The 1,107,993-nt window shown below is 39.2% G+C and overlaps 16 protein-coding genes and 7 long non-coding RNA genes across 52 annotated transcripts; 14 read left to right on the forward strand and 9 right to left on the reverse strand.

Moving 5' to 3' along the window:
• The first annotated feature begins 2,207 nt into the window (after positions 1-2,207).
• On the forward strand, positions 2,208-25,713 carry RHOA (ras homolog family member A). The gene is made up of 5 exons (XM_069027569.1): positions 2,208-2,291; positions 19,256-19,413; positions 22,100-22,220; positions 23,463-23,593; positions 24,451-25,713. The coding sequence occupies exons 2-5, from the start codon at positions 19,258-19,260 to the stop codon at positions 24,622-24,624; spliced, it is 582 nt and encodes a 193-aa protein (XP_068883670.1). The 5' UTR covers positions 2,208-2,291; positions 19,256-19,257; the 3' UTR covers positions 24,625-25,713.
• A 3,524-nt stretch (positions 25,714-29,237) lies between these two features.
• GPX1 (glutathione peroxidase 1) lies at positions 29,238-30,221 on the forward strand. The gene is made up of 2 exons (XM_069028206.1): positions 29,238-29,514; positions 29,627-30,221. The coding sequence occupies exons 1-2, from the start codon at positions 29,263-29,265 to the stop codon at positions 29,975-29,977; spliced, it is 603 nt and encodes a 200-aa protein (XP_068884307.1). The 5' UTR covers positions 29,238-29,262; the 3' UTR covers positions 29,978-30,221.
• A 4,452-nt stretch (positions 30,222-34,673) lies between these two features.
• USP4 (ubiquitin specific peptidase 4) lies at positions 34,674-66,443 on the forward strand. 3 transcript variants are annotated; one of them, XM_069028214.1, is made up of 22 exons: positions 34,678-34,832; positions 34,961-35,118; positions 35,360-35,490; positions 38,936-39,062; positions 39,576-39,721; positions 39,922-39,983; positions 45,880-46,023; positions 46,665-46,782; positions 47,972-48,145; positions 48,751-48,909; positions 49,733-49,957; positions 51,520-51,603; positions 51,969-52,063; positions 60,912-61,103; positions 61,645-61,733; positions 62,605-62,820; positions 62,896-62,966; positions 63,297-63,412; positions 63,912-64,061; positions 64,727-64,830; positions 65,894-65,982; positions 66,104-66,443. In XM_069028214.1, exons 1-22 carry the CDS (start codon positions 34,726-34,728, stop codon positions 66,203-66,205), a joined length of 2,859 nt encoding a protein of 952 aa, XP_068884315.1. In that variant the 5' UTR covers positions 34,678-34,725; the 3' UTR covers positions 66,206-66,443. The 3 variants fall into 3 exon arrangements, with proteins under 3 accessions (XP_068884317.1, XP_068884315.1, XP_068884316.1); XM_069028215.1 differs by lacking the exon at positions 45,880-46,023; XM_069028216.1 differs by lacking the exons at positions 60,912-61,103; positions 61,645-61,733; positions 62,605-62,820; ... (4 more) ...; positions 65,894-65,982; positions 66,104-66,443 and adding an exon at positions 57,538-57,656 and having other exon boundaries at positions 34,674-34,832.
• A 3,203-nt stretch (positions 66,444-69,646) lies between these two features.
• On the reverse strand, positions 69,647-74,871 carry EMC3 (ER membrane protein complex subunit 3). The gene is made up of 8 exons (XM_069028374.1): positions 74,646-74,871; positions 74,506-74,563; positions 73,646-73,739; positions 72,889-72,993; positions 72,119-72,200; positions 71,888-71,967; positions 71,208-71,290; positions 69,647-69,894 (listed from the first exon to the last, which is right to left on the reverse strand). Exons 1-8 carry the CDS (start codon positions 74,798-74,800, stop codon positions 69,766-69,768), a joined length of 786 nt encoding a protein of 261 aa, XP_068884475.1. The 5' UTR covers positions 74,801-74,871; the 3' UTR covers positions 69,647-69,765.
• A 33-nt stretch (positions 74,872-74,904) lies between these two features.
• FANCD2 (FA complementation group D2) lies at positions 74,905-111,440 on the forward strand. Its single transcript, XM_069028376.1, has 44 exons — positions 74,905-74,985; positions 76,180-76,269; positions 76,429-76,563; positions 77,162-77,229; positions 77,950-78,053; positions 78,569-78,632; positions 79,414-79,466; positions 80,436-80,514; positions 81,201-81,325; positions 82,686-82,773; positions 83,714-83,818; positions 84,498-84,598; positions 85,090-85,198; positions 85,770-85,805; positions 86,190-86,333; positions 86,595-86,729; positions 87,026-87,157; positions 88,285-88,392; positions 90,271-90,380; positions 90,901-90,961; positions 91,650-91,775; positions 92,577-92,650; positions 92,739-92,879; positions 93,833-93,933; positions 94,238-94,353; positions 95,754-95,862; positions 96,372-96,470; positions 97,395-97,504; positions 97,705-97,851; positions 98,957-99,073; positions 99,937-100,065; positions 100,261-100,376; positions 101,887-102,000; positions 102,555-102,682; positions 103,982-104,081; positions 104,808-104,930; positions 105,682-105,775; positions 106,313-106,384; positions 107,237-107,275; positions 107,724-107,798; positions 107,987-108,061; positions 110,493-110,639; positions 111,162-111,245; positions 111,333-111,440. The coding sequence occupies exons 2-44, from the start codon at positions 76,203-76,205 to the stop codon at positions 111,432-111,434; spliced, it is 4,362 nt and encodes a 1,453-aa protein (XP_068884477.1). The 5' UTR covers positions 74,905-74,985; positions 76,180-76,202; the 3' UTR covers positions 111,435-111,440.
• A 16-nt stretch (positions 111,441-111,456) lies between these two features.
• Positions 111,457-112,001, forward strand: BRK1 (BRICK1 subunit of SCAR/WAVE actin nucleating complex). The gene is made up of 3 exons (XM_069028375.1): positions 111,457-111,610; positions 111,699-111,781; positions 111,859-112,001. Exons 1-3 carry the CDS (start codon positions 111,493-111,495, stop codon positions 111,883-111,885), a joined length of 228 nt encoding a protein of 75 aa, XP_068884476.1. The 5' UTR covers positions 111,457-111,492; the 3' UTR covers positions 111,886-112,001.
• An 88-nt stretch (positions 112,002-112,089) lies between these two features.
• Positions 112,090-132,014, forward strand: TMEM40 (transmembrane protein 40). Of its 4 annotated transcripts, none has more exons than XM_069028373.1 (15): positions 112,090-118,259; positions 118,618-118,672; positions 118,998-119,204; positions 122,084-122,140; positions 122,747-122,886; positions 123,453-123,606; positions 124,970-125,077; positions 125,589-125,642; positions 126,515-126,550; positions 127,570-127,602; positions 128,985-129,050; positions 129,329-129,400; positions 129,481-129,555; positions 130,237-130,299; positions 130,750-132,014. In XM_069028373.1, exons 4-15 carry the CDS (start codon positions 122,092-122,094, stop codon positions 130,767-130,769), a joined length of 870 nt encoding a protein of 289 aa, XP_068884474.1. In that variant the 5' UTR covers positions 112,090-118,259; positions 118,618-118,672; positions 118,998-119,204; positions 122,084-122,091; the 3' UTR covers positions 130,770-132,014. The 4 variants fall into 4 exon arrangements, with proteins under 4 accessions (XP_068884474.1, XP_068884473.1, XP_068884471.1 ...); XM_069028372.1 differs by having other exon boundaries at positions 119,014-119,204; XM_069028370.1 differs by having other exon boundaries at positions 112,090-118,672.
• Positions 132,015-132,782: 768 nt separating this feature from the next.
• TKT (transketolase) lies at positions 132,783-154,913 on the reverse strand. Its single transcript, XM_069027668.1, has 14 exons — positions 154,659-154,913; positions 149,796-149,913; positions 148,444-148,557; positions 147,687-147,784; positions 145,862-146,053; positions 144,936-145,054; positions 143,833-144,026; positions 143,142-143,306; positions 142,374-142,530; positions 137,792-137,922; positions 136,664-136,747; positions 136,402-136,495; positions 134,665-134,787; positions 132,783-133,076 (listed from the first exon to the last, which is right to left on the reverse strand). Exons 1-14 carry the CDS (start codon positions 154,763-154,765, stop codon positions 132,889-132,891), a joined length of 1,884 nt encoding a protein of 627 aa, XP_068883769.1. The 5' UTR covers positions 154,766-154,913; the 3' UTR covers positions 132,783-132,888.
• On the forward strand, positions 135,063-147,731 carry LOC138117401 (uncharacterized). Its single transcript, XR_011154633.1, has 3 exons — positions 135,063-135,091; positions 141,285-141,662; positions 147,649-147,731. It is a non-coding gene; the product is annotated as an uncharacterized lncRNA (long non-coding RNA).
• Positions 154,914-165,135: 10,222 nt separating the features above from the next.
• DCP1A (decapping mRNA 1A) lies at positions 165,136-197,368 on the reverse strand. 2 transcript variants are annotated; one of them, XM_069027703.1, is made up of 10 exons: positions 197,188-197,368; positions 196,136-196,176; positions 194,189-194,316; positions 185,619-185,685; positions 181,069-181,207; positions 177,581-177,700; positions 173,546-174,301; positions 172,782-172,847; positions 170,527-170,745; positions 165,136-169,039 (listed from the first exon to the last, which is right to left on the reverse strand). In XM_069027703.1, exons 1-10 carry the CDS (start codon positions 197,320-197,322, stop codon positions 168,959-168,961), a joined length of 1,752 nt encoding a protein of 583 aa, XP_068883804.1. In that variant the 5' UTR covers positions 197,323-197,368; the 3' UTR covers positions 165,136-168,958. The 2 variants fall into 2 exon arrangements, with proteins under 2 accessions (XP_068883804.1, XP_068883805.1); XM_069027704.1 differs by lacking the exon at positions 172,782-172,847.
• A 39,944-nt stretch (positions 197,369-237,312) lies between these two features.
• On the forward strand, positions 237,313-408,121 carry CACNA1D (calcium voltage-gated channel subunit alpha1 D). Of its 10 annotated transcripts, none has more exons than XM_069028115.1 (49): positions 237,391-237,600; positions 239,025-239,069; positions 241,155-241,473; positions 243,948-244,053; positions 298,548-298,687; positions 302,404-302,546; positions 303,903-304,055; positions 304,895-305,091; positions 317,654-317,757; positions 328,155-328,324; positions 336,981-337,068; positions 337,722-337,748; positions 339,279-339,439; positions 340,014-340,239; positions 340,384-340,591; positions 342,214-342,334; positions 343,351-343,465; positions 344,161-344,230; positions 344,848-344,917; positions 345,679-345,823; positions 347,398-347,527; positions 350,262-350,321; positions 354,504-354,610; positions 355,704-355,791; positions 356,261-356,368; positions 356,537-356,589; positions 356,841-356,987; positions 357,663-357,864; positions 359,051-359,209; positions 359,892-360,002; positions 365,504-365,587; positions 365,918-366,001; positions 374,733-374,861; positions 375,580-375,645; positions 376,032-376,123; positions 377,414-377,573; positions 378,776-378,903; positions 379,014-379,110; positions 380,228-380,330; positions 381,401-381,502; positions 386,351-386,481; positions 397,131-397,247; positions 398,755-399,119; positions 399,416-399,442; positions 400,335-400,484; positions 401,462-401,625; positions 404,359-404,480; positions 405,153-405,473; positions 406,478-408,121. In XM_069028115.1, the coding sequence occupies exons 2-49, from the start codon at positions 239,033-239,035 to the stop codon at positions 406,769-406,771; spliced, it is 6,501 nt and encodes a 2,166-aa protein (XP_068884216.1). In that variant the 5' UTR covers positions 237,391-237,600; positions 239,025-239,032; the 3' UTR covers positions 406,772-408,121. The 10 variants fall into 10 exon arrangements, with proteins under 10 accessions (XP_068884224.1, XP_068884216.1, XP_068884217.1 ...); XM_069028116.1 differs by lacking the exon at positions 350,262-350,321 and adding an exon at positions 350,402-350,461; XM_069028123.1 differs by lacking the exons at positions 237,391-237,600; positions 239,025-239,069 and adding an exon at positions 237,313-237,380.
• A 4,266-nt stretch (positions 408,122-412,387) lies between these two features.
• On the reverse strand, positions 412,388-426,730 carry CHDH (choline dehydrogenase). The gene is made up of 8 exons (XM_069028125.1): positions 426,177-426,730; positions 420,764-421,568; positions 420,208-420,359; positions 417,260-417,389; positions 416,421-416,555; positions 415,125-415,267; positions 414,210-414,312; positions 412,388-413,624 (listed from the first exon to the last, which is right to left on the reverse strand). Exons 2-8 carry the CDS (start codon positions 421,509-421,511, stop codon positions 413,206-413,208), a joined length of 1,830 nt encoding a protein of 609 aa, XP_068884226.1. The 5' UTR covers positions 421,512-421,568; positions 426,177-426,730; the 3' UTR covers positions 412,388-413,205.
• LOC138117634 (uncharacterized) lies at positions 422,955-428,788 on the forward strand. Of its 2 annotated transcripts, XR_011154747.1 has the most exons (4): positions 422,955-423,042; positions 425,066-425,452; positions 426,030-426,133; positions 426,865-428,788. It is a non-coding gene; the product is annotated as an uncharacterized lncRNA (long non-coding RNA). The 2 variants fall into 2 exon arrangements; XR_011154746.1 differs by lacking the exon at positions 422,955-423,042 and having other exon boundaries at positions 423,917-425,452.
• Positions 428,789-429,981: 1,193 nt separating this feature from the next.
• On the reverse strand, positions 429,982-438,521 carry ACTR8 (actin related protein 8). The gene is made up of 13 exons (XM_069027561.1): positions 438,228-438,521; positions 437,878-438,048; positions 436,997-437,107; positions 436,626-436,730; positions 435,794-435,967; positions 435,175-435,268; positions 434,244-434,376; positions 433,755-433,908; positions 433,133-433,228; positions 432,442-432,582; positions 431,767-432,031; positions 431,309-431,472; positions 429,982-430,666 (listed from the first exon to the last, which is right to left on the reverse strand). Exons 1-13 carry the CDS (start codon positions 438,348-438,350, stop codon positions 430,523-430,525), a joined length of 1,875 nt encoding a protein of 624 aa, XP_068883662.1. The 5' UTR covers positions 438,351-438,521; the 3' UTR covers positions 429,982-430,522.
• Positions 438,522-441,555: 3,034 nt separating this feature from the next.
• Positions 441,556-443,799, reverse strand: SELENOK (selenoprotein K). Its single transcript, XM_069027562.1, has 4 exons — positions 443,700-443,799; positions 443,058-443,148; positions 442,245-442,325; positions 441,556-441,652 (listed from the first exon to the last, which is right to left on the reverse strand). Exons 1-4 carry the CDS (start codon positions 443,716-443,718, stop codon positions 441,556-441,558), a joined length of 288 nt encoding a protein of 95 aa, XP_068883663.1. The 5' UTR covers positions 443,719-443,799.
• Positions 443,800-467,648: 23,849 nt separating this feature from the next.
• On the forward strand, positions 467,649-483,720 carry LOC138117704 (uncharacterized). Of its 6 annotated transcripts, none has more exons than XR_011154814.1 (6): positions 467,649-468,395; positions 470,248-470,876; positions 472,528-472,603; positions 472,803-472,888; positions 478,295-478,323; positions 481,163-483,720. It is a non-coding gene; the product is annotated as an uncharacterized lncRNA (long non-coding RNA). The 6 variants fall into 6 exon arrangements; XR_011154812.1 differs by having other exon boundaries at positions 467,649-468,391; XR_011154813.1 differs by having other exon boundaries at positions 467,649-468,391; positions 472,814-472,888.
• A 3,871-nt stretch (positions 483,721-487,591) lies between these two features.
• On the forward strand, positions 487,592-488,656 carry LOC138117702 (uncharacterized). The gene is made up of 2 exons (XR_011154811.1): positions 487,592-488,021; positions 488,114-488,656. It is a non-coding gene; the product is annotated as an uncharacterized lncRNA (long non-coding RNA).
• A 4,208-nt stretch (positions 488,657-492,864) lies between these two features.
• CACNA2D3 (calcium voltage-gated channel auxiliary subunit alpha2delta 3) lies at positions 492,865-915,100 on the forward strand. Of its 9 annotated transcripts, none has more exons than XM_069027740.1 (39): positions 492,865-492,993; positions 523,507-523,588; positions 600,955-601,094; positions 605,338-605,454; positions 643,626-643,685; positions 678,891-679,053; positions 695,863-695,994; positions 697,357-697,417; positions 697,504-697,654; positions 706,065-706,139; positions 716,562-716,651; positions 720,329-720,442; positions 769,784-769,862; positions 775,935-776,068; positions 797,733-797,750; positions 804,550-804,621; positions 805,378-805,458; positions 809,019-809,093; positions 819,522-819,605; positions 824,630-824,701; positions 824,930-824,991; positions 826,838-826,905; positions 828,626-828,671; positions 828,824-828,921; positions 829,752-829,845; positions 831,446-831,541; positions 832,678-832,799; positions 833,368-833,448; positions 872,584-872,645; positions 874,188-874,232; positions 877,553-877,615; positions 880,124-880,194; positions 888,522-888,597; positions 892,049-892,101; positions 893,622-893,677; positions 897,058-897,169; positions 912,910-913,022; positions 913,779-913,861; positions 914,687-915,100. In XM_069027740.1, exons 4-39 carry the CDS (start codon positions 605,416-605,418, stop codon positions 914,777-914,779), a joined length of 2,994 nt encoding a protein of 997 aa, XP_068883841.1. In that variant the 5' UTR covers positions 492,865-492,993; positions 523,507-523,588; positions 600,955-601,094; positions 605,338-605,415; the 3' UTR covers positions 914,780-915,100. The 9 variants fall into 9 exon arrangements, with proteins under 9 accessions (XP_068883841.1, XP_068883845.1, XP_068883846.1 ...); XM_069027748.1 differs by lacking the exons at positions 492,865-492,993; positions 600,955-601,094 and adding exons at positions 521,975-522,034; positions 522,770-522,903; XM_069027742.1 differs by lacking the exons at positions 492,865-492,993; positions 523,507-523,588 and adding exons at positions 587,045-587,117; positions 587,315-587,353.
• LRTM1 (leucine rich repeats and transmembrane domains 1) lies at positions 845,996-852,672 on the reverse strand. The gene is made up of 3 exons (XM_069028283.1): positions 852,528-852,672; positions 849,227-849,823; positions 845,996-846,440 (listed from the first exon to the last, which is right to left on the reverse strand). Exons 1-3 carry the CDS (start codon positions 852,670-852,672, stop codon positions 846,007-846,009), a joined length of 1,176 nt encoding a protein of 391 aa, XP_068884384.1. The 3' UTR covers positions 845,996-846,006.
• A 32,743-nt stretch (positions 915,101-947,843) lies between the features above and the next one.
• On the forward strand, positions 947,844-967,206 carry LOC138117812 (uncharacterized). Its single transcript, XR_011154875.1, has 3 exons — positions 947,844-947,958; positions 961,393-961,505; positions 966,547-967,206. It is a non-coding gene; the product is annotated as an uncharacterized lncRNA (long non-coding RNA).
• Positions 967,207-977,768: 10,562 nt separating this feature from the next.
• LOC138117509 (uncharacterized) lies at positions 977,769-979,494 on the forward strand. Its single transcript, XR_011154685.1, has 3 exons — positions 977,769-977,874; positions 978,773-978,914; positions 979,356-979,494. It is a non-coding gene; the product is annotated as an uncharacterized lncRNA (long non-coding RNA).
• A 19,918-nt stretch (positions 979,495-999,412) lies between these two features.
• On the reverse strand, positions 999,413-1,076,383 carry LOC138117508 (uncharacterized). Its single transcript, XR_011154684.1, has 4 exons — positions 1,076,248-1,076,383; positions 1,028,101-1,028,173; positions 1,027,287-1,027,473; positions 999,413-1,000,011 (listed from the first exon to the last, which is right to left on the reverse strand). It is a non-coding gene; the product is annotated as an uncharacterized lncRNA (long non-coding RNA).
• A 4,080-nt stretch (positions 1,076,384-1,080,463) lies between these two features.
• WNT5A (Wnt family member 5A) lies at positions 1,080,464-1,094,855 on the reverse strand. The gene is made up of 5 exons (XM_069027776.1): positions 1,093,710-1,094,855; positions 1,090,344-1,090,477; positions 1,088,922-1,089,187; positions 1,083,846-1,084,138; positions 1,080,464-1,082,293 (listed from the first exon to the last, which is right to left on the reverse strand). Exons 1-5 carry the CDS (start codon positions 1,093,713-1,093,715, stop codon positions 1,081,835-1,081,837), a joined length of 1,158 nt encoding a protein of 385 aa, XP_068883877.1. The 5' UTR covers positions 1,093,716-1,094,855; the 3' UTR covers positions 1,080,464-1,081,834.
• Positions 1,094,856-1,107,993: the final 13,138 nt, after the last annotated feature.

Genomic DNA, 1,107,993 nt, shown 5'->3' on the forward strand with positions numbered 1-1,107,993 from the left:
AGAGAGAGTTAGACTGGGGATCCTCATTGCTGGCAGTAGAGCTTGTTGGCTACCCGGATTAAAATCAGTTTTGAATCCATTAAAAGCTACTTATCCACCAAATTGGGAAAAATCAGCTCCTGAAGTACTTTCATTAACATCATGCCCAAACAGTGCCCACCTGAGAGAGCAGGACCTGGGGCCACAGACCCATCCAAATTCAGTGAGTGCTCTCCCTTGGGCAAGGAGCTACTGCTAGGAAAAGGAAGCACACACACTGATCAAACACCTGACAGTGTTTTGTAAACAAAGGCCAATTTCCCAATGGATCATGAAAAAAAAAAAAAAAAAGTAGTAGGCCACAAGGATCTCTATCAAACAGTAATAAAAAACAACTATGAAAAGAACCTATGGCCTAGAAATAACTGATTTCTGGTTCAAGCCCCACCAAGCCAGTGTCCAAACCACAGGTAATTTCCCTATGGACTTTAGGCAAATGAACTTCTGTCTCAGCATCAGAGGTGGAAGTGTACTGGTCAGCCACAGAATAAACTATCATGGGCTTCTGACTGTGCACACTGTCAGTCATCCATCAAGAACTGGTACCAAGCTGTAAAAACAGTTTACCAGTTAGAATCAAATGTCTGCTTGATTAAGTCGCCCTCCTTGCAATGCTTTCCAGAGCAAGCCAGTCCCAGGGACCTGCATATTGAGAGGGGCTTAGCAGCACCTTCCCTCTACTGGCACCAGAGTAGTCCATGAAAAGGTCAGGCTAAAGTTAGCTGGCAACACAAGAGTTGTCAAATGAGGGAATGGGGAAAAACACTTAAAATCACACACCAGAACAGCACCAGTTTGTCTTGGAGTGCCCAAGTTAAACAGGCCAGCCCCAAATGCCAGCTAAAGGCTGCTGTGCCTGTTCCCAAGGGAACCCTGAGGGACAGCACAGGCTGTTTGTCATCAACCCTCTCCATACCACATTCCCTTTGCAGTGATGCCCCCCTGGGTCCCCTGAGGCCCCCCTGTTGAAACTTCTCAGGTGGGCAAGGAAGGAAACAATGATAGAGGAGTACCCTTCCTCCAAGGTACACTGCATCAACCACAGGGCTCTGCATCCTGGGATGAGGGCAATCCTTGCCATTAAGCTCATCACAGAAATGCTCAGGAGATGCTGTCAGTGAGTCCAACCCTTCCAGCCCCTGCCCTGTGCTGCCTGTGAGCCCCCCAGCCTCCTCCAGCTCCAATAGCTCTGCTCAGTGCCTGCTAGGAGCAGAGCTCACTTGCTCCACTGGAATAAACAGGCCCACAGACAAACAGGGCACTTTAACACCACTGTCCCCACCCACCTTTAACAGAATCAATTAGGTTGTAAAAGACCTGAGATCATCAAATCCAACCTATGACCAAACTCCTCAATGTCAAGCACACCATGGCACTGAGTGCCACAGCCAGCCTGTCCTTAAACACCTCCAGGGACAGTGACTCCCCATCTCCCTAGGCAGCCTATTCCAACATCTAACCACTCTTTCTGTAAAGAAGTTCTTGCTAATATCCAACATGGTGCAGTTTAAGACTGCATCCTCTCACCCTGCCACTAGTGACCAGGCAGAAGAGGCCGTTCCCACCTGGCTACAACTTTCTGTCAGTAGTTGAGCAGAGCAGAAGGGTCACCCCTGAACCTCCTTTTCTCTCAGCTGCTCCTCACAGGACTTGCACTCCAGACCCTTCACTAGCTTCGCTGCCCCTCTCTGAACCCACTCCAGCACCGCAATGCCCCTCCTGAACTGAGGGGCTCAGACTCAGGCACAGGACCCGAGGCATAACTTTACCAGAAGAAGGAACTGAACGGCCTAGAGGCAAACTGGGCATCACAACCCAAGTTCCCACCACAGCCACCCTTCCTCCAGTTAGTACAGAGGGGCCGTGCCCAGCATCGATAGCTCCCCACGGGGTAGGCACTGCTGGGGCCGCAGGGAGCGCAGCAGCTCCCGGCCGAGCCGGCAGAAAGAGCCGCAAAAGCAGCGCAAGCACCAACCCCACACCGCCGCCCCACCGCTGCCCAGCCCGCGCGGCGTAAATAGCACGGACCTTTTTATAGCGGCCCTTCCCGGCAGCCCCCGCGCGCGGCCGCGCCGATTGGCCGCGGGGCGGGCGGGCGCGCGCGGGCGGGCGGGGCGGCTCAGGAGCGCGCCGCGCGCGGGGCTGGGAGCGCGCACGGCCCGCCCCGCCCCGCCCGTTTCCGCCGCCGCCGCCGCTCGCGCTCGGGCCTGTGGAGCAGGAGGCGGCGGGAGCCGGACCAGCGCAGGCCGCAGGTACCGGGGGGGCTCTCTACCGATCGGGGGCCGCGGGGGGGCGGATCGCCGGCTCCTCTTCTCCCCTTCCCCCTTCCCGCCGCCGTCGCCGGGTGGGGCCCGCCCGCCCCCGCCGGGAGCCCGCGGCCTGCGGGCGGGGGCGGCCGGGCCCGGCCGGGCCTCTCGCCGCCACCGCCGCGCACGAAAGGGCAGGGCTGGTGGGGGGCGGCCCCTCTGCGAGCTCCCGGGGCCGGTAACGGAGCCTTTTCCGGGCCGCGGGAGCGGGGGAGGGGAGGAAGGGGCGCGGCCCCGGGGCTCCCCCGCGGGAGCCGCCCGCGCCCCGCCCGGGACCCGGTGCCGCCGCCCGGCCGTGGGCGGTGCGGAGGGAGGCGGAGGCGGCGCTGCCCCCAGGGCCCGCGGGGTGACACGGGCGGCACCGGGGGTGCCCCGGTGAGTGGCAGCCTGTTGTGTGACGTCACCCCCGCCGGGGCCGCGCCCCGCCCGCACCGGGGGTCGCAGCCGGGGGTCGTCCCGGGCTGTCCGCGGCACACGGGGCCGTGCCGGGGCGCGTCCGGAGGGGTTGCCGGGGGTTTGTGCGCCGTTGAACTTTTAGCTTGGGGAGGAATCGGCCTTTGGGGCGAAACTGGAAAGTTTGGGCGGTGTTTTTTTGGTGGGGCGGCTGCTGCAGGCCGGGGGAACGCCGGGGGTGGTTTGACACGACCGGAGTCCTGTGCCCCGACAGCCTTACCTGGGCTGAGAACTGCCCGGTGTTAAACTATCCCCTGCATAAACCTTTTCTGCCAGGAAACCCATTCCTTCGAGGGCGAGAGGAACCTCCAGACTGCTTCAGTTGTGTTTGGGTTTTAAGAGTAAGACCCAAAAACTTCTCCTAGAGGTTTGCAGAGTTAGTTATTATGGACACTCAGGATGAAGTATTGTTCCCAGCCGAATGATACCACAACTACTTTGATATCCCTTTAAGAGGTGTCTGGAATGGGGGTTTGTTTGTTTTTAGTTGCTACCTCATATCCAGCTTTTGTTTCTCTCCTGGTACAGTTCACCTGTTTGTTGCAGGGAAGCCCTCATGAGCAGTGGTTCCCACCCACCATTTCTCTGTATGATACAGGATTTGGAGAAAAAATTAAACCCTAAGACCTTCCTGGGGGATGTTAAGTTTGTTGTTGCTTTTATTTTTCCCCAGAGCTTAGCCTAAGCGTCAATCCTGCCATCTGTGTGACTTCAAAATGGTGAACTTCTCCTAGAAGCAAACTTCTGTTAATCTTTTTATCTCAGAAATCTCAAAAGTTCATTTTAAGTGCCCTAAATGTTGTTTGTGACCCAAAATATTAGATTCTCTGATGGCTTTATTTGGGGATTTTTTCCCAGTATGGAAATATGAAGTCTTTCCCTCCCTGAAAAGATTGTTTGTGAGAATATTTGCTTTCTGTTGAAGGCTCTTCTGGTACATGTGTGCCTTCCTCCTGTCCTGTTCTGGCCTTACCCAGGTCTCCAGCCACACAGCACTGGCATTTCTCGTTCAAATATACAGAGTCTAATTCTGGCACTGATTTGGACCGAGGCTGTGTGTTTAAAAAAAGAAAAACATTAGCCTTATTTCACTTTAATTAGTTCACTGGAATGTTTAACAGCATATTCAGCATAAATCTTTGACATAAATTAATTTGAATGGGTGATGTATATCATTTAACACTAGACTACACGGGTTTTTTAAAAATAATTTTTCAAGACATGAACGCACCTTCACACAAGGGGCAAAATAAATTCTGTCACGGCAGAGCTCAGCTGAGCAGCTCTCATGTTATCCCTCCTCGTTCACCAAGCTCACGCTCTGGCCGAGTGCCACAGCAGCCGAGCGCCAGAGGCGGGGAGTTCTCTGAGCCAGGAATTGACAGTAAAAACATCCTAAATGATCTTAACCGCCACCAGGATGTAGGACTGGTGATGGCTCTTCAGATAAGCAAATTCCAAATGGAAACGTTTTGGAGGGGTCCTGGAAGTATCATCATCTTTCCTCATTTTTCTTACAGTAACTCTTGTTTTTTCTGGTTTTTACACTTAATCTTTTTCTCTCAATGTATTTACATTGCCCAGAACCCTGTGGGCTCTTCTTCACACCATGTCTGTGGTCTGCTCTGCCCTAGACATTTCTGACCTTGGCTGCCTTTTCATTAGCCAATTGTACCTTCTCGGTTTCTCTCATATTTTATTCCTTGCTGCTGTGGTATCATCAGGTTCTTTCCAAGCCTCCACTCAGACACCATCTTTTACCTTTAATACTAAATCTCATCTCTCTCATGTTCTGCTGTGTTGCCTTACATGTATCTTTAAATGCAGTTTGAACTAACTTGGAGGAGAAGTGTAATGGGTAAGTTTGAGGAAGTTAGCTTGTTGATAAAGCACAACCAGTGTGCCTTTGAAATATTAAATTAATCCATGATGAGCTTGTCCTAGTAAAATACATAATAGGGGTGAAACTCTGTAATACAGAACAGTGCAGTGCAAAATAAATTCACCAAATAACAGCTGACCTTCATTGCCAGCGTACAGCTAAGCACCTGCACACACCTGAATGCATGGTGAAAATCCTCTGCTCCTCGTCTCTTGGTGTAATTCCTCTCCTGCTATAAATAGTGGGTAGCTAAATAGAAAGAGGTAGTTACTTATTACTTTTCAGTTAATCTCAAAAATAAGCAAAAATATCCCAAAATACTGTCTGTGGTACACTGGTTAAGTTACTGCTGCTTTTACAGTAACTACTGTTTGGTGTCTGGGTGCCTTCTGGTCTTGATGGGATCTCTGTTACCACTCATTCTGAACTGTGAATATAGTACCAAAAGCTAATTGGAGTTGGTAGAGTGACACTGCCCTGTCCATCCTCTTTTCTGTCCTTTTCCTATCACCATATCTTCATTTGGGAAGGACATTTGAGACTATCAAAGTTGAACTAAGATATCTATAGACCACCTTTTAATTAAGATATTTGCCATCCACACAACTAACAGCCAGTCCATCCTAACTGAATCATCTAATTAAACTAATCAGAAAGTTTGCTGTCTTTCTCTGACCACCCTTCATGACCAAGGTCCCTTGTAAAAGGAACAGATGGAGAGTTACAAGTATACCCAGTAAAATTGGGCAGTACACCAAATATGAGGTTTTGCTTCCTCAGGCTCTGACAGTTGTGGGTTTTCTGCTTGCTTTTTTATTGTTGTTTTTTAATCAGAAACAGGGCTCAATTCAGTCTCTTGCTCAGTTAATTAGCAGTGCTTTGCAACCATAAATAGTTCTGTCTCACCTGGCCTGAACTGTCACATTTGGAGCAGGTCACTGGTGTGGATGTGTACAAAGGGATTCCTCCTCCTCATCTTCACAGTTGTAAGGAAGGTTGTCTTTGTATGTGTCAGTGGTTTGAAAGAACTAGCAGCTGTCCAAGTACCAGTTCTCTCTGTTTGCATTCTTTGCTAGCATTTCATTTTTCTTACATTTTACACCTGGTGGCTCTTTGTTCTTCACCTCCTGTCTGCTCTGTTGAAATTGTGGGAAGTGAGAAGGCCGTCTCACAGTGGGATCTTGACTGGGTGCTGACCAAGTGAATTGGCTCATTTTTTGAACCTCAGTCCAAGAGCTGTTTGGAAAGGCTGGGTTCCATGTAAACCACAGCAGAACTAGGCTTCTGCACTTGAAATTGAAAATGTTGTTGGGAGGATTTTAAATTATACTGTGGAATGTTGACAGATGAGAATGAGCATGCAGTTTGGGATAAAGAAAGTATTAGAAATAAGAATACAGCCTTTCAGAAAGTTTAAGTCATGAAGCTGACCAGAAAAGTAAATAAGAACGTGAACTCTGGCAAGTTAAATGAAAAATACAAGGACCTGCCAGAGAGACTGAGAAACATCATACTAATAGCAAGAAAAAAAAATTTCCAAGTTCATCAGAAACAAGAAAGGTGCTGGATTTTGGAGAGCCAATAGATGAAGAAGTGAAAGAAATATTTGGTGATGAAGCCATGAGTAGAAAGTTAGATGACTTATGTGCATTCCTGTTTCCCATGGAGGAGTCCAGGAGTCCAAAGAGGGTCCCTGTGCCAGATATTCTCTTTATTGAGAACAGGACTCATTGGAAGATTTGTCTCTGCTTGAATTGTCAGCAAAGTAATTTATAGAGCAAAGTGATAAATAGAGTTACGAGGTGCCAAGACCAGATGGTGCTTGCCCAGGGGTTCCAAAGGAAATTTGGGCCTGAAATGACCAAATTACTAATTACGCTGTGTAACTTCTCAGTATCTTGAAGTCAGAGAAATAGAAGAGGATTTACGTGGTAGCAGTTCTTAAAGATAGTTCAGCAGGATATCACAGTTCAGTGCCTTTTTAAAAAATAAAAGACAAAAAAAAGCTAGCCAGCTGGAGTAACAACTTAGAGTAGCAGAAAGCCAGTGTGGCTTTTGCAGAAGAAATGGTGCAGCTCATATTTGCTGGAGGTTTTGAATGACTTGAGAAGCACAGAGAAGGGAAGTTTGGGACAAGAGAAGAAGTTATACCTCTACTGTTCAGCACATTCATAAATGATCTGGTGAGAAAGGTGTTAAGGAGGAAGGGAAGAAAAGACAAGAGCTGATTAGGAAGAATTGCAGCTTGTCCTTCTGACACTGAATTACAGGCAGCAAAATGCCAAATGAAATTTGTTCCAGATAAATACAAAGAAGGGGGTTAATCTTTGTTTATGCACTGATGGTGTGAAAGTTAATTATTGCCACTTAAAAGGAAGAGCTTGCCATAATTCTGTGAAAATGGAAGTTTAGTGTTCAACAGTGATCATACGAGTTTGTATGAGAGGCTTTGGGAAAGGAATAAAAAAAGGAAAACAGAGGAATAGCATCGTGGCTCTTAGTCCTCAACACACTGTTTACAGTGGGTTGGCACAAAGAAAGATGTGCTTTGAGATATATTGCAACTGGAAAAGCAAAGATGAGGCTGAGAAGAGTGATCAGAGATAAGGAATGGATTCCATACAAGGGGTGCTTAAAAAGATTTGAACTCTTTCACTTGGCAAAGACATGACCAAGCACAGTCTGGTCTAGATCAAAACGGATGGTGCCTCTCCCTCAGTCTGCACTGAGACCGCAGAATGCAGCACCACAGAGTGCTTTGAATGACAACGATTTATGTGGCTTCAGAACCAAACAGATGAAATCACAGGAGAGAACACTGTCAAATGGGCTGTTGGGCACAAAGAATGAAAAAAAATAATTACCCCCAAGCTGGCAACTGAGAAAATACACTTGCAGAGGTGTCAATGCATTTGCTCCTTCTTTTACTCCAAGACACCTGCATGTGTCAGGCAGTGTTGGGCTTGCTTGGTGTTTGATCTGAAGCAGTGCAGTTTCAACAGATATCTTGTGGTGGGAGGAGAGGAGGAAGGAACACAGGTGAGTGTCAGTTGTGGGTACAAGAAGATGGTTGTCTGGAAAAGTTAGTTTTTCTTGTCCATATGTGCTTTACTGCCTGTGCCTGAAGACAGAGCCACCTCACCCAGGCAGAAGCCGTCCTTGCTCAGTGTGAGGCCCCACATCCCATCTGACATGCAGGAGGTATCTGGGAAGAGAGGACACCAAGAAAAATCTGGCCCAAATGCAAAGTGTTTTGCAGATTACACACACATGGAAATCCAAAGATCTACTATAATTACCTCAATATTAAGCCCTAATCTCATTTTGTGCAAAGTAATCTTGGGACTCGGTATTGCATAAGAGAAGTACTCTCGTAAGTCGTTGTGCCTACAGATAGCAAAGATGTAGTCAGTGGGAGCAAACGAGCAAGAGTGTTCCATGAGGGCCAAGGACAGCAATGGCAGCCACAGATCCTGAGGACAAAATCCTGCTTTCTGCCCCCAAAATCCAAACTTTGCCTTCAGCCTTGGAGAGGGACTTGTCATGGTAGAGGAAGACAAGAGAGAATGCTCGAATTAGTCTTCTTCCCTGGGTTCTGAAATGGTATTCATTTACTAATTATATAGCAATAGGGAGGTGAACAGTATAGGGGTGAACTTTGCAGGTAGTTGATCAGGAGCACCCTGCTAAGTTTGGTGTTAACAAAACAGGATGCGTGATGACAGTGTTAAGACAGAGTTTTGCTCACACATGTTGGTGGTTTAGTTTTTAAAATTTTTGACTTAAACATGCTTTAAAAAGATCTTTCAGGAACCTTCTTTTGCAGTATTTTTCTCCTACCAAGTGTTGAATGTGAATTAAATAACCTGGCTTGGAAGGGAAATGAAGGCATCTGTTTTGTTCACTCTTAAAAAACAGTGCAGGAAAGCCTTACAGATGAAATAAGAGAAAAGCAGTAACTGAACATAGAAAATAGAAAACAGAGGCTCAAAATCATGTAAAGTAACTGGGAGGAAAAAGGAGCTCAAATGACTGTGAAATTATGGGTCTAAAAAGTTGAAATATGGTGAGGCCTTGCCATGTGTCCTGCTGGGAGGCCTGCCTGCCTTTGCTCTCACGCTGGCTCATCCCCTGTACGCTTGTCCTTGTTTCAGGCCCCAGCTTTGCTCACCTCTCCTTAGGGTCTGAGAGAAGCATCCAGTTATTTTCTTCTGTGGTTGCGTCTCTTCCAGACTGTCCTTTTTCCAGTTCTCCTATAGTTGTTCCTCATGTGGTCACTGTTGTGTAGTTTAATCATCCATGTGCCCTGCTCTGAGTCATTTCCAGTTCATTTATAGCCTTTTGACATGGGGAGGATCACAGCTGCACACATCAGAAGATGCAGTCATGCGATGGATTCCGACATCGTCTTAATGGTTTCTGGTTTGTTCCTTTTCCCCTATTCTTAATACTGGAATCTTTAAAATTGTAGCACTTCGGAGTATTGTGCTGGTATTTTAAAGGAATTAACTCTATAACCTTTAAATACTGTCCTTGAGTGGCAGTAATCAGTTCCCAGTCCATCATTTCATATAGGAAGTTGAATCTGGTTTTTACATTGCATATCACTTCACATTTCTCTCTTTCAAATTTTATTGCCAAGGCACAGAGCCTGTTAAAGTTCTGAAATCCATCACAGTTAGCCCTTGCTTTTATTACCTCTACATCTTGACATCATCAGTAAATTTTGTTGTATAGCTATTTTTCTTCGCTTTTTCAGGTCATTTATGGACGTTGAGCTGTGCAGGTTCCACGGGTGTTTTTCTGAGAGTGCTGAGCATTTCCTTCTGCCTGGTTTCCTATCTTTTGGCAGTTATTTATCTATACATAGGGAACTTGTAATCAGGTATTTTGATTATCTCATTAAGTTAAAAAAAAAAAAGTTGAATGATACTGCACACCTAATCTGCCCAGACTTGGTAATTGACACCTCTGTTTTGATACATATCTTAGCTCTGAAGATCTCTGGCCTGAAAATGGAAGGGGTTTATGTAATTGTTTTTCCAGAAAGCTCTTTACATAGTGCAGCAGTTTGAGTTTGAAAGAATGCTAATATGCAGTAATAATGAAGAGAAGTAGGACAGTCTTAATGATTATAATCCCATCAGACTAAGACATAAATCCCAGGTACAATAATGGAATAAGTAACAAAGCGTTCAGGAAAGCATTAAGGCAGTGTCACTCAGCCTGGACTGGGGGATATAGAAACAAGTGGTGTTAATTGTTTTAGTTTGGTTCTTAAGTGCAAGTGTTCATCTTAGCCTTCAGTTAGCACTTGACAGTAATTGCATGTCATTTTTAGTGAGAAACTAAGACAGAACAAAATCAATATGGTTCATATTAAATTTAGTAGAAAGAGGGTAGCTGTAAAAGGCAAGTGGAGGCTCAAGTGAGTCTGTGTGTAGTGAGTTGAAGGAGTTGGACTCGGGCTGTTTCTTAAGTGGTCACCTGGAAGAAATGCGAAATGCCAGCAATTGGAAGTTTGCAGAGGCTGAAGAAGTGAGGAAGTGACGAGAAAAACCTCATCATAATGCAGAAAATGTAACTGACTGCTGGAGTGAGGAGCATGGTATGGGATTCTCTGTTATTGCTATTTTAAAGTCAAGATGGTCTGCACTTGAGTTAATGCATGGGGTGAAAACTGCTGGGGAATGACCAAGCTGTGGCTTGTTTGCTCTTGAAACGCAGCTGAGGGTGCGGTTCTCTGATACTGTGTGAATAGATTTAAGGCTCCTGCTCCTAGAGCTGTGCTACAGCAGCCCTGGGGCGTTTGGAGCTGTGATGGACAATATGGGATGGAAAGATACACAGTGCTGTGCTGCTGGGCTCTTAAGGGCCCTCCTGTCTGACGCACTTCGTCGTCGTGACACCCTCTACTACTTTGTTACTCCTTATGCCAGGAATAGACAGTCACTACTGTCAAAGGTGTAGAGGTAATTTAAAAAAAAAACAAACAACCAACCAGCTCTGTGTTAGGATACTTCAGTCTGGAAAGGTTGTTAGTGAGGAGCAGGAAAAGGGCGAGTGGAAGCAAATTGTTCACTCCCTTTCCATTTCGGAGTTAGGAGGCAGTAAAAGAAACTAATAGGGACAATCTTGAATTTGAAGGAAGTGGCTTTACACAATGTGTAATTAAATTGTGGGAACTCCCTCCAACAGGATGTTGTGTGTGCTGGAAGTTTACATGGGTTCAAAGGGAGTCTGGACAAGCTCATGGAGGAGAAATCTATTTGAGGTTACCAAATTCATGGGAACCACATCTGACCTAGGGAGCTCCTGAGCTGAAGGCTGGCAAGCATGCAGGGGGAAGCTTCTTGTTCATTTTTCCTCTTCTCCCTTAGCACAAGAATCCCCAGTCCTGAGCTCATCCAGAATGCCAGGCACTAAGGTGGAGAGACCCAACTCCTAAGTCAATGTACCTATTTCCGTGTGTGTAGACCTGTAGTTACAGGTGGTCTGTGAGTCTCTAGGTGTAAGTTTACATGCAGGAACAAGTTGGTCCAGTGGTCAGTGTCTGTACTGGAGCTGCTTGTGGGACACAGTGCTGGGTGTAGAGGGTTGCACAGGTCATGGTTTGGGTGTTTTAACAAAAGATAGTTTATATGTTCCTGGGAGTACTTGGCAGTGCTGAGGCATCATTCCTGTAAAGGCATGGGCAGGTGCTCTGTACAGGGAAGGAGAGCAAAGCAAAGTGTTTTGCTCTTTCCTGCGGTGGTTAAAAATCAAGCAAATTTATTAGAATCCAAAACAATTTTCTTCTCTGAGAGGAAGATGAATTGTGTGTTGTCATACAGGATTTTTCCTGAAGAGGAAAGCAAGGGCAAAGGCTGTAATTTGATAGGATGAATCCTACTTTGAGACTTCACGTGATATCTCGGATTAGACATACTGTGTCCGCATGACACTCAACACAGATCTAGTGCTGACGGCTGATTCAGGTTTCCTCCAAAACAGTGCACTGGCAGGCTTTACACTGCATGAGGAATCTTCTGCCCCATCACAGCCATTGCAGAGACAGCATAAACAACACACTCTGTCCTTAACGAAGATGCACTGTATGCCCATGCCTATTAAACACCTATTGTGTACTTTTGGATAACTCTTAATGACTGTAAAAAATTCATCAGTCATTAAGGGGTCACTGGGGCTGGCAACCAGTGTTGCTAAGACCTGATGCAGTTAAGCTGACCCTGTTCCCAGTTCTGGTGATGTGGTACAAAGAGGCTTGAGCTGGTTATTTGTGGAGTTAGCTGAGACCTGGAGAGGTTTATTAGCTGGGGGTGAACACAGCTACGCTGCCCCTGATTTAAAGCTGGCTCTGTTTGCAAGGCACTTTTTCCAAACTAGTAAAACATGCCAGACTTGAGCTTGGTTGACACAGACTGAATGAACTGTTATCAGAAAGATGAACACACAGCTTGCCCTGTCCAAAGACCTTCCCAAAGGACCCGTGTTCAGTGTTTAATCCCGTTGGATACTATGCTGACCTTCTGTGTCAGTTTTTCAATTGTACTTCAGTCTTGCAACAGAAAATTTCCATTTTCTCTGTGGATTAAATTTAACGTGCAACATCAGTAGCCTGCCCTATGCTTTGCCAGCTTTGGAACTTTTTTCAAGTGTTAGATTTCATATGTAACCCTCCCAAAAAACCCCAGCAGATAGCTTTTTCTCACCAACTGCTCCCACATAGTGCTGAAGTTAGAAATAGGTCTATTTTGCAGTACTGTCAAACTGCTTTATGTATTGGCTGCAGTAAGGAATATAAATATAACTATTTCTCAAAGGCCTTGTTAGCAACACTTTAAATAATGTGGCTTTTTGGTGTATGAGTGCAAGTGTCCACAAGCAAACTTGCACAGAATTAAGAAGATCTCAATCATTACAATGAAATGTGTTGACTGTCCCCTTGATAGAGGTGATCACATTCACGTTTTTAGTGTTTTTATTTCAGTGGTTTGGAATTGAACTGAGCTTCCACCCCAATAATGCTTGATTTGAGGTCATTTATGGTGTCAAGAAGGCAGATGACTCTGAGCTCACAGTGTGTCTGGCTTTACTGTCAGTGTGGCTGTACAGATCAGTTCAGACAATAAGTAAGTGGTCACTTGCAGCATGTTTTGGAATATGTACTTCTTCCAGGATCTTTTAGGAACCCTGTAGCAGAAACATGGGTTGTATCTGACTCCTTTATGTGATTGAATCACGTTTTTCCTTAATTTTTTTCTTACTTTTCTTTCAGTTCCAAGGCTGTTGGCCTCCCAGTTTGTAGCTTCTCTAAGAGGTGAATTGGGGTCATAATTTCTCTTACTTCACAACTATTGCTGTGTAAGAGCAGGGCCATCCTGTGTTGGTCATGTGGGGAAAAATGGCATGATAGCACACGTAGGCTTACACGTGCTGAAGGAAGCTGATTTAAGGTAGCAGGATTAGCATTTCAGCAGCAAGCTGCAGTATTTCTGATATTGTTTATACATGCTTTCACTAATGAGAAGTGAGCAGCAAAAAAGGATTACAGAATGTATAGTTGCTGGCATTTTCCACTGGGACTTTGGTGGAGGAGGAGGTTGAGATGCTTGCCTGCTGTTGGGAGATGTGGGAATCCTGGATTCTTTTCTATAGGAGTGGTTACATCCTTCTGCCGTCCTCCTGGCCTGTTTGCCTGACCCCTCCCCATTCCCTGGTCATAGTCTTTGGACCGCTTCACCCACTCAGATGCTCTGTGTTCAGTCTCTTTCTTCACTGGCTGTATGCAGCTGCCCTAAAATCAGACCTGTTTGCTTCTGGGCTGATCAGACTCCAAATTGCTTTGCTAGTTCTCAGTTTTGATGCCAGACCTTGCTAGATGGCCAGAAGGCAACTGTGGGAGAAGCCTGCTCATCCCCTCTTCATCCCTGGAGTCTTTGGGAAAACTCTTTTCTTCCTCCCCCTCAGACTTGAACAAAAGTCTATTTTAAGGGTAAATGCAGGTACTGAGGCAGAGGCAGTTGAGGGACTGGGACAAAGTCAATTCTCCCCTGTGGTAGGTAGAGGGCAGGGCCTCACTGGTCAGGTTGGAGGACACTTGAGCAGGGTTTCTTCTTCTGATCCTTTAGCCTGGCTCTTGTTCCTCCTGCTGCCCAGGGCAGGGCTAACTGAATGAGGGGGAAATGAAGCAAGTGAGAAGAGTGCCAGGCTGTAATTCACTCAGCAGCAAACTGCTTCAGTGCTGTCTAGAGGAGTCAGCAGCAAGGCAGTCTTTCTAAGATTTCAAAACTTTTACCTTCCAACATTTTGGTTTTAAGGACTTCAGTAAGATTAGGTGGAAAAGTAGTTAAAGGATGTTGCCCCCCACACCCCCAGCATCCTTACTGCATGCTGAACTGCTTCTGAACTGCTTCTGCTGAGTTCTTGCTGACATGCAATAATCCAGAATTTATTTTTTTTTTACAAAATTCTGCATTTTGCAAAGGAGCTGCCTGTATAGCATAGAAGGCAACATAAAGTTACTAGTAGTTAATTGGTAATTGAAATTAAATATAGTTGTGATACCTTTGTGATGGTAAAGGGCTGTTTCTTCCATCAATTACATTCTCCAGGATGAGATCCAGAGTGAGACAGACAAACCTGGCGTGTTTGTTGCCAGCCTATCCAACTTCAGAATGTCAACAGTGTGTCCACAATCCTCACTCATGCTGTGTGGCCTTGGGACCTGCAGGAGAGGAGGCACTGGAAAACTTGTTCCCTGGAAAAATAAATAGCATGCTGAAGAGGCAAATTCCCTCGCAGTAAACAGTAATACTTGGGGGGAGTATGTTTAAAACATGGGAAAAAATATTTTCCCCATTTCTAATTCTTCTGGAGTATTTGGTGGATTCCCTTAACAAGCAGGGCTTGGAGCCTTGCAGTGTCACTGCACTTAGAAACAGCAGCCTCCTGTAACAAGGGTATTAGGGTGGCAACTCTGCAAACAGCAGCTCCTTGTGTTGTAACCTCCTGTGATGTTAGTGGGATTGAGTAAATGATGTCTAAAGCCCCTGTAATACCTGTGAAAGACACTGGCCTAGGCTGAGGAAATGTCATAATTGAATCTCTTCCATTCAGATGAGTCACTTGAGTCATGTTGTGAGAGTTTCCACTTCGAATCTAGCAGACTAGCTGGTTTTGAGAATCCTATAAATGCAAAGGTGGGAGGAGTGGTTCATTTAAGAGTGGGGAAAATTGCAGATCTGTTGCCTTGCTGCAGAAGACAGCACAGATTCTCCTAGAAGATCACTGCAGCCATTCTGCTACACTAATTGGGATAAAATGTTTCTTGCTCAGTGTTCTGTGTGCATCATCAGTGATGCAGTTCCAGCAGCTTTCTGGATTTATTGGACTCTCCCTGCTCTATGCACTGTGTAAAAGGATGAATGTCTAGTACTTGTGTTCAGTTACAGTGAGGTAGTAGTAGCTTGGATCTGGTCTGTTTGTTATACCCTCTCAAGTAGTTCATAGAGGTTTTTTAGCTCTAAATGTAGACATGTGCTCACTGGTGAAAAGCTGTTCTGCAGCAAATACTAAATTGTGTGTAATGTGCATCTTAAATGAAACTCTTTAGGCCAGCAAAGTGCTTTGATTCCCACATACTGCTGCTACAAACTTGATGTATTTCCATGTTTCAGAATACTTAGGAAAACCAGAGCATGTCAGAATGCAGCAGAAAGACCCGACTGCTGTGAATGCTGTTAGTGTTGTCCTTGTGACACACACCACTAAGATGTAACTCCATTCTAACAATCCATTTTTTCTCTATTGTGCTACCAAGATGTTGCTTTTCTGGGTCTTTGCCAGACCTGACAACCCCTTACAGCTGCCCACTGGAGAGGAATGTATTTATTTTAGCTAAAAATAACTAGGTGAAAGATGCTGATCTGTACACGGAATCCTCTAAATTAGGAAATTCAGGGAATTCCGAAATTAGAAAGTGTTCAAAGTTGGATGAGGCTTTGAGCAACCTGGTCTAGTGGAAGGTGTCCCTGCCCATGGCAGGGGGTTGGAAGGATATGGTCTTGAAGGTCCCTTCCAGTCCAAACCATTCTATGATTCATTGATAATGACAAGTAGAAAGAAGTGGTTGTGATGTTTGGTGACTTTGTTCCGAGGTGGATGGAGGCGTCTTATCTGATGATCAGAGCTGACATCCTGAGGCGTCTATATCTACCCAGCATTTATAATCTGGGCTGCTTCTGAAAATTGGAGATTTTAAGTGGTGATCTTTGCATCCTGAATTGAATTTTGTACAACACGCTTGTTCTAGAAGGAATTGTTCTGTGGTAATGCTGCGAAAGGTGAAACTAAAGTAAAACATATGAGGATGCCGTGGGTCACCAAAAAAATGATCATGTGGTTGAGGCTTTTTGTGAGGGTCCAGAAGGATCCTCTAGAATCTGGCGATGAGGGAATTACAATTCCCCAGGTTTTCAGTGTACTAGATGGAAGGGACTGTTTGGCAGGTTTGATATGTCCTGGTGACTGTCCTGCACAGAACTCTGAGCAGGAGAGCCTCCTGGGATGGGTCCTGAGCAGTGGGAAGGAAGTGGTTGAGCACATGCTGCTGAAGGGCATCTTGGGTCCAAATGATGTCAACACATCTCAGGAAGCATTCAGGCAGAGAGTTTCAGGATGGGCTTTTCTCAGGAAAAAGATACTGAGGAGATAAAATAAAGCTCCTGAAATAATTTTTATATATATCCATAAAATTTTCAAGCTTTTTTAGGGAAGGATTTGTAGAAAGGTCTACATTAAATGATGTGTTTGGAGGTGTTTTTACACAATTGTTGTTTCTTTGTCGATCTTAGACATAGGTGTGCAGAGGGCCAAAGCATAAAGTTCAACTGGCAAGGAACACTTAAAAAATAATCTGAGAGATGGAAGTATTTAGAGGAAGATAAAGGAAGAGTTGATCTGATAATCCATTGAAAAATACAGTTATCCGTAGGTGATGCCCAAAGGTCACCTACCCTGGGTGCTGTTGCAGGTAACTCAAGGCTGGGCCAGTCCCAGCCACTAGCACAGAAGGGAGAAGGAGGGAGGATAGCAAGGAAGGACAGATTATCCCATTCAGTCAGCCGCCCACTGTGTCTCCAGGGCAGTTTCATCAATGGCCTAGATAATTATCTGGGAATCATTACTATTAAACTTGCATCTGACAGACTATGATTAAGCTGGAGGGCAGAGCTAGAACCTGAAGGTAGAACAAAACATCAGTCATCTTAAGGATAAATAAAAGCCTGGCAATGGATATTCAGCTGTGTGAAGAGAGAACTACTCACTGTACAGCCATCAGAATGAAAAAAAGGCTGTGAACTATCAGGAATTAAAAGCTGACTGTATCAACAGTGTTGTGTTCTGGGGAGGGGAAGAAGAAAGAAAAAGGCACACAATTCCAGACTGGTGTTTAAGCAGCAGGGTATCCCAGAAGATCAATGAAATTCATCCTTCAGCTTTGGGCACTGTTCATAGAGCCCTAAGAGAAATACTGGATTCAGCTTTTGGGCTCCAGGCTTTGGTAAATTTGTGCCAATTGTACTCTGCCCAGAAGGGAGCAATGGGAAAATGTAAGAAATATGGTTTACAGAGAAGGCTTGAATAAACTGGCATTGTTTTGCCTGAAGACTAAATGAAGGCATATATTCTCAACTGCGCTGGGGAAAGGGAATAATCCATTTCCTTATGGCCACGACAAACAGCATAAACAGTAATGGGCTTATATTACATCAAAGAAGGGTGAGGGTAGACATTAAGGGAAGTTTTCTCATAGTAAGTATTGTGGAGCACAAGAGTAGATGACTTCATAGGTTTTGTAGGACTTGAAGGGCAGATTAGCTAAAGCTGACATTAAACAGAAGTAACAAGTAGTTGATCTTGACTTGGTGCAGAGGACAGATCATTACCAGTTCTGTAAAATTCAAATACTACCATTGCTAGAAAAACCGTCTAAAACTATAGAAAGAAAACTTCTATACAGCTTGGATCATTAAAAACCTTCTACAAATGTAAAAATTACCCCAAGTCCCTACAATAAATAACTTTAACTTGTGTACATACATATTTACAAGGTTAAAGAAACTCACTTTGGAGATGGACTTGGATCACTTGAGCAGAGGTGTCTGACAAGGCTGTCCTTGACCCTTGCTGCTTGGTGAGTTGAAGTGGTTCTTCTCTGTACCTGGAGCAGAAGTACAGATTCTCTGTAATACCCACTGCTTCTTCACCACCTCACAGTACCAAAGTCTGATTTTAGATGGTAGTTTTACCTTTTTACTTAATTTCATGAGGCAAGAGAAGAGGTGAAAAGGATAAAATATTTTTGCTGTGTCCTTTAAATCTCTCCTGTGCTTCTTTGAGGCCTTCTCCCCTTGCCAGCAGCCCTGGTCATCCTCGTAGAACTTTGTTCTGGGTTTGTCATGGCAAAAATTAACTCACAGGGTGCTCCCTCTGTGGTATTTTGGTCATGCAGTCATAGGTATTGTGGTGGCGTTGCTGTTTGCTCCATTTCCAGGAAGCTTCATGGGATGACTAAGCGGCTTCCCCTGGAGTGCCTTTATTTTATGGAGAAGAAAGTCGTTATGGTTCTGTCCTCATTGTACTCCCTTGTAGCCAGGTCACTCCCTAAATCTTTTGCTTGTTCCTGCATTGGTCACAAATAAATGCCTGGAGAAAAGAAAGAAGAGAGCAGGCACATATATAATGCTGGTTTTGTTTGCTTTGCCAGATCCAAAACAACCATCTCCTTCGGCCCCACCCTGACTCCAGGCTTTCCCTAAACCTTTTCAAGCTTTTGTACTGTCTTTTTGAGTCGAGAGATGCTTTTGAGCAGGTCACTGATTTGTGTGGTCCTGATACAGATCAATACATTGCTCAGCAGAGATCTGTGAGGAGCACCATGGGCGTCTCCACTTCTAAGTACCCCCTTTACTTACTGCAAACTGACAGCAGGCTCTCTGGTAGTGGTGATGCCCAGGAAAGTGGATTGAGGAGTGAGATGTGTCTTGCCAAAATCCTTTGCAGAGTGGTGATTGTAATCTGAGCAACTGGCTACCTTAAGGTCCTTCTGTTGGTGCTCCTCGGTCCAGCTGACTGGCATTTTGTTGTTAAGACAACTCAGTGTGATAGGAAAATGTTACTGCCCTTAAATTGAAGCATCTTGTATACGATTACCTGGAATACACTTCTGAGAGGGTTCCCTGGGACAGTGCTGCTAACTTACTCGTTATCTCGGGGTGCTCCTATCTCAGCCTTCAGAACAGATCAATAAATCTGGGCTAAACCAGGCCCATCTCCTCTCCTTTCTACTATTCTTGCACCTAGTGGGCTCACCAGTGTGTTGATTAATGCTGGGGTGTGTTTTTTCTTAAAAGGATGGGAATCTGAACTCACCCAAGTCCAGATATGTCTGTCTCTCCAACGGACATGTAGAATCAGTTTAAAAGGTCAATTTAAAAGGGTTTATTAATTATTAGCATCTCGGTTAAAAGCTGTAGCAGTTGAATTAACAAGTTGTCGTTTTGTTTTTCAGCTATGGCAGCCATTCGAAAAAAGCTGGTTATAGTGGGAGATGGTGCCTGTGGAAAGACCTGTCTGCTGATTGTATTTAGCAAAGACCAGTTCCCTGAAGTGTATGTTCCCACCGTCTTTGAAAATTATGTAGCAGATATTGAAGTGGATGGAAAGCAGGTATGTGAACCCTTCTCTAAGAGCCAGAATGAGCTGGTGTTCAGAATAGCATGGAAATCTCTACACTTCTTCAGTATGTGGTTAGCATACGTGCTTAGTGCTTATGTTGTAAATATATTTTTAAATATTAGGTATGTTTCTGTGGAAAAAAAATACTGGCCTTGCTAGAATGTGCTCATATCCAGTGTCTGTTTAACAAGGTGCTTCTAACCTTACACAAGCTGAGGTTCTAAAAGCCATGCACTCAGTCCAAGTAGAATGTTGCAGCAGGTGGGAGCGGGTGGAGCAATGCAAAGATGCTGAGGGCATGGGGCTACTGGCCTTTGGAACAGAGTCCCTGTTTTGATAGGGACCTGGTATTGTAATTAACAAAGACTAATTCCTGGAGAGTTTTTTTTTCATACCCATTCCTGGCAACATGCAGCATCCTTCTGAGAACAGATGACAGGTCGATCAAGGGGGTTGATTTTTGTACTGTACATCACCATCATCTGTCCTGCTTGTCTAAAGGAACACAGTTCTTAGCAGCCAAGCGTAGCCACAGCTCACTGAGCTTCATCTTTAGTTTGTACTTCAGTAAATTAATCATTAAAATACTTCATTTTAATTTTAGTAAGTTTGAAAGTCAGTTTTTAATCAGTGGTACTCTTGAGTCCTTTTGTTTACCAGACATGCCAGACACCTGCTCCAAGGGGCAGCTGTAGGTGCTGATCCCTGGGTAGGTTGCCTTCTGCACTTCTGTCAGCAGCGTGCTGGGTGATGTGCAAAATTGTCACTTTCCAGGATATTGCAGAAGCACACAAATCAGGAACTTTGCACCCTGAAAGCTCAGCTATTTACAAACCCTGTCAGACAGCCACGGCCTGTGTCTGTTTGGGTACTGTAACCACACAGAGCTGACTCTGCCATGGGCATGCAGGTCAAGCATGTGGCAGGTTTTGGTGCTGAGGGTGCTCAGCTTCCCTGTTTTGTCCCTGGCTATGACATTGCCTTTGCTCTGGGCTCAGGTACAGCCAGGACATTTTTCAGTCCATTCTAGTTCAGATGCAATGACTGATGGATTGAAATCGCTCACTTTCGATCCTGACTGAAGAAAAAGAGGGTTTTGAGCTAGTTTTGGACTTTATGTTAAATTTGATTTCCTGCTGTTGCAGGGATGGGTTATTTGTGGATTTAGTAATGGTAGTTCATGCTTTTTGAGTCTAAAAAGAGCTTTTCTCTCCCATAATGTGAATCATTAAAAAAAAATTTACTTTTAGACTAATATTAGGACATGTTTTTTCCCCAAGTAACAGGTTCTACAGTTTCTATATTGTATCTTAGACTCTAAAGACTATTGTTTGAAATATGCATGATATCCATTTCTCTCTCTTGTCACCAAGTCAAAATTCCTCATTCCCTTCTGCCTGAATCTCTGCATCTCTGAATGAGTGAACAAGGAGTCATGCCCTATCAGCTATATGCAGCCAGTACCTAAAGAAAAATAGCATGAGCAGCTTGAGCAGTATCAGCTGATTTTATTTTTGTAACTACAGAATATATTTTACCTAAGCTCTTGGTCTTCAGAAAATTTGATTACAAAAGTTTGTAGGAGAGCCATACTTAAGCCTCTTCTGTTTGACAGCCACTTACCTCTGTCTTCCTAGAAAAGCATTACCAGAAATGTCCAGAAGTCATACGAAGACAAAGACATGGTGGTAGGAGATGTGTTTTCTAGGCGCTGGTTCCAGTGTCATGTGACGGAACCGTCAACAGACATCTCTTCAAAAATATGAACATTTGCCACAGAATTCACATTTGCAACTGCAGAGGTGACTCTGAGAGGAGGAGTATTTCTGACTGAAATACAGAAGATTATTTTTGTATATGTGTGCAACTTAAGGCTTTGTCTCTTCACAATTTAAACAGTTGCACTGCATGCGCAGGCTCATGTTTGGGTTCCAGTTTTGCCCATCCGTCTTTATCTGAGCTGCTGTGGACTTTTTTCCTGGGATTTTTGAATGTAAGAGTTTAAAGAAGAAGGAACCCACTCCATTGTGAAGGCAGACTCATCAGAGAATCTCAAGCAAGAGTATACCTAAAGAGCTTGATGATAGTTTTGAAAGTTCTTTGTTTTAAATGTTGGCTGTTCCTTCTACAGTTTTAAACAATCCTATTGGGGTGTTCTCCCCTTCTTCCAGCAAAAGTAGAAATATCAAGAATGTTAAGTACTTTACTTACTTCTTAGTGACAAGAAGCTTTACACACAAATCAGTTTGGTTAAATTTGTGCACAAATAAGAACAATCTTGACCCATTGAAAATGTGCATAATCCTAAAAAGCATATACCTAGTCCACTTTCACTGAAAACTGGTGTTTCTGGGATGCTTGTCAGAGAGTTTCCCAGGCCTTTGGAGCTGATTCCCTTCAATTCTTCTGTCTTGCTTTTCTGCTGGTAGCTTTTATGTCCTTTTAGAGAATTGACAGTGGTCATAGGTATAAAGAAAAGACTCATAAGCAGCAATAAGTTAATTTTTGGAGTTACAGAATGTAAAATTCCTAATAGTTCTCCTGTCAAAGGAGAACATGTAGTCTCCTCCTTTTGAGTGGTATTGACTGAAATATTTTATTCACTCCTGTTGAGTTCCTGGCTGCTGAATCAGAACTTTCCTGGTGATCTGATTGACTCCTTATCTTCATTTTTCAGGTTGAGTTGGCTTTGTGGGATACAGCAGGACAGGAAGACTACGATCGACTTAGACCGCTTTCTTATCCAGATACTGATGTTATACTTATGTGTTTTTCAATTGATAGTCCTGATAGTTTAGGTAAGTAGATCTCTAACTGAGTCAGAACCACTTCTCTCTATCAATATATTCCCCTTGGAAGTTACACTGTAGAATATATTTTCCCTTGGGAGCTTTCCTAGTTTCAGAATTGGTGCTGGTTTGAGTGTGTAGTTTTCAGACATTAAGGAACTCTCCAGCAATGCTGAGCATATGAGAGCTGCAGCAGCACTCTGTGTTTGCCCAGATTGTAAAAATTCTCTTTCCTCTCCTCCCTTCCTGTTCAGCAGTATCTGAGTGCCAGGGCCCCTGGGAGCAGTGAACTGCTTCTCAGGTGTGCAGCATCTAGAGGCCAGCACACCTGAGCACTCCAGGTGCAGCTGCAGAATTGATGGTTTGGCTGTAGTGCAAAAACTGGCTTCAAAATCCTTGTCTAAGTTGTTCTTTCAAGCAAGAAAATATGCCATAATACATAATAGCGAATGTCTCTTCAAAAGCTGAATGGAATTTCATGAAGATAAAAAGGGGATATGCAGCCTGCAGGTACATCCACTGGTGAATCTCAAATGTCTAAGAGTTTATGAAAGCACAGCTAGATGTTTTAGGCTGTTCAGCACTTCCTGCTGTATAGAATTTGTCAAGGTTTTGCTTTCAAAAGCCCTCAAGTCCTCCTTTCACTAAAAAAATAAAGTCATGTAGGGATGTGAGGAGGAGGTTTCTTGTGTATGAGAACAAATTCATTTGCTGCATGTAGGAAGAAATGGCAGATTGGAAATTACTTACCCCAAGCCTTGGTTTCTGTGTATCTGTAATTAATGTGTTGAATGTTTCTGCTACAGTAAGGGGAGAGCTGAGAGGGGTTGTTTTGTGTTGCTTTATAAGAACAAGTGAGGCTGAAACTTAGGCTTCAGTGTTGTGCCCATCTCTAGCTTCTGGAGATAAATAAAATGTTTCTCTTGAAGCAAAATATTCCATAAGTTTCTACTCCAGAATTCTGTATGCTATTCTTCAAAGTCCCTTATGCTAACTCTTGTCAGGTAGCTGCTGAGAGAAGCCAAGATGTTACATGTGTTTCAGCCTTCAAATTACCACAGACAGACTTTCCTTTTTTGGTAACACCAGAACAGGTCTATTTACTTCCTTCTGAAGAGTAGAGAAAAGGGCATCAGTGTCAAGCTATGATTATCAAGCTATGACGACTCAGGCAGCGTGTAAAAGCTTTAAAATAAAACTCTCCCCAGAAGTGGGATTTTGTACAGTTACGCCTCTATTTATTTTTTTCAGAAAACATCCCAGAGAAGTGGACCCCAGAGGTGAAGCATTTCTGCCCCAACGTGCCTATCATCTTGGTAGGAAACAAGAAGGACCTGAGGAATGACGAGCACACAAGACGAGAGCTGGCCAAAATGAAGCAGGCAAGTTCAGTTCCCTTCAGAGTCTTACAATAAACGGCAGAAGTGTGTGGTGGTTGTAGCAGAGCATTAAACAGGCACCCACAGCTGGCTGCTGGTTCCTGTGGGCTGTGTGATCAACACCAACCCATGGCAGACACCAGGGAGTATCTTGCCTTTAACTGAGTGGGGGTTCTCGTATTTGGAGGTTTAGTTCTAGAAAAAGGCATCCTCAGCCATGAAAATGGTTGTATTGGGTTACTTACAGTCAGCTTCTCTCACTGCTGGAGAGATGAATCCCTGAGGTACAAAGGAATTGATGAGGAGACATCAGCACATCAGTGCACGCACTCCGGAGCTGTTTTCTGTTTGGTGTGTTCAGGATGTGACAGCAAACACTTTCATTGGTGGGTGTTCTGGGGTAATAACCACAGGTGGTGTTGCTCATTCCTGAGCATATCACCAGGTTTCATTTTCTGCTTGAGCCTGAAACCCCCAGCTTGGCTATGGGACTGCAGATGCTCTGCTCTGTCCCGGAAGTTTTGCACCTGTAGCATAAACATTGGGGGCTTTTGTACAAAGACTGAGGCATTGATTTGGGGATTTGTTCATAGGCTTTTTTGCAACGGTAGCAAAGAATTGCATAAATATTTCATCAGAAATAAGCAATCACTTGGTCAAGTTTCAAAAAGTCTTGCAGCTTTCAAGCTCAGAGATACCAAAAAACTGATCGTGTCCTCTGGCATTGCATTTTTAACTAACCAATTCATTACATGCACTTAATCCAGAAATTCCTTTGCATTTGTTGGGAAGCTGGGTGGGAAGGGGAAGAGCGGTGTGGGTTTGGGCTGTTCTCACCTGTTGCTTTTGTGCTGTTCCAGGAGCCTGTCAAACCCGAGGAAGGCCGGGATATGGCAAACCGCATTGGTGCATTCGGGTACATGGAGTGTTCGGCAAAGACCAAAGACGGTGTGAGGGAGGTGTTTGAAATGGCCACTAGAGCTGCTTTGCAAGCCCGGCGTGGCAAGAAAAAGTCCGGGTGCCTTCTCTTATAAAGCGTGGCCAGAGGAAGATGGCCAAAGCAGCACCCTGCACTTGAGTAATTTTGAAGTGCTGTTTATTAATCTTAGTGTATGATTACTGGCCTTTTTCATTATCTATAATTTACTTAAGAGATTTAAAAATCGAGTCATCTTGCTACCAGTATTTAGAAGCCAACCATGATTTTTATAACAATCTGCATCAAATTCATCTGTGCACCCAAGGTTAACCTCAACATTCCTCTAACAAACCTTTTCTGCACTCACAGGATATGCCAGGCGCTAATTGAAGACAATTCTCTATCTTCTTTCTTCTCTCTAGAAAGAGAAAAAGCTGTCAACACAGAGGATTGGTCTGTAACTACTTTATAACTAACGTCCTATTCTAATTGAGTACAACCGTTACATGGCTGTATGGAATCGAGCGTAGCTTCAGTGCTATCACATTTAGGAAGATCTGATTTTCATGGCTTGGTGTAAAACATTAGTTTGAAAATGTGATCACTCTGAAATGACCAAGTCCCATTCAGCTAAGGAAAAGTGAGGGTTCTGTGGTTTCATGTTAGTTACCTTTTAGTTACTGTGTAATTAGTGCCAGTTTAAATGTATGTTACCAAAAATAAATCTATTTACCCCAGCTTAGATGTAGTATTTTTTGTATAATTGGATTTCCTAATACTGTTACTTGTAACCTCTGCGTTAAGGTGTTCTGGGTTTTTTAAGAAACTGTATTTGAAAATAAAGTCCGATGGAAAGCAGCTGATCCTCTTCCCCTGTTCATTTGTAAGAGTCTGACCCATTTGAGTGATTTGAGTGGTCTGCACACCCAGGAGAAGTTTTTTCCATGACGTGCTGTAGGGATGAGTAAAGACAGCCTGCTCACACTCAAAGCTTCTGAACTGTTCAGTTGCCTTAAATTCATTGCTGGACCCAGTTTCAAAACTTTAAAAAAAAAAGAAACTTTTTGTGTAAGTTTGGTTACCATGTAGTGATCAGACTCCTAACCTGTGAACTTCTTGCTGTTCTGCAGCCAACTAAACTCTTTCTGTATTTTCATTTTTCCAAGAACTAATAGAATAAAGGCAGTTTTCTAAGCTCCCTGTATCCTGGTGTCTGTATTCCTCACTCTGGGTTTTTGTCCCAGCGTCTGACAGCCTGCATCAGAAATACCATTTTTGATAAAGCTGAGAGAGAATTCACTGAGCAGTTGCAAGTGCTTTAATACTTACTTTAATTTCCCAGCAAGGGATACCCGTCTGCTGCTCGTGGTGATTTCCAAACAGTGCAGCAGAGCAGAGGTGCAGTATCTCACCTGGCCCCTGCAGGGAGCGGCAAAGCTTCGCAGGAGCTTTTGATACTCAGACAAGATGAGGGTGCATCAGTTGAGTTGGATTTGTCAGTCCTGAACATGGGACCGGAGGAGCAGGAGGAGGCTGTGTAGGAGGAAGGGAGGAGGAGATGCAGTGTTGCTGAGGGAGCACGTGATGGTTTGCAGCAGCCAGGCTGCGCTGGAGCAGCGGCAGAGGTTGCATGGGGCGGGGTGTTTGCCATGGCATTCCATGAGGGATGCCTTCAAGCCCTGCAGCACGGGCTGGGCTCGAGGTGTGAGCCCTGTGCTGCACCCATGCTGGAGAGCAGATCGTGCTGCTCCTGGGGAGGAAAGGCCAGGAACAGCAGTGGGCATCGCCATGCTCATGCTGGTATTCACAGCAGCTGCTGCCGAGCTGAGGGCCTCTGGGCTGGGCTGGGCAGGAGGGAGTCCAGTTGCTGATGACAATCCATGTCTGAGCACCTGGCTGCATCCCATAATGGTCTACAAAACACCCCTGTCACTTTTTCTTTTTTTGGACAGTTCCTGATTGCTTTTCCTGCAGCAAAGGAGAAACAGACCCAGTTGTAGGAGTGCCCTGTACCTCTGGTCCTTGTCCTTCCTCTTCAGCCACAGACACCCAGAGTGAAGTGTCTGACAAGCCCAGTGGTGTCACCCGCCCCACCCTTCCCTCCTTCCTCTCCTGGGTGCTTGTCCTCCCCCTGCAGGGTGACTGGGTTGAGCAGAACAGGAAGTTCTCAGCTGCAGCTGTGGGGCTGCCTGGGAGGATTTCATTTGCTGGCCTGTTGACAAGTTTAGTTGCTCATTTGCAGTTCCCTTCTTTGGGGGGATGTTGCAGTTGAGCAAATCTGGGGGTTTTCAGTCTTGCAGGGATGTGTGGTTGCAGTTTGCTATGGCCACAGTTACAGAACAGCTCTTGTACAGGGGTTTGGAGTCAGGTTGGCTGTTCCTCAAAGCCTGTGGCTGTGTATCTGCTGCTGTTCCTCAACCCAGCAGTGACTGTTAGCCCAGTTTGACTCTGAGCTTTTGCTGACCTACACCATCAACTCAGTTATCAGTCCTCAGCTTTCCTGCCTTCGAGGGCTGGCAGCCTGGCTCTCTCTGGGTTCCTGCCACATCTGTCACCTCTGGAAGCTACATTTGCGTTGGATGAAACTGAGTTGAGGACACAGATGGCCAGACCTGACCTGGAAAATGAAAGCTCAGCACTAATGGAGAGTGATCCAGGCAGGCAAGGAGCTGTGGAAGAGGCAGGGGAAAAGTTAGGAGCCAAGTGCCAGCCCCCAGGGCAGGGGAGGGAGTTCAGTACCAGGAGTGGGGACATGATGTAAGCAGGAGGCCAGAAGGTGTGGTTTTGTGGCCTTTGTGATTACTCTCCGCTGCTGCTGTTAAACAGCAATTTTTTGACCTTGTAGGGCAACTGTCACTTGTCACACACCTCAGAAGGGGTCCACTGAGCCCATCTAGTCCTCCTGGAGCTTCTGGCACTCCTCTGGATTCTGTGCAGGCTGCACAGGATGTGTCCAGGCACAGGCCACAGCTCTCAGCCAACAAGGAAGTTCATTCTGTACTCTTAAAACTCGCTCATCAAGGAAGGGAAAGTCCTAACCTGTGCTTCTCTGAAAAGAGCAGGGCCCCAGAAGTAAACTCCCCTACTCAGAGTAATTCCCTGGGACCACACAGAGGACTGAAGGTGCCAGTCTGAGGTTGAAAGTGGCAGCAGAGATGTGGCCCTGCCCTAGAGGTCACCCTGAAGGGAAATTCCTCTTCTTCAGGATCTGTGGCTCTCGGTGCCTAGGGGTGGGTGAGGAGGAGTCTGTGTCGACTGTAACCGTCGATAAATTCAAGAGCAAACATGGATCATGTGTCTCATGACATCAGCCGTTTTCCAGCTCTGATCTCTCTACAGACACTTGCATTGGCTCCTGCCATCACTGCTGCAACATACTGCAAGTCCCCAAAGATGCGAGATAATCAGGAAAGTCCCCAAAACTTGCCACATCCAGGAACTGGAACTATTCCAGTTCCCAGTCATGGGGGCAGGTGCCAAGAGTGGCTCAAAGCAACCCCCCCAGATCCTGCAGTCACCTGAGCACCCAGACCAGAGAGGCAGCATTATGTGGTGCCTCTTAGTGACAGCTGGCATTTCGTGACAAGTCCCTGCTCCCGAGCATGAAAGAGAGCAGACAGCAAGGGGGGGTCTGAGCGCATCCCCCCGCGCGGGGGCCCAGGCTGCCTTGGCTGGGGGCCAGGGCTGATAAGCAGCTGTCTGACCTTGGGCTGTTGTGAATGGAGCTCACTTGGCGCAGATGCTGGCAGGAGCCTCAGCAGGGGCTCCCTGCTTACCCCTGGGAGCTGCACTGGAACTGAGGCCCTGGCTCTTTGTTCCTGCCGGGCTGTGCTGCTCCACAGTCCCTCCTGGTCCAACCCATGGACATGGCCACAAGGCCTGACCCCGACCTGCCTCTTCACAGGGCGCTCTGGGGGAGGGTAGAGGTTCACAAAGACCTGTGGAGGGACAGCCAGGCCACTTGGTGTGAGTACAAGAAACAGCCCAGTTCACTTAGGGCTGCCTTGAATCTGTAGGGAAAAGAGCAGTCAATACTGCATGATATAACACTCCTGAAAACAGACTGAAGCAGTTCGGGAAGAAATGGAAAAGTCAAGGATGGGGAAAAGCAACCCCTGAAGTTGAAGAAGGAGCCTCCTTCTCTTTATCTAGTGAGGATATACCAAGCTGTAACCCTGTGTGTAGACTTCACCAGCCTCAAAGAGGTGGAAAAAATAATTATAGGAGTCGGAAGAAAGGAATTTGCCCCTCTTTCTTGTGCCACTCCTGTTCCTCTTCCTGATGCACAAACTGAAGGTGTTTCTCTCCTCAAAGCCATGCTCGGCGGCAGTGGTGTCCTCGGAGGATGCTGCAGCCTTGGTGCCACACTGTGCCACCCCTGGACGCGGGTGGCCGTGTCACTACGAAGGCTGGAACTCCTGGGAGCACTCTGTGTTTTACTACTTTTCCACGGTGTTTCTGAGGATCGGTGATAATTCCCTGTTAGCCACGGATTTTAAAACCACCCCTCTCTGCGCATTTCACTGACCGAAGCTCCCCGAGCCCTTCAGAGCCGGCCCGGGCCGACTCTCCGCGCCCCGCCAAACGCGGGAGGCGCGGGCGGGCCGGGCGGAGGGCGATGCCCGGGCGGGGCAGCGCTCGGCAGCGCTCGGCAGCGGGGCGGGGCGGGGCGGGGGCGGCTCCCGGCGGGACGGGGCGGGCGGAGCGCGGCGGCGGCGGCGGGAGCGGGGCCGCGCTGCCGGCAGTGCGCACCATGGCGGCGGCGGCGGCGGGCGGGCGTGCGGCGGGGCTGGCGGGGCTGGCGGGGCTGGCGGCGCGGCCGCTGGGCGCGGCGGAGCCGCTGTCGCTGGGCTCGCTGCGGGGCAAGGTGCTGCTGGTGGTCAATGTGGCGTCGCTCTGAGGCACGACCACGCGCGACTTCCTGCAGCTCAACGAGCTGCAGCAGCGCTACGGCCCCCGCGGGCTCCAGGTCCTCGGCTTCCCCTGCAACCAGTTCGGTCACCAGGTAGGGCGGGCGGCGGGCCCTGGGAGCGGGGCTGGGGAGCGGGGAGGAGCCGCCCACCCCGGCCGGTGTCTCACCGGCCGCGCTCGGGGCGGGTTTGCTTTTGTTCCCTTAGGAAAATGCCACCAACGATGAGATCCTTCGCATGCTCGAGTTCGTTCGTCCTGGCAACGGGTACAAGCCCAATTTCCTCATGTTCGAGAAGTGTGAGGTGAACGGGAAGAACGCGCACCCCCTCTTCACCTTCCTGAAAGAGGCGCTGCCCTTCCCGCACGACGACCCCTCCTCGCTGATGACCAACCCGCAGTACATCATCTGGTCCCCGGTCTGCCGCAACGACATCTCCTGGAACTTCGAGAAGTTCCTCATTGGCCCCGACGGCGTGCCCTTCAAACGCTACAGCCGGAGTTTCGAAACCATCAAGATCCAGGACGACATTGAGTTGCTTCTGCAGAAGGTTCCCTAGAAAGTTCTCTGCCCTTTCCCCTTGCTGTGTACCTGCCTGTTTTTCTCGCAGGGAGCTGCTGCTCTGGCAGAAATCCCAATGTCTCGTGCAGGTTTTGCTTATGATGGTGCATCTTCCAAATCCTTGAAGTGTGCTTGATGTTTTCAAAAGTTGCATGGGAATGTTTGGGAAGCTATGCTGGGGCAAGCAGCTGTGAGTCTCAGTAGTTTACTGTGATTCTCTGAATAAAAAAATGTGTACTTTCTTTAAGGCTGTGGCGTGGTAAATCTGGGTGAGTTGGGTAGAACATGGTGGGTGTGTTACCTGTTTGTCAGCCCATGTGGGTGCTCACAGGGGCAGACTTGGAGCACTTGAGCATGGCCGAGCAGTCAGGCTGAACTAAACCAGGGGCATGGGCTCTGCAGGCTGTGAATCAGTACCGTGTCCTGCCCCACGTGTAACAAGCCTGGCAGAGCGGGAGGGCATCAGGGAACAGACCCACTTGCCCCACTGCTCACTGGACCTCCCTCAAGGCTTCCCTGCAGAGGGAACATGCTGGCACATGGCCAGGGGATGATTTTACACTGGCTGATGAATTCCCAGCGTGGCTACCAGCAACAGGCCACAACAGGCTGATAACTGCTGGGGCAGGGAGATGAGCGATCCTGCAGCCTGGGGGGACCTAGACCAGGAGCAGCACCCACTGTCCCTCCCCTTGTCCCAGAGGCACTGCCCCCTCACTGGCTCTACCCCATTTTGCATCAGTGGTGGCCCAACACAGATCCTCACATGCTTGCCCAGTCCTCCATGAGACCTGAAGCACCTTTGTGCATCCCCAGCACCTCATGATGCAAGGAATCATGTGACAAACCAGTTCATCCATGTTCCCAGTGCAATACCACTCCATGCAACCACTTGGCCCACAGAAGCTGTGCCTCAGAGTCTCCTTGTTGCCCTTTGGGCACAGGAATTTTATATGACACTCCCAAGTGCACGTGTGCCAGGAAATATTTCCTTTTTCTTTTCACTTCTTCCCTGACAGTTCTTTGACTCCTCCCAACCATAGAGCTGAGAAGTACTTCATGAGAGGTTGCTACAATTGGACCCGATGATCTTAGAGGTCTTTCCCAATCTTAATGATTCTATGATTCAATAATAATTCTTACATATTGTCCCTGCTCAGCAATCCTGGTTTTACAGACTACTGCTAAATGGCTGGAATTAGGATTGGTTTCCCATGGAAAATCATGAGCCTGTGCCAAATTTCACCTGCAATCCTTCTGCCCAGTAGCTCAGCTCCTTCTACAGGAAAATTTACACTCCTTAAATGGCTCTGTGAGCACATTTTCATTACAAGCCACTCCTCACAAGATCTTGTAGTGCTGAGTATGAACTTGGTGTGGACTAACTTATAAACGTGGTTAGGACTGAGGAGTCCTAACCCAGACTAGAAACTTGGGCTCTCCAAGGGAAGGCATAATGCTTTCAAGCATTAGTGCACTGTTTTCACAATAAAAACACTCAGGATTTGAGGGTTTGGTGCTTTTTTTTTTCTTGCTTACAGCTTTTCACTTCACAAATTCACAGTTGCCTTGTTACTGTACCTATGTCCAAGGATCCCTCAAGGTTGAGGAGAGACTGGGTAAATCCCCCAGCCAGCACCACCCCGCTTGCTGCTACCCCTGAGTCATCGAGCTTTGAACTCAGATTGCACAATCCTCACCGGGCTATTTCTTAAATCCCAGTACAGCTTCATAGAAAAAAACAGGATGTTTTCAGCAGCTATTTAAGCTTTGCAGCAGACGATGCATGGTGTAGGGGATTATTTTTTCAGTTAGGTCTACTTCCCTCATTAATGCAGGATGTTGAAATAGGTGGAGAGTACAGGGGATCATGAGCAGCAGGAACTCAGGGCACTGAAAAATCTTTCTCAATGTGAGCTGTGGCACTTCCTCATTCCTGACTCACCAAACTTGAGCCGTTTGAGAGGGGCCTTCTTTGTTCCCAACCAGTCTCTGGCTCTGGCCAAGCCCCACAGCTACAGGGAGCAGACCCCAACACCTGCTGCTGTTCCACCCTGCCAAAAAGGGTCTCTGACCAAGCCTGCTGGTGAGAAATGCACCTTGCACTGTGCATATTGTGTGCCAATGGCCAAGGGATTTATTTACCTTCTGGCTGCTGGGGCTGTGCTAGCAGAAAAACAAAGCAACAGCTCCAGAACAGCTCCAACCGTGCCAGAAGCAGTACAGTGACATGATTCCAGGGCAAAAATGAGCCACGCCAGCAGGGAAACGAACAATCCCAGTGTAAGCACATCAGCAGGAGCTCTGCAGTGTGGCTGAAAGCTGCCCAGCCTTGTTATTCCCCATCTCGTTTCAGCATACCCTGGAGTAGCTGGCTCTGGGGTTCAGGGGGCTGCGGCACAGAGGGCACAGTCTGGGGCTCTCTGGCAGTGACAGGGATGGTGGAGCACGGCCCCCACACAGGATCTCACACCTAAACCTTGGCTGGTGTCATGGTGAGAGGAGGTGAACATTTCACCACAGGCAGCAGCTCTGTGCTGAGGGGAGACATGAAGAATCCCAGGCGATTCCTCAGGGATTATAAACCAGCCCAGTTCTAATTCTGTAATTCCACAGAGAAACAGACTGACTCAGAGGGAAACCTTAAAATAAATAGCACAACTGGTTGCTTCTGTGGCTTGAGGATGTTGTCCTTTCACCATGTCCTGTCTGTCACATCTACACTCCTACACTATTTTTTCCTACCTCTACACTTTAATTGCAAACACTTAATCCCTCTGTCAGTGTTCCTGTTTTTCCATTCTTCTGCACATCAAAGTTTCAAATATTCTCTCCTTCCTAGAAAGTATTTGTCCCCTACTTCTCCCCCCTCCCAGTGATTTATTTCTTTCCCCCTTTAGCTGCTGATTGTTGATAGCTGCCAACTTCTTAAATCTTTAAACAAGTTCAAATATCTGAAGCTGCCAGGAGTGTTAACTAGTTCCAAGGAAAATTATCCTTCCTGGCCCTATCTCCCTCTCTCAGATTCCCTAGAGTTCTGCCCACCAAACCCTGGACTATCTGCTGAAATCCTGTCTGATGAGATGTGGTGTTCAGATGTGTCTACTCAACAGAAGTGTCATCATCCTGAGTCTCAGACCTTTCTTACTCAGCCCGTTCAAGGTTCTTTCAGCTATTTAAATTCCCTTTCTCCTCGTCAGCTTTCAGTCACTGTGTTTGACCATTGCCATCATCAGGCAGGTGGGGAACTCCTGCCTCCAGCCCTGTGGTGCTTAAGGGTGTTTTGCTTCTGTCAGTGCCACTTTCACGCTCATCAGGATGAGCTGGAGATCAGGGCAGGAAGTCAAGGGCTGAAAGGAAGGTGCTTGAGGAGACAGGAGAACACAGACACCTCTGTCTACAGTGAAACTGTAACAATGTAATTTCCTTGTACTGAATCAGAAAGGCCTGAATTAAAGCATTTAATTGTTTACCACACTTTCTATGAGGAGTCAGTAATTCATTAGCTGAGTGAGGTCAGCCACACAAACACTATCTCAGAATAGCTGACTCATTTTAAAAACACATCCAGCCTTGCCATAATAGGGTGTGTTAGAGCCCGAAGGGGCCCTGCCCTCTGAGAAAAACTGAAGTAACAACACTCGACTCTTACTGGAAGGAGAAAATGGTCCTTTCAATGTTAACTGAATGGACTTGCCCTGCTGTCAGGAAGACAGAAGGCTTTTATCATGCTACCCTGGTTGCTGCGGCAGTGCCAGGCTGGCAGAGCCCACCTGCCCACGGTGCTGCCAGAACGCTCCTGGCACAGGCAGTCACAGCACCCCCACATCAGCCCTGCCTGTTTTTCACCTAAGGTGAAGGGATTTCTTTGGTGCATCCGTTTAAGGCAGGTTTTTAAAATTCTTCCCAAGTCCCCCCCTTCTCAAGGATAGGGAGCCTGAACAGCACAGGACAGGCTACTCGAGGGATCAATGCCTAAATCTCCTTGAGCAGTTCTCTCCTGAGACAATTCCCAAACTGCTGAGCACTCCCCAGTCGGTCACACAGACCCGTCTTCCTGTTTATTCCTGTAACAATTTGAAGTCCAACGCCCTGACCAGTTGCTCCGTGTGAGAAAATGGAGCGTGTAAAACAGAAACCACAGTCCAACCAAATGGTTCCGCCACCTGTTTTGTGAGACACTGCCCCGGGAGAGAGAAAAAGAAAATCTCTATGAAGAACTAAATGTTTCAGCTTGGGTTCAATCTTCGCCGAGCCACAACTCAGGGAGGAGAATCTAGGTGAGAATACACGATGTCTGGAGCCTAGAGTAGTGGGCTGGCAGCAGCCACCCTGTGCAAGTTTGGGGAAAGCTGGGCTGGTGCTGCTGCAGAGGCAGAAAGGAGCAGAGCGTTCGCAGAAGTGTTTGTATTTGAGGACTTAAAGAGGCCGGCCCGGGAGCCTCTCGACCACGAAGCCCCCTCGGTTACAAGGTCCATCCCCGCGGGGGTGAGTCCTGCTGCTCCCCGGGCTCTTCCCGCGGCCCCCGTGAGGACGCTCAGCGGGGCAGCTCCTACATCCCCCAAGCGCCCTCACGCTGCCGCCGCAAGATGGCGGCCGCCGCCATGGCGCGCGCGGCCCCACCCACCCCGTCACGGAGCGCGCGCGGGCGGGGCGGGTCCGGTCCCTCCCACTCGCCCAGCGCGTACCCGCCCGCGCGCCCGCGCGCGCTCCGACCTCCGCCCGCGCCGGGTGTCGCGCACGGACATGGCGGCGGCCGCGGCCGGCGGCGAACGGGCCCGGCCGGACCCGGCGGAGCAGCGGGCGGAGCTGGGGCCGCTCCTGGCCACGGCCCTCCGGCCCGGCGAGTCCTGGTGAGCACACCCGCGCCTCCTCCCCTCCCTCCCCGTCCCCGTCCCCCTCCCCTGCGGGCGGCGGGGCCTGCGGGCCGGGCCGCGCGCCGCCGCTGAGGAGCCGCGCCGGGCGGTGCCGTGCGTTGCAGGTACCTGGTGGAGAGCCGGTGGTTCAAACAGTGGAAGAAGTATGTGGGCTTCGACAGCTGGGACATGTTCGGCCCGGGCGATCCCAACCTCTTCCCGGGCCCCGTCGACAACGCGGGCCTGTTCCCGGGGCCCATCGACAACTCGGGCCTGTTCGGCGGTGAGTGCTGCGGGCAGCGGGGCCGCCGCTCGCGCTCGGCTGCGGAACTTCCCCGCGCTGCTTTCGCTTTCGAAGCCGAGCGCTGGAGCGGGCACGCGGCCGCCCCGCTCTGTGCGCGAGGGCACCGGCCGGGCTCTGCCTGCCCTGGGAGCGCCGGTGTTTCTTGGTGTCCTGGCAGTACCTGTGTGGGTTTGGAAAAGAAAACGCGCTGTTTGCTCTCTTCCGTCTGTCTCCGTTTTAGATCCAGAAAGTCAGAGCTTAAAAGAACACCTCATTGATGAGCTGGATTACGTGTTGGTGCCCACTGAAGCCTGGAACAAACTAGTAGCGTGGTATGGCTGCATAGACGGGCAGCAGCCCATTGTGAGGAAAGTAAGTATGGGTGAATCGACTTCTCCTCATCCTGGCTTCAGCTTTTGATCTCCATCAAACTTAGATGGTTGATTTTGCCAGATGTCAGTTAAGGCAAGGTTCTCAGCAGCTCTTTGGAGATAATAACTTGAGGCCTTTTTGCCTTGTCTGAAAGACCAGCTTGCATGTATTTCAGCTGAAATGCCTAAATGTTCAGGTGTTCTGAGTTAATGGTTTATTTGGGGGAAGAACCCTGAACCTTGTTCTGGTTGTGATTCTTTGGACCAGTACAGTTCTTTTATATTGCATGGAATAGTCTGTACTTTGTTAACAAGTGTAAGTTGTTAGTCAAACTTGTAGATCTTCCAGGACAGAATGGGTCTTTTAGTAGAGATGGATTAGGGACTTTCTCTGGAGTCTAAGGTGAGTCTTGTTTTCTCTTCCAAAATTGTGTGATTCTAAAATCTTTATTAATAGGTGGGTATGTGGTTTTGTCCTGTAAGTCATATTTTTGGTTGAGAAATGCAGTTGTATATGCATTCTGAGTATATAACCTGTTCTGGAAGGTGAAATTGGAAATTTGCTTGTTTTTTTTTTTTTTTTTTCCCTGGAAATGTGCATAGGTAAAAGATTTTTTGTTTTTATTTTAGTCTTAGGTTTTTGCACTGACTAAATAGAGCAATGCCAGTCTTTGGGGCCTATTAAAAGACTGATCACTACACCAAGTGTTGATATAATGTTCAGAATTAACATCACTTATGTTTAAGTAGCACTATGTTGTAAGTAAGGGTTACTCCAAGGTGTGCAAGACCTAGGAAAGTGTGTCACCAGAAGGGAAGTAAGATCAGGAAGTGTTTATCAGTGGCACTGGAATGTTGTTGTTCAGTGTGGGCTAGAAATTGTATGTAGTAAGAAATTCTGACATCTTCAGGACTGTTGAGTGAACCCTGGGTCACCAGGTGACCTCAGGTTCACTCAGCTGAGTAGACAGAACTCCCAAGGAAGCAAGAAGTAGGGAAGGAGAAAATAATTATAGCATGTAAAGGAGATGTGGTTTTAGAGAAACGTGTAACTTCTTGAGGAGTTGCAAGTCTGCACTGAGAGCGAGGATTGGTACTGTTACGATCAGTGCCTCTCCAAGTGAGGAAGCTTTTCTTCATGAACTGCCTAACTGCTTTCACAAAACCTGGCATGTTATTGCACACTCCCTTTTCTGAAAAATTGGAAAGTTGGCAAGAGATTTGGGAGCTATTGGGGAAATGCTTGGGCTTAACTGCATGAGCCTTCTTTTCTTGGGATGTCTGGTGCTGCTTTCAGTGCTGTAATCACCAAGGGAGTAGATTAGAGCTTTTGCTGGTTTACAGCCCTAACAACATATTCTGGGTCCAGTTAAGTGTAAATTTTTAAAGTTTTGAATTACTATGAAACTATCAGTCTCTGTTGTTTACCTGGTAACTGAAGGGAGTTTTAATATTTAAGAAGATGCTAAAATATAGCAGAGTAGTAGGTTTGTGGGATGTAACAGCCTCTTACAAAAATCCAGCGTGGGTCAGTGAGACATAGAAGCTGCAGTGCTGCACTTGGGTAGAATGTGGGCAGTATCTGGTTACAGTATTCCCCAGATAGCATTAAAAGTCAAGCACTTAAACTTGTGGTCCTTGAATGTTCTAAGCCTTTTCCTAAAGATGGTTCAACTGTAATTCTTACATTAAAATATCCATAAAAGTAGGATCTGGGAAGCAATTTTCAGGCATCTTTATAGCTTTAAAAGATGTTTCTTCCATCTCTGTGTCAGATGATCAGAGCCAAGTACAGGAGGATTAGATGAGATTTATTTGTTGTTCAGGTTTCTTTTGATAGTCTCAAAACATGTTTTTGGGCAGTCGTCTATAGAGTCCCACTGGAAAGTGTATTAATGTGTTTCCTCAGCAGCTGAGTTATGCTGAAATTGCTGTCCAATGGCATGACTTGAGTTGTACTTGGGCAAAGAACAAGGAAGCTGGTCAGATGCTGTTTAAAAGACATCTGCAGGTGATTAGAGGCTCCATTCCTCCATCCTAATGGACACAATGATCTGATCAGAAACTTCTTAGAAAGAGTTCTTTGATTTCTGAATATGGTTCTTATTTGTTTCTAACTACAGAATACTGGAGAACAGGAAGTCACGTTTAGTGACATTTATTCTGAAAAATAAACGGAAAACTTCTGATTTGGTTTCTTTGCTTTCTTAGAAAGAAGTCTGCTCTGCCTGTCAAGAAGCTGTTTAAACAGGGAACTTTACTTTCTGTTGTAACAGCAAAGTACTGAAGATCTTCCCGAACGTGTTTGTTAATTATTTACCTTTAAAGCACCTTGCATATCTAATACAACCTTCTAAAAGCAACAATCCTCAGAAGCTGCAAGCATAATTTAGTGGACTTGTCACTATAAGTCTAGGTCTTAATTCTTAGTTTGTTTCTAAAGCTGGGTAGTTTTTTCTGTAAAATGTTAGGTGTAGATCATACCAAGTCTGATGTCACATGAATAGAATGGAATATTTCAGTTGGAATGGACTTAATCATCTGGTACAACTGCCTGACCAATTCAGGTCTGACTGAAAGTTAAAGCAAATTAAGGGCATTGTCCAAGTGCCTCTCAAACTCTGTTACTCTTAAAAATTATACCAGCTTTTTCAATGAAATATGGTCTCAATTTCAGAGGCTTAGCTGCCAAGAACTCTGGAGAGGATTGAGGTGTGGGTTTTCTTTTTTTTCTTACTCCTTCTGTTACATTGTGGTTGTCTCATAACTGGCCTGTGAAATGTGCTTTTCTTTCTGGCATAATGTGTTTTAGGGTCTGTAGGTGATGAGCGGTGTCTAGTCTTAGGGAAACCTTTAAATAAAAATACGCTGGAAGCTAATGGCATGGGTAAATGTACCTATTGGAATATTCTCTCAAATGCAAAATTGATTTGAAAAGTACTCTGAAATAAAGCAGTGTCATCGAAACTACTTGAGAGGTACTTTTCTGTTCTTGCTAGGAGAGAGTAATGAGACAGATTCTGTGTACCATGCAGAAAAATAATGCTTTGGTTTGCTCTTTTCTGATAGAAGAGATTTTGCTCCAGTCTTCCAGCCTGGTTTCCTTCTTTTATATAAAACTTAGCCAAAGACTACAGGCAAAAGGTAATTTTTTTCTAGAATGCTTTGTGTGCTTTGTATTTTTCATGAGTAGTTAGCTGACACTGTCAGTTCAACTGTGATGATGGATCTTTGGAACTTTGCACTGTGGAAGGAAAGCACTGGGATTTCCTGTTTTAAAAACTAAAAACTCCCCAAACAAGCTGGTGACTGAATCTAGGAGCAAGTTTGTGTTCAGTTTGTGGCTTGCCTTGCAATACTGCAAAAGGCTCACAGTATTTAGAACTGTGTGCTTTGGAGAACTGCTCAGTATTGCAGCTCTGTGTTGCTTTGTTCCCTGTGTGCAGGTGGTGGAGTATGGGCTGTTTGTGAAGCACTATAAGGTTGAGGTTTATCTCCTGGAGCTGAAGCTGTGCGAGAGCAGCGATCCCAACAATGTCATCAGCTGCCACTTCAGCAAGGCAGATACTGTTGGTAAGTAGTTCTCTGATAGATAAAGCTGTGCTCTGTGTCTCAAGAGATAATCTGTGCCCTCCAGAACCTCCAGACTGGAGTGAACCTGACTTTTCTCTCTCTCTCATTGCTATATTTTTCACATGTAAAAATGCTGAATGTCAGCTGTCCTGTATCTACATCACTAAACTGAAAAAAGCATCTTCATGGGCAGCTTGACAGTAATAACTGAAAACTTGAACCTGTGTTTTCAAATGAACAGAAGTTGGCCTTTGGGCAGAAAGTTCTCAAAAGTGTATTGCATGTTATTGATTTGAGGGCTTGACAGCCTAATACATGACTGAAAACAGAAGTTTTTCATTCTTTCAGACTTAATATTAGACAAACTGTATGAACAATTGTAACTTCCATAATATGTTTTCTACTTGAACAATCTTGAAGGATAAGTGATGTACCTCCTTGCTAAAGGAGTTTAGTGTTTTTCAAAAGTACTCGTGTTTTAGGAATTCTGGTGTTTTTATTTTTTCCTCACAGCTACCATTGAGAAAGAAATGAGAAAACTATTTAATATCCCAGCTGAGAAGGAAACCAGGCTGTGGAACAGGTATATGAGTAACACTTATGAGCAGCTCAACAAGCTGGATAGCACAGTGCAAGATGCAGGACTCTATCAGGGTCAGGTAAGGGACATAACTTTTTAAACTTTTTCTCTCTCTCTCTCTTTTTTTTTTTTTGTCTCGTGTAGTGCTTTTGCTGATGTGTATTTTTTTTCACTTGCCTTTATGTACTTTGAGCAAACATTGACAATGGGATTTGCTAATGCTTTTGCAAAATGTCTAACAGACTTGCAGTTACCCTTATTACCTGCACTCTCTTTCAGGTTGTTTTAATAGAAGTGAAAAATGAAGATGGCACGTGGCCTGGACACCATTGCCTGGCAAAGTAAGCAAGCATGTTCTAACGGTTTCTGTTATTTTGTGAGCTTGTTTGCTAGGCTTTAGTGACCACATGTTCTCTGTGAAAGCCTGGTTATCACTGGCCGTTGTGGCTTGCTTTGTTTTGGTTATTTTCAGGGGGAGAAAATCTCAAATATAAATATTCTTCAGTGGTTCTGCTGCTGGTTTCTTTTCTTAGCAAGAGTCTGTGTTTTAAAGCCTGTTTCAAACAGGTTGTATGAGGATTAAATAGCTTTGGCTTTCTGTAGTGCTTAGGAGACGAAAGTGCTATTTGTGTTGAACTAGTCTGCTTAAAAAGCTACCTCTGCACAGTGAAACAAATAACCTGTCTTTTGCTGTTGTAGAACAAAAGGGATCTAGGAGAGTGTTTCCAAACCTGCCAGTAGTGAATGGTCAGAGTTCTGGTAGTTCCCCCTTGAAAAGGGTGTAGAAATAGCTGGCCAACCCCCTCCCTCCACCAAGAGACAATTATAGAAGCCTGTAAATGTGACACAGATTCTCTCAGAGCCATCTGATTTAGAGAAGGGATGGGTAATTGCAGGGCTTAGTGAAATATTGTGTGTATAGAGTGAATGGTGTAGAATGGAAGTTGCTTGCAATGATAAGGAACTGTTCATATCAAGTCCTACTGTAGAAAATAGAATTTGATGACTTTACCTGTCTGATGGCCTACTCAGTTCCATCCCAGGGGCCATCAGACTTGATATTGATAAAGAAAATAATTTTATGTACAATACAGTTAACTTACAGAACTTGCTGCCAAGTGCTCTCATTTGAAATCAAGATACACTAGTGTTAAACTTGAAGAATTGATTGGATAGATCAGTGAAACCTATTTTGAAGCAGTACTTTGAGAGATCACACTGTGTAAATGAATCAGGAAAATGCCTGTGGGATTACAGTGAACTTTCTGTAGGAGTATCACGTGAAAAGCAGCTAAACATTCATATCATGTACCTGGTTGACAGTCAGTATGGAAGAAGCAGCTGTGCAAGACCAGTCATAACCTTTTGTTTCCACATGAAGCAAAGCTGAAAAGGAGCTGTGTAGCATTCTCAGGCCTCAGGGTTGTCCTTTGTCAGCAGCTAGTCTGGTATGTAAAGGCTTTGATTTAACCTCTAGTGATACATAAGTGAAAGGGGTTATTGGTATGCAGATTAATATTTTCTAATGACATAAAAATATTTACTTACTATAACATGAAACTTGTGAAATTGTTTGACTTGGTGCTGACAATGGTGGCTGAAATAATTGTGTTAAGTGATACATACTGGATTATCTGTCTTTTGTACTTTGTATTGTGCTTTATCCTATCTTAGGCAAACTTCTGCTTCAGTGTTCCGTTTCTCAGCTGCAGAAAGTACATGGGGAACTTAAATATTTGGAGTTTTTTTTCTGGGCTGCATCAGTTTAATACTGTAAGCTTATGAGAGAGTTTTTCCCGAATTTAGAGTTTTGATGACATACACCAAACAGGATATAGAGCTCTCTGCTATTGATAGAGAAATGGTGAGCACCTGCCTCACTGCCCAAGTGCCAGAAGAGGTTCTGGAAAGCTGGGAGTTCATATCCTTCCTACTCGCAGAGTGTGTGTGCAAATGGGGTGGGTGAGTTCTGTGTCATCAGGATTTTTCCCCACCACGTGCTGCTTGTCGGAGGCACTGGCCCCCTACCAGAGGAAATAGCTTTTCCACTGGTTTGGCAGCCGTCCTTGTGTTTCCCCAGCCATCAATCTGGCTGACATTTTACAGGAAAAATGCTCTAAAACTCCACAGCAGTCCTTGGGTGGTATGTTCAACCTGTGCTTGGCCACTGCTGTTTGTTAGTTTGCTGCTCCCTAAAGAGCAAATTACTTTCTTCTTACTGTAGTTTGAAACTGCTTTTACTTCTAGACAAGGTTTTGGAAGAGAGGATGGATTATACTCATTCTAGGAATTTCAAAATTAGAGGCATACTTTGTTTCTGAAGCAAGATTTTATCAATGACTCTGCAGAACTTAGTACTCTTAAATTGTTACTTACAAGACTCCCAAAATAAAGTCCTGGGATAGCAGAATTCCATTTCAGTCCTAGCACACTTTTTTTTTATCTTGGATATAATTTTCTTAGCAAAAGCAAACAAGAAGTTATGTTAGATCTTTAAAAATACCACCTTTTCCATCAGGTATTGTATTTGAAAACTGGAGTGAAACTGTATTTAGCATCTGCCTGGTAGCTATCTCTCTCCCATTGCAATATGCAGCACTAAAATACCTTTTGGTTCTTTGGTTGGAGCTAGAATTTTCCTGCTGTTTCCTCTTCCAGCTCCTCTGTTTTCTCATGGCACTGTGTGCTGACACGGTGTGATTTCAGAGGACTCCTTCAGCAACTGGGCTAAATATTTTGTGTGCGGATGTCTTGGGGTGACTTTATGATGTGTATCCCATATTGCTGCCCTTTGCCCAGAAATCAATTTTTGTGCCTTACTATGCCTTTAAAATGAGCCTGAGAGGGGGAAGGAAAAACTGAGCAAAACTTTTCAAAGCAGTTTGCAGCTTGTTCAAGGTCACACAGAGACAGAGACTTTTTTTCAGCTGCGGCAGGAGAGCGGGAGGGAAGGGAAGCACCCGGTTTGCTTTTCCTTTCCAGCCAGCTTTCGGCAGTTTTTTCCCCCCAGCTCCTTTTCCTTCGGGGAGTTGAACTTTTGTTTTCCTGGGACTTCGTTTTCTCCCTTTTCTCTCTGCTGGACTGTTTCAACATCAGAATATATTGGGAGGACTTTCCACCGAGGCCTTGGCCCTGGAGGTGGGCCCACCACCCTGTCCCAGCTCCCAGGAGGGGGAGAGAGAGATCTACAGAAGGACTCTGAATTTTCCCCCAGCTATCTCTCAGCAGAGCGGGAGGTTTTATTATTTAGCATCATTATCCCTTTTCCTGTGTGTTTGTTAAATAAATAGTTTTTATCTCTTTCACTTTCCTTCGAGGAAAATTTATTTTTTCCTGAACCTGGTGGGGGAGGGCTGGTTGTAGCCTGCCTTCTCTCAGGGGATATATTTCTAGATTTGGCCAAACTGGCACAGCAGATCTTTATTCCATGACTTTGAAGTGCTTGAGTTTGCAGCAGATGCCGGGCTTGAAGAGGAGCCCTGAGGATGTAACATAAGTTACAGAGGCTTTTGCATGTAAGAACTTTCTAAATGAGCATCCATTAGGGCTTCTGCTTTGTCAGTTAAATGGAAATCCCAGCTTACCTGGCTCTGACAAAAACCTTTTGTCACAAAATTACTATGTTATTACTGGTTTTGTAAAGGAGGACTGACTCTACCTTGTGCTCTGAGGGTGGCCTCAACTCAGTGGAAACACTTTTTCTATTTGTTTTTCAACCACTTGAAAGCCTTTAACAATATTTTTCCAAATTGTTTAGCTTAGAAGGTTTTTTGCTTAACAACTATATGGATTCAGAGTGATCTGATTTTGTCCTCTTTATCCGTAAGTCTCCAGATTTCTCCTCACTTGCCGTTTGTGTGGGTTTTTGACAGGTTTTGTAGCAAGACATAAAGCAACTGTCTTTACATGCAGATGGAGACAATGTGCTTCAGTATTGTGAAGATGAAGTTGTGTTTCAGTGGTAACCCACCGCGTCGGCCAGAACATTTTGGAAGGTTCCAAGTCACAAATGTCAAAGAAGAGATAACTTTATTCTCTTACTTCAAAGCAAGGTCTTGGGGCCTCCATTTCTGAGGGAGCAGAAGTCACATACTGTGAGAAATGGCAGTGGAGGGGCAGGTGCCTTTGACCAGTCAAACTCTGCGCCTTCCACAGAAACCCTTTTTGTGGCATTGGGGATAAATATTTGGTGTCCAGGTGTTCTGTTGTCACCTCTGTGTGAGAGTGAGGCAGTCTTCTCAAGAGCCTGGAGTACTGTGGGGTCATTAACAATTGCTTTCCAGCCTTCAAGTGGGACGCTTTCAGAAAAAAAAGTTTTTCTTAGCTGCTCTCTGTGCCCTTCACCTGGAATCAATGGCCGCCTTTGTGAGCATCTTGTGAAATGAGGGGAAGCAGCTGTCCTTAGTAAATCCTTTCTTCAGTTGTTACACATAGATGAGTAACTTCTAAAATGTAGCAATATGTAGAATTTTTTATCTTCCGAAATGTATTTGATTTCTGTTTTTTTAATCTCCTCACATGGAAAGCTGTTAACCTCTCTTGTTGTTTTGCTACTTATATGAACCTTCCCAATTTTCTAGCAGGAATTCACTCAAGAACCTGGATGACTTTGTAGGTAGACTTTTCTCCACTCTGTGATTGTATCTCACCTTTGCTTTCTGATCTTTTATCTTCCTTTGTAATTCTTAGCTTTTTTTGTTTGTGTAGGATGCTGTTGAAGTACTTGGAACTCTTCAGTTGCCACATGGCTCTTGCTGAAGCACTGTCTCTATGCTTCTATTTGAAATCCATTAGGAGATTGTCCTCCTTTTCCTTTTTCACCAATAGATTTTTTTCTGTTCTCTCTCTTGGAGATCAAACAGCTTTCAAGTCTAGCATTTTCTAGATTGCTCCCCTTTGCTTCTAGATAATTCGCTACTTCAAACTTCTAAAATGTGTTGTTAATGGATTTACATGCTGATGTTAGCTAAATTGTTTTATTCTTGAACCTTGAAACCCACGCTTAGGAGCATGAGTCTGATAATTATTTAGTCTAGACCTTCTGTTCTCCCATTGATCTTACTTTGGTGTCCAGGTAATCTTGAAGTTCCATCTCCAACATTTAATGACAGGAGGTTGTGTATTGTCCCAGAAATGGTTATCTCAGTTATTCTGGTAGATCTCATGCTTTCTAGGACATTTTCCAGTATACTTTTTGGTTGTGCTGGCAGGTGGCTTTTTTAGCATGCTGCGGATTTTGACTGTGTTTGGGGTTTTTTGCAATTTCATCTGGAAGCTCCTGTTGTAACTTGTTTACTTCTGTATTTATTTTACTGCTATTATATTTCCAAACTGATAAGCCTGTCCAGCTGTTATGCCTTGTCATGGCCATTATGGCTTGTTCATTGTTGTATAGTTTTGTCCCCACAGAGGTTTTCCAGCACATTTTTTTAGTCCCATCTGAACGATGAATATGCATTTTTAGTTTGTATCCTTTGAAAAAGAGGGCCACATTAAAAAATAATAAATGGACAAGCTGAAGCTTGAGGGCTCTGTCCTCTGCTGCCTCTCTGCTCTGTTTTGGGAGTAGTAGCCACCATTGTGTGGCTATTGGTGACCTGCACCTTTTTGCTTTTGGATTTGTGTGTTTATTTGGGCTACGATGGATAGATTAGGCCAAATCCCAGTCAACTCTTACTACAGAGAAATAAATTAGCGTTAAAATAGTTTATTTAAGCTTATTAATTTAGTACTATCTTGCGGTTTTGCTTTTTTTTTTTTGGAGCTATGACAGGACACTGTTGAATTTTAGTGCCTTGTTGGTTATCTTCCTCATTAATGTTGTGTTTAAATAGATGGTCTGAGTTTCAGGTAGGGAAGGACTGACCTGCTCACTTTTTAATGCAGGTAGAGTGTTTTGAGGTCTTAAGATTTGGGGGGTTTTGCTTGCTTATTTCAAGGTGGTTTACTCATAAAATTAAAGCTTGCTTCCCTTTCACTCACACTGTCTGAATTGCTACTTATTTCTATCTGGGACCCAGATTTGCCTTTAAGCAATAATTGTTGCTCCTACTTCTGATACTTTTTTCCTCATGTTTCTGTTCCAGACAATTGTTTGGAAGTGTGATCAAACAGATCAGTAAATTCTGTGTGGGGTAACAAACTGTAGCTCAGCAAGTCATTGGAGTTTTGCAGGAGATGGGGCTGGGGATAAAAAAAGTAGTAGCACTGTTTCTACTTCTTTTTCCTTTCTCCCAGATCAAGCACTGCAACTAGCAGAAACTTTACTACCTCTTCAAAATCATCAGCAAGTTCTTATTCCTCAGTGTCTGCCACTTCTGTCATTACTAATGGTGATAGCAGTAACTCCTATGGACTGAACAGCTCCCACCTGGGCAGGGGGTAAGAGCAGGAATGTTCTTTTTGTTTCGTCACCCTTCATGTGAGTGATCCCATGCATCCTTGCCTGTATAGAAAAGGAGTGTGATGGTGCCCTAGAGGAGTTCTACTACTCTTGTGTGCCTGTTTATCAAACTTTGCTTTTTGAAACCACTGCCTTCTGCTGTTCCTTGCTCACTTGCGAAAGTAGTGCATGTTCCAGAGCGTACTAACTGCCAGAGCATTGCCTGTTTTTTGAGGTGACTTGGAGCATGAGGGAAGGGATTATATTCTTTTGTCTATGTGCCATTATGGTAGAAGCCTTTCCAGGTACAGATCATAATTTTATTATTATTTCTTAAAGTGTATTATATAGACCTTTGCTGCATTAGGATAGTGTGCTGTATACTTACAGACAGAGGAAATGAACGTGTTATGAGCCGTAAATTAATAATAGACTTTGTAAGGATTAATGTTTCCAAAGTTAGCACATATACTTTGTGTTCCTGGTATTCAGCATTAGACCCTATGAAGCAGCAGAAATGGGTAGCCTGGTTAAAAAATTTCAGTACACAGTTTTCTGACTTGTGTTTGATGTGACTTTTAAGTAGCATTGAGACTCAACAAACTCATTGTGGAGTTCACTGTATTGTCTTTTTTTCCAGAGGTTCTGGATTTGTCTGTAACTCTTACAACTGCAGGGACACTGCTTCCCTGTCACAACCTGGACTCTGTGGACTCAGTAACCTTGGAAACACCTGCTTCATGAATTCTGCATTACAGGTAAGAATTAGATAGAGCCCTCATTAGAATTAAAGATCAGTCTCATGGATATTGTGGATTAAAATCTGTGAAAAGAAAAGAATATATTTATGTGGTTCCATGAAGAGACTACACCTCAAAAAAAAAAAACCAGACTGAAAAATCAGTTCTTGTTTAGTTTGGCTTATGTTTAGCACATTAGTACTATAAAACTTACTACAGTATTAGGGACTGAATCTGAAATATGTGGCATCTGAAATGGCCTGGGGACGTTGTACAAAACAGATGCCTGACTGTAACATAAGGTCCCAGTGCTGTCCCTTGCCAAAAATGGGCTGATGTGGAGGATGTTTTGACTTGTGTGGGCTGCACAAGTGACCTGAGCAGGTCACTGCATGCAGTTCTGGGCCTGTGTTAAAGATTCTTGAAAAATTAAGGGCATGAAAAGCCACAGGAAGGGTTCAGGTTCATTGTGCAAGGTGTTAAGGTTGAAACAGTGATGCAAAGCTAATAATTATTTCTTTACTTTTAAACTTAATTTTCTTAGGATTATTTTTTTGATTTTAAAGAATGCAGAAACTTGTTAGGGTTAGTTTTTTGCTAAGAAGTTCAAACAAAATATGAGACAAATTGTATGAACTTTGATTTAAGAAATGGGCAAACTTCTGGTATGGTACCAGTGGTGTGAAATTACTTCAGTCACTCTGTGATGGCTTTGAAATCTGGAACAGGTCTTAAAATAACTGTAATGCATTATGCATGTGGTATTCAGAGCACCACAATAAAGTTGGACTGCCCTGCTTTTTGTTCAACATGACTTCATTTTCAGTTGTGTCATTGTAACCTTTAGCCACTTTATGTTTTCTTGGACTTAGCTAAGAGACAACTTCAAAATTTTTTATTGTCAAGGTGATTTAATTCAAACATGCTTCAATCTTAATTTATCATGCAAACTAGTCATGTTAAGGACCAATTACTTACTTTCTTGTATTTACAGTTACTCTTTAATTTTCTAGATATCAGTCTTTCAAATGCCGATTTCTGCCTTAATATTTTCTTTTTTTGTTTTTGTTTTACTAAACATGTTCTTGAGTCTTGCCAGTTTTGTGAACTTGGTACACGTCCTAGTGTGAAAGTTGGTTTTGTTGTTTTGTTGTCACACGTATCTATTGTCCTGTGCAGTAAATTAATTTTCCTAATACTTTTTCAGTGCCTGAGCAATACTCCTCCTCTGACTGACTATTTCCTGGAAGACAAATATGAAGCTGAAATAAATCAGAACAACCCACTGGGGATGAGGGGAGAAATTGCAGAAGCCTATGCAGATCTCATTAAACAGATGTGGTCTGGGAGACAGTCTCATGTGGCCCCACGTATGTTTAAAGTAAGTGTGCCATGTTCCTGTAGCACAACTTTGGGACAGAAGAAACAGTGAAAGCATAACATATTTTGATGTAATGAAGGCAGTAAGGACAGAATTGCTCCAGTGTTTCATGTTTTGCATAAATGCTTTTCATGGTACAGGGAGGAACTTGCTGGTGAGCAGCGTCCTTCCTCAGAGTTGGCTGCTGCTTTTTAATGTTACTTAGTAAATGACCTGCCAGCCTGAGAGCTGTTTACAGATGAATCAGAATGATCTTTGCTGCAAAACTGGGCATGATCATATGAATTGCCAGCTGTGAACTTTGGTTAGTGAGAAATGGTGTGCAAGTCACAAATCCAAAAAATTAAATTAAAAAGTGAAGAGCAAAATGCATCTCCTTGTCTATAACTCTGTTTATTGGTGTAATGTTCTCATTGCTTCAGTGTGAAGAGCTTCTTTCAGCTGAATTACTGAAAGTAGCTGGGGAAATTGTTCTGGCACCTTTCCCTGCAGTAGCATCCAGTTCACCATGGCCTGCTGCCAACAGAAGGTAGAGGGGAGCTGATCTCTGCAAAAGCCATGACCTGAGCGTTTTATATCCCCTCACTTTTGCCTTCGTGTTTCAGACACAGGTTGGGCGATTCGCTCCGCAGTTTTCAGGATACCAGCAGCAGGATTCCCAGGAGCTCTTGGCTTTTCTACTAGATGGCTTGCATGAGGATTTGAACAGAGTGAAGAAGAAGCCCTACTTGGAGCTGAAGGATGCCAATGGCAGACCTGATTTGGTACAGTGCCCTTTATTTGAGGATAGGGCCCAGTGCTTCTTCCTAGGGTATTTAGTTGGGTTCTGGGATGCTTCCTGGCCTTCCTGCTCACAGGCTGCACAAACATCCTTCCTACAGAGCAGTGTCCCTGGCACAGGAGAACCTTGTCATGCCTTGGGGCACTCTACCTAAATAGAGAAAAGTAATTCTCTCATGAGGTTTACCTGATAGAGGCCCAGTAAGTTTCTTGTGTTCAGTTTTCTTCCTGAGACTAGATTTCTCATGCTAAGAGCAGCCTCTGATTGCACTGAGCAAATGCCAGATGCCCTTTGCTAAGGAGTTTATAAGTTGTCTTGTGAAAGTCTTCAGGGGATTGTAATTTGTCTCCTTTTAGACTTTCTTTGTGAAATATGGCCATCATTTTCCAAGAAGAAAAACCTCTTTACTTTTTCCTTGAAATCTGTAACTGCAGTTGCCTTTCCAAAGCAAGAGGCAGCACTCCCATTCCTCCTGGGGAGTGGAGCATATCTGGTTGTCCTGAAGAGCAGCATGTGACCCTGTTACTGTCCTCTCAGCTCCATTCATGCTTCTGGCATTGTGTGCACCAAGGAATGCCTGTTCAAACTCAGCTAAAACAGATAGATTAAATTTGACTCGATGCAAGGCCCTTATTTCACTGAGAAGAAATCCCAGTTAGGTTGGACATACTGGTAGAGCCCCTTCCCTATGAAATTGACCTATCAGTATCAATTTTCCAAGTTTTCTTTGGTCCTGGTGCTCACCATACTGTAGAAATCTTTGCAAGAAATAACTTCTAATATATTTTTTTAAATTATTTTTATAGGAGGTGGCAAAAGAGGCATGGGAGAATCATAGGCTGAGGAATGATTCCATCATTGTGGATATTTTTCATGGTCTTTTCAAGTCTACCCTTGTTTGTCCCAAATGCTCTAAAGTTTCTGTGACTTTTGATCCCTTCTGTTACTTAACTCTCCCACTGCCCTTGAGGAGGGACCGTCTCATGGAAGTTACCCTGGTATATGCAGACCCACAGCGCAGACCTGTCCAGGTGAGGCATGTTGAAGACACACATTTCTTTAAGTCATCTGAGTTCTTTTAGGTTTTAAAGTTGAGACTCTCAAAAGTGATCTAAAGGACATTGATGTCCACCTTTCAGTGAGGTAGTATGGGTTTTTTAATGAAAAATCTGGCATGTGAAATCAAGTGACTTTGTGAAAGCTTGGCTCACGAAACTAAGGTCATGGTCAGCTGGAAGTGCCTTCCTGTGGTGAGATGACCTGTTTGATGTGGTGCTCCCTGAAAGCAGCAATGTGCTTGCACTGTCATGTTTACCTTGGAAAAGGTAAAGATGTAACTTACATTGTGTGCTGGGGCACACAGCATCACCAGCCTGTCCAAGGAGGGGACTGTCCCACTCTGCTCTGCACTGTGGCAGCCTCACCTCAAGTGCTGGGAGCAGTTTAGGTCATCACAATATAAAAAAGACATGACTCTGTTAATAGAGACTGTCCAAAGAGAGCCCTGAGGATGGTGAAGGGTCTGGAGGGGAAGCCTTATGATACCACTGGGTTTGTTCAGCCTGGAGGAGACTGAGGGGAGAGACTTCACTGTGGTCTTCAACATCCTCACAGAGGGAAGCAGAGGGGCAGGTACTGACCTGTTCACTGTTGTGACCAGGGACAGGACCCCAGGGAATGGCCTGAAGCTGAGTCAGGGGAGGTTTAGGTTGGATATCAGGAAAAAGTTTTTCACCCAGGGGGTAGTTGGGCACTGGAACAGATTCCCCAGGTGAGTGGTCACAGCACCAAGCCTATCAGTTCGAGGAATGTTTGGGCAAGGCTCTCAGGCACATGGTGGGATTCTTGGGGTGTCCTGTGCAGGGCCAGGAGTTGGGCTTGAAGATCCTTATGGGTCCCTTCCAATTCAGCATATTCTATGGTTCTGTGATACTAAATGGGTAAGGCCTTTGAATTTCAAACAGAATTGAAAAGTGATTCCTCTTGGGGAAAAAAATAGAAAAGAAAAATGACATGCTTGCTTTTTCAGCCTCCTCAATAGACTGGTTTTAAATATGCCCCCCACTTCATTTTCAAATGGACACACACATCCCTAAAGTAGCCTTGTGCTTGCCACATGTCAGAGAAGCACAAGCTGGGGCACCCAGGCAGAGTGACTGGATGTCCTGATGCAGTTTTGGAGGAACTGATTTGCAATATTTCCGTATCTGTCAAGATTTTTGCCTTGATCTTTAGTAGTAATGAAGAGAATGGCTCGAAGATGTTTTTTATCACAGAAAGAAACAGCAGCTTCATGTTCAGAGTAAGCTGCTGTGTCTGGTGATTTTTTTTTTTTTCTGGGTGTTACTACTGCTGAGCCTGAGCACAGCAGAAGGCCAGCTGTTCAAGGCTTTCATTCCCTCCAAATCCGTGCTTTGCAAGGTAAAGCTGAGATCCAGAAGACATTGAAGTGTGTGGTTATGACCTTAACTTCAGCAGAACTCTTATAAATTAAAGATTAAGGAGTTTTAAGGTTTTATTTCCATTTTCTTGCTCTCTGCCTTGCATGGGTTTGTTTTGCCTGGTGTAAGCATAACATTATCTTTGTTTCTAGTACCGGGTTGTGGTGCCAATGATGGGGGCCATCTCGGATCTGTGTGAATCACTTTCCAAACTCTCTGGTGTTCCTGCAGAAAATGTAAGGATAAATGCAGACAGTAATTTTGATTAATGTTTTTCTTGAAGCATTTTGGTGGCTTAGCTTTTATATGGGTGATAAGCTGAACTTAATGGGTTAGTGACAAAACTGTAACAAGTTAAAATGCTGTTCTTTGCTCCTAGAGTTAAAAAGATGCATGAAACAGTCTGTGTTTATTCTGATAGTTCCATTGCAGTAGAGAGGTTTAAGAGAAGGGACAGAAAAGTAAAGTACAACTGATGTTGGTGTGCTGACAATTGCAACACAGAACTGGAATACACTGTTGCTTGAATTTAAAGGTAGTTTGCCTAAATTTATGTAAGCTTTTACTGTAATCACTTTGCAAATATCACTTGCTGTCCTAGATGGTGGTGACAGACGTGTATAATCACCGATTCCACAAAATCTTCCAAATGGATGAAGGTTTAAATCATATCATGCCAAAAGACGACATCTTTGTGTGAGTAAACTGGGAAAATGCCACATGTGAAGAATACTGCAAAACATTTGCTTTGGTTTCAGGTTCTAAAACCCGATTCCTGTTCCCTCCCAAAACCTAAGGCTTCTTGTGGACCTTCTGCATGACTCAGCAGTAATGCAGCACTGCTCTTACCAGCAGATAAGCATGTGCAGTGTTCAGCAGGTATTGTTCTAACACAGGAGGTTATGGCCCTTCGGTCATAATGAACTTCTAGTTTGGTCTGTGTTATGCAGTTTAGAACTTCCTACAAGCCTCTTTCAGATATAATTATGTCTGGGTTACAGTCATGCTCTCACTGACATTTTTAGTTTTGCTCAAGCTTGTTGTTCTTGTGTTTTCCAAATCAGCCAAAAGCCTTGGGTTGTTACTAGGATAGTATGAAGTCTAAGGTGTTGTACTGTGCCTTTCCAAAATCCATCATAGCTGTTAGAGCACCATGACTGAGGGTTCTTCATAGACTCTTGACTGGTGCTAAACACTGTTTGTATCTAAATTGTGGTTGTGAGGGCCTTGAGCAAAGCTGAGGATTTGGTTGCACTTGATGTTCTACCTGTGTGTGGTGGGTGAGGTATTTCCAGTCACCTCTGATATCTGGTGAGGTGAGGAGAGCAAAAGTTGTGAGAACATTCCAGTGCAAGAATATTGCTGCCATGAAATTGTTGGGTCTGTGTGCAGACCTGCACTGACATTCTGTGGTGCTGTGTGAACCTTTCACAGGGTGGTTTGCTGTGACATACTGGTGCCATTTGTCCTGCTGTCTGTTGTGACCTTATTGCTGAGATGTAATGAAGAAGTTTTGTAAAAGTTTTTGTCATGTTGTTGTTGTCTTCAATTGTGTGACCAGTTAGGATGCCTGGGAAGGATGTTTGTCTTCTGTGAAGTCTGTTTGGGAGAGTGTTGTAGAGTGTTAGTTTGTAAGTCTGTCTCTTCAGCAAGTAAAACATTTTAAAAACAAGAAGCATGATATTACAGTGGTAATTGCAAAAAAGCCCTGCTTTCATACAGGCATAGCATGTTGTAAATCTCTCCACAGAAAACAACTGTCTGAATCAGGTCTGCTCTGGGGTGTGGGGGAAGCATTGGCTGAACTGCAGCTCCCAAGTGTATTTTCCTTTGCAATTGCCACTTCCTTTTATGTGAAGGACAACTGTAAATGAGGTGCTGCTGTGATTCACAGTGAGTGAACTGACCTGGGTTAAAAATAGCCTTCCAAGGAAGAGGAGAGGTAGCAGGAGGAAGTTTTGCAAATCCTGTTTTTCCATGTACACCCTCCAAGATCTTTTCAGCACTGAGGGGCAAGAGCAAGCAGCCAGGCACCAGGGCAAGAATTAGGAAAAAGCTGCTCATAGGAACGGGTAATGCCGCCAGGAAAAAGATATATAAAGTAATATTCTAACTACAGCTAAAAACCAGCATCCTTTTATTGAAAGGAAGTCTTGTCTCAAAAAACCAGCAGAGAAACGCTTGTTCATAAAGAGGAATGTGTTTTAAAGGCAAATGCATAATTACTTCTAGTGTGGACATTCTACCTGCCTTGTCTGGCTATAAAAAGTCTGCTGTTAGGTGTTCTAAGATTTAATTAAATCATTCAAGAAATGGTAATAGTAGTGTGAAGGTTCTTTAATTCCATTTTGTTTCCATCTATTATTGTTTTGTCCTGCCAGCTTCAAGACGTGTTTTCCATTAGGGAATGTACTTGTAGTCATGGATGTACATCTCTGCCTTCTGCTTCTTCCAGAAAGGATGATTTTACAGTTAAAGAGGAACTTGTCAAGTGCTGTTCAAGCTGTCGTGTTTCTGGCAGAAGTTTTGGACAGTGATGTGGCAGATCAGGTTTCTGCCCTCCTGCAGGTGCTGTGTGATGTGTGGCTGGGGAGTGTGCTATGTGGTGGTTGTTTGTTCAGACTGCTGCTGCCAATAACTTCAGGAGTTTCTGATATCTCAGCAACTTCTTAGCAAACATCTTCCTGTTTATTAAAGGGAGAAATAAAAAATATTTTAAAAAATGTAAGTCTTTCAGAACCTTCCACCTTTAAAGAACGATCTTGTTTCCAATTGAAATGTTGAGAAACGTTTTATTTCTCCAAAGTCAATGAATAAGAGTTTCTCACTAAAAAGCATATTTTTCTTCTTAAATTAAGGCCAATTCTTTAGAGAAGTGACAGGAAATGACTTGCTGCTTATGACTTTAAGGGTGCTCTGCATGCCCCCATAGTCCATGAAATGTTCAGCTTGGAAAAGGTGCTCCTGCACTGGTGATGGAGCTGTGGGGTGTATCACTGGTTACACTGAGTGATGCATCTCTCTCCTGTTCCTGAAAAAAAACTGCATCAATTAATGAAGGGGAACAGATGCCTTTTATTAGAAAGTACAACAGTGGTAGGGTTTTACAGTCACAGTATTTTCACCCAAAATTCACAATTGAAATAAATAACCTAAAAAAGACTCAATAAACCATGCTAACTAAATCAAACATTTGTTTGCACTACATTTATACTAGATATTGCCACAAAAGAAACTCTTAAGAACACTTTCTAGAGTGTTGGGCTGACAAGATAGCAATTGCTTTTTAAGAAAGGAAGAATCCTTCTGGAAGCTGCTGGCCTACCATGTTTTGCAAACCTAAATTTTTCCTAGGATTTGTTTGAATCACTTAATGGCCTTGTGTGGTAAGACTAAAACATACCAGCTTCTAGGAAAGTCTGGGGAAATAGAAGTTACAGAATGGATGGGTTTTTTAACAGCATTACTTACGTTGTAAATCAAATAGGAAAGCTGCATCATTTCAGGGTATTGGGCTCCGTGCAGCAAAGCCAAGTGAGAGCTATGTCAGCTGTCAGGTGGGAAAAACAAACTCGAGAGGGATTATCTGGTAGTCCTGGCACCTTTTGCAGGGTATGTTCTTAGGTGCTAAATGTTAACCTAGATGTGTTTCAAGTTGACACATGATGCAACCTGGGATATGACTGTGTACCATTAGTTCTTTTTATTCAAGGAAAAGATGTTTCCTAGAATCAAAGTGTCTCTTGTATTTAGATGATACTTCATGATACTTGCTGTCTCATGTACTTGAACTCTTTCCTAATTCATGTTTTATTGATTCTGTCCCTTTTATATACTCATCGTGTGCTCTTATTTCCAAGTAATGTCCGGTGGTGAGACTTCCCCATGGGAAACTGTAATGTGTACATCTCGCTCCTTGTTTTCAGTGGTTGCAGTTAGATGCTATGTTTCTTTCACTGGTTAGAAAACAAAGGGAAAACTATCCAAACCAGAGTTAAATCAGTACAGCATATTCAGAAAGAGATATTTCTCATGTATATTTCTCCAGAACTTGTGTGCATTCCCCATTGCATTACACAGATGACTCCGTGGGTCCTATTGATTTTTGAGGTCTTTTTCTGAAGGATTTTGTTGCTTAGTCTTTGAATTGGGATGAGCTCATGGGCCTTCTCTTTTGTTCTTCCTTGTAGCCACACCAGAGTGAATTCTGAGAGAAGCTGTGATAAACTGAAGACTCTACCCTTCCATTTAAATGATGTTTTTAAAAGGTGTTAACAGTTTCCTCACCTGAAAAGCACTCCTCCCTTCCACTGGCAAAAGGAAACCAAGGTTGTTTCAGTAATCATCTGTGGTTGTTTGCTGGACTCTGAGAATCCAAAGAATGAGTGGGTAATGATAGGGCAGTACAAAGCCCCGGGGCTCTGAGTTCATGAGCAGCTGCCATCCGATTGTTCCTTCGTTCCTTGCTCTCATTTGCCCCCTCTAAACACGACATTGCTCTGAGTCCAGCAGATCTTCCACTTGTGATCACCTTTGTGGCTGTCTCCTGTGACAGAAATCAGTTGTTTCAGTGGTTCTGAAGCTGTAGGATCTGGTTGTAACTTAAACTGGCAGTTCTTGCCTTCTGTACGTTTCTTAGCATCGTCTTAAGTCTCAGGACTGAAAAAATTTAAATATAAATGTCAGTCTCTTACAGTGTTTCTGCAGGTTTGGTTTGCTGAGAGTAGTAGCCAGGCCTGCCTGTGAAAGCAACACCCCTGTGGTTTCACAGACTTCTGATTTTATTGTATTGTGCACTGGCCAGCTGACAACACACAATTCAAAATTTGGAAACTCTTAACACTGCAGGAGATAGGTGCTCCAGCAGGGCTGTGATTAAAAAAAAAAAAAATTCAGTTCTTTTGTACTGGTGTCTTGCTTTTGACATCAGTGTCTGTTGAGTCTCAGCTTGTTATTTGAGCCTCTGTTGGTTTGTTATTGAGCAGATCATGGATTTCCCTGAAGTGCTTGGGTTGGAAATGTCACTGAGCAGGAGCTCTCACAACACATTGCAGCAGGAATAGAGCAGCTGGAATGGGCCTTGGCTTTTCTGAGCATTTGCTTGACCAAGGATATGGTCTGCAGAGTCAGATATTGTAGTCCAGACTGCTGTTGGTGAAATTTGGGAAATGTGCAGTATGTGGGATGTATGGAATATTGGGCTTGCACCTTTTGTGGGTTATTTCAGTGGTGGAAAAAACTGGGGGGTTTTCCTGTTTTCACATAGGGTTATGAGGGAAGACACATTCAGCCTTCTGGTTTTTGCAGGGCATCTTGGACATCTTGAGATGTGTATTGTGAGTTTCCATGTGCTACTGAAGTGGTGGGGAATGCTGAATCTGGGGGAGTGAGGAAGGGGGTGAGAACTGGACTCCATTTGGAACTTAGTCTGAATGGATTGCAATATGGAAAACAAAGGTGTGCCCTGGATGTCTAAGATACATTTTTCCTCTGAACTGCTCAGTTTCTAGTTCATCAGTTCTGGTGTATTATCTCACCTGTTGTGCTCTGGGATAGTAGAACCTCAGAAAGAATAAATGCAAATACCACTGGGCTTCTTGATATTTAGGTGACTTTAAGTAACTTTGCAGTGCATCCCAAAATGAACCTGGCACCTTTTACACAAGAGGACAAAACTTTACATTTTCTTTCCCAAGTCAGCTGAAAGGAAAGGAGAATTTGGGAATTTTGAAAATTCTCCAGGCCTGTTCTTTCACGAGGCTTTGCACTTATCTCTTTCTCAACTTGACAGGCTCGGAACTGTCAGGTAGTCCTGGTGCAAGTTGTGTTAATATTTAGCATCAGAGAAGAGCTGAGATGCAGAAGTGGAGGGGGTTGGTAGAAGCCTTGAAACGGTGTCAGTGACCTGGCATGCAGGGGCAATACAGCCAGAGAATGGTGGGAGTATGCCACTTCTCACAGTGTTGGAAATGATTCTCTCCAAGCATGTTGTTCTGTGGAAGGACAGGGAGGTCTGTGGCAAATGATCAGAAATCACTCCTGTAAAGGTGGTCTGCAAATCAATTTGATGACAGTAGTTCAGTGTTTGTGCTGAATGCTCTCATTACCCAGGCTAAGCAGAGCACAGCATTCAGCACACAACCCAAACACTTGCTATTTCTTTTCCTCAGGTTCTGGGAAGCCCAGCCCCACTAGGATCTCGGGCTCCCCCTCCAATGTAACCCCCACACATGCACCATGCTGGTGATATCCCATCACCAGGGATCCTGCTGGAGCTTGGAGCTGGCCTACAAGGGCTCAGGTAAGTACCACATGAAAACAAACTCCACAGCCCATTTCAAGGGTATTGCTCTTAGTATTTCTTCTTAGTTCTTAGGAACTAAGAAGAAAAATATTCTGATGGATAAACTAGATACCCCTGTTCTCTTAGCCTGGCTAATGGGGCATATTACATAACATGTAATATGTAAACATGTACATTTTAAGTTGATAAAAGTTTCACAAATTGATTTGCAGGTCACCTTTAACCTATAAAAATGTGCATATTTGAATAGGATCTATTCAGTTTGCCATACATGCCATGTTTTCTGCCTTCTCTTACAACATGCTGTGTATTACATTTAGATGAGTTCATGGTCGTGAAAAAACATCACTCACTGGCTGCAGAGATGTTAGGTGTGTTAATGTGACTGATGCTACAGCAATTATTGAACTGAGTTAATGAGGTCAGCAGACCAGCAGGTCCAGTAGTTTTATACAAAACATTTGAGATGTGCGAGATCTTACAGCAGACTGATCTGTGAAGTTTGTTCACACTTGCTAAAATTGGGGTTTTCTTGTTTGAAATGAAGGTTTGCATCCTTTCCAAAATGAACTTGTATTTATGTAAGCCTTGTATAAACTTCCTGTGTGAATTCCCGCATTGTTTTTAATCTTGTTCCTCTTCAAGACTGGCAAAATCCTTTGACCAGGTTCTACAGGGCAAGCTATCCATTATCTAAGAAAGTTGCATTTGCAGTCTCTTGCCTCTTAGTTTACTTTTTTGAGTGTGTTCTGGTATTCAGAAAGAAAGGAAACAGCTTCCTAGAAGAGATCCGAATGTGTGCAGCAATTTCTCCCAGGTTTCTTCCAATCCTGTGTTTATTCTCATTGTCTGCTTCTGACCCTGGTGTGGTATCTCAGCAGCATCTCTGGGTTGATGTGCAGTAGTAACCCCTTTCAGGCAGATCTGTTAGGCAGCTTCTGCAGTGGCATTTTTTCCTGCCCTCCTCCATTCTCTTTCAAAATAGACTTCTCAGTTGTTGCTGGAGATTGAATTGTGATCCACATAGTGTTTTGCAGCAGGAGTTAATATCACAGATCCCCACACCTGTGAAGGAATGTTTCAGTAACATACAACTGATGTATTAGCCTGGTGTTTAGCTCAGAGTATTTTTTCCTTTCAGTGTCCTTCAGTGTAGCTGTGGTCCTTCATAGCTTTCCATCCTTCTGTGCTTAACTTTATTGTGCAGTGGAACAAAAGTTACCTTGTTGCTCACTGCCTCCTTTCTGAATTGAAACTACAGACCTGAACCTTCATAATGTTGATAAGGACTGGTCAACTCCTACCCTATTGCTTAGCAGTTTTCAGACACTTTCCTGAGTTGTCATGAGTTATAAAGGCAATCAGCCAGTATCTAGCAGTGTGGCAGCAGCTGAACTACTGTTTCTGACTTCTAAAACTGTGTTATGTAGTCTGGAGTAGCATCATCTTCATGTTCTATTACTTCAATTAAGCTGTAATATACAGAATTACGGGGTATCGTCCAGCAATTCCCAGTATCAGCTCTATACCCTTCCTTACACTGTACATAAAATACTTTGGGTTTGGTTCTTTTTTTCAAGGGATAGCTGTTGCTATGATCATATGATCTCCTGATCATAAAGGTGATAGTTCTTGATCCTGATACATCTACTTTTAGTACAAGTATGTAAAAGGTGTTCTGAGGTGGGGTGGGTAGAGGGGCACTTGAGTAACCAGATGTGTTGTGGTGAGAAGTGTGTGAGATGCTCTCTGCAGTGTTACAGGGCTGCATGCTGGTTGTTTGTGATGGATGACCCCTGCCTGTGGGAAGAGTCATGGGCTGGGCTTCATTCAGGTGCATGAGGGTGGAGTGTAAATGGGGCTTCATTAATTGCTGCTTGCAGAGCACAGTGTAGGTGGTGTAAGAGGAGTCACAGGAGTGTCATGCACTGATCTGTGTTATAGGAGTCCAATTTAAGGGTCTCATAGGACCTGGAGTTAATCACAGATATATTCCAGGACTGAGTATGGCCTTTTGTGGTTTAAACAGTACTAAGTGAAATAATTCCATCTTTGTTGTGTTGTTTCTCAGGAAACTTTAGGAGGTGTGAACTGTATGCAGTGCTGGTGTCCAGCTGAGTAGCATTGACAACTTAGAAAACCTCAACAGCTGCTGGTGTTGGACTCTCTTATGCTGACTCTGTGCTCTTGTGTTCTTGGTGGGCTGGGACTCTCTGGAAGGATTTTTTCCTTCATGTACTCTACTGACTCAGTGCAAGCCCCAAGCTGGGATCCTTTTTTGTTTTAGTAGGATGAAGTAGAATGGCAGCTCTGAAATTTGTTCTCCTCTCTGCTCTGAACACAGGAATAAAAAATGTTTCTCAGCTCTTAAGACAAGGGAAGTGGCTTGTTTAATGTCAGAGAATTGTTAGGAGTTTGGTGCATTCAGATATGCGATTGTGGTCTTGGTCATTATGTGAAGTGACATCTTTCATGAAGTCTTTCTCTTTCAGTTTTAAGATAAATGGGGGGCAGGTGACTCACCAAATTAAAGAGCAGTGTGACTTGGCATTCCTGAAAATGAATCTTTTGTAATGAGTAGGCCTGAAGCAAACAGTGTGATAGTGTTGGATCCTGTGGTTTCTTTTGCCTCTGACAGCTGCAAATACCTCATTTGCTGTTTCACCTAGGGCACAAGCTGTGTCACAGTCTCCTCACTGTTCTCTCAGGCTGTTTGTTGTCTTCCAGAATTTTTCTTGTTTGTTTACTGTCCTTGAATTTTTCTGTGAAGCAGATGTTTCCAGACTCTTGGTTTTATGAAACATTAGCTGCTCAGTGATGTGAGTTCAGGCCATAAAGCTGTTTGAGAGGCCAGGAGAATGCAAGACCCAAGGTATCAAGAGGATTTCTTTCTCCAAGGGGAACAAACACTGTCAGAGGGATTTCAAAGTACATTTAGTATTTTTCACTGGTCGAAGCACTGTGTAGTTGTCAGGGTAATGTCTTGGGAGGTGATTGGTAATAGGGGTTTGAATTAGGAGTAAAGACAGCGGGAAGGTGGCAGTCAAGTTGGTTGCAGGTGGATGTCCTGTGCCACTGTGAGCCATGGGGAGTGTTCAGGAAACTGCTCTGTAGCGTGAGGACAGTACAACCATCTGGTACTGTTGGAGAGACTTGCTGGACTGACTTCACATTGGTCCTACCTGTGCTGTGCTTCTTGGCAGTGGAAATAACCCACTGAAATACCTGTCTTTCAAACAGGTATGAAGTTTGCAAGCCAAGTGAGGATGGCTCAGAGTATGTTACTCTCTCCATTTACTTTCGGGAAAAGACAATGAGGCAATCCAGCAATACTTCAGGGACTGTGCTCTTTGGGCAGCCACTGTTAATATCTGTGCCGAAACACAGGCTCACTGTGGATCACCTGTACAGCGTGGTTTTGGAGCAGATCAGGTAAGTCATGGCTGTACCTTTGAATCCTATGCCAAGCTCTAGAGGTTGCTTATTCAATTACATTGTAATAGGATTACTGAATCCTTGTTAACAGGGAGAATTCTCCTTGATTTGTGTGGGATGTATAAACCAGGATTTGCGTTGCATTAGTGTCTGGAGGCCCCAGGGACATTTCAAGGTCCTGGTTTTTTGGGCTTTGTAACAGATATTGCTGGCTCAGCCTTGCAGAAGGAGTCAGGAGCAGAACTCGGGGCTTGTTTTCAGAGCTTACAGATGGGGCCACCATGACTTACTTTAGCCTTTTCAATATACAGCCAGTGAAACATGGAATAAGCAGTGAGAGCAGAGACTCAGGGAATTATTGTTTGACTCATTCTGAAGGCTCTTGGTGCTGTCATGTAAATGTAAGTGGTGCTGTACAGGGTGGGTTCTTGTTTGTTGGAGGGGATTGGGCAGCAAGAGCTGATGATAGAGGGGGGTGCTGCTGTTCTGATGAACAGCTGCAGTATGGTTGTGTGTTAAATGTGTCCCTTCTCTTCAGCCGCTATGTGAAACTCCCTCTGGCAGAAGAATACTCCTCACCCTGCCCAGACAGAGGAACCTGCAATGGCTCCAATGGTGTGGTTGAAGGTAAAGCCCTTCACTTTAAGCTTTCTAACAGCATTTGGTTTGTGCTGTGTGTATTTGGCTTTAGCTCTAGCAGGTTGTTTCTCGCTCGTGATTTAACCACGCTGTTGTGCTGGGCATCTGCATGGTACAGGGAGAATCTTGTAGACCAGTTCCTTCCTAGGGAGATCAGATGTGCATAGCAGCAGCTGGAGAACAAAGTGTGGATGTGCATTCATCCTGACCAGTGTTAGGGAAGTCCTTGCTCACTCAAGGTGTTCAGAGGCAGCCCTTCCTGATATGCCCTTTGGTGATGAAAACTGGCCTGTTAGGTCACAAAGACAGATGGTGGAGAAATTTTTCTGTTGGAGGACATAGAATCACAGTCTCATTCCTAGGCTAGATGCTCACTAGGAAGCTTTTAATGCTGATGGCAAGTGCATGTTTCCCTTTCCTGTTTGAAATGCTTCACTTGTGTGGCCCTGAGGGTAATAGGTGGAATAAGTTAAATGGGAGAAAAAACCTGCCCATTTTCCCCTAAGAATGGAAGTAACTTTTCTGGCAACTTACATGTTCCTTTCTGTGAAGGCACCCAGCTGCAACCTTGCTAATTCTCTCTTGGGGATGCTTCTTAGGGTGTGCTGTCAGAAGGTGTCATTGTTAACCTACTGCAAACTGAGCGCTCTCCTAAACTGGCATCTGCTAAAGGGAAAAATACAGCTTCAGATGGAGTGGTTAACAAGCAGAGGTTTCTTTTTCTGTGTGCCTTTTCATTGCTTTCCACGTAACTGGTGTGTGTTGTACAGGCTGATGCAAACAGCTGTCCATGGGAGGTGTCAGGCCAAACTTTCACTGAAACCCTGTAATATTGTCCTTGTTGGAAATTTTTTTCCAGGTGACATTGAAGAGATGGAGCATCAGGATGGTGGAGAGGAAGGCAAGGAAAAGCTGACAGAAGCTGATCCCTGCCATTCTGAGGGTTGTATGCAAGTGGAGTCAGCAAGAGACCTGCAGCCTTGCAAGAAACAGCATTTCACTTTTAGCCTTGTGAATTCCTCTGGGACCTCGGAGATAAATTCCATTGTTGAAGGAAAAATCTTAAAACTGAATGGTAATTATTTTCTTGCTGGTTTTTTTTCTTCCTTCTTTTCACACCTGTGCAATAAATGTTTCTTCTTTCTTGTAGCTTTTGCTGCAGTTGCTATTGACTGGGATTCTGAGACACGGAGGTTGCTTTATGATGAACAGGAGGCACAGGTTGTAGTATGGTCTTGTCATAAGTAATCTATGTTTAAACTTGCATGATATTTAAAAGGTGACAATAAACAGTGTTCTGCTGGGTCATCTTTTGTAACAGAATAAGCTGTTTTTACTCTCATGATAAATCTCTAAACCCAAGTGAGGACGTGTATTTTCTCTTATGGACTATTTAGCACAAGAAAGGAGTGGCTGGAAGCTGGAGAGGATTGTCTGGCGGGGGAAGGAGGTGCAGAAATAGGCAGTGTGGGGAAAGTGAGCATGTAATTTCTCGATGTCAGGGATTAGAGAGTACATGGAATTGAATAAAGCATCCATCTCTTTCACTAGGCATTTGAAAAACATGGAAGCATGCTACAACCACAGAAGAAGAAGGCTGTAGTAGCCCTCAGAGATTGCATAGAGCTCTTCACTACTATGGAAACACTTGGTGAACATGACCCGTGGTAAGAACCTCTGCCTGCCTACCTTATCTACCATAAAATGCCATAAGTGTTTGAATTTCCATGATTTGTAATGGGATTCTTACACTTTCCCAGGTCTGTCCTTTTGTCCTCATCTTTGAGAAGTCTATCAGATCTGTATTAAGGCATTGACTCAATAGGCTGTGGACATGGGTTAATAAAAAGTATTTGCTTCCTGCCTGTATTTAAGGAAGAAAGTGTGAGTGGGAATGTAGCTTCCAATGATCAAGCTATTTTTAAAAGTTAATTTTTGTACAACGTGCAGTTAACATACTTGCCATAGGACATTTTGCCTATAAAGTGAAAGCAAATTGGAGTTTGGAATTCCCTGAGGCAGTGTGCTCACCTGCATATTCCACAGGCAGTGTGCCTTCTGTAAGGCAGGGACTGCACTTGTGCTAGTGAGGCATCTTTAATGGAAGGCCAGAAGCTTTTCTTCTAATGCAGTCATTAATTTCCTTGCTTATAACTCCTTCCTCAGGTACTGCCCTAACTGTAAGAAACATCAACAGGCCACGAAGAAGTTTGACTTGTGGTCTTTGCCCAGGATTTTGGTGGTACATTTAAAACGCTTCTCCTACAGCAGATACTGGAGGGATAAACTTGACACTGTTGTGGAATTCCCCATCAGGTAGGATTCTTCCCTCAAGTTAGGAAGAACTTGAAGAACTTGGTCAGGAAAGAGGTACTTCTGATGTTTCTGTTGGGTGGGCTTGCTGTTAAAGCTGTCACTGGAACAGGTGTTTTCTGGGTTTGAACTGGACAACTGGTGTGAGAGGGTTAGTATTTTGGGGGGTGGTTTTTGTTAATACTGTTCAGTTTTGTACGTCTCAAAGAGCATTAGTTACTAGCAGGTGCTGTTTCTTCTAAAATTTGGCTAAGCCCATGTGATTCAACCAAGAGAACTTCTGTAGCAATTTGAGCAAATTTTTTGGGCAGAGCTGCACTTGTAGTGCTGAGTATTGCACCAGTACAAGACAAAAGCCTGCCTTGTCCCTCTGCTTCTGCTTGCCAGCATCCTCCTGTGGGATGAAGCATATTCCTTACTGTTCCTATCTCACTCTTCATGCCTACACAGGGACACTCCAAACTGTGTTTTATTCAACACCTCCCTCTAAACCTTCTGGCAGTGCTTGGTGTGTTTGTCAGGACCTGCCCTGTGTGGGAGGGGTAACAAGTCTGGTCTTCACACTAACAATACCTGGCCCCTGAGCAGCAGAGCAGCACTGGTGCCATGCTTCAGTTCCTAAAAAGTGATGGTTATGGGTGTACTGATAGGTTTGTGTTCCCTTCCAGGGGTTTGAACATGTCCGAGTTTGTCTGCGACCCAAGAGCAGGCTCATACGTGTATGACCTCATCGCAGTTTCCAATCACTATGGAGCCATGGGAGTGGGCCACTGTGAGTAACTGCTGCTGTGTCCTTTGTGTGCAAGGACACGTGGCAGAGGGGTCGTGGGAGGGCTCTGCATTGGGACACCTGCAATAGCCCTCACCAAAGGTATCTAGTCCAAAACTTACCTGTGTTCTGTGTGCAGGCGAGTATCATATTGGGATCCTGTTGGGATATGGAGGGCAGATAGGTAGCAGCACTTTGGCCTGAGGTCTGACTGATGCCTGTGGGACCCTGGTTTAGCTGTCATTAGTTTTTGTGATGGTGTTCCCCAGTTTATGAGTGGAGTCAAGATTTTTCAATGCTGAACTAAAAATTGAGATACTGGCTGACCATAGAATGTCTCCACCTTTGCATTGATAAGGACTGACATAGGGAAAATATCATTTCATCAGGAGAAAAACCCACTTACATTCAAGTTTGATGCATGATGAGTCTGTGTTTTCTGTCACTGGTTTTGCTGCAGCATAGATGAAAAGTGTCTGTAGGTGAGTTCGCTGTATCAGGTGTCCGTGCAGAGCCATGCTGTAGGTGACACTTGTAAAACCACCCAGAAGCAATTTACCAGGACAGGATGATGAACTCCTGAAGGGAGCTTAAGGGCACATGTTCTGAGGTTGGAGATCACAGTCATAGAAGTCTTGGCTTGAACAGATGTTGAGGGACTTGTAACTTCCTTCTTGAATGAGAACTCTTGCAAGTGCTAGATCAGATTCCCTCAGCAGCAGAAAACTTCTCTTTCAAGTGAAAACGCAGAGTCTTAAACTGTGTGTGTTTGGGAAAGCTCTGACTCAAGGGCAGTGAACAAAGCCTACTACTGTTTTTCCCTAAGTTTCTTTTCCATGTGTCTCAGCTGTTAGGGATAAGCCTGGTATATGGAACCTGGTCCTAGACTAGCTGGGCCAGCGGGCACGTTGTAGATGTTCATGCTGGTTAACTAGGCTTGGGGTAGGTAATGCCAAAGCTGGCCCCTGGCCTTCCCTGTACACGTGGTTGGAATCCTGAGTGTCCCAGGTGTGCATTCCCTGCTGGCCTTCCCCAGAATGCTGAGCTGCAGTTTCTCCCCCGACAGACACTGCTTATGCAAAGAACAAGGTGAACGACAAGTGGTACTACTTTGATGACAGCAGCGTCTCAGTGGCTTCAGAAGACCAAATAGTGGTGAGTATTTGGCTTGAGGCTGTTCCAGGTCTATGCTGAAAGTGTGGTTCCCTGCTTTGGGCATGACATTCCAGCCAAGATGTGTGGATGGTTTCAGATGGGTTTTCTTTTTGCTCGGTAGACAAAGGCTGCATATGTGCTGTTCTATCAGCGCCGAAACAGCGAGGAACATTCTGCCCCCTCTGCTCCCCAAGAAGAGTGTGATGGCATGGACACCAACTAAGCACCACCTCCAGCACTTGGCCACCATGGTAGTAGTTGCTCTTGTAAAGCAATGCCTGAGGCGCCTGAAAATTTTTCTTCCTTCTGTAGGGGTCAAGCAGAAAATCAAGCACTGAAAGATTCAGTGCTGGGGGTTGCAGAATAGCACTGAAGAGCCAGGACTAGGTGCTGACACTTGGATATTTAGAGGCCAAAAATAATATATATTGGAGCTTCAATAAAGTTCTTTTTAAAATCTGGCTGAGCTGTGTGGCTAGAGGCAGGGGTCGGGGCTGTGGTTCTTGGGCTGAGGGTTGTAGCTGTGGTTGGGAGAGGACAGCCTGAGCTGGAGGCCGGGCACAGCTGAGCCTTGCAGGGGCCCATGGAGGAGAATGGTGGGTACGATTCTGTGAATCGGCATTGGGGCTTCCTGCCAACTCTTCTGGTGTTGCTGTTGGGCCCTGCCTGTGTCAGGGAGGCCTCCTGCACCCTTTCTGGAGCTCAGTTCAAATCTTTGTACATCTGGTCTGTTGCAGTCTCTGCCACTGTACCTTGGTCCCCCTGGCAAAACAACAAGTTTCTCTTGCTTGCATCCTTCCACTGATAATGTTTGAGGCTCTCCTGGGCAGTTTTGACTCAGCATTTTTGATGTGAACACTGAATCCAGTGATGCAGGAATCTTGGCCAGAAGTGAATCATACCTACCTATGGTGTGGCATATGTGCAGGCTGATCCCCATGGAGATGCAGGATACAGCTTCTCTGGCTCCTGTTCTTCTGCAGAGAAAATAACATCCATAACACTGATGATTTCTTGTCCTTTCCATCTCCTACACCCCTCACTTCCAGGCTGCTCTGTAAGCACTTTTCTGCTGCCAGCATTTCTCCTATGGTTTGTGCAGTGACAAAATTTTTATCCTTTTTTTGCTCATTTATGTCTCCAGCCAAGCTCAGCACTGTGTCCCCAGAGCTGTCTCCTGTAAGGGTGACAGCTCAATGCAATGGATTGTGTGAGCTTTCAGCTTTTTCTCTTGCAACTTTGGTTTTTTTGGACTGCTCTTTCAGCCCTCTTCCATCCTTGAGTGCTGCCTTCTATATTTTCACCTGATCACCTTCTGGGGGCTGCAGGTGTGATAGTTCTGTCCCAGGTCCTGTTTGCCTCTGCTATTCAATGGTTCTGCTCCATCCTTTTGGCACAACTGGCAAATGCTCTTCCCTCTGTCCTCCTTTACTGTCTGTGTTGCTTTTAGGACTCGAGTCCAGCTTTCTTCTTGAAAAGAGACTCCTGTGAGTCTCACTGGAGAGCTGGTCTTCCATGTGAAAAATGGGAAAAAATTCCAGACCCTTAGCCTGTATTTTTTAGGGAAAGATCTAGCTCAAGGTAGTGAACCAAACCGGGAGGGTTTTTGCTTCCTGGATCCAAGTGTGTTGGCAGAATAAAAGGTTGAGACTGGCTATCATCTGCTTTTTGTTCCCTCTGGAATATGTGCTTGCAGCCACTGTGGCTTCAGTGCTGACCATCACCACCTCTTCTGGTGGTCAGCAGTGCTCATCCATTTAACTCCAAACTTGCCAGCTGAGCCCCACCTTTCTGCAGCTCCTGGCAACAGGCCCTGTAGGACATTGCAGTGTGCCTGTCCCTGCATCGTGGGAGGGCAGCACCAGGAAGCCCTTTGCCAGGGCACTGGGAAGTGATGGAGAGGAGGAGGGGGCATTGTCTCTAGCCAGCATGCTACTGATGTGATTCTCCTTTGTGGAATTTTGCTTTCAAAGCATTAAAATTTGAATTTTGAGATCACAATTGCTTAGTTGCTTCTGCTGTTTCATTTTTTATTTTTATTTTTGCAACTCTTAATATTGCAATTTTTTTTCCTTATTACTGAGGGGAGCATGCAAAAGGCAATTTTTTAAGCTGTAGCACTGCACTGAAATTACTCTAATCAGCATTTTTTTGTTTGTTTTACCCTGAAAGTAAGTCATGTGGGCATTCCAAAATGGGGAATAGAGGAAAGGGAGGACAGCAAAAGACCTTTTTAAAACGAAAATGAAATAGCCTTTGTTCTCCTCCTCGTCTCCCTACCTGTGCTGACACTGAGAAATGCATCCGTGGGGCTCAATCTCAGATGCTGAACAGACTCTGTTGTACTGCAGAACAAGTGGCCCAGCTCTGCTTTCTCTGCCTCTGAGCTGCTGGGCTTTGGCTGGTGTGTGTGTGCTGTAATACCAGACTGTTTTTTAGACTAGCACTTTGTAAGTGGCTGGCTCTGTTGTACAAAGAGGAAAATTAAAGAGTGGTTTGCACTGAAACTGGGTTCTGTTGTATTTTCAGCTTTCATTATGTGGCCTAAGACTGCTGGTTGTGGGGATGCCTGGTGCTCTAGGGGTAATTTGGGCTGGGGGAGGGCAAGTCCTGCAGAGCCAGTGCTCATCTGGGAGAAGATCAGCTGTTGAGGGCACAGCTCTGCACAGCTGAGGCTTCAGTTTGCTCCAGGGTTGCTTTTTCTCCCTGCACTGCTGGGTTGCTGGTACCTGTGCTCTAGCAAAGCTCTCCTTTTTTGTGGCACTGGGCAGCCTCAGCTATGGTTTCATCCTTCCTCTTCCTCTGCAGATCCCTGAGAGGTCCTGGTCTTCCTTCTGTCCATTTTCTCCAGGGGTATCAGGGCTGCCTGTACCACTGAGGTAGTTGTCCTGCAGTCTCTGTAATTTCCTCCTCAAGGCAACCTGAACACATTTGTGAGAGCAGGCTGGAAAAAGCTGAGGCAGTGCAGTGGGCTTGTGTGTGGGATTGTCCCAGTCTTGCAGGCCAAGGTGGGCTGTGAAGCCCTTGTGAGAAGGTTTGAAGTCTTCATGTCACAATTACAGTGTAAGAGCAGAGGAGCTTGATCTCAGCTGGAGCTCCTGAGGGTTAATGAGCTTTAATGTAGAACAGCAGCTGTGAAACCCATCGTGGGAAGAAGGGAAAGCAAAGGGGCAGCTTCCCTGATCACTGGGAAGATGATTTAGTGAGAACAGAAAATCAGTGTTACAGTACTGGCTCAGCTCCTGCTTTGAAGAGGGATGTGCTGTTTTACCCCGAGAAAAATTGGTAAAGAATAAAGAATGGGGGGAAGAAAATAACAGCCCCAGAGAATGGAAGAGCTTTTTTTTACGAAGTGTTTTTCCATATTGGGACTGTTCTCCCTGGGGAAGAGGTCTGAGGAGCTTCTGCAGAAGGACAAGCCAGGAACAGTAGCTCCCTGTTCTCTACAGTCCAAGGTGGGCAGCTTTTAAAGCATTCATGATCCCCACCTGGCCCAGTAAATAACAGCCAGGCACCCTTTGGCAACACCCTGCTGTGCATGTGGCAGGCAGGGAGGGGCTGTGTGGGCACTCAGGTGCTTACAAATGGACTTGGGAAGGAATAAATTACTGGGGAAATAGTGTGAGTGTATCCTTGGGGTCAAATCAAAGTGAGGGCACTGCAGTTCTGAACATGATGGTTTTCTTTTATTCTCAGCCTTGCTAAAATACATTATATAGTTTTAGATAACAGATTTCTTTTCAAATAACTTTTACAAGAAGAGACAAAAGCATACTCTCAAATTCAGAAGATGGAGGTCTGAAGTTCTTCCTTAAACATGCCTTCAAAATGGAGGTCTTTTGCCATGAGCTCTTCTTCTACATCTTCTAAGGCCCACTGATGATCTGTCAGTTCTAAGGCTTCCCATTCCGTCTGCATTGGCAGTGAACAGAAATAGAGAAGGAAAAGCAACACAGGATTAGTTAGACAAGAACTACACAAAGCAGTGCTTTCTTTAACAACTGCTACAAACCAATTTCTATGAAAAACCTGGCAATCCTGTCAACTCTCTGAAATCAGTGATTTATGCTTAATTAGATGTTAGTTGGTCAATACAAATTGCATCATAGAAATCAGAAAAACTACATTATCTACTTTCTGCCAACCCTTTACCCTTCTGGAACAGTCCACTGCTTCTGTAACAGCCAGTTCTGTTCTGGTGGGTAAAGTGCTTTGCAGTGAGTTAATTCTTTAGTTCACAGTTACTTGATAACAACAGGTAAAAAGCCAAAAATTTTGCACCTGATCACAGACTTGTGCACAAAGCCTGCAAAAAACCATGTCCCATGATGCCCAGCAGAGATTTGTATTTCTTGGCCAGAACATTTCTGCAATATTGGCTTTTCCCCTTTTGTTTCTGCTGGAGCATGCTGTGGGTTTAGGTCCCTGCAAGGCTGAATGGCAGAAGTGCTGTGGAGAGCCAAGAGCAGGTGGGAGTCAGTACTGGCTGGAATTGCACCTCAGTGCTGACTGTGACACAACACCCACTGCTCCAGCACTGCTGCCAGCTGCAGCCATGCTCTTCTCTGGCTGAGCCTCTGCCTGGGGGGTGTGGGATTTTTTAACCAGGAAGATTACTGAAAACAAATTGCAGGAGCAGATCATCCCACCTTCCCAGACAGCAGGTTATGTGTGCCTAAACCTCTTCTGCAGTACCTAAAAACAGAAACCAGCTCTGTCCTTTGTGCATAAACCTGGGCTGTGAAAGGCAGAGGCAGGCTACCAAGCAAGTGCCTATGGAAAGTGCTTTAGGAGAACTTCAAGACAGTCAAATCCTGTGGATTTTCCACTGAACTGACTTGCTTACTTGATTTTCTTACCCAAGTTCCATCAGGTGCCTGCTGGACTCATGCTCAGCTGCACTATTAACAACTTTTGCAGAGCCAGCTTCTGCTTTGGAACTATACCTCAAGGTAAAAAAACCCCCCCTTCCTCAGCAAAAGCAGAGGATGGGACATAAATTCAGCTTTTGTACTGGGAATGACTGATCTGTCAGGTTTACTGCAGGGTATTCGGGCTCTGCCAGACCCAGAGCAACTCCCACAGCCTTCATAAGCTGTCAGCTCTAATTTTAGGAACAGGAATCCAGAGCAATTCCCTTACTCGACACAGGGAGAAGATGAGTTACGTGCAGCCTACGACCCTGCAAGCTCACACAAACAGGAATGCAGGTGGGAATACTGTACCTTAAATGCTTTGTTGGTATCTGCTGGCATGGCCATTGCTGCCCCTGTCATTTGTTCTTGCATCACCCTGGACTGATCTGCAGCTAGAAATGAGAAATGAGAGGTTGATTTGTGTGTTACTGAACAGCATTCCCTGGAGCATGGTGCCACTGGGAAGGTTTTTATCTATAGATGAGAACATTGCAGCAACACTCAGAATGCAATACTGCTGTGCCAGAAGGAGTCCTGACAAGACATCTTGCTCCCACCTGCTACATCTTAGCCAGATTTACATAAAATATGCAGAAAAGTTGAGGAAAATAGTTTTCTACATTCCCAGTGCACATCTGTCCGGCCCCACATCTAACATTGAGAAATCTTTACAGTTTTCCTTAAATAAATAATACAGAGAATAGAAATAAAACAAGCCTGAGCACAAAAGTTTTGCACGCTGATCTGATGGGAAAGAAAGCCTGGGCTAACAACCATGGAAGTTTATGAGCCAGTGTCTGGTGCAGGAGATTTGGGTACTTGGTGCAGGTGATGTCAAACCTAGCCCAGGGAGAGTAAATAATCTCACCGAAAGGAGAAAGGCATTCAAGAGCTTTTTGGCTGGAAACATAGAAATCTTTTCCCCAGCCTCCCTCAGATGACATCCCTTGGAAGGAGAAGCCAGTTCCCAGAAATGACAAGTGCCTCACCATTATCTTGGCCCAGGATGAGAGTATAAATGCTTCTGAGTCCAAACACATTCAAGAAGTACCAGGAAGCAGAGCTCACCCTGACAAATCAGAACAAGCACGGTTGTTGTCAGTTCAAAGCTGGCACATGACCTCATTCCAGCAGCACACACAGACCATCCAAGGGTTATTAACACATTCAGCATTTTCCAAGTGGGAATTGGACCTTGCTTGCTGAGGAAAGGGGCTTACCAGGACGCATCTAAAGTGAGCAGCTCAATTCCCTGCTGCAACATTGGCTTAAAACGCAGCGTCAGAGGAAACGGGACCTTTGCTGCAGGATAGAGAAGAAAAAAAGCCCAGCTTCACAAAGTGACACTGCACAACTGCAAGGCACAGGGCAAAGTGAGCAGGTAGTTCTTTTATTACATCTAATGTAGTCTGAGTGCAACGTGCACAATAAAAAGTTAATTTGGATTTTTGAAAAAGCTGCAGTTCTGTATTCATTTTAATATGAAAAGGCTTTCTGAAACTTTATCAAATGACCAAACTCTCACACATATTACTTCAGTGACTGTGAAAGGGAATGTCTCTTGATAAAGAAACAGTTACCACATAAACAGTAGGAAAAAAACCCCAGAACTACGAATTTAAGTAAGTATTTTTGATGTGTATACTCCACACAGTAACCCACTCCCTGGACAGGTTCAGAGGAAAATCCACTGTATCAACCTGAAGTTTAGGCAGTTTTAATAAAACACTGGTTTTGTCACTACAGTTGTTCCTGAGCTATTTTCTTTGAGACCATGGCCAATACTTTGAAAACAATTTCTCCTCCCCCTTTGCAATGAGACAACCAAATCTGTGCAGTTCATGGAGTGAAGAGCAGCAGTGCCACAAGCCTAATTTATGCTGCTTCCAACTGACTGCTCTCAGGTTGAGGAGAAAATCTCTGATGCAGCTCAGACCTTCAAGGTCATCTTCAGAAACACAGCCAAACCCATCTTATTCCAGACACTTACTTGTGACAAATCCTGAAAATGTCATGTTGATCCAACCACCAATGAGGATCATAGGCAGAACATTGGTTACATTCCCTTTCATCATATCTGTCAGCATGGTAGGATCTGCAAATCATAGATGGGATGTGAAGTGGCAGCATATCACAATAAAGAGAAACAAGTCATTACATGCCAGCTAATTTAATTAAGAAACTGCATGAGACAACAGTCCTATCCCAGTATCTATAATTTTCTATTGTTGACAATACTTTGCAAAATGAGATGAGCAGCCAATGTGCTGGTGGCTGCTGCTACAGGGGTGTTGTGTTCTGTGCTGTGTCTGACCCCATCCCTTGCCCCAGATCTCTGAACTTGCTTGACCGCTCTGTGAGCTGACCTGGGTAGAAGAAGGACAACAAACTCCTATTTTGCTGTATACATTAGTTAAAAATTAAATTGCTTTAGAGAAGATCCTGCTGGAGCAAAACACTGGCAAAAGGAGACGAGTGAGAGCAGGACTTCCCACGCCTGGCTACCCTGAGGAGGTCAGGTCTCCTGAGATGCTGCAAGCAGCTCAAAGTTGAGCAACATGAAGTGGCCTAATGTGTTGTTACCCAAGAGAGGGATCTCACTCCCCCCTCTGTCCCCAATACCCAGCTGAACAGTCCCACCCCTCCCTCACACTGCCTGAGCTCCCTGCAAAGCTGATTCACCTTCCACCCTCGGCAGACACTGCCAGGTTTTTCTACCTGGCTGCAGTTAGGGTACCTTAACATACCTGTCATTGGTGAAGGAGGCACTACCTTTCTTTTTGTTTTCTTAAAAAATCCATCCTCGGGGTTATTAAAAAAATATTTCCGGGACAGAAAAGACTGAAAACAGAAAAAGACAATGCCAACACCGTAAGAAGTAGAAGGACAGAAGCATTAGCTCTTGCTCAGACATTCAGACATCTTGTGAGTTCTTTCACAGCACACCTTTCTTGGATAGCTGCCTCACTGCCCATGTGTTCTAAAGCTCCTCATGTTTCTCTGCATCCAGAGTACCAGATCTCTGGCTTTTTGAAATTTTTAAACAAATTATAAGAGTTCTCTGAAGAAAAATCCATGTTAATTAAAGAGCTTCTAGTGTTTTGTGCAAACTCTTTGTGCAGGTTGAGCACCAATTCTGATACATGGAACACTTTCACTCTCCCAAGTGACCTCTGGATTTCACAAAATACACACTTGGTACCAACACAGCCAACATGAGTGATGGACTTAGTTTAGCAAACATTTCAGCTGACATCTTATGCCCACCTCGTTATCCTAGGCTTGTATTCCATCCCTGTGTGCTTGCCGGCAGATATTAAACACGACAGTTTGGAGGCACATCTCATGACAGCATGCAGTTAAAACACCGAGCAGTGACAGCCAACATAAATGTCAGGGAAAAGACATATACAGCGGACCTGTGTCCAAGATTCCTAAAATCTGCACTCTGGACACTGCCCTGGCCCAGGGGTGACCCGGCAGCGTCCGACCCCGCGGGCCCTTGTGGGCTCTGCTCGTCCCGCGGCACTGCCCGGACAGAGCCCCGCGCTTTGTGCTGCTTTCCCAGTCATCCTCTTTGTAAAGCCCCAACCGCGCAGCTCCGTACCTGCTTTGGAATGTATTTTCCATTTTCCCGAAGGACTCTGCTCCGGATCAGGACTTGGCTGGAAGAGAGACACGTGGCATTAGCGGGCCGGGCCGGGCCGGGGGCAGCGAGGGGCGGGCGGGGGTGAGGCGGGCCCTGACCTGTCGGACACCTGCTCCTGCGTGAGGCGCTTGTCGCTCTGGAGCAGGATGGACACGTAGTGCCGGATCATGCCCACGAAGAAGGTGATGAAGACGATGGGCAGCACCACCCATAGCCGGATGTTGGAGTCCAGCAGCAGCTCGGGCTCGCTCATCGCGGCGGTGCCGCCTCGGGCCGGGCTCCGGCCGACCCCGGGCCCCGCCGCACGCCCCGTTTCCGCTTCCGCTGCCGGCACCGACCCTTCCGCCGCCGGCGGAACGGCGTCAGCGCGCGCCACTGGCGGGAAACTCGAGCGCGAGTGGCGGGAGCGGCGTGAGGGGACCCGCGGGGCGAGAGACGGTGAGGGGACAGTGGGGTGTCCTGCTCTGCCCTGCCCGGAGGGGACGGGAGGTGGGCTCGGCTCAGCTCAGGTGAGGTGCGCTGAGCTGAGGAGAGGTGAAATGGCCGCCTCAGGCGCTGCCCAGCCTTTGGCAGTAGGTGCGATGGAGAGGGGGCTCTCCGGTGGCGGCACAGCTCGCCTGGCTGGGCTGTCAGGCTGCGCCTCGCACCCAGAACAGAATCACAGCCTTGTTAGGGTTGGAAGGGAGCTCTGGAGATCACCCAGTCCAACCCCTCTGTAAACGCAGGGTCACCCGGAGCAGGTGACGCAAGAACGCGTCCAGGTGGGTTTGCAGTGTCTGCAGAGACGGGGACTCCACGCCTTTCCTGGGCAGCAGTTCAGTGCTCTGCCATCCACAACCTAAAGTTTTTTCTCATGTTGAGGTGAAACTTCTTGTGTTTTAGTTTTGGCCACTGCTCCTTATCCTGTCACTGGACACCACTGAAGAGAGTCCGGCACCATCCTCTTGGCACCCGCCTTTCAAATACTTACGCACCTAAAACAGCTGTGAAAGGCTCACTGCACATTTGTTTTTTAACTGTTCCACTTCCATGCTGATATTTAAGTAACTCATTTTACTAGCCTCTGCCAAGCAGTTGACATTTAGTGTGAGATGCACACACATCTTTTTTTAATAACCTTTAAGTTTTAAAGGTGAGTCAAGATTTTTTTTTTCTTTTTAATCGTTGTCACCCCCCCAAAAGAGGATGGATTAGATGGAGGTTTGTGCTGACATAGCTCATTGGCCTGGTTAGGGACATGAACAGGGTCAGTTAATGTGGTTGGGCTCATGAACACTCAACTGTGGGTCCTTTGTTGCTTTGTCCAGGCATGTGGAGAGGGTCTTGAGTTTAGTTTAGTGGATGCAATCTCATACTTGCTCACTTTGCCCGGTGTCTGAATAAAAGGCCAAACCTTGTTTTATGAGGAACTACATTTTAGAAAAAGTGATGTATTGTGCTATTTAAATATGACAAGCTCTGAAATTTCAACCTGCACAGCAGAAAAATGTGGTGTGATACTGGTTACCCCGGCAATCTTTCTTTGAGCACTCTCAGTTTGTGTTGAATTCTCTTTTGCTAATCACTAATACATTCTAGATCTGCTTAAAAAGAGATCAATTAAACACTTGTATTTTTCCTGCATTTTTTTAGGCAACAACAAAGGTTTTGTTACCATGGTTTCAAAAAGGAAATTGTCGAAAGTTGATGCCTCTGAAGAGAGCTGCAAGACAGACTTGCCAAGTAGGTGCTTGGGTATCATCTTACTGGGGTGGAGACCCACTAATAGAGGCAGCAGCTCCCAAGCAGGGACAAGGCCAAAATGGCAGTTTTAATAATGCTGATTGTTAATGACACTGTTGATTTTTTATATATTTGATGTAGCATGTTTTGTTTTCTCAGAAACTAAGAAGTCACGGATTTCTGATAAGGAAAACGCCTCTGCCTTCTGTGGATTGGAGAATGAGGGAGTCTTTGAAGAGCTCCTTAGGACATCTGGAATTGTGCTGAAAGCTGGGGAGGGACAGAATGAAATAGGTACGAGTTTAACACTTGCTCTTTCTGCTTATAGATGAAAACCTGCAAGGATGGCTGGTACAAAGTACCAGTGTGTTTTACTTGCAGGACAAAAATGCTTGAGCTAGCTTGTTTCAAAGTTCAAACAAACCTTCATCTGGCCTCTTATTTATTATATACCTCTTGCTCCTGCTGAATTCAGTGCATCACCTAAACTCATTACACTAGCTCTTTGGGTGTAGACATGCCAAGTCTAAGGGCTTCTGAAAGATTGTTGGAGGTATATAGAAAAATATTAGAGTGTATCTGTGATTACAGTATTGAATTACAGAGGCAGGAGCTCTGAAATGGGAAAACAAACATGGCATTGTTGTCTTTCAGCTCAGACAAGGCCATCAGGAACTCCTGTATTCAGTGTCTTCAATTCTACTCTCAGCCCTGACTAGAGAAAGCAGAAGGGCTGATTCCACTCAGGCTTTTGCCAACTGGGCTTCTCAGTAGAGCAAATGCAGAAATGTTGGTGGATGGGCTTGAGAGCTTGTACTTGGTGTAGCTGTTGTGGTGTTGTATGGACAGACTGTGTCTTGTTCTTTATTTCCTTTCTAAACTTTCTCCTTAGCTGTTGATCAGATGGCTTTCCAGAAGAAGCTCTGCCTGGCCCTGGAGAAGCACCCTACTTACCCAGCTGTAAGTAGCTTTGGCAGGAGCCAGCTTTAAAGCTGTTTGCTGAGTAGCAAAAGATGCAAATGCAGCTGCCTGTCCTTGCTAGTCTCATACAAAAGCGTGCAACACATCACCTTATCTTGGATTTCTGTGGTCCACATTTTCCAGTTCTCTCAGTATTGCTGTTCCAGCCTTTTAATCTCCATGTCCTTCTGACTGTGCCCTGTCAAAGTAATTTTCATTGGCAATATTATTCAAAAGACAAAGACTCTTACAGGAGACAAATCACTTGCATAGCTCTCTGGTAAGCTGGATTTGGTTTTGTGTTAGGTGGAGCTGGCAGCATTAAAACTGCCATGATGTGGTGCTCCTCTCCTGTCAGCAAGTCCAGGGTGAAAGTCCTGAGGCCAGTAATTTGACTGCAGATATTTTTTGGGTGCAGCTCTTGTCACACTAAAGGTTGCTATCTCAGCTGAACAGGAAGAAGGGCAAAGCCCTTTAAAATCAAAGTAAAATGTGAGACACTCTCTTTAGAGTTATTTTGCAGAACAATCAGTGTTTCCTTCTGGAAATGGTCCAGACTAACATTCAGTTATTATCCAGCTTTCCTTCCATCACAGTTTCTGTTTGCAGTTCCCTGGTTAGCTCTTCCTGGTTCTCATATCTGCTTGCAAAATGCATCCTAAAGGACAGCAGTTGACTGGGGTGTCCCTTCAGGGTGGGTAACTTCTTTCTGCTTTGCAGGTTGTGAAGCAGTTCATCAGCGGCCTGGAATCTCACATCAAGGACAGGAACCAGTTCAAGAACTGCCTCTTGCCCTGCACTCCTGTACGGACTGAGGGGTCGAGGTAGAGAAAATGTATTTTGCCTTCCCCTTCAGTCAGAGCCAGCCTCTAGTTATGTCCTGTGACATTGACCAGAGTGGAGGGAAAGGCTCCAGCTGATGCACACCAAAGCAGGGTGGCTGGTGTAGTACATTGCTTTTTAATAGCAGTGAGTTTAGAGTGTTAAGTCACAGAATTTACTGTCTGGCACACGTTGGACTCCGTGGTATTTTAGGGGAAGAGCCAAATACTGTGAAAAAAATTTGATCGGGCTGGTGAAGGTCAATTCCTTTTTGAGATTTTTTTTTTTTCCAGGAGATACAGCTTAACCACAGACTTTCATGTTTCTAGTCTTGTAGAGAGTGAGCTGGTTCAGAGCTAAAGTGCAGTTTTAAATCTTTTTGTGTGTGTCTGTGATTACCATGTGTTACCTTAAGTCATTGTATATAGTTTTTTAAAAAAACAGTCATGAAAAGAGCTATAGCCTGTTCTCCCAACATATTTTTGACACAACCGTGGTGGAATCTTTCATCTTGCAGGAATCTGGTGCACTCATATTGTGAAAGCCTCATTAAACTGCTTCTTGGGATTAAGATCTTACAGGTATGGGCACCTTATCTTCCTTCTTTACAGTGCTTTTGATTGTAGGGAACGTTTTGCTTATGTAAGTGAAGGATTAATAGAACTGGTCTTGAGGCAGGTGAGGCTGCACCTGGAACAGTGTCCAGTGTGTTGTTTCTGTAGGGACACAAAGATGCTTAGGGCCTGAGACACATGGCAGACAAGCAGAGACAGAGGGAACTAGGTTTGTTCAGTCTTAAGAGAAGATTAAGGGAAATTTCGTGGTATTCAAATACCTGGTTGCAAGGTGTAGGGAACACAGAGCCAGACTCTTCTCAGAGGTGAACAGGAGCAGAAGGAGAGCTGATGGCTCAGGTCGACCATGGGAAATTCTGATGAGATATAACCACTTCCACTGTGGAGAATATGTGGGTTTTTTAAGTGCTAGAATGGGGGACTGTTTTCAAACATCTAAAAGTTGATGCTTTAGTTTCCTCTGTGGTGAAAAGCAACTCAGCTGGGTCTGAGAAAGAGAGGTTCATTGGCCCAGAAGAATTGTACATCCTGCCCATATGCTCTGATTCTGTTGGGTTATGTGGGTAGTTTATACCACCCTCTGAAAAGTGGTTTTCACTTCTTAGGCTGTGTGCCTCCTTTCTGGCATTAGGCAAGAGATTTCATATACAGGAAATACTTTTATTGAGCCTTTCAAGTATTTTATTCTCTGTGTATATTTCATCTTTTGTGAAAGGTCAGTTTTGATGGCAATGCCACAGCACAACTGGTAACTCACCCTAACACTGTCTTTTTGCCTTTCTTTCAGCCTGCTGTCATAACACTGTTGTTGGAAAAGATCCCTGAATTCTTTTTTGACATGTGAGTATAAACTGGCTTCTCTCTGCCTTGAAATGAAATTTCTTTTGGACAATCACCAGCTGTTTGACTTTAACTGTTACTTCAAATTTACCTGAATGGCAGTTTGCACTGATGGGGTTTTTTTCTTCATACTTGTGTAAAATAATCTGTGAGGTACCATGACCTTAAATCTGTGGGTGCATAAAGCAGAGGACAAATTTCTAGAAGCTGAAATGCAGACATTGTGCATTGATTGATTGTGCTTTTTGCAGCTACTGACACAAGCTTAGGAATTATTTCAGCAGAGGGACTGAGTGTCTCATCATTTAAAAAAAAGATGGAAGTGGCTGCTTGCAGAGTTTTGGGAGGCTGTGAGATGCAAACAGATCTCCTTTTAAAAGTACAGACTGTGTTCAAACAAGGGAAATTGAAAGAGCATCTGTTGGTTTTTAAAAGTATAACATCATAGTTGGAGTGAGAGATCTTGAGGTGTAAGGCACACACACACAGGCAAGACCTGACCACTTCATCTCTTCTTCCTGTGCCCTGGATGCTCACCACAGAGTTAGTGGGGCAGGCCAAGGGGCAGAATGAAGCTGAGGCTGTTCCTGCTGCAGTTTTTGTTGCACTGCTGGAATACAGGATACAAGTGCTGCACTGGGGTGTAGCCTAAGAAATTGTCTCAGACTGAAATCTTGTTTGAGGAGGGTTTAACACAGACAGTCACAAGGTCTGAACTGTTTTCACCCAAGAATTCTAAAGGATCTTGGATGTAAAAGTGATAAGCTGTTAATGGTGCTGTGAATCCTTTGGGAATTCTGAAAAATGGATGTTGTTACACTTGTCTCCTATCAAACTGTAAGAAGAGTGAAGTTCTTTCTGTGTATTAATGACCAGTTAAGAATGGGGTTAGTTGGTCTTGCTGACCAGCAGCAAAGCTTTTGAGTCTGTAGGTCTGACTAAGCCGTGTGTCCTTTTCTGCTGTTTCAGTGTGGGCACCTTTGGAACAAATTTCCCTCGGCTCATTGTCAATCAGTTTAAGTGGCTTGACAGGCTCCTTGACAGCCAGGTGGGTACCAGAGGTGCAATCACATGGATGATTTTCCCAAACAGCTTCTGGAATGCCTCTCAGGTGGGATTAGATGAATTATTGTGCTGATGAGAACTGATTTTGTTTTTGTATTGATGTGCTGAAGGAGAGATTTAGTTTTTTTCTGTTTTGTTATGATTGTCTTGAGTGACTTCTGACCTTCTTTTACTATTTTTCTTCTTTCCTTGCTCTAATTAATCTTTTACATAAATTTACATCTGTGCATGTGTATTCACATGGGTGACCCCATTTTAAAGCTGTTGCTGGCAGGAAGTTACAATCCCCTCTTGTTGAATTCTAATAGGATACTGGATACTTGCAAGCGTGTGGGGATGAATTCTCTGTTCCTGCTCTGGTGATTCTTTTCCTTCTTTCCCTAAGTCAGTCAGTCTCTGTGGGTTACTCTCTACTGGAGTACTGAACACTGGGAAGCTTGTTGTGTTTCCCAGTTCCCTCTGCTCACCAAGATCATGATATCCTACCTGTAAAATACCATTGTTCCACAAAAGTCTATGGTCTGCTTCATGACTTCAGCAGGACAGTGAGTTTGGGACAGTTGGCATAAATCCAGGCAGACAATGTACTGAGGGACCTTAGATGCATAATATTGTTGTTGTGCTGATGGTGAGATCTGTGCATTTCACCAGTGCTCCTCTTGTCTGCAGGATCTGGTCAAGAAGTTAATGCAGATGGTTAGTGTCTCTCCAGTACCAATCCAGCACGATATTATCACCAGTTTACCTGAGATCCTGGAGGATTCCCAGCAAAGTGAGGTTGCCAGAGAGCTCAGGTACAGATGATTTAGTTGGGAGGGTTTGTTTTGTTTTGTTTTTCCCCCCTTGCACTTAGTAGAAAAGGACAAGGTGTGTTAATGAAGGTTGCTCTGGGACTGACTGAAGTATTAGGACAGCAGTGTGTTCCAGTTAACTGCAACATTTGGGGACACCTACCACTGGCTTAGGACATTCCATTTGTGCTGTTATGCTCTTAGAGAGCACAGGCAACAGACACTGCATTTAGACAATGCTCCAAAACTGCTTTTATCTAAATAATTGTTAAACTCTTGACTACCTGCATACAGCACAGGTAGAATCCAGTTAAGTACTCACTACTTATTCTGGATCAGTCTATGATCAGTCACTGGGATATTACTATTGACAACTTCTCATTCATCTTGGATTCTGCTGTGGTAAGAATCAACATGGTTTTTAATAATTAAAAAAAAACAAACCCAAACCACACACAACACAGTAAATGTGTGCATGAAACAGAACTTTCTGGCTATTTTATATACTTTTCTCAATCATGTTTACTGACCCAAACAACTGGGGGACCTAATGCCAAGGGTTATCCTCCCAGGGAGCACTGCCTTAGGCTAGTCCTTACATCTGTCTTCTTGAATAATGTATTCATTTTACTTAGTAATTTGAGTAGTCTAAGTGTTTCTAATTCTTACTACTACACAGATCACTTGCATTTATGCTGATGTTAATTATCTTTTCAAACCTGTGATCACTGTTGCAGATTATTACTGCAAGCAGTGCATCCCGTTCCTTGTACCCTCTCAAATTGTGACTTTATTTTCATTCTCAGTTTACTGCCTCAGCTTCTAGATAAAAGAACTCCACACATTTTTCCTATGGTAATCAAACTCCTCAGACTTCTGTTTTCTCTCTTTGTGTATTTTGAAAGCTGAGATCCAAACAGTATCAGTGAGGCATACTTATTTCCATATTCTCAGTAGCCTCTACCCATGTCTGATGTGGAAAACAAGTAATTACTTGTAATGAATTAGGGAGCATAGGCAGAGTTACCAGGATGCTGCAGATGAGGTGTTTTTCAACTAACACAATTTAAGTACAACTTCTTGCTAGAGAAAGTTTGTAAGAAACTGAGATCTCAGCTAAGAATGATTACATGAGTTTTGGGCAAGTCCATGAGGCTGTTAAAAGACAGGTGCAGCTCTTACATAAGGAGCAGTAATTTAGGGAACAAGTTTTCCATAATGCCAGTGGCATATGTTGTTGTCAGTTTCAGAGATTTCTTTTTTTTGCAGTGACCACAAAAACTACTGGAATCGTACAATACACTAAAGATACATTCTTAGTTTTGTTAAGAGGACCATTTGTTTTCTTTTCCCTGTGTATCAGCTGCTTGCTAAAGCAGGGCAGACGGCTGACAGTGCCAATCCTGGATGCCCTTTCTCGTCTGGATCTTGATGCAGAACTTGTGGCTGAGGTGAGAGCTTTTACTGAGCACTTCGGCAGACCCCAGCCTCTGCTTAGCAACACGAGAGCTGGAACTGTTTCTTCATTTAAGTATTTTGTTAAATCTGACTCCTGTAGGCCTTCAAAAGTCCTGAGCTCCTGAAGTTGGAAAGAAGTCAGAAGCTAAAGCTGGTTTTTGAAATGTGAGGGGTTCAGTGAAGAGCAGAGAGAAATTTTCTGAATGCGTACTGTAACAACCAGAAATTTCAATCACAGCTGTTTTAGCTAATGCAGAAGCACTTTGTCCTGCTGCACTAAATTTTTATTGCCTGTCTTAAACCTGCTTATTGTCAATATTTTATCTTTTTGAAGTACGGTGACCAGACTAGATTGTTATATTCTAAGGAAAGGCAGAAGATTGGTGATTAAATAATTAAATAGGTTTTTTCTCTGCAGAATGCTGATAAAGGAGAAGAGATGATGATGTGCCTTGGCTGCATTGCTGTACTTTTTGGAGTTGGGCTTCTTATGAATAAAATAAAATTGGTTCATTTGAGTGCACTAAATAGTGTTTTTACATAGTCCCAAAATGCTGGTGCTGCATAGCAGGCTGCATGTTGTCCATGCTTTTCCCTTTTTAAAGCCAGTTAAAAAATGATGGAGCCAAGCTCTTCTTGTTGAAGAGGGATAAGGGGCAGTGGCCACAATAGGAGGTTTTGGTTGGACATTTGGAAAAACAAGTTAGTGTCTGCAGCATTGACATAAATTATCTAAGAGGTGGCAGGGATTGGAGATTTCCTCCATCCTTGGGTATCTTCAAGACTCAGCAAAGCCAAGGTGAATCTGATCTAGTACTGACAATATTCCTGCTCTGAGCAGAAGGCTGGACTATAAGGATTCCTTCCCACGAAAATAATTGTGTTTCTGTGAAGTGTTGTCTTCCAGCTGATGGAGTGTTGCTCTCTCCTCAGGTGCGACAGTCTGCCATGACCATTGTGCCTTCTGTAAAACTGGAAGATTTGCCTGTAGTAGTAAAATTCATCCTCCAAAATGTCAAGGCAGCAGATGCAGTAGAGGTACAGTATCTTTTTCATAATGGGAGTGTGTGTTTTCCACACCAGTGTGTGTTTTAACAGAGGGAAGTTGCTTCACACGCAGAGATGAATGTTTTTAATGTTTTCAAGTAAAATTTTAATGTTGCCAGGGATCAAAGCCAGCCTTGATGAAGTATCAAACACACTTTTTTTTGTATGTTGAGGAAGCCTCAGCCTAAGCCAGGTGAGGTTTTTGATCTGCCCAAACCTTTCAGGGAGACTCTTGTAAAAAAAAGTGTGCCTGTGACATGGAAGCCACTCTGTGCTGGTACACTGCAATTCAACAGCAGTCAGATTGATAAACTTGCATGTCCCAGAATTCCTGAGGCTGCCATATATCTTGCTCAGCTGCTAAGCAGAATAAAAACAGTTCACAGCAACGTAAAGCAGATATAGGTGGAAATTTCGCAGAGTAGCTTTAAAAAAATTCTGCTTTCTGTATGCATCTGCAACATCATGACACAATGTGAAAAGTTTTGGTGGTTCATTTTCTAAGTTTAAAAAAACATAGATTTGGACATGGTTAAGTATTGTGAATCTTATATGAGGTTTTTTGTTTGTAATTTTAAGGTTGTTATGGGAAATTGTTTTATTTTCCTCAGCTTTTTCTGTTCTTCCCTCATTTGTCACAGTGATTTGTGCATGAATTTGTGCTTTACAGGTGATTTCTGATCTTCGTAAGAACTTGGATCTGTCATCGTGTGTTCTGCCCCTGCAGATGCACAGTTCCCAGAAGAAGATTAAAAGCCAAGTCCAGTCCAGGTACTTAAACAGGTTTATCTGATTCTCCAAGGGTAGGACAAGACAAGAGAACTTAAACTCTTCCTTTTCTGGTCTCTCTGGCACCATTGGCTACATACATGAGCCTAATTTATCCTGTGGAAAGGCACAGACACTTTTATTCCTTCCTGCTTGGTACTAATACAATACATTTGTCAGTCCTTGCCCAGCCAGCTTCCCCTGCTGTGGATGTAGTTCCTTTTGAGCCAGCTGCATTCATGTCTGCATGGGAATAAGCAACTTCATCTATAATGATGTTGCTACCAGTTCATCTGTTTTAAGTTCCCTCCAGTATGTTTTCCATTGATTCTGCGACCTCTGTTTGCACCCTCTTGTGTCACTCCCTGTCCTTGCCAGAACATTCCCTCTGGACAGTGGCTGCTTTAAGTAAGTGCTGTGACTGCTGGGCTGCCATGTTCCTTCTGTGACAGTATTTGCAGGGACTGAGTCTCCTCCTTTCTGATAATTTACAGTTCTTCCCTGAGCCAAGTAACCACCAGCCAGAATTGTGTGAAGCTACTTTTTGATGTGATCAAGTTAGCTGTGAGATTTCAGAAAGATGTCTCTGAAGCATGGATTAAGGTAAGATACATGCTTCAGTCCTTGTTTCCTTATTTATTTGGGCTCCTTGATTGAGCCTGAGCCTTTCTTGTAATCAAATGTGATATCAAAAGACAAATGTTAGCCCTTCATTTTATCGATACATTTCATTCAGCAAGAGAAGAAAAATGTATACCCATGTACTGAGACTGAGCTGTGTGAAGCCTTAAGGTGCTTGAAAATGTCCTGCTGAAAATCAATATTGGCTGGTATTGTGCCAAATTTAATTTTAAGTTACATTTCAGAGTAAACCATGAGACTGTTTCTTGTTCTCAGTCTTTCATTACTCAGTACCTCAGTTCCTTTCTCAATCTGGATGTTATTTGAGAGTGTCTTCGATCAAACTCAAATTTTAGCTATTTTTTTGAATGCTTTCTGTATTCTCTGTTGTTGGCAAGATCCAGTTTGCTGACTTGGATAGGTATCCTGTTGTAGAGGAGAGAAATCTGTGAGCAGGGTGTCACAGACTTTTGGTGTCTACCTTTTTTGATTTGGTTTTGGAATATAGTATTGTACTGTAGCTTAACAGCTTGCTTGGTTTTTTTTCTCTCAGGCTATTGAGAACAGCACATCTGTGTCTGACCATAAGGTAATACTTCTGCTCTGGGACTGTCCTCTTCTGCTGATGTTCTCAAGGCTTTCTTCATGGTTGTAGATTAAGAGATTTTTGTAGTTGGAGCAGAAACTGCCAGTGATGTTTCATGGGTGGTTCTTTTGGTGTTGGACTTGTTCTGAGTATAACAACCATCCATTTTCTTTGTAACCCTTGGTTCATCCTTCCTAATGTCAAGGGACAGAGTTATCTTGGTTTAATTCTGTCCTGTTGGACTCACAAGGTTTTTCTGCAGTTGAGACTGTTGGGACTTTTTGAGGTCTTTTCTTTGTTCTCAGTTTAGACTTCTGGTTTTGACTTGGAGTTATCTGGACTGTTTAATATTTCAGCATAATGAGTGGTGGTTATTTCCTCTAAAAGGTTCTGGATCTGATAGTTTTGTTGCTGATCCATTCTACAAACACCAGGAACAAGAAGCAAACTGAGAAGGTCTTGAGGAGCAAAATCCGGTTGGGCTGCATGCCGGAGCAGCTGATGCAGAATGCCTTCCAAAACCATTCAATGGTCAGTGCTGATCCTGCTTTGGGGCTCTCTCTTTTATCTCTCAAAGATCTTGGTCAGATGATGATTTAGCCCTGTGCTGCATTATTTATACCTTTCCAGTTATGTACATGTACTTCTCTAATTTTTGGTCCAGATCAGTGTCCCAAGGCACATGTCCTCTGTTGTAACTAATGTGGTTTTTTGAAGTTGAGCTTTCCTCGGCACTGGATGTGTTGAAAACAAGCAACAATAATCTCCTCTTTCATGGTGTCTGTATTTCAGGTTATCAAAGACTTCTTCCCTTCCATCCTAGCCCTTGCTCAGGTGTTTCTGCACTCAGCACACCCAGCTGTGGTCTCCTTTGGCAGCTGCATGTACAAACAAGCTTTTGCAGCCTTTGACTCCTACTGCCAGCAGGTACAGTGTGATGGATGGCAGCTGTTTTATTTGGGCTTGCACTTGGTTCTAGGATGTATGTCATGATCCTTTAGGGGACAGGGTTTCAGGCAGTTGGAAGCCTTTGGAGAGAAGTCTGTGCCAAAGAGTAGGCCAAGAAGAAGATGGGGAACAATCACAGCAAGACTGGTAGCTAGGGACTCAAGCACAGAGACTGCTTTGATTATCTGTACTTGATGGACTTAGTTCATATGAGCAGAGCAACGCAGACGTTTTCTGATATTTCACTGTGGTTCCTTTGGTGGCTTTTTCCTTAGGAGGTTGTGACTGCTTTGGTGACTCACGTGTGCAGTGGAAGTGAGACAGAACTGGACATTTCTCTGGATGTGCTCACGGATTTGGTGGTGCTGCACACATCCCTGCTGATGCGCTATGCCACCTTTGTGAAGGTATGTTCTGGGTTTATACTAGATTTTGGGTCCTTTACACCGCTTTGGCTCAGATCCAGAATACACCAGTACTTCTCCAAAATAGAGGTATTGGAAAAGCTTGTACCTGTAAAGATTTTCTGTCTGGAGAAATGCAGTGGTCAGAAGTGAAAGGTATCTGCTTTCAGAGTGTGAGCTGTAAGATAGGACTGTATGATTTTTCGACAGGGGAAATTAAGATAGACAATTCCTTTTAGCTAGATGATGCTTAAATTGCAGGTGTGGAATGGTGCCTGCAATGGAAGGAAAATGATGTCTGTTTACATCAGCTGTTTCAGAAACTTGGCAAAAACCTACCCCCTTTGTGGACTGCCCATTCCATCTATTGAAAGACTGATAACACTTTAGCCAGTATTTGAATCCTAAGACAAAATTGCTCACAGAGATGGAAGAAGACATGTCCTAAAATTTAAAAAAAGGAAGTACTTAGTGGGGAGAAAAAAAATGGACTACTGAGTTCTGAGAATGATAAGCAGGGTCAGACCTGCCCAGTTGCCTATTTCCAAAAGTATTAAAAGTGGAGATTGAGGGAAGAGCTAAACAGCAAGGCAAGCATGTCACAGTACTTTCACTGAACACTCCCCATCTGTGGTGGGTATGTAGCTTAAGGACAACTTGTATTTAAGAGTCCTTGAACAGGGTGGGTATGGGTATTCCCACACTTCTCTGATACTTTGGTGCTCCCTGTGATTTAATTGTACCCTATGGGAAAACTGTATACTTTTTGCTGTTTAGCTGGTTGATTGTTAAATGAAAATTGCTTAATTTCTTGCTTGTCAAATACTTTGAATCCTGTGACCAAACCTGTGATAGAAAATAGACAGCTGTCACTTGTCCTGAGCACTCCCAAAATGCTTATGGTAGCCAAATTGTTCTTCCCATTCAGCCTCTGATAAAATGACCTGCCATAATTAAGGCCAGAGCAACAATGTGGCATTTGTATTTGTTTAGTTTGAGTGTAGCTTTTTCATGTGTGTACAGAAAAGGTAAAGTTAATTATCTTCCCTGAGGTTGGCCATTCATGTATTTTTGAGATTATGGAAAGGGATTCTTGATACGTCTGAGCTAGTTTGTGGCTTCTCTTATAGACCATTTTAGACTCTACACAGAAACTGAATCCATGCCAGATCCGGAAGCTTTTCTACATCCTCAGCACTTTAGCATTCAGCCAGAAGCAAGAAGGGAGCTACATTCAGGTAAGCAGAGACACAACAGAAAGTCGTTCAGGCTGTGCCTTGGTGCTTTTGCTAGGTTAACTAAATACTGGCCTCATCTATGAACAGTGATTGATGTCAGGACATCCTTCATCTTAAAATTCTCTTCTCCCCAAGTGGCTGCAGATCAGCTTATTTCCACCCTGATATCAAGGGCTTATCACAGTGACTATGTGCCTCTCATCTTTCCGAGAAAGGTCCCCTTCTCTTGCACATCTAAGAAAGGTAGAGTTGTTAGACGTGTTGTTGGAGGGGTACTGATGGTAGTCCCTAATCTAACCTCCCAGTCAAAGTGGGACTGTCACCAGCATGGTGTCATGTTGATTGTTGCTTTGTCTAGCTGAGCCTTGAGGGCTTGCAAAAGTGTAAATTCAGCAGCCTCCTTGAGTGGCTCTGTTTCTCCATCACTTAGAAGCCTTCAGAAAGCACAGTTCAGTGTCTTCTCTGAGATGTTTGTATTGATTCAGGCACTTAAATTCTGTACACCAGAGACAACAGAGACTTTTGTCAGAAGAACTGAACTTCACAGTGCAGAGGACTCTGCTGTGAAGTAGTAGAATTCACACCTCTCATGCCTATGGTTTAAACATGAGAAGCTGTCAAACCTGGTCTGTCTAAATCCACCTTCATCTTGCACAGGATATCTTGTGTGACTCAGTTGCAGCATAACAGTGGTGGTACTGGATACCTCTGTCTGGATTTCTGAATCCTTGAGCATAGTAGATAAATATTCAAAGATATTTATTTCACAGCAGAGATGTCTGGGTTGAAAATCTTCCCATTCATAAAGTTCAGCTCTTAGAAATTAGGACTATTTGTCTTTCTTTGAGTCCTTGTGTAGTTTGTAATTGTAGGTATGTTTGCACATGGTAACTTGAGACTGTAAAGGAAAACTGCTCTTCCTCTGATTGGTCTGTGGCACGTAAAACAGCATTTCTATAGTCATTTTGGGCCTTCCCACTCACCCTGTTAAATTTGAGCTCTTCACTGCCAAAATTCCCAGTTGTATGGCAGGTTTAGCTCCTTTCTGAACTACTTTCCTCAGTGATTTCCCCACCTCCCACCCCAATGTGTGATTTGTGAAAATTGCCTTGGCAACACACAGTGTGACTTTGCAGCCCAGGAGGACTTGCCATCAGGATGTTCTGCCTGTCACCCTCAGAAGTTGTGAAAAGAAGGGGAGGAGTGTCTAGAATTTATTTTGAGCTGACAGTTTGTAACTGTGGAGATCCTAGGCTGGCAATTTGACTCTATCCTCAGTGATGGCAAAGACTTTAGGGGTAGGTCACCAAAGAAATCAGTATCCTGAGAGGCAGCTTCCTCTTTGCCTTCTCTAAGGGCACTTCTAAACTGATGCCTCTCAGACATGAGGATCTCTGCAGGTGGATTAGGCATTTGTCCTTGCAGTGCAGTTTGTCTTTGGACCTTCACCACAAACTGCTCCATCCTTCAGCCTCCTGAAGTTGACAGTGTTTTGAAGTGCACCTCTGCAGCTGCTGTTAGGGTGTGACAGGCTCCAAGACCATCTGCTATTTTTTTAACATACTCTTCTATTAATTATAGGTGAAACCTGGACTGACTACATGTTCTGTGTAGTAGTTAGAACAAAGTCAAACCAAATCACTTTTCATGCTGTTTACAGCCTTAGTTGGAGCTGTGACCAGTATTTTCACAATAAAGGAAATGTCAGAATCCCCAGGGACTCAAATTCATTTCAGAATTTTCATACAGCAAAGCTGTAATCCCAGTAAGCCATCTCCCTGTAGCCCTTGGAGATAACATTGAGTGAAGATGCCAACAGAACTGTGAGTGATGCACGCAAATACCTCTGTGGTGACATGGTCTGTTGTCTCTTTTCAGGATGATATGCATATGGTGATCAGGAAATGGCTCTCCAGCACAGTTCCCAACCACAAACAAATGGGGATTATTGGTGCTGTTTCCATGATAGGCAGCGTGGCATTAAAAAGGTGAGAGAATATGTAGCAAAGATGAATTTAACGTGGCTTTCACTTCAGGCCTTGAGTGGAACAAAGACAGGAGGGCATTGCCTTTGAGTTCATGCATATCTTGGGCAAATCTAGGAACTTAAAACTCTCTTCTGCATACTGTGGTGTTTGGTATTTCAGCCTGTGCAGTGCTGCTCACCTGCTGCTGGTCTCAAAGGCATCTCAAATTCCTTGTTAATGCCTATTTGTGGATGCCTTGATCAGCATGAGCAGGACCTACTGCTTGGAAAAAAATTGCACACTGGTGGACTGACTACAGATCAGCTTCTGACTCTAGGCTGAATAACCTGAGGTGCTCTGTGTTTGAATCCAGGGAAATCTAAAAGAGAAGTCTCAAACACCACCAGGTCTTTTCTTAATGTGTTCCAAAGAAATCTTTTTCCTGCGTAATTCTCCAATTTCTGGAGAGAGAACCTTGTGTGTGTGATGGGTCACCTCCTGAGTCTTGTGCCACAACAGCAAGGTTATCAATTGCTTTCAGGAATGAAGGAGATGGTGCTTCACTGGAGAGACCAGAGCTGAACAGCGAGCGTGATGGGCAGGTGAGTACCAAGAATGGGGCAGTGTGGGAGACAGGGAGGATATGGTCAGCAAGGAGGGGTGACTGGAAAGGCAGTCTTATCTGAAGTACTGTGTGGGTCTGGGAGTTAACTTTCCTGAGCCTGGGATTCTTGTGCATTGACTGCAGAGCCAAGAGTCTATTAAAAATTGTTTTGGAGAAACAAATGCACCCACTGGTGTTGCCTCTGCTAGACCAGGACAAGCAGCACTTCAGCCATTTAGTGAAAGTCTTCTCTCCAGCTGTTATTTCAAATACAAAGAAAGAAGCAGGACAATCTGCTTCAGTGAGCCAAAGGGTGACCATGGCCATCCTCTCAGCTTTGGTAGCTGTGCCTTTCAGGCCATCCAGAGAAAGTATTTCTGCTGTACAGGATTGGCATAGCAGCCTTTTTCCTTAGTTTCTGTTGAAGAACCTTCTTCTCTGCTGGCACTCTATTTAAGGGTGATCCTGGGCAGACTCTTTTGTGTCATTTCATGGCATAGGACTCTTAAAGGCCCGAGTTCCTTCTCAGAGCTGTGTCTCTTCAAGAACATTCATCATGGGTTGTCACTCTAGAGATTAAGCTTTGAATATGCCTCACAATAAATTAATGTAAAAAGGACTTAAGGTAAAAGCTTGAGTTGGATCATTTACTTTACCCATTTCTGCACTGTTTTCTCTCCTTTCAGCTGTCTACCCTGCTGGACCTTGTGGGCTTCTGCTGTGAGCAAACACCAGAGGTCCGGGCTCTGTACTACGATGAATTTGCCAGTTTGATTGAGAAGCAGAAGGGCAATTTGGACTTGCGGCTCCTGGTACGTTGCAGAGCAGTTTGAGCGTAATCACTTACATGAATTCTTCAGAAAAATGATGTTTTTCAAACATTGGCAGGATAGAGTCAATTTGAGGATTTCACTCCAGTCTGGAAATTTGTTTTGTTCTGTGAGAGACTGGTCAGATACAAAATCCTCATCCAGCTCTCTTGGCTTTTTCTGATTATGGCAGATTCCTCACTGTGCTTTAACAGCTTCTTTTATGTGAACTTTTACATGACAGTGGGGAAGCCTTTTAAAGGAAATTAAGTGACATTTCAGAGCATGCTATTCCTATTCATAGACAAAAATAGAATCTGAAAGAACTTTAAACTTAGTATTGAAATTGGTTTCTGGGTCAGACTACTAAGACTATCTGATCCCTAAGATCTTGGAAGAGCCACAGTCCTTTATGGTAATAAATAAATAAATGGTATTTATAGTGATAGGAAAAGGTTTGTGAAGGCCACTGGACAGCTCTTTCTTCCTGCTGGGAGCTCCTTTTACATGTGGGCTGCTTTCCTCTTGCAGCCAGCTGCTCTGCCTCTCTGCATCACTGGAACTTGTAGTCAAGCCCACATCCAAAGAGCAGGGAAGAAATTGGTTGTGCACATTTAGCAATGTTTCCTGGCTCTGTCTCTAAAGGCAGCCCTTGGCTATCTTTGCAGGCCATGGGGCTTCATGGCTGTGACTGTTCCAGGATACTTTTGCTTGGCCTTATCTTCTGCATCTTCCACTGCTGCTGTTGGAGCTTTCTTCATTGATCCCCTTTGCTCAGCAAGTTTTTTTTTCCTTTCTTTGTAGGATGAGTTTGGGAAGAGTTTGGTGGAGGACTTCCCCAGTGACTTTGTGGTAGATCTCAGCCCCACAGTGCACGGGTATGCTAATCACAGCTAAAGCATTGGTAGTGTTTCTGTCACTGAGAATTGAGGTTGCCAAGAAGACCTTGTCTGTCTTTCCTTGCAGTTCATTCTTGTTCCCAGTGAAGTCCTTGTACAATCTGGATGAAGATCAAAGTCAGGAAGCAATTGCCATTAACCTCTTGCCATTGGTGTCACAGAGTGAGCTTGGCAGGGTCACTGCTGGAGCGAGTCACCAAAGTAAAAGGTACTTTGACACTTATGTGTGGAATGACTGCAAATGTAAAGGAAATGTTTTCATTTGTGCACTTCAGGTGCCTGATAAGGAGCTAGTCAGAGAATTTACCAGTTTCCAGTGTTCTTCTCCTTTTTTTGATGTTAAACATACTCAGATTTAAAGGCATAATCTGGTTGGGAGCTGGCAGTCTGTTCTGGCTTAGGCTGTTTAGGTGATCATGGGTGAGTCATGCTGGTAGACAGTGCTAAACCCACAAATATGCAGCCAAAAATGAAATTTGACTGAAAAATAAGGACATTGTCTTTGGCAAATGGAACAGGAAGCATGTAAGATATACAAAAGTCAAGTAAACAGTATGGCAATCATAGTTAAAAGAATCATAGGAGTCATAGAATTGTTAAGGTTATAAAAGGCTTTTTTTTATTTGCACCTTCACATCGTTTGTAGTTTATTGTCGTAAGATTTTGTGGAGATTTTAGTTGTGCTTTAAAAAGACGTGATCATTTTAAAATGAGAGAAAATACAGCTAACTTCACATGCATCTATGGAAAAATGTTGATTTTCCTCACTCAGAATTGGAGCAGTGGCACACTGCAAAACATTGAAGGAGGTTTCTCCACTGCTTATAACTGTGTTGTGCACAATTTCTTACAGATCCTTCTGAATTAGTCAACTTTGGTTTCCACCAGAAATAAATCTGACCCCACTTTTTTTTCATTACAATCATTTTTCTTCCCTTATTTGCTTTTTCAGAAAACTCGTAATCACCAGTTACTAGTTTGTGGGAGTTTTTTTCTAACCCACATGGTGCATTTCTGCTCTGTGTTGCTGGGACTTGCAAGAAGCAAAATAGAAGGCATAGGCAAGGTGGCCTGGGGAGGACACAGGACATAATGGAAAAGTGATGGGCATTCTGGAGATACATAAAACATAATATCCACTCCATTTCTTTTTTCTCCCAGGGCAGTGTCACCCATGTGTCTGTCACCTTGTTTCCGGTTGCTGAGGCTCTACACTGCAGAGCAGAACAGTGGAAGTCTGGAGGAGATTGATGCCTTGCTAGGTATGGGAAATGGACTTTCTATAGAGCCTGACTGCCTGCCTTGTTCCTGTGCCAGATCTGCACAGATTTCCTCTGGCCACAGGAAGGATTGTGCATTTTGTGAAGGAGGCTGAAATGCTCTGTACCCACAAAGTGGAAGGGAGTCAGGGAGACAGTTGTGCTGTCTGAGGATGGAGTGGCTGATGGGCCTTACTCCAAACAGCCACTGGAACTGCTACAGGCTTTGATAAGAGACTTGGTCTATGCAAAGGCCAAAGCATGAGTAGCACACAGTCCAACCTATGCTTTTCTTGCTCTGTGCCAGGTTGTCCCCTGTACCTGACTGACCTGGAGGTTGAAGGGAAGCTGGACTCTCTGTCCAAGCAAGAACGTGAATTTCTGTGCTCACTCCTGTTCTATGCTCTCAACTGGTTTCGTGAAGTGAGTAGAGCCTTGTCTGCAGGTTCTGGAGTGGAGGGATGAGGGAAGCCTTGGAGAGCAGAGGTTGGTCAGCCAGGAGAGCAGAAGCCAGAGGGGAGAGAATATCGTGGTCTTCTAATGTGGTCTTTGTTACCTAACAGAAAGGTTGTGCTCCACTTCCAGAGAGGCTGTAGAATTTCCTTTCTTGGGGATGCTCTGTACTCTGTTCTATACCTCTTTGAGCTGATGGAAGGGTAAAATGCAGTACCTTCATGCAGATTTAGACCATGTATTTGCTACATCAATGGTCAGTAGGATTGTTCCCTGCTGGAGTTATTCTGATAACATGAGAAGGGCAGATTTGGTGCAATTCCACATTCCCAGTCCTCCTGCTCTTCTCCCAGGACTGCCTCTTTCCTGGCAGACCTGGGAAGTGCCAAGGGGTCTTCAGAGCCACAGGTATCACAGAACCTGATGTTGTCTGCTAATTCCTCTTTTTCAACTAACATTTTATCTATAGGTGTTGTCATGTTGGAATGAAAGCTCCTCTGGACTCAGGCCTAGAGGGAAGCCAAAGCACAGGGGTTGAATTAAAACCTTTAGATAAGCTGAGATACATGAAGTCATACCAAAGTGAAATAGAAATACAGAGTTTTAACTTTTAGTAGAAATATATGCTAAGTGCCTTAAACATTAAAAAGCTGCAGCAGAGAACTTAAACACAGTTTTTATTGCAGCAGTGTTACCTTTCCACAGAATTTCTTTATTTTAGACAAAATATAGATAGAACTATACTGTTCACATTTTTTAGATAGAGTGTTCAGATAAACAATAAGAGCTGATAGAAACTATATAGGCAAATCTGTGTAATACCTGTGTAACACTTGTGTAAGACTTACGACTGTTGGAATTAGACCAGGATAGGTTAAAAAAAGAAAGACTAGAAACGTGTGTTAATTTTATTGGTCAATTAACAAATATAATCCATACTTCTATAAGAAAGAAGTAGAGAAGGAACTAGAATTAGAATAAGCTGTTTTCTGCCTGCTGTTTGCCTGCTGTTGCTGCTTGGCCTTATCATATAACCCCTTTGAACTCTGCCTTCAAGAATCTATGAGACTATGAAATAAAGAACTTAGCAGAACAGCAGCCTCCTCTGCTCTTTCACCCTCATCCGAAAAGGAAGGGTATCCCATCAAAAGCTCCACATTGTCCTATCTCTTTTTATAGATAGCACCAATTATATCCATGTTCTTATGGGCTTCTGAAGAGCTTTGTTCATGCCATCTGAACCTGGTCACACAGGCCACTTGTGCTGTGTTGTGTGTTCATTCAGGACTTGAGAATGTTATTCAGAAAAGAAAAAGTAGCAAAGTGGGTACAAATCTCCCTAGTTCAGTGAGCTTGGTTTGTATCTCTAGGTTGTAAATGCCTTCTGCCAGCAACAGGATGCTGAGATGAAGGGGAAAGTTCTAACTCGATTACAGAACATCACAGAGCTGCAGAATGTGCTGGGAAAATGCTTGGCAGGTGAGTATGAAACATTTGTACATTTTGGGCCTGTACCAGCTGTGAAGTGAAGGGAATTCTTTTAGACATCAATGGAGGAAGCATATGGTAACACACACTGCAGTTTTACAGTGGCCTAAAAGTTCATGCATGGACAGCTGTAATTTTCAGTTTGTCCAAATCCAAACTGCTCTTCTTAATCACTTCCTCAGTGAGGAGCACACAAATGACACACTCTAGAGTCACGAACTTCTGCAGGTCCCCCAAGTATTGATACACCTTGTCCATCTCCCAATAGCCTGCCCAGATCCCAGGCACTCTAATCTGCTCCACTGCTCCCCTACTCACTGCTATTCCAGCTCACTGCTCCATAGCAGACCCACAAACTCTTACACTTATCTCACAGGCACAGACTGGACATTTTCACCAGGACAGTGAAATATATGGTGCTTCCTTTAGATATGTATCTGGCCTGTATGTTGTCATTCAGGAGCTGAATTAACACAATTTCTACATTTTGGCTCTTTCAGTGACCCCTGGCTATGTCCCACCACCAGCTACCTTTGACTCTGAAGCCCCGGAGGCTGCACCATCCATTAATGCTGCTGGTCCAGCCAGGAAAAGGAGTGGTAAAGATAATTTAAAATGTTTAAGCAAACAGATGTGATGGGGGTTGACTGGCAGATTGCACTGCAGCCATTGCACTTGTGTGTGCCTAAAGCACTAAATTCTTGGCAACGTCAATCTAGCTTGAAATTTTACCTCATCAACTCCTGTTGCAGCTGAAGTGAAGATGGAAAAATATCCTACACCAAACAGGTGTTGGATGGTCTGTCTCCTTGGCTAAAGCTGATGCATAGCATTTAACTGAAAATCCAGGGCTTTCATTGATTGCTTTCACCTGCCAAAGTACTTTCTGCAGCATTAAGTTCTGTTTTTGATGGGTTTGTGGGATCAGCTGGTACTGAATCTGTGGCTTGAGCTGCCTGGCAAACCCCTGAGCTTTAGGTTGTACCTAGCTAATGTCTTGGGAATCTTGTCATGGCTCTGCTGCGCAAGGAACTCTTTCCTTCATCCTTTTCCATTGCTAGCTCCCACAGAGAAGACACAGAACTTGCCTTTCAGTTTTCAAGCTGAAGCAGATTTGCTTTGTTCTTCCTGTCTCTAGTTCTGAGATAAGATTTATTTCTAGTTTAGATTAGCATTTCGTGGGAACATGTCTGCCATGAGCCAAAGTGGACAAAAATTCACATTCCATTCAATGAGAACAACTGGAGGAGGCCACAGATCAGAATGCCTTTCCCTCCTGTGCCAAACCTATTGTGCAGGGTCTGGGCCTGTCATGTAGGAGCGTGTTTGAGGCAGAAGGAAAGTTTTGACTGTCTTCTGCAGACAAGAGAAGGATCCATCACTTTAGATGCTGTACTTTTAAGGAGCACTTCATCTATGGGCTTGTGCTCTGTGCTTTCTTAGTGCTGGTTAAAATACAGCCGGTGCTGTCCAGTGCTGAGCACAGTGTAGCCTTTGATTCTGAAGTTGCCTCTCTGTTTAAGGAAGGAAAAAGAAAGCTGATGGCAGCAAAGCTGGCTCTGCAGATCGTTCTCAAGCAGATGACAGTTCTGAGGGAAACCAGCCTGATACTGAGCTCTCCGAGCTGGACAAGGTAGGTGTATAGCCCTGGGGACTTGCAAGACAGAGCAGGGAAGATGCCATAGAAGCATAAACAAAAGCTTTGAGAGAGGGGTTGTTCCTTCCAAAGTTAATCACTGTCAGTGGTTGAATTCTGCTTTCTGGCACCTGCCTCCCATCAGAATTTTGAAAATTGCCCCTGCAGAGGCCACTCTCCTGCCATTTCCTTTTCAGACTGCTGCTGATAGAGAGGCAGGAAATCCTCTGGCACAGCTGCAGAGCTATCGCCCGTACTTCCGAGAGCTGGACCTCGAGGTGTTCACTGTGCTGCACTGTGGGCTGCTCACAAAGTCTGTCCTGGACACAGAGATGCACACAGAGGTGAGTGGAGCAGCCTGAAACCCACACTGATGAGGCTTTGTGTAATGGCCTCTCTCAGAGGCCTTGGCCCTCTCTGTTCCACTGAAGTGCACAACAGGTTGGTGTTAAGATGTGTTGGTCCAGGGCTGTGAGCTGGGGACCAGGAGAGCATTTGGCCCCAAGTACTTCAAGGCACTGAGAAAAAAAGGACTTTCCTGAGAAGAGCTGGTATGTCATGTAGCAATGTTAAAAACAAACTAATGTAAATATTGCATAAAAGAAGAAAGATACTGTATAACATATATAGCTCTAATGGGAAGAAAGGGGCTTTAATATTGAGCACAGGTAAGCTATGGGGTGGTAAATACATGAAGTACTGCCTATCAAAAAGAACCTGTGGCATAAAGTAAAGCCTGTATTGCAAAAACTCGAGTGTCTCAAGGCATCAGGAGATCATAAACAGCACAAATGTGGGACTGGAGTCATGGAGGTGCTCTCAGTGAGCAGGTTCCCCTGTATCATCTGGGAGCTTGTATAAAACTGCATTGCTATGGCTGTGGAAAATAGAAGTGCTTAATTTTGTTACCCTCTTTGTAGGCAGGCTGAGTCCATCTGGAGTCTGATTTTGTCAGGCTACAGTAAATGCATAAAATGCGAAAAGGCTATGGCAGGCTGGAGCACAGCCTGGTCTGCCCTTGCAGGACAGCTGTGTCTGTGCATGCAGGTCACAGGCCAACTGGAAGTCTCTTGGGCCATGTGGCATTATTTCAAATTACTTCTTGACTGTTACTTGGTGAATTTTGTGACTCTTTGGGCTTAAACCTCTTTTTATCCTTAGCTTATTTTCAATGTCAATGTATATAAATCTGTTCTTTCTCAGTTGTTAAGTTGTACTGACATTGCCTCAGCTGTTCAGAGCATCAGGATGGCTTTGTCCTTTGAGTAAGTGGAACCAGTGCCCCATACCTGCCATGGGGGAGCCATAAAACCAGTCATCTACCAAATTAAGTCCCTCCTGAGGTTAACTAATCCAGGAGACATAACTGGAAACAGAGAGGGTAAACTTGAGCTTTAAGGCACTACTGGTACATCTGGGTCCTGGGATTGACTGTTCTTTTCATTGCAGGCTTGTGAAGTTGTGCAGCTGGGGCCTGCTGAGCTTTGCTTCCTTCTGGATGACCTGTGCTGGAAGCTGGAACATGTGCTGCCCTCGGGCTCCACAAGGAGGGTGCCCTTTCCAAAGGCAAGAACAGCAGCAGGCGATGGATCCAGGCCTGGGCTGAGGCAGAGCACATCAGGGGCCTCCAGGACTTTCCCAAGAAATGTTTTTCAGAATTATTTTCATTTGGTAGTTAAATGGGAGTGTGACACCCAGCTGTGTGCTAGAGCAGCACTTGCTCTTTCAAAAGAGACTTGTGTACACTGCTTTTGCTGAAGTGTTTGCAGCATCTGGTTCTCTGCACGTCTCAGGAAAGGGTTTTTAATTGAGGGAGTCTTGTAGCCTCAAAACTCAAGTGACCCTTTTCCTAGCCCTCCCTGGGGAGACTGGCTGTGCTGTTCAAGAAGCAACCCAGGTTAGCCAGGCCAGATGGCTGCAGCAGCCAGCAGAAGCTGCTGCATCCATGTTTCTGCTTTTTCTGCATTAGAAATCCCCCTGCGTGCAGGGGCTCCTTGCTGATGCCTTCAGGAGAAAAGTAAATGCACGTCCCACTGCATTAAACTGAGAAATGCACTACAACCTGATGGGCTCTGTCATATTCATTGTTCTTGTTTTTCTACCTATCTTAATTCCCATGTGCAGAGACTGCCTTTGCTTAGTGTTTGAGTAAAGTGTTGGATTTTCTGATCTTAAAGGTGTTTTCCAACCTAAGTAGTTCTCTAAGAGAGCTGTGTGTCACATCAGTTTTATCATTTAGGCAAATGTTATGTACTTGTCTGAGTTGGTGGTGCTTGTTCAGCAGAAGCCATCTTTCCTACCCTGTGACCCTCCCTGACCCTGTATGACATCAGGAATTGCACTGCTTGGCAGCAGTCTAACATGTAGCAATTGAGGTTATTTTCAAGAAAGGCTGATGAAACAACTTTCAACTTTTGGGTTTGCTGCAGGAAAGAGGCAACAAGGATACTGGCTTTTCCCATCTGTGTCAGAGATCCCCCAAGGAAGTTGCTATGTGTGTGGTTAATCTACTAAAGCCATTGTGTAAGCACATGGAGAACATGCACAACTACTTCCAGGTCAGTGGGCAGCAATTTTGACCAAAAAACCCTCAAGTTTTGTCTCCTGTAAAGATATTTTTCATTTTGTTTGGGGGAAAAAGAGTCACTTTATTTTCTTGAGGTTTTTTAAACATGGAATTTATGGAAATGGATTCTTGTGCCATTATCTTTGTTTGGAATAGCATTTAATGAATTATTTGTTCTATATTAAAGGCAGCTGTACAAAATCAGGGTGCAGAAGATGAAGCAGGAGTGAACATCCAGGAGCACCAGCTGATGTCTTCTTGCTACCAACTGCTGTTACTGACTTTTCGCTCCTTATTTGCTTGGTGAGTTTAAAAGAAAAGTCCATAGTTGTACCCATTTATTGCTTCCTCTTCTTGTTTCTTTCCTTTAAAGTGTTTGCACCCTGTGAAAGGCCTGCAAGTTATGCAAAACAACCCACTGGAGTGGGTGGGGACTTCTAAGCCCTTCTTAGTTAAGCCAGGCTTCATTGCCCGATTCTGAGCCGCGCCAAAGCTGTAGGTGATAAAGCGCTGACCTGGGTAGAATTCAGTCAATGGGCTTTTGGGTCAAGAGCAGCATAAGAGGCATTCTGGCACACCTAGCTGTGAAACTTCCATTCTGCCTAGGGATCCTGGAATTTCTTACCCATCCTTTCCCATTTCCTTCCCCTCATCCTTTGCTAAATTGTCACTGTCAGAATCCTGAGTGATAGAAGAATTTCTTTTGCAAAGGAAAAGGATGCATGTGCATTGGCAACAAGCCAATGCTATTGATGCCTTCAAGCTGGATTCATAAATGTCCAACTTGGAAATGCTTGTGCAGCCTGCAGACTTCTGCATCTGCTAACATAATCCAGGATAGTATCATAAAAGTTTCTTTCTAAACCCCAATTTAGATTTGCACGTGGAAAGCATTTTACCTTGTTGTACTTCATAAACAGTAGTAACTGCATAAGAAGTCAAGTCTGAGGTCTGCCTCTCCTGTTGGCCACTACTGGAGCCTCAAGACCCCAGATCCACTCCTGACTATTCCCAGATTTGTCATTCTTTCTTTAGCCAGAGTGAATGTTGGTTGTTCATGAGCCCATCTACCTTGTAAATCAGAGAACTGGGTCCACTTTGTAACGGGCAGCTCAAGCTCAGTTTTGCTGTCCAGTATAAAATAATTCCGTTTTGCTGTAGGTCACACAGCCATATACTGGGGTGAGCTGTCCATCCACTACATTCAACAACCAAATTACAGCTCCTTTTACATATGTTTAGTCAAGGCCTCTTATATTACCAGTTGTTCCTTAACTTGTGTGGTACAGGTGCACTTGAGCATTACCATTATCAAGTCCACCTGTTCCGTCTGTAGAATTGGAATGTGGATGTATTTGAGCATTTCTAGCCTACATACCCTCACAGACACTGTGAAAGAAATAATGAAGATCTTTATAGAGTTTTCCTCCCTGTTAGGCTCCTACCTGTTGTTCAGGAGGTGACCACCACCCACAATCACTGCATTTGGACAGCAACTGTCATTATACCTCCTCTTATTTTCAGGTCTCCATAGCTTTGGCTTAGTATATATGGACCTCCAATTATGGGAAATGGCCTCTCCTCACCAAGCTAGAGCTGTAGTCTAACTGAAAAGTTAATATTGTTTGTGCTCAAGGCTTTCCATTTCCATTGAGTTTTCAATTTTTTGTTTCCCTTTATAACTTTCATACTGCAGGACTCTTCTTGAGTATCCAGCTTCTCTATTTTTCATCTTGCCAAATATGCTTAGATATGCATTTGCATCTGATAGCTCTTCTAATCTGATGATGAACTGGATTATTTTCCCCCTCAGGAATGGTTTTTCTCAGCATGAAAATACTGACTTGCTGAGGTCAGCTCTCCAGGTGCTTGCAGACCGGCTAAAGCCAGGAGAGACAGAGTTTCTTCTTCTTGAGGAATTGATAAGGTAGAATCTATTTCACAAGGCTTGAAATGAACAGATTTCAGGGATTTTTCCCTGTTTTGTGTGGGCATTATGGGTAAATGTGTGTTTGGGAGATCTCATAGAGACTGCACTCCAAGCAGAGCTTTGTACTTAATTGAATGGCAGCGTAGTCAAACCTCATGAAAAGGAGTAAGAAATATAAAATGTAAAATACGCATGAATCTGTGGATCTCATTTGTTTATGTGCTATTTGAGGCAAGGAAATTAGTAGGATTCACAGAAGGAATGACTGTTCTGGAGAGTTAAAATGCTTACAGGTACACTAGGCAAAAGCAGTATATAAAGCTGTTGCTAGACTTAGAGTGGCTGGGGCTTGAGGGAAGTTTCTCAGTGACTGAATTCCTATGTATTAGTGGCTGATAGTGCTTTCTTCAGAAGGGCACTGCCAGAGACAAAACACTGGGAGAGGGAGACTTGGATCTGAGATGGTCTAGTGCTTCCTTTTTATTTATGTGTGTCTGAGACATTACCCTGTCTACACTGTTTTTACCTTTTCCCTTTCCTGTTACCCCCAGTGAGAGTTTTCAGTACCTCCTGAATTTCCAGCAGAGTGTTCCCAGCTTCCACTGTGCCTACATCCTCACTCAGCTCCTGATTGCCATCGCTGAGAAACCCATGTCTGACTGGAAGAAGGAGAAAATGGGTAATGTGTGAACATCAGATTAGGTTTTTTTGTGGTCTTTGGCCTTTTAAGGGAGAGATTTCCCTTTTGCATCCTGGTAATCTCACTGGGTGAACAGTCCTAGCCATTAATGAGGGGAACGACAGTAAATATATCGGAACCTCTTTGGTATTTGTTCTGCTGTGCCTCAGTCACATGCAGACAGGCAGCTCTCTTAAGCTGGTGTTTTTAAAAATGAGAGCTTCACAGCTTTTAGGAGTTCTAAGCACGAGCCTGCTGTTCAGTGTTGGTACCAGTTTAATCACTGGTTATGGAGGTGACTGATCACAGACTTAATCTGATGTAACTTCCTACTGTAAGTACAGATGTCTGTGACAGCTCGTTTCCACAATTTATGGAAATGAGCTGCAAATACAGCTGTTACTCCAGGGCAGAAAAAGGAAAACCTGTAAGTTCTTAGCCCCATGCAACAAATGTTTTCAGTTAAGAAAGTTCCTCTCATGGATTGGGACTCATTATGTAAGATAAACAGCAGATAAGGGACAGACATGGTTGTAGGGAATATACAAGAAAACTACTTGGTCTCCACTTCAGCACACACTGAAATTAAGACTCCAGACAGTTGCCTCTCTCTGCCATTCCATCCACACCTCTAGAATTTGTCCTTCTCCAATCCCCATAGCCACACAGAATTGTAAGTTCCCTCCTTTAAGACTATTTTACTATTTTAAACAGTCCCACTTTGGGAGAGCTACTGACTGAGTGTGGTAGGGAATAAGATATTTTAACTAATCACTTCCTGATTTTAAACATTTCTGCAAGAGACAAGCAGGTTTGTTATCAGTTTTGATTTCAGAAATCTGTAAACTTTAAACTTGTCTTTTCACATTTATTATTATAGTGCTGTGGCCAAAGGGCCAAGTCACTTGTTATTGGAATTCCATTTCTAGAAATGGATACCCTAAGGGTTGCATATGGCCTAATTAAAAGCAAACAGATGGCACACTGTAGGAACTGCCAAACAAATAAGGTTTAACTTAAGTTTGTCAGAAATGGCCAGAGGTGGATCATGGTTCTGATGTGAACAGGTATTCCAGACCAGGGACACACTGGATGTGCATTTATTTTGTTATCATGATATATATCCTTTTGGCCTTGCAGCTTTTTAGGGAAAATGCATTCTGACTTAGAAAGTTCAGGCACGTGAGGAGTAGTGATGTTGTGATCTTTCAAAAAATCATTTGAACACGCTGCATTTATATGGAAGAAGGAAATTTTTTTGGATTCTTCTTTCACTAAGTTACCCCTTATGTTCCACAGCTTCTCTAGCAAAGCAGTTCCTCCGCCAGTCCTGGGTGAAGCCCAGTGGAGACCGAGAGAAGGGCAGCCAGTTCAACAGTGCCCTGCACACCCTGCTCTGGTAAGGCTCAAGCCATTCCCTCAGGCATGCCAAGACACTTTATTTTAATGATTACTGTTGCTGCAGAAGAATGGCCCCTCTGAATCACAACCCTCATGCTTGCACAGTTTGGCCTAAAGCCCTGTTTTTACACTGTTTCTAAAGCACAGTTTCTTTCTTGGTTTGAAGTGTGAGGTCCAGCTGAGCACCTTTCCTCATCAGATCCTCTGTCACTTGTGTCAGGAAATTCTCATCAATGCCCTCCAGGAGACTCCTGGATTGCTTATGCCCTGCTGGGCTGTCCTTCCAGCAGGTGTCACAGTGGTTAGTCTGCCATGAGGATCAGGGCCTGCAACATGGGGGTACTCCTGGCTGTCTGTAGAAGGCTTTGTTGGCTTGTTCCTGATCCAGGTGGCCTACAGCAGGCAGCCATTTCAGTGTCACCCATACTTCTTGGATGTTCTCTCTCATAAAGGGCAATTCCATTTCATCCTCTTCCCAGCCTGTCCTTCCTAAATATAAGAATAAGGAAATACTGAATCTAGGTACGTTTCAGATCATGGTTGCTTTTAATGACATCACTGTGGGAGTTCTAAGCAGTGCTTTGGGTTTCCTGCATGTGATTACCTTCGGCAGGGAAGAGCTTGACAGTTTTAGGCCACATGTTTCAGGTAGGATGGTGTTCAAGGCCTTGTCATGTCATTCTGCATAATATCTACTGATCAGCTATGCTGGTTTTGGATTTAGTGTCTACCTGGAGCACACAGATAACATCCTGAAAGCCATAGAGGAAATCTCTGGTGTTGGTGTTCCTGAACTGATGAACTCTGCCAAAGATGGATGTTCTTCTACTTATCCTACCCTAAGCAGGTAATTGTAGCAATAGAAACCTTGAATTCTGTGATATGCATAATGGCAATTTCTGCTTTTAAATACTTAGTTTTCTTATTTTGGGGCCATTGTGGTTTCATGTTGGTACTGTGGTGGCTACTCTGGACACTTGTAAACATTGTTTTGGCACTATGCAACAGGGTAGCACACGGTAGCTTTATGCCAAAGTGGAATGTCCCATGCTGAACATGATGTTGAGTTTATTGCTGTGAACCATTTTAACTGGAAAATGTGCTGCTGTCTGTCATCAGGTGTGTTGTCTCTGTGCTATTGTGGTGGTATAAAGCACTCCAAAAGTCACCCTCAGAGGCCGGGGGTGGCTGTAGGCAATCCTGGGCTGGTATGCAGTGTGCAAAAATGCACTCAGGGTGCTGCTGCCCCTGGCATAGGAATGTGGAAGCAGGGATGAAGAATGTTCCGGCACTCTGAAACTTCCAAAATCATCTTGTGCTGAGAGCTGCAAGCCTTCTATTGTGCACCCCCAGAGCTACAAGGAAGCAGTGGTGTCTAGGTGTGGTTCATACTGGGGCAGTGGTAGTGACTTCTCAGGATTCTCCATCTGTTTGGGCAATTGGGCTGGGCTAGACATGGTTATGAGTCTTAATCCTGTGATTTCCTATTGAGAAGGATGCCCAGCTGGGCAACCTTTGAGTTTTCCACATCATTTTGGTGACAAGCAGCCTATCTAGATACTCAGAGCTGACTTGCAGTTTTTTCATTTTCTCCATAGGCAGACATTCCCAGTTTTCTTCAGAGTAATGATGGCTCAGCTGGAGAGTTCAGTGAAAAACATCCCAGGTGGGAAACCATCAGACTCAAGTGAGGTAGGAAAATAAATGCACTGGACTCTTTGAGGGGAACAAAACTCAAGTTAAACTGGACAGTACAATAAAGATGTATGTTGGAAAGGAATTTACTTCTGAACTTTGTCTAGGAAATGCACTCAGCTTCATTCATCAATGTATATCAACACTGATATACAGGGGGACATATAAGTAGCATCTTTTTTTCCTGATTTGCACCATGTCAAAAATATAGTAAATCCAGCAGAAGCTGTAACCAGAAAATAGGCATTAATGAGCAAATTACTAAACTGTGCAGTTGTTCTGCACATCTGTGTGGGAGCACAACATTATTTTGCAACCAAGAGCTGCTCTGAGAGCAAGGAACTGAGTTCACTCCCAGCACTTAAAGCCACAGGCTGGAGTTGCCGTGGAGTGTTTTTGCTGTGATACATATGCTTGTGGTGAAGCTTTGTTCCTCTCTCTTCAACAACAGCAGTGCTGTTGTTGCTGAAAGCACATCCAGCAAGGTGAGAGGAAATGCACCGTCTTGGGTTATTGTCCCCTTGCATCCCATAGGTGCAACTGGAGAAGCTGCTGCGCTGGAACATTGCTGTGCGGAATTTCCACATCCTCATTAACTTGGTCAAGGTGAGCTTCTGGTTGTCCTGCCTTTACCTTCAAATTCCCAGCAAGGCCTGGTGTTCCCAGGCTCATGAGCACTGGGGAAAAACGTGAAGTTTGGCTGACTAGTGGAACAACCTGGGGGTGGTAATTAAAGCCAGTAATAATCCGTGCCCAGTCCCACTGGATGAAATATTTCCCTCCGTCAGTTTTGGAGCTGGTTCATTCAGTGTCTGTGAGTCTGTGAGATACTGTTTGGGGCAGAACGTGATAGCACAGCTGCACTTTTCTTCTTGGGTAGGTTGGTCATTGTTTATTTTTATGTATCTGAAGGGATAATTGGCAAGCCCAGCTTTTTCAAGTCCAGGTTTTTCTATAGAGCAGCATTCACTGGAGCCCTACCTGTGCTCCAGATGCCTTTTGAGAGCATAAAGGGTAGAGCTGGACCACTTAGCTCAGTTTTGTCCATAGTTCAGTTTAGTCCATAGCGGCACCAGGGTACCTTCACATTATTTTGCCCATCTCAGTTTTGCTTTGTCTATTATGTGGTTATTTGCCCATCAGCTGGGCTTGGGTCTCTTGGGTCCCAAACTGTTAAGAACTTTAGACTCATTGAGATAATTTTGTGCCATCTGCAAAAGGTGCACCTTAGACCCCCAAACAGCCATCCTGCCAAGGGCTTCCACCTGAGAGCCATGACAGTTCATGTGCTTATGTGATGTTCCTGCTGAAAGTTGAGAATGGATGTTGCCTTAAAGCAGGGTTCACACATTAACAGGGGTGTGCCATGAAGGGCTATTTTCAATTGGGTGCTGTGCTTACATGGTTTTTTTAGACTTGTGGACTGATCTGACTCTTACTTTCCTCTTGTCCATGTAGGTATTTGACAGCAGGCCTGTACTCAGCATCTGCCTGAAGGTAAGCAAGAGTTCAAAATAACTGAAGAGAGCAGTTTAAGTACCAGCTTTTTTGAATCATTGCCTCCAGTGCAGTAGAGTGGGTACTGGATTCTCTGGAAGAAGCAGATACTGTGTTCCTTATACTTTGCTATACATATATATGCATAGTGATTCTAACATCTTGCATTTAGTTCAGTTTTATTCCCAGGTGCCTGGTGGATAAAACCAGGGATGTGTACAGTGATGAGACCTTGTCCTTCTAGCCTCTCTTTGCAGTGATTAAAGTGGGATGCTTTACTGAGCCTAAATATTCCAGTACAGCCTTCACATGAATATAATCTTCTTCTAAGCAAGAACAGTCTCTGGGGTAGCTCGGAAGAATGTATCATTATCTCATCTGACTTTGTGATGGTTCTTTGAAAAGGAGTTTAGATTTGCTTTCTGATACATTTATCACTCTTTTATAGTACGGCCGCCTGTTTGTAGAAGCATTTCTGAAGCTTGCCATGCCTCTCCTGGACCACAGCTTTAAAAAGCACACGGTAATCCTGGGGACAGGACTGGCTGCAACCAGTTGGGAATCATGACTGATATTTCCTGCATACACACATCTTACCTCTATACCATAACCCTTTGAAAGGATTGCTAGGACTAATGCTGTTTCAATATTCTTGTTTCCCTATGGAAAAGTCCTTTGAGAATGATTTGCTGGTCTACTTATTTATTGCAGGATGATGTGCAGAGTTTGCTGAAAAGCTTGCAGCTGAGTACCAGGCAACTTCATCACATGTGTGGCCATTCCAAGGTAAGATAAGTTCCAATTGCAGTACAAACTCCTGTCCTAAGGATGGTATGTTTTCCCTTCCACTACTTTTCCAGGGCATAAGCAGGTTCTACTTGCACACTTCGAGCAGTGTCTGTGCAAACAAAACTCTGAGAGAAGGTGAAATAGCCTTGTTTAATGGCGCAAAAGTTGAAGAAGCATTTATTCTGGAAGTGGCTGACTTGGATGTTAGAGATGAGGTTGGCATAATATTTTTTAGGCCAGAGGTTCTGGACATCTTTGGTTGTTGGCATCTGTACAGGGGGTGTTTCCAAGGACAGAAGCTAAGACCTTAGAGACCTTGAACAAAGTACAGATGCCAGACTGATAATATAGGAGAGAAGCTTTGCCAGTCACAAGAATCAGCAACAGGAGGCAAGTGGGGAAAAACCCTGCTCAAAGTCCTCTTGAGGTGGCTTTTCTGTTGTTACGTTGGTAAGGGCAAAGGGAGGAGGGTGGTAACACACTGCCTGTAGGAGACTTGGGGCAGGAAGGAAGGAGAGGATTAGAGCTTTGCTTACAGTGTGGAGAGACAGTGCTTGTTGCAAGAGAGAGTCACATGGGAGAAGAAGAAAGAACTTCATGTGTGCTGCTTTGTTCCCAACTCCTAAAAGGTTCATGAACACTTGTCCAAGAAGGGAGCTTTACCAAAGTAGTTGAAGGTGGAAAGCCAGCTACCAGCATGGCTCCCAAGCCAGATTTGCTACTCATTTAGGCCAGAGCTGGCATCAGGAGCATAGAAATTTAGCTGAAGATCAGAACATGCTGTTGCAGCTCTCAGCAAAAGGTGAGAATTGGAAGCTGGCACAAACCCTGACAATGCTAAAAAGTCCTTCTTGTGTTTGAAAATGAAATCCTCATGCCTGCTTTAAAGTCACAATTCACCTTGTAAGCAGGATAACAGCATTGCAGCTTTCCATGTCATGTTTGTCTTTGCACTTGATCAGCATTTTCAAGCACTGTGTCCCCTGGTCCCTGTTAGCACAGAGCTGCAATTAGTGATCACCCAGTTCTACCGCTGCTCTGGTACAGGTCTCTGTGCCAAATCATTTTGCAAGAATGAGAAGGCAGAAACTGAATCTGGGGCAAGTAAATGTATGCCATGAATGCTCCATACTTGTTTGAAGAGGAGCTGACACCAACATTTGTTAAACCAACCTTGATTTCACTTTCATACAAACCTCATGGATTCTCACTGACCCGTTGTGCTGTGTGACTTAAGATTTGTCACTCTCCCTCAATACGTGGCTTTACAGAGCAGGCAACAGCAATCAGCTTCCCCTGTCATTTCCTAAGTATTTGTCATTTTCCCTTTCACACCAAGCCTCTTTTCCATTTACATATCTAACCCTGGGCATGTGGACAGTTTCTGGAGACAGATTTTTGCCAATGCTGTGGCACTTTGTCGAGTCTCCAAACTGCCTGCACACAGCTGGGCAGGTTCCAGGGCCCAGGGAGCACTGTGAGTGTTGATTGTGTCATTAGCAAGGGTTTTGCTGTTTTGGTTCTGATTAGTGCTGATGATTGCTCGGTCCTGCCTGTTACACAGGCTAGAGAACAACTTGCTGTTGGTAATCAGTTACCCATTCCCTGTTGGCAGAACTTGAAGCAAAGCAGTGTCCCTCTGCTCAGGCATGTTGAACTCTTCCAAGAAATGCAGGTGACCTGAATTCAGAGTATATCTAATGAGAACATCTTAATCCCAGAATATTACAAAGTATTCCCATGAAAGAGGAAAATACTTATGTACAAAAGAATTGTGCAGGTTTTGGCAGGTTGACAGGCTTTCTGGTTTAGCAATGACTGCAGAATCTGTACTGCAGAATCTGTACTGCAGATTGAAGCCTAGCAGGAGGAGATGCTCACCCAGAGCTAAATCTCTTACGATACCTGGCATAGCTGCCCTTCCTCTGGTGGTTTTTGCTTACAGCAACTCCATCTGTTCCTCCTGTCCTAGTTCTCCAAAACCAGGGCTTTTTTTGGTCCAGAGAAGCTGAGTTTGGAGATTATAGTGCACACACATGCCGTGCAAAGGAATTGCATGAAGCATTGAGCAAGAAAGATTGTGTTGGAAGTGGTGTATTTAACACCTTTTCTCATTTTTTCTTTTATAAGCTTAGGAATTCAGCAGATGAGTTACTAGCCTCTCTCTAGAGTTCATGACAAAAACTGAGGCTTCTTTTTTAATCTGAGTGAATATAGATGTTTGGATTGTTACAAGGGATCATTTTAGACAAAATACCGATCTGAGCTTTGTTTTTTAACAATAGCTATAATTTGGCCAAGATGAGATGTAATCTGGGCAAGCTTTGTGGGGTTTCATGTCCATCCCACCTGATAATCGATGGCTTTCAAACAGCCAGAACTCTTAGGCAAGAATCAGTCCTCATCAGATTTTGTTATTGTTTCATAGATTCACCAAGACATTGGACTGACCAACCATGTGCCTTTGTTGAAGAAGTCCCTGGAACAATTTGTGTACCGAGTGAAGGCAATGCTGGCATTCAACCACTGCCAGGAGGCTTTCTGGGTCGGCATCCTCAAAAATCGGGATCTTCAGGTGAGAATCACTGCCCTGCCTGGGGCAATTAAAATCTGGGAGAGGACAATGCTCATTTTGTCCCGACAGCTCTAAATCTCCCCTTGTGCATGGGTATAGCCAAAAGGCCAAATTCAGTGTGACCGTAGTAGTCATGTCTAGTGCAGGAGAAAGAAGTATTTTATTTCAAGATTAAGAATCTGCATCTCTAGGCTCTTGCACTGAAGGGTCAGATTTGATTGTAATGAACACGTATGGGGATTTTTTGGCTGTTCCTTGGCAAGAACTTCATTCACAAGAGGGAAGAGATAAAGGTCACTTGAACACGTTCACACACTTTCACGTGTGGCTTTAAAAGAAGCCAGTTCCAGCTCTTCATCTTCCACTGTAGAAGCAGGACAGTTAAACAAAACCTGATTTTTTTTTTTTACTCTAAGTCCTTTTATTTAAGAAGACAACAAAATGCCCTTTTCTTCCATCCCACCCTCGCATGCTCTGGCCGCTTCGCATACACTCAGTCCAGATCTTTCGCGTTCATCTTAGGGAGAAGAAATTCTGACTCAGGCCTCTGAGGAGAGGGGCTCGGATGAGGACGAGGACGACTCGGCGGAGAGCCCCACTGAGGAGGTACAGCAGGGGCTGCCGGGCTGCGCCTCTCGAAGGCGGCGGAGGGCGGGGGTGCAGCTCCGGCGCTGACGGCGGCGCGTTCCGCAGGAGCCGAGCGGCAGCGACACGGACGGCGGCGAGGAGCGGGGCGAGGAGCGGGGCGAGGAGCGCGGCGGGGCCGGGCCGGGCCCCTCGGCAGCGCGGCCCTGAGGCGCCGGGCGGGCGGGCGGGGCCCGGCTCCCGCGCAGGCGCGGCGGCGGCGGCGGCCATGTCGGTGCAGGAGGACCCGGTGCAGCGGGAGATCCACCAGGACTGGGCCAACCGCGAGTACATCGAGGTGATCACCAGCTCCATCAAGAAGATCGCGGACTTCCTCAACTCCTTCGGTGAGGGCGCGGGGCGGCGGCGGGCGGGGCGGGCGGGGCGGGCCGAGCCAGGCTGTGCCCGCGGTGTCTCACTGCCGCCTCCCCGCAGACATGTCGTGCCGGTCCCGGCTGGCCACCCTGAACGAGAAGCTGACTGCGCTGGAGCGGAGAATCGAGTACATCGAGGCCCGGGTGAGCAGCGGGGCGGTGGGCCGGGTGCGGGCTGGGCCCGGGGCCGGCCCTGGCTGAGGCTTTTCCTTTTCCCGTAGGTCACCAAGGGGGAGACGCTGACATAGGCCCGGGGCGGCCCCGGCCCCCGCCGCCGGAGCACCGCCGCCCCGCACCCTGCTCGGGGCCCGCCGCCACCGCCGCCGCCTCTGCTCGTGTTGCCAATAAACCGCTGTGCTCCTGCCCTGCCTGCTCTCTGCCTGCCTGCCTGGGGCCGGGCCGTCGGATGCCCGGCTCCCTGCCACCGTCCTGGATGTCCAGAGCCTGCCCTTCCATCTGCCTGACCCACGGGGTTTGGGCACACATTCCTCCCCACGTGTGGTGGCCGTGCCACAGGGGCCGCGGGCCAGGCTGTTGTCAGCTCCTGGAGGCACCTGACCGGCCTTTGGGGTGCTTTGTGGTCCTGCTGGGATCACAGCAGAAAATCTGGTGATCCCTGTGGTCTGGAGGGTGTCTCAGCCTTCACATGTGCACATGTCAGGGCAGTGTGGGGACAGCAGGCTCACCTGGCATGGTGCACATGCCACAGAAGAGGGCCCTTTGCCAGCACCAGGGAAGAGGTGCTTCTCCTCTCTGCGAGGCAAGTGGCAAGGAGAAGGAAGTCTCTCAGCCCTTCCCACCACTCCTCTATTTATCTCAGTTCTTCAGTGGGCATCTAGATCTGCAGATTCACTGTTCATATTTAGCGTTTGTTGGGGAGTCCATGGAATTGGTGTCAGCAAAGGTTTTATTGCTTCCCAGCAGGCTTTAAAATCTTGATATATTCTCCCAACTGTAATCATAGCTTTTTCATGATGGCAGTGTCATGCCTGCAGTGTTTACTGTGCACCTGGGTTACATAATGTTTGTTATGTTTTTGAGGCTGTCTGACATCAGCTGGTTCCTTGTTGATGTAGGTCCTCCTCCAATCTCACGGTTTTGTTCTCCATAGGAATCTCTGTGTTTTCCATTGTTTGAATAAGTGCTCCTCCAGCCTTTCCCTCAGCTCTCATGGTGGTTACTGTCAGGTTGGGCTGCACACCAGCGAGGCTGGGCTGCTTTTGGAGCACTGTACCTGTGGAAATGAGTGCTTTGTAGCAGCCCTGCAGTGGAGTGGAACAGCCATGGGTCACTGCCCTTAGGTGTAGGGGCCATATCAAATTATACTGTTGTCATATGAAGATTGATAGATGGAATGAAAGCAGCTCTCTCTTGGCTCCAAGGTGGCTGCTCTGTAGCCCGAGTACGTCAAAAGTACTGCCATGGCCCATGCACTGCTTACTGTGGATGTGCTGGAGTGGAGTCCTGAGATCTCCATGGTTGGAGATAACTCAGTATTTATCTGCAGAAGGCCCTGAACTATTTGGGTGTTGAAGTTGGCCCTGCTTTGAATGGGACAGGGGTGAGGCAGAGACCGCCAGAGGTCCTTGCCTAAATTATGCTAATATTCTTCAATTTAAAGACTGAATGGGAGACAGGGTACGAAACATCCCTGGGACTGGGGCTGTAGCTGGGCTGACCTCTTAACTCGAGATCCATTGCTTGTTTCTGTTCCCAGCTAGTAGTGTGGTGTGTCTCAGATCCCTTCCTGGTCTGCTCTCTGGCTGTTGTAATGGCTCTTTTTCCTCTGATACCAGGATTTCTCAAAGGAGTAGGTTTTGCCATGCAGTTGGTGGGATCTGCTGGAAGGTGCCACTCCTCCCAGGAGATGAGTTCTCGCAGAGCCTCAGCACTATGGGATCAGCCTGTCTGGTTCATGTCCCAGCAGGGATGCTGAGCAGCTCACTGCAGTACAGAGTCTGCCCTTTTCCTTTCAAGGAGCCTTACTAGTTCCCTAAGGAACCAAGTGTTCTGGTTGGGTGCTGCTTATTCCAGGCCATCTCTGGGAGGTGGGGAAGCCTTCTGGTCCTCAGGCTGAGACTGCTGCTTCCAGCAGCTGCTGTGAGGTGCAGCCTTATAACAGATGGAGCTTTGCTACATTTCATTATTTTAAATACTGGGGAATTCTGTTTGCCTTTTTTTCTTTGTACTGTACTTTGGTTTTGGGGTTTTTTTTTTCAGAATATGATGCCCCAGGAACCTACATTAAACTTTTCTGGAGTGGATTTGTGTATTCTAATTTAGATGACTGATTTATGTGGCGTGTTAGCAGTGCTGTTCTTCCCACCACACATTTGATGTAGCAGGAGATGGCAATGTGCTCTCTGTCCTCACAGCATGCTGTCCTCGTCTCCTGAGAGGGCTGGGTGCTCTCCTTATGGTCAGCAGAGAGCTGTTGGTGGTCTGAGACCTTTTCCCAGAACCTGAACTGCAGAGAAGCTGGTTTGAAGCCTCTTACGAAGGTGCCAGAATTGACCTAGAGAGGCTGAGCCTCACTCGAGAAAGGTTTGCACTCTCAGATGACAGGGATTGTATTGCTGACTGGCTGCTGGACAGGCAGGGAGGCCTCATGGAGTGATTGGAGCAGTCCAGCAGTCCTCACTGGAGGCTCCAAGGTTTGGGGACGAGCAGTAGTGTTTTGATCCTGGGTGGGGGACAAGGTGTGTTGGCATCACACTTTGTGTGGTGTCAGCAGAAGAGGGATCTAGAGCTTGATTCCAGCTTTGTGTAGCCAAAGAGGTTGTAGTCTCTGATCCAGAGCTCATCTTTTAAGATTAATGGATTGGACCAGACTTCTCAAATAGTTCTAGCTTTTAGTAAATACCCTTTGGGCTCTCTCAGTGCCTACTGCAAGCACAGCCTTGATTTTAGGAAACTGTTTTAAAGTCAAATGTACTTTCATCCCCTTTACGTTGCAGGTGATTGAACCTGGTGATTCAGTGAGCTGAGGTGATCTCGAGAGTGGAATGTTTTAGGACACAGCCAAGTTGTTGAGAGAGAGCTGCACTTTGATCCTAAGAGCTTTGCTGAATTTTAAAGATCCCAGAAGATGGTGTCTGCTTGCGTCCTGGTGCCAAGGCACCGACAAGCAGTGGATGTCACTGGAGTAGTTGTCTTACAAAGAGGAGATTGGCCCTGCCCGCCTGGGATTGCTGCTGCTCCCCAGGTCAGTGAGATAGGAAGGTCACAGGAGTATGGGAGGTCTCCATATTCCCTGAGATTTAGTGTCCAATATCCAAAAGCTGCCAGCAGTACTGCTCTGAGCTCTGCCGGTCCTGGGACCTGGGACTTGGCCTTGGAGTACATAAAAGCTTTAGGGGGGCTGTACCATGAGCTCACCTTTCCACTCACCTTCCCCATCCCTCTCTCCCTGTGCAGTCTGACACAGCCTGTGTGTTTTCATATCACAGAAGTGTGAAGCCAGTAGTTGACAGAACTCTGTTTTTGGGGAGGAGGAGATTATTTTTGGGTATGTCCTGAAGCAAAACTATGAGAATAATACCCTATAGAAACAATGGATAGATCAAACTCTTGAGTCCTGCTGACTTCAGAGTCAGGCCTGTGGGAGGTCTGATTTTCACCTTGGCTGGGGGATGCCTCAGCCAGTTTGGTCAGTGCTGCACAGCGCTGCTGGCCCAACCCCAGCCCTGCTCTGGGAGTCTGCCTGTGTTGCCCCTGTGCCAACAGGTAACCCCACCAGGTAACCAACCTCTGCTGTTGTACCTTCGTAGACTTTTCTGCTTCCTGGCCTTGCCATCTCCTGGCAGGCACATTGCTGACAAAGCTGTGAGGGCAGGTCTCAGCCTGCCTTGCTGACAGGGTTGCAAAATGGATTCCAGGACCAAACCCATTCCACAAAACATCAGGATTAAATATCAAAATCCTTGGCATTGCCTGTGTGCTTAAAAGTGCCGAGGAAAGGGGCTTTATCAAGAGGGATGGTCAGCTGAAGCTGGGAATTATCCCTCGGGCTCCTTTCACTTCCCAGGGAGCACGTGTGCTCCTGTGCCTGTGGCTCTGCTCCCAGGAGGTACTTCCAGCCTTGTTGCTAGACCAGAAGACTGGGGATAGGAAGGGAGCCCAGGGAACTGGGAGAACAAGGAAGAGGAGAGAAGCAGTTACTGAGCAGGGTTTTTTGCATTTCCATCATTACCTGTAGCCATTAAGGGGAGGATCTTGTGCTTGTCTCAGTACTGGAATCACTCACTCTTCTGCCTCATGAGCTGTTGATAACAGCGCATGAGGAGGTCAGTAATTCTCCAGGAAGTGAGTGATACATCCTGGCCTTTATTTAGTCTGCTCAAACAGGCCTAGTTCTTAAACTTAGTGGGCTTTAGCAAAGATTTTACTGTGTTAATTTGAAATACTAATACAATGAATTATTTATTATGACAGGTAATTCCACAGGAAAGTACAGAATGAGAAAAATTTTCCAAAAGATCTCAGATACAACATGATCTACTCTCATATGATTCCACAAAAGCTTTCATGGCTAAACCTCAGGCTTAGTCCCAGCCAAAAGCAAAATTTTTCACATGATTTCAGCATACCAGGGTGTTAATGGTTCAGTGATGGTCTGGAAGGTTAGGGAGTGGGTTGTCCTCACTGCTTGTTGCTTTTTTCTTCTCTCTTAAAAGTCTCATAGTTTAAAACCAGAAAGGTAGCTGTAAACTACCTGTAGCCTGCAAAGTGCAGCTGACAGTGAGGCATAATCCCCCTGCAGTTACCTGAGCTTCACAGGCTCACAACAATTGTTGAAACAGACTTTAAAGGAAAATAAGTAGCAACTAAGTAAATGCACAGGAGGGAGTAATTTAACCAACCCATTGGATGAAAGGGTAGGGCAAGAGGAGTCATGGGAATGTTTTAATCTGTCAGAAATGTGATGACTCAATGAGCAATTACTACTCTATGTACCATCACTGGGCCCCTCCTACACTCACTTAGGAGTATTTCTACATTTCTCATGCAACCTGCTTGTGTGACAAATCCACGCAGACACTGCACCCAATTAGTGTCAGGCATAAGAGCTGCTCTGCCTGTGTCTCACCTCTTTAAACCCCTCCTGGAAACAATTTTCCCAGCGTACAAAGAATAAATCACTGTTCTCTTAAGTCTCTCAGAGGACAGTTCCCAAATAAGGGCCAAGTAAACACTTGGCCCTTATTTGATAAATGATAAAGCATTCTAATTCATTAGATAATATTCTTCCCAACAGTAGATGCAGTGTATTAGCTGCTTTAAGTGTTCAATGTTACATGTAATTAAAAATGTCAGGGTAGGTGAGACAAGGCACTTGAATAGGCACTTGTAGAAAAGTAGTGGAACACCTTGCTTAAAAAAACCCAAACCCCAATCCTTTTCCCCCTCTAAAAAAATATCAAAACCCGCAGCAAACAGCCAAACAAACTGAATAAGAAAAATAAATGCATACCTACTTACAGGAAGTATAACTTACTTTACCTTGTGTCCCAGTCTTTCCAGGAGCAGCAGGAGATGAGGCAGCGAGGAGAGCAGAGGGAGGGAATACAATCCTTCCTGGGGCACTGCCTGCACCAGGGTGTAACCGTTAGCTGAATTTGACAAGTGACTTACATGACCACACCTTGTGTAATCAATAGCCAGTGTGCTACCAAAGTGTCCCAAGGAGTCTCCTTTGACACTGGCTGTCACCCTTCCCACACATTTTCAGGTGACCAAACATCTGTTGCTTTCTTCTGCTCTGGTGCACCAGAGGCATCTGCCCCCTCCTTTCCTACTCTCACGTTGCCTTATGATATAGACTGGCTGGGTCAGAAACCATCACCTGCCAGTGAAGGAACAGCTGCCCTGAACAGCCTGGGGTGGCTCCAGATAATTGTTGTGCTGAAGAGATGGTGTCAGAGATGGCTGAGAAGGGCTGGAGGGGAGCACCAATGACCTTACAGTGGGTATAGGATGAGCAGAGCCAGAGGCTTTGTGTTGTCAGCACCCTCTGTGGCTGCTGGGGACAGGTGGGGTGGAGGGCACATTTCCCTTTCCTGTCATCAGTGCAGCTACACAGGCATTCCCCCTGTGCCTCCCTGGGATGCCCTGAGCAGGAGGGCAGCGTGCCTGGGCTTCCAAACCCCAGCATGATGTCCCTGCTTAGCTTTACGAGAGCCCAGGGCCTCTCCAGCGGAGTGGGTTCTACATCCCCGGTGCCCCCCTGATGTCCCAGGGAGGCCAAACAAGTGTGCCTGGGTCTCCAGCCTGAGCAGGGGCTGTGCCGAAGCAGCCACGGGCAGGAGTGAGGGGTCCTGGCTGCTCCAGGCTGCTGAGGGTCATCAGTGCCTGAGACAGGCTGGGAGCTGCCCAGCTCCTCTCCATACCAGCGGGCTCGGCCCTTGGCCGCCTTCCCCATAGCTCAGGGACATGGGGACACACGCCTGCAGTGTGACCTCCGGAGCCAGAGGACGACGCGGAGCCGCTGCTGCTCACCCTGTGAGTCAGGGGAGCCACGTGAGGCCCCAGCCCTGGTGCCTTCCCACCCACCACCAGCACAAGCCAGGGCTGGCACTGGGATCCCTGACCCAGCATCCTGGACTGCCACACAGCCTTGAAGGTGAGTGCTGCGGACGGGGGGTTCAGGAACTTCTTGGGGTCAAGCCTGAGGGTACTTGGGGGTGCTGGCTCTTGATACACAGCTGGCTTGTTGGTTGCTGTCTGAGGCATCAAGCCACTGTACAAAAAAAAGGTGCTGGTGCTGTGTGGGTTACAGGACTTCCCTATAACCTCTCTTCTTGACTCAATTTGAATCTATTTTGACTCGACTTCCCCATCTTTTAAATATTTCTTTCTCTAAAATCCTCACGGCAAGCCCTACACTTTGTGCATAGAGAAAGATTTGTTTGCCTTAATTTTATTCAGACTACAAGCATGAACTTTTCTGCCTTCTGGTGAATTCATTTTCTGCCCTTCAGAGCTTTGCAACGACCACAGAGAGGCACGTGGCGTGAAAGGAGGAACACAAGCCAGGTAATTTCAAGTGTTGCACATCAATGCTTATGGCAGAGCTGGAAAACGGGCAGCAAACCCCCTGGGCTTACAGGTGTGGGGCTGGCAGCTGTGCAGCCACTGTGTCTGGGCTTGCTGTGAAAGCCAGGAGAGGAAGGAAGTGCTGGAGCTGCGGCAAGGAGTGGATGGGCTGTGCCTGCTCCTTGCTCACCCCCATGGGGCCAGTCAGAGTGAGCCTGGGGAGCTGCCCTCCCTACAGTGACATGCGCTTGCTGTGCCTCTCTACACGCCTGTGTTCAAGGAGAGTGAAAAGTCTGAGTTTTGCTGCTTCTGTGTCACATTTCAGCTATATTTGACAACAGGAAGGCAAGCAGAAGGGTAGCAGAATTATTACCACAGCCTGAGGAGACTGGAGCAGGAGCAGTTTCAACCTGAGCTGGTGTGGATCAGTTTTTGTTGTCTCACTGGAAGAAACCCAGCTTTCACCACAGCCACGGCCCTCCAGGACGTCTTCCCGTGGAACCAACTGCTAGGACCAGCCTAAGACTTACAGGTGTGCTTTAAGAAGTTGGTTTGGTTTGAGAGAAGGGCATTGAGGGACTTTATGTTTAAAATAAAATTTAGCAAGGTTAGGTGTCAGCATATAACTTAAAATGAAAGGCAGAAGTAGTTTCAAAGGGAAAAGGTTTAGGATTGTCTGATTTTTGTCTTGAAGTCAAAACAACTTTATTTTACCTTATTTGCTGTTTTGTTTTGTTTTGTTATCCCATTGAGCAATTTCCCTCAGATATATTTCATCAGCTAGGCAAAACGTTGCTGTGTATGGAAGTTGTTAGCCTCACTTTCTAAATCTGACTCTGCACACAAATTTTATTCTAATATGTTAAAAAGACCTCACTGCAATTAAATTCTGATTTACTGTGGGGAAAGGCAAGGTGAGGTCTGTTGTTCATGTTACTCCCCAGTGAGCTCATGGCCAGGCTGAAATGCCAGTATATCATCATCCTTCTCTCATTATGAGGTATAATCAACTAAGTCACTTTTAAAACATACAATAATTAAGCACCTATACTTATCCTTTGTTTAGATCTGATTTTCTTTCCGGGAGAGCCACAGGGGAATTAACTGTGCATAGTCTAAGAGAAATTAGGAACCCAACTTCCTTGCTTAATGTAAATCTTGGTGACTGACTGGGCAGAGCTGTGCTGGAGGCACAGAAAGGGAGATGGGAGCAGATGCTGGTTGCTCCTGGATCCTCTTGTGGCATCCAGGTCTTACCACAGCGGGATGCAAAAGCACATTAGGCAGCTGTGTTTCTGTTGCTGGAACAGCTGAGCAGTCTGGTCATTTGGCCCAGCAACTGAGCAGTTTTAAAGTAAATCAGTCTGATAGGAGATGAGAATGACGTTGACAGTGCCTGCCCTGCCTTCAGTGTTGAATCTGCACTTCCTGGGTGCGTGGCAGGACAGGTCGGGTAGTGCCCACCTGCTCACTTTATCTTTGGAATGACAAAAAACTGGGATAGGGCAGTTGCTGTGACAGGTTCCTGTCAGGGCAAGAGCAACCTGCCTTAAAATGCCACTGAAAGTGGCCTTCACTAGGTATTAGGAGCCCCAAAGACAAGCCTTCTGAGTTTCACTCTGCAGTAAAATATCTGGATATTTATAAATTATTTTTTGAAATGGAATTAGTTGGGAAAAAAGTTTCTATTTAAAGTACTTTTGTTCCTTTAGGCCTGGTATTTTGACCTTGTGGTCCAGAGAGAGGCCTAAAGGATTTAGCTTAAACAAGCAACTGTTGTAAGGCCTAAGTTGAGCGAATAGGAAGGCAAGAAAGAGACTGAAAAAAGAGATACATAATAGCTGGAGATACATAAGTGCATAGAACTGACACTCTTTATTGAGTGGCCAAGAACGAGTCTGTCCAGGGTGTGGTGTGCTGGGTTTCTGCATTTCCACATCAGCTGGTGGTTACCCAGCAGAGGGGACAGATGCATTTCCTGCATTCCCTATCGGGTGCTCACAGGCTCACAGCTCCCACAGGGCTGCTGCCACAGCTACAGCTGGACATAACTCAGGGAAAGGGAAAGATCTGTAGATCTTTTGCATAGATTCATCACTGGAAATAATTTCAAAATGTTCTTAAAATATTGTTTTCTCACAGTACACTTTGGAGGCAGGTAAGCCAGGTTTTCTGAGCTGAGCCTTTGAAAGTGGTTGTGTAATTTCCCCAGAAGTCTTTTGAAGTCTGTTTGTGTCTAATTTCCTCTATCTGAGAACTGACACCCTAAAAACTTGTTCTGTTTGAGTGTTTGCTTGTGTGTTACAGTATCCTTCTGAAGATATTAACTGACCTGTTTTGGGTTTTGTATTAGAATATTTTTTGGACTGATATGATGGTCTCTAGAGAACTGAAAGTGCCAGTAGGAAAAGAAACAGGTTTTCCTCTGGAAAATCTCAAGGATACATTTAGTTTTCAAACTGCTTGATTGGAAGTGTTTTGTTGAATGGATCCAAAAGTCATATTGTAAGAAAAAGTGTGGAGGTATAAACTGTTTTCCTGTTGTGCCCTGCATAGTGAAAACTGTGCTTCAGGCTCCCCAAAAATCTTTATTTGCATATCTCATTACCGCTGTGGGTTAGTTGCAATGTTGCACGAGGGAGATGCATCAGTGCAGGATGCCTGGACCACACTAGGTAGAGGCAACAGTTCAGAACCACAGCCACCCCAAAAAGTGTGCCATCAGATTATTTCAGCCTCAGCCCAAAACTTCTGTGGCAAGTTTACCAAAACAAAAGAAAATGTTGTATTTTGGGGATGTCAGAATGTTTGTTTCTGTGGCAAATACCAGTAATTAAAATGGGATCAACACTTAAAAATTTGTAATTCATAAAGCTAAAGTTAATGGAAATTTCCTTTTCATGACAACTTGGAAAGAACAGATGTTGAAACATCAAAGTCTTCTGTGAGACAAGAATTCAAATTCTTGTGGGACTTTCCTAGGAAGTATTTCTGCTATTTTTCCTGGCTGATACATGTTAAGTATTAGGATGTCAGAGGTACAGGACAATTGTTCTATTTCGTGAGTGGAACAGGGCCTATTATGTTACTCACATCTGTGGTAAATAGTTAATTAGACACCTTGGCAGCTTTACAAAACAACAATGTGAATGATCAAGTCTGACTTCTTTTTGTTTCACCCATGATGATCAGACTTTTGTTCTTTCCTAATAACCAAAGGGCAGTAGGACTCACTCAGAGGAGTCAAGAATTGGGTCCCAGGAGGGTAAATGAATAATGATGTGAAACAGAGAAGTGATTTCAAAACTGAAAGGCCCAGAGAGACGCGCTGTGTTTGCAGAAAATGGAAGACAGAAAACCAAGAAGCTCAGTGACCTGATTCTAAATGTGCTTTTTCTCCCCTTTCAACAGGCACAGCAATGGAGAACTTGGATGTCCCGATCCCAGATCTCACTGAAGAACAGCAAGGTGAGGGGAGCACACAAAGGTCGAAGCTTTGGCTCATGCACACTGCACAGCAGTATTTTCCAGGGTGGGGCATGAGTCAATGAAATTTATATCCTCTGAAAACACACCCTATCCATCTCCTTGTAAAAGAGAGACCAGCAGTCAATTCCCAGCTCTTCCACAGGCTCCTGTTAGGCTTTGTGCACATGCAAGTGGGAATTTAGATACATGAAGGAGACTGCTGTGCATTAAATGCCTGATGAGCAATCTCAGTACCTTGATATCCAGCCCTTGGTGTCTTTGTGCCTGTCTGTAAAGCAGCATGGTCAGAATAAGCACCTGTTAAATAGCTAGGAATACTTTGGGAACACTTGCCATGCTTCTCTAACTGAGACAACAGCATCCCAGAGACATCAGTAATTTGTATGGACTGGTGACATTCTTGTACGGTTTTGTGGCAGACTGAAGTGCTTTACACAGTACAGCACCCCTCTCTTTCCTGGGTGCTGGTATTGGGCTGTGTGTTAGAGCCTGGTGTCTGCCACCACACCTGCACTGAGCACTGCAGGAACACTGCCAGGCAATTCCCTCTACTGCTGCACAGTCACAGGCTTGTTCTCCTCACAGACATTTTCCAGAGGGTTTTTGCTGCTGATGCCAAGTACTTGGAGAGTCATGAGAAAACGAACCAGTCCTTCTGGGAATCACTTATAAAATGCTTGGCCACCACTGACCCACCTATCCTGAATACTGAAGAGAAGAACAATGTAAGTTATCAAAGAAACACTTGTCCTTGTTATGCAAGGACATATACTTTTATACTTTTACTGCTATACACTGGGGAGAGAGAACATACAGTCCCATTATCTGATATGCTGAAATATATTAAAAGGTATAACAGGGAACTTAGATTAATGAGGTTCAGGCCACTGCTTTTTACTTCATTGTTCTCCATGTGCAAAAAAACCTGGCTCTGTATAAATTCCTCAGGATCAGTTCAGCTCACTGTGTTTCAGGCAGGGACATTTTGCTGTAAGATACTGCAGCAATTGCATGGCCATTTTCAGACCCTATAGCTGTATTTCTCCAGCTCTCTGAATAGCTAACTATTGCCCACCATTCTGTTTTTCCCAGTTGATGGCTCTGCTCGGAGTTGCTGAATGGAGTTTACATTCTCTTACCATCTTTGGCTTTACTCTTTGTTCCCAGTTTCCCCTTTGTATAGTAGGGGCAGGGGGTTACATTTGCCACAGGGTGAGATGCACTCATTTGCCCATCAGGGAGTGCTTCTACAGGCTGTGTTTTATTTGCTATTTACTTACCTTCTTTTCAGCTTCTGAACAGCTGTGATGTTCTCCCTGGAGGCTGTGCTGCCTGCCTGAAAGCCATCGAGAAGAAAGGAGTCAGGGCAATGGCTCTTCTTTACCTTTTGCTGAAGACTTCCAACCCATCTGGGTACAGGCAGCTGCCCAGCTCCAAGGGAAAAGGTGAGTCCTACCTATCTTCCTGTCAGCTGTTTTATTAAAATTACTGCAGTGCCAGTGGGACTTGACAGCAGATTGAAAACTCTGATATGTGCTTGGAAGTGATTATTAGTGAACAACTGAACTGTCTGAAAGTATTGCTGCAGGAAAGGCAGTTAGGTGGTAATGGGAGCCAAAGTTAGTATTTTACTGTAGTCTGACGGCTTCTTCTGGGGGAAAAAGACCCTGTGTTTAGGGAGAGAGTGTGTCCTGGGATGATGCTGCCAAAGAAGTTTCTCTGACCTGAGAAAGTTTTCCCTGACTTTTTTGTACAGACTGTTACGCAGCCAGCCAGGACCCCTCTGAGCTCTCACAGTGGTAAGAAATCAGAGCTGAGCCACTGAAAATAATTTTGCAAATAATTCCCTAGCAGCACATATAGAACTAAAAGAAATGGACAGGGGATGGCGCACTGGGTGCTGAACCTGGCAACAAGATAAAAGAGACTTATTTGCCTGGTTGTGCAGTAAGAAAGTAAGGGCAGTTTCACAGGGTCCATAGTCATTAATTGTCTTTAATAGATGACAGAGCAGCACTCATTTAAGATGACCCTGAATTTAACTGGAGACCCATAAGGACATCCTGTTCCTGCTTCTGCCTTGATTAAACATGTTCCTGAAGGGGAGAGACCTCCCAGCCTGGAACACAGCCCAGCTTTGCTCATCTGTCAGAGCAGGAATGTTGGTAACAAGACCCTTTTCCTGCCCTTGGGCTGTGAGCAGCCTCGAGGAGCTGGAGGGAAAGGAATCCCATCTACCTGCCTGTGCCATCATCTCCTGATGCAGAGATGCTCAGAGCCCCAGCCCTGAGCACAGAGCTGGGTGTGAAGCTGTTCAGTCCCCCCTGGCCGCACGATCCCGGAGCAGTTGGGATCCTGGTGTGGCCTGGCTGTGAGGGCTGTGCTCCTGTGCCACGAGAGGGAGCTGGAGCCGCGGCGTCGGCACAGGCAACCCTGGCAGAAGTAGCCCAAGGCAGGGTGAGCCAGAGCCACTCCTCTCCAGTTGAAGCATCGTTCAGCTGCAGCTGCTGCTTCAGGGAGTGGGAATTTGCGCAGGGGTAACATTATGTATAATTAAACGCCAGAATATGAAACTTTAGGTGTCTACCACAACCATTTAAGAAAGTCTAAACTGTGGTGTGTATGATGCTTTCATTCGATGCTTTGTACTACCCTTTGTGTGCAAAGAACAGAGCTGAAATTAGACAAATGGTTTGATTTCCTGTCAGGCAACCTTTAATAAAGCATTGTGAAATCTGTAATTGTAAAAGAGAGAAAATGTAGTTGCTGATAATGTTTGGTTTTTTTTTTCTCTCTTTATAAAAAAAGATGAAAAATTGAAACTCCTGAAGAGATTGGAAAGGAATTTTATATATTCAGAAGAGGAAAAAAAGTCTGAAAACTCATCTCATGAGTCCATGGATGAAGGTACACAAGGTAAAGAGGATTTATTTTATTTTCCCTGATACATAACTTAGTCTGACTGCATGTTTGTGAGGTTTGACAGAGGAGATGTGCAGCAATTCAGTGGCAGTTCTGCATAGCTCTGAATAAAGTAAGAAATCGTGCAAAAGAGAGGACATAGAAAATCATCAGTACCTGATTCATGATCAGCAAAATAGTGGCTGCCTCCCACTCTTGTGGGAGTTGGTTTCAGAAACACAAAAATCTGCTGCAAGATTCCTTCCCCAAATAAAAGATCATAACTTCTCACTACAGCCCTTTATACAAGTTACTCCAGTTTCAGGTTTTGCTGAGTTTTACCTATTCAGCCAGCTTTGAAGAGAGCTGTGAGGTAAAAGCAGCCAATCGTGATCCTTGCATTTCAAAGCCTTGATTTTTACCTTCATATGATTATATTATGAGCAAACAACTACAGTGCTGTTGTTTCTGATGCTGCTAGCACATTTTTCTTTACTCTGATAAACAAACACTTTCTCTTCTCCAGACAGTGATGAGGAAGATATAGGAAGACAGAAGACTGAAGGCCAGTTACTTGGAGGTAGGACAAAGTAACAACAGTATTGGCTTTAACTAGAGGCAACCAATATAAACCAAAAAAGGATAATTTTTTGCATTCTTTAGTTTGGCTGTTGAGCAAAGGTATATTAACATGTGTAGATGTAGGAGAAAGACAAGTCAGAATTTGCCTATAGGAAAGACATTTCCTACAAGATGAAGCTCATCTAATGCTAACACTCAGCCATGGCCTGCGCTCAGAGTTGAACCAGGAAAGCAGCAAAATCTGCTGTTGTGGGAGGAGTCCTGCTGCCTGGGTCTGCACAGCTGCCACTGAAATGCAGCAAAAGGGTTCTGAAAACATCTGTCACAGCCACTGCTTACAGGGTCTGCAGTCAGCCCACAGCACTGACTGGAGATCATCAGCAAGCATCACCTTGTTCCTGAGGCTTTTCCTTTCCTCCCAAAGGAAAAATAGAAAATAAGTACAATGCAGATGAAGAAAATGTGCTGTGTCAATACACAGAAATAACTATAGAACTATGGATATAAAAAATGTAAAGTGTTAATATTTTAATTAATGTCTTAAACTGAGTTCAGCCCAGATGTAAGAGCAGCTCATTTAAATTGACCTTAAGAGATCTAATCTGTCTCACAGGAGTCTGATTCTACCTGCCTACAGATACTTTGAGAGATGGAATATGGGGGGAGGGGGTAATAATTCAGTCATTTCCCATTTTTTGACTGTATAACCTCCAGCAGAGCCACCCTCTCTCCGGAGTTAGAGTTGGTCTCTTCCTTGTCTCTGTTACACACCTGCACTGATTTCAGGGAATTGTTGGGCTGGCACTGGCACCAGACACACACACTCACTGCAGGTCTTATAACCTACCTCATCTGTGTGTCATGTTTTAGGAATACCAGCAGAGGTGGTTCCCTACAGAGATTCAGGTAAGTGCTCCCAGCTCACCTCACCCCGCAGTGTCTTCTTTCTGACCTGCTGAGGCATTAACAAATAACTCCCTGGCTGTAAATCCCTTGGTTTCCACTTAGCCTGGTGCTGGACCTGGGCATGGTGCAGACGTTCTGTTGTAAGGCTGTGGTGGTGGCTGGCTGACAGCAGGTGATTTGTACAAGGTGTTCTAGCAGATTAACCCATTTTCGTGGGCCTGCCAGGTTCTCACAAGATCAGCTACAGCAGTCATCATCCTTTTTAGGGGAAAACCCAGCAGTTCTGTTGGGCAACTGTTCAGTCTTAGCCAAAAAAGCTAGAAGCAGTTTTTAGCATTCCCTGAAGCCTGGGAGGGACCTGGAACCTGGTTTCTGCAAGCAGTGATGCTTGGCTCTGAATGCATTCCTGCCTTAGCTCACAGTACTCCCAGCTGGAGGTGCCAGGTGAAAGCCAGATGTCAGGCCACAGAGCAACAGTGCCAGCCAAGAGGCTTGCACAGACAGGCAGTCTGAAGGCAGATTTCCTCCCACCAGACACTGCTGCATGTCCCCAGAATGTTTGTAAAAAGCCCATAGCAGGAAATTGCCAATGGCTTAATTGCATTACTGAGCTCATCCCTCCTGTGCCCAGGCCAAGGCCACAGGATGAGTTAGGAGAGGCAAAAAGCCCAGTGGAGCAGCCTTTTGAGAGGACATCTGGTCCACTTCTTTCTGTGCAGCGGAGAAGATATAAACTGCAACATAATCCCTTGGGAGGGGGGGTTTGAGCTACCTGTCCTCAAGGAGCCACACAGAACACCAGGGCAGAGGGATCCATTGCAGTGCCATATTCTCCCCACATTGGCAGGTGCAGAAAGTGTCATGGTACTTTTTCAGATGGTGTTTGGCCTCTGCCACTCTCCCCGGGTTTTGTTGTAGATAGGTGGTTGCTCATTGTGCTTCTTGGTGCTGAGTATGGTGGAAAGCTCTGTATTTGTATTTTTTCCATCAGAAATAACAAAAACAATATTACTTTTCAGAGATTGCCAGAAGAGAAGATTCAGATGCAGATGGTGAGTACAAACACGCAAACAAAAGTTTATCTTGTGGATGCTCTTTCAGGACTGAGTTTTGCTTAGTGATGAGGGCGATACCAGCTCCTTGATGCCTAGGGATTATCTAATCAAAAAGTAGAAGGTTGAAAATGGTATTAACATGGAATGCTTTAATAAAAGAAATACTGTGCAAGTCATTCCATGATGCAAAGTTACAGTGGGACTGTTGCATTTAGGAAGTAGAGTAATACAGGACAGACACTTGCCAAGTGTGAATTGATGTTCTGCTAAATTTCTTTATCTATGGATCATTCATACAACTGCACAGAGTTATATCTGTGAGTCAGAATAATGCAATGCTATGTTATGAATAAGAACATAACTGAGTTTGCCCCCAAACCAGAATGTGATCAATCCAGACTGCTCAAAGAGTCAAAAATGGGATGCCTGTATCAGGTGACCCAGAACAGAATTTCTTGGCAAGGTTTAGTTGCTCTGTGGTTCAAAAGCACCAGAGCAAAAGTCTACAGCTCATGTAAAGGCCACTTCCAGTACTCACCTGTTAATCTTTGGAGAAAACTCACTGCCAGGCGGGGGTTGCCCGGATGCACAGCCCAGTGTAGGGGAAATCAGCATCTGAAACATGTGCTGAATCATCTCCCAAAGGCTTGGGTGCAGCAGATGCCTCAGGGGATGCACACACCACCAACAAAGAGAAAAGGGAAAAACTGCTGCTTTGAACCCATCCTTGGAGAGATGGTATAATACTCAGCTCTTTCTGGCAATACAGTTGGAGAAAGAAGAGAATTTGGCAACTCTGCTCATGACAAAGAGCAAATTGCTCTGTGTTTAAACCTCTAAAATTCCTCTTTGTTCTTCCGTTGTTTTTTTTTTTTCTATGCCAGTGTAGCTGTAGGAGACTCATTTCAACATCAGGTCTTATTTTGGGAGGTGCAGAAGTACTTGACATCAGGTGTAAGTAGAGGGACAGTTCTCACTCCCTCAGTAGTGAAGGGGATTTTATTATTGTAACTGTGGTTGTGCAAAGCACCCAGGAATCGAACTGAAGCTCCCTTGTGCTATGGCTTTACTCCCCCCCTGTCATTCTGAGACTATGGATTGTCCCAGAAGAGGCAAAAGAGACTCAGAATGCTTTAAAACAATTCGGTATTGTTAATGCAGCCATCTGGTTATACTTTTTTTACACTCATTTTTAAAACCATGCTCTTTGGAGTGTTTTTAAAATTGCTAATTTGATCTTTCTGAAAGGCTCGAAGACCAACAAACAGTTTTACATATATTCTGCTCTGACAATCTATTTCAGATACAAAAAGGGAAATAAACTTTAAACTCCTTAATTTCACAGTTCCATGGCAATAAAAGACATCTCTTTTTTGTAGCATATGAGAAGGAGAGCACTCGCCCCCCTCAGTGGACAGTACGGTGGATGGGCATACGGAAGGATGGTAATTGATTTATTAAATCAAACTAATGTCAAACCTGTTGAACCTCAGTCCAAGAATAAGATCTCTGGTTAAAAAAACCCTTTATTTTTCCAACATGAGTACTTTGTTGAAGTGCATCAAGGCTTCTTGATGAAAATTATTGAGGCTTCTCACAAGTTGAGCCTAGTGCCTGAGAAATCTCGAGATTATTTCATTCTGTGAGTGATACTCTGTACCTAAAGGTGGATTTGGAAGGGCCATGGCTGCAGTTGTGACCTCATCTTCCCTCTCAATTTCAGATGAATTCTTTCATTTTGTCATTCTTTGCTTTGCAATTGGAGCTTTACTAGTTTGCTACTACTACCACAAAGGTAAGGCAAGCTTCAATAGAAGGATAAATTGTTGCACTCTAGAAAAATGAACAAAACTAACATTTATTTTCTTGCCTTAGACTGGACTATTTCTCTTGGGATTGGTTTAATCACCTTTGCTTCCCTGGAAACCACTGGGATATACTTTGGTCTAGGTAAGTATCCCTGCAGCAGCAGCTGTGTCTCTTTGCTAAGGACAAGGTCACACAGTTGCCACAGGGCCATAAACCCGTAGGAGTTGAGATTCTGTAACTCACCAAGTAACTCTTCCCTCAACATCACCCAGTTACAGGGGGGCTGCAGACAAGCAGCCTTAGTGCTCCTGAAGGGATTGGTTGACTCATTTTTCCTTCTCAATGATCACAAGACCCTGAGTCACCTTTCTGCAGCAATGGCCGAATGCTGCATTGCCATGACAACGTATAATTTTAGCAGCGAGGCCCATCTTCCCAGATCCACTGGATAAGATGTTGTGCATTCCGGCTGCCATGCATTCTCCTGGGACTGAGGATGAGCTCGGGGCAGAACTTGGATGGCAGCAGCTACTGGAAATACTAAAACCTGGGCATTTTGGCAATCCCTAGGGATGGTGTAGGAGAGCTGCTACCAGCAGCAAGTTAGAGCTCCCCAACCAAGAACTCGTCTCCTCTGTAATCTCGTGTTAACATGGTGGGAGGTTGGGGATGGTTCTCTTGTGACTCAGTCTGATCTTTGTTATTAGTGATACTGCAGATGTGCTTGTTTAAACAAGTGTTAGTGTTTGGGTTTTGCCATTTTTCTATTTCTTAATGGTTTTTTTTATGTTGCTTATCTTCTACATTTGTTTTTACAACCAGTGTACCGAATTCGGAGTGTCCTTGACAGCTTTGTTCCTCTGATTGACAGATTCAGGCCAAGAGGTAATAGTGCTCTTTTTACTGACAGCATCTGTCTTCCCTGGACCTTCCTGGGTACTTTGGTTTGGTCAAGAATTAAGACCAACTCATTTAACTGGCACATTCCAATCTTACTGCCTTAAAAAAAAAAAGGAATATTTTACTAGTTCATTACAGCTGCTTGGGTTTGAAAATGAATTAATCTTGACTCTTTCCCTGTAGTAGAACATTTTCACATTTTTAATACTCCACCCTGTATGGGGTACTATTTCCTGGCAGTGTCTGCATAAGAATTCTATAGCTTAAATAAAGTCAGGGAGTGCAGGGAGTCTTCACTTCTTGGGTCTTCAGCCTGACTCCTGGCTCCCATGTATGTTTATGGACACAAAACACAAAGAATATTGAAAAGCTGCATGGATACAGCACAGTCTGAACACAGCAGTCCTGACAGCTGTCTTTTTCTTCATCCCACAGGTATGAGGAAAGCTGCCTAGGAGGAGTATTTCAGGAGGGTTCCCCAAACCTGACTGTCCAAATTTCCAGTGCTAAAGGAGCTGCTGTATGAGGTGAACCTAACAACCCAATGGCCAATGTCAAATACTGAAATGTGAAACCTCTGAAAAACATCACTCCTTTCCCTCAAAAATAAACCTGAAACTGGGATACAGGGCCCCACTCTGGATTCCAAAGCCATTTGTGGCTCAGCAGAGCTTGGAAGACAATTGAGGTGTAGCTTTGTGTTTAATTCCATTTAAATATAAACACATTCACCTTCCCTCCCCATGGCATCTGTGTGGTGGTGCATCTGTCATTCATAACAAACCATGCTAGTCTACCTGTGCTGCACCAAAATCAACAGACCAGTGTTGTCCTGTGCTGCTTCTGGCTTAGACTCTGGCTGTTTCTGTAGGAATTCTGGCCACCTCCTCCTCCCCGTGTGCTGCCCAGAGCAGGCAGGGGCTGGCATTGCTCTCCCAGCTGAGCCCTGGCGCTGGGGCTGATGAATTGATTGTGGCAGAACTCGGAGCAGTGGGCGGGCAGCGCTTTCACCCGAGGAGAGCTGGGGAGATGTTACAGGCACTGACAGAATGCTGCAGTAATGAAAGTATTAACAACAGCAAATTTCATCTTTTCTCAGGGGAAAACAAAGTGCTTGATTTGACTCATCCTCCAACCTTTTTCTTTCTTTGAGTAAAATAAACATGGAACTTTGACTTTCATTTTATAGGGATGTGTTACACATTGCAAGGATGTAGGGCTAATGCAATCATAGGAAGACTGCAACAAAAGGAGGTATCTTTAAATTTTTAGTAAAAATGTAAGGTCTTCATACCCACAGAATGATGGAGGCAAGAAGTTGGACAGAAAAAGCCACAAACATGGACTTGTAAGGAAATGTAAATCTGAAAGCTGTAAACCCAAACAGCTCAGAGTTTTACAGGAACAATTTCAAGCCTTGCTCAGAAAATTAGAAAGGTTACTTTTTGTTGTATATAATTTGAAGCACCAGTGTCAATCACTCTTGCCTGCAGTTCCAGCTGCACTGCCAGAAACACCAAGAGTTGCACTCAGGCCTGCACCAACACAGCACAGCTGCCACCCAACCCCTCACAGGCTAAATTGTGCAAGAAGGATGAATACAAGTTATTTCATAGTATTTATATTCTCATTTACATGGACTAGTTACATGTCTTTGTAGAAATATTCCACCATGCCAAAATACTCTACATTTCGTGTTTGTCTGCAAATAAAGTCTTGCTCAGACCACTGTAGCCATGTTAGTGGCAAATAGCTTTTGGGTGAACTGAAACCTATGCAGAGTCGCCCTGCTCTGAGGAAAAGGGCTTTTTTAGTGTCCACTGCTGTCTAATGCCTTTCTGAAAGGCAGGGTGTGGAACAGTCAGGCTGAAAACCATGTTTCAATACTTAATGTTTCAAATTTGGTATTCTGCAGTCAGCAATGAATTTTTAATTTTAACAGAAACTGCTTAAGGGTAAAATACGCAACACATTTAAAAACAGCAAAACATTTAAAAAGTCACCTAGTGCATCCCACCATGTGAGATGAACAGCTCAGGCACTTAAAGCAGTTCACATGAGAAGTCAGTTCTCAAAAAAAAAAGGCAACTTACAAGTTGACCTGCATCCTCTTGGGTAGCTGGGAATTTCCTGCTCTTCTTCCAGATCCTTCTTTAATCCATCTCAGCACCAGCTGCAAGTTCCTATGAAGAGTTTCAACTTCTTTCACTGAGCTTGTGCTCTCTGCACTACCATTCAGCATGTCCTACCTGAGCCCAGGGCTCTGCTGGGCCCCACCTCCCCACTGGTTCCCCAGGACCTGGAAGATCCTGTCCCACTTCAGCATCATCCAGCACATTGGGTACTTCCTCCGTGCCTTTGGTTTTAAATGGCTGGGGGCAATGCAGAGAGGAGGGACTCAAAACATTCAGGTATTATCCCATTACACCAAACCCCACAGAGAAAAGAAGAGGTTAAGCCCCATAAGGTTTTTTTAAGCTGGTATTTTTATTAGAACTCTCTACATAAAGCACCTTTGCCTGCCTTAACCTCTCCCAACGCAGCTCTTCGTTACACAGCACGAGATGCTTCGAGCTACTCCGCGTTCCTGGATTTGGACACGGCCGCCCTCACCGCCTGCATGATGGCATCCTTGTCAATGCCAAACATCCTCAGCAGCTCAGCTGGCTTCCCGCTGCGGGGCACGTGGGACACAGCCAGGCGAGTGACGGTGACGCCGGGCTCGCCCACGACAGCGGCACACACGGCCTCGCCCATGCCACCTGCGGAGAGAGGGCAAACACGGCACTGATCGAGTGTCCGAGCAGGGAACGGCCACACTGGGTGTGTGTGTGTCTGAGCAAAGGGCCCTGCAAGTTCCAGCCTCCATTCCCAGGCTTAGGAAAACACCAATCACACGTGTCTGAGTGGGCCAACTGTGAAATGAGAACGTCCCTGTAGCAAAGGCACTCTGAGGACGAGCAGGCTGCCGTTTCTTAGGTACTCAGCCATCAGCAGCAGGACGCACCTGCCTCTCAAGGGCGCAGGACTGTCAGCAAGCTCTCATCACCTCAGCATCAGCCACCAGGAACCAGGTTTAAAAATACACTTAGACTGAAGAGCACTTACAAGTGTACTTAACATGCTGAAATTCCAACCAATCTCAGCAGCACTCCAGAGTTCCATCTTTTCACAGTGCCTGTACGTGCCACTGGGCACCTCTCTGGGTTATGTAATGTATTCACAACCTTTGCTCAGAGCTCTGCTCTGACTCACTGTCAGTCACAGGGACAAAGGATGCAATGGAAACTGCATGGAGGCAGGAGAGACACTGGAAGCAGAAGTACCAGGGAAGAAAAAGCCAGGACTTGTGTCAAAAGCATGTGCTGTGAGACCTAGTAGAAGAGGCACTTTAGTGTTATCCTTCAGCCAGAGTGTATCCAGGATCACAGGGCTGCCCACAGCTCCAGGCATGGTGGGATTTAACCAAACTGAGCCTCCAGCCAGACGCACCTCTGTGGATGCAGCTGGTGAGATGAGTGATGGGGCCTGCAATGCACTCAGGGTTGTGATGCACGGACACCTGCCCTGCCTGCACCACAGAGCACTGTGCCAGCACAAAGCCCCTGTTCAGCACCTCACAGTTAAGACTGCCATCTTGCAAACCTGCAGTAAAATACTTGTCCAGAGCTGAACACTAAGCCGGAAAATGATGAGGTTCAGTGATCTATCACCATCCATAGTCTGGGACAAAAGCATGGTGTATCCAGCACTCATGGTAGAACCAGCTCACTTCAGGTACCTGGCGAGAGTGATACTCACCTTAAATTAGGATAATATTCTCATAACTGTAGTTACTAATTTCTGTTAGTAGGTATCTATGATGGTGGAGAAGAAAAAGGGAGGAATTTATCTCAGAGTAACTGTGGAAAACCTACAGAAACTGCCCAAACCATCTGATTTCAAGCAACCTGGAGCCAAGCTTTTGGACGCACAGCAATGGTCTCTCTTGCAATTTCACACCTGCAGAGCAGCTGCTGTACAGCCATTCAGAGAGCACTGTGCAGAACCCCTGCAGCACAGCAGGAATTACAATTTCACTGGGCACAAATGAATCCAGACTTTACTTGGACCAAGTGCACAAAGGGCACACAAAGCCAAGTTAATCAGAAAGGCAGCCCTAATTACCCCTTACATCTCAGGAACCTTTCAACCCTCAGTGTCACTTTATAATCCTCACAGCACCAAAAAAGGCTGAAATGTCTCTTTTGCTTTAATGGGATGACAGTATCAGGTCCCGTACTCCTCTGTCAGGTCAGAAACTGGGAGCTTCCAGCCTCTGAGGGCTGTGACCTCCCAGACCCCACTTACCTTCATGGTAGTGGTCCTCAACAGTGATAATCCTGCCCTTGGTTGCTCTTGCACTTTCAAGTATTGTCTTCTTATCCAGGGGCTTTATAGTGAAGGGATCAATCACACGGATGTAGATTTTTTCTGCATAAATAAATGAAATTATTTGCAACAATGAATTGCAACATGCAAGACAATGCCAGTGGTATGGGCAATGGCTGTGATCTCCTAGACCATTATGAGAACTGCCCACATGAACTCCCAGGTTCATGCACCTATGGCTCATCTACCACAGAACCCAGCCAAGCCTAATTTTTCTATGTATTCTTTCTCCGTGCACCTTGTGGAACAGTGATATCCATTCATTCACAGACATGATGGAGGAAGCTTGGATGAGGGACTCAAGGTTACCAGGAGCACAAAAAGTCATGTAACTGGCTTTCCCCAGGTAAGAGCAGAATTCAGTCCCCAGAAAATCCTCCTTATTCAGACTGTCAATTGTAATTTTTTTCCTGGACCTTTATTTTAACTTTACTGTCAAGCCAAGTACAATTTCCACCTGATTCTTCGGTCTGTAGGCATTCTGAATTCTTCACTGCAGGCTGTCACATCTCAGGTGTGCCTGTCTGAACTCCCCGGCCCCACTGGGGCACCCTTAAGGTTGGTTGGCACCACACCCAGAATCTGCCCTGCCCTCGTAAGGCAGGCCCAGATGGCTCATTAAAGCTACACACAAATGGCAATTGTTTATAAAGAATAGCAATTATGTGAGGTTGTCTCTGACCCTGGCTGGCTGAACACTGGGCTGACTCCTACACATGAAGAGGCCCTATTGTCACAGTTTTGTGACTGAAGGCTCTTTAGTGGCCAATATATTTTGGGTATTAGACCCAAATTATTAGTGCTGCCTCTGCACTATGGGATTATCTCTCCAGAGGTGATTACTCAGACTTCAAGATCAGCAGAGCACTGTAAAGCACGGTAAATGTAGAAAAATAACAATGGTTCTGAAAATACAACTTTCAAAATGTCCTAAGCTTGGTGACTCAAGGTCATGACAAAGTATCAGTCCACCCAGATACTGCACACAAAGCTCCCCATAAGCCACAGGCACCATTACTGTATTACCTCCTGCTATTTGTAATCTCTTCCTCGGCAGAGGCCCCTGACTCACAGATGGGTTTTTGATGGTTCCTTTATTTCACTGAAGGATTAGCATTGCTGTGATATGTCAGTGACTTGAGTACTGCCACAGATTTGTGCCCCTTCCAGGCTAGTTCAGAGCTGCTACATTCAAAGGAACCCAGGTTATCAATGAGCCCAGCCCAGGGCCAGGTGCCCACGGGTACACAGGTGACGAGCTGCGGTTTGGGACCTGGCCCCAGCCTGTTCGCAGCCGATTGTGCTGTACCTGGCCCACCCAGACCAGCTGCCACTCCTGCTTCTCACACAGGGTCCCCAAGCCTCTGCCCACAGGGCACTATCACAGATCAGCAGTTCTAAGGAGACCTTGATCTGATCTGTTTGACAATTTTCATGGCCACTAATGCTGCTAAGCCAACTAAAACCTCCTCCTTTAGGCAAGACTGGCAGCTGCACACTGTGTTGTACTGTATCAGCTAACAGGTGACTGACTAGCTGTCTGAACAGTGTAATTAATGTTTACCAGTACAAAGGGTCAGCAGTTAGGCTGACTGGTATTGTTTGTTTTTTTTTTTTTTTTTCTGTGTTAAATTATAAAAAGGAAAAAAGCCCCACCTTTTCTCAGCTGCTCTGCTGCAGCCAGTGCTTCATGCAGAGTGACTCCTGCTCCAATCACAGTCACTTGGTCATCCTTACTCTTCAAAACCACCTGCAAGAAAAAATCTCCATGTGTTTTTAACACTAAATCTTACTGGGTTTTTTTACATTTCTAGAGATTTTAATGAAAAGATCAAATCTTTGGCATTGCAATGCTTTAGAGGGAAAAGGGCGTTTCCAAAAGGAACACTGTGGTTTTTTTCTGATTCTATTTATTTACCTTTGCCTGTCCAATATGGAAGTCCTCATTGTTGTTGTAAATGACAGCATTTTCAGGACGACTAGTTCTGATGAAACAAATGCCCTGTTTCCAAAGTAAACATTTTAGAAGTTAGGAAAACAGAAAAGTGTTGACATTCTAGTTGATAAAACCTACAAAAAAAACCCCATCAAAATGACTTTTTCTATTTGTCTGATGCTCACTCTTCTATGTTACCTCTGGTTCTTACAAGTAAGCTCTCTCTGTCCCACCAATTTCCATTAGTCCTTTGTAGCAGCTGGTTGCTTCAAACAGTACAAAACACTTCACCTCCTCTTAAAGCACACTGATAACTTCTAATTTCCTTTCTGATTCCAAGATATTTATTTCTCTTTTGTTCTCTTGGGGAAATGGAGAATCCTACTTGAGTTAATTAGACTCTTAGAACTGTACCATGTATATGCTACTTTACTCTGTCAATTTTAAATTAGAGAAGAAATGCTGGGCTGAAAGCAAGGAAAAATGCTTTCTATCAGTTAAAGTTCAGATGCCCTTCCAGAAGAAGCAGCAAACTTGTACTTTAATCTCTTCTTCACACTCCTTTCTCCATCTCCCATCTTTTTTTCCATAAACCACTCATCCCATTTGTTACACACCAAATTTCCACACTCCCTAATGGAAAACCTGTAGTGGCAAGATTGAAATTTTTCAGATAATTTGCTCCTTTATCAAAAAAAACTCCTATGGCAGCCAATAGAAGTATCAATCAAGGAGATGATCAAAATCCTCAATATAAATTTATCTTTCCATATCCAGCTTCAAGTCTGACCCCAGAGATAATGTACTAGGAGAGCAATTTTAAATTTACTAAAGGCCGAAGGGAGTTACTCAATATAGATTCAAACTGCATTTGGTGTGTAATCATTTACATCTCCCCAAATCTGACCCACAGCATTCTAGACTGTTCATTCTGCAATAGCCTGGATGGAATGTCTGTAACCTTTCCTTGCAAAGAAAATATCCCACTGCCACGCTGGAGCCTCCGGAAGAATTTACGTGGGTAGAGACATGCAAGAAACATGCCAGAAGCAACAAGAGTAGTACAAAAGACAGAATTATTCTCTGGCTCAGAAATACTGTGATGCAAACCTTGGTGTTGGCAGCTATTTCCACTGCTTTTTCAGTGGCTACAGCATCACTGGGGTAAAACACAGTGGAACTGGGAATAGCCCGGAACATGCACAGATCCTCCAGTCCCATTTGAGATGGCCCATCCTCACCTGAAAGAATTAAAGCAGGGTTACAAAAGAGCAAGTGCACATTTTTGACAATCACTCAATATAGAAGTGAGGTTCAATGTAAACCAGGCAAAAAAAAAGGAGAAAAGGATAAAATCAGGCACACACACAACATGCAAGACTACCTGCTTGAGAAAAGAATCATCTTCTCCTTAAACTTGGAACCATCTAAACAGTAAATAAGGATAGAAAGAGACTAAAAAGAAAGAAAACTGGGATTAAAAAGAAAAAATAGGAAATAAAGTATAACAATAAAACAACACAAAAGGAATACAACCAAATAGGAAGGGTACAGAAAGTGGGTCACAAGATTTTTGAGCATCTTCAGATTTACATGTGCTGAGGCAAAATTTATACTTGTCAATAAGCATTCCTACAGACATAAACTGCTGGAAATGTGAAAGGAGAATTGCATGTGTCCCATGAGAAATGGAGAGTGCAATTGGTGCAACTACTCTCAAATTCTTAGGCTGATTTCAAGATTAAATGAAGGGTATGTATGTATTTTTTAATACTGTAAAAAGGTCTTTTAAGGAGCAGTAGGGCATCTGTGTTGTTAATTTAACAACTCAAGTGCCTCATGGCATAAACTGCAGCTCTATGAGAAAGAATCGTTCGCCAGGACACGTGCTGGATGCCATGATTTTCCATGGTTAAAGAAACAACCACCACAACACCCCCCGCCCCCAGTGACCTTATGTAACGGAGCTTTGGGAATGGCACTGTTCCAAACCAACCATGCACAGAGCTCTGAATCCAGTCATGTCACAGCCTGCAGCAGCAGGGCAAAGAGCCTTCCCACATGCACCCGCTACCTGTTATTCAAGAAGGACGAGTTCGCGAGGAAGGAGGAGAATATTTTCCTAAGAGCAGCACAAAATTCCGAAGAACTTTAAACATGTTAAAGAAATAAGTCATTGAACTCTGCCACTGCACATTACGAATAAAGTAAGCACCGACCAGGAAGAGGAAGTGTCTCAGCTCTCAGTGATGACATGGAAAAACCCTCTCAACATCACAGTTTCTAAATGGCTGCACTCTGAATGAGAGGGATCCCCAGTGGGAATTTTCCTTTCCTAAAATGCACCCACACAATGAAGACATAGAAGAAAAGTGAAATTATGAAGAATAAAATTATCAGGTGATAATTTAAAAAACCTGAATCTAAATCTTACCCAAGGTGGAGAGTTACTCATGCTTGTCCTGCTTTTGCTACAATGGTGCCAATACCACCAGTATTCAAAGCTCCTCAATTCAATTAAAAGTAACCTACAGACTAGCACCAAGTTGAGTCTGGCCCCAAGTCTTTATGAAAATCCCAATTTATATGGTTTTGGAGTACCACAGATCAAATGAGAGTATAATTCCCAATTACATCTGCAAAACCTACATTTAAAGTTTAATAAAATAAGTGCTTAATATGAACAGTAGCAAATGTCCAGGATATAAAACAGTCTAAACAATTGATATTTATATTTTTGACACCTGTAAACTACGATTTCTTTTCCTATATGTTCAGTTTGAAAAATACAGATTTTTCCCTTATTCTCCTATGATGTTAAAACTTATTTAATGTTTTGGTCCATCAGCAGCTATTGGTCTAGGAGTGAACTTAGTACAAGTTCAGAAGGTCATTGTGAAAGCTATTTCTCATAAATTTAAAGGGTTCAAATTTCAGTGCAGCAGAAGCCCAGGTCTACCTAGAACTGCATACATAAAACTTCAATTTTCACCACAGATCCAGATTGGATTCTGAATTCCATGCAGATTTGGAATTCCATGCAGGCCCAAAGTTCTAATAGGAAGTACACTTCATTCATACCCTTTCATTTAAAATTGAATTTTTTAACTGCTAAAGGATTTCTCTGAATACTTTTCTTTATAGCTCTTTATATAAGTTGCAAAACTTTGGGTTGAAATTCTTTTTTGAAAACCAAGTTAAGGCTTGAATGAGATTTGTACCTCAAACAACTTTATAAATCCAAGTCTGCACTTCACAGTCACAGCTCCCAGCAGAACATTTCATGTGCTGAAATTTGAAACTTGGAAGTGTAGTTCTAGGAGACAATTCAGGTAACCCAAAGGAGTTCCACCTTCTTAAATGAGCAAAGACCAAATCCAATTGGCTTTTGCACCAACACCCTGCTTGCTAAAAGTCTGAAGGTGGAAGGACTGATTTTAGTAAGAAAAGAGGCTTGTAATAGAATCCTTCCCTTAATTACATACAAAAGGCATAATCTGATACACACTATATACAGTCTCTGCTCCAGAAAACCATACTGCTACAAGTTCACTTTGAGGTTTGGGATGAGATCACACATGTTTATGAAGCATCTTTAAATCTTTAGCAATATTACAGGTCAAATTAACTATTTTGTTTTAAATGGAAAAAAAAAAAATCCAACTCTACTCCAAGACTTACTGCCAGCCAGAACTATTAAACTGAAAAATTGATGTATGCAGAGAGCCTTAATTTACTACCCCTGTCAGCTCTCCTTCTCTTCTGCTTTCCCTAGAAATACCTACTAGTTTTTCAAGCATGAATGTCTACTTGCATTTTCCTTCTTGGTATGCAAGTCTGTTCCTGTTTTCATGGGTCATGTCTACGCATTTCAAATAAAAAATAAAATTCTCTTCTTCCTTCAAACCAAAGCCAACCCCAACACGATCTGACGTATTCCAAACAGTTATGGTGGGAAGCCAAGACCAGAGAAGGCTCTGCTGGTGAGGGCCCTCAGCCAGTTGTTCTGAGATGTGCTGGCTCAGCTGCCTTTCTCTCCCCTGGCAAACCCTTTTCCCACACCTCTCAGGTGGATGGACTGCAGGACAGGGCATGGGGGAACAAAGTTCCTTCTGCAGTAAGATATCCTGGGTTTGTCTGGGATAGTTCATTTTTTTCTTAGCTGGTACAGTGGTGTGTTTTGGATTTAGGATGAAAATGCTGTTGATAACACACTGATGTTTTGGTTGTTGCTGTGTGGTGTTATCCTAAATCAAGGACTTTTCAGTGTCCTCATGCTCTGCCAGTGAGGAGATGGACAAAAAGCTGGGAGAGACCATGGCCCAGACAGCTGACCCAAGCTGGCCACAGGGACATTCCATACCACAGAATGCCATGCTCAGCATATGAACTGGGGGGAGTTGGCTGAAGGGGCTGACCACAGCTCAGGGACAGGCTGGGCATTGGTCAGTGGGTGATGAGAAATTGTATTGTGCTTGTTTTTTGGGGTTTATTTTTATAACTACAATTATTATTAGTAGTAGTATGTTTTACTTTGTTTCATTTATTAAACCATTTTAAACTCACAGGTTTTTTTCTGATTCTCTTCCCAATCCCACTGCAGGGACAGGGAGTGTGTGAGTGGCTGGGAGGTACGTGGTTGCCAGCTGGGATTAAACCACAACAGATCAGGCTTGGCAGCTCCTGAGGAACCTCAACATACAAGAGTCTATGGGAGCTGATGAGATGCATCCCAGAGTCCCAAGGGAATTGGCTGATGTAGCTGCCAAGACACTCTCCATGAAAAGTCACAGCAGTACCAGGTGGAGCCCCTGGTGACTGGAAAAAGGGAAACACTGCACCCAGTTTTAAAAAGGGGAAAAGAGAGGATCCTGGGAACTACCAACTACCACCCTGTGCCTGGGAAGATCCTGGAACAGATTCTCCTAGAAGCTGTACTAAGGCACATGGAGGACAGGGAGGTGATCCAAGACAACTAAGGGTAAGTCCTGCCTGACTTTGAGCAACCTGGTCTAGTGGGAGATGTTGGAACGAGATGACCTTTAAGGTCCCCTTTCTATGATTCAATGTTCTGAATTATGTAATGGCTTCACAGTTTCTGTTTCATCAGTACTTGAGTGGTTTTGGATTTTTTTAATCACCCTATCAACAATTTCAGTAGTGAAAAATACTGGGATAAGTTGAAGTAGTTATTTCAAATGTGTGATGTCTAAAGTGTTTTTGAGATTGATAGACAAGAGCATCTGTGCAAGAACAGTATCATTAGTTTCTCACTTTAGAGACTGGGAAACAAAGGTACAGTAAGCACATGACTATTCTCTCCATAGAAGAACAGAAGACATCAGCTGCAAAGATGAAATGGAACCTAAACTCCTCAGTTTCAGTCCAATCCCTTTATATCAGTCTTCACTTGTACAGTAGAAAAGCTTGTAGGGAAAAGTCCTATTTTCATCAGGTCAAAGAGGAAAAAAAAGCAGATGACAGCTTGAAATTTTTCCCATGCTTTCTAAATGTGACAATGTGTCCCACAAAAGTGGATTTGCAAATACAACTTCGTCCTATTGATGCTGCCACTGTTACACCACCCCAGCTCTGATAAAGCTTTCCTCCACAGAGCAGGATCCATTTGACTGCTAGACACTTATCACTAAACGGATGGGGACTGTTGCTAGGAGGGTGTGGGTGCCCTTACCGATGGAAACCCCGCAGTGAGAGCCACAGAGGTTGATGTTGCTCTCGGAGATGGCAGCCATGCGGATCTGGTCAAATGACCGTGAGAAGAAGGTGGCAAAGGTGCTGGCAAAAGGAACGGTCCTGTCACGAGTGGCACAACCAACTGCAATGCTCACCTGAAAGAGAGACATTGGACAAGAACAGTGAATTCCTCATTTATCAGTTGTTTCCAGGACACCATCTGTGGGACTTCTTGCCCTAAAAATTTAGCAAGAAGCTCTCAACGCAGATTAAAAATCTCTGTTTAGTCCTGCTTCTAATTGCTGGTGTTCCCAGAAAGGGAAGGAGGCAACTCAGCCTCCCAGTGTCTATCCTCCTGCATCTCCTCTGCTCCTTCCTGCAACTGCCAGCTGTTACTGTTATTCTTACTGGCAGCTTCTTTTCTTTATCTACTTCAAGCAGCCATTCACAGATTTTTAAGGCTTATCCCCCTCTTTCTTCTCCTGGATCAAAGGCTTACATTCTCAGTCCAACGGACATGGTCTTGCTATCTCCCGCAAACAAAAATCATCATTACTAAGAGGGAATGGATTTACCTGTGTTATTTGGACTGATATTTACTAAAAGAGCCCTTCTTTAGCAAAATGGAAATTAAAACAAGGTTTCTAAATTGGTTATTGCTACAATTACCTCATACATTTATTTGAAAACAATTAGACCCCGCATTCTAAGGGGACTCACACTGAATATATATACTGATCTTTCAATGAACCAAGGGAGCAGTTACCATGTTCTGCTCAGCAATGTAGCACTCGATGTATCGACTGGGATGTTCCTTCTTGAAGAGCTCTGAGAAGGTGGAGTTCTTTGTGTCGCCATCCAGAGCAATCACTCGATCGTTAGCGTGGCCCAGTTTTGCAAGCGCAACCCCGTAAGCTTTGCGGGTGGCCCACTGCAAAAGGGAAACACACCAGGGCTGCTGTAACTTGCTGCTTCTAGAGGCTTTTTTCTCTTCCTATTTTATTGTTTTCAAATGATAGCAGTATCAAAAGTACATACGAGAACGGTGACACACAGAACAGTAAACAAGCCCACAATGAAGCATTAGAAAATACATCTGTGCTGAAACTGGCAACTCCCCATCAATCTTGCTAGGAGATGTTTAAACCTTGCTTTCCAATCATGGAAATTTACTGAACCTCAAGGAGTTTCTTCAATTTCAAATGCACATAAAGTAGTTTAGAAAATTGATAATGAGCATGAATGAAGAACGATTTGAATCTTCATATTTTAATGTATTTATATACTCTTTCAATACCCAGCAAGTTGATTGTCTGTGTCACACCACAGAAACAGGTGTTTGCCTACTGAGAATAGGTGGGTAGTTGAAATTGTGGCAAGGGATAACACACCTGCCATCCAGTTAAACAGTCTTACACTTTGAAATATCTGACAAACAGTGGAAAAGAAGGGAATACCTTTTCTCCCACTTTATAAGTTGGTGGAGATGGCATCTTAATGTTTCTAATATTTACTATAGGTGCATCTTCTTCTGGAAGGGCTGGAGAAAGCTTTTTCTTGTTTTGGATCCTGTCATCTATTTCCTGAATGACTTGTTCAGCCATATTTTTTGGAAGGGGCTTTCCATGCCAGCTTTCCTTATCTTCAACACCTGTGTATTTCAAAAAACCATTACAAGTAAGAAAAGTATAAAAACAATTTAGGTTTTTAGCTGCAGATTTTACCCAGATAAAAGTGCAACAGAGTATGACAGTCTAGTATTATCTTCTAAGGAACAAATTACTTGAACAATTACAGTGGTATTCAACTGCATTACGACAAACACATTTAAACAAATAGGAGGAAATTTACATAATCAAATGACATATATTCCAAACTTGTGACAAAATCCCAGCATTTTCTACTGAAATTATTTGTAAATTGGCACCTAACAGACCTGGTCCCTAAGTATAGCAGGAAGCAACCAGTAAATCAGTGTGAACACCTCCCATGAAATTTCAACAGTTAGGCCTATTTAAACAAACTCAGTTAAGTTTGAAACCACAGTTAACCAAGGTGTCCAACTCAAACAAGACTTGATGTTTTACAGCTTTATTTTAATAGCTTCTGATGACTCTTAACCTGTGCACCCGGCACTAACAGCCAAATCACCTCTCTGGCTGACACACTGCTTTTCCCTAAGTCACTGCAAATAATGAACTTTGCTTGCTTACTCAATGAAAAGGGATGAAGATATTCACTGCTGTTATTAATATTTATCTGGTCAGAAAGGCAAGCTCACAGAGTGCTGCTAAAAGCTGTAGCTAAAGGGAATCACAGCAACCCTTGACACGCTGAGTGTGCATTTATTCCATCCCACCCCACGGACACAACACTCCAGAGCTGGCACACATCTCACTTGATAGGACCAAACCAATTTTCTCAGCAATGATGCTGCTGAGAGGTAGAGAAGTTGAAAGACCTTCTGCATGCTATTCCTCAGATGTGCAGGTACCTTTACTGCAGCACTGGGTACTCATCACACCCACATGCATATGCAAAGCAATCATTGTTTTATTACCTGATATGCCTTTGCCTTTAAAAGTCTTTGCAATGATGGCTGTTGGCTGATGTTTGGCCTGGCCAAAGGCTTTGCAAAGCTCCTCCACACTGTGTCCATCCACGATGATGGCATGCCAGCTAAGAACACAAACAGATCAACTGTTTCTAAAGGGTTTTAGCATGTGACACTCTCTGGTAGTCAGCAATAACAATAACAAATACTAACTTCATTCCAGAGCAGTGTCTTTTTAAGAGACCCAAAGTATGCCAGAAACACGAACTAGCATTTATTTGAGACCATAAAAAATAGCACAGCCGCTTTTTTATAATGCAAAATGAGTCACAGGGGGATCAACAGCTATGAGCAAAATTCACAGCCCACAGATAGCTACATTTCTTCAGACATAATGGCCATTTTTAATCACAAGAGCAAATCAAACATCTAGAAATAAGATGAAAACTGACAACAGATGTTGATTAAAAAAACCCCAAACACTCTGGCATAATTTAGTTTCTATTGTATCTGACAATTTTTTGGCATAGACTTTGCATCTCCATAGAAATATGAAACTAAATGAAAGCCAATACACAAAGAATTCTCTTACAAGTAATGCTCTCCATGCTGTTTTTTTCTCATCTACTTGCTATGATAGGACATGTGGTCACAGTTATAAATCTGAATTTAATGTGATAAAAACAGTTTTAAGGCCCCTAACAGATTTATCTGAGCAAGCAGTCCTTATTTTTCCTCAAAACCAACAAATTCTGCCACTTTTAATATTCCTGCTGCAGCTATAAAGTCGACCAATGTCAGGCATTATGATAGACCATCCTCCTTGATGATGGAATCCTTTAGAGCTGAAAGCTCCTTTGAACAATTCTGAGAAGCAAATAAACATACATTTTCAAATGAGAGATTATCCTGAACTTCTCCCACTCACATACCCAAAGGCCTCGCAGCGTTTCTGGTAGATTTCAACGTGATGCTGCAGAGGAGCAGGGTCACTTTGTCCAAGACGATTAATATCAAATATAGCAACAAGATTATCAAGCTTGTAAAAGCCAGCAAAGGCCATTGCCTCCCAAACAGAGCCTTCAGATAACTCTCCATCTCCAAGCAGACAGTACACTCGATAGCTAAAAGAAATTAAAAATGAAAATAAATTAGGTTTGATGTGTAAGCACTACTAAATCAAAACTCCTCCAATAATTCATAGTAAGAATTCACTTCATTTTTCTATCCCAAACTCAATTCCCATTGTTCACTGCATTCACCTCAGCTAAAGTTACGTAACCTTAGACAAATCAAATTAAAATAGTTCTGAGCTGTTACATGTTAGAAAAATAAGATGAGAAATACTGCACTCCTTTCCAAACCTTTGTCTCTAAAAAATCAAGTCTTAAGCCTCTCATTGCAAGGCTTGATGGAACAAGCCCATTGAACACTGTCACTGTGACTCAGCAAGATCCTGAACAATGCAGGGACAGTTACCTCTGCTACCTCCTTCCTCCCATACACCCTCTGGGAGGACAACCAACAGGAATTATTTCAGGAAACTCTAAATTGTGGATGAGCTCAGCAATGGATTAAAGCATGCTGCATAACAAATTCAGAGTTCAGGAAAAAGATAACCAACATGCTATGACTTTGTAGACTATTCCTCCAACCACTAAGCCTTTTATTTAGGTAGAACTCAGTGAGCAGGAGTACTGCCTCATCTCTACCAAATTCAGCCACAGCATTTGTCTTTTACTACCACTCTTTTTCTGGATAACAAAACTTTGTAAATATTTATTACCCACTAAAATTAAAAAAAGAATAGTAAACTAGCCTTCAAATACATACTTTTAAAACAAAATAATCGAGATGGCTGTCAGTGATTTTTTTTTTTTACTCAAAATGAAGCTATAACAGACTTTTGGTCTGATTCCCACCTGCCTTCAGCTAAATGTGAACTCCTTGCACTGAAGCTGCTCCCCAGTGCTGCACGCAAGACCACCTTTTCCTTTTGTCATGTAAGCACTGGTTAGATTTTTTCCACACGTAGCATCTGCTAAACTCAATTAAAATCAGCAAGTCATCTTTCACAGAAATGATTTCAAGCTAGTGAAGTGTAGGACACATTAACTGGGCAGCCTATGCTCAAATGTACTAGAACTGTCAAATAAAATATATCAACTGCATCAGGCTATTTTCCTCCTCATACAGATTTGCCTTTAGACATCTTCTTTTCTTGTGCACAAAACAAATGGCAGGAGCAGTCATTTTTGTCTCTGTGGAGTCGAGTGCCTTTCTGATATCATTTTGGAGCCCTACTTTATGATTCAATTATACTATTATTGACCATAACAGCTCCTTATCCAACGTTCTCCATTATTTGTCATCTGACTTTGAACAGACATCTCCAGCTTGCACTTTCCTTCTAAAGGGACACATCCAGTCTCAAAATGGGTATCAGTTACTCTCTGGAAGTTAGAGGCTCCTCCAACAACTCACTGTCTTCTCTGCTCAGGAACATCAGCTTGCAATGCTGTCAGGTTACAAAAGAAAGACACTAATTGTCGCTAATCTTTAAACCCTTGGTAGTTTCACTGGTAACAGCTTTGTAATTATCATTTTAAACCTGAATCTGAAATTAGATTTGCGAATGGAGAATAGAATAAAGGAGAATCTGTCTTATCTATGTATGTATGATCTATCTATCTAATTTATTTTAACAAAATTTTCCCAGTGAATGCCTACAATCACGAAATATGAAGATGGAATTACCTGGCTCTGTCAAAGAATTTGCCAGTGTATGCCATTCCACAAGCAGCACCAAGACCCTGCCCAAGGGATCCAGTAGCCACATCAGTGAATGCTTGTCTCTGAGAATAAAAAGACAACAATTACTTTACAGTTAAGAAACAGAGGAAGTAATTTCCAGTGTTAGAAGATGGTTCAACATACATCAAATGCAGCTTCTCAGCCATAACAATGTGCAAGTCCCTCTAAACCTTGCCTTGAACCTCTGATTTCCCTGCAATGCAGGTACCTTCATGATGACTGTCACAAGCTAACTGGGCTCTCTGAGAGGGAATGGAATTTCTCAGCTATGCTTCAGATGGCAACAGTTAAGAATTGATGATTTTGTGTAAAAAAGAATCAATTGAAACAACTGGCTGGGAATGGAAAGACCAATGAAGCGACCAAACTGGATATAAACTCTTGAAATACCTCAAAGCTGCTTAAAAGACAAGTGAAACCTGGATGGAACTTTATATAAACATTTTTAAAATGGAAAACATTGCCATGCAGGACTGTAGGGGAACTTTACTACAACAATAAAGGTAATTTTTACATGATTGTTCAAACACAGTTAAATTTCAGTTGTGAAGCCATGAATGCCATCACCTTTCTTTAGACTTCATAAAGAAGCCTCTATCTTTCCTGTACTGTACAGCTGGCAACCAAAATTGCTGTGAAATACATGCACTTATTGTTTCACACAAAACATAATTTTGTATCAAAGATTATGAGCACTCACTGGCACTGGGTGTCCTTCTAGAACAGAATCAATTTTCCTCAAGTTCAGTAATTCAGCTTCTTGTAGAAAGCCAGCCTCTGCCCAAACAGAATATAAAATTGGTGCTGCGTGACCCTAGAGAGAAACAGATATTTTAAACAAAGAGCAAGTTTCACAAATCCCAAGTATCAAGACAAAACTCTACAAAGCTGACAAACCTTGAAATCAGGTTCTTGTGTGCATTAGGAAGGCACAGAGTTATTAAACAGTTTTACAATGTACACATCCACACTGATGCTTGTTTCCAAGCTCTCCACACCCCTGCTTAGAGCACCCCAGCAGGATGAGCGGTGTTATCCCACTAGAACTTCCTTCAATACAAATGTACTCAAGATTGAATGCAATGAGTGAAAACAGGCAAAGTTTTAAGTTTTGTACACTCAGACCTTTGTGGAGCAGTCGTCTTCCACCCCTGGAGTGATCAGGAGTCAAGAGCATGCAGAGGTTTGAAGCCATTTAGCAACTCTGGACAGAAACCCTGATTAATTAGAGAGCTAAAGCAAATATGAGGAAGTGACTGTCTCAGTGCTTCACCACCTCAGCATCAACTGCTTGCTTCTCCCTCAATTCCTTCTTTCAGAATGGCCACCAGAAATGGCAGCAGTTACATCCAGCACAAGGACATTCACCGTGGGCTACACAGCACTACTGTGAGCCACCACTTGAGGAATTCTGCCTCCAAGATGGATGATTTACAAAGGCACTATGTAAAAGGGGACAGAAACGCTAACAGCCAGCACAGACTGGGCTTGAAGTGTTTTCTGACCCACAGTGGCTTCAGAAGTAGCACTGACTTTAATATCATACTGGCACAGTAGGAATGCGAACTACAAGCTACTCACTAACCTGCCCTGTTTCATGTAATGCTCCCTGAGAACCTGGCAGGAATTAGTGCCCACTGTGATGTGGCTGCAGGCAGAACAGCAGGGCTGCATTTAACAAGAGAGCACAAGAGCCAACTGCAACTGCCTCATTAGAAAATTGGTTATGCCAAAATAAAACAGACCTGATCGATTTTATAGACAATATAGTAACATTTATTATTTAACATTAGAACAACTTAACATAATGAAGTTAAGACTTATCAGGACACATTATACAGACCCTTTTAAACTGTTTTTAAGTTATGCTACAACTTATTTCAGCCAGCTTTTGTCTTTCTGAAGCAGACAAATTCCAGGCTCCCAAGTATTTCCAACAGACTTCTATGCAGATGTAAGTAAGCACAAGTCAAGAAGACAATTTAATCTACAGACAGACAGCTCTTTGCTACAGACTGCAACAGGACAGCAGAACAGTAATTATTTATTTACCTTTGAAAGAACAAACCGGTCGTTGCTGGCATTTCTGGGGTCTTGCACTTTGTACCTCATGGTATGGAAAAACAGCACAGACATAATCTCTGCTGCACTGCAACATGATGTAGGGTGGCTACAAGTCAAGAAGACCCAAGATTACCATTGTGTTATAGTTTGCTCAGGACTGTATCTTTAAAATATCACTTTATCAGACCCCAACTCCTCAGCATTAAACCACACAAGTCTGAAGTGTCTGATACCCCACCCCTGTGGTGTTCCCCAGTGCCAATCAGTTGTACTTTGAGACAAGGGGAGCCTCTGATCTAGTTGAAGTGGATGTTCAATCTAGACCCTGCTGACATAGCTCAAGGACTTATCTTTTGGAGCTCTCCCTTCTTCTCCATGCCAAGGATCACCACCTGAAGGGGTGACTGAAGCACAAGGACCTGTGTCTGGGCCTGAAATCAGACTCCACTGATTTATCTGGCAGCAGAAATTCACACCAATGCAGAGGAAACAAGGACAGCTTTCCACAGTACTGGAGCCACTCGCTGAGTGGAGGAATGAAAAGCATCAGGACTTGTTCAGGCTCTGATGCACATGCAGGAATTGGTAATGCAAGATTAACTTCTGCAGAAAGTTCTGGAACATTTATAATTGTATAATTTAGGAACCATTTCACTGTACCACATTAGAACTGACAGAATAATAATTCTGATTTCTAAAGAGGACATTAAATAATGCAATTCTTGTTTTCATCTTCTACTGAAACTGGATATGGAAATTTACTGTCTCCACTAAACACCCAGATACACGTTGTAAAATACTAAATTGCTTAATCTTTGGCTAAGAGAGGAACCAACATTTTCTACATTTACATCTTTATGAGTTTGAAATATTGTATGAGTTGGTTTATCAAACATTTTGAAGTATCTGGGATAGCCTTTCCCATTGAACAATCTGGGATAACATTCAGAACATTCTTCAACAGCAGCACGAATTCATACTTTAACCATAACTTGCGTTAGGAATACACAGGCCCATTTCAGAGGCAACTGTGCCATAAAGTACCAGTAAGTGAATATAAACTTATGTGAAGAGGGTATTTGCAAGTGGCAAATATGGAGATATTCCACGTCAAGGTACATATTTCATCTGAAGTGCAATAGAAGGGCACAGAATTACTTTTATTTATCTACATTACTGTAATTTATGTAATGATCACTGTAATTCTTATGCAGCTGGAAGGGGTGGCACTACCTGACCACTTGGGAGTACCAGCCTTGGCTTTTAACTTGCCATAAAGCTTAAAAGGGGTAAAAACCCCTTTAAAAACCTTTATTGAGTGTGGAAAATAGCATTTTTCACATTTTACTGGTGTAAACAGCATCATTTTTGACATCAGCCGTTGCTACGGAAGTACAGGAGAGCAAATGATGAACAGTAAGAAGGTTGAAAATGCAGCTTCATCTCACTTTCTCTTCTACCAACATTTACTTTTCCTCTTTAGCAGGATATTCTTAAAATAGTTGATCCTACTTGTAGAACAGGACAAACTGACTATGAAAGTGTCACTTTTGTTTCCCACATGTACATTTACCATGCATGTTAGGATTAGACAACACTTTCACTAGAACTTTCATCAGAATATTTTCTTTTGATAGCAATAAACCTTCCCACCCAACATCCCCAACATAACTGTAATAAGAGAATAAAAACATGCAAAACACTAGCAAAATACAAATTATGGTTAGTGTCCATCCCTTAGTAAGTACTCACACACAGGGAACCAAGAGAATTAGCTTTAAACCATGGTTCAAACATATTAGTAAATATTTATGTATTTGAGTTAATCAATAAGCCTTACATGCTTGTTTAAAGCTTTCATTCCTTTAATTTTATTAACTTTATACTTAGCCATACTTCTATGAACTCCTGGTCTTGATTAAAAAAGTTTTAAACCACCTAAAATGGTAGCGTGTAGAAATAAAAAAAAGTAGAAAAATTTAATAAATTACCTGAAAATTGGGGGAAAAAAATCTTGTTAAAACTGCAGGCTAATTAAATGAATTTCTACTAACAGAAATAACAAAAAAGCCTTAACTTTGAAATACAGTCCTTCAGTAGGAAACCAAACCAAAGTACCCTAGAACACCAAAATCCTGGATCCACATAAAGCCAGGGTAAAATGATTACTCCAAATTAGTTTTGTGGGGTTTTTTTATTACTCTGCATCAATTGATATTTGTTCCATCTACATGTGTCCACACATTTCAACTAGAAAGGATAGTGGTAGAAAGCTAAAATGGAACACTGAGTCAAACCAAAAAAAAAAAAGAAATAAAAATAACCTGCAACAAGTGATCACACCACACATTATGAAACTTAACTGCCTCTTAAGAAACTCTTGCAACTTCCACTTTTAAGAATGTATCTATCCTGCTCTAGGAAGCCAAGGCACTGTTTCAAAACTGCAGAAATTTATCATCAGCTACAGGAGACACTCTACTCATTTCAATGGAAATGTGTGCACTACTTATCTAAAAGAAAAAGTCTTCCACACCCCAAAGCAAGTATGTTCAATCTTTACAACTAACTTAATAGAATTTTTTGCCCACCTAAGTAATTTTGAACACAAATTTTTTTCCAGTTCACTGAATTTTTCCACTCCAGCTGGTGAAGTACTCAAAGTGATGTGTTTGAGCAACTTCAGGATTAGACTGACTTAGCTCTTGTCCAGGCAAAGGCTGTACTTCCTTTAACAAAAGGTAAAACAAGTAAAGACTGCAAGAACTGGTGTGTCATATTTACCACACCACCACTTGTGTTGCAATACATGCCACAGAAATTACTTCCTTGAAAGTAGTAGGCAGGTCCCGTTTTCTCTGAAGTGCTTTTATTGCAAGTATTTCCTTCCATTTTTACAAACTACACCTTTAACAAACATGCATTTCCTTAACAAATCAAAGCCATCATGACAATTCACTTTTTGAATTAACTAAGCTTCTATTTAAACTTAACTTGCATTCGAACATCTTTTCCCATGCTCAGTGCACACCAACAATTTAAACAAAGTACATTGTCTCAGTTTTTGGAAAACATATTCATAATGCACGGCTGCTTTAGAAATGTCCATGCTTTGCCTAACTCCACAACAGACTGAATGTCTTTTGGGCACGTTACCACACCACCATCTTGACAACCAAATCTTATTAAGAAAATATATTACTTGTCAACAGTATCTTCCCTCAAGAGCCCATCTTTCATAATCTGCTTGTTATCAGGTTGTGTAATAATTTCAGACTACACAGCTCCAATGGCAGAATAAACCAGAGGGATTAATGAAATGCCTTTGTGCAAGAAGGACTCAGTATTGTAGCAAACATGAACCAGGGAATAAAAAGCTTGAATAAAACTGTTTTTGCTGTCTCTTCATCAGTATGGTGAGAATGGTTTTACTGGTGAATTTCATGGATCGCGGAAGAGAAACAGAGGCTGGAGTGTGATCCTTACTCTTCAACAGCACATCAGACAAAACAGAAATAATTTTATCTGTTGATTAGACAACTGATACCATACATCCCTGTGGCCTGCTTAAAATACGTACTGGAAGCTGAACACAGAAGCCCAAGCTCTACAAAGCACAATTTTTCATTTCCACACAGACTTGTGTAATACTGTACACTGTAGCTCTGAAACAGATCAAAAACTAAAAGGACAATTGTTGGGTATCCCACACTTCTCTCTCCAGACTGGACCCAACAAGACACAGATTTGTAAAAAAGTACTGCTCTGACTTGCTGAGAGGTTTCCCGCGTCCAACACCCCATTTCACAGGAAGAACCACAGCAGCGCTTTCATTTGCTGTCTGCAAACGGAACGAGTAAAGTTCAGCTTCGAGAGCCATGTGAGGCAGCTCATGCCAGGCACAGGGTGGAGACTGTAAGGCAATTCAAAGAAGCTTTATAATATTTTACACACCACCCTCCTTCACACAAACCTCAGCATCCAAGCGATTCCTTCAGATTTTTTTTTTAAACACTGCAGCTAGTTTCAAAGAGGTCCAAAGGAGGAAATTGCAACAAGATGGGATATATGTAAAAAAAGAGCCAGCACTTTATATGGAAGCATTCATATATTATTCAAGCAGAAAAAGTGGCTTTAATTTTACATGACTAAAAGCGGATTGTTTGCAGAGATTTTTTTCCATAGGTAAAGCACGATCAAAGAAAGGATAACCCTGGAATCTGCACACATCAGAGCCCACACTAAATCCTGTCCAGAGGCCTGAATAAACTGGCCATTGGAGACCGCGGGCATTGCACAGATAATCCCACTTGGGCTCACTTGAAATTCTGTGCAGAATTAGTTCCAACTGACGGGCACGCAATGAAAAAGAAGCCGCTTGCGCCTCGGGCACAAATTCTTTGGTTTCCAGTCCTGCACCAACTTAGCATTCCCGGCCTCTCTCCCAGTCACAACACCCGCCGGCACCGGCGACCGACGCGGCCCAGCCCGGGCGGGCTCTGTCCACGGAGCCCCCGGCCGCCATTTCCACACGTGCCGCCTCCGCATCCATCAGCTCCGGCGGTGCCGGGGCTTCGGGCGGATCAGCCCTGCCCGCTCCCCATCCCCGCGCACGCCGCCCCAGCGCTCCCGCGGGCGGCACGGCCGGGCCCGCAGCATCCCCGCACCGCGGGCGGGAAGCGGACCGCGGGACCGGGGGCTCTGCCCCCGGGGCACCGAAGCATCTTCGGGAAGCGGGAGCCCGGCGCGGCCCCTCGCAGCACCATCCCGAGGCCCGATGCAGCCCCGGGATGCGGGAGCGCGGCTCCGGTGTGCGCCCCAGGGCGTTGCCCGCCCGCCTCCCTTACTCACCCGGAGCCGGCCGCGGTCGTGGCCTTGATGGAGTTGATGCGGAGCCGGTTGGCCGTGTCCTTCAGCGCCTGCAGCGTCTGCTGGTCGGGTTTGTGGTAATCCTCCATGTGGGCGACGCGGGAGGGCCGCGGCGGCTGCGGGGCTCGGGCGGCGACGGCTGAACCTGGGTTTGAGCTGGGCTCGGCAAGGGCTGCGGCAACGCGGCTCACCCGGGCCGAGCGCGGGGGCGCAGAGAGAAGCGCGGGGGCGGGGAGAGGAGCGAGGGGGCGGAGAGTGGAGCGGCCACCTCCCCCCTCCGCCTTCCCTCCCGCCCGCGGGCGGGGCGGGCCGGGCCGGGCCGGGGCCGCTCTGGGCGCTGCGGGGGCCCCGCGGCGGCCCCGGCTCCTCCCGCGGGCGCCATTTCCGTCGCGCGCGGCCGTGCGCGGGGAGGCGGCGCTGAGGGCGAGCGACCCGCGCTCCTCTCTTACCGCCGCTCAGGGAATCACAGAAGTGTTAGGGCTGGAAAGGAACTCTGGAGATCACCCAGTCCAACCCCCCTGCCAGGGCAGGGTCACCCAGGTGACACAGGAACGAGTCCAGGTGGGTTTGGAATGTCTGAAGAGAGGGGGAGTCCACGCCTTCCCTGGGCAGTTGTTCCAGTGCTTCGCCCCCCCGTAAAGAAGTTCTCTCTCATGTTGAGGTGGATTTTCGTGTTTTAGTTTTAGCCATTGGTCCTGTCCTGTTGCTGGGCACCATTGAAAAGAATCTGGCACCATCCTCTTGGAACCTGTGTTTGAGATGTTTATATGCATTAATGAGATCCCCTCAGTCTTCTCCAGAATAAACAGGCCCAGCTCCCACAGTCTCTCCTCAGAAGAGATGCTCCAGACCCCTCATCTTTGTGGCCTCCACTGGACCTCTCCAGCTGCTCCTTGTCTTGTACTGAGGAGCCCAGAACTGGATAGAGAACTCCAGGTGTGCCTCACTAGGGCTGAGTAGAGGGGCAGGATCACCTCCCTCGACATTTTGATTCAACCCCTGCTCCATAAAGCTGTTGCTGAGGGTCTCCACTCCAGCCTGTTCCTGTCTAAAAGAATGTCACAGTACCCCACAGCTTAACAGGAACCTTGTTCTTCCACACAATCAGGAGAAAGAGTAGCAGACTTGCCCCATGTGGCTTTCTGTCAGGAAATAATTCATATTTTCATAATATATGTTTAAAAATGTGATGAATACAGAGACTTTTGCATAAAATATTGACTTCACCAGCCATCAATCAGCCAATACATTTTCTCTAGCAATTCTGAACACCATGACATTAAAGCTACAGACTTAACTAGGCAAGTAAAATATTTCATATTTGTTCTAGAAAGCTCAAACAGCACTAGAAGTCACAATCCAGAAACAAAAAAATAGGTTAATCAGACAACAGTGACCAAAAAAAAGAGTAGTGCTTGGTTGAAGGTTGGAGGTGATGATCTTAAAGGTATCTTCCAACCTTGATGATTCTATGATTCTAAAATACTTCAGATCTCGCTCATGAAACCTGGTATTCTTGCACTGCACTCCTATATTTCAGTGTTCTGTCCACTGGTAGTTTGTCCTAGAAACTGTATGGAATTGATTTAAAAATATCATAGTTACATATAGTGAACTAATGCTATCATCATCTACTTCCAGAAGTCACTGAACCAGTCACATTAAAAAACCTACACCTTCATCTTCAAGGGTCTGCAGACTCTGGGTTTCAGGAACAAAAGAAACCGCCTCCATGTACAGAGCATTCAGCCGTGCTCACTTGGCAAACTGCCAGTAGGAAATAACATCTGAAACTCTTAGCAAAGTAACATAAAACTTTTTTCCATAAACTAACCAATTTATTAGAAGAAATAAAAGCAGACTCCCTTAGCCTAACAGCTTTCTTAAAGTGTTTCACCAGTTTTCTTCTTGAAAATCCTTTTAATAAAAATCTTCAGAAGAAAAAACTAGACTGGAAATAGGCCAGGAAGGATAAAACAGAGCCAAACAACCAGACTTGACAGTAGCAAAGTGCAGAGGTTGTTCTGGAGAGCACCATACAAAGGTTAACTGCTGCAACTGCCATTTGGTCTGCTCTAATCTATATTCGACCTCCAAATAATTGGGTAGGGTAGGCCAACTACCTTTTTTTCTGCAGAACCAGTTACCCAAATCATTTCATTTCAGTAATACACTTTAAAGTGATATGGACAATAAAATTGGGATATGAAAGAGCCTGATGAGAATCACATAAGCCTTGGTTTAAATTTAGGAACACTGAAGATATGGGCTATAATGCCAAGAGCTTTCAGTGGCCGAGCAAAAGGCCAAGAAATGAGGGCATTAATGCATTTTTTAGGATCATTGTGCAGGTTTCCTCTCAGGGCACAGAAAGACACATTGTACACCTTGTAACCCTCCATGTCTAAGCAGCTTGGAAATTAAATAACACATGGTAGCTAGAAATTAGCTACTTGTGCAGGAAATCATACCAAAGAGATCCTAGCTGAGGAAACAAAAACAGGGCTGCCAGACATGGTGGAGACAACCAACAGCAATTCTCAACAGCAGTTTCCCCACAGTATTCCTGTTTAAATCCACTTTGGCTCAACAGGATATGGACTTGTTTTGTCCTCCTGGAGCTCTGATGCCAAAGGAATATTGTCAGTAGGGGAGTATGAAAGATCTTAAGAGTTACAAGTAACATCTATGAGAAATACTGATTTTGTCTCTTCCTTTGCAGATTTTAAACTATAAAATCTACCCAAACTATTGGTGAGGTAAGAGTATATTCAAACCTAAGTTCCCTGTAAAAGATCCTTAACTGAACTTTGTATATGCTACACACCAGCAAATATCTTGCTTGAGATCTGGTTGTGCCGTTGCCTCAAATAGGCCTAAAATCAGACTAATCTTGTAGAGTGAGGGTTACCAACTTCTCTGAGCACGTTGCACAACTTTTCCTCTTCTCTGTCCATCCTTTCCACAACCTGTCAGCCCTTCTCAAGGCAACAGCACACTTGATTCTGTCTGCAGCCATATGGTCAGAAGGTAAGACTAAAGCAGCTTGAGCCACCATTCTGGATCAAATTTCCTGATTGTTCCTTGCTCATTGTGCTCTGGCTTTCTCTGCTGAGCAGTCCCAGAGCTCAGGAACTGGATTTCTTTCAAATAAAGATGAAACAGAAGATTCAGTCTGAGAAAGCAGCTAATACATCCCAGCTGCTAATGAGTATTCAGTCCAACAGGACAGACAAGAGCTAGTCTGGAGCAGAATTCAGACTCCCTTATAATGCAGATGGGGAGTCCTCAGCACTTTCTCATGTGCTCTATAGACCTGCTCTACTGGAATCTCCAACCTGCCGATGTAGTTGAAGCCACAGAACCCTTTTAGCAGCACAGCAGCGTTTACTAGCTTGAGCTCTGTACCATGCTCACTGATTTGAGAGCAGTTGTTAAAATACTCACTGTGCTAGGGAAGGAAATGACAATTTTCCTATCACCCCTGCTGTTTAAACACTGTTCTTTAGACAGACATTTGGCTCAACCATCATGTCACTGACACGGAGTTATCCATGTCAGTTGAGTGAGGTTAGGCAGGATAATTTGGTCTTCCCTAATCTGTGGTTTAGAAGAGGTGCATAAAATAAATTCTTCAAATGAGGCCAAGTGTAAGTGAAATCATGTTTATGATGCCAAACTCCACAGTATTTTTTATTGACCAAAGATACATTAAGAAAACATGGTTGTGTACCCAATTTCAGCTGCAGAAAACATTTCAAAAAACTTCCTAAATACATTTGCATCAGAAAACAAAAAGCATATTTTAGAGATATGGCTATGTCATCTTTCTGGATGGCTGGTAGTATTTACAAACAGGAGAAAAATAACAAAATGGAAGCAGGTATCATGAAAACAGTGAAGTAATTTCTACACTAATTTTTTGCTTCGAACAGATTAATTTACTCCCTCTTTTCTGTCTACAGTGTGATTAAGAGGACAGCATTGCCAGGCTCTTACTGTTCTTCTCTGCATAAATCATTGGTAGTGGCAAAGTGAGATGACAGTCAACTGAAATAGAGTTCAGTCCCTCCCCTCTCCTTTGTCAATGTCCTTTGTTTCCTCTCACAGTTCTTTTAAACATAAACTTGCCAGATCACAGCCTTGCTTTTTGCCTTTGTTGGCCCAGGCTGTTTCCATTCTTTGGCTGAAGAATAAGGCCTGTGGTCAAGTCTCTGTGATTACAGTGAAGATGTGCTCTTGAATCTGCCTTGGAAGGATGGCTCCCTCAAAAACTGTCTCCCAAGTGTACTGGCAACAGCAATCTTAGCAAGTGCCTTCAACAGTGCTTTCTTGTTTCCCTCCTGTAAGAAAATAAGGGGGGTGATCTGGATCAGTCCAGTATCACTATAGCTCACAACTTCTTTTGTTTCCTCCATTGTTATCTGAATGGTAAAAAGACTTTAAGATAGACTTAGCTTAGACAATGTCGTTGGGAGATCACTGTCCACAACTCCCCATCCGTTCTCTGAATCCTTGTGCTGCATCACCGAGTGCTTATTGTGGTATTGTGTTGTTAAAACAGCAGCTCAGGCATTCACAGGATGAAATTCCACCTTGTGTCAGTGCCTCCACTTTGATCTACTGAAGAGGCGTGTTATTTCTGCAACTCTGACCAAGTGTGATGGACTGTAAAGCAATAGCTGAAGCCATGGTATACATTGCATACAACAGTCAACATTTCTTCCACATTCCTGGGACTTGCCTCGGAAACCATGTACAATGTGATTAAAACAAGGATGCAAACGTATGGACAAACAGTCTTGCTTCAGAACATACAATCACATCTCGTTAGCTTCACTATTAACTACTAGACTAGACAGCTTATTAAATACATACACAGGATAACTGGATTTTTCCATCCCTGCCTCCATGTTTCAGCGTCAGGGCATTATGTGCAGCAGAAGCATGAAAGCTCAGCTATGACTGACATTTGCTGAGATACTGCAAAAATGCATTGCTGACATAAGTACATGCAACCCTGTTTACCAGAGCAGGAGCTGCATGCACTCAGCGCTGCTGGAATTTAGGCCAGTTAGCTACCATGAGGCTACGTGCCCAATTTTGCCTTAAAAACTGTTCTCAAAAGATTGCCAAATCCAAGTCTAGTAAGAGCTCACTCAGCACTACAAAATCCAAACAGTAGTGAGTAAAGAAAATGCGTGGAGGTGTGGGAGGAGACCAACAGGCTGTGCAATTGCAGCACTGTATGGATTCCAAACTGAACTGGAATTGCCAGTCACTGCTGTCCTGGATTGTAACCTTGCTAGTCCTGAACATCTCCATGTAGTGCATAGGGTTTCATTTAATTTGCAGAGTACCTTAACAAAGAGAAGTGGAATTCCCCTCTCTGTGGAACTGTGGTGAAATTCCAATCATTGTAGCCTGATGGATGGGAATGCAGTACATTGTCAGACCAAATCTGGTGCTGCAAATTTTCCAGAGACTCAGTCCTTACTGTCACATCTTACTCAAAATAAATTCTATTCCTTCATCAGTGCTAGCAAGTGGTTTTAGACAAACTCAAGTGCACACTCAAGTAAACACCCTCTTAAAGAATATTCAGCTGTGAAATAATGATCAGCTCTGCAGTTCCCATTGGACCATGAAAAACACACTCAACATCCTTTAGTTGCCATAGAACAGCAGTTTGTGCTACAAAGACGACAAACAGCTATAACCAGCAACCTGGAAAATGCAAGGTTCTTGTGCACCTGATCCAGAAACATCCAGATGGGAAATCCATCCACCTTTGAAGTCTGTAAGAGCAAGGTACAAGAAATAGATACATACAAACAGAATAGATTCACAGTTCAACTCAACTAAAACCTTCTCCTCAGCTGACAAAGTAGTCTGGAAAAGGAAAAATGTGTATGAAAAGCTTCATAACAGAACAGACCCTTTTTGAGTTACAGGCAGGCAAGTGTTGGATAAAAATAATTTTAAACCATAGTAATTTTTATATTACCTCTAAATAAAAATGTCATCTACTAAAAAAAAAACAAACCCAAAACAAGAGTTGCAAAGTTCCCAAAATATTATGAAAATTTTGTAATACATGAAAAATGTTCACATTAAACCAAATAACTTGAGACAAATCTTACACAATGAGACTTTTTTATGTCTATCGAACATGTAGCCTGCCAGAGAAAAACCAAAGCATTATATGTCTCACACAGTTAAAATGAACTCACAGTGACTAGGTTTGGGCTGTTTGATGATATTTAGGAAAGTATTTCTGCTAGCAGTGCAAGAAAATGACAGTATTTAAATTACTGTTTGTAATGCTAATATTGCAGTATTTTGGGGTATTTGCATTGGTTTAGTATAACTAGTTAACAATGTTATTTACAAAACTAAATTTATAATCTGACTTTTAACTTGTTGCCATTTCTTTGTTTTATGTTAAGATAAATATTAAATACTTATGCAATAGGAGTTTGAGGCATTTGCCTGCATCTATGCTTGAAAGCCTACTGAATACACAGATGTTCCAGAGTTACTTCACCATGTTTGCTTTCTCTGGTTGACTCTTGAGTCAAGTTCCATAACACTCTTCAAACAAGCTCAGAAGTTTGTTTGTCTCTTTAGTTTACAAGTCTCTTTAGTCTTTGTTTGAATGAGTATCTGTATTCAAATAACGGAATTTGACAAAACTAAAATAATAAAGTTATTGATGATAACTTGTGTGAAGCGATATCTCCCCAACAGCAACGCTTTCATAGGGTGTGCACGTTTAGAAAGAAGCTGTAAGAGAGCTATAATGACCAAATAAAGAAGGATTTATTTGTGCTGTAATGCATAGGAGAGAAAGTGAAAAAAATCTTCAGCCTGACCTCTGCAACACAGTGGGCTTTGACTAGAAGACCTTTAAAAGAAGAGCTGCATTAGAAGCCATTTGAGAAGGAAATCATTCAAGAATGGATGAAATGGACTGATGCCAGAGCATTCTCTCATTATGCAGACCATTATGCACCACCAACACATCCTTCCACATGCAAAAACACAGTGACTTCAGTTAGACATGGAACAGATTGTTGAGATCATCTCCAGTAATAACATTATTTAGCTGCTAATGAATTTAAGGAAAAGAAAAAAGAAAAAAATCTCCTATGTCTGTGCAGCACATCACCAGTAATTGCAAGAAATTATGTACTGCATGAGAACAGGTATAGGAGCAGTAATAAGATCAGGCTTTTTTATCTAAAATGAAGTGTCAGATAAAGCTACATCACAGGCTCAGGCACTACATACTATGAATCTACATTATCTTCACGTTTGTTATGTTAGCAGTTTCCCTCAGCTATCTTCATATCTAAAGAATATTAATTTATTTTCAAACCCTTATTAAAATTACTGCATGTGTTTCTAACCAAACCTTTGGGTTTTCTGTAAAAGCTTCTGTTGTGGCAGAATTTTCCTATTAAAACCATTGAAAAGTAGAGATCTTTCTTTATAATGGGCACCCTGTGCCTTCCATCCTGAAGATCACACCGGGAGCAGGGCTTGTTGTAAACCACAGCAGACTCTGTATACATCCAGATCCTGCAGGCTTTAACTGCACCCTTGTACCTCAGTTCTTGTGGGGAGTTTAAGATGACAGAAGCTTCCTGTGCAGCAGTTTTGTTACATGAGAGAACTGTGTCCCCAGAGGACAGAAGCCAATTTGTTTGATGCTTAAAACGTAAACCAGAGCAGGCACTTGGCATCACCCATAAATCTCAAGCCTACATGAGAAAGCTGGATAACCTGCTAGGCCTCTCCCATCCCTCTTCTGAACCACAAGAAGTTTGGGCAGGATGTGCAAGTCATATGCTTTCTAAATTAAGACCAACATAGAGTTTTGTATACGGAGCCAGGCTGGGTGATTTTTGCTCTGTAGATACTCTTGAAAGCTTCTTAACTTATTTATGAGGAAAAAAGAAGTAAAACTTGTGCAATTACATCATATCCCTGCATATTTCCAAGAAAGGCCTAAGGGCAAGTGCTTTCATTTCAGCCAGTATATAAAGCTTATTCTTTTGTGGTTTTATTTCCCAAGGTTGATTTTGTAAAATGAACCTTCTTGAATTTTAAAGAATGGATTATGGTAGAAATATTTTTAAAGGTCTATTTAAAATAAAAGTCAAAAGGCAACTAGGTACAAGCAGCCTTGTTCTATGTAGCAGATTTTAAACTGTAATGGGAGGCCATCAAGTAAAGACAAAAATTAGGTACTGCTGTGAATCAGTCAGCTCCACTGTGCTGCTTACTTACCAGAGGTTAAAAAACCCCACAGCAGACCTGAAGAATTAGAGCAAGGAAATCATGTCTGCCCAGTCATTTTCTGAACACGCCCTGAAATACTCTGAATTCTTACAGGCAAGCTGCATTTGAGCTTTGAGAACACCTGAAGACATGCAGCAGTACAGAAACAAAACTGTAACTTAAATTCTTCTGTGCTTCAGGAAATACCTTCACAGGCCATACTTTTTTCTCTACAATATCCCCTTTCATATTTACATAAACCATTTTGCTATTCCTTCCCTTGCTTTCTTCTCAGGAATCTTCTATTCAATGGTCTTTTCCCTCTTGTTTTATTGCCAGTGCTCTTTCAAAAATGCAGCAACTGATAAAAATCTCCCTTCACTGCCCTCTTTTCTCAATGCTTTTTGAGCCTGATTAGGAGTGTCTTATGTAAAGGAAGTAAAAATTGTTGCATAACTGACAGGGATGAGCTTTACAGTTCATGGCTATATTTTAAGTTACAGGTCTATCACAGAAGTTTCATTCTCCTAAATTAGTATGTCAGGTCAAAAGTAAAGCCCCCAATCAAAATCTAGAAGATAGAAACAAGCTGATTCACACCTGAAGTTGTGTGAAGATAGGTGAAAAAAGTCCACTACTGGGCACTGGAAATATCTTTCAATAACATACATTATAATTTCTAATCTTCTGATTAGAAAACTAAGCTGAAATTTACCTCAGCCATAATAAAGACTATTTAGTAACTTGAAGGCATCCTGTTCAAAAATGAAGAAAAGCTGTATGAATGACAGGTGTTAAAGTTAACCCACCCCAGTATCTTCTGTAGTGAGAAGGAAGTGTAGTTGAACCCTTACCAAATGTGAGTCCACTAACTCCAATTAATTTGGCCCATGAACATGAGCTGCAACTTGATATTTCATTCTGCAAGCCTGCAAATAAAATTCAAATTTTAGAGGATGAGCTTTTAGAAGCCTAATGCCTATTGCCGGATCCTATCCGGCACATACCACCATCGTAGCATACAGTCAATCCCTGCTCTCATGCACTTTGAAAAAACATGACTGTAGAGCATATAGGATCAAGAGAAAAAAGGCCCAAAAGACTTTGGTTTGCATAAACTTTTTGTACAGTGCCTGGTTTACCTGGAGCTACACGGAGAAATTCAGAAGAATTACCTTATTCCCAAACCAAAGGGGAGCACTTCATGTGAATTACAGTGAATACCTGGATCCAGAGAAGACAAATAGATTAATGGCACTGAGAATGAAAAAAATATTCTTGATATTGACCAAACAGGCAACACACCTAACACAGAATTTAGATCTAGATTCCAGAATTTAAAATTTGATTCTAAGCTGTTTTCACTTCTTGTTTTTTCAATTACCTTATGGTAAATCCATGACTTCTGTACCTGTTTTGTATGGCAGCCTTCTATTAGAAGAATCTGCTTCTGGACATAGTACAGGAATCAGTCCAACATAAACCATTACGGCAACAAATGCCATTCTCCAGTGGCCTCCCCAGACATTTCATCTGCCCTGCAATCACCAGCTCCTATGGGTAGTTAGAATGGGAATAAGCATCTTGCTAAGATTAAGGGATTTAGGCATAAGGTTTTGTTTAATTTCAAGATGAATTTCTGTGTTTTTCATCCTCATCAGCTTCCCTATTTTACTTTGTGAAATTTGGATCAATCAGTTGCATGATATCAATCAGATATGGTAGCAGGACAACTGCAGTTTCCAATGTTTTGGATCAAAGACCAACACTGGACTGAGAATCAAATGCCATGTCTAGATGGATGAAAGGGGACACCATAAAAAAGCAATACAGAAAGGCACTAAACACAGTTAAGAGCTGTACTCACAAGCCAGTGAAATTGCAGCTGCATTTCTTAATGTGAAAGGAAATGTATCTGTTTATCAAATTCAAAATACAAGGCTGCTGACAGCAGCAGAAGACCTTGTAGAGGCTGTTCCCCACTGCCCTTCAAGCAGTCAGGTTGTATTTTCTTAGGGGACAAATGCAATTTTGGTTCTAGCCCCAGAATGGAGTATGGAATTTGAGTTTCTTCTCTGGAAAATATTAACCCTAAAAAAACCCTGAACCTTCCAGTAGGCTAATAGAATTCTAGGAATAAAAGAAAACATCACAAGGTTTTAGGAGGTGCTGAAACATTTGTTTTGAAGTTTTATTACAAAAATATATTTGCAAACATACAAAATTTTGGATGAAAAAATGCTCATTCTTAAACATTTATGCAATAACTTAATAACTGCAAACATACATAGGTGCTATAAAACCCACACCATACCAAAAACGTTAATGATGCAGTATCTACATTTGTTGACTTACAATTACTCCGGTTTCCAGAAATCTTTCCTGAAGCCCCCCCTTCCCCATGGTCTTCATATTGAAAGAACATGCAAATGGCTACAACTGGTGCATATGCAGAAGTGATAAAACTCAGAAATTACTAAAAGCACATAAGGTACATAAAAAACCCTAACTAACCATATGCCCATACACTGAATCGATAAAAATAAATACACCACCAAATCAGAGATACTGCAATTTTTCCAACTTGAAGTGAAAGGAAGATATTGCATCTTAACATTTTCATAATATTGCCAGACAAAAATGAGGTGATACATATTGCACACATTCCTCTTGTTAAGATATGCTGTACAAAGCAACCCAAATACCTGGCAAAAAGGTGGCTGATTTGCTTAGAATACTTTTAAAAACCAAGAAGTCCCAAATAAATGTTTGCTTTTCAAAACATTTCAGAAATTCTATCAGTGACTACATGTGGCATAATGGGTTTCAGAAATAAACCAAAATGAAGCAATTAGAAAAGCAAGCAAAAATGATACATCCATCAGCAAGTGTTTAAATATTGAGTATTTATACACAGAATTACACATTTTATATTAAATCAGGATGAATCACTTGAATTTTTTTTATCACTCATTCTGCAAATCTTGTTTAATTTGGAAAGATATTCTGCTTCTAAAGTTAATAGCTATTAGGCACCTTTCATATAAACTTTGCATTGTTCAATAACAACAGAGAAAGTCTAACTACAAAACTGAGAATTTTGATTTTCTTGAACAATTCAGCAGCTGTAGGTTTTAAAACTGTACTTGATTAGGGAAAAAGTAAAATTCCAAACTCAAACCTAAAGTAACTTTAGTGTGAGCCACAAAAAACAGGCTTAGGTAAGAATTAATTTGGGGAGTGTAGTCTGAACTAATCAGCTTTTGATTCCCAGAAAGAATACATAAAATCCCCATTAAGCCAGTAGTTTGAAACAAAAATCACTTGAAAATGGTCACAATCATTTCCTGTGATGCCTCAAAGTAACTTGCTACACACTGGTTATCCCTACATGCAGATAACGCAAAATCAAGCACTTCAACAAGATGGTAATTTCAAACTTATACAAAAAATTTTAAAAATTAGGGAAAAAAAGTTTTTAAATTCACAGACCACATTAAAAAAAAAAATCAAATTTTACACTGTAATTGAGCTTGTGTTTTACAATGAGCTTTTAATTAAGGGAGTTGATTTATTAAAGCCACTCCCCTGGCACTTGTCACACCTCTGCAGTGGGGGTGTTCCCGAGTCTGCTGGCCACACACAGAGGTTGGAACAAACACATGCACTTGTTCAAGGTGTGAAGTTTGCTGTGGACACTACCATTTCAACTCTGGTTCTCTGTCAATTCATTCAGAAAGTCTGGGCAGGGAAGTAAACCAACAACCTGTTGCTACCAGGACACTACAAAACCAAAGTGAAGTAAGGGTCTGCCAACTGCTTGCTTCCAGCTGCCCAGGAACCCTCACAAGGATATTCAAAGTATTATGACTTTTGTATATGGGTGAAGAACTCAAAATACAACTCCTTCCTATCATTTCTATGGATCTTTGGATATGACTGTATTTAGCAAACAGTACCGACGTGCACTATCAACTTCCAACATTTCTATTCTTACAAACTTTTATCAAAACTTTCTTTGAAGAAACCAGAAGCTGTCCACAAGAAGTGAGAAGTTATGGACTCCATCTTTGCTAAATCCAGGTAAGAGCAACCCTCTATTTGGCTTAGACTGTCCATTCTTGTTCAGAGGAACTGCTCACTGGTTTGTCCCTTTCAGTGAAACTTTGCCTAAAAAGCCCAACAGAAAATTAGTTTAGACCTTCAGTCTGAGTCTCACTGTATGTGCATACACAGTATTGAACTCCAGAATTTATGGAAGAAGCTCCTATCTTCCTTACCAAGTCTGAGTTTGTATTGCTGAATTCAAATGCTACCATTCAATCCAATATATTTCTTGATGAATGCACATTAGCATCTTTCCCTGAATCTTGCACATTTCTCTAACAATATACTATACATTTTAACTGGAAACACTGAACACAAAGGCTGGAAAGAGCTTTTCAGAAGGCAGGCAGTGCTAAACAAAATATATTTTCCACTAAAAAGCTAGGAAAAAAACTAAAATAGATCAAATACATAAAAATGTAAATATTTGTTGTATCTAAAACATCGTGATTTGTGAACAAGTCACAATTAAAGCTCAATTACTAGTTTCCAATGAAATGGCCATGCACCTTGACTATGCCAACATTAACTAATCCTTAGGATATCTATACTTACATATATGTTGTAAGGAGCCAAACAATATTTTTCTTCATATTTCAATAGTGCTTGAGGGAAAAGAATGAAGCAGTGCATCATAACTCACTACAGATTCTCTCTTTACTCAATAACCCAACAGTTTTCTACTGAAAAAGCATCCTTTACTATTGCTGGAGAAGGTTGGGACCTGAAGTCAGATTAGTTACCTTTGCATGCCTTTAAGAAATAAATACAACCCATGGGTAAACCAACACAGCAGCATAAGAAAGTATAATTAAAAATTTTCTGATTTCAAATGGGAAAGTACCCAGTTAAATTCTTAGTGAATAGTGACTTACTAAATCACATATACAAAGCAGTAACATTTTAATTAGATAAACTTCAGACTATGAAGTGTGCACTAATAATTTGAGGAGAGGGCAACAGAAAAAAAGCATGCATTTGTTTCCCATCTGCATAATTTTCAACACTGCAGTTCCAACACAACTGAGGAATGAAAGCCAACTATGATGTGGTCCATCCTTAAACTAAAAGGGAACAAAATGTTTAAATTTTATCAAACACTGCTGAACAGGAAGAGAGTCTTCCAGTGGTGGTCTCCCAACTATAAATTTAAAATGAGAATTTCAACATGCAACTACTTTGTTGCTTAAAAAAAAAGATACAATCACTTAAGATTTTGCATATTTCAAATTTTGCCTTTTTAGAGAAAATGGCCTTACTCACTTGGGTGTTTTATGTCAGTAACGCAGAAACAAATAAGATTAATGAAGTATTGAAAAGATAAATTTACACACATTACCTAAAGACTGCTAATGTACTGAGCAGATCACTTTTTTAGACTTTTTGTTAACAATTTAGCTCCAATGGCCTGGCTTCCAGACCCTTTCTTTCCCCACACCTGCCAGCTTTGTGCATTGTGTTCTCATTTTCCTTAGTCCTTCAAACTGGAACTAGGTTCCCACAACTGAATTTTGTTCAGGTATGCTGTAGTGTACTATAATGTGCATTTGCTGGTTGAAATAGTTTTGAGTCTGTAACCCTTGAACAGTGAATACAGCCAGGAATGAGAGCCAGAGCAAACATTTGCACATTCACTTAATGCTAATGAGAGCTCAGATGCAACTTAAGTCCCCTCCCCAATAAAAAAAAAGGTTTGCTGGTGATGATCACAGTGAAAACCTAGATCATTCTGAGAACATTACTTTCATAAGTATTTAAGGAATAATCTTTCCTAACAGGTTCAAATTCAAGACATTGAAAACTAAATATTCTTTTACAAAAATATTAGTTTTATAGATGAGGCATAATTGTTTCTAAAATCAACATATTTTAAGTAGATTCAGCTTCAATTATAGCTTAATGTTGTCTGTACTCTTGGTTAGGATTTGCAAGTAGACTTCATGGATAGTGCTGAGAAAACGGGAATCATTCTGCAGGAAAAACAGAAACACATTAGAAACATTAGTAAAAAGAGGCAAGAAGAGTTCAACTTAATGCCACTTAAGTTGTCATAAGGCTTCCTGCCAGCTGATAAAGGAACGAGCTGTGTGCCTGCACAAAAGGTGCTTTTGGAACACACATGGGCTGTGACCCATGAAGCTGGTCAGGAGCTAAAGGGATCACCAGGCACTCTGGATATTCAAACAATAGACAGGGGTCACTGTGTCAGCCTGGCCACATTTTGCTTCCCTCCAGAGTCCAAACCATAGTCTTAGGCACAAAGAATCCCATCCTATGTACAGTTTCCCAAATCAAGTCTGCCTGAGTGTCAGATGTGATGTCTGTCAGAGAGACCAGCCTGAATGGGATTGCAGTGTGCTCTACAAGAATTCTAATGTCAAAGCATGACTGGGAAGTGGATTGGGTTAATCTATGGACAATATTTACAGATATTTCTCGAGTCTAATTCCTTCAAATGACAAGTTTACAAAACTGGTATCTAATCAGTTAGCTTGAGGGTGTCATACTCTCTTTACAAGATCTGAAAGCAGTTGGTATCCTCCTTAGAGTGCTGTGTGAGTACTCCCATGCTGCAGGATATGCCTATTTTTGTCTTCATTCATTTCTCTCTCTGTAAAGACTGGAGACAAATATCCTTGTCAGCTCTCTAAAATCACCACTCAAAAATATTGGCAGGTGAGCTCAATTCCAAGATTAGTTTAAATCTTTAATTAGAAAACCCATACACACCTGTAGAAGAAAAGGTTATGTAAAATGGAACAGATAAATCAGGCAACCTAATAATGGGATCTGGTAATGCCTTTTTTGGTCACTGGGAAGATACTGTTATTTTTAGACTTGCATTTTGGGTATAAGCTCTACTAACACCAGCATGGAGTGAGCAAGAGAATCCTGAGCTAAGGAAGAACTGTTCGTCATTCATGGCAACTTCACCATGACATGAAAGGTCAAAAACATCTCAATGCACAGCTTGTCCCAACATCACAGATTTAATTCAACAGAACTTTTTAGTCCCTGAAAATAGCAGAGCTAAAACTTTGCAATTTCCATCTCAAAGAAACATACTGAAAGTAAAGATGATGAAAGGTTCTAGGGAATGGAAAACAGGAAAGCTTTCCTTGGGGAAGTGGAACACTTAAAAAGACAGCAAAATCAACTCCCCTCTCATAGCAGCTTCTACTAAGTGCAAGTTACTTCTCACTTGTCTACAAATTCATATGGACGTGAAAGGACACATCCCAGGTACTCTGTTCCTCTAAGTCCTCCACATCTCAACCAAAAGGAGCAAGCTGTGCCATACTCTGTGTACAGTGTGGAGTAATCTGCCCCTTCCAACAAGAAAGAACATTTGTAATCTTTCAGGGCAAAAGGAGTTATAGGGGTACAGAACTTGTCACTTCTGCCTTCTGTGCTTGGAAGCCCATCCCTCAGAAACTGAGCTCTGTATAGACACTACCTTTATTAGATGTATCAGTGCTTCTTGAAGCTGGGACCTGCTGAGAACAGTAGGAGGTGTAGTCTGAATTTCTGTTGTTCCAAGTGTTAAAGGCGAAGAAGAACTGGCTTTATTCTCCACTTCAGTAGCTTTTGTAGCTGATTGCTGAAACACACTTGGAGACAAGAGCACTGAAGGCGTTACTGTCGTTGTGGCTGTAACAAACTGTGGAGGTGCAACCTGTAAAAGAACAGAAAATTAATAAGCACTGTGTTCAGTAAGAATGAATGATGCTGTAAAGGCTGGAGAGATGAGCATAAAGAAAATGAAATAAATTGCAGCCACAATTATTCAGTCAGATGTTGAAGAATAGTTGCTCTTAATGAAGAAATATCTACCTATGAAGATCAGTATCAACAGTACTCATTTTCAAAGCTGAAGAAGGTAGCAGCCTTGAACATTCTTGTATGCAGACTCCTTCCTACTCATGTGGTTGCTACCTTCCAGAATTTCTGGAACATAACACATACAACGAAAGTTGAGCTTTTCACTTAAGTAATCAAAGGAGCCTATGGCTGTTTTGCAAATTATTATTTTTCTTAGGAATTTTCAGAAAGACCAGTCCTGCTTCCTGCAGCCCTACTTCTATGGTCTCCCACAAACACTTTACTTCAAATTTTAAGTGCATCTCCAACAAATTTAAAGAGACTGCTGAATAACAATTAAAACATTGGAGTACACTGAAATATTCTCATTCTGTTTTCCCTTGGGGGGATGTGGGATGGAAATATTTTGAGGACCATCTTCCCACCTCATCATTCCACAGTTCTGTCTCCATTTCATTACAAAAATCCACATACAGCCTTAACCACTTTTCCTTTTAAACATAAATTGCACATTTATAAGGCTACTACATTTGCATCAACTGGACACAAATAAGCATCTGCCTTCAGTTAACTCTGGCATGTCCTGATAACTGCAATCATTACTCAGGATGATAATCTATGTCTTGCTCAGGCTCCCAGGATGACCAACATGGTGAAAAAAAAAAAAAGAAACAAGCCAATCTCACTCCAAAGAAAAGCAACACTAAATGTGATTTGTAAAGATGTTTGATATGTCAGCAGAAAGAGTTCCCCTTGGATAACCAAGGATCTTCAGAGGAAAAAGCCCTCCGAAGCCATCTGAAGTTAATGTGTGTATAATAACATCAACAACAGCAGAACCAACGAATTGGTTTTCTTGTAGTCAAAACTGTGAAGACTCACAGCGTGGGATTTCAGCTGAAGACAATGTGTTTAAACTGACAGTTTACTATACAACATGCACATGTTTCTTAAAATTCCCAAATCCATATAAAATACTTTTAATTCGGGAATTGTTTACTAACTGGGTCATGAACAGACTGTAGAGCTTATCTTCTAGCAGGCCAGTAGCTAAAACAGCATTTTACTTCCAGTAGGGTCATTTTTTTGCCTTCACAATCAGATCTGGGCATGCTACTAAAACTGCTTTCATGGAGAGCAAGTTTGACAAGAATGAGGCAAGAGATCTGAAAAAGGAGTGGGTGCATAAGGGAAAAGTAGAATTAAAATACAGATGGTGTCCTAAAATGAATACATAACAAAAAGATAATTAAAACATTCTCGAACACTTTACTGTTACCAGTTATTTTGTAACTGCAACTTGAAACTTAAAATTGACATTATTTTAAACTGTTACCCAAGGCAGTTCTAAGAACTTAAAATTGTTTTTAGATTGCTAAAACTTGCTATTACAAGTTTTGCAGTAACAAGTGTTACTCTTTTTTTCTTTAATCTTCAATTTTTTCTGCTTTGTATCTTTTCATACAATACAAGGTATCTCAGGAAAACAGAGACAGTAAGGCAAGGATTGCATTTTAAGCCTCTGGGGTGCTTAAGGTTGGGCCAAGGCTAATAGCCCTACTACAGTATTATGGCACTAATACTCCCTGCTTGCAACATTAAAAAAACTCCAACAGTTCAAATGGTGCAAACTCAGTGCAAGGCTGTGAATCCAAAAATGTGTTTCCATTTCTGCATTAGAACCAACAAGAAGAGGGACTATACAAGAGCACCACACTGACAGGAGCTCCCTCCCCCTTCCTCCTCCAGTACAGTTCTGTTTCCCAAGAACTCTACATATGGTCAGTGGGGCAGTGACTGTTTGAGATATCAACTGTGTACTGCAGCTGTTTTTTTTTCCCCTTTCTAAGAAAACCAACGAACAATTAGCAGAGGTACTTATCCACTTACTTGACTTGCTTTAGACAAAGTTTTTGGCTGTGGAAATACTTCTGATTCCTTGTTTTGTTGTACACTCTGAGTTAAAGAAAAAAAAAAAAGCAAAATTCACAAGTTACCATCCACAGCTCAATTTCCAGAGGTGGTTCTCTGTTTTTAAGAAAGCCACAAAAATGCAAATTTCAGCAGATTTTAGACACAATTAAATCAATTTTGTAAAACTGATATAATCAATGGGAAGCTGGAAAAAGAGGAAAAATCTCAGTTTAAGTTTTATGCTTTCAGTATTATGGCAAACCTATAAAGCCCCATTTCTATGCAGCCCACAGGTACCCCCAGAAGTGGGTCAAAACTGAAGGAGTACAAACACTCAAAACAAAATAATCAGAAAAAGGAAATTGTTAACTGTACACTGTCAAATAAGGAACAGGCTAGACTTCCACCACATCAACTCTCATCACACTCTCATCCCTTCTCAGATGCCCAGCTCTGTGCAGTGCTTTTCTGACACGAGTACAGATGAAATCTTTAGGACTTTTTCACCCACTAACAGCACCAGCTTGAAAAACCTCCTGCTCTACAGACAGGTCTGTCACTGACAGCTGATGCTAATGACACAAAACTAATGGAATTGGATTTCTAACCTAGCCATTCAATCAATATCACATAGTGGAAGTCCTTCATTATCTTCAAACAGCTAATATATAACAGCACATTTTTCAAGGGAAAAATACATGTATTCTAAAGCTTCACGGATATCAAAGCCCACAGAATACCTGAAGGGGAGAGATTATCTTGCTGTTCAAGGCTGATGGCTTACTGTGAGATTCTTTGAAGCTTTCTGGTGTTGCAAGTTGCCCAACTGAGGCAGAGATGTTTGGTGTTAAGGGAGTCTTAGCGAGAGACTGCTGTTGTGTTTGGTCGTGCTGTGGGGTCAACCTGAGTTTCTGGAGAAGATCAACACTTGCATGAGATGCATTTGAGACAGTCCCTGTGTTTGCTGTTGTCAAGGGTGCTATGAGCTGGCTTTGGCCAGCCATTAGATTCTGTGGAGCGTGGTTCACTTCAGATGGCGGCTGATTCACCAGTGGGGATATGGGCTTGGCAGCTTGCTGCATAACTTGCATTATACTGTTGCTTTGTTTGAGGCCAGGAAGCATCTGAGCAGGGGCAGCTTCCATTGTCGAGGCTGAATTAAGAACAGGGCTTAAACGGACTGAATAGCTTGAAACATTTTTCATATCAGGCTGGGAAACTGAAGCTGGAGGTATTATCATAGGTGTTAAACAGTCCTGCTGATTGGCACTGGTTTTAATGCTCGGACTTTCAGATTTCCCCAGGGATTGTTGCATTACTGGTGACTGGTCAAAGGAAAAAGGCAAAAGCAAACTGTGCTGCTCTCTGGCAGGTGTGTCTGTCTGCAGCTTCTCCATTCTCTCTGGATTGGGATATGGAGCTGCAGGCTGTTCCTTTTGTACAGAGGTTCCAAACAGTTCCTCCAAAGTCAGGTGCTTCTGCCTTGACTGAAATGGCTAAAAAGAAGGGAGAAGGAAGTTTTCAGTTTAGAACTAGACATAGCACTGTGCAGATCACACAGTCTATTACAAATTCAAGGAAACTATGAGAGACAACTAGGTCAAATGCATATAAAATACAGTTTGGATATTAAGGGTGTCCTATTCACAGGAATTTTGAAATTTATTTAGTGAAGAGGAACATCCTGGCTATGTATGGTTTTTCTTTACAGCCGTCTCAGGATAGTCTGTGCACTAGCAGTCAGGGTGGGGGAAGGCTATGGACTGAGTCAGGAGCACAGCACCTGCCATCATCCATCAGCCCTAACTGCACAAGGCACTTTAGGGAAGTGGGGGAAAAAACATACACATGAAACAGTATTTACAGAGTTGGAAATAATTAAGTGGCCTAAAAGATGGGAAAGGAACATAGAAACCAGAAGCTGCACAACTGAACTAGCAATACATGCATAGACAGTTTTCCTTGCCCTTTTCATTAACAGTGCAGATATTACATATAAACCTAAACACATGTATATTTATATCCTTGAAAAGTGTGTATATATACACAGTTACATCTACCAGTACTTTAGTCTCTCCCAAAAATACACATCGAGCCTACATCACTGACATTGTATGAAAAATATGGTTTTAAGGATATCATCTTTTAATATTTGCTGAAAATATTTAAAAATGTTTTTCACTGAAGAGAAAAGAAACAGCTATTAACACCAGTAATCTCAAAATTTTCCTTTTTTTTTTTTTTTTTTTTTTTGAGGTTGCACAGGACCAGAAGTTATGTAAAACAGCTGGACTGAATTACAACATTCTGTTCAGAAGACTGAATGGCCTGCAGCACAATTCCAGTGTATTCTGATGGTATGTCTAAACAAAGATGCTACTTCACAATGACAACTACTGTACCATGACATTGCTCTGCTGGCTCTGATTTCCCTAGCACAGAGAACAGCAGCCAAGACACAGCAGCACAGGTGCCACACAAATAGCCCAACAAAAAACCTTGAGCTTGAAGTCACACTGTCTTGCCCAGGTCACTCATCTCTACTGTCATTGTTATTCAATTTTAGCTAGTTAAAGTCTGGCACCCTTTCATTTTGGGGCTTGGACATTCTATGGTTTATAAACCTTATTAATTATCTTAGGAATATTTTCCTAGAAAGTTGTTCTTTTTTCCACTGATCTTACTGTTCTGGAGACCTGTCCTTCAACCATAAAGATTCCATTAAGAGGAAAAAATCACTGTTCCAGATCATTTCAAACTCAGCTGTTCACTTCAGTATGATTAATTGAGCAGCTTTCCTTTATTAATACATTACAATAGTCAAGTAATAAACTGAAATCTCTACCATGCTTTGATCCAAATCAGACTGGATAGTCTCAAACATCAAGTCAAGTTTCCAGCTTGAAGTATAAAACACCTCTTTTGCTTTGTCTATCTCTGGTTGAGGTGTACTTTGAGCATATCATCAACTCTGTGTGTTTATGAAGACCTTTAGCAGCAGGGGCTGCTTTAAGGCCACAGGATCCCTTTATTTGATAGGAATAGAGTGCTACTGCTGCTGCTCAGAGGGTTTGTCCAAAAGTGATTTCAGGTAAGCTTTATAGGCCCAGCTCTGCTAATTCATGGTTCAGTATCAGTGTTCTGGTTCAGTTTTGCTGATTTCTGGCATGAAAGCATCTCATGATACAACTGATTTTAATTTTGAATTGCCAAGATGTGACACTTAACTACACAATATCATAGAGAAGACATTTATTTTTATTCCCAAATGTGTGGTATCTTTAGCATGAGATGAAGTTCATCAACATGCAAGTGTGACATTTTGGAGGGAATTTAGCAATCTCACTGTACTTAGCATATGCACACTATTTTTTGATTTCACTGGTCATCTGTTTTAATTAGATGAAAAATGTGTTTTTATAGTTGAAATGGAGTGTTTTTCCAGTAGTCTCTCAGTTGTCCGTGTTACTAAAAATGTGGCTCAGAACCAACACATTTGAGATATATTTGAACCCAGTTAACTGGCTTCACAGAACTATCACTTATGTTACCCAATTAATTTTTTCCAGTATCTCAGCAGCTATTATTTTAAATAGCTCAACAGAATTAAAAATATGACATTTTACATGTTCTATAAATCAACTTTCCCTGTAATTACTTCAGAGCAATTTGTTAGAATCTTATCTTTCCAGTTTTTCCTTTATTGATTCCTGTTCTGCAATTCCATGCACTGTCAGGAGAAGCATTTCAGCTGATTTTGTACAGTCTACATGGAATGACCCAAAGAAAAGATGTGTTTTGAAAGCACAGCCTCAGGTAACCCTGGTGCCAGGTCTCCAGACATGGCATGCAGCAAGCAGAGCAGGCTGCCAGGGGTCAGTCCATCACTGACCCAAAACCAGAGGTGCTGCTGAGGGGCTGGAAGGGCCGTGACAGAAAATAATCCCAGCAAACTCCCCACTCCTCATTTTAATTCATTAATTGTTACTACCCCACCCCTAAACCAGATTCCTGCTGCCCAGACCCAGCCCTAACCAGAACTAGAAACTCCTACTACTCCTCCAAACTACCTATTTTGTTTGCAAGTCCTAAGTGCAAGGTCGCCCACATTTTCCTAGGGGATTTCATCTCTCAGGCCCAGTGGTTTATTGCATCAGTGGACCATGGCAGGGAGAGGAGTTTTCCATGGGCCATTTCCGAGGAGCAGCAGCACTGCCCGTCCTGTGCCCACTGGGTGGCACTGCAAGCAGGCCCACTGCACTTCCGAGTTACAGGGAATTCAGTTACTGCACAATTTACTTACTTTTTTTTCTAAGTCTATCTCTAGAAAGTCTTGTATGAAGGCACAGCTCCCTCGTGCAGGACCACGGCTGTGGCTTTGAAGGCAGCACAGACCAACCTTCAGTAAATGTCTGAGGCACAAGACCAGGGCTTGAGTTCCTGAGTGATCACAGGGGCATGGTCATCTTTTCTTGCTTTCTACCTCTCCAAGTCATCCCACACATTACCACGGACTGACTTCTTCCAGAAGCCAAGCTGGCCCATTTAAGTATGGACATTCACAGTAGTGTGGACATAGCCTCTTATTTTCAAAATGCTAAGTCAAAAGACAGAATTTACTAGATACTAGTAAAGTCTTCCCACTCATTAGTCTGTTTAAAGTGATAATCGATGGAGCAAACACTGAAGGCATCTCAAGAAAAAAAGTCTATTTTGGTACCAAAACAAAGTACTAAATGAAAAAACTCCTTTATTTAGGGTTGGATGAAACATACCTGCTCTTGCACTTGTAATGAAGGCTTCTGTTCTGAAGGCTCTGTGCTTTCTGGCTTTGGAGGATTTGAATTTTGTTGCATTCCAGAACTTGATATAATACTTAGGTCACTGATCTGATTCTGAGGGGGAAAAAAAGAAAAAAAAATTAATATAAATATATGGGTTTTAGTCCACATTTACCCACTATACAGTCCTGTTTACATGGCACTTGGACTGAAATACAGATGATGTACAAAGCACTGATTTTTGTAAGACACTGTGGAATTCAGAAATCTTAGGAATTAAAAATCATACCAAGACATCCAGAATCTGATATGCACTCATAAAGCTTTTACTCTTTATTATTACAAGAAAAACAAAAAGAAAATACAACTGGCTTTATACTTTTTCATCAAGAAAGAAAATTATAATGTTGAAAGAAAATGAAATGAAGAAATGAAATAAAAGGTGGGCTTTTCACATCCTATATCTGCACTGGCCACTAACAGAGAAATTTGCTACACTTCATTAAATCAGGAACCCAAACTAGAACTGCTTAGGAAAAAGAAATCCAGACAGAAGTCACTCTAAGTGGCTGGAAAGAGAGCTTGTCACCGACTTATTTCCACCAGATTTAACCAACCATCTACATCTATTTTCAGGTGTTAATTTGGTTTTCTATGAACAAGACAAAACCAGGCAAGAGAGTTGTATTATAATACAATATGTTCACAGATGGTGTTGACTTTCATCTTTAATAAACATAAAAATAAGCAAATATAGATATTACCATTAAAATCACCAGTGAAAAAAACCAGACTGTAGAATAACCCAGCTTTCAATGCATAAAGTACATGTTATGCATATGACAGAGCTCAACCATTGACACAACACATGATGATTGCTCTGGTATCTTACCCAAAGCAGTAAAATATGGGTTAAACTTTTTAGCTGCAGATTAAAAAGCAATCTGAGCTTTATTCTTTTGTTTTCAATTTCTAATTGAAAGCAATAAATACAAAACCAAGCCTTTACATTGTGATTTAAGGACAGAGGAGAGAAGCAGACTCTCCCATCTTTCTGACTTTTAGCCACTAACTTGAAGGTCAAAACTCTTTGTGCCTGAAATGCTGGAGGACTTTTAGTTATAAAATCAGGAAAGGCAGAGTTTTCTTTTCACTAGAGGATAAGCGGCAGTATGTTTCCCTGCTCATACTGAAATATACACACAAAACCACACTATAAAAAGCATCCATTCACTTCATTAAAAAAAAAACCTCAGAGTTCATTCATTTTCACATATGGGCTTGATGTAGTGTGTACTTGAAGGATTAAGCTGATTTGGAATCCTAGATTAAATCACTCAGACCTTCATAAATCTCTTTTTCACTCCCTCTGCCCCCTTCTCATGCTGACACTCTGCCAATCTCATGTGGGCTGCACACAAGGATTACTGTATGATCCATCTGGAATGTACCAGGCAGATAAGTACTTTCTGCTCCTAAATACAAATTCAGGCATAATTACCAAGTACCACAAAATTATTCAAAAAGAATTAAGACAGGAAAGGTCTCTCAAGAAGCCATCTTCAAAACAAGTTGGTTACTTCATCAAGTTAACATTGGCACACATTGGCTACAAGTTCCAAAATTAATGTGCCAGGGTTTTGTTGTTAAAGCTGAGGTGGTCAACAGAACCTTCTCCAAAGAAGTTTGCTTGAAACGTGACCAACATTGTTCATTACTGCTTTTCTGACAACTGTACACAACTACAATCACAGCAGGCTCTGATGGGATCACCACAAATAGGTTCATTTATGGCTCATGCGTTCTAAAAATATCAAGAAACAAACACACAAACAACAACAAGAAGAAATGAAGATACAACTCCCCCCAGTTTTTAAGTAGCTTTGCTGTAGCCCATGCCTGCCTACTTCACTGTTGTATTATTGGCAGCACAGATGTTGACTGTCCACTAAAATATCTCCATACCAGTTCCTGTTCATCAGAATTTTACTTGTCTACAGAGCTTCAGCCACGATGTTCAGGAACACTGTTTCTAGCAAAAGCTTTTCAGTAGTCTCACATGAAAAAGATCTGAAAATTAGAAGAGAAGCTGGAATATCCCAAGCCATCCAACAGCCATCTGTTGGAAATGTGTATTATCCAGTACTGCAAGGACAAAGAGGGAAAAAGGCTTCATCACACCCAGGAGGGCACTACCAAAGCAGTGGATTCTTGTGGGATAGGTTTTTTCCCTTCTTTGCAAAAAGACTTCAGTTTTTTCAAATCTGTCTAAATTGATGCACCACTGAAAGATGAATCATGCAAGTTGTGATGTTTCCTTCTGTAATCTTACAAAAGCTGCTACTTGAACAATGCTGGCCTTCATACAGAGACACCTCTCCCCAAACAGCACTGATACACATTCAGAAGTAACTTTCTTTTCATCTGTATTTTAAAGCACTGAAAAAACATGAGAGTGATTTCCAGAAATTAGTATCTAGCCTGGGTCAAAGATACTGTATTGTTTGTCACATTGAGCTGACCTCAATGTACTTCAGACAGTGACAAGGTTTAATTCACATGCTTACTCTTTTCTCATCATCCCCCATTGTACTGTAACCATCTAGAATCCCACAAAGACTCAGATCCCAAGTACTCAAAAGAATTCTGCTGCACAACGAGCAACTCCTGGAAGGAATCAAGCACTGTACAATGTGCTCCCTCTTCTCCCACCAGCACAGCCACAGAAGCCACACCATGGTTCTGCAATGCAATACTCACACATTGCTTTACTATGGCACATTCCTGTATTATTATACTGGGGAAGAGGCGTGTTCAGAATCTCTGTTTCCATTTTTGGATCTCCCACACATTACCTTTATATTCATCCTGCACGTATGAATTTGGTTCTCACGACTATATAAAGTAATTCTTTCCTAAGAGAACTAACATTCCTCATTATGTAACCTTGTGAATTTAACACTGGCAAAGGATAACATACTTTTCCTTCTGAGATGAATTAATTTATTAAAAAGACAAACAGTAGACAGGACAGAAGAAATAAACTGGAGAACAGAAAGACAAGGAACAGTATTGTTACATTTAGTCTACAGCTAATAAGAAATATGCTTCATAGAGTCTACAAATGTACTGAATGACTCAGTCTCTAATACCACAAGACATCTTTTGAGACTAAGAAGAAACAGATGCTGTTGGGCATAATTTTTATTTGCTATTCCCAGAGACAAAATTTTCTCACAGCAGGAGAAATCATTGTAAAATGGGTCTACCCTGCTACACTTCAAGTTGGACCACATGATCAGGATTCAATCCATCTTGCCTGAAATCAGAGAATGTTTCCTAGTACAGTGTTCCTGAGGGAGGGAACAACACATCAGTCTGAAAACAAGGCTGCTGAAACTATTGCAGAGACTGCCCACTCTTTAAACAAAGCACAGCTGATGTGCTAAAAACTCATTTCCAGAAAAGAGACATTTACTTACTCGTTCATATTCATCCTTGGCTTTACTAAGCATTTCCAGGATGTCAATGGGCCTGTTTTCATTGCAGCCATTGGTCCTGCTGGGACTTTTTCTGTCCTGAGAAACTTGCTGCGATCTCTGAGCTTCTTGTTCAACCACTCTGTAACAGGAAAGGAGAAACAGGATTTAAAAATTTAACTAGAGTTAACATCTTGCAAAAAGCAGTGAAGAAAAATGTGCTCTCAGCACATTAACCCATTTTTTCTGCCTGAATAAGAGCCTAACACACAGTTGACCAAAGTTACACACGTTTTCATCTGCTACAAGGTTTATGCAAGTCAAATTGTCAAATGGTCTGGACGATTTATCTCCCATTCACACAGCACTGGTCTGTCTCTCACAAAGTTTGCCCACAGTAAACACTACTTCTATAAAACTCTCATGTTTAGACATTTTTACAGTGAAATATGTGGACATCCAAGCATGTGATACACAAAAAGCACATGTATTATACCACAGACTAAGATACAATTTTTTCTCTTTACTTCCTAACATGCATTTTTCCAGATTTAGCCAAGTCAAGCCATGTCATTCAACAAAATCTATTACCAAACAGTTCTAGTTTAGGATGAGGCCTACCATTATGCAACAAACAGAGACAGTGGGAAAGAAGAGAGCTGGCTCATACCAGATATATCTGGAATCAGTCTGCAAGAGGACTTAGAGCAAGTTACCCCTCACACCCCCACCTACGCCTCTGGAAAAAAACATTAAACCATTTCCTTCTCAAGCTGCCCTGTAGTCATTCCAATTACCTGCATTTCCTCTGGCCTCTGGTATCTATGGTTTATTTACCACTTCTACTCCACCCCTGTCTGCCTCAAGTATCCAAAACCTTCAATTTGAAGGACAGGTAAGAGATACAAGAAGATTATGTGTACCTGGTCATTTCAGTAATAAAATAAAAGCAGCATATACTCCTAATCCATATGCAGTTCACAAGATATACATGGCTGTGCAATGCGCTAAAGCTTATCCTCTTGAAATAAACACACACCAGCCTGTAATCCCTTCTTTTTTAAGCCTGCATTAATCAAATATGTTAAGAAAAAACAAGCACTGTAAACAGGGCAGAGCTCTGGAGCTGGCATGCCACTTGAGAACTCTCATGCTGTGGAACTGATGGCTGAGGGGGGAGCCAAGAGGTGCCATCACAACAATCACAGAAAGTGTCAATCATTCCAGCCTCCAGTTTCTTTGGGTCAGTTAGGATTCAGGACAAACTCTAGATTTTATAGACTGTAATTATTTATATGCACCTCTATGTTTACACTTCTGAGGAAAAAAATAGTTCAAGTTTTGGAACTTTCTTTCCAGTGTTCTAGCAACCAAGCTTCTTTACTTCACTAGGGTTTAGTTGTGTTTAGTTGAAAAAGGGTTAGATTTGGCTTTTAACAAGTCGATGTGGCTTTCAGAATTTGTAATCATACAAGCTGATTATTTAACCAGCTTCTGATTATTTCCAGCCATCTCTGTAAGCAGCAGTCACCTGCAAAGGTAACTCACAATAGGGAGGCAAAGGTAACCCTGACAATTTTCAAGAACTGCAACATGTGCTTGTTTGGATGAAGCAGCTCAATACTCCACAAGTGTTTCTATGGTGACACCCTGAGAGAACATTTTGTTCCAGCACCTCACACAGTCACCCAGTCCTGGCTTAGGACCTCTCTAAACTCAACTCCAAAACTAAGGATGAGAAAGAGCAAGGCAAGAGAATCCAAATGCTTTGCTGAGATTTTAAGTGCTAGCATAATTGTATAATAAAAAAGAAACACTTCAGTTAAAGGGAAGATTCTGGGCAACTGAAGTCACACAAGTGCTGCCTGGCAGGCAAAGCAAAGGCTTCACTCTTGAGACCCTCCTTCTGCCTTAATTAGTTGGCTCAGAAGGTTTCAATAAAACATCCTCCCATGAAAACAGTACCATTGATCCCACAGCAAAACATCTTCAAGGAGTGCATCCATTTCACAGAAATGTTTCACAAATTTCTGAGAAACAGTTCATAATATTCTTCTCTTGTTCATGATGAAGTGCTTGTTACCTTTTTAAAGTTTGCTTTCTTTTTGAAGAATAACAAATTCTCATCTAGGTAATTGTCTAATAGCTCAAACTCCATATTCTGTCTTGTGCAGGTTACATTTCAATGGTGGTGATGAAATTAAATTTGAAACTTTATCCCCAGAATTCTGAGATACTGTCCCAATTCTAGTCTGCTGCCTGTATCTCAGAAGACACTTTGGGTCTGACTGTTGAAACAGGACAAAACAAGCTTATAAACTAAGCTTAAAATAACCCTCCCTACAAACTCATAGGTCAGAATGCAATAGTTTTCTGAAATATCTGAAGCCCTCCAGTTTCTGTCCTACTTCTTCTAGAAAGGTCAACATTCAATCAATCAAACAATCAATCATCTTAACTTGACACAAATTAATTGTTTCTGAAATCAGGAGTTTGATGACTCCCATGAAATGTTTTTATTTCAGAAAATTCTAGAATTCTTAAAGAAAAGAGAAAAAAAGATTTCTGTAAATCAAATACCTAAATACCTTTCCTGGGGGAAAAAAGTCAACTAATGCAAATGTGTACACTGAGCATGCTCTGTGTGCAATCCAGGATTAAATCTTTTTTAAGCAAGGCCTGCTGTTTCTTTCCATTGTATCAGATAGTGGAAGAGGCACACATTCCTTCAGGGATGCAGTAGCTGTTGTGATGGTTTGTTGAAGAATATCTGCAGTTATAACACTGAAAATATACCTGGCACAACCTCACAGAAGGGCAGGGGGAGGGAGAGAACGTAAGAAGTGTAATCTGTGATTACAAAACCTAATTTACTTTTCTTTTCAATGATAAGCCACCAAAATATAAATGGATGGCCTGCAATCTTGTTAACTCAGTCTGGCACAATAAGGTCAAGTCAAATGCAGGGAAGAGAATGCAAATCTCCTTGAAACCTTTTATGGTTATGTTTTTAAAGTGCTGAGGTACTATAAAGGCAGCACTCTTTCCTATCAATGATTAAGGGTGCAAATCCAAATTTCCACCCCAAAGACAAAAAATTAAGGAACAAAATTAATACTCTTGGAAGAAAATGTAAATATTGCAATCCAGCAAAAAGGGCAAATGTGCTTTAGGGACTGCTGTGCCATGGCTAGACTGATCTGATGGCACTTTTTAAGATTCCTGAAGTATCTGTAGCCCATCACTTGTGCTACAGTGACCAGACCAGTTTAACACCAAATGGACACAAGGTGTCTGAAAGTTTGCTATCTGAAACTTAGATCTGCACTGTAGAATAAGAATATGGTAGAGTTTGAAGGGTTTAGCTCTCCCTCACACTTCAAACATTAATCTAATGGTGTTAGATCAAAGAGTGCATTAAAATGAGGAAGCCATGTCCTTCTCATGCTCTGTTTATACAGAGGAGTGGCAGTAGATGTTTTGTTATTTGTTTTGGTAACAACATCCAAGTGTCAGTTTCACACAATTGTTTTCCATTATTCCTTATAGTTAATCCTTAGATATGGACAAACCAAATAACAGTAAGAAGTCCAACATAACTGGGAAGAAAAAAATAGAAGTGGGAAATGGGGTGATCAGGATGAGAAAAAAGAAAAAGAATTTAGAAAGATCTTGATATTAATATCTGTCATTTGTGTTCTCTCTCACTCCTTCTGTGAGAAAATAATAGTAATTAAAAGCAAAAATAAGCCACACCAAACCCCCTACACTAAGAAATTAGAATTCAGCTTAAAATGTCTATGTTGTGACTAGTTTCCATATAATAGTCTATATTTCTGTGTATTTAAATTGTGCAAGTCTTCAAGATGGCCTGATTGGCAAGCCATGACATGCTGCTGAAGGCATGCAAGAGATAAGAGGGTTCAGGAAAGCAATGTGATAGTGAAGAGGAGCAAAGCTGAGCTTGAGGGATGAGAAGATACCCTGGGCAGTACATCTACATTTTGCATTTTAGCAAGAGTAACTACCAAAAAATCCAGAAATTAGCAACACCAAGCTCTTATTATTTCACAGTTTTGCTTATTCTCCTAAACCCACTATAATTCTAGAAGATTCTACCTAGTTTTCCTACTATTCTCCAATCTCTTCACTTTAGTCAGGAATAACAACTAAGTCTTAAAAAACCCAAACAAAAAAATAGTTCACCACAAAACTAACCAAAAAAAACCAACTATCATTTATTTCATTACACTTTCTGCATTAGAAAATCTTTTGCCAGCATCCCCACACAAAATAGAATGTAAAATAATAAACAGTGCTCATACTTCCTTTATTTGAAGAATGCCAACTAATACTTCAACTCCTTTTTTTATCACTTAACTGAAAATATAATGCTGCAGTTTTTTTAAAAAACAAAACTATAACTTCCACTAGTAAAAAAACTTGTACGAGCAAAAATGCTGCATTCCTCCATTTCAGGAGAGTGAGGAAAAAATCAGACACATTTAATAAGTTCTAAAAGACTTACAGAATAATAAGGCCCCAGTACTTACTTAGCCATGAGTTTTGCTATTCGATGACAGTCGTTCTTGTCATAAAACCAAATACTGTAAATTGACACTAGAAAACAAGAAAAAAAAGAAAGTGTAACACACAAAAAAAAGAAAAAAGTAATTAAATCAATAGCAAAAAAACCCAGTAGTCCATTAGATCTGCAATATATTTCCATCAATTTCCACTGAAATATTATGTGTCACCACCTACTATTTATAAAGTAATCAGAAATAGCACAAACATAAATACAACTTCAGGCAGGTTAAATGGAAGAACTACAGAATCTTGATACTGTTTGTAAATACGAGTGGAAGGAAAAATGAAGTTTTAACCAGCAGGGGCCTTCTCACGACAGCTGCAACCTCCTTTTTTGAATTACTGACTTTATAATTTAAACTAGGCCAAGGAATATCCATTTTAAAAAACCACTGATTTTTAAACTTGTCAAATTTGAAGACTAACATTAACATTTGAATTACAGTACAACAGTTCAGTCAGAGTCTCTCTGGAAGGTTCCCTCTCCAGAAGAAGGCAGTACCAAAGCTCCCATCACACTGTCACATTCATGGAACAGCTTAAAACTAAATTCATAGTGACCCCTGCTCTTTGAAGGTATCAAGGACAAAGCAATGAGAACAAAAGGGTTCCAGCTCAGCAAGACATTCAGCCTCATTCTAGCTTTTAGAATAAGTAAAATTCCATTGAAAGTTTGCAGAGTTGGAGCTCAACCACTGAGCCTTCATCAGAGGGAGAAACTTCATCAGTAGTGCCATGAGCTGCTCCTTCCCCAGCAATCCTTCCAAGGGGCCTTTACCCACACACCAGCTCATCTCCTCACTGCCCCCACAGCTGGACCAACACCACAAAGCTCCACAACTTTTTTCAGAATTGTATTGAATCCAGCCCACAAAGCAGATTATTTTAAATCTTAGTTCACCTATGAAGTTTGTCAAGGCATAAAGTGCAAGAATGTCAAAGGCAATTGGATACTTTACATATGTTACCATTAAAGTATTTTAATTTCTGAAAAAGACACTTTCAGCCTATTAAAACTCATCTTTATACTGCAGTTCATGTCAATGATTTTATGTAGCTGAAATCACTGATTATAAATACACTTAAAGTGAAGGAAAGGAATGTTAAAAAAAAATTACTCAGCCATTTCCAGATAGAGGTAATTTTTATTTCACAGTGAAATCCTTTTTTTTCTTTACTCACTTTTTTCCTTCTCAAAATAATCAAAAACCTCAATCAGAACTCAGTCAAAATTATGTCAAACCATGACACAGAGGGCAATTATTTACCAAACTTTCTCTGGCCCTTCAAATCACCCCAGGTGTACTTTGTTGGGCCAAAATCCTCAAGAAGTCCCTCATTTCTAGAACAATATCCTACAACAAACTGAAATTCTTGGCTTATCTTTCTTTTATTAAATATCAGCTGTATTAGTTTTGGTGTTTGTTTCTTTAGAGGTTCCAGCTTAAGTAATAGATAACAAAGCTTTCCAAGCCATAAACAAAGAAACAAATGCACAAAAGATATAAGCCAATAAAAAAACATTTCATACATGTAGCCAATGCTTATGAAATGCTTTATCAAACTTTGCAATTTAATACAACTGGATTTTTTTGCTGCATAGAAGCCTACAAAGTTTCCAGTTTGCTACATGACTAAAGAAGTAGCTCATGTTTTAGCACTGAAGAAAAGCTGTTTCCCTTCCCTGACTTCATTATCAGACAAACTGCCAAGAGGAGAAAGTTGCTTCAAAAGTATACTTGCTGAAGAAATGCAGATAGGGAACTTATAATAATATCTTAATGGGACAAATGATAAAAGTCACACTCAATTCTGCCAGAAACAGGCCTAGACAAGACCACAAGTAGATCCAAATCTCAATTTGGTGTAGAGTATCAGGCTTTTTTCCACTCTGTACCACTGGCAAGCAATCACAGGGAGTCCCTGCAAAACATTAACAATATTGTAAAGATGCAAAGCAGATTACAAACTAACTCAGGCATTAATGCAGGTACAGTCCAACAGGCTGGAATGTTTACCTTCCTCTTTCCAAGAGGCCTCATGTACTGCCAGTTCAGTTCCCTTCCCCAGAAGTGTGTATCCCCCAACACCATTACTACTAATATTTGATAAGTATTTCCTTATATATACACTGCACTTTCTTACATGTCTGCAGCTTCAATTGTGAACATCCTTATAGCACAGACAGAGTTGGTTCTTACCAGCTCTTTTTAAATATGTGATTTTTTTTCCTATACCCAGCCTAAACCTTAGCTGAACATTCCTATGTTGTCTGATGGCACCTTTCTACTGTAGTTCATGCAAGAGTTTCATCCAACAGAAGCCACTGAATTAAGTGACTCATTTTTGCATCCAGCTTTTGTACACTGAATGCTGGGCAGCATCTTTAGCAATCAAGTAACAGCAGATTGTAATCAGCAGCAACAAATCTTTCAGTAGGATTCACACTACATTTTGACACCCCTGAAGTAATGAGTAACCCATACCACAGACAAATCAGGTTTCATAAAACTAAAAGAAGTCATCCATTATCTTTATCTGTGTTCTCCTCTGACATACATCATTTTTGTTAGAAACACTGATCCATAAATATTTATCTAAACACCTAACACTCAACTCCTCTCCAAACTTGTCTGGATCAATCCTTAAAACCTGATTAAAACTGAAATGGAAAACCAAAGAGCTTTTGAGAGAACAGAAGGATTATGGAAGACTTCCTGCTCAAGCCTAACAGCTGAATAATACTAAAAGGAAGGTCTTGGACTCTTCTATAATCTGGATTAAGAGTGGGAATAGCCACTGTGAGACAGAAGCCTCATCTTTGGCAACATAAAATGAAGCTGCACACTCAAATTGTAGTAGCAAGAGGCAGCGTCCCCACCCTCACATTCCCATAACTTTGTTAACCCATTGTACAAGTGGCTCCTCTCCCTTATGTCAACTTGGGTACATTTTAGTCCACACCAGCTCTTTGATCCTGTTTCTGCATCAGCTTCACAAAAGGCCACCTGAGCATAAGAGAGAGCACAAACAAGAAGCTCAGGACACACAGGAAGGTAAAACTGTTAAAGTGGAACTGTGTGCCAGAGGAAGTGCACATGGACTCATCAGCACTGCCAGTTCTGGAGATTCCAGACACTGTCACTCCCTTCCCTAAAGCAGTTTAGCCATTTGTGCAAATGCATCTTTAACTCAAAGAGATGATTTGCTTAAAACTTCCCTCAATTATCTGGAAGAGCTGGTAGAAGGGAGAAAAAATTTTTATTTTACAGGTCCTATTTAGATGTTGCCATACAATGAAGCAGAACAACTGGAAGTGGAATCTTTCAAACTCTCGAAAGAAAAGGCCTTGTGTTTTGAAAAGCCTCCTTAAACGTAACCATGGAAAACAACCCGATCTCACTCCCATAAAGAAAAGCACATATATGCATCATTTTACACTTCAAATAGAGTTTAAGGCAAAATGACATAAAGCTCTCTTTTAAAGCTCATATTTCTTCTAGTAGCAATGTCAGCTGAAATGCCACCTCTCCTCAGTCAGTCAGCTCTAGTATCATCTTCACTGACACTCCTCATATTTATTTCCTCAATGTAGGTATTAGCCTGCCACACAGATTTATAAACCATTAGAATGAATGGAAAAAGTTCCTCCTTTCCCATTGTTTTAAATACCCAAGGCCATTTCACAAATATAGCTCACAGCACAATCCCAAAGCAGGAGCATGGAGTAATTCAGCAGGTGCCAAGTAGCATCCAAGCTCAGGAACACTTTAACAAACTGCCATCTGACAGCATTATACGGAAGGAGAGGGATTGCTGCTTTGCAACCCAAACCACAGAAGAAAACCTCTTGCAGTTAGAGTGCTATCCTTCAGGTCAAACAACATATTTTTAGAACTTCTTTACAGTTTTCAATCGTTCTTCCCCTCCCCCAGCTTGCATTGCTTCTTCTGCTATGAAGATATGAAGAACAGGCTCCTTTCTTATCTCAGACTAAACCACCGGGTTAATGTGCTTGCTGGAGAGCCAGGCAGCCTCAGCAATCACAGAGATATGTTACACTTAATGGAACATGTGTGATAACAAGAGACTTTCCTTACCAGTTTTGAAACCAGGCAGGAGCTCTTTGAAACACTTCTAATGCAACTCATTTCACTTTTGCTGTTCCGGATACAAGTTGTTTTTATCAATAATACAACAAGCCCAGAAGACAGCACTTTGTAACTGAGTTTTCCACTTAAATGTATCAATCTCTCAAAAATCCATTATTTTTGTATTACTAACTCTCACCTTGGACAGGAATAAGAAGCAAGGAGAAAACCACACCACCACAAACACAAACCCCACACTGAACAAGGACCATTTATTTTAATACCCAACTTTTATGCTAAACATCTGTCTTTTCAGCACCATGGAAATCAGCCTGCCTGACTTCCCAAGTGAACTGGCTTGGATTAAAAACCCTTTTAATCAAGACCAACACAACCAATACAAAGGAAAAGTTGTAAATGAGAAAGGCTCAGGAGAATCTTTCCTGCAGACTTTAAGAGGTAAGTTGACCATTGCTTAAAACTTTGACAGATTTTCCTCAATTATTAAGCAAACTATTAACTAACAGCTCCAGTTTCTCACATTACAGATTGAAGGGAAGTACTGAACTTCAGACTGGACTATTTTTACTGTCACTGGCTGAATTGTATGCATTTTTTAAAACAGAGTTTAACATGCTTTCCACAAAACACAGACAAGAGAAAACAAGCTTAGGTTCATTTAAAAAAAAATAGGTCAACAGGATTCAGTGTTTCATGAACAAATACTCTGAATACTCTAAAGAATGTGCATGTGTCCAGAGGGGAAGGTCAACAAGGATCAAATATACCTGGCAATACCTATTCCAGACTAAGAAATAATAAACAGCACACTAAGTATGAAATATCTCAAAAATTTTACCTTTTGAGAGTAATTCTAAATGTAAAATGTTACCATAAGTCAAACGATCTCTTTTCAATTTGGCACTTTTTTGATCTGTTCATGTTTGGACATATTTGCTTTCTTTAATTCTTTATAACAATAAAAACAAGCATACATTTTTTTCTATTTACCACTGCAAGTAGTGTAATTTCTCACAGCTTCTTAGTCACACCCTCTTATCATCTTTCCTTTAGCATCTTATTCCCACAAATAAATGCTGTAAGTTTTGGGGCAGCGCTATATCCAACTTTTCAGGTTTGATATTCTTTTGGGGCATGAACCATAAGAAGCCAGAATAATTTTGAGAACAAAAATTCTGAAGTGAGGGAAGATTGCCCATTAAAAGCTGAAATAAAGCTGGGATTGGGGGGTGGGGGGGAGCCTCACAGAATAATGAATAACAAATTGACCTAAGTGTCTTCAATTTCACTCAGAGAACAGCAAAATGTAGAGATAACAAAGGTACCGTATCACTTGGTCTGTTCTCCTTCCAGAATGCCCACGGAAGTTTCCTTCATGCCCCACCCTGCAAAAACGGGAGGACTCCCCCCAGAAGCTGTGAAAATCAGTAATTTCCCATAAGAATAAAACAGCAATTACCTAGGCTTGGTCTAAGAGTATGAAAGTGCCTCTGTGCAAATGGATAAAGTATCTCATGTCCACAGCTTAACAAAGTAAGTTCTGATATGCAGCAAACCAACAATTCCACTGTATAGGAAGAGTATTTGAAGAAATCAAACTACAAAAGAACAGTAAAACTCCACCAAAATATTATGATCTAGTATGACAGGCAAATCATTCTTACAGCCTCCAGCCAAGCAAAAATAATGTTTGTAGACTGCTTGTAAAGTTCCTCACTAAGTCGTTAGCAGCTCTTCATAGACTGGAGCAGGTTACTCACTGTCCTCGGAACAGCTCTTGTGCTGCTGAAGACAGACATGCCAGAGGTCTGATCTGCTGCGTGGAACAGATTTGGCCTTATTATCTACTTAAGTCAAGACAGAATTCCAGAACAAAGTGAAAACATGAAGTTTGTAAAACAGTAGTATCACACTCAGTTATAAATAATGTTGACATGGAACCTTCCCCAAATATGTGATGACTAATTTTGCTTTGATTGTCTTCTACTGTTTCTAGCATGGCCCGGTGAAGCACCAATCTCTATTTGTTACTGATCCTGTTACAACATGACTAAAGAGGCACAAGGTATTTTTGTCTCTGCCAAACAGCACTATTAACGTGATTTTAGGCTTCTACTGGATAGTCTGAGCCATTGCCCATCTGTAAGCTAAAGAAACAGAATCAGCAGTTCAGTCACTCAGCAACCTTAACAGGGCAACTTACTCATAAAGGGTTTCTAATGATGGCAGTAGGTTTCTTCAAGGACACAATAAAAGCCACTCTACAAGACACAGAGTTGTGTAAGAGGCAGCTTTCCCTTACACAAACTAGCAGTCCATCCTCTTTCAGTCATTAAGGGATCTCAGAAGAACTTCACCTTAAGTCATTAGAGACACACGACATTAAGCCCTTGGAGATACACGTTATATTAACCACTGGCTTAAAGCTCTGACTTGAATTAGATCAAAAAATGCAAAGGTTTTTCACGCCAGCAGGCAACTGAGCGGAAGTGGAGATCCTTCCGCATGAAGAGAACTTGGACGGGAATCCCCTGATCTGCCCATACAAATAAAACATACACATGTTGAAATTTGTCTGCAAATCCAAATTTGCCTGCAAATTCACAAATACTACGCAAATAGAGGCAAACAGCTTTTGCACAATTCAACCACATAATTTGTTTCCTAACTCTTTCAGAGGACATAAAATTTGGAAAACCTCGTGTAAGGAAAATAATCCAAAACAAAACAACTTAATGCAAAATGTAAGGGACTTAGTGGTGTGGAAATTAGAAGGAATAAAAAGCTTAGATGCCATTTTCAATGCTTTTAAACTTGTATTTGAACAAAGTGAGCACAAAAACTCATTTGCAGTTTATTTGTGGCACCTGAGAAAATAACTAATGACATACTAACTGCACTGGACATTTTCCATCTGCAATCACTGGAGACAGGATGGGGTAATGAAAGAAAGGATAGTTTCTGACCCAAGTATTTTAAAATGACAATGGGAAAAAAATAAGAGGAAAAAAAAATACTCTTGATTACTTCAGAATGCAATTCCCACATCCAGTCTGTAATTTTTCCCTTGCTCACCTTTGTATGAATTCCTCCCTTCCTTGTACTATTCTATGTCATCTCTATCCTAAATCCCATGAGTCTCCCACAGATCTTATACACTAGTGTCCCGCAGGAAAAGGAGAGCTTTCATCAATGAGAGGAAAACAATTGGCTTCAGGGGTTTCTAATGAACTCACACACAGCCTGTACCTTCTCTGATTACAACTACCTGAAAGGAGGTTGTACCAAGGTGGTGCTTGGTCTCTTCCTCTAAGTAACAAGTAATAGGGCAAGTAAATGGCCTCAAGTTGTGCTGTGGGAGGTTTAGATTGGGTGTTAGGAAAAATTTCTTAATGCAAAGGGTTGTCAAGCCCTGGAACAGACTGCCCAGGGCACTGGTGGAGCCACCATCCCTGGAGGTATTTAAGAGCTGTGTAGATGTGGCACTGAGGGACATGGGTTAGTGGGGGATTGCACAGTGCTGGGTTAACAGTTGGGTGTGATGATCTTAAAGGTATTTTCAAACCTAAATGATTCTATGATTCCTCCTTGAAGTGATCCTCTAGTCACTGGCATACACCATGGTAATTCCACAGCAGCTCCTGCTTCCTTATACCATCAGCATCTCCAACAAATGAATCAACTTCTTACTTCCCTTATGTCACCAATCTCACAGCTGCAATTCCCTCCTCCCACCTTAAGGTCCATCCTATCCCTACCACCTCCATCTATAGCTCCTCTTCCTTCCAAACCAAGCAATCTGCTTAAACACCCAACTCAGTTCAGTACTTTTCCCAATTTCTTGCCAATCACTTCCCTAATCTAGACTTTTCAATTTACTGACCAGTTTTGACTTTTTCCTCTTCATGACACTTATGGAAGGAAGATTGCTAAGATTATGGAACAGAGGAGACCATCTGCCTTAGGCTGTTCTTTGTCACCATGATGATCTATCCTACTTCTTACAGATCCCAGAGGCCTTCCAAGGGGAAAAGAGGAAGGGACCAGCATTTGACTGGTCTATTAGGTACACCAAAGCATAGCCAAAGCAGTGTTCCCATCTCTTAACTCAAGGAGACATTCTGATAGGAGGGAGACATGTTTAGATTAAACCCATCAGATCAATAATTAAAAAGACCAGAGCAATATTGCTCTGAATTTGGTAGTATATTCTCTTTTTATTGAAAGCAGGCAGTAATCATAATATAATAGCACAGCTACTTAAAGTAAATATAGCATTGTAGACAGGAAACATCATCAGATATTTCACTGGAACCTGCCCCATTACATTATATTTGAAACAGACATCACAGCAATCAGAAGTGATCTAGATTATAAAACTGAACCTGAAGTTTATTTGGATTAGGGAAAGTTATACTCACAGCTAGCATTTCTGTAGAGAAGAAAAGGTTCGTGGAGCTGAAACTCCAAGTCTTTATTTACTGGTTCAACCAGGTTGTGCATATTCAGTCGATTCACTATCGTAAAACCATGATAAGGAGAAGCTGACCTGTTGTTTCAATTAAAACAAAACCAAGGATGAGTACCTGCATCAACGTAAGTAATTTTCTGAAACCAAGTTAGGAATTCATCTTCAAATTTCTGTTGCTTTATTATGTGAAGCTTTAGCAGTCCTGAAGCTCTCACAGTTGTTTTTCTATGCCATTTCTTGGCATGCCACCTAATTTCAATTTCAAATTGCACTTACCTCAAAGCAGGATTAGGATTAACATTACAGTTCTACACTGCTAAACTGCTGAATCAAAGATACGCCTCTGAAAAATCTATTCAAAAAAACTAGGGCAGGCCCACCATTAAAATGCAAATGTATTCAATACTTGACATAAGATAGTTTTGAGGCAATTTACAATTTTTTGATTAGAGGAGAAAAATCAAACCACTTACACAGCATCACTACCTTACTGTAAATAGGCATGACAATAAAGAAGAGTTGCTCTCTTAAATAGCGTGAAATGCATTTACAGGGGGAACCATAAACAGCAATTTCTTCCTAAAGGGAGACTCTGGAAACAAGGACTTAACTCAGTGTCCTGAAAGTACATATTAAATCATTCAGAACTGTATTGCTTAGTGAAGCAATTTTTATTATCTAGATTTTTGCTGGACACCAGGTGGAAAAAGAAAACACTGAACAAGCATTAAATGTTCAAGATAGCTTTAGATCTGTTTTCTCTTGCTACATAAATGTCCTGTCAGCACTCAACTGTGCCTGTAAGCTGGTGTATAATCAACAAAAGCAGTACAATGAAGGCAGGCTAAAATCAGACACAATTAGCTGGTAAATATGAAGACTTCTGTAACAATATGGCCACCTTTACCTAATGATCATCAACAAAAATCTATCAAGAGCTTCCAAGCACACGGCAAACAACTCTTACCATCACAAATTAGTCTCTTAATGCACCTCACAGAACTTGTTTGAAATCATCAGCTAGTGACACTGAAAGCTTTTGCTTTGGTTTTTGTTTTGGTTCCGTTTTTTTTAAGTTTGGTTCACTTTCTTACACTCAGTATTTCCAAACTGGGAACTAAAGTAACAGGAACTGGTTACTCAAAGCCCTACACAGTGCCAGGATAAAATGTTGTAACACCCAAACTATGACAGTCTGCTTCAGGATGGCTTAAGTCCGCATTATTTCTATTTCTTACCTTCAACAAAGTGTTATTTCACTTTTTTTATTTGCCTGTAATTTAAAACTTGACCTCATGACTGATTTTATGTGCTGCTTCTCCTCCTCACCCCTTTTACCCATCCTGGAGAACTGGAAATTTCTTTCACAGTTTTGATGAGGAAATCAAATAGTCCCCAAAACCAGACACTATGAGATCTCCAGCTTTTGGGCAACTTCATCCATTTACAAAAATTTATGCCATTTTCCAGGAGTAAATTAAAACAGATTATTTAATTTCTCATCTCTATTGTTTTCATAATCAACTTCACAGATTTTAGGAGACAAAGGGAGACTTGACATTTAACAAACCCAAAACACTAACAAATGTTCTCGGATTAGTAAAATAAGCTCAATAAACTAGTTTTTGATGTGGGTACATATGTAGCATTCAAGTTTTATGCTTTCTCAGCAGTACTTTTAGGGACTTCTGACAGAGTTATTCACCCATGTGCAGAGTTTATTCTTTTTGAATGAGTATGCAGCAGTTAACAGCTGGACAAGTAAGTAATGATGAGTATGAAAGCTCTGCAGGAAGCCACCTGGAGTTTGTTTTCTTAAGGAAGCAAAATAAACATCACCACCACTATATCCCCCCTCTCCCAAAAAACCAACCCAAAACAACAAACCAACCCTTACCTTTTATACACAAATAAGGTCCCTTCTATGTCGGTTTTCTCCTACAAAAGACAACAAATGCACTTCAGGGATCTGCTTGTTCACACAGTTATGTAGGTTTTGTATAGTGTTTTAATCACAGAGACTTACAATAGCCTTATCTTTCCATAAGGTTTGACATCACAAGTCTAAAAAATATAATCTCCGATTTTCAGAAACTACCTAATTTTTTTATTAGGAAGTTAAACCCCTTCCAAATATTTTGCTCGTGCTCTCAATCTTCCGATGTGATAACACAGTTTTCCACAACCTTCCCATGCTGAGCCTGACGGGGCAGTCTCTAAATATCGGACATGTTCTGTTCCTCAGTTTTACTCCAAGGACAGCAACAGCAGCACAGCCAGCACAGCACGATATGGACCATGGTTCTGTTCCACACTCCAGCTTCCAGAGCGACCCTCACCACGGGCTGGTGACCCACGAGCGCAGAAAGTTCGTGCAGCTCCAGGGCTGCACGTGACAACGTGAACTTCCCCGTACTCCCATTTTTACAGCTCTGTGAAGAACCCGGTGGTCAAGCCAAAATTGTGTTTTAATGCAATGACGAACGCTAACATCTCTTAAATCTCCCTCTTCCTCAACAAGGGCTCTGTGCAACAGGCACAAGCAATAACAACAAAGTACGATTAAAAAAGAGAAAAAGTCAATGGCCACCAGGAGCCAAAGCGCCCTCCAGCCCCAGCGCTGCCCCGGTCAGAGGGGAAACGGCGCCGCCTCCCAGAGCGCACACACGGCCTCGCCTCTCCCTCTTCCTCCACCTCTCCTCTCTCTCTTCCTCCTCCTCTCCTCTCCCTCCCCCTTCTCCTCCACCTCCTCCTCTTCCTCTCCTCTCCCTATCGCCTCCTCTCTTCGTCTCCTTCTCTCCCCTCTCCCCCAACACAAGCGGGGGGAACGCGCCCAAACCCCAAACTTCCCCGTGGGCGAGCGCAGCCCCGCGCGGGCCCCGTGCGGACGCTCCGGGCCGGGCAGCTGCCGGGGCGCGGGCACGGCCGGGCCCGCTCCGCCGGACTCACCCACTCGTTGTCCTTGGGGCTGAAGCTGTAGAGCGCGACCTGACCGGTCACGTCGGCGATGCCGGTGATGAAGGGGTCGTGGCGCCGCAGGGCCGCCAGGCTCATCTCCTGCCCCGCTCTGCCCGCCGCCTCCATCTTGGATCCGGGCAGCCCCGCCCGCGGAACGGCGACAGCCGCGCTGGTGCACCGGCGCACCGGCCCCGCCGCCGACCGAAACGCCCAGCCCGCGCCTGCCGTTCCGCCCGCCGCTCAGGGCCGCCGCCCCGCCCCGCGGGCCCTTCCCGGGTCCCTTTGGTCAGCTCGGGACCCGCAGCCCCTTCCAGGGGCCCCGCTCCCCCTCGCAGCTCCGGCGGCCGAGGGCTTGCAGGGCCGTGGGTCCTTCGCGGGGCCGTGGGCTTTGGGCAGGGGCCGCGCCCCCGCCGACACGCGTGGGCAGGGCTGAGGACTGGCCTTCGCACCTTGTTATTATTTATTTACGCCATTAGTAGCACAAAGGCTTCGGAGTGCACTGCAGGCTGGCTTGTGAAGTGCGGTGAGCTGGGTCACAGGCTCAGGAATGATCTTCCAGCACTTTGAGGGTGATGCTGTTTGCTCCCATGTCTGTCATTTTGTGGTGTATCAGTACTTCACGGTCTGCAGTGGGATATGGAATTTTCAATATTTTAGAAGAGTTTGGGGATTAAATATTTCTCTCAGGTATAGTAAACACACTCAGGTACGTTTCTCAGGTAAAGTAAAGATACGTAGGACAGTAAACTGTCATATGTAAAGTAGAGTGCTATGTAGTACATTATGTTTGCTGAAACAAGAACAAAGTAACATGCAGTGCACTGAGCTTTTTCCTGCAGTTTTTTTCAATTTTTGGTGATTTTAGGAACGGGAAAGTATAGAATATTCATCAGGACCAAGGCATAAATTACTTCCAAGATGAGATCAGTCAGGTTCAAGTATCTTTGTAGCATTTTGCACAATCTGACAGGAAAAAAACAGGCTTGTAAATTTCTAAACAAAACCACGTTTGTAGCAAGCTCCTGACCCTCCTGAGAATTTAAAGCATGTCTGTTATGCTCTGTATTACCACAGGTCATGTTGTTCTCTGTTGCAGGTTGACAAACTCTTGGTTTTAATACAGCTTCACAGTATAGTCCTCTCCCACAACGGCTGACATTTAATGCACAAACTATGAACAAGGATCCAGCAGTTGTGTGGTTCCACAAAAAGTCTTTCTGACAAGAAGTGGTAATGCCAAGTTCCAGTATAATACAATTTTTTAAACGGTAAAGCTTTTGGGGCAGAACAATAATTTACCTGTTTTGGTGCCAAAGAGTTCTAGCATAAAGTAAAAATGCATTTCTTAGGAAAAATGTAATCTAGACACAAAACTTCATCCTGGTAACTCATCCTTGAACCCCAGGACATAAGCATCAGTAAAAAACCCCAACAAAAGTCATGTGGAATGTCTTAGAGCTCCATAAATTGTCCATGTCCTTCTAATGGTTTTGCCACAGGAGAGCCTAACCCATAAAATTTGGGTTTCCACTGGTTCCATAGTGTTTGCCCTTAAAGGCAATACTTTGATGTAAAATGTCTCATTATTCCCTAACAGTCAATATTAGAGAAAGACAGTAAGAGGAAATTAAAGTTTGCAAACTATTTTATAGTGCAATAACGTTCTAAGAACTCAACTGAAAGAGAAAGAAAATGACAAAAACTTTTTTTAAAAAATGGTTTTAAATGGCATCTTAAACATCTGCACCAAACAGTTCCTTTCTGCAAGATTACTGTAAAGCAAAGGTATCTTTCAAATTTAAAAACTTATTGGCAAAGGAAGCTTTCTGCTGTGTGAGATCTCAGTTGTGAAAACTCCTTGGCTTCATCTTGCATTAAAAGTGAAACCCAAGGAGCAGCAAGAAAGAAAGGGAAGCAGTGGTTCCTGGTTATGGATTGTTTTCCTCCTTCATCTGCTAATTCCAGTTCTGCATTTCAGTGAATTTATTCTCCCTGCCCATCTTCACTGCTGTTGCATTGGAATAAAGTATTTTGTCATCTTCCTCCTCAGCCTTGAAGCACAGCACAGTGTGTGTCCAGGCAGAGCCTCGGGCATCACTGGGAAGTTGTAGCTACTCAGGCATGTGCTGTGAGTGTTGTGTGGTGCAAATCTCCCTGGCCCTCCTCACAGCTGTGCTGGGGAAATGTTCCTCTCTCACTCCCTGTTCCTGATTCTTGCACAGAACCCAGCACAAGTGGGATGATGCACACGATGCCCTTTTCATGTTTTCCCTGTGACTGGGACAGATTCCATTTGTGTTTCAACAAGTGAAGAGAACATCCTGTTTTATAGTTCAGTTATTCTGCTGAGATTTTGTAGGACAGGATATGATAATTTATTACCCTAAGTACTTAATATATGTTAATATTAAGGTAGATGAAGTAATAAAGACCCTCTTTTACTCTTCCATTAGCTTGTGACACTATGGCTAGGTCTCTCTGTTGCTCTGCTGTTGGCAGTTCTGTTATACAAACTCTTTTTCTGGCCTCTCTTTTTACACAGTAGATTACCTAGGTATCCTCAAAGCTTATTTGGGCTGCAGTCACTCCTTTAAACGTCCTACAGAAGAAGCCTTCATTCTTCAGTCCCTTTGTTTTCCCCTTGTTAGCTGAAAGCCCTCAGCAAAAGATCTATTGCTGCTGTTCAGATGAGGGAGAAGTACAGACAGTGCATTTTCTGTTATTACTCCAGGCTGAACTAGGGTCCAGTGAGTCCTGCAAATCTGAGTGACTCATAGAGCTCATATTTTATCTTTGCACTTTTCCACTTGAAACAGTTGCCAGAAATTCCTGGTTTCATGAGCTCTTTTGCAAATGACACACGATTGTTGGTTTGTTTGCAGATATTTTCCTGGAATTGTAATAGCAGGCAATTTCTGGGCTGTTGGTTAGTAATTGCATTGTTATCTATACCCTAAATTTCAGGATAATGGCTGTAATTCTACAGACTGTTTATTTGGGCTTAGTTCTAGATAGGACAGATGATAACCTCCTTAATAACTTAATGAACTTTTATTTTGCATTTTAATTGTTTAAAAAAAACAAAGGGCAGGGGATACCAGGATTTTTGAAATGCTGCCATTTTATTTGAAAAATCCTTTTATTTCACAGCTGGTATTACTTGAGCATTTTGCTCATTTATACAAATATGGTATAAACTGCTCAAGTTGTGTAGTTACCTTCCCTGGCAGTTGTTCTGCTCTTTGGAGGGCCAAGTGGATCAGAAGCCTTTCCAAGGAGATCCAACTTGCACTGTGCTCTTCCTGCACCAGTGCTGCAGCCACAGGTACCTTATTGCATATTCATGGTGACAGATGTTTATTTTTAGCTGTGCAAAATCTTTTTCTGCCTTCAGAGGAAAGTTTTCCAATTTGCTACCTGTTAACAGTGCTGCAGGGCAGCAGTGTTAATCTAAACAATGAAAATGGATGGGATAGGATGGTGTGTAAAGGGACTCCCAGTTTAGCAGGATCATCACATGGAAGTGACAAGGTTTAAGAAGGTTGTTCTGGGACTACTGACTTACCCAGCTGTAGGTGTGGGATTTTTTCCTCTTTCCATGCTCTGTATAAAACAGAGATAGCACAGAACGACTTTTCATAGCATCTGAGTTTCTCAGCCATTGCAATACTGAAATGTGAATTTAACTAGAAATTTCTTTGTTGTGAAATAATTGCAGTAATGATTCTGTAAAGGAATGGATGACTTTCATTTTTCTTTTTTTTTCCCTCCTTATACAATTGGAAAAATCTTCTAGAAAATGTGAAGCACAGAACATTAAAAACAACAGCACTTTCTAAAATAATGTAACTTACTAAAGTACAAGGAAAATGACAAAAAAAAGCAGTTAGCCTTCTATGTGTCCACTGACATTTTGGATATGAGTGTTACCAACAGTTATGGTCCTTCCAAGAGATGCTAAAATAATATTAAAAGGAACAGAGAAAAATCATAAAATTACAGTTACAATTCAATAAAAACGAATGAAAATACTCAATTCGATTTATACAGTAAAGCTACTCCCACAATAACAGTGTAAGAGGGTGAAATAGGTCACAGGCAGCCCTCCTTACATTGCTCAATAACATTAGAAGGATTAATCATTTATGGATTATCTCCTAGAAACAATGATCTGGTGCAGACAGGTAATCCAATCTCCTCTATCTTTCTAACCTGGTTTGCCATTTCACAGGAGATTGTGGAAGGGTGGCAAGTTTTTCTAGGAAGACACTGCCTGCCAGCTTGAAACATGTAAAATTGCTGGAATTTGCATCGAAATATGACAGCTCTTCTCTGACGAAGGTAGGTAGTGAAATTAGACAGGTAAAATGATTTTTTTTTTAACTAGGGCACAGAGGTTCAGCTCAAAAATTATATCACATTCACCCTTGGTTATAATCTGTCACTGACAGAGTAAAGAGAGAAGTTTATCATTGACATAAATCAGAACTAGAGAGAAAACATTATTCCTGGGAATCTGCATTTTGCATAATATCCAGCAATATATTTTTCTTAAGTAAATTTGTAGAAAAATTAAAATACAACTTCTTTTTGAATACAAGCCTTTCAGTGATGGCAGCCTCTGTAAGTTCATTAGATGCAGGTGTGCAGCTGAACTTTTATGGATTGATGTGCTTAATGTGTTACATTGGGCTTTGAACATACATCTTTAGCCACTTCTGGAATATTTTATCTGGCTGTAGCTTCAAGGCCTGCTGTTGAATATATTAGACTGTGCTAATCTCATTGCTGAAAATGAACTCCATTGCAAATATTCATTGGACAAAATATTGCAGTAGCAAAAGTGCACCATCAGTGATTTTCAAATGCTTATTTCATTTTGCATGTAGTTGCTGTTTTATTGCTATAATAACATTATGAAAAAAATACTCAATTACTATTACAAGCAGAGTAGCCTGTTCCCCTAGGTCTCCTTATACAGTTGAAAAAATAGAGATAATTAGATTTGCAAGGTCCTGCTCTGTACAGAATTGAGAAATACATCAGGTGTAATTGTGCATCGTAGTAGTAACCCTGAGCCTTGAGGAAGCTACTTTAGTAGAACCATGTTAGTTTTTAACTCAGCCAATTTTTAATTACTGAGTGATCTACCTTAAATATACTGTGTCAGCTTTATGGCATTATTGTGTACTTATATTTTTGTCTTCTTGAAGCATCCTTTTTTTCCTGAGCCACTTTTGATGCCTCCGGGTATCTGGCCCTTTAAATACTGGAGCCATCACATAAATTTTAAAATGTAGGTTTCTGTGCTGCTTTTTCTCTGAAGCCTGGCTGTAAAATAGCAAGTCAGAATTCCTTTAAAATATTTTAATATTTTTATTAATATTATTTCTATTTTTCAGTATTTTATTTTTAATTTAATATTTTATTTTAATGTTTTATTTAAAAATATTTTATCTTCTTGCAAAATATGCACATATCAGAGCAATCATCTCTAAAATAGGTTAGATTAATTTTTTATGAGCAAATGTGTATTTTTCAATAGGCTTTACTTGATGTGGTGCAGTACTAATAAGGAAGATGCAACACGATTCTGAGAGTAAATAGCTTCTAGAGCTTTTCAGACATGACTGGAAACAAATAGAAAGTAAAACAGCCTGGTGGTTTGGGCTGCTTCTGATGCTTCTTGACTTTTCCAGTGTCAGAGGAATGGGAATCAGCAAACCTGCATTCATTTCTAAGGTTATTAAACCACTGCAGCTCTCTGTACCTTCATTTTCCCATCCATAAATGAGTGCAGTGTATTCACTCATCATCATAAATTCCATTGAAATACTTTCTTAGGAGCAATGTAAGCAACAGGCATTCTGGTGATATTTCATTCATCCGGGGGAGGGCTGGTGGGGTGCTGAAGGATCCCAGAACCTTGTTGGAAGGTGAGGGCAGCAGCTGCATTGGGTGCTGTCACCAGGACAAAGAAGCAGGCTTGGAGCTCTGCTCTGGCTGGGTGGATGTCCTGAAGCCTCTCAGTGTCAGCCAACACCTTCTGTGGGTCTCATCTTCCTGCTGGAAACAGGAACAAACACAGGTGTAGTGAGAGCCTGGAGCACAGCATCCCTTAATTCCTGCTGTGGGCACACACATCCCTTGCTCTTTGCTTTGGCAGCTTTCTCCAGGATGTATCTTGTCCAAGAGTATTCAGTGACATAAACCACGTGGATTGAATGTGTGTCCTGTGCTAAATTCTGCCTCTGTCAGTTGCAGTCAATGTGTTCATGCTTTGAAATCAAGTTCTGAGGTAGAGCCACCCATTTTCAATGGCCTTCCTGCAAGGGCTGAAGAAGGCAGGCTGGGAGAGGTGGGGAGGAGTCACCATACTTGGTGAAAAGTGAAGCTCTGTTACATCATGACTAAGGAAATAAACTGGATGAGATCCTAACCTCTTATTTGGCCTCTTTCCTCCAATTAAGTTCTGGCTGATGGAGAATTCCTTTGCTGCAGTCACTCAGAAAAGAGCCATAAAGTTGTGTGATGAAGATCCTCAGGGGAACCCTGTGGATAAGATGTGTGAGGAGTGGCATGGGAAGGGCATTTCAAGGGGAAAGCAGCATTCACACACAGTATTGTGGTAATTTGCAACCGAAGTGGAACAGAGTTTAGCTAAGACAGGGCTGGAGCTCAGTCCTTAAGGGCTGTGGTGGAAGTGCAATTGCAGCCTTTTGCTTTTGGGACCTCATGTCCCTTGACCTTGGTGTTAGAAAATAAGTGATCTGATAGTAATGAGTTATTAAGGAACAAAAGCAGCAGCATCTTATTTAATTAATTTCGAACGTGTAGTGTGCAGTTACGTGTGTAAAGAGAAATGGCAGTCAACTATTTCCTTCAGAATTTTCCATAGAATTCTGTGCACAGATTAATTGAATTTTCATCTGGAAAATAAGTATAACTTGGGATGTTAGTCTACAAATTAGGTTGCTTGCTTTGGTGTGTTTTCAAGGGAAAAAGAAATAACTAATAAGTTGTGTGTTGATACCATCCATTGCATTTGTACAAGAATTTTTTCCCCGTAGTGCATCACAATAGAATTACTTTTCCATGTGGAATTAGTGCATGGAAATGCTGAATATAAAGAACTTGTCTAGGGGTGCTATATTTTGTCAGGTAGGGATTGGCAAGCTGATGAAGCTCTCCAATAGATTGTAATAATCTCAAATAATTATTTCAAGACCGCTTGAGTACCAGTTCTCATGACAGGCTCTAATAGGTTCTTTCAAGACTCTCGTGGTCAGTACTAGTTCTCATTTGCAGAATTACTACCTCATCTAAAGTCTGTACAAACCATGTGATTTTCAAAACAATTAAATGTAACAGACTGAGAGCTGCAGTGTAAACAATGCACATATGCACAAACAGCTGAAGGACCACATCTCCTCTTGCTTTTTCCTTCTGGTGTTATGCCTTCCAGAGCTGGCAGGTTGAGCTGGGCTCTGCAGTCCCAGAGTGACACAGTGCCTGCCTGCCTGCCCAGCTCCTCCTCTGCCCCTGAGTGCAATCTGTGGCTGCTGACAGCTGGCACAGAAATCAGGAATGGGGAGGTGAAGCTTGCCATGCTGGCCTTTCCCTGTTCCTGTGTGCACCTGACATTGCTCAGACAGAGACGGGGCATTGTTAGGAAGCTTGACACTTCCATGATAAAAAAGACCTGTCACCCAGGGGAATTGAGTTCCAGAAGTGCTGAGCTGTCCTACAAGGGCAGCAGTGGCCAGAATCTACCATTTACCGGAACAGAAAAATGCTCAAAACCAGCTACCAAAAGATAGAACAAAGCATTGCCTCTGTAAAATGTTTGCACTCTGAGATAAAACTGGCATCTTTTACTAGATTAAGAAAAATTCTGATCAGCTCTGTTTTCATGATGGATTTGTTATGTGAATAATCAGGGGGTGGTTATTAGGAGGAGGTAAGCTGGGTACAGAGGGAGAGCCTGGAAAGGGAGCTGAAGGAAAGGCTCTTCCTCCTGCCCTTGGTAGCAAGAGTGTCCACACAGGAGTAACAGGGGAGCTCAGGCTAAGGGAAGGCCTAGGAGACAAAACCAGGCATGTCTTTATACTGTATTTGTGTGGGAAGGGGAGTGTTTGACTGTAATAACATGGGCATATGTTTTGGTGAGATTCTCCCATTATATTCTGTTTTGGTGTTTGGTTTTTTTTTTGGACTTGGTCTTAAATTCCAGCTGTAGTGGGGAGCCGGCCAAGTAGGCTGTGTAAAGGAAGATTTAGCACTTCAGGGCCATTATGTGATTCATGAGCTTCTGTGACATGAGAGCCAGGCAATGCTGTTGGCTTACAAACAGCTGTGGGGAATGCTTAAGTTAAAAGGGATATTCTTGTTCATTTAGAAAATCCCCCTAGTATTGTCTAATATCAGGATTTTTACATTTATCCAGCCTCAGATATTCCTTTTATAGGCTCTTGCCTACTTCGTGGTGCTTCTTTCGTGGTCACACTTCTGCAAAGTGCTGTCTGTGGCTTGGTGGCACCAAGCCAACTGCTGAGAGGTTTGAAGGGTAGTAACTATTTGTTTGAGTTTAAACAATTAAAGACTCACTAAGTGAAATCCACTGCAAGTGAAAGCTAGTAACTGAAACGCTGACTCTACCAGGAAAGCATGACTGCCAGAATAGGGGCACTTTGTCAAAAACTCAGAGGAAGAAAAAAATATATATCAATGAAGATAATTGTACAAGTGTATTTTATTACTATCATATCAGCAGGACACAGAGACTTATTAAACTTTCTTCAATCCCCATCAGTTCTTTATAACCTTGAAAAAAATCAGAGGAAGATAAAGAAATTGTCTATTTTCTCTCTCTTTATGTTGATTTTTCATTTGCATCTCTAGTCAGAATTTAATTACTAATGTTTGCGAAAGCATATTCTGGTATGTGGGCTATTTGCAAACTCTTCACTGAGATTATTATTTAAGATTTCTCTTAATTGCAGTTTTAAGCTGCATTGTACTGGTTTTTGAAATGCTCCCAAAACCATCAAGTGTTCTCCAGAGGATGTGCTAATGAGGCATATAATGGGACATTATTATGAATTTATTATTTTAATTTATACATTAGAAGGTTATTTTTGATACTTTTTTTACCCGTTTCTCATTATAGATAAGCTAACACTAGAAAATGTTTACCTTGTAAAATTATCAGAGGCAAATGTCTTGCTTGTCTGTGTGTAGGCAAAGGGATACAGTAGCAGCAGGACTTCTGTTATAATCAGCAAAAAGGTAATAGAGAAAGGCAACTGAAATGTAGATCTGTAACGAGATCTTCTGTTAGTTCAGGGATTTTTGAGGCTTCTATAGTCTCTCTGGAGCCCATTTTTTTTCTTATCTTTCATCTGGATCTGTCTTTGTTTGCATTTCCACGGAGCTTATGCAAGAGAGGGAACTTTGCAAATGTGCATATCTTAATTTTTCCAATGGGAAACTTTGCAGCTGTGTGTGTGGCTGTCATGGGCTTCACTCCTCTGTGTAATCCAGGGGAGCTGTTCCCAGCTTTAGTCTGGATCTGGCTGACTCAGACTGACCTCGGTGGTGGCTGGTAAGGACTGGTGGCTGGGCTGACCCTTTCAGCAAGTCCACAGCCATGGTGGCTGTGGTCAGCCTGGGAATACTCCCAGTGCTAACACCAGTGCTGTTTAAGGGAGCATCTAAATCTGTTCACTGACTATTCAATAGTTGAGGTGTGTGGCTATTTGCAAATGCTCATTTGGTGACCTTTGGCTTGCATCCAGGACCTATTTCAGTCCTAACCTTTGGCTTGTATCTTGGTTTCTGGCTTGGGCTCTTGACCTTTGGTATTTAGCCTGACTGCTTTGGGTGCCAGATCAAAGTTCTGGGCTTGGATTCCAGTTTTGGATATTAGCTCTAACTGCTTCTTGCAGCTTGGCACTTAAATCTTATATGTGCTTTTGAAATTTTCCCCTTAGAGCACCAATTATACTTCTTACATTTCTTTTTCAGCCCTTACATGAAACTCTTGTTATCAGAACAGCTCGATTCTAACGCATCCCTTCCCACGTGGGTCATTAAACTGAGGATGCAGAGCTGTTTGGACACTCTTCCAGGAATCCCTGCTTCCTACTCACCATGGGGAGTCTCTTGGTTGCCTTTGTGCCCACACTTGTGTGATGTGCAGGTGGATGGGTGCCCACCAGCAGAGCCTCAGCCCCAGGTGGCCATGGCAAGTCTGCCTTATGGCTGGACATCCAAAAAGCCAAAATGAGTGCAAGCCTGATGAATCCCAGCATCCTGCTTGCTACAAATCTGTTGCTGAGACACCAGCCTGGAAATTTGACCAAATGTGTAAGAATGAAAAGCTCCCCATAAATTAATATTAAATCAGCTAATTTCCTCCTAAAACATAATATATGAAATGACAGCAAAATCATGTCTAAGGAAAATAAACACAATCCCAAGGTATAATACCCTATGGTATTTTCAGTAAAAGCATCACAAGGTTCTGTTGCCTTTGGAGGTCAGATGGCAAGCTGCATGTTCACAGTTGTGACTACATGCTCATGTGGGTTTTTTTCCCCGGCTTTGCAGGGAACTGTTCGCGTGAATAACCGCTCCTGCAGAGTGAATAAAGGCATTTGCAATCTGGTCCCAGCTGGAAACTTATTTCTGAAGTCAGTTCACTCCCTTCATAAAGCACAGAATCTTTATTTTATCTTGTTTTGTGTTTAGTTCACATCATTTGAAATCTTTAGGTTGATTGCTATGCCGTTCCAAATTGCTTCCTACTGGAAGAGACGTATATTTTATAGCTCTTAATTCTTTCCCAACACATATTTGGAATAGAGAGATTCTTCTTGTCTGGGAGGAGAAGGGTAATTGCTGCCTGCCTGGATATCAGTTAATTAGCAGTCTCCTCACCAGTGGATGCCTGGCCAAATTCACTCTTTTGCTGAGTAATTTATTAAATAACTATGAGACTATTCAGGCAGCCTCACCAGTATTTTATAACAAAGCACTAGTTACTTGGTATATTTAATGGCAAAAGAGATGTAAGGAAATACAGGGCATATATTCTCAGTTGCTTACCAACCTTTCTCTCACACCTTTCTCTTGGATGACAGAGCTCAGTGAATTAGATCCAGTCATTCCTCAAGTGAAGATATGGCATAATTTCAGAGGAGTTATTGACTACCCTTTTCTTCCTCAGTTAATGCAATCTTGGCCTGGTTTGGAATGCAGAATAACATTTCGAACAGGAATCCCTGCCATAGCCTTAGCAAGGCTGCTTAGATAGGGAGAATCAGCTCCTCTAAGTGCTGACACTTGTGCAGTGGCTCAGGAAGTGTGTGGAAGAAATGCAAGATAAACCCCGTGCTCGGCTGCCCTGTCACATCTCGTGTGGTGCTGCTGTCCATTAGCGTGCCACTGGCTCAGGGACAGCGCTGGGCTCGGCCCAGATCACTCAGCAGCTGTCAAGTGGGTAAGACAAGCTTGCTGGGGAATGTACTGAGATAGTCACAGGAAGGTGAGGTTGAATCTCATACATGTGCTGCACTGAATGCTCTGAGCAAAGGAGGCTTTATTCTGCAGCGCAGAGACCAGATGGACTCTGTGACTGTTCTTTCGGTTTCTGGGGGAGAATTCAATACATATGGTCTGGAATCAACACCTCATTTGTCAGTTCAAGTCACACCATTACACCCTCCCTCTGTGCCCCCCCTAATTTTTGCTGTTGTTTTGCAAAGACAAGATCTCCTGGTAGCAGGTATATGTTATGGCAGCGTTCTGAAATTTGCCAGCTCTTTATCCCTTTTGCTGAACCCCTGCTGGAATCCAAAAGCCCAGCTTTTCTTCTCTTTCCTGCAGGGTACAAGCAGCTGTTATTTTGAAAAGAGAGGCTTTGTACCATAGTCATTCTCAGCAATTTGAAAAAAAAAAAGCACAGGCTTTTTGTTACTCTAATGTCTTATCAGATGATTTCTGTTTTGGTACATAAAACATACTACTGTATAAATAGGGAAACTGGAAGGTTGGTAGATTTGATGGTTGGGTCCAACTCTGTTTTGTTAGGACCAGTTCTGCCAGCACATCTAAGACATCTTAGTACACAAAAGGTATGCACAGGTATTTCCTAGGTATTACTGATAGTCAGTTTTAATGCCAGGATTTGCTGAGTAGGGAGGAGGCACACTCCTGGTTTTGGGTACTCCTTTCCACTACATGCTTCCTTCAAAACTCAGCATTTAACAAGTATTAAAGCATTATTCTACACAGCATTGTAGTTCATCTGTTGCAGCTTTTGTGGTTTTTGTTTGGGTTGTTTTTTTTTTTTTTTTCAAGGAAACCTAGTTTTAGCTCCATGTTTTAGTGTCCTGAATAGTTTAATATGCTGAAGATTAATTTGAAGAGACTCTCATTACAAGCAACTGTAATAAAACTGGGGACCTGGCTTGGTAACTCTAGTTTTAATGTACATGACTGTATTTCATGGTATGGTCATAGAAAAGAATTAAAAATCCTCCTTTTTTTAGTTTTAAAAATAATTTACATTTTAGTTTAGTATGGAAATTTTCTGCTACATTTTGATTTTTTTTTATCATGAAGCTTTGTTTTCTATGAAATGTGTATGGAACAAAGAAAGAAACTATCATTTTAGATATTCATATATAATAGGCAGAGACCTAAATGATAAATTTTGATGCCTGTTAGTTCTTCCTTGACTAAACACCTGCCCCTTCTTTTGAGGTGTTTGTGGTAGGGAAGTTTTGCTGTTGTTCCATCCAACAATTTTAGAATATTTAAGCAGTAAACAGCACAGAAAAGGAATTTTTCATAATGAAGACAACTGACTCACACCAGGACCAAAATGTGTTAAAGAACAGGGCTGAAACTGTCGTGTCAACTGACATGGCACTGTCCTCTTGTTACAGACCAGGAATCGGGGTCTGTAAAAGGGTGTGGGCAACACAGACCAGATCCTCTTTGGGCTTTAGCAGGTTTGACCTTCAGTCAGTTTAGAACATTTTCCATATGAATAGCAAAACTGAACTGTTCTTAAAGGAAAAGGAGAAGCAGGACCCCGTGGTCCCATAAACACATTTTAAAAATTTATTTAAAGGAGTATTCAGTGTTTGAGACAGAAGGGGTTAGTAATGATACTTTAAAAATGATGATGATTCCTTTCTTATTTTATAAAAACCTCTTTACTAAAATGTTATTAAATGTTGTTTAGAATGCTTTTATTAAAATTAAATGGTTGAGTGGAATTAGATAAAGAATTACACTGAATTCAGCAACCTTTCAGATGGTGGGGCCAGTTTTATCTTTAGGAAGGTCTGGAGTATTGTTCATCACAGTGGTCACTGTTGCAGCTCCTGTACCTCACTAACCACTGGAGTTGCTGTATTTTGTTTTTGCAAAAGAAGCTGAAGTTTTATTTCGTCCTGGGTTGTTCACACTGACTGGATGCACATATTCAGGTGTTTCAGCAGCATGTATAAAGATCCTTAGTTCCAGAGGAGCAAGTTTTATGGATTCCTTATATTTGATGTTGCCCAGGACTTGTACCATGCACAGTAGACTTTGTAACTCAGTTTTAATTCTGATATTTTAGAAAGCACACCTATAGCTTGAGAGATAGGAGTCATCGAAGCTGTCATTGTCCTTTGCTCCCAGGTTTTGACTCCTCCCTTGTATTTCTCATTATTCATTAATACTGACATGCTGACTGATACATTTTATGATGCACAGCCACTCCATATGTATGAGAAGGACCTGTCAAAGCCCAGGAGGCTCTATTTTTCCACTGAATTTATTATCTTCCTAGTCCTGGCCTGTGTCTGTTTTTTTTTTTTTTTTTTCAACAAGATCTTTTTGTCAGGGGATCAAAGGTGCCTTTAAACCAGCCCTTTTCTATAGCTGAGGGATCAGCCTTAAGATGGTGTTGGTTTAGGATGTGCTACAGGGTTGGATGGGAGAGGTTTTACAACTGCACATCCACACTGATGAGGTTAAATTGCCTTAAATCTCCAAGTATATACTAGCAAAGGGTTATTCTGGCTCCTGATTTTTTCACTTTAATTCCTATCTACTTCACAGATGTTACACTTAGAACTAATCTAATGACCTTCAGGAAGAAATTAATACAACTTTTGAACTGGGCAAACAATTGCAAAGCTATTGTGAAAAATTTCATTTTACCTCATGCATTTGTGGACAAGTATCTGCATTTCAGCCTGACTCACAGGCACTTGCTCTGCTCTGTCACTCTCTGTGCACAAGTGGGTGGAATGGCTCTATCCCTGCATTCTGCAGGAAACTGGCTCCTTTTCCTCTTGCCACAGGTGGGCTTGGACAGGAATGAAACAGTGGATGCAGCATCCACCATCAGGTCGTTTTGCTGCTGTTACATATCCCTGGATGTACCAGGCTTTCCCTGCTATGAGTTTGGATGCATTGCAGGAGAAGCTGATAATGCCTTTCACTGTGAGGATTCCCACCTTGCAGAGCTAAGGATGAGTGTTCCCCATGACCTTGCTTCCCTCAAATCCCTTTTGCACTGTTTTGAAACTGCACTGAGACCAACCAAGTGGAAGTTCCCACATCATTTCCAGCCCAGGCAGAGAGCATGCTGACCTTGCCCAGGCTTCATGCTTGAATGTCTTCTATTTGCTCAGAATTCCAATAAAAAATCTGGGGTTGGGAGAACAGTACAGCAATAGGTACTGCATAATTTGACACGTTTCTGACTGGCTGGAGGTCATTTAAGGCTTTGAAACTATGTAAAAAAAAAAAAGTTGATGTGGAAGCTGTCTTTGGAATTAAAGCAACTTTTAGGTGTCTTTAGCAAGGATGAATCTTGTAGAAAAATGTATTTGTTTATGTCTTGTCAAGAGTGTTACTGTAATGACTTTTCCTGTTAATATAAAATATTGAGTTTAGAAAATGCCACTGCATTAGCTTTCAAACACCTTTAAACTTCCTGTACTAGAATTTGATATAGGCATTAAAATAGTAGCAGCTGTTTCTATTCTCTTTTTTTTCTCTCTCTCCCTGGATATGGATCACAGACACAGGTTGTGCAATTTATAAAATATGTGCAAGTCCAGACACATTCCTGAAAGTCAGGGCAGCTCCAGTGGTTCTATCTTATTTTAATGCTTCTTTGAAAGCTGATAAAATTTAAAGTTTCCAGTAAGCTGTAGAGAAAAGATATTTTTACTGTTGAAAAATATGTAATTCAAAATCTGTCAAGAAGAACTTGATATGGAAACCATTCAGAATGTTTCAAAAAGGAAATTGAACACCGTAGTTCTATTTTTCATTTGGATATTTTTTCTTGTGCAAAATTTCAGCTGTATGGGCTATAATATTTCAATATTACTGTAAAAATATTTCAACAGGACCTGGCTGCTATTCCCAAATTAAAAGAGAATGCAATCTAAATTTCACTGAACATTTTGGGGTTTCGATATTTTTTATCCACTATGGATGGAAATAAACTTGGAAATGCCTGAATTTCCCAAAGGATAGGCAATTTATTTCTCTAACTAAGCATGTTTTGCCACACTGCTGCCTGAAGTAGGATCTGTGTCCTTATTACACAGTGCTTCCTCTTGCAGTCTTGATCAAAGCATGAGAGCTGTTAGATGAGAAGAAATGTGTAACACGTAAAAACTGTTTTTCAGTAACACATTGGTTAAAATCAAAGGAAATTAAGACCAAAAAAACCCATGTTTCTTTTCACCTTAAAACTAAATCAAGCCAGTGGTAATTAACCTTTGGAGACAGCAGTAGCTTCAGAAAATAATGGCTTTTCCAGGATTTTTGTCAGCAGAAAACCCTTGGTCTCCAAACACATAGCACAGAACTGTTTTTACAGTTCCAAGGGATTATTAAAGAAAAAAGGAAGTTGCATCGTGATTTTTAGTCTCACTGAAGTCCATGAGCATTGGATTAGGTCCTTAGATCTGGTTATGTAAACATTTCTGTAACATTTTTAGACTGTAATGTTTGGTGTGTTACTAATAGAGTGCTGCAGTGCTTTTCATAACTTGGTGCTTTAATACTTACACTTGAAGAGCTTATAATTTATTTTCTACCTGATACATCCACTTCCCATGTTAACATAGACACAGGTATTTAAGAGTATCACTCTTTCCTTTCTGTACTCACTGAAATATGTGAAACAGCTGCCCAAGGTCTGACAAAATGTTGCTTGATATTAATGATTTTTGACTTGCAGGACAGCAGAGGTTATTCTTTGCATTTCATATTGCAGCTATTTCCTATTTACCTGTGGGTAAGAACAGGTTTTATTAATCCACTGTCTTTGCTGCTTGTGCCTAGTGAGGAGATAAATGTGGCCACTCATGAGAATGCTGCTTTGAAGACTTTCAACCTTTTCTCTCCTTTTCTTACTTTTTATAAATTTTTCCTTGTGTTGCTTTATCTTTGTATAAATCACAAAGTCTATGTTAAGCCCAAAAATGCTCAACCCCTTGTAAAACCTGGCTTCAGGTGTTGGCTGGGGCTTCAGTGGCACAGGAGGGTTGTGCTTTGCAGAGGAGTTGTGGGAGCAGAGGAGTAGGAAATACATGGATTGGATTCAGGGAGCTGTGTGGTCAGATATACAACGAAGACAGTACTCAGTGTTCTGGGATCCTGTTAGAAGGGAATAAGGACCTCAGGTTTAAAAACTCCTGACTTTTCTCCCATTAATTAATGCTGCACTCACGTTTTACCTAATTCTTCAAAAGATGTATCTCACTATTAACTGGGTAGTGTTAACCAAAGGGAGCAGATTGATTTAAAGAGTGAATAATAGATGCCTTGTATCAGGAGTGCTGAAAGATGGCACACTGAACAGAGTGGAACACGGTGCCTCAGTCATTGTTCATTCATTCTGCTCTCCTGTGCCATCTGTTACGCCAGTGCAGTGACATGCTAAATCATTGAATCTCAAAAGCATCAGCATTTTGCACAAAGGCAAAGACTGAGTGCCAGGAAAATGCTTTTGAATGTGTGACCTGTGTCTTACACAAGCAGCATGCCCTTCCCTGACAGCACAGACAAGCAGGAGAGTGGAGCTCCACCTCTGCTCTGTGATAAATGACAATAAATTTTGTATTATAACAGGCATACATGACCTGATAAACTTATGACAGAGCTGTGGTTCTTAGGCAGCAGCATTGTTAATTACTACAGTGCCTTTGCTACCAAATTAAACTGATGTTGTGTGGGCAGGTGTTTGTTTTAACATTGCTTTTAATACTCTGTTTCTTAGAGCCATCAGAGCTCTTCTAAGATGAGCACAATGTGGTTTTTACTGTTCAGCAGTAGCCCTGCTCTAGGAATGATGCACTAGACTTTCTCAAACACTTGAACCTGTATTATGAAGGATACACAGCTGGCCTCCCTCAAAAGCTGCTGGGAGAATATCACAGTCCAAACCTTCACTCATTTAGGAAGTCAAGGAAGATGTGACCCTAACAAAGTCAGTGGGATTAGGTGACCTATATAGTTGTTATCTTACAGTCTTTGTTATAACTAATTCTGAACAGGGAAAATAAGCACGCTCTTTTTTCACTTACTGGAGTTCTTCAAATCCTCATAAAAATTTACTGAGATAATAATAGCAATCATATGTTGTATAGATAGTGCAGTTCATCTCTAAGTGTGTTTTAAAGATAAGAAGCATTTTCACTGATGCTGAAACAAAATTAAAAAGTCTTTTGCTAAGTCCCACAGCACCAACTGACAAAGATGGGGAATGATTAAACCATCCAATGCACTAAGTCTGTGCAACAGTAACTTTATCTTTGTTGTTCTTACAATCTTCTACTAACCAACCCTGTTAAAAACTTAATAAAACCATGAAAAGTAGTAATTAATACTGTAATCTGTTTACACTTAGCATTAGCTGTCTCTGTTACTGCAAGAAGTGAGCCTAAGCGTCTCTGACCTGTGTCATAGCCCAGTTCTGGTCTCAGTCCTTTACTCTGGGTTATTCTGTATCCACATGGATGCCAGGTGGACAAAGGAGCTGAGGGGATGGAATTGAGGGGCAAGTAATTCATGCCAACAGTGTAAGGGTTACTACTGGAGTATGAGAGGTATTTTCATCCTATGCTTAGTCCTCTTTTCTTCTTGCATTTTGGACATTTGGACTGTTGGAGTAACAATCTCAATGCTGAAAGGAGGCAGGGAGAAAGGTACTCTACAGTGCTTGAGAGCAATCCCTCATGTCAGTGGCACTTACCAGTCCAAGCAGACACATTTTCCTACATTCCCAAAAGGAAGTCTGATCTCTTCTGTTCAGATGTAATATTTGTGTGTGGTCTGCCTTTTCTTTCTAACTTATTGACTTCCCTTGCACTGCAGCATAAATTTAACTGAAATTACCATACTAATACTTACCCTTCTGGATTCATAGTATTTCATAACAATCTGTGTCACTGAGCCTTCAGTTCAAGCCCCTCTCTATGACACCATCCTAATGAGAGAAGAGATAGTTTTCCTAGCTTAACTTCTTGCATCATGCTTTGTAAGATACTCTTTGTTCCTGACACGTAAAGGTATCTTAGGATGCTGTCCTTGAAACCTTTGCTTTCCTTTTTGCTCTGTTCTTATTGTGTCTGTCTGGGCTTTAAGTTTTATGCTCTGCCAAATTTTAGCCTGGAGTGACAGCAGAGGAATGAGCATTATAATGAAAGTGCTGACAAGCCCTTAGCTGTAATGACGTGAATGGTGCAGCTATCATTTGAGTTTGCTGTGTTCTTTACTTTAAATCTTTAATGCTATTTTCTCCTTTTATCCTGTGTTGAGCAGTGGGATTACTCAAGTGGTTTATGGCTTAGAAGTTGTGCAGTTAAGTGAGTTGTTCAGTGGGGTGGAAGGACTCCTCTCTGGGGGCTACCTTCTTCTTTTTAGAGATGTGGAAAAGTTGAAGGTTTGAGAAGGAAAAACACTGTCAGCAAGACGGTCGATACGGCAGTGCCATTCCAGCATTGCCATCAACTTTGACCCCTGTGATCACTCTAACAACACCTTATTTTAAATACACTGGCTGAGGGAAGGCCACTGTCCTCTGAGGGGGAAGAAACAGTGCATTTTGTATTGTAAGTGGGAAAAGAAGGTAGCCTCAAAGAGTGAGAAAATTTAGCTCGTAGTAAAGCAGTGTTAGTTGATATTGTAGGCATTAATATTTTAGCCTGTAAGTCATTTGATGCTGGATGTCTGCATTCCTGTGTGAACAGATGCTGTCCAAAATGTTTCTGACATTACCACAGAACAAATAATGTATGGACTTGATATGAGTCTGAACTGAAGTGCCCATTCCCTGTCTGCATGTACCTGATGTTGCAGCGATGGAAGTAACAATCCTGTGGAGTTTTCCTTTGATTTCAGTGAAAGCAGAAACAATTTTTTAAGATGCCTTTTGGATTATATCTCGAGCTTTTCTAAAATGGCAGGAGTTGTTTCATCTTGAATAGGCCCTGCTATTTTACACTAGACAAGGATTTGGCTCCAGAAATTGCCTCTGCCTGATTCCAGTCAGATGCAATTAGCATGTGGGTGGATGTGTGGCTCTCTTCTGCCGTGTGACCAGGTAATGCTAAAGAGGAGGGAACTATAATCCCTTTAGCTCCACCATACATCTTCCCATGCCTGAGATTAGCTGAGTGTTAATTTGAACTAAGTAAAAACGGTATGCATATATTTAAAAAGATAAAACAAGATGTATGTGCAGAGGGATGTTAACAGCCTACAGACATTCACTGATATGAGCCTCATGAAGTTGAGCCCCATTTCCCCATCGAGAAAATGAAATCTGCATCTTTGGATATGGAGAAGACTTGACTGTGCAAGGCCATGAGCAACCTGTTCCAAAATGGTTCTGCTCTGAGCAGGGAGTCGGACCAGGTGACTTCAGAGCTCCTTTTCAGCTGATATTGTTTGGCCAATCTGGTCTATTGAAAGAAAGATCAGTGGTGGAATCATTGTCCTTTCTTTTGTGACTCTGAGTCAGTCACTGAACCAGTGTTTGTTTAGACCTGCCTACAGGGAGTTAATAGCTCTGGCAGGATCATTGAAGCCAGACCCTTCAAACCTGTTATACCGGCAACAAATGAACTCACTGCTGTCAGCAAAGTTGGGGTACAGGCCTTGATTTGATCTCCTGTGCTTCCCTGTCACTGTGAGAGCTGTATTTCTCTCATCCTTATGATCTTTGAATCAAAATGCTTATGCCTCAAAAGTTCACCTGCTGTATCTGAAATCCTCCCACTTTTCCTTTGCTTTACTGTGTGGAAATGATGTTGATTCACAGAGATTATTGTGCATCATACCTACCTTTGCTCTCATTTTGTTTTCTGTTTTTCACACACAACAGCATTATGTCAGGGGCCTTGCGCCTACTTCTCAGGCTCCCTGGAGTATGTATGATTTGTGGGGTTCCTGGAATGGTGTTAATAGAAGTGCAGCCCTGGGGAACACTGCTGCAAGCTGCTTTCCATAAGAAACAGCACAAACTCTTCAGATCGTTCTCTAATTCCACTTGGTCTTTCAGGAGGATTTCATTACCTAAAGAAGGCACACAGACACATTGTCTCTACAACTGTGTGTAACACTTGATTTCTTGAGCTGACAGCTACCACCAGTTATTCATTAATAGTCTTTTGAGGGACAATGCTAATAAGAGTGAGAACAGCAGCAGTGGGGGTTGATGTCATTATTCTCTGAGTCAGGTTTGATTAAAGAAGGTAAAAAATCATCAGGAGAAGCTTATGAGAATCAGAATTGCAAACTAGGTGATAACAGCATTCTCTGGATTATGCCTCACTCTTCAGTTAAAACAGGTTTCTGCATTTTGGGCTCTTTGTTGACAACATTCTGCTGGTCATAAAGCATAAGGGCAAAAGAAAATTTATGGGAAAGCCCTCGAGTAACCTGCTTGCTTTATTATGCTTTACCATCATTGTACTCTGGGGCAGATCACAGCAGATGAAGGAAAGTCAGAAATTTGGGAAGTTTATTCTTACCCCAGACCTGTGAGAGCAACAAAACTTGTTTTGTCTCTCAGTGCCATCTCTTATCTTCGTGTAAAATCCAGTGATTTTGATTAATATTACAAAGGGGGATTAGAAGCTTAATCCATTCATCTTTGTACATAATTTTGAAATATTTAGAAGAAGCCATGGGAGTCCAAATGTTTGCTGGTTGGAGCCTGCTGTGCTGGGTGGCAATGGTAATAAAATCCAGGTGTGAGTTTTTCTGGATGCTTTTCTGGACTTTTGTTTTGCAGTGTGACATGAAGAATCCATAAAGAGCCCTTGGCAGAAGTGTATGACTGCAGTTAAACAGCACCTCCAGAACAGATATATGATTGCAGTGACTCCTGAGTTGAGAATACATACAGGAGACAGATACACATATTTTCTTAACTGTACAACCAAAGTTATGTAATGAATAGTATGACTTAAGCATTATTCTGATTTCATTCTGATTGCTCTTTTAGACACAGATAGGAGCTGAGGTATAAAAAATACTGATTTGTTGAATGTCTAGTAACTTTAAGAAAACTTCCAAAAATATCAGCACAACTGTAAGTGTGATAAATTCTAGACTTTTTGGCCCTTGTACCACTTTTCCAAATAGCTTATGGGAAGTTCAAAATGTTCAGTCAAGCGGAAAGCTTTAGAAAACCAAATATTCTTCTCAAGAAGTAATGCAATTTTTCATCCCTGCATACAGAGGCAACATTTGACAGTAGGAAAATCTGGTATTTATGGCAATATGTAAATCTGTGTTGGTTATACAGACACCAAATATATGGCTTAGTCAGACAGCCATGGAAAGAATTGCTCTGCAAAGAGACAGCCAGGTATGTGGCTGTGTTCTGAGCCACCTCTGCCCAGTGACCTTTTTCTGGCAGCCTCCTTTTCACTGGATGCTAAGGGAAAACTACAAATTCATTTTCAGAGGGACTATGGCAAAGACCTGTGGGAGACAACAGTCCTTTCATCTGCCTCCCTGTCTCAGCTTTGATTAACTGCTGCTGAAATTTGTCCTAACTAGCTCATTTCCCTTTCCCCCCACTTAAATGTATGTGTTAAATCATCAGCAAGTCTGCATTCTATTCTAAGAATTACTTTCCTGCAGATTTCCCTATGGAGAACTCACATGTATCTTGCAGGGAGAAGTGTGTTGATGTCTGACACATTACATTTTCTTCTATATTTGCCCTTCGTTCGTGTACAGCAAGAGGCTAAAAATTGTTGAGGATATTTGTTGCTTGTCACTCTTATTTGTGCATGAACATACACATAAAGCCCTATGCAGAGACATGGAAAGTATGAATTTTAAAACAGTGAGAAAATGTTTTACATCCTTGTTTATCCTGTAGGCACTGTGCTCTCACTTCTCTTTTGATACTGATGGGAAAGAGCTTATTAATGGGCTGGTTCAATAGACTTGCTAAAAGATTTTCTTTATAATAAAAGAAAAACCCCAACTTTTTGAAATTCCATCATTGAATGAAATAACATCACTGATTTAGTCTTTATTTTCCATATGACTAAGCATCTCATTTTTATACAGAATAAAAATTCTTGTCAAGAAAAATTGGTCACAGTTCAGATGTTTTCTAGCAAGACATCAGCTGCATCATTAGTATGGTTTTCCTCTAAGCTGAGTATCAGTTTATATGAAAAAGAAGGGATTTGCTGAGCTCCACATTCTTCCTCCCTCTCCTATCTGCATATCGTGCTCCACTGCTGTGGTACATTAATTCTCTTGTGACCCAGCCATTCATAAATTAGCTCTCTCATCATCACTGCAGAGAGCACAGAATCACAAACTTCAGTGAGGGAAAGCTCTTGTAAGTCAGCCCATGCCATTTCCTCACCAGTCTGAGATTGAGATGTGCTTGTGAAGCAACGGGGGGAACCAGTGGCACTCAGGTTCCAGATTATTCTGGTGGCATAGGTGGAAACTGGGACAACCACCACTGAGATACTTATTTTCCTGAAGAGTCTGGACTCTTCTGTCTTCCCAGTGAAGACATGGTATCCATCTGTTCAGAGGTCTTTCAGTGCAGAGTGACAGAAGAAGGCTCCTTATTGTTCAGAACATTTAATTCTGACAAGTATATATTTGACATGTGAGAAACAAGTTATATATTTGTTCTGTGTAGTTTGAAATTAAATACATGAGTATTACCTCAAATGTTCTGAAGTTAAATACAGTTTTGTGGCAAATTTTGTCTTTGGGATCTTTTTCTGGTTTATAAGAATCAGTCTCACACAAATTCTATTTGTTTCATTTTCAAACCCAACCTTTTCCATTTTTTCCCTGCTTAAAGCCTTGTGACATGGTGACAGCTCATGTATTTACAGACACACACCCTTCTCAGATGATTCAGACAGATGAAGGTAATTCTGTAATCTTTTAGAGGTAAATCTTCACACAGCTATTTGTCTTCTGAAATACAATCTCTCTAGTTTTTATGTTTAGAAGTTCATTTAATAAATTGTGTATCTTGTCTACTCTTACAACTATTAGATCCACTGTTATATTGTGTACTGTATGCAGTGTGCAAAAGAGTTGGGAATGCTATGTTGTATTCACACATGCAATGTGGAATTTTTAGCCCAACTTTAAGGGAATAAACCCACATAATTGTCCTAATGCTGCCATGCTCTAATATAAAATGCTTTGTGCTTTATGTTTGAGAAAATGGAAAAGCTTCAGCTCTGGTTATATCTTTTACACCCATTTGATAGTATTCTGACTGAAAACCCCACAGAACGTGATGGTTCAGCTTTCAAGTCACTCTTGTGCTCCTGGGCCATAAAAGTGAAAATGTATTTTGACAATGCCATTTAAGCAATACCCTGACTTGCAAATTCCAGTTGACAGTCATCTGTTTCATTTCTCTGTGGAACTGTGCTTTACTGTTGTGTGTTAATGGGTGGCCATACAAATATATTCTGTGAGCAGCCAAAACCAAAAGAAGATTATTTCATACTTTTATTTCTTACATGCAGTGAACCTCTCAATGCCACTGTTCATAGTGATGGTTTGTGGTCACTCTGCTACTGAAGTGAGACTCCATCTCCTGGAAAATACAATTCTTTAATAGTTTTGAATTTTCTTGATTGTAAACAGCAGCTTTATTCAGGTCAGGCTTTATTTCATCGGCTGAGTGCAAAAAAACATCTCAGGGAACATTTTGAGACATTTCTCTAAGGCAGTTAAGAAAAGTTTAATTCATATGACTGTTGCACAGCTTTGCACATTCTATTTCCATTCCAGGCTAATGTGCAGGGTGAGCTCCAAGTCAAATGCCCACTGGAATTTTAAGCCTAGTTCTCAACTCAGTTCAGAAAGAGGATAAATGGAAATGGCCAGTTCTGAAACTGGCTTCACTGGTGTCAGAGCTAATCCTAAATTTCTGCATGAGCTCCTAGTCCAGATAAAACCCAGTGGGAACTATACTAAGCAAGAACATTTGATTTCTTCAGTAAAGGCTTCTCTTTATAGGCATGAAGCAAAGTCCAGAGAACCAAATGGAAGAAATAATTTTCTCGTGGTAACTAAACACCAAAATCACACACACACACACACCAAGCTGCCAATTGTAGCTGCTGGTCTGGATGCAGTCTGAGGAGTGACCCAACAAAGAGCAACCATGACTGGAGAGGTGTTGAGGGGCAGGAAAAATAAATAGTTATTTAACTTCTCTGAAACCATTTAATAGCGAACAAAATTTCATTCATCTATGTGCCTTTATCTGAGACACATTTTTCTGTAGAGATCTGGCTATGTGAAAAATGTGGATTATTACCTCCCTCACACTCAGTATTGTCAAATACACATGAACTGAATGAGAATCTTGTTTAGAGTGAGAGAGAATAGAGAAAGTGGATGGAAAACACATAGACAACATCTACTTTAAAAATACTCTAAAATTATTAGATACTCACATAGATACTAATTAACAGCTGATGGAGAATTTAAACCCTGCAATTTTGTGTTAAGTCCCAGATTTACATAAGCTCTCTCAATGGGAAACAACTGATGATGTATCCAGATGACAGAGATTGCTTGGTGGGATATTCCTGTGTTTGAAAACGTGAAAAATACAGCCACAACAATTCTGAAATTAAAGGCATAGTAGACTGATCAGCACTACCTTGGCTTCCACTTTTTAATGCTCTTCACACTGATTGACTCCTTCTCATATATGAAACTATTTTTTGAAGAAAGGAGCATTTATGGTGTGAAAAATTACCAGAAAGAGGCAGAAACTTAATGAATAGTTTAGTCAAATTTTATTATTCCTGCACATATTTAACTGCTTTCTGTCTAGGCCTGTTTCTGAAGTTCTATTACTTCTATTTTTCAGTACTGAGTAACATTTATGGAGAAATGAAGTCCAATAGTTGCTTCTTTTTTCACAGATTTTTATTGAATTTGTGCAGCAAAAAGCTTTTTGTAAAAGATGCCTTCAGGAAAATTTCTTTTACATCCTCTGCAAAAATATATTGCTGTGACCACTAAAATATGAGTTTGGAAATGAGAGTAGGTAGTAGCAGATGAAGTAGCATTACTGCTGTTTTGGGAACAGGAAAAAAGTGTGATCACAAAGCAACCATTTGCTACTTCTTGGAAATCAAATCACTATATCCTCTGGCTGTTTCAGGAGTAAAGGGAATTCAACACATGTTATATATGAAGAAGATATTTCTTGTCAGTTTTGCAGACAATATGTGGTCATAATTTTGGTGAAAATTGTATTTGAATATTATTTTAAGAAAAGTATAATATGTATAATAAATACATAGTGTGTGATCTTTTAGAAATGAGTTTAACTTAGCTCAGCATTCATGTGCACAGATGTATCAGTTTGTGTCTTCAGCACTGTAAGTGAAGTGGCCAGTTTAAGCACTGTAGGAAAATGTGCCAGGTCATTGTCCTATGACACCTTTCTCTCTCTTTCAGCACCTTTTAAAATAGTAAATCCCAAATCACAGATGCAGGCAGCCTCCAGCAAAGCCATGAGCCATACCTTTAGCTGTGGGCACCTGCAAAAATCCAGTTTATACTCTGACTTCCAGAGCTGGGAACAAATTACTTCTGAGACATCTGGCTCAAATGAATTAGGCAATCACAGTAAATTTAGAAGAATCTTAAAGAGAGTAATTTTTTTAAAAAGGGGACAGAGTAAATAAAGTATAATGCAGAATAGATACTCTATAAATAAATCATTCATGAATAAAGTACAAAACCTGCAAACCTATCAAGGTCAAAAGGATTTTGTAGCAGGCTGCTATTAGGAAGGAAAGCTCTCCCAGCTGAGCACTCTGGAAGTCAGTGCCTTCTAGATGGAAACCTCTTCAACAAAGGCAATTCAGCAAGAGAAATACCTTCTCCCAGCAAAGCTCTTATTATCTTCTCACAAATGTAAATGTGCTTTAACCTAGCAGAGCACACAGGCACACTTTGTCATTTGCAGCTGGGTTTACTTGTGCTAACGCTCATAATTCTTTTGTTTCTTGCCTCTGATGCCTTGTAGCTCTTCTCCTTCCTCCTGGCTTAGCTGAGTGAAGTGCTGTCTGTCCGAGCCCTGTCCTTCCTGGAGTCACACTGGGAGCTTCAACACACGTGTGGAAATTACTTCAGATAGTTTCTTATGTGGCCTCATGTGCTTGGCTTTTGCAGTGGATATCAGTTATTATACCAGAGTTCCACAGGCTGAGACAAATACTTGATTGCTTAGCTGCAATGGTTTAATGTAGACATTAAAGAGGAACAGAGAAGGTCTCTTCAAGAACTGACCTCCTTTTTTTCCCAAGATGTTTTTGAATACTTTCCATAAAATCTTACAAGATCTAGGAATTGTGCTTTCTAGAAGATGAATATATCTACTTATAATGAAACATAAGGTTTCTGTTGAGATACTGATGCATTAATATAATGCAAATGAAGGCCTATACATTTGTCAGACTTACTGCATTATCTACAATGATTTTTTTTCTCATTTTCCTTCTTTATTCATAGTGTTACTGTGGTTATTTAATTTCTGTAACTCAGAGTACAAACCAATACAGGTTCACCTTAAAGAAGAAACTTCAGTTTTTTTTAGAAAACAGCACAATCCTACCTGTTTTTTAGAGAACAGCACAACCCACAGATAGTCTTTTCTGCCTTCAGCAATGGCATTTGAATGTGTGATACTTGATACATGAACCATTAATTTGTGCCTTGGAAAGATGTTGAAAGAAGGATCTTCACTTAACAGTGATTCTACATGAGATTATATGAAGTAGAGATTTTAAACTCGTGAGACACTATTATGACTGTCTATTTTGAACTATGTAATTTTATGAATGAGTCACTGTAGTATGTCCAATGGCTATGAGTGAGAGAACTGAGCTTTTATGAAAATAGTCAGTGATGCAAAGTCTTTGCAGGCCCACAGTTTTCACTTTCTTCATGAGGGACATCAGACAATGTTTAATCCATTGTATGCCACACTGGTATCATCCTGCTTTAGTTACCAACAGGACGGGTCAAATACCAGAGAGAAATCTAAATATAATACATTAATGAAGTTATTTTACCAAGACACCTCTTAGTCTCAAAGGGAAAATGCTGGCAAGGTGGTCTGAAAGATTTCTTTTCCATTGCTCTATGCCAACTTGTATAAATCATGTTGCCTTCTTTAGTGTAACTTAAAAACTCCAGTGTTGCCTTTTTTATTATTTTGCCCAGGATTGCTGTCAGGCTGACAGACATAAAATTACCTTGGTCCTTCCATTTACACTGTTTGGCACAATCTAGCTTTTTTTTCCTCTAAAGGTGAATTTTAATGTTGAATTCTCCTTCTGAGCTGGGAGTCTGTCCTTGGAAAATTTAAAAATAATATCTGATACTGTATTGTTCACATCATGAAACCACAAGCATATGTAATTGAGATATAAAATGTTTTTCTATATAATTAAGCTTTACATCTAAAAAGAGAAACCTGTAGCAATAGAGAACCACTTAAAATATGATTTGTTTTTGAGTAAGACTTAAGTTGTGTGCAGTTGGAATTTAAATACTTATTCTCTTGAACTGCTTAATCCAGCAGTCAGTGAGCCCAGGATGATTTTGCAGCCCTGGAATTCCTGCACACAGGAGTGCAAGTTGGGGTGATACGTTGTATTATTGCATAAAGGTTTATATTGGTTGATTTAGAGGTCAAATGACAACAAGTTAAAACAAGTTAAAACATCTTGCTAGTTATTAAGTAATTTGCAAAAGCAAATTAGTGCTCATGAGAACTCAAAACCATCATGGATTAATTATGAATTCAGAAGGTCCTTCAAGAGAGCATTCTGATTTATCAAAGCACTGCATTGCATTTTTAAATATAAAAGAAGTAAAAGGCTATTGAGGACTTTTGTGAACATTTGCCACATTGATTCTTTGTTGCAGATGCAAAAAAAAAAAAAATCAGATGTTAATTTTAGTAGTGCTTTGATTAAATATATCAGCAGGGTGAGATAGTCTTTATAGTGAGTAAAGTCTTTATGCTATTAAAAAAGAAAAAGGAAAAACATTACTTAGGAGACTTTATAAAGTCTCTTAGACTGTCTCTTAGATTTCTCTGTGGACTTCCAGAGAGTTACTACTTTAATACCTTACATCCCATGCTAGGTAGTAAGTGATGATTAGAACTAAGCTCTAATGTTTCTCATGGCTGCAACTTCATTGCAGAAGTACCATGATTAGAGGACTGTTTCTCCAATAAAAAGTATTACTTTATTCAACACAGTGTGCTTTCCTGAAGATTTGGTGGTTTTTCTTTACAAATTTGATTCTACTTGCATGCCCATTTTAATGTCTTTAAATTACTGTAAGTTACTTCAGCAGCATCACATAATTTTTCACTTTTAATCTATCATAGAGGTATTTAACTTTTTCCTTCTCATTTTCCATGAAAAACGATTCAATATTAAAATCTGCCATATAAATCTCATTAGATAATAAATTTTGACATGGTTTATTGTATTTAAAATTACTTGTAGTAGTAGTTCTATTGAAAACCATAGGATCAAGCTGTATTTTATAGTGTGTAGAATCTGTCATGAAAAATCTTGTGGAACTAGTTCTCTGATATAAATAAGACTATTAAAAATATGAATCTGAATTCCACCTGCATGTTCACTGCACTGTCACTGAGTTGCTACCTAACATCCATCAGTTGTCTTTCATTTAATCTTCATTGCACTGCTGGAATAGTTCCTGCAGCAGAAAGTCCAAACACTATTGAAATTAGCAGCAGAGCTCCCTCTGGTTTCAGTAATTCCATGATTTTATCCTAAATAAATAACCTTTCCTGATGCTGATAAAATCAATACAAAGTGATGAAAGCTACTGTTTAGGGGTGCCCACAAATCATCAGACTGATTGTAATTAAACCAGACAATTACTGCTGTGCTTACGTGGGATGCAAACCGACAGAAACCTTATTCCTTGGTTTCATAAGCACGTACAGAAACCTCTGTGCTGGCTGGCATTGCTGGGGGGAATTTTGGCCCAGGGAATAGGTGCCTTCAATGGCATTTTGCCTGCCTGCCCCAGCAAAACACTTGGCTCCAAGCTCTGCACTGCCCATGATTGCTCTGTAAAGCAATTAGCTAACTAGCCCTGTTCTTCCAGCTATGCTGACCTCAGCAGTGATGCTGGTGGCCAAGGAGTTTTGGCATGGATCTCTTTGATGTAATGTCATCAGATAGAGCATCCGTAGTGGCTTCAGCACAGCCTGAAACATGGGAGAGGGGAGGCTCTTAGGGGAAGGTCAGGAAGGAGGTAAGAAGCATGTCCAGACATTTATATCAGGCAGCATTCAATGACATAAGGGAGCAAAACTACAAGGTTGTTTGAATGTGCACTCAGAAAATGGGGTATATGTAGAGAAAAAGAAATGCAGGTTGCATAGTGGTGAGTTTATTTAGTGTGAAAAATCTGGGCAGTGTTCTGAATCTGATAAAGAGAATGGTTGGATAAAATGTATTTTGCAGCCTTTTCTTGGCAGTTCTTAGGCTTCAGACATTACTTCAACAACCTCTTCACAGCAGATAATGTGTCAATTAATAAAAGAAGCTACACAGTGTTACTTCATGCTCAGGTGTGGAGAAGCCAGGGAGGCACCAGCTCCTCTTTTTCTCTGGTTGACTAAGTTACTTACTTGATACAAAGGGTTTAATTAAACTAACTTTTAGTTACAAAGAAAAATTTCACATTCTTCAATTTTGTCTGATAGCTTGTGAATCTAAGAGGGTCAGTGAATTCCTTCATGCTGCTAAATCTAAGGCCAGTGATCTGATGCAGGATGGGCCTGCTGACCTTTCATACAAAAAGCTAGTTAAGTATAAGATAACTACCTGTTGTGAAGAACTGTCAGCTTTGGGGTTGTTTTATGGTGCTGAAATAGGCTCATGACAGATCCTGAAGTATCCATTCTTTCAGATCTGCTGTCAGATTTTAGTAAGATTCCCACTGAAGCTATGGGGAATGCTGCTCTGGTTTGGTTCTGCCTAAGTAGTGAGCCACTGGTTATCTGTGGAAAAAAGACAGAAATCAGGGGAAGATTGCAAACTGTTGTCTCAGATTGACTTCACTTCAAAGTAAAGTGGGGAAATGAAACTTGAAACATCCTGTATTTGCAAAGGTTGTCCCATTGTGGATTGCTATGGAACACTTTTTATTTCTTCTGATGCCATACCTGGTTATGGATCTCCTGCTTTAATATCAGTAGGACCACTGGCCACTCAGGTTATAATGAGTCATCTCTGCTTTCCCAGCTCTTTCAAATTCTGTTTCTGAAGGCTGGAGTAACATTCACTTACTTTTTGTGTTCACCCTGAGTTCTTTCTGCAAAATCACCGTTAAAGGGTCACTGTTTGACATTTTAAGCATATAATCTGTCCTCACAGCTTCCTTGTATTACTGGTTATTCTAGATGGCACAAAGGTTATTTAATTCTTCCACAAATCTTATTTGTACAGCATCCTCCTCTGCAACCTGCATTCTCTTTCCTGGCATTGCACTTCTCTATTGAATAGAAGTGGGTATTTACATTTCTTGCTTTATGTTATTGTTTTGTTAACTCCTGCCGTGCACAGGTTCTGTTAACAGCTCAGGAGCTGTTTCCCTGTTGATCCTCACATCACTTAAGTCTTTTGAGATCCTTTATTGTTTTTCTTTGCAGTCTTCTCATTTTGTCAATTCTGGGAGCCTTACACAGTGCTGTTGTTGGGTTTGGGGGTTTTTTGCATCCCTTCAGTTCCAGTTCATAATTCTCTTAATCCTCTTCGGATTTCATGTTCTTATATATGTCATATACCCTCTATTTTTCCTCAAGAACTCTTTTGACATTCTTAGTCATCCACATCAGTCTTATCCTTCTTTTATGCCTAGAATAGCTGATGTTTCTCATGCTCTTGCAATCCCTTGCTCTCCCTTCCTTGCCCCAGCTCCTGGTTTGTCCATTATTTAGCACTGGATATGGCTGAATTGAAAGAAATACCAGATCTCATGGAAGTCAATGATATTGAAGTGTCTGCCTATTTCGGGGAAGCATTGATGTTTGGCTTCAGTGGTTCTGAGTCAGCCTTTGCCCCCAGGCCACTGCTGCATTGCTGGCTCATTTGCACAGCAGAGAAGGTGGTGCTTGGTGATGCAACAGGCACAGACTGAAAAGATACAGACTCTGCTTGCCAAAAGGTAAATCTGTGGAGGTAAAAAATAAACTGCAGCGTTTTTCAGATTATGTGCTGTATTTCTAGGAAGCCAAAGCCCCTCCTTCTGCAGAGTGTGTCAGCTAATGCACTATGAAATGTGGCATCTGGTTTTATAGTGGGCACCTCTCCATCAGAGGCAAGATCAAGTCCATTTTCTATGCACACACTGCAACCCTAACTTTTGTATTTGCATATAATTTAACTCATGTTTCTGATGAAGTTAGAACATTGCAATATTGTATCTGAAAACAAAATTAGATTTGAAGGATGGAGAAAAATAATGTTTCACATGGGTTTACATGGTAGACTTTTGACAAAAATTCAACCTAATGAAGAAGCTTTCCTGTCTGGTTTTGTACAGCTTTGTCCCCCATGTTTTCTAAGTAGTTGAACAGTTTATTATTCTAAAAAATATGTTCACAGCCAGCTTTTTTTGAAGTCCCTGTTCCATTTGCTCTCTCCAGAGTTCTGAAGCTCTCCCTCCCAGGCATAGCAGCACCATGCCTCACTGCCACAGTTTAATGCCTCATTTTAATCAGCTACTCTCTAACTGGAGTGAGTGTCCATGCTTGGGTGGATGTGAGCTGTATGTTCCTCAGTCCCTCCCGCTGAGTGTTCCCAGGTGAGATCCCCAGTTCAGGAATATGGGCAGGGGCAAGGCAGCATTAGCCACCTTTTCTTGTGCTAGGTACTGAAAGCAGTATAAGGTCTGCAGTCCTCTTTTTTTTTCTTTTTTCCCTTGTTGTTGTCAAAACTGCCTGAAATATTTTTGAGCTCTTTTTTTCCCCTTTCCACTCCGAAAGAAAACTTTCAACTACAGTTTGTTCTCCAATTAGAGCTGCTCTGTGGAGACATGGCACAGATGGAAAGAGGTACTTTGCAGGGGTCTTCACATTCTGGCAATCCAGGACTACATCTAGGGGCTGGTCTAATATCTGACATGCTTTAATTTACCTTGGAGTGTGTGCCTGACTGCAAGATGCTAAGAAACTGTATTGTTAGCCAGGGATCTCCTTGGCAAAGGTCACAATCATTTGTATTTCCATTGAGAACACTGTGTACTGAGGGCTAAAGCAGTTCTGAAGTTCCTCTGAGACAGAAAAAATTCAAAAATAGTGATGCTTGAGACAAATTCTTTCCCAGAATTTTTGAAATAAATGTGTTTTTCTCTTTCAACTTTGTTTATACTTTGAATTTTTAAATATATTTGTGCTGGAATTTATGAAAGACTCTGTAAGATACAAAGTACAGCTGTAACCTGCCCACACTGTGTGACTCCAGAATGGGATTCTGTATGCGTAGGGCACACACGTGTGGCTTATATTGCTAGGTACTATATTAGCCATATTAGCTCTCAGGGGGCTAAAAATGCTAAAAATTATTTCACTGTCATCAAGTGTTGTTTGACCCACTGTTTTGTACACGAAGTAGGTCAAAATGTGCTACAGCTTTGCAGAGCCCTTAAACCTAAATCAACTTATCTAAATTGAACCTTTAAGTGAAATTCACCATTTGGTTTGTTTACAATTTTCTAAATTCAGTATGAGACAAGAGGAAGCAGTCTGTATCTTTAAAGAATTAAAATATGCCCATAAATAAGCTCAGTGACTTGCCTTTATAGAGAACAAAACAAAAACCCCTCATCTACTAAATGGGCTAGAAGCTGAAAATAAATTTTGAGATTTTACTCTATGTTGGTTTTATTTGTGTTTGTGTTGGTTTTTGTTGTTTGTTTTTTTTTTTTTTTTTAACTGTGTATTTATATGGAACAGCAAACACAGATTATGCCTTAGTAATTTTTATGTATTCGGCATCTGTCCTTTTGCTTTTATTCACATATTTTCATAGCCATAATCTCTAGTTTCTTATTTGATGATGCAAACCTTTCAGACGTAGAAATGGATAAAAATCTTACTGAATCTAGTGAGAGTCATTTTCAGGAATAATCCCTTTATTTGACAGGAAATAAAGACCACAGGGGAAAAAAAAAAAAAAAAGGCAACATGCATATTAAATGACTGAAGATATTAGTGTCCAATGTTTTCCCAGCTAGGTTCCTGCACAGAGAAATGCTTGGAGAATTCTCTACAATAACAAACTGGAAAAGCCCCAAGACATAATCCACCTGATCCTAAGTTTTATTTTGCATGCATAAGAGAGCTCTGTTGTGTTTGAAATTGCAGAGGGTGTTGACAGGTCTGTCAGCTGTCTCAAGCCGATATCCATAGTGGGATACACCCCCTTCCCTGGGAAGTGGCACCCTACTTTGAGACACCAGTTCCACAGTCATTGAAAGGAGCTTTACACATAAGTTCAAAGCTGTAAGTGAACTGCATCAACAAGCCAACTGTGTGAGGCAGGTGATTATAAAATATTGAGATTTGGCTGCACTCGCTGATTTTCAATTAGCTTCAAGGGCACGCAGAAGAAAGCAAAAGTGTGACAGAATTTGTTGGTTGTTTTAGAAATATTAATACGATGCAAACCTGGAATACTTCCATTGAATTAAACACATCACAGCACATCCTCATTTGATGTGCTTGGGCAGTGATGTCTCTGATGACAGAAAAATCCCCAAAACCTCTAAGTAACAAAGCATATTTCACAAGCCCCTTTTGGTAATTGCACCTGCTAACTGAAACACATAAAGAGAGAGTCTGTAGTGTGCTAAAGGAATTTTGTTATTTGCATCTACTCTATTACTGATTGAAAGCTCCTCTGTTGCCTTGTCTACTACTAACGTGATCCCTCAGTGCTTTTCTATAGGGATTTGTTTCCCTAGTCTATTAAGATGGTCTTTGTGTTGTCAAGAGCTACACAGTAAAGTCTTATGATATGAAAGGATATTTACTTTGCTTCCTTATTTATGCTTTTGTCCTTTCAAGCTTTTTGAACTCCAGTGAAAGCATCATTGTCAGAGATTTGACCTAACATGGTCCTGTGTTTTGTTGAATGTCACCATAAAGCCAGGAGGAAAACTTGGTAGGATAGAAATCTGGACATCCTACAGCATTTGGAGAGACAGGGAAAGGAATTTTTGAATAATATGTAGCTCATACATGTATTTAGATACTCAAAAAACCCAAAGACTGATCATTTATTCAAGATGTTAATGTTAAAGCCAAAGATGGGACTTTTACATTACAGTCTCTGTTCTACCTGGTGAGGCACTTGAAAAATTACTGTCAAATCATTTAGTATTGAGATTATACCACACTTCCTAAATTATTGAACTGCAGTCTTTTACTCCTGTGAGTAATGCAGCGCATTGGATCTATTTGTAAGAATGCCAGATTTTAAAGAAAAATGATCTTAAACACTTGCTCCAGATCTAAAATCTGGACTTGTGTTCCTCTTCAGCAGCATTGTATATTTGTTTCCCCTATTCTCTAATGCAGTTATTGTGTCTCTCCCCTCATTCTATAGGCCTGTGATCTCATTATCTGTGGTTCCTATTTCAGTGTGGGGTGCCAATGCTGACAGAGACATGACTGAGTTTTCCCCAGTAGGTACCACTTTGCACAGGGAGAAAGCTTTCTTCTTACAGTTGTTGTTAATTCCTACTTTAAAACTAGTTTGTGCCTATTTCTAGACCTGCTCATTGTGAAACAGGTATGGGCAAATCCCATGTGCTTTTGCTGCAGTAGAAAATTGCCTTCCAACAAAGTAAGTTTGGAATACATTTTGTGCCATATTCCATTGCTGAATACATAAATTAATTAATGGTTTGAAAAGATAAATATGAATATTTGCCTTCCGTTTCTGGCTGTAAGTGCCGGCTGCCTCGCACACGGCGTAGTGCGTATTCCTGCAAAAGGCAGAATGGATCATGTGAAACTGTGTCATGATACAGCCCCAGAATGAAGTAGGACATTTCTTGACCTCGGTGTGCTCAACCGTGCAGCTGTACTCTTCTTATGACAAGGAATGTCCCTCAAAGTAGTGTTTAAAATCTGTTTGGGAAAGGTTCTACAGAGAAATGAGCTAAATTCAAGTTTCCTCTATCTGCCAAGAGAGAAGCATTTTTTGAAGCCCAAGTAATGTGCCATGTTTAGTAACTGAAGAATTTGATTAGTAACCTGAGAATTTGATTTCACTGTGTTCTGCTAAATGTTAAAACACACGAATTTTTACATATTCCCTAATGTCTCTGTCAGTTTGTTAATATTTCATACAGAGCTAATAAATTTTACTTGTTCTGGCAAAAAGACTTCCAGATAGCACAGCAGATAGAATTGGTTTAAAAGTGCAAAGCAAGTTTACATTTGAAAGGGATCATTTGGGCTTTCATAGGAGAAATCAAAGGGCTTCTGTAGGAAGAGCAGGACTCTGCCCTAAAGCGTGTTTTCCTTTGGGCTGGGCTGCACTCGGCAGCAGCGCTTGGGCAGCGCCCGGGGCAGCTCCCACGGGCAGCGGTGGGAGAAGCTCCCGGGGCTGGAATTCCCACTTGGGCTGTCGGACCGGCCGCCCCCGCTGCCGGAGCCTCCCACGGCCCCGCCGAGGGCTGCAGCTGCCTGGCTGTTGTCTCCTGCAGGCGCCGGGGGAGAGCCCCCACACGAATGTGTTTGCTTGTCTAAAGTCTGTGCAGTTTTTAGTAGTCTTCCAGCCTCCGGTGCGGGGTTTTGAAACTCCATCACAAGCCACCAGCAGAACATTCTGAAAAAAATCTGGAGTGTGGCTTGTATTTATAAAAGTTATTTGTTTGCATGAGGCACATGTGCTGATACTGTGAGTCATGCATCCATTTTGCTGTGACATTTTCAAGCACAATTATGTGTAGTGGAATTTTTTTGGTAGCTGGCTGTGTTGCCCATCTGTGAAATCATCATTCTACCAAGCCCTAAAAATAGAGATGAAACTCTTGAGAGAAAATTTTGAATCTACTTAAATGACAGTTTGAAATGTGTTCCTGCAGTCAACAGTTTAAATATTTTCTATCCTAAATATGGATACTCTAAATTTAAGGTGATGTAGTCCTGCTGTCACCGCTTCAATTCACCTTGCTAGCACAGTAATAGAGCTGGAAATAATTTCTGGCTGGAAACCCAGTCTGGTGCCCACCAAAGCCAAATCACTTGGGCCCCAGAGGAGCAGGACTGGAGCAGGCATGCGAGAGCTCTGGAAGGTGGATAACACATGGAGTGGAAAGTATTTATTAATAACAGGGGATCCCTGGAGAAAAATGTGAAGACAATCCATGACTGTAGATCAGAGGGGAGCAAGGAGAAGATGATTTCTTGATTTTTGGCTACTAGCAAATGAAGCTTTGAGATAAAGAGCAACAGAATATCCAGCAACTTTTGATTAGCTGTATTTTCAGTCAAAGCAAGTTAGTGAAAAGATATGGTAAACACTGAAAATAGTGAAGAACTGCAGCTAGAAGAGGGAACTGCTGGAAGAATATAAACTGTGTTGCTGAGTAATAGCATCCTAATTGAAGCCACACAAAGCCAAAAAATCTAATTAGTCAGGAAAACACATTTCATTACATTCTTAGTAATTTGTTTTGAAAAAGTCCAACTGGTTTTTAAATTCGACAGATTTTTATTGTGTTCAGAGCAGATTACACTGTTTATACTTGCATATAGAGAATGAAAAATATAGTTGCAGACATATAAAAGAAAGTATTTAATTCAAAATCATGTTTGCAGTTGTTCCTTGCTATCTGAGTACCATTCTATAAAGTTCTACAGAGAGGATGGAAAAACTAAATTGGACTTTTGTTGAGTTGGTAAGTAATACTGGAGAGCATCACTCATTTCTTTAATCCACAGCAATCTGAGAAACACTTGAAGCTTCAGATCAACCAATCAAATGAAAACAGGGTTGTCTGTGCACCCTGCTGCCTTCCCTCCTTCTTTCCCTCCTTCTCCCTCACTCCCTCTCACTCTCCCTGTCTTTGTACAGGTTTTCACAATGATATTTTTTGCACAAAATATAGAGCTAAATCTCCAGCTAGACTGAGGTAGTGTTACTACATTTACATTCAGCTTTCAAAAACTTGTATTTTTGGTGAGCTTATATGCAAATGATTACATGGCAAGACCTCAGTGTGGTAGGTTTCTTGTATCTGGAATTTTTTTTCAAGTGCTAAATAGGAGAGAAGAAAATCAAAATTTTGCTTAGTATCAGGATACTTTGCTCATGAAAATTGGAAACCAATGATGCAAAAACATAAAAGACTATTCTTGCAGAGGACATCTAAAAATTCAGTGTTATATCTTCTTGAAAGTTCTTTTACCTATTAAATCTCAACTGTGGATAAGGTCAATAACGTGGACAATTAAGCCTCCCTCTCATAATTTTTATCCTCAGTGGATTAATGTATTTTAAAATCCATTTATGCACATTTTTATCTTATTTTGAGATCCAAGTTAATGGGTTTTCAGAAGTATGCACTTTTTATATTTGTCTGTATAAACTACATCCACAATAACAATGTGCTATTTTCAGTTCTTTAAAGAGTCACCCTTACTCATAGTGACATCAGAAATGTGATATTCACTGATCTGACATAAACAATATATGGACAGATTTAAATTTCATCATGGTCTTCTTTAGATAAAAATTTGAATTAGTTCTTCAAACTCAAACTGTAGCTCCATCATACTTTAGATGAGAAGAATGAAAATATAATTCTTTAGGCAAAAAGAGAGAATGCACCTGAAAAGATATACAAAATGAAAAGGAAATGCATAGCATGGACAAGAATTAATCCTGCAAGTCCTTGTTTGCAGCATAGCCATGTTTCCTTAAAATATTCCTCCCATGAATAAGGATAGTAATAGTTTAGTATATATTAGCATAGTAATAACTTCATCTGGACTATTAGAATTAATAATGGATTAACTCACATGAGTGAGAGTCCCTGCCTTGTTAAAGATGAGGCTACTTCTGGAGCTTCCCCTTTTTTATAAAATTCCGTATTTGTTACGTAAGTTCCTCCCACATGCATTGCAACTGGATTTGTTTTTGCGTCCTGCAATGATCTGCTGCACAGTATTGCTGTGCTCCACTCCACGAGTTCTTAGTGGCTGAGGTTTTGGTTAAGCAGGTTTATCCTTCTGCACAGCACTCCGAAATTCTTAACGGGCTCTGCTTCTATGATGTCCACAAGAGGCAGTTTCTTCATCTGCCTCTTTCCCTTACAGAGAATAAATCCCTGAGAAGCAGTAAATGTTATCAAGAGGGGAATGATGGTAATTTAGTTGGAAACCTGCAATAAATGTATTATAATATTGAATGTATCTACTCCCTGCTCTACCATTCTGTAACCTATAAATGAAGTACAATGAATATGGTGTGGCACGGAGGTACGACAGATGGCAACATCCGTATTTCTTTCTTCTCTGAACAATGGTTGTTTCCATTCAAAATGTCATCACTTGTCACAGTAGCTGGGACATATTCTAAAACACCCACAGAATGCTGGTCATTTCATTCAGGAATGAGTAACCAATATGAAAAAAAGTGACAGAAAAGTGAAGCAATCTTAGGGAAACCACTGGACAGTTTCTAGAAGAAGGGAAAACAGCTGTTCAGAGAGGAATTGATGGCTTCAATCATTAGCACTTTTGTAACTGAAGGCTATCAGTGTTCCTTAAGACTTTCTCAAAGCTTTCTAAACGGACTTGCATTTCCTTTTAAACTCTAATTTTGATTTTGAAAATAAAGTAGGTAATTTGATCTAGCAATAAAGGAACAGTTAGCTTTTGAGATATGCACAACCGTATGCTTACAAGTTTGAACCAACTGTGAAATTTTTTCTCTCTGTTTCATGGTTTTACTGGTTTTGAGAAGTATTTGGTAGCTTCCAGTACATATTGCTGTGGTCATTATAAGGACTGGGGGTTAGAAAATAGACATTGGTGAAGCCAAAATCGGGAAATTTATGAAAACATTTGCAAGGGAAGCAGCTGTTTTTTGGGGGATGTTTTTGTTTGTGTTAGATCCAGGCCTTATTAGATACGAATTTCTCAGTAGTGCCTCAGTGCTTAAATTCATAAGTCTCATTTAAAAATAATTATTTGAATGCTGGAGTCCAGCTTTGCCAAGATACTTCTTAGGTACTTAGGTTAGGCTCTAACTCCTGCTAAGCACATGAGGTGCCTTCTTCAGTGCCTGCAGTGGTTGTTAGGCAACTAATCTTGATTTAGATACTTTTGAAAATCTACCAATCATTTTTGACACCTAAATATCTGATTGTGGAGAGCAGAAGTCCTAATTAATTTCTGGACATATAAGGCAAGTACCAAAGTACGTTAAGACTATTTAAACTGGAAACACCTGTGCTGTAATGACAGCTGTGAAGAGGGTGTGGTGCCTTCTCAAATCAACCAAACCTGCAACAGCTGAGCCACTCAGGTCAGAAAATCAGAATAGAGCATGCGCTGAACCTGAGGTCAAGAAGTATCCGTGGAAGGCTACTCTTTAAATCAGCCTTGCTGCTAGGTTTTTTTTTTTAATTCTTTAATTAACAAAGGTAAAGCCAAAAAGGATAGACTCTACCTAACAGTGAGCTCCTTACAAAGCTGGAGGCTGGGCATTCTTCACTGGATCCCTGGAGAATATCAGCAGTATTAAGGTTTTATTGCGCTTCTTCTAATTAACGTTTGTAGATGTTATTTATTATTAATTAGATGGGGATAGTTGTGGACAAAGAATGGATGAAAGAGTGGGTAGGGACATAAATAGGGAAGTGGCAGAGGAAAGGTGTAGTAGAAATAGTTTCATGAAAACGTTTTCTTAACAAAATACCACTTTTGGTCAAAGATATGGGTTCAAACCCACTGGGTTTGACTGTGGCTTGTTCAAAGGAAATAATTAAATACTCCTTAAAAATGCGGGAAAATGTTCATTGCGGGAAAACAAACTTTTGAAGAATCAGTTCTGTTTCGAATTAGAATTAATGTCTATAATTCTTATTGGACTTCATTAATCACTTTTTGTAGTGACTGAAACACTGCCTTGCCGTAAGGAAAGGTGGCTGTTCTGAGTTTTCTCCTTTGTGGTAACAGCTCACGGTCCCTCCAGCCACGTGTATCAGTACACGGTATTTCAGGGGTTGCTTCACCACCAAGTGAGACAAAGCCTAAAAGAATGTTTGAGGGTTCTGTAGTGGGAGGTAACGCCAAAATGAATTTTTTTCAAAGTCAATTTATTTATTTGGATAAACTTTGAAGATCCCAGTGTTAGCTTGAAGTCAGAATGACGGCATTTCAACAGGCCAGCGGAGAGCTCGGGGTTGGGATAACTCGGGGGTTTTCCTGGCGGTGAGGGCAGAGAGTGCGGGCAGGGACGGAGTGACCGGAGAGCCTTGAGCTACCGGGAGCGGGGATGCTGTGCCCGGAGCGCGGGGAGGGGGAGATGCTAAAGCCGCTGACCCCGCGGTCGGCCCCTGGGCAGGGGGCTCGGGCGGGACCGGGCGAGGCGGGCGCGGGGCGGCGGCGACGGGGTTAAGGCGGCGGCGGGCGCGGGTCCATTTGCGGTGCCGGAGCTCCGGGCGGTCGGAGCAGCCCCGCGCCCCCGCCCGGCCGCAGCAGCAGCAGGTGGCGGCGGTGGCAGCAGCGAGGGAGTTAAAGCCCGCGGCGGCGGGAGGAGGGGGACTGCGAGCGGGCGGCGGCAGCGGCGGCGGGAGGAGGGGGACCGAGGCGGAGCAGGCGGCGGCAGGAGGAGGGGGACCGGGGAGCAAGGCAGCAGCGGCAGGAGGGGGACCGAGGAGCCGGCGGCGGCAGCAGCAGCAGCCGGGTTGCTAGGGATGGAGAGATCCCGTGTCACCCGGATGTGAGTGTCATGTTGGCCCAAACTCTGAGGGATTTGGCAGCGGCGAAGCAGCAGCGGCAGGAGGAGGAGGAGGAGCAGCAGCAGCCCCTCGCACGTCTCTAGTCACTACCATGGGGGTCGGGTAGCGGGTAGCGCAGGGGCAGCGCGCACCTGGCTCGGGGTGGGGTTGGGGGGCGTCTCTGCCCATTTTTGTTTTTTCATTTTCCTCTCACACGCTGGAGAAAGTGAGAAAAATGCACCAGCAGCAGCAGCCCGAGCAGCACCCTGAAGGTAAGAGCCGGGGCGCCCACCAAGGGCAGCGGCATGCTTGGGGCTGAGAGGAGGGAGGGGGCGGGGGAGGATTTATGAGGGATTTGGGAGTCGGGGATTGGGGGGGATTAGGGAAGGGGTTGAGGATGGATGGGGTCGGTTTGGGATGGGGTCGGAATGAGCGGCTATGTTCGAGGAGGGACCGCGAAGGGCAGGGGATGAGACGAAGGCGGGACAAGGTGATGCCCTCGGCGTGTGACCAACGTGCGAGTGGATTTATGCGCGTCTGTCTCTTGTCCTGGGGCCATTAATACCAGCTGCGGGAGGACACGGCTGGGGCTGCGTTTGCCTCATCCATGTGTAACTGGGGACCAACCTGCCCGGTGCTGCGGCTCCGGGGGGCTGCCCCGCGCCGGGCGGGAGGGCGGCGGGGGCCGAGGGCAGGGCGGCGGGTGCGATGCGCTCGGCCCCTGCCCGGCGGGGCGCACGGGGGCGAGACGCGGGGCTCCGCGGCGCTAATCCGCTCCGCCGACGGGCTCCGGCGCTGCCACAGCCCCCGCTGTTGTTTATAAATGATTCCTCCCTCCTCAATCAGCCGCAAGTTTGTGTTGCCCCCGAGGAACGCAGTCACCGGGGCTTTGTTTCCCTTTCAAGCATCCATTTAAAAAGACGATGGATATATAGATAGATGGGTAGGTGGGTGGTTTATTTGCGCCGAGCCACGTTTCATGGCATCCCGAAGGGCAGGCGGAAGGCGGGGGAGATGGCTGTGCCATTGCTTTTATATCTGAGGGGGGGGGGGAATAGGGGGCGGGAGGGGAAGCAGGGATGCTTTGGGAAAATGTTGGAGGTAGATGTGCCACCTCTGCCCCCGCGGCGGCTCTGCCCCCCGTGTCACCCAGCTGTTGATGCGCCGCCGCTGGCCAGCGCTCGCCGCGCCGGTGCCGCTCCCCGCGGCGGCTCCGTGGGGGCCCCGCCGTGACCCCCCCACTCCCCGCCGCCATCCCGGGGAGCCATCTTAGGGCTCCCGCGCCCCCGGAGCGGGGGCCGGCGCCGGCCTCGTCCGCGGCCACGCGCGTTCGCGGCGCTCCCGCGGTCTGTGCCCCCCGTCTGGAGCCTGCCACTCCGCTGCTTCACGGGGAGCGATTTTTCCTCCCCTGCCTGGGTAGATCCGTTTCACAGTCATCTCTCTTGCCAGCCCGAATTCCCAGCACGTATATTGTGCCGTTCCTCCATTTTTTTCCCCACCCAGGCATCAAGTTTTGAATCGCACTCAGGAGCCTCTCCTTCCTACAGGTGCATGTAGGAGTAGACTGTTGCGCTAGTCAAAGAGCTCGCGAGGAAGGATCCTTGCGAGGAGGTGGTGTTTTGCCTCTTTGCTGTCATCTGCATAAAGAGGACTCGATTATTATTTGGAAGGTGCAGTTTATTTTTTAAATTCTCTTGAAGAAGCAAAACCGAACACCATCCTTTTACAGAACCGAAGCTTATCCTTTCACAATGGGTTCATGATTGTGATTGCTAGTGCGAAAGACAGCAGAGCTTCATGAAAGTGTTTATCACAGACAATATTGGATCTTTGCTTGTGGGAGGCATCCACGCAGTTTTCTTTGAGAATGCAAAGCAGGGCAAGATTTAACTTGCTTACAGGACTTCCCCCTCTACCTTACTGCTTATTCTTAATTGAACAATGCGTAAGAATTTTAAACAACTACTCTTTCGACAAAATAAATTGAGAGAGTAGTAAATGCTAAGGTGCTGCAGCAAGCATGATCTTAAGGGGTAGGTATGTTTTACTGCGTAAACACAAGGACAGGAAGGCTTCCAACCAGTTGGAAAAAGACATTGCAAGTGGAAGAATCAAAATGAGAAGTATTTGTGTCTCAACACTTACATCAATCTTGAAGTTATAAAACTGATTCCTGAGTGTTTTTTTTTGCTACTGTTCAATTGAATGTACCACAGCACAAGTGTGTGCATATATATATTTGGATATGTAATGGAAGCATCACATTGCCCTGAGGTCTTAAAACAATCATTTTGGATTAGGACACATTTTAGCATAAAAATATTATAACCAAGTACTTTTTTTCTTTTGTCCCACAGAGGTGAACTATGCAAGTAGCACCAGGATTCCTCTCCCTGGTGACGGACCAGCTATTCAGTCAAACAGTTCAGCACCATCCAAGCAAACTGTTCTATCTTGGCAAGCTGCAATCGATGCTGCTAGACAAGCAAAGGCTGCCCAAAACATGAGTACCACCACAGCCCAGCCTGTAGGATCTCTGTCCCAAAGAAAACGCCAGCAATATGCCAAGAGCAAAAAACAGGGTAATACGTCCAATAGTCGGCCACCCCGTGCCCTTTTCTGTTTATCCCTCAACAATCCAATACGAAGAGCCTGCATTAGTCTAGTAGAATGGAAGTATCCTTTGTTGCAGTTTGCTTTTTAAATTATTTTCTTGCATTTTGTAATTGTATCAAGGGGACTGTTTTACAGGATCTCTTAGAGCGTCACAACTTACATGTTACTTCACTTGTACGTGTGGGTAACTGTCATTAATGTCAGTGCTAGTCAATTTGGGTTCAGTTGCTGTGAAAGATGGTCTTTTGTGTCATATTGACACAGAATATCATTTACTGAAGTCAGTAGCTCAAAGTCAGAGAAGAGCTCACAGGTGTTCCTTTTTTCTGGGAGAAGTTGGGGGAACATTTTCAAGCTTGCATTATATTCCAGCAAATCTCTGCATTGCATTTTTTGCCTTTCCAAATAAGGAAGAATGGATAGGAATGCATTCAGCCATCCAGTGTTAGGGAGATGACCAAAGATGTCAAACCTGTTTCTTCCACATTGCAATTTGGTGTATTGCCATTAGGGCAAATGAGTCAGATGTAGAAATGTTTTTAAAAAGATTGGTTTTTTTCTGGTACTAAAAGTGGGGAAGATTTTTACTTAAGCCAAGGAAATGTTCTAAGTACACACAAGTGTCTGAAATATATTAATCTTCTAAGTTTGTGAACTTATGTCCAAATGTATTTGGAAGCATGTACATCTAGATGGGAGATCGGAGATGCTGGCTTGTGTTCATGATGACCTGTGTGATGGGAAGGATGGCTTTTTCCTTAGTTCACTGGTTGTGATGTGGAAATACCTCTATTTCTCTGGCAGAACTGATAGCATGTTGGTTTGGTATATTATTTAATTACCAAGAAAAGGTTTGAAACAGAAAATAGTTTTGCTGAGGTATAAGGAGAAAAATGTTAGCCCATTAGCCATGGCAACATCCCTGTAATGGGAAACAGCTGTTCAAGACAGTAGATTACTGAAGTAAAACTCAATTTGTTACTATAAACAGAACAGCCAACCTGGCAATAAGAGCTGTTACTCATTTATAGGGTTGGTGTTTCTCAGTTCTTTGTACAAAATTCAGTTGCACATTAAAGATAGTGAAATGGCTTCTTCTTTCATTTAAACTGGTAGAAGTCCAACTAATTTCAGTAAATTGGCCTCTCCTTGGCTAAGGTCAGGTAAATGAAATTACTGTGGATCTAGAGTGGAATAACTCAGCGAGAATTTGTCCCAGTAGCACCACATCATAAAACAAGGTTGTCAGTCTTGTGATGATATCAATTGCTCACTCCAGCCTGGAAAATGCTGTTGTAACTTTATTTTGTACACAATATAACAGCTGTTGATGTTGATCTGCTTTGTAGGCATAAGGGTGGCCCGCAAGGTGACAAACTTTTAATAGGCCAACAAACAAAATTTACGCATCTTATAGGACATCTGGGCTTTGTAGGATTTCTTTTTTTTTTCTTTTTTTCTACTCTTTTTTTTTCCCCCCCTCTTCCCCAGGGAACTTTTTAAGCTGGCAAAAAAATGCTTTTGAATATATTTAGTGCTCTTACCCCAGTCTTTTATGGGACTCTTATGGAAACATATCCAGACGTTGTGCATCAAATACAGGAAAGGATGCCAAAAATCATAGCTGAGGTCGAAAGTACTTATGCTCCAAATTTCCACAGATAGGTTGATCTCGGTTCTTCCATGTTTCTAGTCATTAAGAATAGTAAAATACCTTGGGAGAAATGAAAATCGATGATGAACTGAAGGATGAGCTTCATATGCATGAATTTTAAGAGAAGTAAGAAATTTTTTTCTGGAAGACAGAAGGTATCTCCAGGTTTCCACTGCCATCATCCAGCTCTAGTATAGAAAGCAGAGCTGCAGTCCATGCTGTTGTCAGTGTGAAAGTCTGTAGCCTCTCTTTGTGTGGCTGCCAAGCCAGCCATGATAATCTGTTTTCTACTCAACTCACCTGAACTTTCATGTGTCCTGGTCAAAGCCAGGATTCAGGAATGCAACTGTCAGAGACATGGAGGGGCTCATAATTTTCCTATGACAATTGTACAGCTTTCTAGCTCTCCTACAAGAGAATAGTTGTGGTATTTTTGAAATCTTTCTCATATCCTACTATGAACTATATTTCAGATGGTTTTCCTCCTTTGGACGAATATATTTTAATGAGAACTTCAGAAGTACATGAGGACAGAACAGCTCCATGATTATTCCTTGCCCATTATGATGACCCACATGTTGATTTAAGAGTGGATAATTATATTCATCTTTGGAATTTAATATAAAGTGCTCTGTGACAGCATGAGTAATAGTTTTCAGTCTTCTCAAAAGGAAGAGGACGTTGAAGGATCATTGTGATGGAAAATAATATGGTATATATAGTGCTATAACTAAAGGTGATGGAGTGTTTGTCAGAGTTATCAGTCAAAAGATTGTCTTAAAGTAAGACTTGTTTTACCATTGTTGATGCTGAAAGGAGAACTAGACTTAAAAGTTTGTAGATACTCATAAGACATGAGTTCCTTAACAAGATTTTCCAGACCATTTGACATATTTATACTACTGTCTATTTTTGCCAATTGTGTGGCCTTAGCTGTTTACATCCCATTCCCAGAAGATGATTCTAATTCAACTAATCATAATTTGGTAAGTACTCTGGAATTTTTATTTTATATTTGTTTGCTATGCTTTTAACATGATTAACTGCTAGTATTTGAGACTGCACTAAATACAGGTAATTTCAGTAAAAGAAATTGATATACAGTGATACTACAAAATGCATATGGAATTGCTTTGTGCATTTTTTTTTTCCCAGTAGTAAGTGTTACTTTGTCATGTGTTCAAGATGAGGGTTTTTATCAGTAAAATTCTTTGGAGAGAAATGTGCATTAATATTATGCTGCGTGTGTCCATATATTTGTGTGGCAAAAAAACTTTAATTTGTGTTTCTTTTGCTTATATTTATTACACATATTTACTAGCTGTTACTGTTTCTGACACTTGTTTCAGACTTGAAGGCTTACTGCCTTTCCAAGTGTATTTGTCTACTCTGTTTGCAGTTTTTAATGGTGTTATTTGGCTGTTTATTTTGCTGGATATTTTAATTTTTAATGAGAGGATGGTGGGAAATTTTGCATTAATACATTTTAAAGTGATAGGGACATCACTATGAATTTTCAAAGCGGTCACTGCTGGTATAAATGATCTTTCAAAAAAGGGATGGTACTGCAGTAAGTGGTGTGTAGAAATGTATTTCTTTGACTGAAAATACTATACTAGGGTTGTGCTTGAAAAGAAAATGGAGCCTAACTTTTTTTTAATTCTCTAAAACTTACAAAGACTATCACTCAAGAGTAATATTGAATTACACTGCAATGATTTTGTTGTTGATATTAAACTTCATCTTGAAATAGTGGAGTTGAGTGGCCTTGTGCACTCAAAATCTGCATGTGACTCTTGGGATGGGAGAGGAAGTTCATGAAATAAAGAATTGGATACCAAGAAGTAGGTAATTTTGGATTGATTTACCTGGAAAATTAGGGTTGATATGAGGTCTTCTATTTTATGAACGTGTTTGCATAATTTGTGATATGTATATGCTTATTTTCCTAAAAGTAATTACTTTGTGCAGATGACCCATTTTTAAATTTTTTAAATTGAGATTAAACAAATATGGACAATAAAAATTGCTGATGAGAGAGTAATTCAGGTCAATGTAAAGAGTGAGTTATGCAGCTGTGTATCCAGCCAACCAACAGACTTCCTTTTTTTTTTCCCTGAGAAATTCAGGGCACAAATCTCCATAGCTGTCAATCCACCCTGAGATTTGCTAATAACTAATTTCAGAAAGCATTACATGAAAAGGGTAAAGTAGTTACTTGTGTCAGAGGCTAATAATTTTGAAAAATGTTTCTAGCATTAGTTTTGTTAGGTTATTGTCTGGTGTTTCTGACCCAGTTTCAATTCTACAGTGTGCTAGTATTTAGAAAGACAATGGTCATTTTCATCCCTGATGATTTTTCTTTTTTTATCTAATGTGGCCAGGTTAGTCTAAGGAATAATAATTTATGTGGTTTTTTTTTCCTTTTAGTAAGAGATTCTTAATCCTTACATATTTCAAGTAGAAGGGTTCTTGAACCTCCCCAACTATATGTATATAAAGTTTACTTGACCATTTAAATAATCTCATATTCTCATTAAATTTTCATCCTGTTTATCCTGAAGTTGAGTCATTCCACTAAGTTTGCTCAAAGAACAGAATTTATACTGACAATGTACTTTCAGCTGCTGGGACAGATTTAAGCACAGTAAGGGAGCAGACAGACACACCCTGTGTATTCAATCTAATAAAAGAAATAGTGCTGGAACGAGCAGCATTGGCTTTTTGCATGACTGAGGTTCTCCATCATGAAATACACCAACCAGTCATCTGGTATTGCAATGACTTTTCTGCTGTTAGTGTGGATTCAAGTGTACTGTGAGGGAGTGTAGGAGAAGAGCTGAGTTAGAAATCTCCAGGCTTGCTGGGGAACCTGCTGGGTCCTGTGTTTCCCACTGCTTGAGGTGTATGTGTCCATAAGTGTTTGAGAAAGGGCTGTGTCTTAGAGTGGGAGAGGGGATTATTCTCTTAATAAGGTTCAGATCTTTTGTCTGGTTTGTGAACAGACCAAATCTGAAGTCATCATTGAACCTTACAGGTTTGACAGGATTTTATAGACATTGATGCCTGACCTGAGCCCTACACTCTGATCTTGCTGGGAGACTACCCCACTCTGGCTTTAATTCAAGTTCAGCTTCATAAATTTTAGTTTGCATATGGATGTAATATCTACCTTGGTTCTCTCAATATTTTTCATTGAATTGAATAGAGGAATTGCTTTCCATCAGCTAGCTGAACTGGCTTTTTTTTTTTTTTTATTTGTAAACAGAAAAATGAAGTATTTATACATGTGGGGGTTTTCTGTGAATACAAAATAGACATAATTTGGAATCAGCCTCAGAACGAGGAAGTGATGATATGAGAGCAAAATCCAGTGAAACACTGGTACGTGGGAACTAGAAATGTAAACTTTTCTATTTTGGATGGGCTCATGAGGAGGTACATGTGAGAATTTGAGCAGTCCACGTGTTCATCCTTTATGACTTTGAAAGTTTGCAGTGGCAACCTCAATGCAAGGACGTGTGTGCAGAGCAGGTATTCACTCCTCTCTGTGGTGGGATGTTAGAAGGCAGAGTCTGTATGATGGAGTTTCCAAGACTTGTAAGAGAAACCTGAGAGAGTTTCTGAGTCTGTCTTGGCCCATGACTGAACCAGTGCAACACTGACCGTGTGCCAACCACCCAGCCTCTGGTTGTGAGGGAGCCCTGTTCTTCCTTCCTCTTTAATGTTTCCATATGTGGTGCCTAGCCAACACAAAGGCAGTTATATGTTGCAGTAGTAATGGCAAAATAAATTTTATAACAAAATAACCAAAAATATAACAAACATTTTAAGAAACAGTGTCTTAAGAGAAATAGCAAACCAAATGCATGCATACTTATTTATTTTTTAAAAATAGGCTGTATCTCGGGTATCGTTATTCTTGGAAATGAGTCTATCTTTAATCCTAAATATCTTAAGATAAAGGTCTGTGAGAGGTTTTCACAACCTTCCTTTTGGAATTGTAGACTATTTATACAAAACTGACAGTGCAAGTGGAGTGTAAGGATGGTTCAACTGTGTGTTTCTGTGTTGGTCACTTGTCTTTGATTTGCAAGTTGTGATTACTGATGTTTTTGTGACAGAGCCAGCAGCATGCTATGTGATATTTATGATACTTTAGGGGGAAGCAAGAAAATGTTTTTTCATTAGATTAGTGACTGAATTACGCAGATGGGAATAATAAGCAGTGATGTCACAGGATAGGAGCCCCTTTCATTAGTAGGTTTTTTTTGTCTTCTGAATGCACAAACTCTGGTTTGTGTTTTGGCTTTTTGCTGGTCTCTGGGATCAAGGGTGCTTTATAGTTACCTTCTTGCTCAGTGGATCCATAGTCATACTTATCCTCTGTCAGGAAAGAGGTGTTAGCAGTGAGTGATACAAAACGAAGCAAAGTGCAGAATCAAATTCAGACTGGACCGTGCTTGACCACTTGCCAAGTGTTACAGTCCTGTGTTCAATGGGGAATTTTATCTAATCCTTTGTCGAGAACACCTTGATGTGTCTTTGAGGTGTGCCAGGAGAGGCAGGAAGAAGGGATCTTCTTTTCTGTATTTTGACTGGAGTAGTTCTCTCATGGCTGTGTGTATTGCACAGACTGCAGTACAGAGTGATGAACTTTAAAAACAGTTACTGAACTTAATCCTGAATTCTACTTCATTAATAATTAGTCCCTAATCATTGAATGTACTGATATAAGTGGGCCCTGTTCTTCTCCAAGTAGATGGGTGAAACTACTATTGAACTGAGAAGTTTTCTGTTAGAGCAGAGCAGAGGCAAGGTACTTTGGGATGAAATCCTGATTAGCTCAGTGCTTCATATTTTAAGGTAGTTTCTTTCATCTGCCTTCAGAAGTTTCAGGTGATCTAAACTTTCCATGCTTGATTGGGCTCTCCTTTTTGGAAGTGTTTCTTGTCTGAGCTTGATAAGAAGCAGTTTCTAGCAGAAAGGGCTTCCTGTATATATCTATCTTCTGTTTCTGTCTTTTACTTTTTCCCCCCCATCTGTGGTATTTATTTCCTTTCATGTCTTTTGTCTTTAACTTGCCACTCATTTCTTTCCTGTTATCTTTTGCCTGTACCCTCTGGCTTCCCTCTGCGTTTTCTCTTCTGTTTGTCCTCTTGTGCAGCCTGCTTTTCTCTATCTCATTCTCCCACCTCAATTTGTCTTCCTGGTGTCATCCTGCTGTCCCATGTTCTGTTCTGTGCTTTCCCTCCCGCTGCCTTCCCCATTGCCCTGAGTTGCACTGGGCTTCTTTCTTTATCATGTGCAGGCAGACCAGCACAATACAAGTCTGGATTTTGGCTGAGATTAAGACATTCTTGGTTATTCTTTTCCTTTCCTTCTTTTTAATAAGTAAATATGAGCAATAAGAAGGCATCCATCCATCCAGAGTTGATGAAAACAACACCCCTGAAGTTTGAGTCTTTGGTTGCAATGCATCTCTTGTGACTAGACCCCACAGTTTGCAGCAGGTAACACTGTTCTACTTGAGACTGACAGCAGAGTCAGGGGGTGGGAGACACAGCTGTATAAATTACAGCAAATTGGCAAATTCCCATGAGTAAAGAGCTTGTGTCTAGTGCACAAAGGGCTCCTAATGTTAATTAAAGTCTCTGTGCCCCTGGTAACAGGATTCTTCAGCCTTGAGTACCACTGTCAGTGGGGAACCCTCTCCGAGTGAGGCTCTGTGCTAGAGGTTGTCTCTCCAGCCTGTGCTTGCAGAGCAGGTCCGGTGCTGATGGCCCTGGATGCCTCCTCTTTATCCCAGGTGGTTGGGACTGGGAGAGCTGTAGTGTGGGACACTGCTACAGAAAGGTAATGTTTGTGTCCTACTTTCAGGCTAAGATTTCCTCTGTAAGTAGCTTTACGTGGCTCTTTGAGTGCCTTCAGCAGGAGGAAAGCCAATGTTGTGCCTTCAATCTAGGGCACAGCAGGAGAGTACTCTGAGGAGAACTGGTTGAACTCTTGACTTAGAGGTGTCAGGCTTCCTGCCCTTATCTCATTAGCAACTCGATGACTCATTCAGTTCTAAGGCCACATGACTAATTAATCCACCCATTGAAAAAAGGTTGTTGGTTTTTACCTTGCACCCAGTTATCCTCTATACTTAGATTATCTGAAAATACAGTTGCAGAATTCTATAAATTTGAACCACATTTAGTAAATAATTCTAAAGATTTTTGTTTAATTGCTAATTGTTCAGTGTTGTATCTTAGAAGGATTTCTGTGTTTATCTACTGTCTTTGTTTACTTTTTCAGCTCAAGGGTCTTTAAAGCCTGGCTCTCTTTCCACTCACTTAGAAAGTCTTCCAATCTAAATAACTTTTTGATACTGTGTTTCTGATATTTTTCTATCTTTGGATTCTTAGCTAATGCTCTCTCTTCATGTCTCTGCTAGCTGGCATAAAAGTCACCCAAGTAAACTTTTCAGGAAAGATGCAAGATAATTTGGACTCTACTGAACATACTTCACTTTGCTTGGGAAAACATGGTGGAGACCTTATAATGACTTGTGTGTACTTAGCCAAGCTACCCATACTAAAGATACCAAACTAATTTGTTGTAAGAGAAAATATCATTAAGTTTAATCTGAAAAAGATTTAAAAATATAGGGTCTAATTGTAACTGATATACCACAGGAGTTTTACATTGTGCATTGGCTCAAGTCAGTGATATGTATTTGCGTGTGTGTGTATGAATAGTCAGGAGGAGCCTTGAGAAAGTCAGTAGTTCAACTCTGAGGAAAAAAAACATCCCCACACAGGCCTAAAATGAGGAGACTTGGCTCAGTTTTTTTGTGTATAGGCAAATGCTCTGAGGGATAGTTTTGGTAATTTTTTTGCTATTTTTCATGTACATTGATACCTTGACATGTATTTTCTCATTCAAAAACTCATGAAATAACTATTTAACTACAAGAACAACATGCCTTATCTTTCTGAAAATTAATAATAAAGCTATTTGATGGTTATTAGGTGAGACAGAATGCATCAGTCCGTAACCTTTGCACATTTGCAAGAATTTCTTGATAGATGACATTTCTGCAAGGAGATTATTAAAAAATATTGTAATGTAGTACTCAGCCTTATCTTCCTGTTTCAGTTTCAATTTTTTGTTTAGTACTATTTTCAGCCCAAAACTTCAGTAATATGCATTAGCTAATTATTATGGATTTCTTTGCTTTTTCAGTGCAGATTTTGAATTTAGAAAACTTTTTTTTCCCTTTGTGTTGTAATGCACACCTCTGCAGAACAGATGAAAATTTGGAGGTGTTTGTGTTTTAGTCCCACTTTATCTGCAGTATCCTGGGCCTGTCTGTGCTGCACTACCCCAGTGATATGAAACAGCTCTTGAATTTTTCTGGTGAATGTGATTGCATGTGTCAAGTCCATCTCTAGCTGTGAATGAAACAGAAATTTTATTTCACACTCTGATTTAGGAAGAGGGTCATTCCCAAAGGAAAGATATGACCAGGATGACTGGCAATTTCCAACTGGTAGAAAGGTCATTTGGGTTTGTAGAAGTCAAGTCTGTTCCTCTTTAGTTTATTCTGTGTGTCCCAGTACAACTTAACCTGTGCTGAAGTATCTGGATCCTAAAATGTCTGTTTGGAGTTCAAGGGTATGTGAAGATCTGCAGTTTGGTGTTACAGATTTCAGTTAATGACATTACAGAACCTTTTTTTTTTTTTTTTAAATGCAAGAGAGCTTCTCTGTTGTCCAGACCAGAAGGCCCTACAAAAAGATGTACTTAATCATTCCCATTTGAAAGGAAATGCTTTTTCCATGTTCAAAGTTGCAAGCTTGTTCCTGTGGGGAATTCCTACTAAGGGCTTGTCTCTCCTTAAAGAGATTTGCTGGTAGTGCACTACTGGCAAACTGCCTGGGGAGAGAGAGCATACACCAGAAAGAGTTCTTTTTCTATTATAGCCTAAAGTCAGTCTCCAAACAAAATAGTGCTGCACTGGTAGAGAAGGCCTTTCTTTTTTTGGGTTTCTTTATGCTGCGAAGAGCAGTGATTCCCCACTTTTCCCTTACTCCCTCCCTGATGAAGAGATGCCTGTGAAATGTTCAAGTATAGACTGGTTGTAATAAAAGTAAATCTGTTCATTTAAAAACACAGAAAAATCATATTAGTTACTATATCAGTTGAGTGGTCAGTGGGGAAAATATTTAGATTTGGCATTCAAGTAGCTGTAATTGAATTACAAATTGAGCATTTAAGATGAGTGGGAGAAGTTTTTACTTTTTATGCAAACTCTTGGAACAGAGTAAAAGTTGACTTTGAAATACTCTGAAAAAACCCATGAAAAATCCTGATGATAAAACTAGTTTACTGACTTTATGCAAAGCATGTGAATTACTCGTTTATTCCAATACTGAGTATGGAAATCTAACAAAATACTAGTTATGGTTTTATCCCTTGACAATAGCTGCCATGCTACAGAAAACCCTGAAAATAATTTCTGAAGGTTTTACTCAAAAAATGAATGCATAGAATTGAGAAGCTTTATGTTGCCATGTATCAATGTCACACCAAACACAGATTGCCATAAGTATTACTTGGATTTTCTCTATAAAACCTGTTTGAAGACTCTAGGTTATGCAGGGTATGGGTGTTTCTTTTAAAAAGATGTTCACATCAGATGTATGTTAGGCTTTGAGAACTGTTTTTGTTTTTAACATGGTTTGTGTGTGAGTGCTGTGTGTTGAAATACCACAAAGTTGGGATTCATGGCTTTTGGAAGTGCTGGTCAAGGCTGGCTTGCTTAATTTGAGCAGAACTGGAGTAGTTCTGTGTGCTTTTAGAAAGCTGGTCCCTGAGTACTTCAAAAGACGCATGTAGCTGTTAAATCAACTGAAATGCAGTTTCTAATCTGGTGAGCTTTAATGACAAACTGTTTTCAGTCATGGTTAATTGAATGTGTGATTTGGTTTACCATTCATTTTGCAAGAACTCAGATTTGTTTACCCTTCTGTCATGCACCAAAACCTTTCTTTTGCAGGGCCATCTGGAAGAATAGGGCCATGAAGAAAGGTTAAATGAATACATAGAGATAGTGGAAGAATATTAATTAGGATGGAAGTGATGTCCTTTTTTTGGTCATTGTGCAATCATTTGTGATAACATTTTCATTTAATGAATTGCAAATTGAATATCATTGTATTTCCCCCCCCACTGCCTGCCTCAGAAGAGATTGAGACCATGAGTGTCATATCTGCTTGTATGAAATTCACTTGGTAAAACCAAGTGGCTGCTTATAATTGTTTGTGATTTTTTTCATGGTTATTTTTATGAAGAAAAGGGGTATTAGAGTTCCTTTTTTTTTTTTTTTTTGAAGAATGCCTTGATTAAACAGTGTTGGTATTTCTCAGAAATGTAGGTGCTTGACTTCAGCATTTGAAACAAACTTTATATAAATATTTGAGATGTATGCTCATAATTCAATGATTTTCAGTGAAGTCAGCACAGCTGACCATGATAAATAATTTCACTTTTCAATGTTTGTAGGGATTGATTAAACTTTGAAATGTTAGGCAGATTGATTTTCATGGATTTATTTAGTTATGAATCAAGATTTCCTCCCCCCATCCCCCTTCTTTAATATTAAAAGGTATTATTCCAGTACCTTTTTGGTTTAGACCAGAACATTTTTGGTTTAGATGCATGGCTAGAAGTTTGGGCAGTGTCTAACTCTGTTGCTGATTTTTTTCACAGTGATCATTATTCAAGGGGGTAGAGAGCTGTGACCAGTTTGCAGTCTTGTAGAATTATATCTTTGGGTGATGCTGTTATTAAGGATCTGAATCTTGTTATTTGTTAGTGTGGTAAATCACGTAATCGTGGTCTGTGTTGGATGATAAAGGTGTATTTCTAATAATACATCAAATATTAGTTGGAGGGAAATAGCTCAGCCCAAAGATTCATTTGCCCAGTCTTTTTTAGTTGTCCTCTTCTCATGTGATACAAACCAGGTGATATGTTGAATTTAATCCCACCTGACAGCTTATGTATGTTGTGCTGAACTACCAGGCAGCCTTTCAGTAAAATGTTGTGGGAGATCCAGTGGCACAAAGGAGCCTACAGAGCTGCTTACATTTGTTCAGCACAAAGAAAATCTCTTTACAATGTAAGAATATGAGCCTGAGAAGTGTTTGTTAACGAGGTTCCGTAGTTTGATAATTATACTTTTCTGGGTTGCTGACGGTGGCTGCAGAGTGCAGCAGCCTCCAGCAAGACGGCATCTTCTGTGGCTCAGCTAATCAGACAAATGCAGTCCTTCCAAGGAACTGAGTAGCAAATACCCCAAAGCTGTATTATGTTTATCAGACATTTTGTTAGTGCAGTTTTCACTCTGTTGGATTTATTATGATGCCATTACTTATTTTTTTCATGTATTCATCCAGAATCCTTTAAAACACATACCAATGATGTGTGGCACAAACCAGTTATTCATCATGACATCATATCCTCATCACAAGAAGATTTAGTAGTTCTGAGTTCAAGTAACTTGTTATTCCATAATTTATTTCTTCCTATAAAAAAGGAAAAATCTGAAAGAAAGCAACCTACCAAATTATGTACCTCTTGTATGTTTATTAAAATAAGGTCTCAGAATCTCTTAACATGACTGACTTCAGAAAAACTAAATGAAAAATTCAGTGGTAAAAAGGAACAATGTTTAACTGAACTGTACCTACAAGTCTCATGGTATTAAATGATGCTTTCTAGTTTGTGCTTTTATTGAAAGTTAGAGATGAATAGTTCCAGGTACAAAGTCTGGGACTGGCTCTGCCTCCTGTTGAGGTGCCTCAGCTGCTCTAATTCTCAAGGCGTGGTGTAGACCCGAAAGCTTTTCTCCATTCTGGTACCAAATTGAACGGTACTTAAAATGTTTTACACTCTTTCTTAAATATAATGAAACTATCTCATTTAAGTGAAAGTCACTAAAACGTATTTTTGGCCAAGGCCATGTCATTTTGCTGGCCAGTGCTACAGTTCTGTGTTTGTGTGGTTACGGGGCTGTTGGTGCAAGCCCACCTTAAGCTGGGCACGTGTGCCATCTGCATTCCTAATGCCATAAGAAGACCTTATCCTGAACTTGGAAACTTGCTGGAGGCTTTGCAATCTCGACACCCAGAGTTAATGCAGATTGAGCCCAGGTAGACTGAGCATGCACAGACCTGGCCTGCCAGCATGGGTTAGATTTGTGACTTTTGTAAAGGACTTTGTCTCCTGTAGTAAAAGTCTATTGACTGCTTCCCACATCTCTGTTTTCCCTAAGCACTGCATGGCTGAGAGCGTGTACCAGTGTGGATGAAAAATGCATGGGCTGCTGATTTAGCTTCAGCTGCTGAGAGCATCTGATTTCAGCCAAATAAAGCAGAAACAAACATTTCCAAGTTATTTTTACATGATTTTTTGAGAACAGGAAGAGAGGAGCTTTGTGTTCCCTCTTTCCCCCACATACAGGCCACTTGTCATCCCAAAACTCAAGCAATGGGAGGCTGAAGGGACGAGGCTTTATTAATTTTCATGCTTACAGAACTGGATGTTTTCTTTAAAAGGAGCACTGAACTATGTGGGCTAACAAAGTCAAATAGTTTGGTGCCATAGGGCAAAACGTAAGAGAGCATAGGTAACACTTTAGCCAAGGACTTCAGGGATGAACACTGAATGTTTTAGTTTACCCTGAACTTCTTGGTATTCTTGGACAGGATATTTATCTTTTTAGAATTTTACTTTCCTTCCTATAAAATAGCTTTCTGCTTTAAAAGGCTGTCAAAAGGAAAACTAAGTTTGAGGATGTGAAACATCCAGATATGGTGACTAGGATTTGTATAGACAGTGGAATGATATCTAGGGAGTTCTCTTAAAAGTTACTTTGTCTTTATCTGGAAATGATTTGGCTGACGTTCTGGTGAATGCTTTCTGGCAAATTTTGTTGTTGTAGGCTATATTTTAAATTGGAGTATGTAGAGTGTTTTGGCAGCAAATTTTGGCGAAGAAAAAGTGATTGGTAGTGGTAATATAGGAACAGAAGGAACAGCCACTGTTCCCATAGTGATACAGCAAAAGCAGTGACATTTAGGTAAACAGCAGTAGGACAGGAAATTTGGGGGAGTTCATGTTAGATGTCTCAGAAGATACAGTAAGCATCCATACGGTGTTTCATGTGTATCTGGAAATGCTAATGTTAAGCTTCTATTTGTTATATTAGTGGCAAAAGCACCCCTCAATATTTGCTTGGGAAATTCAGAGATTCCTTGAACAGGTGATCTGTGAATGAAACCAAGGCAGGCAACATCCCATTCAGCAGGAATTGCACATGGCAAAAGAAAGGGTGGTATTTTGAGTGTTCACAAATAAGGGGAGCTGTCCAACTGGTGGGAATGGTGCCATTGAAGGTGTTTTTGATTTTCAGTATTCTGTCTTCAGAAATGTTAGTTTAAATTTCTCATTCCATTACTTAGCAATAAAAAGATAGAATCACAGTCTTGGCTTAGGTTGGAAGGGACCTTCAAGATGGTCTAGTCCCAATGCCACTTGCAGTAGATGGGGTTACTTAAAGCCCCATCCAACCTGTTCTTGAACACTTCCATGGATGGAGAAAAAATAATAATGCTATATTCTTCAGTATATGACTTTGTAAGATACTACTAAACCCAAAAAATACTTCACTGTTGTATTTTACGACCATGAAATACTGAAATGGCTCTGAATTTGCTTTTATGGAAGTACAAAACTTCAAACGTTCAGAGTCAAAAATTTCACCTCTAATAGAGGCCAAAGTTTACATGTTGGTAATTCTGTCTTTGGATTTGGGATCTTTGGAGTTCAGAATTCTTTTTGTGAGATGGATATTTGTCATGTGAAGAGGATTTAGTCTCTAGAAGAGATGATGAAATTTTTCAACCAGCTGTGTAAACCACATTTTTGCAGAATGTGGAAGAAAAAATGTAAACCCACAGAAATCTTACTTAAATCTTCAAACTATTAAAATGCAAGTGAGTGTGTTCTTTTTATCCCACAAAACACAAAAGTATTTTGTATCAGACTTGTTTCCGTATGGAATTTTGAAGAGTTTGTGTTTGAGATATTGGCCTGTCCTATTATTAGCCAGTAATCTCAGAGTAAGTTCCTGGCAAGTGTGAAGGACAAATTAAGGTGCCAGAGGTCCAGGTAGTCAGGCTGTTCTCCACTTAGTTGTTTATTCATTTCCTTCTTCCATATCTTCTCATTTTTCACAGGAAGAAAGCTGGTAGTGGAGGCTGTTAGTTGATGTTTTCACATAATAATGTACTTTTTAACCTTGATAAATAGTGGGAAGCTTATCTGTTCTTCTGAAAACTAGATCTTGAGTGATGTGAACTGAAAGGTAACCTCATCAGCTATCAATGAACTTAAAGGATTTGTGTGTCTCGCCACAGTCATTGTGTGCACACTTAGTGTCTGTGTAATTACAGAGTAGAATGCTGATGCCTGCTCCTTGCTAAACTATTAGAGGTCACTAATAATAGAGATACTTTGGTTTCTTGGGCAAGGGCAGATATGTGGGCTCACATTTGTCTGAAGGAGGTATTTCCTCAGCTGACAGGCAGCGTTCAGAGTGCCAGACACTCCAGCACAGGGTCAGCTCTGAGCAGGCTGAGCAGGGGGACCCTGGAACATTGGCTGTTCCTGCACTGCACAATTTGGAACCCCCTCGCAGAGTGTGAAGAGAAGAGAGGGAAATCTTAGGGTATAAGAGCACAAGGTTTCCTATCCTTTGTTCTCTAAAACTTTGGAGGAATAACCATGAGTAAATGGGTCTGTGAGTTACATGGCTTTACTGTTTGCAGAGACAGTTCAAGATGTTCCCTACCAAGCTCTGACCATGTATTTTAGAAAAGAAGTGCAAAACTGCAAATGCTGTCTCGCTTTTACTTGCTGTGACTCCAGTCATGAGTAGTGCATATTCAAGTCCTACTGCAATAAAAGCAAATCCTTGAAAGTTGAATCCTTGGATTTGAATGTTACTATAAAAATTTAAGTTTGTGGTGGAATACTTATTTCTCTAAAAATTAAAAAGGGGTAACTGTAGACCTTCACTTTGACTTAGAAAGGGAAGGTAAAAGGGCTTATGGTTATCATTCTCTCTAGAAGACAAAAACAAATTTTTTATCTTAAAATTGTGCGTCCTTACACAAAGACTGATTTATTTTTATTTCTCTTCATGTATTGACTTGATTAGAAATGACTAGGTGGTGCTCTGAGACAACCCCAATTGCAGGGTGAATCATCTTAATGCCACTTTTTCATGGCTGCTCATATTTTAAATGAATGCATTTTACTTGCAGATAAGAGGTGTTAACCACGAACACTAAAAATATAATGACTTAGCTAATGAGTGATAAATGGCTGTGGTCTTATGATCACATGAAAATACTTGACTCCTGTGGAGCAGAGAAGTTTTCAGCTTTCAGATTGCAATTAATTAAATGTTAGAATTGTTATAACTCTGAGTAGGATGTAGAGTCTCAAGGGATTGTAGATTTTTTTTAAGCCAAACATGGAGTGTGGATATCTTGTATAGAACCTGCCTTCCTGAGTACCTAGCTTAGTAATTCAACTACTGCCCCTCTTTTCAAATCAGAAGCAGCTTATCTAAGTTAATATGTTGCCATATGTAGTATTAACTCTATTGTGGATACTTTTTCTTGTATCTAGTTAACTCTTTTCTAAGGCTAAAGGCTGAATACAAAAGGCCGTGGTTGCCAGAAAGTGATTGATTGAAGGATTCACTCATCTTTAAAGCCTATAAATAAGTACATGTTACTGCAAATTTGTCAAAAAATCAGAGGCAAAAATCAGAGTGGATTAATTTTTTTTATAAGTGTCGTGGCTTCATCGTGCAATTTACTCTGTCAGTAGCTGTTAGGTTGATAAACACTTATGAGAATCGATTCCCTCATTTGTAAGTTAGCCATGTGTTGCGTGTATCTTCACTCTACGAAAATAGTTGGATTCTGGCACATTTTATTCTAAAGCTTTTCCTAATACAGTTTTTCTTCCCGTGCTGAAAGATTTTTATAAGCAGTGATATTTCAATGACGAAAATAATAACACTTTGAAAGATGTTAAAATTGGTGAATGATTTCCCACAACTTCAGTAACAGTTGGATGCTGCTCTATTTTCCACTAACACAGGCGATGATTACTTGATAATTTGGTGCTATATCTATAAAAGCATGCTCTGTGTGAGTTAAGAAAAATAGCACGCTTTAGCCTAGAGTTTCTAGTTAAGGTTTTGTATAAGCTGTAACAAGCAGTAAAATGTGCGCTCTGTGGTTTGCAGTGACCTTCATTGTTGGATAAATCGCAAGAAAAAGATAAAAATCAAAGACATGCTTAGAAATTCTTTGTTTGGAGGGCTAAATCTGGCCTGTATTCTGCTGTCCTAATTGTGCATAGTGGTTGGAGACCTTTTCAGCTTGGGCAGACACAGATCTTCCAAAGGGGACAAGCAAAGCTCTCAGGTTTTTTTTCTTTTTTACAATACTCTCTGTGTGTGTGTATATGCCTAAAATAGAGCAATGTGTTCGTTCTGAGCTGTAGATTTCTAGTTGGCATATACAGCTTTATGTAAATTTGAAAAGCATTCACACCTCTGAAAAGATCTAGAAGGTTATTTTTATCAATAAGTTAAACACTGTAATTATTTGGAAGCTAAATGTCAAGAATTATCTGTGCCCCAAAATTAACTTGGGCATGCCAGAAGCAACTCTTGTTTTATCAAGATTTTCTTAGTGTAGGAGCAGCAAATTATGGCAGCTGTACTGATCCTGTAGGATCAACCCCTCAATCCTGGCTCTAACACTAGCCAGTAGAAGATGTCTAGGGAACAAAATAAAGGCCCAGTACTGGATCCAGTAATCCTCAGCTCAAGAAGTTTGAGCCAGAGATGAGACCTTGGTGTTCAGTGGTTCTAGATGAGACAGTTCACATCACACTTAATAATTCACACCATACTTTGTTTAATATTTTGAGAGAACATAATCTGGTCATTGTAATTAATTGTTATCGTTTTAATTCTAAAGCTGCTTCAGCAGAGACAAACATTCTAACATCTTGCCCATAAAGAAACCTTCCTGTGTGGAGCAGTCTCCAACTCGCCAGCCATTTGTTTGCTACTCTTTCCATTTCTCCTTTAACAAGCTATTTTATTCTTTTATGTCACTGTAGTAGATATTTTTTCTTTTCTGTCAGGAAGTAAAACTTAAGAATGCAGTGATTGCTATGAAGGTATTGTTCAGAAATAATGTTTTGGATCAGAATGCATCGTGACACAATGACATTTTGACTCCTTGTAAAGATGCTCTGAGGTGCTGTGATGTACACTGTGTCACTCTGGAGTATGATATCAGACTGAGTCTGACCCAGTATTTACCAAGTAGTGATCTGGGTTACCAGAGTGTTGTTGGGCTTTTTTCCTGCCTGTGAAGAATTTCTTGTCTCATTTAGTGTGTGCTGGATAGATACTATTTATTCAGGAACAGGTACTATTTTTGATGGAATACTATTTTTGATTTCTGTCAGCAGATGCCTTTTAAAAACTGTACTCAGTAGTGTTTTGTGTGTTTATTTTAATGCTTATTTTAGCAAATAAAACTTTGAAACTCAAAATCATCAAAGTTTTCTTTGTTAGATGTTAAACATAATCTGACAATAAAGTTGATCACCATATGAATCTCATTTTCCCCCCTCAGCTACTCCTCTAATTTAAGAGTAACTTTTTGGCTACTAAAACTACTCCCCAACATTTCACGTTCTGTGTTGCTGAGATTCTGAATTGTAGTGGTATTTCTTGTGTAATGGAAGGGTTGGTAAGAAAGGTGCATTTTTGAGAAAGTGTAGCAGCTGTGATAATAATATTTCTGCTTTTGTACCACAAGTAAACAGAACATGCAGGTGGAACTTAAAACATCATTTCAGGCTGTCAGCTGTGCCTTTTAGATGTCACACTGCCACAAGTTTCTCATTTTTATTGAAATGTTTCACTGTAGCATTTCTGAGTCATGTCTTTGGTAGAAGTTAAAGCCAGTAGGGCTTGGACAGATTCTAGTAATGATTTTCGGTAAATCAGTTTATCTCCAGATATTTAAATATTCTTTCTGTACGTTCTTGGTAATAACCAATTACATATTGCCTACATATAATGCTGGCTCAGAACACTGTTGCTAAGAATACTCTTGCATGATTTCTCATTAAAGTGTATCACAGTTTTATAAATATCTTTCTAGTTTATGTGTTAGTAAATAGAAACATATTCTGGATCACCATAAACTTATTCACATTCTCCGGTGTTTTTTGTGAAGAAGGCAGCCAGTAGTGATGAGTTAAGCTACAGAATATCCAAACAATTTCCTGAAATCGCAATGTGTGGTAGACACAGCAAGTATCTCTTGCTTTATTTTCTTGTCCCAATATTTTAATCTAATTTTGTATCTTAATTTGCTGATTCATAGTTTTCTTGAAAACAATTTTCTATTACCAGATTACTAAGTTAACATGTGTATACAAAAAATCTATAACATATTCTAAGTGTTGAAAGAAGCTGCTGATTCCAGCTGAAGTAGGAGGAAAACACAGTTGGCCTGAAATTGGTCAACAATAGGCAGCAGCAACAAAATCAACTGTCACAGTCTTCATTACCTGATGAACGGTGAATTAGTCAATCAAATAAGCATGGAAGTATCTAGGAGAAAATAAGACATTGTATTTAAACAGCAGAAAACAATTTCAGTTGGGATTACATAGTGCCAAAATGTGTTTGCTTGTTTGGTTTGGAAATCTATGCTTGCTCTTCATTTCCTAAAAATAAAAATCTTTGTAAGAGTCTTGAAGGCAGGAAAGAGACAGTACCTCAACCCTGATTCATGAAGCTGTTTTTTCCCCAGTCCTGTAGGAGATGATGATAACAATAACACCACTTTTCTGTTTTCCAGTGGGCTTGAGTAAAGTCTCTTTATGAGGTGTGCATTGATGGAATCTTTATAATTATTCATCAGAAGGGGTTTGGGATCATGTTCAGACATATTTTTATTATTATGATGCTATATTTGCTACTAGAGGTACTTTGGTAAGGAGGAATGGAAATTCTTCTCAGGAGCAACCTTCATTACCAGGGCCTTCTTTTGGCCTTTGGGCTGAATGTTGTCTATCTTCAGTGATGCATTGGTTTTAATAAATGAATATGCAGCCAAGATATGAAAAGAGGTATTGGCCTCTTAGTGAATACAGATGATTCCACTCCAACTCTTCTTCTCCTGGCTTGTCCTGCAGTTATGTTAGCCTTCAGCTCTCCTATATGCTAAGAAGGGGTGGACTGCATTTATTTCTTCTGAGATTTCTCTGTTATGCAGAACCTTTCAGTTAACTGATTGAGAAAGGCAGCCACAATAAAGCAGGGAAGCTGGATAACAAGCAAGAGATAACAGTCATCTGAGAGCATGCCTCTGTAAAATTGTTAACTTCAAAGTCTTTCAAACTCTAGGAGCTAAAACTGTGGGATTTTTTTGGCAGCTGGTGCACACCTCCATGCTTTCTTTCCCTTGCCTTAATTGTTTAATGTAACTCAAATTTTAAGTGGGAGATTATTCTACTTCCTTGAAAAGAGCTCTCTTTAACTGCTGCTGCTGAACTGAAGCATGTAGCAATCAGTACAGTAAAGATGAAACTATGTTACAGGAATTTCTTTTTCCATTAGATGCTTTTGGATCACTGATAAGAACTTCCACGAGTTCCCAAAGGAGACTCTGTCTCCAAGTGGTGCAGATTCCTAAGTAAGGAGCCATCTCACGAGCAGCTACATTGCTTGTCTAAGGTCAGCAGGCTCAGTGAGGAGTATCTGTCCCAGATTATCTCAGCTGAGCTTTGTGGCTTTGTCTATAATTTACTTGTTTCTAAATGCCCATCTCTTAGGAGGCCACACAGGACTCGGTGAGCTCACTGGGTCTGTTTGCTGTGCCCACACTGTGACGGTGCAGGACTTTGGTAAAATAGCATTGGCATGACACAGTTTAAAAGAAGTCTTCCATGCAGAATGCCTACACGTCTCCGTTGCTTTGTTGGGGATCTCTCTAGGAAAGCCCCCATGATAACCTCCCCATGGGGCAGGCTGGGAGCAGCTGGTCATGGTTTTCCTGTCCTGCACTAGTCACAGGCTTCCACCTGGACATGGGTGAGGAAGCTGGGAGCCTGACAGTGTGGTGTTCTCCTTCAGCACCATCTCATGTCCTCCTGTTGTGGGGATAAGATTGGGCTCAGCTGTTAAATGGGGCCTAAGGGAACTCTGGACACTTGCTGCATTTTTGCTGGCAGCCTGCAATGATGATGGTGCTTGCTGAGATAAACATTTTGCAAAATAGCCATCAATAACCTTTACAGCAGGATGGACTGTTAATGATGGGATCTCTTCTTGACCAGAAACAGTGAAACTATGACAGGCAGGTTGGAACTAGATGGTCTTAAAGGCTCCTTCTAACCCAAACCATTCTGTGATTCTGGAAAATGAGGAAATACATTCTGGAAGTCATACACTATTTTTCAGTCTTATAAATTAGTGTGTTTGATAGCACTTTTATATTTCTATTCCATGCTTTTATGTTTTCTGTCAGCCTCCAAAATGCAGGTTAGTGCTACTTTTGAATGTGATACCATAATTTTTATATAGTACAACTTGCCCTCTTTTTGTAAAGTAGAAAGTTACTTTGTGCTGAAGGCTGATGTCTGTAATAGTTTGTGTACTTGTGAGAAGAGTGTTTTCATTTAGCTCATCAGTCAGCTGTACCTCTCTTTTTTATCTTCAGATGGAAACAACAGCTGGGAGAGGCATGCTCTGGGTTGCTTTCACTGCTGATAAATACTTCAGAAATCATTAAAGAGAGGGCTCTTTCATGCTGAGGAAAAGTCCTGCTTTGTTGCCTGGCCTTCCATAAAAGTGTAGAAGATTTAGTGTGTCTCATTAGCATCAGCTATCTGTTGCAAGTCTGCTGACTATCTCTGGAACAGTAAGGCAGCAGTTTTTTAGCATTATTCTCAGCTACCATAATGTCAGTTTCTCCTTCATTTTGCACAATGGGCTTGGACTAAAACTCTGTCCTTGAATCCAGTTTTGTCTGAGGTGGAAGGAAATAGCCAAGTTCTTACTGGATGCTTTGTGTGGAATTACTATTAAGGTCATATGCACTAAACCCCATGGTGAATATAGAATTAATTTATCTGAAATTATAGTCTAGAAGCTTTCTTCTTTTGACCAGAACACTTTCAAAATTGTAGTTTGGGTCAGAGCTTTGGCCCATATGAAGATTTTCTAGATGGCTTGTAAAGATATGTCAGGTTCCTATAACCAGATGTCTGTTTTGTGGTGTCAAAATCCATTAAAGGCCAGGTTATACAAAGTAAAGACACTTATGGGTATTCTGCGTTTCTCTCTTTGGGTCTTTTTCTAAGATTAGATTCTTAATACCGCATTTAATCTTTAGTGTCACAGAGCCTGCTTGCTACTTCAGTTTCTTTATGGAACATTTTTAGGCAAAAATGTGTTGATATATTAATTTATTTTTCATATTTTCAGCAATGACTACATACAGCAAATTAGGGCAATAATATGTTTAATTCAACATGAGGTTTAGCAATTTGCAAAGGGGAGCTCAAGGCTGGAAGTTCATAGAGCAAGTTCTTTTATGTTTATTTTAGAATTAATTATATGATTGAAGATTAAAAAAGTCACTAGTAAATGCATATTTGAAAGATTCATTTCTGTCTTCATGGTATCGCCTTCAATTTGCAAGCTGATTTCAGATATCCAGGTGTGATAAGGATGTGGTTCATCCCCTTTCAACAGTAGGAGTGTCAATGGCATGCAAGTTTTCAGTGGGTTTCAATACCTCAACCAGTGGTTAGGGTAAGGGGGGGGATAGATATTGAAACGTGGATGCCTGACTGACAGTGGAGACAGTGCACAGGAGTGGTGGTGTGTCATTTTATCTGTCTTTTATTAAGAATATTTCCAGACTCGAGGTGTAGGTGCTTTCTGATTATACTGTTGGATTTGCTTTTGGACTCTTAGGATTTCAGGATCACATAATTGTAGATTTCAGGTGTTGAGCTGTGCCACATAAGGTAGATTTGTGTGCATGTGAGTTGAAGGTCCCAGTTTTTGTTTTTTTTCACTGGCTTTTCCTAACTATTGTCTGCTATTTGATTTCTTCCTGGTTGGTGATATTTATATAAACTATGGTACTCCTCTCCTAGAATTTGAAAGTAGTAATGAGTGTTTGGCTGAAAAAGCAGTTCTCTTGCTAATGCAAAAAAGATGTAAGAATGGGAGCCCTTTTGTGTCCTTGGAGAGTGACACTTCTGACAAAGTGGAGATTGGGATGAAGAAGGACTAGCAGGAGAACTCTACTGCCCATACAGCCAGGGAATCTGATGTGCAGAGTCTCAAGGATGTTAAAAATGATTAAAAAATGATCCACATGAGATTTCCTTGCAGAACAGAGGTGAGAGCCTATAAATGGATGATGAGGAATTTAGGGGTGAGAGAGGTGAGGCTGACACAGTTATTTGTGAATGAATTCAGAGCAAACTGAATGTATTCTTTACAACCTAACATTTTTACTAAAGCTGAATTTCTGCCTGGATACTTGGTGAGAATTGTGTTTAATATTCTTGGGTTTGAAATTCAAGTATTTAATAAACTTGGATATTTTGTTCAGTTCCTGGGCAATGTCCCAGTTCATGATGCTGTTGAAATGAAAATGTTTTTAATGAGTAGTGCTGAAAGGCACAGCAGAGATCTTAATATTGATGGTATTTAAGTATTAATCAGGAACATGGCATGTAGTGGGAAGTAACTATGTTCTTATATAGGCTTTGTTACTTTGAGATGACAAGAGGCTGTTTCTTTTGAAGTTAAGGCTGGATTGATTCCATTTGTAGTCATATAAACTAGGAATTTATTCCTGAGGTGTCCACATACAAAAAATATTTTCCTCTTGTCTGAACTAAATTTTGATGTTGGGCTTTATTAACCATTGTAATTGAATTTAAAAGGTCCAGATGTGCCAGCATAGAGTTGGGTTACTTTGTATAAATATCATGTTTGAGCTATTAATCATTTATGGTGACAGTGTAGGGAGTCTTCTGACTTCATTGGTTGATGTGAAGTTACTTTAACAGCAAGGAGGGGGGTTACCCATCAGGAGAGTAAATGGATATTATATACCAATAATGTTTCCATACATGGATGGTTCAGGAATGCAATCTGAGGAATTTTGTAGCTGAGAAACCAGGGAAGTGGAATAGGATTTTGATTAGCAGTGTGGACTAGTTATTCAATTCCTGGCTTCCAGTTTTGATTCTGGCAAGCTAAATGACTATATCTTGGTTCATTTGTTTTTCTGGGGCTGAGGAGGAAAACACAGAAAGAAAAAAAAAACCAAACCCAACCTATTAAATTTTGGAAAACTCTAAGCATTTCCAAAACATTCAGAATTGTCGAAAAGGTTAGGAGTTATTTGCATCATGAATATTATACATACAGCTGTTACATAAAGCATATTCATACATGATTGCATATTCAGAAGACCTGTCTTATGGAAGGCCTTATTTTTTTTTCTTAAATCCAACCACTTCTAAAATTTAACGTGACCTTTAGCCTGAAAAGTAGAATACATCAGCAAAGGTGGGATAAATGTCTTTTGTGTAAACTTGTGGAGAGGTTTTTGAAACCAGTTAAGACTGATGTTCAAATTTGAAGTCAAGTTCAATTATATGTATGAAATGTTATAAGTAGTTCTAAAAATGTATTGAAATGTATTAAAAACCAAATTCACCAAATTCATCATTAGCTCCTGTCTCCCCTTTGCTGCCAGAGGGAACTTGTTCTCATATCTGCCAGCCAAACTGTCACTGTGGTTCTTCCCTACCCTCATGTTTTAAAGTGAGTTCACTGAAATAGTTTTAATAATAAGCCTCATTTTTTTTTCTAAAGAAAGCAGTGATGAGGAGCTAATAGACTGAATGGGGTTCTCCTTTCTGCTCTACAGCTGGATCCAGATGTTTGCCCACAGTTTCATTTTCAAGTTTGACACACAATCTGGATAACTGTTGCCCCCTGTGAGGGATTCTGCAACCAGAATAATCCTCCTTTTGTTGGAAGCACAGGAGGGGAGCGAGGCTGAGAGCTTTATTACCACACAGTAGCAGGGGTGGGACCAAAGCAGGCAGAAGTACTTGAGCAAGGGACTTGCATGAAATTTCCCATTATGGATTGCAATCTATAGTTTTCCAATAAATTTGAATTGGCATTTGAATGCTGGTCCTTCAATTGTGGAGTGATACAATTTCAGAATGAGTGAAGAAAAAGAACTAAAATTCTGGGGATGGAAACCCGGGTTTTCTTGTTTGGTTTTGTTTTGCCCTCTGTGGACCGTTTGTCTTGTGGATAAACGGTACTTACATTAGCACATGGCCAAAATGTTAATTGTACTAGTTCAGGTAATTCAGAATTAATGTCTCTTTTTATGCTTCAATGCATTTGCAGAGTAGAAACCTTAATACATACATGAGCATGCAACATTTGGTAACGAGACATTATTATCAATTTGTTAAGCGCACAGATGGTACCTTTAATGCCATACAAGGCATGAAGAGACATATTGCCAAGTTCTTATTTTAGTTATACGGATTGTGACTATAATTCTGTAGTTCTAGAATTATATCTGAATTTAGTCCTGGCTTTGGGAGGAAAAAAACAAACATAGCAGCTGAAAAATAGTGCCTTTTAATTATTTTTTTTTTCCCCCAAGACCCAATGTGAACAGATGATTTAATTATTGAATTTAACTTATCCCGTAGTGAAAAGTTCTTGAGGCATACATGCAAGGAAGTGAGCTGAATTCTACTCTCTGGAGTTTATTTTTATTTTCTTTCTGCATTATTAAACATGCAGTTTTCAGTTAGGAGCAGCTTCTCTATTTTGGTATTTTTAAAGGTAAGCTGACATGCCTGTAACAATCTACATACTTCCATGTGACGAGTGTGGGTGTCATTTAAAGCATGTTGTGTCAAGCTGCTGTTACCTCAGAGGGCAGCGTGCTCTGCCAGTAATGGAGCATCTGCTCCCTGTTGACATTGTCAGAGGTTGAGGTCAGTAATGGTATTATGATCTCCTGTGTACTTAGCAAAGAGCAGGGGAAAGCTTTTCTGTCTCTAACGTGTTTTGCGAGCTGTGTTTGCCACCACTATCACGGACGTGTCTGATTGTAAAAAAACTGCTGTTTGTAGTTTCCTTAGGTGAATTTGCACATTGGTTTTACTACACTCTCAGAGTTCTGAGAGCTCCTGGTATTCCAGTCTGATCGTAAAATATAAAAGGTGTTGTCAGGCACACTCCTGGTGAGTTGGATGTCTTTGATCATCAGGATAACTTTCTCATCTTTGCAGCATGTCTTCTGAAGCTTGGGTCTTGGGAACAGAGATCTGTGCTCACAAAGATTATATCACAAAGGTGACAGCGTTGGGTATTGCAGAGGAGCAGTTGGGAGGGCTTAGCTGGCATCAGAGAGCTACTAAGGATGACAGGAAGCTGAGGTATAACGTGGGTAGTCTGAGTACAGCCTCGTGTGCAGCAGAAAGGGGATGTAATCAACAGTTGCTGCTTTTGTATTGTTTTAGTGACATTTTGCTGATGCAGCAAAGCTGGGGCCAAAGCAAGTCACACAGCAAAAATATGCTTTGCTGGTCTCGGTTTGCTGATGCTTCTGGAGGGAAGAAAGGAAGTCTAAAACATCTTCCTGTACCAGTGAAAGCATTGCTAGTAATACTGTACCAGAAATGATTGTGCTTTTTATCTTTTATGAAAAGCATAAGAAACTAAATTCTCCTTCCCAATGTGAAATTGTCACTAGTCTCTGCTTTGGTCTAACAAAATTCTAAGTGATTTAATAGTAAACCAGAAGAGCTTATTCATTGTCATGGTGTATTTAATTAAATAGGTTTAGGAAAAAATAGGACATGAGTTTTGTGTTTAATTAAAATGCTAATTTGTAATTACAGGAGACACATACGACCTTAAGTTATTGTGTGATAATCTGTTTCTTGTCAGACCTTGCTTCTAAATGGTGTAGTAGTGGTAGCATTTCTTGTTAGGGTGGTTTTGGTAATCAAAAGCAGCTCCAGTTTGGTACTCTCTGATCAGTAATGCATCTTAGGCACAATTTCTTTTTAAACTTCATATGAGTGCTTTTCATTAGGTAGCAAAGCACAGCCTCTCTGAAGTGCTATCAAAATTTTATTTGTGGTCCTGCAAGCTGATCTGGCCACAGTAACCCCTTCCCCTGCATGGAGAGCTGTAGGTTTTGCTGGTGTGCTGCAGCAGTGCCTGCACAATGGAAATGGGTGCTCACAAACCATGGGCTCAGCCTTAGGCATATAAGCAAGGTGTGCAGGGCTGGAATGTGTTACCAGGGATCTTCTAAATAGGTTGTATAATTGGATCTTATTGATTGCTCTTTGTGTCCCTGTGTGCTAGGTAAACATTTTATTACATTTGAAATGTGGATACTGAGGTACTGGGGACGTCAGGCTTTGGGCACTTGTCTGTGTGTTTATGCTGCTGAAACTTTTGCTGACTGGCAAGGCAGGGGCAGTTCTCCCCTGGGACTGCAGATCTCAGGCTTGCATGGTGTTGCATGTGTGACCCAGGGGCTGTTTGATGGCTTCTTTGTCATTCTAGGATCTGCTTGGGGATCCTTTTTACAAGTTTGCTTGTACTTTTAGATCTTGCTCTTTCTTCAGTGGTGAGCAAGTTGTGTAAAGCACACCACATATACACTGTATTTTGACGTGTTATGTTCTTTGCTCTCCATTACCTTCAAATTGATTTGTCCCACTCCAAACCAGGCATGGCTACCTGCTGTTAGAAAGAATTGTTACAGCTAAACCAAGTGAAAGGAAAGTATCAGGTGATAAGAGACAAGCTTTGGTCCAGACCTAGCACATTGAGTACAGAGCCTGTGCCCTGTCATTGGCAATACTGTGTTTAAAGGGCTATAATTACCTTTGTGATGTGACACAGAAGTCAAAGTAATGCTGAAAAGTTGGTATATGAGAATGGACTGCAATCATAAGAGTAATTTAAAATCTTTTTGTGGTTGTGAACCTTCCAAGATGTTCCTCCAAAGAGGTGGTTGTGAGGAACTATGTAAGTTATTTTGGCAGCAGATGCTTTCCCAAAACTCCCATTTGGGACTAGTGAGGGGTGTGCATGCTTTGAGGACGATGCACTTACAAGCACTTGCAGTAATTATTTGGTTTACAAATGCACAATATTCTACCATATTTGTTACAAATTCTTTTTCTACTAAGAGTTTTACATTAGAAATGCAGTGCCTGTATGTGAACTGCAAAGAAAAGTTTAGAACCAATTCAGTAAGGTCGTAACTGTTGCTCCCAGGTGTGCTTTGGGACTTGTCAGGTGATAACACTGGACGTGTTTTTGGGTCAGTGCCTTTGGGGACAGTTAACTACAGGGAGGAAAAAGAAGCAGTGCTTTATACTGACACACAGATGCTGTGGTAATACAGGAGTGTCTACATGTGGAGGTTGATTAGAGGATGACCCTCAGCAAGTGTAGCTTGCAAAAGATCATCCTGTTTCTTGCTCTTCATCTTTGTCCTGTTTCCTCAGATTTGCAGGCATATCTTCATGGCCTAGTTCTTGCTGTTAGGGCTCTCTGAGGGAAATATTTTCTACCACAGCAGTAAAAATGTAATGATTAAAACTTCCTAGTTAAGTGTTTAAATATGAATTGGGAACAAAGTGCTAATACTGTGAAATCTGACATGTTCAGCTTACCTGTTCTCACTTTCAGTATAGGTTTTAGAGTACCCAGGAGATCCTTGCCTAATTGGTGGCTAACACGTGGTGCAGGTATCTATCCTGATAGTTTTAAGGCAATTACCTTGATTTTCTTCAGAGAAATTCAGAGATTAATAGAACAATTGAATCGTAGATGTTCTTAGGTTCCTTACTTGAATGTAGAGTTAATTTCAAAGCAGCAGTGTTATTCTTGAATAACTCAATAGCTTCCCAGTGTTGCTGCAATAGTTTTCTAACTTAAAATTGCAAACAGTCATAGTTTTTTAATGTGATAATCAGATTCTTTATCTTGTAAAGAAACTAACATGCACATAAAATGACAGAAAACAGCAATTTTGGTGTTTGCAGCTCACATGGGATTAATTTTCAGTTCTCTAACGAAAGTCAGAGTACAAGAAATGAAGATGAGAAATGAAACAGGGTTCTTATGTGCAGTTGTGTTTCATTTATCAGGTTCTGTCTCCTTCTTTCTTAATGTGGTCGGAGGCTTGGATGTACGCATGGAGCAGAAGAACTACACCCAAAGACAAAATAAATGTTGTCCTCTCATCTCTTGACTGCCCTCATGATTATTTGCAGGATCAAATACTGTGGTTTTGTCCCTATGAAATGTGTTTTACACACGCAGTGTAAGGGCTGCACTGTATGAAAGTTCTCACAAAAGGAATGAGGTGACAGGATTTCCTTCTTCAAGCAAGTAGATTATTTAGCCCTGTTCCTTATCCCGCCACTCCTTGGCTAGGAGTGGCTCTTGTCTGAACTCAGTCTTGTTTCAGTGTTACAGAGAGTCAAAGAAGAATATAAGCTTGGGAAGAGACTGCTTCCTAAGTCCATTCTCAAAAGTTAGCATCTTTCCTCTAGCAAGAATAATGGCAAAATTGATCACTAGTGAAAGCCCTTCTTACTGCACCAGATTAATCAAGAGCACAAAAATGTGGAAACCCTGAAAATTTTCAGGAAGAAAGAGGAAATCTGTGTGTGTATGCATGTGTGTGGTGTGCATGACTACAGACTGAGTACTAAAAAACCTGGAAAAATTTCAGTTTGAATAAAAATCTAGGGTACATAATGTTTATAAAAACAGTTCCCTAATTTGTCTTCTATGACCTTACCTGGGGTATAATTCCCCATCATAGAAGATTTCCATGCTATTGCAGTAATTGGGGGTAAAAATACAGAAATGTTTTAAGGCTGGTGGAAAGTTTGTTAGTACACTCATTGCACCTGCTTTATATTGCTGAAGAATTGTGAGATACCTTTTTTTTTTTTAGTATAACCAAATAGATTAGTATTTCATATTTTTCAAGAATACCATTAATCAGCAGAATTATCCTTTAGGGGTTTTAAAATACCTATTTACATTTTTAATGAAAAACAAACCAAGTAATTGTTTTGTTCAACTGGAATAAAGGTACGGATCAATAAACATGGATTATAACTAATACTGTGATTATTGCCAAATAAATATACTAGGCCTGTTGATGCCAGTAGCTCTACTTCAATTTAAAGTGTATTCCAAAATGACTTGGAAACTACTGGATACCTATATTTAGAAGTCTGCTATTGGAATTTCTGTATCAGAAGAAGGAATGAATCATCTTGAATAACTTGTGTTCAAGTAATGTGATCCATACAATTTTTACTGACTGCATACAAAGATATTAATGTTAAAATGGCTATGATTTATCCATTCTCACATGCTGTGGCTTTCAGTACTTGGTACAGACTCCACCTATAAAGTTCTGTACAATTACAGAAATCCCATTAAAAGTAAAGTTGATTAGAATGGAAAGAGCATCATAGCAGCCTGGCATGGTGAATCACTGGCAGAATACTTTTTTCCTAGAATTTTAATTTTTTCTTCTCTAACCTTTTGGTCAGGCTAACTTTTTAAGGAGGTGAATTGCACCTCATGTAAGATCACAAACCCACGCAAAACTGGAGTTCCCTTCTGTAAGGCACTAAACTTGTATATGAAAGTGTTACAACTTTACATTTTCCCAAATCTTCTGACATTCTTTTCTTACATAAAGCTATGAATTTAAAAAACCTAAATGACTCATCACTGTGACTGAAAAGCAAGTGATCCCTTTCTGTTTTCTATTTTGGCCAGGTGTATCCACTCAGTTAATGCTGTGTCTGATATAGAGGTCCAAAGAAGGAATTAGGAAGAACTTAAAAGGAAAAAGGAGCCCATGATTAAAAAAAAAAAAAAATAGTAGTAAGGAAATGATTGCATTTCTACACAGCAGATAAGCATTTCTTAGGGAAGTTTGAGCAGTTCAAAGACAGCAGCTGTTGCAGCAGTTTAAATGGCTCTCAGTGGACTGTACTGCTTTAACTCGGTTTTTTGTTTGTGGTGGTGTTGTTTGGGTTTCTGTTTGTTTATGGTTTTTCAAGCCAGTCACCAGGAATACAATTATATTATCCTGGTTTAATCATAGACTACTGTAAAATTGAAAGAATATTTTGCACATGAATCCAAACTGATCTGGCTTATTGGCAGACCTGATTTTCCAGGAAGAGTTTCAGGTTTTGGTCAATGGAAATATGTAGTAGCACAGGTCACAAAAATGTATAAAACTGTAATTCCTTCTGCAATAACTTTTAATTATGCAATACTTTGGAATGGAATCTTTTAACAGATACTGGGAGAATAAGAAACATGAGTCTCTTGGTTGTGTTCGTGCCTGAAAATAAGAATCTCCGAATTCTCCAACACCTGGTTATGGGAGAAAACACTTTTATATCTTAAAGAGAAACAATAATTCCATGTAGGACCTTATAGGCTTTAAGGCATTACTAAGCTTCTGATAAGGAAACTGTGATACAAGTGCCAACTATTAATAATAGTTAATCTAAGAGAAAGAGGGTATGTTGCTAACCTAGAAAAAAAGATTATGCATGACACATGCATGTTTTTTGTTAGAGGACAGAATTCCTTTCTGGTTTCTAAATGCACTTGAAAAGCCACATTTTGAGACACTGTGAGCTTAGTGTTTCTCTATGTTTTAAAATGAATAGCTAAGAAATTGCAGGAGCATCATCTAGGCATTTTTTAAAGAGTCTCAGGGATTTATGATTACAATTGCTTTATCTAGTGACATGCTATATCAAAGATAGTTTAAATATATTCTGGTCTGAATTACTTTGCATTTCTCCTTCAGTAGTTACTCTGTAGAAGTTTGCCTTGTGGAGGATTAGAAGACGAAGACAATGAATGCCAAAGTCACATGCCCTGGGAACTCGTTAGCTTTTCTGCAATCTTGTAATCAGAGCTCCATATAAAGAAAACTTCCCTTGTGGATGTACTAATCTAGGAAGCAGGCCCATATTAATTATGTAAGGAGAGTTGCTTTAGATGCAGTTTCCAAATGTTAGTTTGTTACAGATGACTCTTTGCTCTTGAAGTGTTATTACGTTTACTAATTGCTTTAAGAACTCTAAATTATCTTTATCAAAAATAGGTCGCCTCTTTTGTTTTCTAGCAGCAGTATTACTTTTGTATTTTAAAATCTCATTGTTCATTTTTGGGTCTAGCCCAGATTAGGAGAAATCTTTGAATTGATCTGCTTACTATACCTTAGATTTTCTAAGCTATTTTTGTGCTTCCACTTGTACAAAATGTTTGGATTGTAGTCAAATGAGTAGAAAATACAAACAAATTTGGTGCAAAAGGTACATTTATATCAAATTGTGAGGTAGACGTGTATTTTGATAGATACATTACTAATTTAGGAATAATATAATCCATATTCAATTGCAAGTTTATTTTTTATTCACCATTTATTGGTTCAGAATATTTTGTTAATTCACTCTTAAGGTTTTATTTACTATACTGTATTAATTTAAATTCAGAGGAGAGATGGTCAGCAAAAGGTGCTACCCCATCTAAGAATTCTCTTAAGCATTGTGCTAACCAATTTTGCAAGGAAGGTCCCAAATTTGTACTGTTAGTGCTCAAGTATGCACATTTAACTTCGCTTAACTGCTCTGTTTAACTTTATGTTGTAGGCAGCAGTGCAGGTATTGTTGCAAGAATTGAACCAAGGAAATTCTGCACCTGGGTTGGCCATTTTTTTGGCTTTTTTCTGTGCATGAAAACAGCTAAAGCAGGAGTATGGTTATTCCTACCGGAGAAGGAGTTTAAATGTTAACTCATATGTATGATATCTATCAAGTTGAGCTGCTAGAGGAACATTATCCTGGCTTTTATCATGATTTGTTTTATGACCCCTACTGTAAATTGCCTCTCTGTAGAATAACAAATCCTCTTAATTAGAATTGCTAGAATGACTTTTATTTAATAAGACAGATTCTATAGAATGTTGCTTAGTCATCAGAACAGGTATTCAAATGTAAACGGATACAAAAGCACAGTCAATGAGCACGCATTGGTGTGAAAATGAATTTCAGCCAGTTTTGTTCTAAATACTCAGTTATTGTAGTGCAGGACTTTATTGTAACAAATCTCAGCTGCTTTGAAGCTAATGAGCACACAGCCCACAGCCTTAGTGGCTGGCCAGCTGTATAAACATCTTCTTCTTCTCTTTATTCTGAATCTTCATTTAAATCTTGACAGTTTACTTTTACACTGATGATTTAAAGTCTTTTATAGCAGGGATAGTATAGAGAAAAAGTTCTTAAACTTGTTTACAATTTATAAAACAAGAAGTGCAACGCAGTTAAAAATCTTGACTCTTGTTTTTCAGTTTTTCCCCAGATGGTTTTATTGCTATTTTTTGTTCTAAGCATTGTGAATGTCAGAATATGTCAAAGAAAACATTTATATATCTGTTGAACCCCATGTAAGTATTCCATGTCCCTTCCAAGTAAGGAAATGTGGATCAATTTGAAGAAACTAATTAAAAAAGAGAGTTTTAGTACATATATTGTGGAATGTTCTTGGAAGTTTGGGGAAGACTTTCATAATGAATTTTTTTTACTCATCTTGGCAGTTGTGATGGAGGAGCTCATTGAAAGCATGATGGCCTGTTGGACCCTCATTTATGCCTAGGCTCATTAAGAGATCTTAATGCAGAATTCTTAAATTAGATTTTTGTGTAGGAATGTTGTATTCCTAAGGCATCAGTAACTTGTTCATTAAATATTGTGAGCAGTATTCCTGCAAAGAAAAAAAAAATTTATGGTGGTTGCTGGCTTCAAGTGTCTAAATTTGAGGTGCTACAAATTCCAGGTAGTCTTTGGAAATTCACTTGCAAATCAAAATGTTACTCATTAAATATCAGATTTTTTGCACTGAGTTATTACAAAGAGAGAGAGAAAAACATTTGCATTCTGGGCTTGGGCAGAAGTAAAAGGCAGAGCCATTGCTTAATGTTGTTCTGTAGCTGCCCTAATGGTTCCCAGAAAATACTGTTTGGTCTTACTAAGGTTAATCTGAGGGTTGAAGTTGGTCTTTTAAGGGAAGTGTCCAGTTTCTGTCACTCTTTGCCTCTGAGAGGTTCTAACCATTCTTTGGGGATATTTGGTATTAACTGGAGAGGTTTATGGTTTCGAAGAGTTCTGCTGGTGTTTTTATTCACTAGCCTTACACACGAGATACCAGCCTCACAGACCTATGGCTTGTGTAAGCCCAGGTCAAAAATATTTCTCCCCAAAACTGGTCTTTGCTTGGTCTCCTTCCCAAAGGGAGCAGTACCTACTCCTGCCACTTTTTCCCATTCATGATATGCAGCAAATGAGTGGGGATAAGTGGGTTCTTTAGCAAAATTTCATTAAGTTCATGTCCCACACATGTTCTAACTTCTTTCCAAAAATGAGAACCAGTATTTCAAGCCTTGTTGTCATGTGTAACCCATTGTAAGTAATGAAATTCTTTCTGCACACAATGGAACCTTTTAAAACTTTGGGTATGATTCAGCTGTTCTTGCATTAAATACTACTTACTCAAGGTGTAATTCTATTTGTTTTGATTATTAGATGGTTATTGTAACACTTGATCAGAATGACTCCACTTTTAATTGGTCTCCAAGGACATGATGATGTGACTCATCTTCATGCTGAACTATTTTTAGTAAATATTTATATTCTTACGTAGTAGTAGAAGGAAATGGACTCCATTATGTTGACAGAGGAGAGTCCTTACTCTGGAGGTATTCAAAACTGTAGATTAAACAGCATCATTTCTTCAATGTGACTATCATGAGATTAGAATTTTCTAGACCCCATTATTACTGAATGTGACCAGGGATGTGAGGGTTGGACATAAATGGAATCAAAGAAATTTCAGATCACTGTTTGGTTTCAGGTACACACTCATTTTTTTAGTTAATATGGCCACTGCCAATGTCCTTGAGCTTGTTGGTAGTATTCAGGGATATTTTTTATCTGTATGTCTGTGGAAATATGAGAGATGAATTGTTCAACTTCTTATATACAACCAAATGAGAGGGTGAAAAACATAATGCTGAGGGAGCTACTTTGTTGCTTATGCAGTTTTGGGGTTTTTGTGAATATTGATGTCATTCAGTGAATACTGGCCTAAGACAGGTGTTGGCAGGAGTTTATTTCTCTGCACTGCCATTATGCTGGTAAAGCACAGGTTTTTGAAGGCTTTTTCCCACTTTAGTGTTGCAGTAAATTGTACTGATGTTCTTCAGCCCATCAAAGCTTTCACTTCTGTCATCGTGCTGTAAATTAAAATTCATATAACAGTAATGAAAGAATATTCAGCATTTACCTACATTCCATTCTTTACAGTTTAGGAGCTTTTCTCCTGTGTAAGGTTTTGATCTCAGTATTCCCAAATAAGGTAGTAATATTTCAAAATTGGAAGGAAGTCATGCTGTAAAACGTACTCACAGAAATAGTAAAGTTGTCAGCAGCAGCTTCTAAAATACATCCTTGTTAAATATTTTAGGATTCCATCATGTTCTCAATCATTTCCTTAGATGGGGCTGTGATCACAGTGGAGAATGTGTTACTTTTCTTTGAGCAACATGTCTGTAGTCAACAAGAAATAGTTTGAGGCTCATGACCTTCTGAAGTCCTGCCAGAATTCTCGTTAGAGACTTATTCCATGGCTGTAAGGAGGGAGTTAAGAATCCTGCTGTATGAGAAGAGAAGCCTCTGGAAGCAGAAGGTGATTTACATGTACCATGTTTTTCCTGAAAGGGCTTTGTTACCCTGCTGTATTTTAAGCAACAAGCTTTAAAAAATGCTACAAATAATTTCTGGGGACAGGTGATTTCCATATTTTTTACAGACTTCACCGTTGGGCAAAGCCTCCAGAGACTCTTTTACATCCATTGCACCAAGCTGTCAGGAAGGTGTTTCGATCCCATTTGTGAGCAGATCTTCCTGGTTATTTGTACTGCAGTGCTCATTATAGTAAGAAGAAACAGTATTAGAAATCTAATATTTTAATGGTGCAGAGATATGAGAGAAATTAGTTCTGATAAATTTTGGATTTTATATTTGTGTTTTCAGGGCAGTTGTTTTACTGAAAGTATCTGCATTAAAAGAATTTTTTTTTTAAAATGATATAGCTAGAAGAACTTCATTAAACTGCAGTAAAGATGAATAAATTTAATCTAGCATCTCTATTTGTTTAAATAATATAAACTATTGAACAAAATAAGCTATGTTTTCTTTAGGCCAGTTGACATAAATATTGAGGTATTAGTATAAGCTGTTAAAACTAAAATGGCTTTGCATTCTTGAACTCTCCCTTTCCAGTCTTCTTTGTGAATTTTTAACAGTTTTTGCTAGTTTAAAAAAAGAAAGTGAGTACTATATAACCAAGCTGCAAATGATTTCTCAGTGTTCTATAAACATGGTTATTTCATCATGCATTTGAAGAAACTTGTTACAGTAAAATACTCTATTGCAAAATTTGTTAGTAAAGAGAACATGCAGCATATGCCACTAGTTGGCTTTTTTGGTTTTCTGTCATGCAATTTTAGGTGTAGTGAATATGAAGCAAAGAACTCTATGATTGAGTAAAGTGGAACTTTTGCTGAGCTCTTCGTTACGAGATTAGAAGGTTGGACAAGGTTATGTCCAGGTATACCTGTAGGAGCAAAGGGAACCTGAAGGACTTCTGGGGGGGAAAAAGAGAAATACAATTCAGAGAAAAAAATAATTTGGTCGAAGTCTTGTTTTTTTTTAAACTTTTGCTTTCCAACTGGGCTGTAAAAATCTTTCTTGTCATGTTTTCTTAAGAATACATTTAGAAGTCTTCTTAAAAATGTTCACTTTCCTCTGATAAAACCAGGTTCTTTTAAGCAAGACTTCCCCTTCAGTTACTGAAACAAGCTGGGTTAATCTCTGTAGTCCCCAAGAAAATCATAATCTATGAAAGCAATTTGCATGTCTCTTTCCTCTTTGAGTACTCCTGCATTTCATTTCCTTGCAATTGGTGCTAATCCAATTTGTTCCCATTATACTTTAGATCTCGTGATGTTGTCTAGAGCAAATTACTGCCTGCAAAATTATGGTAGACTCACTCAGTTCTTCCAAACTTACTTCTGTGTAGGCTGGCTTAGTTGTGACTACTGTTAACTGTGTTCATTCACTAAGTTTTGTTTTGCTAATCACATTTTCTTTTTCTTCCTAGTTTAGTTAGAGATATATTTGTACCCTCTTCAATCTTAATTGCATTACTTCTCATTTTATCATGCAGCTCTTTGCTAATCTTGTAATTCTTTCCACTTTTGTTTTGAGGTAGGTTATTGTGTATTCTATTTTAGAGTACTGAAGGTCATTTTACAATCCATCAATGCCTACATATAAAAGAACTGAAGGAATCCTGGATAGGTCATTAAACACTTGGGCTGTATTATTACATTGTTCTCCAAATCCTAAATCTTTTGGATATAGTGATCCTAAATATCTTAATGCAGGATGGTGAAACTGTATAAAGTTTGAGATGTGAGGTGAAAACTTTGAGTATTAGCACCACAAGAATATGACAGTGGTTATAGGAGATGCCCCATCTGACCATTCTGCAGGTCTGGATGGGATGGTCTTTGCTGCCCAAAAAGGGCAGAAGTGAATTCTACATTTCTGGAATTGAAGACAAGGTTTGTTTAGGGGCTGGTCAGAACTTTTGACCCAGCTCTTTAGTGAATGACATGAGGCTTTGGTGTTCACTCTTCATACTTAAGCACAGTTTCATGTGTTGTGCTTTTCTTTTGGCAAGTTTACATAGGATCTCAGCCAAGAAAGGGCAGATTCAGTCAGGGGTATGTTTGGAGGGCAAAATGGAGTTACTAAACTTATTAAGGGATGCTTTTTTATTCACAGATTAATTTCTTTCCTCTAGGTTGCTTGAAGGGCACTGCTTTTTGGCCCTGAGGAAGAGAGAAGCTTTAATTAATTGAGTTGAATTGTTCTTGTTTTTATAGCTATGAAGTTAAGTCTGATTATAAAACATTTCCCTGGGTTGCTTTGGCAGTTATTATTTCAGACCGGCAAAACCAATCTAGGCTTTTGTTGTGTGAGATCAGATAATGATGATTTCTGCTTGAGCTTTTAGCTCTGTTGCTGTTATTGGTAACTTCAATGGTCCCTTCTTCAAATTCCTGGAAGATGAAATCTGGCATCAAGCTGACTTTGCTTTCTTCTTTTCTCCTTCTGCTGAAGTTACTTAGAGGATCCAGATCTTGATACTTCTTCAGCAGTTTCCCAGATAAATGTCTCCAGTTATGCTTTCCTGTGTAATTTTACTTTTTATATGCACTGTTACTCTTCTGAAACTCCCCCTTTTGTTTTTCTTTTGTTCCCCTGAAGATGGAATATGTAAGATTTTAGTTTGATGAAGAGTTTTCAGTCTCATTGATTACTTGAGCATTACCTTCATCCTCCAGTACATGGTTTTCTGCCTGGACTGTGCAGATGTAACTGTAGTGTGAGGGGAGACAGATCAATAAACAAATCTGTGTAAAAATGGCCCCTCCCCACAGTTTTTAATAAACCTTTTTACTTAACTGTATCAACATGTGCCCAATAGTTCTCATGTAGTTGAAATGGTGTCTTCTTTGTGAGAAAGAGTGAAAAGATGGAAATAGGGAAAAATACTCTGTTTAATCCAGTACTTCTGCTGGAAAAAAGGGTTGTCAGTGTCCTTCCCCACATTTTTTATCCTGTCACAGACTGAATGTACAACCATAAGTATTTAATTGTATGGAGAACTAGTGTAAAATGAGGACCTATAGAAAACTTAGCCTCCAAGTCCAGTAAACACAATTTGGTTTGGGGCTGAAAGTGCTAAACCAGAAATGCCTTATGCATGTGGTGTAGCACTCTCAACTCATGCAGATTCATGCAGCTGTTTCAAGTTTGGTAAATGTTTTTTTTCAGTTGATAAACTTTTCAGTGACACTTGATGCATTGCAGGTCATGCCTCTTTGGCCTACTAGGTTTAGGGATCTGACATGCTCTAGAAGTCTAACTTTTTTATAAGCTCTGTGTTGGATATTTGAAGATACACATGATCACTGTCCATGTCTGATGTGAATCAAATTTTTACTACTGTCTGAACTGACATGGATATACAGTAAATGTACAGCCTCAGCCCCCAGATATTTCTTGGGTTTGGATTCTCTGAGATGAATTTTAAGAGAAGAACATGGGGCCTTGTGGATTCAGATCTCCCAGCTGTGGATTTCTGGAGCTTGAATTGAATGCATGTGAAAATGTTACAAAAATATTCCCCAAAACTACAGTAAAAATAATGCTTTTGAGGCCTAACATTTTAAAGAATATTTTTGAATCCTGTTTTCCCCTCTCCTCTGCCTTCAAGTTTTGTAGGCTAATGACTTTTAATTTGGAACCTGATTTTTGGTGTTGACAGTTCGATTACAAGTACATTACTGTGGTTGCTTCTGTCACTGGAAGTACAAATATTATGTGCAGTTGTCAAGTGACTCAAAGTATTGTAATGACTACACAAGTGCTGCAGAGCATTCAGTGTTTAGGCATTGTAATGCTTTCTTGTAGGGTAGTTATGAAAATATTGAGGGGAGAGGATCCCAGCTTAACACTTTGGGTTTTTCTTTGCTGTGTGATTTTAGAATTAATGCAAGGACATAAATTATACCGAAAGTTAAGGATGTAGTCTCAGTATATGTAGTACATTGAGGGATGGAAAGTCTTAAACTACATTTTAAAATGTTGTCATGGCTTTATGCATATCTCTAAATGCACTTTTTTGGTAAGTTGAGTTAGTTGAGGTAAGGTAGCACACAAACTAGCACAGTAAAATATGTTGTATTTAGGTGTGATGCCATAATAATAAAAATTCTCTTGCAAATTAAATGCTAAAAAAATTGAATTTCTTTCATAGCTGATGAATAGAGTAACTTGCTTAAGTCCTTCATGTAAGGCTAGTGCAGCATTCATCCTGTTGGTATCTAACCATCTGCATTCTTTATGGAAAGTGAATTTATTGCTTGAAGCAGACTGAGCTTCCTTATCTACAAAATGATGCTATCCAGACAGTCTTCATGCAAGTTGTCAGATGCTTCATTGTGAGCCTCAAGTATTGTAGTTACTGTTATCTACTAGGACCTTGGTCTGGTTGAGCAAGTGATTGAAGACAGATATAAGGATGGATTCTGAAGAACTCGACCTAAATTTATCAAGTTGACATTTCCCCAGTAGGCACAGTGTAAGGATTACATGGTTCCTGCCATGTAATCCAGAATTTAGGGCAGATCTCACTCAGCCTACTGAAAGGATTCAACTCTTTCCTTGAATTCCTCTGTTATCATGCTTCATAGAAGAACAGAAAATAGACAGTTATGATCTACAGAGTTATTTCCTTTTCTAAGTATAGGTATGATCCTTTGTTTCCAGTATGGTACAGGTTTCTGATTTAGTCTTTTACCTGCACTGAATCTGGATCTTGGCACAGCTAAATGCAGTCTCTAAACTTCAGTGTATATATTAATATTTTAATTTTAGCTAATTCTAGTTAATTTTAATAATTGCTAACTAGAAAATAACCTCACCCACAGTTCAGTCACAGTAGATTTAGAGGTTGTTGGCTTTTTTACAGTTTCTGCCAAGCAGGTTTTCCAGCTGTTTGTTTCCCAGGCACTCACAGTAGGATTTGCTGTGAGTGTGGTGTTTGGTTATATTGTAGCTGCAGAAGGACATCCAAAGAATCCAATTTCAACCCTTATGCACCTAAACTGAGTTTAAACAAATGATTGAAAGGTGACAGGATCTATATCCTGTTCTAACCTTCTCTTCACCTGTGTTTCAAAGTTTTAATCCTCTACTAATCTTTTCTTACATGAACTTTCTGTATTTGTGTTCATCCTAAACTGAACACACACAGGATTTTCAGACTTTTTGCCCGTTTTTGTGCTGAAAATCAGACTTCATGCAATCTATGAAAAGAGTGTTAGTGATGTAATTTTAATATTAATAGCATCTGGGGTGGTGAGTTTTATTTTTACATTTTGCTTTTAAAGAGCAAAGATAATATAGTAGAAAGCAAAAATTAAGGAAATAGATTTTTTTTAAAAGAAATATTCATCAGCATTATATTGGTCTGGCAAGGATATATTCTCTAGATTAATATCAGGACAGTTTAGATATTAAAAAAAGACCTCTATATTTACATTTCAGTTTCTCACCTCTGCTTGCTTCCTCTGGCTCTATATGTGAGTGTACAGCAAATATATGGAAAAGTTTCTGATGGATGTATATTTGGAATGTCTTCTTTGCAGTCTGCAAAAGTTGGCCAGGATAAACATGTCAGGAAATACAGCCAGGTCATATTGACCTACTTCGTTTTTGAATGGCAGGAGAATACTCTTCTATCCTTGTGTGGTGCTTTAGATGGAATTGGGAACAAGCCCAGCTGAGGGGCTTGGCTTGAAATCTCCCTTTCTCCCCACTTTTCAGTACAAGCTGCTATGAGGAGTCACTGCTGTTTACATCAACTGGAAAGTGTTGCACTTTCCATTCTCCACTGCACCGATAGTTTGTGCATTACCTGTGTACAGATTGTATTACATATAAGCCCACTGTAGTCTGCGTGTATATATACTCCATAATATACACAGGTTGTGCATTATGTATTTTTTCTGAGCTACCATTAAAGTATTAAAGCAAACAAGATGCATGTATAGTTTGCAGAGAGCAGCCTTTTAGCTGGCCCAGCTCCAGAGAGTGGTGCTGGGTTGGATCCCTGCTCTCGGTTTGCAGTGTCTGCTTTCATCTCTGCCATAGATGCAGTGATGGAGTTTGTATTTCTACATGTGATTCTTGGATGCTGGAATAGAGACCCTGGACAGCCAGAATCAGACTGCTTGATTTGCCAGCCAATACCAGGTTTTATGGTGCTGTGAAACTTCTGGGTCCAGCTGGTGTTCACTGCAGCCAGAGGTTTAATTACAGAATACGTAGGGTGGATTTAAAGCTCGCTGGCTTGGGCATGAAGATCAGTGCAGCTGCAGAGCCAGTGACTTCCCTCTCAGACTGCAGGTTATGACCTTTGCTGGTGTCTTGCTGCTGCAGTTTTAAGGCTATTTCTCAGCTAGATCCAGTTGACACTAATCTGCCTATTTATCTTATGGTCACTTTGCTATTCATAAGATAAATACATCTGCATGCATCTGTCCTTGGTGCATTTTATATTATACGTGTGTATTAATTACTTTTGACTCCATTGAACTATAATTAACAAACATGATCAAAGTTTAACAGGAATTAAGAAATAAAATACCTGTTGTGACAGACAACCTGAAGTAATGTCACACCAAGTGAGCACAAAGTATTGTTCTCTAGCTTAGAGCCAGCACACTGAGGAATGTGCATAAATATGAGCAACTATGGTGTATTTTTTCTTTCCTTTTTGCAAACATGCTTTGTTTTGTGGACGTTTTGTGGAGTTTGGTGAAACTCAGAGGTGAAGGGAAACTAGGGAGACAAAAGCTTATTATCAGTTTGTCTTCAGTTTTCTGTCCTGAGCATAACAAGTGAATTTCCTCGTGCCATTACTGTAGTAATATTTTGATGCCTGACTTCAGACTTTCACTCGGCTTGTGGTGTCTCAGGTCCTCCAAGGAAGCAGAGCTCCGCTTGGCCAGGGGTGGGGGTGTTGGTCTGGAAAATACCCTGGATCACTCAGAAGCTAAACTAAGCTCTCTTGGCCTTTTCTTGAGACTTCTGTGCTTTTCCAGAGTGGAAGAATAAATGGTCTCTGAACATATAATTCTTCAGAATTAAAATGTGCCCTGTAATTTAATTTTATTTGATAAAACATCTGTGCTGCCCTTTCTTATGTAAAGAACCAAAACCTAATCAAGGCATAAAATGTTGTTAGTACTCCAGTATTCCTGATTGGCAGATAGGATAATAGTTGCAATAATTGATGGTCTAGCTTTCAAAATATCTACTTTCACCTGGGCTAAGTATTATCAGAATGATTCTGTCTGAAGTAGGTTTATTATTTTGGGGAAAAGCAAGTTATGGTGAAAGGGTACACATTCAAGAGACGAGGAAAGAACAAATGACAGCATCTTAAATGACCTGTGCCAGTACATGCAGTAGAAACCACAAAAATAAACAGCTACAGAGCATAGCCCCTGATTAATCATACTTTTGGAAGACTGCAAGTAAAGGTTAAAAAATTGATTCCTTTCAATGTGAAGTATTTTTTACAGAATTGTCAAGTTTTTAATCATCACAGGAGCTGGTTGCCTGACTAACTTCTCTCTGCTCCTCTCATGGCTTGTTGCTGTCACGGAATCTAAATGACAAAGTCTGTAGCCTGGAGACCTAATCTAACCGTATTTTTTACCAGTAGTAAAAAGGCTTTACAGTTGTCCAACATATTTCATCCAAAGAAAACATGACTACAACTGGATGCTGTCCAGATTCTGGGCTCAGGCCTACTCCTTTTGACTTAAAAGACAGTACTGTTTAACTCTGGACATGATAAATACTTGACAGCACAGACAGCAAGGCTTATGTAACAAGGGAAAAGGCAACTTTATGCAAACCTACCGGAACAATCCTTTTCCAAGAAAAGTGTTGTCTTTTAAGGATCCCCATGGAAAGGGCTCCCCACATGTGAAATGTTAAGAAGCTCTATGTGCTTAGATAGAAATGATAAATGCTTAAGGTGCCCTACTGAAATAGAAATCTGAGGAGCTTCAAAAAATAATGTAAAGAATTTCGATCAGATGAGATTGGAGAAACTAGTGTTGATTCTTTGGTGGAGTTCAAGTAGTAGACAATTTTGACCCTAAAGTAAGGATTTGAAGGTATGGAGTTTAAAGAGATTCATAGAAACAGACATATAAGAAATTCATATTTTAAAATTACATAACAGATTTATGTGCATACTTCGTCACAGTGTGGAAATGCTTTCTGACAGAGGGTAAATTAATCATCCTCTTGTGGATCAATTCAAATAAATAGGTGCAGAGGAAGGATAATAGGATGACTGTGTAAAGAAAACTTATTTCATAAGAGGGAACTAACAGCATGACATTTTTCAGCTTGGAAAATTGAAGAATGAGAGAGAATTTCAGTGGGGGAACATGAGGGGGAGAGGAAAGCTGCTCTAGCTAAAGGGTAGTGTTGGCACAAGAACAACTGGATATCAACTAGCTGTGGGTAAAGTTACATTAGTGATTAGAAGAGCTTTCTAAATGCCAGAGGGGTGAGATATGGGAACAGACTTCCAGTAGGAGTGAACAGGACATTCATTTTGGCAGGATTTGGCCCCACAACTTCACATTTCAGTGCTGTCAAATCTGCTGGAAAAGAGTGCAACAAAGAATGTAGAAATAAAGTAGGAAAAAGGGGAAAACTTGAATTCACTGGCATATTGTCTTGATTTACCCCCAATCCTAATAAAGTATTAGACTGTACAGTCTTTGTGAAATTACTGTACAAAAATAAGCTTTAGAACATCTCCAGAACTATGAAATACTCAGTTTAGGCAGAATGTTTAATTAGTGCTGCTGCTTCTTTTCATCAAAAACTTTGAAATTAGTGATTGAAGGTTTATTGAAGTACATAAACAGTCCTAAGTAATAGACCTGCCTTGAGTAGCTGTAGGACTCAATAGGAGTGCATGTTTTATTATCTAAATGTATTTTTCCTTTCTGACTGATTCTTTATAGAATAGGAGACTATTTCTAAAGCAAAAGGCACTTCCCTAGTTAAAAAAGCCCATAGTTATTTAATTTGGTATACTTTTTGTGGTGCTGAGGCATTATCGATGGCAACGGTGATTTGCTGGAATATAGTTTCACTATGATTTTGAGCTATTTTCCTAAGTGATAATAAATTGGAAATGTATGGATTAATGATAACCTTCAAAATTAGGAATCAATGAGGTACTTAGGTAGAAGTGCTAAAGTGCCTTTATATAGAGTAAGAAACTGATGGTATTACAATGCAGTTAAGACTGAGATGGAGAACTACTTTAAATGTAAATCATGTTTTTATCCTTGTTGATAATATGTTTGGTACAACAAGCATCATCAAGGCTGTTGTAGATACTGATGCAGAACAAATATTATGCAATAGTGTGGTAATAATGAAACATGAAGGCTTACTTGTTTGGAAGCAAAAACTAGATTTATTTCAGAGAAATGCTGAGTGAGGTTGCTAAAAATATAACAGTTAAGGTTAATCATAAGTAATCATAATATGACTTTTTTATTGCAGTGAGGTCGTGCATTTTTTGTTCTGGTGTTTCTTTACTGTTGAAGAGTAGGAGTAGGTCTTTCAGCAAACTTTTACTGCAGGACTCACAGCAATGTTTTGTGTATCTCTACACCAAATGCTACTGTAGAAAATTGCACAATTTTTGGATGCCTCACCAAAATTAAATGACATTGTCAGACAACAGAAAAATTGGTCTCTTAAAGAATCAACTTTATGCTTAAAGAGTTGTGTTCTGTGATAGATAGCAAGTCTGGAGTCTTTCAACATTGATTCTTCAAAAATTCATATACTCGTCTAATTTATTTGATTTCAGTAGCATTATTACTGACTTATGCCAGAGGAAATCAAGCAACTGATTTTCTTGTGGAGTTATGATCCATTTCAAATAATTGTACCTTTAAGGCTAATCTGCTTATCAAAAAATAACATTATTCCAACCTATTGTAGAAATGAATCTGTGTTCCTATTTTTGTGTTCTTCAGTTCTTTAATACATAATTCAGTGAAACTTTTTATCATTTATATTATCAGTTGTTGTTGTGAGTAAGTGAAAACTTATATTTTGTGTTCCCATAAGGATCTGCTATAAAAAACCCAAATCCTAAACTTTTAATTCTGAGTTAAGATGCCGTGTAACTTTTCAAGGAGAAAACGCAGATTCTTGGTCAACCCAATGAAAACAAAACTAAGAAAGTTCGATTATTCTTTGGCCAACAAGCACATCGTAGTCCTGCCAGTGCGTTTTTACATTGCACTTTTCCTTCTTCAGCTTTTCTCATCTTTTAACTATAATTCAGGATAAACTAAGCATGCAGATAAAAGCTTTCCACTTTCCGTACACTCTGTTAGTTATGGAGTGCATGTACATTCGGTGCTTTGAAGAGCCTTCTTCAGGTGTGTAGCTTTGTTAAATAGGGATCAAAAGATTTAGACTTAGATAATATAACCCCCCCAAACAACTGGTTAATGTTTAAAAAGGAAATGGTGTCATAGTTGAGTTACCAGGTTTGAAATATATGGTCATATTGAGAATAGAGGTTCATGCCCTGGCATGTCAGTATGGACTTTAAATGTTCCAAAATAAGTACATGGGATTACTGTGGGGCTTTATGATTCCTAAATCTTAATATATGTAAATATTAATAAGAAATTAATGCATATAGTTCAGGGGGTCATTACAGAGTGTGTTGTATTTTACTTGCTCTTTTAGAATATGGCCTATGTGTATTTATAATTTAAGAACTGTTTTTGTTTCCAGAATACTCAGATTTTAGGTCATAATTTTTAGTAATCTGTAGGATTTTTGGAGATTGGGGTAATTATAATTATTGTTACATACTTTTCTGAGAGATGACTTTATCACCATGCACAAGGCAGAATTTATTGCTGGTATTTTTGCCTGTTTTTAGCTTGAAAAACCAATAAACCCAAGACATACCACAAAACCAGCCAAACATAAAAAAGTTCATATGCTTAAAAAGGATGTGAACTAAGCCATGTAATATGGCTGAATTTCCCTGAAGGAGGAGGAAGGTGTCAGTTACGATTAATGTGAACAACGTTTATGGCCCTGGAGATGTGACCTCTCGTTACAGTAAATGTGACAGCATGAATTACTTTCAATTACAGTGAACTACATTCAGCTACATTAGTTCTGACACACCTCACTAGGAGAATGCTGCTGTGATAGCTTTAACCAAAGGAAAAAAAGGCAAAACTTCTGAGTGCAAATGTGTGTGTCACTTGAGCAGAGCCACTGGGTTCTGACTGCGATGTATTATTGCCTCAGGTTTTACACACTTCTATTACATCATTTGTTATTTCCACTGGCACTTTCAGGTTTATGCCTTGGGTGCTGGAGAATATGAAAACCACCTTTTTAATATGCTGTGTATAATAATTCTGCATTTACATTTATTTAAAAAGAGAGATTAGATGAATTATCCTTTTTATTTTCATATAGTAACTGCACCTTTACTTGGAATGATAGGTGGGGTCTACTAACTGTCAGCATGTCCAACATGTCCCATTTTGTATGGCATAACTACCTTCTAATCTTTATTGCCATTACGTATTTATTCGTACAAATTAAATATATTGTAGCACAGGATATTTATCACTTGACAGAAGCAGTTCTTATAATGTCACTACTTTTTCCTTCAAGGTTCAATTATCATGCTTCAGTTTCTACCTCTAAGCTTTCACAAAAAATAAAAGATGCCCAGGGCAGAAGTCAACCTTTCACTTTTGCTACAGAGGAGATGCCATCTATTTCACGCTGTGCTAAGTATTCCATCGAAACACGAGTAAAACAGTGCCTTTGGCAAATCATAAATTAGAAATAGCACTAAGCAAAGGAAATAGCTTTAATTAAAGCATTTTGTTGCACTTTGAGGAGTTGATTTGCAGAGTATTGGGCATTTTTTCTGCAGAGATGACGACCCTCTTTTCAGATTCGAGGCACTGGTGTTGGAATCGGAGTAGAAAACTTGTGACATCGAATAGTCAGTTTGCAAAAGGAAACAAAAAATGGTGGTTGCTGACTCCAAAGTGATTCTGAATTAAGGCTTTGGAGTGTAAATTCCTGTTAGTCTTCCTTCCATGCTAAGGACTAATTTTCAGACCTCCATTTTGCCAATATTTTTACTGGCCATTCAATGTGTAATAGTGGATTGTGAAAATATTTGTAAATGTATCGGTGGGCATTTTAAAAACCAATATGCAATATAAACTGGCTTCCATATGTCAGCAACTCCCAGGCCATTAAGGTACAAAGGTTTGTATTTTAGTTACACTCACTGAAGTAGAATAAAATAATTTTTAGAGCTGTCTTCAAATCAATCACTGAAACAGTGGGAAGCTAATAGAATTTTCAGTTCTGCTCTTCTGGCTGTGAAATATCTTTACTTAGGCAACCAGATTACCTTGAATCCTGTGTTCAGTTTTGGGCCCCTCATTTCAAAAGGAGATTGAGGTGTTGAAGTGTGTCCAGAGAAGGGCAGTGAAGCTGAAGAAGGGTCTGGAAAATCCTACAAAGAGCAGCTGGGGTTTAGTCTGGAGAAAAGGAGGCTCGGGGGCCCTTATCACTCTCTACAACTCCCTTAGAAGAGATTGCTGTCCTCTACCATATCTCAAGAGAAAGGACAAGAGGAAATGGCCATTTAATTGTGTCAGGGAAGGTTCAGATTAGATACTGGAAAAAAAATTCCCTGAAATAGTGGTTAGGCTTTGGAACAGGCTGCTCATGGAGGTGGCAGAGCCACCATCTCTGGAAGTGTTCAAGAGGCATCTGGATGTGGCATGTGGGGATATGGCTCAGGGGTGATTGTGGTGGTGGTGGGTTGATATTTGAAGCAGATGATCTTGAAGGTCTCTTCCAACCCTGATGACTCTGTGACCGTCAGTAAATGCATGGTTTTTAAATTCTGTGCATATAGCTGAAAGAAAAAAATTTGTTTGTGGCTCTTGGTCTCTGGGATTTTTATCTGATCAAAATAATATTTTTTTTCTTGCCTACCTGAGAATAGTGGAGACTGTGGTTCTTTAGGGGAAAAAGCCTAATTTTTCCAAAAGGGAGGTAGGTAATAATTCTTGTTTCACGTAATTACTTTGAAGAACACTGTTTGTAAATAAGCTTTGGGGGCTATTCCATTGAATAGATGGAAGAAAAATAACAGGGACTATGACGTTCTATATCAGCTGGAAAGCAGTTTTATGGGTGGAGAAAAATCAGGTGTTGGTATACTCAAACTGTCTTACAGTGATAATTGAACTGAACTTGAAACAGTGACAGAGCACTTAGGAATATACTGTTGTGGACAGTGAGTTCTCTGGACATCAAAACTGATATTCCAGATATGGAAATAAATTAAAACAGGCTTAGATGCAGTTCAGATGGGAATAATAACAAAATAATCTTCTCGATCAAGTGTTCTGTGTGGAGAAGCGGAAAATGAAATAAGACATTCAAAACCTAAATACATCTCCTGGGATTCCAAATGGTAAGGGAACGAAAGGAAGAAAATGATTCTGCATTGTAACTTAGTGATTACAAGGATGCACTTAGAAGCATTTGCAGAATCTAGAATTGTAATTGTAGCAGGCACTGGAGGGACCTTCAATAATGTTAGCAACATTCCACAAGATAGAGGGAAAACTGATTCATCCATAAGAAGCAAGAAATCTGGCTTTAGGGCAGACAGACTCATATTTTCCTTTCTATCAGAAGTTGAAGATTTTTATCACTAGGTTTGATCTGAAGATCAGAGGAAATGAACAAAAATATCTTCAACTTTATTCAGGTATTTCAGTTGTTTCTACTGTGGTAAGTTTTCCTGATACCTTAGCAGTGTATATTAGTAGTATTCCATGGGTTCCTTTATTTCAATATTGGTACATTTAGTGTTGGTTTGAACACTTTTCTACCATGGTTAGAGTGAAGAAAACAGGAAAGCTTCATGGTGGTGCTGTTACTAGAAACCAGCTAAATGGGTTTGAATTTTTGATGAATTTTCATAAGAGTGGATCAGTGTTGTACCTGAGCACTGCTGAAATCAAAGCAGATATATAATGGGTCTTGTTTGTAGACTGGATACAAATTGTTGGTTTAGCTGTGCTATTTTTGGCATTTTTCTTGCAGCTCCTCTGTATTTATAGAGAGCTATTCCACCTTCTAATATTTCTTGTCCATGAGCTCTTTCAAAAACTCAAACATACTACCCCATGTCCTGGTCTGACCTTGAGATGAATACAAAGGGAGGACATGGTTAGGCTTTCCATGTTCTGCGAAGTCTCTATCTACAAAACACTTCCCACACAAAAAGTGGACTTGTTGCCAGTCTTGTAACATCTGAAAGTTTTCCTAGCTGCAAAATATATGTAAAATAAAAATAAATTCAATAGAGGATTTAATGCTGTCAGTGTTCCTGGCTGTTTTTTACTCATGGGTTTCTGCATGGTCAGAGTGAATTCATAAAGGATTACAAAATTATCTTGATTTTTAAATTCTCAGAATTTGAATATGTCCACTAAGGTATCTGAGACCTACTAATATTCTCATACCCTGGTTTCTGGCCAAAGCCTGCTGTCTTATAAATAAATAAAATTGATAGCAAGTATCCAAATATATTTAACATTAATACTGTTTTATTACTAGATGCAGGTTTAATTCATCACTTGACACTGCTTCTATTCAACTATGTGAGGAAAACAATGAGACCATGTGCCAGTATACACAAATATTTTCTTGTACTTATTGTGCTGGTCTTGTTTTCCGGAATATCATCAGTTAGATGGGGACAGAAAGACGCCCGAGTGAATTAGTTTTGTTCCAGTTATATTCTTTGTTGCTTAGTTGGCCTGCTTTCACTTGTGTAATTCTTTGCAATACTGTGCTCAGTCTTCGACAAGATTTAGGACTGAGGCTCACGTGTCACTGCCTGCTTGCATTTCTACAACCTGCCTTTCACACCTTGCAAGAATGCAGTCATTGCCAAGTGATTGGTTCATTGTCCCTTTCTCAATATTTTTTTAGTAGATGGTCAATTTGTAGGAGTTCAGTTATGCTTTTAGTTATTTATGATCAAATTTTCAAAATCACACCATTTGCCTCATGTCTTCAAAACAATGTGAAGCTAGGAGGGTTGTCTGTGCCAGTAGAGGATTTAATAATGTACACTCAGAGTGGATGTCTGTTGTTTTCCCCAGCTGTTGCTCAGCAAAGTCTGCATTACCTGTCCCAGAGCAGAGCTCTGCCTAAATCTAACACAGGAAAAAAACCAGACAAAAAGTTGGATTTTGTTCTATTTAATATTATGAACAGAAAATACTTACTTAGTGTATATTAATAGAACTTTTACGTGAATAAAACCAGTGTGGAGCCACACAGATGCCTGTAATCTGTATGAAAAATTGTAATTTGAACACAACATTTTTCTCTCTGTACAAATGGTTATTTACAGAACAGAGGTGTTTATATCTCCATCGTTGTGTTACAATGTAAGTGCAAAATACATGATTTAAGAATATGAGAAACAATCACACTCAGATGAAATGCAGGTCTGCAGTGCATTTAGAGGAAGTGATTCCTGGAAATAATGAAAAAAGTAATCAGTGTTAAATATGCCCTGCTTATTCATCTACCTCTAGCTGCCAGAACCTGTCAGATGAAAGTAAAACTAAAACTGTCTTTGAAGATTGAGATACTATTTCAGTGATGTAAGTTATTCAAATGCTCCTTCAGACTACACTGATAGAAAGAAACTTAATTGCAGTTAATTTTAATTACACCTCAGTGTATAGCTTGCACATCCATTTTGTTCCTTTGCTGTGCTCAGTATTTGAAGTGTTCTTATTGCACGTTCTGTTCCTGCAAACACAAATGCCTGCTTGAGATCTGGAGGGTGGAACTGTTGTTAATTGTGACAGGATTGTGAATCCTCAGTTCAAAAAAGATGAAAGGATTTTGTGTCCTCTTTGAAAACAGTAAAAGTATTGTGAGTGAGATCTGTTGCTTGGCAGTGGTACTAGCAACGTGAAATCCCGTTCATTTCCTATAGAACTGGTGTAAGAATGTTCATGCTGTGTAACACCTACTTATTTCTACTCCAAAGTATGGAGTATGCATTTGGTGTTGACTTTCAAGTATCAACCTTGCCATCAGATGCACCAGCCTTAAATGTCAGAGCATCTGGATCTGCAGTAATGTGATGGTGTCCTATAAAGCCCCTCGAAAGACTGGAGATATTTCTGGGCCTAATGCCAAATTCCTGCCCAGCCTTGCCCTGAATTTTACGTGCATTCAATGCATTCAAGCATAAAAGGGTCTCATTTCATGTTCATGAAATGTGCACTTGAAGTATGGAAACAGTGTCTGTTGCCCAGGTCTGTATTAAAGGAGTCTCATTTTGTGTACATAATTGTATTTTCTAAAGTTGCTGCAGAGCACTGTCAAAAGCAAAGCTGTGCTTACAAGGGCAGTAATGCAGACACCTGCCATAGTAGAGAGCAATGGTTGTATTCCCTCCAGTGGGTCAGGGCTGATGAGGATGCTGAAACATGATTTAATTGGATTGATCAGAATACAATTCCTTAAAATATGCTTTTCAAACTTGCCCTTCTTGTTTATGTATCTAAAGGCACAGTTAATCCAATAGTTATCACTAAATTGTTGAGTCATAAAAAATTCTAATTCTTCTAATAAATAGAGAGTAATTTCCATGTCTGATCTTGGAAGTACATCACTTTTTTCTGCTTTTGAAGTTGATGGAATGGAGGCAAGTATATAGATTTCTTTTTGGCAGGTGTATGGATTTCATTTGTGTTTCATTTTTTGTTTTGGGAAACTGCTATAACATTTTTTCATGTGGGAATAAATAGGTTTATTTTCCTATTTTTAAAATGGTTACTGTGGTGCAAGTTACAGATGATTTTCAGGGTAATATAGGTATACAAAGTGAAAAATTAAATCATCATATTTTGAAATTTAAAAGTCAAGTTACTTTTCTGTCCTATAGATACAGTCTTTTCCCAGTGCCAGAACTTGAAAGAATGGCTGATTGTCAAAGAGATAAATGGCTTTATATATGTTATCAAAGCATCAGTCACTCAAATTATTTAACAGCATGTGATTTTTTTGTTTTTGGTCCCTAAATCAATAATGTCAAAGTATCTTGTGTTATGTCTAAACTTCAGAAAGTTCATCAGTCCAGTAAATTGCTTGAATTGAGTCACTTTATCAGCTAAGCAGTTTTTGCTCTGATGCATGTTTGTTAGTCTGGATGCAAAAATGTATCTCCTCAGTTAAGAAATAATTCCCATTTCTGATGCCCAGGGAATAGAAATTTTAATATAGTAAGACTTAATTACCTAGCATAATAGATTAAGATTTTGCAAATTAGTGACTTACTATTTTGAAATGGGTATCTTGTGGAACATCTTAAGGTAAATGCAGAATTTTGGTGTGTCACCTTATGACATGTAACAGTAGCTTTGCATATTTCTTTCAAAGATTTTGAAAATATGAAGATAATAAATGATGACTAATGTACACCATCTGGCCAGGGTGGGGGAAAAAAAGATTTCCTGAGCAACAGAGTTTCTGCTAAGCTGATTTACTTAAAATAAGAAAGCAAATGCTTTCTTTTTTTTTGAGAAAATGAAGTTCTAATGATTCCACCTAAACTCATAGGGTAAGGGTAGCCTTTGTTTTGTTCTCCATGATCAATATCAAAGGGGGGAACTCCATGGATTCCATCAGAAAGACAGTTTATCTTATCAGTCCTGTTGCATCATATATTCAGAAAAGATTGCTGAGACTTGAAGATTTCAAGCAGCATTAACAAAAGTGTGAGACAGCCTTGCTGGAATCAGCTGCCTGTGAGGAGAGATGACCTAGCTTTATCAAATCAGTGAACAAACAACTATTAATCTATACAGCCTCAGGATTAGATCCTTCAGAACACAGACATATTGTTGTGCTTCATATCTTCAAGTTTACAGCTGTCAGTTTTTTCTGCTAATTTTATGATGCAGTGTAGAACTAAATGCAATAATAGACATTAGCAATTATGTGCAAATTCTATTTTAATCTGTGCAATCCCTTAGAACCAAACCTGCCTTCTCAGTTTCTTTTAATAGAGATTTTCTTTTGCAAGCACTTAATACATACTCTTAGGTATTTTCTTATTATTTTGTTTAATTGTATTTTTTTTTGTGTTCCTACTTCCATTTTGAATGAAATTAAGCATTCATTTAAAGATATCAACTAATTTGAACAAAATACAATTTCTCCACTGCAGAGAAAAGAGAGCAGATAAATATGTGCATCATATCCTGCTAGAACTGCAATCTTCAGTCTGTATTTTGAATTGATCCCTTACTTTTTTAGTTTTATTTTCACAAACCAACCCTGCCTGTACAGTTCTTTCATTACTATGAAAATTAAATGTTATTTAACATTTACCATACAAGCTGATGTGTGCCCTATAGATGTATCAGGGTTGCAGAGGCAAAAATATGGGGCCAAGTCATTCATTTGGCCTCTGTGGAAGACACAGGTTGTGCCTTAAAAATAAAGAAATAAATAGGGTGTGTGAGAGCATGGAAGGGAGGAAAGCAGGGAGGGAGGAAAAACGAAACAGTGAAGATATGGAATTTGTCTGATTTACAATGAGCACATATTTAACTTAGTGCCCACTGCCACTTCCAGATCCTTTCTCAGTCCATATTGGTGTGGGGTTATTTAACCCAAGGTGCAACACTTCCCATTTTTCCTTGCTGAGATTCATGTGGCTTCTGTTGGTGCAGCTGTCAAGGTTTCTTATGGTCCATCTGCGAAGTGACACGCACTGGCTTTAAGTCCACCGGTGGGTTTAAAAATGAGATTGTCCTCCATTCCACATGGCTCTCATGGAATGTTTGCAATACTGTTTAGGAAATAGGAAACACTCCTGCTTCCATAAAAGAAATGAAATAAGCAGGAATGAGACCAATATTATTTTTCAAAGATGGATAGTAAGTGATAGGGCAGAGTTGTTCAGATTTGAGCTGTCACATTAAAATGGGCTCCAGGACTGTGTGACCCTTAACAAAGTTGTGTAACTGGCACTGGGGCTGGTGTTTATCCCAGAGAGCAGTAGACCATTGGAATATTTTTTTGAAGGGGAGCAGTGAAGAGCAAAGATGGTTTTTACCAGGATGGAACTGGTATGTTCATGGATGGAGTTAAGTTACATGCTTGCCTATAAAACACAATGCTGGACATAGGGACCTAGGAGGTCATTTTGGCTCAGAAGGTCCCATCCAGTCCTGGATCCTGTGCTCCTTTTAAGTCAAGAAGCTATTGAAATTTGTCATATATGAACCATAAATGTTTTGTCTCAATTCTTCTTTTATTACTGTGATTTTGATATATATTTTGCCCATGGCGAATGACAACTGTAATATTTTTGTCTTCCTTATGTTTTCCTACGTTATTTATCTTTCTGTAACCAAGCTGCAAATTGATTTGTATGCAGGGATACAGAAATAGCTGTTATTGTGGAATGTGTATGTGGTAGGATTTCCTGTATTTAAGCATTTCTGAGTGTGTTTCTCAGGAATGCTGATAATTCATATTATTGTAATCGCTGTGGCGCTCTCTAGTCAAAGAGATCTGATGGATTTTGATGCACAAGCCATTCAGATTTCTTCTGTGAGGCCACTTCACTCTTGTTATCCAGCAATTGTCCTCACTGACTGGTGATAAATTGATGGATAAGTGGAAGGGACAATTTTGAAAGATGGATTGGGAAGTTTGAGGAGAAGGAGGATGTCCATCTGTTACACTGGGCTGGAAGATCTCACCCAAAATGTAAAGTAGCTGAGAAGCCTTGGAAGAAGCTCTATGGTGTTTATGAAGTGTACTCCAAGGAGGGGAAAAAGCAGGGGTATAGGACTGAGCTGAGCAGGAGATGAGATCCAGGAATCCTTGCCTTGCAATAAGAGAGAATTGCTTTGCAATCACCTGCCATAATGATCCCGGGGTGCTGCTTGTGGCAGGTAAAGACCTGGAGAGGAGCTTATTGATAAGCCTGTGCCTCTGTTAACTCACCAATGTCAGAGTTATAAATGGATATATCACACCCTGTACATAAGCCTACTAAATGGCCTTTTTGGTAGGAAAAGAAATCTAGCTGCCCAAATTAAAGATTCGCATGTAAGAATACCAAGATCTTTAAGTTGCAAATTGATTAAAGTTTGGTTTTTCTTTTGGTCGTGTATGAATGTGCCAAGCTGTGTGACAACTAAGGAATGTGTATTTTTGTGTGTAACAAATAAGGATAATGTATTTCTGTGTGTGTAGTTGGTGTTCTATTTGAGTAACCATAGTAGAAGGTTGTAATCCTGACTAAGCAGTTCTAGTCATGTAATTAACCTTGTATGTGATAAATGAGCAACATCATGTGTTCCTGAGCAAGTTTAAAAAATGAATCATACTTTGTGCCTTTTATTCTTGGCTGTAATATTTGAGTAGCAACAGATAACTAAACAAAATGTTGTACAAAATGATGAAACAATCATGTCTGAAGGTAAAAAGATTAGAGATGTTAACTGCTCTGTTTTGATAGCAGTGACTTCTCAAATTTACCAAATCAAGTATGCTAATAATATTTTTGGGGGGGTTTCTTTCTAAAATATCTAGTTAGCTAGGAAAAGAGATGCAGTGTATAGCTCTGAAATAAGAATTTTGGTAAAATGCAGAAACTAATATAATTAAAAAAAACATTGAAACAAATCTGATGTTGGAACTTCAATGATATGAGCTGGTGGCACAGTACCTTAAAATTTCTTCAAACATAATAGGGTATTTTAAAGAAATTCTGGTGATGTGGAAGGGAGAATAAGTCAATGTAAGCTTCCAAATCAAGATTAAAAAGTTGCAAGACAGTATAAAATTAAACATTAAACAATTAAAACTTTTTGAGTAGTGAAAGTATGTATACCACTGCTTACCTTCCAAGGATATTTCCAGGGCTCTGTTCTACAGTGTTTTCTGGTTATAATGAATGCAGAGTCCTACTGACCTGGATGGGACTGTTTGCTTAAGCAAAGGTACAGTATGTACATGTTTGCAGAAACAGCTTTTTTTTTTTCCTCTCACAGAATGTAAAAACAAGAAAATCTCATGCAATTATATAATTATAACCTCGTCAGTACAGTTATCATTAAGTGTTATGCAATTGAATCCTGTGTACCATGTACTATTTCCTTAGTCCTGATCAGTACCCACTTGTTGCAAATTGTAAACAGTAAAAAAGAGCTGTTGCATTCATAGTCTTTCATTGTACTTTTTTTGTCTTCTACAGGAAAAAGTAGAATATGCCTTCCTGATAATTTTTACAGTTGAAACATTTTTGAAGATTATAGCATATGGATTATTATTACACCCCAATGCATATGTTAGAAATGGATGGAATTTATTGGATTTTGTAATAGTAATAGTAGGGTAAGTAACTTATCTTTCATTATACAAATATTAAAAGTTTTCTTTACAGTGAGGTGTAGGTATAGGTCTGTTTGCCTGTGCTGGATTTCTGTTTCTTTGGAGTAAAAGAATGAACTGAGTGAAAAAATTTTTTAAAAGTCCTAAAAGCTTTCAGTGCTATCTGTGGCTATAGACTGCATTGAATTTACAGAAGCTATTCCCAGGGAACTCTGAGTCCTGCTGGAGATTTCCACAGTTCAAGGTAAACTCCTGGTGTAGTTCCATATGTTGATCTGTTAAGTGTTGTGCATTGTTATTTTGTTTATTTGTTTAACCCTTCACTGCAATTATGTGGAGTTCATCTGTTCCACAGAGACCTCTGGAGGACCCACATCTTCCAAAGTGGAGAAGAATGGCTGGGGAGACAGAATTAACTGAGTGATTCCTTGATATTCCCAAAATCTGAGTAAAATTGGGTGCTGCACATCAGGCCCCAGATACAGATATGATTTTGACTTGCCTGGGGTAGAATGTATGATAAAAATGCCTTTTTTTCCTTTACCCTGTACACCTTGCTCTACCAGGAAAACTTGGAGAGTTTGTTCTTTGCCCAGAGAAGGGACTGCTTGGGCCTTATGCAGGTTCTGTGGAGTGGAGTCTCACACTTATGTTATGCACCTACTTATGATAAATAATTATTTTGTCAGCAACTCCATGTCAGTGGTTGTGCTACTTCATTAGATCCTAGCTTCAGCTATCTAGAGAATTAATCTTGAGATATATATTCACCAGTTTCCTAAATATTGTGGAGATTGTTAAAAAACTGTTTAATCAGTACTGTAAATTTTTTTTGCTAAAAATATGAATTATCTAGAAGATGGAGAACATCATCCATGTATAACTTTGTATGTTGTAGCAAACACAACCTTGGCTTGCAATGTGCAATTCTAATTTTATTTTCAAATTGAAACCAATCAAGGGTTGCCTGTAATTGAAAAGGCCCAGAAATTAGAGTGTGTTCTACTTTTAGGTTGTCACTGCATTAAGGAAAGGAAAAAGATGCTAAGTAAAAGAATTTGTGGTAAAAGGCATTGTTAAATTTGGTGAAGTACTATGAATATAAGAATGCCTGATTTGTAACTATTTGATCATGAGATACTAAATGTTACTGAGAAGGTTGTATTTGGGCCAGTCCCTTGGCATGCAGGAAGTTTTGGTCCAGGACTAAAATTTGTGTATAAATAGATCCTTCATCAGGTCAGGTCATTCTCAACAGATTGGCCCCTGTGCCTGAAGGGGAAGCTTGGTGGGCAGGTTGGAGACTGTCACACACGAGCTCTGTTCCCTTGCCAAGCAGGCACTTGAATAGACCTCTTCCCTTTTGTCAAGTGACCACAGAGTTACAGTAACCCTGGAGCAGTCTAATTAACATGACCTCTATCTTTGGCTGTGTCCTAAATACATGATAACTAAAAAATTTTCCACTAATTCCTAAAACACTCATTATTGGAGGCTAAATGTAGTTAGGTCAAATGCTCACACTGGATTTGTTGAAATTATGAATAAAAAAGGACTATATCTTATCAAATACCTAAAATATCACACTAAGCTTAAGTCTGATTCAAACCCAAAAGTTTGGAATATAAACTATTTTGCAGGTTGTCATCAGCCTTTAAGACAAGGTGGACCTTTCATAACACGACATACTGACAAAACTCTGAGCAATGTTTTTGTTCTTTCAGAAAGAACACAACCTACATGATTAAGCAAGCATGAGTCCCATTTATTTAATTAATACTTAAAAGCCCAGTGAAAAATTGATTTTCGTATATAACCCAAGGTGGATATGGAATCACTTCTGGACCTGATTCTATTTGACTAGCTTCAATGTAAAATTTCATTAGGTATTCCAACAGCTTTGGAAGAGCTGCCACGATGTTTTATATTGAATGTCTTGAAATTTGCATTCTCAGCAGAAACTGTAGCAGTCCAAATGAATTAATCTTAATTATACCTAAAGAAATCTCTACAAGAAAAAGGGAAACACATATAGAAACATTTTTAAAATCAAAGCTTAATTAAACCTTTAAACTTTGGTAAACTCTAGAGGAATATGAGCGTAAATTTCAATAAAGATCAATAGTTTTATACCTTAATGGCTTTTTAGGAATGACATATGTCCTGGTTTCAGCTGGACAACATAAAAGAGCTGTAGATACAGCTGTGAATGTGATGCTTTCTACTCTTTGTCATTTCTCTCTGTAACCCATCAGAGTACGAATTACTTTGAGTAGTCCACTTACCTGCATGGTCTCCCACCTAATTTCCATTGATTTCTGTGAAAGAATAAGGTCCCAGTAGAGAAAGCTTTCATAGCACCTTCCTATGGCATTTAATTTTCTGAATGTTGTATGAACTGACAGGCTGAAATGTTCTCTGAATTCAGGACTTGATTTAGAAGCCTTTTTAATAATGTCTGTTTTCAGAGCATAAGTAGTCACTCTTGAAATCATTGAGGTGGTTTGTTTTCCTGCAATTGTGCTTCTGTTAAATTCTAGGCCTGGATCAGACCTGATATTCAATGTCTGGATTTGGTATAACAGTATGGGCTGCTGATGTTCCTTGTAACATCTTTAGAGTCTTTGTGGCTGAGTTTTTCTCTGGAGCAGAACGAAGCAGTCTAGGGATGGGTATTCACTGATGTGGGTCAACTGCTTACTGGGGGCAGAGTAAAGCCTTCAATAATCTAGTTTAGGCCCCCCATTAAATAATATATGATTTCAAGCAACTATCCAGCGTGACAGAGTTCTTAACCAAAGTTGTGAAAACTTTTCATGACCAAACTAAAACCCTGCCCATTTCTGGCATTCTTTATATGTGTGTGGAACATTTCTCATGATTGCAAAACTCTATTAACTTGATGATCCTTTTGGGAGAAGTGTAGCTCTGCAACTATTGAACTACAGACTCTGTGCAGAGGATAACACAGTTTGTGTGGTCTAGTGACAGTCTAGAAAACCATGCATCTGAAATGGAGCTCCAAACTAAAATAAACCTAAGATTAATTTGTATTTCAAGAACATGCATCACTTTAAATTGCTGCTAAGAGTGGGAAAGCAAAATAAAAGGCTTGTCTTGCAAACTATTCTAATGAATGACTAATTCATTTCTGCAGGGAAAAAAATACAATATAATAAATGAGCCATCTGGGAATATATTTTTCCTCAGAGGTATTATGTGTAAGAAACAAATCTTTTTGGTGTTAAATGGTGAACGCTAATTGTTTTTAAAATATTCAGTTTCTTTTCTGCTGACTGTATATAGAATATTGTACTGCTGTGCCACTTGGAGTTCATGTATTCCACCAAAATTAAACCAGATGGTTTTAGTTATTATCTATTTCTTCTTCTAAAGGGAAGATTAATTCTCCAAATGTTAAAGTTAAAATGTTTGAACAAAAGTGGCAAAGTAGCTTCATTTATTTAAAAATAGCAAACTGTGTATATAAGCTGAATGCTAAATTTTTGGCTACTGTGTGATCCTCATTCTCTAGAGGGATTATAAAGTCTTGCACTTCATAGCTCTTTCTGTCATGATTTAATGTGTAAATATACCTCTCAATTTGACATCTGAGCAGCTTTTCAGAATGATCTGCAGTTCAACTAATTTCCAAAGTAACATCTTTGACTGCGTGGTAAATGGATAGCGATGACCTTACCTTTCATCTCCTTTTGCAGATTATTTAGTGTAATATTGGAACAATTAACCAAAGAAACAGACGGTGGCAGCCACTCGGGTGGCAAACCTGGTGGCTTTGATGTCAAAGCCCTAAGAGCCTTTCGTGTACTGCGACCTCTCCGGCTTGTATCAGGAGTGCCCAGTAAGCTCTGCTCTCTTTATTTCCACTGCAATGAGGAATGTAACTGCTCTGACTATTTAACTGTCTTCTTCCAGACGCTACAGAAGTGAAACGGGATAAAGCTGAGATTTGTATCTGGCTACATATATAAAGTGAATTTCAAGATGAATGATACCCTATTTCAAGCTGAACAAGGGATTGTGAATTCAGTCAATGTATGATCTTCTTCCACAGTTCAATAAGCAGACAGGGGAATACACTTCCTTTTTAGAAGCTTTATATAAAAGTAAATTACATGTTAAAATGCAAATACACCAAAAAATAGATTTTTTTTTTTTTTTTTTTTTTAATTCTAAAAGCCTGCATCTGAAAGTGCAGGTGGTCCTAAAATAGTTTATATGTTGGTAAGTTGTATGCCAGAGCACGTTCCACATTCCATGTTTCCTGCCCCATCCAATGCACGTGAATGCCTTCTGTTTATCTCAGCAGAGCTAACAGATAAATTAGGAAACTTAAAAAGTAGAACAATATTGTTTAATGAAAGCAATTGTATTTTCTGATATTTCCTGTTTTCTTTTTATGCTTTATTAATTATTGAAGGTTTTTGGGCTATATGAGGTTCACAGCTTACAGTTCAGCTCCTTCCAGGGCATTTAAAGGAAGAAAGCTAATTCTGTGTTTATTATATCATGGACTATTACATGGAAATGATTGATTTTTGGCAAAAGGACTTCAGTGGCGACAGAACAGGCCTATGAAATGTCAGAGAGAAGGTCTATCAAGTTAAAAAAGAGGCATATTTTTTTCTCATTGGTACTGTGGATTCACTCATTGAAGTTGGATAAATATTTAATTGAAAAAAAGAAAATAGAGCAGTTTTGAAAGGGATAAATGATGGAAGAATAAGTGTATTCAGAGTACAAATGTGTTTTCCCAGTTAACTATATTTTTCTCCCAGAGCAAAAAGACAGTTCTACAACTGGCTGAGTGTACATTTTGTCAGAACTTGCCACAAAGTTTTAGCACAGAACTTCTTAAAGGTCATATAAAATGACCTACAGGCACACACTGACTACATGCCCTTTCTTTATAAAAGCAGATTCTTGTGACACATTTCAAGCACTGACTTGTATGATATAACCTTTATTAACAGAGAAACTAATTAAAAAGAAAAGTTTAGATTCTTATGAAGATTTTTGTACTACAGGAACATTTTGTTCTGGGCAGTAGATGTTTTAAAAAAACCTGGTTATCTCTGCATGTCTGTATCATTAAGTTCTAATAATATGTAATTATATAAAATCTGATTGAGCAAGACATAGAAATATGGTTCATATCTTGTATCCTGTTTTTTTTTTTTTTTTTTTTTTTTTTTAGGTTTACAAGTTGTCCTGAACTCCATTATAAAAGCCATGGTCCCCCTCCTCCATATTGCCCTTTTGGTATTGTTTGTAATCATAATCTATGCTATTATAGGATTGGAACTTTTTATTGGAAAAATGCACAAATCTTGTTTTCTTATTGATTCAGGTAAGTCATTAAACTGTTGATTAAAATAGGGGTTTGGTGATGTTTTGTTTCAAATCTGTGGGATTTCAGTTTGAAATAGAAGTAGGGGCCAAAGCATTGAAGCTGTTGTAAGCCCAGTTTACGCTGGTTCATAATTTTAGGTACAGTGCATTAAATGGAAAAAAAAATCCAATACCAAAGTCACAAAAAATCAAACTAATTAGAGACTAGGCCATGCTCTGAATAGGTTTTTGTTTCTGATATGTGTAGTTGAAATATCAGTAGTGAAGAAAATAAGGGTGACTACCTACATGGAACAAATCCAGATTGTGGTAAGGAGTTCTGTTCTGAAATGAGGGAAGAAGGAAAACAATGTTCTTCCATCCAGGTGAAATAGTGAAATGGAAGTGTGTGTTGTGGGAGAACTTTGAAGAAGTGAAACCTGGTGGCTAAAGATGCTTCTCTATTAGCTAAGTAATGAAGATGACTCTGTGTAGGATTTAGATCCATTTCCCTTAGTGGTCCGTGTGTTGGTGTGAAGTGCCATGAATTGAAGTAGCAGCAGCGAAGAGGAAAGAAAAAATCAGCATGAGGAGCTTCTAAGAAATGATGTGTTATTACATTATGCTTATTTCCACTGCTTAATTACTCTAGCTCTTCTGTACATTATTTTGATTAACCTATTTTGAGGTTGTAAGGCCCAGGTTTTGAGAGGCTAAAAGCTCTGAAGCTCTCATGTATTGCCTTTCTCAGCTTGTAATCTGGATTTATTTCACAAAAGCATTGATATTTCTTCATGTAAAGGGTTAACTCATGAAAACCTGCGAACTCAGAGTTCGGATTTTTTGGTCATTTTCCAGATATACTAGTTGAAGAAGATCCAGCACCTTGTGCATTCTCAGGGAATGGCCGTCAGTGTGTCATGAATGGCACTGAATGTAAGGGTGGATGGGTTGGACCAAACGGAGGCATAACCAACTTTGATAACTTTGCATTTGCAATGCTGACTGTGTTCCAGTGTATAACCATGGAAGGATGGACTGATGTGTTGTACTGGGTAAGTTCATAAATCATCAAGCTTTGTTTGCTTTTAAACAAGCTTCTCTGTTCAAGTGGGGATTGAGCTGTTTCACAACACCATCAGCAGGAAATCTTGGTGAGTTTTGCAGAAGATGAGCTCAGCTGTGTACTTGTTTCAGTCACAGCCTGCTACTGGACTCCTCAGGCTAAAAGGACATTTTAGAAATAAATTTATTCATTGCTTATTTGAGGGTTTTTTTGCCTATTCCATTTGGATAAATGTAAAGCTACATTTATGTCCTTTGAACTAGCATTTTTTTGTGTGAGCCTACAGATATTAAGTCTGTCTTCACTGATTAGGTTTAAGAGCTCTCTTTTTGCAGTATTTGTGCAGAATTTTTCACAATTTTAACATAAATTAGAACAAAGCAAGCTCTCAACTGACATTGCTTGCCATGGGGACTGAAAATCATGTTAACCATTCAGAAACTGCAAATTACAGGAGCTGTGGCCCTGACACCATCTCCATGGAAGCAACAAAAGGTGTTCAAAAACCTGTGTAAATCCTCACCTTTAAATGCTCCTTTGGTTCAAGGTATGGTACTTCCAGAGTCTTGCAACATCAACAGTCAGCTGGACACAGACTGGGAAACTGAAAGTGGAGGAAAATGAACACACAGGTTTTTAAAGGAAACACTTTAAAGGAGTCCCCTAAAAACACAGATAGATATTTCTCTGCTTCACCCTATTCCACTCTAAGGGATATGACACTGTTTTGTGAATCTTGGAGTATCTCAATATCTGATGTGAGTGATTTGTCTAAGGCCATTCAAGAAGTCTGTGACAGAACCTCCCATAGGTGCTGAACATCAGTGACAATATTCTGTACTACTTGCTACTCAGCAGTAAGTCTTTGCAGCTATTAAGACCTTACAAAAAACAAAATTCTAACAGTTCAAATGTTAGAAAATATGTATGGAAGAAGAAAAGGGATTACTGGTAAAGATCACTGTTAAAAAGGGATGAGTTATCTCAAGGAGTATCTTAGTGGAACTTTAGGTTTTGTTGCTGACAGCGGCTCACATTGTGAGTTTGTTCAAGTTTGTTTGGCTAAGTGGGATTATTTACTAACAGTGCATCTGTTGTGGAGTACAGGATGCATTTCAGAATGTAGTGCTACCCAGTGAATGACCACATGATTTTATGTGGCCATTTGTTGCGAATCAAGGTGAAATAAACTGTTGCTAAAACATTTAACACCAGAGTGTAGTCTCAGATAAAATCTGCAATACTGAAGCATAGACTATGGAGACGTTTTTAAGAGAATATCACTGTTAAAGATATTAAGATGGTAAAATGGCATTCTTTTAGGATGGAAAGACCAAAAAAAGGGCACTGTGAATATCTGCTTCCACTGTCTGTTATCAGTCACAAAACTGGCTAGAAACATACAAACCTTCAACACTAATGAGTAACGATTATGTACAGCTACTTATAGGCTATTGCATGGTTTCCATTGTAAAGGTTTGTTAGTTCCTTGGGATTTGCACTAAAGCTCTCCCTAATTTTCTAGGAGACTGTGTAAATGTAGAATTAGTATGTGCTTTATGGTTTGTGTTCATGGTGATGGCAATTATTTAAATTCTTCCTGAAGGGGAAAAGTGTGCCATAGTTATCCAGAAAAAACAAAACATTTAACATCTTTTGGGGTAAAAGTATACCCACATTTAAGGAGCTGATAATTCCTCCAACTTTTTTCAAAGAAATTTAATATAAAAGCTTTGGAGAGCTGCTCTGTTTAGAATACAATTGTTATGAAACGTATAGAAACAATTTGAGTGGCTTAGAATTAAACATTTTTTCCCCTGGGATTTGATGACCTAATTAATCTGCTGCCCTTTAGAAACCTTTGAAGTCTCCACTGACAGCAGAAAAAATTAAAATCATTAAAATAGGATGTTGAATCTTTTCATGATCAGACAAAATGAAAAGTATAAGAAAATTATAAACAGTTGAAAGCTGCATGAGTTGTTTGTACTTATTTGTCTATAAGGAGTTTCCAATGTAGAATGTATTTATAGGTACATAGGTGTCATCTTTCATTTTGTTACAAATGATACTGGAATTATTAACAGTGAAACAAGAATTTATTGATCTAGTGAAATATAATCAAAATCAGATATTCAGGTGGGTTTGGAATCTATCTTAACTGATGCTTATATAATTAAATTATAGAGTCAGATTCTTTCTATCTATAGACCAAAAAGTTGCCCATTGTCAAGCTGAAATTACTTGCTGAGGACAAGAGGAATGACAACTTATATGTTTAATTTTATCACTGGATCAAGCTGAGGTAGATTTAGCTAAAAATTGGAAAAGATTTCATTTCATTTGAAAATTGTAAAATCCTTAGGGGGATACCAAATTGTAATAAAAGAATGCTCTAAGAATCTGAGGAAGCCTTTTTAGCTCGATGTGCATGGGGTTTGTGGGTTGCTTTTTACTTAGAACTCTGTTAATAATACACAGACTGAATGAGTTTTATACAAAACAAATGAAACCAAACCCACAAATATTAGAAACTGCACAGAATTCTCATTTTTCATTTGGTCACTGTGTGAACAATGAAATAAACTTATGTAGGCTTCTCTTGCTAGCAGGTGTAATGTGAGTGGGTGAAATCTGTGCAATATTTTGCATCGTGTTAAGTGACATTCTGTCAGCAAGGATGACAGCTGAAAATGACAGCTTCCAAAAGCACTCACTGGCACAGCTCCTTATCACCTGGTTAACGACAGTAAACTTGCTTTAAAAATTCTCTAAGCACCAATAATGATTTTTCTCTTATGCATATCTATTGTAAGTTGAGGCCTCGATTCTGCTGCTGCTGGGCACCTTTCAGATTGTGGGACTTACGTGGGCATCCTGCTGCTCACCAGTTTGCATCCCAATCCCATATGTCCTACTGTGTTTTAGTGTCTTCACCTGGCCTCTTTTCTCTAACTTACTTGTAACTCACTGGACAGCAGGCGTGACATGGTTTATCCACAAAAGATATGGCTCCTTAGTGCCAAAGGTTCAAATTTAGAGGTTAAGGGGTGTTCTCCTTGTTTTCAGCAGCCAGTGCACCAGGTGTGCTCCCAAATTGTATGTTTGTGTCTGCACTTCTGTATGTTTTCCATCTATATTGGGACTGTGTTTATTCCCAGTCATGGTCCTTTCTGTTTGCCCTGGAGCCCTAACTGGAGGCTCATCCTTTTAGTTTTGGATCCTGGTGCAGTCCTTGTTATCAGCCAAGTGGCAGCCCTCTGTGTGCCCAAGTTTTTAATACTCTGGCTCACATTCTAAAGCTGAGAGCATAGTACTCTCTACCTCATTTCCAATTTATGCTAGCAAGCTCTCAGGAATTGCAGAACTTGAATCTGCATTTGCATATCTGGCTCCAGATTTTTCCCATGTCTTTGAAACATCTCGATGTATAATCTATTAATGGCAAACATGTATTTTGTAAATTGCTTTTTATTTTTAGCTGCTTTGCTTGATACATGGGAACACAGATAATGAGCAGTGATACTTGCCAGAAAAACCCCCAATTTTCCCATGAGCACCAAAATTATCACATTTAATTCCTGTTTTCAACATAGTGAAGTTATCTTGAGTTACTACACTCAAATAATCCAACTGTAGCTGGAATGAGAGATGGTGAGGGCCTCTGAGAAACAAAGTTCTTAATGGGATGGGTTGCCAGCACAGTTGCTTCAAAGATGGGACAAATGTATTAGTGGCTACTGGTTTTTACTTGGTCAATTTTATGGACAGATGCTGCATTACTAACTCAAATTTTAAAGCTCCCCAGTTCTCTAACACCTGTCTAGCACTGTTCAGATTGATCTGGAGACTGCTGAGATTGAAGCACTCGAGCTAAAATTGCTGAATAATGATACATTGATGTCTTACATGGTTTTGCCTATTAATACACCTACTGATATGTTAACAAGATATTCTCTAAAGGATTCTTGTTTAAAATACTCGGTTCATTACTTGAAAATTCTAGGCAATCTAAAATATACCTAAAACTCATATAAGGTTTAAGGCAAGGGATGTCAGTTTTTTTCAAAATATACCCTTTACTGATATGTCAGCTTTTAAAAACTGGTACAACTTTTTGCTAATAACGTATATTATCGTGAAAGAAATACTTCATTCATTATTCCTCTGCTTTTATAATGGAAAAGGCTGCATTTAGGAACCTGTCTCCTGTTTTATAAATTGAGCTTTATATCCCCCAATATACTCCTTGAAGCATCTAAAAACATCTCAAAAAAATCCATCATTTCTGTAACACAGACTGTTTAGGCTGCACTGCACTCTTGTGTATGTCTACATGCACTTTTGCATAAGTGTCTACACAGCCAGTGCATTAATGTTAATCAGATCAGGTCAGGAGCTCAGTCTCTACTCCTGACACTTTTTAGAATTCTCCTATTTAAGCATCTTAAGGACAGACTCAGACGCTGTACTTCAAACCAGCTAATGTGCAACCAAAGATATTTCATAAACAGAAGCAAATGTTTTTACAAATACTTATCACACAAGAAAACCCCTTGGCTCATGCACAAAATGTATTCTTAGGCTATAAACAAAAAACTGCAAAACATGTTTGAAGTATTATCAAAACTGTCATCAGAGAGCTGACGAGGAGTCTCCTAAAAATACCTTTCCAAAAATGTGACCAAGAGTCAAATAAGCAATAATACTCTAGAACTTTGAATGATTTAATAAGCTAGTGGGAATCAACTGCTTAGGGTGGTTTAACCATGTTAGTTCTGTTCCCCCTGCAGAAAGGGAAGGCATGTTCCTGCATCCAAACAATACTTGTCAGCAATGAATTTCAGCTTATTGTCTGCAAGAAGTCAAAGAATGCTTCACAGCTTTTTTCCATTTGTAAATCAGTTGCAAATACTTAGCAATGTTAAAAACTGTGAGGAAACATGCCTGAAAAATCTTAGAAAATACTTATTTCTGCCTTTTCCTCTTATGTACCTAAGGAAAGCTTAATGCTGTTCTGCTAGCATTGCTCAGCACCACTCACAGGTCATCTGAGGGAGGCTCTTGAGTGAAACAAGTCAGCTCATCCCCAAAGGCATCATTGTGCTGCATGCACAGAGCTCCCAGCCTTCCATGACTACATAGGCAGAAAGTTAACACATGATGTACAGCTGGAGAAAGAGTGATAGAAATATTGGATGACAGCATTAATATACTGCATAAATCTCCCTAAAGAGCCAGGGAATGCAGGCAGGATTTTTTCCATTTGAATGTTAACTACTTGAATCTGGTTTCATGTTAAAATCAACATTAAGCCCCCCGCCTTTTAGGTGATGATTTGGACTAATTACATTTTTATGTTCTCTAGTTGTTAAAAGCTCTGAGTCATCCAGTTTTGGAATGCAAAGAGACAGGACTTAATTTCAGAAAGAGAAAAAAGGGACTGATCAAATTCAGACAAGCAAACAGAGCTACCCAGCCAAGGAATATATAGATCAAAAGTTTGAATTATGATCAAAAAGGATGTGATTTTTATATATATATATATATATGTGTGTGTGTGTGTGTGTACACATATTTTCATAATATATGATATAGTAGAATTATTTTCCAATTAACCTCTTAACACAAAGAGCCCACCTGAGAAGGAATTTAAAGTAACTCACAGGGAAATATCTTTCCCATGTGGTGAATTTGATTGACTTTGACAAGATATCTGGTATCTCAGCCTCAGCTGACTGCTGACCTGTACTGCAGTCAAAGTGTGGAACTAATTTCTTGTCACAGATAATTTCAAATACTAAGACAAACTTATTATTTCTCCCCAGAAATTTTAAATAAAACTGTGTAGAAACTGGATTGGAAATAGAGGCTAAACTTGGGGTTGTGCTAAGAACTCCACTAGTCCATCAGCTAGACTTTCTTCCAAAAACTTTGCCACAAGAAGCAAACAATTATTGTATAACAATCCTAGTTCCCAATCTGTCCCAGGATAACAATTTAGTAGATAAATTTAGATCTTCCTGACTACTGGGGCTTTGCTTGTTGTTGCTACATAAACTAAGGTAGCAATTTTACATCATCACTCTGAATAGTAAATGCATTGTACTTGCATTTTTTTGTATCCAGTATGTGGGAAATATTAAATACATCCAATTGTTGTATAATGTACATATATAGGTGGAATAGCAGATTCAAAAAGAAAAAAGGTGTTTAGTACAGAATATCTGTGTGGATACTATAACTTTTCATTTTCATACATGGTAGCTAACTATTAAAAAAATAAACACATTTTTCATCACATTACTTAATAGTTTTTTGAGCCCTTAGATTTAACAAACCAAATCTATGTGTAGGTTTTATAAATTTTTGTGAAATTAGTTTGGGCAATACAGATAAATAGGTACAAGCACTAACAAATTGTAAATCTGAAATTAACATGCTCTTATCTTGGATTTTGTTATATCTGGAATTTTGTTAAAGCTGGTAGTGCTCAATAGCAAACCTTCTCTGGGTTACTGTTTTGCAGAGGTAGTACTCTTCATTTTGTTATGGTTCTGTCCATCTGCTCTGCAGATTCAAGCAGGGATAGATAGCTATCTGAAAAAGATAACACAATTTCTTAGCAGTCACGTTTGACATCTTGGCTTTCCTTGGAACCATTACTTGATTTCCGCCCAGCCCCTCCTCCCAGTTAAAGACAGTAAGCTGATTAATGGAATGCCACTAACAGGAATTAGCTAAAATAGTATTAGATGCAACACAGTGTCTGAATGCAAAAGAAAGACCTGCATCTAAACTCATTTCCAAGCAATCATAGTAAAAATTTATAAACAATCATGTTTTGAAGATTAAATGCTTTATGGGAGTACCAAAATTTTATGCCTCATTTGTGAAGTGTAGATAAAACCAACAGAAGGGAGAAAATGAGGTCTGTTCACATTGATCAAAGCAAATTCATTAAGCTGAAGCAGTGTCTTCCAAGTAGAGGTTTAATGTGAGAGGATCACTTTTATGTGATCCTGTATGTGTGTCCTGTATGCAATTGCACAGTCCAGCTTACATAACATAAGACAGAGACCAAATTTAAGAGGTGATTAAGCAATTTTGAGGCTCTCTAGGTACTGTGACAATTTTATGCTTCTCAATGGGATCTCTTTCTCTTTAGGCCTACCTTGATGCCTGAGCCATGGAATTCTCATTTTTCCAGTTGTTGCTGAGCTGAAATGCTTAACAAAGAGTGATCTTGGGGCACACCTCACCAGTGCATCTCCATTCTGTGTCAGAAGCACAATAAATCTGCATCTATCCAACCAGGAGAGCATCAGGGAAATCTGTGCTTTGACTCCAGAACATCGAATATAAAATTCCATGCTTTTATAAACCAACCTAGAGGCTGCTGTGAGTCAAGCATAGCCTGTTTTAAGTCAGCTTTAAGTTAACTCCACTTCAGCCAAGAATATCTCAGGGCAAAACCTTTGAAGCCAGGCAGCTTTGAAAAGCTCTCTGGTGTGCTCTGCACTGAGTAGAATAAATAGCCTGGTCTGGGGTTTTGTGAAACTCCCTTGCATGCTTCCAAGAACGCAGGGTTAGTCCCCCTTCACAAAATACTAATGTATGAAGGATTTTTACACCTATCAAGAGACTGAGTTTGTCAGTCTGCACAATTTTTAAGATGATGAGGCAGATTATAGGTAGCACTAAGTAAACCCACCAGTTGTGTGGCTGTTGGAATGTTATGAAAAGAAGAAGGTAAAATTAAACCTAAGGAAGCTAAGAAACTTAAGAGGGTTTTAAACATTGTAGAAAATCAAAATAGGTTGATGCATCAGCACATTGTATCTGTAATGGTACAAATGCATAATTAGAGGTTTGTTTTATCATTAACCCCGGGTAGAGCTTATATTAATTACAAATTGAGTTTGCAACAGTTTTCAGTAAATGAATACCAGTACAGAAAAGTAAGACCTTGATTTGTGTGCAATTGCATGTGAGGATTTTACTCACAATTACCATAGATAGGGATAAATGAGATTTTAATGATTTCTAATGGATGTTTTAGATTGAAGTTTGCCATCTGCTGCTGTGTAATACTAAGGGTTATATCTGCAGCAAACCTGACTTCTTCCCTGTTTCACTTCAGTCTTGGTCTCTGATAAAGCTGTGTTGTAATGATAGTTGACTCCAGCTACAGCACAGCTCACAAGATAATTCATCCACTTGAGGTGCCACCTGAGGCATTTCAGACTGTACCATGTTTGTCTGATCAGCTCAAGATAGTTCTTCAAGACTGCAAACTCAAAATATATGTGTAAACGTAAAGACCCAAATAAATAATGTGTGGTACACATCTACTGTTATGGTGAAACAGAACTAAGGGATTGGAAAAATACTTTGTCCTTCATATTGTTCCTTATCTCATCTGCCCTCTGGTTGATGTGATGGACAAACTGCTGAGAGCTGACATTCAGAAAGCGAGACTAGATCTTCAAAAGGGCAAAGGCCAAGAAGGATGGTGCTTGGCGGTGTCCTTGCTGTGAGGAATGAGACAACTCTTTGTAGAAATTAAAACAATTTATTAAAACAGAAAAATTGAAAAATTGCAAAAATTAACAAAATATAAAAATTTGGGATCCTAGTGGCTCAGGAGGTATGCCCCAGGAGCGCAGGGATTCAGGAGCTTCAGGCTTAGGCAGCTCTGAACCTCAGGTAGAGGAAAAAAAACTTGCAGTGCTAGGCTGGTCAAAAAGAAATATATATATTTCTAAAGGCCCCTGAAAAGGAGTAGGTTTCTCCAGCACTGAACTTAGCAAGCTGGAGGGGAAGGGGAAAAGAGAGGGCGTGTCTTTCTTTTGCTCCCTTTTATAGCTTTTGCTCCACCCACAGTCTGCCCACAGTTTAAGGTGATTGGTGTTTTCCCTTTGACGGATTACCTCTGTCAACCAATGGCTCCTCCTTGTCAGAGGGGTGGTATTAGTTGAGATAAGAGTCATGGAGCTTAACGGGGGTATGGCTATGGGGGCTGGGCTGTTTGTTGCAACTGGGGTTTTTAAAATCTGCCTTGAAACCAAGGTACAAGTAAAACATAAAAAAATACATCCAACACATCTTAAAACACTTGTAAAAGTATACAGTAAACACAGGAAGACCATAAAAACTTGATCTGTGTACCTGGGCTGATGGGTTAATTTTAACATTCAATTTAAAAATATTAAGCTCAAATTAATTAAAGCACTTAATATGCAAAGACCAAGCACAAATAGGGATTTCATGTATGACACTTGCCATAGGTGTTATGAAGGCTGAAAGCCTCATGGCCTCAAAAAGACAGAACAAGTCCATTGAGAGCCATTAAATATGACGCCTCCTTTGGTACAGTGCACCCCTGAGACACAGGGCAGGGGATTCTTGCAAGACATTTTGCTGAGGATTTCAGATGTGAAATCTCCTTGAATTCCTGGTGTTGCTTCAGTGCATCTGGAACTTGTGACTTTAACTCCTTATTCTGCACTTTGGGTGAGAAGTCAACATTAATCCCTTCAAATGAATATATCTTGGTTTTGAGGATGGAGATTTTCCTGTTCTTATATTATTAGCCAAGCTCTGTCTCCATTTTTAATCAGAAGGCAAATCAATTCCTTTAATCTTTCTTTAATTGGAAGTTATGGAAAATGCCATTTGACATGCATGAAATGAGCAGCAAACTTTTCCAGAGGAAAGGACTTCTTTTTATACTTTGATCTCTGGTATTAATATAGTCTTAAATATTACTTCATGAATAGAAATGACAATGCATTACTTGATTAGAGTTTAATTGTATCTAGAATTAGATGGTAAAGTTTTTGAGTAGTTTTTAGGAATTCAAGCTTAGATTATTGCCAAGGTGTTCTACTAGCTTCAGGTGTTCCTGAGTTATGGAATTCTTTTGAAATAGTTCAGCAACTGCCCAAACTGAAACATTTCTTCTAGTATTGGTTAGCTGCAGTTGCCAATTTTTGCTTCATAAAGCATTAGTGAAGCAAATCTATAATCTATAATTAGATAGATTAGCCTGAAACATTGGGCTTAAAATCCAACTCTGTCAGTGAGAATGAATTTTTTTATATGCTGCTAATTATAAAGTGAATGCAAATCACAGCTGCTCATACTAACAGAGCCTTTGTGACAGAGCATGAGAATTTCAGCTTTACTCCTGGGTTAGGGTTAGCAGAATGCTTGGCTACTTGAAAATGTTCTCTTTATGATCAAAAGCAGAGCGTGGAGTTGTATTGCAGTGACTCCCAGAGCTCTGTTTTTTGAGCTCTGCTTAAAGTAAAATTGTAAATATTAGTCTCTCAGGTTTTTCAAAATTATACATAGCAGAAAATGTTGGCACCAATACCAGAGGAATTTAAGTCTTCACTCTGAACTCTGGTGACTTGCAACAACTGTCTGCTAATGGTATAGTTGCTAGATGCAAAATGCATTCAGATGTATTTGAAATTTAATTAAAATGTTTGCTCTGATTAGTTATTGCTAGGAAAAATACTTGGCCTTATGGTATGAGTCAGGTCTATGAAGCAAACTCAATTCTAAAGTAGTAAAATAATTATGAATAGACATTTAAACAAAAATTGAGTAAATATTATTCTTAAAACATAAGGCCAATGCCTACACTTGAAAGAAGATGCAAGGGGCAATCCACTGGGATGAGGGAGAAATTCAGTCTGGGCACTGGGATGTTCTACTTGGTGACTTTGATGCTTCATTGCTAAAACTTCTCAAACATAGGGGACTTGCTTTGGCAGAATGGGTATGGATGATAAAACCTGAAACACCACAGCCACTGTCCTTAACAGAGCCCCCTGATGCGCCAAGGATTGCTGAAAGCGTTGCCCTGGAGACTAAGTAGGTATAATGGCAGCATTGTGAAAGACTTGCCCATATGAGTATTGCAGAACTGAACAATGAAAGCTTGGGATCTCTTGAAATTGAAGGTAATGATCCCAGTCTCGCTGAATGGCTATAACCCTTTTCTATTTTAACTTCTCCAAAATACAGTTTTATTGGAAGAGGAAAAAAATCCAAATCAAAAATATATTTTCATGTTTTTCTTTTTTGAAGCAAGTGTAATTTTAAGTTACTTTTCAGTACCTCAGTTCAATTAAAAAGGCATTTTAAAAGATAACGCATAGATTCTTTTAAAAGGTGCATGAAGAAGCTGTGTAAACGAATCTGGTTTGTTTACTTTGCTAAGTATAAACTGATGTTATTACAGATTACCATTGAAGAGAATTGCCTTTGGGCCTTAATCTGCAAAGACTTAATGCTGCTGTCTAACCCTCCAACGACCCCTCTTGCAGAAACTGAGGTTGATATTAATTAAGACGGGGAAAAAATAAAAGAAGTAATTTTGAAAAATGTTTGTTCCTATGTTTAGTAGGTTTATTCTAACAGAGATGTTAGGGAGAGGTGTCAATAGAGCTCAAAGCCTAATCAAAACTTTCAGATGCAACAAACACAATGGCATTAACAGGAGAGAAAACAGATTTGCAACTAGATTGTTCTACAACACCATAAGTAATTTTATCGTCTGCTGGATTTTCATGACTATAAAACATTTGAAGAAGAATCTAATGCAAAAGCTGGAATAATTCCTCTTCAAGAAGAATCGTTTCCAAGAAGCTTCATGTCAGAACAATTTTTGTGACTTACCAAAATATCTTTTTGCACCTGTACCCTATACACAAACATTTCCCTGTTTAAAAATATCTGTTTTTCTGAATAGGCCTTTTTAGATCTCCATGGGTATGTTTCACAAGTCCATCCTTTGATAGGTATGATGAGATGGCTGAGAATAGCAAGTGGAAGAGATCTTTATAGAAAATGTTTGAGTCTATAGAGTGTATTGAAAGCTCTGTTACTTCAATGTTGCTTTAAAAAAAACCCACCAGCAACAACTTTTAAAATTTCATTCAGCCTTGATCTGGATATAATTTACGTTCAGAAGTTTTCCTGGGATGTTTCCATGTTTCCGTTGTGTTTCTAAAATTGTATTCATGCTTTTTACACAGATTCATTCTCATTTATTTCTTTTTGAATTGATTTAAGATGTCTGAGTGCATTTGACTGCTGTATTTCGGGAAAAATGGTGGGAATTCCATGTTACAAAAGCTCATACTGCTTGTACAGTTGAGATTCACATTGCTGTTTATTTTCTCAAATGATCATCCTAATATTTCAGTGTAGTTTGTGATCATCATCTTAACAGGAGATCTGAAATATAGTTCATGTTCTCAGCATTTAAAGAACAGAACTGTTGCAGTACTCCATTTATGTTTGATAATATTTCTGATCCAAATGTTAGCTTCACTCAGCATTTTGTTTTAGGGTATGTGTTAGAAACGCAAAGTGAATGTGGCCAGTGCTTTCTTGCTCTTATTGTTCTTCTTGGATTTCTGAAGGAATGCATAGGATGTTATCTAACCTGAATGATCAAATTTTCCTTTCTCTGACTCTTCATTGCTGTTAATACAGTGATCTACTCTATAAGATCATCTTATTTCTTGCAGATGAATGATGCAATGGGATTTGAATTGCCATGGGTGTATTTTGTCAGTCTCGTCATCTTTGGGTCATTTTTCGTACTAAATCTTGTTCTTGGTGTATTGAGCGGGTAAGCATACACCTTTTTCATCATGAAGGCAGAGTCCTGAATTCAGTTGCCAAGAACACACAGGTTATCTCATACAGGTGAGACTTCAGTTGGGATGGCATCTTTTAATAAACCTCTATTGCTTCCTCCTTTAATTAGAACACAAAAAGTTTTCTGTAGCTATCATATAAATAACATACAAACACCAAAATCAGAATTTAGACCTATCGGTATGTATTCTTCGTGTCCTTTTGGCAAAGTCATAAAAAACACTAACGATTCTCATGCACTCATTTAGAAGTTATTTCAATTAATTCTCTATTGCCTCACATCTACAGCAAAATTTGGGTAAGTAAATTTAAACAGTTGTTCATTCATTTTTTCCAAGATCTGGGTAAGCCATAAACTTTATGTTGAACCTACGTGATCTGGCAGCTGCAAAAAGGACTCTGCTGTTTAATGAATGACTGAATCATAACTTATTTCCTTGCGTTTTACAGGTAAATGATGCAATAGGATGTGAGTGGCCATGGATCTATTTTGTTAGTCTTATCATCCTTGGCTCATTTTTCGTACTTAACCTGGTTCTTGGTGTACTTAGTGGGTAAGCAGTTGAGTTAACATTGTGTATGCTACTGCTACTTGTAAGATGGCCTCTGCATTTACTCCAGCTTCTCAGCAATGGCTTTTTTGCATGCACTTGAGATTCTTATGTCATCCTACCAGTGTTTGCTCTTTGGACTGAACTGTGTGATTCGAGCGCCTGTATCTGTCTTGACATCACGTTCACCATGCTTGCCAAAAATATTCGTTAAATGAGGCACTAATCTCCCTATTCTATAATATTCCTGCAGGGAAAAAGGTTTTGTGCACAGAGATGGGAGGTGCACCCGCACAAATATTCTCCCCTGTTGTTACATACAAGTGTCTTTTTCTGAAAGACCAACTTTTGCTTTTCTTCAAATAGTCATAAAGCAATTGGAGTGTTATTTATGTTTACCAGGCACATATTTTGCTCAAAATATTGCAAAATATTTTTAATAAGTGCTTCAGGATTTGTCTTACAGAGAGTGTGGCTGCACTACCCCAACACAGTGTTCAATGGTTCCTGGGTTGTAGAGCTGTGAACTGCCGTGACAGCCGGCACCAGGAACTGATATATTTATCAATAATAAAGAATCAATTTAATATAGCTGTCAGTTAGAGGCTGTCACAGCTTTTTGTTGGTTTTTACACTGCAGGGTCCAGCTAAGAAGTAAAGCCATGTCAGTTCTAGCTGTATAATGTGCTTTGAAACTGTAGTTTATGGCAAGAGTTTGCCAGGTTTTCTTTTTACAAAGCCCCTTTACTTGGAGTTACAACCCTCTTTCCTCTGCCATTTTCTGGTTTCTAACACAATTGAGCTTGGGAAAACTCCAGTTTATGGTAAAGATATTTTTTGCCAAATATATAAAATATCCAGCTAGCAACTGAGTGCTGAAAAGAAAATTAGTATGGTTGTATGCATTAGTTTTTAGTTATACAGCAAAAAATATTTTCCTGGCAATCTCAGGCAAATTGTGCCATCTTTGTTAGCCAACAGAAAAATTTCTCTTGCACAGAACGCAGCCTGACACTGCAGTTGATGGTCTCATCAAGATGCTGACAGTGTGTGCAGCCCTATTCATGGTTTTGCCACATTGTATCCATTGTATCCGAAAGAAATTACAATGCATTATTATATATTCCTAGAAATCAGATAAGCCAACAAAATTTCCAGGTGTTGATGTAACTTTGTTACAAGAACACTTTTATCTGATGAGTGGTTTCACAATGTGCTTTTTAAAATTTTTCGTCATTTATCTGTGATAGATTATTGCTGCACACAGGAAACCAGGGAAAGCATAGTTTTACCTTACTGTCAGACTTGCTTTGCAAAGCAGATGTTTAAAAGCAAAATGGTAGTGCTAAACCCACACTGCTGAGTTTTAGGTTTAATCTCTTCCTTCCAAGACCCATCCTGTAAAGTCTGATTTATACAGTCATATCAGCTTTCTTTTATCCAAGGACACGTATGTAAATTATTGCAAAGCTAAGGGCCTTGCTTTAGCCATGCTGGAAAATGAAATTAAAAGGAGAAGGACACATAAATGAGGGTAGTTACAGTGTAATTTATTTTTTCTTTTGATGCTGTTACCTAACATTGCTGTGTGACTGGACTTTGCGCTGAAGTCATTAGAGGATTCGGCTCTCACAGTTCCTTCTCTGGCCCTTAAGAACATCACAAGCACCAATTAGTTTTCTTCCTGTCTTGTGAAGGTGTCTGGTAACAGATAATAAATATTCTTATTTTTCCTCCCATGCCTCAAATTTTCATTGGTTTCAGATTTTTCTTTTTTTAAAAAAAATTTACAGGGAAAGTGGTGCCAAATTTGGTGTTTTGTTATGTGAGTTAATTTTTTTCCCCGAAGTAATGGAAATTTAGAGATACTCTCGTGAATCAGCTTAACATTTGTTTTAATAACTTTAAAATATTGTGCCAAGTTTGCAGCATTATGATGCATATATTTGTTGGAATATGGAGTAGCTTTTTAGCTGCCATTCCAATACAGGGAAGAGGTGTCCCCTCGTCCTTGGGTTCCTTCCTGCAGACAAGAAATCACCACTGATTTCTAGGTTTTGTGTGATCTATGGAGCTCTGATGCTCCTCAGAACCCTTGCTGGCTTCCCTTGGATTTTCAGTGCACAGCAATGACAGTGACAAGTGAACTTTCCTTAAATTCATCAAGCCATTAATTGCTAAATTTATTTTTCTGCCATAGTGTCAGCCAGGGTCAATTGAGTGCTCAGAGTGCTTGATGAATTGTCTGAATCCATGTTTGCCCTAAATACATGAAAGAGCCTTCCTAAAACTCCCATTTTTTGTTTTCTGAAGAAAATGACAGTAGAGAGCTGAGACACATGATATATAAATATCACCAAGGACTGACATTAAAAGTGCAAGGAGAAAGTCAAAGGGAATACTCCTAAAAGATACCTATCATAGCAAACTGAAGTTTGGTCCAGAAGTGAAGAGAATGTCCTGGCATACTTGTTTGAGACTCTGACAAACAAGGGCAAGTGTGGAATACTGTTACTCTGATTTATTTTGATCAGTATACGACAGTTGTATATAAATAATTTTCCCCATACTTTCTGTTTAGACCTACTAGCCTGGTCTAAATTTTATGCATAAAATTGATGTACTAGTAAAATCCAATGTTTTTTGTGTTTCTTAATAGAAAGATAATATTTTTCATTCTGAGCCAAGCATTGAATATGCAACACATACTTTTTTTTTTTTTTTAAATTTAAGAATAAAATTAGCTTGTATGTTTTATACTCTTCAAACCATAACATGAAACTTGGTTGATGATAAATCTACAGGAAAATTAAATTTTACTAAACCAATCAAATGTCAAGAATGCAAAAAAATTATGCCAACTTACTTGAAAGCATGGCTTTGCATACAGATTTTGAAAGTGGAATCTGAATGCCTAATACCTTTTCTGTATTAAAGTGTTACTTCCTTTATATCAGGTTATGCTGTGTACATTTAAATCTGTTTGCTGTTTTTGATCTGTTTGTGGTTTTAAAATATTCAGTTATTCTCTTTGCACTCCTTTGTTATTCTGTGACCATCTGCCCCTTTGTATTTCTGTAATGCCTCTTGTGCACTGCATGTTTGATGTATTAAGATACTGTAAAATGGATGAGAATGATGGTTTGGCAGATCTTTTGTTTTACATCTAGCTCTTTCTGAAGGTGAGTATTTCCTGGTGATCCATGTCAGTCTTGCCTGCAGAAGGTGACATTCTTAAAAATAGAGTTCATATTTTTAATACCAGTAGTGTAAATGAATAGAAACAATGTGTGTTTGGAATCTGCATGTGGTAAATATTGTAATTTCTGCACGAAAGCTGACTGTGGAGACTTTTTCTGAAGTATTCCCTTGAATAACAAGGATGGAGAGAATTCATAGGCTTGAGTTAACTCAGCTTTTTCAAAAAACTCTAATTTTTACTCTGTATTAGATGCTAGAAATATTCACATTAGTCTAAAAGTGAATTCTCTGAAGGCATGAAATACTAGGCACAGAAACTGGGAGCTCAGGTCAGGCCTTCTCCAAATATTCCAGTGTAAAAGACCAGAGCATATCATAGCTATTGGTGCAAAAGAGTGAGCTGAAATTGAAAGTTAGAAATTATAAGGTTGAGGTTATTGGAAAGTTAGCAAATACAGATCAGGATGGAGATATTAATCTGTCCTGAAAGTGTTAAAAGTTAAAATAAAAAAAAAGAAGTTCAAATAGACACGTCAGTAATTCAGCATGTATTAAACTGGTTTGCTGTGAACAGAGGAAATAAATTATAAAACTTCATAACTTATTTATCAAGAGGCATGGCTTTTAATGATGCATGATAATCTATTCCTGAAGAGAGACCTTATCATTAGGGGATGGGTTTTGCTGGTGCCATTTTACGCTCAAGGCATTAGTATTTCTTTGGGTAGCCATGGGAACAACTAAAACCTTTCAAACACACTTTAATAAATCTATAAGTTGAATTTTTTGCCTTGCAAAAGGACACCAAATCAAGATTTGACATGTCCTTACATCCTCCTACATGTGATCTTGCAGATTACTAAGTGGATGTTAATTTTTTCAATTTCTTTCCCCCAGTAATATTTGCAATGTAAGTAAATAATGATTCTAAAAGCTACGGGTATGTACTCATCCACCCTAATCTCACAGCAATATCTGTCAATTAATGTCATATATATTGGTGCAGATAAGCTTATACACCTAAGAACTGTTGTCTACAGTATATATGGAAAAAATCGTAGCAAAAGACATTTGAATAATGATGCACCAAATAGAAAACGGCAGTAAACTGTCATCCACAGCCTTTCAGCAAATGGAAAATGAACTGGTTTTAACAGAGTTCCTTTTCAGAGCAGCAGGAAGGCCTAATGAAAAATATAAAATAAAAATTGTTGCTGAAAATTTAACTCCTTCCTATAGATAAACCGAATATACATTGAAAACAAGGAGAGGGACTCTAGCTGTAGATCTCAGGAAGTTATGAGCTGAAAACAAAGGAAATGTTATATTTGATTGATCAATTGAATATATGAACAGTAATCAGCAAACATTTTCAGCTGTATACAGAGCAGCTGTATACTTCCTGCTTAAACAGAAACCAATAAAATCAGTGGGGATAGTTCTGCACTCTTGAATAAGAACTTGGAGGGGACTGATTTTATTTCAGTCCTGACTGAACTCCCCCACCAAGGTTTCTTAGGGATTGCTCCTGTGAGATTCTTGCTGGTGGAGCCCCTGGTAGGGAAACAAACCATGGCAGTTTCAGAAACTGTTGAGAGGCCACATCCCGATGTCAGGTGATGGCAGCCTTTGGTTCTGTGCTCAGAACTTCCCCTTCTTCTTCCAAGAAATCCAGTGTCCTGAGCCAAATGGGTCTTGACCTAGGAGAGAAGGGACACATCTTACTATGCAGATTTAATTAATAATGGTCTGAAACATCAGATCTCAGTTTTGTTACTCTATCAGATGGTTCCCTATCTTGCTGTTCCCACTGATGATCCTGTAGCATTCACGGTCTCTGGCACAGTAAGGCTGTACAGGCCCTTTGCTCCACAGAGCTGCTGCTGGAGCTGTTGAATGCACATTTCGTTAATTGCTAATGAATTGCATAGAAATAGCCATGGGCAGGTAGTACCAGTTTGCATTTCCCCCTCAAGAGCCCAATGCTCCTTGCTCAAGGAAAATTCCTGCTAGGATTTTTTTTTGTGTCCTACAGATATAGTTCTAGACTTCAGCCCGTGACTTTTTTTTTCCCCTAGAAGAAGGGATGACAATGATGTATACAAATCTCCTGTAATTAAAGATGTGATGTCACTTAAGCTTTTTTATGTCTCTCCACATCTGCTACACTTTGTACCCAGCTGTGAGCTGTTGTCCATGCTTAGCTGTACTCTTGAAGTAGTTTTAATTCTCTGACTTGATTCTGCTAATTTGTTGGTTGGTATGGTTACCACTGCGTGAAACCACTCCTGCAGGTCTGGTGGCCAACACTGTACTCCTATGAGTACATTTTTGGTATTATGGGATTGTTCTCTGTGAATAAATGAGAGTCTGGGATGTCTGGGTGGCAGTTCTACATATAGAATTAGCTTAACACTTTCCACATACCAGCCCCTATGTGCAGTGAGCTCCGTACAGCAGGAGATTCATTCTCCCTCCCACTGCATTTGCAGTGACACAGAAGGGCAGGAATATGGCTAAGGAAGGATTTGTGTCCTGGTTTATACTCAGACATCAAAAACTCCTGTTTGTTTTATGTCATCAGTGCCTAGAGATGCACAGGAGTTTCAGCAATACTCATGGTGCTGCACAGGCCCCCTGATGAAATATCTCTGGCTTTTAGCATAGGAAAGCTTTGAGCTGGTAGGAGGCTGGTATAGGTGACTCTAGTTACTATATCTGTGAATATACAGAAAGAAGGGAGAGTATAGCAAAAGCATTTCAACAAATTGTCTTAGGATTTTTGGTTAATATGACCCTGCCTGTTATTTAAGGTGTGAGAACCAGGGAGATGTAATTGAGTCCCAGCAAGCAGTCCCTGCTGCCACTTCCACCTTGTTGCATCAAGCCATTCCCAACTGATGCATACCAGCAGGGGTTATTTCACTCTGCTGAAGAAAGACAAATCTGGCATGATTACACCAGACTATTGAAGCATGAATTCAAGCCCTGCATTTTATATGCTTCTGCCTCAACAACCATTGATGATGATGGTGTTGTGCCTGAACAGAGAAATGAGATCATCTTTCTGCAAGGAGACAAGGAATTTTTGGGCAACAGAAATAAACCCTGCATTTTATATAGTAGGTTAGTTATCACTAAAAGTAAATGAGATTATGTAAATTAATCTCCATCAAATGCTTTATTTTGCAAGTGATGTCTCTGCTGCAGATGCAGTACCCCCTGCCCAAAATACTTTCAGATGTCAGATCCAGGTCATTTTATCAAACCAGAATGAAATATGTATTTCGAAGTTAGCTCTTAGCACAGGCATTGGTGAAACCAAATATTTACAGAGCTTAAATCCACTTACTGCAATTAATGTGCAGTTTCCTGAGCCTGTCAGCTTCAGAGGCTGCTGGCCTGAGTGCTGGGTTGGTGACAGGGAGGCCAGTTCAGGCCACCAGTCTGACCACTTCAGTCCCTATGTTGCCTACACAGCCAAAAGCTTTTCCTTTCTGCCCTGGACCCACCCATCCCACTCCACAGCCATGAAATGCTGCACAAGCAGCTGTCTTAGTCCTCCTTTCAGGGCATCAGCCAATGTTTATGTATCTTTATCTACATATTTGATTATCTTTTTGTCTAAAAGTCTTTGTCAGAAGCTTTAAAGAGCCAACATCTCTCCCTCTTCTCACTCCCATCTTTTTCAAATTACTTATTTCTTGGCCAAAAAAAAAGAGATGCTTTTGTTTTGCCAACAGGAAACTCATTACTTTCCAGTTCTATTAAATTTTCCTTTCTTATTCATGGCATTTCACTGAAAGGAGCATGTACATATGTGTCTGAGGGGTCTCACTTCATTGTGGCTGTGATAGAAAAATAATACCATAGAGCCAAATTCTTCCCGTCCCTGAAGAAAGTTGTCTTGTGTGTTATAGTTCCTTACAAGCAGTGAAGATGTTTAAAATAAAAACTAAAATTTTAAAATATCGTGGAAATAAGCACCCTTGCATCTCCCCCTACTGATAAATTGCAGCAACCTATAACAAGGCAGGATCTGACTTCTGTGCAGTATTAAAGGGAAAGGTCAGAATTAGCTGTGTATATAAAAAACTAGGTTTAATTCTCTGTGTGCAGCTCTTTTAATGTGAAGTCAAAGAGTGGTTCATCCATGGGTGAAGTGCTCTTCAAAGTATCAACCTTGCCAGATGATTAATTAAAAAATTATTTCTTTCACTTCACTCTATATGATAATAGCAACTTCTGTTTTACCTCACCCTCATGCATCACATCTCCTTTGAATTAATGAGAAATACCTGAAGGACTTTAAATGAAAAAGGCATGAATACTTGGTAAAAGCTAGCAAGGCTTGTTACTTCTCATTTCCTACTATGCTGTGATAGCTCTTTTTCCAAAGATACTGCCTGTGGGAAGTGAGTCATGAGTGTGTTGCCTCAATCAGGTGTAAAGGACAGTCTCTAATCCTCTTTCTGAGAGAAGCTTAAACCCAGCATTCCATAACCCAAACAGTTTCTTATTGACTGGTGAAATTATTCTTTTTTTTTTTTTTTTTTTTTGAGCAATTATCTTTCAGAGAGCTCTTTAGAGCTCTCTCTTTCTCTGGCATTTTTGTGAGGAGAGGTTATCTGGTAGGACCTCGTCCTTGGATGGGAGGTGAAGGGTGGCGAATGCAAAGCAAGCACTGGCATTCTTCAGCTTCATTACAGTGCTATCAGATGGAACAGGATGATCCCCATGTGCCAAACTGAAATGCTGTGTTGAATTAAGTCCTCAGCTGTAAAACACGTAGTGCCTGCCTCTTAGCTTTTACAGCAGCAAGCTGTGTAGCTTGTGCAACATAACATTAACACGACCTGCAGCATCTCTATAGTTGTATGTAAACAGCTTAACACTTAAATTTACTGATGTCCTCTAAACAATAAATTATTGCTCTGACATGCTTAATGACTAAAAAAGCCAATAAAAAAAATAAGAAACCCCTTGGAGAGATTATGCTTTTGCAATTCTAAATAAATAATGTATGTCACCAAACAGAAATATTATATTAAAAAATGGAGACTCTGTTATTCTGTTCTGTTTTCATAGGACATTTTAAGTGATAATTGTTTCACCTTCTCAAAATATTTTTCTGTCTTATGCTAATTTTCTAATTTTTTCCACTTGAGAAAGGGTATTATTGACTGCTTTAATAAATTTCCCCTTAAAAGTGTATTAATTAGGGAGTATTTTCAAGTGAAATTTTCCAACAGAGTTGCAAATTCATAGTAAATGAAATTGCTCTAGCCACTTTTTAAAGCTTAATTTAAACCCTAATGTAAGATTAACAGAACTAGCAATAGGACAAGGGGTAAACAGCTTAAAACTGAATGAAGGCAGTTTAGATCAGATATTGGGAAGAAATTCTTCCCTGTGAGGGTGGTGAGGCCCTGGCACAGGTTGTCCAGAGGATCTGTGGCTGCCCCATCCCTGGAAGTGTCCAAGGCCAGGTTGGACAGGGCTTGGAGCAACCTGGGATAGTGCAAGTTGTCCCTGCCCACTGCAGGAACGTGATATGAGATGAGGTCCCTCCCTGCCCAAACCATTCAATGATTAATGTGTTAGAACAAGCTTAACTTTGAATATTGAATTGTATGTACTTGGAATACAGTCCAAAAGATACTTGCCTGCCCCTAATTCTACATATTGATACTCAGGTAAATTGGAATGTGTTTGATCCTTCTAGCAAAGGGGGTTACTTATTGTTAATTGTGGATCCCACTAAAAGCTGGAATAATGTTGGCATTTGAGAGAGGTGTTGTGGTGAGAGAATATACTTGGTAATTGTCTTGAGTTGTGTGTCATTCAGGGAGTCATAGATTTAAGGGGTAATTCAGGTTGAAATGGAGGCCATTTTATCCAATCTCCTTGTCAAAGAGCACGATTTCCTTATTTTTATTATCATTCCAAGATAATTCAAGGATTGATCCTAATCATGAACTAAACTGGGGGCAGACAGTCCAATACATTGTCTTGAGATTGGGGCAATGAGATAGAGGATTAAGTTTATATAACTGTTTCTGATCCGTGAGAACAGGACTTCTAGGCTGTGTTGCAGGGAGCAAAAGGGCAAAATCCCCAGATTTCCAACAGCACAGGAGTCTGTGTCATATAGTTAAGGGGGAGCCCAGCAGTGGAATTCTGGAATGCTGTATGTTTGGATATGGCCAATGAACTGGATTTTAGAACCAGCTACCAGAATGTTCTTTTCACTGAAACTTAACTGTGAAATTACTTCATTATTGCAAGTTAGTTTCTATTTGTAGATAAAAGCAATTTTAAAATCCGTATTGAAGAGCAGGTAATTAAATGGGAGGAATGGACTCTTCCCTTGTGAGAAGTGTCAAAAATACTGCTTAATTTTTGATTAAATTATAAAAGCTCTGAAAGTTGAGATGTAATGTGGTAGGGATTTGCCATGACTTCTTTACACCTCTACCTTGTTTTCAAAGCAGTGCTCAAATCTTCAGTGTATTTTCTATGTCACTGTGTTAATCTGCAATGTCAAGACTTGGATCAAAATGCTGGGGGGTTTGTCAATCAATGTTTCTTTTTTTGCTTTATCTGCATTTGATAGAGAATTTTCCAAAGAAAGGGAAAAAGCCAAGGCCCGAGGGGACTTTCAGAAGCTACGTGAAAAGCAACAGCTTGAAGAAGATCTGAAGGGATATTTAGACTGGATTACTCAGGCAGAAGACATTGACCCCGAGAATGATGAAGAGGCTGATGAAGAAGGCAAGAGGAACAGTATGTATCTTTCCTCTCTACTTCTATGGGGACAGTTTGACTCCTTCTGGGGGTGTTACCCTGCACTGAACCCAGCCTGTCCAGTGCTTTCCCTTCCCCAGTTTGCAGAAGTGTTGCTTGGCAGAGCAGTTGTCTGTTAATGTGGCGATGCTGAGTCACAGAAGATAATTTGGAGTCTTACAACAAAATTCTGCTTGGGGTGTCCATGCATAAATCACTGTCTGCATTCAGTCACTACTGAGATATAAGCTTTGCTTTATTTGTGTTCTGGAAAAAGTTACTGCAGAGAAGCCGTGTGCCACTGTCATCGTAAATCCTTAGAATGTGTTTTCCTGTGGGTGCATGCAAGGGAAATAACAATGCCATAAAGAGCTTAAAAATATGGCCAAAGCTACAGTCAAGAAAAAACCTTGTGCTAATACTGAGGAATTTTTTTGTTGTTTTTAAAGCAGGAAAATTACATTCTGGGCCTTTCTTTTTTAAAATTCAGAAAGCAATATAGTATATTTTTTGTTGTTTTAACTGGGTGTGCAATAAATGAAATCTTATGGGATTTTCACTTGATGCTAAGAAATATAATGTCTGATGTATTTATTTGACAGTAGGGTATTATGGACAGGTAATTTATGCTGTAGTGACCCTCTTGTGCTTCTAACCTGAGTCCTAAGCTAAAAGAATAAGTTAATTTCGTGATACTATAGCAACTGTAAAAGTTGTAATTGTTCCTATATGTCAGAAAATTCTAGTAACAGCAGTAGTGTAATGTCATAATTTAGCAGAGGTTATTTTAGTCTCTTTGTCATGTTTGCATAGCACTAGTTAAAATTATCATGAGAAGTTTTAGAGCTGTACATAAATAAGAACACAACTTCAGGATGTGATTACAGATTTAATACTAAGATTAAAATCCAAATTTCAGTACATATTCTAATGGTTTATTGCATCTTATTATTAATGTTATACTCTGGATAGTCATGGTATTTTTTCACTTAAATACATAGAATATTTATAAGGACAAATGGTTTGTGAAAGACAACCCAGAGTATTATTTTCTGTGTTGAAATAATACATTGTAACCCTTGCTTTTCTTCTAGTTTTGCTAATTTGTTGTGAACTGTTCCTTTAAGTCATGGTAATTTTCAGGTGCAGTAAGTGACAAAAATTACATGGTTTGATATTGAGCTATCTACTTTTAAACTTATCTCTGTATTGCAGAGATAGTTTTAAAAAATATTTGGTTTTCAGTTTCAGAATTTTATTAGTCCTTTTGTTCACAATAAAAGCAGAGTGTGGGAGTATGGACCTGTGCTACTGACTGGAAGGACAGTGATTTTATGAGAGGCTGGAAGGCAACCTGTGTATTGGTGTTGATTCCAGCATCACTGAAAAGGAATAATTTATGTCTATAGGAAGATGTGTTACACGAATAAAATTTTTATCTAGAACAGAGCAAAAAAGCCAGAGTTCACTGTACTTAGTTATTACTACTAATGTGTAAAGAGTACATAAAGAGTACATAAACTGTGGACTTGAGTACCAGTAGAAAATCCTGAGCCTGAGATGTAAAAGATGGCACACTTTATGGAGTAAATACACTTTGTACAAGGCTGCTGTGCAGAATTGTAGGTGATGCTGAATTTGCAGGGTGTTGGATGACTGTGTTGTCAGCTGTGGTGCCAACAGACTTGGTTTTCAGGTGAAATCCCAACAACCTTTTTGTCCTGTTCAAACTGGATGTTTATTAACAGGCTGCAAAAATCCCCATTTGCTCTGACATTCCTTAAACAGATTTGGGATCATACAGATTAAGAAAATACTTTGCATAGTTGTTGAGTTTGAAAGAGCTTTTAGGTCTAAACTGTTAACCAAGACATAATTTTAGGCTAAGTTAAAGGTTGTAGAAGACTTGCAGAGTGAAAATAGAAGGAAAATAATTAAAATAGCTTTAAGAGAAATGCCAAGAATTTAATTTCAGGCAGTCATCTATGTTTTCAGTGGAAATTTCCAGTGAATAGGCAATCTCCTAGCACCCTTGGATTTATGCACACGTCATTAAATATGTGGCTTGGTATTTCATTTTTAATATTAGTTGCAACAACCTGTAAAGGAGGAAGGGTTACTGAATTGCTCCACCTCCTTGCATTCGAGATATTATTAGGAAATAAATTTAGTTGAAATATACTGGTGATGTTTTTCTTGAGCCATCTTGGCAGCATGAGTTAGAGCTGGGTCCCAAGATAGTCAGAATAATAATACTTTTCAGGCTTCTAGGTAACTCTGTCCCTTCTTGGAATATCTAAACCTCTGGGTGATCAAGATTACTGCTGATTTATGGTGATGGGAGATCACCATGGTGCTCTCCAATGATGTAGAAGAGCTCTGGGTTTAGGATACAGAAGATCTCAGTGGCAGGCAAAGGTAGAGATTTAAAAGACGCTTAAGTCAGTGATTAATAGTTTCTCACATAATCCTTTGAAATTGTAGTTGAGGTTCCTGCAATGCCCCGCCCCCAGCATTTAAAAATTTCTAACTAGAGAAGTCATTGAGTCATTTATTTATGGGTCTTATGTATTTGTACATCGCTGTTGCTGATAATGGGCAGGTATTCAATGCTGTTGAATGAAAGAATACCTTTAAATTACTAGAATTATAAACATGCCTTACTCAAAGTTGGAAGTCTTTATTATGCACTAATAGCTGATTATCCTGAAGTCAATGAAAAAGCTCCCATTGCCTTCAAAGCACTGCGAATTTAGCTCAAAATGTGAGGATCCGTGAGAGGTGAGGGGTTTAGCTGTGATCAGTCGTGCTGCCGGTGATTTCAGTTTGTTTTGCCTAACCTTGCCTGTGTTGTGTGTACGGACACGTTTTTGTTTTTTGCGTTGCGACTGCTGCCACCTCCCGCGTCTCTGCTGGGATTACATGTGCTTCCCCAGGGCTTACACTGGCTGACTTAATGGAAGACAAGAAGAAAAGCAGACTTAGCTGCTTTGGCCGTTCTTCCAATAAACATGGTAAAACGTGTTTGGGTTTGCAGTTGAACTTTCTTTTGTGCCAATACTGCATTGGATGTGGTAGCTTTCAGGAGCACAGATTGTTTGCATTTCTATAACCAAGGCATAAACCTCTGTGGCATGGAACCCCTTTGCATGCAGACCTTCCTGCTGGTTGAAGTGCATGTTTGAAATAGAGGTGCTGCTCTACCTCCCTAAAGCAGAGTGTTCAAACCATTCAGATTTCCACTGAAGTGTCTTTGTCTGTGGCTGTTCTTGTTGAAGAATGGGTTTTCTTTTTCAGAAGTCAGGTAAACCAGACCAAAAATGTATTTTAAATGTAGGTGTGAAGAAATTAATAAAAGTGTTTCACAAGTTTTGTAATGCATCATAGTGTAAGCTTAGAACAGCATGATGATAATATTTACTATTTATTTTTGATACTTATGATGTGGAATCTAACAAAACACAACAAGCTTTTGCTGTATCTCCTCTTATTATTGATGATTTTGTTTCTGTAATTTGTTTTATTCAATTTTCCCCACCCACATTGGATATGGACAGGAGGTTTAGAGTATGATAGTTATTTTCAAATCTGCCTGTTTTAATACTGACAAATGTCCTGTTTTGACATGAGCACAGTTGCAGGAGTTAGGAGATCTAGTTTTAATCCTACCTGCAACTAAGTTATATGACCAACTGGATTTCTTGCTGTTCCTAACAATCACTATTGTGGCCCAGACTGAGGGGGAAATCTCTCATCCAGTTACTTTTGAGAGTGCAGAATTCTAAGTCAGAAATCGATAGGACCTGATGGACTCATTTTGTACAAACACTGAGCCTGCTTGCAATTATTTGTGCAACTGTTACATATGTTGTCTGATAGCTCACACATCTCCCCATGCCAAACCAGCTTTTCTATCCAAATTGCGAGAAGACAGTTGCAATTTTACTTTGAACTGTGTATTTCAATGTAGTCCTTAAATGAGGAGGTTCAGGTTCTGATGTCTGTCAGGAAGCAGCCGGGCACTGGCTGAAAATCTCCTGTCACCTGCTGGCAGTGGCTGCTGTCTCACTACTTGTACCTGACCTTGCAAGTCAAAGACACCCCAGACTCATGGGCACTGACTTGGATTCTTCTTCCTTGCAGGGCCAGGAGCGCCTTTTGTGAGTAGGGTTTTTCCAAAGTACAAATAAATGGCCTAAGTTTATTTCTTCCTGAGTTCATGAGATAATTACGCTGATCTGAGGAGTTCAAGCTTGGACTGTCTCTGGATTAGAAACACCACCCCAAATATGTTTCTTTGTATTCCCCCTGTGTTTGCATTAAAAGCAACTTGTCTGTAGAATATGCAACATTCCCAAGGTTCACAGTGCCATTCTTCAGGGTACAGGTGGTTGTTTCAGTGATGCTACAGTAACAAAACCCTATTATTTTGCTCTCCTTCCACTGCTATGCAGCCAACCTTATATTGCTTTACCGTGGGCTGCCTATAAAAAGAGAAAGCTCATAAGAATGATCTACAACAACATTAAATCTGCACTATGGAAAAAGATATCTTGCTACACTATCATGCAGAACATCTTCCAAGCAGACTCTCCTTAAACTGAATTTACCCCGAGGAGCTTCACAGTTAGAAGAGATAGTGCCACTTCTTTCTGAAGTGTTTTCTGGGCATACAGCAGACTTAGGAAAATTTGAGATGAATTTGCAATGATAATGTTGCCACTTTGGGGGTTTGTTTTTTTTTTCATTCTGTTTTCCTTTTGACTATCTCAAAGATTTGGTATAAAGGATTCAGAAAATTCATGTACTAATTTGAGAAAGAATTAGGAAAATTTTGGAGTTTGAGGAATTTGTTGGCTGTTACTAGCAAACAGAAGATGACATTTTTTGAACGACTGATCTAAAATTTTGCCAATTTAAAATAATGCCAAGATTCTCTGCAGTAGCCAATAATGATGAGCTGTGCAGATCACTCCACTTCTGCAGCACTTTTCCTTCAGCACATGTAGCCAGAAGGCTAGCAACGTGCACCAGTGTGACAATGATGTCAGCCTATGGATCAAAAACGCACAGTTGAAGTTGAAACAGGTTAAAATTTTGATCATATACATTCTAGAGGAAAACATTCTAACAATAATACTTGAGACCACAATTCAGTAATTCAGGTAGTAATTTAGCCTGCTTCTAGATTCTACAGTGACACTGAATTGTTGTATTTCAGGATTATGGAATTTATTTCTTCTAACTCCAACTGGCGAGGACACATCACTGCTGACAGACAGTGGCTTGCTCTTCACTGTGCATTAGTTATGTTACATCCTGGAGTGGAGTTTGAAATCTCTGCTCCAAAGTCTGAAAACTCCATAGAGTACCTAGTGAATAGAATGGATTTTTCTCATGTTATATTCTTATCCACAGAAGCAAAATGTGGTAGTTGATGTATTTGAGCTGTTTTCTATACACTCAGGAAAGTATTAAGCTGCATGCTGTATGGGTTGCTTATATTGTCTAATGCAAGCATTCTTTTGTTTGAAACCAGTTACCTTAATTGAAGAGATTATTAGATCTAGAAATCTAGATAATCTTTCCAGAAGAATGCCAGTGAAATAAGGGCAAAAGGTGAATAAAGAAAAGAGAAAAAGATTCTCTGCAGTAGCCAATAATGATGAGCTGTGCAGATCACTCCACTTCTGCAGCACTTTTCCTTCAGCACATGTAACCAGAAGGCTGCCCAACGTGCACCAGTGTGACAATGACATCAGCCTATGAATATTCCTTTGAATTCTGGGGTGCCAGTTTACAGATCTCAGTGCTGACTGTGCTAAATCTCTCAAAAGTTCATTGTGTGCTGTGTTTGCCTCATGGACACCACCTGCCCTTATGGAGCTGTGGCCGTGGAATTGAGTCTTTTTGAGACCTGTCAGGTTGCTTGCATTAGCAGAGTGGATGTGGACATGCAGTGCTGCTGTTTTCTTCTGGCTAAAGACCTGATGACTTGCTGGCATTGCTGGAGCTGGTCTTCCACACGGTGCCTTTCTCAGTGCTTCTGTCAAGTTTTATTTTGACATATAAGTTGCAGGATAATGACAGCTGAGTTTCTAATGTGAATTGGTTCTTTTTTTCCTTTTCTGTTTGTAATACAGCACCTGCAAGTCACTAATAGAGATGGAGCAACAGCCCTGTGGTGTCTGAAACACAGTAACATTCTGATGTATTCAGTAATTAGCAGAACTGACATTCGCTTCAATAGGGACAAAGATATTTTTCTTTGTTCTTTGTTTTTCTTCAATCCTGTTCAAAAGGGACTGGTATTTCTTACTGTGGGCTAACACATCAAGTCTGGGTAGACTTGAGTTAAAATTACAGTACTTTACATTTACATGCATTTGCATTACCTACATTAAATGTAGTTTTTTTGACACTGAGTTACACTTTATGAAGAATTGCATTCTAGGCACTGGTTTTATTTCAGGGGAAGGAAGGGTTGATAAATTTGAAATAAAAGTGTGAGACATACTCCACATATGCAATAATTGTGGAAGTAGGCCTAGCTGTGTTTTCCTGGCAGCTCTTAATAGCATGTGAAACAAGACTTCTGCACTCATATTTTGCAGTTGTCCATTGCAAGTGCTGAAATGTTCATCCTCAGGTGGCTGTAATGCTGTTTTCTAACACCATTCAAGTCACCTGGCACAAGGCAACCAGTTCAGTTCTTTACCACACAGGGAAACACGTTGCATTTATTGCAAAAGACCCTGGCATTTTAAAATCAAAATTCTTACTTCTAAAGCCCTGAGACTATGTTTGAAATAATTTTGTGGGTTTTTTTTCTTTAACCCTTTGAAATTTTAATAGTTGAATTTGAACATCAAAGTTTTTTTCTCCACTTTTCAATGAAATTCCTTTTGAAGTCTCACTGTAAGCTGTGAAGTTCTTACAGGACGAGCAAAAATCATTATTTTAAAACTGATTTATAAAGGGAAGCATGATGTTAGAATTAAGGCACTTGCAGGTGCTAACCAGAGACTTTTAATATATAAAGCAATTACAGTAATATTTTAAAAGGATCATCAGAACAGAAGAACCTTGTGAAAGAAGGTTTTGCTGTGCTTACTGCCTGAAGTGCTTTGTTTATTCAAACACCTGCATGGACATTTTGGATCTTTCTTTGTTATGCCACTTTGTTTAACATTTCATGTAACAGTGACTTGCTTATGGGGACAGATTCTCAGCTGTTGCAAGCAGTAGCTGAGCACCTGGCCTGCAAAAACCTGTCAATCTCCAACTTGGATGGGATTGATGGGCACAGAAACCAAACCAGCACTTCCCACTTCCCTGTATCTTCATGTCAGTGTTGAGGCAATAGAGAGGCTGTGCAGAGAGACTGTTTCTAGCAGTTCTCACTTTGCACCTGATTTGCAGACAAATCAGAAAATTCAGGGCCCGATTCTTAAATCTCATTTATATCATCCTTTAGACTACCAAAATAGTGAGATTTCCCTATTGGGAGTTGGCAGTGTGGCCCTTCTCCTCAGTACTCTCAGTGCACAGACATGGACTTAAACCCTTCCCAACAAACCAAACCAAACAAGCAAACCATCAAAACAGTGGAAGGTACACACCAGAATACCTTTAGAATGCTCTGTTTTTCTTTTGTCCTTGCTGTTTTACAGTAATTTCAGTGCATCTTCCACCTCTGTTATGTTTCCTGCTTTGTATGGTATTTTTATTGTATAGACCAGCAACATTAATTTACCCTTTTCTTGTTCCTGAGGTTTTCCTTTCATGCTTGCTTTGCAGACATGGAAGCAGTGCTCTCCCCTAGGAATTACTGCGAACTTTGGCTGTTCATAATTTCCTAACGCTTTTTGACATAAGGTGTCCTCCCTCTATATTTCAGTTGATTTGAAGATAAATGGTGATGACCCAGCTGAAAATGAGTTTTGTCTAAAAACCACTAGCTACAATTGCTAAGTACTCAGGGATCATTCACTATATTTATAGTAATTCACTGTGTGGCAAATGTAATTGTCCCCTTTTTATGAGTAGTAATTTTCATCATGCCTTGAAGTACTATTCTCCCATTCCCAGTGCTCCTGCCTGCATCTCACACAGTATTTGCAGGCACAATTACTTTCTGGCATCTTGCCTTGATAATTCATAATGTCAGTAAAAGCAAAGAGTGGTCAGTGTGACCAGGATGTGATAGTTCCTACTTTCAGGAGAAGTTTGATGATATTGCTTGGAATCAGCGTGCTTGTTAACAGCACTTCAATTGAAAAGCACCTCCAAAGTGTTAGCAGAATATGTCTCAAAATGAAAAGTCACAGAATCTATCTCAGCTTAATTTTTTTACTGGGGTAGCATATTCTTTGTACAAACCTCCTCTACTTTGTATTCTGTAATAAACTGTAAGCAACTACCTAGAATCATTGAAAACAAACAAACAGACAAAAGCCACCATTCACTCCGGAATTCTGTTTGCTTCCTTTTGGTGGGAGAGGAGGACTGGTGAAGTGTCTGACTTCATCTACGACTCCTCAGATCTTCCAAGCTCTCAGCAGACCTGGAGGCATTCTTGCTGTAGGCCAGGAGATGCCATGCTGGGCAGTGCCTTGCTTGGTGCTGAGTCTAAGGCAGTTGTGTTTCCCCACAGCGAGCATGCCCACCAGCGAGACCGAGTCCGTGAACACGGAGAACGTCAGCGGGGAAGGGGAGAGCCCGGCGTGCTGTGGGAGTTTGTGGTGAGTGCACGGATGGCTGTCAAGTACCCCCCTCAGCATCTCAGCATTTCAAAGGGTCGCTCTTTATTTAGCCAGAAGAGCTTTGAAATAGTCAAGCGTTGTATGGCACTTGCAGGAGTTTGATATTAGACTAATTATGAGAGTATTAAAGCTCTAATTCTCAGATTAAAAAGATATGAAACAATTCAACTCAACTTGCTTTTCCTAAAAGATTTTATAAAATATAAGAAAATAATGGAAATTTCTAATGACATGTAAAACCAAATATTTTCTGTTAGATTGTGCATGATCTGGAGAATCTGTATTTTTTATACATTCAATAACTGAATGTATGGGAGTATTTCTAAAACCCGAGGTGTTCACTATTTATTTGCTCAGATTTTTGTGACTTCCAGGCAGCTTCTGCATGTTTATTCAAGGTTTATTTACTGAGTTTTAAAGGAGATTTCTTTTCTTTCACTAAGAAAATTTGTAAGGCTTTAGAAATGGTATTTCAGAAAATAAAAAACAGACAAAAGAATTTTAGCATTCATGATGCATTTTGATAAAAGTTTGTTTTGTGTATATGTAATGCCAATGGTAAATTCTAAAGAAAATGAATTTGTTAATTACTTTTCCCCAATTCTTAAAAATGTATTTTCCTTTTCTTCTAGTCAAACCATCTCAAAATCCAAGTTCAGGTCAGTATTTTCCCCTTATAATCACATTCTAAGGTAAATGCAAAATCTTGGTCCAATTTTCACTCTTCTGGGCTGATCCTAGCTCCAGCTTCTGGAATGTTACTCTGCAATGTCAGTACTGTGTGTTTGAGCACAAAGTAAGTCAGCCCATAACTTATCAAGGATATTGTTTTGACTTTAATGTCAAAATGCCTTTGGATCAAAATAGAAAATGCTTTTCATTGCAAGCTTGCCTACCTGCTGCACTAAAGTCAAAATACAAGTTAATCTTTGGGAGCATGCCTTTACTTGTCTCAATCTAATGGAGAAACTTACTGCTATTCTCCTTTTGAATTTTTGTTTTATTTCTGTGGTCTGTTTACATATGCCTATGTTATTCATACACATTCATATGTGTACCAGTTAGCTGTACTTTATTGTCACTGGTTCTACACATCTTTTTGGGGAAAATGAAAAAATGGCCCCACTGGCTTCAGAAAGTTTGGAGTTATACAGTTTGAGCCCGCTTGTGAATCTTATAAGTAGAGATAACCCAACACTGTTATTCTTGTCTCATGGAATTCGATGATAGGATGTTCTGTAAATGTAAAAAAATGTCAGTTTAACCTACCCAGGGAGTGAGCCATCCTGCTGATGGCCATGGGCACAGCCCTTGTAGCAGGGGATTGGCAAGATAAGAATGTTCTTGAATACCACATTCATTTAGGTCAGGACAGGATATTTTTCCTTTATATGGTTGGAATACTGCAAAGGTTTGAAACATCTTTGTACTGATACCTAAACCAGTATTAATTTCCATTACTGCAAGGACAAATTTAAGGTGCATAAAGAAAACTCAGTTAATGCTTGAACACAGTTCCCAGAAGTGAAGCAGAGAAATCTAGTTTTATGAGTCCAAAGATATATCCTCACTTGTGAATCCAACCCATAACTAGGTAGAGCCTCGACTTGTCACTCTTATTTATTTCACAGACATTTGCCCACTGACACAATTTCAGGGCACATCAGTAGAAATCTCTAGGAGTTACTGAGGAAGATTTCTGATGGTATAGGGTAGGTTTCTAAAAGATGACCTCAGCATTCCTATTCTGTTTAATCCTGCCAGAATTCTCTTTGTGGTTTAACTCAAAGCCTACATTTTCAGACTGAATTTAATTTGAATTCTGATTCATTGACTTTTCTTTATTGCTATTAAGTGTATGGGGCCTTGGAAAGATAGTTATATTTTTCTACTCAATGAAATGTTAAATGCAGCTTAATGTAATTATGTCACAGGCAATTTGAGTCTCCAAATGTTGTGGTTTACATTTAGAAATCTATAAGGAAATATGAAAAAAAGGAATAACACGTTAGCAGTCCCTAATCTGCAACTGGTAATGATTTACACAGCTATTAAGTATTATACACATATTTATGAAAATACACCTGCTCACACATACACACTTGCACTGTTTTCTACACAGAAGAAACTCTCCTTAAGTTCATGTGTTTTCCATATAATAATAAATTTATTTTTATTTGAACTTTCAGTCGACGCTGGCGTCGCTGGAACCGATTTAACAGAAGAAAATGTAGGGCTGCAGTAAAATCTGTCACATTTTATTGGCTTGTTATTGTCTTGGTCTTTTTGAACACATTAACTATCTCATCAGAGCATTACAATCAACCTGACTGGCTGACCCAGATCCAAGGTACAGTCAAAAATTATTTGTCCTGGTCTTGACTATGGATAGTTGCACTCTATCAGTGGCTACTTTTGTACTTTGCCATTTTGTTGTTTGCTGTCTGAAGGATATTCAGCCCAGCCAAAGGGAGATACAAGAAACAACTGAATGTGGTCTTTGATTTCCACAGCTGTGACACAGCTTAGTAACACAGACCTGACAATGCTAAATTGTAAATACCTGTACTTTTATCATGAAACCGTGCTTGAAAGATGAGGAGGAAGTGGGAACTGGCACAGCAGAACTTGCTGTGGGCTGGTTGCTTAAGTTACAGTGTGGACTCAAGCTGTGAGCTGAGGAACCGTGAACTGCACAACAGATTGGAAAGATGAATAGTTTATAGCTGGCAGGAAGCTTTACCTCCTTGCATAACTTTTGCCACTAAAGCATCAACTACAGTCCAACATAAAAAAAAAAGCAGTACTTCCTTTTTAAGCAAAAAGCTGCAAACTCATATAGAAAGTATAGTGCTAATATGTTAAAATAAAAATGGAATCTATGAGGCAATTCAGAATCTTTTTTCTTTAATATTTTGTTCCAGATATCGCAAATAAAGTTCTTCTGGCTTTATTCACCTGTGAAATGTTAGTAAAGATGTACAGCTTGGGCCTACAGGCTTATTTTGTTTCTCTCTTTAACCGCTTTGATTGCTTCGTTGTTTGTGGTGGCATTGTTGAAACCATTTTGGTGGAGTTGGAAATTATGTCACCCCTTGGAATTTCAGTGTTTCGCTGTGTTCGTCTCCTGCGTATTTTTAAAGTAACCAGGTAAGATTATCTGATACTGCTAATTCTAAGGATAGCTGAAGAGTGATCAGCAATTGTTTTGTAATACTTCATCATGCACTGCTCTTTTACTGTTTTGTTTGGGGTTTTTTTGGTGTGTGTTAACACACGCATTTTAATTTATAGGCACTGGGCATCCCTGAGCAACTTGGTAGCATCCTTGTTAAACTCAATGAAGTCCATTGCTTCACTGTTGCTTCTGCTTTTCCTCTTCATCATAATCTTCTCGTTGCTTGGAATGCAGCTGTTTGGAGGCAAATTTAATTTTGATGAAACTCAAACAAAACGGAGCACCTTCGATAATTTTCCACAAGCCCTTTTAACTGTATTCCAGGTAACTTTCTTTCATCCCGTATGAGACATTTTACCTTTGATCAACAAAACTGTTTAAGTGATCATGTTGCCTGAAAAAAAAAAATCATGAATACTATTTATTCAGTTTACTTTAAGTAGCATTCTGCTCATTGAATTCAGTACTCTGGTAACTTTGCACCATTTGGACCATTTGTTTCATATCTGATTTATCTATCTATGCAACATAGCTGTCATGTTACTTCACAGAGTTAAATCTCCTTTGTCCATCAAACACATGTCTAGAAAAAGAGGTGGAGTGTTATTTTTATATTTGATTGAATTATTTTCTTTAACTTCATTAGCTGTGTAAAAGTTCAGCTGCTCTCAAGCAAGAAAAAATAATAAGACTTTAAAGAGTGCATATTTACATATGGGTCATATCACTTACTCTAATATAAAAATAAGCATTGATTTCTTTAGAGACCAGGTTTTATTAAAATCTTAAGGCAAACTTGTCTGCTACTTGTGAAGTGGCAGAGCCATACTTAGAGTTTACTTTTCGCTATTTTGTGTTTTTTTCTTAGAATTTTTTTTTCCCTATTTGGATACTGTAATTAGGCTATTTGGTTTCATCTTTCTCACCATTTTCATATTTGGCTTTGTACATTACCACAATATTTGTTTTCAGATGTTGTAGGTGAGAGTTAAAACCTACAGAATTCACCTTGGTGTCAACTTCCTGTCTCTTTGGTGGAAGTCTCATCTGGTGGCTTCCCAGAGCAAGCAGAAAATCTTTCCATTTAATTTTAAGATAAGGAGATATTAATGAGAAATTTCCTTATGGGGAAAAGTGTTCACATTTGACCTGATATTGCCCCTATAAAAAGTTAAGGCTCTACTTTCCAATTCAGCTGAGTTAGATTTTATTCAGATTTTAGGCTGTCTCATTTTCAAAGGAAAGGGGCTTGCTTCAGTTTTAGAAGACACTCAGGACCAACCAGCCTGTTGGTGCTCACTAACAATGAAAATCAGCTGGATAAGTTCAGCTCTCCAAAAATGAATTTCAGAAAATAGCATGCATTTAATTTTCTTAAACAACCATTTAATTGCTTGGAAGGAGAGTCAGTATTACATGTTTTCTCAGGTTGTAACTGATAATTTTTAAGAAATTAGAAATATAGGAAATGCCCCTATAGCCTGCATTGTAATACTCAGAATTTTTATCATAATGCAGATTTGTGGCCAGTATTAAAACAAAAAAAAAAAAAAAAAGAAAAAAAAAGAAAAAGAAAAGAAAAAGGAACCTTAAAACATATACTGACTTGATTTTTAAGTGATGGACATAATGTGGCATTACTGAAACCAGGGCTCTTCACTTTGGCGTGCCGAGATCAATAAAATTTCAATAAAATGTAATTTTTATTATTTTTGCCTTTGAAGTTCAGTGATATAAATGCATAGCACAAAATGAAAGCTATTAGAGTTAAACCCAAGCTTTCAGGAGATGTTTATTTAAATGGGAATTTTAAAACAATGCATGAAAAGAATATGGTATTGCTTTGTATACAGAAAGTTAGCTATATTGTGTGGTCAGAGAAAATGTGTTTCTCTATTCACTTTTGATGCTGAGTTACTACTAATCTCCTAATATCTGCTTCTTAGATCCTAACAGGTGAAGACTGGAATGCTGTCATGTATGATGGCATCATGGCTTACGGTGGTCCATCATCCTCAGGCATGATTGTCTGTATATATTTCATTATCCTCTTCATCTGTGGTAACTGTATCCTTTACATTCGCTGGAAACATCCCTGAGTGGGGCTGTGGTCCAGGGATATAAACAAGATCCCTCTGGGAGAGGGTGAATGGCCATGGGCAAGTGCTCTCTGCATGTGCTGAGTCCTTAAAAGAGACTTTTCCTTGTGCCCCGTTCCCTGAGGAGTGCGAGTCAGTGATCTCCAGGCTGTCCCCAGCCACCACCATGGCACAAACCAGAGAATGTTTTCTTTCTTCCTTCAGTGGGAGCACGGCCTTACTGTGCCTGCTGTTTGTCATCTCTGCCAATGCAGGGCTGGAGCCTGGTCTGTGGGGCAGTGATGCCCCCTTCATCCCCCTGATGCTCGGTGCAGCCCTGGGAGTTCTGACACGGGCTGAGAGTGCAGCCAGGGATCCTCTGCACAGCAGGGACCAGGGCACAGACTGATGCAGCTGGGATAAAGTCTGCTTGAACCTTCCCCTTCCCTGCCTTCAGTGAGCTGGAAATACTTCCTTGGCCCCATGCAGAAACAAACTACTGCCATGCTCAGAAGTTCTTTAAAGGTCAGAAGGTGATGAAAGGGCAAAACTATTGTGTTTTCTGTACTATATGGTATTTGTATCAGTATTTATGATTAACTGGTACAGACTGAAGAACTGAATTTGATGTAGATTGTTGTAGACATGGAAGACAGTGCATTATAAAAATGAATTTTTCAAAATGCCTGAACAGTCTCCATGTATAATAGACAGTTTCATATTTGAACTTGCTCAGGCTAGCATGAAGTTGAATTTCATTTATTTTTACCTCAAGCATTCTGCTATTTTAAAACCCGTGACCCTAATGGATCTCTGCTCACTTTACAGCCAGTATCAGTCTAGTCCATTAAATGGGTGTTATTTGCACTACACTCCAGCATCACAAACCTCCACGCTGTAGGTTGGGAACATGTGTTTTATATCTCTCACATTGTCAGTGTTTATGCTGATAATAAACCACACAAGTATGGTAAGGCGTAATGTCCTTAAAATGATTTGAAATAGATATCTTGCTAAATGTCTTCTTGGCCATTGCTGTGGATAACTTGGCAGATGCTGAAAGTCTAAATACAGCTCAGAAAGAAGAAGCTGAAGAAAAGGAAAGGAAAAAGAATGCGAGGTAAAATAGAAAGGCATGTTGAATAAGCAGGAGAGGGAAGGAGGAGAGTACTGAATTCTTCCATAAGGATTTTTTTTATATGAACGTCTTTCCCATCTTCAAAATGTGCTGGACTGAGGAAAAAAATAAGAGGGTTTGTCTAGACACTAAAATGGTAGACAAACAGTATGATTTTAGATAAAAGGTAGTCATTGTGGTGAATTAAGAATATCATGATAAACCAACTGATATTTAAACATTGCAACAATAGGATTTATTGTGCAATTAGCACAAGAATTTATCTGTTGTTGCCAGTGCACAGCTCCCTGTGGAATCAGTTCTCTAAGCCTTATATAGACAAGTAGAAAACCTTCTTTTGAAATCAGTGCAAGCCTGTTGAAGTCAATGAAAGTTGTTTGTATGAGTCCAAGGGCACAGTTTATCCCTCTATTACTCTAGAAAAGAGTAATTATCATGTGTTGAATGTTTTAGGGATTAGCCTCTGGAATGATATTCAAAATCATAATCTTTTAAATGGATCATTGCATTCAAATGCAGTAGATTTACTGCTCTGACACCTGCAGCTGTACAAAATATTTTAAATATTTTATTATAAGGCTTTCAAATTTTCATAGAATTGGTATCACTTAAAATTCACTTAAAATTGTCTGTCTTTACATGGCATGCTTTGTAACTGTTATTGTATTGTTTTGTAGAAAAGAGAGTCTGGAAAATAAAAAAAGTGAGAAGTCAGAAGGTGACCAAAAGAAGCCCAAGGATAGTAAGGTGTTTATCCTAAAACTTGTCTCTTTTCTAAGAAGCAATTTTACTAATTTTGCTAGGGAGTACTTTTCAAGACTACTGTGCATTGTACAATTCCTTTTTGAGCCCATCATCCCTGCATTTTTTTCCAGGCTAAGGAAACTTAGTCCTGATGCTTTGCATCCTCACAGCATCTCTTAATCCAGAAAAATCCTTTTGGTTCCAGAATATCCTGAGAAGGGAAGTTCTTAGAGAACAAAATAGTTAATGTCAGAAAAATGTGTTTTTTTTTTTTTTTTTTTTTTTAGGATCCCTGTTTGTATTTTGCTTGATAAATGCAATGAGATTAGTAAATGATCAACTCTTAGTAGAATGTTCCAACATTCTTGGTAGCTTTTATCAAAGCATGTTGGTTATATTCTCATTGTGATTTACAGAGCCAGAAAAATGTGGATACTATTGAAAAATCATCATTGAAAAATAAGTAATAAACTGTCAGCTCTCCTCTGTTCTCAGAGTTACTCTGCTTCAGAAAACTCACTTCTCTGACTTCAGAGGCTTACTTGGTTTGCTTTCTATTGGAGTTTTTACTCTATGTTAAAATTTATTTTTCTTCCTGTGCATCCCTTTCACTGCTATAGGTAACAATTGGTGAATATGGAGAAGGAGAGGATGAGGATAAAGATCCCTATCCACCCTGTGATGTACCAGGTATGTGAATACTAGCTAGAAGACAAACACATTTGTTTGCTAAAATATCCTAAACTTGCTCCTGCTGAACATTGAATCCATTCCTTTGAAGCCAGTGAAGTTGTGTTCTGTTATCAGTGGATAAATGGGCCTGGAAGCAGCTAAGTATTATCTTTTCCTGCAGCTTCCTAGACAGTACAAGCAGCATTTGAGAGTTAATACTGTGAGCCTCAGTACTGTTGTGGTAACACTATCTGGATGGGAGAGCAAATTCTAAACTTCTCTAAAACGTTCGGCAAAAAAGGACATTCCAGGGCTGATGATGTCTGGTCAATTTTTTCTTGGCCCAGTGAATATACTTATCTAAAAATCAGTTCTGCTGGATTATCTGTATACATGTCACAGAAATCTGCCCTGAATTTTGAGCACACAGTGCTCACCCAGAGCTCAGCACTCAGCGCAGGCATGGACGGACTCTCGGGGCTGAGCTGAACTGGGGCTCCAGAGCTCCTCAGGGAACGTGGGGAGTCCTCAGGTGCAGCTGCTCAGGACCAGCAAAGCCTGTTAATGCTCTCAGGACACTTATGCACACACCCTGTATATGAGCTTGTGGCAACTGTTTGGATGTTCACACATTGGTTTATAGATTCTTAGAGTCATTCTATGAATATGTATTTCCTATAAGCCAATGTGAAATCTAATACAAGCTATGCTTTTGTATCATTATGAAAAATACCTCAATATCTTTTAGTTTATAATAAAAAGAATGTTTAATTTTAAAGTAGGTGAAGATGAAGAAGATGAGGAGGATGAACCAGAGGTACCAGCAGGCCCACGTCCCCGTAGAATATCAGAACTCAACATGAAGGAGAAGATAACACCGATCCCTGAAGGGAGTGCCTTCTTCATTTTCAGCAGCACCAATCCGTAAATATAATTTTGAAAAATACTGGTTTAGGCATTGAGCAGTGAAGTAACAGACCTCCTTCCAGGGAGATCAGGAGTAGGAATCTAGTATCTTCAACAGAAAAGGGATTGGCTTTCCTCTTAAAATGTTCTGATTGACTTGGTAAATGAGAATAATTTGAAAAAGATATTTTTCTTCCCACTGTTGAAGATAACAGTGTTTTGTACATATAGTCTGAGTTCTCACATGCCTGGAAAATACCCTTTAAGGTGTATTATCTGTGTACTATATTAGTCATTGGATGTAAAAGATGTGAGAATCTTCTGCATGAGATGGGTTACTAGAAATTCTTTGTGGAGGAGAAACCACAAAAAGAGAAAAGCAGGAGAAAGGTTGTATATATTCTGCTTAGGGTGACAGCATTTCCCAGATTCAAACAAACATCAAAGATAAATTATTTCAAAAAATCAAGAACAGTAATAGTTGGATTTTGGGGAGCAATTGGAATCTTTCAACACTTAGCCTAACTCCAGAGCATTTGGAGTCCTACTCTGGTGAAGACAGCAAGCTTGAGTAGTCAGTAAAAGTCCTTACTTAAGATTTATTTGGCACGGGAGAATGCTGCCTTTCAGTGGTAGAGGCCATCACAAGTTTAAAAGATGATCAAGATAAAATGTGTTGGGTGTGTATCTCATTCATTGCATGGATTATCTGAAGCTCTTCAGAGTTTGCAAACTGGAAAAAGAGCTCCTTGAACTAGTAATTTTCATATGCTGAATGCAAAATCATTAGGTTTGTTGAACACTTCAAATTGCTTTCAGCTTCAACTAACACTATGTATTCTTGGTCTGAAATGGCCTATTTGCATAAATAAGATATGCCACACTCCAATCATGTACTTAATTTCAGGAGAAAAAATTTTAGCCAAGAACCTTCCGGGTCTTTAGCAGAATTTAGACTTCAGTGTTAGATATGAACCTGATCCTGCCTTTTTGTCAGTTTAATCCCAGATCTGCTCTGTATTTGTGATTACCTTGGGCTCAGTGACTCTAAGCATATGCACAGTTACACTTCATGTCATGTGGCTGAAGCCTGACGGCTCTGGAGCCTTCAACACCCACTTGTCCTGTAATTCTGTAAGGAAATCTTCATGGAGATTCTGATTTGAGTCCTAAGTAGCACAATGAGATCTGCAGCCTAAGTTGCATCTCAGTGGATAAGTAATTTTGGCAACTTTAGTAAGAATGAAATCAAACAGGGGATCTGGAATGACTTATTGTCTAGTCTTGGTCCCTCTGACGTTGTCTGTATGTGCACAGTGGTACAAACCCTGGAACTTGTGGTGTTCATACCCCACTGGAAACCAACCCCTCCCAGATTGCTTTAAGTGCATCTTCACTAAGGGTGATTTGGATTTTGAATTTATTTACATTCTTAGGAATCAGACCGATGGCTTCAGCATTTTCATTGCTTCTGACTGCTGATTGTTGCTCTGTTCCATCAGTGTTGGCAGAGTAACAGAAAACATGTTGTATATTAACCATCTGCTGAATTCCGTGTGCAAAGATGGTGTATTTTTGTATCTCCTCTTTAGAATTCGAGTGGGATGCCACAGACTTATCAATCACCACATCTTTACCAATCTCATCCTTGTCTTCATCATGCTGAGCAGTGTTTCCTTAGCAGCAGAAGATCCAATTCGCAGCCACTCTTTTCGAAATAATGTAAGCCTTTCATTTTTATGTCTGAAGATAAATACACCCTAACAGGATACAATCCTTTGGGCCTAGTGCCTGGTTTTTAATTTTCATGTTAAGAAACATTCCTTTTCCTTTTTCAAGCTATACATTTATATTCCTTTTGCTCTAAGAAGCATCAATCTTTAAAGACAATTAATTTTATTGATGGAATATCATCAGTATTAGAAGTGTTTATTATTTACATGATGCTTTTTCTGTGGCTATAAATATATCAGGATAAAATATTCTCAAGCTGAATATAAGTAATATCTATAATTTTCATATTTTTTCCTACTTTGCAGCTCGAGTGCCTGATGTGCAATTCCTGAATCACTCTTACTGCCTCACAGTGTTTGATGCTGATTTAAAAATGCCAGTTAAAATTATCCCTGTTTATCATGCTTGGAATAGACTCTGATCTGTCCTCTCTGCATTGACTGTATTATATGGTTTTGGGGCACTTGGAATATCCCTCTGTTAGTGAGTGTAGGGTCTCATAAGGGTGTTACCTCTTCTCTCAGAGAGTCTCATATGGCCACTCTGAGGGGTTTGAGTCACCCCTACGCTGGACTTGAAGATGTTTGGATTCCTGATTGGCCACATCAGAAACTAAACAAGTTTCACTTTTTTCTAAACTCACATGTAAGAGGAAGATCAGAACATGCCCAGCTCTTGCCTTGATTCAGAGAAAAATGCCATTTCAGCCTAAAAAACATCAGTTTCAGTAATGGCTCTATTACTCAATAAAATGGTAGTTTATGTGGGGACTAAACACCTGTGTTCTCCCAGAACAAATTCCTGAATCCCCCATTTTAAGTTTGTAGTCCAGTGGATTACCTGTTACTCAAATGCACAATTATTAGACAGAGAAACAAAAAGAAATCCCCTCTTGTGGCCACAGATTTTGTTAGTCTTGTTACACTTATATCAGTTGTGTAGCAAGACTCTCATGTTATTGTGAGTTGTGTTTGCTTTAGATTAGGTAGGAAATGGCTGAGATGGTGCAACTTGGTAGTAGTCCATGGGGACTTTGGGGATGCTTTGACAGAACTTTCAGGCCTCTCCTGTTGTAGGTGTATGTAGACCTGTAGACATTGTCATGGAGTAGGAGAAACTCTGTTACATCTTGCAGGAAAGGTGGGCCTGCTGAGGCTGTAGAGGTTGTACCTCTCTAGTTCTTGCTGGTGTTGGTGCAAGCTCTGAAAGTCTTGTTAGGCTGTTGGCACTCTCTGAACATTTTTCCAGTAACTTCAGTAAAAACCAGAAAGCAAAAACTTTCTCCAGAGGTAAAAAGAGGCCAAAGCACAAAGACACTCTTCATGCACTGTTCAGCAGAGCAGTGTGCTTCCCATAGCTGTAAAGCTGGACCAATGTAATCCTATAAATAAATCACACTAATGGGTAGGCAAAAGAGAGCTGGTGGAGAATACTGAAATTGTTATTATAGAAACAGCTTCAAGGGCTGATAATTGTATTTGTAACTAGAGGAGCATTAGGAAAATGTAAGTGGAAAGTGGTGGTAACTGAAAAGATTATTTCTGTTTGGGACACAGACAAAATGTGTGACGGATTTCAGGAGGGCATTGCCCTCTTGCTGTAAGTATTCTCATGTGCCCCAGGCCTGCACCATTTTCTTTTTACTGCCTTGAGTGTTCATGTTCCTTCCTTCAGATCGGCAACAGAATGAAAGTTTACAAACTGGAATGCCTTTAAATATTTTATTTTAGGTCTAGAGTGAATTGGTGGCTGATCAATCTTTGTTGAATGGCTTTAATATTTGCCTATTTTTTCAGCCACACCAAGGGACAGAAGGATGTGATGATCAGCGGAATATGGGGGAAAAATGATTTCCTTTTATTTGATCTAGCATGACTAATTTCTTAGTGTGTTGTCTCTTTATTTTATTTCTCCTTCCCACTTGGTTAGTCGCTGAACCTCAGGCAAGATGTTTCTGTGCACAGCTGTTGGCTAGGTGGATTGCTGCATCCTTGAGGCTAAACTCTTACCCTCCTGCAGTTCACTGAATTAGGTGTTAGTGGTGTGGCCACAACTCTGGGTGGTACTGAGATACCTGTTCGTGTGCCTGTCAAGAGCAATCAATCCCACAGCCACAATCCTCTTAGAAATTTGGTACCACTGTGCAACTCCTGTGGGTTCTTTTAAATTTCCTACAAATAAATGCCTGCTGTATCTTTCCACTTCAAGGAAAAAGCATTGTGGTGTTGATTTTAAGTGATTAGTTATTAATTAATTTGCTTTGTGACACTCTAGACAAGCCTATACAGGAACAATACAATGTAGCAGAATGTGGAATGATCTGCAGTCTAGAAGCATCCACTGATATTTTGTTTTGTGATGCAATACTTTGGTAAAAACCTCAGACATTATTAAAAAGTATTTATTCTTTGTTTAAGATTCTGGGTCTCTGCTAAAGGCTGAAGAAAGTACCTGTGAAAGCTGGTAGAGGGAATTGAAAGAAATTGTTGCCTGTTGGGTCCTGTCAATTATTGAGGGGTGAAATCTAGTACCTGAGCACAGTGGCATCTTTTAAATTTTTAAGCAAACAAAAATGGTTGCACAATAGCTGGTTTTAAACTACTTTGTGTAAATTCTCCATCTATCTACTGAGATTAATTCAGGTGTTGTTGTGTATGTGGTCTAAGTTGTAAAAATTATTGAGACGTGGATTTCTTACTGTGGCACGTATTATACCTTGCAGATACTTGGTTACTTTGACTATGCTTTCACAGCCATCTTTACTGTTGAAATCCTGTTAAAGGTAATGCATTGTTAATTGATCCTTGTTAGCTCAAAAGCAGCTTTAGCAATAATGTTTGTAACTTTTTGTTTACCTTCCAGATCCTAGGGTATGCAGATTATGTCTTCACTAGTATGTTTACATTTGAGATCATTTTGAAGGTAACAGGTTTTTAAAGGAAGCTTGTTTAAAAGGATTTTCCTTGTGTGTCACCTGCCAAGAAAAGGCACTTGAAGTGTTCTTCGCCTTTTCTCTAAGCGATCAAAGCTAAACTTTTTTAAACTAGAGGATTTTTTTATTTGACAGTTCCTCATAGTTTTGATTGGTCATTTTTTTACCATTGGGTGCATGAAGAAGCTGGTTTTTTATCATTACATCAGTTTAATAATTCATTTTTTACCCTTTTTAAACTTACAGTTGTCAGAAAAGGGAAAAATAAATCACTGCGCATGAGCTTTTCCTTCTCCTTGCTCTGGCATTTCCAAAAGAGATAATCAGTCTTATAAGGAGGGAGCATGTAATTTCTCATTTATTTTGCTGAACTATATCCACAGAGCTAAAATAGTAGATAACTATTTTCTTGCAATAGGACTTGCAAGATATCTTGCATTTATCTATCTATACACTAAGATACTTTGCATTTATCTTGGGCATACATTTAAATTCACAGACAGGCATAATTATGCTTGCTTAAATGTATTACCCATGCATGAGCCAAGAATTGGCATTTTAATGTATAGTTTGTGTACTGATTATTAAGAATATCTATTGGGGTTACTCAGATTTTCAGTGTACAAGACTTACTCTGGTAAAGAAGCCAAATGACTGAAAATTGCATTCACATGAAACAAAATGCTGAACAAGGAAATTAAAATTTTCATTGGAAATTGGCAAAATATTTTTTCAGAGATTTATACATGATTCATAAGTGTTTCATGCTGTGCTTATTCTCACCACAAGTTTTTGGTTGAGTAATCCTGATTTATACAGTTAAAAATTGCTGGCACACTAAGAATCTGTACATAAACTATGCATTTCCAGTTGAGGATTAAGCTTAACAAAATCTCTTCTCCCAGCTTTTGCTCATATTGCTGTGCATACTCTTCACAATGCAATTTGATTAATACTAATTGGTGCAATATTTGGGCTGTTTACAAGATAAGCTGTACTGTAAGTAATAGACTATTTTTATGCTTGAATTTTCTCCCAGGCTTAATGTCTATCCCCTTATTTCACATTTTCAGCAGTGAGAAGCTTGCTATGGAATTGATTATTCTTATTTGTAGCACACTAAAATAAATATCCAGGGTTTTTGTTGCTAGAGAAAGGCCAGACTAAAGGAGAGAACAGAGCATTGAAAAGAGCTGTAGCATTAGATCAGCCTGGTTCCCAACTCTGAATTTGAGAAGCCATAAAAATGTTACCATTATACCTGTGGCAGAAGAGAGTCAGTAGACTTCCACATGCTCTGAGCAGCAGGTTCTTCAGTTCCTGCAGTTCCATTTGTGTTTTTCTAGGAGACAGAGGAATTATGAAGAGTGGCATAAAGAGGCATAACTGGGTGTGTTAAGAAAAGCAGCATTCCTGAAAACTGGGAAAGGTTTTGGTGCTGAGCAATTTAAGATGGGAAGCAGGAAACTCTAGAGCTTGGGCTGCTGAAATCTGGCATTGTAAAATATTACAAGGAAACAAGAAGCCACATCACAGCCAAAAATTTTGATGCTTCTGACTCTGGTTTCTCCAGGAAGATCTTCAGAGCATTCACATGTAAAGGAAAATAAGCTGCACCATAGAAATGTAGTGAACAGTCAGGGTGTGACACAGACACAGTGCCTGCTTTACTAACATGTCTCAGACTCTGGCTTTGCTTGCTTATGGCTGGGACCCGCCATGTCCTCTGCTGTGCTTCCCACAGTATCTGAGTTGTACAGGAAGTGTGTTCTGCAAGGAGAAAATTCAAAACTAGACCTGCAGTAACAATAGAATTCCCTAATTTCCAGGCAAAAAATGTATGAAACTGCAATTAGGATAACCAGAGGCAATATTATCACCTGTAGCAAAGGAACTTGTACAAAAACCAAGCATTAAACCAGAATAACTCTCAGCATGTAGGGAGTCTCCTTGTGCTCTGTCTTACTGCTCTCAAACAAGGATTCCCACATCACACAGTGCTGAATGTACGGATGAGGATATGAATAACAGAAGAGCTGCAACATCAGCTTAAAGCATTTAAGAATTCTCTTATGTAATCCCTACATGACATTGAAATCCTGTTTGGATAACTTAGGAAAGGTGAAAACATAAGAGCAAAGGTCAGGGTAGGGATTTGTGCTTTCAACCTCCCCCCACTGTCCTAATCCCACACCATTTAAACTTGCTTGAGAGAGTTCTAGCAAATGCTTCCACTGGGATTTTGTGGTGATTGAAGAATGAGTCTCCATGTGAAGATGGGGAAATATGTACTTCACCTGTGCTTTTAGGTCAGTTATTGACCTAATTTTTGTGGGAGTCTTACATGAAACTTTGTGTGCTGCTCATAACATACTACAATGTAAATGGGTAGATGTAGGTAGATGTTAGTTTGATATTCGGGTTTATTTTCACTGATTTTAATGAGTTTAGATGTACTCTGTCCAGCTTTAAGTGAAAGAGCTAGGAATTTAATGGAAATTTTGTAATATAACTATGTTATATCTCTTATGCTGTGGCATAGGTTAAAGCTTTAGCATTTTTACTCTTCTAGCTTTGAGGAATATTTAGTATTTTGATCACCGCAAAAGAGGGCTTAACCATGAGAATAAGGAGAGGAGAACTTCCAAAAAAATGCATCTTTCCTTTACAGATGTACATCCTTTACTGGTGGTGATGGTTTGTTGTGCAGAAGGCCTGGAAATGTCTCCACAATGGATAGGGATGCAGTGCACTGAGATGCCAATTGCCTGTGGCTCTGTTCTACACTGGGGAACTGTCTTGAAAGCTGTAGTAATCTGCTGTGAGGGGAAATGAAATAAAATCTCTTCACTACACCTTGAGGAACAGAATAGAAAGTAAAGGGATTAAAATGCACAGTCAGTATCAGATGTTTTCTAGATGGCATCGAGTTTTCTTACCTGTGGAAAACAAGGAATAGCTCAGGATTCAGGCTCTTTAAGAGGATCTTGAGGCTGAAGAAATTAGAATTCATGTGACTGAGCTGACCACGAGGTATTTTTCAGAGGTATCCTTATTTTTGTTATGAGTTTTTAGTTTCAGTATTTCAGACTTAATTCATAACTGTGGAAAGATTTATGCAATATTCTCTTCAGCTGGTGAGTCTGCATCTAAGGGTTTAAGTGGACTCCTCTGTGCATTTTTTGACTGGTACTTACTTACAGTTATGGTAGGGGGTCTAATTAATGAACTTAGGAGTCAAATTCAGCTTTGTGATACCCAAAACCATCTGCCCAGGTGCTGACTGCAACCATAATTAATATAGCCTCTCTCACTGGCTCCTAATGAAACCTGCAAGTGACGCACACTTTGTAAGATTTTTTCATCTAAGTATAGGGACAGAAACCAAAAAAATTAGAAAAAGTCCAAAAGGAAGAGCAATGTTTGGTATTCCCCACAGAACAGCAAGATTTAGTGACTTTTGATTACACATAATACAAAACATGTACCAGTTGTTCCAGGTTATTCCAAGATACCCATTCATGTCTCCCATAAGCCAAAGCTGAATAGCCTTGTGGTGCTGCCTTAGGACAGCCTTGTCCTGCTTCTGTACCAGCTTTGACCCTCAGGTGTTTGCAGTACATTCTCAGCTCCTTCAATTCTTAAGATAGTATGAATTATTAGGAGTCAGAATCTGGACCCTACAGTTAAGTAAACATGGAAATCTTAAGTGTTGTTTTTGTAGCAATTTTTTTAACAAAGGCCAAATTAATTCAGCGTAATCATCTCAGTCTCATCTGTTCTTACACAAAAGAAAACATTTGTTGACATCAGAAACAGTTAGCATATTTGTTGATGTTGTTGAGTTGATTTTTTCTGATTTAAATGAAAGATTTAATGTACATGAAGGGATTGTTTTATGTATCAAAGGATTTTAGAAAGCGAGATAGTATTGTATGCATTCACACTCTAGGCAAGTGTCTTGTAAACAGCCTAAATGTGATTTTGAATAAATTGAAATATAGACTAAGTGTGTAACAATTCTATTTTTAGATGACAGCTTTTGGAGCATTCCTTCATAAAGGGTCCTTCTGCAGGAATTATTTTAATTTGCTGGATTTGCTGGTTGTGGGCGTTTCTCTGGTATCTTTTGGGATTCAGTAAGTACTATACTTATAATGTGAATGATTTATTTTTGCTCTGGGGTTTTCTACTGAAATCAGTGTTTCAGCTCCTTTTGTTCCCCCACGATGTGTGGGTGTGCAGTGTCAGTGCTCAGGGATGGGGCTGGCAAGAGGCAGTGAGTTGCATGGAGAGTGTTGTAATTCACTACTAATATGGGCTGGAAACAAATTACTACTTCCCACTATTACCAAAAGAATGAGGAGGAGCACCGTGACAGTGTATGGTATAACAGGTATTTCCTGGAGCTTCAGGAGGTTTATATCCTTTCTCTCAAGCTGTTATCACATCTACAATCTAATTTTATGAGCTTGGTCTTTCAGTATTGACCTGTGGGGATATAGAACTAGACAGTGTTTGAGGGGGGAGAAGTTGTACCTTAATCAGGACTGCAAGTGGTAATGGTTTGTTTTGCTTTTTTGGGGTCCGACTAAACACAATAAAAGAGTCTAAAGGTGCTTATTGATTCACTGAGTGGTTTTTCCCTATTAAATATAATCTGTGACAGCCTTAGTGACTTAAAGAGAACAGGGGAGGGTTTCAGGCAGCTGCTCCCCACTGAACTCTGCTGGTACCAGAACACCTATTGCACAAGCTTTCAGTTTCACAGGGTGCTCTTTAAAATACTGTGCACTATTTCCTCAAAATGCAGTCCTAGCTACTTAAACAGAGGGAATGGAAGTCATTTGAGATCTTTTGATCTTGGGTTTGCTGGAAATTGAAGGATTCATTGATTTACAGGACTTACACAGTGTCTTCAAAAGAGCTTGTCAACACTGAAAAATACTTTGGGGACTATTTTGCTCCATTATAGTCTTAGATGAGCTTCTGAACTCTTAATTCCAAATTTGCTCCAGAAATCAAATGATTCTTATGGTGTTTATGAGATCGATACTATCTTCTAATATTAATAAAGAATCAATAAAGAATAAAAGTATTGTATATATATCTTGAGAGTTCTGGTTGGAGTTTTTTTTCAAATGTCATGATTAAGGAATTCTCAAGGATATTGCTATTCTGTAATGCAGTCTGTTACCTTAACAGTAACGGTATAATTTTTTTTTCTCCTAGATCAAGTGCTATTTCAGTCGTGAAGATTCTCAGAGTTTTAAGAGTCTTGAGGCCTCTAAGGGCAATAAACAGAGCAAAAGGACTTAAGGTGTTTATTTTAATTTTTTAAGTTATATTTCTGTTGGCTTGATGCTTCAGTCCTGCCTCAGGTTAAAAATTCTTGCTCAAGAAAAATTGTCTACAGAAGTCCACAGAGCAAGGACAGAAATCAGTTCCTGATTCTTAAACATATCTGTTCTTAACCAGCCCAGGCTCTGCCCACAGTTACAGCACTTTGTGTGTGGAGGAACTGCCACTGAGAGCAGATTTGGACTGTGGTGAACCAACATGTCAGTGCATTTGTTTATCCATAGTGCTTGTGTAATTTTTAGCCAGTTGACATTGATGGGTCTATGTCAACAGACTTATGAAAAATTTAGGAAACAAGTTAAATTACAGTATTAGATATAATACTGGCAACACAAAAATCGTAATTTTAAAAAAGAATATGGAAATAGATTTTTGTGGTATGTAGTCCATGGCAAATTGCATTGAAACATTTTTTTCTTTCTTTCCAGCACGTTGTTCAATGTGTCTTTGTGGCTATTAGAACTATTGGTAATATCATGATTGTTACAACTCTGCTGCAATTCATGTTTGCTTGTATTGGGGTGCAGCTGTTCAAGGTAAGACACTCTCAGAACTTACAGTGCATCAAGAAAAGCAAAGCTGAATTGAATTCTTGGTGGTTTACTGCTGGAACTGGGCTGGTCCCATCCTGAGGCCATTGTAGTATAAAAGCATGTATTTTGCATATTCTGTATTTTATCATTGCTTTTTGTTTTTATATATAGGGAAAATTCTACAAGTGCACTGATGAGGCAAAACAGAACCCCGAGGAATGCCGGTGAGGAGACCTTTGGTCTAAGAATGTGACACATTTTGTTCTGAGTAACTTAAACTGTGTATGGGCAGGCACATGTGAGGCCATTTAGGGTTGTGCAAATCAGAATTGTTATCTTAAATCCACCAGAAAACACAGCTTAACAAGGAAATAAAACAGACATGAGGGGGAATAAAAGAAAGAGCTTTGAGTAGTGCATTGAGTAACTCTGAGGTTAGCTCAGTATTTCACTAATGACAATTTCTTTCCCACAGAGGAATATACATCGTTTATAAGGATGGAGATGTCGATAGTCCCATGGTCAAAGAGAGGGTCTGGCAAAACAGTGATTTCAACTTTGATAATGTTCTGTCTGCTATGATGGCCCTTTTTACAGTCTCCACCTTTGAAGGCTGGCCAGCGTGAGTGGGTTCTCCATGTTTTCACAGCGTTGTTACCAGAGTTGCATTTTCTGGAACAATTCACTATCATTTACCAGACATTTTTGGGCAGTAAAGCAGTTTTAAGTGGTGGTGTAAAGAGGGAGGGAGTAAAATATCCATTATCCTGAATCTGTGCACTTCGCCCATGTTTCAGGAAAAGTAAGAAAAGGTGAGATTTTAATATTGTTTGATTCCCAGTCTTGCTACTTTTACTATAAGGACCTACTCCTCAGCTCTAATGGAAGCTCTAATTTTAGATGCTTATCCATTAACGGTCCTTAAATAATGTTAATTTGAAAGTTTTAGGCCTTCAAGTAAACCTTTTACTAAAAAATCAGGCAGTAGTACACTCATAGAGAAATCTAGGAAGAGCTAACTGCCACTCACTAATTCCCTAAATGAGAAAATTTTATTTGGATAAATAAATAAATGAAAATGACAACCATTGGGTCATTATCTTAATTCTTTCAGAAAAAAAGAATATAGCAATGTGTGTTGTGGTTCTTCTGGTTTCTATATTCTTGAAAGCACTATCAATAAGTAGAGGAGGATAAAAGTGAACATCAGACCATTTCTGAAACCTGTCCTCTGAGTCTGCATATTTTAATATTTTCTCATTTTAATGGTAATAAAGATATTTTTTTTTTTTTTCAGGCTGCTATACAAAGCCATTGATTCAAATGGCGAGAATGTAGGACCTGTATACAACTATAGAGTGGAGATCTCCATTTTTTTCATCATCTATATCATCATTATTGCTTTCTTTATGATGAACATATTTGTTGGTTTTGTGATTGTTACATTCCAAGAACAGGGAGAACAAGAGTACAAGAACTGTGAACTGGACAAAAATCAGGTTAAAAAAATAATGAATTCTTAAGTTTTAGAAGTAGCCTTTTGGTTTATGCATGAAGAACTTCCTTTCTGCTTTGGGGCAGAAGAGGGCACCAGACACATAGCTTAGTATTTATTTATTTGAGTTTTTACTGTCTGGGTATTTATTTAACTGGGTATTGAGGTTGTTGTACGTTCCTCTTTCTGTGAGCCCAATCCATCAGTCTTTTTGTTGTGAAAGGTGGTCCACTAAGCTTGTTGGCTTCTTAGCATCTTGCTTTTTGGTGTCACATTAATAAGAATACAGCACTTGCCAGGTTATCCTGAGGCAGAGATAGGTTTTACACTAAGAACTGGAAAATAGTTTTTGTGTTCTGAATAGACTGAAAGTGTTCAAAGTTCAGGTGTTCAAAATGTTCCACTTCTCACCCCCATTTATTTAGAAATTAATGGGGGATATTCAGATTAAAATTACAAAAATCTGTTGCTATTTACTGTTTAATCCTTTGGCTGAGAAACTCATAACTCACAATTTTCCAGGTATTTTTGGCTGACTGTAACACATTTCATTTAAAGAAAGCCAAGCATGAGACTGTAGCCAGGATTCTTTCTGCACCATGTATCCTGTCAGTCAGGGCCTGTAAGAATTCCTCCAGAGACAAGTGGGAGGCTCAGCCCTGAAGATTTTGGGTGCTCATAGATTATGAGATGAATCCATGATGTTCCTACATATGTGATTTTGCTGGGCAATTTAACTGAGCTATTAGAAGTAAGACCACCTCAGTATTTATTTTGCTGCCTCTAGGGCTTTATGCTAAGCAGGCCCATTGGTGGTTGAAAAAGGAGTAAAGACCTGGTTTATAGATGACTGAATAGTCCTGCTACGTACTATACCTGTATGTTCTATAATATATTAGTGTATAAAGGCAAAACCCTCCAGAATTTCCATGAGCATTGTTTGATTTTTGCATGTGACTGAGCAGTGTATATGGTTAGACATGGTTAGATACAGTTGTAAATAATCAAGTGAGGATTGGTGAGCTGCTTGTGCACTTTATTAACACTTAATAATAAAAAAGCCCTACATCAGGTAGCTAGACTGTCTGGTTTTGAGAGTTATATTTAACAATTTGCACTTAATAGTTGTATTACCAGTTGGTTAACTGCTGAGTTATAGTCTAACAATTTGTGCTGTATTTGCTTTTCAGCGTCAGTGTGTAGAGTATGCCTTGAAGGCACGTCCTCTCCGTAGATATATTCCAAAAAATCCTTACCAGTACAAGTTCTGGTATGTGGTGAATTCTACTGGATTTGAGTACATCATGTTTGTCCTCATCATGCTGAACACCCTTTGCTTGGCTATGCAGGTAGGAAAACCAGAAACTCTCTTGAAGCTGTTGGCATAACTTGCAGGGAAGGATGTGATGCCTTTAATTTATGGCAACCTGTATTTTTCATGAAGTGGAAGTTTAAAGGAAGCACTTCTGATCACAGTACTTTTCTGTGACAATTTCTAATTGACTCTTTCTTTCCCTAGTATTTCAGATTTTGATAAGAAAAAGAATGGTTTGGATTCAGTTTCTAAAACCATTCTGCTTTTTTCATTAAACTTGCATGCACTGTGTCCTCTGAAAAATACACCTCCTACACACTGTGTTATTTTGTGACTACCATACTTCAGGCTTTCTAAGCAGGTGTGACACAAGCCTGGGTAATTTTAAAACCTTGCATATAAAACTTGGGAAAATGTTGTTGTCTAATACTCCTCTTTTGAGGGAACCATTTTCCTCTCACAACCATCTCTCTGGAGATTCCCATAGGATGTTGAGGAATGACAATTCTGTTCTGCTCAGTGCCTAAACAGAATAGACTTAAACAGTTCCATGCTTGACCAGAGATATTCAGCTAATCTTCCACATTATGAAGATGTGCTTCATAAATTTTACTAGAAAATGTTTTCCTATGCTGCATTTTTGTCTTATGCTGCATTGCTTTCACTTAATATTTTAAAGCCTTTACTTTTGTAAGTATTTTATTTTTCATTCACAGCACTATGGACAGTCTAAACTATTTAATGATGCAATGGACATTATGAATATGGTTTTCACAGGAGTGTTCACTGTTGAAATGGTTTTGAAACTGATTGCATTCAAACCCAAGGTAAGTTGAAGATATGCTTTAATTAGGTCATCACCACAGGAATTAAGTATAATGAGTTTCACACTTGCTGTATATTATTCAATGAACAAAAAGAACCAACATTTCCCACCTTTATCTATCAGAGAAATTATAATAAAGTGTAACTCCAGGAAATGAAATGCAGATATCAAAAAAAAAAAAAAGAAATCTTACAAAGTGGTTGATGAGATCTAGAATACTTTGAGGTAATGAAAATGTCCCTTTCCAAATCAGATAAATCATTTCCTGTTACAAGCATTACCATGTCTCCTGTTCCTGGTACTATGTTCATTACTTCACACTAATTTAATCTCCAGTAAAGACCTGTATCCTGTATCATTTCCTTTTCTAAAATGCAAAATAATTTCTTTACTTTATAAAATATAGCCAAATATTACAAACATACATATAAATAATTTACATATTCAATAGCCTTTTTAGATTTTTATGTTTTCAGTTATATATACATAATATTTGTTCGAAGGCCTCACACTGAGTGGTTGATTCCTTGTCTTAAAGGGACACTGTCAATATGAATGATGCAGACACATTTTCAAAAGTAGATTTGCAAGAGAAAGTGATAACTACAATTGAAAAAAAGATAAAATTATCCTGTTTTTTGTTCAGTTCTCATACTGCATTTATGAAGTGCAGAAGTTAATGATGGAAAAATAGACTAAATTTGTTTTCAGTACAACAAGATAAATGTTTATTGTGGGCTATAAATAAGTAAATGTGTTCACTTGCTATACATGGAATTTGAAAAAAACCAGATGAGCCATTTGAAGTTTACCATCCAAGACTGGTACTTTTCATTTGCCATTGCCCTTCTTTTAAAGCAACCAGGATGTCTGCCTGTGGAGCTGGCTGTGAGCTGTGCCCTTTGCTGGTGTGAAGCAGCCCTGGCTGACTGCAGCTCTGTGGGCAGCCCTGTTCCTGCTCTGACCCAGGGAGTTCTGTGCTCACAGCACGGCTGCCCAGGGCTCAGGCTGCAGCAGGAGTACAGCAGCTTTCCAGATTTTCAGAACTATTTATTCAGCTTGCATTTAGTGCTGAGCTTGGCTGTACAGCTTCAGCTACTTGGTTTAAAGCCAGCTCATATTTGCCTGCAGAAGTGAAAAAATTATCCATCACTTGAGATCTGGTGTTGAGATGTGAACTGTGGAGTTCTGGGTGAATGTTTACCCACTCTCCCCTAGTCTCGCTCTGCACTGTCCAGTCCCTTGTACATTTCTAATGAATTTATTTGTATTTTTGTGTCAGCTATCTTATTTAAATGCTAAGGGTTTCACAAGAAAAATAACACAATATGAGGCCCCAGAGGAGATAGCTCAGCTGTGTGGACCACAGTGTCATGAGTATGCTGGTTGTGTTTCCTGATCTGTATTTCCTGTTCTATATCCTTGTTTTGCACAGAGGACTTTGCTGCATTTTTTCATCTGCTTTTTGAAAGAAGGTTGTGAATCCTTGTATGGTTCTCCATGCACTTGTGACTGTAGTCAGAAATAGCAGCTAATGCTAAAACACAGTGGTCTGATCATGAGTGTACAAATCACAGTGCTCCATTTGTACTGTGGGCTTCCTACTCGTTAGCAAATGCAATGTCTTAACACTGGTCTCTAAGACTCTGTACAATTTGAGCTTTAATTCTGTTGCAACATGCTTTCTATCTGACTGGATGCTTTCACTGTGAGAGATCCCTGAATCTGAACCCTGAGAGATGAAGGGCAGACACTGCCAGTGGAAGGTTCTCATTTCCTGAATTGTGGTCCCCCATAGATGCAGAACACCTTAAACTTGCTAATTAGCAGGACAAGGTTTAAAGACTATGATAATAATCAGACTTTTGGAAGAGACTAATTAGCAGGAAGGGAAGGGAATAAAGTACAATTAAGGTTGTTCCTGTTATTCTTTGGAGATCATAACCTTTTAAATTATCAGATACTCTTTAACAGAACCTATTTGCAACACTATTAATGAACTATTACATAGTTCATTAATAATCACAAATCAGCTAGCAGCCTTAAGCAGAATTTTAATGTCTTTAATCTAAATTTCAAAATAGATGTATGTTTAAAACAACAATTAATTGCTTTAACTCATATTAAGGTTTAATAATAGTAGGAACAATCTGAAAGCAAACTTAATGTTTTTCTTTAGGGTCCATGAGACTGATTAATTTCTCCTATGTCTGTGTCACTGGTGGGTGGGTCTCTTAGGCTAGTCTGACAGAATAAAGTTTTATTTATTAATTTTGTGCATTTAAAAAGTTGTTTCAGAGATGTTCAAAGCATCAAATAAAAACTCCTCTACTCCCTCTGTAAAAGAAAATAATAGATAAAAACCTGTTAGTTTTTATCTCATCTGCTTGACAGTGTCCCCTTAATATGCTGACAAAAGTCCTGTGAAAACGGTGATCTTTTGGTTTTGCTGGTCATATAAACTTAAGGCTACTATAAATTATTGATACTCTTACTATGATATTGTGTTGTGTAAAACCAAGGCACTGCAGACTGACTTCCAGCTCTGAAATACATAAAACCTGGAGAAGTGCTAGATAGTAAAGGTGGTGCTGAGTGTCTGCCACACTTGACTGGGAGATTGGATCACACAAGACTTTGCAGAATGAGGCCCTAAATTTTCCAAGAGAGTACTAGAAGAACTAAAATATTTATGTGGTAGATGTATGGAAACATACTTTGTTGCTAATTCTCCATGCCTACATATTCCCCAGGATTTGTGATTTTGTCCTTCAGCATTTCTCAATGAGCAAATTTTCCATAATATAAGCTAAAAGAACAGGCCTTTTCCTTCACATTTGCTAAACTCTGTTGCTCAGCATGGTTCAGTGCCATTCAAAACAAAATACAGCTCTGGAATCAAAAATAATACATCCACACATGCCGTATGTACAGCTTCCTGGTAGCCAGTTGTTGCTTAAACTTGTAATGATTTTCCATGTCGTTTTACATCAGATTTTTGTAAGAAAAAAGGAAAGATGGCTAGTAAGTGAATTGATCTTGGGTCCTTGCAGTGGTGAAAACAACTTATTTGCATGATGTTTATTTGCTGTGACTTGTCCATTCCTCCCTTTTCCAAAACCATCTTTATTTTCTCTTAGTTTTTTGTTTATTTGTATGCTTTTGCTTTACATATTAGTTTGAACAATATTTGTCTATACTGATGGAAAAGGTTTCGTAAAATAAATAAATAAATGTGTAGATTATTTTAGCTGTAAAGTGTTTTAGCTGTATTGAATCAAAATGTGATTTTTTTTATTTCAGTGCTTTATCTTGTAGCATGTCTAGTAAAGTAACTTTTTCTATAGCTGAAATTATCCTTTATTTGGAGGACCTTTTTTGGTTCCCATTGTAGAGGAAGATGGATAGCACAGCTCAGGATTGTGCTGATTATGTGTTTGCTGTTTGCCAATAGTCTCTTATTTTGTGTATATATATATATATATATATATATATATATATATAAATATTGCTATTCTAAAATCAAGGGAGATTCTTAGAATTAAAGAATGCAAGTGATCAGGAAGAAATGATAAGAGAAGCTGCCTTTCTTTGGTTGGCAGCTGCTAATCTCATTAGGATTATAAATTTCAGTATTGTTGAGGTGGCTCAGCGTGATGCTCACTTAGTAAAACTTTGGGAATGGCTTGTTCCCATGCAGCAGGATGAGTAGGGAGGCAGTGACAGGGAATTGTGCAAGAGCTCTTAGGAATGGAGGCATTTCTTCAGGAGGCCAAATCCATGAGCACTGGCTTCTGCCCCAAGACCGGAATTGATGGTTGCTCCCAAAGAACCAGAGTAGTGCAAAGGGTTGTAGAGATAACAATACTCTGATCTATTTTCCTCTTACTGCACCTTCCTTAGACAAAGGAATGATTGTAGCAATTTGTGTTTTAAAAGAGAGTAGCATTGGAAACATAATGAGCCTTTCCTGACACTGCTTCCTCTCCAAGAATAAAATATAGAGCTGTTGTCTACTGTAGCAGCTCTCTCATAGTCTCCAAGAGCAAATTTCCACACAAAATAAGCCTTTTTTTTCAAATAATAATGCACTCAGGTGCGTTACTTTAAACTGTGAAATTACTAGAAAATCTAGCAGTTTAAAATCTTGAGAAAAATATCAGTCCAATTGTAAAATATTTTGGAACTGATTTTGCTTTTCTCTGCTAACAACTCATGTAATTTAAACTACTCAGCTAAAACATTATCTTAGAGCAAACAGTGTAATAAAAAGTGTAACTAGACATAAGGTTAGATTAGCAGATTTGTAATTTTAAACTTCTTGCTAAATGTATTATTTTAGGCCTTCAATAGTGGCTGAAAAGTTTGTATTTTAAAATTAATTACCAAGAAATGTACACATACAAAATGTACATTTCAGCCTTTGTCACATAATTCACATTCCTTAGTCATGGTCAACTGATACATTAATATATCTGAATGAGGTAAAGGGCAAGTTCAGTCATTTTTGCAGTTCTGCATTTCTATAATAACTAGGAAAAATCCACATATTTCAGAAAACTCTGGTCTCCATAGTTAACAATTGTAATATATCTTGATTTGTTCCACACTGGAACCTACTTGTAGGATTCTTCTGAATTATCTCTGCTCAAACATGCAGTTTTATGCCCATAGTCAGCTAACTGCATGATAGCCCTTTACAACCCTTTGCAGCCATGTCCCAGTAACACACACGTGGGGAATATATTTAAAACCATAAAATGTCAGAAGGGTGATGAAGCAATTTATGAAAATGAGTTTTCAGACATTGGATTGGCTGCACCAACCAAAAGCATTAAGATAATTGTTCCGGTTGCTGTGGTTCTCAGCACTGACTTCACTTGCTACAGAGTCAGCCTCTGACTGCAAATGTAGGATGAGTTCCTGTATTAGACCTAGTTTTATGAATAGAAGATTAAGGCAGTTCTCCAACCTTTATGCACAGTCTCACATTAATAACTGTGCATGTTCAGCCAGTGGTGAGACCTGACCCTTTGAATATTTTACCAATCACTTAGATAAGACTGTCACAAACTCCTTGATGCGAGGGAGGTTTCAATTGGCTTTGTCTTGCAGAAATATAATGAAAGGGGTCTTGTTGTCCTCATTAGGGTATATATGTTAGAATTTTTCAGCCTTGCTAGAAGCCCAAAACCAATTTTGGATGATGGCTTGCTTGCCAACACCGTGCTTATCTGGTGGTGTGTTCTGCATGTGTAGAGTGTGTGTGTGTCTGTGTGTGTGTCTGTACATGTATATATATAATTATATATATACACACACATGCACATATATGTTGCTTTTCCTTCAGTAGGCAATATTGTTTGGTTTTGTTTTGTTTTCTCATTAGACCACAGGTTTTGTTTAACTAATTTCTGTTTATGCAAAACTAAACAGAAGTATGCAAATATTTGACATTTCATGTGTAATCACAAACGTTTGCACCCTGCCTGCTCTGTTCAGGGCTATTTTAGTGATGCCTGGAATACGTTTGACTCCCTCATCGTTATTGGCAGCATAGTAGACGTCGTTCTCAGTGAAGCTGATGTGAGTATATCCCAGCTTACTTTCCCCAGTCCCTACTTCTCTTTCTCTGTCTCCCCACTATTTCCATCATCTGGACAAGTCACAGATTTTGATCTGATGTTTCTAAAGTTTTGAGTACAGACCAGTCATAGGTCAATTATGTTGATATGGGAAATAAATAGCCTTTTTTTTCTACCAATTTCTTTTAGCTATGAAAGGGAAAGTTTAGATTGTATAGTGGTACATCAGAGAAGCCTAGAGTGTTTCTGTGTTATAACACTGTCCTTTTCTTCTCTTTTTCTGTTTGTGTTTTTCTCTTGCTCTCTTTCTGCTGAATGCTTGTCCTAACAGCACTATTTCACTGATGCATGGAACACTTTTGATGCCTTAATTGTTGTTGGTAGCGTCGTTGATATTGCTATAACAGAAGTTAATGTAAGTAGCAACTGTTCATGCACTAAAAAGTAATTGCTGTCATCAAGAAATACAGAAAATGTAAACTTAATCCCCAAAAAAGTCCTTTTTTAGAAAAGTATGTTTAATCCTGGAATCAAAGAACAAAACACTGATACAGATGTTTGTACAAGCTGCTGTTACTTATTAATATACTTGTATAGTTGCACATGCACACAGCACAGTGAGACAATAAGAGTTGTTCTTCTATACATGCACAGAAAATATATATAAAAAAGAATTAAGCTTATGTTACTATTTTACTTGAAGCCCATTGGTTTTTGTAGGTAACTTGACCAAGATAATTCAAGATTCTGTAAGTTTTTAGTGGCTTGGTTTAATAAATGATGATTTATTTTTCTGTGGGAAGTTTGGGTTTTAATGTTAGCATTCATATCTCATGAGGTAGCAAAAAAAGGGCACATAGAAAGTAAGGCTTTTCATGCTGTGGATTTTTCCCAATCCTTTTGCTTTTCATATCCTGCAGTAAGTGTTTGGAAATTTGAATTACTCTTAAAGTACTTGGAAAACTCCATATATCACCAGAATTTTGACTGATGGCCATTGCACATATAGGTGTTTGGACAACTGATTGACCTTGAAATTGTTTCCTGGTCTTGTGTTAAACTGTGAGAATCTCATGACTGTCTGAATTTCTGGAAAGAAAATGGAGGAGTGATGTGAGAACATGGGAGCAGAAGAACTTTATCCTGACCTTTTGATTTCAGACTGATTTTTCTCAGTTCTGTGGGGATGGATCTTTCTGTGAACTGAAGGATCTTGAGCTGACAGGGAGGGTCAATCAGCCCAGAACTGCAGTGTCCCCTTGAGACATTTCTTAAAGTATAATTATTCTTCATGAAGCATGTTTTTAAAAGCCACCTCTGATTTATTTTTGATTGGGTTTTTTTGTCTGTTTTGTTTAGTTTAGGTTTTTTTTTTCCCCAGAAAAGTTTTGGATTTAGACTTACAGCTCAAATATTTGCAATTTACCCACGATTTCCATTCACAATAGTACTGGTGTAGGTGAACACTGTATTTGAGGAGTGTAAAAAGACCAGTCATTCAGAACAGATTTCCCTCATAACTGCAAAATATATTTGATTGTGAAGAGATTGAAAGATCTCAGAGGTACTTCCATGGCCAAAGCAGGATTTAGCAGTGTATGGGCAGTGCTAATTGGACAGCTCTACTTCTAACTGGTCACTGCTGAGCTGTCAGCTGTGAAGAACACTGTCATTTAGCAATTCTCACAGTTGTCTTGAAAATATTCTGGAGACCAATTAATGATCTCCAAGATAAGTACACACCACAGTCAACAACCAGCACTGCCATTTCTTAGTTTTCATGTTATACTCACAAGGGGAAAAATGCTCATCTTTGACTTCTAGTTTTGCACGGTAGGCTCTTTGTGTTCTAAGTATTGTCTGTTTCTGGTCTTGCCACTTTTCTGTGCTTTGTTTGTGCAAGTCAAGAATGTATTATGGTTTCAATATATTTCTGGGCTTGATTTCCCATTTTCAACATGAAACAGTTAATGCTGCAGAGTGTCCAGGGAAATTTCTTAGGTTTTTATTACTTTTACTTTTTTGATTCTACTTAACTGTTCCTACTTGATTAGTTTAGTGTAAATTTCTGTAATCCAAAGCCCATATTTTAGAATCTTTGGCTCAGTGTTTTTTCAGCATTCTGAATTGTGCCATTCCACCTGTACTCATTATCTGACACTTACAGTGACCCTGGGAAATCTACAGCTCTGCTGAGATGCTAATGAGACTCTGTTTCCAATGGGATTTCAAGCCTGGTTGCAATAGCAGCTGTGAGAATTCCCACTATAGAAACTTCTTAAACTGAGGAAGCTCAGCCTTGTTTGAGGGCTGATTTGGAGGAGGGTAAAAAATCACCTGCACTGACAGAAAATCAGGTCCTGTTGCAGTTCTAATTGCAATCATCTTAATTGAGCAGTGTAAAGGAAACATGAGTGTGAGTACTTCATGTCCTCAGTGTGAACCAAACATTCCTGTAGGATCACATATGTGATTGCCTCGTGCTGTGGAAACAGCTCAGCAGCATCCTGATAGTGTAGCTGGGTATGCTTAGGTCCATTGCAAAGGCCAGTGAGTTCTAGCAAACAACAAGTTTGCATCTGACCCATTTTTTACAAGAGAATGGATTGGACTGTCTAGGTACACATCACCTTGATTTCAGTATTAAGTACTGGAAATTAAATAGCATCTCTTTTATTTTGTTGTTAATTTTTTTTTTTTTTACATTTTATAATGATATATATGCTTCCCTGAGGCTGATTCTTCTGATCCAGTAACCTCCCACTCTCACATAATCCAGGAAATTACTGTGGTTGGTGCCTCTGGAAGTCAGTCTTTAATGTATTAAGCAATTTACAGGATTGGTCAGCATTCTCAAGGACTGGATCAGTGGCCAACTCCAGAAATGAACCACCTCAGAGCAACATATATTTTGGCAATTAAAAATTTTCTGTGATTGTCTTTTTAATTTACTCTTTCATTTAATATCCCTTCCTTCAACCTTCTTCTTTTATGAACCTAATTGGTTTTCATGTTCATTTTATTTTTAGAAATTATTAGAGGCAAGTATATATAAGTAAAAATACCTATGGTGTACCAATAAAAAAAAATTAAAACCACTACTAAAACCTATATAATTACTTTTGGGTTCTGTGGCCTTTTGTTTTCAGAAACTTTCACATGACATGCAAGATCTTGTGTGGTCATAGAAATGGTTGCTTTTCAATTAAAAAAGCAGAGTAACGATTGGCAGGCACAAAGTGTGGTCAGTCCAATCTGGGAGAGGGACATCTATAACTTATGAGAATGAGAGATAAATAAATTGGAAATAAAGTAAGTTGTTAAAAAGAAATAACATGCAAGTTTCAATCTGGCCTGACTGTCTAGAAATGATCTTATTTGTCAGCTCAGAAGCCATTTTAATGACCAACACTGAATGACTTAGAAGCATGATCACATTGTTTCAGTAGTGGTTGTGAAGGTTTTAATTCACATTTTTTAAGTTTCCTTTACCATTCATGTGCTGCCAAAATGTTGAGAAAATAATGGAGAGTTCACTTTCCTCATCTTTTATGTAAATGGTCAATGCCATCTCTGTGGGACTGATTTTATTCTTGATGTTAAATGAACTTCAGATTTTCTGCTGAAATAGGGCTTAAAGGAACAGCATTTATAGCTTCCTCCTGAGCCCCTCAGGAAAACCTGTCTGTATTGAATCTTGACCTTGTGCCTCTCTGGAGGAGTGGAGTAAAAACCTTGTGTCTCCCTCCTGTAAGAGATTCTGGACTCAACTTTGAACAAGTCCAGTTCAGTTTGAGTACCACTTTATGCACCCCTATCATATGTTAGGTATTGGTGCCAGTAATTTGTACTTTTGGATACAGTTGATATATTTTGTAGACTTCTGCAAACATTTCTCTTTAGGCTTAAGGGTAAGTCTGAAAACTACATTCTCATCCAGCTTTGCTTTCATTAGTGTGAAGTCTTAGTGAAATAAATCTCGACAGTGTTGCAATATTTAATTTGGAGCCAAAAATAAATTTCTGAGCTGCTTCCATGGTGTTAATGGTAATAATTTATTTACTTTATTGTACAACAGAATATGGATTAGTTATCATATATTACCCTATGCCACCAACATATTAATTGTGAACTTAGAGTTTAAATACATCTTTTACAAGGGAAAAGACACTTTTAAAAAATCTTTTCTGGTGTTTCTCACATTGACTTAAATTTTTTATTAATTGATGTTTATGGGCATTTGGTTCATGTTGAACAGGGAATAGCAGAGCACTGATAAGACTATGAAGAAAATTTCTTGCTCACATTTGAATTGCAGTAGCTATTCTCTGAACAAATGGTGTGTTTACGCACATGGACTCATAGCACACGTTTCTGGAGATATTTTGGCAACCTGAATGTTTTGCTATGCTATTGTCATCATATGTGTTTGTCATTCAGATGCTTCCTTCTTCAATTGTGGTGATGAGGACATTGCCACCATATGTCATTTGTTCTGACATAGTCTTGGACCCTTTGGGACAATATGCAAAAAAGAAGCATTTGACCAACACCATTTACTAACATCACTGTTTTTCACCATGTTTATTTTTTGTTTAAGCACAGAGTTTGCTTCCAGTGCATGATCCAATCTGTTTCACACTATTCACAGTTTTGACACTGAAGTTCTTTTTAGTCAGGATGTTTATTTTGAACATTTGTTGCAATATGAAGAGTGCAACAAGGAGTTCCTGTTTATGAAATGTGCTAAATTTTTCATAAGCAGCATTAGTACTTGACCAAAATTGGTAGCAAATATTTTGCTCAGGGAGTCAGAAATTTAGGTTGATCATCGGTTATATATTTTGAGGATTGGGATTGTTTGAGGAAGAAAACTGTTCTGTCACACTTTTTTACTGCCTATTTGAAGTATTTAATGATTGGCTCAAAATTACATGGTTATGAAGTGCTTTGCTGACCCAGGCTCCGAGCGTAGCTGTCCCATGGCTGACAGAACAGGCAAAACAATGAGGGAGGTCTCTGTGCTCATTCCCCTCGTTGCAGTGTGTCTGCCAGCCAAGCAGGGAAAGCAGAAGCTGTCCATTTATTCCAGCTGTGCCCATCACCAGACTTCTAGCAGACAGAGGTACACCTGCCATCTTAAGAATCACAGAGTCCCAGTTTTTGAGGGACAAAAAAATCCTACCAATGACCAGCCAGTCCCAAAGCATTTAGGACCAAGTAGCATTGGAATGATTGATGGAAGGTGAGGGGAAGGAGGAGGCTGGATGTAGACTGTCTGACCACAGGTAATGTTTTTATTTGCATTCTTGTCAGCAGATATCATCCTCAGAGGCAGTCTCTGCTCAGCCTGTCCCCCTCAGTCTCAGGTCTATTCTAATACTTTCCTACATGTACAAATTCAAAATGTGCCACCTTCTTATGTGTGTATGTGCACATAATGTCACTGATGCTGCAAATAAGGTTGTGTACTTGGGGAGTGTCTGGTTTTTCCTTGTCTGTAGGAAGCAGACACTCTGTTCCTGTCAGTCTGTCTGTTTTTGTTGCTGAAGATTGTCTTTATCTCAGTTTCCCAGATCTGAGCATTGCTTCATGCTGGATGGACACACATAACCATTAACTAACTTTGTCTCCCAGATGAGCATTTCCTTTATGAATAAGTATGAATAATGTTTTCTTTTGTGGTACATCACTATATTAGCTTCATTATAATTGGTATTAGTAAAATTAACTAAGCTGCTATATTATCAGAGGGAAATGCCAGAGAGGGTAAAAAATTAGATACACTCTAAAATGTCAAACCCAAAGCACTTGCCCAGTGATGAATATTTTCATCTTCAGTAGGAAAAACTCTTCTCATATCAGGAGTTCATGTTCACATTTTGTTTCTAGCATTTATCTCCACCTTGGTATTATTGTACAATTTGCCTTTTGTGAACAGAGTTTTTTTATTTTTCATTACTAGCCTGCTCTTTCCAGTGTCCATAATTTGTAATCTCTTGCATATGACATCCTAACACTCCCCAGCAGCATCAGATCAGCCAATAGAAGCAGGCAATTAGGACTTCTTAGTCCAAAGAAGCTGAGAAAGAGGGATTTATGAGGGGAGTGTGCCTTGGGCAGTCCTGGGCATATACCACTGTGCAAACACAAATACCTTCAGTGACCTCCTGACAGAAAAAGTGAGGGATCATCATTCCTGAGCAGCTCCAGTAGAACTGATCACATAGTTTGGGTAATCTGCATTTTTAAAAGTGAGAATTAAGTAATTACTAAGAGAATTATGTGTAGAAAACCTTTTTTTACTGACTTTTCCTTTTGAGAGGTTTTTTTTTTCCTAACCAAGTCATAATGCAAACTTATTATTTTTTCATTTGGAAAAGTGATTAAATAAAAATGTGGAGGAGCAAAGTATCTTTTTTGTGGTGTTATCTATCCCATTATATATTACCATCCTAGTACTGATGCTAACTTATTTGGGGCCCTGTCCTTCTCCTATAAAACGTAGTGGGAAAAATTCCCAAATGCCAAGCCCAATATTTTATTTCTTTTTTTTTTTTTAGTGTCAATTTGTGATGATACTGTACTTTGATCTCTGTCAAATAACTGTGTTCAATTTTTGATGATACAAAATACTGAAGCAAATTAAGTAATTCGCTCACTATTTAAGAGAATATGAAGCTCAACCTGACTAAGTCACCAGAGATTAATATGACATTTCAGGCTTCATCTGCAGAAGGTGTAATGAAACATTTTTTCTTTAAAGCTTAAGATTAAAAGGATTGTTTTTCTGTGCTAAAAAGTCAGTAGCAGTGTGGGTCTGTGTGCACTGGTGCAGGTTTGGGGTTGATTTAGGTAGGCAGCTTTGCAAGATTGTTTCCATGATCTGTGATACTTTGACATTTATGATGTTTGTGATAATGAATTTTTCCTTAATTATATTTTGATGATTTTATTTCAGATTGTTGAAATTCACAGGGAATTTCTAATGAAGCTGTTGTCTTTGCTTACCAGCTGTTTTTCTGTCTATTTCATATAAGTTCCTAGAAAGTTTAGATGTTACAGCCAGTTTTACAAATACTCTTCGTGTTAAAGTTTAATAAGGAGATCTGGGTTTTGATTAATTTAATGCACAAATTCAGTAATAATCCCTTATAGAGTTAAAAGCTCTTTGTTTCAGAATACATTGACATGCTGGCAGGGCAGTAATGTATCCATATGTAGATTGCACGTTGTTGAGCAAACAGGTTTTTTTACCTTATTTTCCCCCTGTGATCCTTTTATATTATATACGTTTTGAAAGAAAAAGTAATCGAGAAAACAATTAGTATTTTAATAATGATCTGATTTTGAAGTACTACCCCTTGTTGCTTTTCTTTACCATAGTATCTTCGTATAACATATTTTCAAGAGAATCAGCTCCTCTCTTTTCCCTTCCTTCTCCTCGAGTTTTATCTTGACTAGCAGCAGCGTGTGAGATTTGAGTAGGTGAAGTGTGGCACTGAGTGTGGCTGGTGCATCCACAGCGTGCTGGAAGCAGCTCTGGGGAGGCATCATGTTCACTGCTGCTCTATGTGACAGGAATTGTTGAAAGGGGCCCCTTTAAAAGGAGGATATTTTAGGCAAGAGAGTAAGAACCATCACTGGGATCTAACATCCAGAATCCCTTTTTTCCTAGTGCTATAAATGTTTTTAAAGACACTCCAATTTTGGAAGAAGCTGCTGCAAGTCTGTGCACAAGCAAGCACAGAACGTTGGTCCTTTAAGTTTTCCTGCCTGCTCTGCAAAGTGCATGACCATTTAGGCTCTGAGGAAGGCTTCTCCAAAATCTGACAGAGAGAATAAATGGAGAAAAGTGAGATGTTCTTCACAGGGCACAGAGTTTGGCTCTGTGAACAAGAAATTGCATGTGCCCCTCTGCTGCTCCCTGTAGCTCCTGAGGGCTGCACAGATCTGTTCCAGAAGGATCAATCAAATCCTGATCCCTTTCTCCATGCCTGGTCCTGTTACAGCAGCTCAGGTATGGTGAGAGAGTTCAAGTATTGCCTCTTCATGGGCCCTTCTTTGGAAGGGTCAGCCTTCAGGGCATGGGGCTAAAAACGTTTGTCCCTTTGGCAACGTGTCCTTGTTAAGCAGTGCAACACCCAGTGTTCATCACTGAGTGACCTCAAGTTAATTAACTTTGCTGTAAGGGAGCTCCTGATGTGATATAAAACACAATTACTTGACTGGGGTTAGATTCCAGTGATGGAATAATTAATCTTCAAATGGGGCATAGTAGAAAGGGACCTTGAAAGGCTGGTTTGGTCCCAGAGCTTTGTTCCGGAGTTTTAGTTGGGCTTCCTGCTGTAATTTCATGCAACCTGTGAAAATTGATGGCTAATTTTGTTTGGCCTACAAGGGAGCAGATATTTTGTTTTGTATTTACTTTCCATTGAATCTTTTAAACATGTTTTATACCAGAAGATTTCATTATGAGCCAGCCAAAAATGTTTTAGCATGAGTCAGCCAAATGATGAGAGAATGGTTTTAATAAGGGTATTAATGCTTTGTTCAGGACATATATTGAGTTGAAAGATGTTTATTTACATTTAGAAATTAAAAATGTTCTTCATTTTATTTGTGGTTAAGCTAACTTTTTTTAATCTTTTATTTGATTTTAATATTTAATGTTCTTAATTTCTTAAAGCCAAAGCCAACTGAAACAGTCACAACTGATGAGTCTGGGGTAAGATCAGTAAAGTGACCCCAGTGGTTTTACCTATACTTGAGTTTATTCTTTTTACCATGCCTTTTTTTCCACCAAGTTTTTCTGTATTTTTCATACCCGTCTTACTGCAAAGGTGTTATGCGGTGGTTTGCATTCATTGTCAGTGTTCTATTGGAGTCTACTGCAAACAAACCCAATATGATCCTATTAACAGACCAGAAAACTTGGAAATGCATGTGGTGTGTGAAGCATTTCTACAGGTCCTGTGTTTTCAGCATGTAATTTTTCCTTTCATGTCATGGTTATCAAGGTGAACAGGCCCTCAAGATACATTTTCAAATCTTACCTCTTCCACCTTGGCATTTTATGTTGTTTTTCTGGAAGTGTTGCATGTTTGAGTTAGTATTTGGTTTGACTTCTCCATGATGCTCTTCAGAACTCTGAAGACAGCGCTCGGATCTCCATCACCTTTTTCCGTCTCTTCCGCGTGATGAGGTTGGTGAAGCTGCTGAGCAGAGGAGAAGGAATCAGAACATTACTGTGGACATTTATCAAGTCATTTCAGGTTAGCACAATTTATTCAAATTAGCTGTATAATTACAACCATTTATACACCAAATTTTATGGAGCAATACCCTGTAGAGTGCAAAAAAATTTTTTTTAGTTAACGTTAACAATAATAGCATATTTAAATACATTTCCATCCTAGTGCCAAAATAAATTTCACCAATTACTTCAGCGAGTCTGAGGGTCATTCTTCATCATTTAATATTAGCTGTTACTGTGAAATTTCTATGGTACTTCCTGGAAAAATATTTGGTATATTTAAAAGAAGTAGGATAGGTTTGATATATGTAGATCTCATGCTTCCACACATTTTATTAGATGACTTATTAGAAGAAGAATTTAACACATATTTTACATAAAACCACTTTCATAAGTGTAATAGATACTTGAATTATTGCTCCTGAAAACTGACAAATGTTAATGAAACTCTGTATCTGTATAGAACGAAGTATCTTTGTGTTGTCAGAATCAGTAATGAAAATGAAATTAAAGATCCTTCCCTCTGGATTGCTGGCAAAAGTAACTTAAAATACAATGAAGCTGGTATTCATCACATGCAGCAAAGTACTAAGAGTGACAGGCAATAACATTTTAAGCACTTGCATAGGAAGAAAAACCTTGGAAAAGTCTGTGTTGAACAGAGAAATTACTTTTGAAAATGGAAATAGAATGATGGTGTGAAATTATTAAAAGACAATGCACCTGTCCCTTTCTAGGCTCTGCCTTACGTTGCCCTTCTGATAGCCATGCTGTTCTTCATCTATGCTGTCATTGGAATGCAGGTAATGAGAGAATTTTTTTAGCATTTAAAACCAGGTTGGTCTGAGGCTTGTTTCCTAAGTTGCTTTTTGAAACGTTCCTTTGGTAGTGGTGCTGTGTATAAGGCAGAGCTTTCAGAGTAATGGAAAAATCTTTATTTGGCTCTAATTTTCTTGATCAGGAAATTCAAAAAGACACCAGAGAACTTTGTGTGCTGCTTTTTTTTTTTTCTTTCCTTGTATAAGTGATAAATTTACTGCCCTTATATGACTACCATGAAAAATCTAAAGTGTAATGAAAGTGTGTTTGTGAAATTTCATGCATCCTGAAGGAAGCTTAGATTGCAAGGCCTACGGCCTCTGATAGCACAGGTCACTGGAATGAAAGTCAAAATTCTGGTTTATTGTAGGTATTTGGAAAAGTGGCCATGAGGGACAACAATCAAATAAACAGAAACAACAATTTTCAGACTTTCCCCCAAGCTGTGCTTCTTCTCTTCAGGTGAGTAAACCTTAACTCTCACTCAGTGCATCCCATTTTACTGATGTATGAAAAATGTGCAAAATGTGTTTGCAAGTGAGAATCAATTCAGCTCAACAAGCACATCCTGTTTGTGGCTGTGTGCTGAGTGTCCTTTGGCACAACAGGGTTCTGTAGTGAGGTGATACAGATCTAAACTCATTACAGCTCTTGTGAAATTCCTTTTTGGGGCAGTAACTGTCTTCGGGCAGAGCCCAAATGTAGTCAGCCCAGATATCAATCTGTGTGAGTATTGGGAAAGCTGCAAAAGACTCTGTCCTTACTGAAATCTTTAGAAGTAGAACTTCTGTGATAGTTCAAAGAAATGAAAAGTTATTGCAGATGTAAAGAAATAAACTGTTCTTTACATTTGCTGAAGAGTTGACAAAAGGTAAAGGCTGTAACTTGCAGAAGGGAAAAATCAGATAAACCATAGGAAAAACTTCCTGAAGGTGAGGGTAGCTACATCTTAATGTGGGGTGGGGATTATGGGATCTCCATCGAGAGCTTAAGAAGAAGGCAAACACATGCCAGGAGTGCTTCAAAACGTCCTGGAACAAGGAGAGAATGACATGGGACAGGGATGCCTCTAAGGGTGACCACCTTGAGCGGTCTCTTGCCTGAGATTCTGTAATTCAACTCCTGTGCATTGTTACTCACCTGGCTGGCAAAACTGGCAGGACACTCCTTATCTGGGACTAAAGGCATCACCCACTGAGATCTAAATCACTTTATGCCTTTGACACCAGGTAATGAACACAGCCAAAGATGTCATAATTATATAATTGTCTTTTAAAAACTTGAAATCGTGGGGCTGTACACAGGCTTTATGCAACTGTGCAAAAAATGCAATAGCAGAACTTAGAGACAGGCATTTCTTCAACCACAGAGGATAGTTCATCTTTTGCAAATATGTACTTTGAAGTTTTATGACAGGTTTTCATACACAACACTGCTTTTGTACACAGTACCTCTTCTGCAATCAGCATTTAACTTGTAAATCACAGTTTGGGCTTCCAATTTTTACATGCAAGCCTCTATGGTGCATTAGTCTACCTTATAAAATGTGTCTGCATTGTCAGATTGTGCTTGTCAGTTCTAAAACTTGCTCTGTACTTTTCTTTAATTAGTTTCTACTCTGAAATGTTCATAGTCTGTCTTCACATTTGTGCTTGTACAGCTTCCAGTATTTTCTCAGAATGTAACAAGTTAATGCATTTTTAATCCAACTTGATCAAATAATGCTGAATTTATCTTTGTGACATTATAAAGGTGTGCAACTGGAGAAGCCTGGCAGGAAATCATGCTGGCATGTTTGCCTGGAAAGCGCTGTGATCCAGAATCCGATTATAATCCTGGGGAAGAATACACATGTGGGAGCAATTTTGCCATCATTTATTTTATCAGTTTTTACATGCTCTGTGCATTTTTGGTGAGTTTAGCTTGTGCTTATCAACAGCAATGAGCTTTGGCATTTTGGCTTTCTTCCGAATGAAGCGTAGTGAGTTGAGAGAATGACTGAAAATCCTATATCCAAAATATTTTGGCAAGGTTATATTTTTCCATACAGAGTCTTAAATCCTGTATTTTATGCCAATTTTTACAGTGAGAGTGGTGAAACACTGGCACAGGTTGCCCAAAGGGGTGGCAGATGACCCTCATGCCTGGGAACAGCCAAGGTTAGGTTGGGCAGAGCCCTGAGCAGCCTGCTCTGGCTGAAGATGTCCTTGCTTATTGCAGGGAATTGGTATAGATGATCTTTAGAGGTCCTTACCTCCCCAAACTATTCTAAGATTCTAAATTCTCACGTGTGAGATTTTCTCCTGACTGCACATGTGTGCAGGGTGGTTGGCTGCACATTTCAAAGCTGAATTAGTATTTTGATAGCTGTTATTTCATGCATTTCTCAATGGTACCATTAAATATTCATTAATAATAGAGCTGCAATTCCCTTGACTTACTAGTAATGCTGTTTGTTTTGTTTAAACTTAGAATTTGGATTTGTGTCTCTACAAGTGTCTTCATGTGTGGCACATGAGAAGTGAACAATAACCTTTCACCCTAACCTATGTCAGAATGGATTATTTGCTCCAAAATAATTGTTGAAATATGTTTTTCCTCATTGCAGGTGTCTGGTATAAGCTGATTGATTTGTTTTATTCACAGTAATCGTTTCCTTGCAAAAGGAGAGTGGTCCACCAAAATTCTGTGAACTGATGTAAACATATATGTTCTGCTGCTCTGTATCACCTTCTGTGCTAACAAAATGTGTTGTCATGAAATTGAATCCTATTGCTACAGAAACAGTTTCCTGAGATACACACTGGGCCATAATATGTGTATTGCACCCATTCTTCAGTTTGATATAGTGGGATCTGGAAAACTGAGGAAGAGAAAAAAAACCATGTTGCAGCCAATGTCAGAACATTGAGTACTCTAAAATAGAACTGTGTCGTTAATTGATGGACTTCCAGTTAGGCAGTTAAATGCAAATATTTTCTGTGCTATTTGACAATATTTGCCAAAAATTTTTGATCTATTTGTTTGAGTTCTTAACCTACTACCTATTGAATTTAAAAAATCAAAATAATCGAGGTGGATTCTTCCTAATTACTTGTTTGGGTTTTTTTTTAGATTATAAACTTATTTGTGGCTGTCATTATGGATAATTTTGATTATTTGACACGTGACTGGTCCATTCTGGGCCCCCATCATTTGGATGAATTCAAAAGAATATGGTCAGAATATGACCCTGAAGCAAAGTAAGTTAGATTATTTCTCTGGTATAATTTATTTGGTGAGAACAATACAAGCAGAACAGGGTGTGTTTTTTGGGAGTGGATGTTTGGTAACTGATGTGTGTTGGTTCTAGGGGAAGGATAAAGCACCTCGATGTGGTGACGTTGCTGAGACGGATTCAGCCACCTCTTGGTTTTGGCAAGTTATGCCCTCACCGAGTGGCCTGCAAGGTGGGTTTCACCTGATTTTCTCTCCAACTGCAAGATGATAAAGCTGGAGGGAATAATAGTGTGTAATACAATATGAAGCAGCTAGTAAGAAAACAGAAAAAAGTTGGAATTTAAAATTTTATAGAATCTGTCTGGAAAAATGTTTAATTTTGACAAGGATTAATGGCTTTTTAATGTAAAAGTTGAAAAGCAACACAAAGGAGATGAATGATTATTACATTATTTGAGGACTTCAGAATTATGGATATTGTGATTTTAGCAGTTTCATTGGGAATAAGATCAGACCTGTTAATTGAAGGATTGTTACAACAGTACTGTACTTTAGATTTCTTGTATATCTGTTTTATAAATAGGTAAAGTTGACATGTGAACCATTGGGTTGGAATGGAATGTCTCAAGGCATACTTAAAGCAAACCTCTGTCTATATACTAACATCAATTATTCATTGAGTAATGCTTTTAAACTAGAATAGAAGAAAATCCAAGTCAGACATCAGGAAAAGATATTGATAGGTGAAATTGTATTCTTTTGGCAGACAGGGTCACAGCAATGCTGCTCTAAAAGGAGAACACTGATGCAGGGATGGACTGACCCAGAGAGAAAAGCCCCTTTCACAGGAGTTCAGTGTAGCTGGCATAAGAGACTCACAACATCACTGAAGAGTTTCTTGAGGAGTAAATGGGCTCAGACAATTAAGACCTGGTGCTCTTTATGGAGCATGAGGAACCCCTGGGAAAGCTGGGACATGACTGCAGCTGGAGGCTGTGCCCTGAAAGAGATGCTTTTGTCCTTAGTACTGGCACAGTGTGACTCGCAGTCAAGAACTTCAGTGTTTGAAAGTTAGCTCAATAAATAGCTCAAGAAAACTACTGTACATTTTAACTTTTGAATAAGCATGCATGTGATTAATATCAAAAATATTGGCTGAATATTATACACAGCTAGGATGGAAGACTCAACTTAGTTTTGAAGAGCTTACATAATTTACGTTCCTCTCACTAATACTATTCTTTGGATACATCCACTTTTCAAAAATTAACATTACAAATTTTTTTTCAAAGAAGGTCTTTTCAAAGAAAGCAGCATCAAAATTTGTTTTCCTTTTCTCATTTTCAGAGGTTAGTAGCCATGAATATGCCACTAAACAGTGATGGAACCGTCATGTTCAATGCTACTTTATTTGCTTTGGTTAGGACTGCTCTAAAGATAAAAACAGAAGGTAAGATTCTTCACTGTAAAGCCTTTACTGCACTTGTCAGAAAGCACAATAAGGAAAAGTTACAGTTTATTTCTTTTGTTGGACATGAGTAGGGCTGCCTTGGTCTTGCTGGATCTGGTTTGCTTTTGGATCATGGATTGTATTCACTGTTGCTAGGAATGATTCGCTAGAAAATGAAAGGAAAGGGAAAGTGAGCCCAGAGGCAAAGATACATCAGAAATTATTCTGTGTTTTTATCTGGTCAGATAAAAATGTGCAGCAGTGGCATAGCAGGAGTTCTACTTCAAGAAATGAATGAACTCCCCTTCCTACCCATTCAAGGTGCTCCTTCCTCACTACCTTTTAGCTCAGTGGTGCAACTGCAGCTTTTGCACACTTGAAAGCAACATTCCCAATCTGGTCAAGGCCAGTTCTGACTGGGTTGAATGGATTTCTGTCATTTGTATTAAAGAAAGAAAGGTTTTTAAAGATAGTGGAATGTTTCAAAGGATTTTCTTTCTATTTTTACACATTTTTCAATTTTTTTTGCCATCTTTTACTGCTTTTGGTTCCATGTCTTCTGCTGTTCTCAGGAGAATTTGGGTTCTGCTGGCAATAACAAACTTAGATTAGGGCCCCTCAGGCATTATTGTGGTTTAGGTGAGCACTGCAAGGGATGAAAAACTGCTCAGTACTCAGTTGTTTGAACTTTCAAGCCTGTACAGCTGAGAAATTACAATGATTAAGTAAATAAAGGCTCAGCTTTGGATCAAGGAAGAAGTGGCTTGTAAAGAGCAAGTTGTCACTTTCTGGACAGTTTAAGCAGAAGGAGTGTCAGAGTGAGGCCAAGGTCTGGAAGCCACATTTGATGTCTGCAGTGCTCCAGAGCTGGATTTGAAAGCACCAGGAATTTGATGTCTTATTCCCTTTTTTTCTCTTTAGTTGTGCCATTGTCTGCTACATCACATAGCCTGGGCTCACCCCAAAGGATCTCTATCACAGTCTGTAATTGTATACAACTAATTAATATCCAAAGGATTGTTCATTGCAGCTGGTTGAACCATCTTCTGTTTCCCATTTCCTTACCACAGGTAACCTAGAGCAAGCCAATGAAGAGCTCAGAGCAGTTATAAAGAAAATATGGAAGAAAACAAGCATGAAATTACTTGACCAAGTTGTCCCTCCCGCTGGCGGTCAGTCCGATAAACTCTGCCGTGTGCTGTTCTCTGTGCATGTTGGTCTTTCTAGATTGTTAGGAACCAAAGGAATAAAACTGCTAAATTTTGCAATTATGATGTCATTTAAGGACAACAAACAATAGCAAAATAAATATTGAGACAATTATATCCTATTGCAGTAGATAATACATATAGGACTGATAAGTGAGACTTAGTTCAGAAAGAGAGAGAGGAAAATGCTATGACTATTTTCTTGCTTGAAAAAGATACCTTATTAGACCTAAATATAGTCTTGGTTTCAAATCATTCAGCAAAATAAACTAGCTTGATTTCAATGCATTGAGCAAAACAACATGTTTTGTACTATGCTACATTATAGCTTATTTGCTTGTATATGTTGAATACTTCTGGGAGAAAAAAAAATTAATTGCCAGCTTAAATTTTTTTTTTGCTAAATTAATAAAGCAAGAAGCTAAACGATCTCAGCTACGCTAGTTTAAAACAGAGCCATTCCACAGATGATGGAAATGGTTCAGATTTATGCCTATAAGACTGAGATATGAATGTGGCCCATCTAAGGAGATATCTGAGTTCTAATGACACCAAACATTTGTGAGAACTACAAGGCATGTTTATTAAATGTTCCTACGTGCCGTAAAATGACATGTCAATATCTCTCTTTGTAAATATATATATTCTGATATATATATATATTTAGCCTTTTTCAATATATACATTTTTATTATTACGCTGTAGTGTAGGTTTAGGTGACTGTTTTATACTTGCTTTTTCAAGTTTTAAAGGTGCAGCATCTGTCTCACTGTCACCCACGCCCAGGGTATATTTACCCCGACATCCAATCCTCAGCTTCATTGTAATCCCCTGGTGTTTCTTGTAGTTTATTGCACTTCACAGTGCTATGGCAGCTCCCAAGATTGCTCAGACTCCAGCCCCTGCCCCGTGGAGGGGGATGCTGGACCCGGAAGGGATGGCCCTGGAAGGGGATGCTCAGTGCCAGGAGGAGGAGCACTGCCTGCACTCCGTGGCGCAGCATCTCCGTAGCTGGAGGAGCCACTTGCTGTTGGTGTAGTGGCTGCTGGATAATAGTGGGGATGAAGCCAAAAATCTGGCTAAATTGACTCTCCAAAGGGGAGCTGATACTGCACATTTAAAACAACTTTTGTGTTCTACTCTGTTGTTTTTAGCCTTACACCTAAGTGCTTGCATGGCATAGATGAATCGCTTTGTTATTGTTGTAACTATGTGCTTGAGCTTTTTCTGCAGCCTCTGTTCCTTTCAACTATGAGTCTTTCCGAATATTCTGAAGCAATTCTGTTTTAGGGTGGTGGCATGGAATTAGTGTTGCCTCTTGCCAACTTTATTCCCCTACATTTTTATTGAAATCAAGAAGCATGCTTCAGAATAGCGAGCTCTGCCTGCCTAAATCAATCTGACAATGAACCTGTACAGATTACATTCCTAGAACTAATCTCACGTAGTAATTCACTCTTAACTTCAGCTTCATTTCATTGCTGAGTATAAGCTGTGTATTTATTTTCAGCTATACTAAAATTCATTGCTAATGTTTATTCTGCAAATGTAGCTCTTCAGTGTAGCTAGAAGGCTGAAAACCTGGATGTGCTCAATTGATAGGAGACAGAATGGCTTCTGCAACCCAGTATAAATAGGAATGTGTTGGGAAGTCCTGCAGATTTGTGAATTTTCAATTCCAGTTTACTTTGTTCCTCTGAGGACCTTGTTATGATTTATCTGAAAATTGAAAATATTGTAAACCACCTAAAAAAAAAGGCCAATACAGCTATTTTACATTCATATGCCATAGGAGTGTAAAATAGCTTAGTGTACAGTAGAAATTAGTTTTGATGTTTAATATTCAATGGAAAATTGTCTATGGATTAACACCAGTGACAGCTGATAATAACAATTTCCTAGGAGATGGAAAATTCTCTTCAATATAAATCAACAAAGCATTCAAATTCAATATGTCAAAATTACTTGCACTTAAAATTATTGAGAGGTCCCATTTATAGTAGTTTGCACCAGTATTACTTGTGCTGATATTACTGAATGTTAGGTCCTTCGTGAGTCATGTTCTCCAGAACACTTATTTGCAGAGCAGAATGAAAATAATCAGTATAGCAGGTTTTTTTCCCCCCTTGAATTATAAATAAACGCACTAGAAATAAATAGTTAATTCTTGGTACTGATTAAATAACTTTTTACTATAACTCAGTGAGACTTTTCCTAGTTAGCAACACATTTTCAGTACAGAAGGGTGAAACTGCTTTGCAAAAACATAGAATGTCAGTCAAATGCCTGGTCTGTTGGTAAGACTAAAGAGTAAGAGAAGTACATAAAACTCACTAAGAACTCACCTGTATTCTCTAAACTTCCCAGTCTCCACCTGTAAATCCATTTAATCCTGCCTAGTACTTTTTGCCCTCTTCCAACATCTTCCTTTTGAAATGATTCCTTTTGCCATCACTAATTGTAATTAGCAATTTGTCTGTTCTGTGGTTAGTTATGCTTAGCTGCCTTCCTACACCTGTCTATATCTGGCTATATGTGTGTAACTCAGAAAGCAGAGTCAAGGATGGCTCCCCTTGGCCAGGCATCAGCTCCTGTGTGCTCATCTGCTGTAGGGCTGACTGTGCCTGTGACTGACACAAGCACCGTGCGGACACAGCCAGACTTGGGCGTGCACAGTTCAGTGAACTGGCACTGCATTTGTCTGATATGTTTATCAACAATTGGTGCATGTCCAAAGTGATCAATAAGGGCCCTTCATTTCTGCATCCTGGTATTTCACAGGTGTTGTCATCTCGGGCACAGTCAGTGGTGGTGCAGTGTCATAGCCTGACGTGAGACATGCTCTGAGTGCAACCCATAGCGGTGTTTGTTATATCAAGTCTGTCACTTCTATGTGCTTGTTCTTTGTAGGAGCCCTTTGCTAACCCACTTCCTTAAAAGTTCTGTTCAAATACTTGAAATGAAGTAGTGTATGAAGGATGGGGAAAGGCTTATCTGGGGAGTGAAACCAGAGCTATGTTGCAGATCAGTGGATTTATCTAAACTAGGGAAGGCAAGTTTACATTACATGTTGTATAAGAGATCTCATCCTAATACAATGCACCATTAGTCTCCTGAAGAGCTGCAAAGGTAGATTACAGGTGACCATCAAAGCAAATGTTCACAAAAGGTTTATTAATGAAATTTGTGGAGTCAACTAAAAAGCCTTTTATTGCTGAGATGGAATCCATAGACTGGTGAGCTTTTCTTGTGAGCTGTTCCTGATATTTTCTGCTACTTCGGTCTTTCCTAGCAGGAACTGAGGGGACTCTGACCCTTGAGGAATTGTCAGAGTTTGGCAGAGCAGGCTCTTTAATATGCTAAGATATTTCCTGCAACAGACTGGTCTCCCAACCAGTATCTTTTGAAGCAATTATTATAATTATTTTTGTTTTGTTATCTTTAAAGACAAACTGCTGGGAGAAGATTCTGGGTGCATTTTGACTGTAGTTAAAGCCTGTCATACCTTCTCACATGCATACAGCCCATTTCAGACATTATACTGAGAGGAGCTGATTTGGCATGGTAGGGATTATTTTGAGATAAATTCTACCAGAGAGGCAAAAATGGATTTTAAAAAGTATTGCCCATGGATTGGATTCCCCACCCTTTTTGATGAGAGCAAGTCACTAAAAGAAGAAAGTCAATTTAAATTAGAAAAACCTGTAATTACAGGTAAAAGCAGTACTACAAATACTATCCTTAGTGAGATACATTGGCATATATTATTGATAAAATGAAGATGCATGGACAGTCTGTTTTGATCAAATGTTTAAAAAAGCCCATAATTTCTATCAGAGGTGTGTTAAAATGTGTCTGGGCATGTTAGATTTTCATGTTCAGTCAAGTCACGACTGTACAAACTAACAGTTGATGCCTGAACCACACCAGTCCCTCTTTATGGACAGCAGGAGCCAGAAATCCTGTTGCAAATATCTACCTCTGGATGCTGAAAACCATGGGGAGATTGGACAGTATAGCAGGAAGGGAAATGGAACTTCATGTCAGATAAACAGGGAAAAAAAAGTGTGTGACAACAAAAGCAATGTTTTTGGATAGGAAACTATTCCTAGTTTTCTGGCAAGCATTAATCACCAAGAGATCAAACTTAGCTGAATGATTCAATGGACTCATAAACAGACACATTAATTCTTAACCTGCTGTGAACCAGGTGATTTGGGTGTCCTTGCAAGGCACCTGCCTTTGGAAACTTTCAAAGTTGGATTTTGTTCTCAACAGTGACTCTGTAAAAATGCTACATTTCACTGCCCTGGCTGTTTGCCTACTGTTTGAATTGTACTGAATTCCCTGATGGAGGTTATTTTCAGCATTACAGAACTGACATAATACACTGGCAAGCAAATTTGGTTCAGCAGTGACAAAAAGAGAGATGTAGGCAGAGTCACTCTTGTGAACATCACTGTATTTGAGTCATAGTAGATTTTATTTAATCTATTTACTCTAAGTAACTAAAGCCAGTACTTCAGCTTCTATGTATATACAAACATGTTTATGGTTTTGGTAGAAACTTATTTAGAAATACATGAGTCTTGGTAAAGTACTGTATTTTATTAGGATGAGTTCACTTAACTGACTGAACCAAACCTGCTTGCTGAAACATTGCTTTTGAGCCCATTACAGGCCCCACTGTTGTAAGCTGGAAGCATAGTACTTGTTGCACCCATCACATTTTCCCCCCACATCAGATGTGAGTGTACAGGCTCTTGATAAATGTGCTGACTTGGGAGAGATCTGTCTGGTCTGTTCGTTTAGATGATGAGGTAACCGTGGGGAAGTTCTATGCCACCTTCCTGATACAGGACTACTTTAGGAAATTCAAGAAACGCAAAGAACAAGGACTGGTGGGGAAATATCCTGCGAAGAACACCACGATTGCTCTGCAGGTGATTTTTTTAATGTTTTTAACTAACCATTTTGTGAGCTTACTTGAAATAGCAGGTAGATGAATATTGATGATTGTGCAATGCTGCCAGGATTTTGTTTAGCTGGGACACTTTTGGCCTTTATTCATCAGAAAAATAAAACCTAATCCTGCTATTCTGTCTATAACAAGGTAAGTGCAAAAAACTTATTCTCTATGGATTACCCAAACAGTAGCAATGGTTATAAAATTTCTTAGCAGGTCTAGCTGATAAATCACAGTCTAAAGCTGCTGATTGGGGTTTGGATAAATAAAGCTCTGAGCTATCATTTATGTTCTTTGTTTTGCTTTAACTGTTCAATTTCTTTTGTTCCTACAATGCTACAAGCCAGTTCTCAGGGAACTTCCTACTGTGCATTGCCTCATAGTAAAGAGGTTTTTATACAGTATCATTTTTCTTAATTCTCATTGTTCTTTTTCTTTTCCACTTATGATATCATGAAATATCTTCCTATTGTTTTAATATTTGCAAATTCTGAATTCCGCATCCATCAATTTCTTTCCTAGGAAGTAATATTAACATATGGCATTAATGTCACACACTTCTGTCTGTCTCTTAAAACAAGCTATCACATGGAAACCAGGACAATAGATTTGGCCTTCTGTCTCTCAACAGGCCTGCAGCCACCAGTCCATAGAGTACACATGATCTAAAGAGCAAATTCTGGCAACTTCTTTCCACTGGTACTCTTTGTAGAATGAACTTTGAAACAGGCAAACGGAAAGCTGTTCTCAAATAATTCCAGCCATCCTACACTGCACCATTTTTATTGGATTGGGACTTTGTGGATTTCAGTTAATGATTAGCAGTTTGCTACAAACTATAAATATATCTGTTTCTGATAGTTTTTTTATTCTGATGCCAAAATTTAGGAATATGTTGTGAAAATCCCTTTCTACAAGAGGAGAATTGTGTTAACTTGATTGAGATACTGTGTGTTAAAATCCTGTTGGTTTGTACTTCAGTTTAACAGAATGATCTTTGCCATGTTGAGTGGGTAATTTGTTTCATTCCCATTCCCTAAGAATGTCTCTGCTGGCAGCTCTGACTCCCATTGTGTTGTGAATCACCACAAACATAAGAGATGCAACAAGGAGGGAAAGATTCACCACAATTCTTGCTATCTATTTGTGCCCCCATGGCTTGCCAGGGTCGTGTGAATTGTATTTGCGTACACAAAAGAAGAGAAAATTATTGGTAATGAAACTGATAAAAAGGCTGCAAACAGTTGAGAGGGAAGTGAAAGATGTTGGATTTTTAGGAAGGACTTTTCAGACTTCTTTATTGCAGAATCATTTGAGCATAAGGAGGTCTAAGCTAGTTTTGAGCCTCAGTATTGCAGGTTTCCTCTTGTGTTTTTGAAGCTGCACACATAACAATGCAGAGAAAACCACTGAGCTGTCAAATGTGAGCTTTCTGTGTTGTTTATTATTAGACTCTGCTTCCTGTTCAGTGACAAAGATGGAGGGCAACATGGAACTGGAAAGACTCAGCTCTTCCTCTCTCCTTAGGCAAATGTTTTTCAATTCAAAACATTTTAAAAAATGACCATGAATCTCTACTAGAAATCTGCAAAGGCCTATGGGATTTGAGACATGGAACTTTATTTCTGATTACAACAATGCTCCCCTGGTATTAATATGAGCCAGGCCAGTAGATGGGAAGATTTTTGCTTTCTTTTTCCCCATCTTCCTCTTTTCTGCTTTTGTCTTTCTAGCAGATCAGTAGAAATTCAACTTGATTTTTCAAATAAAAATGGAAATACTGTTTCAAAGAGGCGTAAAACCTGTGGTTGGAAAAAAATCCTAGTCCAGTATATAAGTGAATAATATAATTTTAAACTGGAAGCGACAGCACATCAAATTCAAAGTCACAGTGCTTTGTTTGTTAGAATAATTAATTATATGAGGAGACAGCTTTAAAACAGAGCTGGATATCTTTCTAAAAGAGATGTTCTGCTTCAACAAGGAACTGATTTCTTCTGCTCAATGACCCTGAGAATAGTCCTATGGCATATGTTATAGGGAATTTAGTATAAATGATCACAGAGAATCTTTTTGGCCTTATAATGTATGAAAATCAGGTGTCTCCACTTTCAGCCTGCTATTCCATGCTTTGTCCAAAGTTTAAATGCTTGTAAAATTTCAATGTTTTCAAAAGTCTTTGTTCTTATCAACCATTTTTGGCGGCATAAATTATGGGTATATGATCCAGCTTGTGTCTCAACTATAGATATTTTGTTGGAGGGTCTGTGAAAAGCTTGTAACTATGAAAATATTATTTCTTGGAGAGTCAGTAGCTGTTTTTCTGTTTATTCCCTCAAACACACTAGGTGAACTAATGTTTGCATATCTCTCTGGTAAACAATATGCTAAGAAAAGCAGAAATGTGCAGTATCACTCAGTCATCCAGTTTTTCAGGGAAGCTGTGGTGACTGTTGTGTCAGTATAGCAGAGCTGCTCCAGCATGAATTAATCAAACATGCAGCACATTCAATATTGCAGCACCTGACTTTGTTATGAAGACATGAGTGGAAGAGATGATGCACAACAGAAAAAGAATTTTTCAGCCTTCTCTCTGGAGGGGAAAATTATCCTCAGCTACACCCGAGTTCCTGACACTGAAATCTGACAGTAAATACAGGACCTTTATTTTTGGCTGTGTTTACCTTTTCTATTGTTTTGAGAATTTTCTTTTTGAGATTAGAAGCTTCCTAAAATCAGGGCGGGCACGTTACTTCAGCATCAGTTTTTATTAAGTTTCTCTAACTAGATAAGATTTCACAGCATCTGGTAGGCAAGGTAATACCACTGCAAACAGCCCCTGGTTTCTGAACTGCTGGACATGAGAGCAGCAGAAACTGAACTACATCTGGCTGCGATTTTTTGAGCTCTGTCATCCAGAACCTTTCTATACTAGGAATTGCTTGCTTAGAGCTTTAGATAAGATGAGGAAAGTACTTTTACCAGGCTAATAAGATCTTTCCAGCTATCTGATTCTTCTATTTGTAAAGAACGAGAGCAACTGTATTTTCATATTCTAGTTTGCATCTCACCCCATTGCAGAGCAGTTGTCATGCTGCAAAGTCCTTAGGCAAACCAGCAGATAAAAGCAAGGTCACCTGTTCCAGTTTGTGCCAAAAGCCATATGAGCCATAAATGCTCTTGTACTTCTGCTGATATCTGTGCCTTTCTCTTGGGGTGAATGAACTAGTTAATTAGTGAAGAACATGGTTCCTAAGGATCTAATAAACCCTGCAGTTCCTGCATTATTTAGCCTGGCTTTCCTTATCTCCTTTCTTCTGCGAGAGAGGAAGAAAACAACCTGCTATCAAGATTTAAAGTCCCTTCCTAACCTTTGAGTGAAGCATAAGGTGAGTTACAGTTTTATAATCCTGCTGATTCTTACAGCTGGCCATGTCACACTTTCCTGCCTTCAGAGAGTAAACAGCCCCCGTGAGACAGAAGGCTCCTTGTCACAGAATGTGTTTTTATTCACTGTGTTTTAATTCTAAGGACAACTATTGAGAAAAAAATTAATGGATGTTGCAATTTTCCTTGTTTTATGAGACTGCAACAGCCTTCTTTTAGCATAGATCACTTCTTTGCCCTCTTATTCCTCACACTTATGTGGTATTTTGTTGGGGTTTTGAAGGCTGGGTTTTTTTACAATAATTTCATTCAGTACTTTTGAAGATATGGAAGGGAGACCCTGTAGCTGTCAAATGGCCTAAGGCCCAGTTTTTCCAAGGGAATTACACTTACCTTTTTTTTTTTAAACTAGTCATTTTGTTATACTCTAGGATATTAAGTTGAATGCCTTGCTTTTAGCTAAAACTTTTAAAAACATGTACTTCTTATGCTGCTGTCTCTGATGGAATGACTTATGTTAACATAGGCAGAAAAGTGATGTGGAATAATTTAAGAACCTTTACATACAAGATAAAAAGGTTTTTAGAAACTTCAAAGGAAAATCTCCACAATACCACAACTAGAATTCAAGGTCATATAAAGTAATGCTTTCAGCAAGAAAAGCACTTCCAGAAAAAGTGTAGTATGAAAGACAGGGAACCATCCACACTGTCTTTACTTAGCTGAAGAGAATTGCATTACAGAGAGTAAAATTCTGTGAGCTCAGGAAAGTCCAGTGAGGCTTTCTGGTGGCCTACAGTAGTTGTATTAATAAGTTCTGTTTCACCAAGTGTGGGAATAAATCTTCCCTTGGAAACCACATTGCTTAGGTAAAGATTCAGTCTGTGGACTCAGGAAGGCAGACTGACCAAGGAGCATGTGTAAAAATACTGTTCTTAGAAGATGTTATCTTCAGAGAGACACACAGAGAGCATTTGTTTTCAGGGTGAATGAACACTAGAATATACAGAATAGGGGTTTTTTGTCATTAAGACTTAGGCATTTTAACACATGAAACTGAAACTTGCATCCTTTGCCTAAGTTTTGTTTGGTAATATGAAACCAAAACTTGTGCACTGTGTCACAAGAATGTCCCTGGCAGCCCCCTCATGTTTAGGGGCCAGAACCTCCACCCAACTGCAATAAAGGAAGCAGCTTCTTCTGACCCTGGATTTGAGATGTGTTTGGTTCAGAAGAAGAAACAATGGAAGTTTGGGTTGAGTCAGAAAACTAGAGCAGAGCTCCCTGCTAAACTAGATTTGCTTTGTGTATGCCAGAGCATGCAGCAGGCAGGAATTCCTCTTCTTACTCCACAGTAACTTCATTCAGGGTTTTTTTTTATTCTGTAGAGCTCAGGTTTTCCTCAAGGGTGTAGCATTTGCTGTTAGCCTAACCCAGGCTGCTGTTTGGGTACGTGTCAAAGAGGAGGAAGCAGCTTAGAAAGTGAAGAGCATCTCAGGGGACTGATTTTCTGCTCAGGCTGTTAAGCAAAGGAAGTCTTTCTGCCATGAAATTCCAAATTCCCCCTCACTCAGAAAAGGACACTTCAAATGATAACCAACAGCAGTTTGTCTAAACTTCCATACTGTCACCAAAAGCATCTTTAGAGCTGCAATAACAACATCACTTGGAACCCCACAATTTGTCTTCTGCAGCCCTGGGGGAATTCACCCCCTTATGAAGGTAAGAGAACAAGAGGCTTTGAAATGAAATGAAATGAAATGAAATGAAATGAAATGAAATGAAATGAAATGAAATGAAATGGGTGACCAGTTTGAGTCAGATGTTTAGATCATTTTTGTGGTGTTATACATGCCCTGAGGTCACCAGAAAAGAGGGCTTCCATTGCCTTTCTTGTGCTATTGACTGATACTTGCAGCAACAACAAATATATTTTCTGGGTCAGAAGGAGTTGTCTTTGTGTAATGATGGAAACTTGTATTGAGCCAAACAGTGGTCACATTGCTAGTAAAACAGATGTTAAGTGAAGCATGAACAATTTTAATTACTTTCATCTAGCACAAAGAGGGAATGAACTAATTATACACAATTTTTCCTATGGAAAATACTTACTGTGAACTATGGAATGCATCTGTATTTCATACTTATTTATGTGTAGCCCTCTCTGTTAGTACACACAAACAAAAAATAAGGGATATTTTCTTTCACATTCCAGGTACACAAAAGCACTGATTTATAGAGCTGAACCCGATTTTGGAAACAAGTTTCATATTAAACCAATTATGCTTTTTTCTCTCTGCAAATGTTACAAGTCTTATTAACCCTGCAGTAAACAGTAATAGAAAAGGGAAAAAGCCAAACTCTCTGGTAGGCATCAGCTGAGGGGTTAATTTGTTGCCAAAGTTCCATTTAATTGTGCTCCCATGTTCATGTGGTGTTCACAGAAGGGCTCAGCTCGAAGGCAGCCTGGGCTGGCTGAGAGCTCAGAGCTTTTGTGCAGCTGCAGCGCATTCAGTGCTGGGAGCTGGGCTCTGCCAGGATGGATAACTCTGGACAATCAAGGCTTGACTACTATGTCTCTTATGTCCACTGCTATAGTGTAGGTTATTCAGCTATTTTTCTGCATGCTTGTTTCCTTTTGTAAGTAGTTCTGTGATTGTATTCTGTTCCTACTAACCTCAGTTTATTTTTATGTTTAAGTGACAGTGTATCTCTGAGGTTTTTACTCTTTGTAGTTTTCTTTGCGCTAAAATAAGCAGATGGTAAAAACATGCTCTTTACCTATAAATCTAATGGTTTACATGAATGTTTTTAGAGTCATGGGCTTCCTGGATTGTGAAGCTCTGAAAACCTAAGTATTTAGAATTAACGTTTGTGCTTTTTTCCAGTTCTAGTGAGTTTATATAGCAATATACATAAATATACATCATTGTTCTGAAGTCTGTGAAGCAAAGCTTGCCAGTGTCTTCCAATTCCTGGTATCGCTCTAAGATGCCTCAAAAGAGGGACCACTGGGTATTTTACTGACTGGAAATAGTGTAGGTGACAATGATATTTTTTAAATAAGGATATTGTGCTTGCACTTCTTAAACTAAGCTTAAACTGGAGCTATATGTAGGTTGGACCATACCTTAAAATGATTTTGGACTGAGTTTAGGTACAGGGAAAATGATATTTTTGTAGTTCCAGTATTTATAAGCATTTGAATGTTTTTCTGAAAGTCAAGACTGGAGTCTTATTTCTTAATATAAGACATTTATCTAAAATAGTGTTACTCTTTTATGCATGCTGTAGATGTGGAAAGTTGATTTAAAATCTATTTGGCATTTGTTAAAAGCAGTCTTTTCAAAATATTTCCATATTTAACTTTCAAATGTTTTGGTGCGAGGTGCCTTTCAAGTCTCTTAAAGCATATATCCAAACAACCTGTCTAGGTGTCTTTTCTCACTAGGGTGAGTGACTCCTACAGTTCTGTTATTTCTGCTTTTGAAAACACATCTGTATCACCTCAGTGGTGTGTCAGAGACAGGGGCATCAGTCATTGTCTCTTGAGATGCTATTTAGGACCCATCACTGGTGTATCAGTGTCTTGTTCCATCCTGAAAACATTGCAGGTGCTGTTGTCCCTCCAGAGCACAGCTGCACAGAATTACCGTGTTCATCTGAAGTCATTCTGTGCATTTATGGGAAAGCCTAATTAAAGACATGCTTGGGTTTCTCATGTAATTATGTTGCTCAGCACTCTGTGTCACTGCTTTGCTAAGTAACCGTTGGACTGATACTTCTCATCTTTCTCATACCTACATGGAAAGAAGATGAAGCAAGGAAGGAATCAAAAAATAAATTTTGGATAAACAGTGTGTCTGAACAAGAAATAACTTCTTTTGCAAACTTCTAGTGAAATTTGTAGAATAGAGTTAGAGTCATGCTCAAGTACTGTGAGGAAGTAATTCCTGTATAACACTCAAATTTGACTATTTTTTAAAAGTCATTATAACCTGATGCTTCAAGAATGTGGCACATCTTGAATCACTGTATGTAATAACTAAAAGTCTTACAAAGTTCCATGGAGGGTAATAACCACCTTCTAAGAACTTCAGCAGTCCTAGTGAAAAAGAAACAAGCACACCTCTGGCAAGGGTAGACAAATCACTATCCAGACTCTTTTTTCAAACAGTCCCACCTGCTCTGCTTTTGCTTTTATCTCTGATTTAAATGTACACGTATTTAGAACCTACAAATGGAGGATGTGGAGTGCTTCCACTGCCCTCTTGGTGTGTTATAATGACTCCAGGGTTCTTGCTGGGTAGACTAAAATGTGCAATATTATGTAGGGAATGTGTGTCTGAAGGACTCTTCTTCCCTGTAAATTAAAGAGATGTGGGGAAGGTTGCTTTGATATTTTGCGTGGTCTTTTGTTTAAGAGATCTTTGATTTGGTTTTGAAGCGCTTGAAGGTAAAGTTAAATGTTTGATCAGTCCATGCTGCCTCTTCAGTCTTCACAGAAGACATTAAGTGTGGTTCAAAGAAGGGATTTTCCTACTGACATAAAAGTACCAATTCCTGTGTTTTTACATCAGTCCCACTTTAGTGGTGGCTGACTGATCTCATGAAGAATTGTCTTATCAGTAAGAGCTCAGCATGAGCATTTGTCTTGTTTTGTTGTGCTCCCCATCATAAAAATGTTTCTTAGATAACAGAATGCTGTTGGCTTGCACCAGGTAAAATGAGACAGTAAATGAGAGTAGTCATTTTAAGGATAGAGTTCACAAAATTGCTGTAAGTTGTTCCAGTAGAGCAAATAAACTGAGGAATATTTCAATTCTGCAGACTAGTGTTGTTTGAGAGCTTCAGTGCTGGCTGAGTGAATAAAGCTGCTGGGTTTAGTGTAGCTAACATATACCTTTGCATATGGTGATCCAGGCTTTTGTCTTCCATTGTTGACTGTGTAACTGCAAGAGGTCTGTTACTTGGAAATGAGTTTTCCTGGAGAGAGATGAGATGATAAAGGCTGCCTGTTTTCTCTTGAGTAAAGGAGGGGTAATTCACCAAGAAGTAAGCCAGAAGGCAGTTGGAAATGTAATCAAAATTAAATTACTATTCAGTGTGTTGCTGTCAAACACATGGCTTTTCTCAGCTTCCAGGCATATATTTGTGGGACTTTGTCACAATTTGGCAGACAGGAATATGAACAAGTAGTTTTTGTCAGGGTTAAATTTTGTCTGATGCTGCTCTCTGACAGTGCTGTGTTCACAGAAGGGCTCAGCTGAAGGCAGCCTGGGCTGGCTGAAAACTCAGAGCTTTGGTGCAGTAGTAGAGCAGTGCACTCAGCCAGTGTTGGAGATAACTCTGCACAATCAAGACTTTGCTGTGTCTCTTATATTCAGTGCTGTAGTGTAGGTCTATTCAGGTATTTTTCTGGATGATAATTTCCTTATTTTAGTAGTTTTCAAATTGTACTCTGTTCATACGAACCTCAGTTTATTTTTATGTTAAAGTGCCAGTTGAGGTTTTTTGTTCTTTTTAGTTCTCTTTGCTCTAAAGTAAGCAGGTAGAGAGTGTGAAAGACAAGTGGCTCTTCTTGCTAATGGTCAAATAACCGAAATATATTAGCAGTCTTCTACTACATCAGTACTGCCTTTGTTTCTGCTAAATAAATAGAAGCCTCTGGTCTTCCACTTGAATACCTGTACCTTAAAGTGTTAATTTTGCTTCCCTTTAGCACCTTGAAAAATGATGACATTGGCAACCTTGCTGAGGTTTTGACTAAGCAATTAGCATAAGAAGTGGGAGAAAGCACTCCCACCATTCCCAATGTATTCATGAAATGACTATTGTATATTAACTCACTAGTAAATGATTTTTAGAGCCTTGTTCAATTATAGCATAGCTCTCAAAGTTCATTCCTCAGGAAGAAAGTTGGATTGCCAGATAGATGTAGATAATATGATTAGTCAGGTGCCTTTTTCAGGAAGTGAAATACTGGAGTGACTGAAACCTGAAGTGGAGCCTTTTGGTTCATCCCTTTCCAGGTTCTGATTGCCCACACTGCATAAATGCCATTTTTCTCCCCAGCAAAGCAGCTGTTTCTGTTTTGAGTGGAAGTTTTGAGTGTGCTCCTGGGAATGTGTGATAAAACAGCATGAATGAGACCAAGCCATGTTTGGAGTCCTCTGAGGTCCCTCAGTTCCTTCTGGAAACACACAAAATTCTCTACACATCCTCATGTTACCGCAGGACTATGCAATGTCAGCGTTGTGCCGGTACAGCCCTGATATCTCCTTCAAAAATGCTAAAAAAGAATAAATCGGGTTTTTAGATCGTAATCAAAAATGGAGCCAAATACTGTGCATAATTTTTAGTAGTGTAAGTGTAGTGGTAGCAGAGGGTTAAACAAAAAACATCTTGGATTTCTTCTGAACCTGAGGAGATAAAAGAAGTTGCTGTGAAGAACGAGGCTGTGTTTCTTGCTTCAGACCATAACAGCCAGGGTTATATCAGGAAAAATATCTCCTTTTTGAAGTAAGGCAGGCCTTTACAAAAGCACTGAGTTCTTGGCATGGGTATGACATCTCTTTCCTCCCTGATGTGCAGGTCTGTCCCAGACAGTTTCAGCATTATCCCTTTTCCTAAATTCTGCTTGTGGTAGCAAACCTGAGAGGAATATGAACCGATGTACACTGAGTCTCTGGTGCTGTAACTCAATGGTTTTCTGTCCTAAACTAAAGCTTTAAACCAAATCTCTGCATACCACAGTGCAGTGCAGATGAGCTGGAATTATTTCACTGCTTTCTTTTCCATCTGAGCTCTGCTAAAATTGCTGTTGCTATAGCAAAGATCTCCTTGTGTTTTCTTTGTTGACACAGGCTGCAAACATGTTTTGAACATTAAATATACATCTCATTGAAATGCATTTTATTATAGTTCTTGCTGATTACTTATACCTTTTAATAGGATTAATTTTTCTTCTATAGGGTTCCATAAACATCAGTGGTGTTTTAGTCAGTGTCTACACTGTGATAATAAAGACATGATTACCTCAACAGGGTTGTACTGGAATATTAATTATTATTAACCTTTTATTAATAACAGTAAAGGAACTTACAGCAGGATGCATCCTCTGTGGATGTCAGGATACAAAACCTGTTAATTGTCCTTTAAAATAAATTTAACACCTGTAATTAAAGAGTGAAAAAGAGTTTGCATTCCTAATGTATTATGGTATTGTCCTTGATTTAGGCAGGACTAAGGACACTTCATGATATTGGCCCAGAAATACGCCGAGCTATATCCTGTGACTTGCAAGATGATGAACCAGAGGAAAACAATCCAGAGGAGGAGGAAGATGTTTATAAAGTAATGTCAGAACACAACCATGTGAATTGTTTTTCGTATAATATGAGAGTAAAGAATGACCTTATCTTTGAATATGAAATATTAGAATAATAATAATACTTTTAAACCCCTCAAATCAGGAAATATAAATATTTTATAAATAAGTATATTCTATGTATAAATCTATAAAAATGGTAGTATCAGGGCACTTGCATTTCTTCATAAATTTAGGAAGCAGTTCCTGCAGGGTGGTTCTCCTGCCCCTAATTCTTTCTCATTAATTCTTACTTTTTCTTAAGCAAATCCTAACAGAAGGCATGAACCTTACTGTCTCAAATTTTGATAGTGGCAAGGTTTAAACTGTTTTTAACCTCTGCAGTGGTAGATAGGAAGACGAGAATGAAAGTCTATGCAAGCAAACCACAAGAGACATGGAGCTGCCTATTTTAAAATGAATGTGTTCAGTTACAGAGTTCAACTAAATATAAATGCCATTTCCAATCCCATGAGGGATATATAAGAATCAATCAGAAAAAAAGATTAGTTTTCCTCTTTATGCTATTTAGACCGAAATGGTGAACATGTAAATTTGGTGTTATAATCAGAGGCAGTCTGCAAACCATTTGTCAGCCAGCAAGAAAACTTATTTTTTCCCAAGCATTTCAGAATGTAAAATCGTGCTTCTGTAGGAATTACAGCAGAAGCGCCATAGCTTGCTACTGTCCTTTGCAAAAAGGAGGATGTGGCACTGGAGACAGTGCCCCAGCTGCTATCAGTAGATGCATTTCTCTGCCAACCATCATTACCTCCTGTCTTCTCTAGATTGAGCTGCAACTCAGACTGCTGTCATCCAGGACCCACACCTGGCTAGACAGGGAGGCTCCCTAACCTGGGTCAGGTGTCAAAGAGAGCTGCATGTCATAGTCATAACTTAGCACCTCATCCCCTCTTTCACCATCCATTACACTCCCAGGGCTGATAAACAGAAACTACTCTTTCTTGTACCTCTGTGAGAAGAAAGAATGGAAGCACTGGAGCTGAATGTTCCCTACCTGGGATTTGCTTGCAAGCTGTTGCATGGCACTCCATCCTGTCTGAGTGACGCCTGTTGCAAACTAGTGCTCTGGGAGAGCAGGAGAGAATTCCACCACAGTGTTCCCAAAGATTAAGCAAACACGTCTCTTCCTGAGGAAGCCGGTGCATGTTCATGTACAGGAATCTAGGTTTCTCCTGCGTAATGAAATGTGGGGAAAGCTGGATATGTCACTTTTAGTTGTGTGGAAAAGAATAATGATCACAGCATACTGTTGATTTGACTCTGAAATACGATATTGTCATCACCACAATCACATCTCTGTCACTTCAGGAGATCCCATCTGAAGCATCATAAAATTAGAAAGAAAAATCACAGGTTACTTGAATTGCTACTTTTCTATGCATGTAGGAGAGAAAAGTTAGTTGTCACTGTCAAGAGTATGTTCTGGTAAGGTATCTGATATAATTTTTTCTTTCTCTTCCCCTAAAACAGAGGAATGGTGCCCTCTTTGGCAACCACATAAACCACATTAGCAGTGACAGACGAGATTCTTTTCAGCAAATCAACACCACACACCGTCCCTTACATGTCCAGCGGCCTTCAATTCCCTCTGCAAGTGATACTGAGAAAAACATGTATCATCAGGCAGGAAACTCTGTGTACCACAACCATCACAATCACAACTCGGTAGGAAAGCATGTTCCCAACTCAACAAATGCCAATCTCAATAATGCCAACGTGTCCAAAGTCCATGGAAAACACACAAGTTTTGGAAATCGTGAGCGTAGATCTGAAAATGGTTACCGTTCACACTCCAGGACTGACCACGAGAAGCGTAGAAGGCCAAGCAGTAGGAGGTAAACTCACAAATATGTCTTTGCTTTTAAATAAATTTATAAATACACCATAGGAAAATTAAGCTAAGTGAAATTAATTTGAATCTTCATTTCTGTTGCCTACTGGTGTATGAACTGTATTTAAAATCTAGCTCTAATGAATGGGAGATGCATAAAACTTCACTGGGGTTTGAAAGTAGCAGTTTTCCTTAAAGTGAAATCATTAGTTACAGCACAGACATTGTAATCACCAAAGAATTTCTCTAAATGACTTGTTTTAAAAATATTTTTCTCATTTTCATGGCCTACCTGGATAGAACACGGTACTATGAAACATATATTAGGTGAGTTGATACTGTTCTGGCATAATTGAAGAAGGCAGAGGAGTTTTTCTTCTTTCTTTTTTTCTTCTTTCCTTTTTCTTTTCTGAATTACCTGTACCACAATGCATATGTTTGGTAGCTTAAGTCACTGTTTTTAGATATAATTTTTCACTGCCTGTTCTAAAAGGACAAACTTCTGGTAAAGTTCAAAATTATTCAAGCCCTTTTGAAAGTCCAGGCAGGTTTCTGCAGTTTTCAACAGGCTAAAGATCACATCTGAATGTAGACCTTGTTAAAAATTTACTTGTCAAGACTGCAAAAACCACTGGTGTTAGCTTTGATAAATGTTAATGTGTACAGTTCCTTTTACAGGGGACCCAAAATCTTTTCTGGTCTTATGTCTGAATATTTTCTAAGACAACTTTTAAAAAATAGGATCTGTTGTTTTAATTGAAGTGCATTGGTAAATGGATGTTCAGTGGTGGTTTTAATGTCTAGATTTGAATATCCATTTCAGATTTTTTTTTTTTAATACCTCAGTGAGAACTTCCTAGTATTTGAGCCATTTGGCAAACTTCAGGCATTGGAGAGAGGCTGTGTTTTTCCAAATGACTGAATGTAATCATGTGAAAACATCTTGAATGTATTTGACTTCACTGGGCATCCTTTTATTGTTTTCCTATTGTACCAAAAGGAGAAAAAGGAAGGCCATCTTTAAGAAACAGATACATCATTCACGTTCTGAACTGCAGTGCTCGGCACTACTGTAACACCACTTTCTGAACTAGAGAGTTGTAAATGCTTGTCTTTTTGTTTCCTCCTTTGAAGCACATTAAAATACTGTGTATAAAAAAAACAACATATAATTGATATAAACAGAAAAAACCCAACCCTATTTGATTGCTACTTACAGATCTGACACTGGTGATGTGCGCCGACCTACTATTCGCCGGGAAGAACATGAAGTCCAAGACTATTGCAATGATGATCATTATTTGGGAGAGCAGGAGTATTATAGTGGAGAAGAATATTATGAAGATGACAGTATGTTGTCAGGAAACAGGTGAGGAAATTTGTGAAATAAAATGTTTGTTAGATGAAATATGCAAAAATATTTCAGTATTTTAGGTACATAGATGTAAAGGCTTCACTAGGCACGCTCACACTGCAAATTCTCTAATGAAATTAATACTCTGGAACTGCTGAAATGTGAAATGATGAGCAGGAATGGAGAGTTTTCCAAAGATGGAATGTTTCCCTTCTATGGAATAAATTCAGTAACATCTCAAAAATAATCTTCACTTTTTTTCACTTCATATCTTTTTGTTTACAAGTCCAGCCCAGAAGTAGAAGAATTTATTGCCATTCTATCTTAGAGCTGTAAGTGCATATGCTCAAGTGCCAGACATGCTTAATTCTCCTCCTCCTTCTCCTGCTATATGGACTACATTCACCAGCTGAATTCTGGCAAGATTGGCACCCTAATCTGCATCTTGTTGGTTTGCATATAAGCTGAGATTTGCATGAAAGCTAAATTTTACAGAATTCTCAGGTCATTAACTTTTTTGTATGATAGTTAGCATCAAGTAACACCCTTCCAAGATCTGATTTTAAACATGAGAATATCCAAACTGTAAGAGGCTTAAATCCCTTCTGAGCTTCTGTGCTCCTGCACCTCACCTAGGGTTCTCAAGAGAGCATGGCAGGAGTAGAGTAGAGTATTTATTTTTTTAAGCAGTGTGCAACTGAGATATTGCATTTTTCCTGTACTGGTAAGAATAAATTAATTGAAAATACAATTTGATTAAAAATTTTACCTGGGAATTGACTCTGTAACTGTACTAGCACAAAAGTATATGCCCACTATCTCAAAATCCTACAGAAACTGGATTTTAAATTTGAGTTGTGCAATTATAGAATGCAGAGTTTAATTATCTTGCTGGAGAAAGAGTAGACTTGAAAATCTTTTAGAAGGAAACGAATACATCCGTTTACAAAAACTCACTGAAATAATATTTTCTTTATTGTTTTTTAATGCAGACATAGATATGATTACCACTGTAGATATCACTGCCATGAGTCAGATTTTGAGAGACCAAAAGGTTACCATCACCCACATGGTTTTTTTGAGGAAGATGATTCACAGCTCTGTTACGATACAAAAAGATCTCCTAGGAGACGGCTGCTACCTCCAACACCACCACGTAAGTACATTAAGGACAATTTGTTTGCAACTCTGAAATACTTTAAATGCATTCAGACAGATTCCAGCTTAAAAATGCTTCTTTTTAACTTGGATTTTAAGCATCTTATTTCAGATTTCCATTGGTACTTTATTCTGCTATCTCAGGAACAGTGCTTAAAATTCTGTGTTTCTTCTGAGGGAGAAAATGTTTTGATTTATAGATAGAATTAGCATTGTCAACAAATGTTTCTTCCTATTTCTTTAATTTTCATTTCTTCTCTTCCTTAGATATTTCCCTTGGTTTTTCCTTATCTCAAGAACAATATTGCTTCGTCTGCATTTCTACAAGCTGTCATGGTTCTTATCTTGTAATTCTGTCTTTGTATATTCCAGGCCATACTGCAGAGATTAGTAGTGCTAATCCTCTGGTGAAACTAGGCACAGACTCAAAATTCTTGGATTTTGGTCTTTGACCTCTGACACTTCACAGAGAGGAAGTACTTGGGGTGGCACTAGAAGTGCAAAAGCAACCTCTTTTTAAGGCTTTTTCTTGTCCCAGACATTATCAAGCGTACTGAGAGAATTTTGTATTTGATGTACAGTCTCAGACTGTTTAAAGGTACAGAAAGCTGTGGTAAAGGGCAGCAGCGAAATATATTATTATATAATAAAGGTAGCATGCTCCAGCAATACAGCCAATATTGGATCCACACTGTAGGCACTCAACTCCTTATGACAAGACCAGCAATGCTCTCTGTTGTTTGGCTTTCTGACCTTCAGGGGCACAGGGGAAAAAGCAGAATGAGTCTTGCACCACAGAAAGTAAATAACTCAGATAAACAATAGTGAAGGGTACAGAAAGCTGCTGGCTGTCTTTCAGTAGCAGAAGGGAAAGACATCAGATGAAGGAGAGACTGTGAAAGGAGACCCCTGTGCACCTTTCTACAAGCTTTTCTGATAGCAGAATTTTAAGCCAAAGAAATAGGTAGATGCTTTGTATATCCATTCTATAGATTGCAGGAGTAAAATTTTCATATAAAAATTGTCTCAGGTCTGCCCATGAAAGTCCTTCAAGTGGAGGGTTGAAGGTTTCCTCTAACTGCAGTCTTGGAGATGAAGTTTTAATGAGTGTTTGGCAGTCGTTCATTTAGAGGAAGTTACGCTTTTTATCTCACCTAAAGGAGACTAGATAAAGGTACTAGATAAGAGAGTATCTGATATCCTAGGATAAGAGGAACTAGTTCTGATCTAATTTGCATAAGGGTAATTTAGGAAGCCCTTGACTTTCACCAGTGTAATGTCACAAGAGCAATCAGTGTCATACCCCCTGTCATAACCATTTATTTAATATTCAGGAAAAGAGTTGAGAGATTTCAGCAGCTCAGCATCTCAGCAGATTTTAAAAGAATCTCAAACCTATTATTTGTAACTAGTGTATGGGCTATTTGGCCTGGGGAAGAAGCCTTGATCTTCTCACATAAATAGAGAGATAAAAAAAAAGGACATGCAGTAATGCACTGAACAGTTCCTGCTAGCATCTGATTCAGTCCAAATGAACACAACATCCAGTTCCTTGGCTGAGTTCTGCAGTCAGTAAATTGAGTTCCATGTCATTGAGTTCCATGTCAAGCTTTCTGGATGTTTTTATACCAAACTCATCACCACAGTGTTTGAGCAGCTTCCAGAAGTCTACTGACAAATGATTGAGATTTTCTTTCAGCCACTTCTCTTCAGAGAAGCATGTGCAAAGAAATGTCTTGTTTTGGATGAAGGGACTTTTTGGGTAGCTTTTTGTTCACTTTGGTATTGGGACACTTGGCATACCAGGATCAGGAGCTAAGGCTTACATTCCTGTGTTTGGATTTACCATAGAGACAAGGGAGAGAGACAAAGTTTGCTTTAGTTGGACCAAATCACCTCGTGGAGGTGCCTATTTTAGTTCAGTGGCTCTTTGATTGTTAGTATCCAACATGAAGTGTCTGATGATAACTGTGGGGTGCCATGGCACTTAACACTCAGGCACAGTCAGGTTCTCTTCAGTGTCCCACTCCGATGCTTGCAGCTGTGAGGGTGGATCTGGATTCCAGCTGGAGTTCAGCATCCAGGCTTTCTGTGCACGCTTCCCATCATTCTGCAGGCTTTCAACAAGATCAGCTGAAACATCTCCACATCAGCCAAACATCTTGATTCAGTTCAGATTTCTACTTTTTCCTTTCTGTCATGAATAACACATAACAGCAGAACAGAGACCATGGCTGATCACTGTCCTGAGCAACAGAATAAAACATCAGGGATTGACAACTTGAGTTGACTTGGATGTGATTTTACATATTGCACTATGCTTCCAAGGAACTGGGGATTTCATATTTCCTTTGGGAAATCTGGTTCATTAGAATCAAGAATTTGAAACCGTGGGGAAGAAAGAAGAAACTCACAGCAGTTTATGGCAAAACTCTGCAGCTGAGTGTTTGAACCAGTCAGCTGCATCATACAAGCTTGTTTTCTGAAACAGCTGCTTTAAATTCTGTCATTTTAGTTGCTTCTATGATTTCTACCTAGGACTGCTTTTGCTTATGTGATTAATCGATCCTTTATCTTATAACCAGCTGCTTGCTTCTGTTAGCACAACTTGTTTCTTACGGGAGGATCTGTTTTTATTTGTATCATAGTTGACACACACTGGAATTCTGGAAATAATAGACTTTGAGGAAAAATATTTTGTTTTTCTAATGAATTTATGGTTTCCCTTTAGCACACAGACGATCTTCCTTTAATTTCGAATGCCTCCGCCGACAAAGTAGCCAAGACGACATCCCACTCTCTCCTAATTTTCACCATCGCACAGCTTTGCCACTTCACTTAATGCAACAGCAGGTAAACACCAACTCTTCCTTAACTACAAGTGAGTTACATCTTTCCAGCCTCTATACTGCACTCCTGACTTTCACTGTTGTTTGAAGCAGTACTGGTGTATTTGTTGCTAGAGAGCAACCTTCTCAAACATCGACCTCGTACAAAACACAGAATGAGCTGCCTGCCCCTGTGACTCTCTGAGTGTCCACAAAAAGTCACTGTGCCCTAAGGAATTTTGACCAGGACTGCATAATACAGCAGCTGTCTATTAATCTTTGCCTATCTCAACTCCAGTTGTGACAATTTGCAAGTACAACATACACACCTTCTGAGGCTCAGTGCCCACCTTGGAAAATGCTGACAGCTTCCTATCTTGTTCTGGACAGAAGAAATATTTCTATACTTTGTTTTCTTTATTATATTCATTATATATTATTATATATATTTATTATATTTATTATATATTATTATATTAGTATAAGCAAAATGAGTAAAATGGAAAAAATACCATTTTGTCCTGTCAATTTGCCAATTTCAGTCCTGTTCCTCTTTTACATGGCTACTACACATCACAAAATGTTAACTTTGCATAGCTGCTGCTTGAAAAACTGGTGTGAGCTAACTGCTGAAGTGAGAAATGAGTATAACTGAGCATTTGAAATCACTAACTTCTAAAATCCTTCCCTTTGCCAGGTCATGGCTGTCGCAGGCCTGGATTCCAGCAAAGCCCACAAACATTCACCGAGTCGTTCGACGCGTTCCTGGGCCACCCCACCTGCCACCCCTCCCAACAGGGACCGTTCCCCCTATTACACCCCTCTGATCCAGGTGGACAGGGCTGACTCCACAGAGCACATGAATGGCAGCCTGCCTTCCCTGCACAGGAGCTCCTGGTACACGGATGACCCCGACATTTCCTACCGGACATTCACACCAGCCAACCTGACCGTCCCCAATGACTTTAGGCATAAACACAGCGACAAGCAGAGGAGTGCAGACAGCCTGGTGGAAGCGGTGAGTGCTGCAGGAACCTCTGAAGGAGCCAAGAGTGTCTGTCTGTGCTGTTTTGGGGTTAGCTTGTAAAAACATATCATTCAATTCACATCAGCTCTCTGAAAATGCATTTTTAGTTTTATAGCCACAAAGTTGTTTTAGGTAAAGAAGGGAATTTATTCATTGCTGTCATGTAGTAAAGGATTTCTGCTGAATCCAAATCTTCACTTTGGTGAGAGATTGATCAGACAACTAAAGATACTTCAGAATTTTGAAATTTAAGTTTTCTAGATGAGGATCAGTTCTGAAGTATCTTTCCACAATGGCAATAAGGAAGAGATGATGTATATGCCTTTTCTCTCTGTTGTTTCTGTAGACATAAATCCCCATTTTTGCAGTAATCAGAATAAAAGATCAAAAACTCCGTGAATCAGGGTACTAAATGCAGAGAGAATAACAACTGCAAGGATTGATTTGTAGGTGTACTATAAGAATGTTAAGAATTCCCTTTTATATTACAAAAGATTTGAAGATAAAGCATGTGCAGCATTTCTGAATCATAGTTACTGTTGTAGCTTCTATCACTTACTTTCCATTGCTCTGAGCTAAACAACAGATTTTGTTACGTTTTTGCAGGTGGGAATTCACCATCTCTTTTCCATGTACTCTAAAGTACTGAGAACATATAAAATTCTGTATTCCAGGCAATTGTTCTAACGGCACCATCTGAGATATATTAACTGTTGTCTTTAGTGTATCAGCATGACTGATGTTCAGCAAAGACTACTGCCAAATTTCCAAGAAGTGTCAGATGCACTGGAGCACCACTTACATTTCACACATCATGGTGTACTTTGGAGATTTTTCTTTGTTGATTTAATTGTTCTTTACCTGTACAGTTTGGCTGTGGGTTGCTCCAGTGATTCAGCATGGGGTTTCTAGTGTTTTCCATGAATAAGCAATGTTGTAATCTGTCTGTTCTGTAATTCCACTGAAATTCTCACTCTCTCCCCTCCATGTGCCAGGTACTTATATCTGAAGGCCTGGGAAGGTATGCAAAGGACCCTAAATTTGTTTCGGCTACAAAGCACGAGATTGCTGATGCATGTGACATGACTATTGATGAGATGGAGAGTGCAGCAAGTAATCTTCTCAATGGAAATATCAGCAATGGGACCAATGGGGATATGTTTCCTATTTTAAGCAGACAAGATTACGAACTTCAAGATTTTGGTCCTGGCTACAGTGACGAAGAACCAGAAACGGGACGATATGAAGAAGACTTAGCTGATGAAATGATATGCATCACAAGCTTATAGTATTTAGCAAGGAAAATGTTCTAATAACAGAAAAAGTGCCTCATAGTTTCAAGATGCTAGGCACTAGCTGGAGTGAATAACCAATCCAAGTTTTGTACGAGTGATGTCGCACCTCAAGGAAGCCATAACTAATAAATTTATTATCTCCAGGTTGCCGAAATGTGATCAGAGCTGCAGTAGGTCAAGTCTCCTCCCACAGAATCTTCAGTTCCTCTGTAGGAATAAGGTTATTTTGAAACTAAGCAGATTGTGACAATCAGTTTTTTGAGGGCTAGAGCAGGATTCTGAGGTGTACTATCTTGCCTGTCTTTCAACCTTGTGCTGCTGTCCTTCCTAGTGGAGCAGGATTTTGTCAGTGACAATGTCTGTATAGGTCTGGCACAGTATTGTGTGGGAAACAGCAACATGAGATGAGTGATGACAACCAATTATGTCATTACCTCAGTGCTCAAAGCATATCAGCTACCCATTGCATATCCATTCTAACATTGTTTTCAAACTTGCCTCCTGATTTCCTTTCTTAATGCTCTTCTAAAATACAGTTTGTCATGCTCTACCTGTTAGAGATCGTTGGAAGAAGTTGTTATATAAAGAATAATCCGTCATATGTAACATCAGTTTACATAGGAAAATATCATTCAGATGGTCTGTTTTATGACTATCACGTTAAGGGCAAAATATACTGGAATAATTGCATTCTTACTAATGCACTTGCAACCAGGTTATAGTAGAATTAGATAAGATAGTTTGCTAAAAATTATATAGTAGAAAATATTGTAAATTAATTGTAATATACAATGATTTGTATTTGTAAAGAGATGTTCTATATTTTGTAATTATTGTACCGTAATTGAACTGCAGCAATATTTATGGACCCTAATTATTGTAACTCTCCACAGAATTCTAGATAGAAGTATTTTTACTTGGAATATATAGATCTATAGCGTAAATATTTAAATAGAGCCACCTCTTAGTGTAAATCTCTTTTTGGGATAAAGTGTCAAGTTCGAACTTGGCAACAGAACAGATTTTTTTTTTTTTTTAAATAATTGAGACAAAATAATCTCTCTGTGTAAGGGATGCACCGTTGACTACTCACAGTCTTATACTTGGAAAGGTAAAAAATTTAAACTAATTTCAACTTTTTTTTTTTTTTTTTGACTGAAAAGTAAGGTCTAATTTTATTTTTTTAATAATCCCATGCAAAAAACCCCAAACCCCAGAAACTTTGGCAAGTTCATGCCTGTATCAAGTATTCCTGGTCACGAGACAATTAGTTTTGACAAAGTGTAATACCTACATACCCTAATTTGACACAGGAAACACCTTGGGCAGAAAATACTTCACAGGTAAATGAAAATGCTTTTCTTCAGTACTACTTTCTCTGCTTGGAAAGAGAAGAAATGTGATCATATGATTCTACACAGAACCAAAAACCTTGGTATAAAAAATATATTATTTTATTGCCTCTACCTTTCTGTTGTTCTATGTGTACTATTTCAAAGATTTATTTTTATGCAATCAAGAGAGGGCTTCAACATTGTTCACAATGCAGTAAAACCCTGAAATGTCTTTGAGGCTGAAATGACCTTGGAGGATAATTAAAACACACTGAAAGCTACTGTCTATTTTGTTAGCACTGGATAACAATGACTTGTTCTAACAAGTTACCTTATCAGGTTTTACCTGTAGTTCATATGCTAGATAGCAATCCAGTTCACATTTTTACAAATGTGATGTTTAAAACATGTCAATAAACATTTTGTACATAATAACAATTTCCTATGAATAGCTTACAGACTTCCTCTGAAATAATTCTTATTTCAAATGCCAGGATAAGATCTTAAAGGTTTGTAAATTATTTCTTGACCTACATCATTTTGTATTAAAACAAATGCAAAATGTTCTTCAAAATAAAACTGTGTAATAATTTTATTATACTTGGGAGTCCTTTTACTAATACTTTTTCACCAAGAAGTTCCAAAGGTTAAATTCATATTGCAATGTTTTAAGAATGGGAGGGAATGCATGGAATAGGGTATCATTCTACAGCATCACATCATGCAATTCTTTTATGAATGGTTGCTGTTAACCACAAAAAAATAAAGCATTTAGAGTATTCATGTGCAAAAGGGATTACTACTTCCCTGGACACAGATCTCTGGAAACGATTAGGAAAATTTGAATAAAATACCCTGAAACATCTAAATAAATTTTCCATACAGTCTTGGGAAGCTCTTGGGTAGGTTACTCAGCAATACTCACTTTGTTACACTTCCCCAGCTTACAGAAACAAAATCTGGGAGGTCAGAATGGAGCTATCCCTGTGAAATAACAATGAGTAGATTTCAAAGGTCTACCTACTGTGGTAAATCCACTTCTGAAAACCACCTTTAAGGCAACTGAAGTTAAAATTTAAAAAATATATATAAAAGGAAAAGAATCTCAGACCTGTATTTTGTCCAGCATGGATGTTTGATAGCACATCAGGTTTGGCAGATTGAGCAGAGTGACAGGGTTTTTTAATTAATGATTTCCCCAAGGAGACAGAAAACAATATGCAGACCCCACTGTATTTTCATGCTCTGTCCTCAGCTTTTAATACTCTGATGAGAGACTCTTTAAGGTAGAGAAGCAATTTATGAGAGAACTGTTTGCAAAAATAAACAATGAAGGAAATTTAGTTACAGACCATGTTCTATGATTTAGGGGAGAATATATGTATAGATTCAAAGAATACCTGTTTGGTTTTCCTACAGAAATGTGTGGTAATAAGTAATCAATATATGCATAATTACATGGTAATTTTCACCCTTAAAATACTACCAATCATAGTAATTACTCAGTACAAAAAACCTAGAAGTTCTCTCAATAATTAAATCATCATTTATGAGACTCCAAATTTGTTTATATCTGTATTTAATGAGAGAAAATACTAGTAAAGAGTTAAACACTGGTAAGTATTCTACAGTGAAATAAATCCCCAGAAAAAAATGAAATCTATAAAATATATACATATTTGAAGAGTATCTTTTTTTTGAGCTTGGATGACAGAAGAATTGAGACAAAAAATTTAATAGTGTAATAAGATGTGCTTGTGTTCTCCCTCTTCATTTGAACTATAATCTAAAAAGTAATTACTTTTATTATTATTTAATGATATATTCTATATCTCTATTCTATATTAAGTATTTAATATATTTATGCTTTTATTATTCCTCAAAATCTGTTTTTATGCTTATTTTATAGAAAATGCATATTGCAAACCCACTTTTCCAGTGTTCATATAGATGCCTAATTTAATTCCAGGCCAACTGAATGCAGACACTTGGAAAGATTTTAAGGTTGTGGTGTACAAAATCTTACATAAATTAAATACAATGCAATTGTATTTATTCAAGGCACTGCTGTTTTCTGCTGCTTTTAAAAGCACTTCTCATACTAAAGCAGCTTGAACTGAAATGTGTGTACAAAAAGAAATGTTTTTGGTCACTTTTCATTCTTAATCCCATTGTGCCCAGCCAGAGACCTCCACCTGCCTGGAGCATCTGCAGCAAGCCATTTCCATGGAAATGCTGGTGTTCTCTCTTGCAGTACCATTGCTGGTCCAAGCCATGCTGGCAGGTCTGGTAATTCTTGCATTAAACAGCTTTTACAGTTAACTGGTTTTGAGCACATAATATATTATCTGTATATTTATAGAATTTATATCTGGGTAGAATTGGGAATAATCACACTGAATTATTTTGTTAAATAGGTAAAACTCTGTGTTCTGCAGTCCAATAAGGTGTAAAAGATGGTTAATTTTAGCTGAGACTGCCAGTGCTCCACAGGGCAGGTTAGAATATCCTGGACCTGTTCTAAGTACCCTTTAGCAGGCTTGACTCTGCTGGAAGTCAGAACAATTTTTAAGAGAAATTCAATATCAGCAACAGATACAACACAGGAGAAACTAAGGGGAAATTGATGTTACTTAAAAATTTCCCCAGGGCAACAAACCCTTCAGCACTGCATCAAAGGAATCTCATGACGGAGCTTCAACATTCTTCAGCAGTGAGGCTGGAATTGATAAAGCAACTGCAGTTCACAGCAATGAGAATGTTTTAAGTGTTTAAAAGGGGAGGAATCTGTGAGGTGTCTGTGGATGCTTAGAACTGCAAGAAAATATGATGTTTCAGAAGAAATGCCTGATTATCTGACTATTCAGTGCAGCAATGTCTCTGTGAACATAAGACACATGGATACCTAACCTTGCTATTTACTCCTCTTTTTAGAGCTTGACATAACAGCAGAGGAGAGGTCTGTGCTTGTTCAGTGGTAAGTTATGTAAGCCAGTGGCTAGTTAATCCTCTGCAGTTGCAAAATAACAATTCCCATCTTGCATGCCTAGAGTGGAAACCCACGTTGTAAATCTCCAAATGCAGGAACTTCCGTATCTCATCTTGCCAAATTGCTGCCCTTCTCAACTGCACAGGACTGTGGTAAGTATATATTACTTAGCATATCCTTATTGTATTCCAAATGACACTAGAATTTACTGAATACCTTTAAAAAAAAAAAAATATGACAAGCATAAGTGCTGAAAAAGAATGATTTGCCATTAGGAGGTCCAGAACGTACAGTCCATGCTCTTCCCAAACGGTTGCACCAGATGAATTGTCTCCTTAACTGATCAATCACCTCTGACTTGAAATATTCTTGTTCTTCCCCTCATTTCAAAAGACTGCATCACATAGATAGAAAGGGTTTACCTGTCTCATTGTGGAGCAGAGTTCACTGCTATCATCCTCCATCTTCGGTTTCTTTATGCAGATGCTCTAATGAATGAAGTCCTTTCCCTCAGCAGGGCTTCCAATCAGTGACTTACTGAGAGCAGCACCAGGTACAAGTATCTGCCTTAAACATCTGCAGTTGTCCCTCCAGCCAACATCTGAGTCAGCAAGGTTTTCTACAGTCTGTTAAAATGGTGTAAAATTCCTTTCTTCTGAAAAAAGGTTTATTCTGTTTGCCACAAGTCCTGAGCAATCCTAGGCTACAGAAGCTTTTACTTTATGATTTGACATCTGCTTAGTCAGAAACTACTTTAGAATACTTACAAAATACAAAATAATCCAAGGATTCAATTTTTCAGTGAGTTCAGTTTCTTTAGTTTTTTTTTTTTAAATCAGTACCTGAAAGTTATTTTGACACCAAAACCAGCCATGAGAGTTCAAGTATCTTAACTTACACATCTGAAGATTAAAAACCCAAAGATTTAAGTCCTAACTTAAATAGAACACTGGTTCAGTGAATAATATATATCTTCTAATTGTAAAAGACCTCTTCCTATATTATCCAATCTGACATTATATAGCAATTTTGAGTAGCACTTCATTTAAATATAGTTTGGCTGCAATTTTTCTAAATAAAATTTGAGCAATAGCAAGGCACCATTCAGAATATTTACTGAGAAATATCTTTAGCAAATAATCATGTGAGCAAAGGCCAGTCACTTTCTGGGTGTTCTAGGAAGAGCAAATCTCTTCCTGCTAGAGTAGTACAAGTAAATCAGCTTAAATTGTGAGCAGAATTCTACTAAGCTCCTTGTGAAAAAAGGCAAAACAAAACAAAGAGAAATTCCAATATTCCAGTAGATTTTTATAAATATCAACTCCAGCTCTGCATGTTTTAGATAAATAGGTTTCCAGTAAATACAATGTATGTCTTCTCCCTGAAAGCTATACAGGTAGAGACTGCTGAGTTTAGTGAAATCTAACTTTGAGTGAGGATTTGTAAACAGTGCATTCCTTTAACAAAAACCACATTTGACAAACTCTGAGCACATGCAGGTTCCTCCCTTTCCTATGAGTTCTGATACAAACTAATTCAGCTCATGACTATGAAATTGCATAAGTGCTTACATTTGCTTGACCATCCTTTGCAGGACGTGGTGATTACTGACTTGCTGTTACCCTGGGTACCATTCTCATAGCAGTTAAAATTCTTAAAATAGCAAGGGATACCATAATCATTTTCAAAATAGCAGACATTAATCTCTTCCATTCCTCATGCAATTGCATGGTATTTCTGGCTTATGTCTTCTCATTTAGAAACAGCTTCTCTTCAAGAGAAAATTGGAATTTACCACAAAAGGTCATATTTAACTAAATTTGTAATTCTTGGAGTGTCCTGCCTAGGGCCAGGAGTTGGGCTCAGTGATCCTTATTGGTCCCTTCAAACTCAACATATTCTATGATTCTAAAATATGCACCTTAAACCAGATGATTAAAAAACAGTAGGTAGTCTAATAAAAAAAAAATATTCAAATTAATAGTTCTTTTAGTAGGATATGTTGTTTTGCATGATATTTATCATGTTGCCATGTTCAGTATGAGATACCAACATGCTGATGAAAGCCTAAATAGCAAATGATATGAAAGGATGAGAATATTTATTCATCTCTGTGTTTCCAGGGTCTTGGGCTTATATACAGGAACATTTTTCTCCTGAAGTGATGGGAGGCCCTTAATGATGTCTGCAGCTTTCTCTGCTATCATGATAGTTGGGGCATTCAAATTTCCAGTGACAACACTGGGCATTATTGAAGCATCAACTACTCTCAAGTTTTCAACGCCAATTACTTTTGTTTGGGGATCAACTACAGCAGTGCTGTCTGAAGGCTGACCCATTTTACAGGTGCAGGAAGGATGATAAGCACTATCAGCCTTCTGCCTTATGAAAGCATCTATTTCCTTATCAGACTGAACATGACTTCCTGGTTGAATTTCAGGCCCACGAAATTTTTCAAAGGCTTTCTGAGCAAAGATCTCTCTGGTCAACTTGACACATTGGCGGAATTCCCAAATATCTCTTTCTGTGTAGAGAGAAAATAAGAAAATTGTAAGTACACATTTAATTTACCAGTACATACAGAATGCAAAACAGAAAAAAGCAGCACTGAAGAGAAAAGGCTGGAAGGAAAGTCTTTCACTTCTTGCTGAAAGCCATAATAAAGCAGAATATTTTTCGAAGTCACAGATATTTACATTCACTGTGAACAAAACTGTCACTTATTTTGGACAACCCCAAAAGGGAAGAGGTGAACTATGAGGAACTGCACTTTATCTTGCTGTACCCACTGTCTAGGAAAAGGAAAATAGTCTCAGCACAAAGAAGCAAAAGTGATTAATTCCTTCACAAGCAGAGGAGGGGATGACATAAACAGCAAGACACGGCAGATACTGAGAATTCTGACTTCATCCCCAACAGGGAATTCTTTCTGGTTTACACAGTGCTTTGCACAATCTCCTCCTTTGATATTAGTTGGATTTTATAAATGAGAAATAAGTAATGATGTACCAACCAGAACTTCTGAACTGGTGTTGAGTAGGTACAAAAATCTGCTACTGAAACAGGTGGGAAATAATTTGACATCAGAGCAAAGAGAGGGTGCATTTACCTGTGGACAGGTAGTTGGGCTCGATGATGGGGTGGTCATTTGGGTCTGAACTCTTCAGCTTCAGCCAGCCCACACTTGTGCTCCTCATGGGTCCCACGTGGACCTGCAACACCCACACTGCACTCAAGACACAATCCCACCAGATCTACTTCCAAATTCAGCATGGTTTGCTTTTTTTTTTTTTTTTTTTCAGTTTAGGCAGACTTTACAAATTCAGCAAATGTAAACATGGAACAGAGATAATGGAAAATACTGTTGCACATTTTTCCATTTTATATAATTTCTTTTGTAAATATGAAATTCCATAGCAGGGAGGAAAAATGTCTGTCACATCAACTCACAGCTGCTCTTTTCATTTAAAATACAACCATTCCAATTTAATAGTATCAGAGCATTCTAATACAATCAGCAACTGGACCAAATTATTATCATCTCTGAAGAAAATAGATTAAAAAGGAGAAACATGTATATTCAGTGATAGTTCCCTAGAATTAGCCCAGGATTTTGAATCAAGATGATAGTCTAAAATGGGGCTTGGATTTGTGCCAGTGTATAAATGAGTAGTTTTATACATTTTCACTTAAACCTTTGTCTAAACTGCAGTGGAACAGGGAACACCTTGTTTTAGTTTTGAACTGCCCCTGGCAATATTGTCCTAACCCACAGCACCAGGGCACTTCAGTAGAGTGAATACTTAATTCAATACTTGCCTATTTTCCCAGAGATAAAACCTAAGTTTGGTGACAATATCAAATAACAAGCTTGTTTTTAATCACCAATGAAGGAGGTTAAGGTTTGTATTATACTGAACAAAGTATTATTCAGTATATAGCCAAATTATCAACAATTATAGTGGAGCATAAACCTCCTTGCTAATGGCTACAAAACCTTACTGGAGCATACTCTCCAACTCACCTGGTAAGCTTCCATTGTGGAAGCAACCCGACCATGGTCAATCACCTGGGAAGGAAGAAAGTGGAACTGAATGTCGGGGTGAGGAACCCCTGGTTCACTTCGGATAAAACCACCAGATTCTAAGTGGGCAGTGGCTCCCTCACCTACATGGTGTAAAGGAGAGAGAAGATGCCATTAAAAGACCTCAGAAGAGCAACATATCCACTTCTTTTTAACCCTTTGTTGTGCTACTATGAATAATTTATATGTACAGGGTCAATTGCAAGGAATGCAAATGCATTCTGAATGGCTTGTAGTTAAGCAGTGTGCATCACCTTCATGTGCTTTTTAATTCCTAGATAAATGTAAATACACATGGCTTTGGGAATTCCACTGATCTGAGAATGGATGTTGCAGTTATCTCACTGTAACTGGGAGGTCAAGGGTATCACTCCAGAAGCAGATTTGGATCCTAACAGGTGTGGAGGGAACTGGCTGCACACCCTGATATGACTGCACTGCTCGCTCCATGACCTGCACCCCAGGTATCCCATCAGTCACATGGAATAGGCAGAGCCATCCACTGAGCCTACCCTGAAGGGTAGGATGAAAAGCCTGCAATGTGTCTCCAATTATGTTTGTTCCATTTCTGTTTAAACTTTAAGTTAGCCCTCAATATTTACGTCCATGGTAAAAAGCCACATATAGCCAGAATAAATTGCCAAATAATAATAACATAATTCAGCAAGTGATGTAGAGCTCCACTTTGCCCAAGCTATTTAACTGACATCAAGGATTATATTTACAGATTCTTTTTAAGGTACAACTTATGACTGAGGTACTGTAAAATGCATGTGTCATTTTAAGGAAAGTCAGTTCAGATTTACTTGCAGGCCTACAGGATTCTGACCAGAGCAAAAAAAAAAATTCTTTTGAGACAATTATACAGAAAACTTAATTCAGTTCAACAATATGTTTTTATTGGTATCCCATTGATTTAAAATGGGGTATTTTGTCCATTTTTTTTTGCAATAACTTTTCTCAGTAGCACTGATTTTTAAATGTAGAATTTTTCTTTTCATGAGATATAATAATGTTAAAAGTGGTGTGTAATAACCTCCCTCATTACCTAAGATGTAAAACCTTTAATTTTGAAGAAAAAAAAAAATAGTTCAAATCCATTTGCAAGTTCCAGTTATTTCCCAGAGCATGAAAAAATTATATGTCAAGGCTGCCAGACTATAAAAGTCACGGATAAAAGGCTGTCATAATTCTAAATCAATCAGTGGTAGAATGATTGCATACTTTGCTTCATACCTGTAAATTTCCAAAGCCATTCGAGACCAATCCTCACCATGTTAATTGGCTTTTGTGCACTATATAGAGTAATAGGTTTGGTGCACTTTTGCTGGACATAAACTTCTAAATGATCTTGAAGGTTCTGACCTACTCCTGGAGGGGGTAGAAAGGAAGGGAGGGAGGGAGAAGAAAGGGAGAGGGAAAAAAAAAGTTATTTCACACAGAACAACTACCCACCATGTTTCAAGCAGAGAACAGCTTAAGTGGGAACTAAACCAACCTCTTACAAGGGCAGTGATGACTAAGACCAAGGCCATGAGTCATATCAGCCTTTTGCTCATGTCAGAATAAGGTTTTACATAAACATAACTAGAATGAAAATAGAAAGTTAAATGGCAGATATATCACTTGTTCTAAAATCGCCTGATATGACTTCCAAATACTGTGCTAACTATTTTAGCTTTAAGGGAAAGTTCACGTTATTTCCTCTATATTTGAATATTTATGAGTGGGAGTTTATACAATCTGTTGTGGATCAAAACTAATTCAAAACTCTTAATGACAAGTGTGCTGCTTAACTATAAAAAATATGCCTTCAGAAAGGCATTTTTCACTGTCAGATGTAGTGAAGAAAGTGTAGGAGTTTGTTGCTCAGTTCTAAAATCAATGCATGTTTCCACTGATTTGTATAAAATCAAAGCATCTTTCCACTGATTTGTTACAAATGTGTTTCAATATGTGTTTCAGTCTACACAACATGACATACAGAAAACTCAATTTCATGATTCATTTAATTTAATGGTTGTTCAGTTGCATCCACAGGAAGATGAAAGCTTAGAAGAAAGAAAAAAAATTACCAGGAAGATGGCAAACAACAGGGATCCCCAATTTTTTTAGATCATCTGCATTTCCAATTCCAGACAACATAAGCAGCTGGGGAGAATTTATGGCACCTCCACTTAAGATAACATCCTTATTGGCAAAAACCTAAAAGGAAATGAGCATAAAAGCCCTAAGATTATTAAGCCTGAGCTGAATGCAAGCAACGTCAAGGGCTTCTGTTGGGATATGCTGCTCTGATCCAGATTAGACACCCTTCCCTCACATTTTCCTCATTTAAATGTATTCCTGTCTTGTCAGAATTTTCCACAGAGAGAAATAATCAAGCTTTTACTTTGATCATTCCTGCATCTTTACAATCCATTCAAACTATGGAAACATTCAGCCCAGCCAGTACCATGGCCACAAATAAACTCCTGTCCTACTTGCCAGGGGAATAGTACCTGTGACACTCAGATCGGGCAGCTAAGCCTCTCTGCCATTTTCCATAACCCTTTATAAATTAAAACTGGAACTCCTAAGGAAGATTTTGAATTCACAGACATGGTAGCTCAAAAATTCTCAAGAGCTTATTTTTTTTTAAATTTGACTAAGACTAAAGTTTGGTTTCTTAGCTTGTGGTAGTCCTCAAAAACCCCCACTCACTGAAGCACTACTGCTAAAACTAGCTGCAGGCATACATTGAATTCTGTTTTGCTGACAGTCTTTTCATCAAATGGTTTGGTCTGAGCCCTGAGCTGGTTCTTGATAAAGGCTGCTAAATTATTCCTCTGCCTTTGACTCAGAGTTTTAACAGATTAGCATGGAATGAATATTAAATTGTAATCCTGTCCTTTTTGAATGACACCTCAGCTATACAGAATGATGGCAAATGAGATTGTAGCTACATTAACATCAAAGTGTAATAATAATAAGAAGCATTTTCAGACTATTTGTCTGATATGGCCAACAGATGGCCAGTGTTATATTTTTTGTTTGTTATTGCTTTGCTCTGAGCAATCATTAGTATGTTAAGACTAATAAAAACCGTATCAGTGCCTGTTGAATCAATACTTAGAGCTGTATTTTGCATGTTATACAAACATTACCTATTTACATTTTCTATGGTACACACAGAGCTGGTACCAGTTTGTTCAGAGTAGCATTCAAATGATGCTTTTCAGTCCAAACTCACTGCAAAGTCAGCACTGTAGTTATTCCTAGCCCACACAGAGTCTTTCATAAAGTTAGAGCTAACAGGCTAAGAGGAAAAAGTGACTTTGATACATTTTTTTATGGGTTAGTCTGTAACACAGTAAAACATTTTCATCCTTTAAAATATACTTCTTGGCTTGATTCTGAACTTAAAAACTTCAGGAATGCTTAGTCTACCTTCCCTACTTTTGTCAGAGGGCTCACTGGAGTCCGGGGAGATCTCTAGGACTCCAGTGTTACAAAAATAAAAAATCACTGGCTGGTGAATAGGTTTTGAATCATTTCTGCATCAGGTTTTGGTGATCTTTTCACTTTGCTGATGACATAAAAGACGTAAAAGAGATTCTATCTAAAATAGACTGTAAAGAGATTCTATCTAAAGTAGACTGTAAAAACAAAACCACTTTAACGTAGTCAAGTGCTTCATCTTGATGTTCATAATGCAATAAAATTATTAGCTCTTCCATCCTGACAGATACAAAATTTTCCAGAAAGTAAAAGCAGACTAATCCTGCAAGTTTTGATGCTGGCAGGGGGGAAAAAAGGAAGGGAAGTACTTTGAAGGTGTACTTTGCAGAATACACGATATAAATATATATCACTCACTATGTAGAATTCATACTTATATTAATATGTAGGAAAATTCATCGCAATTGAAGAATTTTGCAATTAAATTGTCCAGTATTCAGAAAGTCTTTGATCATGTATAATTAGGTTTCCAAGACTCTCTTCAACAAAACTGCTCTTGATAATGGTACAAGTACAGCAATTAGAGGTACTGTTTTCACAGAAATTTAATAGCTTATGAAATCAATTGAATGTTCTGCAACTTTTGTTTTATATTGTTAAAATTATTATCATTTGCAATCCACTTAGAAAGCAGCAGATTTGTTCTGTGCTTTAGAAAATCAAAGAACAGATTGTTTATACTGCATTTTAACTTTTAGCAGGTGCTCAATCACAGAACACTTGTCTTCTGAGTCTTGTAAGACCTACTGAGCTCAAACCACGAAAATTTTTACTCTACTCTCTCTAGGCTATTATTACAGTTTTTAATTGTTTTATAATCATTTGTGTCTAAATATCTTAGGTTATTAGCAGACAAACCCCTTTTAGGCAACATCTTAGCTACATATTCCATAATCAGCTCTTAAGGAAAGTGAGGATGATTTGGGTCTTACACAAGTCAACAAATTGAAAGAGGCATAAAATGAGCTGATTAGCCACAGTATTCAGTTGTAAGGACAATTCAAGCTTCCTTCCACACAGTGACATTTTCAGTGGAAGTTGGACTGAAACTGAAATATATTCATTCCACAGCCAACCATAAGGCAAGATTCATCATTTATCCCCTGAGCCACTCAGATTTCCTAATCTGGTTTTTACAGATTTTCTTATGCCAGACCAGCATTCTCAGAAGTGTTTTTCAGAAACGTCACGATTGCAGCACACTGGTTAATGTGCTGGGACAGGGCATGGTTGCACCATAGCTACACTCAGACATCTTACACAACACTGAGTAACACCAAGTTATGGCTTGTGCCCTCTCACTGGGAGATGGATAGATGAGGATGAAGTTAATCTCTAAATCAATACAACTGGAATAGCATCTACTGTAAAATAACTGACAAAGAATCATATAATGGAAGAAACAACAAAATCTCAAAAAAAAAAAAGGACATTTTCCATAGTAAAGTGTAATTTTTTAATAGATTTAAAAAAAATTAGCTTTGATGAATACTTTTCATACTGGAAATTGAAAATCTCTTACCTTTTTCCTTTGCCCATTTTTCACATACTCAACACCAATGCATTTTGTTCCTTGAAACAAGATTTTTGTTACAAGTGTCTTCTCTGCAACTGAGAAATTTGGGCGTGATATGGCTGGGCGAAGATAAGCACTAGCTGTGCTCCATCTTTGACCTACAATGTATATTTACATTAAACATCAAAATAGTCATGCTCAGTATTCTTCAGATTTTGGCCAATAATCACCAGGATACTTACAGACAGAGAGTCTTCATAGAATTTGTAGAGTTCAAAGCAAATGTGATTTGATATAATTCAAGATTTTATTTTAACATAGCAAATTTCACAATGGCATAGTTTAACTGTGAATCAGGACTTGCCTGCCAATGCAATGTGCAATGAAATGCACAATACACCGATAGCAAGCTGCTGTGAAATGAATAGGCTGTAAATACAGAGTGCCATAGCTGCGTAGGAACCTAAACATTCAAATGGCATTCAGTGCAGATTATAAATCCATATTCCAAAATTTTCTGGGTCAGAAATAGAAATTACTTAAGGACCCCCTTATGATTTACCTTGGTGTATAGTCATGTCCATCCAGCCAAAGCCTTCTTGCTGATAGCCATTCATATCATCTGTGAAGGGATACCCAGCTTGCTGGGCTGCCTCCAGGAATGCTTGGTGAAGAGGATGGTTTGTTTTCCCTCTTGACACATGCAGGGGGCCATTCCCACCTCTGTACTGATCTGGCCCCAGTTCATGTGTCTGTGCCTTCTTAAAATAGGGCAGGCAATGCTCATAGTCCCAGCCTAGAGCCCCCTCCCTGCTCCATCGGTTGTAATCCTCGGCGTGCCCACGGATGTAGACCATGGCATTGAGAGAGGAGGAGCCCCCCCACACTCTGCCCCGGGGCCAGTACATGACTCGGTTATCCATGTGCCTCTGGGCTGTGGTGTGGTAGTACCAGTTGTATTTCTCATCACAGAGGTTGTATGTTAAGGCAGCAGGCATGTGAATCTTCCACATCAGTCTTTTACTGCCTAGCAGGGTATCTTTAGGGCCTGCTTCCAAAAGTAGCACAGTACTCTGAGAGTCTTCTGTCAGCCTGTTGGCCAATACACAGCCTGCTGATCCAGCTCCTACAATGATGTAATTATAAGAGTTTGCCTTTTCGGAGCTCAGTTGAGATGATGCACGGGAAATTTTGAATTGTTGTTCATTGACCCCTAACATGTTCTTTAATGTGTGTGCTTTAAACAGGCTTCCTGCTACTTTGCACATCACAGGACTGTGACATTTAAATCCTTTCATTATATATGACATCTTTACTGATAGTTAGTCACTCTTGCAGAATTTCTGACAAAAATCCAGTGGTTTACCCTAGAAAAAAACCCAAAAATACTAATTAAGATGTAAGCATTACTAACTCTAAAATGTCAGTCATTTTCAGGTGACACAGGTATATTTTACCCATTTTCATGACCCAAAAAGTTAACAACAATGCCAATAAAACAGCAAACATTTTCTGTCTTATTATTCTTTTAATGCAGTCTATGCAGCAGTCAAATGTACTATCCTATATTATATGTAGTCTGATTTTGATTTGCTTCTGGTTCCTGAAACAGATGAACATTTCAAGTATTTGCCAAACCCATAACGGGTGGAAACTTTTACATTCCTTGTAGTCTCTCTTTATCCACCTCTAATAGGCAAGAATTTAAGAGAAACAATAACTTCAAAAACTTTTCTGTAAGTTTGTGACAGTGATATCACACAAGGCAATTCACAATGGAAACGTGAATTGCTCACTGGACATTCTGCCAGACAGGGTCTCCACAAAACAAATGTGTAGCAAACTCATTTCCAGCTATCCATCCCTAAGGTGAAAACTGCTGGGTTTGGAGGTGTGTCTCCTAACACAGAGAAAAGCAAAATGTGTTCATCCCTTGCTACTAAACCCAGATCCTGCAAGAATGCTCCGAGTACGGTTACATTCTAACACCACCACATCCTTAGGCTGAGTAGGAATGGCAAGATTTTACCTCCAGGGAAGCCTGTGAGCCTTGGAAGTACCACAGGTTTAGCTCTGTGTTGCACTAGGTTGGGCACAAGGACTCGCTGCCAGATTTTCACAGCCTGTGTGTCACAGGCACTGATCCTGCTGGCCAGTCTGAAGGGTTTCTCCTGCTCTCTGCCCTTAAAACTGCTCCTTTTGGTCTAAACAATTAGTGAAATGGGGTGTCCTTGGACTGTAAATAGTATTTCGCCCTGGCCCATGGCTTCTGTCTAAGCTCTTGCACTGGACTCTAAAGACAACAACTTATCCAGAGTCCATGACACTTATCTCTTTCAGCACTGCCCAGCTGAAAGAGATAAGCAAGTGTTCTCCTGAAATACACTGAATACTCTGTAACAAAATTAGGCGTAAATTGCTGCTAAATGTTAAATATCTTCCATGCACAATTATAATTTTATACAGTTTTATGTACAATCTCATTTGCAAAAGTATGTTCCTTTACTCTTGGGGAACAGATGGGAAGAAGCATAACTCTCTGTCTTTTCTTAGGAAAACTTTAATAAACTTGTCTGGGGCTGAACAAACCCCAAAACTTCTGAATGAACAACCAGCCAATGGAAAACAATTTGTTCTGTAAAGAAAAAAAAAAAGATTGTGGGGATATGTCTGAGCCTAAAGTTCACACAGCTGATACTCCTCACATGGCTTATTCGAAATTGTTCCCAGCTGAGGATGGGGAGGGTGTCAGCTTTTTTTTTGCAGGTGGAGACTGTTAAAGAATTCTTTCTTGAAGAAGGTTTATCAGCTTTTTGTGATGCAGTAGAGGAGGATGCAAAGGTAGGAAGGCTTTTCCTTGTTTTGGTTTTGATGAAGAGGGGTACAGTTCTGCAGTATCTGTGTTTAACCTGCAGACCTGGTGGGCCATAGGATTTTATTCATCCAGGAGCAGCAGATTGGTGATGGGGTTGGTGTTGGGGTGGCTCAGCCTGCTCTCGGGCTGAAACCATCAAATGTCAGTCAAACCAGGGCCATCCACTGGGTGGATTTCCCCACCCAGGACAGTGGATCGGAAGGTGGACCAGACGAGATCACTGAGGTCTAGGTTACCTCGCCCTAGGTGGCTCCCAATCTTAAGTTCCAGAAAGTTCTCCCTTTCTTAGTTATTAATTGGTTCCCTGTTATGACACCTGCCTCCCTGTTTTCCCCATTTGTTCTGAAAAATTGTATCCTCCCCTCTGCTTGTACCCCATTGGTTGTTTTCTCTTTTCCTGCCTTGCTCCAGCCCCCCATAAAGGGGTGAGCCCGCTTCTTCTCGGCGCTTTTTCTGGTTCCTGGACCCTCCTGCAAATAAACCTGTTGGAACTCACACCAAAAGCCCCTCCCGCTTTCTTTGGCTCTGGACTAACGCGGGTCTAATCCATGGGCCACCCGATGTGTTTCCTCTGAGGAGGAGCCAGCGCCCGCACCCATCCCACGCCGATTCCACTGAGCCGTCCAGCGAGGACGCTGTGGAGGCCAACGCTGCGTCCCCTCTGCCCGAGGGCACGCTGGGGCTTGTGGTTACAAGCCCCCGGTTGCCTTAGGTTGGTAAGATATGGGCCTGGGCCTAATAATCTGGGAAAGATACTCTGTCCCAGTAGGGAACTACAGATTTATGGCCAGCTCTCTCAAGTGTTGCAGTGGCTGTGTCAAAAGGAAATAGGTAGAAATAGGGAGGTTTATACAATGTGGTTCTATTGGGATGCTCTGTACTCACTACCAACAAAAAATACCTTTTGCGCCTTACTGGATGTTACTGCAATGTCTTTATCTGGCTTCCCCTATATCGTGACCTTGTTATGAACATGTAGCAAAATGTTCTTCAGGAATCAGTGAGCAGACTTTCAGAAATGCATATGGCAGCAACATAAAATCCATTCCCTGTATCAGAGTAGATCTTCAAAATCTGGAGCTTGTTTTAAAAAAGGTTTTATTTACCAAAGTTGCTATTCAGCAGGGCCTATGGCTGGAGGTTGTACAAGACTGAAGAGAGTAGGAGCATTTCAGCAGGAAAACTCTGTTGCTATGATATAATTATACAGCTTATCATACATTGGTTAGCTATAGGTGGGCAATGGAATTCAGAAATGAGGTGTTTGGGGCTCCTTGCACCATTGTAATACATTTCTGAATACAGTATCAGGCTGATGCAATCTGTGGGTGCCTACTATTGCAACTGTACTGGTGTTGATCTGGGGTCATATGTGAAAACAGACCCAAGACAGGGCATCCACTGTCTGGGCTAGAAGGCTGAACTGCCAGCCAAGAAAGCTGAACCTAATATTCCTTTCAAGTAACTTAAGTAGTGTATTTTAAATCTTCTCCACCATATGTGTTTCAGATTTACAGTTAGATGTTATTTCATGGCTTTCTTCACTTACTGTTGTTGTTTTACTTCAAAAGGAACAGGACTGGCAGAGTAACATTTGAGAGAATTTTTATCTTGCAGAGAGCTGGGAGTGAAGTCAGTAAGCAATGTCCTTAACAGTCAAGTGACTTTGACAGTCACTGTGTAGATGATTCATAAACCTTGGTACTTTTGATTTCTGAAGTGCAGAGGTCAAAAATCAAGCCATTCTGTTTTAATACAACTCCAGCACACACCTTTAATGGATTAAAATGGATTAAAACACTAGTTTCAATGGACTAAAATGCTAGTTTCAATGCACAATTCTTTTTGCTATATTGATTCACGTCCACCCTCCTCTTTGTGTGGTCCCTCTGCACAAGCACTATCCTACTCCAGTTTTCCTAAATTGATCCTGGAATGAAAAGGAGAGGGCCACTGTGCCTGAAATTTCACTCCCTGTTTTGTTGACAGAGGCGAAACAAGAACATCCTCTCTGGCAGATGTAAAACAAGACCCTCTCCCAGAGATGTCCACAGCAGGGACAACAGACAAAGTAGCAGAGCAATGGGGCTTTGTCAGGACATTAACCCTTCATGTCGCTACCAAATCCTGTCAGGCCTGACTGTAAAGTGCAGGAGAAAAAACTCCTCAGTGTCACATTGACGGCTGCTGTCCATGCCCAAGCTAGCTCCAGCGGTGTGTGGCAGGAGTGGGGAGCAGCCGGAGGCACGGAGCTTTGAAGCTGCTCCTCTGAAGCCTCAGCGCTACCCTGCGGAGCACCGGCTCCAGACAATGTAGCAGTCAGCAGCCCTCGATGAAGGGAGAGATAAAAAGTATTGAGGAGGCTTGCCCCGGGAGGTAATCCAACTTCATTGAAGGGTCTCCTCTGAGGACAAGCGCCGCCTGCAACGCGACCATGCCTTACAAAGGGAGTAAAACAACTAGGGACCAATAAGCGGATTAGGAGGGGGGGACGCTGGAGGGATGGACTCACATCTGGTCCAGTGGTCTTGGTGGGTGGAGGGAGAGGGGCCACATGCCCCAATGGGGCGTCGAGGTTTAAGGGAGTTCCAAGAGGGAAGGTATCCGAGGGGGCAGGATCTCGGGGGACTGACGGGGGCCATAAAAGGGTAATTAGGGAGGGCTCAGGTGATGGATACCGAACCTTCGGGAACAACAGGAGGGGTTTGGCTGATTGATAGGGAAAGAGCCAGAACGAGGGGAAGGAGAAAAACCATACAGGGAGCACGGGGGGAGCGGCTTGGGGCTGGGGCAAACCAACTGGGAGTAGGAGTGGGGAAGGTAGGGATGAACCACTGGGGTACAGAAAACATATATAGTATTAAGTAAAATAAATACAGTAAAAACCTCGCATCACCACACCTCAGGTTACAGCAGATCTTGCTTTTTGTTTGTTTGTTTTTCCCCGCTGCAGGCCGTGTAACAGGGTTTAAATGTATCTGCTGCGGGAATGTTTTGGACTAACTTTCCCTTCAGTCCTGCTAGGAGGAAAGTTCATTCACTTTCAAAAACTTTGTGGTGAGTTTCATTTCCAGGGCTGCAAGTGTTCAAGCCGACTTACCTCACCGCTTCCTCCTCTGTGCACAAGCGTGTCTGTGAGCTCCGTCGGGTCCGGGGCTGCCCGCTCTGGGGCTCCTGCGGCGGCTACTGAGCGGGAGCGGGGCCACTCCCGCCCGGCCGCCCGAGCAGGACGGAGATGGGTCTGTCCCGGTCCCCTCGGCAGGTCGGGGCACCCACAGGCCGCTCTCTCCCAGCCCGGGCCGGGGAGGCCGCTGGTGTGTGGGGGCTGCCGCCGACCCTCGGTAGCCACCGCCCAGCAAGGCGGGCGGAGCGCGGGGTAGTCCGTGCGAGCGCTGGGGCCGCCGGCGGGAGGGCGCGGGGGCGAGTGCGGGCTGCGAGGGGAGAGCTCCGCGGGGAGGCAGGGCAGGAGCGCGGCTGGGACTTCCCCCCGGAGTGCACCCTTTGTCCGCTGTCCGGGATGTGCCAGAGCGGCTTCGTGCCGTTTCGGAACCGCCCACAGGGGCAGCGGGCGAACTCCTCAGCCTCGCCCATGCCGCGGGAGTCCCCGGGAGGATGCGCTGCCCCGCCGGGACAGGGCTGCCAGCCCCGTGGGGCAAACCCAGCCCCGTGATGAGGTGATGCCCCCCCCTCTCCTTCCCGAGAGCCCTCCAACTTTTTTACCTCGCTCTTAATGGGGCGGAAAGAAACGTCTCCCCCACCCTCGGCTGAGAAAACGTTTCGCTTTCCAGGGGGAGCGCTGGGAGCTGCAACGCGGCTGGAGAAGAAACCCCAGATGTCCCCGCTCCGTGCCCCGCTCCGTGCCCCGCTCCGCCCTTCGCTCTGTGCCCGCCGTGCCCGTGCCTCGTTCCGTCCCCGGCACTGACGGGAGGTACAGGTGTACGAGCGCTGGGCGCAGTGCTCGAAGGCAGCCTGTGAAAGCAGTTCAAGGCTTTGATTGCGATCCTTACCTGTGCGAGGCGTGCTTCCAGAATCCCTTGGTTTGGAAGTGAGAGTAGCAAACGCGCTGTCCCGCCGGGCCTGTCTGTGGTCACTGATTCATTGCCTCAGCAGTGACGACTTTCGGGTTTGGTTGTATCACTGATAAGTGTGTGCTCAATCATAATTCTCAACACTATCCCTCTAGGTAGCCAGAAGAACTGGTAATTCAACAGTATAACTCAGATAACTTCTCTGTTGGCTTTGTCCTCTGAATATCTTCAGTCTATGCTAGTGTAGTGCTAGTTCATTGTAGAGTAAACTGCATTAAAACTTGGTAGTGGTGAGAGTATCTCATAAAATTCCTTGAGAAATGGCCAGGGATTGGTATTGCGTGAAGAGTCAGTGCCACTCCTGGAGGATGAACCCAGGAGTCTTGTTTTCCCTTTCAGAATGCTCATGGTAGAGCAAAGCTGATACAATGAATACAAACCTAGATAATTGTGAGATCTTGTACTCTTTCCTGACATCACCTAAAGATGATGGGCTCTGCTGCAATATCTTTAATATTGTTTGTAGATGCTGGGTTTCTTTCCAAGTCTTTCTTTATCACTCTTCTCAGAATGTATTGAATGGTTAATAATTTTCTAGACTAGTTACTTGTTAATGTTTTTGTTCTTAATCAGATAAGAAGATAATGGACAGTCTCTGGGTGGTTGGTTATTCACACTCAAGCACCACACTCCAAACTTCTGAATAACTATTCATTAATGGAAAAGAGTAATCGTTCCCTGTGGAACTATGAGTAAACGTGTACTTGGTATAAGTGGTCTTTAATCTTTCCAATGATTAAGAATGCTTGAAATCAAAGTGATGTGTGTTGTGCAGTGTTGAAATAATTTTGTACACTTTCAATGCTGTTATTATTGTAAGCAAATAAAAAGTCTATAAAAATATGCATTAAATATGTATCAGAGTATAGAAGTTTCATGAAGTAACAGAGTAATTTCAGCAGTTAAGTGGGGTAGATGTAGAGGACAAAACTCTAAGTGTGTTCATTGTTTTGAATGTGAAGAAATAGAGTTTTTCACTTCAGTGTAAGGGCTCCTGCAGGTGTTCAGTATTTCATGGGTTTGCTGACTAGAAATTGGTGATGATATCTTATCCCTCTGTTACCAACTAAATCATACGCACGGCCTTTAAATAGAAATTTTGAGAATTCTGTGCAGGTGAATTTGCTATTTTTTAATGCGTGGATACTTGAATATTTATCATTCTTGAGTCAGAATTCACTGCAAACTAGACTGAAACTACTCATTGTTTTCTGTTGCATTATTTATCATGCATATTCAGCTGATTTTCCCCTGTATGTTTGCAAAAAATCCGGCAAAAATAAATGTTTTGGTTATACAGATATTTGAATGTTAAAATCCTGTTAAGATGCAGATGATTTTGGTCTTAGGTGACTTTATGTATACCGGCCTTGGCAAATTTTAAAACTTCTCTTAAGTTTTATGCTTATTAGAGTAATGCTGCACTTCAGGAATTAGTTATTTTGTAGCTCTTGCTCAGGGTAAAACTCTAAACAAAAAGGAAGAGAGGAGATATGATGATTGACTGATGAGACACCACATTGCAGGGGGAGGTACATTCCAGTAACATAGGAGGAGTTGGTAGGGAGCAGATTCAGACAGTTTCTTTCAAAGTAGGGACGAACATTAAGTAAGCCAGTCCATGGCTCCATGGCTCCAATGGCGATGATCATTTTGAACTGCTCTTTAGCACACTTTCTATGTATGGACAATGGAAACGATCATTTCAATAGTTCTGTGTGCATTTTCTCTAAAGTCTAATAAAATACACATAAATGAATCGAAAAATACCATATATTGATAAGTATTATTATAATAACTGAAGACAGCTTTGACAGACTTGTTTCAAAGAGTTTTTTTTTCTCTTTTAGAGCTCCTCACTATCAATTCAGTTGCAGGATTTGAGTGTTTTCCCCTTGCTGCTCTACTCGTGACTGTGTCTTAATACTGTCCCTGCCCTGGCTGCGTGGGGTCCCGTGTGCCCCACAGAAGCACGGGTGGGCTCAGTATTATACCTGGTAGCAAAGAGTCGAGAAGGGCGTTTGCGTGCGTTCCTGCAGGAGCATTTACTGCTGCTGCACTCTCGAAGGTTGCAGAGGCAAATACGAACATGATCCCGAAAGTCACAGTTTTGTCCGGGGGCGGGGAAAAGGCAGGACCAGGGAACGGGGGCCAATGGGGAGCTCTGGGGGAGTGACGAGAGGCAGAGGCCGACAGCCAACCGGGGAATCCAAACTGGGATAGATTAACATTACAGAACGTGCGGCCTGGGAGAAGACTCTCTGGACACTTTAACATAAAGTGGTTCTTGTGGTACTAGGGACTTGTCTTACTGAAAACTCTGTCCCTTGTACTATATGTTCACTGGCCACCAGTGTCTCATTGACGCAGCAGCTCGTGCCATCTCAGACTGAGGTAGAGTTCTCACCTTCTTGAGCTTTTATATCCTGTTGAGTTTTGCTGCAAACATCATTTTAGATAAGATCACGTAGAAGAGAATGCCTTTTAGGTATTCTTGCATTAGGAATGCTTTCAAGTATGTTCAGAAAGCTCCAGTATTTCAGTTCAAATCAGTCTTGTGCTTTTGAAGGCAGCTGCCCAACCAAACCCGGTTTGGTTGGTGTTGCAGGGTGGTTGAGGAGCGCAGCCATGCTGCACGCAGATGGAATGAAACTGGAAAATGTGCTGGCTGTATAAAATTGCAGCTAGGTCTTTCGGGTGTGGTGTAGTGGTTTTTGTATAACAGACAAAAAAGTGGACTCTACAATGGATAATGAAAAGCTAACAAGAGGTTTTGATGATAAGTATAGGGCAAGAAAGAAATACTCAACTTCCAAATTCTTGTGTTTCCACTGAGTAAAATAATTTATTACATAAGTAAAATACTAACAGTGACTGTAGTTTTAGTTCTTCATTTCACTTTTACCCGAATGATCACTTATATAACAACTTCATCTCCTGGTAACATTAGAGTAGGAATCAGAATATTACATTAAACCCACAGCTGCACTCTTCAGCTGTTACTCCTGTGTACATGTTTCTGTCACATCATATTTTATACCTTAAGTTCCTACATTGTGCAATTTTAATATACAAAACCTGTATAATATAAATATAGTTACTCTGGAGATGACAGTGATACTCTGTATGCAGAATTCAATGCATACAATTCAAAAGATGAAGGGTAGCTTAAGTCAAGTGCATTCAGGAAGATTTTTGTTTATTTACAACACTTCCAGAAAAATCTCAGTTGAAGTTAATAAAATACAAAAAATATATATCAGCAGAAGATCAATTCATGTGCACTGGAAAAAAAAAGGGCATTTAGGGAAAGGAATCTTCAGTGGAGTTCCTACAGGTTCCTCTGTAGCCACCTCCATCACCACACAAAGGCAGCTCGCTCCCGTAACATCCTGACCCCAAAACGCTGCCATTCCCTCTGGTATATCCACAGCTCCTGCGTTGTGTCCAGACAAGCCAAAACTGCACCTCCTTTCCAGGCAATTAAACGTGGATCCATATCCTAAATTCAAAACACAGATTGCACACAATCATTGGTCTCATTTTGCATAGTACTCTAGTTGTATCCTACTTTTTCCCACAGTATTCACCAGTTAGGATCTGGCAGGGCAGGGGAGGAGAAAAGTTTTTCAGTATTATCTAGGAAAAAACAGTGAGATAAAAATATTTAACTGATATTCAAGATGCTTTGAGAAGTCACTTTTTTTTTTTGAAGATGCCTTCTAGGCACGTGATGAAAATCTTGCTTTCAGAAATGGAGGCTCTGAAATAGATGGAAATATATTTACAAGTTTTGCCTGATTAACACCAAATGAAAATTGCTCTCAATGCCTGTTTTTCTATTATCTTGCTAGTACTAAAAAACAAAAAAAATCACAATTTCTTGCTGAGGAGAAAGGTTACCTTCATGGGCAAGTACTAACTGCTTCTTTAAGAACATGGCCTTTAGCTAACAAACACTTCAGTGATCTGTACCAGTAACACTCTTGCTATGCCTCTAACTGGCCAGTGCTATAAGCTGAAAATTCCCTTAAATCTCAGATATGCAACTACTCTGGGATTTTGAAATAATTTTTTCCTTTTAATCTTTCAAAGATTTCAACCAATCATAGTTTACTAGCCACTTAGCTCTCAGTTAAGTTACCTTAGGCCTTGTGATGACTTCAACATTTTCAACGACTCTTCTGAAAGACGGGGGCATTTTGTTGAGAATTCGGTGCTGAAGAAACTCTTGAGCTTTATGAAACATAAGGCCTCCTCCCACTACTAAGATGGAGCTGTACATCTTCTTTTTTGTATCATCAGATGCTGGAATTAATGGATATACAGAAATACATCTGTTTTTTAAACTTAATATGGTCTATATTTGTAATACTATTAATTTAGTGCAAGTCAAAGCAGATAGAAACTGATGTTTCTCTCTTCCTTGGAGATACACATTTTGTATCTTGAGAAACATATCAAAGATGCAAGCATAAGAAACAGTGTAGCTCCTCTCAAGGTGATAAAACCTACTGACACATTTTTCTTTGGTGAAGTATAGGAGTTAAATAAATCCACCCTGAGGTGTATTTTACAGACTTGTGCAAATGTAATTCTTACCACAGCAGTCGATACTATGAAGGATGGCTTTGTCCAGACCCAAGGCTTTGCCTTCAAACTGAGAAATAGCAGTTTTCCTGGACATGTGTGCAGTTAAAGGTTCCTCTGAATCATTGCCAGGTATCATACAGTCAGCCTGGGAAGATCCCAGTTCCACTTCTTGTGGGTAGATCCTCTCCGAAATGTCTGAGGATTGGCCTCTCAATTCTCCCTCAAATGCCCCAGGCTTCGACATAGACTTTCTGTCAGCTGTAGCTTTTGAAGACTTAAAAGTGAGAAAACAAGTTGAAATATGAAAAATGTAAAAAGATCTTCAGCAGGTTACAGAACAGTACAAAGACTTAACTAAGCACCATTGTACTTCCCTTCACCTTTTTGCACAGCAAGGTTAAGACCTGCATTATTATCTCATCTAATCTTAATTTCAATCCTCACGTTCTAAGGGCTTATTTTGAACTCCATCAGATTAATCAATGTGAAGCCTTCTTAGACTTTAAAAATGCACACTTCTAATTACATAATTGTTTAGGCACCTGTAACTACTTACTTAAAATTCATTCTTTGATACTTTTGACCCAGGTAACAAACTTTAGTTTCTGAGATGAGGTAATGAGTCCTCATTTTATTCCCCAGTTAAATGACAGTTAATGAAAAATAAAACCAGCAATCACACACCTGCTCCTGCTTACTTTGTGTGGCCAGCAGATAATGTTCATCATGAGGATCCTCAGGGTCACCTTGTGACCTGTGCTGCAAAATTGTCATTTTTTGTCCAACAATTCCAAAAGTTGCTGGATAAAACAGAGCCATTGGTGCCTGAAGAGAGATTTGGCATGGGTTTACTAAAGTTTTCCTTCTTTTGGCATTTACTACAGGAAAAAGATGAGTCTTGTTCTATTTTTCTCACAATTCAAAATTAAACAGAGGTGCTTTTTTCCAGGTAGTTTTTAAAATACAAAAGTGTCTTCTGTTTTTTATAATTAAAAAACATCCTAACAAACACACAAGTTTCTTTAGAGATTTTAGCATTGTACGATAAGTAAGTATTCAAATGCAGTTTGTTACAAAATTAGGAAATTCAATGGTGAGCTGAAAACTTGCAAAATTAACATTAATGCTTTGCACTTGAAGGATAATTATCATACTTAGATGAAGCAACAACCATTCTGGCTAAAGCTACTTAGAAAGTCTTGTGCATCCACCAGTGCTTCATTAGGCCCACTCATACATATAGAAATTAATTTTATCTACCAGCATAATTTAAGAACAATCCATAAATCACATGGGCTTAGCAGCACTGGACTGATACAAGGTGAGGCTCTGAGTCTGAATGTTCAATATACTTGTAATTTAATTTTAAAATCACCTGTAATTTTTCATCACCTAATCGGAACTGGTACAACAAAGCTGGAGAATCCGGATGCCGAATTTGGAACTCATGATCTTGTAATCCAGAAATATCCTAAGGTCAGAAACAATGGAAACAACAAAAAATAGTATATATTTATCAAGGTGCATAATCTATTTAAACTGCAGAAAACAGCAGAAAGTAACAAAACTCTCTTCTAACCATGGATTTTATTTACCTATTCTTGAGCTTTTTAAAGTCTTTTCCATGTAGTATGATCTGCCAGACAACTTTCTACATGCCTAAGCCTCTACAATGAGGGTTTTGCAGGAAGAAGAGACCTGCTGGCAGATCTTACAGAACTGAAGTTGAAAACCAGCAAATATGTAATTATTATCAGCTTCTTTCAGTAATAAGAACAAAGAAATTGTCTTTCTAAGGGCTGGGATTCTTTTCAGCTAGAGGAAAAATAAACCAAGTTACAAACATTTCAAGTCTAAAGTTTCTACAGCTTTTGCCAGTATTCTACTGAGTAAAATATTTACAATCAACTTGGATTCACAAAATGGCTCCCCAGAGTAACATTCAGTAAAAGAAGAAAAAAAATTACTTAGAGAACACACTATTTTCCCCTTCTCACCTGATCTAGATGACAAAATGTCTCCTTTAGGTGCTGAAGTAGTAGACAATCCAACTTATTAGTTAGCTGGCAGTCTCTATATGGGAATCCTGCTCGTTGCATCAGCCAATAAAAACATCTTGACACATCAGATCCTCCATATGCAAGGCACAGCCTAAAGCACAGAGAAGAAAAAGATCTTTTTATGTACTTGCTGAAATACTGGCTGATTGCAGTGATAGGAATGCTAGGAAGGTTTTAGACACACTGGGACTGACTTTCACAGAGTTTGCAGAACACAGTATTAGCTCTGATCAGTTCTGCCTGTTCTCTTCTTTTAAAGATATAAGAATTCTTTAAGGTTCATATTGCAACAGTTAACCCTGTTAAATGCTTCAGAGTAAAAAAAAAACCTTCTGTGTTTATAGAAATTTTGTCTCCTTTTAAAAGTCAAATCCTTGGTAAGCAAGTAAGTCCATGATTCTAATAATTCTGCACACTCTACGGTACCTGGTGTTGCGATGGGAAACACCATCTTCAACACAGCAAACACTTGTCTTCTGATCTCCCACATCTACAATACATGCACTGCTTAAACCGCTTCCAAAGGTGGCACAGACAGACTCCTGGTGTACAATAATTCCTAGCAATATGAGAAAAAATTGTATTAAATTCATGCCAAGCTTTACAGTAATGTTGCTGACATTTAAAGGACATTTTAATGTCTTTTAAAGATCTACAAATAGTCTGACTCTGCAGTGAAAGCCTGTATATTTAGTGAAGATGGGGTGGGGGTACTTAGAGATTTTTTGTTGGCTAAGGCTTTAAAAGTCCTGAAAAAAGCTAAGAGAAGGGTCAAATGATCCTGTTTCTTAAGATTAAAGGTATTGTCTTCAAATTTTAATTATTTTTTAAATCTGGTAGTGCAGGGCCTTGGCTATCAGATGTACATGAAGTGTTTTCCTAATTTTTTTCTAGTTTTAATCAAATGGCACTATATTAGCATTTCAGATATGGTCTTTAAGTAGTTATAAAATAAGGTGTAATTTCATCCTCTGTTCTCCTTTCAATCCACCTTTACAGAGTACGTTTTCTATCACAAGCCCATATTTAACCCTGGGAAGTACCAGAGGTACCAGTCTGTTCTTCCAGACAACCACACATTTAAGAAATATGTAAGAAATCAGACTGTTGCTACTTTTACCTCAGCTGAATGAGAAGCCCACAGTGGGAATGCACAACAGTAAACCAAAAAACTTGGTTTAGTATCAGCCAACCATTTTGCCCCTTTAATAGAGACAGCAATTATGTGATTGGCAAAAGATGAGGGTGCTAGTCCCAGCCAATCTGGGATAGACGTGCAAAAATGTGCCTTAAAAGAAAAAAAAAAAACACTTTATGCAATTAATCATTAAGTACTTGCTTCATTATGTTTTTTTACCTGAGAAGCCCATCTTCATTAGGATCATATTTACCAGTTCTTTCACGTGCTGTTTATTATAGATGTCTGGAATTAGTAAAATGCATCTGTAGTACTGAAGATAAGAACATTAAATTAAAGCCAGCTATCAAATAAAGTTTGATATACAACTTATTAAAAAAAAAAATCAAGATTTTAGGAAAGAGGAAGGTTTTTAATACTTCAAGAAGTGTGTTCACAGTAAGTGCAAAGAGTCTGTAGCCATTAAAATGCTTAAAAGTACATCAGACATGAGACAAACACCTACTTGGCAAGGATAAATAATTATACAAGTATTAGGCAACCCTTCCCCAGGTGCCTCCTTTACAGTCAACAAAAAAACCCCAAACAAAGACTAAGATTGTGAAATGTCTATAATGGGATTTTTAAACATTGCTGTTAGAAGTTCTAAACCCAATTTTTATCTGGACAAAATTCCATATGAAGTTTTGGGAACCATGCTTACCAGCAGAAAGAATGTATGTGTTAAGAAGAGCACCAGTAAGAGGCTACCAATAACAGCGAGCTGCTCCTCTTTTACAATACCACTTACAGAAGTGGATACAGCCCACACCACACAAATGTGCTGTTCACAGCTCACCTTCAGGTCTTTCAGTGGTATTTCCAGGTATTTTTGTATTGCATGTGACCATATAACTTCAAGGTCTGCCAATACTGCAGTGAGGGAGCCACCAGGTCCTGCATGGAGATTCAACTGCCCTCTTCTAATGGGCCAATGTATATTATAAGAATCTAATGGATTAACATACAGTGCCTGAAAATAAGAGATTACATTCTGTGCATTGCTTTTCCCAAAAAAATAGTAACAAAATGAGTAACAAATACTGGGAAGAAAAGTATTTCAGAAGCAGATACAAGAAGACACTGCAGAACTCAGACTAATGTAACAGCAATACAGTGGATTTCTTTGTGACAGGGCTTGATTATAAACCATTAAAATAAAAAGACAGCAAATACATTGTTTAAATTGTTTGAATGTTCTTACCCAGAGACATCTACCAAACATAAAGGTATATTTTCCCACTACCTCGTATTAGAAACTAAAATAATTTGAACACTTTGAAGCCCACAAATATCAAGTTACTCAGCAGCAATTCCATGTAGTGATACCTCTATCAGTTTATTGCCTTTTCTCTGAATTATGGCATATGGGGAAAGTTCTCATCTACTCCCTGCAGAAACCCTGATTTATAGGAGCAAGGGATCCAAGATGCTTGTTAAGCAAATGGGGGAAACACTCTCATTCTGCTGAATGATAGCAAATACTCAATTACTCCCCAGTAAAGTTTCTCAGCTTTGCTGGGTTAGCCTTACACGTGCTTCAGTACATACTAACTTACAGCAAACTGCTACTGATGACATGGAGGCATTAAAACACACAAAGCCTCATTCAGCAGGAAAATCAATCTTACCTCTTCTCCTACCAAAAATTCAGGATGATTTGATGTGTTTGTCCACTTGGCCCCAGAGCTGTGATCCAAAATGGCAGGCCTCATCTGTCTGTTATATGACCTGGCCTGAAATGTAACCAAACCAAATCCTGTTGATAAATATTTTACTGGTAGCTTTTTATGCATGGAGGAAAAAGGAAACAGCCCTTTGAACCCAGCCCTTAAGGAAACATTTAAAATCTTAATTGTCTCACATTTTCAGAGTTAGGTAACACAATAGCACTATCCACGTTTGGTCTATAAAGGGAATCTGTTCTTGTCCACTGAAGCATAGGATCACACCCAAGGACTGTGTGAATGAACAATTGAATAAGATCTTAAGAATGAGTTACCTGATCAGGTGACACCGGTATGCGCCTGGCTCCATTTGACATCTTTTTGGACCATATTGCTTGGTCCACCATTTTAAGGCCATTTTGTCTCTGTTCAGTACTTTCAGGTTTCTAAGGAAAACCCCAAATATTCAATGTAAATACTTTCAAACCATATGTCTGTATACTGGTAATACTGAAACTCTTATGAAACAATGAAATCATTACTGTGGTTGATTGTAGAAAGATGTTTGTACAATGCAAAATGGACTTATTTTTAAGGAAACTTTTAACTGCTTTTAGTGGCTGCTGGACTTCACCTCTAGTGAGGTGCTCAGGCCATTATCTACTTAACTACGGAAATATAAAGTAAGAGCAAAAATGTTTAAATAGATCTCAATTATTTAAAAGTGAGATGATAATTTAATATTAGAGATGTTAATTTGATTTTTACAGATTCAGATTACAAGTAAAATTATTATATATATTTTTTGTCCAGGCTGGACTAAAATTACTTGCTGTTTTACCCAACTCACAAACTAACTAGTAACCAACAAATTCACAAACAGTGATCTGATTCTAATCCTGCAGTGGGCATTCCATCAGAAGAAATACTGAGTGTGGTACCAGACCATAGCACAGGGAAATCAACTTGTACAAACCCTTTTAGATTTAGTTCATTGCAAACAAATCAACCACAAACATAGACTGGTGCAAGCCTACTGACTTCAGTAGGTGGCATCTACAGTCCTGAAAAGGGTGAAAAAAGTTTGACTGGAGATGTATTCTCCTCTGGAAAGACATGAAGGATGAGGGGGACATATGCACCACACAACCAACCAAACCGCCTCAGGAACAGGCGGATTTTGGCGAGGCGGGGCCGTGCCCGGAGGCGCGCTTACATTGAGGCCGTCCCTGAGGAGCCAGCTGTCCCTGTAGGCCGCCTGGCCCTGCTGCTTGTGCCGCCGCGCGATCACGTGCGGGATGCCCGCGGGCAGCGTGTCCGTGGCCCGCCCGAGCCGCAGGGTGGTCGAGCCGGGGTGGATTACCACGATGAAGTTGCTCTGTATTTGCTGAAAGCAGCACAAAGCGCACGGAGTCAGACCGAGCCCTCACCACCACCTGGAGCCCTCCCGGCGCTTCCACATCCCCCCTTCCGCAGGCCTTTAAAAGGCCGAGCCCGGGCCGGGCCCGCCCCAGCGGGGAGGGAGCAGAGCCCGAGCAGCCGCCGCTCGCCGCCGCCGGGCCTCACCTCCTGCAGGGACTCGGGCACCGCGGCGGGGACGATGGGCCGCTTCACGCCGCGCTGTTCGCGCTCCCGGTCGCGCTCCTTGTCCTTGCCGTTCTCCGCCTCGCCTTTCTCCGCCTGGGTCATGCTCCGGCCGCACGGAAGCCGCGTCCGCCGGGGCCGAGCGTTGCCGCGCCCAGCGCGGGGCGGAAGCGGGCGGGCCCTGGCCCGGCACCGCCCCTCGAGCAGGTACCGTGTGGGGCTCGGCGGCTCTGAGGCGCTGCCCAGGCCGGTCCGGCTCGCAGCGGAGGATGGGGTCGTGCCCCGGCGCTGAGGGGCCGAGCAGCAGCACGGAGAGCCTGGGGAGCAGCCCCGCCGCTGCTGCGGGTCTGATGGAGCACCAGCCAAACGTTGTCAGCTGGGCTGGTACTGCTGGTGCGGCTGCAGGAGGGAGGATACGGCCCTCCAACAGCTTAAAATACTCCTCTAGAAAAAGGCCGTAGTATAGCTGGAGTACGTGGTACAGCTGTAAAGACCTAACGATGGCCAGCCTCCCTGTTTGTCGGCAGCGAGTTCCTTTATGAACTGTGGGTTCATAAAATGGGATGTTTGACTGGAGCTGGGCGCGACGTGGTTTTTAAAGGCTGAAAGTTGCTGTTACATAGCCAAGTCTAAAAGACGCAAACTTTGTTAGGTACGTGTGGCAGGAGTGAGAGCTGCTGGAGTGGCTTGTTAATTGGGCGGCATTGTTGATTAATTTCCGGCTGACGAGTGTTAAGGAGTACATTCAGTGCAGGGAGCCCGGGGTGCAGCTGCACTTTGAGCGGCTCGTTGAGCTCTGCGGGACGGGAGCCCAGGTGAGAGGCCGCGAGCTCACCCCTTTGCAAAGCAGAGGGCCCGTGGACCTGCGGCACAGCCGGGTGAGCGGACCCACACACGACAGCAGCCCCTGAGCCCCAAGCTTTCCCATGCTTACACCGAGGGCATAAAAGCCCAGGGGTTTCTTTGTTCGAGGTCCCTCCTTGGAGGCACCAGCTGTTGTTATTTACTTATTGCACTGAGTGAATTATTTTAAGGATCTGGACGTCAGATACTCTGCTTTGAGAAACCTGGGGTTGAGCTGGTAAGGAAACCTGGTCTGACTGTGAGCGTGGTGTGTGTAGGGAGTCAAGCAGGGCAAGTTTTGATCTCAGCTCAGGGGGTGTGGATGTGACTGTCAGAGTGGCACCTGGATGGTCAGACAGGAACATTTCCTTAACAAGACATTATAAGGAGGCTTAAGTAAAAAATTTGCAGTGGCACTGTGTAGAAAGTAATTTAATCTCGATTCTTGTCAGCTAATTCTTTGTCAAATAGATGCAGCACTCTTTAAACAAAAAAATCCCGAAACCCACAAACCCCAAATGAACTCCAAGAACAGTAAGAAACTCCCATTCTGAAAAGGGGTATATTAGATAAAAGATAGTAACTATTTGAAAGAAAATAACTATTCTGAGAGAGCTGTCAGTATTTGAGTTGACTATTTTTTCTTGTAATAAAAACAAGACCTAACTTTATTGTAAGAAACCCCCAAAATTTGTACAGTAAATAGGTTTATATATTTCAGTAAGTTTATAGTGGAGAATGAAGCTGTTCCAAGAGGTGTTTCTGTTATAAAATCCATTATGGGCCTTAATGAAGCCAGGGTTGAAAAATGAAGCAATTTGTTAACTGCATTTTTAGAGTGCTTTTAAAGTATCATTAATACAATGAAAATATAACAAAGTACAGAGTGTTTTTCCTGAGAAAGTGAATACAAAACCTCTTAGGAAGTGCCGCTTTGACTCTTGAGGGACCATCTGTATCAACTATAAATACGTATTTGTTCTTATCTGAATAGCAAAAAGCTTATTGTACTTCAGATTTTTTCAGTTTCTAAAAATGATGAGAAAATCAGCCTTGTGACAAGCCAAATATAATTTACTTATTACTTTGCAACTACAGTAAAATGTTCAGAAACTATACAAAGACTTTAGACAGTAAACATGTATTTAATAAAACTGTGGTTCAGTTACACCGGATCCTTGACGAAGGAGTTCCCAGTACAACTTCATTAATCTGCTTCTATCACAGAACAGTTTCCAGTCAGGCATACACATCCCCATTTGGTCCACCACTAAACTCTTCTTCTTTTCATCTGGCAGATGTGTATGCTTGTGCCTGCCTCTTCAGCAGGCGTTTACCTAGGAGATACAGTAATTACAGTACATTTAAAGACAGGGCCTTTATTTGTGAGATAAAATTAAGTAAAAAATTTTAAATAATATTGTTTTTAATTCAGCTAAATGAGACATGCTAAAGACTTGCTAACTTTATTCTTGAGCAGGTTACACATTGCTGTGATTATGCAAAAGCCATCTCCAAAGTCTTTGCTGGCCTTGTGTCTACTCAACAAGAAGAAAAGGCCACGATGTTTTTCTCCCATTTGGAAGAAGCTTATTCTTGTTCTAGTGAACTGAAATACTGATGTATGTGTTTTCTGGAATATGAACTTTTTCCTACCAGATTTATAGGTATTAATCACCTGCATGGAGTTTTTTTCCTTGTAACTTTTATTATAGTAACAGTGGGAGTGACTGATGAAAAACAAGGATTGTTTACTGAAGTCTTAAAGTAAATTAAACTGTACTATAAATACATTGAGTGTCAGATGTAACTCCCACCAGCCAAGCTAATTAATAAAACTGAATTAAAGTTCAGTCAGCTGTAAGAAATTTAATACCCAGGACTTCTACCTCTATTTTTAAGCAATTCTGATTTTTACACTTTACTGGAATTCAAGATTTGTATGGCTTTATCATCGTAACAGGGCAAAACCTCCCATTTTTACTAAGTTGTTTAACAACCTTATTTTTTTCTTTCTTTTCTGTTGAGAAGTATTGATTTTAAACAAAAAACCTTGCATGTCATATGACAACTATTAGAAATGCAAACAAAGTTTCAGTTTCTACAGATCTGGACAGGACTTTAAATAAGTGGCCAAAGAAAATGAAAAGCTATAAATTACTTATCAGCTGTGCTCAAAAATTTTTGCCACCCTTTGTCTATCCACTTCTGTGCAATTAAAAGTGAAAGCCCACCATTCCTAAGCCAAAATCCTTTTTAACATCCTTTCCCCCTGCTTTTTCTCCCCTTCTCTCCTTTACTGGAAGTATCTTTGATTCTTTGGTTACTGAATAACTTTGATTATTTTCCTGTTTTGGTAACTTCTGCAACAGGAGGACAAAGCACTCCATTCTACCTTAGCCCTCAATTATCACTGCTATTAAAAAAACCTCCAAACCCTTCAAAGCAGGATACAGCAGATTTGGAATTACCTTCCTCATCCACCTCCAGCCATTGGTGGTGGACTGGGGCCTCCACCCCAGTGATTTATTCGGCCCATCCTACGGCGAGGATGTGCTGGAGGCCTGAAAAGAAAGGAATTCTATTGTCATTAAACTTTACAACTAGAAATATAATAAAACCGTCTCTGAGAAAGTCTGAACCTCTGAAAAAGTTGAGTTTCACCTGACAAGTTGTAAGAAAACCCCACTTTCATGAAAATTCTCTTCTGCGCTGTTCTCGTTACTGCTGTGTGTTGTGAGAAGGCTACAGAAAACAGATGCTTTTACACAGCCCTACAAAACACTTAGGCTGTAGTCTTTATACAAATTATACCCCCATAACAAAGTGTTTTGCTTTATCTGTAGGTAATGTAATACAAGAAATGACTGAACTAATGCAAGTCAAATGCTGAGTATGTGTGTCTAAGAAAAGAAGAATTTTAACAAAGATATATCTTGTCTACTAGGCAGGCTTCAAAAATAAGTTTCAGAGAGTGTTAATCTGTACTGCTATTGCAACTATCCAAAGCTGTGTATTATCAACAGTATTACAAATAAACATTTTAGCCTTCCTGCACAACCCAATTCAATGCAAATCCCAACTGTAATCTACTCAGATTCATGTCACTTTGCCGAGATAGGGGAAAAAAACTGGTGTGAATATGAAAAAAAATACCCTCTTCCGTCATTGTATCCTGAATAGGAGGAAGATGTGTAGCCTCTTCTTCTCAAATCTGGTTGAATAATGCTCTGGAAACTGAAAAATCAAAACAAGGGTTAAGTGAATTGATAGCTAGATACAGTTTTTGACTTTTTTGATTGAAAGATAAGAAATGGCCTGAAAAACAGTAAGTAGTGTTCAGGAATGAACAGTGTATCTTCTCAAGATCACTGTTGTTTAAATCTTGGCAATTTGTCTCCTCCATATGAAACTAAAATCTGAAATAATTCCAAATTATAGTGAAGGCTAAACTATAAAATCTAGTTTTCTTGTTAATGTGCAAGAGATACATAAAATATAAACATGTAACTGAAATAATTAAGAACTGCTGAATACATCACAAGAACTTTTCTGCTTGTTAATGGTCTTTGATCTGGGGCCATAAATTTTTGTTTACTGCTGTGTGATTACTTTTACATAGCCAGAATCTATTGTCACCAGTAGAAATTCTCCAAACAGCTTAATTATTTGATCAGCTAGTAGATGCTGTTTAACAAAAGTGTATGCTTTTCCTTTTGCAGTATCAAAACAAATGAAATGTAAAAAAACTCAACTGAACTGCCAATAAATTAGTGTCACTTTTCATGCACTTTTTGCTAGGTATACCTTAATAAACAAAACCACATGGTCGTAGTAAAGCACTTATATATACGGAATGTTAAAGAGTAAATATAACATTTTTATTGTTGTATTACTGATGGCATTGAGTAACTTCCACCTATAACAAATCTAAAATGAAGCTCACCAAAAGAATTAACTTCTACTTACAACAGGACCACAAAATCTGCTATCGACCAGAAGAAATCTGTTATAGATGACAAACTCCAGGGAGCCCGACTCTGGTTATCCAAAACTTGTCCTGTAACATATCCAGATACAAAACATCCAGTGACGTTCAGTGTGTGACATTGTACAGTACATTACATAAAAACATATCTGCTGAGTCCAGAATTTGCAGCTGGGACGGAGAGACTGCACTTCCTGGTGGCGAGTTTCATTTTCTGCAGGTTGTTGCCCAAGTACTTGAACTAAAGGGGTCACCACCGGCACACGGACTCTGCGTCCAGGAAACCTACAGAGAGCACCAACGCAGTGTCTGATTCCCCGTTAGCGCTAAAGTGCTGCTCTGTGACTCTCCCGGTGTCTGCAGCACGCACCTGGACTCCTCAAAGTCCCTAAATACGGTTTAGAAGCAGACGAGGCTCGGCCGCAGGCCGCAGGGCAGCGCGGGGTGACGCGACACCGGCAGCGGGCGGACCCTACCGGGCTGTCCCGGCAGCGGCGGCGCTGGGGGGCCGCGCTCTGCGCAGCGCGGGCCCGGTGCCCCCTCGGTCGGTGCCCAGCCCCCGGCCCGGCCCCTCAGCGCTGGAGATGCACACCACGGCCGCCCCGGCCCCCCCGGCCCCTCACCGTTGGAGATGTACACCATGGCTGCCCGCCGGCCCGGCCCCGTCCCTGCGCCTGCGCGGCCGCCGCGCGCATGGGCAGCGGGGCCGGTGACGGAGGCCCTGGCGGAGGAGTGGACGCTGCGCCCGGGCCGGAGCGGCGGCGCCCGCGGGGCTGTGGCGGGGCCGGCTGGCGCTTGGAGCCCTCGGTTCCATGTTCTCTCGCCACAGGGCAAGGGCGTGCAGCCCCTGAGATTAATGAGGTCCCCCTCAGCACCGCCTGTTATCGAGGGGTCCCTGTCAGCAGCCCTGTTAATAACGAGTTTTCTCTCGGCTCCCCGGTTAACGGGGGATCCCCCACAGCACCCGCTGGTATTAACGCGGTTCCTCTCAGTACCCGTTAACGAGGGATCCCCCTCAGAGCCTGAGGCGGGCGGGGCTCCGCTGGGACGGCTCCTCCCTCATAGCGGGCGGTTCTGGCTCACTCTAAAATGGATTTCTTTTAGTGGTTCCTGCGCTGTCGGAGCTTCTCTGCCGCGTTGAGCAAGAGTAACAGGAGTTGGAATAGTCTGTCAGGGGTGCATAAAAACTAAGTGTTCTTAGTCGCCTTCTGCAGTAATGATAGAAATATGACCAAGTGCAGAGATGATTTAACACTTCTCTCCAAAGGGAACTTTTGTTCCCTGTATTTAATGACAAGTATGTGGCTATGTATTTTCACATTCTGTTCGTGGGAATGTTCAAACCAAAGTCGGGCATTTGTTTTAATTTATTTTATTTTTATAAAAACCTCGCCCTGCAAACAGTGGCTAGCATTCCTTCTCTGGGAGAATACATGCTTGTAAAATTGGGAGTAACTATATAGCTTTATAGGCAAATTGAATATAATACCTTCTCTCTGTTAGTTTTTAAGCTAAACTAATAGAGAAAGGATGTTTAATTCTGATATGAAACAGTGGTAAAAATTAATGTAAAAACAGTTTAAAACTTCCTTTGCAACAGCTGTGTTTTCCTAATAATGATGAGGTAAAGTTCTTTGCTAAGAGGGGCATACCAGAAGAGTGTTTTCTGAAGTTGAAATTGTAATACAGTGTCTCTGACAGTGTAGTTGTCTCCCAGTAAAGAAATTGTTTGCAACTGACAGGTGTTTATAAATGTTCAGTGTTTGTAAATAAACTCTTGCAAACAACTGAAAGCAGTTGTGAAAGAAAAGTATCTGTAACAAGGTGTCTAAAACAAATGTTTATCATTATTGTAAGAGCTGGATAATCTGCAACTCAATAAATGGTGCAATACAAAAGTGTTAAGAAGATGGTGGTGAATAGTGCAAAATGGGCATAAACACAGACAGTATGTTAAAATAATCCAGGGACACCACTTATGTATTTCTTTCTTTCCAAATGACAGAAAAACCCCCAACCCAAACAACAAAGAAGATGATTAGTGAGTTCTTCAGGTGCTATGTTGTTTTTTGTGTTTGTTTGGGGCTTTTAAAGGTAAAATAAAGTGTGAGCTACTCTTGGTTTGTTTAGTAACAGTGATAAATATTTTTTCAGTGCTCTAAGATTATATAATTAAAATGCAAATTTTCTCTGTGAACTGTACTTTAAGTGAAGGAAACTAAAGAAATATCCTTTTTAAACTAAGAGTACTGGTGTGTGTGTATTCCTAACCATTTTATTTTTCCAAGAAGGGATGTCCAGGTACCTAACAATGGCAAAAAACCCAACCATTGTATAAAATGATACACGAAAATGTCGGTGTTTGTAACTGTCCTTAAAGCACTAACATATGCATTGTTAATTAATTTATTTCTGCATTTAGCTTTTAGATAATGTGACGTTTGTAAGGGAGGGTTAAAAATCAATGGTAGCATTGCATTATCAATCTGATTATCAGCCTGTCCTTGGGTCAGGAAGTGAGTAGAGAGGAGGAATGGGAAAAGAGTTCTCCCTGTGCAGCTGCAGTTTGTGGTGGAGTTGGGACAGCAGGTGGGGTATAAGATGTGGTGGAGCCTCATTCCTGGGAATGCCTTGGCTCTGGTGTCCTACTCAGCCCCACCTTTGCCTCCAGCCTGGGGCTGGGAAGTTCAGAGAATCAAGGAGCTCTGCACCTCTGCTTAATGAACAGTAGGAGAGGCTGTTTTGGGAGTCAGCAGCAGAAACACAAACCAGCTGGGTGCCCTTGTGAAGGTGGGTGCTGTGAGCAGAGGTGTGTAAGAGCTAAGAGTTACCAGAAGTGCTGTTTGGAAGCTGGGGAGCTGTGATTATTCGACAATAGGCCAAGGAAATATTTTTGCAATGCTATGAAGAGTAGCGTGGATCATACATTAAGATAAGTAATTAAAAAAGACTAGTGTTTTGTTACATTTACATTTTTTTTAGTGCCTTCTGAACTATCAATGAGATACCTTCTGATTTTAGGTGGTTTATTTTTTTTTATGCTCTGTTCCAGGTGTAGATTGATATATTTTGATTCCTTGTGAACCAATAGCTAAGTACCCCTGTCTGAGCAACATATTACTGTGCTTTAGCAATACTTTCTATTTTTTCATGAAAAGTAAAAAAAACATGGCTCAGCTATTTTGATAGCATTTTCTCTACTGAGGGATGACCTTTTAGTTGAGGTGCAAGAGAACTGAAAAGTGGTGTGCATAGAGAAGTGGTGATACAGCATGAAGAGTGCTTGTACTCTCTAAAATTTATGCTAAGTGTGACTGTAGACTTTTTAAGAGAAAATAATTCTGAATTGGAAGTTGAGTAGTTCTGAATTGGCCCTGCCCTGAAGAGGATTTGAATTATACTGATCACATTCAATAGCAGAAATAGAAAAGACACTTTTTTTTTTTTGTGGCTGCTCTATAGTTAATTCACATAGTGAATTGCAATGTTGCACCAGCACACAATTAAATGGAAACATTCAAAACTTAATTTGGACTCGAATTATTAATAAAAGAGCTGATTGCTATGTAGTATTTGTTTTATGAACACAAAATTAATACTGTATGTCTTTGAGTGAGAAGGTCTTCTAAACACATTACAAATGTAGAATGTTTATTGCAACATAAACATAAAACCCAGAGGATATTTCACAGGATTCTATTTTTTAACTGCTTTTATAAGAAAAACTTAAATAACTTGCTGTTGGTGGAAGAGCTGATTCTTGGAACTAAATTGTTTTGATTTAATAGCAGAATTTTAAATAGAACTTACCTGTTCAAGCAGCTTCAGTTTTGAATAATTGATTGAAAACCTAAATTTTTTGTGCTCTCATGCTCCAGATAGAGATACCTTTAACTCAAAGCCCACAATACATGAATATATCTTGTGCAGATTTCAACTGGAAGATACGTTTTGCAAAATCAGCAGCTCTGATCCCGGCATAAAATCAGGTCAAGTACATAAGCACATAATGCTGTGAACTATTTTTTCCCCTGGCTGGGACAGAGACTAGATGTTCTACTGGCAGAATTTGTCTGCAAATTGTTTGTTTATACAATTTCTTGAGATCTGAATGACAAACATGAAGAGGCTTTAGTTCACATTTATTACAGTTAAGAGTTTGAAAGCAAATATATGCTGGAGGAATGCCAAAGGATTGCCTTGTGCTTTTATAATTCTTTAGATAACAACATATCCTTATATACAAAAAGCCATAACTGTCTGTTTGTGTTACATATTCTTAACAACAAAGTCTTTGTCTCTCAGTAGAATGAATTGGTGGTCCTCAATTTAAAGCCGTATGAGAGTCTAGAAAGAAACTTCCCCACTCTACGCAGGGTGAATAGTGCTGCATTTAATGTTCGGGCGGAGAAAGAGCAGGTCCGGTACGCGGTGAAAATATCTGAGCTGAGTGAGGAAACACCCGGGGTTCGGGAATGGGGATACTTGGAATGTCCATGGGGTGGCAGCGCATGTGTGAAAGAACGCGACCTGCTTTGTTTACCGGCACTGTAAATGTTCTGCCGCCTTCGGCAGAGCATATCTGGATCCTCTTTTATAGAAAAATCCTTACTCGACTGCCACTTGACACTTTGTAATACAGAAACAGCAAATTCTTTCCGGGGCCAGTGTCAGCTACACAGATTTAGGAACCTGTTAGAAGTTTCATGTTAACAGAGTTTTGGGTAAAGTGGGAGAAATGCTTGTATGTTTACATATCATTATTTTAATGATGGGAATGATTGGGGGGTTCGTTGATTGGGGCTTTTTACTCCACCTCTGCATACTTCCCCCAGTTAGTGGAATAGCAGACTTCCTATTTTGTTAGTGGAACCATTGGTTTTTTTTTTTTTTCTATTTTTGTATGAATGAAAAAAAGGTGAACATAAGTGAGTGTAATGATGACCTTTTCAACTGTAGCAGGTAGGAAAAATAATGATCATGACATGGGTTAACTGAAAATAAAAATCAAGTCCTCAAACCCATGCAATAAGTTAATGATGAAGCCTGAAATAGAACTGCCCTGCTTACTCTTCTACTTATGTAATTTCTTGAGGATATACTTGTATCTGTCAGGAAGAGAAAGCAAAATCAGGCTCAGACTCTGTCAGTGTTTTGGTTTAAGGCAAATATCCTTTGCCTTGTTGTGCTTTCTGCTAATGTGTGAGAATTTGATTTGTCATGTACCTGATGAGTCTGGATTATGAATGTGTGCACACAGAGTGCCTATTTTGCGTGTTTTCCTTCTTTTTTTAATTTTTTTCTGAATTCTTGAAAAATATTTGGTTTTCTGTCTAAGGAAAAGTAAAATTTAATACAACAAAATTTGAAGAATAAATGTTCATATTAGGGATTATCGTTTTTCACTACTGTTCCTGTATTTTGAAATCCTCTTTGTGAAGCACACCTACAACTTTCACATGGTTATTTCCACCTCCCAGATTTTATTTTGATACCAGCAATGATGTCATTATGCTGTTGTGGTATCTTTAGAAATGAAATGATTAACCAGGGAAATGGATTTGTTAAAGACAGGTGGTGTGATGTAAATGTTGCCTTTTTTGCCAGACTGTTAAGCCCCCAGACCAGGGCAGTACATCAGCTGCAGGTGACCATGTGGTGAAACGGATGTCACAGTCTTCTACTGTGATTTTGGTCCTATCTGCATGCAAAAATTTCCTTGTACTAATTTGTTTAGCATGGTGGTACTAGAAAATCAGAGAGAGATGCTCTAAAGACTGGGAAAAGATAAACATTTGGAGGGGAAAATGTCATCTCAGAATGTTGAAGAATGGTTTAAAGGCCAGACATTATCATATCTAAGTAAACCTGGTCTCCTTCAAAAGGTTTTACATTGAATGTGTTCTCTGGAGCCTGTTAGGGCATACGGTGTGTTTCTGTTATCTGTAAAAGCCGTCTAAATTGTTTGGCATAAGTTAGACTGTCTGTTTTTGGTGATAGCTTGGTTGTGAATACACTCAAAAGAGGGGAAAAAAGCTTTAGCTCACTGATGCTGTGGAGCTGCTTGTAGATACCTGGAACATTCTTATCAGCCAGCTGGTGGGAGAGGTATGGGCTGTTTGACTGAGGAAACTCCTATGTGAAAAGTGGGAAAGAAAGCAGGGAGCACTTGCATTCCAACAAGGTGCTACTGTTCGTCATTTATCTTTATTTTTGTGTCTGAGGTGGCTACAACACAAAATGTGTAATGAATCCTCTGGCCTCACTGATGGGATATACCCTGAAAATATGTGCAGCTGGGATATCCCAGTGCTGTTTCCTGCTGGATATGCATGGATTGCATCTACACTGATGACTGAGTGAGTAGAAGTGTTTCTTCTTGATTTGTATTTGCTTTTCTGTGTGTTTGGAGCTTTGTGTCTGCATTTGGAGCCTTTTAATGTGCACTTGAACATGCCATTGCCGTGCCAGGAGTGGATTCTCCCTGATGGAGCAAGGTTGAGATTGCACAGCAGCTGGAACTCTCCTGCAGCTTGGGCACGACATGATCAGCTCTGTTTATGTGCTGTGCACACTGAGGACTGGCAGCTGGCAAAGATATCACGTGGATGAACACTTCTGGAATCAGCAGATTTCAGCAAATGAAACCTTGTTTTTTCCCCTCTTTGCAGCAGTAATGGCCAGCAATTTCCTAAAGGCCAGCTGTATAAACTGTATAAAACTGTATATGACAAGATTAACATAAATTTTAAGAATTTCACTTACTGCATTGGAAAGGGCAATGCAAATAAGGTGACAAATTGAACAAGGCCCTAGATGTTGCTAGAGGCATCTCTGATACTCGATACACCCTTTTAGCTGTTAAACTTTCTTTAACTGCTTCAAACTTAACAGCCACGGTAAAAATAGCACCTAGGGTACTTTGCAGAAGTAGGTGGATGAAGCCAATAATCTATTTGGTGAATAAAATGGTGATGTGATACCTGGAACATTGTTCTGAAGAGCTTTTATGGTTCTGTTGGGTTATTAATATCAATTCTTTTGGCTTCTGAAAATTTGTATCCCCAATTTGAGTCTGTTTTGCCTCTGATGGTATTGGGTGAGTGACCTCTCTCCTGGACCTTATCTCAACCCATGAACCTTTCATTATATTTTCTCTCCCCAGTTGTGAAGGGGAGTGATAAAGTGGCTTTGTTGGGTGCCTCATGTCCAACCCATCATCCAGAGTTAATTAGAGAAGTGTTATGTAATATCTGGTTGGGGAACACATATCTCCTCCCAGGTTTAGCTTTTGTGTGAAAATCACATTTGCTTCTATTGTTATCCCATGATAGAGGACTCTAAAGATTCTGATTTTAAAATACAGTTGACACTCTTTGTTATCCTATTTACTGCATTTTTTTCTCATTTAATGCCATCCACTGCATTATACCTCATAATCTAGAACATAATGTACATGGATTCTGTGTTATCAGAGGCAGAACTAACCCCCAGTAAGAAATTGAATATAAACTTGAATATTTTTGTTCATTTTCATCAGACCGGATGACAAACCCATAGTTTCAGTTCTTTACAGTCTTTTGTCATGACTTTAAATGTTCTTTCTTTTATGCCTGACTTAAATGGGTTTTAAATTCAGAAGGAACAAATTCAGAGGAATTCCCAGTAACTTCTTTATGTTGAAAATTAATTGCAATTGAATTATCATGTGTTTCATGCTTAGGGAAGCGGAAAAGCCTACCTGTAAAGAATTCTGAAGTGCTAATTTTATTCATCAATAGCTACGGTAAAAATTAAAGTTCTCCAGCAATCCAGTGAGCGTGAAGCTGAGCTTTAGTGGTAGAGAAAAAGAATGCAAGTCAGACTGAGTAATGACATGATAAAATTTCTTGTTGATTTCTTCCATAAAGTAATATGTTGAATTCTAATTACTGCATCAAAAAAAAAAAAAAAAAAGAGACATTATAGCATTATTGAGGAAGGTTGTAAAAGTTGATTTCTTTAGAAGCAAAGTCAGTAATAGATAGGTAGTATCTGAAAAAAAAAGAGAGTTGATAGATATAAACATGTAAATGGATTAAGCAGCGGAAAGTTTTTCCTTTTTTTTGGTAACAAAAACCTGTGATGACAGTGAAAATTAGTGAGTAATAACAAGTATGGTTATGGTGTCTTGACAGAACAGCACTTCCATGTGGAAGGAGGTAATTCTTTCTGCAACAAAAACCCACCAAACCCCACAAAACCAGCATAGTAAAACTGTTTTTCTTGAAAAAGGCTTTGGAATCAAGCATTTTAGATTTTGTGCCTTCATACTGGGATTCTCAAATTCTAGGCCACTGTCAAAATTAAATTTCTTTTTGGAAGAAGTGGAGGTGAGTTTAAGGAATGACATATTTTCCTTAGGCTTTGTATTCCTTCAATCTTCTTGCCCTTGGACAAAAAAATTAATATGTGAGAATCAAAAGGAGTTGGATGCTTTTGACTAAGAAAAGTGTTTAAATTTGTGCTTTCAAACCAGTCAGGGATATAAGCAATCACCTCTGAGTCTCCAAGCAGTAGGAATTAAGCCGAGCTGTTTTACTAAGTAGCTTATTCTCATATTTATCTCAACTGGTATCTCTCGTGCTTTCCTTTGAACTGTTTGACAGCAGGTACTGGAAAGAGCTGTAGCAAAGCATTTGATGCTTGGAACTCTTTTCAGAGACTTTCCAGTCATCATTGCTGCCTCCTGCTCACCCTACTGCTGTGGATCTGCAGACTTCTATGGGTATTAGAAGCAGTCACTGGGCTGCAAGATTTGCTTCTCTCCGTGTTACAGCTTCATGTCTCATAATTTACAGAAGTTTCCACAGATTGTCCTGGCAGTGTTTGTCTGACCCATTTCTAAGGCAAGATAATCCTGTCCTGCACTGTCCCATTGTGTGACATGGTCTTGCAGAGAACCAGTGAGCACTAGTTCATTCTGAGGATGAAGTCAGGCACCAACATGAAAACACCAGGATTTTAACAAGCAGGTCTCATGGCTGGTTTCTTTATGAAGGATATACCCCAATCCATCTTCCTGCAGCCCGGTTGCTTTGGCAGCATTTATCTCCTAAAGCTCTCTAAGTGATGTTGGATATCATTTGTGTAATGCTTTAGGTGGGTGTGACTCGTGGAGAAGGGGCTTCTGAGCATTTCTCACCTGCACCATGAACCTGTAGGCCAGGGTTTGCTGCTGACCCAGCACAGCACACACGCCTTTCCTGACACGTAGCAGGGGACAAGGGCTCGGTGTCTGGCTGTTCAGGTGGCTCCCAGAGGAAAGGACAAGGATGCCAGCCTTGAGGCAACTGCTTCTGTTTGTCATGCAGAAAACCTGCAGGTGTGTGGCAGCAAGGTAAGCAGGAGATGGTTGGTGATGAAGTTCTGTATTGTCTTGGCTGTTTTCTTCTCTTGAAGACCCATTCTGCACCCTTTAAAACTTTCATAATTTTAAGTCATTAAAGAGAAAGAAAGTATAAAGATTGTTTTTTTCTGGGCTGATACTTTCACCCTGTAACCTAATCCTTTATGTTACAAGACTTTCTTCCAGGCTGTTAGCCAGGTACCCATATCACTACTGTAGCCTTAATCAAAGAAATGACAACTAAAATGGTGCGAGAAAAGCTTCCAAAGAATTGAACTCACAGTAGATTACAATGCTTTATTAGGCTAATAGATTTTAGAAAGTGCTTGTTTCTGGATTTCCCTCTTGAAGCTGTTCAAAACATGCTCCTGAGAGCAAGCTGGAAAACCCAAAAAAAAAAAAAAAAAAATCAATAAAGAGTAGTTTTGGCTATCACTTGCTTTCTTGCTTTTCTGCTGCAATGTGACTGATCCCATCAGAGTTCACTTATTTAATGCTGAGCGGCAGAATCCAGGTTCTGGAACCATGAGCTATATTTTGTCAGGTTGCTTTCTTTTGTCAATTACAGCTGTTTTGCAGACACAGAAACTTCACTAACAGCCCAAAGTTCCTTCTGTTTCTTTTTCCATGCATGGAAAACTGACACTGTTGCCTTCAGATTTCAGCTCTGTTTCATTGCTTGACAGCATCATGTGTTGATTTTGAGATTTTTTTTTTTTTCCTCTCAAGGCCTATTTTCTAAATCTCTTTTTCAGATGACACCTGACTACACAAATAAATTTTTTAAATAAAAAATTAATAGTAGCTTATGCAATCTATGCTTTTGCATGGAAATGGCATAATTGGACAGTAAGTTACCTAATTTGCATAGAAGTCACAGATTCCTGATAAACTACTGGAAGCATATGTCCTTTGGGAGCAAAAATGTAGAGAAAATTTCTGGGTGTTTTCTTACCAGCAATATAAAATGATGGGTAAATTGCTTCTATGGTTCTGTATCTTCTTTGAACCTTTGCTTCAGCAGTTTCTGGTCCATTTACAAATGCTGCCATGATAACATATCCAGTGTGTGAATACTTCCAGTGTTTGGGTACCCAGAAATTAATGTGTCTGCAAAGTGATTAAGCACAGAGGAATAGTTTATTACTAAACTTATACAAGAGAAAAACTGGAAGACAACTTGTTCCTTTTAGTCTTTGAAGCCATTATTTGAATCTCTTAATGTTAATATATCTGTCTTTTTCTAGTCATTCTTTCTTTTGGATGGACTTGAGGCAACTCTTAACATTTTTACAGACAGAATCAGGGACAGCGTATGAACTTGAAGACGTGAGTGCATTTCAAGATCTGAGTTTTTGATCACAGCATTCTTCACTCCCTTTCCATTAACTTTCTAATTAGGTTTACATTGCAATTTTCATTATTGCTATCACTGAAATACCTATAGTCAGCTCAAGCTGTGTATAAAATAAAGAGAATATTTAATTACACTGCATATTTCATTTTAAGCATGAAACTGAATAAACTTGATACTTCTGGCAAAATCAGTTTCCTTAATAAGAATAATCAATTACATTTTCCTTTCTGCCACATGGCCAGACATGCAGAGTGATTCTTTCCACCTGGCTTCCTCATGTCATTTGAAAAGCCAGAATTAAAAGGGACAGAACAGGGATTGCAGCCCTCTCCATTCCATTACATAAATTTTCCCTCTGTGCAGCTGGTACACTGAAAACAAAACTGCTTCAGAATAGACTCAATAGATCTTAACTGTGAGAACAAAAGGACTTTAATTCTATAGTGTGATTTTTGTCCTAGATAAATAGTATTAATGCTATTGTGGGGATTCATAATCACCTCTGTACATCAATGTAAAATACACCTTTGTCTTTCTGTGAGTTTGGTTCTTGTTTTTCCCCTCCCTCTTGCTGCCCTCCCTGAAACTGCCATCCCCTGGCTGTGAAGTGTAGATCTCCTTTGCAATATTCAATCTGAAGTAAGAGAGACCCTGAAAATTATGCACTTGCCCTCATCTCAGCAATTAATTCCTTCAGTATTTTATGGCATCTATACAGCCACTGGTAAGTTCAAAATAGTTGGGATAAGCAGAAATTAGAGGAAGTATATAAATAAGCAATTAAATATAGAAACAAGGGGGAAAGTGTTTTCTCTGCAAGTGGGTTTTTATGTGTGTGCTGCAGCTACTTGTCTCCTCACTGGTGAGAAAACTCAGCTCATCTTCAGAAGTCTGAAGACCTCCCTAGGAGGGAAATGTCTTTGTGGCTTTTTCTGTAACACTGTGTTGTGGCTTCTACCAACTAGAACAAGACAAAAGTATCTCTCTCTAGGCTCAAGAGGTTACTACATGTGTTCTATAGAAAGAGTTTTCACAACCTGCATTCTGAAGCCAGTTCAATTTTACTAATTCTTAATTCTTCATGCATGGTCTTTACAGAGCCTCTTAAGCTTGATCGGTCCTTTATCAGAATTTATTTTATTTGAAATCATCAGGGTCTTTGAGGTCCTAGGCCTGCTGTGACTTTGCAAAATTCCTACAGATTGTTGCTAATTTTTTTTGCAGGAGCTTTCCTATTCTTTGCATATTGATACACTGTGCTCATCTCTCATATAACTAGTGCAGCATTTTGTTGTAAAATGTTGTTGTAAATCACTTTTATGTTTTAAAATGTCTTTGCAAGGTGGTGGAATGACTTAGCAGAAAGTATTGCAGTTGCTGACAGCAGATTCTTTCCCTTAAGAGATAATGCTTGCAAAAAAAAAAAAAAAAAAGAAAAAAAAAAGAAAAAGATACTGTAAGCAGAAAAAAATCGGGAAGTCTCATTGTCCACTTTGGTTCCATGACCTTGGATGTAATTAGAAGACTTCCTAGCTTTGTTGCTCAAGCAGTATGTAGATAGTCCTATACACAAACTTGACTGGTTTTATGAAAGAGGAAAAATTATCCAGTCTAGGAGCTTGAAATGAAAGGTAATTAAATTTATTTTCTTTTCCTAAGAAATTTTTATTAAAAATTGACCTCCCTGAGATCTGAACAAATACAGACTCTTACTTTTTTATGTTAGTTCCATCTACTAAGGAAAAAAGAAAATCAGGTTTTTGGTTGCTTTTTTTCCCCTGAAAACCTTTATCTAATTAAAAAGGTATGAGTGTTGCCTTTATTCTACAAGGTTATTTGATTAATTATATTATCTATTTCACTAGTGAGTATAGTCCTTAGACATATTTCAATGAAAATAGGACTATTTAATCTGACTGTATTCATTGTATCATGGGAAATCCTATTCCAATTATTTCTCTTTCTCTTTTGTCAATGATCCTGTTTTAAATATCTGATGTTTGTGATAGCGGTTATGTGAATTCTGATTTTTGTAACACATATCCTGTTTTACATATCTTTATTTTATTATTGTTAACCAAATCAGACCCAAGGGCCATCAGCCATGATATGTTTTGTAGCATTCTGACTTAGTTCATGTCCTTCTTGCCATGTTTGTCTTTTCTATTGATTGCACAGAAGTGAAGAACACAGTGTGACAGTGCTGTTTATTTATTTATTTATTTTTTCTTTAGTCTACTCATTATTTGTTTCTGGACCTCTGGAGGAATTATGGGAACTCTCATGCATTGCTAGCCAGTTGTGAGGGAGGAATGTCCGAGGGTTGATGAATTCAATGATGTACTTAGACTGATGCTGTAGGAAGAAGAGCCCCCCAGACCAGCACAGACTGTTCAGGTGGCTGTGAGCAGCATGAGACTGCAGTGGCACTTGGACTGCTCCAGGACCACAGTGCAGCTACTCTTAATCACCTTGAAACTTCACATAAAAAAGGCTCTGCAACTTCCCAGACTCCTGACCATGGCAGACCTGAGGTTACTTTTGGAGGAATGGCTGCTGGTGTTTTCTGACAAATCCAGTTCCTTCCTGGCAATTTCTTTTAAGAAAGGGAAGAGTACACATACTTAAAGCTGAGTGCCAATCATCTTAGGGCAGTAGCAGCAGATGACATTCTCTCTCCTCTTCTCACCATTTTATCCTCAAACTGGTAATAGACTTTGACAAGCACTGCTGTGGTTAAGTAAAGAGACAGATTGCCTTGTTAGAGGTACTTCACAGAGTAGGAAAAAAATACTTTGAGGACTGCTTAGATTAATAATTCATAGTTAGCTGATGTAGCAGGACAAACAAAGTACACTCAAAGTTCCAGTTACCTGGAGATCATGAATGTCACTGCATCCTTAACATAATGGACAAGATGCTGCCTCAGGAGTTCCAGGGACAATGTATTCATTGCTCTCCACTTTGTCTAATGTAACAATTAATGTGATTAAGCTAGCGCCAAATCTGTTTTAAATACTATTGCACTGGGTCATTAACTTTAACACTGTCATCATGTTCTCCCTAGTGCCTTTGCCTTATTTAGGGAAGGTACTAATGCTTAGCATTCACTTGAATCAAGAACATATTCATGCTTCTCTAGTTCTCAAGATATTACTCATTGTTCGTGTATTGGGAATTACATTGGACTAATAGGGCAAAAAAATTCAGCCCTATATCCCTTAGCCACTTGAAACTCCCACTGGCATAATAACTAGTATCTTTATACCCATACTTTGCAAAACTATTGGTGTTTAGCCAGTTGTATGTGTTGTTTTTATCTTGATGGATGCTCTGTTAGGAAACCTGCCTAGAATAAAAGAAAACTGGAGCTGTTCATAGGTCCTATAAAGGACACAATGCAGTCTAGTTCAGAAGAATTACCAGGTAATTCTCAAGCAGTTCCTTTTATTCAAAAGATCTATCAAGCCATGTTGGATTTTCTAGTGAGCACTATTGGGATTGGCTGGACACTGCTACAAGGGGTGCCTGAAGATGTGGGTAGTAGGTCTAGACACCAGTGAAATGGTTTTTAGAAATAACTTAAATAGTGGCACAAACTACATATGAAATTTGTTGAGTTTGGAAAATTGACTTGTGTTTAAAAGTGTCCCAATGATCAGAATGAAGAAATTCATCCTGCAGAGACTTGGGAAAAGGTTCTGGTGTCAGTTACACAGCCATGAACCCACAGAAACATTCAGGTAGCAGTTGGTGCAGGTGGCTTCTAGTCTTTTTCCGAAATCCCTCATATATTTGAAACTATGAAGTGATTTTATATCACATATAACATAATATTCTCTGTGCTAGAAACTTATTGTAACAAAAGGAGAAAAAAGAATGCATTGACTTTTTTTATTATAGGTATCAGTCTGTCACTGCTCTCGTTCACATGTGGGAACAAGGGTAAGAAAAAAGTCTAAAATAAATTCTTACTTTATAATTTGCATGTATTTGATTTTAGGCGAATGAGTCCTTGGCCTTGAGCTTAAAGTGAAGAGGAAATGCACTCATGTGGGACTATGTCTGAAAAAATTCCTAGGGAAGCATTGAGTAAGCACATTTATCTGCTCGTGGTTTGCAGACATGCTCTTCAAATGTTTGTGTTGCTTTAGTTGGGAGAGTTTTAAAAGTAGTCAGATATTAAATTGAAAACATGTTGGGTTTACCCACCATGATATGTGAAAGTCTGTTAGGAACCAGTGTGGAAATTGATGTGTGAACTCAGTTCCAGTAAGATTAGAATGCATTCACAACATAGGGTGCACTGTTCCACATGTAGAAAAGCACGTAGTTGTCCAAGGGTTTGTACAAATAGGAACAACCACTGAATCAAGGTAGCCTTATTCAATAAAGACCTCCATAAGTGAGATTTGTACCATGTTAAATACAAGAGGGGCTGTCATAAAGTATAAATGTGAAACTATTTATTTTTACCTTTGTGACTACTTTTTAAAGATGTGTAACCTTCTCTGAAGTTCATAAAGCACTCAGAGATGTCTTTCTGGAGCAGGAAAAGCTGTATTTTTATGTACCAATCCATATGAACATCTACATGTCCATAATTATGCTTGCTTTTAACCTCTTCCTTGATTATTCTTTTTCTTCTGAGTTCTTGTAGTTTTCAAAACAACTCTATGCTTTGCAGTTTGACCTGAAAGGTCAGAATTAAATGTATACAACCCTGTTCCTATAGAGCTGGTGCAGAATGTAGTGGATTCCATCTCCTTTGTGTACAGCAGGAGCCATGTTGTGTTAATTAACTCTTTTCATAGGTGCATCATTTCCTAAAAAAATTTTGGAGGATTGGTTGTGGCCGTGCATAGAAGCTAACTTCTTCACTTTCAGCCCTGGTACATATCATAAACTGAATTACCTCTAATAGCTGTTCTGCTCCAAAATTGGTTTTTTCTTTTTGTCTCGGCAGCCTTTGAAAGCATATGTCTGCAGCACTTTGTGTCTTGAAATAAACTGAGGGAACTTTCACACTACTGTAGAATCATCTGACTTGATAAGTACCAAGGAAGATGGAGTTTTTCTTGTGCACTAGCCAGATGGATTCCACAGATTCCATACTGCACACTCTGATCCATAGTCTTTGCAATAGTTAGTTTCTAATGTACATTTGAGCTTCAGTGTTTAATTTGTGATGACCTTCACTGCATTAGTTAATGATTTTAAAGTATGTAATCCACTACCTGTTGTTTTTTTTTCATTCAGTAGGCATGTACTTCTAGAAATTGCTTCCCAATAGATTCTCTTAGTGTTTTATGTTTTTAGAGGGAGGGTGGATGGGAGGACAATTTCTTCCTTCTTGGATATTTTCAAACTTCTTTAAAAAATTGGGATTGAGAGTATACAATGCCTAAGAAAATTTCCTTTTAATGACCTAGTCCACTTCCTTGTGAGAAAATTGGACCTTCTCTGTTCAAAATCCTACAGAGAATATATTTTTGGGTAGAGTAGGTATATCTGCACTTCTATCCTTTGCATCTTCTTCAAATACTGATTGTTTTTTCTATTTTTGAAATGATAAAACACAGTGAATGTTTTTGGACATTCCATTTTCCAGGTGCTTGGGAAAATATGTGCCTATTTATCAGACGCTCCAGGTGTGTATTGCTCCTGCACAGTTCCCACAGGATTTGCTTTTTCTGTGGGAACTAACTCAACCTCAAACTCTTATTATGGCATGTGCCTGTCAGGAGAAACTTAGGGGGCAGGTGGGAGGTGAGAAGATACTTCTGTAAATAAAGGACCCGGTGAAATCCTCACCTGAGAGAAAAGGAAGTCTTGTGTGAAGGTAGCATGGGATTTGTTTATGGATGAAAAGACAGGAATTGTTTCATAATGTACCCAAGATAAAGTGGTAGCAGCCTGTTTTGACTCCATCCCAAAGGACTTGTGGCACATTAAATCAGTTCAGGGAAGTAAGAGGGAACGCAAGAGCTTTAGGTGTTATTTCATGTAGGCTCATGTAAAAAAAATTCCAAATTTTGTGTATGTATTTTTTCCATATATGACGAGCTCATTAGCTCCTCAGAGAGCACAGAGCTATCTGAGGATAAGAAATGTTAGGCCCCAGACTAGTGAAAAATAATTCCCAGGATGAATTTTTCAAACCTTTCAGATGAAAGTCACGCAAAATTAAAAATAAAAAAGTACATTTTGAGGTTTAGAGATTATTGCAATGAGTATACAAAAACATGCATAAATTATGCCTGCTAGATGAAGCCTTTTAAGCTATTATTCTTACTAGTGTTGCATTCAGTATTTGTAATATAGAATTTAAGGAATTCTGCCTGATGCCTGTATTTAAGGTGGTGTAATTTATAAGCAGAATAAAATGCTCAGTGTTTCATATTAACAACAAGTAAAATAAAAGATCTGCCACAAAAGGGGATGAAAGAGATATAATGTCTAAATTCTGGTCATTGGCCCTTCATTGGGAAGCCCATCTCTCCTCAGGGAATTTGCTTGGTTTATAGCAATTGCCAGCACTTTGAACTGCATTTTGACTTTGGTACAAAATATACTGGACTCTTTGGAGCTTAGTGACCATGTCATGTAAAACCTGCACTCAGTAAATGGCATGCAAGAACAGTATAAATATCAGTGTATATGTACAGATAGCTAACACATAATTACCAGTAAGCTGTCATCATGAATAGAAAATTATGGTGATTACGAGAACAGAAAATAACTACCTTTCTGCCTCTCTTTTTAATACTGGTACATATTCTCATGTGAAAACCACAAGTTCTTTTCCGGGTCACTTTTGCCTGTGCTGTTCCTTTTTGTGAAAATCTTGAGATAAAGCATTCTGTAAAATGGAGATTTTTCAAGCCCTCATGGACAATCCATATTTGACATTTTCCAGCAAGTTAATCTCCTTTGCAAAGCAAATTCACTATTGATCAGATAGTTTTAGGCATAACACGCTGTAAAGCCAGTGCAGAATCTACAATAGATTTCCAGCAAATTAGCAAGAGTGGGGTAGCATGAAACAAATCAAGTACACCTTGTGATAGTTTGTTGCTTTTCCAAAGAAGAAATAGATTTTTTCATGCAGTAATGGAAAAATTCTCCCATAGCAAGGCTTGTTTAGCATGTTTCCAGAGGGTATCATTGCAGATAATGGACTTTTGTTTGCCTCTCCTTGGGACTTCAGAATTTTGCAGAGCAACAAAATTTGATTGCCATGTTCTCAGTGCATCCTTGAAAAGTCCATGATAGAAGCAATATCAAAACTGTCAAAAGACCCAAGTAAACAAAACCCACAAGTGTTAAAAGGCAAAGTATGTGTTTGTGTAAGTGATACTGAACTTCAAGATTACATCTGCAGAAGATCCTGCTGCTTGTGGGCTATAATGCAGAATAACAATTACAGAAAGATTGCAGAATGGTCAGTAAGGCAAAATCATCAGCCCTCGGTGTTATTTGAACAGGGCTGTTGTATTGATGCTGCTTCATGGGGGCATTTAGATGTAATGTGAGGCACTTATGGATGTTGGATATACATTACAAACATGAATATCCTTTTTCTTGCCTTCTCTGAAATGACCTTTCACACTAACCTACGCTCATGTCTTTTTGCTAAAAGGATTTGCAGCTTGCACAGCTCTGTATTTCAGACTGTGGTTAATGCATATGCATTTGCTGCTTGTGCAGGTGCAGTTCCTAATCTCAAGGACAGCGATCCAGTTATGTGCTAAATGTGCAGGTCAGGTGTGGCATCACTTATCCAACTGAGGCCTGGCAGATTCTGTACAACAGGTTTTCATTGCAGGGATCATCTCCACATTACTGATAGAAAATTTGTGTGTGGTACATGCTGTAATAGTTCCATTATAACATGCACTGCAGAAGGAACTCCAATCAGTTTCAAGTTTTTGGCACAGAAGAGCTGCAGAGCTGTATGTGGTTCTCACCATGGAATTAGTCTGTGGAGCCCTTCTACTGTGTTGTAGATTCTATGTGAATTCAAAAAGTGGCTATGCAATTTTGTGAAAGTAAAATTCTTGAAGGATGGGGAAGCACAAATATATAAACTCTGGGTCAAGAAGTCTGAGCTGCAAGCTGGTGGGGGTTGTGAGAATATACTTTAGTGTTATCATTCCAAGTTATTTTTCTTTCTTTTTTTTTTTTTTTTCCCCCCTTTACATTCACTCTTGGTGTCTGTTGGAGCTGGAGTACTGAATTGGCTGGCTGGCTTAATGCAGAGATACTTATAAGTTCTTAAAATCTTTAAGGATTTTTTCACTAGAAAAATGAAAATTATTTAGCAACAATGTCTTTCTGTAAAAGTCTTAAGGGTGCTTCAGCCCTTCTCAGATGGGGGGAGTTGGTGATAGCCTCCAAACTGAGGTTAAATATGTTTGTATCTTCTTGAACCTAAATCTCTTTGTTGCTGTTTCCCTGATGGCTGTGCCTTCTAGGCTTCTACCAGCAAGCTTAGGCTACCTGATTTAAACTGATGTTCCCCTGTTTTTAAGGTGGTCAGTGGTGTCTGAGTTACTACCCTTGTGTGGTGTGGGAAGTAATGTGAACAATTCACTTTATTATGTAGAAAAGCCAAGTAGTTCTAATACAGATGGAATTCAATATCATTCCATCTCCTTCCCTATAGGTGCTTGGACTTGTCTCAGTATATTGCCTGGTTTCATCAGAGTAACAAATCCAAAAAACTGTCAGGTTTCCATTATCACCATGTCTTTGGCACATGAGGTAGATTTTAAGTAGATGATTCATGAGAATACGTTGTTGGAAAGGGCTGTGCTGAAATGTGTGTGACAGATGTCAAAGAAATATTGCTGATATATTTTAAGTGCTGCTCCCAATTGAGGCATTCCTGAAAGTGTAAATATCCTATAGCAACAAGGAAAAAATCTTTTTGTACTCATCAGGAAGTGCTTTGTATATGGTTTTCTGGAGCCAGGCTGAACATTTATGATGCTGACAATAGACAGATATAGAATAACAATATTAAAGTCCTCCTTCAGGCCAGGATTCTGGGACACACAGCTGTGCTCCCATGCTACTTTCCAGCTTTTGTGTAAAGGTGATTTCCTTTTCACTGCCTGTTGTGATTTCTCAGTGCTATAAATGGAACACTGATTTTTCAGCTTGCAAAAAAGTTTGTGTAAAATGCACAAAAATTCACAAGTGCCTTGTAAATGCCAGTTACAATAGCAAATATCTGAGTATGTCAACCGAATTCCCTTGTGTATATGTGTGTGAGTAGGACCAGCTTGGGAAAGTTATTGAGATGGAAAAGTTGCCACACATGCAAGACTGTTTAAACCATATAAATAACTAGTTACTTGTCTTGTGCGTTGAAGTATCACTATGATGGAGATTCTTAAAAATTAAGACAAAATTAAAAAATAAAGGCCAAACTCTCCAAATAGTTTAGAAACTCCAGACAGGATAAGAGGATAACTAGGGGTAAAACCAGTCCACCTAGATGAGAGTGAAGGGGAGTGCATGCCAAGCTTAGGGCAAGGACCTCCTTGCACTTGTGGCTGCTCTCTAAGGACCATGAGAGGCAAAAGCTGAAATTAATTGGTTTGACCAGAAAGATGTGAATGGCTGTGAGACCACAACTGTTGGCAAGGGTGCTCTCAGGAAATCTAACAGCACCTAAGGAAAGTGGCAATAAAAGGGAAAGAGCCACCAAAACTCTTCCAAGACTTTGTGACTCCATGAACTGAGCCTGTTCAGCTTCTGTTTTTATTGGAAGATATCCTTGTAAGGTAACAGATCTGAAATTTCCTTATAATTAACAATATTTACCAATTATTATGGCTGTAAACGACACTGAAATTAAATTTTGTTTTGGTTTTCTGAGTCCAATAAAATTGCTGGTGTTTTTTTTTTTTTTTTTTTTTTTCACTGCAAAGTATCAGGGGAGTTTAGTAGACTGAAATAGAAAACAGTACTTACAACTGCAGTGATACCAAAGAGCAAATATGAATAAAGATATGTTAAAGTGAAAATAAACATAATAACCAGATACTAAAAAAAAATTACTAAATATACAGTTAAATCACAATTTAAATTTTAAAAAGTATTTTTCCTGATCATAATTTATGTTAACTTGGTATCTTTATTCTGTGCTACAGAATCAAGTTTGTTTCAGGACGACAAGCAAATGAAAAGTCTCTGTAGATCAGGTGTGTTAGTCCCCTTCCTGAAGCACAGGGAAATCAGAAAGGTGGCTTTGTCATCTGAAATTTTCCTCTTCTGCACAAAATTATAAATGATATAAAGAAATGTATGCCTTAAGGAATATATGCATAAGGAACTTAAGCATATAACAACATCAGAATCAATGATTTCTGCCTAGAGAAGTGACCTTTCCTACAGCAGCCAGTGTTCTGTTTTATAAATATTTGATGAAACGCTTTAGATAGGGCTTGTTGTTAACAAAGGAGATAAGTGGGTGTAAGTGTGCTGTGCTCGCCGCGGGCTCACTGGGCAATGCTGTCCTTACCAGCTGCTGGACCTTCTAAGAGGCTGTGTGAGGCTGTGAATTTGGCTTACACACCTTGCTGTTGCAGTAAAATAACAATTAAAATATGTATGCGTGCCTATGTGTGTTTCTATTTCTATTCAAAAGAATGATTCCTGCTTTGTGTCTCCATAATGACAGAGTTAAAAATCCATTTCTGTGTTTTCATCCAGTATAGGCCATGCTCCAAGACATGGCCACAGAAATTGTCTTTCCTCTTGGTTTCTGTCTGCAAGTTCAAATGAATTCCATGATGTGATACTGTCAGCTAGTTTTGTGCTTTCATGTGTTTGCTCAGAAAGAAGAGCACTTTTGATGTTGTTCTACTTATGTCTCATCAAAGGTTTTGTAGCAGCTGCATTTCATGGTTCTCTGCAAAACCACCTGGAAAACATCCATCGTCTGAAAGTGATATTCTTAAGAGTGCCTTGCAGACTCAGAATTGCAGGTTGCTGAATGCTGCTAAATTGAAAACGACCCTATTTGAAAGGAAATGGATGCCGTCAATCCTTTAAGAATATCAAAAGCTACAGTACAAACAGCTCACAAAATGTAATGGGTGTCTAGAGATCCAGCTGTAAAGCTGCAGTGTAGTGGAATCTGTTGAATTTTAGTCATATAGAGTAAGGTTTTGCATATCTCTCTTAAAATGATTTTATATTAAATGGCTATTTTAAAGATTTACTGAATATGTGATTACCTGTGCTTATTGAAAGAGACAGGACCTGTATTTAAAGGAATTGTAGTTAAATACTCCTGTTACCTTCATGTCTTCCCCTATCAAGTTGTCAAAGAGAAAAGCATGTGCATTAAGCTTTATGTCTGCTTATCCAAAAGTAAATGCATTTAAAATATCATTGGAAAAGGGTCATTGCTGCAGTTCAGAAATGGTTAGGAGAGTACTTGAAATACTATTTTTTTAAAAGAGAGATGAAGAATAAATTATGCATGTTCATGATCAAGTTACTCATGAGGTCCTCAAGGAACTGTTTGTGTACTTATGCTGATTTATATATTCTATATATGCATAAAATATTAACAAAAAGGGTAGATAGTACTATCAACAACAAATTTGTTTCCTCAATGATCTTAAGCAGTGAAAACTTAATTGGACTGCAGAGAGTTTGAGAAGGATCTTTTAGAATTGTATTAAAAAGTGCCAGGTAAAAAACAGAGGAAATCCTGATATAATTCTACAGTTATCCCTAAATTGGCTGTTGTTATTCAGAGGAAAAAAAAAATCCTCAGAGATATTCTTGATGATTCTTTAAGAATGTCAGCTGAAGGTTTACACTGGATTATTCCAAGTGGCTTTAGAAACACTCATTTTGGTGAAAATTCTATGCTATTTTTAGCAAATCCATTTTGAAAAAAAATCTTTATTAAAAGTGTTCTCACGTCCACCTTGTACCCTTAAAGTAAATCAGTCAAGTGAAATTAAGATCCTTAAAGATCCAAAATGAACAGAAAATACTAAGTGAAATGAGGAGCTCTGTTGTCCCTTTTTGTTTGTTTTATTCTACTGCAATCTGCTCTTCCTTTCCATCAATCATTTCTAGTGGCACTTAATGCTGTGATTCATACCATTAATTTATTCCAAGAATTACATAGATAGTATGTAATAATTAACCACTACATGCTGTAGTATGGGTTTCACTAACTGCTACATGAAAGGACAGATATCTCCATACTGATCTGACAGTTTTTGCTGTTCAGGTGACAGAAAGGATGCAGATGCTGGCTGTAATTAATAAGTAGAGATTTGTTCTGTTGATGGAAAGCTCTCAGCTGGAATAAAGCATACAGATCTGGCTTCTGCACCAAACACTTCTGCCTCTCTGACATCAGAAGAGGGACAGCATTTTGATCCATTAATCCACCTGATATGTAATGTTTTATGAAAAACATGTGTTGCTAGGACATTAGGTTGGTGTTGGCTTGCCTGCAGAATAGTGGAGCTGTAATTATTTCATTGTTTTTCATCTGCTGCACTGGTCAGATGAAAAATTTCAGGAGATAGCATAATGGAAGAAGAATTTGGACTCTACCTTTTTTTGAGTAATGGTTATCTTAAAAATAATTCTTAAAAGTATTAGAATGATGTGAAACTAAGTCCTTTAAACTATTTCCCCTGTTACATTGACAAAGATTTGTGAGGATCTCATTAGTCACAAGAAGTCCAACAAAGGAGTACTCACTTTAAGAAAAATGTTTCTTTGAAAAAGGATATGTGTTGTTTTGGATTTACACAAGGAGCAGACAGTAAGGTGCCCTTCTTGCGGGGTCACCCAAGTAAGTAGCACACATATGTTTTCTGTTAAACTGCGGCCCCTGCTTCTGCACTTACAGTACATTTTAAGGAAAGGAAGATAAATTCATACCAGGAAACAGAATACAAAATGAAATCTTTATTCAAAGTACAAAACAAAACCATTTTGCGGAGATTTTTTTAGGATTGCTAACAAAAAAAATGCTGGGGTTTAACTCTGCTGTAGCTTTAGATCATCTATTCCTTCCGAGTCAAAGGAAAGAAGAAACCTCCATGGGGGGAGTGGAAGGACTCGTTCTTGGCGGGTACGGGCTGTGAGGACGGTTCTGGGAGGGGAAGGAAAGCTGCGCCCGGACCCGCCGCTCCCTGGGGCGCTCCCGCCCTGCGCTGCGCCGCGCGCGCCACCGGGGGGCGCCACAGTACGCGGGAAGCGCCGGGAGCGGCGGAGCGCGGCCCCGGGAGCGGCGGAGCGCGGCCCCGGGAGCGGCGGAGCGCGGCCCCGGGAGCGGCGGAGCGCGGCCCCGGGAGCGGCGGAGCGCGGCCCCGGGAGCGGCGGAGCGCGGCCCCGGGAGCGGCGTTCCACGGCAAATCCCGGGAACGGGGCGGCTTCAGAGGAACCCTCGCTTCTAGAGCTGAGCTTTCTGCCGCTCACCCCAGAGTTTAGAAATGCCTGGTGGTTATTATTCTTTCTGTGCTGATCTGACACTGGGGAATTCCTGTCCCAGTGGAGTATCAAAGTGAAGAGGGGTGGTGGAAAGAGAAATTCCCAAATCCTGCTGTCTTCCCTGCATGTTTGTGTTTTTTTTTTTTTTTTTTTTTTTTTTTTCCCCTAAAATTTTATTTTATTTTATTTTATTTATATTTAATTTTATTTTATTTTTATTTTATTTATATTTATTTTATTTATATTTATTTTTATTTTATTTATTTATTTTAAATTTTTTTTAACCCCCTGTACATTAGTCACAGAATTCTGGTCCAGACCCTTCTTTTGAATTTGCTTGTGTTTTCTGAACTTTTTTCACCTTTGGCTACAGACAGTCATTCCTACTTCACGGTGCAATGACAATGACTGATAGCTTTGAAATGAAGTAACCACCTGGAGCCCATTTCTCCCAGGTGTGGGTGCTGAGCCACATTTAACTGCAGTCCTCATGGCCATACAGGCGTTTCTCCTCGGTATTCTCTAGAGATCCATGGCAGAGAGACTCTGCTGATTTTTTTTTTCTCTTGGCATCAACACCATCAGGACTCACAGCATCCTTATGCTGGCTACAGGGAGGTGCAAAACCACCTACCAGGTTATTCATCCACTTCAGCTGTTTGGGATCACAAAAAGTTGGCATTGCCACTTCCAGGATGTGATGAAACCAAAGTGCATGGGTGAGGTAGACAGGATGCTGTTGTAATCCAGTATCTCTTTGGAGGAATCAATAATTCTGACCATTAGAAGAGGTATGGTTTCATCATAGCCGCCAAACAGAGTGAGAGTGGAGTTCTTACAGACCTTCCCGGTGGGTTTGACTCTGGCATCAGCTGGGTTACTGTTGGTATCATGCATTTCACAGTCAGTGAAACACTTTGCACCTGGGAGTCCCTCCAGCCCTGTGATGAAAGGGGGCAGCTGGGTCCTGGAAGGCCTCTCAAGGCAGTGTGTTAAGCCCCAGGGCACCTTGAGCACCTTTCTGGGCAAAAGAGCCCATGCAGAACACCAGTGTGGATAAGAAGCTTATGACAAACATGTCTGAGGCAAGTAAGTCTTTCCACGTCTCAATGTCTTCATATGAATACTGGATGCTTTTAAAAAATGTTTTAAAGAATTTATTTTTTTTTTTTAGCTATACTTAGAGCTCATTAAAGAGCTAAGTGGATCAAAACCTATGGGTTATGACACAGTTATAGACCATGTGTGTGGTAGTCTAAGAATCTATATTCAGTTCTTGACAACACAGACTCGACAGTTTCTGTGCTTTCACTCCCACGTGCTATAAATATACAATGGAAAAATCTAAGTGTTAAAAATTTCAAAGTGTTTCCCAGGCTGCGATGAAAAGAATGTGCCAAAGTGGGTCATAGGTGAGAGTGGAGAATGGGATCTGCTGTTCTATGATGTTATTTCCTCATAGTAATGTTAAAGGTAAACTGCTCTAACAGTGGTACTGTACATCCTGACAGGTCAAACAAGTGAGAGAAATGCCAAGAAAACCACAACTCATTTAATCATTGAGATTAAAAAAAGTGTTAAAACTGGGGTTTTATTTCTTGAGGTGGAACGTTTTTGAACTGCCTTTGTAGTTATTTCAATTTTTTTTTATACATTTACCTACCTGCCAAGCAGCTCACAGATGTAGGGGCACAGCTGGGTAGCACTTTTGGTTTTGCTTCTGAGGAAACTTTATCTTAGAGGCGGTAAACCAGTAAACCTTTGAGTGGCTATTGAAGATTTTGAACTTCTAATATTGAGCAAAGGAATTCTTCAGTTCTGCAGGACTTAATTAATATATTTTTGCATGAATTTCTTGTTTTAAAGAAATCTACGAGATGATGAATATTATACCTAAATTCTAACATGAATCCCCATAAGAAGAACACAGAATTTCTGATATAGGTGTTTTCCTCATCCCTTGTTGACCAGTTTTTATCAGTGTTCCTCTAATAGAAAGGCTGTGTTATTACTGTGTAATAACTTCCCTTCAGGGTCTGCCATCTTTTTTCCCCCTCTAATGCAGGCACAAACCTAATGTGTGGAGGTGTTCCTGCAGTCCAACGGAAGGGGCAACAGAGTTTGTGTTAAGAAATATTCCATTCTCTCTCATTGTGTGTTTTTCATTAAATATTTTCTCAAGGATGGTAAAATATAGCTTAAAAATTGCCTGCTCAGCTCAAAATCACTTCCCTATTGATTTGGTTATCTTCTTGCTGCTTTTGCCATGCAGGCCAGCAAGCAGTTTTGTTTTCTTTGGTGAACTTAATCAACGAGGAGAGAGAGAACATGGAAAAAAATATGCTTGGTCACATCAAAACATTTTCCATGCATTTTGGCGATGTTCATACCGAAGCAATTACTCTTGTTTTTCATGACTATTCCTGTAAGAAAAAAGCAATTTCCGTCTAAGCATGGTTATTAGTTTTCCTCATGAGATCTTGGAATGCATTATTAGAAATATTCAGAGAGATATGCAATTGGTGGTACTGTTGTGTGCCATTGGGAAGCCTTTAATGATTGGTTCTTGAGACCTTCCTTCCTCTCTGTGCTGCGAATTGGCGTGGGCGAGAATAATTATTGGTTTCAGTGCAATCTGTACCAGTGCCCTTCTGAACAGAGGATTCAGGCTGCAATGTCTAATTGTGGGATAGATGGATTTATAGCGAGTTGTGGTCTGCAGGGCACAGCACTTTCTGGGTACACCATGCCTGCTTCTGTGCAGCTCTGCAGCTGCGTGCTCCCAACTTCATTTTTACAGACGATGCTGTCATTCCTGGTCTCTGTGAATGAATCAGAAAGGAAAAAATCTTGCTATTAGTTCCACCATTTGCTTATAGTTTGACTTTCTTATATGACTACACTGGAATTATTTGAAACTTTTTTTTTTTTTTTTTTTCAGGTACTTTCCTGCCCATATTCAGCGGAGTGTCCCACAAGACAAATGCAAAAATTTATATTAGTTGTACTTAAGAGTTTTAATAGGGCTGTGTTTATTAGTGTATCATTTTGTTATCTCACCAAGAACATGTTATGATGTTTTACATGCCTGGTATTTTCTAAAAACGTGGAAATCCATCTGAAGAATAATTTTTGATTTCCCATTTTTCAGATAGAAAAGCTGAAGCATAAAACCAGAAAGACTCACTCAGGGTTCACAAAAAGGCTGCTGTTGAGCTAGGAATAACCTGAAGCTTGGGCTCTTAGAATCCTACTTTAGTATTCATTACTGATCCATATCATGTCCTATTTGAAATATAAGGGAATCAAGATTTATTTTCTGCTATGTTTTTTTTAAATAGAAAATATTTCTCCTAATAGAGGACCCTGTGCTAAATACAAAGGATTGTAAGTTACTAAATCCACAATGACTGAGTTCTTTCCTTGTTTGGTTTGGAATTAATTTTTTTTTCCATGAAGTTGCAAATGTATTATTTCTACTCAATGCTGATTTTGATCTTGACATCATGCAAAACCTCAAATTCCCAATCCCTCTGCTGAGAATCTTAGAGCACAGAGGAGACAGACACAGTGAGTAAGAAATTTTTGATTAGTTGGTGGTTCATCATAGTAGGACTACATGTTTTTTTGTTGTGCTTTCCAAGTATTATTACATAGTAAATACAGATTGAATTTTTAATTGGATGGAATGTATTTTCCTGGTAGTCAGCAAATGAAACTGTATCAACCAAACTAATTCAGCTACAGAAAACCTGAATTTAGACAAAAAGGCTTTTTTCTTTCTTTCTCTTTTTTTTTTTTTTTTTAATGTCCCTGTTACTTTAGTCTGTGTATTATTTAGAGTACTAGAAAGGGTGAAATTTAATTTTAGTGAATGTTCAAAAGAATATTCAATGTTCAGAATGTTCAAATGAATGTTCAAAAGAATGAAATGAGTGTGCTGAAGGAATCCATGGTGCTTGTGTTGGAGGGCAGCCTCTTGGGAGCTGCAATCTGCAATTGAGGCACGGTGTTTTTAAAGGAATCCACGCTGCTTTACAGGGCATCTTGGCTCTTTAGCATTTATTTCTAGGACTGCCCTGTGACAATCATAAATCATCCTGTCAATAGGTCCTTGCCTGGACTATTTAGACTTGAGACATTGATTCCCTAGGAGTCCACCTTTATAAAGAAATCCTGTCCATTTCCATTCAAGAAAGGGCACTATTGAGAAGAAACATGGACACAGGAAGACTTGTCTGCCGTCTGGTGTTTTCTTCTGGTGCTTTCTTCTCCAGGCAAAGAGATGATCTGGGTTTGAATTCCACATCCTGATGCTGTTAAGCTTCTTGAAATAGTCCACTTTTGATATTCTCTGCATACGACTTTGCCTCAATAAGTACATGCCAAAAAATGAATGTGCAATCAAAAAATGTTACCAATATGTAGTGTGTTAAAGAAATTAATTTCAGTGTTAATAAATACACCAAGTAATTTTTAATATAAGCCAGGCAGTGATTTGATGCAAAAAAGTAGAAAATAAGAGGCAAGGAAAAATCCCTCACTTGTGAAATTGGTGTTAATAAGTTCTAACATTAATGGCATAGCTCTAACATTTCAAAAAAGCAGTGGTCCTTAGGAATGTGTTGGTGTTAAGATGTGTACCACAACACAAAACATTGCTGTGCAACATGTGTTAAAAATATACTTTAAAGATAATTACTACAATTTGATTTAATTATATTCATAATAGACATTTGCATGGCTTCCTGGTTATAACTAATTAATCAACACAGAGCACACACTTATTAAAGCCAAGGACAGCTGTGGCATATATATGCACAAATATAGGAAATATGGAATACAGCCATCCATACTCTGTGGTGCAAATAGCTTTGCTTCAGTTAAAAAAGGGACCTTACCAAAAAAGCTTAGTGTACAATTATATTTATATATTTGCATACATATACATGGCTATATGTATATATTCATAAAAAAGTATTCTTAAATAATTCTTGTTTGTATTTCACAATTAATGTGAAATGGTTGTGTTACTATTTAAACAGCTGCTTCCTCAAGTCTTTTTAGTTTACCTCCACATTTTTATGATGTTCTTATAAAGTTTTTGGGGTTACAGATAACTCTCATATTAGATCTTGAATCTTCAGTTTCTGAAAGCACTCTGCAGTCAGCTGCCAGTTTTTATTAATTATTTCTATTTATTCTTTCCTTAATATTTCAGCTTTTTCAGCTTGTAGCTCAAACTTCTGAGAAAGGTTGGTTTGCAACTCCAGCAAGTTCTTCAACAGTTGCTGCTGGTTAGTCAGCATTTTATAGGTGATTGTCATTGTATAGTATGGCAGTAAAAATGCTGTACGGAATAATGCCATATATGTTTAATAAACTTACAATTTTTGCAAGCAACATAAACCTTAAACTGATTCCTAAAATAGTGATCTTTCTAAATATCTTTTCATCTGTCATACCTAGAAAATACAATGTGTAATATTTTCTGAGGCTTCTTTTAGAAATTTCCGTGGTCAACAGCCATGACGGCGTTTTGCATTTCTGCTTTGCTGGGTACGAAGCTGCTCTGTGTTGAGGTGAGAATGCTTCCATTTCCAGCTTTTATCATGGGGAAGGGTTTTATTTCATGAGGAGGTTATTTGTGCGGTGCTTCCGCAATGAGCTGTGAAAGTAACTCTGAAATTTCTCTCTGAGAGCGTTCCCCAATCTTAGGATCTGATCTGACAACACCTTGGCCCTGATCCTGACTGCACTGCAGGCTCTTTGCACCATCCAGAGCACAAGGTGACTCTGGGGCCAGTTTAATTGGCCATGGAGGGATGTGCACAACAGAAGGAGGCTCCCTGGAGACCCCACAGTGTGGGGTTGGGCCACGCTCAGGGAGCTGCCAAGCTGATGGTGCAGAAGCCTTTGGGAACATTGGCAGCCAGAGAAAATCCGATTAGACTTTGGACAGCTATGATTTATGTGAAAAGACTACACCAATAAATGTGCAGCCAGTCCACTTCCCAGCCAGGGTGTGGGGAGAAGTGTTCACAGTGAACTCATGTGTTCACAGACTGGTTTGCAGTTTTAGTGTATCTCCAATCTGTGTTGTGTTAAAGACACGATAGTTTCAGTTAAGGCTCTAGGACAAATAATTTAACCAATGTATTTCTGTGTGTGTTTTTTTTTTTTTTTTTTTTTTTTTCTGCATAATTATCACTGTGCTAGAAATGTCCCAGTCTGTGGATTTAACTTCATGCCTAGGCTCATATATGACCCAGTGTAAAGAGCTCCTCATTCCACTGGAAAGGGTTAACAGGAGATGAACAAGGGATGTGCAGTTAAGATGTTTGCATGGCATTTTTAGGGGAGTTGTGGGAAGCATTTTAATCTTATAATTTTTCGCAAATTATTCCTTTTTTAAAATGATACAAATGTGAACACAGCTAAAACGTCCCAGGCTTTACCACACATCCCAAATTTTGCAATAACAGGAGAAAATGTGCCCTTTCAGATTCTTATGTTTTCTTCATCCATCTCTTCACTTAGAGAGAGAGTAAAGGGGAATTATATTTAATCTTTTCTTTCTCATCCTCCTACCTAGAAAATTATGGCACTGAGTCATGTGGGTAATTCAGAATAAAAAGAATAGCTCTTGTTTACATTCTTGTATCTAGTTTTCAGAGCTCTTTTTATATTTAAAAATTATTTTTTCTAATAGTTCTGGGTGTAAATTTGGCAGACCGTTCACACTGCATTTATTGATGATTCAATACCAATTGTCCTTCTCTGAGAAGGTAGTAATGATTTTTTTCATGCTTTTTTCTTTCTTTTTTTTTTTTTTGGTATTCAAATCCTGACAACAATTGCATCATTCTTCCACTAAATTTTGAAAAATATTCATTACCATATGGGAACTATAGTTAAGAATCCCTTTGTGACTTTTTATAATAGAAGTGTGCAAAAATAATAGGGCTATTACATGTGTGAAAGGCTTTGTACATCCTTTATGTGTCTTAGAATTTGAATAGATGAAGTATCAGGACTCAGTGATTGTTATCTTCCCCACTACTGGGTCAAAATAGCAACAATGGGATTTTTGGGATGGCCATAAGGTACCCAGGATGCCACTGTTTGAACTGCTTTTACTTTGGCCTGAGTTGGGCACTGGCTCACTGGAGTGCCAAATAATAACTGAATTGGTGGTGTTGATCCACACTGTGGCAAAAAGAACAAATCCTTTGGATTCCCAAACCCTCATTGGAATAGGCAAATTACATATTTGTTTTAGGAGAAAGAGTGAGGAATTAAATAGGCTCAGAGACAGAGTTATCCTGGGTCAGGTGCATCCAGACTGTGACTGAGGACTATTGGCCAGTCAGTGTTAAAGCCTCTCAAATGTAACTTTAATTCTTTATTGCTACTCAAAGTACCTCTAGTAGCATTTATGTTTGTATTTTTTAAAGCATATTTATTACTGAGAAAAAGAAAATTGTTAGATAATGCATATTTACAAAAAATAAGGGCTTAATCTTGCTGGAATTTTTGCTAATCATCAAATGACCATTATTTTACGTTCCTGCTTGAGTAAAGTTGTGAAAAACTCTTTCTGCAAGAGATACAAAGGCAGACATGAGGTGGGGAGCAGGTGATATTTAAAGAAGCAAGTTCATAAAGAGGGGGCTGAGAATAGCCTGTATTATTTATATACCATGGTATGTAAAGTTTCAAAGTCAAGTGATTTAGATTTTTGTATTTTTATGAAGTGTCCTATCAAAAACTTGGTTTCAGAGCTTTGTGTTTCAACTGTATGTTTGTGACTATATTTTGAAATTTTGAAACTTGAGTATCCCAACATGAAAGATTATTTCTGTGATTGCAGTCATGGCACTGTGCCCCTTTGGTATTTCTGCCACTGTTGTAAGTTTCTTAAGCAGTCTTCTATCTGTTTTGTCATTTCTGTAGGAAAACTTAACATATTACTGGAAATTTTGATAATATGTGTTAATATGTATTTTCTGATTTCTGTGTAAAGGACATATAACACATTTTGCCATTTTATTCTGGTTTTGACTTCTGCAAAAAATAGTTATGTAGAGGTTTCTCTCATGTATTCATGTATCTTATTTGATAGTCCAATTCTGAAAAACCATTTATCTGCTGGACATAAAATAAATGATGGTAGCAGTGGTGCTGAACATTATGAGAGGATTAAAAACTGTCTCCAGCAAAAGTGTCCCATTCAAACAGCTTGGCTAACATTCTCTTCTCTCATCTCAAATGCTAATTGGACTTCAAACTGGAGCAAATAGTCCAGCAAAACAACCTAACATCACCTGAAAAATGTGCCCCTGCAACATTTCACAGTGGGGGATGCAGCCATGCATGGCATGTGAAATTAAAGGTATGTCACATCCTGGCATATCAGCTGTGTCATTTCACCCACACTGTAGCATTGCAGACTCGAGGTGACATGCCACAGCTGAAAAGCCAGCATATGACAAGCTCTTCATTTAAACGAGTGTGCCAGATGCCAGGAAATTCTGCAGTCTTCACTGATGTTCTGTATAATCAGCCTCTGAGCTGCTGTGCTCTCTCCAGTGTGGTATTTTGAAACACCACTTAGGCAGAACAATGATTATCTGTACTTTAGGTGTGCATCTGGAATAAAATAATGACAGTAACCCTCTCCCCCACTATCCTGCCCCTACATCTGTAAATCATTTAAATATAGCCCTTTGTTTCAGAACTCCACATTTGCCAAGGAATATCAGAAATCCACATAAAGTCCCCAGTGCCAGATTTTGTATCTGGTCCTCTGATTTAGATGAATAATGTGTAAAAGTTCATGAGGTGTGAAACTGCATATAGATAGCTCCTACTGCTTTATGCACATGAGGACATTAAGGTTTCTTCCAAGGTCAGTTCAATTTATGCTCACCAAATCCTATCAGAAATGTCACTTGCCTTCAGACACAGCCCATGACTAAGAGTTTTGTTAATATTATCTTACTGTCCCACCATACTCAGTTTTGAAACCCTCCTATAATAATAGGAATGATGTGAAGACCATATTTTCTTAAAGATGTCATGATATACTGTTGCTGTAATTTAAAAGTAAGGATTGTTAGCTACTGTCACAACTTTCATCTTCCATATGCTTAAGAGCCATGAGCTAGATTTAATATGAAATTTGGTTCTGAGACTTGTTTAAAAAATAATCACAATGGCTGCAGACATACCTATGGATTTTTTACACTTGTTTCTAATATGCTTTTCTATTCCTTGTTTGGACTCATCCATCCCATTACTGGAAATCATGTTTATAACAAAATGTATTTTTTTCCCTGTTCAGAACAATTAGTTGATCACATAAACGGCCGAGTGAAATTTTTCACTAAAAGCTGTATTGCAATTAATAGCACTGTCAGTCCTTGTAACTGTGGATGGTTGATAACTGCAGGCTATTGTTAATGCCACAACAAAGAGTTGTTTTTAAAGCATGCAGCTACATACTAAAGAACTTACTGACTGGATTTGATTAAACTGTTTTGGATAAAAGAGTTGGCTTACACAAAGCCAACCAAAAGGTGTGATCACTGAATAACATGAGATAAAACTACCTGTTAGAGTAGGCCAAGGAGAAGAATGAATACCATTTATTTAATGTTAATTTATTATTTATTGTATTTCATTGGTCCAAATGTACTCCAGAAACAGAATGTTAGTTACATTTGAGAATGTTGAGCTATTCTGTGCGAAGTGATGCCTCTGCTCATGTGCTTTATGTCATCATAACTTCCACATTTAAGTTTTAGATCCCTTGCTCGTAGCTCATCAAAAAGTGTAAGGATTAGCATGAGTAATACAGATTTATGTCCACCTTGATCCAGGAATGTTCTTTTGTGGAAAAGGATAAGACATGTCATGTCTTACTTTCCAGCAAATCTTTTCTCTGTAACCGATCAGGTCTGTGCGTTACTGAACCTGAATACTACCGGAATTCTAAAATGATACTCTTAATCCTTGGTCACTGTTCTTCTCTGTGACTGCTAATAACCTGCAAAATTAAGTGTTAGTCTTTGCTACTCATGTTGACTAAAAGATAAGCTGCTACATGCTGTATTATTTCTGTCCTGGAATTTCTATGGCACTTACTTTCAAACCCACACTAAAATGAGTAGCCATAGTTAGATACAGAATGTTTAAAGCCCAACACTAGCCATGACTTGACAATAAGTACCATTGAAGTGCTTCAATGTTAGGGCAAGACAAAAAATTATAATCACAGTGGGGAGACAAATTTACCTAATTTTAAGTGCTATTTGGATAGTCAGGGAGCTCTAAGCTGCATAAGTTTCTAAAAGTTGTAAGGCAAAACTGACTTGAGAGAACTTCCCTGCAGATTTCACATTTTAGATTTCTGGTCATTGCAGTGGCCCATCCCTTATGTGCAGTAGTGTTGAGTAAGGTACATCAGGCACACTTAAAGACAGGAAGTTTTTCACACATCAATGATCCTGATTTTTCAGATTTACCTATTGATTCTTTCTGGGCTTTTTTTTCCTCCCCGAAAGTGTATTTGTATTTCTTAAGCACAAGTATATGATATTTCTAGTCAGGAGATTAAAAATGTAAATATGTTGTTCCCTGAGATGTTCACATCTTTTTGTGGGTTTACTGGGGGGGGGAGAAAAGCTGGCTAGAGTTTTAAGAAATATTTACATATGTGAGCTGAAGTGTTGCTAACTGCACTAAGAAAGGCTCTACTTTCAGTTTAAAAGTGGCATTTTTAATGCCAACTTTAATTAAATTTTGCAAATGCTATAATACTAAGAAACACGAGGTTCTGATAAGAGGGAAATTTTTTTAAGGCTGGAATGATTCTTTAAAGTCTTCAATATTTGAATAATGAGTAAAACATATGTTGTTACAAAATAAGTATCAGTGTTGTCCCTTTGAAAATCACAATAATAAATGTCTTCAAATTCTTGCAGAAGTAAAGCATACTCCTTTGGATCAGAAGGTACGTTTGTGTTGACTTTGTTTAAGAAATAATACCTGTGCTAATAACACTGAATTTAAAACTGTGTCAGAATTTCCAAAGAAACCCCAAACTTTTGCTCCACTTGCTTGATTATCTGAATGGAATTTCAGATACATATTTCCTCTTATAGTTGTATAGGATATAAAGTTTTTCTGTTTTACCTTTTAACTCAGTAAATTACACAAGAATGAGCTTTGTGTATCTAACGATCAGCTCAGAAGATCAGGAACAAAGCATTTTTGTAGAACTAACACAAACTTCAGATAGGTGAGTGCAGAAACTGTTGCTCAGCCACAAATGGTTTCTGTCAGATTCAGCTTTTATCTTGGATATTCCTGAAGGAATCAGGATTAACATAATGAGAATTTTCATGAACCATCTCATCCTAATTTTAGACATTTCGGTGCTGAATAGTACACTAGGCTTTATTGTCAAGCTTCATGACTAAGCCTTTTTGTTTGATAAAATACTTTTGCCCCGTGTAGTTTTATTTGCATTCATTTTCTTGTTTGTCAGCTATTTTTTTATTGTCTAGAGTTTGAAAAAGGAGACAAAGTATCAGTAAAATTCTGACCATCAATGTTGATGATGGTGTCATCCAAAATAACAACTGCAGGTTCTGCATGTTTCCTAGTGCCCTTTGTACTGGACATGTCTAAAAGGATGTTCGTTATATATTGTTGTGAATTAAAAGTAATTACAATTAATTCTAAGAATTAATGGAATTGAAAATATCCTTTATCTGGATTTTATGGTGGGATGAGAAGCTGTGCATCACTTCTAAATTTGGCAATCAAAAGAAATCAATCATAGAGGAGTAAGCATATATAATAGGCACTAGCCTTTGATGAAACTATCTGGAGGGAAATGTTTTCAAAATATGACATACTTGCAGTGATGCAAAAAAATCTGCTAAGATTTTTCATAGGGTTTTTCCTTTCCCACATCAAAACCACAGCAAATGTGATATAGTTGAAGAACTGATGATAAAGGGGTTTTTCTGTTTCATTCAAGTTATTGACAGCTTCTCTTGCAGCTTTATATCTCTACATGAGTGTGTAGCACTTTTCTCTTTCTTCTTGCTCCTTTTACAGCTTTTAAGCTATTTCCCTTCATGTACTCTATGATTCCACTTCTATATACTCTTCTGTTAAAGGTGGAGAATGATGCTTCACAAGGAAAGCAGGGTTGCCATCAGAGATGACACCAGAATTTCTTTAAATTCTTCTGTTAGTAATATAAAAAGTATTTTGTATGAAAGAGTTCATTTTGGAGAAGAACTGTCTTGGAAGTTCATCTGTCCTCCAGTTCAAATATATTCTTATCTCCTTTTCTTATTTATAAAGGAATTGTAACGTGCCTTTCTCTAGACCCAGTGTGGTCAAAAGTAGCATTACACCTGATGGTGTGGGTTTAAAGAAAACAAACTCTCTCTGAAATCATTGAGAGTCTATAGAGCATGGAGGATTTTTAGTTCTTACTTTGACTTGTGTATCTCAGAAAAAATGGTATATTTTATGAAGATATCAGCATGATTTGCACAGATGGCAGTGGAGTAGATTTTTCCTATTGTGAAACTGATTTTTCCTATTGTGAAATCCTTCCTCCTTGCTGTCCTCTGCAAATTACTTTCCATTCCCAAAATCTTGTTTCAGGAAGTCCTTCCTGATGTGAGCAATGTATTAGGTTAGTTAGCTAATACTTATTCAGTGACATGGATAAAAGCACACATGGAATTTGGCAGGTGTAGGTGAGCTCTGTCACAGACACAGCAGGAGGAGACAGGAGCCTCTCAGAAAGCAGAGTGTGCTGGAACACAAGTGTATGAAATTATGTCCTTAGGATATTAAAAGTCTATGGTGACTGAAATTTTGAATTTCTTTACTAATTTTATTAGTTGGCAAGAAACTGAGTGGACTTCTGTAAATATTGAAGTAAATTTAAGTTTGGAAGTCTGAAATCAGGTTCCAAGTCCATAGGTTGGTGCCTAAATATAACTGGCCTGATTTTTAAAAGGTTGAATATCAGGTCAGTCATACTGAAGCAATGAAGAGTATTCCCAAGGGATGGATACAGAGACTGGTTTTAGGCATCAGTTTGGAAAACTTGGACTTTGGGATTTAAATTCTAAAATAGATACAATGTCTCTTTTTTTGTCACATCTAAATTTTACTCTTGATCTTCGTTAAATGTTGTGAATGAGAAATTGTTAATGAAATTTTTATGCACTTTTGAACTGTATAACTGAAATTCATGTTCTCAGACGACCAGGTGTTTAAATCCAGGAGCTCTGTAAGTGCAGCTTTACTGAATATTTATGAACTCCTCAAGATGTAAACCAAGCTAAATGGAATAAATGCCAGTTTGGGTTAGCACACAAGTATACCTGGACAGGAATTGTCTCATATACCCCTTTTCTGTTGGAAAACACGTAGTAATGAGATGATACACCATAATTTAGTGATTTAATATTATTATTGGTACTATGCAAGCACTTAAAATGTTAGTTACTGTTGTGGTTCCATATTTTATTACAAAACATAAAACATGCAATGCTGCACCAGTTTATATCCATCTAGCTGCATCTAGACTCTTTTCTAGGGTTTTTCTTAGCAAGAGCTGGGAGCAAAGAAAAGATCATACATAGAAAATCCTTTCTGAATTTTAACTGAGTTTGATGGCTCTTGAAAGAAAGCTTTGAGAGGTTAATGAGGGTTCTGTGAGTATTCACAGAGTGATAGCCATTAAAAAGATGACAACTGATGTGGTAATTATATCTTTTTATGGAATATTCTCTCTGCTTATCTGATCATTACAGAATTCATAGTGAGTTTCTGAACCCCAGCTCAAGAAGGTTTTAGAAGCTGAGGACCCATGACTTCGGACCAGTCTGTGAATGCCTTGTTCCTGCTGCATTGTCTCCAGTGCTTGCATTTTTCAATGAGTAACTGCACAGCAATGGAAAAAGATATTATTGTTTTATCCTTTAATAGTTGCTTCTCCAGAAATTCAAGCTGGAAATATGCTAGTTTGATGTATCTTTTGGGCATATGTACCAACTCTGTAAGTTTGGGAGGCTGTGGAAAAACAGAAACTTTGAAAAAATAGAGAGGTTTAAAATATTGTGAGCACAACACATGGGAATTTCAGCCCCTCCTCCCTCACCCCCCCCCCGCCAAAAAAAAAAAAAGTTTTCCTGTACAAGTTTTAAAATACTTGAATGCATATATTATTAATGATCTCTTCAGTATTGGCTGTATTTTTCTCCTTGCAATTGTGAAACAGTCACATATAAAGAAACCTTGCTGAACAGCATAGGGAGGTTGTTACACAATGGAGGTTCTTTACATAAGTAACATATATAGATGAATATATAATTAATTAAAAGTGCATGAGAGGCTACATCCTCTGTAAATCTGCAATATATTATTCATTTTTCTTACCTTTTCATTAGTTAACCTGTTACTGTAATTATCACTCATCTTTTGTGGCAAGCTTTTTAGATTAGAATTAATCTCACTCTAAAAATAATGCAGTCACCTAAAATATTCACATCATCTAAGATGAATTCTTTTGTGGTGCTGCAACCTGATCCACCTTAGTGAAAATTTGTAGATGTGGCATTTTATATACGTTAGGGAAAAACAGGCTGACTGCATGAGAAAAGGAGTGGTGAGTCAGAGGGAGATAGGAGTGACCTTTTCCTTTTTTGTTCTCTGTCTTCGTCTTGCACTTGTGGTACGTAGTCATCATATTCAGAGCAGAAAAAATGCCAGGCTAATTAATTCAGTTTAATGTATAAATGCTTTCTGAAGTTAATTAACAATATTATGTTATTTTAAAAAGTAATTGGGATGTAAGATCTTTAACTGTATTCACATTATCAACAAACAATATTCACAAGTCACATAAAAATTCCTTGTAGGGTCTTTCATCCAACAATTTTTGGCCAAAAAGTTGTCTGATAATTTTTGGCATGAGACATTCTGTGGTATCCAAATGTCAAAAAAACCCCCTAAGTAATGCAAAATATGGTCTGCAATTCCTTCTCTTTTTTTTTTGTAGTGGTATAATTTTGTGCTCTCAAGAAGTAATTATGACATCTGAGAATGGATTTAGAGGTGTAAAAGTGCTAAATTAAAACTCTTATAAAAAGGGACTGCAGACTGTATGTAACTTTCTTCTGTGGTAATGGTTTCAGAAGCTGGGTGAGTGAATCAGCCTTCTCCAGTTGGAGAGGTCAGCCTTGCAATATTTCCACCATCACTTGCACTTGGAGTACTTGTGACAACAGAAATGGTTTACATGGAAAAATATTGGAAGAAAATTATTTCGGATCATACAGCATGATATCGTTATGCATGATGGATAGCCCTGGGGAATGGGCTGTGAGCCAGGAATTCTTTTCCACTGCTGAAGCTTCAGACAAAAGAAAGACTGTGGTAGGACTTGTAGTAGGTGCAGCCTACAGAAATATTATTTAACATTGGATTTTCAGCTGTTTGCCCTGTGGAAGGGGATGTTATTCAAGTCCCTCATTTGCTAGTGAAATCTTATATGAAAGTGTGGCAATCTCAGATGAATTAAGATCTTTCACATTTACAACTCTCTCATATCCAGCAGGTCACAGTTTCCCCAGGGAGGAAGAAATATGGCCAGCCTCTCGTCTTCTTTTATCAAAGGTGCCATTCAGAAGCTAATTGTCTAATTCTGAGATTAATACTTTTATCATGTCTGTTTGTGCCAGCTTTTATGTCCAGCCAGGAAATAAGACACTTGGCCTTTTTCCAGTTTCTTTGAAAAGATCAGCAGAAGACAAGTTCCAATTGCAGCTCCTGTTCATCTGGTCTTATTTTTAAGAACAGAGCAGGACACTTCCCATAAATCTATCTTGTCACAGTAGCTCCCAGTCTGTTGGCCTGCAGACACAAACTCTATATAAAGTGTAAGTAATTAATGCAAGTAGTGAAAATGGCTCTCTGATTTGCCTTTATATCAATCATTCCAAGTTCAAACACCTCAGTGAAAATTGCAAAGTGACAGATTTTTTTAAAATTCCTCTGTGTGATGACTAAAATGGTAGAACAATTTTGGATTCCATGGTAGCTTTAGTAGTACTTGTCTTTCTAAGTCTTATGTATTCAATGTTAGGAATAACTTAGAGAAGGTGTTTGGTATGAGTAAGTCAATCTGTAGAAAAAAAAATGCAAGAGGTGAGTTATCAGACAGCTCAAGGTAAATTTATGAAGCCTTTCACTTGCCTGCATTTCAGCAGGAATCCAGAGGGGTGGATTTTCCATGGCATGGATTAAATGAGTTTTTTGGCCTTAGTGCAATCCAAGACTGTTATTCAAATCATTGTTAATAAACTGTCAGTCCCTGTGTAACTGTAAATGTTTTGGTCATGGAATCTTTTGCAAAATCATCTGGCTGCATCATTTGATGATAATGACAGAACTCCATCTTCACTCATGGCTCTGATCTCTGTGGCAGTAATCTGTATCCAAATCCATCATCAGAATATCTGCCCTGTGTCTTATTGACCTAATCAATCCAACCATGGGAAGCCAGTTATTTCTTCTTAGTATCTGTGAGTATTCTCTTTGCTTTCTAGAAATGTAGCTGCTTGGTACTAGCTTTGCTGCAGGTGGATGTAGGAGTGGTATAGTTCAGACATACGGCCCTGGAGGTCTTGACTTATTTTAAAATCAGGCAGATTTCCAAAAATGAATTTCTTTTCATTCAGACACAACTTTCAGCATAAGAGATGAAATAACAAGGTGAGAAAGAATAAATGTTGGTAGGTGAATTGATGTACTTTTCCCTTGCTTAGGGACAAAAAGGAAAAGTAAGGAAATAAAAGTTACCATTTGCCATGTCTCAGGAAAATGAAGCATTTCATGTTCACCCGTTCACAGACTCATCTACAACACCATTTTCAGTGTGTGAAAGGTGCTTGGAGGCCTATTCCTATGAAATGCACTTGCTTTTACTACTCCTAGTGAAGAGGCAGGTAATGAGGAGAAAGTTTGGAACAATTAAATGAACAGCAGCCCCTTGTTCCCTTATGCATTAAGGAAAGAACATTACAGGAAGCAGCTATGGTGAATAATAACTCTGGAAAACTAAGAAGAGAGCTGACATTAGTGATAATGCACTTTCTCCCTCTGGAAGGTAATATGTCTGCAAAGCAAACAATTTGAAATACACTCAAAAGCAAAGAATAAATACTGAGAGTGGAAATGCTGGATAGCAGATTGAAGCAAAACATGGGTTTGAAATGCAGTCATTGATGATAGGAAAAAACATCAATATAAATGCTACTGGGATTTATAGAACATTACAAATTTGGGAAAAGCAAAAAAAAGCGTGGCTCATATGTCAAAAACATTGGAAACAATTTACAGAAGAAAGCAACGTAGCTGTTGATTCCCCAAAATACCTCATCAAACTTTGAGGGTATTGGGAATTGAATGAGAACGTGTGGTTTGCTGGGCTGGATTCTGGCCTGCACTCAGTTACTTGGGGTTTATGGTCACCCCTGAGATTCCAAACAGGTCAGACTAAATCTTGCTATACCTGCTTCTGTAAAATTAGAGTTGCAAAGGAGGAGTAACACAATGGCTGCATGTAAATGACCAAAATAACACACATCAGTGATCTACTGAAGGAAAGCAGGCTCTGCTGAATACATTTATGTTCTGATTGTGGAGATTAGATGATATTTCCCTTAACAGTGGATTTTTGATCTTATAGTTATTCAATACACCAGGAATAAAAAGATGACTAAACCCTTAAAACTTAAGTACTCCAAAAATTTTTGCTGGATGATTGCATCCTCTAATTAGTTGTAAATCTAACTTAACAGCAATTCATGTCTGTGTTCTATGTGTGTTCATTTATCTATTTTAATTTCTCAGTTTTTCAAAATACTCCAAACACAGAAAGTGAATTACTATCACAATGTTGCCTCTATTCTGTTAGTTATTTATCCAGCTACCATAAGGCTGTGTTGTTTCAATAACTCATGTGAAATTCTACATTGCTGGGGATGTAGTTGATGTGAATAGGGCTGCATGTGTTCATGTCCATCTCTGCACCTGCGCACAGCACACACACTAAGACATCCAGGATAGCATCTGAAATATGTGTGAGTAGCTTATTAGATCTTTTGAACAGTATAGCTGCTTTATTCTGATTAGATTGAATGTTTAATTTAGAAAGAACTGATGAATTTTTCATACTGATAAAGTCATTTTCCTTTTAAGTGTGTGTTTTGTATCCATAGGGAAGTACATGAAGTTGCCAGGGTAACCATGACTTTTCTTGAAGTCCTGGGATGGTTAAACACCTACAGTTCATGGATATGTGGCTCTGTGTGGGGTGAAAAGGATTCTGTCTGGGGCCATTTTGACAAAATTGGGATGAATGGCATCCAGTATCCCAGGGAAGCCTGTAACTAGAGCTACACTGACCTTGGGATTCCTTTTGCCAGCTTGTGCTACACTCACAGAAACTGCTTGGACAGGCAGCAGCATTGTGTTGCTTGCAGGGAAAAAGTAGAGACAGCACTCAAGGTGCCTTGGTGCTTGAAGACTCGAAGCCAGAAATTGTGAGCCTTATCCGTGTCTTGCCATAGGAGCAGTAAGTCAGACTCACAACTCCCCTTGACTGGGAGGATGCAAATGTGGTTGTGAATTCAGGGACAGGCTGCTACCAATAAATATAAGATCAACTGCTGCAGTAGATCTTCCTGGTACTTAATTCCACAGAGATGAAGAGACTTTCCAGATTTCATAATATTTGTTTTCCCCAAACCATGTAAAGATTGGGCTTGTAACATTTACATATGGATGTATGAAGGTCTATAGCAGGTATAACTACATTTGCAAATTCAGTCTAAAAACCATAGACATAGTTATTTAAAATTCAAATGTTATGACAGATCACCACAAAAAAAAGCTCCATAGAAGTAAAAATCAAGGCTAAGAAGTATTTAATATTTTATATAAATAATATATATTTAATGTATCATAAACATTTGCTTTAATTTAATATATTATAAACATTTGCTTTATTTTTTTGTGGCTTTAACAAAAATATTCTTGCAGGGCCATTCCCTAAATATCCATCACGAATCTTTATACTAATGAGAGTACATATGAGTAACTCTGTTCTCATTATCTTTGGTTATCATGCACTAATATTGCAAGTTGGAGGTGTAGACCCAAGCTCAGTTTTTTAAGAGTATAATGACTACTATTTATATACAGTTGTACATACAATATCATTTGCACTTAGACTCAAGTAAGATATGATTCTATGATCGAGACAAAGGCAATTATTTTATTTTAGTGAAAAATTTAGAAGGCTGCCTTGAGCTGACTGGAATTCTTCTGTTTAAGATGCCAAAGACTTTTGTCTAATTCTCTTCAAACAGCTTAGTTCTGCCCAGGTTAGAAACTAATTTACTGTTTTGTAAACTACGGTGGTGCTGTTTTGCATGTTCTTTTCCTTGCTTTTTTCCTCTTTCCTTTGAGGGATGGAAGTATTTTCGTCTGCTGCTAAGCAATGAATGACACTGATAAAACTTGGCTATTTTCAATAAAACAGAACAAGGTCAATTTGAATAAAGGGTATCTTATGCTACTCAAAATGCTCAAGGACAACAGAGAAGGGGAAAGAAACTGAGTGGTAGAAGGAATTCAGATACACTGTTTTTAGGGGAAGTCCAATACCTCTGCAAGTCTGAAATAGAAATGTGTGCTGTACTGAGAAATTAGCAGTAAGAAAGGTGGACAATAAAAAAACTGTAATAAAATGATTTTTCATGGTCAAATATCTTGATTTAATGCTGCTTGAAATATCCCTAAAGTACTTAAGCTATGTGCAAATCTGAAATCACTTCAGTCCCACAGAGAAGGTTTTACAGTGAAGTAGAAGATCAGCCAGTGGGAGAAAGCACATCATGGAGAGCATGTATAGATCTCAGTTATGGATTTTTATGGCTGGAACATGTAGTAAGTGCTAAGGGGACTTGATAAAGAGGAACCCTGTCACTAGATGTTCTCAGTTCCCAAGCTGGTTTTGCATGACTGGCTCTAATGGCTATTACATTCAAACACCTTCAGGTGTTTGGGCTGAACCTGAAATCCACTGATGCAGCACTTAACTGAATTCTGTCACAGGTGTTCATGCATTTAAATGCAGACCTTCACCCAACAGCTTCCACCTGTGTTCACTCCTGGGTTAGTCACTCTCTCTTTTTGTGCTTGTACAAAAGCTTAATGCTGTGACTGCATGTGTTTTTCGTTCCAACATAAACATGAAATAATAAGTATTTTGCACTGTCATAGGATTGTGCTCCTAAGAAATTTCAAAAAAAATGGGAAATGGTTAATGTATGTCTACCCTGAGCAGCAGAGTATAATGCTGTGAATGCCAGGCTGATAACTCTTTATAGAGCAGGGCATGGCCAAGGTTTAGTTTCCTCAATCTGAACTCCTTGTCAAGACCAACTACCTTGCAGCATGTCAGTAGAGCTGCATAAAAGACCTAGGGGACATCTCAGATTGTACTTTAGACTGGGAGTTGTTTCTCTGCCTGCCTGGTGCTCAGAATGCTTTGGATACTTGGGTTTCTCTTGGACAGTCCTGGGATGAAATCACAATATTGATGTGAGTAAGTAGACACAAATCCTTGTTTTGCCTAATTTGATGACAAGAAATTGTAAGAAATGTCAGATTGAGGTGTCTGTGTTTTCTTTCAGGATTTCCTTGCAAACAGAGGTAAACTGTGTAACCAAAAGAGAGGCTTTGGGGCTTGCTGTCTTGGAAAGAGGAAAGTGTTTGTTTTTGGACACCTTAGTGCATAAAGCTCAGAGGGATTTCTTCAGTTTAGGGTTTCCTCAAATACAAAAAACTTCTTTCTCCAAGCTGGCCCCTCTTACCAATACTGTGTTTGCAAAGCAGCTGAAGGCATCTGTGCTAAATGCACCCCAGTTCTCAGCTCCTTCTAGGCCACCAAAGCAATTTGATTTTGATTCATTACTACAGTGAAGACAATGCCCAGTGACTTTGCCAATGTAATCCTGGTTTGCAACAGCACAGGACATGAGTGGTAAAATATACCAGTGTCATTTAGGTTTAGATATCAGTGTGAAAAAGAGGGGAAATGGATATAAAATAAACTTGACTATATATTTAACAAACTTTGCCTGTTGATTTGTGCCACTCATCTGGAGCACCTTTGGAATATCTTCCAAGTTTAGAGTTTGTAGAAATTATGAAATAAAAGCTGAAATGACTCTTAAGATCTGGTTGAATTCATTCACATTTATGTTATTGTTTATCCCTCAAGGAGTTAGATTTTGGATACAAATGGAAATGCCCTTGCTGCTATGCCTGACTAGATGCAGAAGGCAAACTAAAACTAAAACAAATTAAAAAGAAAGAAGGATTTCCAAGATCTTCCCTCTCAGATGATTTACTGGACAAAAGGAAGAGAAATAATATGGGAGATTTAATTCCTCAGTAACTTCTGTCTCAGCCTTCTCTCCTGTGACACGTAGTAGGTGTAGGCTTCTAACACTCTGGTCTGCAATATCTCCTGAGGAACCAAAGGCCACACAGCCTTGTGTAAGAAATGGAGGGTGGACTAGTGTAGCATGTGCACTCCTTTCATCTGGCTCAGATCAATCCCTCACTCATCCCTGAGTGTCTCTCTCTCTTCTTTGGTCAAATATTTTATCAGTGTTTACATCAAAGTACCTGAATATCATATTTTTACAAATATTTTCCAAGGATGGGTTTAAAATTATGGTCACTGATATTATAGGTCTCTTGTGTTTCATGAAGTGGGTAAGACTAACAGTGATTTAATCAGATCTTTCTTTCCTTATGCATCAGTTTGCACAGAGATAGTTCCCATCTGTGCATCTTTTCTTTTTGCCTTAGGGAATTTAGCAGGAAACCTAGTGCACATTCAAACAGTGCAGCACAGTTTAGTGATTTGTATTCTGGTCACATCATAAATAATCCTCCCAATGCTTGTTCCAATATATAGTAAACACATTTGGGAAAAATAACACAACTGCGTTGAGTGCAGTTGATTTGGGATCACTAAAGTAGTATTAAACCAGCATGGTTTTAGTTCCTTCTTCTTAAAATTTTAACCATGTGAGAGAGTGAGATTGCTAAAACTCTGATATGAATAATGAAAACTAATATTTCTTTTACTTGAATAGTCAATCATTGTTTTGGATAATGTAAATTAATTTAATGTCTTGTCTTTGTGCTTTGCAAGCACACACAGAAGCTGTACAATGAAACAGCAAAGCAGAATCAAATGCTTGAACACATTTAGAAAAGACAAATACCTTGTTCAGAACAACAGCCAGAGCTGAACAGTGAAATTCTCAGTACTTTTGAAAAGCAAGGCTGTTAACAAAGAATTTTAAATTTTTTTCCAGTAGCTTTAATTACAGGTAGGTGTTTTTTATGTCAAACATATTAGCTGAGCAAAGAGTAAAGTAAGTCAGAGGTGGTTAAATGAAGATTCCTTACGCTGTCATGGACCCAGCCAGCTAAACAGCTAAAATATTTGTACCTGAATATCTTGAGAGAAACATGAAAGCTGCTGTAACTTCAAATTCCTTCCTTTCACATCCTGCTCCAGATGAAGGACTCAATCATGTTTCCAATACCATGTAGTTGTTACCAGCACAATGTGGCTTCCTATCAACTCACTTGCCCTGAACACTGTTTTACCCTTGCTCCTCTGAATATCTTGATTTATGAGGAATTTGCAAGCGTATAAAATCCCTGAAATGCCGAAGATGTTTTTCAGTTGCTGAAGGCTGATTAGGCTCTTAGAAATCAACTTCTTACTTTAAAAAAAGGTGGGAAAATGTCTGTTACCTCCAAGGTGTGTTGCAATTATGTGTGCTGTACATGGTAATTATTTTAATGCTTAATAAAAAATAGAGATGTAAGTTAATATATGGAGAAGACAAGGCAGCATGGGGCAGACAGCAAGGCTGCTGCAAGACTGAATTCAAACCAAGGCTGGATCAAACCTCTTTGCTTTATAGACAAATGTTTTTTTTTTGAGTCAGAACCTTACAAAAACATTTCATCTGTAGATCTGTTCAATGGATGAACAGTATTTTTGCACAGTCATTTTTAATATTTAAACTCCATTGGAAGTCCTTCTGTGCAGGGCAGGTCTCCTCTAAAATCCATGGCAAAATTTTGGAAAAAAAAACCCCAAAGAAATATATGTTGTTCTAAAACCAGGCATCCATAGATATGTGTGGATACAAAAATGCTTCTAGCAAGTATTTTCTTGCTATTTTCTAAGCCCGTGAGAGACTTTTCTCTCTCACAGAAGAGGTAGCAGAGTTATGTAAACAACCAAACACCTGCAGCCTTGAAAAGTCTTGTTTATAGTACAGTAGAAAAATATTTTGACAATGGATATTTTAGGATTTTAGCCAATCACCCCCAAGGGGTGGCTTATCCTTTGTCCAATTAGACTATGAAGAAGAAAGTCTATAAAAGAGTTTGTAAAATAAGTAAATAAATCAATCTTGCTGCACAATTCCTGCCTGCTGGATCTTCTCTCCTCCTCCCTACAGCTGTGGCACACAGTGATATACCCTAGGGTTGCAGTAATAGATGTGTTCCATTTTTGGTTAACTGACTTTTCATTAATAAAAGTTCCTCTAGCCTTTTAAAGTTTTTTTTAGTGTTTTACATTTATTTGTTCACAGAATTATTTAATTTCTTAATTGTGCTACTTATTTGGGGCAGATTTCAAGGATGAGATTTCAGACTACACATCCAGGTGGTTTCCCTAACCCACCTTATCGGCTTAGTTTTCTCCATGGAATTATTTTTCTGGATGTATTTTAAATGATGTGGAAATAAAAAGGGACTAAATAGCTCTTTGTTCTGGCATTGTATTGATCAAGTATACTTCTTTTTCCTCTGGGTCTTACCAAGGACTAAGCTGTAAATAATAATATATTCTCATTTTAAGATGGCTATTACTGCCATGGAAGTTGACATAATTTTGAATTTTATTTAGTTGGTTGAGGAATGAAAGGAGAACAAAGAAGAAGTAAAGAGTCTCAGGCTTGAATAACTCCCAATGCCTCTTGGCAGGTGAAATATTCAAGTGTGTAACAGAATCATAGAACAGTTTATAATGGAATGGACCTTTAAAGATCATCTAGTCCAAAGCCCCTGCCATGGGCAGAGCCATCTTTTAGTCGAGTAGATTGACAGATGTAAACACTTTTTGATGTTTAAGGTCTTGCTTTAGTGGTTCTGGCAGTTGCATTTGGAAGACTGAGCCTTATTATGGGTCATAGTCGTGGCTTTGGGCAGGTGATTGTTCTCTGACCTTTTCCTCACAGACATGCATCTCTCTAGATCTAAATAAACTAACTCCTGCATTTCCTTTACAATAAACCTCAGAAAAAAAATGAAACATTTATTCTGTAAGGTGACCAGCATTCACTAACACAATAAGAGAAGCTTGTTTTAATTAGGAGAGAATTGTGCAAGATTTAGGGTAAGACATCCATGTAAACTTGTGCTTAGGCAACTGGTAAACTTGTTTAACGTGCACATGTTGCACAGCAAGGCTGATTATTCAGGACAGGAGACCTGAATGCTGCTGAAATATTAGGACCTGTGTATTGTGTGTTTATATGTGGGGTTCAGTGCTGGCAGCAATAATGGCTTCAGATATTTTAATTAGAACACCTGCAACAGAAAAATATTTAGAATTTACTTAATTTGGAGTCAATTTGTATCTATTATCCATTTTTAGCACTTCCTATTATCACCATTTCTTGTTGTGATAGTCCACCTTCTTGAGCTCAGAGTACTCATGTCCGTGGCAGTAGTGCCTAGGGACCAGCACAAATCAAGGGTAATGGTAGAGATAATGTATTTTGATATTTTATCATACATAACAGTTGTCTGTCTCTGCTGCCAAAGCACCTCATCTGTCTCTTCTGTTAGATGTAAATATTTTTTTTTAGTAAAGAAATAGGAGTGATCTAATTCTGTGGGACAGTCAAATTACACTTCTCCGGAGTCATAAAATAAAGAACTATTAAAACAAAATGATCACCTAAAGAAAAAATAATATTAAAAAATAATTTTAAACAATAACAATTTTTCATTGTAGATCATGGAAGCAGTAATTCCTGAAGGTTAATGGGTTATTTCTTGGGCACTTACAGTAGCACATTGACTTAATAAGGAGAAATTTACATTAAGTTCAAGTGCACCTTACAACAAAAATTGCAGAGATGAAATTTGTAGTAAATAAGTCTAGATAAGTAGGAACTAGTAAACCTTTTAACAAATTTTATGCAATTTAAAAAACACCACCACACACACCTGGTCCTCATTGAGTTAATCATTATTGTCCCCAGCTGGGACCAAGCATGAGATTCAGGTGCTTTGGGAGCACCAGCCCACATTATAAGAGATGAGGCTGGCTGTGAAGGAGGAGGTGGAAGGGAAGAAAAAGCTGGAGAGGAGAGAATGTGGAGTGCAGTACTAAGGAGTTGTTCGAGTTCATCCTGTTAAGTCCTCTTACTATAAGACAGATGGGGGGCCTGTGAGTTGGGTAAGTAAAAGTTCTTATCCTCATCTGCAGTCCACCTGACTTCTATTCATCTTGCTTTTGTGTTGGTTTTTTTTTCGAGTAAAATAGCTTTTCTTAAATTTTATTTGTCTTTCTTGCGTGTGCCTTTATGTTCATTACCATCTCTAATATGTTTTGGAAAGCCATAGATAGGTATTATACCCATCACTTCCTCACAAAAGTGTACAAAAAATTTCTTGCTCATAATGTTATCATGCAAAGCAGAAATGTCTTAGGCCCATTTGGCTTGTAAATCTTTTCTGAGTTCTCTTGCAGCTCTCAGTAGTTTTTGCTCATCAGGGTGCTCATGGTATCACTGGCTAGTGTTGCTCTGAGTTTTAAGGGTCTGATTAACACTGCCTGGTAATTAAGGAATTGAGCAGTAAGATTTTAATATGTGCTGCTTCAAGCCCATAAGTAGGATACTTTGAAAAGCAAATATGCTTTCTATGGGATTTTTGTGTTCTTATAAAGTTGAAGCTTAGCAATGTTTAAAAAAAATCCAAAAACCTTACTGAAAAAACCCCTCCAAACATAAGCCCCAAAGGATCTTGTGGCAGAAGAAGGTTCAACTGTAGTATAAGCAAGTTAGGAGAGGCTAACAATCTTTGTTCCCTAAAATTTTCATTCTGGTGCAGAAATTCTTATTTCTAGATTGAACAGACTCTATGTGGTTGTGTGCTATGAGAAACCTCCAGTAATGCATCCCTGCTGCATATAATGTCAAGGCTTTGCAATTTGCAGAACAGAACTGTAGGCTAGTGACAAAGGCAGTTATGGGAAGATATTCTGAGTTTTCATAAATGCACAGAAATTGCGCCTTCTCACTTTAGCCACAAATCAGGTGTTACCCCCTAGGCTTCTCCTCTAGAATTACAGGTAGACTGAGAATCTGTGGGCTGCTTTTAAAGGGTACAAAAAGTAGCTCCTGTCAGTAACCTTGTATTTGCCATATGGGGACTCTAGTTGAAAACAGCTGAAAATGACTGACCTAAACAATAATGCACTTATGTGAGCTCCCTCTGTAACTTCTTCACAGCCTCTTGTACACTGTTTGGCTTGGATCAGAATCCCTGAGGGGATCTTGTCCTTCTCCTTCTGTGTAACATTCCTGCTGAATCATGTGTTTATTTTCTGACTTAGCAGTCAGTAATGCCCTTCTGGTCTCCAAAATCAGTTGTGAGACCTTTTTGTTCCTCCTTTACAAGCTTTTGTATGGTAGGTGTGCTCTGGAGATCTAGGTGCCCATCCACGTGGTTATGTGCTTACTTCCTTGGAGTTCTGATAGGAAAAACTTGTCTTGCAATTAGTGGTAATGACTTTTGCACAGTGGCATCTTGCTTGAATATGTCACTCAAGATTTAAGAACTGAAGTTAAGCTTTGATTGTTTACAGGAATCTCTCGTGTGTTGGTATGGAGATGAGTGTTTTTCACTCCCTTTTGTGATGTTTAGTAAGTTTGCAGTTGGATATGCCAATATCTGAATTCCAAGTGTTAGATAACTTCAGTGGTATAACAACTTCAAGTTCATCAGAAGCCATCCAATTTAGTTGGTGCAGAAGCTCTTTTCTCCCCTCATCCCCATGCTAATTATGTCTCTTTCTAGAAAGATCTATTCTAGTTTGGGTCCTACTGATGTGGCAATTCAGCCTGGATTGCTGCATTATTGTTACGTTCAGTTATTATCTTCTAACTTTGTACTGCTGAATCACCCTAGCTCATCTTGGAGTGTCTTTGCTTGTGATCAGGTGGTTTAGTGACCTTGGTACCTACAAGACTTTACTTCTGGTAGCTGTAAGAAATATGATGTTAAATAGATGTTAAAGGTTCTTCAGAACAAAGCTGTAAAGCTGTGACTCACTGAGCAATACAGACTGGACAAAGAAAGGGTTTTGAAAACAAAGAAGATTTAATAATACCTTCTTTATGCCTGGCATTTCACTCCAGTCCTCAGATAAATATGACTTACCTTTGGCATCCCTTGCCCAGTTCTCTTGGGGCCCAAATTACAATCTGCTTGCTGCAGCCTCTGTGAGATTGCTGCAGCTGACAGCTGCAGAACTCAGCACTGGCCAGTGAGCCAACAGCAGTGAGTTTGCAGACGTGCTTGTGCTCTGCCTGTCTTATGCAAACTTAAAATAAAATTCTGTGGGCAGAGGATACTGGTGGTGGCTGAGTTTACACATATCTGCTTTTAGTATGTCAGGTAAATGCATCCATATACAGATTTAATAATCTATTAAAAAAAGAGGGATGCTGCTTGTGTCTTGTTTTCCCTTGCCCTTTTATTGTCATCTCTTACTTTCTGTTATATGAAAGAATAACTTGGGGGATGATGTGGGGGAGACAAACAGGAGAAGTGTGACTTTTTTTTTTTAAGTTATGGCAATATCTTTAGGAGTACATGTTAACATATTTCACTGTCTTAATGTCAACAAAGAAAATGCCATGTACTGCTAGGACTGTAATGTATAGCATGGAGACTCTACTGTGTTTAGTTTTAAGAATAGAAATAAAAGTAAAAATATTTTTTATTTGCTAGTGAAACCATCCAGTTCTGTTCAACAATTAGGAAGTAACTGGTGAAAAGTCATCTTCAAGACCTCTCAAGGACATGAAATTCTTGTCCACGATGTACAAGTGCTTATATACATCTGTGTTCGTGAAAACAGAATTTCATAATATAACTTGGTTTTTCTTTATAAATCTCATCATTTCATATCACAGGAAGTTTGGGGGAAGAAAAGCTTAAGGATATGGTAAGGTGAAAGTACTGATGGGACTCTAGTATGTATTCATCATAGTCATTGAAGGGTGTTTTTGGGTTTTTTGGTGAAACATCACTGCTTTTTTTTTCCTAAGTTGTCTTAACTATTTTTGCTTTCTCTCCAAATTTTAGAGGAAAAAATGATTGACTATAGTTAGATATGTACAGATGACATTTAATTTTTTAGAAACAAAATATTTCTTTACAAAGAGGGGTGGTTTAAAGAAGCCTTTTGGTGGTACAGAAATATGCATTAATGATAATGAAATTCAAGGTTTGTTCTTAATCTTTATTTCTACCGTTTCTCATCACTGTAGTACTTTCACCTAAAATGAGAAATCGATATGTTTCTCAGTTTGTAGATGTTATATAAAAAGTATATCTGTTCATATACTTAATCTTTGGTGTATCTGGCTGTATATTCTTCAAAGCTTTGTTAGTTGCTCTTTTAAATGATTCAATAGTGTGTTATTTCTTTGTTTAGCAAAGCATGTAGTAAAATGTCTGTTAATTTCAATCTGGAGCCTGTTTTGGACTCTTTAATTGGAGCCTAATTGGAGCACTTTGGAAGCTGTATGCATTTTGAATGACACCCTTTCCTCGGTGCACTGACTCCTGTCCTACGTGGAGCTTTTACTTCTCCCTGCTGGTTAGACAATCTATACTGATGAATGGTTTCAGTCTTCATTTAAAAATAAGTAATTCCTGTCTGTTGCCTGTGTTTGGGTTTTCTGGGTTCTCTAAGTAATTTTTTGATGTATTTCTATTATACTGGAATTCTGTACTCAATTTCAAATGAGTCCAGAAGAACAAAGCATAAAACAATTGAGTTTAATAAAAGAAAAACCCTCCTCATGGTGATCAGTAAAGCACAAAGGTGATGTTTATCTGTAGGAGCACCAGATGCATGGGTACTACTGATCAACTGTAAGGGTTGCTCATGCTTTTTTTGAAATATCATCTCCTTTTTTTATTGACCCTCTACTACTCAGAAACCACTGGTGACACTGGACATGTCTAAATTGTAGATAAAAGCCCACCTGGAGCACAACCAGCAATTCTAAGAATTAGATTTAATAATATGCTTCAAAGCTATGGATTTTCGTGGATGACTGTATTGGGAAATTTATCAAGTCCCCTTTTTTAAGGCTGATCTTCAGTGCCTTGTGATTCTGGAAATGTATAAACCACAGGCATCACTGATTTTTCAATTACAAAGTAGTAAAATACTTTTGTTCCACTTCAGGGCTTGAATATTGTGTGTGTGCTGAAAGCATGGCGAGCTGTTTTGTTGAGGGAACTTTTGGATTGCTTGAAAAGAAAACAGGAAATATTGATAAATGCAGTGAAACTTTGTAGACTGAATCTTTATATTTAAAAATAATGCAGCAAGCCCTGTAATGGTGGAACCATTAGCTGGCCTTTTCATGAATCATCAGATTTTGTGGAGCAGGATAATACTTTCCCAGGTGCAGAAATGACTAGCTAGTTTTATTCCATTGCTGCTAATTTTTTGCCATACAGAAAATACTCCTTAATTTTTAAATTTTTTTACAAGTGGTGGTCTATGGACCAATATTAACCAGAGCTAAAAAATAATTTTAATTTTTTTCTTGAAATGGAAGAGGGAAAGTGTTATAAGCTGTAATTTTCCTTGAAAAGGAAGTAGGTTAAAAAGGTTACAATATGCTCTTTTATTGTCACTCATGAAAGCTAAGCTGTTACTGGTAGTTATGTGAAAAATCATGTTTTAGTTTGGCAAACACTATTATCAATTTGTTGAGGCTTTGCAGAATTTTTTTTCTGGTTCGTAATTAACATTTTGGCAACCTTGCACATATATAGCTTCATTTTTATTTTTGTGCATATTTTTAAAATAAAAGTATCATCTGCAGTGCTGGTATCCTGCTTAGCTTTAATATAGACCTGGGAGATGCACACAGACATCTCACACTTTGCTGGTGGGTAAAGATCTTTGCTCTACAGTACTCATGAGAAATTTCTACCTGTTAGAATTTTGTGACTAAAAGTTGGGGTTTACTTCCTTAACAAGGAATTCTAAAAAAAAGAATGAAGACAAAAAAGGCTGGGGAAAAGAATTAAGGCATTTCTTCAAATGCCTTTGGGGATTTGCCAAGACTGATATGTGAAAATCACTTATAATAAACAGTGCCTTTTGTAAAGCTCTGTGCTCTTGGACCTGCAAGTATCAGCCTAGGTGTGCTTCCCATTCAGTTAAACAATGTGTGCTTGAAATGGCTCCTAATGCAGGGAGGAGAGCAACAGCCAAAAACTGTAATGCATTATTTCAGAGGTCTCATGTTATTGATATAACTTTTACAAATTCTGCTATGTGTACAGCTTTATACTATTAACACCACCTACTCAATATTCCTGTTTATAGTCTGCATACTGTGATAGGTGATAACAAGCCTGTGTTCCTTCACAGAAAGCAATTGTGAGGTGGTTTTGTCTGGGGAGATGCACATCATTTATGTAATTGGTTAATATATGGAAACTACAGTCTTATACCAAGAACTGGGTTGGTATAAGTTGAATTATGCAAGACCCCACATCAATTAAATTAAGATAGTTAGATCTAAACTATAAATGGCCAGTACAAAACAAAAAAATCCCAAACAAATATTATAGTAATATTTTATGCTAATTCCTTGGAACTGATGATTGAAAACAGAGTTTGCAGATGGCACTGAAACAGAACAAATATTGAGCAATGCAACTAGACATGAGGAGGTTTTTGTTCATAAGCACCATGTGTGAAGTGGACTGTTCATTTGATACATCTGCAAGAGCAGATGCTGAAAGTCTCTCTCTATTATGGCATTATCACAATGAAACCATATTTTTAGTCTTGGTGTGTGCAAATGACTTGCATATTAATAATTATAATTTGTATCATGGTGAATTATTACAATACACAATCCTCATGTTCCTGCAGCACCCACAAATTTTTAGTTCCATTGGTAGTAATGTATTAGCCCTGCTTGAAATTTTACAAGGCAAAAAGCCCCTTGTCATTCGGAGAGATGATTCTAATTTGCATGAATTCTGTTCTTTAGTTCCATGTGTTATTTGTTCACATGTTGAAGTTTTATTTCTTAAATCCACAAAGACAAAGAAATTAAGGACTTTCAACCAATCAAAAAATTTTTAATATATTTTGTTTTGAGTGCAATTAAACTGTATAATTTGTGTTTAAGTGCCTGAGGATAAAAAAAATCCTTGATCCACTCTGGGTATTTTCATTTGCTATAAGTCAGTGACATCGTGCAGATCTTCTGCTGGGTGGCTTTTTTGTTTAACTGCTTGATATAAGATACTCATTTAGAAACTAACAGCTTCTGGAGCTATCACTTGCTCGTGTCTGACTTCTTGAAGCTTGCCTATGTTTTCAAATTCTTGTATTGCTGTCACTCACAAAAACAACAGAACTGATGTTGTCTATTAATTTTCTATTTTGCATATACTATTATGTTCTATATAAAAATGCTATATATAAATTGTCTTGCTTATAGAACACTTGTTCTGTAAATAGCCATTTGTTCTTTGACTGGAATAGGTGCTGTTCCAAACTTTGCCAGTTCATTTAAGGTCTAGAGTAAAGCTTTAAGGTAAGCTGAATGACATCCTGAAATGCATCAGTGATTTCTATGTTAAATGTGCAAGGCAATATTAAAACAAGAGCTGGCACCTTCTGACCTCCCTTATGCAGCTGAATTAACAGTTTAAATGAAATAGATTTACCATTAGTGTCAGTCTTGGAGCTGGAGGCAATGGGTCACAACACTCTGTATCTGCCTTGCAGAAAGAGAGAGGAAAAACATTGATATTGAAAAACTGCATTTAAATTCCTGCACGTGGATAGTGGCAATCTGAAAAGAACTAAACGAACTCAAACACAGTGTAAGAGCTGTGGGGCATAGGTTACCAAAGTGACATTTTTTTGTCCATTACTTACACAGAAAATGAAGCCAAGGGAATTGGTTGCTTACCTTGTTTTTCTTCCAGCAGCAGTTTTGAGATTCTCTTATGCCTGCCTTTGTTTTGTACTCTGTAGAGATTCTTCCCAAGCAAAATGGTTCTGAGTTTTCAATAGGGCTTGCCTCTGCTTCTGAGACTACTGCTGTTCAAAAATGAATGCACCTAGTAATTTTTATCACTACTGTCTTTAATCTGAACTCAAAGTTAACTGCTCTTAAATTAGTAATTCCACTGCAGACTTGAAGAGTCTTTTTGGAGTTATGAATAAGTGAAAATGGCAGGGAATGAAGTGTGGGTTTGTGTTTGGAGATAACAGCACTAACTTTATTTCTTGCACTCCCAGATTTTGGGTCCTTGCTCCTAAACTGTTTCCCATTTTGCACAAACTGTAGACCTCTGTTCTGAGGTCTTTAAGTTGGTGATAAAAATTTCTGCCTGAATAAGATATCTGTGATATTTTTCCCCCACTGAGTGTTATGGGAATGTAATTAGGGCTATTAAAATAAATTAGATTGCATTTTCAATTAAAGTTTCTATTTTGAAAACTCAATAGCTCCAGTGTCCTTTTGAATGATTACAGAAGCTACTTGTTTGATGTTTCTTTAGTGGTATCAGCTGTAGGGAACAATTCAGGATAAATCTCAACCACCTGCCTTGCCCAAGAAGGGGACACTAAGCCCCCATTTGATGGAAAAATGAAGGATGTTGTGTTATGCAGTTGCTCTGTAACAACAGGAAGCACGTGCTGCTTCAGATACCATTGAGGTGTGATGTGACTTGTGCTGCCTGTTTTTGCCTTTCCCTGCTCCCTTGTTTAAATTTTGCCCTTGATTTTTAGTGGTGTGTCACCTGTCCAGCAGGCACTAGTTCTCAGTTCAGTGACCTCTAATAGCTTCTTGTTTTAGTAGCCCTATCTAAAATTAAGAAAAAGGTTTCAAAATATGGTGACACTACAAACGGAAAGTACTGATTTTTGTTTATATTTCTTAATGCTCTTTGTGATGAGGGTGCTGAAATATGTTAAAGAAACCCCAGTGACGAGCACATGTTAACAATACAGTGGATCACTAAGTTTTTCTAATGGTACAGATTGTCAGTGATTACTGAATTTTCTGGCTCCTGCTGCTTTCAGTGATTCCTGCTTTGTGTTATCAAGGGTCAGGAGAAAATTGTGGTATTTCTTTTGTGTTGCTGAACAAAGTGCCATGTTTCTTGACTTCTGAAATTAAATAATTTGGAATTTGGTTATTTTTTTCTTCATATCTTCTTATTCAACTTCTTTTGCACAGTAGTTTGAATCCCATTAGAGAAAAGAACATTAGTAACAGGCTTTCAACTTCCCAGTGCTTGCAAGGCAATCATTAATGGAGGTATTCTGATATACTTCTTTCCATGACAGCCTTAAGCTACAGCCACAAATGGCTTTTCAGATTTATTTGAACTCTTGTCTTTAGATTTCATGTTTTTGATGAATGGATGCAGCCTTTAGTTTCTAAATATGTGTTGGGCATATGAAAACATATTCAAGGTCTCTTCTTAAGTGAAAAGAGAGTAAAGCCCATAAATAAACCATCAGAGCATTGCTTTCAGAGACATGTCACACCTGTTGTAGAATTAACATTATGAAACTTCAGAATGTCAGACTGTTTTTGGAAAGATTCTTCCTAATGAAGAGAAAAAAATAAAAGAAAAATAAGGAAGCAAAAAATATCACTTCAAAGGGCTCCTTGCCTGATTGAGTTGGGGTGAAAAAATGACTTGATGGCTTTGATCCTTCCATCAAATGAAACAACATGAGAAAGGAGGGGGGAGGGAAATGTGTGGCTTTGCAGAGTAATGTCATGCTATCAGCAAGGACCACTAAAGATGTTTATTGGCTTCAGCAGACTGTATCATAATACAAAAGAATTTTCAGTAACTGTAGGGATACTGATTTCCTCTGCATTAAATTTTGGTGGCAGAGCATTAATAAATCAACTGTAGTTATCTAACCAACAGTAGGTGAGTGGAGATAGATTCAGCATTACTCTCCAAAGAATAAGGGCTGTCTACTATGCAAGGCTTATTTCCAGTATAAACAAACATTGTATTAAATAAATATAAACATATTTGTCTAAATATGCTGTGAATATTTTATGCATAGCTCCTACTGGGTAAGGAAAAAAAAATCTATCAGACCTACAGTCTGAATTTCATTCAAGAAAAATGCTACAATTTCCGTATCTGCCACCAAATTTGAGCTAAGTTTTACTGAGAGCAAATGTGGGGGGAAAAGGGGTTGAACCTGAACATCTGGCTGATCTTTTAGATCCTGTATTTGCCATTTAGGATATGCATGAAACAATTGAGGACTTTGAGGACGGATGGGTTGTAGGAAGGATAACAACATGAATTGGTTGGGAGAGGAACCCCTTGGTGCTGAGTGGTGTCAGGAGCTGGCAGCTGTCACAGGAGGGGTGTCAGCACAGGGTGTGAATGCTCAGAGCTCTGGCAAGAGAGCCACGGGCAGTGAGCAGGGAAAATGCTTCCTGTTGCTTAGTTCTTGCTGTCTTCAGGGAAATGGGACTTTCTACTGTCTCACTAAAGATGGGCAGGGTTGCATCAGGACATACTTGGCTCTGTCATCAGTTTTGCCTGGAAACAATCATCTCCAGGATTCTGTACTTGTTCCTGGCCCAGGAAGAGTTATTTCTGTTCTCTGATGTTGTGATTGTGAGTTGCTTTTGAAGCCAAGCTTTGCAGCTGACCTTTCAAATTTGAAGTGCTATCTCCTGTAGCAGAATACAACACTCCATTTTCCACGTAATACTAGAGCATTCAAGGTCTGCTTTTTCTATTTTGAGACTGTTTTTCTAACCTTCTTTTTAGTCTTCCATAAAGATGATAGAAAATGGGGGGAAAGAGAATAGTAGCAAATGCTTTTAAAGATTCAAAGAAATAGCAATGCAGAATTCTTTTTTAATGCATAGTCAGATCTAGGCACAATTGCTTTCTTGTCATCTTTATTGTGAGGCTGTAATAAATAATAAAGTTTTATGCACTAATTCCGTACAGGTTGATGTAAAGTATAAACAGCTGCTGTCAGGTATTTCAATCTCCCTTTAGTGAAAATGCTGACCTAGAACTTGTTATCTCTGACTGGAGCAGTGCTGCTTCTACTCCACTACCTACATCTGATAGTGATCAGGGGCAGCTGTTTTGGAAAAAAAGTAGGATAAAAAAAGTCTATAGTGGGAATTTAGAGAATAGCTTTTGCATTTGGAGAACGTTTCTGTGTATGATGGTGTGGTAAGAAACAAAAGAAGACACTTAGGGGGTCAAGTAGCAAAAATGTGGTCCCATGCCAAATAATAAAACACTGATTGGAAAACTAAAATAATTTGTGAAAGACCTGTTTCTTGGATTATGGTAAGCTTTTTTTTTTTTTTCAATCCAGTTAATATTTAGCTAAAACTAATGCATAATTGGTACAAATTGCAATCAAAATTGGAATATAATATCAAGAATCAAGTCTTTAGCACTTTCAGAGGTTGGTCCTGGTAACATACCAATTTGACTCATTGTAAGTAAGGTAATAGTTATGTTGTTACCTGCTCTGGGAACATTTCACATGCTGACTCAGTTACTTGTCTGAAAGACATAAGAGTGAATAACTGTGTTTTCCTGCATTGTGTGGGTACAGGATGTACAGGACATGCAGGCCTGCAAGCGTAGGCTGGTACAGTTTGTGGTTAGGGCTGTGAGTTGTGTTTTGAACATACAAAACACTTTCATTGATGTCAGTGTGTTGTTTTGGAAATGGGTATTGACTTTATAGCCTGTTACTGTAACACTTAAGATGAATTGAATGCGAATTATTACTCTATTGGGTTGGAAATGCTGGCTGCTGGTTTGGAGTGGAAAGCAATTGTAGCCAGTTCTCACCAAGTCAGGCATCTGAAGTGCTAGATGCTTTTGAAAACTCTAACAGATGTCTAGCTCTATTTTTAGGTTCTTGAACAACATTCTGGAATCTGGTCTGAAAAAGCTAAAAACCTCCTGTAGATAGCACTAGGGTTTTCATGGTAGGTTCAGGTACACAGATTATCTGTTTTATTAACATATTTTCTGTGAGTGCTTTGTAAGAGTTGCAGGATGTTTTACTTGTGAGATCACCAGACACTTACTGTTCACTGAAAAAGGTCCTTTTTCATGGCATTGATGGGATATAAACACTCATTAAAGTGATTTCTGATTTTACATTCATTTTTACCTTTGATGCCATCATCAACAGCTCTGGCTCCTCCTGCATGTTACCTGTCCAGGCTATGTGTACCTTCTTTGAGTGAAAAGTAGGTCTTTATTTTCATCATGATGGAAGTGTGAACCTTAGAGCCTCAGACAATTTTCTTCCCTTGTCAGCTCTTTCCATGAGCATCCTGTGAGGCTTTTTGCATTCTTTTTTCTACAAGAAAAAATAACTAGGGTATATTCAGAAATGTTTATCTGAACTTGTTTTTAAAATTTAATCAAAATACACTTCAATCTAGGTTTTCTTAATATGCTAGAAACTTCAGATAGAATGTCTTATCATCTTTGTCCAGGACCAGAAAGATCTTATTACAGAATCACAGAATATGCTGAGTTGGATGGGACCCACAAGGATCATTGAGTCCAACTCCTGGCCCTGCACAGAACCATTCCCAAGAGTCACACCCTGTGCCTGAGAGTATTTTCAAATGCTGCTTGAGCTTTGTGAGGCTTGGTGCTGTGACCACTGCTCTGGGGAGTCTGTTTCAGTGCCCAACCACCTCTGGGTTAAGAAACTTTCTCAAATATCCAACCTAAACTCCCCTGATACAACTTCAGACCACTCCCCTGGGTTCTGTCACTGGCTGCTAGAAAAGAGTTGAGTCTGTTCACTTTCTGTGTATTTTGGTCAGCAGAGATTTGAAGAGAAATTCTGGAATGAGGGTAAAAGTGCCAAGCATCCACAGTGTAAATGTAAGGGAGTGAGTATTTCAAACTGTGGTTGTAACTCCCAAGCCTTTTTACTTAACTCTATTATCTGCTCTTCTATTGAGAGTTTCTCAAAATAATTTCTGTACTTGATCTTCCCATAGATGCTCTTGGTTATGTTTGGGGACTAAGAGTCATTAGGTGACTGCTGTGAGACTTCTGTTGTTCTGGTGCAGGGGTGTTTTTCATTTTTCTCTTAATTCATGCAGAAAGTGGTAAGGAATAACTGAGGAAGTACTTACAGAATAATTTGGGAAGTGGTTTTTGCAGATACATTATTTGCTTCTTTTGTTGAAACTCCTTTTTGGGACATGAAAGAAGGCTTATCAGAGAAATGGAAAATTTCTGGGCCTTGGCATGTGGTGACTCTGACCTTTATGATGACATTGATTGATGTTCTGGATGACACTCTCCAGAACACTCTGCCAAGAAACCTTGGCCATTGTTCCCCAGAAGAAAAAGCCAGAAGAAAACATGGGGGGTTGGGTTGAAGCAGTGAGCTTGGTTAGCCAAGAGAAAGCCCTGAAGCTGCTGCACTCCTCTGTGTTGGGGGCTCAAAGGTTTGGGCCCTCAGTGATGTCTGTACTACAGTAATTATTTAAGTTCTTTTGCTGAGAGAATAACAAAATAATTATCTGTTTATCCAGACAGATCACTTGAGCATCTGTGGGGGGGATGAGGCCTTCAAGTGAGCTGCTCTTCAGCATCTGTTTCTATCTTACTGACCCTACACATTTACTTGTTAACTTGTTTAAATTCTATCCCACCACTACTGTTGGCCATTCAGATGTGCTGCCACCTGGACTTCTTGTTCTGAGTAGAATAAGTGGTTTACCCATGGGGAATAAAGCCTGAACTAGTGCAACTTGTCTTGAGTGTGCAGGAATGGCCTGAGCTCTGGTTGCAACTGTGGTGTTCTTACCAGGTTACCATCAAAGCACACTTCTAGGGGTACCCCTGGCTGTTAATTCCCCATGATCTCTTGTAAAGCTGGTGCACAGTTGCATGGCCAGAAATTTGATGCCTTACTCAAAAAGAGCAGAGTTATTGTGTGGTGTGGAAAAGGCATAGACAAATCTAAGGCAAATTGCCTGGCTGATGTGTTATCTGATGTTAGCAGGTTGTCCCTGAGCAGAAATCAAGACTTAATGACTGTGCTGCACACAGGTTTGTGGTATCAAGGTTTAAAGAGCTCTAGAACTCCTTTTTTTAGGAAGACATTTCCTTAACTGCAAATGATTCTTTATTAAAAGTAGCAGAGATTCTTCTTGTGTTTTGTTTTCAGTTTCTTCTGGTTCCTCTGTAGTGTTTGAAGCACTGTGTTGCTTGAGTACTTTACTGTGGAGACAGTTCAATGGTTCCAACTGCATTTTGGTTCTGTGAAAACGTGGGAGTCTGGGAAAAGGAAAAATCATTTAGTCCTGTTAAAAGTGTTTTCCATAAATATTTACTGCATTGTACAAAAGCTGGCCTCATCTAGTATGAGACCAGGGCTTTTCTCTACCTTTACTTCTAATAATGCCAGGGGAATGTTGAGGCAGTCTTCATAAATAAAAATGGATTATGGTTACAGTAGATGGAGGTCCTTTTGAGTGTCCTTTGTTCAGCAGCTTTCAATAACATGAAGCCACAGTTTATGGTCCTAGCTTGTTTTTTTTTTTTTTATAGAAATTCTGTCATTATACAGTTTAATAAAGCTAAATCAGAGTCCACAAAATGGCAAGTGAACCATTAGAATGAACATTATATATGGAAAAGTATGTATATAACCCAGTAAAACCCAAACTGGCTATATATCCTTAAAACCACAACAAGCTGGTGTCAAATAATCTGTACTCCTCCCCTTTGGCTTGCTCATTATGTAGGAAGAATCTGATTTACAAGCTGTGCTTTTAACCAGCTGATTTCTAAATGTCTTGCAGTGTAATATTTTATGCTTGTGACTGTTTGCAAGACTTACAGTAAATGAGATAATCTTTACAGGTTGTTAAAAGTATATAATGGATTTTGTGTTTCATATTTTAGAAGGAATTTTCCCAATATAGCATGTGAAACTAACAGCTTGGTAGTTAAATAATCTGTAAGGAGCTCAGTGTGTTGGGTGGTGATTTGTGGGCTGGGTTTTTTTGTAGCTGTAGTAAACAAAGATCTGAAACAGACTGAAATGGGGAGGAGCATGCGGATGATAATAGATCAAAGCTTTTGCAAAATAGTGTTTATTTTCCAAATATGTTCTCTGAACACATCATCTCAGCAGAAAAGGGAAAAATGTACAGCAGGAAAAAGTGACCAAAAGTGTAGGTAAAGGGCAGATTATTTGATAAGTTAAGTAGCACATAGGAAAAGCAGAGGAGAGTCTTATACCAAAAGAGGAGTGATGGATCCAGGGGTTAGTAAAAACAATCTGAGGTCTGACATGTAGGAAATCTGGTAGGAATGATGTAGTTGGTTTAGTGAAAACCAGAACTTTGAGCATGTCTTGTGCAGTGTGCTGAGCCAGGTGATGATATGGACTCACCCTGGCAGCATTTAAGTGAAGTTCAGCTGCTACTGGCTCTTGAGTGCTGCTGTTGCTGTGTGTTGACTCCTTTCCCTCAATCCTGAAAGGTTGTTCCTCTCTGTGCACGAGGAATTTGCAGAGAAACGTGGAACTGTGTTTTGCTTGAATGCCCGGTGGTGGGGATTTTGTTGGGCAACTGGTCTAGTAAATATTTCTTAATCTGCCCAGTATACACCATCAGGAAAGAGAGATTTTCATGCACAAAAGCCAGACACAGCTCTCCGAACCAGCCTGTAGCACAGATGGGCACTTGGCATGGAGGCAGTGATGTTTAACGGGTGAATTCGTATCCTGGAGACTTGAATGCCCTTTCCCAAAAGGTTCATGTGGTATAATTTTTTTGCTTTTTTTTTTCCCCATGCTGGGAGGGGGGGATGGTCAGGGAACAGGCTGTGGTGCCTCCCTGAGGGCCTGTGTGCTACTGTTCTCTTGGTGCATTACTAGATCTACTGTGCAGGGATGGGTGCTGGCTGGAACATGGGTGTGCACTGCACTGTTCCTGTGTTTAACAGGATGTGAAAACATCTACAAAGCATGCATTCTCTGAGTCTTCAGTCCCAAAAGTTTGAAATAAATCACAGGTAGTGTGAGGAAAGAATAACTTGTCTTTCTAGGCAAGTCCTGGGAGACTACTAATATCTCAGTTACAGAACAAGTATAATGACAGGGCACAGAATAAAATTCATTAAAAAGAATCAAATGGCTTTTTTTAGTGTGCTGTTTTGCTTGGATTTTTACCTTGTAATGGCAAGTTTTCCAGCAGTAAAGGTCTTTTCAGTTGGTGGCTTCAAAGCCTTGCAAGTTTTAAATAATATTTCCTTTTTATTGATATGTGAACTCCTGCTTGCACAATAATATGTTTACTACAAGTAGCTGTGTATTTCTCTCCCACTCCTGGTTCATGTATTTAATGTGAACTGAGAGGTTATTTTATATCTTCTGTAGTCTCATTCTAGAATAATTCCATTCTGAAGGGACTCAGCTGTTGAAACTAGAACCTACAGCGTATTTCTGACTAGTAAGTAATAGGCTTCTCTTGAATTGAAGTTTTACCAGCCTGCTCCTTAGAGACTGACACATTTGATTCATCACCTGTGGGCATATAACTCTTCCTAGTACCACTGTTTGCCACTTTGAAATTTAATTAACTCATAGTTGCCAAGCTTTTTTTAAAGTAGCCTACGGCTTTGGCTGAGGAACACGTAAAATATGCTCTGCTAATGCCACCTGCTGATGCTGAGAGTACATATCTGCCTGCAGTTTCAGTTTATGCAAAGTTTTTATATGCCATTCTGTATACATGTAATGAATAACTTCTCATGTGCTTTGTCAGAGTGTTATTTTAGATCCATAATAATGAATTAGTTCTGGCTCCTACTCCTTTGTGTAGTAATTTCACTTTATCTCTAGTCCAACTCATAAAGTGTAGTTCTGGTTGCTAAAAACAAAAAAAAGGACCCAACTTAGTCCTTGTTCTCACTGTTCTGTACTAGTTCCATGCATAGTTAAACTGCAGACCTAAAATAAGCCATTCCCTGCATTTTTATAAAATGTGTCTCACTGTCTCAAAAATTTCATGTGTCTGTGAAGGTACAAACTCTTGGGCTTGTGTGTGACACAGTGCAGCTGAGCTTCATTTTCTGCCCCAACTTTTTTCCATCTTTCTCTGTTGCAGATAACTTGTGCACAACGTGACCCTGGTGATCTGGATCACAGGGGTGGTAAAAAAACCCCCTTGTGCTGGAAATAGTCTTCACTTTTCTGACTGATGGCAGGCAGGCCAGCCAACAGCACCAAGAGACAGGCTGCACTTACACTCCTCACTTTTTGAATGTGTTTAGCAGCAGATTGTTTTTGTTTTAAGCCTCGTGTTTGGTTTTCCCTCCTTGCACAGTTCAGTGGGATGCAAACAACTGAAATAATCAAGTGCTAGAATTATATTGTGTCAACCTGTACATAAACAGTAATTGAGTGGTTTTGAACGGGACTGTGCAAAAACAGGGGAACACTTTGGAATTTTAAGTTACTGAAAACCTGCTTTTCACATTGCCTTCCACTAAGGACATGGCTTGGGAGTTGGAGAGGGAGAATTGTGATAGACTAGAATGTGTCAGGCATGAGCTTAAACTGCTGAAACAGAGCTAATACTACTTCAGGAAAAAAAAAAATGCTGAGCTATTAGCACCATTAATTTATTTCTACAGTAGCATCTCCTCAGGTCTGGCAGAAAGCTCTGCCTGTTTTGCATCTGCTTGTTTCAGCCACAATCATTTCCTTCACCTTTATAATTATGGAGATAGCTGAAACAAGGTCTGCTTCTTGGGTTTGGTGGGACTTAAAAATATTTGTTATTTATGGTTATTTTTTCTCTGGTCAGTCTTGTGTGTTCTGTTGTTCCTCTCATAGGACTCATTTCTTTAGCTCATCTGATTCAAATAGCTGTCATCAAAATAATAAAGAATTTTATGTTTATATACCTTTTTTTTCCACTGTGTGTTTTTACTCTGAGTTGCAAATGTCCCAAATTTCTCTTTACTCATAAGAGAAGAACTGATCTTGCTCTCTTTCTCTCTGTGTCTTTTTGTGGATGTTGGGGCAGATATCTTTACCTACCCTCAGGCACTGTGCTCCAGCCCTGTGGGGCAGTCCATTTATTGTTTTGACATCCTGGCTCTTATTTCCCATGGCTGTGACAAAATTCTGTTCCTGTAGAATGTAATTTCTTTTGATTGTTCTTCATTGTTCTTGCTCCATGTTAGTTTTTACACAATTTACAGTGAGAAAAATATTTGGACTCCTGACTTTTCTTATACATTATCTCAGAAATACTTGTCTTGTGGTTTAAAGTACAAAACTGAGTCAGGACCTCTAACTGGCATGGTACAAACCTCTTCATCAAATGCAATAGTCTCTCACATAGATGGCCTTCCTATGCAGAAAGGTGAGTTTATTTAAAAGGGATGTTAAAGCTGCTTGTACTATTCTTTGTGTACTTATGAAAGTGAAAAATATCACTGACCAAAAATGTGTCTTGAGCTTAATTTGTCTTTTCTTCTGTAAAATTGTAATTTACTTTGTCGGCTATTTTTTGAGAGAAAATGGATTTGTTTTTTTTAACTGAAGATATTAAGAACAAAAATGAACTTTTATTTTGCCTCTTATCCTCTCGTCCACCCCACATGCTTCTGAAGAGGACTGTGAAATGGTGTAGTAGCAGTTGAGTATAGTTGTTAAAGGTAATGTAAAGAGAAAGACACTTTCTTTAGCACAGCAGGAGTCTTTATACATTGTGCAGAGCTGCTGCACTCACACAACTACCATGCAAAGATCATGTCTTTTTAAAACACCATCATAAAGGAAAATTGTCCTAAATGATGGACCTTGCTAATGCTGAAATTAGTAGTAGAATTAAGAAATGTTACAAAAGGTCTAAATGTACCAGGGTTTTGCTTTTTAGTCTAACAGGGGTTGATTATTGTTGTATTGGAGCACTTAGGAACAGTCTCATTCTGATGAGTCAAATGAAGGGGTTATGTAGTTTCCCAATATTTAATTTTGAGGAGCAAGGCTCTAAAGTGTGGTACAGAGGAAACTATATCTGTTCTGCAAGTACTCCCTAATGAATGATACTTTATGTATGAATGTGCTATTAGCTGTCCAAGATATAGTAAAAATGTGCATACCCCAATATGACAATATTCAGATGTGTGGAAAAATCAATCCAATTCCTTCTAATCCAGAAATCAGGGTCCAGTTTGCTGGCTGATTTTGTAGGCATTTTTGAATGCTGCATGCTTACCAACAGAAGGCTCACCCAGCCTTACTTAGCCCATGAACTCAGTAAGTAGAGCAGACTTTTTGTCTGTCAAATTCTCATTAAATTTTAAAATACATATGCAGATTTGTGGTGTCAGCAAAGAAAAGGATTTCTCCTGGCAGGATTCAACTTCAGGACTTTGTGCTCTAGGATAACCCTGCTTGAGCAGGGAGGTTGGACCACTGTGGTCCTTTCTAGCCTGACCCATTCTGTGGCTCCAGGACTTCAGTACGTGTGCTGGTAGATTGCTACTCCAACTCTGACTGTGGTGTTACATAAATAACACAATATCTATTAGCCAGGAGCTGAGGGCTCTGCTCCACTGAAGGTGGATTTAAGTGTGTGCTTAATCTGTAAAGCTTATGATGATCATTGTCACAACACTTTCAGCACAAAGGGTTTCTCTGCCCACAACAAAAAACTCTCAAGCTCACTGCACATCTCTTCCTAGCCTCTTGCTGAGCCTTGGCAGTCTGGCACAATGGCAGATTCTGCAGCTGGTTTCCTTTAATGAACTGGAAATGGCATTACACGGGTGCAGGCTCAGTGTTAACCCGTGATTGATGTGTTATTTCACCAGGTAACTTCCTCTGTGCGTGTGTTAGTGCAGAACAGACACATTCCACTGCACACAATGGGTTCCTTCTTCACTAGATAAATATAACGTGAGTAATTGCAGTTCATTATGTAAATACTTCTGTATGAGACTTTTATGGAGTAGTGATGGATTTTGCAGAATATTTTTCTCTTACATAGAATGCTGTTTTTTAAAACAATGTAACAGTGACCATCAGGAAGGAGGCTCTAAACTTGCAACTTTAGAACATTTTGTTATAACTTAGTCTAACTTGGATTGAAGAGGACAATCCTGAATATACAAACATCTTACTATGTACTACTGAAATGTAAAAGGCAATTTGATATGATAACTGTATTGTTATTTTTCTATTTATTAAGCATCTGCAACACAGAAGGTGAACGAGGGTGGAATTTAAAAGGAAAATAAATAAAGGGAAAGAGAAAGGAAGTTTGAGAAGAGCAGAAATTGAGGTCAAAGGCACGATTGCTTGTGGTAGTATTGGAAAAATGTCTAACACATAGGAAGCCTCTTTGTAAATCCCAAATTTATGGGGTTTATTTTAAATATTTATCTCCCTACATGTGTGTATGTTAGTACTGGTACAGAGATAACAAATATTTCAATATAATAATAGAAGAGCATTCCAGTGTGAAAAATAGGAACAGATCTTCTGTTGGTGAAGGATCATTAAGAATGAAATATTAAAGAACTAAAAGATATCCCTGTTAACCTGATATTATGTTTTTTGGCAGTATCCCATCTTATATTTAACTGTAGCTTTCTGCCTAAATTTTGCATTCTGGCATGTAGAAAAAAAAGCCCCAGTCAAATGAAAAGAAGAACTGGCCACTCTTATGCCTCAGATTGCAGTGGGGTTTTTTTAAATGAAGCTTTTCTACTTGGAATAATACATAATGCCCCTTGTTTCAGGGCAATAAAAATGGAATGTGTGAAAATCTTATCTTTTATTTCTGTTGAATTGCTCTGTTTTGCAAATGGAGGAGAGAGTGTTTGATCCTTACATTGATGGATAACACCAAGATGCTGTCATGTCAGTCAGCTCTGTGAAAAAAAGGTTGCCCAAGTTTGTGAAGACAGATCTTTCTGTCATGTCCTGGTGGATTCCAGCCAATACTGTAACATATCTGGAGGGCCCTGACAGGCTTCCAATCTAACAATGTCCCTAAAATATTGATGCATACAGAACGGAAGCCTCTGTGTGTTTCTGCTGTAGTTGAGTTCCCTGCATACTGAACAAAAACTGTTAATGAGGAAAAGAGTTTCAACAGACTTAGAAAACCAGCTCAAGTCTATAAATGAATGAAAGGAAAAGCAGCTGCTCTATGTAATGGCTAGCCTGTCTTCAAACAACTCGACTGTGAAATGATGCAAGCCTTGAGATTATTACTTTTCCCCGTTGGCAATTTGTATTCTTGAACAGCGTGTGCTCTACTGTATTTCAGTCTCAGGATGGGGGTGGCAGGATGCTGGGGGGGTGCATATTGTGCTGGTTGTGGTAAATAAAGGCAATTAGGGCACTCGATTTTTGAAAATAAATCCCTAGTCCCTTCATCTACAATCCTTCAAAATACATAACATCAGCTCTCTGGGTAGTACAGCTAAGGCAAGATGCCCAGAAAGATGACATGTGTTGTCTTCAACTACTGCAGTTCCCTGGTCTAACTGCTTCAAGAAATATGTAACTGCTGCTCTAAAAAGTGCTCCTTGAAGTGTCGGCTGTTGTCAGATCTGGCTCTCGCTGCCAGCAGCCTGTGGGATCAGATGGTACCTGGGGTGCTGTGAAAGAGCTCAGCTTGGCTAAAGGGCTGTAGTTGACTCTGTGCAGCAGTAGGTTAAAGACTGGGCATGTACTGACTGTATCCAGAATAACGAAATGTTGTCTTGGGAAACTGAAGCTTTTTATTTACTCGATTTGAGAGAGCTTATCTCTTCAGTGCTCTGCAATTTCTCAGCTGTGTGTTATGACTGTCTTGCTTTGCCTGGGAGTAATTAGTTTGGTTCAGCAAACCTACCAGACTACTGACTACTAGGACAAAACTGTTAGAAAGAAGTGCCATTGAACTGTTGCAGTTTTCCTTGGTAACAAAAACATCATAGTATTGCTTTCCTTTGATAACTGTAAAAGGCCTGACTTTAGATTTTGAAGCTTGAAGCAAAGTAAGAAGCTTCCTAGAGCAGCTGCTTGGGAGGAGGATTTTAAGCAGTGTGAGTAGATGACACCTCAGGTGCAGATTCCCTGGTGGGAAGTAACACCCCAGGGGATCAGCAGTGCACTGGTGAGTGGGTCAGGGGGCTCAGTGGGTCATGGATGGCAGTGGAGCCCTCAGGGTTTGTGGCTGTGCCACTTGATTACGAGGCAAGTGTGACAGGAGCATGGGGCATCACTTCAGGAAGGCCTTTCCTGGAGTCCTGGCACTTCCTGCTCTGGAGAGTGAGCAGCTTTTGCAGTTCAGGTTTATGGTAATTTGAGAGAGAACTGAGCATAGGCTGTGATTTAGGGGACTTTCTCTTCTCCAGCAACATGTAGGAATCAGAAGGGGTATCTAGGATGAAACAGCCTTCACTACATTGGTTTAGGATGAAATTTATTTAGGATGAAAGCATGGAATTTCAGGGTCCAAGTAGCTGGAAAGCTGTTTAGGAATTTTGTGTTTTTGTGAGAAAATGGGTGGTACCTTTCTGTGGTTTGGAAAAGTGGGGCTTGCAATAGATAAAGGTGAGAACTGAAAATAGAAACACACAGCAGTGGAAAACAAAATGGTGGGGAAATAAATGTATTGGAGGAAAAACAGGGAGCCTTAGTTTACAAGTACCAAATTATTTATCAGGTTGTATATGCTCGGGGGAAGCTCGTGGGGTCCAATGTCTTTCCTATGTCCTTCTTGTCTGTCTTTTTGGTAAGTATTGACAAGATGTCCTGTTGCTTGTTTTTTCCTCAGCAGTCCTCAGCTAATTCTGAAAAATACCAGTTTGAGAAAAGTTAAGAAGTTCATCTGCTATTGAAATGGAGACAGTTATTTCTAGTAATGGCTGAGAGATGGAAGCTGAGAACTGCACAAACTTCTTTTATTCTTATTTTTGAGGTCATTGGTAAATGGACAAGTACAACAAAAGTCCCTTTGGATTAAGGGGTGGTGTCACTGGCCTTTGCTCAAACGTTGTATTGAATCCATTATCTAAATCTAATTTATTGGTCCCAACTGAAGATTAAGAAAAGGTGTTTTCATGGCATAAAACAACCCTGAACCAAACCAACCTCCCAAAAAGCCCCAGCCCTCAAACACACAAAATCTTGGAGTAGAAAAACATGTGCTAATAAGTTTGACTCAGAACTTTTCTTCTTTTTTTCTGTATTTTTTTAATAAAATTCATCTAGTATTGTGTACTTACAAGTAAAATTGTAGTATAAACTGGCATTTGGGTGGTGATTTTTCCTTTTCTTTTTATGGATAGGAAGGATGGCTATATTATGGCCTGAACCTGTTAATATTAATGTTTAAAATGGAGTGATGCATTAAAAAGTAATAAGCACAGCAGTCTGAGTGTGTCTGTTGCAATGTTAGTGACACTATGATGGATTAACAGCCTGTAAAATAGAAATGCATGCTCTGGCAAATATTTTACCTAACACTTATTAGTATATTTATAGGTATCAATTTTGCTTTTACTTTGCATCTTTTAAGCATAATCATGCTTTAATATATTTTAAAAACCCACCATCCTATAAATTTGCTATTCTTCTGCAGGTGAAGCTGTGAACTTTCCATGATATGTAATGTCAAGTTATATTATTAAAGTAGAAGTAGAGTTTGAGCATTATACACAAGACAGAATTTGAAACACCAGAATAAGAGACTATCTTGTTTTGGTGTTTTTTCTGGTGGTAGGGTATTTTGTGTGATATTGGAATCATTCATTGTGCCCAAGTCCACTTTTCCACTTTAGAGTATTACAGAAGTGCCCTAGTAATAGATTGTTTCATCTGTCTGCAGCAGCCAGGTTTCAATTAAAGCTCACCAGAACAAGCAGGCACTTGCACTGGTGGAAAAAAAATGCAATCTTAAATTTGATTCTTACCTGAGGTGACAGTAACCACTTAAGAAGTGAAACTTGATTTGCATAAACCAGCATCTCTTAAATAGATTTTATCAGGTTGCTATTGTGACCTTAAGACAAATAATGACTTAAACTCTTCTTGAAGTTAAATCAATTTCAAACTCTAAAAAGTTAAGAAATTTATTTAGTGCTTCCTCATATTATTTTAGACCTTTTTGACACCTGTTTGCCTTTTGGTAGTTCCTGGTGGCCTTTCTCTGCAATTGTGATCAGATATGTAAATCTAATAACCTCACAGGACACTTTATTCTGTTGATGTGTATTATTTTTCCTTATGCAACAATTTAATGGAATTCAGTACCACAGTGTGTTACTTTTTAATACATACATAATTTCTAATCTGAGGTAACTTTCCTTTTGAGATAACTTTGATTTTCAGGATCAGTCAATGTTCACAATAAATGAAAAAGGCTCAACAAAGTGATAGAGCAGAGGTGGATCACAGGTTAGCAACTGCTGCCATGGAATTATACAAAATTCATTTTCTGTAACATCAAGAAGCAGCACTGTGGTGAATATCAGATCAAGAAACTGGCAGTTTAGTCAAGACTTCATAAAAGTCACATTCCCACCACAAAATTCATACTTGTGATGCAGGAATTAATTGGAGAGCAACAGAGTTATGGGCCTCTGAAGTACCTTATGGCCTTATGTTATCACTTGACATGGCACTGTTTCTTGGATCAAAAGCCATGTTATATTTTCCACTTGGCAATAAGGATGTTATTTTGAAAAGAACTGAATGCCAGTCTAAAGTTTGCAGGTTCCTTTCAGCTGAGTGGTTGGAAACTTGACCTTCCTGATGACAGGGAGTCCACAGATGTCACTTCATCTCTTGCTGCAAAAGGTGCTCCTTTGACAGTGGTTGCTCAGTACCGTTGCTCCTCTCTCCACCCTAAAATACATAATTTTTGGCACTTAGTGTTTGTGTCACCAACCCTGCCAAGATCTGAAGTAAAGGCAGTGCCTTTTCTGGCCCTTGGAGTCTGCACTTAAGGTTGTAACAAGGGTCCCCTCACATTATAGATGTGACCGGGGGCTCATTCAAGAGTGTAGACAGTAATAGATTCATGCTGAAATACGTTGTGACCTCTAGTCTTCCTTTTTTTTTTTATTGTCAGAGAAAGAATGCTAAATAGGTTAGTTTCTATGGCATTCTGTCCATTATATCAGAGCTCTTAATTACAGTTCCTCATTTTTAAGTCCTATCTTCAGTTTGCAGGTATTTTGAATGTATTGAAAGCATTAGCATTTACAACCTAGCACCAGCTTTGGGAGTAAAAAAATGGTTTATTTGCTTAGAGAAGAGTTCATTTCCCAGCATGAAACACTTGAAAGAAACCAAAGGCAGACTTTGTGTTAATAGTTGAAAATTCAAAATAAATGAAGCTTATGTAAAATGGCAGTAACAGACTAGAGCTACAGTGGACTGCTGAAATTGGATTTGGGTAGCTATAAACATAATTAGCTTAAAGCATTCTAGCTTGCCATGCAGTGTGAGCTCTCATAGGCTGGGATGTGATAATGCTTTGCTCTTTTGCATTTTAGCTCCTTGTGGAGATTCAAAAGCCAGCTGATCTTGGGCTTTGTGGAAGCTAAATTAACCACGCGTTCCTTGGGGGTTTATGGCAAACTGTGAGGTTTATTGGGTGTTGAAGTGTGCTAAAGATAACGTGACAGTAACCTAAAATGCTGTACTCCCAACATACTAATTAGGATTGTATATTAGTATTTTTAAAAATCTTTAGAGATTTGTATTTCTAGTCGTGTAAATGATTGATTATATGTAACCATTGGTTGTGTATGCCCTTAATGCTCTCATGGATGAAATACTAGTGCTTGATTTGACCTGAACAGTATATAAAACAGAGATGATAATATTGCATATAAAATACTGATGTGGTTCAGAATTTCTGTAGCATTTTTATTTCTCCAAAACACTAGCTCATGCCCATTATGTGGCGCTGAGTTCATTTAAGACAGTGAGTAATGCTACTTGACCTCAATCTTTATTGTAAGTGGGTTGGAATCAGTCAATAACTTGGCATTCCCACACCAGTGGAACACTTAGATTTATACACACGAGACCTCCACAGAATTATAGGAATAAGTGTACACATGTTCAGCCTCTCCCAAGCAGGCCTCATGTGCAGTCTCCTGCTCTTCCTCAGATGTACAGATCGCTTAAAACAAGTGAGCCTGTGTTCTCACAGCAGGCAAACACTACTTGATGAGTGCTTCCACTGTTGGGTTGTTTCCAAATAATAAATTCAGAACCTTCAGATTTTGCCTTTCATCTGACAATCTCAAGCTTTGCAAAGCTGAGATAGCTTTTGTTATGCCTCTACTTCTCCTGTTTCCATTTTCTGTGTGTAAGTGTATGTGAAACATTGCACAGAAGTAAGGGAATGTTGCATGCAGTTGTTAAAGGTTGGAAGGATTTTCACCATGGGACATTTTATTAAATTGTTTATTGTGTAAAGTGTCTCTACAACCTTTCTCTTCCCTTTTTATCCTCCCATGGCCTTTATTTAAGGGAAAATTTTTTAAATGAAGTGTTTCAAACAAGGGGAGGCATGGACAATATAGTCTGTTAAATAAAAAAAAATCACTGTGGAGAAAACATCTGAGGATTATAATCTTAGCATTTAGAATTGCAGAGGAGTACAGTACAAAGTAAGTATTAACACCACATCATGCAGAGTAGTTAAGACTTTTCTGTTTTTGCAGTATCTGAATCTTCTAATATATGTGGAATATAGATAAACTGACATATTTTCTTTCTTGTATTCTTTTTAAAATATTAATTTCCAGTGGAGGTGGCTTACATCTTCAGCAAGGCTTTTAGCACTTCAGCCTTCTGCATTTATTACTTCAGTTTAGAACTCATTGTAGATAAGCCCCTGAAAAAAGAAATACAATAAACATTTGTGTTAATTATATAATTTCCTCCTACCCTTCTCCTCTGCACCATATGTTCTCTTCTCTGTCTGCCTCTCGATTGACTTTTATTAGGGTTTGGTACGTGTCTAATCAGAGACCTCAAAGTACACCAATGATGCAAATGTGGCCTTGTTTCTGCACCCTTTCTTAAGTGTAAGTATATCTGGAGGTAGAAGAAAGGAACAATGGGATTAATTCATCAGGTAGTTATTACGTGTATTTATATATGGGACTTTCCCCTTGTCTGTAGTCTCTGCTTTGGCCTTTGTGTCAAATCTCATATTACCCTTTGCCCTTGGCCTGGAATTTTTGTTTGTTTATTTGTGGGCTGGTTTGAGTGTTTTTTGGTTTTCCTCCAATGCCTTGGTTATTTTCTTCAATGTGGTCCTCCAAAAAACCTTTGGGGATTCATCAAGTTCCTCTGCCCTGTCTGTGACTTTCTATTACAACATTTGATTCACATATCCAAGTTTTATTTCTGCTATCATGGGGAAAACAGCTTCTTTCACTTTCTGTGAGATACTGAAATGCACCATTGTGCTTGATCATCAAGGGCACAGCAGAAAATTAGTTGCCATTTTTATCCCTTAAAAATGGGAGGCCAGGAGCAGGGAAATGGAACTTAATACACTTGTATGGGGAGTTCTACTTCAGAGACCAGTGGCATGTGAGAAGCTTACCTGTGCTTTCTGCTGAGCTGCACTTTGGTTTCAGAATGTACATTTGCTGTGTGCATAAATGCTTTTCTTCTCTGGTCAGTTATCTGTGCATACACTTTTCTAGTGGGACCAGAAATTATTCCAGATTCAGCAGTTGTCTATAACAGCATAAGGACATGATAGAAATGCCACATTACTTCCAAAAGATAAATTCATTACTGTGCTTCTTTGAAGCTTGGCTTTCTTCTGCCTTTTCTCCAGGACATCACAAGGCTGTAGCAAATAATGAAACACATTTCTCTATCCCCAGTAAAAAGGACTGAAACCTTCAGCAGAACCTACCACTTTTTTTCTCTGTATTTTCCTTGGTCCTTCCTTATGCAAACCCACTTAAGGAAAGTTTCTGCATCCTTATGGGAACAACACGAGACAAATGCTAACATGAATTTTGAATCTGGCGTCAGGACTGCAGTGATCTGCATACCAAGAATAGTCAGTAGTGGTCAGGCCAGGACACAGCTGCAGATAGGTGGTGGTGTGTCACCTGTAGTGGTTTGTGTGTGTTATGGTTCAGGCTTGCTGTCCATTCACTGAATGGTTGGGATGAGCTGATTTCCTGCATGGACATACCCACAGTGCATTAATGAAAGGTGCTGAAAGCACTCTGTGGTATAATACAGACTTTTGTGTTACAAGTATTTGTTAGCACAAAAGGAGCTTGTTCTTTCAAGCAAAAATTTCTTTTCCAAGTGAATTTAGTTTCTTAGACTAGCAGTAGTACAAATACAATTTTTGTATTTGACAAATGGGAGTGCCCAGTTTTGCACACACCAGGTCCATAAACTGTAGGTCTGATATAGTATTGAATACATGATAAATGTAAACAAAGTCAGGGTTTGTTGAGTGACTTTATCATTAATGGTGGGCTGAATACATGTTAAATTTTGCTGACCTCTCCCACACAGACATATTGTGTGTGCTTTCAAAAAGTTTTTAAGGCTTTCACTAATGCTTGGAAAAATGAAGGCGTTACCTGTTATCAGTGCACTGTGTTGGCTTGAAGCAGATAAGGATCTTTGTTAATGTAAGAACTGTTTGAATCTCACAAAATGAGCTTATGAATTTACTTCCTGACAGTGTTTAGCATGTAAAAAGAAGTAAACAGCACAAGTATTGAGACAATCAACCATTTGTTTCATTCCTGGCTTGGGGAAGATGCTATTATTTATGTAATCTGTTCAAAGGAGCACATAATTGATGATATACTGTTAGTCAGCCATGCACATTTTTACATTTCTGCCTGTAGGTAAGCTGAACACCTGGTGACATGGCAGCACATTTAAAACACTGCTTAGAAAATCCACGGTAACAGCACAGATAACAGGACTTTCAAAACAATTGAGCAATACACAAAATAAGTGTTCCTTTTAAGAAATTTTTCTTTATTGCCTTTTATGAATGTAATAGTTCAGAGAGAAATATGATCTATTTACTGTTCCCGGTGGGGATGGCTGGTGGGTGGTGAAAGTTGCAGGGTGCTGTGCCACTGTTCTACACAGTTCCCCTGTTAGTCTTTCTATCTTTAAACTTCTCGTTTCTTCTGAGAAAGCAGGAAGCTTTTGTCAGCCAGGTATTGAATAGGGGTTTTGATATTTAAAGCAAACTGTTCAGTGCTCTTAGCGGTGTTAATGTGGAAAGAAACACAGGTACTACATCTCAAGCTTTAAGACAGAAAATGTTAAGATAAGAACAGTGTACAAAGGCAGAGTGAATATTTTGAGGTGTTAATTCTAACTACAGAGGGAAGAAACTAGAATTCTGGAGCGGACACTGGAGCTATATTGTAGGATGCAAGGATGACTCAGCCCATGCTCAGATCATGGTCTTGCCATACTTATTTACATTAAAGTTCAGTTGCTATTTTAAGTCTGTGCATTTAATGGAGAAGAAGGTGAGAAAAAAGCAGAGGGAGAAGAATAAAAGCAAAAGGAGGGAGGGTAGATTTTAAAATGCAACGACAACAAAAATACCTGGACCAATCCCTCCTGCTCCGCACGCTGCTCTCTCAGTGGAAGAGCTTGTAATCCTATATTTGCTATATCAAGAGGATTCTTCTATGAGCACAAATTAATAATTTATTCATAGGCTGGAGTCAGCCCGCATTGATTTACTTATGCTGCATAGGTAAATCTTTTCATTCATAAGCCTTTGCTGGTCCTGAGCTCCCGGAGAGTGACTCGCTGCAGTGCTCCGGCGTGGGAGGAAGCAGCAAACGTGCCTTTATGCACAAGGACGTGCTCCCTATGACTCAATTAAATGTGTGCGAGCCCGACCCAAAGCCGGGGCTCGCTCCGGGAAGCCGCCGCTGCCGCTCCTGGGCGATGCTCCCTGGGCAGGGACCGCCGCTCTCCTCCCTCCGCCCGCCCGCGCCCGCCCCGGTGCGGCGCCGCGGCCGGGATGCTCCCGGCACCGCTGAGCTCCGAGCAGCCTTCGCCTCTCCGGGCTGTGTGACAGACAGATGCTTGTCATGCAGCGGTGCCCTGCCTGAATCGTTCTCCGGTGGGTGTGCACGGCCCCACGCCCCCGCCCCTGACAGCCCTGCCGAGCCCTCCCAAGCTCAGCCCCCGGCAATGTGCAGCGCTCTCTTCTCGCCTTCCTGGAAGGGCTCAACTCCACTTTCAGCTCCTCCAGACTTTCTCTGCTTTTGCCGTACCCTCCCTCTGGTCCAGCTCCTCCTGTGCCTGCCTCTCTGTCTCGGCGCTATCCCGTTAAAAGGCTGCTGCTCCTGCTCCGCTGAACCAATGCACTGGCTGGCTTGATCTGGGATGAAGGCTGGAGGTTATCGGCGAGGGAAAGGACAGCTCTAGGCAGCTTTCCATTTGCAAAGTGAGCAGTAATTGCAAGAAGACAACCTCCCCAGTTGGAATCAATAGTCTGCTTTCTTGCTGCTAAGGGCACTTTGGAGCAGCAGTAGGTCACTGAAGTAACTTCAGCACACTGCTGACTGCGGAGTTGTAAAGAACTACATGCAAGTGGCTGCAGTAGTGCTGGAAAACGCTTTGCTGTTACCAGGGACACAATAGTTTTCAAGTCATTAGAGCTTCGCTTCTGGTCCGCTCCTTCCATTACACAGAGAGGGTCATTCTTTGGAGGAATGAGGATGGAGCTGTGAATTTTTCTTTTCCAGTGTTGTTCTAGTGGAAGGGAGTAAGAGTGGGGGAAAAGAGGCTTTTAGAAGCAAAACCCCACTGCTGCTGAACTCAGCTTCACTTGAATTTCCCCAAATCTTTCCAGGCGCAGGGAGGCACAATGCCAGAGAACCTGAATCTTCTTCGGGCTTTTGGGGGTTTTTTCTTTATCTTCTGGACAGCTTTTAACACAGCCTTAGTGGATGTGGTTGGATCGGAGCAGCAGATCCCCTTGTCTGTGTAAGTGCTTTCATGCTATTCCTCTCAGGACCATGTTCAAGGATGAGAACTTGGCTGCTCAAGTTCTCCTGTTTTTGTATTGCTGATATTTGACTGTTCCAGGGCACCTTTGCTCCTCTGTCAGCTGTGTTTAAAGTGGTTGTCTCCAAGGCACCTGGCACTACTTTGATTTTATTGTGGGAACATGTGTTGGTGGAGTGTGTGACCACTGAGTTTTAAGTGCTTGTATTTACTGAAATTGATGCTGTTAACTCTCTCATGTGGGAATTTATCATTCAGAAGTGTTTTGCCATTTTATCTGCTGCTTTCCTTTCAATGCATATTTCATGTTGTGCCAAAGCATGTTTCTGTACAAGTTAATTCCTTAAATTTTAATGGTGCAGGTTGGTACTTTCGTATCAGAGGCCTTACCTTAGCACAGGGTCTAGTTTGTGCTTATACTTGTACAGCTTCACTGATCTTTTGCTGTGCTTAGGTTCCTTAGTGAGCTCTCTAATGCAAAATTGCTCGGATCCTCCCGAGCAGCTGAAGCTGTTACAGTCTCTGTTGCTTGCTATGACATGTGTATTACATTTCTTCCTGTCTCTTTTTTTTTCATCACAGTGTAAAGCTCTGGGCCTCAGCATTTGGTGGAGAGATCAAATCTATTGCAGCCAAATACTCAGGTTCCCAGCTCCTACAGAAGGTAAGGATTTCTTCAGTTGTAGTAAGGAAGGTATTAACAGAGAAAATGGAGGCAGATTTAATTTTTTAAATGAGCAGGAAAGCAGTGCTGTATGTGCTTTTGTACAAGTTCTATTTTTGTATTGCATACTAGTCCCTGATGACTCTTTGCATTGCACTGCACTGTCTGTAGAGTCCTTGCTTAACCTGATATTTTTCTGTTTGGATGACTTTCTTTTTTCATTGGAAAGTAAACTCCAACACTTATTTCTTGTAGCCTAGGCTTCAGCCCAGGTTGCGGGTGTTTAGTCTGGTTGCTGCATTGTGATGATGGTGATGTTTCTGTGCAGAAACAGCTGTTTCTTTTGAAAATTGTTAACTTCACTCGAGCAGAATTAGTGCATATTATATTATTTTCACCCTGGGCTGTATGTACACAATTCACTGTATCAGGAGAAGGTGGCTGTACTGTTGTTTGTCATCTCTGCAGTTTTTACAATCCCATTATTCCCCCAATCATCTCAACCCAGTGCTGAGATGTATTACATCATTACAGATAAAAGGAATGAATGTGGTTATCTTCTTGCTCAGCTGCACAGCTGGGTAATAAGGTAGTGAAGTATAGCAAAAACTTGAGAAATTGGTGTAAGTCTACATAACTGGGGGAGAGGGTAATGAAAAAGCAGATTTGAATGTTAGCTATATATCAAAGACTCTGTTTAATTTAAATATGCAACCTATAGTAAACTTCTGTATTGCAGATAATTTATTTTTACAACAGTTGCAGAAAAAAGAGACTAAGAGGAATATCTTAGATTGAGACTGTTATTTTGGGGCATTTAGCATGTGATTCTCAAAATGCAATATGTAAATGGAAAAACATTGAGACATTTACTGATTAAAAGCACTCATTCAACCCATATATTAAATTTCTGCTGATTTTTGTAGACATGATTTTTAGTTCTGAGTAACACTAATTTTATTTTGTCTGTTCGTGAAGGAAATTATTCCTTGAGCTTGTAGCATTTATTTCAAAAGGCTTATATATGTGTGAAATTATGTAACAGTACGTGTAGCAGCTGAAATAAAAAGCTTGTGCTATCCTTTAAAATGAAAGCAACTGGATTTAGTAGTTACTAAAGACATATGAGTTCTTTAGCAGTTTCTGTCTTTTCAGATTTGTATACCCAGGACTGTAAAACACGGATTTCAATAAGCGAAAATATAGAGCTATTAAGAACAAAAATATTTGCAGTCTCTTACTGCCTTTCAAGGCCTTTAAATGGCTCCACTTCAATATGTTGGGCAAACTTTCATTTTACTCTGAAAATCTGGGCACTCAATATTTACTATATTTCCAGCTCTCATTCTTTAAAGTCTGTGTAGTCTTACATTCAGTGTTTTTTATGAACACCTTAAATTCATAAAGCAGATGGAGCTTTCAGTTTTGATTAGTTGGTAATCAAGTATTATTAAAAAGCTTTATTTTTTTTTTTTTATTAGGCCCTAACAATCAAGTATCTTATTTAACTTTGGAGCTGTTCCATGCGCAGCCATTTTTGCGCAAAAATGGCTTTAGAAATGAATCCTACCCAGTACTGAGCCCAACACTTGCTGGAAGAATATGGAATGTACCCTGTCTGGCAATCATGCTAAAATCCACAAAGAATCACTATGGAATCCTTAATCCTCCTTCTCTTCCTCATGGTAGATGCTGCTGTCATCCCTTCTGTAATGTATTTTTTCCCTCTGAAGTAGCAAGATTGCTTCCTATTGGTTGTTATAATTGTAGGTAATTGGAAGCTATTCATTTTACCTTTTCATCAGCATCCTTTCTGTTTCACTAACCAGTCTGTGCTCCTGTTTTTGAAGGTGGGCAGTGTATGTTCTTTCCAAGCTATTTTGTTTTTCTTTCTTGCTTATATTATGATATTATTGAATGAAAGAGAAAAGACAAAATGAAGGTTTGACAGGTATTTAGAGCATTTTTATTCCTCTGTCACATAGTCTATTGGTTTTTTTCTTTTTTCCTTCCTTCTGGTTACAGTAGTTTTTATAATACGTCTGTTGCTTTTTCTTTTATTTTGAATTCCAAATGTCTCTGTCCATTTAAGCTTGCTATATCCTGATGTTGATTGTGGCAAATAAGCCTGGATGACAGGACTTTGGCATGTATTTTTTTGCATTGTTATAAAGTATATTTTTTCTGTAAGCTTTGTGAATAGAAACATACCAAACTTCAAGATCTGCAAGTATTTTCAACACGCAAAGTCAGTGACAGAGGTTGTCACAACAGTTAAGGAGGTGATAGCACAGGAGGGCTCTAAGTACAAATGCCTTTTTTTCCCACCCCCTCCCTCCCCACTAGCCAGGCATCAAGAATATATTTGGTATTTACTGTGAGCTCTGGGTGATCAGAATCCATGTCATTTTAAAGTCAAGATTCCACTTTTAGAAGCAGTGAGACTTCTGATATTACCGGAGGAGCCCACATTTCCTGATTATGAATTAAGCATCCTTAAACAAGTCAAGATATAAAATGTGTGTATGATTATGGATCTGGACAGTATAGGTTCCTCAACTGTCAACTGCTTTGGAGTGCCATTTAGCTTAATACAGGCTTGCTACATGAAAAATTAATGTAAATGTTACTTGATTCATTTTGTCAGCACACACAGTGAGTGCTGCGTTCAAAGGGACGTGCTCAGTCTAGGCAGTCTCTACTGCCCAAATGTTTTGCACATTACGAGTCATTTGACCCACACTAAAATTTCATTGAGGAAATAATTCATGTGAGATACTCAGTAAATAAATTCTTTGCCAGGTTACAGTTGTGAATATTGATGGAGTTATTGTGATTTTTAAGGTCTTGCTGTACTGTGAACATCAAAAGGGTGACCAGCACTAGTGTCCTCTTGAATTTGTAAAAGATGTTTAAGAATATTTCTGTTGCTTTTTGAAAGTATTTTTTTTTAAAAAACCCCTCTGCTTCCCATATCTTAATTGAATGTTTCATTATTTTATTTCATTATAATAATCTTATTCAATTATTTTGTTTTGCCTCCTAGACATATCTGGGATATAAGACTTTTCCCAAAACTGACTTTAGATGAAATATAGATGCTGCAAATTGCTTGGAAAATAATAGTTCAGTAAATAATTTCAGAAATTATGATAAGGTTTTAAGCAAAATTGGCACTTAAAAAATGTTCTACTCCTTGCTTTTAAAGAGGTGGAAGACCATTAAGTGTACAAGAAAACATCCAGAAGCAAATAGGACAGCATTATTCCTAATCTGTCTGATTTCTGGAGGTTTTACAGTTGTCACATAGATTTGGAGAGGCTTCTTGATGCTGTAGAGATATTCATACTCTTCACCTACTTAGCAAATACTGTTGGGGCCTAAGAATTGACTCAGATTTTAATTCTCTCTTAGGTGTTGCTTTTTTTCCTTAGGCTGTCAAAAGACATCTGCCTTATTTGAATCTTGACATTTTAGATATTTTTCTTTAGTAATCACTCTGCGTTTAGTGGGTCCTGTACTGAATGTGAGTGTAGCCCACTGGCAAAGCCAGGCTTCAAACATGGTTTGCAAAGCAAGGGTTAGGTGCCAGGAACATATTCACTTCAGCTGCTGCAATTAGAGTTTTGGAGAACAGGCTTTGGGGAATGCTGTTGTTATACAGTAAAGCTCTTCTTAAATCAGTGCAGCATGGTCTATGCTTCCTCAGGGTCCTTTTGATGAGACTATTCTTTTTTTTTTTTTTTTTAAATATTCTGAGCTTTGATAATTTTTCATTTGCTCCTGATAGAGTCAATATTGCTTTAATGCAAATGTAGGAACGGTTTCCAGGTGAAAATATCCTTAATTTCTTGGTCCTTCCACAAAGGTTTCTTCCTGAAAAGAAGCTTGTTTAAGGCTCCCTCAGATTCTCCTTATGTAAGTTGTCTGCTGGAGCCCTCAGTGTTATGTAAGGCACTGCCTGCTTTGGTCTGAAGCAGTTTGGAGTCCGCATCTGCCTGCTCCTTTCAACAAATCCTTCATCGTGTTGGGAGTTCTCAAATAATTTTTTTTCTCAGAGCAGGGGTTTCAGTCAGGAAAGCATTCCTGTTTTTAAAGATGCAGAATTGCATTTTATCTCCCTGAAGAGGAGGGGGTGCTGTATCTTGGTAGTTTCTTGCAATTGTGGAAATGTCAGTGCAAAACTAATATAACGGGGTGATTTAGATCAATTAGCATGCAGCTGGTGGATCTGATTCATACAGTACATCTATCTTTAGTTTAAATTGTATAAAAGTGACTTTAATCTCAGGCAAGTTTAGTCCAATCATCTTGACATTAATTGCTTTTCATTTATTCAGCCTTATGTTGGTTTTGGTTTTTGTAGGCTGCTTCTTTGCTCGAGACACTGCAACCACTGTTTTGAAGGAAGGGTCAAGTAGGACTGAGACATGCAGGTTAAAGGATAGGCATGGACTGACTTATTGGATATCAATTTAAACTTTTTCCAGCTGAGCAATTTTAGAACTGCAAAAATAATACTGGTTATTTTTTCCCATCAAAAATTGGGAAAAATTATCAATAAAATCTGTACACACGAGACTGTAAATCAAAAAAGACAAAAACCCCATCAAAAGAAATACCGCTGCCCCCTGCAAAAAAATCCAAACCAACAGCAACAACCCCCTTCTTCCTACCAACCAAACCTGACACCTACCCCAAAGCCCAAATTCGAAACCCCACCAGCCAGGTAATGGTGTAGAGCTTACCAAAAACTGTATTCAGAGTTAATTCATTATAATTTGAACTCCTGAAGTCTGGTTTTTGTAAAATGTGTCTCCTAGCACTGACTTGAAATCAAAGCTTAGAAAAGAAATGAAATACACACCTGAGAATCTTAAACCAGTGTAATTCTGATGATTAAGGGAAACGATGTTTTGGAACTTGCAGAGCTTGAGTCTCCATCCCCTTTAATTCCTACAATCCTAGATATTTGGGATACATGAATGACGAGGTTATTATCCATGCCAGACTAGGTACAGAGCATTTCAGTGCGTTTTGAGGTATTTAATGTGATCTGCAGACATAAAGATGTAAATTCTTCTGGATAGATACTTAAATTTTGTTCAAGAATAAAAATATCAAACACATTGATATGCTACTAATGTATTTGGTGGGAAAACCTGCTGGGCTCCATACTAATTTTCAGATAGCATGTTGATCTGTAGAGGAAAAGATCAGTCTCATCAAACTTTGAATACTTTCTTCTTTCTTCATCCATAACAAAAAATAGCTTGGCCTACATTTTTTGTAATAAAGTTCTGCCTTTTCTGGAGGTATTGGAAAAGTTTCTTTCTCTTCAGTGAAGTTAGAACTGCACTTTGAATGATCTGTGATTTGTGCTCTCCTCTCCTGTTTGAATGTTATGGCAGGAGTAATAATTTTTTTGGTGTTTGTAATGGTTTTAAAATGTAGTCAAATCAGCTTTTATATCAAACATCATGTTTTAGATTTCACTTGGTCTAAAAGGAGAAAGCCATGCTGAATTCATGTTTTGCTTCCATCAGCACTCTCTATTTTGCAGTATTTTCAGTGTCTTTCTGGGTTTTGCAAGCAGAGTGTGGTCCTCTCACTTGTATTATTGAAAGTAAAAAAGTTCTATTGTTAGTATGTAAGAGGAATATGAGAAGGCTTTAGTAAGTTCATGATGTGTGCATTACACTTTCAGTAATGTCTTTTAAGATAGAAGTTATTGAGCAGACAATCCACCTGGAAAACATCAGATCTTGAAAGGAAGAGAATGCTAATTCCCTTGCTTAATGCATTTATGGTTGTTTGTTTTCACATCCTGTATTGGAAAATGCTTACGTTTCAATGTTAAAGAAGCTGCTCTCCATGCAAATTATCTTGACAGTGAAGGTATGTAGAGCATGAATAGATGCTGTATTGTAGTGGTGATTCACTCTTAAGCAACTGCTAATCAATACTCCACACTTTCAAATGTCATTACTGTTCTGTAAGGGACAGTTTTTCGTTGCTGATAATAAATGCTAACACATTTTACAACACAAATTATATATTGATAGGGTAGACAGTATTTTAGTTTCTTTAGAAGCTTCACTGACATGTTTTAATGAAATACAATGATTAATGTGTTGTTCTTGTGAAGTTCCATTTTGCTTTTTTAACATATAATATTTTTGCAAAATTACATGGATGCTTTTTATGAGCCTGTTTAGCATCCACCAAGTTAATTTGTGTAAAGCTGAAGTACTTTCTTGGAGTGTATGATAAAATTATTGCAAGATTTGTATTTAAAAAGAAGTCTTGGCAAAAAAACTTCTTTTAAAATCATAGTTGGAAAGAAGTTGATAAGAGTCTTGTTAGCCTTTCCAGAAGTGATTAATTCCAGAGACAGATAATTGCTGAAAATACCCTGCTCTCAGGTCTCCCAGGACTTCCCAGGTGAAGTTCCACATGTAGTAAATGATAACCAGTGCACTGGTTTTAAGCACAGTGATATAAGACATGAGGGGATTGCTGCTGCTCAAGACACTTGTTCACATATGAGCGTGTGGATGCTGCATCCAGCGTTATCAAAAAACAGGGCAATATAAATTTGTTCTTTATATCCATGGTAGATGAACAAGAACCAGTCTTTAAACACAAGCATTAACTTTTTTCCTAAAATCAATTAATTTTTAACATTTTTTATTTTACTGAGAGAAAGCCCTGGCATAGTGTGGAACTCCTGCAGGTTCAGTGTTCAGAACAGGTTCCTGGCCATTTGGTAGGCTTTGTTGAACTGCCTTATGTTAGGAAGATGAGCTACATCCTTTATTTTGGACTATCATCAGTAACAGTAATTGTACTTCTCTGAAGTCTGTATCTATGCACTATAAATCTTTGTGTCTGCATCTCCTTAAGGCATAGCTGGGGTGTCCTTCAATTTTCACAGCAGAAACAGGATATAAAACACAGTTGTCATTGCTGTACAGGGTAGCCAGGCTGGATGAAGACTTACTGGTTTTCCTTTCTCCTTATAAGCACACAAACAAATGATCTTATTAAAATATCATTATAGAGGAATAAATATATCAACTATAATAGACTAAACTCGTTGGAAAAAGATGTCAACTGCTCACATCATCTTTTGTTGGGCTTCAGGTCTGATAACCACATGATAAGATATCAGCAGGGTGAGGTTTTCAAGGTGTTCCAATGTGTTCTTATGTTAAGTGTAACTATGAAGTACAGAGTGGAACCTCAGTGGGCCTTGTAACATACTGGGATGTCCCGGTGAGAAAGGAGGAAATGATCAGATGTAAACTCCTGGTTTATTTCTTGTGTACCTGCCAGAGGTTCTAGTGCTTTGCTATCAAAAATTGTTGATACTTGTTGTGGTTTATTCTTCGCTGTTGTTCTTCTTGAGAAGAATTTTCCTGAAGCATTATTTGCACAGAAGTTTTGCTTCTTTAGGTAGAGCCTGGTTGGTTGGTTGGATGGAGTCTTCAAAGCATATAGGTTCTTGCAGTGATTCTTCATGAAAAGAGAGTTTGACAGGTGATTTCTTCTAACCATGCTTTCTGTCAAGATTCCTGAAAGACCTGGAAAGCGTTAAACTAATACACTTCACTGAGGTGATCAAAAAAATTTATAAAATCTTAGAAGGTGTTTTCTTTGTCAAGGTACCTGCTCCTACTCGTGTGTTGGTTTTATTTTTCTTGACATATTTTATTGTTGTCTTTGTTTCTCTCCCTGTCTCTTTCTAAACCACCTTATTTATCTTTCATTTTAATCTTTGTTTTTAAATGAGCATATTTTCTAGAGAGAAATGTTTTCTTTTGAGCCTGATGCCAAATGTTTTGCATAAAATAATTTTATAGTACAGGAGGCACTTAGAGATAGTTATTGCTATTTATCCTTAAAACGAGGTTGAGATCTTAGAGCACCAAGGTTAAGGAAGTAAAAGATGAAGGAAAACATTGTTCTCAGGTCCATTAACAAACAAACTATAAGATGACCTAATTTACATCACAAGATTGGGTACATAAAGTGAGAAGTGTATGTGTATAATTCATTCAGAATATCGGGGTTTAATGTGTAGATCCTGTTGACTGTTGTTCAGTTTCTCATATGTTTGACTGACAGTAATTACCTCGAAGCATTCCTCTTAGTTTTTAAGAAAGGGTGGAAAAGCTTCTAATAGTCTCATAAAATATTTCTCCTTCATGCACTCAAAATGTGGATTTGACAGGCTTCCCTGAATTTTGTGTGGGTGATGGGTTATATGTCCTGTTGACCCCATTCCTCTACAACGTGCAAGTTGAGTTGATTTCCTTTGCTTAGTGGTCTGAATACGGTGATACTGAATTAAAAAATTCTAATTATACTCTAAGGATTGAGACTTTTGTGTTTGACACTAATGACTCCACAAAACTGGTTCTGGAAAACAACGCTCATCATCCCCCCTATAGAAAGTCTTCCTGTCTTCCACTGTGGAACTCTGTTTTTCATTATTTCTGGAATCATCTAATAATTAATTCTGGAACAGGATTTAGAAGGTCTTTTAATTCGGATTCCTGTTCAAGTGGGATCAAAGCTAAAAATCAGTGCAGATTTCTTGGGTCTTTGATCTTCAAAACCTTCAAGGACAGCAGTACCACAGCCTCTTTGGTTCCAATGTTGTCTCTAGTCTGGACAAGAAATTACTTGAGCTGGAACTTCCCATTTCTATTTGACTGCTGAGTGTCACTTCTACCTCCATAAACATCATTGGTTCATCATCTTCATAATCTCCTGGAAAGCAAGGAAAGGCACAGCACTCTGTCATGACAGGCCTCTCTGAGGCCCTGGTCATAGTCAGTATTATGGAATTTTTTAGTTGCTTCATCAGGTTTCAACACTTTTTCTGACCTATTATTTTAAAATAGTTCTCAGCAGCTTTATAGACTCTTAAACTGAGCTCTCTGCTGTTTGATATTCAGGTGGGCTTTTTACTACTCACAATAGGAATATGTAACTGTTCTCATAATTATGAAGTCTCAAGAGTAATTTCCACTTAGCTGATTGCATGAATAGGAGAAGACTTTTTAATTTGTCATGGTAACACAGGAATTTATTTTCTAATCTAGGGCTAAGACAAGCCATTTAGCTCCCAGTTGCTCTATTAGCCATTTCTTTTACTATCTTTATCACCCCTAGTATCTTAAGTGAACTTAGTGTTGTACAGAAATAGTCTGTCAGCTGGCAGAAGGTTTTATGTCTTATTGTCTATTTTTACTTTATTCTACAGTAGCTGTCAAGGGATTTCTTTGTGCTTTTATACACAAACAAGGATTCGACTTGCTTTCCTAAAAAGCTGGAATCAAAATTATGCAGTCATAATATCTCCAGCCTGTTAGGTAAAAGCGCTGTGAAAATGCTATTTGGAATGCATTATGAAAACCCTGGTCAGGCCCCCAGTGTTCCCATTGTTCCTCCAGGTCCCATTTTAATGTTTGGCTATTCAATATACTTTGAAGATTTTGTGTCAAGCCATCTGAAATTGCTAACTTTCAAAACACACACACACACACAAAAATCTACGTGCTACGGGTATTAAAATTTGATGTGTTGGGAACACATCGTTGGTCACAAAATTAGATAATTATCTTCTAAAGTAACAAAGCTTCAAAGATAAAAAGCAGGAGCATTCAAACTTTGGCTTTACCTTGAAGCTAAATGTCTATCATCTTCTGACAGCTGTATGAAATGTATGAGTGCAGAGCTGTTTGGACACGATGCTATCGTATTACATTAATAGCAATTTTCACTGATAATGAAAACTCGTAGGAGGCTAAAAGCAAAGCCTTAGATTATGACTTGCAGCCATTGACTATCTGCATCCAACAGATTTATTACCCCCTACACACACTGTGCCTTTTTATAATGTTTTCTGCCATTTCTTTATCGAAGTACAACAAGAAGGCTATTATAGATGGCATGAAACAAAAAAATCTGGGTATTCACATTTCAGACTTCCACTCTCATTACAAACTGCAGTGCAGTTTTGCAGTAAAAGTGGGGATGAATCCTGGCATTCCCCTGAAATTTCCCATGAAAACCTTTGGGAGTGGGAGAGGAGTGTGAATGAAAGAAAACTGGAGAATTTCTGTTGATCAAATCTAATTTTCTATGTATAGATATATCTGGCTTTTATCCTGGGGCTGTGATAATCGTTTCTTGATGGTCTGCTTATGTCCTGTAATCGTGGTGGCCAAAACTCAGTGCAGTCCTTAAGCACAATGCTAATTTAACCTGTACTGTCTCACAGACAAATCTGGTGCAGGCTGTGGTGGTAGGATTTCATGTAGACTGCCAGAAACCTTAAACTGAAAATTAAAACTGCAAGCAGAATTCCCCCCTCTCGCCAGCTGAGGCATCTTTTCCTTATTTTCTGTGTAAAATGGGCCTAGTAATACTTTTTCCCTCAAATTTTAAAACTTTGAGATTAGTTAAAATTAGGAGCAATGTTTCATTCTAGAGTGTTTAGCATATAGAGAGCATTGGCTGGTGAAGAACACCCTTAGCATAAGGATATGGAAATAGTGGGAAGTGGAATGGAATGGATCAGCTCTGAGAGCTACAAAGCATTAATTTTAACACACTGTTTAAATATAACTTGCACTACTGAAAAAATAAATGGTTTCCTGTAACAGTCCTGAATAACTATAAAATTGATAGAAACTCGCTTATTCTTGTTGTTGATATTTGGTGTCTGTAGCTGGCAATAAATCTCCATATGGTATTGCACTGGCAAGTGAAATGGAACCCTTTTTTTTGTCAGAGGATGAATCCCTCCCGTGCTTTGAATACAAGGTGATATGCTCTGCTGATATCAGAAAGTAATTTGCAAATTTGCAAACCTTTTCTTCTTTCCCTTATAACTTTTTCCATGCTGGCACTCCTTCCTTATTATCCACTTTCCACGTAACTACAGTTCTGCACTACTTTTTCCTGTCTAGATCCTTCAGACTTTTTCTGACGTATTCTGGTTTTCTTCCAAGTAAGATCTAACCAATAAGACTCTCATTAGAGTCAAATTCACAATCATTAAATGCAGCTAAATTGGGAATTGAGCAATTTTATTTATCATTTTATCAGTATCTGATTATTTCTGTCTATATTTCAATTTACCATAGAAATTTATTTTCATGTGTTCTTTGTCACTCTCTCCTCTTTACTCTCACTTGTTTATAGCCATTGCTCTTTTCCTTTGGAAATTTTTGCCATTAATGTCCTTTTTCTGTTCCTTTAGCAGCTGTAATCATAATGCTGAAGTAAGGATCTGGTCACCTGAGAAAATGGAGCAGAAATAAAAGGAGTAATAGCTTAGTAATAGTTTTACACCTAAGAAGAGGGGAAGGTTATATAAATACAGAGGTTGTTAAAATATTTTCATTAAATTATGAACCCTTAAAAGGAAGAATAAATAGGTTGAGATCTATTGGTGCACTTTATTCATTGTGAATGTCACTGGAAAGAGAGGGTGGTTATATCCCCAGTGAGAGCCAATGTACTTGGCTGTGCCTTGGCTGGCGTGTGTGGGAAATGGGGAGAGGTGGGACAGAATTCTCTCCAAAACCAAAGGGAGGTTCTGTCATGGAGAGGGAGGCAAGTTTTGCAGAAAGGAGTCAGCATCAGGAAGCTACTGCAGGCTCAAAAACCAGCTAAAGGTGAGAACAGGGACACATAAAAGTGGTAGAATGAAGAGGAATAGAACACATTGGGAGCAAAGGAGCAGAATGACTGAAGAATGTTATTTTTTTCTCTATATTTTAATACAGTTGGAGAATAAAGACATTTGTATGAAATGCAGGCAATATCTGTATTCTGGTGATTATTTTTGACAAATCTATTAAATAGCATTCATATTAAAAATATGTAAGTCACAGAAGGTCAAGCTTACTATTTTTGAAATGCAGGAGTACCCCATGATTTAAAACTTGGCTAAGAACCTAATCTTAGCTAAGAACTAAAAATAAAAAGAAATTATGTGCTAAGAAATGTAAGTTTTAATTCAAGAAAGGCATCTGAAATTAAACTGAGTTTAGTAATGACATAATTCTGACGTTTCTATTTTGCTTTTCGGATGCTTAAAATTGGAATGCTTAAACATTTGAAAAAAAAAATTATAGTTTGTTTTGCCGAAGTTCTTTATTCTGTACAACCCAAGTGTAATAGGAATATAGTTCAGCTACCTTCATAAATTGGCACTGCTTCTGTCCAGTCCACCTTAAGCACATTATTAATATAGATATATATTTGTTTAGTAGAACTTCCTCAGCATTGCAAGATGTCTAGGGAATTTTGTCTGAAAAAGGATGGCAGAACACAGCATTATATGAGGGATTGGGACCTATTCTTATGTGTTGGAATAATTCAAACCTTAGTGTATAGAATTACTCATGTAGACCATATTAATCTGATAAGCATACTGCTTATTTATCTTGGTTTTTAAATATACAGGAGTTGAATTACTGAGAGCTCTAATTATTCTGAACATAATTTGTCAGACAAAACCAGCTGCTAACTCAGCTCTTCTCAGGAATCTTCAGTAAAATGCACGACCTAAATAATAGTGTCTTGAAAAGTACAGAATTCCCATTCTTCACACAAATCCTCTCTGCCTGTTGGGTATCTTCCTCTCCAGAGTATAGTAAAAGCCTAGGATTTTCTGATGTGACTGAAAGGACAACAAATGCAGGCAGACTCTGCTGGGGCTTGCATTACTTGAACTTCACTCATTCACAGCAAATTTCTCAACCTTACAGAACAACTCTAAGTTGGCAGAGATGATTCTTTCCTGTCTTGGCTGAAATGTTATGTTCATTGTCTAGTGCATTGAGCTGAATTAAATAATACTCCTGCTTTCAAAGCGTTCAAAAAACCTACAGTTCTAGTTTTCCCCTGACCTTGTGATTAACCTTATGCAATTCAGTTCTGATTTATCTTCTTCCATGGGTATAAAGATGTGAAAAGTTTTGTTTTCTGTCTGCAGTCTAAAAAGGTTTTGATGGCAACTTGCATGCAAAATTTGCTTCTGTGGGGGTGTGTTTTGACAGGTGTGGTGCTCTGTTTTGTAAGTTTGGTTTTGTTTTAGTAAAATGGGGTCAAATATCACAAATAGGTAGGGATGAAGGATTGATCTAGTTGACTGAACAGGTCAATTATCTGTAACTTTGCATATATAGCGATGATGTCAAGAAAAAGGACCATCTATATGGCATTTATAGCATCTGTTTCCAAAGGCTTTAGGAGCTTGAATGAAAACAAGGTGTGTGCAGGATTAATGTTATTATTTCAATCTCATTTGAAAGTAAACTAATTACCATAACATTTGAATGCACAACAGTTCAGGGTCGATTGAGGCAAATGCAGATGAGAGTCGCTTCTCTTGCTGATGTGAGTGGCACCTCTGCAGCAGACTTGTGCCTGAAGTAAGGTCATTTTTTGGTAGCTTTTAATGAAAAGTTCTTGCCTAAAGTGTTGTGTAGCTCAATTATTGTCAAAGAATAGCAGATTCTCTGTTGAGGGTCTAGAGCTAAAATCGTCACTGCTGATGAGAAATGTTGTAAAGAAGAAAAGTGAACAAAAGAATTGCTGTTGAATGGCAGGTAGTTAAGGCAGAAAAAAATTTCCACATATATCTAGAATATATGAGTAGGTCTGTATCTACTGTGACTGTTGGCTGCCTTGCAAGCCTTTAAACCAGTTCTTGTAATGCTGACTATTGTATAAACTGAAAAAGGATTGGATGTGCAATCTGGTAGTTTTCTTTTATATTCACAATAGTCATACACAGTAATGAGACTGTTATCTGTAATGAAACCGTATTCTCTCGGAAAAGAAGTGGAGAATGTTTGAGGGGGTAATGTTCTTTAGACTAGAAAAATGTTATGGTTTAAATATGAAGAGTAATTATAAATCATCTTGATGGCTTCACATTAAGTCACGCTGTAATTTATTTTACTGCAAAAGTGTATGTACTTTGCCAATTTCTACTTTTTCTCCTTGGTGTGGGTAGGAGGTTAGAATGGAAAGATGGCTTTTGTTTCTTTGTTTAATTGCCTAAAAGGAAAAGTGACTGGAATAGAATCCCATTTCTTGTAGGGGAACAATAAAATAAGGTTCTCTCACCTACTGATTTCAGAATATGCACTTAGTTCTTCTGTTCATTGCCTCCCACAGGAGCTGGCAATCCTTCTGTGACACCAATCTTCTCTGTCCTTGTGTCACGTATAAGAAGTTGCTTTTTTCTCTTTTTAATGAGTGGCTTGATATACAACGTAAATATCTTTGCCTCAAGCATTTATTTTTATTCTCCTTTCTACATGTAATTTCCTTCCCCTCACAAATCCTCTGTCTTTGCTTCTGACTTCTGATATTATTTGATAATTGGTTTTTTCATAGTACAGTTTGTTTAATCCTGTTTTCAGATTTACTCCTGTGTATTAACTTAAAATTTTTAACGTACATACACATATAGTAAAGCTGTTAGTACCTTCTCAGCTGTTGGAAATATCCCAATACCTATCTCTGAAGAAGTATAAAAGCTCACCTTGATGTACATAAAACTATAGAATCATTTAGATGGGAGAAGACCTTTAAGATCATGGAGTCCAGCTGTTAACCCAGCACTGCCCAGTCCACCACTGACCCATGTCCCCAAGTGCCACATCCACATGGTTTTCAAATCCCTACAGGGGTGATGACTCCACCACTTCCCTGGGCAGTCTGTTCCAGGGCTTGACCACCCTTTTGGTGAAGAAATTTTTCCTAATATCCAATCTAAATCTCCCCTGGTGCAACTTGAGCTGTTTCCTTTTGCCCTGTCACTTATTAACACAGACTTCTCTGTCTCTGCCAGTGCCATTCAGCCTCCTAAATGCCCCTTGGTTTTGACTGCATTTAGTCTAGAACTTCTCCTTGGCTGTAGGATGTGATTTTGTTTGGAAAGTATAAATTATTCTCTGCTTGTTCATTGTGCATGGAACAGCTCAAGGTCATGATTTGCTATAGTTGCAGAAAGAAACTGATCCAGTTGGCTGTTTTTTAAATGGCAACCACCTTCATTTAAAGAGAAAGACACTTTATAGGATTTTACAACTGCAGGCTAACTACTGTGCTAGAAAGGGATAACAATAGTATTTGTGTAGTTTTATGCCTCTTTTTTTGATTGAGTGTTTAAACTTCCATTTTTAGGACTATTTACCTGTTCCACCTTTTCCTTCATTGCTCTTGATAGATTTTACAAGATATGTTATATATATTTATATACACATAAACATATGCCATCTTCAAAAAACAAAACTCCCCAAAATCTCAGAGAACCTTGCATTACATTTGACTGTATTATGTAGCTGTATGAAGCATTATGAGGTTAGGTAAAAAAAGATATAGAGCCATTTTAATACACCTTATTGTCTGAGATGGGGAAATTTATCACTAAGGAGTTACCTACTGTGTTGTCTGTTCTTTGTTTACTCTGTCTAAATAGCCCTTAAAAATCATATAGTAGAATTGTGATATAATTCCAAGTCTGGATAAGGTTTACAGGGTAAAGTTTTTTATTTTTTATAACATGGTTATCCAGGAGAACAACGAAAAGGCTGATAAGAAAAAAAACACCTGTACAAATTCCCTCCCTCCCCTGTACTCATTATACATTCAAAGGTTGCTCTACCTGTGCAGAGATAAAAATACCCAAGCACTGCAACAAGATGTTGTATTGCAGGTGGTGTTTGTCCAGGCATGAAAAAATCCTCCGTTACTCTGGTTTTCTGAAACGTGGAGAAGTTGCAAACAGAGATTTACTTTGTTGTGTTACATAAGTATTAGCAGTTGTCTATTATAAAATAGAGAGGTGAAGGAGGAAGACAGTAGGTGAAGTTGGATACCATTGTTCATTGTCCTAAACAAGCCAAGTCTCTTGTCTGATGATCTAAGAGCAGGATTTAATAGTATTTTTTTTGTTAAACTATCCTATGGATTCTTTCTTGACCTTTAAAAGAAAAAAATCCTTTACCTATAAAAGTATCTTTTGCAACTTCCTTACCATAAAGTTGTTGCATACTTGTAAATGAAAAACAAAAAGAATGAAAGTTAAAAAAATAAGCAACACCCCCAAGGACATCTGATTTCCCCAGAGCATTCTGTGAATGAGATCTTAGCTTTACCTGGTTATTTTTTGGTGTGTGTTTCTTTTGTTTGAGGTTTACTTTTGTTTTTACCCAAAGTTTTATAACATATTGGAGGAAGTAGCAATTTGGTACTTAAACCAATGTAGAAGTGGTATTTTAGTAGTGCTTGGCTACTGTCTAGGAAACTGCATAGCCCAGAGCTGCTGCTATGTCAGGTGTCCAGGAGTAAAGAGTAAATCCTAAAAACAATCACTAGTGTATTTTGTGTGTCAGGGGGGTATATGTATAAAAAAACTCTCACTTTTTTTGGTGCAGTTAAACAAATTCGAAGTAAACCAGAAAAATGTTAAGAAAACTCTACTTGTGGAATCATCTTATTGCTAAGGTTGGGTGTATAGCTGACCTCAGAGGAAAAGTAGTGGAAAAGAAAAGAGCTGGAAATGAAGGCGTTTACACATTGGCCTGGGAGCCAGGTGTAGAGGCAGGTGTATCATGGGTTACCATGTCTTGTCCTGAATCTGCTGAGCTGCCTTCTCAGGAGTCTCTGCTGCAAATGCTTTTGAAACAGAATAGAAAGCAACTGCTCAAGGGGAAGTAACTATTGATTAAAACTGTAATAAAATTAAGATTAAAGTTTTAATCAAAGGGGGATTTTTTAATGACATATCCCATATTTTTTGATGTGTGCTGCCTATTGTGTGCCAGACATGTAGACAAATGTGTTTCTGAAGATCAGTGTGGCTTGGGTGCTCATTCCCTCAGCTTTCCTTTTCTGGAACTGGGAAGGGCAGCACAGTAAGACAACAGGAGGTGTTTATCCCTTTGTCTAGGCATAGTTCAATTATTTTTTTTTTCTTCTACTCTCCAAAGGAAAATATCTTCCTCTTGTAAACAGCTGGCTTTTAGTTAGTTGGCTGATACTAAAAGATAAACAGCAAAAGAGCCAGAGGGTATTGAGTCACACTGGGAATCCTGGTTGTACAGGATAATAGTCCCAGCAAAGAATCTTTGGGGTACATCTCTGAATCCAGACCACACTTTTTCTATGAGCATATCCTTGCCTGGACTTCATTGAGTTTAAGACTTCATACCTGGAATCGAATTAATGACAAACTCCTCCTCCCCCCACCCACTTCAGCCCTGCTTCTTTATGGGTGAGCAGCCTGAAAAGTTCCTGTATTCAGATTCCACTTTCTTATGTGTTTTCCTACTGAACTTTCCTCATCTGGGTGGAATAATAAGCAATAAAGAGTTATTAACAAGCAAATTAGAACAATTGCAAATAGGCAGAATATTGCTTTGTATAGACTGATCAATATTTCATTTTCTACCATTTTATTAATCTGTTTGGGTTGCTCAGGACAATTTGCCCCCCTCATCCTAGTATAAGAGGATGCAAATGATTCCACCCTTCAGAAGGTTCTGTTTAACCAGTGGCATGTGAAATTTTTAGCTGATCTGTCTTGTTCTCAACTTTTAAAAATACACCCTTCAGCATTCCTGCAGTTGCCTAAACATGTTGCATCTATATGTTTTTTTTCACACAATAAACGTGGTCAACACAAAAAACCAACCCAAATCTCATTAAATTCTCTTATCTTTCTGGGATTTATTACCATCAGGAATAATTAAAACACCTTGAGAATATTCAGGTAAGCTTTGACTTGCAGTAACTCTTTGTATGCTTCTGTCTTCAGGAGTGCTCAGCCCAAAGTGGGGATTTTCCAGTTCCATCTAATTTCATGTGTTATGGGTCCTTTATTTCATCAAGTCAGGAGAAGCATTTTAATCTCTTGACACTCTGCCACAAGGGAAGGTGTTTCAGGGAAATGTTACCTGTTACACTGTTATAGCAGACAAAGAAAAAATCATACTGGATCCATAATAAGCTTTTATTAGCTTGACCTATTTAGTAGTTTTTCTTCCTTTTTGTGACAATTTCTGTAATACAGATTAGGAGAAGTGTCAGTTTTTCACTGTGAAAATGGTAAAGCAATTACACAGACCTTTAAGGCATTGTATTTTGAAGTTTTATGTTTAATGCAAGACTTTCTTTTAAGCTTAAAAAATGGGAAGGAATTTCAGAAGTGTTTTGAGAATGGTCTGGGATTTTTCTGAGGAGCTTTTTTCTTGCGTTTACTGTTTTTTGTCACAGGATGGCAGCATGAGTAAGACCCTAAGAAGGTATAGCAGGGAGTCCTTTTTGATATATTTTAAAGATTTGTACAGGCTTAGATTTGGTGTCCTTCAAAGGGAGACATCAGCTATAATTTTGCATTCTAAAGACTGATTAAGTTTGCAATGCCAGTGCATCATCTTATGATCTGGAGAGCAAACTATGAAGGGATGAAGTGGATAAGCTTCCCATTTGAAAGATAAAGTTTTCATTCAGATCAGGCTTTTGAATAGTATTAACTTTTATACATTGGCCTTTTATTTTCCAGATTAGAATCCAGGATTCACTTTTAGCAGGCTTGTATATGACTTGGAAATTTTTCCTTTTTGTTACTGGACTAACTACTTTTGGCTTGTCAGAGTATTTCCTAAAACATATACCTGAGGCTAAACCAAATGCCTGTATCCCTAAACCCTGAGGAATGTTAGCTATCAGAACTTTGTAGGACAAACACACTTTTAAAATGAGTTATTTGATCATTGGTTTAACCAGGTCCTGGGGAAGATCTCTGACAAAATGATTGGTTTTGCAAGACAGCTGCTACTACTACTGCTACCACCCTGTCAAGTGCAGTGGTTGTGTCTCAAAAATCTCATCTGGGAAAGCACCTGCTTTTAAGATTAAGTGGTTCTTGAACATGCACATGTGCTCTGATTTGTGCAAAATTATGGTTTGATTTTTCTTGCCACCCATTGCCTTTATTCTCAAAACTGTTTGCTTGAAAAGGTAGAATACAACAGGAGGTAACCCGACTTCTGTTTGTGACCTAATGCTTTTACATTTTACTTCTGATGCTCAAATCTAAACTCTCCAAATTTTACAGCCTTAGTTTCCCGTGGATTATAGTCTCTGATAGTTTTGTCTCCGGCTCCACTGTTATATTTAGGAGTTTTATAACTGAAGATTCAGACTTTCAATACTTGTTCCAACATTGAGGGAGATGAAGAAAAATCTTTTTTGGCTAAAAACTGTCAGCATGGTAGACGGAATTCTTCACCCTCTTTCCATAGATTAATTCAGTATAAAGACCATAGGATGTATTTTCATGACCAAGGGCTAAGCCTTGGAGGTTTATGGCTCGGGTACAGAGAGCAGTCTGGGTTCAGATAAGAAGCAGGAAATTTCAGTCTGGAATAAACCCAGTATAAGCCATCATATTACAACTTATAGCTATTAGTAGTAAAGGTAGAACGGTGAGAGGCAATAAATGGACATCCACTTAAGTTTTTTTCTGTAGGAACAAATATTGTTATTATAGGGCATGGTGAATAGAGGGGGGAAGACATGAGGAGGAGGGATGTTAGACCTCCTATGAGTTTTGGGTGGTACATGTGCTGATGTGTCACTTGGTGTGATTCTGACTGTGCAGTCTCTCTTTCCCTGTAGACTTCTTTCATATTGAATCTTAATTTGCCTCTGCAGATAATTCTGCTATAAACCACTTAGAGTTGTCATATCCTCTCACATAAAGCTACATCAACCACAAAGCCAACAATGTCTTTGATCGCTTCTGTGGTGTTTATTAGTCACTTTCCTTTCAGGAATTTCTGGCCCCTTTTGAAAGCTTCAAAGAATTCTACTCCAATCCTGCATCAAACCAAGACACCCTTCAGCTGAAGAGGGCTCTGTATTATCCCTCCAGATGCCATTGGTGCTGGTTCTGAGTCTACAGAGGAGCTCATGAACAGCAGTGTAGTGCTTTTCTGCTGCTGCTGGGGAGCTAAGCAAACTTATGCTGTAGTGCTCCCAGCTGCCAGTAATTTTAGAGGCTTTAAGTATAATGCTCACTATGCAGATTTACATTTACAAATTCTATTACTTTGTCCATTTTATTCTGTGAGTGGTTCGTGTCCTTCCTATTCATTTTTCTGTGTATCGAGTGTTATTTCAGCTCTAATTTGTTTGACATTCTTGCTAGTAGTATATTTGTATTCACAGAAAAGCATGTGAACAATTTCATCTATTGATGCTGTACAATGTGCCTATTAGATATACAAGTAGCAGTTGAATATATCCCCCGACCATTGTTAGGCCTCTTCAAATGATAATGTGCCCACGTTCCTCTGTGAGGCTGATGCAGCATAAGAATGAGTCTGCAATCTTCAAGGACCTGTATGTTGTGCTAGCAGTGACCAGAAATTGAAAGTAATTACTTCCATTACTTATGCAGTGAATAGCAGGGAATGTGTGTAGTTTCATTATGTTCATTAGTTTTACTTGTAGATTGCAGCTATTAGCAAATCACAGCATTGCAGCTCACCCAGCTCAGTTGGGGAGCTCATCCCTTTCCTGTGGTGGCATCATGAGCAGAAATAGAGTGAAGAGTTTTTGGTCATTCTCCACATCTTTCTACATGAAGTGTGGAATCAGCCAGAGAGTGACTTTTAAAATCTCTAGTTATTCTACACCAGCTCCTTCACTAAATATGCCTTTGTAGAGTGATACTTATTATGCAATGATAAAAATACATACACAAATCTTCTTATTGGCCTCTTTTTACAGAGCTATTTCTGCATATTTGGAAGAAGTATCAGCATAAGGAGATTTGTTTTCAAAGCCCAGGAAAGAGAAATTATGCTTATTTTGTCCTTTTTGGTTAAAGGTTCTAATAGTAATAAGTGATATTACATAAAGGGATCTCAGTGTAGCATAACCAGAGAGCTGTCAAGTCCACGTTCTAAGATCCCCTTGAAGGCAAGAATTAAGAAAGACAGCTTGTTAACATTTATTTCCTGAGCTGAATTTTAGGCAAGTCTGCATCTTTTACAGAAGTAACTGTACAGAACAGTGAGCATGTGGGTGTTCTCAGTAGGATCACAGCAATCTCACCAAAAAATAGTAATGAAACAAGAAGGAAAACAAGTATCTGCTAGTAATGTATACCCTTGTGAATGAGCTGCTTGATATAAATAGCTCAAATACATCACAGTTGCAAAATGGAGCAAGATCATCCTAAGTGGAATGTTTATTGGGCGGCTTCTTTAGGCTTGTGTAGCTTCTCACTCTTCAGAGAGAACTGGGGAAATTCATGATGCAGAGTTCTTGAAATGTCTGCTTTGACGTGGTTCTGGCTTAATACATTCAATAGATAAGATAAACTTAATAGAGAAGGCAAGCTCATGGGTGGCTGAGTATGAGACTTTCTCACGCTATTTTGGTGTGACAGCATTTTTGAAGCATTTATGGACTTCAAGAAGGAAAGTGAGTAGAAATCGTGACTTTTTCACATCAGGCTTTGTAATTTTCTGTCAAACTCAGAATTTGCTTGAGCAAAATGTTATTTGGTTTGAATTACTGAAACAGCATGCTCAGCTAGTCATAAAAAGAAAAAGGTGCAGTAGGTCCTTGCTGTGTTGTTGAGAGTAGTAGCACATCCCTGTTAACTACTGGATAAATGATCTGAAGTGTAGAGGTGAATGCAAGTTCTGTGCATGAATAGAGTCTGTACTGAACATCTTTTATTCCAAAGGGCAAGCCCAAGGCTGGAAAAGTTGCTTCTTGGTACCATGTGTGTCTGTGTCCCAAGGACCACTGGCAGGATTCTTTTATCATGTTTGTTCACCCATATATTCTGTGAGGGATTGTAGCACTAAATCGTTATACTTTGCACTCAATACCATTAATCTTAAGTGTGCTATCTAACTTATTCTGGGTTATTAGCTGTTAACCTTGAAAACCAGTGAATAAAAAATGAAAAGTATCCTGATGCCAAGCAATCTTTCTTGAAAATGCAGTGCCTGGATTCAGTAAATGTCATTAACAACAGAAAGGAGACAATCCCAGTTAAAGCATTGGTTTAGATCACCTGTTATATAGTAAAAAATGTAAATGGTAATATCATACAATTTGGGAGCTTGAAGGACTATCTTCCCCGCTTTTTTTTGTTTCCTCATCCTCACTCACACACACCAAGATACTCTGGGGTTTAGTCAGCAGGTGGACCTCCCCCCACACACTCACCATTCTCTTTGTTTATCATAGTATTGTAGCTGGGATTCTGGAAATTAAATGTCTACTGAATTCATCAGGCTGTTAGGGAAAGGGTTATTGACTCTTATTTGTGTTGCTTAGTTGTGGGTACAGAAAGAATTTAGCATTGTCATTATCAACCTTCACAATTTTCTTAGGAAAGAATGAATAAAGGTTATGTGCACCTGACTTGCCTACTGATTCAAAGCATGATGGGGTATTCTGATAAGATAATTGATTTCTTAATATGGCTGATAATTGAAAAGGGGAACTTTTCAAACAAGATGGGCTTTGCACTAAAAGAAGTGCTTTACTATGTATAATTTTAATTATTTTACACTTCTATCTTTTCAAAGTAACTTTTACTGAGGTTTTTATTTAAACCTAGAGGCTGCTTTTTTAAAACAAAGTTTAAATTTGGAGTTATGATTATTTTTGTTTTAAATTAAAATCTTGAATTTAAGAGGTCTTGTGTTTTCTCTATTTGCTGTTTAATTTCTGTCAAACTGTGTAATATCTTTCACATAATTTAAGTTCTGAAATTCATGATCGTGTGACTCTTTCAGTTACAGGATGTGTAACTGTACTGGAATAACTGCACAATGGAATAGTAACTCTGAGCTTACAGTCTTTCAATATGTGAAAAAAAAGTAATGTTTGAAGGGCAGGGGGGGTTTTGTTTCTCTATTTTGGAGGAGTAGGAAATGTGATATAAGAGGTTCAAGTATGGTGCTACATCCCACACCCCCATCCATTATTTCTGTCCCCTCATGAGAATGCACTTTCTTGGCTACTTCTTGTCATTCTGTATTCTGTCTTGAGACAGAAAAATAGAAAATCTCTTGGCTGGTGTTATGGCAGTGATTGCAGTTGGTGGACACCAGCTTCAGCTGGAAGGATTTTGTAAAAGTTATTTATTTAGGGTTATTAAATTTTTTCCTTATCTGTTTTGTGGATATGGGCACACTAATGTTTATAAAGTACTTTCTGAAAATTGAGGTAAGGTGTTTGAAAAGCATAAAGCAGAGCCTTTCTCCTGTTCTCTGCCATAGTCTTCAAAAGGGATTAAATTTAAAAGCAGCCTGGTAGGATCAGTTCTGGGAAAGTAGCACGGGGTTTCAGCTCATTTCACATGGCCCAAAACTGGGGAGAGGCTTTTCAAATCAGTTGAATTTGCAGAGCCAGGCTTAGCCATATTTGTTTGCTGTATTTTGTACCAGGCCATAAAGTTTTCTTTCACCACGGAGAGTTGACATTCTATTTCATATTTTGGAGTATACAGAAGGGTCTGTTACCACTAATAACTAAACTCCAACTTTTCACACAATGTCATTCTCCTGGAAAGTTGTCTTTAATGGATACCATTCCATTTCTGTAAAGCAATTTTTTTTGTTGTTTCTGAATACATTATATCCCCACAGAATAGCCTGATGGTGTAGGGGGCTGAGAAGCCCCCCAAGATGACCTTGGAGTTATTACTGTTTTGCCCTCTTTGGAAAGAAGCTTTTGGTGTGCTCTAGGCCTAGTATTGTGTATGTTATAGAGGAAGTTAGTGGTTTAAGGTTTTTCAAGCAACAGCAGGACTAAATTTAGAGAATATTTTATGGGAAGAAAACTGATTTTGAAGTACAGGGTTGGGATTTCTATAAATTGTGACCCTGCTCCCCCCCAATTATGGTGAGAGCTATGGTGGGTCTGCTATAAAATGGTTTCTGTTGTAAGAAGGAAACTACTATTGCTCAGAAAGCCTTTTACCTTTCAGGATTCCTACTTGCCATGGAAGTCAGAGCCCTTCCAGGATAGGCACTACAGGAGGAAAAGAGGCTTTCACTTAATAGTCATTGGTGAACCCAAAGAAAAGTGACTCTGCAGGGCAGAGTACAGGCTGTTCATTTGGCTTATCCTGTTTGTGGGTGTTCTTCACTTGCCAATGGAATCTATTCTTTCTGGCAATATTTATATATTTTAATATACGTAAAATATGTAATGATGTTATATATAAATAAAGATGTCTGGATATCTGAGGAAAACATTGTAAGAATTACAGATAGTGCTGGACAAACTTTAATGCAAGCAACCTTTTGTATGGCACAGATAACTCTGCCAGGGATAAGTTTTCAAAGTATTTCTGTGGTTTCTCTTCAAGATGGAAAGAGCTTCAAAGGCACTTCTTTAGCACGACTTCCTAAAATTTATCTTGCATCAATTGGGAACTTCCCCCCAAATATTCTTCTTCTCCAAAATGTAGTTACACCACTTTATCCTATTTTTGTTCTTTGTGTTGTGTATTGGAAATGGATAAAATTTGCAGTGTTTGATTAAAATGAGCAAATATTTGCTGGGGCAAAAGTTTTTTAAACATTTAATGGTATGTGTGTAGGGAATGCTGCAGCTGAAACATCTGAGGACTCTTGCCAGGCCATCAGGTTGAGACTTTGAGAAGCCCTGCACAATTTTAGTAGTTCTTAGGACAATCACTTGTTACTTTGTTTTTGCCTTTCTTAAACCAAACTGTTTTTGTTTAAAAATGTGTTGATTTCCCTTTTTCCTAGTCACTTGAGGTAATGTTTTCATTTTTTTCTTTAATTTTAACATGTAATCTCTGTCAAAGAGCAGGGAAGTGTCCATGCTACTGAGACACCAGCACAGCTTAAAGCAGCAGTTACCCAGAGCTGCTGTCTGTTTTCAGACTTACATCTTCAGCTGTATCAGCCATTGAATTTGAGTGGTACCATGGAAATACAGCACTGCTTGCACAAATCAGACATTCTGTATTCAGTCACAATCATCGTGCTTTTGTCCTGTTCTGGTCCCAGCTTCATATTATCAGTTGTTCTTAGTTCTTTATTGTCTGCTCTAGAAGTGAGATCCATTCAGATGTTGACCATGTGCAGAAAAGAATCAGGCTTATTTTATGTAATATTTTAAATCCTTTGCTATTTTTTCTGGATTCAAGATATGCCTCTATAGAAATGGAAATAAGGCCTAGCAACTGAGTGTTATTGAGGAGTGAGTTCCATCAGCTGCATGAGCAAGTAAATGAGAAGATGAAAGAATTTGAAATGAGCTTAAAAATATCTCTTCCTATTACTTTGTCCCTTCTAATTTTTGAAATCTTTCATATTTTATATTTAAAAATTGAATTGCAACAGTACTTTTCCTTAGGATGGTATATTTTAGTGGATTCTTAAATTTAAAAGATTTAAAAGGCAGATGGTTTTCTTTTGTGAGCTTAAGATTACTCTTGAAAGCAATAACCCCTTCAAGGAATATTGTTAAATGGGCAATAGTCATGTGACCAGGAGCAATTTTAAATGTGCTGTTGGTTATATGCCTTACAATTGAAAAGGAGAATAATACAGAAATTTTGCAATCCTAATATATTCTAATGCATTCAGTAGGACCTAATTCATATAGCTACAGTTTCTTAGACATAGAGTCCAGGAGTTTGAGGAGAAATCAGAATTGCAGTTGTTTGGCTAAATCTCAGTGTTTGCTTTCTAACACCGAGTTGAATCTTGCAGGCAAACACTGCTCAGTTCAACAAATGACACTGTCAGTCTTGATCTCTGCATTCTTATAAAAAAGCATATCTATTTTACAGCAAAACAGTGAGTTTGGTGGTGCAACTGGGTCCTGCTTTGTGCAGAGTGGAAGTCAAAATTGAAAAAGAGGACAGTAGGAATTGCTGGGAATGGAAGAGAAAGAAACCAATTATTATGTTAGGCTATTAATGCATGTCGTACTAAAATCTTGATTAAAATATGCAGGGCTGATCTTCCATCCCAAAAAGGTTTCAGTAGGATGAGAAAAGGTAGACACAAATCTTTAATATGCTGAAATGTACAGGACACCTTTGCAGGGTGAAATTAAGACCAGCATACAAAAGAAGTGAAAAGAAGAGAAAGGAGAGTTTTAAAGCTGTGTAAAATCACTGATGACAGGAAAGAAGTGATCAAGAAATTGTTCAGTTTCTTTTAACAAAGGAGTTGTTGAGCATCGTATGAAATTCAGTTAAAAGTTTTGATATAAAGGACATGCTGTTTTCATTAGACATAGTTAATCTATGCATTTAATTGTCGTGGGATATTATAAATGACAAAGTATAAATAAATTCAAAAAGCAATTGAGCAAGTGCACAGAGGAAAGGTTTACCAAAGAGCATTAAAAATTAAATGGATGCAGATGTTACTTTTATCTTGAAGTTCTTGCATCACAGATTTTTAATGCCTGGGAGAATATATGTGGAGCATATTAGCACCTACTCCTTTCCTCTTTTATAGCATTTAAGCATCTGCTGCTGGACAGTGTAGCAGTGAATATTGTGTTCATCCAATGTGTCTATTCTTGTGTCCAAAATGATTATTGTAGGCTACATAAAGCATACCTTGTTCATTTATGCTAATTATGGGTGACAGCATAAATTGTGGTGGCTTCAGGGAGATGAAGTTTAGGCATAACTTCCTGTGCTGAACAGAAACAATTTCAGATGTGTCATTGGAGCTCTTGAGGATAACCTGGCTGTTTTGCTTTCCATTATAGTCGTGTTTTGTGTGTTATTTCCTTGTTGAATACAGTGTGTGGCTCCAGCTTGGTATTGTGAGTTTTGGTACCACTCTAGGAGAAGTAATCTTTGGTCTCTGCACACTAGGCTAAAGGAATGATTTATTTACAGTGTTTATTTCTTGAACTGGATGTGGCATCTTTGGTACACATAAAAGACAATAAAACAGTTGACAACAATATCAACTACACCAAAGTGTTTCTTACTGCTGGTTCCTCATGTAATTTTCTGTGTCATTGTCGATTATATTTGCTAGTTCAATTACTTTTAAATTCCTTGATAAAATAATTTGTTAGTGTGACTATTTAGAAAGGTCAATTAAAATTACTTAGCCCAGAGAAATCAATTTACATCAGAAAAATTGTTTGAAGACACCATGAATTGCCTGATTCACTGACAAAACTGGATATGCAGTTAGATTTGAACTCCAGATGCAGGAGCCTCCATCTACAACGAACTTGTACTTTTAAGTTATGAATGCTGAAGCATATGAAAGACTTAATGAGTTAGGAGTTCCATGGCTGAATGTTTGCTCTTGTGCCATTTCACTTCCGTTCCTTATTTATTCCTTTCAGTTATTTTTTTTTTGTTGTAAAACAGCTAAAAAGAAAATTAGAAACATAACATGTCATAATAAATAAATCTTTACTACATAGTCAGCATAACTTGCAGTCTGTTGCTCTGAATAAACTGTTCAGCTGATTGGGTATCAGTGGCTTTGTGTTTTGTCTTTGCAGCTAAAATAGCAGAAATGGGCACAGCCAAAATTAATTTTAAAAGAACACTTTAAGATATGTGCACCTCTTTCTCACCTCTTTTAGCCCTTGTTAATGGTGAAGAGCAGTAAATCAACTTGAAATTGGGCCGAACTGACACCTACAATACTTATGCCGTGCTTATTGTGTGAGAAACTAACTGTAGTATCATTAATCAAGCTGTCAGGTACAATGTGAAAGTCCTGTGTTCATTACATAAAGAGGAACTCCATGAAGAAATGGAACCCCTGTGATGAATAGACACTGGACACCAATTATTGTGGTGCTATTAATCATTACAACCAAAGTTAATCATTACAACCACAGACTGGGGACTGTGAACTTAAACCTCTGTGGGGAAGAAATGCACATATGCTCACATTCATATATATGATCTTGTGAGCTTTATAATCTTAAACATTCATTTGATGAGATGACAACTAGAAGTGAATGTTGCCAAGTTAACTTAGAAACACTTCCAAAGGCAAGTATGATGGATGAGGAATGTTCTTGCCACGCATGCTCTGGGAACACACGAATTACACTGACGGTCGCTGCCTCTCACTGTCTTCCTTGTGAGCTTGGATGTTATTTCTCAGAGAGATTTCTCCTATTTAACCTGAACAAGATTGTCTTGTTTCTGGAGTTGAAAAGTGAGAATATGAAAATGATACACTTGTGAAGGACAGGAATGGAGTGTAATACGTAAAGAACATGTTCCCACTGATAGGAGGAGAAGTTTTTGCACATCTATGTAATGAATATCTGTGATTGAAGTATCTAAGAAATTGTTTCCTTGGAATGCAGACACCATCCTTATTTACAGTTTTTCCCATGAGTTTTTGTAAGTAGTTCTGTGGCAGGTACTTACTGGGGGTCTTATTCCTACTTCCTGTAATTCCTGAAGCTTTCTGTCTGAAATCAAAGTGGCTCAATGAATTTGGGGCAAGTGGAAAAAAAGCAAACCCCAACACTGTCTGCAGTGGATCTCAATTCATTGCTGTGTAGCACCACTGCAAAGCAGCATCTATTGTTGAAATGATGTGTAACATGGAAAGTGTATGCTCTACTTGAGGCTGCAAAAAATAATTCACAGTCAAGGTGAAGATTTTTCAGAACATGCTGTGAAATCATTAGTTTTTGTGGAAAGTAGAGACTTTCCTATGGAGTAAAAACTGTACAAAATCGTTTTGATCCTATATGTATTTGAAAGCTCTTAATGAAATTATTGACTTTCCAAAATAGTATTTCTTTTAGTCTTATGTCTTTTACTCCAGCATTAACTTTTGAAAGCCATTCTTTTGTGTTGATTCTCATCTCTGGAATAATTTTCACTAATTTCAGGTGTTTTGAACACCAAATAGATGTAGTTATTTGGGTGATCAGTGGCACAAACTAAATAGTGAGATTTAAACTCTTCAGTTAATCTGCTTCATCCTTCTCTTCCATTTTCATAGGTAACTCTCTGAGCTGTGGCAGAAATCTGAAGTTCATTTTTACCCTGACGTATAAGAGAACTGTACTCTGCTATTCTCTTTTTTTCAAGAGGATTTGAGTGGAAACCCTGTCTTCTGCTTTGCTTGGGCTTTTCAAATTATCACTTGAATGCTAAAGAGTTTTCAGGATTTCTTGTCCTTTTTCCAGGCTGCTGAGAGGAAATGATGCCATCTCAATGTTTCACTGCAGAGAGGAAATGAACTGCACGAGGCCACTTTCTGTACAATCATCACAGAACATTCAATCAGAATTAATTGCTAAAATTATATAATTATAGCTGCACTGAATGAGACTAGACCACAGCATCTGTTCCAGTCCCAACTGCATTTACTCTTGCTTTTGGGGGAAAAGTGCAAACTAGGATATAGCCTTTTCTGTGCCATTTTATGAATAGCTAAATAAAACAGTGGTTTGTTTAATGGGAGACTTTGAAGTGAAATAGATATTTTAAAACCACTGTATGGTAATAACATTACCAAAAGAGGAGAACAATTATCACCTAAATAATTAATCAAATCCTGAAGGGCTTTTAGGTTTGGTTTTCTTACCTAATGGCAAACTATCTGAAGAATTGTCACAAAAGAAAACAGTAACTTACATGGAAATTCTCTGTATTGTGAGTCCAAGTAAATTAATATTGTGTTTATGATGGTATGAGAAACAGTAAGTTTATCTCTAAATATCAACCAATTGTTAGAAGGGAGAGATTTACTGCTTTTGACAAAGCAGGAAGAGGATCTGAAGCTTCAAAATACACAGTGAGAAAGGCAAAAGCCACATTTGAGTTCCTTGCTTGTGTGACTGATCTTGGTGTCCTGTCCATTGCATTTACTTCTAGGCTACTGGTAAGCAGTAAGGAAATATTTCCTTTTTGCCAGTCCTAAGCCATCAAAACTTGTGGGACAGTCCCCTTAAAACAAGAGATGGGCTTGAATAGAGAGAGAACCAGTACATTCCATCTACTTGCTCCACTACTTTTTAATCTTGAAGTTGACCAACTTTCAGAATTTACTCTAAAATCTTGAAGTTGGTATAGATACTTTTTCATCAGAACTCAGTTTATATGTAATAACTTTTCCCCCAGAAAATAAGTCTTTAAAAAGGCATCAAACAGCGTGAGATTTGCAATTGTGAATAAGGAAATTCAGCAGACACTGTTCTGCTATGGAAATTCTAGGAGCTCAGGGTTATAACAGAGCATTTATTAAAGCTAATTTACTGTCAAACATTTCAGAAAACTTAGATACATCAAACTGACAAAGAAAATAAGAGTTATATTCCAAACTAAAAAGTATCTCTGTGTGTATTTCACAAACGTACAATTCATGAATTTTGTTCCTTGGTATCTCATACTTTTTGAGAAATCTGGTAGCATGTCACTGAATGCTTGCTGCTCCCCCTGTTCTGTTGAAGTCACTAGTTTTGAGCATGTTTTTTGCACATATTAGATTTGTTAATACAGTCTGATTTAAATGCTGTCTTTCCTAAAACAACCAGGCAGCATGTGTGAGGCTGTCAGTTTACACAAAATATCAACTAAAAACTGCTGCATCAGTTCTGTAAGTTCATTTACTGCTCTGTCTTTGCTAAGAAGGCAGGGTTGGGGTTTTTTTTATACTTCACACATATAATAAATGTTGACAATATTAGTCAAAAACTTTTTATTAAATGAGACAGAGATAAAATTGGATTTTGTGATAAGAGGAGCACTCAAACAATCTCATTTAGAATGTACAGCCTTTTTTGCAGTGCCAGTCTGCAGAGCTGTTTGGTAATGAATTCTGGTTATATGAACAAAATATTTTACTGACTGAATTGTTAATGTGCTTAATTTCCAGCAGCCTTTGCAGATGCACGGAAGCATATTGTGGTAATTGCTAAAATGACATTTTAACATACTTTCTTGTTTCAAAATTCATTTTATGTTCAAGTGCTAACTTCTCTCTCCACTCTGAGTAAGACCACATTTATTTATGACCAGCTGTTGTTTTACAACAACACAACTTAAACTGAAGTCAGAAATTAATACCAAGGTGATGAATAAACCAGAGGTTTAATATAGTAATAATATTTCTATGTATTTCTTTCCTAGTTCTAACAAGTATACCTGGATATGTATGTTTGGCTTCCATATAAGGGTTGAAGTCATATGAAATTGGATTTTATCTGGACTGGACAAACTGACAGTAGGCATTTCTACTGGGAAAGTGATTCTTCAGGAAGCTGAAGATAGATATAGGCCTTTGACTTTATAAAATGCCATGATGGGAAAAAAGCAATTTGTATTGTTTCACATGTAGTAACTTAGGTGTTGGCAGTTTTATTTGGGTCATACGTAGGAGCTTCAGATGAAATATACAGATTACAGGAAGTATTTTCTGCACTGTGGATATTTAGTAGTTGAACTTCAGATGCAGCTTCTTAATTGGCATTGACAATTAAAGGGAATACAAGCAAGGAAGTGTTAAGGAAGTGCTTACAGCTAACTGGGATTTTTGTGCTGGTTGAGATTCGTGACTGAAAGATATTCTGATGAAAGCCCTGCTATGGCATTATGTGTGGTTAAATTACACAGTGTCAGCCAAGCAGTACTGCCTTCAACAGTATCCCTGTAAATTACCTTTATGCTCTTTGCTCTGAGTGTCTTTGGAGCATCTGTATTTATATGCTGCTCTCTGTTCTCAAGGGCCCTTGTTTCATAATGAGGGTGCAGCTCTCTTCACATAGTATTTGATGTAGGCATGATTACAGACAGGATACAGAAGGTTCATATAATTTGCTTTATTTATTCTGCTGCTGAAGATATCTATTTCCATTTTAAAGATATCCTTCTGTGGTTTCTTTATGGAGACTTAAAGACTTCAGTAAGAAAGTGTAATTAGAATTTCTTTCTAATTCAAACTGGTTTTCCAGTTGGTGGGGGGCTTTTTTCAACATTTGTGTCTGGTGGTTATTACATGCCAACCTTCCCATGTTTATATTTAACTGGGTTGAATTCAGGTCTCCTTGACCTGGGGTCTTACCCCACTGGAGATGGTGGCTTTGGCCTTACAGAACTTTATTGGTTGACTCCAAAAGGAAAATTTACGGTGTTGAGTAGCAGGAAAAATAAGGACAGGGAATGTCAGGGTAATTAGCAGGCCATCTTTGTTCATGCATCCTTTTTGTAACCAGAACAGGTTGTGCAAGGAAGGTCGTCTCCATCCTGCTGAGCTGCCACTGAGGCCTTGCCTTCTGTTGAGTTGCTGATCTGTCATTGGGGGGTTTGCTCAGCAACATTCTGGTGCTCTGTTCTTTGCAGTCTGAGTTATGCTAAAGTGACCTGTTTGCACCTAAGCTTGGAAGAAACTGAGATGAGAGTTGGAAAGCACTGGTATTTCACTTTTTCATGGTCTCTCAACATACAGGTAAATAGAAAAGAAAAATCTATTCAGACAATTTGCACCGGCTTTTTTTTTAAACCTACTTTAGGTGGTTGGGCTAGTGATGTAACATGAAAGAAGCAGCAGATCTTGAAATAGTTCTTGTAGGCTGTTCATTTCATAGGAGATATGTAAAGTGCTACTATTTGGAACACGAGTCTTAACAAAAGGATCACACAAGAAGATATGCTGTAATTAAAGTGAAACATTCTAACCACTTTTCACAACTAAAAACCTTTCTTTTGAAGGGTGAAAGGATGAAATAAGACTAAGAGGTGAGTGAACAAATACGTGGCTGTGGTGTGTATTGGTGTTTATTATACCTGCATAGGGAATAAAAGTAATCTAAACAAATTAACATAAATGTGCTTGAAAACGACAGAAAATCCTACTGAATGTGCTCCATGGTGTGCTTAATGTAAGCTTCTTGGAGATCTCAAAGATAGCACTTGTTAAGATGTGTGAAGTTAGATCACTTAATTTAGCTGCCTAGTGCCCTCGATTTCTGTGAGAAAGTATGATCTTGATTTCAATTGAATCATTAATGTAAAACCTATATTTTTATAACGTGGAAATTGTGTTACAAAGTCCTGGGCATGTACAACCCTAAAAATCATATGAAGAGGTAAAGTTCCCAGTGTTTTGAAAGATTCTGCTTATGTTATTTTGAGTATGTCTTAAACACATTGCAAAAGTTAAAAAAACCCTCCCAAACAAACAGGGAAGTGAGCTGTAAAACGGTAATCCTTGTTTTATGCACAGATTGTATACTGTAGTCTGTATTCTTACTGACAGGTAAGGCACAAACTACAGGTGTGGCTGTAGTTGCATTACAGTGTTCCTTAATTCTGGGGAGATGTATTTGTGATGAATTCAAATTCTCCGTTATTAGAAAATGCACAAGTTTCAGAAGAGTTTAAGTAATTTCAGATTTAACAGGCAAAAATAGAAAATAATTGAAAGATTAGAGGAGAACCATATTATCTGTCTTTGGCTGTGTGTATGCTGCCATTTGTTGGGAATTGGGAGCTGCCAGTGTGGAAGGAAGGAGCTGGGACAGTGGTGATTCAAGTAAAGAAGCAAACAAAAGCACCCTGAGCCTGGACAACACCAGAACTCACATTTCTGCTGTGCCAAGGTAACTGCAGTGGATTCACTGTAATGGTGGGTGATTTCTTGAAAATGTTAGTAAAGAGAACGCTTTTGAGATGTTAATTTGCTCTTATGCAAATTAACCTGTCAATGGCGCAGTGAATGTGGAAGACCCAACTTCTTTTCCTAGAGTGGTTCCTATGGTTTCGGAGGTAGGCTTGCTCAGTTGGGAAGATATGAATATTTATGGTATACAAAAACCCCTCATCTGTGTTGCAGTTTCTATGATTTTTATTTAATTTTACATTAAAAGATGTCATTTCTATCCATTGCATAGGTAAATGACTTCATCAGCAATAATTTTATGCGTGCAAGAGCTGGCCTGATTTACAGAATGCTAAACACAGATGGGTTTGTTCCTAATGCTCTCTAGTAGCTACTGTAGGAAAGAGTGCACAGTATATGCCTAATACATTATTTACTGAAGATAAATGCCAGACATGATTATGGTAAATTAGACCTTTTGAATTATTTATGAGACTCAGTGCTAAATGTTTTTCTCCTCCTTGTGTTACTATAAAAGCTGTTATATAATTGTTGGTAAACACTTTTTTTGTTAATTATTCAAGATACAGGAAATAAAATGTTTGGTTAAGTGAATCTGTTACTCACTTAAAGCCATCTGTTGTTTTTTTGTTTTTTTTTTTTTTTTTTTTTCCAAATTTATTTCAACATTTATCTCTGCTTTCTGAGGTAAAAAATTAGTGTGTTATCAGATAACATTCCTTGTAGTCCTGTTGTCACCTAGATGGAGAAACTGAAAAGCAGAGTGCTTTTTAAATGATTATTACTTTTTTTAACCATCACACTTCACTTACTAGTATTTCCTAATATCTGAGTGGAAATATGTTCCATGATGAGTGACTATTCTCAATTGAATGGATTTGTGCCTAAAGTTGGGTATTGTAGCTTGTGCCCTGACTTGTACAATGATTGCCCTCTTTTCTACTGAAATATTTGAGTTTCTGAGGAAAGCAGGTCTGTGCACTACTGGCATAACATTTGTATGTTCCAATCTCTAATTGCTTCATTGCAAACACCAAATAAAAAAAAATCTGAACCTGAATTAAGTATTCTATACAAGGAATTCCTCCTCCAGCCATTTTAATGTTTGTGGAGTTCTTTTTTCTTTTTCTAATTATATTTTGAAATTGAAATTCTAAGATGCTGCCGTTCCCAAAGGCCAAATGAACATAATCTGTTTGACAGCAGACTGGCTTTTGGCAGCAAGGAACACGCTGACAATGTGGCCATATACATATTTTTTCAGTTTTTATTTAGCATGCAAAATATATTTCCCATGCTGTGAGAGTACTTCTGCACCAGTTTAAAGCTAGGCTGGCAATTATCTGTTAAAGTCTCATTCTGCATTTTTCACAGGGAAAATGCCCACTTACTTATTCCAACTGGAGCATCTTTGGAGCAATTCATATTTATTTTGATTTATTTTCTCTATTATTTTTTCACTCAGTTGGGATAGCAAAGCTCACTGTCTTGTAATTTAGGCATCACATTAGAATCTGCTGTGAAACAGCAGTTCTTAGACGTGGACATGTCATGTGATTATGGGAGAATTAATTCCAGGAAGATTTTCTCCATGCTTTGTGTGTGCCTTATGAAATACCTCATTCAACTGAGAGGTATGAATGGAGAAACACTGGAAACACGTTCAAGACTAATATGTAATATGTGCCCAGTTCCCACTCACCATATTTCTGAGTCTGGAAGAGAAAACAGTGAATTAGTGGAAGGTGGAGAAAGTTTGGTTAGGAAATTTTAGGGATAATGCACTTCTGCCATCATGCATTTCTTACCAGTCTTTCTTATCACATTAAGAACCAGACAACTTTCTTATCAACTGGGGTATTTTAGAAAGCTGTTACCATTTCTTCTTTCTTCCAGTGGATTAACTTTTTCCCCCCATACTTCTCTCTTGGATTCAGCAAGAAAAATGAAATAGTATTTTATGTAACATTTTACTGACAAGTATGTTTTGAATTGTTTCATTTCCCTCTATTTATAAAGAATTATGAGAATAGTTGTTTGTGTTTGTTTTTTTCTGGAAAGGTTATTCTTCTGTAAAAGGAGAATGGATAATTCAGGTCCAGATCTAAGCTATACATTTTTTTCAGGAAGCTTTTGTAAGTACTGTTAATACACTTAATGCATTTTCTTCCATTAAAGGGGTAAAGTGCCAAATGCTTAGCACTTAAATCTGCAAGGAAAAATGGAAATCAGCAGCGTTAATTTAAAATAATTTGACTTTAAGATAAATTTCTACATGGGTCCAAATTCTGTTTAGTCTTTCCCCCTATAAACTGACAAGTGAAAGGAAGCAGCTCCAGTGTAGTTTGGCCTAATCCTGTGTGCACATTTCTGCAGAGAGTGCTGTTCCATGAGTGAGTCAAGAGGAGCTGGTTGAATACACGCTGAGCAATGATTTATGTTTCTCCTCTACCCATTTACCAAAGGAATAGGAGAAGAACAGATAACAATTTGTCCATGCATATTCACATCACTTGACCTATTCAAATTTTTTTATTCCCTGTAATCTTTTCATAAATGCAGGAACTTGAATTTCAGATGTGATTAAAAAGAATAGTTATAAACCCTGAGTTAATATACAATAGAGAACAAAATACCTGCAAGGCTATAGAAAATATTTCATATCAATCCTGAAAAGCAAATTCAGCCAGTCAGGGTTAAAAGCTGGTGCTAGTGAGGTACTAATTAATGTTAGTAAAAAAAAAATGAATGCACTGTAATGGATAGAGCAGTGAATTTCAGTTTCAAATGGTGCAATGGCCTATTTATTATCTCTAACATTGGTTAGGTATCAAAGTATAAAGATTCTGTGCCAGCTTTTACATGCAATTTCTTAATTTCTATTTTCCAGCTAGATGTAACTGTGGGGCTGGTGTGGGTGCAAGTAGTGAAATAGGTGTCAGAAATTTCTGGTGATGACCTTTGAAGGAGATATATTAAAATGTTATTAAGATATAAAAAATGCAGCTGAATACTATTGCCCCAAGTTTCTCTGAATTTCATGCCAGATGTGCTTAATTTACTGGAAAAAATAAAAAAGGGGTTTGCAGCTATTTGCTTTCCTCACTTTGTGGCCTTTCTTTCTCAAACAAGAGTTTTCTGCAAAATCACTGTCTTTGTAGTTTCACTGTTAGTTTCATAAAAAGTATGAATTCAAGTGATTTCTAGATTTTCACTCTGCATTTAGCTGTAGGAAAAAGCTGAAAAAATATCCTGTTATAAATTAAATATTCTGAGCATAAATCAGTTTAGAAATCCATACTGTATTTTAAGAGAATTAGTTATATTTCACTATTTCCTTATTAGAATTCATATTTTGTTATAAAAATTATTTTGGAAAATGTCCCCATTTGTTTTGTTTAAATTTTGATCCTATGAAGAAGAGTTACACTTAACTTTTCATAAAAATTTTTTCCCCTTTGAGTTCTATCAAATGCAATTAAATATGGCCCCTCTGTTTTCTCCTAATTCACTGGCAATCTGCAGTTTTCTGTGAAACAATTAGTGTAATGATTTATCTAGAGGGAAAACTCAAATATTTAGAAGGTACATTATCTGGAAAATTATTTTAAACCTAAATGGTGAAGCAATACATCCAGAGGGCATGAGGATTCAAAACCCCACCAAGGAATATTTACAGTGGTTTGTAAACTAAACAGCCATCAATATTTACAGGTTCAGACAAATGGTGATTTATTGTACATGGTTAACTTGTGCTTTAGCAGAAGCCCAGTTGCCAAGACCAAAAGTAACTCCATGTGCCATTTGTTTGAAATAAGACACATTTTTGTGGCTGAAAATAACAGAAATGTCTTCAAGGAGCTGGATTGCTTGTCTCTAGCTTGAAAAAACCAACCAACCAAACCCACCACATGCTAAAAAAACCTCCTAAAACGAAGCAAACTCAACCAATCAACAACCCCAAAAGACCAAAACCCAGGAACTGTGTAGTGTGATACTGAGGATCACTCATGAGATGCTGATGACTCTCAACTTTCTTATATTTAACAAGATGCTGCAGGCACACCCAGCATGCTGTGTGTTTGGAAACACAGGTATTAATGGCTAGCAACAGAATAACAAGTGTTTTAAATGGAAAAATCATCACAGTATAGTGGAATACTATTTACTTTGTAGTGGCAATCCTGCTTACTCCAAGGGGTTAACATCTTTACACCCCCAGCCCCCCTAGGAGTACATCAATAACGCATTTAAAATTCATTACTGGTAATTTTATCATTGGTAGCCATTTACTGTGCTTTAATGGGAGTGTTGATAAGAGCCTGCCTGCAGATGATAACAGACTTTCCCCTTTCCTGTTCCCGTGGCCATAATCACGGCTGTGTTTGTTTACTTGCAGCTCGAGGAGTCTCAGACGAATTAAGGAGCTGGCTGTGCCGTGCTCCTGGAGCTGAGCAGCAGCTCCCACCCACAGCCCCAATCCAGCTGTTATTCCACAAACTGACTGCAGGAATTAAGAGTTAGCTCTCAGTGTTCCCCAAATCCCAGGGAAAAAAATGGCTTTAGAAGCATCCTGTTAGCACAGAAATGATTTGGCAATGGATGAAGCTGGGTACTTTCAAAAAAACCCTCTTTGCCTGTAGAGCAGCATAAAACTAATTTTATGAAAAAAACAAATTGTTTTGCTAGATATCTAATTTTTTTCCTAATGTGGTGATTTCCACCTGCTTATAGGAGACTGGCTCAGGCAGATGATAGCCTACAGAGTCACCAAAATCCCAAGTATCCCTTTGCTGACTGCAGGTGTGGTGCCCACTGGCTGCTGTGTAGGGAGGATGATGAGGCCTGCTGGAAGCACAGGTAGCAGCAGCTCTTTGTATCCCTGGTGCTCCATCCATCTTTTCCTAAGGAAGGAATGAACTTCCTGCTTCCCTTGCAGTCCATGTGGCAAAACCTGTTCCTTGTCATATGGGGCCCTTCCTTGGCAAACAAATGACTGGCTTCTGCATTTTCTGTGTTAGGCAGAAAAAGTGTTTAAGAAAGATGAGTTAGACACAGAGAGTTCTGCTTCAATAGTGGCTTCTGCAGGAAAAATTGTTCTGGGTCTTTTATTACTCTGAGTCCTTAATGCCTCAAAGTTTTAAGCAAGTGCCATTGGATAGTGGACTCTGTTTAGCTCTGGAAAATACTGAATTTTTCCTTACCTGATATTTGAGCACAAGTTTGGAACTGGCATCAGGAAGGGTGGTTCCCATGCAGAGCCTGAGAACCCAGTAGAACTGAGGGCAGCCTGGCTGTGACTCTACTAACTCGCTGTTTCAGGACTTTTGTCTTTTAGCTGCTCCCAGTGTATTTTTGTATGGTGGCAAAGCCTGCCTTTGGCTATTTTTGAGGGTTCATTTGTGTTTTGGCTATATCAGAGTATAGAGTATATGTCAATATACTGTCAAAATAACTGCATGTATCATATATTGTATGATCTCGATTAATTTAATCTAGTGTGTCAAAGTTCCAGTGTAAACAAAACTCTAGATGTATTTGGAATGCTTCCTCTCTTCAATGAGAGGAAAATTGGGACTGCTGTGTATTAAATTCTGTTTCATAAGCAGTCATGGAAATGCACAATTTTCTGAACATAAACAGTCTCATTGGCCCCAGCAGAAATGTTTAAAGTGACTAAACTGATTAAGAGCTGACTGATGTAACTGGAAGGCTACACTACAAAGCTCTGTGCTTGGTCCCCAAAAACCTAGTGGCAAGCATGGTCAGCTCTGTGAGAGCATCTGTGTTTTGGGCATCTGAACCCATTACAGTATTAAGCAAATTGTAGATTAACCTAAATTCCAAAAATCTAAGGTATTTGAAAAAAATATTTGTACTATAGAAACAGGGATCACTCAGACAAGACTCAGCAAGTGCCCTGGAGTTGAATACTGATGAGAATATATGTGGAAAACATGAACAGCCTATTATGAGGCACAGGAACATGAGAAAGAAGAGACAAGATCTTTCCTACTATGTCTTGAACTGATTCCAAAAAAATGAGCCTATTATAGAATTGCCTTTGGGGTTTATCAATTGTGTGTTTTAATGTCTATATAACTGTAGAAATGCAAAAGGAAAAAAATATAAAACCTGCATCTTTTTAGGAAGATCCATCTCAGGCTTCTCAGATTTCCTCAGTGTGCTCAGCTTTTCACAACTGATCAGTGGCCTGAGTGAAATTGGCTGTACATGCAGTACCAGAACAATGCCAGACAGAACTGGGTCTCTGTACCAGTGGGCACTGCTGGACCTTTAACATCAGACAACTCTTTGAAGTGTTGTTATGGAGCAGGTTGAAACCTGCAGAAAGAAGCTGCTGGTGATAAAACACTATCTGCAAGGAGACTTGTAGGGACAGTAGGATGAATAAAAAATACTATCATGTTTGTGTAAAATGTGTTCAAATAGAAACACCACTGCCTTTTTTTTTTTTAAACTTACATTTTCACTAAAATATTATCAGTGATGCAATGGTAGCATTTGAAGATCCTCTAAAATGATGCTTGATATTTTTAGCAATGTACAATGTTTTTCTTAATCCATTTTAATAGGATTTACAACCCTTTTTTTGATAAGAAGCTTCAAGCCTCTCTGAATCTTCACTAAAGCAATAATTGTGGTTGTGTGAATCTGGCTTACAGTCTCTTGATGCAATTCATATACATTCCTACCAAGGGAAATATCCCTACACAATATTTGTAGTATGGATCACATCTGTTGTAAATAAGTGGTCTTTTGTAGTGGTTTATAGTTAGCTCATTTTCTATATATTTGTCTTATTTCCTTAGAGAGTTGATTTAAGAACATTTTGAGATTCATCAGTATATAAAATTCATTTCCAGGGCTAAAACACCAGAACCGGATCCTGTTCAGACCTCTTTGTTGTATCACACATAATGAAGTGTTAGCCAAATATTTTCTTAACCATTACCTTCTTTTTAATCCCCTTAATCTGGTGTGAGCACACAGTCTCCTTTCAACCCAGGTGACTGGACCACATCCAGACTCATCCCAGCAGTGAAATCAGATGAAATTGGACCAATTTAGAAATAAGGCATGGAATCAACAGTCCTGATGATCAGATTTGCACAGTACATAAACTGGCAATTGTTATATAGATGTATTAGCACAAATATGCTCTCAGTATGATGTAAAACTATCCTAACCACCTGGTTATATAAGTTGATCTCAGCACATTCCTTTTTACACAGTTTGCTTGGTGTAGAAAATAGGTTTTTTAAAGGAAGGATTAGTAGTAGTTATTATTTAAAGAAAAGATTTTGCACCTTTTTGCTCACAAAGAGGATTATATTTAAGATATCTGACTTGACCTGATTTTCCCACATGGGAAAAGCAAGCATTCTTTTCCTGAAATGCTGTGAAGGTGTTGGCCCTTCATCCACATAGGACAACCTTGGTCTAAATGATAAGTCCTGTAGAGTTTTGCACAGAGCCTGCTGGAATTATGTTTAGAATCTTGAATAGTATTCTCTTTATATGCTTATTTCTCCTTATCCCCTTAAATATTACCCTGTTCTATCTGAGAAAAACACAAAGTGCATCACAACTGGGCTTTCCTTATTAGCTGGTTAAAATCTTAGGTTTTTGTTATTGTCTCTGTCAAAGTTGATCATTGATAGCATCAGAAGAGCAAAAGCAGAGAATTTATTACAACTATCTGCTTCCTCTGAAATGCACTAAGTAGCAGAGACAGAGGCTTTGGAACAGCAGTAGTGCAAGAAAAAGATATGGTAATTACAGTGGTGATGTTTTATAAAACTACTTTCTGCTATTATTTTCTGCATATCCTTGGGCTCAAAAAGCACTGAGATGAATGTCATTAAAGGCAGTGTATTCCCAGCTGTGCCAAGTACAGTGTTCAAGAAATTCCTCCTGTGCCTTTTGAAAAGTGTTTCAACTTGTATAAAATCTATTTACAGAAAGGATGAACCAGAAGAGAGAGTGGGGAAAATACTTTGGGGAAAAAAAGATTGTAAACAGAAATGAATACATGTTTTCCAAAGAATTTTGTAATATCTGCAAGGTAAATACAATAGTTCAAATAGAAAAGATTTTAGTGTCTACTCTGAAACAGGGCTCTAGTCTGTCCCCCTCACCCTATTTATCCATTTTACAGGAAAAGTTAAATAGGTGATCACTGGGAGAGGTTTTTTTTGATTCTGGAATCCATAAAGTGCATTTTTGTATTGCAGGTCACTGTAATAAATTAGAAATTCCCTGTGTACCCTTTGTCATATTCACTGTTGAGCTCTACTCACATGAATGTTGGGTACTTGAGATATAATTTTTTTTTAGTTTATGCCATGTTTAGGTTCTGTGATTGCCAGATGTCCGATACAAATGAATTTTATTGCACATTTAGGTAAATCCAGTCTCAGTATATTGTGAGGGTGCTTTAAATATTTTTCTTACTGACTGTAGAAGAGACTACAGATGTTTGGCCTCATCAAATGTGTGTTAGTTGAGAATAGCCTGTGTGAATGAATAACCTGGCATTTTATTGTCTCAACAGAATTCCCTTTTTGCAAAGGAAGGAGTTGTAGATTGTCACTGCACACAAGTTTCTAGTTTTCACAGTTATAATATTGTATATCAATTACTTTTTAATGTGCTATTTATCCACTTTGTAGAATTCTATAGTCAAATGATTTAATTTGCCATCCTGTTTAAAAATCACAAATTGAATAATTGCAGAATATAAACCAGTGTTGAATTGGATAAGCTTGGTTTAAAAGGTCTATCTCTATTTCATACTCCCCACGATTACTGAAAAGTGTTTTAGAAAAGGTAAATGCCGAGAAATCCCAAATTCTGAAACAATAGAATTGCAGTCAATGCAGTGTCCATCCCCACCCCCATCCCAGAGCCAGAATAAACCTGAATAAATGGGATTGCAGGATTCTTTTGGGAAGGCAATTAATCCCTTGAGAGAGAGAGGGAGATCTATTAATATGCAAATGAAGATCATGACACGGTCAGCATATTTTAACGGGTTTTCTGTCACTGACAGGCGTTTCCATTGGAACAAAGCCATTTTCAAGAATTTACAGGAAAATGAAGTTCTGAAAAAAGGGGTTTATAGAGGATGATACTTTCAGAAGTGCCTCTTTGTCACTTGTTTCTGACTGAAGATGCAGCAGTACAGGCACCAAAGCAGGCAGTGCTGGCAGCTGGGGACACCTTCGCCCCTGGACACTTCAGTACCCTGGCACTGGAGCTTAAATGTTTTCTCCAGGTGTCGTTTCTTTGTCCCTCACAAACAGACTGTCAAGGCAGGGCACAGATCATGCACTGTTCCTAGGGTCAGTGCATTTCTAGTCAGCTGTGGGAAGGAGGAGCCATGGATGCATTGGTGCAGAGGTGGTCACGACATTTGCAGTCCGTGTAAGAGGCAGTGCAGCAGACAGGGCAGGCACCTGCCGAGGGTTTTGGCTGGCACTGGCATTGCCTTATTCCTCTGCTCTCTTCCATCCTCTCTGTGCTCTCTTCTGCCCTGAACTTTAGCTTCTTCTCCTGGATGATTCCTGCCCCAGACCCTCTTTTTCTGTCTTTGCAGAGTGCCTTTCCTCTGTATTGCATGTCTTGCCCCTTATTTTCATCCAGGCATTTTAGGCAAACGTCCTTCTTCCCCCAAATATGTGAGCCAGAACATGGGCATCAACTGCCTTTAGAGAGTGTTTGACCCCCAGCTCTTGAGAACATCAGTGTTACTGTGAGTCAGTCTTCAAAAATCACCAAAATATTCTTAGTCTAGGCTGTTATGAAGGGGCTCTGATGTATTCTGACAGTTCAGCCTTCTCTTTACAAATTCCACTGAATACAGTCTCTCTGTGTTATTTTTGGTTAGGCTGGAGACCACCAGCTCTTTGCTGAAACCATCTCATGTCTCCCCTCTCTATCTCCTATGCAGTGAGGGTAGCAGAGGTGCTTTTAACCCATGGCTTTCCTAAAAGGAGCCATCTCCTTTCTCCAGGATCTGTCTCCCAGCTGTTAGGAGGCTCAGTTGTGTTGGTCAAGGACCCACCCTGCTGGCACAGCAGGGACTGCTGGCCCTCGAAGCAGAAACAATGCTGGAGTGTGGTGCTGGGGAGCGAGCACTGGCTGGAGAACCTGGGATTTAGAATTTGGAATGTGCATTGGGAGTGCTGAACTAAAAATCATTGAGGAAGCATTCAAAATTATTTTAAAGTGCTGGATCTAATGCTTACAGACCAAGAGTCAGACCAGGCCCTTATACCCTTATAGATAAGCGATAGATAGAGACCCTCTAAGGCTAGAAGAAAATGGAGTTACTAGTGGTTGTTTAAAAGGCTTTAACCTACTTAAAAATCTTTGTGAAAACAAACATGTAGTTGTGGGATGTTATATTTTTTTTTTGTTTGTTTGTAAATTTATTTTATATTTATGGCTCCAAGCCACTTTCTGAAAAGCAAGGGAAAAACTTACTGTGTGCAGCTGAAGAGGTATGAAAGACATTATTTTTGTACAGAAAATCCCAGAGCTTCCAGGAAGCATGGTAAAGCAGGAAGTAATAGCATATGAAGGATTTTGAGTTGAGAGATTAAAGAAAATAGCCATTCTGTTCCATGATACACAAGTAGTAATAGTTTTGCTCATAATAAAACACTTTTTGCTACAGTAGCACTGGAAGAAACTCATTACATTTTAAATTCTTCAGAGAAAATGTCATGAGACAGTGAAATGTTGAAGTTGTGCACATTAGCAGTGGAAAATAGTTTGTCAACCCGATTTTATGATTATAGTAATTAAAAAAGATATTTTCATGATAGCCTGCAGCCTACATTGGGACTAGGGTCTCAAGAGAGAAGACACCAATATTTAAAATATCTCTGACTTTTTATCTTGAAAATAGGGGAGGTGCTGAGAAACTGTTGGGTATCCAAAAGTGCTTGATCCAATATAATGGTCTGTGAATCTGTGTAAAATGCACTGGGCTAATTATTAGGGGCTTACAAAAATCTTGAGTGTGACATAACGTACTTAGTGTGCTTGTTTTGTAGGTAAGACATAACATTTATTTTCAAATCCTCAAAAGTTAGAGAGCATCTTTGAAATGCTATTCATAAAAATCAGTTTTTAGTGGGAAAAAAATTCTTCCCTGTGAGACTGGTGAGGCCCTGGCACAGGGTGCCCAGAGGAGCTGTGGATGCCCCATCCCTGGAAGTGTCCAAGGCCAGGCTGGACGGGGCTTGGAGCAGCCTGGGATAGTGGAAGGTGTCCCTGCCCATGGAATGGGGGTTGGAACAAGATTATCTTTAAGATCCCTTTCAACCCAAACCATTCCATGATTTTTAAAACAATGCATGAGAAATACAAAAGATTTGATTTTACTTCCCCTTAACACTTTTCTTTTGATTTTTTTTTCTTTGCCTTGCTGTTTAACTCATATTTTGATATGAAATGACAATTTTGTGACATAACATAGTTCAATAATATTCAGCCATATCTAGTTGAGGAATATCACTTATTTAATATGTTATTTGATGAACATTTGCCACTATTCCTATGTTTTATAAAAGGAGCAGAGGTATTTTAGTTTATCAAACAATGAAAATGTAAGAAGGAAGAAAAAGTCATTTGAATTATAATGAAGTGGTATAAAATTCACAGTACATTAGTTTTCATCTGTGGGATCTTATAATGAGTATTATTCTGCCAGGCTAGAAATTAATGTTGTGAGGAACTCCCCTCAAGTGCTTTGTGATATTTCATATCTTTTCACTGTGTTAACCATTGTAGGGTTTGACCCTGAGTTCCCAAATGTATCTCATTAACACAGAGATTTCTGCTTTAGTTTAAATAATACAATCATTGTAGCTGATTTTCTCTATCAGTTTTTCAGTGGGATGGAAATCTCTAAACCTCTACTTTCTACAAAAGTACCTTGAGAGCACCAATACTTGCCAAAGAACCTTTGTTGAGATTTCGTGTGATATTGTACAAGTATAACAATTTCAAGCTGCATTTTCTGCAGTCCTATCAGCACAAAACTATTTCACAGAACTGGGAGACAGTACCCAGAAAACAAATCACTGTCAGGTTGCACATTAAGTGTTGGATTTGAAGAGTACAGAGCCATTTTTTGGCCACTTTTACATTTTTGGATTAGTTGTGCATGTTGTCTTTTGAAACTGAAGATACAACCCATTTACCTCTGTGCAGGTTGTTGAAGGCTCTTTTTGTGAAAGTCACAATTAATTGTGGGAGATGATCTCAGTGAGTAGAATCAAAACACTAAGCATTTCTTTTTCAAACCAAAGATGCAAAGGCAAGTCTTTTTAGGGGTGTATTTTCTTAAGAGGTTTATAGGAATGCATAGGATGCAGCTTTTGCTTTTATTCACACTAAGTTTCAGCTGTTGGAATTAGTGTCTGGTGTTCTGAGGTTGAGCTAATGATTCAGATCTACATCTGGAGTTATAAAATGTTGCTGTATCCATAGAAATGTTTCCTTGATGTAAAACATTAGAACTGAATAGAAATAAAATAGCAATTAAATATAATAATTTTGCATAAAAAGCATCATCACAATTGCAAAATTGCACATTTGAAACCTTAATTTGTGAGATTGAGAGACCATCCTGTGCACTGGAAGTCACTGATCTCATGAAGAAAGTTAAGTTTACATCATAAAGTGTTTGTATATGCAAGCTAAAATGCTTTAGCTTTCAAAACTGTAAATTGAGTTTCTCTTAGTTTACAAGTGCTTGAGTTTGTCAGATAAATTGTTTTGTTATTTCCCTGTTATTTGTTATTTCCCTGAGGGTTTTTTTTCCCCTCATTTTTAAAGACAAAACCTCTAACAGATTCTTGTGTTTCCAGTTGTAAACATCCTTGGAGGGGTGGGTGAATCTGAACAGTCATTGCAGTTGTGAGCACTTTGTCTTTGGGGCTGATGGCTGTGGTCCATGGCTTGAGAGCGTGATGAGACTAGAAAAACAGATAAATGGGATGTTGCCTGGGCATTAAAGCTACTGTGCTGCTTCTGCTGGGAGACTCTGGTCTCTGTCTGCCCTTCTTCAGCTGCCCTGGTCCCTCCCAAATCTTTCCATCCCCTTTCTGGCAGTGCTGATGCTGTTGGTAATGATCTCAGTAGCCACTACTAAAGAGCTCTGCAGTTTTCATCTTCCAGTACAAACTTTGGTAAAGCAACAAAGTAAAATGCTTCTCATAATCCAAGAAAGTGAAAGGAGAAGCTCTTCCCATATTACTAACATGAAGTACCTCAGTGAAAAAAAAGCACACTATAGACTGTTTTCTTGTTCTTCAAGAATATCAACAGCTTTGACAGCAAACAATGGTTCTAATAGAAAAGATCAAGCTAAACATGGGAGTTGCTGTCTTTTTCTCCTACTCAGACTTGGATTTTGTTTCCTCTTTGTACCCAGGAGATTATTAATCCAGTAATGGTATAATGTCCTAAAAATGCAAAGTATTAAATTCTTGCATTTTCAGAATTTTTTTAAAGTCAAAATTCAAACTCTGAGCTGTCTCTGGACTCCACTTCTGTTTCCCAATTGGCATCTGTATTTCCTTTCCAAAATGAAAGGACAAGAAGGGCATAACTCCTCTTGACCCAAGCTTTAGTAATTTATTTATCTACTGGACTGAGAAGTCTACTCTTTTTATAACTTCTGCAATATAAATAACAATACTGGCAGCAAATCTGAGGGAGAATGAAAATCAAACTTTTCACACTGTGTGTGCTTTATTGAGCAATTTTTACTTCTTTGTTTTAGAACATCTCAGAGTTCAATTGTGTATAGTTACATGAGGGCAATGAAAAGACAATTGCAGCCCCAGAAGTCTGCAGTCTAAATATAGCATGAGAGAGAACAGCTGGACACTGCAGCAGCACAGGCGCTCTAGGAACGAGGGAAATAATTGTGATTGCTGTAATAAGGGGTGGTCACAGCACACCAGCTGTCTCACCAACATGAAGCAAAGCTTCAACTGGATCAGGTATTCATGAGTTTAGCTTCTCTGGTTTACTGTCCTGAGGCTTGCAAGTGAATTTCTTACTTGTCAGAGGGGTAAATTTTTAGTGGCTGAAATAACTAGAGAACGTATCTTGGCGATGTGGTTGAGAAGAGACTGAAGATAAGAGGATGACAACAAACCTGTTTATGTGTCTTTAGAAAAGCTGTGATGGTCTTTGAACTAGTTGAGTTGACCTGCATTTATGCTTCATGGTAACACGTGGTAAAAACTGGAATTGGAGAGATTTATAGTAAAATGTAAGGGAACAGCTTATTTGACATAATGCTCTGGGTATGGAAGGATTAAAAATGCTTTGCAGACAAAGCTTTCTTGCTATTCATGGTTCAGTTTGCAGTGCAGTGCTTACAGGTTCCTTGATTGATCATGTCCTATACAACTGATGCTGGAATAAAGTATATTTGTCTATGTCAGATGAAGGCTAAATTTAGTACTGAATTAGTCTGATTCTCTTTCTCCCCTGTCTGCTCTGCAAACATCCATATGTAATCAGAGTTAAATACATTGCAGAGCCATGTCTTTTGTGTCATGCTGAGCAATTATTAGTTTTCTCTTTCACAATTTTTGAGGCAATTTTTGTATAGCAGATGAACAAGACTTGTACATCCAGAGTATAGCACCAGGTACACCTGCTAACTACTCCTGCTAGAGTTTACCTTTAAGCATGTTATTTACTATTAGTTTAGTAGTTTAATGACATCAGTGAGTAAAATGCCTTAAATAGTATGATTGCATGTCTAATTAGGCATTTGGATGAAGAAATCTAGTAGCCTTCTGAAAGCACAGACACTTCAATCTCGTGTCTGCAAATAGTGTTGCATACACAGTCTTACAGAATTATTAGTTTCTTTCCTTTCAAATAACTCTGATTCAACATACAAGAAAAAATATTTTGTGTCAAGTGCTCATTAGACAATGGAATGTGAGGTGTTTATACATATATATATATTTTGTATATATTTTTATATATAAGGACAAGATATTTCAGCCTCAAACCCTTGAATTCCTTCTGATAAGTCTCGTGCCTTAAAAATAAGCATTTGAAAATTATTTTATAAGTGTTAGTAAATTATTTGTTTATTCTAATACCATACAGGGAAAGGTGTAAGACATTAACGTGAATATTCACAATATATATCCTGAATTACAATGTTTGCTTCTCTCAAACTGAAAACTGTAAAGACTTTGTGTGACTGTAGGGATAAAAAGCAGAGCAGTTAACTGCTACAAGCTATTTCTACTGAAGACTGTTATTTTCCTCTTGTAAGTCAAAGCAAGCAGGAGTGCAGATCCCAGTGAGGTGTGAATTCCCGGGATCTACAGCTTCCTAATGCACCTCACCTTTAACCAAAAGGAGGAAAGTAGGAACATTGTGGTAAAGGACAAGATCTTGATGAACAGAGATTTCTCATGATGTGGCTGACTTTGGAGAGTAACCTGTTTTATTCCTACTACTTTTGACAAGTTTCATGAAAAAAACCATTGTTGTTAACATGGAGTATCAGGCTATGACTGCTTGAGCACGTGTTACTGCTATCGTGAATTCTAAACTTTTTGTACTGATTGCAGTAAGAAAATGAATAAAGATAAGGCTTCTACTGTAAACTTTCAGGTGTTTTCAATTTTAATTTCACTGGGTTTGCTACTGAGTATTTTTCAATGAATTTCAAAGTGCTCTGGCATTTGAGAACAACTGGAGGAAAAAAGTATGTTGCCCTTTATTATACAACAGTAATTCTGCACTTATGCTTAGGTTTATATTTGCATTGAAAGAAAAGTTAATGCTTGCAGTAAAAGCTGGACCATTCTGAAACTACAAATGCACTGTAAATAGGAGAGAAAGATTTTATAACTTAGACAGAAAAGGTAGAAATGGCTTTGAAATTGCAGATACACTGAAGAGGTGAAGCTTCCAAACTGAAATTGTATTGACATTTAGCAGTGGAGCAATGGGCTTGCATCATGATTTGTTTTTATATAAGCAAATTTTAAAATGATTTATTGGAATCTTTCTTCTTAAGTTGGATTTTATGACTGCCTTATTCATAAAGTTTCTTAATAACTGAAAAGTAATTAATAGAATGAGCAGATCTGCCCAAACCTTATACAAAACTTCAGCAGGTCCAATGAAATTGTATGAACTGAGGCTATCATCTTTATTAGATGCTTGATTTATGAGGAAACGAACATCATCCTAGCAGGCAGTTTAAGAAGATAAAAATGTGTATTTTATGGTAATTCTTTTATTAAAAACCTAAAAGTAATTTTTGCCCCTCTTTATTGGTTTGGAAAAAAGGTGTTTCCCCCTCGTTTAATATGCTGTCCTTAAAAAGGTAGAGGTTTCTGTTAGGATTGAGAGAAATGGAAAACTAGAAGATGGTGTTTATCATATTTCAGGGCAGAATAAAATATTGCATAACCTCATCATTTTCTGCATAAAACTTTTAATAGGTTTCAGTCTCTTGTAACTGTGATCAATATCTGACAGCTGTATTTACTGCATGCACTTCTAATTCATTTTCATAGGGGTAGGCTATAAAATCTGCATATCTCCTCCATTCAGCAGGTTTTTTCCAACAAGGCTTGCTCCATGCAAATGAAGCAAGAATCCTTGGAAAAAAATACAAAAACCTAACGTTCTTTGCACTTGTTAGTATAAATATACTTTTAAAAAAATATGAGTGTGTTAAAATCCATTTTAAGTCTGCCAAAAGTGCATTAACCAGACTGACAGGAGCAGAGGTGCTACAGAACTTAATGCTGGTTCCAATATTTGGCTAATCATGTGTGCAGCCTCAGCACTGGCAAATAGTTAAGAGAGTGGTTTGTATTTCAAATGCAATTATAGGTAGGTTTCTGTGCATGTACTATGTGTTACTTACACACAGAGTAGATGCTCTGCCTTTCATCGCCATGTTTCTGATAGAGAGAAATTTGGTTGCAATAGTAAATGTTTATGTAAAAACACACACTTGTTTGAATACAGTACATTTTGCTGACTTTAATTGTGATTGTACTGTAAAATGCTGGCGGCATTGCATTTTAGTATTGGTTTGTGGATGTTTAAATGATGAATTAGTTTTTTAATATTCAGGCTTTATATTTTACCTTGGTTGTTGGAATACTGATCATCCATTCAAAATCCCTCTTGCCCCTTTGTCCCTCTCTGGTATACCTGGACATATGTAACAAGATCACAAGATATATTTTTACTATGATGTAGCAGGGTCACATTTGCTGTGCCAAGCATTTAAGCTTTTACCACAACTTGGTTCTCATATAAGTGACATTTTATGTCCATTTTACAAGAGATTAATTTTGCTCTGCTTTCTGTCAGAGAACTGTTGGGTCTCACAGTGCTTGCAGTCGTAGTGCCAGCAAATTTCTCAGTTTTGAAAGTTGCTTATGCCATGGCTGAGCAGAGATGTGTCACACATCCTGTCTAGCTGTAACAACATGATGTGTTTATTACAACACAGAGTTGTGTTGTGTCTCCAGCCTCAAGGAAGCAGTTTTCACCAGCTCCATTCTTGCAGTGATGTGGATTTTCTTCTGTATGTAATAGGCTGCTGTTTAGTCAGCATGAAATCCAAATCAGCAGTTGGTGTAAGTGTGCATGTCTCCACAGGAACTGTCATTAAACAAAGGTTAAATCAAAATGTTGTGGGAAGAGAAGACTGCAATGATTAAACATTGTCTGTTTTGTCCAAAGCAATAATACAAAACTGAATCTATATAACATGAAATTCATAGAACCAAGGCAATCAATTGGAATAATATTTCATCCAAAATGTCTAAGAATTCTTAAATAGTTTTCTGGCTATTTGTCACAAATTCTGCCTGTCTGTGCATAGACCATAGGTGAGAGTTTCTCAGAGCATATGCTTCGATATGTTACAGGAGACTTGAGAAAGCTCAGGAGCTTCTGTTGGTTTGGATTGCTCCATGTTGGTAAAATTTTCAGGTAGGAAAACATAAATAGGTTGTCTGTAACCTACTTTAAAGCCTTGTTCTAAGCTGAACTGCAGTCCAGCAGGAGGTTTTACCACTAGCAAATTGTCTCTAAGCATTAACTATCTATAGAGATTTCTGGCCCTTTGAAATGAGCCCAAACTGGAATCATCATGGCAGAAACAGTTGCTTCAAATCTATAGAAACAAACTGAATTCCTTTGCCAGTTTTTAGTGAAGGTGGCTTATGATCATAGTAAAATGTTATGATAATTGCAAATTACTAAAACTGTCTCTCCTTGCTTAGTGACATTTTCTGTCTTTATCAATAATAAATTCCACTGTCAACAGTCTAATGATTGTTAATACATAGTTTTAAATGATAGTGATATAAACAATGAAGAGAAGTTAGATGTGCTTTTTTTCCTTCAGTTTATCAAGCAACTATTTCACTGGTATTTTAAAATTCTTTTTTAAAGACATGATTTGTTGAAATAGAATGGTTTAGTTCAGTGTTAATAGTGGCACACAGGCATCATTAGCTATTTCACAGTCAGCTATTTTCAGAGGGCAAGGGTTTTATGACATTTCATTCACCAGCTGTGCATAGCATTTGCACAAGGAAGGTTTCTAAAACAGATAACATTATGATGAATTAAAATTATAAATTATGAAGACATAAGGATTTATGCCCTGAGCACAGAACATGCATTTGGTTTAGAGGAGATCTGCCTCCATGAGAGTTTTCTGTAGGTTCTAAGTGACTTATAATTTATAGTTATCTCACAAACACTCTTTACTTTATTATTTTGAAAACATACTGTCATAAAAATTTACTTGCATTTTTAGAATACACAATTCTGTTTAGGCTGCTTTTATTCCTGGGCTTATAGTAGCTGGTACTGCTATACTCTGTACCCTTAGCACAGAATAAATATGTTTGTATAGAGAGCATGGAAGAAAACCACCTGTTCTCTAAAGATGTGCAATCTGCTTTGTCTGGTTTTGTTTTCTGGGTTCCTGATGGTAGTTTTTTATCTTGATTTTTTTAAGTTTTAGGCATACTACTTGGAGAAGATTTTTCCCAAGCTTTTCTGTTTTGAAGGAAGCAAGATGTACAGTAACAGTACAAACTGTTGGTCTTTCATCCTTGTGATGGAAGGGTTAAAGTATGTCAGTGCAGATCAGGAAGTTATTATTTATCAGAAGTGGTTTGGTAGTATCTGGCTGTTAAAATTCTTTTGTGATTAAACTTTACAGAACTGTGACAGTTGTAGTGTCAGGTGGCTCATGCACTAAGATTTCTTGAGCTTTAAGATACTGCATTTGACAGACTTTGCCAGCTGTTAATCCAGGAAATGATTAAAGCATCTTGGATGAGTGTAGATAAACTTTCTGATGATATCATTAGTGTGGAAATGTAATCCCCTTGAGGAAAAGAACCATGGCAGCATTAGTGACATGGAATGATGTAGTACACAGCTTAGAGGGTATAAATAGACAATATGGAGAAAAATGTTTAGCCATCTAAAGACTTAAAATATTTGATGTTCTCACTCTGTTGGTATTCATGGAGAGCCCTGGATTATAGAGCCTGATCCTAAACATAGGGTGGTAAAAAAGAAATTTTTTCTTGTCTTCGGTGGGGTGTGAAACAGGTCATATATAACTCCTGGAGTTTCCTCATTGCTATCAATGACAGATGAAATATGGGCTCTTATTTAATATAATAATTGTTCCTTGTTGTTCTTACTCTGCAAAATTTCATTTCTTTTGCCCTAAGCATCCTTGCTTCAAAACGTTCCATATTATTAAGTCTGGTTCTGAGACCTTCAAGGATTTGTAAAAGATACTCTTAGCAATTAAAACTAAATTGAAGCAATTTCACCCTGAAGTCAGAATTCAACCATGATGTTTTCAAGTTTTAGTTTACCTTTTCATCTGAGATACTCAAATATTTATGCTAACCTTATCAGGAAAAGAATTTTAAAAAATTCTTCCAGATGACTGTTATTTCCTATGCTGCTGCTTTCCCCGTGAGGATACTGTGGCACTGAACTCAGCCTCTGTGTTTAGCCAGAGCAAAAGTGGAATGTTTAAGGTCGACTGCTGTATCAGGTTCTGGGAAATCTATTATCAGGCAGAACATTTCACACTTCAGTAAACTCCATATTAATTACGTTGATGGTACATGAATACCAAAAGAAAGTGAGCGTAATTAATGCTACTTCAGCAAACATCAGAGGAAATATTAGTGATTTCCAACTGATGATAATGTTAATGTGTTGTATAAAAGTATTTTATTAGAAATGGTATAATGCTGTCTCTTGCAATGCCTGTGTAATGTGCCAGTATATTAATTTAAACATGTTTTTATTGGCAATTTAAGATTATGTCAGCATGCAAATGTATTTTAATAATGTCTTAATTACTTGCAGTTCCCTTGCAGGACAGTTTAGGTGCGAGGACAGACAAATCTGAAATGAAATAGGAACGTGTGTGAAGATATTGGAAGACAGCAAATCTGCTATCTTAGACTTGTGGAGGGCAGACTTTGGCTTCTTTAGGAGACTGGCTGATATAGTCCCTTGGAAGGCCTTCCTGAAGGGCAAGGAAGTCCAGGAAGGCTAGACATTCTTCAAGAAGGAAATCTTAAAGGTACAGGAGCTGGCTGAGCCCATGTGCCAAAAGATGAGCAGGTGGGGAAGACTGTCCTGGTTGAACAGAGAGCTTTGGCTGGAATGCAGGAAAATAAATAGAGGGTTTATGACCTTTGGAAAATGGGATAGGGAACTCAGGAAATCTTCAGGGATGTCATGAGGTTATGCAGGGAGAAAATTGATGGGTCAAATCCTAATCTGACTACTGCCATAAAGATAATTAAAGAATGTTTCTGTAAGGATGCTGATGACAAAAAGGGGAGCCTAAGGAGAATCTCCAACCTTTACTGGATGTGGGCAAAACCCCGGTGACTAAGTATGAGGAAAAGGCTGAAGTACTGAATGCCGCCTTTGCCTGTCTTTAACAGCAAGACCAGTTGTTCTCCAGGTACCCAGACCCCTGAGCTGGAATGGAAGACTGGGGAACAGACTGAAGCCCCCATAATCCAAGGGGAAATGGTCAGCAACCTCCCACACCACTGAAACAGACTATGGGTCCAGGTGGGACCCACCCAAGGGTTTTGGGGAGCTTGTGGAAGCACTCATTGGGCCACTTTACATTACTTGTCAGTGACTGGAGAGGCCCCAGTTGGCTGCAAGTTGGCAAATGTGATGCCCATCTACAGGATGGGTAGGAGTGAGGATCCCAGGAAGGTCAGGCTTGTCAGTGTGACCTTGGAGCCAGGGTAGGTCATGGAGCAGATCATCTTAAGAGCCCCCACCTGGCAGGTACAGGACAACCAGGGGTCAGGCCCAATCAACATGGGTCAGTTTATGCAACACAACCTGATCTCCTTCTGTGACAAGGCAGCCCCTTAGTGGATGAGGTGGTGGTTGTTGTCTGGACTTCAGGAAAGCCTTTGACACCATTTCCTGCAGAATTCTGGAGAAGATGGCTGCTCTTGGCTAGGGTGGGTGTACTCTTTCCTGCATGAAGTACTGGCTGGGTTGCTGGGCCCGGAGAGTATTGGGGAATGGAGTTACATCCAGCTGGGGCTGGTCACTAGTGGTGGTCCCCTGGGATCTGTAGTGGGGCCAGTCATTTATTAATGATCTAATGAGGGGGCTGATGGTCGCTCAGTCAGTTGCAGATGACTCCAGGATGCGTAGGAATGTTGTTTTTCTGGAGGACAGGAAGGCTCTGCAGAGGGGTCTGGTGAAAGGTCTGGAGCACAAATCTCATGAGGAGCAGCTGAGTGAGCTGGGGGTGTTTAGCCTGAAGAAAAGGAAGCTCAGGGGGGACCTTATGGCTCTCTACAGCTACCTGACAGGAGGGTATAGCCCGGGGGGGGTTTGTTATTTTGTCTTCTCTCACGTAACTTGTGACAGGATGAGAGGAAATGCCTTTGAATTGTGCCATGGGAGGTTTAGAAGGGATATCAGGAAAAACTTGTTCACTAAAAGGGCTCCAAAGTTCCCTGGGAGCAGGCTGCCCAGGGAAAAGGTGGAGTCCCCATCCCTGGAGGTATTTATAAGATGGGTAGATGTGGCACTGAGGGATGTGGGTTAGTGGTGGATTGGACAGTGCTGGGTTAATGGTTGGACTTGATGACATTAAAGGTGTTTTCCAACCTAAACTATTCTATGATTCTCTGTCTTCTAGGGTTTATAGTGCAGCATTAAGAGCTGATGCTATTTCAAAACACCATCTGTAATTCAGTGACATTTACACAAAAATATGCCATTAATGGTATTATGCCTTCTATTGTTTACGATAGAAGCCATAATGAATTCCACCCTGCCTATTGTAGAGTACTGTAAGAGCAGCCACTGTAAAACAAGCTGTCGGCATCCAAAATGCAGTTTCTCACCCAGAAACAATGTAATAAGAAAAATAATTAGATTTTGTGATTAGCAGAACACAGTGAAATTATATAAGGTGGTTTTGAATCTTTTTGCAGATGTTAGCACTTTATAAATTTGCATTGGAATCTTATTTCAGCCAGTAAGACTGACTTTCAAGCAACAGTAAGCAGGGTATAGTTAACCACTGAAGCAGAAATTTAGAGTCAATGAGTAATTATTAAGAGCTTTCCAGAATATTAGCTGTTTCAGTTGCTGCAGTGATGGAATAGTCTATTAGATATTTCTGTTTCTGGCAACTCCTGAGAATTGATTCTGATACGAAACAATGAGCCATTTTGATCAATACTGTAATTACTCTTATTGATGGATTGTTTTACAATGATAGTCATCATTGCAATGTGTCTGCTCAGGAGGCATCAAGGCTGTCCGCTGCATGCAGTAATGCACCACAAATATCGGATTCAAATCAACACACTATTGAGACTGGGCTGACAAGCGTGAAATTAATTGTTCCACTTCATGTAAGGCCTGCATTCTTCTTTTGAGAGAGTAATTTGTTGCTGTGTGTAGCCTGGGAACAGTACAGCTTCGGTGCCGTGTTAGGTGTGGCTTTCTTGGTCTTTGTCTTTTCCCTGCAAGATCAGTTCTTTTACCCTTTTTAAGCATAATCAAAGGAATTTGTGACTCAAGGGCTCTGGCAAAGTTCATATTCTTTCAAGTTTTTGAGGATGGAGTTGCACACCTTGGTAAGAGAAAAATAGGCTTTATCACCCAAGCTATTGAAAGGTTTCAAAATACAGGAGTAGCACTGAGGCAAGGAAATTCAAAATCATTGTATATGAAAGTATAGCAGAACAAAATAATGTTTAAAAACGTTATCACACTGGTTGGTTTTTTGGTGTTTATTTTCTTTTCATCTGAAATGTTGCATCATTACTGCTGTGGTTTATTTAATGGATGTTCATACTAAAAATGTTATTTTCAAAGTGCCTTAGTGGAAAAAGGGACTACGTTCAGGGAGCGAAAATATTTAGAAACATAAATATAGATGTACTGTGCCACACCACTATGGTCTATTGATGGTTGGTTGGACAAATGGCTTATTAATTAATGGAGAGTAAGTAATTAATTTATTGCGATAATGAAGTGACAGTTATTAGTACAGTTCCCAAAATCGTGTTGCCCTTACACTTGTGTGTTTCTACTTTGAGGATGTTAACTTTCAGCTTTAGGTTTCTTAAAAGAGTATCTGTGCTGTTAAAATACTTAAAGGTTTTTAACTTTATCCTATTCTGCTTTGTCATTTTCTACTCTTTTGTATAAGCTTTTCTCTCTCAAAGGAAAAGCCAGGGTTGTTTATTGCCAACTGGCATGGTGTGTGTGCACCCATGCATGTTTAACTTTACTGCATCTGTGTAAATTCTAACAAAATAAATTCATAGCTGTCATGAGTCTACTGGTTTGAATATGGAAAATATAGAAATAACTGTGGAAATCAATGGAAATTTCTCAGTCTACCATTCTGTCTAGTACAGTCAGACTTAAATGTTTGAGGATGATGCTAATATTTCTGTTGTGAGCAGCTGAGAACAAACTTCTTCCAGGAGTGAAGAGTCCAGCACAGAGTCCCTGATTAATTTTCATAAATATAAAGGCTCCTGTCAGTTATTGAAAAAGAGTCCTCTGCCTAAAGCTGCTATTCTCTCAGCACCACAGGAGACTGTCAGTCTTTTAAAATACTGCTTATCTGGTTGACCGTGGTGGGTTTTTCCTGATGGCAATTTAGAGATACTTTGTGTAAAGTGATGGTGCTGAGAGGGTTTTACTTCTGAAGGGACTTGTTCATTTTGTTTGTGTTACAACTGCTTTCTTACGCTCTTCCCAAGGAATCTTTCAGTGATGGAACACTAGCAACAGGTTTTTAGCATACCCTAAGCAGATGCACAGATGATTTATTTTTCAAGAATATTGCTTAGCAGACAAACATTTGCTTCTTGCCCAAAAAAAGCCATTGAAGGGCTCAAGTTATACTCTGACAGCTTTTATCACACTGATATCGTGCCTCAACCATGCCCCGTGTTTCACATTTGTGTCACATCTTAGAGAATCGCAGAATGGTTTGGGTTGGAAGGAATCTTAAAAATCACTCAGTTCCAACGCCCTTGCCATGGGCTGGGACACCTGCCACTGGCCCAGGTTGCCCCAAGCACTGTCCAGCCTGGGCTGGCCTTGTGCTTTAGTGCTGAGCAGTAGCACAGTAACACACAGGGCTTGTCTCATCTAATGACTACCAAAATTCTCAGGCACTGATAATCTCAGTATCATCTGTCCATCATCAGTATCAGCAAATGTCCCACATCCTGGGTCTTGCTGAACCACTCTGACCTCACCTTGTACCATTTAGGTGATAGTAGTGTATATCAGCAAGACCAAAGAATTGAGTATTATTTAGAAGTGGGAAAAGTGGTTTGTTTAAATCTGCTTTCCTACATGGAAAGAAATATTTTGAGTTGTATAAAATAACAGAAAAAAAAAGTTAAATCTTTAATGAAATATTTGGCTCAAGATTTGTCCTGTGCTAATTGAGAGGATTTTTTTTAAACTTGTTTGGATGTTTGGTTCTTTTCTGCCTGAACCAGTTGAACTTTATGCCGTCATCTGAATTTCAAATTGTATTTCCAGGATGCAGGCATGAATCAAACACAAATGAAGGAAGCTCAGGACCAGTTGTGGCCCAAGTCTAGCAAATACAAAAAAAGCTGTCAGCAAGAGTTAGCCTTGTGCTCTCTTTTTCTCATGTATCTGTGCTGCAGTAGTCAGCAGGGAACTTATGCTTTTAAATATATCTTGAGACAAAACTTTTGAATTTCAATTGATTTTCAAATTTTATTATAAAATTCACATTTATATATCTATCAAAAATCATGCACAGAAGTTTGCACACAAAATTAATCAACGATAGTGGCTCTTCCATGAATCAAAAAGAAGGAAGACACCTTCCCCCTAAACACCAAACTTTTCTTTTTTTGAAACTCATTATTTTTTTGTTGAGCTTTGACTTGTTCTTTGAAATTTTTTGCAATGAACTCACTGAAATCTAGCATTTATTTTTAATTCATCCCTAATCTAAACACACAACAAAGCTCTTTGCTGAAGATAGATCATGCCAGAAAAACTGAAATGTATCAGAGAGTTCTCTAGGTCAGAAACTCAAAGAACTGCTACTTGCTCGCTTTCCAAAATGTGACAGTTATTTTATTGATCTGTGTCCTTCTTAATTACCATAATTCTGTCTGCTTCATTGCTATTAAGGTGTGTGAGCTGTGATCATTCAAGTTTAATTTTATCTAGGGTATCAAATATAATACACCCTCAGCCACTTAGTTTTAAGATTGTTTCTACATGTATCAATTTTTGAGCTTGTTTTATTAAATTGCAAGGAGAAGAAATTCAAAAGCTTGCTTTCTTGATAGATGTTTAGTTAGAAGTTTAGTTTCTTGTAGGATAGAAAGCAATACAAAGAGGTAAAAGACAATCAAAGTGCACAGTTTGCTTTTAGAGACCAAAGGAGGGAGTATTGCAGGCAGAATTGCAGGTAGGTCGGACCAGGCATCCTGAAGTGCGTTGCTGTTGCCCCACACGTGTAGGTAACAGCTGCTTATCCTCACACTGGACAGCTTCACCTGAGCCAGAGATTTTCTGGGCAGAGAACATAATCCCCCTGCTTGAATGTCAAGTAATGCTTTCCATTTCTGAATGGCAGAAATGTGTTTCTTTGTTGAAATTCTCTGAGATGCTCACTTTTGGTGGGTCTTGTACTTGAACAGTGTTCCACAGCTGGTTGGCTACTTCAGGTTTCTCTTTTGTGTAAGGTTTTGTGCTGGTGTGTGTGTGTGGAGCAGTTGAAACACCTAGGTGTTTTTTCAGTATTGTTTTAAAAATGAAAGATTGTATTAGCTTATGACTAAACATCCATATGTGCAATTTTAACAAAAACTGGTTATTTCTTCTCCAAAAATTAAAATCAAACCGAATTTAGATGAAAAAAACCAGAACTTGTTATTTTTTGAGCCCAGCAGGGAAATGTATTTACCTTCATGCTGATTTTTAAAAGGAAAAAAGTATTAAAATGTATTAAAATATTGAAAGTTCCATTTAATGATATTTGCTACATAAAAATTCTGTTATAATTTGTAGCTAGGGTTAATGTAACAGCTGTCATGAAAATATTCACGCAAACTTTCATGTGATAAATCTCCCAACATTTTGTAGGCTTAACTAGTCATTGATCCTTTTTCTTTGCTAACTTTTCATATCTATTCTATAGTAAAGTCTATGTATTTTTCTGCTTAACATTATAAGAATGAAAATATTACATGAATTTGGAATTGTGAGAGGTTGTTTTATTTGTGTGCTGCCCAAATCTTATCAATAATTTGAATAAAAAAAGAAGGAAGGAAGAAAGAATCTCTGTCCAAGAGCTTTGCCAGGTGTACCTTGGCTTCTTTTCCCCCTGCATTGTTATACTGCAGCTGAAATCTATTTTGCACTTTGTTGCACAGTGGAAATTCATCCTTCTTGCATAAAAAATCTGCCTACTTGGAGCAGGTTGCCTTAAAAAATAAAGGAAGGAAGCAGCTATAAAGAAAAACACACAGCTGAATACTTCTGAGTGAGAAATACTTGGACAGAGGGAGGTTTGTGGCTATTGACACCTTGGATCTGGTACAGTTATGAACCCGAGTGTGTTATTGAAAGTGAACCAAATGCTGCCTTTAAAACCAGAAATTTGTCTCCATTCCCAACAGACACATTTGAAGTAGCAAGTGCTCAGTATATAAATGCTTTGATTGGATTAGCAGATTTGAGGATTAAGTTTGTTTCAGAACTGGAAATCACTTTTGCTAAAAAACACATATGCCTGCATATGTATGCTAGTTTTCAGAAATTCTCATTTCTTTCCTTATTTAGACTTTAATCCTGGATAATATAAGTGTAGGCACATATAATGCATTGTATGATTAAAACTTGTGAGAAAAATGGATAAAAATTCTACTTTCATTCACTTGAGTCAATGGTTCTAAATCTGCCTCTCACAGGTACTGGTTATTCATCTGACATGGTCACAAAATACCCCATGTCAGCTGACAATTGTCTGCCTAAAGCTTAGTCTATAAGTAGGAATTACTTCCCCTGCCCTCCCACCCTCTTCCTCTATGCATTTGGGGAATAAAGCTGAAGTGACTTAATTTCAAAAATCAGAAAATCTGGAGTGCTTGCTGAAAGCAATTGGGCATGTTAGCACTGTAAAATCTCATGGACACTGGAGTGTTCTGCTGGCATTTGGTCTGTCCACAGTAGGAATTAGTTTTTCTCCCTGTTTTGTTCCAGGGCTTTGTCCTTGGGCTCTCTCTAAGATGGACTGTGGGCACTGGCGTGCTGCAGATCCCAGCTGGGAGTACTTTTATCCTGTGTGCACCGTGCTGAGACCAAAGCCCTCAAAGGCATCAGTGCAGGTGGTGCGTGCCCAAAGCACTCGAGACAGACCCTCAGCTTTATGCTAGAAAGCTCCTGGTTGGATTTTCTGAGTCAGAGCTAATAGATTGTATAACCTGTCAGGAGCAAAGGAGGTGGAGCACAACTGCAGGAGGGAGCTGCTGGGCAGCGGGGTCAGGTGTGAGCAGCCGGGCTGTGCTCTGATCTCTGCAGACTGACCCAGGGGTGAGGGCTTCTTGCCTTGCTCTGACCCAGCAAGACAGCAGGGACAAAACTCTCTTAGCTGTCTTGCCACCATGAGAGCCCCCCAGCAGACCTGCCTGGAGTGCTCTCAGGGCTTCTTTTGGATGTGGGATGAACTCCTGCGGGTGGAACAGCCACAGGTGCAGTTAATGGTGAAGTGGAGCCCATTCAGCAGCTGTGAGAGCCTGGATAGAATGATAATTCTCTGTGCCCCAGAAGTATATTGAGATTTTATATGTCTTTATTTTTTATCCTCCTGCTTCAGTTTACCATTGAACATTCCTGAATCAGATTGATTTATATGTGGATAACTGAAGGAAAGGCATATAATCTAGTGTTCTGCTCTATATCAGTTGAAAATCTTTAATTCCTTCATGGACTTAGTGTCAGACCTGAAAATAATAATGCAACAGGTTCTAGTGTGTGTGTATAAATATATATACTGCACTATGTATCTGTAGTTTCAAAAATAGCTCAAAACTGAGACTTCACCATTTCTCCTTTTTTGTGGGAGAGCATAAAGATTTAGTGCATGAAATGGACAATTTACACTGGAAGTTTGAGAAAAGAGATAAAAACTGTATGTGGAAATGACTCTGGTTGTTGTGGTTTGAAAAGCAGCCATCAGGCCTGTGCATGAATTTGTTTCCAACAAAAAAGTTTCAGTGGTAGATTTATGGAGCAGGCGTGGAAACCAAATTGTCGTGGTAAAGTGTAGTCACTCTGGATCTGGATCAGTACTCCACAGAGTAAATAGAGATGAATTTCTGTATACAGATGACTGAAATTTCAAGCTAGAATTTAAAGATTCTCTATTTTCAGTGGTTTTTCGAAGAGAAGATGGGTTTGGTGCACTTTCAGGCTTGTAGCCCTCAAACAAAATTGAGAGGGCTGGAACCACTGTAGGAACTGGAAGCACAGTATCAGCTCCTAAAAAGGAACATGTTTTTCAGTAGGGATTTGTAATTGGATGAATTCTTAAATAGTACTAAAACTGATTTTTATGTTTTGATTAAATAGAACACAAATCTGAAATACATAGTTCAATGAAGGATTCTTACAGTATTGTGTTTTTAGATTAATAGAAATTGATGACAGCATTTAAGTCAAATTACTGTCCTCTGGCTATAAGATTTTATAGGAAAACCGTTTTTTGAAACCTCTCACCTTTTTCATAAACTGCAGTAAGTAAAAGCTTCAGATGGGGTCAATTAAATTCTAAAGGTTTAGCAAATAAAACTAATATTAAATATTCCTGTTATCCCTTAGTGAAGTGCTATGAAATACTGTTTGCTGCAGTACTTCTGCAGGTTTGGGGCTTCATGTAGATCACTCACAGCATATATTTGGTTGCAGTAGCATTTTTCTCTTTGTATTATATTGCATTTGGATTGCATATAAGTCTGATTCTCGCTGCTGCTTGAGTTACAGATTATTATATTTTGTACTACTTTAACTGTTGTGGATTTATTTTTATTTCCTGCTGTCTACATAGGCTTTAAAGTGTAAGATCTTTCTCTGGCAACTGCTTCTCCTGTGATTACTGTTTGCACAAGTGGGAGCTGCACTGATGGCAGTTTGATCAAGTAGGTGAAGGAGGGTTTGCAGGAATGTATCATGCACTGTATGCAAATTTCTTTTAGTTTAAAATTATTTAGAACATTTGCATACAATATATTAAGCAATTCCCCTCAGATTTATGGGGGGAAAAAAAACCCTAAAAAGAGATTCATCCACTCCTACCTGAGGGTTTTTTTGGGCTAATTAAATGCCTTTTTTTCAGGTCCCTTCCTCTCCCCCCCACATTAGCATTATGAAACAGGTTAGTAAGTCACGGCTTCTTTCAAGCTATTTTAATAACATTAACTTTACTTTGGTACCTCATTTTCACAGAGGTTTTTTGTTGTGGTTAATAAAAAAGTTTGATCTGTTGATACTGTGGCTTGATTTGGTAGATGATGTGAATATTTTGTCCCCTTTTGGTTTGTTTATTGTAACTTCCAAGAAACTGAATATAGACACTTTGTGTTTCTGAATGGGAAATTGAAGTAGAAACAAATAGTTTGTGGAACTCTCTGTATTATTTTTGGACAAGAGAAATCTGACATACAAGAAAATTGCTTATGCAGTTAGATTTTGTTGTTTCTCCATTGGGATGGATTACACACTCAGCTTCAGAACAAAAGAAATGATGATTTATGCAGTACATAATGGTCCAGGGGTAATGAGTGTGTCAGTGCCTGCTTTGTGAAAACGAAATTTAGGGAACCATAATGTATAGAATAAATAGTGACAACTGTGAATTAGAGACCCATAATTCCACCGAGGAGTTCTGAGCATGACATAGACTTCAAATGTGAAGCTTGGGTGGTTTCTGGTGCTCCATCACTGGAGCTCAGAAGAAGAATTAATTCCCACTCAAGGTCCTTAATTCCAAATTCATGTGATTTTCTTTTCTTGTTCAACACATGAACCTCACCTTCTTTACCATTTTAAGCAGAGTGTCCCCACATCTTTCTATCATGACATCTGTCGTGCTCCTGGCATGTTCCTTCTTTCTTGCAAGCTTATGGATAGGAGCAGTAACACCTTTCATTTTCTACTACTGCCTACTGACATCTCAGCTGTACATGGAATGGTTTTATTGTTGTCTTTTGTTTAAATGTCCAAAGTCACTCATCAGTCAGGTTTAAAATCTATGACCTTGGGTTTGATAAAAGCCCTTAGCTTGATACGTATATGCTTTTATGGAGTTTAAGGAGAGAATAAGTGTGTTGTGGTTTTAACTGCAATTAATTTCTTGGGGAGTTTTGCAGGTTTTAAATAAATAGTTGGAAAATATTTTTGTATGCAATTCATTTCTTAAGAGTTCCTTGGGGAAAATAAAAGGGGATTTATAAGGAAAACTGTTGTTTTTATTTTTAAGTGATATAAAGTACTTGTGATGCTTTATGATACGCACTTATCATAGCCTGAAAAGTGGATAACTTTTTGCAAATTGAATGAGCGATTCTGTGCATAAGCATTTCATGGAAGATAAAGATTTTGTTACGTTTGTTTCAACGTATCAGTTCTTCAGAATCCCAGGTACTGGGTGCTTCTGCTACATAAAGAGTGGGGCTTCCTAGGCTGTGTATGTCTCTCTTGCATATGAATTATGAAAAGTACACTTTATTTCATCAGATTCAAGTTTTAATCAAAATTCTGTATTCTTTCAATTTTTTAAACATTTTATATACAGAGTGTATGTGCTGAAACTATAGTAATGTATTAAAAAACCCCAAATACTTGTGCTTTTATATTAGGTTTGAAGTTTGCTAGCTGTTTTTTAGCAATAAATGTAGTAAGCCTTTGTCTTTTATGCAGATACAGTACAGATGACACAAATATTATTGCTGGAATGGCATTATTATTGATTTTTTATTACTGTAGTTCCTAGAATTTTTGGTGTTTGGGATCCCACAATGCAAACTGATGCCAAGGCTTCAGAACAGAAACTTAGTCCTGAAACAAATTGTTCTTGGGGCTGAACTACTGGGGCCTTTCACAGATTTTTGTTTTCTTCCTGATTTGCAAGACTAAGCCAGAGAGCAAGGTGAAGCTGACCATGGAAATATTATTATCTGTGTTTAATACCTTGAGAAGAGAAGCACCAAGTAATTAAGTGACTAATTCAAGGTTATGCAAAACTCTGTGGCAAAGCTGGGATTGGAGCCCAGTTCTTTCAAGCCCAAGGTTAATATCTCAACCACCAGACCGTTTTTCCTCTAAGAACATAGTTTTTATTTTAACCCAAAATTTCACTTATGCTAATTTTACTGCAAAACCAAAATCCCTTTGACTTAAATTTTCCGTAGTTACTCTCAAGTAATGAGGGACTTAAAAACTGCTTCTGCAAAGCCTATTATTAAGGTGTATTTATTGGTAAAATGACTGATATTTGAAAACATGTTTAAGCTTAAATAGTAAGACTTTTTATGCTTTCTGTGAGTTTTTCTTTCCTTTGCCATCTAATATTATGGATCATTTTATTATTTACTGTAACTGTTGCTGGAAACTAGAGAGATTATGTCTATCTCAGCAAGATTTGAACTACAAAGCAGAGTTTTGTTATATTTCTTCTCTCTCAATATATATTTATGAAATGGAAGCTGAGTTCTGAAGGAATTATTAATAATGTGACAGTTCAATGTTCTAAAATTTCAAGCCACTCTAGAGGGACAATTGACATCAGACTTGATTTATATTGTAGCTCTCACTTTAAAGAATTAAAAGTACAGTATTCAAGACAAAAAAATGAAGTATGAGTGCATGCTGCCTGTCTCGAAGATGTTTTATCATAGAGCAAAATGATGATTTCTTCTAATGCAGCTTGTGGGACTCCATCTGGAATAATATGGGAATTGTTTTACAGTTCAGCCCTGAAAAAAAGGTGACAAGCCAGGACCAGTAACTGGAAGAACAGCAAATAATTAGGAGTATAATCATGGATGCTATAAATAATTGGGAAAGAAATGGAATATTAAAGAAGTCTGAAGTATATCTAATATGTGCTGCTTTAGGAGAAAAGTGAGGCTTTTATTTGCCAAAATATTTTCAAGGGAACTCAATTTTCAGATACAGCTTCAATGATCTGGTTTGTTAAGGTACCAACAGGACTAGAGATAAATGTAATGGTGCTTTTGGATATTTATTCATTCTTGCTCAGTTTGCTCTGTTCTATATGCTGATACCTGGTCCTCTTAACCTAATACAGAAGATCTTGTAAATATTTTAGTGAATGAACAAATAATGTGTTTAAAATGTTTATACATCTTATCTATACAAAGATACTGAAGAACAATAAGAATTTTGGCATCAAACTATTCCTGAAACACAAATTTAATTTATTTAATGAATGAAGAAATGAAGACATAGACAAGTTAAAACAATTCCATCAGAAGGCTGCTGCAGTGCAGGGAAGACAGCTGCAGTGCTCAGGAGATTTGTGTTGTCTTCCCAATTGTCATTTAGCAAGTGCTTTGTTCTGACTCAGTGTACTGTGCAAAAAGAGGACCTATTTATCCTTTCTCCTGGTCCAGATATATAACCTTTAAACCCACCTCTACCTTCTCACACCAGAAGGGAATCATTACATTTTTATGGAAAATATACAAAACTAGGCTCTAATAGTCATGGAATTGTATATATTTTCTAAATTTATTGATCCTCTCATATGCTGTTAACTGATGTTATTTAGAAATTGGATGACTGAAGAATTCCAAGGAAAGCAAGGGATGACCAGCTGATTATGACCTTTACTTATTTGTTGTTACAAAATTTGTAAAATGTTTCTACTTGTTAGTGAAATTATTATCTGGGAACAAAGACTTTTTCTGGGCAGGATTATAGCCACTGCATGCTAATTAATGGAACAAAGGGGTGAGGATTACAGAAGCAATAACAGTAACATATCCAGGAATAGTTGCACTGGGACATTATCTTCCTGTCAGCTGTGCTGTTGTGTGCTTTGGCACGTCTCCTCTTGTCATCCCACAGTAACCAGAGACTTTTACAAGGGCCTCACAGAAACACACCTCATTCTGTCCATGTGGCTTTTCTCTTCCAGAAGAAATCCTACCCACTGGGTCAGCAGAAGCAGATGAGGAGAAGAAAATAATCTAGTGCTGTTTTTAGTGTGATGCCAAAGGTTCACCAAGAGGGATAGAGGATGGGTGATTTCTTTAACCACTAATTGTGAGAGAAACTGTTTAGGGTGAAGTGATTCACTCCTCAAAAATATGTGGAGGCAATTTGAGTATGCTCAATCTGTTCTGGCAGGAGATCCTAATGTATAGAGGAGATATTTTCTCAGCTATCAGGGTCATCAAAGAGTTCTAAATCTGGTAACTGATGGTTACTTTTTACTGGAAAGCATGGTAGTATGATAAATGGTTAGTTTGTTGAAGAATGTTTTAATTTCTAGTACTGAGTACCAGAGATCATACATTCTTAGCATATTCTCTAGATATTCTGCATTTTCTTCAATTTCTACTCCACTGTTTTATTTAGCAATATTGTCTTGTCAGGACTTCTGGTGGCTTTTTTTTTAGTTTATCCTATCTCCCACCTTGAGGCACCTAAACCCTGGTTTTTAGATAGCTACTTAAGCAAATGGGTTCATGGGATTTTGCTACTTGTTGTTTTGGGAATAAGTTTCTGCCACCCACAAATCTCTTCTAAAGTGATCACCAAACACTCTTCATTTGAACCAAGAATATAAACAGGCTGGGGTGTGATTGGAATATTCACATGCTTATTTCTTGACTTTTTTTTCAAATGCAGCATTGACAGAAAATCTGTAAAACTGACAGGAATCAGTGGTGAGAGGAAGAGTCTTCTTCAGCTGGGGACTAGGAACCTCCTGAAACAGCAGCATGACTTAAATCTGAGGGCATTCTAGCCAGCTCAGAGTTTTAGATAGCCTGTAGGTGCAGCTGGTAACCTGTAAAGTTTTGGACCTTATTCCTGAAATAAAAATTCATAAGGTATCATGGCTTTGAAATCAGGATTGCGTTGCTAAAATCAGACGGTTAAAAGGGAACTTTATTTTGAATGAATTAAAGGCAACCTTTTTTAATTAATTCTTTAAAGGCACTGAAGAACAATCCTTATTTTGTCACTGAAACAAAACTGTTGATTTGCTTGAGGATGGACACTAAAAGAGTGGGTGGATATAAAGTTGGTTTTATTATGCCATAGAATTTTCAATTATCAGAACCCTTCCCTGTGATACTGTCATAGGAATACAAGCTTTTTCAGGGTCAGGAATTTCTATGCAGACATTGAAAGTAAATATAAAGTAAATGAATAGCTCTATATAACAGGTTATGTGATGATGGTACCAGTTAGAATTCTAGAGCAAGAAAAAATGCATGTAGTGCAACCCATGATTAAAATGGTCCTCGTGAATTGTTTTCAGTCTGTGTTTAAAAAAAAATTGTAGGTGGTGTTCTATTAAAGTCTTTAAAGATATCTTGCATCTTTTTCCAGTGGCTATTATGCATCCAGGCACCTCAGGAACAAAGAAATGACAGAGAAATGAATGGCCTGGGTTTAACTAAGTAGGTGATGGTACAGATGAGGCTTGATAAGCTTAACACTCCATCTCTGTGCTGCCACCGTGGTTTGCAAGGAGATTAGAACTGTCTGACTGTGAGGAGGGCAAGCTCCACAAATTCACTCATACATGGCAGTTCTGTAATGAGGTGATACTTCATTCCTTAAACTACTGAACTAGAACTGCACAAACAGATGTGTGCCTCTGGCAGTGCTGTGCATGTGGCACAGGCTCCGTCGTGCCTCCAAATGCAAACACAATGATGTCCACTTGCCACAATTATATTTTATTGCTCCATACTATTCTTTGTGTGTTTGTAATAATAAGGGACAAATTATGTTGTTGTGAAAAAGGGAAAGTAAATTTAAGGGAGTTTGTAATGCAGGGTAGAGTTTGAAGAGGATCTAAATAGTTATTATGATTTTCAGTAGGTTAACATGACAAAATTTGCTGTTGGAAATTTAGAACATCCTTTCCTTTGTTATTTGTATTATGTTGTTTCACAACAAAACTTCCAGAAAGCTCACAAGATGGAGATGTGGCCCCACTTCGAGTGTTCTACACAGGGATGAGCTCAAGGTTAGCTCAGACTCAGAAGTCAGCTTTTCTGTGTTTGAGAGCAGCAATTTCGCAGAACTGCGGAGGGACGTGGAATGACCGCAGAGACCCTCATTCACCCACAGTTATCTCTGTGTGCTAACTTGTTCTGCCTGCTTCAGTAGCACCACTTGTGATTTTAACTTCAGTGTACGTTAATTACTCTGCTGCTTAGAGGCCTGAATGCAGTTCACCAAGGTCATTGCTTTGTGGTGTGCACAGAGGAATTTATCAGTAAGTTGCCTCGCAGTGACCTGTGATTGTGGTGCCTTTGTTTGATGTTCTGAGGTTTAGTGAAATTGTGTATTTTTATTCAGCAATGAAATAGTAGCAATCTGCTGAAGGCATTTTGCTGAACATTGTCACAAAGAGTATATTTTAAAAATGAAAACTTTAATTTCCATGTCTGTGAAAATGCACTGTTAATTATAGCAGCCTAAGATTTACTTTGTACCAAAATGGTACTTAGAAGAACTTTAAAATAATGAGTATTAAAAATTTATTCTTTAGAAAACAGCAGCACTCTCTTTAAAACCAGAGAACCAGTAACTTTATCACTTAGAAGCTTGCTGGTCCAGAGACAGTCCATCAGATTAACAGGGCCTCCAAATATTTTTTATTTCCTGAGAAGTGGATGCCTCTATTAGATGTCGATCACTTAAAGCTTGTCTTTTTTTAATTGCAAAGAAAGGGCATTATTTAATTAACTAGTGGAGCTGGATCAAAAAAACTAAGCTGCAGCATAAGCAAAAGTAGTTTTCAGTGATAAGACTTTCCATTATGGCATATTGAACCACACAAGGCTTAGAACATTTCTACAGGTACATTCACTAGGAGAGTATTTGTGCTGCAGAAGTGTAATTTCAGGCATTGGTCATTTATACTAACGAACAACCCAACCAGAACAAGATCTTTTATTGAAGAAACAAACTTTCAAATTGCAGTACTTGAAAATATCAGCTGGTATGTGAATATGCTCCCAAAAACACAAGCTGTTTTCGCTGAATATGTGCAAACAAAGTAATATTTCTTTTTAGTGCTCTAAACGTATGAACAGAAAAGATACAGTAAGGAGATAACAATATGTGTTCATTTTCTAATTAACAATTTCTCTGTGATTACTGTGCTCTTCTACTTGCTTCCTCTCATGTGTGAAGGGAGCAAAAGTAAATTAATTACCATTAGCCTGAAGGAGAGCACACTGTATTCTTTACAACTTCATAGTATTGATTTGGCTGTTATTCATGGCTTCTATTCTCTCCTATGCAAATTGATGCATCTTTAATTCATAGATACATTATCATTAATAGTGGTTTATTGACCAAGCAAAACAAAGCTGTTATTGGGTTCTTTCTAGTGCCAAAGCTCTGGACTTTTCCTGATAAATATATTAGTTTGTGCAGTCTATTACAGACTCTGGAGTTAGATGGTTTACTCCTATACACTGTGGTGATGATCTGTTGTGGTGCTATAGGTAATATGCTTTTTTTTTTTTTTTGTGAGATGAACTCTGTTGGTAATGTAGTGAATTCCTAAATTACAGAAAACCCTTTCTGGTCCTTTTGAGAATCAGAAAAAAGCTGAATAAGTACCTCCATGTTTGTGTATGTATTTCCCAGCTAACGGAACATAAAAAACTCTCTAAGTAATAGAAAAAAGAATGTCCCCTGCATTTTAACTTGAAATAGATTTGGTTCAGATTTAATTTGGGCAAATTTCTTTTAAGTTTTCAAAAACAGCACTAAACTGATGGTTTGTTGAAATGCTTCCAATCTGATCAGATACTGACATGTAAGTACACGAAAATCTACTTCAGCTTGGTAGCCAAATTATTTTATTTAGTTTTGTGGGATTTTTGAGAGAGGAATAAAAGGTTTGTAATATGGGCATGAGACTATACAAATTTCTGAGTAGAAGGTCTGAATTGGGCTTGTTTTTGATTATAGGTTTTGATGAAGGTGAAATCATTAGACAGCTATGTACACTTAATAAAAATGTCTTGTGTTTTCAGTTTCAGGGGGAAATAAGGACAGAGATTGGGGCTGCTGTACTTCAGTCCTCTCTGCAACATTTTAAATTGTTCAGGGTTTATTTACTCTTTGCAGTGATGTTTGGGAATACCTACGTGTGGGTACATTATGGTACAAAGGCTACTATTCTCTAGATTATTCATCCAATTTTCATAAAAAAACCCAAAACAACCAACTGAAACAAAACAAAAACCCCCCAAACAAACTAACAAACCCCCCCCTCCAAAAAGCCAAACTAAACTTAAAAAATGCCAAAAAAAAAGAAAGAGAAAACAAACTCAAGCAAGAGCTGCAAACAAAACTCTGGTGGGGATTTTGATGCACAGAACTTTTCCTTAATGAGATTTCAAGCATCATTTTTAAAAGCATGAGAGATAAAAAACTCTGTTGAGGGAAAAACATATTGAGAGCCAGCATGCCAGAGGCCAATCCAAGACTATGTGCATCATAGCTAAATGGTCCAAAGAGAAAAGGGTCTGTGCAAGTTCTGCTGTGCAGGGCATTAGTTTCTATCATATTCCAGTCTTTTGAAGGCAGTTATTAAATATTGGATTAAGGGTGGTTTGGCAGTTGAACTTTAACCCTGCACTTTTCCTTGCCTGTTCACCAGTTTGCTTTATGAAGCTTTGAAGGCAATCACGATGAAGATACCTCTCTCCATAAGTGTAGGAAAGGCCCTCCTGTGCTCTTGTGAAGTTTTATAAGTGACTGGGAATCACATATGGAAGTGAAAAGCATTAGCTTGTGTGGCAAAACCACAAATATGTTTTCACACTACCAGGCAGTGCCAAATGCTATAGTTTGGTTTCCAAATATTTTTTTTTTCTTTTTATGGGTAACTTGCTTAATTCTTCTCAAGACATCTGCACTCAGACCACATGCAGGTGGTCTGATTTTCAGAGAAGCTGAGAATAGACTGATGTTGCTGGCTTTGATGTGACTGAAAGGAGTTTAGATTTTTGAAGACATAATAATTTTTAATATTCAGTGGTGAGATGAAGAATTGGGAGGCTAAATTTAGGTGCCCAAGTTCAGATATGCAGATGTTATGCTTTTTCTTGTTATTACAAGTCCCTTTGATCAGGGTGTTCTGACACCTGTCTGAAACCCTAAATCAATATAAATACTTTTATCAGGTGTGTACAGAAAAGTGCAATGATGAGACAGAGCAGGAGGGATCAATGCCATGTCCTTCAGAGTGACAAACAATGAAATATGAAGCTCATTTAAGAGATAATGTTGATGGTACCACACAATGAAAAGGGTAAAGGTTTAGAGGAAGTATCCAAGCAGACAAATGTTCGTGATAGAGAACATTGTAAAACATAATTTGTGTCCTGAGAAGATTGTGTTTTTTTTTCTGAGGAAAAAACTCATTAACTATTCTTAAAAGCAGTGCTTTTGGACCTTCTCAAAAGGCATGGATATTGCTAAGCAAAGGTTTGTCTTGGAACGCATTTCTTTTTTTTTCTTCCTACATTCCACTTTGTTTCAAGTTTTCTTGGCTGCTCATTTTATTTTATTTCTCATTTAGGGGAAACCATGAAGGGTGGGAAGACAATTGTGAAATTTTTCTTTGATAGAAAATATCTAATAAAAGTCTATAGAAATAACAAAACCCAGAGTAAGAGCTGGGTGTAAGGCAGGCATAGGTTGAGGGGGAACAATAAGGAGGGAAAAAGACATGCAGTGATAAGAGGAGTGTAAAGAAATAAAAAAACCATTACCAGAATGTCTGATTGAAAAAATTAGCCTGTGATTGTATCCTGTGATCTTACAGCACAAAACAAGCTGTCTCTTTTGGTTGCTTTTGTTTCCAGTAACCATAGAGGCTTTTGGAGAAGACTAATGCAGTTTTTGTGTACAAAAGAAAATGTTGTAGTCTCTCATCCCTGCTGAGAATTGGTGATGGTAGTGAGTTGTCAGGTTACCTAATTCTGAATCCTCAGTGGCTTATTCTAAGTGTCCAGGGCAAAAGGATTGCATTGTCAGATTCCTTCAGTGCTTTGTGAGGAGCAGTTTAGTTGTATGTGCTTTTAATATACTTGCTTTCACCTGAAAATATAGTGATGGCTTTGCCTTGGATGAACATGCTCTCTGGGTCATGATTAATTCTGCAGATTTATGCCGATAGATGTTTTGTTCCTCATGTAAAGCAGTTCATGCGAAATACTGTAGTGAGTTTTCAAGAGTATCAAGAACAACCTTATGGAAAAAGGAGACTCCAGGGCAGTTCCAGAACGTTCTTTTTCAGTTTAAATGTGGGCTTTATGTTCCTTTCTAAAATAGAAGCAAAGGTATGTGTAATTGTATAGACAGCTTCTGTGAAATATATTTCCAAAGCAGCTTTTAATAGCCTTTGTTATCTGGCTCTTAAAACATCCTTGCTGGCCTGTGGAGATGTTTCAGATGCCGAAGGGAATTTGCAAGACAATAGTTTGCTTTTTCAGCTATTTTCAATTATGATTAAGCTCGTATTTGGGAAAGCTGGTGAGGTGACCCTCCTGTAAAAGGAGCCCCAAGTGCCCTCGGTCTCTGGAGGCAGCAGCCAGGCAAACCTTCCCAAACATTTGTTGCTCTGGTTAGACCTGAACAAAACAACTCTGGTAAAGCTGGGAATGTATTCCCAACTTCTCTTTGCTTGGAATTAGGTTGCCTAACTAGTTATTTGGATCACCCACTTGTGGTGATTTTTTTTCTCAACTAGCTACTTTGAGTAAAAATTACAAGACTGAATTAATCTTAGAGAACAAGCATTTAAACTTCCTGGCGTGTGTTTCCTTACATTTTTATTTATTAGATGTTATAGTTTATGCATCATCAATGAGACTGCTTTTTAAAAATTTTATTTGTGATGGAAAGTACTCTGTGGTAGAATAGCTTTTATCTTTCCCCACTAGATCAGCTGTTTTAACCATGCTTGTATTGAAGACTCTTCCCATTAATGCTGTTTATGTGGTATCTCTGGTTATATAGACGTTATATATGTGTATATATATAGATATATACATATCTAGTTGTGAAAGGTTCAAGGAGACACCCTGTGTGGCCTTTCACAGATGGGGCAGAGGAATATTGCTAAATCAGGAGTTGAGTTGTTTGGTTTTGGGTATCATTCAGCTTAATGCTTTAATGGATTTGGTTTTGTAGCATTTACACATAGCCATGAGGTAAAAATAGGTCAGAAGTAAATATCTTTGTAAAGATTAAATATGCTGGGGGTATAGTGCCCTTGCACTGATTTCAATGTGTAAATTATTTTGCAAGGAAAGCAGTAACTATCCTTGTCAGGTCTGCTGATGATAACAAATTTCCCAGGATAGCTGACCTTTGGCTATAATTTACCAGGTACAACACTGAGTAGCTAATCACAGTAAAGCAATATGCAAAAAATATTCGAATATTTTGTATTTTAAAGTGTATTTTGTGAACCAGCCAAACTGGACTTTGAGGCAACAGAAGTTCCTCAGACACCAGTGTGTGCAAGAGTCAAATGTGACAGGCTAATCCAGAGCTCCTTGGAGTCATTTGATGAAGTGAGTGAGAATTTCTCTGCAGAAAATGAGTGTGCCATCACACTGGGCATTGCTGATGGCTTTCATCAACACAGAGAGGTTCAGGAAAGGTTAATAGGAGTGTGTAATGTGGTGTAACACAAACTCTCAATTACTAAGGAGTTCTCTAATGTCAAGGTGAGGAGAGGTGTGCTGTTGTGACTCATCTTGCCATGCAGATCAGGAGGGAGTTAACAAAGTTGGCTGTGGTTTATTGAGCAGGGCATTGGAAGAATAACCAAGAGAGTTTATCCTCTTTGTACTTCTGAACTGTCGTGTGACATTGGGCCCATCACTGAATTTATGTATAGCCCAATATCTTCTTCTACATGGAGATTTTGATAGATACATGCTTTATAAAGTCTTTGAAGCTTTGTGGATGAAAAATTTTATACCAGCTCTGAACTAAAATAATTTTGTTCAACAACAAAATAATAATAATAATAAAAAATCATAGTTGTTTATTTTGTTAAGGCCTTTAAAGTAGCTCCACTAAATGAATGCATTTTAGAGCCAGGAGGACCAGATAACAGCATAACAGTGTCACTCTAATAAAACCACCCCACCACAGGGTCAGTGCGATAATGGGAAAATACAAAGTCTTTTAGGGATAAGAGATTCACAGATGAGTCTGTTGGAGGAGTACACCATCTGTATTTGATATCTCTGCTGCAGTAGTGCCATCTGAGTACCCTTCTGCTCAATGGAAAAGCTCAGACTCCCACTCACACACACATGTGATGCTGGAGAAGGCATTTTATTTGGCTTCCAGTCAGGTTTATTCCAGCAGTGCACACATAGTTAGTGACCCCTCAGCTCTAATGAAGCATTCAGAGGCTGTGCTGTATAATTTTAAATCTTCTACTGGGAATTGCTCTGCCATCTCCCACACGCACAAGGGATGTGTGCTGGTACAGTACAGCACTGCAAGAGCTCCTGCCACATAAGGTTCTAGCTGTCACTGCTTCTGTCCCATCAGTTTGAATGTGAATGTTGTCTTATAAAATGCTGTGATAAATTTTCCAGATGAATAGTAATTAATATTCTTTACTTTGATTTAAAAGCCCAAAGCCATATTTTGCTGTACTCCCTGCTCTGTGCATAGGTGCTTTAATTTCAACACATCTGTTAATGGGGTAAGGCAGCAACTATGAGCAACAAATGAGACATTTTCAGTTTGCTCCATGTATATTGCAGGTTTTGGGTTCTATAATTTAAAAAGCCCACAAAACATAAACTTATACAAAGTGCAAAGAGAAAGAGGTGTTTTAAAAACACCCTGAATAAATTGCATTTAAAAAAAAATTTGTGCGGTTGTGCAAAAAAAAAAAAAAAAAAAAAAAAAAAAAAGAAAAACTTGATGTAAAAATTCAAGGCTACTTCAATTAGAAAACTCAACTTGAGTGACAAATTCATGCATTTAGGGGTAAAGAATTAAGTCAGAACTGTGGCATAACTTTTAACTCTGTAACTAAAGAAACTGCTTTAAGAGCTGCAAACTCTATCAGCTGAGAGCTTTTTGCAGCCTTGCAGTCTCATTCATTGATTACATCTGATTGTTGGGGCATCTCAAATATAGACTCAAAATAATTCCAATAAGTTTATTAACTCCTGTGGCCCTTCAGTCTATCACTTCCTCTCTGAAGGGAGTCACTGTTAGGACTTGTGTAGCAGAGGGAGTGAAGCAAGTCTGAGCCATTCAACCACTGCACAGCACAGCCTTTCTACTGGGCCAGAGATATTAATTGAAATCAAAAGTTGGTGATTTAATCAAAAGTGTATGTTTCTGCAATCTCATTTTACATTTGTAATGTTGAGGCTTGAACATCTGAAAGTGGTTTTTTGAAAATGGCATGGAGTAAACATACTTTTTATTTTTTCATGGAAACAATGGATAGATTGGATATTTGATCTGTCATTTGCATGCTGGTTCTACTTTTTCATTATAAAACATAAAATGTATATATGCACATATAGTTTTAACATGACAAAACCTTTCAAGCAGCAACTTTTGTGAAGTGTGTGCACTACAGCTACAAAAGCACCTCAGAGGCAAGTAACAGTTCCAAATATACAACACTGAGAGATCACTTTTAAAGTATTTTAATATATAAATTCCTGTTGAATTCCTTTCTTTAATCAGGATGGTAGTGGTATTTACTGGCTCTGAAAATCCCAGGGAGTGGGAAGAAATTTCATCATAAATGGGTGTAGTGTTCTGCAGATGTGCAAAGCAACCAGAGCCTTGTCGAAAGACTGAGACTAAGGACTCTGTGCACACTTGTAAGTAACTTGAAATATTCTTTTACACAGCATAAAGGTGAATATATTGATTCTGATAAGATTTTATAGAAGTAGATATAAGTAGGAACACAAAGACCATATTTCTCTTTAGCTTAAAAACAAGGAGAAAAAATTCAAGCTGTAGCTGACAGTCTTGTTTCAAGAGTGGACTTTTCCTGCCTTGGTCACTCAAATTCTGTGGGTTTTGGTGTGGTTTAACTTTGCTTTGGTTTTGTTTGTTTGAGGGGGTTCTTTGGTATTTTTCTCTTAGCACTTTTTGGTTTGCGTGTGTTTGTGTTGCTCTTTCAGTGCCAAATATTTGGATTGCATTAAACACTTCTGACCTGAGTTTTGTACAGATTGCTTTTTGGTTTGTTATTTCTGGATGACCATTTACTAAGAAAAAACCCCCACACCTAAACCAGCGAAAAGCATTAAGAGTTCTGACAGTGAAATACTGTCTGTCTTTCCTCGGTGCTTATGTGAAATGATCTGGCAAAACAGATACTGAAGAAATAATGTATTTTTTTGTGGGCTTTCTCAAATGATAAATGGTCTTGTGTCTCTAGAGAATTTCTTACCAAATGCTGATTTTTGCAAGCAGACAGAATCAGCATTTCAAGTATTTTTTTTTTATAATGCAGCAAATCGGAAGTTGTATCTGCTTCATCTTCTAGACAAGTGGAAATTCAATTATCAAAAGAAATTTCCAACTATGACTCTAATATTTCATACTCTTTTTTATGCAAGTCAATTGTTTATAGCAAAGTTAGAGCTTTTTTCTCTCCTTTTAACAACTATACACATGTGTCACTGCCTGTGATACAAATGATGAGAACTATCAGTATCTCTTAATGAAGTAAAATTATGGAATATTGAAAAAAACCTGAGGTTTGAATTTTTTTTAATAAAACAAAATAACAACTTTATCATTAGCTTCATCATTTTTACAGGGAAGGGAAATGTCAATTTAAGGCATTGCTTGTATGACCACCTTCATACAGTACAAAAAGGTAGTTTGCAAGTCTGGAGTATAAAATTGAGCCTGGCCCAAAAGCTTGGTTTTTTCACCACTGTCTGATACCATTTTGTTTAACTGGAACAATAGTACCATGCTGCTTTCTCAAGATGACATCAAAATAAAATAATTGCATTTAAAAACAAATTTATTTCAAATGGTCTATGTCTTTGCTGTTTAATTTATTTAAACTAAACCCAAATTTAACATGTAAAAATGTAGTGGTGGGAAAATGATGAGGGCCTGGAGGTCAGACAGCTTCTGCAGTGGAAGGAAGAGAATGCAGTATTAATGATGGCTTTTGTTGTGGCTTTATTGTGGTTTTGTCTTTTTTCACTATCTCATGTGATTAATGATATGTATCTAGCACTGATAGTTATTATAAAATCAGCTGCTTTCTAGATGGAATCTAAGTCTCAAGCATCCTGCAGAGTGAGCACTGAGAGCAAGGGCACAGACACGCACCCAGGTTAGGCTGGCACCTCTCCCCTCCAGGCACAAGGAGTGCAAAAACAGCTGGAAGTTTTTTCCAACCACATAATTTTCCTGTTTTGGAACATTCCAAAGATGGCTGAAAAAATGATAGGAGTGCTTTTTTATGGCAATGAAATTCTGAGTATAAAATACATATTACATAAACCTCTTGGTTGTCAGGGTCTTGCAGACCAAGTAAGCTCTCCTAGTTCTGTCACAAATGTTCTTGAAGGTTTCCAGCAACTGAATAGACATGCACCATGCAAGATTTGAGGCCTTTTCAGATAGATCTTAAATAATATCCTCTGTTTCCTCCAATTTATTCTTTTGAGTTGGAACTTTGGCATTTGAATTATGAAAAAATGAGTTTATTTACTATGAACAGGCATAATTATAAGATCATAAATTACAAGTTAAGAAATCATTCACATCTATTTTGAGTGCAAGTTATTTTTAATTTTCAAAAGCACCAGTTACTCAAAATTGAGAAGTGTGGCTTTTTATTATGCTTTCACAAGAGCCTAACAGACCATGTGGTAGGATTCTGCGTGCCTAGAAAATGATGTGGATTTCTACAGTGCCATTCAGTTTTCCGGTAAACACAGTGAATAATTGCCTGGTTTTCTTCACTTGATGGCAAAGCTTAAATCAATAAATCTGATGACCTGAAAGCTGTCTCTTCAAGTGATGCATTTTAGCATACTTTCTAAGAACTCAAAGGTCAAGTCCAAAGGAAACATTTTTATCAGAAGGTGATATGTTGAACATGATCTGTGCAGCTGGAAAGAAGTAATTCCAATTTGTGCTTGATTTGTTTTAAATTCTCCAAAGCTTCAAATCCTGTGTGATGTGGACAGACTTTGATATCATTAATTTAGTGGCAGTGTTTTCAATTTAATGATCATTTACTGCATTTTATCATGGTATTTGTTGCAATAGCATTTACCTTTCTTTTCTGTGTTCCATGCTGTGTTCTTATATTTCTGTTGTTCTTATATTCACTGCTCTCCAGTGAATAAAAAATAAAAATGTATTTTTCTATTTTAGAAAAATCACTTTTATCTCTAGCAATGACATAAATGGACTTCAAGAGTTGAAATCAGAACTCTGTTGATGGTATCTAAGTGCAGATCAAAGAGGTGAAAAAACCCAAATCTCCCCTCCTGCCTCGAGGGAGCAAAATGCAAGGGGTCTGTTTGAGGTTTCTTAGGTTGCTAGATTGCTATAAAGACTCAGACTAGAGACTCATAACAGGAAATAGTGTGGAAAAATGAAATTAATTCTGAAATTACATAATATTAAAAAAATTGCCCTACATATTTGCTGACAACTTTGTATTTGTAACTTTGTTTTGAAATTGCCTGGAAATTGTTTTATTAAATATTGTTTCATTATCAAAACATTCACACAACTTTTTGCAGACAGGTGTGAAGTTTAAAGGAAGTCCAAAGAGTCATTCTGCCTTGAAAATTAGTTTTGTTGGGGGAAATGGGTACAACATGTGCAGGCATTCTCTTAACAAAAGAGTGTTTGCTTGCATCACATGACAGGTCCTGACTTACTGTTTTGAACATTTTAGTGTTCATCCAGGTGCTTTGAGACACTCTTTTTGATCATCTTATTCTTCATTGTCTCTCTGGAGTTATATAAGAATCATCATTCTGCAGGCAAATTTTCATGATTAATCTTTTTAATAATACCATTTCTCTGTATCGACTCAAATACCGTGGGTTGTCCCCAGAGTCTGCTGTAGAGGCTTGGAAGATATTTTTGGCACATGGGGCTAAAACTGGCAGGAGACAGTTGTGCCTTTCTCCTCCCTCACAGTGTCATGGAGGTGCAGGTCTGTGATTAAGTGAAGGGTTTGGTGATGGCAGTGATTAGTTCAACACACCCGTGCATGTTTTAGAGAGAGAGAAGCAAACAATCACTGCAGTGAAAACCAACAGTTCTTAGAGTACAGTGTGCAGTAGAATAACGTGGGAAAGAAGGATGGTCTCAGCATTAAATTCTTTTTAGCAATTAATTCTTACAAAGCTTCCTTGTAAACACTGATAAGGAAAAAGGTATTGATACGTAGAAAATAGAGGATAAAAATTGTTTTGAATATGTTTTTAGTGCTTAGGGATTCTGGGAGCTATTCACATTGTGAAACGAGGCAGTGCTCGTCCATATTGGATAAAAGGTGCTTTTATGTTTATGTTTGGATGAAGACTCGTGTTCACGTGGTTTGTTTAGGCTTTTCTTTGCATGAAAAGTTCAGCTTGTCTAGATGAGCTTGTAGAGTAAGTATTTAAAATGTAAGCATTGTATAAAGCTTGTGAAATAGGCATCTACAGGAAGTTCAGCTGAGGAGGAGGAGATTTCTAGGTTGCTAAGGCACAGGGATTGCCAATCATAGTAGTGTTTTTACATGATTTTTGGAGGAGATACAAGGGGTTTTGGCTACTTTTTTTTTGGCTCTTGTTTAGTTGTGGGGAGGAGTAATTTAAACCTTGTGAAAGGGAGTTATCGTTTTCCTACAGTGCATGAGATAAATATTTTTATTAGTTTTTAAATGGAGTTCTGGTTCTAATCCAGTTGTTCTCTCCCCATGACAGCATCTTGGCACAAAGCAGCCTGCCGTCACACAAATAAACATCAAATAAACGAAGAAAGTCAGCAAAAGTGTAATATAAAACGAATCATTAGTTGTCAAAATTTCAGTTGGTTCCCTGCAAGTAACTTTTCCCTATTTTTCTTTCCTTCCAGAAATACAAAGAATATGAGAAGGATGTTGCAATAGAAGAAATTGATGGCCTTCAACTTGTGAAAAAGTTAGCAAAGAATATGGAAGAAATGTTTCATAAGAAGTCTGAAGCCGTACGGGTAAGCAGCAGATCAATCTGCTATTTCCTCATATGATGTAAAACGATGTAATTTAGGCTCTGCTCTGAAGGCTGTAATAGCAATTGAAGGTGCTGAGGTGGAAATGCTAAAGCATTCAGAAGTATTTTAGGATCACTGTTCAAGAGAATAGATTTAAATTATTTATACCATTAATAGATAAATGTAAGAGTGTGCAACAAGATTTGGACTACCAATTTCCAGTATGAGTTTGTAAAGTATCACTTGTGTGCAGTAAAACCTAACTGCATATGGTTAAAATGTTAGATTTTAAAATATCCAACCAAAGCAGACTTAATTTCAGTGCTCACTATTATAAAAATAGTATTGCAGGGAAGTGTCTGAGTTCATTAACTGTCCTCTAGTTCAGAAAAAGATGCAAACTCTTCAAATGGGACTAAATCCATAATTCCTTTAATTGTGGTAAGTACTACATCACTCTTCAGGCAGGTAGCTTATTAAATAACTAGATGGCTCTCTGTACATCTGCAAGTTTTTGTGCTTATTTTTTTGTTTGTTTTTTTCAATCTCCATTCTGATCCTCCTTTTGTAGTAGCTTTGGTGTCTGTTAGACATACCATAAAACCAAGAAAAAATTCAGACTTTTATGTTTTATTTTACCAAACATGAGTTTGTTGTAACACGTGTATTCTGAAGAATAACAAACCTTCCTGTTGTAGTTTTCCTTTTCCATTATTCTTTTCTAGAAAATGAGGTGACTGCCTGAAACAATATTCCCTGTTGCATCCCCTCTACCAGCAAACTCACAGGACATTATGGTGATGCTGTTTACCATCAGCTGCTCTATTTCAGCTAGATTTATCTGCTCAATTGAGTTGAAGATCTTCATGTTTCCACTGTAGAGCTGGAGGTATCACCTGAGGACAGGGATTCCTTTTGTATCCTGAGGATACAATTCTGCCTTCAGCCTTGTGTTATTTGTTATGGTGCAAAAGGAAGGAAGGAATTTGGCTACATTTTAGAGGTTGAATTTTCAGGGCTGGCAGTGAAGTAAAACATATTTCAGCTTGTAAAACTGAGCACACTTGGCAAGGAAGCAGAGGAAGACAATAAACATGGAACCCTGCAATGCTATTTTTACAGTGTGTTTTTCAGAGGAAAAACTACACTTTAATATGTGTGCAACAGCTTCCAGAAGCCTGAAGAATATTGACTTGGGAAAGGGGGAGGACTCTTTTCCTTGTTTCTTAGCAGAGGAAACTGCTCCCCTGGGATCATAATGTGAACAAAGCATTCTTGGAGCAGCACTTGTTTAGAGCGAGAAGTGACCAGCGAGCTGCACACTTGGTTGGTGAGGGAATAGAAGTTCAGTGAGGAGTGCTGGTGGGGAAGAGCAGTTTGTGTCTCAATTAGAGCTTCATAACAAATGTTTAGAACAGGTTTGGACTCTTCATGCAGACAGTGTTTTTATCTAAGGAGGGAAAAATACAGGATCGATATAGACCACCATGCTCTGAGTAAAAACGAGCCCAAATTCTGTGAAGTTAAACCATGCATGTAATCTTGAGTGAATGGATTTTAGTGCTGGAAAAAGTGACTGAAATCCAGAGCCTTCTTTGGAAGGTTTCCATCTTTGGAAAATAAGTTAAAAACATGGTTTGGACAGGGTTAGTTCTCTTAAAAATTTATCTGTTTAGTATACTTTCCAATGAAATCATTAATTTTTGCATAATTATATAAATTGGTCCATGCTAGAGATGTAATGAGTGACTTGTTCTGCTCTGGTAATAAGTAGTGCTGAGTAATTTGCATCCTGAGAAGTACAAAATCCTTTGGTACAGTGCAGGTTTTGCATAAGTTTCATCCTTGATACATCACAATTTATTTTCCCCTCATATCTGGAGAGGTGAGATGGGAATTAGAAAACTCCTGTGGACTTAAGACCTCTGTTCCATCCTGATACTGGATCATCTTGTCTCTAAAATAATAGAATTTTGACATAAGCTTTTGATGGAAACTTGTGCAAGATCACTGAAGCGTAGAATTCAGAGTAATATGTCAGATATATTGGTGGTAATGGTGGAGGAAGTACTAAATGAAGAATACCTTACAAAATGTCTCTCAGCCTTAGAAATAATGGGGACATGATCATGAGGGCTCAAATCCAAGGACTCAGAAAATGTGTTCCAGTGTTATCCCAAATTGTTACTCTATACCGGTCATTGAATTAGCCTCAAGGAGACATCAAAATCCATGGTTGATTAGAGTGTTTTATCCAAAAGCATTTTTAGTTAAACATGCTTCTTCAGGTTATAGCAGATGTAGCACTCTGTGACATGCTCAGAAATTCATAGTACAGAAAGTGTTTGATTTGTAGAAAAGGCCAAGAAGAAAGACCTGGAAATATAAAAACAGGATGGTTTGGAAAGGCCTTGGGTTTTGCCTTTTTTTTTTTTTCTTTTGTTGTTGTGGTTTTGCTTGATGCTTTCAAACATATGAACTTGTTTGAAGCTACTAATCACATTTGAACTGTCTTTTCCCTCCTCTCCCTTAATATTCTGGATGAATTTTTATCTTTCTCTCTCATCGCTTTTCATAGTGATTAGTTGGCTCAGTGTGATTTTTATCATATTCATCCCCTGTTTGAATTACCATTCAGTATGCAATTATTCTATCACAGAATGTCCTATTTTTGTTCTGTCAGATACATAAGATAAATGGAAAACTGAAAGTACTAAACCAATTATATAACCTTTTGTCAACTACTCACTGATGGAAACCCTCGCAAGCAACATTTTCTCCCCCCCTCCTTCTCCTCAGTGTTCACTATTTACCTTGGGTTTATATCAGTTCAGGGTATTCCTGTTAACTGTTTGCTTCCCAATGCTGCCCTTCCTGACTGAATTTCAGGCAGGCAACTTGATATTTTATTTTGAAGTATCTGTGACATAAATTAAAATCCCTGAGCACTAGTTTTGATTCAATGCCCCTGATGTTTTGTTTCTATCTGTGACAAAGGTAAATGTAACCATTTACTTTTAAGATTATGGTGCTTGAGATGGAAAAAATCTTATTGCCTGTAAGGTGACAGACATGGAAGTGTTTCCTGCACTGTTCAGCAGTTGTTTTAATTTTTACAACCAAACACAAATAATCCCTTTGAGACCCTTGTGTGGTCTGCTGTCACTTGTGGTATTACTGCAGTTGTTTTTCCAGGACTTTTAGTGATTTCACTCATAGGAAGTTTGCTTGATCAGTCTTAATGTTACCCATGATTTTTTTAAATACAGTTTTTAGAAGGTTTTCTGATATTTTAGTGACTCTACTAATTTGAAGCTGAACAGGCACAAAGCACTGTGATATAATCAACAAACTTGATACTGAAAAAGAGGTGGAGTTAAAATCATTCATTTGGTTCTTTTACTTTTCCTAGTTACTGGCATAATGGGAAAAAATTCGAAGAAGCCTAGAGAGAAGTGAAAAAGAAAGCAAAATGAAAGATAAGCAAGTTATTAGGGAATATTCAAAAAGCTATTGTTATGACTTTAGCTGTGCACTAAAATTTTGATTTTCATTAATATTTCTTTGCAAATAAAGAGATTCTATAAAAATGATTGTTGATTCACTGGTAAGATGGCAAATCAAGTGTTAAGGATGGTTTTTCTTTAAGGCAACTACCCTTGCTGCAGTGGAAAATGCAAACACGAGGCTTCTCTTTATTAACTTTTCCTACTACAGATACCTGGAGTTCATTGTGAAGCTGATTCTCATTATAACTGTACTGTGAAAAGTAATTGCTGTTATACAGTAATTCAATTTCAGTGCGTTCATGCATCAGTAAACCAGTGGGGTTTATCTAGAGAAACCTGGGCCTCTAAAGCTTTTTATCATGAAATTCCACATGCAGACAAATGTTCTTCCAAGGAGTAGAATATCAGCATTTACATTTAACAAACATCTGCAGTGAAGAGAAATGGATTTTTTTTCCACTGATGATTTTTACGCCAGTCTTTAAGCTTTTTTCGGATACTATTAGGATGATACTGTTTATGCACAGTTAAAGTAATGTATGTGTTTGAAATGTTAGTGCTTGGTCATGTGCATACGTGGTGGCACATTTTAGTATGCACGTGTATATTTGTGTGGGTACAGATTTTAGGTGTGTATTTTGGGGTTTATATGTGCAATATCAACAGATGCAATTTCCTATTGTTTTTCTGCATGTATACGTACATATATACATAGGCAAAGTGTTAAACAGAATGTACTGCATTCAGATGTTTCCAAGCAAATACTGGTAAATTGGTGTCCTGATAAATACATTAATTTTTATTTAAAATGCTGTGTTAGTGAGTGCAAAATGAACTTGATTTGATGAACACAAAGATCGTGGCAAGTATTTCAAAGCTGAGAGTGAAAGTTCCTAAAGAGAGGAATTTTTTTTATTTAGAGCACTACAGAATATTTCCATAGAGTGTATGAAATCTCAATTAAAAAATCATACTGAATGTTGTAGTCAATAACTGTAGCTTTAATTTACAAACCACCTCCAAATACTTTATTCTTTCCTTGAGTGTACTTGGAATTCAACTCATTTTTAGCGTGTAACTTAGTTCATCCCCATTTCAGGCAATAGTGAAGAATATTCCAGGTGAATCTTACACTGATTTCTTTTCTTTTTTTTTTTTTTTTTTTTTTTTTTTGAGACTGCTTTAAATATGCACTGTTTTGAATGCCCACTGTGTATTTTATTGCACTGTATTTTCATTCTGATTTTCTATGACTTTGGACGGGGCTAGATTGGGACTGGCATTCTTGAGAAGAGAAGCAAACAATCATTCATATTTTATATTCATATAATCTAACAGAAATAGATCTTAAATGTCAAAATTCATTACTTTTCTAGGCTTACTATTTCAAAGATAGCATAAACTAAGTTTCTTCATTGAGCTATTTGCATCTGCAGAATTAGAAGGAAAATGAATATCAATGTGCACTCTTTACAACTGCAGCTCAATGGGGACTGTACTGACCCTGATTTTTTTTTTTATAAATATAGTAAAAAAGGGTTTTTTTAAATCAGCAGATGGAAATGAAAAAAAAAGAATCACAGCGTTAAGTTTATAAAATTACTGAGGGAAAAAATTTTAAATGGTGGTGGGTGGAAGGAAATTATGGTGAATCAACCCAGTATTACTATAAATAGTTTTAAATGACGGAATAAAGACATAATGAATAAAGGAGAGATGGCTACAGTTGTGTTAATTACTGCTAGCAAATTAAAGGTTTTCAGCAATATTTTTGTGTTCACATTTAGTATTTTAACTGTAATTGTTGCTAGTTAATTTTGCTGTCATTTAAACTTGCTCATAGTTTTACTCGTCTGCTTCTTGTGTCAGTAAAAAATTTGTGTTCTTGAAAGCATTAAGAGCTTTATTTTTACTGCTTTGCAAATTAGAATACATTGGAAAATGAAAAGATGGTTAGCAATCCACTGACAGTGGAGTATTTAATAGCATAATTCATGACCTTGATAGTCATAGTCTGGAGAATATTTAAAGGCACAGTAAATATTTTTCTTCTTTATTGCTCTTGGGCTTGAGGATTGTTCTTGGTAAATGTGTAGAATTTAGGATATTCAACAAATGAAGAATTGGCAAACCTGTTGTAGTGTGGATCAACTAGATACCACATTGCTGTTTTGCTTTTTAGTTTTTTGAGTTTGCCAAGAAATTTATGTATTTATAAAGAGATACTGCTATGAATTCTGAAAAAGGGGGAAAGAGTCTATTTTTATTGGAGTGTGGGTAAGCTTCTTTTCTCCTTAACCTTCATTCCCATCCCATGGCTGTGGTGTGAGAGCTCAGAGTGTCCTCAGGTGCATTTGCTGGTAAACAAGAGGAATGAATGAAAAAGGTACAAGCAGTTTATCTTATACCTACCCTATGTGTGCAATGGAATAAATATGGAATAGATGGGTTTAATGGAAGTTAGTTTTTCTGTCTGTAGACTTCTCTGAATCATAGCATGGAGCCCAAGTGCATTGATTAAATATTTAACTCTTGTACGTCCTAAAACCCAGGTTAGCTGAGTTGTGAGGGAGCTGTTCTTTGAAACAGGTACTGGTTAGGGGGGAAGAGGTGAAAGATGAAAAAACTCAGTGGGAGAGAATGAAAAGAAAACCAGTGAAAACTTCAGGGAGATGTTTCAGGGGATATGTGCTAGTCAAGATTTCCAGGGAGTCATGTACAGCATGTGCAGCATCCAGGAGCTCTTTCCCCCTGATGCATCACTGCTGCAGCCCACTCTGCTATGGCCTTGCAAGCGTGGAGCTTTCGTTGTCTTGGTAGATTTTGAAATACATATTTACAAAAAAGTAAAGCAACTTGAACCATCCTTGGATTTATTCTGTCTTTAAAACTCTGGCATGTTTGTACGCTAAAAGGACAAAGAGAGTTCATGGTCTAGTCAGTCTTAGGAAATTTAGTGAATTTCTTTAAGTTCAAATTTAGAAAAAAAGAAAAAAGTACCCATAAGACAAAAAGGAGGAACATTAAGACTTGTAGAGAAAGCCTCAAAGCATTTGCTGCTGGAGACGATTATGATGGTCTCATCTCCGGTGCCAAGAAAAGAAGTAAAAAGTATTTAAAGATAGTGCATTCAACTCTAGAGCATTTATCTGAAAATACAGTGAGGAAATCCAGCCACTTCACAGATTAGTTCCTGTATGAGGCTTCATTGCAAAAGTACGTAACGTTCAGTCTTTGCAATCAACATAAAATAGTTTTTCAGACAGCAGGAAGAAAACAGTAAAGTAGTGTTAGAAGAATGAAGTAGGATAAATTAGCCTAATTTTTCCTTCTGTCTTATCAGTGTTTTAAGGTATTAACATATTTTAGTACTTTACATTAACATTAATTATTTTAACAAAATTAGTCATGTTGTCCAAATTTCTGCTCAATGTGGGATTTAAACTAGTCACTTTAAATAGTAATGTTTTAATTAAAACTTAATTTCAGTTGCACAACTATCATCTTCTCAATTTTCAATTATAATTCTGATCTCATGTTGTAAACACGTACCATCGAATCTATTTTTTTGAATTATAAAAATGAATACTTGTACTTTCGTCATACACAAAGGATAGATGTTCAGTGTCATATCAATTTTAGAGGGTTTATTGATAACTATTTTTAAATGATTATAAATATTCTCATGAGAAAATGCACTATAACTTGCTGCTCGTGTAACATTAGCCTGTTTTCTGAAACCTTGTGTTCGTTTGATTTAATGCTTGGATAATAAAAAAAGGTCTCTTCCTTTAGAGAATGCTCAGCTTGCAGCCATGCAGAGCAGGTTTCCAAGCTGCTGCCTCCTTTCTCCATTCCATGAATGATGCCAACCTCCTCTCTCTGTCTGTGGAGCGTGAGGGAGCACCAGGAGCAGCAGTGAGGAGGAGCCTGTTAATAGCTTTCTTGGAGGGATTTAATGAATGGTCATTTATCAATATTTTGAGGAGGAGAGAGACTATCATCTCTGTGTGATTCTTCATTTTGAAGTACTCAGAAGCATTTCAATGAAAAGAGGTGTAAAGAGAATTCATTACTGTTTTTTATGAGCATTAACTCTTCCCTCTGCTCTGTGATGGAGTTTCCAGTGGGGCTGCGTCAGGTGTTGGCTCAGCCTGACCTATCACTGGAGCACTGTTGCAAGAGAAAAGCCTCCTACACAGATAACTGAGGGCAAATACCCCATTTATCCTCTTCACTCCCACATTCCTTGAGTTTGACTTTAGTGTAATTAGGTAGGAAGAGGCCTGCTTGATCTAAACCACTTCCAGCTTATTTAATTTTTTATGTCTCTAACAGCTGATTGTGTATTCCAACATGCCCAGCACTGGTCAGCACGTTTCCTTTCTCTCTCACCTTTTGGATTTTTAACACCTACCGGTTCAAAAGTTGTTCTGCCTCATCTTACTTTCTCTGGACACTACAGTTTCTTTTCTCTTCTAATTTGAATAGAATTATACTTTATTGGTTTATACAATAAACCCGCCATGCTCCTTCTCCCAGATGAACAGTTTCTTTAATGCTGGAGAACTGCACAGACTCTAGCACTGTACTTTTTAAGCTCACAGGGCACTCTGATCTGAGCTGCTGATGAGGGTGGGGATAAAGAAACTCTTCAGCAGCACTGAATTTCAGGTGGTCACAATTTCTGCTGCAGTTAAATCAGAACATCAGGATTATCACTACTTGGCGGTATGTGAAACTGTTTTGGGAGACAAAAGCAGACCAAGAGTGAGATAAGATGCTTCCATTTTTTTTTTTTTTCCTGGGAAAGCAGGGGCTTATTTTGAGAGTGAGTTAATAAAAAATTTAGTTCATATGTTCTTGTTTTGAACTGTATTTTAACAATTGTCTGAAATACAACTGCAATAAAACATCAGATTTGATGTTGTAACTAGAATTTCAAATGTTTAAAACTAGTCTTCCTCTTGATGAAAACCAAGAAAAGGGCTCAAGTTTCATTTGCTAAAGTTAGACTTCTGGATTGTCCTAGCCTGTACTTTTATGTGCTTGTAAGTTGGGCATGGCTCTTGGAGAACCCTCCCTTCTGGCTTCCACAGGTGCTTGCTCGCTTCTCCTTTCTTTTTTACTTTTGCTCCACTGAGCTATGGCAAAGCTGTGCAGAATGGTCTGAGAATTTTAAGACCAATAAATTATCTGGTGCAGAAATCCCAAAACAAAAAGCTAAGAGGCTTCCTTTCCCTTAAATTAATTAGGATCTTGCTCATTGTGTGAAACGAAAAATATTTGCAACAGTAGGGCCCAGGAAGGAGATGGGAGACAGGAATGAGTTAGATGATATGATGGACACTGCTGTTTCTTATTTCCTCATGGGAGTGGAGGTGGTGACTTAGAACTATATCAAACCCTCTTTGCATCTGGATGATTTTTAAACTCTGGTGACTGCAGCTGTTTAGGGAAATTGTCTAATTACTTACAGATCACTTTGGGTCTGATATTTTGTGTGGGCTAAATGTGCTCTGCTGTTGTGTGCTGTGCAAGAGGGTGAGAATCTCCTCCCCTGTTTGTAGGCAATCAGTGCCTTAGGTATGGTGACTGCAGAAAGCTGAGCTCCTGGCTCAAACCGTGGGTGTCTGAGCAAAAATGTTTCAAATTAGTAACCTGAATCTCTAGAGCTTCAGTAAAATATAAACAAGACTTTAATTTTCCTAGGGAATAAGGTGAGGTAGCTCACACATAGCACATATTGATTGATAGATTTGGGGCTTTTGCTGGGCAAAAGGACATCATCCCAGGAACAACATAAACCCACTGCAACCTGAGTCTCATAGTGCTCAAATTCCGTAGTGCTTCAGTCGGTGACACTGGTGATCGAGCAGCTTTAGGGCTGACAGGAGGGGTGGAAAGACTTACTAAAACAACACCCTTTGATCAATTTAACTGACTGATCAAATTATGTTTAAAATTAAAATTTTAATGGATTTCAAATTACTTCCAAAGATGGATTCTAAATGTGAGGTATCACAAAAATGTCTAGGCAATGCTTTCCATGTACACAGCCAAAAGCATCTTAATGCACTTATGTTGCAGATTTAGGATTTGTGACAGGAACAGCTGAGGCCCACAACTCTGGCAAAAACTGCAGTGCACTTGGGTGAGAGCAGGTGCAGAGCCTGCAGAACCTGGGCTGGAGTTTGCTTTTCAGTTTTGTGGAGACACAAAGTTCAAAACTGCTGGGGGGGGGAGCAGGAGTGTGAACTTTGATTTAGTGGTATTCTATGTGTGGAAGGAAGAATATTGTGTAGCTCATGTTGTCCTAATCACTGTGTCATTTGATGCTGGGGCCAAGGTAGGAAAGAGTGCAGTCATTTATTTCCGGAGCATCTTGATTTTAGTGCCATGTAATTATGCCTTTGGTATGTTTTAAAATTAGTTGCAGTGAAGGGAACAAACAATAAATTATAGAGTACACTTTTTAATTTCTTTTACCTCCATATAAATAGATACACAGCCAGGTATTCTTGGTCCAATTGCATTTCTCTGTCATTTAAGCTAGCGCAGCATATCTTGGATGATTGCTTCTATCCATGCTGTGCAAGTACTCCAGGAGGACAAATTGTTTGAGTAAATCATAACAAAAAAGGTGTTTCATGTAAGAAATAACCAGTTCCAAACTAATACTATAAATTGAAATTTTATTGATTAGTCTTGGGGCTTTTTATTATAAAGTTTAAATTGCAGCAATCATTGTGGCACAAAGCACTACAGAAATGCTACATTATAGAAAAATCTTGTGCCCTGTATTTTCAATGGGTCATTTAAGAGCAATGGAAATATTATATGTAAGCAAAAAGGAAAGAACTGCTGTGTACCTGTGAGTCTTTGTTTTAAAAAGAAGCTGGAACTGGAGAAGCAAGGTATGCTGCAGCAAAAGGCACAAGCTGTGTGCAGAAACAGAGTTAGGGAGCATTTAGAGATTTCATGTTAGCCTCACATCACCCTTGCCAGGTGTATCAGAACATGGAATATGCACTACACCTTCCCCAGAAGGATTACAGGGCAACTTTGTATACATCAGAAAAAAATTGGGGACATTTGAAGTTAATTCTTAAGTGTAAGGATAAAACATTGTAAAAACCACTGTAACTGGTAAACCTTTGGCACAGGTAGGGAGCATGTTAAGGGAGAACCCTGGTAAACATCTTTATTTGCTGGTTTATACCTCAGTTTCCTTCATCAGTGGAGTTTCTGGTTTTGATACCCTTGGGCTAGCACAATGCAGGGATTTTCTCCTTTTTAACACACTGAGCAGGCTAGAATAACATCTGCAATTAAAAAAGATTGGCTTATATTACAATTTTCCATTATATTGAAAAAAAATGAGTTTTGTCAGTAAAATCATACTTTTATCAGTTATTTCCCATAACTTGTAGTGAGACAGTAATTTAGCACTTTGTAAATGTGCCAGAAAATTAGTAATTCTTGAGTCATTAATTTTGCATTTATCTTAATTGTGCTACATCTATGGATATTTATGGTGTTTCACTTTTTTCCACATAAAAAATATTATTTCGGTGTTATTTTTGAGATGGGTTTAAGAAAACTAAATTGTCTTATTTTAATGCAAATATTTTTGATATATAAAAATGGAAATTTTACCTTGATTTGTGAATTAAGCTACTTTCAATTAAATGTCATTATGAATCATTTTAGAAACGGGGATACTTATTTTCCTTTTGCTTTGAGATAACTCCATGCTCATGATCTAGAAATTAAATCCCTAACCTCTTGACCTTTGTTTTTGATTGAAGTTCAATAAGGAATTGGGTAAATTCATAAAAGATGAGTCCATAGGTGGCTAATTAATATACTACTGGACAACCTTTAAATCAGGAAACCCGTAAAACACTGATTGCCATAAGCTGAAATTGTTTACTGAGGAAACAGCCAAAGGCTTTTGTCCTATTTCTCAAGTTCTTTTCTCCAGCAATCACTGCTGGCCACTGCTGGAGAGAGGTTGGGAGCTCTCTTTTGTCTCTCTGCTGGTACTCATTGTTGAGATTCTAAGAACTCAAAGAGCTGAACTTAAAAATTATTAGATGCATGCCAGATTTTTGAAAGACCAGGTAGTTTGAGTTTATGACACAGTTCCTTGGGTGTTGCTATATTCTTATTGAAAAAATGATGTGTTATTTGAAAAAATGCTGCATGCTTATGGGTTTTTCTTCTCCTCATCTCTTACCTTGTTTTCTGAGTTCGAAGAGTGAATCATGCAGGTGGCACTGGCCAGGCTGCTCTGTGCAAACCCAAAGCAATGTTCAGGAGAAACTCAGACCTTTGTATGATAAAAGTGAAACAAAAATCCCTCAGAACTAGATCAACACCCCCCCCCCCCCCGCCAAAAAAAAAAAAATAATAACAAAACCTCAGAGAGATGCCTTGGGTTTAAAATAGTCTGAGGTCTTCAGGGTTTTATTTTCTGTCTTCTCTTTGGATGTTGAAACAGCTCTGTTACATGTGAATTTTGATGGACGTGAGCAGATAGAAAAGAGGAATATTTTACTGCAGTAATAATCAAATATTGTTCACTTCTTTCAGTCTCTACATCTCTCTGGGAACAGAGGCAGTATCCTACATTCTGTTCCCAGCTGCATGTGGCAGTTTTGAACTTTTCCCCAGTACCTCGTCCTCCACTGGAGGACACGATTAATTGGGAGAAATACATTTTATTACCTCATTTTTCTCCTGATGGTTATAATGCAATATATCAAATAAACACTCCAATGAATGGCTTGCCGTTTTTCATGGCTAAGGAGAAGGTCTGTGTGGTTGGGAAGCTGCAGCAATGGAGATTAGTTAATTATTTTAGGCAATTCCAAGTGACAGTGTGCACCAAAGGGATTATCAGTGCCTTGATAGACTTTTTGAAGTCAGAAGGTATTGTAACTCTTGCTTTTGGAGTTTCATTGAAATTATTTAATTACCTTGGTTCTTTCTTTTTTCTTTGTTTTTCTTTTTTTTTAAAGCATATGTTCTCATTAAAAAATCCTATAACATTCCTGATCACTGTTTTGTATCTTTTGTACTGAAATCTGAGGCAATTAATTTGCTTGTTCCATGATATATCAATACTGTCTGACACTTTCTTCCCATATCCTGTGTGGTCTGCCTGTCTCCCTGCCAACATTTGCTTCTTTTAAAAGAATTTCTCCTGCTTTTCTGATATTTTATGAGATGTTTTAATTTTGCTTCTTGGTTTTCTTCCCTCTTTATATTCAGTCCTTTGTAAATTATGTTTCCTTGATGATGGTTAAGTCTGCTTTGTGCTGCTGGGTTACTCATCGTGTGGTGCTTCATCTTGCATTCTACTCTGTTTACCCAATGCCTTGCCCTGGAGATATTTTTAAACTATGATGGTGCTTTTTTTTCCTTTCACCCATAATTAAACAAATTATTTATCTTTGCCATTGTAAAATGAATGAAATCAACATTGACCTGGTTTCACCTTTCTACTGTACATTTATCAATGTAACCCATCTTATTAGACTTACATGTTCATTGCAAGCATATAAGGAAAACACAAAGGGCTTATTTTGTGATTGACCTGAGGTGAAATTCCAGAAAAATTTTTAATTTCTCTCATCTGAGTGTGCTAAAGAACTGATGGCTGTAAGCCCTTATGGTGCTCACTGCTTTCAGTGCATGAGTTTTCAGGACAGGTACCTTTCCTTGGAAGAGACAAAGACAAGGGGAACTTTACAGATGTCAATAACAATGAAAGAGATAAAAGGTCACAAGATACATTGTGGGTATAAATGAAGGATTTATTTTGAAGGAAAGGGGTTGAAAACAAGACTTCTAATCTTTCAGAACACTAGAAATGATGACTGAAATGAAACCAGTTAAATTAATCGATAGTTGCTAAAGCTACTTGGATTTTCTTCTCCAAAATACTCAAGACAAAGGCATAGTAGTTTGGTTTAGTCTAATTTGGTAGAATTAGTTTTTAGAATTTAGTCAAATTTGGTAGGATTAGCTTTTATATTTTTCTATCCTCTAAAAGAGCAACCAAGAAATTTGCAATGATTCCAGCCTCTCCTCCTATCTAGAACCAGGATACTTTAATTTATTTTTGCATTCTATCAATACAAATTTTAAACATTAATAACTTAACAGCTGTGCTACCACATCTGAAAAACTTTGGTGCAATAAGTCACTTATGAAGAAATATTAAGAATCATTGTGTTGTAGGAACTGAAGGAAGAGTAGAGGAGTTTATTAGAATATCTTAAAAGATTAATTTGCTAATGACTGGATTTCAAGTCAGTTTTTTCATGCAGTTATAACCCAGATTGGGTTTTACAAGACTTCTTTATGTGTATATATATGCAATAAGAGTGGAACAAGTGAGAGAATGTAGTTGTGTCATCATAATCTCTGATGATACAGTCAGGTGATGGCACAGAAAAGGATGTGGTTTTATTACAGTACCAGCAGAGTTATACAGCATACTTTAAAAATGATTAAACAGTAAAGTACAAAACAATGGCTTTTATATTATATGTTCTTAAAACATTTTTATAGCACATATTATTGTGACAATCTGTAGGCATACGTGTTTTTACTGCTAGAAGCTCATTAGAGTGTGGCAGGTAAAGGAGAAACATTATCTTCTATAATTGCAAAATTGTGAAAGTCCAGCTGCCCCTGTTGAGGATTCCCCGAGTTAAAGGGATATAGGATGTAGTCAGTACAAACTCTAGGTTTTCTAAATGGCATAACTTAAATGCTTCATCTAAAATGGCAGAGCTAAGACAAACACAGAAGCCTTTCATATATTATGCATGAATGAATGAAGTCTTAAATAGCTTCGTTCTGCAGCAGAGAAGATGAGAATTGTGGTGTAACGTGTTGCTTCCTGTCATAGACACAAATTGATCTTGCATTATTCTGATTATGCTGTACAGCAGGACTCAGGAGGATGCTCAACATTTCAGGTGTAAATATATTGTTGTTCCAGAATTCAGAGACTTGGCATTTAGAAGTAGGCACAAACATTGTGCATTTCTTCCAGGTGCAGGAAGTGCAGGTCCTGGGGCAGATGCTTCATTGGCATATCCCTACATTTACTGTGCTCCCATACAAGATAAATCCATGCTGTTCATGCAAATCTTACAAGACTGGGACCCTTGTGGCTGCTGATGTGAATGCTATACTTGATTTCTGGTTAATTTTAATTTGTTGACATAAAAGTCTTCCAAGGCAGTTACAGGGCAAGATAAACTTGTAGAGGTTCACACATTGCAATCCTGTAAAAGTTTAAAGCTCTGATGTAGAAAAACTTGTGATGCCATATATAAAATTTAGTCAAATTAAAAAAAAAAAAGAAATTAACTGTTTTTTCTTCATATCACATAAAATGCTTTTTTGTGATATCATTGCTGCTGGTATAAAGGAAAACATCTTGGAGAGTAAATTTGGCTGCTTCTCCTTTCAATCCATGTGTGTGGTGACAAAAATAATTTAGTGTAAAAACCTGTTTAATTCCCTGCATTCAGTCTGTCGGAGTTAACATTGACTGAGCCATTGCAGCATGGACCTTTGTCCAAACAGAAATTATTAGCACCAGCAACTGATTTCACAGAGGGCTTAGACCAGCCTGCAACAGCACATGTGAATTACTGCTAATGGGTCTGAATTTAAGAAAACGTTTTTCAGGAGAAATGTCTTCTTTGTCTGTTATAAATGTCTGTTATTTGTTTCCCCTTATTTGTGTTACAAAGCACTAATGCTTTAAAAAATGAAATGAGTAAGTGCTATGGTGGTTTTTACTCCAGAAATTAATTGCACTGCAATCCGCAGTGGCTGAACATTTAATTTCACACCAAAGTAAAAGAACATAAAATTAAACCCTGGATGAAATTTTATTCAGTCTGATTTCAGTATTAGTTTCTTATAATGCTTTTTGGGATACAAACAAGTATAACCTACTGGCATGAAAAGTGCTCATAAAATTTAACAAAAACACAAAGTAGTTAATAGACTTTTTTGTTGGTGTAAGATTTCATTTTGTTGTTGGTTTTATTTTATTTCAGTTTTTCCTTCAAAAAGGGCATTTTAAACTCAATATTTTCTCCTGTTTGTGCTTCTTTTGAAAATACAGCCTTCCTTTACTAGTAGTTAACTTTCTTATGCTGTTTATTTATGAAGAGTTAAGAAGAGAAAAATTAAGCATCACTTTTATTCCTTTCTCTAAGTGCTGTAGTATTAGTCAGCTGGTTTAGACTTCTTCATATATGAATTAGATGATGAAAATACTTTTAACATTTTTTTTTTTGTGTAGTAATCATAATGAAATTAAAATAGCTAGGAAAATGGATAATTGTTTGAACTAGAATAAAAAAGAAAAATGTGAGTGAACACTTTTAATTTGCAATGTTGCATTTCACTTGCCTGCTCTCACTTTTACACAGCTGCCAATATCTTTCCAAATGTTTTACATATTATCACATTTATGGTTAAAAGCTGTGAAATTGTTCCCTTTTCCCTTTCTCTCACTGGGGAATTTGAGTACTCTGAGCCAAAATTAGCATTCGGGTCATTACAAAGACACTGCTGATATTGTATTTCATACTTAATGAATCTTTATTGGCATCTGGGTCTAACCTTGACTCTGCTTAGTGAATCATAACTTGGCAGTCTCTGAGTAGCTGCTCCACTGTCCTATCAAATTCCAGGAGAGATAATTTGGTCTTTCCCACAATTTCATGATAACACGCAATATTGTGATTTTTAAAAAAGAATAATCATAAAATAATAATAAACACAAAATAAAACTTCAAAGTCAAACTTATATTAGATTTAAACTTTGTAAACTTAATATGATCATATTGTTTGTAAAGGTGATGTTCTCTTCTCTTGTAATGTTCTGCCTAAACCAAGCTTCTCCGTCTCATAATCCCTAAAGATCTCAAGGCTTGGTATGAACCTCAGAATTTTCAATCCATGCAATTATTTTTTAGGAGAAGAGAGTAGAGAAATTCAAATGTCCCCTATGTGCAACAACTGAAAAGGAGCTAGTTTCCATGTCTTAACCCTTCGTATCTTAGTGCAGATCTGGAGAGCTCCCCATCCCCTTTATGGGGTGTGGGAAGCCCTTTCAGGGCTTCAGGTGTCTTAACCAGAGCTCTCTCCTGTAGTTGCTTCTCCTCCTTGTCCAGTAATGCTAGAAGGCACTTTCAATATTTCTGTTCTAATTCCTTTTCATCTCAAATAGAAAAAAAATTTGAAAAATGCTGGGATTCTGAATTAATGGATAGAAGAGTTAGATATGTTTTTAAAAGGTGAAAAACACTGAGGAAAATCCAATTTTTATGTAAGTAGTAACTCAGAGAAGATATTTGCAACCCTAGAACACAGATTACTACTTTTTATCAGAAAATGTGTATGTTTCTAGCAGCTAAGGTCAAATGACATTGTGATGTGTAGTTACTGGGATCAGGAATTGTCATAAGCTTTCACTTGGTGGTGACCAAGGTCTCGTGGTCCAAGAAAGAGGTGCAGCAGGAGCAGCCACCTGGCTCAGGCTTTTACCCTTCAGGCTCCATCACGTCCCATTTGAGACCCCAAAGCCTCGCCCACAGTTTGGTAGCTGCATTCATGTTTATGCTGAGGCTTTTCACCTTGTGCTTTTGGGTGTGATAAAGACCCCTGAGAACTCTCTCACTTCTGTGTGAGGTGTTTGCCAATACCATAATTCACAGCACAGCTGCAACTTCAGCAGTGCACGGTTCAGGTCTTAGGAAAGCAATAGGGGACTTTAAAAGCTCAGAGGAGAGAAGCAAAAGCAATTGCAGGTTTGAATGTCTTTGTTGCAAGAGGATTCCATACATGGGAATTTTCATTCTTGAGAAAAAGTGAGCTGAGAGTGAGAGTCAATAACACCACAAATGGTGGGGAGGATTGGACAGCGAGCAGCTGCTCTGTTTTCCAGTGCGGTGCCTAAGGGAGGCTGCTCAGTTCTTGTGAAGTCCCAGAGCTGCAGACTGGAAACTTGGCAGGGTTTCCTGGAGCTCCTGGAGCATTATCATATATACTGGTGGTGACTTTGTACTTTACTTCCTTGGATTTTTTCTTTTGGCCACTTCTGAGACTGAATTCTGGTCGATGGGCTCTATGATCTGAATGCACACATCCGCTCTCAGGTGTAGGAAGGGAATTCCAGCCCAGCTCTGGAGTGGTTAGAACATGAAAAGGACAGACTCAGCAGCTTCCTAGCTTTCTGTGTAGAAGGGTAATTAAACTAAACTGAAGTAAGAACATTTCAGTGCTCAACAACTTTTCTTGCAGGGAGGGTGTTTTTTTAAGGTCAGCTCAAATCCAGAATTCATCTATCCAAATAAGAGTTTATCCAAATAAATGCAGTTACCCAGATCTTTGTCTGTCATGTATTCAGAGGTCTCTCTCACTTGTGCCACACATGGCCTTCTCTCCTTGCACACACACACACACACACACACACACACACACGCCTGACAAGTTTTAAATCTAGCTTTGAAATTTTTGGAAAACAGCTTTGTGCTTTTTTTGTTTCTATTTGAAATCAAGCTCTGTTTCTAAACCTGAGGGCCATTTAATTTTCTTTAGTTTTGATCTATGTGCAGCTCTTGTACTGATAGTTTTGAGGGTTCATAAAGATCCATTTTTTCTTCCTCAGAAACTTGCCTTTGGCAAGAGACACTGTTGCAAAGTGGTCCCCAAGCAGTGTTTTGGATCTCTTTCTCATTTTAGCAGTTAATCTGAATTTTGCCATAGGGCATACCTAGTATTTCTGCTCTGTGGATGTTCTTCACAATTCAGAATATGTCATAGGTACAGTGTGATATAGGAAAAGGTTGAGAGCAAGAGATTTTGTGGGATGTAGGTGAAGTGTGGAACACTGCAATCGAGAGAGAATATTTAAATGTCTCACTTAAACTGTCAGGCAAAGTAGATATGCAGTGAATGCATATGTTCTGAGAATATCAAATCTGCTCATGTGCTACCTTCAAAGAGATACTTTGAAATAGGAATTGCAGCTGAAATTAATTCTGTATGGCACTTTCCCCATCTTCTGGAATTGGCATTAAATTTGCCTAAGAACAAGACAAAAACTAGGCAGACATATAGAGAGCTTCTGGAAATGGTAAAATTCTCACTGGAATTGTGAAACAGTAAAATTAGTAATAAGATTTGGTGTATCCTTTAATTTTAATACTTCTGTCAACTTTATCTGGAAGTCACTTAATTAAAAAAGAAGGAAAGGAACACCACGAAGGTATGTATTAATTTTGGGGTAAGCTGTGTGAAATCTGTCAATCTGAGTTCATCATATCTCTGAGATTCATTTTCTTTGGATTTGAAAATAAACCTTAAACCTCAAGGATGAAGTGCCACTATGGCTCATTTCATTACTTCCAGCAGACAATAAACCAGCTCAGAATTGGCATTGCCCCCACAGCCGTGCCCCTTTCCCCAGTGGCCTTCTGTGGAGGGAGGCTTGTGAGCAGAGGTCTCTCTCATTTCTGTAGCTCTCTGGCTGGTTTAGCCCTCTTATGCCCAGGAAGGATCTACAGATCTTTGCACTCGCTCTCTGGCTGGTCCCTGATAATTCCATGAATGCAAATACAGAGATGTACCTGGGATATTATTCTTCCTGCATTTTAATAAGCAAAGCATGCTATTCCTAAACCTCCCTCCTCCCCAGTGCACTTTCTCTGCCACCTGAAGGAGCAGCTAGCTTGATTTCGTTTTCCTCTCTCTGCAGTCAGGCTGTAGACACAGCAAGCTTTGTGGTTTTTCTCTTGGACTGAAGGACAGAATTAATTGGCTTTGAAGTTTCCAAATCTGTGTTTCTGAAGAAGAGATTTACAATGAGCGACTGTGAAAGGAAGCCTCTGTGGAAGCCAAATCACTCTGAAACCAGAGCAGAGCTGGCTGGGTCAGATGCCTGCTCTAAAATTCTCTGTTAGCACTTGATGTGAAATTGAAATTGGAATGATTTCCGTGTCTCTGATGGAACTGGCTTCTCTCACTGCTGCTCAAGCATCTGTGCAGATGATGATTTTGTCCTGGTATCTCTTAGAAAGTACTCTGAAATCTAAGAGTATTTATTTGCTTATTACCTTCTTAGGGAACCAAAATGAATGAAGCAACACCAACACCACTGAATTCTCCAAAAAGACTTATCACCAGTGGTAGTGCTCAGACCTGATCCCCTTGTGCCAGGAGCTGCCCAGCCCTGGTGATACAGAACTCTGCTGCACATCAGGAAAATTCCTTCCCTGTAACCCTACATAAGTTGGGAACTTGTAAAAACCAAAAATTTGAATAATTTTTGAGAAAGTGGTATTAAGTTTAGCTTTCTTGAGTGAAGTTTAATCAGTAGGCAATATGAATAGTGGGAAGAGACTCATTCTCTTGATCCCAGAGCAACGGGGCTCTTGGTGGTGTTTTGTCTAGTGGCCCCAAATTTCTAAATCTTGATTTACCAAAGGATGAATTTGAACTTCTTGAATGAATGTGTTGTTGTTGACCACTTTCCACTTGCCCTCTAAACTCTTGGAATGGCAAAATGTGGGTTCTACTGGATACCATTCCCGAGATCCCTGACTGAATTCCGTATTTGGGGACCCTGGGAAAAATATCTTTCAAATTGCTGTGGGAGACTTGCAAATGGATGTGGATGAATATGTGATTCCATTGTGAAGAGCATCGTTAACGGCCTCATTTCTGTGGCGCAGTGGAACATTCCCCAGTAAAAGCCTGTGGGAAGTAGGGTTATCTTTCACAGGAGTAGAATGAATGCACAGGAAAGCAGGAATGCACAGCAAATAACTCAAAAAATTTTCCTTTTGGCCACTCCAAATGCAAAGCACATCCCTTCTTTCTTGCTCTCTCCACTGTATGCAATATAGGATAAAAAGTGTATGAATGACTGAAAAGTAACAATTAAAGATCAACACCTCCTCAGGTAACATTACTAAAATTAAAAAGCAACAGTGCATATTTATCATCTTTTCAGACAAGGAAAAGTGTTTATTTGTGACAAGTTGGAGATTGGTGCACTGCTGACACTCCCGTGTGGTGTCAGGTGTGGTAAAACACCCTGAGTCAGGTTTGAGGTGTTCGATTCCAGCCTGTCCATAATGGAAAGCAAGCAAGCTTGCTAGTAATTAGCACTTCTTGTAGTTTTGGGGTTTTTTAAAGACAAATTAGTCAGTAGATGTAAAGTTCTCATTCTTACAGTTGTTTAAAAATCTATGCTGTAATAATATTAATATATGGCTTGAAAATGCAAAGTTCCTCAGCATTTGAATTTTTAGAGTAAAGCTTTTTAAAAAAATTGCCTTAAAATCACGTGCAAAGACAAAGTAGACTGTAAAAAATAGACTTTCTGATTTCAAAATGGGATGTGAGGTGAAGAATTTGTGATGCTTCATAATGTAAATGTGTGATAATTGCTAGATGCAGGTTAGTTGGAAATGTTTCTAATATTTGATTTGTTTTTAACATGAAAGAATTTCAAAATTTATAATGTTTTAGACAATATTAATTGAAGTGGAAGCAAATCTTTGTAAAATCTGTTAAATGAGCTGAGAACTAAATGACTCCAAGCTATTTTGGGGATGTAAATAGTTAGACATCTCAACAGAGGAAACCACATATTTTTTCAAGGTTTGATCTTTATACGTAAACAATGTTTGAACATAGCTGTTGCCACACAGAACTCAAGAATTTAATACTGCAATGTAAGGTGGCTGAACAGCTCATTTTGTGCAGTATAACCAGAATACCTGCAGCAAACAATGAGCTGTCTTACAGTGCTAAGATCTCTTTTTTATCCTTTTAACTGTTGAACCTGAAACAAAACACTATCCATTTCAAAGAAGCGATACTTCCAAATAAATTTTAGCTGTAGATGTATTAAACCCAAAAGACAAAAAAAAAGCCCCCAAACCTAAGGCTTATTTCTTCATTTCTGAGGCAAAGTAATGTAATACAGAAAGAGAGGCTTTGCACTGTGTTTCAGGGAAGGCGACTATCCTACCAAGGTTATTAGAGAATTATGCATTTCACCTTTCAAGTGTTATCTGGCACTGCCACTATGGCTTATCATTAGCATATCCTTTGATACTTTCATGGCATCAGGAAAGACATAAACCAAAATAGAGAAGGGACTCATAAACAAAACAATATTGTTACTATGTTGGCTCACTTAGACTGGTAAATTTTTCTTTTTATGCAGTCTTCTAAAATGGAGATAAAATTGTTTTAAGAACAGTCCAAACTTGTATCACAATGTAAATGATTTGGGAAACGAGCCCAAGCCAGTGTAGTCTGCATAACTGAAAGTGTTATCTGTGAAACTGCTTATAAGGGTGGGATAGAAAATGGTCAGAAATAATAATATTGGGGCTTTCTATTAGCTTCTAGCCTAGCTGTCTTCTTCAAAATCATTATTTAAGGTGGGTTTGTTCCACTGATTCAGAAGTAGATTTAAGGACAAAATTACTGCCTGGTGAAATCCTGTGGGACAGTAACTTTCTTCTTTTGGAGGTCACCCTCTCTGTATGGGGCTGGAATAAACAGGGTAGGGCTGGAGTTGCAGTTTTCCCTGTGTGTTTCTTTGCAGATGTTAAAAGTGAATGTATACAACACACGTATAAAAAAATAAAATCAAGACATTGTGCTGTTCTTCCATTTACCTTGCCTCAGCAGACAGCTAAGAGTGATGGTGGTCAGCACAACTTTTGTACCAAAATGGGATCTGAATTAATCAATACCCATATTTATACATGGGAGTGTTCCATTGTGGTGCTTACAGCTACTGTACTATTTTATTACTCTACAAGGGCTTATCCTTTGTTGCTTTGCTGTTTCTGTTAATGAGGAACTGAAATATTTTCCTAGATATATCAGTGGAGATCCCTGGGGTTCAATGCCTGCTTTTGGAAATCCCTACTGAATGTCTGTAGAAGAAAGCAATATCCCAACTTTTAAAAATTGAGGATTTAATTGCCATTTGCACGGTCTGCTACACATTTGTGTAATAAAATTGACCTTGCAAGTTTTATTGGTGTATGACTTAGCCATCATTCATACTTCTTAAAGATTCACGGGAAACATCTTACACATTTTTATTTTAATATTGTTTGGCAAAGAGTTCAAACACCTATTGGAAAAAGACTTAACTTGAGCAGAGTAAGCAGCATATGCAAAACAACTCCTCAAAATCCCAAAACAACCATAATTTCCCCCTCCCTCCACCCCGAAAAATGTCTCCCAAAATTCAACACCAAAAGGAATTCAGAGTTGAGGCTGCCAAGACAATACTGCTTTACACCCCTAAGCCCAGCCTTTATACCTAAGAGTTCTAAAAAAATGTTTTTCTTTACTTCCTCAGTCAGTTGAAAACTATCAAGGCTGAGGGTATTGCAGACATTAACCCTGACCACCAGGACATGATTTTGAAAAGACTGGGAATGGCACATTCTTCAGCAAGCCATGTAATACGTGCAGTGGGAGCATGGCAGTCCCCATATGGAAGTCCTGCTGACAGCAGCAAAATAGTTTTTAAGCAGCATGTACTGTTATCCTGCTCCAAAGAGCTGTGAATTGTGTGGTGTGGAAGCCTGGAAGCCTGTACCATATCCCTCTTCCATCTGTGCAGGATGGCTATGGTGCCAGACAGGTAGTAGACTCTGCTGTGCTCTGCTACCCTTCATCTGCTTTCATGACTCCCACTAGTAAAAGCAGAATTATACTGCTGAAATTCAGTTAAATCAATGAAATTCCATATGGCACAGGGTTAGTCACTTGTTTTCAATGCAGTTTTTAAAGGAGGCGAGCTTTTAATTTTGATGATATTTAGGTTCTTAAAATCAGGAGTATAGTGCAGTTGAAGTCCCTGGTTTTAATAGATTATATGTGTTTAATATAATTAAAAAGCTACCAGCAACACAAAAAACAACAACAAAAAACCCCCTCTGACATTTGTAGAAGAAAGATGTGTGTTTAACATGCTGGAAATGTAACTGATTTTGAAAACAGCATTTTAAGGTAAAGTTTCAAAATTCTATTCTCCAGTGAAAGACTAGTTTTCTGTGAAACGAGATTACTTTTTAAAATTTTTTAATAGAGCATATACATTTTTTAATGTTTGAAAATTTTCTCCAAACTCAAACCAACCAAAATGTCCCTATAAAGAGTTTGACTTCCTTTCCCCGTCTTGTTCTTGGTAATTCAGTGCCAAGATTACTCACACCTGGTGCTTTTGTTTCTCCTTAGTATTCTGATTGCCTCTTGAAGCTCTTCACAGTTTCATTCTTCTACAAATGGCTCAGCTGTCTGGAAAAAGGCCGATTGCTTTTGTGAATTTCAGCATTGAGAAGCTCAGTAAAATAGTCTTTTGATCTTTCTATAATTGTTTTAACAAAAATATATCTGCATTTCTGTGTTCATTCTTTAATTTAGATTTCTTCACGTATTGAAGTTGCAAATTAATCTTGCTCTATCAGTGTTATCTACGTTCGTCTTCTCAGCTGTTCTGCATGAGTTCTGGCTTTTACATTTTCTGGTGAAAATAAAAACTTGGATAATTTTTTTCCCCATGCTGCTGATGTACAAGCTTTTCTCAGGTCCTCTGTTGTCCTGTTTTGGCCCTTCCTTTGTCCTCTGTGTTACTGATCACCTTTCGATCTCTCAGCATATTTCATACTCACAGCATGTTTCATTTGCCATGAGTATTTTCTGGAACCTCTAAGGAGTCTTCTAAAGCCTCAAACCATTCTTGAATTATTCCCCAAGAGTTTCTGTCCATGTTTTAGGAGAATTCTACCTGTATGCTTTTGCATTTCTCAGATAGAATCCAAGCATTCCATACATTCTGTTAATTTATTAATTTCAGTAATTCTCTTGCCTTGCTCTATCAAGATGGTAGTTGTGACACACTGCTGGTTGGTGATTCCACCATCCCTGATTTTTTTTGCATCAGGTACACAGCCCAATATAAAAATATTTCTGCTGAATCCCTGAGAGTATATCCCTTGTGCTGTATGATGGAATCTGGTTTTACTCCTTTTTATTTCACCTAAAGAAACCCCTAATGAAAAATCCTTGTTTCCAAGGTTAACCATTGAAAAAGTAGAATACTGGTTAAGGTTGGCAGTAGATTATTTATAATCTGATACAGTTTCAAATTATTTAATAATTTTTCTTTAGAAGTTCTGACCTAATGAATAGAGCAGACTTGCTCAAAGGTTTAATCAGTGCTGCAGGGGGGAATGAATCGTGCATAAAAAAAATATTATATTTTTATATTTAAACAAACAAGTTTTCCTATGTAATATTCAACTTTATGTGCCAGGGCTTTCTACTCAGAATGTCCTCCAGTAATAAACCCCTAGTTCTGATTTCTCTGATTCTATGTTAAGAAACCTTGTATGCAACAATCCTAAAAGTTGGAATTTTTTCACACTGGCTGAGGTTAAACCCAATGTTTTGTTCTTCACTTTGCTGGATATAAGATGCTAAAATAATGTAATAAAGACGTTCACTAGAATAGTATAATTTACATGAGAAAACTGTTTTTTTTTTCTTTTGTTACAGACTATTGCCAAAAGGTGGCAGTCTTTGTCCCCCAAATCCTGCGCTCTCTAGGAAATGTTACGTATGCCAAACATAATTTATTCCTAGATAATAAAAATTACTTTTTAAGTAGACACAGAGGGTAAAACCTCCTACATTTTGAAGTTTAAGGGGGACATAGCTATAGTTATATTTTATTTTGATAGTGGAATGTTAAATAACAAAGCGTGGAAGGCAGCAGTGGTGGGGAAAGAGCACTTCACAAGTAGACTGCTGAAGAGCAAGAACTGCTTAGGTCTCAGATTTGGTTAGAGCCTGAAGTGCTTCATCTTTTGGAGATGCTGTTAGGATCTGATGCTTTACATCAGTAGGTTGCTGTGCTCATCAATCAACCCGATGAAATGAATAGAAACAACCCACTGCCATTTAAATTCATTTTCAAGTTGTTGATTTTTCTTTACAAGTGATTCAGTTAGATCCAAGCAAAGCACAGATTGGTTTCTTACAAATTAGCCTAAAAAAGGCAATTGATGATAGATGATAGCCTTGCTAAATATATGCAAAAATTTGGCTATACATTTTTTTGTTTTAAATTGTAGTTATTTTGGTTTTGTTGTGGTTTTGTTTTTTTTATAGTGAGAGTTGCTCAGGTTGTGGGGGGAGGATGGACTTTTTGGCAGGGCTCTGTTAGACCTGTAGTAAAGCAAGGGCTTCCTCTACTTAGCTGAGGAAATACCTGAGTAGTCCAGAAAACGTTCAAAAGTTACTAACATGCCAAGATCTATTATTGAGTTAAAAGTGAGGAAAATTAAGTCATTCTAGGAGAACTTACCAGTGTTATACTTTGAATTCAGAAGCGTGGCAGGCAAATTTCTTGTCACCAATTGAAGAGCATGGAAGGAGTGTAAACTGAGCTGCACCTTGAGTTTATTATATATGCAATACCTGTCTATACTCTCTGCCTAATTTTCTGAATCTCTCTCCTGAGGTTTTTCAGTCAATGGTTATCTCAGATCTTCTGCCAATAGTTACAATAGACCACTGAGACATTTTCAGATGAAAGAAGTCATTGCTCTGTCTTTTTAAAAATTGTATGACTATTTATTGGTACTTACATTATTGAGGTCTTATATAATTTATATGGATTATGTGAGATATCAGAAATAGAAAAAATCCAGTTGGTGAGAACTCATTCTGAGCCATTTAAGTGTTACACAGAAGTGTTCTCCATTTCAATTTGCTCTTTATTTCTTCAAGGGCCTATGATGAAGGCCTAATTACTGAACATGTTTGACTCATCTCTGTGTCCTGGTGTAGTGAAAACATTAATTATAATGGTTTGGTCATAGAAAATACCTTTCATTTCATCTTCTTTTCAGTAGAAATATAGAATGGTTTGGGTTGGAAGGAACACAAAAGTTTGTCTTGTTCTACCCCCTTCCATGGGCAGGGACACCTTCCACTATCCCAGGTTGCTCCCGGCCCCGTCCAACCTGGCCTTGGACTCTTCCAGGGCTGCAGCAGCCCCAGCTTCTCTGGGCACCCTGTGCCAGGGCCTCACCACCCTCACAGAGAAATATTTCTTCTTGATATCTAATCTAAACTTGCTGCCTTTCAGTTTGGGGCCATTACCCCTTGTCCCACCACTACATGCCCTTGCACAAAATCTTTTTCCAGCTCTCCTGTAGCCCCTCTAGGTACTTTAGCATTACATGTTTTTCATGACAGATATTGCAAATCACTTTATTCAATTTATTACTTTGGAATGGGTTGTAACTGTTAAAAGGGCACAAAAGACCCTTTTAAAAAGCTAAATCTAATATATAAGTCTTTGAGAGGTTGCCCAACAGATTTAATAACCAATAGATGATGGATTTTAGAATCTAACACTGCACAAACACACCAGGTCTATCATAAGCCCCTTTCAGTGGTACCAGTGGGGTTTCATGAAGGTATGATCCAAGGCTGGCCCTGACTGTTTGTTTAAGGTGTGTCCTGCTATCACCCCACAAACCCCTGGCTGGAGGACCAATCCCCCATTCTCATCCCCACTTTTGGCCATGCTGTTGCCATGCCAAGGATAGACTTACTGAAGTGTGCAAAGTCAAGGTGTTCACAGAGGCTCCAGCCTGCAAAGTGTAGGCAGTTTCACAGAATAAGGATTTAATTAAAGGGAAGCCTAGTTCCATATGGATCCACAGAGTTAGCTTAGATCTTTCCATTCTCCTATTATTTCTGTGATTCTTCATTAGTGTGTGAGTTTTAGATTGAACAACCACAGAAGGCAAGGACCATCAATGGCTATAGATCTTTATGGCCTCATGGTTTGTTCATGGAAAATCAGTGTTTTGCACATGTTTCTCAGGGTCGAGTCGACTGAGACTTAAAACTGCTTGTAGCAACAGTAATGATCTCAGTGTTTTGGTTTTTTTCCCTTTGTTAGCACTTTGCAGGTTGGAGCACATTTGCTGGTTGTAGATAAATGGATGGTGGGAGAGCCTGTGGTGGTGGGTGAGGGATTTCAGCCTGTAGAGGAAGCCAGCAGTGTGGGGTGGTTCACTGTTCTCCTACAGTCCAAGACAATGGGAAACTATTGTTATAATTTACTCACTGCCTCTGCAAACTTAATAGCTTTTTTTTAGCTTGGTTGTAATCTTGGTTGTTAGTTTTTGAACCTGCAGGCATTGGCTAGCTCTGTGAAGACTCTTATTGTTCCCAGGTGCACTTAGAGAGTCAAGAGAAAAAAATTAATAAAAAACTGAGAGTATTCTATGAAATTGCTTCCCTAGGTCATACCAAAATCTAGAGGTGTGTCAGACTTAATGGAAAGTATGTGCTGCATTGCATATTTTACTTAGTTTTCCAAGTAAATCTGCATACAATAATTAAATGGTGAATGTTTCAATTGATAAAAACTAATTAAGAGGTGAAAGTATGGCAATCTTTTAGTCACTAGGAGAATACAAGTTACAAGACTCTTCTTAATAAGGAACAAAACACCCCCTGGATTTGAACTCATTACCTTTACAAAGCAAAGCAGATAAGGGTTTTGATTATGCAATGCAGCTTTTCCTTTGGGTTTGGGAATTTGCAATTTTCCATTAATTACAAGGACAGTTTAATATTGTTCTTAAATAGTTTGAAAAAATAATATTATTACAAAAAAAAATATTTACAAAAATAATTAATGAATAGATGGGATGGAATCTGTACCTGAATACAGACTTGCCAATCTGTATATATCATCTGGGACTTCAGCATTAATCCACAGGGTACCAGCAAAACCTTTTAGGTGTATGGAACTGATGTCCAGTTACTAAGTCTGGACAAGTGTCCACACCAGAAAGTTTTTCCAAAATGTCCAAAACCAGAGAGTTTCAACATAGCCCATATTTCTTTTTTGTACTAGACCAGCCAGAATATACAAAACTATGAAAAGACTGAATTATCACTTAATCTGAAAGTTGATTTTATAATTATTTCCAACATTCTCAGAAACCAAGTCTCCAGAACTATAAAGTATGGTTCGGGAGACCAAAGAAGCTTGGAATTTTATCTTTGAACTTCATCTTTTTACAAGAGAGAAACCAGGGGAAATGCATTGGTTTACTCTTTTAAACATAATACTGATGTTCTTTTCATTAAGACTCTGTAGCACTTCTGTTCTTGGGAACCAGCTCTTGAAATTGGCAGGGCTGGGGCCTTGACACAAGGTTTTCTTTGAAATTCTGTTCCAGCTGGATCAAGTTTTTAGCATTTGGAAACTCCACACATGGAGGCATATGGCCATTAGAAATGTATCACAGCAAGACTGTCTGCAAGTGAGATCCTTTAAAGTTCTTTACACTGTGAATTTTCAGTACAGGGTTGAACAAGACTTTCCCCCACCTGGATCATTACTTTCTTATTGCTTGAGCCAGCAGCAGGCAGGGGAAACTGTGTCTTTCTCTCTTGAGGCACTGTCACTGCATCCATGTGCCTTCTGGGCTCAGGAGAGAGTTTTCATCTCTCTGTGCTCACATTAGGGCACTGGAAAATGGGAGGGTCAGCAGCCAGGGTCAGCAGCCAAGTGGATCTGTTGATGGGTTTAGGAGAGGCTGAAGAAGGTACTGCCCCAAAGAGCAGAGACTGGAGAAGAATGAGATGGTCTAAAGAGACAAAGGAAACAGAATTGGACTGTGCTATGCAAGATATTCTAGATGTGCTTAATGAGAGTGCAAAAGGAATAGGGAAAATTGGAAATGGAAGTTGGCAGAGCGAGGAATTGGTAGGGGCCTAGAAAAGACTGGTCATGAACATGCTTGACATGGTGTGAACACCAAAGCTGTTATGAAGAAAGAATAATTGGTAGGTGCTACAGAAGAAGTGGAGAATAGTATGAAAAATTTAAAAGTGGAGTTTGGGACACCTAATGTGACATTAATGAACTCAGAATATGGAGACAGAAGTAGGAAAGAAATAGGAGTAGGTCTAGGGCTGTGCTTAGTAAGGAAAGGAGCAGAACTAAGCCATGGCTATGTTTGAAGGCAGAATTTGGTACGTGCTAGTATTGAATCCATGCCTGTTTAACCTGAAAGGTAACACTGGATTTCTATGTCTTGGGTGAATGCTTGCAAAATCCACTACTGATGCATTTAGAAATGGATATCAGCAGCTTGCTACACATCTTCACAATAATGCTCTATTTGCCTCAATATCTATCCTAGAGAGTTCTACTTGTAAGAGGAAGTTGGGAAGATTTTAGTCAAAAACTCAGAGTTTCATTTTCCTTTCGGTTTTTTAAAATTTTCCCTTTCAGTTAATCTATTGGCAGCTGACATCCTGACCCTGTGAGAATTAAAAACCAGTTCAATGGAAATTGCATTTCTTGGTGTGAAAGAGAAGACAAGGCTCTGTGCCTTGTGATCAAGTGCTGGGCTAGACAATGGAAGTAAGTCCCTGCGAACTCTGGAACTGACCTTTGTTTTGAGTAATAAGTCTTCAGGGTTTTTTCTGCTGTTATGTGACAGTAATCTGGTTGGAAACTGAAAGGAGGACAGTATACCATGACTGGTTTGGTTGAACAAGACCACAAATTGCAAGCTGAATTTGAATTAACTTGGGGGATTGAGCCTTAGTGCAGAGGTGAGGAAAAAGCTGAGTGAGGGAACAAAGCAAAGACAATTTATTGCATTTGGTCTGCCTAAATGTAAACAGAACAGAAACACCTTGACTTGTCCCAGGACTGCTGTCAGGAAAAAGCATTGCTTCAGGTGTCCTTTCCCTTATTGAGTGAACATGGGAATGTTTCCATTTCTCTTTAGCTCATTTGTTTTGTGCATACGGTGTGGGATTCATGTCCCTTAGCTTCAACCACATAAATTTAAACATCTAGAGAAGAAATGAGTGAAGGAAAAGTTCCAAAGGTCTTGCTGTATCTTATGAGCTATTTTAGAATGGGACATGCAGCACCTTTGGAGTTTTCTGTCTCTGCATATGAAGGGTGTTTAGGTAACTTCAGTGGAGAGGTGATTAACTTTGAAATAGATGAGGTTAGGTGAGAGAAATCCAACCAACGGAGAATTTTGCATTAAAAGAATTTACATGAAAACAGTTATCCCAAATCTTTCTCAAGTAAGATCTGCCAAGCATCCAGCAGTGGTGCTGAGAGCTGTCAGAGCTGAGGGAAGGCTATTTTTGCTCAAACATGTATGTCCTCACTGGCCTCAAATGAAGAAGAGACAGTCTGTCATTATCCAAGCAGGAGAGTGATTGTGACAGTCAGGTAAAGAGTATGACCTGTGGCACCTTAAATGTGTGAAAAAGATTAATAAATCAGATGTTTTAATCTAGTGGTTTCCACATACGGGAGGGGAAAAAGGATGATAATGACACATACAAGTTAGTGTTGACAATATATTTAAAGGTGTGTGTAAACAGGTGGGTGCTTGGATTCACACACAGGCCTGCTTCCCTTGCTTTTGAAAGGTGTTTTACAAAGTAACATTTTGATTAGATTTTAAAATTTATGTGGAAGAGAACAATGCACTGGTTGTGAATTATTCATTGAAAGCAGAACTTGACAAATTGTTTTGCCATGTTGCAAGCGAAATTAAAAGGATGCATAAAGGTATTTCCAGAGAATTACACAACCTTGGGTGGATGCGTGGTTGGTGCAAAATGCAGAAGAATCTTCCTCTTGGCCCTGAGGCAGGAGAGGTGGCTGAAGGAGCTGGTTGTTGCTGTACCCCAGCCAGACAAATCACATTTTAAATATCCCTGGAACAGCTCTAAGTTGTGTCTGCAGCTGAACTGACTCCTTGATGTCTGGGACTTACAGAATTAAAAGTATGGAATAAAACCCTATTTAACACCTCATTCTGCTCTGTGCTAGACATAATAACATGGTAGGAGCAGATTTGATAATCTGCATATTTTATATCTGATATATTGGCTTTGTGCAGCCTTTTGAGCACTAAAGAACTTGGTAAGAACACAAGACAAATGTGTTATCTTCTTCATATGGAGCCTTCCTTCCATGCCCTAACAGTCTCCAGATGCCATAATTAAATATAGTGTTGGCCTAGTTAAGTAGAAATGCATCTAATTACTCCAGGATTGTCTCAGCCACTGCTAGGCAATGTGTGAATTTCATGTACTTTAATCCATTTACAGTTTCATTTCTGTTTGTCCAGCACTGTGCCAAGCTGAACTCTTGTTGCTTCAAAAAAACCAGCTAGCACTCTAACAACAATCAACCTGAATATCTGCCAGTTTTGAATGAATATAAGTGGATAATTGAAGTTATTTGCGATAATTGCATATGCTAAGCTTTTAATTTATTTTTATCCTTTATTTGTAATTTCTGCTTTGATTGTGCTTTGCTGCACTTAGTGTGGCTGAGCATTGTCTGGCTGGGTTGCAGTGGAATTTGACAGTAGTCATAGAGCAGTCAGTTTTTGTATGGCATTAGTTGCAAGATTGATTTCTATCTTAAGCCACAAGCACTAGGAAATCGAATATCAAGATAACAGGCATTAATAATTTTTGGTGCACCTTAGTCACAGCAACAGCAATTTTAGTGATAAAAGTTCCTAGAAAATACCTCACAGCTGAGGAGGCCAACCCAAGGAATAAAATATGCTGCTGGGCTTTCTGAAAAGAGGAAACTTCTGTGTGTTTGTGTGTCCCTGTGTTCGGGGATTAAACCCGCCAAACTGCCAGTCTGGTGTCATTGCCCCGTCAAAAACCTCGTGTGTTTCTGACAGGAGCAAATGTTCCTCCAAGGTCAGCATCTGTGTCTGATGCTTCTCCATGCATTATGGCAAACACTTATGCAAAGCTTTTTGTGATAAAACACCGAGATTTGGAAGCCTGTTTGCACACTGGGCATTCATTGCTATCTGATGGGTATGGGCTTGGGAAATAATACTGAGACAGAGGAACAACATCAAATACTCTCTCTTGGCTTCTTTACCTTCTCCACTAAATGAGATGTGAAAGGAGCAAACCCCAGAACTCTGAGGGAAGTAAGGAGGACCTGCAGCAGAATTAGCACCATGCCAGAATATTACTTAAGCTCACTTAATGCTAATAAATCTTGTTCTTTCTCAAAACAGCCCGAACTTGTCAGAAGTTTTCAAGCACCTGCAGCCTTACAGATTTTCTGGAGAGGAAAACCCCTTTTTCACGTCAGAAATGAACCCCAAAATGGGGAAGTCATAGGAAGGTACCTGGGTAATGTTTCTAAAGTTTAGGGATCTATTGCTGAGTGCTCCCACATGCACGGTGTAGGCTTCTCACAGAGAGGCCAGTGAAGAAAATTGCTCTGATAATGGAAACACAATCTCGTTTCTCTCCCAGGAATACTTTCAACTGCTGAACTATGTTTAAATAGTTATCTGGTAGCACTTTAGGGAATATTTTTGGCATGTTCACAGCTCAATTACTGTAAATTTTGATTGGAAATTAGGCATGCAAATCAATAATAGGGTTATTAAAATTGCACTGAATATTTCACCTGAAGAAGGGTAACTATTGGTAGTTATAAGTATTTTCTGTATACAGAAAACTGATGTTTCAGTGTACAGAAGGCTGCTAGTTTTTGGTTAGTAATATACCAGAAATCTTGCTACAAAATATGAAAGAAATAAGGTTTTAAAAACAGGCATAGGTTTTCTTTTCTTGTTATCTGCTGTTTTTCTTAACAAAGTTCATTATATTTGATTAAGATAGAAATCTTGGTTACAATTCCATACGTAGGAGTCAGAGGGACAAACCTGTTAAAGTTACACAAATTATTGTTACTATTTTTTCTTCCAAAACACATCTCAAATCAATCTCAAAGTCATATTCAAATTTTTTAGGAACCTCAAACAGATCTGATGCCAAGGCAAATAATGAGAAAGTTCTTTAGGGTTCAGGGCTATTTTTTGCAGTTAGTTGAATGCATTTGATGCTGGAATATAAGAGCAGCCTACAGGTTTATCTACATTTCTTTAATAACTGTGATATCCCAGTGCATTTTTTGAAATGAAAAATTATTATATTGATATTATGGGACATACACTATTTATGTTATGGACTGAGATGGTACCAGTACCTAGCTGACACTAGTTATAATTAAATTAGAGCCATCTTCTATCCTTTTTTTTTGTGATTTGTAGCAGTCTGGTTTGCAGAAGAGCAATTTTGAGAAGCATTTCTGGTTTTATGTGTTGCAGTTGGTTCATCTTAGAAAAACAGAGAGGAAACAATGCAATATAATTTTTTTTTAAGAGTTCATCGCTGAAAAGAGAGAAGAGCATAACTTCAGTCAGCATTTATGGATAAAGATTAGTAACCCTCCACAGTTTAGGAGTTCAGAAACTGTTTCAAATTTGGTTATGCTTATGAATTTATTTCATCTAACTTCAGAATGGGATTCTAATGAAAGAGAATCATTAAGAAGTAATCTAAAACCTTTAAAAAGTACACGAAAAGAGAAAATATCTCAGAAGCTAAAATAACTGCCCTATCCTCTGGATGTTTGTGTGATGTGTTTTTCTTAAAAATGTTATTTGCATCTTTTATTTTCACCTTTCTTTCCATTTCTTTTCCTTTTCCCTCTTTTTGTTGGATTCTTTTTCCCTCTCACCCATTCTGTTTCACCTTTCCTTTGCTCTCCCTATAACAACCTAACTTCAAAGAGAATTTATCTGGGAATATCAGTTCACTGAAATTATAATATAATTTGTCGAGAAAATTACCTAATTCAGAGATAGCTCAGTGATTTATTAAAAAAAAAATACTGTGAGGTAACAAACAAATTTTCATCTCTCAGCTTTTTCTATGTTATTTGTGATATCAGTACCACTGAATATACCAAATATAGACCTTATGGTTTGGTGAACATTTGAGGCTTTTTGTGGATATGTTATTTGCTCATCTTCTGCTTCATGCCCTGTTTTTATGCAGGTTCCATTGTGATATTCTGGGTCAGGCAGTTCACCTTTCTCATGTTTATGTGTACTGGGAAAGTTCTAAGGATTCGTTCCTTAACTGGGGGAACCTCAAGAGAGCTGTGTGTTAGAACCTTATAATTGCTTTATCTAAAGATTATGTGCTGCCCTTGACCTGCCTGCTCATGTGCACATAGACAGTTTTCCACATTTAGGGCTAAATTCTTCTAAAAACAATCTTGAATGGTGTAGCTGTACCAATTCTCACTCTATGTTCATAATTCATTGCATGTAAGTGCATGCAGATAACTCACAATTCCCTTCAGGATAACCACAGCTTGGGAAGCATTTACTTGCTACAGCAAGGATTTGAGAGTGTGGTTACTCAAATGAAAATATATTGGCAATTGTATTAAGAGTGTCATTATAAACTGTTAAGCTAAAATTGCTAATCATGCTAATGTTGGGAATCATTGCTAGATAACTGCTCAATCATTAAAATATTTTAAAAGGGGTTTTTTGCCTCCATATAAAAATGTTGCAGTATTACATGTGGTTTTTATATTTTTGCCTGCAGAGTGCTAAGGAATTTTTTCCATCATGCTTCATCCCTTTGGGGACTTCTTTAAAAAAAAATTCAATCAAAAACTCCCCCCAAAACACAACAAAAACCCATGAAACATTTGCATTCAATTTCTTCATTCCGATATAATTTGTGTATATCCACTAATATGTCATTTTGTGGAGTTGGGCTTATTATTGGCTTCCCTTTTCTGTAACTGTCCCAGATTTCTCATGGTCTCCTTCATAATGGTGTTGAGATACTTAAAGCAAATTGTGGTTAAAGACTGATACATAGAAAATGCAGCATATGCTTGTATTGTTTTCATTTCATGTACCAAAAGTTTAATTTTTTATTTAGCTTTGTGAGGGCAATGCATAAAATATGCTTACATATTTGCTTCTACAGCTTCAAGGAAAAATTCCTCTCAGTAGACAGTTCACTTCTTTGTCATTGAGTTTCTTGTAGAGAATGTTGCTGAAATGTACATTAAGAAAAGTAACAAGTGAAATCTTAATGAATAATTCAATAAAATACCAAGCATTTTCATTTCTGAGCTGCCCTTGTTACCAGATGTTTCTACTATTACCCATCTTATGCTTCTCTAGTTATTTCTTACATGTGGAGGTAAATCTTAGTTTAAATTTATTTCACCGAGGCAAAAATGTAATTGAAACACATTGGGATCAATACAAACTATATAAGAAGCCATGAATTATTTTTCTAGCCCGCCAGGTACTAATATCTAATATCACTGGTATCTCATGAAATACAATAATAATTTTTCTTTTGATGAGTAAGTAAATATTTCAGCAGAGAAAGAAAAACCATGGTTTTCTTTTCCTTATGAAAAATTATTTTCTGTATGAAGAATTTTTTTGATCTTTCACTTTTTTCCTCTCAAACTCATCAGTCATGAACTTTTGTATCAGGTGAGCACAGAGTAATAGACCTATGGCTTTATTATAAAGGACATCTGCAGTAGTGCATTGAATTAGAGTAGTTGTTTTACATAAAAGGCCTTTTCCATACTTGAAAAACAAGGGCTAAATTTGTAAAATCCTTTCAGCAGGTCACTAACATGCTAAATAAAGATAGGTTTCTGAGAATGTTCAAATGTGTATGAATTTGTTTCAGTTTCTGTAAGGTTTCCCCCTCAGAGGAGTAAATTTGTGTTACTTCCCTTTCTAGGCTCTAAAGACAAAAATTTAGTGGCTCAAATGAACATTCATTAATGTTTCACATTGCAAGGTCTGTTCTTAGTACTGTTCAAATAGTACAGGAGTAGTGGGAACAACTGCACAGAAGTTCACTGTTTCCTTTGAAATGTTTTTCCACGGATCCCCCTCCTGCAGCAGATTGGGATGCATTGTTATTGAAGGGTTCTTTTACCCCTGTACATGGGAATGTGAGCTTGGACATTTTGCCAGTTCAGTTCTGGTTTGATTTGCCCAGCATTGGAACCATCTCAGCTCAGTTCCAGTTTGGGTCAAAAGGGTTTGCTGTGACCAGCTGGGTTTTCATGGGACAAGATGTTTAAAGCTGGAACCAGTCAAATGTCAGGGATGTACTCCCAGCACAGGGCTCAGGGAAGGTAGCCCTTTGCTGGGCTTTCTCAGCCAAGGTATCAAGAGTATTTCTAGTTTGTAATCTCATGTCTGAGATTGTAATTCTGCACCAAAGAAGAGGTCTGGAGAGCCTCCCCACAGGGTGTGCAGGGAGAGGCAGAAGCCCAGCAGAGGCCCCGGGGTTTTGGGGCTCGTGCTTGCTGTGGGTAGTGGAAGGTGGGATGGAGCAGTGAAGGAAGGCTGGGAATTGCCACTGCTCCTCAGACCCTGCTGAGCACAAACCCTCCCTGCAGCCCTTGTGGCTCTGCTTAAACTGTCAGCGTTCTGCTCAACCATTTTTCTGCATTGGCAACCAGAAATATTTTTCTTGGTTCAGTTTCCATTATAGTTCAAACTGTATAGCAATCAATATGAATTCTGATTTCATTTTGATTTATATCCAAAGAGTTGATAAATGTGCAAAATGTTATGAAAAGGGGGAAAAAAATGTGTGCACGGCTGCCCACTCTGTGTATCGTTAATGAGAGTCTGGACCTTGCTTTGTGATGTAAAATACTTGAAAAATATCGATGTGCACCAGTGCACATTCAGCAAAGAAAATAAAAGTCATGTACAGAGTATTCTTTGTTTGATTTTGGGATGTACATATATGAATGTTCAGGTAGATTAAATGAAAAGTAGGAGTTCCTCCCATGGCTAAAATACTCTGAAGTATAAAGAACCCTGAGTAAAACCTTAGAAAGGGTATAATGTCATTTCCCAATAGAATATCTGCAGCAAACCCCTCTATGAATTAAATGATTCGGGGAGCTGTGTTTTGGTGCAACCCTGTTTTTTTCCTGTCAGATGATAATGGCGAAGAGCAATAACTACTACAGGGAGCTCTGAATATTGCTAAGAGGGTAAAAACACAACAGAATTGCTGCCATTCAGTAAATGTTACTTCAGTAATTGCAGAAAAATCTTGTGGTAATGTACCATGTTAAGGTAGTATTTCAGTATGCTCAGTAAAAAACCCTAGTCTCTATTTTTCTTATCGTTTATAGCTGATGTGTAATTTAGAAATTCGTTTTTATGTCAGTTTCTTGAAATCAAGTGTGTTTGAAATACCTATTTTAATGTTAAGGAAGATTTGAAAAGGGCTGCCATGTGCAAAATAAAGTCCAGCATGAAATCAACTTTATTTTTGTTCTCTCAAAAATCTTTTCAGAATGGGAGCTGCAGGAAGCTGAGCACTGATGGGAAAAGTGACCTTTTTATTTCTTTATTTATTAATAGTTGAGCAGTTGTAAGAGTTTTGTACCACCAGCTGTGGATATTGAGGCTTTAAAATTTTTTTAAAAAATATATCTGTATCATTTATTTGTATTCAATGAAGTATGAGAGCAGATGGATTGCACAATGCTCAAAAAATCTCTGCTTTTGTACCAGGTTATAAAATTGTTATCCATTATTTCAAAAACACACCTTTTTTTTTTTTTTTCAGCGTCTTGTTGAAGCTGCAGAAGATGCTTACCTGAAACATGAATTTGATGCTGACTTACAGGTAGTAAATAATTACTTTCTTGACTGTTTTTCATCAGAGTATATATAATGGTTTATACAATAGCTTGCTTGAGGAGCTGCTGTAGAAAGCCAAGCATGTGAGTAATAGAAGGGTGCTGATTACAGAAAATGGAATTAATGAAGGCTGGCTCAGTATTTTGACAGGTTATGTACTTAGTGCTTGTGTGTTGGGACACCAAGCAGGTGGATTTTACTCTTTCAGAGATTCTGTTTAAATTCCCTTGCATATCTGAGTAGGTCACAATTTTAAACACAGCAGTTAGCCTCGTGTTGTGTCACTGCAGTGTGCTGGGAAGGAATTGCTCTGCAGAGAGGCGAGTTTGCAGATGGGGTGGGACCCACAGGGATGGGATTAAGTATGACCTTGATTTGTGCAAGTGGTCTGTGTTTGGATCTGTGTCTAGAGCAGACGATGGTTTTTCTCTTTCCTAGGAGCCCTTAGAGCTGCACCACTGTTGTGTGTTGCCTTTAGGAATAATACAGGAGGGAGCAGCACTGTGGCAGCTCACAGCTAAAAATGTTTAAAAGAAAAGCCTTTGCCTGAATAAGACACGTAATTTAAAAAAAAAAAAAGGCTGATTTTAGAAACTGAGTAATTTAACTCGACATTGAAAGTTTAACAGAAAGTCTTACTCGGTGCTCAGATGAGTAAATACCTCCTTACCTTTAATTGAATTCCTATATCCATGGTTCCTTGAATGCCATGTTAGGTGGAGTTTTGTCTACTTTGCCTCTACCTAGTTTTAATTTTAAAACTTTCTGTGAATGTTTGCCATAAGTCTATTTAAATTTTAAGCTTAAAGAATTAAAGGAAACAGAGGCTTTTTCCATAGACATTTTCCCATACGTGTATCTAAGAAATAAACAGATCTGTTAAGTTCTGTTTTCAGATTTTGCCATGGTTACTTCCTCTAATCAAAACCACTTTATTTTAATGAAAATATGATGCAAATTACTGATTTCTCTGCAGAAAGAAAAAATAGAGTAAACTTATCAGAGCCAAGCATAAAAAAATTGAGTTTAGAAGGCTGTAATACTGAGATCTGTCAGCCCAGGTTGGAGTAAGGATAAAATGAGCACAGTGAAAATGATAATTCACATTATTGTTGGATATTCGAGGAGTGCTGGGTTCTGTATTCAAGTGCTTTAGAGTTCTATTACTCTCCAGCCTTGCAGAGGTGTGCTGTGTTTCATTTTGTTGAACTTTAAGCCTTGGAGAAATAGGAACTATTGTCTGAATAAATCAGAAACACACTTTGTAGAAGATGTTTTAGAGGGCTACAGTAAATGCTTCTTCACTGCAGGACAGTTCTCACTTTGACAAAGTCTTTTTTTTTGCCGAGGCTCTGCGATATTAACACTTTCAGGAAGCCAGTTAAAAGCCATTTGTGTCAGCAGCATTAACAGGACAATCAAATCTTTGTGTGGAGCTCTGTTGTTTATTACTGTCACGGTCCATTAAAGCTAATCAATTGTTAATCTTGGTTTCAGCGACCCCTTTGCAACCCTTGCTGGGTGATTGTTGTTCTTTATCAAAAATCTCGTAATACCATCTGCTCAGTATAAAGTAATGGCCGGGATGATTTGATAGTGTACAGTCAAGTGGAGGGGGACAGAAGGCTTATATAATGTACAGTGTATACAATTCTGCTATCAAAGAGGAATTTTTTGGCATTTGTATTGCTTTGGCTGACGTGTGGAAGATGGGATTAAATGCTTTGAATCAGTGATATGTGATATAGCACCAGCCTGTGGTCTTTGTGCTCAGATATTCTGGAAATTCAGAAAGCCCATAAAGGAAGTGTTTTTGCTTTTTATTTGTCCAGCATCACCTTCTGTGTCTTGAGGACACCATAGATAGTATTGTTTTAGTACATAAAAATGATAAAGGGGGGAAATAAAATTGTATTAATATTTTTATTGACTGTAGAAAAACACCAACTTAAAGAAAATAATAACTGTGAGGGTTCACCTTTTAGACTGCTGGTATTCTCTTCAGCAATTCTGAAACTGTATTACTTGGTTAGACTAGACTTGATCCCTTCTGGGCATTTTTCTTAGTATTATTAGCTTTGTCCTTAGTTATCCAATAGGTATTCTAATCAATATACTGTAATTCTGTGTAATGGTCTAAGCACTCAACTATCTATCCCTGGACTGAATCTATTGGCACCACCAACCTTGTAGTTAAAATAAAATTCCCAGAGAATTGAAAGGAATAAATCAAAATGTTTGATGTGATGTTTAACTCATCAGCATCATACATTGCATGTTTGAGTAATGGCCAAACTATGAATCAATGAAAGCAGTCTTTAAAGATTTAACCTGCAATATTTGGGGTTTGGGTGATTCTTTTTTTTCGTTTAGGGATATGAGGTTATAAAGTAATAACCATCTAAATGCTACTTATATTTGAGTCTCAGTCCAGGGTTTTCTTACCTCATGGATATGGGTGTAAGTCATTCTGTGTTATTAAATACTATTTTCAAGTTTCTAAGTTTAAAAATACTATTTTCAAGTTTATAAGTTCTTTAGTCATGCCTAATGTATTTGGGGATGTAAACTAAGTTACCATTTGTATTACTGCAGCAAGTTGCCCTGTCACAATATATTCACAGGTGTAAAGAATTGCTCCTCTCCCTTCTTCCTTTATATGGGAATGTCTGTGCTCACTTTTGTTTAAAATGAAGCCATTTCCCTGATTTTGAGACTTTAACATGATGGAAAAACCCCCAGCAAAGAGGTCAACTGCCAAACTCATATACCCAGCAAGAATATTGGCTGTTGCATGTTTTGAAGTGATCCTAAAATCATCCTTTAGTTTTCTTGGCATAGCTATTTGCCAGAGAAAAATTTTTGGAGAAAGATAATAAAGAGAGTGACATCTTCTGATAGGAGATGATCTTTAAAAAAAAAAAACAACCCAAAACAAGTAATTTATAATTATTGTGAACTAAAATTTGACCTCCTGATCTATTACTACCTCTGTGCTTGGGTGTCTGTTTCCTAAGATGTGAACTGCCTTGTTGTGGCTCACAGAAACACTGTGGGGGATTTGGTGTTCAGACCCATGAAGAGGGTCTGAAGTGGAAAACTCTTCCCTGGATCTGTCATGTACCTAAGAATTTGTCGCATATGCAGCTGATACAACCACAGAGGTGTTTAGAGGCTCTCTCCTCCCACCACTTTTCATCAAACCACTGGAAACTGGACAGATTTTGAAGGGCAAAAATGCACCAATGTGATAGGCAGCTGCTGCTCTCCTGCAGTGGGTGGCAAAGCACCCTCAGCCTGCAGCCACAGGGCTGGGGTGGCTCCTGAGCCCTGGGCACACTGTGCCATCCATGTGATTGTAACTGAGCTCTGTGCACACAAACCTGTGCTGTCACCATTTGGACAGAGGGAGGGAAGGAAGGATCCCTCTCACAGGGCTGGAGCATTTCTGGGTTTCTGTAATCTCAGGAGGTGGATGCTCAGCGGTGGAGCTGGTGCTGCAGTTCTCAATGCGGCAGTAAAAATAACTTGTACTTTGTTTCTTATAAACAAAAACCCCCCATCAATCTTAGAACAAAGATTTATAATACTTAGTTCCTATCCAGTTTTCGTATTTCTGACCCCAATGACAGGAGGAAGTCATATAAAATTTTGTCATGACTACTTGTTCACTTGCTGACTGATTTCACTACAAATACACATCCGCAGGGTAGTTCTTTTATTTTTCTCTGTGTTAATTAAGTTCATTAGTTCATTTTCTTTATATTCCTGCTGAGTTTTCTCTGCATGTGTGTGATGTGATGATAAAAAACAAGGTTATTTCTTTCTACTAGAATCAAAGCTGGTGCACAGTTGATGCACTGGAATTACCAGGTTTTCTGATTGTTGTAGTTTTACTTCCTGCATAAGATAGGAGAGATTCAAGTGCCAATATGTTAAGATGGTTGACCTAATTTCAGTTTTATGTCCAAAGACTAGAAGAGGATTAATCAAATGGTTTTTAGGAACAGATTACTTTCTTTTAAGAATACTCTTAAAGTTAATTTAGTGGGATAAAAAAGGAATACTGGTATAAGGCTGTTTTTCATTATTCATTTTTCTAAGATCTATACCATATGGCTGACCTGCAAGGAAAAGGTTTGCAAAACTATACCAGAATTAGGTACCTGTCTGCCAGATTTTGCTGTCTGTTAACTCCAAATTGCATTTCGTGTCCTTGAAAAATCACATCCTTACTCTCAGCCTATGTGTGTTTGCTACATAAAAAAATCTTGTGAAATCAGCAGATGGAGAGTTAAGGGGTTTCCAGTGGTTTACACATGTGAACAATGTACTTTTTAACGCATATTTTAAAAATCTACAAAAAGTAAGACTTCAGATGTTTAGGAGAAAGCACAAATAGTAAAAGAGGGCTGAGGAACACAATTAGTCCAGTTCGTGGGGTTTACAGCTTCTGGGTCTAATCCTCCAACTGTTAATATTACTCAATAGTTTATTGTTCAACGGGAGCTACCTGACTTTTACTAATTGTGAAATTTAGCTGTTAGCTATAGAGCTTAAATATAGATATAAAATTATAACTTAAATTGCTGCTACTTTTAAAAAAATCTAACCTATTTATTTAGTATAATGATATCAGGCAAAAATTTATAATGATGGATTGTTAGATGCCTAGTGATTGAATCAAAATTTAAACAAATAGATGATAATTACATTGACATCAGGTACTGGAAAATACAAGGAACAGCTATTCCACATAATGTTATTAAACTCCTATTATAACACATGCATTACTTTTATGTTAAATATTTCAGACAAGTCTGTTTGTGTATTTATTATCTTGCTAATATCGTATGAGGCACATGATAACTAGATTTACAGTCTGTTAACATTTTTCTGGTTGTTAGAATAATGCCTTCTATTCTGAAGTCAGCTCTTGAAGGGCCCTGAACCTCCACAATGGGAAAGGGAAGCCTGTTCAACTTCAAGCACTTGTAACCAATAACTGAAATTACCTTTTTTAAAGTATATTTAAAATAACAGTGCAGTGTCTGAAGTTTGATGTTCTTCATGAATTATTTATCCAAGCTGCTTCTTTTCTAAATCAGAAATCAGTCTGTCTAAACTCTGAACCTGGAAACAGCCTGAATTCCTTTTTAGACTTTTGCAGGTCCAAGTGCTCTGTGTGGACTGTGGACACTGCAGCTGGAGCTTGCAATAAGGCAGGAGGAGAAAGAGAGCCTTAAGTTCACACCAATCTAAACTATAAATTTCTTGAGGCCCTGCACAACTCCTGCAGAAGTAGCTGCAGAGCACTACCATTCATTTATTTGTAAGATCTGCCTCTGGAGCTCTTTCCTGAGGTGCCTCACACAGGATCTGCTCTCAGGGGTTTGTCCCCATCTCACTTTGACACTTGGGGTCTCTGTGGTTTTGTTCATGCAGCTGGAGGCACAGTTTGGATGTAGCTAGGATGGAGAAATGCTGCCAGCACCTGCAGAGGTGTGGTTCTTATTCTGAATAGTTTGAATTTTTCCATACTGGTCAAAAGGTAAGGGAGATCAAGGAAAGGCAGTAAGCATAGAATTCAGAATGTCCTTAAAAACCAACTGCATCACCTAAGGCCCAAACTCTTAAGAATTACAGTGCAGTTTGATGGCTAAAAGGAAAGAAAAAATGCACAGAAACCTGTGTCTAGTGAGCTAATGAACTACAAGGCACAGCAGGCCACATTTAGATCATAAAAACATCTGTTTGAGTTTTTATTTGGTGTTAACTTTGCCTTTGGTATTTTTTTCTTTCATAAAATACTTCAATTTTTTTTCTGAAAGAGATAAAAGCTTTGTCTTTGCAGTTCTTAATTTTCTATTATTCTTGTTGATTTCTGTGATCTCAAATTAAGGACTTCTCAACTGCTCTAATATTGCAACAAATTGATTTTCAGATTTTTAGTCCTTTCAGTTCAGAGCATTTTAGCTTGTCTACTCTTTCCTATTTATTTGCTGAGATTGGCAGGAGGAAAACGGAAATAACTATGAAACTATCAAGACATCAGTGAATTCAGATGTAACTGGTTAAAAAATGCAGCAGAAATCATGCACAAAGTAATCTTCAGAGCAAGATTTCCACTTGGCCTTCACTCTGCATGCATGGCAGGGATTAAGTATCAGAATGAGAGTACAGAGAAAGAGGGGCCATGAACCTTTTTGGTTATTTTAATTTCAAAGCTTTTATGTCTTCTGCCTCTGTTGCAAGTGAAAAGAAAAGGAGAAACAAGGTTCTGTGAAGCCAGGCTAGCAATATTTTAGCTCATCTTCTAATGATGAATGGCTTCATAATTTTTTTTGCGCTTGGAGTTCTGTAGTTTGGGGTTTTTTGAGCACTGAGGGAATATTTTTTATGTTTTAAGACAATTATGATCAGTGGATAATTTCTATTACTTTTCCTTCCACACATTTATCTTGCTAAGAACTATGTTCTCTTACTACAAACAAATCAAATGTTAATAACTAGAGTGATTTTATTTTTGCTTGTTTGTAATTTCTGTTGACAAGGAGTGACTTTGAGCACAGAAGAGCGGAGTTTAACTTGCTGTCTCAGAAGCAGAGATGCAGGAGAGATTATTCTTCAGCAATTTTGTAATTTTGGTGCTGCTTTGCCTTTTATGAGGGACCCATCCAAAAAGAACAGTAATTCTCTGCCTGTCTGGTTCAATAGCTGCCCTGTCTACCCAGGGCTTGACAGCAGAGGAACCGGCAGCTCTGGTCTGAATTTGTTGCTGCAAATAACGTGCTCTGCTTCTGAGGAACTTTGGCACAGATTTGTGGAGATTGCATCTCCCTGCAGTTACAGGACTTGTCCTGTTGGTACTCTTAAGCCAGAAGTAGTTTCCAGACATTTCTGGATTTATTCTTGCCAGCCTCTCCCGTAACAGCAGTCTCTAACTGAAGTGTGTGAGGTGTGTGCTGAAGAACACTCTATAAATTCAGTTCTACCCATCAAATATGGACACAGTGCTTTTTGTCTGGTGATACCTGCTGTAAACAATTACAGAAATCTGAAACCTTGAGTTGTCAAAGAACTGTATGACTGGGCTGATAATGCTGTTTTCCTGAGATTTTGGTATTTATGCATTTATTTGGGCCTTTATTATGCTTGCTTGCTACCAGAAATGAGAAGGAAATAGCTTTCTCATCCCATGAGTGTTTTCAAAATTTCAAGTTCTCTGATTAAACATTGAGATTACCCCAAAGGTTTTCCTGAGCAAGAGAAACCTCAGCTTCGGAACAACTCATGATCACATAGGTGGGGCTCTCAGGATATGAGCAACCTGTTCAAGTTGCTTCTCTAGTGAATATTAAATTATTTGTACTATGTGAAATAATTTAGCAGAAGAGTTAGTGAGACACTCAGCTCAGAAAAGCCTGATGGATGGGGCAGTCATTTTGGATCTCAGAGGCTCTAGTCTGAGTGTCTCTCCTACTTGATTCAGAGGATAGCTTTGAACTGCAGTATAAATCTTTTCCTCTCTGGCAGAATTCTGCAAAAAAGATATGTGTTTTCCAAAACTAAGAAGATTAACAGGTCACATCTAACAGCACCAATGAGATGGAACAGAAAGTATTTACATACAGATAGTACCTCTACAGTTTTTCCTTTCCCGTTCTCAGGTCATTAGGTATCTCCAGGCTGCTTTTTTAAGGCTCTTTTTATGCATCTTATAAGCATTAGAGACATGTTTAAAAGAGCTAAAACTTAGATTCTTGCATATTCACACAAACTCCTGGGTTTTATAAATAAAACAAATTCTATTTAGAATAGTGATAAAACAATTTGTTGTTTGCAACATGAAATTCTTTCATTTATTGTCTTTGCAAGGCAATTCTTTAGCTTATGCTGATAGAACAGACAGAGGAATAAACAGGTATTGTTCAAATAAGGGGATAATGATGTACTAGAAGAACCAGTCACATGAATACAGATATGTTCATTTTCAAGCAGGTAATAGGGAGGAAAAGAAAAAGGAGAGACCGTATGAAATGAACGTTCAGCAGAAAATCAATAACAGCCTTAAAACTAGAGTGAAATTTGTCATATCAAACTGGGAGTGAGTGTAAGCTTGCAAGAATTTTACCTGAGACTCCAAAAAAATTTACTCTTTCAAAATGCCTGGCATTCCTTCCAAGATTGTCCAAACCAGAATAGCTCCTGCCAATGTTTTTGACTTTCTACCCAGTCAGAATAGCCTGTGTACCATGCATGCCACAGTTTACAACTGAGCAGTTGGAGGCTTTCCTGCATTTCAAAGCAAACTGTCCTTTGGGGAGAAGTGATCCCACCCCACCCCAGGCCCCTGCTCCAGTAGGCAGAACAGGTTAAACGGGACAAACTTTGATTTTTGAAAGAAAGGATGTGGATGATGCAGAAGAAAGCAGAAACACTTCAGAAAAAGGTTAGGTGTCAGAACACTGTAAAGTGCAGGGAAGAACGCTGGAGAAGCAGAAATACCTAAATTATGTGTAAGGCAAAGCTGTTAAGTGTTAATATCTTAGTGTTTCAAGAGTCCTGACAGTAATCTTTTTGCAAGTCTCTCTAAGAGCCATTACCTTTGCTTATAGTGAGGCTAAAATGGAGAAACCATTTTCAACTGCTTAAAAAAAACCCTTTGGAGAGAGCAGAAGAGTAGGTAACATTCAAATAAAATTTTAAAACAAGTTTCGGAGAAGTCAAGCAAAACAAGTATGCACAGAGTGAGGGAGAAATGCTGCATAGATGAGGAAAAAAGATCACAAGGTTATTGAAAAACATACACTCCTTGAGATTGCTGTAAACCTTAGAGAACTTGGCTTATCGTTCTCAGAGCAGACAGAGATGATGTGTTTAATAATGTGTCTCTTGTAGATGTTTATGGGCCTATCAATTTCCAATTCTAACCAACCAAGAGAGCAGCTAAAGAGCCAGAGAAATGACACACAAGGTGAAGTTAGAGTTGCCAGTGCTTAATGTTTGGCATATTGGTGGTAGCAGACAGAAATTTGGCATTGAAATTCATTTTATAGTAAGCAGTTTTTTGACTTCTTTTGTTCAGACTTGTGGCCTCGAAAGTAGTGGACATTCCCCTCTCACAGAAAAAAAAAAATATAAACAGCTTGTCACCTTCTGAAAATGCTTTTTAATTAGCTTTTAGCTTTGTGCTGCAGACAAGGTCAGCAGAACTCTGAGCCCTGTGCCTTTGCCCTGCCCTCAGCACTGAGCAGGGTTCACACTGGGAGTCAGATTTACTCCTTCATTCCCAGTCCTGTCGAGATCTCGGAGATGGTTTTAACAAAATGACTCTCCTTGATTTAAGTGATGCCAAAGGCAAGTGACAGATCTGAGGAGTTTGATTCTATCAAAATTCATTTTGAAAAATGCTGCTCTGGCTTAACTTTCCTTTATCCATGGGTATTCAGTACATATCAGGCAGCACAAGGAGGAGGTGTGCACAATGTTTGTTGTTTTCTGGTTTAAGTCTTCTACAAAGGCACACAGAGGCTGTCATCAAAGCTGTGTCTGAGATGTGTGCTCTGCCAGGATCCTGTGTGTTCTGAGTTCTCTGGAAAGTATATTTAAAAAAACCAAGATCTATTAGAAGCTTCTATTTAATTCAGTATGTACTTGTAATTATATCAGAAATTAATGTAGGTACTGAATGTTGAAAGTGCAAGATGTTGAGGTGCTTAGGGGAACAGGCAGTGCTGGAGTTAATGCTTTTATTTATAAGGCTCATTGGTCAGTGATACTGAGCTCTCCTGCAGGAAAAAAGGATCCTTAATTCACTCTTACAAAATTCAATGCCCTATTGTTCTCACTTTTCTGAAGTCACTGTTTATAACATTGCTCTCCTCTCCCCTCTGAGGAATAATATAATTTATTGGAGCAGTTCATTCATAGTCCATGTGATATCTATCTTTTGGGACAGAGATACCTTTTGCATGATGTACACACTGTTAACTTCAAACTCTTCCTGTTTGCTTTATGTGCAAGGGTTCGTAATCAGGAATATTTATGCATCCTGGTACCCAGTTGTGCTGTGCTTGCTGTTTTCTGCTCTTCATAGAAAATTAAACTTTTTTTCTTTTTGGCTCACACCTACCTGAAAAGCAAAAGATTTGAGAATATTACCCAATGGATTTATGATTACTAGGCAGATAGCCAGTAATAAGCAGTGATATCTGATACTACAGCCCAGACATTCTCTGCTTTTTTCCACCTTTTTCCTATTATCTCTAGGTTTAATAAACTATAAATGGGAGACATAAATGGCAGACCATCTTTTCTCTTTTTGTGCCTTTTTTTTTTTTTCTTTGGAGGTGCTTGGTGATGAGATTAAGTTAAGGGTCATATATTCTTCCAGCCTAGTATTTAGGAATAGGCAAATTATTGAAAAGGGTGGAAGTGATCTAGGCTTATTCATTTTTGTGGGAGAGCAGCTTTTTTTGCTGCACAACAATCATTTTAAATGGAAATAACAGTGTTATAGATAAAGATTTAATGAATATATATGAGAAAGGCACGATAGGAGTCACTAAGCAGTTCAGGGCTTCAGATGAGGTCACGTTTCTGACTCATGTAGTATGAAAGTGAGTAAATCTTAGATGATCATAGTAGAAATATTTCCAGGGTATTGTACATACTGCTTATTGTAGGAAAAAAAATATTTTCTTGCCTCTGGCTTATAAGAAAGGTATTGAGTGAAAACCAGCTGCATTTGTACCTTAACGTTTCTATTGCATGTATTGTTTCTTTGTTTCTGGATCTCACATAATTGCTGACTATGAAATTAAAATACCAAGCTCATTATTTCAATCCTGAAATATAACTTGCTTTCGACTTATGCTTTTGTCTCTAATTGTAGTGTCCATGTGTTGAGCTTCATTAACTTGAAACAGAAGGAGCCCCCAATTTTGTGTTAAAGTTAATTAAACCTGGAAATGGTTATTGTTTGAAAATTTTCTGGGTTCAAGTAGGTTATTTTGCCTCTGTCTCTATTTTCATGCATCATTTAATCAGTTGTGGTTTGTCAATTCATAATATACAGGATTTTTCTGGTTTCAGTGAACTGTGGGGTATTTTAATCATAAAAATGCGCTTGCATGTTTAATTAATGGATAGTTGGAAGCTTCTCCTTGTGAAATAGTCACTGGTGACTTAAACTCAGATTTTTAAAAAATTATTTGGAAAAACAAAAGTAATTCTTTTTCCATGAATAATAGGTGGCAGCACAACACACAATAGACACATTGATGTCAAGGGCCACAGTTAATGACTTTCAGGTCTTTTTAATATAAAAATTAAAGATTTCAAAATTTGACAAATCTGTGATGTCTAAAACCTTCAGACTTAGAAACACAGCCTTCTGAGCTGTACTCCAGATAGACTTGTGACCATTACTGAGAGTATAAATTAAATATGGATATTTAAATGCATGTATAGTTCACTACTTATGCTTTAATCATTTTGTTCAAAGCTCTGCAATTCAGCCTTAAGTATATTGCATAATGTGCACATCTTTATCACTGCTTTTGTGGGTTATACTGTGGGAGATGTCCTCCTTAAAAAATACCCCAAAAAAGCCTCCTAGTGAGAGACCATGTCTAAGATCAGGCCACGGGTTTTACTCAACAAAGGTCAATGGCTAAGTACATAAACAGATGAAATAAAAAATTGAAGATGTACTTTGGGAAAAGCTTGGAAAAAAGCCTTGAAAAATCCTTTCTCTTCCTTGAAAAATCATATGGCCAAGTTTAAATGAGTTTTGTTTGTGATTCATTAAAAAAGAAAAAAAACCCCAAAACTTAAATAACAGTAGTTTTATTTAATGTTACTTTTCATGCCTTTTATACATCAGATTTAAACTATTAGCTGTTTAGCTAAGGCTTTTGGACTATTCAGTTGAGATGTAAAAAACCCCAAGGATTTGAGATCTTATTCTGTGTCCAGTTAGCTTTTTGGAATGAGGAGCTTGTGTTTGGAGAAATATTGCTGTGCCTCCAAAAGGTGCCAATCAGAGATACTAGTGAAAGGTTTAATGGGCATTCTGTGCTGTGTGATGCTCCTGCTGACAAAGTCAGCTCAAGAGCTTTCAGCATCATATGCAAACCAGAATTTTGCAGCAACGAAGAGGTGAGTAGAGGAGGATGTGCAGTGTTGGAAGGGAACCGTGGAGGTTTTGCGTGTAGGGCTGGCAAAGGCCCAGCTGGTTGACAGCAAGGTGAGGAGATTTGGCACAATTTTTATGGCTTGTGGAAGCTTATGCTGGATTTGTGGGTGTTTTTTTTTTTGTTTTTTTTTTTTTTTTGGATGGAATTGTAATGAGGTTAAATGGTCTGGACAGAGGCCATCTGAGGTTATGAAAAGCTGTGGGAGGTTTTGGAGGCTGTGAGGTCTTTCCAAGCCTTTCTGCCCAGCCCAGTGGCCTTGCTGTCATTGCACAGTTCTGAACTGCTCTCCATGGTCTTCTCTCCTTTCAGTCACACTCCCTTCCTCACCAAGGGGTCTGACTCAACTCCCCCCTCTCCTTCTGCAAATTCTGCCCCGTGGCAGAAGCAGCAGAGGGCTGGGGGAGGCAGGCTGGGAACCTGCTGTGGGAAGGTGCTGCCCTAACTCATCCTCACTGCCTTGCCACTGGAGCACAGTCTGCTGCCCTGGACTGTCTGGCCTGGATTCCACACAGCCCTGGCTGCTCATTGATCACATCTTACTCAGGACCTGCCACAGAAGGCCAGGCAACACTTCAGGTCCCTGTGTCTTTCCCCATCACAAGTGTCACATCATCTAATGCAGTCATGTAGGAGCTGGGGATCCAGTTGTTTCCTGCAAACGCTTGGGAAATGAATAGTCCCACAAGTATCATGGTGTTGGTGCCAGAGATTAATGCTGGGGTAGAGGTGTTCAAAGTTAAGTGCAAATCTCTCAGTAAAGGGGCAAATCCTACACTGTGTTCTGAAAATTCCCCTCATTTTTACTGAAATTCCCATACTGGTAAATATCTATTGAGGTAGCCTTCTAAAACTCAAATGATTATTTTACTCCTAGAAAGACCTAAATTTCCAGGCTTTAACTACATGTAAAATGTCAATAACATGAAAAGGCACAGTAAGGAGGTGAAATACAAGATGATATTGTTGTGAGAAATTACTCAATTTCTATATCCGCTCCCATTCTGTACTCTGTTTCAGCTCTTACAATTGCAATTTTTTGCAGATTTTATGGGACCTATAGTCGTTGGGATCTATTACAGGTTACAGAAAGAGAAATCTCTTAAAGATTAATTGAAATTCAGAAAATAAGGATGTGTAGTATGTACTATAAAACCACTTGAATCCCCAAATATTTTTTAATTTTTGATCTAAGTTCTGCACTGAACTCCTTACAATAGCAGCCCTAACAGTACCTACTCTTAACTCCATAGATAAATGAAATTCCTTTTTTAAAAATTTGCTTCCTTGGTAAATACCTTGCTGTGTATTTCCTCCAAATCGTTCCCAGTCCTTGACCTTTCTACATTCTGGCAGCACCAGTGTTCCTCTTGAGCAGGGGTTGCTGGGCTTGTGGAGAAATAGAACAAGACAGATTTTCACCTCATCTTCCTGTTTTCTCTCTGTGTCTGAGAAGATAGAACTGAGAGGTGAGATTGTTGTCAAGGTCAAAGCGTTAGGGAGATTGTTTGGAAAGAGGGCAGTTACTGACACAAGGTGGAGACAGAGGGGTTTTAATCAAGGGCCCCTTGCACTCCTGGCAATGCAGGTTTTACTTGCTTGCTTTCACTTTAACTAAAAGGCAGTACAGCAGCACTGGGGACTGGTTGGAGTGAAAGCTGTTCAGCCTTGGTGGCTTTTTCTCCATTCATGGGTGAGCTTTCTTTCCTCCCACCCCTAATGTTTCAGCATTGTTCCATTCATCCTCTCCCAAGATTTTCAGCTCATCTTCTCGTTTTCCCTCTGTGTGTGAGGAGACAAAACCAAGAGGTGGGATTGTTGTCAAGGCCAAAAGAGTTTGTGTGGATTCAGTTTTATCTTAGCTGAGTGACTCACCTGTGTCACTTGTAAACCAGGAGAGCCCCTGGTGTGCCAGGATAAATCAAGGGAGAGAGAGGAGGAGATACAAAGGATGTGGGATACAAAACTGCTTCATTTGCTGCCTTGCCCTTACTCTTCAGACTGCAGCTCAGCTCTTCTTTTGACTGATAAAGCATTTCTGCAGTGACAAATCCCCTGTGCACAGAGGATGTTCCTGATGGTTTCATCAGCTCTTGCCATGGTTTCCTGGCTCCCCAGGAGCACTCAGCCGTGTGCAGGCACCTCTGCTTCGGTCTCCAGATAAGCCCTATCATTAACTGGTGAATTTGGGGAGCATTGCCTCAGGTGGTGTGTGAAGGAACTCCAGAAGGACAATATAAAAACTGTGTTTTCTGATTTGGACTTTACCGTGCCTTAAACAGTGACATCACTGTATATACACACAAATATATAATGATGAATCCAGCAAATGCAGTCTTACTCGTTGGCTGGAAAATACATGCACCAGGCCCAGATTTAATAGGAACTTTCATATTCCATTCTTGGAATATAAAGCCAGCATTTTTGTCTATTTTGACTTTTGTATTAATAAAATGAGGTCAGGAAATCTGTTAAAGTTTATCTTTAAAAATGTTTCCAACCCAGTCACCTTGTTTTAAAAATCATTTCCGTTTGTTATCTGCACATTTAAGTAGATTGTGTTTCCCCGTGATTGAGTCTCTGAAGGAAAGCACTAACAGATTCCTGTAATTGATTATACTTTAATGATACATAATGGCAAGTTCTGTTTTCCATTATTGTTACCCTACACGCTGAACTGTAACTGCTGCGATACCAGAACGTATATTGATATACAATTGATTTAGTAACATTTTACCAGTTGAAATGTCCTGCATTAACTAAAACCACGTCTCCACTTCTTCAACAAAAGCGGCCATTCACACATCGAGGGCAGGTATTGTACAAATCTCTGTGGATGGTCAGTTCCTCCAGCTCATTGCAGCTGGCAAAGGACAGCGCTGCTGGGGAGAGCTGCAATCCCTGGCTCTGGGTTTCATGGGTGATTGCAGATGGGAGTTGGCCGCTCTTACATTTCCAATGTTTCACTAATTACATTCTTTCCTTTTTGATTGTCCTTTTCCAACAAGTGATCCACCGCTTCTCCCTCCTGCTCCCACCCCCGCAAACTCTTGATGGCGAATAAGGCGATTGATGCTCCGAAAGTGTTGCTTATCTCCCTGATTGGTATTACCTAATTATTTATACATGTCCCCTGACTGGGTAAATCTCCTCCCTTGTGTTTAGATGGAAAACTCCAGAGCAGGCATTACTTTGCATGCCTGCATGTGATGGTGTGTGCTGCACTCGAGCCCCGTTCCGTGACTCCCACTCCTGCCTGCTCTTTGCTCACACAAATAAATGGTGCAATTCTGTTGCCACTTAGCTGGACTGTAACCCTCGGGCACACTGCCTGTCCTAACAGAAAGGTCACAGGGAAGTTCTGGTGGGTGATCCAGCACACAGGTCTGGCTTACGTGGGAAAAACCAATTTTGAAAAGCTAGTTTAAATGTTGAGTTTTGCAGGTGCTGCAAAAAGCCATAGAGCTTTTGGCTTCTCAATAATCACAGAATATGGAAACTTAATAGCTAGAACATTATAATGATGTAAAATTGGTGATATATGTTCAAAACACTGGATAGAAGCACACAGGCAAGGTATTGACTGAGGCTTTGCTTTTGCCTTCATTTTTACTTAAAGCTTGAAATTCTGGCAAGTTGTGCCAACAAATCTCATTTATTTTAGTGTTAGTCAACAGCTATATCATCAAAATCCTTTATTTTCTAGGAATTTAAATCTTAGCTTTCCCATTTCACCATATTAAGCCAGTATGACCTTTCATAACCAAAATTCAGGGGAAAAAAAAGCAAAAAACCTGCTATTTGGACTTGGTGAATATCAATGTCTGGCAGAATAAAGTACTTTCTAAAAATCTGCAATAATTTTTTATTTCAGTTTTAGAAATGAAAATTTAGCTTTGAATTTCGCTTTAAATTTCACTTTTAATTCTGAAAACTAAAAAAAGAAAGTCACTCCTGAAGTAAATAGACACTTTGGTAAATTGAGCTCAAACATAATGACTTGCCACCACACAGATTTTTTGTTTATTCTCTACTACATACATTTTGTAATGTTTTAAATTACATCACTGTGTATATATATATATATATATTAACATTCAACACTTGGACTCTGTTAAATATATGTTAAATATTAGTTTAATAGCATTGTATCTGACACTGATTACAATTCAAATCCTCCTTGCATGCTGTTCTGTTGATAGTAATAGCAGCATTTGTAATGTTCAGTCATTGCCATCTAAGTCATAAACAATAATATCAATTAATATATACTTATGCTCGTGTCATTACTCTGTGCAGTGATTAATAGAGAAATTATTTTTACTATCAGAAAACCATTTCAAAGAGATAAGAACTGCAAATGCAAAGCAGATTAGGTTACTTAAATGGCCTTTTCAGCGGTGATATTTGAATATTTGTAGTCTCTCACAGCAGTCTTGGAATATAATACACAATTTAATTTCCTGTATATTTATGTTGTAGAGGAACAGTTTTTGGACTGTGAAGGATAATTTATGCTCTACTGCAATGTATTCTTAGCTCAACCCCACATTGCAAAAGAAACCTCTACACATTTCTTTAATTTAAGAAACATGAGCTCCTAATTAGTTATACACAGACAATGGTGGATTTTTCCAACTGCAAAATGATTAATAATACATAATTAAAATGGAACCTGGATCAAAAACTCATCAAGTCTCCCTAATGCCATAATACTGTACCCTTTCCCTCGGCAAGTGATCCTCTCTCAGGGGATCTGAATGACTCTCTGGAAATATGTTCCTGCAAATACACTGTCTACTCTCATAAGGAACTTTCAAAATTTTCAGTTGGGGAACTTCTTTTTGACATTTTCGTATTAAAAATATGTAATTCATTAGAGTATTAAGTAAATTTTGGAAAATATGGCCAAACACGTATACAAGGTATGAATGGTCTCTGTTAATGTGCTTTGTAACTGGAAGTCAGGGGTAAGTAAACAAGTACACATGAAGAACAAACCAGTATTAGTTCTATAGCTTTACTAAATATTTTCTTATAGAGCCTACAATTTATTCCTGCCAGATTAAAACAAAAAATCCCACCTACTTGCCTCTAAGCAAAGTTGCTAACAAAGCACCGATAAACCCAGAATAAAATCTCTTTACTTTATTCCTTTACGTGTTAACCTCCTCACCCCGCCCCCCCCATTCCCCAGTTTTGCTATGAAGGACTCACCAGATACTCAATTACAGCCCAGAGGGTTGGAATGAACACCTCAGAAAAGCAGGTCCGGGCTGTATCCCAGCCGTTCAATGGGAACAAGCACCGTAACGTTGGGAGCCACTAGATGCCACTCTTGTCTCATCCCAGTACAAGTCTGAGAGTATTTATGGTTGTTTAAAAAAACCCAACTGTGCCCTCTCACCCCCAAAGTCCCTTTAAAGATGTTCCTTTGGTATTTCAGATATTTTGCCTTTTTTTTCCTTAATTAAAGTTACAATATGACCCTGTTGTTTATCGTTTTCCTTCCCCCCGCTGTAACACTACATTTGTTTATAAATATTTCAAAGCTATCCCTAGACAATATTTTTGTTGCTGGACTCTTGCATAGCTGTGTTGTGCTATGTCTCATTTTTCTCTTTGGGTGGAATTCACAAACTTCTGACATAAGTATTCATCTATGTTTGATTGATTTCACAGCTGCTTATGGTATAAGCTCTAAGTCTAACTTTTTTTTTCATTCTCCAAAGAACTTCACCTTTGTTTTTTTGGTTTTTTTTCTATACCAGATACAGTAGGAAGCTCTTGAACTTGTTGTATATTCAGATTTTGCCACGGATTACCTCTTTACTACATTTGTCATGGCATTTCCATGGGAGTTGCCTGACTGTAGATTCCCCAATTTTCAGGATGCTCTCAGCCAGGTAATTGATGAAGAATAGCTGTATGAATGTTCAGGTTATGTAAGACAGTAGAGGAAAACAACAACAACAAAAAAATAAAGTAATCCCTACAGCCTTCAACATAACAAAATTGTAATGCTCTATCTGCCCAGTAGTAAACTTACATTTCTTCTGCTGGTAAGACTGAAACTGTTTTCTTGTTTGTGTGAATTTGGTATAGACTTTGTGATTTTAATACTGTTTTCCATACAGAATCAAATACTCTTATTCAGTTTTAAATGTATATATGATATGACTTCTATGTACTGTAAACTACCTGTATGGCAGCCAGAGCTGATGAAGTCACTTGCTTGTAAGATAGACAGTATATATTTGGTAAGTAACTTGCAAAATCTTGTGAATAGCATGGCTGAATAATGATGAAAGACTATAGGCATATAAAGACCTCCTGCACATTAAATTGTTAGATTTAGATTCAGATCTGAGTATTTCCTTGCACACATGGAATGCTGTGTATTAATAGAAAAAAAGCAGATGGATAGATCCATGCAGAAAGTCTTTTGTACCCTGCTTAGTTTCTTAGAGGTGAGGATTGTTGGTGAGGCTCTGTGGACAGAAATGTGATTTTGGAACATCAAAATGTGAGAATAGAGGGAAAAGAGATTTGTGCATAAAAATGCATCAGTAAGAAGGAGATTGGATTATTTAAATAAAGTAGAGCTACCTTTTTTGAGACTTGATAGACTATATGCAGATAAAAACTATTATTCTGTTCTTTTTAAGAAAAACCCAAAACTATCAGTGGTTTATGGAATTAACAACCACACTACATGCAGACCAAAGTCCAGAGCTGAGGTTGCCTGTGGAACCTTAACTTTATTGCTTCCATATCTCTGAATAATTGTGCAACTTGAAAGTTCCCTTTTTGTCATTTGCAATGGAATGATTTAATTTATTTAAGTTTCTGTGATGAACGCTTAATGCCTTACACATGTAGGGAAGGGTATAGTCCGTGACTCAGCCCCTGAGTCTGTAACTACAGCCTGTGCTGCAGACTGCTTTTTGTGGTCATTAGCAAAGGCTGACCCCTCTGTTTGTATACAATGTCTTGACCATGCAATTGTTGAAGGGCAAGTTTAGGGATGTGGTTAAATTAGTCTGTAATTTTATTAACTAGCTTGGGACCATAGCAGTTATTTATTAAAGGTCCCTCTGTAGTTCTGTTCTCCTCTACTATCAGATCTTTCCTTTGTAATCTCTTCCCAATAAGCTTCCTATTACTTCCCTTTTCCTATGAATATTTAAGTGCTGGTGGTGAAAAGAGAGTCTTTGTACCAGCTTTTCTGAAGCACATCCTCATGTGGTGTATCTGGAGAATATAAACCCCTTACAGAGCTATATTGGCTCGCAGAAATGGGAGGAAGCATTGAGTTTCCTTCTCCCCAGGGGACAATGGCTGGCAGTTCCCTTTGTCAAGAGTAATCCCATGCCCTTGCTTGGAGAGCTCCCTGTCAAGGGTTTGCAGATGCCAGTTTTGCTCAAGACCCACCACCTGCAGGAGCAGCAGCTCCTGGGATGTACACACACCCTCTCACGGCACAGCAGCTCCCTCATGCCTCATCCATCTCACCCCTTGAGCTTCCTGAGGTGTCCAGCTCCCATGGGAGCCCTACACCCCACAGTGTCCATCATCACCTCTCCCAGCAGCTGGAGCCCATGGACAGCACACCTCTTGCATCTGCTGTTGTCACTAAAATAAAGAAGTGTGACTATCCAGTACAGTTTTCCTCTCTGTGGTGATCTTCAAGTGATGTCTCCTCACCCCGATGTGGGGTTGCCAATGTCAGGAAATGTCACAGAAATGACCTTGCTCATTCCACCTTTGGAGTAGCTACAAAGGAGAAGGGGCAGACTCTGCTATAGGTCTTCCAATCCTGTAATTGCATCACAACTCCTGCAATAGTTGTTGCAGTCTGGAGAAGTGCAGACAGAACGAGTTGCCTGCAGGGCGGGGCTGGCTTGGGGGTGTTGCACCTGGATCTGCAGCAGGGGCCTCGCCAGCACTGGGGGGTTCCTCATGGGAAACCTCGGGCACAACTTGTAGGGAGCCCCAGGGTGGGAGAAGGCTGTGCCATACAGGGATGAAAGGATGTCTGTTGTCATAGTGGGGGCGCTGTGCATGTTTTTCCCCCTAATTAACTAGGGCTTTTCCCCTCTCTTCCAATATTAAGTCAGAATGTTTTCCTCAGAAGTAGAAGGGCAGACATTTTGAAGGAAATTAGTTTTAATCTAATAAAGTCTGTTCCACGACAGACTTTGCAGTAAGCATAACCTTTTATAAATAAAGCTGAATATAGTACAAAACACTGACTTGAAGAGAAGAAGGGAGAGTACATGAACAAATGGGGTTTTTTTTGAGTAAATACTGGGACAAGGAGGTTTAGTCCCCCATTAGTGCAGATATATAACTCAGAGGCCAGTAAGTGCCAGATAAATATGGACTAAAAATAAAAACAAGTTTGGTTAAGAGGCAGATTTATTTTCAGAGTTTTTACACCCCTTCATATGTTGAACCTCGTTAAAAATAGTTACTACAGAATGACAACAATAAAATAATTGATGAGCTTATGGATATAATCAGTGAGCTATATGTTTTTTAGCTGACACAAATAACCTAGCTAGAAAATGATTAGGGAGAATTTATATTAAATGCAACACAATTATACTTATTATCAGAGTAGGAAGTTGAGATCAGAATTAGGAATGTGTTATGAGAACTTTTAGTGTTATGTTATGTCATTTACAATATAATTTGTTTATTCATGGGTTTTTTTTCCATTTTCAAGAAGAATGCTTCTTTTTATGGAATCACAGAGCAGCAAACTGCAGAAGAAATGGGTAGCTCAGGACAGTTTAATGGTTTAATGGGAGCCTTGTAACTTACTATTGGGTAAAATGGTCAGAAAAACCTGAGTCCAGTTTTTCTGGGACATCCTTTGTGGTGCTGTAAGGTGCTATCTCCGAGGTCAGCCCCGGGGCCATGAGGAAGTTTTGGCTGGGGGTTTGACAGCAGGTGATCTGTGTAGGATAAGGCTGCCTCCAAAGTCATAGGCTCTCATCATAATAATTCTAATTAATTCAGGCACAGTCCTGTGTAGGCAAGGTAACACAACTTCCAGCTCACTTTTTCAGTCTCTGAATTAAGAGTTGCTACCCTGGGTTGTGCTGTACAGCATAGTTATCCTTAATCACAGCAGAGGTCACACCAAATGTAAAGACAAATGTAAGGTTTGAGAATGAGTCTTAAATATGTAAGTAACCCAGGCATTTATTTTTTCCATTTCACTTATCTTTTCAGGAGGCATGTGGAATTTTGGGCACAGTAGGACTAAAGTGATAATTCCTTTTCCCATGTTTTATTCCCTGTATCACTTTTTTCCTCTGTCGTCTTGCTTTCCCTTAATTTTAATTTTAGCATGGTGAAATATGCACCAAATTCAGAAACTGAGCATACACTAGGAGTGTATTATTCTTGCTTATTGCAGGTAAGTAAACACCAGAGAAGGCATATGCTTGCCAGCCCTTTGCAAACCTTATGCTAGAACTTGTGGAACCACGCCAAGCATTGATGGACTTCAGCTATCATTAAAAGCTAAATTTCCATCAGATTTTTGCTAAGGTTCATAGAACTCTTCAAGCAAATTTGAGCCTCATGGTAGCAGTCTAAGGATTGATTTATTCTTGTGTATCAAACTCTAAAATGGTTTGGGTTTCATGTTTTCAGCATTACAAGTAAACTTGGAAGCTCTGATCCTGATGCAGAGCTCGGTGCAAAGTCCAGAGTGAGCCAGAGTAGAAATCAAAACTGATTCTTCTCAAACCATGCAGATGAAACCTGCAGATTTTTTCCTAGAAGTCTGTACTATGTGCCTTTCAAAGGACTGATAATAGCTTGTTCTTATTTTACAAATATAGGCAGATAAGAGTTGGCAAACATTCTCGTGAGAATGAAATGGGAAAGAGAATGAAGGGAAATAGGTATGAAGAAGCTGTGAGCCAACCAGCCCCAGAACCCTACTGTGAAATGATATGACTAAAATATGTGCATGGTAAATAGTGTGACATTGAAAAATGAAACATTCAATACTGCAGCCAGAGGAGGAAAATGCCAGCTCCCAAAATTGAGTTCTGGCAGTATGTTCAGAGAGTTGAATAGGCATATGCTTGATTGCAGTTTGGGTGGAGAGAAAGGAGATTCACAGAGCTCTATTTCAGTTCTTTCTTTATTTTCCCACACTATGAATTAATCACATCTAATACTAATTATATACTTGCAACATTCTGAATTCCTGCATAAACTGTGGAAAAATGCGGGGATGTTTCCAAGACTGGAGCAGCCCTAACAATGAATCCCTACATGTGCTTTTGCAACTGTTTGCTGTGCGTCATTTTCAAACCCAGTTATGTTCTGCAGATTTACTCTTCTGTACTTTGATGGTGATTTACGCTCCAAGGGAAGCAGTTGGGTGAAACCATGTCTCAGAAATATAGAAGCTTAATATAAATAAATTAAACACAGGCTCTTGATTTCAGTGAATCACAGCCTTTTGACGTTTATAATTTCAACACATGATTGTCCCCAGCTACTCAGCCTCTGTGACTCATGGTGATGCTTCAGCTATTGGCTTGATAGAAAATGTGAAATGTAAGGTTGGGGTTTTTTAGCTATTCTAGGATGCTAAAAGATCTGGATCCACACAAGTGGGATGAATGCAAACATAGTAACAGCATGTTAGTAAACTGTCTAATCACTCTGAATTACTGATGCCCTGATTATCTTGCCTGCAACCTTTAGGTCAAATGAGGAGTTTTCTCCAGGCTTTGAGATGCAGGTGGTTATATTGTCGCTGCTAAAAATAGAAGCGCTGCCTGAGTACAGAGGTGAAATTATTTCAGGAGGTAAATCTGAGAAACTTTTTGTGTTTCTAGTGTTGCTCTTGTCTGGAGTTAAAAGTGTTATGCAAGATACTGTGGGAAGGTTTCATCCAAAGGGAGCCTGTCAGGGAGCTGAAGAGGTGTGATCAGGAGGTGCAGGTGCTGCACTCAGGCATGGCAAGTTTGAACAGCTCTGTGTCACTGTGGCTGCTCAGGCAGGGACTCTGGAGTGCTGCTCTTTGTTCAGGTGGGAAATGTCAGATAGGAGATCTGAGGGCACAGAAGTACCAGGGATGCTTTGAGGGGCAGGTAATGCTGTGGGGAGTTTTTCATCAGGCAGTTTCTGTTCTGCAGGTACAACAAATGTGATAATTCCCATCTTGCAGCTCAGGAATCAAGACTCATCTCTCTCTCTCATGAGAGATACACAATGATGATTTTTGGGTTTTTTTCCTGCATTTTTAACAAAGGGATTAAAGAACTGTATCTAATGAAAAATTGAATAAGTTTCAGGAATATTTTGTTGCAGAAATATGTAGATAAGCTTGAATTTCTGATGTGAAGTAAAAGAATTTGCTTTTGAGGGGAGGAAAAATTGAAGTGGGAGGAAAGATTTTGAGTTTCAGAAACAAGATTAAAATTTCCCAACTTCATTAACCTACTAAATTGCAGTTAATAGCAGAGACTCAATTAGTAAGACTCCAGTGAGGCTGGTGTAAGAATAAAAAGTAAGAATTTTATCATTTTTATCCGATTTTCTGAATTTCTTACTTCTAGCAGCCCAGAGATAGATATATTTACTGCTTCAGTTTCATCTGCATTTTTTATAAGCTTGATTTAAGTAGAAAAAAAACAAAGAATGAATAGAATAAGAAACAACAAAGGGTGAAGCTCCTCACCTGCCATCTTACAGCACTTCAGCAGCTCTGCCCAGTGTGATGAGGTGTACAAAGGCTGTCTTTGGGAAATACTCTAGAGTTTTGAGAAATAAGAATATCAGGGCTAATCGGGGAAAAAACATCAGTGAAATAATCTTGCTGCTTTCCATGGAGAACTGTAAAGCTGGCTGCATTTTCAGGGCTGTTTTCTCTTTTGCTATTTGTTAATATTTGCTTGACAGAGTCCTGCCCTACAGAAATTACTATGAGGCTCAGGTAGGAGAAACCCCAACTTCACACCTGAACTTTGTCTGGACGATGGCAGTGTTGTGCATTGATACTTTGAGCTGGGAGCACAAGAAAACGTGTTGATTTTATGGGTCATGAACTCTCAGCACTCTGATCTCTTTCTGAATGTCCTTAGTGCAGACCTGGCAGGTGATTTGCTCTTTGGCCACGGCTCTCAAGAATGCCTGGGAGCTGAACTCTGCCAGAGCAACTGCTGTGGAGAAGGACTAAAAACCAGACTTATTTCACCTTCTCTGGCACAGTCATACACAGGATTTGGGGGTGGGTATTAAAATGTGCAGATGCAAACCCTCCTAATTCTTCTGTACATAAAAGTGGTATTGTATAAGATTTACTTCTTAGTCAAGTATATGCTCCAAGATAAAGGGACAGCTATTATTTTCAGCGGCAGCACCCACCATTCACATCAAAGTCTCTGCATAGCTGTAACAGAGATGAGAAGCTTTTTTTAATTGAATATGTTCCTTCAAATATTTATGGCTTGTCACTGTCTAACTGAACCCAAGATGCTGACAAATATGCAAGTCATTTGTAAAACAGTTAAAGTACAGGATATATATAAGTAGAGACATTCTTCTGATTAGAAAATAATCTTGTATTAATAATAAGTCTTCCTGTTGTAAAATTCTTTCTAAATACAGTAATATTCCAAATGGGAATTAGAGATATTTTAGGGATGACATTTCATTATTTCCAATCAGCTTTACTATAAACAAACCCTGCAAATTTTCAGTGTCAGCATATAGCTCAGGTAAAACTAAGCTCATATTTGTGCTCTGAGTACCTGAATGTTTGCTGAGGATTTATCCATGGCATATTTCTGTTTCAGGATGATGTGTGTTACATTAGGTGTTTTAAATGGCATCCATTAGCATAAGCCCTTCTGTGAAAATATTTTTGTCACTAAAGTTTATAAGTCTGTTTAAAGTCTCTATGTTTGTTTAAACTACAGATCAGTAAATGGCTGAGATGTGCATTACGTTTCAGGGTTTCTCCAGGATATGTTGTACGTATTGTTGTTCAGATCCTTGTGTGGTCCAGCCATGCCATATATTATTTCAACAAAATAGCTAATGACAAGCTATTGCTTAATGAAGTGCTTTCATGGCACCTTATTTAGGAGGGAGGATCTTTTTTCTGGCAGTTGGACGCTTTTGTAACAATATCTACTGTAATTTTTCCCTTGGAATCCACACAGAGTAAGTCATCTGTGCAGCAAACTTATGTCGGGGAAGGCTGAATTAATAACCTCTGGGTCAGCTTCACGAATTTCTCATTATTCCAAATACCTTTTCCTGTTGGCTAAGCCTTTTGTTCAAGATGACACAGAATTGCAGTGGTTACAGATGGCTTATGACCTGGAAAAGGCTGTTGGCAATACAGGTACATTTTGTCACACATTTAAAATGAAGCAAGCACGGAAGTAAAAGTCATTAAATGTAGTAATTATCCATGAAAATAACAATTACAAACAGTAAATATGTTTATATTTGTATGAATATTGCCAATAAGCTCGGAGCCAACATATTCAAAACTGATAAATCTTTTTTATAAGGGAGTATATTCTAGTAGCACTAATCTTTATTTCTACAATAAGCGTTTAAAGGCAACGTAGGATTTTCCTGCCAATCATAATTAACAAATTTATATAATATTTTTACATTCAACTCTTCTCCTTCAATGTGGACAAATGCAGTGGAATTTATATATCTCTATGTCATGTTTTCCATTGAGAAGATAGTAAAAATTAAGAAAAAGTGTTATTTGTCCTTAAAGATGTCATTCTTCAGATGATGTTCTGATAACAAAAGTTGCATGCTCTTAGATAAACATCTGGTAGGATTGAGGGATTCTTCATGTTTTTTGTTATATGAGCATTTCAGATTCATTTGTGTCTGAATGATACTGTGTTCTCTCTCGTTATTTTCAATTTATCCTTTACCAGAGGGACAGGAAGGGAGCAGTGAAATAGGAAATTAGGTTGTTTAGAGAAAGTAAGAGAGCTACAAAATGTTTTTTAAACTGTTTAGATGGCTAAGAGGCCCCTATGTGTGTGATCTTTCCTGCTGAGCTGAGGGGAATGCATAAATACAAGATGTACCCAGTCTGGACTGCTGCTGTCTGCTGGGGACTTCCTCAGCTCTCAGCAGATGCTTCACGCAAAGCCCATCCTAGGAATGTTTCTTGGATTCTTCGGAGTCTTTGGGAGATGTTATCTCTCTCCCTTCTTGAACCTGAACTTCCAGTGCTTGTAAACAAGACAGAGCAGCAAGCTGGATTGTTGGGTAGATGATTATAAAACTACCAGTTATCCCATCCCCCAGATGGGTTTCAAACTGGAAATTTGCCTCTGGTTGCCTTAATTTGCCTGATCTGCTTTTCTAAAAATGTTTATCTGTTTTAATTTAGAATAGATAAAATTGCCACATAAACTAGAGCTGGAACATGGAAATGGTGGTAGTGTTTCTGAAAATCTGTCATTTCTTCAGCTGCATTCACAGAGTCTCACACTATGCTCTGGTTTGACCATAACTCTGAAGCTGTGTGTAGGATTCCAATAGCAACACAGGGCACAGCCCAGTGAGCGTCCCAGTAAATTGTTCTGTGAGTATCTGAGAGTTTAATATAGTGAAGAAATAGTTGTCCAGACTCCAGATAGTTTCATGATGTTGCTCTGACAAGTTCAGTTTATGTAATGTGTTCTTCTATTGCTGCTGTTATATTTTTCATTGTTGGTCTGTCTTTGCTTGATGTGAAAAATAGGTAGAAGTTGAAAACATAAAAGAGACTGTTTTCATATTTCATGACCTTAACTGTTGGGCTCTACCACTCATTTATTCACACGAATTCAGGATGGCAATAGTGTGCAGATGTTCATTTTACCCACACAGGTATTTTGCAATATCCAAGATCTTAACTTGCCCCTCTTTCCACCCTCCCTTGTCTCCCAGCTCTCTCACAGGGCAAATAAAAACTAGTATTTGATGTAAACCTGCCTCAGCTGGTTTATGTGGATTCTGAGTTTCTGTATCTAGGACTCATGCTTGCTGAATAGAGTCAAGAAAAAACTTAGTGTGTGACATGAAAAAGTGTTTTCTTTGTGTCTTTTTTTAAAACTTTATTTATACAATTAATACAAAGCAAAATGGTAAAGAATAAGAGAAGTGTACATGCATACTCTCTTTGTGATACTCTGCGAGGTGTTTTTAAACACTTCAGACTTATTTTATGAATAAAATAGATGCCATTGTCCTTCCCCCCCTTACTCTAGAGACACGTGTTTCTTTTATTAAATTAACTCATCATCATGGTTTTGTTATTTCAACTGTGGGCTTAGTTGACCAAATTTCTATATTGCTTGAGAGAGTCATTAATCATTTGAAGAGGATTTGTATATGTTCGGTTGCTCAACATCTCATCTCTCACTTGACTCCCAAATAAATTCAATAATGTTGCACGTGTTCTTTTGCTTTCCTTTTTGTAGTCAATAATATTAATTTAACCTCCTGTGTGTTAGTGGGTGGTTGGGAGTAACAAAACAAAGATGGGATTGTAGTGAGCACCATGAAATTCTGTTCTGTTCTAATTCTTCACCATTTAATTATTTTGATTATCCCCAGTTGGTCTGAAAAAAATAAATCTGGTAAAGTACATGTTTAATACATCATTCAGAGCCACGGTCAGTGTTCAGATGTTGCCTGCTGGATTCGAACTGCTTGTTGCTTTCTGTATTTTTGGGAACAGTTATTAACCCCCAGGCCAGCACAAGGTTATACAGGCTGTCCTGTCCCTGAGCATGTCATGTCGGGGAGGCTGCACAGACCTCGCTGAGCACAGAGCAGCAATATATGCGTGGTTTAGACTGAAGAGTCTGGGTTAAAGTTGCTTCTCATGGGACACAGAGAAGATGCAGACCTTGAGAAATATTTTTTTTCTTCCTGCTTGGAAGTAGGAATGAGGCACTTAGGGCATATGATTGTAGAAAGGCACAGAGAAGTCACATAACGTCTCCATCAATAATTAGAAGCAGCCTTGAGGTTGTCATCAACCTGAATGTGTCAGATGAGCTGAACATGCACAGAACGGCACTGATTTCACTTTAAAAGTTTTACTCTTATCTGTGGAATAGTTTGCTTTTCTATCTCTATAGCACGTTTTAAAATGTATGGATGGTGGTTTTTTAATGTTCTGCATAGAACACCATTCACTGGTTACCTTGTGGCAAAGTGAAAAACATCAGAATATATTAGTGCATTGATTTTGAAGCAAGTCTGCCATTTTGCTTGTCTCTTTTACAGAGTTATTTTGCAGAAGTTGTTGATCCTTCTTGTTCATTAGCTTGGTATTAGCCGTAGGGCTTTCAAGAGAAATGGAGAAATCCTGTGGTTCTAGCTAGTAATAAAAATGGTATTAAAATGAATTAAAATCTTGCAGATTTTTTGCATCTGTAATGATACCCATATGGTATAATTTGTTTAAGAAGGCCAGGCCCATAACACTGGTTTGGGGAATATTTGAGTTAGTGGAATTTAGAAGAAAGACATCCTGACAACCTGTTGGCCTGTGTTTTGCTCAAAGTATTCTGCGTCTCTGATTTGGCCACACTTATATCAGTGGGATACTACTTCAAATCTAAAAATAAAATCAGACATAGTGAAGGTTTTAATGCTCTGAAAATATTATGACTCTAATCATGGCTTACTGTGTAATGTTTTTTCTTGGTTTTCCTAGTTTGAAAAGGGAGGCTCGGCCCTGCAGCAGGATGGAAGTAATTGCAAACTTGATACAAATGTGTTCAAAAATGTTTTAACATCCCCAAGCCTTCAGAAGTACCTATTAGTCTTCCCTTGTTTTCTTTGATCTTGCACAGTTTGTCCTTTTGGAGTGAAAAGTTTTAGGCTAATTGCTGCTGCTTCCAGAGTATTGTTTACATAAAGCCCAACAAACCTCTCATGTTTATTAGTAAGAAAAGGGAGCCTTTGAGTCGTATATTTCTGAAATGGAAGCATAAGTGTAGAGCTCTCTTCCATGGCCATCATGGCCAAGGGAGCTCTGCCTGTGCTGAGGCCAAAGTGGAAGAGCAAGAGGGAGCTGAGAAGGGGCTGCCCCAGCCCCAGAAGTGTTCCTGTCATGCTCACACAGCAGTATGTGCAAGGGATGATAAGCCTTATCAGAGTCACACTACCATACTGGTAGATTTTCCAGGTTGGGGATTTTTGCCTTTCCACCCTTTCCCAGTGTTCGACTGTAACTAGGGCATAGGCTTTCTGGGATTGGGGGTAACTTTTGTGGGTTTGAAATGCTCAACCTTCACAAATGCACAGACTCTACAGTTATTGTGTTCTGGTTGCAAGATGATTCACTTAAACCATGAAAGTCTTGTTTAAAGTTGCTCTAGAAATTTTCAGTAAGTTGCTTCTGTGCTTTTCTGCATCTCTAGGAGCACAATCCATAGCACTGAACCTGCTCATCCATGCAACTGGAATCTTTTTAACCTACACCCACTGGGAGATGGGAAAAATTATGATATCACTAGAGTAGGGATTTGTTATGTTCTTTAGCAGGAAGTATTCCTTGGAAGTTCCTTATGCGTATGAAAATGAACACACTGAATATCTGCTCTTCTAGACCCAACAAAAGTATTAGATATCCAGTAAGGCTTGTCAAGATGTCCAAAATATTAAACTGAAAGCCTGTTACATAAGTGTTTTCTCCTTCCTTGTTTTATTTACTAAATTCGAGTGACCAAAGAGTTTTCTTTCAGTCTTGTGACAAAGAGGAGACTCTTGAGAGCTTTTGCATGTAAAAGTAAATATTTTTGAAGTTATTTATCTGTAAAGTAAAAGGAGGCTTCATCTGAAACTTGTAACCTAAAGTGATGTTGTTTAACTTTAATGGATGATTTAAAATAGCCATCATAATTACTTTGTACATTCAGTGACTCAGTTAATCCTTACAAGTCTGAGACCTTGATGTGTTATCAATTTACTGCTGTAATAGATTTTATACTATAATGAAGTATTATTTATTTATCCTCTTTTACAGCAATTTTAATAAGGTAATCATATTGGGAAGGAATGTATAGCCTGAGGAAAGGTCATCTTAATTTGATTGTGTAGATCAGTTGTTTTTTCAAGGATGCAAGTAATGTTTCTGTACTACTTCCATAATTAAAGGGGGACTGATGACAACTTTTCAAATCCCAGGTGTTTTTTGAGTCTTGCTGCTGAATAAAGACATAAAAAAGAGGGGAAAAAGGTGCTGGATGTTCCTACAGAGGAACAAGGAGGAACCTTCAGAAAATAACTGGAAATTATGAAGATTGTATCTTACAACAAGAGATGATCTTTTCTCAAAAGTTTTTCAAAATTCAGAAGTTTTTATTGAATGAGTCACTTTGCTTTTATGACCTTTTATATTTACTTGCTAAACAGACCAAGTGATCAAATACAAGAGCTTTCATCATATGCTTCAAAACATAGATTCTCCTTACTGGACAACAGTCAGAAGAGAGATTTTTGAGCCTTGGAAACAGACATGCACTCAGATGTTTGCCTCTTTCACACAAGTACCAGAATGGGGACCAGTCTCCCCAATGTGTTCATAGTAGGACAGCCTCCCTTGGACTGGATAACTTTTCTCCTTTCACTTTTCACATATCATGAACCTTTCCGTTTTCCTAAAGGATGTGTCCTATTTGTCAGTCTTGAGAAAATAAACTTCTCTTTTTTGTTTAAACTCTGATGGTAATAGCTATTTTGCTGCAACTATTGTAGATGTTTCAAATATTGTGCATTTATAGCTGTCTGTGCTATTTCATGCTAGATTTTGCTTTCCCCTTAATTTTCCATGTTATTTGCTGCCACTTCATTTTCTGTCTGATGCTCTAGCATTTTTAGGCTCAATGCAAATACCGTAAACTTCCCTTAATTTAATATCTTTCAGATACATTTAACTTTCTCTTTAGATGAGCTGCAAAGTTACAGAAACACTGTGAAAATGTTTCTTGAGTAGTTAGGAATTATCAGTGTAATCCTAATATTGTTCTAATGCTGGCTCATTAGTGCAAATCATCCCCTTTTACACCTTCCTGGTCCTCATTTTTCTGTGAATGATACCTTTTTTGGCTGTCTTGGTAAAAATAATTTCTATAGATTAGAAACAAAAAAATCAAACTAAAATTGTGGCTTGCATTCTTTCATGCTGTTAAGAACCAAAAGACTTCACTTTAAAATGCAATGAAAAAAACTGATACATGTTTACTATTATCTGCCAAATACTCTCTAAGTTGCAAAGGCAGTTTGCATTAGGATGTATCTTTTAAGTTGAATAGTAAACATTTATGCTTAAATAAATATACTGTTTATATTCTTAACAAACATTTGATAAAATATTTAGGCATCACTAGATATCTATTTACAGAATGATAAATGTAAAAGGCAATATAGAACATCAGTCTTGTACCACACTTCGTACAATACTACAATTATGCTAGATGTGTGCAATACTTTTCAATATTGCATCTAAGGTACTGAACTTTTGTTTTAGAAGAGTATCCATTGTAATCAAGGTCCTTGTTTAGCTGAGACATTATGCCAAAATAAGTGGCTAAGCTGGAATAGAGAACTTTGAAGTGTCCTTCTTACCTTGCAGATCAGTTCTTGCCTCCACACTACCCCGTGGTTCTCATTGCAGGCCACAACATTTGCACTTCTCCAGTTTTCCTATTATATATTTTGAACAAATTAATTTTTGTTGCAATTAACATACATCTTTGGCAGCTATCCTAGGCAATCACGCAGCAGATGCTTTTTTATTGTGGCTGAAGGTATCTTTTGTTTTAAAACAAACTTGCCTTTGCCTGTCAGCATGAATGATGCTGTAAAGCAATTTTGTGATCAATTCTGTAACAGCCCCATAAGTCTCTGTTTCCTGTGATTACAGGGTATGGCAGAGCAGCCCAGGGTTCTGTGGACTGTCAACAATAGGATTCTTTGGGGTGTCTCAAATATGGTCAGCTCCTTGCTGGGGCAGAATGGTCCAGTTCTTGTTCTCTGGGCACTGATCCCTTTATATTGGCTTGTACTAGGAAAACTTTCTTTACAGGGATAAAACTGAAAACTGAGATTTCTATTTGCCTTATTGTCTTATTATTGTGATACAGTGTGGGCTTTCAAAATGCCAGATCAAACATACAGAATGACGCAGATACTGCAAAGGGATGTACAAACAAAAATCCCCAATGTATTTACTTGAGCAAATCTAAATGCACAAAAGTATAAAAGTTGAGTTTTAGTTCTAACAATTCATATAACAGCTGACATGAAGATTTCCATGCTCACCTGCAGGTCTCTAGGTATGGCTGGAGTAAACTCATCTGTTGGACAAGTTGCTGTAGAGCTGAGTCTACTCCTAACCTCGATAATTATCTTGTTATTTATTAGACTAATAACTTTCTGGCGTGTTATACTGTGTGCACTCAGAACTCACCTAGTTATATCAAAGACTGACCTCCATTGACAAGATTAAATTGAAGTCATTTTCTCTAAGAGCTTAGGTAGAGTATTTGTGTTGTCAGCAAACAGGACTTTATCCTCTTTCCCTTGGGCTTTATCTCAAATGCAGTGTTAGAATGCCAGATGGATTTACTTTAATATTTTTTCTCCAATTTTTAATATTCTTTCTATCACCTTTCAGCTGTCACACTCAATAATTTCCTTGGAAAGGAAGAGCCCAAAAGAAGCCATTGTATAACAACTCGGCTTCAATGATGATCTTTTTCAGTTGTACTTTTGAGCTGCATAAATTACCTGATGTTTAATCCTTAGAACTTGCAGGACTGTCTTAAAAATACTATTTTTGTGGGCTTTTCACTTGCAAAAAAGCCTTTAACAAACCCAAGCCAACTCCCCCCTCCCCCCTGATCAAACAGAAAAAAACCCAAAACTAAACAGGAAAATATTAATAATCTGCCATAGCATAAGGACTACTTTATGCTACAGTTGGCTTAAAAAAAAACCCCAAACATAAACCATATTATTGCATATACACTGGTAGAATTGAGAAGAGAGAAAATACAGACTCAGACCAATAAATCAATGAATGCTAAATCAACTGAAGGAACAATCAGTCCTAAATACCCTTAATTGTAAAATAAGTGGTTTCTTTTCTCCTTTTTTTTTTTTCAATATAGCAGATTTTAGTACTTGGCTAGCTTCGCCACTTGCAGAACTTGATGAAAGAGGTTGCCTACTAATTAACTCTTTTGGAAAAGGAAAAAAACCAATGAATGAAATGAAATAATGTTTTTTCAGAGATGATTTCAAGTATATTCTGATATCCTTATTTGAAATTTGTCCATTTCTCCTTCCATTTACAAAGTATTATAAAAAACCATGGACAAGTAAAATTTACATCCTTGAATTCACTAAGTCTGGATGTGAATTACCATAGAAATTATTGCCTGATACGTGCCTTCAGTTCAAGAACAGCATCTTGCTGCATATTCTAGTAGTGAATACTTTATCCTCAAAGGTAATCATCTTCAAGCATAATACTTGAATAAAACTTTTTTTTATCAAGTCAGATTAGTTTCTGTTAAGCTGCCTTTCAAATACTGGCCTGCCTCAGTCTTTGTTATATGATTTAGGGTATGTGGAACTCTGACGTTGTCTGGATATTTTGGTTATACAGAGAAGTTCCTCAAAACCTAGCATGAGCTCCTTTTTATTCTACTTTCATTTAAAATCCAAACTATGGGTTGGTCATTCTGAGAAACCAAAAGCTAAAAGTGCAGGACAAAGAAAGCTGCTCTCCAAGTAAGCTTCCATTGAAGGTACTGTTTGAATAATTAATCCTTTTAGTGGAAGTGTACAGGTTGTAAGATTTTAATGGGCTCTTGATCAGTAGAATGAGTTGCAGGTCACACTAAAAAAGAGTGCTTGTGAAAAGCCTTGAAAGTTTTTGTACTTGCTGGTCTGTTTTAGTTTTGCAAATAGTATAATACATTAATTCTTGTACAAGTTGTGTAAATGTATATCACCTGTGAAAGCACAGATTTATGTTTAAATATTATGTACATTTATTCTCAAATGGATATTAGGACAGGGGCTCACATTTACATTAATGTGATTCTTCAAAGACACTGAACTTTGGCCTCTTCCAATTAGGAAACACATCACAAACTGTTGTCAAGGGTTAAGGTATTTAAGAGGTTAAAAAGTAGTCTGTACTGTTTGTTGTTTTCAAAGCTTAGTAAAATTTCTGGTTAAACTAGGTCATAAAGAAATCAGTATTTTTATCTAAATTGCCTTTGCTTATCTGGTTATAGTTCTGTACAAAACAGGCCAATAGTCTTCAGGAATCTTTAATAAGCAGTTGATAATTTCTTGTTCAAAATAAGTCCCTGCTAAGTTTATATGTCCATATTAAAGTATGCATAATTTACAAGGCCAACTATGATGTACATTTCTAAAATTCAGTATAAAGCAAATAATTTTAGGAAATGTCAGTCAGTACATATCAAGTACACATCTACAGCTGTAGTTAATACTCCTGTGAAGAAAAACACTTTTAGTTTTTCAGGGACTAAGTTCAGCACTAATAGCAGTTCTTGATCTGGTGGAAATAAGCTAAACAGAGAGATCATAATTAGGTAATCATTCAGAAAAATATTTAAATCTAGAAAGCTGTGTATTAAAAACAGTACATATATTGTTTATGATTAGAGCTTTTCTTGGACTTCCCCTAATATTTTCAGGGCAGCCAGAAACAAGAGGGTTTTTTCTTGAGATGTATTGATAAATCTGTTCTCATAAATGTACCTGTATGAAGAGTATAGAGGGAATCTGAGGGTAAAAATTTCTTGTTCTGCTCTTCTAGCTGGAGATGTTAATCAGTGGATTGGTAGATGTGTTAAACCATTCAAACCTCATTTTTATGCTGAATGTGCATTCTGAATAGAGATTGTGGGTTTCTGTTGCAGTATGAATACTTCAACGCTGTGCTTATAAATGAACGAGATGAAGAAGGAAACTATTTGGAGCTGGGGAAGGAGTTCATTCTGGTGCCAAACGACCACTTCAATAACTTGCCTGTGAACATCAGTCTGAGTGATGTCCAAGTACCCACCAATATGTACAATAAGGGTAAGAAAAGAGCTCCTTTATTTTGTCATTCCACTGGCGAAACAAAAGCACACCCTTGCTTAAAAATGAAGCTGTTGATTAACTGTTTAGTATCTGTGTTGTCCAGTTGGCCATAACACTGAAATTTCTGTGGAAGAATGTTTTAAGTATGACAGTTCTGTAATAGCTTTTGTTCTGTGGCAATTTAGCAGTTTAATGAGGTTAATGATTTGCATATGAGGCTTGCATGAGTTCTGCCATGGAGTATGGCAGAAAATGCTTATTCTAGTGGATTATTTTCCAGAATTTTTGAATCATTTGAGCAGAGCTTACATTGTCACTTACCAGTTGTATTCCATCTTTGCTGAGACCTAGAATTGTCTTTGAAAGATACAGGAGAGGTGGAGGGGAATACTTTGTTAGATTTGTGCTTTCAAACTCCTTTCTAGCAGTATATGTTCTATTCTAGCTCTATATGCACAAACTCTGCTGGGAGCTTTCAGATAATATTAAGAAGGAATATTTTCTACTCCCCTATTTGTCATAAGTGCTGCATAGATCATAGCACTAGCAACCAGCAACATTAGGTATTAGAAGTGATGGACTTCAGTCTAAAAATCGGGAATGTAAACTAAACTCAGATATACATTTACTCATTTTCCTTTTGCCATTTCCCTTTAATTAGACAGCAGAAATTTGTATTTTTCCAGTGCTTATGAAGCACCTATCTATTTATTTTTCTTAAGCCAGTAATAAAAGAAAAATTAAGAAGGAAAGCGCCAAAGTTTCCTAACAATGTCTACAGTATATTTGTCACTGGTCTGTAGAAAGCTGCCTAATCTCGTTATCTGGTTCCTCTTCTGTGTTTTAACTCTACTAAAAGACATCTAAAAGGACATTAAGTGCTTTCCTCTTAATACATTCCAGGCTAGCAATTGTGGTAATCATGCAAGGATATTGTGTAATCACAAATGCAAGGCAAATTAATTCAGATAAATTGGTCTGGTAAGAGAAGCAGTGAATATGAGAGCTTCTTTTCGAAGTTAGGATTCTGACTTGAGAATCCTGAGAAGCCAAAACTCCTACAGTAAAGTCTTAAACTAGGGATGAAAAAATAAATCTTCCTAGAGAGTATTTGAAAGGCTGTGAAATTATTAATGCAGGATGTTTTGAAAATACTTGGAAAATGCTTAAAACTTCTAAAGATACCAAAATGCTTTTTTTTTGTGCAAGTGCTAATATTTATTGAATCTAGCCTGTCTATAAATTAATTCATTTCAGAATTGCTAAAGAGGAAAAAGAAAAGGTTTGTGAAGGAATATAGAGGTCAGGCAACTGTGCTTTTCTGGAGAAGAAAGTTATCCTGAGTAGTTAGTGACAGCAGTATAACTAAAGAACATTCAGGTATGTCATACATGCTACTACTGTGCATAGAATGCATTTTATATGCTGATTACTCATTGTTAGAGGCCAAAGTCAATCTTCTTGCTTTGGCCTCTCATACAGGGATTTTATATAGACATGGGGAAGATAGAGCTCTGTGATGATTCCTGTTTTTACTTTGTCTAATTCAGGCCATACAAAATTGTCGCTTTATGCAGCTGCAAGAAAAAAACCACATTTTTTAATAATTTAAATGTATTCCAACTGCAGAAATCTGGTTTGTTACTGGCATTTTCCTTGCACGTGGACATAATAATCTTTGTTTGGAGTCTGTCAATGTCTGGAAGTGGTCCTCTTGCCAAAAAGTGAAGTATATACTTAAATTTTTTGTTGCCCAGTTCTGTAATGCAGAGGGGTGATAACAAGTTAATTAAATCCTAACCTGAGGGTACAGGCAGTAGATATTGATAGGTTTACAACCAAGTGTCTGCACAATACCATTTCTCTATAAAGGGCCTGTTGTTCATTTCCAGGTTATGTTTTATTTTATTGAATTACTAGGGAAATCCACAGCCCAAACTCACAGCTGAAAACAGACAAGTGTGATCACTGAATTGTTAAACACAGGACTCTTGAGTTGACATAGAAAAAAAGAACTCTATTTTTAAGCTAATTCTAAACTTTTTCCTTAATTTTGTTTTTTTTTTTACTTGTACAGATATTGATAATTTGTAATGGGTTCAGAGAAGAGTCACAGGACTCATCAAAGAATCAACAAATGGGCCATGGACTGAGACCACAGGAGCTCAGTTCATTTAGCTTATTCAAGAGATGATTAAAGGCTTAATTAGTTGTTCTGTAGTTAATTACTAATACCAGGCTCTATAATCTGGTTGCCAAAGATTGCAGAAATCCAGTGGCTGAGATCAGGTTCCATTATTTTGCAAATTGCACAACTGCCAGCTCAGTTAAGCTTTGGGAAAAGTTTTGGCCTGGTCAGCTTCCATGATCACAGTGCTCCTGCCCAGCTGCAGAATCACTGATGTTCACAGTCCCTAACTAGGCACTAAATGAGATTGGCTTAAAAATCTTGGCACATAACCATACTGCTATTCTTTATGTACCTTCTGGCTCTTTCAGCCTCTCCGTAGACAAGCTTAAAAATATTGATGGCAACAACAGGATTAAATAATTCTTGTTCTAAGGAAACCTTCAAGTTTGGAATCCGAAAAAAGCCAAATTTCATTACATTTATGATGAAATCAAGAAAACTAAAATACAATAAATATCCAATCAATGATATTAAAATTTAGCATGGAAAATTTTGAAAAGGAAAATGAGAGCCAATAAAAGAGACTGCTGATCTTAGTGAGTTAGTCATATACAAATATTCATAGAAGGAAAAAGAAGGGTAGAATTAAGGTATGTCTTTCATGTTAGAAAGAAAGCTTAATTTTTGAATGTACAGAATCAATCTGAATCCAGTTTGGGCAATGCAAAGGCAGAAGTCCAGGTGTATATAAGGTGCAGTCTCATTCAGCTTCTGGGGTCTTTTATTAAAAAAAAATTACATAAGTTATATAGAGGCACAAAATGAGTTCCCACAGGTCTTGTTTTTATGTCTTCCTATTAATTTATAATGTAAATGATTTGGGATGTGCTGCTGTCTTGGACATGTCTTGCATATATACTTCCACAGCTACACATTCCTAAGAAACTCAGATATAACTTTCTACATATCAATCAGACTATTTTAAACAACTATTGTGGAAGAGATTAGTAATAATAAAAACAAGATTAATAATTTAAAGTTTGTATAGTTTCAGCATTTGATTTATTGCTTTCTGAGATGTCAGTAGTATATTTAGAAGAATCTAGGAACGTGACATATAATTAAAAAGTAACACTTGGAATGTGGTCTAGGCTTTCTGGCAACCATCCATGGGGAGCATGGCAGTAAGATTGCCACCAAAACTCTATAACGGATTTATGTACACAAGGAGATGATAAAAGAAGACTCAAAACTGATCTTGCAGATGCTGACAGTATATATAAGTAAAAGAAAACTAGAGTAGCATTTTATCATTTGTTAGTATGGGAATATAGGTAGCCGAGATCCCACATTCTTTGTGCAAAGTATGTGCTCTATCTGGGATGAATAACCTACTCCAGTTGCCTTTGTTTTGGTTTTTTTTTTTTTTTTTTTCCCCTAAATCTGTCACCTCATATTTACCCCTACTTGTGGACAGCAATGACACATTTTCTGCTGTTGAGTTTTCACTCAGCAGTTTTTCCATGGAAGAGGCTTATGAATAACAGGATAAATGTGGTTTTCAGAGGAATGTAGATGAAAACCAAAGCTGAGGTGCAGGTCAGTGTGTCTTGGTGAACTGTGCTTAGACAGTTCTACGTTATAGCGCCTGTTGAAAAGCAAAGCCTAGCATGGTACAGTACCAGAGGTGACACACAGCAGGATCTCATCCACTCATGGTAGCTTTGCATAAAATCTAGGAAACACATGAGGAAATATATTGTCTCAATATTACCTGAAAACAGCCCCAGATTTTGAGAATTTGCAGTTGGTCTTTCTTTATATGACAAGGTAAAATTTACATTTGTAGAAAGGGGAGGAGCCCAAATTATCTTCTTTACAATGATTCAAAAATATCAGGATGCAAGCCCTTCTTGCCTTTTAACCTATCTTTCTCAGTGTTATAGTTTCTTCACAGTAAGAAATTTAGAACCGAAGAGAGACTTCTGTGCCTGAGAGCTTTTTCATGTATGAAATTGTTATTTGTTTCTAAATCCCTTGTATTTCATAAAATCTTATGATACCTCTGCCTCCATATTTGGTCTAAGATTGAGATTTTGGACTAAAATCTTACACACCCAAAGACAGCCTTTCTTAGTGTTCTTAAACATAAAAACGCCTTTTAAAATAAGCCAAGTTTGACTTTCCTCATTGGGTATTTGGATAGAAGTAGGGTGAGAGTGACCATGTGTAAATCTATCTAGCAGCCCTGGGCAGTATCTCTCAGATGTGGTGGAGGAGGTAGAAAAATTCCAATAGAGGTGGATTGGAGAAAGGATAATTTCTTTGTTTGGATCAGATCAGATGCAGCTTGAGAAGTATGTTTGATTTTGCCTTTAAAAAAAACAAAACTGAGAGAACAAAGTGAAACAATTTATCTTGGCCATAGAAGGGAAGTAGGCTTATATAAGTCGATTTAAAGTAATGGGAGGTTTTTCCTTTGTTGTCATTTCTAGTTTACTGAATATATAATCTTGTTTTATTTGCTCAGTTTTATAATGGAGAAATACTTCCTAGAGGATAAACCTTCATCCCATTAACACAGCTGACAGTGCAATTAAGTGCATGCTACAGCTTTGCAAGACTTATTTATCCACTGAACTTTTTGTACTTATTAAAACTCATTGAGCAGAGAGTCCAAACTTAACTACTGGATAGAAAACCCTGGACTTTCCAATTTTAAATACTCTTAATTTTCTTAAGTGTATTTTTCTTTCATCATTAGTGAATGTCTGAGGAAAAGACATATGTATATAGACATATATGAAAGTATATATATTTATATCTATATGTATATATATGTATCTCCTATGTGGTGGAGAGTGGTGCAGTCTGTTCTCACACCAAAGGATGTTGACATATATGTGTGATTCACTGAAGTATTGCAGGAAATATTATGGACATAAGATAGTTTTGTGACCACGGTTCTGCAACTAAGTTGTCAAGTCCTGCATCAGAAGAATATTAATTTAAGCTGCAGCACAAGGTTAATGTCTCTATTTTCCTCCCCACGCAGAGACAGTCAGATCACAGCTCTGCACTGCTGTCCATTTGTACAGCACACAGCAGATCACTTCTGAGAGCCAGGATAATACTGTCACCAGTGTTTTAGTGCTTGCCCGTTTTCCCAGAGTTTGTTTCTGCTGAGATTCCATTGTACAGCCCGAGGCACAGCTTCTCACTCTAAGCTCTGTGACTATTGAAGCGTTTCAGAGCTGGCTCAGCAGTCTGGTCTCTTCAGCACAGCCCCAAGTGCCACTGTCACACACAGAGTTACATTTTCATGGTCCTGAAATTCAACACGTGCTCAACTACTGTGCTCTGTGTGGGGGGATTGAGCTTCAGGATTCTGTGGAACTGACATCTGTATCTTTTAGCTTGGGCTTTTTTACTCCTAGTAAAGCCCTGGAGTGAATATCACAGAAGCTCTTAAATGCCAGAGGTGAACACACAGCAGTGCCATGCTGGTACAAATGAATAGACTTGTTCTGAACAGACTCAGTTTTGGAAATTTTTCTTCCTGGGTTGATTTACAGTGATGTCTGTTCAAATTAGTTTGAACACTGAAACATCCACTCCTGCCATAGAAATTTGTGAAAAGTATTGAATTCACTGTCTTTGAAGTGCCCAAGATGAAATGTTGATTGGTGTGTGGAAAAGTGGGATGTAGTGGGCAATGCACAAAAGGACCATATTAACTTGTCCACGTGCAGTGAAGTCTACAATAATAACTCTCTTTCATACGTGGCTTTCTGAGTACCTTCCTGCTTTCTGTTGTTCAAGCTGAATTGAAATACCAGGGTCTGGGCATGTGCAGAGGGTTATTCATGTGCATTTCCTCTTTTTAGAAACCTGATATTGATAACTGCCTCACCTAAAAGACATTAGACTGCTTCAGGGAGGATGTTTGCTCTCTGCAGGGAGAAGAAAATATGTTAGAATCAATTAGCGAATCTAATAATGATATGTCAGAATAAAGCATAAAATTTCCTCAAAAATGTTGGGTCTGGAAAGTTACTCTCCAGCTTTCATTATACTGGAGAATGGGGCTTATACTAATGAACAATGTTTCATTTTTTTCCTTATATGAATGCATTTTAAACTCAGGAAGTTACATGAACTTTTAGCACAGTGCTTATACTGATTTCTTTTTAATGTTGACATGATTTATACTGAATACATTTCTCAGCATTTACCTACAATTTTTTCCAACATTTCATCATGTCTACTACTATAAATGAGTGAATTTTCACATCCTTTCTTACATCTAGCAAATTATATTTCATAGTACGGCCATGTGATTTGGAACTATGTTATGGATTTCATAGTCATGTTTTTGTGAATTTTGTAATTGAGTCTTCATTCCCTACTATAATGTATTTCAGAGGGGAGCAACTGAACAATATAGCTTAAATATAATCATAATTGACTGCTAAAAACCTCTCCTTAATGACAGTTCCCTCTTTCCCACCCTGACATTAGAACGTGATCCGTGCATGTTGCCTGTTGCTGTTTTGGCACTAGGGAGGATTTTTCTTATCAGATTGGCTGTCTTTGGCAAAAACCTATTTGCAGCCCAGTGGTTGGTTAGTTTATAAAATCTCTGCTATCAGAAACTGCCAGGTGCCTCAGTAAATTACTTTTACATTTTTACATTATCAGGCCTGGTTCTCTCTTGAGTTAGGAAATGCATGTATATTACAGGAAAGACTTTTTTAAAGGCAGCTGGAGAACAGTTTGTGCATTGTAAGGTGAAAAACTATTTGCTCCAAATCCTTTTTTTGTTTGAGATTGAAAAAAGAAAAAAAAAATCAAACCAAAAAACCACTGGATTACAGATTGTGAGGTATCTATCTACCCAGATATATTTAGATAATGAAGTAGAAGCCTTCATGCAAGATGTTGCTTTGTCTTTACTGACAGAGCAGACAGAATCAAGATAGAAAGTAAAATTTGATGCTCAATTATACAGCCTGAAGTTAATCTGCTGCTTTGAAAAATAAAAGCAATAATATAAATTTTAACTTAGACAAGTCTGTCTTAACTGTCTTCCGTCTGTTCTTCTCATCCTGATACTGTGATAGAGCTGCTGTTCTGGAGTTTTTGAAGTACAGGAAGCAATTTTATCAGTGCTTTCCATAACTGCAGAGTTTTTCAGTGATGGATGCTGAAGTCTCTGAATATTTTCAAGCGTTTCTGTCAACGGGAGATATGGTTTATGTCAACTCAACTAACAAACATAAGGCACACAATATGTTGCTGAGAGTCTCAAACTGTGTAAATCAAGCTGTAAAAATCCATGTTTGTAAAAACTGGTTTGGGACTGTAAAATACACTTTAAAGTTCAATAATAAGTAAAAAGGTAAATAAGTCTTCATTAATAATATTCTAAATGAATTTTTCCTTAATACCCCACTTATACTAATTCCATGTCAATGGATTTGGAATGCATTCAAATATTAACAAGCATTTTGACTCTGTAACCGTGATCACTCTCTGTAAATATGGATTTATAAAAAAAGTGATTAAAAAGTATCTTAGCTCTTAAGGTATATGTGGACTTCACTTATTTTGAAGACAAGATGACTATAAGTATTTTCCTATGGATTTAAATTCAGTTCTTACCATTGCTCTCATTTCCACAATTCAATTCCTTTCCATGGGGTTCTTTACAAGGTTGCAATACTGTGTTGCAGAAAGAGGCTTTATCTTTTTGTCTTACAGCTTCGCTCATGACATGATTCTTTGCAGCACATGTGCACTGTCTTTTGTGCCTCTCTTTGTCTCTATCATTTCCCTGGCTGTTGAAAGTATAGATTTTTTCATGTGACTTAAACCTTTGTTTAAAAGCTCTCTGTTAGGATTATTGTTATTACTGTTTTGGGAAGTTGGCAATCAATTACTTTGTGCTCTTTTATTGTTTTGTGGATTGTAGATTGTGGCATAGTTTGGGTTGGAAGAGACCTTTAAAGGTCATCTACTCCAATTCCTCTGCAAGGGCAGGGACAGTTTCACCTAGATCATGGTGCTCAGAGCCTGACCTGGAATGTTTCCAGTGACAGGACATCAACAAACTCTGAGTAACCTGTTCCAGTGCCTCACCAACTTTGTAAAAAATTTCTTCCTTGTATCTAGTCTGAACCCACTATCTTAATTTAAAACCTTTGTCTCTTGTTGTATTGCAAGATATTTAATATTTTCTTGCAATTACTTCCATCCTTCATCTCTTTCAACCTTTATAATCACCATTACTTTTAAAATTATTTACCAACAGCATGAATGGAATACAACTTTGAATGATTCTGAACTCAATGTCTTTAGTACAAAAGACATCAGGCATAGCCAATGCTTTTCTGCTTACCTTATTGACTTCTTGAATGCTGAAAACATTGCAAAAGGAGACCTTGGTCTTAAGACTTCTCAAATATTCTTTAACGTTTGCTTGAACAGTTTAGAGACTGGTAAAGAATATTACCTGTGTCAAATGGCATTTCCATTGCATGATGCTCACTGCATGTTAAAAATGAGTTTATGCACTACAAGTCAATAAATGCAGACTCTAATCAAAAGTTTTGCTTGCACAGGAAAAAAATTCTGCTGCATGTAATAGAGCCTTCTCTAAGAGATATTGAAATGTGATGAACCACAACCATTTTTTGATTAAGTGAGGTTTTTTCAATTTGATACTTAAAAAGAGCTATGAATATCATTCAGTCATACTTTCCTATCAATGCCATCCAACTGGCTGCCAAAATCGAGATTACCTATTTTCTAGAATATTAGAACCAAAAAAAAAAATCATTTCTCAAGTGATGCAGAACGATTATAATCTGCAGCTAGCACATGTGCAAAATCATTTTCCTGTAAGGTGTGAAATTACGAAATAAAATATTGTCTGTCACTGTCGTATAGGATTTTATGGACTTTGCTTCTGAAAATTCAACATCCTGGAGTTATTATTTAAATAATCATGGTCACATACTGTCCTGGACCACTATATTTATATTTTGAAATCATTCCCCTGGATTGTCTTCACATTTTAAGATCTTTAGGACAGGGTTTGCACTCTCTTCCTAACACTGGATATAGAAAGGAGCTTTCTTAGTCCAACTGATTTAATCAAGGTTTCAGAGAATATCCTATCTTCCCATATTTCTTTGTTTTAACTCTTGTTGCCTGTTGGACAGAGATGCACAGACTTCTCTGCTTCTTCCATCTGGTTTTGCTTAAATTCTGCCTCAAATCTGATTGCCAGAGTTTACTCAGGCTGCTGCTTTGTTCTTGAAAAGGGCTTTAGCTTCACAGATTTTTTTTTTTTTAAATTTTATTTTCCCTCTCAAGCCTCTGTCTTTAATAGCAAGCCTTTTGGAAATGTTGGCATCGCCACGCAAGATGTGCACTGTGCTTTATTTCTGCTGTGTTCTAGTCTGTCTCTGGCTGGGGGTCTAATCTGTGTGTTTCTGATACATCCTCATCGCCATGGCAACCCGATGTCAGATCCAGGCTACATGGAAACGTGCAGTACTTCCTCTAGAAAGCCCTACTCTCTCCCACTCTGGATCCAGCAGCTGTTGCTTAGTTACTTAGAGTTGGGCTTTGCCTTTTGACAAATGCAGGGCAGTGAATGTTTGTTACTGAACACTCTCTCAGGTACAGCATTAAGAGGCTTTTTGACCTGGCACACCTCTGTCAATCATGATGCCATCCCTACTTCCTTGTTTCTTTTAAGGACAAGAAAGTGACAATAATCCTGGGTTTCTGAAAACATTTAGGAGTGAAAATGCATTAATTAAATGGGTGTCTGGCAAAGTAAAAACTGTAAGTTTACTATGTAGTGGAGAAGATTGACATTTGACAAAGAAAAATAGTAGTTTATCTAAAGATATATATATTATTCATTTTGTCTACTGTTTTCAAATACTGTATTAATTTGTTTTTCCATACTGCTACATAACACTGACCCTTTGATTTTTCTTGGGTATGTGTTGTGTGAAGAGGAGAAAAGGCAGCTTGCTTTTCTGGTTGAGCATTAGTGTGCTTGGCTAGGATATAAACTGTTTCAAAATACTGTTTGGCTAAAAACTTACAAAGACATTTTCACACTATACTTTGTTTATTTAGGTGTCTTGCAGCTTTTATTTGGCACATTCCTGAAGGAGCAAATAGTGTTTAAGAATACATAATGGATTTTGTAATGTACTCATCCCAAGTACATTTGTACATCTGCTCAATGTTTTTAATACTATCTTAAGAGGCTTTAGAACCAGCTGAACATTTTCATATCTTGTATGAGTAAAACTTCCATTTTACTCAAATTTTGAAAACAGTCTTTTATGCAAGGAAGTGCTACACAAGGACTATAAAATCACAAGAGAAGTAAGGGTCTTGATTTGAGAGGATATGAGCTGGTGACTTGGCAGAGTAGTAGATAACTGTCCCATTATATCCAATACTTGTACGTTCATACTGTGTTGGTGCTCCCAGGAATGGAGCAGTAGAGGTTTCATTTATTATAGCCCAGTACAACTGTGATGCATTTCACCCGCTAAAACATTTTCTCTAAGTGTTCTCATGCCTCCATTTGCTGTATGCAAGAGGCATGATGTGTTGTTAAACACAGGATGACTTTAGAACCTCCTTCAAGGCATTATTTGTTGGTCCCAACTGCACTGTGCAATTAAGTCAACCTGCTTCTGAAACTCTGTGACTCTGAATATCTGTGCAATAAGAATCAGACATTTATTGTGAAATGCCAATTAACAGGTTTTGTCTTGTGTTCAAACAGCTTTTGTAAAGACTGGTGCACAGACCTGTCCCTGAGAAATTTCTGTAAGGATGACTGTTATTTCCAAGACTGTGCCTTGCCTTTGTCAGACATCACTTTGGCAATAGCTCTGATAAAATTGTCCCTTTTGCTATGTTGTACGTCAAGTATTTTACAGCAAAGTTGGCTGGGTTTAGCAGCAGTCACATTTGCTTTCTTTTCCCCTAATTTGCAGTGTGTTCCACTGGCTTCTTCTACTGCTAGCTGTGACATTTTCCTGCTCTGTCACTTGCCAGAGGTTTGAATTTCCTCACTGCTGATAGTTTCTCTTCCATCAAAGTGTGCAGAAATTTCTCCTTGCCGTGTGTCAGAACTGGCTCCTTTTTTTTGCAGTACTCATGGCTAATTTTGCTTCCGTGATGAAAATGCAGTAGATGTATGGCCTCTGTTCAACTTGCTTAATACCTACATTCTCAGAATTTGTTTTCTCTTTTCCACTTGGAAAGGCATTTCTATCAATGGTTTTTCAGTTTGTTCACCCTTTCTCTCAGTCACACCCTGGCATCTTAGAGTTCTGTGGTGTGGTATTTTCTTACTATCCTTTCACGTTTCACAGTCCTCAATTTGTATCATGCAAAAGTGTGGAAATGAGTATCTCTCACGGAAAATACAGAAATATTGTATGTGAATTAATTTAGTCAGGATTACTTCAGGGTTTTGACTTAAGCTCTCAGCTCAAGGCAGTTGCTGGGTGGGCAATCCCATTTATTTAAAGCATGCTAGAGACAGGTCTGACTGCCCCATATACCTGGCTCCTGGAACAACAGCTCTGCTAAAGCAGCATCTTTCTACTTCGTCCTGGGATGCCCTTGACTTCTGCTCTGAGTTAATCCTTTAATTTAAAGCAGAAGGTATTATTCTTTTTTTCATCGATGCTGCCTATATGCTGTTTGCAGAGCTTTGCTCTAACCTGCCCACTGGTCAGCCCACACACTGGTTGTTTTAGCTGTTATGTCTAAGAAGTTAAGGAAAGTTCAGCCAGACCAGTACCAAATGGGTGAAGTGGGCTCAAGTCTTCACTGATTTGCTGTGGGACACTTTCTAAAACTAGCAAGATGGCAAGCCTTTAGGAGAGAGAAATTAATCTCTATCCCAGAATGCTGTTAGTGAGGAGGTTGCAGCTGTAATTCTGGCTTTCAAATGAACTAAAATTGAATCTCAGTCCATCTTGTTCATCCAAAAAAAAAAAAAAAAACCCAAACCAAAAAAACCCCCCACAAAAAAGAACACTATTCCCCCCCACCATAAAACAATGCAAAGCATCATCCAAATGCACTCATGAAACTCAGCATAAAAATAAACACATCTGGCCATACTCCAGTTCTTCTGCTGCCACTTCAAAGGAGAAGGGTAAAGTTATTAGGGAAATGTAAGATGAAGGCACTCAATGCCTACTGCTATACCTTTATGCAGTCACGTTCTTGAAGTCTTTACCATCCCATATTCTTGCAAGGAGGGAATGGGATTTCTCACATTGGTGAACAGTTCCAGGCACATGAAGCAAAATGGACAAACACCTTCTTTTATGTCTGCAGATGGCCAGATGCTTTGATCTGTGAGCTGATGCATCCACATTACCCTGGAGTCAGAGAGAGGGGAAAAGAGAGAAAAAAGTGAAGGCAGTTGCCAAAACTGGCAACCAGCCCCAGCTCTTGAATACACTGGACCACCCTGAAAAGCATTCATATTAGTGTTGAGTAGTGTAATTATTAGATTGTTGGTATATGTCCCAGCAAAGTATGTGATTTTGTTATTCTTTAAAATATGACCAGACTAAATATGTTGTCAATGTCATAAAAACTAAGCTAATATTGTTGCTATCTCTGAGCCAGAAGAGTGCTGGATTTTTACATTCCTTTTCTGGTGCTTGGACCTGTAGGCTGTGCTTGCATTGCTTCATGGTATGACAGAACTGCTCTGCAATTTAGGGCTGCCCTCAAGGCTCTCAGATATTACAGGAGGGAAGATCATTTTCAATGCCAGCATCTTTGACAGCATTCAGGGAGAAAGTAATGATTATATCACAAAAGTAATAGACTAGGGGGAAAAGACTAAGGATCATTAGTAACTTTTATTTTCTTGATGATAAAGCAGAATATGGCAAGAAAGAGAAATATTCCACACTTTGTTCATAGTTACTGAGTTCTCCGGTGGTTGCACTTATTTTATGTAAAAATTGCTGCAATAATTAGAATGCAAAATGGTTTGTGTAGGTATTAGTTTCATTCCACAGACTTAGCATACTCTAGATACTTTGATGGATTCTGTGAAAAATAGTAAAAAAAATTAATTACCTTTGGCTGTTGCACATCTTTTCGTCTGTGCACCTTCCTTGCCTTTGTTGAGACTTCAGTCCTTTTCGGGCCAGCAGGATCTATGACAGCCACTTAACTGCTACATGCATTTGTGCTGGTCTTTGGCAATCCTGTTTCAGTTTCCTGTCACTGTACCTATTTTCCTGGAGGCTGGTTTTATGTTAAATGTCAGCAAAAACAGGTAACAGCTACACAAACAATGGCAGAGCAAAATCCCATAAAATTGCAAGCCAGGTCATCTAAAAAAACAAGGGAAAGGGAATATTTTAATTATATTTCATCTACCAGGAAGCAAAAGAAGAAATTATATTTCAAGAACTGTGGTGAAAGCTATTTACATTTATTATCTTTGAGCCCCAGAGCATCACATGAATGATTTTGCGTTTATATTAAGCTTTACCTTTTATTTTTTTTTCTCCCTCACCAAATTTCTTAATATTCACAAGGATTAATTTGCTACTCTTGACATTTAACTATCTGGGGGATGCAGTTGACATTCACCAGTAATTGAAAAACTTTACAATACTGTTTCTAAATGAAGTACTGGGGGAATTTAAACAATTTCGTGTAATTACTAAAATTGGAAATTGCCCAGAACAACAAGTTTAACATACAGGTTATTAGATGATGAGAGTGTAAAATTTTAATGAGGACATGTGGTCAGAAACTCAGTTGTATTTGGGATAGTGCATGTGGACAGAGATGCACCCACATAGCAGAATTATAAAGTTCAGAACAAAGAACTCCAGTTTGAAATCCTTCTGCCTGAAGTACAGCAGCCAGCACAGACTCACAATTTCCAGGTCTGCTGCTTTACACTGTGGCTGTATTTTTCCCCCACACCACTTTTCCTGGTATTCCGAGGACCAAAATGACCAAACTGTAGCCCTGTTTGCTTTTTTTATTAAGGTGGTTGATGCATAAATCATAACTTGCTATACTGTGAGGAGAACAGCCAGCATAACAGACATGCAGGGTGTGGGAAGGCAGTGAATGGTCACCACCTTTTGTTTGGAAGGAACACAGTGAGGATAGGTCACATTTTAATTGTGCCCTCTTATTAAAAATGCCTGCTTTATGCTCCTTTTAGCTAAAAAAAAAAAAAAAAATCTATTAGTTTCAGAGTCACTGGATTAATGTTTAGAGTGATCAGCAGTTGGATGATTAGTGTTGTCAGCCTCATGCAGAATATAGACTCTGCCAGTTTCGTTCAGGGAAAATTTCCTGATTTTATTTCCATGGAGCTCTCTAGTCTGTAATACAGATATATAAACATGTTAAGTGGCTCTTCACAGATGGTCGAAAAAAGTAATCCAAAATATCCATGGATATTTCAATATGATTTTTTAAAAGTGATTTATATCTGTATTTTTTGAATATACAAATATATTTTTTATATGCTACTGGATGGAATTCAGAACTTAAGAGGTGAAAGACTAAAGTTTTTCCATGACCTTATGGAACTGGAATGTATATAGAATTCAAAGAAAATAGTCATTGGGTTGGAAGGTAGAGGGTTCTGCTCACATGAGTGGTATTAGAGCCCAGGTTCATTAGGAAAGGACATTAAAAATTAGGCTCTGAGGAATCCAGGATAGGAGACATCAGTGAATCGATAAAACTGTAAAATATGAAGGTACAATGTGCAGCCTGGGAATGAGGTCCAAATATAAGTTGCTAAGAAGCACTGCAGTTTATTTTAGATATAAATTAATATAGAATTATTCAGTTTGATTTGTTTGGCTTTTCACTAATCCTGATGACTGAAGGACATGTAAGGAGCTTACAGCCCTCTAGAGGCTCGAGACATGGTTCCTTCTCTTTTCCTCTAAACAGACTTTTCTAGCAACACCAGGTAAAGTAAAAGAACAAAACCCAAAACCAGCCCTCTGAACTTGGTTGCTCTTTTCAAAGATGAATTAAACTTATCCCCTTATCTCAGGATGGTGATGCTGAGTCAACAGTGCCACTGCAATTTTTAGTGATTTGGATATTCCATTAGAAGTGAAGCATAGGAGCAGAATGTCTAAATGCTGAACAACGGGCTGATTATTTTGGAGTGCTGAAATAGGAGCATATTTTTACAAACCAGTGATAGATCTCAGTCTTGAGAGTTGATTTGGGATGGTTTGGTCACAGCTCATTCCTGGGGTAACTACAGACTGGGAAATAGTGGATTTTACCAGTTGGACAATGGATTTTGCCAGATAGGAAGAGCTGAAGTAGTGCCCTTGGACCAATGACATCAGTTTGCTTGATATGTGTCTGGTTGGGCAGATTTTAAGTGTATATTTCATCCTCTAGAGAAATAAGTAACTCCACTCCACGTGTTTTAAAAACAGCATCTGTTTTGTTGACCTTGCTTTTTCAGCATTTCATCTATACAAACCTAAACATTTAGGTGAAAGCAACATGCAAAGTTGTGTAGCTGAGACATTTCCCTTTTGCTGCTGTTTTTCTTGATGAATGCAGGGGAAGATAACAATTTGCCTTTTTTCCACTCCATTAAAATCACATTTGAAGCAGTCTTCTGAAATCAGTAGAGCAACATTATTTTGTAAGCTAATGGCTGCTTTATTTCAAATGCTTGAGCAAATGTTACTGTGTATTCATGTATGCACACTTTTGCAAATTAAATAATACATCTGTGATTTCAGTTCTGTTTTTTCCTTTCTATTCTGCTGACTTCATGTAAGACTGAACTGGGAGTATCCTGTATCTTAATTGTTTCTCATCTTTCAAAATTCACGGTTTGAAATCCAGTAACTTTCTAAGACGTGCTCATTGATTTCTCATTTCCCACTATTGAACCAATTCTGAAACTTAAAAACATACTTGGGCAGCCTGGGGTTTTAGGGATTGATAGATGGGGATGTCTTAAACAGAACAGTTTCAACATCAAGGATTTGCTTCGTGGTTCTCTTTCTATTGGAATAAAAATGAATTGGGTAATTGTTGTGGAATGTGGGTTCAATGTTTTCCAAGTAACAAGTAGTGGTATTTGTCATGAGATGTTGTGTTTTTATGCATATCATAATTCAAGTGTGAAATAAAAGGTATTTCACTCTTGTTCCAACATGAAAACTTCCAAACCAAGTTGAATGTTTAAAAAAAAAGATAAACTGTTGCCATGAGATATTCCATGCATTTACAAAAGGTACATTGAGTAAATAATCTAAATTAGATTGACTTATTTATGTTCTCCTGAATGAGCAATGTGGTGGTTCAAGATAGATGCTCTAAAGAGCAATTTTAACTTATCTAAAAGGTTGTACCTGGTGTCTCTGCTCTAGTTTAGCCATACACCTGTTATTTAAGTGAACCATTTATTTTGGATCACTTATTTGACAAAGGAAACTAAAAACGTTCTATGATAGTTTTCAGTTGATAGATTTTTGGGTATTAAATAAACTGAACATGATTGAGTTCATGGGATTCTCCTTAGAGAGAATCACTTTTAATTGTGTGTGTGTTCTTTTTTTTTTTTTTTTCCCCAGATCCAGCTATTGTAAATGGAGTTTATTGGTCAGAATCTTTAAATAAGGTTTTTGTGGATAACTTTGATCGTGACCCTTCTCTCATCTGGCAGTACTTTGGAAGTGCAAAAGGATTTTTCAGGCAATATCCAGGTAGGAAGAACAGAAGTTCTTAAAATACTGTGAAGACTGCATTGAATATTGTCACAAATCCTGGCTGTTACAGATACTTGCAGGTTTGGTTTCACTTCATCTAGCTCTCAGAGAGGTTTTCAATGAACATTTTGAAGATTTTGAGGTTCTTCTACCAATTGCCATTTCGAGGTGAAGCCCTCATGACAGCTCATGTACTCATAAAAATTTCTATTCAGATAGACATATACACACGTGTGAAAAACAACTTTTAAACAGACTGTGAGGAAAGAGGGCAAAAGGACTAGGCCCTTCATATAGTACCAAGCTTAAATTATGTGCTCTATTTATGTACACAGTAAAACTTCATTATAATTTGTTGTTCTCTTCTTAAACTTCCACTTAACCTGGTATATTTACATTAAAAGATCTTAAAAACTTGTTTTAAAGTTTATTTTTACACCAGTTGTAATTAAATGCAAACACATCACTTGTATTATTTCTATAGAAATAGGTTAAAACATCTATTGCTGCCTATTAAGTTTTATGTTTAGTCCTATACCAAATTTACCACATTATAATAAACTGTGAAGTTAAATAAACTGATTCTCAGGTTCTGTAACTTTGAATCAGGCTCGTAGTGGGTATTGTTCCTTTGGCTGATGTATTAGCAACCCATGTTTTTCTAAGTCTTAAGTTTAAGCAAGTTTACTATAAGCCTGTATGTCTGAAAGTGGCTGAGAGTAATGGCTGCTACATCTGTGTTAGTTTTAGATTATATTTCAGTTGCCAAGCTCCATGATATTTCAAATATTAGTCCTTATTTTCAAGGCTGTGTCTTGTTTTGTGGTAGAAAATGAGTGTAAAAAGCAGGAAGAATTCCCCTGTGATTTTTTTTTTCTTGGAGATATTTTTGTCGTATTTTTTCTGACCCACAACCAGGAGATATTATCTCTTCATAGTGATGTGAGTGAAAATTCAGAGTACGACCTGTGGGTGAAGCAGGTAGTGTAACAGGAGCTGCTGGAGGCAGCCATGGGTAGGAAGTGCTCAGGGTTTGGAAGGGACTTTGCAAGATATGATAAAGCTTGCCAGCACCAGACCAAGTATGACAAGAGTTTTGTGAAAATAGTAAAATGGACATAGTAGGCCTGAAGAGGTTTTCACCTTCAGTGAAAGGAGTGAGGGGAAAAAATTATTTCAGTTTTTCTATTTAATTAAAATTTTTCCCTCCAGTATTTCCTATGTTATAATGGCAGTGCCTGTTAGATTAAAGACTTAAACCCCATTAACTGCTACTTAGCCCCAATATCATAGATATATTTCAAACAGGTATTGTGAAAATGTAATTTAATATTTTATTATCAATTTTTTTTTAAACAGGAATTAAATGGGAACCTGATGAGAATGGAGTCATTGCATTTGACTGCAGAAACAGAAAGTGGTAGGCAACAGATGACTACCAGTGTTTAAGAAATTTGAAAGGATTAAAATTTCTGTATTTCAAAGAAGTTTTCTCTTTCGTCTCAGGTACATCCAGGCAGCAACTTCTCCAAAAGATGTGGTAATTTTAGTGGATGTCAGTGGCAGTATGAAAGGGCTTCGCCTGACTATTGCAAAACAGACAGTTTCATCTATTTTGGATACCCTTGGAGATGATGACTTCTTCAATATAATTGCCGTGAGTGACTCAAGATTTATTTTTTCTTATTACTCTTTTTCTTCCATCATTTCTTGCTATCCGTCATGTTTTCTTTCATGCAAGTAACTTGAAAAATGTTGCAGACAGGTGATGGATAAGATGACATCTGGACCCACTGGACAGACACTGTGTTTTTTTGGTGCAAGATTCTTCAAGTGTCAGAGATTTCAGAGTTTGTCTATGACTTGCAATTTGAAACCCCTTAAACGAGTAGTCTTCATTCTGGGGTTGCAAAAAGTAGTAATATGGTTTTGGTTTTTTTTTTAGTTTGCTTGAACTTTCTAAATTATCTTAACTTTTAACTTTGGGGTGTGTCTGCCTTCCCCCTGCCTTTCCCCCTCAGCTTCTGCAATACAGTGCAAATTGCAAAATGGGGAAAATAGAAGAATTAATAGATTCAGGTTTTAGCTTTTGCTGAGACTTGCATGGCATACAAGACATAACTCCTCACAGTGCTGACATAACTGCTCAATGTGCATGTTTCCCTTAGTGGGGATCTGAAATCTATGTATGTGTAAGTTGTGGAGAGGGGTTGCTGGTGTTTACTAACAGTGAGAAATCAGATCATCAGGACTCCTCTTGTGCATGGTAGTGAGTTTTCCATGGTACAGGTACAAATTTTAAAGCTATTACAAGAAGCTGGTTTTACTATACTTGAAAGTAATGGGATTATTCTTGTGGCTAAGGAAGACTTCAGCAAGTCCAAAACTGACATCAGAGCTATGATTTGCAGGGGAAGAAATGGAGGAGGAATTGCTTGTTATATAAATTTTCTTTTGCTGGTATTCTCTTGCTAATACTTTATAAATAAATGGCTTTCTCCAGTGTTTAAATGTCTTCAACTTCTATAAGGAAGATTTTGACCCTTTTTTTTACTACAAGGGAAGTGTCCTTTGTGAATTAAATTAAATGACCCCAGAGACATGAGTGCAAATCATTGAGATGGTGTAGAAAATGAAGGTTTTGTGCATGAAATATAGGCACATATACTGTATTTTTAACGTATGGCAAGCAGTTTGGACTATCTTTCATATTAATCTCCTTGCATGATAATTGCATAATTAGCAGAAACTCATGTTGTATATAGATATAATTACATACTGTATCAAAAAAAGATTTACTGTCCTTAAAAAAAAAGTGATTAACTGTAATCTAAATAACTTCTGTAAGTTGAAAGAATGTTTCAACTAGAGTAATTACTAAGATGCCTGACCAGCCAATTTTTGGTGTATAATCTCTCTTTGTCAGTAGTTGCAACAGTAACTGTGAATTATGTAGGAAATAAAAAGAAAAGTTGGCTTTTTAAGTGAAAATTTTATTTCGGGAAAACCAAAAGGCTCATCTATTAAAAAAAATATAAAAACATACATAGCTTGAATCCAAACTAATGATTTTGCCTAAGTAATACAGTGGAAATACTGTGCAAATAGTTTCTAAAAAAGCAAGTATGAAAAAACTAATAGTCAATTTAAAGTTCATTTGAAAATGAACTGAGCTGTGAGTAAAACAGCATCGAGTCACAGAATTTTGGTCATAACTTTTTGCCAAATTACACAAGCTTCTGATCACTGATTTAGTGTTGAGAAAAGGAAAGACTCACCCACCTGAGCCATTCCTCCCTGTTTCCCAGGTGGAACTTGTTCCCAGCACCTTTGCTGCCCTTCCTCTCTCAGGCTGAGGAGCAGGAGCACCTGAGGTGGCTGAGCCAAGGGCTGGTTTCCAGCAGCAATTCTGTCTTTGCAGCTTCCCACTGTCCCTCCTCACTGGTCCTCGTTGTTGTCCCCTTCAGACTGGGTCGCCCATGGCCCCAGTCCCTCAGGGGTGTCCCCACCTCAGCCTGGCTCCCTCAGGGGTGTCCTCACCCTGGCGTGGGTCACCTGCAGCCCCTGGTGGCCAGCAGCACACTCCTTTCACCATGACATTTTCCCAGCTGTGTTTCCAGATGTTTCCAGCTGCTGATGGCTCCTTCCAGGTGCTGCCTGTGTGGGGGTATTGCAGCCCTCCTGCAGCGCTTGGCTAGTATCAGAAATTCTGAATTTTTAGGAACAAACTGAATCACTGTGCTAATTACAGCATTTGTCTGAGGTAATTTTTTGCTCTGTAGGTTCTCTCCTCTCTAGAACCTCTTTTAGGGTGGATATGTGTGTGTTTGTTTAAATAAGTAGAACTAGCAATGGAGAATGTGTTTTTATGCTTACCAGCACAGCTGTTTGCTTTCATTAGGACATTGATGTGCAAACGTGAACCTGAAGGTATTCACATTGAAAGAGGTACCACAGAAATGCAGGGGGAACAAGGAGAGCATGACAGGAGTGGCAGTGAGGGGGTAAAGCACTGTCCTGTTGCCTTGGAGTTCTCCTGCAGGAAGAGTTTGTGGGCAGTTGTTTTGTACTAAGACATAGAATCATAGAATGTGCTGAGTTAGAAGGCATCCATTGGCATCATCAAGTCCAACTCCTGGTCCTGCACAGGACACCACAAGAATCCCACCACGTGCCTGAGAATGTTGTCAAAATATTGCTTGAACTCTGTCAGGCTTGGTGTTGTGACCACTGCCCTAGGGAGCCTGTTCCACTCTTCAACCACCTTCTGGGTGAAAAACCTTTTCCTGGTATATAATCTAAACCTACCCTGAACCAGCTTTGTCTTGCTGTCCCACAAGGCAAAAAAATAACAATGTAAAGGAACAACAAAATTGTTTTTTCGAAAATGTAACAAACTAGCAAGAGAGACCTGTGCTGTGAAGAAGGGAGGGGGCCTTTCATTGAGGAATGGCACAGGTAGGCTGGAGCAGAACCATGAACTGCTTTCAAAATGTGGTGTGTGAAAGACACAGAGAGGGGACACGGTGAAGCCAGTCACTGTGATCTGCGTTGTCTGCAGAAATTGCTTCCAAGGCATTGCTTTGACCAAGTGCCAGCAGGGCAAATGAAATTTGTCAAGAGCAGAGAAGATGTTTCAGTGATCAAAACATGAGACAACAAAGCCCACACAAGAGGCTGCTTGGTGTGAAGGCACTGAAAATCCCATTCAGCTTTTATCTCTAGACAAATGTTTGAGTGAGATTATATCTTCCTCTTTGTAATTCAGACACAGCCTGTCGATGTGACAGCAGTTTCATTTGAAGGTAAGATACACATATGTCAGTCCAAGAAATCCCCTTTGTAACACAGATCTGTGCTCGTACAGCAAACCTCTGTCTCCAGAGCTGTCCAGCTGTGCAGTGCATGCAAAAATAGATCTGCTGTGCTCAGATGGTGGAGGCTGAACCTTCTCACAGCACACGGCTGATCCTGGCTCAGACCGACTGCTCTGAAAGGCAACTCCAAATTGTTTCTCTGTGAGGACTGCTGGGCATCTGGAAGCCTCAGACAAATGGCCAAGTACTTCCCTCTCTCCCCAGACCAAAATTTGAGGTGGAGTAGGAGCTTTATTTCTGTGGGAAATATGGACAATGTGTACTTAGCTGTATTTAGATGAAGCAAAATTTTGAGCCTGAATGACTGTGACTGTCAGGAGGGCTTTATTATGCACAGTGATTAACAGAACGAATACACACATGTATTTCTGTATACCTTTATGTCTATATATATTTATATATCAGAAAGAAGAGTTCAGTGCAGGTTTTTCCAGAGAATAAACATAAAAGGATAATGTTAAAGATCGTCTTAGCTTTCATGGTTAGCTTGTTGCAATATCCATCTGAAATTGATGGACAAGATGATTGAATTGCAAAAAAATTATTGAAATACAAGAGCAATTATTATGTGCTGCCTGTGTTAAAATTTAAGGTCAGTTCACTGGTGCATGAACAGAGATATCTGCAATAATAAAAGAAAAGGCATATTTTTCCAATTCACTTTGAAGTACAATTCCAAGTCAAGCATTAAATTAACAATATTATCATAAAATGAGTACTAATTTTGTCAAATGCTGAAATTCTTTAAATGCTTTTATACAAACTCTACATGGAATTAGCAAAATATTAACAGAGCCAAGAATGTTAAATTAATTTTACTGCTTTAGACACACCCTTTTAGCAAAATTGATTAGAATAAAAATATTTTTTTATTCAAAGCACAGTAGTATAGCTCCCTGTATTAATATGTAGAATTTTCCAATATGGTCTCCTTTTTTTTTTTTTTTTTTTTTTAATATTTTTTTTTTTTTTTTTAATTCCTACAGAATACAGCATGGATAAATTTACTTTTCAGCCTGCCTGAGTAATCAGATTCTGTAGAGCTGATGTGTGAGCAGGCTGACAAAGAGAGGCAGCCAAAATGAACCTCCATGTGAAGTCTTCAAGCAGTGGGCTGTGCTTGTGTGCCACTTGTTGGGCACAGTAAATTATGGGAACATCAATTCCTTTGGTTCCTTTTCTGGATTGACTTCTTAGGCTGGGCTGAATTGGATATCTGAGTATGCTTTAATGTGAAATCTTTTATCTGCGTATTGTTGCACAATAGATTAAATTCACAAAATGTGAATTTAATCTATTTCTGTGGACCTTGCTCCAGGCAGCTTAAATATGACAAAGAGGAAATATGGCAAATGCTAAGGAAAATGTATACTACTTGTGTAGGTGTGCTAAAACCATATATATCATTTTCAGAATATGAATAGTATCTTATTATAGAATGTAGGCCAGCAGCTCTCTAAATAACTATATGGTTTCTCTAAGTCCATATTTTAGCCCACTTACATTTTTATGCCTGTTGTGCAAAGAAATAAGTAGAGGGACAAAATAATGTGAACTAATAAAACAGATAACTATAACTATGTAAATAAAATAATAAATATCAATGTAATTATATATTTAAATTACAACAGTAGACTAAGGTTTTCAAGGAGCTCAGAAAGGAAGGTAATTAATTTTTACCTCCCTTCCCTCAGCAAAACACAGGCTATTCCCAGCTGTTGTGCAGGTATCAGCTCTCCCAGCTGTCACAACTATCACATGCAAAGATGTCACATGCCAGGGTATGGAGGAATTGGACTGTGTAACACTAGGAAATGTGAGAAAAGAGTGAAATGCAAGAACTCTTGAAAAGCCAAAAGCAGGCTTTCACTGAGGTAAATTAACAATACATTTGTATTGGGCATTTCTGGTGAAGTTAATCAGACCAGGAAGTTATTTCACTAACTACAAAATTTTGAATGTCTGAAAAACTGCAGGACTAAGTCCAAATTACTGATGAGGTAGTGGGGACATGGAGGAGGGGAGAATTTCTCCACTTTTTGCACTTTAAAGATCTGGCACAGTTAAAAGAAAGGCATCACCAATATCACTGTAAAACACCCTAGGACAAGGACAAAGAAATCAAAAACATGCTATGAAGCACAAGTTAGGTGTTTTACCAGAAGGTGACAGTTGTACTAAGGATCTTATCAAGTGGATATGCAAATTTAATGCTCGAATTTATGCTTGAATGCTTTCACCTGTTACATCAGAATTCCAGTTTTCATGGGTTTAGGCAGATGCTCTTTTAGGAATTTCATTAGGAACTGAAAGAATTCTATCCAGTAAGTTTCTCCATTTCTTTATATTTGAGATTTTAAAAAATGATTAGAAAGTGTATCCAATTAGTAAAGAGATAAAAACTAAAATAGATCATTAAAATGCAGCCTTGGAAGAATTCAAACCATGAGAAGCTTCTATACCTTGTCATATATAAAGATTTTTCTTACTGTGCTTTCATTGTATCTGCGCAGTAGATGCACAACACAGAGAACACTTCCAAGTTAGGCCCCTTATCTTAGAACATCATTACATAAAATACTCCTTTAAGCATGTTGGCACCATCCAGCTGCTTCTGCCATACATACTGCATTGCTTAACATATTTTCTGATAGTAATAATCAGAATATTATCAGGGTGATTTATATGCCACAGTTGGAAATAGTGTCACAATGTGTCTGGGTTTCAGAAGGATCAATAGCTACTTTTTCTATGCAATTGTGCTGTCTATGCGAGAATGAAAACTTTTAATTACGTTGTTTTGAAGCAGGTTGCTTTAAAAGATGAAGGGACTTGAAGCATGACCTCTGAGAAAGTGTGAGCATCCTTTATCCTTCACAGCTGTGTAACACTAAAGGCTTAGTGGGAAACTACTGGGAATCTCTCTGGCTCGTGATGCAGCTGCAGTGTCTGTGAATAGCCTGATGGCATGAGTTACTCAAAATAGCAGTTCAACCTTACAGAAATCTAGTGGACAGAAATTGCAGCTATTTAGATGCAAGGTCTGATAGAGTAGGAAGTTGTTTCTTCTGTTTGCTGGTGGTGGTTGACCTTTAAAAAAATGTGGTGGTACTGCAACCTTAGGAAACCTTGAGTTTACTTTCACACGGGTGTTTGAGACATTGTCTGAGACAGGTAGGCTTTAGCATTTTATTGCATGTTGGCCAGTTGCAGACACTGTGCCTGCTATCATATAAAGATAGGGGTGCATGCTCTTGTGGTTTCCAATGACAGCTCTAGAAACCAAGCTAAGAACAGGCTTAACTGGAAAGTATCTTCATTAAAAAACATATTGAGAAAAACCTGTGTATGAACAGGAAAAACCTTGGGAGTAGGGGCTGGTCTACCAGAGTCTGGTACAGATTTTCTGTATTTTATTTTTTAAAATAGAATGCAGTAGGGTCTCGACTTTGGACTACAATAAGAGATGCTGTGTAGATTTGGCATTATTATTTTGCAATGACTCTCAGGAGACTGGAAAGCAGTCTGAAGAGAGGAACTACAGGGGAAAGTGCAGCATTTATCAGATCCATAAACTGTTATGAGACTGAGATGCACATGAGACTCTCAGTGACTCTAAACTGTTCTAGAAGCCTTTGCCTTGTGTTTTGTGTAACCTTTGGAACAGTACAAAAGTCCACTTGCTCTCATATATTGAAATAACATTGATAGCAATAAAACAATTAGGCAAGCTTGCAAATCTGCTGCAGAAATTGTGTAAATATCTTTCAAGCATTTTTGCTTGTTTCTATATAAACAGTTCCTATGTTGATGCTGATATCAATCATCTGTATATCCAGCATTAGTAAGTTACTCTGGATTTTTATTCCCTTATAGCTGAGGACTGAGTCTGGCAGAGTGCCTCAAGAATAACTTCATGCAGTTCAAATTAAATACTCTTCCCTATGCAAGAGTAATTATGTGGTGATGAATGTGTTGAGTGGTGCACTGCTGGAATGAATGGTGACGACAGGTGTCCAAAGTGGATCAGGTTGCAGGGGTCTGTGGTGTAGAGAGAGGCGTGGTGTTAAATTGAGGAGAGTAGAGCAAATTTGGAGCTACAGGCAGAGAGAGGCAGTGAGAATTCACAGTGACAGAGACTAAGCTTTTTGTCTAAGCTTTTTGTTATGAGTCATTCTTTGTAGGGCTTTCCTTATTCCCACTGAGGTGGAGGAAGAAAGGAGTAAATGCTTACATTAATCTAATGAAATGCTTACCCTGGTTGTTTTTGTATTGTTTACTGTGGGTGTTCTGATTCACTTAATCCTTTATGGAAGGGTGAAACCACCTAAAGCCTAGATGCAAAGACCTCACAATTTGATCTGTGATAACTTGTAAAGTTATCTACTTCTAAAGTGGAATAAATTAGTGGGAGAAAGAATGAAGTTAAGGCTCTATCTAGACAACGATTTGTTGAAGGTACTGCTTTATTAATATGACCTGTATTGAAAGGGTTAAGAGATTTAAGCAAGTCCAAATTTCAATCAATCATCCCTTAGTGTTCAAGTTCTACTGACTGCAGATTAGACTTCATTGTTTTTAATGCTTAGGATGCTTCTGAATGTAGAACTGGACAGTCTAACTTACCTACACCTGGTGAGCAAAACAGATAATTCCTTCAAGATCTGTCACATATTCATGACTGTGTATAATAGCCACTCTGCTTGACTGAAATTTTGAAAATTGTTAGTCACTTACAGGACTGATTCAACTTACAGGTTTTTTCGGTATAGGTGTTTCAGTAGTAACCTTTTAAAATGTTACACAGTGCCACAAATATTTGTCAGGAATATTTCATGCCTAGCAAAGAATTGGGAGTTTCTGTTTGTGATGTATAAAACATGATCTCTTAATACTATCCAGATTTCAATTTGAGGGATATTTTTGCCAGCTAGTTGTATATAGTACCCTTAAATCCACCTGAGTTTTGGCATCCATTCAGTGCTCCTTTAGGAGTTTAAACCTCTGAAAAATTAAGAATCATGTAAAAGGAAAAGAAATACCAACTCTAGTTCTTAAAAATGAACAAAATAATTTTGTTCTTGCTTTCTGTGCATGTTTCATTCACTGTAGTTCTAAGTCATTAAATTGACTTGTATCTTCCAAGCTTTTAATTAAATTTTTCATCATACTTTGTATTTCTCTCTGTAGTATAATGAAGAACTCCACTACGTAGAGCCGTGCCTGAATGGAACATTAGTCCAAGCAGACAGAGCCAACAAAGAGGTAAGGAATGAAAGTTACAAAACAGTGGAGAGCTGGGATGCAGTGGGTAACAATGTGCTATAATGATCTTTTCCTAGTACAATGCATTCCTTTATTAAAATTTATTAATTATTCTACTCATGCCAGTTCAAAGGAATTTTATGTGACTCAGTAGAAAGAAAGAAATAATCTCCTAGTCAATTTGGTTGAATAAGCTTAATGGAAAATTGCAGGAGTCATTGAAAATATACTAATTATTTATTAACTGTTAATAAAGTTTGGTCATTATTTTAAGTAAAATATTTCAACCATTTTAAATTGAACCATGATTCTGTTAACAAAAATTACTGAGGAAGAGATTGCATTCTTAACTCAAAGTAACACTCAAGTTGAAACAAAATCTCCAAACTAATGTAATACTACGAGAAAGAAGAATTTAACGTTCCAGACAGGTCTGTTAATGTAATAATGCACTCATTTGAGAACATTTTGTGAAAATGTTCAGATTAGTTACATCCTGCTGGAATTTTTTAAGGAAAAAACACCCATTAAGTGACTACAGCGCAAATTTTATTTGAAGAGAGATTGTGGTATAAATCTGCAGCGTGAAGTTTAGTTTATTGCCCGACAATGTTCTGCAGTGGTTCTGTGCAGGCATTGCTCTAACACTCTTTAGGAGCTGAGGTAAGATTGTTTATACCATTACAAAATAAGGTGGTTGAAAAGCCCCATGATTCTTGTAGAGGGAAAGAGCTGTAGAAGGATTCTTGTAGAGGGAAAGCCACCTCTGTTATTGTAGAGCTTCTTCCTTGCTAAGGCTTCCTCTCTTCTTAAAGTGGTTTCTCCATCTGCCCTGAGTCTTGCCTGTGGCTGGAGAGGGCAGCAGTCATATGTCTTTCCTTAAGTAGTTCTGTGTTTTCACTAAAGGCAACCAGAGGAGTTTCAGCTCAGCCCTGAATTCTGCTTAACACCCAGTGTGGTAGTTCATTTGTGCTCAAGTGGTCAATGATCTGTTACAGGAAGTGGAAAATCCAGCTCTGAAAACACACTTTGAAGTGTGTCAGTGCTTGGTCTCTGTATGTTTACCAAGACAAAATTATTTCTGATCTTGTTATGCTGACCTTTACTCCCTTGTATTACTCCCAAGAGTTCTTTGCATTTTATCTATGTCCTACAGAAATTATTCTTCATGGGCTGCTTCTTTTATGTATTTGATATTTACCACTGTAGATATCTAAATATCATTTGGTTGCTATGTGGGCAAGAATTGTTTTTAATAATTTGCTGTTGAAGTCCCTTATTTGTGAATTGTGATTTTCTAAATGAGCACTTTATTGTGGGTGCATCAAATGAGCCACATGAAATCTGTGCAAGTTCTAGATGCAGATCTGAAGATTCAAATGTATTGTCCAGATGTCCTGTCTGCAATTAATCCTACAGTTAACCTTTCCATCATTCTGCAACTGATCAAAATGCAGATTACCCCACATCCATATGTTACTTAATGTCAGATTTGTTTTAATTTAATTGATCAGAAAGTTTTTATGCCACCCAGATGATGCTCAGATTTTATAAACAGTGCTCAATTTTTCAAAATAGTTAAGTAGAAGTTCATAGTCTGTTTTTCAGAATAAACATTGATATAATTTCTGGTTAGCAAAATGATTTTATTTATTTATTTGCAGAGTAATTTTTTACTTTGTCTATAAATTGAATAATATATGTAAAATTTGGGGAAATAGTTAAATATTACCTTTTTTCTAGTTATTCATATAAGTGAGCTAGTTAATGTTCTTTCCTTGAAAGGCCAGAACTGGAGAAAAAACTTGAGATAAATAGCATGTCATAGTTTGGTGCATTTGTATATACCATGACTTTGTCAATCTTCATTTCTTTCTTATATGTGAGCTTTTATGTTCTTATATAATTTTTCTAGACACTGTAATGAGGTTAAAAATTTATCTGCCTAAACATTAGAAGGCACAAAAGTTCCATTGTCCTGAATATAGCTCAGAGTACAAAGTAAAGATTGTCCAAGGAGGTGGGCAGCCACTTAATCCTACATGAGTAATTCAGTTATCATGCTCCTGAACTCAGTTAAAAGCAGCCTTCTGAAATATCTGATACTGTTCTAAGATGTGATGCTGTGTGATTTGACTGTACTGACACAGCAAATTTACCTGGGACCCTCATCAAAAACTCACTGAATCAACTGGAAAAGTTTCTTTTGAATTCATAGTTTTTTGGCCAGGCCCACAGAAAAAAGATGTCTTAAAATGCTGCTCGTGTGCACATTCCAAAAGTTGTCCAGAGAATTTAGCTATGTTTTGGAACTCATCATAAGTATTCAACCACTTGGGTTATAACTTTTATTTCTGTGAGTCTCACAGATACACCAGACTTCTCCTGTAGTTAATTTAATTTCTGTAATTGCCATGGGTCTATTGTAATATCAGGAAAAAAGTAGACAAAATTACACTTTCTCAACCAGTCTTACAAGGGAAATACTCCTTTGCATGTTCACTGTTAATAATAACTTTTTCTTTTCTTTTATTTTTTTAAATGATAAAAACCCCAAGAAAAATATCAAGGCAAACACTGTGTTCTGTAGCTTTTCTAAGCAGTCACTATCAGCATGTGACCATGCTGTACTGGCAAAGTAGAGCAGGAGATTGACAGGCAATGTTTTGATATAATCTATTGTTTCAGTTTACATATGTCTACACATGCCTGATTTTTTGGAATTCCAACATAGGTCTGAAAATGTAGCTATGTACTTGGTTCAGAACTTTCTATCCTTCATTTTAATGTCAAGTGTTCACCTCAGTTAAATGGGTGCAAGGATGACCACATCTGTTACTACAAGCATTCAAAAAAAGTTAGAACACTTTTTCTTTGGCTGGGAAATATCTATTCCCAAATTATAACTTTGAATAGAAACAATTAAAATTTACTCTAATTGTATTCCATATTGCTGTCGTTTTCTTTTATGTGGAAAGAGGAGATGTATGATGCTGATGATTGCAGGGACTGAGTTTTTAACTGTTCACTCTACCACTCTTATGTTTCTATTAATAATCCTGACCTTTCTTAAGACACCTATCACTTAAGGTAGCGTTGTGGCTGGAAACATGCATGGAACCAGTTTTACCAAACTATTAGTTTATACTGAATAAACTTGAATCTCTATCATTTTGCCATTTTGGGAGTATATTTCTCTCTCTCTCTCTCTCTCTCTTTTTTTTTTTTTTTAACCATAATACATGAGTGTCAATGTAAAAAAATCCCATTAAATGACCATTAAGGAAAAAACATACATGATGTACACGGATGCACACCCCAGTTCTTTCTACCTGCATCTTGCTAGGTTCATCGGACATCACTTGTACCAAATAAAGACAGTTCTTAGAAGCAGATAAGAAATTACTTTGAGATATTTGGAGCTTTTAATCTCATGAGGAAAGCAGCTGTCTCCATAACTCCAAGTAAAAATTGCTCTCACAGGGTCAGTACCCCAGTCTATATTTTTCTTGAAAGTATTTATTGAAAAGCTACTTTGCTGTCTTTCTGCAGGGCTCAGATGTTTTCAAATGGAATCTTTCCACTCTGAGGGTGTCACTTAAACATGCTGAATGTCATTCTTTGGATTGCGTTTAATCTCTAGACTTTAACAAAACAAAGAAACAGAGAATCTAGAAGATTAGCTGTCCTTATCACTTGCGCTTCTTTTGTAGTGAGCTAAAGGGCAAACCAGGCTTCTAAGCAGAATAAATAGGGTTAAATTACTACGGCTGGGTGTGGGGAGAGACCAGGTCCTCTTTTTTAGGGAGAGACGAATGTGATGTTTGCTCCTGCTGAAAGGGTTCTGTGGTGCCAGCACAAGAGGCTGCCCTGCTCATCCCGAGCCCATGCCCAGCCACAGCCTTGGCTTTCCAAGGTTCAGGCATGAGTGGATCCTGAGTTTGCCACCCCAGCAGCCTCCTGCCTCCGGCAGCTGGGCTATAGCCAGAGCTGCTCTGTTCCCATGCACTGCCTATCTAGGTAAGGCGAAACCTGGGAGCATCTTCAGGGAATGGGGAATAAGGATCTTTTTTGTAGGCTACAGGAAACAGCTTTAGCCTCAGGGCTTAGAGCAGCCTGGGAAATGAGTGCTTCTTAGTGGTGTTGGTGCTGAATATTCAGTGGGATTACGGGTAGCACATGAACATGCTCTTTCTTTCACATTCAGGGATGTGTTGCAGGAACTCTTAACCATAATGCTCAGGGAATGTGAGGGGCTTCCACAGCGCCAGACTTTCAGAAAATTCAATTAGTCTTATGAAACAAGGAAAAAAGAAAAGCTGTCTGGTTTATACATTTTCTCATTGAAACACTGTTACTCTTGATCCCCTCCCCACCTCTTCTCTTTTTGGGACGGAAACAGTATTGTAAACACAGTGTTAATTCCACACATTGGCTCTAGAGCACTCATCATTGTTTTCTGGACCACAGTGTGGGAACTGCTCACCTAAAAAAAAAAAAACAAACCACTTTCATTTAAGTATGAAAAAGCATTTAAAGCATTGTAGCTCTCTTAAATCGTCTCCTTGGTGACACTCTCCTTTCAGTAATGTATCTTAGTTTCCTGTTGCAAGCACCAGGAAAGATATTATGAAGCCAATTTCTGTTTCATCCCCCTCCTTTCATTTTTCTCTGTCTTTCAGGTAAGAACATATACCTGACATTAGAGTAAATCTGTACAAAATACACACAGAGGAAGGAAGCTGCCTTTCTCTTTGAATAACATCTCAGTTGTTGCTGATGAAACTGCATGCTTTTTCCTCTAGAATGTGCAGTCTTTATTCCGTTTGCATCTTTACTTAAATTAAGAGTTAAGGTTCAGCTGGAATCTCTGAACTGAACTCTCTTATCACAGCTATATTTAAGTAAGCAGTGAAAAGTCAGACTTCTTAATTTATATGATAATGGCGATCAAGTTAGCCAAAGATTCTTGATCCTGCATCGTTTTGTTAAGTAAAGAGAGCAGTCAGACAGAAAAGAAAATATAGCATGAGTACTTTTACCTTTGTAGTGTTCAGCCTTGCTAAATGAAGGTTTTGAAGACGGGTACAAGATTCGTAGTGATTGGTGTAGTGAAAGCAGAAATTTTTTTTGAACAAGCCTCATCATACCTGTTAGGGGTTACTTGATCAAGACCACTCCCTTGTTAAAGCACTAATAAATATCTGGAGAATTACAGTAGCTTTTTGAGGGACATCAAACACATTTAGGATAATTAAGCATTTTAAAGTTTAACACATCCATGTGTTTTTGTGATGGGAAAGGAGCGAAGGTTGGAGAAAATAGGTTTTCAGCCCTGAATCTCCAGAATGTAACATGCTTTTCTTTAAGAAAATGTGGAGATGCTCTGAAAGAAGTAATGGTTCTAAGCATCTAGACCTCTTCCCTGCCAGCTTAAAGAACAGCCAAGTAATGCAGTCTTGAGCTGGAAATCTTCATTTATTTTTTTTTGCTGCTAGCAACAACCTACAAGGAGGAGATGCTAGTATAATTTGTATAATATGTTTAGACATTTCCACATGTTTTGAGCAAGTTGTTCTATTACTTTTTTGCAAAACTGCTCATTCTTTAAGTGCTTGTTTTTTGTAGCTTTCGGAGCAATGAGGATCTAATTGAACCATGAATTTCTGTCAGGTATGACTTCAGAAAACATTCTTCTTTTCAGAAACCTTATTCAATGGAGTTTGCTTGATGTATTTATAAAAGACAAAGTTACAGCTTCAAATATGACAGTGATGTGAGTGGTGTTAATATATGTGCCGCCAGTTTTACTAAGATACACAGTAAGCATCCCAGGACTAGATTTCTTCCAAGACACAGTGTTTCAGCTTTCATTTTACAATAGAAGAATACAGTAATTTGTTTTAGGAATAATTATATTGTCAGGTGATATGGCAGGTGTCACAGTGTCTCCACTTATTTCTAAAAGTTTTTACAGCCTAGCAATTGTCATAAATTTTTGTGTTGGCACATACCTGCAGGGAAGTTCAGTTTAGATGTGTGGATATTTTAAGCTATCCCTAATTCACAGAACTAGCTTTAAGTTTCGTTTATCACAAAATTTAAATCTGTAATTACATTGGGTCGCATAACTGAGGTTGAAATTAATCTGTGATCCTAAATGAGGTTTAATAATGTAGAATATGCAAGGTATATTTGAATTTTACCAGACTATTTTATAATTTGGCATTAGAGTTAAACAGCTGCTACCTTGAAGTGTATCAATTTGCTATACACAAATTTAAAAAAGAGTGGGAAATAGTTCAGACACTATTCTGTCACCGTCTGCACTTTCTCCACAAATTACAAACATGTGGAACTGCCTATTTTAATACCAGTTTTCTTGGGCCAAGAGGTTTTCATCTTTGAGAAACTCCATGTTACAATTTACCTACCCCAAAGGAATCGGATGACAATCTGATTTAATGTAACTCCAGATTTGAAGTAACAATATTACAATATACATTCCTCTTTTATATGTTTTTTTAATGTGCTATATATGGGTTGAGGACATTTCTCTGTAAATGTTTCCAGATGAAATATATCATCTTCTAGATGCACAGATAGGCACAGTAACTCCAAACTAAATCAAGAACTTACCCCAGCGTAAATTCGAATGACAGAAATAGACAGATGTAGAGTATAACTTCCAAAAAGCTTTTATTTTTCTATGCAATTACCAGAAATTAAATAACCAGAAGACTGATTCAGCAAAGAAGCTGAGTGAAATTGCCAGTTAGAGGTTGGTAAATACAAATTTTGCATATTGAATTTTATTTAAGCAAATTACTTTTGCGTATTTATCTATCCATCTCTGTCAGATCTCAAAAAAAAATTCAATTGCATTGCTTAGCTGTTAAAAACCCCAAAATAGTAAAGTCTTACTGAAGTCTACTCTCATTTTAAAACTGTCAAGCTGTTATAGACCCTCAAAATTTTCAGTAAGCCCCTGACCACTGAAATTTGGTCTGACGTTTTCTATTGCAGTAACTAATTTACTTAAGAAGAAATTGGTTTTAATCTGAGTATATTGAATCTTGGGCTCTTTGTTCAGCATTGGTTTTATGATGATTTTTTTCCCAGAAAACCCCCTTTTCCAACACAACATGTTAGGAAACAGAAGGGGTTGGATAATCATCCCCAGCAAGCTAACCTATAAATGCCCTGACAAAGGGTTTGGAACGGGGTGATGCCTAAATGCATTTTACATGTGTGATGCAACATTTATCTGTCAGTACTTGTGGGTAAACTTCCCCGTGACACACAAGTGAACATCACCCTCCCACCTCACACAGGCCTTCTGATTGCTTCTTTTTCTTTCCTGGTTTGTGTGCTGATGTAGTCCATCTTCACAAATCTGATAAATCTTTGCCAAGTACATCCCAGGACCATTTGGAGTTACAGCAGGTGTGGATAGGCATGGGAAGTGATTCTAGAAGCAGCCAAGACTTGCAGTAAAGCTGACAAGGAAACCTGGAGGAATGCTGAACCCATTAATGATGCTTTTCTATAGGAAGCTTAACCTTGTCAGACAACTGATAGTGAATATCATGCTTTTCCAGTGTAACCGTATAACCTCTGCTGCATATATTTTTTGTGAACCCTTCCTTTTTGGAACAGTGGAAAAGGCTTTATTCATTGGCTTGAATCTGTGGTCTTGTACCCCATTTGCATATTCCTACTCCTCATAAGTGATACCTTATTTTCAGTAAACATAAGTAGGCTCTAATAAAATGTTTGTGCAGGGTACTGGGACTCCTGTGTGGCATATTGGCTTAACAGGAATGAAATAAAACTCTGTTGTTTGTAAAAAAATTAAACTCAATTAACTAATTCTGAAGCCCTAAAGCAAATAACAATAATTTTTAAAATGGATTATTTTTTTCTAGCTAAGTGGGAAGAGTGGAGATGGGGACTTGATTTGGTCAGTTTACAACAGTAAAGTTGCTATTGGTTTCCTTCCATTCTGTCACTGCCAGAGAGATAAAATATAAAGGGAAACAGGTTTCCAGGACATCCAGGAGAGGGATCTTCTATAAACCATAGCAAGCTCAACTTACTGAGCGATATATCTCTGTTTGTGTGGCTTTAGGTGGTGTTCTCTGTGAGGTCTTGTAGACTGTGTGCCAATTAAAAGGTGAGCCAAGCTCACTGTTGTGACAAGCTTTGTCATGATGCTGGGGAAAAAAACCATTGGTATAATTCTGCAGATGTTTGCTGCAGTAAACACGAATGCCAGACATTTGGGATTGCCTCAGCTGGCATCTTCTGTGCTTTGTTTGTCTGAGATGGGCTGATTGTTACAGCTCTTACCTGGCACTGGAGAATTGAAACTCAGTTCTCTGTGTTAATGCATCATTACCTGCTTTCAGATGTGTTTGTTTCCTCAGATGTCAAATGAAGATGGCTGCACTTTGTTCTTTTCCTTTTTTTTTTTTTTTTTTTTGTCTTGTTTGGAAAGGATAAAACTTGGAGGGTTATGGGGTATTCTTAATCAGGAAAGGAAAATCAAAATCAAATTCTTGCCTGTATTCAGATTGCCCCCTCTACCTCCCTAACTTCTCCTGTGTTCTGAATCATGAAAGGTGCTCTGAATATGTGTCAACTCTCAAGCACAGATTTGCTGAAATAAATTGCTCAACTTGAATTATTTAAATTCAGTAACTTTAAAATCCTAGTAAATCAAAAGTAGGAAACTGAGAAAAGAGCAAAACGTGAGTTGCTACCATATTTTGAGACACAATTTTACCTAATCCCCAAAGTATGAAAACTGTAATCATCTAACCAAGTGTGATCCCAAATCCTTACAATTGTTCCTTAAACTGTGAGACTAGAAAGGGGGAATACACCAGGTTGTACCAAAAATGCTTTCAACAACCTCATTATAAGAGAAATTCCAAGTTCAATCATGATAATTGTTTATGGATTTATCCTCTTGTTCAGTTATGCCAAAGCCATATGCAACAGTGGTGTGATTTTAATGTGCTGTTACTTAAGGAGTAACTGTCCCATGACATGCAGAATATGAAGGACATAAAAACCATCCTGGGTTTCTTCTCATTAAAGTTCTGGAAGACTTCATCCTGACTTACCTGCACATGTGGATTTGTATCCTCATTCTCTTCAGCTCAAGTCTTTCAGATTCTTCTGGATGATCACAGACACCTCCCCAGCTGACACATTTCCGTGCTTCCTCACACAACTTCAGTGGGGATCTGACCCTGTAATTTTGTAATCAGACATCAATGTCTGATTGTCATAATTTTGTGCCTAATTTGCATTCAGAATTACCAAGATTATGCATGTCAATTAGGTATATGAGTCTACAAATAGATATTGCATATTCTGGTATTTGCACACGGAAATTAAGCATACAGTTCCCTGGGAATGTTTGTGCACACGGTTGGACAGATACCCAAGTCAAACCCTGGGAAATTCAGATATTAGTCTACAAGGGCTCCAAAATGATAGCAGAAAGAGACTGAGATAAACCAGTTTATTACTAAAAAGAGCTTTTTAAGTTGTAAAGGTGAAGTATGCTTTTTGAGTCATTAAGAGCAGGGGGTTCTTGCTTCTTGAGATGTTTGGTTTCTGAAAGTTGTTGAAAGTGGAATTCAGGTGGTTTTTATCTCATTCTGAAATCACATATTCTTTTTTTTAAACTGATATTTCAGTGGTATATTTCCTGCCCTGACATTTTTTCTCTACTTGCTGGGTTGAAATACCCTTTTCTGTTTTGTAGTGCTTTTATGCTTTTTAGCCACTTGTGAAGACTGAAATAACACTTCAGAAAAGCACTGCCTCCCCTGCTATTTCCCACCACACAGATCTTCATTTTCTTCTTACAAATTAATAGCCCTGTATTCCTGTGTAGAATAGTTTTTTATAAATCTAATATTAATATTGACACTGACAAACAGCATTTATACTGCAATGACCTAATGATTACAGTCTATCATCTTTTAGAGCTATGTACTCTCAAGGCTAAATTTCAGAAAGAACTATTTTTTTTAAGTATCAGACTCTAAAAACCTAGAGGGGAAATAGTTAGAAATTATATAAAATTACTATATGAAGTGAAAAAAAACCATGAAGATCTCTAAATAGAAACACAAAAAACGAAAGCAAAATTATTTGATTGAATAAGTAGCCAAAAAGGTATTTTGTGATGTCTTTGCCTTTTTATTGTACTAACACATCCTTAGTTTAGTGTTACTTAAAGAGTCAAAAAGGATTAACTGGGAATTGCTTTTTTAATTTGTGTATGTGGTCATTTAAGTCTAAGAAATAAGTCTAAAGTATTCAGAAATCCTTAACCATTGACCTTGACATGTCTGTTGTAACAACATTCTGACAAATGAAACTTCCTTGTTTATATTTCAGCATTTCAGGGAACACCTTGACAAACTTTTTGCAAAAGGAATTGGAATGCTGGACATTGCTTTAAATGAAGCTTTCAACATGCTCAATGAAGTAAGTTTACGCTTTTCAGCTTTTTTTTTCTTTTTTACCTCCTTGTTTTCTCTTTTTTCAACTGAATTTATATTTGTGAAAATGTTTTAAAATGTTTCCTTAAGTATAATCATTTATTTATAATCATTTATTTTGAGGAAAAAATATTAAAGTGTGTTAGTCTGTTGGAACATGAAAAAATCTCAACTAAATATCAAAGTGTCTTTTGATTGAAGGATGTACCTTGGAAATAAGAGCTCAAACCCAAATATTATCCAAAAGTGTGTGACTTGACAAGTGTGCCTGCCTTTATGCTGTGTAATCATAGATTAATTAATGGTTCTAATTCCTGTGTATTCATCTTGAAGGGCAATATTGATTGATTCTTTTCCAGGCATAAAATCCTAAAATGAAAAAAGAAGTATCTTTTTCCACCCACTGCTCATGTGTTCAGTTAGACAGCGTGGAGCTAATGCCTTCATGTGGTGCAAGCCAAAAATGACAATGGGAAAAGATGCATGAAGCAAAGGACACTCTAGGTTGTTTGTAGAGGTTTTAAAAATTGTGGGCACCAAATAGAGTCTTGGGAGCCAGAAGCACAGTATGAATGCCTCAGTGCAAGAGATGTTCTATGCTAGTCCTCCAAATCTATGTAAACTGAAAAACCCCACACTGCAGGAAGTGAATGAGATCTGAAATGAGATCTGTTGCTTTGGTTTAAAATCTGTTAGCTAACTGAAGTTATAATCATGAATGTGGTATAAAAATCTCATTAGATAAGCTGATAGTTTTGAGAATAAATGGGTCTGACATCCCATGTGCTGTATTGTACCCACAATGAGAGATATGTAAGATCATGATGGACTACGCTACGTGCATGTTCAGCTCTCTTTAAGGTGCTGCATTGATTGCTCTTATTTATACTTAAAAAGGAAGTGTAATAGGTTCAATCTTTCTTTCATATAAACTTCCAGAAATGCCAGCATAAAAATCTTTTCCATTTTATACAGGCATATCTGCAAAGTCTCTGGGAGCTTCAGTTAAGCAGCCTAGGCCAGAGAAAAAGCTGCTAAATCTCCCCTTAGGAGACTACAGCAAACCATTTTCCACTTTGCCTACAGGATGTGACCTTTATGTGCCAGAAGCCTATTCTTTGAATTATAGGTTAACTAAGGATGTCTTTTCTATGTTAAAAAAAAAAAAAAGGGGGGGGGGTGAATGGGGAGGGGGAAGGGGGGGGTGGTGTAGGAAAGGAAAAAAAATAGAGAAAGCTTTGTGTTACACAAATACTCTGTTAAGATTCTGGTTGGATTTTAGAATGGTTCAGGGGTTACACTAATTAAACTCAGTCAATTTTGCCTTGCAATTACTTTTCAGTATTTGCTATGGTTGTCAAGACTTGAAGATGGTTGATACTGATATCTTTGAAAAGCACGTTTAAAAATCCACTTCCAAATTCTTTCCAATCATCAATTTAGGCAGTGTACATTATACAGGGTAAGAATACAGAAGTGCTTGGTACAGTAGTTAGGCACCTACTATGTCATGTGACAACTGCAATTATATCTTTTGGTGACAAACTTGCTCTTTGCAGTGATTACCTTTAAAAAAAATCATAGCCAATTAAATAAAATTCTGTGACATTTCAAAGACTGTTAATCACAACCAAATGCTGTAAATGTCAGGATGCATTGAAATTTTTGCTGCTAACTGATGAATCACTGAGTTAATTGTAGTTCATCATAAACCCCTTGTCATTGTTATTATTATGGAAAACACTTTCATCACTCTTGCTATTCAATAAAATTAAAAGTTTTAGACAAATATGAGAAGATATTACTCATCAAAGTATTTGAATTTAATCTCATTCTTCAAAATACTCAGATAACTATGTAGAATAATGTAGATGCATACAGAGTGGTATTTTAAAATAAATATACAAAGGCATTTCCCCTTCATTAATTTCTCTTTTAAGATACCTTGCCACTTTCAAAATAATATTGTCCATGTGAGGAACATATCCCTGGACAAAGCAACTTCACCTTTATGAGAAAATACTGGCTCTAAGACCATGAATGAATCCCACTTTGATAATTCTGGTTCTGGTTAAGACTGGAAAACCTGTCATGATGACAATTCTAAGGACTGGCTGCCTTTAAATTACACAGGGAAGAGTTTTCACCCAGGCAGTGATCACAATACAGTTAACTCTGTAAATCCACATTAGCTGCTCTTTAAGCAGAGTATTTCTGTTAATGTTTGCTGAGTTTCCTCTGATGAAAAAGAGGCTGATCTTGAGGAGAGATGCAGGTGATGGAAATGGTTGTTGAAAGTGGGTGTGAGTACTCAGATACAAAAATGTGAAGGCAGAAGAAACAGAGGACTTCTGGAACCCACCATCTACCCTTTTGTACTGCTGGCATTTCTGTAAAGATGAAATTTTTATGAGAACTTTTTTAGAAAAAGTGGGTTTTAGGGTTTTGGAAAAACAGTGAATAAGTAAGGGTGAGTAGACTGTGGAAAGCTTAAAAGACAGAGCTGTTGCTAGTCCAAATCAAACCAGAATACTGTGAATAATTTTTCATGAATGCAGGACCAGTCAGCCTCCCTGCAAGGTAATTCACCTATGAACATAGGTACTGCTTTTTAAAAAGGACCACCCTATTCTGGGGCACAGCAAGGCAGGTGAGGTGGGACAAGGTAATTCTTGCTTGGCTTTCTCAGCATCAAGAGAGCGGTGATAGGATGGGCCTTGTCTGACCTTGAATTTGATAATGTAGATGAAATCTACAAGATAGTATTAGTAATATCCCATTTATTGACCTTTTCATAGATTTCTTTAAAGTGTTCGTACAGAGGAATTAAAAATCAAATAATTTTACAACTTTGCCTTTTTTTTGCTAAAAGATGGATGTTTCACCAAATTTCCTTGAATATTTAAGGTAATACACAGACAAGAACCTATTCTGCAACCAAAGCAAATTGAGACACATGGACTTGAAGTCAGAGCACCAACTCCAGAATAAAGAGATCAAAGCTCATATTATGACTCAGCCCAACGTGTTTGCTCTTTGACAGGAGAAAATTCCATTTGTGTAACAAAGCTTTCTTTGCATACACCAAAGGATTGCTGATTGCTGTCTGAGAACCTGTGCTCAAGTACTGCTCCTCAGCAGCTTGAATTGTTTATATGTATTCATTTTGGGTAATAGGAGAATCTCAGAATATATAAATATGAACTGGGTTCTCTCAGATAAATATTTTAAGGAAAATAGCATATAGAATGTAATCCTGAGTGAATATGAATAAATGCCCTATGCATAGTCATATGTCTCTCTATGAGTTGTGTATCTCCTGTACTTGGCAGAAAAATCATCATTCATTACTTCTTTTTGTGTAACTTATTCTTTTAAAATGATATTTAAATCAAAGCAAACCCCATAGATGCATCAATACTTATCATCCATCAAAACCAGGGGAATACCATTTCAATTTTAGTAGAACTGTATTTATATATGTTTCTTATTTTTCAATTCACCAAGATCATAATATCTTTGATAAAATGCTTTCAGCCTGAATATTTTCGACTTCCTCTAAGGATGCTAGAGATTTGACAAAATCCATGTTTATCCAGTGTGATCCTATCTATCTTCATTTAACAGGAATGTGCTGTTTCTAATGATTGTTTCCTTTTGCAGTTCAATCACACAGGACAAGGAAGCATTTGCAGCCAAGCCATAATGTTGATCACTGATGGAGCTGTGGACACATATGACACAATATTTGCAAAATACAACTGGCCAGACAGAAAAGTAAGTATGTTATCACCTTTCCTGAATGGAAAACCCAAAGCTTCATAACGAGTCTAAAGTGTATGTCTATTGAAAAGCCAGTAATGATCTTGCTAATGATCTAAAAATTATTTTGGATCAGTAATAGAAAAATGAAGCTTATATGGTATTGTTCGAGGATAGGAGATGGTCTTTTACTGTGGTAATGAACTTAGGCTAATAAGATATAAAGGTATTGTTTCCCTCCAGGTTACATTTTTGAGCATTATATAATCATTTCCCTGAGACACATCATTAAACATGAAAAAAAATGTTCTTCTTTCTCCCAAAATACACATTAATAATTCGATGCTTTTTCAAGCTAAAGATGGGTGTTTGCTGCAGACAGTGAATGGCTTACTATGACAGGAGAAAGAGCAGATGTAGTACTCAGTATTTTTAATTTCTTCATTTGGCAGAGTGAGGGATAGAGCTGGCAGTTGGTAAGATTTTATTAAAAATGTATTTGGCTCTATTGATCTGTATAAAGAAATTTGCCCAGAGTTACATTACCTTGTTTCATAACACGTGGAAGTTTCACAGTAGGGCAGAAATGCCTGGAATTTTCCTGACGAGTAAGCTCTACTGGGCCTCGTGTCTGTATGCAAAATAACTTTCTTCTACATTTTTTCTTTTGCTAAAGAAATTTTTGGGACTATTTTAGGAAGCTTTTGTAGTTCTTTGCCATGTTATATATGCCTGTGGAAGCAACAGCCACACTTTTTGAAGTGCAATTTGAGCAAGTAATAGACTAATATGACCGTGCTGCATAGGGTTCTGTATTCTGTGGAAAAAAGTAGTTGTTTTAATTTGCAGCTTTTAGTCATGTTTCTCTATTATAAAATTCTGTTTGTTTTCTGAGTGACTTTGTTAGCTCTGTTTTATGCAAACATAGTATTGTTCCACTGGACAGAAGACCTAAAAGCTAAAAGTTTTTTGGCTGGTCCTTCCTCTCTTACTCAATGGGATACCATCTAATTTAAGTTGTTAAGTCCTCAAATACTCCATGAGAACATTTTACTTCATGTAGCAAAAGCTGGTGTCTAAGGAGATTCACAGAATCCCTCAGAAGGATGTGCCTCTGATGTGCTGTATTTTCCTATACTTTGGAGTTAGTTCCTCTCTTAAGAAGGAGAAGAGACCGCGGGGAAACTCTTATCATAAGAAATCAGCAAGGAAAGAATTCTCTGAAAGAGTCAGCTAAGTATTTTCACAAAAACATGTGTTGTATATCTTTCATGTGCTAATCCACAGCTCTATCTGAGATAACAATGCTCAGCACAGCTGTTGCAATAAGCAGAAGGTTTCCATTGAGAATACTTCTGCAAAGGCCTACATGAAGAGTCCTGCCTTGTTTAACAAGGACGTGGTGTCTGGGGAGTAGCTTTTAGTTAATATGCAATATCCTACTCAGTTCTTCTAAAAATATTTAATGTAGCCTTGTAAATTTGATATTAAGAAACATGTATGAAAAAAAAATCCAATTGGTTTTTCCTCTTTTCAGCCTGAAATGTGTATGAAAAATGTAAAAGATTTCCATATGTATGCTTTAATGCATTAGAGCTTTGAATGACTTTGTTGGATTTGTTATTCTAGAAAGGAACACTTATTGTAAATGCAGTATCCTACATATTTGCAGTGTCAGTGTGCCTACAAATTATGCATGCCACACACTTGCAATTCACTGCCTTTGCATTACACCATCTTTATTCTCTCCAAAGCTGTTTTGTACATTAATAAATAACACCTTTGAACTGCTTGATAGTTTTTTTTCATGTGCATTTTTTGTTCCCTATTATCTATGTATTTCCCTGCCATCTTATAATTTATGTTTTTCCTGCATTTTCGTACTGGGGTGGACAGTGATGGAAAAGGTAATAGCTCTAATTGAGGTAAATTCTGAAGTTTCTGTTTACTTCAATTACCTGATCAGCAAAGTACCAATTTCAGTTTTAGTTGATCTAATGTTAGATAATAGCAAATGGTTTATAATTAGTTGCAGCAGAAACATCTTGTTCTCTTATAGAAAGGAAAAAATTTCTTCATATGACTGTGAAGAATTTAAAGGTTTGTCAGTGAGAATCTGTAAAAATAGAGAGCGAATACAAACTGCCAGGATGTAAACAAGAATTCACATTTTCTTCCTTTTTCCAAACCATTTATATCTTTGCAAAAGATAGTCTTAAAAATATATATACTATATAAACAGGGAAAAGAGCACTTTATTATGTATTATTGGTGATATATTCTGTCTAACAGCTGATTAAATATCATCTTCCTTCTGATAATGCATTAAAATAAAATTGTGTTGCAATTATTAGGAAAGGGAATAAAATGGCTCCAGTTAAATCCCCAAAGTAGCTTAAATTGATTTTTTGTATGAACTAGGAAATTATGACCATCAAAAGACTATTAAAATTATCTTCTGGACTGTTTCCTTGAAAAAAGGAATGCTTTCATTTTACTGGGATTTTTGAGTCTTTATCTCCCTCAGCAAAAAAAAAAACAACAACCAAACCCCAAAATATTTCCAACATTTCCTCATGTTTACTTAATATCTTCTTCTACTTAAAATGTAAATCTAGCAGATGCTATTTTTATCACGCACTATATTTTATTATATGGCTAGTTGTTAACATCTATTTCCTTTTATTTACGAGGCCATACGTGCAATCCTGCACCTTAAGGAGCTGATTCTCACGCATTAGAAAAGAGTTTTTGCTACAAACATAATTTTTCTCGTTCATGAAACTTGCATTCAGTACTTTCAATTTTCTGTAATTCATTCAAGGCAGCTCTGCCACGTGAAGTACCAAAAAGGGAACAATTAATCCCCAAGGGTAAATAAATCTACACATCTCATATAAAAGCCCAGATTTTCATCACACAGCAGAAATAAGTGTTTACAAGGAATAGTACCAAGGAAGTGTTTGTTTACAATGACAGCTATAATTTAGTTGCAATAATTTTATATTTTTTTAAGTTGCCTTATTTCAGGAGAAAGCCTTTTAAGTCTCAAAATATCTTTTTGATATCCCTTGTACCAGAGTCATGCTTTTATTCTATGTTATTGCTCCTACTATGAGATCCAAATGCATTAGGTAGAAACCAAGCAAAATACTGCACTTAGGTACCTATTTCTCTAGGTCCTTATTCTAATTCTACCCATGAAAAGCCATGGGTAGGGGAGGCAGGCAGACAGAGAGGTGTGACTACATGAAAAGATAATGCTTCAGGTCTGCTCCCAGAAGAGAGTACCACTAATGACCTTTTCTTAAATAAAACTGTCCTGCTTCCTTTCTACTGGAAAATTCCAACAATAACTAACAGAAAATTCCAGGAAGATTAATCTTGTAAATGTTGCTGAAATGTTTTAGCCCACCAAAAAATGAAATTATGATGAGATTAGAGATATTAACAGAGCTTCAAACTTTGTCAGGTGCTCAGCTGGAAGCCATTTTAGTCACTAATTGAAAATTAGTAATCCTGGAACGGAAAGTATCTACTTAAATATTATTTAACGTAGTTTGTCATTTTAAAAAATACTGTTCTCAGTATGCTGTGATATTGCAAAGGAAAATAAAGCAGTAAACTGTTTTGTATGAATGTGTGAGGAAAAAATTTTAAACTCTGTTAACTTTCAAGCAACTCCTTGAAGTCTCATGATGTTTTGTCCTCCAGTGGCTAAAATGACCCAGTGCCTGCATATTTGAGGGTTTTTTTCTCTCCTCCACTTCCCTATTGTTTTTATGTGGCTGTCAAGTTCTATATGTCTACAAAACCTGTCTACTCATTGTTTTGGAGAAGTACAAAAGCATTTCTTCCATAACCGTGATTGAGAGCAGAGTCTAAAATCGCATTGAGATCAAGGGGAAATCTGCATTTCAGTTTGGATACAGAATTTTAGAATTTTTTTCTCATAGGGATTAATGCAGCACTCAGGTGATCAAGGAAGATGTCAACTTTGTGACCTTTCATGACTTATGACAGCCAGAAAGAGATATTCTGCTCCCTTGGCCTGAGAGATCTTTGCTTCATGATATTGTAAATGAAAATGTAAAATCTGGAAAGGAAAGCAAAAGAATCATTGAATCATTTGAATTTTATCCTTCCCTTTGGGTGGGTCTTTGAGTCTGAAAATCATTTGCTTCCATAATTATCTGAAATACCTATATGCTATGGTAGATAAATGCAAAACCAGAAGCACTAACTCCTAAGTCAAGTCAAATGGAAACCAAAATCCCACCTTAAGTTTCCTAATTTTCTAAAATAAAATCCAGCTAGAGATTCTGGGATAAAAATACCTCTGTATCCAGTTACCTTAGTTATTCTGCAGCCTTTCTTTTTCGGGGCAAGTAACAGGGCATAGAACTTCATCTGTCTGTCTCCTGTTATTCTGAGGGCTCTGGGTATAATTAATATTGTGTGGCACAGAAATATTTTCATTATGCTTATGAACAATTACAACAAAGCAGAGATTTAAGATGGTTTCTATGACTGCTAAGACTTCAAGTGGAGTGAATATAAAACATAACTGCAATAACATTTTTATTCCAATTGCTAAATGATTATGATGTAGAAATACCTAACAGCCAATGCTGCCCATGTCTTAATGGAACTGTTGAAATTACAATATAAATAGTTCCATGACTTTTAAGTGTTTATACCTGCTCTTGCATCTGCTTTATAAGAAAAATTTCAGTCTGGCAGGTCTGGACCTATATACAGTACTTAAAATTATAATTGAATCCAGAGAGCAGCACCATAAATTTTGCTAGATTTAGATTTGATTTCATAATAGAATACTAGATTTGCAGACAGTAATAACCAGTCAACAGCTCCTTAGTTATGTGGCACTTTTATGCATACCTTTACAGGATCAATATTTATAGTACATTTAATAATATGTGGCTTTCTTAAATATTTAAGAAAACATTTGGTCATTCCTGGTGAGAAGTGGTCACTTGGTCACTAAAGATCTTAATTTCAATCTGCTCATTTATATTAGAGATCTATGAAATAAATATTTACTTTTAATGGTTCTGCTTTTTTTTTTCTTTTTTTTTTTTTTTCTTTTTTTTTTTTTTTTCTTTTTTTAACTACCAATCTATTTAGTGAGTTTATTTAGTGATCCACAATCTATTGGCTTCAACTGCATATATGAAATAAATGTCTGAGCTTTGAGTATGTGTAAAATTCCCCAAACATTTAGATTCTGCCACAGGACAGGAAAGGAGGCTTGCCTCACCCTCCTTTAGAAAAGGAAGATGAAAACATGGCATGTTTTCATTTTCTTTGTCTGAAAATTATCCTGAAGAAATCAATGGGTGCTGTGAAAGGTTACAAGAGAACGGGCGGCTGCATCGTGGCATCGCAGCGGTGGCAAATCATCTTTCTGTTCATGTCTGCCATCCACAAGGTTACAAACCCTTCTGCAAATCTTTAACCAAGTCTGTGTGGTGCCAAGGAACGTGGCAATGTTGGCAACACAGAACATTAGTACAGCAAATTGAATGTCTCGTGTGCAGTCCTGTCTGGATGTTATTAAATAGATTTTTTTTCTGAAAAGTCTGACGTACTTTGGAGGCAGATGTCATGACTGCTACACAAACCCGGTGCTTTATTACTGGTTATCTCAAGAACAAAAGACACTTTATAGGCCTTTCAAGTTATGACATAACTTACATGAATTACTTATTGTTTTAGGCACTCCTGTAGTATGATGAAAGATGGGGTATGAGATCAAACATAAGTTTTTGATTTCAGGATAAAGAGAAACAACTCCTCACAGCTAGATTCCTGCCCCAAGTGTGATTTTATTTGGGAAAAAAAAAAAAAAAAAAAAAAAAAAAAAAAAAAGTTTAAAGAAGGTTTTATTGTGCCTTATTTTCCTCTTAGCAAGAAAAATAGGCTGGGAGGTCCTGTTTCAGTGAATATTTCTTTTGGTCAAAACAAACATAATTTCTACAAATTTGTCACTAGTATTTTTACTTGAATTTTTAATACGACACTCAAAGCAGTTAAGACCTCTTTTCAGTCTATTGTCAATTTAATTTGCCATGAAGAAACTTATCCTGCAGTGTTTAAACTGGAAAAATGGAGAGATGTTTTTTTGTGAAGATAAGGGTAATTAAATATTATTCTCAAGGTATATGGGGACTGCCAGAGGAGGGATTACTACCTCTTGTGTGCAGTCCCTTGGCTAGAGTCATGGAAGGGCTAATGCTTTCTGAATGTTTGAAGAATTTTAAACGGAATGATAATTTATACACAATGTAAATGCATGTTCAAAGTGCCTTTACCATGCTAATATTTGTCATATAATCAGAAATAGATACAAAACTAAATTAGCCATGAGTCATACAGAACACCTTATAAGCAAGGACCAGTCTAAATGGAGAATAATCCACAATCTGAAACAGGTTGTCCAAAGCACTCTTTGGGAACTCATGGGTATCAATAACAAAAATCATTCCTTTTCCTTGTAAAAAAAGAAGTTAGCTTTTATGTAGTATGTAGACAGAGAGAGATCCAAAATTTGAGATAAAATAAGTGTCCATAAAACGTGTCTAGATGACTACAAGTAATCACTATTTGCATCTGGCACAAAACTCCTTGATGCTGAAATATATGGCTGGTGGCCATAGAGAGACTAAAATATAATAATTAAATATCATAATAAGAAGCTGATATATTATGGATTCTGTTTACTAAAAAAAACCCCAAACAACCAAATCTTCTCCTGATATTTTATGTGCTGTGAGTTATTAGTTGTTAAAAACTAAGTTGTTATGCCAGAAGCAAGACAGTTAAAGGAGGCATGGTAATTGCACGAACATGCCTATTTTGTTCTGTGGACTATGCCTACTTTGAGGTAATGTTTTTTTGTGAAGAATTGTGTCATCTGCTTAAGGAAATGGTGAGATCATTTATTTCTTGAACTTCTTTAACAGCATAATAAAAACTGTATTTCAGTTTGTGTGGTTTAAACTGAGCAATGCTGCAGTTATCCTAAAAGCCAGGATCCAGTTTATAGACTGTTTTTAATGCTCTTTATAATGTATGCATCTTCTTAAACACTACAGACAGAAAAGAGATGTTGAAAGTTGTCAGAGCTGTTCTATTTTAGGTGAATATCAACAGTCTCTGTAAAATATCATGAGTGCATATTGTAGTTGTGAGTGACCCAGCACCTAAAAGGTGACCATAGCTGCATATATAAAACCCATTTGGTTGCATTAGACCATAAAGGGATAATACAGTACTTCAAACAATTATTTTGGATTAATATAATTTAAAAAATAAGTCTAGATAGTAAAGGAAAGTTAAGGTTATGTTGGATTGAATGCCTTCTTAAATTACCTGTTTAAAGTATGCCTTTTAGAAAGAGTTGAAATAATGCAATTTTGTATTAAACGTTACATTACAGACAAGAGTCGTGGTGAAAACTAAGTTGGTGCAAGAGATAAAATGCAGGTTATGTTCACTCATCTCTGGTTCCTCCACCAATAGCCTGAAATTAGGATATAATAGACCTACAAACTTGCTTAGTAGGTACTTTCTGATCTGTAGAGCACAAGTTACTAAGTGAAAACTTTTCACTGACTTTACAAACAGGGAAGAGTGAAAATTTCACATGTATTTTGGAGAAGTTTTAAAAACTGTACTTATGATGTTTTAAGCCTGTTATAACCCTATTTTTTTTTAAATAAAAGATTAAATTTGAATCAAAACCAGTATGGTGTAGGGGACAAGAACTTTAATAGGATTAAAGACTTTTTTATGATTAAGAGGAATGGCCTGAGTCTGGTGCAGAAGTACAAGTAGAGGAGACAGTGCAATTGTGAGGCTTAAACAGGAAAAAGGGTTATTGCATCTTTTCCTAACCCATAGGTCAGATTGACTGCTAGTGTGGGTGAGGTATGGCAATTCCAACAGCCTGTATGCAATTGGCAAGTACTCTGGAAAACTATGAACCACACAAAAAACCCCGTTTTTAGATATTTTCATCTGAGTTCTGAACTATACTTCTACCTAGTTTTTATGTTCCGTTCTTAGTTCATTCCTGTATCACTTTTCCCTTAATGAAATCTTCATAAACTCCCATTTTCTATAACTCTCACTGTATTAAAATAAGCCATAGTGTGTTGTTTCACTACACAGGGAAACTTTAACTTCTGTTGGATATTTACATTAAGTTGAGAAGGTTGGTAAATTGCATGTTTAAATATCAAATCTCAGGAGATGTTTGGAAAGGGAATGTTACAAAGAGAGGAAGTTAAATGTTTGGTATAGTATTCTCTTGCTGGCATCCCATTACATACAGCAAATGGTATTTCTTGTTCATTTCACTCTGAGAGGCCAAATTCTGCTGGTTTGGAAGTACAACAGACGTTGTTTATATGAAATTATTATTCATATATACTATTTTCCCAGAGTACCTCTGTTATCCTTCGTGGTGTCTGGCTGTAGAACAATCCCTCAATGCATGCACATATATCAAGGCAGTACGAAAGATTCCTTCCATGCAGGGGCTCATATATGTCTAGTTTAGTATTCATTTCAGTGAAACACTTACATATGTGAGTTATTACATCCCTGCTAACCAAAGCAATGGATTCAGGCATACATTAAAGCCCTTTACTGAATTAAGAACTAAACAAGTTATCCAAACAATCCCATCTTTAGAACTCTGTTGTGGGTCTGCTGATTCTCTCTGAGTGGTTGAATCTTTAACTTTGTTAGTGGTTATGAGTTTTATAGAATATCCATTTAGAGAGCACTGTTTGTTTATCTCACTGTATTTATACCTACTTTTTCTAAACTGGCATAACAGCATTAACTGCATTTTGAGACTTCTGTGAAACATGGCAGCCTCCATAGACTTAACTTTTGTGTTCTGTTCCCATGTGCAGACATTTGCTACAAAACTGATAGAAACCTATTCTTTTCCATGAGGTTCTAAATTCCATCATCCCATAATCCTCTCTACTACCCTTACCATAATTGTCTCTGTGCAGAACTGACAGAATGGGATTTGCACATCTGAATAAATATGTTCTCTTTCTGTGGGATATCATTTGTGCACTGATTTCAGTTCAGTCACAGAGGTTTCCCCTTACGAGTTCTTGAAAGCTTTTTGCTGGATTTTAGCACTGAAGCTGATTTTAGTACGTTGTTAGAAGACAGAAGTCTTTATTCTTCCATCTTACATCATTAGACATATCTTGAAAAAAACATGAAGGATTTTGAATCATCTGGGACTTGATATTGAAGAAGACTTTAAAATCCATTGTAGTAGTAAAGTGTATATGCCAATGACTGCTGTTCAGCATGTTATTATGAAAATAGGAGCAGGTATAAATATTTATAAAACATTTTGAAATATGTGTTATATGGAGGTTCATAAAATAGAACACCTACAGAGCCTGGACAATTCAAGGCAGGAGCCACTTAAGGGTTTGCTTTCATGGAAAATTGTTTCTCTCTCAAATTTTACTGTCAAATTTCTTAGCTCTTATGTTTCAATGGGATCTGGAAATATTCAGCAACTTCTGGAAACATTTTTATGTTCCTATCGCCTGTTTTAAAAATAAGCAGAAACAAGTTATCCCTGTATGAGGAAAAGCATTGCCACAACCCCCCTTAGAAGGACAACTACTCTCTGTTGTCACCATGCCTAAAGGAAAATTTGGAAGTTTGAATCAATGGAGACAATAAACTAATCTGCTAGGAAAGCTAGGCAATCCTCTTGGCAAGAATAAAATATGATGGGGTTATAAAATAAAGTAATTTTTCTAAGAGTTTTCAATCAAATCATTCAGTATTTCAGCTTCTGATGAAGGAGAATTCTTTGGGTTTTTAATAATGTCTAAAGTAGTATCGGATATTGTCAGTTTCTGTGTTTTAGCTGATTTAATAATACAAGATGGTAGTACAACCATGAAGAAGATTTCCTAAGTATAAAAAGCAAAAGCTAGAACAATACTGGCTATTCTACAATCATATTTCAGTCTAAATCTTTAAATATTGCAAAAAAACCCCAACCAAACTTCTAGGCAGTTTGTCTACTGTATTAATTTAACCTCCAAGAGTGAAATTGAGTGTACATTTATTGAGTTTGCTCTTACTGTGAAAAATAAATGGCTGAATTTTTCATAAAATGAGAGTTTTGTCTAAATACTGAAACATCTGTGGTAGGGATGGGTGAAAACGGTAAACATTTGCTTTGGCCAAGTTTACATCATGTTTAGGGAGTGAGTTTTCATAAAATATTCATGCCATCAGGTTTTATAGGCACAAAAATTCATGGAAGATGAAATTCAGCTGGTATGCAAAAGTGACACTGGTTAGCTGTCTTTCTGCCCATCCACTTCTTGCCACTTGCAATTGAAAAATACTCCCTCATGAGTCCCCAGTTTGTGGGAGCACCACTAGTGCAGCCTTTTTGTGGTTGTACTGCTGGAAATTTTGAGTGGGAACCACAGAATATGTCTAGAGAATATGGTTAGTCTGAGATTCCCATTGCTTCCTAGTGTAGAATTCGAGTCTGATCTTATGGTTTGTATTGCCCTGAAAAGGTGTAAACAAGCCACCTTTCAGAAGTTATTCTGGACTTTTACTGAGACTAAGTTCTGCTCCTGTGCTGTGGGGTCAGCACTGCTTGCATTTGTTCTGGGCTGTGTTGGGAACATGGTCAGCAGCAGGGCCATGCCTGGTGATTCAGGCAGGGAATTACAAGGGTATAAACGTGTCTCCTCATAGATTTGGTGGGTTCTACTCATCAGAGGTGTTCAGAGTGCTTTAAGTACAGTGTTTCTGTGTCTGCTGGGCCCATATTTGGGACATCCAGGGTCTGAGCTGGCTGTGCCTTGCCTTAGCAGCAGATCTGTGCTCTTGACTGTGCTGTCTCGGGCACCACACACTGCCTGAGATTTGATCAATACATCAATACTGTGTGTTCAGCTCTCCTGGAAGAACTTCTTTAGAAAATAGCTCTAAGTAGAGATCAATAGTAGTTTTCTTTTCTCTTTGTCTCCTACACAGGGGGCAATATTTGCCAAGACAAAAGATCCTGTTAGCTGCCTTGTGAAATAAGTTTTCCTTTTCTTTGCTGGAGGTGGTTTGTAGTACTGTCTTGTGCTATATTATTCAGTATAATCCTGTCAAAATGGGAGTTATGTTCTATTCTGGGGCTATGTCCCTGACTTATCACTGATTCCATGATGAGAAGTACCTGCAGTATTTATATGCAAATGGAACTGTTTAGAATTTTTTTGAAAAGGGTGACAGAACTTAGCCCATAATAGAAACTTACCAGTATTACTTTATGATTTTAACAAAAAATTATATCAGTATACTTCTAGTAACTATGATAGTAATTTTCAAAAAATATTTTCATACATTGAAGCAACCAAACCCAAATTTGTAGAAAATATTCAAATGTGTATACAAACAGCATGAGAAAAGTGTGAGTACAGTTTTTAGGACCATATCTGATAATACTGAATTTTTGGCTAAAATTTTACTGGCTGGCTAAGTACATTTTGACATATGGCACCCCATTTTGAAACAAACTGTTTTATTTAGGCTGACCTAAATTCTCCTTAAAAGGCCATGTATGGAAACCAGAGATGAGCCAGACATCTGAGGATGCCTTTGTGGTATGTCATGTTTGTGCCATTTCAGACAGAAAAATGCACTTGGCTCTGAATTTGTGTTCAGCAAGCACACCTTCACAAAAGTAGCTGAAAATGGTGTCTCTTCTCCCAGGCCAGCAGGTGACAGTCATTAATCATTGGCAACCACTCTGAACATCCTTCTCAGTTGACAGATATTGAACCTTTAAGGGCATTAGTAAACTCCTTTTCTGAATCCCTCCATCAAGCTCCTGAATCCATAGAGAGTACTCTGGTACTCTGCACCAGATCAACTTTTAGATGTGCTCTTCCAGAGACTCCCTTCCATAGCTACTCAGAATTACCTTTGAGGATAATTGGTTAGCAGGGATGGACAGGATCTGTGCACAATGTAAACCACCAGGGGCTCTCAGGAAAAGGAGAGGAATTCAGCAGAAAAGTGCTAATATTGTGTAAATAACCACAGCTGAGGAGCGGGGGAAAAAAGTTGAACTTGAGCTCAGCTCTAAGGGTTGTAATGTTGCCATCTCCCATGGATTTTCATAGCTCATTTTTCATTAGATACCTTTCCATCATTTAGTGAGAAATAGATGAGTACACTCCTGGTTTAGTTATGGTTTAGTTTGCTGCTTTTTAAATGTTGGAACATTTAATAGCCATAAGGGAATATTAATGTAAAGCAAGCCACATAGGTATGTTACAAATACTACTAATGAACTTTATTTTTTCTACTGATGTACAGATTTAACCTTTCCAAAAGAAAGTGTCCTTTCCTCCTTTCTCCAAAGTGACTTATTAAAGGGTTGTTGAGTGGCAAACGAACCTGGAGTTGACTCCCACATTCATATTTAATCAAGTGTTAACAGCACTACAGTGTCTACATGATCCAGAGCTACTCACAGCAGTTGTGCCAGTACAAAGTGTACTTGCCCTCTGAGTGAGGCTGGGTTATGAAATTAGAAGCATAGGCAAGATTACCATGCCATCATAACCAGGTATCTTTGTACTTTTATTTTGCTCAATTAATTTTGCTGATTTAATGGTAAAAAGTTCTATGTGGGTTCAGTTGTGTGAGTAGGACTGCTCAGACTGTGATATATTTCCCACTGGAGAAGTTTCTTTTGTGTCATAGCTCCTTGCAAAAAGTTTTCAGAAATAGCATTCTGAAAGGAGATTTTAAAAAATTAGTCTATACTGTGTATGTATGTCTCTAAGTTTTGGAAGAGGTACATGAAAAATTAATAAGATTTTAGAAGGAACTTTTGTACAACAGTGTAATTTTATAGCTAGATGTTTTCATTTGTTCCCTAATGTGTTAATTGAATGTAAACATAACGTGCTACATTCTTTCTGAACGTGCAGAAGAGTCTTTACTATGGGTGCAGATCTGGACCCAGTTTTAAGTTGTGCCATGTTTTAGTTATTTTGGGTTTGTGTAATTTTGGGTTTTGTTATTGTTGTTAGGGGGTTTTGTTTTGGTTGTTGTTTGCTTCATTGATTTAAATATCTGAGGAGTCTAACTGATAGAAACACAGAATCCTAGGGGCTGGACTGTGGAAGCCTCTCCAGCTCCTCGTGCCCACGTTATAAGCCCTTTGTCAGTGGAATATTAAACTATTCCTGTGCTGCTCAAGTGCTCTTTACATGCTCTCAGTGTGGATTAAGTAGCTGGTGCATTCTGTTCAAATAATGCCTGTACTTCATGGCAGACACAAACAAGCAGTTCTAGTGCTTGACACTTTTTTTGTTGTCATAAACAGTTGTAATATTTTAGGAGTGTTGTACTGCCCCAATTACAAAAGCAGGCGAGATCCATGTTAAAAATGGAAGAGAATCTGGACTGCCTAACAAAATGCAGGGCTTAAAAAAATCTAGAACATTCTGCTGTTGGACAGGGAATTGTCTCCCTTCAAGGTAACTGGAATCTTAATTTCTTTATCCTTTAAGTATCTTTACCCTTTATTTATAAGTCTGGATCATAATGTCAACATGAAATAGAATCTGAGAGATGCTAATATTTTATCATATTTATCAATTCCACTGCATTTCACCTGTCAGCACTGTACAAATTTCAGGAAAAAATGGAAGAAATTCTTTTATGTCAACATGACATTGGCAAATCTCTTACTTTTTTTCCCTATAACTGCCACAGTCAGTGCTGCTTGTATGACAGAAGCTGTTAATAAATTAGGCCCCGAGCCTCTTGATGGCAGTGTATTTCCTTCTCGAGTTCATAGGCTTTACAGAACATTTATGTCTCATTACAGCCAGTACAGCAGTTTATGCCCTAATAAATCAAGGGAGCTTTGCAGAGATGATCTTGACAGTAATGAATCTTTCTGTTGGCATTTCCACTTCACAGACACAAATAATGAAGCAAAACTGCCCCATCTGGCCACTCAGTAAGAGTCAAATCACAGTGGGAAGCTGTTTTCTCAAGCATGACAAAGGTCATTGTGTGCAGCAGAAGTGAGTGATAGCAGGTTGTGCTGTGAGTGACAGTGTAGAATGAAGCCATTTGTGAGCTTTTATCATTATAATTACATTTATTAGCCGTGCTGCCAAGATTCAACCCGCCCTTCTACCAAGTCTGTGTGCTCTTGCATCAAAAGCTGCCTTAACTGATTCCTACAGCTTATTTGGAGAGGTGTGGGTTGGTTATTGCTCAGGAATTGATTTCATCAGCTCAATCAGCCAGTGAAGTGGTATTGTTAAAGTCTCTCACAGTAATATATTTTTTTAAAATTTCTGAAAATGTACTGCCTTGAAAGAGGAAAATCTGTCAAAATATGCTGTATACTAGTTGTAAATGAATAGTCATACCAGACTCACTCTGCTTTAGGAACATATGGTAGAAATGCAGGACATGTCATCTCAGGTTGGCCAGTGGGCCCACTGAGCCTTCTGTGTAGCCTCTGGCAGTGTGTGAGCAGGTGACCTTTCCACCTGTTCTAAAATCCTCAGTTCTTGGGTCTGATATTATTGTTATACTGTTCATTTGTTAATAAAGTCATTGCAGCACAGAACTTGGATACACACCAAGAAACCTTGAAGGGTTTTTTTCTGGGGCCCTTCACAGAGCATCATCCCCATTCTGGTTTTCCACAGCTCAACATTAACCAGTATCCCCCAGCAGCTCTATTTTGAAGCATATCTCTCTCATTTTGATCTTTTCCTGCTTGGTATCACTGTTAGGTCTGATTTCTTCCTTTGGTAAGATAAAGTACTTTATCCCGAGTTAGTTTGGGTTTTTAACACTGCATCAAACAGAATTGAAAATAGGGTCTTCTGTCAGAGAGGATTTTGGGGCTGCTTTAACTAATTTTTTCTTTTTATTTATTTATTTCCCCCTTCTATTTCATGCCCTCTTCCTTCCTTTTCGGTGTGTGTTAGCCCTGCACACGTGGTGTGTGGTTGTGGCTTGCTGACTTTCCCAACAGAGCCACCACGTGTCACTGAGGAGATGTTACCCAGTTCCCTGCGTGGCTCGGTGCTCCTCACACTCTGGGTTTGCCCAAGGAATAATTCAAGGGTCTGTAGGTGCATACAGTCACTGTTCTGCCTTGAATTTTTTTGAGTTCTGAAATGCTGTTGTTTCTGTAGGCGTAAGTCAGCAGGAAATTTGATTTCAATTTACATGTGGCAATTCTCCACCTTCAGTACATGTTTGTACTGTGAACTACTGGTGTACTTACAGGCCACATATTTAGGGATCTCTCATCCTTTTCAGGAATGCAGGTATCCATTCTGTATTAACAACATGTCACAACAAGGATTTTTTATTTGGAAAGTCTAAAAGCTGTTTTTTCCAGCTGATATTTTACAAGGGCTATGTTGCATGGTGAGAATGCAATAACCTGAGTACAAACCTGCCCAGAATATAGACACAGTCACAGGCTTGTGGGAAGTACCAAGTGTTTTGTAATAACCACATGCACTAACTTTTATTTTAAAGAATGTTAATAGTAAATTGAAGGAATAATTACTTTTCAATGACATTGAGGTGCCAGGTGGATAACATTTGTCAGCAATGACATCTAAGAATGAGGCGGTAAGGTTTATATTTACAATTCAGACAGGAAATGCTAAATTCCCTTACAGAAGAAACTGAAAGTTTAAAAGAAATTTTTTTTTTTCAGTTGAGAGAAAAGGTAGATGTGAATGAACATACAACAGCAAGTGCTTTAATCCTTCTCTAAGTTGTGTTAAGACTCCTGGTGCAGGTGGTGAAATCAGTAATCTCTTTTGTGAAAGAGGAGCTGGTGTTCCAAGAAAATACTGGAGGTGGCATACTTGGTGTTATAGACTGAGTAAGGTGCTGCACCAGTAATAATGTTGGAGATCTCGCTCCTTTCCACCTTTGGTTGCAAACTTTGCTGTGCCTTCACCACCTCTGTCCTGAGCTCTTTCATCCTGTTCCACCCCTGAACTCCCCAATGCCTGGGATTCTTCTCTTCCTGCTGCTGTCTGTTGGAATCTTGTTTCTACCTGGACAATTGCACATTGGTGTTTCTCCCTGTCTCTCCTCATACTGTGTCTGTTTAAAAAGTCTTTTCTGATTCAGGCTTTTTTTTTTTTTTTTTTTTTTTTTTTTTTTTTTTTTTTTGCTAAAAATCTGTTGGTTACTTGTTTGTTTTTCTTTTTCCCAAAGACCTCCAACAATCATATCTCTATTCAGATCTATTAAAATTCATTCCAAAACAAAGTCATTATTTTTCTGTATAGAGGAAGATTAAGTGCTGAAGTTCCTTTTTAGCAGCAGCATACAAATTTTCCCAATGGATACAAGCATTGAAAAGCTTCAGGCAACTTTCTTGCTCTTTAAGAACAAGAATCAAATGTACAAACCCTAGGCTGTTTGTATGCTTTTCCTGTTCTATCCTTTCTTTTTTTTTTTTTTTTCCCTTTCCTTCCATACATGAAGACTGACAAGTTAAAAGATTATAGCTTTCAACTGCAGTCTTGACAGATATTTATCTGTGGCTTTTATTTTATCTGTCTTGTGATGGGAGTCACTACAAAATTTCAGTACCTTGCCAGCATCTGTGAAATGCAGGGAAGGAAAAATACTCTTGCAGTTTTTGTGTCATAACAACAATTTTTATTGCTGTTATCCAAGCTACCTTTTGTAGTACAGCATCACTTCAATCTACTTTTTCTTACATTCATGTGTTTTTATCCACTGAGTGCTGATGTGCTGGCCTGGGTGAAATGTATGGAATTGGTGCTGCTTCTTCCATCAGCTGTGATGGTTATGAAGTTTCTTTGTAAATTCAGTTATTCTTTTTCTTAGTTCTCCCACTTTCAAAGTTGAAAGGAAGCCTCAAAGAAAGAACATAAAATCAATGTTTCATCAGTTCCTTTGGTTTATATCTTTTCTGGCTTTCACCAAAGTATTGCCATTTGTTGACTCCATTTCTGAGTGAGAAATGCATTTCCTTTAAAAAATGATGGGCTGGTACCTTAGAGAAAGGCATATTTCTAACCACAGCTTTTAAATTTTACTGTCCCTAAAAGTATTTCAAATCAAAGCACTTCTCCTTTTTATCTTTCATCATATTGTATCTTATAGTCAGCACAGATCTATTTCAGCTGATCTGTCTCCAAGAATCACTGGTCTAGAATCAGAGATGAACGTATGTTGCTCTGGTGTGATGTGGCAAGAATAAATTTGACCTCTGGAGATTTTGCATTTTTAAATCTACACTTTTTATGTTTAGAGGGTTTTGCCACATGCCTGTGACTCTCAGCTATAACAGAGATCTCTTTAGCTACCATTCCATTTGCAGCTTAAACCAATCTAAGGCTATGGTGCCATTATTATGTGTACCACACAAGAATGTACAAATAATGCAGAGTACTTTGGGAGTCTAAAGTATAATGGATGCTCTTTATCTTTATTATGTTGTTACTCATGGTGGTCTGTGGTTTTGAAAAGAAAAATTGTCTACTGGTGAAGTTAATAATGTTCATGTTTGACTTAAGAAAATGTTATGTGTGGCTGTTGCATTAGGCTGGTTTCTGCTGTAAGACCTGAAAGTAAAAATAGTAAATTTTTTTTGTTACTGGGAGATATATTTTCAGCTGTGTTAAAGGAACTGTTTGGGAACTGCCTAGTGAAGTAACAAAGAAATGGTAGAGTAAAATTAGCCAAAGCTGGAAGTGTTTTCTGGAATACATGAAAGTGATTGTGGGAGAGAGACTCACTAAATTTAGATTATTTGCTGTTCTGACCAGTTTCTGTCTTGGGTGTTTTTAATTGACAATGTCTAATTCCAGACCAGGTATAGTCACCTTTATTCCTCACAAGAGATACATGAGGTATATCCCTAGAAACACCCAGGTGCATTCAAGATCAGCTGTGAGTGTGCAAGTATGGTGCTCTCAGATGTTGGGATAATGACACACTCACGCCTGATTTTTCTGGGCATGTTTGGTAACATGCCTCAAACTATGCTGAACATTAGTAGTAAATGCTAGACTAAATTTACATACTAACTGGAGTGCATACTGGTTTCACAAGCCAAACTGTTTTTCAGTTCAAAGAGAATATTTCCATTTAAATTAGTAGGATTTGTACAATATGACCTTCTGAAAGAGGTTTATACCATACTAATCTCTGTTATGAAATGTTAGTCTTAATATTTTAGTTGTTTTAAATATGCATTGGTTGAAGTGGGTCTTTATTAGCAGTATTTATTCCAAGTTAGAAAAGTGGATGTCTAACAAAACTCTCACTGTGAGAATGTTTGGAAATGTATGCAAAGATTTTCACAACAGCAGTGTATTTTTGTATATTCTATTTAAAGTGCCTGCTGGCAGGAGAACCATTCTGGGAGATCAGGATGTCAGTATTCCTTCCCTCAGCAACAAATACCCCATCGAAAAGTGCAACTAAAACATGCATTGGTATAACACAAGTTCTGAACATGGTTTGAGGATATTAGGTTAATTACACTGGATCGTGGAGAAATTTCTGTGTTCAGAAGTCTTTTTAGTATATATTTGTGATGTTCTTTACATTATGGTATACTTAAGACATCTAAAAAACCATAGTAGCTTCAATCAATTTTACTTTCCAGCTGGCAAGAAAATTAGTATTAGGAAAGCAGTAATTGCAATTAAGCTAAGATCAAATTATGACTGATTTGAAATATTGGCAACCTAAAAATATTTCTCCCTTTCCATGTTTAAATCTCATGATATCTACATTATATGCTCTTCTTACAGTTCAATAATTTGTATTTCCTTGAGAAAAAGCTAAATTTATTTGCTTCTACTTCTTCTAGGATAGAGAAAATACAGATACAGAATCCTTGAGATGAGATGGCAGTCTTGAAATGCAGAAATGTTCCATTAAATTTGTAAATTGAGTTTGGGCTGTGGAATCAAGTATCCAAATCATCAAGTATTAGTATATAATACTGCTATTATAATTTCTCTGAAGTGGGATTTAGATTATTTGGGATTTTTTTTTCTCTTTTATAATTTCTCTGAAGTGGGATTTAGATTATTTGGGATTTTTTTTCTCTTTTTACTGCATTTTTGTAACATTTCTTTTATATATTTTGTCAAGTCAAAGAGATTTCTTATGACTTTTAAAAATCCTTTTATCCCAAGAGAAATTATTAAAAAATCCTGAAAACCTCTCAAAATTCACGGAACATTAAATAAATCCCTCAGTATTATGAGTTATCAACAATTGAGTAAACTGTTACAGGTAGGAGGTTTGTGCTTCCTTTATGCCAGGTCCCATCTATCTGTGGGTGTTTTAGGTGTTCTGCTTCATAGTTGGAGCAGGTGGGGTACTCTGCTGGTTTGGTTTTTCATCCTACCACTCTACTTTAGCAAGTTTCTGCAAGCATCCAAGTCCTTTGTTTCCCTATTCTGACTGGCCCTGTATTCTCTGAGCTGTCACTTAAATATGCCCTCAGAGAGGTGAAGGGTTTTTGGAAAAATTGCCTGATCTGTAGAGCAATTCTACAAAGATACCTGGAATAAAAAGGAAGATGATGCATGTCTTGTACTGTGGTATTCAGCTGAAAAAGCTTCCTTGGTGATTGCCACTAGAATATTCCTGAAAGCAAACTTTATGCAGAACCGATGCTCATAATCTCTGGTTCAAAGCATATATTAAAATAACATTAATAGATGTTAATACACTAAGGCAAATGCACTGCTTGCATATCAGAGGGATTACTGCTGCATCTAATTAGAAGAGCTTTCCAAAATTTTAATCTATTAATAAATTACTTTGCATGCACATTAAGATGCTAATATTCATATTTGATTTGATTTTCAGTTGTTAATACACATAAAGCTTTTTTTCTTTTTTAAATTGATTGCAGGAGATGACTATGTCTGCATCTCACCATTAATTAATTAAAGCATTAGTTTAATTAATAGAAGTAAAATTGCTCTTGTTACCTATACAGGAAAACTTTCAGAGTGCTTTTTCACATCTGTTCTCTTGCGTATTTTTTCAGACCAAACACTTTTGTTCCAGACTTATTTTCTTCTTTTTTTTTTTAGATGAGTTTTTTTTTTGCTTTTCATTTATAGACCTTAATGATCACCAAGAGTGATGCATGCTAAAGGGAAAAATTAAACTGAGCAATAAATAAGGCAGTAGGTACATTAGAAGATCACGCTAGCGTATAAAATCCATCAGCCTTTCTTTTATGTGACCTTTAAATGGGTAATTCTCCCCTTGGGACCCAAGTGAAAATACTCAGGGATGCAACCCAGGCAAGTCCTCTCAATAATGTAAAAGTATCTGCCATAACAGATGTGCAGGTTCTGCCATTTGTCCTCCTACATCAGAGTAAGTTGGAAATGTGATTGGATTACTTCATATTAAAGGAAGGTGGATACTTGCCATCTCCTTTACCTGTTAGTGCAGGTGAGCATTTGTGAAGTCATTGCACTTTGTAGAGAGCAAAACTCTTAAGGCATTCTGTTGACACTTCTCTTTTTAAGTGGTATCTTCTCATCTTATACAAGTTTAGGGAAAGTTTTATGCACAAAAAGTTTTGCACCTTAGTCTGCTTTTGTTACAAACTGGTGTGGCTCCAATTTCTCTTGGATTACATCCCCTGTGAGAGACAGACATTTAATTTAACACTGGAGCTATGACTGCAGTCATAAAACAAAATAAAGGAGGAACCCGTCCCAGGCCCTTGAAACAGAGTACATTTACTGTGAAATGACACATGGATACAGCATCCTTCTCATATTAGATCTTTTCACACAAGAGCATTATCTTCTATCTTCCATCTGTAAGGCTTATGAGGAAATGCCTAAATAGGGAAGTCCTCAAACCCTTTCCATTTTCCTCAAGTTTTGGACCCGAGGGTGCACACAGGAGTGGTAACACCCACAGATGTCAGCAGGCTGAAGTGTCACTGTGCAGTGGGAGAATCTTGAATATGGCTTTGAGCACTGCTATGCAGTACAAGTCAAGTCTGGAAAGCTGCTGGTTCTTAGTGTGTAGGCTTACCTTACATTTCAAACTGATTTCTACAGTGCTTGGCTGGCTTTGGAATACAGAGCACAGGCTTACCATAAAGTGTGTTCCCAATGTGCAAGGAAGGTCTTGAAAGAAAGTGAACAATATAATTTTTTGATGTTTTTTGTTGAGTATGCAAAGCTTCACTCCGTGTAATGTAATTTATCAACAGCTGCACCTTACTGCTTCAAGTTTTGATCAGCTTTTTAAAACAGTTCAGATATCTCTGCATCTGTTTAGGAATCAGAAGCCAAAAGTGCACCAGATAAGGCTGTGACACAGAGTTGACTTACCCCTATTCCTTTTTCCTAAAAAATTCACTTCCCTCTGCTGCATCAGAAAGGAGTGAGAGGAGTTTTCCCCACCAGCCTGCTGGAACCCTGGGCTAACATTACCCACAGACAGTCTTTCCCAGCTGTCCTGTGCAGAGCAGTTATGATGGTGTTTGGGAATTATGAATTCTTAACATGTCCACAGATCTGCACAGTGTCTAGTTAGTCCTCATGTGCATTTAGTGGCCTTTTTAAAAGCTCTCAGGAATTCTACACAGTGGATGCTGTTTTTGAGAGTCACAGTGTCACTTATGTGTACCTTCAGGTACCTTTGGAAAGAAGTTCTTAATTCAGAGTGGGAAATCTTATTCTTCCATCTTTCTCTTGTAAATCAAATGAAAAAAACCCCTTTCTTTTCATAACATATAATTATGATACTGATGCATTTTTAACTACAAATATTTTGAGTTTCTGCAGCTTCACAATTTCTGCACACTTTAGAATTTTTTAGAACATAATGTATTAATTGACAGCAGTGCATTTTCTATTCTTTTTGCAAAATCATCAAACTACAGAGAAAAATCCTGTACCTTATGTCATGCTGTTTTAATAATATACATGTATTTGAATATTGAAAGTTTCTTTGACTTGTGGTCTGGTTTGGTGTTTATCTCAATCTACTGTGTAGGAAGCTACCTATTAAAATTAATAGTAAATATATGTGTGGCATTAGATGTGCTAGAAATTGAATGGAGTGGCCGTACAAAAGTTGAAAGGGAAGTGTTGAAATGGGAAAAGAGGGAGAGAAGAATCCAAAAAGGGGAATAAGAGCGTCATCATGACTATTAGGAAAGGACTGAACATAGAGTCATCACTTTGCTGACAATGAGAGATCCAGGAAGGAATTCCACTCAAGCTGTCCCATCTGTGCAGCATTAACAAGAGAAAAGGCAAGAAACATAAAGAAAGATGCATTTAAAAAAAAGGACTTTTATTTTTACTTAAATGTGTGTGTTTCTTGGAAAATCAGTGCACTGCATGCCCTCTGTCCTCTGCCACTGCAGATTTCAGAGAGCAAAAGCAGTGCTTGAAAATGACTTTTTTGTCCCTTTCTATGTGAAACAGAGTTTGAGCAAAAAGAAATGAGAGCTCTCATAAAGTTTAAATAGTTTGGTGAGAGGGATGTGGTGTAGAGTACAGCTCCTTTTTATGTGTTTCTCAATAAGCATGAGGTTTGCAACAATAATATTATCAGTGCCAACAGCTTCAAAGAGCTCCCTTCTGCCTATTCTCCATTTTACTGTGGCCAGACTTCACTTCATCCTGATGGAGAGCAAACCATCAGTGTCTATTTTTTTCATCGATAAACTAGAGAATTATTTAAAGAAAATGGTACTAACTGGCCATTACTAAGCTACTATTTGTATGCATTTATTAGAAATTGCTTGTTAGTAATTGTATTTGTTAATAATTAGCTGATATTTTTAAAGAAATTTGAGCAGTTAAAGGATTGATAACATGTAAAGGACTTATTCTGTGGGGCAGCACAAATTTGTAGTTCTTCAAGGAAAACCTACTTGAATATTTACCTTTGTCTCACAGTTAGCTGGACTGTGTAGCATAGAATGGAAAGAGGTTTTTTTACAGCTCAGTTCCTCCCTTTGGCAACAGAGGAGGTTAGAGTCACACATTCTTTATTTGTAGATTCACATATTTTCCTATTCTTAATGGCAATTTTTCTTAGTAGGAGCAAAATGGAGCTTAAGTGAATAGGAGAAAAATGTTTTCCTGCATTGGCAAATATTATTTCTTCATTGATAAAGTAAAAAAATATTTATTTAATGCTATAGATTTAATAGCTTAGTTTTCCATGTAATGCTGTACTGTGACAAAGAAACAGAATTTGGTAACTTACAGTATTGCATTTACTTTGACATTGTCACGTTTTGTTGAGTAATTTCTATAGAAACTGTTACATCCATAATGTATTAACTGTAGCTTTGCCATCTACTGAAAATGAGAATTTATTACTCTGTTCATTCTAGTCTTGCTGGAGCCCGGGGTGGGTATAAGCAAATAAAAAATGAGGTATCAGGAACTCAACAAATGGAACACCAGAGGAATACATAAATTATTTTCAATGGTTTCTTGTATTACAAATTCAAGAAGGGAGAAGTTAAATTTTGACACACACAGGTTTTGGGGACGTGGGATAGACTTAAGGATGAGTCAGAACTTATCTTGCCTTTGGGGATGTTGAAGGGAATGGCTGTCTTATCTAAAAAGAAGAGAATGCAACAGTATTTATCTATTTTCATAATCTTTCTACTCACTTTATTGCTATATTTGCTGGTGAAATTTTGTCAAGGATCCTTCTAGTAATTTTTTGAGGATTCTACTTGTAATTTTTAATATACATAAAAAATTGAATATACACAAAAATATTCAAATATATAGATATGAAAAATATTTTTTATTTAGGAAATGCAAACCTTTTCTAGTTCTCCACAGCAGACAAATTTACTTGTTTCTCTAATACTTTTGTGCTGTTCCTAAGTTAAAATAATGGATTCAGTTCTTGTGGTAGATATTGTTTTATTGCCATATACAGAAAAAGGATATCAGGTTTACAACCATCCAAAAGCAGCATATTCTTGTCAGTACCCTGATTTGAAGTGTCACACTGGAGCTGTTCCTGTATTAGCCTAAATTTGCTTAGTTTCATGAGTGAGGTGCTCAGAGTTGAAAGAACAGGCTGCTTGTTGTCTATGGATGCAAAGTTCCTCCTTTCTGTACAACACTTGGAACACTGCTCACTGTCAAAGAATTTCTCAATTTGTATTTGTTCTTCATTAGTTTATAGTGTTACAATTATATTCAGGGCAAACATATGTTGTATTTGGCCTACCATCATTCTTTGTCATGTTTCTGATTTTGTCTGATATATATGCAGTTTTAAAAAGAGAAACATATTTATATTGATGGTAAAAATCAAATGCTTCAAATTTTAATAGGGAAGTCAAAATTAAAACTAGAATGAAATGCTCTGGTTCTGAATGTCACATAGAACATTGTCTTCTTTAAAAGAGCACTGGAATTCATCACTTAAAACTTATATTCTCTGTACAACTGAAGTTTTGTGCATATTACACATTTTTATTAGAAGCATTTTTGTCTTTAGGTTTTTATGATAAACTTAATAAAATACATCTTCTAAATGTTCTAAAATATCTTCTAAACGTTTTGATTGCCATTGAAATTTTCACAGTTGACCAGATGATAGTGATAATAATAAGTGCCTGTTCAGTTTTATGGACTGTTTGTATCTGAAGCCCTTAAAAAGCCTTTTTTTTTTTTTTTATATATATATTTCTGGCTTATGGATAGAGAAAATACATTGCAGAGAGTTAGAAATTCATGATGTTTAAAATTCATGAAGGGGCAATATAGCCAGGATCCCATTCCACTTGTAATGACTAGGCAATAATAGTAGAGGTAGAGGTACAACCCAGCTGCAGCTTTGGTTACAGAGCAAAGAAAACTCTCCAGGAGACAGTGTAGATGTTTAAGTGCATTATTCAGAAGTAGCTTCCTGGAACTCTTTGTACTTAAGTGGCTTTGATTATAAAGTTTGCTGAACCCTGCAGCCTAATGGACCCCCATTAACACTGGCAGTTTCCAGTCCCAAGGGATCAGGCACATGCACAAAGGTGATTCTCTGGTGGCCACAACAACAGTAGAGAGCAGAGAGGACAGCCAGGAGGGATGGCATTCCCTCCTGAATGGGATAGCTTTGGTTATGGAGGAACTCTGCTTACTAGCTGTTCTACCCAAGCAAGCCTGGTGCTCCTCTGACCCCTGAGAGAATGTGGCACTGCCTGCTGCAGCTACAGGTCACACATTTATCTTCATCTGCTGCTTCCCTGTCATGGCAGCGACGCCACTCCAAATCCTTGTGGCATGCCATGACATTTTTGAAGTTCAGGAGAGAACCTGGGGTGCTTTCTGAGGGTACAAGCAATGGCAACACTGCAGGCAGGCAGTGCAGGGCAGGTTGAAAGCCTCCTGCTCTGGCAGAGCTGGGAGTGTTGCATCAGGTGTTGAAGAGCTGGTGCAGATCCTGTGGGGAGCCGGGGGCTGACTCTCGCAGCTGCTCTGCATTTGTGCTTCTACAGTGTCTTTGCTATTGCTGTGCTTTCACCCTGCTAGATTAAAAAGTACTGGAGTATTTCTGTTAATGTGCAGCTCCTTCTACTCTGCCTGAAGCATAAATCTGCTCTGGTCCTTTCTTGACTGTTAGATTGACTTTTGACTGGAAAAGAAGGCAGCTGCAGTGGGTAGATGACAAAGAGATAGGTGACTTTCTGTTGACTTAAAACCCAGCAACAGGTTCTGATTGAGCCCAAAGACTTTAATAGGGTATTCCAGTCAGTTTTCAGTATTTTGAATTTTCTGCAAAGCTTGATTTACTTTTATTTAATTGTTTAGATCTTGAGGGTTTATGTATTTTATTAATTTATAGCAGTAATGGGAGGCCCAGAGCAGGCACAGGTCTCACTCCTTTGGCATGGAGAGTGGCACTGGGGTTCTCCCTGCAACAGCTGCATGCTCCTGCTCTCTCCAGCTGATTTATCTTCTATTCCTCTGCATTGCTTCAGCCCAGTCTGAGCCCATGTCAGTGAACAGGGTAAACTTGAGCAAGCCAGGCTTGTGAGGAGACTGTCAGGCATTTGATGATCAGCTCAAAATACCTTGTAATTCTCTCTGGTCAGCACCTTGTGTTCTCTCAGCAGCATTGAGCATGTTCAGCTGCCAGGGTATTGATTGGGTCGTTTCCACTGGCTACTGTAAGTGCTGTGATATTGCAATTTCCAGCTTCTGTTTTTCTGCTGTCATTTAGAAAACTGCACATAGTCCAGATGGAGATTTTATGGTCTGCTGCCACCTTGGACAGTTTATTTCTATTTTGATGGAGAAAACCTTTGAAAATGCCTGTAATCTAGAAAGCATATAGTTGGTGCATGGCAATGATGCTATCACAGTAAGTGAAAAATTGTTAGGGGTCACTGCTCTTGATAATGGATAAAAATAATGCAAACTTGCACAGGGCAGAGGAAAAGCAAATATCCTGAACTGCATATAATAGGTCAGAACTTTTCACTGGTATGTTAATGCAGAGCTCAAGTTTTACATCACATGCTTAACATTTTGAAGGAGTAAGAGGGCAGAAGGAAGTGCCTGTGTTAGTACTTATCAGTTGTTGATGGGGAGCCTTACCCTGCAAGAACTTTGCTCATGAAGGGTGGAGGGAGAACTGCATTCTTCTAGTGGCTTCCTGAAATACATGGACAGGAGCCTGTTTAAGAGGTTTATGTGATAATAAAATTCTAGCAGGAGATTTTTCAAACCTAATGTTCTTGTGATTGGATGAAAAGTAGTTTTGGCTAATTCTTTAATCTGTAAATTGGTCAGCAGGTAAATACTGTCACTGAAACAAGCAGTGTTTTGCCACATTGGGAAGGTGGGATGAAGATGTGAAGGGGTTTACAGAGTGGTAAGAAGTGTTGTAAAGGCAGGTAATTTTCAACAATTGTTGGTTTGCTCATGCTGTTATGTACTAAGCTTTTACTCAGCCTTCAAATTATGTTTCTGTTTTTTTTTTTTTTTTTTTTTTTTTTTTTTTTTTTTTTGTTTGTTTTTTTGTTTGTTTTTTTGCACACTTCAAACTCTTTCTTATGTAAAGTTACAAAAAAAGAGGAAAAATAGTGGCTCTTTATCTTTCAGGTGACTTTTACATACTTGATTTTAAAATTTTTTATTCATATTAGTTGCACTTAAGTAGTTATTAAATATTTACATATGTTTTTTGCTTAAAAGACATTATTCAGAAATTAAGAACCCTTTATACTAGATGTTTTTCAAAAATCATGGCTCACTAATCCAAAATGAGCTGATGATATGTCTTAAAAGATACTGCTGCATTGCTGCAGTCAATGGAAGATCACCCAATGTTCACATATTAATGTCCACTGTAAATTTAATTAATTAGCAAGTAATTTGCAGAGAAATATAACTACTGTTCATTAATTACTCATGATTATGAACAACCATTATGAAGCATATATTAAATACAAACCCAGGTGCAGTTGCTGCAGTTTTAACTTTTTATTTATCTTTTGACATTGTTTCTGTTTTATGTCAGGATGCTGCTGTGATCCTGAAAAGGCTTCAGTATGGGCTCAGCTTCGTGCACTGGGAGTATTCTGAGAGTCTTCTGTGAAAAGCATTTTAATTTGTGACCTTGTCTGTTATGTGTATTTGAGTTTACCACTTCCATAGGTAATCTCACTGAGTCCTGACACCTTTTATCCTTACTGCCCTCATGAACTGCCTAAATTTTATTTGAGCTCAGGGTGCCTAGAAATCATGTCTGGCACCACATACTCATGATGGAAGCTCAGTGGTAGGGGAAACCATTTGAATCTTCCACATTAAATTATTTTAAAAATAATATTGTGGCATTTACAAACCTTTTGGACAAAACTGTGTGCCAGGAGACTGTGAATTTCTCATTAGCTCATGTATCACTAGCAGTTTGACCTCATGATCGGATGAGGGCACTGGGAGATGTATCCCTCAGGATGCAGGGATTGCATCAGAAAGTGATGCAGGATCTGGGATCTTTTACTGCTTCACCAGCTGCCCAGCATATGGAGTACCTGAGGCCAGCTTAAGGCCTTTCTCTGCTTGTTCTTTGCAGGGAAAAATAAAATCAGAAAGGGCATGTGATGTTTCTGCCTAACTTTTGAAAGAGGGTGAAAAACCAGGTACATAGCAGGCATATATAGCTCAGTGGCCTTAAACTATGCCTGAAAAGTCTTTCTGGATGAAGAGTTAGGAAGGAATAGGAGGTGAATTTGGGTTTGTACAGTGTATTTGGGAAAAAATTCCAGGAGATTAAATGAAGTATTTGTCTAAATCTGTGCAAAATCTGTGCAGGACCCGAGTTTAGGAATTCTGATATAAAGAGCTGTTCCCACTGTGTCTAAAGAGAGCAGCACTGTTAGTCAATATTTGGAATTAATTATTTGCTATAATATATGCATTTGCCAACTAGAAAAGGAGTTTCTACTTTGCAGAAAGTTTCCTAGCTTTTTTTGTCTTTTAGTGATCCGTTTCCTGCAGAAGATTCCGTGGAGATCTATCTATATATTTACCTAAACTTATCTGGGAACCTGCAACCACAACCTACAGATTTTTAGGGAAATATCTCATTCAGGTTCCCCTGTGATACACTGTGACTGTGATCTACCTTGTAAGGTCAAATAAAAAATTTATCAGGAGAGTTTGTGGTGAGGAACGTTGTTCATGAAAAACTTCACACCATTCACTTGATGTGTTCTGCTCCCTGGCTTCACCCAGATGAGTTTTGTAAGTTTTGTGGATTGCAAACACTCCATATATTACATCTGCTCCACACTTAAAACACAGAATATTTGAACAAATAAAAGGTATTGAATATCCTGGCTTAGAAATGAGATCTGAATTCTCTTCCTGCCTTGTTTTCAGGGCAACAGACTGCTTAGAGACTTTGAGCTTTTGCATATCTTGGCTTTTTTTTTTTTAAATGGAGGGATGAATAAACCTGCCAGACTTGTACTTTTTTGCAGTTCTGTCTGCATAAATTCATTTTATTTAACTTCTTTGTACCCAGTCGAATGGGCAGCATCTGCAGTGTCTGACCTGCTGCACATGGAATGGTACATGCAGGCTGTGCCAGTGCAGCCAAAGTTTTGCATGCAAGTTTTAATATACTATGGAAATTCATAAATAGTTGGCTGTAGAGTTTAGATTAGTGGCCCATTTGATTCTGAGATCTCTACAGCTACCAGAGACAAAAATCACCACAAAAAATAACAAAAATAAACCTGACACTGAATGGATAAACCTGAACAAAATGTCTTTGATTGGAGCATTTGGGATAGCTGCCAGGCTGGACTTTGAGATGTTTATAATGGGTTATGTGTTGATTGAGGAGAGGAGCATGAAAGGTACAGTTTTAGCACCCCCAACCTATGCCAAAATATGCAAGAAGGTGGGGACTGCTGTTTGGACAGGGGACAGATCAATTAAATCTTTTAGGTCAGGATGCTTTAAAATGCATGTTTGTAAGTTAAGATATAACCTAAACATTTTAATCACAGGAGATTCTGAAGTTTTATCCAGCTGGTGAGTTCTTGGTGGGGAGTCAACATTGAAACAGACTCTCCCAGATCTTCAGCAATTCATTTCTTTTCACCCTTGTAGCTTTTGAATAGGTTGAGTATTTAAAATTCTTTCTCCCCTGCTAATTAGAGACCATAAGGAGGTGTGGTGATGAAACTTTTCTTTCCGTTTCAGATCAGACACAGTTTGATTTATTCAAAGACAATTTGAATCTTTTTAATAAAATAAATAAATCCTGACAAAATGTCAGGGTTGAATTGTAATTTTAACTAAGAATACAATTTTACCATTCTGGGTTTCAAGCTCCCAAACAAAATTAAAGGTTAAAAATAGCTTTTTACATAAAGAAAGAGATAGACTCTGACAAAGGAAAAACCAAGAGCAGATACATTATTTCTTCTAACCCTTGGAGATGAACAAATTCCCTGTTTCAGTAGTTTTTATCAAACAGTGAAACCTGGACTAAAAATCAGCTGTTACCCATTTTGTTTGCAAGTGGCTCTACTGTCAGTAAATTAAAGCATATTCCTAAATTAAACTTTTGACCAATGAATATTTTTATATGGAAATATTGCATGGTTTGCTAGATGGGAAAAGTGGCATGGAACAGGAGTGATGATTTTAATCCTGAAGAAATAAAGTAAAATTTGACATGAAAATGTACACTTGAAAAATTATTGCTTGCTTTGCTTTATCCTATCAGCATACTTTAAATTTTGATTATCTTGCTTTGGAATATCTTTTGGAAACTAAATTTCTTTTTTTGAGAATTGTAATTTTGACTGCGAGTTTTATTCCTAAAAGACCTTAGGACATTTGAGTAGTTTTCTAATGTGAGACATATTGTACTGTTGTGATTTTCCTATTTAGAGGTTTTTTTTTTTCTGAAGTTTTGTGCTGTGCCACCCAGGTCAGCACAGCAAGCAATTAAGCAGATAAATAATTCTACTAAGTAGTCAAGAGCAGAAATATCATGAATGCCAACAGAGAATTACCTCAGTGGAAAAAACAGGCTTCAGCAAGGTGAGACAATAGAGCTCGTGTAAAAACAGAGATGAAGAAAATGTCTGTTCTGACAAACATAAATCAGAGTACAGCAATTGCTATTCTGTGTTGGCAAAATTAGTGGTACTAATTTTAGTAGAATGGACTGGACAGAAACAAAGCTGTAAAGCAGTGAGCAGGATGAGATTGAACAGTCTGCTTTGAGATCCTGGAAATAAACAAAAAGCTGAAGAATGGGTGAAAAGTCAGTAGAATTAAGGATTTCTTTTTAAGAGTTTGGAATAAAAATGCCACATATTCATACAAGCAGGTGGTAAGCTCAATTCTGCTTTATTAGACAGCTTAAAGGCTAAAATAGCCCTATAAAATTCAATGGAAATAAAATTTACCCAATAAATTATCAATGCTGAAAACAAATTTCAGTAAGAAAGTAACGTGTATCCATGACTGTTTGCTTAAAATAGCTGGCAAAACCATAGAACACACAATAATTTTAATTTTTATACAGCAAATTCACATATAGGTTCACTGGTCAGTACTGAGTACCAGCATCTAGGCATAGGTCAGACTAAAATTCAAACACTGAAGTACTTTTCTCTTTCGGTATTTTCATTTGTTTAAATCCTTTCAAGTGAAATTGTTTTTTAATTGTTCTGTTAAGAATGTTGGCATCTTAATTAAAAAAAAAATGGTTATTTAAAAAATCCATTAGTTGTTATTTTGGTTTTATTTAGCATGCATGAAAGTGGATCAATGTTAGCATGGAGTGAGCCAGAAATAGTACCAACTACTTAACATATATTTCTCTCTTGCAGTGTCAAATACAGTAGTGTTCATACCACATGCTGCTCTGATAGTCACAAACATTCCTGGTAGACACAAATTCTGGTTTTTCATACCATTCTTTGTTTCTGTGGCGTTTAGTAAGAATGTGTATTCATATAAAAAGACATCCCCAAATGGGAAAATTAGCTCTTCACTTACTGAGTCACTGTGAATAGGATATTTGGCAGACCTATGCAGACACTTTCTGTACTTCTCCAGCAGAAAGAGGAACAGATTTCAGGCCTTTGAATCCCAGATCCCTGCATTATTCTTTATTATCTGGGTGTCAGTTTTCTGAGTGGTGTAAATTCAACCAGTATCTCCTGAGGCAACATGTCAATGAATTCATCTATCCAATTATTGGGCCTTCTGTAAATTTGTTATTACATTTTTATTATATAGGTAATAGTAAAATGCCTTGGGCATCCTTGCACAAAATAGCTAAACCAATATTAAGCTGCCAGCAGAATAGCAAACTCTTTTCCTGTGTGTGTGTATTTGAGGAACTCGCTTTGCTTGAAGTCTCCATAATAAGATGGCTCTTCTATTATGTTTTTATGAAGGTCATTGGTTCTGGACAATTTCCAAGAGATGGTGGAATAAAAGTTTCTAATGGAAAATGCTCTATTGCAAACCTCTTTTGAATTAAGGTCAGGGCAGCTTCAACACTCGTACAAGTGGAGTAATCCTAATGAGACTCTCAAGTAGACATTGTTCAAATTATTGGGATTGAAAGATTCAACCTTCATTTTGAAGTTAATGTAGAAACGATATTCTGTATTGTCCTGTACTGTTGAACTGAGTCAAGACACTTTCCTGTGTGGAATATGTTGCCATAACCTGATTTTGAGAAAATGAGCAATGGTAGGAAGGGTAACATCTGAGACAAATGGTTGCAATTCCCTGGCTAGTTGCCGATGCAGAAAGCTTTCTTGGGCTCAGCTGCTGGTTCCAGGGCAGCTGGGGGTGTTGGTACAGCCCCTGTGTCTGTTATGTGTAAAACAAGCATAGGAATACACATTGCATGAGAAGGCAAGAGATCCTTTTCAGTACATAAGCTGAATTCTTCCTTGAAGTGTACTGGCATCATGTGAGTTTTCTCCTGATTCAACATCAGCCAGCAAACTGTCAGCCTTGTCCTAATCTCCCTCTGACAGTGGCCCAGATAATCAATAGCACTGGCTGGCTGAGGAGAGACTTGAGACGGCTGACTGAGATTAATGGCTCCATATGCACAATCACAACAAATAAAGGAAAGTATTTTAGAAGTCCACGTGCAGCTCCCCTGCAGTACTAACATTTTTGGGATTTTAGAGACCTCTTGTACATCATTTGTCTTAGGAATGCATTGAGTTTTGTTTTACACTTATATACTTACCTATTTCTAGTGATGCTTTCAGAAAAACGTTACTTGAGGAAATTTGCTAGTATGGGAAATTACAGAATTCTAGGAACATACCTCATCTTAGAAAATGTCTGACAGTGAATAACAGATACATCACACAACACTGAAAGATGAAGTTAAGAGTTAGGAACAGGAACACTGTAGAAGAAGACACTTGGCAGTAAAAGCTCTTTAATAGTTTACCAGGAAAAAAAAAAAGGTTTTGGAAAGGGTTTGCAGATTAGTGTGTGGCTTGTATTTGCAGTAAGTGTTACCTGAATATGGTGGGTGCTTCATGTCCACTCTAAACTGCATCCATAGGGCCATTGGGTTGATCTGAAAATGAAATCTGAAGTGTCAAAGTTGGCAGCTATAAACTGAGGGATGACAGTGTGTGTGCTATCTGTCTCAAATGAATGCACTGTTATTTGAAAGTTGTGTTTATTCTTCTGTGAGATTCCTGTACCTGAGTGAGCTTTATACGTGTTCTGGTTCAGAAAAATACTGTGCCTCTATCTCATTTATTGGATTTCAGCATGGTGGAGCTCTTGTAGGTAGCTTAAAAAGATATGAAGTTTTATTAAAGTGGATAATCTTCAAGTAAACATTTTTTTTTACTTTGAATAAATAAATAAAAATTAGTTGTCTAGAAAAATCTGAGAAAACAAATTCTGATTTCAGTGACTGTAATGGTACCATAATTGTGTGCTTCACTTCAGCAGTATGGCTGACATCAGAGGAAATGTTACAAGGACTAAATAATAAAGGTGCTTTTCTACCCAGGGACTCCCTTCCTCTTTTTTCCAGGGAACATGTGGGGGGATTTGCAAGTATATCTCATACCTTTGTAGCACAGAGAGCACCACAGCCTAAGTGTGGCAGTATTGAGAAGTGTCTTTTAATGAGATTTTGAATGAGTTTTTTGGAATTTCACTTGCAGGTATTCTTATCCTCATACCTTCCAAGGAGATTAAACTGATAAGATCAGCATTTGTACTCGGAATTAAGTTTCCATGTATGGGTTTATGCAAGAATAGCTGTTGTTTTCAGTTCAGATATCTTTATTTCAAATCAGTGTTTAAATATAGCAGTCCTCAAATGCTGTGCATGATGGTGACAGGGAACAGTACTCACACCAAATGTTTTTCCTGTGGTGGGAAAGGCAGTGGCCAACCCAAAGGAATTGTGGAGTTGGACACAAGAACAAGAAGGGGATGATGGACAGATTGGCAAGCAATTTTAGTGGAGCTACATTTGTTTTCTTGCTCTGGCATCAGCCTGGATTCCTGGAGTTTCATTGCCCCCAGCTGGCCATTCCTTTTCCTCTGGTACCCACCTGCATTTCTTGTCTCCCCGGGCTCAAGAAGGGTGCAGGATTCATCTTGGGGAATCCACCCTCCCTCTGTGCCAGCTGTGCCTACTGCAGGGCCCCTGGCACTGCTGGACCCTCAGGTTCAGCTGGGCAGAGATTTAATTCCATGTGTTCAATGTTGTCTGGCTTAATTAACCTAATTCTACCTTTGATCGAACAACCCCTTTTTCTCTTTTGACTGTCTCATTAAAAGGTTGAATAAAATCTGTCTTAATTTCTTGCACACTAGTTTTCCCTTTCCAGAGGCACACCTTTTAGAGAAAGCTTGAATGCCCGCATGTTCTGTTTTCTCTTCTGTATTTTTGTGTTTGGCTGTTGCTCTCATTTTATATGAAGTCATGTGTAGATATGATGTTACATATATGTATAACATAGATAATAAAATATTATTTTAGGCTCATATCTTGACTTCCTAAGCTTTACTATTATTCCATTTCGTTTGTGTTTCAGTTGGACACCGTGTCCCTGTGTTGCCTGACATTGCATTAATTATGTTTATTCTTCTCTTCACACTAAGAGCTCTCAATGTCTCATTTTCAATCCAGTTTGCAGTTTTCGCAACTCTGTCCTTTACAGTTCTCAGAAGTACTCTCTTCCTTCTACTGTAAGATATTTTATTCTTTAATCTTGTCTTTGTCTTTTCTTCCAGCTTCGATTCTTTGTCTTGTCTTCTTGGCACTGAGGGCATTACTTTGTTCTTTTTGTCTTTACATTCCTACTCCAAGAGTCTCTTACGTTTTTTTCCAGCATTAAGCACCTGCATATTAATGCTAATGTTAACATCAGTATTAATATTAAAAAGTTACAGATTGATGAGGGGGTTTTTAGATATTTTAAATGATTCCATGTGTTAAAAATGTTCTAGAGTTTGGAATTGCTGATTTGATTTTCGATTTTGTAATGGGCATTGTGATGGAGGCAGTAAAATGTCAGAATAGGGGGCTTTTTGAATAGATTCAGTTATTCTCCGGATAGGATTACTGTAAGGAAAAGTGAATACATGTAGCATGTCAGGAAGATTTTTAAGAAATCACTTAGTGTCAAAAATCCTTCTGCAAAACTAATTCTTTTTATCCTTTAAATTTGGAGTTCCCCATTTTTCACCACTTAACTTTCCTGTGTTTCCTAATGTCAAATGCAAGTTCAATAGGAGTGTGCTGATGCTCAGTGTCCTCATTTTGGTTCTCAGTTCTCCTTCTTCCCATGTTTCTCTAAAAGAAGGAGGAGGAAGCCCTTTGTTTAGGCTACGTGTTTTAAGAACGAAGAGTGTTTATAAAGTATTCATCTGTTTTTTCTTCTCCATGATACATATGGTGACATCACTGCATACTTTTATATGGTTTGGACAATGCAAAACCAGCAGTGAAAATGGAGAGAGCAAACAGATCATGTTTTTATAATTAACTACAGGACTTAGAGCATAGCTTGTGAGTCACGTTAGAGAAAAAAGCTTACTTAGCTCTGAACCCAGAGGATGGACCTTGCTAGGCTGTTTTTCATATTTAGTGTCCACAGTAGTTCCACTCTTCATCCTTTGTTCTCTCTAGTATCAGGTTTAAAAGAATCAAAGTATTTCTTTGCAAACACCTCAACTGCTGTTGTTGATGTTTAACAAATATCAGAACAATGATGAATTCAAATTGGCAGGTGAAACCCCTCAATGTTTTGTTAACCACAGTACCTGGAGATAGCCCTAGGTAAAATCCTTAAATGAGTTTTTCAGAATGCAGTCAGAGAAGAATGATGAAGCAAACCTGCTTTTTGTATTCAGCTAAGATACCCATTATGTTACAATGTCTGTAGCCTTATGTAAAATGTGTTTTATTGTTGGATGACATTCTCAGTGAAAGTGCTTTTAAATTTACCTAGGATAGCTAATGGTAAGTAGTAAATCCCCATTTCTTGTGTACATGCAGGGTTCCTGCTTTATCACAGACCTTTCTAACTGTCTCAGGCCCTGCACTACACACCAAGTCCAGCCATAGCTTTTTCCATTTCTGTTTTCACAGGTAGAGCTGAATAACCACCTCCCTTGCATTCACATCAAGTATGTATTGCCATTTCTTTCAGCCACATCCAGCAAGTGTTTGATATTTGCTGTTATTGCTGTATTTTGGCATTTTTGACCCACAGTGAATTTGTGATTCTTTCAGAAATCTAAATCTTTTTCTGGTGATCCACTAAGTTCTTCCTCATCTTTCATCCATGCATTAGAACTTTCCCTCCTAGTGATAGATTTATTTGACACAAATTTAATCCTGTTAATTTCAGACTGTTTCCCTTGCTCCCAAATACTATTTTGAATCTAGTTCTATATTCCAGGGGGAAGAATGACTTCCAGCTTCATGTCATTTGACAAACTTTTAAAGGTTCTCTTTAGTCAGTCATTTAAATCCTGAATCAAATTATTAAATTGCACTTTATGCTGGCCAGACCTTTTCCCCCTCTACCAAATTCTCTTCCTAACATGACAATAATAAATCAACTTTGAGAGCACAGCTGTCTGAGAAGTGCATTCACCTTATGTTCATTTCATTAGGCTTGGAGTCCTTAGAGGGAAACAACATCACTGAGCACATAATATGCTGTAGCATTTTTTTATCAGGCCCAATTGGAAGCTCTTAGGGATGGTATGCTGCCTATGAGTCCAAGATTGGGGAGGATCATTATACTTCTCCTAAAAAATACTTAGAGAATTTAATCAAGATATTTTTCTCCTCCTCTTTTCACCCACCTGAGTAGTACAAAAGACACTTGTTTTTAAAGGGAATAAGATTGGTTAAACAGAATTACTCTTAAATTGATGTTGGCTGTTTCTTTCCACATTATTGTGTTGTATTTGATTGCATTAATTATTTAATCACTTTTTCTAGTGTCTTTTTGGGTAGTAAAATCTGGGAAGTAATATTCAGATTTTTTTTCTTGGTTTTGAAAATACTTAAAAATAAATTTCGCTTTTCTCGTCCTTGGTGTTTCCCTTGTTACCCACAGATCTTAAAAAATATTCACTGATATTTTAAAGATTAATTTGATTAGTTTCTCCAACACTTCACGGAAAATTTTATCAGGCTTCATTGATTTAAACATGTATTACTTATCTACCATTTTTTTCCAAATATGACCTCAGCTCCTAATCCCACAGTTAAAAATGTTTGTGTCATGGTAACTACTCAAATTAAACTGTCTGGTGAAGGCTGAAATAAATAAACCTTTGACTAATTTAACCTTCTCTACAGTTGGGTTCTGTACAATTCTTGTTAGGATTTGCTTGCACACACATTTTGTTACGGCTTGGGCTTCACGTGTACTTCCTGAACAAAGCAAATGTTTTTGACTGTAAAAATTTGAATTTAGATTATGGTCCTAGATCCAAGGTGTCCTCTGGCCAAGTAGTCCTGATTAGTAAAGAGAAACTTTGCATTGGCCCCTATTATTCCAACGTATATATTCAACTGGCACGGTGCTTTTCAAGTCAGCTGGGTTATGGTCATGGTTTATAAAACATTTAAAAGTGTGGCCTATGAACCACAGCATCCTAGAGTATTTTAGAATACAGTTAACTCTTACAGAACACAGTTCTTATATGATTTAGTGTTTTAAACATTACACCTAGTATCTTCAGTTTCTTGTGGAAGTGAGTTGGCAGCCTGTGTGGGTTAAGGCAAAAAATGTGATGGTCTGTTTTTGACTCTACAAGTCTGTGTGAATTCTCTGCAAGCATAATTTTCAGTTCTGTTGCCTCAAATAGTGTGCTTAATGTCACACTGCATACCTTTGGAGAGCAGGAAATGCAGTTAAACTTTCTGCATTTTTCTCAAGTAGAGTTGTTTCGAAAAATCAGCTGTCCTTTCTGTTGTGTGAATTCTCCTCTTTCATGTGATTCCTCTGAATTTACCCACTTTGCAGAAGAAAATCAGAATTTTTCCAAGGTTAGACAAATTGGAAGAAATAAATCATAAGGTCAAAAGACCATGCAGTTACCTTTAGCCTATAAATGATGCTGCAAATTTTCGTGACCTGGTTAAATTCAAGGGTTAAAGAAAGTGCTGTACACTGTTTCTGTACACTGTCTTTACACATTTGTTCTGTATCCATGGACTTATTTTAATGTAAATAGTCACCTCGACAGCTGTGTCCCCTTAAGCACATTTTATTTAGCAGCTGGGTTATACACGTCACTTGGCAGCCATGGATTTTCAATTTTTCCCTGTGCCAAGGGGGCAGCTGGAATAATTTGAGTGCTCATTAATTTGGGAGAAATATGAGCTGCAAGTCAGACAACATGAGTCTTCTGTATGGTGTTGTACAAGGATAAGCGGATCAGGGTAGAAGTAATTTGCCCTGTCCCAAGGGGGTCTTCGTTTTTTAATAAGCTGGTTATGAAAATTCTATTTCTTTGCAGTTTAAAGAGTCTAATTAGAGCCTGTAATTTCTCTCGTATAACTGGAGTGGATGAAGGTTAACATTAGGCCTCCAGAGTCTTTTCACATTCATTTACAGACTTAAATCAGGTAATAGTTTGTAGCTAATTAGAATGGTGTATTAAATATTTAGTTTGACTTCATTTAACTGTGAGAACACATGGATGCTGTAGGGCTACAAAAATTATAAATTAGAGGTACATTTAATTTTTAATCAAAGATGAACTTAAAGGCATAGTGATTTTCATACTGACTGGTATACTGTGACAGTCTGAGCAGCAATTGCCTTCAGTTAGTTAAAATGTCGAGATAAAGGAATTTCATGTCTATTTTATGTTCTTGCTGTAGCACTTTGAAGGTTCAAACAATTCATGGTGTATATACATAGTGTCTGAAGGATTAAATATTTTTCAGCATAGAAGACAGTTTTTATGTAAAATCTCATTTATTTTTTTATCCACTAACTCGGATTTCAGGAAGATTTTCTTAAAGAAGTTGTAGTGTTTCTACTCACAGGAAGCCCAACAATAAACACACATTCCTACCAGAGTTTGCCAAACAGTGGGTCTGCTGTTCCATCAGAGCAGCATCTGCATTTACAGCTTCTTCTGCTTTGGCTGATTTTGTATTTCAAGGAACAAGTAAAGTAATCTTAAATTCTATCCACAGCCTTTTTCCTGTTCTTGTAAGTCTTCAGTTTTATTTTCAGGCACATGGTGTAAATCTTGGTGCTGTCCTGTGCAAGCCCAGGGGCTGGACTTTGATAATCCTTGTGGATCCCTTCCAACTCAGATTCTATGATTCTGTTCTATCTACAATTTGCAAAACTCTTTGCATTCTCTGAGTAGACCTCATACAGTTTTCTGTGCTATATTATGACAATCTTCCTGTTGCAAGTTGGATTCTTAGGACCTGAACCTTTTGCCACTGAACTTAGTATAACACCTATCATAAAATTCAGCTGTACAGAACCAAATGTAGGCTTACAAAGTAGAGCTCAGCACCACACTGACTTCTACCTAAAATGGTTGGTTCACAGCACAGGCCAGGGGGATTTACATCTCCTTATAGTGAAGGAAAACTTGCTCAGTTCAAGCCTGCATGAAAAAAGACAGATATCCTGAGTCGTGAAATACAGAAGCTCACTTCAATTATGTTTTTATGTAAAATCTCACAATTATGTGAAGCTTCAACAAAATGGATCATATTTTATTAAACTGGACATTTTAGTAATTCCTTTTGGTCAGAGTAGGAGTGGCTATGGTTTGAATTTCTCTGGCTTTATTTTAATGATTTTTTTCTTTGTGTGAAATGTATTCTACAAAGCAATTTTGTTGATTAAATATAGAGCATCCAACTACTGCTCCACACCTGCATGATGCAAAATGACATTGCACAGATGTAGTTGTGATGTACTGGAGAGCCCAGAAGGAACTTACACCTTTTAAAATGATCCTTCTACACTCTGATGTCTACCAAACAGCAGTTACATTCTGTTAACTTTTATCTGGTGAGATTTGTGATGCCTTTTTACCACTTTGCAGAACCCATATGTATTTCCAGTGGGAACTGTGTGCTAGTTCCCTTGGCTATGAGTACCTTGGTGCTATTGCCTGTTTGCTTGTGTGTTAATCCCATTGTAGTTTAGACTGGATCCTCAACTGCTCATCTTCCCAACCTTTCCCACAGTTCCAGTGAGCTGATTTCTTGTCCCATAAACTGAGTGCAGCTCCCTTTTTCTTGCCTGAAGGGTCACTTATATCCTCAGCAATTGGTCTGGAGAGCAGAGGAGCCCCTTGTTCATTTATGAACACAGCTGTAGGTCTAAAACTGGAATACCAAAAGTGGTGAAATACTTCAAATTGAAAAGGGAATAATCCTTATAAAGTGAAAAGGTGAAAAAATAAGTGAGACAAAATAAAGAAATATATTGTATATTTGTCAGAGAAAAAAAGAGAAAGACAAAAGGTGTCTGTAACCTCAAAATAGTCAAACCTTTCTGACTATCAGCTTGTTCAGGCCTCAGATTCTTGGCCCATGATCTATAGCTTTAATCTCGAGTTTCCTCTTCAGCATTTTTTGAATGCTAGAAACTCCATTACAGATTGGTAGAAAATCAGCGATAAAACTTCTAAATATCACCTTATTTTCTTACACTGCTTTCCCAGTTGCCAATTTTTATAAAATGGTTTATGACTGCAATAATCCCCTCAAAATCAGCTGTTATGGGAGATAATAGCTGGTTGTCAGAGCATTAACCACCCTTGACTTCACTTTGGGCCTTTATGTAACAAAAGAATGAACTGATGGTAAAGTTGCCAGGTGTATTAAATTATGTGATGAATTATAGAGACTCTGTAGTGGGGATTACTGTCCAAAAGAGACTAGTGGAGATTGCCAAACCCATTATCTGATAGGACTGCAGGCTGGACAAAATCCCAAGGGTGAAAGGCCAGTGCTTTATCCATTATGTCATCCTATAATCTGTGTCTGCACCATGCACAGTGAAGTACACTGTAAATGAGTTACCATTGTTCTATGTTACATCCTGGAACTGTGCAATAGCAGAAGTGGAGATGTTGGCAGTATTTGGTTACTTAGAATTTAGTCTGATTTTGATCTTTTCTCATGGATTCTTGCAAAAAAAATTAGTTGATATGCAGGAAAGTTGAGTAGAGTAGTAGCAGAAATTGTATGAGCCTGCTTTTTTCACAGGAGCTTCAGTCAGATCCAAGAAAGTTGGTTATGTCATGGCTTCTGCTCTAATCCCTTCCCCTTCTCCTCATTCAGACAAATTAATTTGTTTAGGCTGCTATTTTGCATTTAAGGAAGAAAACGTATGTTCTACATTTCAGCAAATCCTCCAGGATTTTGAAGAACGTCAATATTAAGTATAGTTGAATCATGCTTGAGGAGTTCGTGTAGGCTTGGCTTGTTACACTTTTGTAATGACTGACCTGGACTCTTGCATATGGAATGGAATCAAAGGATTTCTTTTGCTTTTCAGATGATAGGATAGAATTTGTTCCTAACTCCAATAAATCTCTTTCATTTTACTTTGAAAGATTAATATTGTTATGACACAAGACTAATGTCAGGTAATTCTAGAAAAAAAAGGTGAGTTAAAATTTTCCTCTCCCTCTATACCCCATGTAGTTGAAGACATTGTACCATGGCTGGAGGTACCAGTGGAATGACATAAAAAGTAAAACTCAGGGAAATATTTCTAAAATAGTTCTTCAGTAATAATGTGGAGTATTTACACAATATTCGGTGGTGCTGTATAAAGATTTTATTCACACTCTCTCTATATATCTGAAATATTTATAGTACAACCCATCAGGCTCAAAGTAATTTGTTATAGCTTGTACTGAAAGTAAAAGTTACATTGAAGGCAGCAAAATGGTTTAATCTCAGGTTTTTGGGAGTTTTTTGCAGCGTAGTCTTTGGGAAATTTAATATTCACAAAATCTGTGAAAATTGTCTTTGCTGAATTAACTTGTTAAACTGCTAGAAAGAATGTAGCACATTCAAGCTGCATGCTGTGGTACCACACTTAGTACATCATTGGTTGCCTATTTGACATAATTTTCAAGTGCTGCACACCAAGCAGGAAAGAGAACTAGAAAGTATTGGATGCTTATTAGACATATTTTGTGGGGTTTTTTGTTTTGCTTTTAAATACCATCTCTGAAGTGGTTATTTCATACAACCTATTTTCTCTGCCACAACTTTATATATTGTCTATTGTTAAGATGCTGCTGTGCTGTTTGTGCCACCTGTGAAGGAACTGATCTTATTCAGTGCTGTGTGACCAACAATCCAGGATGTGTAAAACAGCTAAAACTTGTGCCCCGTGTAAAAAAACTGTCTTGTTTTTTCACAGCCATGTCAACCATGAGACCCTTGTAGGGAAACCATAAGCCCTGTGCTAATAAGCCTTGAGTTGGACACTTTCTCATCACCTGCTCTGTCCTTGCACAGTGTAAAACAGAATAATCCCATCTCTCCCTGCTAGCAACATTTCTTATGTATTGGGTGAATTTTCACAGTGGGAAATGATTCTTTGTAAATCCTGAGTTGCATTATAATTTTCTGTAAATCGGCAAAGTATGTCAGCACATTTTCAGGGCTAGAAGAAATATCCTCACTTGATGTCTCACGTAAAACCTGTGGCTTGTTTGAATTTTCCAAATGCTCCTCACAGGTGAGTGTGACACAGTGCTGCTGTCCCCTGACCACAAGGGATTAATTGCAGCATCCATTTCCTTTTCTTCTCCACGAATTTTCTGAGGTAGGCCTATGCTAAGAGCTGCTGGGGATGTGGGTGTTTGAGGAAGCAGGGCTCAGCTTTTCCTTTGTTGCCTTTTTCCTTTTTGCCTACAACATCTTGTTTTCCAGTGAAGTAGACTTTTTAATTATTTGGGGTTGGTTTTTGCTAACTGTCCCATCAGTTTTTAGGGTACAACACACGGAGTTTCAATATCACTATAATACAAAATATTGTTATAAAATTGTCTGATTACAGTGTGCAATTGCAGGAAGGAAAAAACACAAGGAAATGTATAAATGTAAACTTTCCCAAAAGAGGTATTTTGAATACTACAGGAGAAAAATTAACAATGAAGAACCTTTTACTGAGTAACTTAACATTTAAGGATTCAGTTTCATGAGGTAATGTCTTCAATTTCATGTCTTCCTTGCACTGAGTGCACTGTAAGTTGAGGCTTTCAGCACCTCACAGGGCAAAGGTCTCTAGCAGGACAGAAGATATTGAGGTAGTGCTGTCTTACCTTGCATCACAGGGCTTTGCACCCCTCCCCAGTAGAATTTTGTGTACTCATTTAGAGCATTGTCTTCATGGAAATTCCAGACAACTTATCAATGCAAATAGATCCTCAAGTTGTTTGTTTTGGGGTTTTCTTTAAATACTTTATAATAAAAAATGAACTAAAGTAGAAAAAGCTATGAAGACATTTAGAGATGAAATTTCCAGAGTGACTTCATATTCCTCTTTTCCCATGCCTGTTCATTGCCCTGTATGTTATGCCCTTTGCAACAACCAGATGCACTAAATACACTTGGAATTCGTGTTTATTTTTGGATTGATCTGTGTGTGTATTGGTTAAAGTTAGAACCTATAATACATCTCACATTGATACGTTTCACAAGTTCAACATTTTTCCCTTTTCAGATTTGGTAAGGTTTCTTGTGCAAAGGCTTGGGGCCTGTTCAGATTTTTTTAATTGTGAATCTTACTGATTGTGATGAGTGAATCCAGTATGACTCTGAGAATCCTTTATGGCTGCATCCAGACTGTTCCTCACAGGCAAATATGGGGTTGGGCCATGTGCTTAACACAGGGACCAACTGCAGCATCAATTCCTCCTTTTCCCACTGGTGTCTTCTGAGGTGGGGTGTCCAAAAGGATTCTGGAGAGAGGGGACTAGGAGGATGAGCTGATGTGAAGAGTGATATTGAAGACTAATCTGGAAGTGGTGACCAGCACGGTGTAATGTTGGGCAGGAAGCATGAGGTGCCTAGGAAAAGCTATCTTGAGGGCTCTCACCTTGAGAGCCCTTGTAAGAGATCAATTTTTTTTCGTGAGGCTGCTTAGGAGTTCAGACAATGACTTAGTCTCACGTTGATCCATTGTTCCCAGCCAGTCCATTTGCTCCTCTACGCAGAGAATAGCTGAGGTGTTCCTGGACCACCACAGATTATAACTATGGGAACTTGAATTTTGTCTCTATAGCCCAGTTAAATCCTGTAGCTCTTGCCACAGGACTATTTTTATTTCTTGCTGAGCCAGAAAGGAAAGACTGTTTTGCTGAAGGTGTCCATGAAATAGTTTGCAGCTGCAAGCAGAAGTCCCATTTCCCCTCCCACACAGTATTTTAAGTTTCTGGAAATACTATTTTACCAGCTGTTTGGCATGAAGATATGAATTCACAGTTGCAATGTGTAGAATCTTGCAGATTGACTTGTCTTGCTTAACAGAGATGGAAGAAGGTCCCTATTCTCTTCCCTACGCTTCCAGTTTAATGAAGTTTCAGAGGTGAGGACAGTTCAGGGACTGCAGATTAGCCCACACATAATGGATGAAACTGTTAAGTGGATATTTCAGATGAAGTGGTTAGCACTGAAATAGCTGTCATTTTAGTCATCATTCTTAGGTTTCCTCACTAATGGTTGAATGTATGCATCTCTGAGATTTTATATAAACCTTCTGTCTGGAGTTTAAAGGTTCAAACTTCAGAATATTCCCTGGCTGTAAAAACAAGAAACTTACTAACAATACTCTTATTTTTCAAAATTTGAGGAGCTGCAACAAAGAGTAGATAGCAACCCCTTATGTAGTCCAAACCATGATCTGTGCCTAGGTAAGGCAACAAGAATTTGAAAAACCAGAGACTGGAAAACCAGAGAGAAAGCAAGATAAAAATACTGATAATGCATGCAGTTATATGTCTGCTTTTGATTTAGGTGCTTTACTCGGTGTAAGATTTGTGTTCAGTTTTGTCTGCACTACTGAGCTTGGAGGTTTGATGCCTTAATATTGGTTAACTCTCTGTGTAGATGGGAGTAGTTGCCAACAAAGCTTGCAACCCCTGCTTGTGACCTGACTGCACAGCTGTGCACACAGAAGCTGGCCATCATAAAATGCACCATTGAAATTAGTTGGTTGCATATTATCAATTTGATTCCACGGTTCAGAACCATTGGAGCTTATGCAGTAATCTTTTAGTAAGAAGAGGAACTGAATGAAGTCCTTTCCAGGAAGTGACCCTTCCAGGTCAGGAATGAGACATAATAAGAAGGTAACATATGGGAGGTTTCCACAGCTGCTGTTTTAAAGATAATTAAAATACATCAATTCTCAAATGGTATTCTTTGCCATTCAACATTTGCTTCAGAAAAATATGAAGTGAGAAAGTCACAAGTTCTATTAAGTTTCTAGTTCCATTGTCCTTTCAGTTTCTTTGATATTGCTATGGAGCTCTCACTCCATATTCTGTGAACATTGGCTTAAAAATAGCAGTCTGTGGCACCTACTGTGCAGAAACAGCAAGTATAATTGAAAAGATTAAAGTTTTTGCTCTTGGAGTAAGCTTTCCTTTGTGTTCAGTGAGTCTGACATCTACAATTTTCAGTTTTGTAGATAGGATGTAAAAATTCAAGACTAGTACATCTGCCTGAGAATATTTTCTTTCTCCACATCTAAAAGTTCATGATAAGGCTTAATATAGTTGATATAATACTTTGCAGGTCAGGCACGGAAAATATTTTTATTTAAGTGTCTCCTTCAAGTATCTTGTAGAGCTTTAAAAATTACCCATCTCTTTCTGCCATATTTTTTTTGCCAGAGGTACTTACACCCTCTGATGCAGATTCCTTCTCTGATGGAAGTGGTCTCTTGATTCAATCACAGCACTCGGATATTCAAAGGTGTTTTTCTCATTTGGCTTATACTCAGTTAGCCAGAGCATATGTAGACTATGTAAATGTTGTTACTGGATCTTCTGGGATTGGCCCATAACAACTTTGAATTTATTCAGTCTGCCTTGACTGAAACATTCTCTCCATATGGATTCAAAGGAATTTTTAGTCCTAACATTATGCTGTACCATAAGATACCAACATAGGTGTATCAATGTGTGTCTATATAGTGTATATACCTATTAAAGCTCATAATTTATATTTTTTTATTTTCTTCAAGGTCAAATACAAACAGAATGAGACAGACACCTTATACTTCCTCATCTATTATTAATTCTAGAGATTTCAATCATATGCCTCAATACTATACATATTTATCAGCAGACTACACAATATTAGTGCTATATGTGGGTTGTTTGAGTAAAATAAACATTTCATGCAATCACTTTGCAGAGCAGGACTGATTTGACACACTTTCCATTCAGTTACCTCACATAAAACAACTAGAAAATGTGGTGGTCACTATTAACAGCTTTACCTACCAACACATATCTTGCCTGGGATCTGAGAATATGGGTGGTTATTAAATCTGGTCCCCAATGTCTAATCAATGTACAATGACAATTTCAGTGGTTGTTATGATGCTGTGTGTCCTGTTTTCACCATACTTAGCCCATCACTACACAGGTCTCGTCCATGGACAGCAGTTGAAGTAGTCTGAATTTATCTTCCCAAATTAATGTAATAGTTCTATAATACTGAGTTTGTTATATTTTTATGTATCTGGAGTAAACATACGGCCACAGTAACTTTTTCCTGTTTATTGGTGTTAAACATCCAGAATTATCACATAGAATACCTATGCAGAAGGACAAAAGTGGTATAAAAGGTGTGTAAAACCAAGCCTGTTCTGAAAAATGGGATTTAGAATTTAGATTTATTTATGCAAGTTTCAGTCGTAATAATTTATTACCTAAGTCACTGCTGTGGTCTCTGAAAGCAGAAAATAATATGCCAAGCCTTTGTTTTATAAGAATGGGCTGCCCAGGGAGATGTGGAGTCACTGTCCCTGAGTGTTTAAGAAAAGACTGAATGTGGCACTCAGTGCCATGGTCTGATTGACAAGGTGGTGTCAGGTCATAGGTTGGACTCAGTGATCTCAAAGGTCTTTTCCAACCTAGTTAATTCTGTGATTCTGCCATACTTGTGCAGTGTACAGTTAATGCTTTTCACCACAAGCTCACAGTGAATTAAGTTTATGCTGATGGGTTTAATGAACTGAGCAAATGAAAATTTGGAAGTAGAGAAATAATCAGATTTTTTTTTTCCATCAGAACTGATCTTGAGGATTTTTCTCACAATTTTGAATGAAGTATTAAACAATATTTGAAACACCTATTAATGTGTCTATAGGATCAGTGTGGAAGGAAAAATTTAAAGTATCAGTGGCTTTAACTAAAATACTTTCCTGGGACCCTGTCATGGCTATTTTCTTACAATACTACTATAAATAATAAGTCACTCTATTGATTCATCAGAAATATAGAAAGGGTATTTTAAAATTATAATGTAACTTATATTTCACTGTATAAAAGACTTTTTACTTTATGCTGACAGTAGTAAACATAATTGGTATAACATGTACCATGGAAAGTGTGTAGAGAAAAATACACAATGCCTTGGGACAGGGAAGGAAACAGCAGTTAATAAATTTGGATCGCTCATCTTCTAGTTCTCTGTTTGATAAATTCCATTATTTTTTCAAGTAATTACAATTATCAGTATTTTTATCATGATTAAAATATTTTCTAGCAAAACTGCTCGATACTAAGTAAACTAGATGTAGAAAATATATTCAGTGTAAAATCATTAAAATCCTTGCAATGGATATCACAGAGACAGCTCATTCCTCATGATGATCCATGTTACCACTTTGCTGAAATTTTATTTTTTGTAGGCTATTTTGCTGCCTGTGCCTGTTATCATGCTTACTGCTCATCTGTTTAGATAAGGCTGGTCTCCTTTTATTAGGAACACAGTCTAGTTTGATTCTTCACAGATTAAAGCAGATCATTAAATATAAATCTCTGAGTATTCAGACTCATCATAGGCTATTTTCAAGCATCATTTGCAGGAAGATAAAACGTGACATTGATTTATGCTGTATTTTGAGAGTATAAATCTCACTGTGCACTTTCATGTGTCTTTGCAGAATAAAGAATTTCTTTATTAATGCTTTTCATAGCAATCAGCAAAATATAAAAGCATCATTCTTTTGTTTAATGTTGTGTTCTTTAGAGCCTTAGAGTGGGAGTATGCAGACTGTTGGACTCAAACTTGCAACATTACACCATCACTGTGTAGACTTTTTAAACCATATAAATCATGCTTCAGTTCTGTGTGTATTTTATGGTAGAGAGACTGGGAAAAGTTTTGTGACTAGAATCTGGTCTCTAGGCATGATGATAACACAAAACACTACGTATGCCTAAAACCAGGATGTGGCCATTAAGAAAATGAATAAAAGGGCAGTGAGAGAACTGTCACAACTGGCAGTAAAGAGGGAGAGTTTCAGAGTTTTAAAACTCCTTCTGTGGGGAACAAAAAACCTTATGGGAGCTTAGTATAAAGTTGATTTATTCCACAAATAATATCATTTGTGAAGGAGGAAAAATCCTAATGGGAAAAATGATAAGGTTTTTTTTAAATTTGAAAATTAATTAAATGACATTAAAATCCTGCCTCTGAGTACCTGTGTCTGTGTAAACAATGACATTGCATCATATGAACCTTAAAAGCTGAGGGGAATTTTCTTGCCTGGTGTTTCAGATTCTTTATCTACAGGAGTATTTGCTAATTGAGTGCCTCTTCCCCAACATCATAGCAATTTTCTGAATTCATAAGTCCAGAACAGATTTTTCTGAAACATACCATTTTGTACTCCAATGGTTTTAGTTTATTCTTAATTACACATTAACCATAACTGTAGTTAAAGGTCAGATATTAAACACATTCAAAAAGATCAACCATCCTATTACACAGAACAAAAACAACCTTTTTTCAGGAAGACATTACTGGCAGAAATATTTTTTTTAACCTACTGTGCTGCTTAACCAATAATACTTTCTTAGAAGGGGTGTATCCTGTGAATTACACACCTGTATCTGAAGTTCCACTGGATATGTTTTAAATGCAGTATTAATTGATTTATCTTTTGCTTTTTACTTTCAGGTCCGCATTTTTACCTATCTGATTGGAAGAGAAGCTGCATTTGCTGATAACTTGAAGTGGATGGCCTGTGCTAACAAAGGTTCGTTCACCTTCCTCTGTGGAAGCCTTGTTTCCAAAACCCCATTGCTGAGCCTTCCTGCACATCTGACCCTTCTACAGATATGGTGTTGCTGACAGATAATCACCGAGGATGGCTTGTTTTCTTTTCCCCAGAAAATGAAAAGACTTAATTGTCTTGTAACATACAATTTAAAGAGCAAAAAACCCCAATTTGAAATTTTCTTCTTTAAAGTATTTATGAAGCTTTTAAACTATGTGATCTTAAATTTTTGTTCAGAGAACAAACTAATTTCAAAGCATTTGTTTTCTTCTATCTGTTATTACTCAGAGTGAGTTTGGTTTCTAAGAACATTGGGTACAAGTTCTGTTGAGTTAGGCATGGTATGTAAAACACCAGACATCCTGTCCCTCGAGGAACTGACAGTGTAATTGAAAAAAACTGGTTTATATCCTTTAAGGAAAAGAGCATTAAAACATTTAAGATGCTGACTTGCTGCAGTAAAAGGATTGAGTAGTATAAGTAAGAATGATTCAGGAAAAAACCAGCTCCAAACTCCAATTAATCTTCAGGTTTTTCTTTTTCTTTCCTCTTGGAAAAAAAAAATAAAAGTTCTTTTTTTTCCATTGTGCCACATTACATTATGATGAATTGCATCAGGTGCTATCCATTTAGTCATTATTTCTTTAACTACTGTTATGTCCAGCTGATGGAAATTACTCAGTTTGTAGTCTTGTCTTAATCAGCTAATATTACACCATAATTTAGTTTAAATAATAGTATAAGAATCCTTTGAAGCATCTTTTTTGAAGACAATTTAATCAACAAAATCTTTTAACTTTTTAGCACAGCTCCACAAATTCATAAAGATCTAAGTACAGCAACTCAGAAATTAGGACCAGGCAATGGAAGCTGCCTTAGCAGATCATCTGGTCCACGTCTTCCTTATTCCCAGAGGGGAAAAGTGGTCACCTTTGTCATTCTTCAGGACTACTTTGTTCTTTTCAGAGTCATGTTTCTTTGAGTCAGAGTCTTACTCATATGAATCAACTAAACAGCTTAATGACTGTTACTTCTAAAAATTTATTTCCCTCTCAGTTTAATAGTTACAATACCTGCTCTCTGATAGCTTATAATGTAAAAATATTCTACCTCTAATCAGTAATTAAATATTTTTTTTTTAGCTTTGAAAATCACAATAGGAAACAGCATGTCATGGTCAGACAGTACAGATTTAGATTTTTCCTTTGAGTTTTCAGTTACAGCTTGTCCATTTTATTTCAGTGAAATGAGGGATTACAGCACAACAGATGAGGAGTGTAGTAAAGCTGGTCTAAAGATTGGCTGAATAGCAGGACTGTAGTTTACTCCTTGCATGGGTGGGCCGAAATATGTTGTTGTCACTGAGGGTGAATGACCCTAAAATCAATTTTCCTTGCAGTGATTTTCCTCTTGGAAGCACAACATAGATGAAGGCTGTTTGCAGGGTTTCCAGCTGACTGGGCTGTGGACAGCAGCCCTTTCCTTCAAAATGGGTCACAGGGGAAATTCACACCACCTTGCAAAACTTCTTTAGCTTCTAGGTTCTGATTGTGAAACCTTGAAAAACCCCAAGTATGTTTTTCTGTACATTTTTCTGTATAAGTAGGGCATATCTAGAGGGAGTTTGCTTAATGAAGCAAAACAAACCATTTTAAATACATTAAAACATTCAAAATCCCCAAAATCCCTCCAGAGTGGTTTGTGAAGTTTGCAGTGATTTACTCTTCTGCATCATAAGCAAGTGCACTTAAGGAAAACAAGATATACTAAGATTGTGAAGTGAACAAAGGTGAAAATTTCCTGCTGCTTAGTGTGCATGTGCCAGATGCCAACAGTAACATCTTGAACTTAGAAGTGACAGGCACTACCTTTCTGTCAGCATCACTTCCAGCAGAAAGCTGTAGAGATAAAGATGGGAGTTAATGCATTACTGGCTAACAAAACAGCTGGGATTAATTTTTTTTTTCCCCAGTAAAATTCACTATTACATTAGTAATTTGACAGCTTCTGTTTTTCTTGCTTGGTTTTTTAAAACATTTTGTTATGGGTCATCACTGTGGTTGGCATATTATAAAATGAACAAAGGACTGGATTCATCAGTACAAAGGAGCAGGGGCTGAGAAAGCAACGCAGATAAAAATGCTTCATGTACCCGAGAGCTGATAGTGGCTCCAGCTCAGGCAGAGGACAGATCAGCCCCGAGGCAGGTTGTGCCCCAGCTGGAGCAGCTGATAGACTATTGTATTAGCAGAGGAGAGTTCTGTGCAGGAAGCTCCCATCACATCCATTCCCATTATTAGCATGACCCCAGCCCCTCCTGCACTGGGGGCTCTGGGGTGGCAGGCAGCCAGTTACCGAGCCTGTTCACCTGCTCCAGAGGCCTCCTCTGTGGGGAAAGGGGGAAACCTCCATGGGAGTTTTACAGCTGCACCGAAACAATGAATTCACTCCTTAGTCCCTACCCAGAGGGTTTTTTAATTCTGATATTTCATTAGTTACAAGAGTATTGCATCTCTTTTGCACAGCGCCCAGGAAACGAAAGTACTGCACTCCATGCAAAAATCACTTGGAGGCATTCTGAAAAGTTATCAGTCTAATGGTGGACATTTTAGAGAAAAACAAGCCATCCAGAAAGCATTGCAGGGACTGTGCAATGGGGAAAGACAGCCCACATGCAGAGCATAAGTGTCTGTCTTTTACCACATTATTATATATCTCTCATGCTTGTCATTACCAAATCTTACCCATTTCCTTCACAAGTTTTTTCCTGCTGGGGAGGGGAAAAAGGTAGTGCTGACTGTGAGGGGGCTCTGAGGTGGCATAATTCACACACCAGGGAGCTGAGAAGCAGGTGTTGGAATGCAAAGATTTAAGCATGGGTTTGCTGCTATTGCTGACATGGCCCCAGCAGCTGCGCTCAAGGACTTCAGAGCAAGTCTTTATCTCGTGGTTAAACCTGGGTATAGAAACAGTAAGGGTTTTAATTCCATGGGGTATCTCTGCCTTCTAGATAAGAGATGTAAACTTAGCAGTGTAGGAAGGTAATTCTTGTGAGTTACGTATAGCTAGAAATACGTGAATAGTCAAACCCCCTAAATTTAAAGTAAAAAATAACTAAAAGCATGTTACCTAATGTTGTTTCTAGCTATAATATAGTAAATTTGGCAGGGTTTTCCCATTAGGAGAAGACTGAAAAATATTTTCACTTGTCTTTGAAACCTTTATTTCTTTACTAAGTTTACACAAAATTAATTCAGACTTACTGTCTCTTTTAGTCTTAGAAAATTAGGCTAAAAACTGTTTTTTCTATTGTGCAGCTTAGAAATATGATTTGCAATACTACAAGAAGGAATGAATCTTTTGTCTGTAACATGCTGCCTGGAGGCTTCTTTTTAAATTGTGATATGGCAACATTCTCAGAATTACTGCAAAGAGAAATACCTAAAGTAATACCTATCCATATGAAGAATAGTTACAAATAACTGCTCAGATGGGTGTCTCTGCTCATGTTGACTGTACCTGCTCCACAGGGGTCTCTTCTGAAGGAATGAAAAGAAGAAAATATGGCAGTACCAGTGTCTTGTAACATGTGTAAACTTGTATGGCACAACACAAGTGTTTCAAATTGGATCCTGTTTTCTTTCTTTTTTTTTTTTTTGTTTGTTTTGTTTTGTTGTTTTGTTTGAGTAATTTAGCTAAATTTTTTCACTTGAAATTGTGACATAAAAACATTTGTGGAGACAGTCAGAAAGGATGCTCATTTTATAGCAATGCATTTGTTATCTCAGAGGTAATTTATAGGCTGTGATTACAGAATTTTCCAGGCATAGACATCCAGAAGCTTCTTAAATGAGTCTTTAAGGTTTTGCTTTTAATGAAGTGTGATAATAAAAAGAGTTAACTGATTGTGGTTCTGAAGTATATGGGTAACAAAGTACTGCTTGGTTAAAAAAGTTTTTTCTATCACCTTAGATGCAATACAAAGTTTTTCAAGTAGTTAATCTCCTCTGACTTTGCAGACATTATAATATCACTTTATATATACATAAATTATATATATGACATAATATGCTCATATATATTAAGTACATGAGTGAAGGTGTGATCCTATTGTTCACTGGATGCTATTCAGTGCCAACAGATCTCTGCTTCAAATGTAATTCTGAAAAGAGGCATATCAAAATTCAGTCACTCTGAACTGCTTTGGGAAAATGTTGGTCATACCTGTAAAATGGGTGATCCCCACAGTTTTGCATTATTTTGAATCCCTGATTAAAAGCCTAATAAACCACAGTGTGTACATATACATGTATATATATAATTTAGGAGGTTTTCTATGTGTATAGCTTATGCTGGCCAATAAACATATTTTGACTATGTATTGACATTTTCACTAAATTAAAGGACCAAAACTGAAGTGCTGCTTTTTACTCACACGACAGAGAAACCCATACTTTGGGGTCCCAAAACTGGAGCAAGCAGCATTTCAGAAAGAATAATATATACATTGCTTTTCTCATGAGTATCCTACTGATTCAAGAAAGTAGACTGTAGTTTGGAGGTTTTTTAACCATAAACATAGAATTCTGCTTCCTCAAGTACAGGTTTCCTAATTAAACTTACATCAGTCATTTTACTCTGTGGCTGAAAAAGCTTTCAGAACCTCAAGACAAATAATAGCACTTTTCTGAAGCAGGAGGCAAACCTTAATAGTATGTGTAGTAGTCAATTAAAAGCCTCACACAATACCGGACTTAATAAAAAAAATAAAATAGCAAATAAATAAAATTCCTTAAGCAGAATATTGAATATATTAAGACCATAATAATACTATACTGTGAGTAAGAATGCTGTACTAAGAATATTTGAGAACATCTACATTCAGATTTGGTTAAAAACCACAACCAACCCAGCACTTCTGCTTTTTATTTTTAAGTTGAAGATATGCATTAGGCTACTACTATGACTTGTTTCATTTTACAGATCTCTGCTATAAAGTCTCTTTCACTGTGCCTTAATTCACACACAGATGAAACGTGTGCACAAACATCCATTTTGTAGTGTATGGATTATGAGCCAATGTATTGATTCAGAAAGTTCTAGATTCAGACAGACCACCCTTACAGTCTTGCCAAAATTGTCCCCATCTACAAAAATACAGCTCAAAAGTTCTTTGCAGCTACCATGTTTTCTGCTGAAGCTTAATAAAGCTTAATATTCCAGCTCCACAGAAGTTGTGATCTTGTCAAATGATTAAAATTGTAGTGATGCCTCTTTCATGTTGGTCTTTTCTCATTAATGCAAAGTAAATGAAGGCAAGTGATGCATTTAAATAAGGCCTGATGAAATTTTAGCCTTGAAATTTGTCAGTCCTTCATCACTCTTGCATGATGTGGGCTCCAGATGCCAAGTTTGTGATGTATAAAGATACTTGACATCTAAGCACTCCGAAGGGAGTGGTGACAGCTCAAATAGCTGAGGCCTCTGCTGTTCTCAATGCTGTCAGGTTGGAGGAGATGCTTTAAAGGATTAAAAAGGCTGTGATCACCTAGCCAAACAATTCTAGTTGTAGTCTATATTTTCTGTGACCTGTCATATTTATAAATGACATAATGCCTTTTTTTTTAAATCACATTCTGTAGGGATGAGTGTTTCAGAGAACATGCAACTACTGTTCTGTTACTGTGGTTCTACTCCACCACGTTTCTTGAAACTGGACAAAGTGGGTGAGATATAGGTGGACAAATACCAGTTCTAAATTTTAAAGCAGGCAACATTAAAAGTAAAAAGCCCAAACCATTAAACAAAAAAAAAAAGTGATCTGGAAATAAAAGCTTAGTACAGACTGCAGTTGTTCAAGGTTTTGGAGATGTCTGTATTCACCAATTATTACTGTTTGAGGCTGTTTCTAATGAAACAGTCCTCTTTTACATTTTTTCTTTGGAAATAAGCAGAAAACATGAACAGACATAAAACACATCACACTCTTTCTTGAAAACTTCCTTAATTTGTTCTGTCTGGTTTATAACTTGGAACTGTGTGTTTTCACAGGGTTTTTTACTCAGATCTCTACCTTGGCTGATGTGCAAGAGAATGTTATGGAATATCTCCATGTTCTCAGCCGACCAAAGGTTATTGACCAGGAGCACGACGTAGTGTGGACTGAAGCATACATTGACAGCACTGTAAGTCTGCATGATAAAGCAAAAATACTGTGGTAGAAACACTCATTGTGAATCTTCTTTCTGTTGCTGGAATGTGCTAACTCAGTGTAAGAACTGGGACTTTATATCCTTATGCTACAAGCAAATAATTCAACATTACTGAACTTTATCAGATATTTATATATTGTGACTACATAAAAAATACTGCAACAAACTTAAGTTACAGAATAATTTTAAATTTTATGACTTCCAAACTTACATTTCTTTTATAAATAAAATATGGGCATTGAAAATATATTGATTATGTTGAGTAACCATTTTTTTAATATGTTTTAAAACATGTCAATGAATATATGGGTATAAACATATAGACTGACAATATTTTTAGTGTAGAAAGGTGGGTCAACTTCCAGGGGTCAACTGTGATATCTTGGGGAAGAATATTGAGAAGATTCTGCCTTTTAAAGTATATTGAATGGGTGATATGTTAAAATAATTGTCATAAATATCCAATTTAACTTGACATCCTTGTGAAGTATTTTGAGTTAAAGCACAATTTTCTATTATGCAGTGACTGAGCTCTTGTGATACTTCTGTAGCATGTGTGGCAAATCATCAGATTTGCAGGTAAAGGTTGTTCATTTTCATGGATTGGTCTGAAATAGAGTTTTATCTATTCTCTTTTTCTTGTTATATTTCCTTTATTCTCATTAAAATATTTTGTTTAGCATATTATCCCTAGAACAAGAATTTGTACAAATGTTTGCCATTTAGTACAGGAGATGTCAAATATTCAGTATAATGGATAGAAGATCACAAATTACTCATGGCACAGATGTTTCTTTCTTTCTGCTTTAAATTTTTGCTTGATGGGCAGAGTGGGAGAATCTCACCAATTTCACTCTGATATTTGGTGGGTTTTGTTTGTTTCGAGTCTCTGTTGATTCTAGATGGTTCAGTCTTAAATCTATACAAAACCACCTGGGAATAGAGCTTTTATTTAATTTTCACAATTGTTTAGGCCTTTTCTAGTCTTCAGTTGTGGCCATCGATAATGTAAAATAAATACTTAAACTGTAGTTATAATGGAGAAACAAAAAGGTAATTGCTTTAGAAGGAATTAACTTATCTCTGTTTCATTTTTAAAAATAATGTATTAATCCAGTCTCCTCTGTTGTCTTTTTTTTTAATTGAAACATAAGATGAGATGAACAAAAAATGTGTTATTACTGTGCCTTCTGGGCATCCCACTAAATGGGGAGGTGACCAGGAGAATCTTGTTCTCATTCACTTTTTTTTTTTTAAACACTTGAGGCAATCAGTGTTTGCATATTGAAGGGAGTTTGTGTAGTTGCTAGAGGAAGCTACTCAGGTAAGTGGTGTCTTAATGCAACTCTCTGCCTATGAATTGTTCACTAAAAGTGTTTCAAACAAAATCTTCCTCCTTTCTCAACACCAAGTCATCCCCTTTACCCACCAACAAAGTACAAATTACTGTCTCAGATTTGATGTGACACTATACTTTTTCTTTCGCCTGTTAATCTGTATTTATTTCCTCGATCTTTGCAGGGAGAGGAACACTCATAAAAGTTGGTCTAACTTTCAGTGATTCTCCTGTAGGTTATGGAAAGGCTAAGGAGAATTAACAACTTAATGTTGTGTGAAATACTAAGTGAACCCAGCAGGGGCGAGTAAATGCAAGGGAACTTAAGGACACTAGAGGGAGTGTGGAGAGGGAATCTTGAGAAAACCGGAAAATCAAAGACAATGGAGATGTTACAATCTTGAATAATAGAACTGCTTAAATCCAAAAAAAAGGTCTGTTTGTGCAGTCAAAGTACTTCCAGGTTCTTCTCTTTATCTTCTCTTGTTTTCCTACTCTCTTGACTAAACTAATCAATGTCACTGTGCACACACAAATATACATATATATATATATACATACACACATGTGCACTCATGTACATACATGCACACGTCTATTTTAAGTGTATGAAAGCTTCATTCAGGACCCTAATGGGTGGGATTCTATAAGAAAAGATTGAAAAATAAAATACCATGGTCTACTTAGTTGCAAACTACCTTTTTCCTCTCTCCTCATTCTTCCCACAAAAAAAAAAAACCCCAATAAACAAACCCAAACATGCAAAGGAACAAGATAAATTAGGGTAGTCACATACAAAACTTGAAAATAGGAATGAAGGGAACATTTTACCAAACCAGCCTTGCTTCTGCCTCAGCTAAAGCTGCCTGAGTGTTATTTTCAGAGACAGATGCCCTGGCCATCTCTAGTGCTTTCACACTGGAAGTGCTGTTAAAATAATCTTCTCCATGCCATAACTTGTTGATTTTCACAGTTTGTGTGGCTGCTGCTTGGATCTTTCCTGGCTAGAAACATCAGTGCATTTCCAGATAGTTTAAATGTTCTTATCACCAATGGTGTCCGAACAGCCAGGGTTAGATTCCCAGGGCTATATTTACAAAGTTGCACTCAGTGTCACTGTGCCCTAAAGGCATGGAATATAACCAAATATCAGAGCTAATTGGCCAGCTGTGCTGTTTCTGAGCAAGCAACATTAGCCCGGACCATATTAAGATCCAGACAGAAAGAAGCTGGACAATAATAATCTTAGGACACAAAACATTTCCCCTGTTACCCCAGACTGTTCTCATCCAGTATTTGTCCAGGACAAAGTCATCTGTGAAAGCCAGAAGTTAGTTCATTAAGTGTTTGATACCATTTAGGAATATTTCTGGAAGACTTTTGCTGTTCAGACAAGTCATCTAATTCCTGTGTCTGTTCACCTTTCCTGTAAGAGGATGTCTGCAAAATGTTCTTACAGCTGCCTCTTCACCATGGCTTTGGCACTCCTGAGGAGCTTCACATACCATTAGAAAAACCACTAAAAACACTACCTTTATAGACGTGGAAATCTCTGGCAAGATATCATATGCAGAAAACATGACATGGAACAACCTGTATGTGTGTCAGGGCTGTGTGTCCTTTGGCACTGTCAGGATTGATAGCTGATGTAAAGCAAGTGAGATGAGGCCTCTCTGGTGACTCCTTGGTTCCCTTTTACCTGTCCCGAGACTTTTTTCTCTCCCCAGTGTTTCCTGTCTGTCTGAAATGGTAACCAGTCAGCTCCATTTCTTTTACCCTTCATCAGAAAATCCTTCACATTTCCTTAAACCCAGGATTTCATGTTGGAAAGGTTATTATCACTGTGTAAAGCCCCCTTTCTTTCAAAACCAGGACTTTTGACATAGGAGTGATGTAATCTTAAGTGTCACTGGCTGTCGGAGAAACAACAGATTTCTGAAGTAATTTGAATTCAGGTCTGTGGGAGACTGGAATGATTGTACTTGGTTCAGGCATTCACTTGGGAAACAGTCTTTAGAGGCTTATTATTATCTTGGGCTAATTCTAAAGTCAGCTTCACAATAGCTGGGAATGCTACTCCTGTAATAGTCCAGTAGCTTAAGTGCTGCCAGTACCTTCAGGCAAAAATGTTGGAATTGAAGTATATGATATATACCAGCCAGCCTCTGAATCTTCTGATTGAGAGTCCTCTGATTCCAAATTCCCCACCTTTCTTTGGACTTGTTCTCTTTTCCATTTGTACTTCTCTACTCAGCAGTCTGATACACACTATGGATGGGTGAGCTTTGTTGAATCTGTGGAACTCTGTGAGAAAGGGTGTTTGGGCTGTCAAGAGTGAGGGGCCAGGTAGGATATTCTTAATTGTGGAGTTTAATAGGAGAAGAAACTGTCTTGCTGCCTGTTCCTGTTCAGCTGTGCAGCCCAGAGGTGCTGTAGGGATTAGCTCCGAAGGTTGCAGATGGGATATGTGGGCCCTAGACGGTGAGGTCTGGACATCACTGCAACAGAACACTCTCAGTATAACTTTTCTGCTCAAAAATGGGTCACATTTGGATCTGATATCACTCCTTCAACATTGCTAAGGCCCACAAGCATGTAATGGTTCAGAAAATAAAATAACCCAATGGATGCTTAAAAAAAAAAAAAAAAAAAAAGGAGATTTCTAAGTTACAGCTTTCAAATGTGAGCAGAAAAGAATTCTAGAACTATCATAGTATTTCAGGGAGGAAACAGTTTTAAAGTAGTCAGCTATTTCTTTTAGCCATGTATGCATCTATAGTGAGTCAATAAAAGTGAGTATTTTGGAAGGAAAAGGAATACAGGCTGGGCATCAGAATATTAAAGTGCAGCAATGCATAGAGGTCATCTCTTGGTATTGCAGATTATCATCTGTAGACCACAGAAGACTTTATCTCATTCTTATGGTCACATTTGGAATGTGACAAAACATTACTTTTTTTCCCTGCAGGAAATAAAAAAAGACTGGTCTGGCCCCTGAGTTCCCACTGTTTAAAAGCTTGTGATTGAGAGTTTGTTTATTGGTGTGTCCTATTTGGCCTACTTGGACCTTTGTTGAATCTTCCTGGTGTAATTTGTTCTTCATAAGTGTACCTGAATATATCCTCTGGATCTAATGTACCATTGAGTTCATCTCCCCCAGGCTGTTGGTCTCAAGCTGTGAGCAGGTTCAGACAAACACCACGTTGGCTCTGTTCAGTTTCCAATCAGAGGAGTTCTTTGCTTAAAAAGAGCAAATTGCTGTTTCACTGAATATTTTGAGATGACTGTCTGGTGCTCCACAATTTAGGAGTTCTTTCAAAACAGCAGTGTTCTGAGTCATTACAGGTCATGATTTGTCATAATATGAATGGTGAGTGCTTTTGCTCTTTGTAATTTTCTTCTGTGTTAGAGTACCGTATGTTGATTCTTCATTTGCATTATCCTCACATTATCACAGACATACATTCCATTATGGATTTTAGTTCAATTCTAGTTCAGTTCTACAGCTGCTGCTGTATATATGTGTATTTATATATATAAATACACACTTAGGTTTTCATAATTTCTTTCTTTTTTTGAAGGAGGTATTTTTTGGAAGTATTTCCTGATCAAGAGACTGATGCTGTCCTAGGAAGGCAACCTGTCCAAGAACCTTATTTCTCCTTCTGCAGCAGCAAATTGAGATAGGTCCACTGAAGTAAAGCCTTTAGTAACATTTTCTGAAAAGCTTATGATGGGTGTTACAACTACATTATTATATATATAATAAAAAAATTCAATTTGCTCATCTTCATCCTTTAAAAAAAAAAAATCAAGTACTATGTAGGCATACTTTTTACTCTGATTCAGATTCCTTGCAGAAATGCAGCAGGAACTACAGGAAGCTCATGCCTCTCAGTTGTCATAAATCCAAATATTTTGTGTATGAAAATTTAAATTCTAGGATACATTTCTTCTGACAGAGGAGAATTATGAACCAGTTCCACAGAGGTAATATATATTTTATATATATACACACACACACATAAATATATATATATATAATGGACAGAATTATAACAGAAGGTCCTCCAGACTGAAAGCTGTTTACTGGCATATTTTTCTATTCAGGACTTTCTGGTGAGGCATTAAAATGCTGTTTAGTCCTTCTTCCATTCACACAGTTTTCTTCGTGTTCAATGCACAGAAGAGCTTTTATGAAGTAACAAAAATAAAATAGTACCCCATTTCCACTAGTTTCTATTCCCAGAGATATCTTCAAATACTTTTGGTGGCACAGGTTAATTGTGCTATTATTATAAGTGGATATATTTTGCATTTTTATCACGGTAAAATGTTCCCTGGGCCTCTATTTCAAAAAAGTAACTTCTAGATTGTAGTACTGGTAGGCGTTAAACTGCATCAGTGTGTTCAGAGTGTTCACATACATCTAAAGTAAGTAAATATTGGTAATCACTGCAGAGCTAAAAGTCAGCAAGTGTTATTAATCAGCAAAGAAAATTTACAGACAGTAATTTTAATTCTGTTTTTTTAATACACCAAAAAATGGAAATCTGTGTTCTTTTTTCTCCAATCCCACTTTGGATTTGGTTACATGCTCTAACCTTCCCTTTGTGGCCAGCATCTCTTAATCTCTAAGAATTTACAACTCTTTATCAGAGAATGTCATCACCTCCAGCCGCTTCTGAGGTTCCCATGGGAACTTCCTTTTCTTGCTTTGACGTTTGAAAGAATTGGGTTAGGGAAGAAAAAATCCCATGCATGATTATCAGGCCTTCCATCAGGTAGGCTTGTTCATAAAACAAGGGTCTTCAAGCTCTGCTTTGTCTCCTACAGATCTCAGTGGTCTTTTGAAGGTTCTGATATGGGAGATAAGTAGAAAGTAGCCCAGGGAATGCCTTCCTATCAGCACTTCAGTTTGGATTCAGTTTGGATTCAGTTCAGAGCTGCAGGAGTGACAGTCTGATGTGTCTGCACTGGGACCTTGTAGGTCTGGGACGTGCTTGAGCCACTGACAGTGCTGATCACTGCAGCCACTTGTGCACACAGTAAAAGCAGGTTATGCACACATTTATAGGTAGGTGCAACATCTCTTTATGCTGATTATGATGATGATTAGTGCACTGTCTGTGAAACTCTTCACTGACGGTCTCGTAAAAAAGAAAGTGTTTGAGCTAAGGCTTTTGTGAGTTCCATGGCCCAAAATTTTCAGTTGCCATAATAAGCACTCTCATTTTCTGCCAAACAATTCTAATGTGTTTGTTTTATTGCTGGATCTCGAATAAATGAATTATCATGAAACACATGAGCTGTTTCAAATTCAGTAAGATCTCTGTCTACTGTCAAAACACAGTGAGTGCTGGAGATAGCCAACGAATGAACCTCTAAACTGAATAGAATTCATGTACTCCAATTGTCTTTCAGATGCAGCTTAAAACAACAATGGATGTTGTTTAGTGTTAGAAAATGCACATCTGATTTACTCCTGCTCAGCAGCAGGGTGCTCATCAGTGCAGGGAATGTTGTGCCATTTATACTTGTGCTTAGATCCAACATTCACACACCAAGACAAGAGTCTGGGTGTAGTGTGTCCCAATAAAGCACACAAATCGAGACCCAGAAATCAAAATTGAGGCATGAACAGGAAAATAAAGCCCATAAGGACCTAGTGGGTTTATGGATACTTAAAATAAGAATGATTAGTGCATTGTTCCATGCAAACACAGTACATATAAATAAGGCTTCATCCCAGGGAGCACCTATGCATGTACATGTATGGAAGAATGTGTATCTTTCAGCTTTTTGAAGGAAACTGCTTCTTTTGATAAATCACGTTTGTTTTCCTCCACTGCTAATGCTGGAACTTACAGTATTAGGGCAATTATCAATGATTGCATTAGGCAAAGACTATTACTACAGAGAGCTAATTGCTAGTTGTCAAAGTCACAGAAAAACTGTTGTAAGGAAATAGCAATACTTAATTTAATGAATTAACACTTTTCATGTGCATTGCTCTATATGGTATTTACACTGTAAAATGGTATATATGGTACATGAAAAAGATGTTTAAAACATCAAAACCAAAAACAAAAGTCCTACACTTAAAGAGGAACATAAAATTTCCTGCTGGGGATGTGGAACATGGAATGCCATCTGTATTATATGGCACTGAGAAAACTGATTATGTTTGGACCTCTATTTCATAGCAGATGGGTTCATTAAATTTAATAGCCTCCAGAGCCTTTAGAAACAGTGTTAAAAACATGTGGAACATGCTGAGACACTTCACTTCTCGCCCCACAGTCATTATAACTCTGGCACAGACTATAAATATTACACTACTTTATTTCCATTGAATCAGATTACTATTATAATTATTTTTCATAGTGTACATTTACATGAGAAATGCAGAATGCAAATTGTTCTTCGAACTTTGAGATATGCAGTTGGTGTCTTTAAATGCATTTTACAATTCTTTGCACTTGGAGGCTTTTATACAGAACTTATTTTTATCTTCTTCCTGCGACATCAGCAAGCAGCTGTAATGCCACAGCAAAGCTGGGTCTTAAGCAGCTCTGCTCCCAGTGTGGTGCAAATAAGACAAGCCTTAGGTTAAACCATTGAAGGGAAATCAGAGGAGTGTTACATCTTGGTTTTTAGCTATATATTGCTAAAATATTCTCTTTTCTAGTATTTTATTATTTTATGTGATAGGGTAACTACAGTTTGACCTTGGTCTCTGTTCATCTTTTATCACTGGATGAAAGAGAGATTAAATATCTATTCTTGAATCAGATTAGTTTCTACAAAAATATTGCTTTAAACAAAGTAAAATCTCATCTCTTTTTGAAATATTCTCAGTATTTGATAGATAGGGGATTATTTTACTATTTAGTTTTTTTGTTTTAAATAATACTTCCAGTGAGAACAAGGAAGTTTAAGTGCTTGGACACCTGTTGAACCTTATTCCACATCTTCATTTACTACACGTTCTGATGTTTAAACTAAATTACAGTTGAAGAAATTGTCATCCTTGATCAGGACTTTTTTTTAAAAAAAATAACTCAGTTTCCCAATAACCATATCAGCTTGTTCTTGTTCAATGTAATTATCTTCGCTTTCCACTTCCTTTCCTGCAGAATGCTGTGACTACCCACACTGTCTTTTACTGTTTTTCTAAGGTCACTCTTGTTTTTAGGTTGTACTGACTGTTTTAATGTGGATTTTCTCCTTCCTCATATCACTGACTTCAGCTCCAATTTTGCCACCGACCATTGCTGATATTATTATCCTGACCTGCCAGTTTTAATAAATCACTAAAGTCCTACTGCAGTAGATGATGGATGATTACAGGATTAAATAATGATTGCTTCCTCATATCATTTATGTTTAAAGTAATAGGTCAGGATCACCAGTTGCTTAGAAGGGGTAGAGAGTGAAAGGACATAGTAAGACAGGGTAGGTCAACGCAAAAATTGATTACTGGTCTTTCAAACTGCAGTGTCCACTTCTATGGATTTCCCACACAACTGCCTAGGTCTCAAGGATCATGGAGTTCTTGCTTGTGTTTGGTTAAACCTGATTTTATGGAATTCTGTTAGGAAGTAATTTTCCTGCATGCCCAATCTAAACCTTCCCAGGTCCAACATAAGGCTGTTTCCTCTTGTGCTGTTACTTGTTACCTGGGAGAAGAGCCCAATCCTCACCTGGCTACAATCTCCTTTCAGGTGTTGTAGAGCCATAAGGTCCCCCCTGAGCCTCCTTTTCTCCAGGCTAAACACCCCCAGCTGCTCCCAAGGAGACTTGTGCTCCAGCCCCTTCCCCAGCTCGGTTGCCCTTCTCTGGACACACTCCAGCACCTCAGTGTCTTTTGTGGAGTGAGGGGCGCAAAACTGAACCCAGGATTTGAGCTGTGGCATCATCAGTGCCCAGTACAGGGGAACAGTCACTGCCCTGGTCCTGCTGGCCACACTATTGCTGATACAGCCAGGATGCCACTGGGCTTCTTGGCCACCTGGGCACACGTTCAGCTGCTGTCAACCAGCACCCCCAGATCTCTTCCTGCCAGGCAGCTTTCCAGCCATTCTGGCACCAGCCTGGAGATGCAGGGGGTTGGTGTGACCCAAAGGCAGGATCTGCCTTTACCTTGTTGAACCCCACACCACCGGCCTTGGCCCACTGATCCAGCCCACCCAGATCCCTCTGCAGAGCCCTCCTACCCTCCAGCAGATCAGTGCTCGCACCCAACCTGGTTTCACCTGCAAACTGACTGAGGGTGCCCTCAATCCCCTCACCCAGAGCACTGATAGAGACATTAAACAAGACTGGCCCTAGTACTGATCCCAGGGGAACACCACTGGTGACCAGCTGGATGTAGCTCCATGCCCCACCATTCTCTGGGCCCAGTCATCCAGGCAGCTTTTTACCCAGCAAACAGCACACCTGTCCAAGCCATGAGCAGCCAGCTTCTCCTGGAGCATGCTGTGGGAAACAGCAGCAAAGGCTTTCCCTCAGTGACCCTTCCTCCAGAGAGGTGTCATATTTTGTAACTTCCAGTCAACTGGGTCCTCCCTGGTTAGCCAGGACTGCTGATAAATGATTGAAACTGGCTTCTGATATGAAAACTGATTGGATGTAGTTGGAAAAGAATCCTCAGGATTATAAAAGTCAGTAGGTTTCACCTGCTGGATGTTCTCCCACCAGTAACTATGTACAAATTACAAAGAATTGCTCTGCTGTTGAATTTGATTAACAGGCATATTCATGCCAAAAGGGTATTGGTCCCATTTGCAGACACCTGCACACTAGAGATAGAGCAGCTTGGGACCATTTCCAGCTGGGATCTGCCAAGGACTTACAGTGCCTTTGACTAAGAAGACAGAAAATGCTTTTCATTTTCACCTTGTTTCACAGGGAATTTTCTGGTTTTCTTGTGACACAGAAATAAGATCAAAAGGTGACAGGTTACTAACTAGAGAAAATTTTGTTTCTACATCCCTACATGCTAGGGTGAACCCAGCATTTAGGAGGACATGTCTATCCTGAGTGGAAATATGTATTTAAAGACATTCACAACTGATAACTGTCCATTTTTGATCTTACTGCCTCTACTCTGAGTGAAATTGAGTTAATTATAAGGAAATGGTAGGTATTTTTGCTAGATATATTACATTTTTCCAGTATGTTTTTGTCTTTAGTTTTCACATAACAGATTTTTAGAGTAAATGATAATGTAGGAAAGCAACGAATTTAGTACTAAGTTCCATCCTTTGATCTCATATTTATCATTCCTTGACTTTCTGGAGGAAAGAGGGCAGTGAAGATGAAATGTAATTTATCTGCACTGCTGGAGTAAAAAACCTGCAATAATAAGAAAGGCTTATTAAATTATTGGTGCTATTAGCTTTGCTGCAGTAGCAGAATTCAGTGCAGAAAAGGAGAAGAAGAACAGAGAATAAAAGGAAATAATCTTCTCTTTTGTCTGTTGTACTGCAGATATGGAAGTCTTTAGTTATTTATAGCTCTTCTTTTTGTATAATCAGGAGTTTTCACATACAACTCAGTCGTGTGCACAGTAAGTATAAACGTTAAAGTTCATGTTTATCACAGTCATTATGACTAATATTTTCTTTGAAGTTAGTAATTTACACAGAAACTCTTCAGACATATATTCTACAAGGAACAACAGGATGTTTCTTACTGATGTTCTTACAGCTCGACAACAAGTTATTTGGCCTTGGTCCACACCACTGTATTTTGTCAGATCAGATCTTTCCAAGCAGGCATTTCCATGAAAGATTAGTTTTAAGATGATCTATCTGGTTGGTAAATGATCTTCAGCAACATCAGTACCATCAGGAGGAAGTTTAGAACTCATAAGTATTTTTTCTGGAATATTTTCTCTGGAATTCATAACATCCGTTTCACCTGCCCTGATGTCAGTTTTTTTTGAGGGAAGAAAATGTATTCACCCTAAATATTAGTTTACATTTGCTAGTTCTAGGAAAATCATTTAAATGTGCAAGGACTCTCCAGTAGGAGTTGCCACGAGGACTCTGCATTGCATTTAAGGATTTTTACAGAATAGGATTTTTGAGTTTTTTTACACTACCTTTTACTTAGTGTCACATCAATGCTACATCCCACACATTAGAAAGTGTATACTAATACCAAAAAACAGCACAACTTACAGAGCTTTCTAATGTCTTTTTGTTCTGTTGCAGCCAATGAACTCTGAATAACAGTAAAGGCCTCAGATTTCTATGTTGACAGGTTTATTCCAGAAAACTACCTAAGTCAGATATATGCTTGTATTCCATATGGGTTACATTTATTGATTATTATTCTTCCTTATTTTACTCTCTAGTAAATCAGTAGTATCTCTACTTATTTATCTGGAGTTACACTGATGTAAACCAGAACACATATTCATTGTGTCAGTTAAAAAAATTTAAAAGATCTTAGTTTAAGTTGCTTGGATTATACTTCTGTTGACTGAGGGAACATTCTAACATTTTGTATTAAAGCCTTAAAACCTCAGAAACTTGAGTTACAGTGAACAACAAATTGTGTTTATAGGAGAAACAAATTAAACCTTCCTTTCCTCTTTCACCTTGTCCTTTCTGTGTTACAGATTTAGTTTAAGAAAATGAAGATCGAGTGAAATCTGCTTTTGCAGTAATCCAGGGGGTTTATGTTCATGAAATTTTTGTTGTGTACTACAAGATGAGGGTATTTATCCCATTTTAGGTTCCAGTATGTCTAAAAACTACCTAGTGTCTGCAAACAGCTCTTGCACTGAGACAGGTGAAAGAATTTTGAGACCTTTTCTAGAGAGTTCTTGTAGTGAAGTAGGAGTAAGGTTTTCTTGACCTGCTGGATAATGCAATAAGGGAGAAGACTGGCAAAGGTGATAGGTAACTTTGTCTTGTGCCAAAACCCTTTCCTTGAACTAGATTTCACGTGTATTAAAAAATGAAAAACTGCATATTTGAATGTAACTTAGATCATCAAGAAACACTCTCAAATTTTTGATCTTCCAACAAATCAGAGCCTTATTATTGGGCCTTTGGGAAGCTTAGAACTTTCAAGATGTGCAGAGTAACAACAAAAAGCTTCTCCCAAAACAAAACATCAAGAGAATTGCATCTCTTTCTACAGAGTGAGTGAATCTTTATAGAACCTGATGAATTCATCCTGCAGTATGAAGAGTTCATACAATGCTCTCAATAAAGTGTAGCTATAAAATCTCAGTGTGAAACTAGAATGGTGAGATGCATTAGCTACGTGCTTATTAGAAGGGTATGAAGACAGAATCTAGTCCTCAAAACACAACTAGGGAACAGGATGCAGCACTGATGATGCTATTTTGTCATTTATAATGGTAGCACCAGCCACATCTCTGGCACCAACCTCCCCACAAGATGATAGAAAAATTTTATAGAAAAAGAATCTATTTTTAGAATAGGAGCTTATCCAACTAAGAGATTTCACAATGGTAAATGATGGAGCATTTTCTAAGATTTTTGTTTTTAATTAATTCTTTGTTTTATCATATGGTTTAAAAATAATGCTTTCAACAGTTAGAGACTTAAAACTGCCTTCTGATCTTGTATATCTCTTTAGATAATAAAATCAGTTGCTTTGTTTAGGCATGTGAACCTGAAACCATGTTTCTGATTTGGAAACCACATCGTGGTTACCTTGCTACTAGAACATAGTGTTTTAGCATAATGTTAATTTATTTCCAAACATATATTGCGCATTTGATCTTCAAATTTTTTTACAAAAACTGGACAAAAAATTTTATGGAGACTTGTTCCTGGATTCAGGGAGTATCCCTCTTCCCAGACAGAGCAGAACAGCACTTTTAAACATCTACCTGAGCTCAGTGCCTGGGATTCATGTAGTACTTTTATGCAGTGGTTTTGCACATAGTTTGTTCCTTCTTTTTCTTTATGCTTCATCTGAACTGTTGCAGATGTGTCTTGAGATGAACTCATCAGTATTCACCCCTTCCAGAGGCAAATTGATAAACAAGAGAAAAGGCGTTGTCTTTGAAAGGGAATGAAACTTTTTGAAAGGTTTGAAACTTTTTATTTAATTGTTGTGCATAAGCTGCCTTTCCTGCTGGTTTCTGGTGCCCTTGATCTATTATCATATCTGTGGATTTCTTCTTCTCAGTAAATGAAATGATCCTAACATTTTTGTGCAGCCTTTCTTCCTTTGAAATAATCTCCTGTTGTTTATCAGCTCAAATGATCTTGTGAGCGTATGGTGTCTATCGTGTTCTGCCCTCCAGCCTCCTGCTCCATACAGAGCAGTTCTGGGCCATTGCTTACTGACATTGCCTTCAAGGTGTTTTGTGATAGCTAAATACAAAATCCATACAAAAGTTCTGCTCATTCAGAAGCGATTAATGGGCGAGAAATAAACCCCAGTAAAATCCAGTAATTATTCTGAATGTGTTTGTTAGGCAACTAAGCAGATTTTTCCCTCTAAAAATGTCCAATATTTTAGTTCTAAAAGATAATTGGTTCCAATACTTAGAGCTCTGTACTGGTTACAGCCTTTGCATCAAACATCTAGAAACAACTAGTTAATTTCAATGTATTTTTGGAAGGACTTGTTTTGAAGCAAGTAAGAGAAAAGAGTAAGTCCTGTTAATTACAACCTCCTCTCGTCTAAACCCAGCTCCATTTTCCTTTGCTTTGGTATTCCTAGAATCTTCTGCAGCACAGATTCATTTCTTAAAAGATCAATTTAGTCTGCTAGTTATCAAAAGCAGATAGATTACTTTAATTGTAGACACAGTCTTATTGATGAGATTCTCAGTGATTTTTTCCTCATGCCTTCTTCTGGTCACGTTCTTGTATGCTGAATTTCAGAAACATGAAATCAATCATTTTTCTATTTTTCCCCATGTGTTGTGTGCTAGACATTTCACAGTAGTTTTGCAGGTGCCTTGTTTTGTCTTGGTATTAGCTAAAGCTTTCCTTTTTCAATTACAAAATCACTGATTTCATCATAAAGTGAAAAAAAAAAAAAAATCAATAACTGCCACAATAAGAAGCTTAAATGAAGATAATTGAAAGCAAAATCATATTGAATTCAATTTTGCATATAAGTTTTGTCAGTCCACTGATGTCAGGGCAACACTTTTTGCAGAATACAAATATTTTTCTTATTAACCTTGAATCCTTGACACAAAATTATGTGTGAACTTTAAAATGGGTCAGTTTTGTCTTGATATTTGTAAATAGTGTCCCCTGCAAACAAGAAAATATTTGCTTCTACAGGAGCTTGACACAAGTAGCTTCCTGTCTGTTTCGTCACTGCACATTTTGTGGTCATAGTCCAAAATGCTGTGAACTTGAAATGGTGCTGTATGCATGTAAATGTCAGCAAAAGATGCCTCTTTATTAAATGCAGCACCCATGAGGTAAAACTGAATTTCTGGTATGAACTGTACTTGATTCAAAGTTTCAGTCATAAAAACCTTTTGTCACAGTAGAAACCTTCACTCCTGTGAGGTTGTGAACACCCACTACAGCAAAGGAGAAATGATCTTGGGTTTTTAAGAGCCCTAAAAGACACAGATTGTTTGTGACAGCAGGGGAGAGGGACAGAGAGCAATGGAATGGAAAACAAGCCTTGATACACCTTCCACTGCCTCTGGCCGAGCAGTCACAGAAGAAATGGTATTATTTTGTGAAAAAAAACATGGAGAAAAACCAGTGGTTTGGGATAATTTAACTGTATATGTTCTTATAGCCATTCCCTTCTTAGACTGTGTTGGACTATTGCAAAACAGAGCACAGAACAACACATCTCTTTAGACACACAATCCCATTTAATACAATCAGAGTAACATGCTAGAAATCACAAACACAATTAGTAAATCTGATTTTTAGAAGATATTCTGGCTTGCTTAACATGTTCATTAGATCAAATACACTTTCATCTATCTTCAGAAAGGAGTTATCTTTAGATGTTGGTCTTAAATTGATATGTAGAGCAAGTAAGATTCAATATAGTGCAAGATCAAAACCCCACTAAACTCATTGCAGGATCCTCATTGACTCTAACAGTTATTGTGTGATGCTCTTGTTTGGGTTGGTTTTGAGGCCAGTGTCAATTTTACTGTAAGAGAAAGAGGATGTGTGACTGGGTCCTAAGAGGATTTATGACCAAGAAATGTTTTTTTGTTTCTAGGACTGCCAAAGAATCTGCCCTTTTTCCAAATGTGGAAGGGACTCAATGTGAGAATAGAAAAACAAATGAATGAGTGTGTGTATATGCACCTATCTTCTGAGGTTGATTCTTTTTTATTTTCCTTCCTTCTCTTCCTCCCTTTCCTTTTTTTGGTGAGAGATAAAAAGACTAGATATACAAATTCTAGTATAAATTGTATCCCTTCGTATCAGTGATGTGTATTTTACAAACATTAGTTTTGTTTGGAGTTGTCAATATTTAGAAAAATATTCTGATTCCATGCATGGATGTTTGCAGAGTTTTTTATTAGGAAGGAAATATCTAATATGTAGCAGATAAGAGAACAGTTGTATCAATAATTTATATAGGGAAATATAAATGTAGTAATGTTTATACAGAATGTATGTTTGCATATATAAGCAGAATTAACTATGGACAAATATTTTGTGTTTAGAAGTATTAAGTTAATGGTGTAATAATGAAAATAGGACTCTCTCCCTTTGCACATACAAGTATGAGACCAAAATTTTGATCATGGTGTGTGGAATGCTCATGAAGCATCTGATTCATTAATTGATTCTGCTACTTTGATTTGTAGCCATGTGGTTTATCCATACAATTAGCATAATTCTTTAAAAAAAAAATTAACAAAATTCCCAACCAAACTTTGCATTTGAAGTCATTTGGGTTAATTTAAGTATAGTCTTCCCTGTAAATATTTTGTATTCATTAGAAAGGCAGAATGGCTTGTTTGTACAAATAAAAGAATCACAGGTACAGACTCACAGAATATATGAGTATGGATTTCTTTTCTGTTAATTTCCGCATGAAGTTCAGAGTGCAGATGCAGGCAGATATGACTTAAATAACTGTTTTAAAAGTTGAGAAGATTTAGATCCTTTTTTGTGCTGATTCTCATTTTAAAAACATGATTACTAGGCTGCTTTAGGAATTCTTCAGTCATTAGCATTAATAAGCATTTAATGTATTTTAGAAAATGTGTCAAATCTTCAATGAGTGGAGCCATTTCATCACGAAGTTCTTAAGTGTCTGTAATTTTTTTTTTGCTATTTCTTAATTCCAATCTGATGCCTTTACAGCTGCTGTGTGTTCTCTTTTTCATATTTCACAGGAGCTAACTTCTTTCCTTTCTGTCAACTATAGGAATTCTTTTTAAAGAGAGAACTAGGATTGTAATTTTCATCTATGTTTTATGACTCTCTTCTCCATAGCAACATTTAAATTTTCTCTGATGAGTGTACTTTGCATGCAAAGCACAATCTATCCTTGACTAAAATGATGTAGTTACTGAAAAATATGTGGTAGCACAGTAAAACAATTATGTGAACAATGAAGGATTTGGTGTTAAATCCCTTGAAAAATCAAGTACATTTCCTTAGAGATGTCATCCTAGTAAGCTGCAGGTTAATGTCACTCTTTTAATATTTATACTGAAATCTTAACGACAGGAATATCCTGGTAGGAGGCTGAATTTTATTTCTTCCTCTGTGTGTGCATGTAATTTTTTATGATGCCTGTAGTACTTAGTTGGGGGGGAATAAGTGCATAGATTGCAAAAGAAAAATCATCAAAATCATAAGATTTAACTGCTATATCTTATAGCAACTAAGTCAATTTTAAAGCAGAAAGTTTACCTTTTCTGCTCAAAACCAAGAATTGGAATATGCTTTCTATTCTTTCCCAAGTTTTTACTATTTGTGGGAAGAGCTGAGGAAACCTGCTAGCAATGTATGAAATGCTTTGCATTTTCTACATGTTTGCCACAGCACCTCATATGTTTCCTGAAAAAATACCTTTAAAAAGTGAAAGTTCTAATCCATACACCCAATGTCAAATAAAGAGCCAGTATGTGACAAGGATGGGATGACTCTGAACATCAAAAACACCATAACTTTAGGAATGCATTAAGGTTAAACTTAGTGCAGCTCAGAAACTATTTATAGAAATGTCTGTACCATCAAAACCATATCCAGACTTGCTGATTATTTACTGGCATGTTTGCAGTTATTTCCTATTGATTTGTATTGCATCTGATTTTGGAACAATCAAGTCAGTAGGGCTGTTTTTCTGTGACTGGTGACTTTTAAAAGCTTGGCAGGAGAAGAGAACTGTGGAAATGAGGTCAGTGAATGTAAAATAAGAGGTTTTTTTACTTTTTAATGTTTTAACATACGTAAATTGCAATAATACTTCTTATAACAATAACTCCACGAAATCATTAGAAAAATAGAAGTGGAAAGTTAATATAATAAATGTTATTTTTGTTTCTTTAGTAAGAAGCCATGGTTTTTGATATAGTAAGAAACTACTGAGTATATTTCACTCTTGCAGAAGATTTTTTTGCTATTCTTCAAACAAACATAAGGTTTAATTCTGATCCAACAGAACAAGAAGTTTATAATTCTACGGCGTTTTCCTTTAAAACTTCCAGACTTGGTTTCTTGGAAATCTAGGACATGCAGCTACATAATGTTTTGAATAAATTTGAAACAGCTCTAAAATATTTTAACAATGCATGACCTTTTTATTTTCAATTATCATGACATCATTTACAAAATCAGTCTTTATGAACTTATTTTGATAAGGGTGAAAGGAGATAGACTTTTATGAGATACATATCAGAACTACTGGTCTTAGAACTTTTTCCTTCTTCTTCTAAAGACAGTATTCCATATCTCTGGGGTTTTGTTGGGTTCAATCATATTGGTCTCACAGGTATCTGATCCAAAAAATAGTGCACAATCCTTGATGTTGGATCCCTTTTCCTGTCTTGGGGTTTTTTACCACGTCAATAGTGTCCAATTTTTCTTTTTCTGGTAATATCAAACACATTTCCATGAAGGGCTCAAAACAATGCTAGATTATTTGCAAATGTGGAAAGCATGACACTGTGTGCAACAGCACTATTGAAAAACCTCCTGCAGTTATTTATTCTGTGTTACATTGTGTGATGGGACCCCAAGTTGACCTGCATTTAGAAGTGGAATTCTCAACATGTCTCACTGGCATCAAGCATATTGTGAACCTCAGGGGGCCTGCAGTTTCTGAGAGTAATTTTTTACAATACAAAATAGAATAAGAAAATGTGTTTAGTAAAGAATTTTTTTATTTGTTTTCTGGTTAAAAGGAGGCTGAAAAAAAAGTAATGCTACATTTTTTACCTGCGTTCTTGCAAGGCCCCATGCTTTAATCTTGCTCTTCAATCTAAGAATTTTTTTAGGTTGCAACAAAATCTGCATGGTTCCATCAACATCCCTAAGACTGCTTTTGTACTTCAGGAAATCCTCTTAGGTTTCCCCTGATGCTTGCAGGCTCCTGTCCCTGTTGTAGCTGGCTGTACAGCAAAGGTCTCTTCCTAAGCAGTTTTGTGGAACAAGGTCCAATTTCCTTCAGAGGGCTCCTCCTGACCCACAACTGGATCAACCACGAGCCAGCAAATGGCCAGGTGTCCTCCCTGCACTTCAGCCACAATAATTTTAACAAAAACTGCTTTACCCAGATGGCAAACCTGGAGCAAGTAAACCAGATCTATGCACTGTCATGTGCATTGTTTAGGGATGAGCACCCGAGGGAGGAAGAGACACTAATGGAAAACAAATAGGAACAGGAGGCACTTTGGTGTGGCTGGAGCTGAATGAAAGCACCAAAAGGGCACAGTTCACCAGGGGTGTGGGTAGAATAGAAATACCTGCAGTGCTGGAGGGCCAGGGAAAGATCACACAGTTTGCTGCAAAGCTGCCTCTTGGCAGGGTATGAAGCAAACCACAGGAATCAGAGGTACCTGTCGGCTTTTACACACAGACAGGCAGCTCTTGCACTGTTCAATAAAGGGTCAGACCAGAGGGCTATCACTGCTACTGTTAGGAAAATTATTTCTTTCCTATGGCCTCCCAGAAGGGGTAATGTCAGACAAAACTCCGCAGTTTCAAAGGAATTTGTAGCAAATATTAAACTGAGTTGCTGACATATAGGACCTTGTAACAGGCAAGTGTCAAATCAGAAACAGGAGGAAAATTTATCTGATGGGAAAAAGACAGATTTTTTAATTATTTTTTTTTTTTTTTTTTAATTGAGGAAAGACCTTGAACCTGGATTTTTAAGCTTAGGTGGAATGTGTCAAGAATTCCAGCCCAGGAAAAAGCATGATGGTCTTGTCTGCTGACTTTATTATTCCTAATCAGGGTTGTGACTGCTAATATTTAAAAGAATGGAAATATTCTTGGTTTTATAAAAGGCTGTAAATTGGATTGACTAACTGAATTCAGCAGCAGATAATACAGTTGGTAAATGCTTAGTAATGCACTCTTGACAATAATCTGAATAAAAGCAAAAGAGATCACTTTGTATATAAAGGTGCAAAGCATCTAGTTTGTGTGGCAGTTATTAATAAGTAATCATCACTTCAATCCATCTGACTATAACTCCCTCACTTGGAAAAACTTGACCAAACTACTGTTTGGCAAATTTTTAAAAAATCATATTACAACTTGCTCCTCTTGTTTGAATGTAAAAAAGAAAATGTTCCCCCTTCTCAGAGTCAAATTAATTAACTAATCAAAGACTAACAAGTAAGTAAACTTTCAGAAAGGCTTTAAACTGCTCTAACCCGTTATACACAATTTAGGTCATGTATTTACAATTCACAGGTATCTGCAATTTCTGCAGCAACCCTTTTATACTGTTCAATACAGTAATTTATTTAAAAAAAAACAGGCTTTTTTAGAAACACATACTTTAATATGATATTGGTTTGTATTCTGGTATTGGATCAGTGCAGTTTTAGGATGAAGGGATTTTACTTCCAGCAATTCTTTGTGCCATGAATTTTGTTATATTTTATGTTATGGAAATGGAGAAACTGTGGCTGCTTTGCTCCCAATATTTGTGAATTAGAGATTATGTGACAGTTCTGTTCCATGACATATACCACGTGGATATTAGCTTTTAGCAGAGAACTGTGTGCAAGTTGTTGTTTTTCTTTTTCTACTTGTTTTCATTCAGAGGAAGGGCAAAAGGTCAGTCAGAAGCTCACTAGAAATCTTGAAGGTCTTTTTGCATTTGGCATCGATTCACCTGCCTGTTTCTGTGTTCTGCTGATGTCTTTAAAGAAAAAATTTGTGTTGGAGAAACAAATTTTCGGAGGCGGACTTAGCACAAGGCTAAACTGCTACGTCAGTGAATTTCTCCACGAGTGTGGAGTAAGAGGAGAAGAATTCAGAAAAAGGGAAAACTGTATTGTGCCTGTAACAGTTTGGTTTTCTGACTTCCTCTGCTACAATGGGTTTTCTTTTCTCTGAAGTGAAAACAGAACCCATCTTTCAACTCTTGATAAATAAGGTCTTTTATATGTGATGGAGTCTGCTGCCTGCTCTCAATGCCTTTATACGTGAGTTGTTGCTTACAGTAAATACTGTGCACACAACCAGGTATGGCTACTCTTGTCTAATAACATCTGTGTGGTACAAATATGCATATATGCATAAAGACTTGCATTTGTTTTGCATATATGCACATATAATCATACTTGTGTTTACAGCACAGAAATGTATTGTTCTATGCATATATTATTGTATATTATGCATGTATTGTAATGTTTGCATAAGCAGTTACTAACTTTCTATTCCCATTTTGTTTTTCTTTCCTCTCTCATGGAGGATACAACCTTCTACTTTAGTATGATAATCTTCTCTTAATGTCAGTTTCATTTAAAACTAAAACTGTCTTTATGTTGAATTATATTTGTGTACAGGAAGATGGAACTACCTCACAGTTCAGTTGTGATACCATATCTGATGAGAAAACAATCCCTTTCTTGGTGTGGTAGCATTTAACAAATTGCATGGTGCTTTTGTGATACCTAGTAGAGAAGATGTCAAATCATAAAGTCACTTAATAAGTCCTCAAAAAGTTGAATCAATTGGCAATGTAAACCTAGTTCCTCTAGTTTCTTTCCTTTACACTTTGTTTTTATATTATGTTTATGCTTTTATTAATACGGCACCTAAAGTAGCAGTTCAAATTAATTTATTAATGTATAATTGCTTGTTCTGTTTTGTTGTTTTCCAGCTCCCTCAGGCACAAAAGGTAAAATATTTTAATCAAATCCTAGTCATTCCAAGTAGTCACCAGTGCTTCACGTTTCCATGGTGGTGTGGGTGCAGTACAGTTGGTGATCAGTGAAACACTTCACTGTCCCGGGGTCTCTGAGCCGGGCCCAGGAAGGTACCTGGCTTTGAGCCCAGCTGAGGTACCTGCTGAGAGCAGCCCTGCAAACATATGAGCTATTTTAACATGCCAGGCATCTAGTAGCCTACAACTTGGAAATGACAGGGAGGCTATTTTGTCAACAATTTGAAATAATAGTAGGGATTAAAAAAAAAAAAACCCACTCCATTACTCCATGTGAAACATTTTGGGATCTGTTGTAGAGACTGCAGAACCCATGGCATAGCTGGTACCCTTTCACTGCTCCCCACTGTATCTACCAACACACCCCTGAACACATTCAACATTTGACTTCTCTAACAGGTTGCATACTTTTCATATAATGTGCTCTTGCCTTTAAACCACTTCTGCATCGATATGGTGTTTCCAGAGTCAGCTCTGCACATCAGGACAGCACAGTCAGTGTGGCAAAGTTAAGAACTGCTTGATGCCTGTTGCATCATCCTTATATGTTTCACAAATATAATCGAGGCTTCTAGAAACTAGAAAATCTAGATGGTGTTTTGTGCTTTTGGCAAAGAAATATTAAAATGATAAAAAGGAATAGAATGTGCTGGAAAATTGCAACACTCACTTGTCCAAGTCATTCTTACTGTTCTTGGTAAAGCACCTTCAATAAGAAATGTCACAGCAATTAGTCAGTTTGACATCACTGTTATTCATGGATGATGATAAAAGTTCACTTTTTAATGAAAGCTATAAGTGAGGTGATCTTTCACTTAATAGCTTTTGAAGAATAGTGAGGGCATCCACAGAACTTAGAACTTCACTAATGTGTCTCAGCCACTTTTTAGTTTAAAAGCAAGAAATATGAGGATGGGAGGTTTTATTGTTATGATACTATGTGTATTTGAAATTTCCTTGCTCGTGGAGCTCAGAAAATTCTATTTCAAACCTGCAGGTAATATGCTGTTTTATGACACTGCACTATGTCCACAGTTTGTTCTTGCTTTGAGAGTTGCAGAACATGGTACCAAAAGACATTGGCTTTGTTTGGTTTTTTTTTTTTCCTTCTTGAAATAGATGGTTTCAAGAAATATTTTGTGTACAGCTTTCTGGAAAAGTAGAAGGACCAAAAGGCCAGACGAGCTAACTTTAGCTTTTTCATTTTCACCCTCTTGTCTAAACATTTGTGCCAAATGCTTCTCTTAACAGTTTGCAGAAAGAAGAGAGAGTTAAACCCTAATGTGCTGGTGCAGAAGGTACAACCAGTCAGGCTGTTTGTCAGGTTGTGCCATGTGGTACTGTATTACCTGTTCTGATGGCCACAATTCTGAGCTATTAAATAATATTCTGGTACAAATTACTCAAGTTTGAGGTTGGCAAAAAACAACACAATTTTCATAAATGGTCAAAATTGCCAATTTTCAGTGTGTTTGCCCCTACATCAAAAAAATGCAGTACTAAATCCACATATTTTTATATGCATTCATAACTAACCACAGTCTAGTTGACTGTGTATTTTGTGCAGAGAAAGAAGAGAGGGGTGGGAAGGAAGGAATGGGATGGGGAGGGAGGACAGGTGCAAGTAATCCTCCAGGGATTTTGATAACTTCAGGCAAGAAATATGCCTTCTAATAAGCATGGCCTGACAGCTTATGAACAAACCAAGAGAATCTCTCTTGCTCTCTGCAAGGTGAAGGGAAGCAGCACAGGGCTGGTGCATGCCTTTATGAATGACTTAGTCACTGTTTTGCCATATGGTGTCTGAACTTGTACTGTATTTTTGTTGGAATCTGTGTATCATCTTGCAAATGTTTTCTCTATAAACATTTCAAACAGTCATGTCTCTCTAAACTTGTTCACTTTAATCTTTGAGTGATCTGAAAGAAAAATGTGGCATTTCAAGTTTACCTTTATTATTTCATATCTATTATAAATAGTTCACCATCTTGATGAAATGTGTTTTCTCCTATATGTGGGACACTTTGACTTCAGACTTTTCAGTGTTTAGTCAGTGTTCCGTGGTGATTAGCTATTGATTTTGAAGACCTGTAGCTTTTCAACTGGCTACAGCAGTTAAATAACAATTAAACCTGTTGCTCTTATGGTGGCTGCTCTTATTCAAACTGGTGCAAATTCAGAATTGGAGAGCAGGTGAAATGAAGAACAATGAGTTTAAGGTGGATGTATCTGTTTCACCATGATATTTGTCTTGAAAAGATCCTTATGATATACTCTATACTTAAAATAGAAAATACCACAAAACCAAGTCAAACCAACTGCCCACCCAACCAGCCAAAAAAAGCACCAACAAAAAACTCACCAGAATTTCAGGCAACAGAGACACTGATTTAATATGGTTATGTTACTTTCAGAACCAAATATGTCTAGGAAGAGTTAATGTGTCTTAAAGGAAGAACTACTGCCAGGCAAATGAAACAAATTCTTATGAATTTTACTTGTCCTCTATATTTCTTTTATGCATGTTTTTAGGTAGCAATCCCACAGGGCTGTGAAAATAGCACTAAGATAAAGTAATAACTCAAATTTACTACTTTTCAAATTTGTTCATTTTGATTTCCAAAATAACCTTTATCTTTGATACAGTTACATAAAATAGCTTTTTGTATGCATTGAAGAGCAAAAGACATTTTTCCTTAATAGTTCAAAAAGGTGTTTTGTTTCCTAGTATGAAAGCTTTACTTGCTTTTTTGAGCAAACACAGCAGGATTCAAAAGCTTTTCCCTTACTCCTGCTGTGATGTTTTGTTCTACTTAGTTTGAGTGAAGAGGTAGAAGTGAATAAATTAGGCACACAAATCAGAAGCAGAGAGTTGTGTTTAGGAACACTTAAGAATTTTTTTTTAATGATTCTCTCATGAGTGGAACCATATTTCCTCCATACAGAAATTTTTTGATGATATTTGTTGCCCAAAAGTTCCCGATGGCTTTCCTCTCTCTTTCTGTGTTATCCTTAACTTCTGTAAATAGTGCTGTGCCCTCATTATATCTTGATGCTATTGTCTTTCAGCATCATTTATCATTCCCTGCATCGTTTACCTTATACTTTGAAGGGTTGAATTAACTGTCGCTGGGAATAGAAAATAGAAAATTTGCAAAGCTGCTGTTTCGTTGAAGTGTATGACTAGTGATTTTAGAATTTTTATGAAATTATGGTAGTTAAGTTGAATCTAATGGAGTACCAAATAGTCATAAACAGTTTGATTTAGCATTCCTTTGGATCTATTTCCTCCCCATGAGATGCTATTGTCTTCAGTTTTGTAATGAATATTTGATTTCCATTCAGAAAACCATGTTAAAATTTTCACTTACATGTTAATTGCAATCTTTAGTTTCCAAATTCCTCACATTCCTCAACATGCAAACTGACTTTTAATGACATTTTTGAATCAGCAGTTTACAAACTCCAAGTAACTATTTTACAATATAGGTTTTTTTTTTTTTCATTTACTTTGCGTGCTAAACACAGAAATGTCTCTTTAACTTAAGACACACAGGTTCCTATATTGTCCCAGACCATAACTTGAGTCTATGCCAAGATAATAGCTATTCCTTAATATTTTAGTCCATGTAAAACACAAACTCCAATTCTCTGATGCTTCCAACCTGCCTCATTACTCTGATCAGCACATAAAAGTGCAGTGGTCACAGAAGACAACACGTTGTGAAACAAATCTATACAGAGTGGGCAGAGGAAGAAGGTGGGTGGGTTGGGCAGGTGTGTCAGAAATTCTGGACTTCCTACTGAAACTCTTCTTGACTATACACTCCCAAGGAAGATATGCCAGGGATGTTTCTCAGATTCCTCTTTCCACAACGGAAGCACCTAAGAAAATGTTTTTATTCTTTCCTGTGTATGTGTGTCTGGTTTAATTCTGGAGCCTGCCTTGCTCTTTGCCCTGAGAGATGGATGCTAGTGCTGGATGTGAGGCTAAACTCCAAGTGGCTTGACTCTAAGAGAATGGGGTTTTTTTTGTTGTTTGGGAAGATCTGCTTGGGTTTGTTCTAAGGGGGGTAACTGTGTACAGTGAGGAATTAAAAGGCAAACTGTTGTAGTTAATTTATTTCTTTAAAGGAGTTTCTCTCCAATTATAAAACTGTTATTGCTAGGCACTAGAGATCTGTACCTTTTTCAGAGAGCAAGTTCTGTTTCTTTACTCTAAACAGCCAAGAGACATTTAACCTGGAAATGCATTTTTTCCTCAGTCTTGAGGCTTATTTTCTTTTAAAGGTTTGTTATTTTTTGCTAAGCATTTTATCAAACTGAGTGTCCATAGCCCTTGGGTAGTTTCCCACCTAAAACCGTTACCACCACGTCTTTTCAATAGAAAAACATTCTGGGGCAAATCACTGACACTGTCTCTTTCATTCATCATTCTACACTAGATAGTAACTACAGTCTGATGCGCAGTGACTCAGTAAAATGTTGCAAATATGAGTCCCTGCTCATCCAGTTATTTGCTGACTCCACTTATTGAAGTGGCCAACAACCTCTCCATCTGCCAAACAAATAAAAAATCAAGCAGACTGGATTATACAGTTGCAATTCTATAGAAATTATTGCAGCAGCCAACTCTGGTTGGTACTTGTAGATAACAAAATTACAGGGCAATCACTCTTGTCTACTTCCATAGTCAGTTTTGAGAGTTAATGAGCAGTTCTTTCAATATTTCCCAGGAAACCCAGACCGTGGAGGGTTTTTTTCTCCATGTAAAGAATTTCAAACACCCTAAAACTTTACTGAGAGTGCCTTGGCTTTATCCTATCTATTGAATTATTTTTAGTAATATCTTGAGAGCGAGAAGACTCGTAAATTAATACTGTCCTGGTACCTGACAAAAACATGATGTCAGAGAACAGCTATCCTGGGCAATCATATAAAATCTCTAAGTGCTCTGAAATGTCACCTCGTAATCAGCAGAATTCTTTTCCGCTTCCTGGGCTCCTCTCCACACAAATCATGTCTGTGTGCTTGACTCTACTACTCTGGCCAAGGAGCAGAAGTTCCTACATTAGTTTGTCTGCATTTGAGTTTCAAGTGCAACCTTTGAACCCACAATGTTATGCCAAGTTTTTGGGTTTTTTTCTTGTTTGTTTAATAGCTTACTATTCCTTGATAGATCAAGGGTTATATTAGGGTTAGAATTTTCTCTTCTTGCTAACAAGGAAAACAAACAAAAAAAAAGGAAATACGATCATGAGTTCGTTCCACCTCATATCCCCAATGATTCCTTATCAGATGTAAACCTTCTTGACTCTAAATCCCATTTATGTTCCTGTTTAATGTCTGCAAACATTCCTTCTCACCGTGAGATAGTGCCATGCTTCAGGAAATATACTTGTTTGGGAAACTGAAAATCCTCCTGAAGAAGATTGGGAGCTGCAAGACATGTAATTATCTAGATTTTGTTTGTCTGATTTGTTAATGTGATATAGGCTTCATAAGTTATCTTTACTTTTCATAAAGTATCATTTATAATGTAGGACTTGTTTTCTGAAAATGAGGCGAGCCAATTGCTATTGCTTCGTTATAAGAAAACCTTTGTAAACACAAAACAAAAAAATAATTGCAAAAATTCTAAGAGGAGAAAAAAATGGATTAGAAGTTCTACCTGAGTGCAGAAAACATGATACAGATGCTAGAGTGGTAGGAGAATGTCACAGTCACAGCTGGGCATGACTGGCACCTACAGTATTGCTCAGCAAGATCATCCCTATTGCTGCATCCATTTGGTTGAACACAGGCGCAGCAAAGCAGAATTTTTGTTTTACAAAATCTCCACTTGAGATCATAACTGTCTGTGTCACACTTCCAAATGTTGGATAAACCTCTTCAGCTTTAAACATTTGTCCCTGGGGACAGAAAAGGTCGGGCAGTAACTCTCCACCTCCTGCTTGAGTTGCCTTTCACACGTGGTGGATGAAGATCTACAGGCACAGAGCAGTGCTGGTCTGGAGCATCCCAGTCAGTGTCTGCTTCAGGGCAGAGGTTCAGTCTGGCCAGAGGGTGTGAACAGGGAGGAGACACAATCTGATCACTCTCACTCTCCTGTGGCCAGTGATAAACATCCTACATGTTTCTCTTGAATGGAACCAAGGTCAGGAGAGCTGTTTTCTCCCTCAACTGAAAAAATACATTGAAACCTGATGTGCAGAATCAAATAATGCTTCATGGCACCTCTTTGCCCAGCAAACTGGAACTGGGTGGAGCAAAGGTGCTCCTGGGATTCTTGCTGGCTGCTATCCTTTGTGCCACTGTGTGAGCTGAGGAGATCTCAGACTGGACCACAACAAAGTTCATACAGCTCGTGATCTCTTGCTCTTTTCTGGGAGAAAACAGCCCAAGGCAACTTCGGCAGAGCTGACACTGGGAGGGATGTAGAGCAGAGCTCCAGCTGCTTTGCTGCTGCCCTTGCTGCTTCCACAGCCCACATCCCAGCCCCTTCTCTCTCCCGTGGCACACTGCAGTAGGATGAGGATGAGGAATCCTTCCTGGCACTGCAGGGGCTGGGATGGGCAGAGCTGGTTCAGTTGACGTGGGGCTGGGGCTGGGCTGGGCTGCACTGACTGCAGGTCCAACTGCATCAGTGTCATTTGGATAAACTGCCTTATCTCATTTAAAATGGAAATAATGCAACTGTATGTCTGTAATGGTTCCTTAGTTCTCAGAGACAGTATTTCTTTTTCAAATGTAGCTTGCTGATGATCAGGGATTGGTGTTGATGACAACTGTTGCCATGCCAGTATTTAGTAAGCAAAATGAGACTGTAAGTACTCAGATTATTTCTGTCATGTGATAATGGTGTGACTGACGTGAAGTTGCTTTCAGGGAATCTAATAAGATTTTAGCCAACCCCAAAATTTTTTCTTTTCTTCCTCTTGTCTGCAGTCAGTATCCCTTTATTAGCACAAAAATGTGGACAAATAGTCCCAAATATCTATACTCTAGAAACTGTGGTAAAATGAAGAAACCCTATATCTAAGAGAAAATCTCAGATGGCACTAGGCCTTAGGGCTTTCTTACTTCTGTATTACTTTTTTATAGCAAATAATCTATATAATTTTCCCCTTTGCACTGATATAACTCAGAATTTAATTACTTTTATGTATATTATCTATATATGTGTTTATCTTTAATAATTTAACAGATTATTGCAGAAAGTTAAGTGTACTTTCCCCTTAATGCTTCATCTTTCTCTTTTGTTTATCAGGAGAAATTGGGAAAGAAGGGAGTAACACGTTTTTAACAGTAGTTTTTAATTTAAAACCTATTTGCATGTGAAAGATTTCAGTAGAGGGACTCACCCTTTTCTAGGTGAACTGTAAATAAAGCAGAAAGGAGCAATGTTATTGATTTAATTACTGCTTGATCAGCTGAGTTGTACCAGTGTCTGCCTTCCCCACTTTTAAAATAATTGGTCTGTTATCTACTCACTTCTGCAGTGTAGCTGCAAGGTGAAATAACTGGTGAGAATGTTTATTATTATTGTGGTTCTGAGTGCATCTTTTATTGTTCTTTTCAGAGGTCTAAAGGGATTCTCCTGGGAGTAGTCGGCACAGATGTTCCAGTTAAAGAGCTTTTAAAAACTATTCCAAAATACAAGGTAATATACAGATGGTGTCTATATATAAAGTCTATTCAGTATAATGCCTAAAATACAACATAATTAATTTAATATGTTGTTATTGTTTGTACTTACATAGCTCCATTATTTCACCCATTTTCCTCATGAATTTTAGCTCTGTAGTGCCTGAGATCAAGTGCCATTTTTAAAACCTAGATTAAACTATGGCCTGATTTTCACGTTTTTGTTGATCAGTGTGGTCTAGAGGGTAATGCTAAATATTGTCCATATTAAAATGAATGAAGTTATGAAATCAATGAAGTTAGACCATGAAATACAGCCAGAACATGAGGCAACATAACAAAAAAATCGTGCTTAAAAATGGCATTGCTTTGCATGGAAACACTTTAGGCTTCCTGTTTGTGTATAATGCTTCCTGTTGCAGGTGACTCCACAGTGATATCAGAACACAGTGACAGAGGCACTGCTGCTCAGGATGAGTAACAGGGAACACCCTTAGTGCACAAATCACCAAAGTTTACAAACAGCAACTTATATTATACTTTTATGTACGCAGATATAATGAATCTGTAGAAGAAAGAGGAGAAAGGAGCAAAATTAGCTCCTTTGCAAAATTTGGAGCAATGGAAAAAGTCTTTGGAGCTGTCTGTAAGGAGCTGTGAGAAGAGCTGATGCCTTAAGAGGCCTCCCAGAAACAGAGACTAGACAGGAGTAAGGGAATAAAAGTAGGTATTTATTTGAAAGGCCTTCAAAGATACACCCTGGGGACTCTGAAGCTATTCTGAAAATGGACCCCAAGATGGACCCCAGGTCACGAGTTCTTCACTCTTTTATAGGTTTGGTTCAGTTGCATATCAGGGTTAATTCTCCAGTTAAAGCTTCAGTTTTCCCCTCAGCTTATCCCCCCACCCCCTTAGCAGCTCTTTGGTTTATACTTTTGGCCTAGGACAGCCTTGGTGTCCTTGGAAAGCAGGGCCAGAGAGGCTTTGTTATGCCGACCTAGCATGAGAGAGCAGAAATGAACAGGCTACAAGAAACTTCAGAGTCACACACCAAGCAGTACAGAATTTGAAAAATAGAAAGGTTAAAACCTAAGGCATCAGAGCAAGGTTCATTTGTAGTGAGAAGGAAGAACAATGTTGTGGTATCTGCAGAAATAAAAGCTTGGCTGGGCATGGCTGGATAGGAAAAGCCAAATAACAGTGATGTTACTCCTAAATAATCTGTAAGATTTGGACATAGTCTGAATATAAGAACCTAGAGAGAGTGGGAGGCCTGAATAACAAGTATTGCAACAGAGTGAGACTGATTCAGAAAAGGAGAAGTTTTTTTAAGAATTAGTTTTCTGTGGAAGTAATATATGATCCTCTTGCTGCATATTAGACTTTTTATTTGAAGGTATGTTTTATATTGCAGGATGTACTGCAAGAGAGGATTATTACAGGAGGCACCAATATCATGCAATGCAGTTGAGTTAGTGAGATCACTTGAGTTATAACTTCCAGTCCCACATGCCATAAACAAAGACTGTACAATTGCAAGACCATAATCACCCCTGGGACCCATTCCTGCAGAGGGAACACGTGACAAAAAATTCACACAGGGATATAAAATGATTGGTTGGAAATAGAAGTCTGCTGGCCTGGAATTCTTTCAGCTTGGATGAGGTGAATTTTATGCTGAGGAAGATGAATAATAGCAATAAGCTATTTTCAGCAGTTGTTGTCTTGGCTAAACTTCCCCAGATGTCAGTGGCAGTTTCTCCTGAATAAGGTGGGGTTGGATTTGGTAATACTTGACTTCCATGTGACGTTTTACAACAGCTAGAGAAAGGTGGTATTTTTTTCTGACTCTGTGATTTAGAGACAGAATTCAAGGTTTAAAATGGCAATGCTGCTGTAAGTGTCTCAGATACTGCAGAGACCATGCAATTTCCCACATTGCACAGAACACGATAAAATACTACCCTCGGATCTGTGTAGGCCTCAAACAGGCAAATGCTTTTTTCCTGTGAGTTATACCACCCACATTTGTTTCCTTATCTGCCTTCCACTGCCTGGATGTCATTCTGCAGTTATCAACACAGACAATTGTACTTGAGATCTGATATTTAGCCAACAGCTTGATTCCCTTGTCACGCTATAATAGTTAAAATGTGTCCACTGTTATTATTTTGGTTATCCCTCCTTTATGAAGAGATGCCAAGAATATATCACCTTCTATTGCTCTCACTGAAGTTTATTGCTATAGGAAGACCACTAATTTATGAAACCATCTTCTGTGTGGCAGCTATAGTTGACCATATACAATCATTCACACAGAGACACTATAAATTAGCCTGGAATGTTTTACCTGTGACCTTTCTGTAATATTGTTCTCTGGTTTATACTTACAGAAAATTAAAGAAGCCAAAAGACTTGCTCTCCTTTTTGCCTCTTAGAAAGGATTCTGACTTTTCAGCTGTTCTGAAGTTACTTAGTGTCAGACAAATTCCTAAAGACCCACTTCAGCAAAGCATTTAAGAATGCACTCAAGTAAAATAAAGATTTATTAGTAAGAACTGTAAAGTAAATATCAAAGCAAGATAGTGTGAGAAAGTTCCTTTTTTTTGTTTTTTTTTTTTGTTTGGTATTTAATACCTCAGTGTATTGAGATGCTTAATAAAAATATGCAGGATATTATATTATATGAAGACCTGAAAAAAATGGGTAAGGAAGGATAGGAAGATTTGCTCTGCATGGAAAAAGGTACATAGTAAAAAGTAGAAAAATCTACATTAGCAGCAAGTTTATGCTAAGAAGGGATGTTTGAATGACCACATCGAGGGTTTAGAGGTACATTTATTACATTCAGTGGATGCAATCAACTGTGTAATAAGCATATTGTTAAACAGACCAGTATTTCTATTTAAATAAGTACAATGCTAAATTTGGACACTCTTAGGCCTCATCAAGCATTTCATTGCTCTCAAGGAATCTCCCACAGTTCCACTCGGTACAAAGATGTAAACTAAGAGGAAATTCCTTAGCAGAAATAGCTGCCTTCAGTGTCTCCAGCTGAACTGGAATTAACAGAGAGCCTTTAAGGTAGGAAGATGTAAATATCACATGTGACAGGTCACCGTTGCTTGCTGTAGCTGCCCTTTCCTTAAGTGCTACTTTAACAACAAGTGAAGAAAGCTGTGCACTCCTGGGAATAGGAGAATTTATAAAATTCCAGTATCTCTTTGCCCTGCCACTTGTTCTGTGTATGCCAAATGCTGTGGCATCTCATATATAGGTATATTATATATGTGTATATATATATAAAAAATTGACTCTAGCACACAAAGGAGCAAATGCCCTGGATAGCAGAGTTGTGGGACAGTTTAAAACCATGCTGTATGCTGAATTCATCACAATGACAGCTTCTCATTTGCTCCAAATGTCAAGGATCTTTGCCTCTGTTATAGAAAACACTGTGTGGATAAGGGCTGTGATTGCCAGCTGCCCTGGATAGCCAAATTATTGCCTGAGTTTTGTTTACAGATTTACTGGAAACCATGCTGATTAGTATTTCTTTCTCATTTACTTTTACAGTTAGGTATTCATGGATATGCTTTTGCAATTACAAACAATGGATATATTTTGACTCACCCAGAACTTAGGCCTTTGGTAAGAATGCTATTTATTGATATATTTTATTTAGCTGTATGTGTTGCATTTGTTTTTTTCTTAGTGTGAATAAACTTCATTGAAAATTAAATGCAATAGACAAGATACTTTATATTGTTTCATAACCCATCCTAGTTCTTAGTAAATTTACCTCTAGAAACATCACTTAGCATGAAAAAACCCCAAGGAAAATAAATATACATGTTGCTTCTGCAAAAGATGCAGACCTCCATTACTGCAAAATAGCAAAGCCAAAAATTGCTATAATTATGTTCACTTTACATTGAAATGGAATTTTGGAATGCTCTAGTGCTGTGTAATAACCCCTATTTTTCATTCTAAAGTGTTAAGGTTAATTTAATATATGTGCAGAAATTTCAATAAAGCATATTTTTAAGCAAAATAGGAACACTAGGGATTTTCTGTACTAAAAGAGAAATAGCAGCAAATTTTGCCTTTAGTTTCCCTTATCATCTTGTTTGCATTAATCACAGCAAGAAAAATAAAGTTACTGTTATGCAATTGTTTATCAAGTTAACACCCCAGAGGGCTGGTGCATTCCTGGTTGCATCATTGTTTAGGAACAGCACTTCCAAGTGTTCCATCACCACTGAGTCCCAGCAAAGCACAGGTATTAATAGTTCCACTGCTATATCCACATGGCTGCCACGTGTGCTTCTCATGCAGGCACTCCAAGCAACGTCCAATTTCAACAATATTTCAGCAGAAATCAGAAATATTAACTGGGTGGATAATTTAATTTGAAAATAAAATTAGTGACAAGCATGATTCATTAAGCCATTAGCATGTCTGAAGCCTTCGTCCAGCAAAAGAATTTGTCTTTCCAAGGTTTGGGCTAGCAATTATGCACTAAATCAACATTTGTATTTGCACTTAGTTCAGTTTTTAACTGGAGTAGAGCTTATGATATGTGCAACAAGGAAGCTTCAGTGGGTAAATCTGGCATCCCAGGTTTGCAAGCCATAGGAATAGATTTGAGAGTTCTCTCTCTACATCGCAAGGATTTGATAACTCATGTCCTTGCTGTAGTGTCCCTTTCTCTTCTGGCAAATTACTTATTTCAAAATTATTAGTATTTATGCACTGTAAAATAGATATTTTATAAAACAGAAAGTGATGAAGTCCAGGAACTGTGGATAACTCTAAGTTAGGCTGACAGAGGGTGTTGCCCTCTTCCTAATTTCTGAAGTTTTGCTCTGGTGAGGCAAAAGTGGTTTCCTCTTACTATCCCTCACCAAATGTACATCCTGAAGGCACTTACTTCATTACCTTATACAATAGACTCTCTTTTTTAAATCAAAATATTGGGCAGTAGCCCATAAGCTGTCAGCTAGGGGAACTCATTGTGATATACTCATGGTCTGTTCATTTCAGGTTTTTAGAAGAGTCATTTTTACCTCTGGGTTCTGTCAGTGGTGGGTAATGAGAGTCTCCTGTTGACTTCAGTGGAGTTTTTGAGAGTGAAGTGATTGCTGGCCTGGGCCCTTGGTTTAATATTACAGGCCAAATCCTGATACCATTGTAAGATTCCATGAAATTTGTGACAATAACTATGTGAAAATAGGCCTGTGGATCTGGAATTAGACAATTCACTAAAGATACTAGCTAAAATTATTTGTGTCTTAGAGTTACAGTCAAGCCTCATTGATTACTGACTTGATCCACACTGGATTGTCCTGTTATTATATTTTCCAGCAGTGATGTAAAACTAGAATATTACTGAACTCCTGAGATCCTAACCCCATATCTATTAGTTCTGAAGCTGATGTACTGCTTTTTAAGGAATTGTCTTCTGGGACACAGAGCAGAGAAGCAGGATAGCAAACAGCACAGAATGCTTCCTGTTGCACCAGATTTTTATCTAACACTGAGCAGTGTATGTAATCATTAAGCTGGCTACATTTTTGTGCTGATTATTCTATTGGGTTTATATTTAAAAATGTTTTTCTTGGAGATTTCATCTCTTGTTTCTTCTGCTGGGTTTTTGAGTAAACTTGGCTTTCGGTGAGGATGACAGGTTGGGTGGTCGTGGGACGGACTGCCGGAAGGAGAGGAAGGTGCACCCTGAATCCTCGGTGGCTGCTGGCAGAGGCTGCGGCTGTTGCTGGAGCAGCCCCCGGAGCGCAGCGCTGGCTGGGAGCTGTCCCCAGCCGCTGTCCCACAGAGGGACCAGAAGGAACTTTTTGGTTCCGTTCTTTACAAGACATCGGTAGGGTGATGCGTCCTGACGAACAAGTCCACGAAGCACGGCAGTGGGGAGCGAGGGATGCCTCGGGAGCCGCTCTGGGAGGACCCGAGCCCGTCCCTTGCGGGGCGCTCCCCGCGGGCTCCGCGGCTGCAGTGCGCGGCCGTGGCCGGGAGGTGGCGCCGCAGCTCCGCCCAGGGGCGCGGGGGCGGCATCCCGGGAACCCCGGGAAAATCGCGCTGGTCACCCCCTCATGGGCTTCAAAGCCTTTTTGTTTATTCCTTTCTAATTTTCTTAATTTATTTTAATTTTTTTCCTTCCCCCCCCGCCCCCCCTTTTTTTTTGTCACATAGCTGAGGAGTATCCATAGCACACTTTTCTGTATTACACCTTTTTTAAGTCTCCTTTCCTACCAAGAATACACCAGTGGGAACTCCAGAGACTATAGGTGATGGGAAAAATACTTTTTTTTTTTTTTTTTTTTTTTTTTAATATTGCCGTATCAGAATCCTCCTATGTGCTGAGTTTGACTAAAAGTCTATATTTTTACAGAGCGGTATTTCATGTTCCAAGAGAAAATATTTTCAGTTGTATCAGGCTATTTGGAATATTATATTCCATTGAAAACCACTACCTACTTCCAATTAAAAAAAGAATAAATTGCTTGGGAGATCAAAAGTGAATTTTTAGATTTTTCCTAACTTGGTGTCTGAGGCTCCTTACCCATGTTGAAACATGGACACGAGGACAAAGTTTTCCTCAGCTGTGATTATGGCAGATTTAATCTGCTTTTTAGGAGCCTCTTAACACTTGTGGTGTGTGCCAGGTGTTACACCATTAGGTTTTAAAATGAAAATATGTTATGGTGATGATGTTACAGTTTGCCAAAGAAAAGAGTTTACTGAATGTAAAGGAAGAATGAGAAACAAGGGGTAAATACTTTTTTCCTGCCCTTAAAAAGAACCACCACATTAATTGTGGCTGAGTGCTCATTACTGTAACTGTCACTCTGCAGCCTGTTAAAGGTTGTGCCAGAGGAAAATTGCTTTCTTAGGGAAGTGTAGTGGGATTGCAAAGAAATTAAGGAATGTCCCTGGAAGATGAGTGTCTGCCACAGTCACAGATCACCACCCTTGCAAACCTTGTCTGGTGTTAGGGGTTTGTGCTGTTGCCTCTCAGCTCTAATGTTTGTCTGGTTTTCAACAAATAATAGCAAGGTTGCTACCAGTTTTTATGAAGTCCGTGGTTTTTTTGATTCATGGTTAGCAACAGGGTTTGTATTTTTGTTCAGGGAGTGGAACAGGGTTGGTTTTTTTCAGTAATTACTAGGTTCATTTAGGGTAGAATACTCAGAGCTCCTGAACAAGGAGGCTGAGTTTCTTAATTAAAGAAAATATGCCTTTAAAGATAAATGCATATGTTCTGGAATAAAATTGCATCTTTTGTTTGCATTCTACCATTTTTTTAAATAAATCAAGGTTAAAAATGTGTTCTGATTTATGAATTAATCTAATAACATCCCTGCTTACTATAGATTTTGTGGTATTTCTGGGTTTAAATCAAAGCCCACTATCTCTGAGAAGATTGAGACATTCATTCTTGCTCTCAATATAAGCTCTGGAAGGCTTGTAATGAGTGGTTTATGAATGGCTGTTTGTGAATGCTCTTATCATTGTAAGTGAATTCAATGAATGCCTTGTTTTCTATACAAGGATGTACATCTTTTATTTGATCAGGCTTGACTGGGAAAGTTACATCTAGAAATCAAAGCCTTTCATATTGCAATGCCTTCCCCAAAATATATTGGTGGTTCAGGTGCCTGAGTAAGTTACCCTTTCACCCTTAGAATGCAGACAGTCACCGTGCATTATATTAATCTAAATGACCTGGAGTGTTTGAAGATTCTAGATCAGTATTAAGTCTTTTGTAGCTGTAAATTTTGAGAAAACTTGTTTCCCTTCATATAGAAAAACACAGAAACCCAAGTGTCAGGGGAAACATTAATGCCCCACTTAAGCAGTGTTAGCCTTTCAGAAGCAGCAAATCTCATTTCTCTCTGGGGAGTCCTGCCTGGAACGTAAGATAACCTACACTTACCCTTGCTTTATTCATTGACTCCATAAAACTCTACAGCTGTAGCTGACAGCAGAATATTTAAATGATTTGAACAGCGTAAATGCCTCACGTTCATTTAAATAACTGAAGAATTCAGTCACTTGAATGCCAATGATTATTCCTATTGGAGTTTACATTTCAAAAAAGACAGCCCATCTGAATCCCTGTGAGAGCATTAAATTGCTATCTAATTAGAAGTGCAAAATTACATATATTTAAAAGATAATTAAAGGTTTGGAGGCTGTTGAATAACTGGTTGTACATATAAATGAATCACTGAAAATTTGTTAGCAATATGTGAAGCTTTCTTTCATTGTTTGCTTTTAGCTTTGAAGTTAGGTATAACTGAGCTCAAGGGTTTAAGTCTGGTAGTATTAAGATAAAGGCAGATGTTTTTAATTATTTCTACTCAAACCCCAAATAATTATAAGCAGCTGCCAGTTTTACATAATCCCAAATGATAAATCCCGAGAATGCAAATAAAATCCCAAATAGAGGGGTTGTTTTCTTCAGTGGAGTAAATCACATCCATGTTTCTGTGATAATTGACTGCAACCCACCTGAGAACGTGAGCCCAGCCCATGAACTCCTTGGCCAGGCTCAAGGTGTGGGAGTTAAAGCTGGTATTTTGTATTGACTTTACTTCACCCTGTATATTTCCATATTGCTTTATCATTTTAAACATTACTGGACCATTTGAAAAGCCAACACATGTTAGGAGGGTAAGTAGTCAGAGTTAAATACATGTGGCAGAAGAACTATATTCTATTGTTTTGCTAGAGGGCTCTCCTGTGTACATGGCACATCTAATAGTTCCTACTTTTTCTCTGCTTGGAAACTTAGAATTAAATTATTCTCTTTTCCCTAGCAAATGACATGGCTCCTGTTTTCAGCTTTTCTCTGCAGTATTTCTGCAAATTTTATAGTGCAGCAATTTTTCACTGCCATCTGGCATGGAGAATCAATCCAAAATAACTGGTTTCTGCTATAAACCATAACCTAGGAACTTCTGGATTAACATCTTAAATATTAAAATCTGTCTTTGGACAGAGAAGTTGTTCTTCCTAAGAGAATCAAGGTGTTACCTTTTTTAATATTAAACTAAGGAGGTGTGTATAGAGAGAAACTTTGTTTTTGACTGAGCACCTATTAGTGTTCTACAAATTCAAGGCTAAGTGTAGATCAATAAGAGATCATTTGAGGTTGCAAACTGGATGAAACTGTGAAATTAAAGTATCACAAATGACAAACCAGGATCATGTGAGCAGAGAAAAAAGTATTCCAAATGAAATAAAGAGCTTAAAGGCCAAGCAGTAGTGATTTAGATTAAGATGCTGCTTCACGTGTATCCCCAGGCAGAATGTTTTGGAGCTAAGCAGCACGTGGTGAATGAAAGCTCAGTCACTGGGGGTGATGTCATATTATCAGGTTATTAGCAGGCAAAGCAGGGAAGGGGATTTTTCACTACTATTGTTGATTTGTTTGTTTGGGGTTTTTTGTTGGTTTTGTATGTTTGTATTGGGTTTTTGTGTTTTGAGGTTTTTTTTGTTGTTGTTGTTGATTTTCATTTTTTCTATTTGTTGTTGTATTTTGTTGGGGTCATTTGTTTGTTTATGTTTGGGGTTTTTTTTTACATCAAGCTTTCCCCTTGCAGAGTCCCCACAGTGGGAGCAGAGGGACAGAGCAGCAGCTTGTGCTGGGAGGGCTGGTGAAGGTCTTGGAGATTGCATTGACCATGGGAAGTCACTTCCAAAGCAGTTTCCACCCCAAGAGCTGCAGGCTTTGCTTGACAGTCAAAGTCACCCCAGACAACAAATAAGTGGTAACTTTATTGTGCAGAGTCTGAGAGGAGGGAGGGAGCTGAATAACTGCCCAGACCAGGGAATTGCAATAAACACAGTGCACACAATCTCTGTCTGTTTATTTAAAACTGTGTGGAAAAATGTGTAATTTTAGTTAATTATGCTTTTCCTCTGATATTTGTTCATTCAAGCTTTCCTATCAGACTTTGTAGATAAGAATACCTTTGCAGGATGGATTAGTGCAAGCTACAGTTATAGAAACAATTATATCATGTCTTTTATTATGTAGAATTCAAGCTCAGCAAAATATATTTGCATATGTTCATTTGTCCCCTCTAAACAAAAGAAAAAGGGGTCATTCTCAAAGCCTGATAAGATTAATATCTTCTCCAAATTTTAAAGTGCTAATTCAAAAAGATGAAACTCCGTTGAATTATTCTATGTTTTAAATTTGGAGGAGTTTTTCAGTACATAATTCCTTACTTTTGTGCATATTAGTAGTTTGGCAGTGGAGAGCTATTCCTTGAAATTGTTTTACCTCTCTAGGTTCTGGTTGCTTTTTAGTAGGTACTTTCTTACTACAATATTTTCTCACAGATGATTCCACATTGTGGCTTGGAAAGTTCACCAAAATCTAGTGATGCTTCCAAGGCTGCTATCACAGCAACTTCCTCTCTCCTACCTCCCCATTATCCAGACAGAGCACGTCTGAGAAATTCCAATCACCTTAGACCCAAGATTGCAGCTGTTGAGATGCAGCTTGCTCTGTCCTTGTTCGGATTACTACACTCTGACACTATAAACATGTGTCTGGTCATGTTCAATGCAGATGGTTTGGGACTGCTTTTGTCAAAAACAAAAAAAATTAAAGCAAAGAGTTTAATAATGGCGCGTGTGAATGGTTGTGTACAGGGTGGTGAAAAAATGTGGTTCCGTCTTTAAGCAACACACGTCACACGTTGTTTGAATCATCCAATGCTTTAAGAGTCAGTCTCAAACAAAAGATACTGAGTAAGATAAAGCTCATTCTAATGGAAAAACCAAATAATGTGTTTTTCTCACAAACAATAAGTTAGAACCATCCTGCTGTTTTGGGTGAACCAAAAGTTTTGTCTTTTGCAGTCCAGAATTTAACACTTTTCAGTATCATTTTTTTTCCCTCCCAGGGGTTAACTGCTATATAATATGAGCTCATATTTTATACTAGCCAAAGATTAACAGCACACATTTTAAATCTAGCTCTTTTTCTCCTGTACTTAAATCAGAGTAATTTGGTAGAATTCCTAGTTTCTATCTTTCCCAATGGGTCCCTTAATGATTTTTTTCAATGCTTTATAGTAATCTCGCAGATGAGTTTGGCTTCAGGCTTCAATCAGTATTTTATACTTTACCCAGGAGCTTCAGAGATAAAAGGTTAGATTAGGTTTGCTACCAGGGAAGAAGATATAGATGAATGCTATTTTTAAAACCTGGGGCATTGCTTCAATGTCCAGGAATAACTTTTACTATGAAATTAATTAAGCAATAAAACTAGAAGGAAGCTAGAGAAGAATGGACATTTCAAGATTAGATTTATGAAGTATTTTATATCTGATCTGCTTGCATTGAGGTTTGATACCCTGGTTACATAAGCATAATGTAAATTTACTGCTTGGAATAAGGTGATATATTCAGGAAGATTATGTACAAATAAGTTTTGTATCCCATCCTTCCTTCAAGTTGGTTTTGTTTTGTCTGCTGTCCTTTTCTGAACTATAACATCAATCTGTTCTTATTGAATTACTGTGCAGGCAGTTAAACAGTAGCCCCTAAAGTGTAATTGCTGAATAAGGGGTCAGACATCTCAATACCTTATTAATTCCTGTCCTAAATGCATTTAAGTGCATTTGCAGCTGCTTTGAATCCTTATAGAGCCTAACTCTTGCTTGACCATTAAGAATTTTTATGACATGAATGCTTCTGATTCTTTTCTGCAGAACTTTGGATTTTTATCCAGCCCTTCATTTGTTTGCTTTTGGTTTTTGCTCCCTGAGTGCAAGGTGTGGAATCCATATGATTAAAGTAAACCCTATAATCAGTATGATGCAAATGGTTTGCCTTGGGTTTGAAGCCTACTTCTGTCAGACACACAAGATCAACTTTTCTTGGCCTAAGCAAGGATTTGCACGTCTGAGAATGTATAGCCCAGAAGCTCTTCAACATCTGTGAGGGAGGATGTAATTAAACATTGGAATCAGTACAGGAGCTGTTTGCTCTACTCAAATGATGCCAGCTAATGTCTTTGCAACACTGTTCAGCTCAGTATTTCAGAGCTTGACTGTAACCATTTCTGTACTAGAATGACTGAATCAGATCAAAGATTTATTTTGTTAATTGGTGCAGCCACAGAGAATAGATGTAGTTATTCCCTGTAAAGATTAAAGATAATATTGATATAGCTGCAGCCATAGTGAAAGGCTTGCAAAACACAGCTACAGAAATCAAGCCCTGGTAATGAATGGGATGTTATCCTCTCACATGTTCTTGTGAGATTTAATTATATTGGCTGCAATTTTTGCACTTCAGTATTTGGGTATAGTTATGTCTCTGGCTGTCAGGGCTGTCAGGTAGCAAGAATTAATTGTAGAACTGAGCTGCCAGAATTCACAGTCCAGTGTATAGGCATGTACTGAAAGCAGAAGTTCTTTACATCTCCCTACCCATCTGTTGAATAGTAGTAGGTGAGAAGTAGACAACCTTCTTAAAAGAATAGTGGATTTTAGCAGAGGGCAAGAAAAGCACATGAACATACTTTCCAGTAGCATCTGCATCACTTCTCAAAACTTACACCAACAGAGTTTCTGGGATTTTTTTTATTCAAAAGAATGAAATTGACTCAGGATTTTATCCCACGGAATTTCCTAAAGGAACTGTCTGTAAGAAAAATTGGAGTATCCAATTTTTTCTGAGCAAAAATTAAGGAAGCTCAGTGAAGCCCATGCTAGGAGAAACTTTACAGTGCTACCAGTATCTCAGAATCTCTTTGTGTTTATGATGCTGTACTCAATATTTTTAAAGGTTTTCTGTTCAGGAAGATTTATGTTGTTCCTATTTTTAAGTATTGTGGTCTACAAAAGCAACTGTGGGATTTGTATGAGAATTTTTAATTCAGGGAGGGAAAAGTCAGGATGGGAACAACCTTCTTAATGCTCAGACAGCAGGGCTTTCCCTTGGTCTTTCTGACTCTGCAGAACATGATTGAAAGTGCCCACGCTACTGGTTGTGCTGATGAATTTCTTGTCTCAAACACTGACAGGTTTGGTTTATGGTGTAGGTGGTCCTGACCTGAGGGATGAGAATCAACCATATATATATATATATATATATTGCTTTGCAGATACAGTTTGTCTCCTTCTCTGATGCTGCTGAGGAGTCACAAAAGCAATCTGGGGATATTTCACAGCATCCCAATATCTCCTGTCATACTTCATAAAAAGACTTGTGGTTTCTCTTGATAAAAAAAACAGATTTCACCTTATGCCAATCCTCTCCCAATTTTAATTTTTTTTCAAATGTAGTTTCCTAATTTTACTTAACTGGTCAGGTTCTTTCTTCACAGGTCTTCCTAAATACTTTTTTTCTTCCCCAGAGCCAGTTTTGTGTGGTTACACTAATAGGCTGATTTTGAATGTTCAGCAGAGGGCAGAATTTCCCACGTTATAAACACCTCGGTGTCAAATTAATTTGTCACAAGAATGTTTATTTTAAATGTGCGATTTACAGCGTAACAGTGAGTAGTGATAAAATCCCCTACATTGTCATTAGTAGTATGTTACTTTCCCCCTTGTAGATAAAATGAGGTATCAGCAAATGTTAACACCATACTTCCCAAAGACTTGCATCTTATCTTGTTTGAAGTGAAATGGGTAAACATTTTGTTGATAAGATTACAGTAAATATAACTTCCTGTACAGCTGAAAGAGCCAGTTGGAGCTATTTAACATAAACTGCAAGATCCAAGGTCTCATGTATTTTCCATATGAGAAGAAGAAGTTACAACAGCTGAGTTTGACCTCCCTGTGTGTCCATTAAGAAAAGCTCTGCATCATGGCAAGAGGTCATGCAAATAATCATGTGATGTAGGTTTTTAGTTCACAGGGAACATTGGTGCAGCAGTATGGTGCACTTTGTATGAATTAAGCTACTTACAGCTAAGTGTATTTTTTACCGTCAGCATGCATTCAGAAACTTTTTAAATATTCTGATGCAAAAATTGTCGTGCAAATAAAACAGGATGTGCTAAATATTTCACCTTTTTTATACCAGTATGAAGAGGGGAAGAAACGAAGAAAGCCCAACTACAGTAGTGTGGATCTTTCTGAGGTTGAGTGGGAAGACAGAGATGATGTGGTAAGTGATGTGTTGCTTTAAAACCCTGTCAGAAGACATTGTTGCATCCCACTACTGTACCTGGAAACTGTTTAAGTAGTCATTAGAGAGGCCACCTGACTGCTCTCAGGAAGGGAAGGACAATAGTTCCTTTTATTTTGTTCAGAATTTTATAACTGTTTTGCATTGCTTCTTCCCTACATATGCCTATACCACAAACACAGACTCTTTGTATTTTTGGTAAAACTCATCACCTTTGCAGTCTCCATACATCCCATTGTGTATTTGTGCTGGATAGCAAATATAGCCCTAGAAACAGGAATAGAATGTCTCCTTAGAGCTGGCCCAGACTACCGCTGAAACTCAGAAATGAGTTGATCTTCTTTCCATGACATCCTTCTTTCCTTAATAGAAGTAATGGGAGGTGTTTTACTTAATGTACAAAGTCAAAAACAGAATAAACAAAATTGGATTCTTTGACCTGTGTGCAGAGCAGAGTTTCACTCCAAACTCTAATTTCAGACACATGGGTAGCTGCAGGAGCATAAGTTCTGTGTCTATTACACAATGCTTTCCATTAACCTCATTTTTCAGTGCTCCATCTACCCTGTAGTTCACTCTTTATCTTACTCTTTCTTACCTTTCAGGCTTAGCCTTTTTTGCAGTACTGTTTCAAAAGCTTTCCTTATGTCCATGGCTTAACCTTTGCCTGTTCTTTCTGTCACTTCCTCAATAAATCTGATTTGTTAGGCATGATTCGTTTTGTGCGAATCTGTGCTGACTGTCCCTAATTAAATCGTAACTTTCCAGGTGTTCGTCTTTCTGTCCCATAATTTAGTTTTTCCCATAAGGTCCCTCCTGCCAAAGTCACGACTGCATGTCTGTATTTTTCATAGATGTCTCCTCGATCCCTTCTCAAATATCAGTCCTGTGTTAGCTTCTCTCAAGTCCCTCTACCTCTGCTTTTCCAGAGAGGTTTGAATACATCCACTGAAGGTTCCCATATTTACTTTGTCATGTCCTTCCGAAATCTGGGATGGATCACGTACAGCAGCCCCTGGAGTCTTGTCAGTCTTCAGATGTCCTAATTTCTTGATCCCTGTTCTGACATAAGTCTATATTTTCTTTCTCCCTTACAAAATATATATCTTGCATTCCTCTCTCTCTCCACCCCCTTTGTGAATAGTGAAACAGTTCATCTACGTTTTAAGCAACGTCTGTTTCACCAGGTGATCGATTGTCCTCAGCCTCTCCTCAGAGGCCATTTCACTTCCTAGGTTGAAGTTTTCTGTTGGAGTGCACACACAAACTTTTTCAACGTTTTTATAGCTTTGTGTCATTTTCCATGCACACACTATTTAAGGTTTCCTCATAAGATTTTCATATATTGTAGCAGCCTTCTGCAGTCTTGGCAATCTCATTGGCCTCATGTTTTATACCCTGCTTTTCCTCTTATCTTTGATCAGTATTACTCAACCAGTTTCTCTGCTAATGACCTTTTAAAATTTCCTCTGTCCTTTCAAATGTTATTGCTGTGCTTACACACAGATTTTAAACCTTCATGATTTTTCTTCTTGTTATTTCTCTTTGGTTTGTCTTCTTTTTTCTTTATATTTCTTCCATTATTTCTGCTGTTTGGTTTTCACATTATTAATCCCTCGTTTTTAATCATATCTTAGTAGAAGTTCAGTGGTTTAGATAATGGAATATTGAGCTATTTTGGTGACATTGAAAATCAAGTTTTATTTGTAATTGAGATTCTATCTGAGTACACATGAAAGTCCAGATTCAGCTCTCTCTAAGTACTGCCTTTGGCTGACACCCCTAAGCTGCGTCACTTTTTCTGAAAATTTCTAACAAAAATTGAGTTTTGTCTGTCTTAAGGGTGCAAAATTTTTATTTCACATTTTGATGAAAAATATATGCATACATTACATCTGAATCTTTGCCTTTCACCTATAAAATACATTTCTTAAAAATGAATTTTTAATTGTAAAACAGAAACAAGCTACATGTGGCTCTGCTTCACCCAAGGCCTTGGATTTGATGTTCTTGATTTTTTCCAAGCTTGGGTAGTAAAGCATTGTTTATTCAACTGCAGAGCGAAATAATTAATGTATTCATATAGCTGCTTTTAATAACATAGACTACTACTGGTATATTTTTCTCCCATGAAACACTTATGTAGAAGCTGATTAAGACATTTTCTTACTTTTTGCCACATTAATTTAATGGTTACATAGTTTTCCAAGAATATAGGATGATCTCATACTACAGCAGTGAAACTGAGTTGCTAGGAATTGATTGAAAGATATTTTGTTGAAGGAGCAATAATGCTTATTACTCTGAGAGGTGAAGACATAGGTTTTCTCCAGTGATCCAATAAGGAAAAGGTGGCTACACTAAGGTTAGAATTTTTTTCACCACGAAATATTGTTGTCATAAATATATCAGCTCATTTTCCAGGTTAACAATACCTGCTATCTTGCTGTTAAGACATTTTATTAGAAACAGAAATTTCAGCATGAGCTTGTTAAGTTAGCAGTGTCTTCCAGCAAGGTTTGCAAATACACAGTACCAAAGGGGAGAAGTTTCAATTTGGACAGAAACCTTTTTCTCATTAACTTGCTTAAAATTGTTCTATTATAATTTCTAGCTGAATGAAATATTTTTTTCCCAAATAAAGAAAGACCATGAATGAAGGTTTTGGGGCTGGAAGCCAACTGAGGCAGTACTTATTTTATGCATTTGAGGAGGGAGATGAAACTACAGAAGAGCTGAGAAACTGGATTACAAAGCCAAGAAATGCAATCACAGCAAGCAGAAAAAAAAAAAAAAAAAAGAGTAAAACTCTAAATCCTACATGCAGACTTGATCTTAAACACCAATGAGAATTTGGAGATCCTTTTAGTAAATCTATGACTTGCCTGAGGCTTGTGGGAGGAATGGGTTTTAGACAACTGCAGGCACCAATAGGAGAAAAATGAAAACCATGTTAAAGATAAATGGAACTGTTCTGTAAATGTTAGAAAGTAGATGGTTAATTAAGACCAGGTCTCCAAGTCCAAAACCACAAAACTTAAAATAGGAAACTATTTCCAGAATTGCCTATTATGTATTGTTAAAAAAAAATCTACAGTAAAATATATGCTTTATTTTATATATGCCTCCAGCTAAAAATTATTCTTTTACACTCACTGACAGAAGAGTAAAACTGTTAATTCAAATCTAGATGCCCTAGAATTAAATTTAAAGAGCTGCAAAGTTTGCAGGTTTTGATAGGTCAACCATGATCAACTTGTTTGTGAGATATTTCACTGGCAAGTTTGGTCATTCTCTTTTCCCTCCATACTAACTCAGGAAGCCTGCAGAGTGCACTGATATGTCTTGTCTTCACAAATTCTCATTAAACCTCGACTGAATTGCTCAATCTGGCATGAGGCACTGTAGAACAGGAGATGCTTATTCAGCAAGAACATGATGGTCAAAATTGTGTCCAGATAGATAAGCAATAGAAGAGGCATAAAAATCTCATTTTGTCAATATTTTCCAGCATTTTAAATGCTGCATTGATTAGTAATAGTGGAATTTTCAAATTGTAATAAGGATTACAGCTTCAAAAGATCTATAGGTGCTTTTTCCCGTAACAAGTAAAATAACTTACCTCTTCCATTAGTAAATCTAAGAGTGTTCAAATGAAATATTTCCATTTATGGATGGTATAACTGTTAAACAGCAACTTTTTTTATTTCTTCCCTGAAGTCTTGAACTGATAGGTAGACAAATTCAAAATCCTAAGGCTGAGGATTTCTCAAAAAACATGTCTTGTCTTTCTTCAGTTTCAGCCCAGGGATCCTGCCCTCAGACCAGCTGTGCTGGGGTGGCCTGTCCTCATCCCTGGGGCCACTGCTGGTCATTTTGGCTTACAGACCCAGGAGATGGTTGTGGGGTTTATTACTCCTTTTCATCATCATGGCACGTTCACCTAAGAGAGAGGCTGTGTGTCCTTTGGGAGGAAGACTCTTCTTTCCTAGGGAGCAACAAGGTGTGCTAAGGGAAGAGTTTTTAGGGATGATGGGCCAGGGACTTTGCAGCTCCCAGGTTTGGGAGTGTGCACCTCATGCAGAGAAAAAAGTGTTTGTGGTGATCTAAAAAGTAACAGATTTAACTTGCAGAGAAGCAGGTAAATCATTATGTATAAACCCTTTTCCATTTGTTTTCTGTTTTCCCTAGTTTCTCTGAATTTTTTGCTTATAAAGTGATGAAATATGTTTTTGAAGGGGATTTAAAATGTCTTTTGGAAGACTCTGAGAGGGAGAGGTCCAGGCCAATTGTAAAAGTTGTGACTGACCTAGGGCTTCCACTACAGCACTGAAGTTTGTTACCTTGCAAAGGGTGCCTGGACACCAATGGGCAACCAGAGGGAATTGCAGAGCACTCTAGCTGTGTGTTTCCACTGAATTATGTTACTGATCAAATGGGCTGTCATTCTGGTTTTTGTGGGCTAGTGTTAATTTTTGATGCAGTTAAGATGAAGTTTCTGGTGCTTGTTAAGGATGTAATCCAATGTAGATTCTTAAACAGAATAAATAGTGTAAGATAAGTGGGGTTTTCTCCTTTTTTTTTTTTCTTATTATCTGTGTTATAGTTGATGTATTTAAACACTGGGCCCTGGTCTAACCAGCTAAATCCAGCTGGGAGTCTAGTTCTTGCCTTCCCATGCAGGAACTGCAGAATAGTAGTCATTTACACTGTTCATCCCAAATAAAATCCAGATAACTACACATAAAACTATTTTACTATGAAGGATGCTGAGAGCTCCTATCTTGTGTACCTTAGCTTAAAATTGTATGGCAGGAGCCTTGGCCGAAACAGAAACTAATAAAAATCTGTGAGTTCTTCAGTTTATAGTAGAACTATGGAAAATGAAGAAATTACAAAAATTGAGTACTACTTAGGCCAAATGAGTGTACTGGAGAGCTCAGAGTTAAAAGGATTACAGAAAATGCAAATAAAGGAATTGACACACATTTCCCTCATTTCAGCTCCGAAATGCAATGGTGAACCGGAAAACAGGAAAATTCTCCATGGAAGTGAAGAAGACAGTGGACAAAGGGGTACAATGTCTAAAATATTATTCCAACTAAATTTAAAGCAAGCAGATAATTTTTAAAATTATTTATAAGGTTGCTATAAATATGGTTCCCTGCAGTATATATTTTTTCGCTCACTGAATGTAAACATTGTTTCTAATTTTGTCAGTGACTGACCACTTGATTTTTTAAACATTTCTTATAGCAAACTAACTTCTTCCCCTCTCCCTTTCTGACTTGTTCTGAATCTAGAAGCGGGTACTGGTGATGACAAATGACTACTATTATACAGACATCAAGGGTACTCCATTCAGGTAGAGCCGGCCATAATAAATGGACGTTTCATCCGACTCATTGGATTTGTGCTTATACAGAGCTTGTGAACTCATTAAAAACTCATCAGCAAAAGCTGACAGTGAAATATCCCTGGACAATGCTGGAAACAGCAAGGAATAGGAGCCTACCAGCATTCCTTTCAGCTTTTCCAGGGATGGAAAGTTTGTGCAAGCTCGCACAGGCAAACTCACAGTGTTTGTCATGGCTTACGTTCCATTGAAAAAATATTCAGTTGAGGTTTACATTGAACAAAAGGCTTTCGCAAGTACTTGGAGAGCTATAAATACTATAATCCATTTAAATAACTGCATCTTGAGCCCCATTTTATTTTTTTTTCCCCCCACAACAAGAATGTAATGTAAAATGAGATAGTATTTCACTTCCAATTTGAGGTTTGGATGTTTTCTTTCTCTGAACTACCTTCAGTGTATTTCTATAACTAAAACCGAGTAAGTCGGCAATTTTGGCATGCATATGAGGAGTAAAAAAAAAGAAAGGGAAAGAAAAACAGGTAGCCACTTTAAAAATGCTCATATTTGAACTAGAAATAACCCACTAACTGTACCTTGCACTTAAGGTAGGAGTTTGGCAGTTGCGATACTCAACTGAAATTTTCTTCAATGGAACAGTTTCGCATAACCTGAGCTACACTACCCCACAGAGAAATTATAAGCACATTTCTCTGACCTCTAATGCATGTTAAAATTTACTCATGGGTGGTATCACTCAGTGGGTTTTTTGCTTGGTTTGTATTTTGTGGAGGTTTTTGTGGTTGCTGTTTGTTTTTCTTGTTTGTTTGTTTGTTTGTTTTTCTTTGGCACTGACACTCTTGCACTATTAAGAAAACAGAAATGGGGCTACATACATGCCTGTAGTGCCAGTTATGGTGCTAAGGACAGAAATATAGTTAGGAAAACAGTTCTGGTTTTTCCAACATGTTATATATCTAGTTTTGGGTTGATGTACAGGTTTAGGGCACCATTTATTAAAATATACAGTGTAGTGTCAAAGATGTTTAGTGTTCAGCCCTTTCCCAGACTGAGCTATTCATTGCAGCTTGTGTGCTCTTGGACTTGTTGCTTCTACATGTCCTTCAAGTATCAGCCCATGCATTTGCAGTCTTGCAATTCCTAGCAGATTCCTAGCCCAGGATAATCCTCTTCAATGAATGAATGAATGCCACAAGGTATTCCACGTTTTTGTTCAATAGCAAGAGGCACGGGATCCCCCAGCCTCTTCATTAAACTTGGATGTTTTAATTGGTAGACTGAAAACCAGACCAAAACACAGCGTATAACTGTTGAGAATTTATGAAGCTGAAGTCAATACAAAAGAGCTATACTAGCTAAAAATATGAAACACAGAAAATTTTGTCCAGGAGGAGACACATTTGAAATTCTTTTCCTCTCAGTAGCTCCATCAATTCCCGCATTTCTGTAGTTTCTCAACAGCTTAGTCTGATTTACAAAAAAATATCTCCTTCATTGTAAGGCCATGAACATGTTCAAGGCTCAGCTGAAGAAATCTCATGCTGGGTGAACAGCAGTGAGCTAAGAGGGGCTCATTTATTAGTTTGCCAGGGAATAATGGTTTACTGCACCTCTAAGCACACATAAATACAGCCAATTGTTGCAGGCACATCAGAACTGAGACATCATTGAAGCAACTAATTGAACAATAAATATAATTGGTGAGGGTTTGGAAACAAACAGTTTTAAGTTAATCATAGTACACGAGCTGGAAATGTTCAAAATGAAAATAGCTCTGAATGTCTGCTGTTGTTTGTCTCACAGATTTCAAGGTCTGCTTTATTTCTCTGCACAGTTTAGGTGTGGCTCTCTCTAGAGGACATGGAAAATACTTCTTCAGAGGGAACGTAACTGTAGAAGAAGGTAAGGTACCTACCTTCTCATGTGGCTTACATAGTAGTTTTATTGTTGATTTGGTAGTTCCTAAAGCTTGTACATTAGTCTGCAGATTCCATAAGGGAATTAGATTTTTCTTTTTTTCTTTAAAGATCTTTTGCTCCACAGGATTTTAAGCATACTCAGACTGTGAATCTTCTTTAAATGGAATCATCTTCCATTCTCCTCTCTCAGTGTTCCAGAGAGCAACTCACAGCCAATGTTAATGATTTGTGGTGTTTTCTGAATGAAGTAACAACTAACACAGTAATGGCTATTGGTTTTGTTCACAGACTATACATTGTGAACTCTTTCACAGCTACAACTGTTTTGTACATTATCTACAAGGATTTGCATGTTTCTAATAGCAGTATAGGTACCCAGGGAATGACTTGTTCTTTGGTTTTGCTTCAATCCCCAACTAAATGAATGGAGGAGTCAACTGTGTGTGGTGATAAAATTGTTCGGCAAGAAAGTTTCTGAAGATGAAGGAAGTGTGGAGGCATTTCAGCAGGTTGAAGGGAGGGTTGAAAATTTTAGAAGTTGCTGAACAAAAGCTGTTTCAGTAGAGGAAAGCTTTCAGATTTTATGCTGAAGTCTCTATTTCTGGTTCTTCTTCTTGTTTTGTCAGTGATGTTAAGACAGTTAATTTGTTCAGGGCTTTGTTCCTTGGCTGTATTTTGGGGCATGAATATGTTCTTGTACTCAGGAGAGGTATAAAAAGAAGTTCATTGAGGTTCAAGTACCTGCACAGCAAGTACAAAAAGGCACAGCATGAGGCTTGGAGCTACTCATTCCTCAGACTGTTCCCAGCATACCTCTCACTGATGTTCTTTAATTCAGCCACACAGCAAGTCTGAGTCCCAGATGCAGCCCCAGAAATGTTAACATAACCATAACTAACTGTTCCTTCTCTCCCACTCTTACCTTCACTGATTTTCTCTCACTTCACCTCACTGTCCCCCCCAGGGACCACAGCTCTAATTCCTGTTTTGGCTTCCCTGCCTGCCTTAGTCACTGCTGCTCTGTCCTTGTTCGTTGTGTACTCTGGGGGGTTAAACCCAGATGCTGCCTGCTGAACCCTATTTGCTTATTGTCTATTGATAAATGTTTTAAGAGTTTTTAAAATTGCCAAAGTACATTTTTATTGTGCTATATAACTAATGATATAGTTCTTATTTACAGGCATTTGTGTGACCTGTTAGTACAAAAAACCTTTTCTGAATGATCCCATAAATTGCTGTTTGTGTTCATGGGCTGTGTGCTTAGGTTTTGAGGGAATTGTTCTTAATGATTTTTTCATTATGAGAAGGAGAACAACTCCCATGAAATGAAAAGTGTGTATTTTAGCATACAGAACTTTACTGGCCAAAGAGAATGAGGGAATATGAACAGGAGTCTGTTCCCATTTTGCATTTGTCTTTGCTCAAATTTTCTTCTAAGCTTTAAATATATTATGTGAATAACTCATATAAGTTAAACATATCAGCACAAAAATTTTTTTCTTACCTTTTCAGTTTTAGATCTGATTAAACTAGTTTTGCTAGTCTGTTAGACCCTAAAGTGTATTTAAACATAGTTTACTGTGATTTATTTTGTTATGGTAATAATGCACTTTCCAAGAAGGGTTTATGTTATGGAGTGTATGCAAATAACCATCTGTTACCCAGACTTCTCCCTAAATAACCCATTATTATTCCTGTTACAGGTTTACATGATTTAGAACACCCTGATGTATCTTTAGCAGATGAATGGTAAGCCTTAAATAAAGCATGAAATTAGTGTCTATTACCCTTCTCGGTTTCATAGTGTTTGTGCTTGCAGAGCCCAATCCTTTATGTTCAAAGACAAAGAGAGATCATGCTTGTACAGATAACTTTTTATTGTTTTGACAACGTGTTCACAGGTCCTATTGCAACACTGACTTACACCCTGAACACCGGCAGATGACTCAGTTGGAAGCAATTAAACGCTACCTCACAGGAAAAGAGCCCCTGCTCCAATGCAAGTATTTTGTTAAACATGGATCTGCAGGCTGTAGCCCAGCTAGAAACTGTCATACTTACCCTTCTACAAAAGGCAAAGCTGCTCAATTTAACCAGCGAGGATTTGAGATAGGATTGCTTAGCTGATGTTGCTTTGCAATTTCAATTGGTTTTGAGCTTTTTCCAGGGTGTCAATAAAGATATTATTATTTATTAGTATTAATTATGCATTATTAGTAGTAGCAGCATTAATTATGATACAAATTTCCGACTTTTACAGTAAACTGTGTGCCTGTACCAAACATTCAAGTTTCTGTTCAGATGGTGTAGCTGTACTATGCAAAATTATCACTCCATGTGGTTTTATAAAGTAAACAGGACTGATCTGAATTAATCCTCGGATCACGCCTCTAAGGAATTTACCAGATATTTCATGGGTATTTTAGGGAGGCAATTAGCATTTCTGAACTGCAAAGCAGAATAAAAAATTCAGAGAGGTGCATATTCTGTATGTTTGCAGAAATGCAGAGCTTTTTGTGAGTGTTGCTAGATGTACTTGTAACCTTATGGCACATGCAGACATGAGCATTAGATAGTATATTCATGAATGAGTTACATGAAGTGCAGGATCGTTGTTTGGTTTATAATCTAGAATTGTTGCCAATGCAATGAAATTGTGGGGGAAAAACTGCATTGTGGTAAAATTCCGTGTAATGTAACATAGTAAGCACTTCATAGTGCAAAATGTTTGAAAGCATATCACAGATAAAATATAGCAAAATATAAGAAAACCCTACTGTTTGGTCTTTATATGCCCATATATTTACTGCTTTTATTGTATTGTAATAGGTGACAAAGAATTGATCCAGGAAGTTTTGTTTGATGCAGTTGTGAGTGCACCAATTGAAGCCTATTGGACCAGTCTAGCATTGAATAAATCAGAGTAAGTGATCTTTGTGTCCACCATTATGTATCAGTCATGGGTGTATTTTTAATAGTTACATTAAGGTATTTTTGGAATGTCTAACAAATCCTGATATACATGAAAATATTATAATATCTCTTTGATGCTAAATACCACCAAGTTTGAGTTCAATCTGAAGTGTTTATCTTGCATTGTATGTTGTGAGGATTAGCTGAAAGGTTACCCAGTTTCCACAATAAAACTGGTGATATTGTGCACTAACTGCAACTTACAGTTCTGTGTATTTTTAACAAAGGGTACTTGAAAAATTTAATGCAAAATTTACCAAAATTATTGATGCAATTGGTACTTTGCCTCAAAATAAATTATATATAGAAAAACTTGCACTGATAAATAATTTCTTTAATCCTCAATTTATTTATTTTCCAAAACTACCTGGGATCTAGGTTTCTGTTAGGGAGAATCAGGACATTAGCCAGTCCTTTTCAGAGTTTATATCTTTTACTTTACTAATTTATGCTATGATGTTAAGTAAAGTGTTAAGTAAAAAGTTTTTATCCATATTACACAGGTGTTAATCTTTGCAGTTTGCATGAAATACTGTGGTTGAAAGGCAATTCTGGAGATTATCCTGTTTAGATTTTGCTAAATTTCAACCATTTTATAAAAGATGAATGAAAAAATACGTTGCTGTACTGCATGTACTCATATTGAATGAATAAAAGCAACATGATAAGATCTGGTTCATCAAAGAGTTATCCAGCCTTCTCTGAGAAGATAAAGATAAGAATTTGTTGCATGCCAACATACTGTGGACATCGAGAGGTGTAAGGTGTCTTGAATCCTCCTACACAATGAAATAACAGATCCAGTAAACACAAGGACAGCTGTGGAATGATGCCAGTGGGAGACTTTTGATGCTCTTTCAGATTCTGACTTTGCTTCATTCAGTCTCATTAATGTGAAACAATAAAATGGCTCTTGTCCCTAGCTTTGTGGTAATGGGACTGAAGTTCTTGCAGTCACACAAGAATTAATTTTGAAATAGTTTGGTACTGATAACAGTGCAGCAGCAGAATTCTGTCTGAGACATCTGGCACATTTTTTTCTCAAGTTCTACATGCTAAAGCCTGTCCTAAGTTTGACTCTCAGCTTCCTGTTTTAAATATATTTGCTTACCTGAGCAATAGTCACACCTATGACTTGAAGCAAAAATATACCACAGAAATGTTGCATGGACTGGGAGCAAGATCTGGAATTCCTGCCCATCTCAGAATCGCTGTGTGTCAGTGGTTATTAAATAGTTTTTATACAGCTATGCCACACCTCTTTATTCTATGGCTTCTATGTAAATTCTCCCTAAAAATCCTACAAAATTTATTGTGTTTGGATTTTTAGGGATTCTCAGTCTAAACAGTATTTCTACATTGCATACAATTCAAAACCCAGATGACTATAACTTAAAAAACAGCATTTAAAAGTAAATCAATAAATAAGGAAACTATGCTCTCAATAATCTCTCAAAAACCTCTACACTTGTGCTTTCTGTGACAGCAATGCAGCTTTATATGTTTACTGTCTGAAACATTAACTTTGCTTGTGTTCTGCACTGTTCCAGAAACTCTGACAAGGGAGTGGAAGTTGCCTTCCTTGGGACACGGACTGGACTCTCTCGTATCAACCTGTTTGTGGGCCCAGAGCAGCTGACAAACCAGTAAGTAACAAACTGTGCCTGGCAGCCAGGTAAGAAAAGAGAGAAAAAATTGTTTTTATGCAGCCCATCTACTGTTTCTTCACACAGAACCAGTTAGAAAGATTTCCTAGGATCCCTTAAATTCTTTCTTTGACTGGAACTTTTGGAACAATGAACTATTTTACACCTGTAGCCCATAAATTTGCTTTCCCTGCACAGACACTCCCAGCCTCACATCTCTCTTCTTATGGATATGCTACACCTTTTACTACACCACCTGAAAACAAGTACCTGTAGGCTTTTTCAGGGATTTTGCATCATTGTTGTGGAAAAATATTTTTGGTGTTTAAAGAAAGACAAGTGACAGAATTGGACTGGGTGAAAGAGTGATCAGGAGACCTCAACATATAAGAGTTTCCCATTTTCCTTGGAGAGCATGTAGTCTAGTGGAGGTATTATGCATGTAAAAGAACGTCTGTGTTTGATTTTTTCATGGTAGACAAAGTTTATTGCATGAAAACCTCTATAGTGCTTATCTGAGGACAAATATTTTTGCACAAGTCGGTGATATCAACAGCACTACAATTTATTATTCAGACAGAAAACCAGAACAATAGTGTGGACACTGTACTTGCTCTTGGCATAAATTTTCCTCTGTCAACATTCCCTGAAATTACTAAGGAATAAAGTATTTAGTTGTCCACTACTACCCCCTACACAGTATTTTGAACTTAGGCTGTAAAATTACCCTTTTTCTCACTACTCAAGAGTGAATGCCAGTGGCAACAGACTACCAAATCTCCAGTGCCTTTTCCACCTTGTGCAGCTCACAGTTCTTATATTGTGCTGAAAGAAAAAGGCTTTTTAGACTAAGCATTTTTATTTGTACACATCAATAAAAACAATTTTAGTGGTACTTAGAGGTACTGGTTTTTAGTACTTTTAATGTCTTTCACAACAAAAGTTACTGTGTGTCACAAACAATTATTAGTGACTCGATTTAACTCTTTTGTTGAAAAAACAGTATTAGAAAAATTGTCCCAAACCATTTTCTTTGTAAAAGGCTGCATTTTGTTTTGTCTTGTCTTTCAAAGCTAGAAACTATTGTGTGCCATGCAACAAAAAACAATTGTTTTATTTCTCTCTCTTTTCTCAAGAGATTTCCTGACAGCTGAAGATAAGGAGAACATTTTTAATGCTGACCATTTTCCACTCTGGTACAGAAGAGCTGCTGAACAAATACCTGGGAGCTTTGTCTATTCAATCCCATTCAGCACAGGTCTATAATTTTGTCATTCCCTAAATTCTGAGCCATGCATGGTGCTGAAAGGATTCCAAGTGTACCAGTATGGAGTGGGCTTTGTAGCTAATCTCAAATACTGATCTGAAATAGGCATTGAAATTTGCAGCTACTTCACTGGTCCTTTGACCAGCTGTGTCTTTTATGGGGCTGCATGTAAAACCCCAAGGTGTGGTGTAACACTTTTCATTTAATATTTGCACAGGTACAACTACATTTTAAGATATTTTAAGCAGGGAAAGTCCAACAGAGTAAATGTCCACATTATTGAGAAGCCCTACCAGCTGTCACCTTTGCTGCCTTTTAGCAGAGGAGACAAAACCTGATGACTCATTTCAGTGTTTTAAGCTTGTTTTTGGGATGCTGGGGAATTTAAAATGGCGATGCCAGTGTGTTCTGTGCATACGTAGAGATCATGATGTTCCCTGTTTTGTTTTCTGAACACTGTATCCACATAGGCTGTTATCTAAAACCAGGGGAAAACCTTCAATTTCTTCATTTTGCAATATATTGTTTCAATTTTTTTTCCCCTTACTACACCCCACAGAAACTGCCAACAAGAGCAATGTGGTGACAGCCAGTACTGCTATTCAGCTTCTGGATGACAGGAAATCTCCAGTGGTTGCAGGTACAATTGTTGTTGTTTATTTGGTTTGTTAATTTTTTTAAAATCAGTTTTTTTAAAATCTGCACTTTCTCTTTTGGGTTAGTAGGCATTTAATGTAAATATCCAATATTTTAAGAAGAGAGAGGGAAGGATGCAATTGCACCTATAAGATATAATTGGATGACTAAGTGTGGAGAGCATTTAATGCTTCCTCCCCCAAGAATCTGATCCTTTATTAATTGGCTCTCAAACCTCTCTGTGAGCTACTGAGTTTGACTTTATGGAAATAACCATTATCAATAAATCAATTTTGGTAGACACAATTCTATACTATAATAAATCAGATTGTATTATGACAAGGAAAAAGAAGTATAAGAAAGGACTATCTGATTTGTAAATGTTCCACCCAAGCTTCAACTTTGAAAATTCTGTGCTATAACAGGATTGTTTTATAACAGGATACAATGTGGTGATTTTTGTCTAGATTATCACAGATGTGATTTGTTCAGAGCTTAGAAATTGAACAACAAAGCTCTGCTGTCTGTCAGCCAAGAGTATAACAGTACCTGAAGACTAAAAGGTGAAGTGTGACAACTACAGAATAGAGATAAAACCCAGAGATTTAAAAACGGGAGTAATTAATTTTGAAATTATTGGATGTTCCTCACTCAAGTTCAGATGCTTATCTGACCAGTTTTTCTCTGGTTCCCAGTGGTTACTGACTCTGAAGAAGGAAAGAATTTATTATGCCAGAAACCAAGCTCTCTTATTTCAGGAAAAATTAAATATCTGCCACACAAAGCAGGAACCACCTTATTTTTCTCATATTAAAAATACTATTAAAAATGCTGTGAATATAATAATGAAAGAGCAAGAATGTGCCAGAAAAATGGGAAATCTCAAATTTGTTTCTTCAAACACAGAATAGACACTGATAAAAAAAGATTTTAGGTCAATAGTAAAGCAGCTTTCTGTCTCCAATCCACAAGATACATTCATCACAAATTATTGAACTCTTCTATATAACACGCCAGGAAATCCTAATTTTGACTTCATACTCCTGTTAAAGCATAAAATAGCCTTTATAAACTAATGTAAATGCAGACACCTGCAAATTGCTGAAGATGTAATTTAATTTTCACTACGATGAAGAAGTGAAGAAGTGTCATGTTATTTCTAGAATGCTCTGTTGTTTGGAGTTAGCAAAAGGTTCATCACACAGTTTTCCATCATCTCTAAAATGCATAGGGTTAATAGACATCCTTATATTTATTCTTTTCTCACCAGTATTTGTAATTTTGTTTTTACTTTGAGAAGGTATGACACATAATTACTTCCAATACACTTTCAAAAAGCTTTGGGTTTTTTTGGTTTTTAGTAATTGTAAAAGAGAAAAGCAGGTGTTGTTTCCCTTCCCCCAATAATTCTGTTTAGTACTGAACACTTGAAATTGCTTGGATCCCATAATTTCTATCTAAAATAAACACAGGCTCTTGAAAGTTTTTAATGCCAAAGCACGTAGAAGATTTCCATGGTATCTGTAAAAGCATAATGCCATGAAATATAAGAGCAGTGTAACTACTTCTGAAGCACATCAGTGGTTTTTTATTTCTATTTCTGTAAACTTTAAAAACGTTGTGATAGATATTTTGTTTACTGTATGAAACACTTTAAAGTGTTTTTTTCTTTTAAAGTATCACTCACCCAGCTACCGCCACTCAGAGACAAACAAGTATATGCACTATTCTTGTTCTCCTTAAGTTTAAGATCATGAATGTGACTTGTCAGTCCTACTTTCTCTCAGAAAACTTTCAAGAAAGCACCCAGCATCTAGTTCAATTTTTAAGTTTTGTTATAAGGCTGACAATATTCTGTGTTAAGCAAAATGGATTTGGAGGCAGAAACTGGAGCAGTGATAAATGGGAGAAGTTTGAAGTTTTTATTAGCCAGACTTGGGAGACTAAAGTAAGATTATGGGTAATGTTTTCAGATACCTCCATTGGAGTTCAAATTTGGCCAAAACATCTCATTTTAATTTGTGTGAAGTAAGTATTCCTTATCCCCATTTGGTCTGAGTAGATTACAGAAAGCAGCAGGACGGGATACACATTTCATGTTAAATCACTCTTTTCTCTAGAGGGATTTGACTGAAAACTAAGCTGTGCCAGAATGTTGTTTATTTCAGATCACTACGAGAGTTTAAATCTGGCAGAAAGAAACTAGAACATTGTTATAAAATGTTATTCCTGCCCACAAGAGGGGAAAAAAGGAACAAAACCAACTCTTACTGCAAAATCCATAGACTGGGTTTGATTTTGTTTTGGGGTTGGTTTTTTTGTTGTTTTTTTTTGTATGTAGTCAGATTATTTTGTTTGTTGTTGTTGGGGTTTTCAGTTTTCTTGCTTAGAAACCCATCACTTATAACAGATGTCATATAAAAGTCTAAGGCTTATTGAAAATAGCAAAGACTCAGCTGTATAAAATAGGCAAAAAATCCTGAAATTAGTAATTCTGCAGACTCTTACTGCAGAATAATTGAGTGTTCCTGCTGTTTCGCCATCTGTACCTACTAATACCAGTTCCCTGTCAGAATGTCTTTGCTTCTTGGCAAAAAGCCCCTGTAATTTGTTTCTAAAACCTCTCCTGCTTCTTGCAATTGAGATTGTGATTTTTGTTTGGTGTTTTTTTTTTTTTTTTTTACTTGAATGAATGCAAATTTCTATAGAAGGTGTGGAGATAAACCTTTAATATAAGTGTAATATTATCATATTTATTATTGTTTATACAGCGTTCAGTTTAGTTGCAGGAGGGAAGTGACAGTAGTACTGCATCAGGATTTCCAGGATTGTCCTGGGATTATAGTAAGCACGAGATGTCACTGAGATGATTTGTTACTGAATCAGTCTCATGTTTATTGAAGGATGAGACAGGAGAGTCATTACAAACAGCATCTCTGATATCAAAGGCAGTAGTTACAGTAACAATAGCAGAAGCAGTAGGCCGGTGTACTAGTTTGAAAACAAACCAGTGGGAGGCACCAAGTCAGAATAACAATTTAATAGGGAAATTAAAGAAAAGGAAAAAAAAAACCTGAAAGAAAACACTGGTTGAAACTGACAGAGTCAAGATACAACCTGAGTCCCTGTTAGGCAGGGTGGTGGTAGAATGGTGGCTGCAGTCCTCTGAAGCGGTGATCCTGTAGAAAAAGGGCCTGCTCTTCCTTAGAAAGTCCAGTGGTGGCTGTGTAGCTTCTGTCCTCTGGGAATCCAGTGGAAAGGGTTATCTCTGGTGTTCAGAGTCCCAGATTATATCCACGATGGGATGCTTGGTTCCTCCCTCTGGTTGGAGCATCTCACAATGGGGTAATGAGTCATGAGGCCAAGTGTTGATTAGGCTCGTTAACAGAAGATGGTCCGGAGGGAGTTATCTGTGAGTCATGGGGCAGGACAATGATGGGCCATTAACAGAAAGATGGTCTGGGGGGGAGGAGGCAAGGAAACACTGCCCCACCTGGTTTCAACAGCTCATGGGGATGGTAATAGAATACACCTCAACCCAGGAGAGCCGGGCAGCTGCAGCAGGTACAGATGCCAGGTAGCAGCAACTCACTGAGGTACCAACAGCTTGCTGGAGAAGCAGCAGCCGGCCTCACTATGTGTCTACAAGGCTTTTGATAACTTTTTGAGCCAATAAACAAATGCCACAAAGCTTGCTACACATTTGTATTAACCAACACTGTATAATTTTCCCACAATGCGTACTTTCTTATCCAGTAAACACATTGCTATTATAGCCTATTGCACAAGCTTATACTAATACATCTTAACTTTCTAGGAAACTTTACTATAAAACCTATTATTAAACTCAAAACTCTTTACTCTTTTATTTATCACTATTATTTCTTGTATAAAGTATATTTTTACTACATTTCTACTCTTATAAGGCATATTTATTTCAAAACTACAAAACTGTGTTCACCAAGGCCTCAAATTGAAATATGCATCCATTTCTATCTGCTCAAGCACAATGTCCTTTATGTGTTCTGTCAGCACCTGTAGGCTCTCTGTGAGAGAACTCCCTGCAACTCCATTTCCCACAGTACTGCAGGCAGGGCTTTCTTTACATTTGAACACATTTATGTTCAAAATTACCTTAGCTGAGTGTTTTCTGTGACCATGTCTTCTAAATCAAGTTTACATTGAAATGATGAGTATCTTCAAACTGCCCCTGTTACAAAGTGGAGTAAAAGATGGAGTTTTTTTTCTTCTCAACAAGGTCTAAAAATAGGAGAATGGTTCCCCATCCCAGTCTTGAAATTTAGTGAGATTCCTGGAATATGAGTATTCGTCTGGGTGACAAAGATGAAGCTAATATAGGATATCCAAATTTAGATAGTGATCTAGCTATTAAAATTGAGACAAGTTAAGGTGGAATAGTCTCTTATGATGCTCATGTGAAGGGCAGTACATTTCTGCCAAATGTTGGTGGAATTCAGCATTCCAGTCTTGTATTCGAGTTAAATTATTTCAGGTCCTTTACTTGGATGTCGACTTTCAAGTAGCAAACATATGGGCATCTGGATAAGGGCAGGATAGGATTTCTACGTGCTATGTACATGTTTATTTCCATTTCTTTGGCAAGAGATGATGGTTTCATCAGTATGATTTTGTAAAAAAAATCATTAAAGGTACTGCTCACCTAGACAGTTATGAACAAGGTATGGGGATGGAAGCAAGCAAACAAGAGCCATCATGGAAAAAAGCAGGGTCTAAAAACTGAAAAATTGCTCTCTCTTGAGATTTTGAGAGTGTTGACAAAATATGTGAACACTCATAAAGGCAATTCCATGTAGGGGCATTTTAGTTCAAAAGCTGCAGTACAATATAGGACCTTAAAAGCCCCTCTTGTTGAAAGAGACCATTGCGGTTCACAGAAAACATGAAAATTAGCCCCTTGGTATGCTTAATTAAAGATAACAGAACCGACATAATCTTCTTAGGGAAAAAAAGTAGTAAAGAATGCTGAAGAAAATGTCTGATGAAAATTGCCCTGTCCTCTTAAGTTCTCTTTGCTGAACAAGCAGAACCTGGGTTTCAGGCCTCATTGGAAAAGTCCATAGCAGGGGTTAGTAAAAAGCTCTGGACACTGAGTCAGAGGAATGAAGGATTAAATCATACACAGGCAAAGTCTTTAGTGTCACAGTCATTGGAAATTTAGAATTTGAAGGACATGAGGAGAAATGGTCCATTTTTTTTCAATACAAGGCTGCTTAAAAAAGCTGAAATTATGTACAGTTTTCCTTAATCCTTCTTTGCCTCTTTTTTGTGCAGACCAGTCAAATACATGAATTGTAGAGGCTGGAAGTGATCTCTTAAGATCATCTTGTCCAATCCTACTGGAGTAGATCTTGAGAGAATCTGCACTAGAGCTGATTACCCAGAACTGTGTCCAGTCAGATCTTAAATGCTTCCCAAGTGGAGAGGCCATGCCCTCTCTGGGTGTGTTATATTAGATGTAAATATAAAAATCAGGTGGAGTTCTTTACTGTTGCAAATGTAGAATTGCAAAAAAGTTTTGTTTCTGTGGTACTTAAGTACAAGGAAGGAATATCTAAAGAAGTATTCTTTGCCATTTTTTTAAATATGGTCAGTTTTGTGTTGGACTTCCTATTTATCAAAGTTGAAATTGGAAAATAGAAAAGACTAAATGAGCTCTCCTTGCACATGCTCTTCTGTGGCCTATCAAATCAAGTAATAGCTTAATTTGTTTGTTTTAAAAAGATAAAAATCTTTACCAGTACATCAGACCTGTAGTTTCTGAAAACAAGCATGTCCTCAATGCTTTATGTCAGCATAACTGGAACAGTAGAGTAAGAGAAGCTCGCTGTAGCTAAATTATTGAGAAATGAAAGTACTCCTGTTCTGTGAAGATGAAGGCATGTTTACAGTCATTTTCTATCAAAGAAGGATGATTGTCTGGCATGTGCATTCAAGTGTTGCCATAGCTCTGTGAATCTACCCTGACTCAGTCTTTCTGCTGAAGCTGCACTAATTTATGTATAGTTAAATATATATATATAGCTAAATATAAACTGAAATATATTTAAAATACAATAAGCAATCTTTTATATCCAGGTGTAGGAGGTGTTACTGAAACTGAAGCAAAGGCAGTCCTCTTCTGTTCACTGACAGTGGGATTTTAAATGTTCTTACCAAAAATACTCATTATGCAAACAAGAACACTATGTTTTATTCTCCCAAAGAAATTTTTCCAAGTAGTGCCATGATCCAGTATTTAACTTGTCCAGTATTTAACTTTTCAAACTTGATCCTTTATTTTTATAACCAGCCCATATACAAATTCAAGGATTTTTTCTCCAAACCCTGGTTAAAGAGATATTTTTTACAAGTTACCTCATCCATCATTTTCTTTGTTCTCTCTTATATAACTTTAAAACCCAACTTTAGTATAACAATACTCTCACTTATTTCATGTTAAATATTCCTAGCCAGGATGCTAAAAGGCCTCAGATAATTTGAGTGACACAGCTTGAATCTCCTGCTTAGCATCTCCTTCTAGTTTTGTATCCATAAGCTAAGCTAAGGAATAGTAAGGACTCAATCACTGATTTGTTAAAAATGGCACATAATTTTGAATGCTTCTATTCTGGCCAGAGGAAAGTGGCCCTGATAATCCTGCTGTTTGATATTCAAACTGTGCCTTGAAATTAGGAAAGATCCAAAATCTCATATCACTTTTGAAATACAAATCAGTCATATCAGTCACACTTCAGGTTTTCATTCTTCCTGTTTAGATCAAACTCTACAGAACAACAATTTAAAAGGAAAATTTGTGAGTATATCAGTTTTCAAGTAAGTGAGACTTCTGCTGATCTAGGCTCTAAGGAAGATGCTTTTAAAATTTCATGGAGGCAAATGTACACCTTGTATCTGAAAATATGTGCCTTTATGACACAAAAATTTTGGTTTTCACCCATTTTCCCTTTTTTTTTTGGTGTGTTAATGTTTGTATAAATGTGACCTCAACATTTCATCCGGGGTTTTTTTTAAGTGAATTTAAATGGGGTTTGCATGCACATCTCTCTTTTAACAAAGAGACTCAATTACTTAATCAAAAGTAATTTGAACTATTGGTATTTCTAGAAGTGGCACATACTGTAAAAGTTTCACAAATACTGAAATCTGCTGATGTTACAGTCATGCATAGAGCAAATACATCTGCTCTCTACTTCTTGGACTTTTTTTTCCCATTTTTTCTCACAGATATTGCTTTCATATTATTATTATTGTTAAGAACATTCAGGCAAATGTCAATGCCATATACTGTCCTTAAAATTTATGATGCCATCTGTAAAATTGCAATTTAATATGAAGGCCTAAGGGAAAATGAATATGTCCTCATGATGACACACCAACCAAATTTTTGAGGGATTCTAAAACAGATGTTTTCCTTGTCAGGCAAGAGAGTGATTTACCTAATCTTTACTCCTCATAATAAGCCACAGAATATTATATTCAACAGTAGCATTTAGCAAATCCCTCAAAATGTTTTTCATGCTTTTGAAGAAAACCACAACTTTATGTTTTTCCAGAGTTTCTTGTTTACTTTGAATATTGTTTTTGTGTTCATAAATCTAATATTGGTATACAGACTAACGTTTTCAGCTTTAGAAAAACTGAGATGTGTATTTGTAGAGTCTAACACTAAGCAGCTCACATGGAGCCATTGCTTGGGAAAGATGGTTTGCAGGGAAGGTGTGGAGAGAGGTAAACTCCTCCACAGAATGCTTTGGAGTATGTGGTGTAAGTCCTGTCCCTTTCCATTGGCTGAACAGGGAAGCTGAAATTAGTGACATATTCACAATTCAGACATTTACATTCATTTCCATTTGTTCTCAGTTCATTTCACCATACAGAATCAGCATGTGGAACAGTAGAATAGTGGTTTTGGTTTTTTTGAGGTAGTTTTCTGCTGGTGTTGAGAATTTAACCTCTATTTATCTAATGCTTGGCTGTCCTCACCACTTGTTCTTAAAGAATCCAGGACTTTGACAGATGTATTACACCAGTATCAATTGATGTTTAGTATCAATATGTGTAGTAAATGGCACAGAGCATCTGCTCTTTGCTTCTGCACTTCTGCCTTGCTGTGGGGATTTGTTGGTTGGTTGGTTGGGTTTTAATACTATGTAATTTGTGGAGGAGGAAGATCCTTGTGATCTAATACCAACCAGATTCCAGGGGCATTTTGCTAAATAATTCTGCTGCCAGCAAAACAAATCCCTGATTGAAGAACAAAGCAGCAGATGAGCTGTTGGGTCCTTTGGATAGCTTCACATAATGTTGTGCAAGGATGAAGCTGCAGTCACATATATGATTAAATTGCTATCATTTTAAGTACTGAGGATTGACTAATTTATTTTCCCTCCAGTAGACTATATTTCCAAATATTAACAGTGTTTTCTCATGTGTTGTATCTTGAAATGAGGATGACAGCCTTTGCAAAACAGTTGAGCACATAGAGTACATAGCCCTAAAACACTGAGAGATCCCTCTTCAATCAGTAGGAGAGAGCAACCACAGTTTCCACTGGAGAGAGATGTGAAGTTTTAGTTGTTGGTTTGTTTATTATGGCCTTCTAATTCCTACACCTTCTCCCCTGTTGTGCTTTATTGTGACTGGTGTTGCTGCCTGTTTTCCCCCTGATCTGGGGAACATTCAGCCACATTTCAGGTAATATAAACTCAGGACATACTAAGACCCTGAAGATTGTTGTTACTGTGCCACTTTTGGCCAAATTAAAAGATCCAAGTTGTAAAAGCAGGCATCCTTTCTGGATGTTTGACTAAAGCCTGTGTGTCCCTGTCTCCTGGACAGCAAAGGTAGATTGCTGTAATGGTCATTATTTTCCTGTTAATTGTTAATGATAGAAAAGCTATGTGTAGTGTCACTAATTGTGCTACTTTGATACTCAAGAAGAGGGATCCAGATTTTGTTTGGACATTGTATTACTAGAGAATAATGAAACTGAATTTTGATTGACTTTTTGCAAGCTCTGAATGGAAAGACAGATATGGCAAGCAATTATGTTTCAGTTTAAACTTCATGTCTTTCAATATAGATGCTATTGGTCATTTTCTGTAAAGAACATGGGTGTACTGTAGTATTGAATTTTTGTTCTAAAATGAAATTTTAGAAAGTTTTTCTGGAAAAAAACAATATAGCGAGCCTATAAATGAAAGACAGGAATGGAGCAATATATGTGCTTTCCCTGTCTTTACAAATGCCTTGCAGACTAGCATGTCCTCATATTTTGTTGACTTTGAGGGGGAAGAGTGTTTTTCACAGAGATTAGAAAAAAATACTGTGCTTACTGTAATACTCTCATGAGATTGCTGGAAGGACAACAAAGCTTTCTCAGGAACATTTATCTGAAAAATAAATCTGTGCAGACAAATAATTTCAGTGGCAGATGTCCATTGCTAAGCTTTATAAATTAAGGGCAGTTCTGTGGGGGTTCCCTATATTCAGTCTTCCACTTGTTGTCAATAATTTTTATAGAAAACAAATTGTAGCTTTTATCTCTGTTTTTCAGTAATTGAGAATTCTGTTTCCTCTGCTGAAAAATAAATATTTTACCTTTATTAAGTAATTGAATTAATACTTTTCTCTGTTCCTTTTCTGCTATTACCTTATCATCAGAAATGACTGGAATTTGTTAATTGCAAACATGCAATTAACCTTTTACCATGGTAACTGTGATACACAGTCTTATAAACCTTAAATGAAAAATTTCCCTGGGATTTTTGGGGTGGGCTTTTTTTTTTTCCTTTGGCAAACATCAGGTTAGAAAGCATAGAATCAGATTTTGCCTGGATTGGCTCACTCTGTTCCCACAGCAGAGGGAACTAATGGAAATATTTAATACTTTGCTTTCTGGCAGAATTCCATATCAATTTACAGCCTTGTGTGTGCATGAAAATCCCCAAAGCATCTTCAATGTGACTCAGAATGAGTTTCTTTAAATGTTGTTGTGCCCTTCATTGGCTCTTCCTTACCTTTTTCTTTTTTTCCTTCTTCTTTTACTTTTTTTAAAATTGATATATGAATAATGATACAATGAGGAAAGCCTGAAAGGTTTTTGGTGCAAAGACTGTTTTTTTAAGGACTAGGAAGATGTTCTGGGTTATTCCTGACTAGGAAATATCAAGTGAATTCTTGTTTTTCTTTTGCTTGAAAATATCAGAAGTGTGAAGTGCTTTGTGATGGGAGCTGCACTGCTGTGTCTGAGCCTGTTAGAAACATTGGAGGTGAAATCTCTCTCGAGGCTGAAGGTTTATTAACTTCCATCCCACAATCTACACTTTGAGTACAACTGTGCTCAGTTTAGGTTGTCACTGTGGAAAGGCAGTGATTTGGCATGGCCCCAAACTCATTTCTGGGCCCATGGGCAACAAGATCCAATCCTGTTTTGCTTCAGTCTTCTGTATCTGAAAAATTGTGTTTTGCTTTGCAAAATATTATGGCAATAAATGGATAAAAGAGTAAAAAATGTAGATTGGCATATTTAAATGACTTAGTTCTGAAAGTAGATTAGATTATTCATTAAGCTTCACCAAATATTTACAAGGAAAAAAAAGTAAACATCAAGAGATCAAAGAGCCTGAATACAAATATTCTACATATTAGGATATTGTAAAAAATATAAATATTCTAAAAATGTTGTGCTGATGATGTCTCAGCTGAAGCAATGTGCCCAATCTAGGGTACAGCATTTTAAACAAAATGTAAAGAACTGAAAATGTTCCAGGGAATGCAGAAGGAAAAAAAAGTTTGGAGAATGTGGTCTTGCAGGAAGAATTTGAAACAGCTTGGTTTATTTAGTTCAGGACAGAGAAGAATGAACAGAGCCTAATAATGATATGAAGTACTTAGCAGTTAAAAAAAAAAAAAAAAAAAAAGAACAGACAGTAATTGATTGTTTTCAATGTCTGCTAGATTTAGATTAAGACTGAGATGCTTAATTTTCTCTGGACATGAAAGCAACTGCAGATGCAGGAATGAGCTTTAATATTTGGGTTGCAATTATTACTAAGTAGATAAGAGCAAGGGTTAGGTGACTCCTGCCATAGAGCCCATTACTCAGTTGAGGCTGTTGTTGGAACAGCTACAGAGCTTGATCTCAGAATCCATCTGTTGGAAGGAGAGTGCAGGTCTCCAAATGCCACAACACAGCTTCCCCTTTCCCTTATTGCAGATTGTTCCATGGACTTTTTCCTCAAGACTATAAAAATTGGTGATTTCTGCATTGGCTACCTGGACAGGTCTTTATCCCTGTCACTGGAGAGAGTTAGGGGACACATGAGACATCTGTCCAAAATAGCCAAAAATTTATTTTATCTAGTCTTGGAAAAGGTGAACGGAGTTCCTGATCTCTCTTGGTTGCCTTAAAATAATTTCTAAAAACCATTAAAAGATCTACCTCTGCACACTCAAAATATTCTTTGAATTCTAAACTTATGATATTCAAATGGTTCTGGCCCTGATTTCCTCTGATGGCAAAAGAGCTCTGCAGAGAGTAAGGATGGACCCTTGAGTGAATCCAGCTGAATGTTCCCTCTGTGAGGGAGGATGTGTAAACATGCACCTACATTATCCTCCTACTGAAGGGCAGCACTGTGATTGGAGCTGCATCTGCAGTCATGGCATTTGCAAAATGGAGCACTTGTGTGAGGATTTGGGAATAAGTGGCTACAGAAAAGCCTGTAAGCCAGCAGGGTATCAGGTAGTGTCTTCAGATATGCTCTGTGTAATCCTTTCAGGGCCTCTATCCAAAGCAGTGTAGCGTTTCTTCCTTCAGCATTTTCTCAGCTCTCTTCTTTCTTCCCTACTAAGTAATTAAAAAAATTATATACAGTAGTTAACAAGGTGCTTCCTACTTTCTAAATTAGGAAATGAATGGAATGTTTAATTGCCACTTCCTGGGGTATATTGGAAGATTGAAAATACATTTTTGGAAATGCTTTTAACACATTTATGTTATCAGGGGCAGTGCATAGACTGGCTGGTCTGAAAACTGCTTGTGAATTGTGTACATCTTAGATGGTAATTTGTACTCTCTAATTTAAGAGAGTACAAATTTAGATAAACTAACTTAGATGACTATTTTCTGTTTTTCTTTGCAGAACATCACTCCTGTCAGCCACTGACTGTAGGTGCACCATAGGTCATATCTTTGTTTAATACTGCATCAAGAATTAGTAAAGGCTGGTAAAACACTTTAAAGTGGCTACATCATGATTTTGTGATCTCAAACGCTCAGCCCTAGATAGTGGCTTTGGAATACACATGCACAAAATATAAATAAACTTATGTTGTTCTATATAAAGTCTTAGTAGATATTCCAAGCAATATATATATTTTTACATTTTCAAAAGTATGAAAAAAAAAAAAAAAGAGAAGAACCCCAGTAACTTCTATTAAAACAATGCTACTTAGATTCCAGGCTTTTCAACTGCAGTGAGGGCTTTATTTTCAAGAAACCAAAGACAGAAGCAACTCAAGCCAAGGAAGTCTCAAAAGGCTCTTTTTCCTCGGGAATCCCAGGCTGCCTGACCGGGGCCAAATGTTCTTTGTGGCATTTGGCCGTAATTGCAGCATAAGCACAGCCATAAACAGCAGCTGCCAGCATCATCAGGCACACGATTCCACACACCACCCCGGTGATGATGACGGTGGCGATGGCGTGGCGCAAGCTGACGGGCCTTGGCTTGGGCTTGGGCTCGCAGCTGGCACGGCCACTGTCCCCAAACTCAGCGTGGTGGCCGTGCTTCAGTGAGCTCCGGTGCTCGAAGCCGTGGTGGTGGCTGCTGGCCGGGTGCACGTGAGCTGTCCTCAGAGGACAGGCCCCAAAGAGCTCGTAGGGAACTTTGAGGAGGTCCTTCCCCTTCCGAATCCCTGGTGCTGAGCAGATAATGCCATCGCTTATTCCTCCTGGAAGAAAAAAAATTGTCTCAATATTTGACAGTTTCAGAATTACTTTAATGTAAAATTAACATTTGCCTGAAGTAAATCTATCATCAGTTTCAACTTCATACTTTTAAAGATTTGTAACTACATTTTAAAGGCTTTTGGTCAGTTAGGTCAGTGGTGAGATTATTACACTTCAAAACTCACATAAGAGCATTTCCAAGAAGCAGTTCATCAGGAATTAGGTTATCTATGTTTTTATGGGTGTGAGAGTGAAAAATCAATGGTAGTAGAAAAAGAAGAACTGTCATAGATAAACAAAGAAGTATTGTTAACAGCAAATTCAGTTTGTTCAAATTCCTACCACTGCTAACTTTTATAGAGAGAAATGGAAACCACGTATTTAGAAAACATTTCCCACTTGATTGAAATATCCCATGAAATCATCACTGTTCTGACATCATACGTTAATTGTAGCAGGGCAAAGAGAAAGTTCAGTAAGGTGTATGTACCCATGAGTGGTCTTTTGAAGCAAGGCTTGCAGGAAGAAAATACACAGAGGTATAAAGGAGTTGAGATTAATCAATCTATTACTTTGCTGGATTTCAAGATTGCTTAGAGCCAGTTTCCCAAAGGAGGTTTTTAGTATAATGGGAAGGGAAGCAGGAATCCACAGGCCTGGTAAATCACATGGTTGTTCCTCAAAGGGGAAAATATACCAAACATAGCCTTCAGGTACCTGACTAGTCAGAGCACAGGGCTTTAGGGGTGTGGTGTGTCAAGGAGTCCACATGGCCAAAATCAATGTTTACATATTTTAAAATATTAACTAATCAAATCAACTGAATTTTCTTTCTCTTCTCTATCCAAAATAATTCACCTTTCAGCTAAATCCAGGCACAGAAATTTTCATCCTGAAAAGACTTTGAGGGAGTAGTGGATACAGACGGAGCCAAGCTGAAATCTGGAGACTACTCCACAAATAATGTTGACATTCCAAGACAGATTTGAGCATAGCAGGTCTCTTGGTCTTTAACAGTGAAACCCAAAGCATGGTTCCAGGCATCTTCAATGTGTTGTTTTGAATATGGATATAGATAAAACCTCCAAATCCTTCAACTCTTATTGCTTCATGGTTTTAAGTAACTAAATGTGTGTGCTTGGAATAGAACCCTCGTGTTCCTCCTGAACTGAAGCATTCTCTACAATTTTCTGTGAGTATGCATGAAATGTCAGTTGTCTGAGATGGATTCAGCTAAAAATACTCAAATATTTTGGACTTATATTGCTTTGTAATGACATGCAAGAAACACCTGCAGCCACTCAAAAGTTTCATCATATGTGTCTCATATGAGTAGTGGGAAACATCAATGTGCAATTTAACTAATTTTTCTTCACGTGATTCAGGCAAGTAATTTTAGGGAAATACAAACACAGAAGAGAACATAGTACTTGGGCTTTCTTTAAAGCTTGTTGCTAAAATGAATTTGTAAGTTCCATGTCACTTCATTTAATTAATCTGTACAATGTTCAGTAAGATGGAAGGGCATCCCTGAACAACATTGTTTTTTGAAATAAATGACATTATTTATGCTGCTGGCAGAGTAAATAAGACAACCTGATATGTTTATCTCGGATCATTACATTCTTCTGCACAGAGAAGTCAACCCCTGCTGAATTTCCAGCATAATAGAACTAAAACCCTGTGGTAAAATAATATTTTACCTGTTCAAGTTATTAAGATTTTATTGTTGAGGGGAGTTTAACCTTTTGTCTTTTCTAAAAGGTGGCTTATAGTAGTGAATTTACCTCACCCAAAGATTACTTCAGGACTAATTGTGTCCCTGCATGGCCAGTATGGTTTTCCAGCTGGCCTGCAAAGTTCTGATCCCTGCAAAAGGCAGTCCCTCAGTCGTAGGCCACACGGATCATCTCCACATCTCCTCTGCTGCAACAGGCTCCACACCACTTTGGTACAGAGACAGGTAATCAGTAGTTTGGTCACATGTAAGCATCAAAGCCTGATTTAGAAAAAAGAAAATTGCCCTGCTGTTTCAAATTCTCAGTCTGAATATACCTCCTGGGAGAAATAAATTAATTTCTTTTTATACTTAATTCCTTTAGAATTAAATCATGTTATCTTTCTCACAGCATAACTCATGAATATATTTAAAACCAGCTGTGACCAAAATACTGAGACTACTAATTATAAATTTCACTTTTGCATATGTGATGCCATTAGACATTTCTGTCAGGAAATTGCCAATGAATTGAGTACCTCCTCTGGTTAACAACAAATTAGGAAGTGATACTAGTTATTCTGAAAATATTAAAGTGATAACTGATAGAAAAACAAGAATCCTGAGTTCTCTAAAGTTTAATCAGTACGGATATCTGTCTTGTTGTTTGCCATCATGCAACAGGTGAAAAGCTTTTAAACAGCAGGTTGGTTTCCAGCAGAAACATATTGGTAGAATTAAAACAAGGGTACGTGCAAAAGTGTACTTGTTTTATATATAGAAGTGGGTCTATATGAATTCACACACACACCTGTACATGCTGTATGGTTGTGTGTACATCCTTGCTCTTTCTCTGGGTACTAATATGAAGTCCCTCTCTGATTCCAGTTTGTCACCTGTGTTTATAGAAGCACTTACATTCTGACCTATGCATAAGAATATAGTTTAGTGTGTTTATTTGAGGAAGTGACCTACGGTGAGGGTAAATTTTTAAGCCATAGAAGTGAAGATCAGTTAGACGCTGGGTAAATGTTCTCATGTACACTAGATGTAATGAGAAAAATTCCTTACCTCTGTATAGAAAACTCTCCAGCCACAGTTTCAGGCCAAAGATATTACAATTGCATTGCCAGGGATTATCTTTGAAGAGAACCACTTTCAGGTTTGGAAGTGACTCCAGCAGAATTCTTTCCATTTTCTGAAGTTTGTTATGCTTCACAGAGAGCAATGTTATATTCCCTGTGCTGTTTCCAAATGTCTCAGGCAAACGAATAATGCTGTTGGATGACAAGTCCAGTTCTTTTAGGTGAGGGAGGAAACTGAAAGTCTTGTTTTCTATATAATGCATCAAATTTCTGGTTAGGTTTAAAACCTGTAGATACCGTAGTTTTTGGAAAGCACCAGGTGCCACACTTGAGAGAGAATTATTGGACAAGTCTAAGATTTTGAGTAGCGGTGTTGCAGTGAATGCATTTTGGTTGATTCTCCAGATACGGTTATTCTGCAACTGTAGTATCTGAATTTCAGGAGGTAAATGGGCAGGAATTTCAGTAAATCCTCTATTCTTGCAGTCTGCAGTCTTTGAAGCTGTGTGGCAGAGACATTTGTTGGGGCAGCCATGAGCTGTGTGTGCCAAGGAGATGACACTCCAAACCAAAAGCCAGTTACCTGTGTCACAAGTGAAAGAAGGTTTAAAATTAGTTTAAAAGGTTTGGGTTTTGGCAATATACAGGCCATAAACACAGCCAGAAGGTATACAGCTCTTTATAATGATAAACATTAATGTAGATACCACAGAGTGAATTTCTTTTATAATAAATTAGTAAATTACAGATACCGTTGAGATACTTCTGTAATGCAGAATGAAGATAATGCTACCATGGTCTTAAAATGAAGTACTTCCCATAGCTTTATCTTAAGTACAAATGGTTTTCAGGAGGATTTGCCATCAGCAGAGCAGTGATGTTTGAAGGGAATGTGACAGGTTCTAAAATTATTAAATTGAAATATCTCTCTTTCTGTGGTAGTAACAACTTTAAGACATCTTGTGTCAGAAGAATTACAAGCAGAACTTCTATTTTACTAATATTACTGCCTAGAAGAACTGAGTCAATGTACCATCAAAAGAATTACAAGCTTCACAGACATAGCTATAAAAGCTATTAGCAATACTTTTTTAGCAATCCAGATTCTGTAAGTTTCTCCTTTAAAATATCTGTTTATTCTTTTTGCTTTAATTCTCTTCTCTGCATGCCAGCTGTACTTCCCATAGATACAGGTTTCTACACAACCAACAGACATTTATCAACAAGATTCTGAAAATATAAATTAGTTGACAGGAGTCTAATTAGTTACTTAGTAATATTTAGTATTTATAATTATCTGCTACTCCCTGATGTTCAGGTGGTTTTAACTGAAAAAAAATAATATTTTTTTACCTTTTATGTCTTGCTAAACTTTTATCTTTTATGTCTTGAAAACAAGGTACTACATAAAAGCTATGCTTATATAAGCTATGCTTATATGCATATAATGAATTTTTTTTTAAATTGGATGGTGTTGAATAATTAGATTTTCTTTGACTAAAGAGAGTCAGAATGATGAATCCTCTTATAACATTGCTTTTGAGATGCCTGAAATAATTTTTACTATTTACATTTTCAAAATGCAAAACATTTTAGTTAGTTGTTACTTGAAACCTTTGGAAAATAAAGTACTTGCTGTTTATTGACTTACAGAGATCGAATGTGAATTGCTAACAGTGAATACCATATTGATGGAATAATGTATGATTATAGTATGAAATATGATAAATGCATAAATGAAAGTTGTATTTTGAGACTACAATCTAAGGCACAGGCTGTTCATTAATTTTCACTCAGAAATGAAATATTTATATTAAAATTATACATAACCTTCTGCAGTACTGAATTTTGCATCATAGAATTCACTTGAAAGAATCCAGCATTCCTGCAAGCAAGGTAAGCAATACTTTCAGTTCATTACACTGTTCTGCAACAGTTGGCTTCAGAAACTGAGGCACAGCTTCCAATGTAGAGGTGAAATAAACACTTGCTTGGCAAGGAAATGCTTCTCAAACAGAAAAATGGCATTATTAATCTGAATGGTTCAGTATCTCACCTTTCATTCTGCTTTGTTTGTTCTTCCCCTGGCAGAAGATTCAGTTCAGATTTCTGATGTAGAACACTAACAGACACTGTTCTGATTCCCACTTCAAATCTGTAACGTGCTCATCCAGCTTCCTTTTTTTGAGTTTTTTTTAGGTGGTATCTGTGACTTACGTAGAAGTTTCTACTCAGTTACTCTATCAGCCTTTGGTATTTTTCTTAATCACAATCTTCTCCCCTCTCCCTCCTTTATGACTCTCAGAGACTTACTCTGCCTTTAATCACTCAACAAGGCATGCAAGCAGTGTCTGTCCAGCTCTGACTGGACAGCTGTAATGTACAAATAATGACCTGATAGCGTCGCCTCTTCAATATATTTAATCTCCAACAAAAGCAAGGCACAAAAATAAAGCCTCCTTTTTGATATCCAGCATGGTTTCTGAATTCTGGTGGATTATTAGCCAGGCTGTGTCAATTTTTGCGAGATCTGAACATGGATTTTGATTATCCTGGGCTGTGACTGGAGGCAGTGGAGTGTATAATATCACCACAAATAGTCCTGTGGGTTGATGACATGGTTTTGACAGTGCCCTTGTTTGCTCTTCTAAGCTTATTCATCTGACATCCATTAGTTGTGCTGACAGGATTTCATTGCATAGGAATACAGGACTAGTGGCTCCTTCCATGAAAATGGCAATCATCCTGGTATAGTCACCACGAGTATTGAACAAATTAATTTATTTTCAAAGATATTGGAAGGATGTAGCAGATGATACTGAAATCGTACTTTGTGTGTGTGGTGCCTTGACTTGTTTCTTTGTTATTTCTTCAGTAGAACTCATACTGTGCTATCTACACTAATAAAAGGATTAATGACTTGTGACTGTGAAGGAACTCAAAGGTGTTGAAAGGAATGAGAGATCTGGTATATAATTGAGTCTCCGGGCTATATGATCACTCCATCTGTGAGCTGTCCTATGGAGAGGGAAGCTGTGCATTCAAAACCTTTCAGACCTAAAATACAGCTTTCTTGGGTACAAATTCTGCTTTTAGGAGCTTTTGAAAAGATGACATAAAGTTCACTTTCTAGCTCAAAATTTGTATGCTATAGGCAATGCTATAAAAGGAAAACTACAAAAATCAGATCATAAGGTCTAAACTGCTGTTGAAAGCAGGGTCTTTACCAGAGGGTATCCAGTGTCAAGTTGAGACTTTGATATTTCCAGTAACAGGGATTCCATCACTTCTCTGGGCAACCTTCTCCAACGTGTTACTGTCCTCAGAATCAATAATTTTTTCTTGCATCCAGTTAGTGTTTTCCTTGGAGCAGCTGGTGTCCTTCACCTCTTGTCCTGTCACTATGAGTCCTTGTGAAAAGAATAACCCCATCTTCTCCATAGGTACCTTTTGGTTTCCAAAAGTCTGTGCTGAGCTCTCTTCCCCCTTGGCTCACAGGGGAGAGCTGTGCCTGTCAGTATCATGTGCTTCTCTCAATTGTTTCTGACACCAGTCAGGATACCCAAAGGAACAGTGGATACTTGTGAACAGTGAAGGAGAACGTAGGAAAACTGCTATTCTGTAAAGTAAACACGATTGTTCATCTTGAGGATCCCAGGATTACTGCTGTGAGTGGCAGACCTTACTACCCTTGGCATTCTTTATTGATGACACATTGTCCTGATAAGGGATAAGGCCTGGGATTTAGTGTAGAGGAACACTACAGATGAAGATAACCTGGTTCCACAGTCATCCTGGTTAACCCCAACTTTACAAAAAAGGGGAGAGAAGCTTAAAGATCACCTGTACTGTACTTTAAGTTAATGTCAGGTTAAGGCAAAAAGTTTTTTTAACTTTTGTAGCTTGATACATTTATTTGCTATTTCAATGACACAAATAATACCTCTGAATCATTTTAGTGGAGACACAACTAAATATAAAAAAGGGCTGGTATAAAATAGCATCTTCCTTAGAAGTTGTAGCCTTCTTAGCTATGGATACTCTTGCAAAGAATAAAGTTAGGTCAGGTACTGGTTGCTTGAGACGACATCCCTCTCCCCTTGCAGTATCTCATCCCTTATATCAGTAGCAGCTTTTTTCATGACTCTTGATTATGTTGCAGGAGGTAATAGCTATTATATCATTGTTTTGTTGTGTGATAAGACATTTTTAAATTCTGTTTGGTATCTATAATTTTATTTTGACTTATGAATTCAAAGCGTTTCTTTTTTAAGTTATTTTTCCATCTTAACTAATATTTGCCAACCAGATGGGTATGCAAGCTCCCACTGCAGTTTATTTCATGTAACAGTGGGCTTAAAGAATGTGTTTTATCTGACTCTCCTATTTTAGGTAAATCTTCGCAACTTAATTGTACTATTTTTAGTATGCACCCTGTTTCAGAGATGTTCATAGGACAAGGTCACTGAAAGTTAAGCACTGTGGGAGGTTCAGTTCCAGCAATAATGCAGAGGTTGTTTTATTTACTCAGAATCATGGATAAGAAGTTACTACTTTTTAAAAAAATCTTCATGCTGGGTTCAGATTTGGAAACATATGATTAAATCTATCAATTTGCTTTTCATGTAGATGTGGCTATTTTTTCCCTATATTGAGAACTCTGAATGAACATGTTTTGTAAACAGAAGTTTCCCCAACCTATAATCCATGTCCCACTCCCATTTATTCAGAATAATACTTTGGTTGTGACAGAGAAGTCTGATGTGGTGAAAATTATAGTCGTGTCACAGGTAGAGATTTGCCAGAAACAGGATAACCATGAAACCTACTCTACTTCTGGCCTTTTGAACCACCAGCAGGATTCTTTTCAGTTGTCTGATGTGGTGCGGCAACTGTTATTGCAGCCTCTTAAATTAGCCTGTGCCTTGTTGTAGCAAGGTATGTTTCCCATTGCAAATAGCAAGAGAGCCCCATGAACTAATATCTGATCCCTGTTGGCTGGGGGGGGGAGGTCTGTCTTTGCTTTGCCAGCAAGCTCTTTGTTGCAGCAATTACTGCCATCTGCTTTAAAGGAGTTGTATGTGTAAGAATCATCTCTTTTACAGAAGAGCATTATGTTAATTAAACTCTAGCAGAATGGAAGCAATTTAAATATTTCAAATATTTAAAAGCTACAGGATTTGGATTCCACTGCGTTGTATATCGAGTCCAGGCAGACATGATTATATTAAAAAATGTTCCCAAGACCACAGCAGACAATTCCTATACATACTCTTTATTAGATTTATTTTCCTTGTGCTTTTAAATGGGAAGGAATTAAAACTGAGATACTTTCAGGGAAATGGCATGTGCTTTCTCTTTGCTAATGTGTGTCTTCAGATTGGTAAAACAGCTAAGCTCTTGCTCAAGACCCTAGATGAAACTTCGGGCAATGCAAACTCCTCTTCATTTGGTTCAGGACAAAGAAAAAAATCATATTTGTTGGTGAAACAGCCCATACCTCTATTGTTAAAATTCTTCCCCTTTAACTGGCACTTAAAAAGTACAGTAGTGCATGGTGGAGAAAAGTTGTGCCCTTTCCCATGAGTCAGAATGTAGTGCAAACAAAGGTGACAGGGCCAAAGAGACCTGGGAGTCCCCCATGCTTTTCTGTTTACAAGGGCATTCCTTGTGCTCTGAGAGCTCAGGACTCTCTCAACGTTTTCCTGGCAGGGTACTAGGTTTTCAAAAGTTGACAAATCTTAGAGGAAGGCCCTGGATCCTACTTCTGCCTGCTTTGCACAATAGAAGTATAAGCCAATGGAGCAAACTAAATTTGACTCGAGGAAGATTTATACCTTCAAAAGCTGGCTGTATTTTCCAGAGAAGTGGGCTTACAGGTTTCTTCAGACACCCTTTGCTAAGATAGGATGAGAGGAGAGTAATATCAGCTAGAAATTAATAATATCAAATGCTGGTTATGACACAGCATAAAGAGACACCATTATTTCCATAGTTTTCTTTGTGTCTGAGTTATGAGTTAGTTGACGGTGTCCCTTTCAGGAGGGAAGTAACATTGTGCAGCTCTAGAAACAAGAAACCAGTCAGAGAGTTGTGATTTTGTACAGGGGAAGAGCCCAGATTTTTTTCCAGTGGCTTGTTTTGCCTTACTTGGATACATCTGGTACTTGTTTGTGCAGTCCGTAATTAATCTATGAAATGCATTGTTGGAAGTTATCCTTGGGCCAGAAGATTAGTAGGATTCATATATAATCTGGAGCCATAGTTACCTCATGGGGCAAAAAAAATAATTTAGGAGGGAAATAAACTTTCACTCTTAAGGGCTTTAATCAACCACTAATGACACAACTTAATGGAGAAAAACCCTTCCCTGTGGGCAGTTTTTTTCCATAATTGTTATTTATGGGAATTTTTACACCTTCCTCTGACACCTCTAGAAGAGGCCAGTGTATGAGATGTAAAAGTGGATGAGATGAACTGGAACATGCTGCATTCCAGCTGGAGATTTAAAGTGGGGGAAGGGATGGCTGGACAGCCTGGCAGTGGCAGGAAGCTGCTGGCTGGGGAGGTGTGAGCTGCTGTGTCCCAAGCCCCACGGGAGAGCCAGGCTGAGCACCTTCTCTGTTTAGGTCAGAAATCAGTTCTTCCCCACACTACCATTCTGATCTGGACTGGAAAATTCTTTCAATATTCATATCCAGGTCTGTGTTCATAATCTATAAACAACTATTTGTGTCAGTCCTTTGTTCGCTGTTTGTTTCTTACTTTTTTCCTTTTCAAAGAAGTGATGCAAGATTTTCTATCCACTGGGTTGTGCAGTCAGCAATTTGTTGTGGTATTACAACTCTAATATAATGCTGTTAGAAGTTAGTGTGGCTTGTACTCTTTTCACCATAACTAAATGACAAGAAATATATGAAGGTGAGAAGGGCTTAGTTGGAAAATGCTGGAACATCAGCCTTACAGAGTGCTTTGGTAGAAAAATTACCAGGATGGATGCAAAGCCTTCAGAGTGAAGAGAAGCACAGGGAGTAAAGATGCTGGACCTCTTTACCTTAATTGCAAGTTAGATGAAGTTATAGCAAGGGGCAGATTAAGTGTCAGCAGAGTATTTGTTCCATTACAAATAGCAGTGGGGGGTGCAGATTCAATTTTCAATCATTTCCTAACTAATGTCAACCACCTGTTATACATGCTGAGAATCTATAGATAGAATGTATCTCTAGTAAGAGTAAATTAATGAACTCATTGTGCCATTACTGCAAATAGAAAAAAAAATATCTCTTGACATCAAGTTAGGAGAAATGAAAGAAATAAAACAGGCGAGAAAAAACATACGTAAAAATGACAGGTGTACTCTTTGCTTTATCTTGACATTTTAGATGCTTTTTGTCCTCTCGGAAGCATGGTAAAATACTATCTATTATTGCTATTTTTCTAGATAGCTTATTCTTCATCAAAGTTTTTTCTAAGCCTTTACTTAGTGATTTTGTTTCCTTTTTATATTTAATGAGAATTTTGTTCATGGTCACAGCTCACCCTGGACTCAAATGTAAGACCAGAATATAAATCTCCTGTGCATTCTGAGTGGTTGATTTACTAGGGCAGCTCTTGTTAGAATTGGAAGGATTTTTTTGAACAACATCTGTAAAAGGGTTTTGAAATGTTCACAGTGTATGAAGAAATATTTTAAAGTGCAGTAAATGTTTCTTAAACTGCTGCTCACCAATTGTGCTACAACGTAGAACTCATACTTCATTGATTCCTTTTGTGCTTTTAAGGCAAATTGTAGTAGTTCAGTAAAACTCACTGTTAAATGTTGGGAACTCCTGTGTTTATGGGCTCAAAAGGACTCTTTCTCTTTGCCCTAGTAGTTGCTTGAACACAGAAACTTGCAGAAGCAGTGATGACATTTGCTGCAGTAAAAAGTCAAATAGTTAAACCTCTGTAATTCTTGCAACACTTTGGAAATATCCACAGGAGGCTTTTTTGACTATTTTTTTTTTTAATTAATTTAGCAAGGTACTAAATAACCTGACATTAAAATTATGCAGCTGACAAACATTAAATACATAATTTTGGTGGATTTAAACAATCAGTAGAAATAGAGGTATTCTATTGGATTGGGACCAACGTGCTCAGTAGGTTTGGATTCAGGCTGTGATGGACCATTTCCCTTGGGTGATGTTTTGCTACAAGAGAAAAGAGCTGTAACTCCTGAAAGGATCCCAATTGTCATGCAGCAGGTGAAGTGTGAAGGACCAGCTCCACTAAAATGTGCACATTCCCGTCCTGTGCTCTCCCCAGTACTGGTGTAGCAGCTGTAACCAGCAGAGCTCTGAGCAGGATCGATGAATGTCCCTGTTTGTTGCTTACGGGACCATTTCACAGGTGGAGTAGGGATATTGTAAACCTTTCCCATATGGCTCCAGTGAGCAAGAGCGACCCAAATACCTTTACCTGCTTCCACTGCTCTTCATTTCAGTAGCAGATAGGTTTTACAAAGCAGTGCATAGTTTGCTGCTTTTCCAGTCTTTTGTTCTCTCTGGATTTCTGTGTCATCTCTACTGCTTGAACTGCTGCAGCTGCAGGCACCTGCAGTCCTCTGACAGCATCCCAGAGATTCCATAGCATGGTGTTATCCTTTTCTCCCCCTCCACTTTTTAATCTGTCAGCAGGTTTTAAACACCAAGGATGTTTTTAAAATACTTTTTTTTTTCTCCACAGAGTGTTTTAAATGAAGTAACAGGGTAAATCAGGTATATAGATAGACTTCTCATCCCTCAGGTTTAGTTAGTTCTGCTGTTTTCAGACATGATAAATCCCTGGGAAACTTAGCTACTATACAGGATAATGATGCTTCTGTTTAGAATTTGTAAAATAGGCCACTGAGAGGACTTTTGTTTAAAAAATAAAAAGAAAATACTCTTTCAGAGGGAATTTTATTAATGAGAATTACAATACTGGAAAATCTGCTATAGATTAGTGAAGAACAGTAACAGTGTATCCAAATGGAACTGGTTGGATAATTAGATTCGTTTAATAGGTACTGAAATTTAAACCTCTTGATCCCTCTGACGTAAACATAACTCTTAAAAGTTGTGGAACTTGATTCTAAAAGTTTAATGTGGGAGAGAAACACTGGGACAATGACTACAGATTTCAGATATGCTGGGAGGAAATGTATTCAGGAGTTAAACAACAGGCATTCAAATAAAGAAAAAAAATAAGAAAAAGAGCAAACCCCAAAAGTGTAGCTATGAAATATAAAAAGAAGCTTTGATAAAACCCTGTTTATGTAGGTGGCAGCTTGTGTGAGCAGTATTGAAGCAACATGACTGGGATAACCAAGTGACAAGTAAGGGATAGTAAAGACTGAAATCATTAAGGAACATCATGTTTTCACTATTCTTACACTCTTTTTACCTGTTCTGTATTATCATGTCTGTTTTGGCTATCTGTTCTGCTGTATGCCTGTTCTGGTTTCTTATTTTCATGCTGAGAATCCCCAAAGATCCTCATTTTATGATTTCTCCTCTCATTAATAGAATTTTTTTTTTCAATATTGATTACAATTTATAAGGTATATGCAGTGTATGATTGTCTTTTCTTGATTTGGTGAAAAGGAAAATTATTTACTGAGTTTTAACACATTTTTTAGGAGGATCATACCAAATGGATGACAGGCTGTCTGCTAAGTAAGAAAGAAAATTTTTAGTAAGATTGGTATAAATTATAAGGTCTTGACAGTCTTAACACTGAGCTATGCCTCGTTTTTGTTTGTACTACCTAAAGTTATTGCTAAACTTTTAACTGTGCCTTCTGTTTTACTATCCCCTAAAGTGCTGAAGGATGAACTTTTTCTCAAGCATGTGCATTAGTTGAGAGGACAAAAATTTTAAAACATTTGGAGTGCTTGTGAGAAAATAAATTTTTAAAAAGTACAGCATAAAAGATTATTATCTCTAAGTTTCAGACAACATTTAAATGTTGATCTCATCTTTTTGTCTTTCATGTTTTTATCTGATTTCTGTATCAACACTGGGTGATGCTGAAGTATAGAGATAATGCTTATTATCATTTGATACAATGCCTTTTAATCCAAAAGCACTTCTATTTTACTATTCTTTAATTTATGGTGGGATCTCAAAAGTACTCAACCTAGATGAGCTTTCTATATCATAAAGCCATAGCTGTCTTAAGCAAAAAGGGCGTGTTTTCATCTTTATTTGCTTTTATTTCCTTCTGCAGTCTGTTATTTCAGAGCATAATGGCAGGCCTGAGCTTGGTTACTCATATATTGGCAGAGACTTTTTATCCTTTGCCCTTTTCAAAATGACAGTGTCCATTTTCTCTCCATCTCTGTTTCAGCAGAGTTAGAATAGATGAACTCAAAGAATAGCACTTTTGAGTTCTCTCTTCTTAAAGTGCTCTTTGGGAGACATGGGCTAGCTGCTTTTAGGAGGTGAAGTTATGCATCATGTGCCTACTTTAGTAAAATAACAATTTCCATACCTTGAGTTTTTTTGGTGTCATTAAGATCTTAAATGGTCTTCATTAGTTACTGCTACAAGCTTCTGTTCTAGAAACTGGTTAGAAAGAAGGAAGAGCAGAACACTGTAATTTGTAGTTTGTGATGATTTGGAGATGATATGTTCAAACATGGGCACTTAAGTGAACATTTGTATTTCAAGCAATTGCAGTACAGGCTTTTCCTTCGAATCTAAACACTCTCTCTACTTTTCTACATGCCATCAGCTGGTCATACTTTTATGTAGTTGCTTTCTTAGCTTTGGAGTTAAGGGATACCTGTTTTAGAACTTCTGCAGACTTTCTTAAGTTGAAAATGTGAAAAAGTTTCGAGAAAGAATTAAGTTACCTAATGCTTGATTTTCTGTAATACTTTGTCCAAATGGAAGTTGGGGTGAAATAAGTCATGTAGAACCACATTTGGGTTGTGTTATAGTACAGTGCAGATTTAAACTAAAAAAAGTAAAAAGCCCTGTTTATCTCCAGTCCTCTTCACTGTATTGTCACAGCACTTTTGCTAAGGTGTCTCTTGCAGCTTTAAGTATTCCTAATTAGGATTTTGGGCCTGGTTCTTCTCCTAAAATCTTAGGGAAATGTATCATTAAACTCAGCAGAGATAAGATCAAGTATAATTTCCCCCTTTCCATCAACAAAGGATTTGAACTGCAAGTGTGAGCACAGCACATCCTTTCTGGTGTTCTGAAAATGGTGAACAAAATAGATGACTCAAAGTTTCAAAACTTTTTAGACCTTTTTGGACAGATAATGGCACCTTGTCAGACTTGGGTTTCTAGTGCTCTTGTTAGGTTAAACTTGTGGGGAAAAAAATCACTCTGAAGAGTTTAGTTCCTATTTATAGGGTATCTTTAGACCAGGAACAGCCCTAAGCCTTCAGTGCTTCAGACCCTGGACCCACCTTGTCTTCATAGGCAGATGTTCTTTGATGGAAGTGTCACAGAAGTCCAGATTCCATGGGATAATTTCCTTATATATTAATATTATAAAACATGAGCAATGTTGTCATTTTACAAAGGAGATTATTTTACACATAGAAGACCAGTTAACACATTTTAAGCAATGGCAGTGCTGATATTTCCTGTCTTTCAGAGATGGGCTGAACAATGGAGGGTTTCCCATGGTAGGAGCATTGCTGTAAACATTTCTCCTGGTAATGTAATTAGGAAGTATTGGCTCCAGTTAATGTAACTTAAACAAAACCTGTTGTCCTCGGCAAACCTGTTAAACAGGCATAGCCTTGTCTTAAAAGAAAAGAGGGACATATAATGTTTCCGTGGAAACTCAGTTAAAATTCTGATTTGTGGGTATGAGCATAATCAACACTACAATCTAAACTCATTGAATTAAATGAAAAAGAGTCTTAGTTGTGAAGTCAACACAGTATAAAATATCTCTACACATGCAAGAGCTAGAGCCTCCCACCCCTATAGATGCTTTCTATTTGCACTTTAAAACAAAATAAAGCAGGGAAATTTGTGCAAGACCCTTCTCTTTTTGCCTTCTATAGCCATTTTTGCAATTTTTAACACAAAAATCAATATAAGAATATAAAATAAATCTGTTTAAATATACTTTATTGGAGTTTGTTATAATTTGCTGCATCTCTAATGTGTGGTTTTGATTTCCTTTTCTTTTAAATGAAAGTAAGAAGAGTTTTTCCTTTAGTGTAGGGCATATCAGCCCTGTACTGTGAGAGAATGGAGAAGATACTGTTTGCTTCCATTATAAATGTGCTGAGAAGATTTATAAATTCTGGAAAAAACCTCTAGCATCTCTTTGTAAAACAGCAGAAAAACATGGAATTGATTGAATTGGTGTTAATTAGAAAATTAAATATGTTTTATAAATGTGTTATAGCAGAACTTCCAGGAGAACCTTCGCGATTTAGAAATGTCTACATTTTGGAAAGTGGTATTTCAAAGTTATTTTGATGCCTAGGAAGGTGATAGAGACTTTAGAATAACATTTACTGGTGGCAGTGTGAAATAAGTGCTTCTGGAAAGCCCATCAGGGTCAGCCTGAACAGCTATAAAAACTTTCCTTGTAAGTCAATAATAGGCTTGACTCTACAACAGCACAATCTCTGGAAAGTCCTGCCAAAATTCCTGTCTTTGAGCAGGGTTTTGAGGGTTTTTTGTGTTCTCCAGAGCTCCATTCTGGAAGGGGCTTCATGTTCTTTTCCTGTGCTGGGCATCCCTTAACTCTCACAGACTCCAGTGAGCACTCAGCAGTGCTCAACACCTTCCAGGGAAAAGCCCCAGCTGAATTTGCACCTACAAGGCAATGTATTAGAAAGAGAAGCTATTTTGCATGATAAATCCTTAGTTTAATGTATAATCAGACAGCTCCCTTTCAGAAACCTTCCCAATTCATTTCAAAATTATTACATTAAAGAGGATTACATTTGGTGCCCATTATATTGATTTTACCTCAAAGCTTACCAATTTATACTTCTAAAATATACCTTAAGGCTGTACTGACAGCTAAATCCTACTAATCATTAGTATATAAATTGTAATAGACTACTTGTTGAAGCATCTGGATAGCAGTTTATATGAAGTAAGTATGGTCCATTTGTACTTTTATTGTGAAAATCACATCAGCACTTACACTATTTCCAGAAGTTAATGACTCACCCAGAGAAGTTCACTTATGGCCATAAATTGGCACACAGATCTCAGGCAATTCAGACATTTTATTAAAAAATTTAAAAGTCTGACAGTGCCTTTTAATTTTATCTATCTCAACATTTTTTGAAAGCCTTATTCCTTATTTCTTTGGTTTTTATTTTTTTTTGGGTTTTTTTTCTTGATGTATCAATTAAAAACATTTATTAAGTTTGTATTTGGTCATAAGTTAGTCAATATTTTGTTTGTATTTTGTGGCTTTAAGGAGGTGATTTCATCTTTGTCTAATGAAGCAAATAAGCTCTTGGCTAATTTTCAGCAACATGAAAACATCTCTTAATACGTGAATAGTCACCAGATCAGACTTTAGCAACCATTCCTGCTGACACCTCTGCAGGCTTATGTAGCAATTCTGAAGATGTTGACTTATTATTCCTGAAATCTGGTAAGTAGACAAGTAAAATAGAAAGCTGTCACCCCACCTCTGATTGCTTGGCCTCTTGGATGACATTAGCTGTTTTTCAGTTCATGGGCATGAACTTCTGCACATTAGATGAAGCAAAAGATAAATTATTTTCCCCAATACAGGTCATTGCTAAGAGGTATAGTTAACATTTCTTGGCAATGTTTCAAAATCGTGGCAATAAAATGTTCTTATGAAATAAAGTTAAGTAAACGTGAAAATGTTCAGATTACAGCCACTGTTAACCCATAGTTTCAGAAACTGACTTTCAAGTGAGATATATGTAATACACTGAGCACATCTTGAAAGATGGTGTTTCTTTTTACTTAACACATAAAAATTAGGAGAGTATGAAAAAGAAGAAAATTGATATTTCAGCATACTGAAAAATCTCAGTGTTATTAATATAAGATTGCTTTCTATTCCTGACATGGTTTAAACCTCCAGTTCAGGAGATTCCAAGAATGCTAGTTTATAGCTCAAATGCTAGCTCCTACTTTTGTAGAATAAATAGGCAACTGTGTTCTTTTCTACACAAAAAATAATTAAATTTTATTAAATTTTATTTAAGAAAAATATATTTTTGACCCAAAATTGAAAAAAAGCAGGCAAACAAATCTGGTTTTGCAGATAATACTATTCGTGGAAAAGTTTAACATCTGTATCTTTTGCTCTTACTGTGTTTTTAAATTGTTCAGTAAAAGACACAAAAATAAATCAGGTTGCAAGTCCACCAGAGCTATTTTCCTTGTACTTGCAACTGCAGAATACCATGGTACTACTCAACATCAAACACATAAAAATATGGGCACTGAGTGTTTTGGACACGTAACTCTTTTGTACTTTTCTAAAACTATAGATTACCACCATGTGGTTAAACAGCAAAAACATGGTGTAATAAAGTATCCTAGAAAAATAAAAACATGAGAACTATTTTGGAGCATTACACCAAACATTTGACTTATGAATCATCCAGTAGATATGGTGTTGAAAGGCTGGAGAATTTTATTTGTTATGAGGCCCTTCTGATGTATTATTTGACTTCAAGTACATGACTCGTCAGTAATTCAAAGTAATTTGCTAATCACAGTATAGCACAAAGAGTTTGGAGAGATTGTCACTATTATTATTATTATTATTATTATTATTATTATTACTCAGTAAATAAGAGATCCAAGACTTATTTTCCAGATGATAAAATGTCAGGGTTTCCTCATTCGATGTCCCAAGCCCGGTTTGACTGATGGGATTTCATATATCCATAGACCTCGTATGGACACAGGTCCCCCATGACAGCAGGAGAGAGGGAGTGGTTGGTGGTCAGTGTGTTCTGTAGGCAGGAAATGTTGGATTCAGTCAGTTCCCTCTCCTTGCAAGGATTGGTACCAGCAGAATCTGCATGTCTTGGGCCCCAGGTCTGTGGTAGGGGGGCATTGAACTGTCAGGAGACAAACTGGACAGAGAAATCCCTCATCAGTTCACTTTGCAGGGATGCCATAGTATTTATCTTTAATGTCTTGTCCAAAGTATTCTGTGTCTGGAAGTAGGAACACTTGTACCCATTCTGCTATGACAGGATTTCAGTTTGGGAGGTGCAAGCCACTTTGGGAATAGCAATAGAAGCTCTGCCCATGCCTGAGATCAGCCTTCTCACAATGCTGAGAAATACAGAAACAGGTTTTTTTTTTTGCTAGCATGCTTAGGTAGTAGCCAGAATCAAGTCTGCAAATAAAATATGATCAAGGCTTGAATGTGTTGTGTTTTAGTTACAAGTGGAAGCAGAAAGTCTTATATATCCTAAGAGAATCTGGTCACAGTTTCTAAGAGTTCAGACAAATATCCCAATTTCTGGCTGTTTGTCTGGACTTTGAGCCTCTTAGGGTTCCTTAATTGCCAACTTGAAACCACAGCCTTTTGGCTGAGATGGAAAGGTGCTCTGGCTATGCTGCTCTAAACTGGGACCTCAGCTGTGAGAAGTAAGGCTTTTTCTGAAAACTTGAACAAATCCTGGATCTTCCCTAAAGATTTATAAAAGTGTTTACAAATACATACTGTTCCTACTTTTCATTTCAGTCATGGGTTGTACTTGAATAACAAGAAAACCCTATGAAACTAAAAAATGGTTAGGGAGTTATAAAAATACTCTCCCTGCTTCATTATTTCAGCATTACAGTGGTCAGGTTTCAATCTTCACATGCTTCCTATACCATTGGAATTCAGCATTATTTGTCATTGCAGTGGCCATGCTAGGTGATGCTGGAAGAAAGTTGAAGGCTAATAGGAATTCATAAAAGCTCTGCCACCAGCACAGTTTCCTCTGTGATGGTTCTTGCCTTCTTTCTGCAAGCTGCTGAAGCTTCCTGAGGCTAAAAGTAGTACTGCTCAGCTTTCTTCTATTTTTTTTTTTTATTTTTTATTTTTTATTTTTTATTTTTTATTTTTTATTTTTTATTTTTATTTTTAATTTTTTATTTTTTTTAGATTCCTTTCTTTTTGTTTTTGGTAATGGAATGAGCCAGGTGTCAGGCATTTTCTAAGAGTTACAGGGAGGATCCTCCAGACACCAGACAGGGCTGAGCTGTGCCCTGCCTCACCCTCTTCAAACTGGGCCATCTAAGCCACTCCTTTATGCTATCAATGTACTCCTTGTACTCCTCAGGAGCAAGGCACCTATCTTTCCAGCAAAGTGCACTTCTTGTAATTTGGCATGCCAAGGGGTTACCTTCCTCCAGGCTTATGGGAGGTTTGTTTTAGGATTTTTTTGGTTTTTTTTTAAAGTTGCAGATGGATTTTCAAGTACCTCCCTCGAGCTGTTCTCCTGGTATACAAAGTTTATCACGGGGTAAATGAGCAGAATTCTGTGGAGCCCTTTGTCGCAGTGTTGGCAGCACATCAGCTGCTATCCTGCAAAGTTTGGAACACAGGATGATGATTGAACAATAATTTACAGATAACCTGTTTCCCTCCAAGATCCCCTCTGAAAACTCCTGAGAAGGCAATGGACTTCCAGTCACCAGTGTCTATATTTTTTTATGTTTTCACTCAATTTATATCCTTTTTGTGTTTCCTCCTTCTCCTGCTGCTACTTCATTAGTCCTCCAGAAGGAGGATGTGTGTCAGGGAGTCAGAGGGAGTCTGGTTTATGATGATGTTCACAGACTGCCCTCCACAGTTCAGTTTGTCAGGGCTTGGCTGCAAACCAAGCCCTTCAGCTTTCCCTGGTGGTTTGAGTTTGGATGAACTTCGGCCTCCCAGCAATCATCATCCTGCTCCCCTTTCAGCTTGGCCTCACATCAAGTTCCCAGCATCTCCTCCCTTTCTGCTTGAGCTTGGCCTCCAGGAAACACCATTTGCCACTGCCTTCCCTCTGTCTTGGGAGTTTCCATGCACACAACAGCTTTCCCCACTAATTCTAAAAAACTTCTGGAAGACAGTAGCAGGTTTGAGGTTCAGGAGTAAAGAGGCAGAACTTCAGCTTTCCACCACCCATTTAAGAAGAATTCACTCTTTCACATTCTGCATCACAATAGCTCTGATGAAGGAAGCAGTCCTTGTCTTGCTAAATCTTATGACATTTTCAAACTCCCATAAAAACCCAATAATTAAATAGGACTTAAAAATGTCTGTGTATGTGCAGTCATTCCATTTATTCAATGAAAAAAAGAGAAAGGTAAGATACCATAAATAATACAAGATGTCTTTTCCTGGTTATTGTCTAGAATCCAAAACTAGATGATATTTTCCACTTTGAGATATTATTTTACATTATATCAGGCTCTGCAGCTCAAACTGAGGTGGAAAATGTAAGTGCACATTTACATGGATTTCAAAGGATTTAATAATAAAATATTTGTAAAGTATTAAAATCATTGAAGAGTACTTAGATATGCAATAGACATACTGTGGAGTTAAGCAAGAATGTTCCATGTCAGGAACACAAAAAAGAAAGTTGTCAAAACATTAGAAATTGTCCCTGAGTTAAACAATAAGCTGTAAGGAAGCCACAACACGAGACAACACATTGCAGAGGAGAGTTCCTGAAAAATAATAACACCTTATCAAAATGCATAACAGATACCTTATTTTTGCTGGAGTAGGAATTATGCTTTTTCATAAGAAAACCAGAAGAAAGTGCATAACTGCTCAGTAGTTTGTCCCATCTTTTTGTCAAATTTGCTCTTTTACCATAGGCTGCCAATAACAGTTCATTATGGGGATGGCTGGTATCACCTCCCAGGATTGAGACTGCCTGATGCTTTCAAGCATAAGTTTGTATTTTCAGTATATAAGAAAAATAGCCACACTTAAACAGTTAGGATAATTGGGGTTTTTTGGGATGTTTCCATCAGGGTCAGTCATTCCAGGTGATAAAATCAATAATTTTTCCATGTTATAATGTAATTCTGAAGATACTCTCTTTGAAGAGAGGAACTGAAAACAACAACCAGGGGTGAGAAGAGGAAGGTATAGATAAAAGGGGAAAGATCACTGAGAAGGAAACTGAATGAAGTGTGAAGTTTGGAAAGGTGAGACTGCATTTTACTGTGTGAGTGAACTGAACCAGGGATTAGAAGCAGTTTGGGAAGTGCCCAATTCACAAGTGCTTGTTCACATTTTTATACATCCTGCATGTGATTTGAGAATGACTGTCACTGAGAGTACAGCTATGTTGGGGGATACCAGAGCATAACTGTGTTACTTATTACCTAAAGATATTGTCAGAAAGCTCCTGTTGGAATACCTTTAATTTGTTAGCTAAGAGTTCTTGGAATTGAGGGAAGAAAAATACCTAGATTTTATTTTTAATCATTCTACATAAAACACCTATTTTTATAAGTTTTTTATCATCTTTAGTGGTGGGAGTCTTGTATTAATCTGTACTGGCTGCTCTTTACAGTTATGGTGTTTACATCTCAGGATTGTGCACTGGGGTGTAGCAGAGTCAGTGTCTCCTTCTTTGCCTGAGCTAAACACTGAAGACAGATTTTGAACTGAAACAGATTTAGAGTATAAATAGAAGTGCAATCAAGTTTTTTTAAAGTATTAAAGTGTGTTCTGGATAGCATGTAGTTATATTTTAAAAGATGATAAATCAGAATTAATACTAGTAAGGAGAAAGAAGAGCATCTTAAAGAGCCTGAGCTCAATACACAGAGGTGATACAGATTGAAAAATAATCCTGCTACAAGTCTGTATCCAAGATTTCTTATTTTGAAGCCAAGTTAAACCTCACTTAAGATAATTCCATCGGAAACAGGAGGCCAAAATGTCCTTAAGATTTTAGGCATCTTTTATGTATGTGAAAGAGCCTTAACCTCTACTGTATTCTGTGGGAAAAGGAATGGAGACCTTAAGGTATTTTTGTAACCTTGTTGATCTAGTGTTTATTATATACAGTGTCATAGTGTATAGGTATTTCAGAGAATGGAAATCCCTTTAGCTTTTGCTACTTTTTCCTATAATTGTGTATTGGGAATCCATTTGTCAGGTTTACAGGGAGACTCAGCTCCTCTCTTGCCTGAAATAAATCAGTCTAATCTATTTTCCTCTCTCAAAATTTTAAGTAGGAAATTATTCTTTTTACTTAGAACCTAAGAAGGATTCTAATTCTTTGCACAGAAGTAATTTGTCGAGGAAGGATTTCCTTATCTTTCTGTCTGTTTACTTAACCATGGAGATTGAAATGAACATAAACAATCCTGACCTATTCTGAGTAGTGATTTGTTTTCCTTCATGTTTGCCTTGATACTAAGCAGCCCTGAGCCATGTAGCATTTGAGAACTGCCCAATACTTCCATCCTGAAAGCAACCCACTGAGAGAGTAAAATATTACCTTCAGCCATGGAATCGATGCATAAGGAAATTACTTATTTAACAATAATTATCACTGAGCCAAGAGTTTAACTTTGTCGTTCTCAACCATCTGTTATTTCATAGGGTCTGCACTACAAAAATAGCAGCCACTTTATTAAACAGAGGGAAGAAATCTCAGGGAGTTAATAACTGTTTTCCATAGGCAGAATAAAAGGTATTTATTTGAATCACCTAAGTAAATTTGCTGATGTGATTAAAACAAAAAATTGGATTTGCAACATTTGTTTGAAGTGACACATTTTGTGTTACATAACACAAAATACCCCTCCATCAGTTCCCATCAATTCTTCTCCTGCCTGCCCTCCTGCAGCTCCAGCCCACTCTCCTCTGTGACATTAGAGAAAAGGCAGCAGTGAACACAAAACTCATTTTTTCCTGGCTGAAGACAAACAATTTTTATCCTTTGGCCATTTTGGTTGAACCAAGCCTGGAAATGTGGAAGAATACTTTATACTTTGAAACGTATGTTCCACACAAAGCTCAGTTAGAGTTTTTGTTATTTGTGGCAGTAACCTGGGTACTTTCCTGACCAATATGTAGAAAAATTTCAGTGCAATTACAGCTTTTTAATCTAAATCTCTGTGGTAGCTGTTACACCCAGAAGGCTAAACTATGAATTAGTGACATGGGAGATATAATTTTGAAATTCTCCTGTTTCCTTTTCCCCCCACATGTAGCCAGTTTGTAAAACATAGATTTAAATATTGGGTGGCTTGGAGCACAGATATTTTATTCTGAAGTTCTCAAGTGCTGAAGGATTAGGGATTGCTCAGGAGAATATATAGGCTCGAAAACCTTTTGAAGTATATTTGAATAGCTCTTATAGCATTAAATGACCAGACCAAAAAAAAAGTCATCTTCTAGTCACAAAGTTCTTGAAAAGCTCAGGAGGGAAAAGCCTGCAAAAGTGCTTTAGTATCACATGAGGGGTTGAAAAGAAAATTATTTTCCTATACATTAACAGTTAATTCTTTCAAATCTGGAGGCGTTCAAATAATTTTTAGCTGAATTTTAGGAACTATTAGTAATTTTCATTTATGAATATATTTTGTAGAATACAGAATATTTAGAAGCTACTCATTCTGTGACAGAGAAGAATTCTGCAAGGAACAATGTGTAAATAAGACAAAACTGTGAGATTAATATCTCATATTACGATAGAAGTCTCAAAAAAATTGCCTCATTCTAAAACTGCCTTCATGATGCCATGTTTATGAGATGTATTCTCTTCTCCTATCCTGCAAACACAGGTGCAGATCGCAGAATCATTTAGATGGGAAAAGACCCTTTAGATCATCAAGCCCAACTGTAAATCAAGTCCAGCCATCATGTAGTTGACATCATGTAGTAGTTAATTATTTAATCCTAAGTAAAAGGATTCCAGAACTCTAATTGAGGAATTACTTCACAATGGGAATACATTAAAATGTTGCTGTTGTAACGTTGTATTGCCTCGACCAGAGTAGATGGTTTCTGTTTTACCCTCTTCAATAGCATTGTACCTCAGAGATTAAAGATACAGCTCTTTACAAAGTTAGGTAGAGAAATAAACTGGTTTTGTTTTGTTTTGTTTTGTTTTTTAAAGGTGGGTAGTAACTAAATTGATAATGCCTGGACCTTCACTTTCTGCACAAATTACTGCTGAAATTGTGGAATCTGCTCAAGTGGGAGCAAGACCAATATTCCTCTCTGTCTTTTACTTTCCCTCACAGTCTGTCCAAGAAAGCATCAAATTCTTTGAGCTGGTACTCTGAAACCAAGCCTGCAGCTGCCTCTTCTCATCCTCATGAAGAGGGATGCTCTGCATTTCATAGAAATTAATCCCAGCATTTCAACTCTTGTTATGCTGCAGCATTCCATTGTGACTCAGTGAGCATGGAGTCTTTTGCAGATTAAATTTGCTGTAATTATCTTGTTACTGATTCAGATTGTGATGTGTGGTAGGTTTTGTACAGGGCACAGAAAACTTCCAGTGCATATTGACTTTCTTTGTCTGTAAGGAAGGTTCTGAGCTGTAAAGTTACTGCTTTTCTACAAAACATTTACACCTAAATCAGAATCATAAGATAATTTAGAGTGGGAGGGATCTCCTGAGCTCATCTAGTCCAAAATCCTGCTCAAATTTGTATATACATATTATTTTGTTGGAGGATAACAAGAGTTTTAACTTTTTAATTAATGTTTATGATACTTTCATTAATTATCATTAACAGTTTTCAAGAACAATAGTTTTCTGGGTGCTGGTGTCTCAAACAGTGTGAACTCCAAAGGGCTGACCTTACCAGGACCTTAAATGAACACTATCTAAGTACAGTCCACACATCCCTGCCTGTTACAAGCACACAAGATTGGCCTTTCCCATGCTGACACAGCATCCAGAAGTGGTGTGATTTCCTTGTGGAAAGTTCCTGAAAGCCTGTGTGTGTTTTGCCTGCATTTCAGAAAAAAACAGGTAGGATGTGCTAGGAATGAACCCAAAGGCAAGCAATAGATGAAGCAGACTTGTGCTGCATGGCTGTCAGAGAGCATTTTCTTATGGACACTAATATTAATTCCTAGATAATAAAATGTATCTGGAGAGAGTCTCCTCTGGTGTTCATTCAGAAGGAAAACTGGATTTCTCTACTTACTTTCTTAAGCACACAATCCATAAGTTAGAGATAGCAGAAAAATATTTATAGCCTGTATTAAGAAAATTCCTTATGTAATTTTGCATCCCTCTGTATCAGTTCATTACACATTTCATTTCACATACTTTTCTCTACCTGCTAACACAAAATAAAATATGTGCATGACATCAGTGTGTGTGCATTTGCAAAAGCAAGTACCAATAATGTAAATGTAAATATGTTTTTAAACAATTCCTGCTTTAGACTCTAGAGGAGGAATGAAGAAATAAATTTTATTCAGTTTTCCAAAACAATTTTTTTTTTTTTTTTGGAGGCTTTGTTTTTTAGAGAAACATGATTTTCCTAGGCATCAGATCTTCAGACTTTTAAAGCTTTTTTGAATTCTCTCTGTTTAGGCAGATGAAAGCAGAAGAATCAACTGCTTTTGGGTCTTCTGCAAACCTCAGTGCATTATGTTGCTCTTCAATAGAAACAGTGATAGGAACATCAGACTAGGCTGGAAGAAAGGTTCACTGATATTTGGAAAAACATAATCCCACCTGAGATTATGATAAATATATAATTTAAACCAGTAGTATCTTGAATAATTATTTCATTAAATTGCAATCCATTATCATTAATATCATTTTTTTTTAAAAATTATACCCGGTAATATTTGCCAGATATTTTCCTTTAACAGAATTATACATAATACTCTTACCTTCAATTTTTTCAAATACATTTTTAATGCTTCTTGTGTTCCACTGATAATTTATGGATTAAATGACATCAAAATAGTCATCACTTGAAATGTTAACCAACATTTTCATGTTGTTTCAGCAAATCTTCATGGGTTTCAGCAGAAAACACATTGTGAGGGTTCCCTACAGCTGTTATATTGGTACTAGGAAAACATAAATGAGACTGGTGTGAACATAAATATGTTCAGCTTGTGGTTCTTTGATATTAATTATGGAGACATGCAATTTGGATGATTTTTTCTTTTCTTGCCATGTGTATTCTTCACATTATACAAGCAGCATCTTTCTGTTTAAATGGTTTAAAATATGACTGTGTGGTTTCATCAGTTTAGTTAGCTGTGTTTTTTTATTTTAGGGCTTAACTTTTCATTATGAAACCTTTTCTTTCTGACTAATTTTAAAGAACTATTTTGAAGGAATTAAGCATGCTGGGTTTATTTATTTATATTTGTCTTTCCCAGCTGTAGGTATCCAGATGAAACTTGAATTTTTCCAGCGGAAATTTTGGACTGCAAGCAGACAGGTATATTTTAAATTGAAGTTTTCTTTGTCATTGAATCCACAACAGATTTTTAACTGTGGAAGTGATGATCTTGTCACAAGCAAACCATTGTAAAGAAATGATGTATTGGAAGATGTGTTCTTCTGGTTTTACGTTTGGGTTCATCATTACAGAAAAGGAGAATTCAGTGGTGAACAAGAGTTGCTTGATTTTTGGAAATGTGCTGGTTTGGCCAAATTTAGAAATATATCCTGTGAGAGAAGGCAGGGTACAAACCATCCCTCCCCTACCAGGTTCGGGAAAAAATCTTCTTCCTCAAAGGAGAGTGAAAGAGATAAAAACTATTTCTTTAACAAACACAAGGGAAAAGGAAAATAATGCTAAATAATAAAATCTCTCACTGTGGAGAAAAACTTTGCAAAATGTTTGAGTTGTCCCTTTGGTCTCCTTGGAGCTGGGGCTTGGCCCAGGGCCAGGCCCTCTGTGCTCGGTGGAAAGTCCTCCTGATGTGCTCTGATATTGAAGCAGTCCAGCAGAAAAAGGGAAAAAATCAGAGTCCCAGGAAAACAAAGTTCAACTCTCCTGAGGAAAAGGAGCTGAAAACGTGTCCCAAAGCTGCCTGGGAAGCAGCAGGCTGGGTGCTTCCCTCCACTCTCGCTCTCCTGCCGCAGCTGAATGCCGAGAGCCGCCTCTGTCTGTGTGTCCTCGAAAAACACGGAAACAAACTGCAAAACTGGTTTGAAAGTTTTGTTGGGTTTTTTCTCTCCCCCCTCTCAGGCTCAGTTTAAAGGCATAGAAAGGCATAAAACTAATTTCTGGGCATAGTGCAGCGATAGGGAATACAGCAGCAAGTCACCCCAAGACAGGAAAAAATTAAAAAGTTTATTAATTTTTGGGCCCAATACATAAAGAGTTAATTTGCTGGCATAGGGTTTTTCTCTCTTATAAAAAATGTAAACAGTAAACAAAAGCATGGTATTTGTTTCCAGTGATAACAGAATCATGACTTTTCACTCAGGTTTTCTCTCTAACACTCAGTAACTGTGGGATCACATAGATTAATTAACAAAATCACATTACTGAATCATGGTTGACACAGTCTTCAATAAACTTAACCTAAACCATTCAGGGATAGAATTTTTACTCACTGAAGAGGATAATAAGGTACTTTCTAAAGATTAGGAGATGCCATCCCTAGTCTGAGAATCGATTGGAACTGTGCTATTACAGAGGGTAAACCCTGACCTCACCCCTATTGGAGAATCATCTCTCATCCATGAATGGTCTCAAAGATTCTAGAGTATGGAGGAGATTGTGCTGCTTAAAGCAGTGGAAATTGTCACAGTGTGAATGAACCCTTTCTCTGCCAAGAGGAACAGAACATGTTTGGTGAACAATTCAAAAGTTTGCTAGTCATTTTTAGAATTAATTTAGATAAAGACGTAATCAATATCAACTCCTTTAAAATTTTGCTCATATGAATTTATAAAATGTTTTATTTTGTAATCATCAAATGAGGACTGAAAGCTTTTTCTTGATTTTTTTTTTTTGTATCATCTTTAGTGTGCATCTCTCGATGGCAGATGTGCTATAAGTTGTGATGATGAAGTAAGTAATTAACAGGCTTTTTTCCCATGTATACCTCTACTGCAGTAGAAGATAAAGTTGATGTATTTAATTTGTACATTATGATCTTTTGATGTAATTTGGAATCACCTTGTAAATATTACACTATTTAGATAGTGAGACTTTTGTTATGCCTGTCACAGATACCCACTGAATTACAAGGTTGACTCCAGTACCTCAAACATGTGTTGCAATAATTTCTGCTTTGTGAGTCCAGTTTGGGAAATAATTTGAAGACGTGCTAAGGCATTTGTTTACTACTTTATTGTTAATGAAAAAAAAACCCACTAGCAGTTTAAAGTATTCAGCTGGACACCAGCAGGAACCATATAACCACACATAGAAATTTAGTAAGAGCATGAACACTGCTGATTTAGAGAGTCCAGACTTTCTCTTAATGACAAAACACAGTGTTGGTAGGATTCAAACAAATATCACAGCTCCTCTGGTGAGTCTGTTAACTTTCACAGCTTCTCTCAATGGCAAGGAAATATCTGCTGAACATTTATGGTATAAATTAAAAGTAAACACGAAGACATTAATGTCAATTGAATGGCACAATAGTCAATAAATATTAATGACTATTAATAGTAATATATTAATTGTAAGTATAATTAATTAAAAATAAAGGGAATTAATTAATGAGTGTGTGACATCTTTGATCCTATAATAGAGACAACCTATTAATTGCAAATACTTTCTTTTCTTGAGAGCTTTGAATTTGCTCATTTATTCTTGTTTTCCTGATGCCTCACATTTTATTTTAATGTTCTGTTTTCTTTCTTTTTCATTTTTGGTTTCTTAACCCATGTTACATTCCATTACTGTTATTGAATACTGGAGCTGTGAAAAATACATAAAGGACTTGAACTGGATCAAAGTTACTGTAATTCAGATGTGTTCTCAGACCTCAGTTAACATTCTTGCTGTGTTTATTCTGGACTTCATGCCTACGGTTTTACAAGCTCAGGGACTCTCCACCTATGGAACGTTCCCCTTGAAATCTGAAATTCACTGAACTTGAACCTTTGGCCAAACGTGAGCATAGTTCACTTCCAATACCTGTGAAACATTGTGAATTAGACTTCTCTTATACAGCTCCAATCTATGCAAATGCTATTATCCCACGCATTAATCTTGTATCAGGAATCTGTTTGAGATTTGCTAATAACGAGTGAATGCACCCTGCTGCCCTTTGTCAGTGCTAGAAATAAATTACAAGCTGTTTCTTTAACACAGTGATGAATACTGAAGGTTATTTATCTTGCTGGCAAGTGGTGAATGAACAGTCCTGAATGAATATTTTTTTTTCCTAGTTAATATTTCTGAAATGGATTGAAATAGAAACCCTCTTATCTTCACATTCCACAAAAAATATATAGATTCCATTTATTGCATTATGCCTGTTTCCAATAGCATTGCTAAAAAATTAGTATCTTTTAAAGTTCTGAACCGTGCTAGGGAATGACTAAATCTTAGAGATTTGAGATGTGGCCACTAATTCTTGAATCAAGCCAGTATTTTCCCAACAGTATATAAACCATAAACTATGAAATTAAGCCTACACTTTTTCTTGTCCAGCATGACTTCTTGTATTTATTTTCTATTCTATGGAGAAATATTGTTTCTAAAGGAGTATCTTTAGATTAATCTTTCATGCATGAGGGCTGCAAATATGTATCCTCGAAAGATCTCTGTGTTGACTTATTCCTCTCCTCATCCAGTCAGTGGGAGGTTTCTGGTTGGCTTTGGGGAGAGCAGTGTTGTGCTGTTAGAGCCTCCTTCTGAAATTCCATCCTTCACACACCATTGAGGTTAAGGAGCTGCCTCTTCTGAGTGCATCAGCTCTGCTCAGTTCTTTGCCAGCAACATCAGCTTTTCACATTGAATTTGCCAACTTTGGGCTTTCTAGCAGATCAAAGGTTGAAAATGAGTTGTTTCAACTTCCTTTTTGACAGGTTTTCTGTCACTGGGGGTGCTTGTAGCTTGGGTTCTATTAGAATGAATATCCTGCATTTGCATTAGGGAATGATGATCATTCTGAACTTTTGCCTGATTTCAGCTTTTGTTTTTTTTTAAAAAAATCTACTTCAAGCCAGCATTTGTGCAAATCTCTCCTCTTCTTTGGCCCCACAGAACTGTACTAATATGTGGTCAGAATGAGGATCAGGCACATCTAAGCATCTTGGGAAATATCAGACTGCATTTTTGCCTCTTGCACTGCTACTACTGCATGGGGCTCCTAAATTTCCTCCCTAAAACAGCACAGAGGTTTTGCTGGATGTGCAGTGTAGCAGAAAGCATCTTTTGTCATATTTCTGTACAACCCATTTGCAGCAGGAAGGGTTTCAAATTAAAAACAAAGCCAGGAGGATTCCTATATTGGAAGCCATTCTGCTTATTTTTTCCTTTTTCACAAATGTCATTGAAAATTCAATAAGCAAGGGTAAAAATGTTTGCTGATTTAGACCAAAAATAGAAACACAATAAAGATTTAACACTGAGATAGGTATTTGGCAATACTGAGGAGAAACTGAGTTATATCAGGGTTTCAGGGTTTGAGTTGAACCTTATGTTTAAACTCTGAAGTGCAGTAATTAAAACTTTGCCTGTAGCAAGTAATTCCGTGAGGTTAAAATGGTGCATGTGTGTGTGGAGGGAAGCACTGATTTGGCTTTACCTTGTTTTATACAGTTCAGACGTCTGACCTACGAAAAGCTAACAGTCCTACCTCTAAACCCAGTTCCCAATTAAAAATACAATTTGAAAAGCTTTAGGAGACCTGTGGGGCCTCTTTTACAGAAGTTTCTGGTCCCATCCCCCAATGAACAAATTAAAAAATATTACCTGGTCCCCTGTTGGTTCTGCAGGCTGACACTGTGTTTTCATTAATACATCGTTAGGGTAATGACATTGTGCTGATGTTTTTCTCCAAACACAGGAGAAGCCATCAGGAACACCAAAGTTCTGTGCCTTTGCAAACTTTGTTATAAGGAAAACTTTTAAGAACAGATTATAAAAACACAGGCTCTTGTTTCTTATGTTTGTTTGTAATTGTCTTGTTAGTAATTATCCTTCTATTCTGTACACATCTTTGTTTTGTTTTGCATGAAAAAAATGCATACAAATTAAATTGGATAATATCCCATAAGTCATGTCTACACTCACTTAGAATTTATGTAAAACCCTATAACAACCTGAAGGTTTTACCCATTTAGAATTGTCTTAGAAGTAAAGTATATAATTAACTTATTGCTGTATCCTAACATCAAAAATTAAAATAGTGTTTTATTATTTTTCAGACAATCAACTGTTACCTAATAGATAACAATGGATTTATTTTAGTATCTGAAGACTATCAACAGGTAAGATTTTTCTTGAGTCTTCTCATGTAATATCTTAATCTAAAATTACTTTTTTTTTTAAATAGGCCACCATCTGAAAATGGTAACAAATTAGTAACACAAAATCTAAAAAAATTCCTTCTATAAAGAATGTAAGTTTTTTCTCACAGGAGATCAGTTTCTGTCTCCCATTGGAGCAGTGTCTGTTCTTAAACTCATAAATGTTTTCTTAAAGACCTTTCTCACTACAGAAGTGTCTGTCTTCTAGAGTAAAATTCTCTGTGCCATTTTTATCACATGGAAAGGTTGGGAAGGGAGGAGGGGAGGACCCAGAGCTTTTACATTCAGTATTGAGATAATGAGATTTTACAGAGATGTTGGCTGAGAGGTTTGTTTTCTGAAGGGGATTACAGTCATTGAAGGATTAAAACTAAGCACTCAGCATCACAATGGAGAGGACAAGAAATAAGATTATCACAGAATCATAGAATGTTTTTCTTAGTCCTGCAAACCTTATGAAGGAACCATCACCATTCTCACTAACTGTTGCCTGAAAACTGCTGGGATGGTGCCCCAGTCCTGCCAGAATTGTCTGAAGTTGAATTGTTTTTATGTGTTGGGATTGTGAAACCACACTCCTACTTAGCCCTATCTGAATTAGATAGGATTAGCATGACCAAAGAAATACACTCGTTATGGAATGATCTTGATGCACTTAAAACATGTTTGTCTCATTGTTTCCCCTTTTGTTGTTGTTGCTATTTACAGGTGCAGAGCTGTGATTTGTGTCAGTGATTTGCTGGTTCATATCTGCCTATGGCCAATAAATATTAGGAAGAGATGTTTCTTTTTGTAGTTACCTGATAGAAGTCATTACGTATACCTGTGAATAGTTTGGACAACTGTTGCACCAGAACTAGGCTAGAAATGTGTTCTGACCTGTTTTGTTAGTTAAATGAATCTAAGAGGGACAGCAGAGAAGTCTCTATATTTATATAAATCTATAATAAGATTACAATAGTATATGTTTATTTTATATATGTAGTGTGTATACAGTCTATTGTGGATAGAGAAGGGGTAGGGAAGTGGGATGATGCCTTATCAATTCCTGACCTATCTGGGGTTGAATCTGCACTGTTTTTGTATCAGCTTTCCAAACATGACCTGAATTGCTCCAAGAATCAGCCTTTTGGGGCAAAGTAATTCTTCTGAATTGCAACTAAATCCTTATGTACTAAAAAGCCAGTGATAACCCGGGTGTGACTGCTTTGGGGGAGAACTAGCATTTACAAAGGGAGCTTTTGTGGAGAGAACTGTCACTGAAATGTCTTCATAAGACTGGTGTACAACTTGATAAATCAGATTTATTACTATCTAAGGTTATATGAGGCATTTATGGTTTGGAATTTCTTGACGTTGCCTGCCTCTCCAATCATTAGGGTAATCTTTCTTCATCAGTCAGCCATGGCTATTGAAGCTGGTATTTTTATTCATGTTCCTTGTGTTTCTAGGAGACTCAACATACCCATATGTTTTGGAAAATATTCCAAGATTCCCCTGAGGAAAGAAAAAAAAAGGCAATACTTGCCTTTTAGGTGGAGGAATGCCTTTTTTTAGCTAGGGCTGTAACTTTTCTGCCTGCAAACTCCCAGGTGCATACTTGAGGTCAGCTAAGTTCCTTGTAATGGAATTGGGGTTTAGTTCTTACAAAACCTATGGAATCCATGCAATTTGAGAGTGTAGTGCCCTTTCCCCCTCATAAATTGTGGGATTTCTCCCTTTAAACAATGAAGAGAAATAGTCAATCCATCTGGGAGCTGAGGATCTAAAATAAAACAGGTCTTCCCAAGGTAGAAAAGTGCTGTAGTTGCAAGATTTTCCACTGTCACATGAATGGCTGCAGATGACAGAGCCACTTCCATCCTATGGCCCAAATTCATAACAGCAATGTTTGTTTCCTCAACAGAGATTTATTTTTATTAGTCCACAAGTACTGAATAGGGACAAAATGAGTAATTCATCAGGCTGAGTGGTTTTAAGCATGAAATGACTCTGAATGGAGTTAAAATTTATAGGATTGATGAAATGTACTGTTCCAGCTCCTTAAACAGGTCATGCAGGAATTATAAACAACGCTTTTTAATGACTGTTTATGAAATCCTCTCACAACCTGTTTATATATTTTTTGAGAAACATTTTAATCACAAGAGTTTGTGATCAGATTAGTGTGTTTTCTTTACAAGCTTTAGTTTTGAATGGCTTTTATTTCTGATATTAGATGTTATATAAGGTACCTCAATATATTGTTTAAGCTCTCCCATCTGCTCAGGGGTAATAATATAATCCCAACAACTTACCCTTACTGGGAAGTCCTCTTCAGATTTTATGTAGTAGCAGTCCTGAAAACCTGTCTATGTAACTGTCAAGGCCACTCATCAGATCCTAGAATACGCCAGTTTAAATTGCATCCAGTGTTTTTTTTTGCATTTATCTATGCTTTTGGTAATTCCTTGCATTTTCCCCTTACAGACTGGTTACTTTTTTGGGGAGGTTGAAGGGGCTGTAATGAACAAGTTACTAACAATGGGCTCTTTTAAGAGGTAAGAATTAACATTTTATCTCTTAAAAATGTTTTAACAAAAAAATTAAAAGTAATGTAGAAGAAAGCCAAGAGTGGTGGTGTGGCTGGATTGTCATCTATGCCTCTTTTCTGTACACTCTGACTGTAGCTTGGTTCCACACACAGCAAATATTGACAGTATTGGAGTCAGCCTACCGTGAGTTTCTTATTAAAAGAATGGTTTATTTGACTACAACGTTAAAATTGAGTCCCTTTCCTCTTCCCACTGGGCTCAGGTGGAAAAGGGATTGGGCCATATCCACTACTGAGCAGTTTTAAATAGCTCTAAAGCAAAACATTGATACCACATTATCATTTTGACCTGTAAAAAGTTGGAGATTGCTCAACCTAGACAGTGTAAAATGCCCTGCTGTTGAAGGGAAAGTGTGTTCTCCCAGTAATCCATCTCCATTCACATGCTAACTTATCTTTGAACATTATCTTTGTGACTATTGACCTGGTTTTAGTTATCACAATGACATTAAAAACTAACCATGATTTTATGTGTTATCCTTTGAAATAAATTATGCAATCTGGGGAATTAAGAAAAATCTTTTCCCTTTAATCTGTAACTCACCACTGCAGTCTTCATGGCTTTCATGTGGTCTAAGAACTGTTCTGTACCTCTTTGTCCACCTACAGAACAAGAGAAGTGCTGATAATATAATTTATACTTTTGCTTTTTATTTTTCTGTGCATTTCTAGTATGAATAAAAAGACATATTACTGATTCCATCAATCAAGGTTTATTTATTACCTGTGAGGGTGTGTACAGAGGCTCCTTGAACAGGTGGTTCGTGGGCTTGCTTGGTAAATCAGCTCCCTTAAAGGCAGAAAGCTTTCTGTGCTGCCTCTGTGCATGATAGCTAAGTACCACTCCCAGTAAATGACTGACCTGAAATGTAAGGATCTACCACTCATGGAATCATCCCCAATCCTAGTTTTCCAAAGGTGGCAACTTTTTTGCATTTAGCACCACATTTTTAACATATGCTGTAGAAGGAATTGAAGCAACACCTGTTTATGGATTGGGTTTGGCAATGAAAGGATCTGCTTATACAAGAGACGAAGCATTTTATTTAATCCAAAGGGCAACACACAGTCACAACGAAGACATAATATTTTAACTTGTCCCAATTTGTTTTGTTCTGCCCAGCAAAGCATTTCAAACAGAACTTCTACTCAGTGATTGACAGTGGTGGGCACCACCACGGAGAAAACAGGCATAGCTTGAGAGTCCCATCTAAAATGCAGTGGGTGGCTCTTTGGAGTGGGCCATTGGTTAAGATTTTGCTGGTCTTGGACTTCATTATTAGAGGTAATGAAGCCACAAGGTCAGTACAACCGAGCTGCATACTAAGGGAAGTGTAAACACAATGAGTCAATTATTCAACCATGATAAACTGACCATTGAAAATCAGTTAAAGATGGGAGAGGATCAAAGTGGAGTAATTGCAAGTGAGCAACTTCCTGTACAGCAGATAGCAGCAGCAAGAAAACCTGTCTTTGAGCTGTGTTAGATGAGGCCTTTAAATAAATTATTCCAACAATATGAAGAAGAAATCTTTGCTGGTTCTCATGAAAAATAGGCACTTTTACAATATTTTTAAGATTATTTATTTGTCTGGGTGGGGGTTGTGTTTTGTTTTTCCAAAATTTATTTATATGAAATAAGACGAAAATAAAAGGAGTGCTTGCTGCAGTGGTGGGGTCTGTCACCAGGACCATTTCCCTAAGAGCAGGGTGTGGGCATTGCATACATTGCACTTGTCATTGCTGCTCTTACCATGGAGACAAAGCAGAGAGCGAGCTCTGTTTGTTGCATTTCATTCTGATAATGCCCAGAGCCAGCCTTTCTTGCAATTGGCTTCTTACATGGCATGCACTGTCCAGCAGGTGAATTTTATAACCCTGCCCCGTTTGAGCTGGTCGTGCTCCCTTTTTGATGAGCTTAGAAGGTTCTGTGGTGCCTGATCTTCCCTGCAGAAGAGTTTGCTGGCAGCACCAGTGGAGATGGGAGTCTGCTCTTCCAGTGATCCGAGTGGCAGTGGCAGCATGTGCTCCCACCTCATGATTCCTGCCAGCTTCCAGGCTCTGCATCCACAAAAGGAATGAAATAACTCTTTGACTGTTCTCCCAACTACCACAAATTTGGAGTGATATAGAAGTGCTTTGTAGGATTGGGATGGAAGTGCTAAACAAAAGGGGGTTGTTTGCTGCTGACTATATTTCTTTTCAACCTGCAGCAGGATGAAATTCAATTTTTGTGTTCGCTGTTTATTTTTTAAAGGGAACTTAAATACCTCCTTCCCTCCTCAATTTCTTTAAACTCAGTACTTCTTTTGAATAATGTGTGCATATGTATGGATGTATATTTTCTTAGTTTATGGGGTTTATAATTAGGGAGAAAAATTATATCAGTGCCTGCGCAGCAACGTGACATGCTCTATGATTTCATTTAGCAAAATTATGTTTATCTTATACCTTAAGTATTGCACACAGTTAAATAATTTAAATATGATTTAAATGTATTATTAAATAAATTAGGATGTGCTTACGGAAAAGTATCTGCTTCACATAACTTAGAAAAGTTTCTTTATGGTTTTCTCAGCACTTTGTTTATATAAAAACAGTGAAAAAAAATCAACAGCTCAAACCATGAAAATCTAAAAAGCCAACACTAACATCAGGTAAAATTAAGGGCTATCAAAGCAATGAGATCCCTAAAGAAATAAACATAATAAATCTGTAAGAGAAAATGAAACATCTCTTGCCTTCAAAACACTTTCACCCTTTCCAGTAGGAGGAAAACTAAGCAATCTGTATGACAAATACGGAAGCAGCATCATTTCCTCTTACAGTTCTCTTTCCACCAGGCATCCTCTTGCATAGAAGAGTCTTGGCATTGGTATCTAGTCTGTAGTAATTTTGTAATTATGGTATTTGGCAATATTGGTATTTGATCATGCTGTCAGGATGTATGACTGAAGTGGCACACCCCTGAAATGCAGCTTTCCCAGGTGCTAAGGTTCACTCTGTCAAGTTCTTGTCGCTCTGAGAGTTTCTCTTGTTTCTCATTTTCTTGCAGTGCAGATCCTTCACCTGTGCTCTCCATATGAACACAGATGCAGACTTTCATCCTTCTGTCTTGATTTGGTTTATAAGCAAAACCTAGCAAGTGTTTTTCCCCCAGGTTATGTGTATAAAAGAAATTCAGAATTTTGTTCTTCTCCTAGCAAGTAGTTCAGTAAATTCCTAAAGCCAAATCATGAGAACAGTAACTAGTTGCTCAACAACGGGACACAATTTTCACTGAGGCAGAGCTGCCTCCAAATGAAGGATATTTTTCTATTTTGGCCAGTCTTTCTTATTTAAAGATTTTTATTAAGATAATCCTAAAATTTGTTTGTGCTAAATGGACACTTAGATTTAAAATTTGTGTTTATTTTCATGTGGATTTTTACACTCATGGACTTGGCTGCCTATTAATTTGGCATATTGTACATGTATGCTTTGGAGAAGATCAGTGATAGCCTAGAAGAACATTTGAAATTGCAGTTATTGGACTTGGTTTTGGACAAATTGTCATTACCAACAAGTTTTTGGGCTTTTTTTTGGCATTTACTAAATGTGCATCTGGTACCTGCACACTAAAACTCCCACATTGCTGTGGGGTATGTTTGCTGCTGCTATTTTGTTTGTGTGATATCTAAAATTAATGTCTTAAATCTGAGTTTTAGGCATTGCTCAGCTTTATGTCTCTGTAAATATTACTTTTAATGCAGAGTATTCATATACAGAATCAGTTTATACACTTAAGGAGAAACACAGGCATATGTGCTACATAAATGAGTTCTCATTCCATAGTCTGTAAATACAGGTTGAGTTGTAGTTTTTATACGTTATTCCTTGAGAACCTTGGCAATTGGGAGTAGCTGAGCAATAAAAGCAAAGATATGTGATGACAAGTTTGTTTTGTCAAAATGTTGTAATTTATTTTTATTTTTTCCATTGATTTTGGTGAAAGGTATTATCCTGGCAGCTTCCAGACACTAATAATTTATCTGTCAGTGCAGGTGTGAGAGCCAGAGCAGCAACAGTCTGGGGTTTCTCACAGTGTCCTGCTACCTCCCCACAGGAGCCTCTCTAGACTTAGAAACTGGTTTGCTCTTCACACCATTCAACACTGTCCCTCTTTCCCCTCCTTGTGAGAATGCCAGACAGGCTGCACATCTTATGTCTGAGTTAATGAACATCTTTCCACCACAAGTGAGCTGTAGTCACCACTAACTTTTCCACAGACTACTGAATAAGCATAGTGTCAGTAATTAGGACTTCTGTATCACTGGCTTCCTTTGCTCAGCTCTTTAGAGCATTTCTTTTCCTATAGACTTGACATTTACTTCCATGGTAAAAAGCTTATTATTCCCACACATTATTTGAAAACCACCAGACCTTGAACTGGTGACAAAACTTTTGAACTTTTATGCATTGAAGACCTCTCAGCTGCTACAGTTATCAGTGGTGGTATTTTATACTACCAAGTAGAAATCTATGGGTGTGATGAAAACCTGGCTGAAAGCAGTAGAGTATATCTGCCAATAGATCCTGTGCTTCTGGTAGGTCTTGGAAGTTTAATTCTCTTGTACTTACTCAATTGTAAGTTCATTGCAAAGTAGGAGAGTGGAATTTACTGTATCAGGAAATTGACAATAGAAGGATTTTCACTAAGATATGTTTGGCCCCTGAAGTTACATAAACTGACAATGCACATTTTGGTTGTGCTAAGCTATTTTCCATCAGTTTAAGGTGGTTGCTCATAGCGTTTGTCCTACAGCTGATGCTGAACACAATTGCTCTGTGGACTTCAGGAGTGGAAGTTGACAGCATGGTGGTGCTGGAAAGTCTCGGGAATGTCATCTGTAGCAGGAGCAAAGCTCCCCTGGGAGGTGCTGTGATACAGAGCATGGATTTGGGCACCTAGATGGGTGTAGGGAGTTGTGTTCCCTGACTATGATCAGCTGGTCAGGATATGGTCAGCTGCAAACAGTTACTTAAAGCTGAAATAAAATCACTTCAGAACCGGTGATCTGGAAGCCTTTCTTCTGCAACACTGGGTTGAGTGAGAAAGAAGCCTATTTTCTAAAATCTCAGAAAGACTTTAGCAATAAAACAACACTGGGGAAATGACACCTGAGCACAGAAACACTACAGTGTCTTAGGAAACTGCTTTGACTACAAATGCTCTAGTACATATTATAGGGAATAGGGCTGGAAGGCTTTTGCTTTCCTGAAACCAAAACGACTGGATTTGAAATTGTGAATGCCTTGGAACCCATATAATAGCATTCACAGTAACAGAGAATCAAGAATTGGTTCACTATGTTGCAGTGTTCAGATTTCACCGTGGTTATCAGCTTCATCCACTGATCTTTTAAGTGGGTTACTGAAATGGCACCACACTGTTCTAAACCCAAAACTCATTCCAGACTTTTGTTCAGAAATCTGTCTGTGTACCTTTCTAAGGGTTTCCCCCTTATGTTTTTTCTTTTTCTTTTACTTTTACTTTTGCTTTTTTTTTTTTTTTTTTTCCTGGTACACTAGCTGATTTGTCATTTTGTCCTGAGCCAGAATCTTCACACTGGAAGATTCAATTTTATTTACTCAAACTAAACACATCTACCTAAAACCAATAGCACCCGCAGATGATATCAAGCCTTTCCAAATAACAGTTCTGTAGTGTTCCATATGATTTTGAGGTTGTTTATTAAAGCTCTTCCCTTCTGCCATCACTTTAAAATTTAGTAATTTTTTCCCTGTTAAATGAAGGGGGTTTAAACTATTTATTTATTGGTTTTCTTTCTCTTAAACCATGATTCAACCTTAGGTTGCTGTATACTCCCTACAAAAAATATAACCTAGCATGTTGGAGTGCAATATGAATTGTATTTCTGAATATTTGTGTGAGTGCATACTTCAGTATTTTAATACATTTTTATCTTTGAGCATTTAAAGAAACTACTGAATCTATCATAATGCAACAATTACATAAGAAATGCAATTCAAGTACAGATTCTGAGGGGGGAAAGGCTTTGATCAATATTAAAAATTGAGTTCCAATTATAATAGATCTTTCACATGACATCATAATAGTACATATATATTCTATACATAATATAGAATAGTATACAGTATGCATATATAGATACTACTGTACATACATAATAGTATTATAATCATATTTGATTACCACTGCTTAGCAGAATAATGAAGTCCTCTGATTGACCAGGAAGTTCTGCTGTATGAAAGTGAAAGCTGAGGCATCGATTACACTTTCAAACATGAAACACTCACCAAAGTTAATTAATATATTTTAAAAACATCACATTTAATACATACAATGTATTCTACTTCTAAGACTAGCTAATAAATGAAGCAGGATGGGACTCTTTCATCTATATAGAATTTCTTGATACTCTGCAGAGAGCACCATAACATCTGTAAACTGCTCTTGTCCATGCACTTATCTCTTGCCTCCATCACTGGGTGGTCCAAGTGCCCACACAACAACACTGTGCTTGGATCCCAAGGAATAAAATACTTCAGCCAGCCAAGGCTGGACAGGCTGAGCTCTAGAAATTCCTGTCCAGAGGCTGGATTCTGACCATGGTTAAAGGATAAAAACAAAGGAAGGGAAAAGCTAGGGGAAGTGGTGTATTACTGCATGCCACAGAGGCAGCACAGCTTACACCATGTACTGCTCTGTTTGTCTTGGCAGATCTGGGTGCGCGGATCTGGCTGTGGGCGGGATTCTGCCAAGGATGGTCAGTGTTCAACTCACACCATGTTTAGGTCTCCAGTTATGCGTTTGTCTCCCATGTGCCTCTCTCTGCCAGTCCACAAAACAATGGCTTCCTAGGCATTTCTATTCTCAACATAAGAGAAAAAGAATAATGGAAGCAGTACGACCATGTGCTAAATGTTTAGTTGAAGCTGCAACATCCAATATATTAGAGATTTTGCCTGTAAGCCAGAAAGAAAATATAGACATAATAAAGAAGCTTTTAGTGATGATTGCTGTCACAAAATTAGATCAGAAAAAAAAAAAAGTAGTTTCTGTCACAATGGAATACAACATTTTATTGGTACAGGTTGCAAGGTTTCATGGCATGCAGTGCAGAATGCCTCATGGTGATGCTGAATGCATTTCATGACCTGGTTTTGGCAGCTTCTGGGACATTCTTTCCATAGCTGAATTTGTGTGCTCTCCTTTCCTCTTCACTTGGAAGCAAGGCACACATTGCAAAACATTGAAGTCCCATCTCATATCTCTATTAACCATCACTGTTCAGTTATGTTCCTTTGTCCCTCTGATGATGCAAAAGTCAAATGGAAATGTTCAAATAACAATAGTGAGTTTTATATATTTACACTTGTTGCAAATTATCAGCTAAAGATTCTTTACATCTGCTACAGATTTTAAATGTTTTGTCTATGTGGATGGATAAAGTTAATTGATTGTTCTATGGACAGACAGATTTAGAGAAATAATCACAGTAATTCCATGTACTAGCTCTGAGTTCTGGAATTTACATTTAGATCTCTGAAGTGTTTCAATGATGAATAAGATTGCAAGCATAAGTAAATTTCCCTGTTTGCTATGCATCTGAGGAGGCTTCTAGCATAAGTTGATTACAGCGGGTACCTGGAATATTTTGCCTTTATAAAAAGAAGTAAAGGCAAACCCATCCTGCTTCAAATATCTGTACTGTCAATGCACTGAAATTCCACCTCTCTCTCCTTCAGAAGCAATGCCATGTTACAAATCAGTTGTGCACTGAGATGCTGGGACTGTAGAAGTGCGTTTCTGCTTTTATTGAAGTTCGAGTGGTCTGTTGTGAGAAGCCTCTCAAATGCATAGGCTCTTTCACTTTCTGGGGCTAAATGTGCTGATCTTAGTCCAGAACCAATTGTTTAAGCATTGTGTTGGATGTGTATTCTCCTCCTCCTCCTCACATTGTTTATGCCATTGTGTGTTACTCTCTCTGTCTATCTTCCCTGGCTCCTCCCAGTTACGCTTTTGCTTTGTTCTGTAGTTTGCCAAAATCCTTACAAATTTTTCACAGTATTTCTTATGCTCTTTTGTGTAACCTGTATTTTAATGATCTCATTCCCTCTTTCCTCCCCACGCCGATGTTACAATTTTTATTTTCCTGTCCACTTTGTGAGCAGACTGTTCCATATCATCACTTTTATCCCACTGTGTTTTCTTCTTTTAGTCAAGCAGTTTTCTGTTCTTCCCTGTAGAGTTACACTTTATGACTACCAGGCCATGTGTAGGACAAACAAAGAGAGTAGCGACAGTGCCCATAGCTTACTGGACGTAAGTACTGCACATTTTATGAGCATCTTTCCATGCAATCATCAAAGAAAATTGTTGCAAATACCTCATGGCCTTTTTAAGCCCATTATTTTGATTTGGAATGCTTACAGCTCCTCGAAGGGTGGTTCATTATAAAGTAATGCAGAGTGTTCAGTTTTCAATCATTTTAATGCTGGGCCACCATTTCTGAGGTTCTGTCAGAACGTTCTTTGCACTGTATGAATCTGCCTTCTTAGGAATTTGTAAATTTGGCAATACATTGTGTTTTGTCTGGGGTACTAGAATTACATACGCCTTTTCTATATGTAAACATGTAATTCAAATTAAAAGTTGAGGGTTTTTATATGAGAGGAATGGTTCATTGACAAGGCATGCAAGTCAGTGATTTTAATATTTTCTTTTTCTTAATATTTAAACATGTCTCTTAAAGTAGGATTTCAATGCATTTAAACCCTTGTGTTGCAATTTGAATACAAACCCTGTCCCTCTGCAAGGCTTGATCAGAGACAATCTGGGTTTTGCCAGGGCAACACTTCCTTGTTGCTAAATCCTATATCAGGATAGTAACCTCAAGGATACTTTATAACCATGCATCTGTTTTACTGATTGCTATAATAATCTATCAGAACTGATCAGGTTCTGACAGAGGTTTTGCATGTTAAAAAGCTACTGTTTTCACAAATAGATGACAGTAATAGCATGAAAAATTCCTATGTAAAGGGAAAGGCAGCAAAACACTGGCAGTTTTGCCAGCCTGGAAAAATTACCTGATAGTATTTTTAAATGCACACCTAACTAGAAAGATGCAGATCTAACTAGAAAAAAAACCCCCACCCTTTAATAATTTTGTACATTTGGGGATGTTTTCATTTACATATTTACATGATTCTGTTTTTCAAATATCTGGACTTCTAGCATTTACCAGTTTGTTATCCACTAAAGTCTAAACCTTAAAAGAAATACTGTCTTGACATCATAAATACTAGACTGCAATGAGACCTAAATTGTTAGTGAAATAGAACAGGATGCTGTGAAGCATATTTGCAGGAAAAATCTTAAAATATATTACAACCCTTAACAAAAATCTTTTATCCAAAGGCTTGGGGCTTCAGTTCAGTTTGCCTAAGCACTCAGCATGTAGAGCTGAAGTATCATCCCTTAAAAAGTGGGCTCTAATCCAAAATATTTTTTTTTAATTCCAAATTTTGTCCAAGAGAAAAAACCCACATCTGCTGTGGGATCAACTAAGACATGTCAAGGATTTTTTTATTTAAAAGCTAGTCATTGTCTTTAAACCTCAAGTGAGTTTTGGTGATCCTCAGTATGAAAAACGAACAGAGTTTTAGGTTATTTTATTATTTTCTTGTTGATTAAATCACTTCTATCAGCCATGACTATTAATAAAGACAACTTGAATTAAAGACAGATGGTGCTAATTCCTCATTTTTCTTGGTTTTTGTGCCCAGTTTTTTACATTCAGGTTACTAAGCAGTATTCAGTGTAACTTCTGCTGAAGCAAAAGGTTTGCTCACAAATGTTTATCCTTCCTTTTGATAAATATGGCTTTATAAACACAAGAATAGAGACAGGGACAAGATGGAAACTCCCTAAAAAGTTCCTATTCTAAGCAGCATAGAAGTGGAGAAGAGGCATCAGAAACTCTATCCCAACCTTTTATACTGTGGGAGTCAGACAATAAATTAGGGATGGACTATACTTATAGATCACTGTCCATTTCTTTATCAGAATAGTATTGTTGCTTAAAAGCTATCCAGAGACTTTGTTATTTAGCACTTTTTTGTTTTAATTGGTTCAAGATCTACATGATTCTTCAGAGAACCATTTTGTTGCAAATGTAGCAGTGCCATGGGAGTCACAGAACCAAATTCTTCTGGCTCTCAGTTGTGGTTTAAATATGTGGAGAGAATAAAACTCCTGCAGTTTTTGCTGCAGTTTTTGAAGAAGGAACTGTCTGTGAGTGGAAAAGGCTCTCAAGTAAAATCACATTTCCTGAGAATGAATTTATATCAATGTAATGACATGTTTTTTCCACTAGAATTACAAAACAAAATATTCTTTTTTATTTTCTGTACACATTAATGAATTTTGTTCTGGTAGATTGAGTTTTTAAATTTTAGTTTAGTTCTAGTATTAAAATAGTTACTTAAACAAATGGTATATTTTACACTAAATAGGTATTCTTCATAAGTAAAAAAAATACATTGTTTTACACTAAATTTGTCATTATTAAAACAAAAGTATACAGCAAATTTAGTTACTTGGGCATGAAATTTCAGGTTTTCTGATTTGAAATGAAAATAAATGAGATGTCCCACAGGGTTGACATTTTCTTTTCTTTCCCCTCTGGGAAAGTCTTGTAGCTCTTTCTCTTTTCCCATAAGACAGGGCTCCACAGGTGAAAATCTTTCCTGCCTCAGATGTTGTGCATTCTGCTGGGTTGTGATTTCAGCCTTCCATGGCATGACTGAGTTCTTTGGGTCTGTGAGTCCTCAGCCCTGCACAGAAACTTTCTCCGTGGCCCCTGAAAATTTTAAATGCCCTGTTATTGTTCTGCCAAACAGCACTGCTTCAGTGAGTGCTGATTCGGGGTGGTTAAGCATGATTTTAGATATCTGAGGAGTCCTGTCGTTATGACTTCTCTATGGGTTAAAACACTTTCTTTGTATCTAAAAGAGTCTGCAGAATTTTATGCAACTAGGACACCCTAACAAAGACAAGGGAGATGAGGAGAAATTCCAAATTTCTGGGAACTGACTTTTCTGCCTGACTTTCTTTCATAAAAGATTAATCCTATTAATAGTCTTTTCAAAAATGAAATATTCAGAATGTATTAGAAGTACTGTAAACAGAGGATTTTCAAAGGATTTGCTATATTTGTTATAATCCAGAAAAACAGAGGGAGGAGGGAAATAACTACTTAAAGTGCTTAGAACTGAACTGTCAAATGACACAGATAAACATTTAGGTAAATTCAGACTTCAGAAGCTTTTCTGAGCCTAATGAGACTGAGGTAATGAATAGAGATTTGCATTATAGAGAGGCAAGCCTGTGAATTGCAGCCCAAGAAAACCTCATATTATCTACCCAAGCTGCTCCTCCAGCAATAGCCTGGGAAATAGGAACCCCTAGAGGTTAAAGATTTAAGAATCATTTGCAAAAACTTTCCTTTTCCCACTGATAATCTGTGTATGTGACCAAGCATGATAAAAAGGAAATTTCATTACTATACACTTTAATAATCAGTATTAAATCAGTATAGCAATATCAGTATATAATCAGTATAACAATATTTCTTGTTCATTAAAAAAAAGGGTTTCTTCTGCTCCCCATGCATTTGAATATCCATAGCATTTTTTATACATGAAGAATTCAGTTAAGATGTAAATGATGCATGTTTTACCTTTTCATTAAATGAGTTGCTTCTCTTCAGCCTTATAATGCCTTCTTTGCTGCAGTAAAGTGGATTATGACTGAACTTGTCTTGTAAGTAGATTTTATCAAGAACTTAATGAATATTTCTATGAGTTACTGAATATTTGTACTTTTGAATATTAATATTTGTACCTTTTGCATTTTGCCTGCATTGTGCTACTTTTATTACATGATTTCAAGTATAGTAATATTTGTCATTTTTTTCCCAATTTTGCATTTTTAAAATCTGACAAAATTTTGGCTTTATAAATGCAGTTCCACTTACATTGCATTATTCATGGTCTTCACTTATATCTGTATGTCTCTGTTTAGCAGATCACAATATACAGCCCAAATTTCTTTTTGTGGTTACTGTTAAATTTTAGATACATGAATGGCTGTTTGTGATGCTGCTTGGGTGGGCTGCTGACAGAAGAGAAATCTGTTACCCTGATTCACTCTATTGTTTGTCACTTCATAAAATTCTGTAAGATGGACCCTTTACAGTGCCAGATAAGGTGTACTTGGATGTTGCTGAATTTTTCTATCTTCATTAATTCTTCTAAAATTCTCCATTAATTCATAATGATCATTATCTTTAAGAGAAGTTGCCTAAGAAATAACAATATCATATGGAGAAGAGGAAGCCTTAAAATGTGTCATGTTATTAAGCTTTATGATTTATTATTGTTCTTATCTGAAAGCAGAGATGCAGATTTGAGTGAATTTTATCTTTACTGACGTAGAACTGATTTTTTTCTTGCAGTCATTTTGTTTAATTGTAAATTGTGTGAGCTTTTTTCAAAGTTCAGAATAAGAGTTAAGGAGAATTAACTGAATGGCTACTGCCAGAGGGCAGAGATTGATAAGAAATGCAGCTTTCAAAGTGAATATAAAGGAAAGAAATTGTGTTAAAATGAGATTGATGCTGCATGTAACAGCTTTGAAAATGCCAAAAAGCCTTCTATGTTTAAAAGTGTTGTAGATTCATGGGCATGTGATGAACTGGATGTTGGTTTCACACTCTTTACTCTTACAACAATTGATTGGCTGACACCTTTCAGTCCATTCTTCCAAGTAAATCATGATATATTTTAGTGAGAAAATATGTTCTTTACAATTTAGTTAGAGTTAATTAGACAGTGGTTAATCTTTTCTGCTCTTAGAAATAAAACAGCTTTATTATTCCAGTTTGAGAATTAATAAAAGTATTTTATGTGTACTCCTGTATTGTGACCAGGACTGTTATAATTCCATGGCATTTTACAAGAGTCATGCTTTGACTCTTGTGAATCATGTTTTGATTTTAATGGAAATTTAAAATACAATCAATACTTTAAATTAAAAATGGGCAGATCTATGATTTATTGATGGGGTTAATTTAAGAATAAGTTTTTAGAAGTAAAAGAAAAAAAAAACCAGTAAAAATAGGAAAATAGCAGTAGTTTCTAATCCCAGAGTTATGCCATTAACTTGAATTTCAGTTCTGTGTTAGCTTTTATTTAAAATAGGATTAATGTTATCAAGCTGCTTCCAGCTTAGTGTTTTGAAAACATTCTATGGGGTAATATGAAAACTAATAATTTCTCTAGGTTCCTTGTGGAATTTAATCTATGCAGTTGGTGGCACTCTGATCTAACAGCTAAAGGTAAGTGTAATTTTTTTTCCTGGCATAATGGCAGAAATGTCTAGAGTAAATTGGACTTTGGGAATTCAGATGTGTGTACACTCTTTTAGATTAAATAATAAACATCTGATAATAGTTTTTCTCCCATGCCAGTATCCTCTTCTTTGCTAATGTTTCCTAAAACACAAGACAATTAGGATCTTCTATGAATAACCACAAAGTGCTTGTGTGCACTCTAGGAACACAGTACACTGCTATAACAGAAAAGTTAAAATAGCAGATAACGATTAAATATGTTTTTAAAAACTTTTCCCTTCATTCCAAAACAACTGTTGTGAATAAATCAATTGCACTGACCTTTTTCTGTTATGCAACCTTTTTTTTTCCTAGAGCTACTATAAAATGTAGTGGGATTATTATGCTGGAAAATGCCATTTCAAGAAAATTGTACAGAAATAGGACCATCTCGATATTATTTCATACAAAAATAATTTTTAAAGCTTAAGAGAGTACATTTTATGCTAAGCAAGGCTGATTAAATCTGTATTTTTTATAATTCCATTCAAAATAGGCATTTAAATGAATTAAAATTCAATTTATTCAAAATAATTTTTTAAAACGCAGAAGATTATTTGAAATAATGGAAATTTTTAATAGTTCCACTAAGAATGGGAATTTTTCAGTGTAAGCTGTCCGTTTATATTTTAGCAGACTTTTTATAGCATTTTCAGAAGTGTTGCTCAAAAGTAAAGGGCCACTTTACAAGAGCACTGCTCTTCAAGTGACAATTTAATAGGCAAATTGTGCTGTGAATCATTGACTGGTGTAAGGATTTACACTGAATTCTTCATATTTGACTTTCAACTTCATATTTGCATATTTCTTAGCAAAGCAGGGGATAAAATTGCTGCTTTAGGCTTCATCTGATATTTGCATTGCCTGGATACTAGGCTGTCTTTATGCCAAAATAATGTCCTGTCTGAAGCTAAGGTATCAGTCAGGCCCCTAAAAACCAAGACCAACTGTCCAGTGATTTCCTTAAACATGAAGAGAGCCATCTCCAACACTGAGGCTGTGAAGGACAGTCAGGTTTGCCCAGAAAATGCAAAACTGTTCCTCAAGGAATGGCAGCTGTGCCAGTCCCAGTCCTTGGTGTCTACAGAGCAGCCAAAGCAGGAAATAAATAATTTTTTTTCAAGTGTACTGTACGGCTATGCCTTAATATTTCCTGACATGAAACATCCCGTGGCACTTGCATTGTACATTAGATAAAATATCTTCCAGAGCATCCCTCTTCATCTCATGGAAATGAATGTCTGATTTGTATTTTAAGAGTGCACTAACTACAGAAGAGGCAATAATAACTTACAAACTTCCTTTTCTTAAAAATAGAACTATTAGTGCAGCACTTTGACAGACCAATATTATTGAGGAATTTCCATTCGTGTTTTAGTTGACAGTGAAGTTTTAATTGCACAAGTCACTTGCTCCATTTCTTTGATGAGTTAAGGGTATTGGAAATACCCCCTCATCACACTCATTGGAATGTCATAATTTTATGGTAGTGCTTGCCCAGCTCATATCTGGTTAGGTAGCAAGGGATGGTAGTTTGGAACCAGCATATTTTAGGAAGCAAAAGCAGAAGATATTTCACAAGACAGCGGGAGAGAAAACCACATGCTTAAGTATGTTCTTCTGGAGATGCTATGTTACCACTAAGAGCTATAATATTTATGACTGCACTTAATGAAATTAAAATTAATAAACTTGCACATTTATTTTTTACTTAAAAATAATTAAGAAAGCTCAGAAAAAAAAAAAAAAAAAATCAGTTCCCCGAGTAGAGAAATTTCTTCCCACTCAAATTATGACATTAATAGAATATAACATACTATGAAGATGCTGGAGGGTTCACACACACCTGCCCATGTGCCAAAAACTACTATGGAAAATACTTCTGCCCAAGGTCTTGTAATCTCAATCACATTTAGTAAATGAGTGAGAAGAAATCCTAAACCTTGGACAATCCCATAATCTTCTGGACTCTAGTGAGGTGCAGGGAGTCTGAAACCAATGAACCTTTGTCAGTCCCTGTTACACAAGCCTTATGTTGATACAAGTGAGGGTAGACACAAAACTCAGGTGATAAATTCCAGTCATTCTTGCCAACAGATAAGGAGAACAGAAGAGAAAGGGAAGAGGTGCAGTAGAGCTAGTCAGGCAATTTTCTAAAAAATACTGAATGATTAAATATGTCGCAACCATAGTGAAAACATCAGAAATAACAAAACTTTTCTGACCAGCTTTAGTGCCTCCTTTGAGATCTGTGAATTTGGTGGAATATTGGGGTTTTTTATTATATACAAAAACTGTGAACAGTTCAGCAATGCATGCCCTGGTGTGTGATTGGAAATGCAGATGTGGTCTCTCCCCAGCACTGCTCAGTGGATGCACCACTCACTCTGAAACAGATCATCTCCAGGGGAAGGTCTGTCGAGACCAAGAGCCTGTTCAGTGTAATCTATTTTTGCCATACCTCATCTTGTTTTCTCACTTAGCAATTAGTTTAAGATAGGGTTAACATTTGTGCTGATGTGCAAAGTATATCTCTGTGTGAAGGAACAATGAAGGGGTGGGGAGGTAAAAGAAAGGGAGTGAGGGAGAGACATTGTGTGACAGATACTTCAGTGTGAGAGTCAGAAGAGCTGCTATCCTGTAGTTTGACCTTGAACCAGCCCCACTGCTTCCTGGTACCTCAGTTTCCCAATCTTTAAGATGGAAATAGTGACTCTTTTTCCTTGCATTGCAAGGACTTCAGATTAAAGGTGCTACGGAGCTGTAATTATTACTATTTTGGGAAGCAGATAACAAGCATTGCTGTTGGACAAAGTAACTCTTCTGCCTCTCCCACCCACGGAGTTATTTTAACTGATGAAACCCTCCAAAGATTCCCAAGCTAATAATATAAAATAGATGTTTAGGCTTCAGTAAAATATAGTGCAATTTGCATATCAAATAAATTTAAACTCCCATGAATAAAAGTTAGTGATGCACAGCACCACTGAGATAAAAATGACAGTAAATCCAGCTTGAATCTACACAGAAAGAAAAAACCTCATGCATAAATGTAAATTAGGTTGGCAACGGCTAAACCATTAATAACTACTTTAACAGTGATGTCTTGTAAAATTACATTCCATGGATAAACTTTTTATTTTTTTTTTTTTATTTAATTGAAAAAATAGTGTTATGCACTGCCTAGGAAATCTCACAGGGTGGCAGAAGCTGAGTAACATTTCCGTTCTCTGCGAGCTCCGTAGTACAGCATCTCATGTTGTTCACAATTTTGTGTGCTGTTCTTCTCATGTTAACATCAAGATGTTTTTTTCCTGTGCCTATAGCGCAGAGGTTGAAACAAACCCTAGAGCCCTGTGATACTGAATATCCAGCCTTTGTTTCCGAGCGCACTATAAAGGAGACCATGGGGAATATTGCTTGCGATGACTGTTTCAAGTAAGCCCTTTCAATTTTTTTTTTTATACAACTGTTTGTGACAAAGCAATAAAACTGAATTATTCAAGGCTGTGTTGAAGAACGTGCAAGTCTGTTGTGTTTTATCCTATGTACTGACCTCTGTCAGGGTGTCATTTCTCCTGTTACAGGGGTCACTTAAAAGTTTGATGCTCTTAAATTAAAGCCGTGCCAATTATTTTCTACCAAAAAATGTAAAAGCGGTAGAGGCTTATGTTAATTTCAAATAGTGAATGCTCTGATACTTTTCTTAAATGCAGGCAGCGTTCTAAGGGCATAGTCTGTAAGATTTAGATTCAAAAAGGTAAGTGCTGTTCAGTCTCCTGTCCAGGAGCAAAACCCTGCTGGATAGGTTAGGAATTCCCTTGGGGTACAGTGAGATCTGGTTGTTTTACTGGAATGCCAAACAGAGTTTCCTTCTTCGAACTGTTAGTCTGACAGAGTGGGAAAGGATTAAATCTATTCTCCAAACTTTCAGTGCTGGGAAGCTGAGTTAATAATAACAAATCTCACATGACAGTGCTGTAATGTCAGTTCTACCAGTGCTGCTGTAAACTTGTCCGTTATAGAGCTTAAAGAAGAGGACGACTTCAGTCTAGCTTTCCTCTTTCACAATGAAAATGTATTTTCTCTGCATCTGGTGCCCATGTGCTGTGACATTTTGACTGTAGTTCTGGTACCTTTTAATTGTGGAATTGCACAGGTATTGTTTATGCAAATTTCTGTACTTTGATAAGTCTCTTAATTGGATTTCCTTTATGCTCAGAGGTTGTCATCACCAGGGAGATTAGTATTTGCAGCAATAATTTGTCTATCAATATAAATTTCAGGAAGAATTTAGAAGTTAAACAAAAATTGTTACAACTCTTCCTTTCCAGGCTAAATTATTTGTAATTAACAAATAAAGGTGAAAACTTCACTTTGAAGTCAATAGGTGTGCTTCTAGACTTACTCCTAAATTTTCTCCTTGATATTCTCATTACTTTAAAACAGGAAATAGGAGTAAGTACACTGGAGATAAATTTTAAGTCCTAATATTCACTTCTCATTTGCTACTGACCAACTTTCAAGTAGAAAGAAATTGTTAATGTCTAGTATGAATAATTGGTTTTATATGGCTTTGTGGAATAGAAGTATGAGAGTGCTTTGTAAATTGATGCTCTGGAACCCTTCAAGTGCAACAATGGGTCCCACTGCCTAAAAAGTACAAACTCAACAAAATCAAGCCGTGATTTTTCCACTTGGCATATCAAATACAATGAAGGTTACACTGCTGTGAGTGCTTTGTGCCAGCATTGTAGAATTTAAGCAGCCTTATTTTGTGATAGTTTAACAGAAGGTTACTGAGAAGTTGTGCAACAAATTATCATGCAGCCCTGGAGGTGTTCAAGGCCAGGTTGGATGGGGTTTTTCAGCATCCCTGGTCTAGTGGAAGGTGTCCCAGCCACGGCAGGGGGGCTGGAACCAGATGGTCTTTAAGGTCCCTCCAAACCCTAACCATTGTATGATTCTGTTTAAATATTGCAAACAGACATGATTCCATGCAAAGAAGATTAATTTAACAGGACTAGGTTTTCTCAAAGGAATGCAGATTTCAGTCTGTGTTCCTAGGTAACTTCAGGTCAAAGGAAGTAAGTTTCAAAAATAATAAAATTCTGCAATACTTGGAAAGCACCAAGTTGGAAACTGAGTTTAGTGAAAATTATAGTATTTCAAAAATAATGCACTAAGATGTTTTTCATAGAAAAACATTTTGTGTTCCACAGTGGAAAAAAAAATAAAAGAAAACCCTGCAAGTTGCAAACTGATCTCCAGGCACCCATTATTTTTCTCCACAAGCAATGGCAAAACCTAAAGAAATAATCCAGAAGAACTATTAGATTCTCATGGGAAAGTTGTTCGTTATACCATTTACCCACTGTCATTAACAATCTACAAATTGCATCTAAGATTGCAGACTGCATTGGATTCCAAATATTTTTGTTATAACCCAGGACACTATCCCGCAGAGCAGCGAAGGAATTTGACCCAAAGTCCTTTGTAGACCTACATCTTCTGACCCAGTTTTCTGTTTCATGGCCTCAGTACCAATAAATATTTTTACAAGCAAGTGTATTGCTTAATATTTGTAATTTAAGAATGATGGGCTCAATCAGAATTTAGATTCAATCTTTTATAAAGTAAGTCTGGAACTGGCACTGTGTCCTGTGCTTAACCTGTGCAGCATCACTTTGAGCCAGTGGGATTATTTTCTGTGTCATCCTTGGATCTTGTTATAGGTTAATCTGTGACATATAATTACATTTATTGCAAATAGAAAAAGATGCTTGTAAATATTTACCTGATTATGCACCCCGTGGAATATTGAAAAACTATTTGAAAGACTCTAGAAAAGTCAGTATATTGTGAAGAGGTTTGCAAATGTTTGCAAACAAAAGTTGTGCAAACGCTCTGCTTTAAGCAAGTTTGTGTCAAAAGTTACTCCAGTCCCTGACTTTTGTTCCTGCAGTGTCAGGCACTACCATAGAGCCCTTGTCTGCAAAAGGAGACTAAAAACAGTCTCTTAGTAGAAGTAAAAATGATGACTGATGTTAATTGAAACCATATAATATTACTTAGATAAGACATTTTGGGGCACAAATACTGTGTTTTTGCTAACAAAGTCACAGTCATAGCCAGCAAGGTCACAGGGTGAGGGGCAGCTCAGTTTTATTCTGTCTTGGGTGTGCTGTTTCTGATCTTACAGAAATACTCTGCCCATGCTAAGGGGGACAGTTAGCAACTACAGTAATGAAAATTCATAAACATTTCCAATCATAAATTTAATCATGGGTGCTTGGATTTAAATTGAAGTATCCTAAAGTAAATCACACAGTAGAAAGGATTATCTGCTAATTACTTTGTTAATGGCTGGCTCATGTTTTCAGCAATCTCTGGGAACTCATTCAATGAAAGGACACCTATACACTTAAGCAGGCTTTGAGTCAGGCACTAAATATATACAGACATATAAAATGCACTCACTATACGTAAACTTACCTCATACAAGAAAAAAATAAAGGCTACTTTGGGATAAATTGCAATGTTTAAAAACGATTTTCAAAAATATAGTTTTTTTTAAGAAAGCAGGAGCCCAAAAGAAAATAAGAATTAACATAAGAATGTTATTAGGGTCAGGGTTTGGCTGTTCCACCCCATAATTTGTTGTTATTCAATATCCCAATGATTATTAAATTAATCTGTTATTTAAACAGCAATCAAAACCAAGTCAACCCACATTTTCTAAGCACTGTCAACAAGACAGACAGACTGGGATTTTTTGAAAAATCTGAAATGGTTTCATATTTTCCAGTAAGCTATTCCCTTTTATAGCAAAAAATCTAAAAAACTAAACCCCATTACTTCTGAAAACTCATATGATAGACTGTTCTATCACAGCCTCAATGTTTACAGTAATTAATGGGTAAAGAGAAATATTTTTTCTTTATCAGTCTCAACTGGCACTCCTTCTGTGGAGTCAGAACTATACTGGTGACAGATGTACTTGGTATGGGCTTTAAAGGTGTTGTGCTGCTCAGAAATGAGTTTTTGATTAGATATCAAGTTTGAAATTTTAGGCTACATAAGTATCTCAGTGCTGCTTGTAGTTTTATGAAGTATTGCCCCAATATTTTAGACTATTTTAAATATAGGTGTGCCAAGCAATGTTCTTCAGCAATGTTCACTGGGTACCTCGCCAGTTTTTGCCTTCTGGGGTAACAAAATTTAGTTGCACTAAAAGTGTCTCAGGAAAGCATCCTTAGAATGTCAAAGTTGTTATGAATTAGAAAGGATGATGGCTGTTATGATATTTGGTCAGAAACTGTTTGCCAATCTATTTAGTATATCCTCTCATCTCTTTGGAGAACAAACAAAAAAGGTTTTGTCTAATTGCAAATTTCATTTATGAATGAAAATTCAATTGTTTTCATTAAGATTCATTTAGGAAAATACCATTAATTTCAGTTATATCTTGGGCTACTCCGAGTGTGGGTATAGCAATTTAGTCAAATGACTATTTATACTTGAATCATGTATGTTAAAATTTCAAAGTTGTAAGGAGCCAGTTGAGTGCATAGTTGCCAAATTTGTGTGTTTGCTGTAGAAACTGTGGGTATACAGATTAGGCAGCAGTTGCACAGCCAAATGCTTAAAAATCTGCCCTTTTAACCTCTTCTGTTCATGTGTGATGACATATTGGACTTGGATGAAGATCAAAAATCTGGCCTTACTTCCAAAAAATCCCCCTTCTCTTTTAATTGCAGCACTCATGGGTCCACAAGGTCAATACCAAAACCCCAAAGAAACTGTTTTGTTTCCAGTTGGTTCTTTGTTCACAATCTTAAGACACAAAACAAAGAGAAAAGGAAATATAAGAAAGCCATATTCCCACTAGGGAAGCAAGGAAGTATGTAGGTACAATCACCCTAACCCTGGGAAAGATTTATGTGTATTTTAATTATGCAAGATATGAAAGATGAATGTGTTTACTTTACCTTGTTAGGTATCACATGTAAATTGCCTGTTAAAATGTATAGGAACTACATATTTGAATAAACACTGTCCTGTGTATCATCTATTTGTCCCAATAGAGTGTTAGAAAGCAGACATTAGTTAACAAGGAAAGTCATCAATAAACCAAATTGCTTCTCTTGCTTTCTCATAGACTGGGAATTGAATGCTGTTTATTGTCAACAAAAGAGGTAAATGGCAATGGAAGTGTAGTTCAGGATGACAGTGAACGCTTCATGTGGATTTATAATGGCTAATTTCAGACTTGTCCACTAAATGCACAGATCTGGCAGTAACACATAAATAACAACACAAATTAGATGCAGAGTGCTCAGGGCATGAGTGCATCAGTGTCAGGAATAGTGCAATCTGCAGACATTAAAATAGTAATGGTTTTTAAAACCCACTTAATTCCGAGACATACCGCCATTTGCTAAAATACTTCCGCGTTTCTTTCTTGGTAGAAGCTTGCCAAACTGCTGTACTTGATCATGTTTAAAATGTGTAAATAAATACACAGTTCCATTTCCCATGAAATAAATAATCATTTGCCTTTTCAGATGTAGTTATTTTCCTTCTAAACAAACCAACTTGCCACATAAAACAGCCAAAGCATCAAGGGCCAATTTCTTCTCTTTCGGAGCTCTGTCGATGTGTATCAGAAAGTCCTTGCATATGTCCTGGAGCTGTTAGGGCAGTAAATTATAGGCAGTCTTCTAAAAGATGTTTTGTGTTGTATTCTTTTTACTGTGTCCATCTTTTATGAGCCTGAGGAAAATGCTCTCTCTATTTGCCCACCCTTTGTTTAGCCCATACATTTTTGCACCATTGCTTTTGCAACAGCTGTGCCAAGTACCCACGTGAAAATGTGCACATGAATGGTTTTGACCCGTGCCCATGTTGGGTCACAGGTGTGCTGCAGTCAAACTGCTCAGGACTGGTCTTTAAAATGTTGAACAAGCCTTAATTTCTGAGAACTTGCTAAGATATGCATGGAAGTAAAGGAATATCTTCAAGGGAAACTGTATTTTGCATGCCTCAGTGGTTCAATGTTGAAGTCTCAAGGATCAAAATCTAAGTATATGGAATTATCTGGTACCTCTGTTTTGAAAAGCAGATCTTCCAGACTTTCAGAATACTTACAGCTGTTATAAAGTCTTTAAATTTGAGGCAACAGCAGTATTTCTAGAAACTTATTTTAGCCAAAACCCCAAAACTCCAGAAGATCCAAAAATACTTTTTTCCCTGTTCTTTCCTTGTAAAAAGTATCAAATTATGCAATTTAAACTGCTAGAATTGTTTATTAAAGGTCTTTATACTTAGCTTAAAATGTTATATTGTGTGTTACCCACACTTCTCCACTTGCAGGCTGAGTAACTTTCTCTTCACTTCAAAGGCACTAGTGATTATAATGTTTGTCATGCAGGTGTAATTTAAAGTCACTGTATGGGCAATTTAACTCTACCCTTTGATAATGTATATTTTGAATGACCAGTTCAGGAAACACTGTAAATTACTATTTTCGCTTAAGAAAAAAGGTATATAAAATAACAGGGCAAGACATATCTAAGTTACCAGGCAGGTCTGTGCCTGCCAGTCATTAGTTTAACAATCCCTTGGACAGTTTTCAAGGCTGGGGAACTTCTGTTTGCTTGGGGTTTTTTGTTTTTAAACAGACATCTTCAATACTGCTTTTCTTTTTCTTCTTTTTTTGTTTCAGAACTTTTTTAGTATGCTTGTTGAATTCTGGGGCATTTTAGTTGTTTATACACAGAATGTCACCCTGTGTCTCCCTCTGTAAGCACTGTAAAATCTTGTAGATACCTGGGCCTGTTTCCTACCAATTGAGTGTGTCAATGTCTGAAGCTTTGCTGTAGGTTTTCTTCTCAGCAGTAGGATGAGATGTGCACTCTTTCTCTTACCTCACCACTTCTGATAAAACCTCTGCAGGGGAAGATGATGATGATCTGCACCCATTCACTGTTCATAATAAAATCAGTACTCCATTAAAATACAAATAATAATCTACTTAAAAGTTAGCTTAATTTTACATTTTGAACAAGCACTAATAAATATTAACAAAATGATATATAGTAGCTGATGCAATGAAAGGATGTTTTGTAATGACAGGGGATTAAAAAAGTTGTATGAATGCCATAATATATAGAGCTGAGTAGTAATGGCTTGGGATAGAAAAAATTCATTGAAATTGAGAAATGATGCGATGAATTTTTAAAGCCAGGCTTTAAATTACTCACATTTGTGAGTAATTGCTAATGCTAGAACATTAGTTTGTAATATATTCATGTTATATTATTGGCAGATGAAAAACAAAGCAAACATGGCTTAGACATCTTCACATGGAGGACTTTCCTTTTTAAAGGGTTTGGGAGAGCTTAAAGGATATTTAAAAGCCTTTAAGTTAGAAAAATGACATGAATATTAAGATTTGAGAGCCATGCAAGGAACATTTGTATTTTACATAAGATAATATAGAACTTTAGCTGGCTATGGAAAAGATGGCATATAGTGTGCTTATGTCTTTCAGATGTGGCCTTCTCAATTATTGCTAAAGTTGATGTTAACAGAAAGAAATTAGCAATACCCTTGAAAAACACACTGTGGACACATTCAATGAGCAGTTCTATTCTAGGATTTATTATACTTTTAATGTGAATCTCCTTGTTGTTTCTGCTTTTTATACTTCTGTTTCTGTTGTGTAGCACCTCACTAGAGTCATATTGTAGATGAGACTTGACCTAAATCTGTGGAAAAGAGTAATTACCAATTCAAAAGTTACTTTCACAATGTCATATGATATCTGTGAGCCTTTGTAAACCAGAATATATCAACTGGCTTTTTAATCTAAAAGTTATATTTAGAACCTTCCTTAGAAATCATATAGTATTTTAAAAAACACAATCTGAGATGTCTCTCAATACAAACCACAACTACTTGAGTAGAGCTGAAGAACTCTGCTGAAAAACACATATTTGCTAACATGCTGTAGTGGAACAGCATTTTTCAGCCTGGATATCTTCTCTGACCTCTCTGTTGTGGTCTTGTTAACCAGGTGTCACTGTCAAAAAAAAAGTCTTTCAGAGACCTCTGATGTGATTTGCTTTGTGCCAGTTACTGTGTCTGCTCTGTTGGTCACTGTGAGCACAGAACCAGGTACCCACTCTGCTTGTGGAGACCCACTTACGTCCACAGAGCTCGGGTTTATTCAGGGGTATGACTGTTGACTAATATTTAAAGTTTGTGGGATTCCTGGTCTCAATTTCTTTGAAAAAAAATTGCCAGTACATTTTAACCCTGGAGGTTGGAAACTCTCTATTATCCTGCATCCTCAAATGGAAGGGTGGCTGCACTTATGAACAGCCAATGCCTCCTTACACTAAGGATCTTCTGTCATCCTAAACGCTGCACACTCTAAGTTTTTGGACGTTTGCAGCATTCCTAACATGCAGTTGGTCAAGTACTCTTGTCTGAGCATCAGTTATTTGAGAAGCATCCCCTGGTGGGCAGTGAGCGAGAATGGGCACTTCTGGGGGATCCTGTCTGAAGCCAAGGGGTTTCCAGCCATGGCACAGCTCTGTGGGGCTCTGAGCACTCAGCAGGCACAGGAATGGTGAGGATGCTCACCTAAATCCTCAGTTCTAAACTTTGCAATAAGTATGTTTGCACTGATACCAAGTTGTACTACAGGCAGTCAGGCTCTATGTGGTGGCAATATTTTGCTAGCATGAGGTCAGGATCTGATTGCAAGCCTGAGGCTGCGAGTTTATCTGCCTCTTTTCATGTGAGAGAACCACTAGCTGATTTCTTGTATACTGCTTCAGCTCTCAGAAATGTTGTTATTGGCATATATGTTATTTTTATAAATTGCATTAAAGATATTTCATTCTCTGTCATCATTTATTTGGAAAAAAAAACCCGAGAAAACAAAAAACAAGTAGCCCAACTTGACTGTGATATAAACATTTCATTCATTCACTGCAAAAAATGTGATAAGTGAGAGAAATGGGTTGGAAATGTGGCCAGCAGCCTGGAAAGCACATGATGGGAGTTGGGAAACAGCAAAGTGGATATCTGCACTTCAGTTGAATGCTTAAAGTTAGTTCCAGACCATAAGGGTTGAACGTTTGCAACCAACAGTTATGTGAATAACACATATTTGAGTGCAGCATGCACAATATTTTCCATTTACTCTACCCTGATGCTGGTATTTTTTCTTTCTCTAAAAAATAGGAAAGATCACGTTTGACAGATATGAAATGTAATCCCAAAGTTACAACTCATCTTAATCCAAAATACTCCAAGTTCATTAATGGAGGTTTGCATGCAAGAAACACACTGAAAGGCCCAGAGGGAAATGGCTGAGTTTACAGTGATGCTCAGGAGCCAGAGTGGCCAGTGAGGGCTATCTAACTTGAGTACCATGGAAATTGAGACACTTCCTCACATCTATGTGCATGTGTTTAGGTTGCCAGTTTGAAAATATTGCCCTACGTTTATTTCCGTTCAAACTACTCACAGTGAAATTCTTCCACCCTTTGTAGGATTTGCATGCCTGAGCAAAACAAGTGGTATTTAAAAGATCTTTTCTGTTGTCACCTAAAAATGATTGATATGATTATGTATGTGCAGGAGTGACATGTGCCAACACAATATTCTGATATTCTACTCATAATTTGATTTTAAGTCCCACAGTCATCACTGTGACATTAAATGACAGTAAGTGTTCCAATGGTCACTAAGGAAACAAATGTAAAATACATACATGGATTTTTTTGCCCTTATCTCAGGCTGCTAAACCTGAGCATGGAATTAAAAGTGAATCCAAACAGTCAATTACATATTTATATGACTAAAATCCTGCCTAAGCCTCGTGTTTGTTGTGACCACATATTCTACTGCAGAATGTTCTTATAAGCACAGATATAATGGCAGGGTATTTTTGTAAAATTAAAAGAGAATACCGATTGTAAAATACAGTTTATAGATCAGCAATTATTACTTATGAACAAGGGTTTTTAAAGCAAAGTGCAATAGTGAAGTATTTCTGTGAGAAAACAAGAAATAATTTTTAACAAGAAACACACAGCATTGTTTTTGGACAAGTTGAATTGCTTTTAATGTTGTTGTTGTGTTCAAATCCTCCCCAAATTACAAAGAAATATCTTCCATTCTTCAGGATAATGGGAAGATATTTTGTCTTAATGTTCTGGTCCCACAAGCATAGTTTTATCCTGTAAGTGTCTTCCGAGTTCCATGCTGTTTGACATTAGTTCTGTTCCCTCTAATAATTTTCAGCCTTTGCAGCTGTTTGAAGAAAATAGGGAGCCATGGATCTGAAAATCAGAGATTTCTGAATGCTCTCAGGAGGTTCCCTGCCATTCTTTTTTGCTGAAACAATCTCGTAGCAGTGTCAGTAGCCACCAGCTAATGGCAGCAGGGCTGCAGGCCAGGAAAAGGAAAGTAGTTCAGTACAAATGACCAAGAAATGATGGTGTTTGGGATCCTCAGTCTGAACAGCCCAGTATCACTGTGTCCACTCTTACAGCTGCCTGGCCCACTCTCAGGCCATACAAAATATGCTGTGTTGAACAAGTTTCCTTAAGTTTCACTGCGTCTGGGGCTATGGAAATGGCTGCTTATTAGTATGGAAACCTCACCCCTGTGCTCAGTTTATATCCTATCCAAAGTTTAACACCAGTGGACAAGGAAATGGATTACCTCTCCTGCATGGAAATACAGAGACTAAGCTGCTCAACTGTAATATTGATCTCCTTTAATAGCAGATGTTGTAGTCAAATAGTGGAGAGTAAACAACTTAAAGGTTAGGTTTGCTTAGCTGGACGAGACACATCTCTGGCATGTCTGAAATAGAATTACCTTAGCTTTGCCTGCTATTGATCTGGGAAAGGAAAGGTGAAGGCAACAGCATTTCAGAGACAAGATGTTAAACCTAACACATATAGATTTTGTACCATATGATTGAGGTATTTGTAGTGAAGCAATGACCTGCATTAAGAAGGGAAATCAGTGACTTACAGAAGTGTGTGATCTTCAAGTTGGCCAGTAAGCTGGACGTGATCTGCCAGAAGAAACAGCAGCCAGGAAGTAAGAAGGGCACAGCTCTGCCTTGGTCCTGCTGAGCCTTTTTCCATCAATATGAGAAATGCTCCAAAATCTCTAAGGAGACAGACTGTAGAGGCCTCATGGCAAAGCCTCCTCCTGCAGCAGCTGATAACCAGCTTCCCTATATCCTTTCCCACAAGGCACTGTCACTGCTTGTCCTGTCGTCCCTGTCCTTTCCTCCACCTTGGAACATCTTCCTCCTTTTCCAGAGAGGTTTGTCCCTCTCCCAGTTGCCTCACTAAAACTTTACCTCCCCAGAAGTCCAGAGGTGGAAAGATGAAAGAAAGAGAAAGAAGCACAGTGTGGAGAGAAGGCAGTGCTGCAAGGGTGGTGTCAGCTCAGTCCCTGCTCCTGCACTGTATATATTCTAATTATTTCTACTTACAGAAGAAAGCAATTCTTATGAAAAATAAGTGACATTTTGGGAATTAGGCTGGGGGTTTTGGTTTGTTTGGTTGTTTTGGTTTATTTTTAACATAGTCTGGGAAGAAATTATTATAACAATAGAGTATATATTATGACTCTTTAAAGACTTTTACATATACAAATTAAAGGGAGAGATTCCATTTAAATTTAAATAAAACAACACAACAACAACAACAAAACGAAACAAAAAAACCCCAGCCAACCAGATTTGAGTGTAATGTGCTGTCTCAAACAGGTATTGTAACCCACACTTAGCTTTAGGTATTATGCTTCACCCTGTTTAGGATGCATTCCTCTGCAGGATCACTGTTCATCCATTAGAGAGAAGGACCCTCCTCCAGAGGATGACTCAGATCCCCAAAGCCAAGCTCCTGCCCCAAATTATTCTTGAATGGTCTGTCCAGACAGTCTGAATGGCATGTCCAGAGTTAGAGGTGATCACCCTTCTAATGTAGGAACCTGAGTTATGTTCTTAAAGGCAGCAGGTGTGATTGCACTCCAGCATTTGCACTACAGTGCTGTTGTGAAGCTTTCCAAGTTGTAGGCTGTGTAAAGGAGTTAGGAACTGATCATCCTTGGGAAGAGTCATTCAGATACCAGACACACATTAAAAGTGTGCTTTCTTATCATGCCTTCAGAAGCATGACTACCAAATATAATTATGAATGCAGCAGTACTTGAATTCCAAGTCTCTTCCTATTTAATTCCTCAATGAATAATTAATTTCAAGGAGCAGATCAATAGGTATTGCTTTTCGAGCAAATATTTACTGTTTCCAATTAAAACATGAAGATTTTTTTTCTCAAATTAATTTGCACTTTATTTGTACACGTCTTTATATGGACCAATACCAAAACAGGTTAAAAAGAAACAGATACTCTGTGTGCAATGTGAAAAAATTGACATGTAATGCTCTGACTCAAAATACAAAGTTTCTTGCAGATTTACTCTCTGTTGTTATTTTTTCTTCATTAACAAAATAGTTTGTCATAACTAGATTTTCTTCCTCCCTCTCTGTCTACCCCTTCCAAGTAGCAAATTCCTTCCTTCCTCACCTTCCCCACAAAGTCAAGAAGCAGTTTGTTTTCAAGTCTGTTTAAACCCTCTGAACCTGCACATCAAATAAACCAAGCTAGTTCCTCAGTGGATGAAAGATAGAGGAGAAATTATTAATAGGCTTCTTATTGACTCAATGTGGCTTCAACAGGAGCCCCAACAGTTTATTCTGTTTTATATTTGGAGATATATGCAAGCCTACTCCTGTGCTGCCCCTATCAAATGATGGTGATGCTACTGCAGTAAAGGAAAATGATTCAAATAAAAAGATTTACACTATTTAAAACAAAAAGAGCTTTACCCTTTAAATGTGAATCATTCTTCATAATACTAAGGCACTTAAACATAGACCTTCTTTTGGTTGTTAAAACAGCAATGAAGTTCAGCCAAACTCCTTAGTCCTTGAGAGTTGGTTTCCATATTACCAGGGACACAAATGCCAGCTTTAGCCAGCAGGTGTTCAGAAATGGTTATTGTAAGAGAAACTTTAGAGACTCACAGTGGATCTTACAAAGAGATAATACCATTTTCCCTACTTTGTCAGCTACTTTATTTCTCACTGCAGCCATGGAAGCTGTTTGCTGGAGGTTTTTCTCTCTTGCAACAGAACCTTGGCGTATACAGTGAAGTATTTTGGTGGAATGTCTCAGTCTCTGAAAGGCTTTGGTCTGACTGTGTTCATACACCTTTTGTTTTCTCTGAATGTTTGGTTTCTGAGACTTACTGGCATGAATGTTCAAAATGAATTTCAAAGATGCATATGCATGTCACCATGGGAACTGAAGGCTGATCCCAAACAGCAGAGCTGCTGCTGGGATGATTGTCTGCTTTATCCAGTTTGGGCATGGAAGCAGTGCCATGTGAATTATCTGAATAGTCACACAGCAACTGTGGTGGTTACGATTGGCACAAACTGCTTTGCCACTGATCTGCTGAGGGTAAGAATATCTCATGACTGTGAAATGATCTTAAATTACAGAGGCTGAAAGAAGTATAATTTGTTTGTGCAAACTATTATTAGAAAAGAAAGCTAAAATGGACATTTTTTGCCCTTATTTATTTGCTCAGCTCAGTCTCGGTCTTGAATCCTCTGTCTTCACTTGTTGATATGTTGGCTTTACAACTTCATTTCCAGATTATGCTTGAGAATTGTGTAAGGGAAAACATCCATATACTGCTTGATGGAAGAAAACATGTTCTTCTTAATTTACTTTTAGTGGGAGGATGAGAAGCCAGTTTCACTTTTCAAGATACTAGTTTAGTTGTTATTGTGCACTATGGAAAAAAAATGCCAGGATGAACCAAAAATTTCATTGTTTTATGGTTCTTTATAGCAGTCCCATGCTCTGTGGCAGCCACCATAAGCTCAGACACTTCACAAACTTTTGTACTAGTTAAACAGACTGTAGATTTGTAAGAATAGTCACTGTTTCTTAAACAGAGTCAGTGTAATTAGTTGATACCTATGATATAATTCCTAAGGTAGAAAAGAGGATTTTTTACTTAACTAATATATTGTTCTTTGAACTTCCTTTAATTCATATTTTCCATCAATCAATGCATGTACATTGCATACATTCCCCAAATTGATGAAGTCAAAAATTATGAAGGCTTGGAGTAATAAAGCAATACAGAACATTTTGCTGGACTCCGTAGTGTAGCTGTGTAGTAACTTTTTCAGCATCATAGTTCTGTAGTTAAAACATTTTTCTGGATTAAGTGCTTTCTTCCCAGCTAGGTGAAGTGATAGGAACTTTTCTCCCCCCTCTCTAGTTTGGGGAAGGAATAGCATTAAACTACACAGCCTTTATGGCACCTCAAAGAAGTGGGTGAAAAAAGAAACAGAATGGGAAATTGTCTGGCTTTCCTGAACTGGCACCTTTAAGCCTGCATGTATGGTACCTGCTTTCTGTAGGCTTCAGTGTTCACAAAAAGAAGTGTCACAAAAGGGCCTGAAGTTAGGCACACCACAGGTAAAACAGAAGAGTAATTACTCCCTTCTCAGCAAAAAGAGAACTTAGTCATTTAGTATCCAATTAATTGTTAAAGCACTTTATGCCCGCCAGGTTCTCTTCTGAGCTAGTTTCAAAGATACAATAAATATGAGTTTCAGACTGCACAAAATGCAAATCATGCCAATTTCTGGGAATAAAAATAATGTTTTTTCTATCCTTTACTGTTTGATTTATTCCTAGCTGTTTTGAGAAGTTCATGCAGTTTTGGTGCTATTGCCTGCTAAAGATTTTCCCTCCTTTCCTTTATTGGCCCCATTTCTCCCACACACAAATCCACAAAGCCACAGATGCTCCATTACAATGATGTCAGTCTTGCTACATGCTCCAGCTGTTTGATAGGTACATTTATAAAGTTCAGCCTTTTACATTATGCCATAAATGTATATTTCATGTATAAACATAAAGTTAACATATTGCAGATCACTCTAAGTGTAATTTTAATGGAGGTCCAGTAAGTTTAAAAAATACTGAAAAGCATTTAATCTTTCCGTTGGCAACATTTTTATAGTAAGTTTTCCAAACTTTTTTTTCTTAGGCTAGGTTTAAATATTCCCTGCCCTCTCTGCTATTTCATCTTCTGTGATCTTTGGAAAAAGCAGGGAGTTATTATAGTAAGACAATATGTATTTAAAGAAAGATGTCTGAGGAAAAATATGTTTCTCTCCACAACTTCTTGGTGCTTAAACCCTCACTCAATGTTCTGTACATTTACCAGCAAACCACGCTGCAAAACACCTAATTCTTGGATTTGCCAGATTTCAGTAATATTCGAAATGGCCGATACGCTGCTGATAGGATGTATAAATTCTAACAGATTGTTTTAAAATTTCATTAAGAATTGGGTCTGAGCCTTAAAGCCATTCTTTGTATTGTGTCCTGAATTTCAAAGGAACAGCTAAATAGCGCCTATTTGGCTCTGCCCTCTACCCCTTTTCTCTTTGGTATGTGCTTAAGGGTTCAGCTCATTGAAACTCTGTGCATCATTGACTGCTACCCACAGGATCCTTCCCTTGTCTCCCCTGGGTGCTTTCCTTCTTACAAAAAATGTCTTTATTTTTCACTCTCTTTTTGAGTTGCCTACTTTGTCATCATTTGGATGTGGTGCTGAGTTATCACCATATTTGTACCAGAGAGTCATTATTATTCTAAAATAAATCTCTTTGCTTAGAAAGATTTTGAGGCCTAATCTCTGTTTTGTTGGCTCAGTAATGAAATGACTCTCAAGAGGACAGATGAAAGCTGAGATCAGCAGCTGAGGTTGCTTCAAGCAACATCCAGAGCACACAAAGTCCCTAACACAACTGTAGAGACTCAAGTTTGGGACTGTGAGCTGTGTGGCTGCAGAAGAACCTTCATCAGTGTTGTGAATCTGTTTCATTCCAGACCATAAATACGTAGCTGGGTAGTCAGAATGGCGTGGAATTCAGTACTGAAATCTGGAAAAGAAAAATATGATAAATTCCTAGCAAGAACCAGTGACTCAGAAATGCTGATAATGTCACCATTATTTGTTTTCTTTTTAATTTTCAGGTCTTTTGTTATCCAGCAGATCCCAAGTAGCAACCTCTTCATGGTGGTAGTAGATAATGAATGCTTCTGTGATTCTGTCCCACCAATTACCATGGCACCTATAGAAATAAGGTATATCCTTTTATTTACAAACCGGTCAGAAAGAGGTTCAAGATGCAAACATTGAAAAATTTCTTATCATGGGAAACTTGCATTGCATGACATCGTCACCCATTATATTTGCTGTTTGAAATGTGTTCTCACTATTTTTTCAGTGAGAATTCACTTTTTTTTTTAACAGCCAATATGAATTAAGCAAGCACATGTGGATCTTTAAGTAGCATAAGGTCATGGTCATCTTTAGATAGCTGAACATCTTTCGAATTATGTACTATGCAATTTTCTTATGAGGATGGACCTCATGATATTGAAACTTATAGAACTTCTTATAATATAGATATCTCTTTCTTTAAGGTGTGACTGGAGCATTGAAAATGTTTCAGAATCCTGCTTTCCAAAAATACAAAAATGTAGCAAAGTAAATATCTCACTTGATTTTTAATTTCCCCACTTCCTATTTTTTGCTGGTCTGTAGTTCAGGTAGTTCAGGATTAGTCTTTTCCCATAAGGTGGAATTTGTCAAAAGCAGCCTGCAGTGTGCTTTTATTGCCAGCTTATGGAAAGACAGGTCAGCAGTATAAGTGCACACGTGCTGTTGAAAACACAGATCATGGAGAGGAAAGCACTTGAATCACTTTCTTTTTCTTGTGGTGACCACACATATCACCTGGGGGTTTTGATGGAGAGGAAGAAAGGAGCTGAAAGATTTTCTCTGTATTCATTTCAAAACACTCCCATGAGAATACAATCTCTCCTTAACTGCCTCATACATAATGAATCCCTTAAATGTGAACGGTTAAAATCTCAGAAGATAAGAAGACGCCCAGAATCTTGTCATGGATTTCACCCTGAAGTAAGTTTCTATCTACCTTTCCTTTCTTTCAGACTCTGGTAAATTTTTTATTTCTTTAAAAATAGTAAATAGGAAAACTATCTTCCAAGATGAAATGTTGGGAAATATTCAGAAAACTCTGTAGTAAGGGAAGTGTGCTACAAGTCTTTTTTGTGCTCATGTAGACAATGTCCTGAGTTGCTGCTTTTGCAGACTGGTTTGTATCACGTAAGAGAACTTGGTAGGATGTGAGCACTGGCAGCCAGGAATATCTGAGAACTCTGGCTCAAGCACTGACCACAGGATTCGTTGTTAGAGATGGACGAGAACTTTGTGCTGTTAATGTTTGCTTCAGTAATGAGCTCCAGTATCATACCTGCCCATGCCACAGTCATTGTGCTTAGACATAATATTGCTCAGGAGGAGTAGTGACCCCTCCACTATATGTATTTACTGCTCTGTGCTCTGCATAATACTCTTGTACAGTGCCAAGGAGAGCTGATAGAGACCAGGATGTGGTTACAGTGGCTCGTACGGGATAGGTTCATATACATCCTTTTTACTCTGGAGTAGCTTTATTTCTGCCTCTGATGGGGTAATGCAATGTAGAAAAAGACCTAAAGTATAAGGTGGAGGGGATCACTTGTTCATGCTCACTTTCAGTCTACAACATAAACATGTCCAACTCAAAACATGTTCTTGTATTACTTCCTGAGTATATTTAGTTTATGGGCTTTGTTGTTTGCACCAGTGCTCTTATGCCTATGCTTGGTAAATAATCATGTGTCATAATTGAACGTAGTGGCTTGTATTTATTTTCCTTTGTTGTTGTTTTATTTTCTTTAGGAAAATGCAAGAGAATGTGGTGGTGTCTCAGGCCTTAGTGCTAAACCTTCTCTTGTTCTCCTTCCTCTGCTATTGACGATTTTCTCCAGGTGACATCAACTGATGTGTTCAACTGGCATGCTAAAACATGGATAAACTGTGAACTGGGAAATGGTGCAACATAGAGGACATGAAATATAGTCAGAGCATCAGCATTTCATGATTTTAAACTGTTGGTGATATAAATTCTTAAAGATATGTTGAAAAAAGATTTATCTTTTTACTTTGCAAGTCATGCAGATGTGAATTTGGCATATGGTAGTCATGATTCATCAAAAAAGGACTTGGTAGATAGAGGTGACCATTGCTTTGTCCCATTGAAAACAATTTAAACTGTGTACTTTTTTCAATAAAGTATATTAAAATCACAGTTTCAGAGTGTATTTTAAGTATGCTAATATATTTGTTCAAATAATGAATGATGGGAAGAAAATAAAATAAATGGATGATATTTTATTATGCATTTAGCCTCTTTCTGAAAAGATTCAGAGAAGAAAATGGGGAGTTGGCTTTTACAATAAGGCAGAATAGCTTTTATTAACAACTTTAGGAAACACCTGTGTGTGTATGAAGCTGAGCAGGTAATATATGGTGCTGAATTATAGTGAAGGTTTGGTTCCTGGAAATAGCTATAAAATGTCTGCATTTAGAAAGTGAGTCAAAGCCTCATTAAAGCCTTGGTTCTAACTTGGGCAAGCTTTGGATCAAACTGTTTGATTTGGCTGCAGATGGCAAAATTGAGCACTTTTCATCTAAAGGAGTAGGAAGAGGTGTAGAATAGCCCATATCAAAGGGTGACATTATTCTGTTGGTGCTCTGCCCTCGAGATCTCATGTCGGACAGGAGCAGCTCATTATGATGAAAGTCATAAGCAGAGAAAGTCTGACTTGCAACACATCTGTGTCAGCAGAACCCATTATTGGTTTTCATTGAGTGTGCCTGTTGGTAGGCAAAGATCTAGACCACTGTTTTTATTCCAGGCCTTACATTCTTTGTAAGGGAAATGAGGTAATAGAGATGAGCATATTCCCTTTGCAATTGGCAGCGAAGTCCCTGCTGTGGATATATTTGCTGAAGATCTTGAACTGTGTTAGTCTCAATTAATCTTTGGACTTTTATACAAAGTAGAACTCTATCAAAGGATAACGTGTCCTACCAACAATATAATACATCAAATGCAAAATAATGAATCTGAATCTGGTGCTTGGAGATTGCAGTTTCCTGGTTGGGTGTAAGTTTACTTTCAGCCTTGGATAAATGCTAAGCAGATTTTCTCTGTATCTTGGTTGGGAATAGGGAGCATGGCCACTGAGAGGGGCTTTGTTCTAAAGAATACTATCCAGCTTGTAAGAGGAAGAACTAGTAAAGTAAAATTTCCTCTCCAATGCTTTAATGGGTTCAAATGCACTGGAACGTCCTCTGATTCTGAAGCCATACAAGTCTTTAGACTCATAATTTTCTTTTCCTCACCTCTTTTTTTTTTTTTTTTTTTTCTTTATTTGGAGTTTTTTTCCTACAGACTTCCCTGTCCTTGCTTGTTGGTCTCAAAATTACTCACTATGGAATAATTTTCCAGCTGACATTTAGTCAAACTGTTGTCCTAGTGACATGCTCTGTTTACTGAGCAAATTGGGAACTCCAGGCATTTTCTCCACTTGGGCTGACATGGATATCCTGCTGTTCTTTTCTTGGTTTTTCACTGAGCACCATTCCCCCTTACCCTCTATCATTCTCTAAAAATTAATGTCAAGACTTTATAAATAAAGTATTTTAGTTTCTGATTCTCCTTCTGAGCTTTCAGAATTCACAACATTGCAGCCTCATAATGCTTTTGTATGTCTGATGCTTCTGTAATGCTATTTTTAATGTTTATAGCCAATATAATACAGGTGATTTTCCTTGTTAGTAGAAAGTGGAAAAAAGCATCTTTCTCATTAGAGCTATTGAAAAGCTCTGCACACAACTATCTGATGTGTTAATCATCAGTGCTTGTGAAGAAAGGAAATACATTAATGGAGAAAGTTTATTTCTACAGAAGTTATTAGATGAAAATCCGTAATAAAATTCATTGTTCATTTTGGAAAGAGGTGGGAGTTTTTTTAATTGCAAAGGAGCCAGGGAGTGACAAGAGAGATTAAAGCATGACAGCCTAACTTAATATTGAGAAAGATATTAAAATATGGGTATGTAAATGAATATTGCTCAGAGAAATGTGACAGTTCATTTTCAGACACTAAGGCAAAGTTATGAAGGCAGAACGCATTGGTGTACAAAAACAAGTCACTGTGTGAAACAGAGTAATCCGAGTCAATTGCGAAGTGTAAAAACATTTCTATGAGTTGCCATTTCTCTGCTATTGAAGCCATCTTTTCATTTTTGTATCTATTCCTTTAGAAGTTTCTGGTGCAGTGTGAATCCAGGTTGATAAAGCCAGTCAGGAAAAATGGACACGAGGCCAAGGGATTTGGTGGTGAGTGTGCACCAGTAAGTCCCTTCTCCAGAGGGAATGGCTACAACAGGAACAGCCTGGTCTGAACATGGAAATGGTGGTTATGAGTTTCATGTTCATTGACAGGACTGAAATCCAGAGGCTGGTTGAAAGGGATTTCCAGAAAAGCTGCTCTCTTGCTAATGGAGAGGAATGTTCCTGACTGTGTTTGAGTTTGCTGGTCTGTGTGTCATTAGTTCTGAAGGTGTGAAGACACTATACCATGAAGTGGGTCTGTGATGTCATTCTATAACCTGTGGCAGGTCACAGAAGGTTATGGAGTTTAATTCAATTACCTCACTAGTCTGAGATGCTATTCCTCTTAAATCCTAAAATTATTATGCAAGTTCTGATGCAAAGTCAATTGCAGTAAATAGCAAAACAAGTATGTGTGCATATGTATACATACAGCTGCATATGTGTAAGCTACATACATTTTTAATAAACAGGAAGTTCAGACATCTTCTGTATCTTTTATCTCCCTGAATCTGAAGACAAAATCCAAGGAGAACTGGGACAACTGTACAATCAGTTTCAGCACAGCAAGAGGCAGAGCTAAAAGCTTTAGCTTTTGCAGGGCTTGGATCTTTTTCTTCTTTACTCTCTGCTAATGGCATTGATTTGCAACTTATTAGCCCCAGCTGCCTCATCTTCCTTTAATCTTGATAAAGTAAAAGCTGTCTGGGGGCTCAGGCTGGCCATGGACACACCATTTTTTAATGGGTTTGTGTGGGAAAACTGTCCATAACTGTCAGTGCTGCAAACTCTCCTTTAAAATCCTGTAAGCCACAGAGCCTCAGGCAGGTTTCCACAGCTGTGCTATCTCCTCTCATTGTTTTTGTGACACTGAGACTGCCTGACCCACTGAGTTTTGCTGCCAGGGCCAACTCTGCAATATGTGTGTTCGGCGACACAGGTGGTTGCCCAGGGCAAGAAGATATTAAAAGCAGCAGTAATTGTTTCATTGCCTAAATGGCTTCAAGAGACTATTACAGTTTTCTTCTGATAGCAGGAGCCCCAGAACAAGGCACTGGCCTGTTTAGCCCTTTGGGTTCACTAGGCAAAATAGAGGTTTGGCTCAGAAGGTTTGTGGCTGGAAGACTCCAGTTATTTCCATGTGTTTCCTGAGCCCTTTATGGCCCCCAAGGACTTTTATATCTTGGGACTTTCTGTGCCTCAGAAATTCCAGCTCATTCAGATTTAACGTAAATAGGCACTCAAAATTGGAAACTTTTCTGCAGAAGAGTGCATCAAAACCTTTCACCCATGGAAAATATTTTTATTTAATATTCCTATTTGATTATTCTTTTCCCTGAACAGCCCCAGATACTCCCAATAATATGCAGCCTTTTTTTCTACTCGTTCAAGTCCTTCCCCAAGTGTTTGATTTGCAATTTATCTGGTGGACAGCAACGTATTCCCTGTGACAGGACCAGCTGCCAGGTATCCATTGAGAGAAATGGTTCCCATGTCCAGAGTCCAGAGGGTCTCACTGGAGTTTATCACAATCCCGTCTCAAGACAATTTTCTTCTCTTGTCCTTAGCCTTTGGCCCTTAAGCTCAGATCATATTTCTTCCAATATAATAATATTCTTGCCACAGTTCCTTGGGAGGATTTATGTCCTCTTCAAGATTCCGTCCTCTGTTTCTTCCCAAGAACAGTTTTTGGAACTGGATGTTATAACTTGGATATACCAAGTCAGGGTCTATCCTTGTGATGCTCTGAGTGGAAGGATATGTCTCCAACTCTTCCAGACTTTTTTCCCTTCTTCCCATGGTAACTGTGGGTCACTAAGCAAATGTCATTTTATTGTTTGCACTTCAGTACAAATTATTTTTGAAGTCCACAGTTCTGCCTAGCAGATGCTTTGAAGAATTTCAAAGCACAGTGTTAATTTAGGAAGGACTCATTGTTTTTCCTTGCATTAGACATTTTTGATTTTTTTCTCCTAAGTCTGACGGTGTCTTAATTAAGAGTAGTCAGGCATTGATTGATCCAGCCATCCATGTGATGAGAGGCTGAAACCTCAAGACAATTTCCTTTTCAACAGTTTTATCAGATTTGATTGCTCATCATTGTGGCAGGAATAACCAGGTAATTGTGTTTGTGTCACACTACCCTCTAACACCTCACCAGGTGTCAAAAGCTCATGTTTGTGCTCTGCTCTGCTGTTAACAGTTTCTGGAAGCAAATGAGGTGTGTTGACTATGTAGAAATTTGTAGGTAATTCACACAAAATCAACAAAATAGTATTGAGAAATATCAATGCAGTATCACAATAAGTGGTGTGAAAGCAACTGTGTTCCCTGTGATATTTCCATTATTAACTGCAAGTCCTTTGTTATCTTTAAATGGAATTGAGGCTGAATTTCCAGTTAGCCATGTCAAAGTGCTGTAAAATCCAAGATGCTTTTGAAGAGTTGAGCTCTAGTTCATTCAAGTAGTGCAGAGTTTGGTTATCTCTTACTTGAATTCTTTTATCAAGAGGTTATAAGGGGTTGACAGCTAGTAGGGCCTCTGTAAGATCAAGATGGAAAGCTGTTTTTTTCATTCCAGATGTGGTCTTGAACTGCACTTACATGTGTTTAAAGCAGCCTTGTAAGAAAAGGTTACACTTGACAATTCTGAGTCAAATTTGAACCTTAGCACCAGAAGTTCAAGTGGTTAATGCTGGGTTTGTTTGACTATTTTAGGATTTAGTTTGCAACTTTAACATGCTGGGTATTTCACTTCCAGGAGAAAGGGAAGATCAGATTTCAGTTCGTGGTGAGAAGTGCTTTGAGTCAGCTATTTAAATGTTTTAGGCAGAGTGCTAAATGTTTAATAGAGGAAGCTAGTCGGGACTAGCTGGGATAGCTGAACTAACTGAGAATGCTTGGGGCACACATGCAAATGTGCAGATGAATCCTGAAAGAGGAAATAAAGAATTGTTTGGGGTTTTTTCTTTGTTATTCATTTGGCATTGGTCAGTTGGGTTTAACTGGAAAAATGAAATACTATTTTTCATTTGCCCATGTTGTTTGGGGTGTGTGGCGTGGGGGACAATTAATTTAGAAGCAGTCAGATGCATTCCTGGATTCTTCTAATGCTTCCTCTGAGATATTACTGTGATAAGTGCAATAGTTAAGGGAGAATCCCGAGTTTCTGACAATATTTTTTTATCTGTTATAGTTACTGAAGCTGTTTAGGTACATCTGTTTCATGTCTACAGATGTGAGTGAAATAATTAGGGAAAAAAATAATCTATTTACATTGCTAGTTACTAAGCATCAAAAACAAACCAGAGCAACAATTAATTAGCAATTCCACTATCTCTAACAGATATTAAAAAGCAGGACATGAAACCTGCTCATAAAGACTCTAATGGAGACTTGTGATTTCCCATCATCAGATCTTTGTGGGTTTCAGAAAGACATTGACCTTTAAAGCAGACATTCTTCCTGCTCTTTCTTCTTTGGTCTTTCAAAGTCTAAACCCTGAGAATTTCAAGGACTCCCAGGAAATCTGTCCTCTGGAGAAAAAGTAAACAGAGTATTTTGAATTCTGCTTAAAACCTGGAGTTATTGTGATACACTTGAATTCCTACAAGTATGGACTCAATAAAGAATATCTAGTTAATATCCTTTAGGTCCACTAGTAATGATATAAACAGAGATCTCTGTAAGAAGATGAATATTTTGTAAGATATAGGAAGGTCAAGAATTTTTATTTTCCACTGATAAAAGTTTTCTTGGCAGAAAACCTCCAGATTTTATTTAAAAGAAAAAACGCTTTAAAAACTTGGGTTTATGAGAACTCAGAGGGGCATTGTTTAAGTCCAGTTTTTAACCATGAAATCCTTTTGACATATGGCAGTCATTATGTATTTGCATCTGTCTATCTTGGAGGATTTTTTCTAATAGAAGATACTTAAAAGTTCCACAGTTAACATATTTTTCAATAAACACTTGAGAACTTCTTAACAGTAAACAACGATCTTAAACTGCCTTGCCAAGTATGTAAATGATCTACAGCTTCTAATACACCAAGATTGTTGCATATTTTCAGCCCTGCTTTTGGGACCTCTAGGCAATGCTGTTTCAGATTAGGATAAACCATGAATCTCTTAACTGTTTCACTTGAGAGAAGAAGGCTTTATCGTTGTGATACTCATGGCAGAAAACCTGGAAATTTGTCCTGCCCATTCCTTTCCAAATACTGCAACCCTAACTTCATTAGCATCTGACAGATTTAAGATTGGTGGAGGATACCCTAATTCAAAAAAATTAAATACTCCCAGTGAAATAAACAGGAAAATCCCCTCTATGTTTTATACAGCTTTCCCTGTCTGTCCAGCTCTTGCCTCAGTCTTACAGAAGAATAAAACTCCCTTGTAGTGTGGCAAGCATAGAGAGGAAAGATTATGGCTTCTTGAAAGGGCAGACTGACACATTTTCCCCCCTGTCCTGTTGTAGCTATCAATAGGAATATTCATGCTACATTCTTGGAAATATTCTTCCTTTCATGTAGTCCTACTGGTAAAGCTGGCTATGAACAGGGAGGGCATACAAGAGTCAGCTTTTTTATGTTTTAGACAGTGAAATTAATTTTTTTTTTTTTTTTGACAACATTTTCATGGCTTCAGTGTACAGCTGTTCTTATGAAAAAAGATACAACCATACATTATTGCAGGCAGTGCCTCAGAACTAACTTGAAGAACTTGGTGCATATTTGTGTCTGTGACAAGGCAGCTGACCAGGAGCCACGTTTGCTGTTTAAGAGTGAGCACAAGCAAGGACAGCACAGCCTGAAAGCTGAGGCAGTTGAAGAAAAGGGAACAGGGAGGGAAGCTGATTCCAAGTAAATTCTGAAAAATGGGAAAACAAAAAGACAAGTTACCCACTGAGCTTGGTTTGCTCTTGATTCAACAGAGATTTCCTCTGGAATTCTTCTACCATATTGTCCTCTTTTTCCAGTTTGGGGGATGAAAATGCAGAGAGCTCAGGATGTGAATCCTTTGAGATTCTGCATTTGTGTTTCAATCAGGAAGTAAGAGTAGTCTGGTGCTTGACCTGACTGGGCTGTAAATACTTTGCCCCAGAACTGCTATATTGATCAAATCAGGAAATAAAACTGAGGAGCTCAGGTTTCAGTCAGTTGTGTGCAAGCAATGTGAAGATATGGCTCCAAAGAATTTCACCTATCAGCTGCCTGTTCAGCCTATTAAACTGCAGTGTCTTGAGAGAAGATCATTTAAATCAATACAGAATAAGAAATCAAGTGTAAAATCTCCTATATGTCACAAATGCTGGTAGAGTCTTATCCATTTTTAATGGAAATAACAGCATTATAGGTGCAGGTACCTTTTCCATATCTTCAGTGAATTTTGGCTGGAGTATATAAAGTCCTTCATCTAAAGTATCTGTTGTTTTAAAGTCAGTGCTATAAGTAAAGAAGCTGATTTGAAAAATAGTTCTTAAAGTATGTACATTTATCATGCTTATCAGAAGTCTCATTTTCTCTCAAAGAGAGAAATCTTGAATGGTGCCTGTAAGCCCTGAAGTGTAATATCCTAAAAAGTCTGCTTTCTGGAAGAAGAGAGTATTAAACTAATCTTAAAGCCTTAACATAAGTAAGTAACTGTGAAACATTGCAAAATTCTCCCAAAAAGCCTCTTGGCCCATTTGTTACTGAACTTCTAGAGACATAAATTTCTATTACCAGCACTGTCTTCTGGAAGACATTTGCAGCTCATATAAATGAAAAAACAGGCGCTTATCAAACAGACAACGCTTTAACATATCAGTAGATCAGGTTTTGGTTTTTTTTAGTGGCTGAATAATCACTGAAGAAGCACAATCACAGTATTCATGAAGAAGAAAAGAGAAAGCAAATGGATATAAAATTGATCTATCATTCTTTGTTCCAGTCTTTAGAGACTGCTGGACTCCACATCTGTTTCTTCTCCATAGTTTTATCATGATGGATCATTTCTGCTTATAGGGCTCTAGGTCCTTTTAAATCCTTCCATTTTGTGTTTCTATTCCTACTTATTCTTTTCCATGAGTTTTGAAAAACAATCCTAAAACACCCAACAAACCACCAAACTCTGTTATCAAATGGAAGAATAAAAAGGTCTAAGTGCATCTTTTCTGAGTTTTCATATAATCTGCTGCCATTAGAACCAGAAGGTTCAATTTAACACTACTATAGGGGGTGTGTGTATATATGTATTTGTATGCATTATAGTTCTGGGAAATGGTTGTGCTGTAAGAAGCATTATTTTCCTCATGCAGGTATTGATAAGCAACATGTCATCCAAGCACATCCTTACTTTCTGGTTCTGATTACACCCTCTTAACCCAGCCTATACCTATGCACCGGAGTGCCATAACTCACGGGATATTATGGGCCATGTATATTTCATGCTGGCTTCTCAAGTGACAGAATAACTCTTTTGAATCTCCTGGTCCAGTCTTCAACAGAGAATGTAAATCCTTGTCTCCTGATGAATTTGAAGACTGTGGCAGCATTCCCTCTGTCCATGCACTGCACAATAACACTCCCTACACTTCATTCCATCTATGCTCCCTGCTGGCTCTGAAGTGTCTAATGTATGGGCTGGGGGCTAGAACTAGGAAAGAAAATCTGTTGAGAAGCCTCAAATGACAGCATTTTTTTCCAGCTCTCTTTGCTTTCACTTGATGTTTTTCAAAGATTTGTTAGGGAGAGTTAGCTTCGGTTCCTGTTTATACATTACATAATGTGTCTTTTAGCACTTGTGCCCTACTTTAAGTGGATTGGCAGAACCATTCAAAAGTAATTGAATTCCATGGTGCACTTTAAAATTATCTTCTTGAATGCAACATAGAGCGCAGTATTTTATCTCTCAATTAATCTTTCCTTTCGTTTCAGGGGAAGAAAAGACATGGGTTTTATTTTGAGGCTTGACTTTAACAAAATGCTATTTTTCCTTCTGTTTCTCCTGAGTTTCCTGGAAGCTGGATTGGAAAGGACCAATGGCACCTACTTAGAGCAATCTGAGCAGGGAATAAAAGTACATATGGGTCTGATTCAGTGATCCACTGCAAGCATTGTGTGATTGAAGTGGCCACTGGTGACTGGAACATCGTTTCTGGGCTTCTGCAACTTAGAGTTTGGGGGTTTTTAGCAGGGTTTTAAATCATGCATTATTCTCTTGGCTGTTCTTAAGATCTGCAGTCCTGTGCAGACCTCTTCAGCTGCAGTGAATTTAACCTCTTGGTTAACACAATTGCAGGAAGAAATGCTGTGTATATCTGTGCTCCTGCCGTGTTTTCACTCTTTTTCACCTATACTGTTCTCAAAACCTGACAGTTCTTAAAAGGATTGGAGAACATCATCATTCTTTTTTTATTCAGTTGTCTCAGGTTAATAAATGACCTTTTACCTTTACTGAGGAATTTCCCCATCTGTCTGCTCAAAGAATTTCCTTGGATGATTCTCTGTGGATTTCATTCCATGTTTTGTAGAAGTGAATTATGATTGGATTAGAAAGGCGTAAATCTTCCTGAGTTTTCAGGAGATTATTTCCTGGATTTCCAAAGTTAGCAGTATGTCATTCTATCTTCACCCATGCCATGGGCCCTGTATCCCTGTTCCAGGTGGAATTGGTTTCTGTCTGGTTGAAATTAATTTGCTCTAAGTTGGAGTTCTTAAATTTTAGCAATCAAGAGCAACTGAGATCAAGCAAATATAAGCAAATGGCTTTTGAACACAACTGTTAAAGTGATTCAGAAAACTCAGTGCTGAGAAAACATAGCCTGGCTAATTTTCTGTCTGTAGAGAGCAGCTCTCTGTCAGGTGAGATCTATTTGATCCAGTGGAATACAGTGAGACATCCAGAGCTTAAGCTAAATATTTGACAGCAAATCATATCTTTTTTTTTTTTATCTTTAATGTGAAAGGCTTATAAGGTATTTCATGTTGCTTGTTTTGTCAATTTCTTATAAAGATATATTCATATTTTTCAAAATTTTCTTGAAAGTATAGCAATTATTTCTGATTATTTTTCTATTAAGAAAAATAACAGATATTGCCCAGTGAAATGTTAGGTTAAAAATGTTTCTCTAAAAATTGAAATGAATAGTCTCATAATTTTGTCAGTATTCAATGAATTCAAAAAGATTCCAGTTTCTGTGCACCTCTGCCAAAGTGAAGAGCAGCATTAATTGCACCTGGAGGGTCCTGTCAGTACATAAGACCTGAGACGTCAGGAACGTATTAGTGAAAGAAACGAATATTAGAGATGCCAGGTTCACACTGCAGATGCTTCCTAATTTGAGGAAGTCAAATATTAGAGCTGCTTCCTAAGTAAACCCTATTTTCACACGAGTGTCCCCAAGGAGCACTGGGCAGCTGGCACATTTCCCTGCCCTGAGCCAACGCTGGGCAGCTGTTACAAGTGCTGCTATTTCACTAGGAGTGAGTAGAGCTCTTGATCAATTCTGACTGAAAGCTGGATTTTGCACAAGTAAAATTTTACCAACTTAAAATATTTGTAGCTGCTGCTAGCTGTATCACCCACTGTCATTTTAAATATCATCTCCATTCTCAGTCATCATCCCCTGCTGCACAATCTCAGTTAGTCTGAAGGGCATTTCCTCACGAAGCTGTCTGTCCAGTGGAAGTCCAGGAGCTTCCTTCTGCTTTCTTATGCTATTAACCTGTACCTGAGTCTGCTGGGAAGGGCTGTGTGGAGGGGAACACTCTTTGGCTAGGTTATACTGGTACACTTATATCAGTTGTAACTACACCAGCCCAGCCAGTATAACTCCCCTTGTGGATATATTTAGTATAAAGCAAAGACCTCTTTTTTCCTCAAGCAGCTTTCGTAGTGACATAAACTAAACCAGACATGAGCACTCAGAGTCCTTATATGAATGTAGAAATAGAGATTTGTATTTATAACTCAATTATAACAGTTATAATTAAGCCACCATAGCTATGCTGGTAAATTTCCCAGTGTAGTGAAGCCCTTAATTAGGAAGTAGAGTCTGAAAGGTTTGCAGTTGGCTGATGCCACCCAGCTCTAAAACAACACCGTGTCCAATTCAGCCAGCAGCCTAGTTCAGTGTGGGGTAAGTCTGAGGTCAGAGGGGGACCTTTATGGGCTGCAAAGTTTTCCTAATATAAATGAAAATAGAGCTGTAGATTGAAGCAGGGGCGAGTGGAGGATTGGAGGGGAAAGAGATGATTTTGCCAACCTGGTGTGTCCCCACCTTTTAAAAAAATGCTTAGTCAGGAATTTTTTGGTCAGATTTGTGCCCAGCAAGGAGCTTAATTGTTTCTGATGTGGACCAGGAGCCTTTGCCTCTTCCAGATAAGGTGGCTGCAGTTCATCTTTGATTAGACCAGAGCTCCAGCAGAACAGACTGATAAAGAAGGATGTCTCCTGGTTAATAGATGCTGGTGCAATAGCACAAGGCCCTGCTGCTTTGTAATCTACAGCTATTAACTCCAGACTGAATTTAAAAGGACAATAGTTTTGATTTAGAAAGCTCCAAACAGCTTTGGACTATCCTGTATGCTAGAATGACTTCCCAAGTGTCACACTTTTGTAGTTAAAATGAGCACAAGCATCCCCTCTCACTTTAAAGAGAGGAGACAGGTCTCTATAAACCCTTTGTTAATGTCATGCCTTACTAGAAAAGCCTCAGGGTGCTGACTGATCTTCAGGACATTTTGCAAAATACATCCTTTTCTATTAATTTTAGAGGTCATGTGTTATGATGGTAACTGGAGCTCTCTGAAGGTGGAGGAGTTTACCACAAGCCTAATCCCTGGTTGTTAAGGAAGGATGTGAATATTTAAATCTTGTCTGGGTAGTTTAGAAGGTACAGAAAGATTTTGGGTAAGTGCTCATTCTTTGTGACAATTTCTATAAATATTTAAACACATACTGTCAGATACACTGATAACCTTTGCCCTCAGAATTGTTTATATTTTAATTGTACGTAGAATAGTTTAATAAACTGTATATATAAATTATATACACTTAGAGAGCTAGCTGTTATGGGAAACACCCTCTGATTTTTTCATAGTAACCTATCAATCTCTGTTCAGGAACAAACATTGTACTAAGCATGGAAAAATTGCTGGAGGGCTTGAATAGTTTTGGAACTCTAATCCCGATTTTCTGACATTAGATTTTGGCCACTGAAAGTACTGCACTATATCCATAGAGCTTTTTTCTCTATAGAGAATCCAAAAAAAGGTGAATAAAACTTCTAAATTACTGGACATATTCAGAAGAGAAGAACTTCTAAACACATTTCAGCTACTGCTGCAGACAACAATTACTCAGAAATCAGAAATCAGATAGAAACTGTAGCAACACTTGTAGATAAAATCTAGAGCTGATGAACAGGCACACGCACACCTTGTGCTGATTCAGAGAGAAGCATGCCATTGATGAGCTACTGAGATTGATGCAAAAGCTTTAATTGAACTCTCTCTTGCATTCTCAGCTCCTGAGGTGAGCAGGGTCAGGCAGTGGATGAGCCCTGAGCACTTCTGCAGGGGAGACTCTGGCAGTGCTGTGCCTGCCCTGTGCTGTTCTGCAGAGACAACGTGCTCGGTTCCATTCTCCAGCCACAAGCTCAGAGCTGCTTTCTCATCCTTCCATCTTTCCTCACTAAAAGCAGGGCCCAATTCTGACTGCCTTTGCAAAGGGAAGGAAAGCTGAAGGTAGGAGAAATTTGGCTGCTGTGAGACAGTATAGAGTTAGTCTGGTAGCTTTTTAAAGTGCTTCAGGATCCCTTGGGATGAGATGGGCTATAGAACTTTCAATTATTATGTTTTAAACTGTTCATTTAAAAATGCCTGCTTAAGGTTTTGGCACAGTGAGACAGGACCTGTTAAACCCACGTTGCAGACCTGTGGAAAAGCAAAAGCAAGAGGTTGTAACAAAGTTCTCCCAAGGCTCAACAGCTTGAAGAGGTTCTTAGAGAAGTGTGCACTGCCAGGCTGGTTTTTTTCCCAAGCCCTTACAGCTCTAGTAATATGGTTTGAAATGAAAATAAAATACAGAAGCTTAGTTAATGTATGCCACTTCCTTTGCTGTGTTTAACACACAGGCTGAGTCCTGAACTTACTTGGTCATTTTGATGATTGGCCAATTATGTATAATACACGGTACACTTTGGCTTTTTATTTCCTGTTTAATTCTGGAAAAACAATTACAGTACCTCTCTAAGAAGCAATTGTAGTCTTTTTAAATGTCACGGCATATTAAGCATGCTTTTATTTTGGCAATTGCCACAATGCAGTACTGCTTAAAAATAATTTATGCACATTACAGATAAAAGACACAATAGATTTTGAGGAAAGACTTCATGCCACAGAAATAAGTGATGGCAGTTGTGCAACAATATGGGTAGCTGTTAAATTGTATTAAGATGTGGTTAACATTTTTGGACAAAAAATTTTAGTATGGTTTTGTTGTAACCTTTTGCTTTCCATGGAAAATATTTTTTCCTTGAGGGGAATAAACCAACATCTTTTTCTAAAAAAAGAAAAATAATTTAAAATCTAAACATGCTTGCTTTGAACTGACATTATGAAACAAAATGAGCAGTTGCTGTTCTGTTTCAAGTGTGTAGTTCTGAATTCAATGTAAAATGTTTATTAGGATGGAAAATACTGTCTTTTTGTTGACTACCTGTTCTCCTATTTTTTCTTACTTGGGAACTGTAAAGCTACATAAAGTTTTAAGTGTATATAAATAGCATCATGTTTCAATAGGGAAATATAATTCAGATCTGCCTGATTGTTAACATTGGGAAAAGCAGATGAAGAATGAGACATTTTCCTGAAAGAAAATGCTGTCTCTGCTCAATAAGTTTTCCCCTTCATATTGCAGTGTAGCAGTCAGTGGCCCTGATCCAACAGGCACTAAACAAGGTTTGCCCAGATTCTTATACAGCTCCATCAGCTTTGGTAGAAAAGCTTTTTTGCCAAAAATTAAGCACATGCATAAATGTCTCCTGGAGCAGAGCCGAACTTAGCAAGGGGCTTTACCCCCTGGCAGGGCAGTGCTGCACAAGCCCAGCTCTGAAGCTGTTTGCACAATGTATTCCAGAGCCTCTCATGTATCCTTTGACTTCAATATGGGCTCGTTTGGGATTCTTTGTTCCAAAATGTGGATTTGAATACAAATGAGCCTGAACAAAAGCCAACGGAGGAACCTCTGTCTGTCTCAAACTATTAAATGTCTAAACATCTTCAATTAAAAAAAAACTAAACAAGGGACCTGACACACACTGACTGGAGCTATAAAAGTCATGTGCTTATGTGGTTTATTTTTCACATGTGTGTAATTGAGCACTATCAAAGCAAGCCCAAAACAAAATACAGTGGGACGTCAGCATTAACATCTGCCTGCCCCATGCTGCTCAGCAGAGGCAGACAAAGTCCCCTTTTCCCCCACTCTCTCTTACACTCTCCTCTCCTAAGGGAAGAAAGTGGGTATGGGCTGGCCTTTGGCCATCATGCTCCTGGTTCAAGTAAGGTACAGAGTCCTCATGCGGGGTGTGCTTTCAGCTAATCTGCTCAGACAGACACCCGTGTGATTTGTGTGTCCTGCCTGATCCAGAATCCCAGATCAAAGGGAAAGGCAGGCTGGTAATGTCAAAGCACACAGCTCCCAGACTGTGGAAGTGAAGAACAGCACCTTGAGCTGCAGCTGTAAAGGGAATCTGCCATAAATCCTGCTGTGGCGTTAGAGCAGGGTAGGTGAAAGCCACCCACTGTGTTTGGCTTGTAGCTGCCACTTGGCTTTTAAGAAGCCTGTTCACTTTTTTTTAAGATACTTTGGAGGTCTCTGTTATAGTACCATGTGGTTCTGTACTCTTATAAAACCAGTGACTTGCATGCTTTTTGCTGGAAGCTGAGAATTTTTGATGACATGCACATTTATGTCAGGGGAGTGACAAGCGTTAGTGGCAGTAGCCAGGACTTTCAGTCAAGATAGGGAGAAGCTCATTTCCATTCCAAGGCCTGGTGCATTATTTAGGCCTTGTGGCTGGACCAAAATCCTGGCAAACCATAGGTAAGTGGCAAAACACTCAATAATCAGCATTAGGTAATAAAATTGAAATAATTTAAGGGATATTGGTGGGTCCTGGGTGTGGAGACAAATTTCCCTCCCAACTTCCATTGAATTAAAGCATCTCGGAAAAGAGGCCGAGTGCCTGAATGAAAATAGAATTATGGAGAAAGCAGTAAATGTTGGCCTGAGGGAAGCTGGTCAGTGAGCCTGTACTGTCAGAGCAGTGCTCAGCAGGGAATGCCTGTCCTCAGAAACTGGAAATTTTGGCAACAAGGGTTTAACTCTATAGGAAGGAGGTGTAAGCTTGCAATGCTACAGCCTGCATCCCTTTGGTAGGAAAATCTTTGCTCATACTGCAAGAGATCTCCTCAGTGTGGAGCTGAGGCAGCCTGAGTTATCTCCTCTGGAAATTTCTGCATCCTCTCCCCTGCCTAAAATCCCACATGAATTTTGCTTGGGAGAGAGGAGGTAGACAAGAAGAAGACAAGAATGTTTCTACTGGAAAAAGTTATGCTGGAAGTAGGCTGAAACAAGCCAACATCTTGATCCTTGAAGTCCTTTCAGCTTTGCATTAGCCACAAGGAGGAGTGGTTGTTTAGCTCTGCAGTCGAGTGAATGAAGTGGCACCTGTTGCTCTGGGGAGTCCATTTGGTGTCTTAGTGACTTTCCTTGTGGGATCATCACAGACATTTTCTGGAATCCCAAAGATGTAGCAGGACCATCAGTCAGTCAGGTGGCAGAAAGGAACCCTAATGCTGGAAGGTGGGGTGGACTCCAAACGGTTTCAATGGTGCCTTGGACAAGAAGCTCTTAAGCTTGGGATAGTTGGGTCCTTTCAGAAATGAAATGAGTGAAGACAGTTCCTGCAGGAATTGCCACGCTGCAGTGACTTGGTTAAACAATGGAAACAGACAGGCTTTTGTTGTGGGTGCTTTGTAACAGATAATACTCAAATGATTAATGAGTTACTGGAGCACCAGTAAGGACCTATCAATCTGCGTGGCATTCATAAACTGTGTGGACATGGCTCTTTGGCTGGAGAAAAACTCAAAAGTCAGAGCTTTGGAAAGCCAAAGCACATAAAAATATTACACTGTTTTGTGTCTCCAGGAAGCACATAGTGATGTGAAACATCCACCACATGTTTAAATTGTGTAGGCTCGTTTATATATGTGCGTGTGTATGTATTTATAGGGGGAGAGAGAGAGAGAGAGAGAGAAATAGAACTATGTGATTCTACTGTTTTAAAGCTGTTTGCAGCTATTCTATAGCATTTTTGTAAAAGGAATGTCTATAAGGAAAGAAATGAACCCCCAAAGATATAAAAAAATGAAGTAAATCAGATTGTCAGATATCATGCTGGTCTAAAAACTCAATCTACAAGAATTAATTGAGGAACTGGACCATGAAAGCCAAGAAATTGGGCCTGAAAATAAACTTGATTAAGAAGATAGTGCTCAAGACACACAAAGGAAGACTGATTAGCATAGACGAGAATATCAGTGAACAAGCAGAGGAATAAATCTCACATAGACAGCTGCTCAGATCAGATCAGAACATATTTAAAAGATGAAAGACAATATAAGGAGCAATTTCTCATTTAGACCGGAGAGGAAGGCCTCCAACTGATCTATTCCTTCTATAAATGGCTTTTGGCCAAGACACAAAGCTCCATCCACAAGAAAATATGGTAGTTGGTTTCCTTTTATCCTGAAAATCTGTAGACAGACCATGACAGGAATTCCATTATGAGAGAGGAACACAAATGATGCATAAAACAAACTTAATAAAAAAATACATTTAAAAACAGCATAGGTAATAGATTTGGGGCATGAGGGTGGGAATGAAGTTATGACTGATAGCTTATGCACATGGGAAGTAAATGCCCCCTAAATCTCATAGTAAAGCTCTACTGGTATTTATTTTTTTTTGTAGTGAAAAGGCCTTCAACCAATACAAACTATGGAAGAATCACTGAAGTGCAGACTGCTGCTGTTTATTCATTTATTAACTCTTGTGATGAGGGTGTAAAAGTGAGAGGAAGTCTCTCTACGATGGGTCATTCTGCCAAAAAACTGAAATACACCTTCTCTGTTCTGAGAGACAAGAACAAGACCAGAAGGAGGGTGTCAGATACATAGACTACAAGTACATAAGATACAGAGAGAGCTAGCTACAAGACCATTTTATTTTATTTTATTTTATTTTATTTTATTTTATTTTATTTTATTTTATTTTATTATTTCATTTCATTTCATTTCATTTCATTTCATTTCATTTCATTTCATTTCATTTTTTAATGGACAATAGAAGTTTAGAGGAAGAGAAGGAAGAGTGACCTGAATCTGCATTTTCTCAGGATAAGTAAACACATATATTTTTGTCCCAAGAGGAAGGAACAAGGAGATATGGAAGATCTAATTTGTCTAATGCCCTGTTTTCATTGTTATACAGCATTTTGGTGAGTCTAAGTCCAGAGGGACACTGCCATAGCGTGGCCTCACAAGCCTGATGTGCCTGGAGACGTGCACGGCTGGGTATTTTCGGTCAGGCACAGGCAGTCACAGCTGTTGCTATTTTTGCCCTGACTCCTCTCTAATCACTCAACACATTTTAAAGCAAGATATAATGATAGACTATGTTGCCAGGACAGAAAATCAACAGAGTATCTAAGGGGATATGAAAAGAAATGAAAATTCAAAATGTATCTGGAAGAGAAATGTAACAGACAAAAAAACTTTTGATAAAGGTTGTTCTACAAACTTGGCAATGTCTCTGCTATAAGTAAATATGACTGCCTGCCTGCCTTGCTTTATGTTCAATATGTCCAAAATTGGGGGTGTGTGGAGGAAATACAAGGAAGTCTGTTCTCTTGGTGTAGCCAGCTGAGTTTCCAGGCCTAATCCATTCTGAAATTTAAATTAGCTCAAATGGTTGGATTCTATCAGGAAGCTTAAAATGGAGAATTTCCTTCATAAATATGGATAAGAAGAAGACAACTTTTTGGATGTTCTACACAGTGACTTCCATTAGAAAAATAAAAATATCTCTCTCTTTTCCCATCAGTTTAGTGATGCTCTCATGGAATTTCAGACATTATTATATACATTATTTAAGCTAGAATTCCCTGCTGCTACTGATGAAGTATCTGTGGATTTATAGTGGTATTTTTAGAGGTAACCATTGAATCTGCTCATATGGCAGCCAAGGACAAAATTGCATTTTCTTAAGCCCTGCTGAATCAAACGTGAGAAGTAGTGGAACCCCTTTGGTCTAAACAAGTTGGGAAACACCTTAATTTAGCACTCCCCTCCTGAGGAATAAAATCCCCAGTCCAAACCAAACTGACATAGGTAGAACAACTTGTATTTCTGATATCAAAGTGATTTTGTTGTGACTGCAAATCATGGTGAGTTAGGAATAATCAAGCTATGCTTCTCTGCCTGTCATTGTAAATACTGTCTGTCCATCTCCACTGGGGGGTGGAATTTGTATTTTTATTATTATTTTTGATAAATAGTAGTATTTAGAATATTTAAGAATCTTTTCTGGCAAAGAAATTGCATTGGGATGGCAAAAAATAAGTCTCCTACTGAATCCAGTACTCCATCTACCAAGAATTCTGGAAGATAAAATAAGTGACTTTCTGGAAACAGACCACTGATAATTAGTAAAACTTCATCATTTTTGTTTGGAAAACATATACTGCATCTACATTAGGAAGCCATTTGCTCAGCAGGACAAAGTCTGTACCTTCAGAGCTCCTCACATCCCAAGGGTCACCTGCCAGCAGCTCCAGTGCTTTACTGGGGCTTCCCAGTCCCTTTGAGGGTCACACAGAGCCTGGGTTCCTCCACAGCCTCAGGTGGAGCCAAGCAAGTGGGGGGGGTCACATCAACAGGTGCATATTTGATCCTCAACAAGTGCCAAAGTGAGGGCACACAAAACAGCTCTCTTTGCTGCCAGTGTTGCTGTTAGACTTTAAAATAGTTTCTGAAGACAAAACTGTAGTGTAAAATATATCTGTGGATGTTTCTTGCCAGAGTTCCTCATGAATAAACTGCACTTCCTCTGTTTGAATTACAAATTGCTATAACATAATAGAGGAGATTGATGGATTACACTGAAACTATGTGAAAAAGGAGAAAAGGCTGTGGTTTACAAACTGTGTAGGAGGTCCATACTAAGTCAACATGGAAGCCCTTAAATTTTATATGTAGGATTTCATAACCAATATATCAGATTGTTTCAAGTGATGCAATCAGAATTGTTTTGCTTCAAACCCACCTGATTTACTAATACTGACTGAACTAGTGACACAACTGCATTTCAAACTGGATTTTTCAGATGACGTTGATTTTGGATGTTATTCTGGCAACTTCAAAATTTTACCATTAGCCAAAGTAACTTTTTAGATCCACCTGAATATATCATGTGAATTATGCTTTCCATGGCTTGGCTGATGCAGGGGTAAAATGTGGGGGTGTTTCCCAGTAAATGCAATTAACACCCTCCTTTTTGGCACAAATGGTGATGGCAAAACCCAGGCAATTTGCACAGCTTTGCATATTCAGTCTATTCATTTCCTTAAAAAACTTCTCTGGTTCATCATAGTACCATCTAAGCTTTAATCTCAGGACTGTCTTTTGATTTCTTTGTTTAACAAAAAGCTCCGTATAAAGAAAAAATAATAGCAGTAATTCTTATCACACCTCTAATATTGAAAAAGAGCTTTTAAAGAGGAGACTCAGTTGCCAAAGATACTTTTAATACTGGGAAGTACATCCTGAAAGCTGTTTCTTTAAAAACAAATACATAACAAATCCCTCTTGTACCTGTGAACCCAGTGAAAACCACTATCAGCAAATCAATATAATTAAATCTAAGTAATATAATTAAATCTAATGTTATTGAGACTAAACATAGGTAAATAGTTCACATTCTTAACTGTGACATCTCTACTCTCCCCTAGGTCCCACCATTAAGCAGCTGCAGGACAGAACAGGGACAATCTCCTGATCCTGTTTCACTGTTGGGATTTCTTAGCTGTGTTTTAGCTCAGGCATCGAGGGTCTTCCATTGACTGGGAAGAATAACTCTTAAGTGGGCACACATATGAAGAGTTTTATAGGGTGAAAAATGTTTAACTGATTTATCCTAAAAACTGGGTAAAGACCCACAAGGCCACTGGGATGCAAATTCCAAGTTAACAACCTTCTGAAGATCTTAGAGGTAAGGGGGACAAAAGTGCTGATGTAAAGTCAAATATCTCTACATAAAAGTGAAGTTTATAGGGGTATTCACTGTGGTCACTTTTTCAGTTTTATTCTAGATCTTGTGCTTTATTTTCCTATGTAGATTGCTTTTTAAAGTGCCATGTTGAAATATTTCTGCTAAGTGTAAGGGGATTAGATTAGTTTCCTTAACTGCTTCATGTATTTGTTTCCACTTGAAACAAGAACACTAAATGGCTAAAATTCCAGTACCTAGTATGCACCTACATCTTGCTATGCAAAATCATCCTCAGGTAATACCTGTGCCCATATAAAAAAATAGAAGTTAAGGCAAAAAGGAAAAAAGTATGTAAAACAGCAACAGCATGTGATACCAATTATGTTACAGCCAAAAATAATACTTTTTGGCATGTTATGCTTAAGCTATGTTCTGTTAATGTTCCTTGGATATAGGCAGAGTTTGATTTACACTTAGAATATTAGAAATATTTCTATTTGAGAACTATTAGGAAAATATTTTGAAATTACAATTTGAAAGCATGTGGAATGGGTTACCTCCCACAATTATGTGAACTACTGTATAGCAGAGCTGCATTAGCTTCCCTGCAACTAATGAACCATGTCATTAATTACAGACATTCAAAATAAAAATTACTCTAAAGCAAGACTAATATTTACTATAAATAAAAGGGTCAAGAACTACAAAGTAACCATTTTATTCTAAACCAATTGTATTTAATTTTTATGCTCTTTCTCCTCAAATGTAATTTGAGGCACATTAACTTGATTTCATATGTCAAATCTGACAGCTGTAGGTGTACCCACAATGAGAGTTCCATTAGGGACCAGGATCACTGGAAGATTTTCAGTGAAAGTGTTAACTATATTTAAAGATGTGTTTATTAAACTCACATGACTTGTTCTCAGGATAGGTTTCTCTTAGAAATACCTAGGAGGATTATTTCCAAAGGTTTCCCTTTGGTTGTCTCACTGGCAAACCCCCCTTCAGCTTCCAGCATTGGGCTGATCAGTCACTGCACCCCCTCAGATGCCAGAGAAGTGGGAGAAGGAGCTGCTGACTCTTTCTCCTCACCCACTGCAATAAATGGGTCCCAGCAGCTGTCTGACATCTGTAAAAAGCTGCTTCCCACCACTGCCCTGGTGTCAAAGTCCAGCAAAACACAGCACAAATCTTAGAAATTCAGCTAGGGCCAGAAGCTGAGTGCTGCTGTTGGGTTTGGTAAGAGGTGCTGGGGTGGAACATTCACAGAGCTCCCTTTGGTGCATCAGACAGAGCCTGGCTGTGGCTCAGTGCTGGTTGCTGCAGTTATAAAAGCCACAATTCTCATCCTGCCTTCAGGAAACAGGTATCAAAGACATTTTTTCTTCCTCATTTCGTGATGCTGCTTGGCTGCTGTGTCTGGCTCAGTGGCAGAGTGGGCAAATCAGTAGCACTTTCATATAAATCTTGCTGTGGAGGAGAGTTTTCCTTGCCAGGCCCTAAAGGGAAGCTCTCCCATGACCCCATCCTGCAGGGAGAGCAGTGGCTGTTGAAGATGAGGGCACTCTAACTTGCAGCTTCTACCCAGGGCTAAGCTCTCTTAACTGCCACCATACTAATATTCTGCTTGTATGTCTACTATTTTGAATAAGGTGATTTTTCCTTTGTTTGCGTGATATATTTAATTTTTTAGCAGATAATATACAGTCCTAAACAACACAACAGTATTTTCTTCAGTGAACTTGTTATAATGGTTTGTCAGTCACATTATTAATGTCACATTATTGCTAGTTACATCATTGAATATTTTTATTAAGCATAATAAAAAATATTTGCCCTCTACTTTCTTTTCATTTTCCTCTTTGAATCACGTCGTTACCTCTCCAGAAGTCAGGCATGAGGGTAGACAGATGCACTGACCATAGAGATAGCGAGCAAGAAGATTCCTCAATTAAACAGCCACATAAAAGTTCCCCTAACATCCACCCCCATGTTTGTAACCAGAGTGTTTGGCATAATAAAGATAAGAGCAGTAGATAAGTAGTTTATCTACATATATTGCCAAGAACAAAAGAGGATGATAAAGCATTGCTGCTATCAGGAATCCAGAAAGTGCCACAGTTCAACCAGGTTCTGCATAATTTTGAGTCAGCCTCAGTTATGTTCACAGGGATTTCTAACAAAAATGTGAATAACAAGAAGAGGAATTGAGTGGAAGAAAATAGCTCAAGTAGGTTTTTCTGGAATGTGGGAAAGTTGCTAGAAGTCATATTAAAATCAACAAAAGTATTCAATTCATGTCTTGGAGAAAAAGGTTATGTTTAACAGAAAGGGTCAGCTGTTAAAAAAAGTATTTGAGCCATATGAAAAATTACAAATCTTTTCATCAATAATTTGGGACTGAATGCATGAGAGTGTACAGACCTAACAGTGACAACTTTTACAGCTGAACAATGCTTTTGCAATGGAATCCTGGCTCCATTCAAATCAATGGCAAAAGGCCCATCCGCTTCAACGGAGCCAGGATTTCATGTGTATCTGTCTTTTTTCATTCTTCCTTGATATTTGTATCCCAGCTCTCTGGCAGACTATTGTCTGTACAGGTCAAAATTAAAGCTTTCTATTCATGTGTCAGAGTTACTGTCTGTTTTCTCACCAAAAGAAAAAAAGGATGAAAAAGTGTGGCACATACTTGCAGTGCTGTATCACTCACTTCACTGCTCACAGTACAGAGAATTGTTTTGCTGCATCTGCTAGGAGGACAAAATTTCAGTGAAAAAGCTAAATGCTGCCTGTGTGTAATTCCTAACTCCAAGGGTTTTAAAGAGCTCTTATTTTCAGCTCTACATGTATTAAATTTCGGATATGGGTGTCACGGGATTTAAGCAGAGGCAGAATTACCTCAATGCTGTCTCCTCTTAAAAATGCTTCCTGAATATGGAAAAGTATTGCATGGGCAGGAAGGAAGGTGACTTTCATCAAACAAATCTGTCATGCAGTGAGACTATTTAACTCATCAAACAAACCCTGGTATTTGTGCCTCTGAATATAAGCATTAACCCAGAAAAATGAGAGAGATTAATGAAAATTCAAATTGAGAGAATGAAAATAGGAGATAAACTGCTGCTTTGCAGATGAATGAATTTTTAAAATTGCTTAAATCCACAGAGCTCGTCAAAATGCACCAAGAAGTGCTCTGGTAAGTGAGAAATGACACAGAGATGGTAATAAATGTGAATGGGGAGCTTTGTGTTCCCCCAGTGCAATATTTGTACACCACAAAAGCTTTAAAAGAATTGTAATTCTACACTCATTGTTGCTTAACTTGGGGAAAATACATACAGCCTGCAAAGTGGCTGTGTCTATTCTGCTTTAAAGCCCATCTGAGAGCACATGGACATTGCAAACAAGGACATTTAACAAATATAATGGGGAGCCTTGGAAAAGAAAGGATATATTCAGACAAGTGACATTCCTTTAACCATAGTCAAAGCAAGTTAGGAAAGAGACAATGAATCAGCTGACTTTAGTTAGTGGATGGTGTGATGGTAGATGAAACCAGTACCCATGGTAGATAAAATATACATGGTATATACATGTGTACCTATAAAAGACAAAGGAATATGTCAATAGTGAGTGAATCCCACATCAGAAAATGATGATTACATAGTAGTGATCTCCAGAAAGAATTGGGCTCCAGGCTAGATACAGAGTGAATCCAAGAACAGAACAGTTTTGTACAGTCAGTGAATAAGGACATGTTCATAGTTGTGACATCCTCCAGTCTCTTAACTCTTCTTGTTGCTGTTATCCCAGACAGAGCAGATGAAGTTACATCAGAAACATTGTTGTGCCATTAACTGACTGGACAGCTGATCTGATAACATATAATTAAAATAAATTTGCACACAAATTCTCAGTTTGCTCACAGATAAATCTTGCACATCCGTGACACAGAGGTTACACAGTCCATCCTTCTTGGAGGGGTGCACAAGCATGGTATTTCCTCTGCAAGTGCTGTTGGAAATACTTGTGAGCACGTCGTCAATCTTCAACGGCCAGTGGTCATTTCTGAAGCTGCATCAGCAAATACTTCTGCTAGCAGTGTCTTTCTGCAGCATATTAGTATAAATTTAACCCACTTGGGAAGTGCAAACAGCAGGGTTGATGAGCCTGGGATCAGTGCCAGGTTAATGCAGCTACACAGCTTTTGCACCAGCTCATATCCTATGAACTTTGTAAGGAGTGAAGGACAATGCACCCCTCCATGCAAGAGATACTTGAACATAGCCAGAACACTGAAGCAAACATCATAATTGTTGATGGTAAAGGATGCCAGATGTAGCATCTATACTCTCTTCTCAGCCAGCCAGTGGAAGAGAAATACAAATCCTTCCACAGTTGAAAAATTCATCCTGTATTTCTCTCTTCAGTTCTTCAAGCTCTCTTTCTCCTGATTCATCTTTCTCAAAGGGATGCTGAATTGGGCTTTGCTTACTGCAAATATGGATCAGGGAACTGTCCTTTTTCCTTTGATACATTTGTTAATTTTCTTAGATTTATATCTCTTGGTAATGATTGGAATAGTTTTAAGCCTAGAACCGTAAACTCACAGAGAAAAAGTGCAACAAACTTTGGAAGCTTGCTGTGAATCTCCTTGACTGCACAAATTTAATCTGGAAGCCACAGAGAGGCAATAAACACAGTAATCCCTGTTGCCAATTAATTTGTTGCTTTTAGAACTACAATACAATCACAGCTTAATTTGGTTTACCTCAAGAATCTCTTTGTGATATTTCCATGAAATTCAAGACAGTGAAAGTTAGTAATTCTGGTTTAGGAGCACAAGTTACTGGTTGTTGCCAAAAAATTGTGTGCTGCTTAATTGAGTTTTGATGTTCTTGCTGCTATCTACAAACCCAAGTTTTCCACATGACTTTGTGATGAGATCTAAATCTCTGTATCAAATGTTAAAACCCTTGGCACCTGCAAAACAGAAAGATTTATGTAATTAGCAGTGGCTGAGGAAAATAAGGTTATTCTCACTAGGGAAAGGAGATATTTTTGTTATCAAATTGATGCTTTTCCTCATGCAGAAGACTGATAAAATTTACCTAGACAAAATTTTCCCACCACCAAAAACACAAAACCGAAATGACGTAATGCATATCCTAGGAAATTAGGAGTGGAAACTTAAGAGGAAACTACTGTATTTCATCTAAAGGTAAATAAACATACTGAACAGATTATAAGAAATGTCCTTTAAGGTGGCAAAATTAATTCTTTTAAGTGATAGTTAAAGAAACTGTAGAAAGAAATGATTGAAGAACATTGGAAAAGGAAGTATCTTTAAATGGAGGAAGAGGCAAAAGAATTTGTTCCTTTGGTTTCCATGTACCTTGAATTTCTGGTTTTAAAAAGATACTAGTTCAGAAAAACAAAAGCAGGGAATTATGTACTAAGATATTTCAAGTCTAACATCCCAACTCTGAAATGCACCATTTTGCTCCAATTATACACAAATACATTCAATAGGTATGGGACCTATATGGTCCTTTCGTGTAGGGAAAGTCAGCCTCCAACTGGAACAGAACAGGAGTTCTAACCACTTTCAGATGATAGAGTCCTTCTTGGAACTCAGAGCTACAGAGAGCCCATTTAAAGGTGGTGAATGTGTGACCCTGGAAATAAAATTCCTGCTGTTCCTCAATTCTGACTTTTAATCAGGTTGGAATCTATTGAAGGTAATCTGGATATTTTGACTAGTTTAATCAGGTCAAAAGGAAGTTCATTCAACTTAAATGTTTTTATGACCATGAATCTTTCTTCCAGCTCTAAAGATACATATTTGTAACCACTGCTAACAGGTAAATTAGATTAGAAGGACTGTGTACATAATGAATAACAATTTAGCAGTTTGCCATCTCTACTCCCTGACAAAATCCTGCACCAAGTCTTTCTGAAATCGAGGTTGATAAGTGTGCTTTAATTGTATCCTTCTCCAATGGCATTGCTTTAGTATCACAAGGAATTTATATGCATCCATGCAATTATACTCTTAGAAATAGAACTTTGCTAGAGATGCCTGGTGAGAAGGCACTGTGCAGCAAGGGAAAGGGAAGAAATCTCTAGCTTGAAGAAGAACTTGAAAATAGCTGAGAATCTGGAAGGATAAAATGTGTATCTATTTTCTGTTGCTGAATTGAGCCTTTGTGCTACTTTTTGAAGTTGGTTATCTTCATTTCCCTCCACTGTCCTATGCCTCTGAGAAGGAGAACTGTAGAGTGTCTTTTGAAGCAGCATCACTGGGCATCCATTGGGCAGGGTAAGCCCAGGACAGGGAGAAGGCCAGCCACCAAGGGTGCCATGTCCCCTTTCCCAAAGTACCTGTGTGCTATGCACTGGAGTATCTGGGCAAAACACATCTCAAGAGGCAAGAATGAGGTAAAGGAGCGTCACTGCTGCCTGTTCAGATCAAAGGGAGTAAATTAGAGACCATCCAGTGGGGGTTTCCTCATCAGGGCTATTCCCACTCTTACAACTGGGAATTTACTGGACATGGAGGACTAAATTTACAAAGAGAAGCATGTGCTTCCTTGCTTCTCTGGCTGAATCAGAGCCTATGTACCTGAAGCAATAGGATATGCTGCAAAAGCTGACTCTTTCTTGCCTTTTCTGTATCTACTTGTGGATACAGTGTGGTAATACCTGCAATTAACTACAGGAAATTAAAAAGAAGATCACACCCCTAAGAAGAAAATATTTCACCTTCTTACTCTGTGTTAAGTCTTCCCTGGCAAGGAATTCTGTTTTTCTGCTGTTCTGGCAGACTATTTGACACTGAGCACTGCATTAGCACTTCTGGAACAAGGAATAAGAGCTGAGAGTGTGAAAAAGTGTTGTGGAAGCCTTCCTGCTTGAGACACTTAAAAATGAAATGATGAAAGCTTTTAGAAATTTAGTGTAATAGACTGATGCCTAACTAACAGGGAAATAAAGCAGATTGCCTCAGAGCAATTTTTAAGTTTCAGTTTTGTCATGCCCTACTGCTGGCTTGGGCATTTGGCTGAGCTGTTCCCAGGTAAATGACTCTGTTCCTGCTTCTAAGCAGGCTCCAGGCAGGAACTGGCAGGAAGAGGAGGCAAGAAAAAGGACTTAGAGGGCACAGTTTTCTGAAGGAATGAGCTCAGCTGGTTCTTGGGGGACAGTGATCAGCAGAGAGCAGCACTCCAGCCACCAAATGGTGCAATCGAGCTTTGAGCCACAAGAGACTGGGTTTGTCAAGGCTGGCAGAAATTGAACCTTCTCCCTTTCCCCAATCTTCTTAGCACAGAAAGGAAGGTAAAATAGAAAAAGTATCTGCTTAATATGCCACAGTGCAAGAGGAGTCAGTCCCCTGAGAGCCTCTGGGGAGAGGTGCAGCCCAGCTCTGTGCCACAGCCAAGGGCCAGGCTGCAGATGGTCAGGAGCAGGGGAGGTCAAGTGTCTGCTGGAGGCACTGGAGACCTTCAGCGCCATTAACATTTTCAATTAACATAAATCTCCATATTTCAAAATCAATTTCTTAAGGATTCCGATATAACCACATACTCAGGCCTTGGACACTGCTCATGACTGTCATGTTTTGAGGAGTGACAAGTAAACCTTCACCCTGCTTCTAGCCTCGTCTGCTGTGTCTTGCCTTGTCTTGTCTGTGCATCTGAGCCAACGAGGGAACTTTCTTTCCTGCTTAAGCAGATGTTTACCTTTCAGCACCTAAGACAACCTTTTGACTTGGGCCTGAAATTCTGGCCCTGCTGAGATGGGTGGAAGTTTTGGCACTGATTTTGACAGAGCCAGCATTTCATTCCAGGTGCTTTGCTCAGTAAAGCATATAAAATTACAAAACATGGGCCTTCCCTCTTGCTCAACTTCTCAGTCATCCCAGGTATCACTGAGTGATAAACACAGAAACCTGGAGGAAACAAAATGGCATCTAAGAAAAAGGCTCCTACATGAATAATTAAAATACCTTTCAATATATATAATAGGTACACCTATACACACAAGCACACACATATAGAAGATGTCAATGGGATCAAAGCTTTTCTCCAGCACTTTAATAGGTGGCATGCACCCTCACTTATCTGCTAAAATCAAAACCTGTACATGCACGTGCAGGTGCTGGGAGTTGCTTTTTCATATTGTTGGCACAGGGCCACATAGCAGAGCCATGCTCCTTCATTTTTTAACAAGCCTGTGTTTTCTCAGGTGTTCATTTATCTCTGTGAAGAAGTTTCTCAGACCTGTAACCTCAAGTTTAGCATGCTAATAGGGAGAGGTGCTCTTATTGCCAATAAACAGGCCTTACTCTTGGATCCAAGGATATAACAAGAGATTTTTTTTTATTATTACTTATGAATAGTCTTTGCAAATATAGCAATCATGAGCATGGAACTGTAACAACTGGCATTTGGAGCAGACTGACAAGGGATGTGGTAGGTTTTCTACCACTGTGAGTTCAAGTTTGGATTAATTTCTAAAAGATAAGTTTAGGTTGAATCTGCAAAATGCAGTTCCAGAGGCATGAACCACTGTATGAAAAATATGGTCTGTGTTGTAATGGCTCTTTTTAGCTTTAAAAATCCAGGAGTCCATGCTGGTTTTGGTAACAGAGATACCATGAGCAAAGACAGAAAGCAATTAAGGATTATTTTCTTGGGAAAAAATATTGCTTTGAACAATGAGCTAAGGAAGGTGCAAATAACTATCCATGTGATTGACATAAACTCTCTGCTCCACAGTTTAGCAGCCTTTTAATTCACTGTTAAGTTTTAAAATTGCAGCATGGATTGACTGAATTATTGTGTGAGTGATTGAATTGTTTATATTGAATATCTTTTTGGCAGTTTAGGAAGTGACTCTGTTCTTACTACTTAAGCCCCATTAGAACACTTGTGATTTTTCTGCAGGCAATATTGTCACTTCCCATTTCTCTCAATTCTCTGCAGTTTGACAGCAATGAGTCAAATTATGGATTTTTTTCATTGTCTGAAAGGCTTTTGCTTTTTTGCAGTTGTCTACTTCAAGGGGTTCATTTCTTCTTTGCAGTCTGTAGAGTTTTATTGTTGCTTCTCACAGGCTAGAAACAGGGCTCTGGTTTTTCTTTTGTGCATTTATTTGATCCAAAGAGCTGACTATTATTATCTAAACCAAAAGTCACTTTCTCATCCATTAGTAATTTTATGTTAAAGATCAAAAGTTTCGGGGATTTGTTATTGATTCTAATCTCCCAACATTTTTCTTTATTTACTGTTCTTGTAGATTCTGTGTTTGAGAATTTGCAAAACTTGCTTTCAATGTCAACATTCAAGTACTTCCCATAAATAAAAAAGCTGGAGTCACTTAAAATAGCTCCACAGACTTCCCCACACAATCTCAGATGGAACAGCCCATAGTTTCCTGCTATTAATCCATGTTCTTATATTACATGGTAGTATTATGTTGCCACTTGTTTTTTCTAGTTCTTTTGGGTCACTGCTGAAATGTGTAAGGTTATGAAAAGAATTTCAAAGAATTTAGATCTTTAAAGAATTCAAAAAACTTTCTAATTCCTGCTTACTTTTATGGGTACTCTGGAAGATGTGCTGCTTTCAGATTTCATTAGAATCAAAAATGCTCAACTCCTACCCACTTCAGAGTTTCCTGACTGAGCCTGAAAAAAACCCAAAGAAAAAACAAACAAGATTACTTAAAACTTTATCTTATTCTAAGTTCTAAAATGAGAATAGCTCAAAGAGGGGGAGGACATATGACAGAAAGAGGCTTTGGGGAAGGAAACAGGAGCATTCAGGTAGCCAGGCATAGCCCAGCATGCTGGGGACAAGTTAACATGGCTCGTGTGCACTGCAGGGAGCAGCAGGAGCCATGGAAATCACCTGGGGAGTGGAAGTGGCTCCCCCAGGGCCAGCTAAGCCAGCACTGCTGGAGCTGCCTCAGGCAGGGCCTGGAATGATGCTCTTGGCTCCCTGGCTGCTGTTGTCCTACGGCTGCTCCTGGGGATGCTGCTGCATCACCTGCAGCAAGTGGTACCCACAGGCACAGGGAGGGACTAGGGACACTTTTCCAAAGGTTTCCTGCAACTGGCATTGCAGGTCACCCATGGCCTCTGCTCCTGTTTCTCCCAGGCCATCTCTCCTGCAGGGATTATTCTCCAGTCTCCAGTAAGGATTACTTTGTCCAAAGTCCACTTTTCTCCCAAAATACTCTTTGAGTAAAGCAAGGTGAATACTCCATGAGAAAGGATTTGAATAATTCTTTTGGTCTATTTTGGTGTTTGCAACCAGGTACTTTCTTCAAATTTTCACAAAAGAGATTTAGAAATTATTAATATTAATTAATAATATTGGGCATAGGGATAAAAAGAAAAAAGACTGTAAACATGTTCTAGGCAAAATATTTGCACTGCAATTCCACAGCTGGTTATTTTGGATACAGTATCTGAATTAGGTGCTCTCTAGTCTGGGAAGGGATTGATAACATGGGGGTCAAGTGGACAGTAATTATCACACACAGGTGTGGGGAATATTGCCCATTGCCAGTAGCTTTTCAACAGTCCCTGAGGTGGGTTATACTGTCATTGAGCTAAGAGGGGATTTTTAAGTAAATGCTTTTGTAAAAAGTGCTGAAGTTAAATTGAAAAGAGTTTGTTAACCAGGGGGCTGTGACTGTCATTTGAAACATCAGTCAGGAATAACTAGCCAAGGTCTAGTTTTGATGGTTTTTAAGTCCTGATATAGGCAAGCTTCATTTCTACAGAGGAATTTTCATTTAATCCTCTTTAAACTTCCCTTGAATTTTGTTTATGTGCTGGTTTGGGCTGGGGTAGAGTTAATTTTCTTCACAGAAGCTGGTATGGGGCTGTGTTTTGAACCATCTATTTGTATTTTTCAGGTAGTGCCTTTACAACATGCTTTATTCTTTCACTGATGTGTGTCCCTCTACAGTGAAAACCACAAAGCAAACTAGATTTCAAAATGCATGTCCTCTGAAACACTTTCCTAGGAATTTTGCTGAGCTTAAATGTCTTCACTGTGCATGAAAAAGTAAATATACATGTAAAAAAGAATTCTTCCTTCCCTGGGCAAGAGTGTGTTCTATCAGGGAAAAAACATTATTCTTGGCATGATAATTAAAAAGAAATAACACATTTGAATAATACCAGCCCACAAAATCCAGGGCTTACAGCTGGCAAGGCAAATAACAGCATTCTAAGATGACATTTCTTTTCCACTATTGTAGCAGTTACATGAGTGTTGTGTCTGGAGCCTTTGGCTTTGGTTAGTTTCTGTAGTAACATTAATACAAGTGAAACCATAAAATTTTATTTTACATATTAATTCCGCAGAAGTAATTTTCTTCTCATTTAACTGGACAGTAACAAATGAAGTACACAAATACCTAATCCAGAATAATTTAATGTAATAATTTAGTAACATTGTATATGTGTTTATACATATAAAATAATAATTGAATAACAGTCTAATTTTTTCTATATTTTAATATGAGATTTCTTATAACAACCCCAGCAAATTAGAGATGATATGTTTATGCACTTTCTTTGTCCTTCTTTCTCCTTTTGTACCACAGCAAGGCTTGTCCAGGTTCCTCCTCTCCTCCCAGGCAGAATGGCCCTGGCTGCAGATACCATTCTGAGCACTGAAGTATCTGCCACTTTCAAGGGTAATTTGCACTTTTATTAAAGATCCATAAAGAAACTGAGCATTTAGAATCCTTCAAGTTAAACACGGAGCCTTGGGGAATCTGTGAAGCTCTGAAACCAAATGTTTGGGGTTTTTTCTTCCTTTTTTTTCTGAGAAGTGGATTTACACAATGGCCTCAATACTGGGACGTGGGTAAATACCAGAATCTTGCTTTAAAAAGCTCCATCCCCAGAGAGTACAGTCAGTACCAAGGACCTTATGCAGGGAACCTGTTGAGGGAATGGAGCAGCACTGCTGCCAGAAACAGCCAAGGATGCCCCAGCCTCTGTACTTTTCTACTTTTTCTGCACTACATTCTCATGTTTCCCTAATACAAGTGTGATCAAAATATCCCCCTAATGGAAAAATCTATTACAGAAAGGAAGAGAAAAATATTGCAACTCAAATTCATTAATTTCAGAGTTCCCCCTCTTCTCCCAGCAGTGGCTGGTAGCTGGGATGTCTCAATGGGTACACCTGGGAGGGGAGACTGGCAAGGGCATTCCCCAGGTGCTCTGGAATGAGCATCTGGAAGGAGGGACCTGGCCACACCTGGCAGCAGCCTTAGGAGAGGCTCAGTTCTACCTGCTGGCAAGCTGAGGGCTCTTCCTGCACTACACTGACATTGTGTCTCCCACAACTCTTTATTGCAAGTAGTCCATAAAACAAGAAAGACCAGCATAAAGCCCTTCTGGTGAGGTAAAAACTGTAAAAATATTCTTCTCTGCTCCATTATATAAGAGTTTAATGTGTTGCTAAGCATGCCAGGAGTACTGGGAGCAGGAGGAGAGGAAGCACATGTCACTGCCCTGTGCAATCTTTCTTCTCCTCCACCACAGGCAGGATGAGCTGGGCTCACAGCAGCTGTACAAGGGCTCAGGACTTTCAAGATGAGGCAACCTGCAGAGGGATAATATGTTATGGAAACCTGAGGTAGCCTCTGCATCTGCAGATCATGTAAGGGCTGCTGTTTCCTCATATGCACCAGGTATGCACGAGGCTGATGGGTTCCTTGGGGACCAAGAGCCTTTTGCAGGTCACAGTGCATTTTAGAAGGTTTGCTTTGGACATCATGTGGCCAGAGTCATTTGGAGCCCAATCATGCACTGAAAGAACATGTCAGGAAACCACAAGGCATCATTTCTCTGTGTGGCAATAATCTGCAGGGAGCCTGCATAGCTGTAATGGTACATTGCTGCTTGCTTTAAGTCTGCCTTTGCATTAACTCTTCAATTTGCTTGCTTTGGCTTCCCTGACTCTTAAATACATACACACAGGATCACTTTGCCATAGTAAAAATTCAGTTTCTGGACTTGGCTCCTTAGTTTCCAAACCATGGAACTCCTCATGCCAGTCCTGCTCCCACAAGCTGCATGGGGTAAGTCTCCATCTCACCTTCCCTTCCTAATTTGCTGTGACATTGACTAATTCCAAAGGTACTGGTAACGAGCTAGGGATTTTCATCTGAATAAAATTTACTATAAAATTTACAGGGACTATTTTTAACTGATATCAAATGACAAATAGTTTTTAAAAGATCTCTCTCTACCACTCCTGGCTTTTCTGTGCCAAACTCCAGCAAGCAGGGGGCAGATGGCTTTTAAACCCTTTTTATAGTTTTCTACTTTTACAATCCACTTCTACTAATGCAGAAGCTTTGGCCTTCCTGCCAGGCCTGGAGTGTTCCCCTCCACATTCCCCTAGTTCTCTCTTTTGATCACTTAGATTTAAAGAGACTGGAAAAAAACAGGTGGATGAAACACCAAAAATCTGTCTTCAGAAGAGAGGTTTGTTGTCCTCCTCTCCACACAAGTCAGGATGATGTTTGCAAGGCTGCAGAAGCACCATTTCTTGTCCCATCTACAGCAATTTTAGATAATAGGGTCTCAGGCCCAAGAGAAGCAAAATATATTGACCTGGGAAATAAGATCCCCACGAGTTTACAGTACTGGAGAAGACAGTGAGTAGCTGTTGCTCAGTCTAGTGTTTGTTAAAATTTACTGCTGCTTTTATTTAAGAAAATGTACTTTGTGTACTTTACATTCCTTTCATCTAGTAAAAACAACCAAAATTGTATTTGATAAAAACAGCCTGTTATTTGAAATACATTTTTCTTGAATGACTATCATCAAAAATAACTTCAAAAAAATTAATTCTGTACTTTTCCATACTGAAACCATCCAACTTCAGATTTATGCTGTGACTTTAAAATTAGATTGAAGAGAAGCAGGAAAAGATGAACCAAATATTAACAGCAGCAGGAAAAGAAACCAAGTGTCTGGCAGAGAGCACAACAGATAAACACCTTCCTACCTAACCTGCTGTTTCACCTCCACTCATAAAACAGGAACTGGCCTGAGAGCTGGGGGACCTACAGATACAGAAATACAGCATGGAACAAAAAAAAAAGAATCAGGGCAGCAATGTAGCTACGTATGGCTGAAAATATTTGGCTTGGCTGGAGTGTCAGCTTAAAGCTTAAGCAGTTCTTGATTTTTGTTCAGGTTGGTTTCCGCACCATTAACAAGGACTGTACTCTAGTTAGCTCACTCACACAGAAGCTGCTCCCAGGATCTCAATATTTTGAGCTATGCTGAAGGTACAAGTCAGAATAAATAGATGATGTTTATAATTTATACTTGAAGTGAATAACACTGCATTGTCAAATCTCAATTAGCCGTGGTTGCTTATTTGGTCTAAGGATTATCTTTGCCATGGACCCTGAGATCTTGGATTTGGCAGATTTCTTAACTGAGATAAAGTGTTGTGCAAACAGGGCTCCCCTGCCCTCTGGGCCAGCCCAGCTCTGGGAACAGCTCATCCTGCTGGGTCTGGCCTGAGGGTCCTGCTCTGGGCAGGCATCCCACCCTCACCCCCACCGCCACCCTGCTGCCACACAGCTCCCCTGAGCCTCCTGCCCCGGGGGAAGGCTGGGAGTTCACCAGTCCTTATTTTGTCTTCCACCAGGACAATGTTCTTTGAAATTCTTTGCAATTTTGGGTCTGATTCTTCATAATTCTACTCCTTAGAGATTTTTCTCCCAGTTCCTTATGAAAACATGAATGAGGATGAAATAATGATTGGCAGTTATTGCTTTATTATTGGGGAATGAGGCAATATATCTCATGAGTGATAAATTACTCTCCTTGTCATGATCTGTCAGGGTTAGAGGATACACAGGGAGCTGCAGAGCACCCTGGCAGGCATCATCCCAAATTTATGTATGGCACAACGTGCTGTTACTCACACAATAGGGGTCTCTGCACAATATGAAGGTTTGCAACTAAATCTAAAAGACGTGCAACACACATTAGAAATCCATATCACCTCAGCATATGAGAGAGAAAAGGTTTTCCTTTGTAAACAGGCACCTGAATTAGAAGTTTAAAATGCCTTTTGTAAAATACTGTCAAAACATAAATGCTTTCCTTCAGATAGTGCAGATGCTTTAAGACTGATTAAACACAAAACAAAATCAAACAAAAACCCCAGATGAAATCAATCCAACAACATTTTAAAAAGCCCTTTCTTGAATTCTGTGGACAGGTATAATAATAAATAATGTTTCTACAGTGAGGGCAGGTTAAGCAAGCTCAGTCTGATGGCTCTATTTACAGCTCCAGTAAAATATTCCAGTGTGTCTTGCAAAAGATCCTATAAATGTGAATACAGAAAAACCGAACATTCTTTTACACAGGCAGGTCTTTTCCTCAAGCATAAATATTCTTAGTCTGTTTTTTGGAGATAAAGACTGTATCATTACCAGACCAATGGCTGGAATTTCTTTGAAAAGGAATCCTTGTAAATGCTGTGTCTCTGAAGCCAAATGCTCTTAACTTCCAGTGAAAATTTCACTGAATATTCCATACAAAGAGCAGATCACCCTAACTAGGACCTTTCAAAGTTTATATAAAGTTAATATTACATAATGTTGAAAAAAGGGAAGTTACAAAGCTACTTTCTGGGTAAATAATTTTGACTATTCATGAATACCTAAATGCAAGTCCCTTCAAGATCTTTGAAATTATTTGTGCACCTAAATCCCATTGAAGTTAGGATCATAAATATAAATATTTATTTTTATTCCATATTTTAAATTTCAATCTGAACGTTTTAAGAATTTTTTTAATTTATTCAACTTTTTTTAATTTAAAAAGAGAAAAGTGACTATGCAAGCAATCGTGTGCATAAAAACAAATCCACCAGCTAAAATTTCATTAAAAGAAAGTCAGCACTATAGCATATTACTATCATGTAAAACATACAAGAATATCTTATAGTTGCTTTAGAAGATTATTTTCAACCAGCACTGGGCTTTAAACTACATAGGAAAATAAATAAAAATTCCATTCGAACTGGATTTATTTTAAGTTGTTTGTTTGAAGATGTTTGGCTTGAGTTAAAGGCCTTTAAGATATACTCTCCCTTTTCTTATGGCAAGTAACATAAAAAAATAAAAGATTTCCCCATATAACAGTAGCTGCTGGTGTCCTGTGTCAGGGTATTAACCTTTTTAACCCTGTCAGTTGGCTGGGGCCAGGAAATATGGACTAGTCTTTTACTACCCTTCTGTGTGTCACAACTTTATTATGCATCACATTTTTCCTCTTCTGAAGTGTCTATAGCACTAAAAAAAAAATAGTCCTGTAAAGAGAATGCAGTGTTCCAAGGCTGGAAAGGTATATAGAACTGAATATCATATATTTTATCAAAGAGATGTCCCTCTTCATCCAGAGCACATTATTGTTGCTCTGTAAAACCTTAACATCAAAGAAAGACTCAGGGTTCTGTTTCATGTTTTGTAAAGGTGATCTCAGAGCATTTCTAGTTGAATTATCCAATAGTTTGCTGTATATCATTTTGCTGATGACAAGAAAGCTGTCTCCTACCCTTACTTGTGTCTGTGCAGAGCTGGCTTGTCTTTCAAGTTACTGTAAAGCCATATAGAGCTGATTAGCAATAAATATTTCAACTGCTTATAAAGAAATATTAGTTCCTACAGGCACTATTATTGTTATTGTTATTGCTTATACAGACTATAATCTTTTCAGGGAGCTTGTACACATCCTCCATTAAGAATAATACTGAAAATTATACAAGCACTTAAAAATCTCATCAAGGCAAGATGGCATCATATTGTGAGGGGAATCAAAGACACTCTTTAATTCATAGACATCCATAAACTTTGCTTTATCTCTTAATTGTAAATCTTCAGAGATTTGCACATTATTTTCAGCCATCCAGATGCTGGTAGAAGAATGTTATCTTCCACTAAATATCACTTTGTTAAATACATAAGAGCTTTGGTCATTAATGGCAAGCTGCATCCAATTCTCTCCTCGTTGCTGGGGTTACAGCTGATGTAATAACTTGGCTCCCTGCTCCCTCCTCACATCTCCATTTTTTTCCAGATTGTCACCCATAATTTACTATTCACTTCTATGCACAAGGTTCACCTCCAAGCACTCTTTCCTCTGACAGCCATGCCAGCAGCTGGTTGCAGTGACTTGGAGAGAATGTACTCCAACCATAGCAGTATCTGCCTGCAGGGGCACAGCATTCCAGGGAAAGGAGTCCTTTCTCCTGCTTGGACACTGACCCTGTGGGGCAGGCAGGTGTCCTCAGCATCACCCTTGACTAGGGAGAGCTGCCCTCCTGCCTGAACTTCCATTGTATCCCTGCCTTTGATTGCACCTCTGTCACTGCTCTCCTCCCTTGGAGCTGGAAATGAGCAAGGATCCAATCCATCTCTGGCACAAAGTTCGTGCTCTTTGATGGAATAACCTGACCAACCCACAGGTGAGCTTCCACTTCCCAGGCCAGACTTTTTTTTCCCCGGTGTCTGTGGGTGTGTTTCTGCCTCAGCAGCCTCCTTTGACTTCATTCCAGTGTCACACAGATAACCTGAGGGAACTGTGACATTTATTCCCTCATCATCCTCCACAGCAGGGTACTGCTGATGGGAAACTTAAATATGATCCAGGAAGCATTCAAATGAGATTTCACCACAATTAAATGGAATTTTGTTCCCAAAATCACTCTGTTTCTCCTTAGCAACTTTAGTGCTTTAGAAAACAGTGGCAAAGACTGTGGCAACCCTCCCTGCAAGGCAGTTTTGTGTGCTACAGTGGGATTTTGGCTTCATTCCGAACCCTCTGTGCACCTCTGGCAGCCTTTGGTAGACAGCTTTTTGGGCCAGGGAAGCTTTGGGGATGAATTCCATCAGGAGAGCTGTAAAGAATAAAGTGGAGGGAAGTCCTCCTTTGGTGAGATGATGCAGCACTGCAATAATCTGGAAATAGATGGACTGAATAGCCTTTTACTTGCCTGATTTATAAGTGAAGTAGACAAAATAAAGGAGAATATACTTTCATGAATAATTCTACCTCAGACTTTTCATCTGAAACCAGTTTAAGTTGGTCACTATTCACATTTTCCGTTTCTTAAGCTAATCAGTATTCACAGTTTCCTTTTTTTTTTATGCTTAGAATTCAAAATGCTAGATTTGTAACAAATACTAACTCATTCTGATCTGCAATAAGCCACAGCATTTTTCAAATTTTATGCAAAATCAAAATTCTGTGGGCAAAAATATGTTTCCCCAGCATTTTTATTCTATGTTTGTACAAGGTGTTCTCAATCTTTAACTGATAATTTAGCAATGTTTTTGCTGTTATGAGCCAGTTTGGCTCCTCACTGGTTTGTGTTATGTCAGTAATAGCAAACTGATCATACAGTAAGTATGGTCTGTTCATTTTTAATTAATGAGAAGAAGGACTCCGCTGATTAAAAACATTTTATTTCCCTTCATTCAGAGTGGGTGTATCTTAAACCACACCTAACAGCACTTTACATCATCAGAAGAAACTCCACAGTGATGGGTGTGTCTGTATGGTCCAGAGCAGAGCAATGACAAGAGGTTCAGGAGGGTCCTGAACTCAACGGAGTTTGGCCAGAGAAGTTGGTGGGTCACAACCACTCTGAAATCTTTGGACTTTTTTTCAGTCCAAAGCCTTCTCCACTTCATTATCTTTTGTGGATGCCTTAAAAGTGGTGCAAAGGCTTCTGAGGAGACTTGTGGAATGCAGGTTCATGTCTTTCTTTCGCTTTTGATGCTCGTGCAGCACATTTCCTTCCATGCCAAGGCCAGCGAGTGACCATGGTTGCTTTGTGTTGTGCCACACATCAGTAGTTTTGTACACCAGGGACGTCTACTGACCTGCCAGAAACCAAAAATTAAGAAAAGGGCAGAGAGAGAGAAGGATCAGGCACATCTGGTCTAAATAGATTGCAAATAGAGATATAATTGAATTATATTTAATTATAATTTTCTGATCTAAGGAGTATTCCTTATCCACTGATTTTGTGGGGAGGAAAATTTGTTACCCTTAACCTTTTTTCTGTATCACAGAGCTTGTTTACTTGGGAAATATGCTTTGAACCTTCATGTTACTTTTTAAGCACAAAAGCTTTTTAGGTTTTATTGAATACAACACATGCTGTATAAATAAATGCTGCCCTATTTAAGTATGATAATCAATTTTACCCATGCCAAAAATGGAATTTCCCTGATCACCATTTGTAGCTGATTTTTTTTTAAATTTTAAGATTTTGCTTTCATTTTTTAACCAAGTTTTATGTTGAGAGTAGTAAAAATTGGAACACATTTGGTTCCAGCAGCCCCTTGGATGCATTTCAAGCATTACACTCCCTTGCTTTGCCTGGCCTTACCTTTCCCTCCTTTCCTTTCCCTATTATCTTTTTTTAATGCAGCAAATATAATAGTTTTCTACCAAATATCACACATTTTTTTTTTTTTTTTACAAATGCTATCACTTTTTGGCATATTTTTCTCTAATTTATTATATATTTGTGTATCATTTTCTCTTACTGCTGGCATAACTGAGAGTTTGGAACTTGGTTTTAGATTTTTGTCTATATGCAATTAAAAGCAATCAACTTTCAGTAGTAAAGTTTTGGTCACTTAGTTCTAAATGCTGAAACAACATATCCTGTTTTAAGGTTTTGGGTTTTCTTCAAGACACTAATATGGTGTTCATTATCAAAGGACAAAGGGCACTCTGAATTGTAATAAGGACTTTCTGGTTTTAAATTCCATTACTTGCATTAAAACCACTTACTGCCACTAAGAAAAATGAGTATAACTTTGTGCAGTTTGTGGCAAATAGGCAGTCTTTTGATATCTTATAGCAGAATGTTTCAGTTAATAGGCCTGTACTTGAAAGTCCCCTTTCACACCAATGCTTGCAAGTGTGTTCTGTGTTTTTGTTTAAGTTTGACATCCATGAAAAGACAACCAAGATCTGTTTCTTATTGTGTGTTAAAGAGGATTCTTTGGAAATTGCTGAATAACTTAGCAATATGCTCTGTATCATTTTTACTGATGACAAGACAGATGTCATCTCTGGTTCATCTGTCTAGAGTATCCTCTTGGATAACTTCTACGTATTCCAATCTGCTTCTTTTCTTCAAGTAGGAAGCACTTCCAAAAGCCCTGTTAATTGGCAAATGCCTAAATATTTCACTTATTTGCAAGAAACAAAATGGAGCATGCTGACTCTTGGGAAACAATTCCCAGTAAGTATTCCATTTATCAAAAAAAAGAAAAGAAAAAACACACAACACTCCTACACTTAATTCAAGGGCAAGAGTGCTTTTTCAACAGAAATGTGTTGAATGATTTTAAGGTTTCAGGTCTTTGCCTTGTTGTGTTTAATGATCACAACTGTAGGTCAGGACATGTGGTCAGACCTGGAGACTGACTTTTATGTGTGACTGTGTTTTCATGTTTAGATTCATTTTATGCTGTTTATCAGTTATGTACTTGAAACAAAAATGGGGTCCTTTCCAACTAAAACCCTTTCAAATCAAGATGTACGTTCCCTCTCCCACTTGTAAGGCCACCATCTCATCAGGCTCCATCAGATCCAGCCCCTTGTGCAGTCCTTCCCCCTGGGCTGTGCAGGATGGGTGCAGGTGGGTGCTGAGCACAGGCAGCACATGCCTGTGCTGGGAGGTAGTTGGGATTTATCCACTGGTGTCTCTTATGGAGAAAACTGCCAGTCTGCATAAAAACTTGGTGTAATGTGTGTTTGAGGGGCGGCATAAAATAAGCAAGTGCTCCAGCTGCCTGCTGGTACACTAAGCATAGAGACTTAGGTGGAAAAAGGGGAAGATTTCCCACTGTACAATGAGGCTGAAGAGTTCTGGAACAATATGAATTCCCTGTAAATATTCCCCTTCCTTAGAAACAAAACAGCAAGAAGAGCAAGGAAAAAGGGGAGGAAGAGAGAGTGGGAAGGAGAGCAAAGAGGGAGCACCTCCCTATGTGGGCTGTGCATCACCCCCAACATCTCTGAGACAGGCTCAGCTACCAGGGGCTTTCAAATACGGAAGGGACAGATGGGTGGAGGCCATTGGCCAAAAGAAATCTGCCCTGACTGGGGAAATGGACTTTACCAAAAGTGAAGTAATTTCCAACATGTTTAAGTCAATTGGTGCTACTGATGATGCTCACTTAACGTATTTGTGTTGGATTTAGCCTGCAAGTATTTGGATTGGCCATTTGATGGTATCTCAGGGAAGAGTGGCTCTTTCTTAATCAAAAAGTCTCAGTTTTAGGATATCCCTGTTACATCTGGGGTGGGGTTGCAAGAGGCTGCTTCTCTTTATACACATATACTTTGTTTTCTTTTTTAACAGCCAGTTCAGGCAACATCTCTGTCATTCTGACTTACACTGTAATTTTAAGATGTCATCAGAAACATTTCTTTTAGTGACTGCCAATCGTTAATTGCTTCTCCTGTATGTCTCCATAAACATTACATGTACATATATTGGTATATAATATTCACGTGTTTTATGTTTGTATAAACATACTGTTAATACTGTGTTTCTCCAATAGAGAGCTCTATAAATCTAGACCTCCAGAGATACCTTATAATGACTTAAACATTACACCAAACAAGAGATTCCAAGGGGACATGATCAGGATGTAATAATGGGCCAATGTCAAAAAGGATTTATGATTATTATTCATATGACTCAACCATATGCTCCAGCTACTGCTGTAATCTTGCTAGTCTTGGTCTGACATCTGTAGTGATAATGAGTAAAATTGCATTACGCCACAGAAAAAAAATCAAGACACTTAAAAAATAACTAGTGGGCTGCCAGGAGAAACATTGACCTCCTCTGTAGGGTCAAGAGATGGTTTTAAAATATGCTGGATGCTCCTGACAAAGCTGAAGCACTCTGAGGATCTGGCAACCAGCTGTTCTAGCTTTATTAGGGAAGAACTTAAATATAATTGAATTCCTAAACCATCTGTATTTATCACTGCAGTTAAACACCATGCATGATCCAATTGTTTCCTGTTTCCTTTTATGTAGGAGGACAAATGGAGATTGGGGAAGATACTTAAATTATGTGTATTTCCAGGACCACCTGAACAGTCATGGTACCTGTCTGCCTGTCCTGGTTAAGCATCAAGTGTTTGAGTGTCTACAGTGAAAAGACACATATTTCTGGTTTGTTTCCCTCCAACAGTCTTGCTCTGACTTGGTCTTTTATGGAGCAGCCCTCATCTCTGGCTGTATCTGAACCTGGTGCTGGCTGGGAAACAGTAGCTTATTTGTGTCACTTCCAGGCTCCCCTGTCCAGTAGGAATTTAGCAAACATGCAAATACCTTCTGGAGAGATGTACAGACACTGAAAACTCCCTCCTGCTTCTAGACTACTATATAGTGCTGTGCAAGGTAAATATGAGTGCAGACTTCCTTAGTTTCTGTCAAAGTCCATTAATGTTCTGTTACTGGCTGCAGCACTTAGGTGGGAGGTGAAAAGTCATTTGTTTCTCACTGAGAAAGAGAAAACTCAGGTGAAATGGCCTGATGTCAACCCTGTAATCCTGCAGTGGTGGTTAGCGGATGGGCAGCAAGCAAAACTCAAAGCAGCTCATACATAAAGTGGGCTAAATCACAAACCACCAAAGTTGCTGTAAAATCACGGCCAAACATAGCAGTAAAGGACAAATATTTAGGCAGTGTCAGTCAGTCAGCTAATGTATGTATCAGCATATTAGTGAGGAAATCCCCAGAAGCTCTGTGGGAGTTTTTCTTTTTGATCTGCCACCACCTGCCCGGCTGCTGGCACCGGCACCGCAGCCACCAGGCAGGCGGGAGCAGCTCCCCTGGGAACCCAACAAGTTGCTCCTTAAGGCAAATAACCACTTCATTAATGCACAGGCAGACCGAGCAATCAGCAGCAGGTGAGGAGCAAAAGGGAACCAGACTAGAGACAAGCTTGCCTGCCTGCCCCAGAACGGTGTCAGCAAAGCTCCTTCTCTGCTTGTTAACAGCAGCAAATGCTCTTCACTGCTGTCAGACCTGCACAAGCTCCATTCTGCTCACACCAAACCCTGGTGCCTCTCCTCATCCTGCTGAGACCCTCAGCCAAGAGACACGTTCGACATCTGTGAAGCCTGCAGTCTTGGCTCACATGAACACTAGCATGGGTAGACTCGAGATGCTGTTTTAAGCACCTGACATCCTCCATCTGTCTTCTTTATTTTTAATTATTTCTTGTCTATAGAGGGACCTAATCAAACAAGCTCCCGTCTGATGTCAGGGTTCTTTCTTTGCTTTAATCTCTTCACATTTCTATATAATTTCTTTTTCCTCTGGAACTATCAAAGAATTTTCTTTAACAAGCCCATCAATGAAAAACAAAGTCTGCATTCTTGAATTCTAAGTCACACATAAACCGTAAAGATGCTGTTTGCTCAGTGTTGACAGAAGCAGTCGTCTGCCCTAATTTACCTTCATCGTATGTTTTTATTAGAGCTGTGGGAGCATGCATAAACTCACCAGGGGGACATGCACATTACAGGGCTCTTTTCTTAAACTCTCAGCTCTAATAAAAACACACAGGCTACAGCTCTGACCTATATTGGACAGCAATACCTCTCTGTTCTCTGTTCTTTTCATATCAGAACAATTGTCTTTGAGAATATTTGCTTACTGGAAGTCATCACAACCTGAGGGAGGAATGGTCTTGGAGGAATGATCTCAGGGGGTTGTCTCTTCCTTGATGTTCTTCTGCTCAGTCCTACAGAAGACCTTAGTGATGCTTTACCTCTAACTCAGGTGTCAAGGCTGACATCCCTATTTTAACCCAATTATTTTTCAGGTGCTTAGGGGGAGAGTGGTTCCACTCCACTACCACTAGTGAGCCTCCAACAGTAACTAAAATAACCATATTGCTCCAGGTTCACATTATTCTAAACAGGATTTCCATGTTCCCTGTAAAATTTTTGAGGCCCTACTGATAAGGGCTTTTTTTGAGGCCCAACTGATAAGTATTAGATATGGATGTATACATCCACGTGCATACACGTCAAATGGAGACAATCTGAGCTCAGCAGTAGAGTGGGTATCAGTGGCTGATTGGGATGCTTTGTATTCAACTTGCAGAAATCACCTAGATTAGGGGAAGGTATCATTTGATCTTCCATTTTTCCACAGATGCTGCCAAATAGTTTTTTAAATCAGTCCCAAATGTGGCCTGGTCTCTGTGTTGGGCCGGTGTGAATATAGTAGTGGTTTTGTTCCTCCTTGCTACCTTTTCTTCTCCCCCCACGCTTCCTCCCAGACTTTGGGGCGAGCGTACTGAGCCCCAGAATATCGCTCGAGTTAGACAAAACAAAGCTCCAATGTGCACTAGATATAATAACCTGCAATGTCTCCCCTGTCATCCCAAATTACTGGAACACACGGTGCTCCAGCCCTGCCTGACTACATTCCTGCCTGCTGGAGAGCCGTGCTCCCTCCTGCTCAGCTGGGCTGGTGCAGGGTCACTGTCGGCTCCTTCTTGCCGCAATGTGCCAGCACCGCGCTCCTCTTCCCTCGGGGACCACGGGCAGGTGCTGCTCACCCGGAGCACCTGCAGGGACCTTCAGGAATCACACAGCTTCTCAGAAATATTTGGGGCTTGTTGAAAATTAGCCACTGCCAGCGAGCCAGGCAGACCAGGCTCCCCAGTACCTGCCTTAGGCAGTGGCATGAACCCACCTCCCCACTGGGAGTTAGGGGGAAACTTTTCCTTCCGTGCCAGCTGGAAAGGCTGCCCATTTGGGAACTTTGTTTCAAAAATATCTCTTCTGTGACATGTTATGCAAGCCATTTCTGTAAAGATCCTGACTACACATTCAGAAAGCTCTCTGCTATCATGAGGAGAGATGTCTTGGCAAGAAGTGTCATCAGTTGATTGCTTTCTTACTGAAGTTCATTGTAATGTTGGGCTTTCACCTTGTGTTTTCTGGTGGTTGTTGAGAAACAGCTGCAGTCCAAATAAGTGCACTCGTGGCTCTCCTGTGCAAGACACATATTGCTGCAGTCTGAGGTGCCTGTAAGGGCTGATGTACAGTTTCAGCCTTAGAGTTCTTACAGTCCTAAAATAAATCAGGCCCATTGAAACAGTCTTTGTAGTAGGTCTTTGAAGAATCATCTCAGCCATGCAGGAACAGCTTAGAAAGCCCTTGATAAAACGTGCAGCAAGTGCCAACAGCCAAGTCACCACAAGTAATTGAAGGTAGTAGACTCTTCCATTCAATTTGGTGGATCAGAATAAAGTGTTTTCCAGAAGCACATGGTGAGGGAATCCACACCTACCGCTTTATGGCAGTCCTGTGTGCCTGAGAGAAGGTTGAGGGTACACAGTGACACATTGCTAATCTCTCCTGGTGTACTCACTGGCACAGCTGAAAGATAAAGGTGTAAAAACTAAGATTTCAGGTAAATCAAGGAAAATACAGCACAAAGTGATACAACAGATGTTCTCCCATAAATCAGTGAATCGCAACATCACCTGTATTTTTTCTCCACATATCCACTCATAGACTGCATACTGCATCCATCAAAGGGCTGAAGCCTCAAATAGCTCTGAGATTGTGTATGTGGTGTTTTTAATCAGTGATGTTTTGTGCTCTATTCCCTTACTGCTGCCTTGCTCTTACATCTACTTGTCTTTTTTAAGAAAGTTAATGATGGAAAGGATTTTATTTTGTAGGATGGCCTTTGCTCTCATCTCCCACATCATTTTTCTTCTCTTTAGCTGATTGAAAAAACCAGCAAACATGGCAAAATCCCAAAGGTGTGATCTGACACAGAGCCAGCGAAGACCCACCCACCCAGCAAACCAGATTTTTTACAGTTCTTCCTTGAAGCGTGAGTATATGAATTTGGAATTCTAAGGGATCAAAAGGGCTTGTTTTGGTTTTATTTGGTTTGCACAATGTAATTTTTTGCTTGCAGCAACATTATTTAATGATGATCATGGCTATGCCAAGAAGACTGCTGCCAGACACTAGGAAAAAGACACTTAATGTTGCTTTTCATTGTGTATAGGAATGATTAAGTATTGTCAACGGTGATGGAAGAACAATATAACTTAAAAGGGCATTTGCACAGGGTTTAGAAAGGTCTTTTGGTACAATTCAACCTGTATTGTTGCCACTCTATCTAAGATTTTCATCCAGGAGCAGTGGCCAAAACCATCCTGAGGAAATTATCTCCCAGTGGTGACAGTGTGAGAATACTCACTATCACACTCATATCACAGGGATCTCATATCTTTCAAAGAACTTTCTCTCATCCTTGCAGTAGTGGTTTGTGAAACAAATGAGGTCCTGTAAGTGAAAACATCAGTAGAGAAGTGACCTTCATACACAGAAGTATAAAATAACAAATCCAGCATCGCAAGGAGCCAACGCTGCAGTGCACACGTATGGAAGCAGACAAAATAAATTAGAACAGTGTTGATATCTGCTGTATGCCCCAGTATCTTGGTGGATATGTAAAGTCCCCATACATTTTTATTTTTCTAGTTACTTAGACTCAGATTTTTACAAGCCCAGAACCTGCTTTATAGATGTTTTCCCTGTCATTAGTAACAAATTAAGGGAAGCACTACTGTAACTTCAGTAACTAATTGAGTAGTAATTTGATCATTTTAGATGGCAAAAGGGTTTTTTTATTTGCAGTAATAATTTTTACTCTGTTTTGTGCCCTTTAATTTAAGATTAAAACCACTTTTTTAAACAACCACCTTAAAATTCAGAACAAAAAAAAAAAAACTCAGAAAAGGAAGTAGATGAATACTAGTTTCAGGATGTTTTTATTAGAATACTTTTAGAAGAAATTGTTGGTGAAATATTGTTGTTGTAACTCAGTTTTCCTTACTACTGAGGAAAATCAGAAGCAGAAAAGGAGGTGGTTTCTGGTCACACCACAAGCCTCCAGAATTAGGGCTCAGTCTTACTGTTTAAACTCGTAAAATGTGTAGGCTCATCGTGTAATTCAGGGGACTCACTCCAATGGGCTGGAAATAGCCCCAGCCTGTTCACCTGGGCTCCCTCTGACCAGATGTGCCAGCTGTGTCCCAAATTCCCATCCCCGTGTCCCAGCTTTCAGTACCTGTGTCCCCAGTGCCAACAGGAAGGAGCCAACACAACTCAGCCACAACAGAGTGTCGCGCCAGAAGAGATTCCTTTATTCCAGAGATTGATGTGTTTTATAGTGGTAACAGAAATATCTTTACATGTAAATTCTAGCAATGATCCACTGAGCTCAACAGATTGAACCCAGGAAAGAATTTGAACAGCGCATGTGAAGTAGGAAAAGCAGAAACAGAAAAACAGAGTGGTTTTGGTTACTTTTGGATTCTTTTTGTTTTCATTTTACTGTTTTATATGCTGAATTTTTGGAAGTTTGAATGCCTCTACCATGGGAAGAAGACCCAGCAGAGGCAGAAACTAGGCACTTTTGTATACCTGGTCCTATGTTTTCACCTAATGCATGTGTGACACTTGGCATATAGAGCTACACAGCCAGCCAGCTGTGCAAGCAGCATGGCAATAACATTTTTGTTTTCTGTGTTTATTACACACCCTTCCATCACCTGTGAGCGGGCTTAAACCAAAGTTGTAAAACTACTACTGCTACACAAACAAGATAAAACTCTAAACCAGGGAAAAGTTAGGGTGCTGCCTTAACAATTCAACCAGCTGAAATATTTTCTCTCTGTAATGAAATGGGCCTCTCCCATTATCACACTTAACAAACAGCAGATTATTAGGTGGCTCAGTGCAAGAGTGCCCAACTCACTGTAAGAAATTCCTGATTTGTATTCAGCTTCATGGGGAGCAAAACATAGATTATGCCTGGAAGTTGCTTACGAAATTTCTCTCAGTCTGACCTGAAGATCAGGTTGTTTCCAGCTTTAGCAGCCTCTTGGAATCACCTATTCCCATCCCTGTGCTGCCCAGAGCTCCACTTTGCCAGAGCAGTGAGCGTCCTCGGGTGGCTGCTGTACCACGGGAACCCCTGGGACTGCCCTGAGGGATGGGGAGGAAGGAGCTGCAGGGACTGGAGCTGCTGAGCCAAGTAAACCTATTTTTATTTCGTCAGGTACTCTCTTTTTGCCATGCAGTTTCCTGTTTTCCTTGGAGGTATCCTTGTTATTAAAAATGTCCTGTGATTAATGAAGCTGCTGGAGCAGACCCCACAGAGCCTCTCCAGTCCTGGTGAGTCCACACAGGGTCTCTCCAGTGCAGCTGTGGCACTTGTCCTGCTGCGTGGGGCCAGGACTGGAGGGGTTAAATGGCTTCTGCTGTGGATTCTCCTAACGAGGGGTTGTGTCTGTGGGAGCTTGTAACTCAGCTGGTGTGCACCCACATCACTCGGGGCTGTGGGAGCTGCCTTTGCCACCAGGCTGAGATTACAGAGCAGTTTCCTCCCTGGCCTTGTGACCACGCGCACACACGTGCACGTTTCCAAAATAACCCACTCTGGGGCATGAGGGGTTTTTTGCTGGATTTGCTACATGACAGAATGCACAGCAAAATCTTTTGAGCTTTTTGGGGTTATGAGAGGATAGCAATGATGTGCTTCTCATTAGTCAAAAAATTCCAGCCTCCCTCTATTCCGGTGACAAAAAATCCAACTACAGTGAGTCACTTTGTGTGCCTCTTCCCAAGCCATCCACCTCACTTCCCTCACTGCAAAGGCAAAAACTATTGCCCTCTGCTCTCTCTCCCCCTTCTAATCAAACCTGTTCTTCGTTTTTCTAGAAAATCCTTGCTTCTTATTCCCCCCTCAATCCTTTTATTACTGGATGCTCCCCTGCTTAGACCAAACAAATGAGTGGAATTTGGCCCCATATTGACCACCTAGACAGGACCCCAAACTCAGGATTCACAGGAAGTCCCTCCGAGCATTTCAGTGCAAAAGGCACTGTTCTATTCTCTCCCACACCACTGTAAGCAAAGGGCTGCATTACTCAGTCACAACAGTATTTCAGCCCCAGTGGTCCCACGGTTTCCATGAAGCATTGGCTGGAGTATCCCTGAGAACCCTCCTTTGCTAAGGTCCCTGCATTGATTTTTGTTTTCTTCCATTACCATGATATTTTCATTCAGAGAAGTCAAACCCTCTGTCTTCACTCTGCCTGTCACTCACATGAGCAGAGTTGGCTCATCTGGTCCTCAAGGAAAGATCTGGTCCTGTTACTCTTTTGGTATCTTTTTCTGTTAATTTTGTCTTCTGCACTTAAGGCTAGGTGAAGACATCTGACATTTTAAAGCAATCTCTGTAACATCTCTAAATTAAACACTCTGTCTTGTTTATTAGTTTGGTTTATCTTTGCTATCATGTACCATGAAGCTGCAAGCTCTACATCTTTTCAGAAAACAAACATGACTGACAGCAATCCTTATACAGAAAAGCTGAAGCAAACCATGCTTTGAAGGATTTTCTGTTGGGGTTCATAATAGCATGGAGTTAAAAGAGAGAAAATAGGTTCCTTGGAGCATAAGATCGTAAAATGCTAATTTCAGTGACACAGTGGCGGACTGAGTAAATATAGAAAGGATTTATTATGAAGTTCTTTAGTGTTGTTGGCACTAACAGCAAATTGCTGGGCAACATTATATTGCCAAAATCCAGGAAATAGCACAAACATTGAACCACTGTATTTTCAATGACAATAATGACTGAAGCTTTGGTATTGGTTGGCACCCCCACAAAAGGCACATGTTGGCATGTTCAGGAATGTAAATGATAGATCTGCTGCTTGAAGTTTATAATTATTTAATCAAACCCAGACTGCAGAACCTGGAGGGACATCATGTATCCTTAAAGGAGAAGAAAGAGGGAGAAAGAGAGAGAGAGAGAGAGAGAGAGAGAGAGAGAGAAAGAAAGTCATACTTTGCAAATGACAGAATGTATTGGTCCTCTGGGTGTGCCCACCAGGCATCTGGGACTGCTGCAGAGTTCGTGGGTGATCCTTCCTGCTCACCACATCACCATGTATTTAAGTAGCCCTTCAGAAAACAAATTGCCGGCGATCTCTTTTATGTGCTGATGGAAGTCAGATCAATTATCTCCGTTTCCTTTCATGGAAGAAAGAAAATCTACAGATCAGGACAGGAAACCACTCATTTGATGAACTATTTCTACACTACTGTACACAGACACACAACCTCCCTCCTTCCCTCCTGCAGACAGACACGCACAGAGCTACAAGGCCTCCCTCTCTTCTAGACACACACAGAGAGGCACATTATTTTCAGCTCACATTTCACATTTAGATTACTGTTATGGAATTTCAAGAAGACTTATTTTGTTTCCATTTCTTGGTTTAGAAAAAAAAAGAAAAAAAGAGATAATGAACATTCCGTTTTGAGAAATAAATCTCCCTGCACTCTGTGTTCTGGCTGTAAGAGCCTGAGTAGCAGAGCTCAGCCCAGGCTCTATGTTCCCAGCCCGGGCTTTGCTGCCGACTCAGCTTTCAATTTAGTCCTAGCGTGATGGAAAAAGAAAAAAGTCTTTCAAAAGCAGTAATTGTGTGTTTCTGGGGAGAGAGAACAAATTACTAAATCAAATTAGCATTACATTTCATTCCTAGACCCTAGGAGATTCAAGGATTTACATAATATACTTTCTTAAATTACGTTGTTAGTGTAAACATTAAGATTCTGCACAAAGTCCCTGAGAAGTGATGCACCGTTAGCTGATGTCATCATGCAATGTTTAAAAAAAGAAAAAAAGGGAAGAAATGCCTTAGCTCTACATATAAACACATGATTGCATTATTTTTAAAAATAAAAGTGCAGGATTTAAATATATTCTGAATAATGTAATGTCATTAATCCATTCACTCTGTATGCTAGGAATACTTAAATTGTTTTTTCCCTTTCTGTCTTCACAGATGAAAATATTTGCTGTAGGGTATTTCTGGCTGTTGAAGATGAAATCCAGGCCCCACATAAGGCTGGAAGAGTTACTACAGGTTTCAATGGGGTCATCATTTGACTCCAAAAGGCTGTTTTTTAGAACATAATTGACTTATATCAATAAGGGCTCTCAATATTACTCCATTTCCCACCCCAAATTTTCATATCTAGTGACCTTTTCCTTATTCATATCACCAAATTCTCTGTAATTCTCTCACACTTTATTGATTTCTTTCTTACAGCACCAATTTAGGGCCATGTTTCCATGCAGGGCTCCACAGCCCATTATTTCCCTGTGGGCAGCTCTCACACACTGCCACAACCAGACAGTGGCACCAGGCTGCTGCCAGGTCAACTTTTAAAATTCACTCTGACAAAAAAATGCTGCAGTGATCAAAATAAAATGAAAAAAGTCTTCCAAGTCTGGAGCATGTGCATTTAATAATTAATCAGAGTATAATGTAGAGAATGTTATTGTTAATTTTATAAGTTTCAGGTTCACCAAAGAGCTGCAAACGGTACCAGGAGAGATGAACTAAAATTGCATTTGTCTCCTAAGACCATATAAAGGATAGTCAGTACTGTTGTAGTTGTTGCATCAAAACTACCCATTTGAGGAGCTAAGCCACAACAGCATAAACACACAACCTATGTTTAATTCTTTATAATTTAAAGATGACCTGAAAAGCAATACAAAACAAAGACAGCATTGAAACCTACACGAGTCAAAAAGCTTCATAACCCTAAAAATATTACTGTACTGTTGGGGTTTTTACATTGGTTTCTGTAGTTCTGTCAATCCTAGAATGCTCTGTATGTGTTTTCTGTGTTTCATACAACAAATGCTCCCCACAAATTTGTGCAATGATATGCAATATATTCAGGAAGACTAATTACTGAAGCAGAGTAGAAAGGAAAGTTATCGCTAAAGCCAGAGGGATAGAATCATTTTGTATAATGAGAGCTCACAGTCCACACAAAATTTCTTTTATTTAATCTACCTGTGCATAGAAGCCTATTATTTAAAAAGAAATAATAATTGGAAGAATAAATTCTGCAGCTGAAAGACATACTAAAGACATGTAAATTGTGAAACATAAAGTTGCAGACGTTGTAAAACTTTTTTTACTAACGATAATTATGAAGGGTGCATTTCGAGTGGTAATATATTATGCTACCTTCTACTACCTGGCAAATGGGCATTTATATTAAAAGAGCATTGGGAATAAATGGACAATGACCCTTTCTTCTTATCTTTTCTTTTAGCTTTCTTTTCTTGACAAGGAATGTCGAATTTGCATTTAAATTTCCTGGGGTTTGTCTGCTTGTCAGCACCAAGGCCATCTCTGTGATTTACAGGTTTTGCATTTAATGATTTTCTCAAACAAAATGAAAAACTTTCTTTTTTAGTTCTCCTTTTGAAATCTCCAGTACTATCATCAGATTTTAAATTAATGCCTGACCAATGAAAGATGTATGTTGATTTTTCAATTCAGAGTTCTTTTGAAAAATAAATTAATTATTTATAAAAACCAAACTAAACCAAAACAGGATCACTCAGGAAAGCCTTCACTCAGCAAGTAATTTGTAATGATCAGCTGGAAAGGTGAAGGAATATCTACAATATCTGATTATACTCATATGAAAGTCATAACCTATGCACTTTTTTTTCACTGTGTTGCAAAATATTTCATTTCCTGCTACATTTTCTAGGGGTGCTGGTTATCTGCTGTTCTTTCTCAAAGCCTGAATTCTTAAATGAGGCAGATCCATTACCCAAAGCCTCATCCTCTCTGCAGCTGATCCCAACCCCAGTGAAATCAGGGGAGACCATGAGTGAAGGTCAGACATGCCACCTGCTCCATGCAGGCACTGCTTCCCTGAAACCAAAGAGCCAAACCACACCAGCAGGGTAACTCCACACAGAGGTTGGTTTCAACTGGCATTTCAAAACTGGCTCAATTTCTTAGCACACATAACTCTCAGTATTTGAATCATGTAGAACATGTATTTTGCATATCAATAGGTTCATTAATAATGTATCAAACTGTATCCCCAGTGCTGAAGACAGTCCCTGGGTAGCACTAGTTAAGCATTAATACAAATCGAGAGAATTTGTATTAATTATCGGGCTTAGCTCTTAGCTCACTTATGTTCCAAAAATGTATTTCCATCTCAACACTTTCTATTTTCTTTCTTACATTTCCAAAATGACCTTGTTCTTTCCCAAATGCTGCTGCAGTCTCCGCCATAGGACAGACAAGATCAGGATCATGGGCAGCTTTTAATCAAAAAAGGTACAGACATGCCTTTGGTGGAAAAGGTGTGAGCACTGGGCAGCACAAATGTACTCCTTTACTTCAGCCAAACCATGCAGATGCCCCTGGCATGGCCTTTGGAGATGTCTCAAATACAGAGTGTAACTAAAAGTGCAGTACACTGGTCTGATTGCTTATTGGAAAAGCTTTGCTACCTGCTTAGAATGAGCCCTGTTGATAAATTGAGTGCTGCTGAATGAACCAGTTTGCTCAGCCAACCCTTGGAGATTGTGGCTATGCTCTTGCTCTGGAAGGTAGCATTGCATGGAACTGAGCAGACACAACACTGTAGTGCCAAGAGTATCTGGGTATATCCAGAACCCTGGGAGGATAGATTTTGGCCCTGGGAGGATAGATTTTGGCCCTGGGAGGACAGGATGTACAAAGCATTTAAAAATCTTATGAGGTTGCTGTTAAAACTAGAAAAATACCAAAACTGTGGTTGAAGTCCTATTTAAATTCTATTCTGTACTGTTTTCCATTATATTTGAAAACCTGGTAATAGTTCAGCAGCCTATCTAAGAGAAAAAACTTACTTTTCTGAAAGTGGGAGTACTGACAAGATTACAGCAGCTGGGTGTCTATTACCCTAAGCTGCATTGTACAGAGCTAAAATGGATCTTCCTACTGAAAGCTAATCAAGGTGGAAGAGAAAAATTGGGTTCATTAACAATCTCTGTCACTGAAAAGTCAAATCATTTTTCACTCTTTAGTTGAGTCCAATTACAGAGATATTGCTAGAAACTCTTTTTCTGTGACAGAGAGCTTTGACAGTGGTTTTTCTTTTTTGGCACTTTGCTTATTGCTCACTCACATTGCACCCATTGCTGAGTGGAGATTAACACCTGTTCCTGTTTTAACAGAAAATGATGGATGGTGCCATTACTGGCACAGCTCTCTGTGAACAAAATTAACGTTGTGTGCATTAACTTTGTAGTTGCAGCAATTACCACAATTACTTTCGAATCACAGCTTGCACAGACCCTGCACCAAAGCTGAAAAACTGAGAACAACCATCCTCCCGTTTTCTTGGAGAGGGTTGGAGGCAAAATGCAAGCTTGCTCCATGCCTCCCTTGAGCCAAGGGAAAGCTATAAAGCACCCCTCTCACTTTGCCCTCTCAGCTAGGGATTTTCATAACACTCCTCTCCAATATATATAAGGTTCTCACATTTCAGTTTATAGCTACATTTGACTCAAATATGAAATGGATATTTATAAAGCCTGAGTCAAATCTCCAGTGCTTATCTGGATTTTTGAAACCTGACCCATGTGGCTAAGTTAATGGGCACAGTTGTATTTTGGCTTTAAATATATGTGTCAGTGGTACCACTCGACATAATTCACCTCACCTGGTGTTGGCTGTTGGAGGTTTGAGTTCCAGGCTAAGCTGCTCATCAAGGCTCCCTCTAGAGCCATTGGGGATCAAGACATGTCACTCCAGCAAAGACAGAGTGCTGGTATTCGTGGCATCGGTTGCCATTCAGAAGAACCTATTTCTTTCCTGGACTATAGAGGGAGCCAAGACAACTGGCTTGGACCAGGAGCCCAGCTGTTATTTAGGATTAAATTCACAGCCATCTGATGAGGAGAAGGAAAATTGCCATCCCCAGACAGTGACTTACTGCCTTTGAGCTGGAGCAGCCAGGTAAGCAGCTGTCTGTCCTACAGCAGCATGTTCTGCTGGATACACTTCCCTAGCAAGGTAGAGGAGTCCCTGAAAGTAACTTTTCTTCTTCTCTTGTTAGCAGGCTGAGCTCCTTAAAGTGAGATGTATAAAACTCTTAACTCATACGTTCTGAAATGTGATGCTTAAAAAGTTAGTTGTAAAAAGATCTAATAGTCTTTAGATTATTAAATCTACAGCTAATAAAAACATTAGTGACAATTTTCTTTTCTGCAGCTAACTGTGAAACTCAACATCCTTTCTTTGTTTTGTGGTGAGACCAGAAAAAGTAACTTTGGGATTTAATCTGATATAAAATGTTCTCTATCACACTTTGCATAAAAATTGTTCTCACAAATATATATATTTTCCAGAAAGAAAAAAACCAAAGCAATTCCCATATCACATTTCAACTAATTATCCCCATTCATACAAACCAACCCTTATATCTCCCTGTTGACAGCACTGTGTTTTCGTTTCTTTTCTTCTCTTCTCTTTTTTTCCTGGTACATTTGTAGCATGTGGATCAAAGGTTTATGGGTTCTCATCTCTTCTTGAACCCACAAGCAAAGTAGCAACACAGCCAAGTTTTAAAAGTTTGCAAATCATTAAGAAACAAAACAGACAAAACACATGGTGTTCCCAAGAAACTTGAGACATGAAAGCATCTGTGCTGTGATGAACGTACACAAAATCTGTTGGGACTAGACTTAGTTGTTTAGTAGGCCCTGGAATGCACCATGATTCAGTTCTCCTGTTGCAACTTTCAGGGATCAGTCTATATATTTTGACACAAATCCCCCAAATGCTCTCTCTGCAATGGAATTAAACTTGTCCATTACTCTGGACTGAACCTCAAATTTTTGGACTGTCTGATCTCCATCCAGATTTTAAGTACGTGCCTCATAATACGTGTACTACTTAAAGCTCTGCAGAATTTCCTAGGTTTTGGGTTGTTTACAAGCTTTATCTGAAAAACTCTGTTTATTGAAGCGGGGGGGGCTTTGCCACTGCGTTCAGGATTTCCTGTTGCTGTTTCCTTGCTGTGGCCTCTCATGACAGACTGCTCCTTGTCTCCTTTCCTGTGTCTCTACCTGACACTGGTTAGCCTGGCTGCACACAGGAGCAGTGTCAGGCAGGAAGCTGAACGTGCTACTTCATGCTGGTATTGCCCTCTTTTGCCACTCTGCCCATGACCTTCTTTTCTCAGTGCCAGTCCTTTAATCAGGCTACACTGAGGGACTAAACTGACTGTCTTATGCAAGTCTTACACCTATGTAGTTGCCCTCATCAAAATGTTTGGCAAGACTTATTTTTCCATATAGCCATCTTGACTGGCACCAATTATACTGTCATCCTTTAGTTTTATACTAATTGAAGCTCTTATCAGCTTTTCCATTATTTTGCTTAGGAATGATGCCAGAGTAACTGCCCTGTAATTACTGTGATCCTTCTGCTTCCTCACTTTGGCTTCTGGCAGCATTGCATATTTCTGCTGTGCCTTAACAACCTTTGGATTTATAGTGCATGGACTCTTCGATATAAAAATATTCATCTCAAATAGAAGGATTTTAACAGTGACTTCTCAGACAATGTGATGCAAGGGAGCTTATTATCTTTGGGCCATTTACTGTATCATCTTATTTGTCTTCAAATACTAAACAGTAGAGTGTGTGTGTGTATCTGCATGTATCTATTACAATATATATAATTTCTCTCTTATCTATAGTGTTAATAACACTGCTGTTTTAAACAGTTCCTGTAATCTGTTCATACCACTTTAAAGATTTGCAAGGGAGACAATATAGTCCTGGAAAACACTTCCTATTTTTCTTAGCAACACATATTTCCCTAGATTTGTCATATTTCTACGTTTCTTTAATTGCTGATTTATGGTACCACTGTTTATTTTGATATACATATATGTACATCCATACAAGCAAAAGAACCTTTTCCATGTTATGCAGCAATGTCGTGGCATGTTTTGGTGTTTTCTGCCAAAAAAGGGAGACATAATCACAAACATTGCTCATATGTAATCAAAGCATCAGAAAAGATGTTCTAACTGCATTTAATCCATTCTGTGCTGAATGGTGTTATTTTACAGCCCAGAGCATTTATTCTGGTGTGTTCCAGTAAAGACATAATAAGAATAATAAAACAAAATAAGATACCCTCCACTGGAACTCCTCATTTTTTCCCTTTTCTATTGTCCTTTTTTTCTCCCTGTGTTTAAACATGAGTTGTTTAGCAATTTTACTTGTTCTTCTAAACTCATTCACTTTTCCTTCAAATGGTCAGTATACATCTGTCACTGCAGCAATGCACATCAACAGAGCAGCTTGAAGCTTCCCAATGATATCCTAGCAGCTGAAGCCTGCATTCTCAATTTACTGGGGTTTGGATCTCTCCTGTTTACTGCAGTTTCACAAGAGAATGGTATTTTATAAACACCTGGTAATTTAATTAAAATAAGGAGCTGGACTTTTAACAAGAGAATTTTTTTTTAAGGTTTGGCATTCAGAAATAAAACAGATGTATATTGTGCTTTTTAAGGTTCCAGGAGATCTTGTCAAAAGTGTCTGGCTTATACAGTTATTTTTATGTTATATCTAAGTGTATATTATTCTTTGTTTTCATGTATTAATACATGTATATTATTTCATAAATGAGTTTTGTTTTCTTATTATGGAGGAGTACTTTTGGTAATTGCCCACAGCTCTGAATATAAATGTGCTTTCCAAAGGTGTTTGGATTAAAGATGTCTGGCTGCAGCTTCATTAAACAAACTGTTAATTAATCTGAAATATTATCTAGGATGCCAAAGGCTTTTCCTTTGTAGACAAGTAGGTTTATCTGTGGAATCTCCAGCCACTGGGGCTTTCTCCCCTCCTGTATATGCCAAGCCCATGGAGTTTTTTCCCCATACAGAGCACTGGCTATAGTGGTGCAAGCACAGCCAAGAACTAAAGCTTTCCCCTGCAGCTTTGAGCTGCCAGACCATGTTCCCCACCTGGACTGGACTCCTGTCCTCACACTGTGGAATGTAGATCTCACCTGTAAAGTTGCATCAAGGAAAAACACAAGATCAGCTTGTCTCGTAGGACATCAGGCTTTTTCAAGCATTATTCTTGAAAGAGAACATTTGCTAAGAAAGGAAATAGTAGCCATTCTCACAAAAATGTTCCCATTAGATCCTGCAGATTTCACCAGCTCCTGATCTCTTGGCTCAGCTCTTACTACTTTATAAGGATGGACAAACCCAGAGGGATCAGTCCTTAAAACATCTCAGAAGACAAAGTTTTGGGCTAGACACACCATCTAGTGTGCCAGGCTTGCTCTTAGTCAGATCCTGCCCCTGGTTGTGCTAATTTAAATCTACTGCAAGACTTTTGACTTCAATAATGCTCTAACCAAGGAAATGGCATCCTGAATTTTGACCTATTTTTCTTTATTGCATCATCTCTGCTCGCTTTAATCTGCTTTGTCTCAGAGTATGTTCTTGTCTTTTGCATCAGCTATTGAGTTCTGTCTGAATCTTAATTTCAGCTTTTGTTTGCCTCTGATCTTTTTCTCATTCTTCTAATGAAAATACCAAAAGATGGTAAAAAAGGGGGTTATTTCTGGAATAAGCATGAATATCATAAGAAGGAATATAATAGTTCTTTCAGTCTCCTCTGATTACAAAAACAAACAAACAGAAAATGTTATGGAGCAGCTAGTGGAGGAAAAAGGACAATTACAAGTGAACTTAAATTTAGAATTATGAGTTTGAGCCAAAGCCCTCTGAGGACCATGGGAGTCTTTCCACCCACTTCAGAACGATGTGGAGCACACCTTGTCCTACCTACCCCGCTACTTAGCACAGATTTGGGTAAGAGCTGTGTTAACAACCCAGGGAAACATTCTTGAAGGTTAAACCAAATTAAACCCACCTTATTTTCAAAGGGAAACTTTGACAAATTTTGCCAGACTCTGGACCTTAATTAAAACACTGGAACATTTCAAAGTGACAACTATGTTAATATATTTTTCTTCCATATTCCTTCTTGGGTGGATCAAGTAAACTAAAGTAAAAAAGAGCATCTCTGCTGGAAGTTTTTCTTTCATTCAGATGCCTACCCACACCCCAGTCTCAGAGAGGAAAAAGGATTGCTTTGACCTCCCCAATATCTTATGCAGAACTAAAGTTATTTATACAAGTTGCCCTGTTATTATACAAAGAACACATCTGCTGTCTTTAAAAATATTGCCAGTCATACTGTTTCTGTGATGATCTTGTGTATCAGAACTATATTTAGAAGAACCTCTTGCTCCAAATAAATGCAAGATGAGTCTGTAATTACAGTTTAAATCTAACTTAGTGAGAAATTGGTTACTCTGATCCACTATAAAGGTTTCAGGTCTACTCATGCTCCCCTTTTGACAGGACCAGCCACACATATTCTGCACCACTTGTGAGGTGCAGGTGGTGCCCCTTTGGTGTCATTGGGTACTTTGGGTCAAGAAAACTGGAATTTCCTGTTTTCGTGAAAATCACATTTTTTTAAAATAAAAACGTTTGAGGGTTGCTGTGTTCCAAAGCAATGACTGTTTTCCAGTGTTTCTGAGGAAATAGATGTTGTGAAAGAGTACTGGCTGGAAAGCAATGCCCCATGGTGCTGCCAAAGCACAACGTGCAAATGAGGGTCCAGAGAGCATTGAGGGAGCTGTCCCGGATCATACTGGCTGCGCTTCTTTCTGCAGGTTTCCTTTCCAAAGTTCTAAGCCTCTGTGTGTGGGGTTTGTGTGCCCAGAATGCAGGTCTGATGGGCTACCTGGGGAACCCTGGGCAGTTTCACCCTTCAGCTTTTTCCTACTTCAGCACGGGATGCTGTTCCCTGTGTTTTTCAACTTTGTTGTGAGACGTACTTGAATCTTGCAGATAGCAACGTATGTAAATGTAGATTTTTATACATTAAAAAAAAATACAGGCTTGTATATAGACATGTATTTAACTACATTTATATTTAGAACTATTTTCTACAATTGAGCTAAATTTTCAAGCATTTCTCTCTGTTTAGATTCCCTTTATCCCATGTGCAGAATCACTATTTTCTTGAATCAGGAAACCAAAATAAAAATCAAGAGTAAATTCTTTTCTCATCTCACTTTATAGCATCATCTGATAAAATGGAAATTTCTGCTCTAGATAAACTGTACAAAAACTGAGCCCTTTGCCAGAACCCCTGGAGTGCCTGTAAAATACTTAACAGGTGGCTTGTTTGACAAAAGGTTATCACCCCTAATTGTCAAATCCATTCCAAACAAAGGTGGGAGAAGATGGGTAGGTAATAGTTTCTGTCAGCAGTCAGGACTTTGGGAACTTCATTGTGAGCCATCAGAACTAATTTTGAACTTTTTTTATCAGTCACTGTTTCATGGATTTCATTATTTGCATGGGTTGCTTTTTTCCCAACATTTTAAACATAATGTTTGACTCGTGGTGAACCTGGATGTGACAGGACAGTGCTTGGGAAGGGAACAGTTGAGCTGATCCCATGAGGTGTGTGCAGGCTTGGACCAGCCCAGGCTGGACAGGGGCAGGGCTGGGCAGCAGTGACATTCCTGACAGAAAGGTCCAGACAAAAGAGCCCAGGTACAACAAGGGTTCTTGGAGTTTCTGGAGTAACATCTGTTGGGAATGATGTTTCTTCACCCTCTCACACTGCCCACAAGGGTAGCATCTTCTGCTCTTTTTGTCTCAACTCCTTTACACGTTGTTTGGAATTCCTTTGAGACTTGCTCCCCACACTCTTTTCTTTCTTCAGTACACTGTTGCTTAGAAGTATTGTCTTCCTTTCTCTAAGGTTATTGCACTTTTAACTGGAATTAATGGCATTTGGGTCAGACAGCCAAGAGAAAACTGGAACCTTCCAGTTTAGGGACCAACTTTGTTGGCGTTGTAGAACAACCAGCCATGGGGATTGTTGAAATAAAGGGAGGCCACACACTCGTCTCTGCCTGGATATTTTAAAGGCTTTATTTTCAAACAACTCTGGTTTTGGAGAAAAGAAAAAACCACAGGATACACTTATGAGGGAAATAATTTCTAAAGCTGTGCCAGATCCCCAGCTCTTTCCTCTGACCCAGCACTGAGAAGCAATCTTTAGGCTGCCTGCAGAGGACATCTGGTGATCCTGTGGTGTAGGGGAGTCATCGTGCTGCTTTAGCCACTTCAGGACATCTGCTCTTTTGAGCTTTTGGAGAGTGATGGGACACAGCCAGAATTTGCAGTATTTCGAAATAGATCTGTCAGCAGAATTGTCCCTGGAGAATTTTATTCCTGTGGTGTAATTTCAGGTTGGTCCTCTCTTTGCTGTGTTCAAATCAGCCAGGAACAACCCAGTGTATCTCCAGCTGAGAACTCAGAGAGGAGTTTTCAAGCATCTTTTACCACCTCTGTGGACTCTGTCCAAAAAGTAAGTTTTCAGGCAGGACAGGCCTCTTCTGAACACTGAATAAAATTTTTTTCTGAGAAATGTCTTAGCCAGTAATAAGGACAAGAATTGTGTAGCTTTAGAGCCAGCAGAAATCCAGAGCTAGAGATCATACTGAGCCATTGAGAGGACAAGGCAGTTGGTACAGCTCTGAACTCCCCTGGCCATGAACTCATGTGAGATGATTGCAAGTGCCTGATGTGCTCCAACCATCAGCACTGCCCCCCAGACCCTTGTGCCACCTTCTGCTCCACTATTCTTGGATTCAGAGCACCGAGGACTTGGTTGCATGGAGTTGTGTTTTATGTGCTACAAAGCACGTACATAAACTTGGTCTTACTCTTCCTACTTGAACAAAAAAGCAGAGTAAATCATTAACAAATCCATTGTAATGGAATGAGAAAGAGGTAAGTCTGCCTGAAAAGTGGGTGGATGATGAATTAGTTGCCTTCTCCCATTCTCTGCTGCCCTCTCTTTTGGTAAATATGGCCCAACCTTTATCAAGATAATAAGATAATAAAAAGATAACATAAGATAAACTTGTTTGGTATGATCTCTAGTGGGATGATATAGAATTTTCCATCCTCTCCCATGCTATACATAGCAGATGCAGAACTAGACAATTTATTTTGTCACATTTCTAACAAATTATTCCATTTCATAAGTCTCATAAATGCTGAAAACATAATGTGTTAATCAGGATTGATCCCCCAAAAAAATCTGATGGTTTTGACTTCAAGGCAAGTTAGCACTCATAGAGAAAACACTGTAACTTCTGTATGGATGAGATGGACTGGGACCTACGGAATGGCATCATCTCTCTTTGCCCCAAACTGAGTTGGTATGTACCAAAAAATTTAATTTATTTTTATATTTATAATCAAGAATGAAGGGACAACAAGGGAGTCCTAGCAAAATTGTTAGGAGGATTGTGTCTGACACGTATTATATTCATTTAAGCCTGACCTAAACAGATAAAAATTCCTTGATTTCTTTTTTCTAATGTATTTTGGTTATTATGCAAAAGAGGAGGTTAGTCCAAATAGGTATTAGGATGTTTCTTATTGTCCATTAAACTACAGTATTGAAATTAAAAGGACAACAGTTTGTGTAAATGTGAATTCCTCTTCAAGCATCTTAAGCACTGAGAAGTAAACTGAACTGTGGAATAAGCCTGTGTAATAACCACTGCCTTCAGAAAAGATTTGTGTTGTTTATGCAGTCACTGAATTTGGTGCAGAATCATTTAATCCAGTAGATCTGATCTCCTGAAATCTTCTTTCGATTTAAGCCTCTTCTGGAGGTCTTCTGGGGACAGATACATTTCCAGAGACATAAACTTCAGAATTTTAATCACTTTTTAAGCCTGCTGGCACCAGTGATATGCATAATTCAGGAGTTTCACATTGCAGACATGTTGAGGCAAATGAGCTGTTGCAAACATGGAACTGGTTACTGTGCACATACAAATCCAGAAGTAAATAATGTTCATAATTCATGCCCAGTGTAAAATGCCTTTTTGCTATTGAAGTAAAGAGGGAGCATTTTATGATTTCCATGGCCACTAAGAGATACAAGGGTAATGGGTGGATTTCAGTATTTTTGTCATGATGGAGAAGGCCACACATTTTCCTTTCCACAAGACTTAACTTTTAAAATACATAAATATTAGAAGTGATTAGAATTTTTAATAGAAATGCATATTTTAATGACATTTCTCCTCTGTTTTTGTTCCTCAGAATCCAATATCCATTTCCTGAACTGACTCACAAATGCAGCAGAAGTTTTTGAAGCACTTCTTGTGCAAATCTCAAAAGAGAAGCAGTCACCTCTCAGGGTCCTGAACTGCCTCAAGGAAAATGGCAACGTCAACGTTTACAGGTGAGGTGACACAAAACTTTTTATATAGGGAATTCCTACCATTATTAAAGATTCCTATGTGTCTCCAGTGCCTGTGAAGGGAGACAAGATGCTGGTTGTTATTCTTTGTCTACTGCTTGTTAGCTCATTACCATTTATCTATCAACCACTACATGGAGCGACACTCTCCATGTGTGCATCACACACCACAAAAAGCCACCCATGCTTCTGAGAGATGCTCCTGGCTTTTGTGGCAGTGCAGGGCAGCAAGTGGGACAAAAGGCTTCAAAGCAGGCCAAGAATGATCTCTAGGATAAACATGTAGTATTCAGTAACATTATTTAAATTCCAGGAAGTCTGAAGTCCATACCTCTTGCTCGTGTCCCCCAGAGCCTGACCTTTGTCTGCTGTCAGGTTTTCAGTGTACGACTGGGGATGACTGATTTTTCCATTCATTTCCAGGCATAACTATTTTCTCACTGTGCAGTCAAGCTTTGTGGCATTGGCATGAATTCCACCAGGTCTGAGGAAGAGAAAGATGTTGCACATTTCCAGAGAGACAACTCAAATCACCATTCTACAATTTCTGCCACACTCTTCTGTCCCTGTCCAAAGTAATCAAAAAACTTCACCTTTTGCCCCTTTACGTAGCCTCAGCAATACCTGCTGTATCTATTGATTCACTATTTCTGCATTTTTCTTTATTTTTGTAGTTTATATGTTCTCTCTTCCTGTTGAACAAAGGAGATGGAAGAAGGAAAAAATAACTGCCTTCAGTTATCCTGCTGGGACTGAAGATGAGTAAACTTGGAATTTTACATACCAGTGACATGAGAAGGATGCAGGAAGCATGAAGATTTCATTTACTGAATACGAAAATATGAATGATTGTTATAAATCATACGTTTACTGCAGTTATCACTTGAGTGGAGCTCACTTTTGACAAGGTTCAGTGAGAGGAGTGGGGGAAAAATTGTTTGCCTTTTGGGTTTTTTCCCATTCATAGTAGAAAAATATGCAAATTAGAGCCCTGTCAAACGTAGGAGATCCATCTCATGCAAGGTCTTGAAATGTAGCTTTGTTCCAAACTAGAACAAAACTCCAACATTTCCAAATGTTCAATGAAGAAAATTGTCAGAGAAAAACAATCTAACCCATGTTCACAGAATTATTTCACTTTGTCAAAACTGAAGTGTTCTGTTTTCACTTTGAATACTTCATATTTTTTATATAATGCATCTAACCTGATGCTAAATAAAATACCTCATGCAAAACTTTCAAGTCTAACACTGGAAAATGGCAGCATCCAGGAATAGCACTTTGAAAGAAGAGTTACCAAAATCTCCACAGATGTCTACTGAGATTTTTGAAAATTGAATTTCAGTCATTTATTGGTTTGTAATTGCTCGTTCAAATGAGTAATGTTGAGCAAGTCACCCACTATGAAACACCAAGAAGCAGGGAGGCCACCTGATGTACACCCAACCCTGCCCAGTAATTCCATCTCAGTATGATCACAGCAGTGCCTAAGGAAACCCAAGAAGATGTGAGGAGGGGCCATCACAGTGTGAGCTGGGTGCCTCTAACCAAATGCCATCAGCCACTGCTCCAGGTCCCAAACGTTTTCAGATGAAGGAGGAACAGTCCTGGCAGACAATGTTAATGAGTTTCCTTCATGATTTGAGTCAGGATGGACTGCAGGCTGGGTTTCCATAATCTTGGAAGATGATCCTGTCAATTAACTTTGATTTGGAACCAGCAAGACCAAGGTCAGCAGATGTGCCCAGCCCACACCAGGTGGGGTTCTACATGTCCTAGAATGGCCATTGGCTATAATGAAATATTTAAGGCTGCATTATCCTTTTTGCAATTATTTCCAGTACTTAGCTAGCATGTAACCTGGGTGTGGAAGTGGGAATACATGTTTTGAAACAACTGAAGGCAACCCTGGGAAAAGGACTGTGCAACTCCTTCTCAGCTGCCACAATGTTGATCCTGTGGGGCTTGTTTGGTTTTGTTTGTTTAGTAATCAAGCAGGGACCTTTTTAGTCACCGTGTAATCACTGGGGCATAACTTGCTCACATGTGGTCATGACACAGCTCCCTCACAATCCCTCCCTACTGAGTACCTGAGGTGTGACCACAGCACAGCCTTGGGGGGCATTGTTCATCCCTTGTTCCATGCTGCACTTGCAGCTTGATCAGTGCAGTTTAATCACTGATATATAACTGTGTCAGAGCTCAAACCACCACATTTCTCACAGTAACCTGGTGGTACAGAGTAGACCTCTGAAATGCAAAGCATTGGGTTGGAGAGTTGGTTGACTCCTGCCATTCATTTCTTTTCTCACAGAACATTGATGCACTGAAATTCCCATCACAAGGAGCTATCATTAACTAGTGCACATTTATTTGCTTAAGGAGTCTAATAATCACTCATCAAATTTCTCCACTTGTTTTCTGGCATTGTATTTCATCACTTGGTAGAGTATGAAACATTATCATTCTTTCCACAAGTTTGTTAACGGAATATTTATTTGAAGAGGTTTCAATATAAATAAAGATTTTCTACATTTATTCCTTTAAACAGATTTATTTTCATTTCAACTATTTGCTTTCCTATGAAAAATTTATGTGAAAAAATAATCCAGAAATGTAAATGGCATGAAAACGGAATTATCCATCAGATGGAAGGGGTGATCACTCCAAGCCAGGTATGTGGGTTTGGGTGGGGTATAGCAAATGGCTTCATTGGTTTATATGTTTGGGGGATTTCTCTGCAAGCCCCTCTATCCCCACTACTGTAGTTCATTTATTCTTTGGGAAAGAAAAGGAAGGCTGGTACAAATTAGGAATGGTAATGTAAAAGCTTATACCCACTGTATAAAAGTTTTTCAAATTAATACAAGCACTAAATTGCCAAACTTTTTTCTGTATACTGCCAGTATTAAACATGACATGCCTGCTAGGGTTGGTATAAAGTTTTGTCAACATTTTTGGCATACAAGGTCTCAGCCTGGGGTCAATATTTTCTCGACCAAATTTTGTTGTTTCAGTTGCCTTTTTACACTCATATATTGTAACTCAAACATTTTCAAAAAAATGAAATTTGGCAGGCTATTAGTCCATAATGTGGTCTGATGCCTTTGGGTATTTTTTTAAATGTAAATCATTGAGATATTTAAGGTCTGAGGTTTAAGAACTGTGCACACATTTTAACAACTTCTTTTAAAAATATTTAGTATGCATATTTACTACATATGTATCTTATAGAGACTAGAGATTAAACTGGAGATTACTTGCTAAAATATGCAAACTGCTGTCCATGAATAAACATCCTCATGGACTCCTATTGAAAGTTTCTTATTTAAAAAAAAAAAAAAAATTGTTTAAAGCTACAATAAAAGCAAAGGGAAGTAAGATGAGGGGAGGAAAAAGCAACGTTTAAATAATTTTAATGGTTGAACTTGGCCACAGAAAATAAAGAAGTTCATTTTTTTTCTCCTGGGATCTAATCCAAAGCCCACTGAGGCCAAGAGAAGGCTTTCCACCTATTCCCATGTGTGCTGGATCTATCCTCTGCTCTGCTGCTCCCTCACTGTGTTGTGTTGATGGACTGAAGCAGCAGCTCCCACAAGTTTCCCATTCATCTGCCTTGTGCAGTACATGAGTTTGGGGTCAGCTACTGGTGGCAGAGGAACTCTGCTCTGGAGTGTCCTTCTCTGTAAATTTGAATCAGATTTCCACTTTTGCTTTAACATATTAGTGTTTCCCAGTTATTTGTTGCAGTCCTCACACAGTAAAGTCTGGGAGAAAAGATTTTAGAATCCTGTAAAGGCCCAAATGTCCCTGTGCCCACAACAGTGTGATGTCCCACACAGCATCCCCAGCCCAAGAGCCCTAGGTATTAACCTTATTTCAAAGTAATTTTTAGCATCAGCCTGGGAGTACATTCCAGGATTTTTGTTAGTTACAAATGACAGGATTTGTGTAATCAACGAGCCCTGGCGCCATTGCATGCAATGCTCGTTAGAGTGCAATTCCTGCAGTTCCTGCACAATCTGTTCCTTATGGTAATTGCTGGGAGCTTGCAAACTCTCACTAAGACCCTGGCAACATCAACCAAACATCTCAGACACATTGTCTCTCTGAACCTGAACTTTTTTAGTGGTGGTTAAACATGTTGTCTGCTTTAGTTTCCTGTCTATCTTCATCATAAGGCAGCACCTGTTTCCAATAAATTATACACAGAGCTGTATCAGCAACACCTTGGCAGCAGCTGCCACCCTGAAAAGCAGAATGCCCTGGAGGACAATACACCTGTGAACACATACAGTGTTTATTTAGCTGAAAGGCAAAACTTTAAGTTACATAAAGCAATTATCTAAAGCCTAATGCATGCCCATTATTAACACAAAATAACCTTGTTCTTTAAAACCAATAAAAATCTATTTAAAGGCTTTTTCCAAATCCCAGGGAAACATGTACTAGCACCATGGATCTGCTATTAGCCTAGGACTTCAATGTCTGATGGTGGGAACACGTGTGGGGGAGGCTGCATGTGCAGCTAGAAAGAAATAAAGCACAGATTTGGAGTTCATTATGCACAAAGATGAGAGAAGAAGCCAAATCATTTTCAGAGAGACTGTTGAACAACAGACTTTTTTTTTTTCTTTTTGGTTGCACATTATAAAGAAGCATTTTGTTGCTGAAGTATAGAACTACTGTGTTTAAAATAGTGTTTGATCTTTCCATCATTATGAGACAGTAGAAAAAAGTAGTTCTAAGAAAAAGGTTTTCTTATTACTGGAACAAACCTTTCATTTCCAGTTCACTACCAGCACTGGCCTTTCATGTAAGAGCAGCCTATTTTAGCAGCAGTAAGTAGAGTTGGTTGTTTGCAGAAGATCACAGGATAATGGAAATGAAAAAAACTTATGATTAAAATAGAACACAAATCTGAGAAATGTTCCCAAGTTTTGATAAAGCAAGAAGTAACACTAAGTGTGGTTCAAGTAAAGTGTAACATACATTTTCAGTTTAACATGCATACTTTAAACATTATTTGGCACATGAACCTTATAAATCATTTGAAAGGGAAGATATTTTCTACCTGGTGCTTCTAAAATTAGCATTAAATGTGAAAAGTTTATATATGTGCATGCAGCTATGTATCTATTGTATTAAATGCCCATAAAACACTTACTTTTAAAGGCATACTTTAGAATAATTTCATTTCCTGTCTTATGCCTCCTGATGCTATTAAGTGATCAATAGGAATGCTCTTAGGTGAAAATGTGTTTTAACACTTCTGTTTGGCCAGACCTGAAAGCTGTGAAAGGACTTGCTAATGGGTATTACAGCCTTCTTAAGTGTCATTTTCCTAAACTCTTACAGTGCTGAATACAAATACAGGTAGAGGTGGTGGTGCCAGTGTGTAGATCTTCTCCCACCAATGATACTGTAGAATTAGATCCCAAGGGTTATGTCATATTTTATGAAATGTAAAATAAAATTCCAAGAGAATAGCATTAGCTTAACCTCACAATAAATACCTTGTCTTTCAATTGTTGCTAGTAGACTATTATGTTTCATATTTTATTATCAGACAGTTCAAAGTTTAACATATCTATATTTTTTTACAGTTGACTTTCTCAAAACTGCTCTATTTTCATCTCAGAAGAAGAATGGTATGTTTCAGAGATCTGAGCTAAAACATATGGATTAAGCCAATGATTTGATTTCCAAACCTCCAAATGACTGTTCTGATTACTCATGCAAATGTATATTTTTGCCAGGTTTCCTAAAGACTTTAATATGAGTAAAATTAATATGAATATATTTTCTTCTCCTGATGCATGTGAGAATATGATGGAATGATGATCTCCATGCACAGATACAAACCTGTGTCTTGATTCCAATTTTCTTGGCTGTGTTTGATTCTAATTGAATATAAATGCTACGAGCACCCAGCTAAGATTCCAACCAAAAGGAAATCCAGCTATGGCTACAGAACAAAAACTATTTATTTTCCCCTGGAGTGTCTAGCTTTTATTAAATGTCAACAAATCCAAAACCAGGCTTTACTAATCTATGGTGTGCATGGGAAATAAGTCACAAGCACAAGTCACTGAAGATAATGTTTGCTTTGGTTTAGATAAACAGGTTCCAGGGAACTGAAATCTCACAAGAGCATTTAAAACCTACCCCTTATTTTCCCTTAACGTTTGTGAGATCTCCCACTGCTGCTGAAGAATGCTAAGATGAATGCAGCGTGGGGGCTGGAAGCAGACCTGCATTTGGGATTGTTTACTGCCCTCTGTGATGAGTTTATCCATTAGTTTCTTTCCTGTTGACTTTTGTGCATGCTATTAACCCAGGATGTTACATGTTCTTAAACAGAAAATGGAGTTACAAGTGGAAGATGCTGCCACCTGCGAGGTCTGCCTTTGTTCTGCCCATTGGAACTGCCTTGGGAGTGAGGACTGCAAATGCAGCTTTGTGCTGGGACCTGCAGGGATCCCCCACCTTTCCACAGTGTACCCTGGTTCCTCGTGACCTCACATCTGTGTTCACACACGTTTGCCTGAGATTGGGACATTAGCGTGGAGATAAGCCCTGTAATGTAGGAGAAAATGTTACAAAATAGAGCACACAGCATGTGTGCATGGCTTTTCAGAGATTCAAGGGGGGGTAGGAGGAGTGCAGGGCTGTGTAGGTCAGTCTAGTCCCACCCTAGGGATACCAAGTGTGCCTTGATTTGGTGAAGAGAAGGGTAAGGTTTTATAAAGCTCAGTTGCCATGTAGAGGGATGGGACTGGGAAAACCATGATATACATGGCATTGCAGCTGACATGGCCAGGAGAGACATTCTGAGACAAAAAAAGGGAGGGTGGAGCTGTGGAAACCTGTCACCCTCTCAGCAACATCCTTGCTGCAGTGTGGCCTCTTCTTTGCATTCGCTGTCATCACTGGGTTTCTCATGGTGTGGTGTTTGAGCCAGGTAAAGGCTTGGCTTTGGTCTCCAGTCAAACGACATCCAAAAACAGGTACCAAAAGACTCACACCTCTTTATAGAAAGCCAAACAGAAGTACAGATGACAAGACAGTTTGGGTATGGTAGGCAAACAACCACCAATAATGTTGAGTATGTACAAAATCATCCTGGAGAACCTTTTATCTCAGGCACAGTAAGGTGGCAAAGGAGCCATTGGAATGACTTTCCTTCATTGCAATGCTTCTTTATGATTTTAATTAAGTTTCTTTCCATTCAAGAAGATACACAGAACAATAAAGGAAAGCAATATGAAAGTTCACAGTATGCAAGATTCATCTTGTATTAACAGCTTTTTGTAACTCATTTTAAACTGATGTTTGCTTGTTTAAGAATGCACACCTGCACATTACCACATGTGATAAATAAGTTTATTAGCCAAGGAATGTCTGAATTCTTACTGGAAAACCCATATAAATGCAATTATGTTTTCTTTCAAGATCCCACTTTGGTAAAACATGCTATCCCACTTCCATACTCCAGGGAAAAGAAGGCAGTAAATGACGTACAGACATGCAGGAAAGATGCAGGTGAAAAGATTCACAGGGCTTAAAACTGTCACATGCCTTATAATTGAGTGTGTCTTTCCATGTGTAATTTAAGCAGTTGGTTTCATATTATATTCATGTCAGATCAAATGTTCCTCTCAGAGACTAGGACTTTATTAGTGTCTCATTTTTATTTGTTTTTACTTTGAATTAAAACCTAAAGGTGGTGACAGAAGAAATTCTGATGCCTGGCACTGGATTAATACTTGAGAGCCATTCAACTTTGTTAATCATCCATTTGAAGAGAATTTCCTTATGCAAAGAGTTTGCTCCACTTTGGACAAAACAATTTTTTTCATCTCTGAACTCTGAAAGAACAGAAGGGTGGAAAGAAGTGAGGGGAGGCGAAGGAGCAAAGGGACACGGAGCAAAGTGTGAAGCTTTGATCCTTTCACGGAGAGGTGGAGGCAGTTCAAAATGAAAGAATCTCTCACCATTAAAAAAAAAAAAAAGAAAAAGGAAGAGAAACAGAGAGAGCAGTATGACAGGAGACAAAAACTGGAGCAGGAAGAAAAGCCTCAAAGCAAAGGAGTGATGCCAGACTCTGAAGGGGAAGCTTAGCAAGGAACAGAAGAGGAAGCACCTTGGCTTTCTAAATGCAAAGGATTTCCAAGAGAAATAAAGGAATAACAGCAATTAAAGACATTCAAGTAACTTCTGATTTTGCATTTCTCATTACATTTCTTATACTATCTAAATGATCAAATAACTGCGCCATAACTGACTGAACAGGCTGGAGCTATAGATAAAAAACACCTCAAAGCAATTGGGCCAGTGCATGAGGAGCACTGGTCCCAAAGCCTTCAGCAGGAGGGCTGAGAACCCCCATTCCTAAAGCAGAGAGGTGCCTGGGTGTGTGACAGGGTTTGGGGAACGTGCAGTGCTGGTTAGGGTAAACTCAAGAGAGAAGGGATCTAGCAGCAGGTCAATATCTACTGTATGTAAGTAATTATAAGCAGCATATGAATTCAGTGCCTGAAGAGCTGCCATCTTTTTTTTCCTACCAACAGCAGTCACTGTTCATGCATTTAAGCCCTAGAAATAGAATGCACACCTATCCACTGTAATTTATTTCATCAACTTTCAACAAGGTGTCCTCTTTGCGAAAAAAAACCACCTTGAAAAATTCACGTCAATCCTTCATCTCTCCTCTGAGGAATGTGTATTTATGTTATCCTTGAGCCAAGAATGGATCATCATTCACAATTCAAAAGAAACATTAGATTACTTACAGAATTTGGCCAGTCTCATTTTATTCTTTTTACTTCATTTTTGTGGAGAGTTATACATTAAACAAGCACCTCTGCTGAGTGTAATAGGAGTACCTAGAACCTTTCACAGAAAGCAGTGCTAAGAGACTGGGTGCAAAATTCTACTACTTTTATAAAGGAATAATATAGGGAGAGCCTTGGGCAAGTGATAGCAAGGTACTGGTCTTCTGTAAATAGTATTTACAGACAATAGAGACCTTTTCTTTGTCTCATTCAATGTCCATGCTCAAATAGAACAGGATTTCACATTAATTTAGCTGCAAATGATTGTTATTTCAAGTAAACGCTCAAATCATCAAAAGGTCTCTATACATGAGGTATTTCAAGAAAGCAGACACAGGCACACCAGATCAAAGGTATAGAATACAGTCTGATTAAACTAATTCTTTTAAGGTGCATCTGAAGAAATTTTCTTTGATTCAGGAAACATGAAAACCAAACTACCTTTGAACAAAAATTTCCAATGAAATCCAATATTTTTTTTATAATTTAAGAAATTCAGGAGCTTTAATGTTTCTTTGCTTCTGCCTTCTTGTATGTCAATTAGAGTGGGACAGAACTGTTGCATGAAATATATATGGGGTCAAAGCCTAAAGTAGAGTCATCAATAATAATGTCTGCAGAACGTCTGAGTTTTCTTTGAATTTCATGCTACTTTAGAACAAAGATGCTTGCAAAAGTCCCAGCAAGTAGTGACATTTTAGATTGCTTATTAAAAAAGAAACAGACACCAAACCTTTAAAAGGTGCACTTTATATACTTTTCCAACTACCCCCTTTAATTAACTTGGAAACTTCTCTTCTGTTCAGCACTTATCCTGTTTAGCTATCACATTGCTGGTCTCACTTGATTCTATCCTGCCAGTCTCACAAGATGAAAAGCACCCCCAATACCAGGACATGACAAACAAAATGGAAAATTCACATGCAGATTGTGACTTATGAGAGCAGTTAGACATGAGTCTTTCTAGATCTTATTTTAGATAGAATTGTATCTGCTCGCTCTGTGCTCGGCTTTAAAAATTAGCTCCATCCCTACATATTCACATGCTGCTATAGTTTCTTACTCTTTTTCACTGAGAAAAATGAAGAAACATCTCCCTGAAGATCTTAAGATCTGGGATTTTTGTCTTTTCCATTGAAAAAAGGCATCTAAAGGCTGAAAGTACCCAGCCCTCACAAGCTTTATTCCTGAGCCATGCCAACAGCAACACACTTCATTGTCACACTTTCATTAGCTACTTCTAGGTGGTAGAACCTCCAAAATCTAGTTTACAGTCAGTCTGGAAAATAAATGCTGTCCTCCTAATTTATAATTTTTCTTTCTCTACAAGAAATTGCTCGTAAATTTTTTGTCTCTCCATCAGCTTTGATTTCCTGCTTAGCTGGGTTTCCTCAATCCTCTTTCATACTGCTCAGTTCTCTTGTCTCTCACTTCCACAGCCTCTCAGCTTTCATCTTCAAAGTGTCCTTCCAAAGCTCCTGAATTCTCTGAACAGATAAGCCTTTCTCATGGCATTTGTACATTCCTGAACCCAACTCTTCCTTACTGGTGAAGGCATCTTGTGCACAGATTCTGCTTCTCTGAAATTAACAGTATGGTGTCTGTTGGAAGTACTCCATACAAAGTCACCTAAATCCATCTATTTTTCTACTTTCTATGGATGCCCAAATCTTGTTTTGAAAGCCGTTAGGTAAAAGCCAAGATTATGAAAAGCTTTCCCAGGAGCAAGTAAACTTTATTAGTTATGCTTACAAAGATGTGATAACTCTAACCATCATAAAGGCCACGAGCTTTCAGCACTGGCAAGCACAAAAAATGCAGATGAGTAGGCATCAGTGGCTGTTAATGGATTGCTCAGCATAATGACAGAAATAAGAAAATGTCTGATTAACAGTCTATTTTACCTCTTTGATATGTGCCTAATGGCAGTCACCTTGACCACCTGGTTCTTGCTCGTCTCCAGGATATTGATGCAAACATAGGCTTTGGACTGTGATTGCAATAATCAAAAACCTAAAGGCTCACCAAGTGGTTGAGAGCAAAGGGGCTGAAGAAGCTGTCAGACATTCCCACATGTTGTCTGTGCTGTAATTGTTTCCAGTGGTCAGCAAAACCCGAAACAGAACCATAAGGTTTTAAAGATTAGGCTTAATGTCTCAGGCATAGTCTCATACATGATATGGCCCTTTCCTGGAACTCTGCAGCACTGAAAGAGAGTGATGAAGCAGAAGAATGGGCACGATGCCATTGCATCAGATGAAAGGGACACTGGTGGATATTTGCCATGGGAATACTTGACTGGAAAGCACTTGATCTACTGTCTGCTAGCTCATGGGAATGGAACTAGTAAACTTGGGAAACCTCAAATAAATTCCCACTGTATATATAATATAATCCAAAACAGAATCTTCTCGGGAACAATTGCTAATGATACTGGAAGTCATCCTTGTTTAGTGTAAGAAGAGACAATTTTCTATTACACATTTCAATACAGAGTTTTATGCTGAAAATTTTTACCCAATATTTACAAGATGGGAAGTCTGTCATTAGTGAAATCTTTTCAAGCACCAGCTTACCAGGGGATTACAAAAAATATCTTTTAAATAGCCTGTTTCTGCCACCCTTGAAATGACATGAAGAACCTTTAAAATTACCTAGATGATAAATTACTGTTTCAGAAGAATTCTTGAATGAGCTCATCTTTGTACCCTATCCACCATAGTAATGGTTTCTGTTACAAACCAGATGAGCTGAACATTTACCTCAGATCTTTTTTCTAATTTATGAAACAAATGTGTAATAAAGACTAAGTTAGTTTAACATACAAGCTTTTTCACTGACATGTGAAACAATCCAAAGATTTTGTCACTGTATGTTCAGAGATGAAATTATTTTTAAATTCTTCCTTAGTCCAAAGTTCTCCTTAGCTGTAAAGTTTTTTTTAATCAATCATCTGCAGATACCTCACACTGAATAAGTCATGCATTTCTAAATAGCTTCCCTAGAGGGTTTTTATTCAGTGTTTAATAGAAACCATTAAGTCACTGGATTCAGAATACACAGCTAACATATTAAGAAGTCCAGAATAAAATAACTGAAGTCAATCTGTGAAGAATTTCTCTTTTACTTACTAGACCCCAAACAATGAATCAACATAGACTAGTGAATGATATATCAAATACAGCTCATTTATAAGATACATATAAATACTTAAATAATGTGGTGTTGCAGTTGGGGACATGGAATATAATGAAAATTTTACATATGTTCATTTAGAAATTAAATCAATTGGTGAAAGTTTAATAACTTTTCTGTTATAATAACAGTTTAATAACAATATAATAGTAATTTTTTTTCTGCCTCGGAGATTTGCTCATTTTAGATTTTCTTCTCTAACCCTTGAAAGTAAGTTTCTGTACTCACTGTCTAAAACCCAGTATCTAAAATCCATTCAGATTTTATCTCAAAACATCTTTTTTGCTCACTTCTTTTACTTTCACAAGACATAGCCAGAGAATAATGTGTCTCAGCTGCCACAGAGTGCATTCCACCAAAAGAATGCACCCAAATTTGACCCAGGGAACAAGATACATGCCACAGTATATAAAAACCTTAATACTGAGTTGCCAGAAGGGTATCTGGCAAGCTCCAAATTAAATGTCTTTTCAGACAACTCTAGCTACTCTGTTACTCCATAACCTTCCCATGGCCCATTACTTCTATGTACTTGGAAAAAAAAAATCAGTTTTTTGGAAAGACAAGTCTTTTCACAATAAATCCAAGGTGCAGGGGAAACTCAGTTTTCCTATTTAAATTATGCTCAATTTTCATTCCCCTCTTTGTCTACATTCTTCTCCCTTTCCCTTTCTTTTTCTGTTCTTGTTTCCGAATGGATTAAAATTAAATTAAATCCTTTAGAAAAGAAGGGAGAAAAAAGACACACATACATATCTTCTCAGCTGTTTTTTTAAACTCTCTCAGCCCTAATAAAAATACTGTATACCTCTGCATTGCAAAAAAACCTTATTTTTGCTGTAGAAACACCACGTGCATGTTCTTAGACATGAGTCCTCTGTTCAAGATCTTCTCACACGTGGAAAAACAGCTGACATTTCATCACTTTCATGAAGGAATAAATAGAGGAATCATGGAAGAGAAATCCACTGCTGTTCTTGCCTGTTTTTGTGGTCACAGTTGCTGCTTCTTCAGCATCAGGGTTGTGCATGTTGATATTAATCATGAAAGTCATTTTCTTATATAGTTTTTACTCCAGTGTCTGTTGTATCAAATGTTTAAATTATTTCAGTGTGCTCTGCAGCTGTCACAAAGTTCCTACAAAATGAGGAGAAAAACTCTTTTCCTAAACCTATCTCCTGCTGAACCTTATACAAGAACTGACCACTATCCTGTTTCAAGAATCACAGAATGGTTGAGGTTGGAAGGGAGCTTGGAGGCCATTCCAATCCCCCTGTTTGAGCAGGACAACTGGGGGCCAGTTACCTCAAACCATGTACCTCCAGATGGCTTTGGAACTCCTCAAAGGATGGAGACTCTGCAACCTCTGTCCAGCCTGTGCTAGTGCTTGGTAAAACCCACAGAAAAAATGTTTCCTGGTGTTCTGCCAGACCCTCCTGTGTTCAGTTTGTGTCCACTGCCTGTCCAGTCACTGGGCACCACTGAAAAGAGCCTGGCTCTGTCTTCTTTACAGCCACCCTTCAGAGGTTTATTGATGATACATCAATGATGATTTATTATCGATGATACTGCTCAGTCTTTCCTCATATGAGAGGTGCTCCAGTGATGCCTTTTCCTGGTCTTAAAATCAAGAGTCATACACGGTTGGAAGGGGAAAAGGGATTTTACCTTGATACGTATTTTAAGGATCCTTAGGTGCACACATGAGGTCATATGCATCAAAATGCACCCCGCAAAATGCCCACCTCAAAAGATCAGGTATAACATTATAGGTGTTACTAATTAGCATATCTATCAAAGACTCCCCAATGAGAGGCTCAAGTGAACCCCCCTCCCCAAGGAACCTTCCCCTGGATGGTTCTATCTTGGTTTACAGAATGTGTTCTGGAGAGGACCTTGGGGTCTGGGGGCATTTTGATCTCTAACTACGAAGCTTCTAAAATGTTTAGTCTCTTAGCTTGACAAACAAGTCCAAGAATGTAGGGGAAAAGCACTAGGAATACAGAAGTTGTAAAAAAGGTATAACAGGGGTATAAAAGAAAAGGCAAAAAATATTCATGGCACCAGCCCCTTACCCATCTTTATGGTGCTTCACTGGTCTCTCTCCAGTATGTCCAGTATCTGCAAGTAAGGATGGGTTCAAAGCAAAGCAGAGCCTGTGTTAAACACAATGGAACAAGGCAGAAAAACAGGCAGTGAAACAGAAGGCAAAAAAGCTGTGCAAATATAAAATATCAAAGATAATCTGTTACACCTTGGATTTTGTACATAAAGCCATAGCACACAGGAATACAACTTGCCTGGGGCATGTTCTGTTTTGTTTCTGATGGGGAACAAAGAGGGAAAACCAGGCATTACAGAGAACCAGGAGGTGGGAGAGAGCAGAGGTGTTTAGAGGAACGGTGCATCTCTGGGTGCACATGTCCCTGTGTCTGTCTGGGGGTGCCTACAGACAGTGTCTGCTACTGCTGAGGCTCTGTAATCTGATGCAAACTGTTTCATATATTAAAAAGCTGTATTAGTAAGAAGATCTTTTCAGAAACAGACAGATGTGGAATCTATGCCAAAAAATGACATTGCAAAGGGATTAACTGTTTAAGTGGTCAAATTAAACACGACAGAAATAGTTAGCTTCCCTTGGCCTGTAGCTCCTCTGCATGAGGCAGCTTGTCTCAAGTTGCCAATAGCTCATTGCTGCTAAGGCTAGGAGACAGTAATGTCAGGAACTGGGACATTTCCCAGTCTCTCACAGTCTGAACTTATGCCTCTTACCCTTATCTGTGCTGGGGCAGGATCCCCCAATCTCCCTGTGCCAAAACCTGCACCATAGCAAAGTGCAGCTCCCATGCAGCTCTTTCTAGAGCACTGTCCCAGCACTTGGCATGGACGTGTTTATTCTGGCAAAACTGAACTTCTGCTGCGTAATATGGGTGAGATAAACTACCCTGGTGATTCAGAGTTTTGTCCTAACTAAGTCCACAGCAGGGACTTCTGCTGACACAACGCAGGATAATACTCATCAACTGATATTGCAGTTTGCAGTGGAAGTCTGGCCTAAACCCAGGACTGGGACTTAGAACAGGCTTATTATTATTATTATTATTATTATTATTATTATTATTATTATTATTATTTAGATTAAAGCCCTGGCTTGATACTTGATTCAGGATATCAGGAATAGAAATGGGAGAAAGCACAGGAGCAAGCAGAGGTGCTCCAGCCAGATCCATGGCTATCCCAACACTATTGTGGTGTTTCCTGTACATGGTTTTACTCTTTCAAAGCTCAGCTATTTTTGGACAGTTCTCCACAAGATTAATAAAAGATTATTAGCAGGTGTCAGAGAGCATTAGCTGGTTGGGGTTTTTTTCTTCTTTTCAGGAGGAAAAATCTGCTTTATAAACACCTACTTAGTTGCTTCAGTCTCAAGTTCTGCAGTAAAGTATGCGAGATGTGTTTTAGTCCTAGATTAGCAATATCAATTTATAGCATAAAACAAATGAAGCTGCTCTCAAAGTCAGCCCAGTCCTTCCAAAGAATACACCTGGCCCCTTCTCCTTCCCTGTTGTCCAACTGTGACAATTTTCCCAATCTCTGCATTCACGCATCCTGCCACTTCACTGCTTGCTGCACCAGGGCATGGCCTCTCACTGGGATTAACAAATGCCCACACTGCCATCATTTTTCTCCTTCCAGCTGGGATAACACCTCCCCAGCAAACCCGACCCAAGCTGCACATTGCCTGGGCTGCTCCTGCCACAACCCAATGCCAGGAGTTTTGAACAAGTGTGTCTGTAACTTATCAGGGGTATGTCCTGGTACAGCTCTTGGAGCACCGTGAGTTAGATTATTCAGACTGAGTCACTCACAAACACAATGGCTTCATAACCACAGGAAAGAGTTCTCCTTTCCACCCCCATTCCACCTCTTGGTTGCAGTGATACAGAGCAGTGTTTTAGGATAGATACGGGCATTTCCCTGCTTGTCACATAAGGTATCCTAAATGGTTCACTGACCCTACTCTGCACCATACAGAATCATTGTGCCAGAGAGATCAACTTTAGTCTGCCAGACTTTTAACTGCTAAAACCTCCTGCAGTTCCCAAGCAAAATGCCAGAGATTGTTAAAGGCCCTAACTAATGAAAATTGGCTCTGCAACCACCATAAGTTGGAAAAGGGAAAACGAATGAGCTGGCAACACTTGCTGCTGATACCAGGTTCTGAAAAATAAAAGCATTTGCAGAAGAATTGTATGACAACGAACACACATTCTCACACAGAGCTAAAGGGAGACACTGAGGTACTCACCAGCACTCCCAAGGAACGAGATCTGGGGCTGTAAAAGACCTATTTAGGAGAACACCAGCTCACAGTGAGCTAGTCCATAAGGAATTATTAGGAAAGAAAAACCAGAAATATCCTGTGCCTATATTTTAACACCATGTACAATCCTGGTGTCCTACATTGCAAAACTAATAGAACTAGAAAAGATGCATAAAAGGGTACCAAAAACTGGCCAGTCCTGTGGAGTGGCAGGGGCAGAAAGGTGAGCTGTGTATGGCATGACCCCCTTGCTATCAGTGGCATCAGAGGCACAGCATAGCTCCTGCTGGACCCCTGATCAGCCTCTGCCTTTTGGGGTTTTTAACATGTAAATCTTTCATGGAGTAAATCTGCATGGCCTTGAGACAAAATGTCAAGAATCTCTGAAAGAGCCAGTCAACACAGCTGGAAAAAATGTTCTGGGTAAGGAATTGCAGGCAGTAGAAGTGCTGAAGTGTAGTTAGATTAAACTAGAGCTGTTCTGAGCAGACTGACAAAAACATGCCTGCACAAGCAGTATCTTCAGTATCATTCACAAAGCTGCTAGTGTCAGTCAAGTTGACTTTAGCCACAATAATCATGTATTTTTTCTCATTTTATCTAGATTTACAAAAATAGCAGCAGCTCTAATCTGCTACAGTGTCTATCTGGAAGTCAGCTGGACAAACAGGCGGGGATTCACACATGGAGCTGCATCCAAAGACTGGTGAGCTACAGCAAACAGAGCAGCTGCAGAGCCTGTCATGATCCAGGGGCTGCCCAGGTGTCAGATGGCCAAAGTACTAATACAGCAAATTGCTGGAAAAATGCTAAGTACAATGCACCACTGATTCTGTGTTATTTGTGCCACATTTCTCATTCATGGTGTCATGTCTGACTATTGCTATAGCTTTGATCATAGAGGGACCTGGCAAAGGACCATTCTAACTACAGTTTGGATTGTTCTTTCTGAGAGCAGCCTCAGCATGGTTGTATCTCCCTGTGCAGGTTGCCTGTTTGCCACATGTTACCCTTATATATAGACATATGTACATACCGATTAATAAGTTAATTTAACACAAGAATTTGATGGTGAGACAGAGCACCCCAAGAGGAAAGCTCTTTCCTGTTGAGATAAAGCAGTTACACTGTTAGCTTAAGCCAGCAGAGACTTTTTTTACGTTACCCAGAATTGCTTAGACTGAGATTTTCTGAACATCTATGCATTTGAAAAAGACTAAACTATTTGAAAGGAGCTATTAGCATGCATGCTTTAACTTCACTTCTTTTTCATGTTAGCTCTTACGGAAAAATACCAGATTTTGATATGAACATCTGTTTCATGTTTTTCTAAATGCGAGCTTAGTATGAAAATTAACCCCTGAATTTTTGGTTTCAGCATCTTTCTAGCTCTGCAGAGTGCATTCAGCAGCCTTGTCTTTCTAGTACTGCTAGGAACTCAGCTCAGCCTATGGCTATGTTGTCTTCTGAAAATAATTTGGCCAACACTGGATGTGTTCAGATGTTTAATGACCTTATTTTTCAATTAGTCTCCATTAGCAGTTGTCACTTGTTTTTGCTGAGGCACTCCAAGAGAAGTAACTCAGCCCTCAGTCTCGTGCAGCCTAATTTAACTTTTATCCCAAGAAAATGCAAGGAAATAACAACCATATTTTCTCTTTCCAGAAATGTGTCTTAGTTACCAATAGGCCCAGAAGGTGTTTAGCAATTGTGAAACCACTGTAGAGAGCACAAGTCTGAGCTTGATTTAGTGGGCAGTTTCTTCTCCCTGCCCCAGAGGATGAAGGCACCATTTTCATCTACCAAAACAAAGACAATTTTCTTTCCTGGAAATTTAGGGTACATTATCTAAAGGTAGTGACAATTGGTACATGTCCTCAAATGCAGGGGTTCCTTTCAGTGTGGGTGAGCACCCAAAAGCCAGAGGATTTTCTGAGTTACCCAAACTCCCACACCAACAAAACCAGACCTTTGGTACTTCCTGCTTCAGGCTGGCTCAGGAATAGCTCAAATGTGTTTTCTTTTTGACAGACCAGCAGCTCCCATTTAGGGTTAAAGGGGATATACAAGGGGGTAGAAGAGCACTAAATAAGAAGAAAATATTTTATTCACGTTAAACTCTTCAGAATGCTTGACCTTGACCTGGGTGAGTTTCAGATACAACTCATTTCTCACGGGTTTGGCTATCTGTGATCATAACAAGGTTCTGCTTCAGCTTATGAAAACTGTGGGTATTTTATTCTGTTACTACAAGAAGAAACATTGTCACTAGAGTGAGACAGTTTTGCACACTTTTACATTGAGAACCTAAAAATTCCAGTATTGACATCTTCTGAAGCTGCTGAGACACTTTTAATTTCCCCTTCAAACATATTGATTATGTACAGGGCTTGCTTTTAATACCTGTTCATGTATTTTTTTTTACATGCTACCATTGTATTTCTGAGGCCATCAGTGACATCCAGTGGCCAACTAGATTAAGCCTAGACATATTTTATAGACATCTGCCTGCTGCTTTTCTTAGGAAAAAAAATCAATATAAAAGTTAAACCTGCAGTTGACTTCTTTAGCTTAATTCTCTCACAGGTGTGATGGGAATCTTCCTGGAGAAGACTCTCAGGACTGGATGCTCACTCTGTTCCCTCCCTTTGAGATGGTGAACCCCATGGGAGGCACAAGGACATGATTCCAGCTCTGTGTTCTGTGCCAGTATCAGTCAAAACTGAAGCTGCAGTCTCTCTGAATTTCAATTGGGGCACAACTATAAGTAGAGAGTTTTTGGTTTTGATGAAGGCAGACATGAATCTAAATACATGTGTGTCCTGTCCTCTCCATTACAGTAACAAGATTTCATTTTTACCAGTTTATTTTAAATGAGCTACTCTAAAAGCAGTTGATATTAAAGGCAAGGGAAATACAGATGTTTATTCAGCCGAAGTCATACATCTGAATAAAAAATGGCTGTGAAGCACTACAGAAGAAGTAAAAAACGTTAATCATGCTGTCTCCAACAGAAATGTACAAATAGAATTAGATGTGATAGCAAATTTTCAATACTGACTTTTCAGCTTCCTTGCAGTAAGTGACTGTCATTAACTCAATTACACAGCCTTTATTGGGTTACAGAAGGACGTTCTGGAGAAGGTGGTAAATGAGGATCAGCCCCTTCAGTGGACACAGCACAGGGGGGTTGTATCTGGCCCTGGCCACCATTGTGGGTGGTGGAAGTTCATGTCCAGCCCCGGACACTCCCTCCTCCTGTCCCTCCCTGGGGGCCGGGGGCACTGAGCTCAGAGAGGTGGAGTTGTCTCATCCCTTGGTGAGTGTGTCACACGTGGTGAAAGCAGATGGGGAACGTTTGCTTTCCCCTGCCTAGCCCATGCAAAGTACAAAACTATTATCTTTTCATTGGTAAAAGATCTCTTTAAATAGAAAAGAGTATGAAAAGAATATAAGTTGAGGACCAAAACTTTTGGTTTGCAGCTCCTGGAGCACAGGGAAGTCAGCTGCTGGTTTAGCAAAGCACAGACAATAGTGCCATGTTTGCTCCCATCGTGTTCCAGCACCAGTAGTAGCCATTGTGCTACTCACACGTCTGTTTTGTGGTGCCTCCCATCTTTTAGTAGACAGGGAATTTTCCTGTGACCTGCTTCAATAAACTATTATGTCTGCACTTTGCAAAAAAATTAAAGAGCTAAATGCAGTGCTCTGGAAAAGGACATTCATGCCAGCTATTACCATTGTCATATCTGTGATTTATTTTCCCCCCATTATCCTTTTTCCATAGCTGGCACAAACTAAAGAAATGAGGCTGCTTATGAAAAATAGTTGCAGTCATCAGAAACAAGGAGAAAAAATAATAAATTCCAGAACTCTAGAATAAAGTGGCTCAATTCTGGGAAACATAGTATAAGTATGAAGTAGCAGTGAACAAAAACTAAATGTCTGTTGTTCATTAGTCCACCAGATAATGAATTAAAAATACTTCATGGATTAGGGCATGCAAGGATGGACTCTGTGCTCGTCTGTACAAGTGACAAGGGGGAAGAGCATCAGTGAAGCTAAAATTCACTCCCTATTTATGTTGACACTGTCAGAGAAGGAACCACCTTTTCATTTACAGCACTTTAAATGACTTTAAATACATAAATAATATGCATCTAATTGGTCAAGAAAAGCCAAACCCAAACCCATGGTTTCAAAAGTTTACTATATAGACTTTAATTTCAAGGATAACAGATGTTTACTAAGCTTCCTTGATTCTTGCCAAGGACAGGCTGACTTACAGGACAGGCACTCAGAGTAAATATTCACCTTCTCCTTGTAGGTGGAAATTTTTCATCATCTCAACAATCATAGGTTGTTCTGTCATAGTTCTGCCTCCACTCTTTCCACAGTAACCAGCAGCCACTGAAATGGCAGCCTTGTGCCCCTGGCTGTCAGTGAGCAATAGTGAGGGATTGCAAAGATGTACATTTAAATACTTGCAGAGAATTTATATATTTTTTTATATATATATTATATACTATATATTATATAGTGCTCAAATATACTTTTTATTCATGCCAAGCACTGGTTGAGGAACAGCACTTTAATGAGTCTGTTGAAGGTGTCGTTACAGATATCAGTGTTCAATTCCAGGGTATGAGTGCCTTCATTTCTTTCAGTGAGAGACCCGCAGCTTCCTCCAATTTCACAGCTAAGGGCAAAGCTTGCGAAGCTGCTGCAAATGAAATACAGAAAAATGTTGCAGATAATTTCTGTAGTAATTCCCTCAGAAAGCCAGTCATACATTTAGAAACTTGCAATTATACATGCAAGGCATCGCTACTGGTGAGTAGCACTGCAATGAAAGGCTGTACAGTTGGTATTGCGGTCGCTGACAGCTTGCTCTGTTCTGCTATATGGTTTCCTTTTTATGCATCATGTAAAGATACTTTGATGGTGTTTCACCACTGTAATACACAAACAGCATTTTCTATGAAGCAGAAAATTAAAATCAAAGGTGGATACCCAAAGGCATCGAGAAAGTATGTTAGTTTCTTTATTTATGCAGTTATTTAAAGAATCTCTCATAAGAAAACTGGCATAGCTAAGTCAAGAGTACTCGTTTGGATAGTTGAGCTCAAGGCCTTCCACTCACTATCAGCTACATATTCAGCTCTTTGCAAGAAGCTTTTGCCCTGTGTTTGCTTTGAACAGTGCTGATAACCCACATTTAAAAATGCCACTTCTTCAGTCAGTGTGGAGCAATTGCTAATTTCTTCAGGGAAACTAATCATACCTGCATTTTGGAAATCTAACTTTCAAAAGGCTCCTTTGCACTTCTAATGATGGGTTTCGGGTCTGCTAAGCTCCTTCTCCTTGCTGAACCTATTTTCGTTAACATTTCCTGGCTCCACAGGGAGCTGATCACAGCCCTGCCAGCACTGTGTTTCCATCTAAGGTTTGAATCAGTTTTGGTCTAGATTAGAGCAATTATGGAATTAATTATTGGCTGTACAGCTGTTCTCCCATAGCCTGCAAAAAGGCAGCCTAGCATACAGTCCTCCCAGCATAAAATGCTGGTGACAAAGCAAATCTGGTGTGCTTAGTCTGATACACTTAGTCCCACCACAGAGCCAAACCAGAGTTACAGAAAATGCTTGCCAGGAATGCTGCCATGCCCCCGGCATGCCTGACCCTCTGCAGGATCCCACTTTGGGCAGGAGTTGTGAACACACCTCTGGGATCTGTAAGATGTAATAGCTGAGGATCAGAGATGCAGAGAAGTCTGTACATAAAAAGCTTTTGTCCCCTGTTTAGGCCACCAAATCCTCTATCCAGTTATCCCAACACTGAACCTGCTTCATCAGTTGTAGGAGAATTATTTCTCAAGTGTGTTGTTTGTACTTGTGATCCTGTGCATTTCAATATGCCAATATAAACTCCTCTTTGGTCCACTGCCCTTATTGACATGGACACATTTTCTCTAAGGACTACAGGTAAAATTAGCAATACTTCAGCCTAACTGATGGCACTTTCCATCTGCTTCCCTACATCCTGCCCAACCACCAGCCCACACCATCTCTCATGTGCTTCAGCAGAGGGTCAATTATTGTTATAAAATATCTTTTAAAAGCCTGAACAATAATGAGTGTCCTTGGAAATTCTTGCTCCAGCACGGTCCAGCATGATTTAATTTTACTTGCAAGATTTGCTGCTGGGCAGCTGCTGCTCTCAAAGCCATGTCTTGCCTGCTTCCCTGCTTGGCACAGGTATTATGAACTAGCCAAGTGAATTTAAAGTCGGTTTAATCTTTGAGGATTTAGTTGATTTCCAGCTATGTCACCTCTGCTTACAAACTGATGAGCCATGCTGTGCTTCAGGTTGCATGGAAACTGAAGTGAGGTGCCAGGAGGAGAAGTGAGGGCAGTCTGGGACGAGTGTGTGCTATCTTGGGGCGGGCAGTGGGGCTGCACCATCCTCTAAGCTGGCTGCCAAGCTGGCACCAGTGAGGTGTTCCCCCAGCCCCACAAGCTGCCCGTAGCCAGGGAGGGACACAGCTGCCCCTGCCCCAGAGCTGGTGCTCCTGGCGTGCCAGGGCTGCTGTGGGCACAGGCTGCCTGTCCCTGCCCCGGGACAGGAGCTCACAGGAGCTCACAGCTCCTCTGCAGGTGTGAGATGTGGGCACAGACCTCACGTGTGGCTCTTGATTGCACTTCTCTGGTTCCTTTGCTTTAATCAAAACAGCAAACATGCACCTCTTCCTGCTAAAACCTGGTAGAAGTGGCAAGCAACTTTGATGCTCTAAGAAAAATTCAAGAGCCTGTGGGACAAAACACAGCTGCCATGCAGAAGCAAACTGGGCTGAATTTAAAGCTGCATCTTGAAAAAAAGTCATCTGCAATGGCTACAGTTCAGCAGAGCTCTCCCTACAGCTCTCACCAAAGACATCATCTCAACCCATAATCCCCAAGGCAGCTCAGTTTAAAAGCATCCAGTGTGCTGCATGCTATTGTCGCCACTGGAGACTTGGAGAACTCGAGGCCTACGAGGATGAGTCAGAATTTCAAAGATAGCACTAATTCTCCATTGTTGTGCTTGCAATTTGCAATTCATTGGATTACATAAATCACCCATTAGCAACCCGAAACATTCCCACATTGCTTCAGAAGCCAACCACACCAAGGCTTCTGACATTTGAATAGTGAACCCTTACAGTGAATCACTTGCGTGCTATTCAAAAAGCAAAACAATATTTTGAAGAAATGGCAAGTAATTTTGGGCAAATAGACTGGATAATTTTTAAAAATCAGTAAGCCAAAAAAAGAACTTGTTGTAGCTAATACTTTCAGCCTGAACATCTTCAAAACCAAATCCCATAGCCAGGTGTTTGCACTCTGACTGTCCTCCTCTCAACAGCTTTACTCAACAGGTAGCACAATGGTTGGGATTTTTTTATTTTTATTATTTTGAGGATTGTTTTCATCTGGAAGAATTATATTAGGTATAAAAGCGTAATAAGATCTTCTTGGAATCATATATTTATTTTCTAATGAGGTATGTTTCTACTGTTATCATGCTCCTCTGCAAGTGAAATCTGAATTGGCCCTGTAATATCTGTGAAACTGCTTCCATGTGGAACCCTCACTTTGCTTTCAGCTTTCAGTGACTCTGAGTAAGTTGCCCAGTGGCTTCCTGCCAATCTGAAAGTCTCTGTAAATGCAAAGCAATTCTCTGAGGATCATTTTGGAAGCACAAGTGCTTTTGATTTCAGTAATAGACAAAGCAGAATCTAACTAACATTTTTGGATATTTATTTATACAGCATAAATGGGTATAACACTGTGTATGATGCTGTTGGTGTTTTATTCCCAAAATGCATCTTAGAAATTCAGAGCTTTTCCCCTCCTACAATGAAGCCTGCATGTTGCAGAAGCAGAGAGAAAGAAATGAGATTTTTGGAACCAGATGATCTTTCCAGTCCCTTTCAACCCAAACCATTCTATGATTATCAATAACTCAGCTACCAAATTTCACTCCTCTGCTACGTATAAATCTGAAGTGATCTGAACAGCTTCAGCTGAATCACTCCCAGCCATATCTGACACTGGAATTTTGCTTCTCAGTGATGTTCATCAGCTGCTTTTTTACCAGTGCTCTTCATTCCAGGCACAGAGACAGGACCACACACCTCCACCCAGGGCATGGGACCTGCAATCTGAGCACAGCTGCTGCTGTCCAGGAAAACACAACAAGCTTTGGAAGAGGTGTGTGCTCAGGACTGGATGTGCAGCCCAGCACTCCTGGCTCAAGCAGCCAAGGTCACAGGCGAGGTCTGTAGGTGGTAACACCTCCTTTCAGTGGGTGTTTGTGGTGCAGGACTGGACAACCAGGCAATTAACCCTGGGGTTTGCTATTGTTGGTTCGCTGAGTGCTTGGGGTTTTTTTTACATCTCTGAAGAATGTTAAAAATTTGCAAAGCAGAACTGGGCAGAGAGTTTGCTGGAAAAAGAGGAAAATTATGGGAATGACCAGATGTTAGGACTGAATTTTCATCTACCCCAAAACAAGCAAGAATTAAGTTGGATAGAATTCCTTCTTTGGGGCCAGACAAGTTTCATTCCAACTGAAGTACTTAGGGTTTGTTTTCTATTTTGAGTGGAATTACTTCTGGCTAGATTTTGTCAACCCGATTTTTCGGTTTTTTTGTAAAACAAACTACCTGAAAACTTCATCCACCTCAGCTGTAGAGGTCACTTTTACACAGAACAGCTCATTGCAGAGCAGTAGAAGTTCATCTATCATTTCTCCCCACCAACACAAGAGAAATGGTGGATCCCACCATGCTTGGGATGTGTGAGTCTGAGGAACTGCAAGCACTGACTCTTGCAGGGTGATCAACAGGGCTGGGCATCCGCTCCTGCCCCCTCACTTGTTTTTTCAGTCATAAAATACTGTACCATTTTCACTGATCTCAGATAGAATAATCTCTCTCTAATCCACAGAGATTCTGGGACTGAAAAGCAAAGGTAGGGATTTTTTCCCTAACAACCACTCACAACCAGCATGCTCATTAGCATGCTTAATTAATCACACTGTCTCTTCTGAGGTTTACTAATTTAGTAAATGCATGAGATTGCATCATTAGCTTGAGTAAAGGGACACCTGACCCAATATTTTTTTCCTAAAATCTACTGTGAGCATGTATGCACAGAAAATACGCAAACATAAAAAATACACTAAACACACAACATTTTCTTCTTCACCAGATAATACACTGCCCTAGTTTTCATTGTTGTACAAAAATATGCAAAATCAGCAGCCATGCAGAAAGAGTTCGTTCTCCTGCAATAAAGTTGCTTCCTACTAAACCTATTACTAAGGAGAGGAATCAGTCCTGACTGATGATGGCAGGAGACACAAGAGTGAGTTGTACTCAAAGCCCACCAGGGAGAATGATCACCTCAGTGGTGATTCTTTTTGCTTTGCACTCCAGAATGCCTCCACAGGCACTGATTATAATAAACCAAATATTGGTTGTGCTTGCCACACCATGTCAGATAGCAGGTGCATCTTAAAAGACAAGTAATTATAGCCTTCCAAGATTATTAGATTAGCAAAAATACAGCTGCACAACAGCATAGAAGCAAATTTAATTACCATGCTAATTTTCTCTTGGTATGAGAAATGCTGACTATACTCTGTGGTTGTTTATACAGCAAGTCTTGCCACTACTACTGTTTAAGTTACTAAAGCACTTAAAAACATGGAACTGCATTTCAGATGGAACAGCCTGTGTGTGTTATGCAGTCCTAGGATCTTAAAAAACTAACTTTCATCCTCTTTAGGGCAAATAAAAGCTCTAGGTAGAATACAAATATATTTATTCAAAATGTGTCCCCTCTTCTGTTAAGAACTTCTGAAGTTTTTAATAATTGATACAAAATGAAATAGTTTTGTGAAAAATTTCTCCTTTGCCCATTAGCATTTTAGCCTTGCTTATAAGAGTGTTTCTAATGAAAGGATAGAAGGAATCAGCAGGATAATCACGAAGAAAATGCTCAGACTGGGCCCAGACCCCTGAATTTACTGACACTACTAAGGAAAAGTGGAACTTGCCACTGAGACCTGCAGGATTTCAGTCATTTACTCTTTAACATTAAAACTCCACAGTTCCCCATATCTTCAGTGTCACGGGATCAAAGTTTAAAAAGAAAAAAATCAAGAAAAGAGCGTCTATGCTTACTTTGCTGCAAGACAATAGATAGATGTAGACAAAACTGCCAATGGGAGATTGGAAAACACCGTTCCTCAGGTACCAAAGGAGACATTGGATCAGGTCCCCTAAAAGACACCTCCTTTGAAACATCAGAAATATCCATTCTTTTAGAAGAACATACATTTTTTTAGGCTTTTTTTTTTTCCTATTCTGTTTTAGAGATTAATATTAGTCCATCTTGTTCGGTTTCTATTTGCCTTAGATAGCTACAACTACCTTTAATTTTCATTTGAGAATGTCTGCTGCAGCTGGGACTGGTATTCAGTTGCAATGTACTGTGCAACATAAGCCTTCTCGAAACAATCTGCCCTCAGATGTTCATGGACAAGTCCCATTGAACCTGGCACATAACTTCACCCTTATAAATTGGTTTTATCAGCAGAATAATGTTTCTCTATAAACTGTTCTGGATTTCTAGAGCAAATGTAAAGTGCTATTTCTGAGAAGTAATGCTATTTCCTCCACAAAAGTAGAATATGCTTCAATTTTTGGCAAGGAACTCCCTCTCTACCCTGGGATACATTGCATGAGTAAAAGGAAAAAGCCACTATGAACTGAATACTCTAAAAAGAAAGAAAGAAAGAAAGAAAGAAAACTCTCCTCCTGCTTGCAAACAGAAGATTGGTTCATTTGCACATGCTGAGCAAAACTTGCCACAAAGTCCTTTGTGCCATCAGCATGAAAGGAATCCTTTGCCCAGGCGGGAGATTAGGGTGGCCAGCAGGAATCCCTGCACCCGAAATTCAGATCAGAATGGGTAAGTTCATGGGAAGTTGGGATTTTAAAGGGATTGTTCTGATGATGCCAAAAGAGCAGCAGGAACAGCCAACTCTACAGGTCCATCCAAATCTCAGTTTTCTCTCTCAGGAAAGGTACACTGAGGGAACAGAGCGGGAGGGGCTGGTTTTGCTGCCCTTCAGGAGCTGCTATTTCAGAGTGAACCACAAAGGTGCCAAGCAGGCACATCAGGCACCCCAGCTGAGACCCCCAGCTGCAGCACCTCCCTCCCTTCGCACCAGCAGACCCTGCGAGGTTGCTGCTGGTGCTGGCGGCAGCTGAAGGCTGCGGTCTTTCACAGCACAATCCGTGCATCAATCTTCCTTACAGCGGGGTCTTATCTTGGCTCCCAGAGCCGCAGTCAGCTCCAGAGCTGAGAAGGGCACCGGGGAGCGGGTGCGAGGCGCGGGGGCCGCAGCTGCCACTCCCCTCCTGTGCCGGCAATTGTGCTGCCACCTCGGGAGCGCTCCCGGCCGCCCGGCCCGGGCAAAAGACCTTTGAATTAACCTTTTCACTGGAAAAGAGATTGTGGCCCTATAGAAAAGTATGAATTCAGAGCAAAGCCTTTCTGCAGGATTAGTCCATCAGAAGCGAAAGAGAAAGGTTTTTTTGTTGTTCTGCAAAATATAAGTGATTACGGGATTTAAAGGGGGGGTGAAAAAATGGTCTTTCTATAGCGGGGAATATCAGTGTTGGAACAATGAATGCTCTTATCCTCTGCCTAAGTCCTTGTACTGCCCTTATCTCCACCCCATCAGCCTGGCTGCCAGGAGAGTGAGCTAAGAGAGATAGAGTAACCACTGTCCTGTGTGGTCCTTCCCTCCTTCCTGCCTCCAGAGAAAAAGGTGTGGGAGAGATGGGGATCTGCTTTGCCGTAGCTTATTTAGAGAAGGGGGAGGGCTGTGCTCCCATTTTATATCAGAGGAAAAAAAGTCACCTGATTCACAGAGTTTCTTTTTGTTTTCTTTTTGACATTTTTTGGTGATGTTTTCTTCTCCCATCCCCTTTTTTTTCTAAGTTTTTCCAAGTCAGTTATTTTCCCCATTAATAACCAAAGCACCACCAGCTGCTCATCTCACCTTTGGGAGAACAATAAAAGACTTATTTTGTGGATTTATCATCACCTTAAAAACAAAGGATTATTATGTATTGTGTTTTGAAGAGATTCATACACATGATTAGGTACAAAGGATTTTTTTTTTTTTTTACCAGTTAATTGGGGGAGGGGGGCGTATTTTCAATCTGGTGAAAAATTTGAACTGTCTTAAAAAAGCAAGAATTTTTTTCTTCCCAAGGGCTGGAGAACCACACTTAATAAATAGGAAAACTGCACAGTATCTGGTAGAAAGAGAAAAGTGAACACCTCTCTGTTAATTCATTATACAACCTTAAAAAAAGGTGGGGTTCCTATAGGCCCCATAGTAACTAAAGGTAAAAGGATTTCAAACTTCAGACCTTTCAGTCCTTATGTCAAAACTATTCACTCCAGACCTTATGATCAGACTTTAAAATAGATTCTGATTTTTGTTTAGACGCCATCTGGCCAAAGAAAAATAGCCAACTGTTTCAGCTCTTTTTCATTTTTTTTTTTTCCTTTTTTCACCTCATCCCAAAAATATATTTTGCGAGCAGCATTCCACTTTTCATCCCTAAGTGTCAAATGTGATATAGGACTTTTAAATATCCAGTGCATGTTCTTTACACATAACAAAGTTTGTGTAATCACATGCTTGCAGCAGTAAAATTCCATATTCCTTCTCTTTACAGATGGTGCAGTAATTATCATTTAGCTCTCAGAATATAACTCAGGGTGTGGAAAAGACACACAAAGTTTACATGCATGCTAACCCACCCTTTTACAGAATTTCAAATGTAACCAGTTTTTTGGTTGTATGGTCACATTAAAATTCCCCTTTTGCAACACTTTATACAAAAAACAAACACCTGGATTCAGAGTTTCCTAAAGGAGTCATCTGAAAATAGGTACTTTCTGCCAAAATGTCACAAAGATTTATGTGCTTACATTCATGGATTAAATTGAGGACAGGTGGGAGAACATTCATGTATGAGAAGGAATGATAGCAAATTTATGTGTAAAATAAGGGGGGGAGGAGGGTAGTTATTATGATTTCTGGTGGTTTAGATAAAACAGACATAGGTTTTGTAAAAGGGAAGGTACCATGCCTGGAAAGCCATCCTTCAGCAGTGAAATAATTACCTATGGGATTGTATTTCCTTAAAGTGAAGAGTGAGGCATTCTGGAATTCCAAACACTCTGTCTCAGCCACCAGCATGGCATTGAATGGTGCTGGGATGCTGCACGGGGCAAGGGAACAGATGTTTGTGGGGCGGATTCATGGTGCACCCGCACGGGGCAAGCAGGCACTGAAACACGCAGCTGCTTCCTTTCCCTGGCCAGGGGAATTGTGCCTCTCCCAAAGACACCCCCTCCCACCTTAGAGGAGAACTGGAGGGTCGCTGCTCTTCCCTAGAACCCCTCAGACATGGTGGGCACTGAGGATTCTGCAGAAAGCCCCAGAACAGGGGAGCAGCAGTGCAACACCTGACACCAGGGCAGAGGAGACTCACACCAAGTAAGCTGCAGTGAAAGCCACAAGATCACCAGGCTGTTTGTGGAAATTTGGTTTTAAAGCTGATTCTTATTTCAGACACTTTTCTAATCCCTAAGTAGTCTTGAAGCAGGACCACATCATCCCTGGCATGCTAGGAAGGGATGCTGGATTCTGACAAATATCTTATCTGGACTTTAGTGGAGGTGGCGGTGGTGGCATCCATTAAAAGTCTGTATTGGGTCTGGCTACCAAAGCTGGGCCATGTAAACCCAAAACAAAGTCCTGCTGTGTTCAGGTCCTATTTAAGCCACTTTCAAACTAAATTTTACACTGAAGAAAACTGTAACATATCTCAATAATCAGCCAAGCCAGCTGCAGTTCAAGCCTCTCTAAAACACCATCCCAACTATTATTAGGATCCATAGCTAAGATACATTGTAAATCAAGCTATTCAGTGCTCACTAAATTCCTTTTAGAATAAAATTAACTTGATTCCAATCCATGCACCCAAAGCTGGCTGTGTATTCATTATCATTCCTTTAAAACAGTGATGTAATGAAGATCAACATATTCCCACCTTTTAAATCATAGAGGATGATTACATTAAAGCAAATGAAAACTGAAGCATATTGACAAGATTGGGGGGTTTTTTCCCCCTCTGCAGGAAATGATTGTAGAGGTAGGCAGTCTAGTGTTTCACAGAAGTACTGTGTTTTATGTAAATAAATACATAGCTAGGAACAGTCACAGAGGTTAAGGGGCATCTGTAAAGAGAAAACTATGATTCCTAGACTGCTAAATTTATTTAGTAAAGGGACTAAAGAACATTTCAGACTGGGCTGTAAGGTGCTAATAGCACAACCAGATAAATTTTAGCTTCCCAAGTCTGGATGCCAGAAGAAACTGTAAATGGCTAAGAGCTGACACAAAATTCTTCTATCCAAGAATAACATGTTATTCTGCACAAAAAAAAATAGGGTATAGAGTATTAGATCTCGGTATAACATTGATGTATTATTCTTTCTCAATCTCTGGCCTTCAGGAGGGTGCAGTGTTATTGTTCTATATTAATCCTCCCATGCATAAATTTAGCTTTAAAATTGTTAAGTGGAAGCCATCAACCTATGCTTCAAAATTTAATATTTATTTTTATTCACTGTTGCCTACAATTACTTCTTAGAAATTTAAAGCTGAATTAGATTTCCTCTCTGAATTTATTTTTCCTGTATCACACATGCATAAAGATTCATCAACATGGAGCACTTGCATGTTGAACCACCAGAATTGCTTTTCTGTCCAGAACTGAATTAAATTATTTATACAGAGACAGCGACCTTCGGATTAGGCCTTAATTACAGCAACACTTCTGCAAGCAAAACAGGTTGAATTTAGCAAGCTTATGATTGATAATCACTAATAACAACCTGCTCAGTGAGTATTTCACTATTAGTTTAACAGCATGCTTCAGGAGATGCTCCAAACACAGGGGCATTTCTGACTCTTCAGCTACCCTGTAACTACAGAGTTTGATTCCTGACCATAATAAGGGTAACACTGACTCATCTGGATCTGTCTCTGAAATTTGAAAGAAAGGTTATTTTAAAAACTGTGCCTAGTCATTCATCCTGTGAGGTACAACTGAAGCTTCTAGAAATTCATTATTCGGCAGATAACATGGAGTTTCCTGGCTACAGTTCACTGGTTTAGCAGAGCCTCTGGATATACTTAAGTTAGACTAACATGTTATAGCCATGTTGTTTGCAAATCCCTTGAAAAGTGGCTGATTCAATGTATGCTCTTTTCCCAGCAGGACATTAAATTTTGGTACCTATATACATGGTTGGATCAAATTCTGTCCCCATTTTCACCTGTACCACCACACTGAAACCAGTGGAAATAGGCAAGTGGAAAAGAAAACAAATGTAAAGTGAGGTCACTGCTCCCTTTTATTCAAAGATAAGAAGTGTTCACGTAGCAGCAGCCTTGGGAAACAATCCATTTTAGACCAAATTAGTCCCAGTGGTAATGTTGATTTTTAGCAACTGTGATACACCAGGGATACATTTAATTCCACTGTTCTTTGTTGTTCTCATTAAGAAGTCACATTATGTCACTCAGTCTGCATGCAAAAGTATCATTACTGTTATTTAATTACTTTGTTTTTGTAAGAAAAACTACCCGATTGGGTTGAGTATAACCAGCAATGTGGCCAAATTAAAGCTGTGCACTCCAACCCAAATATTTTTTGCTTTGTTTCTGCACATGTAATTGCATGTAATTTTTAGTTGTGTACAGAATTCTTATGATAAAACTCCATTAATCACAAATTCATCAATGCAGCAAAAATACATCCCAAGAAACGCAGTATAATGTTACAAACATAAGACATGTTTTAGGATGGAAAGAGGCCAGGATTCCCATCTTCATCTATCCCCTAATGTTACATAAATGACTAAGTCATCATATCCGCGGTTTTCACATGGAAATATAAACACCACTGAAATTCCATACACTATAAATGGCTAAGACTCTTGAGCTTAAAATCACCAAGAGAACCATAAGAACAGCGTGCACAACATCCACTGAAGGATGGGAGCAGCCAGGGCAGTGCTGGCAGTGGGTGCTGTTCCTATGGGGCACCAATTGCCATCCAGGCTCCCACTCCTGGCTGTGCTGTCACCTTCCCTGTGCCCTCACAACACAGGTCACTTCAGATCTCAGGCCATTCGGTGCTCCCCAGCTCCTGAAGTGGTTTTTGTTATGCTTCTGTCACTCAGATTAGCCCTGAAGCCCTGGCATGCATGCTATGGCTCCTGAGAGAATAGGGGCTCAAAGTTTATTTAGCTCCTGAAGGCCTGTTCTAGCACTAATTAAAAGTAACCTTTCATGTAGGGTACCATGGGCCCAGCTTCTGCACAAGCGAGGAGTTGAAGCCGGGGAACTTGCTCCAAATGTAAAGCAGCATCCAGGTGAGAAAAATGTCTATCTCTCTGTGCTTTTGCAATTAAACCAAAGGCAGACTATATTCTAATCTAATTACAGTCCTTAAATCAGCAGTGTGTTACCAGCTCAGGGTCTTTTCATCTTCAGAGCCTCAAGAAGACAATTCATAAACAAACAGTGGTTGTGAAATCCAGTCAGGCAAGAGATGCCTCTGATTTCAGGGCAGAAATCCATGCTATGTTGATGGCACTACTGGCTCAAATATCATATTTACATTCTAGTTTTTAATGGCTTGCAGTTAGGAATCAGACAAGCTGTTCTGTAGGTGGTCTAAATTATATCCTGTGTGCACACTGCATGCTGAGAGGAGTTTGCTGATGTAACAAATGATAAAAGACTAAGCAATCACCCACTGTAAGCCCAAATCTTTACCCTGGCAAACCTTATGCTGATTTTTCGTAGGGGTTTTGCCTGAGTAATGGCTGTAGAATCTGGCCCATTTTGACCACACCAGTGATTAACAGCCCACTACCAGGACCCCTGTCCCTCTGGTCCATTTTAGGTACTTAAAGCTGATTCACATTATTACAATAACAAAAAAACCTTACTATCTTCTAGCCTTTTTTGACCTCAAATTTCTCTGTGATTAAGATATTTTCTCCATTTAATGTTAATACATATTTTTAGACATATCTGGTTACCTAAACACACACATGTATGACTTGTGGGATTTTCAGGAATACCTGAGTACATGTCTCTCACTAAAATCAGAGAATTAACAGCTACATGTCTTTAATGAGTAATACCAAACTGATTGATGAAAAAAAATCATATTAGAAAGCTCTAACAAAGCAGGATATTTATTCTGCCACCCATATGCCAAACCACTACTCAGGTCCCTGCACCTGACTTCTGCTAAGACCGTCAGTCTCCTTTCTCTTTAACTCACTTCACTTCATGTACTTTAAAAAAGGGGGTCTCTAAGATATGACCTGGTCTTTCAACCTGTACATAACTCAGCATCAAAGATCTTAAACTTGATTGAGACTGGAAATTACAGAATCACAAAATATTCTGAGTTGGACAGGACCCACAAGGTCATCTGGTCCAGCTACTTGAGCAAACGAACTGAGCTGATGCCAGTGACCTGAATTAATTTAACTCCAATAAGTGGTGAAACCTAGAAATTGTAGTGGAACCAGCAGAGAGCTGACAGTTTGTATTTTGGGGCTTTAATGTAGTTTTTGAAACAAAAAGACTTGCAAAGGGATTTTCTTGTTAGGGAGAAGGAGTGAGTAGAACGCAAACAACAATTCTATGACAGGCCCCTAAATGATATCAAAAATTAACAGCTTTGTGTTCTAAAAGGCAGGAAAGATGCTTGGATGGCCTCTGATGTTCTGCTCCTTGCACTGCTCCAAGGCTAGAGCACATCTGAGCCCTTTCTCCTGCAGCTGCTGAGGGCAGGCTCAGCAAGACTGAGGCCCCAACCCCTTGTGCACATTCACGGCCCCATCTGGGACAGCAACTCACAGTGCAGGCACAGAGGGTTCCATCCTGTGGGCCCCAGAGGAACACTGGCTGCTTTGCTGGGGGAAAAGGGATTTATCTCCAGGACAACCCTGTGGCCTGGGCTCACAGTGATGGCAGCAGCCCAGGAGGTGTCTTGGAGCACACCTCCCAGGAATTTGTACTCTGGAAACACACTGGCTAGGGGGAACAGTTGGGAGATTTACCTCCAAATCCCAAGTAACATGAGACATCATGTAAGAATAAGATTAAAATGATTAATTTGAGGCAATTGCAGGAGAAACAGCTCTTCTTTATGTCACTTTTTCAATAATCCTGAAATAACCCCTGGAAGTAGGCGAATTTGAGTTTCCTTCAACACCTGCTAATATGTTTGAGAAACAAGCTGTAACCCTTATTCCTCCTTCCTGTATCTTGTTGAACTTTGGTTTTTGGGGAGAGATTTCTGTCTCTGTTCTTGAATGGAGCTCTGCTTACGGCAATGAGTAAAGCCTCTACTCCCAGCACTCCCCCAGATTTAGGAACAGTTTAACAGATGAGATGCTTGCTTCCCCTCTTTATCCCGTTGCCTTCCTCCAGACCTAGTAAAAAGCAGGGAAGAGGAATACCAGGGCTACCTCTTCTTTCTCAATTAAACACTGCTATGTTTGTGAATAACCATGGAAGCACAGGAGGAAATGCTCCAGCAAGTCTAAACCCACTGTCAGGCCTGATGGTCAGGCAGAGGAGGGAGCTGGTGGGATTCCATGGGGTTGGGGCAAGGGGAGCAGGCAGCAACCCCTGTGCAGGTCTCATCTGTGGGAGCTGCTGCCACAGTTCATGAAAAGGCCATGGAGTGCAGCTCTCACTCCTTCTTGTAGTAGTTATTAGCAGTATGAGTCAATATTGTTATATACACGCAAAAAATTACTCTTTTTCTTTCTATTCTGCTGGAAAAGCACTACTAAAAGCTCATTGGTAGTGTATTGATCTGAATGGTATTTTCCATCTGAGTGCAACTGCCTTGGAGAAGGTGGGACACCTGCACCATGTCAGGTGGGTGCTATCCCACAGGAGGGTCAGAGCCTGTGGAGAGAAGGAAGAGCTTCTTCTCCAGAAGCATTGCTCTCATCTTCATGCCTTGCAGGCCCTCAGCAGCAAAAATTCTAATTCTCCATGGCCACACTTCCCCCCTTTCCCCTCCCTGGAGGCTGCCCACAGGTCTGCCTGAGGGCTGCAGGATACTCCCTACTCCCAGTGCCCTGGATTGAACCACGAGCTGCTGAACTCTCAAATGTGCTTTTTGGTGGGTGCACAGTAATGTTTTGTCTGCTGCTCCTTTATCTTGAGTTCATTTGTATTGGTGTTTCCCACAGATGGTTACAATAAGACTGAAAATGCTTTCCCTGCTTTATTAAAAAAAAAAAAAAAAAAAAAAAAGGCAACAAACTCCCATCTCTCCTTTCCATTTTCTTAAGTGAAACTTAGATGTCTTAGTTAGGAAGTAAAGTCTGGATATTAACTTAAACTATATCGTGAAGTCATTTTAGTTTGGGTCACCTGGATTTTTAAGGAGTCAAATCTCTTCAGGCTGGAAATGTTCTCTCTCTACTACCCAGGAAAGAAGAATCTGTTCTGCAGTGGTTTAGGTGGTAAAGGCTATGCATAATAAATAACATGGTTGTATTTTCGACACTATCCTTGGTCATGGCATTAAACATTCCTATGCATAAAGATAGGCTTTGTGATCTGCATATATATTGTTCTGCATATTTGTTCCTCATTTGTAGGGTTTTTTTTCCTCATCTAGCTTGCTAGATTGTGATGGGATAACTTCAGGAAGTGTACAGCCAGATTCCCTCCTGCTTGCAGACTCTGCTCTGCACAGCAGGACATGCCCTCCAAACTAATATAAGAAAAATAAGAACAAGTTTTCACTGTGAGAGGTTCCTCTCCTAATTCATTCAGACTTTCTGGGAGAAGGGATGAAAATGGCTTTTGAAATATAAAAGGCTGCTCTAGCTGACTCTTCACTAGGGTTTGTCACATCCCATTAGCAGCGATGTAGAAATATCAGAGTCATAACCTGTTGGCAATCACTCACCTTTCCCAGTATCATGCAAATGCCCATCCATGGTAACACTCAACCTGTTGCTCAAACAGCTTCAAAGACAGATTGGGTAACAGGAGAGATTGTTAATGCATGTAGGCTTTCCTGGGACGAGTAAGACTAAAAGAATAACCTGCTTTATCCTGTAGAGACTGGTACCTCTGTCAGTGTACACTAGACAAAAAACATCCCCAGCACAGGGGCTTTCACCACTTCTGAAGATCTTACGTTTTAGATACTCTTTTATCTCCATTAAATCCCTTGCTATGCCTATATTTCATGTCCATGGTGTTTGTTGAGGTTTAGAGCTAAAATATCCCCTTGCTTAATAACACTGTATTTTTTGCATTTGTGTTCAATTAAGTCCATTTTATCACATAAACCTATATCTTAAGTCATTGTAAGGGATTACTATTATAGATTCTAATGAATAATTGTTTGCTTTAAGGAAAAGGTGAGTAGGAATTTTCTTCCAAAGCATTTTCATCAAATACTGTCAGCTTAAGGCTGATACCTTTTAATCACATGGTACTTTTTTCTGGAGATTTATCCTTAAATCTCTCAATAACCCCAGCTACTCCCCTTAGAGTACAACTGCAAAGAAAAAGAAAGGCAAGGCAAAAAGGCAAAGGAAAAGATTGAAATGATCCCTTTCCCTTTTCCTCAATTTAATATTGTTAAATGGGAACTGAATGTAGGAAATGACAGTCCACAAACAAGAAAACTCCCAGTAAAAGAGACCAAGTTACACGTCTTCCTGTGAACAAGAAAATTTCAGCTGCAAGTCTGTGGCATGCAATTTCATCTTTCAGGAATTTTCTTCATACTCACATATGAATACACATTATTGAGCTTTTGTCTGCAAATGATAAAACAAAGCCAGCACGAGTCCAGAACAGGAAACAGAGCCAGGCAGAATAGCCTTGACCATGGAACAAAATGTAGATGCGAGGTGGCCGAGCTGTTTGAAATATAATTGCAGTCACAGATATTCCAGGCTTGCTGGGCGGAATTGGGCAAACAAATAAAGACTTGGGTGTGAACGGGCCGTTGGTGCGGGCACTGGGCGAGGGGCCACCTCTGGCAGACCTGCGGAGCTCCTTGCGCCGCGGTGCGAGCGAGCGAGCGCGGCTGTCCCCGCCCGGCAGAGCGCGGCGCGGGCTGCCAGCAATCATTCATCAGCCCCTCCAGAAAGGGCTGTCAGCCCCGGCTGCAGGCCCAGCGCCAGCCTGTCAAGTGTTGGGCTCGCAGCCAGTCTGTCATGGTTTGAGGCTGGTAGCCAAGCAGTAACTTTGATGTTTAAGGGGTTAGCCAACTGGTATGTGAGGGTGGCCTATCAGCTCAGAAATAATATACCGCACTCAAAGGTCATGAGTTCTGAAACTAATCTGGCTGTTATAATATTTCTAATAAAAACTGAGGTAGACCTTTTATATTGTAAAAAGTGTTCAAATTATTTCAGTATTTGTTTTGATTAAAATTTCCATTACACGTGCTTTTCATTACGCAACTCAATTAGTATATAAAAGATTTTCTGTTTAAAATGTTCAAATGAGCATAATTGTTCAATTTGGAAAGATTACAATGCTTTTATTTAATTAACACTGCAATAAATACTTCATTTTGTAATGAACCCCATACTTTTGGGCCATTAACCATTCAATAAATTTACAGTATGGAAGGTTCTTTATGGGGAAGAAGATAAATAAAGCACTTTAAATGAATGTGCAACAGCTCTGATGCTAAGCAGCAAATTATAGCTTTTTGCTTGCCATCCAATAGAGACATACCTCGATTGCAAACATATGGGAACATAATAAACACTATACATTTCAATTACTATTTTGAACATGAGTTACACAACACTTTCAAGTTTGCTACGTAGAAATGCATGTGTGGACATTTGTAGCATCTTCCCAGAAAAAGAAGTTGAAATAAATTTTCATCTTCCTTTCACCTTCCCTTTCTCCCACCTAATCCGCTGTTTCTTGGGTTCTGAAAATCTGTTTGGGAATTTCCTGGTTTAGAGCTGATCATTTGTTTCTTCATGAGAGTAAAATGAATCCAAAAACATCCCAGCTATTCAATCGTTTGTTATTTGCAATATGAGGCAGGAAAGTCCCCTGGTCATAGGGTGGCGTGGTGTGCTCAAACACACCAGTGAAATCACAGAGAGAAGAGTTGAGACAGAATAAAAGGAACAGAGTGTGAACCCCAGCCCTCCAGCTGGATCATGTCCATCCACCCCTCCATTCTGAGGCCTACAAGGCTGTCCAAATTCATAAATCAGAAAGAGGCTCAAGAGGTGAAAGTGGCTGTGTCAGGTAGTGGAAGCACTGCTCCGAGCTGGATGGGAAGCAAGAGCCTGGAGTCACAAAATCATTTAGGTTGGAAAAGAGTTCCAAGATCACTGATTTCAACCATGAACCTCCCGGTCGCCAGAGGCCGGGTGATTCAGGCCCCCAGGCCTGACGTGACCTCGAGGTGTTAAATGCCTTCAAATCCCAACAAAATCTGTGGAGCTGGGAGATGGGGGCACGTGCAGGAGCTGTGCAGAATCCTGTTTCATCCAGGCTGCCGGGGACCTGCCACCAGGGCTGCCGTGCCACCCACCTGCCGGGGAGCTCTCATGGAAAAGGGGCTCACTTCTGTCAATATTTTGTGTCATTTCATGGTTGTATGCATGGAGGGCAAAGCTATTTCAGATTTACAGGGCTTCTCAGCCAAAAATGCTCATAAAAACTCCAGTTTGCCAAAAATGGTAACATTACCAGCAACAAAATCTAATTTGTGAACTTCACTAGGAAAAAGGGCTCTTTGTAAAACTATGATTTCATCTAAGAATATGGATTCAAAAGATTTTATTATTTAATTAACCAAACCTCTCTTTCGCTATTCCAAAGGTCACAACCCAGAATCTTTAGTGAAAACCATAAAAACCCACCCAAAAAAACCCCAAACCAAACCAACAAGACAACAACCCAAGAAAACACTTTTGAAATGTATTAGACTTATAATTTTCACACTTTTAAAATAGAATGGACAGCATTTTTCTTCAATGTCCACTGGAGTCCTTTCAGATGCTGTGCTGTGCTTACAGTATCAATTGTTTACAATAATTATGCAATTAAATTAAGCCACATAACCATGTATTTAGGCATTCCCTGTGAACTGTAACCACTGAGCAAACTACTTGAAAAACATTTACCGCACACTGAATTTCTCAACTGTTATTTGGATTTTTTTTTTCCTAATCTGAAAATAATGCATAAGCAGCACAGACATAAAATAAAAAAAAATCTAGATTTTGAGCATGTTTAAAACTTCAGGTGAAAATAAAAAGTACTACTAAAACTTGACTTAATAAAAAGTTTTTCTTGAGATCATTTAAAATTCCTAAGTATACCTTAAAGTATACCTTAAAACAAGTTTCGAATAGATTTCTCTCAGGAAGTACAGCCACCTGCTTTTGTACATTTTCTGAAGAGGGAAAAAAGATAGACTCCTGTTGTGCAAAAATAAATTGTGCATTTTGTGATAACTTTATTAAAGATGAGCAATTTTTAAAGCTAGCAGTGAGACATAAATGTGTAACACAAGAGTCTCTTTCTTACAGAAGCTTTGAATGAGGACATGGCTGTTTTAAACTACAGATTTACAGGCAGAGAAGGAGTAAAATATTTTGAAATATTAACTGTATAGTCTGGTCAATGAAAGTGTTAAAAGCAGATTAAAAACTCAACAAGCCACAAGCTGTCCTGCAGTAGTTTCTTAGTCCCTGGCACTTGCAAACCTGGTGAATCAGGATATGGCCTCACTAGGAGGTTGTTCTCACTGTAGTAACAGAATTTCCATTGCTAGGAGAAGAAAGGATATATCCCTTCAAATCTGTTTTGTGGGCCTATTTCAAGGACCTGATTAATAATCAAGACACTTAAGCATGTGCTACATTTCATGGTACTTAAACACAACTTTATGAAGTAATTCAGTTTAACTCTGATAGTGAACTCTATCTGATTACTAGGTTTTTTTCCAAATGTCAGACTATTTGAACTGCTGTTTTATTGCCCAACCTCATGTTTTAAGGTCATCTAGATTGAGAAATGATAAAAAATTCCTTCATAATTAACTGATTTTATCAAACTCCAGAAATAAAATTCAAATATTCTGAAAAATTAGGTCCTCCAGTGCAGTTCTGCAGTACTGTCTCTGAACCCTCCACCTAGGAAGGGAGACACCTCTGGTTTAGAACTCATCTACCAAGGAAATATGATATTCCTACCTTTTATCAAAATGGCAAATAAGAATTAAAAGAAACAGCCATAATTGTCTAAAGGATAAATTATTAATTTCCTGCTTTTGACTGTTCTGGTAAAATGACTTCTGTTTATGCAAAAGAAGTTGATTTTGTTTAGAAACACCTTCTGGTTTACTGTTCTTATCCCAGTCCTGCAAACTCCTCACCCTTCTCCTTTTACAGCAATATAAACATTGAAAGTAACGATTCTTTCGCCAATGCTGTCTTCGCTCCTACCTGAACACCTTAATCTATCTATTTATAGCATCTTAAGAAAGTAATTTAAATCACCAGAGTGATGTTTTTTCCACACATTCAATACATGACTATGAACCAAATATACTCTTTTGTGAAACATGGGTTGATAGGACCCTGGCACAGTCCTGAAAGTTAAGCTGGGAATAGTGTCAAGAATTTTAACGTTTTGACCAAGCTATCTCATAGAAGCAGTAGAAAGGGCTGGGGCTTTATAGGCTTTTTTTTTTTTTTTTTAGCTTTGCAGAAGTCTGAAACTATGCCATTGAGACACTTCTGACTTACGTGACCAACAGACGGTCTTGTCTGGTGCCTTAAATGAAAGTCTTCTTTATTATATGGATCAGAAGTTGAAGCACTGCACATCTCATACGCACAGCACTCAGCACTCAGTGTGAGCTCTTCTGAGATCCTTATCTCTAAACCAGTTTTTCTTCAAAGTCATAAACATCTGGAAATTGTGCACTATTCTTGCTATAGAAATCAAACACTCGAGTCCTTATTTGATCTCCCAGAGAACATTCCCATTGCTTTCTTCTGTTGTGTAGGTGCCACAGGATTTGGCTTTCTATTTGACAGCTTCTTTTCTTAGGTGACTGGGAATCAGTCAGACAAGGATAAATTAGGTCTTTTTTTGCCAGCTGCTTTATTTAACTGACTAAATACTGCAAAGTTCGAGAGACAGTCGGAGGTTTTATATTGAGATAAAGTTGTTACAAGAGAACATTTAAAGTCTCTTTTGCCCTTACCAGAAACAGAGTGCCCAGTGCCATTCAGGATTTACCTAGAAAGCCCATTATGAAATCCAAACTCTTAAACATGCTCCTGCTTGTGGGTGAGACATAAGCTTAGCAGTGTCTTGCCTGGCTAAGGAAAAGAAATAACCAGGGTAGGTATACAGAGACTTCTTCCTCCAGAAAACTTCACAACTTCTGACAGTGTCTGACTTAGAGACTTCTTAAGCTGTTTTCTGAGAGATAACACTCAACACTCTCACATAATTGAGACATTAATAGTTTTTCCAAAAGAGACAGATCTTGCCTCGTCTGAATCCAGTGAGAGCTGGGATTGGTCTGATGTTTCAGAATGGAAATTTCCATAGCAGCTTCTAAAACCAGGTTTGAATAGAAGGCTCTCGTGTATGGCCATGGCTCAGCTTTAAAGGGAAAAGCTTTAAAGGATTGTTGGAAAGTTTTTACTATCTCATCCTGATTTTCCCATTTTCTCTGGTTCTACCATCAGGTGATCTCAGTAGCTTCGTATGGAATTGAGGATATTTTCTAAATTTGTGGAAATAAAAATCAGTGGTATATGTTACAGCCCTGACTCATCTTTAGAACTAGAGGTTACCATGCCCTATATCATAGTGATCTTGTAGGCCTTACAGTTAAAGTCCTGCTCCCATCAAAACAGAGCAGTCAATATAACATTTTATTTGAAGCTCTTAATTTAGAGTCACTCAGAATGTCTCATATATCTCAGGAAAAAGCAAGCATGAGCTAAGTCTTACATAGAAAATACAGTCTGAATAAAACAACATGAAAACAGAAGTATGAACTGCACATTGGAGAAACAAATCTTCCGTTTTTCATGTAAAACACGTAAAATTCCTCTTTAAAAAAGTTTTCTACCTGTGTTTTCTCCCCCAAAGAGTATGTGAATTCCCTTCTCCTCTTGTTTTTATTTTATTTTCCTTTAATGTTTCCTTAAGGAAAGAAACAATTCTGACCAGGTCTACTTTTCTGAATGCTCAAATAGAAAATTTCGTTGGCAGCTTTGTGCCTGTGGGATATGGCCCCTTCCATGGAGTGAGAGTTGCTGAAGGAGCTGGGCCATCAGAGCACTTCCTACATGGGAGAGACCAGCAGAAGGTGAGCAAATGTGCCACATTGCAGATCTCAGTTTGTCTTTGTGCCCTAAAAGCCTGTAACAGTTTTATATAAATGCCTTAATAGTAAGGCTGTAAATAAGGTGCACAAGATTCTGGAAGGGAAGTTATGAAAATACATTTTCTTTACACACTACCCCTACATCATTAAAACCTCTGAAGGACTGTCTGTATTCCTTAAACCTTTATTTTTGCAGAACCCCTTACAAAACTTTTCAGTATTAAAATTCATGCAGAGAGTATTTATAGTTATGATGAAGGATAACAAGTTTCATGTGGGCATCTGAATATTTAGGAAAAAAAGTAGCAAGTGTAACTGACTGTACACTGGTGAAGCATCAAATATGTATTTATTTTCATGAGTTCAGGATGCCAAGCAAATTTATGAGCAGCTGAATGAAATAGAGACATAAGCGAGTTCAAGTTAGTGGTCAGTCCAGATCAGTAAAATTCCTACTTTACTACTCTTGGATGTAACCACTGGAGGTGTTCCCTGTTGGCCCATGTATATTACCTGTGCAGTAAGGTTCTTTGAGGGGTCTAAAATATACAGTTAGTGGTATTAGTAAGCAATTGTGCTGCAGGAATCTTCGTGGCTGTCTGTCTTGTTCTGGTCTGGGAATTGTCAATCTCTCTACAGCACGTGAGAATAACATGTTGGGATGCCACAAGAATGTGGGTAACATTTATGTAACCTTCAGCCTTTGTGGGAAAATAAAATCCTTTGTTACTTGGAGTTGACTCTGTACCAGATGGTATGAATAAATGTTTGCAATGCCAGTGCTGCTCAGCTTGGCTGATCAATTCTGTCATACTCCCAAGGAGGTAGAGAGGCCTTAAATAACTGATTCAGGATGTAGAAAATATTTTCCTTTTCCTGTTGCAGTAGTATTATGCAGAAGGGATGCTATTCTGACTGCTAGCTTCTCACTCAGCAGGATGAATGAATTATGTAAATATTGATCAACCTTTTAGCAAAGTTGACGCAGCCCATTGCTAATACTTTTATGTATTTTAATTAATTCCAAAGATGCTTAAAGCACAATAGTCACTATCTTTCTTTTTGTATTTTTTTATTTTCTGTTCTGGTATTGTTGCCTGAAGAACTCAAAGCTGATGCAAAACCTCTGTTGGGTTTTTTATGAAATTCTCTCGTTTCCAGTCTGGCCAACAAGTGCATTCTTATGGCAGAACAATTTGGCAAACCTCTCTCAGCCAGTATGAGCCTGATGACAGCAATCTCCTTATTTCTTATGTGTGGAATAGAGTGCCTAGTACTGGCCTGAAGCTGACTCAGGGCTTCTAGGTGCACGCTATGAACAAAAACAACAAAGCGATTCATTTGTAGAGTTTGCTTAACATCTCTTCTCCTTCTTTAAATTTTCATCTTTCTTTTCATGACCCAAGGTGGTGGATCTCAAAAACACAGGCAGCAGAGCTTTATTTTGGAGGGCTCAATCCCCTATGCACCACGTCCTCTAAAGGCTTCTGCCCCTAAAGTTCGATCCTGTGCCAAGCTTTCTGTGGACCCTGCTAAACTGGGCCACAGAGCTGAACCTGCTTTTTTTATTTTTTGTTCTGAAAAACTGCAACCAAAAAAACTCACTGATTTTTCATAAGTACCTAAAGCATATGCTACTTTCAACTTCTGTGCTACAAACAAAAAATTTGCTGAACACCTACTGTGGCATCAGGTGGGAAAAATTACTTTCTGCATGTTTCTGATGCAAAACCATTTTTACTTTGTCAATGTCAGATAAACAGCCTTATGTTGGTTTTGTTCTTCAAACTCCCTGTCTACTTTAATTCATTTCTTCTATTTATGCTGCACTGTGTCAATTAGAAAGCTGTGAAATCTCCAAGGGCTTTGCAGCCCTTTTATATCCTTACCACAGCATGTATCAGACTTGCTCCTGCAGAGAATTCCCTCTGCTCTTATCAGACCACAGAAAATATAATCTTTCTCTATGTCTAAAAGTGGGACAGATACATATCTATTTACATATTGGTGACTACAAAACTATTATTACAAGGAAAAGAGAAACCTCCAGGACAAATTCACATATGAATAGGTTTTTTTATACCCATAGAGCAAAGCTGCATTTACAATATTGTAACTTAGAAAGAATTTCCCCTATACCTGTCCTACCTGAATTTATAGCAGACACACAAGTATACTTTTGGATATATACATTATGAGCACAGAACTGTCATCACAGCACTTGGGACTAGATTTTAACCTGTACATGTGGTGTACACCTGTGTCTTATATGACAATGTGCTTGATTTGCAGTGTGGGACCCCCAGGTTCAAAGTTAATCTGGTGTCTTTTTTCTTCTTTCTCTTACGAGATCATTTTAAGCTTTCCTCTGTAATTCTCACACAGCTTTCGGGGTAACTGCTTCTTTAGTTCCACCTCCTTCAAGAGTATGGAATTTATTTTCCCGAGTGCAGAATTAACTACTATGAAAAGAACACCAAGGATCATGATATGTCACAGCAATGTTGCTGCTCAAAAACCCTACTCTGTATTTTCTCTTAAAGCAAATAATGTTCAAGAGGAAATCTATTTCATCAAATTAAAAAAAAAAAAAACCAAAAACCAAAAAAGACAGAAAGTCAAACCCACAGGTAAATGTACAGCTTCTTTACTGCTTCACTTCAAAACCATAATCACAATCTCTGCTATATTCACCCTGCAAACAACCCTTGCATTTTCCTGGGATGAGCACTGTGGAGACATTACACAACTACTTCTCTTTCTATTTCACTCATTCAAAGAAAGATCACCAACCACTTCTCTTTCTCCCAGGCCAGACTTCTCATGGACCCAGTTGGGACCATCCACCTCCCTTTCCTTTCCCTTCCTCCCCCTCCCTTACTCAACTCAAGGCAGCTGCTGCATCCTAAACTGAACAATAACAGAGGCTGACTATCTGGACTTTTCCAGGCAAAATGGCTATATCCTATATATGGAGTATACTAGCCTCTTTGTAATTTAATGCTGGCATCCTTGACAAGGTAGCTGCATTCTGTCTCACAGCATGTTGTATATTTTAAATGCTGTTGTACAACTGCTGGCCAGACCGCACAGTATAAAGTAACGGCTGAACAAAAAAGAAATTCAGTACTAACAGGCAAACCACAGAAGTTTTGGCTGAGCATCCAAAACTGCTAATGCTTATCGGGACCTCCTGAGAGCCCTCATCCTTCTGCAGCCCAGAAACCTCCACCGCCAACTGTCCTGATCCTCATTAACTTCACATCACTGTCATTTGCTAGTTTTTTTCAGCAGCAGCCTCCACAAGCTGCTTGGCACTTCCCAAACACAGTACGAGACATGCTTTGCTATTGTTTTCTCTTCTTTTTTTTTAATTTTATTTTTGGGGACAGCAGGAGACATGAGCTGTGCTGGAGAAATTACAGAATCAGTGCAAGCCCTGCCCTGTGTCTGTGCAGCAATGAGGTGCCATCTGATGAGAGCTGGAATCTGGCCTCCCCAGCCCTTCAGGGGTCCTTTGCTATTTGTCACACCATCAGGCCTCCAATCCTGCCAGCTCAGTCTGAAGCATGGAAGCAGCTCCATTAAGTTCAAAAAGACATCCATTTTAAAAGTTATGTCAGAGAGTTTGCATCTTAGCAGAGACAAGGGCTCTTCCACACGTGATATGAGAGTGCATCAGAATGTAGTGAAGGAAAGGTTGAACACAGCTCTTTATATAAATGCCTACAGCACACATTTACCTGCCAGACTGCAACTTCACAAGCCTTCCCTTCTCCTCTCCATTCTTGCTCAGCCTGTGTCTGCAGCAGGATGACAGCTGCCATCCTCAGCATAGCTGTCAAAAGCAGTGCTCAGACTCCATGCATTTCTCCTGACAGAAATACCACCACTGATCCCTTCCTCTGCCAATAAGCACTACTGTGAGACTGTTTGGGGTTTATGCAATTTCTTAGAAATGTCCTTGGACCACAGCTGAGTGTCAGGATGCACCATGTCACCACAACTCTCTCTGAAAACTGCAATTACCTTCCAAAGGACAGAAAGTAGAGAAAGACAACACAGACTCCACCACAGGATCAACAGGATTCACTAATTCTTTTTTTGTTCTTTTTCTTTCCTTTCTCTTCCTTCTTATCTAGATGGTCTTCTATTCAAAAATAGCTAGTGCTCTTTTACCCATTTGGCTTCTCATGTCAGGCTTCCCTGCTTCCTGCCCCTCTCTTTGCTTCTCCTGTGGTTTGCAATGCTTTATTCCTCATCACAATTAACGAGTTCTATCTGCACTCACAGGACCCAGTGTCTGAATGGCCCATCAGCAGATGGATTATCAAAACTAATTTTTTTAAAGATGGTTAAGAATCACTGTTTTTCAGGAAAGCAACTACTCTAATGAATCTATGACCTGCCAGTGCCCTGGGGAATATCTGTTAGGTGTCACCAACACTCAGATAAAAACACTTGCTAACATGATTTCACTCACTCAGTGTGATAATATGATGTTATCCCTTGGATCTGATCCACAGCACCAAAAAGGGTGAGTATATATTGGGAGGTTTTGTTTGCTTTTTTTATTTAACAACAACAAACATGGCTTCTGGCTTCCTTGTGGGTGGTATATTAAATGTGAATTTTTCCCCCCTAAAGTGCTTCAGCTATGAATTTATTTTCTCCCCACCTTGCTTGAACCATAATATTGTGGTAATATTAGTTACATATTTGGATTGCTACAAATCAGATATGCTGATTTTAAGATTTTCTTCTTGTTTTGTGCCAAGTGTGAGAAATAATTAATTAGCATATAACGTAGCACCAAAAAGATCCTGATTCCCAGGAGTTTTATGACATGCAAAATCTTCTTATAGACATAAACTTGCTGTAGATAATAAAATAGTATATGTTCAGTACTTGTGGGGGTATTCCTTAGCAAAGGGCAGCAGTGTAGATTAAAACAGCAAATTCTCAGAGTTATGATTAGAAAATCCTCATGATCTCACAGACAAGTCTCCCTGGGACATGAAGTGGTACAAGTACTCATGAAATGGCTCTAATTAACAACGTAGTGCTTTGTTGGCAGTCAAACAATAAATAAGTCTTTAATTTAGGAAAGAAGTTGAATCTAAATAATAATTGTCTGAGGAAAAAAAGCCCACCATCCAGTACATCCTTCATTGCTGGTTCATTTCTTACATTTATAAGGAGATGGGCTTTTCTTCCTCATCTGGTGAAGAAGAAAATAATGCACACCTCACAAGGCAGATCTGGTTTTTTAACTGTATATTAGAATTATCCTAGTCATCTAACATGTTGTAGAATTAGCAAGAAATTGAACTTATGGATATATCTGAGTAGGCACATTAGGAAAGAAGAAAAAAACCTACCTGAAAACATTCTGCTAAAGGCTGGCTATTGCTTCTGTGAAGTTATGATTTTACACTAACTGCTATCAGTGGACACCGTAGGTTGGCCTGGGATTACACACCAACTGCACATGTATCTCATAATTACATATGGTTGCATAGATCCTTCACATCAGCTCCACTGCTTCCCTCACGCTGCTGGATAACCCTGCAGGGGGGGGGAACAAGGCCTTTACTCCGTGTTTCACTGAAATTCGGTTTTACTTGAGCTAAAAATATGGCTCAAGAAGTTTCACAAGCAAGAAACTAGACACCATGCCTCCTAACCCATCTCTCAGAACCATCAGATATAGTGGTTTCCCACTAAGAAGTCCCTTCCAAGCACTTTGGCTCACAGGCTGGGCAGTGTAAGAGGCATTTATGTATACATTGGATTATATACAACCTTTGTCTGGCTAAGTCTTTTGCTTTTAAGTTTGTTAATCCTGGTATCTTTGGGTTCTGACTCACAAGTCAGATAGTTATCTTTGGATGTCTGCAGCGATTCCTGCTCTTTGGTGCCTGGACCACCCGCCTCTCAGAGCGCTCCCCCAAGCCCACCTTCCACCCACTGCAGAGGGACTCTGGCTGTGACTGACCCACCATCCCCCTGGACCAGCTATCCCTGTCACATCTCTGCAAGGAGGGAATGGCAGAAACCTACACCACCCCCGGCACAGTTCTCATCTGGAATGTGGGCAATGCACACTGTGTTCTCTACACTGTAAAGAACTTACACACAGTTTAGCTGAATTAATCTGAAATCTGGGCAAATGGTAGAAGGACATCTCCTTACCTCCTTTCCCAGAGGCTTCCTCAGCGCTGCTTTGCCCCATTCAAGTCCCTTTTCTATTAAATCAGGTCTTGCCCTGTTCAGAAACAGATATTCAGGGGTTTAAGGGATAATTAGGTATTTAGAGATATTTACAGTTACAAATATACTCATGCAGGAACTCAACCAAACTGAGATATTAGCTGCAGGGAAATATTTCATGACCTGCAATTTAAAGTGCTCTCTCTAGAGAGAGCCACACTAGCTAGTGACTGTTTCAGTGCTAATGGGGAAGTGAGTGAAAAGTATGGGAAAATAAAGATAGCTGAGACATGGATATGTGGCACAGATTTTGAAAGACCTTGGTAAACAATGTAAGGGGTGACAAGAACAGAATTCGCTTTTGACACAAGTTGCCTTGGGTTGCATATGATGTGGAATTCGGTTTTGATGATGGATGGAATTCAGTAAAGATAACTTTTTGTCTTGCAGTTCATTTTCTTGAAAGTGGACAACCCACTGGTTGTGAAGAGATGGTCAAATATCACAAATTTATGTGAAATGTTAGAAACTGTCTCTGCAACCAGTTCACTGTATAAAGTTAATCATTATTCTGTGGGGAACAAACCCCATATTTTGGGGAGCACTGACCTCTCTGAAAACCGTCTCTAAAAGCTGCCAGTGTTGATTTCGATCCCAGAGAATAACAGAAAGTTGTGTGTTGTTACACAAGTCTTCCCACTATTTTCGCTATTTTGGTAATGGAATGAATATTAATACAAAGTCTTCCATGTTCCCACTTGGAACAAGTCATCTCTAGTACTGACATTCAACCTGGGAAAAATGTATTAGCACCCTGACTAGTACCTAGGCAAGGCACCTAGTACTAGTCTATTCTTGAATTTTTGACTGCAAGCTTTGTTTCAGCTCTTCATGTCATGGTTGTCTGTCACCTGTCGAAACAATATTATTTAACAGGGCTTTTTTATCCTCAGACAGTTCTTCACAGAATTTTACCATCTGGCTATCATGGCCCATTTTTCTGCATGTCATCTGTTTTCGATTTAACAATTCTGGCTTGTGGTTTAGAAACTCTGTCTGTGACCTCTGTATCTTGAATATTCTCTGCAAGTCACCTTCTTCATTACTGTCTTCTAATTCCTCTCATTTCTTCTGATCTCTTCTTATTATACCTGACTAAATAGATTTGTTTATTTTGGCCCTAGTCTAGCCTCTGATCTTGTGCTTATTTAATCCTTAATCCTCTTAACACCTCAATTGAGAGAGATACATTTTTCTTTTCAGGGCATCTGTTCTTTCTAAATTAATTCTTAACTAAAATGGTCTCTCAAGCAGTCACTTAATATTGAGATACTCCTCATTCTTCGACATTAATAGCATTCAAAATTTTTTATTACTGCCAGTAATGCAGTGCTCAAGCAGTAGGTGGAAGACAGAGCTCAATTAAACCAGGGCTCCTGTAACATTTTCATTGCTCGCATAAATGAAGCCACACACATGAGCTTAGGCTGAGACAGAATTTCCTCCAATATACATTTTGCAGCTGGCAAAAGGAGATATAAGGCTTTCTTTGGTTTGGCATTTCATCCATCAGTAAACTGATGTCCAGGTCTCCCTCTATTGCTTGAGAAGAGGTAACAATGAAGCCGACACTACTAAATCTTTTCAGGACAGGACTCTGAAGGTCATCGGCCGCCCCTTTGATAGACCTTCCTGTTGCAAAAGGAATGAGCCACCCTTAATGTTTCTTCATTAGCCCTGTATGAAGGATTAATTTCATAAAAATTGCATGTACCATTGCCACAGTGCAACAAAGACTGAAACAACTCATCCATTGATTCACAGATTTATTGTACTTCTTCCACAAGACTCGTAATCAGGACAAAATGTGGATCACCAATATAGTGATTGGAGACAATCATCTAGCCTTTTTTTTTTTTGATGTAGCTTCTCTGGAAAGATTACCTTGCCTGTTTGTCTAATTGCCTTACTTTGAGACTGACTGAGGTAACTGTCAGCTTGTGTGGTGGGAGCATCACCCAGCACATCAAACATCTGTGTCATCTTTTTGGTTTTGTTTTGTGCTACTTTTGTCTGTCATGAATTCACAGAAAGAGCAGATGCTGGGCATATTAACTGCTGTGCTGTGATGTTCCTGGAGATCTCCCACACTGCTGACCTGGCTGGCTAAGCAAGCCCTCAGCCAGGCCTTGGCACTTTGGACTCTCCTACAGAGAGCTGCTCTTAGCACCTTCTGCATTAACCAGTGCAACTCTCCAAGGGTGGCACTCTGAGTATTTCCCACACCATCTGCTCCTGGCAGTGGGAAACATTTCTTCTTAAAAACTGGGCTGTGATGGCTGAAACATGGCTGTGCTATGGACACAGGAAAGAACAGTATTTGTGTTTCAGCTATACATCTTCTTTAGCCTCTGATAAACCCATTTCAATAACGTCTTGAAAAAGAGATAGGAGTAAAACCAGAGTCTTCCAGATGTACCAGTTTGGATGTACTTCACTGCCACACAACTCTTGTAGCAATACTAGAGAGAACACCAATCAGAGTATTTCTTGTTCAATATAATGTACAATACACAAAACCCTTGCTGAAACACAACCTTGACAAAACTATGAGGCTGTCCAATTTACTTGTACTTGTCTTAGAAGTGCTCTTCAGGGCAAGATGCTTAAGGGAAAATTTAAACAATCTAGCTTTGAACAGATAGTAGGTAAAAACTCACTAAAACTTCAGTCTTTGACTACACTGACCTTAGTGACTTTTCTCAGCTTTGGAATTTTTATCAGTCTTCCTACCAAACCCCCCTAATTTGTGAGCCTTTGCTGATAACAGTGTCTCATATATGAGAGGTCTTGTTTAAGGAGAAAAGGCACACTTTAAAAATTTGCTTTGGTTAATATATATGCTGGAAAAATTATTTAATTACTAGAGAAGTAAATGCAACTGAAATATGTAATGCAGATAGTTCCTGAAAATTCAAGAACATAATCTGACAGTCAATTGCTTTGTTAGAGAAATATATTTTTTTTAATGTTCCTTTCCTTTTTTGAGCTTTTTTGTTCTTATTTTGAAAGGGCTTCATATAAGCATTTTGTACATGGCAGAACATGTAAAGAACAATGACTGAGCTCAAAAAATAGAAATTCTGTGCAATACATGAAGTAGGAACAGTGTCACTTACTAATTTCTGTCTTCATGATGGACATTGTAGAATTTTACTCAGTTTGCAAACACTTTCCATGCTTAGCTACAATATTAGTGATTAATAAGAGCTTGTGTTTCAAGCAGACAGAGATCTCTTTTTTGCCTTGAATAAAAGCTGACTTCTGGAACACGACTAATTTACATTTGCTAATGTGGTGGTAAAAAAACATGCTCATCCACAGCTCAGTGAATGTGAGCAAACATGCCTTGCCATGCCTGGCCACCATCAGGACTGTATTTGCAGTCAAGTTGAACTACACAGCCCCAGACCTTGGCTACAACCTGGCAGAGGGACAATATATAGACATGTGTGGATAATTTTATTATTCCATCATCTGTGGCCTTGGTAATGGTGATGTAAAAGCAATGATAAATCACATCTCTGTGTGAAATTGTCACTGTGCTGTCTCTTGACTGCTGTGGTTTTGGAGTAGGGCAACATAAATCCATTGCTTCTGTACAGACCTAATATCTTTAGAAAGGAAAGGACAAAACTTGTCCTGAAAAGCTCCTGTTTCACACTTCAGTTGGCGCTTGAGTTCTTTGAAAGAACACATTACTCAAATAGGTGTGTACAGTTTGATACTGCTTGGCTCTGTCATATAATATGAAACATATATCAGAAATATAAATCCTGCTGGTCTCTGCTAGCTCTGCTAATTCACAGTGAACTGCTGGCAAAATTCAGGTCTTCTGCTTTGACTTAGGCTTTCCCTCTCCCCAGGTAAGAACAATGATGCAGAGATATTTGTCTCTGGACCTTTGGAAATTGGCTGGAAACAAACACAGAAATATGTAACTACTCTGCCCTTAGGAAAGTAGAGCCTCATATTTGTATAGCTTTTCTAGAAGAAAAAAACTTGCTGAAAAACTTGTCTTCTCTGCTCTGACAACTGCTTCATAAGTTCAAAAATATAATCTCTGTTCTCATCACCTTATTAGGTAATTTTAATCACTTTGAAGACCTGGCAAATTCACCATATTAGTGAGAAAAAAACCCCATGCATAGTTTTCACAGTTCAAATGTTTCAACATAAAAGCAAATATTTCCTTCAGAAAGATAATTTGCTATCCAAACAAATATAATTAGAAGCAATCTGGTGAAATAACACTCACAGTCCAATTAGCGTATAAGAAACTAAGAGAAAATACAAAATTAAACAGTACCTAAAATCTTTTCTGAGTGTTCTTGTCTGATTTATTATAATTCATCCATTATCCAAATTTTAGACGTGAACAAAGCAATCTTGAAGTAATCTTGCCATCCAAAGTACAGACCAAGTCTGGACTGTAATTACTTCTCTTCCTTGAGAAATACAGTAAACAATTTCACAGTGCATATGACTAAGTTTATCACTGGCCATGCTAATTGGTATATACTTTACCCTTGCCAGCTCAAAGGAAAAGCATTACAGAAGTGAAAGATGCAGAAATAGCCCTCGTTTGTATAAGTTATATACATGAATAAATGTACCAGCTTGCAGCAATAACAGATCCAACCCTCCAGAGAGCATTGAGTGTTTGTGAACTGTTCAAGCACTCATTAGCTGTTGACATTCTTTAGAAATGAATAATTTATTTGAGTTTGGGAGAGCAGCACATGATCTAATAAAATAAACAAGTCATTGTCATCTGCAGGTACTGTGCCAGAAATATGACTTAAACCTTGGTGGAAGCACTAGTGCTATTTGCATAGAATACTCATTTGGTGCTAATGCTCAGAAAGCTCTGCTGACAGCTCTGGCCTCTGCAGGGAGATATGAATCTTCACCTGCTGTCTGCTCCCACCTGCTGCTGAGGTCCCTTGTAAACTTAAGGACAGTCCTTGACTCCCCTAAAAAAAATGAATCATTCCATATAGAAGTATCAACACCAGTTATTTAAAGCATAACTTGCAGCCTCAACCTTTTATCAGTGCTTTTCCGAGCAAGCTAGGCTGTGTCTTTTGTGAAAATAAATAGAAGGGGAGTGATTTGTGATTGGTGCCTTCTGCTCTGCTCAGACTGAGGACAAGGGTTGCACACAACATCCTACTCCCAGGCAGCCCTCCTGGCTGAGCAGACTCCAACTGGCACATTCTGTGCTTTGCGGTGAAAGGGTGTCCCACCCGAGAGGCAGCCACTCCTGTCTTTCAGTCCTTACCTCCAGAGACAGCTGGCTGGTCCTATGGAACTGACTAGGACTTGGCAGAGTTATCTTTAACACCATCACAGAAAACTGCATCAGCTCCCTCAAGCACATTACATTTAATCAAATGCTTGTTATTTACCACACTCAAGGGTTTTGTTTTGCCCAAAGGACATGAACAGAGCACCAACTAGAAGGAACATTTTTAAAGTTCATGGATTTGTAATAAAATTGCAGATTACACCAACTGTTACACCATGGGAACTGACAAAATGCGTGATATCAAATTTAACTGACTTGTTAGTTGTCATACCAAAAAAAAGCACAAATTTTTAAATGTGCAAAGCATCAGCTCACAGAGCAGGAACTAATTAAGCATGCACTTATGAGCTATGATCTTATGAAACAAGAATTAATGAAACTTCAAAGTGTTACCTTTTGAAGTACAAAGCTGGCAAAAACAGCTTCAGATAATTACCTAAACACTCAGAGACAGGACCCAGTCCAGGCTCCAAGACTGGTTTAAAAATCCATCACCACCCTCTCCCATAGCCACAAGGAAGTGGACAATCAATCTGGACTAACTTCTGATAGTGGCGTTTAAGGACTTGCTCCCCAACATATACATTTATATAATACAGACAACCTCCAGCAGGAAGCAAGGAATACCATCACCTCGCCAAGAGGAAACAGCTGGGGGCTAAACGACACAAAGCTGTTCAGTCCTGTGTCTGAAAGAGGGTGTTTTGAAGTTAAGAGAGAGAAGACAAATTCCTGATTTTGGCAGCTGGAGACTTACAGCTTTGCTGTCTGGAACTTCATAAACCAGTGTTTAGGAGTTTCTCTAGATAATGTACCAAGGGATTGACAAAACTGAGGGTTGGAGTGTCCAACTCCTGTTGCTTCCCTCCCCGCCTAGTGAAGACTTAGCTAATACAAAGCAGGACAGCTACAATATGAAAATCAGGGACACATCCAGAAATAACAAATAGTCTGGTAGCTAAGGATGCGTGCCAGACGTGCAGAAGACTGCCTTGTAGGTCCTGGCTCTGAACCAAGGCCAAGCAAGGACTTGGTTTTGGTATCCAGCACTCGTATCAGCAGGTTACAGAGGTCATACAAGGAGCGCTTGTATCCTCCATCAGTAAAAATATTTTACTAGGCTAGAGAAACACTGTGAAAAATTATTTGGTTTGGAATTTTTCACAATTTATCAGTATAAGATGTGCCACTTCAAAAAACATTTCAAGAAGGGATGAGGCTACGTGGGACAGAGAATGAATTTTGAGGTACTTTTTCAGTTCAGCTTTATCATCTCACCTGAACTTCCAAGGCTTCAGTAACAAACGAGAAACCATCATTTGCTACTGTTTAGACTCTCAAAATGTGCTTAATCCAAAAGATGCTGTTGCTGATTTTTTACTTTGACCACAAATTGCACTTCACAAGAATCAATTGCTATCTGGCTTGCAGGACCATGGGCAGAATGCATGTAATACAAAAAAATGGCTTATGCCCCGGTAAGAAAAATGCAGCCATTCTCACATTCTAACTTCCAATTGCTTCAGAGTCACTCACATGAAATATATCTCTATAACATTCAATATGTTTCCTCCACCCAAAATTCAGATTTCTGACTTTCACCAAAAGGGCTTTAAGCCCTTGTGTCAGAGAAAGCCTTTATGGGAGCTATGCAGACAAAGACTTTGTAGGAACTATGGATTCTAGCTGCTCTCACAAATGTCTCTACAAATATGAATACAGTTTGCATACTACCAGTATTTAATATGTGCCTTGAGGAAGAACTTCTCAGTCTAATGTATTAAATGCACTTTCTTCCTCCAGGTACTGTAGGAGAGCAATAAGTGACATTCCTAGCCTCTGAGGTGAGGTTTATTATTTTAATAGATCTCGGGTGACTGTGTGTGAAGCATGAACAACTTTGAGACTTCAGCCTGGGTTCATTTCACACAACGCTAGAAAATTATACTGTGCAACAATATAGCTCAAACTTCCCAAAGAAAGCACACCGATTGTAAAAGTAAAGAGAGAATTTTCAACATTTAATAGCTTGCTCATGCAAGTTAGGATTTAGAATATTTCACTGTTGACCTACTCTACTGTATCTTGTCATCCACTTTACCTCTTTCTCTGTGAACTGCTGCTTCCCCACATTTCACACTATGTGTCACAAGGACTTTGAATCACATCTGAGATGCCTGGAGTTTTAGTCTCTCCCAAATCACTGTGACTTTAGCTTCTTCAACAGCTGTGGTTTTGATCTGATTTATGGGTACTTGTCCTTCCTATTTTTACTATGCTATCAAGGAAGAAAATTAAAACTGTCATACAAATTATTGTTCTCATACATATACTGGAAATCCAGATAGGGACATTTGTGGATGTAGAGGATGTACATTTAAAGCTTCTTCCTTTTATTTAAAACTAGTAGGATTATTTTCATTAGAACACCTATTAAACTTTGCTCAACTTTTAGTAGATATGCTCTTGCGCTTTTTTCTTCAGATGGAAAAATATTTTCCAAGAACATTTGGATCTATATCAAACATATCCATAACCATTGCACAGTCACAAAATATGCAGGATCATATCCTCAGCTGGTGTAAACTGATGACAATCCATTTCTTTCAAAGCTAGCTTTGTGCAACCACCCTGGTTTTTGCCAGTTGTGGCTCAAAAACTATCTGGAAAACAACCGCTTTGGAAATGTTTATATGTCTGGCTGATCTTATTCTATCCTCTTTTGTTTACATCTTGAATATTTTGGACCAGATATATGATTAATTCAGTGGAAATTTTACCCTGGTTACTCACGAGTTTCTTTACAGCAGTTTGATTTCACTTCAGGGACTGGAGAGATTGTGTTTACTGATGGAGGAGAACAAAACAGCAGCGATAAACTCCACTCTTTGACACTGCCGATGCGCAGGAATGCTGCATTCTGCCCTGTCAGCATTGCACCATGCTCTCATACTTCTCCTCTCACAGCTTACCAGGGATACTCAAGATTCCTGCAACTCCCAAAGTACCCAAATCTTCAAGACTGAGGCCAAAATCAAGTTATCACAGTAAACTTCAATGAATTGTTGCAGCTATTCAAACTGTATTTATAGGTCAAGAGGAGGATTTGGTTTGTTTTTTCCTCTTTGAAGCCTCAGAACATATACTTTTTAACAAGATATTATCTTCTAATTAGAAAAAAAGAAAAGGCTTTCTGGCCCTAAAATCTATGGCGTGCAAAATAAACATACAAGCTTTCTTCTTTCATGTTTTCCAGACCAGACATCTTTACACTCCTGGGAAGATGTACCTCCTGTTCCTATCAAAGGGAGACAATGAGGAGGGGGATAGGGGAAGCTGGGGCTTTCAAAATTGGTTTATTGGGGGTTCAATTGTAGTCTCTGCAATGCTGCTTTTGTTTTACACAGACAGCAGGACTCGCAGCTTCCTTCCTTCCACAGACTCCAAACCTCCCTTGTCCTCCCCAGCACTTGTGTGGCTATCAGAGCTTCCAGCTACACAGAAGCTGTAATGTGCAGATCCCATCTCCAATAGAGCCCAGCTAGGTGGGGAAGTAACTTTCACAAAAAGATAATTCAAACACAAGCTATTCTCCCAGCTTTCCCAGCAGTTCTCTCTGCCACTGCCTACTCTTGAAAGACTGGGCAAAAGTCATTTCCTTTTGCATTTTAAAGAAAAGTTTTAATGTCATGATACTGGCATTGGAAATTATCTTTACATGGATACCTTAAGAATACTTCACTGTATGAAACAGAGGTTGAGAGAATATCCTGTAGTCAACTGAATGGGTAGGAAGAAGATAAGCATGTGAATTTGACTCCCACAATGCTGCTCAAGGCACTGTAGTTGCTCCTAAGCAACACGAATTCAGTGAAAGCACATCAAGTGTTTTCAGCTGTCTTTTAATGAGAAATAGCAAGTAGAAACAGGCAGAGGGGAGAAGTAGCAGCTCACTACAGACCACCAGAGCACCACAGAGACCTTTTGTCAGGAAGGTTTAATTCTGTAAAGCTGAATTAACTTCCTGGTCTAACCAGATCTACACACCCAGAAGTTATGAATGAGACCCCCAAAATCAGGAGAATGGTTTTAATGTGAGATTTAAGAAAAATATGACTGTTTTATTTGCTTTCTCGGTGTTCAGCCTCCAGGGTTAACATTTCCAAGCTTCTGTTTGTAATCACAAGGTCTAGGAACCCACTATTTAACTGAGATTTGTACATGCTTCAAGGGCTGAGGTGTGAAGAAAAACCCTGAGACTTGTAAGAGATGTGATGAAGTCGTCATAGTTGGCAGTGCTGGGGATATTATATAGCTTGGCCCTGTCCAGGATTAAAAAATTCTCTCCAGCTGCTGTTCTTACATATTCTCCTGGTCTCTACTGGAGATATCGCTTAGTCTCAGGCAGTTCCTACACCTCTGCACAACTCTTCTGAACTCTGAAATGTTTAGAGTTTATTCCACAGCAAACTGAGCTCAACCATGAAGGGGCTGACCAGCCAAGAAGCCAACATCAACAGCTTTTCACAGTTTGGTTGGCCCCAGGGGTGCCAAATATACCATAGCAGATATAAATCTGAGACATATAATATTATTGCAAAAAGAGAGCTAATTTTCTCAACATCTAATTGAATTCTCTAGTAGTTTCACTGAGGAGTGTTGTGCTGGTTTCATCTCAACATTTAATGAAAACTGATTTTTTAAAGAAACTGTTTATTTGCATTAAAAATTTACTTCCCCACATTCCCCAAAGTATCAAAAGAAATTGAATGTTGGATTTATAATTAATGTGGTTTGGATTTTAAAAGAAATTTTTTACAGCAAAGAACATTTCCATAAATCATGTCCATGATTGAAAAAACATGGTCATAACTGAAGACAAAACTGCTTCATTTTGCATCTGTTTCACATATATAAATATGTCAGGTTTACTTAGAACACACTGATAAAGATGAGGAAGAAGGGAAGAAAATGATAAAAATAGCCTAGGCTGTATTGGTACCTCCTTTATTATAATTCTCTCTGGTACTATTGTTACCACTCATTAATGTTCTTGCGTGGTTTAGTCAATTAAACTATTATAAAGTTAAAAGAAAAATAACTTTTACGGAATTAAGCTCTTAGTTCAACCCTAGAAAAAAGCTGGCACATGCAATGTGTCATTGCCTTATTTTTTTCTGACCATTTCAGAGATAACAGCCCTAAATTAGTTCATCACAGAACTGATTTCTTTCTGCTCACACCAAATGTGGTCCTGTTGGTAGCTGTGACTTCAGGATCAGTGTTGGTAGGGCAGTGCCAGTTTGCACCATGAGAGAATCTGCCCAGTGCTCCCACAACGCAGCAGAATTGAAGAAGTTTGCCAACAGAACCACTTATCAAACGCAATGTCCTACTTGTAGTGTTATTCCATAACATAACATATGTCTTCCAAATAAATAACTTTGCTGCCTAGTCAGCCAACAATCTGCTGTTAATAAAAAAAGGAACACTAATATGTTTCTTCTAATATTTTTAATTAAAATATACATCTTTAATATATTTGACTTCTTTTTACCGCAGCAGTTTGGCATGAAGCATCAGAGAGAACAAGAGTATACAGCAAAAATAAATTAAGTGTTTAACCTACCACCATCTTGATGGGAAAACATATGAAGCAAATTATTCAAACAGAGGTAACCAATGTGCTACATAACTCTTTTCTCCTAACAAGTGTGTAGTTGGTGTGGCTAATGTGAAGTCTATGTCTTTCACACATAAAGCCCCTTTAAAGTTATTTCTAGGCTCTTTCATTTATAGTGAAATCTCTTTCAGTTTACTTAGGACTTAAGGATTTAACTGTGTGCTTAAAAAATAAGTATTTCTTATTTTCTACAGCTTATTTTAGCAAAAATACATTGTCTAGGAACAATACAATGTATAGGAAAAAACCCATCTGCTTGTGAGAAATTTCTGCCCATAGATATCCTGTCCTTCAGTGTTAAGGTATATTTCTTTTTGTGATACATCCATTTACAAATTAATAGGGAATCTTTAAACATTTTCAAGAAATGGTAGGTAAAGTAGCTAAGAAGTAAAATTATCACTAAGTTTTCAAGTGTTTAGGTAAATTTGCAATCAGTTTGAAAGCTTGAAGGGATCTATGTGAGACTCCAGCCCTTACACTGCTCCTCCATCCAGCCTCCAGAGGCTCCGACAGCCGGCGCATGGCAGCCTCAATATTGCTTTGTGCTTCCTTTTATTTTAGTTGGCCTTTATTTACTGCTGAGGGCAAGGTATCTTCCAAACTAAGGCAAACCGCATTTTTAGAGGCACAGGGAGCAAGAAGTGATACAATTTGTGCTGACGAAATGGAAAGCAGATTGTGTTTCCCCACAGCCCCATCAGCCGCTCCACTCCCCGGCCACAGGGCCCTGACATGGCTGCCCAGACGGGGCCAGGCCTGCGCTGCAGCCCACAGGCTTGGCTGCCAGGCCACGTGGCATCACCAAGCACAAACATGTGGGAATAGCGTGTCCATTTGGGATCAGCTGCCCCCACCCATCCCAATGGCGTGACTGACATTTGAAAGGGCTTTAAAGGTCCTGCACTCTCCCCACAGGTCAAGGCTGGGCTGTGAGCAGCACACAGCCATGGCTGTGCTCCAAGGGGCTTCTTGGCCAAAAAAGCCTCCCAGCAGGGAAGGACCAGGCCCCACTCCCTTCCTGGGGCCAGGAAGCATCGAGCCAAGAGCCAAAATGGAGCTGTCCTTGCTGGTGTTATCAGGGGTCCCTGAGATTTTGCCACCTCCAGCCCAGCACCATGGCTGGCCCCGCACAGCCACGCCGGCACTGCCCCGTCCCAGCGTGAGACTGAGGGAACACAAAGCCAGACAAAATAAAGGGCCTAGGGGAGGAGGACAAGGCAGGACAAAGGGAAGTGGCAGAGTTAGAAATAAATATAAATAAAACAATGGAACAGCAGAAATGGGAGGGTGACTCTGACAAAAGCCTGTGCTGCTGGCAGCCAGCCTGGCGCAGGACACAGCCCAGAGCAGAAGGTTGTCCATGCACCAGGGCTGGGAGGACTTCAGGAGAGCCATGTCTGTGCTTCCCCTGGGGCCCCTGAGCAAACCCAAGCCCTCTGCACCTCTGTGCCGACCAGTCTGTTGTGACTTCAATGGGCAGAAACAGCTCAGTGAGGAAGGACATGCCAGGGCCCTGAACAGCTGGAGAAATGTTCATAATCCTGACAAGCAAATGGGCCAATCATAAGATTTTCCCCCTAATATGAATAAGATGTATGAGAAGTTGGTTTTGCATGAGCAAGGCTGCAGGACTGAGCCTAGGGACCACCTTATGAAGATGAAATATTTCTTCTGATTTGGTTTTTATATTCCAAGTCCTTGCATTAGCCAATCTTCTAAATAGCAGCAATGCCAAACTTCCTTCCAGGCTCAGTCAGATGGCTTTAGGTGCCCAGCCAAAACCAAAAAAGAATTTATTGTGTGCTGCTATCTCCAGTTCCTAACAATATATTACTCAAAACCTGGAAACTTTAACTGTGCCAAACATTCTTTATCAAGGAGGTACCTGGATAGGAACCTTAATTTTTGAGTGTTTCTGCAAAGAATAAACTACTGCTTAATGGTAGAAACATTACAAGGTGGATATATTCTGGCTCTAGAAATTTGAATTCTGTGCTGATTTAACCCCATATGCACAGGAAAATAAGAACAGCCATACTGGAATGTATCTAATCACCTCCAGCCTGCAGCAGTCTCCAAGCTGGCACACAGGGAAATAAAAAAATTAGAAACAAAACCAAAACAAAACAGAAAAGAAAAAAGGGGGGAAGGTGTTGAATAGTCCCAGTCATGAGAGTGTTCTCCCAGTCTCCATTTTCAGCTCCACTGATTCTCAGTCCCAGTCTGGTTTGCTCCCTAACCCTCAGAGGGTCTCTCTCATGAGTCTTTCTCCAGTAGTGGCTAGAGCCCGTGCAAAAGCCTGACACCTAAAATATTCTCAGCCCAGAGGATCTTCTGCTCATCTCATGGAGAATTTGGGGTTTTGGGCCTTAGACCCTACAGCCCTTACCTGTGAACCCTTGTTCTCCTGTTAGAGACAGGCAAGAATCAATCCCAGTCCACCCTTCTAAACTCAAAAGTAAGTAGTAAGGCATTGTGCTTTTAAGAGGTGGGGGGCAAACGAAGAAAAAAGCAATTAGGAGGTAATAGCTCTGCTGGGAGAGCTATTGAAAACACTTTGATTTCCACATTAAACCATCGAAACTCTGATGTTTCCAAGTTCACTGGGATGTGTGTCCAAATTGACCTTTTATTGCATATGGTCAAGTGCTGTGAAAAATCCCACCACTTAGCATCTCTCTGTTATCTCAGCAACAGGCAGGGAAATTCTCTCCTTCAAAGAGAACCATAAAAAGAGATAACAGAGACAAGGGCTTCTGTGCCATCAGCATTTCAAACTCCACATCCCCTCAGGAAAAGAGGGGTTTTTTTGTAAGGGAAAAGAGGTTATTTGTAAGAGTAAACTGATCAATGCCTGTAGCTTCTCATCCCCCAATCTTGTGCGACCTAGAGAAGAAATGCCTCCAGGCTCTCCACCTGGAAAGTGCAGGAGCAAACCAGTGCAGGTACAATTCCTGGAGTGCTACTCTTACACCAGTGGCATTGGTAAATCATTTTACAATTACAATTCTCCCATATATCTATAGTGCAAAGACACATTTCTACCCAACTCTTCCACACTTTCAGCCCCCTTTTTACCAAGGAGTGTGATTTTTCTTAAACTAATAGGTCTATAATCAAAACTGCTGCTGTGTACTGAATGCCAAAGTAGATGCTGCTGTGTGTGGGTGGGAGGGGAAGGAGTCTGCCAGTATAGCACATTTCATTCAGGGAACTGGTATAAACTACATACAGACAAAACACGAGCTTGCCAGTATAAGCTGTGGCTACACGAGGAAAGTTTGCCAGAATAGCAAACTGCCAAATCTTTTCTAGCACAGACAATCCATGCTATCCCACAGATAAATGTTGCTTCAGACATTAACTCTCTCTAGTCTCACCATACTGCACATAGAAGCAGACACCACTGAGATATGCTACTGCTTTTCTCCATAATCTGTCACAGGTCAGCAATTTCAGGAGGCCCAAACTCTTTTGAAGAAGATGGGAAGGGAAGAAGCATTTGGAGGCTGGGTTATGCCCCTCTACATTTGCTGGGATGGGACAGCTGCACTAGGGAAAGGTCCCTGCCACATGAAGAGACAGAAGACCTGGTTTAGCTGCATTAGAAATGGGACTGCCATTTCATTCTGCTTAGCTGGAAGAGTCACTAGGATCCTCAAGTGATTTCATCAAGCTGTCTTCTATCGTAAAACATGAAGGAAATTAATTTTACTTGCGAGTGAGAGAATTGGACAACAGCTTGATGATGAGTTGGAATAAGAGCAAAAAGGAAAAAAAAAATCTCCCAGTATAGCAACAGTAATCCATTTCACAGTTTCCCACGTTTGTGCAGGGCTTTTTCAAGTACCACCTATGGACATCTTTCCTATACTTTTACCCAGAGTAAAACTTCACAAAGAGTAGGCACAGAAAGGCCAGAACATCTGGCAGGGTAAACACCATAGATACAGAAGTGGGATTATCAATTTTACACAGTGCATTTCCTTTTTTTTTTTTAAGGCACTTTAAATTAAAGTCAAGAGCTTTGCTGGGAAAACATATAAAATACAATATCATATAATCACATCTGAAAACACAACAAAAATGATTAGAAAGACCATTCTGTATTTAAAGCATTTTCACATCCTGAGAAAATCCTTTTTATTGTTCAAAGTAATGGTTGAGCTCAGCATCTGAAAGCAGATACAGGGAGGCAAAGAAGCCAATCAATCATTCACCGAAGCAGAGTGTTGCATATATGGCTTTTTCTATGCAAGTTGCTTTTTCCCTCACATTCACAAAATCTTGATAATTAACATGCTAAGAAGATTTAAACACAACTGATCTGGAGTACAGGAAATCATACTATTGAAACCACCAGGAATAACCTGATTTTACAAAATTTGGAACATGATGCTCCAAGAACTTTAAACAGTGGCTCATGCTTTAGCCACAGCAAAATTTCTGATATAGGTTTATATTCCAATCTCCCTCTCTATTTTTCTAATTTTTGAGAACTTGTTTTCCATTTTGCAGGTAGGTTGTCTGCTTACTTATTTCACATACGCATTTCTGTTCATTCACTCTCATATCATCCGGTATTTTATTAATCTAAATTCTGATAAAAATGAAATCTTCAGATTTCCCCTGCATCCCCAGGCTGTCTGGCAATTGGTCTTACACTGTTAAAGGGGAGATGACAGTTTATTAAGCATTAAGATACAGACTAATGAGTTCTTGCCAAAGCCTGTCAAAATTAATTCATTTTCCAATGCAGTGAAATGAGTGGCTGAATGGATCAATACAATTGCCTGCAATCACTACTCCTCCACAGCAAACGCAGGAAAGCACTGCCTCTGGTATTCTGCTGTATTTGCCATTAGTGACTGAAGTCTCAAATTACCCAGATTCTCTTCTGACGCAAAAAACGTTTGCCAGGGAGGGTGAGGAAAATCAGGCAAAGTAAATAACAGTGTTATTAACTAATTTCTTATTCTCATTCAACATTTTTCCCAATATTGCCCACATTTGTCAGCACTCAGATTTCATGTCTCCTTTGACTTTCAGGAAGAAATATTTCAGCTTCTCGTAAGGACCAGATCTTGGCTATCTGACCATTGTATGGGATCTGGCTTCAGAGATAGTCCCACAGATTTCTGGGAGGGGACCAAAAAAAGAAAAAAAACAAAAAAGCAGAGCAAAGGGCTTCATATCAGTGGAAATACACATTCCTGGGTTAGGCGTTCGACAGTGTGAGCCAAGGTGTTAGTGTGTTGCCACCATGTTATCTAGACTAATTAATTTTAAAAACCACTCTTTATTATTAAATTTTATTTCACAGCTTTTTCTGTAATTCCCGAGTTCCAGAGCTGGTCACTGTGACTCATTCCCCTGAACACTGCTATTCTGTCTCCCTGCAATTAAAAAAAATTAAGGAATCCCCCTTCCCCACTGCCCCAGCCATCTTTCCTGAGGATACTGTGACCTAATTCATAGCAGTTCTGGAAATGCAGAAGGCTCTGGGACCCTCTGGCTGATTTAAGAGGCGATTCTTATTTATTACACATTATGGTAATTCATTTTTCATTGTTTGGGAGGTTCAGGGGGCTTTGTGTTACCTTTAAAGAAAGTGCTGACAAGCTACCACAAGTGTAAGGAGAGAGGCCACACAAGAGGAGGAAAAGAAACCCAGTGCTAATGGCTGTTTGCTCGGATATGGTTGGTATCCTTCAGTCAGTCCATATTTATTTAGGAACTCAAGGAATATTACAATCGTGGCAACTACTCAGGGACTACACCATTTTATAAATTGCTTCACTTATTCATATCAAGTGCTCAAATCGAATGAAAGTCCTGGTTTGGGATGTGACACCGAAATGCAGAGTCCCCGAGGAGGGCCGGGAGCTCTCCGCAGCGCAGCGCTCAGCACGCAGCGATGCCTGGCTGCTGCATCTGGGCAGTGCTGGGGTGTAACCCGTGCTAGGCACTGCCTTGTGCTCCAGCCCAGCCCCAGCCCCACTGCCTTGGCTCTGCACACGAACAAGAGAGCTCCTCTCTTCAGACTTGGACATAGGAAGCAGAGGCCAGTTTTCGGTGTTTACCTATTTCTCCTGTCTTCTGCTTTTAGACTGATGAAATTTATTGGCTTTCTAGAACCAAGAATTTAAAATATTGAGAATGATCCCATCTCAAGGTATCTTCATAAGCAACCTCCCTGAGAGATAGCAGTTGTTCTGTCAATGACAGAGCCAGCAAAGCCTGCTTTCCTGAGAATTTGTGCCTGACACTGAACGGCTGCATGGATGCACTGTTATCTGTAATAAGAGATTAGCATTCACTACAACTTGTTCTTTGGTAGTGACCCAAGTTAAGCCCCTTTTCTCTGCTGGGTTATTTTTACAAAACAAATAATGATGGAAGCTATTTTAGAATTCTCCCCTTCTGCAGACTTTGATTTAAGCATCACTGGATGAGGAAGGAGGCAAACTGACAGCCACAAACCCACTTGAAGAACAAGCACTAAGTACTATGTAGAGCAAAGGTGGGGAAACTAATCAAATCTACTGCTGGTAAGAAACAAACAGAATAATTTTTCAGACACTAGCATTTAACCAATTAGTAAACTGTGAAGTATTTATAAGACTCAGAAAAGGAAGAAAAATAAGCAATGTAAAAAATACCACATTAATTACAGAATTCTATCTCATGCACTCTAAAGTCAATATAAATATAGTAAGAGAATAGTGATATTTTCTCACTTCTTTTATACTATTTCTACATTTCATCACTAGCTAATTCTAAGATACATTTTTATTTCCTTTCAGCTCTGCATTCTGTAGAGATAACATTACAGAATAAATTTTCCAATCCCAAGCCCCACATTTTCCTATGCTCAGATACTATACACATACATCTGGATTATGCACAAAAAGATAAAAGGGGACAAACAGCACAGGTTTGAAAGACTAAAGAATAATTACTTTCAAGCCAATATCTCAGTACTTTTAGGAAGATGAGGGAGAGGAGAAAGAGGAAAATGAAAAGGACTGAGTCAGTTTTAGAGCTTTTACAGATACTATTGTATGGAGCAGCCTGACACCAATGTGCTCTTTCAACAAGAAAGATACCCACATTCAGAGTGCTCTTTTGATGGCCGTGTTTAGAGCTGAAGTTATTTTATTTTTTAGTCAAATCTGCAGCTTGATTAGCAGTCTGTCAGATTGAAACTATTGGCCTAAGTAACAGAGCTCCCTCTAATGGTGTTTCTGTAGTTATACTGACTTACACTACATTGTATTTATGTTCTTTCTGCTTGTTGCTAGCAAACTTTACATCAAGCTCAAGACTGCCTTTGTTGGATATATTTGTGTTTATTCACTCCCATCTGGTACGACAGCTTTTCTTTCTGAGACAGGAGCAGTTCATTGCAATGGAGTATGAATATCAAAGGAAGCTTGTGCAGAAGAGGATCATTATTATGTATTAAGCAACCCAAAAAGGGAGCAAAAGCATTAGCATCTGGGTAGTATCTTGTAAGGCTTTTTCCCCTGTTGCAAATACTGGTTCCTTGCTTGCAAAAAGCATACATTAAGAAAGACAGTAATACTTTCTTTGCATGTTTGGGGTTTTTTTATTAATTTCTCATCCTGGTACCCCACCATGGGAGAGGCTGCTGCTGTCTTTGGGATACTGCCAGGCATATAATTGTTGAGGTGGATTGAAGGTAATTCAGGATTCGAAGAGTAAATTTGAGGAAAAAATTGTAAGCACTTAACAAACTTAAAAGATAATATGACAACTTGCTAAAATGAAACATTAGTTCATTCACTTGCTTTTCATCTAGAAATTGGCCAAAGACAGGTTTATTTCAGATAATTCTCCCTGACCCATGCCACTTGTTGCAAGTATTACAAGACACAAAGGAAAACTACTCCTAATTTTGATCCAAATAAAAAAAAACTCCAACAAAAATTCTGCTTGTTTTACTCCCAAAGCACTCCAATTTTGCCCAGGAGAGTTCTGAATATTCCAGTTAGACCAAAATTAGAAAGTACTGTGCAGTATCTCATCTTTCCCTTCATTTGTGCACATCACCAAGCTTAGTAAATCAGTAAAATTACGGCTCCTCAGTGAAGGAGTAAGTGCAATGTGGAAGGGATATTGCCAATATGAAATAAGAGGTATTTACAGTCCTGTAAAGAAGTCAGCACCATTCATTCACTCTTTAGTACCAGTATGAAATTCACGCACACAACTTAAACAAAAAAGAACTGGACAGAAACTTCACTGTGCAATGTTGAAAGAAGAACAAAGGTAGGACCATCTGTCCAAGAAAAAATTAAAAAATAAGAGCAGGAGGGAAGGGAACAGAAACTATTGGAAAGGAACCTGGCTTTGCAGAACTGCAACTATGCACAGCTATGTTTATACTTATTTTGTGCTTTATAAAAAATTATGAGTATACACCACTTTGGTTTAAGAAAAAAGAGCAGCAGAAGTACTGAGAGAAATAAAACACACCCTTGGCTAAGTATCTTGGTCTGTCTCCCCAGGGAGAAAAAGCATTTTTAGTGGTCAGGCAAAAAGGAAAGCAGGGATTCATTATTATTACTTTTGTACAACTACGTTCTACATGCAAAAGGCAAGAATACACAGAGGTTACTTATTTTTACTTTCCCATGTACTTAATTGGTAGCACAACTGTAAATAACTCATTGTCTTTCTGCCTGGTACCTGCCTGTAAAAGCCTTGGCCAGTAATCAGCTCCTTTTTTAACTTTTGGGAGTTTTTAAGCTGGTATTTTTGAATATCCATGTCTTTGAAAAATCATTTCACAAGTTCAAAACCCTGGAAAACAAGAGCTAACAGAGGCATCATCCTGCAGCTGAGGAACTGCAGGTGGACAGGCTTCAGGTCCCACTTAGGTCACAGTAATGGGTGACAGTGGGTGGCACTGGAGGTGGCTTATTTGATCCTAAGCTACCATCTTATTTGAGTTGGAAAAAATGCCTATTTGTGGTTTTCAAATTATGAAATGAACTTAATTAAACTGTAAAACATTAAACAACAGCGGGAAAGATGATATCCTTGTGGGGAAAAAAAAAAAAGAATAAATCAAGTTCTTTAGTGACTTGGAGAAAATAAACGAAGTGGTTATAAAAACAAATCAAAAATTTCCAGTCCCATCTACCACCTGTTTAGTGCAGACAGCAAGGTGAGTTTGCCATTTTAGAGAAAAGTTTCTTCAAGAGAAAAAAAAAGAAAAGCTGATATGTAGATGCAGGTCCTTGAGAAAGAACATTAGCTCCTTTCTCTTTTTTTTTCTCCTCTTCTTCCCCTCTCCCCTGATGTCACTCTGTCATGCTAAGAGCTGCACACTCCAAAGAGTTCAAATGTTTTTCCAAAGCTGAAGAAACATGGTAAAATGTGGAGCATTACAACATTACCACTCTAATTTATCAAAAGTTTGGAATGTTTCTCAATATGTGTGAGTGGGAAGGCAGAAAAAGGCATTTTTGACATGTAAAATCATGACTGGAGAACTTTATAGAAAGCGCAGGCATAAAAAGGAGAGCAAAGGAAAAAAAGCAGAAAACAATGAAAGGAGAAAAAATGTGGTGGAGAAACAAATTCACAAGTATATTTGACACTAATTTTTTACAAAATAAAAACCTGTCATAAATTGTAAAGATTTCCTGCATAATAATTGAAAGAAAAAAACAGATGAAGTCTGACATGGGACAAAAAAATGTGTTTCTACCAGCTGTCATGAAAATATTGCACAATGACTGGCACAGAAAACTAACCCTCAGCGGTTTTGGGTCTTTTTCTGGTGGTTTTGGGTTGGTTTGTTTTTTGTTTTTTTTAAATATAATCAATGCATCAGAAAAGCTAAACTGGAAAAAGAAGTTACCACTTTGTATTTAACTTTCAAACAAGCAAAAGCCTGATTCTTCCCTTACTCTGTGCAGTGCAAAACAACTGCAGACAATGTCACACTGAGAGATGAATTCAACAAGGCACTTCACAGTGTGCTCAGCTCCAACTCAGAGACACTGCTCCATTGGGTCAGGGAAATTCTCCACCAGGACTGCAGCAAAAATCAGGGACAACTTCTGGAGAAGAAACTGTCAGTAAGAAATTAAAGTCCTTGGTCTTTAGAGGACTCTTGGAACTGAGTAAATCACAGAGATTGACCAGGAATGTGAGGACAAAGACTGTCAAAGAGATAGGCTGGGACTGTGTAACACCTTACAAACAAGGAAAGCAATTTCAAAACCAGTATGGTATTTGACTGGCAGCCAATACATTTTCAAAATAAATCGAATGTGCTCCTGTCATCTCCTTTTCATAAGAAACCTGGCAGCCACATTCTATGCTAGCTAGAGTTTATGTAAAGTCCCCGGTTCCCTTAACACAGTGAAAACCCAGCCTGCACTACAAGTATTTGCACTGTTTATCTAAACCATCCTTGCATCCTCAAACACCACTCTGTTTTCCCATGATTTTTCATCATATTGCATTCATGAAGAGCCTTTGAAAAGTGAGATTGTACAGATAAAAATAATCTTTAAAAAGATTCACTTGCAGTGGGTGTTCTCAGGAACATCACAAATAGAAGATTGGTTCTGTATCTATAATTGAATACTAAATCAAATCTGATAATTTTCAGAAACTAAATTAACTGATCTCATTAAATTTGGAATGAATTATTCTTTTCTGAGATTCATTTCCGTTTAGTACATTAATAGGTTCTTAATGTGGTATTGTTCTTTTTCCAAGCATGATGTATTAATATTGAGAATTGATATTTACTAAACAGAAAAAAAATATTTCAGTATCAGTTGAATTATGAGTAACAATTGAGTAATTTCCAAAGATTAAGCAGAGGGGGAATTGGCAAAGAGTTGTGGGAGGAGCAGGAAAGCAAAGGTATGGTTAATCATTGAAAGGGAGGGAAAGATGCATGCAAGAATGGTGCAATAAATCTACCTTTGGAAAGCAATGAAGCAATCAGCCAAAATAGATAATGAAGGGCCTTGCCATGACACACAGTAATCAGCAGCAACCAAAGCTGCAAGTGGAGGAATAGCTACACTGCTTTACACAAGCTGACAAATCCAAATGACGTGAGTTCAATTAGATTTTTAAAAATTCAATTATATACAAAAGTCCAGATTCTTAATATCAGACTCTTGATTAAAATTTGGGGAAGATTCCATTAGAAACAGCCAAGACCAATATAGCAGCAGAATATTAAGTGAGAGAAAAAATGCAATGGATAGACTGTGTTGTCATAAATGTCTTTATAAGGGCAAAGAGCAAGTGATTGCTGAATCAATGCTAGAACCAATTTTATTTAACATCTTTATGAATATCTCTAAGAGGGGGCACACAGCACAGTAATTAAACGTGCATGACACATTAATTAGGAAGTGCTGGAAATACCAGGAAGGACTCAGAAATGTTTAAAACCCCAGAAAGAAAAAAACAAATAAAGTACCACCCAACAAATAAATGCTAATATCCTGGGAAAAGAGACAGTTAAATTCTGCACCAAAAGTGGAGGTCTAGGGGCTTTTACAATATATGCTGAAAGCAAATTAACTGTGCAACACTTGCTTCACATAATGTGACACAGGGAGAAACCACCTTGAATATTTTGTGTGTCTCCTTTGAGACAGGGAAAGATATTCAAGCTTCACTATGGCAAGGTTAGTTCTCAACGAAGCAGCAAGGCAAGAATGCTACATTTGGCTTGGATTTACCTAGATAACCAGGTGAATTATTATGCTTTTTCCTCTCTGATTCCTATAGCTCACATCTTTCCCCACTTTTAAACCAGAAAAATCCTCCCACCAATCCCAAATATGAATTCTAATTAAAAAAGAGGTCGAAATGCAGGTTGATTGCTGTGTTTTACAAGTTATTTGTCTAAATTATGTGGCCTATGTATGAATAATTACTCCCTACCATTCAGTTTGCTCTCTATAAAGATAGCTGAAAGCTAATTAGAAGCTGTTCAGTGGTTAGCCAGTGCTGTCTTTGATCACTCCTTGCTTTTAAAAGTTTGTGCCTGTGCCCATATTGCATTCCCAAGATGTTTTCATTTACCATCGGGGAAGCAGATAGAATTAGATCACATCACAGGAAAGGAGTGTTGAGAGGATGAGTAAAATCAATGCAAAAAAAAGGGTAGTTATATATCTCACAAGTTTGTAAAAAAACCCAAAACACAAATTAGGTATTTTAGGACTTTTACTAAAGAAAGGAAATTTGTACAGTCCTTCCAATGTGCCTATGATCAAAACCACATAGTGGCAGCCAAATATCCAGTGCTCATTGCTCATTGCCTCAATAGCTCCTTGTTAATTCACTTAACTCAAATATTGGAAGTTATGTTTGGGAAGCCCCACTCAAAATTTACATGGCCAGCTGACTCAGAAACATCCCCCTGCTTCCATTAACTCTTTTTATATCTTCCTTTCAAAGCCTGATCACTCAGGGAAAATGAGTCACTTGTGGCAGTTTCTGACTTTGACAGGAATGCCACAGGAAAGGCAATGCTCTCATAGGCAGGGTGGGCAGAGGGCTGTTCCTGTAGCACTCTCCAAAGCTCTCATGGATGCTCCTGTATTCAATATCACAGCAAACAAGGAAGTTATCAGGATGGACTCCACACCACTGGCCATTTGATACCTGATTATGCAGCAGGCTTGCCAGCAAGCTTGCTGAATAGGCTTTAAAATATCTTATATGGCTCAGTGGTCTCATAATCCCCATTATACGAGACCTGCAACATCTCTTTTGGAACTCACCTCTGCTTTACTCAGAGTAAGCCTAACTGTCTTCAATCTGGGCAGAACATATTGATCCCATTTGATTCTACAATACATCTGCTGCAATTACAGCTTTTATTGGGAGGAAGCTTCACTAAAAAGGGCAGCCTGCTGCCTGCCCAGAATTTATCAATACCTATCTTCAGGAAGAAGGAGCTCATTAGCAATGTGCTGTGTGGAAGGTCTGAAAACAGACAAAAAAAATGACAACCCATAAATTAGAAAGTAAAACATGCTGGAGCAGTGGTGGACAAATTTGCCATCACAACAATGTCCCTGTCTATGCCTGGGACTAAAGGAGGTCTGTGCTACATTTGAAGTTTATTTGAGAGAGTAAACAGTAAGTGCCTCTCTTGCATTTGTCTTGCAGAATTAGCAGTGTGGTCAGAAATTGCTCTTCTGGGAAAAGCTTTACATTTTATGTTCCACATCTTCTTGGGAATTGTTGGCACCTCTGTCTAAATCTTATCAGTAGGTTTTACCAGCTATCTCCTTCCTCACTCCAATTAGCATAGAGGGAAAAGCACCTTTGTCTTTTTCTTCAGGGGCTGAACAAAGTGAGAGGAGCAGTAGATAATACTGGATGCATTACTGGAATTTTTAGACCCATAATTGCATGCACTATACCCTACAGCACAGATTTCGAGTTCCTGGGGCTCTCTAGTCTCAGAGGTCTTCTACAACATATAACGAGGAGGATGGCAAGCAGGAATGCATATTTCAAATAGTAAGAGTGGCCTAAGTTTGCAACAGAAACTTGCTCACTTCCTTAAGACAAGGCCCAAGCTTTTCATATAAGGGTGTCAGTACTGCATCAGATCAAAGGTTCCCCCAGCTCTGTTGTGCCTCTGACAGCAGCCCTGGAGCAGCCAAGGAGAGGGCTCATCTGAATCTGAAGATACACCTAACGACAAGTGGGCAGAGGCACCCCCAACACTGGCCCTCCGAACTTCCAGTCATAAGGTGGCAGAAGGACATCCAGACATGGGGGCTTCACCTGCACCATAGGAGCAGTCCCCAAAGGACTAATTCTCCATAAATGATCTAGTTCCTTTTTACCTGTTACACTTTCAAAAACACAGCCCCAAGGGTCATTTCTTCCTCCCCCTCAGCTCACGGGGAAGAGAGAGCCAGTCAGACTATGCAGTCACTTCTCTCTGGCTGCTTGGCTGCACCTCTTTCGGAAATTTCTTATGATTGCTGAGGTGACACTGGAGACAGGGGTAAGCAGGACTTCTGTTTCCATCATGTTTAAAAACAAACTTCCAGCACCACCCAAGCAGTCTGGCAGTACACGGAATTGTATCCATTCTTGCAAGTCCTGTGTGGCAGATGGGTATGTTAGATGTGAAACCAGTGATGCTTCAGAACAGGGTTTGATCCATGAAAGACCAGACTCCTCACAGACTGGCTCTGCTACAGAAAATAAAGCGGAATCTTTCTCTAAGAGATTAAGAGGTGCTGAAAACAAGTTTGCTGGTCTGCAAATTAGCTGTGCTGGATATGTTGGCATGTTTAAGATGTTGTTCAAGGAAAATAAAGTGCTACGATACAAGATAGACAAAGTAGATAATGAGGCCAGAAACAGGATTTCTAAGAATAGTTCTGTGTGTCTGAGAAAACCAAAACAGGGAAAAGGGATGTTTGCTCTGCACAGTGGGCTGAAGACCTGTAGTACTGGGGGAGGACTGGGTGCAGGTTTCTTTGATCTCTGCCAGAGAAGCACCATGCAAAAAGTGTTATATTCTGCAGGAGTGGGTTGCCCAGCACAGGGGGCCCTTCCACACCAATGGGAAGCTCCCAGAAATTGGACTATCTCAAAGGTGGCTGAAGGCGGGGAATTAACCCCCCCATCTGCTCACCACTTCTGCTCCCGGGGTGAAATATGGCTTTTTGACCTTGTCTTCTCTAACAATTGCTCATAAATTGCCAAAAAGCTTCTGTGATGTAGCCCCTTACCTTTGGGATGGGGTGAGACTCTCCAGGGGCTGCTGTGATTCATGCATGGGTGGAAAGCTCCACAAAGAGACAAAGGATCCTCATATCCTCATTATGTACTCTGATGTTTTGTGAAACTGACTCTCCTTCTTGCTGAGCACAGCACCTAGTTTTTCATTTCATATATTAACTTCTCATTTCAGTCGAGTCAACTACTCACCTAGAACTAGCACTGAAGTCCTTTTCTGCAAACATTTCTCTCAGACAAATATTATAACAACCAGATTATAATAACCAAAGTGAGAAGAAATTCTCAAAACCTGTTTTCTTTTGCACTCATGTTCCTCTGATATCAGCCTGCCCATTTTTCCCAAGTGCAATACCTATTGAGTATTTTTACATTTAAGGTTAGTATTCTGACACCTCTTGAGTTGCAGTAAGAATAAATATGCACACATTTCTATTCTGAATTTTTTTTTTTTCCTTCCAGTTTGCTGTTTCTTCCCCTCTCTTTCCTCTGACCACATGATTGGGACCTAGTTCAGAAAGCATCTTCAGCATCTCTGGCTCATGGACCCCAGTGAAGCAGCTGTTTCAATTGCCTGCATGGTTCCTGAATAGAGGCCAGATAAAACTCAGGTTTAAGCCTTTCTAAGTCGGGGTGTTACAATTAACAGAGGCCCTGTGCAAAGCCTTTGCAAGGCAGCTTGTGGGAATAGGGACCACTCACCTCCCTTACAGTGCTAAAAGCATTGGGTTTCTAATCCTGATGTTCTTTAATGTTGCATAAACAGAGACCTATCAGTGCCTGGTGAACAAGAGCAGTTTTGGTGCATACAGCAACTGCTCTACATTTACAGCCCCAATTGGGCTTGTTTAGATATCCACAAGTTGCATGCAAATAGGTTTGTTCCCATTCCCCTGCCGCATTCTTGTCCCTTCTGTCATTGAATGCTGTTGCAGTGGATGACAAACAGCTCCCCACATTAAAGGCAAGCTAAAGGTCATACTGCTGCTTCATTCTGAAAGCACAGCTCCTCCATTTCATCTGCTGCATGAGAAGACAGTCCCCTTCTCAAGGATTCTGAGCTGAATCTGAATTATGTAGATACAGAGGGTAAGATGTGGGGGCATCATCTTGCAAACAGCCAGAGTACCAGATCCATCCCCTGACCCTGGAGCCCAGCTGCCCTGGTGCCTGCACAGTGGTCCACAGGCACCAGTGCCAGGCCTAGTGGTGGCAGAGATGTTTTGTAAATTTTAGAAATTACTTCAGGAGAAGGATATGGGAGGGAGTGTTCAAAATCCAGAAACATCTACTTTGATGTTGCATGCTTTTCCCCTGTCATTCAAACACATGTTTTTTTGTTTAAGGATGATTAATATATTTTTAATGTTTTTCCTAACTGAAGGGAAACCTGTGCTATATATTAAATAAGTCTAGAAAAACACCCCGAAAGCTGAGCTGGCATAAGTGGGTAGCCTGTATGTGATGTTTATTATGATTTTTCCTTAAGATCTTTGTCTCCTCATTTTTCACTGTTTCTTTTTGCATTTGTCACTGCCCTGTTTGAGGCATCTTGTCTTCACTCCCATATTACTCCAAGTCCCAAGAAAAAGTCAACCCAAAACACCCTCTGAGAAACCTTTGGCAAGTACAAAAATGAGCCAAGCTCCAGGCAGAGCTTTGCAGAATTTACAAAGCAGTAACTTACTGCCACTGCAGCTTGACTGGCCAAACAGCCTGGGTTTGCCAGTGCAGGTTTCAGGGTGTTTGTCTGCATTAGGGAATGACCTGGACCGTTCATGCCTGTCTGTGGCAGACCCAAAGCTGCTGCTCTGGCAGGGGAAGAAGAAGTTTCCCCCAGCAATCCCAGGCCAGGGCCCATCTCCCCCAGCTCTTCAGAGCCCCTGCCCCAGGTGAGCCTCCCCTCCACCTCCTGTGCATGGAAAGGCCATTTCAGGGTCGAACCCAGAGTAGAGGCCGATGAAAGAAGTCCCACTGAAGGCAGGGGGGTTATTCAGTCTCTCATGATGACATTTTGCATTTTCAGAGAGGGTAATCACAGATGAAGGTGGTGCTTGGCACAAGAAAAAAAAAAAAAAACAGCAGAATTTTGTCAGTAAACAAGCAAAGTAAATAATTCTGGAGCTGGATTCACACTTGTTAAGCACTGGAAGTGGGAGAGGCACCAGGTTTAGCAGCAATAGCTAAATCCGAGCTCAGGCTTACAGGTCAGATGAAACAGCTGCTTAAATGCCCAGAAAAAATGACTGCTCCACTGGCATGTGTCACAAGCTGTAACATTTATCAAAGAAATAAACAGTACTCCATGAACTCCTCAAATCCATTCATTTCTATTCCTATCCTTTTCACCTTGCAGATAAGGCAAAAAACCTCATTATATTTTAGTTTCTTAAGTTTTATGGCTCTGACATATACTCAGAATGATTGCCTTTGCTGCTGTTAACTACCTGCCAGCACTCTTATTAAGGTTCATTTAGGAATAATCTATTACCAAAAAGGAAAGGTCCAAGTTTCAAGGATGGATTATTTAAATCACAGCATGCCATTCTGCAGCAACAGGAAGACGGCCAATTCCCCCCACCAGCACCTTTCAGAGCTGCTCAGTGGGGGAAGAGGCAGCCCTTGGGAAGGTGGATTGAATTTCCAGATGGAAAACTAATGGCAGAAAACTCAGGTCACCACAGCTCTGGACAAGTGCAAAAGAGCAATATTTCACTCTAGTATGAAGAACTACATAAAAAGAATATCTATCCTGCACTCTCCCTTTAAAACTATCCAGATAAATGGAATATTTAGGGAAACATATGCCATGCAATATTATTTGCATATGGAGCATTCTTACTTGCATTTATAAAATAAAAATACAAGTCAAGACACAAACAGGCAGAATACAAAGTACAAGGCTACTCTACTATGGTAATAAGTGCATATACACATTTTTCTTTTCTTTGATTTAAAAAAATTATCTAGAAACTAAAATGTATGCTTGAATGAAAATTTAACAAATATTATAATTTATATTACTATCCAAGTACTTTTGATGGTTCACTTAAAATATTTCTCATCTAGGTTACTTTTAAAAATGCATTTAAGTGTAAATATTTTTAGGAGAAAAAATAACAACCAAAAAAAATCTAATGGAATAAGAGGGGAAAAAAAGTCATGTTAACTGACAAACAAAAAGTAGGCTTTGTTAATGTTATATTCATTACCTTAGAAAATGTTTTACAGGAAGTGTAGTAAATCCACCACAGATGTGATAAAGATTAAAACCTCTTTTAAAGCAAATCTGTCCATTTAAAATAACCCAACAGATATGTGCAACATTTCTCAGCAATTTTCCAGGTAAATAGCTGACGAAACAAACTCAATATTAAACAGAAGCATTTAATAAATTCTATGTAAATACAGTCCTGTAAATCAGGATGAAAATCACAAAATCCCTATTTTTCCCTTCATCTCATAGAGACATTAAAAAGCACTTAAAAGGTGATTTGGAATGTCAGCCCATTTGCTCCAGCACTGGGCTACCACAACAACACACAAACCCACTCTCAGTGCAACACAATGCAAGGAAAATATAAGCATTTCATTTCCCTTAGAGCACTAGTTAAATTTAGAAAAATTATTTTGAAATACAAGTATCTAAACTAAGAGCACATTATTTGATGCACTTAAGGGAGGAAATGTTATGTTTTTTATCCATATTTCATTTTGGGTTTGTAATAGACCATCTTTAGATGAACCAGGATTAAATACTTGCATTCAGCACACCTGTAAATGCTCCAGCTGGGTCCTGTCAACCCGAACACCACAAATGGCTTGCAAAATTCTGATTACTAAATGCATATTAAATCAACATTACCATTTTCCCTAAAGAATTATATAACAGTGCAGTGGAGTTAAATAAGAGTTTGAAAATAAAGAATTAAACCAGCCACTTCCTCATGGTAATGCTGTATTTCATCCTCCTATGAATGTCCCCACCCCGCAATTTTTGATTAATGTTTCTACTTTTCTCCTGTACATTTAACCAATGTTTTAAAGCAGTTAGTAAAGGAGTATTTAGACCAACAACAGACAACCAGAAGGAAAAATACACACATATTTTGCTATTGCTTTGTAAGATATGGTACAACCTGATCAGTACATACCACTCCCACACATGAGAGCTATAAGAGAATACCAAAATGTTGAAACGGTTCAGCTGAAGAAGAAAAACAGCCTTGGGACTCAAACCTGCAAACATTTGCTCCCATGATTAACTATTCTGCCATGAGGAATTTCATTTGAATCATTAAGAGTACTCAAAGTACCAAAGTTAAATACATACATAAGTATTTACAGGCTTGGACTTTGATGTGACCTAAGGAAACAGCAAAGAAACTCAGTCCCTATTTTTTTTGTCCTTAACTGAGCTGATTCCCATCACTAACAGAAAGGATTTGCTCAGGAAAAAGACCAGGCATTGGCTGGAATCTTTCCCTGGGTACACAAAATTTTAAATCAGGTTTTTAATTTGAAGAAAAAGTTATCTCTCTCCCAACAAAAGCAGTATAAAGAGAACATGTGTGCAGATTGGAGCCCATAAAACAACCATACATAACATTAAATATTTGCTTATCTTCTTATGTTAGCTTGGCAAGAATTAAATTTGCTACTCATGACTACTGCTGACATTCCAGGTTCATGCCAAGAAATGTATTTACTACCACACACTGCCATCTTTTATATAACATAACATATGTGTGTTTATATGCATATACATATATGTATACACAGCCAAAAAAGAGCTGTGCCATTAATAATAAATCAAGTGAAAGTAATATTTAACCCACACCCCCTGAACTTGCTAATAACCACGTGCAATGTATAGACAAAACCTATGCTAGACTTTCATCATGATGTAATTGCTCTTTTAGATCAAACTAAGAAAATTACCATGCCAGCCAAACTAACATGAAGTAGGCTAATTTGGCCAGAACATTCAATTTCTCACTTTCTTTCTGCAATAAAAATATTACTGAAAAATCCAAATTATGTAAATAAGGTAGGAATAAATACAGTGTTAAAAACATAAATCAGTTTCAATGGAAGAGGAACACACAAGGGTATGAACTCTGCTTCTCAATTAGGCTAATTCTCTGCTGAGAACAAGAGTGCACAGATCAGGGGATGCCAAAACAGCACAGTGCTCCAAATTCAGCATGGCAGGTTACAAGGGAGAAGTATCCTTTCTCTGCTTAAAACAAGACAGTGCAGGAAGTATATAGACTTAAATATTTAAGACATTTTCTCCATGGATGGCATACATAATTTGATACATTATTTTTTAAATTTCCTTCAAATTCCAGTATTTGAATTAAGTCAGTTGTAATTTGCTATTTCTCCACAGGAGCTTGAACAGACACCAGATCTTTCACTTATCTGTGACTGTGTTATTTTCTAAAAGCATTAACCAGAAACCAAACATGCTTCCAAAAAATTCCCTGATGTCCCATGTCTCCAAAAGAACATGGCACGGGCATAAGTGGAGCCCAGGACAAGATAGCCATGGCACAGACTTGGACAGAGCCCAGGCCCTGGGAGATATTTGCATTCTGTGCTGCTCAGGAAGTGGGATGTGGTCAGTGCTGAGCTCAAGAGCCAGGATTTACCTTTCACTTCTGCATCAAGGCTTGAGAGGACTCTGTATCCAGATGCTCAGGGGCATGCTGTGTTGGTACCAGATGTCCTCTCACAGCACTTTTGGACCCCTGTACTTGTTTTGTCCCACAAAAAGGGCATCAACTTGTGTAAAGGGGTTCTCACCTGCTGAAACACTCCCTGGAATCACTGGGGGGGGGACACTTGGTGTAGTTTAGAGAAGCTAAACCAAGCCCCAAAGCAGTTATGAGCAGAGACTGCCATTTCTACACCATCTGTTCACCCATTCACTGACTTGATTCTTTCAGGTCTGGTGCAGCTCACCTGTAACTGAGCCTGGAGCCCAGCAAGAGCTGCAGTGATGTGTAGGGCTCACATCATGGCAACCAGCAGAAAGGCCAGTGTGCTCCTCATGTCACAAACGTCTCTGGTCAATATCAAATGTTTTTGTAGTCCAAGACCACATCAATTATACAAATTAAAGTTGACCATAAAAGAGAAAATCAAAACACTTGGGTCAATATACAAAATTCTGCAGAGTGCACCCTCAGGATTTCCTCTAATGAGATAGAGCAAAATGCCCATAAAATGTGGACAGCTGGTAATAACATCATGGCAAGGAAGCCTCTATGGATTGCTTAGAAGCTCAAGTACATTTCAATTTAAAAATGCTTAAGCAAACTACATAAACTGAGTGCAAATCATATTTCCTTCTAACTAAGAAAAACTACTTACAGGGAGACTGGGATATACAGTTTTAGAATTTGTTTGCATAAGAAAGATACATCCTAAATTTTGTAATATACAGTGTTAATAGTATATATTTAAAAGAGTCTTTATAATTTCTCATCCAGCTCCTTTAAGTGTTTCTTAAATCAGCAGAAAGAGAGGCCTTGATGTCAGCAGTTCTGAGGAAGTACAGCTCCCCGTTCCTCCTGTGAGAGCTGTGCAAAGCTCAGGGCTCCCCAGGAGGTACCCATGGAGCAGGGATGCTCCCTGGCCTGCTGGGAGCTCGTGGCTCTTGTTCTGGCACAGCTGCTCCTGCTGCACACACTTTTCTTCTTCATGGGAAGGTCTCAGAATCTGATCTAATTTAAATTTAAGTTAAAAAATCACAGCTGCCATTTTAATAATACACTAAAGCCAGAACTAAACAAGCAAACTATTGGTTCCTGTCTGTCTCTCCAGATACAAGCCAGCTACAATTTCAGAAACAAAGTAGACACAAAGCTCTCATGCTGTCACCAAACATAAGAGCTGTAAGTGGAGAAACCAGTAACTTCTGTAGTAAGAATGTCAAAAATCATCATTTCAACATAGAGCTCATACAAAGCATCCATCTATCTAATAAGAAAAATCCATTGCAGATTTTTTCAAATTTAAAGTAATTTATCAGCTCCTGAGGGGTCTTGGGAGTGCATTTGTGATGTTCCTCTGGAATAAAGTCATCCAGGAGGTATCTTAATCAATCATTGGAGAAGCTTTAACCAATGGGGTTTTGGGCTCCTTGGGTTCTCTGGAGACATCAAAACATCTCTCCAGCTCCACTGATCTTTGCAGCAGGATAAATAGCAGAGGGAAAGGGATGTATCCCATCCTTGAAGTCCTGAGTGCCCCTTAAGCAAGCCCAGACAGGGCTGATTGCACATGGGCAGAGGGATGCAGCAGAGGCAGCAGGAGTCACCTCCCTCCCCTGCTCTGGCTCAGTGACCTGAAAGGAGTTTGTAGCAAGCTGGGGGTCAGTCTCTTCCCTGCCGTGACAAGATATAGGACAAGAGGAAATGCCTTCAAGTTTGGAAAATTTCTTCCCCAAAACACTTGTCAAGCACTGGAACAGTCTGCCCAGGCTGCATCAGCAGTGGTGGAGTTGCCATCCCTGGAGAGATTTAAAAGATGTGTAGATGTGGCACTTAGGGACATTGTCTAGTGGTGGCCTGGGCAGTGCTGGGTTAATGGTTGCACTTGATATCAAAGTCTTTTCCCACTTAAGTGATTCTGTGAGACACTGAGCATGGTGCCATATGGCCTGGAATATCCCTTTGGCCAGTTGGGACCAGCTGTCCCTGCTGTGTCCCCACCCAGCTTCTCTTCCCCGCCCAGTCTATGCATTGTCACAGCAGGAAAAACTGAACAGTACTTGACTGGTACAAACCCTGCTCAGAAACAACTGAAAACATCACTGTGGCATCAGCATTATTCTTATCCTAAATCCAAAACACAGCACTGTACCAGTAGTACTGGGAACAAAATGGACTCAATCCCAGCTGAAACCAGGACAACAGGAATCCCTGCCCATCCAGGGCCAGTTTCTTCCCTGCACTGTGTCTGTCAGTAATGGGTACCAGAGCAGCAGGAGGAGACGTGTTGGAGCTATAGCAAGCAGCTATGGAGCAATCTTCTTGTAAGAACAAACTCTTCTGAACCCTTAGCCTAGGATCTGAATGTCTGCACTTGCATGTGTCCTGAGCTTTCAAGAACATTTGCCTATATTTTAATATATGTAATGATTTGATTGTAATAGCTGTCCATGGGGTGTGCTTTTTTGTATAAAGAAGTCTCAGACAAGGTGTGGTTATTTGCAGGATTTAATTAACAACTACCTGGAAATTCTTACTTGAAAACTGACCAAGTTACTGAGTGTGCAGGTGACTGTCACCCGCAGGGTAGTGAAAGAATCACCAACATCACTTATGAAACTTAAAGAAAAGGAGAAGAGACTGCCTCTCCTCAGTTTCAAGCTGATGAATGACATATGTGAGTGTGCCCTTAAACAAATAAACAAAACAAAAACAAAATGAAAAAAGGTTTCCTGATTAAATAATGAGCTATTGCCTGGAACAGCAAAAACACATAAACAAATATGAGGAGAGAAAACTCTTTCAGTAGAGAGCAGGATCCTCTCCAGAGCACGAGCTGCAAGCAGTAAGCCGAGCCCACGTCATCAGCATGGTTGGCACCAGCTACTGCTGAGGCTATTAGTTACTAAAATGTGCTGGCTTTTTTTTAGCACTGACCCAAGTTCCTTCCATCTCCTGGAGTGCATTCCTTTTTCTTTTTTTTTTTTTTAAATCATTGTGGGTTTGTTTTGGGATTTTTTTAAGTAGCAACACAAAGAGCTGGAACAGGTTGATACGGTGATGGCATCACGTTTTGATCTCCTGCTTCAAACAAAAGATGCACACCCAGCTATCAAAATAAAGTGACTTTGTTTAACACTACTTGCCTGACTTTCCCTTGCCTTTTACCCTGCATAGTCATACAGAACTGAGCCAACAGGATATAAAATGTTACCCAACCAGAACTGTCCACAATGCAGACATTTGATACCTGTATTGCCTCTGCTTGTTTCTGAAGTCCTTTTAGAAATGTCCTTTCTACCTTAGCCTTCTTTGTAATATTTAAGCCATTTTAAAAAGAATAACAGACTCCCATCTAACTCACACTGTCAGACCAGCAAAGTCATTTTTCTAGGACAGCTTCCCTTCCTCTCTGTCAAAGGACAACAGACTATGGCAGGTCCCAAAGCAGGTGACTGACTTGCAGAAATGTTACGTGTGATGAGGAAACCCTTCTCTGTTAAGCAAGAACAGCTGCAGCTGCTACAGAGGTATCATCATTGTATGCAGTATTCTTTTAAAAGGCATACTTATGATATCCATGTGCAACAAGGAGCTTCCACACCATCTGTATTTTAACATTGTCCAACCAGAAGTATGTCAATGTATATATTATTCATAGGGATTCCAAACTTTTAGATGTCTCAATCTGGGAAAACAAACAACATTCTCCCTGCTCCCTCCAAGCTTCCCATTTCCTATTCTTCAAGGCAATAAAAATACTTGCAAAAGTTTTTGGACACTCTCCTATCTTTTCTCCTGTTGGAGGAGAAAAATAAATGTTCCTTAGATTCCTTATAACAGAGAGAGGTTTAAAATAGTTTCTAAGAGATTTTATAGCATCTTAAAATATTCTCTTTTATCTTTTATATTTTTCTTACAGTGTCTGTAGATTATGGGCTGAGTTTAAAAAACCCTTGGGTGCTACTTTTGGAGTTGAGAGTATGCATATGGTGCACACATTTCCAACTAAGTGATGACTTCCATGAGACGTAGTACTACATGTGGGTGGGATGCTGGCAAGTAACAGATTTTAATGTACAATTCAAATAAGGGCATGAAAATCCAAGTTCTGCAATAAAAGAAACATGTCAAAATTCAATGGGAGAAATTTAAAGTTATTTATTCTGAGCCTTCAAAAGAGCTGGGAATTTTGGTTCTGTCCTGAGGCTGCACAAAATGGCTACATGGAAAATCTGTCTCCAACCAAATCTGCCCAGGACTGCAGGCATCAGGCTGGTTTTGTGATGTCATCTAGAGTATTGTTTCCCAGAAAATATGGAATTGATTGCATTTTGCTAAGTGAAGTGGAAACAAAGCGATTTCTCATGCTCAGATGTAATCACTTCAAAATTAGGGCTAATACATCTTTCTACCCTCAACAGGAACTTCTCTACCTGTCAGTGCCTTCAGCAGCCTCAAATGAGGTGTGCTGATATCACCGTGCTGGGCAGTAGTCGTGGCTGCAGTAGGATGGGGACAGTGTGGTCTTTTGAGCTGGAGTAGCAACACTACCCAAATTCTTTGCCCAAGGCACTAACATAATTAGGGATGGATCTGATCATTAGTGCTGGAGAAGCAGTTATATTGTTTAGCAATTTATCCAGTACAAGCAACATGCTCAGCTCTGTACAGTACATAGCTCACATTTATTTTCTTCCCCAAGGAAAGTATAGATTGACCACACCACGAAATGTACTGTGACTGGGACATTGTGTCCCAGAAACCTTGTAACATGCTCTGGTCTTTGTTGGGTAGACACTGTTACTGAATTGTGTTATAACTCTACATTAATAAAATATTTTTAGGTCTTTAAGAGTGCTGACAGCATAGTACATAACAGATAACCACTAGATTCTTGAAAGCTTAGCATCAAGTTTGTACAGATCCAAGACAAAAGTCTTAAAGGAAGTATGTGTTATAAAGACAGTTCCTGAAGAAAGAAAAGTAGGGGTCTGTTTACTACAGAAATGGGAAGATGTTCTCGCAAACGGAGGGGGTGGGCGGTGACAGCACAAGACATAGGAACGTAAGTTGGAGAAGGATGAAGAATTTGGGGGATGTGGTATCACGAAAGAGCAAGAGGTTATGTAAAACTAATGAGACATGCAGAGCCCTAAAACCACATGCTATTACCCAGGGATCAAATCCCACAAACATTTCATGCAATTTAAGAAAATCATTTTTTCTCATCACATCTAAGACGTACAGTGTAGTAGGAAAATAGTGTCTCCTTTTTTTTTAAGCTTGGCACACCATCAAAGTCTCCCATGAAGTCAAAGAAAACCACCTCCACCCTAAACTGAGGCTTCTGCATGGGGAAAGAAAATATGTTCCCTTCACTGGCTGTTTCTACCAAAGAAAGCAGAAACCAGGTGGGAGACACACAGAGCCATCAGCTCGTCCCATTCCACCTTAATTAAGCTGGAATTCTGCCAGGACACTACTCTTGCAACAATGCTATCAAAACCTGAGGTGATCCAGTCCAACCCCTACACAAAGATGACACTTTTGGAAGCCCACCTCAAGCTCTCATTTGCCCCTCACTCAGAAGGGCTGTGCCTCCAAGTAGCCCACTGGGCTGGGGCTTTGGTGGCTTCCCAGCCAACGGTGGAGGCCTGGCCTCGCCCTCGCCTGGGAGCTGGCGGCTCCCAGGCCAACAGGGAATGGCTGCAGACTTGAAAGACACGCTGCTTAAAAGGCTCTCTCATGTTTCAGCTGACCATGTGTTTTCTCTTAGTACCCTGTGAGTTCAAATACCTCTGTATAACAGAAGTCAGACTGAAAAGGCATTGTGCATAAAATAATTCTTATCCGCGTTGGTACGAGCCTTTGTGCTCTTTAAAAGCATATACAAGCAGGCAGGGTCCTATTCACACTGCTTGGTCCATAGATTGCATCTTTATCAAATTCAGTGATAAAAAAAAAGGGTTGTAAAGGTTTTCTTTTAAACCTGATCTGTAGCAGCACAGAAATATTTAACAACATCCACATCATTCATAGGTAACTATCTTTTGAGAAAGACCAGATTTCTCTCTCTTCCCGTGAAACACTGCCAACCCAAGTGCATTTGCCAGCAGCAGAATCAGGCTCAAGGGAATGACAGAGTTTGCAACAGCATCCTACCAGATCCTAAAGCCAATCCCAATCCACAGCTGTTTACAAAAAAAAAAAAAAAGGCAGTGGTAGTTCTGAACTATTTCAGTGGTACTGAAGGATGCAAGTGTACAAGTGGCAAGAAATCAGAAATATGCCAACAAAGTGTTTGGTGAACACATCCCAACTCAGAAAAACTATTTTTTATCTTATAGTACTTATCTAGTGGTACTGGTTTTACAGTTTATTCAATATGCTCAGAATTCCAATAAATGAATAATCACTGAAATAAAACTTCCACACAGAGTGTGTCGGCACTGTAGCAAAATAAGCTGGTATTGATTCAACTCAGAAACTGGGACTTCTTGTGGACAACAGCTTAAGAAAGAATTTTGATTAAATTGAGAGGCTCATATGTTACTACACTTTCTACAGAGTTAGTCATTGTCCACAAGAAAAAACTTCTGCAGCACTCCTCAAATGCATTTATACTGCAACCTCTGGCATTTTCTCACAGACATCACTTAGGACAATGTGGTGGACTCTGCATATTTGATCTCATCATTTACTTACCAAGCTAAACCAGTTGCTCACTCATTGGCATGGGACTCAGGAAGCAGCTGAGAGGTGTCTTCACTGATGCTTTTAGGTACTAACACATGGAAAATTGTAATCTTCTAGGGGAGGCTTTCCAGCCTTTCAGATACATAGTCTCAAATGAACTGCAGACACACAGACTTTCCCCCAGGCACCCTCACACCGGGGTGGTGCAGCAGGTTTGCTTTCAAGACTCAGGAGCCTTTTGGAGTAGAGCCCCACTGTGCAGCACTGTCCTTGCTCCACAGCCACCACATTCTCTCCCTTGCAGCCCTGGCATGCCTTTGCCACTGCTATGTACTCTCTTTTCTTCTAATAAGAACATACCATAATACAAACGGGATTGGTGACAGTGCCCACTGACTCCAGACTCCTGGACACTCATGCTTAGATTAATGTCAGCCTTTAAGGATTTAGCCAGTCTTCCATACAGGTCTGAAAAAACTTCTCTCCTGCTTAGTAGCCAGTGTCTAAGAGCCAGAGAGGACAAGGATGTGTTTTGAGACAGCAAAAATAATAATGTCTTGGGCTACCAGGAGTCCTTTCCCCAGACCTGGTCAGCAGGGCTGGGGGAGCTTCACCGCCTTCTGCACTTTGGGGCATTTGGCTGCTGAGCCACCTGAGCAAATCACACACAGCAGCTCACAGCTGCCAAAGCCTTGGGGAGGGCAGCACAGGGAGGGGCCTATTCTCTACCCGCAGTTTAATTTCCCAGTTTCCCCTAATCAGCCTGAGTGAAGCACCTCACTGCTACAATCATGTTATTATGAGTACTGAGCCCTTTCCCTGGGTTGTGCTGTGGACTTCCCTTAACAGTCTGAGGAACTCAATCTGCATGACCTGATGCTCTCCTATGGAGTTTTGGAAACTCTGAATCCTTATAAAACCCACATTAACATCCCATTGTCATGAAAATTTTTATCATTAAAGAAAATTCCAGTGTCATGAAAACATTTACAATAATTATTTCTATGTCAGAACAGTGTTTTACAGAGGCATTTTTCATTTGATAAAAATCAGCCTACCTACTTTGTTAAGTAAAATATTTCCAAGCAAAGGCAAGCCTAACTCAAGAACAGCAAAGATGACTAGAGCTTGTATTGCTTGCATTTGAGCCAGAAACAATTAGTTATAAGACAGTTACTAATAATGTGTACCTTTAATACTCTGACTCAGCCTTCTGTGTGTTTCTTTCCCTTATGCTCCACTTTATACCATCCATCCTCTCAGCTCACACACAAATCCAAGACTGGCAGCCTTTAAGAAGCATATTAGCTGGAAGAGTTAGAGGTATATTCCAGATCTCATGTATTAAATTCCCTCAGCCGGCTGACCTCTTCTATTCCCAGGGAAAAGGCAGGCTGCATCACCGGGAAGGACTTCAAAACGATTAGGGACAGGGATCAGACACCACTGCACCAGTGTCTAATTTCTTTCTTCAAAGAGAAAACCTACAAGACATGCTTCAGTTCTCATTTACAGCTTTTCTGGAGCACAACATGTTCTGTGTTGCTATGGGTTATGAACACGAGCTAGGGAAATTAAATAAGTACCTAATCCAAGCACCCCTCAGTTAATTAATGCTGTGCTGTTAACAGGGCTATAACTGCATGTGTTTCATGAGAATTAACAAGATTTGTTTGCATTAGCATGGTCTTACATCTCCCAGGTGACAGCAGGAACCATGAAACGGGGATTTATGCTCTGCTCTGGCCACTGTCAGCAGTGCCCAGAGGGGCTGGGCAGTGACACCGGCACTGGTGCCTGGGGGCTCTGGTTGTCACCCATCACCCGCTCAGGAAGGGCACAGCTCGCACCCACTGCACCTCACAGGGGGGAACTGCTGATGGCTTGGCACACACAGAGGGGAGATGACCCTCTGGCCTCATAATTAAATGGACTAGAACTGAACTTGCAACAAAAATAAACACAGCAAGTACACAAATCAGCAACACTTGCGTGACTTTATGAAGACAAAAATCAAATTACTTCAAGATGATCTTTACAATTCCGTTAGCAAGTTCAATAGAGCATCGGAGCTGACAGCTGTAGCTCTGTGTGGTGAGGAGCCGCAGAAGGCGGTGACAGAGCTTCTCTGGGCTTCAGCAGGGCCAGGCTGAGCCCCTCTTCCCTCCCATTCTTCAGCCATTACTCACACAAGTGCCATGAAGATTTTCATTACACAGTATTGGGAAGAAGGACAGAAGTGGAGTTCTGCTTTGTATCTGGCACTGGTTAGGCGAGACTTCTCCTACTTTTAGTGCATGATTCCCTCCATTTGTCCCTCTTCAGTTGTTCCTCTCCCCAACTTTGCAAACTCCTCCAAATACAAATTTTATAGCCTTGACTGCTCATTTGATGTGGACTACACAAGGATTAGCCAAATGACACAGGCCACGTTACGGGGCAGATTTCTGTAGATCTAAGATGAGGTCCACATATTCCTCTAGTTTGCTCATGTGCAAACATCTGTAGCAGAACACAGTGATCTTCTACGAAAAAGAAAAAAAACCCACACAAATTGAGCCAGTTCCATTTGTTTTCCATGTATGGGAAGAACTCTCTCTAAACAAATTTAATTCTTGACTCCAAGTGGAATTGAAGATGCTTTTCAGATAAGAAGTGGTAAAATAAAATCGCAAAAGATCACAGAAGATTATGTTGTTATTCCCTTCCTGCAGCATTCATCTAATTTTATGTTTTGTATTGGGGCAGTTTGGCCTTCTCTAAGACCAGAAAGACAGCAGACAAACAGCAGTTGAGCAGTGGTTAGACTGCACTCATGTAACCCAGCAATCATAACTCAAGGGAGAAAATGATTTCCTGTCAGAAATATAGACTGAAACTGCCAAGAAAATCTCTCCAAAGCTACAAAGTTATCACCATTCGCCCATTAGACTTGTGATGAAGAGAAAAATCAAAATTGCACCACTTAGTAAACCATGGATGGAATACCAAGCAGAGAGAAAGAAAAGAAGATGTAGCCATGAAGTCAGCTTGAGTTCTAGTGAGTACTTTGTTCTGAAATCACATTTCTAAAAAAATCAGAGAAGTAGGTAAAAATACGGTTGCATTTACAGCCTACCCACTGTGACATTTTTTCCAGACAACTGGCAAGATTTCATTTTAGCTACAAAGCCATGTCTTAACAATCTTGTGGATTCACTCATCTCTCTGCCCTTGGGGCCAGAACGTTCATGTGTGATGAGGGCTTGGGTTGGCTGTAGGACACGAGGCACACAGTGAGCAACCCAGGAAACACCAACCTGGGAGCAAGTACCCACCTAAGGGTTCAAACCCTCCCCAGCTGCACTCCAGGTTTATACCACAACTAAAGTTTTTATAAAATGAAATAACCAAGAAAATAAAGTTTGAAAGGCAACGCCCCCTGGGCTTTTTCAGAAGTATTTGCCCAATGACAGCAAATTTCTCTCCCTGGGAGAGGGTGTTCTGCTCCTTTGGTACCAACAGTGGGAAAAGGGAAAAAAGCCTGCACGGTGTGACTTCCTGATTAAGCTACTCATAACCTGTAACCTTCTTGGTCTATTCTAATCGATTTTGTTCTACTCTGTTTTTCTTTTGGCAGTTTCATCTGCTGAACCCAAAGGAGATCCAATTTATAACTGGATGGCTGGTTCACAGCCACATTATCAAAGATTTTCAGACGTGAAACCCTTGTCCATTTTTTCACACTGCTATCCATGGCAGATAAAGCATCATTATTAATGCATTATCTAATGTATTAATCCAACATCCCAGAGAAAAACAGACTGGAAATTCAATTATCTGTTGCCACAAGTTACTTTGTTACCCCATGAAAACAAAACACAAAGCAGATTGATTTTTTTTCATAGAGCTCCAGAACACAAAACTTATCAAGAAATGAGAAACACAGTAAGAGCTGAATCTAACTACAAATTCTGACATATATCCACTTATAATGATTAATGACTAAGAAAAAGAAAAGAGAGGCTGCATGCACAAATGCCAGCCTGGACTGACATTAAGACATATAGCTATTTTAAATATTTTTCCCTTCTAATTACCCGTGTATATTGTAAAATATTCACCATACAAAACCCAGTTGGCTCTACTGCCTCTCTCAAAAGCAGCAGGCAGTCAAATAAGCTCTAAAAAGCCAATTCAAATGCCACAAAGTAAAACAGCACTGCTGTTTCTCCCATAGAAAATCCAAATAAAGCTCATTTACTTCTCTTGGGAGTATAAGACAAAGGTATTAACAGCACAGCAGAGTTCTTCTATAGCAATATATGAACAAAGAGACTGAATGCTCCAACCTGCACTCACTACTACAGCCTCCATTATATTTGCTTATATTTCAGTGGGAGCACAACTCATTTGACCCAAGGAAAGGGCTGTGGCCACACTACCTCAGCTTGTTCACCATTTCAAGAGTGAACTCCAAAAGACACAAAGAAGACAGAGCTCAAGAGTTCACTAGCAAATAGCAATCAGAATATATCACTTTGTTCACTACTTTCCAAGGACCAAAATTATTTTCCTGGGCAGAATGGCTGATTTTAAGACAGCTTTACAGCTAAGGCATGGTGTTTCACACCCTACATGACCAAGACAACTGCTTACACAGACCAAAGCCACCAAGCACACAGTTTCAGGGGCTATGTAGGGTTTTTTCGAGGTGTGTGAGGCAGAGTATGGGTCACACCATGAATCCCAGCAAGGCCACATCTGGCATAAAGCAGGTGCCTAGTGAGAGAAAACAAACCCCAAATGCCACTGAGACAAAAAGTTTAACAGTATGTTTTGGGATATCAAGGTGCCCTCTTTGCTGTCCATGACCATACAAGACAGAAATAGTATCATTTGTCACTGGTTCCATGCCACGTAGCACATCTGGAATCAGGGTGTTGGCGCTGTTTGCGTTATGCTCTCAGCAGGAGACAATTTGCTGGTAGAGATCATGTCAGCACTGCTGGAGATGAAAACATCCAAAATAGTGTCCATGACTGGCAACTTTTATTTTGCAACATATGTCAAACTCCTGCCTGTGACGTGGCACAGCTAGCTATCGTATGATGTAAGGGCTACAGCACATATTTTAACATACAATGCAATTGTCTGGGAGAAGTTAATGTGACTCCCCACTGCGAGATGCATTTCATGACAACCAAGTCCTGAAAAGTGCTCTTGTTCACTTAAAACTGAGCTGAAAGGGTTTCTCACAAGGTGGGACACACTGGGCAGAAATTTCCAGAAGAGAACTGTGAGTGGAAAACCTTTAAGCAAACACCAATATTAACCAAACTGGAAGCAGAATTACTAGCTTGGGTTGGGCCTCCTCAGAGTAATGAAGCAATTCCCTTAGAAATGCCTCTATATGTTCAGAGCCTGCTCTTAAAGCAGATTAGCCATGTTGTCATCTTATGTGAATACCAGTCTTTGCTTGGGAAAATGAATTAAGACCACACCAAAATTACTCCAGTGAAGGGCTCTCAACAGCACTCATAACCTCGGGGATGCTTTATAACAGCAAAAGGAACCAGCAAAATGCAGACTGGTTTCCCAAGGTTGCTTTACTGCAGAGCAAAAACAGAGTTTATGAAAGCGAAGCACATCAAGGAAATGCTTCCATCAGGCCCCAGCGTGGTGATGCAGCTCCTCAAGGAAAGAAAGTTCTCCTTCATCCCTTCCAACATGGAGCTTAGGAAAAAAAATCACATGTGATGTGAGTCATTCTCTCATTCAGACATTAATTCAGTTTATCCTTGCTGGAAGGATGATCTAACCCTTACCTTCTCCAGACTTTCTCAACAGGGGATCAAGGCACAGGATAGAGAGGAGCTCAGTGACAGAGGTGAAAAGAGGAAGGAAAAACATACACAAACACACAGCAAAGTGATAATTCTGGAGCTTTCCGCCAGGAAGCCCTGTGCCACTGCACAGCAACAAAAATAACCCAGGGGTTCCCTCTCTGCTCCGGCTCCCTGTGAGGAGCCACTTTAAAGCTTTTAGAACATTTGCAGAGTTTGAGAGAAATGTTTTTTGTTTAACTTCAGCTACTTCAGAAATGCCTGGGGCCTGAAGAAACATATTTTTGGATTGTTCCTAAAGAACAGGCTGAACTTTGAAGTTTGGGGAATTTTTTTCAGATCAAATGTTAAATTAATAAACACCAACATGACAAATCAGTCTGAGAACTGGGGAAAAAAATTAACAATCACTAAAAAATCTTCTTGGATTAATTAATTGTGGCATATTGTTACTTGCTCTAATATGTTGATGGGTCTGGCACTCTAAGTCCTGTAAGCCACGCTTCATATGTGTTTTTGTGTCCTAACTAAGCACTTTTGATACTATTGCCTATTTTTCCCTACAATATAAAAGGCATATCATCACCAGCGTCAGCCTGGGTAAGAATGAGATCACAGCTAGTTTACTTATGGATGGTTTAAGAAATGCACACAGAAATTCAAAGCAGCTGGAATCTAAAAGACTTTGTACACAGCTTATTTATAACAGAAATTTCATCAATGCCACTGAATTTACCTTGCATTTTCTTGTTGATTGAGATGTCCCACGTGACTAATTTTCCCTTCACTGTATTGCAAGAAATGGCTGGAAAAGGAACTCTAGGGTCCCTGGGAAGCCATGGGTCAGTCGGCTGCAAGCCACACACAAACTATTAATTACAGCTATGTGGTCAGAGCCCTCTGCTAACACTGCAAACAGGAACAGGATCGTGCCAGTATTGCCACATCCACATTTTTATATTCTTGCCTCAATTTTCCTCACCCTAATTTGAGAAGGAAAACCATGATTCATTCCTAATAGGTGCCTTATTATTTAATTAAAAAGTGATATTGTAAAACAACCTTACCCTATAAATACTGGTAAACAACAGTTTGCTCACTGCTGTAGTTCCTTACCACCCCAGGGAACGATAGAGGGAGAACTATTCAATAAACTTTCCTTTAGATTTTAGGGACAATTTTTTCAGGAATCTGAGGACTGATTCTTCAGCAGTCCAGAAGTGTGCCTACAGGGACCACTGGAGCAAGTTTGCTTCTCCCAAGATCACTTACTTATTTTTAAAAATTAATAAAACTCACCCTTTCGGATCCTAGCTGATTCTCATTTACACAAGCCAGGTTAATGACACCAGGATATTCCTACCATGGGATGGAGCTGAGAGAGGAGAGCTCCTGCTGATTTTCTCCCTGGGGACTCCTACAGCAGAATCACCTCCCTGGCAAATGTGGTCCTGGTGGAGGGCCAGGTCCTGAGCTGGCACTGATGGACAGGGTGCTTTGATTAACACCACAAGCTCCTGACCCAGAACATCAGCGCCCTGAGGAGGATTCCAGCAAACATCTGTTACCATTAAAGATTGCTGGTTGAGATCTACACCCCAAGAGGGCCAGGGCTGAGGCATTGCATAGTTCCTCTCTGAGGCTGAAACAGCACACAGATTTGAATGTTAGTGGAGCAACATTTAAGGAAATCGGCATCAGAATAAGGAATGAGGAATGTGAAGCTATTCATTCAGTGGTTTCTCTAATGCTTCTCCATTTAATATTTGCAAATTTAATATTTACACATGCAAGCCTTACAAAAATTATGTTACAAGGAACAGCTTCTGTACTTCTTATAATAAACAACCAACCAAAAATACATGGTATGTATAGCAGGGGCTTACAGCTGGGATCCCATATTACTTCTTAGAGTCACTTATCTAAGATCTAATATCTATAAAAAGCCTCTCTGTTTGCTATTTACACAGGTGTCCTGGAGCATTATATAATCATGTAGCAGATCAACATTGCCTTAGGATCTCAAAGTATAATAAAAGTACATTAGGATCATGACGTAAAGAGTTGGCTACCATCTGACACCGGTCTTTTATTCCTTCCAGAAGTTCACCTGGGCATGGAGGATGGATGTCTTTAGTTCTTCATCAGAATAAGACAAAGAAAACATATCTTTTCCTAATCTTGCTTGCCTAGATTTTTTAAATGTACAGTCAAGCTGGCTCCTCATATAAATGTTTAAATTTTGCCACTCTTAATTATGCTATGTGGTTCCACTAAACTTGGCAACAGATCTCCTACAGTAAGGTCCACAAGCCAGGGGTCTGGCAAGATCTGTACTTTCAAGAGTCAGACTTTAGAAAGGTGAAGCCATGGTAACTTAAAGTATTCAAAATATACACCACCAAGGAGGACAACACAACATGAGAGATGACAGAGTCTACACAAGGCATAGATGTTTCCACATATTCTATAACCACAGGGAGGATCAGAAAATATATTACAAATGAAATCAGATCCTATGACAAAAATGCCCTCCAGGAAAGGCATCTATCATCCCTTACACAAAAAAAGAAAAAGAAAAAAAAAAGAGAGAAAGAAAAAAAAAAGAGTGTGATGTATTATCCATAAAATCCTCCACAATAACTAAGCTATCATTTCAGTCAGGCAAATCCTGAAGACAAGGTCTGAATCCTAACAAGGTAGCAACAAAATCCACTAGAATGTAAGAACAAGGGACATAGTCACTTCCTATTACATCTGGCTTCATTAGAGCTTATTCTGCTTTTAATCTGCTGTAATAAAGTCCTTACGTTTGAGCAAAGATCTTAGACTTTGACATGCTCATACAGAAATATATATTGCATGCAAATGACATGGCAAAAGCAGCACAACAGACCTTGTACTTGCTATGAATGAATTATGTCCCCCATTCATGAAGTCCTACTGTCATTCTTTTCCAAAGCATCTGCTATGCAGGATCAGAACTGGCTCTTGACAAGAGACAACATCAGGAGGAATAAACTTCCACCTCCCATTCCCTAGGCTGTGTACAGCTGCTGCTTATGCCAAGATATTGCACCCTCGCCCATTATTTTTATCAGCTATTCAGATTCCCACAGAAAATAGAAGACTGTAGAAAAAAAAGTCCATACATAGATATAATTCAGTGTAAATCATAATACTTTTACAAACTTTTTAGAAAATCTTATCACCTAATTGCAAGTTCAAGCATGTCATCATGCTTACTGAGGATTGCCAGAGGTCACAAGGAACAAGCATTCCATATAACTACCAAGGAATTGCTCCCAGACTCCTGTCATTGGATTTTGCCTACTTGTACATACATAAATCAACTGGCACTGCAGCTTAAAATGGACATCCTGTCCTTGACACTAGCAGCCATTTGCCTGCTTGACAGCTACAGCAACACTAAGTCTTAAAAAAAAGTATTTGCTTCATCTTGCACTGCTCATTTTCTCCATAGTGTTTTTCTGGACCTGTTTCTTAGGTTATGGTTTTACAGATTCTAGTTCTTTAAATTCTCAAATTCTATTTACTTACGGGCCCTTTACCCACAAATGTACTATGCAAGATGAAAATATCAAGGGATTACTTTCATCCAGAAAGCATAAATGCAGAAACACACATATTCTCAATTTTATATGAATGGCAATCAACACCAGTGGAGACTGCTAACAAAGTCATTGAATTTGCACAGCATAACTTGGTCTTTTTCCCCACTTTCTTCAAGTATTACTAGTTCATGTCTCACTAACAACATTTTTTTCATGCTGTGAATCCTTTTGCCCAAAGAAAAGCACAAAAATACATCTGAACAGTATTTTATAGCATTAATGACCTCAGCCTCCTTGCCCCAGGTAATGGCCAGTTCAAGTTTGCTCAGGGATTACCCTTTACTCCTCCAAGGCTGCTGATTTACAAAGCAAAGAGATACTTGAGAAGCCCTAGCTCTATTTGCCGACTAAGCATTAGCTCTTCTGAGATCAATAGTCATGGAAAGTTAATCCCAGCCCATACCTGAGAAAAGCTGTGTAAAGTTGCAGTTTTCTGTATGAAAAACAACAGGAAAATCTTCCAGGAGATGGGCTTGCTTCCCTGGGCAAAAGAAGAGGCAGAAAGCAGCAGCAGAAAGCAGCAGCCAATGCTTTTAAGACTGACAAGCTGCAGCTGCTGCACTCTGCTAGCAACTGCCTGGGAGAAACAGGAGGAAAGCCTGAGGGATGGGTGGCTTCTGGAAGTAGTTCTTGCCATGGAACCTGTCACTGAGGTCTGGGAGTCATTGGAGGAATGGCACAGAAATTATCACCTTTTATTGTGGGGACCTTATCCTTTGCTCAGGGTGTTCAAGCAAACTACTTCAAAAAAAAAATTTTTTTTAAAAAGATGGATGGTTGGTATGGACTGCTTTATGAAAACAGAACAAAACCAAAAAGAACTGTGAGCCACGCTATGAACTCTACACTAGGGTTTGCATTTTTTAAATTCCTCGCAATGGATCTGGAATAAATCAGCAATGGGTCAAACCGGTTCAGAAAGTGTTTGAATAACTGCCCATGGAGTGGCCAGAGGTTCTCCGTCAGCACAGTATTTTGACTGCTGCTGTTCAATTACCATTTGAGAAAGCAGGACTGCTGGGAAAGACAACACAAGGTAAACCAACACTGCCTACAAAAGCAATCAGAGCACCAATATCCACACTGCACAGCCTGGCCCTCAGAGACGTTCCCAAAAGCAGCTTCACCTCATGCTGCTCCGAGCCAGCAGTGCTCCACACAGCCAAAGGTAAGGGGCTCTCAACAAATCAGGAGAGCCCAAAATATCTCATTTTATCTCTATAATAGAAACAGTAATTGACAAATCATTATTTTACATTTATAAAATACATGATGAGGAACATACCACATGCATTCTAGACTTTCTGTCTGCACTGGAAATCAACTGGGAAATTAGGAGGTATGGCGTAGAAACATCACTAGGAATATACCGTATTACTGCTTTTGCAGCTGCAGTCCCAGAATTTGTTTCACAATAATTCAGTTACCCATGTTTAAACAACCAGCCAGCAGAAGAAAGGCTGATATATTTCATATGCATTCTCTTTGAGAAGGGGGGCCTTCACGTCTGGTCGAAAAATGTCAGGCTCATATGACACCACCAGAGTCAGGAGAGATGCCTAACCATAACTAAAAGCAGAATTTGGCCAACACAATTGGAAAATACCAGCAGAGTATATACAAATGCACACACGCAATCTCATATAAGAGCAAAGCATGAGACAGATTGGATTTTTTAATCACACCTTTAAAGAAAACAACATTTCATGTACAAACCTCTCACTGTGCTCCTACATGGATCCTTTATCCCCCTGCAACATAAACAGACATACTAGAGTCTGGAGTAGGGAAAAATGATTTTTCTTTTTTTTTTTTCCCCCTCCCCATTGAGGATTTTAAACACAATTTGAAAAGCAAAAGAACAGATCTGGTCTGCCTTCTAAACTGACTTCAATAATAGATAAACAGTTTTAAGGCTACCACAGTCAGCAAGTACATACATAAGCTTTACATTAATATACTTACCTATACTTTTCCGAGAGCTTCATTTTTCCTCATTGTTCTCAGTTTCCTCTAGCATATAATCCAGAAGAAAAAAACTAGACATTTTTCCTGATCACCAAAACCAGGTTTTTACAATTAATATTTTAATGGTTTAGATATTGTTCCTCAAAACCTCTTCCCCAAAGGAAAGCAGCCTTTCTGTCCGTTCCAGCACCAATTTCTACGGGTTTTGTATCATCTTTCTAAGACCACCCTATCAAAGAAATGCTTCAGAAAGGAAAGATTTTAGCTTGCATCCTGCATGCAGTGCCTGACTGGAAGCTGCCATTCTCTTCTTCAAGTTGCTTATCTATGGTGCACTTCCTGGTAACACCTGAGGGCTTTGGTACTTTGCAAAAACAGATTGAATCTCAGTATTGGCAAAGCCATAACCAAACACAAACATTTGGAGATATTACTAAAATGCGAGGATTCTGAAACAGCATTTTTAACAAAATTAAACAGATAAACTTTGGTGCAAATTAAAAACAACTCTCTTGTATCTGAGCCCATAATGACTATTTTGAATACAGATTATTTACTGCTGGCAATAAAGAAGTTTTTTGGTAACTTTTCTGTTATTGGGAAGAGCTTGAATACAATCCAGTCCAAAAAAATGCTGACTTTCCTAAATAGGGGCTGTGTTTTTGCAATAAAGAATACTGGTCAATATACAAGTGGAGGAAAACTGAACCAGATGTCAGTAATAGGACCACAGAACGTTGCATTTGCCCAGAATCGCTATTTTAAACACACGATGTTGGCCTACTGGTTTGTGGGATAATACATTCTTGGCAGCCAGAAGGAGTTTCGATATGTTAGAAGGTTATCCTTGAGCAAAAGAAAAAAAAAGAAAAAAAGAGAAGAGGTAAAGAAAGGCCACTAATTCATCAAGTTACCTATAGCAAAAAAAAAAATCGTGACTTAAGAAATCAGTTCAAAGACAAGCCAGTCTCAACACAGAAAGCTTGGGGTTCATATTAATTTTTGCTTCCTGCTTTACCTCCTTAATATGAATACTTTATTTATCCTTCATTGCACTTTGCCTTCCTGATTTTTTTTAAGGATTCTTCCATTCATTTGTGCTCAGTTTCTGGTGAGCTTCTACCTTGCAGTTCCATCCAGCACAGTCAGAGTGATATGGGGGAACCACTCCCCCACACCCAGAGCAAACAAACCCAGTGCTGAGGGCTTTTCCTGCTGGAAACCTTTGCTGACACCAGGATCCTGCTGCCCCCGCTGGCATTACTGAAGGAAGCTGCCCCAAAATCCCTGCAGGCAGCCTTGAAAGCCATAAGCACAGAAGTAATGACCCAGGTCCCTGTCAACTGACAATTTAGTACTTACCCATCTCTAAAATGCTCCCTGGCTCAGAGTCACAGGGGTTTGTGAGAGATTTTTTGGTGTGTTTTTTGGTTTTGGGTTTTTTTCCCCCCTTCTGCTTAAGAAGCAGTTACATCAGTAAGTCTTCTTAATATTGAAATAAAACTTCAAAATGTACTTTTTATGTTTGGCCAACAAACACTTCCCTGCTTTACCATGCAATAAATTTAAAAATCAACTCTGCTCATTGTCTTAACAAACCCTCCTCTGAAAGATAATTAAAACCACTTCCCAATATACAACCAAAGTTTTATTTTTATAGTCTATCTTCAATTATGGCATAATCCTTTCTTTTTTTTTTTTTTTAAACCAGTGAAATATACAAATCACACAAGACAGAAATATGTACATTAAATGTACAGAACAGAGGAAAGGACATAGAAGATTTACATATCTGAATGACAAGTAAAATATTTTACATTAAATAGGGTTTTAATAGCTAGGATCATGAGATTCAGTTCTGCTCAGACAGAAGTCACTAAAAAGGAACATGAGGTGATTCAGCAAACGAAAAAAAAAGATCATGGTTTTTGTACAATAAAAACCAAAGTGACATATTCAATGAATTAGTGCTTTATTTATTTCTCTTACTTTAAAGATATTCTTTGCAAACATCTGAAGATGAGGGGTAAATATGTCCTTGTACAATAAATTAAGAGCAATAAAGCGCCATTAAGAAGCTGATAAATGATCAAGATGAATTTAATAATACAGCTTAAAGGCTTGTGAAAAGTCAAGGCTTTAGTACAACTAGGCTAAAGTGAAAGGTTTTCCTCACTTGGTATCTGCAAAACCATTGTCTTTAACTTGTAGGATGGGACTGAGTTCGGAAGTGGCATCTGAACCAAAGATGAAATCCTGTGTAACTACACAGCATGGGGGGAACTCGTGTTGTTTGACAAATAACAATTTTCTGCTCAAAAACTGCAAAGCAAGGGCCGAATGCAGCACATTTTGGAGTTGGAAGGTGTCTCCTTTCAGCAATAATCAATAATGCCCTTAATGTGAGAGTGGAATAGAAGCGATCTCCAGACTGGTATCGATTCAAGTGCAGGGTGCTGCCTCTACCAACCACCCAAGGAAGTCCTGAAATTGGGAAGAGGCTTACTTCTTTGTGATTATCCTTAAAACTTTTGAATGTTAAAAGTTCTTAAAAAAATAATTTAAAAAAAAAATTAAAAACCACCAAAAGCTTAGAATCAATCTAAACACCTGAAGAGATCTGGAAAAGAAAATAAGGGATGAACTGCCCCTTTAATTTAGATGTTTTATTATTTTCTAAATCATTAAAATATATATGTACAAAAAGCTTTGAAGTATCAGACACCAGAGACCACAGTTCTCCCATATAAATGTAACTGCTCGAGTATAGTCTGAACAGTTGTAGTGTATATCTGCAATATATTATCTAAAGCATGTGTATTAAAGACATAGGATGATAAATTTGGTATTGCTGCAACGTTTCATTGAACTATAACAGTCAGTTAATGTTATTAAAATATGAAACTATTGTCTCCTTGAGTGAAAGCGTTCCCAAAATCTGCGAAAAAAAATAAAAATCAATCATTCCACGAGCGGATATCTAATGATTTATTTTCTCACATAAAATTAGAGGAGTTATTTGTCAAGCTGTGTTTTGAAAGACAGCCAGCTATTACACCATTTTAAGGCATTTTCAAATTTGGGGAACTCTATTTTCCATGGGCTTTCCAGGCTGGGAAACCAAAGCTGTTTGTAAGCATCCCCCAGCTCCAGTGCTCCGGGCAGCCTGCCCCAGGCTGCTCCACACCCGGCAGCAGGGAAGGGCTGCTCCGGCAGATGAGACACTCGAACGTCACAATTAGCTAATGGGGCCAAACTCTGCCTTGAAGAATATCTTTATTATTCACCAAGGCAGATTCTTTCTCTGGGTTTCTTTCCTGTCTTGCTCGGTTCTGGAACCAGCCCCGGTGACTCAGGGATAGCGCAGTTGAAGCCTTTCTGATCCTTTGCTCTTTGCCCTCCGGTGACACTTGGCGGGCAACTGACACCGCACCTGGTGATGAACATACCCCTTATTTACAGAGCCCTACATGCACTGAACAGCTTTATACACCCTATTCTAGGAACTTCTAGTGTCTGAACCTAAAAGTCATGGACAGGTCTGTGTGTTCCTCACATCCAGAAGGATTGTTCTAACATCCCAAGCACATTACATGGTTGCTCTGCCTACTGCACATGTATTACGTTCCATGGATCTAAATTAGGATATGTCAAATTTTCCCCTCAAACTATTCTATTGTTTGTAAGAAAAGTCAATTTTTTCTTTTTCAACTTTGTAAAATAAATATTCTCAGATTCTCCCCCATTATTGCCAAAAATATAAGCCTCACACAGTTCTGGGATGGACGCAGAGAGGGTTTCCAGGCACTTCTCTTTGCAACCTTTATATTTTTCTTTTTTCTTTCTTTTTTTTTCCTTCCCCCGCCCTTTTTTTTTTTCCTTTTCTTTTTTTTTTTTTTCTTAAAAGAAGACGACAACTCGTTGGACTCTATAAATAAAGTGGAGATAGTCCTGTGGAAAGGGAGAGGGGCCTGCACCCCTTGCTGGCAGGCGGCTGCAGTTCCTCCCACCTCGTCCGTGCCCTATTTGCACACAAACTGGTCCACGATCTCTGTGCACAGCTTGCATTTCACGTAGCAGCACCAGTGGAACTTGCAGTGGCAGCGCTCTCGCTGCACCGTCTTGAACTGGTCGTAGCCCCGGCCGCAGCACATGAGTTCACAGCCGTCCATGCCCTCTGAGGTCTTATTGCACAGGCGGCCCTGGGTGCCCAGGGAGCCCGTGCTCTCGTTGCGCACGCAGTAGTCGGGGCTGGGGTCGATGTACACCAGGTCGTGGATGGTGGGGGCGTTGAAGCGGCTGTTCACCTGCACCAGCTTCCCCCGGCTGTTGAGCTTCATGGCGGCGGCGCTGTCGTATTTCTCCTTCAGGGCGTCGCCCACCTTGCGGAAATCGGCGAGCTGCAGCCAGCAGGTCTTCAGGCTGCAGGAGCCAGAGACGCCGTGGCACTTGCAGGCCACGTCAGCCAGGTTGTACACTGTCTGCAGGGGTCGGGGAGAGAAGGAAAAACCATGATGAAAGACTAGCATGGCTGTGAGAGCATTTATACCCCTCCCCTCCCGCCCTCTGTCATGTTCCCACTGGCCCTTCCACAGTATTCACCTTAGCATCCTCTCCCCTCTTCCAATACAGTGGGAAGGACAAGTCAGCTGACACACACATGCACCCCCAGCACCCCAAAGAGCCAGGAGGAGGAGAGAGTCTCACCAGCCTCTCCCCTCAACAGGCACAGCCACAACAGCACACACAGCCCAGACAGCAGCATCACTCAGGCTGTGCTCAAATTTTAGGAATTTGCTCTCACGCCAGCAAAGGATTTTGCTGTTTCATTGAGAAATGTAAAACATCCCCTTATTTTCTATCTGAGTTCCTCTCCCTATTGATCTCTGCTTGAGGCTGCAATTAGGGAAAGAGTTAAGATTCCTCTTGCTCCTGGCTCAGCTGCAGCTGATTGTCTACTCTTGGCTCGGCATCCTCTTCCTATCCCAAATACTGCTCTGGAAGAGAGACTCCATCCAAGAAGAAACCCCCAAACACCTATGGGTGGGAGTCAGAGCTACATAGCAATATCCTCTTTACAAAGCTTTGGCAGGGAAACCTCAGTCATTTGCCCTGTACAAATAAAATAAGAGTCAGTGTTGACACTGCCCCAAAAATCCTGGGGTCTGACACATTAGATGATACTGTAGACAACTTCCACCCAGCAGTTACGGAGTCTTAATGCTGCCAAATGGCACTGCAAAGATGAGGCTGAGGAGGGAAAGAACTCCCGAGTCTCTGTAAGCAACTGTGAAAGTGTCATTTTTCTTCTTGCTAATAGTAATTGGCCTGTCCATTGCTGATTTCAGACACCCTCCTCTTACATTTAAATACTATTAATTTTCAATTATCTTTCATCCTTCTTCACCTTAGAACACAAGTGTAAAGTCTCCAGCCGAGTATTGCTGGCAATTCAAGCTCTAGGAAAATAATGATTTTGGCTCTTCATATTAAGACTATTAAAAAAAATAAAAGTTTACACCCATTCATTTAAAGCATTTTTGAGATTAAAGAACCCATGAAGACATGTTCAACCACAGAAGACCATGTTTTCTAATAGCACAGAGAAGCTTTTCACATCCTCTTAAACCAGGGAAAGAAAAAAGTCAGAACAATCCTGTGGCACGATTCCAGCCTGGGAAGCCCAGCACATCCCTCTTCCTTCCAACACACACTGTCCTGGTTGGAAATACCAACTAATAAAATTCTGTTCTACTGAGAATCCACAGCGAGCGGGGCACTTTTCATGAAACAATACAGAGGGAAACACAACATGCTTTGGTCCCAGCCTCCCCCATGAGGAAAGCAACAGGACTGTCAGACAACCAGAAGCAACACCAACTCATACACTCCCCACCCACCCACACCCCGTATTTGCCGTTTTCTTGTTTTGTGCATCAAAACAAAGACAAGCCACGGTGGCCGCTCTGTGCCCTGCTGAGCCACGTTCCACCCAAAAAGAAGGGATGAGGAGGAGCGTGGAGGGACACTCACTCTTCTGCCGGCCTCGTTGTTGTGCAGGTTCATCATGATGCGGGCGCTCTCGTAGGAGCCTCGCTGGTAAACGCGCTCTCGCTCCCGGGCGTCCACAAACTCCTTGGCGAAGCGATAGCCGTACTCGATGTTGTCCCCGCAGCCGCCCCACAGCCAGTCCCGGGGCAAGTCCTTGGGGCGCGCGGCACGGCTGCAGCCGCAGGAGGACAGCTCGCCCTCCCGGCAGGCGCGGCTCATGGCGTTGACCACGCCGGCCGCGCTCACCGCGTAGGTGAACGCCGTCTCCCGGCTGCCTACACAGAGACACAAGCGGGGTTAGGGGACAGCCAGCACGCCCGGCCCGCTGAGGGGCCAGGAGGACAAAGGCTCTCCAGAGCCACCAAGTTCACTTGCGTGCTAAAAGGTGGAGTAACCCTGACCCACGCTGCCCAAAACATCCTCACTATGAAAGAAGTGAGCAAAACCAAGCCCTGTGAGCACACACAGAGTTTGTCTCGAGCAGAAGTCACTTCTCATTCGTGGTGGTGAACGCTTGGATGAAAGAGCAGAATGGAGGTGGGTCAGGACCATGAGGCCAGAGAGGCCAAAGCAGCCATGCCTGCATGTGAGGGGAGGGAAGGGCAACAGGCTCCCTGTCCTTCAGAAGAAAGAGATGTTAAATACCACTTTTAAAAGTCTGGTTCTTAAATTACTACTTCTCAAACATGATTGATGCAGTTCACCCACTTGTTCCAATTTATTTAAAGTTTAAGCATTTTACAAAGGTCTCCTGGTATCAAAAGAAACGTGCAGCAGAATAACACACAACTTTCCACCCTACACATTAGCCAGACACTTCTGGAGGAGAGTATTTAAAACTAACAACAACCTGTGCTGGTTATTATCCACCACTCCAGCTCCTGCAAATATGGCAAGGGAGCTCATGGACAATCATCTTTACAAATTACAGGGAAGAAAAAACCCTTGGCACAAGGTGGCTTTGAAGGTTTTCTCCTGCATCTGGTGCCCTTAAATGGAAATGGAAAACCTCAAGTTTCCAACTTTCGTTAAGAAAAACTTACAATACCCATAATGTAAGACATGGGCACATACCATCCTATTGACAGTGTCTGATCCCACCTCATTTAGATTCTGACTTCCCCAATCACTTTTCCAAGGTTGCCACAAGTTCTGAGTACAACTAGCAAAGCTTTCAGACAAACAAACACAAAACTTGCACCAGAGAACAACACTTGAAGTTTGTTTTTCTCCTTAAGAGACAGCATCCCAATGGGTCTTTTCCAAGAAAGATTCTCAGACTGACTAAGAATAGACTAAATATTTTTTTCTGTTTATATGAGTTAAGTTTTATTCCTTATCTTTAGTCTAATCAATAGATCAAGCTAGCTTTTAATCTTAATTTTACATGATTTTTCTTAGGGAACAGCGTGGGCCTTTGTAAAATTAGGACTTTAAGAGGCCATGTTTTGGGCAAGTCATGTATATTTAGACAGCAACATTTTTAGGCAAAATCTCTTTGTACAAGACGTATCATGACAGGTCAAATCTAATAGGAGCTTTCAAGCACTTCTGAAACATAAATAATTTGAAGTCTGGTTCATATTTAACATCAAGATGACACCATGATCGGAGCAGCTTTGTTAATATAAAAGCTGTCATCCACTGGAATAATTTTAGTAATAGATGCTGGGTTTAAATGGGAAAAATCAGAAATCTTATGTTAGGAAAGATAAGACTTAAGGAAGATGAGAAGCACTTTGCTACCTAACTTACTATGGTCTGTACTCACAGACACCTGCTCTTGGAAGTATTTATATGAACTGTGGGTATAAAGGGTTACAGGAGTAGCCTTTTCAGTTAAAAAAACATTGGCCTTATGTGGTGACTTAGGCCTTGCACGTACTGCAAACTATAGCAGGAGGAACCTCATACAGATTTTAATATTCCCATTTGCTCTGCAACATACATTTTTGGATTAATTCCTTAAGCAAAGTTTCCACTATATTGAGAGGAAAGAAACATGGTCTGCTTTGGACCACAGGACTCGCCTCTTTGTTTCATTTTTGTTCTTTTCCATGTTTAGTTAGCTCATGCTTTCATATGGTTAACTCTGCCGCTTATTGTGGGATTTAAACTCATAAAGCTGACTATTTTTGACTAGTTTTCATTATTACCCTGGAATAAATTTTAAAGAACTTACTCTTAGTGGGAAGGAGAAGGAAAGGCTTGGGTACAGGAAGGAGAGTTGCCCTGCAAGTTCCCTCCTTGGACATTTAAGCAAATTATAAAATAGCATCAGCTGCTGAAGCACACTTCAAGCCAACACTGCCTCAAGTCATTGACCCCAGGAACACATTAAGAGTGATGGTTCCACACGGATGAGTTACTCTGAGTTTTCGGGTTTTTTTTCTTTTTTTTTTTTATAGCCTTTAGGCACAACTGTGCTTTCCTTCACTGTCAAACATATCTGTCTTTTCCCACAGTCCAGGATTTCTCTCTATTGTAGCCATGGCAAGCAAACACACATTCCAAACACGTTCGAGTCCCCTCTCTCCCATATATATAAAACATAGAAATGGAACTGTTCAATATACACACACTGTAGGAAGCCACCCACAGAGCAAGGCGCTGAGCTTTACACTTGATCTGAATAAGTCTGCAAGAACAGAACCTTTTTTTTTTTAATACCTGAACATAAGATACAAAATGTTCTTTGTCTTGCATTTTAAAAGCATTCAACATCAAGCTGAAGGCAGAATAAACTGGACCCCAACCACACGGAGCTGTTGGGGGAGGATCCAGTGATTTTGTTTCCTGTTAGCACTTAGCTGTGTGTGCAAAGCCCATGTGCAGCCTGCACAGGGCTGGCCACAAAGCCAGGAGAGGGGGCAAAGTGGGGAAGGCAGCAAGCACCGTGGCCTGACCTGGGAACCAGCACCCAAGGGGAGCAGTGCAGAACACAGGCCCTAAAATTTTACAGTTCAATAAGCCACAGAGCAAGTTTCCAAACGCAACGGCAGGTTTATTTGTACAGCTTTAGCTAACTGCAGGGTAAATCCTGGAAGAAAGACTGTCCATTGACACACGGGGCCGTGGCTGTGCCGGCGGGCAGTGCCGTGCCCGGGAACTCTCTGGGGTGCAACCAAGGGCACATGGCAAAATCTCCCAAACAATGTGCACTCAGAGCCTGCACCTCCTGCACTGCTGGGAGCAAGGGGCATCTGACAGCCCATCACACAGGCCATGGCAGGCTGAACTCAATGGAATCAGGCTCTGAAAGTGTCCACTTTTCCTTCCATGCAGAGGAATACCAACTGGTCCTAACAGCATTTCAGCTGTTACATATGAAATACTACAACTGTTACACCACCTTCCTTGCTCTCAGTGAATACACTCTTCATGCTCTAACTCCTGAATATGGCTATTAACCTTGCTTCCATCTGCAATTAGAGTAAGTGGCTTAATTACATGATGAATTGCTGTGTAGACATCAGCTAATACAGTCATATCCAGCAAAAGGGTGCGGCAAAGTTATTTAACTTGAAAGGAACCACCTTTAAATAGATCTGTCATACTTGGGGAGGGCAGAAACATCGATTCCAGAGACAGACACCACAAACCACGGGCCTCATCCTGTACAGTGCTTCACACCAACAGTCCCCCTGAGCTAATTTTCACTTGCTTGGATAATAAATAAGGGCTGAAGGATGAAGGCCTAAATTTTAAACAGACTAATTTTCTGACATTTGTTAGATTACTAGAACAGAGAGGTGTACAGAAAAAGCTTGCTTTCATGTTACATGTGTTTTAAGACTCTTGCTTGAGTAAGCTTAAAAAAAACCCCTCAATGGGGGATTAATACTGTGCTTCAAAAAGCCTAGGGAAGGTTGTTTATCTAAAATCAAATGTTCCAATTCAGTACTTTTATGCAATAGAATTTTTTTCTATTTGTCTAACAATCTCCAAATAAAAGCTTCTTTTAACAAAAACTGAGACCAAATGTGAATTGATGTATTCCTTCAACTTTAACTGGAGTCAGCCCATTTACAGACAAACCTAGACTGAGATCGATTTTAAAACTTTTTCTTTTGTCAAAGCAGGACAGAAAAACACTGACATAAAAGCTTTACTTTACAACTCCAACTAAAAAGCAGGGCTGCATTTGCCAGTGTACTGCTCACTACCTAAAAGATCACAACTGCCACCCAGAAAAATAAACGTTTTTCAGTTGATTACACAAAATCAGCAGTCTGATTTGGGAAAGTCACAGGAAGGTTTCACCAAGGACCCAGTTCAACAGCACTGGTTAAAATTTTGCCAAGGACTTTAAAATACTATAAGGTCCCTAAATGCCAGGGAAGGCAGGCAGCATGTAAGCACTGGAGAAGGCCATTTCAAAGAGGATCTGATAGGGTAAAGGGTAGGGTGTCCACCAAATTGTGATAAGATGTTAAACAAGAATCTGTCTCTTACCAGCAATGTGATTCCATTAAATGGGAGTTATAAGGACAATCACACATTTTGCCATGATAGAACTGATTTCATGAAAACTACCCTGCTACAGTACTTTAAAAATAAATCTGTTTTCCTTAAAAAGAGAAAAAAAAAATTACCGTATCTGGAAATAAGCAAGGAGGAATTGCCTATAAACACTAATCGACAGAGCAGCAATTTTCAGTTAACCTCTGGACCAAGAGCGATTTATTATCCAGCTGCTAACTTTGGAACTAGACATGGACATCTTTAATTTTACAGGACGCTGCTGGTTTTAATTCTTGTAGGTTGCCTTCGTTTTGTCTCAGGTTTTCTAAAAAAGAGATTTCAGGGCCTCATTTTCCTTTCTCCCCTATTCCCATATGCAAATATATATTCCTACTTTGATTTCCAAGACACATGGCTGGACAGTGGTGGGAAATCACCTCCGGCTAAAAATAATCCAACTCCTTTGCCAACTTTTAGAAACACTTGATTGTATACAGTTCTCAGTAAGAAGCTGGCAAGAGATTCAAGTGCAGAACAGTGTGTGCCATACATATCCTTAGACAAGAGTTTAATCATAAAGATGTTGCTTCCTACCTATCTGCATGACTCTGCCAAAAACAGAGTTGTTGTCCACAGTGCTGCAATTCCATCTTCTGTGTCTGAATTGATACTGGCACTCCTTAATGCCCGTCTTTGCACCCTCTCCAATGAACTGCATGTGGTCCTGATACAATTGGCAGAGTTTCTTCTGTCCTTGGGAAAGCCCTGCTAGCTGGCTACATAGTGGCTGGGCTCCTATAATATACACCTCTGACATCTGAACAGGGTTCATGGGGTTCATGGGGTTCATCCCTAAAGACCTGCATAAAGAAAGATTTGCATTAATAAACAGAAGACTTCAAAATAAAATAAAATAATTTTTTTTAAAAAAAATCTATAAATCACAGACAGAACTGTATCTTATACATGAGTATACAACTCCTGTTTGTGCTAACAAGTGAGGAAAAACCCCCAAACACTTAAATATGAAACTTTTGTTTTAAGGACAGGACAGAAGTCACTAGTTTCCACCCATGTGGTTATCACCATACATTGTGTCAACTAAAGTACTACACAGACTTGGAAGACTTGCATCTAGGCAGTCTTCTAGCAGCTTAAACTGACATAGTAAAAATAACAGAAACTTCAAACAATTGCAAGGCCAGGAAAATAAATAAAGCAAAAATGAAAAAAGCTCTCCAAAGCCCAATTTGTCTTAACACATATTTTATATTTAAGTCTGGGTTTTTCAATCTGATCTTTAAACAAGTAGGGAAATCTTTAGCAAGCCAGAAGTTAGAAACTTGCTACAGACTACTTCTAGCTTCTTCCGAATGACAACACAAAAACATACAAGGCAAGTATATTCACGCTAAACAAAATCAACTTTGCTTTCTTAATTCTTAAAGTGCTCTTCACATGGTACATTTCAATTAAAAAGTGGCCATTAATCCAAAAAGCATCACTGGAAACAGCAGAGAAACACCTATTTCAAGAACTCTCAACATGGTACATACACAGATAATTTGCCAAAGCAGGAATTTAAATGTACTTCTTTGTAATGAAATATATTTGTAAACATTTCAGTTGCAGAAAACTTCAAACCGAAACTTTAAGTTTTTCCTTGCAAATCAGCATTTTCTCTTCTACATGCAAAACTTCTAACCTAAGGGAGTTGAAATGTCTCTTTTAAAAGAGAAACAATTATAGTTATTTAAAGATGATAAAATTCATAGAGAATCTATCATACAGCATTTCTAAAAACTGCATTTGACAAGACGAGACGTTGCACATTTACCCTTACTCGACAGACCCGTTCCTTTTCCTACACAACGTATCCCAACCAGCGCACTTCTCCCCTGCTGCCTTGCTCCTGCCGCACTCCCGCAGAAACAAAGTACAGAAGAAGCACAGAGACATTGAAGCGAGCAAATCGTGACACCCCCTTTCAAAACCAAGCCGATACTAGATGCTTACCACCAAGAGCTGGCTTCTATTACAACCTGGGTAAAAGAGGAGAAAACGGCCAGAGCCACTACGAGGTACTGAGAAGCCATTGTACTGCCAACTGTCCCCACAGCACCTCCGTGGATTAATACTGCACTGGATTTCTAGAGGGGGGAGAAAAAGGATCAGATTGTTTATTGCTTCTCAGACCATTTTCGAGCATTCAAGTTTAAACAACGGAAGTCTCCGGGCCCCTTTTAACTTGACTCTGACTCGCCGGCCCTTCTCCCCGCCGAGGCTCTGGTGCCAGACACAGGCACGTCGCGGCTCCCGCTCCACCGGGCAGAACCCACCCCCGCACCCCCACCCCCCCGCGGACACCGCCTTCCCGGGCGCCCGCCCGTCCCTCTGCCCCGGCCCCGCCGCTCCCGCACCCCGCCCGCCACGGGACGGGACGGGACCAGGCGGAACAGCTGCTCCGGACACGGGACCCCATCCCCGCAGCCCCGGGGCTACAGCGACCCGCGGGCCCCGGGCATTACCCCATCGCTGCCCGCGCCGGGGACACGAAGGGCTCACGGCTGGCTAAAGGCGGCTTCAGGTTTGCAAAGCGAGCCCGAGAGGGAAGGGGGGCCGGTGCCTCGAGGGGTCGGTTCCGCGGGGTGCCCGAGGGCTCCCGCCCGGGGACGATGCGGCCGATCCTTGCCCTTCCCCGCCGTCCCCTAAAACATCTCGGCGCAGCCTCGGGGCTCCCGCCCTCCGTGATCGCCGAGGCAGCCCCGAGCTCCGCGCTGGCACCGCGGTGACTGCCCCGACGGCAGCCTCAGGGCCGGTACCGTCCCGGGGAGGTACCAGGAGCGACAAGGAGCGGCTCCGCGTCCCGACCCGGACGCTGCAACAACTGGGCTGCCGTCTTGGAAGTCAAACGCTTCCCCCGACAGGTCCCGCGATCACCGTCTGGTCCTCACACGGGACTCTCTCACTCGCTCCCCAGAGCCATTCCCGGGGTTTATTTCCCCTCCCCTCGGAAGGCAAAAAAAAAAAAAAAAGAAAAAGAAAAAAAAAAGAAAAAAAAAAAAAGGACATTTCGACACTTGGGGGCTCCCTATTCCCTTTTCATTCTCCGAAGGCCCTTAACGCTGAATTGAAGGTGTTCTTAATTCTAATTTATTTCTGTTTGCGAAGGGCCGGGAGGAACGGAGCGCTGGCAGCGGGGCCGGACACGGAACCTGCCCGGGCACACGCGGGGAAGCTGTCGCAGCGTGGAGACCCCCATGCGCCGCTCCCCGACACTGCGCCGGGGACGCAGCCCGGGGGCGAACCCTCGCCAAGCCGTGCGAGTTAAACATCCCCTGCCCGGGGGAGCTGAGCCCCCCCAACTCCCCACTGCTGGGGGTGGGTAAACGGGGGCCGGTCTCCTGCAGCAGGAAGAGCCCGCCCGCCTCAGAGGGGCTCAGTCCCGGCAAAGGTGCGAACACCGAGGGCGTAGTAAGCGAGGGACGAGGCGAAGCGAGGTGTACGCGGGGCAAGCCGCGACACCCAGCAGCGCACAACGTGCCGGGCTTTTTTTCATCTGTTACTTCTTAAAATAATGACAGTAACAAAGGAGCGCCGTGAAACTACCCGAGCCCTGAGGAGGTCGGAGACGCCGGTGCCCTTGCGGGACGCCAACAGCTGTGCAGCCGCCCGGGCCAGCAGTCCGGCGGGGCGGGCGGCCGCGGAGGGAGGCGGTGACCGGGACGGCGCCGGGAGTGGGGCGCTGCCCCGCTGCAAGACCCGGTCGGCGGGGCCAAAGGCCACGGCCCCGTTCAAGAGCCCGGGTGCCCCCCGAGCTCGGCCGTCGGTGCGCCGGAGCCCCCAGCCCCGCCGCGGCGCCCCGGGAGCGGTGGCGGCCCGCTCCCAACAGGGGGCAGCCGCGCTCGCCGCAGCCGCGGGAGGCGGCGGGGCCGGGCGGCTCTGCCCTTCCGACGGCACCTCCCGCGCCCCATCGCCGCTGCCATCGCCCTCCTCGGCTGCGGACACTGCGCCGAGCAGCGAGGTGGAGGAGGCACCTGCGCCCGGGGCCTCGGGCGGGCCCGGCCCCTCCAACCCGGCCCTTCCGCACGCAGCAGCTGACAAGGTGCCACCAGAAACAACACAAAAAAAAAAAAAAAGCCAACAGTAAAAAAAAAAAAAAAAGAAAAAAAAAAAGGCAGACTGCCCAGCAGCATGGAGCGCTGGAGATCGGGAGTGTGAGGCACCGTGTTCAACTTTGTAGGGCCGCGGAGACTGGGTTTTGGTATTTAACGCACCCCATGCGGAGCCCGCGCTCCTTGCCGAGATGAAAAGAGAGGCTTTTACAGATCCTGCACCGCGGGATCGCCTCTGATCCTGTTTTACACGGGGTGTCTGGAAAGCCTGCGAAGGCATCTGGTTTTCTAGGAGCACTACCAGCGGGCAGGCGGCATCCAGAGCCCGGCTCCGGGGGGCTGTAAACCGCGGGAAGAGCAGCGGCTCCGCGGGGACCCCCCGGCCGCCCCCTGCTCCCCGCTGCGCCTTCACAGCCATTTGGAGGAGCGAGACCACGGCTCACGTTTGCAGGGAAAGGCACTGCTCGGGTCCCGGCCCAGCTCTCCCCACCGGAGGCGCAGAGGGGGTGTTTTCCCGGGGGTGAAGGCACATCGTGTCCTTCCCTCGGCGCCCGGGGACAGGCTCGCTCCTCGGCCCCGCTGAACTCCCCGTGACCCTCCGAGCGCAGCCCATTTACCATACAATTGACAATTAAAAACAAACAAACAACAAAAAGCCAACAGCCTTTCCAACATGGAGTCCTCGCAGCGCCAAGGGGACCCCGGGGAGCCGCGCTCCTCCGCGCTGACCCAGGCGGGACCCGCTGCAGATGCAGAGTGATAATCTCCAGAAACTGAGAATAAAATTAAATGGGGGGGGAGAGGGGGGGGGCTGAGTCCGGGTCCTCCGCTGGCCCCCAGCCAGCTCTCCTTAAAGGTACAGGCCACCATTAGCGCCGACGTTGGGCTCCTCCATAGCGATCCTCCTCGGGAAAGTTTGGGAAGTTTGGAAAGATGTCTTTAAACTCGCGTTAGGAGCCGCTGCCAGAAAGATGCACCGGGACGCGGCGGGCAGAGCGAGCCCAGCAAGTGTCCCTGCGGCGGGCAGCCTTTCTTCGGGGGGAAATTTAAAAGGAGAAGGAAAACCAGAGAATACAAGAGCTTTTCCCAAGTGGGGAGCAGCGCTCTCCGCGGTGGGTGAGAGCAGAGAGGTGGGAGCGCCCGGCGGTAGCCAAGGAGGGGAGGAGAGGCCGCCCCGCGCCGGGGTCCCGCATCCCGCCGAGCGCAGCCCACCCTGCGCGCCCGCGGCCCCTGCGGCGCGGAGCCCCCGCGCCCCGCGCGGACTCACCTCCATCGCGCGGGATCACCGAGCGGGAGCAGGCAAGTAATCCAAGCGGAGCAGGAGGAGAAACGGCGAGACGAAAGTAAAATCCTGGCTCGCAGGAGCCGGGCGGTATCGTCCCGAGCCGCGGCCGGGGGAGCGCGGGGGCCCGCGGAGCTGGCGGGGGGCGGCGGGCGAGCGGCCGCCCTGTCCGGCGCAAACCGAGCGTGTCCGACTGCGGAGCGGGGCACCAATGCAGCCTTCTTTCCAAGGTCCATCAGCAATCGCAGTAATTAGGGCTTTCCACCAGCAGAAGAAGAAGGAGGTAAAAAAAAAAAAAAAAAAGCCAAAAAAAAAAGCCAAAAAAAAAAAAAAAAAAGCCAACCCAACACACGCACACAGCGCCCGTGGGCGTGATTGTGCGGAAGCAAATAAAAATCTTCACAAGCGGCAGCGAAAGCGCCGCGGGCGACGATCCGTCCCACCAGCCCAGGTGGTGCCGCCGCGGGGCTCCCCGCGCTCCCACCCGGCTCCGCCGGCGCTCGGGCCGCCGACCGCCCCCTCCGCAGCTCGGCGCGGACCGGCCCGCGCGAGGGGGACGATGGAGCCGAGCGGGTGCAGGGCTTCCCCCCTGCCCGCCCCCCTTCACTTGCTTAAAGGCTAGGCGGTGCGGAGCCGGGGGTCCGCCGCTGCAGAGCCATCCCGGGGCCGGCTCCCTCCATTTTACACTGAGAAGAAAAAGCCCAAACAGAAAAAGAAGTTTCTGCACAAGCGGGAAGGGGGAGGGGGGCTGTGCACGCGTGTGTCTGTCTTACGGGGCGACTGATCCTGCAAGGCGAGCAGGGGCAGGGGGAGGGGAGCAGTCCGGGCTTCAGGAGCTGCGGCTCCCCCAATCCATCGGTGCCAGAGGCGCCCAGCGCCGGGGAGCGGGATACGCGGGAGAAGAGCCGGGAGAGCAAGCCGGGGCAGGCGGCGTCGCGGCAGCCGACCCTTCCTACGCGGGGCTCTGCCCCCGCCCGCTGCAGCCGGCCCCGCTCCCCCCGCGTCTCTCCCTCGCTCTTCTTCACCCCGCTGCTTAAAACTGCGAAAGGAAAAAAAAAAAGGAAAAGAAAAAAAGTTAGAGAGCCAACGGCAGCTGGAAAACTTTCTCGGCAGCGCATGCGCCCAGGGCCGGCCTATTGCAGACGGGGCTGGATTTTAAAGCTGTACGGCAGCAAGCGGGACCCCGCGCAGCCCCGGGGCGGGCGGCGAGCCCCGCGATCCGTGCGATCCGCGTTCCCGTCCCGTCCGCCACGCTGGGCCCCGCATCACCGGGACGTCCTCGCTGGTCAGGCTCGGCGTGAGGCCCCGTGAACGCAAACTCTTCCTGCAAAGCAGTGCCCCGTGCGCCCATCCCGGCCGGCGGGGTGCGTGCGGGGGTGCATGGCCCCTCCCGCACCGCCGGCTGCCTGTCCTGGGGCGGGAGGGGTGCACATATACAGCCATATACAGCCATGTACACATACATACACACATGTACACACGGATATACCCCTTTACGCACGCGGGTTCTGCCGGGCCGGCCCCGCGGGGCTCCCGCTCGCACACATGTGCACACAACGTGCGGCGCACATGGCCGCGCCGAGGGGCTGCCCCAGCATCCCCGCCGGGCGGCTCGGTGACAAGTCCTGCTTGTCGCATGCTCCGAGGCGCGGGGGCGGCCGCGTGTGCCGCCTGCCAAAGGGGTGACCGAGCGAGCTCGACGGCTCGTGTTCCTCCTCCTGCAGCGGTTTTGTGCCGCTGTAAATTTGGCGAGTTGTTTGACAAAACTGTTCGGGTTAAATCAAGTAAGACCCAATGAGAGCTACAGGGGAGTGGGGCTTTGCGGACCCTTTGCACCTCCAAGCTCTTTCCCCGCTCTGCAACCCTCGGGTTTTTATTGCACCTCTCCCGTCCCGTGTGCACCCAAGCACAGGAAATGGGAGCGTTGCCCCAGCCGTGCCATAACTCCGCAGTGTTTCCCCTGTATCCGTCTGCATCTATGGGTCCACGGGGGGATGCGGGGGAGGGGGCACATTATCAAAGCAGCTCTGGGAAATCCAACCAGGCTGCGAGAGCAGCTCCGCTATCAATAAATGCATTCACTCCTTCAAAGCCATTCCAGTGCAAATAAAATCCCTTCAGGAGGCCGATGGGGGAAAAGGCACATCCCGGCCGGCCCGAGCTGCTGCCGCTGCCCACCTGCTCCCGAGCCAAGAGCTCGTCCGCCCCGACGGGGCGCTGCCCGCCAGGTAAGCGCAGCCTCCGGCGGCACCAGCGGCGGCCGAACGGGCCAGCTGCCCCCGCCAGGCCCCGATCGCCACGGCCCCCCCTCCGCCCGGCTCCCCCCGAGCCCGCCCGGGAGGAGTCGCGCTGCAGGGGCCGCCGAGAGGGGCGCGGCGCTGGGAGCCGAGCGGCGGCAGCGCGGGGCGCGGGGCGGTGCGGAACGGGAGCGCATCGGGGCGGCGCGGAGCCCCCTCGGCCCGCGGTGGGCAGGGGATCAGCCCAGGACTCTGCGACTCCTGAGCGTCCCGGCGGGGTCCGAGGCCGCAGCATCGCTGCCGGCAGGTTTCTTTACTCTCTAGTATCCGAAGAGCCTTTCCATTAGGCATCCTCATTGCCCGGGCTGCTGTTCATTCCTCGGGACGCCTGGTGAGGAATTTATAAATTAGGTGTAGCACCAGGTCCGGGGAGGGGGAAGGAATAAGGGGGCTGTTCGTTCCTTTAAGAAGACCAACCTTAGTTTTATGCCTAGTAAATAATATTTTATTGCCTTTGGTTTACTGTGGCATTTCAATTATCCCCTTTAGGAGTCTGCAAACTGCGTAGGTTAAAGGTCATTTCTCAAATCACTAGAATTAGTAAAGAATAGCAGAAAACTGTAAAAGGGGGAGGAGCCGCGCAGTAAAACAAGAAAGATCGCCTGGAATAAACTAATAAAAAGCCCCGAGCTCTTTACCTCTCGCATTTGTATTCCCGAATGATTCCCGAATTTAGCATCGTGCAATTACATAATGTCATCGGGCACAAGAAAACGCCAAACCCGGGACGATCCACACGGGCAGGGCTGTGAGCGGCAGTTTGGCAAGGGGCGAAGCCAACACCAGATCATTTTCTTTGCCGGGATTCTTAGTCGCTGCTTTTAAAAAGAGAACTGAACAGGGAATTTATAAATCACGGGCAAATTTTCAAGCTATGGCGCATATAAGTGGAAATAAAGGGCAGAAATCCAAACATCCTGCAAGGCTTTAAGAATTTTAATTTCTCCTCACTATTTAAAACAGCTGGGTGAAGCTAGAGGGGGCAGGAGGGAGAAGACAATGTTACAGGCATTCGTGCTGCCCAAGGTTTTGTTTTCCAGGTTTGTCAGTGATGGAGCTCTAAAGGTAACCAGACAGTTGATCTGTCTGGCTTTACTGCCAATGTCAAAGGGTTTTCTGGAGAAAAAAATAAATTCTCAGAGTAATGTCATGAGAAGTGTGATGACATCGTTGAATGCCCAAACAGCAGAACCTCCAAAATCAGCACTGCAGGATTTTAGAGATTTAGGTCTGTTACAGCTCTGCAATTCTCTGTAGGACAGAAGTAAATTACTTCTGGTCTTTTCGATGTGTTTCTGCTGTTTTTCTGCAGGGTAATGCATTTTCACAAAGGAGTGGTCACATCAAAATCTTGCACGCCTGTGTTCATTGGAACGTGTGGTGCTGTCTGATTTACATCTTTCCACCTTGGCCAGTGGCAGGGTTTTCATCATGAAGAACCCATTTGGGAAACAGAACTTGCAAGGAAAGGAGGTGTTTTCCTACCTGTCTTTTTAGCTCATTATGGAATTTGAGTAGGAATGTAGGAATTATGACACATATCACACTGAACCATTGTGAAGGCACAGCCCACGTGCAGCTGGTTTGGAATTATTACAGTGTATCTGCTTTTTTAGGTGAGGGTTGTACCACAATGCCCATTTGACAGAACAAAGATGTTATGTCACTTTGAACATGTAACCTACACTCTGCCCACCAGACCATCTATGCCAGGGATGACTTTATTTTAAGCTCCTAGGGATTTAGATGTAACTGCCTTGAAATCCCATATGTACTTTCCTAAGGCTGTTTTCTTTCCCAAAACACCCTGTTGCTTTTTTTCTGCAGACCACCCTGTCATCCAAAACATGGCTAAACTACAAAAGAAATGCCAAAGATGATAATTTTATGCCAAATCTTGCACTAAGTGTTATTTTCCTAATCCTCATCCAGTAGAGGCAAGAAATAGCATGGAAAACTCTCTTTTTAGACAATAATTTTGTATTTCTAGCTTGCCTAAATTCTGAACAGACTTTGACAAGTTAAAGAGACTAGAAGACAAAGAAAGAAGTATGGATGTGTGTCCATGTATGGATGTACCCCCACCCTGTTCCTTCTGCATCTCTCAAATCCCAAATTCATGATGTTGAAAGAAGCCAGGATATTTGGGAGCAGCAATAAACCACTAGAGAGGAAGAAATGAGAGTCTAGATTAGCATTCATCTTTACCAGATGAAGACATATTTTAGATGCAGTGAGATGCAAATAAGAGGCAGCAGGCAAGAGGGGGAAGTTTACATGGCAATGAAGTGTAACAAATTCAGGTGAATACACCAATCTACAAACCTACTAAGCCTGTAGAAAAAATATACACGACTTTATATTTAAATTGATGATAAGTATACCAATTTGTTATTACTGGTAATGAACTACATATCAAATAGCCCCCATTTGTCTGCATTATCAGCTGGAGAAAGATAGCTGTGGACTCATTTTTTGTTTTTCATGTGCAAAACACAGGTGGATTCTTTCCATTCCCTTCTTTTGAGGTCTAATAAACCCCAGTGCCACTGCAGAAACCACAGGCCAGGTACAACACACGTGTTCTGGGTCATGGAGGAAAATTGAAGAGATGAAAAAATAATTTACCAAAAAAAAAAGAGTAACTAAAAGCTGCACATCTATTGCAGCATGGGGCTCCACTGCCATGAGCTCAGCCAGGTGGAAGATGGTCAAAAAATGCCCTCTCACAAGAGCAGGAAAGGCTGTGTTTTGGTGCCCCACAGCAATGATTGCTGTTCTAGGAGACTGGTGCCACGGGCAGCAGCTTTGTGCCCTGCCCTGGCTCTGGCACACTGAACTCAGCGAGCTAAGGTGCAGGTGCTGATGCCAGTGAAAGTGTCTGAAGGTGTTCAAGGAGGACATGACTCCCCTACAGCCAACAGGACATGGGAAAGCTCTCTGGACCTCTGAAGTTAGACTGTGGTAGGGTTCTGACATTTTTTAGTTTGATCTCTGGAATAGTAAGGTTGTTGAAGGTAACTATCAAAGGGATAAGTTTACACCCCTAGAAGAATGTGCTGGTTTGTCTCCTGTCCTTCTGCTCTCTGGGGCATGTGTCCCTCTCCTCACACCTTGTACCTCTGTCTCTGTGTGTGGGTCTTTATCTCGGTGATACCTCGCCCATCCACATCTCGGCCATCCCCCTGCTGCCACCATATGTCATTGGAATGTTTCAAGTAGTGAGTCTGGTTTACTTAAAGAACAGTGCTTTTAGAGGAATAATACTTTGCTTTGTTTCCATTAGGACCTTAAAAAAAACGTTTATGGGAGGAAAAATAAACAATCCCACCACCACTCCTTAACAACAGAGTACTTACCCTCTCCTAATGCTACCAGTTCCTTCTTTCACTGAGGCCAAAGGCACCTCCCATAAACTCTGGAGGGCTCTTACATGTTTCTTCTGAGTGCCCTGAACATAACTCTCCCCAATACACACACACAAAGGCACACAGAGACTTCATTTTCCAGAGATGACCAGGCTGGGAGTTTTGTCACACTCACTACAGCCCAGTGCAGTGTGCTGGCTCCTCCTCAGAGAGCTGCAGAATAGGTGGCACATGGCAAGCCATGGCTGCAGAGGGGGTCAGCATGGGAGACAGTGGGGAAAGGACAGCACAAGGCTCTTTTCCACAGCCCATCTGCATCCCTCCTGTGGAACAGCCAGTCCTGCTCTGGCATGCAGGTCTCTGCCTCAGGGCTATGCTTCAGTTCAGTTCAGTGCAGCTGCAAAGGGCGGGAGGAGCAGCCCAGCAGGAGCTGTAGAGGTGAGGGATCACACTGGGGTCTCTGCTCTTTGAACACACCCCCCTGGACCTTAGGAGGTAGGACCTTAGGAAGCTTTTAAATGCCATTTTCTGCTGGCATATTTTCATGGTGTTGGTGTGATCTGTGCCATACTCATGACCTGCAGGTAACAAGGATTCTCAGGAGATTTTACTGACTGAAAATGAGCAGACCATGAACTGGGAAGAAGGAGAAGAGAGGAAAGGGCTCCACAGACTTTCTATAAGCATGGACCAGTCTGACACCCACTCCTGACATGGTCACAACCATGTGTGGTTGCCTGGGGCCACACCCACTCCTGAATAGCACTCCTTACCTCCGAGAAGATTAGAAGATTAGGCTGGAGTTTATAATTGTAGCAATATTAGATCCTCAGATTCCGCACAGCTCAAGGAGGAATGTGGGTGGATGCTGTTTGAAGCTCTCACCTGAAATATCTCTAAGGATTTCTTTAGTATATGTACACACACATGTCATCAGCAAAGTGTGTTTAAGAGTGAGAGAAGGGATCTTGGTTAGCCCCTATATGACACTTATCTTAAAGACTACTTAGCTAATTCATCATTTCCTTAGGACTAAAGATATGTCATAACAGCTAAGCCAATGTATATTTGTCCATGACTGCTTAAAGCCAATATCATCCTGAAGATAGCTATTAATCTAGGCACCATGAGCAAAACATCTGATAAATTTAACCCTATCTTTCAAGCTCCATAGTAGTCTGTCAATTGACCTTGATTCTTCCAGTTTATTTAGAATATGGCATTATTTTAAAACTTGTTTTAAAAGATATTTAAGGTCGAGATGAGTTTTGAACTCTTCATTTTAAGTACTTGATTAGGCAAACCTTGTGACTTGTTGCCCTAGTGACATTATTGTTTTTATTTTTCATGATCAAGGTACTATTTTAGCTCTACATTATTTTCCTCAATTTAAATAAAAAACGTGAAGACTTTCGAAAATGGCACTGACAGTGTGAATGTTTGCCCACAGTGAAGAACACAAGGATACAATGACAGCACAGACATGGGACCAGGCTGAGGAATATGTACTAAGATTCTGTACAGAATAGGTGAAAAGGGCACGTGGCACTTGGTTCTCCTGCTAAAATCATTAACTTGAAGACTTGGAAATCAGTTTATCGTGAACCACCTCTCATTCTCTTCTGCTCTTTAGAGCCTGTAGGGCGTCCCTTTTTGAGGAGTGACCTGACAAAATATGTTTATAGTAACATCTTGGAAGAAACAAGGACCACAGCAGTGAAAAGTGCATTGTCCTTCCAGGCAGGACCTGGCAACACAGTGGATGAGGGCTCCAGCAGTAAGGTCTTCACTGCCCTCCAACCTCTCTGAGTCCTGGTGTCAAAGTCCATAGTCTGTGTGTGTGACTCTTGTTCTGTTTCTTCATCCAAAGGTAGAGAAACACCCTCAGAGCAGCTCCTGGATCTGACAGTCCCACGGGGATGGAAGATGATTTTCTGTCCTTTATAATGGTACAGAACACTGCAAGCATTTTTGTCAAGTAGCTGTGTTTTTGCTTCTGGGAGAGCATGACAGGTACTCATTACTGCCCAGTGTGATGGTAATTGCCCAGCCCTGCCTTGCTGGCACCTGTCCTGGTGGCAGCATTTCTTCCATCCAGCCAGTAATAACCTATAATTCAAAGCAGAGTGGTGACTCCATGATATCACTTTCAACAAAGCAGCCAAGCGAAGAAACAGCTACAGGAGTAGCCACTTAATTGCTTGATAATAGTCATTGCACTTCAGTTTATCTAACAGTCTTTATTACAGGTTGCCAATTTTGCATTTTTTCCTTATTTAGTCAGCTGTTTTGCCAATATTTTCATAAAACACTTCCTTCCAGATTATCTGAGGCTTACAGTGGAATTTACCCAGAACAGAGGTGAATATACTGATTGATCCACTCCTGATTGTAGTGAACTCCAGAGGAAAGCCAAACCTCATTTCTTTCTGTAAGGTTTTATACAGAACATTTATTGCATTTTCATGATCAGTTAGGTGTGTTTCTACAACCATTTGTTTTTTTGTTTTTTTTTTTTTTTGACAATATGGTATGAAGTTATTGTGGGGGCTGCATTATCATGGGTAAGATATTCTGAGGGTATTTCCATAGAATCTGATATCATTTCTTCACTATCCCACAACATCAGCTTGCATTCCCCAGATTTTCAGTATTTTCTTTGTACTTCTCCTCTGTGTCAAAAAGGTGCCTTAGTTGTAAGTCCCAGCTTGACTCTGTAAAAAGAGCATAGAATATACATTGTAAAAGTCACTGAAATAGTTAAATGTGTGTCACAGCAGGGCTTTTGCCACTAAGTGGGCAGGGCACTCCCCTTCCAAATGCTGGACTTTATACTTGCCATTTGCACTGCAATGCATATTGACAGTCCTGTCCCTGAGACCAGAGCACTTTTGGGGAAAGCATTCCTTGTCTGAAACACAATTTGAGCAGTATTTTATTATACTGTGACCCTGTGAGCATACATTCAGGAGGGACTTCTGGGGTTTATTTCAGCTGATTATAGAACACAGAGCAGAATACAGCCAGTGACCTCTGTAAATGATCACATATTTGACTTTTGGATAAGAGGCCATCTAGTCATAAATGATTTATCTAAAAGATTCTATCTGATCTGAGACTAAGCTTCACCCAGCTGCATTAGGAAAGCATGTAACAATTTATAAATTTCACATACTGTAGTACTTTAGAAAATATATTTATGTTCTATATTCTTTACATATATCTGGACTGGATTTTGAAGGCTAGCTCAAAGTAAAATCAGATTTTTGAAATGTTTGTTACAAAGCTCTTCCTAAAAGTCTGGTATTCATTTCAAGATGATATCCTGTATTTAATAAGAATTGTTAATATTGTCTGTGTAGCATAATTACAAAACTGTACTAAGATGTGGCACTCAAAAGAAGTGTCCTTTTCATCTTCATTCCTGTGGTGCAAGTAGGATGTGCATCACATCAAAACTATCTCTTCAACTGCCATTTTGTTTAGAACATAGTCTAGGGCAGTGACTTTGAAATGAATATGCAAATAGGAAGAAATTTAGAAAAATAAAAACATCTGATTTTTTAAATTTGTCCCATTCCTCTGGTGCTTGACCTTCCTGGAAGTACTGAGCTATCACACATCAAGGCACCATTCCTTTCATACGAATTATTAAATTCAAATACATTTACTTTCTTTTCAGACTGCAGTTCAGTATCTGTGCTGGTAGGAAATCTAAATTCCTCTCCAAACTTGCTCTGGTGGCAAGGTCGAACAAACCAGTTGCAGAAAATGCTCCTCCAATGCAATTTCTCACTAATCCCTCAGAGTTTAATGAATGTGCATGCACCACAATTTGTATTTGGAATTTCAGAATTGAGAGGGAAAAACAATTGAGCCAAACTAGGCAGGTGAATTCTGAAAAAACATTTCTAAGCAAACTTTTTTGATGTTTCCTGGTTTGCCTGATTCCTTGGGACACTGATGATGGCAACGTAATATATATCAAGAAAGTTTTATAAGGTTTTTTTGTATTTCAGTCTCCATTGTGCAAGATGCTGATTATATTCCAATCCCACAGCAATCAAAGGAAGGAGGGCATTTCATACTGCACAGGACACATGGGTGATCCAAGTCTGAAGTACATGCTTAATTTCAGTCAGTCTTACCTTAGGTGCCTCCTACCTCATGCCAAGTTCTCTGTGCACCCCCAGAGAAGATGGCAAAGCAGCTGAAGAATCACAGGGTTCCTTCATGAAGAAGTTTTCAAAGACTGCACATGGAACTTCTGTGTGAGGGAATTTAGAGCTAAAAAATGTGCAAAGCAGTGCAGGAAGTAGGAAAAGCAGTCCTGTACACCCCTATGGCTGCAGTGGAGAAGAGCAAACAGAACAGCAGCAATGCATAAACATTGTAAGCCCAATCTTTCCCTGTGGTCTATGTAGAGAACAGATGTGGACAAGGATTGCTGTGAAAAGGTACCAGTATGACCACGAGCATTCACATTAACCCAAATGCATTTATAATTGATTTCAGGCTCTAAGTCCTGTAAAAATTTGCTCACATGAGTAGCTGTATTCTTCTATAAGCTATCTGGCCAATTATAGCCCCAAATGCCAAGCACTGATATCCCTCCTCACTGGAGAAGGACTGAGAGTAATTCCTTCTGACTTCAGTAGCGTGGGAACAAGGTCCTTCCCCTGCTTCCTGATTTTAAACTTGTAACCTGTTTCGCAGACACTACTGAATATAATAACATTTATAGTCAGATTAGTAAATGGTTCCCTGTGTTTTAGCAGAATAACTATATCCAGTCTGCTATGCTTCACAGAGAAGGAAGATTGTAAGACATTTCAGTTAATTTAGCTGTGAATTGCATTAACTGATGGTAACCTTGAAGAAAAATTAAGAATATCTGTAAAATAATCAGGTCTGAGGAAGAGGTTTCCTCTGAAATATTAATTTTCTTTTAACCAAGAAAAAAATTCTTATCATATGAGCTAGACAGGTCTTTTCCTGTCGTTTTCAGACTCTGATGTTTTATTGACCAAACTCCTTGCTTTAGACTTGAGCTCATGTTCTCTGAGGAAGTACAAGTGGTAATTATGCAAGTCTTTCCTTCCCTGTCATGGGCAACATTCACAAGGGAGATTTACAACCTTCGGCTTTCAGATACGGAGACTGGTTGTTTAACTTCAGAGAGAACAACTCTGACATGGTGAATGGCATCAGAATTGGAACAAGTCCTCTAGAAACTGGCTACATGGACAGTCCTGGGAGTTAATAATTATGGTGGGGGGGTTTGCCTCTTCTTTCTCCTGTAGTGACCCCAGCTGCAAGATTGCTCAGAATTTAATTTGTTTTAGAAAGCAGAGTCCTAAATAAAATGCGTTTTACTCCTCTAGGCCATAGCAAATCTACCTTTAGCAATAGCAAACTAACCAATGGACTGAATGATATTTGTTAAATCGTAACAAATTCAATGAGACAAGTGATCATAATGTAAAGACACTATAAGGAAAGATTGTGTTAAGAGCTGGTAGGAGTTTAGTGCTGGCGTAGATACACAGTCAGGACAACTACAGACAAAATACATTGTAAATGAACTTCAGTAATGAGACCTGAGATGTATTTTCTTATCACAAAGCATTCAAAAACTCAGGCAGTCTGTTCATCTGACTTACATTTAGCTGAAATTTTGATATATAGAGGAAAGAGTTTGGCCCCGTGCTCCTGTAAATGTACACATTTGCTTCAGAAAGAAGAAAGTGGGTTGCAATCAGAAATTTACTTTTAATCAATGGTCTTTCATTTCACTCCAGTAAAGTTTGGATTAGCCCCTTAATGCACATGCTTATCATGACTGACAACAGTCCTGCCTTCACACGTTTGGTTGATCTAAGCCTGGAGAAGGTGCAGAGGGCAGGAGAGCTGCGCAAGGAATACGGCTGGTCTGTAATGGCTGCATTTTTGTGACCCTTTGTGGATTGTAATAAGGATCTTTTTATTAAAACAAAACAAAACTGCAAGAGCTCGGGGGCAGATCTGTGTTCTCTTTTGGCCTGTGTTAACCTCTAACCAAAATCTGGCCATTAAAAAAAAAAAAATGTACTTCAGCTGTTTTTCTTTATTTTTGGAAGTTTAAAATGAAATATAAAGCCCATAATAAAATGCATATGAGGACACAAATCGATAGACATGAGAACTATGTTAAGAACTATGCAACCATAGAGGTCTTCATTAACAAGGCTGTTCTCCTTGTGAAATTCAGAAGATGCTCTTATTCACTTGTATGCATGTTGCTGTTTGTGTCATTATTTATTTCTATGGTAACTGAAACAGTAAAGACAGCAATATCAGACAACAGTAATCAAGAAAAAAACCCAACCTCATTGCAAAAGGAGACAACTAAGAGCCAAAACAGAGGTGTTTAGATGATGGTGTAATTTGCTATAATAACTGTTTAACCACATATTTGGCAAGCCCTGGATAACTCACTCATGAGTAATGCATTTGTCCAAATTACATTCAAATAAAAAGTAGTTACCATGCTCCATTATCATGTGTTCTGCACAGACATTTCCTCCCTATCGATTTTCCCACGGCAAGAAGGCTTCTCACCGAACCCAGGTTAGCTGTGGATTGGTGCTGATTTCTCCTGTGCAGCCTCTGTGAAGCTGGTTAGGTGCTCTGGAGCCACATATCATCAGTCCACTGCTATCTGGAGCTATCTCGCTTCCTTGTGCAGCCTCCCACTCACCTCTTCCCTGTCTGCTCCATCTGGAGGGAGCTTGGCTGCTCTCCTCCAGCCCCAGCTCCCCGAGTGCACAGCAGCTGCAGCTGCCAGAACATCTGCTGTCTCCTGGCCTCACTGGGGTGAGGACCAAAAGCACGGCCTTTTTAAAGTTGGACACTCGCCTCCATTTGAAACTGGAGGAGTTCAAAGTTCTTCTGTTTGTCCTGAGACTTGCAGCTTCATGGGAATAGACAACTGTCTGTAACACAAATTTGAGTGCATGTTTCAAAGGGATACAGTGCATTGTCTTTAGGATGCACTGGCCTTGTGCCTGCTCTTCCCCTGCATCTGTGGAGATTTGGGGTTAGAACAGTCTCATTCTGAAGGAAGAGTAATTTTCAAGAGTAAGGAGTGGAAGGAATGCAAACCCAAACAAAATTAGTCCTTGATTCTGCAACTGCATCCATCAAGCATGGGCTTCTATTGCACCAGTGCCTCCAGCCTCATACAAAAGCTGAAACTATGTGCCCTGGGCTATTCCAAATGAAGGCAGAGGTCACCTCTTGTCTGAAAAGGTGCATTTGAAAAAGAGATATCTTATTTGCAAAGTTACAAGCATGAAATAACATCACTAATCTCGCTGGAGGAAAATCTGCACAGCAGCCCCCATGAGCTATACTTTTGATGTGTGGGTCAAATCATGCCCTGGCGATGTGCAGAGCTCCCACTGACTTCATAATGGGAAATGTATTACTTATTTAGAGCTGACTTGGCTTTATTTAGAATGATTTAATACTTTGGTTATTAAAAGTTTTGTGGTTTGGAGAAGCAATATCAACAGGTGACCCACGCTCTTCTTTGCCACTCTGTTCTGTACTTTCTGACAGGTTTCTGCACGGGGCAGGACCCAGGGTGTGTTGGCTCGTGAGGCTCTTCCAGTACCAAATCCTGAACCTTGAGCACAGTGTGAGCAACCTGGGATGCAGCTGGAGTTCAGCTTTATCCAACTCCTGCTGGCACGGAGCTGTTCAGGACTCTCAAAATGTGTCTAAACTGACATGTTGGCTTGAAATGCAAGCTGACACAGCTTCATCCCCTGAGCATCCCCACTGCTTGTACTTCTGCTTGCTCAAACCTTGAGCTACTCTGGCTCAAGTCTGGAGTGAACAAACAGGCTCTCTGAGGAGGAAACCTCAAGCTCAGAAGAGCTTGATCCTTAATCAGGCTCACTCAGAGCTGGAGGAGCCCTTGACTGTATGAACCCAAACGTCAACATTAGGTGAGATGTTCCTGCACCCAGAGTTGCCCTCTGGGGAGCTCCTCACCCCTGTGGCACCCACAGACACAAACATGCTGGTCCTGCCCCTCCCCTGGGGCCCTCACAGCTGCTTTTTACAGAGAAAAGATCATTACTGAAAACCATCTTACAGAAAATGGGGCTTAAGGGCCTTTCCCAGTTTCCCCAAATCCATTATGGTCCCTTCTAGACCCTTGGTAAGACACATTGGCATGTACTGTCCCTGTCACCACGTGGGGAAGCAGGAGCTGCTTTTAAAGCAGGAAGTGGTCAATACTGAAAAGAGAATCAAAAATCCAGTGGGATGAGCAGCCCCCTAATACAGACACCAACTGAGCACAGAACAAGCTGCTCCGAAAAATTGTGCAGGTTTGGAAAGAAGGTAGAAGCTACTGCTACTCAATTTATACCATTGCAGCTCAAAGCTAAGTAGGCATAAGTAGAATACACAATAAATGTATATTTAGCTGTAGTTAAAAGTGAAACTTAATATCCTATGTTAGTGCATAGTACTCTCTTACGAAGAAAACTAATTTATAGGTAAAGAAACTGAGCTTAAAACTAAGAGACTGTGTGTTTTTAAATAAGCTGA

This window comes from Aphelocoma coerulescens, chromosome 12 (genome assembly GCF_041296385.1).
Source record: "Aphelocoma coerulescens isolate FSJ_1873_10779 chromosome 12, UR_Acoe_1.0, whole genome shotgun sequence".
Classification (NCBI taxonomy): Eukaryota; Metazoa; Chordata; class Aves; order Passeriformes; family Corvidae; genus Aphelocoma; species Aphelocoma coerulescens.

Coding starts and splice junctions, on each gene's coding strand:
- RHOA (XM_069027569.1), top strand. CDS start 19,258: ATGGCAGCCATTCGAAAAAAGCTGGTTATAGTGGGAGATGGTGCCTGT. Junction 19,414..22,099: donor TTGAAGTGGATGGAAAGCAG/GTATGTGAACCC, acceptor TTCATTTTTCAG/GTTGAGTTGGCTTTGTGGGA. Junction 23,594..24,450: donor AGCTGGCCAAAATGAAGCAG/GCAAGTTCAGTT, acceptor GTGCTGTTCCAG/GAGCCTGTCAAACCCGAGGA.
- USP4 (XM_069028214.1), top strand. CDS start 34,726: ATGGCGGCGGCCGCGGCCGGCGGCGAACGGGCCCGGCCGGACCCGGCG. Junction 35,119..35,359: donor CAACTCGGGCCTGTTCGGCG/GTGAGTGCTGCG, acceptor TCTCCGTTTTAG/ATCCAGAAAGTCAGAGCTTA. Junction 65,983..66,103: donor CTTCAGAAGACCAAATAGTG/GTGAGTATTTGG, acceptor TTTGCTCGGTAG/ACAAAGGCTGCATATGTGCT.
- EMC3 (XM_069028374.1), bottom strand. CDS start 74,800: ATGAGCGAGCCCGAGCTGCTGCTGGACTCCAACATCCGGCTATGGGTG. Junction 71,968..72,118: donor CTCACTTTAGATGCGTCCTG/GTAAGCCCCTTT, acceptor CTGATTTGTCAG/GGTGAGCTCTGCTTCCTGGT. Junction 69,895..71,207: donor ATACCAACAAAGCATTTAAG/GTACAGTATTCC, acceptor CTGCCAATGCAG/ACGGAATGGGAAGCCTTAGA.
- FANCD2 (XM_069028376.1), top strand. CDS start 76,203: ATGGTTTCAAAAAGGAAATTGTCGAAAGTTGATGCCTCTGAAGAGAGC. Junction 79,467..80,435: donor CCTGAATTCTTTTTTGACAT/GTGAGTATAAAC, acceptor CTGCTGTTTCAG/TGTGGGCACCTTTGGAACAA. Junction 93,934..94,237: donor GGAGATTGATGCCTTGCTAG/GTATGGGAAATG, acceptor GCTCTGTGCCAG/GTTGTCCCCTGTACCTGACT.
- BRK1 (XM_069028375.1), top strand. CDS start 111,493: ATGTCGGTGCAGGAGGACCCGGTGCAGCGGGAGATCCACCAGGACTGG. Junction 111,611..111,698: donor GGACTTCCTCAACTCCTTCG/GTGAGGGCGCGG, acceptor GCCTCCCCGCAG/ACATGTCGTGCCGGTCCCGG. Junction 111,782..111,858: donor TCGAGTACATCGAGGCCCGG/GTGAGCAGCGGG, acceptor CTTTTCCCGTAG/GTCACCAAGGGGGAGACGCT.
- TMEM40 (XM_069028370.1), top strand. CDS start 122,092: ATGGAGAACTTGGATGTCCCGATCCCAGATCTCACTGAAGAACAGCAA. Junction 122,887..123,452: donor ATACTGAAGAGAAGAACAAT/GTAAGTTATCAA, acceptor CCTTCTTTTCAG/CTTCTGAACAGCTGTGATGT. Junction 130,300..130,749: donor TGACAGATTCAGGCCAAGAG/GTAATAGTGCTC, acceptor TTCATCCCACAG/GTATGAGGAAAGCTGCCTAG.
- TKT (XM_069027668.1), bottom strand. CDS start 154,765: ATGGAGGATTACCACAAACCCGACCAGCAGACGCTGCAGGCGCTGAAG. Junction 148,558..149,795: donor ACCGGTTTGTTCTTTCAAAG/GTAAATAAATAA, acceptor GTTTCTCTCTAG/GGTCACGCAGCACCAATTTT. Junction 146,054..147,686: donor AAATTCTTTGACAGAGCCAG/GTAATTCCATCT, acceptor AATTTCTTTTAG/CTATCGAGTGTACTGTCTGC.
- DCP1A (XM_069027703.1), bottom strand. CDS start 197,322: ATGGAGGCGGCGGGCAGAGCGGGGCAGGAGATGAGCCTGGCGGCCCTG. Junction 181,208..185,618: donor ATAGCAAAACTCATGGCTAA/GTAAGTACTGGG, acceptor TTCCTGTTACAG/AGTGGTTGAACAAGAAGCTC. Junction 170,746..172,781: donor CTTTGTCTAAAGCAAGTCAA/GTAAGTGGATAA, acceptor GTTCTTTTACAG/GTTGCACCTCCACAGTTTGT.
- CACNA1D (XM_069028115.1), top strand. CDS start 239,033: ATGCACCAGCAGCAGCAGCCCGAGCAGCACCCTGAAG. Junction 328,325..336,980: donor TGAAGAAGGCAAGAGGAACA/GTATGTATCTTT, acceptor GTTTCCCCACAG/CGAGCATGCCCACCAGCGAG. Junction 377,574..378,775: donor ACATGCTCTGTGCATTTTTG/GTGAGTTTAGCT, acceptor GTTTTTTTTTAG/ATTATAAACTTATTTGTGGC.
- CHDH (XM_069028125.1), bottom strand. CDS start 421,511: ATGTCATATATAATGAAAGGATTTAAATGTCACAGTCCTGTGATGTGC. Junction 417,390..420,207: donor AAAATGGGCAAAGGAAAAAG/GTAAGAGATTTT, acceptor ATTTCCTTTTAG/GTTTTTGCCAATAAGGATGT. Junction 415,268..416,420: donor ATGGCTTTGGAAATTTACAG/GTATGAAGCAAA, acceptor TACACCATGTAG/GTGAGGGAGCCACTGCCCAC.
- ACTR8 (XM_069027561.1), bottom strand. CDS start 438,350: ATGACCCAGGCGGAGAAAGGCGAGGCGGAGAACGGCAAGGACAAGGAG. Junction 438,049..438,227: donor TGCCCGAGTCCCTGCAGGAG/GTGAGGCCCGGC, acceptor TGCTGCTTTCAG/CAAATACAGAGCAACTTCAT. Junction 431,473..431,766: donor TCATAGTATCGACTGCTGTG/GTAAGAATTACA, acceptor CATTAATTCCAG/CATCTGATGATACAAAAAAG.
- CACNA2D3 (XM_069027748.1), top strand. CDS start 522,785: ATGCCAGAGAACCTGAATCTTCTTCGGGCTTTTGGGGGTTTTTTCTTT. Junction 695,995..697,356: donor ATTTTTCAGGCAATATCCAG/GTAGGAAGAACA, acceptor TTTTTTAAACAG/GAATTAAATGGGAACCTGAT. Junction 897,170..912,909: donor GCTTGCGATGACTGTTTCAA/GTAAGCCCTTTC, acceptor TTTAATTTTCAG/GTCTTTTGTTATCCAGCAGA.
- LRTM1 (XM_069028283.1), bottom strand. CDS start 852,672: ATGGGGTTATTCTTTTCACAAGGACTCATAGTGACAGGACAAGAGGTG. Junction 849,824..852,527: donor GGAGAAGGTTGCCCAGAGAA/GTGATGGAATCC, acceptor CTTGTGACACAG/GTAACTGGCTTTTGGTTTGG. Junction 846,441..849,226: donor GGAGAGTTTTCTATACAGAG/GTAAGGAATTTT, acceptor TTTTTCTTCCAG/GAGGAATAAGCGATGGCATT.
- WNT5A (XM_069027776.1), bottom strand. Junction 1,089,188..1,090,343: donor ATAGAAGCCAGCTCTTGGTG/GTAAGCATCTAG, acceptor TTCTTTATGCAG/GTCTTTAGGGATGAACCCCA. Junction 1,084,139..1,088,921: donor TGGCAGAGTCATGCAGATAG/GTAGGAAGCAAC, acceptor GTCTCTGTGTAG/GCAGCCGGGAGACGGCGTTC.